The 1,153,433-nt window shown below is 41.1% G+C and overlaps 7 protein-coding genes and 1 long non-coding RNA gene across 40 annotated transcripts; 4 read left to right on the top strand and 4 right to left on the bottom strand.

The window, feature by feature from the left end:
• The first annotated feature begins 28,077 nt into the window (after nucleotides 1-28,077).
• On the top strand, nucleotides 28,078-30,908 carry LOC127047554 (zinc finger and SCAN domain-containing protein 20-like). Its single transcript, XM_050945965.1, has 2 exons — nucleotides 28,078-28,990; nucleotides 30,147-30,908. Exons 1-2 carry the CDS (start codon nucleotides 28,342-28,344, stop codon nucleotides 30,284-30,286), a joined length of 789 nt encoding a protein of 262 aa, XP_050801922.1. The 5' UTR covers nucleotides 28,078-28,341; the 3' UTR covers nucleotides 30,287-30,908.
• Nucleotides 30,909-73,335: 42,427 nt separating this feature from the next.
• On the bottom strand, nucleotides 73,336-89,697 carry MACIR (macrophage immunometabolism regulator). 6 transcript variants are annotated; one of them, XM_050945986.1, is made up of 3 exons: nucleotides 89,608-89,694; nucleotides 77,103-77,218; nucleotides 73,336-75,696 (listed from the first exon to the last, which is right to left on the bottom strand). In XM_050945986.1, the coding sequence occupies exons 2-3, from the start codon at nucleotides 77,112-77,114 to the stop codon at nucleotides 75,052-75,054; spliced, it is 657 nt and encodes a 218-aa protein (XP_050801943.1). In that variant the 5' UTR covers nucleotides 77,115-77,218; nucleotides 89,608-89,694; the 3' UTR covers nucleotides 73,336-75,051. The 6 variants fall into 6 exon arrangements, with proteins under 6 accessions (XP_050801943.1, XP_050801945.1, XP_050801946.1 ...); XM_050945988.1 differs by having other exon boundaries at nucleotides 77,127-77,218; XM_050945989.1 differs by lacking the exon at nucleotides 77,103-77,218 and adding an exon at nucleotides 82,941-83,017 and having other exon boundaries at nucleotides 89,608-89,680.
• Nucleotides 89,698-100,439: 10,742 nt separating this feature from the next.
• Nucleotides 100,440-175,452, bottom strand: PPIP5K2 (diphosphoinositol pentakisphosphate kinase 2). 15 transcript variants are annotated; one of them, XM_050945590.1, is made up of 32 exons: nucleotides 175,368-175,436; nucleotides 162,838-163,061; nucleotides 162,228-162,620; nucleotides 158,810-159,005; nucleotides 157,962-158,052; nucleotides 155,501-155,586; nucleotides 150,009-150,163; nucleotides 148,942-149,043; nucleotides 146,258-146,419; nucleotides 142,248-142,369; nucleotides 140,728-140,829; nucleotides 140,074-140,160; nucleotides 138,561-138,636; nucleotides 138,359-138,468; nucleotides 136,375-136,460; nucleotides 135,533-135,658; nucleotides 135,297-135,418; nucleotides 133,857-134,039; nucleotides 128,824-128,965; nucleotides 127,251-127,474; nucleotides 124,114-124,241; nucleotides 123,770-123,884; nucleotides 121,864-121,971; nucleotides 121,663-121,779; nucleotides 120,641-120,814; nucleotides 117,342-117,515; nucleotides 116,016-116,085; nucleotides 113,943-114,062; nucleotides 113,015-113,077; nucleotides 109,036-109,182; nucleotides 105,178-105,306; nucleotides 100,440-102,276 (listed from the first exon to the last, which is right to left on the bottom strand). In XM_050945590.1, the coding sequence occupies exons 3-32, from the start codon at nucleotides 162,369-162,371 to the stop codon at nucleotides 102,182-102,184; spliced, it is 3,756 nt and encodes a 1,251-aa protein (XP_050801547.1). In that variant the 5' UTR covers nucleotides 162,372-162,620; nucleotides 162,838-163,061; nucleotides 175,368-175,436; the 3' UTR covers nucleotides 100,440-102,181. The 15 variants fall into 15 exon arrangements, 14 of the variants coding, with proteins under 14 accessions (XP_050801547.1, XP_050801549.1, XP_050801548.1 ...); XM_050945592.1 differs by having other exon boundaries at nucleotides 175,364-175,425; XM_050945591.1 differs by lacking the exon at nucleotides 162,838-163,061 and having other exon boundaries at nucleotides 175,368-175,452.
• LOC127047626 (uncharacterized) lies at nucleotides 105,318-112,991 on the top strand. Its single transcript, XR_007773426.1, has 3 exons — nucleotides 105,318-105,544; nucleotides 107,961-108,017; nucleotides 112,522-112,991. It is a non-coding gene; the product is annotated as an uncharacterized LOC127047626 (long non-coding RNA).
• Nucleotides 175,453-175,494: 42 nt separating the features above from the next.
• On the top strand, nucleotides 175,495-196,796 carry GIN1 (gypsy retrotransposon integrase 1). Of its 4 annotated transcripts, XM_050945833.1 has the most exons (10): nucleotides 176,002-176,048; nucleotides 176,365-176,498; nucleotides 176,857-176,910; nucleotides 182,753-182,898; nucleotides 183,711-183,904; nucleotides 186,604-186,909; nucleotides 189,355-189,543; nucleotides 189,649-189,825; nucleotides 190,025-190,313; nucleotides 195,541-196,796. In XM_050945833.1, exons 4-10 carry the CDS (start codon nucleotides 182,760-182,762, stop codon nucleotides 195,822-195,824), a joined length of 1,578 nt encoding a protein of 525 aa, XP_050801790.1. In that variant the 5' UTR covers nucleotides 176,002-176,048; nucleotides 176,365-176,498; nucleotides 176,857-176,910; nucleotides 182,753-182,759; the 3' UTR covers nucleotides 195,825-196,796. The 4 variants fall into 4 exon arrangements, with proteins under 4 accessions (XP_050801793.1, XP_050801792.1, XP_050801790.1 ...); XM_050945836.1 differs by lacking the exons at nucleotides 176,002-176,048; nucleotides 176,365-176,498 and adding an exon at nucleotides 175,495-175,588; XM_050945835.1 differs by lacking the exons at nucleotides 176,002-176,048; nucleotides 176,365-176,498 and adding an exon at nucleotides 175,771-175,846.
• A 17,072-nt stretch (nucleotides 196,797-213,868) lies between these two features.
• On the bottom strand, nucleotides 213,869-1,057,567 carry PAM (peptidylglycine alpha-amidating monooxygenase). Of its 11 annotated transcripts, none has more exons than XM_050945642.1 (27): nucleotides 462,484-462,534; nucleotides 396,575-396,620; nucleotides 370,933-371,438; nucleotides 369,688-369,808; nucleotides 351,572-351,629; nucleotides 342,089-342,176; nucleotides 330,730-330,815; nucleotides 326,479-326,562; nucleotides 306,048-306,096; nucleotides 301,708-301,775; nucleotides 297,282-297,362; nucleotides 296,913-296,989; nucleotides 295,703-295,806; nucleotides 276,699-276,889; nucleotides 275,588-275,659; nucleotides 248,876-249,184; nucleotides 241,929-242,058; nucleotides 236,247-236,363; nucleotides 235,549-235,621; nucleotides 234,776-234,983; nucleotides 233,890-234,090; nucleotides 231,656-231,774; nucleotides 225,559-225,658; nucleotides 223,289-223,342; nucleotides 217,022-217,225; nucleotides 215,324-215,380; nucleotides 213,869-214,717 (listed from the first exon to the last, which is right to left on the bottom strand). In XM_050945642.1, exons 3-27 carry the CDS (start codon nucleotides 371,028-371,030, stop codon nucleotides 214,530-214,532), a joined length of 2,937 nt encoding a protein of 978 aa, XP_050801599.1. In that variant the 5' UTR covers nucleotides 371,031-371,438; nucleotides 396,575-396,620; nucleotides 462,484-462,534; the 3' UTR covers nucleotides 213,869-214,529. The 11 variants fall into 11 exon arrangements, with proteins under 11 accessions (XP_050801599.1, XP_050801605.1, XP_050801602.1 ...); XM_050945648.1 differs by having other exon boundaries at nucleotides 217,022-217,222; XM_050945645.1 differs by lacking the exon at nucleotides 462,484-462,534 and adding an exon at nucleotides 399,301-399,382.
• On the top strand, nucleotides 584,670-687,191 carry SLCO4C1 (solute carrier organic anion transporter family member 4C1). The gene is made up of 13 exons (XM_050945791.1): nucleotides 584,670-584,998; nucleotides 591,716-591,979; nucleotides 626,516-626,710; nucleotides 632,630-632,726; nucleotides 633,993-634,114; nucleotides 635,349-635,464; nucleotides 646,419-646,563; nucleotides 650,376-650,571; nucleotides 666,895-667,048; nucleotides 674,151-674,338; nucleotides 680,238-680,302; nucleotides 682,812-682,949; nucleotides 686,141-687,191. The coding sequence occupies exons 1-13, from the start codon at nucleotides 584,773-584,775 to the stop codon at nucleotides 686,263-686,265; spliced, it is 2,031 nt and encodes a 676-aa protein (XP_050801748.1). The 5' UTR covers nucleotides 584,670-584,772; the 3' UTR covers nucleotides 686,266-687,191.
• LOC127047561 (uncharacterized) lies at nucleotides 703,345-705,497 on the bottom strand. Its single transcript, XM_050945975.1, has 2 exons — nucleotides 705,162-705,497; nucleotides 703,345-703,950 (listed from the first exon to the last, which is right to left on the bottom strand). Exons 1-2 carry the CDS (start codon nucleotides 705,352-705,354, stop codon nucleotides 703,445-703,447), a joined length of 699 nt encoding a protein of 232 aa, XP_050801932.1. The 5' UTR covers nucleotides 705,355-705,497; the 3' UTR covers nucleotides 703,345-703,444.
• Nucleotides 1,057,568-1,153,433: the final 95,866 nt, after the last annotated feature.

Below are 1,153,433 nucleotides of genomic sequence, written 5' to 3'. Positions count from 1 at the left end.
GGACACATATGGAAATAAGCCATCAGAGAGCAGGAATAATTTCCCAGAATAATCATTCAAAATTTCACAGGTAAAAATCCCTCCTCAGATATTAGCTAAACAAAGTCACAATTCAAGAACTCTCTAATCTCTGGAGGCCTCAGCTGGTAAGAGAAAGAAAGATGAACGCTGCATTCTGGCATTCTCTACCTTCATATTCCTTGGCAGAGAAAAGAATCATAGAACACACAATATGCAACACAGACAAATCAGTTGAGTCAATTTGGGATATATATTTTGCCAACTACACTGGTCCAGATCCTCAGCTGGTATAAAACATCATAGCTCCACCTACATTAGTCAGAGCTACATTAAACTCCTACCACTCAGGATCTGGACCACTCTGTCCATTCAATTATCCAAAATTAAGCCAGAGATGATAGAGACTAAAACAGAACCTTAGCTTTTGTCTTTCCCAGCATTTAGACAGAACTGCTGTTATGCTCAGGACGCTTTGGGAGTATAAGTTAACATATTGGAATTGTAAATGAATATAGCACATTGCAATGATTTAATTGCAAAGAGTCCATCATCACATGTGATAGCCAAAAAGCCTAGGTCAATAGGTCTCAAACTGTGGAGTACTTGCCAGTGGCTTTAGACTGCTTTATCATTAAAAGATAAACTAATTAAATATATGTCCAACTATTACTTCTCTATATAAGCAAGTGTAACTTTAGTGCCCTCATGGCCAAGATGGAGTCTGCTCTGCAGGCAACTCTGGCCAAGAGAAGGCGTGCACAGGAATGCAGCAGGAAAAATCCCTTCTACCCCTGGGGCACCTGTTCCAAACACCCCAGAGTGAACACACACACACACACACAGGAAAAGTACAATGGATATAACAAAGGGAGATATTTATTTCCAGAGGAATGAGAGGAGAAAAACAACTTGGGGAAATATAGGGGGAGCAGTAAAACAGGATTGCATCCAAACCAAGGCCCCACGGGCCCAGTGGTAGCACAGTCTGGAAGGGCAGACACCGAGCAATGTGTCTGCACACAGAGTTCAGGAGGTCTGTGCAAAGTTCCAGTCCAGGGATGAGTCTTGGGTGCTCCTGGTCGTCTTTGGCGCCAGTAAACTTTCCCCCAACAAAGCCCTCCGGTGCCCTCTTCTGCCGTTCTCTGCAAAGCCACACAGAGAGACCACCTCCCCACTTAACTATCTAGCAACCTCCTTCCTTGTTCCCAATGCAGAGTCACAAGCCCCAGTACTCAGAGCCCCATGCAGCTCTGGGCAGCCGTGATACTGGGTCCAGCTCCGGCCTGTCCTTCTCAAGCGATTCCTCCCTGGCCCAGTGCTCCTCCTGGCTCCTGTCCTGGGGCATCCTCGATTGGCCACCCTGTCCTTCTCAGGCTTCAGGCACATTCTCTGCTGCTTCCTTTGCGAGGGCCTGCAGGCTGCTGCCTCTTTCTCCCTCCGAGCTCCAGAGCCACCCATGGAGTTTCCCTCCTTTTTTCTCACTCTTCCTCTCCTCCCTAGAAAAAACCCCTCTCTCTCTAAACCCCAAAGGGATTATACAACTGTAGTTACCACAAGGATGGTGTGTGATAACTGATAGGTGGACATGGACAACTTGGTCATGAAGGGAAGAGGAGGAGCCAAAAAGAAATACACCCTCCATTAAGTTGTGATCCACACTAAGGCATTTGAAAAACCCTGAGCCTATATCCTGCAGTATGTTCACAGTGCAGTAAATTCATGCATGAATGTGACCCACTATGACTAGAACTCATACCTGTATATAAAAAATAAGTCCAAAAATTATAATTGGCTCATGAAGAAGAACTACATACTTTATATAAGAGTCCCAAACTCTATATAAAGGCAGTCAAGGTCATTTATCCACCACTGAAAAGCAGTCATGCTTGATTAGAATGCTGCAGCCATTACACCAGCTACATCATGGTCCAGTGTATAGATTTTGGAAAGCAATACAAAAGATGGAAAAATGCTGGGCCTATGGGCAATGGTGTAAGGGGTGTGAGAAACAGAAACACTATGCCACAGTAACCTTATGAAGAAAAAACAGCAGTACAAGCAGTGACTGATAATATAGAGACTTCCAATGAACGGTAGACTATCTTGCAACATGACTTGAGCAGATCAAAAACTCTCAATGTACATGCACTAGGGGGAGAGGGATAGCTCACTGATTTGAGCATTGGCCTGCTAAACCCAGGGTTGTGAATTCAATCCTTGAGGGGGCCATTTGGGGAACTGGAGTAAAAATCTGGGGATTGGTCCTGCTTTGAGCAGGGGGTTGGACTAGATGGCCTCCTGAGGTCCCTTCCAATCCTAATATTCTATGATTCTAAGAAAACTACCAACCATTCTATTGCTATATCTGCTATTGGATTAACAACTAATTTGATTCCAGATGGATTGCAGAACCTGTTGAAACATAATCCCAACAACCTTGATAAGCAGCAAATTAGATTGGAGGAATGTAACTAGGTGCTGGTAAGATAAAACAAAACCATTTTGAGGGCAATGAGCAAATGCAACACTACAATATCCTCTACTTGAGAGAGGAGTGAGAACTGTCACCATGGGTCCTGTCCCGGGTGGCTCCAGGCACCAGCACGCCAAGCACGTGCCTGGGGCAGCGCTCTGCCAGTCACCACAAGGGCAGCAGGCAGGTTACCTTCAGCGACATGCCTGTGTGCCGCCAAATCCATGGGATCGGGGACCTCCCGCAGGCAAGCCACCAAAGGCAGCCTGCTTGCCGTGCTTGGGGCAGCAAAATACCTAGAGCTGCCCCTGGTCCTGTCCAGCAGTCTAACAATATAAGGGCATATTTTAAGGAGATTAACACCTAGGGGGCAAGAGAAAATTATAAATAGTCATGTGCAGCTTGCTAGACTACTAAAATGCAGAATTCTGGGGGAGCCACTGAAGGAGGAGTTGGCAAGACTGTAAACAAGAGACATCATTACACACATTGAAACTAGCACAGAGTGAACCAGAAGCCTAGTTGTGTTAAAAAAAACCTTTAGGAAAATTGAGGACCTGCATTGAAAAGAAGTCACTATATATTACCAATGACTGAGTACATACTACCTGATTTATCCAGGCCAAAAGTAGTAACTATTTGTGATGTCAAGAATGGGTTCTGGCATATTAAGCTAGATGAGCCAGCCACCTGACAATTTTTTCCACATCTTTTGGAAGGTACCCTGGAGTGCGAATACCTATGGGCATCAGCCCAGTCCAAGAGGTGTTCCAGTGGAAATTGAAATAGGCACTAGAGGGTAGTGTTGCTGGAACAATTTTTATAGTGGATGTGCTGAGAGCCATTGAACCAAACTGTAAGCCCTGTATATGATGGAAACCACTTGAATCCAGGGAGTGCAGCAGCACCCACAGCACCTCTAGTTCCAGCACCTATCGTAGAGGGAATCCCAGCCAGCCAGGTCATAGCTAATATGTACAAGAAAATAGAATTGTAGAACTGGAAAGGACCTTGAGAGGTCATCTAAGTCCAGTCACCAGCACTTGTGGCAGGACTAAGTATTATCTAGACCAGGGATGGGCAAACTACAGCCCACAGGCTGGATCCCACCTCTCAGGACTTTGGGGTCCGCAGGCTTGACCCTCGTGGCGCCACAGGCCCCACGCTGCTCTCAGACAGGGGCGGGGGGGGCAGACAGGGCCATCCCTAGCTATTTTGGTGCACTAGGCATCCCCCCACAGGGGGGCTGTGTGGGGCCCCAGGCTTCCACAGGTGAAAGGAGGGGGGCTGACCCCAGGCCTTCGCGGGCGAGCTGTGGGGGTCCCAGCCCTAGGCCTCCACAGCAGGAGAGCGGAGCAGGCTGGGTCTGGGTAACTCCACTTCCCACAGAAAGTGGCCAGCCCCCCTCCCCCTGGTTCCCCGCAGAGGTCTGGGGCCCCAGCCTGCTCTGCTCCCCTGGCTCCCAGGCTTGCGGGGAGTTGGGGTGGAGCTGGGGCAGAGCAGGGGCAGGGCAGGGCGGGAAGAGGTAGTGGAAATTTCCAGGGGCAGGTATATATATGCAAGCAAGAAACAGACTATAGATAACAAACTTGTTATCTCTAGCCTGCTTCTTGCTTGCATATATATAACTTGTTATCTCTAGCCTACTTCTTGCTTGCATATATATATATATATATATATATATACATACACACACACATACACACACACACACATATATATACACACACATACACACACACCTGTCCCTGGAAATTTCCACTACCTGCATCCGATGAAGTGGGTATTCACCCATGAAAGCTCATGCTCTAATACATCTGTTAGTCTATAAGGTGCCACAAGACTCTCTGCTGGAAGGAACGCTCCCTGGTATGTCTATCATACCAGGCCTTTTGCTCTTCCTGAGCATCCTTTAGGTTTTCTTTAGCAAGGACTAAAGAGTGTCAGAGGGTGCCTTGTAGATTACTTACAAAGTCTAGAATGTTAGTTCCTGGAGAAGGCGTAAACCCTTCCCATTGCTGCTTTACCAACTGTAATGGCCCCTTAACCTCGTGGCCATACACAAGTTCAAACGGTGAAAACCCTAAACTGGGATGTGGTACAGCCCTGTAGGCAAAAAGCAACTGCTGCAACACTAGGTCCCAGTCATTGGAGTGTTCATTGACGAATTTACGTATCATGGCCCCCAAAGTTCCATTAAACCTCTCCACCAGGCCATTGGTTTGATGGTGGTAAGGGGTGGCAACCAAGTGATTCACCCTATGAGTTTCCCACAGTTCTTTCATGGTCCCTGCCAGGAAATTGGATCCTGAATCTGTAAGGATGTCAGAGGGCCAACCTACCCTGGCAAAAATGTCTGTCAGGGCCTGGCACACAGCTTTAGCCATGGTGTTGCCTAGAGCTACTGCTTCCGGCCATCGGGTAGCAAAGTTCATGAAAGTCGTATGTACTGCTTTCCTCTGGGTGTCTTTTTTGGGAAAGGACCCAGAATATCCACAGCTACTTGCTGAAATGGGACCTCAATTATGGGGAGTGGCTGGAGAGGGGCCTTGACCTGGTCTTGAGGCTTTCCCACTCTTTGGCACACCTCACAAGACCAGACATACTTGGCAACGTCCTTGCCCATCCCCTCCCAGTGGAAGGACTTCCCCAACCTGTCTTTGGTTCTGTTCAACTCAGCATGGCCACTGGGATGATCATGGGCTAAGCTTAAGAGCTTTCCCCGGTACTTAGTTGGAATCACCAACTGTTTTTGCGGATGCCAGTCTTCCTGGTGTCCACCAGAAAGAGTCTCCTTGTATAAAAGTCCTTGTTCTATAACAAACCAGGATCGGTTAGAAGAGCTGAGAGGCGATGGGGTGCTCCGTGCCTCCCCCAAGCTTTCTGAAGGCTGTCATCTGCTTCCTGCTCAGTCTGGAACTGTTCCCTTGAGGCTGGAGACACCAGTTCTTCCTTAGACTGTGGACTTGGGCTTGGTCCCTCTGGAAGCGATGTAGGTGATGGGGTTGTTTTCATTGCTGGTGAACCGCTCTCCGCTGGTGCACCAGGTGGTATTTCAGGCTGTGGCTAAGCCTCTTGGGTATGGTTGTCTGCTGCTTCTGCCAGTTCAGGTTCGCTGGCGTCCTCTGGCGTTGGGGTTGAAGATGCATTTGCAAGCGCTGGCATCAGTGCTGGCAATGGTTCTGGTGCTGGTTGCGTTTCCAGGTCCGGGTCTGGGACTGGAGGTACTGTGGCTGTTGCAGTCATAGGCAGGGGATCCGGGTCCACTACCTCTGTCTGGGTCTCTGCTAACACAGATGGGGCCTCTGTGGACGGTTCAGGAACAGGGATGGGTCTGGAAGCTTGCCTGGTTTGGCTGTGCGTAACCATTCCCACTCTCTTGGCCCGCTTCACCTGGTTGGCCAAGTCTTCCCCCAATAGCATGGGGATGGAATAATTGTCATAGACTGCAAAAGTCCACATTCCTGACCAGCCTTTGTACTGGACAGGCAGTTCAGCTGTAGGCAAGTTTACAGCTTTTGACATGAAGGGGTAAATTGTTACTTGGGCCTCTGGGCTGATGAATTTGGGGTCCACCAAGGATTGGTGGATAGCTGACACTTGTGCCCCCGTGTCTCTCCACGCGATAACCTTCTTTTCGCCCACTCTCAAAATTTCCCTTCGCTCCAAGGGTATTTGAGAGGCATCTGGGCCTGGGGATCGTTGGTGTGATGGTGGTGCAATGAACTGCACTCGGTTGGGGTTCTTGGGGCAGTTGGCCTTTATATGTCCTAGTTCATTACATTTAAAGCATCGTCCAGCTGACTGGTCACTGGGCCGAGGTGGGTTACTGGAGACTGGTGAGGTGGGATAATAGGGAGTCTGGGGCTTTCCTTGGGTTGTAGGTGAGGTCTTGGGTTGCCCTCGGTTATAGGGGTTATTGTCAGTGGGCCCCCTGGGGTATTCACTCCCCTTGACGGTAGCTTTTTTCTTTTCTGTCACTTCCATCCATTTGGCTCCAATCTCCCCCGCCTCGGTTACAGTTTTGGGTTTCCCATCTAGGATGTACCTTTCTATTTCCTCAGGAACACCCTCTAAGAACTGATCCATTTGTATTAGGAGGTGTAGCTCATCCATATTGTTAACCTTTGTTCCTGATATCCAGGCCTCATAATTCTTCCCAATGTCAGGTAGGCGTGTCGGGGGAATGACACATCTGGTTTCCATCTTAGGGCTCTGAACCGCTGGCGGGCAGGTGTTATCCCCATTCTGATTCTGGCCTTGGTTTGAAAAAGTTTATAATCGTTCAGGTTCTCCTTAGGCATTTCAGCCGCCACCTCTGCTAAGGGTAGATCGAGCTGTGGCCTCAGTTCTATCATGTACTGGTCTTCAGAGATGCTGTACCCAAGGCAGGCTCTTTCAAAATTTTCTAAGAAGGCCTCAGTGTCATCACCTGCCTTGTAGGTGGGAAATTTCTTGTGATGTGGAACCATAATTGGAGAAGGGTTGTTAGGGTTGGCTGGAGCCTGCTGCCTGGCCTGCGTCAAGTCCATTTCAGGCTCTCTCTCTTTTTCCCTCTCTTCACTCTGTTTTTGTTGTTTTTCCATTTCTCGTTGGTGGGCCGCATCTTTTGCTTCTTGTTCTCTTTTGTGGGCTGCCTGTTTGGTTTTTTCTTCTCTTTCTCTCAGCTCCACCTCTTTTTCTCTTATTTCTATTTCTTTCTGTTTTCTTTCCATGTCTCGTTTGTGGTCTGCATCTGTGATTTGTTCCTGTTTCAGTGCGTCCTTGGTAGTCATGGTTCCTGCTTTCTTGTGTTGGGGCGCCCTCTGATGTTTATTGCCTGAACTGCTGCTTCTCTGTTGCCTCCTTGGGGTTGCTTAGCAACAGAGTCTTTTTTAACACTTTTGAACTAGCCTTTCCCGGATAGAGTAAAAAAAAAGAAACCCTTTGATTTGCAAATATGTTTTGCTGGCCTCTCCTGTTCACAGCTTAAGCCTGCTTTGTTTAACAAAAGACCCTTCTTAAACTAATGTCTTTGCCTTCAGGCAGTCTTTCTGCACAACCAGAAAGGAGAAAAGAAAAAAAAATTGTTCTGGCTGTAGTTTTAAAAACCCCTTCTCTCCGCTTATAAGCAGCTAGCAGAGAAAAAAGAAAAATAATAATCTTACTGGCTTTTGCTTTTAACTCACTGGCTTTTGGATTCTGATCCCAACGCTGCACACCATGTCATGGCATAAATCCCCACTCTGAACCTTAGCGTCCAAAAGATGGGGTACCAGCATGAATCCCCCTAAGCTTAATTACCAGCTTAGATCTCGTAGTGCTGCCACCAACCAGGACTTGCAGTGCCTGGTAAACTCTGGTCCCCCCAAAACCTTCTCAGAGGACCCCAAGACCCAGACCCCCTGGATCTTACACAAGGAAAGTAAACCCTTTCCCTCACCGTTGCCTCTCCCAGGCTTTCCCTCCCTGGGTTGCCCTGGAAGATCACTGTGATTCAAACTCCTTGAATCTTAAAACAGAGAGGAATGCACCTTTCGCCCTCCTCTTTCCCCCTCCCCAAGAGGTAATACAGATTCAAGCTCCGTGAATCTAAAACAAAGAGATTCTACCTTTCCGCCCTCCTTTCTCTCTCCCTGTCTCCCACCAATTCCCTGTTAAGTACAGACTCAATTCCCTTGAGCCTCAACAAGAGGAAAAAATCAATCAGGTCTTAAAAAGCAAAACTTTTAATAAAAAGAAAAAAAAAGTAAAAGTTGTCTCTGTAATTTAGATGGTAAATATTACAGGGTCTTTCAGCTTATAGACACTAGAGGGGAGTCTTCCCTCCAGCACAAATACACATTAAAATCATTCCATCAAAATAAACATTTGCAAATAAAGAAAACAATCAAGAAGACTAAACCGCCTTCTACTGTTACTTACTATTTGAATAGAAAATTAGAGAGCCTGTAGGTACGTCTGGTTACCCTCTCAGAACCCAGAGAGAACAACAGACAAAGAAACACACAAACAAAGACCTCCATCCACCGACATTTTAAAGTATCTTGTCTCCTGATTGGTCCTCTGGTCAGGTGTTCCAGGTTCACTGTTTGTTAACCCTTTACAGGTGAAAGAGACATTAACCCTTAATTATCTGTTTATGACAGAGATAAAAAGACTTCCTTTAAAAAGTGGAAGTCAAATCCTAGTAAGGCAAATAGAAAGGAGCATAAACACTGCGAAATTAAGTAAAAGAGTATAATAAGAAAAGCCAAAGAGGAGTTTGAAGACTGGCTAGCCAAAAACTCCAAAAGGTAATAACAAAATGTTTTTTAAGTACATCAGAAGCAGGAAGCCTGCTAAACAACCAGTGGGGCCGCTGGATGATCGAGATACAAAAGGAGCGCTTAAAGACAATAAAGTCATTGCAGAGAAACTAAATGGATTCTTTGCTTCAGTCTTCACGGCTGAGGATGTTAGCGAGATTCCCAAACCTGAGCTGGCTTTTGTAGGTGAAAAATCTGAGGAATTGTCACAGATTAAAGTGTCACTAGAGGAGGTTTTGGAATTATTTGATAAACTCAACATTAACAAGTCACCAGGACCAGATGGAATTCACCCAAGAGTTCTGAAAGAACTCAAATGTGAAGTTGCGGAATTATTAACTAAGATTTGTAACCTATCCTTTAAATCAGCTTCGGTACTCAATGACTGGAAGTTAGCTAATATAATGCCAATATTTAAAAAGGGCTTTAGAGGTGATCCCGGCAATTACAGACCAGTAAGTCTAACGTCGGTACCGGGCAAATTAGTCAAAACAATAGTTAAGAATAAAATTGTCAGACACACAGAAAAACAAACTGTTGAGCAATAGTCAACATGGTTTCTGTAAAGGGAAATCGTGTATTACTAATCTATTAGAGTTCTTTGAAGGGCTTAACAAACATGTGGACAAGAGGGATCCAATGGACATAGTATACTTAGATTTCCAGAAAGCCTTTGACAAGGTCCCTCACCAAAGGCTGTTACGTAAATTAAGCTGTCATGGGATAAAAGGGAAGGTCCTTTCATGGACTGAGAACTGGTTAAAAAACAGGCAACAAAGGGTAGGAATTAATGGTAAATTCTCAGAATGGAGAGGGGTAACTAGTGGTGTTCCCCAAGGGTCAGTCCTAGGACCAATCCTATTCAAATTTATTCATAAATGATCTGGAGAAAGGGGTAAACAGTGAGGTGGCAAAGTTTGCAGATGACACTAAACTGCTCAAGATAGTTAAGACCAAAGCAGACTGTGAAGAACTTCAAAAAGATCTCACAAAACTAAGTGATTGGGCAACAAAATGGCAAATGAAATTTAATGTGAATAAATGTAAAGTAATGCACATTGGAAAAAAATAACCCCAACTATACATGCAATTTAGCTACAACGAGTCAGGAACAAGATCTTGGAGTCATCATGAACAGTTCTCTGAAGATGTCCAAGCAGTGTGCAGAGGCGGTCAAAAAAGCAAACAGGATGTTAGGAATCATTAAAAAGGGGATAGAGAATAAGATGGAGGATATATTATTGCCCTTATATAAATCCATGGTACGCCCACATCTTGAATACTGTGTACAGATGTGGTCTCCTCACCTCAAAAAAGGTATACTGACATTAGAAAAGGTTCAGAAAAGAGCAACTAAAATGATTAGGGGTTTGGAATGGGTCCCATATGACGAAAGATTAAAGAGGCTAGGACTCTTCAACCTGGAAAAGAGGAGACTAAGGGGGAATATGATAGAGGTATATAAAATCATGAGTGATGTGGAGAAAGTGTATAACGAAAAGTTATTTACTTGTTCCCATAATACAAGAACTAGGGGTTACCAAATGAAATTAATAGGCTCCAGGTTTAAAACAAATAAAAGGAAGTTCTTCTTCACGCAGCACACAGTCAACTTATGGAACTCCTTACCTGAGGGGGTTGTGAAGGCTAGGACTATAACAGCGTTTAAAAGAGAACTGGATAAATTCATGGTGGTTAAGTCCATAAATGGCTATTAGCCAGGATGGGTAAGGAATAGTGCCCCTAGCCTCTATTTGTCAGAGGATGGAGATGGATGGCAGGAGAGAGATCACTTGATCATTTCCTGTTAGGTTCACTCCCTCTGGGGCACCTGGCATTGGTCACTGTCGGTAGACAGATACTGGCTAGATGGACCTTTGTTCTTACCCGGTACACCCATTCTTATGTTCTTATAGAATACCCAACACACTATGCTCAGACAATGGACACTGCATCAAAATTTAAATGTTCCAATGCCAAAAATGAGAATTTGAGAACAAAACATCTTCCCAAGTACCCAGAAAGCAATGGGAAGGTAAAGTTCGTAAAGATAGTTTGGATAAAGACAGCCAAGAGACTGCTGGCAAAGGCAAAACAGACAGAAAGAGATCCCTACCTGACAATGGTGGACCATTGCAATACATCCTCTCAGTGACTAGGTGACTAGCCCAGGACAGGGACTGATGGGCCGGAAAACCAAGATTCTGCTACTCACAACAGGTAGTCTGCTTTAGGCCAGAAGAAAAATAATGGACAGGACACAGAACCAGTTAAAGAATGCCAAGCTAGGCAGGCAACTCACTACAACAAAAAAGCCAAGGACCTGAGCCCACTACACACAGTTGATCAGGTCTGGGTCCAACCATCAAATAGCCACAAAAAGCAATGGCAAAAGTCCAAGCAACAGTGGGACACAGGTCATATGAGACTTTATATAAGCTACAGACACGTAACAGGTGTGGGGACCAAATTAAAGGCAACTGCAGAGTAGTGGCAGACAGCGGGCATCCAAGACCTGGAGGACTTAGAAAGACCTTGTCCATCAGCTGGCCTGATGTAAGAGAGTTCAAAAAAAAATACTGTATCTGAGCAACACAGAGGACCAACAGGATACCATCCAACAGAATGAAGCAACAACAGGATAGAAGCAAGTCCCACACCAACAGCGACAGCAGAAACAAGAAATGGAAGACTGGTTTGAAGACCTGATAGACTATCAGGTCAAACAGGCTACAAAGGCCAGAGCACTCACAAAAAAAAAATAGTGGGTGTTCAGCACCAACCGCTGGCCCCACTGATCAGCTTCTCCCCCTCCCTCCTAGTGCTTCCTGCTAGCTGCGATCAGCTGTTCAGCACCATGCAGGAGGCACTGGGGGAGGAAGAGGAGTCGGGGCAGGAAGAAGTGGGGAAGGGGGCAGAAAGGGGACAGAATGAAGTTGAGGCTTGGGGAAAAGTATGGAATGGTAGTGAGGCCTGGGGTAGAGCAGTGGCAGGAAGAGGCAGGGCAGGGGTGGGGGCTTGGGAGAATGAGTGGACTTTGTCCACTGCTTGCTGGAAGAGTAGCCTGGTGCAGCTAGCTGTGGGGACTTGCAACCAGGGTGGACCAGCAACCTCTCATCAGCTCCCCGTTCCCCTAAGTTGTCTGTGCTGCAGCCACTCAGCAGGCTACCAATTGCCAGCAGTTCAGCTGTCCCTCCCCCCACTGCCATGTGCTGCTCCTGCCCTCTGCCTTGGAGCTGCTCCCCGGAGCCTCCTGCTGGCTGTGCCCTTGCAGGAGGGAAGAAGGGGGCTAATGTCAGGGTATCCCCTTCCTTCTGCTCCTGCCCCCCCCCACTTACCCTATCTCCATGGGAGGAGGGGGACACGACAAGGCTCAGGATGGAGGGAGCTTCCTGGCAGCAGCTTCTGTCTCAACTTGCTGATCTACTTAAAAAGCAATGTATTTAGAGTGGGGTCAGCATATTTAAAAGGACAATGAGCATCTCTCTCTCTCACACACGGTGCGTGTCTCTGTCTCCCATGCTGTCTCCCCTCCCTCCATTTGTGCCACCTTGTAGAGTGTGTGGCTACATTAACAACCATGGTTAACCCTTGAGGGCTCAGTTCGTCAATTAGCAGTAAGGCATTCCCTGGGAAATATCCCACCCTCTTCCACCCTCTGACTTCACCAACTCAACCAAGCTTCACAATCATCATTGCTGTGTACCATTATTAAATTGTTTGTTTAGAACTTATACTGTGTGTATATATATAGCCTTTTGTCTGTGAAAATTTTTTTCCTGGAACCTAACCCCCGCCCCCCATTTACATTAATTTTTATCGGGAAATTGGATTTACTTAACATCATTTTGCTTAAAGTTGCATTTTCCAGGAACATAATTACAACGTTAAGTAAGGAGTTACTGTACTAACCTCTGGCCACAGTGAGTCAGCAAACACCTGCACAAAAAGAGACTACAGTTATTAAAAGGAAAGATGTAGCAATCTGCAAAGAACTTGGAGAGGGAACGGCGAACTGCAGCCATTGGGAGCTGCAGGGGTTCATGTCTATGGACAGTCAACATCAGCAAAATGTCTCGCAGCCCACAATTAAATTATCCTGATGGTCCTCATGTGGCCTGTGGGCTGCAGGTTGCCCACCACATCTCCTCATTTTACACTAGAGTGCTCAATGTCAGAGCTTACTTTCTTGTTGTAGTGCCATTTACAAGATGTCACAGGTAAACAGCTGCATGCTATGGATAGGTACAGATATTTCTGCTCAGCCTTTGTTCTTTGATCCATACTGCAGTGAGACTGAAGCTGCGAAGGGGCAGAAAAGAAGCCCTCCCTATGCATTTCCTCTAGCAAGCTGCACGTTTCTGAATTGATTGCATTTTTGGGTTCACTGCTTTTGCCAGGATGCCAGCTTGACACTCCAAGCAAACAATCAAGCAAATAAACTGAAACCGAACAAACCCACACTATGTTTCAATTAGGTAACACTTTGTGTTTTATTATACATTTTTTTTGTATCCCCTCAACAGCTTCTACAGGGATCTGTAACCAATTCCCATGGGGGCTCCTGAGTAAAAACTTTCCATTCTGTAGAAAGGTTGTTTCTGAGCAGCCATCTCCAGAGCAAATCATGTCTGAGCTACTAGATGGTAAACAGCTGAATCCCACTGGGTCTAGAGTGACCTGAATGAGGTTCACATTAAAGGCAGTGACTACAGTACAGTCATTTTCAGAGTGTGTGCACGTGTGTATAATATCAGCTTTTACCCTTAGCTAAGGCTAAAGCCCAACAATTAATTTTTAAGAGCCTGGCAGCAGTCTAAGATCTACAGGATGAAATTTTGTTTGTCATTCTTAGTAGGCTGTTCTTTTTGTGCACTAGTAAATAAATTTAGCTCCCACTGTGTCGTGCTATGCTTTTATCAGTCATTGCAAGGCCCTTCTTTATACTCTTTGCTCTAGTGTAAAAAAAAAGTTAATATAATCTTTATATAACTGGGTGGCACCCACCTCTCACAGGAGCCCCTCTGTCAGCAGTTTTTCAGGCAGGTGTACAGTGACTCAGCCCTCCAGCCAAGTCTCTCACACAGTCTGTATGTGAAACAAAACAGATCCCTTCTGAGGTATATTGTCCAATAGTCCAATAAGGCTTATCCCAGTACCCCTCCATTGGTATCTCTGTAGCTCTCTGAGTCTTTAAATAGTCCCAGCTCTGGTATGGGGCCATCCCCCCACCAGAGTTTCCTCCCTGAAGACAGTCTTTGCCTGCTCTGGCCCTTTCTGGTCCCAGTTCTCCAGATGGGCCACTAAACCCTTCAGGGGTATCAAAGTCCTAAAAACTGACCCTCTTCCAGGTCTTCATCCCCTTTCCTGGGCTTATGTGCATTCCCCTTCTGTGGGACTTATGCCACTTCCCTGGTGGCTAGTGGTGGTCCCGGGCCAACTCACTACTGGTCCCAGCCAAGGAACCCTATGAATATTATCTGCCTGCTGTGTCCCTTTAACTAAACTGTGTTTCTGTTCCCTGGGCCACTTCACTGCAGCCCAGCACTTTCTCAAAAACTTCACCCTTACTATAGAGATGAAGTCTTTTACACAGTCCCAGCAGTTAGCCAGGAGCTCTCTCTTGCTCCCATTCCCTGCCAGTGATTGATCTGTCCATGGTCCTATTGCTCCTTCAGCCAGCCAGGAAGGCAGACCAGAATCCTTCAGCTCCAGGCAGCAACTTCCCATAACAAACACACTTAGTGAACTGCTTTTGCCATTTCTACCGAGAAATGGGACAAACCACCATTGTCATCATAGAATCATAGACTTTAAGGTCAGAAGGGGCCATAATGATCATCTAGTCTGATCTCCTGCACAATGCAGGCCACAGAATCTCACCCAACCACTCCTGTATCAAACCCCTAACCTATGTCTGAACTACTGAAGTCCTCAAATCATGGTTTAAAGACTTCAAGGTGCAGAGAATCCTCAAGCAAGTGACCTGTGCCTTACACTGCAGAGGAAGGCAAGAAATCAATCAGTTTTAAAATACAATATATTGGACCAGTTTTTAAGAAAACCAACTTTCCCTTTGAATTTCCTAGGTAAACACCTCTCTTAGTTTTATAATCTATCATCATCCACTAAGCTGTGGAATACATTTTGGATGTTTTCATATTAGTTTTACAACATATTGGCCTAAATCCTACAGTCTGTTATGCAAATCTTCAATGGGAGTCAACTCCTTTCCCCATCCCCTTGAGAAATATTGACTTGGGTGGCCAAACTGTGGTTCGCGAGCCACACTTTAATGGTAAAAGAGCCACCTGTGGCTCGCAAGCCCCCCAACAACTCCCCTTCCTCTGCCTATCAGACTGGGAGTGGGCTGCCTGAGACCTCTGCCTTGCAGTGGGGTGGTGGGGCAGGGGCTTATGTCCAGTGAAGAGGGGGGTCTCAACTCTGAAACTTCTGAAGATTGTCATATGTGGCTTGGAAGGCCAGTAAGTTTGGCCACCCCTGCTAAAGACCAAGGATTGTAGGCATCAAACCTCAGCCCTGGCAGAAACAGATGCAGTTCTGTTTGCCTTTAATTGGAGTTGCACCCACTTAAGCCAAGCATGAATTTAGTCATCTTAGGTGAATATCCCAGTTAAAGGGCCCAATCCTGAAAGGTACTGAGCATGTGAATCCCTGGCTGTTACAGGTGCTCATCATCTCTAAGACTTGAGTCAGTAAAGGCAAAATTTTCCAAAGCATCTAAGTGACTTAATTAAGCCTCTTGTAAGTAAAAATCAGTTGCATTTTAAGGAGTGGGGCTTAGGTTCTTGATACCTACAAGAAATTAGACAACTAGTAATGGTAAGATAGAGGGTTTATTAGGGATCATTTAATTTTTTTTTAAAGTAGACATATAAATTGAGTATTTTTTTGAGTATTTTACACCTCTTCCTTAGTCATTATACATTGCTTATTTTATTGGAGTGTAAGCTCTGCGTACATAGCTGGAAAACAGTACATAATGGTTGCTACCAGGATATAAATAATAACATGCCGTTTTTTCCCTTTTAGCCACAGCCCACGTCTTTAACAAATACAAATAAAAAATAAATGAAATTTTTGTCATTCCTTTGTGACGAATGAAAATGATATAATTCTGAATAATAATCTTATCAAAGTGTATCTACTTCAGTCCACCTCCTGCAACACAGATGTGAAAGACAGAGAAAGGTTAAAATAGTAACAACATGGCTTTTCAAGTAAGTTTTCATTTGTTGCTGTCTTTTACTCTTGACCTCTGACCTGGAGCCATAGAACCTCAGGCTGTGTCCCTGTCACATGTTACTAGCAAATAACTAATGTTGAAATGTAATGTCTAAATCCTGGGGTCAAAGCAAATTGAGTACTAAAGTTGCAATGCATCCTTAAACTAAGAGATACTGCTGCACTTCACAGGTGCAATGCTTTCATCTGAAGTCAATAATTTGAAAGAATAGTTAACTCCTTAATTATGTTTTTAAATGACTGTCGAGACAAGAACTTTTACCTGATGCCTTGAACAACCAAGCATGCCCTCAACAAACTCTAATACTAATAATCATATTTCTCTTCACTTCTTCCTGAAGTGAGGGGCAATAGAATCATCTCTGGTTTGTGATGTCTGTTATGGGTAAGCAGCAAAGAATCTGGTGGCACCTTATAGACTAACAGACGTTTTGAAGCATGAGCTTTCGTGGGTGAATACCCACTTCGTCAGATGCATGTAGTTGAAATTTCCAGGGGCAGGTATATATATGTAGGCAAGTTAGAGATAATGAGGTAGTTCAATCAGGGAGGATGAGGCCCTGTTCTAGCAGCTGAGGTGTGAAAACCAAGGGAGGAGAAACTGGTTTTGTAATTGGCAAGCCATTCACAGTCTTTGTTTAATCCGGAGCTGATGGTGTCAAATTTGCAGATGAACTGAAGCTCAGCAGTTTCTCTTTGAAGTCTGGTCCTGAAGTTTTTTTGCTGCAGGATGGCCACCTTAAGGTCTGCTGTAGTGTGGCCAGGGAGGTTGAAGTGTTCTCCTACAGGTTTTTGTATATTGCCATTCCTAATATCTGATTTGTGTCCGTTTACCCTTTTCCTCAGCGACTGTCCAGTTTGGCCGATGTACATAACAGAGGGGCATTGCTGGCATATGATGGCGTATATTACATTGGTGGACGTGCAGGTGAATGAACCGGTGATGGTGTGGCTGATCTGGTTAGGTCCTGTGATGGTGTCACTGGTGTAGATATGTGGGCAGAGTTGGCATCGAGGTTTGTTGCATGGATTGGTTCCATGCAACAAACCTCCATGCCAACTCTATCTACCTCCATCTACACAGGAGGTCCACTTCCTAGACCCACAGTGCAAATAAGTCATGGTCACATTACCACCACCGAAAACCTACCGACTGCTATGCCTACCTTCATGCCTCCAGCTTCCATCCCGGGCACATCACATGATCCATTGTCTACAGCCAAGCACTGAGGTACAACCGCATCTGCTCTAACCCCTCAGACAGAGACCAACACCTACAAAATCTCCACCAAGCATTCTCAAAACTACAATACCTGCACGAGAAAATAAGGAAACAGATCAACAGAGCCAGACATGTAACCAGAAGCCTCCTACTGCAAGACAAACCCAAGAAAGAAACCAACAGGACTCCACTGGCCATCACATACAGTCTCCAGCTAAAACCTCTCCAATGCATCATCAGGGATCTACAACCCATCCTGGACAATGATCCCACACTTTCGCAGGCCTTGGGTGGCAAGCCAGTCCTTGCCCACAGGCAACCTGCCAACCTGAAACATGTTCTCACCAGTAACTGCACACTGCACCATAGTAACTCTAGCTCAGGAACCAATCCATGCAACAAACCTCGATGCCAACTCTGCCCACATATCTACACCAGTGACACCATCACAGGACCTAACCAGATCAGCCACACCATCACCGGTTCATTCACCTGCACGTCCACCAATGTAATATACGCCATCATATGCCAGCAATGCCCCTCTGCTATGTACATCGGCCAAACTGGACAGTCGCTGAGGAAAAGGGTAAACGGACATGAATCAGATATTAGGAATGGCAATATACAAAAACCTGTAGGAGAACACTTCAACCTCCCTGGCCACACTATAGCAGACCTTAAGGTGGCCATCCTACAGCAAAAAAACTTCAGGACCAGACTTCAAAGAGAAACTGCTGAGCTTCAGTTCATCTGCAAATTTGACACCATCAGCTCCATATTAAACAAACAACTGCTAGAACAGGGCCTCATCCTCTCTGATTGAACTACCTCATTATCTCTAGCTTGCCTGCATATATTTACCTGCCCCTGGAAATTTCCACTACGTGCATCTGACGAAGTGGATATTCACCCACGAAAGCTCATGCTTCAAAACGTCTGTTAGTCTATAAGGTGCCACAAGATTCTTTGCTGCTTTTACAGATCCAGACTAACACGGCTACCCCTGTCATAAACAGATAGCTAAGGGTTAATGTCTCTTTCACCTGAAGCACCTGACCAGAGGACCAATCAGGAAACCGGATTTTTTCAACTTTGGGTGGAGGGAATTGTGTGTCTGAGTCTTTTGTCTTTTGTCGTCTGCCTGCTTTCTCTGAGCTTTGGAGAAGTAGTTCTACTTTCTAATTTTCTGTTTCTAAGTGTAAGGACAAAGAGATCAGATAGTAAGTTCTATGGTTTCTTTTCTTTGGTATTTGCATGAATATAAGTGCTGGAGGGCTTTGATTTGTATTCTTTTTGAATAAGGCTGTTTATTCAATATTCTTTTAAGCAATTGACCCTGTGTTGTATCATCTTAATACAGAGAGAATATTTGTATGTATTTTTCTTTCTTTTTATATAAAGCTTTCTTTTAAGACCTGTTGGAGTTTTTCTTTACTTCAGGGAAATTGAGTCTGTACTCACCAGGGAATTGGTGGGAGGAAGAAATCAGCGGGGGAGATCTGTGTGTGTTGGATTTGCTAGCCTGATCTTGCATTCCCTCTGGGGAAATAGGAAAGTACTTTTTGTTTCCAGGATTGGGAACAGAGAGGGAAAGTCACTCTGTGTAGTTTCACAGAGCTTGTGTCGGTGTATCTCTCCAGGAGCAACTGGAGGGGGGAAGGGAAAAAGGATTATTTCCCTTTATTGTGAGACTCAAGGGATTTGGGTCTTGGGGTCCCCAGGGAAGGTTTTTCAGGGGGACCAGAGTGCCCCAAAACACTCTAATTTTTTGGGTGGTGGCAGCAGGTACCAGGTCCAAGCTGGTAACTAAGCTTGGAGGTTTTCATGCTAACCCCCATATTTTGGACGCTAAGGTCCAAATCTGGGACTAAGGTTATGATATGGTGTAGCAGCGGTTACGGGATAGACAGAATCCAGAAGCCAGTGGAAATATTTTATTTTTCTTTTCTCTGCTAGGGGCTTTTTAGCAGAAAGAAACAGTTGGTTTTAAAAGGGAACCAGAGAGAATTTTTTTTTCTGCTCTCTCTGGCAGTTTGTGGCTTGCATGTTAAGCGAGAAGCCATTAAGAGACTGTTGAGGGTCTTTTGTCATGCAATAGCCCTCCCATTAGGAGGCAAGTACCAGCACTTATATGCATGCAAATAAAGTGGTTTTTCTGGTTTCCTTTCATTGAACATTAGCTAGAGAGAGAAAAGGAAAAAAGCACTGTTGCTAGGCAGACTTCAGGAGGCAACAGAACCTGCAGTTCAGAAGATAAACACCGGAGGGCACCCCAACACAAAAAAACAGGAACCATGACTTCTAAGGCAAAAATTGAGGCCGAAGAACAAATCAAAGAAGCTGAACACAGGCGACAGATGGAGATGAAAGAAAAGGAAGAAAGCATGAAACTGGCAGCCTTCCAAAGAGAACAGGCAGCCCAAGAGGCAGCACACAAAAGAAAACTAGAAGAAGAAGAGATAGCCTACCGAAGGAAACAAGCAGAAGAAGAGTTGGCCCACAGAAGGAAGCAAGAAGAAGAGGAGGCGGCCCACCACCGAGAAATGGAAAAACACCAAAAAGAAATGGAAAAACACCAAAAAGAAATGGAAAAACAACAAAAAGAAATGGAAAAACAACAAAAAGAGAATGAAGAGAAGGAAAAACAGAGAAAACATGAACTGGAGTTGGCAAAAGCTGGGCTGCATGTGCCAGCCAACCCTAACAACCCGGCGCCAATTATTGCTCCACAGCACAGGAAATTTCCCACCTACAAGGCAGGTGATGACACCGAGGCCTTCTTGGAAAATTTTGAAAGAGCCTGTCTTGGGTACAACATCCCCGAAGACCAGTACATGGTAGAATTGAGGTCACAGCTCAGTGGACCTTTAGCAGAGGTGGCAGCTGAAATGCCTAAGCTGCAAATGAATGACTATAAACTTTTTCAAACCAAGGCCAGATACAGAATGGGGATAACCCCAGATCATGCCCGTCGGCGCTTCAGAACCCAAAAGTGGAAACCCGAGGTGTCATTTCCCAAACACGCCTACTACATTGCAAAAAACTATGAGGCCTGGATAACAGGAAACAACATTCAAACCTTGGAAGAACTGAACCTCCTCATACAAATGGAGCAGTTCTTGGATGGTGTTCCTGAAGACATCACACGGTACATACAAGATGGAAATCCCAAAGATATCGCTGAGGCGGGGGAGATTGGAGCCAAATGGATGGAACTGGCAGAAAGCAAGAAAGCTACTGTCAAGGGGAACGATTACCGCAGGGGGCACACAGACCATAAACCCTACAACCGAGGACAGCCAAAGACCCCACATACCACCCAAGTAAAGCCACAGATACCCTACCCTTCAACCTCACCAGTCTCCAGTAACTCACCTCGGCCCAGTGACCCATCAGATGGAAGATGCTTTAAGTGTAATGAACTGGGACATATCAAGGCCAAGTGTCCCAAGAACACCATGCGAGTGCAATTCATTACACCACCATCACACCAAAGATCCCCAGGCCCGGATGCCTCTCAAATACCCTTGGAGCGAAGGGAAAATTTGAGAGTGGGCGGAAAGAAGGTTACTGCGTGGAGAGACACGGGGGCACAAGTGTCAGCTATCCACCAATCCTTCGTTGACCCCAAATTCATCAACCCAAAGGCCAAAGTTACAATTTACCCCTTCATGTCACAAGCTGTAGACTTGCCTACAGCTCAACTGCCTGTCCAGTACAAAGGCTGGTCAGGAATGTGGACTTTTGCAGTCTATGACAATTATCCTATCCCCATGCTACTGGGGGAAGACTTGGCCAACCAGGTGAGGCGGGCCAAGAGAGTGGGAATGGTTACACGTAGCCAAACCAGGCAAGCTTCCAGACCCATTCCTGTTCCTGAGCCGTCCACAGAGGCCCCGTCTGTGTTACCAGAGACCCAGACAGAGGTAGTGGACCCGGATTCCATGCCAACCACTGAAACAGCCACAGCACCTCCAGTCCCAGGCCCGGAACTGGAACAGCAACCAGCACCAGCAAGTGCAACCACATCTTCAAACTCAACGCCAGAGGGCGCCAGCGAGCCACAACTGGCAGAAGCAACAGACAGCCATACCCAAAAGGCTCAGCCAGAGCCTGAAATACCCTCAGGTGCACCAGCGGAGAGCGGTTCACCAGCAACGGAAACAACCCCATCACCTACATCGCTTCCAGAGGGACCAAGCCCAAGTCCACAGTCTGAGGAAGAACTGGTGACCCCAGCCTCAAGGGAACAGTTCCAGACTGAGCAGGAAGCGGATGACAGCCTTCAGAAAGCTTGGGCGGCGGCACGGAGCACCCCACCGCCTCTCAGCTCTTCTAATCGATCCCGGTTTGTTATAGACCAAGGACTTTTATACAAGGAAATTCTTTCTGGTGGACACCGGGAAGAATGGCAGCCGCAAAAACAGTTGGTGGTTCCAACTAAGTACCGGGGGAAGCTCTTAAGCTTAGCCCATGATCATCCCAGTGGGCATGCTGGGGTGAACAGAACCAAAGACCGGTTGGGGAAGTCCTTCCACTGGGAGGGGATGGGCAAGGACGTTGCCAAGTATGTCCGGTCTTGTGAGGTATGCCAAAGAGTGGGAAAGCCTCAAGACCAGGTCAAGGCCCCTCTCCAGCCACTCCCCATAATTGAGGTCCCATTTCAGCGAGTAGCTGTGGATATTCTGGGCCCTTTCCCAAAAAAGACGCCCAGAGGAAAGCAGTACGTACTGACTTTAGTGGACTTTGCTACCCGATGGCCAGAAGCAGTAGCTCTAGGTAACACCCAGGCTAACACTGTGTGCCTGGCCCTAACAGACATCTTTGCCAGGGTAGGTTGGCCCTCCGACATCCTTACAGATTCAGGGTCTAATTTCCTGGCAGGGACCATGGAAAAACTGTGGGAAACTCATGGGGTGAATCACTTGGTTGCCACCCCGTACCACCATCAAACCAATGGCCTGGTGGAAAGGTTCAATGGAACTTTGGGGGCCATGATACGAAAATTCATCAACGAATTCTCCAATAATTGGGACCTAGTGTTGCAGCAGTTGCTGTTTGCCTACAGGGCTGTACCACATCCCAGTTTAGGGTTTTCACCATTTGAACTTGTGTATGGTCACGAGGTTAAGGGGCCATTACAGTTGGTGAAGCAGCAATGGGAGGGGTTTACGCCTTCTCCAGGAACTAACATTCTGGACTTTGTAAGCAACCTACAAAGCACCCTCCGACACTCTTTAGCCCTTGCTAGAGAGAACCTAAAGGATGCTCAAGAAGAGCAAAAGGCCTGGTATGACAGACATGCCAGAGAACGTTCCTTCAAGGTAGGAGACCAGGTTATGGTCTTGAAGGCGCAACAGGCCCATAAGATGGAAGCATCATGGGAAGGGCCATTCACGGTCCAAGAGCGCCTGGGAGCTGTAAACTACCTCATAGCATTTCCCAATTCCTCACTAAAGCCTAAAGTGTACCATGTTAATTCTCTCAAGCCTTTCTATTCCAGAGACTTACAGGTTTGTCAGTTTACAGTCCAGGGAGATGATGCTGAGTGGCCTGACGGTGTCTACTACGACGGGAAAAAAGACGGTGGCGTGGAAGAGGTCAACCTCTCAACCACCCTGGAACGTCTGCAGCGGCAACAAATCAAGGAGCTGTGCACTAGCTTCGCCCCATTGTTCTCAGCCACCCCAGGACGAACTGAACGGGCATACCACTCCATTGATACAGGTAATGCTCACCCAATCAGAACCCCACCCTACCGAGTGTCTCCTCATGCCCAAGCTGCTATAGAACGGGAGATCCAGAACATGCTACAGATGGGTATAATCCGCTCATCTACCAGTGCATGGGCATCTCCAGTGGTTCTGGTACCCAAACCAGATGGGGAAATACGCTTTTGCGTGGACTACCGTAAGCTAAATGCTGTAACTCGTCCGGACAACTATCCAATGCCACGTACCGATGAGCTATTGGAGAAGTTGGGACGTGCCCAGTTCATCTCTACAATAGACTTAACCAAGGGGTACTGGCAAGTACCGCTAGATGAACCTGCCAAGGAGAGGTCAGCATTCGTCACCCATGCGGGGGTGTATGAATTCAATGTCCTTCCTTTCGGCCTTCGAAATGCACCCGCCACCTTCCAGAGGCTGGTAGATGGTCTACTAGCTGGACTGGGAGAATTTGCAGTTGCCTACCTCGATGATGTGGCCATTTTTTCAGACTCCTGGCCCGAACACCTACTACACCTGGAAAAGGTCTTTGAGCGCATCAGGCAGGCAGGACTAACTGTTAAGGCCAAAAAGTGTCAAATAGGCCAAAACAGAGTGACTTACCTGGGGCACCAGGTGGGTCGAGGAACCATAAACCCCCTACAGGCCAAGGTGGATGCTATCCAAAAGTGGCCTGTCCCAAAGTCAAAGAAGCAGGTCCAATCCTTCTTAGGCTTGGCCGGATACTACAGGCGATTTGTACCACACTACAGCCAAATCGCTGCCCCATTGACTGACCTGACCAAAAAGACCCAGCCAAATGCCGTTAAGTGGACTGATGAGTGTCAAAAGGCCTTTACCCAGCTTAAGGCGATGCTCATGTCTGACCCTGTGCTCAGGGCCCCGGACTTTGACAAGCCATTCCTAGTAACCACAGATGCATCTGAGCGTGGTATAGGAGCAGTGCTCATGCAGGAAGCAACAGATCACAACTTCCATCCTGTCGTGTTTCTCAGCAAGAAACTGTCTGAGAGGGAAAGTCACTGGTCAGTCAGTGAAAAGGAATGCTATGCCATTGTGTACGCCCTGGAAAAGCTACGCCCATATGTTTGGGGACGGCGGTTCCAACTACAAACTGACCATGCTGCACTAAAGTGGCTTCATACTGCCAAGGGGAACAACAAGAAACTTCTTCGTTGGAGTTTAGCTCTCCAAGATTTTGATTTTGAAATTCAACACATCACAGGAGCTTCTAACAAAGTAGCTGATGCACTCTCCCGTGAGAGTTTCCCAGAATTCAGTAGTTAAAAAGTGTTCTTAAAATGTAGAAGTCTGTTAGTTATATACTTAGTAGTATATGTAAAGGTGCATGTGTTGTAGTAATCTGTTTATTTTAAAGTTCTAGAAGGAAATCGCCGCCAGTGAGCTTCCCCACTGTCTGCAATTTGGGGGGCGTGTCATAAACAGATAGCTAAGGGTTAATGTCTCTTTCACCTGAAGCACCTGACCAGAGGACCAATCAGGAAACCGGATTTTTTCAACTTTGGGTGGAGGGAATTGTGTGTCTGAGTCTTTTGTCTTTTGTCGTCTGCCTGCTTTCTCTGAGCTTTGGAGAAGTAGTTCTACTTTCTAATTTTCTGTTTCTAAGTGTAAGGACAAAGAGATCAGATAGTAAGTTCTATGGTTTCTTTTCTTTGGTATTTGCATGAATATAAGTGCTGGAGGGCTTTGATTTGTATTCTTTTTGAATAAGGCTGTTTATTCAATATTCTTTTAAGCAATTGACCCTGTGTTGTATCATCTTAATACAGAGAGAATATTTGTATGTATTTTTCTTTCTTTTAAGACCTGTTGGAGTTTTTCTTTACTTCAGGGAAATTGAGTCTGTACTCACCAGGGAATTGGTGGGAGGAAGAAATCAGCGGGGGAGATCTGTGTGTGTTGGATTTGCTAGCCTGATCTTGCATTCCCTCTGGGGAAATAGGAAAGTACTTTTTGTTTCCAGGATTGGGAACAGAGAGGGAAAGTCACTCTGTGTAGTTTCACAGAGCTTGTGTCGGTGTATCTCTCCAGGAGCACCTGGAGGGGGGAAGGGAAAAAGGATTATTTCCCTTTATTGTGAGACTCAAGGGATTTGGGTCTTGGGGTCCCCAGGGAAGGTTTTTCAGGGGGACCAGAGTGCCCCAAAACACTCTAATTTTTTGGGTGGTGGCAGCAGGTACCAGGTCCAAGCTGGTAACTAAGCTTGGAGGTTTTCATGCTAACCCCCATATTTTGGACGCTAAGGTCCAAATCTGGGACTAAGGTTATGATAACCCCTCTGATACTTGTTATGGGTAAGATTACCCTCACAGGCAACTACCATTTACTATTAGAGGCTGGAGGGGAGAGTCATTTCTTACACTAAGAGGAGTGTGCAGATTACGTGATCTTGTTAATAATATTGTTCTGCATCTGATAAAACCAACATACAAAACCCTGGTTTGCAGAGATGCTTTATTCAGTCATACTAAAGACACAGTAATAGAAACATATTGAACCTGAAGCAGGTACTGTGCATTCCATAGGAAGCCACCCTCCTTTGTTTTTCAGTACCATCTGGAATAGTCTCTTTTAACTGAGCACACACAACTTTTCTTTCCGGCTCTTTACCCTTTATATGACTTTAACCTTTTCCTTCTATTGCTTTCTTTTCCTTCTTGACATGGAACAGAGCTCAAAAAGTCAATCACACAACTCTTATGGAAAATTAAAAAGCATTAAGCACTGCATCATACCTTAAAATGCTTTCTCACTGTAAAAATAAAAGGTTTTAATCCAAGATTTAAAAATTTTTTTTGCAGGTACTAATTGTGAAATTGCACTGTATATGATTTTATGAAAATATGCTAATGTAACTGGAATATGCTTCATGCAAAAGATTCCTTGTAAGGTATCATTACAAATCTTATAAGCTACTGAGTGTGATCATCCTATTTGTATAAATGAACCACTCTTCTATCTGAAACTAGAAATATCAGCTATAAACTCTGAGGGCCTATAGTAATTATGCAAAGTGTGGGCCATTAATGGTGGTTTGGAATCTTGATGAGCCCCATTAACCAGGACAATAGTCTGCAGATGGCTCTGTTTTACCTGTAAGTCTTCCCCTAAAGGTGTGTGCTGGCAAATGGGTAATAAAGTGTTACAGTGACATGTGATCATGTCACCTGAACTGGAATCCATCTTTAACCTAGTGCTTTTCCATTGAGAAGAGGGGAGGGTGGGAGCGCAGAGGGACAAAGGATTCCCGCCTTATGAAAAAGATGTATAAACAGGTGGAACAGAACAAAGGGGAGAGCCATCATGAGGAATCCGCCAGCTACCACCTAAGCTGGAACAAGAGCTGTACCAGGGGAAGGGCTATGCTCAGACTAGGAAGGCATCCAGTCTGTGAAAGAGACTTATTGAAACCTCTCTCAGGGAGAGATTTTTACCTGTATTACTTAGATTTGTGTGTTGTATTTTATTTCACTTGGTAATTCACTTTGTTCTGTCTGTCGCTGCTTGGAACCACTTAAATCCTACTTTCTGTATTTAATAAAATCACTTTTTACTTATTAATTAACCCAGAGTCTGTATTAATACCTGGGGGGGCGGAGGGGAAAACAGCTGTGCATCTCTCTCTATCAGTGCTATAGAGGGCGAACAATTTATGAGTTTACCCTGTATAAGCTTTATATAGGGTAAAATTTATTTATTTGGGTTTAGGCCCCATTGGGAGTTGGGCATCTGAGCGTTAAAGACAAGAACACTTCTGTAAGCTGCTTTCAGTTAAGTCTGCAGCTTTGGGGCAAGTAATTCAGACCCTGGGTCTGTGCTGGAGCAGACGGGCATATCTGGCTCAGCAAGACAGGGTGCTGGGATCCCAAGCTGGCAGGGAAAGCAAGGGCAGTAGTAGTCTTGGCACATCACTTGGCACTAGTTCCCAAGGGGGTTTCTGTGATTCAACCCATCACACTAACTACTGGAGGAACTTTCATAAAGCAATTTAACATTTAACAGGGAGAAAAAAGGTTTCTTGATATGAATAATAAAATCATTGCCTTGCAGGGAAGAAGGTTTGAAGTGGAATATGGGGCACATACAATGAGTTCAGAGAGCAAGCAGTTCATGAAAATGCTTATGGTGTTATTAACCTAAATGCACTGAAACTGTAGAACAGGAACAAACTACCTGATACAAAGAAAAGTAGCTAAACTCCAGTATATATTTATTTCAGCAAACTGAATAATTCTAGGGTGAGTTTGCCAATTTTAAAGGCATTATTTGCAAAATTAAAATATATTGTGCACAAATGAGAGCCCATGTGTCCCTCTGACAGAAGAATTTGGCCAATCTCTGGGCATTTTCCTTATAAAAGCAAGTAGTATATATCTGGGATTCTGAGAATACAAAGGACTTGCTAGAGGCTATTCAAAGAAGCTGCTTCTTACAGACTGAAATGAGTTAGCACCAGTCTTCAGATTTCTAGCTCCAGATCCAGGCTGGCTCCTCACCCTCCACCTGTAGGTACTCCAGTTTTTCTGCACAGCAGGCTGCTCAGCCCCACATGCTGGAAGTGGGGAAACTCAGCAGATGTAGCCCCTGCTGCTCAGAAAAGGAGTCTGTGTCCATACCTTGAGAAGGGACCCTCTGAGGAGAACTGGAGGGGAATACTATTAGGACAATTATTGATGGACAGGATTCAGTCAAAAGGTAAAGTTCACCTCTAGCCCTCATCTGGGTTAGATCTTGAGGTGAACCCCAAGGGGAGGACTCCACCCAAAGGAGAGAGCGCAAAAACAGAAAAACAGTCATCAACAATGGAGTTTACTTTTTGTAGCACTTGAATAAGAGTCAATCTCAGATGAACAAATTCCCCCTTCCACACCATACAAATCAGACGATCACTGATAATAATCACGTATGGAATGCTGTAAATGTATGTATGGTAGCTGCCATCCATTGGGAACAGAACCGGGGGCCTCCAGAGCTAAAAGCATCAGATACTACTGCTTGAACTGAAACTCTTTCACTGTGGCTATAACAAAACTGTATTCTTTGCGGATCTAACTGAGGGCTTGGCTACACTACAGAGTTGCAGCGCTGGTGAGGGGGTTACAGCGCTGCAACTTAGGATGTGGCCACACTTGCAAAGCACGGCCAGCGCTGCAACTCCCTGGTTGCAGCGCTGGCTGTACACCCAGTCGAGCCTCGGGTGTAGGGATTCCAGCGCTGGTGATCCAGCACTGGTCAGCAAGTGTGGACACCCACCAGCGCTTTTATTGACCTCCGTGGTATAAGGAGGTATCCCAGCATACCTTAGAAGCCTCTCTGATAATCATGCACACTCCACTGCCCTGGGCTCAGCTGACCCCTCCTTTAAATGCCCCGGGAATTTTAAAAATCCCCTTCCTGTTTGCTCAGCCAGGTGTGGAGTGCAATCAATCATTCAATCAATCAGCGACCATGCCTCCACGCCCCAAACGAGCCCCAGCATGGAACAATTCAGAGCTGCAGGACCTCATCAGTGTTTGGAGTGAGGAGGCTGTGCAAGCACAGCTGCGCTCCAGAAGGAGAAATTATGATACCTATGGGCAGATATCGCAGTCCTTGCTGAGAAGGGGCCATGAACGGGACGCGTTGCAGTGCAGGGTCAAAATAAAAGAGCTGAGGAGTGCTTACTGCAAAGCCCGTGAGGGAAATCGCCGCTCAGGAGCTGCCCCCACAACCTGCCGTTTTTACAAGGAGCTGGATGCCATACTTGGGTGTGACCCCACTGCCAATCCGAGGACCACGATGGAGAGTTCAGAGCAGGGAGAAGTGGGGGATGGTGTAGAGGAAGCCGACAGTGAGGCTACTGGCATGGAGGGAGACACCTCGGAGTCCCAGGAGGCATGCAGCCAAGAGCTCTTCTCAAGCCAGGAGGAGGCTAGCCAGTCACAGCAGCAGGAAGTTGCTGGTGAGGAAGAAACTGAGGAGTGTGCTTGGGGTAAGCAGATTTTTATGTTTTGGGAGAGGAGGGTTTGGGTTATGGCTGCCTGCATGCATGCCTAAACGTGGAATAGCCCATTGATATGCTCTATCACATCTCTGTAATCTGCCTCGGTAATCTCTTGAAAAGTTGCAGCCAGAGCGTGCGCAATGTGCTTTCTCAAGTTTATCGGGAGAGCCACCGTGGTCCTTGTCCCGGTCAGGCTAACTCGTCCGATCCACTGTGCAGCGAGGGGTGGGGGAACCATGGCTGCACACAGGCAAGCTGCATAGGGGCCAGGGCGGAATCCAGATTGCTGTAGAAGACCCTCCCTCTCTTCCCAGGTAACACGCAGCAGTGATATATCTGGCAGTAGGAAACCCTGTTGAGAATTTAGGGATACTTGAGTGCAGGGTGCCAGGTTTGCGGTCCCCCCCCAGCCCCGCGGTGCGTTCCGGTCTCCCCACCCCCTTCCCAGCATGTAGCTAGCCCCGCGGTGCACTCCGGTCTCCCCCCTCCCTCCCAGCAGGCAGCCAGCCCCGCGGTGCGCTCCAGTCTCCCCTCCCCCTTCCCAGCAGGCATCCAGCCCCGCGGTGCGCTCCGGTCTTCCCCCACCCTTCCCAGTAGGCAGCCAGCACAGCTGTGCGTTTCCCCCCCCCCCTCACCAGCAGACCGGCATTAACATGGACCCCCCCCCCCGCCAGCAGCTCGCTACCTTCCTGTTCACTACTGTCCCTTGTGCAGGCCACCAGCTACCTCCTGTACCCAGTGCAGATAAACCCCAGTGACCCATCGGTCAATTCCCCCTCCCAGGTGCACTCGGGGCAGAAACACTTACCCCATTGCTCGCCATAGACTCTAGGACTGGAAGGGACCTCGAGAGGTCATCGAGTCCAGTCCCCTGCCCTCATGGCAGGACCAAATACTGTCTAGACCATCCCTAATAGACAGCTATCTAACCTACTCTTAAATATCTCCAGAGATGGAGATTCCACAACTTCCCTAGGCAATCTATTCCAGTGTTTAACTACCCATGACTTAGCTTCCCTGGCCTCTCTGTGTTATGTGAGGTATGTGGGAAGGATGCTACAAAAAGTCTAAAAACTCCTTCACTGTGTGATAATAAACAATGTAGCCTCTGTGTATTACATGGTTCTATCTTTGTTTTTTCTAGTGACCTTGACTAATGCAGCCAGATCACCGGCCTCACGTCGCTTGCAGATCTTGAGAAGAAATCCCAGAAAATCAAAAGAAGAATTGATCAAAGCAGTTATGAATCACTACAACAGAGAAAGTAGGAAGACACAGGAATAGAGAGAGAAAATGTATGAATGGAGAGAGAAAATGTATGACTGGAGGCAAACAGAAAGCAGGAGAAAGGAATTGGCTATCAAAAAAACCTCAAAGCAGATGATAAGCCTCCTGGCTCGCCAAACTGAGTCTTTCGAGTCTCTCATAGCCATGCAGGCAGATATGTACCGTGGTAACCCACAGCCCTCCCAAAGCTCTCTTTCTTGTTCCCCAGTATTTGCACAAAACACCTTTCTCCAGCAGCCAGTTTCTTATTACCGCCAGCTGCCCCCAACACCTGTACGATCACCTACCAGCCCTGATAACTATAATTCTTACCCTGTGCACTCCACCCCCATTACCCTGCAGCATAGTAATCCTGAAGTGCAGCAGACATTGAACAGTAATCCAGACAGGACATATTCAAACCTCTGAATGTACAGTCCACCACCCTAACCCCCCTGGCCTTTTATGTACTGTACTTTGAATAAAGGATTTTATGGCTTTTACAATACGTTTTATTATTGCAGGAAGTGGTAAATATTGTACCCCAAGGTAGAACAAAGCACAGCAAAGGCACCAAACATTACTGTTGGCTCTCAGCATCAAATTGCTCCCTTAAAGCATCCCTAATCCTTGAAGCCCTTTCCTGGGCCTCCTTAGTAGCCCTGCTCTCTGGCTGTGCAAATTCATCCTCTAGGCGTTGAACCTCGGAGGTCCATTCCTCACTGAATCTTTCACCCTTCCCTTCACAAATATTATGGAGGGCACAGCACGCGGATATAACAGCGGAGATGCTGCTTTCCCCCAAATCTAGCTTCCCATAAAGACACCTCCAGCGGGCTTTCAAATGGCCAAAAGCACACTCCACAGTCATTCTGCACCGGCTCAGCCTGTAGTTGAACCGGTCCTTGCTCCCGTCAAGCTTCCCTGTATACGGTTTCATGAGTCATGGCATTAAGGGGTAAGCGGGGTCTCCAAGGATCACAGTGGGCATTTCGACGTCCCCTACTGTGATCATGCGGTCTGGGAAAAAAGTCCCGGCCCTCAGCCTCCTGAACAGGCCACTGTTCCGAAAGATGCGTGCATCGTGCACCTTTCCAGGCCATCCTGAGTAAATGTCAGTGAAACGCCCACGGTGATCCACAAGCGCTTGCAGAACCACGGAGAAATACCCCTTGTGATTAACCTACTCTGATGCCAGGTAGGGTGGTGACAGAATAGGAATATGCATCCCATCTATTGCCCCTCCACAGTTAGGGAACCCCATTTCTGCAAAGCCATCCACAATGTCCTGCACGGTTCCCAAGAGTCACAGTTCTTCTTAGCAGGGTGCGATTAATGGCTGTGCAAACTTGCATCAGCACCATTCCAACAGTGGACTTTCCCACTCCAAACTGGTTCGCCACCGATCGGTAGCTGTCTGGAGTTGCCAGCTTCCAGATTGCAATAGCCACCCGCTTCTCCACTGGCAGGGCAGCTCTCAATCTCGTGTCCCTGCGCCGCAGGGTAGGGGCGAGTTCAGCACACAGTGACATGAAAGTGGCTTTTCTCATCCGAAAGTTCTGCAGCCACTGCTCGTCATCCCAGGATTGCAGGACGATGTGATCCCACCACTGAGTGCTGGTTTCCCGAGCCCAAAGGCGCCGTTCCACGGTGCTGAGCACGTCTGTTACTGCCACAAGCAATTGAGTGTCTTCAGCGTCAGGCGTTTCAATATCATCGTCTGACTCCTCACTGTCACTTTGCAGCTGAAGGAATAGCTCCACTGCCATGCGTGATGTGCTGGCAACATTCATCAGCAAGGTCCTCAGCAGCTCAGGCTCCATTTATAACAAAAATCTCAGAAATCGCGCTGCAGAATCACAGTGCTGCCAAACTGCTCGGAATGTGTAGCAAAGCACCATGGGGCGTTGGAACAGGAAGCGGAAAGACCCCCACACTTCCTTCCCCTTCCCACAAGCCACAGTGCCAAAATGGGACGAGGTGCTCTGTGGGATAGCTGCCCACAATACACCACTCCCAAAAGCGCTGCAAGTGCTGTGAATTTGGCCACACTGCAGCGCTGGTAGCTGTCAGTGTGGCCACACTGCAGCGCTGGCCCTACAGAGCTGTACAAACACAGCTGTAACTACCAGCGCTGCAAAACTGTAAGTGTAGCCATACCCATAGAAAGGGACCTGAAACACACACACACACCAATGGGTTACATATGCATTATATACAAATCCAGGTTTAAACACATTTCCTGCTACAAAAGTACTTACAATCCACAAAAAACAGGATGAACTAGAGAAGACAGAGAACAAGAATTCAGGCAAATGAAGGAAGTGAGGAGATTATTGGTAAAAGGGATAAGATAGTTAAAAATCCTGGAAGAAGCAGATTTTAAGAAAGATTTTGGAAGAGATGAAGACACTTGGCAAATAAGAAGTGCCACTCTTAGAGTGCTGCAAACCTGAGAATAGGAGGAGAAAAAAGTAAGCACCAAAAAGTGAGGATTGGGAGGTGAATCAAGAATGAAATGGGGCAGGAGGACAAAACACATTATGGCAAGACAAAGAGATGCGAAGACTGTCTTTTGCAGCAGGAGACAAGAAGCCAGGGAAGGGATTCTAGGAGAGAGTGATGTAATCAGAGCAGCAGAAGTGCTTTGTACAGACAGGAGAGAGCTACAAGGAGGCCAAAGAGGATAAAAGATCCAAATAAGGAGAACAGTCAGAAAGCTAAAGAATAATTATTTGCATACAATCAGCAATCTTAAAGTTTATTCCCCATGTTGACATTCTGCTGGTTTAAGAGAGAGATAGTCCTTTTGTAATAAATCGGGGAATAGCACTGACATTTGTAGAAATTGCTAACTTGGACAATCTTCTTAAGTTTCCCTCTATAAAACAACTTTTATAAGCTTTTAAAAACATAACCTACTAAAACCCAAACTTGTTTAAATAGTGCCTCACAGATTAAATGCTTGTATTCATGTTTCAGCTCCCAGATGCCCTTGGAGTGTCAGTGCTATGTAACGTGAACACATCAAGATGAGAGGCACAGCAGACTAAACACTGCAGAATGAAGCATTTGCTGCAATGAGAAATTTATGAAAGAGTCTGGCAAAAATAGAGGACCTGTTCTGCAGAACAGAAATATTCCCAGTCATTCACATCATTAAATCATGTCTGTGTACACTCTTCATTTGCCTTCATTGCCAGCAGTGACTCACCAGAAGTGCTTAACCGTGAAATCTCTGAGCTCCACAGATTATCTTTTGAGTTACGTCATTCCCTTGAGATATGACTCAAAACAAAGAGTTTAGACTGCATAGTGTTGCAGTCCCTTCATCAAGGTGAAATACAAGATCAACACATGATAATAAACAGCATGGAGGGGGACATATTAATATATCATTTCTACATTGGTGATGCTAGGCAGCATTGCTATATCCCTTATATCATTTTATACCAAATATGTTTAAAACAAACAAAATCAACTTATTTGCTATATAAAATACATAGCATTTGAGGCTGCAGTCCATGATAAAACTAAGACAAAAACAAACTAGTGGAAACTCGGTAAGAAACTTGTGCTATGTACAATAATGGCAAGAGACCATCTGGTAACTATTAATATTTGAACACAGTGAGGAAAACCCCAGAGTCTAGCTTCCTTAAAGGAAATCCAAAATAAAAACCCAATCACCATCAAAGCCCAGAAACATGCAGCAGTGGTTCTGCTGCTGGACCAGTTTCAGACTCTGGAAAAAAAGAGAAAATAAAAGAAGACTGAAAACCATTTATAACCATCCAAACTCTAGGCAGCATTTTCCATGTAAGAGAACAGTTCTTTCAGCTGAAGCATCAGTGCTTCAGACTGTATGATGCCCATATGCACATTCCAACAGAAGGCTCTAAAGAAACAAGCAGGATTCTCTGAGCAAGCTGGCAGCCACAGGCTGGAGAACTGAGAGACATCTTCAGCAGAGGACCTTAAGTAGGGCTAAGTCCTAGGGCCCCTTCTGTGAAGTGCTGAGCCATCTCAGTTTCCACTGAACACTGCAAGGGGATTTGATCAGCAAGATCTGAATCTCAATGGACAGCCTATTTGAACGTGCTGTGCGTCGTTTAAAATTTTGACTTACAGCCATCACTAGAAACATAGAAAGAAAATTCTAGCAGGACAGAAAACTAACCATAAAATGTATACACACCTCTACCTCGATATAATGCTGTCCTTGCGAGCCAAAAAATCTTACCGCATTATAGGTGAAACAATGTTATATTGAACTTGCTTTGATCCACTGGAGTGCACAGCCTCGCCCCCCTGGAGCACTGCTTTACCATGTTATATTCAAATTTGTGTTATATCAGCTGGCATTATTTCAAGGTAGCGGTGTATGTTCTCCTGAATGAAGCAGCAGGTTGCGAAATACACTATAGTTGGATTAAACAAGGTCATGTGTTCTAAAATTGATTTTGCAATTTTATCCTGACTAACCAATCAATTTTGTAGTTCCTTTTAAATATTGATCAGGTAGAAGGTTGACTGGGCCAAGGTCACATTACCAAGCTACTGAAACATCAGCAGAGAACAAATTCATAGCTGTTGCACATCTGAGGCAAAATAAAAATGGTATTGGAGTGTGTATTATATACCTGTTTCCAAAACACTCTATTAACTTCAGTGGGCTTGGGATCAGGCTTAGTATGACTATGTTGATGCAGTTTTTAATGTTTCCTGCATTAGAGGTTGCACTTCATATCTCCCTTCAAAATACATATATTATTTAAACCAGTTTATCGCAATTATTCACATTCTAGGGTCTTCTGTTCTTAGGGGGCAATGAGATAGGAAGCACAAAATCAAGAGTGGGCAAAATTAAAGCTCTCTTTTATTGTAAAAGATTTTCAATTCATATAGAGCCTTATCATGCCAAAACACATTTGTGTGTGCACCAGTATCATCAATGATATTAGCAGAGATCTTGAAAGAATGGCATTTGTTCATTAACAGCTGCTCCAGAAAATCAGGGAAAGGTGTGAATGTGTGCACCATTGTTTTTGTTGGGTCTATAAAACTAATGACTAGTGCTAGTCTTTTCTTTGTTTTAAATTTCTCACCGAGTGATAGCTATTTTAAAGAAACCTACAGCGGACCAATTTCAGACCTACACCTTTGCCCTGATTTTCAGGATTGCGAAGCATGCACAACTCCAGCAGAAGTCCTTGGCGCTGCAAGGGACTCAGTATCTCTGAAAATCAGACACAAATTCTAGAAGACTCTCTCACCATAAAATAATAAAGTAGGTTACAATTTGCACCAACAGCATTGACAGTGACCTTTTATTATTAGGTTATATATATATAAATGGTATAACAGAGGTTAGCATCATTCCTGGAATATAACCATGCCTCACAGAAAACTTGACAGTCACATACTCAAAGCTTCAGCTGGTCTCAGGGTGTTTAGGAAACTGATAATGGACTAAAAGTAGATTCTATTCAAAGCTCAGATGACAGTTTTCAAAATGGAGTATTCACTAGTTGTCCCTACAGGCAAGAATTCTGAGCGGTGACTGAAATATGCTACTATTAGTCTGTGTAGCCTGGTTGTCAGAGCACTTGCATCTCTGAATTGCTGCTCTGTATTGAGAGATATCAGTAAAGTGGTAGGAACAAATTCAATCAAATGCTGGCACACTGATGAATGACAAATCATGGATATTCAAATGTCACACAAGGTGCTCATAAATACTGCCAACTTCAAGTATGTAAGACAGATATCAACTGGTTATGCAGAAAGCAATAGATGAATTCTCAGCCAAGATTCTCAAGGTGAAATAAGATGTTTAATTCTGCTGCTGAGTCCTACCTTCCATTGTTGATCCCAGAAAGGAAAAGCATCTCAGAGGTTATGAATAAACTTTATCATCTAGCATTACCTAATCCACATCAATTGATAATTCTCTTTCCATAAAATGAAATAATTTGGGACTATTTTGCTGTATTGCAGGTCAAATAATCCATTCCATAGTCTCTGCACAAGTTTTCTTTTTCCTTTTTCTATTTATTAACTATTTACACAGAAAAATTCCCTGGTCCATGCTTCTTCTGATGCATATTTTTGTGTGAAATGCATATAATTAATTCTTTGAATTTCCCAAGGCAAAGTTAGTGAGTACCGGTGGAGTTGACAGGAATTAAATCCTGGTGTGAAGGGATTATGTTCTGTGGAAATCAGTCTTATATGGTTATTTCTTTGGTCTCTTTAATATTTGCTGCAAGATGCTTTGCTTATTTAAAGCAGATAATTCAGATATGCATATATTTAGTTTAAAAAATCTTCATTAAAACTTCCACACTAGGAGACTGGATAGTGTAGGGGCACTGGTAAGAGAATACAATTTATTTCATCTCTAGGCCATCGTTGTAAATTTAGCCCAAGTTAGCAGTGACTGAAAGTAATCATTATCCCATCTTTTGCGATCTAGGTGAAATGAGCTGGATTTATAGGTCCAATTTGTAGTCACCAAGTTTCTATTTCGCAAGTAGCACTATTTTTAGTACCTCATAGAGTGACATATGAATTAACAGTTCATGAGACTCAACCATCATGTCATCCTTAGACGTGGTCTCTCCAGAATAAGGTTGAGGGGCATTGGTGGCATGGTGTAAAGTTTAAGTTGTAGTATGGATGTCTGTATTTTCTCTGTTCCAGTCTTATTTTAGTGTTAACATTTTCTACACGGAATTTAAAAAAATCACAAAGTCTCAGAGAAGTTCTTCACATTCTTCTATGGTATGACAGCCAGACTATTATCCATTGAGGAAAGCCAGACAAATCCAAGAATCAAGTCCCTTTGGAGTCCAGAGACAGTAAATGAATGACTACATTAAATATTTTTATGTGATATTCCAATGCTATTTTGCAAATCATTTCTTAGAACAGAGATGGGCAAACTACAGCCTGGGGGCTGCATCTGGCCCTTCAGACCTTTTAATCTGGCTCTCAAGCTCCTGCCAGGGAGTGGGGTTCGGGGCTTGCCCTGCTCCACATGTGCTGTGGCTCCGAGCGGCTCCTGGAAGCAGTAGCATGTCCCCAGGGCCGGCTCCAGGCACCAGCCCAGCAAGCAGCTCTTGGAGCAGCCAACAGAGAGGGGCGGCACATCTGGCTCTTCGGTGGCAAGTCCCTCACTCCCTGTCGGAGGGAAGGACCAGCTGCTGAATTGCCATCGAGACTGGAGCAGCAGCAGTAGAGTTGATCGCGATCACGATGCCTTTTTTTGTTGTTGCTTGGGGCGGCAAAAACTCTGGAGCCAGCCCTGCATGTCCCCCCTCCAGCAGGGGGGCAGACGGGGGATCTGCACACTGCCCCCACCCCAAGCACCATCCCCCCAGCTCCCATTGCCTGCCCTCCGAACCCCTCAGTCCCACCCTGCTGCACCCCAGAGCCCACACCATCAGCCAGAGCCCTCACCCCCTCACCTCTACCCCTGCCTCAGCCTGGAGCCCTCTCCCGTACCCTGAACTCCTCATCTATGCCTCCCCCCAAGCCTACACCCCAGCCGGAGCCCTCACCCCCTCCTCCAATTTCATGAGCATTCATGGCCTGCCATACAATTTCCATACCGGGATGTAGCCCTCGGGCAAAAAGTTTGCCCACCCCGTCTTAGAACATACACTACATAAAGGAACTGTGATGACTAACTCATTTCCAACGCATCTCTTCAGTAGTGGTTCCACTGTGACTTAAGGCAGATCCCAGAGCAAAGGGCACTGTTCACATTGCACCATGCCTCAGGAGTACCCCTGTACGGCATGATGACTCCAAAACACATCTCAAGTCACAATTTCTCCCCTGCTTCCCCCACACTTTTTTGGGAAGGGAAGGGAGGGAAGGAGTAGAATAAGGAAGAATAATAGTTTGTGGCTGACAGCAAATTAAAAAAAAAGTCTCTGCTCAGCTGCCCTCATCACCAAGTCAAGGATGGCACCACATTCCCCCCCACTTACTCCACTGGAGGAGAAAGGTCACATCACATGAATATAAAAGTCTGGGAGATATTAGGGCACTGACCTAGGATGGGGGAGATACAAGTTCAAATCCCTACCCCAATGATTATTTATTTATAATAAGTGGAATAGCTTCAAGAGGAGACATTGGGAAAGCTCCATAGCAAAATATCCCATAGCTCAGTGACTAGGGGATTCTTTTGCAATGTGATGTAACCAAGTTCAAATACTTTCTCCACAACAGGCAGAGACAGAACTGAACCTGGGTCTCCTACATCCCAGCTGAATGCCCTAACCCCTGGGCTAGAGCTCATAAAGGGAGACTTCAACCATCACTACCTCCTCCTTCTCCCCTCCCCCATTTGTGAATCCAGCCCTTTAACTTATGTCAAAATGACTGAAATTGAAATATATATTTCAACTTGACACACATTTCGGCATTACCAAAACATTTCTGTTTTTTTATTTTGGCTGAAACTATTCAGCAAATTCAACAAAATTCACAAATCGTTTCAGTTGAACCGAAACTGCCCCCCTTTTCTTTTTTTTCCTTTTTTTGGCAGCTGAACTGTTCACTGAAAATGCTTCATCTAGCTCTAATGTTAATATAAAAATTGTATATTTAATATAACTGCTTACTGACTTCTGGTGATTTGGTAATTTATTCAATCAAATGCAAGATTAATATTGCCGTGAAATACCATATAAGACAATTAGGTCACCCAAACATCTGGGTTAAATGGATGGCAATTAATTATTATTCATCAAATGCAGTTCCACGAAGTGCACATTAATGCAGAGAAAACAGGCCTTTGAGAAAAATATATCAAGAGGAAATATGTTTGAAAAATGATGTATGGTACAATGGCTTCTGACCAGTAACAGGATTTGAAAATTAATGTACTGAGATAAATCCTAGGCTCCATTAACTCTGGAATTCCAATGAAAATACCAAACATAATGCTGAGGAGACTCATTACAGAAATGCAGCATAAGTAAATTGAAGAGGAAGCACTGCTGAATGTGTCATCGGTTATACCACTCTAGAGAGCAGTGTATCTGTATTGATTCCTGTATCTCAGAAAAGCTATAAAAACTTTTCATGAGGGAATAAAACTAAATAAAGTAATCTGGGTGAAACAAACCTTCCAAGACTTAGGCTATGTCTACACTACTGTGGTAAGTTGACCTACACTACGCAACTCCAGCTACATACCTTAGGTCGAGTTACCGTGGGGTCTACACCACGGGGGGATCAACGGGAGAAAATCTCCCATAGACTTACTTTACTCTTCTTGTCAGGAGTAGAGTACAGGAGTTGACTGGAGAGTGATCTGCAGTCAATTTGGTGCGTCTTTACTAGATCCGCTAAATCAACCGCTGATGAATCGATCTCAGAGCATCGATACCTGCTGTATGTAGACCTGCCCTTAAATTCTTCAGAAGTAAAAAGCTAGGCTTAGCCACTCTGGAATATTTTCTCATCTCAATGTATCAGGAAGCTCCCGATAACGACAACTCTCCTTACTGAAGATTATACATATTGGGCTGGTCTACACTACGGGGGAAAATCGATCTCAGATACGCAACCTCAGCTATGTGAATAATGTAGCTGAAGTCAAAGTATCTAAGATCAAATTACTCACTGTCCTCATGGCACGGGATCGATGTCCATGGCTCCCCATGTCTACTCTGCAACTCCGTTGGGGTTGGTGGAGTTCCAGAATCGATATAAGCGCGTTCGGGGATCGATATATCGCATCTAGATGAGTCGCGATATATCAATCCCCAAGCAATCGATTGCTACCCGCCGATACGGCCGGTAGTGAAGACGTAGCCTAAGTCTGTCTCTCTCACACACACTCTCTCTCTTTCTCTGACCCATTTTTAAATTATGAAAGAGGAAAAGCAAAACACAAAACTGAATTTCAAATACACTTCAAAGAGAAACACCAGTGTGCTTTAGAATCCCTTGTTTAACGGTTAATTCTGCTATAGATGTCAAATAGGTTTTGAACATGTTAATAAATTTTATATGAGAGTTTTTACCCCCGGGGTCTCTGTTCCTCTAAATGAATAATTCAGAAAGACTCTAAGGGCTTGTCTACATGGTGAGGTACAGAGTGGCAAGCCGTGGTGTTAATTCACAGTGCACCAGCTTGCCACACAGTAATGTTTTGTGTGGACGCTGATACAGAGCACTGAAAATCCAGCCACACTCCAGGATTCTCACTAGGAGGGAAAACAATTTATCTGCATAACACATTTGACTTAGTACCAAATGACTTTCTTATTACAAGATTATCATTATGCAATGTCAATAAGGTACCCGTGAAATAGATTAAGAACTGGCTGACAGATCTCAAAAAGTGGTTGTCATTAGGGTATAAATAATTGAATGGGAGTGTTTCTGCTGTGGTCCTCAGGGATTAGAACTAGTCCTGATGTTATTTAACATTTTCATCAATGATCTGGAATATGAAATCACTACTGAAAGTAAATAGCACAAATATTGGTGGAGTGCAAAATAACCATGAGGACAGGACCATCATACAGAGCAATCTGGATTACTTAATAAGCTTGGACATTCAAACAAAACATGTTTTAATACTGCCAATTGCAAAATTATATGTATAGAAACAAGGAATGTAGTTCCTTAAATATCCTAGGATGAATTTCTTCAGGTTCTGCCAACTTGAACACATCTAACTTGTCTACGTATTTGTTAATCTGTTCTTTCCCTCTTTTGGCTTGTGTTCCTTCCCGACTTGTTAATATTAATTGTGTTGAGTATCTGGTCACCATTAACCGTTTTAGTGAAGACTGAAGCAAAATAGGCATTAAAACACTTGTCTTACTGAGGTCATCAATTATTAGCTCTCCTTCTTTGCTAACTAGAGCACCTACACTTTCCTTCCTCTTGCTTCTAATGCTTGTACAGAACCCTTTTTTAGTGCCTTTTACATCCCTTGCTAGGTATAACTCATTTTGCATCTTAGCATTTCTGATTTTTCCCCTGCTAGCTTGCGCTACTCTTTTGTAGTCCTCCTTAGCAGTTCATCCATGTTTCCACTTTTTGAAGGATTCTCTTTCGATTTTCAGGTCATTAAAGAGCTCCTGGTATAGACATATTGGTTTCTTATTATTCTTCCTATCTTTCTTGTGCATTGGAATAGCTGGCAGTTGTGCACTTAATATTGTCTCCTTGAGAAACTGCCAGCTCTCCTGAACACCTTTTTCCCTTAACTTTTTTTCCCATGGAACTTTACCTACTAGTTCTCAGAGTTTGCTAAATACTGCATTTCTGATACTGTCCTTATTCTGCTGCTCTCACTCCTTTCTTTCCCCCACTTTCTGAAACAAAAAGTTGCTCCTAATACATTCCAAGAACTTACTAGAAATTTTGTGTTTTGCCATATTACTTTTCCAGTTGATGTCTGGGTGGCTCTGTAATGTTGGAAAAAAGGTTACTAACCTGCTCAGTAACTGTTGTTCTTAAAGATGTGTTGCACATGTTCATACCACTCCTGGTGTCTGTGCACTCAGGACACAGCCATCGGAAACTCCTTCCCTGATTGGTACACACTGGGCAGCTTGAGCACCCTCCACTGCCATGTGTCACAGCATACAGGTATAAAGGGCAGTGCCGCCTTTAGCGCACCTGATTTCCTTCTTGTAAGAACTCCAGTGCAGAGGGGCAGAAAGGCAGGTCGTAGAACGGACATGTGCAACACCTCTCAAACAACAACAGCTACTGAACAGGTTATTAACTGTTTTTTCTTCTTTGAATGACTGCACATATGTATTCCACTCTTGGTGACTCACAAGTTTTGAGAACAAGAGGTGGAATCAGAGTCTATTTAAAATAAAGATTGGAGAACAACTCATCCAACTCTAGCATCATCTCCGAAGTCTTGAGCAACAGCATAATGAGAGTCTAATGTATGGACTGAGGATCAGGTGGCCGCTCTACTAATTTTCACAGTTGGAACAAGAAAAGTCATCTAAGTCAATTGAGATCTCATTGAATGAGCTGCGACTCTATTAGGCAAGGTGACATAAGCCAGGTCATAGCACATGCACATACAGGAGCTATCCAAGAATAGATTCTTTGGATGGAGACTGATTGTCCTTTTATTCTGTCTGCCACTGCTATAATCAGTTGAGAGGATTTACAGAAGTGCCTGATTCTGTCCAAGTAGAACGCCAGAGCTCTTTTGATGTCCAGGGTATGTAAACACTCTTCTTCCCTTCTCAAATGTGGTTTCACATAGAATGCAGGCACATAAATTGGCTGATTGATATGGAAAGATTACAACAATTTTGAGAAAACCTTGGATGAGGACACAGGTAAACCTTGTTTTTAAAGAATATCAGATAGGGAGGCCCAGACTTTAAGGCACACAGCTCTCTTACCCTGCTGGCCAAGGTGATGGCCACCAAAAATGCCACCTTCATTAACAGATGCAGCAGAGAGCAAGTAGCTAAAGGCTCAAACAGGGGACCCATAAGTCTTGATAACACTAAAGCCTGGTCTACACTACGCGTTTAAACCAATTTTAGCAGCGTTAAACCGATTTAACGCTGTACCTGTCCACACTACGAGGCCCTTTATATCGATATAAAGGGCTCTTTAAATCGGTTTCTGTACTCCTCCCCGACGAGAGGAGTAGCGCTAAAATCAGTATTACCATATCGGATTAGGGTTAGTGTGGGCACAAATCGACGGTACTGGCCTCCGGGCAGTATCCCACAGTGCACCACTGTGACCACGCTGGACAGCAATCTCAGCTCAGATGCAGTGGCCAGGTAAACAGGAAAACCCCGCGAAATTTTGATTTTCATTTCCTGTTTGCCCAGTGTGGAGCTCTGATCAGCACGGGTGGCAATGCAGTCCCAAATCCAAAAAGAGCTCCAGCATGGACTGTACAGGAGATACTGAATCTGATCGCTGTATGGGGAAACAAATCTGTTCTATCAGAGCTCCATTACAGAAGACGAAATGCCAAAGTGTTTGAAAAAAAAAATCTACAGGCTACACAGTGCTGCGTGACAAGCGTAACAGGAAGCCAGAGACTCAAACGGACGCTCATGGAGGGAGGGAGGGTGTACTGAGGACTCCAGCTATCCCACAGTCCACAGCAGTCTCCGAAAAGTATTTGCATTCTTGGCTGAGCTCCCAATGCCTGAAGGGTCAAACACATTGTCCGGCGTGGTTCAGGGAATAGCTCGTCAATTTACTCCCTCCCCCTGCCCACGTGAAAGAAAAGGGAAAGAAATCGTTTCTTGACTTTTTTCAATGTCACCCTATGTCTACTGAATGCTGCTGGTAGACGCGATGCTGCAGCAGTGAAGAGCAGTATCCGCTCCTCTCCCCTCCCTGGTGGCAGACGGTGCAGTAGGACTGGTAACCGTCCTTCTTATCAACTGTGAGTGCTCCTGGCTGGCTTCAGGTGAGGCTGGCTGGGGGCGCCTGGGTGAAAATAGGAATGACTGCCGGTCATTCACAGTAGATGGTACAGAACGGCTGGTAACTGTCTTCATCATAGCAACCGGGGGCTAAGCTTCAATCAGCCCCCTCCCTTTCATGTGAAAAGAAAAGATTCTGTACTGCCTGGACTATCATACCAGTGGGATGCTGGGCTCCTCTCCCCCACACTGCTTAATGTCCTGCCTGGACTATCATAGCACCGGGAGGCTGCCTCCTCCTCATTTTATGTCACTAAAAACTCAGTGTTTCTTATTCCTGCATTCTTTATTACTTCATCACACGAATGGGGGGGGACACTGCCATGGTAGCCCAGGAAGGTTGGGGGAGGAGGGAAGCAATGGGTGGGGTTGTTGCAGGGGCACCCCCCCGTGAATGGCATGTAGCTCATCATTTCTGCGGGATCTGACACAGAGCAGCTGTACTCTCTGATACACTGCTTCTCTAGTACATTTGCCCCATATTCTAGGCAGGACTGACACTATTTTTAGAAACCATAAAGGAGGCTTGACTCGGAGAGTCATTCCCAGTTTTGCTTTTGCGGCCCCGGCCGATCTCAGCCAGGGGCACCCATGATAGCAGCAGACAGCACAGAAGGACAGATAACCGTCATCTCATTGCCAAATTACACTGGCAGCAGACGGTACAGAACGACTGGTAACCATCTCTGCTATCATGCAAAAGCAAATGAATGCTGCTGTGTAGCGCTGGAGTATCACCTCTGTCTGCGGCATCCAGTACACATACGGTGACTGTAAAAAAAAAAAGCTGAACCGGCTCCATGGTTGCCGTGCTATGGTGTCTGCCAGGGCAATCCAGGGAATAAGGGTGCAAAATGATTGTCTGCCGTTGCTTTCCTGGAGGAAGGAAGGAATGACGACATTAACCCAGAACCACCCGCGAGAATGATTTTTGCCCCATCAGCCACTGGGCTCTCAACCCAGAATTCCAAGGGGCGGGGGAGACTGCGGGAACTATGGGATAGCTATGGAATAGCTACCCACAGTGCAACGCTCCAGAAATCGATGCTAGCCTTGGACCATGGATGCACACTGCCGAATTAATGTGCTTAGTGTGGCCACGTGCACTCGACTTTATACAATCTGTTTTATAAAACCGGTTTATGTAAAATCAGAATAATCCCGTAGTGTAGACGTACCCTTGTAAGTGTAGATCCCATGGGAGAATGGGGTCTTACACCTGAGGATACAATTTGACTAAGCCTTTTAAAAACATTTCATATACATGTCATTAGAGAAAATAGAATGATTACCCATCGTAGGGTGGAATGCTGAAATAGCTGTCAGATGTACTTTGATTGAATTAACCATCAAACTCTGGTGTTTCCAGTGCAAATAAGTAGTCCAGAATATGTTCAACAGGATGGTGATACTCTACACTAGCAAGATCAGATGGCAAAACATCTCCCCTTAGGCAGTTAAGTAGCTCTTGTAGAAGGGTTTCTAGTAATTAGCAGGATTTCTTGAACCTCTTTCCAGTAAGACCACTCTCTAACATCTAGCCATGGAGAATCCAGGCAGCTAAGTGGTAGCATTGTAGGCTCAGGTGGAGTAAGCAACTATGATTTTGGGAGATTATGTCCAAGTCTTGTGGAAGTGAGATTGGAGATTTTACTGACAACTCTAGGACAGTGGAGAGCCTGTGGTGATAGGTTTATGGTGTGGCTACGAATATGACTCTGTCCTGGTCCTGTCTTATCTTTCATAATATCCTAAATGAGTAGGATTGGTGGTAAAATGTAGAGGAGCCTGCCTGACCACGACAGTAAAAATGCATTTGTCACAGAACCACAGTGACCTCATTGGGAATAGAAATGTTGACACTTTGTTGGTCGTTGTCACACATAGGTCTACTTGGAGAAATCCCCATTGATGGTCTGTGGCAGAAACACTTGGCACACCGATCTGATGGCTTTTACACATCAATGTCTGAGAGCCGAAAGCTAAATCTTCTAGGGACCATTGCTCCTGAATCTGATCATGGAGGGGCTGCTCCAGTTGGTGCCCAGGACCAGTGTCTAGAACCTTGATGGGTGGAGTGCCGCCACCACTGCTGATTTCCCCTTAAATGATACTGATGGGACAACTGTCCGGGAAGCTGGTACGTACTGAAAATTGCTCTGTTGGTGCCAGATAGGCCAACAAGGCTGAGGATCTGACTTCTGCACTGCCAGTGAAACTGGCCTCAATAGCAGAGCAAATTCCTCACTGCTGCAAATGGGGTAGTCAGCATTGAGATTGTCTCTTGTTGCAGTACAGAAGAAGTTGACAGTGCCACTTCTGGCACTAGGCTTGACAGTGCCCTCTCTGATGCCAGAGTCAATTATGCCAGCTTAGGCACTGATTTGAAGGAAGCGTGCTTAGATTTCAGATGCACTCTACTTGACTCCTTCTCATCCCTCTTACCAGACTTGGATGGTGGAGGTCTTCCTGTCAGAGCCTCTGTGGCAAACTTGTATTTCTTCCTTGGCACAAGTGAAGGAGATCAGTGCAGAGACTCTGACAATGCTAAAGGCATGCTTCTCACTGAAGCTGCAGGATTCGGCACCAAATCAGACCAAGACAGCTCCAATGTGGTCTGAGTGCTGCCTCTGTCAACAAGAATTTCAGCCTATCCTCCTTATGCTCCTGTGTTTTGCACTTGAATTTCTGGCAAATCTGGCATTGGTTTTTCACATATGCTTCATTCAGGCATTTAAGACAACTATTGTGCAGGCCACTCACAGGGATAGGCACTGAGCAAAAAGCACATACATGGCTTGAAGCCCAGAGATCAGGGTATATTTAGTGCTAGCCGCAGAACCCCAAAACAGGGAAAAGCAACAAAAATCAGGAAAAAATATTGTTAAACCTAGCAACTAAAACTTACGAACTATATTAACTACTAAACTAACTATATTCCATGCAGAGCTGAGAGAAACTATTCTGGCAATGAACAGGGGTTCCAATGACTATCACAGGCAGTAAGAAGGAATTGAGAGGGGCTAGTTGCAGCTCTGCCCTTTATACCTGCATACAGTGACAGGTGGCAGCAGAGGGCGCCCAAGTCACTCAACTGGCACCGCTGAGGGAAATAGTTCCCAACAGCCATGTGCTGGGCACACGGGCAGCAAAGTGGAATGCACATGTGCAATCACTTGAAGGAGGAACATGAGCTTTTACAGTACCACTGGAAAAGGGAGACTGGTAGATTCCTATCTCCCCAGTGGAACTCAGCCTTCCCTTTTAGCCCTGAAAAAACCCAAGATAATGGGCTTCTTTGTAGATATAGAAAAGTTATTTTGGGCCATTTTCATAAGTTTTTATTATTTCCCCTGAGCCCTGTACAATTAGTACTCATAGGGCTGGTAATTAAGACACCTAGCTCAACAGGTGAAGGGATACAAAATAGCCCCAATATTAAAAAAACCACCACAGATTTTCCTAACATAGTTTTTCCTATACCATAGAGGGCATATACAGAATATATGGTATGGTGTGTTTCATAGCTATTCATGAGTAATGTAGCCATCCCAAAATTGTTGATAAAAGCTTTATATATCATGCCATTCTGTATTTTCTACATATATTTACACAATACCTACATTTTGGGTCTAACCTACCTGGCAATATCGATTGAATTAGCAGAGCATAATTTAAAAAATTAGTCAAATGTTTATGTGAAAAATAGGTTAAAAGTTATTATAATGATATCACCATCAAATGTATATATGCAATCTTTCTAATGCCAAATCCCAATGTCAGAACCATCTATCTTTCACACCAAGGAGATAAAATATGCTTGCATATTGTATTAGTATTATAGTGAAATCTATGCACAGTATGACCTACTTTTTATGTACACAGTGTGTCTTCTCTGATAGAATTAAAAACGTCATTGAAAAGCCAGACTGAAGTGACCTGATTTAATATCAAGAATGTAAAACTGTATTTCATCAGAGTGAGAGAGAAATATTTTCACAAGGTTCTGTAATAAGTAATTTTCTGGCATGTTTTGCAGCTCATTTTTCCTGTTAGATACATTAATGCAAAATCCTCAACACTTATATTATATTACTGGTATCCTCATTTGCCTTATGCTACTTACTTACAGAAGATAACCTCACATATAATACATAATTGCAATCCATACACCAAAATCTGTATCACTATGTTATCTTTTCCCAAGAATTCTCCTTAGCATTAGTATCATTTTTATTTTTAATTTAACTACCACAAAGCTTTATATTTGATTTTTATTTTGAAATCCCTCAAAATTATATTTTCAGATAATGTTAGTGCTCACAGAAGATGCCAGCTTGACAGTCTTGGAGACTGAATTACTGTTCTCCTCAGAATGGGCATAGTATATATACTGGCAGTGAAAGTCTTCCACTCTATTCCATCAACTGTCTTCAATAAACCATCTCTTGAAGTGTAAGGGAACTTCCTCCTCACTGGCCCTTTCAATACTTTTCTTCTCCGAGTCTGTCTGCAAAACATTCCATACTTCTTGTTGAGATCGATTTCTGAGGACTGAAGTCACTTAACCACCTTATTACTGAGAACTGGACTGAAGTCATTTAACTCATTTCACACTGGCCACAAGAACTCTCACCAGATGTATCGCTGTGTCAGCATAAAAACTTAAAATATAAATAAAAAACACATTTGGTTAGATGTTTGTTTACAACAATTAAGTATACATTTTGGAATTGACCTTTATACCATTATACGTACTAAACAAATTTTGGGTCGAATCCCTGGTAACTTTTCATGTGCAGGGATTACATGATTTGCTGGATCAGACATTTTGTGCGATATATCCCTAGTGCCACTATAATTTCTGGTATATTTCAGTATGAACGTTGGTGATTCACACATGAAACTCTCAGAATTCCCTTAACAGATCTCTGCTTATCATAATCACAAAACATACCCCTTGTGTGTACAAGAATGAAGCATTTTCAGTAAAAATGACCCTGATTCTGAAGAAGTTAACAATGGAGAGCAGATGATCCACAGTTAAATATTCCCCTCCCCTAATTCCTACACACACAACTCCTACAATTCAAGTAAAGAACTTCATTTAATTTCAATGCACCTCTCCAAGTGACAAAAATCTTGTTTTTTTGGAAAAGTGACCTTTCAGCAGGTATGATTTTAAGCAGAGATAAAGTGCTAAAAAGGGTTTAAAAAATAAGTTGAAACAGCAAAGCTTCCAACTGCATATCATCACAGCAACACTTTTAGGTGAAGGATAGCTGCTTGTTATAGTGAGGACAGATAGCTCATAAAACACTGAGAACAGTCAGGCTTTTAATCTGCCACTTTATATAAGAGTGGCTAAGGGTTAAGTGAAAACTGCAATGTTTATGCAGGAAGCTAAAGACTTGGCACATTTGTTCTTGTCTGACAGGAAGTCTTCCAAAGACACATACGCTTATATACACTTAGAGAGGTTGGGAATCATACAGTTTAATAAGTCTTTTTCAAGCATCTACAAAGTGGGAAAGAAGGAGAGGACAATGATATCAAGGAGATGTCATGCATACACTGTAAAATTAAAGCCACTACTATGTCGCTTCCCCTGCCTACAGTACATTCAATACTACTTAGTTACTAGGGGTCAGATTCTGTCTTCAGATATACACTAGCAGCTCCTATTATTTCCGTAGAAATATACACCAAACTAGAGAGTTGCACACTTCAGTGCTTCTGTAGGCTGAGTACATTGCACCCACCAGGGACTCCAAGCATCCCTCCATTCCACTTACAAGCTCCCTGTGTGCCACCCCCCCATTCTCCTCTATTTCAAGGACTCCCTGCAACCCCCTCATTCCCACACCCAGGGCTGGTTGTGTGTATCTTCCGCCACCCCAGTCCCATTTTCTTCCTCATGCCCCCTCTACCCCACTGCTCTTGTTTTCTTTCTGTCTGGCAGAAAAGTCATTCTGGAGTGAGACACACTAGGCGGGTGAGTTAATATCTTTTATTGGACCAACTTCTGTTGTTGAGAGAGACAAGCCCACCTCTCTCACTAACAGCAGCTAGTCCAATAAAAGATATTACCTAACCCACTTTGTCGCTCTAATATCCTGGGCCCCACACTGCAACACCACCACTGCATTCAGAATGTCAACATTTTAAACTGAATGGGGCAATGGGCAGAGCTGGGATGGGGATGTTGTTATGCTGGAAGTGTTAACTGCTGCCATCAACTGATTCTTTGATCTATAGATACTGCGTTACATACAAACGGAATGCTATGAAGTTGAGTATAAAAGAAAAACTTCTCTTTGCTCAGGCAATAAAGCAGAAAATGGTAAACTGAGCTAATTTAAAGTTATTTGATGATAATTTGGTGCTTTCTGTTCATGAGGGAATTATCGTAATCTGGATTAAATGAACTCAAAACTAAAATAAACTATTTCCTATTTACCAGGGAATAACTATACTCTGGGCTAAATCATCTCTGAGGCCCAAGCCTGAGGTGTTAATTACCCAAGGAGCATGCAATTATTAACAAGTAAGCTCCCTCAAGTTATAATGACACAGCAAAGTCTCAAAATTAAATATTTTGAGACATAACTGGGCTAAAAATAATGGTGATATTTAACTGGAGAAAAGACAAACTGAGGCAGCCAAAGTGACTGTGGGCATTCAGATGATTAGTTCTGAGGGCTGTAGTAAATCTGAGTGCCGCATTTTATATAACGTACAGCTTTTATCAAAAGCTACTGTAGAGCTGACAGTTAATAATTGTACAGCAATTTTCCGCTATGACTGATCAGTCTAATCCTCTAAAATTTAACTGTGCTGTTTAATAAGACTGATGCCATTGGTTACAATACAGAACACTTCAAATCTGCTATTTTTATTTTAACCTATTTTTACTAAATTCAAGATTTTAGTTCTGCTAATGCATACACATCCATTATTAGGTAAAACAAACAAACAAACAAAAACAATATCCACCTGAAAAGTTCAGTGCTTGACATGTGTGCTCTTATAGTTAGGAAAATAGTTGAAAATAAGTTTGAGTTCTAGAATAAAATATTTTTTTAATCCCAGCACTCTGGAATATGACAATTTTTATTCTGGTATTATCTATTCCCAAGGTTGACAAAAAGGGTTTGATTCTGGTCTCACATCAGTTGTATACTGCAGAATCCAATTCTTGTGTCAGAGGCTTTCACCCAGTAACTGGAAAAGTTTGCTTTGGCTTCATAAATGAAACCAGCCCATATTCACTAAACTAAATTCAGCTGGAGACAGAATCACTCATGTTCTCTCAACACCTATACACTAGTTTAAATGGAATTTTATTTTAATACAGGATTTTTACATATTATCTTTTCTTTCCTTGGCTCATGAATCCTGTGCAGTTAATTCTCCAAAGACAGCTAATCAATTATTGCTAATAAAGCCCAACATCACTAAAATAGAAACTTCCGTCTGAGTAGGCGTTAAAAATAGACTCCCACATTTAATCTTAATTCTGGCATTTGCTGTCACATTTAGATAAGGTCGTCTTTACAGAGCCTAAATGCATAAACCAATACTACTTATATTTAATGACTGTAGACTTGGAAAGCTGCATCTTGCCTATTTTAAGAAACCTCATTACTTTTGACAAGTGCAAGTCCTGTCTGAAAGGTATTAATGTTTGCCCAGTTAGAAATTCCTGTGCACTGGAGGCTGCATAGACTGTTGGGTTGGGTTGTTCAGGGGAGTGGGGGTGGTATGTGACTGGCAGTGAGTTAGGCTATGGAGGGGCTGGTATGTGACTCTGTGTAAGAGCTCTGTGTAGCTCAAAAGCTTGTCCCTCTGACCAACAGAAGTTGGTCCAATAAAAGGTACTTCCTCACCCACCTTGTCACTTTGGAAAAAAATGGCAGGAGTGACATCTCCTCACTGTTCTGAATTGCACCCCAAATCATCATACACCTCCTCATCCCAGTTGTAATCATTATAAGGTTGAAGGATTTACCTTCAGAAAAAGGTTACTAATGAATTTTAAAAGGACAGTGTGGCATCCAGACCAGTTTTGTCACTGCCTGCCCTGTAACTTTGGGGGCCTTTATGATGTGCCGCTATGGTTCAGATCTCTGACACCCACAAGCATAAGGTCTCACTCTGGCTCTCACCAATCCAGTTACGCTTTGCAGGTTGACACTAATAGTCCTTCTTGTCCTAATTTTCTCCAAATACATCCTCCCTTGATTACCAGATACTTGGATCGTTCCCCTTTGGGTCATCAGCTCACTCTGGCACACATACTCCTTTGCACATGAGAGATCTGCTAGGGTTTAAAATAAACAAAAAGGTTAATAATAGAAAAACCACAGATTCAAAGATGAAATAGTAAGGAAAAGCAAACATACACACGTTACACTGAAAATAAACAAAGTTGCAATCTCAGGCTGTACACTTTCATATTAGACCGCTCACCATCATGCTGTGAAGCAGAGTTGAAGTTGCAGCTCAGATTCTGAGCATAGTTTTCTGTATATACAAATTCATAGCCACACACTATATGCATATCTCAATGACCATCAACTTCACAATATGACAAGCTTTCACAAAAGCCCTACTCAATATACTTTTATAGTATAATATAGCTCACAATCAATTAGTTTAACTGCTTATTTTTTAAGGCTTAAACCTTCAGTTCTCCTGTTGGGGTGTCTGAACCACACTGTTTGTCACAGACAGAAGTTACTTTCCTTCATTACCAGAGTTGTACATGACAGAAAATGTGTTATCAGAGAGAGAAGATAGGGCATGTCTGTAGAAAAAAGAGCCTAGAACCAGCATTGCATGAAAATGGATTAAGTGCTTTTATCCTAACCAAGTGACTACAAAAAGTACAGATTAATAATTAGGGAAGCTAGAGTGCAGGTCAGGCACTCTGGAGAGAGTATTTATGCTATTTATCTTGCTTCTCCTTACCAAGAAAGTCACATCTGAGTAACAGGCCAGGCCCTTGCATACATGGATGAGTCACTTCAGAAATTAAAGGAAATTGTTTCAAGCCTGTGATAAAATCCACAAGATATGAAGCTAACAGAATCTGCCCCTTTAAAAGCCAAACAAAGATTTCCCATTCTGTTCCCTACTCATTCCTTCCAGACTGCCTTTTGGATTCACCTCTGCTGAGAGTTCCAAGGATGGGTGGTTTCCCTCAGCCTGTTCAGACTCCCCAAGCAGCTTCCCCTCCATCTAGAGCATGGAACAGATGCCCTTTTCCTCTTCATGGCTCTCCCCATTCTATGAATATTCCAGCAATGAGGGCAGAGAGATGTGGTTCTTCCACTAGAAAGAATGTTAACTGTTTGCTTGCTGTACAAAAGGCAAGGCCTATATTCCTTATGACAAGGCCCAAGAGACTGAACAGTCTGAGCCATAAACACATGCATATATTCAGCCCTGAAAGAGAAAGAAAGCCACAGAGACGTGAAGTGATTTGCCCTAGGTTACACAAGCAGTCAGTAGCAGAGCTAGAAATAGTCCTGTAAAGAAGTGATTCCAGGCTGTCATAGAAAATGCACATAGCCACTTTTATGCTCAAATTGTGTTTTAGGTAAAGTATAAATGAGAATTCATGATTATCCCTCTTCATTGTTAGTGTCTTTTTTCTGTGGTACAACCTCCAACCTCTCTCCAGATAATTTCTAAAGCATAATCTCAGTTGCTTTTTGCTGACTTGTGGACACATACAGAAAAAGTGCTTAACAAGAGTGATAGATTTTCTTCTGCCTTAATGAGCTTAACAAGCCCTTAAGAATTTTGACAAAGCAAAAAAAGCTTTTTTAACAATGGGTTTTTTTGGCCTATATTATTCCAGACAACAGAAATAGATGCTTAATTCTTACAGAGAACTGTGTTTTATATCAAGGCAGAGAAAGCATCCAATGACGTTCCAAAGAACTGAAAGCATGCCTGCTTCAATTTTCATCTTGGCCTCTTTTACCAGGTATGACTTGCTCTGAAAATCAAATTATTTTTCAAACTTACTGAAATACTTCATCTGAAATAGGAATGATGTTAAATGATGCTATACTTGCTCTCCATCTTTTATATGAGATCCATCATGAATTTAACCAGCCTTTAACAGTAGCATAGACCTAAAGACAGCCTTCAATTCTGCCACTAGAGCTTCCTTGTGGAAGGCCCTATGAAGCATCAGTGTTCCCAACATCCTCCTGAGATGAATTCAAGATCTACATAATGACTCAGTGGCACTAGTGCATTGGGGGACCCATAGGTGTGACAGTTTTCACACTAGATTCAGGGTGAAGCAGGGATGTGTCCAGTCCCCGGCTTCTTGAACATATCTCCACACATATCAGTATAAAACTGTGGGTTCACCTCTTTTACCAACCTGGATTATGTAGATGATGTTGTCGTCTTTGTTCAAGACACAGTGATCTCAAAAATGCACTAGAGAGCCTCCAGCACAAGGCAACTGCTCTTGCGCTAAGGGTTTCTTGGGCAAAAATAAAATCCAGAGTGTCAGTGCAAAAGTTGTGATACAAGACAACAGTACTTCTGGACAAACTATAGAATTAATGGATGACTTCATCTATCTAGACAGTAAATGGTCATCAAATGGGCAGACAGACAGACTCCTAAGGACAACTGGTTTAGAAGCCTTGGCCATGAAGGACCCACATAGGGCATATAGCCAAAAAAAAAAAAAAGAGTCAAACTATATATAAAAGTATGGATTTAGCAAACCTGTGTACTTCCAATTCTCTTTTATAAATCTGAAACAAGGACATTGTTTTACCAAGCCACCAGCAGGCTGGAGGCATTTCATATGCAGGAGCAGCAGCAACTACTGGCTATAAGATGGTTTGACTTTATCTATAATAGGGATGTATCACTGAGAACTGGCCCCAAGAAGACTACCGTCACCATCGGCCACCGAGAGTTGGCCCTTTATGGTCATGTTGCCCTCCTCAAAAACAAAACCCCAGCATATTACGCTCTAAAGATTGGATATGATGTTAGGAGGGGACACTCCACGGTATCATAGCATTCCTTCTCAGATCTGAACCTTACAGTTCAGAAAATGAGATACTAGCACCTGAATCCTCTAAGCTTAATTACCAGCTTAGATCTGATAGCACTGCCACCACCCAAAAATATAGTGTTTTGGGACACTCTGACCTCCCCAGCCTTCCCTGGGGACCCCAAGAACCCAGATCCCTTGGGTTCTTAAAACAAGGAGAAATAAACCATTCCCCCACCCGGAATTTCCCTCCCTGGGCTATCCTGAGAGATACTGACCCAACCTCTTAAATTACCATACAGAGAAGCATCTCCCTTCCCTTCCACAAAGAGGCAAACAGATTCAAGGAAAACAAAGAGAGATTCTATCTCTCCCCCTCCCGTCTCCCCCCCACCCGTCCCGGTGAGTGATCCCAATCCCCTGGAATAACACAAGGGAAACAAGGGGGGGGGGGAAAAATCAATCAGGTTCTCTAAAAAAAGAAATCTTTTAATAAAAGACAGGAAAAAGTAAAGAATTATCTCTGTAACTTCAAGATGTAAATATTAAAGGGTCCTATAGCTTACAGACACCAGAAAGAGACTTTCCCCCCAGTACCAATACAAATCAAAATATTCCCAGCAACTACACATATAAAAGTTAAGCAGCCAGATCCACAATTGCAAATAGAGTAAAACAATCAAAAAGCCTAAACCGCCTGTTTTTACTTACTATTTGAAAAGAACTTAGAGAGCCTGTAGTAATGTCTGGTCTCTCTCAGACTCTCCGAGAGCAGAACACACAACGGACAAAGAACACACACAAAAACTTCCCTCCACTCAAATTTAAAAGTATCTTGTCTTCTGATTGGTCTTCTGGTCAGGTGTCCCGTTCCCTGCTTGTAACCCTTTACAGGTATAAGAGACATTAACCCTTAACAATCTGTTTATGACACGCGGTCACAGACCGGCGGTGGTCATGCCATTGACCATGATGAATCTAGCTGCGCTAAATGAATAATAACCATGTGGAGCTCTTAAGATGCTTGGAATAAAGCCATACAGTGTGGTCATGGACACTTAGCACTACAGACCTCCACTATCTAAGCATACCACTATTGTGTTTGTAACCCCTCCTCTTCTACTCATGAATTTAAATTCTTTACTGATATTAATTAAGCCTCAGCACCCCTGTGAGGTTTATCCAGCATGACATCAGTCGTTTATTATTTATTTTATAACACCCACAAGTATGCTTCAAAGAGAATACATAGAAGCAAACCTCTGCAATGAAGAGTTTGCTATCTAAGGCCCTGATCCAGCAAGGAGATCTGCATAGGAAGATCCTTATCCCCACATGGAACCCCACCGAATTCAATAGGGCTCTGCATGAGTCAAGGCATCTGAGCTGCTTGCGGAACAAGGACATAAATTAACCTGCAAGCCTTCTCAGTTAAGAATGTCCTTTGAGTTCTCTATGTAGAACTCTTGCAGGTCTGGATCCTATAGCTCTAGAACGGACTCAAAAGCTAGGATGTTTGTACATATGGCTGAAAAATAGAGTTGCTCAGCATGTAAATGAGTAAAATATACGAGTTTCACAGTAACTGAGGTTCTCAATTTGCTTCTTATATTATGGAATGGAGAAGTCAGCATGGTAATATTTCCATACCAAAGTAAGTTCTGCAATTTTAAAAGCATCTACTCCAGGCCTAATAGCAAAACAAAGATTTCTCAGTGAATTGGTTTCGGAGTTATTTCAGGCACTCCAAAGAATACAAAGGATGTCTTTTATCCTTACATTTGTACGAAAAACACACGGTGAGTTGTAGAATGATGCAAGAAGACAGAGCTCAACATTTTATAGTTAATTTTATTCTGCTTAAAGCAATTACTTTTGCTGTCAGCAGAAATAAAATGTATTGCCATGGGAAAGAGTCTGGAAAGTCAGATGTGCTTTTGCAAAATTACAGCATGAGTTGTATATAAATACAGCCACACCTACAAAGGGCCTCACCTCCCAGATTGTAAGTCAGAGTCTAAACAGCTCTCTCAGAAGTCGCTGCAAAATTTGGAGTGGAAATGCCATTTATGCTCCGTTTGCTTAGGGGAAAAGAACTATATCTGCTCTGGGAAACAGAATCCCCTTTACTTGCTATTCACAAATAAGGCTAGTTCCCCTAGCAACTGCCATATCACATGGGACTTAGTTTGTTTCTAGGCTGCAGAGCACATTACAGAAACTTATTGGGTTTTGATCTTAAACAACAGTTTTAAGCAAGCGTGGACACACACAGAGACAAGCAAATGTTTATATGAATAGAAGGAGCATATTTATATTTAGGAGTAATGGCTTGGATATTTTTGCATGTTTCTGTGTTGTGTTGTCTCACCCAACAAGGGTGAAAATTAATATTATATTGATATAAAGAAACATGAGATGTTTTGGGCACTAGAAGAGCCAGAGCTTTGAGTAAACGAAGCATGACACACACAGTTCCCTTTAAGTATTGGAAGACCATACTTTTTAATGAGTGTGTATATCACTCACACTTAGTTTATTCAAAATTCTTGTCCTTCCAGTACTTCAGTGGGACTACTCTGAGTAATAAGGATTTAAGGGCAGCAGGAATAAAGGGTTTCCCTCTGACATTTAAAAATCCACACCCATGTACCTATTATTTTCCATTTATTAAGTATACTGTACATAATTCATAGCTCACCTACACAGTAATGGATAAAAGTAACTAGACACAGTTTTATGGCCATAATGTTTCTCCCTCCTCGCTCAAACCGAATTTAATAGAGAATAAGAGTGACATAGAACTTCACTAAATGAAGAGAGAAAGATTAACTCTGGGAAAAAAAGATGCCCTTCATTTTCCCTCCATTCATGCATTTCTCTATATTCCTGTTAACTTACCATTAGCTGCAGATCTCCTGAAAAATACTGCAGATCTTGTACATTCAAACTTCTGTGCACAGATCCAGTAGCTTTTTTCCTGCAATCTATATACATACAAGAGAGTGTAATAGCAGTGTCCATTTTCAAATAGGTATGACCTAATTTCAAAAGCTAATGAAACGAGTAAGAAGCAAAGCATTCAAACACAAAGCCAAAACTGGGACGTCTATAAAATCTGTAATAGCTAATACCATGATCAAGGAGCACCCTATAACATATTCAGAGAGTCTGTATTCTTCTGTAACATATATTTAAAAAATAGTTCCATTCCCAGTTAAAACCCCACACTAAAATCAGAATGTATATTAGTAAATGACATGAAATAAAAAATATGACCTAAATATAAATTTTCATGAGAACAAAATATAACCCGATTTCCAACTACTTCTTCATGCTATTCAACCCAGCTATATCCTTCATATTAATAGTGAAGTTTTTCTGTGGATATTATGAAAAATAATGTGTTAGTAGTTGCTGTATTATACTTTAAAATAATCAAGAATAATGAAGGTATATTTTGGTAGAATATTAATAAAAATCCAGTAATGTAATATTTTAAGCCTTGATACACAAAATAGCAAATTTATGCTGAACTCTAGTCAGAGGTTCTTCTGGTTTTATATCATACCCAGAACAGCACTAAAACTATATAAAGACCTAGAAGCCACCACTTAGTTAAATATATTACTATATATTATGTGAATACACACACAGTGTGCGCGCATGCGCACATGTAGATAAATACTCACACAATATCCCACACACCGAAACTGCTAATATAAACACTAATACAGTTCCATACATTGTCGTGCTTCACCATCTTATCATAATTTGTGTTAAAGCATAATCATAAAAAGACAGATTTCAAAACTTAAGCAATATATTTTAATCTATATTCATCAGAAATATTTTATATCTCCTCATAAATAAAGTCACATATGGACAGTTCTTGGAGGGCTGGAGAAGAACCCAGGCTTGCATATTGCTGTTGTCCTTGTGTGACTCCCCCACAGCATGCTAGATAACACTCCAAGCAGATTTTAGACGATGCAGTCAGACAGAGAGTCAACAATGTAACAACATCACAGTGCAAAATAGAAATAAATTCTTTCTGACATCTGGCAGGAAAACTGGTTTTGATTCCTCTTTCTCCTTCCCAATCCCATGCAGCAAGCATTCACTAATGATACACTCCTTATGTATTACACAGAAATACATGAATAACATTAACGTTGAGAGTCAAAGAGACAAAAGAGGGATACAAAGTTGAAGTTGAGTCACACAAATACACGAAAAGATACACAGTTCACACTTTTCAGAGTTTGGGGTTTTGTTTGTTTGTTGTTTCTTATAACATGAACTCAGCGGTAATCTTGAATTTGCATATTCTAGGTTTTGGCAATTGAGGTTAAAACATCCATGTTATTTACAGGATTTTAAAAAACAACAGCTATCATACTTTTAAAAATTGTATTTGTATTTAATGTGATTATTAAAACAGAGATCTAGGTTCTGTTTTTCAATTACACTTGTGCAATTTAAGTGCTTTCACTGTGGTTAGACAAGGGTAAGTGAATGAGGAATTTGGTCCAGCATATACTGCATCAAATAATGCTACATACAAACAAAAACAAAAAGAACCACCGTAAAATGAACCCTCTTGGCATTTGTACAATGTTATTTAAAGGTCAGGAAAATTAGCATTAAATTTCAAAGTTTCCCCTTAACTCTGTGCCCTCATGCACATGGCAGAAATAATAATAATATGATAGACACTTGGATTTTTTTAAACATAGCCTTACATCTAGCATGCATACTGCACATCTGTGTAACACAGACACTTAGCTACATCCCACTCAATTTACTGACATCTGTAGTGACTTCAATACAGCTACTTACATAAGTAAAACAAGCAGCGTTTGGCACTGCATCCAGTTTAGCAGATGAGAAGTACATCAGTGGTTCTCAACCTTTCCAGACAACTGTATCCCTTTCAGGAGTTTGATTTGTCCTGCATAGCCCCAAGTTTCACCTAATTTAATAACTACTTCTTACATAATCATACATAAAAATACAAAAGTTTCATAGTACACTGTTACTGAAAAACTGCTTACTTTCTCATTTTGTGTGTATGACATTTTAGTTTATACTGACTTCATTAGTGCTTTTTATGTAGCCTGTTGTAAAACTAGGCAAATATCTAGATGAGCTGATGTACCCCCTAGAAAACCACTGCACTATATCATTCATACATTGCTCTCCTCTCCCTTCTTCATGCTAAAACAAACAGTAAACCCACTGCTGTCTTTTGCATTCCTTCCAACTATTTAAATATTCTTCAAGCCTTGTCATTTAAAAAATATGGTTCTGTTTCTTTTTTAGTCAAAGCAAGCACAGGGGCCCTGATTCAGGGAAAGCATCCCAACTCAGGAAGTCACTTAGGCCCCAATTCAGGAAAGTATGTGCTTAACTCCTTAACTCTCCAGGAAAGCTTAAATTCCATCGTTTTAAACAAATAATCTGGATAACTTGGTAAACTGAGCTCATTTGAACAACATGAGCTTCAATACACTGTAAAACATTTATTAACACCATAGCCAAATCTAAGTCCATACATCTAGGAGTAAAGAACATAGGTCACACTTACAAGGGTGTTTAGTAAGCAATGCTCTGATAGGGATCATGGTCCATAAACAGATGAACACAAGCTCCTGATGAATGCAATGGCTAAGAAAGCTAATAAGACCTTTGGATATATATGCAGGAAAATATTGAGTAGAAGCAAGGAGGTGGTATGACCATACTATACAGCATTAGTGAGATCGTTACTGGAATACTGTGTTCTTTTTCTGGTCTCTACATTTAAAAAATTACAGGGGCAAAGATTACAGAAAAGAGTTGTGTGGAAAAATGGACTCATCACTAGGGCACCCCTCGGGGCTGGGCATGGCCGCTCTCGTCATCTAGCACTCCGTGCTGATGCTGACAGTCACTCTGATCCTGCAGCAATCTTTCTTCTCATGACTCAGCCCTTGGACCAGGTCACCATTGTCTTTCCCCTTCTAGGGTAACGGAAAGTCCAACAAAAACAAATCTCTGATCACTCCACCTGGTATGCCACCCTCCATTCTAACCTTGTGGTCTGACATGCCCTTTTCTCAGGGCTTCCAATAGTCTATATTCCCTTTCCAGGGGCTTCATGCCACCTTATCAGTGCTGGTAGGTGAACCCAGGATCGCTTTCTACACTGGTTTCTAGTTCAGGATTCCTAAGACAGGCAGTCAAGGTTCATCCTGCCAGAGTTCCTGCTGCCACCTCCTTGGACTACTACTTATCAAGCCTTTCCCCAGACTTTGTCCTCACGTTGCCAGAGCCTTCCTGCCCCTACAGGTCTCTTAACTCCCTACTACTAGAAGAACAACTGCAGAATTCCTCCCTCTTTCCTTGCAATCCCTTTCTGCTCCACCCAGCCCCTCCTGAGCTGGATTTAATCATTAATGAGGCCTGGCTCGCACTCCAGGTGCAAGCAGTTTGGTTAATTGGCCACTCAGGCCCACATTAAAACCTCTTTACCAAGTGTGGGGCAGGCACGCCATCACAAGATACAATAATGACTCAATGTCTGGAAAACCTACCTGAGACTGAAGAAGCTCAATCTATTTAGTTTATCCAAAAGAAGCTTAAGAGGTGACTTGACTGTAGTCAATAAGTACCTATCATGGGGAAAACATTTCCAATAGTTGAGGGCTCTTTAATCAAGCAAACAGGGGAACAGCAAAATCCAATGGCTGGAAACTGAAGCTAGACAAATTCAGATTAGAAATACTGTGCAAATTTTTAAGAGTGAATATAATTAACTATTGGAACATCTTACCTAGATTCTCTATCACTAGCAATCTTTAAATCAAGATCTGATCTCTTTCTAAAAGATAGAGCATAACCAGAAGTCCTGGGCTTGTTGCAGGAATTACTGGGTCAGGTTCTCTGGCTTATGTTATACAGGAAGTCAGACTAAATCACCATAATGACCCTTTCTGGCCTTACAGTCTTTGAATCTATGAATTATGAAAGATTGCCAAAGGATCTTGTAAATTCTTAGCTCTAGACTACTGCATTTGATACTTCCACAACACTATATCCTTAACAGTACACTCCTAAAGCCAGGATGTCCCTAGCCAATGTGCTTCAAAACTCAGCTCTGCTCTTAAATATTAATGATGTAAATATCCATTTTAAAAGTTAACCATTTAAGTGACTGAAATTATGTTGTTTAATCGGTTAACCGATTAAAGGGAGAGGGACTGGGGTTGCTCTGGCTGGCCAACCCAGGGCTCGGTCTGGGGATGCTCCGGCTGGCCGGCTCGTGCAGCTGGGGCTGCTCTGGCTGGAGCTTAACGGTTAGGGTGGTTAACCGGTAAGACTAATGCTTACCGTTTAATCATTTCGTATTTTACATCCTTATTAACCATAGTATCCTTATGCCCTGAATCATCTGAAATTCTGTGCCAACTCAACATGTGGATAGTTTGGAAACTAAGAAAAACACAGAGCAAAATTCTACCATACATTTGAGAAACTTCTAAGCTTAAAATGCTCATATGCTTAGAACTATAAAAATGATATTTTTAATACAAATTTTGTTTGTTCTTTATATATCAAGGAGGTCTATTAAACAAGCCAGTCATTCTAAATTTTTTAGTAACAGCCATTTCTAAATTATATATTTGAAAAATATCTGATGTGAACATAGGAGAAACTGGTAGAATCTGATTATGTATGCATAACTAAAAAATCTAAGTTTTTAAAGGGCTCCTCTAAACTAAAATTTTAGATGATCTCAAAGCTAAAGCAATTCAACAGCTCAATTATTCTAACCCAGTCTAATACAAATTCAGACTACAACAATTCCAATTCACAAGTGAAATTTCTGACTTTAAATTCAACTTTAAAAATAATGAATCAAGCTTTTCCAAAGATAACTTATTATTTGATCTCAACAAGATGAATACAAGCCAATGTTCATGTTAATATCTTCAGCCATCAAATTATTCAGGTGCAAACTTTTTGTTTGGAACAGATGGGGGAAAGTATTTATCATCCATGCACAACTCAGAAATGGCCAAACATATTTTGTGCAAAGTTTCCAATATTATTCACTTCTGGGCTGAGATAAAGCTAGTATAATTCAGCATGAAAGGATGAGCAATCTAAGTGGGGAAGGAAAAACTCAGGCTTCACTATACAATATTAGCGACCCACAGTGTTATATAGGAAGAAATGCACCAGTTGCATAGCCATTTCCGTCCATAACAAATCTTGTAAAACAACCAAAAATATTACAGGTTAAATCATGCATACATGCTCAGCAGGGTTCCTTACATTGCTTAGAATGTGCAGATCACGGCCCCATGTGAGAAGGATGAATTATTAACAGGATACTGGTCTACAAAACAGCTTCATCTCTCAGTCCATGTTACTTCCCACTCCCCCACTCAGTGTTCAAAGTGCTAAACAAAACCTGATGTGACTCCAAACAATTCGGGTGCTAAACCTGGCTTTAGCAAAAGGTACAGAGCACCAAATTGTTGGGTTTTGTTGTTGTTGTTTTTGTATGGTTTTGTTGTTTTTTAACGTATAAACTATGGAACAGATTTCAACTGACCCACCAGTAGAAAAAAAAATATTTTCTCTTTCTTTTAACCCTTTGTTGCATAATTATAGTGTTTGCCTGAGCTGGTCCTGGATTCTTGCTGTAAACATGAATTACCAGAGAATAGCACCCACAAGTCCTTACTTACTCTCAGCTATTTTAAGCCTAATTTTGACTCCATGGCTGCAAAATCCATGAAATATTAATGAGTTCTCCTGAGCTCCACTGCAGTGGAAGCTGCTTTCTGTTTTGCATTTCCCTCTCAAAAGGTAGCCACTTAAAACCACTTTAACTTTTATGAGGTTTCCCAAGCCTGCTCCCTTCCAAAGGGTGGAAGGAGTCCCATCATCCACTTTACTGTGCTGTCTTGTATAGCAGTGGAGCCATAGGGAATGACACGATATATAGGGCATGCACATCATAGCCTCTGACATCCTTGGTGAGGGGCAGTGTATTCCTTGGCTGACTAACAACTCATGAGCCAGGAAAAGTTCTTAAATGGGCCAGGATAGCTTGAAGACCTCTTAAAATGAGAACTTCAAAACAGACTTTAGAAGACGATGACTGGCCCCGTCAGAATCAAAGAGATCCCTCCAATCCAATGGCATTTTGGGAGTGGGAACTAGAAGATGTAGGTGAAGATACCATCTCACCTGAAAAAGCAGTACAGTGTCAGGTGCCTGAAAAGTATTTGTAGTGCCTGCTACTCTTTAATTATTTGTCATAAGAGACTCCTACAAGGTTATCAATGTTTATGGAAATGCCTAAAGCTTCTAGCCAGTGATTTAGTTGTCCAAGCCACTGTTCATACAAAGACAAAGTGAATTTCAGCTGGCATCTGTAATTCTGTAGCTACAGAGCTTGAAGCAACATGAACACCAGAAGACTATATATGGCTACCATTGTGCTGCCATACTGAAGTTAGCCAATGACAGTTGGTTAGGCAGTGTGTCCCATCTGTCTGTTCCACAGACAGGGTCAAACTCGCTCTATTCTAGTAGAGCAACCAGCATGAAACTTCACCAGCTGAAGTTCACAAGGTCTTCTCCCTGAGCAGGAAAAACGAACATGCAAGAGGAAAATATAGTCCACAGATTTTACCAAAAGAAATATACCATTTTCCTACCTAAATATATGTTAATATAAGTTCATTTAAAGTATGTAATGTACACAAAAACTCAAACAACAAAGACTTTGCTAATCCATTAAAATACATTGTAATATATTATTTTAAAATGTACATTCTTTACCCAATAGCGTAAACATGCTCATTCACATTTAGACACAATCAAAATCCTGTGAAGGTAGAGGATTACAATGGAAGTGCTGTCAATACTCTAGCACTGAACAATAATGCCATAATACAACATTATAACCCAAAAGGGTTTTTTCAGCTGCACTGGTCTTCAGAGACTAATAGCGATGTATGTAAATAAAATTCGTAGAACTATGAAAAGGCAATATATCAAGCAGTGTCTGTGTTTCCGTTTGTCCAAATTCAGGATTAAGTTTGCATTTCAGATAAAGGACATTAAACTTTTTGACAATTTATAGTGTCCTGGTGATGTCATTTTATCAGGGTGATTAAGGACAGATTCAGCCTTCCCATCAGACAAACCACTCAATCTCAACGGGAGCTTTAAATCAGAATGATTATTCACTATGTTGAGATCGTCCCAGTGAATAGTGCATTACTGATCTTTCCTTCACAGGAAATTTAAACTTGTATCATTTGACCAGTCAGGATTATGCCCCCCCAGATCAGGATTAAAGGTGAACTTTCAAGATCACCCATACAAAGTCACTCTCTCACACACACGCGTCCGTGCGCACCGCCTCCCCGCCACACACCCTTCCTTCAGAGTGCTGAAGGAGGTTTTTCCTCTTATATTTGACACCACCTCTCCCTTCATTCTAGCTCATTAACCAGATACAAAACTGCTGTATATTTCATGGGCAGTACTTTTACAAATCAGTATTAAGTGTTAACTGCTGTCAATGAAAGGTTTTCTCTCTTTTCAAACAGTACACTGTTACGGGGGCAGGGAAGAGCCTCAAGTCCCCAAAAGAATGCCTTGTGACAGACAAATCACAGCTAAATGCAGTGTAGTTGTAGCCGTGTAGGTCCCAGGATATTAGAGAAGTATGATAAGTAAGGTAACGTCTTTTATTGGACCAACTTCTGTAAGTGAGTCTTGTATCTCTCATCAACAGAAGTTGGTCCAATAAAAGATATTACATCATCCACCTTGTCTCTCTAAGTCACAGATAAACACATTTTTGAAATGTATAAAGCTGAGGTAAAGTTTTTCTATTGAAAATTGCTCACTAGAAAGAATCTCATTTGTTCCAGAAATGTTTTGCCTTTGGGCTCAAGCTCTGCTTGTTTAATCAGTGAAACCATTACAAAGCAGTGGAGGTGGAAACCTGCAGCTGTTGGAAGGACTGCTATCAAAATGGAGGATTACAGCTTCACTTTATAAAGTTTCAATCCTGCACTATTAAAGTTAATGGGCATTTTCCCATTGACTTGAATGGAAGCAGGACGAGGCTCTAACTGAGGAAGCATGCTTCCTACTTACATACTAACTTTAAAAAAACAACCACCACCTTTTACTTTGAGGCAGAACTGTTCAAATTACTGATAACAGTAATAGCAATAATGCTTGTTTACATAGCACCCTCAAACCAAAGGATACAGAAGTGTTTCAGAGACAGATATGTAAATTAGCATTTCATCCTTCACAGAAACCCACCCGTCACCTCTAAGGTAAAACCAGTAGCTGTTTCACAGCAACACAGTAGGTAAGGACAGAAAATTAAAAATATCATATAGAAACTACAGGGAGAATTGAAGAAGGCGGAACACAGTTCCCAGTTTCAGCATTCCCAACTCTCATGATTTCATTTTGAGTCTCTACAACATTTGGTAAAGTCCTAGCTTCTGGAATCAAGAGATTACATAATAATCTAAGTTTTTCATTTAAAATATAAAAAGTTTCTAGCCTTCCTGACAGCAGAGAAAAACTTGATACCATGAATCCAGAGAATTTTAAAGGCTCCAAAACTAGGAAGCAAATAAAACTGCTCTCCTCCCATTTATTTATTTTTTTTAAACAACATGATTTTCAGCCAATTGCATGGTTTTGGAGGGCCTGCCTTATGATTTTTGAACACATGGACATGTCAATACTTCAGTTTCCCTACCCACATTGGATGTTTGCTAGGTAACTGGGGTGAACCCCTCTAATCTTGCTAAAAGTGGCATGAGGTCTTTAGCAATCCAAGTTTTACTTTGGATCAGCTAGCAGCAGTGTCTCCTCTACTTTCCGCACCATCATTCTTGGGCATTGCTTCATTGCTGATTTAGAGGGAGAGTGCCACCTATTGACTGAATCATCACCACCACCACTTTCTGCAACTCTTGGAACTTCCTTGGAAACCTCTCCATGAAGTGCTGACTGGATTGGATTCAGCTGAGCTTGCGAGATAGTCTAAGAAGATATCAATCTAGGCCATATGGTGCTCTATTTTTCTAATCCTCCATTTCCGGATTTGAATATCAAACTCCAAAGTCACCTTTTAAGGGAAAGCATCTTAAAATAGTATCTTTAGACTTTTGTTCTGAACTCTGTAATTTCACCATTAAGACTCAGAACACTCTATACTTCCTTCCTTTCATATGCAGCTATTTAGCTTTTGAAGAAATTTTAAAGGGGGCTATTTTTAGCTCAGGCTTATTGCTGCTGAAATGCCCCAGGCATTATCAGACCAACAGAAAAACTAATATGAGAAGCTAGCGTGCGATAACTGATCTAACTGATGAGAACTTCTAAATAATCTAGCCTTCAAAAGACACTTTTGAAATGTTTAATCATGGACTGGATTTTATGAACTGCTTGATTACCTCTAAAAGATGACTGTCTCACAGAAATTAGAGATGGGAACTGTTTTTTCAGATCCTCTTGTCCTGCCTCAGTTTCCTACAGCACAGAGCTTTTTTGCTCAGTTCTGCTTTTAAAATGACAAGCATTGAGGCTGCCATCCTTTGTTTGAAAGACTATCCCCACCCAAATTTAATAGATTTCATGGTTAACATTTCCCACTCACCCCCCAAATTAGCCTAAGGTGGTCTGGTTTTTTTCTGGTTCAAAATAAAATTATTCAACATAAATTGAATTATGTGAAAGATTTTGATAAAAATTAAAAGGAGCACCTTAAATACTATGGTGAGAAATGCCATAGAAAAACACTAATATAGAAAGACAGTTTGAAATTTTCAGTGGATTTAATTACTTATAACATTATTGTTGTTCTGGACACCTTTCACAATTGTCCCTTGATTTAGACCCACATTTTCCTTCATCAAATTCTAAGCAAGTTGCTCTCAATCAGAAATATTAAATCATTGAACTAAGGTGTTAAAGAAAATAATCTTACATTGCTTACATTTTCCTGCTCTTTTCTCTCCAACCTCATATCCTTAATTTAGTCCTACTTCTGCTGGGCTCTGCCAGATCCAGCACTATGGTACTCTATCCCTCTCTTTGTACTTTCATCCATTTGCAGATGGTAGCTCACACAGTGCAGCTTTTCAGCCACTGCGGTATTGCATCCTGAAATAGAATGCTAAAAGCATCTCAGTTCCTAACACTTTTGTTAGAGATTTTTTGTACGTGTGAGAAAAATAGGTTAATGCACAGTACTACAGAAAAATCATGGCCTCCTCAGGTTTTCATAAGGCGCTCAAGCTTCTAAAACTAGTTTCAGAATTCTGGCATGTTTCAGCACTCAGGTTTCCATGACCTTCAGAGAAATAACTGATCACCTTGATTTAGAGTAGGCAAGAATCTTGCTAAAAAGAGATTGGGTTACAAAGCTAGCGTAAAGGGTTTGTAATCTCAACATGCTATATTTCACACTTATGCTGGAATACATAGACATATTTGGGAATAACTTTTAAACCAAAGCTATCTAATAAAAATGCATAGTATAAAATTTGTATGGTTTCTCTCTTCTCATTGCTCAGATTGCTCCTTATATTTTTGGCATTATCAATGAACAAGTGTGTAACAATTGGGCCAGCTGCCCATGCACACAGACCAGAGCTTCAAGCCACCCTTATAGTTTTGAGGGGCAGGTATATGTTACTTCTTTTTCAAATGGTGTGTGCAAAAGTATTCAGCTGACTGATTTTTTTTATTGGTTTTTTCCTGTGATTTCAGATTTTTCTCCCCTTCTCCTCCAAGTTTACTGAGAGTGCAGTACAGCCATAACCTCAAGTTCCTCCCAACTACCCCTACCCTCAGCCCCCTCCAACTTGGCTTCTGTCCTCTCCACTGAACTGAAACTGCTTCCACTAACATCTGATCAACCTCTCCCTGGTGTAACCTCGGGCCTCTACTTAATCTTGACATCTCTCTGCTGCTTTTGACATTGTGATCATACCCTCCTCCTGAAACTCTTGTCTTCTGATCCTGCCCCGCACCTCCAATTCATCTTCTTACCTCTCTAGCCTTTCACTTGACATTTTTCTTGGTGAATCCTCCCACTCTCCCAAGAAGATGAGGGGGTCTCCCACAGTGCTCCCCCTTTGGCCCCCTCCTCCTTTTGCTCCAGTTTCCTTGGGTGATTTCATCCACTCATTTTTACACAGGTGACTCAAACATGGTAACATTCATGCCCTTACCTGTCACTTAAATTTTCCCTGAATTAGTCTGTTGCTGATGGGCTTTTCCAAGTCTTGGAGCTGAACAAGAGGGTCCTCTTCCCTGCTAGTGCAATTTCTGTCAGCTCCTTCCACAAGTGTGCCTCAATGACATTATTTCCTAAGCCATACTGCCAAAGCTAAGAAAAAGATGAATAAAATTTACAACAAACAGATCAGATATTGAAACATCAGGCTGAACTTACCCTTCCACATCAAACATAAATAAAATAAATAAATAAATATATATATAAATAAAAATCAAAATTTGTCATTTTCTCTCTAACCAAAAACATCGAGACTCAATTACCACCACTATGCAACCAGATGTTCAAAAGTTGCCAAATGCAATAAACCAGGACACGTTGTGAAGCAGGGCATTTTCCCACTGAAAGACAAAATTACAGGCAAGGAAATGAATATGATTAATCACTCTCCTCATACTGCCTAGCTGAAGGCATTAATGTGCCATGCCTAAGGAGGATTCTAAGGAATTGCTTAATGAGGACTTGAATTTTGTTGAATTTCACTTTAAGCAACACTGCTGTGCACACTTAGGTTTTAAATAGACCTTCTGGGTACAAGAGTTTCTAAGATGATGTAAGGAGCTTTTTGAATAATTTTCTATGAATCCATGATGTTCCATGGCTCTGTTTCTTATATATCACCACCCAAAAATCCTGGTGCCTTAGTAACTATGAGTACAAACTGCACAGGATTCAGAAGGGAAAAATTAAAACAAATTAAAGACTTCCAAAAATGACCTTAAATAGTATTTCCATACATAAAAATGTGATGACTTTACAGAAGATCTTACAGGAGAAAAGGCTCCTGTTTCTAGCCCTGGAGAACTAGCAGACACTAAGAAAACAATCTAATTCTTGCTTGGGGTTGGGTAATTGGATGGAGAGTAGGCATTCTATCTTTAGAGTAAGAAAGAATGGTGTAACATTTCTCTGGCAGGGGAAAGAGGATTTGTTTGAAGCTTCTAAAGATTTGGAATGTTGGAATAAATCCCAGGAGACAGTGGTGACATGATACAGTCAAAGATGAATGAGACATTATCAAATGCCTCACCAATTTAATCACTATTATCTACACACCCTCTTTTATAACATTTTGCCTACACATTTTCTATATCTTTTTGAATGTTACTACTACTTCGTATAGCTTTGGTTTTGGCTATCTTTGCCTTAGCTTTCTAGAGCTAAATAGGTGCCTCTTTTCCATTTTCTTTTTTAATGGCTGCATTTTCTTCTCTGATTTACTTTTTCTATTTAATACTTCCAAGAAACATTCAGTGTTTAGTTTAAGACCATTCACCTCTCCAAGAGAATTTTTTCCTATTCTGCTTGTTCTCTTTCACATGCCTCCCTTTCAACTGTTATTGGTTGTTTCTCTGGTTTATATTCTGCTTACTCCCAGCATTTATATGTGAAATTTACTTTAAATTTATACTTAACCCAGGCAAACCTTCCGGAGATCTAGGATTCTTGGATTTGACTATGTTCCTTTATGTTTTCTGGTCTGTTGCTTCTGGTGTCATCAGCAAAACTTGGAAACAACATTAGCGACACTGTTGCAGTCATGCGTTTGGAAGTATTCGCTGTCATACTGACCCTCATAGTATTTCACAATTCACCTCCATCACCCCTTGCCTGCTGAATTCTTTTTACTTTTAGCACTTTCGCCATGGACCCAAGCTTAAAGTTCTATCTATTATTTCTCTCAGCATCAAAAACACATTTTGAAACCCAATTAGATTTAACCAGTCCATAGCATTGTGCTCTCAGCATTAATATCATCTCTTCAAAAGCAATTATCCAATTTTTGACATGACCTAACTTTTCTGAGACTGATCTGTTTTTATAGGCTCATATTTCTCTAGCTATTATTGCTTCTTCTCCATTATCACTAGGATTTTCTCTACTTCTTCCAGGTCTAGATCTTTCTGATCCTCTCTAGTCATCATCTTTAAAATTGCAATTGCTTTTCTTCACTCTACCTCTCCAATGATCAAAATGGTATATTCAGAATACAGGGTGTAATACAAGCATAGCATATCCTTAATCAACATGCAGTGATATTACACCCACAGCACTTCACATCATCCATCTCTGCTACCTTCTTCATTCTCCTTCTTAAACAACTGTGTTCTAGTATGCTACAGTTTTAAACGTAGTTCTACTTATAACAGTTTAGACACTACAACAGTACAAATAATGATTGGGGTCCCATTGTGCAAGGCAAATACAATGAAGAGATGGTTCTCTGCCAGGAAACTTCCAATTTAAGTACAAGATGAGACATAACAGGCAAATACAACAAACAAATATGGGGTGGAATAGGGCACAAAGTACCACAAGGTAAAAATAAAACAATTACTAGTTATAAACAGAGGCTACAGCACAACAATTAACATTGACAAGTGTTTTGTACATATCACACCAGAGACGGGTTTTAAGGAGCTATTTGGAGGAGGATAATGTAGTGGATCTTTATTGGGTGTTCCCTTACATGAATGAAGGGCAGCATGGGAGAAGGCGTAATGGTTCTTGGTGGAAAATGACAATAAGGTCTGGTATTGCTGGTGCAACAGAAGTGGGACGTGAACGGCTTAAGGGCACATACAATAGGAAAGGCAGAAATAGGACACAAAGGGCCTAAAAAATGACAAGTAGTTTATGCTTCATGTGGTAGAAAAGGGGAAGCCAGTGATGTAGAGGCGGTGTCAAGGCCAGAGTTCTTGAAGAGCTTGTGGAAGCTTCAGCTAGTGCTGAAAGCTGCGAGTTCCTCTCAAAGTGCCCCAACATGTGTGTTTTGTATATCACACTCACTACCTAGTCATTTCTGGGTGAAATTCAAGATGCTTAAGACAGTCTTTAAAGCTCTGGTCTGCAACAGTTCTTTAAAAGGTTGCCTCCTTCCTTATGTGCTGCTGCTACACTTGAGGTCTGCTTAGGTGGGTCTGCTTTTGAAATCTGATTTCTGAGGTCAGTAGCAGGAGATTCTCAGTTGAGCCTCAGAAATTGGGGTGAACTCCTGAATCCATCGAGGACACTGACAAACCTCCACTGATTTCAATGAGGCCAGGACCTCAACCTCTGTCTGCTACAGCCAGTTTGGCAAAATTCATAGCGTGTTGCAAGTGTTTTGGTTTGATTAGGCTTTTGAGTAAATTCTTTTTTACATATGTATGTATCTCTTTTGCCTGATTGGCTGATATCTTGAATCAAATTGGAATTTAGGAAGGGAAAAGCTGAATTCTAAGCTGTTTTTAAATTATTTCCTATAGCAGCTATTAGTCTGCACACTATGTATCAGAATTTGTATGTACATATTTAAACACCAATTTACTTCCCTGAATATGCTAAGTCAACTCTGCTTTAAGTGAAACCATTGTTTCTCTAGGCTTCACAAAGCCCCGTAATACTCCCAAGAATTTAAGGCTGGTCTCAGTACACCAGTAAATTAGCCAAGCGTTCATAGTTTATCATGAAGTTACTTTTGTTTTGCTGGCCCTGCACACGGCAGAAATAAGTGTCATATTGCCACCCTTTCGGCTCTGCACTTGTTTGTACTGCTACAGAAAAGACTTTGCCCACTTATAGATTCTTTTTGTAATGATAGGTTATTATAGACTGAAGCTCTATATTCAAGATATGAAAGTGAGATCCTCACAGGCTGATTCAGAATTGTTCAGATTCCATTTCAATGCATCTTTAGAGTTTAAGGACCTTAGTGGCAGATACTGCACCAGGGAAGCAAGAAGACAGCAATGGATTTCACTGGGCTGAGGTTTTGCTTTCTTGTAAATTTAAGAGCCACTTTATGTGCCCTGAAACCTTGACTGAGAATTTCATTGGTTGAGAGGATTCTCAAAAGCATCAGGAATTCAATTATGTATGTACAAAGGCATGTGCAATTGCATGCCTAATTGGCATACACCATTACCATGAATGAGCACATACATCTGTTGTTTGCATGAGCAAAGGGACAGGTAGATGCATGCACTGACTTAATATTTCACCTTGGCATTTGGCCACGCACATCCCCTGCCAGCCTGCATGCATAGCATACAACTGCAGCAACAGCATGGACAAAAGCATACTTACAATTGCACATTCAACTTTCTGAAAATCAGTCCTCAGGAATCTAAATGCTTCATGCAGTCCCAAGCTAATACAGGACTTACGGTTTTGAAACACTTATCCATCAGTGTCCTCCCATTTTCTGCACATCAAAGAACTACACAACATATATTTACATCATCCTTTTATTTCATAGCCAGAAATACAGTTTCATAGGGTAAAAATCAATAAATAGTGATGTTTAATCATTAAAACATAAAACCCAACTCTCTTTGGCATCTGACAGTATTCTGTTTGCGAAACTAAAGTCTATATAGGAATAGTTTAGAGATCATTCTTCAATACAATAAGTTTACAGAGGTGCAGTTTACTTTAAAATATACATCAGCTGTAAAGATTCCTAATATACCTTTTAAAATAAAAAAATCAATCAAACCAGTAGAATGCAAACTATCCACAGGCTCTTTACTGCAGTCAAATACAACCGTGGAGTAAGTGAAAGAAAGAAAAGAAATCTTGTTTTTCCACAACACACACTCTGCACTAGTGCTTTCCATTCTTTCCGAAAAAAATCAGAATTGTGCCAGGGATGACTGACCAATTAAAAATTATTTCTACTTCACAGACATGGTGCTTATTTAAATCTTTAACTTCTAAATAATTTACTGAGCAAAACCAAGCACTGTTGCACACTGCCTCAGTAATAACTTGCACCTTTACAAAAAGACAAAGAATGAAAAATAGTACTTTTACAAAGGCAAGCTATATATTTTCCAAATATATTTAAATTTGCAGCAGTTAAAACTGCATTTCCTGTCATGGTTGGACATGATTTCTTAAGCAACAAATTAAGCCAGTGTATTTGATATAAAAATTGTTACATCCAGATTCAGCACTTCAAGGCTGCTACAGAAGCACTCTACGCTTTCCAACTAAAGTCAGGCATCTGAATTTTTAATTTTAAAAAAAGTGTTTGGTGCTGCAAATAACTGGAATTTCTAGAGCAGTGCTAAAGCTGTGTTTAACATCTTCCATAAGTATATATGTAATATAAATAATAATTTAAAAATCAAAAATTTCATTCAATACTACTTTCTGATGTAGACATTCTAATCTATATATTGGATCTATAGTGGGTCCTTTTTTATATGTCAAGACAATGTAAAACTTCCAAAATGTATTACACTAAATTATCTTAAAATTTAATGAAAATATTTACTTCCAGAATGTTTTTTTAAATATTCCAAATACTTATTTAACCAAAGTTTTTAAAACAAAAAAGAAAAGCAACTATTCTCATGTGTAACTAAAAAATAACTGTTAAATAAATTTTAAGTAAAAATAAACCTTTGTTCATTTGCATCAGTGAAACTTTTTTATAGCGCAGATCCAGTTTCAAAATGTTTAAACTAGATTGTTTTAAATAACAAGTGGTCCAATTCAGCCAGGTTCACATTCTTTTCTGTAGAACAAACCATTACCATACATATATTTTATTGTAAAGTACAGAAAATGACAAAAGAACTTGATGCTTATTCAACAGCAACTTCCAATAGCAAGCCAAATTAGCAACAACTAAGTAGACACCATCACCAATTTCTGAGTGTCAAATCACTGTAAATACTAGATATCTGTACAAAAGCCTTTTCTTTGTTAAAAAGCGTCCCAAAGAAATGTCCACCAATTGCAGTCAGATTTTCTTCAGTTTCCCTCCAAATATTTGTGACATTTTGAGTTTTCAAAACTGTATTCAGTAAATAACGTTCTGATAACACTTAGCTGATACAACCACCTACAATGTGGACAGTCATGTACACAGTCCAACAGTGGATTTTGCAGCAATGAAGAAATTACCAGGAGTTGGCTTTAATTTCCACATGGTAATTCATGTGTTGTTTCTAGCAAACATACGGTCCCCTCTTAGGGTAAGATGCTGGAGCTGGTACTGTAGCACTTCTGTGTCAGCAGGTTCCTTGATGTTCATTTTGTCTAAATTGAGGTAGTCCAGGGATTTAGAGTGAGCCCTCTTACCTTTGAGGAGACAAAGAGGCAGAGGACCATGAAGTGCCTTGTAGGGTTCATATGGTAAAGCCTTAGTGCATTTATCCCCTGAGCTGGGCATCCGTCTTCTCCTCCTTCCATTTACAGCTGGGATCTCATATGGCTGGTAGTATCTACTTCTAGCTTTGTACAACCGTGAGGAACGTGTAAGTCCTGAATCAAGTTGTTTGGAGCGTACGGTGGGCACAGCTTCCACTTTATTTTCCTCACTTCCTGTACACTTTTGGGCTAATTTCAAGAGCTCCTCACCAGTTGTGAAGCCAACCAAGTAGTTAGAATCCATGTGAAGGATCTGATAACCTGAAACAGTCCGTCGCATCGGTGAGCATGGGGTGCTGGAGCATCGAGGTTTCTCTGCTTCCACTTTGCCTGTGGAACTCACCTCTGCAATAGGTAAGGGAAGCGTAGCTATGGTAGTTCTGGTCTCTCCATTTATGTCAACTTCCATTTTAAATACAACTCTACTCTCCTAAAAATAAAAACAGAGCTGAATTAGAAATACAAAAAACACTTATGAAGCCTTCAGATGAGCAAGATTATCTCAGAAAGCGTAATGCTCCTAAATTTACTTGGGTCAGAAAATGTAGGCAGTACCTCTCTCTCCAGTCTTATATCTCATTCTAGAAAGTGTCTTACAACAAGGAATCAAATGCTCTTCATTTGTGTCTTTCTGAATTACTTAGCCAGTTTTAACTAAGAATGCCACAAAAATGTTCAGTTTCAATACAAAAACTTGTGTTGCTTTTCTGTGAACACAGCATTCAGTCCACAGCATTCAGTCTAATCAAGTACAGATAGTTCTATTTGTATGGTGCTATTTTTAACTGGACAAAGCACAATCTGAATACTCTTTCCACTTCCTACACCTGAAATCTTTTAATCTCTTTGTTCTAAAAGTGTTAGACTCCCTTTCCTCTAAGGCCATCTTCACAACAACCCATTATTGCATATAAGGTAATTTCAAGATATGTTCAACCACAACAGGAAAATACTGGTGTGTAATCCTAGTAAATGCTTGAAAAATTTACCCAAAAGCTACTTGCCCAAAGACTAGACTTATTAGCCAAGTCTGAATACACCTGTGAAGTCATGGTCTCCTCCTCTCTCTACATTTGAAGAAATGAAACAGTTGTGTTTTAGGCCCCAGTGAGAGAGGCCTCCAGGTTGCTTAGATTAGCCCTTTTTATAGGTTGAGCCAAGCCCCCACTCAAAAGATTTAACAACTTTCTCCACGCCAAAGAACGAACTCCCAACTTACTCACATGTGATGCAATTATCCAGGTAAAACCACCAGCATATATTTTAATTACCACATCACAAACATATATAACAGCAATAAACTGCTATTGAACTGCACTTCCCAGAATACCACAAATGTAAAGTTAAGTTTCACATTCCATTCCAGCCACAGGAAGCACACACTTACGAGAAACTCCTCCAGTAAGACCCAGGTAGTACCAGCGTTCTAGTTTTGTTCACCATTTTTAAAATATACCCCTTTTAAACATGAGTTTGCCCTTCAATTTTCCCTTTCTCCACATCCTCTTCATCACTTAACCCACTCTCAACAGTATTACTTGTGGGTATTTGGAGTAGTAGTATAATGTATTTGGAGGCAACAGCACAGTAAAGTGGGTGCTGGAAAGCTGGAATCCTTAGAGCAAACCATTACGGCTGTGGTGTACAATAGCAGTAGTGGAAATGTGTATGCCTGTGGGTGGAGGAGTAGATGTTATACACTGGTGGGCAACTAAATTTTCACATCCTTGCTTTTGTGGTTGTGTTAGCAATTCTAACAGTTTCAAAAAGTTTTTTTATTTAATTTCTTTTTAAATGGTTAAACATTGACTGTAACATCAACATGCAAACCCATACTTCTTTCTTCATTTCCAGGCTCACCCAAACTTGGAATGATAACAGATGGCTCTCTCAGGCCAATAAACTTCCAATGGTCCACCAAAAAGGAGCCTCCCTCTGTAGCTTTCCAGGTCCTAGGACATGAAAGAGAAAGGGAAACAGGCAGGCAAGCTCCCCAGAGAAGCATAATTCTGATCTCCATTACTGAACAGCCTCTGGATCTGTCAAACTTCCCACAGTTTGCCACTTGCGGAACTATTTTATCATACTCCATGGGAAGTTTGCTACTGGTCTCGATTCTGCGGCTGAGGAGATTGGGGATGAACAGAGAATCAGAAATTGCAGTGGGAGAAATGAAGGAGGGTGACAGATGCAGTAATGACAAGCAACCATGCATACATCTGGAATCAGATTCCAAAACATCATGAGACTGACTTAAAAAATAACACAATTAAGAGAAAAATTATTGTTCACATATCAGAAGGCAGAGGAAAACGTAACCAGGAGCTTCCTTATCCACAATTTGTGCACAATATCTCAGATTCAAAATTCAACCTTAAATGCAAAATGTAAGACTATCTCATGTTTGCTTGGAGGGAGCACTATTTACCCTCTACTGGTTGGTAAAGCTGACATTATAGCCTTCCACATTCCCTTCCCGATCACAACAGTGACTATCTCAGTCTTCTGTTCCATTCATGCGCCCCTCTCCCATATTTGTCCTCCCTTCCCCCTCATTCTTCCTCATGTGCCCACATCTGTCTCCTGCCCCTCAGATTCTCCTCTACATTCCCCTGGACATAAACACTCCTCCAGTTTCCCTCCCTGTTCTTGGATTTTACCTCCCAAACATAACTGTTCTCACAATGCCTCCCTATGTCTCCTCCTTCCGTAAAGGCAGCTGGTTAATTGCCATTGGGATCGATGGAAGGCATTGGCCATCTTTGCTAGGGGAAGCCAAAGCTTCCTCCTGCCCAAACTATAAAGAATTAGAGGCTATTTTAGCCTGAAGCCAGCCTGTGGCCTGGGTCCTATGTTAACAACAATGGGACATGGCAGCCATTTTGAAACAATTTCTTTATAAGTTTCTTGGGAGGAGATTTTACTCACCAGCCTTTGACAAATAAACTTTCAGTTATGAAGAGAAAATGAATAAAAAAATTCCTTTAAACCTAAATACTTTCTTTTCATCAACAACCGATAGTACTGGACTTACTCAAGATTAAGCTCTGCCAATTTTGTGTAGACTTAAACTCTTGTTTTAAAGATACGATGACAATGTAACATGAAAACCATGATAAATTTCAGCCAAAAACCCAACTTTAAACATTTCCTATTAAAAGGATATTATGCAAAAATCTAGCAACCTCAACACAGAAGATTCAAAGGGCATAAAAACAAACATTGAAATTTCAATCTGAAAGGCCACCTACACAAAATAAGAATAGAAATTGATGCCCCAGTTTAAGCTTAAGTATGTAATTTAATTATGGAGTCAATCCAATTAATAATGGAAGTAACTGGCATTTCCTATCACATGCATCTTTACCTCCCTATCTAGGCACCAATACAGACAGTAAAGAATGCTGAGCTATTACAGTCAGAGGTATTCATGCCTTGCAGTTCTTCATGTTAAATGGTAATTTCTATAACATCAAGACCAAGGTTATTGGAGGAGCAATATGGGAAAGCTTGAACCAAAACTTTTGAGCTATCCTGGGCCTCCAGCCAGATAACTTCAACATCTAGCAGTGCCAGATCTTTAACTTTGATGTTCTATCCTCCCCCACCATAAAGCAAAGCTATACTTAGAAATATTTTTGATAATATCTTTTAGAAAGATTCAGCAGTTTTCTTAAAAGATACTGCACAAGTATCAAAAAAAGGTTAAAAAATACTAAAGGAGTTAATTCCTAACTTTTCTGCATTATTTCATATCCACATAAATGATTAAAACCACCAAAAATTACTTTTTGTATGGGTGTCTTTACATCTTCTCTAAAAAAGATGTAAATTATTTATCTAAAATAAAACTAAAAGACAGGCATTGTACTTTACGCTTAAACCCTGAAGACTGGAAATCAGAAAGAACAAAAACCAAAAGGTTTTATTATATCAAGTGCTCTTTCACTATTAAGTTTAATTCACTTCAGTTCAAAACACGGTGTCCCCTGCTACAAAAAAAGGAAGAAGAAAAGCAGCATCCCATAGAGAGTTTAATTGGGGAAAAGAGACCAGGATGGTCTTTATAGGAACAATAAAGTCTCCTGAGGGCCAAAAGTGGCATCTTACAGTGTGCAGACAAGAACATCCCCAAAACCATCAGTGTTCCAAGTCTAGCACTGAAGTTTCAAAATGCAACACAATTTGTACTGTGTCTGTATGATGTTGCACTGAAAAGCTCTAAAAACCAGATAGCAGAGGAACTGGGAAACATTTGAAAGGGATGAGTAGTATCTGAAAAACCCAAGTAGGTATGTTTAAAGGGAACAACTAGGACTAGATGAATATTAGAAGCTTCACGGGGAGGGAAATGTTAATTACTGAAAGAAAGGATCCTGTTGTTAAGGACCAGCACTGAAACTCAGATGTGTGTTCAGCTCTGACATAGAGTTCATGTGATACTTTGGGAGGCCATTTAGTTTCATTGTGGCTTATTTTCCCCACCTGTTAAAAAAAATAAGAATATACTTTCCTATCTCAGAAGGAATGGTATGAGGAGCAAATTATTAATGTTTCTGAGGTGCTCAGATTCTGTGGTGACAGGGAATCACAAGTACCCAGAATCTAGATAGTGCAAAAGAAGTCTGGCAAATATAAAGCAAGGTTTCCTTAAAAGTTTTTCAAGCCAGATGAATCCAGGAAGTGTGGGGGGCTATCTGCCACTAGGTGGTTCCTTAAGAGTTTACTAGTTAGATAATTCTAATCTTTACCAGTATTGACTAGTGTGAAGGTGGTGACAGTGGAAGTAGGTCCTGATTACCCTCAATTCTCAATAAGTTCACAGATGGCTAAGCATACATAGCACCTTGCAGGAAGTTATCAACAACTTGCGGGATGGAATCATAAATCAGTTTGCCTAATCCTCCTCGCTATTCTTTAAAGTTGAACTTTTACACTGAAGCAAAGAAAAAGGTTGAAGAAATGTGCCCAGTCAGTGTTTTCTGTTTGCATTTTGATACTGAAGATGACTTCTCTTTAGAGCCTGGGTCCTGAGTGAAGTCTGACACATCAAAATACACTGTTATGGAAGCAATTCCAACTCAAGTGTTCAGAATTAAGACTTTGCTGCAGAATTGAACAAGATTGGACTGCTGATCTAAGTCGTTTCTTCAGACATAGTAAAGGATTATGGAATACATACCTAAAAGGTAAGTGGGTTATGCTAACCAATACTTAAATTCTCTCCATCTGCAAGTCATTTATTTAATTAAAACAATTTATTTGTGGTTTATAAAGATGTAAAATCAATTTAACCACCACTTAACTGAAACTAGGCATCACAAATATAAAAAAAAACACAACAATTAAGAAGGACACCCCCAACAGTTTTAAACTTGATGTGGACCCAACTTCTACTTTATGCACAGGTTTTTTGAACGCATTGTGCATTCCTCTAAAGCAGACAAAAACAGTCTGTATCAATGAACCAAACAGATAATGTTATTTATGTGTCCTCTACTTCTTTACAAAGCCACTCAAATATCAGGATGCTTCAGGAACAGTTCATGGGTATTTGTTTTTCACTTGCAAGACAGTTATCTTCCCATGACAGCCAATTACCAATAAATAATCAGCTTGGTTTATACTAAGTCCTGGATTTAGTTATCTTATAGGCATGCTGCAAAGTGTTCTTTTCTCACAGGAATATGGGAAAGACATGGTTCTTAAGGCTTGTCTACACACAGCATTTGTACCATTTTAATATCTGTTTAGAAATCAGCACAAGCCCTCATAGGGAGGCAGTTATACAGTCTAAAGGTGCTTACTGTGATACAGCTTATTTCTGTAAACAGACTATCAACATTTGTGCTTATTTAAATTATGTCTGTTCTAATCAGATAAAACTGATATAAAAATGTGACTACATCAGGCCTTAGATTGGAGAGACTGGAATTACAGCAGTCAAATTAGTTGCAGTCATACAGGTGGATTGTTTGTGAAATCTGTAATCTGATATTTAGTGAGACAACTGATGTTGGTGAAATTACTGTTGTTTGTTTTAAAGTACTGTGATAAGGCTAATGCTTGGGATAGGCTGTGGAGAAAATAACAGTCCTTTGCATCTATAGCACCTTTCATCTGATGATTTCAAAACACTTTACAAAGGTGGTAAAATAGCAATAATTTACAGAGAAAATGAAGCACACAGATTAATGACAGATCAAGTTATCCTGTAAGTCAACAATCAATCCAGTCAGGAATAGAGCCAGGTCTGCCCCCTAGTCACTTGCTCTAATTGCTATCGTAATTTTAAATGATTATTAAAAATCATTTACTTTGTTATGTGTACAGTTTGTCTTTGTGCCCCTTCTCTCCCCCTCGTGTGTGTGTGCGCGAGAGAGATATGGATGGTTCAGGATCAAAACTAAAAGTACACAGATGATTGTGTAAAATGGTCTCATATTGTTGACTGGTTGAGAAGTGCCACCTCTGCTGAGATAATGGTTCATTTTGGAGAACTGAGAGCAACAATCAGCTCAGCAAACCTTGTTAAATTAAGTTTCTCCGTTCTGTTTTTGTTTGGGGTTTGTTTTGGTTTTTTTGTAACAAATGTTAGATTTCTGTGCTCCAACCCTCAAACAAGTCCTTATAATCACACACTCAGACTCAGCATATTTATCTGCTTTCCAAAAATAATAATAAAAGCAAATAAAATAGCCTTTACACGTCTTCCTTTCTGGAGACTTATTTGGCAGCTGTCTATTAGTACTCATATAGGACCAAGACGATATCTGACTCATGCAGTTCTTTAAACAGAACCAAAGACACAGATGAAGTGGGGTGATGCACAGAAGGTACTGTAGTCAGTATACACCAAATCAGTACAAAAAGCTAAGCCACTGTGTTCAGAAATCTCTTCAATTTGGCTGAAGTCCCTGCAGCCAATTTGTCCGAAAAGAGATTCAGGCCAAGGGGTCAGCTGCATCAGATAAAGAAATTAAAGAGAAAAACAGCAGTAACAATTTTACAGTCCTTGAACCTACCACTTCACTTTGGTATTCGTGTTTTTAAAAACACCCTGAAAAAAGGAATTGATATGTGTAAATATACTGTAAAAAGTATGGTCACAGAAGGGAGATTTCATTCTTTGCTCATTTATTTTAATACTTTAAGTGCTTTATATAAAAATTATATACACATCACATGAACTTTACTTCTCCTGAACTTCACAAAAGAATGTTGCAAAGTCACTTTGGTATGTTTAACAAACATGGCTGTGACAACAGAAGGTCAAAGTAGCCCAAACAGATTCTGTATGTTGACACTCTCTGCAAAATACTATAATCTTGTGTCAAGAAAATAGCTGTCTTACATATCTGTTAAATGAGAAAAATAAAATGCAGATTATGTACTTTATAATCTCTAAGGCAAATTTATATATGTGTAATATTTTGTATATGTATGATAGTGACTCTATATATATTGCACACACAATAGGTATGATGTGGAAATTCCAGCTTGTTTTCATGTCACTAAATCCCCTGATTGAATTATATACTTGTATAACAATTGTTTATTTCTGTCTGAAAGGATTATTACCATTATAAAGCTCAATAAGTATCCTATAGTACACACAAGGCAAAGCTGAACCACATAGACGAAAGAAATAAAGTTCACCCAAAATAAACCCACATGAGATGTCACTGTACACCTTCCAGAAGACCTTGAGAAGAAGCAGGCACATTAATTTTCCTGCTTGGTTCCACATCCTACAGACCAAATATAAACATTTCTCAAAAACAGATATAATTGAAACCACACAAATACAACTAATTGAGGAACTGTATTTCTGAATGCACTTGAGATGATGAAGACTAATAATTATTAACTTAATGCCACAAATTATAGTGCTGAATACTCTATCCATGCAAATCGGTAACCAGCTTGGGTAGAGTGCCCAGCCAAATTAAGCTTCAAATATGTGCTCACATTCAGAATAAGAGGTACTATAACTCAGTTTCAAATTATATTTTGTTTTAGGGTAAGATGGTGGTGAAATGCAGAGTAAAAAAATTCATAGTATGTAACTCAGTTGCAATAGGCTATTTTTTTGTACTTTTGACTCAGAAGCTGAAAACAGTATTCAGAGGTGCTGAGTCAATATTAAAAACAGCACAGGATGACCAAAAAAAAAAGAGGACATTAAGATGCCAGTACTTTATTCATTCATTTTATAACATTATCCATAAGATTCATAAATCAGTACTGCCATTAGGAATTCTTCTCTCTATCAGTACACAGAGTCTGGAAAAACATCCTGTGTCGCAGTTCACAGCAAGCTTAACATTTCAAGATCCTTTTCAAGAAAAATGACCTACCCAGAAATTAAAATATCCCAGGTGGTAAAGGTGGGAGGAAATACACAAAGTTTATATTATCTTATCAAAAGGTAAATGCCCATAACTCTTTCAGCATCAGAAAGGCTACTGGTATAAGATTCCCATCTGTGAGAAAACAGACTCCAAAGAATTGACATGAGGTATCCAACAGTCAGACATCTCTTTCCTAAGCAGGAAGACCCTGTGTTTTGGGAGGTGGGGAGATATCACAGGACTATGAAACTAGAGAGAAAACTTCAGAGATAAAAATACCCATCAATTGCACAAATTGTTCGAAACACACAGAAATATATAGACAAAGCAAACAGCTTAGAAGAAAAACTGAAATGTTACTTTATGAGAGAAAAAATATTCAGATTGGAAAGAAATAAAATATAACATAGATAGCTCCGCAAGAAGAGGCATAAGGGACTAGAAGTAAACATAAGACAGCATGACATGACCCTGGTGACTACCAAGGATGGGAAAAATCTGAAGAAGAAAAACAGAAGCCACCTGAGAGTGAAGTCCCAGATGATTGGCTGAGAATCAAAAGATGTAACTGAAGTCAAACTGAACTTATTATTCAAGTGCAACAATTTTATCAAAAGCTGTGAAGTACTATAATCAACCTGACAAGGAAGAATGGCAGCTCTCAAAAGACAAGACAAGTTGCAGTCACTGGTGAAGTAGCAAAACCCTTTAAGGAAATGAAGGAAAAAATTGCCCTGAATGATTGGAGCATCAGTTACAATGTGATTCAGACAAACACTAGGAAAGATAGACTACTTGGCAGAGGGGACACCCAAGACATTCAAAGCAAACTGCAACAACAGGCTCCTACAAAAAGACAAAATCAAACCAAACCACTTACTGCTAGCTAACAGCCTGCCCATTCTTCAAGGACAAAATGTAACAAGATGCTCTAAGTAGAAGACAGAGATGGCCCAGAGAAGTATGCCATAAATGTGATGAGAATCACTAATAAATTACTGAGGAATCAGAATTGGCACATGTGACAACCAGCTCATTCTGTAGATGTGACAGCCAGTGGACTAGACTGGCATGACTGAGTGTATACCTTATATGGACAAAAAGGCATGGACTTCAAAAGTAGTTTTGGACAAATGCATTTTGTATGAGTAGGCTAAAGGAGTAAACTTTGCATGAGTAGACACTGAAAACAGTAAAAAGAGAAAGGCCGAAGAGAAGGCTGTGTAACTTTTAATGACCCATTGGGCTACAATTTAAGAAAATTCAATATTCTCGTAATATTTTCATGCATTACTACAGGATATTCACAAATAATGTGTCTGACAAATTTAACTTTTCCTGAAGATCTGCAAATTCCTTTAAATGGTATTACAACCTTCTTGCTGAATTTAACCGTCTGTAAACAGTTCAAAAAAAAATCTCTCTCTGCATTTGTTAATAAAACAATGTTTCCAACCCTCACAAGGACATTCCTGTTTGTTACAGTTATAAATGGTTCTTACTGAATGAGGGGGAACCCTGATTGTGACAAATAAAAAACCCCATATGTTGTAAACAAATTTATTTCCCTACATTGCTAATAACTCAGATTTATTAAAAATGAAAAATTTTAAAAGATCCACTTCTCCTGTAATTATTTATGCACTCTGTTTACTTCCTGCATGCAAATGACGATGCAAATGAATAAAGTAGGTTTCCTTTTGACTACAGTCAGTTTCACTTTAAGAATAAGACCGTGAATGTTTTGCTTTCAAACATGTTTATTGTTCAAAAAGAACTAGACTAACTTCTAAAGTCTGTTTTCACATTTTTAATTTTGGAACACTTGATATACCCAAACTTCCTGCAATTAAGACTTCAATTGCCTGGTTAAAAAAAAAACTTAGAAGCAGAAAAATAATGAAAAAGTATTTTTAAATATCACAAAATTCATTAAATCCTACAAATATTTTTTCATGACGTCTTAAGATAATACAACTTTCCTTAAATACAGCCTCTTCTACTACTTGGTTAGTTTGACCTACATAATTTCACTTATGTAGCAGAACAATGGATGCATGTTTGTTATTACGGTGTATGCTAGCGTACCTGGAAATACAGATATTCAGGTTTTTGAATGTGTCATTTCGTAAATAATACTATCCTGAGCTCAACCACTATGTCAGGGGATGGACACTCAAAAGAAAAAATTATTATTTATTGCAATTCAGAATGGAAATTTATATCTAAGACCCTGTGTCGTGTAATTCAAAATTATTGCTAGGGTTAAATTAATGGTAATTTACCTTGTGACAGGAAGCATTCCAGATAAAAAGGCAACTTTTAGGCAATGAAATAATTCCTCAAAACCTATGGTGGGAATGTAAGGTGAAACACAAAGGTCCCAATGTTTTGTTAGTACAGTGAGTATCCCGGTCAATTACCCTATTCCAATTTCAAAGAGATTTCTGCCTCAAATGACCCATAATCTGTGGGTACATCATGCTTTTAATTTTGCTTCTTTTCAAACACATTCCCATATGCTTCCAAATGCTGAAAGCTATAAATGTTCTTTACTCATTTAAGCAAGTGTAATGTGAGTTCAAGATAAAAGGCTATTAAAAGCCAAATTGCACTTGTTTATACACCAGACTTGCTTCAAATTTACTGTTAACGTCACCAGACAACTGAACTGAGTATTAGCAATCAGTCCATCCATCCATCTTTATTGTAAAAGCAAGTGTCTGTGTCTGATTGTTTAAGCCTGGTGGCCAAGTAAGCAGCATATGGCAGCTCAAAGAAGAAAAGATAAGAGCCATGCCACAATGCCAGTAGTGCTATGCAAAAATTTAATTTCAGTAATCAAATAACTGCTGTCTAATATCCTTTCTCCATCTCAAAATGACTGAAAAGTACCACCCTCTGTGCTTGTTAACCTCATAACCCCTTCTAGTCTAGCAAAAACACAAACAGACCAAACTATAATCCAGCAAAACAGCTAAGCAGCTAAGTGGGCAGAGTACATGCTTTAAAATACACTGAGAGAAGCACTGCACATGACACTGAAAAAGGAGAGAAATCCCATTAGGGATGGGGACCCTGATTTACATACACTTCCCCAGATGAAAAAAAGAGGGTGTCTTTTTCATCATGGTGAAAACAACTTGTGTGTCTGAGAGTCTGATTCTCAGCTCTCCTGTCAGTAACTTATACTCCCCTTCCGGGGTAAATTATTAGTCTCTCACTCATCATACGGAGCCCCAGTGTGTTCAACCGATGGCAGAATAGAAGACATTCAATCAGAGACAGAGGTAGAAGGTCATCATTACAGCACATCAACCAGCCTCCCCTCTGCAATTGCACATCCCTCTGCAATTACTAACCAAATGTTTCCTAATCATATCTGTATAACTGCAGTTCTCTACTCTCAATTAGCTACTATATGCAGCTATTTAAATATATACACCTAACTATGTGAGTGCCTGCTCAAGGTGAGGTTATGCATGTAATCTCAAACATATAGTAATACACGTCACATGCAAAAAACACATCTCTATATATTAAACAGATGCAATGGTATGTAAACATATCTACACAGAAGAAGAGTATGAGTTTAGACTATAAATAACAGAAACTAAAAGGTATATAATAAGCTCTTATCAAGAGGAACACTGTTTTCCTACATATTTGTTGAGCACCTGTAACAATGAGCACCATACCCTGACTGAGGCCTTTGGCCACTACTACAATATAAATATTCCTGAAGGAGAGGGAGCAGAGCAGGCCTGAGAGATACACCACTCTGTCAAACCAGAAACAGCTTGTCAGCTAATATATTTGATTATGTAAATACTGTGGTGTGTGTGGGTGTGGGCGTTGCATAAACACACTAGAGGTGTGCCATATAGATGCTATACAAGGTGCACTATATATCTCCATTCAAAATTTTTGTTAACTGAAAGTTAAATGCAGAATATAAATCCTAAACAACTATTTTAAGGCAAAGTTACCTATAGAAATATGGATAATGGTGAACTTTACTACTTCTAGACTGAATGGTCTGAGGTTGGAGTTCAGGTTCTACATCTCAGTGCAACTTTGAAGAAGTGAATGATGAGCACTATCATTGGTTATATGTGGAAAATGAAAAGGAACTTGTTGTGGAGCTGCAGAGTCTGTTTTAATCTGGGCATTAAAAGACATGGATGGTGAGATCAATGAGCCAAGGCGGGTGCTAAATTTATGGATGATTTCTTAGGGTTTTAGTGATTGCATTGATAGGAAATACACTTCAGCAACCTTCATTAAGTTAAAGTTTTTAATATGTACATTTCCCAGGTTTCTGAAGATGGGTAAGCATAGATATTTATGTTAAATAGATCATTTCTCTCCTAAACAATCTCTAATCTTAAAAGCCCCACTGCTCTGCCATGCCCATCCACTCCCAGCCCCGTCCCAAAGTCCCAATGCATCTTTTCAAAGTTTTTATAAATTACCTGGGAGGAGCTGACCCCTATGTGACGGAAATAGTGGTAATGGGGGGAGAGGGGGGAAGGGGAGGGAAAGAGGCAAAGCAGGCCTAGAGAGAAATTCCACTTTGACACAGAACATGCCATAAAGGAGTTCATCTCCAGCTCCACGTCGTCCCTCACGCGATCCACAAGACAGGTGGGGGGATTTGGGGAGAAGCAGTACTGTATGAAAGAAGAGGGATAAGGAGCTCTGAGCTAAAAGTGGAGTCAGCTCTATATTTGCAGAAGCAACAAGGGCTCCCAGCCCACCCAAAGTGCAGCTGCCCAGGATGCAGGGGTAGCACCAACTACTCATGCATTGCACATGCAGACTAGGCTCCCTTCTCCAATCCTGCCGCTGCATAATCTCACTTCAAATACCTCACATCCTCTACTGCCCAGCCTAATTCCATGGCTCAAGGATAATGGAAGCATATCTGAGGAATGGCTGGACAGCTTCAGAGAACTAGAGTAGCTGGTAAAATTTAACAGCCTCACTGACTTTTCTTACTGAAGCTAAATTAGGTTAAGAAGAATAAAGGTACAGTATTAGTTAGCTTAATACTTTTAATCTTGAGCAGAAAGAGCCAACTAATACACACATACACACACACACACATATACACCCACATACACATATGAAGTTTGGAGTTTGTTGTATTGGGGTTATTTAACTATAGGGGCCTGATACCCTGCCACCATGTCACAGATACTCTACAATCTTTGTTTTGTATCACTGCACATGTACATACATGCCAGACACTGTACATCTTCTCTTGCGCACCACACAGTACATGGCATTGATGTTCTACAATGCACACACATGGTACAACAGCTGTACTACAGGACACTGCATACCCCCCCACACACAATACAACACTGTACAGTACATTGCTATGCATGCACACACCCTATTTCACAACTACACACTACAACACTGCTTACGTACCACAGTGACTCTGACCACAGCACAACATATCCTCCATCCAATGCTGTTCGGGGAACCCTATCATCACGCACCCTGCAGCTATGGCACGGCGAGGCACTCTAACGAGCCGGGAGGGCACAGCACCCCACGCACACGCATTGTATCCCATCCACCAGCTGCAACACGTGCCCCCGACTCAGTGCCAATGTCGTGCCAGACAGGCAGAAGCGACAGCCCTACCCCCGCACGCTACAGGGCCCAGGCACTGCGCAACCCCCGCTCCGCACACCAGGGGCAGCGGAGCTACCCACCTCCCTGCGCCGCGCAGCTCACGCCCAGCGCGCAGGCGGCACCCGCTCCCCGCGGCCGCAGCGCACCAACATGCTGCGCGCAGCCAGGCAGGGCGATGCCGCCTATGCGGCCGGTTCTCCAGCTCACCCCTCCTCCGCTGGCACTGGGGGTCGGCAATGAGAGCGAGGCGCCCTCCCTGCACCGGCCGGCCCGGCTGCGGCCTTGCCAGGGTGTCAGCGAGCAGGATCGGCCGCAGCGCGCCACCCCCTCGCTCCTACCTGGGTCCAGGGCGCCGGAGCCCGGCTGGCAGCGGCACTGGAGAAGGAGGCAGCGACCGCGCGCAAGAGACACAGAGACGCCGCGGAGTCCCGCCCCGCTCCGCCCCCAGATCACACGGGCCCGGGGCGGGGACTGGGGGCGCGGCGGCCGCGCTGCGTGCAAGGGGCTCCTCCTGGCGCTTCAGCCAGCCAACGGTACGCACAGGAATGGCGGCGTAAGGGGCTGGGCAGAGCCGCCTGCGATTATCCTGAATCTCCCCTCCCCACTTTCACTGCTTGAATTAGCCACCCCGCCAGCGACATCAATTACACGGACCTAAACGCTGGCGTGCACAGCGCTGTATGAGTGGGAGAGCTTCTCCCACCGACACAGATGGGACTGAGCTACGCTACCGCTTCAGTCGGTGTAACCTACCTTACGGGTGTGCATATCCCTGAGCGAGGTAAGTTACATCGACTTAAAGCAGTGTTCACACTGCGCTATGTCAGCAGGAGACACTCCCATAGATCTAGCTTCTGCTTTGAGTGATGGTGGAGTAATTATGCCAAAGGGAGCATGGTCTCCCAGCAGTTTAGTGTGTCTTCACCACATGCGCTACTGATGTAGCATGGTAGTGTAAACTTGCCCATAGCTACTACCATTCGCAGAGGTGGTTTTACTGGGTTGCCACCTGTCCAAGTTTTCCCAGTGTCATCCCTTTTTTGAGGCTATGTTTACACTGAAGCCTATGAGGGCATAATTTATGTCACTTGGGTTTGAATAATCCCCCCACCCCCGCTCGAGCCAACATAAGTTATACCAACCTAAGCATTGGTGTGGATAGCACTACATGGGTGTCCCATTGACAGCTTCTGCCGCTCACAGAGCTGGGTTTTTTATGCCAAGTCATAGAGCATCTTCACCAGACATGCTGCAGCGGTGCAGCTGTCTTGGTACTGCTGTGCCACTGCAACGCTGTAGGTATAGACATGGCCTGAGATAGCTGTCCTGGCCCTGGGAATGTTGTAAGAGTGCTGTGTATACACTGCGTGCTCTCCAAGTTTTATAGGCTCAGGATCATGCTGGATGTCCTGGGTTTTGCACCTCAGAGGTGGCAACCTTCAAATTCAAACATGCTGACAAACCTGCCATGCAGCAGCAGAGGAGGCAACAGTGTGCAATCTCCACACTTATATGTGCACATCCCACTGAACTTCTCTAGTCTCTGATCTGTTTGCCCAAAATACCCCAACTTGACTCCAGAACAATCAGCCTATCTTCTGCAGCTGGGGGATGGCTTCTTTGGCCACCAGGAAGTACACACTGAATTAGACACTAACTACATGGCAATCTTCACATTACACTTAGGCCCATGACTATCTAAAGGAGAGCAACTCTCTTATTATGTGTATATATAGCACACAAGTAAAAATTCACTGAAGTAGGAAGGTCTGGAAGCAGAAAATCAAGTCATGCCCTGCCACTCAGATCTATAGCCTTTTTAAGCTGGTGAAGAAAGCAGAAAGCATCTGAATTCCTTAACAGACTGTTAGTATCTAATTTGAAGTGAGAAACTACCATCCACTTCAAAAACTCAATTATTTAACGTCATCGCTAGTTACAACTGACCTTAGTAAACTCACCCAGTAGTTAACATCCCTTTTTGGGAGGATAGGAAGAAGGGGGGAGGAAAGGAAAGGTCATTACCTCCTGATTCAATCACCCTCTCTAGTTGGGCACCAGATTGCTGTGAATAGACCCAACTGCTGGATCCCACATGTTTCTAAGCCCTCTGGGTCAGCATAGAGCTAGGTCACTTTTCCTAGGTCTGGATCTCTTCGGGTATGTCTATACCCCTTCTCAGAGTAAGCTTTCCAGCTCAGGTAGACAGACTTGTGCTAGTGGGGCTCAAGTTAGTGCACAAGATATAGCAGTGTGGACATTGTGGCTCAGCCTCTGACGGAGACTAAGGCTAGCCACCCAAGCTCAGACCCAGGGGATCAGTTGGTCTTGAGAGCTCAGATGCAACATCTATACTGCTATTTTTAGTGAGCTACCTCAAGGCACAGTTGCCAACTTTCACATGGTAAATAAGCACCCCAATTTCACAATAAGACATAAATCAAGCTAATCCAATTTCAAAACAAGGCACAAAATAAGCCAATATCTAAGAACCCCAACACTCTATGTACTCCTGACTCTCTCCTCCCCTTTGCCCCCCTTCCCCTGCTTGCCTATCACAAAAAAAGAAGCAACAAGCTAGAAGCCAAAAACTAGCCAACAAGCAACTCACAAGCCAATTAAGCCAAAAACAAGCCCAATTTCTGCGTTTTTTTCATGGGTTTGGCATGTTTGCCTCAAGGGGAGCTAGTGGAGGGATTCACAGAGAATAGAGTGATATGGTCAGAGGAAGGGGCAAGGAAGATGTTCCTGACATTCCAGATTGTAATGGATTGGGGGGGGGGGGAGTGATGCATAATAGGGAGATAAGAGAGGAGGAGGCAGTAGTCAGGACAGAGAAGATGTAGGCTATGTAGGCAGACAGAAAAGGCCAGATTTTGGAAAAGTAACAGAGGAAGAAGTGGCATGTCTGGTTATGCAGAGCTAGAGAGATGGAGGAGTCAAAGATAATCCCCATTTATACTCTGAATGACAGAGAGGATGGTGGTGTTATAACAGTGGACAGAAAATAGGGGCAAATCAGAGTGTTCAGAAGGAAAGATAAGGAGACTGCAAAACATCCAGGGGGAGCAGCCAGAGAAATGGGCTGAAATGCAAGTTTGGAGGGAGAAGTCAGGAGTTGGAAAAGATTTGAGAGTCATTACTATAAAGATATTAGTAGCTGAAGCTATATAACCAAAGAAAGGGTATAAAGTGAGACAGGATCAGTGATACAGGCTTGTGCAACTTCCCACGAAGACTAAAGGAACCAATGACACAAGGAAAGGTGTGTAGAGAGCAGAGGCAGAGTATACTGAGGGGAGAGTAATCAGTAGGGTAGTAGTAGTAGTAATCAGTGGGGATAGCTGGACAGAGCAAATATACAAGACCAATTATTCAAAATGGGTGGAATTATCAAGCTATGTTTTAGAACATCAGCAGTCAAGCAAAATGGCATAGCAATCAGATTACAAGCAGGAACAGTCATTTGGAAGCTTGTAGGGCAACTCATTGAAAGAAGCAGGCCAATTTAATGGTGGTAGTAAATTAAGTCACCGTTGGAGTCATGGCTCTGATAACTACAGCAATGCTCAAGGGAATATTCATTAAATGGCAGAGAGTGCAAATATAAAGTGATGGGGACAGAGGCAGTGAGATGAGCACAAAGTGGGGCTAAATGCCATTGGAAGCTCTTCACTCCTCTCCCAAGAGACAAGCAAATTGCCTCCTATGGAACCAAATAATTGTAATCCCTTGTATTTACCCCATGCATGATCCTGGGATGCTTGAGCCTTTGGTTCCTCTTCTGCTGCTAGTACTGCTTAAGTGAAAAAATAAAGCATAGGGAAATGTCTAGAGGAATACTACATATTGGCTTTCTGCCTCCACCTATCTAGTATTACAATAATCCTCCAGTGCCTGTCATTTTATAAATTATTGTGAAACCAAAATGATAAAGTAATGGGGAAAATTACTTTCCTAGGAACTACTAATATTTAGTTATCATATACTATTAATGTACAGATTTCTAAAGCTATTTTTTTTGTTTTGCTAATAGTGCATAAATTAAAAAAATAGCACACACACACCTCTGTACACTTGGGAAGACAGTCTAGCAGTAATGCTTTCTGTGGTTATGTGGTTTGATTTTTGCAACGCTAATAATGGGGTCAAAGGGCACTCATTTCTAGTGCCTGACTTCTCAGGCTTTGAAATGGAGTCCCATCTAGTGGTGAAGGTTGAAAGTGAGAAAACTACAATAGTAAGTGACCTCAACAGTGGAAAGAAACCTTTGTGGAAAATTGTAATGCATTTTATCTAAGTAGTTGTTTAAAATATTCAGGTGTTAGGAGGACATATTTTGTACATTTCTCTTTTCAGATTTGCTCCCACAACTCAAGTACTTGAACATCTAAGTGACAATAATTGTACGACAAATTAATGTGGTGTAAAACTGCATCTGTAATTTGTCAATGCAAAAGAGGAGGCCAGCTGCTGAAAACCTGTTCCTTTAAGGTTACAATTATATTTGAAATCAAATGTTTGAAAATCATCTCCTCCTGTGCCTCAGAATCAGGTGTTTGCCTTCTTCATGCAACACCTGAGGACATTTCACTAACACCTATACCAATATACAGAATTTTACAAAATTTTCCAGTGTTCACAAAATCATCTAAAGTTTACACTGAGCCATGAACTCAAGCCTAAGAAGTTGAGCATTTTTTTCACTTTGAAAGTTTGGGTAGCAGGTTAGCTGCCCCACTTATCTCCCCAAATTCCAATTATTATTGATAATTAAATATATCCTTTTTAAACTCTTGCCTCTGCTGACCATTTTTCTCCCAGTACTTTTAACTCTCCAGAAGAACAGCTTGGTCTCCTGGCATGTATTCAAGAGGTCCTGTTAAAGGCAGGGAAAGCAGCAGACCTATACACATCAGCAGCTACTGTAGGACTTTTCTTACTGTCATTGTGCTTTACTTAAAAATAATCTGACAATCGACCAAAGCAGAGATCAGCTGGAGCACACATTGGTAGACATCTGTAGAAGTTGATTTCACCCCTACTGCAGAATTGAAATAATTTTTATATTCATTGGTGATGAGCTACAAAGGTAAAAAGGGAAGTTTTTTCTTCATCTATAAAGAATGCCCGAAAAGTTTGTTAAAAGGTTTTCTTTTCTTTTCCTTTTTTTTTTTTTAAAACCTTATACATTGCAGTCTTGTCTTCCCAGGAAACTGATATGGTGACTTTATTACATCACAAAAGCTGAAAGCTGAGGAAATGACAATTAAGGTCCTTTTTTTGTTAGCATGTAGTTAATTCCAATGCCTAACGAGCACTTGGGACAAAGGACATGTTTGTTAAAGATGCAATACTCCAGTCTCTTCAACAGTTAACATCTGAACCCCCTGATTTTGCTGGAGATCAGAATAGTCATTCATGATATTTCCAGAGGTAAATCACAAACATTTTTTAAAATAACATTTTATGTCTTCTTAATACAATCTGAGAAAATGAAACGGACATCCCCCTCAACTAACAGAGTTATTTGCAGATCAGCTATCAAAATAGATTTTGGCACAATTTAATTTTTATTGATTTTTTAATTCTAAAGCAAAATAAGCAAACAAAATGGGCAATATGAGTACACGCATGCAGCAGTCAAAGCTGAATTGCAGATAGAGGGTCACCTACAGTACAGCTGACAGTACATAGAAATGACAGCAGTGTGGCAGCACTGAGATGCGAATGCAGGTGGCTGAAGAACCAATGCAATTTTTATAACTGAAAACATAAAATAATCAGTGGGACCACTGAACATTGTTTATGTCAGTAAAAAAAATCAACATTAGGGACAACACTATCTATGTAAATTTGGGGAAATGAGATCAATTTGCGCTAAACAATTAAAAGCTCAGCCATTATTTTCTAACAGGCCTTTATAAAAGGACTGATAAAAACATGGTGATCATTTTTTTAAAATCTAAGTGCCATGCACTGAGCACGTGATTTACTGTAACTCCATTTTTGTATGGATTATAGATAATGACTTAAGGAGCTGTTAAAAGTGCTCCTTATTAAATTTATTCTTTGGGCCAAAATTAATCTTACCATAATTGAGCTGACTACTGTGGGAATTATGCCTACTAATATAGGGGTTGAATTTGGTCCTTAATTTCCAGTTGGAATACAAAGAATAAAAAAGAAGAGATTACTCCCTCGGTGCAGTAACTGGGGTTCTTCGAGATATGTGTCCTGATGAGTGTTCCACTGCACATGCACCTCTAGAGCCCCGAGTCAGAGATTTTCTATTAGCAATGTCCGTTTGGTCCATGCAGGCATCCTATATATCCTTGTGCTGTGCTTAGCTGCTATATAGGGCTGTGTGGGCACCACATCCCACAGAGAACAGTCCAAAGCAGAGGGGAAATGGGGTGGATAATGGAGCACCCATCAGGACACACATCTCAAAGAACCACAGTTACTGCACTGGAGGAATAACCTCTTCTTCTTCGAGTAGTGTCCCTACAGGTGCTCCACTTCAAGTGACTCCCAACTAGTATTCTCATAAGGAGGAGGAGGAAGCTTCAGAATTGAGTCCAGAACTGAAGATAAGACTGCATTAACAAGTGCTGCATCTGAACTGGATGCCTAGATCAAGACATAGTGCTCAGAAAATGTATGCACTGAAACCCATGTAGCAGCCTTACATACCTCAGATACTGGCACATTTTTGAGTAATGCTATGAACATTGCATGAGATCTGGTAGAATGTACTACTGACCTTTCCAGGGGTTGAGCACCAGCTGCTTTGTACCATGTGACAGTACACCTAAGGAGCCACCTCAACAATCTCTGGGCAGAGATCATGGACCGCTTGGATCTGTATGTGATAAAAATGAACAGCTGAGGCAACTTCTGAAATTGCTTGGTCCTATCTAGCTAGAAGACCAATGCACATCTAACATATATGTTATGAAAAGTTCTCCTGTTGTGACTTACGTGGTTTTGGAAAAACACTGGTATGGACGGACTGGTTCAGATGAAAGTCCGATAGTACCTTAGGTAAGAATTTAGAGTGTGGATGTAAAAAGATCTTGTCCTTGAAGAACACCCTAAATGGGGATTGAGGGTCTGCCATCAAGGCCCCAGTTTCTCTGACTCTCTGGGCCAACGTGATAGCTACTAAAAAGGCCATCTTCTGGATAAGTGAAGCAAATGTTTCGAATGGACGTCTTATGAGATATCTAAGTACCAGGTTGAGATTCTAAGTTGGAGTGGGGTCCCCAACTTGGGTATATTGGTTCCCCAAACCCTTAATAAACCTTGAAGACAGAGTGAGCAAATATATAAAACCTTCCTACTGGAGGATGAAGAGCTGATGTTGCAACCAAGTGAATTTTAAACGAGCTAACTGATAACCCTGATTCCTTTAAGTCCAGCAGGTAACCCTGGATAGCTGAGAGTCACAAGAATTCAGACATGAATCAGTGGCATTGATACCAGTGGCTGAATCTCTTCCACTTTTGCTGGTAATTCATGCTGACTCCTTTCTGCTGTTCAATAATGTATACTTCTGCAGAGCTGGTAGAATCTAAGCCTGTGAACCATCGAGGAACCAGGTCCTGATGCAGGGGATCCCTCAGTTGCTGTGAAGTAAACAAGCTGTGTCTTTGGATAAGAGATGATGAATGATTGGAAGCTTGATCGCTGGATGCACAGATGAAGCAGTTAAGGGTACAAAGCTTGTCTCAGCCAGGTTGATACTTTAAGGATAACTCTGGCTTTGTCCTGTCTGATCTTGTTCAGTAGTTTATTAGCAGTGTTGGAGGAAATGCATAGAACAGTCCCTTTGTCCAAGATAGGAGAAAGGCATCTTCCAGAGAGTGATGGCCTACGCTACCTCCTGAACAAAACAGAGGACACTTCTTATTCCTGGAATATTGAGGAGGTTTACCTCTGGAAGTCCCCAATTTTGGAGAATATCATGGAGAATTTGAGAGCCCAGTTTGCATTCATAATCATGGGAGAAATGCCTGCTGAGAGTAGTGGTTGTGGTGTCCTGAATGCCAGGGAGGTAGAGAGCTGAACTTTGGATCTGATGGGCTAACCGCCAGTTCTACAATTTAATTGCTTCAGTGCATTGGGAGGGGTATCTTGATCCTCCTTGTCTGTTGATATAGAACATGCAGGCCACACTGTCATGATCCTGATTGATTTGCCCCTGATAAGAGGTAGGAAATGAAGATAGGGCAATCCTGATTGTCCTGAGTTCCAACAGGTTAATGTGGAGACAGGTTTCCTGAGTTGCCAATCTGACCTGAGCCAGGGTCACCATTCTGAACTTCTTAGACTTTATGAATATGTTTAGTAGTCTCAGATTCAAAATAAGTCTCCACCCTCTGTCCTGCTTTGACACAGGGAAATAGAACCCTTTTCCTTTGTGAGGAGCTGGGACTCACTCTGTCACTGCTGTCGAAGGAGAGTCTATTTCTTGTCTCAGTGCAGACTTGTGAGAGGGGTCCCTGCAGGGGGACGGGAAAAGGGGGAGTGGAAAGGGGGACGGGAAAAGGGGGAGTGGAAAGGAGGCAGGGCTGCACAGTGTATTGGGCCCAATGTTATGACCTCTATGACCCACTTGTCCATAGTAATCCACCTCGAAGCATGCTGGAAAGGGAAGGGTGGTCTCCAAAAGGAGACAAGTGGGCAAAGGGTTGCAGCTGCTGAACTAGAGGTGTGGGAGGATTCGAACCCTTGACTGACCCATCAAAACTGTTGTTTCAATGACTACGTACTCGTGGAAGGAGGATGAGCATCCCTCTTTCTCTATAACTTATGTCACTTTGTGGGGGGTCCGATGGATCTCAAACCCACAGAAACGAGTAGGGTGAGATCTCGGCGGGGTTTGAGAGCTACTAAATCTTTTTATTCTAGGTATATATATATACTCAGAGATCTTAATGTGGCCCTTAAGTTTTTCAGCATATGACAAGAGTGGTCCATGGTTTCTGAGAACAACTTTTGATCATCAAAGGGGAGGTCCTCAACAATATTCTGAACTTCTCTTGGTAAGTCCGAGGCTTGGAGCCATGATGCCCTGTGAATAATTACTGCCATGGATATGGGCCTGGCAGCAGTGTCTGTGGCATCCAAGGACACTTAAAGAGATGTTCTGGCTAATAATTGATCAACTGCAATTATAGCCTGAAATTGTTCCCTCTCTTCCTGTGTAAGATGATCAATAAAGGTTGTAAGTTTATTATAGTTTGTGAAATTATATTTAGCCATGACTGCCTGATAGTTTACAATCCAAAATTGTAGGGTCATGGATGAATTGGACATCTGTTCCAAGAGGGCTAAGCACTTTTGTTCCTTGTCATATAGAGGAGACTTGGAGTAGTGTTGCTTACCCTACTCGTTTACTGCATCTACCACCAGAGAATTGGGTGGGGGATGGGAGAATAAAAGTTTGGAATCCTTGGAGGAAACACAGCATTTTTTATCCTGCTTTCCCTGTAGCAGTCAAGTATCTTTAGCTGGGTCCCTATCATCCACTTCTCACAAAGTCCCACTGAGCTCTATCATAGATGTCCTTCTGCTTTACGTCTTCCAGTGAACATACCTATTCACTCGACTTTCAAACTATGATATCTACATTGGTAATTTATGAATTTGCCTCTTTGCTCCCACTTAACTGGGACTGGACAATGGAGTTTCTCTCTTTAGAGGTGGATTGCATTGTTAAATTCAGAAGGATTTTTGGATTTACCTCTGGGAAATCATTGCTTGGTGAGGATGGTCCATTCTGCTGAGTCCCAAGGGCTGAAAAGACTGATCCACTGTTGCACGTCTCTGGAGATGTTCTGGTGGCTGTGGAAGGGATGTGGAGGCCCCAGAAAAGCAGTCCAGCTGTCATTATCCCACTGATTGAATGAGGGTGCTCTCTGTGGCTGGGGAGCAATCATGCCAGAGCTCCCCGTCTGTGGATCTTGAGAGATCTCATCACGGTTGAAACACATCTTTGTGCTTTTGGCTTCCTCGGTCTATTCTATTCCACCAGGATGGGGCAAGAAACAGTGACAAGGAATAGTATTTGTCTTAAATAATAAAATTACAAGCAGCTGCCATCTTACACAATACTGAGAAGGATTAAATTAGTATCACAATTTGGAAGCACCAGAAGATACTTAAAATTATGAAATCTTCAGTTTTTAAAAACTGTAATGTAATTATATAACTTCCTACAACTTTTAAATGATTCCCAAAGCTTTTGAATTGTGAAGCTGATTCTTTTGGTCCTAACTCCACATCCAATTGTGTTGCTTGCTTTATGGTAGAGGGGAAAATCCCGAGTCACTGATCAAAGATAGTGACAGGGTGTGACTGAGATACATAAAACTGATTTTGAAAAATTCTTTACTTGTGGAAGGACCAGCGCCTCTGCATAGTTAATGATTAAAAGTACTTTGTTACAAACCCAGATTTTCAGCTCATCTCTATCTTCAATAACAAAGCGATCCACCTCAAATTTTCACATAACACATCTCATGCCAGCATAGAATGTTTCTGGACTTTGTACATTTTAGTAAATTTAGCCATCAAATGTACTGTAACCTACTCTAGAATTTACTTTAAATGCAAATTTGAGTGTCACCTATCCCAGGCAGAAGCTATCTTCTCTAAGTAGCTTAACATTTCAAAAGTAGGCTGAGTGTTTGGATAGGGGTTTTGTTTGTTTTTTACTTCTCCTTTTCGACTAATGGAAATTGTACTGAATTTATGTTTCTCTGGAAGTTGTTTCCCTGCGTTTGATTTGCCCAGATCTTGTTCTAATTATTTTTTCCATTTCATATTTGAGTGACTTTAGGCCCTGATCCTTCAGTTTGTTGCATGAGGACAGACTGCTGTGCCCATATGGACCCCTCAGAAGTCAATGGAGCTCTGCATGGGTGCAGCAGTGCACTTCCATGCAACGAACTGCAGATCGGGGGGCTAAGTGTTTTCCTATCCCCATTTCAGATGATTGCTTTTAATGATGATATACATGACTGCCTCCAATTCTTATCCAAATTCATATTTCTAAACATCTTTTATTTCAGCTTTTTTGAATTGGGATGAGCAAAAAAGCAGGTAAATATATTGAAAGTCAGATACTATCTATTAATGAAAAAGCAGAATAGACATTAAATTAGCCATTGACCTTGTTTTTATTTACACGCGCATCAAAATGTTTATATCAGAGCTTTGGTTGACTGGAATGATATGCACTCTTAATTTTAATAGTGTTTTTAAAAAACAGTAAACATGATGTGTACATTCAAATGTGTGCAAGACGAACATTGTCCATACTACATGGTTACGTTATAGAAAATGAAATGTTTGAAATATACAGCTGTGAACTCTTTATATTTTTGGTATAATTTATTTAGTCAGCACTCAGTAGGACTATTTTCTAGAAGCCATTTCACATGTGCCATGTTTAAAGATTTGTACAGACTCTGTGGCAAGTTCATAGTGCAATTGTAGTTACACTGAGAATTGCTGGATAAGAAAAACAAGGCTCTGATGCTTAAATATTTCTTTGATGCTAAATCTCTTGTAATTTAAATTGGAAAAAGGCTAACCTGCATCTTATAAAGTCAGTATTAATAATCAGCCACTTGAACTTTCAAAAGTGGACAGTGACGTTTTGAATACATTTTATAATTCTAAATGCCACAGATGAAAGCACAAAACTGCTGAACCTGGATGACTGCTCTGCAAAATCTGACCACTTAAAAGTATAATCTGAGTTGCTAAAGCTTCTCATAGCTCTAATAAAGTCTTCAACAATCTTAGTGAGAGCTGTTCACAACAGCTGCGTTTAGAATGCCAATGGTATGAACATTACAGAAAATGCTGAAGCCTAAGTATTCAGATAAACTTTGAAACATTAAACATTCTGGTAACACTGCAGTTTCTCTTTCATATGAAAGGATGGTAGGACGCACCACCTACAGATGGGATATTTAGAGTTTCTAGGGTAATTTACTACCAGACCAACTATAATTGCTTCATAAAACCCCTGTTTTTTATTGTGGCCTTTTTTAGTGACTTTTTAAAAAACAAACCTATGCAGCAAATAAAGGCATCTTTTCAGTAAACAAAAGAATTTCTTAGAATACGAAAATATATAAACAGAATTTTTTTCTGTAGGAGGATATACAGATATATATACACCTTATATAATCATGTATATTAAACAAAATAAAAAGTATGTTCAAATGTTAGGGGTCTGATGTAAACACAAAAACCAAGGAGATTCAAAGTGAAAATACACCATCCTTAGTTCACCCCAATGTGCCTAGTTACTGCAGCATATATGGTATTAAAAAATTCAAATGCAAGAAGCACTTGTTTAAATCAAAGAGCCAAGCAATTTCTTTGGAAATGTATTCAAATAAAAAAATGCTCCTAGCCAAGATCATGTGCATCAAATTTCAGCCCAGGAAAAAAATTCACAGCCAGATTATAAATCCCCTGAAAACAGGAGTTTATAATGACAACTACAGCGGCGCTTTGAGAGGCACTATAATACATACCGTTGGGTTGGCGTGTTTTTCTTTTTGCTTAGTATACATATATAGTAAACAGACACTGAAAAAACTGGTGTGCAGCTTTTTCATTAAAGTTGTGCAATTCATTACACTTTGAGTAAACTTCTTTGCCTTAAATATTTTAGAAAATGAGAAGAGACCTTTCAGCTGAATATATACAATGTGCACTAGTTAAGAGTATTGAAATTTATATACAGGTAAGTGCACCAAGACAAACAGAGACATGAATGGCTTTGGAGAGTTGAGTCAAGATTTAGTCTGCTTTTCTACCATTAAAAATGCATACTGAAGCTTGTTTTTGAAGGAAGATGCTTCCAATTTTGTCTGAAGTGCTTCATTTCTTCTCAGTAAGGGTTTCATCACCACATTTTACAGATTCTTTAGGAGATGGTGCAACATCAGAGATATGATTGGAGGGTCCACTGGTAGCTGCAGAGAAGCAAAAAAAACCAAACCCCACACTGGTAAGACTGTACAGCAAAAGAAAGGTCAGTATTAAAACTTAAATCAATCCTGGTGTGAACTGAACTCAAGTAACCCATTATAATCTCTAAGTAACTCAAGTTAATTAATGAGGAGTCCGGTGGCACCTTAAAGACTGACAGATTTATTTGGGCATAAGCTTTAGTGGGTAAAAAGGCCACTTCTTCAGATGCATCAAGTTAATTAAGTCACTTTTGAGATGTTTGGACTTAAAGTTAGACCTACTTTGACATTGTTACAATGTCTTGAGCAATTCACTCTTGAAATTCAATAGTCTGCCACAGATGAAAAAAATAACCCACCAATAGCAACTGTTTGTGGAACCCTCTAACATCTGCTCTTATAGAAGTCAGACAGCTAGAAGAGGGAACACATTTTAACAAATTATATTGATCTGAACCACCTTGAAAGCCACAGAAAAACGAACAATTCTTTCTGTCTAATGAAGAGGCAGGAATTTGGTAGGAAAATATATTTTCAAGCTTCTCAGCTGTAGTACAAATAAAGGAAAGTTTTTACAAACTGTTCTTGACAGCGTTTTTAAACAGATTTACTATACACTTAAGCCAAACAACTTAAAAATGCATTGCAGCCAATTTCTAGTATAAACTGAAGATAGATAAGGCAGTTTCAATTTGGAATTTTACAATAAGAAGTTCAATCTTTTACTACAGTCATTTACAATAGTGTTGAAGTCATTCATATGGTTAGTTATAGTCAAATAAAAAAAAATTCTTGTTCATGTACCTGTGCATAGGTTTTATAGGAAATCTCAGCCAAAGGCTCTAAAACACTGGATCCAATAGGGGAGTTATATGATATCCCTGCTGTGATAGTTAGACTGGCTCCAGTGCTCCAACAGTCAGTTTCTTTCAAGTTAGAAGCAACAATAGACCACAAATAGCAAATTAAAAAGGACAGAAGACAAACTTCAATATCCCTTAAATCTCTGGAGAAGATAAATGGTTGACTCAGGAGGGTGTGTGTGTAGGGGGGGAAAATCACATTGCAAGGGGAAGCAAAAAAATAAACAAGACATATCCTGAAGAACAAGCATAAGACATCTTGAAGGGATAAGATAGTTATTTCCCAAAAATACACTGTTATAACAGCCATCGAAATGATGCAACACCAAAGTATTAAATGGGGAGGGCCAAAAAGTCTGAGGACCCTCCAAATGGAAGATTTTGTAACAAGCAGGTCAAATCTAAAGAACGGTATTTTGTAAATGCACATAGAGAAGATAATTCTGCTTTTCAAATCTCCTGGACAGACATAGGATAAGTAGTTGGCAGACTCTCACAGAGTGAGCCTTGCTAGGCAAATCTAGAACTTGAAAGCTATGTTTATAGGACTCAGTATTTAGACCTGGTTTTTTTGAAGACAGAACCTGTCAATACTGAATAGAATTAAAAGGTGGATGAACTTTACAAAGATTTCAGTCTGTGCTAGGAAAAAACCTAGGATCATTTTTGTTTCTTAAATAGACACTGGGCCTGTGGAGAATGGCTTCACTGGAATGGATCTATTGGCAAATGATTAAGGTGAAAGTCAGTCACTCTCTGTATGATTCATCTGATTCACAATATATTTACAGAATTTAGCTGTAAACTGGGTCACTAGAATCTGAACCTTACTATACAAGGTTAAATTTATTGTTAGAAAAACCCAAGAACACAGGAAAAGAGCAACTGAAAAAGAGCCTGCAGTGTCATTTGGATCATATTAACATTGGATAGGACAAGAAGCAATGGGCTTAAATTGCAGCAAGGGAGGTTTAGGTTGGACATCAGGAAAAACCTCCTAACTGTCAGGATGGTTAAGCACTGGAATAAATTGCCTAGGGAAGTTGTGTAATCTCCATCATTGGAGATTTTTAAGAGCAGGTTAGACGAACACCTGTGAGGAATGGTTTAGATAATACTTAGTCCTGTAATGAGTGCAGAGGACTGGACTAGATGACTTCTCAAAATCCCTTCCAGTCCTTTGAGTCTATGATCCTATAACAATGTAACAAATGCCCCATGTACTTGATAAACAGATGCAAATAATTAGTTTGAATTCAAAATTTGTTTAATAGGTAGTTTTATTTATTTCTGTTTGTATGTCATTCCAAGGCTATTAGTGTATCTAAATTTCATCTGTTTAAAAACACAGGGAGAAACAGTGAATTTGATCAGTATCAACTGATTAAGCCTTCCCAAGTCTAGCTCATCAAAACTAAAATCTGAAGCCTATGGGGCTACTAAGAGCAGTGGGACACTACTCAGACCTTCACCAGCATGGATGGAATGATCCTTTCCTCTCTGCTGATTTATTTAACACACAGTAGCTCGATTATACGTCTGCATTAGGACCATCATCAGAGATACCAGTTTTCTGAAGAGCCATAGTACATAAAAACTGCCTTTATCACCAAAACATTTGTGTGTTGCTGCTTTTTTTTTTTAAACTGTGTCTAATTGCCTTGAGTCTAAGTCTGGAAGTCTAGTCCCAAGTGCAGATTGACATCCACCAGGTCACCTCAATACAATTTGAAAGGGTTTTTTTGTAACCACCAAGGTACACTACATCTGTATTCTATGGAGGCCTCAGTTCAGCCATTACTGCTAAAGTGTTATTTTTAAAGTAGCTGTGCAATGCTATAATGCATGTATTTTGTGATTATCTACATGATTCCAAATACAAGGATAAGGCAGCTATTTCGTAACATTTGTGAAGAAATGATTCAACAGGTAGATGGCACACTATCTTAATATGTAATAAATCTTTGCATCTTGAATATCTATTGGGCATATTTAAGAAAAAAAAGTTTGCTGTTCTACCTCTGTGACAGAAGTTACTTACATAAGGTTGGTTTCTCTATTGCTAGCCTCTCAGGCAAGGCTGCAAGTGGTGTTGGTTGGATTTTTGCAGGGTTGTATGTATTTAAAGAACTTTTTCTTCCAGACAGTGAACTCAAATACGCTGAAGAAGCTGAAGGGGAAAAAAAAAGGGTTTTTTTACCATCATGAATAAAACGTTTGTCAAGTATTTGCACATTACCAAAATGACAAAAACATCAAATTCCATACTTATGAAATCTGGAATCTGGCCATGGATTTGGGGTTTTTGGTCTTTATCATGGCTTCATAGTTTGGGGAAGAAGAGGAAAATCTGCCTGATCCATCCTAAGAAAGCAACACAAAAGCTTCACAGCGCCAGGAATAATAAGGTTAGTGAATAGTGATTGTTGCTTTGCCAGAAGTGCTCCTGACTTTTGACAGGGCATGGAATGTGGCTAGGACTGGCATTTTGTTTGCTCCACCTAGTCTGAGATGTCTAATTAACAAGCCTATAATGGAGCAAACAGACATTTGGTAACTGCTAGAAAACATCATAGGAAGAGGACAAAATAAAATAATAATATAAAAAAATAAAAGTCCACACACAAATGAATTCCCCCCAAAGGGAGATAGGGTGGGAAAAAATACTTCTCTCCACTGCCAAAAGCATTCATGCTCCATCCTGCCAGTAACAAGAGCACTGACCTTTCCTCTCAGGTACCAAAACTTGTTACCAATAAAAGCCAACTTCGCACCAACAGGGGAGTTCTTCCTCACAGCGGCTAAGACTCCCTCCTCCTTCCAACTGCCAAACACTCCCTCAAAAAACAGGGCAACCTGACCCACTTCTTTTTAACAGTTAACCATTTAATTCTTTGAGGTCTCACACGCTAAGTAGCAAGCCCTGTAGGTTTCCTCTCAACATCACAAACTATAATTATTTTAGACAGTCTACATTTCTCATTTTTCTATTGCATCCTGAAAATTAAGATTTCATTTTAAAGGGACACTACCCACTTAAAATCTCCTTTTCCCCCCTAAACATAGTATAACTGCTGGTGAGCCTCCCTGTACATTTTTGTCATTTTATAATCATTTTTCTATTTCAAAAAAATGTTTCTCCATCTGTTCATGTATAAAAGACACACAAAACATGATGGGGAATTGACTACACTGGATAAAAAATGAAAGTGACTTCATAAAGTGCTGTCAAAGTAAAAACACTAGAAAGAGGAAAGCCTCTCTAATCTTGTTTGTTATACTATATCAAAGAATAGCAAGTACAATTTTTCCCACAAGTAGTTTCTTTACATGCCCCTCAAAAGTTTGCATTTCCCCTTTCACCCTATGCAAAAAGTACAAAAATCACAGTGAAAACCACACATGTTGCAAGTCTAGCATTGCAGAAAACTGTTTTGAGAGAAGCAGCAACAGACACACAGTGGAAGGCAATCATCCCCAGCACATTCACATCAACAAGATGCAAACTTGAAGTTCTATTCAGGACCATTTAAACATTAACATGTAGCATAGGGAATCTTTTATAGAAAGAAAATTAAATGAAAAGATATTGTGCATGTGGAACATTTAGATTCAGTAATAAAAAAGAAAGAGGAAATAGAGATGTTATGGTTCCAGAAGCAACGTTAGCTCAGCCAGGTTGAACATATCATATTTTCTATTCCTGTATTTCTGGTTAACTGTGTAGTTTAACATCTGTTTGCCATAATATACACTCCACAAAGCATACACGATGCACAACACATTTCAGTTTGGTTTAGTTAACATTGGCATTAACAGATATCCTGTAACAAATTACAACCAACGTGGAAATGTAGTGTAAACCACAAAGTACTGCATATTTTACAGTAGTAACACTGATTTTCCCCTGCATTCCAGAGTTACAATAATGTGGGTGGGGAAGAGTGATCTCATTAAAATGAGAGAATGATTAATTGGTTCAAGTACGATGTTTCCAAGTTTGGTTTCTCTGGAATATGGCAATGATCACATAGTGAAAAAGTATTTCAAACACATTAAGAGTTGATTAACATTTTTGGTAAATTATAGAATCATAGAAATGTAGGACTGGAAGGGTCCTCAAGAGGTCATCTAGTCCAGTCCCCTGCACTGAGGCAAGACTAAGTATTATCTAGCCAATCTCTGACAGCTTTGTCAACCTGTTCTTAAAATAATCGATGATCGAGATTCCACAACACCTACCCCCAGGTAATTTGTTCCAGTGCTTAACTACCTTTCCAGTTAAGAAGATTTTCTTAATGTCTAACCTAAACCTCCCTTGCTGCAATTTAGATCCATTACTTCTTGTCCTGTCCTCAGTGAATAAGAACAATGTATCACCCTCCTCTTTATAACAACCTTTTACATACCTGAAGGCTGTTATGTCCCCCCTCGGTCTTCTCTTTTCCAGACTAAACAAACCCAGTTTTTTTCAATATTTCCTCTTAGGTCATGATTTCCAGACCTTTAATCATTTTTGTTGCTCTCCTCTCAACTCTCTCCAATTTGACCACATCTTTCCATGAGTGTGGTGTCCAGAACTGGACACACTACTTCAGTTAAGGCTCCTGCTAATATATCCCAGAATGATATCCACTTTTTTCATAACAGTATTACATTGTTGACTCATATTTAGTTTGTGATCCTCTATAAACCCCAGATCCTTTTCTTCAGACCTCCTTCCTAGGCAGTCATTTCCAATTTGGTATTTGTGCAGTTGACTATTCCTTCCTAAATGTAGTACTTCGCATTTGTCCTTACTGAATTTCACCCTACTTCTTTCAGACCATTTTGTCAGGATCACCTTGAATTATCCTCCACACTGCTTGCAATGCCTCCCAGGTTGGTACTGTCCACAAATGTTGTTAAGTATACTCTCTATGCCATTATCCAAGTCATTTATGAAGATATTGACTAGAACTAGAACCAGGACAGATCTCTGCGGGACCCACTTAATATGCCTTTCCAGCTTGACTGTGAACCACTTAACTACTTTAAGCATGGTTTTCCAATCAGTTGTGCACTCTCCCTTACAATAGTAGGTTTGCCTGTCAGGGATAGTCAATAGGTGGACCGCAGGCCAAATCCAAACCGCCAGACACTTTTGAATGGCCCCAAATCTTTTTTTTTTTTTATTATTTTCTCTGGAGTCTAGACTTTGACTATACCTTGACCAAGAAATCTGGACCTTGACAAAAAATAAGTGGCTAACCCTTGTCTAGGCTTTCTTTCACTAGTTTTGTTTATAAGAAGATCATGGTAGATAGTAACAAAAGCCTTAAAGCCAAGATATAGCACATGTACTGCTCTCACTCATACACAAGCTTTGTTACCCTCTTGGTTTGACATGATTTGTTCTTGGCAAATCCATGTTAACTGTTACGTATCAGCTTATTTTCTTGTAGGTGCTTACAAAGTGATTGTTTGATTATTTGCTCCATTATCTTTCCGGGTACCAAAATTAAGTTGTCTGGTTCATAATTCCCTGGGTTGTCCTTATTCCCATTTTTATAGACCAGTCCTATGTTTGCCCTTTTCGGGTCCTCTGGGATCTCTCCTGTCCTCCATGAATTCTCAAAGAGAATCGTGTATGGCTCAGAGATCTCTTCAGCCAGTTCCTTAAGTATTCTAGGACATATTTCATCAGGACCTGCTGACCTGAAGACCTATGAACTGGCTAAGTAATTATGAATTTGTTCTTTCCCTATTTTAGTCTCATATCCTACCCCATTTACACTGATGTTCACTATGTTAGTCATCCAATCACTGATAATCTTTTTGGTCTGTTCATTTTAATAAATGGCCTATGATCAACTATGACCAATAGTATTTATGGTTTACAGTAAAAAAAATTAATTACCGCATAAAGCAGTAGACATCTCCGGTAGGTTGTCACTTGAAGGAGCAGCAATGGAGGCAAGAAATTCATCCACCTGCTTTAAAGACAGAGAGTTGTGCAGGGTTTCTAGAGGGCAGATGGAAGGCACCATGGAATATAGTTCAAAACCTACAAAAATAAAAAAAGAGAGAGAGAGAGAGAGAGAAAGAGAGAGAGAGAATTTCCAGACATTAGAAATAAGACCAGAATGGAACCATTGTACAGACAGGAAACACTGCATAAAAATGAACATAAAGTACATGTCTGATATCAAAACATGCAAACATACAATATCCTCGAAGTCATGACATAAGACGCTATGCAATATGGAGTTAGAACAAGGTATGTCAGATTACATCATATAGTAAGCTCAAGATAGTGTACTACATACTACAAAACCCATGTCCACATAAATCAGTGTACACAGATACAAAATATATCTTTGCTCTAGTCTTTGCTCAATACATTAAGTTAAATTACTGTTCCAGACAAACTTATTCAATCATTAAAAAAGGCAGGGAATATCAGTATTTTCCCTACTTGTTCCCATAGCAGTCATAATAATATATAGGTAACTAATTCATCCAAGATGGAATACCAGCATGGTCATGCTGTGAACATTTTTAACTGAGTTGCTCTTACAGAGAACAGCTAAAAACATTGGCATTCCTGACAGGCAACACCTTGTAGCATACACTCTATCCTCTGAGGTATTCTAGTAACAAGACTTGCTTTAGGTTTCCACCTTAAGGTCCACCAAGACCACTACCAGCATTTTTGTACCTTGAGACTATATTTTAATTTTATAACACACATTTATACCTATCTTTACTAAAAACAATAATTTACATCACTTGAAATTTCATAACTTAAAACTGTAAACTATATCAAGTCAAAACTGAAGTGATATTTAACTTTGTTTTCCAATATTAGTATAGGCATATTGACATTTCATAAACCAGCCATGCATATTTTTTATTCCTAATGAAATAAAACAAGCATTTAAAATACATATCTATGGTTAATAGTGCAGTTCTGTGAACTGATGTAAGCTTGACAGCACTCAGTGAAACGTTCATCCTACAGCATTTCAAAAGAGGTGACACTTGTCCACATTAGTGTTCTCATATACAGCTGCAACATTAAATTTACAATATTGAACTGAAAAATTATAAATTGGTATATTTCTTCCAAGATGTTTATTTCAATGAAAAGACAATACTTAAAGAACGTCTAGAATTTTAGTTCAAGATACTGATACCTTTACAAAAAAAATGTATCTGAACTCTCTCAAAAAACATTACTAAGCATTTACATAGAAAATAATTCTACAAAATTTCAACTCATGAGCTTTTGTATTCATATTTGGACCCAGCCTTGGAATCAAGTGAGAGCCGATCCTTCTATGCAAGCTGCTCCAGGGTACTTAAATCAGCTTCACTTACACTATAACAGATAATGTTGCATGTTTTTAGAAACTCAGTTGTCATGTGCAAAACAAACACCACCACACAACTTCATGTATGCTTTCTTTAATATGACAGCAACGAAGCTGCAGTATAAGCACTAAAATAAATGTGTTTGGCATAAGTGTATACAAATACTATGCATGCATGCAAAGTGCAAACCCTTTCTTTGCATTACTGTAAGTTCAACAAGATTTAATTTTAACCTAATGAAAGCGTTACCATCACAAAAATGTTTTCCAAAATATTTACATTTTATTCTAATGAACAAAATAGTGGGACAGTGTCAGGGTAGGTCAGGACACATGCTTTACTAAAAAAAACAAAAAACCCCAAACTCACCTATGTTTCAATGCCTATCAATGATGATGATGATGATGATGATTACTACTACTATAACAGCTGTTATAGAAAATCCATAGGAATTTTAAAAGAAAATTGTAGAAGAATTAACTATTTATGTTTACTTTTTGGAATTTCCTTTACCCAGACTACACAAAATACAAGACATGAAAGGGTTAACACAGCAATTTAAAAAGACATCCTGCTGTTCTACATTTAATAGCTAGACACACATACTATTGGAGCTTAGAAATTCCACAGAGGAAATGGACCAGCACCTAAAGAGGTGTGGATGTTCTGCATGAGGCCCAGAAAATAAGGTAAAGCACTGTCAGAAGATTACTTGTTTCAATGTGTTCCTTGAACGAAAGATGAGAGGCAGGGGGAGAGAGAATAAGGGGGTGGAGAGTGTCTGTGAAATAGATTAGAGGTTGTAAGGACATCACAAAGTTATGGAAATAAAAGAGTGAAAAGGAGAATCAAATGACAGTCCAGAAGACAAAACAAACAATGATATGTTTAAAAAGTTGGTAGAGAACGCTTGGGAACCTGGAACACCTCAAAGAATGCATTTAAGATTCACAGGAGCACATGTGGCATGCATTAACTTGTAAAAGCTATGTGGAAAGCATTTATATTAAATAAATCAGAATATACAATGTGTACAATAAAGTAATTGTGTTTAAATAGATAAAAAATTATCCAGTTACAGTAAGTATGTTGCTGTCTGTTCTCTTTAGCACTAACAAATTTTTTGAAACTATTCTGATCCGTGAATCTAGTCTCACTTTACAACTTTCAAAATGTTTTGCCAACACTGAGTTTTTAAATACAGCATCTGCTCTTTTGTTTAGATTATCTGACTTGATTTTATACAGAGTAAGGCCCACCTTTCTCATTTTCAAGGAGGATGTTTAACTCAGCCTTTAAAAAACTTTTTAATAACTGCAGGTTTTGTGCTGATTCCAACAGTTTTATACTAAACACTTTCTTCAGGAAGCCACTGCAGTACAAATATTGACTAAAAATTCCAAATGGATACAATATTTCAAGTACTACTTCATGACTTAATTATTCAGAAGCAAAACAAAGTGATAAGTATGTTTTGTTTTTTTTTTAACCTGAACCATCTTCTAAGTAAAAGGTTTGTTGGAGGGCAATAGCACAGATCTTTATGGCTATTTTCACTTCAGTTTCAATGGCAAGACCTTATTACCCTGCCACTGTATTGTGTCAGTAAGTGGTGGTGCACAGTTTTAAAATGGTAATTAAGAAATCTGAAAAAATTTATACTAAGATGTGATAAATGCTGAAGATTGAAGCCAACTTCTATGAAAAGGGCATGCTATAGGGCCCATGTAGTGAGCTATAAAGTTATGAGTAACATATTTCATACTTTCAACTTGCATATGTTAAGATAGGTTTCATTAAAATATGGTAGACTGGAGATGAGTTAGCTTTCACCATAGAATTCAAGAGGTCAACGCAAGACGAAGGCAACTCTAACTGATTATTAGTGAAGTATTTAATTAACTAGTATACGTGACAAACATACTGATAATTACGTATGGCAAGGTTAAGTAGCAGTTTTTCTGTTCAGTCATCAAAATTGCAGATTAACTGAAATGGACCTTAAATTTTACTTTACTTTTTAATCTAGTGACACTTCAAGAAGATGGTAGCAACCGCCTGTTGTCAGTTACTGTGACTTTATCTAGATTCAGAAGCTCAGGGAAAAGTGGAGCTCATCAGCAGGAAGAGAAAGAAGTGGAATGTTAAGTTATTGAGAAGTATATGCCATTCAAGATCAGAAAAGTTTGTTTTTATCATATACCATACATAGTCTGATCACGTGAGACACTGGAGAGAATGCAATTTGTCAAGGAATTCATGATTATAAGCAGTATTTCCATTTTCACAAGATTTTTTGATGAGTGAATTTTGAAATCATATTTATATAAATGAACAATAAAGGAGGTATTTAAGACTATATCAATGTATCTAGTGATTATGAATATGTTTGGAACTATGCTTGGTTGAAGTCAGGAAGGACAGATGATTGGACGAAACTATACACCCCGTGTTTGAAATAAAATGAAATTAAGGGATGAAACAAAGGAGTATTTTTTTTTTTAAATAAAAGCAAAACGTACCATTGGTTGGGTGTCGAGCAAATGAGATAGAAAATCTTTTAACAGCAGAACCACGTGTGGTGTCTGAGAAAGAGAAAAACAGGTACCTGAAATTCGTAACAGCTACCAAAAGAGGGACACATTTCAAAAAAGGAAAGAAGAAAAAAGATGAACAAAAGGTTAGAATTAAGTGGCATGCAGAAAGGACCAGAGGAAAGGCTAGAGGCCAAAAAGAGGTTAAAAGTAGAAAGTGTGGCTTTACTGATAACTGCAAGGTGTTTAATGAAGTGTATGAAAGAAAAGCAGGATGAGCTGGTGATTCTGGCATACAAAGTTATACCTGGTTAGAGCTGAACGTTGAGAAGAATGAATTTTGGGAAAAATTGCATTAATACTGCTCGACCTCCGCGTTAAAAGAGTAAATTAGCACATGTTCTTTAAATGCTGAAACCTGCTGTGAAAGCTGTTCTACCTAAAATTATTGAAGCCTAAAACCTACCACTCCTCTATCCACACCCACACCCACCAAAAAGGAATCCTAAAATTTTCACTCAGTAATATTAAACTGGCTCCTTGTAAATACTCCATGAACTGTAATATGTTTCAATTCAATGTCAATATGTAATTATCAAAATCAGAGGCTTAAGCGATGAGCACTTCCAACTACATTTTCAGCTCTTCATTGTTCTTAAACTGTACATGCTGAAAATCTTTCAATGTATATTATATTCAAGGCATATCAAATAGAGAAGCCAGGAACAAGGATTAACTGTGTCATTAAACTAATATAACCAAGCTATGGGCAGTAACGAGGCAGTAAAAAGTCGTACAATTAATGCTAAGGCAAAAGAGCCTAGGATTCCACTGAATCAGTAGCCTAGGGTTCATCTTTAGAACTTCAATGTGTGCACATGGATTTGTGTGTGCATCTGAGAGAGTGTGCACATACCATCTATGCAGCCAGAAGAAGTCAGCTTTTTACGTTGAGTACGAGCATAATCCTGTAGGTTAGGTGCGCTCGAAGAACCCCCGAGTACTGAGGTGCTAAACAGGCCCGCACAGTGAGACCCTGATGGGAGTTAGAGAAAATACATACAACAACCAGGTGCTCTTCCATTCACATTGGGGATGCATGCAGCATGCAAGCACTTGGCTCTTACCACACAAAAGGCAGCCTTTGGCAGTGCCTTGAACAGTTCACAATATGCTTGTAATGTCACAGTGGTACTTGTAGATTGTAACTACTATAATTTATTGTGCTTCTACACATATCAGACCACCCTCTGCTATATGTGACTAGAGGGGACTGGACTTTAACAAAGGGACTTTATTTCCTGTTGTCAGGTTCGGTAAAGAAAAACTACCAGTTAGCATCAACATAAATAAATAAATAAATAAATAAATAAATAAATAAATAAATAGACATGAAAGTTACATGTTTTAGAACCTGCAGTTCTGAAACAAATATAACCTGGAAAATCTTGCTTATTGCTTTCATGGAAATTGACCCCCTTGAAATGGCAGTCTGTAACTTCAAGTACTCACACATTTTCCGCAGACTTTACATAGAAAAATTTCACTTTCCAGCACTCATGATTTAACATGAAACCAGTTAACCAAATTGTCCATTCTTGTATCTGTATTTCAGCTATTGTCACAGCCAACCATAGACATTTAAAACAGAAGTTTCACCAAGTTTAGCTTCACTTCTTTCCTAAAGAAGATCCTTGTATTAAGTAGTCCTCCATATAAAAACCTGTATACTTCTGTTGCCCAGTCATGAACAAATCTTATTACTTGATGGAGGCCCAGTTTAGATTTCATTTGTTTGTATTTCATATACATAGCAGTATATTTAAAAACAGCCATCTATCCAGTGATTTATTTCCTTCCAACAGTGGGAAACATTACTAGCACATGTGATGAATCATGGCCAATATAAATTGGTGCCTGGTCTGTGGCAAAAGCCTTTTCACCAAAGTAATACCTTAAATTATACACAGAAATGTAACAGCTTCTATGAACTATACTGTGTCACATCGAAGAAGGTAGTATAATTTTAGCAAAAAGTTAGAAAGATTGGCTTCAGTAGTCAAGATCACTAGATATATACCTTTTACTAGGAAAATGTAACAGGAATAAGAGTATCGCAACGGTCAAACATACAAATAAGTGCAAAGCCTTAAATGGAAAGATTGTGGAACTTTTACTTCTAACTCACAATGCAAGGTATTTATGTTTGTGTGTTGTTTAATGTGTTCCGAGTTAGTTATTTCTGAAAACATACAATTTTTTGCATTTACAGAAAAAGACACAATTAACTTACAGCAAAGCAAAATTTCCTATCTAATGAATAACTATACAAAGAAATGCCTGTTTCACGGTAACAGCAAAAGAACATTTCCTGAATTAAAGCAAGTTAAGATGTTATAATCCACAGTTAAAATTAATTATTCAGTCCACTGATAGAAATATTTGAGGGCAGGAATGAGAGGGAAGTGCAAAAACCTTAGTCTCTCATTAGAAACTAAAGTTTCTTGGTGAAGGCCAGCTAGGGTTTTTTTTGTTTTTTTGCACCCACTAGTATCTCTTCAGTTGTCTCAACTGACCAGAGCAGAAGACACTTATTTTCGCTTGAGAAGTGTTTTTAATAGTTTGCCTACTGGGGCTTTTGCTTTCAAAGAATTCCACAAAAATATTAACACGTCAGTCATAATTTAAAATTAAAAAAATAATCCTGAGTACTTTCTTTGGTTAGAGTAAAGAATCAGTGAACAGTCTCAACTGTTTTGCTGTTCCCTAAGATCCAGTTTCCATTAAAATAACTTTTGCTGCTGAAATATTGCTCAACTCAGTGGGTTATACTGTCCCAAAGAATTAATAGATACTATTATATTCAAAATACTATTTGGAACTGTTTACACAAGAGTTTTAAAAATCCAAGGTCAAGTGTCTGTGTGCAAAACAAAAGGCACTGGAAAGTCTGCTTATTTGAAACAAAAATTCAATTGCATGTACATACCTAAACCACTCTGCTTTTGTTCCAGAATAGTTCTTGGTGTTCGTAAGTTACTATTGTTGTCTGAGAGGACCTGCATATGGAAAACAGAAAAATAAGAAAAAATAGAATAGCAGCATAAAGTGTCCATTAAACTTGATATATTGGCCTGCTCCAGACCGATAAGTGTTAATAAGCTGTATGATAAATGTTAGTAGAAATACATAAAAGAAATATGAAAGATCATGCAATATCCCCTTGTGAAGGGAGTCCATTTCACATATGAAGTCCTTGCAATGAGGTGGAGCAAAGCGGGCATTCAGAATTAAAAACGAACACAGACCAAGACAGAGATGAAAACACAGACAGTTGAGATAGATTTTACTTTATTTTACCAAATGCACACTCCTAAACTGCTCCTGTATTGAAAGGGAAATGGGAGGGGGAAAGGAAAGACAGACAGGCTGTTGAAGTCACCATACAGTCACTGATCCATGCACGGGCTCTATCAGCGTAGCCTTCAGACGCCTTTACTGATGCACTCTTTTACTAAATACAAGTTCCTTAAATTTCCAAAAAGATTATGGAAATTACTGAAACTCTTAGAAAAGAAAGGGGCATAGTTAGAACACCATCCATTGTCCTATATACAGACAATATTTTGAACTGAGGAATCTTTAGATCTTCATTGATATTTTGACTGTCTCATTTGTCCTGCTCTTTCCCCAATATTTAGACAAGAAGTCTTCAAAATATTGTACAATCCAATGGATGAAGTACTGTGTTTGGTTTTTTCATTAGATATCTCCAAATATAGGAGTGAAGACAAGAATGGTTAGTGCTAGAGTTTGTTTCCTGCTCAATTAATACTAGGCCACTGAAAATATGATCTATACAAAACAAGTTTTGAATAGTAATATCAGACCCCACATCCTTAAAGTGGCATTGTCTGTCATTTATTTTTAAAAAAAGTTTCAATTTACCTACCACCAAATTAAGCAATGCTGTTTTAAAGTCTTAAAGGACAACTAAGCCAAAGCTGAAGTCAGTTTCATTAGACAGTAGTCTATGCCTTTTCTAGCGTGTTAATGTTTACAATTCCTGTAAAAAAACCCAATTCACTGTGGAAATATCTAACACATTCAGTGAAAATTCTGTGAAAAACATGCATTTGCTTTCTCCTCCTTCCTCCCCCAACATTCTTGGAAGTATTTTTAAAAGTCCATTTTAATAACAAGTGGCAAGAATTTACTTGGAATGTAATCCATAACAAGGGATTAGATGTCCTTAAAGACAGTTGGTTGCTGCTTGGAATGCATAATAATGTTTAATGAAGTAAAGTTTAAAAACCTGTTGCCATGAGCCAAAAATACTGGATGTGAAAGCCAATGATTTAGGGGAGACAGGGGAAGAAGTGATTTGTTCCCCTGATCTGCGTCTTCGACGCCCAGTACCCACACCACTGGTGTAATGCAGCCAGGTACCAATACACTCTGGGCTAGACACACTCAGGGGGCTCTCTTCCTGGAAGTGAGAAAGGGGGCAAAAAAACAGCAAAGCATGCAAAGTTAGATTCCACAGAGCCAGTGATCAGAAAAAAAAAATACAGTTTGTTTGCACTCTTTTATTTACAGCTTTAAAACTATTAAACAGTAATTAGGAATGACTAATGTTTTAAACTACATCTTTCAATCCACTACTTTCACCAAGTTTCTGGTAGACTAAAATTTTACCAATGGCAAGATAGAACAATGGTAGTCAGTAACTGGTCCACGGCTTTAAAAAACACTGTTAACAGAACACATTTGTTACTCTGAACATACTGTTTAATAGTTTTTCCCCCTTCAATGTATAGTAAGCTTTTCTATCTATTATTTAATAGATTTTTATTTTGCATTTAAAGTACTACCACATATTTCAAAGAGCCAGAAGATTTTGAACCGGGACTGGAGATTACAAGACTGACTCCCCAGGGGTGGCAAGAAGGATTTCTTGACCTTAAAGCACTAAGGAACTTCTGGTGGCAAAGAGTAGAAAGAGATTTCAAGGGACAATGTCAGGCTAAAAATAGCCCTATTTGTCTACCTGTGTTAATACCATCTAGATCAGTGGGCCTCAAACTTTTGTACTGGTGACCCCTTTCACATAGCAAGCCTCTGAGTGCGACCCCCCTTATAAATTAAAAACACTTTAAAATATATTTAACACCATTATAAATGCTGGAGGCAAAGTGGGATTTGGGGTGGAGGTTGACAGCTCGGGACCCCTCGTGTAATAACCTCATGACCCCGAGGGTTCCTGACCCCCAGTTTGAGAACTCATGATCTAGATTAAACAGCACTGAACCTTTTCAGAAATGTAAATTTCTTTCTCTTTCTCACAATTTATATTCTTTAGTTTTTCCATTTAATTGTAAGCTCAGGGAAATGAGACTAATCAACTTCATTTCTGGTCTCCATTACTAGCACAGTGCTGCCATGTTTGTATTAGACCCTGCTGAAGACTATAATCCAGATAAATTTAAAGTTTTAATTTTATTTTACTGGAGATTATAAAATTTTAAAAAGAAGACTTAGGTTGAGCCTAAACTACCTGACAGTGTCCCTTTAAATGAATGGACTGAAGTAGAAAGAGTTATCTTTAAAGAAATAATTCAAAGGCAATTTAAGATGAAGTCAAACTACACTTTCAAGATATCAACTGGTCAAAATTCTTCAAAGACTGCTTTGCAGATTTCAGTGTGGCAGACACAAATATATTTGCTCTTCCAATTTACCTTCTTTGCACAAAGTTTCACAGCTATATGAGTAAAATCAAAATTCAATAGGAAGCAAAAATTTAGAATTTCCATAAAAGCTGGATGCTGGAACAGATTCTACTTGAATGTTTTACCTGCTGAAAGTCAAAGTTTAGCAATGCATATCAATAATACCTCTTGAAAGCAGCTTCTGAAAATTTACAAAAAATGAAAATGGTTAAAATTTTGAAATACTATAAAACTGCACGTGAACTTCTCTCTAGGAAGGGAGCTTGCATTATTGGAGTGACAGCCACTTTCAAAAACACTGAGATTACTCCTCTCGAACATTGCTTATGGTAAAACAGGAAATGCAACCCTGTAATACATTCACACGTATCACCTCTTAATTTTTTTATGTTATATACGGATCATAATAAAACAAAAACATCCGTATTATTTTCCACACATTGACAGTAACCAAGTTACTTGGAATTCGTACTATTCCCAGTCTATATAAGCACCTATTCCTGAGATAATATGCAGGGAAAAGAGTATACAGTTCTTTGAGGTTTTAAGCAACTGAGGATAAGGTATTAAACTGTACCTCTTATGTTCTAGTGTCAGGCCAGGTCTACAGTATAAACTTGCATCACTATGTAACTATGTCGTTCAAAGGTGTGAAAAATCCATACCCCTGAGCAACGCAATTATACCAATCTACTCCCCAGTGTAAACAGCACTATGTCAACCGCAGGGCTTCTCCTATTGACATAGCTACCGCCTCTTGCGGAGGTGGATTAACTACACCAACGGGAGTAGCTTTCCCCTCAGTGGAGTAGCGTCTTCACTGAAGTGCTACAGCAGTGCAGCTACACCTCTGCGGTATTTTAAGCGTAGACCTACACTCAGGGTACGTCTATACTACCCGCCAGATCAGCAGGCAGTGTTCGATGTATCGGGGATCGATTTATTGCGTCTCATCTGGACATGATAAAATCGATCCGCTAATTGATGCCTGTACTCCACTTCGGCAGGAGAAGTAAGTGACATCGACGGAGGAGCTGTGCCAGTCGAGTCACCGCCATGAGGATGGTCAGGTAAGTTGAACTAAGATATGTCGAAGTTGCGTATCTTAGTTTGAACCCCGCTGCTAGTGTAGCCCAGGCCTCAGTGTCACTTAGGTACTAGTGTGCACCAACAGTGTCTTTACTGTTCAACTATATTAATAGCATACAGTCAATCATCACTGACTTGCTTCACTATTGTGATGTTAGAGCACCTTTTATGACAGTTTCTCAACTCCTTGGTGTCATGGCCTCTACACTGGGAGCCCAAAAAGTCTTAGGGCACTTATCTGAAGACTCTGGAAAACACACATTCCCCACCCCTCAAAGCATAGTGCCAATTTGCTCTCTTACCTTCAACCACTGTGCCACTGGAATCAGTTGCTCCCTATGAAAGTTAATTGTAGATGGCAACATTTTCTTATAGCCACTTCTTCCCTCACCCCAATCCCCACAAATGAAAAAGCTCAATGTTTTGTTTCCATTAGCAGCAGTCTTGTGAGAATGAATATGCAAGCAATGTATGTTAGTCAGCTTGGAGAAGAAGGAGTTGAGACTAAAAAATGTGTATCTTCACTGTCATAGAATAAGAGTTATATAATAAGATTTAAAATAGTAAAGGAAAGAAAAAGAATTTATATGGCCGAACAGTCATATGATGTTTCTGAAATTCCTTTCAGACAACCATTGCCATGGACAATTTCCCATGAAATAAAAGCAGCACTTTGAGAAGAATGACACCATTCTATTTTTGTGTAATCAAAAACAGAATAGTCTGTACTTTTTTGTTAGAAGTAAATGAAGAATTCATTTCAGTAGACACGCACCATGACAGAAACACTTACTTCAACAGAACCAATCTTCCGGGATCTTGGAAGGGGTGACTTTCTGTGTATGTGAATTGGGTCTGACACCATTGGCTTGAATACCACTATTGATCGATCCGTTTCATCTCTTTTAGAAGTATGTGACTCCTCATCACTATCATTTTTATGGGAGGTTTTCTTTGAGCCTTCATTCTACAAGTAAAGGTATTATCTGTTCAAGTTAGCTACATACTTTGTATTATTTGGACATGGAAATCCATTAAGTAAATCAGCCACAAAAAATGCTTAAATTATTCTATAGGTAGTAAAGTGTTAATGATATGCATGAAGTTTAGTGACACAAGGTTCTTAAATCATAAAAATACTGGTTTTTATACACTTAGAAAAAGAATTTGCTACTTTAACTCTCTTCTACCACATGACAATATGACCATAATATTGTTGCTCACACCACGTTGTCTTACAAGTTTCACTGAATATGAAAAGGATAAAATCCTGGTTCCATTTATGTCAATGCTAAACTCCCACTGACTTCAATGGGGGCAAAATTTCACCCACAGTCTCTTAACATGTGTAACACTCAATTATTTAACTATATACATGTACATAGATACAAACTGAAAAATATCATCAATAGTCTCACTAGCCAATATTCCCTAAAATTCCAATTCATATTTTTTCTTAAATGTCATCTTGTGCATTTGTCATAACATTGGAGAAACGGAACTATCTCCAACAACAAATTAGGCAAAGCCATAAAAGGTTGCAATTACAAAGGCAGTAAAAGAATAAATGAAGTGAGTATACCTTTAATTGAAGTAAAGTATCTATTTGAAATCAGAGGGCCTGAATTATGACATAGCTGTTACTCATAGTACACTAGTTTATTTTTATATGAATAAAGTACACACAAAGTTAATTCAAAACCAAGAGTCATTCTTTCTAACTAATTCTTCAGTGATTAAAACAAAAGTTATTAGAACATATTCATGAACAGAGAAACTTTGAACTTTTGTTCTAAAGTATGCCAGAAGTATTACCTCTCGGGAGGCAGGTCTATATCCAAAACCAGCTGGTAAGTTTTTATCCTCTTCACAGCCTTTAGCTCCTGGACTAAAGTGAAGCTCCACATGAAAACGTTCCTCTGAAGAAAGTTCCTAAAGATAGTGAATATCTACTCTTTAAAACATGGTTTGAACTAACCACATTTCTGTAGATATTTATCAATTGTATTTACTTACCTTGTTTGGATCCTCATAGAGCATGATAACAATCTGGGTCATGTAATTGAGTTCACTGACAATATTTAGATAGTCCATAGCTCGTTTCCACTGTTCATCTTTTGATTCCTTAAAGAAATGGAAACATTTTGTAACACATTTTAAATTAAAAAACCTTTGAAAATAAAATTGAAGTTATGTAAGAGAAAAATGTGATCTTAAATTATGAATATTTAAGTCATATTTTAAAAATAAATGTTACATTCAACCCAAAATGCTCATAGCTCCTCTAAATTAATGAAAAGTAAACAAACATTCTAGAAAAACAAACCAAAGACTAGCCCTTCAAGTTCAGGCCACATTTAGAACCTTGCATTTGCTGAAATTTTAGGGCTGTAGAAATGACTAGAGAATTTGAATCAAAGCATGATCAATAAAGCCATTACTATGATCATAGTAAACTTCTAATAAGTAGGACTGTAAAGCAATTTAAAAAATTAATTGCAATTAATTGAATGATTAAAAATGTATTGTGATTAATTGCCTTGTTAAACAATAATAGAATATAATTATTTAAATATTTTAGATGTTTTCTTCATTTTCATATATATTGATTTCAATTACAACACAGAATACAAAGTGGACAGTGCTCACTTTATATTTATTTTTATTACAAATATTTGCACAGTAAAAAAGAAATAATATTTTTCAATTCACCTAATACAAGTATTACAGTGCAATCTCTATTATGAAAGTTGAGCTTACAAATGTATAATTACATATAAAAAAACTGCATTCAGAAATAAAACAATGTCAAACTTTAGAGCCTATAAGTTCACTCAGTTCTACTTCAGCCAATCGCTCAGACAAACAAGTCTGGTTACAATTTGTGGGAGACAATGCTGCCCACTTCTTGTTTACAATGTCACCTGAAAGTGAGAAGAGACATTTAGATGGCACTGTTGTAGCCAGTGTCACAAGATATTTACATGCCAGATGCACTAAAGATTCACATGTCCATTCATGCTCCAACCACCATTCCAGAGGACATGCGTCCATGCTGATGATGGGTTCTGCTTGATAACGATGCAAAGCAGAGTGAACCAACACATGTTCATCTGAAGGGTCATTGAGTCCAGCCGCCTGCCTTCACTAGCAGGACCAAGTGCTGATTTTGCCCCAGATCCCTAAATGGCCCCCTCGAGGATTGAACTCACAACCCTGGGTTTAGCTGGCCAATGCTCAGACCACTGAGCTATCCCTCCCCCGCTACCCTCAATTTTACCAATAACCTGGGAGGAGAAATTGTTCTTAAGTTCCAGGAACAGAACTTCGGGAAGTGTTCTGCTTTATTTCTGATTAGGTAGCTCCCAGGTGAAGGCTGTTTAAGCTAAGTGAAATATATTCATGTGTTGCATATTAGACACCACCTGGTTAGTGTTAGGGACCAATTATGAACAATTTTGGAGATGGACAGTACTGCTCAACTTCCCAAAGAAGAATTTCAACCTACTTACAAGAAAGCAAAACATCCTTACAAGATATTTTGCATTACTACCTGATCTGGATATATGTATGGAAGCGATCTAGTCTTTTCTGAGCACAAGGAATTTAGAGCTCAAATGTTAGCAAATACACTAATATTTACTAACTTCCATCAAAAAACCAAGGTAACGCTAAATGTTTTCCATCTTGTTTTCTGCTAACAAAAAAATCTATATAGCAAAGACTGGCAATATGACTTGGATGCATAACACTAAACATATTAGAAATCAATATATTTAATAAAATAGGTTGCAATTTTCAAGGTAGCCTAAAGGAGTTAGGCACTCAACTTCTATTTAAGGTTAGTGGGATTTGGTCCCATAGGTTCTTCAGAAAAATACCAGCCACGGCTTTTGTTCTAACTGGAAAATGATCAACTTACATCACATAAGGCACCATAACGAAGAGTTGATAATAAGGAGTGGACATGACTCTCACTTGTGAAATATAACCGAGTACGAACATGACGTTCAGGAGACATAACGCCTCTGGAGTATCTAAAATAAAAAATATAGTGGAAAAAAGATGCAGTCAATTATTTAAGACATTAAAATATACCCATATTAGAAAACTGTTACTACAATCTTACTATACATTGTTTGAAGTAAGCATAGCTTTACTGATAGCTTAAGCTTATAAGCACATGGTTATCTAGCAAGGTTGCAGGAACATTTAAGTACTGAAGACAATTTGCAGCATACATGTAATAAAAAATTCTGAACTTACAGAGGGTGAAGCTTGTTTACAGTGTCATCATCCTGAGTCCTCTGAAGGTCAGAACGAATTTTCCTAACTAAAGGAGTGCAGTAGCCTTTGGCAATCTCCAGTTTCTCAGCCTTGGAAATACCATATTCCTGGACAGAAAGAAATTAAGTTTTTGAAACACAACTATAAAGAACACTGAAATGAGTCTTGAGTTCAAAATTCACAGCTGAAAAACAGTAGCTAGCTATCTGCTACTTCTTGTGACTGAAAAACATGGATTTTAAGTGTCTGAACATGGACAAAGAAATTGCACTGGAAATGTATGAACTATGAATGGAAAGAACGTTTCCTTAAGTGGCAGCAGAAAAGTACCAAGTTCCTTTATACCAGGATGAATCTGGTTTTTGAAATAAGGTTCTCTTTTGTGGCCTAACTGAAAGGAGGAGGCATTTTATTTTTTCACTTGACCTCCAACAGTTGCAAGAAAGGTACTGCTCTTTTTTTGAAGGAAGTATGGCAGTTAAATATAATCTGAAAACAACAGTAAGAAATCTCCATTAACATCAGAATGATACTCTCATTAGTCATTTTGGGCACTTAGAATATTCACCTTAAAATTCTATTTCAGGAGTCTCCTGCTCAATGAAACAAACAATCATACACTGCTGGTGATGTACTCCAATGCCGTAACAGAACTTCTGCTTACTGTGGAAAGCAAGGTAAGGGCCTTTTTCTTTGTATGTTATGTTGGTTTGTCAACTTTTTTTTAAGGGAGTATTCTTGTATGTACTGTTTCCCCATTGCTACAAATAACCTATTTAAAAGAAAACTTTGCAAATCCCTATAATATGGCATTTACCTGATAAGCCTGTCTTTCTTTCGCTCTCTCTCTACACTGGCATTAGGACAGGTCCAGTGGTACTCTACTTCCCTTCCTACCACAACAGTGATATTCTGTAATCAGTAACATGACCAGCATACTGAGTGTAATTGTGTTATACCCAACCCGACTGATTCTGGACTTCGGGTGATCTAAAAGACAAGCAATTTGAAGTCCATACTATGCAGGACTTCCCTCCCACTTTGCCATGTTGAGTACTCAGCATACTACAAAAGTAAATGGAATCCTCTCTTCTATTTGTAGATCACCTTTAAGCCCACTAAATGCAAAGCCTGCAATGTAGTTTAATTTCCACTGAATTTTCTTGATGTAAAAATATATTGAATAGTAATGTCAATTTGCCTCAGTTCCTATTGTTACAATCAGTTAAATAAAACCAATCCACTTGCATTCCTCTCTATGCACCATCTTATTTCAGTGAGTGATTCAATTTTTAAATATTTTTTTTTCATAAAACAGACAAAAATTTGATTGGTAAATACATTCTGAATTTAAGAACATCTTATCTGTGTTAACTATTGCTATACAGACTATAAATAGGCTTACCAAACCAAGTATTCATTTTCAGCATTAACACAAAGAACCAACAAAAACAAATCAGGTTGCTGAATGAGCAAAATGACTTCTTGTCTATCCAGCTATTTGCACAAAAAAACTGCACATGGACTTCAAGCCTTCAACAATTCAACATTTCTGTAGTGCAGTATAGCATACTCCACTTTCATAACAATCTTAATTTGTCCAATGGCACCCAACACCTTAATATGAGAATTCAGTCCATTCTTTCAAGAGCTGACAAACTTGTACAAATATACTCCCAATAAGTACAAGCTGTGAAGGTTACAGATGTGCATAAGGTACAATATTTGTATTCCAGTTATATGTTTATTTGTATCTTCTCAGGCTCTCAATGTCCCATGTCACAATATGAGATCTGATCCCCTGGGCAACTCCCAACAGCCAAGAATTTTAAAGGTGTTATACAGAGGTATTTCAATTAGAGAGTTAGTTCTCTTCATGAAAAAAAGTTTTTTCTCATCTAGGAAAATAACTAGTAGACAGAATTGGAAATAAGACCCTGCAGAGCAGACATTTTATCAGAAATGATGTTACATATATTAAGCAAAAAAAGAAGGCAAATCCATTATTAGCGTGAATGAATTAGCCTGATTCACAGAGAAAGAATTCTAATAATATGCCAAAGAGAGACATTAACACTGAAGGTTATATTTAGGTTTTTTCTCCCTTAGTCTACTCAGCACAATACTGGATGCAGTTTAGATCTCACTGACAACGGTATCTATTGTCCATCTACATCCAGTGAAATTCCATGTAATGTATATGACTATTTAGTTTTGAAATTGCACTGCAGACAGTAGATTAAAAAAAAAAAGGAAACGAGAAGCAGACAGATCTAGAACCATGTGGCGAAGACAATACTAATGTTCATTCATTTCCATAATCTTGCTCTGTGTGTTTTTGCCATGCTCTGCTATTTTAAGTTTTGTTTCCTTTACTGACAGAAGACAATTTGCTCCCACACTAACAGTGAGATAACTATTTCCTACCTTCCTGGTTCCCTGTTGAATGCCTTTCATTAGTAGATACTATTTTGTTCAGTAATATGGATGAGTAATAAAAATATAATTTTATAGACATTAACCAAATTGTATTTTTTTGCCTGATGACCATCTGTCTTGTTAGAAATAACAGAAGGAAGATGGTATCTGTATTTAACTGCTAGCATACTATTTAAAACCAAAACCAAAATGCATTTTAGCAGTAGAAAGCTCCATTTTGGTTTAAATTCTTTACCAGTTTGCCTATTATCACTTAACTGAAGCTAACTGTGCCCCTTACAAACAGCCTGAGAAGGAAGCAAAAGAGCTGACAAAAAAAATCAACTTCAGATAGGGACATCTTTGATTACTCCATTTATACTGCCCTCCTTAATCTGTGAAGAATAGTCATTATGGGGTACTTAGTTTTAGCACACTGGGCTAATGGGCACTAAGACCTAGTCACATTTATGCAAGCTACTGGAAAATTCACTCTAAATTTAATAGATTTGATGGACTATGAACTACTAATTTATTGTGAGGCCAGTTAATCTGTACTCTACCACTGACATTCAATCTCTTCAGTAAACAGAAAGTCATCTTGAACCCTTTAGTCACTGCAAAATACAGAAGCCTTCCAAAAACAGAAGACAGTAAGCATTTTTTACAGATTTTTATTCTTGTTGTAAAGTGCTTACCTGAGGGATCACAATGTCAGCTAATGCCTTTGATAGCCTGTATAATTCCATTGTGTTTTCTAATTTTAAGGATCCATTATGTTGGACATCATATTTTATACAGTCATAAATATCAGGGATTTTGCTGATGTCATATCTTCCATTCTTTGTTTTAAAGTCCTTTTCCAGCTTGGCCCACCTGCGCAGCATTAACTCTAGCGTTTCACTATGGTAAAGTTGAATATCTAGACAGATAAATATTTTACTCTTATTTCATTATTTAGGATTGATCAGCCAACAGAAAAGTTAAACTGATTTAAATGTATTATTGAAATTATAGTCTTAAAATGTGTTTTAAGGGTAAAACAACGTTAGCTCACTCCAGATAACAAATGCATTGAGGTAAAGTGGTCAGAAGACTGTGACTACTACACCTCTACCCCAATATAACGTGACCCGATATAACACAAATTTAGATATAACACAGTACAGCAGCGCTCAGGGGGGTGGGACTGCACGCTCTGGCGGATCAAAGCAAGTTTGATATAATGCGGTTTCAACTATAACACAGTAAAATATTTGGCTCCCGAGGACAGCGTTGTATCAGGGTAGAGGTGTACTACAAAAATACTTGAAATCATTATCTGAAGGGCTCGAAAAAGAGGGAGTAGTTATGTGTATGGGTAGTTTTGAACTCTCAGTTTTCATTGCTACTAGCATGGAACTATTACATGGTAACTAAGACAGCAGCATGTCTGCTCTAGCCCCAGCTCCCTTTTCCAAGTGCATCGCTAGGTCTTCAGACAGAATTGTAGCATGATTAATCATATACAGTGTGGTTTTAAGAAGTACTCAGGAACTTCTTTAAAATTTTAGATTAAAATATTTTTTTCTGGGGATATGCCCCCTATTTCCCATCCACTCCTGTACACAGCCCAAGTGCAGAAGACAGGAATATGGGGATCCTGGAGACTGACAGAAGCCGGCGCAGATGCCCCAAATTGCACACAAGAGGTTTGGATGGGGAAAAGGAGCAATAATTGTAGAACAACAATTCTAGCTATCAGTGCAAGTCCTACAGAGATAAAATGCAATTAAAAAAATGAAGTTGTTTTAATACTACACAATTTATAGAGCAACATTTCTATTCGTCGTGGACCTTTTTTAGTGTAGAGCAAACAAAAGCTTTAATGAAGATATTAACATTCAAAGGAAATCGTCACTCAAATTACATTTAGAGCAGCCTACCCTCTTTGTGAACTTATAGTTTTGCAGGATATTTGAGTAATATTATGCCTGACAATCACTGTAGTTTTTAATATACATCCTGGAAATAACTGGTTATTGCAATGTTACTACATAGTCTTTTGCTCTAAACCTTATGCTAATTGCAGCAAAGTCTCTCAGGAGAAGAGCCTGTATTCTAAAGCCATATATGCTCAACTTCTATGAGTCCCTAAAGTATTATTAGCAAAAATCTGTGAGACAGTGAAGCTAATGAGGAAAGAGTGCCTGCCTTCTGCATATCCATTAAAGTTAGTGGTATCAAATGGACAGAAGTCAAATTAAACACGTTTTAAAATATTTCAGTTACCCGCGGACTTGGGATCTTCCATTCGCTGCCTGATTTGAGAAGTCAAACTCTGGATCAAGGAATAAACCTTGTCACACGTTCTCACAGGATTTCTGATCACCTTCATTGATTTCATGAGAGAGATGCTTCCAGATGGAGTAAGCTACAGTATGAGATAAAACAGAAATATTGGTTATATCTAAATACACCTCTACCCCGATATAATGCTATCCTCGGGAGCCAAAAAAATCTGTGTTATAGGTGAAACCGCATTATATCAAACTTGCTCTGATCCGCTGGAGTATGCAGCCCTGCCACCCCAAAGCGCCACTTTACTGCATTATATCCAAATTCATGTTATATCGGGTCGCGTTATATCAGGGTAGAGGTGTATCTAGGAAATTCTGATGGGATGCATTAACAAAACCAAACCCTCCACAGCTCTCAACTCTCAGATATCCGGACTCAACATATGCATAGAAGTACAAAGCCCACAACTTCCTTAAAGTCAGAATTAACACACTGTGATATAAATCAAGAGCAGAAAGCTTAACCCAAGTGTCAAAAGCTAAGGCTGTATGAGATACTTAGAGGGCAAACTATTCTGTATGGAATACCATAGCGATGTCAGGAATAGAATTAAACTTCCTCACTTATGTTAAATATTTTATTCTGAAAAGTGAGAATTCTGAGGAAGTTCACAACTTTGTGCACATTTAATAATTTATTGTATTTTGTTTTTATAACAAAGATTTTTTAAAAAGCTTTGTCAAGAGAAATCAGAATAGTATACTGTGGCTAAATGCTCCTAATACATCATAAAGGGAAACTTTACAGAACAAAACGTAATTGGAGGGAAGCAGGTACATTTGGATTCTAACAATAACTCTGATTTTTTTTTAAAAATAAATACATGGCTGCTCCTGCACAGCCATTTTATTTCTTTCAGAATAGAACACAAAAAAGTTACTCACAGGAACCAACAGTCAATCCTCCGGAACCGAACCAATCAGGAGCCAAGCATGATCATCATTAAGTAAGCCAATAATGCTATATAAGACACTGGAGAGTGGCTGAATGGCTGTTGATTTACCTTCACTTTTTAGAAAGGTGAAGTGCAGGGAAGCGAGTGGTCAGTCATAATATTTAAACATGTTTGTATCATCTTTGTATCATGAATTACAAATATGTATTGATATATCTGTATTTCAAACTTATGCTGTGCTTCTGGGTGACACCCCGAGACAGACTGGCATCAGCACTAACCAGCCTGCTTGATGGCCTATCCAAGGCAATCAGCTATACAATTAACCCACTGAGAGAAGGCAACAGCTACACCTTATGAAAGTCAGCAAGACATATACGGGCATGCCTGCGGACAGAGAACTCTAAAGTTTTTCCATGGCATGTGCTGTAAAGCTTGTGTTTGGGACAAAGGAAGTGCAGGTCATATGCTAAGGATTTAAAAAGGCAGAGGCAACATCTCCAATTTGTCTTCAATCCTCCTTCTTACCTCTGCAGCATCTTCTCTACAACCTGAAACTTTGAACAAAGGACTGAATGACCCATTGAAGCTTCGGATGTGCTCCAGAGGGCCTTTCAAGCCAGCAAACTCACCAATACTGCTATAAGTCTAATATATGGACTCTGAAGTCTTACGCATGTATTTGATTGCTTGACCACTCAACAACCCTCTTCTTGTTGTTTTCTTCTTTTATAATAAACCTTTAGTTTTAGATACTAAAGGATTGGCTGGCAGCTAGCGTTGCCAACTCTGTCTGAAGCTATTCTAGGAGATTTTTTCCCCCCAACATGACAATATCATTTTCTTAAAATATCCTATTAAAATCTCCCAGATTGCTTTCAATAGTCACCAGGAGACCAATGCCAACTCTGGGAGACTCCAGGCCAATCCTGAAGGGGTTGGTAAGCGTACTGGCAGCATAATATTTTGGGTAAGAGCCAAACTAATATCGATCTGGCAATGTGGCTGGTCCCTGGGGGTCAGAAGAACATTTTGTATAGTGAGCAGAGTTTCAAATAATCTCTTACTGTATGGGACCTATCTGCTGATTGGGAGCCAGAGAACAGGAATGCAATAAAGGGGGCTGTGTGATTTCTTTTTTCAGCTTCTTGCTAACCAATGTAGGGGATCAGAACCACAGTTTGTGACTCGTTGGTGAGTCTAACTTCAGTTTTAACCACCAGTTTTGGGAGAATCTGCTCTCCTTTTTGAAGCTTGCCCTGAAGTTTATCATTTTCAGTGAAGGCTACCCCAGGCACCCCGGATCACAACTAACATACACAGTAGTGACAAATATATAGACCAGGATTTCTCAAACTTCATTACATGGCGATCCCCTTCTGACAACAAAAATTACTACAAGACTCCTGGAAGGTGACTGAAGCCTGAGCTCCCCTGTCCTGATGGGTGCCAAAGCTTGAGGATTTCTGCCCTGGGCGGTGGAGTTTGGACTTTGGCATAAGGCCTGAGCCCCAGCAAGTTTAATGACCGCTCCGCTGACCCCATTAAAAAGGGGTTGCAACCCACTTTGGGGTCCCGACCCACAGTTTGAGAACTGCTGAGCAGCCTAATCTCCCACTGCTTTAATCTCTATGCCTCTTTTCTAATGGCAGCCCGGAATTCAATATTGTTCTGAATATTAGCAAGTTTCCATTTGTTTCTCTAGACAACTGTGACGACAGCCACTGGTAAACATGCTTATCTAATCATGATGAAATATTCTTAGTGTGTAGAACCAGGAGTGATCACTTCCTTTTCATTTGTACAACCTGATGTAACCTGCATTACAGTACGTCTTAATATAGAAATGGAACATTTCTTTTATCTTCACTGGTTAGAAAGTAAGAACTTAGATTTAGTGCACTTTAGAATTTCCAGGATCAGAATAGTGTTCGGCAAAAAAATCAGTAATGGCATACCTTTATAACAGATCTATAGTAGCTTTCTGAACACACATTGTCACCGTCAATATTACTACTAAAGATGCAGAGTACAAATGGTTACACACAAAGGCAGTATAGTGTGGAACAGGTTGAAATCTTGCTTATGGAACAATAAGGAAGGTTTGCTGTTTGGTTCCCCAAACACGTGTTCACAATCATATCCAAAAGTATATCTGTTCCTGTTGTGGGACTAATATAGCTCTATGTGACAAAGTATTAGATGACTGACCATCAACTTCCCACACAGCCACTGCTATTTGCCAGTCTCTTTCTTCACACAAGACGTTAGCAACAAGTGTACAAGATAGTTTTCTAAAATCAATGGGATAAAAACTAGGTCTGTCAAACGATTGAAAAAAATGCAATGAATCACGAGATTAAAAAAATAGTCACGATTAATCGCAGTTGTGATCACATTGTTAGCACTGTAAAAAACAAAAGAAATAGTACTTTTCAATTCACCTCATATAAGTACTGTAGTGCAATCTCTAGTGTGAAAGTGCAACTTACAAATGAGGAATATTTTTTTTTTTTAGCTAATTGTACTCAAAACCATAATAACGTAAAACTTTAGCGCCTACAAGTCGAAGCATGAAGGGGCATACAAATGTTTAGCATATCTGGCACACAAATACCTTGCAACTCTGGTTACAACAGTGCCATGCAAATGCCTATTCTCACTTTCAGGTGACACTGTAAATAAGAAGCGGGCAGCAGTATCTCCCATACATGTAAACAAACTTGTTTGTCTTAGCCATTAGCTAAACGAGAAATAGGACTGAGTAGACTTGTATGAGGTGAACTGTAATACTATTGCTTTTGTTTATCTTTTTCTATAGTGCAAATGTTCGTAATAAAAATAATAATACAAAGTGAGCATTGTACACTTTGTATTCTGTGTTATTGAAATCAATATATTTGAAAATGTAGAAAAACATCCAAAATATTTATAATAAATTTAAATTGGTATTGTAGTATTGTTTAACAGTGCATTTAAGACTGTGATTAACTATATTTTTTAATCTAGTTTATTTGTTTTGCATTAATCACTAGAGTTAACTATGATTAACACTCATTACTTTTAAACAAATATTAGGATCAAGACAATTTTATTTATTTTGCTTCACAGAAAACTAATCCTGATAAATATCTTGTAGGAAGATTAGCCTACGCTAAGCCCAAGTGAACTCTGGTCTTAAACTGAGTTTGGTATTAGCAAAAGCAATAGGCTCAAAGCATATGACTAAACAGAATTAAACTATGAAAAAGAAGCACTGTTTGAGTTAAATTTGTGTCAGAGGGGTAGCTGTGTTAGTCTGGATCTGTAAAAAGCGACAAGGAGTCCTGTGGCACCATACAGACTAACAGAAGTATTGAAGCATAAGCTTTTGTGTCTGATGAAGTGGATATTCACCCACGAAAGCTTATAGACTAACAGAAGTATTGGAGCATAAAGGTGCCACAGGACTCCTTGTCGCTTTTTAAATTTGTAGTGACCACTGAAACCACAGTGTTATTTTATTTCAGATTTGGGTTGAGGTAATCATGTTTTCTTTAGTCTGATTAACTGGGCACTAGGTGCAATAAATAATTGGTTATATATGGTTTGTTTACAAAGTAATGCTTAGTCCTAAAGTTGGGAAGAAATATGGCAAAAGAAGGAAAGAAGATATCTTTGAAAAGGGGGCCCAACCATTAAGTTTGTCTACACCATGCAAAAGCGTAGGGTACAGACCTAAAATGTCTGTCTCTGGCTTTAGCTAAGGTCTTATAGCCAGCAATGACATCACTTGTTTATTATAGTGTATAAAAAAGCAAGGATATTAGGGATTTCTTTGTCAGAGCTTTCCCTCACCCTTCTGGAGTCATGCCATGATGGGAAGGTATCTCCCAAGCAAGATCCTGTTGTGAATATTTGGCTGTATTGTTGCTAGGATATAAAAATGTGTATATGCCTGTATTGGTATTTTGGATATAACCAACAGCAAGTGGATTTTGGACTAATAAAGGAATGCTTGTGTGAAAACTGAGTTGTGGTAAACTTTAATAAACTTATGTTGGAAATAATTTCTCTAATATCTTCTAACCTTTTCATAGTCTTCAGGCATAAATTCTCTATCCCTCTGGAGTATTTCATGGAGCCTTGCTTTAACACGATGCTGGCAGCTGCTTAAAGAGTCACTGTCACTGTCCAACAGACCATTCATATTAGCACTTTTCACCATCTGGACAAGAATAGGAGTGAGCTCTCCCTCTAAAGCCAGTAATCCCTGGAAAGAACAATACAGTTATTCAGAAATGAACAAAGATAAAAATGTAGTAATGCATCTATTTCTAAGCCAAGATGTTAATATAAACTCTACATTATATTGTTCAAATAACTTGCCAGTGTCTCAAATGTTGTGATTACCAAAATTCACTCTGTCAATGAAATCTTCATGTAACAGCTTACTGTATGTGCTCTCTCACATAAGTTTAGGATACCTGATATATCCCTCTTCTTGGAGATGGGAATAAGCTATCAAACTTCTGCTACAAGGGGAATGAGTGGAAAACTTAAGTAGGTACAGAACTTCTGGGCTGTGATCAGACGGCTGGGAAATTTGTCTGATGTGAAGACAGGTAAAGTATTGTGAAAGTTTGGTAAAAAAAAATTTATAATTCTACATGGAAGTTCTGAAGATTGCATTTTTCACAGATTGTGTCTAAAAGTTCGCAGCGTTCAGGGCTATGGAACAGTTGTTTATTTTCAATTTTACAAGATCACCCTAGAATTTGTACAGCACAACAAAATCACTATATGTATAATTGAACAGCACAATGATTAAGAGCATTTCTTTTGTCAGTTTGCCACCATATCTCACCAGTTAGTAATTATTTTGAGATCAACTAAATGTTCAGATGTTTCTGCTCCAACAATCTTACAAAAGGATATTACTGTAGTAAAAATGTTTATTCCATCTTGTAATATCTTATATTAAAAAGAAAATGAAATCAGGTTATATTGATTTTACATCTCTGGTGGTATCAAAGCACAAAAGCAATCCAGTACTCTATGTGTAATTTGCTGTCAGCTGCATGTCACCTATGTAAAGTGAATTTGTGGCCACAGTTCAGTTCCTAAAAGATATCTATTTCACTCATCATGCCCACAATTTGTCATAGTTTGTTGGAACTTTTAGATAAAGAATTAAATGGGCATGGAGACTAAAATATCTTTTTCATCCTCAAAAGTGGTCTATTGGAAAGGATTGATGCACACTGCTGTGGCTACATAAATAAAAACTGTTACTGCAGCTTTCCATGTTGTATGTCTTCTGACACTTGGAAGACTTCAAATGCAAGAGATGTCAATTTGGATCTCCTTTCATGAGCACTAAATGAACTTAAAAAAAAATTCAACTTTTCTTTTTATTTCATAGGCTGCAATATAACTCTGCAGTTCCCCTAACTTGCTAGAGAACACAGACAAGATTCTTGTTGAGAGTTTCAGGTTTCTTTTTTGAAAATACAGTTTCACACAGTACCTTTGCAAAAGCTGCTGCAGTCATCTGAACTCGTCCCTCATCAGAAGCATAGATTTTCAGATCATGTCGATAAGTACTATGTAATCTAAGCAAACCACACCCAGGAAATCCAGCATAATCTCCTACCAAACAAACAGATATTCTTCTTCAGAGACTCTTTGTATATGTGTGCATGTATTTTATTTTTATGTATATTTAAAAGACTAATTTAATGCTATATAGCACAAGAAGATTACCTTGTCCACCTGGGTACATGCATCTGAAAGCTCTCCCTAGCTCCTCTGCCTGGACCCTGCCTGCAGGGGTCAGTTCTCCTCCCCATTTCAGAACCAGAAGTAGGGATGGTTCATCTCTTCTGTTATCTAATTATATGCAGACAGATCACTTAAAATAGTGTACCAACAAATGCAAATGTTTATTTAATGACTATTAAAGTATTATCATTAAATCAATATTAAAATAATACTGGAAGTGATACACTGAAGTTTGTGTGCTTCAGGAAAATGACCTCAAGGTTTGAGTCTCTTGTTATTCTAATAGAGAAATACCCCTCTAGCACAGTGAAAGCTAATACTTAACTTTGAAGATACCCATAGTTTAGATATTTTTAAAACAACTGAAACTCGTATTACAGTGAAAACAAAGTAAGTGAAAGTAAGCACAAAACTAATCAGCAGTCAGGAAAGTCACGGGTATTAGATTTTAAATACCTAGGCATTATTGTACGTTTTAGCCTTTTCTGTATGAAAGGAATAAGAGCACTAGGAGATGTATGTAAAACCTAATTTTTTTCTAGATGACATCATTTTTGGTGAACAGTTTACAAAATTTCTTCCCTCCATATTTTTGTTACCTAGGAAACAATATTAAAATGCAAAGTATATCTTAACCATACTAATAGAAACTCAGCAGCTTAGAGATTGCTAATCACAGTATCTCATCACAAAACAAAATGTTGCTGAATACTTGGCCAGAGTGCAAGTCCTGGTTTTATTTAACACCATATTGAACAATTAACCCCCTAGTGATGTTAAGTTCTACATACTCTGTAAGTGAGTATGTATTGGTTATACTATACCTTCTTCTTCACTAGAAGTTTTCTGACAGCCATGAGGGAGATAGGTTAACTGGACTTTACGATTTATGCCAGAAAAATGCCCATACCTAAAGTGAGGTGGAAAATAAACTGACAGATTTTCCAACATATATTCAATACTATCATACCCCTCTATCAATTAGGGACATAATAATTCCTTGAATCTTACTAACCTGCCCATTTTTGCTGATTTTTCAAATTAAAAAAAATACTGAATGAATATTTAAATGGTCATCACCTTATAGCCGTTGCTATATTAAGTACTGTCCATTGCTTCTTTTCATCACATTGCCCAAGAAACTTCATGTCTCTTTCACCAGAAATAAACACTCCCATCCATCCACTCTCTCCAGCTGCATGATTAATTTATTCCATTTTGGCACCATACATCCTTATAGCTATCAGTATACAGATCTGATCTGTCACATACTGATAGCCACTATTTGTTATCCAATGAAGCCCCAAAATGGGATTCATAACACTTCCAAGTGTAACAAGCTTTTATCACAATATATTATAGGGCAAGTTAACTGTCTAGAAACAATTATTACTATTTAGTTATTATTTAATATCAATTTCAGCACTAAGTGTTAGTTAGACACTGCCATACCTTAGATACATTATGAGTTACTAAAAATTATTTAAAGTTTAAAATGAGTTTTCATACTATGTGTGAGTTACTGAGAACAAGATCTTTCATTCATTTGCAACAACTCTTTTTTTTCAACTCTCTGTACTACAGGGAGTATACACACCACAAATTATCATTTGTATTAGAGTAGTGCCTATACAGGCCAACTGATGTTATAACTCTATTGTGTAAGACACTGTACAAACACATAGCAAGAGGCAGCCACTGCCCCCAAAAGATTATACCGTATATACTCATTCATAAGCCGAATTTTTTTAGTAAAAAAGGGAAGCACCAGAGATGGGGTTGGCTTATGAACGGGTATAGAGAGAGAGAGAGGTGGGACACAGCCCCTGCTCCCAACAGAGGGCGCAAGGAGAGGCAGCACAGACAGCAGAGACAGAAGAGAAGAGGCGGGGCCAGAGTCTCTCCACTTCTGGCCACGCTGCTCTCCCCCCCAGCCTCCAAAGCAGCTGCAGCTCTGGGGCTGGCAGGCTGCAGCTATGCCGCTCAGCCTCTCCCCACAAAGCAGGCCTGGTCTGGCCCGCCGGAGCAGGCTGAGGCCGCGCCGCCCAGCCTACCGGAGCAGCTCCTGCCAGGTAAGAGACATCCTCCCCTGCCCTCCCCAGATAAGGTTGGAAGAGATGGGATGGGGAGAGTGTGGGGGTCCCGGGCTAGCGGTGGGGTCATGCGGGGGTTGGTCACAGGGGTTACTCCCCTGACTCCCAGCTTCTCCCCCCCAAAAAAATTTCCCCACCAGTTGCTGTACTGGCCCATTAGGGTAAGCAGCTGGTGTTCCGGGACACTTTGTTTACTTAGGTTTACCTCCATGCCTCCGAATGCTCGAGGTAAACAAACCATCTCAGACCACCTGCAGCTTATCCTGATGGCCCGGGAGCCAAAGTTTGCTGACCCCCGAATTATAGGGTCAGCTATGAACGGGTTATAAAAATTTTCCCATTTTTTACTTATCCATCTTGGGGCGGGGGGGTCAGCTTATAAATTAACCGGTTTATGATCGAGTATACACAACATGGATAACAGGATAAGGCAAAGGAAGTATTTTCCCCACCATACAGACAAGGAACAGGTTAGATTAAGTGATTCGTACAAGGTCACACAGGAAGTAAAACCAGACCTCCTCACTACCAGTGCAATATCTTAATCACAAAACCATCCTTCCTCTTAATATATTCAAATATATTCAGATTAGTATTGTTATACATTATATTGTCAGTTGATAAATTAACGTAAGGGAATTAGTTTTGAAAGCTAATGAGATAAAAATAACAGTTATGCCAGTTCTGATGTGAGGATTAAAAATTAGATCCTTACATCTCCAAAACAGTCTTCAGCTGCTCAAGTTTTGCTTTGCTTTCTTCAATTTCAGAGTCATTGTTTTGCCCAAGTTCTATTAAGAGCTGTCTTGCTATATCAAGCACCTCCTAAAAAAACAAAAGCAAAACCACTATATAACAAGGAATTCTATTATTCATCAATTATAGAACCAAGAAAAAGAAAATCAAGATAGACTTGCCTGTAACTGTTTTGGTTTCTTCAGTTTTAGTTTTCCTGACTTATATCCATCACATTTTTCAAAGAGATCAAAAAATCTTTAGGAGAAAACATACAGATTAAAAGGATATCTAATAAATAGGCTATCTAATACACTTCAAGGCAACAGGAAGATTTTTAATTAAAACAAAATGAAGAGCTGGAACTAACCTCCCTCAATCCCCAATTTGAACACTGCAAAATAATGAGAAAGTTTGTTCTGACATGAACCTCTCTGTTCAGTGGGGTCTCATCTCATTAGCACACGCCTTAAACACAACTGCAAAATGAGAGAACTTTTTCTGGTAGCCTTCTAAGACTGAAAAAACCACAGGTACTACACAAAAGATATGAAGAATCCTGAGTAAACAGCCATGTCTGTTCAAAATGTAACAAAAAACCCCAACATTATTAGCTATAAAATACTGCAGACTTACAGCAAATCTTTCACTTAAAATCTAAGCGCAGAACCTAGTCCTCAAATGATGATATTTTTATTACTGTAGCACCCAATCATAGATTAAGGTCCCTGTGTTAGGTCACTGTGTTAGGTACTGTACAAATGCATAACAAAGAGGGTCCCCTAGACTCCCAAAATGCTTACACTTCAAGTATAAGGCAAGAGACAAAAGGCATCAAGAAACAACTGGGTAAGCAATAGTTTATGAAGGCCTTAAAAAGCAGAGACTAGTAGTTTGCAATTGATGCAGTGGAAAAAGAGCAGAAATTAAGGGGAGATGCGGTCAAAGCAATGAGCCAGGAAAATGATCTTTGCAGCAGCATTAGACAAACTGCACTCTCAAGGCTCGAGAGAAGGAGGTTACAGTTGCTGGAGATGTGAAATGACAGAGGCCTGGGCAAGTGAATTAGCTATGTAGATAGAGATGAAGGGATGCACCTTAGAGATGTTATGCAGGAAGAAGCATTAGGATTTAAATGTAGTTTGTGCATATGCATGTGCAATTCCCACTGATTTCATTGAGTCGAACCCGCATATCCAAGGCAAGAATTTTGCCCTAAATACCAAACTTAAGCTATGTCTACAGTTACGGCAGTGCGTTAACATACAAACACTGCATGCCCAGCTAGTATAGGGATAAATAGCAGTGCAAATGGTGAGGCACTGCTTAGGCTAGTAGAATGCGCGACATACCTGAACTCTAGGATACATACCCTACTTGGCTCCCTACTTGCCCATGCCATGCATCCCACATCTACAATACTATTTCTAGCAGCGGAGTGTCCTACTGCTGGAGCTTTTCACCACTGCAATGAATGACTCCAGGAATAGGGAAAGGTTCTGGCAGGGTGGAGGCAGCAGGAAGAAAGGCTCCAGTAATGAGCCTTTCCCCACTGAAGCCTTTCACTGCTAGGTGTAGCTACACACTGCACTGAATGTGGATGCAGCCTGCCTCTCACTGCAGCGAGTAGCTCATGTACCCTACACACTACTGCACGTGTAAATAAAGTCTGTCTTTACCCAAATTCGGACTTACTTCTGATGTTTAACTTCCATTTTCATTTTTTGTTTTGGTGTACGGTCCCCATGACGTATTACAGCTATAACACATCTCAACTCCATCCTGAAATTTTAAAAAAGTCAAGTTACATTTCCCAGTTCTATACACCACTCATGGTTTTTATATTATTAAATGTGTGAGTCAGACAGATTATTATTTAGTCGACAAAAACATACTTGACTAAGCATTGAAATGATTGTAGGATATGAAGAACAAAGTTATCCGAAAATGATGTAACAATGTAATTTACTATGAATACTGGTTTTAAAACTTAGCTAACTACAGAATATCTATTTTAAATAGTTTTTTAAACAAATCCATTTTGAGGTTTATTTAGTAAAAGAGCATGTTTATGAAAAAAGTGCGTTAAATTGACACTAGAATATTGATTAGCAATAAAGCAAGCTATATTTAGAACAGACTACACTTGAAAATCTGCTGTTCTATACTCAGCTTGACTAAGGGTAAAAACCTTCGATTGCTGGAACATCAATTACAATTCACTTCTTGATTTCATCACACAAAACAAGTGTTCTTAGCTGAAGTTGATATACCTTGGGAGAAGAGAAAATTCACACAAAGGTTACGTAAGGACTTTGCACAATTCAGCTAAAGATACTTTTCTCTTACATTGTTCCCGATGTGGTTGGCACAATAGGGATATCTTCAGCTTCCAAAGGTATTGACCATGGGATTTGAAATTGTGGAGCAAGTTCTCGCATTATGATATTTCTAAATGGGGAAAACCAAAAATTGATGACTAAATTAAAATGCTGAAATACTGTATATATTAATTTATTTAAATGGAATATTCTGTTTTAGTCAACAACTGTTTATTAGACAAACACTGAGCCCTTACAGATGTGTTTTTATTTTTCAAATATTTAAATACTATTATGTTGAACTATTGAAGTCTGGTCACAATAGCTACAAAGAAGACAATCTAACATCTGTAAAATGTAGGTATAAGTAGTTCTTCTAAGAGCTTCCTGTGATCTACTCTAGTAAGTGTCATGTTAAAATACACTAATTTGAATATATCACTGTTCATACAGGTTTTAATCTGGAGAACTTTAAAGGATGGTGTAATGTATCTTAGATACTTAACTCAATCTGTGAAGAATGATTCCTAGACTTCCCAAACTTAGTGCAAGTCTACTGTTGATTTAGCTCTGCTATAACAATGCTATTTTTAATATAAGGAAAAAATGTAGGTGAAAGTTCTTTGCACCATGGTAGGAATCTAGACTAAGTTGACTGTGTAAAACTGGATAAGTGCACTTGAATCTTCAGACTTCCTGCCACTAAATCTAAGCAACGAGACTGTAGTTGATGTTATTATCTAACAAGAATTATTTCCCTTCTTTCAGCTCAGGTGATTCAGTGTAGTATGGCCTTTCTGCACTACATCACTAGTCTAATCTTGTTGTAAAGACAGTTTAACTGGCCAACACAGAATAACCCTAGTTTATGCGTGACAAATCAGTGGCACGGTAGGAGAGAAAAGGGGGCATGGTTGAAGGATGGGAAGGCACAGTCAGGCTCCTTCTATATCACACCAATCCTGGTCTAAATTTTCAGCCCTTTGGGCTGTTGTAGCCAATATGAATTACAGTAGTCTGATGAATGCCTCAACTCAATGTGGGCAGCAACAGCCAGGCCCAAAGCTGCACTCGGACGAGGGCAGCGCAAAGCTGTAATTTCAACCAACCTCTCTGTACAGCACTTAACTTGCACTTTTTATCTGGGTTAGTTAATCCGTTAGGCAAATTTAACAAGTTAGCATATTTCTTTTTTTCTGTCTAACAAAGATATTCTCAGATTGATTTTGAATTCTGCAATTGTCACTTTTCTAAGGCATAAGGGAATGCACACGAAAATAAAAAAAATTAACTTTTATACATTTATTTTTTATTTCTAGTTATTCTAGATGGTGCTCACTTTAAAAGCAAAGGCTTTTCCTGCTTTAAAGAAAAAACTATCCAGAAGATTCAGTGAACTTGTTTCAATCCTGGAGTAAAAGGAGCCCTCAAAAAAAAAAAATGTTTAAAACAGAAATATTTTGGAAACTGGATGAAAACTTCCACAGCAAAGAAATGATTCCATGAACATATAAACCAATCATATAATATCAATTAACGAACTCTTACCCAAGTATCTTCGCACAATCATCATAGTATTTCATGGAGTTCTTCACAAAACTGAAGCCATTGACGTCACAGACATAGGATTGTCCATTAGCACGCAACAAGTCAAAGCCACAAACTGTTTGCTGTTAAGAATAAATAGTGAAAAGCACAGTTTCCATTTCAGTCAAGGGTCTCGTGTTTCCAGACCTACATGTTAAGTATGGTTCTGATCTGAAAAGGCAACACAAAAATGGCATTGTGGGTTCTATATTTATTGTTCTTCAGTGACTCCATATTAAATTTGTTCAGTTTATACACGTTTTCCTAATTACTTGCCTTACATCCCAACCTGAATTCTTAACTTCTCACACATCAGTAGCAACATGAATTCTGCAGGCCAAATTCTGCTTTGCGTTACACTCGTGCATCCACATTATCTTCAGAACTCCCACTGTCCATAGAATTTGGACTGCAGAATCCTCTTTTCTGGTAGTGGTAAGAGACAAGGAGAGAGATAAACACATGCCCACCCTTCTTATCTCTCACAATTACCAAAAAATATGCTATTTATAAAATTGATGCAGTAATGCCATTTTTAACCATCTCTTTTTAGAATATTATTATTTGTTATTTGTATTACTATAGCACCTAGAAGCCCTAGTCATGGACCAGGAACCACTGTGCTAGGTTCTTTAAAAACACATAACAAAAGACAGTTCCTATCCCAAAGATAGCGTGAGAGTAGAACCACACACCTGAAATTGGTGGGAATGTACTGAACATGGCTCAGCCATGCCTCCGCTGTCACCACTAGTGCTATCACAGCTACATTGTTGTTATACTTGTGCTAAGTTACGGAGCACTATCGTGAGTATGCGTACATGAGGACGGGACTCACACCCTAGCTCATAGTGTAGATGTAAGCCTTAAATAGTTATTAGTAAAGACATTTTGCTCCTTATCCAGATTATTTCAAATTAGTTTTCAAATACAAAAACTATACACTTTATTTGGGACTCTTGGATCTGATATCACTGAAGACTTTACAGCTTAATATATTCTAGCACTGGGACCAGTGCTGGCACCAGTTAGGAGTCACACCTATGTGATTAACTGCAACTGCATCACTAAAGGCTCATTGTCACCAACAAAGCATACATTTAAGGTTATGCAAGCTGAATGCAAATGGATTTGTTTAATACAAAAAATCAACCTTTACAAATTAAACAGTGAATGTAAGCTAGCATGCACACGTACAAAACAGGAGAGAAAAATATGCGTGTCGTAATAATCTATAGTTGTATATTGTATGTATGAGTTTTCTGAATTCATCTCTCTCTATTTGTCCACAATGGCAATCGTAGGCATCTCTCAGTCTCAAGAGACCATGGGAATCCACCCCGAGGTAAAAAAATGTACTCAGTTGGTTTTATGGCAGCCGCGGCTGTGGCTGAAGAGACCCATTTGAGAGAGAATCTCTGCTGCATCTGTCACGTTTAAAGGTGACATTTCGACCTTTTGGGCTCTGCCTTCTGCAAGCTCTTTTCTCCTCTGCTAAGCTAGACTGCTTCCCCTCATAATTCAGGAGACCTTTGTTTAGCTCGTTTCCAAAGGCTGCGGTCTTGAGTGTGATCTTCCCAGTTGTCCACATCCATGTCCATTTCTTTGAAGTCTCACTTGCACACATCCTTGAAACACAATTTTGGGTGTCCTCTGGGTCTTTTTCCAGATGCCAATTTGCTGTAGACTATGTCCTTTGGGATGCACCCATCATTCGTTCAGCACACATGACCAAGCCAGCAGAGGCATCTCTGGTTGAGGAGTGTTTGCACGCTGTGTATGCTGGCCCACTTGAGCACTTCAGTGCTGGTGACTCTGTCCTTACAGGAGATGCCAAAGGTTTGATGAAGGCAACGGATATGAAAGCTGTTGAGCCTCTTTTCCTGACGAGAGTATAAGGTCAACATCTCGCTCCCATAGAAAGAGTGTGCTGATAACACATGCACAATACACACAGATTTTTGTGTGTTCTGTCAGTTTGTTGTTTTGCCATACCCTCTTTCTTCAGTCTAGACATTGTGGCGGCTTTTCCAATGTGAGTTCCATTTCAAGTGAAAGGTTGACTGCAACAGTGGATCCCAGGTATGTGAACTTGTTGTTGATCTTCATGGAGGGTGCTTTCTCAGCTCCTTGGCACATTATGTTCATCCTTTTTAGGCTTATGGTAAGCCCAAAGCCTGCCAAGAACTTTGGAAAAAACATACGTAAGGTTTTGGAGATGGGCTTCTCTATGGGCTGTCACTGCTGTGTCATCAGCAAAGAGGAAGTGTTAGATAAGGGCGTCTCAAGTCTTGGTTTTAGATCCGAGTCTTGCAAGATTGAACAGCTTCCTATCAGATCTTGAGTGCAAGTAGATTCCCTTGGTTGAGGAACCAAAAGCTTGTTTCAGTAGCGAGGAGAAGATGATCCCAAACAGAGTTGGGGCAAGTACACAACCTTGCCTAACTCTGCTACGCATCTGGAAAGCCTCAGAAACTGAGCTGTTGTATTGAACTGTGCCATACGTATTTTCATGGAAAGATCAAATCATGCTTGAGAGGGACAGCCAATCTTTTCTAGAAGCGTAAATAGTCTACTTCTACTGACAAGGTCAAAAGCCTTTGTGAGATCGACAAAGGCTGTTGTGACAAAGTTCCTCCTCTGCCTTGGAGGGTTGTGCTTTCTGGTGGATTTGCTCACCACAGTCCTCAGTTTGGCTCCTTTTGTTAGTGGCACAAACCTGCCATTCACTCGGCTAACCTCATCACTGGCCAGCATGGGGAAAAGGAAGAGAACAATCCCCACAGTCTCTGCTGGCCCACCTAATGGGTTGAGGGACAGGCGAGAGACTTTCCCCTCTGTGGGACCCACAGTCCAGACCAACTCTTCTTATATCGAACAGGAAATTGGGAGGATGGGGGGAACCCGGGCCCGCCCTGTACTCCAGGTTCCAGCCCAGGGTCCTGTGGATTTCAGCTGTCTTTAGTGTCTCCTATAACAGCTGTGAGACAGCTACAACTCCCTGGGGCTACTTCTCCATGGCCTCCTCTCAACACCTTCTATGTCCTCACCACCGGACCTTCCTCCTGATGTCTGATAACGCTTGTACTTCTCAATCCTCCAGCAGTACGCCTACTCACTCTCAGCTTCTTGCGTGCCTCTTGCTCCCAGCTCCTTGCACGCCCCTCACTGACTGCAGTGAGGTCCTTTTTAAACCTGGTGTCCTGATTGGCCTTCCTGTCTTAATGGATTCTAGCAGCTTCTTAATTGGCTCCACGTGTCCTAATTAGCTTGCCTGCCTTAACTGGTTCCAGCAAGTTCCTGATTATTCTGGAACCGCCCTGTTACCTTATCCAGGGAAAAGGGACCTGCTTAATCTGAGGCTAATATATCTGTCTTCCAGCACTCTCTTGTAGCCATCTGGCCTGATCCTGTCACACTATGTAAAAGGGCATTTTTTGTTGCTGGTTTTTGGGGGGTTTTTTTGGTAGTTATCTCAGTGTTAGTAGACCTTTCAGCTGTGAAGTCACACTGTGATTCACGATAGATTTTGTCTGCAAGGGTCTGCAAGTCTATTCAGGACAACTTGGGCAAAGGCTTTTCCCATAATCCTAAGAAGGGAAATGCCACGATAGTTGTTACAGTCACGCCTGTCACCCTTGTTTTTATAGAGAGAGGATGTTGGCATCTCATTTCTTGTGGTACTTTGCCCTCTTTCCAGCACAGGCAGACTAACTCATGAAGACATTGCAGTAGAACAGGTTTTCCGCATTTTATGACCTCTGACAGTATGCAGTAAGAATATTAAAAAACTAATTATTTAAAAACAGTAGAAGTCCACCAGAATTTAAAAAAAAAAAGTGAGTGTAATTTCTTTTTCCATCCCAGGAGATCTCTAACAATAATACCTCTGTTTATGAGCACTAACAGAATTTTCACATAGTAAACAATTAGTACTACACATTCTATCAGCTAGTAAGTGGTCTGTTTACCTTAAATGCAAGGCACACTTTCCAAGCAATCAACTTCTCCCTTGCATTCAGAATGACTGGATATCTCACTTCTTTTCCTTCACTGTCTCGTTCTACCTTGCCATCCAAAGCTGGGGACTTCCTAGCTTCAGCATGTGCATAGTCTGGACCAACTGTGTACACCTTTATTTAAAAATTAGAAGTTATTAACTTAGCTACACCGAGTTTACGTCAACTTCAGATAATGTAGCAGCATACACATGTTCAAAAACATTTCGAGGGCTTGTCTACACAGCAAGTTACTATGTGGCCACCCACAGGCCAACCTTCAGTCTACAGCACACCAGCAGATGTAAGTGTTCCCTTATACCTCAATCACACCCTTAACCACAGTTCCCTGTGTGTTCTAAGTGACCAGGTTACCGGTTTCCGCAGAACCCAGTCTGAAGCTGTTAATAGAATCCTGTTACATAGACTCACTGCAAATTAGATGGTAATGTTCTTAACCAATGATGAGGTGGCTTCTAGGCTCCCTCTTTACTTTGTTCTCACAGGACATCAGTGATAAACAAAGCAGGAAGGAAGATGGCTAGAACACTAGTGGTGGAGGTCTGTGCCAAGGCTAAAAAAAATATTTATGCTACAACTGATCAAACTCATATGCTGTGGCAGTACAGGAAGCAAAGAGTAAGTTCTCTTCCTCCACCATAGGACCTGCGAAGTCTCAGACAGCAGATATATATATGGAGTGGTAAAATGTCTGGTTTTACTGAACTATCTCAGTTTGGGAGCTAGTCCACGTACCTCCTGTTGTGAGGAAATTGCTTGATTTTTTTGCAGACAAAACTGATCAAATTAGAGACGCTGCAGTGGTGGAAGAATTTGGTCTTGAGAGAACAAGGGCCTCATTTTCTCTTCCAGAATTTCAACCACTAATACTTGCTGAGGTACTTAGAGAACTTCATACCTGAACCTGTATTTTGGATGTATGTCCTTCCTGGGCGATAAGGCCAATGGGGAAGTACTGGGTCTTTTACTTTTGGAGTCTGTTAATGCCTCAGAGCTGGCAGGCTGCCTATTACTTTAAAGGAAGCTGCAGTGTGGCATTTACTCAAGAAGTCATCACTTGACACTAACAATCTAACTAATTATTGACCAGTATCACATCTTTCCCAAGAGAAGGTTGTAGTGAGACAATTCTCACTGTATCTAGAGGTCTTTGACCTCCTAGGCCCTTGTCACACTACGTACAGGCGTGGCTTTGGCACAGACTAAAGTGCTCAATAATCTCCTCCTGGATGAAGATCATTTGTTAATACAGGTACTACTACTTCTTTCAGCTGCCTGTGATACCACTGATCATAGGGAGGTGTTACTTGTCAGGACTACTCTGTCTTCAATAGCTTTGTTCTTTTCTCTCCAAGATGTCAATAGGAAGTTGTGGGCAATTGTTCCTCTCCACAAAGAATTCTTAGATACACTCAACTGTATGTCTCCATCACATCTGATGTGATTCAGTAGCTCAGCCAGTGTCTAACTGAGATTAAGAAATGGATAAGGGTGAGCAGAGTTGGGGAAGCAACTGGATGAGATGGTGGAGGTAACATCAGTCCTTCTGATTGCTGGAATACATCCATTAGTTATGAGAGTTTGCAGCTTAGGGTTAATTTTAGACCCCCAGTTTCTGTTTGGTTGCATTACAACACAGGCTGCCTTTTACCATCTGTGTTTCGCTAGGAGGCTCTGACTCAGGCTTTCATAACCTCAAGATTAGCTACTGCAATGTGTTCTATATGGGGCTACACCTTAAAAACATTTGAAGAGTGACAATGGTGAACAATGCAGCATCTTGCTTACCAAGGAAGGCATCTAACTGGGAGTATACAACATCAGTACTCTGGGATCTGCACTGCACCGCACCATCTTTCTACTGGTCTCCAGGTGGAGTTTAAGATGTTGGTTATGACCCATAAAGTTCTACCTAGCCTGGGAGTAGGCCTGCCCGAAAGACTGCCTCTCCATATGCCATACTGTCACAGTTCTGGGCAGCCAAAGTATCCAAGCAGGATCTCCCCCTCATTATAAGAGGGGGTTCTTGGTAGGGCATTCGCAGCAAGGGCTCAGAGACTCTGGAACGTGCTTCCTCCCAGGGTCCAAAACAACAGGAATTTGGTGACTTTTCAGGATCTATTCCTCACACAATTAAGGGAAGGAAATTCTGTAGGTGACTGGCTGAGTTCCTGCTAAAATAATTACTTTAACGCTGCTGGAATTTTATTTTATTAATAATAATGTGAAGATGCCTAGTCTTTTATAATTATTTTAAATCTAAATTAATAAAAACAAAATATATAAAGCAAATGAACTAAAAAAAGTATAATGTATTAACAATGTACTTTTAGTGTATTTTCTTCAAAGCAGTGTACATTTATAATTAGTCAGTTTATTAGTAAATATACTAATACTTCTCAAATGTCTACTAATAATAACTAATAATTTATAATACTAATAATTCTCAAACTTCATTGCACCGTGACCCCCTTCTGACAATAGAAATTATTACAAGACCCCCACAACGGTCTTGTAATAATTGAGCCTGCCTGAGCCCTGCCACCCTATAAGACACATTTCCATCTCAAAAACTGCCAAAGCTCTTGGGAGTATTTGACTGTTCTAAATATAAATCAGAATGTGCAGTTTCATACCTTTACATCAGTGCCATCTGTAGGCATGAACTCCTCATAAATGTACGAGCCCGTTTTTCTCACATTGCTTTCAGGGGAATAAACACTGCTCCTGCTGCCAATCTGAAACAAACACTTTCTATTAAAGCCTCTCTTTAAGATAGACCCTTTCACTTCCTTAAATATGCACAGACACAGAGCTGATTTCTGTCTCTTCTTCCATAATTTCCTTCCTCGTCCTGGTTTTGGATAACTAAACATATTCCACAAAGGATGGCTTTACAGATACAAATACATTAAACTATTTAGAGACTTGACTATGAAGTCATATCTATTTAATAGAGGTTGAAAATATTAAACAAAAAAGTTTCCCAAATGACTGACTACTTCTATACCATAAAATGGTACAATGCTACCTCTGTGCTAATATTTTGCAGCACTACCAGATTAAGGGCACAGATTCTGAAATTACACAGTACTACATTTAGGCTATACACAAAGTTACATTACATCCAGCCTCAGCATTCATCCTCACTGCTAACTGCAATGACTTTTTAATTAATCAATAGTTAGTAGGAATGCATTGCCACTACAAAGAACCTTGTTTTAGTCAACAGATTCAGGTCAACAGATCTCTATAACAGCTTCCGTTCTGACCTGTTTGAGTATTTGAGGTGAAAATACAACAAGCTCCTCAAGAGGAGTTTGTGTATGTTCTCTCACCACTTTAGTTTAAACCACCAATATATTAGGCAACTTGTATTCTTGAAAATGAATCCATTCATATGCGCAACAAGATTGTGGGCAGAGAAAACGACCCTGGTTGCAGTGTAGATATTCTAGCAGACCTTCTCTATGTTAAGGAAATTGTCAGCAGGTAGATTACAGACCCTTTTTGCACCACTTCTGTGGTACAAAGGCCATACATCTGCTAGAGAATTTGGTCTTTTGATTCTGGCTTGTGTAGATTCTCCAAAGATATTTCAGAGTTTGGTTGTTTTTTTTAAGTCTCTATAATAGAACCAAGATTACAGTAATTCAGTACAATTTTTTTTTTTCCAATAATTTAAGTGTGGCAATTTCCTCACCTTTCGAAAAAGCCTCTGGCTTCCACCGCCGGCAGATGTTGGATAATAAATGTATACATTGTGGTCCTCGGCACTCACTGGCTTCTCTACAAATGGCTTTTGGAAAACTTCCCCATTCACCTCCACTTGGTCTTCTCCTTCAATCAAACTGCATTCTGGAGAAATGAGCACAAATTAAAGACATATTAAACAGTAAAGGTATATACAATAAAAGTCACAATTACTCACTTTCCAAAAATTAACAATTTATTATTAATATCTTTAGTCTTCAGTTTAAGACAAGAAAAATATTGAACTATTGAAATTGAATCACCAATTTAAGTTCCTATAAATCATGTTTGGAGCAGTCATTCAAGGAAGGAAGCACTAGGAACAGATCCAGATTTGGCATCAGAACACCTCCGTGGTACAATCTGGGGATGAACCTCTACTCCATCTGTGCTGGACTGAGCCCTAAAACACTTAATAACCAGCGAACTATGGTGCACTGGTGCCTGCTCTTCACCCTCCTCTCCATAACTTAGCATCTCTCTGCCATCCCTATAGGTGCAGGAAGGGAATTCACCTTGTCTCGGGAGTATCTGTGTTTCTTCCCTGCAGGTCACTGGGAACTACTTTCTTAGTGCAAAGGTGATTTACAAGCATCATCTAGGCACACAGAAAGAACACACCAGCAACTCTACCACCCTTGCTTCCTGGGTGGATTGATTTAAATCAAAGCAATTTAATTATGAGTTAAATGAGCATACATGAAATTGATTTAAGTCACTAATTTTAATCACATTTTGCCTCTGTACTTTATTTTCCTAAAGAAAAGCAGATTTTCAATGGTTGGTATAATTTGGCACTTCTTTTTGCTACCCAGGAGGATACACTTTATCTATACACATTTATTTAAGCAATTATATAATTTAACATATATTTATTCAGGTGATTAATTGATCCATTTATTATGGCAGAAAATGGTGAGTGATACATTTCTTATGTACTAGATTGATTTTCTATTCATGGTTTTGTCATTTGTGGACGGAAACTTGAATTCAATTAAAAATGTATAAAACTAGCATTTTAAAATTGTTTATTTGTTAAATAAAAGTACCTTAAATGGGCATGATACCTAAGAAGAATGAGTTTTTCAAAACATGTTTTACATTTAAAATTGACTGATCTGATTAAAAAAAAAGGATGCATTACCAATAGTTAGTGAACTGAGCTGACTGTTTCTGGTCACCATGCCCTTCAAGATTTTAGAACTAATAGATCTCATCCTCTAAACCTCATTTATATTCATACAGTGGAAGAGAAAAATAAACTTTCCTACTTTTTTAGCTCCAAATTGGTTTCTCAACTTTTGATTAACTAGTCGCTGAACTCATCTAACTGAATAAACTGAACAAAGAAAATATTCTCTGCACCTGCAGAAAAAGCTACTGCTATCAAAGACTGGTCTAGCGCATCAACAAACACTGGTTCCACATGCTTAGCCAGTGACTTCCATCAGTACACTGGTCTGTCTTTTAAAACTTTGGCAGCAAACATGCATTGCTTGATTTTTTTTAATTTTAATTTAAACTATTTTTGATAGATTATAGTAAGTTTAGCTTGTAATGTGAGTTATGATTTCAAATTTAATTGAAAATAGTTTTAAAAGAAAAATATAGTATTTTAATAAAAAATGCTATTAAATAAGATTTATTTTTAAATCACTGATCTTTTTTTAATCCAATCTGCTTGCCTCAGTCTCTCAATTTCAGGGAGAGAGACCGAGCCAGCATCTATGCTGCAACACCAGCTCATAACAATCTCCTTGGCATTACAGAACAGGGAAATGAACCATCATTGTCACATCCTTCCAAATTGGGCAGAGCCAGCCTTGACATATCAATGTTTTCTTCACCTTAGCATCTCTCCCCTCACCCTCTTATTTCAAGAAGATGCATATACTTGTATATAACCTCAAGAAATTACTCTGTCCCAAAGTGTCTGTTTAATCATCTCAAGCCAATCATGTTCACTGCCATATATTAGAATAGAAACCAACTCTTGGACAGAAATTCAGATTTTTGAGATAACTTATACAACATGCTACAATTCTACCATCAATGAAATTAAAAATATAAAAATCTTAAAATCTCTGAAACTAAGTATTTATTAATGGAATAAACTGTAAGACTGCATCATAATGGATACATAAACACATGGCAAAAGTTCAGTAACTTGCATTGCAATTTCCAACTGAATCGAGTTCCCTTTTTTCAAGTTGCCTATTGCACAAAGTCCAGCCAGCTACAGTATTTGCTTAAGCAGGCCGTGTGCAATTTCCTTGCTGTGGTTTATAGATTACAAAGTTTATGATACAAGAGCTAGAATCTCAAAGTGAGTGCCTTTTTCTGAGGAGGAAAAAGTTGATGAAGAAATTCTGGTCTATCCAATTGTTTAAAATGTTTAAGGAACGTTCAAAAGGAACTTTGAAACTTGATCTACCATCCAACCTTATTTCATTGCTCATATACCTGATGTTACCACTGTAGTTAAATTACTGGACTCAAATGCAATACACAAGAAAAAGTGGGAACACAAAGAGACTTCAATAGTTAAATGGATGATGTAAGTAAGTGACTTTATGAAATATTTTTGAAGTAAGATTGTTTCTTTTACGGCTATCACAGCTACACTTGCATCTTCATTCCCTCTTCTCTCCCCACTCCTCCAGCAACTTCAGGTGTGAGAGAGTATTTGTCCATGTATATTAGAAGGATACAGGTTCAATGTCTCTACTATAAATGTGATTAGGACCTAGTACGCCAGGGACACCCATTTCTCCAAAAATGGATATTTAATGGCCTTCCTGCCAATCATCTTAGTGATATCAGTCTTGATATGCCTTTAATCCACTTCAAATATCCCATTTTCTTTCAAGCTGCCCTTATATGTGGAATGCCTTTCCTGAGGCAAGATATCAGGCCACCAGTCTCTCCTCATTCAAATCCCTTTAACTTTCTATTGCAGTGACATGAAATACTGAGTCTATATACACACACAACATTAAAAAAAAGCATACTTCCCACTAGCTTTTGCCAGGTTATCTTATTGCTCTAACTCCTGTCTATCTAGCTGTGTTATATTTTGTTATACTAAGTCTGAAGTTAGTGTGTCCCATTGTATTATTTAAAAGTCTCTAATCTAGGGTACTGTGGCACTTTCTGATAGTCAGGTCTCTAACAGGAATCAAGTTAAGCTTCCAAATTTTGAGGTACCAATGGGTACAATTTTCCAAAAATGCCTCATTAACTTATGAGCCCCAGCCCTATTTTCAAAAGTGACTTATACTTCACTGGAAATCAACTGAAAGTGATTGAGGCACTTTGAATGTTTTACTCAAAAATTATCAATCATTTTGGAAAATTCTGACCTATGCTTTCTGCTTGCCTTCTAAACGTCATAGTTTTTCTAGTTTTTATGAAAGACCATTCAACCTCCCTCCAAAGAGGAAATTAGTTATATTCACAGAACACAGTTGTGGTATTTCCCTCAATCCCAATGTTCCCTAAACCCTTTTTTTCTGCATTCTTTCTCAGTTTTAGATATAGCGTCTTACAAGACTTATATAAAAACTAAAATTTGTTACATTTAAAAAAAAAAGTATTAGGGAATCATCAGTAGGCCGACATGCAGTTAAGAATGCACTGAGATTTGCACGTCTAGTGAGAAAGAAACGTCTGTTTTTTTGAAAAACAATGAATAAATCCAATTCCAAGGCAACAATCTTAAGCAGAGTGAATTTTCAGGACAGATGGATTGCCTCTCAAGGACTCAGACTTTAAGGACACAAAAGACCATCATAATCATCTAGTCTGACCTCCTGCAGACTGAAGGCATAGAACCTCATCCACCCTCTCCTGTAATAAACCCCTAACCTATAGCTGAGTTATGGAAGTCCTCAAATCATGATTTAAAAGACTTAAAGTTACAGAAAATCCATTTACTCTACTTTAAACCTGCAAGTGACCCATGCTGCAGAGGAAGGTAAAAATAAACCAAAAAAAAAACCAAAAAACCCCCACCCAAAGTCTCTGCCAATTTAACCCAGGGAGAAAATCCCCCCCCCCGACCCAAAATATGGCTATCAGTTGGACCCAGAGCATGTCGGCAAGAACCACCAGCCAGACAGTTACACTTTCTGATCTCAAAGCGGTAGCCTTTCTTGCTAATTATCCCATCTTCCATTCCTTGTAGGCTTTCTGCTTTCTCTTAATCAACTGTTTGAAATGCTTGTTTATACAGTTTGCTCTGCAACCACTTCCTATGAATTTTTTTTCCTTGCTTGGGATGCAGGCTTCCGATAGCTTCTGCAACCTTAACTTAAAGTAATTCTAAGCCTCCTCCACATTCAGATCCTTGGGTTCTCCAGTCCAGTCCACTTCCATAATTCTCTTAATTTTTATAAGTTTTCCCATTTGAAATCAAGGACCCTAGTTGCAGACCTATTGTTGTTTCTCCTTCCATTTTGTTTAAACTGATTTAGCTCATGATCCCTCGAACCAAGGTTGTCTCCAACCATCAGTTCTTCTATGAGGTCCTCAACTACCCATCAATACAAAATCTTAAATGGCATCACCTCATGTCGGTTTGGTGACTATTGGTGTAGAAATCTGTCAGCTATTACATTAAGGAAAATCTAGGCCCTATGAGTATAGCATTTGTCATCTGATCTATATCTGGAAAATTAAAGTCTCTCATAATCACACAATTCCCAGTAGTATTTATTTAATTAAATACAGTCTCTATATTTTACAGATGGGAATTGAAGTACAAATAGTAGCACTTCCTTGCCTGACAGGTATGTTGTGAGTATAAATACATTAGACTGTGAAGCATTCAGATACTTTAGAGATGAGGGTCATATAAATACCTCAGTTAGATCAACAGAAGCTTGGATAGCCTATTTTCATTATGAAGTTATTTGCATATTTGCCATAACTGTTGATGTTGACCCTTTTAGCCCAGGAATGTTGTAAGTCTGTTGAAGTGTTAATGCACTGACTGTGCAAGCTCCTTGGTACCAATTCATCCCTAGCACTCTCCAGAATGACAGCTCTCAGCCAGCTCAAAATGTTAGCTCCTCCTACTGTCTCCCAGGATCTGTGCCCTGTGTGGTCTCATTATGTTGGGCTGAGGGAGAACAGCCAGCCAGATTTGGTAAAGTTATTCAGGATGGGACTGCTTCTGAGGGACCATGGCAAGCATCTCCACAGCAGAGTTAAAAACTACATTTTGTAGGGAACTTTTGCTGTAAGCATCTGCTCCTCCCCATCTCCTTCCCCCCTGCAATGAGCAGGAAGTCATTGACTGAATTAAAGGAAAGGGGCACAGAAGTGGGTGCAGGCAAGCAGAGGGTTCAGAATGTTAAAGGTTACCATTCAAAATGTTTAACAAAATATTCCAAGTTGTAAAAATAGAACCTTAATAAGAAAGTTAGGAAAATCTGTTACCTTTGGGATTGTTTGGATCACGGTTCAGAATTGCATAACGAGGAAGTAAAATGCCTTCAGCTTTGAGGATGCTATACACTTCTCTCCTAAAAGAAGAGCACAAAGGTTATCCAACCAAAGCAATAAAGTCTGAATATTTACATTTTATAGTCCATGAAACCCAAAGCTTACTTTATATAATCATAACTATCATGGTACTTTGTTCATGTACGCAGTGTTTTAAGGGATGTCTATTTAGACAGTTGCACTTCACACCAATGTCACTGAACCAGTGTGAATTGCAATGCCAACACTTTCAATGTGTCACAAGACAGGAAGAACAGAGTATGGAGAGACTTACTCCATGCAAGGGCAATTCCAAATTTGCTGAAATGCTTGTGCACTGCTGCAACAACTGTTGGTCATTAACTGGTAGGTGTCTGAAATTGTACTTTTTTTACTGTACAAAAGGCTCCAGTGTTTCTATACTTCATTAACTAGTCATTTATTAATATTTGCTTTTCATGATGGAGAGAGAAAAGGTGAATCAGATAATATCTTTGATTGGATCAATTTCTGTTGGTGAAAGAGACAAGCTTTTGAGCTATCCAGAGTTCTTTGCCAGGTCACGATGCAGACAGAGAAGATACTTTGGATGACAATGAACTCAGAACACTAACATCTGAACAGGCTTTTTCTTTGCATAAATGTTGTGGATAAAAACGTAGCAAATAAACCACATGAACTCTACAGTCAAATAATATTGTACGTAAGTATAACAAATAGTATATGAAATGTAATATCTGACTTTTTGGGACATAACTAACTTCTCCGTGCATTTCAGTGAGACTCATCTGTTTAATACAGGGGTAGGCAAACTTTTTGGCCTGAGGGCCACAGTGAGGAATAGAAATTGTATGGTGGGCCATGAATGCTTACAAAATTAGGGTTGGGGTGCAGGAAGGAGTGTGGGCTCTGGGATGGGGCTGGGGATAAGGAGTTTGGGGTGTAGAAGGATGCTCTGGGCTGGGACCGAGGGGTTCGGAGGGTGGGAGATCAGGGCTGGGGCAGAGGTGTGGGAAGGGGTGCAGGTTCTGGCTTGGGGTGCAAGCTCTGGGGTGGAGGTGGAGATGAGAGGTTTGTGTTGCAGGAGGGTGCTACAGGCTGGGATGGAGGGGTTAGGAGAGCAAGAGGGGGATCAGGGCTGGGGCAGGGGGTTGGGGCATGTGGAGAGGATCAGGGCTGAGGCAGGCTTCGAACGGTGCCTACCTTGAGTGGCTCCCAGAAGCAGTGGCATGTCTCTTCTCTGGCTCCTATGTGCAGCCAGGCAGCTGTGCATGCTGCCCCATCCACAGGCACCGCCCCTGCAGCTCCCACTGGAGCGCATAGGAGCCAGAGCGGGGCCATGCTGCAGCTTCCAAGAGCTGCGTGGTGCGGAACCCAACCCAGCGCCCAGGCCAGAGCGCTGGAGCGGGGGCCAACCTGCATCATGCAGCCCCGACTCTGTGCCCCTGCCAGAGTGGGGCTGAGCCACATGGTGTGGCCACCAACCCAGTGCCCCGGCCAGCGCAAGGCCGAGCTGCATGGTGCAGCTCGCCGCAGTTTGCCCACCCCTGATTTAATATAATTTCAGCTAAACCTCTCTTTGTTTCACAATCACTGTTTCACAGTTACTATCTTGGCCTTTATCATTGCCAATATCTTTCAATGTTTGTCACTAAACATCTCGTGCAATGACAAAGTGAAATGCTCATGAAATAATACTTTGAGACTGACAGTAATTACAAATGTCTCCACAGAACAAAGTTGAAAGTAAAAAAAGTTAAAGTTTTAATTACTTTTAAAAACTCAGCATCAGGATCTCACTGCTTGAGCTTCACAGACTCAACTAGTGGGGGTAACGGAAGGACATTAGGGACATACCTAAGCGAGATAACTTGTGATTACTATTTCGACTGCAGTAGTACCCACTATATGCTAAATCTTACCAAACTGAGAAAGGCACTGCCCTTTCTCCATTCTAGATTTACTTTCAGACTGTAAACAATTTGAGGCAAAAATTGTCATTTACTATATGTTTGTACAGAACCTAGCACTATGAGGTCCTGACTTAGACCAGACCTCCAAGAGACACCACAACATAAAGCAATAAATAATTCTAAAGGACTGATCAAAGGCAGTACAGTCCAATTCCAGATTAAGGTCAACAAGATACAGCTATCTATTATTTACTAGTCATTTGTTTTGTAATTTACTGTCTTCTACATGTATGTAAGAACATAAGAACACACAATATTTTTGAGATAGTGTCAGCCAGTATATTTACTGGACTACTGTAGAATAATGCATATTGGTGTTGCCACTGTGATGACAATCCCAAGATATTACCAGTATTTCACAGTCTTAAATAGTTATTTTATCTGTTGATTTTCAGTAAAACAGAGTTGAAGTGGTTTATATCTGATTTGCGGTTATTACTTACCTGTCTTGTATGTGATACTGCATATTCAAGTCATTGATTACAAATGGATTCCTGAGTTTTGCATAGGCAACTGCTTTGTCCAGTGGAAATCCTAAACAAGGTTTATTAAGGAATATATATTAACTTACTAGTGTCATGTTTTAAGTATTTGGGTAAAAAAACCCTTCAATTTCAATATTATACATATGACCTGAATGAGTAGAGGGGTTTTTTTATGTTTTAATCAGTGTGATCTATAGCTGAATTGAGCTATGCACAAAAGTCAGAGTAGCCTAGTAACCCAGTAAATCAAGTTAGACTATTAGAAAACACTTTTCATTTGGCTCCTTGCCCTTTCGTTCCAACCATTAGAAAACTGTGTTCTACATCCCTAGTCACTGAATACTTTAGTATTTTGCCAGTGTACAGAGGAGAGAGGTAGAGGGATGTGACTATCCAGAATGAATGTTGTTTCTTATAGAGCAAGATTCCTCAATAGATGTACAAAAGTATTTCTTTAAGTGAGAATGGTCCTGTGCTTACTGGGGTGAGGTGAACAAGTACATCTGATAGCTTCATAAGTAAATGTTATTTGTCTGGTCAGCAATTAGATTTCAAATACCACAGCAGACTAGATGATCCCAAACATTTAATACAATAATATTTTAATGCTGTAATAGCTGAAATACTAAAAGCTGGGTTTAAAATATTATAATTGTGATGTTATTTTTTTTCAAATACCCAAAACAAAAAGTCCCTAGAGACTGCTAACTTGTAATTTGGCTAAATATTCAATTAAAAGAATTTAAAAAGAGGCTAAAATGAAGTTTAAAAGTGAGAGATTCATGCTACTACTTGGAAAGCTTTACCTTTAGAATGAAAAGAAATGAGACAGTCACATAAAGGCCAGTTTTCTACAGGTTCATTCAAAATGACATCCTCTTCAAATATTACCACTGTGATGTACTTAAACATGGAGAGGCGTTCCAGAATTTCGTTCATTGGTTTAGACTTGGATTTCTTTGCCATGGAACATATCCCAACCACAATCAGCCTTTCTGGTGGCTAACACAAAAAATAAAGTTAATAAGAGTTAGTGGTGTTGGGTTTTTTTGTTTGTGGTGGTAAGGAGAGTGATTAAGTATTCCCAGGGTATAATAAATGCTTAACTAGCCAATGAACAGGAACATTATATTCCAATCCAACATTTGTAGGTATTACTTTTAAATTATCATCTAGCAATTTGCAATATTAGATGTTCACAAAAAACAGTGTTTGACAATTTGCCTTACTATTGCCACATGAAGAATGACTTCACAAATTGTCAGCAGCACTAGCGTTGCAATAAGTTCTGATGCACTACTGCACACTTATGAATATTGTTATGGGTGCTTTTCTCAGGCACAAATTTGAGAGAATCAAAAACTGAGCTGTGAATGTCAAAACCAAATGAGATCATGCAGAAGAGTCCCCTGGAAATTAATGTAAATAATTTAGACATACCTAGAAGCCCCAAACCTCCTTTTATTTTATTACACACTATTGTTACAAATAAAGTAGGATTATTGTAACAGATTAGAAAAAAATCTTTCTAGTTTTTCTGTTTACTTTGTGCATTTCAAAACACCTCCTGTATAGCCGCTTTCACAGTCTCTCTTTATATTGGTTTCTCCTTTAAGTGGATCTTTCAAACAGCAAAGGAGGAAAGCAAATTTTTTAGAGATAAGAAAATGTGACGATTTTAAGTGGATTTATTTAAATGTGTAGTGTACAACTTTTTCTTAATATATACCACAAATATATCAAAAGCCAATATGGTCCAAGTTATCAAATCCTATTGGATGCTTAGTTTGCCTTTCTAAATTGATTTTAACTGTGCAGTCTTATGATGCATTAACAGTGTATTGCACTTAGCTTATAAGCAGACATGCTCACAATCAATGAAAATGTAGTCTAGTGACCACTTTCTGGAAAAGTCAAGTTATGCATCTTCTAGCATTATTTTGAAGCAAAGGCTGAGCTGAGAACTGTAGTTTTCAAAAGAGTTATAGCATAATGATTTAGATAGACTGAAAAGCAAGAGCTACTATATCAGTCAAGCTAAGACGTTAGCAAATACACCAACTGTAACTCCAAGCTCAGAACCTCCTGAAAGACCATCTATGGCAGGGGTCGGTAACCTTTCAGAAGTGGTGTGCCGAGTCTTCATTTATTCACTCTAATTTAAGGTTTCGTGTGCCAGTAATACATTTTAACATTTTTAGATGGTCTCTCTCTATAAGTCTATAAATATAACTAAACTATTGTTGTATGTAAAGTAAATAAGGTTTTTAAAAAGTTTAAGAAGCCTCATTTAAAATTAAATTAAAATGCAGAGCCCCCCAGACTGGTGGCCAGGACCCGGGCAATGTGAGTGCCACTGAAAATCAGTTTGCGTACCGCCTTCGGCACCCGTGCCATAGGTTGCCTACCCCTGATCTATGGTAAACTTTAAATAAATAAATAAATAAATAAACTTTAAAAAAACAAACAAACCCTACTTTCTTGTGTATTTCTAGAGACCAGTGTAAGGAACAACAGGATAGTGGAAAGGTGGCAGTCAATTACTGGAAAATGAGGAGTAATTGAGGGAATGAAAAAAATCTTGTTTTTCATTCACTACCCTACCATGATAAAGAGTGACCATGCGATCACCCAAATATCAATTTTAGATCACTGCTTCAGAAGTTAAGTACAGTACAACGTAAATTAAATTGCAAGATTGCAGAGGCTAAGTACTTGCTTACTGACTGAAACTTGTAGCACCAGAAAATTGCATATATGTGAACTCTGAAGCAACACACAACAAAAAAAAAAAGTTCAGAATTTTTTTTAGAAGTTGCTAGCATGTGACTTTCTTCACATAACATGATTTCATATTAAAGCTGAAACAAGGACCTTAATCAGTGATTTTCTAAATTGAAGAATTTTTATAAGTATATATTTTCCTCTGGGTTAGTATCTTGACTCACCAATAACAGTCATAAGACCTGATCTTTTTAAAGTAATCTGCGTAGTTATGTGTATACTACACTGATGAAGGCCAAAGAAGAGTCCTGTAGCAGCAAGAGAAAGTAGCTACAAATATGCTAGTAGATATACTTATTCTAAGACCATAAAGCTACGGTCTGCAGGCTGGATCTGACCCCTCAGGGCTTTGGAATTGCCCCCTATGGTGCCGTGGGCCCTGCGCCGCTCTCAGAAACAGCCGGCACCACGTCCCTCCGGCCCCCGGGCAGGGGGGCAGAGGGCTCCGTGCATCACCCTTGCCTCCAGGCACTGCCCACCACAGCTCCCATTGCCCAAGAATGGGGAACCGCGATCAATGGGAGCTTCGGGGGAGGTACCTGGAGGCACGGCAAGGGCAGCACACGTGGAGTCCTCCGACCCTCCCTCCCCCAGGGGCCACAGCGCTTCCTGGAGCGGCACGGGGCTGGGGACAGGGCAGGTATGCAGGGAGCCTGCCCTGGCCCCGGTGTGCACCGCTGCCATCCCAGAGCCACTTTAGGTAAGCGATGCCGGGTTGGAGCCTGAACCCCTCCTGCTTCCCACCTCCCAGGTCTAAGCCCCCTGCCTGCACCTTGCACCACTCCTGCACCCCAACTCCCTGCTCTGAGCCCCCTTGTACACCCTGCATGCCTCCTGCACCCCAACCCGTCATGTGCCCCCTCCGCAGTCTGCACCCCTGCCCTGAGCCCACTCCTGCACTCCCCTTCCCTGAGCCCCCTCATATACCCCACACCCCTCCTCTTCCCCAATCCCTTGTCCTGAGCCCCTTCCTGCACACTGCACTCCCTCCCACACCCTGCACTCTCTCCTGCACCCCAACGCCCTGCCCCAGCCCTGCATACAATTTCCCCACCCAGATGTGGCCCTCGGCCCAAAAAGCGTTCCCACCCCCCCATAAAGTCATGTTATTTTTATTGATGCCTTTATTTCTACATGTTGCACAAAGGACTCAGTCCTGCAAGATTCTGAGTTGCCTGGCTCCAATCAACCAAAGCACTAAAGCATATGCTTAACTCTGAATTTAGTAGACTACTCATGATTTAAGTTAAGCGTGTACTCAAAATATTTTGCTGGGGTGAGTCTAATGTGCTCAGAAACTAACAGAATTAAACTCCTAATGCATATTATGATCACAGTACCCGTAAATTCTGAGAATAATATTTCTCAGCCTTTAGTATTTTAAAATAAGTTATGCCATTAACTATACCTTTAAAAAAGATACTTTCCTACAGTACTTACAGAATCATACTCTTCATCCTCCTCTTCTGCATGGTCATAGAAATGATCAAAGTCAGCAGATCTGGATGAATCCAATAATTCATCTCCATCTTCACCACCAACAAAGAATCTAGGAGGGTCACTCTCTGTTGCGCTAACCGACATCTTTACAAGCACTAAAACTGATCTATGTTGAAACTGCAGCCACTCCAATATCTGAGATACTGTGCATATTCTCAGTAGCCAGGGAACATTCAAATCCTTTGCAGTTTGTCACTTCTTGCAGTCACTTGTTACTGTGACAAAGTCAGCTGCCAAATGAACTTTAACTGCTATCATCAGTTCATTGAGTTGTTGCTCCAAAAGAAACAAAATCCCACAGATTAATTTTCTCTGAGAGGGCAATCTTTTATCCTAAAGAAAAGAAAGAACAATTCCTGAAAAAAATTACATTTCATCGAACCATTTTTTTATATCACAATTTTCAAATTTATTACCATCTGGTACAAAAAATACATACCTGGTCAAGAAAAAGTGCCAAAATAATTAAAAATCCCAAGACAAACTAAAAGTAGCCTTAAATAAATGTGTATATTTTAAGGGGAAAAGGTTCTTTCTGAGACTGACTTACAGTTTAATCACCACTGGACATCAATCATGAAACAAACGAAATAATAGTCAAAAGCAAATTTATTTCCATCAGGAAGGGTGGTTGAAAAAGATGAAGTGCAGAAAATATTTCTTCCCTCTGCCTTTGTTAGAGAAGTGAATAAAATCCTCTTTAAAAGTTCAGAAGTTTAACTTCCATTCTTGACTTCAGCTACTTTACTACAGTCTTCTGATTACATTATGCATCTAACAAAGATAAAAAGAAAGGTGTTTGACAATAATATTAGCCAAAAATTAAAGAAGGGAATCACTATGATTAGAGATTTTAAAGCCAGTTAAGTTCTGCAAATAGACCTACCTTCAAAAAAATTCTGCAGTAGCAGAGAAACAACTATATTTCTACTTGACAGCATGATTTTTTTGCAGGCCATAAAAAAAGAAAAAGATTGCAAAATGAATGCTACTTCTACACTAAAGAGATAATACAAAGTTAAACATTTACAACAACTTTCATTTCAGTATTAAAGTGGTTTATAAATATAAAGACTCAATGATTTTATGAAGAAGGCATATGTTATGCCAATTTAAGCAGAAATCTGAAGCACAGCAAAGTAACTTGGCCAAAACAGTTGTCTATAGAACTAAAGAGCCCTGATGATCAATCCCTTGTTGTAATCTGTAGCTCTTGGGATCCACACAGACAAAACAAAGAATCACAATTATTGTAAGGTAAGCAACTGTTCTTTCTCTGAGTCTTGTGTGGATCCCTCTTATGGAGACTACCTAGCAGTTCCAAATTAATAGGAGAGTACTAGAGGATCCTAACTACAGTTAACTAAGAATCGCTCATCACCAAATCCAGGGTAAAATTTTTGATAAAGATGTGGGCTGAGTGCCAAAAGGCTGCTCTGCATATCTCAGATACACAAATATTCTAGGCATGTTAGGGGTAGTCTCAGCTGTAGTTGAATGGGCCTGAGTTCCTGATGGAAAGGCCGTATCTGCCAGTTGGTAAAAGACTGTAATGCACTGAACTGAACAATCTCTGGGATGAGTTGGCCTGATCTTGCACACCCTTCCCCAGGGCCAAAAACAGGGTGATTTCTTGAATGGCTTTCTCCTGTCTAAGTAATAAAGAAACAAACTCTGAAAACATATAAAGTACTTCCTCACAGGTTTCAGGGTGCTTTGGAGAAGAAAACAGGAGATTGATGGTTTAAATGGGGAAGGGAAAAAAAAAAACAAAAAGCAAACACCCAGACACCATCTCATCCCAGGGAATCTCACTAATACTCCTGGCTGAGGTGATGGCCACCAGGAAGACTTAAGAGTGAGATGGTGAAGAGAGCACTTGGATAAGAGTTCAGAGTAGAGGTGGCGATAGTCTATACAGCACTACTGCTGATAGGACAAAACTTCCTAAACTGTCCCTGTTATCTTAGCGGTCTTCTCCTGGGAGCAGGTGTATAGATATCCAGGGATTCCAGTGTAAGCCAAAAGCCTAATGGGAAGAAATTGTCTCAAGTAAAATTGTACTCCATTTTGATTATTTTGCCTTATACTCCATTTTGCTAGCTTTGAATTAGTAAGAAGAAATTATTCTGAGTTCATTCTTTGCTGATTGTGTTAACATTTGCTCTCAGAAGGATAGAAGTTTTATGGCTGTAACTGCCTTATTTGCTGTTGTGTGTGAGTGAAGCATGTATGGTGATTAACCGAGAAAGGATAACTGGGCCGGATGATCAAGAAGGGAGTGAAGGAGTCAAGAGGCACCAACTTTATTGTCAATCACCCGGATCATAGATTGACCACCCTAAAGCAAAGGCATACACCTCAAAGACGAGATAAGGAGTTGAGCCAAAGACACACGTAAGAAACAGCTGTGGATCTTCCCGGTAACAACTCAAAATAATGCTAAACCAGGGATCGGCAACCTTTGGCACGTGGCCACCAGGGTAAACACCCTGGTGAGCCGGGCCAGTTTAACAGTGGGGGCTGCGGGAAGCAGTGCAGGCCGAGGGATGTGCTGGCCACGTTTGACAGAGCCCAGCTCCCCCTCCCTCCTGGCCACTGGACCTAACCGAGCAACACTTAGGACTGGTAACTATAAGATCCAGCTGCAGAACCTTTTGGGGTGTGTGTGTGTAAGCATATGCTGATTTCAATGCTTAAATTGTACTCTCATAAACATGACCGACTGCCTTATCTCCTTTAAAAAGATTAAATATAAATATTTTATACATATATACACACACACACATATATATATATATATATATATATATATATATATGGAGATATACCTATCTCATAGAACTGGAAGGGACCCTGAAAGGTCATTGACTCCAGCCCCTTACCTTCACTAGCAGGACCAAGTACTGATTTTTGCCCCAGATCCCTAAGTAGCCCCCACCAGGATTGAACTCACAACCCTGGGTTTAGCAGGCCAATGCTCAAAACACTGAGCTATCCCTCCCCGTTCCGTGTGCTTCTTATAAGCGTAACATCAGAGCAGCTCTAAAGTCATTTACAATATGCAAGAACTCATCCATGCAGGAGCTCAACAGATCTGAACTTTCTAACTGGAGATCATCTTTAGTCATTTGGACTCCTGAGAATCCTTGAGTGTAATAAGGATGCCCTTCTCATAGCGATAGCTATGGCCAAGTGCTGGCTACTAATCGTTCCTCTTAAACAATGGCTATGAGGTCAGCCCTAGCTTCCTAGGGGGAGCTCAATGAACAGTGATAATCTGTCCCATGCTAAATAGTCATATTTAGCAAATAGGGTTTGACAGTTGGCTGTCTGTAGTTGAAGGGATGCCTGAGTGTAGGTCCTTCTACCTAAGAGGTCTCTAGGGAGCTTTGTCCTCAGAAGTGTGGTTTAGGTGGTCCTGTCCGCTTGGATTTCTCCTGTGCTGCAGATACCAGTAGGGAACTAGGAGTCGGATGCAAGTAGAACTACTCAAATATCTTTTGCATGACTTGAAATCTTTTCTTCTGCTCATTTCACTCTGGAAGTAGAGAGGCTGAAGCCTGCCATAGGTCTTTTGCAGGCTTCTATTACTCCATTTATTTGCATTGCCAATCTGTCTGGCAGACTGGAATGGAGAATGTCAATTTACTTTCCCTATCCTTCCCAGTAACTCCTGAAAGAACTCGACATCATCAGGAGGTGATACTGGAGCAGCTGTCACCTCCTCATCCAGAGAGGAACAAGATATATCTTTAGAGTAAGAGGTATCTCCTGTGGATCTTCAAGAATCTTCAACTCCTCCCTTCTGTTCCTCAATACAGTATGCTTTCAAGGTGCACCAAGTTAGACTGTATGTACCCCTTATACCTTGACTGACAAATAGGCATTCTGTTTTACAGTTTAATCTGTAAATAGCTATATTCGTGAAAAATTGTGGTTTTTCAGAAGATACCCAGCAATGGTAAAATTCCTTTAAAAGGAATGTCAACAGAATGCACATCATGTTCATACTTTCTGCTTTTAGTTACAAGCCCTAGCACTTCCTGTTTATGCTCTCCATAGTCATTTCTTGACCATGCACAGCAGTAGCATACCAAACTATTTAACTTTTTTGCACCTAAACACGTACCAGAAATAACACAGCAAACTAATAAATCAAAAACAGGTATAAAATACATATATGTAAACTTAATCCTACCCAAACGAAGGATGTGTGTTCCAATGATATTGGACCTTCAAATATTCAGCAATAAAACAGCCAAATCAGACATCTGTGAGGTTACTTCAGTGACACGTCATAGGAGTTTTGGAATACAATGCCACTTCCCTCTTCTCCAAATGTACTCTAAAATAGGAATTATAATCCAAAGAGCATTCTTTGCCAATGTAAAACCTAATCTTCCCTGATTCAAACCTACTTCCCTTTAGCAGTTTTCCCTGTTCCCAGAAACCTCCACAGGAATTCAACTTGGGATTTACCATACTCATCTACATAAAACTTGGTATTTCAGCAACTGCCAGTAACAAAGCAACTGCACTAATAGTAGCAAAAGTGCATGTGCTAGTGTGGAAAGGGTTCTGGGTTTTACTGCTTTTATGAAATCCTGATTAAACCTAACACATAAGGTCCTACATGAAAAGATAAGTACGACTGCATCCGTGCCATTACTGTTGGCTGCTGAAATAGGGGTACCAATTTTCCTAGGGTGGACACACAGGAAAGTAACATAACATTACCTCTACTGCATTCTAGGGGGTTTTAACCATCACTTTTTAAAAAAATTAAAATTACAGTATATATGTCCTTTTGTTCTGTCTCATGGAGGGCTGTATCATATTCCTAGTAACTACCAACAATGCTTAGCCAAGTATGTTATCTACATAAATGCTTCCTAAATAAAAAATTATACCATTATTGTCAGAATTGGAATTAAAACTTCTGACTTTTACAAAACTCATATACCCTTAATAATTAGGGGAATTTTACTTAGTTCGCTTTTAAAGGTACTACCCACCATCTGGTTTCAGTTCTTATCATAAGAAAGATGGTCAGACTTCTAAGAGTTTCCTTCAGTTCTCCCCCATTCAAATTCTGTGAAAAAAAGAGACACAACTCGAGTGGTCAGGAACTAAAGCAGTGTGTGCAACTGTATGTAGCAATTAAGGGAACTAGCCAACTTCTGAAGACTGTGAAATTCATCCGTTGCTATTTTCAGGTCATTCCAGCCTAAAATATCCATGCGCGTGAGAAAAACAACAGACTAGTATTGAAGGCAGGTATGTCATTTAGATACCCACAGTAAGTTGTCAAAAACTGCATTCAAGATGCATACTATTCACGGGGACAACTATGCCATTATCAAGAACCAAGTGTTTGAAATACTTGACACTTACTGTCAAATATGTTCTGTGGTCTAAAAAACCCAGCATCACATAAAGCACGTATACAGAGTACATCAGATTCATAATGCAGTAACTTATTGATAGCACAATTAAAACACGGATACACACTGACCAAACCCAGCAATTGCTAATTCAAGAGCCATTTGTCAGCATTTAAAGGCAGTCAGTATTATACAACTAAAAGTGTTTTACCTTTGGAACACTATTTACTTCTCTATTCAGAAAGAGACTGACAATTATTGTTTGCTTAAGCTCATTTGTTTCCAAAAGCTTCTTAAAAGCCTGAAAATAAAGTGTTTCTCCTTACCACTTCACTTTCCTTGTCTGCCACATGAAATGATTTCTTTCCCAGTGTTATGAATGAGTTATTTGACTAAAAATTCTAGTTTTGCAACATAGTTGATGATGTAACAGAAGACTAAAGATAAGGTTGTTAGGTTGCTGCTGATGTGGAGCCAAATGAGGGAGCCAAGCAGCAAAATATGTAGAGCTTGGCTAAAGTCATGACTTCATTCTCAGGAGGACTATACTCCACAGGGGAGCTTCAACTAGAACAACTCAGGATAAGGCTCTCAGGTTTAAAGGACTATTTTAAGTGCCAGAATTGTAGATGTGGAACCTCTTACTACAGGGGATCAAACCAAAGTCAGACTATAACTATGTTCAGATTGAAATGCAAGAATTACATCTTTAATAAGGCCTAACCCCAGTAAAAGCATCTTCTCAAGTCCAACACTATCCGGAAACTTTGCAAGGGGAGGAAGGAAGGCAAGCCAGATGGAAAGAGATACAAAACAGAGTGAACAAAAATGGTTATGAAAATATTACCATCCAGGGCACATTCAGTGCTTTATTTGTTGTACAGTGCCATATATCTTACATGGTAATAAGACATTAGAAACACGGAAGATGGTGTATCTTCCCCACTCGTTTACCACAATTTTAAGAATAGATCTGAGGTTTTAAGATCTCTGATCCATTTAAAGTAATTAAATACTTACTGTGCCACTTTGACATTAATCTTCCCATAACAACATTACAAAAATGTTTAACACATATCTGCCAGACATTAATTACACGGACAGGATCTTTTAAAAGAACTGAAAAATGTCTATCCTGCTATTAAACCCCGCACCCTCCACGCCATACAGACTTATTTTAGGAATTTCTGACATGCAGTTTTGATGGGGAGGAAAAGGAATTTAAAATATAGAATTAGTTAACTCAGTAAAATTTATTACAGCATACAAAGAAGAATTAAATGAGTTCAATCCAGTTGATGAGGTCCAATAGCTATTATAAAAAAGTGATAGAAAATTTACACAAAAATCTACAAATAGCCAAGAAATTATGGGTGAAGAACCACCAAATCAAGAATCTTCAACTTTCATTGGTAGATACCTACCTTTCAGAGGCAAATTACAATGTTAATTCCCATCTTCCATAGATAGTAAAGTAGCAGCTCTTTGCTTAATGCTACAGAAATAATCACAACCAATAAAACAGTGTGAGCACAACAGGTTTAAAGTTGACAAACTTCTCTAAAATGTTTCTTTTTGCATCACACACATTAGTTGAGGAATTAAATTAATATACAACTGAAGTCAACACGTTGGCTAAAAAGAGCTCGCTATCAAAAGCCTATGTGCCACAACCGAACTAACTAAATATCTAATTAAGCCTGTGCTGTTTCTTATAAACCTGATGTCAAAGATGACTTCATGTTGCATCAAACTGTGTAACAATCCACACTGAGCTGTTGATTATTTCACAACATTCACAGACATGCCATTAACAGAGGGAAACTGGATATTAGGAAAAACTCTAATCAGAAGTTAACCCTTTCATTCCCTAAAGCCATTTTTTTCCCCAGTCATTTGGAAACAAGGGTCTACACTGGACACTGATTGTGGATATCCTGATTTTTTCCAAACCCACTCTGTTCACTATTTTTTTTAAGCATCATACAAAAAGTAAGTAAAGGCTATGAAAGAGCAGGGATAGGGGGAAATCATAGACACACCATATTGAAATAGACAAGCCTTGACAGTTTAATTCTAAATTCCTGTTGGGCCCTGGGGAAATATTCTGAATAAAAAGTGAAGTCAGCTTCCCCTTCCATACTTGTATCTGACTGAAGCAGAGAGGACACAAACTGGAGAGACGAAAAGAGGGAGAATTCAAGCCAAAAAATTTTCTACAACAATTTTATAAGGAATAGGAATGTGAAAAAGCAAAATGTGGGAATTAAAATCTTTCAGCTACTAAACTAGATATATCCAACTTAAAATAAATATAAAATATGCTTGTATTAGTGCTGTATTTCACCAGCAGATTGGTGCTTGTAATGTAATCTCTCAGCTCCCTCACAATGAATGCTACATTCGAATTTCTCAGTCAGAAAGGAGAGGTACAGATTGATATTCACGACCAGCACTATAGACAGAAAAGCTACAAATGAGCAACAACTCATCTGGACAATGTATAGAATCTAAATATATTCCAGTAAAAAGGTTAAATCGAATTTTGCTGTTTAATTTACATTCCCATCTCAGGTGTTAATTTTACACAAAACCTGTAGCTCCACTTGAGTACCAGCAGGCTGTTTCTGGACTGGAGTATCATACTGCTTTCTTAAATCTTGTCAGCAAAATTGTACAAACAATTTAAACATATAATATGGCTTTCTTCTATCAAACTTCCTTGTGACAGTGCACCCCATATTCTTCACAGTGACATTATGATATAATTATGATGAATTTTATACAAGACGAGTCATGTGAAGTGTCATTGGAAAAGTTATGATTTGCTGAATATGCTTATCCTATGTGTATGTATATATCATTTTTGTATCTAAAGTTAGGAATATTGAATATGTATCTGTATTTCAATCATGCTTACTCAGGGTGACCCCCACAATTAGCCTTTCTGGTACAACAGTGAAGAAGCCAAACAGTGCTGATGGCCCATCAGCAAAGACAATGGACCATGGAAGAGCTTAACCTTCCTGTGAATGTTCTGGCCAGCTTGTAAGCAATGGCTCTTATAACACTGCAAAGGCATGTGACCAGATGACATGTCTCTGGACTCCATCTTGGGATGTCAGTATTTTTCCACAAAGCGGTCTGGGAACCAAGTTTTTTAATTAATAAACCTGTTTTTGCTTTATCTAAACCAGTGAGCTGGATTGAAGTGCATGGGGCAAAGGATGTTGCATTTCCTCTCCACATTGATGGGGAGGCGAACTGGATAATAAATTCATACTGGTTGGGGTTTGGACCAGGACAGACAGGTACCGCTCTGGGGTCCTAGGCTGGGAAGCTGGTGGTTATTTTGGCTGTAGCCTCTCTATTGCTGGTCCACATGCAGTGGCTGGTCAGAGAGCCTGCATGTAACTGCAGCTGGGTGTGTCCTTACCTATGTGTATGCTAGTGGTAGTGTAAGACCACAGGACCACGTCTGCAGCTAGACACAGCAGCACAGTGAGAGAGGAAGCCCAGGCTGGTGGGTCAGGGGGCTCAGTGGTTCTCCAGTTCCAGGTGGCACCCAGAGGGAAACCTGTCACATTCATAACACAAATATTTGTCTTTCCAGGGCGTGACAGGCATAACTGAACTGTATGGAAACAAGAGTCACCAATATACCAGATCTGCCAAGCCCTACTAGTTTGTAGAGCTGCTTTCCCTCTTTAAGTACAGTGCAATATTCATCAGATCCCCTCTTAAGATAGGAGGAAACATTAAGCCAAACAGATGTTTCTGTTATCCCACAATCTCTTTCACATATTCACTCACCCATGACACACCTTGCTGAAGTAGATTTAAGAAAAATACATATACGTTTTTAAAGCATCAAAACATTGTAAAAAGACATCCTTATATTTGAAGACAAGAGACTGTGGAAATAAATTTTACTCTCCTCTAATATTCCCATTCCCTAATTTAACACAAAGACCAGACCATTCTATGCTTCATATTTCAGCAATCATCATCAACATGGAAAAAAAATTTATATCATCCAGCTCCATCTTCCTGCTAATATATTTTAGGGCTGTCGATTAATTGCAATTAACTCATGTGATTAACTCAAAAAAATTAATCTTAATTACAGTTTTAATCACACTGTTAAACAATAAAATACCAATTGAAATTTATTAACTATTTTTGGATGTTTTTTTACATTTTCAAATATATCGATTTCAATTACAACACAGAATACAAAGTGTATAGTGCTCACTTTATTTGATTATTTTTATTACAAATATTTGCACTGTGAAAAAGATAAACAAAATAAATAGTATTTTTCAATTCACCTCTTAAAAGTACCATAATGCAAATCTCTTTATTGTAAAAGTGCAACTTACAAATGTAGATTTTTTTAACTGCACTCAAAAACAAAACAATGTAAAACTGTACAGCCTACAAGTCCACTCAGTCCTACTTCTTGTTCAGCCAACTACTAAGACAAACACATTTGTTTACATTTACGAGAAATACTGATGACTGCTTCTTATTTATAATGTCACCTGAAAGTGAGAACAGGCATTCGCATAGCACTTTGTAGTTGGCACTGCAAGGTATTTATGTGCCTGATATGCTAAACATTTGTATGCCCCTTCATTCTTTGGCTACCATCCCAGAGGACATGCTTCCATGCTGATGACACTCATTAAAAAAATTATGCGTTAATTACATTTTCACTGAACTCGAGGGAGAATAGTATGTCTCTTGCTCTGTTTTACCCGCATTCTGCCAGGTATTTCATATTATAGTAGTCTCGGGTGATGACTCAGCATATTATTCATTTTAAGAACACTTTCACTGTCAATTTGACAAAACGCAGAAAGGTACCAATGTGAGATTTCTGAAGATAGCTACATCACTCGACTGAAGGTTTAAGAATCTGAAGTGCCTTCCAAAATCTGAAAGGGATGAGGTGTGGTGCATGCTTTCAGAAGTCTTAAAAGAGCAACATTGCAAAGTGGAAACTACAGAACCTGAACCATCAAAAAAGGAAAATCAACCTTCTGCTGGTGGCATCTGACTCAGATGATGAAAGTGAACATGCGTCAGTCTGCACCGCTTTGGCTCATTATTGACCAGAACTCGTCACCAGCATGGACTCCTGTCCTCTGGAATGGTGGATGAAGATGAAGGGACATAAGAATCTTTAGTGCATCTGGCATGTAAATAACTTGCAACGCTGGCTACAACAGTGCCATGTGAATGTCTGTTCTAACTCTCACGTGACATTGTAAACAAGAAGAGGGCAGCATTATCTCATGCAAATATAAACAAACTTGTTTGTCTAAGTGACTGGCTGAACAAGAAGAAGAACTGAGTGGACTTGTAGGCTCTAAAGCTTTAGATTGTTTTGTTTTTGAATGCAGTTTTTTTTGTACACAATTCTACATTTGTAAGTTCAACTTTCATGATAAAGAGTTTGCATTATAGTACTTGTATGTGAACTGAAAAATACTATTTCTCCTGGATTCTTTTACAGTGCAAATATTTGTAATAAAAATAGTGAGCACTGTACACTTTGTATTTGTGTTTTAGCTGAAATCAATACATTTGAAAATGTAGAAAACATCCAAAAATATTTAAATAAACAGTATTCTATAATTAACAGTGTGATTAATTGTGTGATTAATTTTTTTAACCATGCAATTGAGATTTTGTTTTTAATTGCTTGACAGCTCTAATATATTTTCTATTGTTTTGTCCAGCCTAGTTTACAGGGCTTTCATTACTTCCCTTAGTGAACAATTTCACAGTTTGAGAAAGGTCAAAGTTTTTCCTAACATTTATCCTAGATTTCCCCCTAATTTTGTCCCCACACAGAAATATACCCCATCTTGTATTACTATAGTTCTTCTCCATCTTTTGTTTTTACAAAACCTTAATACTCAGTGACTCCCAAGCTATTATCCAAGTGATGCTTAGCTCATTTATTCCTTCCTCAAATCAATCTCTATAACCCCAATATCTTTAACTGATTTTTCTCTAAATCTGTTCCTCTTTGTGAGCATCTTTTGAGTAATATAGCGCCCCAAAGTCAAAGTACTAGGAAGTATGATTCCACCCAAGACTATCATTTCCTCCTTGCTCCATGTTTCTCTGTACACATCCAAAAGGTGCATTGGCCTGTTTGTTGTCATATCACATTGCAAACTGGTGTCAGTACAGCTCCATATACATTCATGTATACAATACTGTTCTGCAAGGGGTTCAGCTAGTTGTTGCAAAACCAGGACAGAGATCCTTGAGCACCTCTCCAATGCAGCAAAGATGGAAGTTCCATAGATATTTCTCTCTGAGGTCTGGTCTACACCTAAAACTTAAGTTAACCAAGCTACATCACTCAGGGCTGGGAAAACAGTCTCACAGGGCAAAAATCTAGGACAACTTAACCCTTATCAGAGAGGTGGATTATCTACATCAATGGAAAAATCCTTTCTGGCAACATAGGAGTGTCTACACTACAGTGGTACAACTGCAGTGCCAGGGCTGTGACTCTGTAGCACAGATATACCTGAAGTCAGCTGACCACAAAGCAGGTAAGAGCTGGGTATCAAACCTAACGATTATGCCCACCACGTTTAAAGGAAATAGGTTCAATTTGCTAGATGATGGACAGCATCCATGTGTTTGGGAAATGCTGAAAAGTTCTGAAAAGCAAATGGAAATCCAGTTTCTTTGAAAAAACACATTAGGATTGCATCCAACTTATCTGACTGAATAGTTGGAGAAAGTCAGCTGGTGGCCCAAGACTCTTTATTAGTCTAATTTTATTTCTTATAAGTTTAACTAAGATTTTGTAAGAACATTCATGCAGTAGCCTTTAAAGTTGTTTTTTCCTATGGAAAAAAGAGGGTTTCAGTTTGTAAATCTGCGCAGCACCCTAGTTATCATTCCACTGCCCTCAGGCTGACTCTACAATTAAGGAATAAGGAGTGTGACATTTTGTGACTGCTCATGTTTATGGAACAAAGACCAGCGTCACCCACCTCAAACACGCGGTTACAGTTCCGGAGAGTTTGGTGACAGGAAAGTTAGTTTTGTCCTCCAGAAGTAACCTCTAGCTCCCTGGTTAAGATTAGCATTTGGTCCCTAGGAAGCAGCCCTAGCACCGTTCACGCTACTCATGCGAAGGGTGGCCGCACGTGGGGAAGGAGGGCGAGCAGCCCAGTGGCTCTGGAGCCCCCTGGGCCCCCACAGCCCTCGAGAGGAAAGGCACTGCAGATACTGGGGAGGGGCCATCTAGTGCGGGGCCCCGGTCTCTGCCGCAGGCCTGCGGGGATCGCCGCCCTTGCGCTCCCCGGCTGCGCTGTAGCACCTACAAGCGGGAAGCGCGTAGGGTGGCGCGGCCACACGCGGCTGTAAACGCTTCCCGAGCCTGGGGCGGCGCCGGGACTCCACAACCCCGCCCTGAGCCCAAGGACTGACACCCCGACGCCGCGGAGATGAGCAGGGACGCGGGGATGGCCCCGCCAAGTCCTGGCGCCGGGACCGGCCCGGCCGCACAGCGTGGGGCAGCCCCTTCCCTGGCGGGCTCCAGCTCCGCGCGGCCGCGGGAGTGCGGAGCTGCAGCGACCTTCGCGCCACTGGGCTTCACCCTGCTGGAGAAAGGGGGACCCGCCCCAGTATCGCGGGACGGCCTCTCCTCACCTACCCATGCCAGCTCGGGTGCCGGGGCACCGCGCCCCCCGAGCCCATTGAGGAACGACCAGGAGCCGCCCCGCCCTCGGGCTGGCTGGGCCCGCCCCCCGCGGGCCAACCCCCCTGGGAGTCGTCACTTCCGGCGGCGCCACATAAGTCCCTCGCGCGCAACTGCAACTTTTTCTTGCCAGGACAGAGAAACACCCTCACGGGGCAGGATATCGTGATAGCCAGGTGCGTGTTTATGAGTCTAATGCATGGCTGGTTATCGTTGTACGTGCCCGACTCGTTGCGTCCTGGTAACAAGAGGGAAAATATCGCGCAGGGTTGCAGGGTTTGTTTCGCGCATGTGCAAATCCTCGCAGGCAAACTGAACTTAGAAACGGACTGTAGGGACTAAAGTCCCCAGCTTGCATTGCAGTCTCGCGAGGACAACCGTTTTCGGCACATAAGGTCCCTTTTTAATCTCCATGGAGACTAAAGTGTTCCAAGGTGCGGCCCCGGCGGGGCGGGGGGAATAATCGGAGCGGTGCATGCTGGGAATTGTAGTCCACGTGGCTCGGAGTACTCCTGCTGGCTGGGCAGGGGCGGCTGCTGCTCCAGAGAGCGGGTCTCGGCGCGCGCTTCCCCAGGGCTGAGGGCGGGACGCAGCCACGTATCTCCTGCTCGCAGGCGTCCGCAAGCACTGGGCACAGTGAGTCCGTGCGTGAGATGGGTAGGGCTGGACGGAGGCCTCCTGCCCCGCGGTGTGACCGCCGGGCTGCCAGGCCCTTCAGCTCCGCTCAGGGCCCTCAGCTGGGAGTTGGGATGATTGCAGTTGGGACACTCCGCTGTCCACCCAGGCGCAGGACGCCTCTCCTGGCGTGAGTGGCAGTGGGGCTCGCCCATCACTACTCCCACTAAATAAACTTCCATGCAGAAAACCGACCAATGTTTGCGGTTGCAAAGATAATCTTCTAAATGCGTTAACAATCTACAATAGTGGGGCTCAACCTTTTTTTCGTTTGCAGAGCCCTTTGGAAATCTTAGACGTAGTTTGCAGTCTTGCATACCTCCCCGGGGGCCATGGCCTGTCTGCTCAAGCCCACAGATAGATGGCTCCAATGCCAGCTGCTGCCGATGAATAGCTCTTGCCACCAGCAAGGTGATATTAACAAGACTTTGTTCAGTTTCATGTTGCCTTGCAGCAACCTCTGGGCAACAGTGAAAAACATGTTTTGCATCGCCACTCCCCCCACAGAAAGTGTTAAAAGAACATCAGTGTTGCAAAATCAAGCACTCAGAAGTTAAGAAATGCCAGAATGACAGTCGCTCATGCAACCTTCATTCACTTCCTTGTATGTGTCCATTATGATCATCTTTAATTATCCAGTCACAAACGTTTTCCCCATAGGACCCCTGCCTCATTCATTACACAGGATGCACTGTGCTCTGGGAAGCTGAGTCAGGGTTGTATAGTGAATGGACTTTTATCAGTAGGATTCCTGCTCTGTTTGTTTCAGAAGTTGGAAGGTACAGAAGGAAAGAACCTGGAGACTGCAGGACAAGAAAATACGGTAATATGTGGTCATGTAATTAAAGACTATCAGAATGCATATGCACAATAAGCGATAAATTAAGATTGTACAGACAACTTTAATTTGACATTTCCCAGTAATTTCCTAAACTTTTCAGTGCTTGACTTTTCATTGACATTGTTTTAATTTTGGGATGTAAATTCTTAATTGTTTAACAACTGCTGAATAAACAGAAATTCCTTCTTGGAGAAACATATTAACCCCTCAACTTCACGTATTGGGCCGTTCTCGGGGCTGTGTTGCTTTATACCAGCTGCCTGTGGCCCCTAAATTCTATTCTGTCAGCTGGAGAAGGAGGGGAGAGTAGATGCTGCTGGTGAACCATGCCACTTGTCAGTTCTCCTAAGCAGAGGGACTCCTTAGATAGCTGGTTAAGGGCTACTTTGCATCACTGGAATAGCAGAAAGCAGCGGGAATAGTTTCAAAAATCTAGCCCAATATAAGCAGTAATATCTGAGGAGTTGCAAGACACTTCCTGTTCTCTTTCCTCCTATTGTTTGTCATGTTCACTTGTTGAAACATTAATGAAATTATAAACTGTCTGGGTGAATCCAGACTAGGAAAAGCTGTCATGATGGAGGTGGGTGTTTCCCCACAACCTGCTCACTTGAGTTAGGACTATAATTGCCTCATCCATGCTATGATTTTGACATGTGCTAGTTAACAAGTGGTTTAAAAAAGCCCACCTTTTCTAGTTACTCCAGAGGGAATTCTGTGACAAAAAATTAAAAATTCTGTGCCCCCCCCCCAAATATTCTACACACTATTTTAAAATTCTGCAAAATTTTATTTGTCAACAAATAAATGCGGAGGTGCCACATGGCAGCCCCCGGACACAGACTTGGCAGTGAGACTGTGCCCAAACCTGACACAATGCAGGGGCAGGCCTACCTCAGTGGTCTGTGTCCTAAGGGACGGGGGCTTCAGGGTGATCTCTGACCTACATACAGTCAGTGCTCCCCACTGCCATGCTGGAACCTCCACATTTAATTATTGACAAATAAAGTTTGCAGAATTTTAAAATCATGCTCAGAATTTTTATTTTTTTGGTGCAGAATTTTTTTGGTACAGAATTCCTTCAGGAGTAGGAAGTGTAGCAACTCACTAGGGTAAGCAGCCCCATGCCAGGCGCACCAAGTGTGAGCAGGGAGGCTCAGCCCAGCAGGATCCAAGTGTGGAAGGGCTTAGTGGGTGGGGGGTCCAGGTATGGGATGAGAGGGTTCTATGTGGGGCAATCTGGGTGTGGACGGCTCAGTGGGGGGGTGGGCTGGGGCGGGGGCAATGGGACACTGCAGGGGGTCCAAATGAAGGTTATTGGGGCTGAGTATGGGGTGATGGGGCTCAGCAGGGGGTCCAGGTACTGGGGAAGTGGGGCTTAGCAGAGTGTGGATCCAAGTGCAGCTGGTTGGAGTTCAGTGGCATGGGTGTTTGGATGTGGGGGGCTCATGGGGTGGTCCAGGTGCATAGGGAGTGGGGCTCATCAGGGTGGGGTTTGAGGTTGTGGGACTCAGCGGGGTGTGGCTTGGGTACGTGGGTGGGGGGTCTGGATGCAGGAGGGGTGGGGTTGATGGGGGGGAGGGGCTTCGTGGGGGTCCAGATGCAGGGGGGGTTGAGGCTAGTGGGAGAGTCTGGGGGGATCCAGTTGCACAAGAGTTGGACAGATGGAGGAGCAGCTCCCCATAAAGTGATCTCTCTCTCTGCAGTTGAGGTGTGATGGAGGCAGGAAATAGGGGAGGTGTAGAACCGAGGGAAGTTTCTGGAGGTGGGTCAGACCCGGCCATTCAGTGCAGGGGAATTGTACTCTTCACCCAGCACAGCCAGGACTAGCAGATGAGCCCGGTGCAGGGTATGAGCCACTGGCTGGGTGCAGGGGGTGAGACTCAGTGGGGTGGAGGTTTGTGGGGGATCTGGGTATGGGTGGGGTCTAGATGCAAGGGATTGAGTGGACAGGGCATGGGTCTGATCTGGCACTAGCCAGCGTGTCCCCAGTCCTGTAGCAATTTACCTCTCTGTGAGATACTCCAGGTGCCTGAAACGATATGCCCACGCTGCTGAGGAGGGGCACATGATGGCTCTTGCAGCTTCCTTTTGCTTCCATGTCAGAAAGACATCTAATTTGGTGTGAAGAAAAACACACAGTAAGAAAGAAAATACTAAAACTGAAACAATCCATAGGGACGTAGGAAATTCTTAGCGTCCAGGAAGGAAGCTTATTTAGTTTCTTCCAGCAAAGCACTTAAGTACATGTTTAAGCATTTGCTGTAGTGTTTGTTGAGTTAACCATTGTACTTGTAGTCTACAATATAGTCTACCTATCAGCCCTCTTTTTCAAACTAATATAGTTGCTACCATTGCTGGAGATGATAAAGACTTCTCACTTAACCAAAACAAAAGCAGTTTTCCTGCACAGGAAGACACAGGAGCAATTCTAAATAGTGTTGTGTGATTTCATGCTATTCTAACAAATACTGTATGTTATGTGAAAAACATTCACTATTTCCAGTGACTTGATGTATGAGGTACTTAGAAAACTTTTATTACATTTAATACAGCTTAGATTTTAATGCTGTTGTTCCAGCATGTCTGATCTTATAGCAATAGTGTAACTGAAATTTGGAAATATTAATGTTATTTATTTTACGTAAGTTAAAACAATCTCATTGCTGTGTAGCCCATCCCTCTTCTCCTCATCCACTTCCTGTTTGTTATCCCATATATACTACTTCCACCAGTTGAGTTAGACCAGCCTCTGGGTTGCTCCAATTTATGCTGGCAGTTTACACTTATCCTGGCTCCCAAAGAGCCACTCTGTCAGCCAGGATCACCAGAGCACATTGTGTTCAGGCTCCACTCCTGATATAGCCCTTCCCCATCCACAAATATCCTCTGTGCTGGAGGACTGGGATCAGCTGGTATAAGCTTAGCTACTCCAGACCTATAGCACCTGAGGAGTCTCCACTGCCTTACAGCTGTAGTAAGCCCCCTTTTTGTTTCTGCAGTATTACAAATGGAACTTATATGTACATGAAAGTCTGGCCCATGATGTCCAAAATTAGACATTCTGTGGGGTAAAGACCTTGTTTTTCTGCTGACCTGTGAAGCACAATTTTAGGTTCCTTAAAAATAACAACACTTAGACCTGCTATATGTTGTTGATATTTATGAAATCTCATTAATGGCAAACACATGACATTTCGGTTTTTTTTTGGAGGGGGAATATACTGCATATTCATGCATATGTAATAATTGGAGAGCTTTTTCCCTCCCAAGAGTTTAACGAGGAAGATATAAACGGTAAACTGAAAACCAATACCCACTGATTTACATTTTTAGTGTTCAAATAGGAACATTAATGAGCCCATACAAGATACAATGGATCACTTCCGAAGTGACTAGATAGTTTCTCTTAATCATTTGTCTCTTGTCAGACATAGTATGGAAACTAAAATTCTGATTATGTGCTCGGTCACACTGTGCATCTTGTGATGCAGTGCAAGGATGAGTGGGGAAATTGCTTACACACCAAGAATAATTTCCTAATTACAATAAGGAATGATAGATAGATAGATAGCATGTCAGTCTGTTATGGCCTGATTTTGCTCCCATTGAAGTCAACGAAGCAGGATCAAACTGTAAAAATTTAAACTCTTGCTTATAAATGCTGGATCAGATTTTTTTAAAATGGACTACTGGAAAAATCCACGCAACTTGCATGGATTTTTGTCTTTCACCTGTCATTTATTGGGAATTATTCTGAAGCTATTAATGTTAGACCTAAGCTTTTTCTGTACTAATGACATATTCTGTTAGTGGCATTTCAGTTTATTACCATGAACCGAGGAAAGTCAACACATGGGTGGGGAAGTAATTGTTACCTGTCGTGCAAAGTCTGATTTCAGAATCTAATTTGCTTGACAGATTAATGAACAAGACAAGCTTTTGTGGTAATCTCTATTCTGGGAGTTGTTTTTGTCCATTTTTTCCATCAAGATGCTGTCTGTCTGGGTGGATACTTATATGATCCCCAACCATAGTATTTAAGAGCCTTACTAAGTATTTAAAAATAGAAATAGCAATCTCCCTCTGTGGTTTGATTGTCTTTCTATGGGATGTGATGGAAGCCCCATTGCTTGGATCTTTTACAATATAATTGACTAAACAACATCAGGTATAGGCAGAGGGATTGACTTCGTGATGTGATAGGTGTTGTGTATATTTTACATCTGAGTAAAGGATGAGATAACAAATGATGTAGCATGATGGCCATAAATATGGAGTAAGGGAACGGAGTGTTTAGCACAGGGGTCAGCAGCCTTTCAGAAGTGGTGTGCCGAGTCTTCATTTATTCACTCTAATTTAAGGTTTCGCGTGCCAATAATGCATTTTAACATTTTCAGAGGTCTCTTTATAAGTCTATAACATATAACTAAACTATTGTTGTATGTAAAGTAAATAAGCGTTTTAAAATGTTTAAGAAGCTTCATGTAGAGTTAAATTAAAATGCAGAGCCACTCAGACCGGTGGCCAGGACCTAGGCAGTGTGAGTGCCACTGAAAATCAGCTTGCGTGCCATAGGTTGCCTACCCCGGTTTAGCATAACAATTAATATGGCCAGATATTTACACCTGAGAAAATCACTAAGACAAAAATTATATTGAAGTGTTTAGACTATGTAAAGTTTGTTTGGGCAATATATTTACAGAAAACTTTCTATGTTGTGATTTCAGGAATTTGTCAATGTACAATTTATGAATTCCACTTCGATTTTATAACCTATCTGTGGCTGTCTTTTACTCTATTCTTACCACAAACTCCCTGCACTACAGGGCTGCAGGGTCTGTCTGTGATGAGGTCAATCGTTAAAGATCATCAGCATCTGAGTAGAAATTGCCTAGGTGGAAAAAAGAGTAACTGTATCCTAGATAAAACCAGTTTTCTCCAATTTCTCTGCACAGTATTAGGGTTTGAAGGAATTGCCTTTTCTCAGGTGAGGAGGAAAAAGTGATACGACATTGGTATAGCTCTTTAAAAACACAGCAACTGGGTGGTTTAGTTAGAGAGACTAAGGATGCGGCAGGAGAGAAACAAAGGGACAAGTCTTTTGGAAGGAGAGGGACTTGGACTGTAGAACCAGCCAAGGCTGAAAGAAATTGACTGCGGGAGATAGAAAGAGTCTATAATTCAGAAGAGAAGCCATGAGCTGCAGCAGGGGGAGTCTAGACACCCATGAGGACTCTGACTAAACCCCAAAGAATGCTTGAGATGGGAGGAAACTGAAGCAGGGAAGCACATATGGAGATGTAGATAAAAACAATAAAACACCTATATCTCTTGTGCTGCCTAAAGTAGAAAGTCACTGTTTTTAGAAATCTCTTTTGCAAAGCCGCAGTCTGTTTGCTTCAACTTTCACATGTCTCTGAAGAGAGAAACTATAAACCAAAGGGCCCACGAGGTTGGAGCTCTAGGAGAGGGTGTGCTTAAGCAATTGGGGAGTCTGGGAGAGCTAGCATTAGTCTCAAGGCCTACTCAGATGGATTAGGTCTCAGGAGGGGGTGCTACAAAGAGAATCTGCACCTTGTGAGTCATCCTACAAACCCAGAGCGGAGGCCATACCTGGACCATTTTCAGATTCAGGAAAGCATAAAAGCACACGGATCCAGCATGTGGAACCCAAACACAAGAATGTGGTGAGGAAGAGGGACAGTCAGACATCATGTGTAGAATTGATATTCAAACGTAAGGGAATGAAGAGGCTACAAGGGATCTCATAACAGTTGGAGCAACTGTCACTGCAATACACTAAAATATTTGTGCATTTTAGGCAAACAATGGTTCGTAGCGGAAAGAATGGTGGGCTCCATCTGAAACAAATCTCCTATTACAAACGAACAGGAGAATATCATCCAACTACGTTAGCAAGTGAGAGAAGTGGAATAAGAAGAGCAGCCAAAAAATTTGTTTTCAAAGGTGAGAAATATTTTCTCTCTCGGGAAATCCATTACTTCTGGTTTCCTTCAGGTGAAGACTTGCTCATAGCACATTGAGAACAGTATCTGATTTTTTATTTTATTTTATTTTTTTTTGGTACTTGCTTTATAAAATAAAACTCGTCTGTCTATCCCAGGTTAACATATACATGAACATTCTCAAAAACAGAAAATCTGTCCCCTTTGGCCTCTTTATCTGCATGTTTAATTGTATTTAAAGGATATGGAGATCCGCCTAATAATTAAAGCCCATTTCAGCTACTAGTGAAATCTGTAGCTATTGGGGGACCATGACTCAAGGAAACTCAAAATGTCAACCCTCAATTTTAACTCCTGACGAGCATTTGGTTTACCACAATAGTTAGGGCTGGAAGGAGTGGCATAGAGCGGATGGGAGGTTGGCTCCCAAGGTGCTTGTGTGGGAAATGGAGGGATGTGCAAAAAGCCCCTGGTGTGTGCAATGATCTCTGCCAACAGAAACTGTGAAGCATGTGACCCTCTTAGTCTTAATAGATTACGCTTCGGAGAGACTTCATGGGGAAATGCAATCTCTCTTGTGCTCCTGTGGGGATAAGTAAAGGTGCATTGTCCTGTATTCAGAGTTAATGGAGTACTGCAGTAAATAAATATTCCCTGCAAAAGATAGATTTGATATGTAATTGTACACAGCTGAAAATGGTGAATAATATGAGTTTAATAAAATACATAACCAAGTATATCCAATAGTTTAATAGACTTCTGTGATCTTTCTGTCTTGATGACACAATCTGTAATATTTTTTTTTCCTTCCAGAAAATAAGTTGTTCTATGTGGGAAAAGACAGGAAACAGATGCGTTTGGTAATTGTTTCAGATGAGGAGAAGAAGAGAGTGCTACACAAATGCCATGAAAGTGCTGCAGGTGCTCATCATGGAATATCAAGGACTCTGACTCTGGTGGAGTCTAGTTACTACTGGACTTCCATAACAAATGACGTCAAACAGTGGGTATGAGTCATAACTACAGAATATCTTTGTGTGATCTTTGTAATAAGCCTAATTGAGATAGTGCTGATTACTTTGTATAATTCTTTTACAAGACTCGTATCTTTTGCTTCACTTTAACTCAAATAACTGAACAGATATTTTGCTCATACTTAAAAATAAACGTGCGTGTGATGGGTGTATGAGCATTTTTGTGCTAAAAGTAAACCCTAAGTTACTTAAGAACATATTTCTCTTTAAAAGCCAGTGGGACTTATGATCTGTAGGTACTTTTGAAAAAACACCTAAGTCCCATTGGTTTCTATGAGATTTGTGTTTTTAAGTCACTTGGGGGCTTCTGAAAATTCCTCCTCAAATTGCTATTGGGCTGGTACCTAGCTTCAGTTCAGAAAGAGAGACTGTTTTCAGTATTATGAGTGAATGAAAATGTAGTGTTAGAAAAACTAAACTTCCAATGCTCTGTGTAGTTTGGGGCCCTGAGTAGCTCTAAGACTCTGATTTAGCAAAGCACATGAACTTATTTAGATTTTTAAATTATTTTTAAAGTTACAGTGTTAGTCAGATAATAAAGTCAGAACTACAAGTTTAAGATCCCAAAAGGATAAGTGTTTACATATGTGCAAGGTGGCCAAGCAGTATTTTCTATTTCTCCTTTTCTTGTTAACAGTGTAGCTTAATGTATAGCACAATTGTGCATTGTAGGCACAGCGTGTACTAAGTGATAGTGAGGGGTCGTGCTGCCTCAGTGAGAGCACCAGGAAGCATTCATACTCAGGGAGGCAAAATACGTATAGGTGCTGATAGATACATAGAGGCTGCAAGACCACTGTTAACCCCCTTAATGGGATACAGTTTACTGTCCTGCACCACCCACACTCTGCCAGAATGGCTGGTCAGAGCATGGGAAGGACAGAAATTGTGGCTCTGCCAATCTTTATCTCCTTTTGGGCAATTAGAGGTACATGGGGGAGTTTTTCTTATGTGGGACACCCAATTGGAAATCTTCTTGCACCCTGTCATAAACAGATGGTTAAGGGTTAATGTCTCTTTTACCTGTAAAAGGTTAAGAAGCTCAGTGAACTTGGCTGACACCTGACCAGAGGACCAATGGGGGGACAAGATACTTTCAAATCTTTGTGGAGGGAAGTCTTTGTTTGTGTTGTTTGTTTTGTTCATTGTTCGCTCTTGGGGCTAAGAGGGACCAGACGTACACCCAGGTTTTCTCCAATCTTTCTGAATCAGTCTCTCATGTTTCAAAATAGTAAGTAATAGCCAGGAAAGGCGGATTAGTCTTATGTTTGTTTTCATAACTTCGTAAATGTGTCTTTTGCTGGAAGAATTTTTACTGTTTGCTGTAACTTTGAATCTCAGGCTAAGGTGGGGGGGGAGGTCCCTGTAGGCTATATGAATCTGAATACCTTGTAAAATATTTTCCATCCTGATTTTACAGAGAGAATTTTTACCTTTTCTTTCTTTAATTAAAAGCTTTCTTTTTTAAGAACCTGATTGATTTTTTTCCTTGTTTTAAGACCCAAGGGGATTGAGTCTGAACTCACCGGGGATTGGTGGGGGGAAAAGCAGGGGGGAAAGGTTAATTCCTCTTTGTTTTAAGATCCAAGGAGTTTGGATCAGTGTAGCCTCTCAGGGAAACCCAGGGAGAGGAAAGTCTGGGGGGAAAAAGAGGGGAGGAAGGCTAATTTCTCCTTGTGTTCAGATCCAAGGGGTTCGGGTCTGGGGTTCCCCAGGGAAGGCTTTGGGGGAACAGGAAGTGTGCCAAACACTATATTTTTGGCTGGTGGCAGCGTACCAAATTTAAGCTAGTAATTAAGCTTAAAAGTGATCATGCAGGTCCCCACTTCTTGGACGCTAAAGTTCAAAGTGAGAAAAAACCTTGACACACCCCTTATCACACACATACATACAGATTGTGTACCCACAGAATCTGGTCCTGAGACATAAAATATATATACAGATATACATATACATGTTGTTCATTGTTGCCAAATTATTGTTGCTCTTGCAATCAGCTACATTTCTTTATACTTGTGATCATCTATCTAACTTTCATGTTAAATGAAAACAGTTCTTTGTATTTGGCTTAGATAGATATAAGATGAGATCCTGCTAAGCAGATAAATCTGGTCTGTGCAGTGCTATGCCAGATTCTGCCTATATAACCTGTGCACCTAGCCAAAGGAAAATGACCTTAGTGCAAGGGATCTTCTGGTGGCATAAGGCCAGCATAACTTGTCCTGTGCACATCAGCTCCCTTCTACCAAAGGAGGAAGCTTGACTGGAGCAAAGGGGACATGACCGGGGGTTCCCTACCTGCTGCTGATGCCCAGCTGCTGTATTAATCAAAGATAGTGAAGGCTGCTTTAATTTATACTCTGGGTCTAGAACAGCACGCTGAGTCCCAGGATAGTGGTATTCAAAGTTGAGCTGTAAATTATTTTCATACAGCTACCTCCAACCTGTGCTATGTTGCGTGGTTGTATTTGTTTTTGCTATAGCTGAATATCTGTCTCAAATGTTTAATAGTATAAAGAAATGTAAAATGAATGGGATTGGTGTAGAATGACTGAGATGCCCTAATCTCCAGCTCTCGTTGGATTGATAATATTTAAGTGTTTGTTCTAGTGACATTATGCCTTCAGCAGACACTTGTTAGTAATGTCCCTCTTTTCTTGTTTCTGACCCAGGTGTATGCTTGCCAGCATTGCCAGGTGGCAAAGAATACAGCCATCATAGTACCCAAATTACACCCTATCAAAGTAGAGGATCCATGGACTGCAGTCACAATAGACCTAATGGGACCATTTAGTACCACCCGTAGAAACCATATGTATATCATAATGATGACAGACTTGTTCACAAAATGGGTGGTGGTTCTGCCACTACAAGACACTTCAGCGGTAGAAATTGCTAAGGCAATTGTCAGTGTGTTTTTCTCATATGGACCACTTAAAAAAATGGTTATTGATCAAGCAGAAGAGTTTGTTCATCAGGTAAGAGAAGTCAGCCCTAAAGAGACTTTTTATTTTAGGGAAGATGGTGTGTTTGTCTAAAATACAAGGATATGGTAATCAATCTGAGGCTTAGGTGCCAAATTTACAGTGACTTGTTTATGAAAACTGGTGTGTTGCCATTTACCTTTGAGGAGGTGAGACCATTGACTTTGCTTTCATGATTCAGGGCCTGGTCCAAGCTATCTGAGGGTGGGCACTAATTTATAATACCTTAGATGCCTTAGTCCAGGGATCAGCAACCTTTGGCTCGTGGCCTGCCAGGGTAAGCACCCTGGCAGGCCGGGCCGGTTTACCTGCCATGTCCACAGGTTTGGCTGATCACGGCTCCCACTAGCTGCAATTCGCCACTCCAGGCCAATGGGGGCGGTGGAAAGAGGCGGCCAGCACATTCCTCAGCCTGCGCCACTTCCCACAACTCCCATTGGCCTGGAGTGGCAAACCGTGGCCAGTGGGAGCCGCGATTGGCCGAACCTGAGGACGTAGCAGGTAAACAAACCGGCCTAGCCCACCAGGGTGCTTACCCTGGTGGGCCACGTGCCAAAGGTTGCTGATCTCTGCCTTAGTCTTAGATATTTTTCCAGAACGCTCCTTTCTGATCACTGAAGATTAAAGGATAAAACAACATTTACTCAAGACGTATCAAAAAGTCAAAGTATTTTCTCTTCTCTGTCTTGTATAGACATAAATGTATTTTTATTAGTAAAAGTTCTGTGAAGGAGTAATGGCAGTGACATATAGAAGACAATCATGCTTCAAGCATAACTCTCTCTACCTCATGAGAGAAGGTTCTGTTCTTTCCTTTATTATTTGTAGTGGTGTAGTATCCCAGTCTTTGACCAGGACCCCTGTGTGCTAGGCACTATACAAACACAGACGGTCCTTGCCTGTGGAGCTTACATTCTGTGTAGTCTCCTTAGTATTAATATATATTACAGTGGGAATCCAATCTGTGGCATGAAGATTACTTGTCTATCAATGGTGACTCTGCTAAATTTGTACTTGCTTATACATTGAAAATATTTCACGACCCACACCCTGTGCTTTTAAAATGAAGTATTTTGAATTAACCTCATCACTACCTCCTCTTCAACTGCATCTCACCACTTCCCTTGCAGTCCCAGGAGTACTTCTAGTGTGAATTGAGAGCACTCTGAGAAACAGCTTCCTTGGTGGTTGCCTGCTGTAGTGTGAGGGGAGAGGAGAGAGTAGCTGTGACTCCTCTATGGCCTAGTTCTCTGCTGGGCTGTGGGAGGATAAGGCCTTGTCTACACTACAGTGCTTTGCCAGTGTGGCTATACTGTCAGAGCCCTCTAGTATACAGTTTTTCTGTCTGCATAATACCCTCCCCTGAAAAAAAAAACAAAAAAAACATGATCTATGCTTAAAAAAACCCCGCTGTGGTCAGCATAGCTGTGTATAAGTTGTACCAGCAAAACCCACAGCGACAACACTAGGGTGTTTTTTTCACATCCCTGACTGACATAGCTATGCTGACAAAACCTTGTAATGTAGACCTGGCCTAAGATAGGAGTATGACTGGCTCTGCCTGGGCCTAGCTGAATACCTTGCAAAGGAGGGCTCTCCTTCAGCCAGTTAGGGCAGCCTAGGAGATAGGGGAGGAGAAGCAGCTGAGAACCAGTCATCAATTACAGCTCCTGATTCTCCTCTTCAACTTTGCTACAAGCTAGAGCAGTATGGGTGCTGCTCTAACTTGTGCCAACTGACAATCCTGAGGAGCCACCTGCCAGCTGGGGATAGCACTCCAGCCACTTCCTCTTCCTGCCTCTAATATGCCCCTTTGCTCCAAAGCAGCTCCTATTGAACTTGACACATTAAGCAATAATATAACTTTTTCATTGTAATGTATTTGCTCCAGTCTCTATTGACTCATCAAGCAGAAGGACGTCAAGTGACTTTTCTGAGGTCACAGTCTAAGTCAGTGACTCAACCTGAATTAGAACCTTATGTTCGCCTCCAGCCCTCTGCTGTATGTTGCCTTTCCTGGTCATCTGGTAGAACAGATTTGCCCCAGGTGGAAAATACTGCATCACTTAGTGATGCTGAAGAACTTTACATTTTCAAAGCACTCTACAAACACTAATTAACACCTCAGGGTTAGATTGATAGTAATAACCATTCTACAGATGGGGGAAAATGACAGACTGATATTCTTGAGGCCACAGTGAGTCCGTAGCAAAACCAGGTTTAGAACTCAGCAATTCCTGGATCCCATATCCATGCCCATTCCTTCAGACCACACTGTTTAAATTGGAACTTGCATGTAGATGGATGTATATAAGGCAATCTTTTCTGTCACCCATATATGGTAGTAGGAAAGAATAGAAACTGTAATGAGTACATATTTACTGCAGTATAATACAAGCAGTGATTGTTCCTGTGCATTGTGTGTTTTTGTCTTTAAAGATCAACAGAGAACTATTTGAGCTCTTTGGAATGAAACAAATAGTATTGTCCTATCCTCAGACAGATGACACAAATGAAAGAACATGCAGGACAATCAAGACTTTCCTGAACAAATACTGCGCAGACCACCCCAATGACTGGGATGATAATTTATCTGCCATTGCATATGCTTTTAACTTGACTCCCATGGTATGTGTACACTATGTCTCTCTTGTTGGGAGTTGACTGACATTGTTGTGCAAATACCCACTAAGACAAGTACTAAGTTTACCTGTGTTCTCTCCCTATAAATAGGAGCCAGTCCAAAACACACCATATTTCCAAATGTTTAATCGTAACCCTTATGTGTCTGAGACTTCAAATGTACTGCAGGAAGCACGAGAGGATAATAAATGTATGTTTGCCAAAATCCTTGAAGCAATTAAACAGGCTGATCGAGTATTGGAGGAAAGGAAAGCTACAAAATGCCAGGTAAATACCTAATACCTCAGTGTTATCAAAGAGAAGATTGAAAAGTGTTAAGGTGAACATATTGGAAATATTTAGAAAATTCATGAATCATGCGTGACGGAAGATCTTTGAATAAGACTTCTGTATTCAATCAATGTTATGAAAACATGCGGTTCCTCTCAGGAAAACAAGCTATAATTCATGTTATTTCTCCATGTAGATTGAGAAAAATAGGATTGATGAACAGCAAACTGGAAACAAGGTCAATATTAAAAGGAAGCCAAAGCAAATAAATCCATTTCATCTTAAAGTTGGACATGAAGTGCTTAGACAAAGGAAAAACTGGTGGAAAGATGGCCGTTTCCAGTCAGAGTGGGTTGGTCCCTGTATTATAGACTACATCACAGATAATGGATGTGCAATACTAAGAGAGACCACAGGATCCAGACTAAAAAGACCCATCAAAATGTCTCACCTTAAACCATACATAAGAAGATCCAGTGGACAAGGTAAATCTGTTACTTCTCTAATTCCACTTGCTTTAGTGTCAGACGAGGGTATATTATTGAGCAGGAGGGAATCTTAGCAAATGTATCAATGTTAATTACAAAGACCTTGTACAGTAGTCCATGCAAGTCAGTGCATTTTCAGCAAAGAAGATTCTGGGCTGGGAACAGCGTTAAGGAACCATGTTTAAACTCTTCTCCTGGTAGAAACCAGTTCAACGTGGTTTGGCCCTAATCACACTAACTGGTAAACACATTAAAAGCAGATCTAGGTTGAACTATCTTTAAAGATTATTTCTTAACTTTGTTCTTGTCCCAATGAAGACAGGAGCAAAACTACTGAGATTTTGCATTTATTTGTTCATGGGGAAAAAAGGGGGTAAACTATTTATCTATTTCATTCATCTGGAATTTTGGATCATTCTCAGTAATCTAGAGAGAGCAAACAGCTGAATGTTACAAATTCTGTAAAAAGCACCTATAATATAAGAATTCCATGTATAAAGGTGTGGGCAGTCCCTCTGTCCCCTTGTGACCCCGCAGTGTGGTGCTGCTGCAAGTGTGGCCTCCCTTAATTAACTTCCCCTAATTGGAGTGGCAATAGCCATGGGTCGGGGGGAGAAGCCAACACACACTAATAAATAAATAACATCTTCTTTTTAATAAGGCTCTAGCACAGGACCAAGTACCATACCAGCTGATAAAATTCTCACCTCAGGGCCTGGGTTCAGAGCTCCCAAATATAACCAAGACTAAATCAGGCTTAGCTGGACTTCTGGAGCCAGAAAGAAACCACTGCCCGCAGCACAAGTGGCTTCTACTTCCCCTTTCTCAGCTTGCTCTTCCCTTCCTGTTTATATATAGCCCAGCTGCAGGGCAGGGACTCCTTGACTGCCCTGTTAGTCTGTCCTTAAAAAGTAGTTACCATCTCAGTGGACTGTTTCTGATAGGATATCTTTCAACCTGTAGTGTACAGGGGAGAATGCTTTTAGTTATATAGCTAATTTATTAAGGATGTGAGCCACAAGGTACCTAGATGCCAAATTCCTATTTTAGGCACTACTGCAATCTACGAAACTTCTGCTTGGCTGCCACCTAACTTTGAAGATGCCTAAAGTCACTCATCACCTAAATTTCTCCTGTCTGAGCTTGTGCACTACTACCTCACTATAGGGATGGGATGCTTATCTCCCATCTAAGCCCAGAGTGATTCACGAAGTAGGAGAGTCATCTGGCCCACCTAAGTTGCAGGCAGGCCCAATCTGGTAGGTAGCCTCTGAGCACACCTACTGGCTAGTGACCTTCAGGTGAATTCACACAAAATAGCCCTTTTAACCTCCATTTATAACCTTTAGCCTAACTAGTGGGTAGAGTATACACGCAGGATATCGGAGACCTCCAGTTGAAGTCCAGCCTCCCCACTAGGCTAGGGAATATTCTGATATGGATCTCCCTCATTTCCCCTATTGCAATTGTTCCACCTTTAATTACATAATTGAAGAGTAAAATATTAACTGGATCAGGAAAATGAGAATTACTGGCTCTAAAGCCTAGCAGTGCAGGCACTATGATGCTTCTTCCCCTCAGAAGAAAGAGGGAATAGAAGCAGAGGTCTTGTGCATCCTGCGTGAGTGCCTTATCCACTAGGCTAAAGGTTATAAGGGAGTTCCTTCTCCCCTACCAGTTTCTTTCAGGCCCCACATGCAATTTAAAGTAAGGGTACGTCTATACTAGCCGCCAGATTGGTGGGTAGTAATCGATCTGTTGGGGATCAATTTATTGCGTCTCATCTAGACATCTTAAATTGATCTGCGAATCGATGCCTGTACTCCACCTCGGCCTGCGGCAGTCAACTTGCCGCCATGAGGATGGCCAGGTAAGTCGAACTAAGATACTTCAACTTCAGCTACGCGAATAGTTGCATATCTTAGATCGATTTTCGCCCCCCCCCGCCCCTCAGTGTAGACCAGCCCTCAGATCAGCCTGCCTGGTTCATGGATTGATTGTTAAGCAGATAGGATCTGTACAGCCCAGAGTTAGGTGCCTATTTCCAAACGAAGGGCAGGACTTAGTGCACACATCTTGTGAGAATTTCCCATTGATAATTTAAGGTGGCTGCCCACCTAGTATGCTGGCTTTTGTGGATCCCATTCTTAGGTACCTATTTCTCCTCACTTACTGTATGGGGAGACGAGGCACCTCAACTCAGGCTTTGCAAGGGCAGTGTTCCTGTGACTTTTCTAGGTACCATACCACTCAGTGTTACAACTTCTAAATCCCTTCATGGATCTGTGCCTAAAACGTTATACTTAGGGAGAGAGTTACTGGAAGTGCCTCTACTCATCTCCAGTCTATTTCTACTGCTTCTGTGACATCTTGAGCTGCACTGACCTTACAGTGTAATCTGTAATTGGATAACAGTGGCCATTTCTGTTGCTAATGCTGAGTCACTTAACACAATCTTTGGAAACTAATGAATAACTCAAGGTTCAAAGACCTTTACCACAGAACATAACTACTTTTTTTTTCAGGCAGGTCTACTACACTACTGGCATACATGTGATAGTTCCCACTGTTGAAAATGCATCAAACTCATTGAGCGTTGTAGCAATACCAATGTCATTGTAATTAACACAGCAAAGACACCTGAAACCAACTTGGAACTTCTTTCATTTCTTAGGAGAAAGTGGTCATTATGCTAAATGTCAGCCTCCATTACACACAGCTACAGGAAAACTTGGCTTCTTAGTCATTTTTCTCCCCAGAAGTGTGATAAAAATAACCCTGAAACTAGTAGATGAGAAAATATGGGTTAAGAGTTAACTCTGAGTTCTGTTTAAGGCTCCTCAATCATGTGAAGATGTACTCATGTGCTTAACTTTATTCATGTGAGTAGCCCCACTGATTGAGTTCAACGAAGCTATAGTGTGAAAAGTTAACAAGTCTTGATAGGATCAGAGCCTAATATGTTTACTATGTTCTGCGTAGACTGCATAAAAATTTAGATTTCCCCTGTTCCCAACTACTGCTTCAGAGATTAAAGACAACAATCACAAGATAAAGGAGAAAAGAATCAAATCTATTTATACAGCTAATAAAATCCTGGACTAAATATTTACAGGCATTAAAATGAGGAGAGAGATTAATCAGGTTTTTCCAAGTAATTGACAAAACTTTAACAAAAACAATTTGGGCCATATTTTGATGCATTTCCTTATGTGGAGCAGTGAGCAATCCCCGTGATTGTTAAATTAGAGGAGCAAAACATTAGTTGACATGAGCAAATGTATTGCAATGTGGCCTTTTTATAAATAAATACAGAGAAAGAGAAAACTATCATCCATATGCGAACATGTACTTCCTTAACTGAGACTTTGTCTTCACTAATGAAAAGGTGTTTTCTTACTCTGGAAAACTAAACTGTTAGCTACCTTGCTGTAAAAACATAAGAGAGAGTCCTTTAGTTTTTACTGCAAAATAAACTAGACAAGGCCGTGCATAAGCAGGGGTATAATACTGCCACCTTGTTGCTAACACAAGGTAAACACTAAGTATATGTTGTATCAACCAGGCAAGGTACTAACAAACTTCACCAGGACTTTAAAAATAAAGTGGAGACCTCTTTACCAAGCTGTTGCTGCACCCTCTGTAACTCTCACTTAGCCTCCTCAGCTCCTCCCCCCTCCTTCCTGTTCTTCCAGACTCCCAACAGCCAGTTCTCCCAGTTCTAATAATCACAAGCAGCATCTAAATACCACAGAATTTTACAGTTCCATAACTACTGCAGGTTTATTATCGTTCTGTAAAAGCCCCACCTTTTTAAGCAGTGAAGTACAATGCTAAGATTTTCTTATCCTTAGCACCTAGGAAACGGCTAGTTAGAGCCAGGACTCCTGACTTTCCAGGTTAGGACAACTGAGTCCTCCACTCTAAGAATCAGTCCTTAACCCATGACTAAGGCTGCGAGTTTGTTACAGATTCCATGACCTCCACGACGTTTGCAGCAGCCGGTGTGCCTGGCTCAGAGCTGTCTCTGAGGCTGCTCAGGCAGCCCCTGCGGCAGCCTCTCGAGCCCCTGCTCCTCCCCCAGCAGCAGAGTTTGGGTCTGGGAAGGAGCAGGGAATTGGGGTACGGGATGGATTGAGGTGGGCTCTGGGCAGCATTTACCTGGGCAATTCCCTGGAAGTGGCAACTTCCTCCTTGCTCAGCTGCTAGGCAGAGGTGTGGCCAGGCAACTCTGCATGCTGCCTCCACCAAGAGCACTGGCATTGCAGCTCCCATTGGCCAGGAATCCTGGCCAATGGGAGCTGTGGGGTTGGTGCCTACAGGCGGAAGCAATGCACAGAGCTGGCTAGCCGCACCTCCACCTAGCAGCTGAGCAAGGGGGATGTTGCCACTTTCTCCAGGTAAGCACTGCCCAGAGCCCACCACCTCATCCTGTGGCCCAACCCCGGGCCCTCTCCCACACCCAATCTCTGCTGCTGGGGTGGGAAGACCCCACCAACCCCTTCCCCCCAGCACCATTGGGGCTGCCCACTCTCTCCCCCATCACAACAGCCAGGCTGCTCCCCTCTACCAACCAGCAGGGCCCCCAGGCAGCCCTCCCCCACAAGTTATATTCACTGATATTTGTAGTAAGTGTCATGGACAGGTCACGGTCCATGAATTTTTGTTTACTGACCATGACCTGTCTGTGACTTTTACTAAAAATATCTGACTAAAATGTAGCCTTACCCATGGCCTCTAATAACCCACCTTTTCCCCAAAAAAGATTCCAACCGCAATCTCCCAGGAGTTTGCAGTCTGCTATGGGAAGAGCTGGGTGAATAACAGATTTTTCAGTTTACTCACAATTCTGAAAAATTTGTTTTGACCTAAAATGAAACATTTCCTTTCACTTTTGAGTATTTAATGGTTTTCTTAATTTTTTGTTTAGCAATTTCCTTTAAATTAAGAGTTTTTTCTTGAATGTACACTACTATGATGGCATTACAAGCCTTATCTTAGAAGAGAGGAGACTGAAAATTTGGTGCACATAGAAATTGAGCCTGAAATTCTGTCCACATTGTAAGACAGACTTCACAAAAATGTTTTAGCCCTGCTATTGAAACTACTTTGAAAATGGGTTAGCAGCCAGCCTCATTCTTTTTTAGTTTTTCTGTAATTATGTAGAATGACTTTTTAAATGAAGTAGAAAGGGCAACTCAACAAATGTTCTTTGTTGTTGCAGACAACCATTATCTCTTACAAGGTTCAATAGTGGTTGACCATGACTACGTTGGCTTATCGGAAAGTTCATATGGGCCATGCCCACAAGACACCATTGCCGAAGGGGAAGTAAATACCCCTGCAGCAAACAATCTGCTGTCTCCACCCTACAAAGACAATGAACCATCAGAATGTAAAAGTCAGTCGGAGTTTACTGAAGATCATAGCATTCTGTCAGCTAACTCAAATCCAGAGCAATGGTCTTCAAGCTGTTGGACTCTTCAAACCAAGCTAGAGGATACTTAAGTAAATAAAACCCCACAATGTTTCACTAAAAGAAATGGTCCTAAATGTCTCTGGTGGAATGGAAAGGGCTTTAGCAGCTTTAAATGCCTTAGCCAAGTTTTAAATATTGAAATGTTAGATGCTTGTATTTACAACTGTATATATTTGTGAATAATATGTGTCTGGTAATTAGTTTGTATATATACACTAAGATGCTTATGCTTGTTTTACAAGGAATATGGGAATAGTTTAGTAAAGACATATTTCACCACTATACAATGGGATTTGGTCTATAAACACAGTGCAGATTAGAGTTAACAGTATGGGCCTGTCCACAGCGCATTAGTCCTTAACCACAAAAGTAAAGGATAACATTTCATTTTATGGCCACTACACTGGTCCTGTGGATGGTTCAAGAACTCTGAAAACTCCAGGACTGTAAGCTGAACAACCTGACTGCAGTCTGTCTCCAGCTCCAGGAAGGTGAAATGGTTCACCATCCTACTATTGTACAACTTTGTTTCCAGCTCTTTGGGGAAGTTGTGAGCTCTGCCTTTTACACCTTCTATTCTTTATCGGTGGCACAAGACTCTACAACCACATGAAACAGCAGAGGTGCCAAAGTGTAGTGCAAGAACTGTTCTGTTTGAGAAACAAATAGCCCTACAGTGACATGGGCAGAATTTTTCCAGTTTTACTCCCAGCCCATCAAAACTCTTTAGGGAAAGGAGGTTTTTAGAGCCTTTTAGGCACCTTAAGGCCGCCTAAAGCACGAACAGGGACTGTCTCTGCTCATCTCCATATCATCTTCAAAGCAAATCTCAGAGATGTGGCCTCCTTGCAGCATGAGCACCCCACACCAACTGGTTTGTGTAGGTGCTTAGGAGTGCCTGGCTGGCTGCTCAGTCTGTCCCTGTCATTGGTGATTTTTATCATGCTGTCAAAGATTTTGGAACTCATGTGATTAACCATGTAGTGACAGTCCTTGGTAAATGTGTTGTGTGGTTCACTGATCTTTCAGCTCTGAATCTACCTGCAGTCTCCCTTACCATTCTTTCTTTTCATAAAAAAAAAACTTGCTCTAAACCTCGGAAGGGCCTTGCTCTTCCTGACGTCCACACATCTTATCTTGCCTCTCTCTGAAAATTTGAGTTGAGATGAGTTGCGAGTTTGGAGGGGAGAAAAATTACCATGTATGCATGCATGCATAGGAGCTTATGTGCATGCATAGGAGCTTTTGTACTTGTGTGCTTGCTATGGTGCACCTTTCAGAGTCCCAAAACCACACAACACCACAATGGGGCTAGATCCAGGAACCATGGAAGTAGATAATTACCACCCATTGACTTAGGGAAGTAGCCCAGGGCTGGGAGCTTTAGTCTAACCTCTTTCACTGACTGGCATTACTTGTTTTCTGCACTTCATGACCCTTATTGTTGACCAAGGCTTCATACTTCCAGTGGTATTGCCATTAGTTCATAGTTTTGATAACAGTACTAGAAGATACAGAAGGAGAGCTGGTTGGAAATAGTAGTTCTTCCTGAGGGAAAATTTTGATGAAAAGTTAGTTTCAGATTTTTTTTTATGGAGAATTTTGATTTTTTGGTAAAAATTGAAAACAAAAAATTTCAGCTGCAAACTAAAATCTTCATTTTGGAAATACCCCCACAGGGCAGATGGAGAATATAAATGTAGGTACCTTATGCCCCCTTCTTCTGTTTGGGAGGGGCTCCCTGGCCAGCCTATATCTCCCCACTTGCCTCGCTGCTATGGTACATCACTGGAAACTTGGTCTAATGGGTGAGCCTGGCCCATAGAGGAAAATGGGGGCATGAGGTACCATGCTAGCATTTCCTAATCTGATTTTTTTGGGATTTGGCCCAAACCTTTTCAGGTGATAAATTTTTGGACAAAAAGTAGAAATAGCTGCAGCAAGCAGACATTACTCGTGAAAAAATTATTTTTGTCATAAACCCAATTTGCCACTGAAACAATTTTCATTGAAAATTTTCAGTCAGCCCTCATGCTTATTGAAGGCTCAGCTAGGAAGGGAACCCAGGACCAAGATTTTCAAAAGCTGCTATTGAATCTGGGTGGCTAGTGTGAGATGCCTGTAAGAGAGACTTAACTCTAAAAACTGCTGAGTGCCTTCTGGAAAATCAGGTCGTGAACATGGAGGAACACAGTTTTGCCCATTAAGTGACACTGCCAGTTGGAAAGAATATACCAAACCTACGTGCTTGGCTATGCTGTCTGTAAAATAAGTCTGTTTCCACATACCCACTTTACCAAGCACTTTTGAGACCCATAGATGCCTGAGGGTTATATCATTCATTGACAAATACACATTAGCCAGGAAACCTATATCTCAGACCCCTGCTTTAACCACCAATTTGCACTCCCCTCCAAGAAACAAGAGTAGAGTCCAGTAATCCTGATCTCCAGCATTCTATTGCTATCTAGAAAACAGTGGTGCATAATGCACTCTCTTTGGCTCTATCTTAAAACTTTTTAAAAATAAAATCTTAGGAAATTCCACTTACAAAACTATCATTATTAAGGTTTAAAAGTCAAGCACTCAAATAGGAAATAACTGTAACCTTGATTCTGCCCATGTGTATCATCATATAATCGAGTTATATAATCACATACTATTTTTTGTAGGACTCCTGTTTTGAAGTAGAAGGCCAATTGTTCTGAACCATTGCCTGCTCCCTGTATGCCTATATTTTCTCAATTGCAATTTCACCCATCAGAGGTCAGATTTGGCAGAGCCAGCTCCTCTAACCTCATGTCCATAGCATAAGGTGCACTCTAGCAATCCCCCACTAGGGGACAGTCTCTTGGCTTCAGGAATAAGATCAGACAGAGAACTAGGAAGCTGCCTCCTTTATTTCCCTCACTTCCCTGTAGAGCATCTGGCCTGGATGTTTTTCACCAGATACTAACTGGTCTTCTCTGTGTTAGTGCAATACCTAGCCTAGTGGGGCCCTGATCCAGACTGAGGTCTCCAGGCATCAGTATAATACAAATAATTAATGAGTGCTTTCATAGTTACAAGTGCCCAAAATAGAGAGCACCAAACTGACTATGTGTTGGACAGGAAAGTAAAGGGCTGAATGCACTAAAAGGAATAAATAGAATACATGATACTAATATTTCATATTTCCTGGTAATTGCACAGTGGCAGCTACATATGAGCTCCTCAGCTCAGCTGACTAGATCCCTCTCTGGGTATATATAGTCAGGAAGATATTTAATAGTTTTAGGCAAATTAGCAAAAGGATTTGGGAATTTCTGGAGACTTTTTCAAATTTGCCATAAAAGCCAGGAGCAAAATTGGAAGAAAGGCAGGAGAAAGCCTGAACCATTGCTGCAGGTAGGGTTGACAACCAGCCATGCTCAAAGAAGTATCATAGGAATACTTCCTACACTTATTATAGAAAACTTTTCTACTGTTTGTGACATTCAATGAGTTCTGTCTTCCAGGAGAAAACTCAGAGCCACTATTTCATCAAGACTGACTGCCCCCTCTATTCACTGCACATGCATTTAATTTACAAGGGGACATGCCTCAACTTCCCTAGTCAATTCTTTAAAAGATGGTTTGTGACAATTGTGGTGTTTATAACTAGAAGGGGGGAAAATGGAGCAAATATGTTCAGGGAATTGAGAGAGAGAGGAAGTTGGTGAATTCCACAGTACAGAAACATGAAAATGTTTCTATCTGGTTAATGTACTAAATTATTTACATATACAGTTAGTTGAAATAAATGGATGGAAATTCACTATGCTATCATAAGAGAGTTTTGTTCAATGGTCGATGTGTGTTTAAACAAGGGAGACCGGAGTATAACAATGACTTCTTGACCTTGCCATTTCTTCTGCTGGGGGTGGTTATAAACAGACTATCCTAAAATGTTTACTTTTTAAGTACAGACAATGTATGGACAATTCTTAGCTTTCTGCAGTAGGCTTAATATTCTACAGTGGAGAAGGCTGTTATGAGTCATCATGTGCTTTTCACAACAGGCAGCTCTTGGAAATGTCATTCTTCAGGACCTGATTAATTTCTTATTCATGTGTACAGCCAAGATCCATGACCTTCTGTGACACGTAGTTATTTTAATGATCTAGCATAATAAACTGTTATCACAGAAACCCCTCCTGATATTTCAAAAGTAGGCAATGGCATATGGCATACGGCATGTTTTTCTTTTGGGAATGGAGCTGATGCAGACAATTATTGGACTAGCTAAAAATAAGATGGGTGAACTCTAGAAGCTCAGCAGGCACTGGAAACAGAGGAAGGCAGCACATCAGCAGCCATCATAATCTGCTGGCTTAAGTTTAGTGCACTTCTCTGTCTTGCTCTAAATTCAGTCTAAGGAAATGCTGTTAAGACACTGATGGTAGGAATTGTTTTAAATTAAAAGAACAAAAAATGATGAGGGACAAAAGAGAATTTAACAGTGTCTGCCGAGAGAGAGAGATAATGTTGCTCTGTAGCACATAAAAAGAATTTCTGGGCCAAGGTAGAATTTTTTTTTAAAGACATTATCCTTTAGACATTTCTAACCAGAATAATAAACAATGTCAGAAGGAAGTTTCCATCAAGTGGGAAGAATCCTCTAGGAGGGAATCTTAGATAAAAACACCTCATTGTGGAGGTGTGAATGATTACCTTTGTCTATTATTCTTGACAGAAATGGTCCCTTTTCAGATCTTGCTTCTTCCTATGTGACTTTTTATATATTATTACACACCAAAACATACATTCTTAAAGTTGCAAAGTCAGACGTTCACAAGTTAGGAAATGCTAGAATTAAGGCTGCCAATGCAACCTTAATTCAGCCCCCCCAGGTATCATACTGCTTACACTGTGTTTAATTACATAGTGACATACCACTTTCTCCACAGGATTCCCTGCCTCATTTAGTGCCACAGGCCTACTTGATCCATATGTTCACAGCAGATCCCTATCTACCAAACCAAACGGACCTCCCACTCGTCAGAGGGGAATGGGTGTAAAAGACCATAGGAATCCCCTGAGCCTAGGAGATGACAAATGAGAAAACAGAAAGTGAATGTTCCAGAATAGCACATCAAGCAGAGAACCACTAACAGCACCCACTGCTCCTCAAAAAGAGTCCAGGGAATGAGTGGATGCCCCCAGAGAAACTCTGCCCAGAGATGTAATCAAACAAGTTATCATAAGTGGGACCCACAGTTGCAGTCACAAAAGGCATCACTACAATCCAACCTCCTCCTTCTTGACTGATAGATGGCCATCCAGGGCTAGGCAAAGGCTAACAAGAAGGTCCAGAGACTTTGTGGGGCCATACATAGGCTGTGACTAAATAAAAAAACTGCAAGGGAAAAGAGCAGTCATCACCCTCATCGGACCTACTCCACCAGGGCCACTTCCTACCTGCATCGAGCAGCTGGAGCTCCCAGTCCTGGCTCCACAGGTGAGACCATCATGATGCAGGTGGGGAGGAGGGAGGAAGAGGAGTGAACAGAAGGCAAAGTTGGGGGAAGAGGCAGGGTAGGGGCAGAGCCTCAGGGAGATGCTGGGCATGAGCAGTGCCTTGGGGAAAGAGGCAGGGCAGGGGAGGTTCTACCTCCCTGGAGCACAGGGTGGGGCAGCCCCAGAGCCAGCTGGCCCATCTCACTGATTGTAGTCCAGGAAGTTTCTTTCTTTGGTGACACCACCCAGGACCGGTCTCCAACATACTGAGGGGGGCCTTTGCCACCTGTGCTGTGAGACATGGATTACACAATAAAGGTTCATAACCTTGGCAGCTGTGATGGACCTGGTTACAGAGACAAACTTCCAGGGACTGGATTTCCTGGAAGATCACTTGGAGGCCCCTGCTTACCATAAGGGAGTGCTCCTCATCAGGGGGCCAAGATTAGTTCCACCTCGGCACCAACAGGGGGACAGTTGGCAGAAAGTCGGGGGGGGGCGTTTGAGGTCTCCTCCATAAGTGACTCTGAGGTGGGTGACATCACCCCTTTCACCCCCACTGCCAGAGCCGCCTCAGCCAGCTCTACCTGCTGGACTTTCTTGAGGGGCATGGAAGCAGGCCCAGCTGTGGCCCCCCAGAGGCCTTATGGGAGACCTTCTGCCTCTGCTTGAGGGGGAGGTGCTGGGCCTGTGCCTTACAATTGCTGCATGTTACCTCCATAACCAGTACCCAGACTTCTGTGGTGGTGTCATTAGAGAGCTGGCCAGCAGGGGTAGGTCCAGGAGGCAAGAGCAATGGGATCGGGGCTTGGGGAGGTAGGGAGGGATGGTGTGCCTCCAAAATGTCCTCTCCTGGGCTCCCTGGCCACTGCCACCCCCTCCCTTTCATCAGCTGTAGGGTCATCTGGGTGCAATATTGGGGGCCACCTCTGGCACCTGAGCAAAATTGTTGGCTGGTGGAGGATGAAGAGGTGTAACTGACTGGGTAAAGTCACTGGTGGTGGCAGGGTTGGCACCATTCTGGGTGCTGGGACGACCCAGTGTTTCTCCTTGTTGAGCCAAGGAACAGTCTTTCCAGACGTGCCCCAAAGTCCAGCAGAAGAAGCACCGAGCCTTCCAAGAATAATGGATCTGGTTTAGGGCACCAGGAAGTACCCCTCCAAACTTCTCCCGCCACAGGCAACTGGATGGTAACTTGCCAGCAGAACAAGAAGACGTGAGAGAGTGTGAGGTCCTTATAGCCCAGCAGTGGAGACCAGCTTTCCCAAGTTGGAAAGGGGAAGCAGAAGGGCAGCACTGGGGAGGAAGGGTGAGACAGAGATGAGGACACACCCAGGTCCTCCAAGGCCTTGAAAGGCACAAAGAGGCCCACCACCTCTTGGGAGTGTTCTCCAATATCAGGCAGAAGACAACCTTCCCATATGTCTTGGAGGCAGCTGCACTGGCCAAGGGTCCCACCACTCATGCCAACACCTACATATAGGTTTCTATGCGGGATAAGGTGGCCAGCAGGAGGCAATGGAGGCCATGCTTCCTCATCAAGATGAGGAATGGGTCCTGGCTGCTGTTGATGGTAGAGGAATTAGAGGCAGTAGCAGGCAGAGGGGCTGTGGCAGATGGTGGTGGGGTTGGGAGACAGGGCCATGGCCACCTGGGCCTACACCGTGGGGGCTGAGACGCAAGCTCCCCCAGAGCTGCTGGAAGGGTTTGGAGGGGACATTGGGAGTCACAGCCAACTGTGGACAATGTGGGGGCCACAGCAGTAGCCCCTTCTGCTGATTGAAGGGGCTCCCTTAGCAATGGTGGGAGGTTTGGCATCAGAGTCCCTACTTGTGACAGCTGCTGCTCACAGGGGGCACTGATGGGCCTGGCAGTAGTGATGTGGTGGTAACCATGAGGGCAGATGGGGGAGAAAGCTGAGGTGGGGCAACAATGGTGGCTGGGGATTCCCCAGGCTTCCCCCTCCATGAGTGAAGAAGCTAGAACAGAAGCCTCACACTTGGCTGAGTTGGGGAGTTGGTCAACCATCGAGGGCAGGAGAGCAGAACCACCACCAGAAAGGAGGATAGAAATAATAAAGGGAAGGGGGATAGGCAAAATGGAGGTTGACCTGTTTTGCATTAGGGTACTTGTGTGGTAGGAGGGTGCAGACAAAAACTGGGGGTGAGGGAGGGGTTAATGAAAAAGCAAGGAGGGTGTGGGGCACAATAGGCAGTGTTGGGGCACACTGGCTCCTCTGGTTACATTGGTTTAGTGGCTGCTGTAAGAGTGAGGGGTGCAGTGAATAGAGAATGAAACAAAATGGTGGGGGCAACCACAAGTGCAGGGAAAGCACAGGTGTCGGGCAAGGGACACAGGGAACAAACAGCAAAAAGGCTGACAGCTGGGCAGGTGACTACCAACCATGAAACGGGCTCAGCAGTGCAGGTAGAAGACAGTAAAGGGAGCAAGGGTGGGGGCAGAACAGGCAAGTAATAATCAATAAGTGGAAAGCAAGTAACAAGCAGCAAAGTGGTGAGGCAGGTAGCAAACTGTGGTGGGGGGAGATAGTAGCAAACTGCAAGGAGAAGGGGGCCAGTCAAGAGTGGGGGGTAGGAGTTTGCAAACCACAAGGAAGAGGAGTAAGTGGGCAAGCAGGAGAAGGCAGCTCACCGGTTCAGTGCAAACTGAGGGGAAGAGGGAGAGGGAAAGTCCAAGGTGGTATGTTCACTCACATGTGCTTGTGAAAGTATCTCTGCTGCAACCATCCCAGAAGGGGTGAGTGGAGGCAGGCAGTCCAGCAAGCAGATGGTCTTCAGTAACCAGAGCAGGAACAGATGGACTAAGAGAAGGGCTCTATGCTGCTCCTCCAGGGCGAGAGCAACCACCTCAGTGAAGCAGAAGCTCAGCAGCAATGGCAGACCCCACCCTCAGAGCCACAGGTGTGAAGGGATTGAGGGAGGGGATTGCAGGGAGAGAAAGGAGGGTCTCATGGCTAATTCAGTTGAACGCTGCCTTGGAGAACTGGATTATACCTCTACTACAAAGTTCCTATGTGATACCGGACAAATCATTTACACAAACTCTCCACAGGTCATCATTATTGGATGTTTCTCATTTTCTGCGTGCCCACTTGAGAGCTTGGGGGTCTGAGTTACAGAAGTGCTGTGCACTTGCAGCACCTGCAACTCAATAGGAGCTGTGCTTTGAACATATAAAGTACCATAGGCGTAGTTTCCATAGGCTCAAGCACATGGAAAAAAAATAGTGGGTGTTTGGCAGCTTGCGGAGGCACTTGAGGGAGGATGGAGAGCAGTGGGTGTGGGGGGGAGGGGTTGGAGCAGGGACAAGAAGAGGTGGAGTGAGGCAGGGCCTCAGGGGAAGGAGCACAGTGCGGGTGGAGCATCCCCAGGGAAAAATAAGTAATGCCTATGTAGAGTATCACATAATACTAGAGACTCCGGTTCCTCAAGTGAGGCACCCAAAATTAATGGACACTTTTCACAATTTGGGCTTAATCTCTCTGTCCCTCAGTTACCCATGTGTAAAATGTGAACAGTATCCATCTTGTGCTCTGAATGAGGAATCTGGTGAGAAAGAGTAGTACGGGATCAAGTCGGCATAGACAGTATCATAATACACACATAGCAAAGGACTGAATTTAGGTTGCAAAGTCAGCCATAATTCTGGCATTTCCTGATTCTGGAGTGTTAGACTTTGCACCCCTAACAATCTTTTATAGTAATAGTAACTCCTCACTTAAAGTTATCCCAGTTTACGTTGTTTCATTGTTACGTTACTGATCAATTAGAGAACGTGCTCATTTAAAGTTGTGCAATGTTCCCTTCTAAAGTCATTTGGCAGCTGCCTGCTTTGTCCATTGCTTGCAGGAAGAGAGGCTTGTTGCATCTGGCTGGTGGGCTTGGAACCAGGGTGGACCAGCAGCCCCCCTATCAGCTCTCTGCTCCCTAAGTTCCCTGTGCAGCAGCTGCCAGCAGGCTATCAATTGCCAGGCAGTTCAGCTGTCCCTCCCTACACTGCCATGTGCTGCTCCTGCACTTTGCCTTGGAGCTGCTCCCCAAGACTCCTGCTTGCTGAGCAGGGGGAAGGGGAGGAAGAAGGGGGGCTGTCAGGGTGTCCCCCTCCCCCTGCACCCCACTTACCCCATCTTCCATAGAGGAGGGGGGACACACAACAGGGCTCAGGATGGAGGGAACTTGCTGGCAGCAGCTGCAGTCTCAGCAAGCTGATCTAATTAACAAGGCGGTGTACTTAGAGTAGGGTCAGTGTACTTAAAGGGGAAATGCACATCACACACGCTCTCTCTCTCTGGGATGCTGTCTCCCCTACCTCCATTCCTGGTGCCTTGCAGAGTGTGAGAGTTAACCCTTGAGGACTCAGCCAATTGCTAGTTCATCATTTAGCAGTAAGGCATTCCCTGGGAAATATTCCACCCTCTGACTCCTCCACCTCAACCAAGCTTCACAATCATCATCACTGTGTTCTAGTATTAAATTGTTTGTTTAAAACTTATACTGTGTGTGTCTCTATATATAATATAGCCTTTTGTCTGGTTAAAAAAAATATCCCTGGAACCTAACCCCCTCATTTACATTAATTCTTATGGGGAAATTGGATTCACTTAACATCATTTCACTTAAAGTCCCATTTTTCAGGAACATAACTACAGTGTTAAGTGAGGAGTTACTGTAGTTTTGGAAATTATTATTTGGACATGATACACCTTGACTTTAGCAAAGCTTTTGATACAGTCTCCCACAGTATTCTTGCCAACAAGTTAAAAAAGTATGGATTGGATGAATGGTCTATAAGGTGGATAGAAAGCTGGCTAGATTGTTGGGCTCAATGGGTAGTGATCAATGGCTTGATGTCTAGTTGGCAGCTGGTATCAAGTGGAGTGCCCCAGGGGTCAGTCCTGGGGACGGTTTTGTTCAACATCTTCATTATTGACCTGGATGATACACTGGATTGCACCCTCAGCAAGTTCACAGATGACACTAAACTGGGATGAAAGGTAGATATGCTGGAGGGTAGAAATAGGGTCCAGAGTGACCTAGACAAATTGGAGAATTGGGCCAAAATAAATCTGATGAGGTTCAATGAGGACAAGTGCAGAGTCCTGTGCTTAGGATGGAAGAATCCCATGCACTGCTACAGACTGGGGACTGACTGACTAAGCAGCAGTTCTGAAGAAAAGGACCTGGGGATTATAGTGGATGAGAAGCTGAATATGGGTCAACAGTGTGCCCTTGTTGCCAAGAAGGCTAATGACATATTGGGCTGCATTGCGATTGCATCCTATTGCCAGCAGATCAAGGGAGGTGATTATTCCCCTGTATTCGGCACTGGTGAGGCCACACCTGGAGTATTTCATCCAGTTTTGGGCCCCCTACTATAGAAAGGCTGTGGACAAATTGGAGAGAGGCCAGCGGAGGGCAACAAAAATGATTAGGGGGCTGAAGCACATGACTTATGAGAGGCTGAGGGAACTGGTCATATTTAGTCTGTGGAAAAGAAGAGGGGGGATTTGATAGCAGCCTTCAGCTACCTAAAGGAGGGTTCCAAAGATGATGGAGCTAGATTGTTCTCCATGGTGGCAGATGACAGAACAAGCAGCAATGGTCTCAAGTTGCAGTGGGGGAAGTCTAGGTTGGCTATTAGAAAAACTATTTCACTAGGAGGGTGGTATAGCACTGGAATGGGTTATCTAGGGAGGTCGTGGAATCTCCATCCTTAGAGGTTTTTATCAGAGGCTTGACAAAGCCTAGGGTGGGACGATTTAGTTGGGGTTGGTCCAGATGACCTCCTGAGGTCTCTTCCAACCCTAATCTTCTATGATTCTATCTATATACAAAATGTGGTTGTATTTCTTCCTTACAAACTTTGCCACAAGGTGTCAGTCACTCACTGCAATAGTTTAAATAAAGAACTGTATTGTAATGCTAGTCAAGTAAATAAATGTGGATGAAAACACTGTAGTAACCATTAGAAACAGATGTGGAAACATATCACTGTAGCACAATTCTCTCCCAAACTATATTCTTGACAAGAAAGGGAGGGCACAAGTACTTTAATTTTTCATGATTCTTTATATGGTTTTATGCCATTATCAACAACCTAACCACTACAAAAATACCAGTTTGGTATCTTGCAACTTAATCTCAGAACATAAAACAAACCTTCCTATCAATGAATAGCCAATATATGCATTCAGATACATCACTTAATTTCTCTGACTGCTGAAACTGTGTGCTCTGCAGGGTATTACACAGATGATATACTAAAACAATACATGGGGTACAGCTTTCCAAAATGAAAAAAACTAGGGCTCCCATAATAGGAGAGGTGGGGTGACTGCATTGCAGCGGATGGTTCTTGTGGGTATCTGGGAGATAAGCATGGGAAAATGAGAAAGAGAAAAAGGTGCCCCACCTCTCCCTCTCCTTCCCAAATGCCTGGCTCCAGTGGCTTTGACTCTACATGTTGGAGAGAGCTAATTCAAGGACTGAGAGCCAGGGTTGATTCAGTGAAAGTGCTTGTGTGGGGAGAAGATTGTAACCTACATCTGTATACACCTGATGACACACTATCATTTTCATGAGCTCATCCAGCAGTTGGCTCCTTTAGGTGGCCAATTTGGAGGGGTTTATATAAGACAGGCTCTGAAAAACACCAGGGCAGAAACTGAAACTGGACATTATTAGTATCGTTTGTTTCCATCTCTTCTTACTACACCCATAATGCTCAGTTTTGAGGGACATATGGCTCACTCTACACTGACAATACAGCATAAAAACTGGAAATTATGTAACAGTTGGTTTATGCAGTTCCTGCCATTACTAAACATTGCACCAAACTCTAGGTATGTTTTGCAATTTCCTCAGCACACTGCACGTCTTCTTGAATGCACACTTGAAAACCCATTGCTATCCACATGTGCCTCACCTACAAATGGTTGTGTAAGTAACATGTGACTGAAGCCCACTCAACCTGCTCGTTTTCAAATGTGGGACACAATAAATGACCCAAAATTAACTATAAACTAGCACAAACCATTCAAGCAAAAAACAAAATATTGGGATTTATCATTTTAATGTAAATGGCTGTCTCTAGAACCTCAGTTTGATGTTGTTTTGTTTCTGGTGTTAATAACTTTAATAAAAGCGAGAGGATACCAAAGCTCTGTGGAATGGAATTACAGAGTGACGTTTGAGAGGTATATGCACATAGCTTAAAATCTGCGTCCCTATAGTTTCATTCAGTTCTCACCTACAGTGTACTTGTTGGAAGAGTTGTACAATGAAGTCAGCTAGGTCGGTTAGGTTCTCAGACAAGCTCCAAAAGCAGAAAGAAGTTGCAGGTTTTGCAGAGTGAAATAACAGAGATCACTGCAGAATACAAACCCTCCCTGTATGATAGTAAATTCCTCTCTGCCGTCCCATGGTGTTCAATTGCACAGATTAATCTAAATATTACATAGGAACAATGGTGGAAAAGTATCAAAGAAAGGTCATTTGAACAGACCATTCATGCAAATGTTGAATATTTTAAAATCACATTTTACAATAATTCACAACGAATCTAGAAGTTATTGTATTCATTCTAGAGTAAAAATGTTAGATATAAAAGTAAAATAATGGGATGGTAAAACTGTGCTGAGCAAGCTGTGTGTTGCTATTTTAAACAGAAAACATGTTCTACGCATCATAGGCATTTCGCTTGTGCTCTTCTTTGTAACATCTGTTAGAGGCATGCAACCACACTGAAGTGCAGAGCCAGAATTTGACTAGCGGATCAGAGATGAATTAGGCGTCCCCTATCTAGATTCAGGAACAGCAGTCTGTCCCCTTTTTCCTGTTACAGCAGTCACCCGTTACACACAGCTGTCATAAACAGATAGCTAAGGGTTAATGTCTCTTTCACCTGAAGCACCTGACCAGAGGACCAATCAGGAAACCGGATTTTTTCAACTTTGGGTGGAGGGAATTGAGTGTCTGTGTCTTTGTTTTCTGGCTGCCTGCTTTCTCTGAGCTTTGGAGAAGTAGTTTCTATTTTCTAGTCTTCTGTTTCCAAGTGTAAGGACAAAGAGATCAGATAGTAAGTTATATGGTTTCTTTTCTTTGGTATTTGCATGAATATAAGTGCTGGAGTGCTTTGATTTGTATTCTTTTGGAATAAGGCTGTTTATTCAATATTCTTTTAAGCAATTGACCCTGTGTTGTATCATCTTAATACAGAGAGAACATTTGTACTTATTTTTCTTTCTTTTTATATAAAGCTTTCTTTTAAGACCTGTTGGAGTTTTTCTTTACTTCAGGGAAATTGGGTCTGTACTCACCAGGGAATTGGTGGGAGGAAGAAATCAAGGGGAGATTTGTGTGTTGGATCGCTAGCCTGATTTTGCATTCCCTCTGGGGAAATAGGAAAGTACTTTTGTTTCCAGGATTGGGAACGGAGAGGGGGAGTCCCTCTGTGTAGTTACACAGAGCTTGTGTCTGTGTATCTCTCCAGGAGCACCTGGAGGGGGGAAGGGAAAAAGGATTATTTCCCTTGGTTGTGAGACTCAAGGGATTTGGGTCTTGGGGTCCCCAGGGAAGGTTTTTCAGAGGGACCAGAGTGCCCCAAAACACTCTAATTTTTGGGTGGTGGGAGCAGGTACCAGGTCCAGGCTGGTGGCTAAGCTTGGAGGTTTTCATGCTAACCCCCATATTTTGGACGCTAAGGTCCAAAACTGGGACTAAGGTTATGTCAACAGCAGGAGACCAGAATAATTGTGCAGTATGTCACAGGACATTGTTTCAATAAGAAAAGCACATTTAAGAGAACAATGTCACGGTGTTTCTGAATGTTTGATTTAATCCAGTGTAGCCCTTATTTTTGGCTTGCTCAATAAGCAGTGACCTTAGCTAGTTTTTCTACCCAAGATATTTTATGTGAATATGTTGCTAGCACATTTGGATAAACAAACAATTTTTATTAATACAACACTTCTTCTACACTTCAGGATGTCAAAGTTAGAATCAGGACTCTCAATTTGTCAGACCACGCTGTTTTATTAGCACAGCGCTCTGCCAATAACACCCAGATAATGTGAGAGTGGTCATGCAAGACCCAAACAGTCTTATTTATATAGATAAAAGAGCGGAAATTAGACAAAGGGACAAAGAAAGCAAAACAGTAAAATTCACCTGGGGCACAGCATGCATATCCTACTTCCTTACTAACTCTTATCGATCTAAGGCTAATACTTCACCAATTGCCCTTAAACGGTGCAATTGTTCTATGTTATTGTCTGTATTTCTGACACCTGGATTGCAGTATTCCAGCAATTTTGCTTAAAGATACAGACAGCATTTCTTTAATCCCTTCTATTTTCACAATATAATTCATTCTACTTTCACAAGGGTAAGGCAGCAGAAAACTGCAGGCTTCTCCTGCCACGCCCCTCACAACTCTACCCAGCCCCCACCATTTCATGCCCCTATGTGACCATACCAGGAATCATACTAGGGAACTAAACAGTTGTCTGAAAGAATGCACATAAATCTAGCTTAGTGGAGAGCAAGAAACTTGCAATTTACCACATTGATCTATAAATCCTCATTAACTGCTACAGTGCACTGCTTAATTGGAAAACTCTACTTAACCAAGTGGAACCAATTTATACCTAATGATACTTTATAGAAAGGGGAGCTGCTTAACTGAGATGTAATTTCATTTAACTGGGACACCTTCAGGTGACTTAGTGGTGCTTAGGTCTGTCTGCATGTCTCAGTCTCATGCTGGTCTGTCCATTGGCTCTTCTACCACGAACCTACAGTTGCCTCCTGTTTGCTCATTGTGAACCACCTAAATTCAGAGAGGCCACCTCTCCGAGCTGCCCAACACAAACTCGGGATAAATAGCAGGCTCCTTCCCTACCTTATCCAAAGTTCATGGCACTATTCACTAATGGGAGAGGATCACTGCAGCTCCTCACACAGAAGTGTTGCCAACTCTCACAGTATTTGGTATTTTTCTTAAAGCCCCAGCTCCTAGAGCCATGTGATTATATGAGAATCTGAGCTTTCAGCTAAAAAGTCTAGCCCTCACAGTGGCTGAGAAAAGCTCACAAAAAGTGAATCCACAAGACAATTTTTTTTAAATCACACTATATTGTCAGTCATGATTTTTGAAGGCTTAGAATTGGCACTTCCTCTACTGTTTATTACTGAAAAAGCATTTTCTGTTAACCGGTGGACATCTGCTGTCAGTGAGATTAAAGGGCACATGCTATGTAAGCCAATTCTACTTTGACAACAAATAACTAATATTCTTCTTTCAGTAGATAACACATGGTTATTCTTTTAACAGATATTCTTTTGAGAAGGATTTGCTGGTTTATTAAACAGAATTGTGTAAAAAGAAAACTCTGTTCTATTGTTTTCCTGCATGACTTTTCCATTGCATTTTACTGTTAGGTACAGCAAAATTTAGTTCTTTTTACTGAATCTTTCTTCTACTCATTTAGGGCTAGATTGTGTTATTAAAGCACAGTTTTGAATAGGAAAAGCCATGGAACTGCAGTGTGGCAACCCAGCCCTTTGGAGATTACAGTATGTGCCCTTATCCAAAGCTAGCAATGTAATACTGGCAAGTGGAGCTATATTGTGCCTGAATTCAACCATTTTTGGAATGGCTTACACCAGAGTAGTAGAGAATAGTCCCTGCATGGTGGAGAAAGAATAGACAATTGTTTTATGTCTTCCTGATCTAGTTTGTCCTGGGTTATACTTCCATTTAAACCATGTTCAGTTGCACCCATAGTCAGTGATGCATAATTTTTGTAGTGTAGACAGGCTCAAGGAAGGAAGAGAAGGCTCGTATGTGCTCCACCCAGAGCCACATTGGAACAAGAGGTGGTCACAACCTGGCTTTTAAAACCCCAGACTATTTTTGATTGGTTTCTACAGAACATTAGTGACCCAGGTTTATCATTTTTAACAAGTGTTAAAGAGGGCTCCAATTTTAACAACATTCAACAAAACAATAAATGGACCCAACCTAACATCTCCTGTAAATAGTATGGTGCCTTTATGCTTTTTGGTCAAGTATGTGTTCTCCTGCACTCAAACTTGATGGTGATTTTCATCTAAGAAAAAAAACCAACAACCATCAATTGAGATGAGTTTGACAACCCAGCTTTCAGATGGAGAAGTTATACACTGTCTTCCTCACTGCAGTTGTTTTCAGGTAATATTTAATTACAAGCTAATCTCTGAGTGCATTTCCATATATTGTGGCTCCCAAGATAGTTAGCTCACAATTGCTAAATCTAAACATTAGAAAATGGACAGGCTCATAACAGCACGTTTAATAAGAGTGCACATGCTCAGATGCACTCTTGTTATTAAAAATAAGACCTTGTCTTGTCCAATAATACAGTACCACCAGGGGTCTTACTGTATTAGTTAAAAGTTGGGCAGTTCAGCTCTCACATCGCAAACCAGATAACATCCTTGCACCTTAATGAGGTACCCTCAATGGTTATGTATTACTTTTTTAGGTTTCATCATGCTCAAATTCTCATTATTTTTGCTTGTATGCAAGTTTAAGGAGAGCAAATGGCTCAGCTATAACTATGTTTCACTCAAAAGAACACTAATGCTCTCCAGGGTCCCAAGTGTGAGATAGAGTCATGTTGTTAGGGAAAAAAACAGTACTTACAGAGCTACAGCATCAGCACTCTAATAGCCTGGAAAACTGTTGCATTTTGGGAGTTTAACCCTGAAGAGTTATCACTTCTCTTCTAAGAAAAAAATAGACAAGCGTAGTTAAGTTTTTTTAATCCTTTGTTCCAGAAAGAAGAGGTACAAGGCCTTATCTGGCTAGGGATGGATCAGTCTGTTCCAGCAATACGATATATTTGCCCCCAAGAAACCTCCTTAAGTACTAGCAACAGCCCATTATAGTACATGTGATGAAAGTTATTTCATAGGACCCTGTAGCAATTTTTTGTTCTATACTCTCAGCCTGTATGTGCAGATTTTAAATAAAATTAGGTTAATCTATGCCTCTGATCCTCAAAGGAGACTGATGAATCATGACAATGTCATACACATGAGTCACTTTAGATGACTCACACATTCAGCATAATCATCTAGCAAGTCTTCAGCAAATATAAAATAGTGAGTCATCATATTGCAGAAATGAGAACTGTGTTGCATGAATGGGAGAGGAAATTTAGAGAACTTAGGAGTATCAGTTCTATAAGTAAACTAATACTAGTTCCCTAAACTAATTAATTTGCATGTGCAATCTGGAGACACAGGTTTCCTCTTAGTGCTGATCATGTTTTATTAAAATAAATACCCTGCAGTTTTGATATACAGGCAAGATTCCTCTTTAAATGTTTAAATTTGATTTTATACATGTATGTAAGTTATTAGTCTTGGGGTTTTTTTTCCCTTTAAACCCGCTACATAACAAAATATCTTCCAACTCATACAAAATAGCATGTTTTTCACTGTATGAAGTGGACTGTGTTTTGTTACAAAAGTTGTATACAAAAAACCTTCAAATATGCAAAAATTCCAAAGTACACTCTGACAGCAAATGCTCTGCGAACACTTTATTACACAAACTACATTCAGCCTCTGAAAATAGTATTTTAACAGTAATACTATCTAAAAATAAGACATCTCAGAAACACACCAACTAAGGAGGAAGAAAAAAGAATTAAATAGAGACTTTTTTTCCTCTTTCTCAATGCAATATTATGTTAGTGATTTTAAAAAAATAGAAGAAGATTTATCAGCTTTGTTTTCTTATGGCACTGTATTTTTCTCTGTACTGCAATAGTTTAAGGACACTGAACAGAAAAGGCACAAAAGAAAAACTGACAACTGAAAATGTTGTGCTAAACCAGATAATGGGACTTATTTACAAATACAGAAAAGGTCCCAAAACAGAAATGAGAAAATACTACTACTTTAAATCAGTACTGCCATTAAAAGAGGATTGTTTTCTTTTATTAAGATGTTTACATAAAGACAACAGCACTGATATGAAACTTCCACACACTCCTCCACTTAAAAAAAAAATAAAACGCCAAACCAAACTAAAACCAAACTAAAACCAAAAAATCCCAGTGTACAGCCCCACGCAGACTAGTACAGTTTACAATTAAATACACAAAATCTTAAACGTGCTAAAGGGAAAAGGAATCTGATGTTCTTGGTAGAATCGTTCAATGTAGAAGAAATCAAAGGCTGGTTTCAGGATGAGGAAGATACTGGTGGGGGTGGGGGAGGGGGAGCTGAATACTCTTCTTCTGAGTCTGTACCATCGTCTTCATCTTTTTCTTGATCGCTCCCTTCAGTACTAAGTCGGTCGAACCCTTTCCGACTGTAGCTTTTGTGGCTTGCAAAGAAGTTCCCAAGGTTAAGACCTCCACTACCTTTTCCTGTAGAAAGGAAATACCCGAGTTAAGCTTTCCATTACTGAATTTTAAAAAAATTCCTACCATTCCATCCATTACCCACTTTAATGACCCTTATCCTTTCCCCAAAAGTACTTTCCACCAAGCCCTCAAAGAAGGCCAGCACATGAACCATTTTGGGAAGCTAGACACATAGGATGTGGCAAACAAAATTACCAATTTTTTTTTTTTTTTTTAGCGCTTCTATTAGGATTCAGCTATACAACTGTCTGAACAGTATCTCTTGTGTCCCTACCAGTCTGAACATAATTAGCAATCCTAGAGGTGGTGCTTCATTTAATTCACTATAAGAAACAGGGATAACTCACTATGACAGCTATCGGCTTCTCGGTAGGAATGGCAGATCATCTTGAGTGTATAGATAAAAGGTGGTAGGAGGAAGGCATTATATACATTTATAATCAAAACAGAGCTGAGAAGGAGAGCCTTCCCCCACCTCAGCCCTTGGAAAACCCCACTCCCAGCACCAAGGTATTAAATATACAGCATTTATTCTCAAACATGTTTATGTGTTGACTTATTTGAACAGGATCTGAGTTAACGGTCAAAGATATCTTGCATTTTACTTACCTTGAAGTCTGCCCAAGATTCTTCCTGAACTTGATTCAAGTTTGTGGTCAGCATCAGCTGGAAAGATAAGGCATATTTCAAAATAAGCGTTAACGACTCTATTCTGAAACGGAGTGCATTTTCTCTCTCTATGTCATTCCAGCCATTAAAGATGATTAAATTCTCAGTCAAATCTGAGAACCAGTCTCTCAACTACTGGCTTTTGTGATTGTGAAGACTATAGTTGGAGAAGAAGAACTTCATCACTTCCACTATCTGGACATTTATATTCCGCACACTGCAAGTTGTAGTAAGACATGCCAAACAGTACTATACTCCTGTTCTCATTTGGACGTGCAGATGGTACAGTTTGCTCTTGAAACACTCTAGATCCATGGTAGACACTTCAATGATCTTCATATTTCTTGAGCTACTGGAAAATGATAGTGATTTCCCCATTGCAAATCCAAAGGAAAACAAAAACCACAACGAAGTTGGTTTTTCTACACACTACTTTGTATATACTCAATCAGTGTAAAGAATTTGCAGAACTAAGTAATTTGTTTTTACCAGTATAAATATATTGTAGATATTTAACAAAGTCCAATTTTATCAAAATGTTCCTATCCACTGTAAATTCAATTACTTCAAAATGCACTGAAGGGAACAAATCTGCATGCTGGGAGATGGACAGGTAGATCTAAGAGGTCTTATTCATATTTGCTTTCTATAACAATATAGCCTCTGGAGTGTTTGCATATTTAACACTAAAAAAATATATCACTCATACAGTATTACTTTTCAATGCTGAACATTTGCAAGCAAGACGTTCTTCCACCATTATCACTGCACTTCAAACTTTATGAATTTTGTGCAAGGATTTCAATTACGTTGGGTCTGTAATAGTGATAGAACTATGTTATTTGCACAGTTCATGTATATTTTATTTTGTCTATGTTTTACCGGTTTTTTTTATGCCATACAGATAACCCAGGAAATGAACATTTAATTGCTACTTCATGTGACAGTTTTGAAGAAAGTAAAATGTGTTATAATAGGTTAGTATAGTATAAACTGGGGCCAACCTCACTTTTTTTAGCACTATAACTACTCATTAAGAAGGCCACAGCTGGATTTCAAAGGGATGAGGGCACATACATAATGGAAACGTATGTATGACTGAGAAAATGCATGAAATAGTAAGTGAACTACCATTTATGTTCCCCTCAGATTTTTTTTTGTTAATGTTTGCAATTTGTTTATTTTTGGGAAATTCTGTAATATAGTTTATATCTTTATCTGTCATATGTTTTAAAAAACTGAACTTATTTTGAAGAAAAGTATTCTAAGCACTTCCAATGTGAAAAGCATCTTTAAGTAAATTATACATTGAATTTTAAAATAAAGGATTTATCTAAATGAAAATAATTGTAATCAGAAGGCTCTTTCTGGGATTTCACACCTGGATAGCAACTAAAGGGAAGATTTAGAAGGAAATACTGAAAAAGTGGTATATTAAGGTACAATAATAAAAGTATTTGCAGATACAGTCGTTTGTGGATGCCAACACAGGATTAGAATGCATTGCCATGGTAACTGTACACAGGATTAAATATAGACAATGGGGCTCTTTTCATAATTTTGGCCCTGCTTGTTCAAATGATGTCTTTGAATAATAAAAGTCTCTTGTTCTGGAATTTAAGAGTTATTTATGGTTACCTCCATAGACCCTTGTCTTCCTCCATCGAATAAATACAGCAATTGCCAACAGGACAACAATAGGAATAATTAGAAGAGTTGTAATAAGAACAAAGGAAATTCCAGGACTGGCCTGTTCGACCATATGATGTTTTTCCCACTTCTTTGAAGACTCCGTTGAAATAGGTTTGTTTTTCAGTTTGGCTTCTATAACTGTTTCTGCTTCTTTAAGAAAAGAAGAGAATTGACACGAGTATTTTAACATTTCAAGCAACATGCTTGAAAAGAACATGCTAATGCACCTGAAATTTTCAGTAATTAATAACAGGCACCATTAAAACTATAAAATGACACTCTAACAGGATTTCTTAGCTACTGCTGGTGTCATCTCAAGAGTCATGCAGGGGGAGAGAGATATAACTTTCTAAAAGTCTGAGAAGATTAGCGTGTGCTCTCTCTATTTCTCTAATATTTGCGGTTCGGAGGATGGAGACAGGACAATTGTCAGGGAGAGTTGCTCCTAAAGAATTCCAACATTTGAATGATGGGAAAATCATGAAGCATTCTATTGTTACAAAAAAGCAAGGCATGACATTACTTTCCCAGTAAAATATCCCTTTATGTTAGCTGCATAGACCCTTTTGCAAGTAACAGGCTACCTTTTTATATTATCAAGAATAAAAAAGGAAGGTATTTGTTACTGTCCTTGAAACAATTAACTCAGAGGGGACATGTATGTGCGTGTCTACATATGCGTGTTTTGTGTAAAACGTTTAGTCTGTACAGAGCAGCTTGCACTTTGCAAGATAGGCTTTAATTGTGTTGTGGTTGCATTTTATCCACAACTTTAGTTTTGTTAGAATCATGCCATGTAAAATGATTCCACCAATTCATTTCCTTTTTCCTACAGTACTAAGGAGGAGGAGGAATGGGAAAAAGAGGCTGATGCTATTGGTAGACTATAGTTATCAAGGAGGAGCATGTGCCATACCGAGAAGAGAGGTGGATAATATGATCCCCAAAAGGTTCAATTTAAGCTGTGAAGTTTGATATGTGTGTACTGCTAGTAAATCTGTATAGCTGGTAATGTTTTGGATGAACTCCTATAAAACTATATACATTTCAGTATTTTCTACCAAGGATAGCCAAAGTGTGGCCTGTGGAGTCAAGTAAAGTCCAGAGAGTTCTAGAATGCTGTGAGTTCCCTTCATCTTTAATATGGAGATGTGGCAGCCAACAATTACCAGGTCCCAGCATGAAATGAACCACTGAAACTTCCTTTGGCTTGTCTTCACTGGGGCATTTGTGAGAGTTAACTACACTTGAGTTAACTCCCCATGAGTTAGCCATGGTCGAGTGAGAGCAGTCACACTGTAAAATGATCGAGCTGCACAGTGATTGGATTAGCAGCTCGCTGAGTAACCAAGTCCCCACTGCTTTATTAGCTGGAGCATCAGCAGCACACAAACTTCAACCCACAGCCTCTGACAGGCCAGCTGGTTTGAGTTTAAAGCCACAGTTCCCAACATTTTCCCTGTATGACCCCATTTTCACATGTATGGCTTCCTGTGACCCCAGACAGCATGGAGGACGCCATTTTTAAATGGAGTTGTCCTAACAGCATGACCTCATACACACTTTGTGTGCAAAGTCAACTGCAGCATGCAGGACATCATTTTGCTTTACAAAATGGCATCCTCCACACAGTGTGACCTCGCGTACAGATGGTATGTGTGAGGTCATGCTACATGGGAGGGTGTCATTTTGTAAAATGGCATCCTATGAACACCTGGGATTGCTGCAACGCTACTTGGGATCATGACCCAAAGTTTGGGAACTGCTGGTTTAAAGTATCACTTAACTTGAGCTAAAATTTCTGTGTACACAGGAGTCAGGCTAGCGGCAACACTTCAGTTATATCTCAAGCTAGAACTGCAGTGAAGACAAGCCCTTACTCTCAATGGACCACACTTCTGTAATGAAGATGAGAATCGTTGCAGACTGTTCAATTTTATGCCTAAGTATATGTTGCCTTTAAGCTCCCAGCGAATTCTTTATGTCGCCCTCACTTCAACACAGCAGAGTTGGTATTGGGGACAGCCACAGTGACCAGAGAGGGGACTAAGTTCTAGTTTAGCTCCCAGGAAGTGTAAATCAAGATATTTTAAACAAAAAATTTTTTTACTTAAATTCCATTTTCTCCATTTTTAATATTTTTAATAAGACTACTGTTTGGATGTCTCACAGGAGAAGAGTACTCCACAACTTCTATGAGGAGGGGTTGGAGAAAAAGAAGTTTCTGGAACCTACATCCTCAACTCAGTCTTGGTCAAGGAGCATGGAGAGAGGAGTCCACTCCCAGTGCGTTGTGCTGCCATCAGGCTGCATCAAATGGGCACACCGGGGAGAAGCCAGAAGAACAAGAAGGAGGGTAAGTTGGTGGAGGTGTTTGACCTGGGAACATAGGGTGAAACTTCAAGCAAAATGAAGCCACAAATTCTGTTTGGAAGTGAATCCTGCCTAACTTCAACCAATAAATTCAATACTCCTTTGAATTCTGAATACTTCAATTCATCCTGGAAAGTATATTCCCAGTTAAGTCACACAGCAAGCAGCCTTCTCCTTCCCCATAAGGTCCATACTGTACCCTTTAGCATTATAGCAATGGATAGACTGATCTATCTTATGTAAATCTCACTGATTATTGGACTGCTCATTGGTAACAGATTACAAATTAGTGACCACTGAAAGGAAATAGGATTTAGGCTCTTTGCTCACTTGGGTGCATTTGAAAATTTTACTCTGATTCTAGGACTGTATTTTGTTGCCACATAAGATTAGAGAAGGGGTTTCTAATGAAATTCTTTAAAAACAATAATTTTAACAAATTTTGCAGGAACTTTTAAGGCATATTTGTGTGAACCATTTTAAATTAGTAAAAACATTTAACTTCATACTAATATCATGGCCTCCAATTTATTTTATATTGTTTTAAACTTTAAAAAAAAACCACACAGATGCATCAGAAACCTTTTCTGATATTATACTATATATCGTATGAACATATATGTGCAATATTTGTATGTATATTTATAAATATTATATTGTGTGTTTTGTGAAATGCTCTCTTCAAGTTTTGTTATGTAGTGAGTCATCACATTTATGTTGCATGCCAGAGACTGACTGTGGTGGCTTTTGTAGATCTTTGGTTGCTCAGGTAACAGCTATGGCTAAAAGCATTTTTCCCTAGTACAACCTTTCTGATTGCACCAGTTTTCCCTATTTTTGTCTCATTTTGAGATTATACTACTGCAATAAGAGCACTCTACCATCTGTAAATTGTAGCTAGTGCATACCACATCAGCCCACATTAATATGCTTTCTGTGGCAGAACATTACACAGAAAGCATATTATATCTATACATTTTACTCCTGGGGGAATTCTGTGCCACTATGTTCGTGCAGAATTTATGTCTCTAGCAGATTTTATTTTCTCAGCAGAATACAGACCCTTCTGGAGAGGTGCTGCACTTACATCTTTCACCCACCAGGGGCTGCTGTGGTGCCAGAAGAGAGGGCAGCCAGCCAGTGGAGAGGCTGCGTTCCTTAGAGCAGGGACAGGTGAGGAGGCACCAGACAGAATGGAGCACATGGGGCTGCTGATATAGGGTACAGAAGGGCTAGTGGGGGAGGACAGACTGGGGCATGAGCTCAGGAGCTAATAGGGTGACAGCATTGAGCCAGGGGCTGAATGGGGGAGGGGGATGAAGGGCCCCATGGGGACAGGAGGTAAGAAGGTGTGCAGGGGGAGATTTTTGGTACCCTAAAGTCAGTAACATGCCTAGACCACTGCCCACAGCTGGCATACCAATTGTTATGCTCATTGCTGAAAGCAGTTAGAAAGGCAGTTGCTGAATCCTTAGGCACAACTAACAGACCAGGAGGGTTTGGGGAAGTGAGTGATGAGGAGTAAACATGACCCAGTGCCCTCCTGACTTGAGTTTTTGCTGAAGCTGCAGTTGTGCAAAATGAAAAATCTAGTTAACTATTGCCATGTGAAATACAGCTGGTTAACTGATGGAAAATTCCCTGCCTGACAGGCTGGAAAACTCCACATCTAAGCAGCTATGTAATACCAACAAATTGGGTATAAAAAGAGGAAGAGATCTGAGCTTGGTGGACATTTGAATACATGGGATATTTTGGGACACCTCTCAAGTTCCCCTGCAGATGGAAAGCTGGGCACTGGAAGTCTACAGATATCCACTCAAGACTTTGGGTAAAATATTAAATGGGGGTTAATTTGGGGTGCTCTACTAACCTGCTGCGGACATGTGTAAGTACTCAAGACTAAATAAATTAGAAGCTTTGAGTGAAAGCACCTTTGTTTGCCTGCTTGCATCAACTATCTATTGGCCAGAGGTGCCGTGTCCCCCATTGATTTATTTCCTGGCACCACCTTGCAAAGAGTAACATTACCAAGAGCTTTGGGTTCAGCAAAACCCTAGGTAACATGGAGAGGGGGGGCTGCAGACATACATTGGGACATGAGATAGGAGGGTGCAGGGACACACGCAGATAGGGGGCAGGCATGCCTGACTGAAATGGGAGAGGCTAGGGGTCAGCCAGGGCCTGCATGGGGGAGGCTACCCAACTCCCTATAATCTCTTCCCATCTCCCCCACAAAAAACCTGTTCCATACTTCTTCCATCCACACACAAGCACCCTCCAGGTTCACTCCCAGGCTCCTTCCCTCCCTCTTCCCCAAGTCTGAGTGGAGAGGAAATATGTTTATGTAGTGTAGTTTAAATGAATTACACAAAGTTCTGTATTAATATGTCTAGTAAGGAATCTATTTGTCAAAAAAAAAAAATCCTAAACCTTTTTTTGTCTGTATTGTTAGAGACATACTTGCGGACAGGTATTTTGAAATAAATCATCAAAATAATTGAAACTGACATGATTATATTGTGTTATTTTGACAAACATAATATGCAGAATTTTAAATTATTGTGTGCAGAATTTTTAATTTTTTGGCACAGAATTCCCCCAGGAGTAACATTTGCTGTCTATTAGCTTCAAGGGGGAAGCTAAAAACTATTGGCTTTACCCTAATGTACCCCGAAGTTGTATAGCAAGTGGTTACTTGAAAGACTCTCTCTGAATCTACGTGATACTGCTGAAATATTCTAATCTAGATATCCCTGATTAAATGAGAGGTGGCAGCTAGCATAGTACCTTTTACCAGTGCTGCCACAGGCTTTTCACCCTCATCTGCCAGAGCCTGGATTTGTTGCACTTCCTTGCATGTTTTTCTGCTGAGTGCTTTGGGTGAGACTGTCTGAGAGGAGGAGGATGCTAGTATTATTGTGTCTTAAAGGCAGTCTACTTTGTACTAATATGTCTACATTTGTTGATTTTGATGCTGTTTCCTTTTATATCTAAAGCTGGTGCTCCGAATTCTGCCAAAGAAAAATAAGTAAAAATAGTATAACTACAGTCCATTAAGATCCCTCAATAACCACACGCGGTTTTTTTTTAAAGGGGAAATTATTACTACTTCTGTATGAGAGACTTGTGCAATAGACTATTATAATTTTAAAATAATTCCTCTTCATCTACCTGAAATCATTATTTTACCATCAACCTTGTGCCATATATGTTTCTTTCCCTGCCTATTTTAAGTCCCTACATTCTTTTGATTCTCTTCTCTCTTTGAATTCATTTTCACCCTGCTATTCTGAAAAAAGGGGAAAAAAAGTAAATCTGGAGGAACAAATTTGAGCAAAAGAAAATGCTTTATACCAATCATTAATAATGTAACCAGCATTATCAATGTGCTGTGCAGACTCTAAATTAAAAGAAAATGGAATCAACAGCTATTTCAAATATGCTTCTAGTTTTTTCTGGATAATTGAGACAACTACATACCACAACTGCTTCTGCATTTAACAGAGCTGATGCAGATGCTATTTTGTGGATAATGGAGGATCATATAGGACAGTCCACTGGGAAAACTTCTATGACTCACTTTTCACCAGTAAAGTTGAAGTGTTTGATTCCACCATAATATCAGGTCTACCAGCAGTGCAACATGCTACCCTATGTCCCTTCCCATGCCGGCTCATTGTAACTCTGAACTATAGAAAATGACAGCGAAAAATTTAACTACTGTCAGACTAGTTAGCGTTCCCTCCCTGATATTTTCTGGCAAGAATATTTACAAAGAACAGAAACGCTTTCCAGTACAACTTTGGTATCCCCATTCTCAAAAGGAATCTGACTAACCTTTTATTTCCTGCACCTCGATACCAGCCTTTTTAACTGATCGATGCTCCATTTCTGTAACACAAAATTGCTCTTTAGGTCAAATGACATTTTAGAAAATCTCTTGACATCTTTACCAAATGTACAATCCTTTGGCAAATATCGCATTGTGTCTGAACTTCACCAAAGAGTGTCAAATAACTATCAATAGCATCAGAATCCTATAAAAGCACGAGGGTGATTCACAAAGGCAGTTTTCAATAATGTCCAACTCCTGTACCACAGAGTGGTTTTGTGGGCACATAAAAGCTCATCACATCTCATATGATTAACATGGTTGGAGTTAATTAGTAATTAATGGGATATTACCAGGGGAAAAACCTAAAACCTGGAGGAAGGTGTTGGGGATATAGTAAGTAGTACTTTGCCATTAGAGGCTTCATTGAATCAATACCCCATATGGCATTTGGGGCACTGTGATACTGGAGGTGGAGTCTTTCAGGTGAAATAAATAATCCAAGGTTCACTTATTATTAAAAATCCTATAGCACTTTGCACAAGAGTTGGGGTATTAAATCTAGTGCCTTGGCCAAATTCCAGCATAGCAATTCCATTCTGCCCACCCAAAATTACCTCTGAAATTCCAGGGGACATTATTCTTCACTTCCTGCCCAAAACTGTGTTGCAGCTGCTATACAACATGAAACAGCCACCACATTTTACCTCAGAAGTGGCTGTATTTCATCAGTGGATGAAGTAATTCTATACATGCAGTTTGCAATATGGTTTATAAAGCATTTTGAGACCTTTGTGGATGAAAAGGTTTTAAAAAACAAAGATAAGTCATTAAACAGTAGAAGTGTCATCCTATCTGAAAAGGCACATTCTGAAAGATTTCACTAGTTCCAATTTCTTAACACTATTTAGGGGAAAGAGGAGGAGGGGAATCAGTGTCTGATAGTATGCTAACATGTGGTCTTGGACAGGTGGGTGAGGACCAGTTTAACAATGTTACCATAAATTAGATGCAAATCCCATCTACTAGATCCGAGGTCGGCAGCCTTTCAGAAGTGGTGTGCTGAGTCTTCATTTATTCACTCTAATTTAAGGTTTCGTGTGCCAATAATACATTTTAACAAGGTCTCTTTCTAGAAGTCTATAATATATAACTAAACTATTGTTGTATGTAAAGTAAATAAGGTTTTTAAAATGTTTAAGAAGCTTCATTTAAAATTAAATTAAAATGCAGAACCCCCCGGACCAGCAGCCAGGACCTGGGCAGTGTGAGTGCCACTGAAAATCAGCTTGCGTGCCGCCTTCGGCACATGTGCCATACGTTGCCTACCCCTGTACTAGATGGATATCCCTTGTAGTTATTATAATTCTATACTTCTAAAATATAAACAAAGTCCCTCTCCTCAAACCTCTTAGCCATGTTGACTGAACTTGTTAGTTGTGTTTTTATAAATCTTAGCTGTTCCCATCTGTCTGTGAATGAAAGCTTGGATGTCCTTTCTATTTGGAGTTATTCTTCACAGGAAGAGACATATCCAAACAGACCAATGGTCCATCTAGTCCAGTGTACTGTTACTAACAGCGGCTAGTACCACATGTTTCAGAGCAAGGTGCATGAAATGTAACAAGTATGGAACAACCAGATCAGATGGGAAGTGGGTGGCTTTCTACATTTTATACATTTTCATCCTATCTAACGTAATGGTGGATTATGTTGTTATTTCTAGAAAATGCCTAATCCATTTTTTAATTCTGCTAAATTCAAAAGTCTTACTCAGATCATATTCACTTCATACCCCTGAAGTCAAACTGAGGATAGCAAGTTGGGAAGTATTCCCAGTTAATGGAAATATAACAACCTCTAAATAAACAGAGGGCATTGTCAACAAATGACACATTAAAGAACTGGAAAAAATTAATCTTTAGATATATACAAATGATGCAACAAGAAAAATACTCACTGGCATATACAATTTCATATGAAGCTCTCTGACAAATTAGTTAATTTGCCCAGGATTCATATTTGATATAGACTGGGATTTAATGTTACAAATGAATGGTAAAAAGAGAAGCCAGTTTTTTGCTAAACATGCTTATTTTAAGCAGTGAAATGTGAACATGAATATGGAAAAAGAAAATTCAACTGTTTAGCTAAAGTAATGAATCCAATCCTTAATTACTCAGGGGACAGACAATGGACAGGGGATGTCAGTCATTGAGAACATGGTTTCAGGGAAGTGTCTTTTAAAGTTCTAGTAAAAACAAAAGCAACGTACTTTCTGTGGAAGTGAACTTCCATACTGTTTTGGCATGAGCATCTCCAATGTACACCGTTTTGTCTTCTGAAGCAACAATGTCATGTGGCATCTCAAAGCTCTGTCAAGATAAACGGCCACAAATCACTTCTAAATAACTACACAATGAATTAGATCACAAATGCAAAAGGCCTGTTTAATCAGAAATTTGAGATACAGAGCCAAATTTAGCTCTCATACAATGGGAGCTATAGCTGATGCTGGTGCCACACCTTAAAAGGAGAGAAGAGACAGGAATTACATCTCCAGGGGTAGTAGTTATTGTCATGATTTATAGAGAACTCAACATGCCATACATTCTGCAGACAACTCAAACCTAGCGATTTACACTTTTTTTGCACAGTCTGTTTTTGTCAATATTTTGATTAAACGTTTAAAGAACTGAATGTGGATATTACTGTGCTACACACAAGAGCGGCGCCAGGGTTTTTGGCGCTCTAGGCGGGGGTCCTTCCGCGCTCCCGGTCGGTGGCAATTTGGCGGCAGGGGGGTCCTTCCGCGCTCCCGGTCTTCAGGGCACTTCAGCGGCGGGTCCCGGAGCGAGTGAAGCACCCGCTGCAGAATTGCTGCCGAAGACCCGGAGCGTGGAAGGACCCCCCGCTGCCGAATTGCTGCTGAGGGCCGCAAAATGCCGCCCTCCCAAACCCTGGCGCCCTAGGCGACTGCCTAGGTCGCCTAAATGGAAGCGCCGGCCCTGGCTACACAATTAAATTAAAAGCTAATTTGTTTATAAATATAGTAGATGGACAAAGGGGAGGGAAAGTAGCGAATATGTATAGCCATCACATAAGTAGAGTGCATATATATTTTATAGACATATATATGCACTAAAGTAGAAGCTTTTTATGTATAAACCTCCACATATTTGTATAGGCAACTGGCATTTCCTAACTTTTGAGTGCTTGACTTTACAACCTTGATGATATTTTAACGTAGGTTTTTGGACATAATATACTTCATCACTATCACAGCTGTAAGCATTGATACAGAATCAATTACTCGCTACTAAATTCTAGCAAGGTGCATACAAAGTGGTTCATTACTTCCAAAACAGAATAAAATTAGTAAACTAAGAATTGGGCCCAACAGCTGTAAGCCAATAATATTAGTTTGCCTTCTTTTCCATAAGGTTTCCATATATTTTTCAAGTCAGCAACTGTCCCAATTTCTGCACATTCTTAGCAGCATGAAAAATGCCAAACCCCTTCACTGCCTCCCTATTTTCCCCCACCCCCTCCATGCAGTCTTTCGAGGATTGAGAGACGGGAGTGAAGAATGAGAATGTTTCCCACGTGTTTGGGAATAAGAATCACAAGGCTGATCTTGTCTCCTACATGATAATGCATAGTGATATCCACTATGTCATCAGGCCTAGCTAATTGTGTCTGAATATTTGAAGTAAACAATTATTTCTGAATATTTTACATACTAATATATTATCAACTGTTGCAAACAACAGCATATTTAACTCTTGGAATAGGTGGACGAAGGGCTCCTATGTTAACTAGGGTTGACAACTTTCTAATCACACAAAACTGAACACCTCTCCCCGGCCCATGCCCCTGCCCCTGCCCCACCCCTTCTCTGAGGCCCCACCCCCACTCGCTCCATCCCCCCTCCTTCTGTTGCTCACACTCCCCCACCCTTAGTCACTTTCACCAGGCTGGGGCAGGGGCTTGGATGTGGGAAGGGGATGTGGGTCTGGGATGGAGCCGGGGATGAGGAGTTTGGGGTGCACAAGGAGGCTCCGGGCTGGGGCTGAGGGATTCGGAGTGTGGGAAGGGGTGCAGGCTCTGGGATGGGGCCAGGGATGAGGGGTTTAAGGTGAAGGAGGAGACTCAGGGCTGGGGGCAGGGGTTTGGAGATGGGGCAGGATGTGGGCTCCGGGAGGAAGTTTGGGTATGGGAGGGGACTCTGGGCTGGGGCAGGGGTTAGGGTGAGGAAGGGGGAATCAGGGTCCTGGCGGTGCTTACCGTGGCTCCCAGGAAGGATCCGCCAGCTCCCTGTAGTCCCTAGGCATATGGGTGGCTAGGGAGGCTCCACATGCTGCCCTCGCACCTTCAGGTGCTACTCCTGCAGCTCCCATTGGTCACGGTTCCCGGCCAATGGGAGCTGTGGAGCTGGCTGGACTTTTAACGACCCAGTCAATGGTGCCAACTAGAGCCGCCAAGGTCCGTTTTTGACTGGGCATTCCAGTCGAAGACTGGATGCCTGGCAACTTTAATGTTAGCATGCTGGCAAAAATTTTAACTCCTAGCTTCATGATGTTGCATAATTTACTAGAGCAAATTATTAATAAATAGTTTTTTGTGCCAGATAACATACTGTGCAAGACAAAGCAAGGTCAATATCAAAGTCCATCTAGTAGCTTCAGTCACTAACCGATTCTCGCAAAACCAACAGGTAGTGTTTTCTGCAAGTGGTAATCTCTTCCAACTTAAAAAGAATGTGGGAGGAGGATGGGGGGAGGAGGGGGAAGAGGTTGAAACAGAGGGAATGAAAAAATAATAAAATTGGACATTTGGCCTTTAATGTGCAGAGATCAGTCTCTTCTTCTGTTTGGCTTTACACATTAAATTAGTTTCTTGACTGGAATGCTATCCTTAGTGTTTGTAACCTAGTTAAATGAGGGACTTCCATGAGAAACAATAAGCTGCTGTGTGCTGAGTAAATTCTAAGGCAGTACTTATGTGTTGTGCAATTTAAAACTCGTTTACTTAGGGGAAAAAGGAAAATTAAATAATTTGTATTTTCTGTTGAAACTACTATTGCAGACTTTTCAGCAGCGAGTCTGATAGCTGATTTTAGCAAAGCTTTTGATATGGTCTCCCACAGTATTCTTGCCAGCTAGTTAAAAAAGTATGGATTGGATGAATGGACACTAAAGGTGGATAGAAAACTGGCTAGACTGTCCGGCTCAGTGGGTAGTGATCAACGGCTCAATGTCTAGTTGGCAGCCAGTATCAAGTGGAGTGCCCCAGGGGTCAGTCCTGGGGCTGGTTTTGTTCAACATCTTCATTAATGATCTGGATGTTGGGATGGGTTGCACCCTCAACAAGTTCGTGGATGACACTAAGCTGGGGGAGAGGCAGATATGCTGGAGGGTAGGGATAGGGTCCAGAGTGACTAGAAAAAATTGGAGGATTGGGCCAACAGAAATCTGATCAGGTTCAGTAAGGACAAGTGCAGAGTCCTGCACTGAGGATGGAAGAATCCCATCTGCTGCTACAGGCTGGGGACCAACTGGCTAAGTAGCAGTTCTGAAGAAAAGGACCTGGGGATTAGAGTGGACGAGAAGCTGGATATGAGTCAACAGTGTGCCCTTGTTGCCAAGAAGGCTAATGGCATATTGGGCTGCCTTAGTAGGAGCATTGCTAGCAGATCTAGGGAAGTGATTATTCTTCTCTATTTGGCACTGGTGAGGCCATAACTGGAGTATTGCATCCAGTTTTGGGCCCCCTACTATAGAAAGGATGTAGACAAATTGCAGAGAGTCCAACGGAGGGCAATGAAAATGATTAGGGGGCTGGGGCACATGACTTATGAGGCTGAGGGAACTGGTCTTATTTAATCTGCAGAAAAGAAGAGTGAGGGGGGATTTGATAGCAGCCTTCGACTACCTGAAGGGGGGTTCCAAAGAGACTGGAGCTAGGCTGTTCTCAGTGGTGGCAGATGACAGAACAAGGAGCAATGGTCTCAAGTTGCAGTGGGGGATGCCTAGGTTGAATATTAGGAAAAACTATTTCATTAGAAGGGTGGTGAAGTACTGAAATGGGTTACCTAGGGAGGTGGTGGAATCTCCATCTTTAGAGGTTTTTAAGGCCTGGCTTGACAAAGCCCTGGCTGGGATGATTTAGTTGGGGTTAGTCCTGCTTTGAGCAGGGGGTTGGACTAGATGACCTTCTGAGGTCTCTTCCAACCCTAATCTTCTATGTGCTCTACCCCCTACTAACACTGCTCTCAAGAGTCAATCCCCCTTAGAGCTGGGACAGTTTCATGAGTCTTGCACTGAGGAGCTAACAGCGCAGGAGCGAGACTCTTTAGAGAAGCAAATGTTGTTCCTGCCTTACATGCCTTTTCCAGATATCTTTCACATAGTTCAAGACACAGGAATCAACTGATCCCTCATTGGACAAATATTCCCATCAATGTAGGAATCCCATCTTCTCTCTCACTCTTCAGCTTTAATTCATTGTCTTTTGGACTAACTTGGGAATTCTTATACTTCCAAAGAGGTCAGTCTTAGGAACCCTATTTAGGATCATCTTCCTATTCACCAGCAAGGAAACAACTGTTATATCAAGCCTTTTCTGTTCCAAGTGAGTACACTGGAGGCCTGAATGAAAGGGTGAACTAGTTCTGTTGGGTTCTGAAAGTGATCTGTTTCCTTAGAACTGATCAATATATCCTTAACCTGAGAATCCCAACAATGATCTGCTATACATAGAGAAAAAAACGTCACACTAAATATACGGGACTATCAACTGATATGGGACAATTATCCTCAATCTCCTGAATGGAGTGCAGAATGATGCAGAAGGAACAATATAAGCATTAACTACACACGTCGGTGCAGTTATCCTGTCAAATCACTAATAAATATAAGATCTCCCTTCCCCACACCAAACTATTTTAGTATCAGAAGGGTAGCCGTGTTAGTCTGGATCTGTAAAAGCAGCGAAGAGTCCTGTGGCACCTTATAGACTAACAGACGTTTTGGAGCATGAGCTTTCGTGGGTGAATACCCACTTCGTCAGATGCATGCATCTGACGAAGTGGGTATTCACCCACGAAAGCTCATGCTCCAAAACGTCTGTTAGTCTATAAGGTGCCACAGGACTCTTCGCTGCTTTTACAAACTATTTTAGGTAATTTGTCCCTTCCTAAGGGAAAAGATGCAAATAAGTGTTTCACTTGCTTTTATTTGTAAGAACCTGAAAAACGTTCTTGTATGAAGAAATATTGACTTTGAGCTTAAATAGCTTTCATTCATCTACATCTCTGAAGATATTTCTGGGAAAAATAATTACATCTTTTCACTACAGGATATTTCTGAAAGTTGTGCAAATGGTTTACTATGCAGGCTCAAGAATCAAATTTTCAGCAATCCTCTTTAAGTGTGCATGAAAAGTTTGCCAATATAATTAAGGAAGTCAGCTGCAAACTTTGTCCTGATTATCAACATCCACTCCCTCTCAAAAAATAAAAACTTCTCCACAGTCTTGTAAGGTCTTTCTCTGCCTGGAAACACTAGTAACACAAAAATTAAAAAGCATAAATTACTGTGTGGCATGTTTCTAAACAGGTTTGTGTAAAACCATGAATGTTGGTTTCAAGCCAGTTTATTTTTATTTATAGAATTGTATATACGCGCACAGCAATTTATGTATACTGAGAAAGACAACATTTGGCACAGCTTAAAATAAGATTGCGACAAATAGGGTATGATACACACAATACTGGCAACTTCTGACATCCCTTCTTTGATTTACACCAGGCTATGAGAGCTTTTAGTATATTTAAAAATAACTTTAAATTACAATATTACTTGAGTGAAAGTTCGGTATCCCATAGTTCTACACTGGTCTTCTGCAAGGAAGGCATGTAATCACATTATATAAATTTATATCCCCAGACAGGAGTACTATTACTGTTTATATTAGTATATTATTACTGTATAAAAAATAAGAACAACTTTGAATCTCTACCCTTTCCTTTAACTTGAAAGGCACAGCTCAGTTTGGATAAGTCACCCATTCTCATCTCTGACTGGCAGTATCCACATGGCAATTTAAAATGTCAGGTGCAAAGTATCTACTGAACCTCGGACAGCTGCCGTATTGAAACTTGTATTGTTCTGGGGTTTCACCTGATCAACAGTGTGGAAAGGATGCCTCAGAGTATATGAAGAAAAATTACAATAAAGTGCAATATAATACAGCAACCTCAGAACCTGGAATCATCCTGCTAAACGTTAAAGTTTGTATGAGGTGTGAGGGAGTTAGACATCAGTGTACCTATGTGCTAAATCCACCAAGAACACTGTGAAATACAGTACCTTTCTAACGGGAATGAAAGTGTCCATTATTTCTCCAGTGGAAAAATTCAACATAAATCCTTGCACTGGTTCTATGTCTCCAGGATACGGCATTCCATTAACTGCAAAGAGCAGACCACCTGCAACAACAAACACTCATTCATTAGTGACCGACAAATTATTTTCTTCTATTTACAAAATAGCATAGATGAAAAAGTTGCCTCAGTGAGACAGAATCAGAAGCAATTATAGAAGAACAAGAGCTCCAGACACAATGAAACATTTATTTAAATTGCATTAGGGAAGGTTGGAAGCTGTATAAACCAATAGGATGGAACAGGAAAGTCCTCAAAGGAGTTATCTGCACATCATCAGATTCAGAATGAATAGTGGAAGGGAAAAAGAAATAAAAAAGAAGCATATGAATTTCCTGGAAGTTTTAAATCTAGCAGAAATGAGCTGGAGCTCTTGCCTGAAAAGCAGCAAAGAATCCTGTGGCACCTTATAGACTAACAGACGTTTTGGAGCTCTATAAGGTGCCACAGGATTCTTTGCTGCTTTTACAGATCCAGACTAACATGGCTACCCCTCTGATACTTCCCTGAAAAGATGTCATCTGTAAGCATTTAAGGGTAAAAAAAACCAAACAAATCCTCCTTCTTTACTCTTTTTTGCCTTTTATTTAAGCTTAATTTAAACAAACAAAACAAAACACCCTGTTTTCATAGAATCATAGAAGATTAGGGTTGGAAGAGGTCTCAGGACATCATCTAGTCCAACCCCCTGCTCAAAGCAGGGCCAACCCCAATTACATCATCCCAGCCAGGACTTTGTCAAGCTGGGCCTTAAAAACCTTTAAGGATGGAGATTCCCTAGGTAGCCCATTCCAGTACTTCGTCACCCTCCTAGTGAAATAGTTTTTCCTAATATCCAACTTAGACCTCCCCCACAACAACTTTTGTCCCAGCAATGGGCTGGTTTGGTCTGGACTGTCAGAATAAAAGACACCAGAGTCAGGGTGAATGTGTGTGAGAATGATGAGAGATGGAGTGTCCGTCTACTATAATGGCTAATTGGTTACTTCAAAGGGTGCTGTGATGGCAGATTGGTTCCTGTGTGCTCATGTGAGAGCACAGAAGATCCTCTCAAGCCACCATGCCACTTGGCATCCTTGCTTCCAGTTGTGTCCAAGACAAACAAATACACCCTTACGATCAGGTTGGTTGCTTCAGCACTTTTCTAGAGCTTTTACATCTTCCAAATCTCTGAACTGGCTCTTTAGGAAACAGTCAATCCTGTTTGTGACTGACAAGAAGTGCTGTTTTAAGCATGGTGGATTCTCTCTCCCTTTTAGTTTATTCTTTCTCCTGTTTTCCACACCTTTTTATTTTAATTCCTGTTTTCTCTTTTCTACTTCCTTCTCTAGTTATTTTGCTCTAATCATGGTCATCTTCTTTTACCCTCCCATTTCTCTCCTTTCATTTCCAGAAACACCTCTCTTTCCTCATGCAAAAGAAGCAACACATGCCCATAATTACAGCACAAGTAAAGTGATGAATACAGATTAAAAACCTGGTATAAAATATGAAACTGTTTAAAAACCTTAGAAAGTATTAATGTCTACTGTTTACTTCGAGTTTCCAGGCCTCAGAATGTAGGTGGTACATAAAGACATCAAACTGGAGGGGGGGTTTTGTTTTTAAATAGCAGCCGAAGAAGAGAGATAAATGCTGCCACAATCCAAACATCCCTGAACTCTGGATCTAACTTTTTACTTTGCTCCCAACATAACCATACACATTTGGCTACTAAATTAAAAAAAAAAATCTTAAGTTTTGATCTTTAAAACAGCAACATCATCATGAAATAGTTTTTTATCTCTGATTTTTATTATTGTTCTCTATGAAATTTGACAATTTCTTTTCCTGCTGTTTGGAAATATTTTTTGCTGTTTCTCTAACGGAGTTTGTTATTTGACAATGCAACCACGAAGGTAAAAAGTGCAAACAATATTGCCTATTTGTTGGCATTACGTTTAAGGATGCTAATTTCTTCATAATTTCTCAGGAATGGAAAGGTAGCTTTTTTCCCAAAAATTACACAGTTGCAAAAATCCACATGATAATTTTGAAAACAGAACAAATTTTTGGCATAAGATATGTGATAGTCTCTCAATGAAATAATATTGTGTGTTGAGATATCAAAGTGATTAAGCATATATTTAAAATGTGAAGAACATGAAAAAAAGCAATTACCTGGAACATATGAAACTGCAAATAATTCTGTTCCAAACAATTTGTGTTTGATTTCTCGTGTGAATTCTCCAGTTTCTGACCTAAAACACTGAATTCGTCCATTTTCCCTGTCTGCTACACACAGCTGACCAAACTCGGGTACCAGTGTTAAGCTGTGAGGTATTCGGAACTGGCCAGGTTTGGCTTTGCCTACTGAAGTCTCTGCAAAAGAAAATATCCAATACATTCACAATCTGAAATAATCATCTTTGTCTAGAAATAGTGTTATTCTAAATTGTGCAATATAACTGTGGGAAAAAGAATACACATGATTATCATTCTCGTTTTCACCAAAATTTTAACACTAAAAGTAAATGGAGTTACTTTCAATTTAAACCACTATAAATGAAAGAAAAAAATCAGGCATATATATGTTTGTACTGAAGTTACTTACTTCACCATAAATGCTTGGCAAAGAAAAAAGTTTCATATTTAAACAGGGATTTAATTACTTACAAGAATTGAAAGGACTATGTCAAAGCTTAACTAGAAGTTACCACACCTCAGAATTTTAAGTTCTTATTCAAGCAATATTTTAAAAAATATGTTTATGAAAACAGGCATTTTATTGATAACCAAGTAAATTCATGTGCATAGTTGTTCTGGAAGTGTCTGGAAGACAGACAGTTTTTTCCTTCTGCTTTTTAAAAGAAGGTGTGTTTAAAAAAAATCTACATATCAGTGTATAGAACTATGTATGATGGTATTCAAAAGATAAGAAGGCCCTAACATCTGTTATTACTGTAACAGAAATAAGTAGGAAACAATCTTACATAAGCTACATTTAATAGTTCATGACCACAACAGTCTCAGTATCTAGTTAAACATCAAGAGCTTAAATCAGTACCTTCCCCCCACTGCATGATGAACATTCCGTTTGGAGAGAACACAGCAATTCGGCTGTTACAATAGCCATCAGACACATAAATGTTGCCTGTGACTGGATCCACGGCCACATCGGTTGGTTGACAGAAGTGATTTTTGTCACTGCCTGGTTGCAAAGACCTTCCCAGGATCAATAAAGGTTCTTTATTATGTACTCCCAATTTGAACACCTTTTGTAGTCAATGGAAAACATAAGAGATTTCAAGTTATAGAAAGTGATGTATGATAGCTAGTCCAGTATAATAGTGATTGTTTAGGGAAAAGTATATAAATCTTCTCTATAGAAAGAACATTTTTACATGCAAATGTATTTTATTAGGCTTTTTATATACATATTGCTCCAATGAAGAAATCCATCATCAAGAATGTAATGGTGTTGATTCTGGAAAAAATCTGCATAAAATATAAATCATCAGCAATTTCAGCCAGTGAGGTCGCTGAGCACTGAATGCTTGTCTGTATGGGGAAATTGAACAGCATAAGTTATTCTACTATAGCAAAGGAATATTTTTAGAATTAAGTCACTTTTATTCCATAACAGAGTGTCTATACAAAATGTTATTCTGGAATAATTTATTCCACTATAGCTACTCCAGTGAATTTCCTCATATGGACAAACCTTTAGTGTATATCTTAACAGCCACAATGTAATAATCTTATCAAACCTTTAGCAAAATATACAAACTAAAAGTAATGAGATCACATACAGTACTTCTAAAAAAGCATTACACATACCTGATGGAGAGCTACATCAGTGACCCAGTAGTTACCATCTTTATCTATACTCAAACCATGTGGCAAATAAAATCTGCAAACATAAATTTAAAAGAAATGCATTTAAAAAAAGAAAGTGATGTGGCAGATACTGTTATGATCCATGACCGGTCTATTATCTCTGTTAGTATCTAATATTTCCCCAAGAGCAATTCAAGATTTTTCTCATCATCTACAAAGTCCTGTGCCCCAACTACTATCTAAGGTCCTGAGATACCTCTATGCCCATTGCTGCAGTCAACTGGAATGTTCTTCTTGTCAGCATACAAAGTTGAAGTTACGGGCAGCTGGACTTTCTTGGTAAAGGGCCCCCAGCCCTGGTCCTCACATTCAATCCCTTTTGCCAACAAGGGCAGCCTTTACGATGCTGTGCCAGACATGTTTGCTCCATACAAATTTTTGTTAATTTGGGTCAGTAGATGAAGAGTATTGATTGTTAGGGAGTGGAGAGAGGCAATGGCAAAGTTGGTTTCCATTCATTGCCCGCTGTTGGCAATACTGTTTGATTTTTTAATTTGGTTATAAATGAAACCAGATGTGAAAGAGATGAAATGTGACGTAAGTCTCAGAATAAACAAATACACGGATTAAACTCTTCAGGATGAAACGTAGTATACAAAAATATCAAAGCTTTATTAATAAAAGTAAATACAACTTACAGATTTTTGCCTGTGGAATCAAGAACTTCTGCATTACTTGGGTCTATTACAAGAATTGTGTTCTGTTCAATTGGTCCAAGTCCTCTTTGTTGGTAAACAAAGCTACTGTCAAATGAGCTATAAAGATATATTGAAATACAAAGTGAATATGTTAGAAGTTTCAGTTCACAAGAAAGGTACATAAAACTTATAGCAGAACTTTGTAGACTAATAAGAGAAAACACCTAAATTTTGTAGGTTTTTGTGTATCTTCTTATACTTCTGTATTATCACTGAAGCCTTTTGGATGGCAGCTCTTCTCATGGATATCATGCCCAGCGACATTCAATGTGTGTAATCAAAATGAGCAGATACAACCAAGACAATCCTGTATTTTCAATCATTGTTAAAAAAGCAAATTTCAACTTCACTTTTTATTTTCTTTGCAATGACAGAGATTTTTTGTAGTTTCATGCCTCTCTGGGTTACTTATGAAGATAGTTGCCAAGAAAGTCTTAAACCTGAATTGTTAATAAACTATGTTAATTTATGTACATTTCCTATGCACTTTAATATTCTTGCTGGTGTTTATTACAGTAACACCTGGTTTCTACTTTCTTTTTCTACTTTTCAGAGAATGATTGGTAGAAAAGCATGTCATACTATGTACATGTCCCCTTTCCTACAACTGCACTCCCAAAACAACTTTAAGTGTACATCAAGTAAATGCAAGAACAAGTAAGATTTAGTTCTGCCATCTCAACTTGTAACCTAAAATTTAAGGAGCTAAGATTTCTTATATTCACAGAAGGCATAGTATGAGCCACTTATATGAGGACAAATTTCCACATGCGTAACCAAGAAGAAAGTATTAGTGTATGTATCTCTGTCCATACATTGATTTCAATAAGTGCTCCGCATTCAAGGAAGCTAAGCACTAATGGTGTGTGCATATAAGTGGAATTCTTTGAATCAAATTTTTAATTTAATTAAGTGTAAAAAATATAACAATTTTTGACTAAAATGTTTGAACATACTTGAATTACTACTACTTTTTTTTAAAAGCAGTTTCTTAGTCCCTACTGAGATCAATCCAATTGTGATCAATACATTTTGGTAAAGAGGAAGGTACTTTACAAAGCTTCAGACATGGCTGTGAATAAAACTATTAATACGCTATACATTACAGCATGAGTACTATAAATATTTAATGTTCTGGGGAAGTTATCTGTCCACAGTTTTCTATTTGGGAAAGTGACAGACTACTCAGATCTGTCTCACATCCATTGATCAGTTGGTTGATTTGTTTATTAAGTTTATGCACAAACCACAATTAGAAAATCTTTAGGGTTATATTCCTGTGTCATTAAAACATACATCATGCTATCACCTGACACTACTTGTTATATCATCATCTAGGTTTTATTTTTTGAAAGGTACCAATAAATCCCTTCCTTTTCTTATAAATGATGATACACAGGATGGCAGATTCTAGAGCATTCCTCTTTTCTTTCATCCTAAATTTAGGAGCTAGAGCCTTGTGTATGGATGCAGGGTAATTACTATTCAGTCATTGATGAAGACACAGGCAAATGAATGACAGATACATGGGATGGATTTAAGCAGCAGGCTGCAACTTTATTTAACCTTAGGAGGGGCATTATGTGTCCTGTCTCCTATTCTCTCTTATCAGGGATTTAACCAGGTCCAGTGCGATGTTCAGGACTCCTACCATACAACCAATAACTTAGGGAACATCTGCCTGGGCCTACACCCCCATCCATACTACCTGGTAACTATTTCCTGCCTAATCCATTTGTTAAAGCCATGGAGACAGTTGTTAGCCCCTGCATCTGACAAATGGACTTTGCTGTCCCTAAAAACAGCTCAGGCCTAATATATTATACACCATTGTGTGTGATCATGGAACCACAGAGGTTTGACTTTCTTCTGTTTAAATTATTGTGGGAGAGGAGGGAGACGGGAGGGAGAACAGAAATATGGATCATGCTGACTAATACTAGGTCTAAAATCAAACCCATGAGGCATGATATTAAATATCATGCTAGTCAGCTCTTCGTTTATTCTCAGTAGACTGATATTGCTTGCTCCAGTGTACATCTGGAGTCCTCCATGTTATGCTGGTGGCTCTAATTCCACCCTTCATGTATTTCCATAATTACAACCCCACCTCCTTTGCTAGCAATGTTGCTGATAATGCTAATAAAAAAATCCACCACTGGGAAGTGCAAAGGGCTTGTCTCTACGAACACTTAATTTGTGGCAAACTGGTGTGTACAGCTACTCCCACAGTAGTCTGTTGTGCACAGAATACCTGGGGTAGATCCTGCTGCCCTGCATTTCAAGTTCTGTGGTGCATTTTGATCTACCTCTTCTTTGAAACAGGAATAGTTTAAAGCGCCTAGGGAACTTTTAATGCATGGTAACAGAGTCCACACAGATAATTAGTGTAGGATAGCATTACACCCCAGATTGCTACAAACTAATGTTCATATAGACAAGCCCTGATACTATGATGAATCAGGCATCTACTCCATCAGAAATTAGACAAGCCACCTTTGCAGAGCACATAATTTCCACTGCCCTAGAAAGCATAGCTCCAGAGGTCACTTTCTGATTAGTTGTAACACTTGGCACAGCATTTTAACTTCATATTTCTAGCCTTTGCTAATTAGGAATGCAGCTTTGAGAGGCAGTCAGACCACAGCAGACTTACAGTTCAAAAATCTGATTTAAATCCTGTATTATAAACACCTCTACCCCGATATAACGCTGTCCTTGGGAGCCAAAAATTCTTACCGTGCCTCCCCAAGCACTGCTTTACCACATTATAGTCCAATTTGTGTTATATCAGGTTGCGTTATATCAGGGTAGAGGTATATTTTATAAATCACATAACCAGATGGCCTTTTTCATCATAAAACTGTAAAGACACTCACTTGATCAGTTACATAACTGACTAAACAGTTCTAATCTTTTCACTTTGAATAGTACATGCTTTATAAAACAGAAAAAGCTGTTCTGCAGTGATTGCACAAACAGCGTATTTGATTCATTTAAGAAAAAAAATGTAAAATCACTTCAGATTCACTGAAGGAACAGAGCAATTTATAAACTAACCCTGGATTATAGGGGCTAGCATTGTACAACAATATTAAACTGCCTAGTTTAGTGTTCTAAAGCAGACTGAGTTTGCATTATAAGCCATACAGACCTTTCACTGAGCTGTATTTTGCTGTCTGAGGAGACTACTTTTTATAGCACATATTAATAATACATTGGAACCATTTGTGCAGTGTTAAAGCACTGCAAATTTGTGTTTGCTTCTTTCTATATAGTATGCTGGTGAAGCACTCAATCAGTGAAAATGGATTAAACTCCAAGACCAAGAATTCATCAAAATTTATGATTTGATGAAGGTTATTACATTCAATTAATGGCTTTGCACATTGGCAGCCAATCATAAACATTAACTTAGTTAAGACTGATACTGAATTGTGCGTGTTTTCCTGCTTTGCTTCTTCTCCATGTTTCTTCCACCAGGCACATCTAACTCTGCAAGTTTCCTTCCCAGTTCCCTCGTCCATCTCCATTGTTAAGGCTGACCACCCTTCAAATGGATCCAATATAATGAATATGCTACATGGGGCAGAAATTATTTTCTGACAGAAACATGTCTTCAAAAGCTGAAAGGAATTTTAAAACTGCTCCATACATATACCAGATACTCATGATCATCATTGGTGCTCAGTTTCCAGTTGTGTGTATTGGACTCGGGCTGTATATATCACAATTGCCAAACTCTCAGAACACAAATTTCAGAAGTGACAAATGATGATAGGAGTCACACAGTAACAATAACTGCCAATTATTTTGAAATGTTTTTGATTCAACTTTTTCTTCAGTGACACAAAAACCAACATTTATGTGCATGTGTGGGAGGGGAGATGAAAAGAATCACTTCAATACAAGCTCTGAGTTGAAGCCTGAATAATATAACCTATGTATGCGTCACCCTTTCAAATCACATACTCCATGTTTATATAAACTTCAGATAGAAAGATCACTTTGATATACTGCACAAGAGACTTAAAAGATTTATATCTTATCCATCCATTTATATCTTATCCATCCATCCATTGGCTAAAAGTTATAATCAAATGTACTGTTTTCATTACAGGGATAAGAGACAGCTCTCTCAAGCAAAGAAGGCTGTAAAAGTACAACCTTTTAGAGAGATTACTAATTATGATAAAACTAAATTTCAACACAAAGGTTGAAACAAACATACTCTTAAGTGTCATGTTTACATATATGTAGAACAGGTTAATCGTAAGATACAGTAAGCCATGTTTAGTAGAGATGTTGTGTTTCTTTCTTCTTCCTGAATGTTTTAGAATTTATCCATACAATTTTAATATATAAATACAAAAAAGAGATAGTTACATATCCCTTCAAACAACAAAACATAATATATTTTCTGAAACAAGACAGAGCAGCCATATACACAAACACAGTTTAGTTCTTCATTATCAGCAAGGATATGATTTAGTCACGGAGGTCACGGATTCCCTGACTTTAACCTCCATGACTTCTTCGGCTTCAGCCTCCATGGCTGCAATGGGGACATCAGCCCTTGTGGCTACATCGGAGGCTGTCAGCCTCCCATAGCTGAGGCTGGAGCTTTCAGCCACTACATATGCAGTAGAGGCTGGAGCCCCTCCACCCTCTGGTGACAGAGCTCAGACTTCAGTCCCTCCCCAAATTCTTAGTAAAAATCACGGACAGGTTGTGTGACTTTTACTAAAAATAACCATGACAAAATCTTAACCTTAATTATCAGTGAAACCTCCTTAGAAGTCTGAATAAAACTACTTTTCATAACAAATTAGTCTTTTTCAATGCAGCAAACTGATTGCTGCCTCCTAGTATTTCTGAGACACACCAGCCATCATGACTGCATTTTGTTTACCTTGTTTGTGCACCACTATCAGTGCTATCAACTGTAAAATACATACATCTACAGGCTAAATTCTGTTCTCAGCTGCATGCTTAAATTGATTTCAACATCAGCCCCATGTCACAATTGCTCATTCAGGGGTAGAATTTGGCTTGAAATACAGTGGGTGGGATTTTCAAAGGTGCTTAAGTAACTCATCAGCACCAATCCCACTGAAACTCAGTCACTCAGACACTGGAAAATTCCATCCAGTGTATTGACTACTTGTTACAGGATAGCAGGAGAAACTAGCTTTACGGTATGTAATACCAAAATAGTGGTTTACTTTTTATTTTTTTAATTTCTCAGATATTTTGCTACAAATAAGTCGCTCTTACTTCTGGGATCTCATTTCTCCCTTCAACCCCAAGTAGTGGAGAAATAACAATTTTCAGAGTCAGAAGTTTTATGGGAGCACTAAAAAAACACTGTGAAGTTTTATCAAATTAGTGGATCAAACTTGTTTTGGGGAAGCACTGCGTGACACACTAGCCTTCTCTTACTGTTCTGAAGATCAAGTAACTCTGGAGACTCAAATCTATATCATCTAACCATTCACTCTCCCCATATCTAACTATTGTAAGCAGGAACATTCTATGTTTATTCCCTGCCTAAAGAAAATATGTTGAACAAACAGCATAGTCAACTACTTAAACATACTACTTGACAGAACATCCACTTACTTTCTATCCCACACATGATCACCCCTGTGGAAAATAACCAGGTTATTTTTAGGGTCCAGGGCCAACCCAGAAACCTGGCCTAGTTTGAGGTTTACTCCAGGCCAGTCCACAGCCTCTTCTATGTGGAAATCTAAAAAAGAAATTCATGCAGTATATTTATGTGAAAATATGAAATTGGTAGAAAATTCACTGATTTATGATAGAAGGACATGCACATTTCCTTACATGCAATATTTCTATTAAATGTGTTGCCATTTGATTCCAAGCAGTAACTTTCTTATGATAAATATATATCATGCACAAGCAGTGACACCCTGAGCTATGAAAAACAACAGAAAAATTGAGAACCTGCCTTTGATTTTATTCTCTTCTCCATCTTAATAGCATATATATGCACAGAATATTGTTTTATTATCAACTGTATATGTTCCTAGTACATTGAATGAATAAAATATACACAAAATTGCTCTCTCGAATAATCAGCATATATAATTTAGAGATAATTCTATTAACAATACATTAGTTTGGCATTTTTCAAAAATATTTTAATGTTTTCCAGTTTAATTTTAATGAGAATGGTATCAAAAGTGGGTGACTGAGAGCAAGTAGGGCAAGCCTATCATGTTTTTCAAAACAAAAATGTTCTGTAACACACAGGCAGGGAAGATGTAAGCAACACAAAAGAAAAACAATGATGTGGCCCAAACAAACAAGTAAATCCTGAAAGGTACTGCTAATGTGATTTTGGGAGTCAATCACCTCCTTTACCTTGTATAGTCTGCATAGCCCGAGATCACATATTACATAGTCCCAACTAATTTATTGATAAAAAGAGCTAGATATTATTATGAAGTATCTGAAAAGACCTAAAAAAGGTGAGGTGGGATAGGGAAGAAGGGAGTATCTGTCCTCATTTATCTTGTGACCCATTTTACTTCTGAGGACATAAATATCTGGCAATTTTTACATAACCCAGATCTGATTTTGACACTATACATCAAAAGCACAGTAATATAACAAGACAGCCATTCTACTAATTTGAGTCAGTCTCCTTGTTTGTACCAAAAAAGAAAAATGGAGAATTAAAAAAAATAATGGCTTTGGCCAATTTTGTTTGTGTTTTTTTTCCCTTTTACCTCAAATTTTATGCAGTAACAAAAGGATTTCAGTACTGAAGAGAGGGCTGTTCCACCTTGTTCTTCAAGCAATGAAATTAAGTGAATCCAGGGACTTCTTGGCCAAAATAAAATAATTTAGAATCGCCTCTGAAATCCTTATGTCCCAAGATCTAGCATTCAACCATCATTCGGGTACTATACTGTCACCTCAATCCAGGATGGATTTAGAGTGTAATACACTACCAAAGCCATTAGTAACAACAGCTATAATCTCAGAGTTAGTCATTATCATTTACACTATACTTATTTTCCAAAATGTGATGTAGCATTTTAAATTTGTAATGTAAATACCAGAGATTGATGAGTCTCCTGTATGACCCATCACACTGCTTGCAATAGCTTGCAATGATTTTGTTGCCTGAATTCCTGAGGGTAGCCAGTAAAGCATACTCCATGAAGAAGCTTGAGTTATGTCCTTCAGCACTGAGGCAGTGGGATCAAGAGTGCTTTTGGTCTTGTGGTCATATTGTTTGGTGTTCAATATTGTTTATTTGTCTATTGACATCATGCAATAGGAAAATAAATTGTATTTCTGTATGACAACTGCTTCTCTAGAGGAGTATGTTTTTAAAATCCAAGTCTTTTTATTTTTATGAGAGGAAAAAGTAAGTCACTTGTCGAACGAGACAATCAGATCTGTGAAACAATACCTATTGCATGGCTTCTGAAAAAGGACAATTAGAACATACAAGAACAGATCCACAGGGCAATAGTTTGCCATAGTTTACATTTAATTTTATTTGCAGTAATGCAGATATTAAATCAAAATATGTTACTGTAAATACTCACTTTTAAATATAATCTTTAAAGTCATTTGATCAGTTCCTTCTTGCAATTTTGAAGGAAAAGATCACCCCATTACAAAATATTACAGCTGGATTTTTTGTCATACAGGAAAACGGTAAAAAGTTTAATGAGGCAGCGTTATATTAAAAAGAATACCTTAACAGCAAATATTCACAAAGCAACACTTCAAGATGTGCTGGAAAAGTTTCTGTACACATGAACAAACAGAGAATCGCCACTCATTTTTTCACGTAAGAGTTTTTCTTACTTAAAAATATTTTCTATAGGGAGAAGAGAAGGGCAAAAGGGAGATGACAGGGGAGGCTCCTCTTTCCCCAAAGGGCTTGAGTTAATTTTCCTCTCTCTTATTTTCTGCATGGTATAGTTTCTCCTCGGGCCGCTGAAACCAGAACCCTGTTCTGCAGACTAGGCCACTGAGAATAGCAGAATGAGGAAGGAAAATAAAAAATGAAACCTCAAACTCTGCCTTTTGTTTTTTGCTTTTGCAGGGTAGAGTGAGGTGTCCCCTAAGCTCTTCTTTTCCTTCTCACAATTTTTCCACTGGTAGTGAGTGTCATTAAGTTGAGCCTGTTTCCTGCACTCTCAGCAAGATCTATTGCTCAGTCACAGTCACATCTTGATTCCATTTCTTTCCTCTCAAAAACCTTGTTCTTTTGGTGCACTGTCACATAATCAAAATCAAAAGAAGTTTAGCATAGCAGAGGAAAATGAAAATAGTAAGGGAATAAGTAACTACATATAAGATTACTGAACTAGATTATAACGCAGTTTGGCCAGGCAGTGTGGACAGAGCCAAATCATGTTATAACTGGGTTTAAGTTGATGTGTTCACCTCTAGATCTCTCTTTGCATAAGCACAAGTGGTAAGCCACTGTTGAAAGGTCTGAATAGACGGGGTGAGACACTTTTATGACTTAAGTGTGGAAAACCAAGAAACAACAAATACATTATATAGGGATTAAAATTACATAGATCTCTCATTCAGCACAGTTTCTGACATGGCACTAAGATAATAAATTTGATCATATTTGCAACAATTTAAGAGTCAACGACAAACATCTTGGAGACTGGTTTTGTCTTCCACCTTCCATTTGCTAGGTGACTCTTTACTTCATCTCAGAGGAGGATCCAAGTCAGAGTGATCGAGATATTCTTCACTTGGGGAGCAGAACCCAAGCATGGCTGTTGTTGCTCCTGACATGTCCTCTTATGAGATGGGACCTTGTAAAACTGGTAGTCATAAGGGGCTGCAATAAACCCACTGCCGTGGGGCATGAAGAATGAGGGCAGGGCCCCAAAGTTGTCCTTGCCAAGGTTGCTGGTTGAATCTCCTGCTAGGAGTTTTCTCCTCAGGGAGGCTATAATGTGGAGGAATCTTGTATAGACCTCAGAATTGGCTGAGAGGTCATCACCATATCTACCAAAGGGACAAGTGGTGCTGGTACCAGTGGTCAAGTCAGTACTGGGGAACAAAGAAGGTACTGTCATTGTACTGGTAATGGAGGTCAATGGTTGGTTGGCTAGTGAAACTTTACCAGAGAATGTTGTGTCAGTACTAGCTGGAAATACCTCTCTGTACCTTAGAGAACTTTGCATGGCACTGGTAATCATGTTGGTACCAGAGGACGAGTACCATTGAAGATGGTAGTATCAGAGGATAATAAGCTCTGGGAGGTTAATACTTGTGGAGAGTCTCTTGGTACCCCTCAGTAATGGTGATTCAGACTCTGGATAATGGTGACTCTGGTAATGGTAATGGTGACTTTGGATAGGGACCCCATCAGAGTCAGTATGTCAGAGCTCTGAAAGTGCAACTGGTGTGCCCTTCAGGCTTGGCTTCAGAAGACAGTATCAGTGACTCCTTCAGCTGGCTTTGGAGTCCTTGAGTTTCAAAGGTCACTCTAGGTTGTTGGTTCTTCTTGGTGCACGGCGTGGTGGTCTTAACCGGTGATATGGTCCAAAGGTGATGGGAGCCAATATCGGGACATGAAGTCTCCTGAGACCCACTGAGGGGGTGACTTTCCCTTTCTCTTGTCCCATTCTGGAGAATGGGGTCTTTTCTTCTTTGAAGGTCTGGGTGGTTCTGTTTGCTTACTGTTGTGGCAGAGATGGTTGCTGAGACTCTCTGAGCAACCAGATCCAAGGAACAAGCAGTGTGACTCAGATCCCCAGGCCTCAGAGAGCACTCTATCAATAAGAGTTTTAGTCTGTCCTCCCTTAATTTGTTAGGTCTGCTTTTAAAACCTGGAGAGGATATGAGTCTCTTGGTGGCAGCTTGAACGTTGCTGCAGGGGAAGACCTACGGCAGGTCTGGCAGGGTTTAAAGCCTGGGGTTTTGGGCATAACTGTTGCATGAGGCTGTGGATCAAGGCCTGAGGAAAAAAACAAAGGTCCAGTAAATGAGGAAGGGAAGGGAAGACCCCCCCCTCAAACCAATAACCCACAAATTGTGCCAAATAACAAAAAATAAAGAAACTACAAACGAAAATGAAAAAATAGATTAAGTGAGATAACTAGCTACACAGCTTGCTACCTAAAGTACACTGTGACACTCTGTCTCAAGTTGCAGGTGGCTGAGATGGAAACTGGAGTGGTAATGTCCCTGACCCTTCCCTTCATTCACTTGCAGCAGAGCACAAGGGTGTCTAGGGTGCAGGCACGGACCTGCAGACACTGCAGACAAAAATCTCTGAGAAAGCGCGCAGGGGTACACAGACATCCTGATACGGAGCACTCATAGGGATATTACTTGAAAAATGTAATGATGTGTGTGTCTGTTTATACACACACAGAGAGAGATTATTTACCAATTTAGGCAATTTAGGTAAGAAAAATATTGAGCTATAGATATTAAAAAAGCAGAAGTAAAATACTACTGAAATTAAAACTTAAAAACTTGAAATTAAACTAATGCTAAATATCAATAGTATTAAACAAATACAACTAAATGAAAGTGGGTCCAGTGCTAAGAAACCTTAAGTGTTTCAAGTTTATATGAGTCATGTACTTGACAACAGCAACTGGCAACTAAGCATGTAAAGTTCAGTGTGATTTTTGTTTTATTTTTGCAGTATCTTCATCTGCAATCACAGCATAGCATGGTACCATTATTATTTTTTTAAAACTACATAAAGAAAACAATTAAAATAATTTTGCATCCAATGTATCTAGTTGCTTCTTTCCAAACTGAAATCTGCTACTGAGAAGCCACACAATGTTTCATGTTAGTGTGCATAAATACTTTCCCTTCCAGAAAGTAAATGTGTGATTAAAGATTTTTCACTTTATTATAACCACTCTTTTGCCAAAAAATGGCGCTGATAACTTCCTTGTAGTCCAGAATTTCTGTGAATAAGCAGTGCTGTATAGATTTAAAAGGGAAAATAAACTTTGATTTTAAAATATTTAAAGAAAACTTTTCAATTTTGCTTCTCTTGTTTCAAAAACTTCCAGGCAGGTCAACTGTACAAAGTAACACCCCACTTCCATCTCCAAAGCAAACAGCCAAACAAAAACCCAAAATGAATCAACCAACCAAACCCTATACCTGCAACCAAAAATATTAACGCTACAGCAATACTGAAAACAAATTGCTGCTTCTTTCTGTAAACAGGACTCACACTAAATGGTGCAGCAAGTCAGCATTTTATTCAGTTCACTGACATTCACTCACTCAATCAATTAAAATGGAAGGGAACTTACTCTAACATTTCTCTTTTCAAAATCATATTTTTTAACCTTCTGGACCTAGAGAATTTATTTTGCAGGAAAATATGTGCTTCTTGGTCACATTTTTCATACACTAGCACCAGTTGAACTTCACAGTCTTTAATGGTGCTCTTCCTGATTTACACTTGTATATGAGAGAAGAAAATCAAGGCCATATTGGTGAATATTCCTCAACCTTTCCTCCCTGCCTCTCTTGCCAATAACTGTGGCTGTATTTCATTTAAAAGCAAGGAGCAACACCTAATACTAGAAGTCCATATCTCTGGTCTTCTATTAAATATTAAATCCTGTATTTAGCAATTATTATACCATATTTGAACTGCATGTGAGCAGAAGGCATTCCATGCTCATATTTTAAATTGCAAATAAAAATCAAATGGATGATGAATAATTTATGTTTTTAAGGAAAATGTATTTGGAAACAGCAAGCTGGCTGTTTGCAACATAAAGGCAGCCTGTGATGCTACATCTCACACACACAAATGGCTGCCATGCATAAATAACAGATACTCTTCACATGCCGTATTATCTGCCTTTCCACATTAGCAAGACTAAACACAATCAATATCACAGAGACCACAACACAAATAAAACAAATATGCTTTTATGGTTTTTGCTGTCATAGAAACCTGAAGGGAATGAGTTTTAATCTGTTAATTAGAGTAGCCAATCCTGATTTGAAATAAAGAAATAAATATTGACTTTCTGGACCATTCCTCAATAACAACAACTACTTTTCTTCATTTAAAGAAAAATAGTTAGTGGAACTACAAGAAATAAAGCTTGTAAAATCTTGATGTCTGACAGGTCAAGTCAGCTGAAAAAAGGCAACGAGATCGCCCCATTAGTCACTTCAATGAAGCCAGTTGCATAAAGAGAAAAATAAAACACTTTAATTCACTGTTGTATCCATGGTTGTTTACTTCAATTTAGCAGAATGCCAAATTAACCACAATTTGTTCAACTCTCAATGTTTCAATTTAACAGCCCCGAAGTGAACTATGTGGATCTGATTATTCTAACTCAATTTTTCCAGTAGACTATAGCCACGCTTGATAATGGGAGCGAAAAGTTTATGATTTATGTAATCATGAGAAATGTAAAAAGACAAATTTCATAATTAGATCTCTTTGTGAAATTTCAAGCATCAACTGATCTTCCCTTCAGATTTTGCTAATGTGGATCACAGCTCTTACGTTGCAGTACATTGCTTAAAATGAACCCCTAACCCACCTCCAGCATGTTCTTTTCCCCAGCTTCCATCACCATGTTGTAAAGAGAAATGTCTGTTCTCTGGTGGCCTCACGGTGGATTCTAGTCTGTGAAATTTGTGAATTCTGTTTCTGGCGAGACTAGTATTGGCCCTTTCATCGTGATTTGTAACCTCTCTGGCATCAAACCAGCCAAGATCCTTCTTTTGGACTACATTAGCAATCTCAGCTACAAGATCTGATTCTGCCTTTTCGGTAGGATTATACTTATGCACATGAACAACATCTTCCCTTTCTCCTAGCAGCTTGGAAATGAGTGAATAGAAATCACCTGTACAGAAAAGAGAAAAGATAAGAGGCGGAGGGGGGGAAGATTATAATAGATTATAAAGTTTTCTACAGTTTTAGCAAATATAGAAGTATTCATACAGTTATTGGTATGGCTAGGGCACAAAGGATCTGTTTTCAGTCTGTCATAGATATGAACGAAGAAAGCCTGTGACAGAGAGATATCAACACTTTATTATCTGTAATTTACATAATAATGTCCAATTTTTCCTGACATTTCAAGACTAAAAAAGAGCACATCACCCCTCTAAAGATGTTCTTGGGAACAAAGGAATGTGTCCATGATTTCAGCAAGAATTTCAATAAAGGATATTTACAGAGCACTCTGCTGGATTTAGAAGCCAGAGTACTGCAGACTTATAAAAGAAAGATGAGAATTCTGTAGTCTTGTCAATTTTATCGTTTCTGAAGTCAATAATGATAATATGAACACATTTCAAAATATCTTTTTTTGAAAAGTATTATTGCTTAAGAAGCCCAGGCTACAAGAAAGAAAAACTAATCTGCAATATTTTCAATGTAATGTGCTGCAGAAAGCAGACTCACTAGCTACAAGATATATTTACAGACAATTTTTAACTAGACATAGTAGCATTCTTCAGTGCATTACTCCTTCCTAAAAATCACTCACCAAGCAAACAGGAAGCAGTTGTACCTACAGTATTATAACAAATCAGCATGCTTTCCCATAACCCACCATGCCTGTACCAAGTTCTAGAATGTTGGCCCAAGAACACAGAAAAAGAAAAATTAATCTCAGTGTAAAAAGTAGATTTTTTTTTGCCAAAAATCACTTTTAACCACACTGATTTATGTTTAATCTTGTAAAAATACTTAAAACGGTGACAATGAGGGCTATCCTTAGGGATTCTACTGCCCGAATCCAAACTAGCTTTATATACTCCACCAGCTTGCAGTCACCCACACAATAACGGAACATTTTGTTGCTCTAAGCAAATGTCAGTTCTGTCTGTACATTAGAGCCACAGGGGAACAGATATTCAACTATCAAATTATGCTTTTAATTTGTGGTAAATATATAGTGATGAGTCCTTTTATTTAATTCTACATATACCTAATGAAGAGATAACTTACAATTAAGGAATTCATTATTTAATTTTTAAATTACAGTTATAGTGCCATTTAAAAAAAAAGTTTTATATTAAGTAGTAGGAAGTCAGAATGATAACGTCTAAGCTTCAACTCATTCACCGGTAATTCATGATCATTAACTTGGTATGGGGGAAATTAAGTCTTTCAAATAAAACCTAAGAGATTCTGTCATGTTTATAAACGGTCCTGGTTCAGTGATTTCAACTAGGCTTCCAATCTCTGGCCTTCAAAGAGGAATATCCCACGTGAAAACTTCTGTCAGATAATAATTGCTAAAGTAATAGGTCCAATTTCAGCAAAATGAACAAAGAAAATTAGACCTGAACAAAATTTGTTATGCCATCTATGCTAGTATGCCTCATAAAATCTATTCTAAATGGCTAAATTCAACTAACTTGTTCAAATACAGATTTACAAACCAACAACCCCAGACACTTAAAAACATTTAAATAATCAGCTTTGCCTACAATATATATATTCTTCCACAGGGTCTATTTGGGTTTGTAGCTGGGGCAGTTAGCACAGGCCACCATTTCCATTACCTGTGCTACTACAGCTACACTACTATTTTTTGTCCATCATATTGTACTCTGTAAAGGTGAGAAGGGCTCAAGTTGCTGGAATCTTAGGCAAACAGAAAGGAGGGCTTTATTTCTGACTAAAAGGCAACCCCCTGTCAGCACAGTCCTACTAATTCTGAATCACATTTGAGCAGCGTTCTTTTCATTTTAGTTTCTGCTCTTCAGCAGGGATTGCCTGGAGCAGCAGTTCTGAGGTCCCTTGAGGGGCTACAAGCAGATTTCAGGGGATCTGCTAAGCAAGGCTGGAATTAGACTCACTGGGGCCCAGGGCAGAAAGCCGAAGCCCCACTACCTAAAGCCCAGCCACCCGGGCTTGAGCAGCTTAGCTTCATAGAGACCCCTGTGGCATAGGGTGCCAGGCAATTGCCCTGTTTGTTACCTCCTATTGACGATCCTGACACAGGTATACCATGGACTTTTTATAGCATGTTAGGGGGGGCCTCAGAAAGAAAAAGGTTGAGAATCCCTGACCTGAAGCAAGCCTACTTGCACCTAATGAGGTTCTGGGGGAATGGACAGACGCAGTCTGTGGAGACAGAACAGGAACTGTCTGGGTTTCACGACATTCTGACACATCCCCTTCCTGCCACTGACTAACAGGACTACTTATACCTCTAAAGCTACTAATAGGGTTGTCATAAACAGATAGTTAAGGGATAATGCCTCTTTTACTTGTAAAGGGTTAAGAAGCTCAGTAAACCTGGCTGACACCTGACCAGAGGACCAATAAGGGGACAAGATACTTTAAAATCTTGGTGGTGGAGGGAAGTCTTTTGTTTGTGCTCTTTGTTTTGGGGGTTGTTCGCTCTGGGGGCTATGAGGTACCAGACGTCAATCCAGGCTCTCCAAATCTTTCAGAATCAGTCTCTCATGTTTCAAACTTGTAACAGCCAGGCAAGGCATGTTAGTCTTATTTTTGTTTTCTCAGCTTGTAAATGTTCCTTTTTGCTCAAAAGATTTTACCTCTGTTTGCTGTAACTTTGAACCTAAGGCTAGAGGGGGTTCCTCTGGGCTATATGAATCTGATTACCCTGTAAAGTATTTTCCATCCTGATTTTACAGAGATGATTTTTACCTTTCTTTCTTTAATTAAAAGCTTTCTTTTTAAGAACCGGATTGATTTTTCCTTGTTTTAAGATCCAAGGGGATTGGATCTGGACTCACCAGGAATTGGTGGGGGAAAGGAGGGGGGGATGGTTAAATTCTCCTTGTGTTAAGATCCAAGGAGTTGGATCGGTGTTCACCAGGAACTTGGTGAAAAAGCCTCTCAAGGCTGCCCAGGGAGGGGAAGGTTTTGGGGGGACAGGAAGTGTTCCAGACACTGAAATTTCTGGATGGTGGCAGTGTTACCAGATCTAAGCTAGTAATTAAGCTTAGAAGTGTCCATGCTGGGGGAGGAACCTTGACAAGGGTGAAGGACTGCTTTGTGGAATCAATATGAGGATCTGAGTATGAAAGAGAGACTTAACAGCAGAGCAAACATCCAGTAGTGACTGAAATAGAATCCTTGAGGCATGACCATGTGGTCTGAGGAGATACTACAAAAAAGCTAGTCTAGTAAGCAAGAATCACATTTAAGAGGGCTGGGAAAAGGTATGTCAAAGAGTCCAAGGGGAAGAAGCATCTGTTTGAGAAAGAAAAATTAAAGAACCCTGGGGAAAAGGGGTTGGGTAGAAAAATCTGTGACAGAGAGGTTACATGTTTTTTGAAGGAGGACAGGAGTGATATTGTATGGGGAGATCTTGGAGGATCAGTAAATTGTCTGGATCACTACTGGTAGCTGGCACATCGATTATCATGCTTATCGCCAAAAACAGTCAGGTCAATAGGCCTTTAGTGGGCCTATGCAGCAGCCATAGCACAAGGAAGGAAGGAAGCTTATATTTGTCCTCTGGGATGTGTTTGTCACGACCTTCAAGCATGTGGACTTCACAAAAACATATGTTTAATTAATGGTCTAATGAAACTCCTCGCTTAACCTTTGAAAGTGCTTACTTGACCAGTTTTTTTGATTAATATGTTATTGTCATATTAACACAATAAATAAGGGGGGAGAAGATTGGGCTAGTTGGATCACCTTATGGACACATCTGAGGGTCCCCAATGGCAGGTGGAAGAAAGGGCATCAGATGTCTGATGCTGTACCACTTGAAAACCACTCCAAACTTTGGTAATTGAGGGCTGGGGTATTTTACTACCCTGTTGTATATGTGTGTAAGTGCTTGAGACTAAATACAGTGTAGTAAGAGCACTCTTGTATTATACTGCATGTGTCAACCATCTATCAGTTGAATGGTCCCCATTGATTTATTTCCTGCTGTAGTAAGAGAAGGCCCTGAGACATAAACCTTGGTATCGGAGGCCTGGTATGAGGCCTAAGGCCTGAACTAAAGTAATGGTCAAGACTTTGTTAACATAAAGCAAAGTTAAGCTGTGAGCCAGAGGCAGGCCCTGCTCACAGAAGCTGGCAAGGAAAGGGCTGATGCTGCAGAAAGAGACATAGTTAAAAGGTACTGGACACCAGATATCAGAAAATTCGCATACTTGTACACTCCACACAGATAAGAAGGAATAGACTAACCCATTCCAATGACAGGGGCAAAAGGGTAATATGATGGATAGAGTTGTTTTGTTCCAACCAACATGTATAAGGTGAGAGGTGTCACCTTACTACGTAGAGGGGTTGTACTTTGCTACGTAGAAGGGTTGCACCTCAGTATGTCAGGAGTGATGTGTAACTTGTTTGTACCTGTGTATAAGAATGTATCCCTGGGGCAGTGTCTTTGTCTGGCTGAGGGGGCAGTGGAAAGTCCCGTCACTGACTGAGCCGAGTCCATTGCCAAGAGGCACATTCTCGTAGTATGCCCTGTAGAGTAACAATCTAGGGGGAACTATCATTGTGTCCATATGGCAATAAACCTGGCTGATGTGCCTTTGTATCTTACTAGACTCTGTGGTCATTGGGGGTTCTCTTCGGGTCTGCTGTGTCAGCTTCTGCAGAGTTGGGGCAGCACATAGAAGGAACACACGCACGCAGCCGAGTGATACCAACATTGAACAGAGCAGAGCACCACACCGGTAGCATCTGACAACACCTGCCACTGCCTTATCAAGAGTAAAAGTTACCAAGAGCTTTATGTTCAGAAAACTCCAGATAGCCATATTGTTATGTATGAGAGAGATTTTAATGAATCTGCATTCCAGTCAGACTTAATCCACGTCATTGCCTGTGCTACTCAATTTGAGACTACATTTATTAAAATATATTTTTACAATCTTCAGAGTTTCTTTTAAAACTCTAGTTTTGCTATTTTTTAAAACAAAAAAGTTACCTTCATGTGATGCTGCATCCACTTAATTATTTTCCTTAATATAAAAGGAGGTGGTATTCTAATAAAAAACATTTTCCTTGACAATGTGGTTCACATTTGTGTCATGCTTTTACTGGAATATATCTTCACCTATATCTGTAGTTTTATGATTGGTAATGCTGCTGTACAGTTTTTTGAATGTTACAGAATGTAAACGGAGAAAGTTCATAAACATCACATTACTTCACAAACAACATAAGCCTAATGGCAAATCCACCGAAGACTGAGGGTATGTCTACACTGGCAAGTTTCTGTACTACAAGTTACACTACTTTTATTAAAACGCAAGAATTAAAAAAAAGAGTCCAGTGTCCGGCCTAAGGAATTTAGAATCTAGTACTGTAAATATTTCATACATATAGTACCTCTTATCCTACATCTTACTTTCCCCACAGGACTCCTGCCTCATTCAGTGCACAGGCTGGACCTGCTCTGGGACTGAACTAGGGTTGTGTAATGAAGGACATTGTTGTCTGTAGGACCCGGCTTCATTTGTTGCAGAAGTTGGAAGGTGTGTAGTGAATAAGGCAGACAATTGCAGGGAGAGAAATAACAGTTTCTGGCTAAGGCAGTTCTGTGCCACCCTGGACAATTGGATTGTATCTCTGCCTCTGCCACAGAGTTCCTGTGAGATGCTGGGCAAGTCACATGAACCAGATTTTTCATAGATGGTCACCAATTTTGTGTTCCTCACACTAACTGTGTGTTCTGGTGGCCAACGTGAAACAGCTGGGGCCAAATTTGCAGAAGTGCTGAGCCCTTACAACTGCAATTGAAATGACTGGACTTGTGCTTTGAACATATTCTGTGATTATATAATAAGTATTCTGAATAAATCAGTGTTTTAGGTTGACCACCCAAAATTAGTGGATACTTTTTTTTGCCAATTTTGGTCTTAATCATTATGTGCTTCAGTTCTCCATCTGTAAAATAGTGATAGTAATACCCCCTAATCTCACAAGTGTGCTGTGCAGATAGTCATTAATGTTTGTGAAACATTCATACAATGACGAGAACTAGGAATAGCTCAGTGGTTTGGAGGGATAGCTCAGAGGTTTGAGCATTAGCCTGCTAAACCCAGGGTTGTGAGTTCAGTCCTTGAGGGGGCCACTTAGGGATCTGGGGCAAAATCAGTACTTGATCCTGCTAGTGAAAACAGGGGGCTGGACTTGAGGACCTTTCAAGGTCTCTTCCAGTTCTAGGAGATGGGTATATCTACATTATTTTATTTTATTTTATTTAACAAAATAAATAATTTTTTATTCAATTAAGGTTTGGACACTGTGCAGTAAATAAGGCCTGGGGCCACATGCTAAATGAGGAGGGTACAAAGAGATATTGAATAGCTACTCATTCACAGAATGAAGCAGGGGTCCTATGGAAAAATAACATGTGATCATATAATTAAAGACTGTATCATAAGGCACATGGGGGATGAATTAAGAGAGCACAAGCAACCTTAATTCTCACATTTGCCAACTTTTCAGTGCTTGACTTAAATGTAATCTTAAAATATTTTAACGTAATGTTTTGTATATAATGCTTGCACACAACGGTATTTTGGGACTGCTAGAAATACATTGTTCAGGCTACCTGAACTTCTGAGTGCAGTCCTAGATCTTACAAGTGATGTAGCAGAGGAAGAACTCAATGGCACTATTACTTAGAGACAGCCTGGATCAGGGGCAAAGGAGAAGAGAGAGGTGCTCAATACAGTATAGAGGTGACAAATTGGATGGCAGGGAGAATAGTGGAATTATTGATACTGATGCAGAAAGAGGGAGGCTTGGAAGGGACAAGAAAGTTCAGGTTCCACCATTCTGAACCTGAGTTGATCTGAGACATCCTGAATCAAATGATGGAGAGAGAGGTGTAGGTCTGAGAGGCTGAGGGATTTTTAGGAGTCTTTGGTCTAGAGGTGATATCTGAGGTCCCCTATATAGAGTGTGGGGAGAAATGGGGAGGGAGAAAGTGGAGCCATTGAAAAATGCTGGAGTTAGAGGAGGAGGGGAACCAAGACTTTACATAATGTCATTATGCTAAAAAATGAAATTAACATATAGAGATATACCTATCTCATGGAGCTGGAAGGGACTTTGAAGGTCATTGAGTCCAGTCCCCTGCCTTCACTAGCAGGACCAAATACTGATTTTGCCTCAGATCCTTAAATGGCCCCCTCAAGGACTGAACTCACAACCCTGGATTTAGCAGGCCAATGCTCAAACCACTGAGATATCCCTTCCCCCATGCAGATTGACAGTGCTGAAAGTGGCTGCTGGAAGACAAAACCAGAGAAGTCCTTTGATTAGATCAGAAGGAGGTTGTTGACGGACTTGGCAAATGCCGTTTAAGTATAGTAGGAAGAGGAGAAACCAGATTGCCAGTGATCCAAGAGAGAAGTAGAGCAGAGAAAGTCATGGGAGTGGGAATAGACTGCATATTCCAGGAGCAGAGAAAGAATAATAAAACAAGTACTCAGTTTAAATGGGATGTTTCAGGGCTTGTCTGCAATGGCAAGTTTCTGCGCAGTAAAGCAGCTTTTTGCGCTCAAACTGAAGACGTGTACATGAAACTCCTCTGTACAGAAACTCCTCTGTTGCATTACTGCAAAAATACCACCTGGGCGAGTATCTGTGTGTAGGGAAGGGGAGAGAGAGACAGTGTGTTTTGGGGGACAGAGAGCGTGTCAGCATGCTGTCTTGTATGTTCAGACAATGGCCAGAAGCAACCAGTCCTGAGGCAGGGGGAGGGGGAAACCTTGACATCAGCCCCGCCTCCCTCCCTGGGCTCTCTGCATAGCAAACTCTCTTTCTCTCTCACACACACACACACACCCCTCTGTATTCAACAGCACGAGCATTCCACATTAATAGTTTTCTGTGCGTCCTGGAGCAGATCAGCACAGCACGCAACGTCTGTCAGAAATGGTGCTTTGAAACGGGAGGGGCACATGTCTCCAGCAGTCACTTGAGGCATTATGGGACAGCTCCAGAGGCCAATTACAATAGAGGGTCAAACTATATGTACACCCATCCCCCTCCCTCCCAAAAAAAACACCAGTAAGAGGATCAAAAAAATGCCACCATGGCAACAACGGAGTGAAAGAGGCAGTTAGACACAAAAAGACGTCTTTTAAAAATTGAAAGTAAAGTGCTACTAAAAAATAGAAAGGAAATTAGCTGTTACCACTCAAGAAAGAGACTTTGGAGTCATGATGGAAAATATCTGCTCAAAGTTCAGCAGCAGTCAAAAGAGCTCACAGAATGTTAAGAACCATTAGGAAAGAAATAGATTATAAATAGGTTTATAATTCCACTATATAAATCCATAGTACCCCTGCACCTTAAATACTGTGTGCAGTTCTGTTTGCCCCATCTCAACTAAGACATATTAGAATTCGAAAAAGTACAGAGAAGGGCAATAAAAATGATAAGGGTATGGAACAGCTTCCATCTGAGGAGAGATTAAAAAGACTGGACTGTTCAGCTTTGAAAAGAGATGACTAAAAGGGGATATGAAAGAGGTGTATAAAATCATGAATGGTGTTTAGAAAGTGAATAAGGAAGTGATATTTATCCCTTTGTTTAACACAAGATCCAGGAGTAACCCAATGAAATTAATAGGCAGCAGGTTTAAAATCAAACTAAGGAAGTATGTCTTCACACACTGCACAGACAACCTGTGGAACTCATTGCCAGGGGATGTTGTGAAGGCCAAAGATATAACTACATACCCAAACGCAGAGGGTATGGAGGATACATCCATCAATGGCTATTACCAAAGATGGTCAGGGACATCCCCCCATGTTTGGGTGTCCCTAAACCTCTGACTGCCAAAAGCTGGAACTGGATGACAGGGGATGGATCACTCAAACTGTTCTGTTCCATTAATTCCTTCTGAAGTATCTGGCTCTTGCCACTGTCAGAAGACAGGATGCTGAGCTAGCTGGACCACTGGTCTGACCCAGTATCGTCATTACTATGTTCTTATTATGTGAAAATACATATAAGCATCTAATCAAACACTAGTTAAAGATACTTATAAAGAAAAAATAATGCCATTAAAATGATTTTGATCAATTATGTAGTCATTGGAGTATCCACAACATGTCAGCTACCACATTAGAGAATCTTGTAAGAGAACATAAAATTTCATGCCCATATATTCCTTTTATTCTTTTAGTGAAAATTATTACAACTACTGTGCACTCCAGTTCCTCTCTTTTTGTTTGATTAAAAATGTCAACAGTAATTCATTTTAGTTAGCATAAAACCACTTGTTAAATTATTCTGTTTCACAGAAGGCGTTTGAAGACCTTTTACTACCAGAGGTCATACAGTGTTCTCCCTCTACAAATTATATTTTTGTCATATCCTCCATGTCTTGGGAATACAGCAGTTTGTGTTAACCTTTGAGTAGAAAGATTGATTGTACCGTGCCACAAAGACTACAGCAGGGATGGTTTTGAACAAACGGAATGAAACACATTAAAGTCTTTTTCCACAAGGGGAGAAGAGATGCCTAATATACACTATGGTGAATGGTATGAACAGATAATAGTGTTTTCAGTACTATATATGTTGTATCCAATTTGTCAAAGTTATTCTAGACAGACAAAAACAAAAAAAAAATCTGAGTAACAATTATTTGCTTTCACTTTGCCCTATGACAGGAAAAAGGTATAGTACTAGCTCTGCTTTAGTAACAGCAGAAAGCACTCAAGTCTGTGAGCACGTCTAAATCAGAATATCCAGTATATTGTTTTATGTAAACATAATGTTTATATAAAAATAAAGATTCCTTCCACCCATCCCTCACTACGTGTTTGCATGACTGTGCTAAAAATCAATGAAGTGAAGTCAGTTTCATTAAGCTAAACTCTTAGAAAATCTTTACTTTCCATTTAAAGGATCTAATTCTGGCATCTTCACACAGTGAGTAGTGTTTTTCTTGGCACTCAGTAATATTTATTTCAATGGGTTTACAAACTGAATACTATTCATCATGAGTAAGGATGGCAGAATTTAATTTGTTTTTATTTTTTCTCCAGATGCTTCCAGTACGGCAAAAGAAACAAATATTCATTATCCTGACTCTGAGATAAAGTTACTTATAAAAAAAAGCTTCAATTGTCTAAAGAAGAATTTTAAAATACCTCTTATCATAACCTCAGTCCCAGATTTGGACCTTAGCGTCCAAAATATGGGGGTTAGCATGAAAACCTCCAAGCTTAGTTACCAGCTTGGACCTGGTACCTGCTGCCACCACCCAAAAAATTAGAGTGTTTTGGGGCACTCTGGTCCCTCTGAAAAACCTTCCCTGGGGACCCCAAGACCCAAATCCCTTGAGTCTCACAACAAAGGGAAATAATCCTTTTTCCCTTCACCCCTCCAGGTGCTCCTGGAGAGATACACAGACACAAGCTCTGTGAATCCAAACAGAGGGACTCCCCCTCTCCGTTCCCAATCCTGGAAACCAAAGTACTTTCCTATTCCCCCAGAGGGAATGCAAAATCAGGCTAGCAATCCAACACACAGATCTCCCCGATTTCTTCCTCCCACCAATTCCCTGGTGAGTACAGACTCAATTTCCCTGAGTAAAGAAAAACTCCAACAGGTCTTAAAAGAAAGCTTTATATAAAAAGAAAGAAAAATACATACAAATGATCTCTCTGTATTAAGATGACACAACACAGGGTCAATTGCTTAAAAGAATATTGAATAAACAGCCTTATTCAAAAAGAATACAAATCAAAGCACTCCAGCACTTATATTCATGCAAATACCAAAGAAAAGAAACCATAGAACTTACTATCTGATCTCTTTGTCCTTACACTTGGAAACAGAAGACTAGAAAAAAGAAACTACTTCTCCAAAGCTCAGAGAAAGCAGGCAGCCAGAAAACAAAGACAAAGACACTCAATTCCCTCCACCCAAAGTTGAAAAAATCCGGTTTCCTGATTGGTCCTCTGGTCAGGTGCTTCAGGTGAAAGAGACATTAACCCTTAGCTATCTGTTTATGACACGCCCCCCAAATTGCAGACAGTGGGGAAGCTCACTGGCGGCGATTTCCTTCTAGAACTTGAAAATAAACAGATTAATACAACACATACACCTTTACATATACTCCTAAGTATATAACTAACAGACTTCTACATTTTAAGAACACTTTTTAACTACTAGATTCTGGGAAACTCTCACGGGAGAATGCATCAGCTACTTTGTTAGAAGCTCCTGTGATGTGTTGAATTTCAAAATCAAAATCTTGGAGAGCTAAACTCCAACGAAGAAGTTTCTTGTTGTTCCCCTTGGCAGTATGAAGCCACTTTAGTGCAGCATGGTCAGTTTGTAGTTGGAACCGCCGTCCCCAAACATATGGGCGTAGCTTTTCCAGGGCGTACACAATGGCATAGCATTCCTTTTCACTGACTGACCAGTGACTTTCCCTCTCAGACAGTTTCTTGCTGAGAAACACGACAGGATGGAAGTTGTGATCTGTTGCTTCCTGCATGAGCACCGCTCCTATACCACGCTCAGATGCATCTGTGGTTACTAGGAATGGCTTGTCAAAATCCGGGGCCCTGAGCACAGGGTCAGACATGAGCGTTGCCTTAAGTTGGGTAAAGGCCTTTTGACACTCATCAGTCCACTTAACTGCATTTGGCTGGGTCTTTTTGGTCAGGTCGGTCAGTGGGGCAGCGATTTGGCTGTAGTGGGGTACAAATCGCCTGTAGTATCCGGCCAAGCCTAAGAAGGATTGGACCTGCTTCTTGGACCGTGGGACAGGCCACTTTTGGATAGCATCCACCTTGGCCTGTAGGGGGTTTATGGTTCCTCGACCCACCTGGTGCCCCAGGTAAGTCACTCTGTTTTGGCCTATTTGACACTTTTTGGCCTTAACAGTTAGTCCGGCCTGCCTGATGCGCTCAAAGACCTTTTCCAGGTGTAGTCGGTGTTCGGGCCAGGAGTCTGAAAAAATGGCCACATCATCGAGGTAGGCAACTGCAAATTCTCCCAGTCCAGCTAGTAGACCATCTACCAGCCTCTGGAAGGTGGCGGGTGCATTTCGAAGGCCGAAAGGAAGGACATTGAATTCATACACCCCCGCATGGGTGACGAATGCTGACCTCTCCTTGGCAGGTTCATCTAGCGGTACTTGCCAGTACCCCTTGGTTAAGTCTATTGTAGAGATGAACTGGGCACGTCCCAACTTTTCCAATAGCTCATCAGTGCGTGGCATTGGATAGTTGTCCGGACGAGTTACAGCATTTAGCTTACGGTAGTCCACGCAAAAGCGTATTTCCCCATCTGGTTTGGGTACCAGAACCACTGGAGATGCCCATGCACTGGTAGATGAGCGGATTATACCCATCTGTAGCATGTTCTGGATCTCCCGTTCTATAGCAGCTTGGGCATGAGGAGACACTCGGTAGGGTGGGGTTCTGATTGGGTGAGCATTACCTGTATCAATGGAGTGGTATGCCCGTTCAGTCCGTCCTGGGGTGGCTGAGAACAATGGGGCGAAGCTAGTGCACAGCTCCTTGATTTGTTGCCGCTGCAGACGTTCCAGGGTGGTTGAGAGGTTCACCTCTTCCACGCCACCGTCTTTTTTCCCGTCGTAGTAGACACCGTCAGGCCACTCAGCATCATCTCCCTGGACTGTAAACTGACAAACCTGTAAGTCTCTGGAATAGAAAGGCTTGAGAGAATTAACATGGTACACTTCAGGCTTTAGTGAGGAATTGGGAATTGCTATGAGGTAGTTTACAGCTCCCAGGCGCTCTTGGACCGTGAATGGCCCTTCCCATGATGCTTCCATCTTATGGGCCTGTTGCGCCTTCAAGACCATAACCTGGTCTCCTACCTTGAAGGAACGTTCTCTGGCATGTCTGTCATACCAGGCCTTTTGCTTTTCTTGAGCATCCTTTAGGTTCTCTCTAGCAAGGGCTAAAGAGTGTCGGAGGGTGCTTTGTAGGTTGCTTACAAAGTCCAGAATGTTAGTTCCTGGAGAAGGCGTAAACCCCTCCCATTGCTGCTTCACCAACTGTAATGGCCCCTTAACCTCGTGACCATACACAAGTTGAAATGGTGAAAACCCTAAACTGGGATGTGGTACAGCCCTGTAGGCAAACAGCAACTGCTGCAACACTAGGTCCCAATTATTGGAGAATTCGTTGATGAATTTTCGTATCATGGCCCCCAAAGTTCCATTGAACCTTTCCACCAGGCCATTGGTTTGATGGTGGTACGGGGTGGCAACCAAGTGATTCATCCCATGAGTTTCCCACAGTTTTTCCATGGTCCCTGCCAGGAAATTAGACCCTGAATCTGTAAGGATGTCAGAGGGCCAACCTACCCTGGCAAAGATGTCTGTTAGGGCCAGGCACACAGTGTTAGCCCTGGTGTTGCCTAGAGCGACTGCTTCTGGCCATCGGGTAGCAAAGTCCACTAAAGTCAGTACGTACTGCTTTCCTCTGGGCGTCTTTTTTGGGAAAGGGCCCAGAATATCCACAGCTACTCGCTGAAATGGGACCTCAATTATGGGGAGTGGCTGGAGAGGGGCCTTGACCTGGTCTTGAGGCTTTCCCACTCTTTGGCATACCTCACAAGACCGGACATACTTGGCAACATCCTTGCCCATCCCCTCCCAGTGGAAGGACTTCCCCAACCGGTCCTTGGTTCTGTTCACCCCAGCATGGCCACTGGGATGATCATGGGCTAAGCTTAAGAGCTTCCCCCGGTACTTAGTTGGAACCACCAACTGTTTTTGCGGCTGCCATTCTTCCCGGTGTCCACCAGAAAGAATTTCCTTGTATAAAAGTCCTTGGTCTATAACAAACCGGGATCGATTAGAAGAGCTGAGAGGCGGTGGGGTGCTCCGTGCCGCCGCCCACGCTTTCTGAAGGCTGTCATCCGCTTCCTGCTCAGTCTGGAACTGTTCCCTTGAGGCTGGGGTCACCAGTTCTTCCTCAGACTGTGGACTTGGGCTTGGTCCCTCTGGAAGCGATGTAGGTGATGGGGTTGTTTCCGTTGCTGGTGAACCGCTCTCCGCTGGTGCACCTGAGGGTATTTCAGGCTCTGGCTGAGCCTTTTGGGTATGGCTGTCTTTTGCTTCTGCCAGTTCTGGCTCGCTGGCGCCCTCTGGCGTTGAGTTTGAAGATGTGGTTGCACTTGCTGGTGCTGGTTGCTGTTCCAGTTCCGGGCCTGGGACTGGAGATGCTGTGGCTGTTTCAGTGGTATGCATGGAATCCGGGTCCACTACCTCTGTCTGGGTCTCTGGTAACACAGACGGGGCCTCTGTGGACGGTTCAGGAACAGGAATGGGTCTGGAAGCTTGCCTGGTTTGGCTACGTGTAACCATTCCCACTCTCTTGGCCCGCCTCACCTGGTTGGCCAAGTCTTCCCCCAGTAGCATGGGGATAGGATAATTGTCATAGACTGCAAAAGTCCACATCCCTGACCAGCCTTTGTACTGGACAGGCAGTTGAGCTGTAGGCAAGTCTACAGCTTGTGACATGAAGGGGTAAATTGTAACTTTGGCCTTTGGGTTGATGAATTTGGGGTCAACGAAGGATTGGTGGATAGCTGACACTTGTGCCCCCGTGTCTCTCCACGCAGTAACCTTCTTTCCGCCCACTCTCAAATTTTCCCTTCGCTCCAAGGGTATTTGAGAGGCATCCGGGCCTGGGGATCTTTGGTGTGATGGTGGTGTAATGAATTGCACTCGCATGGTGTTCTTGGGACACTTGGCCTTGATATGTCCCAGTTCATTACACTTAAAGCATCTTCCATCTGATGGGTCACTGGGCCGAGGTGAGTTACTGGAGACTGGTGAGGTTGAAGGGTAGGGCATCTGTGGCTTTACTTGGGTGGTATGTGGGGTCTTTGGCTGTCCTCGGTTGTAGGGTTTATGGTCTGTGTGCCCCCTGGGGTAATCGTTCCCCTTGACAGTAGCTTTCTTGCTTTCTGCCAGTTCCATCCATTTGGCTCCAATCTCCCCCGCCTCAGCGATATCTTTGGGATTTCCATCTTGTATGTACCGTGTGATGTCTTCAGGAACACCATCCAAGAACTGCTCCATTTGTATGAGGAGGTTTAGTTCTTCCAAGGTTTGAATGTTGTTTCCTGTTATCCAGGCCTCATAGTTTTTTGCAATGTAGTAGGCGTGTTTGGGAAATGACACCTCGGGTTTCCACTTTTGGGTTCTGAAGCGCCGACGGGCATGATCTGGGGTTATCCCCATTCGGTATCTGGCCTTGGTTTGAAAAAGTTTATAGTCATTCATTTGCAGCTTAGGCATTTCAGCTGCCACCTCTGCTAAAGGTCCACTGAGCTGTGACCTCAATTCTACCATGTACTGGTCTTCGGGAATGCTGTACCCAAGACAGGCTCTTTCAAAATTTTCCAAGAAGGCCTCGGTGTCATCACCTGCCTTGTAGGTGGGAAATTTCCTGTGCTGTGGAGCAATAATGGGCGCCGGGTTGTTAGGGTTGGCTGGCACATGCAGCCCAGCTTTTGCCAACTCCAGTTCATGTTTTCTCTGTTTTTCCTTCTCTTCCATTTCTTTTTGTTGTTTTTCCATTTCTTTTTGGTGCTTTTCCATTTCTCGGCGGTGGGCCAACTCTTCTTCTTCTTGTTTCCTTCGGTGGGCGAACTCTTCTTCTTCTAGTTTTCTTTTGTGTGCTGCCTGTTTGATTCGTTCTTCTCTTTCTTTCATCTCCATCTCTTTTTGTTTTATTTCCAGTTGTCGCCTGTGTTCAGCTTCTTTGAGTTGCTCTTCAGCCTCAATTTTTGCCTTAGAAGTCATGATTCCTGTTTTCTTGTGTTGGGGTGCCCTCCGGTGTTTATCTTCTGAACTGCAGGTTCTCTGTTGCCTCCTGAAGTCTGCCTAGCAACAGTGCTTTTTTCCTTTTCTCTCTCTAGCTAATGTTCAATGAAGGGAAACCAGAAAAACCACTTTATTTGCATGCATATAAGTGCTGGTACTTGCCTCCTAATGGGAGGGCTATTGCATGACAAAAGACCCTCAACAGTCTCTTAATGGCTTCTCGCTTAACATGCAAGCCACAAACTGCCAGAGAGAGCAGAAAAAAAAAATTCTCTCTGGTTCCCTGTTAAAACCAACTGTTTCTCTCTCTGCTAAAAAGCCCTTAGCAGAGAAAAGAAAAATTTAATATTCCTACTGGCTTCTGGATTCTGTCTATATCCCACCGCTGCCACCATATCATAACCTCAGTCCCAGATTTGGACCTTAGCGTCCAAAATATGGGGGTTAGCATGAAAACCTCCAAGCTTAGTTACCAGCTTGGACCTGGTATCTGCTGCCACCACCCAAAAAATTAGAGTGTTTTGGGGCACTCTGGTCCCCCTGAAAAACCTTCCCTGGGGACCCCAAGACCCAAATCCCTTGAGTCTCACAACAAAGGGAAATAATCCTTTTTCCCTTCCCCCCTCCAGGTGCTCCTGGAGAGATACACAGACACAAGCTCTGTGAATCCAAACAGAGGGACTCCCCCTCTCCGTTCCCAATCCTGGAAACCAAAGTACTTTCCTATTCCCCCAGAGGGAATGCAAAATCAGGCTAGCAATCCAACACACAGATCTCCCCGATTTCTTCCTCCCACCAATTCCCTGGTGAGTACAGACTCAATTTCCCTGAGTAAAGAAAAACTCCAACAGGTCTTAAAAGAAAGCTTTATATAAAAAGAAAGAAAAATACATACAAATGATCTCTCTGTATTAAGATGACACAACACAGGGTCAATTGCTTAAAAGAATATTGAATAAACAGCCTTATTCAAAAAGAATACAAATCAAAGCACTCCAGCACTTATATTCATGCAAATACCAAAGAAAAGAAACCATAGAACTTACTATCTGATCTCTTTGTCCTTACACTTGGAAACAGAAGACTAGAAAAAAGAAACTACTTCTCCAAAGCTCAGAGAAAGCAGGCAGCCAGAAAACAAAGACAAAGACACTCAATTCCCTCCACCCAAAGTTGAAAAAATCCGGTTTCCTGATTGGTCCTCTGGTCAGGTGCTTCAGGTGAAAGAGACATTAACCCTTAGCTATCTGTTTATGACACCTCTGTTGCTTTGTCATTTTTGTCTCAAGCTACACTGATACTGTGCTAACAATCTTCCCCTCAGGCAACCACCAATATGAACCCTTTCCTCCACCATGAAAGAACAGAATGTGCAACTCCCTTCAAAAAACACATAATAGGCCTGGTCTACACTACACGTTTAAACCGATTTTAGCAGTGTTAAACCGATTTAACGCTGTACCCATCCACACAACGAGGCCCTTTATATCGATATAAAGGGCTCTTTAAATCGGTTTCTGTACTCCTCCCCAACGAGAAGAGTAGCGCTAAAATCGGCATTACCGTATCGGATTAGGGTTAGTGTGGCCGCAAATCAATGGCATTGGCCTCCAGGTATTCCACAGTGCACCATTGTGACCACTCTGGACAGCAATCTCAACTCGGATTCACTGGCCAGGTATACAGGAAAAGCCCCGTGAACTTTTGAATTTCATTTCCTGTTTGGCCAGCGTGGAGCTCTGATCAGCATAGGTGACCACGCAGAGCTCATCAGCACAGGTAACAATGCAGTCTCCTGAGAATCGAAAAAGAGCTCCAGCATGGACCGCAAGGGAGGTACTGGATTTGATCGCTATATGGGGAAAGGATTCTGTGCTAACAGAACTACATTCCAAAAGACGAAATGAAAAAATATTTGAAAAAATTTCCAAGGCCATGATGGAGAAAGGCTACATCAGGGACTCAGTGCAGTGCAGAGTGAAAGTTAAGGAGCTCAGATAAGCCTACAGAAAACCAAAGAAACAAACGGAAAGTCCGGGGCAGGGCTGAAAACATGCTGCTTCTACGCTGAGCTGCATGCAATTCTAGGGGGGTCCGCCACCACTACCCCACCCGTCCGTGGATTCTGAGGTGGGGGTGGTAATCTCAGCCGTGCCGGAGGATTCTGTGGACGGGGAAGATGAGAAGGAGGAAGAGGAGGACGAGCTTGCAGAGAGCACACAGCACTCCGTTCTCCCCAACAGCCAGGAGCTTTTTCTCACCCAGACGGAATTACCCTCCCAGCCCTCCCAAGCCACTAGCCCAGACAGTGAAGCCATGGAAGCGACCTCTGGTGAGTGTACCTTTGTAAATATAAAACATGGTTTAAAAGCAAGCGTTTTTTAATGATTGATTTGCCCTGAGGACTTGAGATGCATTCGCAGCCAGTATAGTTATTGGAAAAGTTTGTTAACATGTCTGGGGATGGAGCGGAAATCCTCCAGGGACATCTCCATGAAGCGCTCCTGGAGATACTCCAAAAGCCTTTGCAGAAGGTTTCTGGGCAAGGCAGCCTTATTCCGTCCACCATGGTAGGACACATTACCACGTCATGCATGTAGCAAATAATCGGTATGGTCCCGGTGATTGCTGGCATTCAAGAAACATCCGTTCTTTATCTCGCTGTGTTATCCTCCGGAGAGTGATATCGTTCATGGTAACCTGGTTGAAATTCAGGAATTTAAGTAAGGGAACAGAGATGGCCATTCCTACTGGGCTGTTTGCCTGTTGCTTAAAAGAAATCCTTCCTTGCACGTAGCCAAGCGGGTGGAGGGGAATAGCGCTGGGCTTTTTCGCGTTTGGCTATCACGCGATGGCGGGGGGGAAGGGGAGTGATTAGCAGTGATCTTCCATGATACCAGCCATGTGGTGGGGGGAGGGGTAAAGCGATCATCCCACAGAACTGGGGGGGGGGGTGGCTTCTGCTGCTGCATGTTAACAGGAAAGAAGCATCACTGAACGGGATTTGCTTGGTATTTGGGAAAGGAGGACACTGTGTATATGAAGGCTGCAGAAGCCGAAAGACAAATGGCTTACCATGGACGCATGCAAGGTGAATTCTGATGCCCGGGCCTGCGTCTGTGAGATCTGTAACACCAGAGCTGCAGGCACTCAATATTAAGATGCAAAATGCGACCTTGTAGTGAAATCACATGTGCTATGTAAGGCGAATAGTGTTGTTCACTGTGAAAGAGTATAACCATTGTTCTGTAAAATGTATCTTTTTAAATACTTCTCTCCCTTTTTTCCCTCCCTCATGCAGCTGCACATTTTTCAAGTGTCTCTACTCCAACCTGAAGGCTATCTCAGATAAGGCGGAGGAAAAAGACGACGCGAGATGAAATGTTCTCAAAATCATGGAAGTGACCTGCAATGAAAGAGCTCATCTGAATGAGTGGAAGAACGTGGTATCAAATTACAGGAAAGATGCCAGTGAACGTGAGGACAAGAGGGACGCTCGAGATGAGAGGTGGCACCAGGAAGATCAGAGGCGTAGGCAGGAAGATATGCGGTGGCGGGATGCAACGCTGGGGCTGCTGCGTGATCAAACTGATATCCTCCAACGTCTGGTGGAGCTTCAGGAAGAGCAACGGGGTCACAGAGTGCCGCTGCAGCCCCTGTGTAACCACCCTCACCACTCATCACGTTCCATATCTTCCTCACCCAGACTTGTAAGAACGTGTGGGGGAAGGCTTCGTGCACCCGCCCACTCCACACCCATGGATAGCCCAACCAAAAGGCTGTCATTACATTGAAATGTTTTTAGTAGCCTTTTCCTTCCCTCCTATCCTCCTCCCAAACCACACACGGGATACCTTGTCATTTCTCTCCCTCTTTTTATAATGACTTTTTAATAAAGAATACATGATTTTTAAACGATAGTGACTTTATTTCCTTAAGCAAACTGTAATCGAAGGGGGAGAGTGGGTTGCTTACAGGGAATGAGTCAATCAAGGGGGGGCCGGGTTTATCAAGGGGAAACAAACACAACAGTTACACCGTACCCTGGCCTGTGATGAAACTCGTTTTCAAAGCTTCTCTGATGCGCACTGCTTCCTGGTGTGCTCTTTTAATCGCTCTGGTGTCTGGCTGCGCGTAATCAGCGGCCAGCTGATTTGCCTCAGCCTCCCACCCCGCCATAAAGGTCTCCCCCTTACTCTCACACAGATTGTGGAGCACACAGCAAGCAGCAACAACAAAGGGGACATTGGTTTGGCTGAGGTCTGAGCGAGTCAGTAATGTGCGACAGCATGCCTTTAAACGGCCAAATGCACATTCTACCACCATTCTGCACTTGCTCAGCCTGTAGCTGAACAGCTCCTGACTACTGTCTAGGCTGCCTGTGTATGGCTTCATGAGCCATGGCATCAACAGGTAGGCTGGGTCCCCCAGGATAACTACAGACATTTCAAACATCCCCAACTGTTATTTTCTGGCCTGGGAAGTAATTCGCTTGCTGCAGCCGTTTAAACAGAGTAGTGTTCCTGAAGACGCGAGCGTCATGAACCCTTCCTGGCCATCCCAAGTGGATGTTGATGAAACGTCCCTTGTGATCAACCAGTGCTTGCACCACCATGGAAAAGTACCCCCTGCGGTTTATGTACTGCATGCCCTGGTGCTCCGGTGCCAAGATAGGGATATGGGTTCCATCTATCGCCCCACCACAGTTAGGGAATCCCATTGCAGCAAAGCCATCCATTATGACCTGCACATTTCCCAGAGTCACAACCTTTTGTAGCAGTAGCTTAGTGATTGCTTTGGCTATGTGCATCACAGCAGCCCCCACAGTAGATTTTCCCACTCCAAATTGATTCCCGACTGACCGGTAGCTGTCTGGCACTGCAAGCTTCCAGAGGGCTATTGCCACTCACTTCTCAACTGTGAGGGCTGCTCTCATCTTGGTATTATGGCGTTTCAAGGTAGAGGAAAGCAAGTCACAAAGTTCCATGAAAGGGCCCTTACGCATGCGAAAGTTTCGCAGCCACTGCAAATCGTCCCACACCTGCAAAACTACGCGGTCCCACCAGTCTGTGCTTGTTTCCCGGGCCCAAAATCGGCGTTCAATAGCTAGAACCTGCCCCATTACCAGCAGGATCTCCAAAGTGCAGAGGCCTGCAGTTTGAAAGAATTTTGTGTCCATCTCCTCATCACTCTCGTCGCCGCGCTGCCATAGCCACCTCCTCCTCCTCGCCTGGCTTTGCAGGTCCCGGTTCAGCACAGACTGCACGAGAATGCGCGAGGTGTTTACAACGTCCACGATTGCGGTATTGATCTGAGCAGGGTCCATGCTTGATGTGCTATGGCGTCTGCACAGTTCACCCAGGAAAAAAGGCGCGAAACGGTTGTCTGCTGCTTTCAGGGAGGGAGGGGTGAGGCTGTACCCAGAACCACCCGCGACAATGATTTTTGCCCCATCAGGCACTGGGATCTCAACCCAGAATTCCAAGGGGCGGGGGAGACTGCAGGAACTATGGGATAGCTACCCACAGTGCAACGCTCCAGAAATCGACGCTAGCCTCGGACCATGGACGCACACCGCCGAATTAACGTGCCTAGTGTGGCTGCGTGCACTTGACTTTAAACAATCTGTTTTACAAAACTGGTTTATGTAAAATCGGAATAATCCTGTAGTGTAGACGTACCCATATAGCTTCTTTAACTCTCTCTCTCCCTTTAGTGACCTCCCCTCACCTTCTCAAAACATCTGGCTTCTATTGGCTCAAGGTAGCATGACTCTCAAAAGGCTGCAGTCATACCACTCACAATAAAATAAATTTTACATCATGGAGGTCTGTAATAATTTTCACAGACAAACCAAATTTCAATGAATGATCAGGGTGGATAATGTGGTATTTGATATACTGGTACAATATAGGAAATGACTTAAAAAAAACTTTCTAGGCTGAAAGATACTTTCATATGGGGGCAAAAATCATTGTCGCAGGTGATTCGGGGTAAATGTCAACAGTCATTCCTTCCTCCGGGAAAGCAATAGCAGGCAGTCATTTTATGTCCTTTTTCTCTGGATTGCCCTGGCAGACGCCATAGCACGGCAACCATGGAGCCTGTTCAGCGTTTTTTTTTTTTTTTTTTTTTTTTTACTGTCACCATATGTGTACTGGATGCCGCTGACAGAGGCGATACTGCAGCATTACACAGCAGCATTCATTTGCCTTTGCATGACAGCAGAGACAGTTATCAGTCGTTCTGTACCGTCTGCTGCGCCATTGTAAACTGGCAATGAGATGATGGTTATCTGTCATTCTGTACTGTCTGCTGCTGTCATGGGTGCCCCTGGCTGAGGTCGGCTCGGGGCGCAAAGACAAAAATGGAAATGACTCCCTGAGTCAATCCCTACTTTATGGTATCTAAAAATAGAGTCAGTCCTGCCTAGAATATGGGGCAAGTGTACTAGAGAACCAGCGTATCAGAGAACCAGAGAGCACAGCCACTCTGCGTCAGATCCCGCAGAAATGATGAGTTGCATGGCATTCTAGGGGGTGTCCCTGCAACAACCCCATCCGTTGCTTCCCTCCTCCCCAAACCTTCCTGGGCTACCGTGGCAGTGTCCCCCTCATTTGTGTGATGAAATAATAAAGAATGCAGGAATAAGAAACATTGACTTGTTACTGAGATAAAATGAGGGGGAGGCAGCCTCCAGCTGCTATGATAGTCCAGGCAGTACAGAATCTTTTCTTTACACATGAAAGGGAGGGGGCTGATGGAGCTCAGCCCCCAGTTGCTATGATGAGGACGGTTACCAGCCGTTCTGTACCATCTACTGGGAATGACCGGGAATCATTCTATTTTTACCCAGGCGCCCCTGGCCGACTTCACCTGAGGCCAGCCAGGAGCACTCACAGGCTCATGACGAGGACGGCTATCAGTTCTTCTGTACTGTAACGTCTGCCACCGGGGAGGGGTGGAGAGAGGATGCTACTGTTTACTGCTGCAGCACCTTGTGTACCAGCAGCATGCAGTAGACATAGGGTGACATTGAAAAAAGTCAAGAAACAATTTTTTCCTCTTTTCTATCATGGAGGGGGAGGGGAGGTAAACTGACGAGATAGACCCTGAACCACCCCGGACAATGTGTTTGACCCTACAGGCATTGGGAGCTCAGCCAAGAATGCAAATGATTTTCAGAGACTGCGGGGACTGCGGGATAGCTGGAGTCCTCGGTACCTGCTCCCTCCCTCCATGAGCGTCCATTTGATTCTTTGGCTTTCCGCTACGCATGTCACGCAGCATTGTGCTGTGGACTCTGTATCATAGCCTGGAGATTTTTTTAAAATGCTCTGGCATTTCGTCTTCTGTAATGGAGTTCTGATAGAACAGATTTGTCTTCCCATACAGTGGTCAGATCCAGTATTTCCCGTACAGTCCATGATGGAGCTCTTTTTGGATTTGGGACTTTATGGCCACCCGTGCTGATCAGAGCTCCACGCTGGGCAAACAGGAAATGAAATTCAAAAGTTCACAGGGCTTCTCCTGTCTACCTGGCCAGTGCATCTGAGTACAGATTGCTGTCCAGAGCGGTCACAGTGGAGCACTGTGGGATACTGCCCGGAGGCCAATATTGTCGATTTGCGGCCACATTAACCCTAATCCGATATGGTAATACCGATTTTAGTGCTACTCCTCTCGTTAGGGAGGAGTACAGAAACCGATTTAAAGAGCCCTTTATATCAATATAAAGGGCCTCGCTGTGTGGACGGGTACAGCGTTAAATCAGTTTAACGCTGCTAAAATCAGTGTAAAAGTGTAGTGTAGACCAGGCCTAACACAGCTACCCTTCTGATATTTTAAACATGTGTCAGTATTTTTAAATGCTTCTCCAATAAGTAATAAAGATTATTAAGGATAAGTTATCACTAAGGAGCTATTCTCTGAGCAAATTTAAGGGCCTATTTTATTAAAAAAAGAACACTCATAACTGCATGCAATTTAATAGGCCACCTTCAGTTCCCTGGTTTCTTTGTATACTTTACTAGCCTGAGCCAGTCTTTTGTGAATGTGAGTTGATGTGCTTTTGTGTCCACAGACATCTCTGACTGTGTGGTTTGCAAAGAACTGTGGAATTCTCTCTCCTCTGTTAGCACCTATTTTGATATAATTTCTGTGTGATTGTATCACTGTAGCAGTGGCTTATAAATACAAAGAAAGACATGATTTATACCAACACTCAACAGCTGCTAGGAAGAGGAAAAATCTTAAAGACAAAAAGCAAAAATCAGTGGGTCTGAATCTCCCTTCGTTGCACCTGTGTAAAAAGGAATAACTCCACTGAAGTCAATGAAACTATAATGGCGTAAAAGTGGTGTGAATGAGAGGAGACTCTGGCCCAATCAACATTTAAGAATACAAAACAAAAGTCCCTAATCTAGGCTCTTCAAGCGTTTTGATGTCTTAAAACACAACTAACTTCAAATGGACAATACAACGGAGATCCAGTTTCCATAGAAACAAGTTAGATGAAGATGTGCACACCAAATAGTGGTCTCATAGCAAACAAGACTGCATTGCAGATATTGTTCTTTGAAAACAACTGGAAGTGTTTCAAATCACATCTTTAAGAAAAATAAATGTGTTCTGAACATTACTGAATGCTATCAAACAAACAGAAAACAAGACCTTCCTAAATATTATAGTACTCATTGCTAATGTGGCCGTGACCAAGGTACAAGTTGCTTCTCACAGTAAATCTTGTTCGGTGTTTACAAAATGACTGATTTATTTGGTATTGGACTGAAACATCAAATAAGAATGATCAGCCTAAATTTACTACTTTATAAAAATATACAGCTGGAGTAGACTAATGGTGCATCTACTCTGGAGCCAGAAGTGTAATTTTCAGTTCAGGCAGAAGTACCTGTGCTATCTGACACAGCTTGCACATTAAAAATAGAAGTGTACCTGGAGCACTGCAAATGGCAGGATGGGCTAGCTGCCCCAAGTATGATCCTATCTGAAGCCCTCCGTACACCATCAGGTGGCTAACCCATCTCGTGGCTTATGCCACGGTGGCAACGTTTGATATTTAGTGCACAAGCTTGATCAGATTTATTGTGGGATGTTTCTTTGAGCTGGAAATTACAAGGCCAACTCCACTGTAGACCTCCTTAAAGATGTGTTTTAAATACACAATTGTAAAAACAGGCTTTAGTAATTTAAAGTACTTTTAGTCAAGTTGCTCTAAAACTTATGATTTTCTGAATTCCAATTTATTTATTTGTAACTTTTAGTGATTTGAATCATTTAACATTACAAAGTGGTTTTGTGCATGTGGTAAATGTACCACTTTGGATGAGGTACTCAAAAGCTCTTAGCAATGGCCTAACTCTCTACCCACCAAAGTAAAAGGGAGTTTTACCATTATCCTCAATGGCACCAGAGTAAGGCTAATGCTGAGTGCACTTTTGAAAATCTTATCCTTTAACATAAAATTAACTCTGACACACTTAACTCATTACAATAATCTACCAGTTCCACTTATGTCTTACTGTGCACTTCCAAACTGAAAAGGCAAACTACATTCAAGTAAAAATGCATCAAACTTCACTGACATTATAGTGTCTCCTTGGGAAAAATGTAATATCAAATCAATATTCTTAACAAGCTAAGTGGTATTATATTTGGTCCAAATGAACCAGAAATACTGCCAAATTTTAATATACCTCTTAATGGCTGATGTGATGCAGTATCTTCTGAGAAGCATTAAAAAGGAACAAGATTCATAGCAGATGTTTTGCAAACCATGTATATGCAATACACTGGTACATACATTTTAAACATGTCAATTTAAATATAGCAAAAAAAGGCTCAGTATTAACCCTGTTACACTCTGCTCAACTCATTACATATTGCATCAATACAAAGCACAAGATAGTACTCCCTTGTATGTATATAGGTCTTCTTCCCATATTATTCCACACTTAGGAATGTAAGATTGCTACGCCATTCTTAATAAAATTTTAACTCTTAATTTCCCTGATTTTGTTCAAATGGTTTTCTAATAATAGCTCACATATAGATTGTTAATTTAATATATACTTTCATATTAAAGAAATAAAAATATAATAGAACAGTTATTGAATTATCATTCTGTAGGACAACCACCAGTCCTGTGCACCCATGCTACGGCACTGTGAATAGACAGATAAATTAGAATGGTGGTACAAAAATTAAACCAGGAACAGAGAAATCTAATGAGATTAAATTGCACTAATGAATTTTACCTGCAAGGCTGGAGACTGGTAATTGACCAATACCTCCTGAATTATTCATTATATAAAGCACAGCAACATAGTTGTAAAGAATGCATTACATTTTAGATGATAAAAGGAAAGAAAAATACTAATACATTAATTCATAATATAATCAGGATGTGGTTTACCAGTGATTTAAGTTAATGAATCTTTTTTTTTAAATATGGCTAGGGTTTATTATACATACCCTGATCCAAAACCTCTTCCTCTTCTCTTTTTGGCTGCTTCAGTGAAGAACTATCATCTGTTTTCTTGGTTTCTAAAGAAGGTTAAGAATATACCAATAATCTCTGTATATGGACTGAATTTAACATTTTCCTTTTCCTTTTTTTTTTTTGTTTTGTTTAGTGAACTCAAGCACTTGCTTTCTATATGTCTCTATTGCTTGGGGAAAACAGACAAAGCAGTAGTACAGTAAATGATATACATGTATGAGATTATTAAAACATAATATATTAAGTTCCAAACAGCTGACCACTACAATTAAGTATTCTAAAATTAAACAGGAAGAGTTAGTGACATTACAATATATTACTTTCAGATCATAGGATGGAAGTGCTTTACAAACGAAGTTTTTGTGAAACAAAGAGAAATTGGCATTACACCAATTTTAAAAATGTGCAAGTCAGAGACAGTTTAAAACTACTTTCTATGGAAGACTCTTACTGACTTCAATGGATTTCAGATCAGGACTACAATGAACTGGTAGCTGGAGATAGAACCTAGGATATCTGGCTTCTAGTCTATGTTCAAACCCAGCAGATAACACATGCTTATTTATGAATGCCTGATACACAGTCTAGAGCTGGAGCAATGTATGAGAGAGCTCAGTGTGTGGCAAAACCTTTGGGCTCTCTCATTCAACTAGCAGAAGCTAAAAGTATCATGGAAGTGATGTATTGAACTACGCAGCAAATGGGACAGGGAAACTACAGTACTAAACACTTCTTAATGGGCAATATAGGATATGACACTTTGGAAAGACTGAGAGACACCTTAGTTGCACAGGCAGCCATGTAATGTAATGATAAAAACACTGCTGGACCATGAGAGGAAGGAAACATGGCAATCCTGAATAAAGAAGTGGATAAAAGACTAATAAAGCAAACGTCCACAAATCACTGCTACCAACAAATCAGCATTTATTAACAATGGCGTCTCAGACCTATGCATTTCATAAATTTCAAAAGAACATATCTAGATTCTTATAAAAATCCTTATATACAAATTGCATAGTTAAGCCTGTCTCTCATATAACAAACGAAGAGTAAAACCAACTTCAGAAAATTTTTTTTTACCTTCATGATGATGTTCATGTGTCATCATGATCATATCAGACTTGACTGGAATAGGAATATTTGCCTCCTGTGGAATGTTTCTGAACATATCCGGGTTTATATTCTGTGTACAGGTCATGTATGAAACAGCATGTTTGGCCTCCATGTAATACATAATGTAGAAATTGCACATTTCGTCGCTGGCTGTGCCCCTAAAGCAACACAATATAGAATATATTTTTTAAGAGTGAGAAAATAAAATGTGAGCTGCACATACAGATGTTACCAAATGCAAGAAAAAACATCTCTTTTAGTCTGCCAGCAATTGATAAAAAGGTTGCACTGAAGCTCTTTTTAAAAATAGTTCCCAATAAAATACACACCACAGCTTTTCAATACACGTGGCTTCTTTTTGTTTACACTGTAGAATACCAGATTGCTGAAACTCCTTAGTAAACCAAGAAACACTTGAGAATGGTTTGTGTTTTGAATACAAAGAAAGTGGCATTAAGTCAGTGGGGTGTTCAAACTGCCCTTCTCCCATTTTCTCCCCCCAGTCCCCCTTGTATCTCTTGGTATGTTACCATCAACAATGTGCCTGTTTGTTGAAAGGGGATAACCAAGTATCAACCATTTATTTCACCTCTTAAATATTCTTTGCTGCACTGTCTTTCAACCTAGATGAAAAGTCTTATTTACAAATCATTACAAATAATTTACGTTTAATTTCAGTAGCTAGCATTCAATGCTATTATCTTTTTCACAATCTAATTCTTCCATTTTTTGCCAGACATGAGAAGACTAATGCAGCACCACAGTCAGTTTCAGTACATAATAAGACACCATAAGCATCTCCCAGATAGATAAGGTGGTACTGCAGTCTCTAGAAATAAAACGTAATCACAAGCATCTGAGAAGAAGCAGCCTGTGTTGCAGGAATGATGCAAAATACAATTCATCAATAACTGTTACTCATGAGCTTGAGAAGGACTATTCTGTATTGCTACATAACTCTGTATTCAAGAGAAAACCACTCAATATGAAAAGCAAGTTTTTCAGAAAAAAATACTTTATCACTTAAATAAATGACCTATTGTTATATAGGTCTGATTTTTTCCTTCAAACCACTGTTTCTTTCAACAGACTGCTATGTATTATATTTATAGATGCATGCTGGTAGATACATTCTTCAGTATTCCTGACAATTCAGTAGACCAGCTTTTTAATGAAAGGTTCACAAAAGGTGGCTTACATTGAGAAACATTTTAAATTAGTTTGCACAATTAGCCAGACAGACTAGGCTCATAAAAAAGGTATGGGGGCGGACTATTAGCTGTTTGCAAAAGACGTCAATGCTGACTTTTCCAGTGGCATCATGAAGCATTCATTTATTCACCATAGCAACAATAACAACACCAGTTAGACAAGAGGAGACAAGAAAAACTGTTCCAGAAAGGGAATTGGTTTCTCCATGCTTTGGAAATGTAGTGTCCCTTGGGGACCACGGAAATCAGCCTCTGTCTTGGCAAGCTCTGCTTAAGCTTTTAAAAATCATTCACTTCCTCACTGTCTAACTCTGATACCTGCCAGTATAATTGCCTGCTCTTTAAAACCTAAGCAAAATGATGTGCAACTCAGAAATGGACTCTGGTTCACCTGACACATCTTAATAGTGTCAAAACAACATTTCTAAGAAATAAAATTGAATATACTTGACACTCTCTAGGAAATAAAGGAAATAATTTATGAACAGTAAGTTTTAGTTAAAATACTGAAATCCTAAATTCAGACTACTGAGAAATATTCGGTTTCATGAATGAGAGCTTTTAACGAATGGAAGAACTGAGAGAGATTCATGTGGCTACCCTAGACACACTGCCTGATGCACAAGCTTCGAATCCATCACTTGGCGTGCAGAGCCACAGTAATCAGAGGAATTTCTAGATCTTATTGTGCAATGTGGGCAGGTACAGCTGTAATGAATTCATGGATTATATGGCCAGTAAGTAGCACACTGACGTAGTTAAGAAATCTCCAACAGCATGCAGGATAGTTTTGCTATGGGCACATATGAATACAGCCCAAGGATGTTTTCTTGCACATCTTTACTTACTGCTCGACATGTGCATGAAGATTAGAAAGATGATATGGGTTGCAGTTCAGTTTGTTACTGACGTTTTGAGCTGTGCTGCATATTGTGTGGGAGAGACCTCAATATTGAGGCAAAAATTAGATTTATATAATTATAACAACATTTTGTACATCATTAAAACTGTTTGCATCTTTACTGAATATTAAGCTATAGCTAGAAGGATGTTATAGCCAGGATGCTTGGAATTATAATAATATACATGTATAGCTAGTTATATTACAAAATGCTAAAGCTGATCAAAGAAATTCCAGAAGCTTCCTGCTTCTGTCTCCCAAAGATGAGTAAACCTCAAGGGGACAGACCATAGAAAACGCTAGCATTTTAAGCAGAGGCCTAACAGTAAAAAAGAAATGTAGAGTGTGCTATCAGAGCAACAAATCTAGGTAAACTGGGTTCTACGAACCCCCACCCTCTTCCCAGAAAATCTGCTTGTGTTCTTAGAAGTTATAGAGAAAAATATGTTTAATTGGAGATGTTTTAAACGTTTACTTCTTAAATGTTGAAATGACAGATGCCTTTGTGAAATGCATACCTGCAAATATGTTAGCTAAATGCAAAGCTCTTAATGTCATTGCTGTGTAAATGGTAAAATGCTTTATGTACCAACATGGAATCTAGTGACCTTGCTAATCTAGAGTAAGAACCATTTACATGTAGAATATTTATAGTGATGGGTAATTAATTATTGGCAGTGCACAAGAAAATTCTCAATTAACTCCAAAAGACAAGAATCATCCTTTCAAAGAAACAACTCTAATTATTTAAAGCTGAAGACTTTGGGTATGGCTACATTTGGAATTTCAAAGCGCTGCCCCGGCAGCGCTTTGAAGTGTGAGTGTAGTCAGAGCAGCAGCGCTGGGAGAGAGCTCTCCCAGCGCTGCATGTAAACCACACCCCTTACGGGTGTGGCGTGCAGCGCTGGGAGCCGCATTCCCAGCGCTGCTGCCCTGATTACACTGACGCTTTACAGCGCTGTATCTTGCAGCGCTCAGGGGGGTGTTTTTTCACACCCCAGTTGCAGCACTGTAAAGTGTGAGTGTAGCCAAGGCCTTTGTAAGAGGTACAGTATTTAATTTAAAAAGACTGTTGAGAACTAAATCCTTTTGTATAAAGAACAGGAGCGTAGACTTTTTGAAAACAGAATTTTATTTTCTTTCAAATGCTAATAAAATTGAAACTCATCTCAAAAAATAGACCAAATAAAAAGAAGGTTCCAATTACTTTTAAAAATAAACTGGGTCTATCTTGCCATAAGAAGAACAAAGGCAATTAAAGAAATGTTGCATATCATTAAACAGATGGCATACTCAGGAGCTAGAAATGTCATCTAAGCCAAACCAGAAGGCATGAAGCCAATGAAAGAGAGACAGCACACAACTGAAGGAGGCATGCTTTCCTATAATTTCAGGAAAAGAGGAAGAAAAAGATCTGAAAACACTCGAGTGAGCACCTCACACACACACACACACACTATCTACTACTCTGCTCAAACATAGCACTTCACAAGCAAACTGACACACACACACGACTGCAGAAGAAACCACCCCAATGAAAACCTCCCAAAGACTTCAACATGGACTGATGAGAGGAAGTTAACAGGGGATTAGTTTTAAACAGGGGTGGTGGAGCCTTCCCAAAAGTAGGGGACCAGAGCCACTCCACTCCCACCTCTACCCCTCTTTCCCCTGAGGCCCTGCCCATGCCCAAGTCAGAAGCTAGAGTGGGGATGGGAAGCCTGGGCCCTGCCAGCTGCCTGAGGTGGGGTGGACCTGAGAGTAACCCCCGGCCCATGTCTCCACCCTCCAGACTCTGCTCAGGGCAGGTAAAGAGTCTTCAGCTCCCCGGTCTCCCCGACTGGGCTCCAGCAGCCAGCCTGGGCGGGGCCTCATGGGGAAGAGGAGGGGCAGCGGTGGGGCCTGTGGCAAAATGTGGATCAGCAGGCCCATTCACTTTCAAAAAGTGGGAGGGTCATGGCCCCCTGACCCCTCTCATTCCAGAATCCCAGGTTTTGTAATGATTTTGCTGGAATATTAAAATGTTGCAACTTAAAAGATTTTTCTCCTGTTAATCAAAAAGTGATTAGACTAAATTCTGGAGAGGAAATAGGGGCTAAACATTGGTAAACAGAGAAACAGTGGGACATAACTGGACTGAAAATTCCTAATATTCATCATTTGCCTGTCTTAGAACAGATCCTTAAATGTCTTATTCTAGGTAACTAATTTTAATATTTTCTTCAATTTCATAGGATTTAGTTAAGGCTGCTTACTTTCCCCAAATATAAACTGTCTGATTATTTGTTAATAAACAACAGGATCCCCTTGCCCCTACACAAACAGTTTTAGGTATCTAATAAGATATTAAAATTGAATTAGCTACACTTTGGGGAAATAATATACATTGGTCCTAATTTACCAGGAAAAAAGCACCCACAGAGGTAGTACACCCCCAATGGTGTAATCTCTGTTAAAGCTTTTCGCAGAGAGATATACAGAAGAGATTGTACTGGAAGTCACCAGTTTCTCTCTTGTATTATATCATTTGTGGTACTCTCTTAAATTTTTTTTTCCTTTCTATGGAAACAGATATTGTTAATAATTGCGATTATTTCACTTAGTCTTGATCATGGCATCCCCAAAGGTGACTAAATAGTGGGAGCCATACCCCTGAGTTGGCAGCAAGACAAACAATTAGCAAGAGCTCGCCTACCATTTCTGGACCAAGTATTTTTAGTAATTTTTTAAATAAAATTATTTGGTGGTCCCGTGAGGGTGCTTACCCAGGCATGCCGCGTGCCAAAGGTTGCCAATCCCTGCAATAGTGCATTATGCTTTGTGAATGTGTGAGCAGATGATCAAGTTGCTGACTTGCAAATGTCCCTTATGGGAAGCTGCTAATGCAGCCCGCACTCTGGGGGAATGCATTAGTTAGTACTCTGACAGTGGGAGGTGCCGCTGCCAGGCAAAAGCATAAAGCAATGCACTGGGCCATCCAGCTAGATACTCTCTGGGCAGACACTGCCTGCCCCCTAACCCTCTCTCCATAAGCAACAAAAAACCTGGTAGACTTCTGAAAGTACCTAGTCCTATCCAAGTAGAATAGCAGTGTCCTTCTCACATCCAATATATGTAACTACTGCTCCACTCTTTCCGTATGAGACTTCGATAAGAATACAGCCATATTGATGGTTTTATTGATGTGGAATTTGAATATCACTTAGGCAGGAATCTAGGGTGGGATACCATTGCCCTTATGTATGATAGTTTATGGTGCTCCTGCCATCAAAGCCTGTCTCTCTCCCAGCCGCCAGGCCAAGGTAACTACTAGGAGAAAGGCAACTTTCACACACAGAGACGGAGAGGAAAATGAACATGCTGCCAATGGCTTAAATGCAGCCTCCATGAGAGGACTCAGATTGAGGTCTCACGCTGGGCCAGGGTACTTAGGTGGCAGAAAGACTGTAGAGATGCCATCCAGGAACCTCTTTGCCACTGGGTGTGAAAAGACAGAGAAGTGGTCAATCAGTGGATGTATGGCCAATAGGGCTGTGAGATGCACCTGCAAAGAGCTTAAGGAGAATACTAATGTTTCAAATGATAGAGTTACTCCAGTATATGCTAGACACCTGCTTGGTCAAGTGAAATTTTGACCAACTTATGTTGGTCCAACAAAATATATTACCTCATCCACCTTGTCTCTCATATGTCCTGGAACCAAAACAATTACAACAACACTGCAAACAACATATTCAAAGCAAAACACATGGACAAAATTTGCTTTTGCTGGGAGAAAACCCTTCTTCCTCTTGTTTTACGAGAAGGTTTGGAAGTAATGGACAGTTACCTGGTAAAGAACAAAAGAAGCAGGTCACTCCAGCAGTCATCTATAAAGGTATCTCAGGGGGAACTGGAGAAGAGAGCCATTTTGCACCAGAGCATGATAAGGGAGGCTGCTGTAGCAGGACGGAAGAAAGCAGATGGAAGATGCTACCTGTCTGCCTGCTCAATGGAACACAGATGATGCCCCAAGAACTCCGAAGGAAAAAGTGAACTAGTGAGGGACATTGTGGTTAGGATGTTTCACTGTTTTGGGAGATCTGTAATCTGTACTTTAAATGATTAAATATAGCAGGGCACTAAGATGTTAGAATAGGATGTCTGACTGCTGTGTGTCCTCGAGAGAATCATAGAATATCAGGGTTGGAAGGGACCTCAGGAGGTCATCTAGTCCAACAGGACCAATTCCCAACTAAATCGTCCCAGCCAGGGCTTTATCAGGCCTGACCTTAAAAATCTGTAAGGAAGGAGATTCCACCACCTCCCTAGGTAACCCATTCCAGTGCTTCATCACTCTCTGAGTGAAAAAGTTTTTCCTAATATCCAACCTAAAACTCCCCCACTGCAACTTGAGACCATTACTCCTTGTTCTGTCATTTGCTACCACTGAGAACAGTCTAGATCCATCCTCTTTGGAACCCCCTTTCAGGTAGTTGAAAGCAGCTATCAAATCCCCCCTCACTCTTCTCTTCTGCAGACTAAACAATCCCAGTTCCCTCAGCCTCTCCTCCTAAGTCATGTGCTCCAGCCCCCTAATCATTTTTGTTGCCCTCCGTTGGACTCTTTCCAATTTTTGTAGAGTTAAACTGTAAATCAGAAGTTTCATGCCTCTGGTGTGGAATCATGGGAGAGGGTTTTTTTTTAAATACTGGGGAGTCTAAAGGGTCAGCGGTTTGCGCAGAATGGCTAGGCATCTAGATAGCAAGTTCCTACACTTAGATGGGGGTGCCAGAGAGAAGGTCTGCGCCCTGAGTGTGTGCCTAGAGATCTGAAGATTTGGGCAGTGGCTGGACTCCATTCAGATGCCACAGGCTTGAAACACACCAGACATTCAGAGCACAGGGGCTTGGATTCTCCTCACAGCATTCCTAGTGGGTGGACTGGAATTGATGCTTGTTAGGATCTGTGCCAACAATTCCTGGTTGATTCCTTTCTGCTATTTATCAGTATCTCCTGCACTGTGCTGGAGCACGAGCTCTCTGACAGCATCAACCAGTAAGTGTCCATGCAGTCAGGGGGAGGGAGTGGAGACCTGGGTGCAGAAACCTGCCCTCATTCTGAGTCAGAAGATTCAAGGTCACCAGAAGAGAGGCTGGGGGCACTATGAAGAAGTTGCGCAGCACTGAATACCAGGTCTGTCTTGGCATGCTGGGCCAGGAAGATCACTGTAGCCCTCTCATGCTGGATCTTCTGCAACACCTTTGGGAGCAGCAGAACTGGGGGGCGGTAGGGAGGGAAGAAAGTGTAGAAGAACACCTTTATCCAAGAGAGGAGGAATGCATCCAACCAGGACACTGAGTCCTTTCCCCCACTTAGACAACATCTGTGACAATCAGGTCTTTGTGTGAGGTCCCCCATTTGCAAAAACCAAGAAGAGACCCTCTCAATTAATTGAACATTCACGATTCCTCAGGAAATGTCTGCTCAGATTGTCTGCCACTAAGTTGTCTAGCCCTATCAAGTCAACTGCTAACAATTGACATCATGCCTCATGATAAATTTCCATAGTTGCACTGCTTCCTGGCAGGGTCATAATGATCTGGTCCCTTCTTGCTTGCTGAGGTAAAATACTGCAGCCATGTTGTCCGACACCATCCAAATGGAACAGCCCTGAATGTCCAATAGGAATACTCTTCAGGCATTGTGCATAGGCCATAGTTCCAGTATGTTTGTCCATGAGGACCTCTCCACCACTGACCACTGGCCCTGGGCCAAAAGGTTGCCATATGTGCCTCCCATCCAATCATGGAAGCAACTTTAAGTATGATCCTGGATGGAGGATCTGGAGAAAATGGGACTCCACTGCAGGAGATGTGGGGAATATTTCCACCAGTCCAGAGACTGAAGGACTGATGGTTAGATGTATGCTAGCAAATCCAAATGCTGCCTGCAGCAAGTTAACAGTATCTATGCCTGAAGCTGACTAAAGTGGAACCTGGCATATGGTGTGTCGAAGGTGCTGGCTTGAGGACCATCGGCATGAGGCAGTCTCTTATCTGAGTTTGGAGCTGGACTGTAGATCAAAGCACAAGTTCTGCAAGGTCTCAAATCTTCTGGGTGCCAGGCAGGTCAAGGCCTTGGTAGCATCCATCACAGTCCCTATGAACACTCTTGGTCATATGGGCTTAAGGGTCAATTTCATTATGTTCACCAGCAGGCCCAGATGTGACAGCATCTCAAATATTATCTTCACACTGGACTGCATCTGGGGCTCTGCGTGACCTCTGACTGGTCCAGTTGTCAAAGTAGGGAAACACCTGGACACCTATCCTTCTGAATTAGACCTCCACCACTGCCAGACATTTTGTAAATAATGTGGGTGCCATTGAGAGCTGAAATGGCAAAACTTGGCACTGGTAGTGATTGTTTCCTAATGCAAACCTCAGGAAGCACTCGTGGGCTCAGTGAATTGTGCTGTGGACATATGAATCCTGAAGGTTGAGGGCAGCATACCACTCCTTCTGATCTAGGGACAGGATGCTGGATGCCATGGATACCATCCGGAACCAGAGACTTTTGATGCAGGTGTTCAGGCCCCTTATGTCCCAGGATAGTTCAAAGACCTCACTTTTTGTGGGGGGATGAGAAAATATCTTGAACAAAATCCTTTTCTCTTTTGCTCCAAGATGACCTCTTCTATGGCACTGAGAGATAAGAGGGACTGAACCTCCTGGTGTAAAATGCTTTTAGTGGCTGAGGTGTAGACCGCCAAGAACCTGAGTGTGGCCCTAGAGTCTTTAAGTGACCTCATGGCCTCATCCATCTTTTTGTAAAACAAGGAGCAACCTTCAGAGGTCCCCGATTGTAGTGTGTAGCTCCTTTGGAATTCCCAAGGATGAGAGCCCTAATGAATACAGCAGCCATTGCCCAGGAGGCTGCATCTGTGGCCCATAAGGCCATTTGAAGATCAATTTTAGTGTCCAGCTGCCCCTCTGACACCAAAGCCTGGAATTTGCTTCTGTGTTCTCTAAAGTTGCCATTAGTCATAGAACACTTTATGATCTTACAATGCAGCCAATACCTACTCTGGCACCAGGGCTTCAGCTGGAAAAGGACAAGGCGGTGTTGTCCAGACTGGGTGCTGCTGCCGTGCCCCTCATCCTTGGCATGCAGAGATTAATGGGGCTCCTTCAGGTGAGGAGAAGCCAACCTACACCTGGAATACGCTGGAGAGGGCAAACTCATGGCAAACTGAGGTTCTCCTGGAGCCCACATATGCCACTGGAGGCCACAGAGGCTGGTACCAGCTGTCGCAATACTAGTATAGATTGATACTGGGATCATAATGCTTTAGAGGCTGGGCTCCCTTCCCTGGTGTGAACATGTGGATTTGGCTGTGAATAAATATGGGCCGAGGATGACAGGAGCACTCCTCTGAGAGGGGGAAGAGTCCTCCCTGGCATTGGCAGCACCAATGGTACCAGCCCCAAGGGGCAGAGAGATCTTCCTGCAGGCAACACTAGGCCCAGGAAACTATACTGCGGAACTGACATATGGTGCTTGCATTTCTGAAGGGGCCAGGAGACTCACCCATGTGTATAGGGGGGAGGCCCTAACTCCTGGGCCACTGGGGTGGACTGAGGCTGCAGTGTTGCTTGTGCTGTTGTTGGCACCTTGTGAGGTGGAGTTGGGCCTGGTACCATGATGCAGTATGGTTCATACAGTGCTAAGTGATACCTGCAGAATGTCTGGGTCATCTCAGCTAGCACTCCTCTCAGTGCTCAGGGAGAGCTTTTCCTCAGCTTTGAGGGACCTTTGATATCTGACAACCTAGTCGTCTTATGAGGTTTAATGTCTGAGCCCGGGGAAGGTGTTCAGTGCCTCTTTTCTCCTGAGGACTTCTGCTTGGTGTCCAGCTGATCCTGGTGTTTTCTCAGTACTGAGGCTGATTTGGGAGGCACTCTTGGATCGTTCTGAAAATGCCTCAAGTGCAGACCTCAAATACCTCTGATCCCTGACAGGCTAGGGCCCACACCTGGATGCATGGACTACTTGAGAAGGAATATCTTCACATGAGACTCCCTCAAACTCTGGGTCTGCTTCAAAAAGGACCTGCAGAACATGCCTCTTGCTGAGGGGAATGAGATACATCATGTGACGTACTTCACATGAGGGGCAGGGCTTCAAGGTGACTTGTGGTCTTCCATGGGGAATCAAGGTGGTATCAGTCCCATTGGCGGATGGTAGGCTTGACAGCCCCGCAAAGATTGACTAGCTAACACTGCCAACTAACTAAAAGAGGTAAGTTTCTCTGAACAGAGCTGCTCCATGGCAGTAAGAAGGACCTGAGGATGTTGGCAGGGGGTGGCTCTGCCCTTTATACCCATCCTGAGTACATAAGGGATTGAAGGGCACCTCCCCACAGGCATTACTAATTAGAAGATTCTCCGATGCATGCATACAGGATTGTCATAAACAGATAGCTAAGGGTTAATGTCTCTTTCACCTGGAAAGGAGTAACCTGAAACACCTGACCAGAGGACCAATCAGGAAACAAGACTTTTTCAAATCTGGGTGGAGGGAAGTTTTGGGTGCGAGTTCTTTGTCCTTTGTCTTGTGTCTGTCCCTCTCGGCTATGGGAAGGATTTTTCTGTCTCCTGCTTTCTAATCTTCTGTTTCCAAGTTGTGAGTACAAAGATCATAAAACAATAGGGGTTATTGTTTTTTTTCTTTTGTATTTACATGTGTATAGTTGCTGGAATGTGTTAAATTGTATTCTTTGTGGATAAGGCTGTTTATTCATTTTTTCCTTTTAAGCAAATGACCCTGTATTTGTCACCTTAATACAGAGAGACCATTTTTATGTATTTTTCTTTCTTTCTACATAAAGCTTTCTTTTTAAGACCTGTTGGAGTTTTTCTTTAGGGGCGAACTCCAGGGAATTGAGTCTGTCGCTCACCAGGGAATTGGTGGGAGGAAGAAGTCAGGGGGAAATCTGTGTGTGTTAGATTTACTAGCTTGACTTTGCATACCCTCTGGGTGAAGAAGGGGGAGGTTAGACCTCTCGGTGCTTGTGTTTTCCAGGACTGGAAACGGGGAGGGTGGAGTCTCTCTGTTTAGATTCACGGAGCTTGCTTCTGTGTATCTCTCCAGGAACCCAGGGAGGGAACACCTGGGAAGGAGGAGGGGGAAGGGAAATGGTTTATTCCCCTTTGTGGTAAGACTCAAGGAATTTGGGTCTTGGGGTCCCCAGGGAAGGTTTATGGGGGGACCAGAGTGCCCCAAAACACTCTAATTTTTTGGGTGGTGGCAGCTTTACCAGGTCCAAGCTGGTAACTAAGCTTGGAGGTTTTCATGCTAACACCCATATTTTGGACGCTAAGGTCCAAATCTGGGAATATGTTATGACAAGGATATGCAATCACCAGCTGTGGAATATGGGGGGAGGGACAGCTCAGTGGTTTGAGCATTGGCCTGCTAAACCCAGGGTTGTGAGTTCAATCATTGAGGGGGCCATTTGGGGAACTGGGGTAAAAATCTGGGGATTGGTCCTGCTTTGAATAGGGGGTTGGACTAGATGATCTCCTGAGGTCCCTTCCAACCCTAATATTCTATGATCTGGACTATCACTTGAAGAACTCTGGTGACAGGCATGGTATAAGAAGCTTGATAATTTCTTATACTATGCCTATCACCATAGTTCTTTGAGTGATAGTTGGTAGTGATAGTTCAAGTGACAGTTGCAAGGACTGCCTGTTGGTTTCCAGATACAGTTTAAAAACTGGTGATCCTGATCTATGCATCTTTGCATACATTGGGACCAAGCTACCTCAAAAAGTACAACTCTCTACCCATGTGATATTGTGACAGTTAAGAACAGCAGAGGAACTCAAGCTTCCAGAAGGAACTGATGTCAGGGAATTTTTGAAGAGATATCCGGTACCTCTCCCCAATAAATCTTGGAAATTTCAATTACCCTGTCACCACGTGCAGTCAATTTCATAATCAGGGGCCCAAAATTAACCTTGAATCTGGTCTGTCAGACCCCGCATTGACAAATCTTTGGCACGTGCAACAAGACCCATCTATTTTCACAGGCAGTTGAGGAAGGGGCAGATTGAGGGATTTCATGAGGAAACTGGGTAGGTTTAAATTCATAAAGGAAGATGATGTGCAAGAGTTAATATGCTGGGGGTATGTCTTCTTATTCCTCTGGTTGTGTGTATTTCAAATTCTTTAAAAAGTTCCTTGAGCTATGAGCAGGCACTTTTGTGTCTACATTTGAATAAATATTGACTAAGGAGTCAATAGAAAAGGAATAGGAAAACTTGTTTCTTTGATAAAATTTAAGTTTCTCTACCACATGTAACAGAAGTCTACATAAGAGCAGTTACCTTTACACACAGATTATTTATACCTCTAAGGGGAGTGCATACTTGGATTTTTTTGTCAAATTCAGCCCTCATTATTAACAGTTAAGATAAAGAATCATGGAATAAGATTACAAATTAAGGTACAGGGTAAAGAATATTTTCCATGCTTTCCTATTAGGTCATCTCCAGACCAGAAAATCTTTTCTTTATATATTTCAACATAAATATTAAAAAACAAGACCAAGAAATTTGCACTTTGCAGAGGAATGGGCAGTACAACATTTAAAGGAAAAAAGCCACTAGATTCTAAATAATTTAAATGGGTCAAAAGATGACAAATTCAGTTTTATTTACTCAGATATAAAGTAAATAATACAGGAGAAAGGAACCAAACAGAAAAAATAAAAGTGTGATAAACAGGACAATCATCCAGCACATTGATTAGGAAAGAGAGTTTAGAGGTTATTGTAGAAAAATCATTAAAACCATCATTCTGTTGCACAGCAGCAGTTAAAAAAAATCGAAGAAGATACTAGCATGTATTAGCAGAGGAACAGAATAATAAAACAGAGTTGATACCGAACAAGAAATTTGTTAGAAGCCAGATGGAATATCGTGCGCAGCCATGAACAGTGAGACAAGATGGGTGAAGTAATATCTTTTATTGGACTAACTTCTGCTGGTGAAAGAGACAAACTTCTTAATTACACAGAGCTCTTCCTCAGGTCTGGGAAAACATATTAAGAGTGTCACAGCTATATGCAAGAGTGAACAGACAGTTCAGCATAATTAGTTAGCACATATTCTAAGGGACTATTCATGATGAAGTATATACCTCACCCACCTTATATAATATCCTGAAACTGACATGGCTACAACAACATTGCACGAACGGTCTAGCACAGCTAAGTCTTTATTGACTCTAAAGAGGTGAAATATAACTGTCATAAACAGATAGTCAAGGGTTAATAGAACAGAAGTACTTCATGTCTCTTTTGCCTGTAAAGGGTTAAGTTCAGTGAGCCTGGCTGTCACCTGACCAGAGGACCAATCAGGGGACAGGATACTTTCAAATCTTGAGGGAGGGAAGTTTGTGCGTGTGCTGTTAGTGTTTGGTTGTTGTTCACTCTAGGGGCTCAGAGGGACCAGATGTGCAACCAGGTTTCTCTCCAATCTCTTTGATACAGTCTCTTATATGTCCAGAATAGTGAGTACTAGGTAGATAAGGCGAGTTAGGCTTATGTTTGTTTTCTTTATTTGCAAATGTGTATTTGGCTGGAAGGAGTTCAAATTTGTATTTTGCTGAAAGGATTTTAATTTGTACATGTATGCTTAGGCTGGGAGCGTATTCCCAATGTCTATAGCTGGAAGACCCTGTAACATATTCCATCTTAAATTTACAAAAGATAATTTTTACTGTTTTTTCTTTCTTTAATTAAAAGCTTTTCTTGTTTAAGAACCTGATTGTTTTTTATACTAGTGAGACCCCAGGGGACTGGGTCTGGATCCACCAGGGAATTGGCGGGGAGAAAGGAGGGAATGGGGAAAGAAAGGCTCATTTTCTCTCTGTGTTAGGATTACTTTCTCTCTCAGGGAGAGTGTGGGAGGGGGAAAGAGAAGGAGGGGGGAAGGTGAATTTTCCTCTCTGTCTTAAGATTCAAGGAGTCTGAATCACAGTAATCTTCCAGGGTAACCCAGGGAGGGGAAGCCTGGGAGAGGCAATGGTGAGGGAAAGGATTTACTTTCCTTGTGTTAAGATCCAGACGGACTGGGTCTTGGGGATCCCCGGGCAAGGTTTTGAGGGGACCAGAGTGTACCAGGCACTGGAATTCCTAGTTCGTGGCAGTGCTACAAGTACTAAGCTGGTAATTGAGCTTAGAGGAATTCATGCTGGTACCCCATGTTTTGGATGCTAAGGTTCAGAGTGGGGAATTATACCATGACAATAACACAATAGTATGACCATATCTGAAGAATCTTTTATGAGTAAAGTTTCATGCAGCTGGATAAGAGAGGACCCAATGAAAGTTTTCACTGATATGAAAGAGACTGAATGCATATCAACAAGAAATTTTTATACAGTTGAAAGATTCAAGACCTATGGGACAAAATCTGAATTTTAGAGAGAAAATTCCTATTGAATTATTTTTTTAAAGTGGGTATGAAATTTTATAGGCGGCATAGGAAGCAATGATTATAGTTAAAGTTAGCTGACACTTTCCATTTTAAGCCTTCAATTGCTTATAATTTTGCCAAACTTTAACTGTAGCATGTCTCAGGCTGAATTATTCTGGAAAATTTCAGCTAAAACAGGTCAACAGTTTCTGTGAACACTCTCCCTGTTGGTGCTCAGGCAGCAAGGAAAAGAAGACTGTAGTCTTACTAGAATGCAGAGGAATGAGGAGTTGGGTCTGGAGAGGTAGCAGGGAAAGATATTGGGACTGGGATAAGGAGATGAGACTGAAACAAGGACAGATTGGAGGAAACCGGGGTCTAACTAGTGAAGCACCCAGCCCTCAGAACACAGGATTCATGAGTCAACATGCTTTACCATCAGCAAAGAGCTTTGAAACCCACTGTGTTTCTAATGTGTACTCACATCTTCCTCTAGTTGCTAGCCCACACAAAGGATGACAGTCTACTACTGCTACACTATTAACTCAAGTGGGAGAGGTCTGTGCTATGTATCTAAGGCCTGTCCACCTGATATCAGTCCTGGGACAAGATAACAGAGTAGCTCAATAAAGAATTAAAGGAGCAGAATTAATGTAGATCAAATGGGGAATCATCATCAAACAGTTGCGTTTTGTTAGCCTGGCCGTATGCTATTTAACATTTCTATTAATTACCTGAAATAAAATAATCACTGAAGGTTGGCAGATGTCACAAACACTGGAGCAGTGGTAAATAATGAAGAGAACAGTGCACTGATACAGAGTGATGTTGATTGCTTAGTAAACTGGACACAAGCAAAAAATATGAATTTTAATATAGCTAACTGGAAACATCTGGGACCAAAAAATATTGGCCATACTTGTATGATGGGGGACTTGATTCTGGGAAGCGGTGACTGTGAAAAAGATTTGGAGGTTTGGGTGGATAATCAGCTGAACATGAACTCCCAGTGTCAAACTGTGGCCAAAAGATGCATAAACAAGATGCGTAGATCCTGGGATGCATAAACAAGAGAATCTTGAGTAGGAGCAGAGAGATTAGTTTACCTCAATATTTGGCACGAGTGCTACCACTGCTGGAATATTGTATCAAGTTCTGGTGCCCACAGTTCATGAAGGATGTTGATAAATTGAAGAGGTTCAAAGAAGAACCATGAGAATTATTAAAACGTTAGAAAACGTGCCTTATAGTATCAGCCTCTAGAGACACGTCTACATGGTAAGCCCCACAGCAGTGACCCTCAGAGCCCGGGGGTCTACAGACTTGGGCTCATGATACCACACTAAAAATAGCTGTTTAGACGCTCAGACTTGGGGCAAAGCTCAGGCTCTGAAACCCAACCACCTCACTCGACTCCTCTTCATGGAGATCAAATATTTAACAATGGGCTCTTCTACTAACAGAGAAAGGCATAACATGATCCATTGGGTGGATGTTTGAAGCTAGACAATTCAGACTGAGACTAAGTCATACATTTTAAAAACAGAGTAATTAACCATTGGATTCTCCATCACTGACAATTTGTAAATCAAGATAGGATGTTTTTCTAAATAAATATGTGGAAGGAATTATTTTGGGCAAGTTCCCTGTGTTACACAGGAGGTCAGACTAGATGATCACAATGGTCCCTTCTGGCCATGGAATCTCTCTGAATCTTTAAAAAGGTTCTAACTCTGCTGATGAGCCAGTACGGTTCCATGTGATGGAATTTCTGTTTTATCAGCTAGCTTTTTAAACAACTTAGTGAAGCAGTTATAACAAGAATGTTAAGATGACAAAGTCAAGCCTCAAAAGTCAGGAAATTGGCTATGCAACTTTATTTCGGCACCCTGTACATAACAATTATGATACAGTCTTTAATAACATATTATTTGCACTTCCTAACATTTGAGTATTTGACTGTGCAACTGTAACATTCTTTTAACGTAGGCTTTTGTACGACAGAGGAAAAATAAGTTAATGGGTAAAAGCAACGGAAGCCAGAGGAGAAACAGTAAATGAGCTAGCTCAAGCAGCATTTGGGTTATCTAACAAATACAGTCCAGTGTGGATAGGACAAAATTTGATTAAACCAAGATAAAATTGTTTCTTTTAGGAATCAATGCAGATTTAGAATTATTATTCTTTGCACAAAGAAACACAATTAAACAAAACAAGATGAACCTTTTAGGCCTTGACTAGATAATTCACTGTGCATGGGAACAGGGCAACTGCAGAATCAGGGCCTTGTTTTCCAAGATTTAAACAAGGACTGCTCAGCTGTACCTCAAACAGAAGTTGTGGGCTTGATGCAGGAATTGCTGTGTGAGGTTCTATGGCTTGTGTCATGCAATAGGTCAGATTAGATGATCATAATGGTTTCTTTTGGCCTTAAAAGAATCTATAAACATTAGATAGCTAAATCAACCATTGGTATTTACTGACAAATATGAACTGCAATTATTTTTGATACATATTTCCTTGTTATATTATTTTTAAAGCTCAGTCGAGGAACAATAGAAATAAAGATACTGCTCCTTATCCATTTTCCAGGAAATAAAATGTGTAGCTCAAAGACTTGTTATTAAAATAGTCCAGGGGATTATTTTCAGTTTTACAACTTTTTCATTTGTTTTTAGGTAAGATATGTAATCCATTCATTCTTTATAGTAGTTTAATTGTGTTAGTAGTAACTTCCCAGATATCCAGTGTAATACTCAGCAATGTTAACTGTGGATTTAATTGTGTGATTGTCATCTAGGATTTTTAATACTTGGCGGTAATTTCTTCTTACCACTGTATCTTTGTACACATCCACAAAATGTTTCTGTGTTCTGTGTAACTGCTTAATGTGCATTTTCTTTTTGTTTAGTGGATGTCAAGTACAAACCACATAATGAATTTTTAAGTTTTTTTTTTTATATTAAACATTTAGCATTAGTGTCAGGGCACATCTTTTCCTAATATTTATTTCTAGCTTTTATGTGCAAGAACTATTCAAACATTCTCTTGAACTGAACAATATTTTGATTTATTGGTTTAAATTTTCATATGCAATAACAATGGATTTGTAAATTTCTACAGTATGGCTATATCATCTGGTTGGACAGATATATACTGAGAGAGAGGTAATTCCAATGCCTAAACTAAAGGAATTAGCAGAAATGAGCATGAGATACATATTACTCTTAATCATTGAAAGGATATTAGCACATACAAAAAAAATCTTCCCTAGACAAGTTATGCTCTTACTACCATTAAAAACTATATTATTGTTCAATATAGTCTTAAGGTTATTCCATAGTGGGGTACAGTTTATCCATTGTGGAAGTTTTACATTTCTTTTTTTAAATGATTCAGTTTGTATCTTACATTAATTTTGTGAGCTTTATAAAAAACAGTTTTCAAACATATTCCCTCTCATTTCTCCTTCAGTTGCTGTTACCCACACAAGTACTTTAACTAAAGAAATACGACTATCAAGTGCTGAACACCAAAATCTGTGCTGAAGTCAAGAGACTTGAGGGTGCTCAGCACATTGCAGGATTGGCCCCTTAAACGGCTGCAGTATCTAACTCCAGAAGTGGAAGACTCAACCTCTGCATATCTCTATTATATCTCACAGGGTGAAGCAAGAATTAACATTTTAAAAAATGGATCCTCACATGAGGCTATTGTGTCTATTTTTAAAATAAAAATATATACATAGTAAAATGGACAATTTAGAGCTCTGGCATTATCTCCTGCTGAGTAGCACTATTGAAAAGTAATAAATAATAAATGATTCAGAAGAAAAATTGAGTTTTATTGTTGTCTGTCAGCTTGTATATGAATGAAAGACTTCTCCAACAATACTATTTTTTCCTTTTTGATACTTAAGATTTCAAAATGTAACCCAATATAATGAACTTCGGTAATAATTACTCCTGGAAGAAAATATAAGAAAACCTGTAAGGTGTAGTTAAACATGTGCTATGCTGGCCTTAGATTATCTTGAGCCATCAAATCACAGACAATACTTGTAACTTGGAGTTTTTGAAAAAATACTCCTGTGAAATAGCCCCTTTAGATATACTTCTAAATCAGGCATTTGGCTTAATGGGTTAATTTGAGCAATGTGCTTAGAAGGGGGATTATTAGCCAAAGTACAGGCAATTATGAAGGCCAGAATGCCCTTTCCTGACTATGTTTATATTCCTAACAGTCTGGGGAGCAAGCCAAACAATTCCAATAGAATGAAGAAGTTTGCTAGGATACCTTTGAGGGGACTGAAAACATGAATGCATGTTTTACACAACCAGTACAATGGTAAAAGAGGTTTTTTGAAAAAAGCAGGTATAAAAAACATACCCTATGTGTGTCTCCGTCGTTCTACCTTCTCCTGTGAAAACACACCTAGCTGCTAAAGTATCACCAAAGTTAACGTCTACAAGGTGTTCCACAGGATAGAAGGCCTGAAAGAGAACCAAGGAGAATGGTGTATTAGAATTAGTGAACACTCTCAATAGGTGACTTCCTCTGTATTCTTATTTTATCTGTGAATCGTTTTCTAATATAAATAATTTCATTCTCTATATTAAAATAGATGCACACAAAAATAATATGAATCTGAAATTAAAGTCCTTTAAAGCTGATCCACAGAACAATTAACATAATTCTATCATGACTAATCAGACTCAGTGAAAGAAATGAATAGAACATAAAGCCTCAACAAAACTCAACTACTTCAAGTGGCACAGATCTCTCTCGGTAGCTCTCACTACATGCGTCTCAGCACAAATCATGCTGGTGACATTAGTTAGCAAAAAACCTGCTCAACACTCTATACACTAGCTCGCTGATGAATAAACAACAGCTGCTTTTGTTTGTTTTGTTTTACTCTCTGGGAAAGCTTCACAATGTTTTTAAAAAGTAAAAGTACGTCAATGATATAAAATAATGAATTATGAATCTTGCTCACAAGACTGCTCTCTGTAACACTAGATATATGCAAGGCAGTGCCAAGAATGCAGACTGCCAGTGCAGGAGCTGTTCTCCTTTGTGAAGGAGGGAGATAGGAAAGGAAAGAGAGCAACTAGAATCCCCTCTCCACCTTCTAAGTAACCAATTGGAGAAATAAAGAGATAAAGGAGAAATTTTCTGCTACTGCTTCTGTTTCCTTTCCTGCCAGCTGCCCGGGATGAGCAAAGAAAAATGGCACAAGTGTCAGAATAGCCAAAAGCAATCGTGTGTCATAAAAAACATTACTTGCTACTACATTTTGATGTCTGTATCATAATATTGCAGTAAAACACAGCAGTGTTTGGTAGTGATGGCACAAAATCACATACCAATGAAATATGACGTAAATATGACTGTCACAATATGATAATTTTGTGGCTCTCCAACTCCATTTGATGAGAAATGTTAATTACATATTATAGTCTGACCACACGAGTATACATTTTAAACACACAAGAATATATCGTGCAAAGCTAAAGCAGAAATACATAACACAGATTTAGACTTTGCTGCTTAGTCTTAAATAAACATAATTAAAAACAAGAAAAAATAAACAAACCTGTGGTAGTTGCGGACTCTGTCTACCAATCAAGGTCCACTGACCGTTTCTCACTCTGTATCCACTTACCACTTTACCTACAATAAACATTTACCATTGCATGAATGTCAGATATAATACTTTAGAAAAATCAATATATTTTGTATATATTTTTCTATTAAAGAAGTATTACTTAAATTAATAGACTGATTAAAGAAAAATATTGTAAACAATTATGTAAATTTTCTGCTCAAGTTTAAATAATGCGTAATAAGATTTCTGGATATATATTTAACTCAGATTGTAAGTTAAGGCTGGATAGCATTCCAGTTATATTAATTATAAAAAAAGAGGCAAATACTTGATATTACAGCGGTAATGAACTCTTACCTAATCGGTGTGTATGAACTCTATAGGCAAAAAGGTGCATTGGATACTTTTGATAATGGCAGGCAATATCTGCATCAACCACTGTTAAAACAAACAGCAATAAAACATTTGTAAAATGCTACTTATTCACCCAAGGAAAGTGACTTTTACAGTACTTCACTGAAACGTATACATTTGGAAGTAGTGTACAAAAATCTGCAATATAGATTCAGGTTTAAAAGGCAGTGGACAATAATCTCTTACATTTCTATAGGAACTTTAGCCCAAAATGATCGCCAAATACTTTCACAAAGAAACTGACGTACAAATTATACATCTGGATCACTTCAAGCACTACTGAGATGCATTTACTTCTGGGCTGAAACCTAGAAGCTACACTAAATAGCTCTTCAACAATTTAGAACAATACATTTGCTTATGTATTATCAGGTTGAACACTACAGAAAAAAACAGATAAGAGACAAAAAAGATAACCACACCAGTGAAACGTAATAGGCAAATTAAGCATAGTAAAAGAGAGATGATAACACAGGTTTCATCTTAAAAGTATTTAATGTGTTAAAAAACATGTATAATCACAAGGTAGTTTCAGAGAGTAAGATTCAGACCTGGACACTAACGGGCCTGTGTCTAGGGTCCTGTGTGCTGGAGTCTCTGGGTATGTCTACACTACGGGATTATTCTGATTTTACATAAACCGGTTTTGTAAAACAGATTGTATAAAGTCAAGTGCACGTGGCCACACTAAGCACATTAATTCAGCGGTGTGCGTCCATGGTCCGAGGCTAGCGTCGATTTCTGGAGCGTTGCACTGTGGGTAGCTATTCCGTAGCTATCCCATAGTTCCCGCAGTCTCTCCCGGCCATTGGAATTCTGAGTTGAGATCCCAGTGCCTGATGGGGCAAAAATCATTGTCGTGGGTGGTTCTGGGTAAATGTCGTCAGTCATTCCTTCCTCCGGGAAAGCAACGGCAGACAATCATTTCGCGCCCTTTTTCCCTGGATTGTCCTGGCAGACGCCATAGCACGGCAACCATGGAGCCCGTTCAGCTTTTTTTTTTTTTTTTTACTGTCACCGTATGTGTACTGGATGCCGCTGACAGAGGCGATACTGCAGCATTACACAGCAGCATTCATTTGCCTTTGCATGACAGCACAGATGGTTATCAGTCGTTCTGTACCATCTGCTGTGCTATTGTAAATTGGCAATGAGATGACGGTTATCTGTCGTTCTGTACCGTCTCCTGCTGTCATGGGTGCCCCTGGCTGAGGTTGGCCGGGGGCGCAAAGACAAAAATGGTATCTAAAAATAGAGTCAGTCCTGCCTAGAATATGGGGCAAGTGTACTAGAGAACCAGTGTATCAGAGAACCAGAGAGCACAGCCGCTCCGTGTCAGATCCCGCAGAAATGATGAGCTGCATGGCATTCTAGGAGGTGTCCCTGCAGCAACCCCACCCGTTGCTTCCCTCTTCCCCAAACCTTCCTGGGCTACCGTGGCAGTGTTCCCCCCATTTATGTGATGAAGTAATAAAGAATGCAGGAATAAGAAACACTGACTTGTTACTGAGATAAAATGAGGGGGAGGTAGCCTCCAGCTGCTATGATAGTCCAGGCAGTACAGAATATTTTCTTTACACAGGAAAGGGAGGGGGCTGATGGAGGTTAGCCCCCAGTTGCTATGATGAGAATGGTTACCAGCTGTTCTGTACCATCTACTGGGAATGACCAGGAATCACTCCTATTTTTACCCAGGCGCCCCCAGCCAGCCTCACCTGAGGCCAGCCAGGAGCACTCACGGGCTGCTGATGATGATGGATAGCAGTCATATTGTACCGTCTACCATGGGGGAGGGGAGGGGAGCAGATACTGCTCTTCACTGCCACAGCATCGCGTCTACCAGTAGCATTCAGTAGACATAGGGTGACATTGAAAAAAGTCAAGAAATGATTTTTTTCCCTTTTCTTTCACGGGGGGAGGGTACATTGATGAGCTATACCTTGAGCCACCTCAGACAATGTGTTTGACCCTACAGGCATTGGGAGCTCAGCCAAGAATGCAAATACTTTTCGGAGACTGCTGGGGACTGTGCCATAGCTGGAGTCCTCAAGTCCCTCCTCCCTCCCTCCATGAGTGTCCATTTGATTCTTTGGCTTTCTGTTACGCTTGTCACGCAGCACTGTGTTGTGGACTCTGTATCATGGCCTGGAGATATTTTTCAAATGCTTTGGCATTTCATCTTCTGGAACGGAGCTCTGATAGAACAGATTAGTCTCCCCATACAGCGATCAGATCCAGTATCTCCCGTATGGTCCCCGCTGGAGCTCTTTTTGGATTTGGGACTGCACGGCCACCCGTGCTGATCAGAGCTCCAGGCTGGGCAAACAGGAAATACAATTCAAAAGTTCGCGGGGCTTTTCCTGTTTACCTGGCCAGTGTATCCGAGTTTGGATTGCTGTCCAGAACGGTCACAATGGTGCACTGGGGGATACTGCCCGGAGGCCAATACCGTCAATTTGCGGCCACACTAACCCTAATCCGATATGGTAATACCGATTTTAGCGCTACTCCTCTCGTTGGGGAGGAGTACAGAAACCGATTTAAAGAGCCCTTTATATCGATATAAAGGGCCTCGCTGTGTGGACGGGTACAGCGTTAAATCGGTTTAACGCTAAAATCGGTTTAAACGCGTAGTGTAGACCAGGCCTCTCACACAATCCTATGCTTTTGTGGATGAGAGTTTCCTTTGGGAAAGACTCCAGCCTGCCTGAAGATTGGGAGCCAGAGTCTGAGGAGAAAGCAAGGCACCAGCTTGCACAAGGGACATGTTGCCCGGCAGACAGCTTTTCTACAGGGGACTCCTGTAACCAACCATCTCTTCTTTTCACCATGTCAAAACTGCTAGTCAAGTTAGAGTAAAACAGCCTATAAAGAACTGTTAAAATGGGTGAACACCAAAAGGTTCAAAGTTATTAATGGAGCTGTGAAATTGGGAAATTTTCATCTGAATGATTTTTTTTTTGACAGAAAATTCAATTTCCGCAGAATGAAAATTTTCTGTGAGAAAGTTGCAATTTTGCAGATTTTTAAAAATTTATTTTCTGTCTGAAAACGCATCAAAATATTTAGCTTCAGTTCAGATGGACTCAAATAAAAATATTAAAAAGTTTGCTGAACTGACCTAAAATATTTATTCAGTGACAGTTAAACATTAGACTGCATTCCATATGGTGGTGCATTACCACAGCGGAGTTGTGGTTAGGAGACAATGGACGCAATCAGGCATCCAAGCTACAACCCCTGTGAGGCAACATACCACCACAGGGAACTGCAAGGTAATGTTGAACTGATTCAAAATTAAACGTTAGGTGTGTTTAAAGAACAGAAACTTAACATTTTGATTTGGGAATATTAAATTTTTTTGATTGAAAATACCACAATGAAACATTTTCCCATTTCTGAACCAAAATGTTTTGGAAGTTTTTGTTTCATTAACAAATTTCAGTATTTCAACTTTTCGTCCCAATCTGGGAGAAAAACAACAGCATTTTGAAATATCAAAAATTCCAGCAAGGAAAGAAATTCCAATTTTTGACAAACTTCTTAGTAAGTAAGGAAATCTGTAGAGCAGGGGTCGGCAACCTTTGGCATGTGGCCCATTGGGGTAATCTGCAGGCGGACCACAACACATTTGTAAAAATTCGCCATTCCTGGCCAATGGGCGCTGCGGGAAGTGGCAGCCAGCATATCCCGGCAACTGAGAGCTGAGGGGGGCTGTGCCTGCGGATGTCCAATGTAAACAAAATGTCTTGTGGCCCGCCAGCGTATTACACTCATGGGCTGCATGCCAAAGGTTGCTGACCCCATTGTAACTGATTAAGAGAAAGATCCCAGCAACTTCCGATTTTTCAGTAAGTTGCAGATGAAGTCAGAAAAGGGATAAAGAGTGAAATATTGCAATTTTAGACATTAGCAATGTTTCTGCATGTATAACATTTTAAGAGAAAAAATAGTCACCTATTTTTGGCCCAGGAAGTGAACTTTTTATTGGTAAGTGAAATGTTTGTTTCTGTAAGGGGAAGAACTAGGCCAAAAAAAAACCCCCAAAACAAAAAAATCCACAGCCCTTTAATAGTTGCCTACTGTTTGTGTAATTTTAAAAAACAAATCCAGAACAACTTTCAGATTATGTTACATTGATGATTATTCTTCTATACCATACTGTTAGGCTCTTTGAACCTAGCCTGATGGAACAGCAATATAAATAGAAGAGAGTAGGTATTTTTTAGTATTTATTTTAGTTAGCAATAAACTCTTTCACTTATGATTTTACAATTTAGAGAGAGTCTGTGAAATTATTTTCCATATTAGACAGATGAACACCAGAAGATAAAAATTACACAGATTGCTTTATAGGGTTCTTGCTCACCTTTTTCCCCTGGTGGTATAACAGTATTCACAGACATCATAAGATACATGCCAGCAATCAAAGGTTGCCTGCAGAAAAATAATGACGACATTTACCTCAAAGCTCTATAAACCAATTAACTGGCAAAATAGTCCTCTGCAGGCTATATGATCCATAACAATTAAAAAAGTCCCCATACATATCAAACTTAAAATGTTGTACTGCTATTAAAAACCAGTTTTCAAGGTGGCGATTCATAAAATCATAGGACTGGAAGGGACCTCAAGAGGTCCTCTAGTTCAGTCCCCTGTACTGAATGGAGGATTAAGTATTATCTAGACCAGGAGTGGGCAAACTATGGCCTGGGGGGTCACATCGGGCCCTTCAGATGTTTTAATCCAGCCCTCGAGCTCCTGCCGGGGAGCGGGGTCTTGTCCTGCTCAGCACAACTCCTGGAAGCAGCAGCATGTCCTCCCTCCGCACGCTGCCCATGCCCCAAGTGCTGCCCCCGCAGCTCCTATTGGCTGGGAACTGTGGCCAATGGGAGCTGCAAGGGCAGCACCTGTGGACGGGGCAGTGTGCGGAGACCTCTGGCCACACCTCCGCATAGGAGACGGGGGCAGGGGATGGACATGCCGCTGCTTCCAGGAGCTGCCTGAGGTAAGCACCACCCGGAGCCTGCACCCCTGATCTCTCCTGTGTCCCAACTTCTTGCCCTAACCCTGATCCCCCTCCTGCCCTCTGAGCCCCTCGGTCCAGCCCAAATCACTCTCTTGCACGCCCAACCCCTCATTCCCAGCCTCCACCCTAGAGCCCGCACCCCTGCCCCAGTCCGGAGCCTACTCCTATAGCCTGAACTCCTCTTTCCTGGCCCCACTCCAGAGTCCTCATCCTGTTCTGCACCCCCATCCTCAATTTCGTGAGCATTCATGGCCCGCAATACAATTTCCATATCCAGATGTGGCCCTTGGGCCAGAAAGTTTGCCCACCCCTGATCTAGACTATCCCTGACAGGTGTTTATCGAATTTGCTTTAAAAATCTCCAATGACAGAGATTCCACAACCTCCCTAGGCAGTTTATTCCAGTGCTTAATGACCCTGACAGTTACAAAGTTTTTTCTAACGTCCAACCTAAACCATCCTTGCTGCAATTTAAGCCCATTGCTTCTTGTCCTATCCTCAAAGGTTAAAGAGAACAATTTTTTCCCTCTTCCTTTTAACAATCTTTTATGTACTTGAAAACTGTTATGTCTCTCTCTCAGACTTCTCTTCTCCAGACTAAAGAAAGCCAATTTTTTCAATCTTCAGTCATAGGTCATGTTTTCTAGACGTTTAATCATTTTTGTTGTTCTTCTCTGGACTTTCTCCAATTTGTCCAAATCCTTCTTGAAATGTAGTGCCCAGAACTGGACACAATACTCCAGCAGAGACCTAATCAGCGTGGAGTACAGTGGAAGAATTACTTCTTGTGTCTTATTTACTACACTCCTGCTAATGCATCCTAGAATGAAGCTTATGTTATTTTTTTCCCCAAAGTGTTACATCATTGACTCATATTTAGCTTGTGATCCACTATGACCCCCAGATCTCTTTCCATAGCACTGCTTCCTAGGCAGTCATTTCCCATTTTGTATACGTGCAACTGATTGTTCCTTCCGAAATGGAGTACTTTGCATTTGTCCTTATTGAATTTCATCCTATTCACTGCAGACCATTTCTTCAGTTTGTCCAGATCATTTTGAATTTTAATCCTATCCTCCAAATCATTTGTAACCTCTCCCAGCTTGGTATCATCCTCAAACTTTATAAGTGTACTCTCTCTGTTATTATCTATATCACTGATGAAAATATTGAACAGAACAGGACCCAGAACTGATCTCTGTGGGACCCCACATGCCCTTCCAGCATGATTGTGAACCACTGATAACTACTCTCTGGGAATGGTTTCCCAAATAGTTATGCAGCCACCCTAGTATTTCTCTAGTTCGTTTATGCAGGGCTACCCAGAGGATTCAGGGGGCCTGGGGCAAAGTGGGGGAGCTGTGGCGCTTGTACTCACCTGGCAGCCATCCTGGTCTTCGGTGGCGGGGGACCCTTCAGTCGCTCCACGTCTTTGGCAGCATTGAAGGGCCCCCACCACCGAAATGCAGCCGAAAACCAGGAACGCCACTGGGTCAGGGCTTGCGGGGCCCGGGGCTTATTGCCACACTTGTGCCCCCTCTGGGCGGCCCGGCCCTGTGTTTATGAGAAGCTCATCCAAGACAGTATCAAAAGCCTTACTAAAGTCAAGATATACCATATCTATCACTTCCTCCCATCCACAAGGCTTGTTACTCTGTCAAAGAAACCTATCAGTCTGGTTTGACATGATTTGTTCTTCACAAATCCATGCTGACTGTTACTTATCACCTTCTTTCCTTCTAGGTGTCTGCAAATTGATTGCTTAATTATTTGCTCCATTATCTTTCCAGGTACTGAAGTTAAGAGGATTGGTCTGTAATTCCCCTGGTTAGCCTTATTTCCCTTTTTATAGATGGGCATAATATTTGCCCTTTTGCAGTCCTCTGGAATCTCTCCCGTCTTCTGCGACTTTCCAAAGATAATTGCTAATGGCTCAGATATCTCTTCAGTCAGCTCCTTGAGTATTCTAGGATATATTTCCTCAGGGCCTGGCGACTTGAAGACATCTAACTTGTTTTAAGTAATTTTTAGCTTGTTCTTTCTGTATTTTAGTCTCTAATCCTATCTCATTTTCACTGGCATTCATTAAGTTAGATATCCCATGGCTACTAAACTTTTTGGTGAAAACTGAAACAAAAAAGTCATTTAGCGCTTCTACCAGTTCCATATTTTCAGTTATTGTTCCCCCCCACCTCACTGAATAAAAGATCTAATCTGTCCTTGGTTTTCCTCTTGCTTCTAATGTATTTGTAGAATGTTTTCTTGTTACCTTTTATGTCTTAGCTAGTTTCATCTCATTTTGTGCCTTGGCCTTTCTAATTTTGTCCCTATACACTTGCGTTGCTTGTTTATATTAATCCTTTGTAATCTGACTTAATAAACTTTTTGTAGGACTCTTTTTTGAGTTTCAGATAATTGAAGATCTCCTGGTTAAGCCACAGTGGTCTCTTGCCACACTTCCTATCTTTCGTACACAGTGGGATAGTTTGCTCTTGTGCTCTTCACAATGTCTCAGTGAAAAATTACTAGTTCTTTTGGACTTTTTTTTCCTTTAGACTTGCTTCCAATGGGATCATCTCTCTGAGCTTGCTAATGTATGCCTTCTTGAAATCCATTATCTTTATTATGTTGTTTTCCCTCCTACCATTCCTTAGAATCATGAACTCTATCATTTCATGATCACTTTCACCCAAGTTGTCTTCTACCTTCAAATTCTCAACCAGTTCCTCTCTATTTGTTAAAATCAAATGTAGAACAGCCTCTCCCCTTAGTGGCTTTCTCCATATTCTGAAATAAAAAATTGTCTCCAATACTTTCTAAGAACTTGTTGGATAATCTGTGCCCTGCTGTGGTATTTTCCCAACAGATGTCTGGGTAGTTGAAGTCACCATTGCTACCAACTTCTGTGCTCTGCATGATTTTGTTAGTTGTTTACAAAAAGCCTCATCCACCTCTTTTTCCTGGTTAGATGGTCTGTAGTTGACCTCTACCATGACATCACTCGTTTTTTACCCCTTTTAGCCTTACCCAGAGATTTTCAACATGTCTTTTTCCTATTTCCATCTCAATCTCAGTCCAAGTGTACATATTTTTAATATATAAGGCAACATCTTCTCCTTTCACCCTCTGCCTGTCTTTCCTGAGCAAGCTGTACCCTTCTATACCAATATTCCAGTCATATGTATTATGCCACCAAGTCTTTGTGATGTCAAGTAAGATGTCATGGCCTTTCTCCCCCCACACTTTTTTTTTTTTTTTTTTAAAGATGAAGTAAATTTGAAAGCATTTTTCACAAGCTTGAGAAGAAATAGGACAAACCCTAAAATAACATTAACATGTATATTCCTCTTTAGTTTCTTCCCCACCCCAAATTTCTGATACCATACTAGGCTCCCAAACTAACATCTTCCAATGGTGTTATGATGTATGTGTAGCATAATATAAGAAAGTTACTTAGTGTGAGAGCATTTGACTAACAGGCAATAAATGGTGCATTTTATTGTAAAGCTATAATATTATTCAAAGCTTGTGTTCATGTGTGTTCATTTCAGGCTGTGCAAAAGAATTTAGGACCTGTTCCCACTGGAATAAGTGACCAAACTCATATCAGCTTCTATGGCAACAGGGGACTCCTAGATTAAATTTGGATGAATTCCATGAAATGTATTAAAAGTACTTGCCTTTGATGTGTCAGATGTAACGTTACACCAGAGCAATCCTTGTGTTTATCTGCACAAAACATGAAACAGGAATTTAACAGTTTATTTTTAATAATTAGTAACTGTAAATGTTAAGTGATTTTTACTTAGTGGATAAAAAAAAGTCAAAAGATAAAATGTCTCTTACATTTAGTCTCCCTGAACCAGTCTTGATGGTGAAATTGTATTTACATCATAATCCTCTGAACTGTGTGTTAGAATTATTTTTTTTACTGTTCAGAACTACAGCAGTCTGAAAGTCATAGTGCTGCACTTAGTTTTTAAAGCAAAACCAGGAGTGATCTCAAGCGTGAAAAAGTTACAGAGACAGCATTTTTTGGCAGGGATTAAAAAATGCAGAACTTTTTGCTTTGCAATGTATATGTGGGTTGCGGGGAAGGAATTTTGTGAAGCCTAAAAGCAGTCGTTTTGCTACACAATCTGCGAATTTAAGTTTGGCAAAAATGATAGAAAATGAATGATTTTGCAGAGGGGAATCTGAATTTTATTTTAATGGATAAAAAATTTACTGAAGGAAATGGCTACACTGCCTCACTATAAAGTCAGCATTTGCACTTAGATATTGTACTTGAAGAAAAAAATCATTTCATACAACTATTGAACTATTCACCAATTTCCAGTATGTCCAACATCATTAATTTATTATGTAATCATTGCCCAACTTAAAACCTAACACTTCAACTTAAAAAGGACACTGTTAACTTGATACCTAGTCAATTTCAAACAGTTTTCAAAAATAGTTTCAGGTATTTAATCAGCTTGACTTTTTTTGTTCTGTTTTGTTTTCACTGCTATATCTTTCTATGGTAGAAAATGTTTTACATGGAAACTGGCTATAGTGAGATAATGAAAATGTCTATAGGACAACTGCTAATAAATACACAAATTAAATAAACTGGATAAAAAACACAGACAAAAATTCTTATCTCCTAATCTTTTTGTTAATCTTATATGATAGCTATAACAATTATAGGTGAAAAGCTTTCAAACAAGTGCAGTTTTTTTAAACTGATGATACTTTAAATGTTTCAAACAATCAACCAGAAATAAGGTGCATATGATGCGGTTCATTAAAATGCACAAGGAGAGACTGAATTGCTAATGACATTTTTTACATAACTGGACTCTGGACTAAGGGAAGTCCAGGGAACAGGATTAAGCTTTTTTGTTACAGAACTAATTTGACAGATTAAAAAAGGATGGGGATATTTTCTGCAAATCAGGAAGTAACTGTACTTTCAAGAGAGTCAATTTGAACAGTGTGATGTATTTTCTTCACACTGGCATACGCACACATCCTTACCTCAAGAACGAGTGCTGAACATATACAGATGTGAGAAAAAGAGTGATCACAGTCTGACTAGTTCGGAAGGGTTACGATTTAAATAAAATCAGCATAAACTTTTTTATAACTAGATACTGTATTGCATACATCTCACTATTAACTGATGATCAGCTTTCTTTCATTAACATTTGAGTTTGCCTTAAATAAAACGCAAACAAAAATAGGAGAAGATGTAAAATGGACAGTGGTGGAAAGTAACTAACTCTTTTTGTAGTACTGTGTACTCATGAATTATTAAAAAATGCTACATAAGTAAAGAAAGTTGTCAAAACAATCTCTCTAGGTTCTCACTTATTCCCAACACCATGGTATTTGAGCGTTTATGTTTCCTTGGTTACATTTTTCCAACAGGTATTTCTACAGCAAACAAACTGAAGCTGCAAGTGATTGGTGCTGAATCTTTCACACACGGAAACAAAGCAAAAAACTCTTCTTGATATGTGTAAAAGGAAACAAAAACTGAATGAAGCTTTCTTATCTTGATCATGGTTATCCGCCAGGTAAGGCCTATTTACTGTAGTCACATCAAATGTTCAGAAAGCAATGTCTAGGAGGCTTCCTGAAAGAAAGAAGCATCACGAAGCAGAAACAAGAGCAGCTGAAAACTTAAGTGGCAACACAGATAAGTAAAGCAGATCTTTTCAATACAAATGGAACCTCTGACTGCATCTCATAAGCTGTGTGGAGTAAGCCCTGAAATAGAAAGAATTCTGTAACTCTTAATGCTCTTGTACAGTGGGTGAAATATGGTTTCAGCAAAACCCGCAAGCACAGAATTTCAATTACATTCAAAGTAACAAACCTGCAAATCGCAACAACACAATGATATTCTCAAAATTAGACATTGTTGGCACATCTCTCTTCATATTACAGAAGAGCAAAACAACTTGCCAAATACACATGGTTCACTATGAACAATGTGAAACGAAGACTTTTGATGGGAGGCTATTCTTCTTTAAATATCATATACATTTTATGTAACATGACTGGTTTAGTACTAATCTTTTAAACAAAGCTTTAGTTAAGACAATCATAATGCCCAGTGAGGGTGAAAGACAGAGCTTTCCCACTGAGAGAGTTATAAACAAAGCTCTTGTTAAAATGATGGATTTTAATATGGATTTTTATTTGCTGAGAATTCTAAAAACCAGGAAAAATGCAAATCGCTAACATGTATGCTTTTTAAGGAATAGCCTTACATATTTTGAACGATTATGTTATTCAAAAAATTACATGCATGGGACTGCATATGAACTTTAAACCTGTCTAAAACTCCTTTACTTCAGATGTTTCATACTTTATAATTCCCAGCAACACATAACATTCAAATTTAAATGCACTAACACTGATGCATGTAGAACATTGGTTAAATTTTAACCTTGAAATAATTCTTTTAATCAGAATAGGGCAAGTATTGAACCACTTTTGTGTATGAAACACATTCAAATAAGCGAACAATGCATCAGTACATTCATAAATAATGAAATACTCTATCAAAAATTAACGTGTCCTATTAAATTCTGAGTGATATACACTGACCACATTGTAGTCTTTTTTCCCCCCTGATCTATTGATCTTTTCTCAAAAATTCCATTTTTTTCCTTCTCGAGATTTTAATATCGACATTTGGGGGGTCTCTATGGAAAACGAGAATTTATTTTCCATGCTCATAGGTCTCAGTTTATTTTGAACTCACAATGTAGATATATAGGGAGAAAAGAGGGGGAAGGCAAGATTGAAAGCTAGAGTAGATTAGGAAAAAAATGCACAAAGCAGTTGCTGAGGTCAAGGGAAAAAAAAAGTAGTGAAGATGCTTCGTGCTAGAAAGAGAAATACTCGTCAATCACACAAAACAAATGCTGCTTCCAGAAGAACCAAGTCCAGGGTCAGAAAACACTAGGGAAAGAAAGTTACTGGATCTTGAGTAGGAGAACTGAAGAAAAACATAAGTACAGAAGAGAGAGAGAAAGATAATTTAAATTTCTAAGGCATTAAAATGCTTCTAGATTACGCCTATTTTTCTCACAATCTTCAGGAACAAATACCTATCCTGCCTGGTCTCATCTGCTTAATTAATAGCATTTTCATTCTATGTCCTACAATCTCCATTTTTAGAATTTAGTTCCTTCTTGGAGTCGTCTCTATTTCACCTTCCCCACTTCAAACTATGCTAAAAACTAGATTTGTCGTCGTCGTTTTACGGCACTGGCCGCAGAGCCACAAATCGTGGCTTATACAAGGCTGAAACTGTATATTCTGTATCAGGTATAATGAAGGTTGGAAAATATTTGCTATCGTAGAGAATATTTTGGATATACCCTTTATTACTTAGGGACAGATTTTCAAGTGTGTTTAGTAATTTTTTGTGACTCATTTTTGGGGTCTCAAACCTAAGATACTTTTAGGAGGCTGATTTTCAGGCAGCACCAAAAATCTGTCTGAAGTTGAACACCCAAAAAACAGGTACCCCAAATTACTAATGACTTTTGAAAATCTTGGCCTTCACTTTTAGTGCATAGTGGTTTTCCTATATAAACATGTCAAATGTATTTCAGTTTACTTCTGCTCAAATGCTTTCTACCTTCACAACTTTCAGAGCGTGGAGCAAACAGGCACAGTTCCCCTTTTATCTGTATTTAGCAATACCAAAGTAAATCCAAAACTACCAACGAACAAGCTAACCTCTATTGCCACAAGATAAAGCACTCATAGTACTCAACTTGCAGAACCACATCATTGTAGATAATAGAAAGTTGACTTACAGTGCACTACAGCAAAAGCAAATTAATGGAAAGACTGGTATAGATTCCAGACTTGTGCAAGTGATCACCTAGAGAAGTTTTTAATTTTTGCAGGTAAATACGAGCACTTGCTCTAAATAGTCTCAAAACGTCTGCAGAGATAAATGTTAACAACTGCTTCCCCTCCCTACAACTCACATTCCTGAAACTATCAAAGTTGCTGAGCACTCAGTTCAGCACAGCTGAAAAAAATGAAGTAATGGCAGCAGATGTCTCAATCTCCAGTAGAGCTTTTCTAATAAATGCTGTTACAGCTAAGCAACTGTGGTGAAATATTGCACAAATCCAACAAAATCTTAAAATCATCTATCCAACCTGTCACTCTGGCTAGCCTAACGCCTTTAATTTTGCATTTCAGCCATAGAGCAAGTACACATTGCTCTAGGAAAATAAATTATTAGTTTCCATTTGCCCTGTGGCACATACAAGAAAACACATTCATCCACCTCGGAAGCAGGTTTCTTTCAGGATGATTCTCTATGCTGGATTTCCAATAGAGATCAAACAAGAAGAATCCTGCCTTTATTTCTTTTATCAATGCAAAAATTAATGGTGCAGGTTAAAATGCAACACTATGGTTTGAAATATAAACAGAGATCATTTGCTTTATCATCACATTAAGATTAACTTTTAAAAAATGTATTACTGAAACTAAGTCCAATAGCCAATGTGTGCTTAATTCAGTAAAGAAATGATATTATGCATGTGCCTATGTCACTTTTCACCAGTTTTTATGAAGAAATGTGGTACTAAATGCTAGAGCTGGTTGGAAATGTTCTCACAGAAAGGGTTTTTTGGGTCAGAAAATGCTGATTTGTCAGAATTTTAAATGTTCTGAAAGGATGTGTTAATTTCAGCAAAATTTCTGATGGAACTTAGGCAGGTTTCCTGAGAGGTCAACCCCCCCTCCCCCCCCGGCCGCTTCCCTGGCTGTATACAATCAGGTGGGCTGACACAGAACCAGAGCTCCTGGAGCTTCTGGGATTGTTTTAGTTTCCAAAACAAAATATTGAGGAATTTCACTTCCATAAAAAAATTCAAGTGTTGGCACCTCATCGTGATTGAGGATTGAGGATGAAATGTTTTCCAAAATGTCCAATTTTTGAGGAAAAGAAATTCAGGTTCTCAGCCAGATCTACTAAATACTTGAGAAAACTCTTCTTCTAGATCTTATCTATTGTTGGAAACAAAAAATAATGTCTAATTTCTAGTGCCTTCTGCCTACACAGGTATTTGTTGTGAACTAAGAAACTTGGTCTGAAATCTATCTTCAACATTTTCATTATTTTATCCTATGTATTTATAATATTTGCACAGGATTCAGTGAACAGTACGGGAAGTTCTAAGTGGGCAATTTAATACCTATAAATTTACATATATATTTATCCACTGGGCTACAACTGTCTTCGCATAAGTGCCTTCTTTAGATTTCAACCCCATCAGGACTGTATTTTTATTAAAAATTCTTAATTTTCTGCCCTCAGAGACAAATAGATCACTACATTTTCAACACAATCATGCTCATCATCCAAAACACTCAGCATCGAATGAAAACACTTAAAATCTGTTTTAAAAAAATCAAATTCAATATACACCATTCAATTTGTTTTACATTACGTTTTTCTAAAAAGAGGTTTCTGAAATTCTCTATGGAATCCACTTTGCACTCTGCTGCCTTTGGATAAAATGTTTGATTATTTTTTTCTTTGCAATTTCCAATCTGTTCCTACTTTATTCATAGTACAATTTGTGTTTCTTCTGCTGAATAATTTAACACCTATGAATTCCCTTTTATATTAGTCAAGGAGACTCTAGCTTAGTAGAAGTATGTGCCTTATATCTGGATCATAGTAACATAAATCCTGTAGGGTTTATATTTTTGATAAAAGCTCTTCATATCCATTTTCTCTGTCACATCATAATCATTTTCAGCATTTAAAGCGTAGTTATATTCTGAAAAAATGATGCTGTAAAAATGCTCAGTAGATCTTATCACTGTGTGTATTCAGTCACATATGCTTACTACAGTGATAAAAATGTGACTGTACTGATTTTTTTCTTTTTGTTGCTTCTGTCAGCTCTGCAGACTCAACGCAGCTAAGAGAATGTTAGCTGAATTCTATTTCTTCTTATAAATCAATAGAATTCTTTACTTTACTTTCCCGGTTAGTTACACCTATGCAAAACTAGTTAAGGCAATGAAGTTGCACAGGTATCTACGAGGTAATAATTTAGCCTGCAGATTTTTTTTTTGATTTTTTTTTAAAAGTCATGAGGATGTATGAAAAGGAGAAACCTCGCTTGCTCTTAATTTCCAGGTTGAGTCTGTAAGGTTGTCAGTCTTTTTTCCTTGTGAACTGAGAACATTAGATATGAAAACAATGACATGTCATCATGAAATCTCATGATGCAATTTTATAGTCACTCTTCTAAGTAGCATAAAACCTTTATAGTCAAACTACTGCATGTGGATAGATTACACAAATAAATAATTTTTTCAACAGTAAGCCAATCATCATGCAGATCTTTGCAAGAAGCTGGGAATTTTAACCTTATCAACAAAATCAACAGACAATGTATTGTAAATTCTATAGTCACTTATGTTTTTAATTCAAAATTACGGTAGGTCTGCAGTGCCCAATAACATTTCACAAATCACATGCCTATTAACCATCTATACAGAGTGCCTACCCCTGCACTACCCAGTCCCATCACAACAAACAGCAATGAGCAGTTCAGCCACTATCTTGCCATTGCATCTGCATAGTAGAGCCACAGAGGACTTAAAACTGGCATGAGCAGCACTCCAATTTACCACTTTTGTCTGGAAAAGGTCTCTCAGAATTGTTGATTCAGAGTTGCATCCTTCAAACAGAGTAACATTCAAACCAGTAAGCTGTACTTGCTGCTTTAAAAAGGCCAGTTCACAGGGTTGAAAACAGTTATGAGCCAAATCATCACAGAGAAAGAATTTAAACAGAAAAATTTAACTGTTCACGAACATTTCACTAAATACCTCAAAAGCCACAATCCCGCATTTCAGAAAGAAAGCTATGCTGGTTAAAAAGCCAGTCTGGTATAAAGGGGAAGTGAAAATAGCTATACAATATATAAACAAATGTAAAAAAAGGAGAAGTGGATAGCAGTAAATATCAATTAGACGCTAGGAAGTGTAGAAAATTGGTAAGAGAAGAAATCTATGACCAGCAGGCATCCTAACAATGGTACTGGCCAATCACTATACAAAAATGGTAGAATTGTCAATAATAGTGCAAAAAAAGGTGGAAGTGTTCAATAAATACAGAACTGAAATATCTGCCGGTCATATGATGTAGTCATAATTATGAAACTTTTTCCACTCCAACAGTAAATACAGAAGATGTTAAAAAGCAACAACTAAAGTTGTATCTTAAATCAGCAGATCTAGGTAATTTACATCTGAGAATTCTGAAAGAATTGATTAAGAAGTTGTCTGGACCATTGATGTTGATTTTCAATAAGTCTTGGAACACTGGGAAGTTCCAGAGGACTAGAAGAAAGCTAAGGCTGTGTCTATATTTAAAAAGCATAAACCCACATAACTACCGGCCTGCCAATGTCAATCTGAGGCAAAATGATGGAATGATTGAGATGGGACTTGATTCATAAAGAATTAATGAAGGATAATACAATTAATGCCAGTCAACATGAGATAATGGAAATTAGATATTCTCAAACTAACTTGCTATCTATTTTTCATAAGATTACAAATGTGGTTGATTAAATATATTAATTCAATACTATTACCTTTGAGTTCTGTAAGGGATTTGACTTGGTACTGCATGACATCTTGATTAATAAACAAGACAACAGAAAATCAAGATGGCAAACATTATATGATTAAAACTGGTTATATGACAGCTGCCAAAATGTAGTTCTAAATGAGAAATCATTGTCAAGTGGCTATGTTTCAACTGCAGTTTCGCAGGGATGGGTTCCTGGCTTCAGACTAACATTTTTATTAATGACAGTGAAAGAAACCATAAAGCTTTCACTGATGACACATTGCAGACGACACAAAAATTGGGAGAGTAGTAAATAAGGAAGAGGGCAGGTCACTGATACAGAGTGATCTGGATTGCTTGGTAAGCTGAGCACAAGCAAACAATGTGTGTTTCATGGCTAAAAGTAAGGTCATATATCTAGGAATAACAAATGTAGGCCATAATTAAAGAATGGGCGGCTCTATCCTGGGAAGCAGTGACTATGAAAGAGACATGGAGATCATGGTGGATAACCATCTGAACATGAGCTCCCAGTGTAACGCCGTGGCTGAAGGGGCTAATGCAATCCTTGGATGTCTAAACAGTGTAATTTCAAATAGTAAAAGATGGTTGCTCACCTTTGTAACTGTTGTTCTTTGAGATGTGTTGCTCATATCCATTCCAGTTAGGTGTGCGCGCCGCGCGTGCACGTTCGTCGGAAACTTTTTACCCTAGCAACTCCAGTGGGCCAGCAGGTCGCCCCCTAGAGTGGCGCCGCCATGGCACTCGATATATACCCCTGCCGGCCCGCCAGCTCCTCAGTTCCTTCTTGCCGGCTACTCCGACAGTGGGGAAGGAGGGAGGGTGTGGAATGGATATGAGCAACACATCTCGAAGAACAACAGTTACAAAGGTGAATAACCGTCTTTTTTTCTTTGAGTGATTGCTCATATCCATTCCAGTTAGGTGAATCCCAAGCCTTACACCTAGGCGGTGGGGTCGGAGAGAGAAGTCGCGGCATGGAGCACTGCAGAGCCAAAGGCCGCGTCATCTCTGGACTGCTGGACCAGGGCGTAGTGAGAAGCAAAGGTGTGGACCGATGACCAGGTCGCTGCCCGACAGATCTCGTGGATGGGTAGGTGGGCGAGGAAAGCCAGCAACGACGCCTGCGCACTGGTAGAGTGCGCAGTCACACGGCCCGTAGGGACGTGAGCCAAGTCATAGCATGTTCTGATACAGGACGTTACCCATGAGGATATCCTCTGTGAGGAAATGGGAAGCCCCTTGATTCGGTCTGCTACTGCCACGAAAAGCTGGGGGGATTTGCAGAACGGTTTGGTCCTCTCCACATAAAACGTGAGAGCCCGACGGACATCAAGCGAGTGGAGTTGTTGCTCCCTGCGTGACGAATGAGGCTTCGGGAAAAAGACGGGGAGGAAGATCTCCTGGTTGACGTGAAAGGCTGAGACCACCTTGGGGAGAAAGGCAGGGTGCGGTCTCAGCTGCACCTTATCTTTATGGAAGACCGTATACGGGGGATCTACTGTGAGGGCCCGGAGTTCCAACACCCGTCTAGCTGAGGTGATGGCCACTAAAAAGGCAGTCTTCCAGGAGAGATAGAGCAGGGAGCAAGTCGCTAACGGCTCAAAAGGAGGGCCCATGAGCCGAGCCAGAACCAGGTTGAGATCCCAGGTAGGGGCAGGGGGTCGGATGTTGGGGTAAAGACGTTCTAGTCCCTTCAGGAATCTAGTCACCATCGGGTGAGAGAAAACCGAGCGGTCATCCTCACCCGGGTGAAAGGTGGAGATAGCCGCCAAGTGAACCCGAAGGGACGATATCGCCAGGCCCTGTTGCTTGAGGGACCAGATGTAGTCCAAAATATTGGCGACAGAAACCTCCATAGGGAGGAAACCCCTCTCCGTGCACCAACAAGAGAAACGCTTCCACTTGGTATGTATGTCGCTCTGGTGGAAGGCTTCCTGTTGCCCAGGAGTACTTCACGTACCGGGGTAGAGCAGCGTAATTCGGATCTGGTCAGCCACGCAGGAGCCACGCTGCAAGGTGCAGCGACTGGAGGTCCGGGTGACAGAGTCTGCCGTGGTCCTGGGTGATCAGGTCCAGGTGAAGGGGCAGGGGGACTGGGTCGGCTATGGCCAGGTCCAGCAACATGGGGTACCAATGTTGCCTGGGCCACACTGGAGCTATCATAATCACGCGGGCCCTGTCCCTGTGCATCTTCAGAAGGACCTTGTGGACTAGCGGGAACGGAGGGAACGCGTAGAACAGGTGGGTCATCCACGGGATAAGGAAGGCGTTCGCTACCGACCCGGGCTCCCGGCCCTGAAAGGAGCAGAACGCCTGGCATTTCCTGTTCCCCCCGGATGCGAAGAGGTCCACCCGGGGACAACCCCACATCTGGAAGAGTGAGAGGGCGACGTCCGGGCGAAGGGACCACTCATGTGAGAGGAAGGATCTGCTCAGGCGGTCCTTCCGGGGAGGAAGGAAGCCGTGAGGTGAATGGAGTGGGCTATACAAAAGTCCCAGAGCTGCATCGCCTCCTAATATAGGGGAGAGGATCTCATGCCGCCCTGCTTGTTGACATAGTACATGGTCGTCGTGTTGTCGGTGAACACCGCGACACAACGACCTTGAAGCTGATGGGAGAACGCTTGACAAGCAAGACGGACCGCTCTCAACTCCCGTATGTTGATGTGGAGGTCCACTTCCTGAGGGGACCACAGGCCCTGTGTCCTCAGGGTTCCCAGGTGGGCCCCCCAGCCCAGGTCTGAGGCATCCGTTGTTAGGGACACCGAGGGTTGGGGCGGATGAAACAGGAGCCCTGCACACACGACGGACTGGTCTAGCCACCACTGGAGGGAATCCAATACCCCCTGGGGGATGGTGATAACTGTGTCCAGCGAATGTCTGGTCGGCCGGTACTGAGCGATGAGCCAAGATTGGAGGGGCATCATGCGGAGCCGCGCATAACGTGTCACAAATGTGCAGGCCGCCATGTGGCCTAAGAGGGTTAGGCATGTCCTTATAGAGGTCGGGGGGCCGCCTGCAAGCATTGAATGATGGCCGACAGTGACTGGAACCTGGGCAACGGCAGAAGGGCCCTGGCCAAGGTGGAGTCCAGAACGGCCCCGATGAACTCTATCCTCTGCGTGGGGAGCAGAGTGGACTTGTCCACGTTGATAATGAGGCCCAAGGTAGCAAAGAGACCGCTGATCCTGCGGACGTGGATGCGGACCTGCAGCTCTGATGTGCCTCGAATCAGCTAGTCGTCGAGATAAGGGAACACGTGAATGCGATTGCGCCGAAGATGTGCGACGACGACTGCCATGCATTTCGTGAATACCCTCGGGGCCGTGCAGAGGTCAAACAGGAGGACTGCAAATTGGTAATGATGGCGGTCGACCACGAACTGAAGGAAATGTCTGTGTTGTGGCAATATGGCGATATGAAAGTAAGCATCCTGCATGTCGAGGGCGGCATACGAGTCTCCAGGATCCAGAGATGGGATAATGGTCCCCAGGGATACCATGCGGAACTTCAACTTCACCATATGTTTGTTGAGTTCCCGCAGGTCGAGGATAGGTCTGAGGCCTCCCTTGGCCTTGGGGATCAGAAAGCAGCGGGAATAAAACCCCTTGCCCTTCTCGTTCTCCGGAACCGCCTCTATGGCTCCTTTGTCGAGGAGCGTCTGCACCTCCTGGCGGAGGAATTGCTCGTGAGAGGGGTCCCTGAAGAGGGACGAGGGTGGGGGGCGGGAGGGAGGGTAAGACGTAAACTGCAGACGGTATCCCGTCTGTACAGTGCGTAAGACCCAGCGGTCGGATGTTATTTGGGACCACGCCTGGAGGAAAAACGAAAGGCGGTTGGAAAACGGGGGGGGGGGAAAGGATCCGTGGGGGAAACTGGTACCGCGCCCTCGGGTGCACCTTCAAAACAAAGGTTTGGGCCCAGGTGGGGCTTTGGAGGAGCTCTGGTTCTGCCCCCCTTGGTTGCCGGACTGTCTGCGCCTGCCATTTCTGCCACGGCGCCTATTGAGGTCCTGCCACTGGCGGAACTGGGGGTACGGTCAGCGCTGCTGCTGTTGTTGCGGCCGGAAGGGTCTGTGCTGTGTCCCGGGCATGTGCATCCCAAGGGAGCGCACGATGACCCGATTGTCCTTCAGGCTTTTTAGCCCGGGGTCTGTGTTCTCCGAGAACAGGCCCTGACCTTCGAACGGGAGGTCCTGGATGGTATATTGGAGCTCCAGTGGAAGGCCAGAAACCTGAAGCCAGGAGATGTGGCGCATTGTAACCTCTGAGGCGAGGGTTCGAGCAGCCGAGTCTGCTGCGTCCAAGGGGGCCTGCAACGAGGTTCTTGCGACTTTCTTGCCCTCGTCAAGAATTGCCGCAAATTCTCGACGCGCCTCCTGTGGCAACAGCTCCTTAAACTTATCCGCTGCCACCCAGGAGTTAAAGGCATAGCGGCTAAGGAGGGCTTGTTGGTTGGAAACCCTGAGTTGAAGGGCACCCGCCGAATAGACCTTGCGGCCTAGGAGGTCCATACACCTCGCCTCCTTGGACTTGGGTGCTGGGGCCTCTTGTTCGTGACGCTCCCTCTCATTCACCGACTGCACTACGAGGGAGCACGGTGTCGGGTGAACATGGAGGTACTCATAGTCCCTGGAGGGAGCCATGTACTTACGCTCCACGCCTCGTGCAGCAGGAGGGATGGAGGCCGGCGACTGCCAGATCGTATTGGTGTTGGCCTGGATAGTCCTAATAAAGGGCAAGGCAACTCTGGTGGGAGCATCTGCGGAGAGGATGCTCACCACGGGATCTTCCATCTCGGAGACCTCCTCAGCTTGCAGGTTTAAATTCTGCGCTACGCGCCTGAGGAGGTCCTGGTGCACTCTGAGGTCGAGTGGGGGAGGGCTGGTGGAAGATGTGCCTGCCACTGCCTCATTGGGAGAGGACGATGAGGAGACCCCTGGCAAAAGAGCGTCCATGGTGGGCTCTGTCTGAACCCGCGCCTCTGACTCCGGAGGGAGCTCAGGGTCCTGCTGTTTGGGCCTGTCCTTCCCTTCCAGAGAGGGAGGGGGGCGAGACAGCGATGCCTCCGGCGCCCTGTGCTCAGCCGTCGCAGGCTGAGGAGGAAGTTGCTGGGGGCCTTGGGCTTGGTGGTACGCCCAGGGTGTCCAGAACCCCCACTGCTGCGGTCCCTGGTCCTGCGGAGGAGGGTCCTGAAAAAGGGCCACGTGTTTGTCTGTGTCCAGCGCATAAACACTGTCTGGAAGGCCATGGAGGGGCCGAACGCGGCTGGTAGGGATCCCTTAGTCCTGACGCCGAAGATGTTCTCGGTGCCAGGGACCGGTACCGGGAATCATACCGGTGCCGGGATCGGGACCGGGGCCTGCCTTCGACTCGGTGCCGGGACCGGGACCTGCCTCCGACGCGGCGCCGGGAGGTCGACCGGGACCTGCAACCAGCTCGGTGCTGGGAGGTCGACCGGGGAGTTGATCGCCGATGGGAACGGCTCCTAGAGTCCTGGTGCCGGTAGCGGTGACTTGAACCAGACCGGGACTGTTTGGAGGATGACTGGCGCCGCGAGTGCGACCAGTACCGCCGAGGGGAGTGGTGCCGGGACTGCGAGCGGCGCCAGGAGCAAGAGCTTCCACGGCGACGGGACCTCGACAGCGATCGTGAGTCCTGAGACAGAGCTCTCATCGTCGGCTTGCCTCTGGACACAACCCGCACCGGGGGTTGAGGCTGGGTTGGCTCTGTAAGAGCGATCAGGTCCCGTGCCGAAGCAAAAGTCTCCGGCGTCGATGGGACCAATAGCTCAACCCCAGATCTTATGGGGGAGCTAGGAGGGACCGGACTCGACGGACCCTCAGGGCCCGGAGTCGACGGGATCCCTGCTGATGGTGCCGCGGCCGAGGTAGGTGCCGGGCGCTCCACTCGAGTCTGCCTGGATGGAGTCGCAGACTTCGAGGGCTTTGCTTCGGGTCCCGGTGCCGGGGTAGGACGATGCCGGGGTGTCCTTCCGGTGCCGGCGCGGTCCGGTGCCAGTGTAGAGGCGACGGTCTGTGAAGTTACCGGGTTGAGTGCCGCTTCCATAAGGAGAGTCCTTAATCGCTGGTCGGCATCGGCTTCTTATAGGCCGCGCATTGTTTGAAGCCCGGCGAACCAGGCATGGGCCCGGTGCCGGGAAGGGCTATGGCCCAAACCCGCTAACATGTATTTACAACTATTTACAAACAACAATTAACTGACTATACTTTACAACTATTTACTACTAACTACAACTATGAACCGTAAAACGAAGGAGAGCTAGGGACGTGGAGGACAGCAATGCCGCACTCCACAGTTCCAACGACCGACACGGCGGTAAGAAGGAACTGAGGAGCGGGTGGGCCGGCAGGGGTATATATCGAGCGCCATGGCGGCGCCACTCTAGGGGGCGACCTGCCGGCCCACTGGAGTTGCTAGGGTAAAAAGTTTCCGACCGAACGTGCACGTGCGGCGCGCACACCCAACTGGAATGGATACGAGCAATCACTCGAAGAAGAACAGGGAGGTTATAGTACCTCTGTATTTGACACAGGAGCAACTGTTATTGGAATACCCTATCCAGTACTGGTGTCCACCCTTCAAGAAGGACGTTGAAAAACTGGAGATGGTTCAGAGAAGTGCTACAAGAATGATTAAATGACTGGAGACCATGTCTTATAGTTACAGACTCTAAGAAGTCAATCTATTTAGCTTAACACAGGGAAAGTTAAGGAGTGGCGTGATCAGTCTTTACGTACCTATACAGAGAATAGAAATATGATAAGAGAGGACCCTTCAATCTAGCAGAAAAAGGTGGAATAAGAAACAAGGGGTGGAAGTTAGAGATAGATAAAGTCAAACTAGAAATAAAGCACAATTTTTTACATTAACCATTGGAACAGTTTACCGAGGGCTGTGATGGATTGTCCATTGCTGGAAATTTTAAAATCAAGATTGGATGTTTTCCTAGAAGTGTACTCTAGCTCAAGCCCAACTACTAGACCTGCAGCAGGAATTAAAATAGGGAAGTTCTATGCTCTGTGTTATACAGGATGTCAGATTAGATGATCACAACGGTTCTTTCTGGCATTAAAAATCTATATAGGTGTGTCCACCTGACTGAAATACATCACAACACTTATTTTGTTGAGGAAGGGGCGGGAGAAGCATTTTAGCTCCTGTGCTCTCCTCATGTTCTCTTCCTTCTGAAGCCCAATGGTGGGTGCAGAGGCTTCCAGACCTAACTTATGAAAGGGAAATTTTTCCAAAGGCACAAATGGCAGTTGGGGGTCTGTCATTTGTGCATTTCAAAAACTGCCCCCAAAATCCTCACCAATTGGACTTAAAGATATTAGGTTTTTCAAACAATGCAGTAAGTTAATTAAATAAAGTAAAACAAAGAAAAATATCAGATCCAATATTTCATTTGGATAAAGTAAGTTTAAAAAATTGTTATTAGGAAAGAATCAGCTTTTTAAATGATCAATTTTAACAAGACAGTTAGGGTAACTTGGTACATCCAAAATTCAGAGCTATATAGTGTGCATTTAAGAATCCTAAAAGGAAGATAAAATAGGTCTTAATTGTATCTTGCCTGGCTTCTCCCACCAAGCCTAGGGAGCTAATGCTCTGCAACACTGGCCCCATTGCAGCTCCCAACCCTATGGCTTTCACCCTCCCAGTGGCCTGTCGGGTCAAAACATTTCAGTTTCCCTGGCAACCAAAGCAGAAAGGGAAGTACAGATGTGGGTGCCAGTGTGCCCTTTTCCATGACTGCTTCCCATCTCCCTGTTCTTCTTCTGCTCCCTCACTTCTGATACACTATAAACCACTTCTCTTTTAGTCGATTACCCACCCCAAAAAACATGCATTAAGTAGTCAGCTTGATCACTTCACTTGCAAGTTGTATTTCTTTTCCTCAGCCTTTGTAATTCTTAATTGTTTTAGACTCTTTGGTGGCAAGGACTACAAGGATGTATATGCAGGGCAAGACTAAGGCACATGCATTACAGGCAGCCAAATAACATTAACTCTGCCCTGTAGTGACGGCATGAGAAATGGGGGTGGGGAAGGGAATCCCCGCGCCCCCTAATGTATTTTTAAAAATCAGTTTCATCTGATCCGGATCCATTCGCATTGAAACGGATTAATCATAATAGCATGGTTATAGCATTGCACAGACCTACAGGGCAGAGTTAAAGTTGTTTGAGTTCCTTAACTGTGCATTTCTATACCTTAAAATATTCTGATATCATTTATACTGAACCTTAATTTTGAATGTCCTGGGTTTGTAATGCTTGTATTTGGAATAATTGACATCTTTTTCACCCTTAATTTAATCATAAGTACTTCCACAACCATAACTCCACCTTAATGTAGTTTTTCGTTTAGCAGTATGAATAGTAATAAAACAAAAATGGACCTCCCCATTTAATTTGATAACCCTTTTCTAAAAGTGACTGTTTTACAGATCTCACTCTATATAGTAAAGTTTGTTCTTTTCGCAGATAAGCTTTAATTTTTAACCGACAAGTGTTCTGGACCACATGTAGTAGTCTTTAACTTTGGTCTCTGATCACAAAACAGGAATGTTTAACTAAATATTGCAGCATTATCATTTGGGTTGTATCTGAGAAAAATAGCATAATTTGTGTATTAACTGGTTACATTTAATTAATAAAATATCCCTTTTACAAACAGTTGAAAAATTACAGTACAGGTACAATGAGGTACTTTGGGAGAAAAGAATGAAAGTGCAAATGGGAGCACAGTTGCATAATTACAATATGCATAATTCATTACTAGATCTACAGCCAAATATTTTATGCTTATATATCCAGTAAAAAAGTATATCTGTAATGTCTTATATCACAGTACACTGAACTGAATAATGCCACTGAATCTGTGGACTGTTATTGTTATTTTTATTGCTGAGAAAGTGCCAGATAACATGAATTAAATGAACAGATTTCATCCTTCATTCTGAATTATGACACATTATGTGTGCTCCACTTTGTAAAAAAGTGCAACTATTATAGTCTTAAAACTGAAAATCTCTCTTACCAGTTAAAATCTTGGCACAGATAAGACACGTTTCTTTTGGATAATTTCTGAAGTGTTAAAAATATTTCTAAAGTTGTTCACAGAGCTCAACATTAAATTTGCTTGAAGAGAGCAATCAAGGTTTAGAGAGAATTATATCACATTACATTTTTCCCTACTCAAACTGAGATTATCACAAGCAAGCTAAATTAGAAGCCTTTTTTTATCACAGAAGAAAAATGAAATATTTTGCATGTTAAAAATAAAAGGTTGGAGCATACAATACAACAAGTACTGAAGTAAAACCAGATGGTATTTCGTCATACTTATTTTAATCTCTCTCCTAACAACTTCAGTAGTATCCTACAATCCCATCAATTACTGACAAAAAGTAGAGCTATTGAGATTAATAGAAATACTGATAATCTTCCCCCAAACCCTGTCTACTATCTTACTTTGGAAACTTGAAAAGATAGGTTGTGTAAGTTAAAGCACTCACCGTAATGGATTTATGTGACAAAGAACAGAAGAGGAACAAAAATTAGATTCATTCCTCGATTTAAGAAATTGTAAATTGTCATGTAGCAGGCAAATAACTTCAGGTGTTCATTGTTCTCCATTTAAACCCCACCCCCTACATACATGTGTCTTATTATTAGAAATTTTATTTAAAAAATCCCACACGTGATTTGTACTTAATACTCAAAAGGAACTCTCAACATCCCCAAGCAATAACGAAGGGCAGGCTCTCTCCTAATACATTTTCTTCTGAGGGTTGTGATTTTAATTCTAAGTTCTTTTGGCAAGTGACAATTCCCAAGGGTTTGCAATGGCTCACCTGTATTGTCAGATGTAAAAACAGATTCCTTCTGAGCACAGACAGGAGCAGCCACAGTTGTTCAATTTACCCTTCTTCTGGCCACATAAAATTAAAACAGTTACTGCACTTGCCATTTGTGCAGACTTTTTTTTTTTTTGCCAATTATTATAAGGCTTTACGGTCTTATATCCCCTCATTTCACAAACATTTAAAAACTTTTAACAATAAAAACAAGTAGAAATAGCAGTAACTTATTCAATCACTGAGTACGTCTCCCTATTTGTACAGAATTTTCTACAGTACAGTTTCTAAAGCTTTGTATACTGAAATCTATTTTTAAGTGCTTAAAGTGACAGGGTTTTCCATACTGAGAGATGATTTGATTTTGGAATAAGACATATTTTGCTATTTGAATTCCACTCCTCCCATTCTTGTTACATAAACTTCTTTTTTTTAATCCCAAACAACTAGTTATGCTCCTTTATGCCACTGTATGAAATTACACAATTCCCCTATTTCCGTTTTTTTTTCTTTAGAGCCTACAAATATTTGTATTTCCCACTCTAAGTCATCAGGGATCTTCATACCCAAGTTTAAAATCCACACTGTAATACATCATGGCCAAAATCCAACAGTATAATGATGTACAGTTTGGTCTGTTCAAGGATAACAGAAGGCCATATGGCTAATGTACCAATCCTGTATTGCAAACAGTCCTCAAGTGTGGAAAAATAAATGCACATATCTGGAAAATGTCAGATTAAGTCACTTTATGTTGTGTTTTTGTTTGTTTTTTGAAGTTCTGCATTAGTTAACTCTGCTACTATATATATTTCATCTTCTCCACAAAACAGATTAGTAAGGGATTTATAATAATGAAATCCAAATGCTCACTGATACCAGTTAACAATATACTAGCTATGCTTGAGATGATTAATTTGAGATATCAAAAGATATTTACAGAAATGAAATAAACAAAACTAATTTCTTTTTTATAACTCTAGTCACAGATTTTCTATTAAATGTCAAGCATATCATATCCTTGTCACCAGAAATATAATGAAATATTTTGCATTTTTTGCGTAAGTATTTCGCTGTAAAGCAAGAAGACAACACTTCAATCTGTTTCTGAGATTGGTATAGTTCTTGGCAGGTTCAAGTCAGTCTGCTTTTTACCTCATGACCCAGTACTGAACATTCTGTGAAGTCCCTGTTAATTTAAGGACAGGGAATAAAACTATGCTGACAAAATATTAGCAAGAAATATATTTTAATACTGGTGTAATTCTACACCAAACAGAACAGATTTGATTTACCATTTAAAAAGGGGAGTCATTTCCTAAGGCATACAATTTAAGTTTTTGAAACAACATATAGAATTGACAAATCTTTTAAATGCCTGTTGATCCAATTTAGCAAAGCTGAATGCTTTAAGGATTTCTAACGTAAACATAAACAGCACTTTACAAAAACAAACAGACAAACAAAAGTCAATGATCCCGCCTCAAAGCTTTTACTAACAAATTACTTTTTACTGTATTTGATCACAGGTGTACCACCTAATTTAGAAGGGCCCCAGTTTTGAAAAGGATTAATATTTGAATAGCTGATTGTACTCATGCCTCACATAAACTGGATTTTTGTGGTGTTTAGATGAAAGTGTATCAAATGAGGTCTGTCCCTTTAGGTTATGGTAAACAGGTAAGCCACCATCTGGATTTTTGATTGGTGACTAGAGAACAAAACTCCTAATTCAGAAAAATGCACAGAAAACATGAGGCTTACAAGGTGGGTATTTGCCCCTCATGTTATAGAAATTCACAAAAAACGTGTAATGAATATAAATTTATGGTCCTCCCAGTCTTTCACAGAAGCTGGTAGTACTGGTGTATATTTTAGGTGTTCTATTGGATAGATATACTAGAGCAAAAATACTTATATTCTGGCTGTAAAGTCTATCCACATGCATTAACAAAAACAAATCAAAGAGCAATGTTTATATTTTCTTACTCTCAAAATACTCATGTTATTTTCATGCTTCGTTGAATGCTGATTGATTGATTAATGTCTCTCTCAACTTAACCAAGATTCAAACCAGATATAGGTTTGCACTGATATATAGCACTCATTAATATAAATGAAAAATCATGATTTATGAATACAAAATCTATTCTGATATGCTATTCTAATTTAAAGTATTTTACACTAAAATATAAACTTGAAAGAAAGATGTGAAATAAGTTTATCAGATGAAAATGATGATGTTAGGTTGTTCTGAGAAGGAGTCTGCCTCTGCTTACAGAGCCAATGTGAAAATGAGCATAGTTGCCTTTTGTTGCTTTCTTTGAATTTTACTAAAATATAACCTTGTCCATCTCCTTTCCATATATCTTTAAAAAAGTTTAAGTCAAGCTTATATTTTTAGTTAACTTTTAAGTTACTTTTTAGGTGCTTCTACCCCCACTAGTGGCAGCATCAATGGAAATTATTTCAGTAGGAAACAAATGCTTTTTTTTGTGTGCATGCAATATAACATTTTTCAGAAAGGAATATTTTAAATCATATTTACAGACAACAATTTCCAAAACACATACCTCTGAATGCACTGACATCTCCATAATGTACTTGGAGCACAAAATATTTGCTACCTGTTTCTCCTCCAACTTTGAATCCAACACCTTAAAATAAAGATGATGAGTTAGGGTTATGGAAACAATAAATAAGGTATATTTAAATAGTTTGTCACTGGTAACACTGTCAAAAAGTCCAGGACTGAATATTTAGACTGGCAGTGGAGGCGGAGGGAAGTTTCATTATAAGATGTCAGTGAAAAAACTACTGGTCAAAGAAAATACAAAATAAATACATAAATAAAATATTGCTCATGTGGCACTGAACATAAACTTCTGATACTCAGTCTGAGTCATAGCGATCAATGAAGAGTGATGACTGATTTAGGCAAATAATTCCTTCATTCCAATGCACATTAGGTAGGATTATAAAACAAGATGATGCTCATGTTCTTTATTAGCCACAAAGGATCCTAATATAATGAATGCTTATTTTCATTTCCCAGTTAATTTAAGTGGAACAAGATGTAAATTGCTATGAATTTATGCAAAAAAACACTAAGATTAGAAATACACAAACTTAATTTTCCACCTCAAAATGTTCAACACTCCAAAAATTGTTATTTTCATGAAAGTTGTCAGAATGTGCAGGTTTCCAAGTAAAATAACAATGGGGCGACAAATTATCAATAGATATTACAGAGGAACTTTAAAGAATGAACACAAATTACAGAGCACCAGCATCATTGATAAGGATCTTTCAACACCTGCACAACAATGAAAATACTTGTTCAGAAGCAGAGAAAGCAATCTCTGCCTATTCAGCCTGTGAATCCCACTAGATTAACAAGTGCCAGTGGCAAAGCTTCTCTGTGAAGAGGGTTGCAGAATCTCTATGCTCAATCATAGTATCAATAAGGAAAGAAAGGAAGACTGGTAACTCATTTAAACATCTGCAGTTCTGAGTAGTTTAGAGACAGCAACAAATTGCCAGTTGGGGTTTGGCATGCACTTTAGCACCTTGGCTCCCTGGATTGTACAGCTTTGGTGAACTGTACCTACAAGTGAATATGCTCAGAGCTCAATTAATGTCCCTGCTGATTAATATACAGATCTGTCGCATCTTACGCTGGGCTTACATTCCACAGACAGCGTGCAAAGCGAAAATCGCGGATAGTCAAAATTACATTGAGTATAATGGCAGGTGGAATCGCCCGCACAACAGGTACAGTATTAAAATTGTTATTTTTTTGCTCTTTTTTTTTTTGCCAACCGCGTAAAGCTGAAATTGCGCATGTTAAATATGCATAAGATGCGACAGACCTGTACAAGGAGATGTTTGGAAAAGGTAGTCTGTGGTATTCTACGCTGTTTGTGGCAATGGGAAATGGAGCTAGAGGATAAAGAGGAAAAGTGACTCTGTTTAAAGGGACTGCAATAAAATAAAGATATCCTCAGACTAAAGCTACACCTTCCATAGATTGTAAATATATTTCCAGTACACTCCAGAGGCTGTCCTGGAATAATGCAATGGAGTATTACACTGAGAGTGGCCCACTGAAAATCTGATACGATTCATCCAAAGGACAATGCCATATAAAAATGAAGGTATATGTGCACTTGTTTCAGAACTGTGAAACAGAGCTGTGAAACAAATTGTGTACAGAAAGCCCTTATAGATTTGTAAATTCCCAGACTCAAAATACACGACAAAATTGAAAGACAAATATATTTAGATGGAAGCCTCTATACAACCTCTAATCAGATAGTTTCTCTCTCTTTTTGGAGTTTGTTTGAAATGCACTTTGAATTACAAACAGGATCCATTATCTACATATGCAGTGGTGTGTCTTGTAAGGGGATAGAACTGGCATTTTAAAGGCTCCCAACTCCTTGCACAACTTTTGTCAACCACCAAGCTCTGCTTCCAAATTTTTCTTTTCCCAAATTAAATTCTTTTTAAGTTGGGAAAGTTTATCAAAATCTTCCTCAACCTTCTCCATTTAATCCAGAGAGGATTATTGATGGTCCTTACACAACATTAAAAATGCATCTATTCTCCCAAGCTTTTCCTCAGAGATAAGGGGCACAGAGGAGAAGGGATTGCACAATTGGAGGGAAAATGTGATTGAACCCGTAAGACAGGTTATGGCAGAAGCGATATAGGGAGGGATATGCGGTGCAGGGGGGGCAGGGATAGCTCAGTCATTTGAGCATTGGCCTGCTAAACCCAGGGTTGTGAGTTCAATCCTTAAAGGGGTCACTTAGGGATCTGAGGCAAAATCAGTACTTGGTCCTGCTAGTGGAGGCAGGGAGCTGGACTCAATGATCTTTCGGGGTCCCTTCCAGTTCTATGAGATAGGTATATCTCCATATATTATAGATTGCTTGTGGGATTTTGTTGTTGCTGTGATGATGATCTCTTTTCTTTACACTTCATAAGTTTTTTTGACATCTCTGATTTTAAATATGTGTAGTAGTGCACCTAAAACATGGGAAAGGCAAATCAAAGAGAAAAGACCACCACCATGCATTTGTCACAATGGCATGCCTATCAATCATCTCATTACAGCTGTGATTGCCTTGAGTTTTCAGATACCTGTCCTGGAAAGTTCCCAGTCCTAGGATGCTAGTTGAGTTCTACAAAATAAGGTTGGCCTCCTATACTGTGGTGAGGAGCAAGGAGGTCTGTGGCTGCCTGTGCATCCCTTCCCCTTTTCCCTGCTCTGTCCCCTCTGTTGGGCCTCTGAGATTGGCACAGAAGGATAATAGCCACAAAGCAAAACACTGTCTGTCCAGTCCTTTTCTATACCTCTGCCTAGATTCTCATCTTAGCACTCAGCAGCAATAGGGACAGCTGGCAAGCACTTTGGCAGGAATCAGGAGAAGGGGAAAACAGGTGGAGGAATCCCAGAATCTTCCCCACTCCCAGAAGAAAGGTAGAGAAGACCAGAGGCCTTCTGGAAGAGATACAATAAGAGAAGAGAGAAGCCCCCGAGGTCTCAGCTCCTAGAAAGAGAAAAAGGGAAAATCATCCTGAAGAAGCTGGTGAGGGAAAGCCCATCCATCCATTACCTACATATATCAGGCAATGTGCCAGAATTGCAAGTCCAGGGCACCCATTAAGGGAGATGGGGTTGGGAACAGGGAATCACAAGGTTTTGTGGGGACCTCAACAGGTTTGATTAGGCACACAGAAGTTAGGATGCTTATATGAATCTTAAAACTTTACACATTTCAATCATCCTATTAAAAATAAGCTAAATTCTTGAGCATGCACACAAAACTCTCCAGTAACTCCCCAGCCCGCAGCTTATTTAAATGATAAAGATTTAAAATTTTGCAATTATAAGATAACTGAAAAGTACCCAGTTCAGAGGTGGTGCTTGTACAGACCTCAGTGACAGCATGCATACATTCCTAACAGTCCTTCTCCTACCATCTGCCCAAACCAGCACACACAGAACAGTAAGGAAGAATACAGAGGACCTTCCAATTCCTCCAAGGTGTCTAGTAAGGCAAAGGGGATGGATAATAAAACAAAACAATCTGGAGACATGAAAAGAAAGAGTTCATAATTTCCACCTTATATAAGCATTGCTTCCAGAGGAAGGCAAAAGATGCAAGTGGAGGCCAGGCTACTTCTGGTGGACCCATCCTGCCACTAGATATGCCTATATAAAATCTCACAACTCACACTTAAGGGTTGAAGGGTCTCTAACTCTGTATTTATGCTCTCTCTTCTTTCTTAAAAACAAAAAAAAACAAACTGCCCACCCTTCCCCTCTCCCCTAATTGTAGTGGGATGCCGTAATTCTAGTGGAGAGGGCACTGAACTAGAAGTCAGGTTCTATCCACAGCTCCACCACTGACTTGCTCTGGGCCACTGTGCAAGTCACTTTCTCTCACCTCAGTTTCCCTATCTGTGAAATGGAGATAATGAAACTTTTACTTCGTTGAAAAGCACTCAGAGACCTATGCATGAAAAGTGTTGTGCAAGAGCTAATTATTATATTATTCTCCTTTAGTCCTGATTTATACTCCATAATGTTACATGGAATAAGAAAATCACATATGTTCATTAGTTTCTATAAAGTAAGTAATATTCATTACCACAATTAATTAAATTGAAGTATGTACACTTTTAATCAACTGAAACCACTAAATGAAAGACGGGAAGCGAGATTATAGGGGGAGGCAGGGAGCTACTCTTCCTTCTCCTCCCCTATTCCCCCTGCCCAAAGAGGGAACTCCATAAAATGAAAGGCACCATACCTTTGGGTAGTCTGGTGGGAGGAGCATTTCTTGCCCAAGCATATAAAATGTTGGACTTGTCTGTGCATATTCCTTCATCACAGTCCCTAAAACCATAGAGAAAAGAATATATAATTTATTATATTTTTATTTTGCCATCTGCAGCTCTCTCACTCTCCAGGTGGACTATGTACATTGAAATGCTAATTTTACCAAATATGTCTAATGAATCTTAAATACAGTGCTCCAGCAAAGAAAAATTTCCTGGCTATCAGTACGGCCATCTTCGCAGCATACATCACAACCTCCTTTCCTCTCCTACAGGAAGAGACTGGGGAACAGGAGAGCCTTGAAGCATGTTTTGATGGTCACCAAACTGTCCATCTGGCAAACCAAGGTGAGATGTGAGTTCCGTAGCCCATGAATCCTTACTAAGAAAGCACTTCCTTTCATTTGATTACACCAAGAGGCTGTTAGCTCAAGTGCCTCAAATGACTGCAGCTAACAAAGTACCACATGAGAATAGAAGCCATGATGTGGCTAATAAAGTTCGCGGATGACACGAAGCTGGGGGGTATTGCTAACACGGAGAAGGACAGGGATACTATTCAAGAAGATCTGAACCACCTTGTAAACTGGAGTAATAGAAATAGGATGAAATACAATAGTGAAAAGTGCAAGGTCATGCATTTAGGAATTAATAATAAGAATTTTGGATATACGTTGGGGGCGCATCAGTTGGAAGCGACGGAGGAAGAGAAGGACCTTGGGGTACTGGTTGATAGCAGGATGACTATGAGTCGCCAATGTGATACGGCTGTTAAAAAAGCAAATGCGATTTTGGGATGCATCAGGCGGGGTATTTCCTGCAAGGATAAGGAGGTGTTAGTACTGTTGTATACGGCGTTGGTGAGACCCCATCTGGAATACTGTGTGCAGTTCTGGTGTCCCATGTTCAAGAAGGATGAATTCAAACTGGAACAGGTTCAGAGACGGGCTACGAGGATGATCCGAGGAATGGAAAAACTGCCTTATGAAAGGAGACTCAAAGAGCTTGGCTTGTTTAGCCTGGCCAAAAGAAGGCTGAGGGGGGATATGCTCGCCCTATATAAATATATCAAGGGGGTTAACGTTAGGGAGGGAGAGGAATTATTTAAGTTTAGTACTAATGTAGCCACGAGGACGAATGGGTATAAACTGGATATTAGGAAGTTTAGACTTGAAATTAGACGAAGGTTTCTGACCATTAGGGGAGTGAAGTTCTGGAATAGCCTTCCGAGGGAAGTAGTAGGGGCAAAAGACTTTCCTGGCTTTAAGACAAAGCTTGATAAGTATATGGAGGGGATGTTATGATAGGATCGTCAATTTGGGCAATTGATCTTGAATTACCACCAGACAGGTCTGCTCAATGGTCTGCGGGGAGATGTTGCATGCGATGGGTACTGAGTTGCTGCGGAGAACTCCTTCTTGGGTGCTGGCTGGTGACTCTTGCCCACATGCTCAGGGTTTAGCTGATCGCCATATTTGGGGTCGGGAAGGAATTTTCCTCCAGGGCGGATTGGCAGGTGCCCTGGAGGTTTTTCGCCTTCCCCTGCAGCGTGGGGCACGGGTCGCTTGCTGGTGGTGTCTCTGCAGCTTGAGGTCTTCAAACCATTTTTGAGGATTTCAATAACTCGGTCCTGGGATAGGGGTTGTATAAAATTGAATGGGTGGGGTTCTGTGGCCTGCCTTGTGCAGGAGGTCAGACTAGATGATCAGATTGGTCCCTTCTGACCTATGAGTCTATGTGCCACGTAGAAAGACGACAAATCAGAGTTTACCCCAGAAATCCACTAGCAACAAGTGCAGGTTGCAGAGAGAAGTTTGCCTACAACATGGGTTGGGTAGAAAGCAATAGATAAGAAAAATAGCAATGCAATCAAAGAACAGCATCATCTTACTGCCTTTCCCCTCAACGTATCTATTTATAACCCTCACTTCATCGTGTCAGGATTATGCTCTCTAGGACAGTGGCAGTATTTTACTCATATGTGAGAGATTTCTAGCACATTTCTTGAGTGTGCAAAAAATTAAATCATAATAATCACAAGGAGAGGTAACGTTCTTGTCAAGTGACAGACCACAAAACGGCACCAATTTTAACACTAACTAGAGGATTTGTACCTGTAGCCCATACTGAGAATACTACCTGAACCAAACAAAACAGGGATAACCAAAGCAAGGTCCACACCCAAAATAGTAAGATACAACTTTCTTTACTATACATATATAAATGATAAAACACCAATCTGTCAAACACTGCTACCTTAATATCAAGAAGCAGCACCTGCCCACGTAAGTAGCTTCATTGTAATTTTACAATCATAATCCAGTCAGGATGATAATGAGGCTTCTACACTGTAAAGATCTTCATTAAAAATAATATGTAAATTGTTCAGGCTCTCTATAATCTTAACAATATTATCCCTCTGTTAAAATTCTCAATTTAGCTTTAAAAAGTCTATTTCTCTCCAAAATAGTGTTATATTTTCTCCTTTTTTGTCTTTCCTATCAATTTTCTGATATTAAGTTATTTCAGATCCTACTAGAAAGCTGTAGGTCCTACAAAGCTAAGCTTACAATGCATTTTTGCCATTTAGAAGGCAGGTAATCTGCAATCTCTTCTAGAATTGGGTATAATCCTTAGCTTTTTGCAAATCAAATATATTACCTTTTGTCCAACAAGACAATTTTGTGATCTCTCTTTCTCTCTTACATTTCGGTATTATATTCCTGGCCGGAGATATTTTCTTGACACCTCAAGAAATCACTCTTTAGGGCCAGGGAATTAACTGGATTGAACACTGCTTCCTTTTGCTGGAATAGCTTTTAATTTCTTTTGGGGCTAAAAGTCCTAGAAAGAGTTTATTCCGTACTCCCTCTAGAAGTTAGAATTAGATTCTTGCTGGGAAAAAAGTTTCTCTGAATTGTACCAAAAACACCCCAAAATATTTTTGTAACCCATCATCACGTCTTCAAAAACAGACAGCTTTGTAAAATTAGTACCTAAGTGAAAGCACTGAATTTCTCTTTTAAGTACAACAATATAAAACACTTAATTTCTGTCCTAACAATTATAGAAATACTTTTTATGACTACCATTTGAAAAAAAATTATGCAACTGGCTTGCAACCAGATACATCAGGTTAACAGCATATTGTACCCATCTTGGAGAAAATTCAGGAAATATGACTAGCCACATCCCCGTTAAGTGGGGTCAGGCATTTATGCCCTGGAACACTATTATTTATTGCATGGACAGACCACCCATATAGAGCTCTTCAGTTTTCAAACATTCAGAAATCCGTGTTTGTGATAGATAATCAACAAAGAACATGCTCTTTTCATTATACGGAAGTTGATGAAGAGATACCCAAATCTTTCATGCAGATGTAAGATTTTTTGACAACAAAACCAATGTCAGTGGAGATTTTTGTGCAGCTGAGCGTTAGGAAAACTGGAGAGTCGATTAAATGCTATTTTGTCACAAAAAAACCACTTGAATGCATCATTAAAATAAGTGCTTATCTACATAGCTCAGCAATGTGTGCCAGACAGATGTGATCTGTAAAGTTCTGTAGCTGTTATGCGTAGACCCTGGTGTCATGTTCTAAAAGGTACCTAGTTTGCATTAAAATAGTCCTACAAGTCTACACAGGGCTGCTAGAACACTTTACAAGTCACATCCCTCTAGTGTGCTTTGCCAGTGCCACGTAGACAAGCCCTCAGTAACTTGATTACTCAGATTATTGACTACACATTTCTTGTTGAAATATATGAATTCTTTCAGTTCTTTGTACCCTATATTTTCATAAGTCCTACATATCAATATGTAGATAAGCTTCTATCATTATAGTGGCATTAGAGTGCTACGATTGTTAAGGTTGCATTATTATATATGTTTAATAGTGGGCCTAAGTCCCCAAAAATCAACATGCTTAGACTTCTTTAAAATTTGGTGTGCCTTGAGAGGGTGCAGGGTAGGGTTAATGACCCAAATTTGGAGTCTGGTAAGCCAGGGGGTGTGGAGACACAAGCTTCCTCCAAACAGCCATTTAAGGAAATGTCTAGGTAGGTTTTTTCTTCCTAGAGCTTTATATCAAACTATAGATGTAATATGGGTTGAAATGACCTCAATCTGTTGAGTTTTACCCAAGGTAGGCATGACATCAATTAAATTTTGAGGGACCCAAACTGAGAACAGTATTTAAGAAAAAGTACATATTTTACACTGCACATGTGCCAATACAGAAAAAATGTCTAGGAGTTTTCCATTCCTGCCATTTTACACGCTTTAAACTTGACTCTTGTAAGCGCTCTAAAATCCAAATGGTTACTCAGATTTCTATGAAATTTGGTAGGCCTTCTGGGGCACATTAGTGATCCAAATCTGGGGTCTAAAACATGGGCAGCCTTAACTCCGCGTTTCCTGATTTTCATAAATTACATGTTTTGGTCAATTGAATGTTCTGCCAGGGAATGACATTCCACCAAACAACCTTATCACTGCATTAATATAGTTTTTTGGCCACTGAATTTGCTTTGGTGCACATGCACCACACATTAGTTGACTTCCTAATAATGGAAGAAAATAAAATATGTAGACCATGAATAAAATATACAGACCATGACTTTGGGAACAAACCTGCAGAACTGTTACCAACTATGCTAAACTATTCAAGCAGCTAGAAAATGACCAGAGACTGTTTTCTTAAAAAGAAGAAAAAAATAGTAATAGCTGAGAAAAAACAAATAGAGTGTTCAACACACTGACAGAAAAGCAAGATTTGTATTTCAAGAACTCCAGGTTTTCTGATCTTCTAAAGCATGCAGATACATGTATATATTTTAAACTTTTGGTGCAGACTGCATATGGGCTTGGTTCTATAAACAGAACAAAACTGAAACTATACAAATGACAAGATGGTGAACAGTCTTATCCGAGCATATGCTATATCTGATCTGATATGAACTTATACAGTGTGAATTAATAATGGAAAATTGAAAATTAAAAAATGAATTGTTACAAAACAGGAAAAGACAAAAACATGATGGAATTCAGGACTGAGTGGCAATGAATTGTGTTATTTTCAGCAATTTACAGCAAAGCTGCTTTCCAGTGCTCTCATTCCTAGCAGCTAGGTTATTATTTCAGATTAGTCCTCATAGGATTCTCATTTAGATTGCCCTTTTCAAATATTCATGTCCCAATCAAAATTTAAAATGTGTTTCAAAGTCCCCTTTTGACTTATTAATATTCATACCATATTGATGAGAATGAATGTTTGCAACTTTAATTGTCTTGAGTTCCTGAACCTTTGATATCCTCTTTGACAACCTCTTAACCTCCAACTCGTAAGGGAACCATTCTATAGCGTAAGTGCCTTCAACTGGGCCAGTCACTGAATAGTGCCAGACTGTCACTCTGAATTATCCTAACACAGAGAGATAGCATGTTAAGCAGCCTCTTCTTGTATTTTGTTAAAGTACATTTAAGTTCAAAGGTTATCCTGGAAACATCCAAAGAGAGAACTGGAGCAAAAATCTAATCTTTACAAAATGTTGTAGCACTGTAAAGTTCAAATGGCTAGCTTTCAAATCTTACCAAGTTTACAAAATTGGAAGTCTCCTCAACATCTTGCTCTTTCAATTTTTTTTAAACAGACGCAGCCATCTTTTATTTTGATAAGTAGGTCGTAAGATTTTATCTACTCATTCTAAACTCTGGATTAATCCTTCCAGCTCTGCATAGGGGACGATCACTGGAATACACAGGCTGATAAAGGTCGGGAAGGCAGCTGACAAGGATTATCTATTTAATAATCCTACTGTTTAAAGATTTCTGAATGACTACTTGTGACTTGCAATAGTATCTGGATATTAAAATATAAACATAAAGCATACTATTAAGCAAACCAGAGAAAACAAATATGAAATTCCAACATGAATGCCATAAATTTTTCTTAAATCCAATGAATACTTGCAAGTTTTTTTGGGAAATTATCAGATTTTTCTCTTTATTATACCCAACTGATTTTTCCCCAGATATATTAGATGCACTTGTTTCAAACAATTCAATAGTGGGAACTTTCATTTTCTCTACAAGAATAAAGTAATCTGCTAATGTTTATATGAAGTGTCCTGTAATGCTATCCAATTTCCACTGGTGGTGACAATCATATATGCAAATCTGAAACCCAGAATTTTTATATATTTCTGTTTTGATTATTTATATTGTTATACATTTCTGTTTGGACTATTTATATTTGAGCATGCTCCCCCAAAAAGCACCTTTAAAAAAGGCCTGACAATAGACAGAAACAATCATCAGAATACACACAATCCTATAGGTAACGTGAACTAACCAGCTTTATTCCAGTATGTTGCACTCAAGGATGGCCACACTGCACCCAGAAATAGAAACTTATAATGTAAATAGGTCTGTTTTTGTCAAGCAGTAATAACCTAACATATATCATTGTCCTTCCAATCGTTATTGGGGCTGCTGATGCTGTTATTTCTGGGATTTCTACTGCTTACTAGTTTAGAAAAATATTACAATAAATCAAGAGAATAAACTTCATTTGTTTTGACTGTGTCACAGACAACAGAATATTCTCAGATTGGAAGAGCTGAATCTACTGTAATTGTACCTTTCTTTAAATGCATGCTCTAGCTCAAACAGGTGTGATGCAGCAATTACTGGGTAAAATTCTATGCCCTGTTTTATGAAGGCGGTCAGACTTGACAGGTGATCCTAATGGTCCTCTCTGGCATTAAAGTCTATGAATCCTTGTGGAGTAGACTATGCTCCGATTTGTACGTTCAGGATGTCGTGAAGCAGACAAAAGACACAGGTATATCATCTTCTACTTCTGATATTGCAAGAGGATTGTTGTTAAGATAATCTTATTACATATTATAATTATAATTTCTGATTATGTTCTTTTCCCATCATTTCATTCTTCCTAAATCATCTTCACATCCCAAACTATTTGGCTGAGAACTGTACAATACTGCTCCGGAGCCCATCACCACCCATGTTCCTTAGTTATCCAGAGGAGTTGGTGAGAAAAGTATTGTTGTTTGTAGTAGTATTACCACAGCACCCAGGTGCCCCAGTCATGGATCAGGTTCCTATTGAGCTAAGAGCTGTTTCGACACAGAACTAAAATATGGTCACTGTCCCAACAAGCTTACAATCTAAGTGTAAGATGAAACAATAGATAAATACAGCCTGAATGACAGCGGAATAAAAAAAAATAGACTATACTGGTTAACATGGTAAACAGTGGACCTCAGCACACCAGCTGCCTAACTGTTGTCAAGTTTTCTGTAGGTATCATGAAAAATGATTGTTTTAAAGAGGGATTTGAAGGAAAATAATACATTAGTTTTACAGAAAGTTCTTCTGAAAAGTGAGGAGCAGCATGGGAGAAAACACAAAATTTAATAAGTGGTAACAGAGGCTGGCATCATGGGCCAATTGGAGTTGACACCTTGATATTGAATGAAAGATAATTGGTAGGGTTGGGATAGGCCAAAAGGGACTTTGAAAGTAAAGACAAGTAGCTTAGATTTGTTTTGATACAGAAGGGCAAGTCAGCTGAGGGAGGCAAAAAAAGGGATGACGTGGTCAAAGTGATGGGCTAAGAAAGTGATCCTTGCTGCAGCATTCTGGACGGATACGAAACAGATACAAGATTGTATTTGTCAAGGCCAGAGAGAAAGATGTTGCAGTAATCAATATGTGACATAAAAAGCCTGAATGAAAGTTTAAGCTGTGGGATGGATAGGAAAGACTGTTTCTTAGATATGTTACACAGAAAGAATTGTCAAGATTTAGACATAGCCTGGATGCGAGGACTTCGACAGAGGTCCGAAAATATGAGGACATCCAAGTTATGGGCCTGAGTATCAGGCAGTACAGAGTTGTCCATAGTGATCAAGAAAGGAGGTAGCAGAATGAAAGATTAAGAGCGCTGTTTTAGCCATATTGATCTTGAACGGATGGCTAGAAATCCATGAGATGTCAGAAATACAAGCTGAGATTTTAGTTTGGATACAAGGAGACAGTTCTGGAGCAGAGAGGTAGATTTTTGAGTCATCATCATAGAGATGGGTAGCTGAATTTGTGTTTTCCGGTGAGATTACCCAGAGAGAGGATGCAGAGGCAGAAGAAAGGGACTAAGGAAAGAGCCCTGTGTGCTCACCACAGGAAGCTGGAAGTGAGATGGGGAGGGTCTTCTGTAGGACACACAGAAAGAATTATTAGTGAGTAAGAGGAGAACCAGGAAAGGACAGTCAAGCAAGCCAGTGAAGGACAAGAGTTCAAGAGGAGCATGGCTGGTGGTCTCCAAGGTTGCTGATGGGTCAAACAGGATTAGGATATCGGTTCTGAGCTTTAGCCACAAAGAGGTCATTAGAGACTTTGGTGAGGGTGCTTCAGTGGAGTACAAGGAGCAGAAGTTGGATTGGAGAGGGTCTAGGGTGGAAATGGAGGAGAGAGACTCCAGACATCAATTGTAAAAAGTGCGTTCAATGATCTTAGAGTTGAAAGGTAGAGGGGGTGGTAGCTGAAGAGGCTAGTGGGGTCAAAGGTGATTTGTTTTGTTTTAAGATTGGAGAAACTAAAACATGTTTATATTGTGAGGAAAAAGAGGCACAGGAGAGGGAGAGGTTAAGGAGAAGAGTAGGGGGTAGGGGAATAAGAGCAGGCACAAGGGAGACCAGGGGATGGAATGGGATTACTGGGCCAAGCAAAGGGATTACAGGAGGAGAGCAGATGAAAATCTCTCCTCCTTCTCCCCTATCTCAGGCACAGAAATGTGGGAAGGGAAGCTGAAGAGTGGGGGAAGATCTGTCATATTAAGTCAATTTTCTCTTTGAAACAAAATCAGTGAGTTCCTGTGTGGGGAGAGAAATGAAGTGGAGACAGAAAGAGAGCAGAATTCGGAGTGAGTGTCAGCCAAAGTAGCCAAAAAGGCAGCTGGGATTGAGTATATGGGATTCAATTAAGTTGGAGAGGTAGAGTTGTTTAGCTAAGAAGATGGCAGAACTAAAAGAGGAGAGAACATATTTGTACTGGAGGAAGTTGGCTGGGCCATGGGATTTCCACCAGAGAGAGACTCCACAGTGCAAGAGCAGGAGCAGAGGAAGTGGATACTGGGGGTGAGCCAGGACTGTCAGTTGGCAGGGCAGACCTTGTGATGGGAGAGAGGGGCCCAAGACTATTTTGGGTAGGTTCTCAGGCACTACCATATTTTTCTCTGGTAGACAAAAGTTTAGGAAAAGGTATACAAATGCTACTAACTGAATAAGTGCTACAGGAGATTTTCTTGTACAATCATAATATCCATAGTTCAAATCCAAATAGAAAAATCACTTCCTCACAATCTATTATTTTGAACTGAGCACAAAGCGAATCTAAACAGGGACCACACCACAGTATATGAGATTTCCATGTATATATATCAAACAATTACATACATTATTAATGCAATCTGCTTGTTTTAACAAGACATAAAAGGCTCCAGTATAGGTAGGCACAAACTAATTTGAAAAGGCAACATCCTAGAAACTCTTTCATGATGTGTATCTTTTTCATGTAAACTTAATATCTGTAAATATATTTTAATAAATGACAGAAGGGGCAGTTACCAAGGACAAATAAAAGTGTTTACTGGGGCTAGGAGAAGGAATCAATGGAAACGCCGTACTTTCAAATAAATCTCTTTACCTTAGCATAAAAGAAAAGCATAGCTTTATATGTTAAGACAAAATTGCAGCATTCATCATGGTTACCAACAGAACTAGTTGATAAATGTGAGAGAAAAAAACTTGTCTGAAAATGTTCTCAGCTTGGGAATTTGCTTACCTCCTCAACCCCTAAGCCTAAGAGCACAGAGTCTTTGCAACGTGTCCTATTTACCTGGGCATTTTCCAAGTACAGCTTGAAAAAGGAACAGATTTTTTTTCTTGTGGTTGAGGAAATTTGTTAGCATTTGTATATGACCATTTAATATAAATGTAATAGAGACATGAATTATTTTATAATTATTTGCTGTATGTTCACTGTGAGGACATAACTGGCATTTTGTTTAAAACAAAAAAATAAAACAAAGTAAAATCTAAACTAAATTTTGATAATATGTAAGAGAATTGCATCCATTAATTTTAAATGGAAGAATTTTCTTTCCTCTGGATTTCTTTGCTTTCAGGAGGTGGAGCCTTTTCTTCCTCCACTGTACATCATCTCATTTCTATTTGAAATTTTTGTTTAGAGGAGCAACAGTTGGATTCAAGTTTACTGTTAACATGAAATTTTTGAAACAAACGAAACCAATTTTTCACATCCTCACCATAAAACTACCAGCATGGGGAACCTTCCAGATTAAGGGCCAAATCCTGCTCTTCTTACTCCCATAGTCAAATAACTATTTGGTATAGTTCAAAGGGAGCTTCTGGATGCTCAGTATTTTTAAAAGTTAGGCCACTTAGTTAGCTGCCTAAATATGGCCTTAGGAGCCTAAACTTTAGGCTTCCATTTTTAAAAATATTGGCCTCCATGTCTCAGTATTGAGTTTCAGTGCTTCAAATTAAGGAGTCCTCAGTAACCTGAACACATCAGATAGCAGTACAACAAGTGGCAACTCAAAATCTGGTGTAGGAAAAATATTTAACTGTGTTCTTCTTCATAAGCTACTGCTGCCGATGGGTAAGTCTCGCAAACTTCCTGGGACCAAAAGGGGGTGGGGAGAGGAAGAAAGTCTATACTCTGATTACATATTATTAATTTTAAAAATCAATGCAAGTACCTTTGCCAAAACATTGGTAAAATAGATCACAAATATAAGCATCCATTAGTTATCTAATTAAATGTGTATTTCAATTTAAAAATAGGTTTTAGAGGTTATGTTTCACTTATATTTCCCCAAATACTTTTTGCAAGAGCTGTCATTTTAATTTCTAGTTTCACTTCACAAACATTACCTAAGCCTTTAGTGTCTTCTATATTTCACAAAAAGAACAGAGCATTGATGTAATCTGTGAAGTTCACACTACCCTCACAATGACAAAAATATTCACTCAGAATGTGACACTTTCATAGTATTGCTACTATCCAAATATGTAAGACTGATATTTGCATCTAACGTTTAACAAAAAAAAACATTCAAAAATAAGGTTTGGAAGGAACAAGAACTGAATGCGTTTCTTCTCCCTTCCCTTCTTTTTTCCTCAATTAAAATCTGTGAGCATCTTATAAAATGTGTGCATGAGGATAAATCAGCATTAGCGACATGTTAAAGTAAAACAATCGATATGAGTCTGTAACTCTTACCAGTAATTCTCAGTAGAAGAAGGTACGTTACATCCAAAGAGTAACATGTGATGGACAGTGTCCATGCTGGCTTGAGGCCTGAAGTCAACTGAAAGACAAATTGATAAAGAACAAACATAAATGTGAGTTTTATTCTCACTACAGCAGACCATTTTGAGATTGTCCATTACGTGCACAATGAAAATATTGTGCCATCATTTATTCACGGTCTCATGATGGATAATTTTTTGTTTTTTTGTGTTCACTCTGATGTGATGGCTCAACACTGCTGGAGTGTTTAAGAAACAGAAAGAAGAGCTGTATACTGCCATTTGTGTTTTTGTTGTTTTTAAATGTCAATTGCTTACTACAGGACAAAAAGGAATTATACAGAATGGTTTGTGCCTTCTTTTCCCTGTCCAGTCATACTTCTAAATATCAAATCCTACCGCTTTAAATCCAACTGTGCCTCCATGACGCTGTGAGAAAGGTAAAAAACCCTACCAGACCTCTGCCAATTTGGCCCAAAAGGAAAAAAATCCTTCCTGATCCAAAAACAGGCATCCTAAAGCCACAGCTCCTATAGGACAGTGGGGCAGCTAATAGAAGTTAGAGGCTTTTGAAAATCCTGGGAGAGAGTTTAAGGGAGGAAGGGAGAGAGCACGTGAGAACCAACAGGCCAGCCCATTCCCCCAGCCAATATGAAGATAGAGAATCCAAGGAGAAGGATGGGTCACGTCCCAGTCTTGCCAAGCACAGGCTCTTGCATCTTCCCCATCCCTCTCCTCCAGGCACTGTGTCACATCCCTTGAACATCTACTCAACCTTCCCCCCTAACTAATCGATGTGGGGAGAGCAGTCCCACTAAAAGTGCTCATATGCTTAGACAAAACAACCAAACAAATGGCTAGTTCTGCTCACAGACATCAATATATTGTATCAGGTATCATACAACGATATAAATGAGTCATGTCTTAGGTGTACCCAAAGTTCCCATTAAATTCTGGAAAAAAAATCTAACCCCCTTCACCCCAGATTCAAACACAGCACTGGCACATCTGCAACCCAAATATCATTCTACTTCACGCCAGAAACCACAAAAGAAAAAAAGTAAAAGCTTTTTGACAGATCTGAAGGAACTGATAGTAAACAAACAAAATGGTGGAAGTTAAATGACTTTCTTAAAATGAGACAAGGTGGGTGAGGGAATATCTTTTATTGGACCAACTTCTGTTGGTGAGAGAAAGAAGCTTTCGAGCCACACACAGCTCTGCTTCAGCTTTTTCTTAAAATGTTTATTGTTGAAGTTCAGTGCTTTACAAGTACAAGCAGAGCATTTGTAATATGATTTTTAACTTGATAGAATCACTTAAAAAAACCAAGATGTAAACTACTGTATCCTCTAATTTAACGTTATGAATTGAAGAAATGAACAGCTTTCAGATGATTGTCCCATCTTGTTTTTTGGCAATATATTAAGTACTTAACCAACCTAACTATTGCATAACAGGGGAGGGGAAAAACTCAGATAAGAGGCAATACTGAAATGCTGTCTATTGACATTTTAAAAGCATTGCCCCACAGGAACCCCAAGACTCTGCAACAGCAGTTTACAGCCAGGCACTCTTGAAGAAGAATGCCCAGGGCCAGTTCACACTTTTACAGCTTTGTTTAATATTACAAAAGAATATTTAAATATTTTAGTTATGTTTATGCATTGGAAAACAAAGCTATAAAGCAATCAGCAAAGGAATAATAGAAGTAGCAATTCCAAGATGACATCTGGAATTTTACAATTCCCTCAGGATGCTACAAAATCATTTGTGAGCTGTGATACTTAAACTGACAGCACAGTAGCACCAAAACAACCCAAAAGCATGGTGTGAGATGTCTATGTACTTATTTTTCCCAAAGAGAAAAATACTATAGTCTTGTAAGACAGCAGAAAGGGAAAGAAAGAGTTGAATATAGAATCTTCTTTCACTCTAACTAAAGTCTTTGGGCATAGTCTAGGGCAATATCAATAAACTCAAACGGCTTGTGATATACATGAAGTCAAATGAGATAATCTGATGAGGTGCCTTTCAGCCTTAAACTCTATGAATGTATACATGCATCAAGTCAAGCTATACCTCAAAATCCAAGAATTAGCCTATTTTTATAAAGACTAGAATTTCTTGAGAAGCCCTCTTAATGATTTGTCTTCCTCAGCTGTGCTGTGTCTCCCTATACTTGCCTTTGACATCCAAACGTTTTCATGATTTCTTCCTCATTATTCACCTGTCTTGAGAATGATTGAACACTGGTTGTGCTTCTCATGTCAGACACTTGCTGTTAATCATTATTAATCATATGTTTATAAGCAGCTACAAATCTTTATTTTCAGTAGTTGTGAAGTAAAATCTCTCAGGATAGGTCCCTTAACTTCAAAGCTTATTCCATCAAATCATCGTATTTTTCCTGTAGGACCTCAATTAAATGATAAATTATTGGTGGATATTTAAAGAACTTCAGAGAAAACAGACCAACTATTTGCTTCATTTTCTGAAAAGACAGGTAGAGAGAAAAAAAAACAAACCATGTTTTCTTACACTGGAGCTGATTTTAGAGAGTTTAATGGATGAGAAAACAAAAGTCCTTCTCCTAAGTGCCTTGTCAGCTCAAGCACGGGTTAAATACTCATGCTCTGGGTCCCACTCTTCCCAGTTTACCAAATCTTATTCAAGTGAAACCTCTCACTCTATGAGAAAAATCAACTGGGCACCAGATGCATATAGGAATACTGTGTACAACTTTTTCTAAGGCGCCTAAAAGAATTAATCCCAATGAAGTGCAATGGGATGCCCTTCAAATTCTTCCAAAATCCCAGTCTACATTTGTACGTGATGTGATTGGGGGATTGCTAAGAACTTATACTTTTCAGAAAGAATTAAGAAGCCTGAAATAGATTTTAAAGTGGGGAACTGCCTAAATAAATTGCTTATCAAAATGAGCTAAGACCGCCTCTCCTTCTAAAACATCACATATATGGCTTACACCTATCCAGAATGCTGGAAATAGTTTAGGGTGAAGGTTTCAAGAATAGCAGAGCATACTGAGCAATAGGTCTAAATCTACAGAATTTATCCCTGCTAAGCCACAGATGTGTTTAAAAGCGAATATGGCCACCTTGCCTAAGGCTTTCTGTGACTGAGTGCCTTGAAATCCTGGACACATGGGTAAAGGTCAATGTTCAAATGTCTCCATTCTTCGTCTAACAGCATTGTGTTTTTGCTTTTCACATTTGAAATGCTGTTAGTTTCTACTTTTACCAGTAGTTCATTTGCAAGCATGAGAAAAGCCCAAAGCAACAGCATACAATATTTTTTTGCCAGCAAATTCTATTCGGCCCGTAATCATAGAACAATTTTGTACTGAAGACATTTTATTTCCACCTTTTTATTACTGTGGCTTAATAGTGAAATTACAATTAACTCTTGAATGAGACAATGTGTCATTAATGCGAAGTTCTTAACTGGGTTCATAAGCATTTTAAGACGCTATTGACAATTTAAGCAAGAAAAATGTTTTCTGAAGGAGGTCATAAATGGTTCATAAATGTGAAACAGGATTATCTTTATTGTAGAATTTGACACATGTGAAAAGTATAATGTGAGTAATATATACAAAGGCCAGCCTTCAAGAAAGTAATAATTAAAGGGAACACAGTTAACTTAAATAATAATAATAAAAAAACCACCACCAAAAAACGCACACACCACTTCTGTCTGAATTTTTTTACTTGCTGTTTTAATTAACATCTGAAATTACTACAATTGAAATATTAGAGAAAATTAAATGTTTCTTTTAAAAATAGGAAAATGTAACTATAAAACCATAAAAATTAGCAGGGGCAAGTATAATACCTGCAATTGCATTTAACTATTTTTTTAAAATTGATTACAATCATAACTGATAGTCTACCTTTAAAAACTCACAATAATGAACAGTTTGAAATTGAATGTTACTTTATAAACTAAGAGAAAGACAGAGATATTGCTCTGATACCAATAGTTATCTAATCTATTGGTCTGATATCAGTAAGAGTGGGATTCTTTTTCCTTTGATGTTTTGCGGCGTGTTGTGATCAGCGCAATCTATATGAGGGCTGAAAGCTCGATCGATCAAGGTTTTGCCCCAGGTCTTTGTTGGGATATTTTGATTTAAGCCACAAATGCAACTATTAGAATGCTGCATGCTGAGAACACTAAGCAGAATGTTTCCTTATGTCTAAAGGTGAAAACAAATGGATAATTAGATACGCATGCATTCTCAATGTAAGGGCCTGATCCACTGAAAGGCTCCCATTGCCATCAGTGAACTTTGGTCTGGACCGTGTTTTTTTTTTGGCTCAGGGAATTTGTAAGTTTTGCAAGCCCACCTTTTGGTGGGGAGAGAATGGATGAGCCCACAAAGGGATCCCTCCAAGACTGCTGGCCTGCAGTTGGGTGTTCCAGCTGCACCCTGAGTGCCTAAATCCTTGGCACTAGAGGCATAAGAGACAGCAGGAAATTACCAGCCTCTACATAGAGATATCTGATTATAGCTACCTCCCTTCTCTGACCTCTCATCCATCTATCCACAGTTGTAAACCACAGACCTGCACTTCAGGCACAACTGATGAACATGAGTTCAGCTGTAAACACCTGGATAGTTTGTATAGCACAACACTAGACAGGTAACTGGAGCAGAGTGGCAATGATATTTTGAAATGACTTCAAGATTGAGGTGTAAAACCATAACACCTATGCCCTTTCTCGGGGATGAGCATAAACTCATCCAGTAAGTTAGGCCTCTTTCCTACTCCAACCCCATTACTTCCAAGCAGGCAGCCCAGTGAGCCAGTTGGCCCTGGAATCTGAAAGTCCCCAACCTGGGGCAGGCTAGATAGCAGGGCAGTCCCAGAGCTGAGGGCTTTGGGAGATGGTTCCAAGACTTCCAGGCTCCCAGCTCTATGACAGTGACCCTGGGAGCCTTGAGAACCCTGTCTCAAACAGGGAGCCTAGCAGCCCCAGGAAACCATGGCTCCAGCCTAGGCTCTGGCAGGATCCCTGCCACAGTGCAGGAAGCCTAGTGGCCCCCAGAGATCTGGTTCTAGCTGGGGCTCTGATGGCTGCTAGGTTGTCTGCTGCAGAGCTGTGGCCCTGGAACACCGGCAGTTTTCCAACAAAAGCTTGCCTGTGTTTCAGGGAAAGTTTTGTCAAATCTGCATTAGATTCAGTGAAACATTTTGCTCCAGAGAATCAACATTTGCTGACAAAACAAAGTTTTGTCGTAAAGTTTCCAACCAGCTCTGTATATAATCCTTTCATGTTATTTATTAAATTCACCCTATCAAACATAGTGTGTGCATTATGTAGCTGAAAATAATATTCTTGATCAAATCTTCACTCATATGTTTCCAGCTGGGATTTCAACTTCAACCCCAATGTATTTTGTAAAAAGTGATGTAATTTTTAAATGCCATTATGCTAAACAGAGATTAGCCATTTTAATAGTCAAATTAAGAATTGCAAACTAGGGCCATATACTAAATACCTGTATTTATATAATGAAATTGGGCCTCCCTACCCAACACAGCGCGCCCCATCAATAGCATTATGAACTCTGAGGGAGATGGGGTGAGTTGATTCTAACGGTGTCTAGTTTAACAATTTAAATAGCGAATCCGTTCTAACATGGCTATCCTCAAAGATAGTAACTTATATTTCTTATCCTTTTTTAAAAAACAAACAGTTTTCCCCTACTCTCCACTCCCTAAAAATAATTTTGGATCATATTTTTTCAGGAATGGAATAAGACTGGCCAGGATATATGAACTCTGACTGTTTGATGGATTACAAAGAAACCTAGATGTGTTATGTTAGCAAGGTGCAATGTCACCTGGCAATGACCATGTTTAAATTTGCAATACTATGGTAACAAACCAGCAACATTCAGGAGTTGAGTATTTGAAAAAAAGCAATAAATCAAATTATCTCCATCTGCAAATAGGCTCAATCTCATTTGTATAGTGCAGTTTGACAGATAAAGGCTTACCATCAGTCAATAAGAAAAATACATTTATTTACTGGTCAGCCATGTGAACAAAAGTAAAGGGATGAAGATGACAGTCAAATAACTTGGCTGAGTGGCTTGCTGTCAGACTCAATTCTTCTGAGTATCTGTAAAACACCCTTCGGCTATGACTACAGTTCAGTAGTCAAAAGCAGATTGTAGCAATGCCAGCACCAGTCAGAGAGTGAAGACACTTTCTATTTGCCCAAATAAAAATAACCAAACATTTATAAAGATAATTAGAAAAAATCCTAATGATTGTTTTAAGTATATTAGGGATTGTCACTCTTACCTTCAAGACAATTCTCCTCACCTGGTTTACCTCACAGGCATTTAATTTCATTTTACATAATTATATATATTTTATCTTAAAGTCAATGGTGGGATCTACACAACAAAAATAGAAACGGCCTTTAGTTAAGATGCATAGGCCTGGAGGGGAGGGAAAGGTGGAAGCTCAACAAGTTCCAATAAGCATCCAAACTTGACATTTTGACCCTATCCCAGGAACATCACACAGTGACTGGGCAGTGTCTACCAGAATATACATAGCTGTCCCTGAAAAAGGCCATCTAGAGTAACATGCACAACAGCTAATTATGAAGTTCATCTTCTAACAGCAGTCTGATGAAGAGTTAATTTATAATTCCTAGTCAATATATTCTATGGACTGGCTCTGGATCAGGTTGGTCAATTTTGACAGAGGACTCTTGTGGCTTTTATCTGTGCACAACATACACTGGATACAGCTGCAAGTGTGACTCTATTGCTTCCAACTGTTTTATTTTTAGAATGAGATATGGTGGGTGAGGTAATATCTTGTATTGGACCAACTTCTGTTGCTGAAAGAGACAGACTTTTGAGCTCCACAGAGCATTTCTTCAGTTTCCAATAAAAGATATTACCCACCTTGTGTCTTTCATATCCTGGGACCAACATGGCTACAACACCACTGCAAACAGCAATGGCATATGTCACATTTTATTTTTAGAAGGTAACCTTTGCTTATAAAATGAAATCTTCTATTTTGGGAATCTAAACTATGATGGTTGCAGTTTGAGAGTTTTATTTCTGCTGATCCATTCCCTCTTGTTCTCCTGGATATCAATTGGCATCTGGAGCAGTTTCTTTTTGGTGGATATATACAAGCTTTGCTTTGTATCATGCTCCATGTAATTGACTGATTGAACTGTGAGTCTATACAACATTAACTTGTGCATTATTAATAATCATCCAGAGCACGTGGTATTGAGTAGGCAACATCCTTGCTCAAGAAGGAGCTGTGAAATCGTGCATCCAAATACCTCATGGACTAGTATCTCCGTCTCCATAGGTATGTCTATATCGCAGATGAAGGTGTGATGGCTGCAGAGGCTGGCATACCAGTGACAGCTTTAACCTAGCCTACATGCCTAAAAACAGCAGTGAAGGCATGGCACCACAGGCAGTGTGGGTCGTTCAAATACACCAGAGACACTGGATATGTACTACGCTATGTTCAATGCTATGTTTAGTCAGCGTGTCTAGATTGAAGCTAGTGAAGGTATGCCATCCTGGGCTGCAATCATACTTTTGATTGCAGTGTAGACAAACTCCTAGAAATAGGGATAAATTGGCCCTTTTGTTGCACAGAAACCATGTGAGGAAGAAGGAATAAGAGAGTCTCCATACTTTGATGCCTGCTGGTACCTGACAGAATTAAATTAAAAAAGAAGGCATTTTAAGGAAAATGAAAATGAAAATGACAATGTCTGTGGAGGCAAGAGCAATAGAGACCTAAGATGCCCGAAACATCAATACAAGGCAGATATAGGAATATCATTGTGCTGTTGAAATCTCTCATATACACTTTACTAAACCGCAGTGAATCATTCTAGATGGTGGAAATTGGAATTTCTAATTCACCTAAGGCACTCACCTATTACATGTCCAGTTGTAATAAATGTATGTTATCGAACAAGTGAAACAAAGGATTTAAACCATCTAAAAACGAGAAGAGCAATTCCTCAGGAGACACAGGTATCCAAAAGCTATGCTTCTTCCTTTTTACAGACATGAAGGGGTTCATCTGGATTATCACTGACGCCTAACATGATTCACAAGTACTGTGAATTCGCCCATGTTTGTGGGGGGTTTTTAAAACCATGCTCTTTGGTAAGTCACTCTTAAGGGACAAACAACAAAGCATTTCATACATATTTAATGCTTGTAAATACAAAAATAAAAAAAAAGTACTGCAAAGTAAAAAAAAGGTTTTACTGTAAGTTTCCTAAGAAAGGAACTGCTGCAATTTTGAAATTAATCTAAGTACTACACATAAACTTGTCTATAATCTAGGTTAATATACATTTTTCTAATCAACCTAAAGCAGCACAGTCTACTACATGCTTGTATGGCAAGCAATAGTTTATCAAAGAATGAAGTACTTTGATAATCCTTTCATGCTTTTTCCCTTACGGGCATCAATCTCACAGCCAAGAAAATAATGCTGCAATTATGGGCTGCTTCGCTTATTGACAGTTCCTACTTTATTTTTATGTTTGCTATGACACTTAGAACTATATAAGGTGAAAAATATAAGTGTATTGTCCTATTGCAGATTTGTGGGTCAGTTCCTTTGGGGAGCTCCATATGAAAAGATACTCCGAATATGCCACCAGCAACTATATATACTTTTCACCTCAAAAAGTGCACTAAGACTCGCTACGGCAGAAATAAGTAGAAAAATACAGGTGCTCTACCTTTACCGTTGTTCTCCTCCCCTGGTATTACAGTGCATCATGAAAATGAAACTAACTTCAGTCAAATAAACCATTTGCTTATCTCCTCCCTTTCCTGAACAACTAGATTGTTTAGAAGCAGAATAGAATAAAATTAAAGCTATCCAGAAGACATACTGAACAGATGGTGCTTACTTTACTGATCAACTTATTTGATTTAAACATTGACACACTACTATAGTAAGTCCTGTCAATTTACTTGTCATCTCATTCACGCCAGAATATAAAAAAAATGGACTTGTTGCGGATAAGTAAAATCTTACTGTGCCCATTGTTGATAGTAAGTGCAGAGGATTTACTGCCTGTAAATAAACAGTCTGTTCACTAGAGCAGAATTAAGTATCCAGCCACAGACAGAAAGTCAATATTTTACAAATAGGACTGCTTGGTATTAGCTGCCATAGGCATCTGCATGCAGCTCCTTAACTACTATTACTCATGAATCTCCCCAGATACAGTTTGTTATCTTGACTGTAAGTGGCTCTTTCTGGTTTGTTTCTGCATTAGGCATGATGAATGTATTTTAGAAACTCTGACAGTAAAAGATTAAGCTCTTATGAGTCAAAGAAAGCTGTGGAGTCATTTCAAAAAAGGCCTGATCAGGTTTTTCCACTTAGCTCATACTCACCTACATAGGCTTCCTCATCCACTGGCAGACGTAATGACATGCAGAGGTAGGTATCAGACTATTAAAGAAACAAAAGAATAAAAATTATCTTAAAATTGTATCTTGTTAGAATGGAAATAAAAGAATTCTAACATTGAAACTCTGCTCTACTGACACACGGGAACAAGCAATTATCCAAACTTATAGCTTCATAAACCTGGCCATGAAAATTATTTGCTCAGGCTATAAAAAACAAAAACCAAAAAACGACTAAGAATATTGAGAAAGGGAGACTAGTTACTTGCCTTCTAATCCAACCATACAAAGTAAATCAAAGGAGCACACTAAATGAAATGACACGTTATTGGGCATCTGAATAACTTTTCTCTACTTGACTGTAATCTATAACTTACTGCATTCTAGAAAACAGCAGTAAGTCATGGCTAGATACACATCTCCCTGAATCAGTAATTCTTTCTTTGTCCCTAGACTTAAGTAAGTAGTCTGTCTCTGCCGCGAAGCACATTAATATTGAAAATGTGTGCTTGGGCAGCAGCAATCTAAAAACTGTATGTGTTCTATTAATGCATGCACCTCACTCCAATGAGAAGGAACTGGAATTATGCCAGGGCATCAGGAAAAGAATATACTCCTTTAAAAAAAATTATGGAACAGACCAGAAGCAATACAAAACATTATTTGCAGTTCTCTTCAACTGTTAATTGTACAGAACCATCACTTTCCAAGAGCAATTAGATCACTGCTCCCAGGAGATGCAATAGGAAGTCCAGCCATCACATGTAATTCCTGGTTACCATCTTCAAGTCTCTACTGATGCTTCTGGGGCTCTAAAACTTTTACTTTAGCATTAAATGCCAAATCACATAAAAATTGCAAGTGCTCAAGTAGATACCTCAAAATTAAACGTGAACTACGAAAATTTCAGTTGCAGTTACTGTGAACCCAAGATAGTGGCCATAGTCAAGTATCAGCAACTACTTTTGCAGCTATGAACACCTTGGGTCTTATTTTCAGAGATGCTGAGTACCTACAACTCCAAATGAAGTCATTGGTAGGGAAGGAGAGGGGTGGAAAGAATGAATAAGAACAATGGTAAAGGAAGTTTTTCTTTATGAAAACCTAAAGCTTCCAAAAAACACCAAAAGATCTCTTTTATATCAAAAGGACTGATATGCAAACATAATATTTTAAAGGAAGGTTGCCAAATCCATTGTTTATCATAAGGGTTCAGTTCTGATTTTAAAATCATCAAAAGATGGACTCAATTAAATGGAAATTTTTGGATTCCTGTCAACTTAATAATATCAGGTGGCCCATCAGTAAAATGGGCAATAACCTATCAATTCAGAGCATGGAGTAGGCTTGCTATGATGTGCGAACTATGTTTCAAAACAGAATAATGATGTGATGGACTGCACTGGCACCAATTTAACAGTCAATCCCTTCTTCGCCTGCTGGTTATAGGACAGGCGCCACAAAAAAAAAAAAAAAAAAAAAATCGTCCACCAAAAAATCACAATTAATAGCAATGCTCTTCTGTAAGAGCTGGGTCAAGGAGACTGTATGATGTACAAGTTGCTGCTATAGTAAATTAGCTTGTTATCATGGTTTCTTTATATCCCAACAGGTATGAGTGTCTCTGAGGCCACCAATATCATATTTACATTCTGGTATCAGATGGGGAGAAAACAAGATACCATTCACTACTGCATCTTCACATGAACATTTTATAAGGCATAACTTCTTAACAAGAGAGATCATCTATTTTTATTAGACTAGCGCCCACAAGCTCCAGTAGGACTGTGGTAAATACATATAAGACACATAGCAAGATAAAGTTTCTGTCCCAAAGAGCTTACAATCTAATTTAAGACAAGATGCAGCAACAATGCCTAAATAATAATCAGATATAATTGAGAAGGAAGGACAGGCGTATTGTTGATAAGACTATGTGGGTACATAGATCAGCTATGTACACTATTAAATAAGAAAAAGTAATATGCTAGGTTGTTTTGTCTTTTGCCAGGAGCTAGGAAAAAGGAGAGAAAGACAAATGATACCGCTGATGTTCGGTGTGGTTATATATTCTAGCTAGGTGCCTTTGTGGAGTCAACACTGAAAACATAACTCTCAAAGGAATTGAAAGAGCAACATACTCTGTACATTAATTTTTTTTTAATTAAATCCTTGGGTTCACAAGCAGCACGTTAAAAAAAAAAACAACCACCTTCAAGTAAATCAAGAAACAAACTCTGTTCAGCGTTTTGAAAGTCAACAAGAACTAATAGGCGGAAACTAAAGTCAGACAAATTAAAATTAGAAAAAAGGCACAAAATGTTAATAGTGAAGGTGACTAACCCATGGAACAAACCGCCAAGGGAAGCGGTGGATTCTCTGTTTTCTGGATTCTACAAATCAACACTGGATGACTTATGGAAGACATGATTCAGCCAAACTCAAGTAATTGGGCTCAGTACACGGGTGAAATTCTAGGGCCTGTGTTATACAGGTGGTCATACTAGATCAGGGTTTCTCAAATTTTTTCATAATGTGGACTACATCTTCATACTGATCATCTCTTATAGCCCCCTCTTTTCCCATTAAAGATGGGTTAACATCTCTGTGGTAACTACAGCAATTGCTTATATGGAAAGGTGATATTAGGAAACTATTTAATGTACGTTAGCTTCTTTTAATTTACCACCGCAGGTAGAAACAGAGGAGAGGCAGCATCTTATGACCAACCAGCTCTTCACAGACCGCTCAGAGTCCATAGACCACAGTCTGGGAACCACTGTTCTAGATGATCTATTGGTTCCCCTTCTGGATTAAAAAATATATGAATCCATGAACATCACTGGAAATTTAGAGGCATTAAATCAAGTGATGGTGACGTGATGTACATTTGTTTCAGCTGTTGAATCACAATGATGATTTTCTGCCCTACTGTTACAGTATGTAACCAAATAGTACAATGTCCTGGGCAAGGTTTTCATTATTCTCTACACAATCCAATCTAACACCACACACATTCACACCCACTCTTTTCTTACACTTTCTCTCACAATGAAGTGTTCTATATTTTAGCACATTGCTACAGGCTCCTAAGTAGTCTGTCAGAAAACTCAGACTCTAATCTACTGAAAGAGGATAACACAGTAAAGGAAGGGATTAATCACAGTCACTGCTTTAGGGTCTCTCACTCTGGTACTCTGCCAGTCCTAAAGCAATAACCAAACTTGAAGGTCTTAGAATCATAAAATCATAGAAATGTAAAGTTGGAAGGAACCTAAACAGATCACCTAGTCCAACTCACAGTGGTGAGGTAGGACCAAGTAAACCTAGACCATCCCTGACAGGTGTTTGTCCAACCTGTTCTTAAAATCCTTCCATTGATGGGGATTCCAAAACCTCCCTTGGAAGCCTATTTCAGTACTTAACTACTCTTAGAGTTAGAAAGTTTTTCCTAATATCTGACTTAAATCTCTCCTGCTGCAGATTAAGCCCATAACTTCTTGTTTTACCTTCAGTGGACATGGAGAACAACTGATCACTGTCCTCTTTACAGCAGCCATTAACATATTTAAAGACTATTAACAGCCCCTCCCCAGTCTTCTCTTCTCAAGATGAAAGATGTCCAGTTTTTTAACCTCCTCTCACATTTCAGGATTTCTAAACCTTTTAACATTTTAGTCACTCTCCTCTGGACCCTCTTCAATTTGTCCACATCTTTCTTAATGTGTGTCCAAAACTGGGCACGATATTGTATCTGAAGTCTCACCAGTGCCAAGCAGAGCACGACAATTATCTCCCGTGTCTTACACACAACTTTCCTGTTAATATGCTCCAGAACAATATTAGCCTTCCTGTCAATTGCATCATAAGATATGTCTACATTGCAAAGAAAAACCCTCGGAGCTGAGTCTCAGAGCCTGGGTCAACTAACTTGGGCTTGCGGGCTAGGGCTGCAAAGCTAAAAATAACAGTAAAGATGTTCGCAGTGGGGCTGGAACAAGGGGGGAGAGTCTAAGAGCTCAGGCTCCAGCTCGGGCCTGAACGTATACACTGCTATTTTTGTTAATATTGATTGTGTTAAGTATCTGGTTTACAGTTTACCTTTTTTAGTGAAGACAAGCAAAACAGGCATTAAGCACCTCAGCCTTCCTGATATCTTCTGTTATAAGCTCTCCTTCCATGCTAAGTAGAGAACCTTCAACTTTTTCTTTATATGTCTCTTGCTTGCAATATATTTCAAGAAGCTCTCCTTATTGCGGAGTAACTCATTTTGTGCCTTAACCCCTCTGATTTTGCCTCTAAATGTTTGTGCTGTTCTTTTGTGCTCCTCCCAGCAATTTGTCCATGTTACCACTCTTTGTGGGATTCTTCTACAACTTTCAGGTCATTAAAGAGTTCTTGATGGAGCCATATTGCCCTCTTGCTATTCTTCATATCAAAATAGCTAGCAGTTGTGCATTTAATATTGTCTCCTTGAAAAACTGCCAGCTCTCCTGAACTTTTCATCTTCTTGGAGGTGCTTCCCATGGGACCTTACCTACCAAATCTCACAGTTTGTTAAAATCTACTTTTTTGAAGTCTGTTGTCTTTATTCTGCTGCACTCACTCCTTTCTTTCCGTAGAATCAGGATAGCTTTCACTTTATAATCACACCAAAATTGCCTTCAGCCTTTAGATTCACAACCCATTCCTCCTTGTTAGTCAAAATCAAATCTAAAATGGACATCCCCTGCTTACTTTGTGCACTTTCTGAGACACCTTCTTGTCCCATAAGTTCTTATCAGGGACATTTTGTGTTTTACCAGAATATTGCTTAACTTCTCTCTTTTGCTATATAAAGCATTACTGGGAACTGACCAGCTAAGGAATGCTTGCTGCAGATAATGTGCTGTTCAGAGACAGAACCTCAGCGATACCACCCCATCCCCTGATCTCCTTCAGGCTCATTCATCCCCTCCCTTACTATTCTCCTTAACCTCTCACTCTCCTCTGGCTCTTCTCCCAAAAATACAAACTTACTGTAGAGTCTCTCGCATCTTAAAAATCCTTGACCCTACTTGCCTCTCCATCTGCCATCACATTTCCCTTCTTCCTTTTCATCTCTAAGCTCATTGAATGCACTGCTTGCAGTTGCAGACCTCTTCCGCTATTCCATCCTGGACACTCTCCAGTCCACCTTCCACCCTTTGCACTCAACTGGAACTGCTCTCATCAAAACCTCTAGTAACTTCTTAGTCTAGTCTCAGAACCAGTATTCCATCCATATCCTCCTAGACCTGTAAGCTGTCTTTAACACAGTCAACCAAGCTCCTCCTCTTGAAATCTTGTCCTCTCTTGCTTTCTGTTACTGTGTCCTCTCTCAGTTTTCCTCCTACATCTCTAATTACGCCTTCAGTGTGCCCTTTGGAGATCCTCCTCATCTGCCTTCCAGATTTCTATTGGTGTTCCACATCACTCTGTCCTTATTCCTATCTCTTCTCCCTAGACCCCTTATCTCTGTGTAATCTGATCCATAAAAACTCTCAGATCTACTTCTTTGCTCCACACTTGTCTTCTCTTGTCCAAACAAAGCACCAGTTTTGGTAATTCACTTCCAAATGTTAATATCCCACACTTCTCCACAGAAAAGAGTTATATGGGATATTAATTTTAGGATGAATACCACTAATTCTGTTTTTTCTATGTTTGTCTCTTCTCTCTCTGCTGTAGGTAGGGTGTGTGCGCGTGCACGCACCACTCCTCTAACAGGATCTGTGAAAGATGCAGAAGTAAACTATTACTGTTCAATATTTATATATCAGCAAAATTATGCTGTGTGAAAGAGGTCACCAATACAAAAGTTTGAACACCACTGACTATCTCAGATACAGGTCCACCTTCTAATGAATAATTAAGTTATACTTTTCGAGATGCTCCATCACTAAGTTATCACTACTGTCTTTTTTTCCAATGCTGGTGTGAGCTGTGGGATATCAGGGATTGAAAGTTTTTGCAACTGTGTATTTTGCTATTAGTGGGAAATAAGGGATATCAAACTAATATGGTCTATTACTTGATATACTTTCATATTTGTTTTTAAGGTGTTGTGACTTTTTAAGAAAATGAAAAATTCTTACTGTGACAGAAACCTTTTTATATATTTGCATTCTAACCTAGACTACACCACAGTAAAGGATGAAGAGAGGGACACCCACATCTTGAATACTATGTGCAGATGTGGTCGCCCTATCTGAAAAAAGATATATTGGAATTGGAAAAGGTTCAGAAAAGGGCAACAAAAATGATTACGGGAATGGAACCGCTTCCGTATGAGGAGAGATTAATAAAACTGGGACTTTTCAGCTTGGAAAAAAGATGATTAAGGGGGGATATGACTGAAGTCTATAAAATCATGACTGGCATGGAGAAAGTAAATAAAGAAGTGTTATTTACTCTTCACATAATACAAGATCCAGGGATCACCAAATGAAATTAATAGATAGCAAGTTTAAAACAAACAAAAGGAAATACTTATTCACACAACGCAGAGTCAATCTGTGGAACTCTTTGCCAGAGGAGGTTGTGAAGGCCAATATTATAACAGGGCTCAAAAAAAAAAAAAACTAAATAAATTCATGAAGGATAGAGTCCGTCAATGGTTATTAGCCAGGATGGGCACGGATTGTGTTCCTAGCCTCTGTTTGCCAGAAGCTGGGAATGAGTAACAGGAATAGATCACATGATGATTACCTGTCATGTTCATTCCCTCTGGGGCACCTGGCATTGGCCACTGTAGGAAGACAGGATACTGGGTAGATGGACCTTTGGTCTGACCCACTATCACTGTTTTTATGGACAATGGAGCACAACTATATACAATGTTATCAAAGGATTAATACACTACTAGCCTGCAAAGCTAAAGGTGGACAACCTAACACAGCTGTTTGAGTCACTGATAATCTACTTGCAGTTCCATGTGCCAGATACTTTACAGACAGTGTTTGGGAAATCTACTGCGGGGGAGGAGGGGAGAACCCTACACCAAATCACCATAATTACATGTTCTACCTTCCACCACTTCCTTTTTAACTGTTCAGTAAAATTTATGGAGTAGGTTATGAGTGTTGAGGAGAGGGAGGCAGTATCTCCATACTAATGCAGTTGCTGGGCAGCAGTGCTGAATTCTGATGAGAATACTTTGCGTAATCTCAAAGTAATTAATTCAGAAAATTAACATTCAAACTTGTTTCATGTTACTTGGGTTAATTGTGCATCATCTGTCTGCTTGGCTGCCACCATCTAACTCAGAAGTGACTGACCTTCAGTTATTTTGTATGTAGCTGGTGTTGTAATAATTGGGCCTACAAATTTATCCTAATTGCAAGCTTAACTCTGGGAAAGTGGATGTAAATTTACAAAATGTTTCAATAATCTGTAACAATAAATGCTGATGGGAAAAAATGCAAAAGGGAGTCCAAGACTGAACTAAGTTCAAACTAAAAGGCCTACTGATAATATAACTCAAGGACTGTGTTAAGACCATGTCTGGTAAACAAAAGAAGTGTGGAAATCAATTAACCAAAATTTAGGGTCCTTAAAAGAAAAGACTTTGGGGAGAAAATCAGTGACATGCAAGTGTAACAACTGCTGACTGAAAGAAGGGGAAGGCACAAGCTTCACCATCATGTCTGTCACCTCAATTGTCTCCTGAGACTCCAGCATCTACCACAATACCATTGGGTCTTCACTGTTTTGATCCCAGAGATGTTCTGGCCAGGCTAGGGTTGCCAATTTTGGTTGAACATATCCTGGAGGCTTCACCACATGACAATCTTTAATTAAAGATTTATCTTTAATTCCTGGAGACACCAGGACTATCCTGGAGGATTGGCAACCCTAGGCCTAGCCAGGCCTGGCCAGGCCAGTAAGAAAGACCCAGATGATACTACCATCTTCACCAACTTCAGCTAAAATCCATCCATCACCTGGAATGTGAAATTTTGTCATCTCCCCTGCCAATGAGTCCTTTTCCTTCACTGATGCCTTATTTCGTCTCTTTCCTAGCCCTCTTCTTTTTGCTTCTGTTCAGTAAGAGTCTGGCTTACCCAGGCAAGACTGTATATTCTGCAAAACTGCTGTAAGCCTGTGACCAGAAAGGCAGCTAAAAAGCAATGCCCTAATCAACCCAATGTTTGTACAAGTTTGCTAGGTCTTGAGTTGCTAATAAGATCATTTCCTGTGCCTCTGGTTTTCAGCAATGAAACCGCACGTCAAAGTCAACACTAGAGACAGAAACTGCATTTTCTATCTTGACTGTTCTGTTCTCCACCTTTCTTGCAATTGCCTAGTTTTGTCTTCCAGGAATGGGATTGGATTTTAACAGCAGCAACAGCTCCAGCCTATGTAAACTAACTCCCCCCCGCCACCCCGAAAGAATATTTATTAACATGTGAGACACTGTCAAACAAGGCTTCTCCCTCCCCCTTCAAAATGTTCTCTACACATAAAGGGAAAGGAACAAGGGATGTTTTAAAATGAAAGACTTATTTAATACTTAACATTTTAAATGCTTTAATTCTTTCCCTTCTTTTCTATATCTTTAATACAAGGCTAAAAGGATGTTTAATGGTGAGTTTGTTATGATACTAAGCAGACTCAGGTCTCTGTATACCAAACCCTGGACCTTGTTTAGAACTGTTTAATGTTTGACAATTTCCAGGTTATGTTAACACAGGGGTAGGCAACCTATGGTACACGTGCCGAAGGCAGCACGCAAGCTGATTTTCAATGGCACTCACACTGCCCGGGTCCTGGCCACCGGTCTGGGGGGCTCTGCATTTCAATTTAATTTTAAATGAAGTTTCTTAAACATTTTAAAAAGCTTATTTATTTTACATACAGCAATAGTTTAGCTATATATTATAGACTTATAGTAAGAGACCTTCTAAAAACGTTAAACTGTATTACTGGCATGTGAAACCTTAAATTAGAGTGAGTAAATGAAGACTCAGCACACCACTGCTGAAAGGCTGCTGACCCCTGTGTTAACACCTCTGATGCACTGGGCCCATTTAATTAAAATTAATACAACAATGGTTTGTAAAGACACTCTAGAATAAAAGGAAATATATAAAAAATAAGATATTTTAAAACGGATATTAGGTGGCCAATAGGAAAATTGTTCTAGTTACTAGCTGACAAGTGGCCATGTTAATAAGTACTCTCCATCCCTGCCTCCTCATCTCTCTCTCTCTCTCTCTCTCTCTCTCTCTCACACACACACACACACACACACTTCATTCTCTTGTTAAGTCTCAGAAAGTTTGTGGAAGTGGGTCATTACGAGGACAATTAAAGCTCAGAGAATGTGGTAAATCAGCTGTGCTCCAGAAACTATAAATTCACTTATGTTGAAAAAATAAATTTGTTGTTGCTCCCACATTCCCTGCAATAACATTACTTTTAATAGTAAGAGTTCAGGAATATGTTTGCCAAGTTTGCAATGCATCAGATCATATGTAATTTTGTCTGTGTAGATTTTTTTTTAAAAATTGAACTATTTTGGCATATTACTATTATTTGTGTCTGGAATACCCACGTTTGGGTGCAGAATGGAAAATCTGTTCTTGTCTATTTGAAAATTTCTTATCTTGTTACTGTCTGCCCACTGGTTCACATTCTAGACATTTTGCCATAAGTGAGTAAAAACAGTCAGGGGAGGAAGAACTTAAGGAATATCTCTACTGAAGTACTTAGAGAGATGTACTAAATTCAGGTCACTCTCGTTAGAAGCTGTATTAGCCAGCAGCAACTGGTCAAGTTTATAGTCTCTTCTAAACCCATGAACCTTCGAGCAAGACTCTCATTTTAATTCCTACATGAATTCCACGCGTTTTGCCTAGGAAGCTGCCATTTTTCTAGTGCAGTGTACTTTGTTACAAATGGCTTGGTTACTGGTTTTATAAACCTCTGATAGCTAACTTGATATCTACCTATTGAAGCTTTAAATACATTATTTCCCATTTACTAATCGGTAATAAATAACATCAGCATGATAGTCTTCGTAAAACCCTGAGTGTGTTTTAAAAATGTTTTGATGACTTTTCTTACATCCATCTAGTACTAGAATTTCTTTTTGGTTTAGGATTTGAATAGGATGATATTGTTACTGCTTAAAATTGGCAAGAGTCAGATTTTGGAATAAGGGCTGGGTCTGTTTTTAATACTACCTCATCATTGCTGAATACACAGCATTGGTCCTCCATCAATATGACACCTAGTTCTGATATCCTGCGTGGAGAAGAGAGATTTCCATTTTGAGAATTTGTGGACATGGCTGCTTCTGAGAAGGATATATTATTGGTGCAAATGAGGAGAGCATTTTAGATTTCATTAATTAAATGAACAGAATTCTTAATAGAAAAATGAATTCCTCTAAGGCTGTGACACAATATGGGAACAATGGTGTCCTCCAATAAGGAACTTAACTATTTTATTTAAGAAGTTATACCAAAACTTGGATCAGACTTACAATAAAAATAATGGGTCAGGTTCTCTGCTGTTGTAAACTGACATAGCTCCTTTGAAGTTAATGCAACTACTCTGATTTACACCATTTTAGGATTGGGCCCCAAAAGATGAGCTTCTATTAATGAACTTAATCCACATTATTGGTGAAAGCATTTTCTTTGTAGGTGAAGCAGGAATAGGCCCACTTCCTGTCACTAAAACTCCAACTAGCCAATACTGGTGCTTGTTACAATTATTTGGACAGATCAATAGAAGGGAGCCCACCTGTCTGACTTGCCCCACCCCATAATCATACAATGGCTGTGAATGCCAGTGTGCTTTGGGTAAGCCATCTCTTTATATCCACTTTCTCAGATGCAATACTGGGATAACATATTTACCTCCCTCCTTCCCAGAGATGTTGCGAGGATTCATTAAATTCCCAAGTTTTGTGAAGTACTGTGAAGAAAGTATCAATTATTACTAGCTTGAGGGCACTGAACTGTTCTTTAAGCCCTCTAACTGCATAACCACAAATTCAAATTCATACCAATGTATTTTTGCCCATTTCATCAGTTCACAGTGAATAATTCACAAAAACAGATGACTTACACTATTTCTCTTTATCCATCTTCCAAACTGCCAGTGATTGATACTGATATCTCAATTAATGGAGACACTGCTACTAATGAACAATATAACCCCAGAGTGGCAAATGACAATTGCCCTGAAATCTTTTGTCATTATTTCATATTAAATTATAAACAAACATTATGTGTATGATCACAACAGCAACAGCATTATTGGTTTGCCAAAGCTTGCTGTTAGTGTACAAAATTGAACATGTTTATACTTTGCATACTTAAAACCATTTTCATAAACAGCCATCAACTTGCCTGACAGTGTTGTTTTTCATATTGACCAAATGTTTTAAAATTCATCTTCCCATCTATTCCCACTCACACTGTCTCTGAAAGAGATTTGTACATCTATTTTATTCTATCTTTAAATGTACAAAGAACATAGCCCATAATGAATCGTTTTCTTGTACTGCTACCACCTCTGTAACAATTTGCTGAATAAAGTAAGATTAAAGAACATCCTCCTAAAATTAAATAAAATCTCCAGTACTCCTCCCAGATAAAACCTCTTAGGTATTGAACCTCCAGCAGTAAGATGTAATGAAGTCCTTATGTTACACATTTTACTTGTACTTCTCCTCATTTAACCCTACTATATATAACATCTTGGACAAATGCCATCGGAGAGTTTTAGTACTGTTAGTAATAAATACCAGAAGAGATTTACATACTATAGGGTTTGGGGTTTTTGTACATGTTTGAGATAATGTATTATTCAAAGATACCTATTAAAACCCCTATCAAATCAATAGGGAAAATATACCACTTCACGTTAATTAACCAAACTAGAGAATTATTCTATTTCATTTACTTCCAGATTTATATTGCCTGAATTTGTACTTCAATGACCCTGTTCATAAGAACTGCTCGGAACTATTCCGCATGAAAGTTGCATTCTTTACGCAAAAGTGCAGACAGTGCTCTTGCAGCACAAAGACTGCTTTTCTCAGTTAATGTGCTCTCCTTAATCACACATAAAGAGACAGTTCTGAATGGTTCAACGAGGAACATTTGTAGTTCTAGTACATAAAAACGTCACCATATTCAATAATCCAGAAAAAAACGGAAAACATTATTTAAAAGAGGCACTTCTGATACTGCAGAGCTGCAGTATCTGAAGCGCCAATATGTTGTGTAAATTTTCATGTGCTTAACAACTTTGGTATTCAATTAAAACAAATGTATGTTTACCCCGGTAACCTTTGCTTCACCATAGCCTACATAAGACATATAAAATACAAAATATCTTTTCTCTTAAATGATCTCTCACACTGAATTCTAGCACACAGCATTAATAAATGGTTTGAAAACGTGACCCACAAGTTTTACCTTAAAACAGGAAATTATTGAGGTATGCATCCAATGGATAGCTGCAAGAGGCATACATTCACATCTTAACTTTAGCTATATTTTTTAAGTTTGGGTCTCCAGAAGTAACACCAGCTGGCTCCTAGTAGAATGCAACATACTAGCATACAATATACAGGGGCACCACCAATGCAGCTGCTGTTGAACTCCTTTACCTGGCTAGAGCACAAAGAAATTGTGTTTTTTCTCCATTGTTAGAAAACTGCCCAATACATTAAAAAGCTCACTACTTCCAGGACCCATATGTGGACTAGCTGCATGTTGTGAGGCAGTGTGCATTGCAGAGCAAAGCAGTCAAAGTAGCAAAGTTTCACCCACTTGTATTCAGTAAATTACAGAGCAGACAAAAATGCCAAAAAGATATTTGGGACAGTGAAGTAAATAAATAAGAGCAAAGGAAAGAAAGAAGTAGCTTGGATTAAAAAAAAAGATTACAAATATGTCAGTAAGTCATTTTCCCTTAATGTACATTTTTGTTTTCAGAGCATGTATTAAGAATTCTAACCACCACCACCACCACCATACTCTTATTTAGCACTTTTCATCAATGGATTTCCAAGTGCCTTACAAACGAGGTCAGTATCATTATCCACTGGTAGTGCCAGAGACTGAAATCAGTCTTCTGAGAATATGCTATGGGCAGTGCAGACCCTTCAGGACCCAAAAAGGTACCCTCAGATTCTTAAATCTACCCATGCCTCAGTTTCCCTAGGGAGGCAACATCTGCCTGCTACGGAAGAGGAGAAACTTGAGGTCAGAGGAATACACTCAGAAGCTCAAGTGGGAGAAGGTAGCACCTTATATCCTAAGATTTTAATAAGGCATCCAATACAGTGAAAGGTGACCGCTGGTTCTTGAAGGAGATCTCTCCTCATGACACTGATCGTTGAAGAATGTATGCATTTGTTAGTTTACTTCTTTTGGTGGCCTTAGTCTGATTAAAAAGACTTTGTTCTGAAATCTGGATGAAAATAAACCAGAACTTTTCATAGGTGCTGGAACAAGGGGTGCTGCCACATCCCGCTGGCTAGAAGTAATAATTACAACCCAAATACATAGTTTCGGCATTCAGCACCCACACTATAAAAATTGTTCCAGCACCACCGGAACTTCTTAGGAAAAGCTCTATTTTTCCCCTTTTAAATGGCCTTTGCTTGTTTGGGAGGACTTTTTGTTAGTAAGATTTGCAGCTTGGCCCCACTCCGGCTGGGGCACCGGGTCAGGGGCCGCTCCGTGCAGCTCCCAGAAGCTGCGGTATGGCCTGCTCCGGCTCCTAAGTGCTCCAATGGGAGATACAGGGGCAGTGCCTGCCAATGGGGCAATATGCAGAGCCGCCTGGCCACGTCTCCAGGTAGGAGCCAGAGAAAGGACATGCCACTGCTTCCAGGAGCCACTTGAGGTAAGCGTCGCTTGGAGCCTCTCCTCACGCCCCACAGCCCTGTCCCAGCTCTGATTCCACTCCTGCTCTCCAAACCCCTCGATTCCAGCCCAGAGCACCCTCCTGCACCCCAAACCTCTCATCCCCAGCCTCACCCCAGAACCTGTATCCGCAGACGGAACCTGCACCCCTTCCCACATCCACGCCCCAATTTTGTGAGCATTCATGGTCTGCCATACAATTTCTATTCCCCAATGTGGCCCTCAAGCTAAAAAGTTTGCCCACTCCTGCTACAGAACATATCTATATTAGTTGTCAAAGTCTGTTTTCTCTTTTTAGAGTATTCACTAAAAAGACAGGGGAGGGGAGAGGTAGGTTTGTGAGACTGAGACAAGGTGCTATCAGCAGCACTCTGATCTCTGACATTGCTGCAGCGTGGGAGGATGCAGACCCTCCTGAGAGCAATTACACACTTTCCATTTTTCATAGTAGCCGCCATGTTACTCTGTATCAGCAAAAAGGAGGAGGAGTACTTGTGGCACCTTAGAGACTAACAAATTTATTTGGGCATAAGCTTTTGTGGGCTAAAACCCACTTCATGGGATGCATGCAATGGAAAACACAGTGGGAAGATATATATACACACAGAGAACACGAAAATATGGGTATTGCCATACCAGCTATAACGAGACTAATCAATTAAGATGGGCTATTATCATCAGGAGAAAAAAAACATTTGTAGTAACAATCGGGATGGCCAAGAAGGGACTCTTGTCAACTGTTGAAATGGGTCATCCTGATTATCACTACAAACCACCGAGCTATCCCTCCAATAATCAAAATGTCATAGTCTTATTTCTTTGCCATTGATACTGGTTGGATACTGTTGCTCAACTATTATCCAAGAAACTTTTATATCTGCATCGCTATTTCTCTATCCTTCACAGAGAAGATAATGTTAGGAAAGGAAAGTTCTGCCCCAGAACAAATAAGTGTAGCTTACTCCTGTTTATTCAGATTAGACTGTACTTGGTGATTAGAATGATGAACTTCTCAGTTTCTTTACATCATTATTATAGCAATATAATGCAACATCAACACATTTTTCTCTGAAGAAAAGCAGGACTCAAAAACAGAAGGAATGCATCCCTCCGCCATGCTGGCACTTCTCTAAAGTTACTAACTTGCCCTCCTGAATCTCAGCTTTCATTTTTTTTAAAAGAAAGTCTAACTGTTATGGTTGCGAAAAAACCCGCAAGAATTTGAGCCATTGTGTAACCAAAGCAGAGACAAGCCTACAGAGAGCCCATAACAGCAGCATTGAGAGGTGTGAACTGCCCCTATACATCTCACTGATGCCTGATAATTAACAATGTTGACATTTTAAGTTATTTAATTCCTTGTGTAAGGAGAAAGATGGTGCATCATAATGCTGCAGACGTTACTGCAAGTGAAGTCTCATTTTGGCATCATAGGAAGGTGATGTCTGAGAGGCACCACTACCTATTTTTTCCTCCTGATCAAGAAGGAACAAAGCAAGAACACAATTACATTTTGAATATCTGCCCGATCTACTATGAGCAGTATCTCATTTTGGCAACTCACATGGGTGGAGCTTAGAAAAGTAGCACCACTTTTTTTCTTCCCACTCTGACCCCTACAAGATGGGAAATGATGATATTTTTACATGGCAGCTGATATTATTCATCAAGATGAATGGTTTTAATAGAGAGGTCTCCAGCAGAGCCATATTTAAGCAGCACACATCAATCTACAGCCAGGAGCAAGAGCCTCCTGCACCTAGACGACAGAGAGCATGAGACAGCAAAGAGACCATTGTATAGCTCCCCTTCCCACACATATGCAATGAACAGATTTCTACCCTCCACCAGTGTTCTGCTTATCACAGCAACTGAGCTTACTGGAGTTAAAGCTGCTGCTAGCCATTCCACACAGTAAAATTGAGCAGATGGGAGCGACCTTCTCAGTGTGGGGAGGGTGACTCCTACATTATCTTTTGATTGAAGAACATAGCAAAGTTTATCTGTGACATTCTGATCAAAGACCAAGTTTCCATTCCAAACTGTAAAGGATTTCTTTGTTTCTTTTAAATATAGTTATGGCAGACAACTTTACTTATTTTCATTTGCCTTTCTGGGAATTGAGTAGGGTTCTCTCTTCCGCCCCCCCCTTAAATTTTACATTTTAGTTATATTTTTGATAGTTCTCTGAACACTTTTGAATATGGGTGTCAAGTAAATATATGCTTATCATTAAGGGTACAACTCTGTCACAGATTCCATGATTTTCTAGGACCTCCAGAACTTCTTTCGGGGCAAGACTGAAGCAAGTATCCGCCCCGAGGATGCTGGAGCAGCAGCCAGCTTTGAGTTAGTCTCCTGCCCCGTCCCCAGGGTATTTTTAGTAAAAGCCAGGGTCAGGTTGCTGGCTTCCATGAAGTTTTGTTTATTGCCCAGGACCTGTCCCTGACTTTTATTAAAAATACCTGTGACAGAAGCTTAATCTTAATTATCATTACTATTACTCTCTCTCTCTCTCTCTCTCTCTCTCTACTAGAATTAATGGATTTTAGATGAGCAAAGTAAAGCTCTTCAAGGTTAGTCACATTGTTTACATCTTCAACTAATGGGTCTTGTGCTGTGATAGCAAATACCTGCGAAATTCCATACATGCACCTCAGAATTCTTCAAGCACTTTTGTCCCCCTTCCAAAAGAAGATTTTAAAATATTTTTTATGCAGTCAAGACGCTCCAGCAGAAGCAATTTTATTTCTGTTTCTCAATCATTAAAACGTCAGAGCTGGCTCAAAATTACATGCTCCAGTGGGGTGCTCCCCAATAATTGAAATCCTTATATTTCTTCAACAGTTTTTCTAGAAGTGCTATCTGCAACAATGAGTCATCTACTGCAGCACAACATCCTGTTCTCATGCCTCTGCAGCCCTTTAAAGGGAAAAGTACTACCTTTTATTAAAGGACATACTCCCAGGCACTGCAAGGCTGCTAAAAATAATTATTTACAATTTATCATGCTTAATGAAACTAACTGTAAATGGGAGAGTAGAAAGTTTGACTATTTTATATACACCTTAAAAATAAGGTATTTTTAAAAAAGATTTATATAATTAGTTTTTTTTTAGTATTTCCTGCCAACAATCTATCACATCAATCTATCTTTGCCCAGGAAATGATAAAATTGTGCTGAGAAAACTATGCAATTAACCACATTAGGGTAGTTTTCCTGAACTAACTTTAGTGTCATAAATATTGCAACACAAATGGGGGTTTGTGCATTGTATGCATTCTATTTCCTTTCTGTTTGGCACAATTGCTTGAAACAGCAATTTAAGGGCTAGCTCCTGTAACCTGAGCCTCCTGGGCACCCTCCCCTCCATCACTGGAGCTAATGGGTGTATCTTAGTGTATCTAGTTGTAACCTATATGAGCACTTCTCAAACTGTGGGTTGGGACCCTGTTTTAATGGGGTTGCCAGGACTGGCTTAGACTTGCTGGGGCCTGGGGCCAAAGCCCGAGCCTCACCACCCTGGGCCGAAGTCCGAGCGCCACTGCCCTGGGCCGAAGCCTAAGCCCGAGGGCTTCAGCCCTGGGTGGTAGGGCTCAGGTTACAGGCCCCCTGCCTGGGGCTGAAGCCCTTGGGCTCCAGCTTTGAGCCCCCCACCCAGGATTTGGCTCCGCTACCAGGGCAGCGGGACTTGAGCAGGCTCAGGCTTCAGTCCCCTCTCCTGGGCTCATGTAGTAATTTTTGTTGTCAGAAAGGGGGGGTCACAGTGCAATCAAATTTGAGAACCCCATACCTATATAAACTAATGTGTTAAAGCACAGTTGGAGAGGTTTTCAGTTTAAGAGAGAATAATTTTCCTTTGTTAATGCATACTGCAGCAGTGTGAATATTATTCTATTGAAAACACAAAACAATTAGACTTTAGGAATTCAGTCTAATCTATATATAATCTAAGTAACATTAATCAAATGACGAAATTTTATGTAATTTGAAAGTTATAATCTCTTATTTTACACAATATTTTAGACTCTTCCTGCAGGAATCTATAGCTCTGTCTGTATTCAAGGGAGTAGGAAGTTTAGCCTGTTGCTTATCAGAAAATTATTAATGCTGTAAGCAAAATTCATTTTCTCAGGTTTTAAAGTGTAATGGAGAGAGACAAGAAAATACTATAATCTTCTCACCTGCTTAGGAGTCACCCCAGGCATGCGAATATCCAATGCAAAATCGGTTAGACCAAGAGAAGTCACTGGCCTGTTGTTTCCAAGGCATTCACTTGAAAGAGATCTAGTAGTATCTTTATACCTTAAGGGAAGAAAATTAAAAAATGGTTTCAAGTTTACTGATCAAGAGTTTGTATTTTTCTATTACAAAAAAAAAAACTAATGTGTATCAACTGGGATTATCAGTAGATTGTAAGGGAATTAGACACCCAACTCCCACTGATTTTCAATGTAATTTGGGAGTCTAGCTCCATCATTATCTTTTGAAAAAGAAGTGAGTTACTAAATATTTTGGAGGTGTTGATGGGACACATTAGAATAGACGGAACTATGAAGTACTAGCAAAAGAAGTTTACTACTAAAAATAAGCTCTTTATATGAACCACAGTTTAAGGTACAGATATATATGGCATTTTTTTCTTAATATGCCAAAATATATTATCTAGTGTTATTAGCTGAGGGAAAATAGCAAAACTTTTTTAAAGTTCATATTTGATATAGAATTCAGTTTGAACACAGCAGAAAAAAACTCAAAAATCTTTCTGATTTTACATTCTAGAGATGTTGATTTATTACAATTGAATATGCATTTGCCTATAGTGAATGCTACATATAACCAAAGAAACAAAGCAAATATTCATGTTGTTACTAATGGGGATTGTATGACAAAAACATTTAATGTAATGTAAATTCTAAATATATCAAATCGATAAATGTGATGTGGTAACTACAGGGTGTACATTGAATATATAACGCTATATTTTCTTATGTGCTAATACAGTGGATTTCCCCCACACATGCAACCACCAAATTTATCTACATAATTTAGTATTCAAGACCTAAAAAAATAAACATCAGATCCCTAATTACAAACTAGTTGACACTATCTCATGAAGAAGAAACAGTTTAGCTAGTAAGCTCATGGGGACAGGGACAATATATATTATGTGCTAAGTACATCAGTGGGGCTACACACAAATCTTAAGTTATTGTTTTATTATTTAATCTTATTAATCACATTGCCAAGGCAGATTCACATTTCAAAGAATAACAGACGGGGGTTCAACAACAGATTCTTCTTTTTCAAGACTCCAAAATAGCTAGTACATACTTTTTAATCTTTATAACACTTTCATTAGACTAAATGATAGCATCACTAAGCAGCATGCATTGAAAATACCAAAAGATGTTTTCTGCATAACCCACCTCTTAAAGACAGAAAGTGGGTTTTTGAAACCCAAACCCAAACAGCTATTTTGAAAAACAAGCAACAGTATTAGCAGGTTGTTAATGAGGCCAGCCATGTCCACCCTGCTGTTCCTGGAGCGATTAAGGGAGCAGAAAACAGGTAGTGCAGTTCTGTCAGCTGTGTTCCTGACAATTAGGCAGCAGCAGCTCACTACTTCATTATTATGTGTTCGGCAGGCATCTTACAGCTTTTGACACATCATCTGTCTTGGAAGGTGAAGCACTGTAAAATCAGGAAGGTGGATGATGTTAGGTTATCAGCTGCAAAAAAATAAATCAGTTGAAGACTCTCCCTTTGTAGACAGGCTACATTGTACTTTTGTCCAGTTAAGGAGCTGAAGCAAGTGGCATTCCTGATGCTTTTCCCCCTGCTGTACTGTTAAACCTGCAGGTTACTTATCAGTCCACAGCAACAAAGGCTCCAAGTGGCATCACACAAACCAACGTCAGTCATCCTTCAGAACCTGTAAAAATAGAAGCAGATAAAGGATGACTAACACATTACAGCATTAGGCCTCAGCAAATCCCTGTTGATGCTTTTTAATACATTAGTACTTTCATAAGCTTTAGCCCAACCCAGTGAAGAATGCACCAAGCCTTTCACTGTCCTTCCATCATCATAAATGCACAAAAACTATTGCAATTCCTACACTATATATTGGGAAAGTTATTCAAATGGAAGATGGCTAAGTAGCATGTGAAAAGAGAAATAAATAGTGCTTAGACCCAGCTGCATATGAGGAAAGGAAAGAAGCTGTAAAGGACAAAGCATGTTTTTATTATATATACACACACACATCACATAGTATGTTGAATGCATTGCTGAGGGAAAACCCACATGACAAGCATCAAGGGATTTTAATTAAGAATTATTTTAAGGAAATAATTTAACAAGCATGTGATAGCAGAACATGCTATTTTCAATAGTAAATAGGTGTTCCAGCCTTTTGTAAACTAGACAAACTTAAGCTTAAGATACTATTCTATTCACTGCTTTAAAACTGTTGGAATCTAATTTTTCTGAATTTTGAGATTCTGCATTTTAATTTTAATGTTATAAATACAAAGTTTAAAATTTAAGAAACAAAACTACCAAATGATCCACGCAGTATTGCAGATGGACTAGTTCTCGCCAAAGCTCCAAAGGGAAGGGGAAATAATCAGTTTGAAAATTTCACTTCCAGCAATAAATACAAACATCAAATTCTAAATAATGTATTAAGATTCTGAAATATGATTGGGTGTTTCTTATAAAATAAATTTGAAAGGATAAATTAACTTTTTTGCCAGCAACCAGAGATTGTGATTAAAGAAACCAAATAAAGATAAAATGTTAAATATAATAAAATGTCTAAAATGAAATGTTTAACTTAAATTACTGTATTTAAAGTAAACTGCATTTCACTTTTCATAGAAAATATAAAAAATACATAATTTAAACATAATATTTATTTGCATGTATTTTATTCATTTGAAGACTATATAAAGTATACGGTCACTGAGAAATAACTGCATACGACCTCAACCCCTCGCTCTTAACCTGCCGAGGCACAAGGCTGGGACAAAACGTCCCCATTATTCATACCATAAGTAAGTGTCCATGACCTTGGTTTCATGATTCTTTATTTGTGATGTACACAACTTTCAAGAATAAAGTAAGAGAATACTAGAAACAGTGGAAAATAGGGAGGCGGGGTACGTGGTTGGGCAGAGTATGGGGGTGCAGGGTATGGGCATGGATGTGGACAGGTTTGGGGGCGGAGAGCCTGTAGTGGCAGGGTACAGGGGTGTGGATGTGGGCAGGCTGTAGTGGGAGGGTACAGGAGTTTGGGGGGTTCAGGGGTGGGTGGAGTGTGGAGGTGTAGATGTGGACAAGGTTTGGGGGTGAGAAGGCTGCAGTGGCAGGGTAGAGGGATTGTGGGGGAGTACGGGGCTGCGTGGGGTGTGCAGGAGCAGGATATGGGGTGTGGATGTGGGGGGTATTTGGGCAGGCTGTGGTAGCAGGGTACAGGGAAAATAGGGAGTTCTGGGACTAAAGTGAGCAACAACTATCAAAATAAGGGACATATGAAAGACAAGCCTTGGACAAAAATCTGAGCTCTCAATAGAGAGCAGATAACTGTACACTTAAATGTTAATTATAAGGTTATGGGTCACTAACCGTACAGCATCCTGGCACTTTGATTGGCTGAGAATTCTCTTTTAGTACAATGTACATTAGACAGCCTTTTAAAAAAATCATGAGTGTTTGTGATCACATGGAGGAGAAGAGAAATGCAAGTTTCGATCACCTCTTCTCCTCAAAATGGGTAAATTTATAGTTTAATGAAGAATCTTTTATAAGAAACCGTTGTGGCACTTTCCTCATCCACAGGAGTGGGACATTAAAAAAAAGCACACTTATTCAGAATCCCAGTTACCATTTGGGACTTTTTATTTGTTTTATTTTTATGGATTTTCCGCAATGTGCTACATATTCTTCATATCATTAATTTGAGTGCTAGAGGTAAAAACATTTAAAGAAATGAACCATGATACCCTAATATCCTGACTTGAAAGTGTTTAAAAAGCTGGAATGCACCTAGCTGGCTATTATCAAATTATTTCTGGTTTGCTAGTTCAGAGGGATATGACAGATATCTATAAGATCATGAATGGTGTGGAGAAAGTGAATAAGGAAGTGTTATTTACCCCTTCACGTAATACAAGATCCAGGGGTCACCAAATGAAATTAATAGATAGTGGGTTTAAACAAAAAAAAAAAAGGAAGCACTTCTTCACACAACACATAGTCAACCTGTGGAGCTCAATGCCAGGGTATAGTGTGAAAATCAAAACTATAACTAGATTCAAAAAAGAATTAGAGAAGTTCACGGAGGACAGTCCATTAATGGCTATTAGCTAAGATGGTCTTGGATGCAACCTCATGCTCAGGCTATCCCTAAGCCTCTGACTACCAGATGCTGGGACTAGATGATGTAATGTATCATTTGATAGTTGTCCTGTTCTGTTCATTCCCTCCGAAGCATCTGACAGTGGCCGCTGTTGGAAGACAGAATATTGGGCTAGATGGACCTTTGGTCTGACCCAGTATGGTCATTCTTATGAGACTGTACAATATAGAGAGCAAAAAACCCAAGTTACCTAATACTGACTAGGTGGTGGTACATTGGGGAAACAGTATAATTTTCCTCATTGTCTTCAAATATAAGAATAAAATAAGCCATGTATTTAATATAAACTTTGATCTGGTTTTCAGTACAACCATGTTTTCAACATATAATTCCACAACTTGTTCTAATGGACAAAGAAATCTTATCCTTCACTTTCACCAGCTGAACACCCTAAACGTATATATCTACAACACAAGAGCTATAAAAAACTTAGAGGCAGAAGTAAGGAATATATTTATTTTCATTTGCATAATCTTACAGCGTAGGAAATTATTCTCAAATTCATGAAATATAAATCTGACAAAGTATTTTTCAGCAACTATGAAACAAATCTTTGGTAATTTTTACTAAAAGATTATTTGAGATTATGTGCAGCAATTCTTATTATAAATATCCATCCATTAACTGAACTCAACTCTTTTAGAGGAGACTACTGATAAACTTACTATTAATGATGCCTCCAACTACAGAGGCAATCAGCAAAATGAAATGCTCAATTCTGCAATATTCAGTATATTTCAGTGTTCACTCAGTCCGGAGGAGATTTCAGTCTAATTTCAGAGATGATGCAATGAGTGAGAGTATCAGGCAGTAAGAAGGAGAAAAATGAGGACAATACAATAATAAGACTATACTGTTACTTAGGTTCATTTTATGCATATCTTGATAACTGTGGCTTTGCTTCTAAGTTGCACTGGGTGCTCCAGGGGATGCAAGAGAAAAGTAGTAAAAGGATGGAAATAATATTAGAGAAACTAGAGCCCAAGGGATAGAAAGGAAAACTATAATTATTTAGGGTAGGAAAGGGAAAGTGGGAGAGTGGAAGAACAGTCATGAGCAGCTAAGAGTAGGAAGAAGATGAGGCCCTGACAGACTAGGTTGAAAAAGTGGTCAAGAAGCTAGAATTCCATAATGATAAAATACAAATCAGATTAACAATATTATCAGAATACAAGTTTAGAAGGATCCCAAGTAAGCAGTTCAGAGGAACAAGAAGAAGGAATGAATTATCAATACTGCAGAATGGAAGTGCAGACAGGAACTCTGTCACTCCAACACTTCAGCGTCGACTGCAAGAACACATCTGAAAAAGGATTGCAAGTGTTTGGTAAAGTCTCAATTTAGCCCTTAGAGCCTTTTGTCCACAGCACAAAACCACCAAACAATTCAGTGCAATTAGTAATCAATCTCTCCTTTGACAAGGATGCAAGGAAGAGAGGCAAATGGCCACAGCCAAGGTTTCAGTGGATCGATAAAGCTTTATCTGGGAAGCTTACATACTGCCCGTTTCCAGTTTTTAATTTTTCTTTTACAAATGCTATTTGTCTTCTTGTTTCATAAATATTAAACATACAGGACTGAGTGAGACCACCTGGGTTCTTTTTCCAGCTCCACCACAGATTGCACATGTGATTGTTGACAAAGCATTTAACCTGTGCAACTCAAGTTTCTGCATCAGTAAAATGTGGGTGTTGAATGACACTTACCTCCTACACGGGGAGCTGTGAAATTAAGGGATTTTATAAAATGTAACAGGATAGTTGGATGGCAGAATGGCCAATTGCAAATTATTCAAGAGCATCTGTATCCCAGCCACCATACACACTTTTATTGGGGGGGGGGCATTCTTTCTGTTCTTCCAGAGCTTTTTATCTGTCAAAATAGGATGATCTTTTGCAAAGTACAGCATTTTGCATTTCTCAAAGTTCTTTTTGAATTTTATAATACTATATGAATAGGTACCTCTCAACTAGGGCCATGGCTACACTAGAGAGTTGCAGAGCTGGTGAGGGGTTACAGCGCTGCAACTTAGGATGTGGCCACACTTGCAAAGCACGGCCAGCGCTGCAACTCCCTGGTTGCAGCGCTGGCTGTACACCCGGTCGAGCCTCGGGTGTAGGGATTCCAGCGCTGGTGATCCAGCGCTGGTCAGCAAGTGTGTACGCCCACCAGCGCTTTTATTGACCTCCGGGGTATAAGGAGGTATCCCAGAATTCCTGTACACAACAAACCAGAAGAAAGGGAGAGCTCGGAGTTCAGCCAAACTGCTTATTTAAAAAACAAACACAGCTCCTGTTTGCTGAGCGAGCGGAGGCAGGCAGGGGAATTACTTTGGAATGTTCACAGCTGTTTGCTTGAAGAGAGAAACAGCACTCTCACACGGCAGAGGGGGAGGGGGAAGTCCGTGTTGAGCAGTTGCTTATCTGGTCTGACGGGTATTTAGCAGTACATAATTTGCATTTAGTGAATGAGAGAGGAGTGGAGGAAGAGAGTTAGAACTTTTAAAATGATTGAAGGTAGGCACTGTGTATCTTCCAGTCCTTAGAACTTGCAAGGCAGGGAGCTCAGAACAGTGTCAACTCCAAAAATCCATTCTGTCTGTCTCCTCCACGCTCCCTGTCACATTCCACCCCACCCCCCTCTTTTGAAAAGCACGTTGCAGCCACTTGAATGCTGAGATAGCTGCCCACAATGCACCACTCCCAACAGCGCTGCAAGTGCTGCAAATGTGGCCACACTGCAGCGCTGGTAGCTGTCAGTGTGGCCACACTGCAGTGCTGGCCCTACACAGCTGTACGAACACAGCTGTAACTACCAGCACTGCAAAACTGTAAGTGTAGATATGGCCTAGCTTTAAAACAAAATCCACACTATGCAGAAGTAAAGACCCATCCCTTCCTGGCATTTGTCTTTAGTAACAAAATAAATTCAGTTCAAGACTTTTCTGTTAGATTTTGCTACGCTTAAGATCCCTTCAAACTGTTCAGCCCACACTGTAGATCTCCCCCTAGAGAAAGTCATTCTCAACTCTGTTCTGTTACGGTGGTATAATGAACCAACACAGCCAGAGTCTATTCAAGCAGATGCAAAATGTAAGAGAGGCTGATAGTCTCTACTACATGCATACCTCTATTACATTCATAACACATCTGTATCTATATAAAGTCTATCGTACCAATGATATATTTCAATTAAGTCTATTCCTTGGTCTTCAAACTTCTCTGTTCTTTGACTATCCCCACAGAAACATTACCAAACACATTTTTATGAGAGCTTCAATGTTTGACCAATATCATTAGATGCTCTCCTATGTCACACCATTTCTAAAAAGTTCAGTGTTTGAGGGTTTCACCGAAGACAACAAAACACAGCCCTTTTTAGCAGCACACATCATCTCTTCCCTTTAAACTGGGAATCTGCATTCTACGGTCCTCAAGAGAATTTCACACGGCACTGGAATGCATTTACTGGTTGATAATGCAGCAGACTTCTCAGATAGGTACAGTATCCAGTTATTTCCTGTTCTAAAGCTACTCCATTTTCCCAGCAGGAAACATGCAAAAAATGCTCCATATAGCAAAAAGCACAAAAATGATTAACAAGTCAGCAGGATCCCTAAAGAGAATTTAAAATTCCAGATGTCCACATTTAAGGGGAGAAAAACAACAAACAACATTACACAAATTATGTGCATAGAGCACAACTCAACACGAATTTTCTTTCATTTGATCTTCACAATCCAATTGGCAAATGGTTTCTAAAAAGCACATTTATTATGCAGTTTATACATTTTGAAATAGTGTGCAAAAATTAGCTTTAGTATATGTAAAGAAAAAATAAAAATGAAATTGTGTACAATATCTTATATCTTATAAAATTAAGTAACCCTTAAGATAAAATTCTTATATACTTCAGAGTGACTTATACATACTGTTATGTTTCCTCTAACCAAGTGTGTAACAGTTTTCTAATCAACATAAGACTTATTTCAAAGACAGCTAGTGCTCATGCTTTGTAGACCATCTTTAGAAAGCATTATGATGTCATGTTTTGTTTTTTACAATTACCTAACAGTCATTATAATTTCATTTTTGACTTGGGTATCTATATCTTAAAAGAGCTTTTATAATATTTTAATAATGCTTTAAAACCGTTAAATGGAAGACATATTTGTAAAATTTTATTTAATTGAAAAAGGAGCTCAGTTTGTTGGCTACAGAGTTCTCTTCAATGAAGTTTCTTCTTAAAGAAACAGTCAAATGGAATTCTAGTCAATTTAAAAAAAAAATTAGTCAGGAAAAGTTTCCAGTACTGTGGAAAACATGTTTGAGTCCTCTTCTAGTCTCAGGCCTTGTCTACACTACAAAGTTGCAGCGCTGGTGAGGGGGTTGCAGCGCTGCAACTTAGGATGTGTACACACCTGCAGGGCATTACCAGCGCTGCAACTCCCTGTTTGCAGCGCTGGCCGTACACCCGGTCGTGCCTCGGGTGTAGAGGATCCAGTGCTGGATCACCAGCACTGGTCATCAGGTGTAGACACTCACCAGCGTTTTTGTTGACCTCCGTGGAATAAGCAGGTATCCCAGCATACCTGAGGAAGCCTCTCTGGTAATCAAGCAAACTCCATTGCCCTCCAAGCAGGTCTCCTTCCCCGCGGTGTGCTCTGGCGTTCCCCGACCCCCCCTCCAAGCAGGTATCCAGCCCCGCGGTGTGCTCTGGCGTTCCCCGACCCCCCCTCCAAGCAGGTATCCAGCCCCGCGGTGTGCTCTGGTGTTCCCCGACCCCCCCTCCAAGCAGGTCTCCTTCCCCGCGGTGTGCTCTGGCGTACCCCGACCCCCCCTCCAAGCAGGTCTCCTTCCCCGCGGTGTGCTCTGGCGTTCCCCGACCCCCCCTCCAAGCAGGTCTCCTTCCCCGCGGTGTGCTCTGGCGTTCCCCGACCCCCCCTCCAAGCAGGTCTCCTTCCCCGCGGTTTGCTCTGGCGTTCCCCGACCCCTTCTCCAAGCAGGTATCCAGCCCCACGGTGTGCTCTGGCGTTCCCCGACCCCCCCTCCAAGCAGGTCTCCTTCCCCGCGGTGTGCTCTGGCGTACCCCGACCCCCCCTCCAAGCAGGTCTCCTTCCCCGCGGTGTGCTCTGGCGTTCCCCGACTCCCCCTCCAAGCAGGTATCCAGCCCCGCGGTGTGCTCTGGCGTTCCCCGACCCCCCTTCCAAGCAGGTCTCCTTCCCCGCGGTGTGCAACAGCGCTGCAGCGTGGCCACATCTAACACCACTTGCAGCGCTGGTTGCTGTAAGTGTGGCCACTCTGCAGCGCTGGCCCTATACAACTGTACTAATACAGCTGTAACAACCAGCGCTGCAAAATTGTAGATGTAGACATATCCTCAGTGAGTTTGCAATCACCTTTAAATAACCTTTTTTTCTCCTCTATTTGTGTGTGTTAAGACCCACACTAAAGGAAAATTAAGTAAATAATTGACCACAGGGAAAACAATTACAACGGATTATGCATGTGACAGGGGGTACAAATCCTGCACCAGGCAAGAAGGGGTTAAAGAGTAGCCTTGGGCTCAGACCGCCCTGCTCCACCTCACTTGTGAAACATGCCAGTCTTGGAGGAGGACCCTTAAAAAAGAGAAGCTCGGTTCAGAAGGGCCCAGCTTGTGGAGGTGGATAGACCTTTCATCCTCAGCTCCCAGAAAGGAGCAAGCAGAGATCCAAGCTTCGTTCGGTTTCTGGGAAGCACACGGAGGTAGGACGGAGGAGCTGGTGCTGCTCTTTATTTCTGTCAATTTAATTTCCTCTCCTTTATTACCTTGAGAACTGGGACTAGGGGTCTGACTCTAGGGCATACCCCTACTGAGACTGTCAGAAATAAGATGCAACTTTAATTCTATCACCATGAACTCATTCTGACAGTCTCTAATTGAATGATCATTAGCATTCAAATCACAGCACAGATGGTGTTCAGGGAATGAATCAAATAATATAGTGAATGATGAGGGTGTTGTCTGTGGGATTCCTGCCTCTTTTGCTCTAAAAGCTGCAAGGTGAGCAGAGAATGATGTTGAGGAATGCAAGAAGAGAAAGACTGTCATGTAGTTAAGGCAGCTTAATACCATCCAAGAAGGGTATTTCCTGTCATTAACGTGCAGGCATTCCAAGAGGAAGAACCCACAATGGGAGGGAAAGGTGGTCTCGCCAACACTACTGTTAGCCCTTCCTCTGCCTGCACCGTGTGGGGTCCCTGCCAGACTGGCATCCTGGCCATACAGGCTTCCACCAGTCCCTGGTCTTGACTTGCTGGGAATGCTGTCTGCATGTCCCCACCAATGAAAGCCAGGCAGAGGAAATCTCCTAATGTGAGAAGTATCCATTACTGGAGTCCTCCAGTAAGCACGAAAGAGAGCTGCATGAGGAGACTGCTCATCTGCGTAGCATCCAGGAGCATGAGAACTTCATCAACATGACACACATGGGAACATCGGGGACGGAAGCTGTTGGCCATCTACAGATGACTACATCTGCACTGGAAGAGGAAGGAGAGAACCAGTGGCTCTACAGAGAAGAGACCGGATACTCGCCATCTTGGGCAGCAGACAGGTAACATCATATGGAAATAATATTAACAGATAAAGCAGTTCAGGAGCATTGGCAGTTTCTCAAAAAGACAATATTAAATGCACAACTGCCTACTATTTGAATGTGATGGAGAAATATGAAGAAAAAGTGAGAGGGCAATATGCATCTACCAGGAGTTCTTTAATGACCTGAAAATGATAAAGAAATCCTACAAAAAGTGGAAACAGACAAACTGCTGAAGAGGAGCACAAAAGAATGGCTTAAGCATATAGGGACAAAATCAGCAGGGCTAAGGCAAAAAATGAGTTATACTTAGCAAGGGATATAAAAGATAATGAGAAGAGGTTCTACAAATACACAGGAGCAAAAGACAGACAAAGAAAAGCATAGGTTCTCTACACAGAGGAGGAGGAGAGCTAACAACTAATGACATCAAGAAGGCTTAGTTAATACCTTTTTTACTTCAGTCTTCACTAAAAATGTTAATGGTGACCAGATACTCAACATAATTAACATTAACAACAAAGGGAAGGGAACACAAGCCAAAACAGGGAAACAAGTTAAAGACTATTTAGCTAAATTAGATACATTCAAGTCAGTAGAGCCTGAAGAAATCCATCCTAGGGTACTTGAAGTAGCTGAAGCAATCATCTTCAAGGAAACTCACGTATGACGGGTGAGGTCCAAGAGGTTTGCGGAAGGGCAAATATAGTACTTTTCTTTAAAAAGGGGGAACAAAGACGACATGAGAAATTATAGACCAGTTAGCCTAACATTGACACTGAGACAGATAATGGAACAAATTATTAGATAATCAATTTGTAAGAATCTATAGGATAATAGGATTATAATGAATAGTCAATATGGATTTGTCATGAACAAATCATGCCGAACTAATCTAAATTCCTTCTTTGACAGGGTTCCTGGGCCAGTGGGTGGAGGAGAAGCAATAGACATGATATATTGATTTTGGTAAGGCTTTTGACACACTCCCACACAACATTCTCATAAGGAAACTAGGGAAATATGGTTTAAATGAAATTGCTTTAAGGTCAGGGCAAAACTGAAAGGCTGTACTCAAAAGAACAATTATCGATGGTTCACTGTCAGTCTAGGAATGCGTATCCAGTGAGGTGCCACAGGGGTCAGTCCTGGGTCCAGTACTATTCAATATTTTCATTAATGATTTGGATAATGGAGTGGAGAGTATGCTTATAAAATCCAAAGATGATACTAAGCTAGGAGGGTTTGCTAGAACTTTGGAGGACAGGATAAGAATTCAAAACAACCTTGACAAATTGAAAAATTTTTCTGAAATCAACAAGATGAAATTCAATAAAAAACAAGTACAAAGTAAAAATCAAATGCACAGCTACAAAATGGAAAATAAAACTGATTGCTGAAAAGGATCTGGGGGTCATAGTGGATCACAAATTGAACATGAGGCAAGAATGTGATACAGCTGAAAAAATATCAGTCTGGGGTATACGAACAGGAGTGTCATATGCTAAGGCACAGGAGGTAGCTGTCTTGTTCTACTTGGCATCAGTAAGACCTCAGGTGGAGTCCATCTGCATCCAGTTCTAGGGACCACACTTGAAGGAAGATGTGGACAAACTGGAGAGAGTCCACAGGAGACCAACATAAAAAAATGGTTTAGAAAACCTGATCTACGAGGAGAGGTCAAAAGAACTGAGCATGTCTTCAGTCTTAAGAAAAGAAGACCGAGGGAGCACCTGATAACTGTCTTCAAATATGTTTAAGAGTTTTATATAGAGGACGATGATCATTTGTGCACCATGTCCACTGAAAGTACTTGGCTCCATCTGCAGCGAGAGAGATTTAGGTTAGATATTAGAAAAAACTTTCTATCTATAAGTGTAGATAAGCTCTGGCATAGGCTTCCAAGGAACACCATCCCTGAAGATTTCTAAGAATAAGTTGGACAAACATGGTCAGGGATAGTTTAGGTTTACTTGGTCCTACTTCAGTGCAGGGGCTGCTGAGTCAACTTCTGAGGTCCCTTTCAGCCCTATATTTCTATGATGCCATCAGAGAACTGGTCTCTATTCCTGTCTCTGACAGAGATTCCTATGCAGTGCCAGGCAAGCAACTTAAACCAAAATTTTAACAGGCGCCTACTAATTGTGATTCCTTGTTTTCTAGCTGCCCAACTTGAGATGCCTTAGGCCAGATTTTCAGTAGTGCTGAGCACTTGCAACTGAAACACAGATTAATGGAAGTTGTGGATATTCAGTATTTCTGCCAGGAGGGTAGCATGGCAGGGTGAAACTATAATGGGGTGGGCAATCAGAGAAGGTCCTCAGTTCTAGTCATGGTTTTGCGACTAAATCACTGTGCAGCCTCAGGCAAGTCACTTGGTCTTTTTCTCAATTTTTCCCACCTGGTAAATGGGGATAATACACACAGTCCTTCTCTTTTTGTCTCAGTGGAGTTATAAAGATAAAATCATTAGTACTTATGAAGCACTCAGATGTGACAATGATGAGTGCAGTGGAAAACCCCAGGAGAAAATCAATTCTGTATTCAGTTTAGAATTTGGATGGTGTGTAGAAATGAAAGCATGGTAACATATTAAATGAGGCAGGTAAAAAGAAATATCAAACAGCATAACACACACGGAAACAGTGTGTTACCCATGTAACAGACAACAAAGCTAAGGACAAAGACAATAATAATAACTGGTTCTTTCAGAGAGGCAACGTGGATATGTGAATAGATTTGGGGTCTAAACAACCAGAAGGAGAGGTTGCTCACCTTGTGGAGTACCTGGATTTCTTTGAGATGTCCTATGAGTGCCCCCCTTTAGGTAACTTTCAAGCAGTAACCCTATCCTAAGGAGGCAGGAGGTTCAGAACAGAGTCCAGTACTGAAGAGAGAACCGTGTTGCCTACTGCAGAATCCAATCTAGCAGCATGAACGAAAGCATAATGGTTGGAAACAGTATGCACCAAGGTCCCTGTTTCAGCTCTGCAGATTTCAGCAACCAGAACATCCTTGAGTAAAGCTACAGATGTAGACAGATCTAATAGAATATGCAGTCACTTGTAGAGGAAGTTGGACGTGAGAGAAACCGATAAAAATATACCCAGAGTTCCATTTAGTGTGTCTTTGCTTGGAGTAGTTCCCTTCAACATATCTGCAATAGACGTAAGAAGCCCAGGGACTTCCTAAATGGTCTGGTTCTGTGCAAGAAAAAGCCTAGAGCTTTCCTGACATCAAGTATATGGAAGGTAGCTTCCTGTATAATCTGATGCATCTTTGGAAAGACAACAAGAATGTGAATAGTCTGGTTAACATGAAATTCAGAAGAAACCTTACATAAAAAATTGAGATGTGATCTTAACAATACCTTCTCCCTAGAAAATACAGTGACTAGAGGGACTGATATTAAAGCTCAAGCTCACCAACCCTTTGGGAAGAAACGATGGCCATCAAAAAGGATGTCTTAATAGACAAATGTAACAGGGAGCACATGGCACATAGTTCAAATGGCTGTTTCATAAGACAGTTAAGAACAAGACGGAGATCTCTAATTTGCAGAAAGCAATTCATAAGCCCTTTCAGGAACCTTGTTGTGGCTGGATGTGTGGAAAAAGAAAATCGAGAAACCTACTGGTAAGTGCAAAGCTGTTATTGATCTAAGTGAAACCTGATGGAACTCAGACAGCCCTCTGATATCTTCAATTCCAACAAGTAATTGAAGATTGTGAAAGAGATGACTGTGCCTGGTGAAAGATGACAATTACACCAAATATGAAATTGTCTCCATTTCTGGAAGTTAAATTAGTCACCAGGGATAATATTTCTTGGTGATGGTCCATTCAGACAAGGGGAGTGGTTACCCGATCCTGTTTAGTCCACAACGTGATGCAAGACTCAACTATTTAATCTTGCACGCTACTAAGAGTTTCAACAGAAAACTATCAGAGGCTTCAACACACTGAAATTTTGGGGGAAAACCTACTTTATTAGGAAAGGTAATTATTAATAGATGTAGACTCAGGTTGATGTTTTATTATTTTGTTTTGTTACCACTTGCTTTCACCACTCTCTCTTATTTCTAGTTACTTTATTTTTTAAAACAAACCTACTATTGTTGCACTGCAAGAGCTCACACGTGTTGTCTGGTTTACAGCAACAGCGATTTAAGGTAAAATGAGATCTGAGATATCTGTTAGTAGCTCAATGTCGGGGGCTAGATATCACAGAGGAATGCTTCAAAGGGATTCTTGGACTGGGATGCGCATATTGTAAACCTGCAAATTGAAGACAGGGCAGGCATAGCCGAGGTGAGCGCCTGAGTGGCTGAAAGGCTGGTGGTGTTAGGGAGCTGACATCCATCCAGGCACAGGCAAGACTCCCTCATACTAAAGGCCAGGGGAAACAAGGTGACACACCGCCCAGAGTGCTCTGAGAACCATCACAGAGATCTCCAACGAGAGGGTCACAATAATTTTTATAATAGAAAGTGTTTAGGTAAATTTAAAATAGGCATTACCACCACTTCCCTAGAGCATATTGCATTGCCATCCCCAGTATATAGGGCACAACCAATTTCACAGTTGTGAAAAATGCATCACAGACTGTGAAATAAGCCAAATGTCCCCTTGTTCCTAGGAGTGCCCCAGCAAAGGTACCTCTGGGTGCCTCACCCTGCTGCAGGATGCTCTCTGGGACTGAGCAGCAGCCTCAGAGGTTCCTGCAGCTGTGGAAGGCTGCTGCAATTGGATCTGATCTTCCCTGTGCTGCTGGGAGGACCCCAGCAAAGGGGACTCCTGTCACTCCCCTGCCCAGCCGGAGCTAGGACTTGCTCTTCCCCTGCATAGCTGCGGAAGGGGTGGGGAGACCAGACCCACCTCTGGGAACCTCCCACGGCTGCAGGAAGCTCCATGGTTGCTGCCTTCAGAGTCCAGACAGCATAGAGGTGAGGGTGGCAATCCCATGACCCCTCCCCCCAAATCTCATTTTGGGTCAGGACCCCCACGGTTACAACACAGAAATTTCAGATTTAAACATCTGAAAAGGTGAAATTTACCAATTTTTAAATCCTATGATCGTGAAATTGACCATAATGGACCATGAATTTGGTAGGGCCCTACCAATATGTCAAGTACTTTAATCTGATACCCATTAAAGGTGGACATATGTCTAGGATCATTTAAAACTGGTATTTTAAAAATTTCTTAAGTATGCAAGTGCAATATTAAATCACATGAGAGGAACATTTATAAAACACAATTTTCTATAACTGGTGCTTTGCATCTCACTTCAGCGCAGGATTCCAAATATTCAGTTATTGAAATTTCTAGTCATATTGTCCTTATGTAGTCTACTATCTGTATACTTTATACTACTTTTTCAATCAAAAGCCTATACTGTACTTGAATTATCAATTTATACCCTTACTCTCTCTGTACTGTACTGGATCAAATAATTTTCCCCTTGTTAGAAAGCAGATACCATTCTTTGATTTTGTGCAGCACCATAAACACAGCTGGTGATTTAAATTCTTAACTTGGTATATTAATATTAAACCAGTTTCTTGCTGTGAAAAGTTACATTTCGGGCCAATACTAGTAAAGAAACACTCATTTAAAATATGTAGCACACATGCACTTGCTTTATTCTTCCAAAAAAGCATTTTCCTTTCAACATTGCTCATTTGGACAGCTAGAAACTAACTGCAGTCCAAGAGACATTCTGGTCCATAAAAAGAGTTCCTACACTTGTACTTCAGATCCAGCACTGTGGAATCAAGAATGCAGATGCTTGCCCTCTAATTATTTCCCATTCCTTTCAAACTCCAGATACAGCCCTTAAATCTGTGATGCATAAGGGAGAAGGGGTTTAAGTTAAGCACAGATCTGCAGAGACAATACATTAGAACTACACATATACTGTTAAACATAGGCGCCAACTTCCTCTCTACCTGGAGGGTGCTTGACCCCCTATTCGTCCGCCCCGGGTCCCACCCCCACTCCACCCCTTCACCCAAGCCCCAGCCCTGCCTCTTCTCACCCCAGCTCCGCCTCCGCCCCACCCCTACTCCAGCCCTGGAGCACCCCCAGAGTCGATGCCTATGCTGTTAAATAAACTTTCTCGTTCAGGACACAGGAATTCTGCAAATCCACTCTACAGAAGAAGCAAGAGTGACAGTCCCCATGTGGAGGGTTGGGTGTACTACAATTAAAGGCAGTAAAGAATACAAATTGATCAACCACTCTGAAGTCAACTTTGAGAGAATTCTTCATGAATCTGAACAGAATTCCAGGTGTCAGATTTACAGATTTCAACTATGCAAAACTGGTAATTAAAAAGGTGCAAAGGCTTGCCATCACAACAGTAGAATAGACTCTAAGTCCTACAGGTAAGGAATGGCAGCGATGTTCTAACACAGATGAATGCCCAATTTAATTAAATTTAGTCTAATCCCTGAATTTAAATAACTCAGTCCCTTAATCTTTGTATCAAAAGTGACAAATAAATAGGAGACTTCATTAACAACTTCATTCCTTCTGGCTAACAACTTTTTGCCCATTTAACATCCAAGATACATTCATATTGCTATTAAGAAGTTCAGGGAGATAAAAATACAGACAAACTTCATTTAAAAGTCATTCATATAAAATTTGGATAGTATCGCAGTCAAAAACTTCTAGATAAGGTGAATGTTGACCAACTTTTGTAAATGAATCTCAAAAAATTTGATTATTTTTCTTAAAGCTACAGCTCCTGAGTCATGTTACTACATGAGAATCTCAGTTTCATTTAAAACAAATGACATTTCTAGCCCTCGTGGTTGTGTGGAAAAGCTTGAAAACACGAATCCTAGATGCTCAAAGAACAAATAGCAAATAGAAAGAATCCAAGATAAATTTGTAAAATCTCATTCTTATTCATGATTTTTGAATGCTTAAACTTGGCAATATTGTGAGGTCTAAAAACAATGTTATCCTTAAGAGAAGTTGCTTCAAAAACGTCTGTCAATGTCTGCAGCTCAGAAACTAAGAAACCAACCTTGAACGATGGATAAGAAGAAGGAAGGAACAAGAATGAAGAGGCTCAGATAAAGCCTTCATGAATCTTGTAAGGAACAGATTTTAAGTCCTACATTTATAGGCTTACAAATTTGAGGAAACATACATAGATAATAATACTAAGGAAGGAGAAGGACCGAGCCTCCATAAACAGGGATATGGCAGGCAGAGATGGCTGATAAGTATGCTCTTTAGCCATAAGCAAAAATAATTCCAAATACATCAAGGATATGTTGTATATAATTCTACTTAAAGTATGTGAATGCTGAGTGGAAGGGATCTACATTCCTAAAACACAGATGACTCTCTCAGAGAAATGCAAAATTTGCTCAAATAACTCAAAAACTGGATGATCAGATAAACATCTATTAAACTAGGAAGAGCTCTTTCGCACCTTTCTGAGATAATAGTGCTCGGGAGAAGAACAAAGGGCAGGTCCTTCGAAAGAGGTAGTTGTTCTACAGATGTAGTCTTTAGATCAAATGTTAAGAAACGGTCATTCTTACACCAGTAATTCAGTGCAAACACATTTGGGGGTCAGTACCAAGATCCACTGGGCTAACAGAAGGAAAGGAATTGAGGATACTAATGGCATGAGGGCTTTTATACCCTCAATTCTAGAATGTTTGGCCCTGGGATGTACACCTGCACCCCTTACTGAATACTAGACCAAGCGTCCCAAGGCACGAGAAGCAGGGCACGAGACTGTTGCAGCTCAAATCTGCAGTAACAAGGTCACGAAGAAGCTACAATTCTTGTTAAGGTTACACTAACATTTCTACATCCAGTGGACACATATCAAGAGTGAAATTTATGTTGTGCCCTTCCTGTTTGCAGATCAATAGGTTCATAATGTATTTTAGATGTTCCCAACTAGCATAAAGCATAAGAGTTCCAAAGTTGCTCTGAAACATGTCCTCCCCACCAGGCGCTGATTGGCCTTCTATGTTTTTATAATAAAAGGAATATAAAGTTCATAGCATCCTTAGAAAACCATCATTACTTCAAAAGCAGTTTGTGAAAACAGAGATTAAATGAAATAAGAAACTGTTATAGCACATCAAATGTGTTTGTCCTCTGCATAAACAAAGGCAACTACTTCCAATGGGATTTAGACAAGAATTTTGATTTTCCCTTCTATTTAGTTTATAGAAGTGGAAAACATTAAAAAAAAAATAGAAACCCACAAGAAATCTCTTCTGTGATCTAAATGAGATAAATGGGAAGATACATAAAAATAGCAAAACTCCTAGCAGGGAAAAAGCTAGACATAATATAACAAATTCTTATTTTTATTTCCAGGCTTATGCAGCATGTTTATGTAGGACTGCTGCCATCTTCTTGTATGCATTTAAACAGTACAACATCCTCATCTTGCCACCCTCTTGAAATGAACGCAAAGCATTCAGTTTTGTCTAATCTGCTAGGAACATGAGTGATAGATGTACACCACAACGACAAAGAGGAAAAGTTTTAACCTGGAAATGCAAGTGAAAACAGTTACTTAGAATTTTAGGGTTATGAAGAGAGATTACCTACAGATAGCCTATACATAGGGAAAGGAATATTATATAGACAGGAAGGGACTAACATCAATAATTTTTTTATGATGTAACTAACTTTAAAAGAATAGGTCAAGACTGAAGTTGGGGAGGGAAAATTTCTAAAAGGCTCAGATACAATTTCCAAACACAAAGCATGACTGGTTTAATCAAACACTTAAAATCAGGCACATATGTAATTGTATATCAACATTCAGAAGTGAGCAAGCTACATTTCTGAAAAAGGAACAAATACAATAGTAATGCTATGAGATAAAATCTAATTTTAGTTTTAGAAAACTAAGTGGATTTAAGTTTCATGAATTCCTAAAGAATAATAGTAAACTGTAAGTCTTAAAATGCCAGTATGATGAAATTTGGTTTCCCAGGTCTGCTGTAGCTATAAATACGATACTTAGATCTAAGATTTTCTAAGGTTGGGTAGTTTCTGTGGATTTTAATAAAAACAAAAGATTTATCTGCTGAATTATTTACAAGGCCGAGCTGTCACTAAATTTGCAATGGAGTAATACCCATTACCTAGTTAATCAATGGGCTTGTACAGTAAAGCTATAAGATGAGGCTCTAACAAATAAGCAGGGGTTCAAATTCACTGAAGATAGTTTCCTGAAACTGTGAATCAAATTAAAATAATCTCCATTGGGCAATCTACCCAGTTGTACACCCGTATTCTCAGAAAGGATACCTTTTATCCTTCTCTTCTTTACCCTTATACACCAATGCAGACTGTTCAATGCACAGGTGCTGACTTTTATTTTTGCCGGTGGGTACTCCTCTCTGTCCTCTCCCATCTGTTCAAGCAGCAGGTGAGGCCTCGGGGGGGGGAAGAGGCCTTGAGGTGGAATGGGGACGGGGCCTCGGGATGCAGAAGGCGCAGAGCCTCAGAGTGGAGCCACAGTCTGGGTGCTGGGGCCCACAAAAGATTAATCTGGTTCTGCAGGTGCTGCACTCCCCCTATTTTTTCAAGGGGTGCTTGAGCTCCAGAGTACCCAATGAGTTGGTGCCTATCATTCAATAGTAAACATAACTTCACTGAACTAAATGCTGAGTGTTTTGTTTTTCCAAGTGAAACCTGTGAATTGTTTGTGCATATAATGGAGTCCCCAGATGGACAGAATCACAGGCAGCACACGAAATATAGTAGCTGAGGAAAAAGCACATGGATTTTAATCATATTAACTCTACCTAGGATCGAGAGAGGTAGCTTATTTCATCTGGATAATGGGATTTAAACGGAGCTTGGCATCAGACGGAAATTTGATTTAAAATGTTTACCTGGAAGAAATGAAACTTTTTTTGAGGATAGGAAAGTCTTCCCGGTTCACTTGAATAGCAGCTCAAATGAGATCTAATTTCCCATTGCATAAACCCAAGAGGCAGAAAAACTCTTATTTAAGTGTTGACACCTGAGACTTTCGCATCACTATTATCTAGTTAGGTACACACCACAATAATGTTCATCTTCTGAGATTTTATTTTCACATTTCCTTATAGCCCGTATTTTTTCAGATGCAAGACAAGGGACAAGAGGTGATAGGAGGCAATTCTACTTTCTGCCTTGCTCAATCTACTAGCCCCCACATACCAAGGCCCACCACACAGTAGAAAGTCAGTTTAACAGAAGAATCCATACCATCCCCAAATACATCTCTGCATGTAAAGCATGCAGTTCATCTTGATTTTTAGAAAACTTTAAAAGTAAAGGTTAATCCTAGTATTAAGAGTCAGTTTTGAAGTTTCCCCATTCTGAAAATGGATACATTTTCATGCCAATTGCTAGACCGAGTCATGTAAAACTTCCACCACAGGCAACTTGTGGCCTACTATTACCTTAAATTCTAGGTATTTCCAAAGTTCATTCATTACTGCATACACAAAACTCATTGGTCCTCTCCAAAATTTTAAAGCCTGGCCTGTGTATAGTGGTAGGATTACAATGGACAGGAATCAGTTAACTCAGAGCAAAAGTACACATCCCAAAACTAAAGATTAGCATGGTCTTTTAAAGGAAGTCTACCTTCTATAAAATACTTAATATAAAGTACCTGTGGAAGTCCTTGCCTGAGGAGGTTGTGAAGGGTAGGACTATAACAGAGTTTAAAAAAGAACTAGATAAATTCATGGAGGTTAAGTCAATTAACGGCTATTAGCCAAGATGGGTAAGGAATGGTGTCCCTAGCCTCCGTCTGTCAGAGGATGGAGATGGATGATAGGAGAGAGATCACCTGATCCTTACCTGTTAGGTTCACTCCTTCTGGGACACCTGGTATTGGTCACTGTCAGTAGACAGGATACTGGGCTGGATGGACCTTGGGTCTGATCCAGTATGGCCGTTCTTATGTTTTTAAATCCACGGAAGCAAAATGTAAGAGTGACTCTGCCCTTAAAAATATTAGAGTTGGTTTTACATTATGAAAGGAAAAAGGTATATGAAAAACCTGCTAAGAAGGCTGGATGAGCACAAAAAGTGTTAATGCACTCTCACTCTGTTAAAATTCTGTCTTAGCTAATAAAAGAAAACTATTGATAGTTCATTTCAGTCCCTGATGGACATATGTTCATATCATAAAAATAACTCCCATGGTAGCACGGATGAAAGTGCCTACTTTATACTGGTCTAGGACTGCAGTTAGCAGAAGTATAGGGACAACTAATCAAGATAGATTCACTTGAAGAGCTACATATGCAATTTTGTATAGCATCTTCTAAAGCTTCTGCCATATGACAGTATTCTTTGAGCAATTTGTAGCATGCTGCAGGCTTTTTCATGCAAGGTGTACAGCAAACTCTTCCTTCATGTGACTCTCAGACAACAGTATCTTCACTGTGACATTGGAGGTGTTTGTGGTGTCAATTATATTGTATTGGACAGGTGCAATACCAAAGAGTCTCATCTTTCTGGTAATATTTTAATTGATTTGTCTCCATATATATGTCACGCTTGAGGTGGACTTTGTCATAGGTCCAGTATTTTCTCTGTAGCCACATCATGAAGTGTCCAGCCAAATCTCAATAGATGTTAACAGTTTCTGGTTTGTTGCAAGCTTGTACCTCAGCTATACCATCTATGGCTGCTACGCTGAAAGGCCTCTGCTAGCATAAGATACCAGTCATACTGTCAATAGGTGCTGACTTACGGAAATCATGCAAGATATGCATTAGTTTGCTTTTCACCTGACACAGATGGATTGTTCTGTCACATTCAAACACCAATTGTGGTACCACAGAGGACTCGTACTTTCCCAACTCTCACTTAGATCAACATCATGCTGAGATCTGTATGTGACCAGGAGACAAACAGACAGTGACATGCCTATATTTCCATAAAAATTTAGCAGCTGCAAACAAAGTCTCCATATTACTGCTGACATCAGCACTTTATTCCCAATTTTGATAAAAGCAGCAAAAGACGTGGTGCTAAAGATATACACTGTGATTCATTTCTGAGGATAGGATTTCTAAAAACTTCATTCATATCCCACAGTTCATCTTCAATAAGTGCTTTAAGAGCCTTTCTGTTAAGCATTTGTTCCTCTTCATTTCTCTTCAAAGCATATATTTCCCTGTACTTAGCCTCCACATTGGCCATTCCCGCCACTTTCCCATCCATTAGAGTCTCTACAAGGCAATTTATGAATTCCAGCTGAGTCACACATTTTGCAGAAGTAAAATCAGTATTTGTTTCTTTTGCTTTTACCTTTTGATGGAACATATTACATACATTCTTGGTGTAGCACTCGTAATATGCAATGTTGTATGCATCTTTTGGGTCAATGCACCCACTTAAGTTTACTTTTCAGACATTTTCACTAAGACTGACTGCTTCAGATAGTTTTTCACTCCCATGTTGAAACTGTGCTTAATGGATGCCTTCAGGCTTCCAACTTACAACAGAAGAAACAGGTGTTCTTCTTTGAACATAGGCCATGGGACATAATATAAGGGCAGTCTTTCCCACAACTAGCACTTATCCCAGCATCTTCAACTTTTTTCTGATGTTAGATGGACTTCCTCTTCTGCCTTGGCAAGTTCTGTTTACGGGTGCACTTCTTATAGCATGTAAGGTGCCACCAACTATTGTGTTTAACCAGGTCCTCCATGCTAGTGCCTCCAAAGACTCAGCTACTAATCAGTAGTCATCTCCCCACTGATGCCTAAAAATGATCAAGATCAAAGTAAAAACAAAGAGTCTATAATACATTACTATGGGATTGTATGTAACATAATGTATGTTATGTAATTATGTGCATACATTTGTGGATGAATTCCCATAATTTCTGGCTGGATACTGAAGTCTTAACCAATGGCTTATTATGACTATCAAAGCTGATAATCAGTACCACTGAACTGCTGCTTTTTAAAAATTTTATTTTAACCAATAATGGCAAATCAGCTTGAAGCACTCCTCCCTTTATCGTAATCTGTAACATTATAAAAAGTAATGAGGTATCACGTTCTGTGCATTAACTGATAACAGCACTGTCAGTCAAGGACCACAATTTAACTTTGTGGGGGCTGCATGTGTGACATGCCTGAGTTAAAGTACAGTTAAACACTGATTTTTAGATATTCAAGAAAATGTTTATCTACATAATTGTTCTAGGTTTGTCATGTTTGGTACCACTGTGTTTGAGGCAGAAAGCACTTTTGAGTGATACCCAACTTGACCCATTTCCACAACACTTAACACAATTTCCAGCAACCAGAGAACCTGAAGCTGGGAGCCGGGAGGGATGGCAGGGATGCAAGTGCCCCTGCTAGGCAGCAGAGGGTGATACCACTGAAATTATGATTCTCTAGATTTTTAAAAATCAAATGACACCTCCCTTATCTTTCTATCATTACCTTGCCCATGGAATTACACAAGCTTCCAGACTATAGATGAGAATATTGACAGCTTCACAAACTTGCACCACAACAAACCCAACAGTGGACTTTTCCACCCCAAAATGGTCTACCACGGACCAGTAACTGTCTGACATTGCCAGTTTCCAGAGGGCAATAGCCACCTGCTTCTCTACCGGTATGGGGAAGCGAGTATTCTGCTGCTGTAGAGTTGGGGCCAACTCCTCACAGAGCTCTAGGAACATCTGCTTCCTCATTCTGAAATTCTGCAGTCACTGCTCATCATCCCAATGTGATACCACCACAGAATGCTGGGTTCTCCTGGTCTAGAAGCAGCAGTCCACCCATGGACATACAGTCACAACACTGGCAGTCTCCTGTGGCTCTGTGTCATGGGGAGACAGTGGATCAGTCACCATCCTGGTCACCTGTCTTCCACTTGTGAGAAAGGTCCAAGTCCATTCACCTAAGATTCTCACCGGTCGTGTACCTGTAATGTGCATATATTTGTCCCACAAGAAAAAGCAGGAAGAGAAATATGTCATTGATCATTTGCTCAATGTCTTCCACCAAGTTGGACAGGAGAGACAGGTGAGCAGGAATACTTATCAACAAATACATGAAGGCATGGACAGTGCCAACAGCACACTGCAAGCAGTTCCTAGAGTCTCCTGTAATGCACAGAACCCTGGGTTACTGCTTCTGAAATGCTAATGACAAATGCACGTATCAAAAAAAGTGGCAGAGTGGACATAGATATTCAGCTTGTACCCATGTCCAGCACAACACATGTGGACACTCAGCGTCAGTATGGGGGTACGTACATGAGCATATAATAAGTACCTGAGTATGCACATCAGTGTAGATGTAGCCTATGATAGCATTAAAGATGGCCTGTACTTAACAGCTTTACTACCCTGGTTTATGTACTACAATAAAATTTTATTGTGTGTCTTGGATTGTCCATTTTACCTTTCCCCTGAACAATCTACACTTCTCAATTTCTATTTCTTGTTGACAATATTTTATCCTGCTAATAAGCATGAACAGCACAGAGGCAGCATGGATTCAACATTAGAGAAACCAACACAGAGCCTTTTCCTGCCAGTAAGTCCTACCTATTACTACGACCATTTTGTTAGTGTTCATTAACAATAATATTCTATTTTACTGTAATAAATTATCCCCAAATGATTCACAAACTAGACCAATGTCTTTTATTCTCCTTTTCCATAGGAGAACTATGTGTAGGTAATCTGCAGTAAAGATATATGTTTTTGCTGGAATATCACTACTAAAATATTTAAAATACAAAATCCCTGAATTCCAACTTTTCAGTACTGTGATGAAATTAAATGAAGCAGTGTATTATACTCAAGATACAATACTTTTTCAAAACATAAATCATTAAAGAAATTTAAAAAAAAACTTGAGATTACAAAGTATCCTTGAACACATGCTAGTAACAACACCACGGACAGATAAATGTGCAATTCCCTAACAACACTACATCTTTGAAAAAAGCTTACACATGATAGACTGGTAAACACACGGTAGAGTTTATGCAAACAGAAAATTCCTTTGTATTCAATATATTAAAAAAAGGTTACTATATAAAATGAATTACTTTTCTAGCAAACAGTGCTACTAAGTACACTGGAAGATCTGAGATTAGAATTCATGAGTTCCTAACTCCCATTTCCATGCTCAAATAGTATCATTAGCACCTTTTTGGGCTACTTCCTTATAGGTTAGTGAAGGAGAAGCGTAAGATTGAGGTATTTAATTAACCTGACTACCCTAATTAACTCCACTATGAATGCAAATTGGAGGTCTGTATGCATAAGTATCCATTTAGAAAGGGACAGATTTCAGAAGGGCTCAATACCCCCAACTTTGGCCAGATTTTTCAGAAGAATTCAGCTTCCATTTTGTCATCAAAATAATTGGCTACATTTTCAGAAGAGCTCAGTAACTTGGATACTGTATACTAAATACAGTGAATTGTCCCAAAACAAGACTTCAGCATGAAACTGCAGAACTGGAATTAATTTGCAAACTGGACACCATCAAATTACGCCTGAATAAAGACTGGGAGTGGTTGGGTCATTACAAAACCTAACTTCCCCCATACTAATTTCCCCCTACTGTTACTAACACCTTCTTGTCAACTGTTTGAAGTGGGCCACTCTCATTACCACTACAAAAGTGATTTTCCTCCCTTGGTATCCTACTGTTAATTGAATTGTCTTGTTAGACTGATCTTCCACTCGATATGTCAACTCCCATCTTTTCACATGCTGTGTATGTATACCTGCTACTGTATTTTCCACTCCAAGCATCTGATGAAGTGGGTTCTAGCCCATGAAAGCTTATGCCCAAATAAATTTGTTAGTTTCTAAGTGCCACAGGGGCTTCTGGGCGTATTCTTGTAATATTTTCCAAAATGTGTGATTGCTTTATTTTCTGAAGGATTGGTTAACAGAACTAATTCACCAGCAATGTAATTTGATTAACTTATTTGGTTGATAAAATTTAATTTATTTCATCTAGTTTGTTTTAAACACATGCAGCGATAGCATTAAGATATTGTTTACCAACCTTTAGATAATTGGAAGGCACCGCACTATTCCACAGACTAGAAGGCCTGGAAAGAGGGGAGGAACAGCACAGGTGAGAGGTGCAGAAGAAATACAGAAAGCTGCATAATGCAGGACCCATTCTGACTCCCCACTTGATGTACATTGGGGGCAAAACCATGGGTAGCATCTTTGAACCCAATTTCTTCCCTGATGCTGCAGTAGTCCCTATAACAGCTCATGGACACAAGGGCTATATGCTGAGGAAGCAGCTCACTAGCTAATGTTTTGTGAGAGCATGTCCTGATGCCACAACACCAACAAAAGGTACTCTAACCTGAGCAGCATGGAGCCTAAATACATACAGAAAGTGAAAATGAAGATAAGAGACAGGAGAGAGAAAGAATAGGGAAAGAAAAAGTAGACCCATGAGTACTGTGTCACAGTAGGGTAGAAAGGGATGGAGAGGGGGATGCATGTACATCTGCCCATTAAAAGAAACAGCTCCAACAACAAAAAGTTGTTCCTCAGAATTATAGCTTGAAAACTCAGTATTTATCTACTCAATTACACCCGTGAATTATTGCAATAACTCACCACCCCAAATGACACTCCCAATCTTCAAATCCCTCCTTTTTTATAGTCTTCTTTGTATGGTGGATTAGTAGTGAAAGAGTGCCTTAATTATTTAAAACTACATTACTTTATGACAGATACTACAGATTACTTAATGCTGGGTCTCTGCCCTGTATTGTTTAAAAAGACTAAAGTCTTTGAGGGAGAAACCTTTGTTCTACACAGCACAGAGCTCCTACATCACTCACCCAAGAAATGTGTAATAAACTCTTCTGGCTTTGAGCACGTACCAGATATTTTAATATTAAATACAATATATTTGAATATGTTTTTAGAAGGACAAAAAGACAGCAGCATATATTATGGCCTACAGACACACAATTTTGTCATTGCTGTAAATATACCAAAATAATTTAATCCATATTATGGACTAAACAACAATTCTGTGTTCCTAATAGTTCTTGTTTCTTTGGGTAATGCAGTGAAGTGGTATTCCAGAACCTACCCCTACTGACCAACTCGGCCCCCATATAAACCCAGCAACAAAAGAACACATCACACACAGAATGGCTATTCTAGGTTTCCTCTTCTAAGAAAAACAGTGTAAGTGTTACAACTTCACAGTGATGGGCACATCAGAAATGCCTATTAATAAATTTCCTTTGAGTTTCTCTTGATTTATCAACTATAAAAGTTGGAGGACTTTAAGTGGAACTATATATGTTCACTTATTAAGAAATATCAAAATCTTTACCGTACTATTTTCCACAGCTCTAAGTCCTAAACCCAGCTGGTAAGTCATCTGAATGTTTAAGGAGAATTTGACTGACCATGGTTTAAATGGATCTATGATGGCACATATAAATCCCTCACTACAACTGCAGGATTAAGGAGTAGGTGGGCCAGGTGTCTTTGGCCCTCTCTCGCCACACCTGCAGTGCATGCTCCAGCTGCAGAAGGAGTTTAAAAGGAAGCCAGATAGCTTAGATAAGGCAGGTAGGGTAGGAGGACAGACCTACTCTGAGAGCTCCTGAACAACCATGCTGCAGAAGTCTTCATTACAAGGCAGGTAGCTAGCAGCTGAAGCTCCAAATTCTTCATTGTCATCTTATTTTTTTTTTTGTTGCTATCTTATGCTAGAGTTTGAGACTTTGGGGAGAGGTGAACTGTAGGAAGTGGCCCAGGGAGGCAGCCTCGGGGCACTCCAGGATACCTCATATTGTTGCCTCTCGTTGAGCCATGGCCACTGCCAAGGCCCAGGCTCCTTTACCAGCCAACCTTGTTACAGAAGGGACAAACCTTTCCCACCTCTCTTCTCAGGAGTGAAGGGATAAAGATAATGAGAAAACCATGGGGTGAGGATGAGCCTTGCTACTTTGAACTTTGTTATCCCAAAAAGGAGCAAACCAAAAATTGGTGACCCAACCAAGGGCTGAGTCACCACATACCGAATGGTAGGTCATCACAGTACTGGAGGAGCTGCCGACAAGATAGAGGAAATGGAGGTCCTAACAACTAGGAGATGCTACTGTAAACCCAGCCCTCCATAACAAGCTCCAAATTCAAATGGGAATATTTACTGATCAGTTCTTTTTTGGCAATGAATATAGTTATTTGTCTTTGCCTTCTTTGAACATATTTGATCAATGGAGAGAAAGAATTTCTGTTTTGCCTTTTGAAGCAAGCTTGATGAACATAAAATATCCTTGATTAACTTAGATCTGTCTTTAACACTTGCTCTCCAAATCCAAAGCATCTCATAACAATTTTTCAGGGCAAGATACCTGAAGGAGCAGTGCTGAAAACTATTTTTTATTAGTTTATTTAGGAAGGAACAGCAGTGCACAGCCTTCACAGCAGCAAAGCCTACACTGGCAAACTGCCAGGAACCTATGTGTAGGTTGCATTAGATTTACAGAGGATTTCAATTATAATAGATATATGCACACATTTTTTTATGTAGGCACCGTAAGTATACAAAGCCCATTTCTAAACACAGACAAACATGCTTTGAGGGCTATAGGAGATAGAGTGTCAACAGCATGAATGGCACTGCTTTTCAGAAAAAAGCTTCCTGATATCTGACTATCTTTGCTGGAGTAGAATTCATTATTTGAGACAAGTGAAAACTGGCACTTTTGATTTGGCAGATAGTACCACCACCATTCTCACCTGTAGTCAGATGTCTTTCAGACCATGTTAGTTCCACTCTTCTATCAGGTCAGTGCTTTTTCTACAGTCCTATCCCATTAACCTGTTTTAAAATGAGAGCTTAAATTATACAGAAAACATATAAACTGAAAGAAACACAATCACTAGGCTGTGAAAAGTAATTCCATATAGCTAAATGTGCTTTTCTGTGCATGTTATATCTAACTAGTAGATAGGAAGCGGTCTCAACTTTCCTTTCATGTTTCAATCATTTTGTAAAACTTTCCAAGAAGCACAGGATTACTAGCCAGATCAAGAGATTAAGTTATATTTTTGTATGGATTACTAACACTGTTACCGTTCAAAAGGACTGAGACTGACTTTTTTTAAAGAGACAGAGAAATGGACAATCTTGCATGGATCTCAAAGAATTCAAAGCAAGGTGGCCACAGACAGTTCAGATGAAAATCTCACTTGTAGCATCAGGATAAGATCAAATATTGCTTCTTGCTATAGACTTGATTTTTCCCATTGCAAACACAGGCTTTTTTAAACAAATTCTATAAATATTTTAAATTGCTGCATCTACACCAATGGGATCTTTCATAGAACCTTGTGTCAGAACGCATCTTAACTTACAACATATATGTATTGCTTAAATTTTAATCTAAGGTGTAAGATTTCGGCTCTCTGAAGAAAAAAACCTCTCTCTTCTTGTCTTTAATTTGTACAAGTACCCAAGAAAGCCAGTCCCCATCTTCCAAGCTTCACTATTCAGAACCACAAAGAGGAGTCTCTCTTACTGTGGTAGCATCAGAAGTAGTGTCTACTTTCTATCTAACTAAATTAAGGCTAAAGCCAACTCTTAGAAGTACCAGTGGCCATTTTTTAATATTGTTCTCTTCCATAATACCATTTACATTTTCTGAATGCTAGTGAAACCAAACACTGATATCTTTCATTTAATCTCTGAAAGACATGCTCTGTGGTGAAAGGTGGTTAGTTTGTGTTTGGGGGCCATTTAAGGACCTGAAAAAAAAAATCTTTCCTAGCTGGGTTCTGAAACCTTTTAGAAATTGGCTGTGTTAAATCTTGGAAGAAAAAACAATAAACCTCCTCACACTCGAAGATTTTTCCAAAAAAAGAAATGGTCATGTCTTAGCAGCCCACTAATGTTGAGACTGTCAACCAGGTGCCCCCCTGGTACATATGCACATCTGATTCAATATAGAAACTGAACTAAGCCATTTCCATTTCTTTGGAGCACCTGGCGCTGGAAAAATCTGACCACTGGGCCAGAAATGCAGCCTGAGAGTCAATCACAGCCGTATACTGTGTTCATTCACTGACCTAGACTTCTAAATTAAGGTCTACTTAAATCACGGAGAAATATCACATTTTTCTTGGGTTGGTCAGGGCATAAAGAGCAAATTTCACAGATGTGTTCGTACAGTTGTATGTTCTGTCTCCCTTACTTCTGTGCTGCCTTAAGAGCTGGCAGCCCGGCCCTGAATGCAGCGGAGTAGAGAAGTAAGGGTCACAATGCTATACCATGCCACCTTTACTTCTGCACTGCTGCTGGCGGCAGCGTTGACTTCAGAGCTGGGCCTCTGGCCAGCAGCCACCAATTTTCACTCTGCGTTCAGATCTTTGTGGTCATAGAGTGGCGGCTGCTGGCCGGGTGCCCAGCTCTAAAGGCTGTGCAGAAGTAAGAGGTGTCAATACACCCCCTCACAAAAGGCATGTAATCCCCTTTTGGATCAGGACCCCCAATTTGAGAAACACTGTGTAATTTTGTTTAGATAGGGTAAAAGTACACAAAAGGCCACATTTCACAGAGACATCGTATTTCATGGCTGCAAATTTGGTAGACCCCTACTTATAAACCTGAACAAATAAAACCAACATTCTTAGAACACAGTGGACTGGCGTGGTAGTCAGCATGCTGAATATGCTCCAATGGAACCATTGAGATTTTAGTGGCTTGAAAACCAGGAAGAAGGGAATAGATCTGTGATATAAGTCTCACTCTCCAAAGTCTTACAGCATGAGGAGTAAAGTTTGCAAGAAAAGTACGCCAGAGGAGATATGTTTTCCCCTAGTTTCTGCGGAACAAAGCTTTTGGAATTGTTTATGAGGCAGAAAAACAAAAGTGATGTCTGAAACAAAGGCAAACAAAATTGCAGCTATTTTCAATGCCTACGCAAGATGTATAATATGCTTAATTTATCTTTCTAGAGTTTACCAATAAACTCTTTAAAAAACAGATAGAATGAAGGCCAATATATTTTCTACTCTCCCTCTCATATTTAAAAAAGATAATAACTTAAGCTAAGGAAGGAAGTATTCTTCAGAGGTAATTAAAAGAAGTCCAATTATCAAGATAAATATGTTTTCCTACTCTTCTGAAGAACCACATCAAAGAACAAACCAACATAAAAAAAAACTCTGAAAATAGATATGGTGGAAGATGGAGTTAAATTAGTTCCCTCAGCAATATGACTCCTAATTCATAAATCACACGTGGCTAATGTTGGAACATATTTAATTTCCCTATTCCAAGACAGGAGATTTAACACCAGAACACCAATTCTAAAAGCATGTGTCACAAGTCTTCAGCTACAAAGTTTGAATGTAAAAATAATGCAATAGAAAAAAACTAATTCTCGTTCCCCACTATCTCATTAAAGCCAGAGAAAGTAACGTATTGCTGGCTACCACTATAGATAACACGACAGTCCACATTGCCTTACTAAGCCTGATAGTGATCACACAAACTTTCAGCTATGGACAGAATGAACCTTTAGGCCTATCAACCATCCACAATTATCCTGGTCCTCATATAAATAAAAGCAGACCAACACCAGAGCAATTCCAGCTACTCCTAGGGACTACAAGCATGCCAATACAACTCATGCTCAAAGCTGATGCATCTGAAAAAAACAAACACAAATGATTCCCATCAGCTGCTAGAAGATAATGATCGTCCAATGATATCAATGTAACTTCTGACCTATACATAGATGCAAAAGCAGACTGAGGATAACTGAGGAAATTCAAGGGTTCTTTGTGCTGCCAGAGTTGCTTTGCACAAGCAAAAAAAGGTTGATTTGACAGCTCTCACATTCCTGTCCTGTCACTTCTACTTGAAGTGACTTCTACATCATTAGTGATGATGATTTCTCTCCTACTCTCAACCCTCTTCTCCCTGACGTCTCTTCCCTTTTTCCCCCTTGAATATGGTTTGTTGATTCTCTTCATGATTCACTCTCCTCCACCCTTAACTCTCTTGCCCCTTTCGCCCATCTCATGGTCTGCCCTGCCAAACCCCAACCCTCACTAACCCCCAATATCTGCTTCTTCTGAGCCAGCTCTCCCATACAGATTTTTTCTGGCGAAAAAGACCATTACTTGCCCAGCTTCCTCTGCTACAAATTCATTCTCTCTTCCTTCAGTTTTGTCATCTTTCTAGCTAAACAACTCTACTTCTCCAACTTAATTGAATCTCACAGCCACAATCCCAGATGCATTTTTGCCACCTTTGATTCACACCTCAGACCCTCCCCTCCTCCTGCCTCCATTTCTCTCTGCACAGGATCTCACCAATTTCTTCCAAAAGAAAGGTGACTATATACAATGCAGCCTTCCTCCTCCCCTCAGCTTGACTTCCCCTTTACTCCTGCAGTTTTCTCCTCTTTTCCCAGTTTGTCTGCTCTGCACCTCTAAGCTCTCCACCACTTGTTTCAGTCACCTCATCCCATCCTACCTCTTGATCTCCCTCGTATCCACTCTCTTCCCCTCCTTTCCTCCCTAACTCTTTTCTTTAACCTCTCTTCCCTATGGCTCTTTCCTCTCACAATATAAACACGCTTTAATCTTTTCCCATCTTAAAATACCCACCCTTGACCCCACTTGCCTCTCCAATGACCTGTCCCACACCTCCACGTAAAGTTATTGAAAGCACTGTTTACAATCACTGTCTAGAATTACCATCAGATTCCATCCTAGACCCACTCCAAGCCAGCTTCTGATCCTTGCACTCCAATGAAATCACTTTTTAAACCAATTTAAGTAGACAAAGTCTTAGATTCTAAAGCCCAAAATAGCAATCGACAGAAAAAAAAACTGTCTCTAAAAGCTTCCATGAACCAGCCCACTTCAATAAAATAAAAATAAAGAATATACACTCTCCCTGTCACTAATTTCTTTCAACTTGAGTGTCATTTGTAATTATAGTAGATATAAATTTTCAGATAGGTGAGATTTTCCTGTTGCTGGAATCCCTTTAAATGCCGCCTTTATTGGTACGGCAATCCTGAACTCTCTAGTTTTTCTACATCTTCAATATGCTCATGAAGAAGATAGATATTCTGCTTAAATGGGAAAGTTAAAATTAGCTCATGTGAGAATCATAAAAATTCTACTGAGATCACCCTATGTAAGCAGACTGAAGACAGATGGTACCTATGTGTGCAGCACAGAGTAATGCTGACCACAATGTATCTGCCAATCAAACATTTGGGAAAGAAATGGGCTCCATCTGTGTTTTAATTACTATAGTAAAACCATCGACTGTAACTGCCAAAGCTCCACATTTTCACAGTCTTGGAAACATGACCCATAATAATTTTAGTAACCTTCTCTTATGGAAAGAGTAGGTTACTACAATTACTACGTTCAATATTCGTGGTAAAAAAAAAAGTTCTAAAGTTTAAAAGAAAATTTAAGATATTGATAACCTTATTTAAGGTATAACAGCTTTTTGAAAATGTGAATATTTTCTATAAATGCACGCTAAAATGGTTATTAAAACAAACTCATCCTCCCTCTTAGCCACACATTTTCAAAAAAGGGGCTTAAACATAAAAGTTTTAACTTATTTTCATATTTTGCATCAAAATACACCTAAAGGAAATATTATGTTTGCAAAAAGGTTGTTTTTTTTTTCCTATACTTGAAAAGTTCTTGTCCAAAGTCCAGCATAAAACTTCCAAAGATAAAGTAACACTGGACACTATTGGGCTGTGTCCTACATGTAAGAGCATAACTAAATAATTACACAGAAAAAAGTTGAGCTGGCTTCATTATCTCAAACATAAAATGAAAAGCTGTGCAATACTAAAGCATGCTTGGAAAAAATACAAAGTGAAAAGAATTGAAGTAACAACTAAAGCTTTGTATAGCAAGAGAAAAAATAAATCTATTTGTCCATTGTTATGACAGTTACAAAATTATTGCTAGAGAACAGTACAGAAGGATGAGATAAAAGAGGTACATTTTTCAGCACTTATGTAACAAAGGCTTTGTTTCTATTTTATTGTGTATCTAGGTACTTCTGTTTTTATTACTAACATCCAGGCTTCTCGTAATCATTAATAGATTTTATCATTAACACCTCTGTGATGTTGGGAAGCGCTGTCTTCATTTTACAGATTGGAAGGTAAACTAAGCAACATGCACGGTACCTTGCAGCTGAACTAAAAAAACATGTCTCCTGAATCCCAGTCCAGTACCGTAAATCATCCTACTTATTCCTGGATCGTCACATACCATCAACAATACAGTGCCAAACAAATACCGTAATTACTTCAGCAAGTTTTTTAGCTTCTTCTGCACATGCATAATTGAACTATGAGTAACAGCTTATAGTTTTACCAATGGTATATAAAATAAAATTGCAGGCATCATAAATATGAATTACCAGAGGAATAAAAAATTATATTTTACAATTCACACTTGCTAATATAGAATTTAGCTAATTTCCATTAACAACGGGAGGGAGGATTTCACAAACCATTGAATTTTTAGTCCTCTGGGATCTGTTCACAAAGGGCAAACTGGAACAAGCCTGAGATTATTCTGTTTTTTTGTTTTGTTTTGCTCCCATAAACTCCTCCACAATTAGGCATTTCTATTAATGAAGGGTAGACATGAAGCACAGTACTTCGGAATTTAGCTAACATTTCAGTTCCACAGTATGGTATAGTTAATTCTTACTATGACCATCTCTTGTTTATAATTCCATACTTGTTCCCAGAAGAGATGATCCAGATACAGTAAAATTATCCATTATGGTTGAAAAGTTTTTTTAATTTTGATGGGAATGAAATCATGTTCAGATCGAAAGGGCAGAGGGATGGGAAGTGATGAAAGATTTCATTTCTCACACACACGCACCCCCCGATAAGCAGGAATAAAAAGATATAGTGAATCCAACTACACTGCCTTGCTCCTGAATCCCACCCTAGTTTGAGTACTGTTTCTAAACTGAAAGTATAGGATGTCCCCCACAAAAAATGGCACTACATCAACAATAAAGTCAAGCAAACCTGCATCCAAAACATTCAGCTCACTCAAGAAAATTTCCTTTGCAATATACATGCTTCCCTGAGGCAGAATCTTGTTTTGAAGTTTCTTTATTTTAAAAAAATATAAACACAAAATAAACCCTTGTCCATAGTATGCCAATGGAATTCCAAATCCCTGAAAATTATAGTTTTAGAACAGGAAAATACCATTAAGAAACTGACTTCACTTCATAAAGGAACATCAGCTACCAATCAATATATACCAGAAGCATTAGCAATTAACAAATCACTTGTAAAATCAGTTCTAAGTTTGTACTGGATCACCATTCTGCTACAAACTGATCTGGAGAAAACTCTGCATGAAAGAAACACACAACTAAAATATAAGCCAAATTCCATAACAACTTTGGGTATGTCTACATCTACAATTTTGCAGCGCTGGTTGTTACAGCTGTATTAGTACAGCTGTATAGGGCCAGCGCTGCAGAGTGGCCACACTTACAGCAACCAGCGCTGCAAGTGGTGTTAGATGTGGCCACACTGCAGCGCTGTTGGGCAGCTTCAAGGGGGATTAGGGGAACGCGAGAGCAAACCGGGAAAGGAGACCAGCTTCGCCGTGGTTTGCTCTCGCGTTCCCCGAACCACCCTGCAAACCGCAGGGAAGGAGACCTGCTTGCTCGGGGGTTCAGGGAACGCGAGAGCAAACCGGGAAAGGAGACCAGCTTCGCCGCGGTTTGCTCTCGCGTTCCCCGAACCACCCTGCAAACCGCAGGGAAGGAGACCTGCTTGCTCGGGGGTTCGGGGAACGCGAGAGCAAACCGGGAAAGGAGACCAGCTTCGCCGCGGTTTGCTCTCGCGTTCCCCGAACCACCCTGCAAACCGCAGGGAAGGAGACCTGCTTGTTCGGGGAACGCGAGAGCAAACCGCGGCGAAGCTGGTCTCCTTTCCCGGTTTGCTCTCTCGTTCCCCAAACCCCCGAGCAAGCAGGTCTCCTTCCCTGCGGTTTGCAGGGTGGTTCGGGGAACGCGAGAGCAAACCGGGAAAGGAGACCAGCTTCGCCGCGGTTTGCTCTCGCGTTCCCCGAACCACCCTGCAAACCGCAGGGAAGGAGACCTGCTTGCTCGGGGGTTTGGGGAACGAGAGAGCAAACCGGGAAAGGAGACCAGCTTCGCCGCGGTTTGCTCTCGCGTTCCCCGAACCACCCTGCAAACCGCAGGGAAGGAGACCTGCTTGCTCGGGGTTCGGGGAACGCGAGAGCAAGCCGGGGAAGGAGACCAGCTTGATTACCAGAGGCTTCCTCAGGTATGCTGGGATACCCGCTTATTCCACGGAGGTCAAGAAAAGCGCTGGTAAGTGTCTACACTTGATTACCAGCGCTGGATCACCAGCGCTGGATCCTCTACACCCGAGACAAAACGGGAGTACGGCCAGCGCTGCAAACAGGGACTTGCAGCGCTGGTGGTGCCCTGCAGATGTGTACACCTCCTAAGTTGCAGCGCTGTAACCCCCTCACCAGCGCTGCAACTTTGTGATGTAGACAAGCCCTTTGTCATGCAATGTTCCCTTCCACTGTACCCAGACCAGCATGGAAAGCCAATGTTGAGCCCCAAACTTGCATTTAAATAGTTTTCAGGGAGATATGGAACCATTTTCTGAATTATGAAAAAGATAAATACAGATTTTTATAGTCATTTCTAATCTGGTGACCCTTCTGATTAAGGCCCCAATCCTGCAAATGTAACCTTTGGTTTGCATACACAAAATACACCCACACACTTAATTATTAACATATATACATAAGGTAGAACACATCTAAAAGGAACTTGAGTGGAAAACATACACACAGTGAAATTCTCAAAAATAACTCCAATATCTTTTCCATGAGGGACAAGAAAAAAATAGAAGGTGCAAAATAAAGGGATCTTAATTTATGGTTGCTATACTTTTTTCTGTATTCAAAAGGAAAAACAAAAATGAGAACTTATTCTTCTCACACTTTAATTTCCTTTTTTAAATAACAGAATTATAGAATTGTTAGTATAACATCAAGCTGAACACTTCAAATCACAGAAAGTCATGGATGTTATTTTTCAAAATTTTATGATTATTTTTTAAAAAACCCTGCTCTAATTGTGATGTACAACAGTTAATGTTCCAATAGCTACTTAAGCTCAGTCATTTTGCATACATGTTGTATTTGACAAAACCTACTTTTACAGCCACAGAACATATGAGAAGTGTAATGAGACCAAGTTTAAGTTGTTTAATTAATTAAAATATAGTCAAGAAGAGTAAAGCTAAGCAAAAGTTAACTGCACTCTTATTTTTTGCTTTTAAATGAGACCAGGTTGTTCACTACATCATCATCATCATCATCGTCTAACAAAGGACAAGATCCTCAGTGGGAGGACAAGCAGAAACACCGTATGTACTTTCATGAAAGAAAGCTCCTCTCTGCATGCACTTAAAGAACTGAAAGGGATATGGAAACAACTGTCTCTAGAGCAAGACATCATCATCTCTAGTGTCATTTTAATATGTTTGCATATCTGTGTACGGTAAGGGTTGGGTGGATTCTTTTATTGTTCCTATAGCATCCCAATTAGGGGGAAGAAGATGGCAACCTTCATATGGTCCTCCTCGCTGTTAAGTACTTCATCATGACCAATGCCATCAACATGGCGACTGAATGCTGATCAATCACCTCGTGATCTCTAAGCAACTCAAGTGAAACGGTCTTTTTCACGGGAAACAAACATCGAAACACAGGCTCATATCTATCTGTATGCCAACTCAACAATGAAGGCCTCTTCACTGCAAAATATAACTACTTGAACAAGCTGATATGCTAACAGAAGACGCATGTCCTCACTACATGGTTCATACATTGGCGTTGCCAGTACCCTCTATAAAAATGGAACATGAAGGACAGCTCAATATGCAAATATGGAAAAGACATTCAAATAATGGAACATCTAGTGAACCCATGCCCTCTAAAGTCCTTCCCCAGAGACAGCCTTGATTCATTCTTTGTCAACAGAAGCCATAGAGAGGATGACAAACTTGGATGTTGACCTTTAATGATATTTATCACATTGGTATATGAAAGAATCAGCAGCATACTAGGCACTTTACAGTAAAAGATGCAGACAGACAAGATCTGTGTACTGAAATATTTACAGTCTAAACAGAATAATGAAAGCTGTAGATTGAAAAATTTTATTACACATTTATCAAAATAATGAGTAGAGAACTGTTTTTTCATTCTTCACACTGTGAAAGTAGAATGAATTAAATTGTAAAAATAAGAATGGATTAAAGAAATGTTGTATGTACCTTCAAACAGAAATAAGAAATGTTAAAATACAGGTGCCAGGAAAAGAAACATTAGGCATAAACAAGGGTGCTAATGGCGAAACATTAACAGAGGATCGGTAATAGTTAGTAAGGAAATAAGATATGCGTGCCTAGCCCAGGTAAACTTATCAGATTCTGCTTCCTTTGTTATCTTGTTAAGTGCTCGCCCTTTTATCTGTATAAATAAGATAGTTTGTGTCTTGCATGGTGCTCACATTATCTGGGTGTTATTGGCGGAGCGCTGTGCTAATAAAACAGAGTGGTCTGACAAATTGTGAGTCCTGATTCTAACTTTGACAATTTGGAGGGTCCACCGAGATGGCAACCGTCTTCACTAGGGCTGTGTGATTCCTGACCGTTTTTGTAGGATGACCGTGGCAGCCGGCAGCTGGGCATTTGGCCCAAGCAGTCCTCCACTAGAGCGGAAAGGCGCACAGCCACAGTGAGGTCTACGCCATCGAACCTGTTGGTTCCCACTCTGTTCTGGTAGGGATCCCGGGATCTGACATCAGGAATCTGGTCAGGTAATTATTTCTGTGTTTTGTCCGGACTGAGGACTGTCCTGTCTCTGTGTCTATCCGTCCTCTTGTGGAGTGTTTGAGTCTGGGTGCCGTCTCCATCCGGGGATAGGCTGACCAAGGGGTTCCTGTCCCCGCGGTCTGAGTGAGTGGAATCTGCACAATCGCAGCCGCACCGCACTTTGGGTAAAACCCCTGGTGTGAAAGCAAGGGCGATTGAGGCAGTGGCCTGTGGGTTCCTTTTGTGTGTTGCAGCGGGCATCGCTCTGATGAACTCGAATTTCCTTCTTGTGTGATTGGTGTGTGAAGTCCTCCTGTATGGGTAACCAGACGTCTAAGTCAGGACCATTCCCTAAATGAACGCCGGCTCATTTTATGTATTTAGGATGGGTCCAGACTCCTGTAAAAAGGGTCCAGACTCCTGTAAATTTCTGGAAAAATGGTCTAGGCTAACTCAGGGGGATCCCAAAACTCAGTGGCCACTGTCAAAATCTTGGAACAAAGACTGAGTGGACGTCTTAAAGGACAAACTCAGCCAACCTAAAACTAAATTGGCTAAAGGAGAGGTTAATTGTTTCATGCAGTGGTGGCAAGAGGCAAATCATAGGTGGACAAAATCAAAACTCGACTCTCAATTATTCAAATAATAAGTTAAAAGCTTTATTAAAAGCCTCCTCTCCCACCACCAGACTGAGCACTCCCCTTTACCCTGTTCTCCAAACCCCGGATCGATCCAACCCCCTTCATACTCCCATCTCATTGTAAAAAGGACAAAAAGCCCCTTGTTCTGTTCCCCTTTGTTATCTGCCTCAGAAACTGATTCTTTAGTGTTCCGCTACCAATTCAGCAAGGCCGGGGGCGGGGGGAGCTCCTCAATTAGCCCCCACCCTTCCTGGTCCCTTTCCTTGAACATTTCTTTCAAAATTGTGAAATGACCACAATATCACTCACAAGCGGTTCATTGGAAAAAGCAGGATCGGGCCCAGACAAGCAGGCAAGCAACAGATAAAGAAACAGGTTGAAAGCCCTAAGGGAATAGTGTCAGGAGTAAGAAAAGTAGTAAGTGCAGGCATGAACCCCTGGAACAATACTTAAAATGGTGAAATCTGAGGTGATAAAGGTGTCATTTTGAGACATAAACAAGTGATTTAAGAAAAGAGAGTGAAAAGTTAACTCTACAGAGGCTGAAGAGAATTAAGCAGTTAAACTTTGTGGAAAATGTTAAAAAGGACCATGTTAAAGAGAGAGAATTCTTGGTTTCTTTGCAGACATTCTGAAGGGAAAATGGGCCCTTTTCTAGAAGAGTGCCTGTAAATAATTCATATATATATACACAGCTATGCAAAAACAAAGCAGTGTAAAAAAAATTTTAAGGAAAAGAAAATGTGTATGTATCTATTTGTCTGTGAAAATATGTAAAGTTCTAAGAATCTAAACCAACACATCTGGTTTGTAAAACACCTGTTTTCTAGGTGTGAGATAAATTGGTTTTGTTTTTGTTTTTAATGCCACTAAAAATTCATTTGACTCTTTAATTCAAAGTTGCAAAACTGACAGACCTTTTTGCAAGACACAGGTAATTAGTGTTGTTTGGCTTTGGGATTTAGCATTTAACCCTTAAGGTGTAACTTAATTCTTTACAAAAATTAAAATGTTTTTAAATAAAGACCAAGTCATGGTTGCAATAGGGCAGTCAAAATCAGGAGAATAGGGAGAGATTCTGGAGTCTTTTTGTTTGGTTGGTTTGTTTTTTTTGTAACAACAGCAGATAAGAGCTGTAATGAAAGAGTAAGAAATTAACAGTGACCCTCTGAAGCAACAGCAGAGGTGAGGTGCACAAAACAAAAAGAAGCAATGTTAAAAACACTGAGCCTTAAAATGACTCTGTGTAATCAGACTGTCACTTTGATAAGAGTACATGAAAACTCTGTAAGAACAAAACAAACAGTTATACCTTATGTAAAAATTAATATGGCTAATGTTTTTGAAAAGTTATAGTATAGAAAGAATGTGCATTTTCCCTAGGACATGTGCAGTGTATATTGTAGAAAGGGATGTAAAAAAAAATGCAAATGAAACGTGCTGCTGAATTAAAATCCTATTAGGGCTCCAAAAAGAGCCGCAACAGGCTGTGTTTTCTTTTTCAGATCCCTGTGTGTTAAGTCAGAATCTCTGAGCTCTGCTGATGGCTTTGAATCCAAAAGCCAAGCCTGTGTTGATGCAAATTACCTAACTAATAAAGAAAGGTGAGAACTGCCAGCACAAAAGAAGCTGCAAATAAAAAACATACCTGGTCAGCAAACAAACTGCCTACATAAAAGGCATGGTATAACAAGATACCTTTAATAGATTTGATGCTAATGTTATTGTTAATATTAAACATTAAAATAAATTTAATGTTAGTAAGTACCCCGTAACAACTTATACAGTGTATGATTTTTGGAAAAATCCTTTAAAGTAATATGGTAATTATGCTTCTCAGCTATTACCTGTGAATAAACTTAAAGCTTAACACAGCAGGAAAAACATTACAAACTTGGTCTGCTATATATGAAGAAAAACTTGAGGTACACCACCTCATAAATTTAATAACTAAACAGTGCAGTAATTTCCGCATAATCCTTAAAAAGTAGAAGCCATTAAACCTGGCCTGCCTATAAAACAAACAAACAACAATAATACCATAAAAAATATGGGGGTAATTCCTCTGTTTTGCCTGCAATCAGCAAGGGTATTTGTAAAAGAAAGGAATCTTTTAAGTAATAATCAATGCCACCCCAAAAGGGATAGAAAAATGTTATTTTTGTCTTTCAGATAATTCAAAGTATTGTATAATGGGCTATGTGTATGTGTTAATTCTTGGGTAAAAGTGTTTAAAAAGTGTTAGCAACTTACCAGAAGACAAATGTAAATGTAATGTAAGTACTGTGTTTACCAATAATCACATTTTCTATTTGCCACAACAACAAAAGAGTCTCAGCTTACTGTAAGCACTGATTTAGCTAAGTTCTCTATCAATCTTGGCATTGAATGGCAAAAAGTTACCAATCATCTGTTAAAAGGTAAAAAGGTAACATTGTTCCAAAAAAAAAAAAAAAAAAAAAATAAGTAATGTGCAAAACTGGACCATTCATATTATACACACAAATGGGGACATGTTAAGAATTGCCACTACAGAAAAACATAACAGCTTACCACTGGTATAACATATTTTCTGGATGGTCTCCTACAACTACTGGCATACTAATGTTACTACCCCTAATTGTGTTTTTTGTTTTAAATTGTATGTGTTTAATTAAAATGTTTAAAATGTGCTGGTGAATAAAACAAATGTGTGCAAAGCTAAAGTCACAGGCCCAAATCACCTCCCAGTATTTTCTATTACGTGAACTAAATAAAAAGTGACACTGGCGATTAATAATCTTAGTGTCAAAAGGGGGATATGTAGGAGCAGGATTTTATAATGTCCCAAAAGAATTAAAGTATAATTTGTTTTCATCCTGCTAGCCATTTTTTTAAATAGCAGAAAGAAATGACCCCTGGGACTATAAGATTCTGTTTTCCCATATGCATTACAAATTGGGCCCTCTCTAACTCTTTGTTTTAAGATTTAGGTAGTAAGAGACAGGATTCTCTATTGTGCCTATGTTAAGTAAATTAGAGAAACACTGAAGGCCTGGGTCTCAATGTAAATTGTCTTAGTTATCAATAGTAAAACTTAGCAGGGTTTAATTTGCAATGCTTTTTTTGTTCTATATAAAATACTACTGTTTGTATTCTCAATCTATTTGTGTGAATGAGGAATGTATGCATCAGGAAGAGATAAGGTGTGAAGGCCATTGTTACAGCCAGAGTCAAGGGACGGCTGTTAAACTGTCTGGCATCTCAGAGTGGATACATGCTTCACAGAGTAAGAATGCACCAACCCCAGTGAACCAATCATCACCTCAGGACCACGCAGAGTCAATTTTTTGACTCCAGAAGAAGACGTAGAGGAACAGCCTGCAATACCTTACAATCTACGCTCTCGTAAGGGTTGCCAGAAGCAGATTACTACATAAAGCAAGGCCCAAGAAGAAGCAGTAGTGAGCCTAGCGCCTGCTGCCTGGTGGACATAAAACTGTGACTGCAGTTCCCTCAGTTGAGGTTGTCAGAACCAGAAGGGCCCTGCCTCCAACATGCGCCTCTGGTGGTGCCTGTTCTTCGGCTGCTGATGTCTTAAGGTCTGGGGAGTCCACAATGACAATTCTTTTATCCAGCAGCAAGTGTGGATAGCTCAGATCCTTATTATTTCTAAATGCTGGGTCTGCAGCCACATCCCAGCCCACTTTCAAACTGGTGTTCCTGTTCTGGCTATCCCACTCAATTCCCCAGACCTCACTGGAGGACCTTGTCCGTTTAACACAATATGGAACAGTAATGACACCTGGGAAGAGGCTATTGGCAGTTCCTTTATCCCACTTGGGGGAGTAATACACCAGGCAAAAAGGCTCCTGAGGTTACAAGCAGTAGTTGAAATAATGGCAAATAAAACCAGAGAAAGTTTAAAAACCCTGGCCAAAGAAACAGGGGCGATCCGACAGGTGGCCCTCCAAAACCGTTAGGCATTAGACATAGTGCTGGCAGCCAAAGGAGGGACCTGTGCTCTCACTGGAAAACAATGTCGTGTGTTTATACAATACCAATGAGGTAACAGATCGCTATAGCCACTTAGAACAAATCGCATATCTTCCCCATGAAGAGCTGAGTTCTTTATGGAAATGGCTAAGTAACCTGTTCAATTTCTCTGGCATAGGAAACTGGTTGTTTCAGGGAGCCCTAACTATCCTGTTTGGAATCTTAGTAATTTTTGTATGCTTTCAGTTAATCTCCTGTTGTATCCAGAATTGTGTCACCCAGATAGCTGCCTCAAACCAGAGTGCTAATATGATGATTTTAAATATCACTGATGAAGAAATTAAGAATGATTGATTTGTGGAACCAGTAAAATTTTGGTCATGGTGTGAGCTTGACCGAAAGGAGGGATTGTGAAAGTAGAATGAATTAAATTGTAAAAATAAGAATGGATTAAAGAAATGTTGTATGTACCTATAAGCAGAAATAAGAAATGTTAAAATACAGGTGCCAGGAAAAGAAACATTAGGCATAAACAAGGGTGCTAATGGCAAAACATTAACAGAGGATCGGTAATAGTAAGGAAATAAGATATGCATGCCTAGCGGAGGTAAACTTATCAGATTCTGCTTCCTTTGTTATCTTGTTAAGTGCTCGTCCTTTTATCTGTATAAATGAGATAGTTTGTGTCTTGCATGGTGCTCACATTATCTGGGTGTTATTAGCAGAGCGCTGCGCTAATAAAACAGAGTGGTCTGACAAATTGTGAGTCCTGATTCTAACTTTGACAACACCAAATGAAAGTAAAAACATAAGGATTTTTTTTAACTGAGGGAAAAAACACACATCTACCCAGAATCATGTATGGTAATATGCAATCTCCTGCATAACAGAATCTCCTCTGTCCTAGTTTATTTACATTTGGCCTTTAAAAGTTAGCAAAAAAGTAAAAAATATTAAGATATGAATTACTGGCACATACATAAAAATTCACAGAATTCTTCAGGACAGATAAATGGAAGAGGACACAGCAAACCTAAAACTACAAAAAGCTACAAGGCATAGGAACTGTCCTTTAAAAAGAAAAGAGGAGGAGGAGGGTATTGGAACAATCAACTTACAATATCCCCATATCAGACGTGTAAAGAGATTGAAAGAAAATCTGAAACCAAGGGGAAGACAACAGGCTGGGATCCTGTCCACACAAATTATTTTAAACCTAATATACAAAAACAAAATGTTTAGAAGTCATGCAAATTTCTCCTCTGAAAGAGCAGAGCTTCTGTAACATTTTGTACATACTTCCTAATTTCAAGGTACACAATAAAAATATTTCTATTGATCAGGACAGGTATAATAACTTTCAATAAAAACTTACATTCACTCAGGTAGAAAGGATGGAGTTAATATAAAAAAAGGCAAAAGAGAGAGAGAAGGTGGGTGAGGTAATATCTTTTATTTGACAACACAGAGCTCTTCTTCAGATCTGAGACACTTACTCAAAGGGTATGTCTACTCAGCAGAGAAAAACCCAAGGCTGGCCGTGTCAGCCAACTTGGCCTCAGGCTGTTTCACTGCTATGTAAACTTCCAGGCTTGGGCTGGAGTCCGAGCTCTTTGACTCCATGGGAGGATCCTACAGCCCAGGCTCCATCCTGAGCTCAGAAGTCTACACAGCAATGAAACAGCCCCACAGCCTGAATCCTGCGAGCCTGAGTCAGCTGGCATGGGCTAGCCGTGGTGTTCTTTGCTGTGCAGATATACCCAGAGTGTCACAGCTAAATACAAGGTGCAACAGAATGTTTAGCCTAAGTAGTTAATACATATTTCAAGGTGAAGTGACCTATTAACACCCCTCCACTCAGAGACAGGAAAGGAATGAGGCGGGGAGAGGGGAAGAAAGCAGTTGGGGGTTGTTAGCAGGTTATAGATTGTTCTAATAAGCTATAAATCCAGCAACTCTATTCAGTCCATGATTTTTAATGTCTAGCAGAGTTATAAATTTAAACTCCCAGGTTCATTTTTAAGGTGTTGTGCAGGTTTCCTTTAAGAATGAGGACTGATAGTGATCACTCTATATCTGACCTTTGTAAAAAGTGTTCATCCACAGGTGATGTGGTGCTTTTGTTATTTATCATTTTCCTGTGAGAGTTCATTCAAGAGCATAGTGACTGCCTAGTTTCCTCCACATAGTTGCTATTGGGACATTTACTGCACTGGGCAAGGTACCCCACATGTTGTAATAGGATCCCTGGATCTTGAAAGGTGTGTTGCTCACTGTAGCAGTGAAGATATGTCTGCAGGTTTTATATCTGTTATTCTGGCAGGGTCTGGTGCCGCTTTGAATTGGTGTGTCCTGGTTTGTGAGGAACCTGATTGGATGATGAGCTTGGAGAGGCTGGGGGCGTTGTTTGAAGACCAGGAGAGGGTTCAGGAAAGATTTTTTTCAGGGTGGGATGAAAGTTGTTTGGCTATAGTTGTCTGAGGATACCCCCATAGGGGTTCCAGTTAGGGTGACCAGACAGCAAACGTGAAAAACCAGGACACAGGATGAGGGGTAATAGGAACCTATATAAGAAAAAGACCCAAAAATCGAGGCTGTCCTTATAAAAATTAGCACACCTGCTCACCCTAGTTCCAGTGGGGTAGTAGGTGACAATGAGGGGTGTGTGATCAAAAGGGGTTTTATTTCTGTATTGAAGCAGCTTCTCCTGGGGTATTTCAGTCATCCATTCCATGATGTGATCTGCTTCGCTGGTGGAGTATCCTTGTACTTGTCCATGACAACATCTTAGCCTTAAGCTACATCTTCACTACCCGCTGATACGGCGGGTAGCAATCGATTTCTCAAGGACCGATATATCGCGTCTCATCTAGACACGATATATCGATCCCCAAATGAGCTCCTATCGATCCCAGAACTCCACCAACCCGAACGGCGGTAGCAGAGTCAACATGGGGAGCCGCAGACATCGATCCCACGCAGTGAGGATGGTAGGTAATTCGATCTAAGATACTTCAACTTCAGCTACGTTATTCACGTCATTCAGATCAGCCCTTAGCTATGACACTAAGTAAGTTTCCCAAACCTGAAGAACAGCTTGAAAGCTTGTCTCTGTCACCAACAGAAGTTGGTGGAATAAAAGGTAATACCTCACTCATCTTGTCTCGCTAACTTCTTGGGACCAACACAGCTACAATATCACTGCAAAAAACAAAAAAAGAGGCATGCAGAAAGTCTACACAGGAAAAGTAGGCAGGTAATTAAAGAGGCATCACATGCAGATGCCTCTTCGGGTTTTAAAAACACAAATATAACATATGTGCAAGCTTGATTTTGACAACCTACAGGAAAGCTAACACATGAGGCTAGAAGGAGCATCTAAGCATCTCCATTATATGTCAAGTTCTTTTACGTTTTTTTTTTCCAGTCTGAACACGCAGTAGTAGAGTTATGTTAAACATTTTGTTTATAAACAGTGTGCTTTTGTTCCTTATGAAGACACCCACAGTCCTAAAAGTAGGAATAGTTTAAAATAAATGCAAATATCTAATCTAATCACTAAAAATAAAAAAAGTCCTTGTTGACTTTACTAGATTTGCTTACTAACTGGGGTACAGGCCAATTTCTAACTATAAGTTTGTTTTTAGTTTGCATTCCTACACATTTTATAAGGTTACAAAAGCTTTGGTAAGTTTCAATGCTGTGTTCTAGGAAACTGGTTCAAATACCAGACAGAGAGAGACACTCTGAATTTAAGCTAGTGATGCAATGAGGGAAAAAACCTCCTACGTCACACAACATAAGGATATTTTTAAATGGTTAAATATGAAGCAGAAGCCACTTACCTTCCGAGCTTATGAGTTTCCAAAATGATACTAGACGATACAGCATATGGAGTGGGGCTTATGATCTTTAGCAAGGGGTGAATCATCTTCATGTAGATGCTCTGAATAACCCCTGTATGCATACTGACATCATCAGTAAAGACTTGGAGGCAGAGGATACTATGGTAACCATGCAATGCGCTGAGAGACAGAAGCCGTTAATTGCTTTAACAACTTCCTGGGGCTCTAGCTACCAGGTTTTGATTCGCTAAGTAGGAAATGAAGGTTGTCACAGAGGCACTGAATGTGACACTGAGCTGAAAGAACTCAATGAATCCTGAATCTATTAATTGTGATCTGATTTTTAACGATAAAAGTCATAGCTTTAAGCCATTACTCATATTATTCCAACAACTACAGAAGTCACAGATCAAGTAATAATATTGTCAGATATCAATTTCATAAGCAGTCCTATATTGTTTTCCCAATTAACACATATTAACATTATTACATTAAGGCAGACTTCCTTTTCTTCAAAGTGAAAACATTGTTTTAATAGGATGTACAAGTATGCTTTTGAGGGTCAATGTACTGGTATCAACAGAAACTGAAGTCCTCATTTACTTATAGGTCAGGTAATGTGCAATACAAACAGGCATGCTTTAAAGCAGGGTCAGCAACCTATGGTACACGAGCCAATTTTTAATGGCACACTGCTGCCTGCCAGAGTCCTGAGGACCCACAGCCAGTGAGGGGTAGAGCCCGCGCCCCTCAAGAGAGGAGCCGCCTCAGCGGCCTGCCCGTGGGCTCCCGCGTCCCTGCACCCAGCAAGGAGCTCTGCCCGGGGGCACGGAGGGGCCCGCTCACCTGGGCTGCCTTGGTATAGCTGGCCATGGCAGATTGGCAGCATGCCGGGGGAGCAGGTTCGCTGCTGAACCCAGTCCTGACTCCCGGCAGCAGGAAGCGGGGGCGGTGAAGGTGGGAGAGGCCGGCGGCGACAACAGCGCCGGCTGCTGAGCACCCCTGGGAGGACGCGCAGAGCCGCGGCCATGGATGACCTGCTGTTCATGAGCTGGGAGGAGCACGGAGCCCGGAGATGCTGAGCACGTAGCAGGTGCGGGCGAGCGGGAATTGGTAGTGGCCAGAGAGCCCTGGCGCAAGGCGCTCGCATACTGCAGGGTCATGCGCCGCCCAGAGCGGCTCCTCCAGACACAGCCAGAGGGGACTCTCTTGCCGGGGGGCGCTAGTTGTGCTCGTGCGGTGCGCCGTGGTGCCTCAAGTGTGTGAGCCAGCTGGGGGCCGCAGGTGAGCCCAGTACACCCCTCATATGCACCCAGGCCTCTGCTTGACTCCTTCACCCCTCCCCCACGACCCCAGCCCTGACTCTTGCACCCCACACCTACCCAGCCCCTCCGACCCCTGCACCCTCCTCACATGCCCCCAGCCCTCTGCCCTGATTCTTGCACCCCCCCACATACCCAGTCCCACCCCTCCATGCACCTCCCACATTCTGACCCTTGCACCCCCCATATCTCCACCCTGAGCACCAAATGGGAGCTCCTGCACCCCCCTCATTCCCACCTGCACTCTTTGCACCAAATGGGAGCTGCCCAGGTAAGCGCCCCACACCCAAATCTCCCGCCCCAACCCTGAGCCGCGTCCCTCATTCTAGCTCCTAGACAGACCTGTCTCCCCCAGCCCTGTGCTCAGTCCACACCCAACCTCAGCTCACTGCAGAGAGAGGAAGAGAATGGGTCAGAACCAGGGAGAAGGTAGGTAGGTACCCACTGTACGTGGGCTGGGCCGGCAGCCCCAGACCGGCAGCAGGCTGAGTGGGTCGGGCAGCCAGGATCCCGGCTGGCAGGAGAAAGCGGATGGAACCCCTGAGTGGCAGTGGTCTGAGTGGCTCAGCCCACTGCCAGTCTGGGGTCCTGGCCACCGGCCCCGCACAGCCCGCTGCCGGTCTGGGGTTCCGGCTGCAAGAGCCTTGCCAGCCGGGGTCCCAGCCACAGGCCCTGCTCAGACACTGCCAGCCTAGGTGAACAGAACCCCAGGCCAGCAGCAGGCTGAGCGGGCCGGCGGCATAAGATAAACATTTTAATTTAATTTTAAATGAAGCTTCTTAAACATTTTGAAAACCTTGTTTATTTTACAATACAACAATAGTTTAGTTATATAATATATAGACTTATAGAGAGAGACCTTCTAAAAAACATTAAAATGTATTACTGGCATGTGAAACCTTAAATTAAAGTGAATAAATGAAGACTCGGCACACCACTTCTGAAAGGTTGCCGACCCCTGCTCTAAAGCTTCTGTACACCACATTATATTTATCATTCATTCACATGTCTCAGCTTTGACTAATCTGCCAATATATTACTTTGGAAGGACAAAGCTCAAGTTAACAAAAGGAGAAATGCATAATGACATGATATCAAAAGAAGCCTATATAACAAGGTTTCTTTGGTAGAGATTTCCAGTGAATCCACTAACGTCACTTCACATCTTGTCAAAAAGAATTCATCCTGGTTTTCAGGGTTTTCGTTTGCTTTTAAGAAACACAAACACACACACACACACACACACACACACACACACACACAGATTTGAGTTATTTAGTACTGAACAGCTTGCCTTTCTGTTTCTTCGAAAAATCATTTTCTATAGCTTTGTCTAAATTGTGACAAAGTTTAATCTGAAATCAGTTTTATTAGCTTATGACAGTTAAGATTCTGGACTGAAAGCAATGATGCAAGCAGTCACTCAGTTTTTAATTATTTAGTGTATGTGGAGCAAGCACACAAGCCCCCTCCCATGCTATTTCCCAACTTAAAGCTCTGCTTGAGCACAAGTGAACAATTAAAAATCCCTTTCTATTTCTATTTTTAACATAAAAACTTGGATCAGTGTTTTATCTATTTCTTGTAATTCAACCTGCAAGCAGAAATCCAAATATATTTTACATTATTTTTATATTTCTAGTTTTAACACCTGTGACACAATTCACTTTTTAATATTAATCCATTTTTAAGTGGCACATTTTCAAAAACCCTCTTTATTAATAGGAAAATAGTTGTTTACACCAGTATTTTCTTCCATACTTGAGCAAACTGCTTTTAATCTAACATTCATTTAAACTACTGTTTTCCCTTAAGATTAAGCAGATTTTCAACTGTTCTGAAATCTAATTCCCGCGCCCACTACAAGTATTATGAAACCACAGAGTGTGGCAAGTCAGCCTCACTTCAGTCCCCGGCAAAATCATGGAGCAGGTCCTCAAGGAATTGATTTTGAAGCACTTGGAGAAGAGGAAGGTGATCAGGAACAGTCAACAGGGATTCACCAATGGCAAGTCATGCCTGACCAATCTGACTGCCTTCTATAATGAGATAACTGGCTCTGTGGATATGAGGAAAGCAGTGGATGTGATATATCTTGACTTTAGGAAAGCTTTTGATATGGTGTCTCACAGTATTCTTACCAGCAAGTTAAATAAGTATGGATTGGATGAATGGACTATAAGGTGGATAGAAAGCTGGCTAGATTGTCCGGCTCAATGGGTAGTGATCAAGGGCTCGATGTCTAGTTGGCAGCCGGTATCAAACCTGGGGCCGGTTTTGTTCAACATCTTTATTAGTGATCTGGATGATGTGATGAATTGCACTGTCAGTAAGTTCCCAGATGACACTAAGCTGTAGGGGAAGGTAGATACACTGGAGGGTAAGAATAGTGTCCTGAGTGACCTAGACCAATTGGAGGATTGGGCCAAAAGAAATCTGATGAGGTTCAACAAGGACAAGTACAGAGTCCTACACTTAGGAAGAAAGACTCCTATGCACCGCTACAGAAGTTTTGAAGAAAAGGACCTGGGGATTAGAGTGGATGAGAAGCTGGATATGAGTTAGCAGTGTGCCCTTGTTGCCAAGAAGGCTAACCGCATATTGGCCTGTGTTAGTAGGTACACTGCCAGCAGATCCAGGGAAGTGATGATTTCCCTCTATTTGGCACTAGTGAGGCCACACCTGGAGTATTATGTCCAGTTTTGGTCCTCACACTACAGAAGAGATATGGACAAATTGGAGAGAGTCCAGCGGAAGGCAACAAAAATGATTAGGGGCTGGGGCACATGACTTACGAGGGGAGGCTGAGGGAACTGGGATTATTTAGTCTGCAGAAGAGAAGAGTGAGGGGGGATTTGATAGCAGCCTTCAACTACCTGAAGGAAGGTTCCAAAGAGGATGGAGGTAAGCTGTTTTCAGTGGTGGCAGATGACAGAACAAGAAGCAGTGGTCTCAAGTTACAGTGGGGGGAGGTCTAGGTTGGATATTGGGAAACACTATTTCATTAGGAGGGTGGCAAAGCACTGGAATGGGTTACCTAGGGAGGTGGCAGAATCTCTATCCTTAGAGGTTTTTAAGGCCCAGCTTGACAAAGCCTTGGCTGGGATGATGTAGTTGGTGTTGATCCTGCTTTGAGCAGGGGATTGGACTAGATGACCTCCTGAGGTCTCTTCCAACCTTAATATTTTATGATTCTATACAAAATGTTCTCAAAAGGACATCTTCAACATGATACAAGCATGAACACCACCACCACTTACACAGCAGCAGTCCATAATGCTGGGTGTCCATGACCACACTGTACAGCTTTATTTCAGGCATCTAAGAGCTCCACAAGGTTATTAACCTGGCTGCATCAGATCAGTAATGCAGAGTGGTAGCATGACTGTCACCAGTCTGTGACTAGGCAGTGTCCCCTCCTGACCTAAATCCAATCTTCACAAGTCAATAAGTATGGTCTAATTCAAAGATTACATGACTGAATTCTCTCACACCTATTGAGGAAGTTTCTAGAAAGGGGGAAAAAAACAAAGGCAGGAGTTGTAGGCCAAGCTGGATGAGCAAGCATCTCAGAGAGGTGATTAAGAAAAAGCAGAAAGCCTACAAGGAGTGGAAGAAGGATGAGATTAGCAAGGAAAGCTACCTTAGTGAGGTCAGAACATGTAGGGATAAAGTGAGAAAGGCTAAAAGCCAAGTAGAGTTGGACTTTGCAAAGGGAATCAAAACCAATAGTAAAAGGTTCTATAGCCATATAAATAAGAAGAGAACAAAGAAAGAAGAAGTGGGACTGCTAAACACTGAGAATGGAAAGGAGGTTAAGGATAACCTAGGCATGGCCCAATATCTAAATAAGTACTTTGCCTCGGTCTTTAATAAGGCTAATGAGGAGCTTAGGGATAATGGAAGGATGACAAACGGGAATGAGGATATGGAGGTGGATATTACCACATCTGAGGTAGAAGCCAAACTTGAACAGCTTAATGGGACAAAATCGGAGGGCCCAGACAATCTTCATCCAAGAATATTAAAGGAACTGGCGCATGAAATTGCAAGCCCATTAGCGAGAATTTTTAATGAATCGGTAAACTCAGAGGTTGTACCGTACGACTGGAGAATTGCTAACGTAGTTCCTATCTTTAAGAAAGAGAAGAAAAGTGATCCGAGTAACTATCGGCCTGTTAGTTTGACATCTGTAGTATGTAAGGTCTTGGAAAATATTTTGAAGGAGAAAGTAGTTAAGGACATTGAGGTCAATGGTAATTGGGACAAATTACAACATGGTTTTACTAAGGGTATATCGTGCCAAACCAACCTGATCTCCTTTTTTGAGAAGGTGACAGATTATTCAGACAAAAGGAAATGCAGTAGACCTAATTTACCTCGATTTCAGTAAGGTATTTGACACGGTTCCACATGGGGAATTATTAGTTAAATTGGAAAAGATGGGGATCAATATGAAAATTTAAAGGTGGATAAGGAACTGGTTAAAGGGGAGACTCCAACGGGTCGTACTGAAGGGTGAACTGTCAGGCTGGAAGGAGGTTACTAGTGGAGTTCTTCAAGGATCGGTTTTGGGACCAATCTTATTTAACCTTTTTATTACCGACCTTGGCACAAAAAGCGGGAATGTGCTAATAAAGTCTGCGGATGACACGAAGCTGGAGGGTATTCCTAACACAGAGAAGGACCGGGATATCATACAGGAAGATCTGGATGACCTTGTAAACTGGAATAATAGTAATAGGATGAAATTTAATAGTGAAAAGTGCAAGGTCATGCACTTAGGGATTAATAATAAGAATTTTAGATATACATTGAGGACGCATCAGTTGGAAGCAACAGAGGAGGAGAAGGACCTTGGAGTATTGGTTGATCGCAGGATGACTATGAGCCGCCAATGTGATATGGCCGTTAAAAAAGCTAATGCGGTTTTAGGATGCATCAGGCGAGGTATTTCCAGCAAAAATAAGGAGGTGTTAGTACCGTTATATAACGCACTGGTGAGACCTCACCTGGAATACTGCGTGCAGTTCTGGTCTCCCATGTTTAAGAAGGATGAATTCAAACTGGAACAGGTTCAGAGACGGGCTACTAGGATGATCCGAGGAATAGAAAACCTGTCATATGAAAGCAGACTCAAAGAGCTTGGCTTGTTTAGTCTAGACAAAAGAAGGCTGAGGGGGGATTGCTCTTTATAAATATATCAGAGGGATTAATATTAGGGAGGGAGAGGAATTATTTAAGCTTAGTACCAATGTAGACACAAGAACAAATGGGTAAAAACTGGACACTAGGAAGTTTAGACTTGAAATTAGACAAAGGTTTCTAACCATCAGAGGAGTGAAGTTCTGGAACAGCCTTCCAAGGGGAGTAGTGGGGGCGAAAGACATATCTGGCTTTAAGACTAAGCTTGATAAACTTATGGAAGGGATGGTATGATGAGATAACTTAATTTTAGCAACTGATCTTTGATTATCAGCAGATAAATATGCCCAGTGGTCGGTGATGGGATGTTGGATGGGATGGGATCTGAGTTACTGCAGAGAATTCTTTCGTGAGTGCTGGCTGATGAGTCTTGCCCACATGCTCAGGGTTTAGCTGATCGCCATATTTGGGGTCGGGAAGGAATTTTCCTTCGGGGCAGATTGGCAAAGGCCCTGGAGGTTTTTCGCCTTCCTCTGCAGCATGGGGCATAGGTCACTTGCTGGTGGATTCTCTGCAACTTGAGGTCTTCAAACCACAATTTGAAGACTTCAATAACTCGGACATAGGTTAAGTGTTTGTTATAGAAGTGGATGGGTAGGGTTCTGTGGCCTGCTTTGTGCAGGAGTTCAGACTAGATGATCACATTGGTCCCTTCTGACCCTAAAGTCTATGAGTCTATTTCCCTGCCCATCAATAAGCCCCTGCCAAGAGCCACCTCTTGCTGAAGACATACTTATTTGATCATACTTAAACAGGTTCATGAACTTTAAGCACATGCCCAGAGACATCATTCCTCCTACTGTACTCCTAACTGCTGGTTAGGACAGGTAGGAGAACTGCAGCTGGGCATATTGCATACTGAGTGTTCATCCCTTCAGTTTATAGACTGAAGCAAATGGCTTTGCAGGGGACCCTAGATTTGTCATAATGAGCCATAAAAGTGTTTGATCACCCTCTACCTCCCACTCGGGGAACATGTGTAGGGGTAAAGGCCTAATCCTCTACTGTTGGGAAAAAAAGGCATGAGAGAGGAAGAAGAGTGTGAAGCACAAACCATGGGAAGAGAACTGAGACTCACAAAATGAAATTAAGGGTTTCTGCATAACCTTACATCCAAACTCTCAATCCTAAATAAGAAGGAAACAATGAAATCTATACAGTTACAGCAAAAAGTAAAAATGTTTGATTGTTTTCAACAAAGCTTTCTCAATTATTCATGTCCAGCTTGTTCATGGCTCTCTCTTTTAGTATCGGATTCATACCATGTTAGCACAGATCAAATCTAATTCATTTTTAGAACTGTAGGACACCAGCAGTGACCTTTCCCAAATGAATGCATTTAAAATTGTGGGAAGCAAGTCCCAGTTTTAGTACCTCACAGTAAATTCTAACATTTTAACCTTCCTCAAATCTTTGACTATAACACCAGTATTTATGTACAGAAGTCAATACAACCAGACACACTTTATGAAGTATTTCTAGATACACTGCTTAAGCATAATGTATAAAGGCAGAGAAAACAAATTTAAGCCTTTAACGCACTTGGAAACCAGATAAGTAGCATCTCTCTGACCATACAGATTTTATGCATCCTGACAAAGCATGAGAGGGACTAAGGAAAGTCCTACCAACCCAAGGAAGCTAAGAGAGCTGGAGCCATCTGACAGTACTACTGGCTAAATGTTTAGGAACTCCTCTTTTCTTGCTGTGTTTCTTACAAAATAGACCTGTGCTGGCATTCTAAATGTTGTAGTTTAGTTACAAAATCATCTACTAGGTTCTACTGTACAATTAGTTCTCAAGTTAACTGAATTAAGGCCGCATTCTTAGCTTGGAAATCAGACAGACAGTTTTCAAATGTCATTGCTAGAGCTGTGCAAAACTCGAGATTTCCAGTTCATGGAAAATTATACTCACATCTTTGACTAAAAGATGCAACAAATAAGCACTACCCCAATATGTTGTAAGTTTCAGGTTCTCTTATTATCTTTTTACATTTCTTCCCATCTTTACTACAGTTGCATTGTCTATGACAAAGCTACATACTTGACCCTTGAATTTTTGTTCAAAGTTTGTTATAGCTTTTACTGTTACTGCTTTTAAGTATTCTACTGTATAGGCATTTCCTGATATAGCACTTACGTCTTTAAGACAGACAATCCCATCTTTTTTTGTCACACAAGCACATTACTGGATCATTGTATATATTGCTGCACTCATCAAGACAAATTTCTCGTCAATGTTCTTTTTACACCGTTCAGTTTCCTTCTCACATACTGTATGCAGCAACCTTCCAACAATTTTTGCTAAGCTGGGTGGAGTGCAGCTTGGTCCTAATGACTGAATCATGTCAATGAAATGTTTGTTCTGAACAAGACAAAAGGGAGAATTTGTTGCATAAAAGAACCAAGCAATCGTTAATCTATAGAGTCTTGCTAGAATTTACGTAAGAACAGCCATACCGGGTCAGACCAGGGTTCCATCTAGCACACTCTCCTGTCTTCTAACAGTGGCCAGTTCCAGATGCTTCAAAGGAAATGAACAGAACAAGGCAATTATCAAGTAACTCATCCCATCTTCCAGTCCCAGCTCCTGGCAGTCTGATGTTTAGGGACACCCAGGGCATAGGATTGCATCCCTCACCATCTTGGCTAGCAGCTATTGATTGACCTATCCTCCATGAACTTCTCTAATTCTTTTTTGGGCTTCACAACATACCATGGCAACAAGTTCTACAGGTTGACTAGGTGTTATGTAAAGAAGTACTTCTTCATGTTTGTTTAAAATCTGTTGACTATTAATTTCATAGGATGATCTCTGGTTCTTGTATTATGTGAAGGGGTAAATAGCACCTCCTTATTCACTTTCTTCACACCACTCATGATTAACTAATCCAGTTCTCCACAAAGCAAGCATGTTTTGCATTAAACCAGCTAGACGTCTCTAAGTCAAAGCTCAGTAAAGGCTAATTTAATTTTAAATACTATATGTTATACTGTACATTATTCGGGGAGATATACTCTGTGAATTAACAACATATCATTGACAGTGAAGTTATTCTGGTGAAGTTTTATGGCCTGTGTTGTACAGGAAGTCAGACAAGATGATCACAATGGTTCCTTCTGGCCTTGGACCCTAGGAATCAGTGCTTTATCATTCCAAGACCTACTGTTGTCACAGCCCCAAAAGCCCCTCCCTCATGGGTCCCATGGAGAGGCAGATTAGCCTTGTATGTTGCTGACACTGGTGCAGGCATTGCAAAGCATGTTGGGAAGGGTCAAAGGTGTAAGTGTGAAGTAAAAGATTATTTTGCAGGTTGCAAAAGGCTGAAGAGGGAGGGAGAGAGCAGAGAACGGGTTAACTCAACACTTCAGCTAGCTCAGTCCAAAGATAAGACGACGACTCCAGCCCAAGGCCGCGGTACATATCTAACTCTCGACTGCCGGTCAAGAAAGACGAGGGCCTATTCCACCCCAACCAGCCAAGAGAAAGGAGGATTCAGCTGAACAGGACTGCAGGGGCTGCAAAAACGTGTGAGACAGTGAAGGATAGCGGGGTGGGGGGGAACCGTTTTCGCATCCCTGAGGCTGTTGTGTTTTGGGAAAGCTAAGAAAGCCACAAAAGGCTGATTTAAACTGGTACAAAAAGCACCAGGAACAGAGGTCCCTAAACAAGATGTCCCCCCAACCCCCAAAACCCTCCAAAAGCTAAAGCAAGTCAAAAATCAACAGCAAACCCTGGACAACTCATGCATAGAACAAAAACTCCCGTCGACCCTTCCCCCTCTTCTTCTTACATTACATCCAGGGTTGGCCAGCCTCAGGTAGTGTGGGTGTAAGTATAAAAGTGGGTTAGGGCTTGGAGCACTAACACTTTCTTCCTTCCTCTGAGTGACATGGGAAATCCCCAGCACTCTCCACTGTTATTTTATTAATAAAGCTTTAAAATTCAGTCATTTGGTGTGCTCCATCATCTCCTCCTCTAACAATCCTGCAGCCTCAGCCTGATCATCTAACACCTCAGGCAGACTGGTAACATAAATCTGTCACACTATTAGTCGCTTTTTAAATCTAGAAGAGCAGTTAAACACAGTAACTGTTTTTATTACACTATTTATAAACATGGGGAAGTAGCAATACCCCACCTAATATGATGGTCACGCTTAAAAGCCAACCCCACACACCCACCTCACATCCATATCAACCTCTCCTAGTTCAGTGTTGGCCTAACTACTAAATCAGAACTCTTCTCTTTACACTGCCCAAGTACAAATGCTAATAGATCTGATTCGCCACAAAAAGTTTACAATACCTAGAAAGGTTAAAAATTCAGAGGCTTCAATGAATTTTACATAGAGTAGACTAGTCACTTATCTGCAAAATGAAGTCATGCAGCTTTTGTCCATAGCCTGCCATGTTGTTTTTTTGTAGTTCTTTGCTTGAATGCGTCCACTGTGACTTCAGGTAACAAAACCCAGCACCTTGCCACACTAGGTGACTTTTCACTGAACCTTATTTATATTTTTTAAGCATTTGCAATAATGCAGCTGTATGCAGTGCTATACCTTTAATATCATATTTGATATTCTGTAATTAGGACAAAGTTACAATGCTGTCACATGCACTAATCTTGTCAGAAGGATGTATTTCTATATATAAACACAAAGAGACAGCAAGGTCACTTGCACTGAGAAGTTCATCTAAATGCCCTATAACAAGTTTAGCAGGTATACTGCACAAACTACATGGTATGCCATTAAGTAGCTCTCATTCCAGTCTGTACTCATGTAAAAACCCCAACATCTTCGTGTGCAGAGAACAAACTGTTGTGGTCTCTGCACTATTGCTTTGGAAATGGGCTCCAGAATACCACATTCCAATGATATAGTTTGGGGGCTCACTTCACCTCATTGTTCAACGTGAACAGGTCTTGTGTCATGGAACATATGTGCAGGTGGACTACATGCATAACCACTTAAGAGCAAGCACATTTATTTCAATTACCTGGTCTGGTCCACTTCAGGCCCTATAGTGCCAGACATGTGACCACATTTGTCTTTTTCTTTAAAAAGAATTTTATGGGGTAGGGTCTGCCAGACAGACCTTTGCCAATTTAACATGACAACAGTGTTCCCAAGACTTTTCAGGACCATGACGAGAATTAAATGTAGCACCTCCATTCATTCTTGCACATACTACTGTGGCACAGATGCTCTACCCATTGTGAAACACACACACACACACTCCTGGAAATGTTATTGTATTGTTCTTCCTTAAACTCAAGATAACCTCTTCATGAAAGTCTTTACCTGGTAAAAGACAACTGGATAATTCATTTAGAATACCAGAAACAAAGCCTTGCTCACAGTATGAACAAAAATCCCAGATGACACCAGGTAACAACATGGTGTGATATTCACCCCGTTATTCCAATCCTTAATTTATCATTTTAAAGTGCAGATCTACATATCGTTTGGGTGAAAGGGGTATTGAGGGAGAAGAGTGTTTGTATTGATTTTTTGAAGTATGCACCACTTCAATTAGGATCGTGCTTAAGAGGCTTTTGTCTCAGTTGGTCTGCTTTGCTCAATAGCTAAGAAAATGGAGGGTGAGGGGGGAGACATTTCAAAAGGTCTGAAGTAACACTTGTGCTTCTAAAATGCTTTGTGCAATGTGTTTACAACCAGCATGTGCCTAGACACTTATATTAATATATCCATATGAGAAAGCATGCAGAAAGAAAGATGTTCAGTAGATGTTTCCTGCAGTTCAAGCACAGCTCTGAAGATTAAAGACTGCACCTGAATACAGCACTACAATACCCACATGCATTTTACTGCTTGTAAACATTGATCCTTTAAACGTACAAGCAATTTTTCTTGCCAAAGACAGCCAGCACTTCCTTTTAGAAATATACCAGAAAAGCGGGAACAGCAATGCACACAATAATACCCACCTATGTTTGACAAGGTGCAGCAGTATACATTTATACTGTTTATGAAGGAAGAGTACAAATGTTGACACTCAAATTATACTTCAGTTTACATTTTTTGTGTTAGTCAAGAATTCCAACCCCCTCGTTTTTATATGATTATAGCTATATACAGAGAGAGAGAGAGAGAGAGAGAGAGCGCGAGAGAGGGAGCATGCGCGTTGTTCTGGGGCATTTACTAAAGCTAAAGGACCACTTATGTAGAGAACGACAGGGTTCCCTTCTGTCAACCCTCCTGTTCAACATGTACGTTCAGCTTGAGGAGATGGCTTCCAGTATAGTCACTGATACGACAGTACAGCTTTCTCTCTCTTTCATTGGACACAAACAGTGAGGTTGTTTGGTTTTTCCTAGCATCCGGCTGAAACTGGCGCTTGGAAGACGGATAACCAACTAAAGTGCAAATCAGAACAGAAAGAAGATGCTGGTTAGCCGTAGGGAAAACCAGAGGGGATGGCAAAAAAAAAAAAAAAAAAAAAAAAAAAAAAAAAAAAGAATATCTGCTCCTTTGAATATACCCACTTTTTTATGAAGTTCATATTTTAAGGGCTACTGGAGAATTCTCTGCTGCTTCTGGATGTCCAAAAAGAGTGTCAGTGGCCAAGAGCGCTTTTTATATTTACGCTTAGCAGAGAGGTTGAAAACTTTTCCCCTGGATGCAGCAGACTTTGTCTTCATTATCCATGCCTCTGGACACTTCCAGATTTTAATTTCTAAAGTGAGAATTACAATGCATTTGTAACAGTGTACAGATACACTAATGCCTAGCCTATTTCTGATTCACACACATACTCCAAGGAGGTGCCATAACAGTTGCTCCAAGAACAAGTAAGGAGAGACTGCCTAGGCCCTCGTCCAGACTAACCCGCGGCATCGGCGGGTTAAAATCGATTGCTCGGGGATCGATATATCGCGTCTAGTCTGGACGCGGTGTATCGATCCCCGAGCGCGCTTACATCGATTCCGGAACTCCATCAATCCGAACGGAGTTCCGGAATCGACACGGAGAGCCGCGGACATCGATGCCGCGCCGTCCAGACTGGTGAGTACCTCGATTTTAGAAATTCGACTTCAGCTACGTTATTCACGTAGCTGAAGTTGCGTATCTAAAATCGATTTTAATTCCTAGTCTGGACGTGGCCTAAGAGAAGGCCATTCTCCTAACTCCAGAGGTTGTGGATGTGGGAAGAAAACCCAAACCAGAGAGTATTTTTGTGTTAAATTTTGATGTTTGTTGTCAGATTTCTGTGACCAAGAGATACAAATCTTAGAGACCATTGTAAAAGGCAATCAGATAATCTGACAGGTTTTTTATGCTGAAACTCTTTACCGGTTTACAGTGTTTCACACGTGGAGCATGCTGTACTTGTGTTCCACGCATTGGCTACCAAATAATTTCCAGGTGCAAATTACAGGTGTTAGTTTTGATCAATAAAGGACTTCATTATTTGGTTACCAGGCATCTGAAACCACTGTCTCTCTACATGCTCTAGCCATTGGGCAGCCTAGATTAGCAGGGAGGCTGCCAGTCCACAGATTTGTTCAGCTATGACAAGGAGCTCTCAATGGAAGGTCCTCAACTTTGGAATTTGCTTCCTAGCTTTGATCCAACATGACCTAAGTTTGTTCACCTTCAGGACACATTGAAAGGCCTATTTTCTTAGGTTTTTATTAGAAAGGATGATTCAAAATGTTCAATTTATTAAAGGGAGGATGGACAAGTTTTTTTTAATTAATTAATTCAAATAAAGGGTATGCGTTTAAATAAGTGAGTTTGGAGATTGAAAATTTGACATTCCAAGGATAAACCGTATCACTATGAATCCATCTCAAGAATAGGATTTATCACCACAAAAATATTTGAAGTGGGATTTTTCCGACAAAGATAAATATATCTGGAAATGGTGACATTTGGCCTGTTTTTCTCTTGCCATAGATCACCTCCCTACCCCTCATCCCTTGAATGTAAAATTGCCTGTGTAGAATACGTGTAATATGTTTCATACAAAAGAATACTGAACTTTAAGTATGCACTAGGCTGGAAAATATTAGGAAAAATTGCCTCCAAGAGAAAATTTGCTATTTAACTAGTACTAAAGCTTTTGTTGGCATGAGCCAAAAATTTTACAAAAGAGCCAGCATTCTTTTAAAAAGAAAATTGAGAGGAGTGGAGTTTAAATGAGAATGTTTTAGCAATACACTCTTGCATACAAGAAAGGGTTTCTGAAGTCATGCTTTTAAAAAAATATTTATGATCTTAAGCCCATTATGACAAAGTGACAATTTTCTACAATATTTTATTCCCATGTGTGTCTCAGTTTCCCTCTCTAGTTTGCATTTCTTGAAAAAAGGTTAGGCCTGGTCTACACTAGAAAATTAAGGTATCTTAACTAAGTCATTCAGGGATGTGAAAAATACACACACTCCGTGAGTTGAGTAGTTAAGCCCAACTAACCCTCAGTGTACATACACAGTGCTAGATCGACAAATGAATTCTTCTGTTGACCTGCTGCAACCTTAGGAGGTTGATCACCTATGCTGATGGGAGAATCCATCAGGGCAGGTAGTGTCTGTACTGAAGTGCAAAAGCAGCGCAGCTGTGCCACTGTAGCGTTTTAAGCATATAGACATGCCCTTAGAACCTGCTCCTGTAGGTGTTTGTGTCACACAGCTGTCTGAGGTGGCATGAATGGGTCATTAATAGGGCTCTACCAAATTCACAGCCCATTTTTGTAAATTTCACAGTCACAGCATTTTAAAAATCTTGAATTTATGGGTTTTAGATCTTTAAATATTAAATTTCACAGTGCTGTAACTGTGGGGGCCCTTATCTAAAAGAGGGACATGGGGAACTGGTGGACTAAACTACTGCAGAAGGGTTGTGATATGGCCACCCTTACTTCTGCACTGCCTTCAGAGCTGGTGGGCGGAGAATGACAATTACTTGCCAAAAACTCAGCTCTGAAAGCAGTGCTGACCCCAGCAGCAGTGGAGAAGTAAGGGAGGCCATACCATGACACCCTTACCTCTGCAGTCAGTGCTGCCTTCTGGGCTAGGTGCCTGGTCAGCAAGGGTGACCAGATGACAGACATGAAATATTAAGACATGGGGGCGGGGTTGCCAGCGGAGCAAAAAAACAAAAGGGCCGCCAGAGCACAGGAAAAATTGGTGGGGGCTGAGCACCCACCGGCAACTCCCCGTTCTGCCCCCCACCAAACTAGCTCACCTCTGCCTCCCCAGAGTGTCCTGCTTCTCCGCCCTCCCTCCCAGCACTTGCGCCACCATACAGCTGATTGGTGCAAGCCTAGGAGGAAGGGGGGAGGAGGAGGAATGCAGTGTGCTTGGGGAAGTGGCGGGACCAGGGTGAGGATTTGGGGAGGGATCCAACTGGGGCAGGGAGGGGGCTGAGTTGGGGGCAGGGGCTGAGTTGGGGGCAGGAACCCCTTCCGCTCGTGCGCTGGAGTGCAAAATATCGGAACAAACAAGTAAATATCGGGACATCTGGTCACCCTACGGCCAGCAGCCACTGTTCTTGAGCTGGCCAGCTCTGTGGGCAGCACAGAAGTAAGAGTGGCAATACCACGACCCCTCTACAATAGCCAGATTTCACAGGGGAGACCAGATTTCATATTCCGTGATGCATTTTACATGGCCGTGACTTTGGATCCTAGTCATTACAAAGACTGACTGAAAACCCGATACGTATCTATGGAGAATCCCGAAAGACAATGGGAACCCCAGTGGCCAAAACGTTCACACCTAGCAACCAAAAAAAAAGAGAGAGAGAGAGAGAGAGAGAGAAAAGAAAAGAAAGTTTTCCCCTACATCTCAACAGGGAAGCAGAGCAGATGCCCCAGCTCGATATCAACAGACTGAAAGGTGTCAGAATATGAGGATAAGAATTGGCTTTTGGGAGGGCCTCAGCAGCTCTCACCTGAGACTAAGGACAAAAGGAAGGGAGCCAGAGTCAGAAAGAGAGTCCATAACAGCTTGGCTGGCTGATTGCACTGGTTTGGCCAGGGTGGACTATGGTTTAACTTCAACTCTCTCTTTAGTAACCTAAAGACTTTCAGATTCTGTATGCTAGATGACTAATAAATTGTTACCTTGTTTTGAAAGGCTGCTTGCTAAGAGAGCAGCGCACCCTGAAGGGGCCTAGTACAAGCCTCACACAAGTGCCTGACTTAGCTGGGTTTGACGCAGCGAGCCAGAGAGAGAGAGAGAGAGAGATCGCTGGTGCTGGAAGGCCCTGTCTAAGAGTCTTGAAGGCCGCAGGCCTGCCTCTGTGGAACTGGGTGACCCTTTGGGATTCGGCACAAGAGACTGGTTACAGCCTGGGGAATAGACCAGAACCTATGGATCCAGGATACCTGTACCCACCCAGATTTTTACAACTTTTGTTCCTAGTAGCAGGGAAGAAAAAACCCACAATCCTTCATATTACCAAGGAATAAACCAGAGCTGCCAAAAGATAACTGATGGGTACGATATAGTTGTCAGCATGCCTGCCATAGGACATAATTGAGAGAGCCAATCTCAGATAAGACTTTTAAAAAACTGTGCAGACACTCTCACACTGGTGATATAATCTATAGATTTAACCAAACCAGCAACAAATGTGTGCTCTTGTATTGACACTGCATGTGGAGTTATGAAATTTTGCTATATGTTTGTAACTCAATACACTCGATACACACATTATAACAAGATAATAATACTCAGGAGATAACTTTCTGAACAATACTTCACAAAACATATCTTGTTCAAGATTTATCGCAATTTTGTAACAGCGGTGACCATATTAGTGTAGACGGTCACCTTCCCCTGTAGACAGCATCACAACAGTCATTCTTGAAAACTCTGAATAGCTTTTTGAGAAAAAAAAAAAAATATCTGTGACCTGGAAAATAAACTCCAGAAGATATCACACTGGTAGGTAAAGCCTAAATTGCAGAGTGAAGCAAGACTAAAAGATTCTTTTCTAAATAAATCATCATTGGGAAGAGAAAGGGATGTATTTGTTTTCTCTATTCCATGTGCTGTGGAACAGGAAGTTTCTAAGCCAACCAGTCAGTCTACTTCCTTCCCTTCCCCCTCCTTTCATATTTGTGTCAAACTGTGCCAAAATGTATTTTGCTTTTACAGCAAGATTAACTAAAGGGTTTATTTCAGTGGAAATATGTACAGTATACATTTTGTATCTACTATGGATACCTCAAAGTGTGAGGACAAGAAAGAAACTGACAGCTCATATACTGAAAAACAAAAAGAAAAACCCTCAGAGGATTCAGATATGTAAGACACTAGATTGCTTTAAGACGAGACCAGTTAGCTGATTTGCAAGGTCTCCATTAGTGCCCCCCGTTTCTGGTGGATATGTTAAATTACAGACAATAGGAGTATTATCATAGTTGTTTTAATTGGGCTCAGATGACAAACCTAAGTACACACAAATACTAATAGAATGTATATTTTAATCTCCAGTATGGGCAATTCTGTTATTCAGGTTAAATGGAAGTTGACAAGAGCTACCTGGGACATGTGATATTTTGACCAACGTACTTTTTCTTTAAACGCAATTTAACCTGTCTTCAAATTGACATTGGATTGATAGGAAGAAGCAAATGCTCCAAGGTAGACAGCTGACTGCAGTGTACATCAGAAGCAAGAACACTACCCTTGGGCAAAGCACAGTTGGTAACAATGGCAGCCAGTGAAATAAATGACTGCTAAATTATGGGTGTACAGTGGTTGATATCCAGGTGGACTGGTATAAAATAACCTAGACAATTCAGAAGTGGAACAATAGACTAATTTGCTTATCTATCTTAAAAACTGGAAGGAAAACAGGAAACAGTAAGTTAAAAAAAAATCAAACAGCAAGCTAGTTTTTAAGTAAATAGCCTCAATGGTGGAATGCATTTGCTAGCAATACATAGAATACTGACATGTAGTAAAATCCTGACCTACAAGATTTATGAAAAGTTAAAGGAAGTTATGGAATGTAGACCTCAGTAACCTCTTTTAGGACAGGTCTACACTTAAAACACTGCATCGGCACAGCTGCACCAATGTTCCTGCTCTACTGAAGCGCTTAAATGAAGAGGTTCCTGCACTGATAGGAGAGCTCCCGTCAGTGTATTTAATTCACCTGTGTGAAAGGCAATAGCTATGTCAATGGGAGAATCTCTCCCGCCAACATAGGTGCTGTCTGCACTGGAAGTTAGGTCGGTATAACTATGTCACTTGGGCATGGATTTTTCACACCCCTGAGCGACATAGTTATACTAATACACATCTGTAGTATAGACCTGGCCTTAGTTAGGCGAAGTAATGCTGTGTCAGTCTAACTCTCCGCAACACAGATTTAACAAACAAACAGAAAGGTACAACCAAGACATGTTCACATTGATCTATCTATGTGACAAACAATCAAACTTTCTTGACTTCACTGAAGTAGAAATGTAGTCCAGCTTCAGAAGTGACATTAATCTAATGTCCCTTTTAGAGAAATTTGAGAAGTACCACAAGTTGAAAATCAGTAGTATAATTACTGTCCTCAATAATATTCTCAGCCCTTCATAAGAGAGGGTGCAATAAAGATTAACATCTAACAAAAGCTAATATACCAAATTACTACAGTTGATACTGTAGGATTTCAGGCCTCAAATAATTATGGTAACTTTCAAAGGTATTATCACAGTGTTGAGCTGATGTTTTCAATCGTCTTATTCAAGTTCTTGAACTACTAGCATGGATAAATACATCTGTTCAACCACAAACTGACCTAGACAGCAGGTAGGTCAAGTTAGTCTTCATATGCACCAAAGAAATGTAACAATAAAGGCATAAATCACAGTTTAAAGCAGCCAATTTTATCATGTGGTTAGAATCCAGAGAACCCAGCATTGAAAAGATCCTCTGAAGAAAGACCTTTGCCCTAAGAACATAAGCTTACTGTTCCACTGGAAGTTCATAGTGATTGTAGGAAGAGAGTCTTGTCCTGCCTACAATCTCCCAACAGTGCTGAGATAAGGAGTCTTAAGGCCTCAACTGGAGTATTGTGTCCAGTTCTGGGCACCGCATTTCAAGAAAGATGTGGAAAAATTGGAGAGGGTCCAGAGAAGAGCAACAAGAATGATTAAAGGTCTTGAAAACATGACCTATGAAGGAAGGCTGAAGGAATTGGGTTTGTTTAGTTTGGAAAAGAGAAGACTGAGAGGGGACATGATAGCAGTTTTCAGGTATCTAAAAGGGTGTCATCAGGAGGAGGGAGAAAACTTGTTCACCTTAGCCTCCAATGATAGAACAAGAAGCAATGGACTTAAACTGCAGCAAGGGAGATTTAGGTTGAACATGAGGAAAAAGTTCCTAACTGTCAGGGTAGTTAAACACTGGAATAGATTGCCTAGGGAAGTTGTGGAATCTCCATCTCTGGAGATATTTAAGAGTAGGTTAGATAAATATCTATTAGGGATGGTCTAGACAGTATTTGGTCCTGCCATGAGGGCAGGGGACTGGACTCGATGACCTCTCGAGGTCCCTTCCAGTCCTAGAGTCTATGAGTCTATGTTCTCAAGAAGCACGCTCCATTCTATGCTAATCTGCTCCATGACTATGGACTTCAGACAGGCTGACTTCATCTAATAAAAAGATGATTCTGAAAGAGGATACATGGTTAAAGATAGGAATTAAAGTGGAGAAACTTGTATTCTGAAATAGAAGATTTCTAAATCCCAATAAAGCAACACTTCAATGTTGGCTTCCCTAATTTGCTTAAGTAATTGAAAATCATTAACAGTTAATTAGGCATACCAAAAGCCATGTGACAAAAGTAAACCTAGTACAACAGACGGTGCAGAATTCACAAATTATAGTACACTGGAAACTCAAACATGTAGGAAAACAGTTAGATATAAGAGAGCCAACTACAGACAAACACCTATAGGTAATACATATTTTGATGATATGGCTATAGAGATGGGAGTTACGAAAAAAAGAAAGGAGAAAATTAAGCTACCTAGGAAAAGTAAGATTCTCAACTATAGTATTAAATTAATGACTGACGGGGCTGGTGATACCATCTATTATTAATGTTTGCTGACAGTTATCACTTTAAAAAAGTAGTCCCTGTTTTCAGTAGCTTATAAAACTTTGTCATACTTTAACCATTTGGTCTGAAGTGAATTTGTTTGAGAAAATTTCATCCAAAACTCTTAAGCCATTTCCAAGAACAAGGCTAGGGAAAAATATGTTTTTCCTACAATAAAAATTTTTAGCGACCATTTCTTGAACAACTCTCGTGCCCCCATGCTTTGGATCTAAAACTTGAACTCTAGCAGATGCAATGACCCCATGAAAGTGGGCCCCAATTCGGCCAAGTTATAAACCTTTGGGGGGAAAATAATGGAAGTTCACACATGCTTGGTAGACACTACTTAGATGTTAGCAGCTATATTCCCCGAAGATTCCATCAGACTGGTCATGTTCCAACACACAGCTGAGAAGGCCTTTCCAGGAAACTGCAGCTCTGCACTGCAGTGGACTATGCCGGATTTGGTCCAGACACTTGAAACAAGAGCAGAGAGACCGTCTTTCCTGTGTTCTCAATTACCTCTCTGCTGGATTCAGGCAACATGGAGGAGGAAGCTGCCTAATTCAAATGTAGATGGGACAAGGAGACTAGGTAGGAGTGGGGGTGATGAGAATGGAAGCTTGCGGTAGGAGGGGGACACTTGGAACCAGCAAGGGAAATGGGGGAGGGAGGAACAGAAGTTGAGATCAGATGAGGAGATGGGGGCAAACCGGGACTGAAAACCAATGGGGCGGGGAAGACAAAGATACTGAGACAAAGTGTCGGAGGGACACACGCTGAGATTGGATGAGGAGCCGAGGAGCCCAAGAAGAAAGACTGGGACTGGGAGCCAGTGGGAGAAGGTACATGGGCAAGGGTACTTGTGCAACTGCATCCAGAAGGGGACAAAAATATGGGAAGCCAAAAGGTGACTTAAAGCCACCTTTGCTCTTCATTCTGCCCCAGAATATCTTCCCCCCAAAATGTACAGTCTCATCTTAGCAATTGATAAATTGCATCTTTTAACACTGAATCTGCCACCATGCAAAGGAACTAACAATATAAAGGCTTCCCCAGGTTCATAGTACACTGAATTGAAGAACTTCAACAGTATTTTAAATACTTCATAGTAGTACCAAGATAATTATTTGTAACCCAATTTCAGTATGAACATACATACAAAATGGAGTTCAGAATGCAATCTGAAAAAAAATGGCTGCAAACAGTAACTAACTGTTTCAAGCACACTATTATAGCTGCAAAAATCTACAAATTGACTCAAAATGACAGTAAACAAATAAAAGAGTTGGATTCAAGGTTAATTAAATCACTATTTATTTTCAGAAGACAAACACTTCAGCTTGGCTTCTAGAAAGTACTACATGTTAGTTATTTCATACAGGTCATCCTGAATGTTTAAGAGGATTTACGTTTGTTCAACATTGCTTTGTATTTACAAAATAAAAATAAAGCTTATGTGAAATTCACAAATATTTATTTTTTTCTGAATTGTGTTACCATTTGTTTACGTTCATCTCCTAATGTTGACTAATTTTAAAAACTCTACAGAGACACTACCTACAGTACACCCACCTCTAGCTCTTACTGCCCTGCAGAGTTCCTAAAGAGCAGTAGCACAACTTAGTAGCCCAGGGAGCCTGAGGAGCGTAGCAGCTTTATGGGGTAGACGGAGTTATAGGATCCACTTACACTACTAAATTAATGGAAGTACTGGAGATGTAAAAGGCAAGGCGCTTCCTGCTTAGCTAATTAAGCACTGAAGCTTTAAGTACTACAGAAAATAAATGTGAGCCAGAAGACACTTGCCATCTGTCATAAACAGATGGTTAAGGTTTAATGTCTCTTTTACCTGTAAAGGGTTAAGAAGCTCAGTAAACCTGGCTGACACCTCACCAGAGGACCAGTGGGGGGACAAGATACTTTCAAATCTTGGTGGAGGGAAGTCTTTGTCTGTGCTGTTTGTTTTGTTCGTTGTTCACTCTTGGGGCTGAGGGACCAGATGTGCACCTCAGGTTTCCCCAGTCTTTCTGAAACAGTCTCTCATGTTCAAAATAGTAAGTACTAGCTACAAAAGGTGGATTAGTCTTATGTTTGTTTTCTTAACTTGTAAATGTGTATTTTGCTGGAAGGAGTTTTACCTCTGTTTGCTGTAACTTGGAATATCAGGCTGGGGGGAGGGAATCCCTCTAGGCTGTATAAATCTGACTACCTTGTAAACATTTTACATCCTGATTTTACAGAGACAGCTTTTAATTAAAGGAGAAAAAAGTAAAAATTTTCTTTAAGGACCTGATTGATTTTTTTCCTTGTTTAAGACCCAAGGGGATTGGGTCTGAACTCATCAGGGATTGGTGGGGGGAAAGGAGAGGGGGTGAAGGTTAATTCCTCTCTGTTTTAAGATCCAAGGAGTTTGGATCAGTGGAGCCTCTCAGGGTAGCCCAGAGAGGGGAAAGTCTGGGAGGGAGAAAGGAGGGGGGATGGTTTATTTCTCCTGGTTTTAAGACCCAAGAGGTTTGGGTCTTGGGTTCCCCAGGGAAGGTTTTGGGGGAACAGAAGGTTTTGGGGGAACACTATATTTTGGCTGGTGGCGGCGCTATCAGATCTAAGCTAGGAATTAAGCTTAGAAGTGTCCATGCAGGTCCCCACTTTTGGACGCTAAAGTTCAAACTGGGGAAGGAATACCTTGACACCATCTATAATTATAATGGTTTTTGGCGTAACTTTAGCTTCTAATGACCAGACTACACCTTCACAGGATCCTGGCTGTAGACTTTTCAAAATCTCCAGGCACCCTGCTAGCAAAAGTGCCTACCCAACAGAGCTCCTAACCTGTATCTGAACAGGGACCCTGTTTCTCCAATTATCTGAAGTTTACCAAAAGGGCTGAGGTGTGTAATTTTGAACATAAGAGCTTTAATATATGATGTTATGTCAATATTTGACACAATCAATTTTATTTATCAACTTTTAATATTTTCTCCATCAGTTTCTGTGATGTAAATAGTCATAATTATCATGAAGTGAATGATTCTCTTTCGACAAGTGAACTTATTAAGATTTGTTTCAGTTATTTGATAGCTACCTACATTTTCTGGATTTAGAACAAAGCTATTTCTAAGTCAGATGAAGACTGAAAAAATAAACACCAGCTGATTATTCCCTGAAATTTGAACCAACCTAAGAACAACAAAAACCCAAACAATCTTGTTTGAACTCAAATTATTGAAGAGATTTACTTTTAACTCTGAATTTTATGTATTTTATACCCTAAAAACAAATGTTATTTCTTGTGATGATGCACATTTGTTTTCATTCCTAAGAGACATTTAAATGGTATGTTAATTAAAAACAAAAAAACCTCAATACAGTCTTATTTATTCACCTACAATGTTCCACGTAATTTACCATTTATAGGATAAAGCATAGTGGAAATTGAGAAACATGTGATGGGTTCATCACAGAAAGTGTTGCATAGCTAACGAATTTTAGATCAAAACAGATACAAAATGTAAATGTGTTTTTTTTTAAATGACTGACACTCTGACAGATAAATAAAGCCAAAAATCAACTTACAAAGAGTATCAAATTTTTTCACCGCATAAGTTACATAAAACTAAGGGAACTAAAATATTTTTTACACAGAAAAAAAACAGATGTCCTTCTGATGCACTGAGTGCTTTACTATTAAAAATACAATTAGATATGTACAAAACACTCCAATAACAAACAAAAAAACTAGTAGTTCCTCAAGCACCATACAACCTACAAAATGAAGTAGGTTTTATTGTCTCATTTTCCTCCTCCTGAGAGGATTAACACAGACCTCCAGTTGTGGGCTTCCTCATAGCGCTGGGACCACCTCTCCAAACTAAGATGAGCAAACAGCACCATCAAGTGGTGGTTTGAAGATGAGCACAGTCTGGAAAGGCCAATAAGCCTTCAGGGCAGTTTCTTCAGATAGGTTGGATCCAGTCTTTTTTAGCCTTTGCATCTCAACAAATTCTGCAATGCATCTACTGGCAGCCAGTACAAAGAATATTCACAAGTGGTCACATCAGTGACTAAACAAATTGCCACATTCTGCCAGTGATGGAGCTGCCTTGCGGGTGGCTCACAGCAGAAGGAGTTTCAATGGCAAAATCCTATGTGACAGGAACTAGATCACTGGGAGGAAGAAGAATCTGCAAGGTTACAAGTCTGGTAGAAACATCCTGACTTCCTCAGAAAACTGATTGCTTAAGACTGTGAATAGCCAAGAACCATCTTCAATTTATTAACACATTACAAGATCTTGTTGTACCCTACCCAAAGATAAGACAGACCCAGAACACATCGTTTCACTTCATCTTGATTAGGTGACAGGAATTATACAGCTTGATGAAATCAGTCAATGAAACTAACTCCTTTGCTTTCAATCATTTTGCCCAAAGGCTTCTCTTAACACTGAATAATATGAGTAGGGAAATGATATAACTCTGCATCACATCATATTACAAGATTTGGGATGTAGACTCAAATTAGCCCCTTATCGCTTTTTTTTAAAATCCATTTTTTAAAGTATCAGCTGGATTAGTCAAGAAAAATTGTGGATTCCCTTGTGACTGTGCTCAAGTGGGATGATATAATTCCATAGTCCAGACCATCAATGGTAGCTTCTGGTGAATTAAATGCTCATTCTGTTCAATTTATTCTGAAACTGACTTGGAGCTCACCTTTGATAATGGGGGTAAAGAAGAGCTGGTAGGCCTTATGTATCCCACATGAGAAACAAGGATTGATATCAAACTTCTCAGGCCAGGAAGAGAAAACAAAGATGGCCCACACTCAGCCAGATAAACAGGATGTTCCCACTTGATTAATCTTCTCCACACAGAAAGCTGAAAAATTCTCAGAGTGAGATGCACTCTATCCAGGTTTTTCTACTCTACTCACAGTATATTGTCACCTGATTGAGTTACTGGTAGGTTTGTCGAGACTAGAGATATTCTAGCTACATCAGATTTGCCACCACACAACATTTATGGTTAACTACTTGCTGTATCTATTCCTAGTCTCAAGAACAGTGTTCCTATAAACCTGCATAAATTATGTATATAAAGAAATCAGTCTAGTTTGCAAACGTTCATATGCCATCTCCTCTCAAACCTCTGGTTCATTTATTTAAATTCAAGTTATCATTAAACTATGAGGCCTTCTGTACTGATGAAGTCAAACTATGGACAGAAGCCAGTAAGTCAAGCACTCCAGACAAAGAGAGATAATAGCCTTCAACTAGTTTATTAACAACCTATCCCAGGGCAGCTGTGATTCACCAGGAGAACTATATCTGCTTGCACAACAATTTTAAAATATTCAAAATATAAATCCAGTGTTACATATGTCCAGTCATTTCCAACCTGAAATATTTATTAATCATGCACACTGCAATAGCAACTTCTTGCCTGCTCTTTAAAAAGAGGAAAACATAATTAAGTATATGAAAGACTCCTTTGTCTTCTCTTCGCAGGTCTAGGATTACATATTTTCAGACTGATAATATTTTTCTTTGCCTTTGTGTATTCTTGGGTGTCAGTTATTTTTAATACCATTGCATAAGCTGCTAAGAATATTTTTGATACAGTGATTTAAAGTTAAATATTGAGACAGGCATTACTTCTGAGCTGAACGCATCTTAACATGAAAAATTAGGGGGTTACTCAAACTGAAAGTCATTGAAACCTGCCTTAAGCAGATACTTGATGGACAAAATGGAAGCAAAAACAACAACAGAGAATTCTCCCAAAGAGGTGAAATATAAAACTCCACTACATTTAGGGACAGCTTGAGGACATCTCTTAAGACAAGAGTTTCAACGTTCAGGGCTAGCTGCACCATTATCTCTCTTAGGTCTCCCCAAGTACACTCAGGTAATCAGGCTTCATGCCTTTACCTATCTTGGGATGGAATTCAGAAATTCTCTTGGACCAGGCCAAGGCTAAAGTACCTTGTGTATCAATCATTCCTACCCAGCAGGTCCAGATGACTCTGGGTACCTGCCGTTCTTCCCCAGTGGTATACGGTGATCAGACAGTTCTCTGAAAACAGCAATATTGATTATTTTGAAGTAGGAACAAAGCATTTCAAGAAAAAATATTTTAAAACAAACAGCCTACACATGTCTATCTTACCGAAAGACTTACCATCCTCTAATAATTTAGCCAGCCCTAACTTCTTCAGACCCCCACCCTGTGTCTCAGCCTGACTCTCCAAAACAATAATCTTCCCCGCTGTGTTTCCCTCAAGAGTGTGTTCTTTTTTAAGCCTGCCAGAGTTCCTATGATCATTGTGGTGCCTTTTCTTGCCCTGATTTAAGTCAGCTTTGTAAGTTATCTGGCAAGAAGGCAAAGATCTCCATAGCTAGTAGTCCTGGCATTGCCCCTTAACCACTCACAGGTGTGCAGAGAGGTAGCTTATCTTGAGCCATTCTTTCTATTCCTGCCTGGTTTTTTTTTTTTTTTTTTTTCAGAATGTCTCATGTTGTGCCCTGTCTACAGCAAGTGACCATTCTGCATCCACTGCTGCGAATTACTGACCGCTTAGAGAGAAATAAAGAATTATTATTTTTCCCATGATCCATAACTTTAGCACACCTTTGGCATGATGAAGTTATTAAGCTCCTTTCCACAAAGGAAAGACCGTAATAACTCACTGCCACCATCATCACAGCTTGAGAGTTATGGGTAATATGAAAGATAACTGCCCTTCCCAAGTAAGTTATATGGGCAATTTTTTATTATGGAAGTAGAGGGTATTTTTACATAAATCAGTGTGCCTTATTAACAAACAATTTAAACCCACTTTAGACTTTGTGATTGAGTCATAAAGAAAACCTTTTCATGCCTTTGAGATTCTTATCAGAAATGGCACAATCATCAATCTGTTCCTATAGGATGGGGCCTTTATTGCGCAGCAAAGGAGGCAGTCAAAGCTGTCAATCATTGACAGACTTCTTGAAGAGGACCCACCATTTCTTTAAGTTTCCAGAACTGTAACCATGATAGTACTGAAAATTATAATTTAAAATAATTTTAGAATAAAATTACTAACTTCCACTTATTTCCTAACTAAGGTCTTCGGAGAGAATGCCACCCCTTAAAGTGAGCATGGACTGGTGAACACATTCTCTCTATATTAAAAAAAGAGACGAGAAAGCCAGAAATGTGCATTTTGCCTTTCACTCAACTAACACATCAACTTGTCACAGACGGACATAACTAGCAATGCTTATATATTTTATATCATACCGATAGAGTAGAGAGAAAGCCTCTCCACAGATAAATGTGGTAAATAGCACCTTTCTAGGCTATCTTTTTCAGATGCAATAACTTGGAATAGCAGAGCAAACTTTAATTTTGAAAGCAAGTTACCTTGACACTATTTTCCAATATGAACACTCATAATCAAGCAAAAGGCAAACATCAAGTATATTTTAACATTAGAAGTAAGAGAAAAATGTCTTAAATATCAAAAATATCAAATCCTCACAGACTGGTACTGTATTTCTAACCTTCAGCTTCTACCGCAGTGAGGAAGGAGTTCCTAGTTCAATTATATTCAGCATCTCAGACTTCAAAGAGCATATGTGTGTGCAAAGATAAAACTAACTGGCTTCAACCTCAAGTCACCTCAATTTCAAAAAGCCTGTTGAAGATAGGGAGTATATACTTGAAAGCCAGTTAACAGTGTACCAATGATTTTAAATAAACACAAATAACTAAGTTAACTAGAAGAAGGGATTTTTTTTATTGCTATTATTTGTGTTTAATCTTTTCAGAACTTGTTTTCTATTAAACTGCTTGGGAATGACCATTTAATTTTTTTTTAAATGGTGTTGGGCAGTTTTGAAAATGTTACCTTTTATAAAAATAACATTTATTTTAAAAAGGTCATTTCCAAAAGTTTAGTAGATTTTGTTTAAAATTATGGTCCACATAAGCAAATGCAAAAATGTACACCACATCCACAAAAAATCTGCCAGGAGATGAAAAATACCTCATTATTCTAAAGAGAGACATCAACCTCCTGAAACATCTTACCATATCCTAAAAGCCCAAGAAATAGAGGAGCCTTGCTGCCTGCCCTGAAGATTGGCATTCAGACAATTCATGAATGTGGTGGTGTGATAAAATGTTCACTGATTAAGGGCTCTTCATGGAGAATGCTCCTCCAGTCCTGAAGATGTTCTATTTCAGGATCCTCTATTGATTGTAACCATAAATATACCAACCACATGGGGAGAAAAGGTTTCTGTCAATTAAGTTGGTCCAAAACCATTCAAGGCTTCATTGCTCAAAATCAACACCTTAAATACAGTCTGGGAGCATTGGAACACAGACATTCAGGGAAAAACACTCAGATCAGTAAGCACACAGCCACATTCTGCACTAACTTGAGACTACGAACAGACTTAAAAGGTGCAGAACACACTCAAGGGGACAAAAGCATGCACCACAGTAAAGGAGCTCTGACTCTGTAAGAAAGTGTTGCAGCCTGCTGGCCAGATGCAGATGAAGAAAGCAATAGAGTTGTAAAAGGATAAGTTTATGGTAGGATAGATTCATAACTGCATACAAAACTGCAAAACAGCAATTTGTATTGTAAATAGTAATTGAATATAATTTGTAGTGCAAAAGGGGAAGTCTTTTAAATATCTGGTTCCAAAAGCATACCAAACTAGCTCCTCCATACAACATAGCAGTTATGGTATTCTATCATGCCTCTTGATGCCACAATTGTGGTTTCACTCCTCAAAGGAAGTCCTTGCAACCGTTTAAAAAGCTTTATTTTCACCTGTAAAAGTTCCTTCAAACACTACTTATCAGAGTTATAGAAGAAGTCATTTAATTCACTGTTCTTATGCTTCATAAGTCAGTTTGGGCATATCTTTACTCATATCATCATTGTAAAAGCAAGGTTTCATGAAACCTAAGCCCAAACTCCTGATTAATAAAAAAAAACAAAAAACACTTATTTACAGTAAACTCTCACTCCTGAAGCATCTGAAATCTACAGCATTGTGCCAGTGCAGGAGATACTAAAACTGACTAGGCTATCTTCACTGTCTGAGTGGTTGAGGCCTGGTCCACACTACGCTGTTAAACTGATTTTAACAGCGTTAAATCGATTTAACGCTGTACCCGTCCACACTACAATGCACTTTAAATCGATTTAAAGGGCTCTTAAAATCGATTTCTGTACTCCTCCCCAACGAGAGGAGTAACGCTAAAATCGATATTAACATATCGATTTAGGGTTAGTGTGGCCGCAAATCGAAGTTATTGGCCGGATAGTTATAGTGATAGCTACCCACAGTGCAACGCTCCGGAAATCGATGCTAGCCTCGGACCATGGACGCACACCGCCGAATTAATGTGCCTACTGTGGACGCGTGCAATCGACTTTATAATATCTGTTTAATAAAACCGGTTTAAGTTAATTCAAAGTTATCCTGTAGTGTAGACGTACCCTGAGCGTACATAGTAAATTAAATAGCATTAGTAGCAAAAAACAGATATTTAAAGTTCGGTTTAATAATGTATGGTGTGTTAGTAGCAATATATGAGGGGTTTTTTTAACATCTAAGATTCTTAACCTGACATTTCTTTAACTCACTCTTTGCATGAACCCTTTGACACATGGTGTTAAGAGCCCTTCCCTCTCATTTAATTCCTTAATACCATTGTACAGACATAATTTTTTGTTATTGTCTGGCTTGTCGTGAGTATTAGACTTCTGGCACTAATTTTATTAAAAGAAAAACAAGGACCATTTAAGTATATTTATTTATATAAACTTTAGAAATAGAAATAAGACACGAAGTTTTTCAACCTTGTCATTTCATTTAACAGACTATTTAAATTATTTTGTCAGTTGCAGAAGATGTATCACATAGAACACAGAGTTTAATATCATAATAGAAACAAAGTTTATTGTCTACATACATTTGTTCTCTGAAAAACTGAACACTACATCTCTGTTACCTAAACCTGTGGATTAATCTCATTTAATATCCTGATATAACAATAATGAAGCAAATTAATGCTATGGGAGAAAAAGATAGTGAGCTATAGTTATTAGATGTTATTATAGCCACCTGGGACTATAACTTGATGACTGCTGTGAAGAGAAAGCTCTTCTAAACTGATGATTGCAGAGCCCTTTCGTTAAACAGAGGTCAAGCGTCTCATTTCTATTCACCGCTGTGAAAAGAATTCTTCCTAACAGAAGGCTCTTTGCACATTGTCTTCTTGAACCTTCTAGAAACGATTTACAAATTATCTATCTGCACATTTAGGGTAGCTCACTAGACTGCAGACCAAAACAATATCAAAATATCTTCTTAAAAGAAGTGTAGATGACAGATTTGAAAAACAAAGCAGAAATAGATAATACTAAGTGGCGGCTCCAGGCACCAGCGCTTCAAGCGTATGCCTGGAGCAGCAAGCCATGGGAGGCACCCTGCCAGTCCGTGCAAGGGTGGCAGTCAGGCAGCCTTCAGCGGCTTGCCTGCAGGAGGTCCGCAAATTCGGCAGCAATTTGGCGGCGGGTACACTAAAGCCGTGGGACCGGCGGACCTCCCGCAGGCAAGCTGCCAAAGGCAGCCTGCCTGCCATGCTTGGGGCAGGAAAAAAGCTAGAGCCGTCCCGATAATACTGAACAAGAAGGGCCAGAAATAACCTTACATGCAACAAAGTTATAAACAAGCTGCTTCTACTCCACTCATTGTAAGGAAAACTGATCATTGACTAGTATAAAATAAGTTCCACTCAAAAACTTCTGTTTCGAGAACATTAATATCCAAAAGCTGGGGTTGGCCATGCAACCTTAACCCTGCCCTTTTTGTATGTGAATTACAGTTTTGTCTTTACTTACATGGTCATATTCTTTTTCTCATAATACAACAGTCCACTACAACACTAGGTACAAGAGCAGCTCTCTGTAGTGTCTATTATTCCTGTATACTTACAACTGTTCAAAAATCAAAATTCCCATCCCTTCTGATATTTTGACATTTGTTTTTATCTTAAATTGGGACAAAGTCATATATAATTTTTTTCATGCAACACAAAGTTCAAATAAAGTTGGTTCAAAAATGCTGAAACAAAACATTACAACTTTCCTGGAAAGAAACATTTCATTCTGGTTTGTCAAACTAGATCTAAAGGTTTTCTTTCAACATTTACCTGTGACCCTTGAGCTGTCATTGTAACTCATGGGAAGTCTGGTTTTGGTTCCCTCACACACTATTCTCATCTACCAGCAAAGTTTCCTGAGCAGACTGCATTTCCCATGATGCAGCAGAGAACCCTCTTCCCTTTCCTCTCCCCTTCCCCTCTCCCTCAGTTGAACTGATATTGGGAAACCCAGCTTATTGAGAATGGGGGCATGAGTATCCAAACCACTTTTCCTAAGATGCACTGCAACTGTTTAGACAAAAACAGAACAATGGCCAGGAACAGCGAACTACGGGAACTCGGCGCTGCAAGCAGCTGTACCTGCGGATGCTCAGGTAAACAAAGTGTCTTACGGCCCTGTCATAAACAGATAGCTAAGGGTTAATGTCTCTTTCACCTGAAGCACCTGACCAGAGGACCAATCAGGAAACCGGATTTTTTCAACTTTGGGTGGAGGGAATTGAGTGTCTAAGGTCTTTTGTTTTCTGGCTGCCTGCTTTCTCTGAGCTTTGGAGAAGTAGTTTCTATTTTCTAGTCTTCTGTTTCCAAGTGTAAGGACAAAGAGATCAGATAGTAAGTTATATGGTTTCTTTTCTTTGGTATTTGCATGAATATAAGTGCTGGAGTGCTTTGATTTGTATTCTTGTTGAATAAGGCTGTTTATTCAATATTCTTTTAAGCAATTAGCCCTGTATTGTATCACCTTAATACAGAGAGACCATTTGTATTTTTTCTTTCTTTTTTATATAAAGCTTTCTTTTAAGACCTGTTGGAGTTTTTCTTTACTTCAGGGAAATTGAGTCTGTACTCACCAGGGAATTGGTGGGAGGAAGAAATCAGGGGAGATCTGTGTGTGTTAAAGTGGCTAGCCTGATTTTGCATTCCCTCTGGGTGAATAGGAAAGTACTTTTTGTTTCCAGGATTGGGAACAGAGAGGGAGATTCACTCTGTTTGGATTCACAGAACTTGTGTCTGTGTATCTCTCCAGGAGCACCTGGAGGGGGGAAGGGAAAAAGGATTATTTCCCTTTGTTGTGAGACTCAAGGGATTTGGGTCTTGGGGTCCCCAGGAAAGGTTTTTCAGGGGGACCAGAGTGCCCCAAAACACTCTAATTTTTTGGGTGGTGGCAGCAGGTACCAGGTCCAAGCTGGTAACTAAGCTTGGAGGTTTTCATGCTAACCCCCATATTTTGGACGCTAAGGTCCAAATCTGGGACTAAGGTTATTACATGGTGTGCAGCTGGTGGGACTAGAATCCAGAAGCCAGTAGGAATATTATATTTTTCTTTTCTCTGCTAAGGGCTTTTTAGCAGAGAGAAACAGTTGGTTTTAAAAGGGAACCAGAGAGAATTTTTTTTCTGCTCTCTCTCGCAGTTTGTGGCTTGCATGTTAAGGGTCTTTTGTCATGCAATAGCCCTCCCATTAGGGGGCAAGTACCAGCACTTATAGGCATGCAAATAAAGTGGTTTTTCTGGTTTCCCTTCATTGAACATTAGCTAGAGAGAGAAAGGGAAAAAAGCACTGTTGCTAGGCAGACTTCAGGAGGCAACAGAGAACCTGCAGTTCAAAAGATAAACACCGGAGGGCACCCCAACACAAGAAAACAGGAACCATGACTTCTAAGGCAAAAATTGAGGCCGAAGAACAAATCAAAGAAGCTGAACACAGGCGAGAGATGGAAAAACACAAACAGGAACTGGAAATAAAACAAAAAGAGATGGAGATGAAAGAAAAGGAAGAAAGCATCAAACTGGCAGCCTTCCAAAGAGAACAGGCGGCCCAAGAGGCAGCACACAAAAGAAAACTAGAAGAAGAAGAGGTGGCCCACCGCCGAGAAATGGAAAAGCACCGCCGAGAAATGGAAAAGCACCAAAAAGAAATGGAAAAGCACCAAAAAGAAATGGAAAAACAACAAAAAGAAATGGAAAAACAACAAAAAGAGAATGAAGAGAAGGAAAAACAGAGAAAACATGAACTGGAATTGGCAAAAGCTGGGCTGCATGTGCCAGCCAACCCTAACAACCCGGCGCCAAATATTGCTCCACAGCACAGGAAATTTCCCACCTACAAGGCAGGTGATGACACCGAGGCCTTCTTGGAAAATTTTGAAAGAGCCTGTCTTGGGTACAAGATCCCCGAAGACCAGTACATGGTAGAATTGAGGTCACAGCTCAGTGGACCTTTAGCAGAGGTGGCAGCTGAAATGCCTAAGCACCAAATGAATGACTATAAACTTTTTCTAACCAAGGCCAGATACAGGATGGGGATAACCCCAGATCATGCCCGTCGGCGCTTCAGAACCCAAAAGTGGAAACCAGAGGTGTCATTTCCCAAACACGCCTACTACATTGCAAAAAACTATGAGGCCTGGCTAACAGGAAACAACATTCAAACCTTGGAAGAACTGAACCTCCTCATACAAATGGAGCAGTTCTTGGATGGTGTTCCTGAAGACATCACGCGGTACATACAAGATGGAAACCCCAAGAATATCGCTGAGGCGGGGGAGATTGGAGCCAAATGGATGGAACTGGCAGAAAGCAAGAAAGCTACTGTCAAGGGGAACGATTACCCCAGGGGGCACACAGACCATAAACCCTACAACCGAGGACAGCCAAAGACCCCACATACCACCCAAGTAAAGCCACAGATACCCTACCCTTCAACCTCACCAGTCTCCAGTAACTCACCTCGGCCCAGTGACCCATCAGATGGAAGATGCTTTAAGTGTAATGAACTGGGACATATCAAGGCCAAGTGTCCCAAGAACACCATGCGAGTGCAATTCATTACACCACCATCACACCAAAGATCCCCAGGCCCGGATGCCTCTCAAATACCCTTGGAGCGAAGGGAAAATTTGAGAGTGGGCGGAAAGAAGGTTACTGCGTGGAGAGACACGGGGGCACAAGTGTCAGCTATCCACCAATCCTTCGTTGACCCCAAATTCATCAACCCAAAGGCCAAAGTTACAATTTACCCCTTCATGTCACAAGCTGTAGACTTGCCTACAGCTCAACTGCCTGTCCAGTACAAAGGCTGGTCAGGAATGTGGACTTTTGCAGTCTATGACAATTATCCTATCCCCATGCTACTGGGGGAAGACTTGGCCAACCAGGTGAGGCGGGCCAAGAGAGTGGGAATGGTTACACGTAGCCAAACCAGGCAAGCTTCCAGACCCATTCCTGTTCCTGAGCCGTCCACAGAGGCCCCGTCTGTGTTACCAGAGACCCAGACAGAGGTAGTGGACCCGGATTCCATGCCTACCACTGAAACAGCCACAGCATCTCCAGTCCCAGGCCCGGAACTGGAACAGCAACCAGCACCAGCAAGTACAACCCCATCTTCAAACTCAAAGCCAGAGGGCGCCAGCGAGCCAGAACTGGCAGAAGCACAAGACAGCCATACCCAAAAGGCTCAGCCAGAGCCTGAAATACCCTCAGGTGCACCAGCGAAGAGCGGTACACCAGCAACGGAAACAACACCATCACCTACATCGCTTCCAGAGGGACCAAGCCCAAGTCCACAGTCTGAGGAAGAACTGGTGACCCCAGCCTCAAGGGAACAGTTCCAGACTGAGCAGGAAGCAGATGACAGCCTTCAGAAAGCTTGGGCGGCGGCACGGAGCACCCCACCGCCTCTCAGCTCTTCTAATCGATCCCGGTTTGTTATAGACCAAGGACTTTTGTACAAGGAAATTCTTTCTGGTGGACACCGGGAAGAATGGCAGCCGCAAAAACAGTTGGTGGTTCCAACTAAGTACCGGGGGAAGCTCTTAAGCTTAGCCCATGATCATCCCAGTGGCCATGCTGGGGTGAACAGAACCAAGGACCGGTTGGGGAAGTCCTTCCACTGGGAGGGGATGGGCAAGGACGTTGCCAAGTATGTCCGGTCTTGTGAGGTATGCCAAAGAGTGGGTAAGCCTCAAGACCAGGTCAAGGCCCCTCTCCAGCCACTCCCCATAATTGAGGTCCCATTTCAGCGAGTAGCTGTGGATATTCTGGGCCCTTTCCCAAAAAAGACGCCCAGAGGAAAGCAGTACGTACTGACTTTAGTGGACTTTGCTACCCGATGGCCGGAAGCAGTAGCTCTAGGCAACACCAGGGCTAACACTGTGTGCCTGGCCCTAACAGACATCTTTGCCAGGGTAGGTTGGCCCTCCGACATCCTTACAGATTCAGGGTCTAATTTCCTGGCAGGGACCATGGAAAAACTGTGGGAAACTCATGGGGTGAATCACTTGGTTGCCACCCCATACCACCATCAAACCAATGGCCTGGTGGAAAGGTTCAATGGAACTTTGGGGGCCATGATACGAAAATTCATCAACGAATTCTCCAATAATTGGGACCTAGTGTTGCAGCAGTTGCTGTTTGCCTACAGGGCTGTACCACATCCCAGTTTAGGGTTTTCACCATTTGAACTTGTGTATGGTCACGAGGTTAAGGGGCCATTACAGTTGGTGAAGCAGCAATGGGAGGGGTTTATGCCTTCTCCAGGAACTAACATTCTGGACTTTGTAAGCAACCTACAAAGCACCCTCCAACACTCTTTAGCCCTTGCTAAAGAGAACCTAAAGAATGCTCAAGAAGAGCAAAAGGCCTGGTATGACAGACATGCCAGAGAACGTTCCTTCAAGGTAGGAGACCAGGTTATGGTCTTGAAGGCGCAACAGGCCCATAAGATGGAAGCATCATGGGAAGGGCCATTCACGGTCCAAGAGCGCCTGGGAGCTGTAAACTACCTCATAGCATTTCCCAATTCCTCACTAAAGCCTAAAGTGTACCATGTTAATTCTCTCAAGCCTTTCTATTCCAGAGATTTACAGGTTTGTCAGTTTACAGTCCAGGGAGATGATGCTGAGTGGCCTGACGGTGTCTACTACGACGGGAAAAAAGACGGTGGCGTGGAAGAGGTGAACCTCTCAACCACCCTGGAACGTCTGCAGCGGCAACAAATTAAGGAGCTGTGCACTAGCTTCGCCCCATTGTTCTCAGCCACCCCAGGACGGACTGAACGGGCATACCACTCCATTAATACAGGTAATGCTCACCCAATCAGAACCCCACCCTACCGAGTGTCTCCTCATGCCCAAGCTGCTATAGAACGGGAGATCCAGAACATGCTACAGATGGGTATAATCCGCTCATCCACCAGTGCATGGGCATCTCCAGTGGTTCTGGTACCCAAACCAGATGGGGAAATACGCTTTTGCGTGGACTACCGTAAGCTAAATGCTGTAACTCGTCCGGACAACTATCCAATGCCACGTACCGATGAGCTATTGGAAAAGTTGGGACGTGCCCAGTTCATCTCTACAATAGACTTAACCAAGGGGTACTGGCAAGTACCGCTAGATGAACCTGCCAAGGAGAGGTCAGCATTCGTCACCCATGCGGGGGTGTATGAATTCAATGTCCTTCCTTTCGGCCTTCGAAATGCACCCGCCACCTTCCAGAGGCTGGTAGATGGTCTACTAGCTGGACTGGGAGAATTTGCAGTTACCTACCTCGATGATGTGGCCATTTTTTCAGACTCCTGGCCCGAACACCTACTACACCTGGAAAAGGTCTTTGAGCGCATCAGGCAGGCAGGACTAACTGTTAAGGCCAAAAAGTGTCAAATAGGCCAAAACAGAGTGACGTACCTGGGGCACCAGGTGGGTCGAGGAACCATAAACCCCCTACAGGCCAAGGTGGATGCTATCCAAAAGTGGCCTGTCCCACGGTCCAAGAAGCAGGTCCAATCCTTCTTAGGCTTGGCCGGATACTACAGGCGATTTGTACCACACTACAGCCAAATCGCTGCCCCACTGACCGACCTGACCAAAAAGACCCAGCCAAATGCAGTTAAGTGGACTAATGAGTGTCAAAAGGCCTTTACCCAACTTAAGGCAACGCTCATGTCTGACCCTGTGCTCAGGGCCCCGGATTTTAACAAGCCATTCCTAGTAACCACAGATGCATCTGAGCGTGGTATAGGAGCAGTGCTCATGCAGGAAGCAACAGATCACAACTTCCATCCTGTCGTGTTTCTCAGCAAGAAACTGTCTGAGAGGGAAAGTCACTGGTCAGTCAGTGAAAAGGAATGCTATGCCATTGTGTACGCCCTGGAAAAGCTACGCCCATATGTTTGGGGACGGCGGTTCCAACTACAAACTGACCATGCTGCACTAAAGTGGCTTCATACTGCCAAGGGGAACAACAAGAAACTTCTTCGTTGGAGTTTAGCTCTCCAAGATTTTGATTTTGAAATTCAACACATCACAGGAGCTTCTAATAAAGTTGCTGATGCACTCTCCCGTGAGAGTTTCCCAGAATTCAGTAGTTAAAAAAGTGTTCTTAAAATGTAGAAGTCTGTTAGTTATATACTTAGGAGTATATGTAAAGGTGTATGTGTTGTATTAATCTGTTTATTTTCAAGTTCTAGAAGGAAATCGCCGCCAGTGAGCTTCCCCACTGTCTGCAATTTGGGGGGCGTGTCATAAACAGATAGCTAAGGGTTAATGTCTCTTTCACCTGAAGCACCTGACCAGAGGACCAATCAGGAAACCGGATTTTTTCAACTTTGGGTGGAGGGAATTGAGTGTCTAAGGTCTTTTGTTTTCTGGCTGCCTGCTTTCTCTGAGCTTTGGAGAAGTAGTTTCTATTTTCTAGTCTTCTGTTTCCAAGTGTAAGGACAAAGAGATCAGATAGTAAGTTATATGGTTTCTTTTCTTTGGTATTTGCATGAATATAAGTGCTGGAGTGCTTTGATTTGTATTCTTGTTGAATAAGGCTGTTTATTCAATATTCTTTTAAGCAATTAGCCCTGTATTGTATCACCTTAATACAGAGAGACCATTTGTATTTTTTCTTTCTTTTTTATATAAAGCTTTCTTTTAAGACCTGTTGGAGTTTTTCTTTACTTCAGGGAAATTGAGTCTGTACTCACCAGGGAATTGGTGGGAGGAAGAAATCAGGGGAGATCTGTGTGTGTTAAAGTGGCTAGCCTGATTTTGCATTCCCTCTGGGTGAATAGGAAAGTACTTTTTGTTTCCAGGATTGGGAACAGAGAGGGAGATTCACTCTGTTTGGATTCACAGAACTTGTGTCTGTGTATCTCTCCAGGAGCACCTGGAGGGGGGAAGGGAAAAAGGATTATTTCCCTTTGTTGTGAGACTCAAGGGATTTGGGTCTTGGGGTCCCCAGGAAAGGTTTTTCAGGGGGACCAGAGTGCCCCAAAACACTCTAATTTTTTGGGTGGTGGCAGCAGGTACCAGGTCCAAGCTGGTAACTAAGCTTGGAGGTTTTCATGCTAACCCCCATATTTTGGACGCTAAGGTCCAAATCTGGGACTAAGGTTATTACAGGCCCGCCAGGGGTTTACCCTGAACAAGCCACGAACCAGGTCTGGGAACCCCAGTCTAATGGATACAAAACAAAAACATTTTGATTTAGTTTGACAAACTGTACTATTTTGATTCATGTTGACCAGCTCCCAAACTAAATATTTTGTTTTGATTTTTTCCCTCAATGGAAAATCTACATGGTTTGGGGAATATGAAATTTCCTTGCAGAAAACATCTATTTTGCAGAAACTGTATTTTTCACTGAAAAGACTGCAATGGAAAATTCCTGACCAGCTCTAATAGTTTCACTAGGTTCATGATCATAATGGTACAGAAATATGCCAGGTTACTGTGATTTTTAAGCAGAAATACCCACTGAAATAATTTCTGTCTAAAAGTGTTCTACTTACTCCTGTTTCAAATAGGTCATGTCATGTTCAGACCCCAGCTCTCTGTATACCAATAGGATCTCCACTAATGTGCGCAGATTTTAGAATCAGCTTTTAAGAAATCACTATATAAACTGCAGCTCCAAAATAGACACTTGCAAACACTGTGCTCAAAAGATACTATTTGAATATGCAAACATTGTACTTGTGTATGCAGATACTAATTTTTCATGTGCAACAAACATTTTTGGCCGTTTATCTATGTATTTATATTCCTCCTCTCAATCACTGTAGTGTCCAGGCTTCTCACAAGTATTCATGAATTTATGTTCTACTCCCATTTGAGATAGGTATATATTTATATACATTTTAAAAATGATGAACTGAGGTAAAGAGACATGAAGAGACTTGTCCATCCAGGAAGTCTGAGACAAAACAAGGAACTGAATCCCAAATCTGACTGCAGTATATCTGTCTTGTACCTTTACCACATACCACTCTTACTTCACCAAAATTTAGCTGAGTTTTGAAAATTCAGCCCTTAAAACTAAAGAAATGTGCCATAATCGGCAATAATTTTGAATGACGCTGCTTTTATGAGCACCAATTTAAGTTTTCCTGTCTTATTTATTTTAAACATCAGATTGTTAAATCTGGAAAAAGGCTTCCCTATATCCACGAAAACAGGTTAGAGAAAGGCACTCCACCAAAGAGTAAGACTCAAAACCAAGGCTGCAGATAAAGTAGATCTTTCCTTCTCACATCAGCCCAAAAGCTCTGAACTGTGTGCGTGCGCACACACTTGGAGATGGAGAAATGTGGAGCAGCCAAGACAGAAAGAGAGAAATCAGCTTGATAGCCTTCACCTATACAGTCTGATTATCTCTGTTGTGCCCTTCCAAACTGTAATTCTCTGCAGTCAAACCCAGTACCTAATTCTGTCTCAGAAAAATCTTTTATTTGTTAGGCATAAGTAGTGCAACCGATGTAATGTTAATTGAACTCAACTAACTAAGCTTGATATGTGAGGATCAGAGTAAAATATAGCTTTAGATTTCCCCATTTTTAAATTAAAGCAGAATATTTTCAATATTTCTTGTGTTACTTTAATGGACTAAGATGTTTATGATTATTATTCTTTACAAATAATTTATATTATTATTTCTGTGTCTTACACTAGAGTTCTCTGTTTGCTTGGAAGTATTTCAACTTGGATTGAAATGGTAGTAACTGAATAAAAACAAAAAAAATAATAAAGCAAATTTTGATAATATACATAGGAATTGCCATTGTAGATCAGATCCATGATCTAGTCCAGTAAACTGTCACCAACAGTGGCCAGAACCAGATGCCTCTGACAAGGTACAAAAACCCACAGTACACAAGTGAGATGTAACTTGCCTTCATGACGTCTTATCCTAAAGTTTAGACATTGGCTTAAACCAGGGCTTAAATTCATCCGGAGCTGTTCAGAGCTTTTCACATCTCCAAGGCAGAAGTTGCAAGCCCTGGGGCTCTGGGAAATACTCAATGAAAATTTAAGCCCTGGCTTAACCCCTGAAGCATGAGATTATATCTTACTTCCAAAGTTTTGTTGGAACTGTTATAACTCTACATATCTTTGTTATCCATATAAAAATCCAATCCCTCTGTGAATCTTACTAAATTTCATGTTCTACTGACATCCTGTGAGTGAATTCCACAGTCCAATTATATGTGAGCAGAAAATATTTTTTCCACTTACAATTCTGATTTTGCTACCTTTCAGTTTAATTGAATGCCCCCATGTTCTTGCACTCAGACAATGACAACCTGCAAGATTATAACCTGTTGTTTCCCTTTGAGCAGGGGTGAAAGTGGGCCAGTACAGCATACCAGTAAAAAGTGGCCGTCGGTACCGGCCTGCACACAGCTGACTTAAAGCATAGCTATTATATGCTATGGCAGCATATATTATATGCTATGGCAGCGCTTTAAGGACCCTGCTCAAATTGCTGTCCTGGCAACACTTTAGCATCATTGCCCCTTTTGCCCACCCCTAGCCGCCGACAGATGCAGGGGGGGACAAAAGGAGCAGCTACCCCGGGGCCAGCGATTTAAAAGGGCCCGGGACTCCAGCCGTCCCTGCCGCTATCGCAGCGGCAGGCAGAGCCCTGGGCCCTTTAAATCGCTGCTGGAGCCCTGGGCAGTGCAGATGGGCTGGCTGGGGGACACTGATCCCTCGCAGTCCCACCACTTCCCCCCCTCAAGGCCTGGCCCCCGTACCAGTAAGTCCTCTGTGTTACTTTCACCCCTGCCTTTGAGACATAACAATACTTAACAAGGAGGTAATATGCTAAACATATGTTCTGTCCTTACATACATATGTATAACTCATTGCAATCATGGCAGTTGTAGACACGTATTCAAGACCAAACTTTGTCTCAGTCTAAATACCGTGACACTCATTGCACATGCTTAAGTCACTCTCAAAATAATAGACGAAGTGAGGTGTGTCAAACTAAACCCCTCTTGGGACTCCCCAGATTTGGAGCTCCCTCCCTTGCTTCATAAACAAATGTAACAGACTAATAAATACAATATAAAGCCTTGTTTTTGCAACTCAATCTGTACATTTAGAACAGGAGTAGGCAACCTATGGCACGTGTGCCAAAGGCAGCATGCGAGCTGATTTTTAGTGGCACTCACACTGCCCCGGTCTTGGCCACCAGTCTGAGGGGCTCTGCATTTTAATTTAATTTTAAAGGAATCTTCTTAAATATTTTTAAAACCTTGTTTACTTTACATACAACAAAAGTTTAGTTATATATTATAGACTTATAGAAAGAGGCCTTCTAAAAACTTTAAAATGTATTACTGGCACGTGAAACCTTAAATTTAAGTGAATAAATGAAGATTCGGCACAGCACTTCTGAATGGTTGCTGACCCCTGATTTAGAACCCTGCACAAACCTCTGCGGAGATCAATGACTTCTGTGTACGTCTCCACCTGCACTGACCTAGTTGCAGGAGCAAGACCTAGATATTACACACACCATTTGGTTAATTATTAGCCCTTTCCCTAAAATTTCTCATCTTTTCACCACTGGTGCAACTCCCATGGTGGCAGCACTAAACCAGGGAAGGTGCCACATAGTCAGGAGTGTTTATCATCTAACCCCTAACCCAGTTCTGAGTTTATTTTGTCATCCAGGAATTAGCTGATTCATTCTGTTAACAACATGAGATGACTAGTCATTTATATTTTATTTTGTACTGTGAATTTTAAATTATTGGATAGGAACTTTGTTTTGTTTTTAAATAAATCTAAATTGATCAAAAAAGTGCTAATTGTGGTTAAGATTTCTGGAAAGTCAGCATTTGGCTTCTGGAAGCTGGCACCATCAAAGGTTTGTTTTATTTTTTTCAATATACTACCACATAAGACATGTAAAGAATGGCCCAGGGCAGATAGGGATGGTGGAACCTTGTCTGACATCTGGCAGCGTAGGAAGGATTCAGAATACCAAGCTATATGCCTGTGGTTTTGTGATTTTTTTTGTTTGGCTTGATAATTAGTATTTCCATTTTAATACCCATACTTGAGTTACATTTAACATTTGTAATTTATACTGTCCTCCTCTAGAGAACTGTGTGCATGCATAACTCATTATTTGTCACATGAGCCTCTTTCTGTCTTCATGTCATCTTTACAGAGTCATTCAAAATATGCCTGATGCAAAATTTTACAGGGATAGTGTCAATTTACATTTTGGCTTAATGTTTATGTTTTTCAAAAACAAAATACTATAAAATCTAACACCAGAAGGTTTCTATTTCTTAAGCATTCACTGAAGAATTCAGATTTTTTTAAAAAAGCAAGTATTCTCCAGTTGACAGAAGAAGCCAGAACATTGTAGTGCTAGGTAGCTTAAAGTGAAACGGACTATGACCAAAAGCCTACATTAAATTGGTTTTCATTGCTCAGCATGTAGGTGTACAGAAGTCAGAGCATACACAATTTCAAACATGCAAAGTGTAAGAATGAAAAAGCACTTTCAATAGCGGATAAGTCAGATCCATGATAACCAAGATGGCACTATCCACAACTACAATTTAAAAAGCTGCACCACCATCCTTAATATACCTGTCTCTACTACCGACTCTTCCTCTCACCCCAAGACGAGCACTACGAGGTTTGTTGTGCTACTATCATATTAAAGATGTACCTGTGTGTGCATATATATATGTAAGCAATGCAGCATAGGAAACTTTGGTCAAAGGGAAGCTGAAGTGTTTCTTGGGCAAGGTAGAAAGAACAGCAATATCAAGGTACAGCTAGAGGATGAGAAACACGCACTTGTCAAGCAGCGCTGATCCACCACTCCAGAGACAGGAAGGGGTGTGAGTCTTCCATTAAACGGGAAGCCATAAAGCGACTTTCTAACCCCCGAAGTAACCAGGAAAACACAAAAATGGTCCTTTCTTCGTAGGAGACACAAACCGCTAAGCAACAGGGGCCGCAATGGAGACCCCCTAACTACCGCCCCCGCCCGCACGAGCAGAGGGAGCCAGATCCTGGGGGGACCCGTTCTCTCCCCAGCAGCTGGGCGAGGAGCCTCCCTCTCCCCCGCGCTCAGCACTGACCCTCGGCCCGGAAACCAGCGGCCCGGGAGCGGAGCAGCTGGTGCCTCCGAGCCTTGGGGCGACTCACACTCTACTCTTGGCCAAGCCGAGTCCGGCCAGCCCCGGCCCGGCCGCTGCCAGACGCGCGGGCGGCAGCACCCAGGAAAAGTTGCTCCCATGCAATGGCCCAGCCCGGGCCGGGGAACGAGGGGGCGCGCGGCGGGGGAGGTGCCCTTCCCTGCCGGGAAACACGTGCCCGAGGGGTGCCTAGGCAGGGGGCGCTTGTGCCAGGCAGGCAGGGCGAGGACGCTGCAGATGCCAGGGGAAGGGAGGACAGGGGTGGCCGCGCCCAGCCCCAGGGAATGCAGGAAAAACACAACTCTCCGGGGGCCGAAGCCTCGCGCACTCACCCGCTGCCCACCACGGCTCCGGCGTTGGCTGCTCCTCCTGGCAGCGGCCGCAGCTTTGCCCGCCTCGTCCCCCGCCTGACGCCGATCCCGCCCCGCCCCTAGGCAGAGCCACCCTCCCCGGCCTGGCCGCAGCTCCGCCTCTCGTCCCTCCCCGCAGAGCAGCGCCGGGAGCCAGCCGTGCACCCTTCCCACCGGAGCCGCCTCTTGGCGAACCCTGCCCGCCCGGGGCAGCCTGGGTTGGGAAAAACACCGTGGTGCAGGCAGCGGCCCCGCGCTGGCTATCGAGTGGGGGGTGCAGGGTGTCTGTCCCCACGTCGGGCTGTGGGGTGCGCAGTGTGCCCGCGCCGGGCTGGGGGGTGCAGAATGTCGCAGGGCTTGGGGGGTGGGGTCAGGATATGCAATAGAATAAGCCCGTGTGTTGGGGCGTGAGTGTTTGTCTACGGGAGAGCCCCCAGTGCTAGGCATAGGGGAGGGGGCATTTCACGGGGAAACCGCCTGAGTTGTCATAAGAGATTAGAGAGAAAGAGTGTCTGCTAGGGGGAAGATGTCTTTGAGGGCATAAACCGTCCCTTGATTTTGGGAGAGTTTTTCTTCGGACAACGCTGTCTGAGAGAGGAGGAGGAAGAGTTGCTGCAGGCTGGGTACAAGCAGCTGAGAGACTCCTTTTAAGGAAGTCTGGGATATTCCTGGCTAGGGAAATCCTTGACAACATCCTGCTTTTGGTGCTTTCCCCCGCGGAATTCTCATTGTAAACAATCTGGAGAAAAGGGGGACAAACTAGACTAGAGGCAAAGAAAGAACATTGCTGTCACTGGAAAAGCTGCTGCACAGTCAACAGCATCAATAACTGAAAGCAGATTTGTTATGACAACGTGCAAAGAAGAGGAATTAGAGATCCTCTGGATGCTGGCACTGTTGTCATGCTTTTGGAATAAAATTAACTGTAATTTTCAAATCTTACAGAGAAAAAGTAGCTTTGGTTGGCTTTTGGAAAGCTGATAGTGAGGAAGACTAGTGCCCCTTCTCATAGACTCTAGGACTGGAAGGGACCTCGAGAGGTCATCGAGTCCAGTCCCCTGCCCTCATGGCAGGACCAAATACTGTCTAGACCATCCCTAATAGACATTTATCTAACCTACTCTTAAATATCTCCAGAGATGGAGATTCCACAACTTCCCTAGGCAATCTATTCCAGTGTTTAACTACTCTGACAGTTAGGAACTTTTTCCTCATGTCCAACCTAAATCTCCCTTGCTGCAGTTTAAGCCCATTGCTTCTTGTTCTATCATTGGAGGCTAAGGTGAACAAGTTTTCTCTCTCCTCCTGATGACACCCTTTTAGATACCTGAAAACTGCTATCATGTCCCCTCTCAGTCTTCTCTTTTCCAAACTAAACAAACCCAATTCCTCCAGCCTTCCTTCATCGGTCATGTTCTCAAGACCTTTAATCATTCTTGTTGCTCTTCTCTGGACCCTCTCCAATTTCTCCACATCTTTCTTGAAATGTGGTGCCCAGAACTGGACACAATACTCCAGTTGAGGCCTAACCAGTGCAGAGTAAAGCGGAAGAATGACTTCTTGTGTCTTGTTTACAACACACCTGTTAATGCATCCCAGAATCATGTTTGCTTTTTTTGCAACAGTATCACACTGTTGACTCATATTAAGCTTGTGGTCCACTATGACCCCTAGATCTCTTTCTGCCATACTCCTTCCTCGACAGTCTCTTCCCATTCTGTATGTGTGAAACTGATTGTTCCTTCCTAAGTGGAGCACTTTGCATTTATCTTTATTGAACTTCATCCTGTTTACCTCAGACCATTTCTCCAATTTGTCCAGATCATTTTGAATTTTGACCCTGTCCTCCAAAGCAGTTGCAATCCCTCCCAGTTTGGTATCGTCCGCAAACTTAATAAGTGTACTTTCTATGCCAACATCTAAATCGTTGATAAAGATATTGAACAGAACCGGTCCCAAAACAGACCCCTGCGGAACCCCACTTGTTATACCTTTCCAGCAGGATTGGGAGCCATTAACAACTACTCTCTGAGTACGGTTATCCAGCCAGTTATGCACCCACCTTATAGTAGCCCCATCTAAATTGTACTTTCCTAGTTTATCTATAAGAATATCATGCGAGACTGTATCAAATGCCTTACTAAAGTCTAGGTATATCACATCCACCGCTTCTCCCTTATCCACAAGGCTCGTTATCCTATCAAAGAACGCTATCAGATTAGTTTGACACGATTTGTTCTTTACAAATCCATGCTGGCTATTCCCTATCACCTTACCACCTTCCAAGTGTTTGCAGATGATTTCTTTAATTACCTGCTCCATTATCTTCCCTGGCACAGAAGTTAAACTAACTGGTCTGTAGTTTCCTGGGTTGTTTTTATTTCCCTTTTTATAGATGGGCACTATATTTGCCCCCTTCCAGACTTCTGGAATCTCCCCCGTAGTAGTAGGATGATCCAGCTGTGACAAACTCAGTGAGTTTATGCCCAAATCATGAGCCACAAGGACTCCTTGTTTTTGTCTGAATGAAACACTCTACCAAATCACTTTTGAGAGGTTTTTTAAAGCAGATTTAAAATTAATACCAACAGCTAGATTTTGCAACCCTTACATTGGTGACAGGTTTCAGAGTGCTAGCGGTGTTAGTCTGCATCAGCAAAAAGTACTTGTGGCACCCTAGAGATTAACAAATTCCACTGCATACATCCAGTGAAGTGGGTTTTAGTCCATGAAAGCTTATGCTCAAATAAATTTGTTAGTCTCCTTACATAGGTGAGTACTTACTTGCCTAAATTGTCCTATCAAATTAATTAGGAATAATCACATGAGTAAATGCTCACCAACATGAGTAAGGGTTGCACAGTTTTGATACAAATGAGTAAGTAGTTCTTTCCAAATGAGTGAATGTTGGCAGATCTGAGATTACTTTTGGGTTTCTCTGAAGTGTATATTAGATTGTATGCCAATCCACCCTAAAGATGATAAGAGTAATGTAACTTGGGCACAGTTTGCTTGTGGACCATTTGGGTAATAAATGGGTGGAGGAAGAGGGGTGGGACCTAAATAGGAAAAGGACCAGTGCACAGCTAACTCTTAAACCATTTCTAATGAGTTACTGATAATTCAAACTAAAAGTTCAGAAATGTGTTTCCTAAATTTATCTTGGAAGCCCACTGAACTAGAATACCAGTGAATACAAACGTTAAATTCGAGAGGACTGTTCGCAATAGTAAAGTTAAGCAAATATATAAGTGTTTGCATTCAGCATCTATTTTTAAATTATATGTCTTAAGCATGACACACAAAGCAGTAAGTAAGTGAATGGCTAAGAGACCTCGATCCTGCAACTGGTTCATACAAGCAGACCTTTACACCTGTGTTAAGCGTTTGAAAGATTGGAACCTATGTCTCCATTACATCCCAGAAATATTCTAGTGTACTGTATGAAACTGTTTTATTCCATTTAAAATGGTACTTTCTCTATAGCTCTATGACTTTTTTCCTTACATTCAATACCTTACATTGAGTAGTTACTCCTTACTCCATAAGTAGCCCTGCTGAATTCCATGTGAGTGAAGGTTGTATAATGAATATTTCAATGGTTCTACAGAGAGCAGTTATATTATCATTACTAAAGGTGCTATTCATCTAAAATTCTTGGCTCCCTAGGTATCAGCTGTGCACAGACTATGAATTGACACTTCCAGAGCATAATCATAATTCATGTTTCCAGGATTAAGGTATATTGATAGGGGATACAGTATTTAAAACAAAAAAGCATATATTTGGAAGGTGAAAACATGCATTATTGCCGGTGGTTATAAAGAAGCCTGATGTAGCAAATTAAAATTAATCCATGCTAAAGGTGTATTCATTTTTAATTATAAGAAAAAATTACCATGGATGTCCAAGTTTAACCATAATGAATCAGGCAGAGAGTTGAACTGGGGTAGAAGGCCTCATTTATATACAATCTGCTCTCTGCTGTTACAAAAAATTAGCTTGGCTGCTACAAAACCAAGTTCCACAACCTACCACAGCTTTGGTGAGTTTACACAAATGGAAGGTCATAAATCATTACAGATTAATAGATTTGTAATTTAAACTAAGAGTCCCTGTTACAAGATTTCAATTCCTACAAGTAATAATCTCAAACTATTAAACCATTACCCAACATAGCAGTAAGAGAGACATAAAGCCTTCTGTGAAGTCTGAGATTTAAAATTCAAAACAATAAGGACAACTAGGGTCACTAATTTTTTCTACATATGCCATTAATGAAAAAGATAATTCTGTTCTGAAATAGAAATATATGTTGATAATGACAGTTTCACAAAAATGTTTATACCAAAATTGTAATAAAAATGTAATTGTAGCATTTTATAAACTTCAGTCTGATCTTGCAACCTTGTCTCACACAAGAAGTTTATCATCACATGAGTTGTCCCACTGATCAGTGCTCCCACTGGTTTGACTAGGGATTGCAGGATTGCACCATTATACTGCATTTTAGGATCTCATAGAAAGTAGGGAGATTTTCCTCATTTGTGTTTACACATATTTCAGCTCAGCTGCAGCTATCACACTGGAACATAACCATTTTGTGTGTTTACCGAGGAATTATATATATATATTTTAAAGGGTGTCTAAACCCCCAGGTCCCAAGTCTGTATTTAGGCTTCTAAATAAGTGGACTGATTTTCGAAAGTGATGAGCCTCAGAAGGTCCCCCAGAAGTCAAACACACTTATACAGCAACAAAGAAGCTTATGCTCCAATACGTCTGTTAGTCTGTAAGGTGCCTCACGACTCTTTGTTGCTTTTTACAGATCCAGACTAACACGGCTACCCCTCTGATACTTGACTCTTATACAGGCCCACCCAACTCTGATGAGTTTGGTTCTCCAAGAGATCCTTCACTGAAGAACTAATGTGTCCAACTTATGGTGGTAACCCTACTAACATACAATGAGGAAATCAATCCATGCTAATGGATTTGGGGCTGAAAGGCCAGCTCTGCTTGCTTGTGAGTGCTAGGTTTGTGGGATATGCACATTTTAATGGGCCAGGGAGGAAGGAAGCAAAGTACTTCTTTAGACTGAAAACGAAATAACTTTTAATTAAAAATGTGGACTTTGCAAAAAGATCTAGCAAAACAAGGTACTGTAGATCAAGCTTTACGTCTACCAAGATATGATAGTTTCTTTTTAAAATTCTGTTCATTTAAAAAAGTCTTGACTTCATGGACACAGAAAAGAAAAAAATCCCACATTTTTGTTGTTATTATGGTTCAGTGGTAATGAAGTTATCGGTCAGTTGCTTTCTTTATTTTTCTTTCATTACAGTAAACATAAGGCAATCTACTTAGTTTTTATGTTTAACACCCCAAGTTATTGTACTGTATTTATTTCAATCCTCTAATACGGTTTCCATTATTCTTAGTGCTTGAAGATTCTCTTGAATTTGATGTCACTTTCTGGTCACCTGGTGATCTGTGAGCTAAGTGATCACATACCAGTTCACAAACCCAATGAAAATGCACACATTGAAATGTGGAATTTAACTTCTTTCTGCTCCTTTGTCCTTCTCACATCAGACTTATGTAAGAAGATAATAAGAGCAGCATAACTTGGCAGTTCCTTGTGTGGTGCAGTCAAAGGAAGCTGGGTTCATTTTATTATTAAGCTGTGGCCTCTTGGCATAAAGTATGGAAAAATAAACACACCCGGTAACCAAGAGCCAGATCTTGTAAAGTGCTGAGCACCTACTGCAAGACAGGCTTCACTGAGACTTGAAGGGATTTGGCATTTTGCATGATCGGGTCCCTGCTTTAATGAGTACCAGTAAGAATAAAGTGGTTCTTCATGTTCTTTTTCATAACAAGATGACTCATCTAAGGATAGGACCTTTATACGAAGAAGAATATTATGTGTTGTGTGGGAGGGAGGGCGTTGGGTTTTTATTATTATTTTTGGCAAATCTTTACTTTTAACTCTGCAAACTGCTGTGTTAGGCCTTAATTCAGTAAGGTACGTAAGCATTGGGACTAATCACATGCTTGAAATTGGGCACATTAGGTACTTTGTTAAATTGGAGGCCTTAGATTGATTATTCAAATATTGAATTAAAATGTTTGTTAGGGCTGATATTCTGGTCTAGTAATAATGCACTATACTGTTGTGTAGCGGACAAGAGGCTCAGTTTGCAGTCCTATGCTCTCGTTTTGTGGAATTTGCTCTTATGCTTTGAAATTTTCTAAATTTTGCTCTCACTACCCATGCAGTTGTCACTAGCTGTTTCCAGACAGAAGAAAAAGCATTTTGTGCACTTGGTAAATAGTTCTGGATCACACCCTTCTGTTGCTTGCACTTACTTGCACAACACAATGGCACCCTCACTGGCAGACCACTCAGAGTACATAGCATCGTTTAAATACAGTTACATATATTTGGGTAACTAAATATTTGAAAATATATTTTATAGACCTTTTGGCTCCTTGCTTATTTGAAATGTGTATCATTTGCTCCAGACAGTTATTTCATTTTTTGTTTCATACGCTAAGCCAAATGCTAGCTTCCACTGTTCCTCTAGTGTATAAGAAGCACAGTCTGCAGCTGGAGATATGCATGAGGATTTTACTTTGCAAATGGAAGAGCATGCTGGCAGCATAAAGGATGAAAGTCTTTGAAGAGCTCTTTTGAAAATGGAAATTAGCCCATTAACTTCTTCAGGCTACAATCTTATTCATCGTTATTTCCAAGTTTTTCTTTTTTTTCACCCATTCACCAAGATAAATTATAATTTAAAAAAATAATCTCAATAAGCAGGATATATAAATAGAGATATGTAATGCATATCTACAGTAGTTGATACTTAAACATTTTATACATCAACAAAATACAAAAATGCTACAGAACAAATATATTAAAACCCAAATTGCTGGTCCTAATTCAGTCCCTCGTGCACAGAGACTAAACAAAAATAGTTACTAATATTGGCATCCTTATCATTGAATGGCATAGACATTGCTATATTTCCTCAGTGCTGTAAGTGATCTCTGCAGATCATGGGTGAGATAAAGTCTTTGGGGAAGTGTGAGAGAAGTTTGCATTGTTGTTGCCTATGCAGTAATTTTTTTGTGAACAGACTATTTCCATCTTCAGCTCTGCCAAACCAACACTAAATTCACTTAAAAATGAATAAATAAATTGTATCCATGTTATAAGGACATGTGATAGCCTACCAGTATATTGTCTGGAAGTGTATCACATTTTAAATACATCTGATAATGGATTCCAATAATGTGTAACATCAAAACAGTAAATACTTGTTTCACATTCGTGGTGGTTAGGGTCTTAAATATACATATGTCTTACAGTATAAAAGAAATTTCACATTATTGTAAATAGATATGATGTGCACCCTAAATTCACTTACATGAACTATGTAAGAAATAAAAGTGAGTTTTTGTGGGCCCAAATGCAGATCTTTCAGTTAGTTATGGGTTTACTGTATGTGCCAACCAAACAGAACTCTTTCTGGGAAATTTTCCAAGTTCCTTCTTAGGCTTCTTCCCATGACTTCAAATGCATCCTTGTCCCTTGACTTGCAGACTCAGTGCACACACCTGACTTAATTAGAGCTTTTCCACACACTTCTCAGTTCCTTTTTCTTTATTTTGGAAAAGATTTCACACATCCTAATGGTAATAATGTAAGCCTAAGCCTATGCACTGCGTCAAGCAATTGTGAATCAGACCCAAGATTGTATCTCTAAAATTGCCTTAAGAATTTTAAGTATAAAAAACAAGTAAAATGTTGACCCACTGAACAGAACTACATTAAGTAGTGACTAAGGGTACGTCTACACTGCGGGATTAGTCTGATTTTACCTAAACCGGTTTTGTAAAACATTGTATGAAGTCGAGTGCATGCGGCCACACTAAGCACTTTAATTTGGCGGTGTGCGTCCATGGTCTGAGGCTAGCGTCGATTTCTGGAACGTTGCACTGTAGGTAACTATTCCGTAGCTATCCCATAGTTCCTGCAGTCTCCCCAGCCCCTTGGAATTCTGGGTTGAGTGTCTGATGGGACAAAAATCATTGTCGCGGGTGGTTCTGGGTAAATGTCATCACTCCATTTCTTCATTTTTTTTTACTGTCACCCTATGTGTACTGGATGCCGCTGACAAAGGCGTTACTGCAGCGCTACACAGCAGCATTCGTTTGCTTTTGCATGATAGCAGAGACGGTTATCAGTCGTTCTGTACCATCTGCTGCCATTGTAAATTGGCAATAAGGTGATGGTTATCTGTCCTTCCGTACTGTCTGCTGCTATCATGGGTGCCCCTGGCTGAGGTCGGCCAGTGGCACAAAGGCAAAAATGGGAATGACTCCCCGAGTCAATCCCTTCTTGATGGTTTCTAAAAATAGAGTCAGTCCTGCCTAGAATATGGGGCAAGTGTACTAGAGAACCAGTGTATCAGAGAACACAGCTGCTCCATGTCAGGTTCCGCAGAAATGACGAGCTGCATGCCATTCACGGGGGTTGCCCCTGCAACAAGCCCACCCGTTGCTTCCCTCCTCCCCAACCTTCCTGGGCTACCATGGCAGTGTCCCCCCCATTTGTGTCCTGAAATTATAAAGAATGCAGGAATAAGAAACAGTGACTTGTTAGTGAGATAAAATGAGGGGGAGGCAGCCTCCCGCTGCTATGATAGTCCGGGCAGGACATTAAGCGGTGTGGGGGAGAGGAGCCCAGCATCCTGCTGCTATGATAGTCCAGGCAGTACAGAATCTTTTCTTTACACATGAAAGGGAGGGGGCTGATGGAGCTCAGTGCTAGTCTTGTTTATTAAAAAGGAAGATTTCTTTAACTTTTAATGGTCTTTTATTGTTCCTTGATAGGCCCGGGGCCTGCTATATTTAGGCCTTGTCTACAATGACAGCAGCCGTGCTGTGAAGGGTACAAGCACTACACACACATATTTAACCACAACAGCATAGGGCGAGGTGCGCCTGTACTGCAGTAGCAACACATGTCAGTGAAAGGCTCTGGCAGGGGGAATGCGGTGGGGAAAGGCTCGGTCAGTAGGGAGGCAGCAGGACCTACACTGATAAAAACAGTAGTGTAGATGTGGGAGGCAGTGCCTGGGTGTGTAGAAAGCAGTGTAGGGTACATAACCTACAGTCCAGACATGTCTTTAATTGCCTAAGCAGTGTGTCACTGTCTAAAATGCTATTTATACCCAGGCTTGGGGAATATGCAGTGTATGTACTGTCCATGCCGATTGCTGCCATAAAGAGTGTGCACGTACCCTGTGTGTTTTGGGTGTCTCTGTCAATAAGTTTCATGAGGAAATCCCATAAGTATATTATATTTCAATGGAGTAGCCACCTGCACCTAGCATAGAGTGGAGATCTGATAGACATTATGAGGTCTTGAAGGTAGGATATTTGTGAATGAGGGGAGAGGAAAACAATTGAAGTTAGAGAAAAAGACTAGACCAGACACAAACCTTTTCCCGTATAACATCCCTAGTTGAATGTACATTTAAATTATTTAAATACATGGGCAAGATCTATCGAGCAAACAATTAGTGATTGCTCAGACCCTATGCCACCAGCACTCCCAGCTATCTCCGTGACACCACTGATTTCCTGATGAAACTACAATGCATTGGTGACCTTCCAGAAAACACCATCCTAATCACCATGGACAAAGAGGCTCTCTACACAAACATCCCACACACAGATGGAATACAATCTGTCAGGAACAATATCCCTGATGATGCCACAGCACAATTGGTTGCTGAGCTCTGTGCCTTTATCCTCACACACAACTATTTCAAATTTGAAGACAATATATATCTCCAGATCAGTGTCACCGCTGTGGGCACCCGCATGGCCCCACAATATGCCAACGTTTTTATGGCTGACCTGGAACAACGCTTCCTCAGCTCTCGTCCAATCACACCCCTTCTCTACCTATGCTACACTGATGACATCTTCATCATCTGGACCCATGGGAAGGAGATTCTGGAAAAATTCCACCACGATTTCAACAGCTTCCACCCCACCATCAACCTCAGCCAATCTACACAGGAGGTCTACTTCCTTGACACCACGGTGCAAATAAGTGATGGTCATATGAACACCACCCTATACCGAAAACCTACCAACTGCTATGCTTACCTTCATGCCTCCAGCTTCCATCCCGGGCACACCACACGGTCCATTGTCTACAGCCAAGCACTGAGGTACAGCTGCATCTGCTCTAAGCCCTCAGACAGAGACCAACACCTACAAAATCTCCACCAAGCATTCTCAAAACTACAATATCCGCATGAGGAAATAAGGAAACAGATCAGCAGAGCCAGACGTGTACCCAGAAGCCTCCTACTGCAAGACAACCCCAAGAAAGAAACCAACAGGACTCCGCTGGCCATCACATACAGTCCCCAGCTAAAACTCCTCCAACGCATCATCAGGGATCTACAACCCATCCTGAACAATGATCCCACACTTTCACAGGCCTTGGGTGGCAGACCAGTCCTTACTCACAGACAACCTGCCAACCTGAAGCATATTCTCACCAGACCGCACCATAGTAACTCTAGCTCAGCAACCAATCCATGCAACAAACCTCGATACCAACTCTTCCCTCATATATATACCAGTGACACCATCACAGGACCTAACCAGATCAGCCACACCATCACCGGTTCATTCACCTGCACGTCCACCAATGTAATATACGCCATCATATGCCAGCAATGCCCCTCTGCTATGTACATCGGCCAAACTGGACAGTCTCTGTGGAAAAGGATAAATGGACACAAATCAGATATTAGGAATGGCAATATACAAAAACCTGTAGGAGAACACTTCAACCTCCCTGGCCTCACAATAGCAGATCTTAAGGTGGCCATCCTGCAGCAAAAAAACTTCAGGACCAGACTTCAAAGAGAAACTGCTGAGGTTCAGTTCATCTGCAAATTTGACACCATCAGCTCAGGATTAAACAAAGACTGTGAATGGCTTGCCAACTACAAAACCAGTTTCTCCTCCCTTGGTTTTCACACTTCAACGGTTAGAAGAGGGCCTCATCCTCCCTGATTGAACTAACCTCCTTATATCCAGCCTGCTTCTTGCTTGCATATATATACCTGCCCCTAGAAATTTCCACTACATGCATCTGACGAAGTGGGTATTCACTCATGAAAGCTCATGCTCCAAAACTTCTGTTAATCTATAAAATGCCACAGGACTCTTTTCTGCTTTTGCACATCCAGACTAACATGGCTACCCCGCTGATAAGTGATTGCTAAAGTTATTTTGGAGCTAATTTATTTTATGCTAAAAGCAATTTTTGAAAGATAAACCCTAACTGATATGCAGAGATTCAAAAGAAAAAAGTACAGCATTGGTATCAAAGATAAGTGAAAGAAAATTCATTATAGTTAACATTACTTAGTGCTTTATATCTTCTGATCATGGTGCAGACTAACTAATTAAGCATTACAACAACCCTGCAAAATAGATAAGTATTCCCATTTCTGCCAGGTTTTACAGAATTTTAAGAACTGACCACATGACATTTAAGGCAATCAAGAAATAAACATTCTGAAGTATCCTCTGCCAGGAGACCAAAGTGATCCAAAGTCTGCCAGGTATTGGAAAGTTCACTGGGAGATTGTGTGTTTACACGGTTAAGGAATGAAGAGCGAGAAGCTGTGCTATTGTTTGCCCAGATTCACAGCTAAAGGAGATCAAAGACAGAGGCAAAACTGAGAACTTTGAATAACTTGTTTCAAGGTTGGAGTTCATACTTCATCATTGAGATCCATCAGCAAAAGGAACAAACTTCCTTATAACTAATTTTTTTATTTTTATAGAAAGTTTGCTGAGGAAGCTATGGATGTAAACTTTTTGATATCTTACCTAATTTCTTAAACTACTAATAAATTTAAGTAGAGAGCCAGTATAAAAAAGTCTATGCTACTCCTCCATGCTGAGGCCAGCACATAAGGTAAGCCTGGGATTCCTTGTGTTACAGCGATCTCCAGCTCCAGTAACAATCTCTTGGGTCCACTGGCATCTGTTTGAGTAGACTACTTCCCGCCCCCACCCCTCCTGAATTGCAGTTTGTGCACCTTGGGCGTGAATCTCCACTCCATTACAGCAGTTTTCTGCTGTAATGGCTCCACTGACTTCAAAAATGGTATAATGCAGTGTAGGATCAGGCCCCTTGGCCACATTTGAGGATCAGAGTTACTGTTTCTGCCCACAGGTAATATCTCTGTCCCCCAGTGCCAGTGATTAATCCCATAAAACAATGTATGTATGCATGTTCCTCTCAGCCAGCCTTCCTTCACCTCAACTTTTCATCACACTATAGATGTAATCAGGATTTTAGGAATAACAATATTAATCCTGTAAAAACCACATCTTTTAAGAGTGCGCCTATTTGGTATGGCACAATAACAAAATACCAGCATAATCAGTCCCTGTGTGAGCTAGATGCTATATATCTTCAGACACCAAAGTGGCCAAGTCTCCATTCAACTCTATTAACAGCAGGGGTGGAGTAACATAATTAAAACAAGCTATCATTAAACCCTCCATTTTAACAGCAGGGGAAGGGGCAGTGGGAAATATGTTGTAGAAGAATAGATATTATTATTCATAGCCAACAATTACACCAGCTAGTATACGAGAAATAAAGCAGAAGAAACTCATCTAGTGTTGACCTGAGTATATATACATACATAATCCAGAAACATTCCTATCTAAGAAAGTTCCAAAAAAAGAAGAGGAAGAAGAAGAAAGGGAAAATAGAGGGGAAGAAACACTGTAAAGCATGATCAATGACAACATTCTGGCAAATATGAATCCTTGATATTATCTTTGAACAATCTTAGTGGATCCTTATCAGATGCTGAATCACCTTCCCACAAGAGCTTTGGAGGAAAAAACTTTTTGAGGATCTTCTTTAGGGTTCCTGGGTTTCTTCCATTGGTGAAGAACATCCTTTTTTCACATAAAACAGGCAGCAGTTCTACCCCCAAGCTGCCCTCCTATTCACTGAAAATGCAACTCCATTAGAATTGCACTGTCAGTGATTCCTGAGTTGTTTGGTGTTTGGTATTGAGCAGACATTTCTGATACTGGGCATGTGCTGTGGCCATACCTGCCAATATAGGCTATTTAGCACAAAATAGTACGCATAATGGAAATGCTAGAGAAGCAGTAATTTCTCAGTCCAGAAAACTAAGGACCCAAGTCTGAATTCCTTACTCATGCAAGTACTCCTGTTCACTACAACAGGGATACTAGCATGAGCAAATTGAAGGCTTGCAAAATTTTGCCCTAATACTCTTGCATGATTTCACTGAAATTCAGAACACATCACAACTGAAGTGAATTGCAGATAGTGACACAGGGCCAGACCCTCAGCAGTTGTAAACTGGCAGAGCTCTCTTGACCTCAGTGGACCTGCATTGTTTTACAGGCATTGTAAATCTGGCCCATAATGTGTGAAAAGGTTTTTACTATGGAAAGAGTGAAATCCAGATCTACCAATATTAAAGATTTGTTTCAGTGCATAAAGAAATAACCTATTTTGAGAGGCTGATACATCAGTTTAATGGTTTCAGGAGCTAGAGGCAGAATTTTTGGAAATATATGGGGAAGAAATATATGAATTATCATAACTGCAAGGAAGTGTAGCATCATCGAGACATCCAGTTCCTTTCACTTTTTCCTAACCCCATTTTGTTTTCTTTTTTCAATGAATTATTCTCAATCTCTGTGGGTTTTTAACTCTTTTTTTCTGCTTAATTATTCACATGACATGTATGTTTGTAAATATGAATAAAATTATAATTAAAAATAAAAGGAACAATTAAAAACTGGAATGTTCACAGATACTGGCTGGCAGAGGCTCAACACTTTCTGCAATCGATGTCCTGAACCCTCTCCTAAACAAATGGAAATATAATTTTTAGTTCAGTACATTGATTTCTATCCATTAGAAATAAAATTAAAATACAAAATACTCCCTACAGAGAGGCAGAGTGTACCCCAAATGATACGTTAAGAAACCTGCAGCACTAGTGTCATAAACAGATGGTTAAGGGTTAATGTCTCTTTTACATGTAAAGGGTTAAGAAGCTCAGTAAACCTGGCTGACACCTGACCAGAGGACCAATAGGGGGACATGATACTTTCAAATCTTGGTGGAGGGAAGTCTTTGTTTGTGCTTTTTGTTTTGTTGGTTATTCACTCTTGGGACTGAGAGGAACGGGACATCATTCCAGGCTTTCCCAATCTTTCTGAATCAGTCTTTCATGTTTCAAAATTGTAAGTAATAGCCAGGCAAGGCGGATTAGTCTTATGTTTGTTTTCTCAATTTGTAAAGGTTTCTTTTTGCTGGAAGGATTTTTACCTCTGTTTGCTGTAACTTTGAATCTAAGGCTGGGGGCTGGGGTCCCTTTGGTCTTTATGAATCTGAGTACCCTGTAAAGCATTTTCCATCCTGATTTTACAGAGATAATTTTTACCTTTTCTTTCTTTAATTAAAAGCTTTCTTTTTAAGAACCTGATTGATTTTTCCTTGTTTTACGATCCAAGGGACTGGGTCTGAACTCACCAGGGATTGGTGGGGAGAAAAGGAGGGGGAAGGTTAATTCCTCTTTGTTTTACGATCCAAGGAGTTTGGATCTGTGTGAAGCCTCTCAAGGCAACCCAGGGAGGGGAAAGTCTGGCAGGGAAAGGAGGGAGATGGTTAATTTCTCCTTGTTTTAAGATCCAAGGGGTTTGGATCTGTGTTCCCCAGGGAAGGTTTTGGGGGAACAGAAAGTGTGCCAGACACTAAATTCTGGCTGGTGGCAGTGTACCAGACCTAAGCTAGTAATTAAGCTTAGAAGTGTTCATGTAGGTCTCCACTTTTTGTACTCTAAAATTCAAAGTAGGGAAAAAACCTTGACAACCAGGTATAGCAGCATGGAGAAATATACCTTACTATTAACAAACTCCACAAATCTACTAACAGCCGCTCTCTTGTTCTCCACATCACCGCATCATTTACATTTTTTCTTACATTTCACCTTTCACCTTTACTTACCCCCAAACAATTGTTTATTCCTATATACCCCCTTTCTCAGTCTTTTCATCAGTTCCAACACACAATTTCTCAATCTCTACTATGTCAGCAGTTAATAAATGATAAAAAATAATCTCTTATAGCTGTTTGTGTTTGTACAGACTTTGTGATTTCCATTTAAGAAAGGGTATAGGCTAGATAATCTAGTTAAAATGTAATTCTAGAATGCTGTTTTTTGCTGAATGACAATGGTTCTAGATTCAAATAGCTGGAATGTGTCTTACCCATTAAAATTGGACTTGAAAGCTACAACAGCAATGTTGGATTTAATTATTTTGATGAAGCTGATAAAATGTCAGATAATGGTGAATCCCCGTAGAAGAGAAAATGGTTCTGTTATAACACTGTTCTTTGTAATCAGAAAAAAAAGAGCCTTTTGAAGAAATATTCTTAATGCTTTACAACTCTAATATAATTGTGTTTTTTATTCTAACTACAGCTGTGCTGGCTATTCCTTCTGTTTTCCCAATACAGACTAATGCGCATAAGGAGTCAAATATAGGAGATTTTTAGCAAACTCATCAACAAAATATGAGCTTTGGTTTTTAATTTAATTTCTAAGAAAAGATGCTAAGAGAAGCACATCTTTACCTTGTCATATTGGCAGGCAGAAATACTAATAGCATAGTTGACATGCAAGCACAGGAAGCTAGAGGCTTGAATGTGTGTAGTTTGAAATGCAAACAGTTAGGCAAGTGCCAGAGGACAGCAGCTTTCTGAAATTTAAAGGAACAGAAGTAAGTAGTAACTTTTTGAGGGTGACAAATGAGCCTACAACAATCCTGCACCCCCATGTGCCCTTTCTACCTTCACAAGAGCTTATCTGAAGTGCCGTTAGGGTTGGCTCTATTAACCAGCCTAAGAAAGCTACACATGCAATTTTCTGCTGGTATAAATAGAGACCACAGACTATTTCTTGACAAGGAAAACTTCTTTTTTCCAGTTCTGTTTGCCTGGGGAGAAGGTATTTTCTCCTATAAAAAAATGAACATATCTGGGAGACTAGGCCCTGGTCTATACTGGGTGGGGGGACATCGATCTAAGTTATGCAACTTCAGCGATGGTGAGTGAGTCGACTGCTGCTGCTCCCCCATCAATTCTGCCTGTGCCTCTCGCAGCGCTGGAGTACAGGAGTTGACGAGAGAAGGCTCAGGGGTCGATTTATCGCGTCTAGTCTGGACGCGATAAATCGATCCCTGCTGGATCCATCACTGCCCGCCAATCCAGCGAATAGTGTAGACGTTACTCTAAAAGTCTCCTTCAGAAGCTGAACATTGAGCTGAATAGGACCAAAAGCTTCTAGGAGAATTAGGGTCATGACAAATTCTAAGAACAGCAATGTGCATTGATTAAAACTGCTAGATTATGGTATACAAGACCAAAATCCAAACTTGTCAGGAACATGAACTAGAATTAAATAGTCCTCTTATGACTTCAAGTGGGGATATTTCTGTAAATAATTTTGTAAATGACTCAGTAATTTAGATTTTGCTTATTCCATTAACATTTTGGTCCACAATGTGCCAAGAGTTACCAGTAAAGCAAGTAAAATTTATTATACTTTATTTGCAACATTTTATGTCTCAAGGACTTAGCATTAGACAGCTCAATACTAAATTGGTTTATAAAAGTGCTTATTGTTCCAGACCAAAACTGGGAACTTCAACAACAGAGACTACAGCATTATGTACAGTACTCAATATCTACTTTGTTTTGTTTCCCCCGCACCCATAGTAGATAGTGTAAGAGGCAGGAAGGCAGTTCAGTGCAGATTTTTAACTTTGGGTAACAGAAATTGAAAATCACATATGAAGTTTAAAAACCAGTCAGCAGGTCTGAATTTGTTTCACTGATTATCCAGGGCCAGGGATGATGTCTAGCTCTATATTTGTATAGTGCCTAGCACAACAGGGCTCTGACCCTGATCTGAGTCTTAGAGCACTACCATTATATCAATGTTAAATAACAAGATTCATCAGCATTAATAAGGGATTCAAGATAAAATTAAATGACCCATTTTTGTCTTCTTTCCTTCACTTCAGGTGATTCTTTGCAACTGGAAAATCTTGAATGGAAACATACCACAAGACTGGGAGGAGCCTGACCACAGATAGCAGTTTCAAAAACGTATGTAAAAGACTTGGTCATAAACAAAATACAGAGATCTGTTCTTTATTTTTTAAGCTGATATGAAACAGATGATTCTTCTGATTATGTGTCAGTATAGTACAACTTCATATCATAGGTTTTTATCTGTTTCACTCATCAAATACATTTGCACATGGTAATTCTGAATCATAACTAATGTGTTTTGTATTTGTATTTACAGGATCTGAAATAGAAAATGCAAACTTAAAAGACCTTTTTTGCTTCATAGATGGACTCTCCATCTGCTTTCAGTCTGGAACTGGAATTGCTATTTGTTGTGATGGACAATCCAATATACCTACAAAGCTGCATAGGTTAATGTTAAAATTCTTGGAGCTTGTTTGGATCCAGCTCCCGCTCCCATTAATGTGACTGGATGTTTTTTCATTTACTTAAATTGGTGCAGGCCTGGAGTGTTGATTTTCATACCACAGCTTTTCAGGGCACAACTTCTTAAAGGAATGTAGGATTTTCAACTGCTGTTTAGTAGAGCACATGCAGTTGGGCAAAACATGGGCTTTTATTGAAAAGGAAGAGCAATAGGAAAATGCGAACAAGCATTAAATGTAGCAATAATTTATTGCATAGTATGGCTTTAATAATTTATTGCATAGTTATTATAACATGAAACTATCAGCTAAGGAAAGTAGGACAAACTACAAAAAAGAAAACAATAGCATCTGTGGCCCGTGTTGGAAATGTAGATGTGGTAGCGTGTCTGTGGGTAGAAGATGGACGGGGGTATAAGGGCAGACTTAAAATTGGTAATATGATGCTAGATTCTCAGGACATTTAAAATTCAACTTTAGCAATCCTTCTATTAACATTGATTTAAAGGGGAATGCATTCTCAACTTTAACAATATAATCACAAAGTTATATGCCTTGCAATATATGAATACCCAGCAGATTTACTCACTTAGAAAGTTGGTTCATTTAACAGATTAGGCAGTAATTATATTACACTATTCACTACATGTGGGTTTTAGTTATATACAAATGTAATAGTTTTTATTTACTATGTATTTAAAAGGTTTTTATAGTATGTATGCATATTTTGAATCTAGAAAAGTGATTTATATAACAAACACATTTCCCTCACAAGTAATTATGTCCCTGTTATATTGTTGATATGCCTACAGGGTTTGGAAAGAGACTGTACTTAAAAAAAATAAACTCTGATCCCCTAATATATATCACTGATTCAGAAATAACTTGAAATTAATCATTGTTGAAACTGCACCATATTTAGTGACAGATTGCAGCCAAAATGCAAATTAAAACCTTACTTTGTCTGTCAGATATTACCTCCTCTTTAGTGGGACAAAGCCCATTGTACCAAGCAAGTTAGAGCTTGTGGTCAGGATGGGAAAGAGGGCTGCCCTCAAGAGCACTGCAAATTTGCAGCTATGCCAGCTTGTGTGCAAGGTATTGATCTCCAGAGAAATCAGGAGTCATTCTTCCTTCTGGAGACTGACAATGAGAATCATACCAGTACATTGCTTCCAGGGATGTCTGAACCACATGCTGCTACAGAACAAAGCACAGACTGTTCTAAGGGATAAAGAGAGGAATAAGAGATATGAAAAATTAAAAGAAAACTAAGAATTAATAAGAGAGTCGAAAGTGAGGTTTTAATAAATGAGGTTAGAACTAAATAGGGGTCCTCATAAGCTGCAGATAGGATGGAAAATAGGGTGTTAGCTGGTAGCTAGCCAACATATCCCCCAACCTGTGGAATTGGAGCATGTTTTGTTTTCCCAGTAATTTTACATGTATATGCTAAGCTGTAGCATTTATCCACTGACTTGAGTAGGGTGCAATAGAGAGCTGCACTGCCCTCTGGAAAGGATGAGAAAGGGATTGTGCTTTGAGAGTCCCTATGCAGAGGGACACTGGGCAAACTGCAGCAGGACAGTATAGCCTGCTCAGATCCAGTGGAACTGGCAGGGTCACGACCCAGCCTCTTCTCTGCCCCCTTTATGCCATTGTCTGCCTTGTGACAGGGAGTACACTGAAGAAGTCTCTGCACTTCCTTGAGCCCAGCTGTGATGGCTCTTTCATGGGCACTCAGGAGCGCCAAAAGGGAGGGGAGACTCCTTGCATGTTCTCTCTCTCCCCACATCCACCCTCCTGCATATAGGACCTTTATATCTGGCCCTATATAAAGAAGTGTCCTAAAAAAGATGGTATCATATGTAGACAGCTATGTCAAATAAAATGTATGTTATCAGACTGAACATACCCTTATGTGTATATGGAGCAGTGGCTCCAAAAAAAATGTCATCCATGCACAACATAGTCATAACTGTGGATGTAATTTTAGCTGTCTCAGAATCAGATTATTTTATTTAGGTTTTGTACACATGGTATGTAAATCAGGATATGCTTATACAATTTACAGGCATTACCACTCCAACTTTGCATAGTCAAACCATGAGCCTATGTACTACCAAGTATTCTTTGTTTTGCATCATCTGTCATTGCTATTCATGGCAGCAGAGACCACTGAAATCTGAAAAAGGGTAGATGAAACTGATTCATGCAGCCTCCACTGATCTGCAGGCCGAGGTTTGGGGACAACTGAGGCATAAAGATTTTCTGGCAACTTTACTCTGGTGTATTAACATATGGAAATGGAAGTTATTCTTGTCTTCTTGCTTTTGTTATTTAGATTTTTTATTATCAGTTATTGTACTACATTAACATCATGCCTCCCAAAACAGTGTCTTAGACACGAGACCAGTCTTCCTTTCGCTTTCTGATGTTGTCATGACATTGCTCCCTCTTATATTTTAGAATTCTACAGCAGGCAATCCCAGCTTCTTCCTTTTCAAACCTGATACTCAATTAGATTTCTGTCCTACCTGATTCACCCATCCCTACTAATTATACCTCTAGGTGAAGCTGACAAAATTAACCTGACCTTTTTATTAATTATTATTTTTAATAATAGAAAAAATAGCTACATTTGCAAAATTAAAATCAATGGAGAATTTCACAAGAGGCAATACATTAGACCAGTAAATATGATTATGAAAAAGAGCCAAGGAATACTCAGTGGAACCTTGTGCTAGTCACAGATATGAAAGAAAGGGTTATGTCATGAGAACTAAAGTGCATCAAGATTGGTTATGTCAGGGGCCCAGTCACTCTTTCCTTATCACATAGGATACTCTTAACTGATATTTTGTCAAGGCTTCCTCATGTCCCTGCCTGCAGGTATATGGGATCTTGGGGAGCAATTACCACACAGGTGGGGTGCCAATTAATTTCTTTATTAAAGGAAAAAGGAAATGGTGGGAATTTAACAATGAAATGCAATGGGATGGGGTGTATAAGGTGTTTACAATAGGCAGTGATAAAGGGGGGGCCTTATTGAACAGTGTAGGGAGTTTTAACAGTGGGGTACAGTAAGTGGGGTTCAGCACAATGGGATACAGTACAGTCAATAAGCAACTCAACTTTATATAGGAACAACTCTAGATACAGTGTGGAATGCAAAATAAAATGGTAGCGTCTATATAAAAATGGTATACAAAGTATATTAGAAAAATGGAGGCAACTAATGGGGTGTTATAACCACAAGTAAAATGTGAGTCACAGTGCAATAATACAATATGGGTGATAAGTATAATTATGCAATGTAGAAAATTACTGACTTAATTTGTGAGGCTGTGATAGCAAGAGTGTACCTAAAAGCTGGGTCAAGAAGCGGGAGGGGAGTGAGTGATTAGTGGTAACTAACGAGAGGAGAGTGCAGCTGCAAGCAGCGAGAGACTCTGAAGCCCTGTGGGGTGAAGCCCAGAGCAGCAGTCTTCAGGAGCCTGCAGGCTGGAGGTACAGGAGACAAGAGCAGCTGGAGCGCACTTAAGGGGAGTCTGGGAGCAGCAAGACGGGAGGGCGCTGAACGTGTAAGCGATGGGAAGGCACGTGGGGAATAAGGGAGACGGCTGAGGGAAGAAGCAGGTTGCAGCAGCGGAGAGCACTTCAGGGAAGTTGCGGAGCAGCGTGATGGTGATCTTCAGTAGGAGAGGGGCAACGGAGGGGCAGCGGAGGAGTAGGGGCATGAACACAGGGGATACAGGGAGAGGCAGCAGAGAGGTGTAAAGAAGGGCTAGAGGGACACCCCCCCAAAAAAGGGAAAGAAGCAGCAAAGGGTTTGGGAAGTTACACGGGGTGGGGGGATGCAGCAAGGGGTTACCACAGGGAGACACTGAGAAGTACACAGAGGGGGAGATTGGAGTGGGGGAAAAACAGACACGGGAAATTTCAGGGAGAGATTGGGACAGCGGGAAGACGGATTCAAGCAGTAAAAACCTTATCTATCCTCTAACTTAATCAAACTTATAAATTACAAGCAGCTTATACAAAGTAATAAAACAGGTACAGAATACAACCAGGCAATGGCTTTTTAAAATCTATCTTAATCAACGACTAGGCAAAACAACAAATATTACAATTCTAAACAAACTATAACAAGCAACTATACAGAGCAACAAAACAGCAAACTATAACAAGGCAGGTGAAACTTACAAGCTCTACAATCTTAGCAAACTATGACTTATTAAACTAAAAAGCAAAACCTACGGTGCACCTTATGCTATGGGGAAGTTACAGAGGGCAGAGTGGTATGTACCCAGGATACAGCTCCCAAGGAAGCCAAGGGATGGTGGCTGCAGCAGTGGATACAGCTGAAAGCAGGGAGCAGAGCTTAGCAGTGGCACAAGCTTATTTTTAGCAGCAAAGCGCGGCAGAGTTAAAGAGATGTTTTAAGACACAGATCAAGGTTTAGCTTGAGTCTGTGTGCTAGGGAAACAGAGCCAGCAGCTAAAGTAATAAAATAAAAGTATGGAAAGTTTTACAGATGGATTCTTACCAGTCCCCAAGCCAGGAGCAAAGGCAGAAGCAGCAGTAACATCAGAAAAAGCAAGGAGGGCTCGATACAGTCTCAATAATCAGGAGATCTCTCAGGCAGCAATTTGTTCTTTTTTTTTGGGGGGGGGGGTTTAAAAATCAGGGGTATGCTCAAAAATAAAACAAGAGAGGAGAAAGGACCCCCCCCCAAAACCCTGGCTGATCAGACCAGGCAGCAATGCAGGAACCTTTCTGATGTTTGTTTCAAAAATGTCTGTTTTTAAAGGCAAACTTAGGCAGTTTCCCGCCAGTGATCTTGATAGGCTCCCTCTGTCACAGGGGAGGAGGCACAGGGAAAAACTGCAGGTGAGCACAGAGACATGCCTGGGCAGAGTCCTGTGTAATAGGTGACTCAAAAGCACATGAGGCCTATGACTCATGCCTAGGATCTTAAAAACACAGTAGGTCTTGCAGCTCTGGACTTTGCCTGCCCTACACCAAGCCCAGGTTCAACAAAGTGATAACAGGACTAACTCTTTGAACAGGGCAGTGGTCCCACTTAGCACGCAGCACAAGTGGCCATCCTTTGAGAAGGGCAATGGCTCTTGGTAAACAACTTAAGGGGCCCTCCCTTTGAAAAGGGCAGTGGCCCTGGTAAACAACTTAACAGCCAGGGAAGGGCGGCCACAGGAGGAGAACAAAAACAAAATGGAGTATGGGGACAGCTGTAAGAAACAAAATGGAATAGGGGGATAGCTGTAACAGACACCTCAAATCCCCCTTCTCTTTCCCTTAAATGTGACTTATGGCAGCTGCTGTGTATCTTCCTATATCCATAATCAATATTATTTCCTGTAATAAAATAAATGGAACCAAATGTAGAGGCCTGTGGAAAGCCCACATCAGCAGAGTTAGACAGAAATATTTTACTAGGAGGCCAAGTTTGAAAAATACAAATAAAACCCTCTCCAGGATTTCTTGCTTTATTCACAGCTTGAGTGACCTAAAAATAAAGTGTAGCACTGTGCAGTCATGGGCTATATTATTCCCTATACAGTTTTACTAAAACCTAGAACTAAACCAAGAAAATAAACTGAAAATAAACTGTCCACAGTTCAGTTTCCTGGAGCTGTCTGAGCCTTCTATCTCATTTAGAGTCTACCTTAATTGGTCTGTTTAATTAATGCAATACTATTGCCTCCTAAATGACTGTTTTAGTCAGGAGTCTCAATGTTTTTCCCTCCACACAAGACAAAAGGAGAATTTCCCATCACACCTACTCTCCAGGAGTTCTGCCTTCAGAAGATCTATCTAACATCCAAATCAGGATTTAATACAAGTCTTCAAGAGCCCCTGGCAGCAGTAGCTGGTTAGGGTAGCCTGCAAAATCTCAAGAACATTTGTAAGGATGTGAGGATATGCCTTAGTGTAGACGAAGAGATGCATATGTCCAGGAACAGTTTTTCCCATCAAGATTTGGAGTGCTTCTTTACCAATTAAAGGGGTAGAAGGAAACCAAATTAGCAAGCCTTTGTTAAAAAATAAAATAGTTTTATAAAAAAATAGATACTGTCTCTGATTATTTTACGTCATCATTTTCACAGTTTAATTGATGCTGTGGTGCCATTGGCAGGTGTAAGTGTGTGTGAATTAATGTTCATAGGATTCTTTTTGACATAGTAGCCTGTCATCTTCAATTTACATGGTACAATTCCTGACATTGACTGATGAGCATTATATGTGCAGCAGCACCTTCTGGAAGATTAGTTACCACATTTACTTACTGTACAGTATATGATTTCTAGTCATTTTCCATTGTGAGTATACAGACTGTGTCACAAGGTAGCAATGACATTCTCAGTGGTATTAAAGAGCTGTGATTGAAGGATGCAAAACAGGGACCTTTACAGCAGATTTAGCCAAAGCAAAATCTCTCTCTTTATTTTATTTATTTTATTTTGCCAGAACTGGGGTGAAACCCAGAATCTTAATTGAGGAACAATGGATGAAAGCCACTAGGGGTTAATTTTTCCAAAATATTGGCAACTTCTCTTACACCAGTGTATGTTTGCACGTTTGTTTCTTTTAAATTTAGCCCTGAATGCTATTGCCTTCAAAGGAAAATATATGACCTTTATTGCCTATCCCCCAAGACAAAAAATCAGACTTCCTTTTGTCCTATTGTGCCCTGACCCAATGCAAAGCTGTCATTGTATAATTCCCCACTCTGAACCTTAGCATCCAAAAGATGGGGTACCAGCATGAATTCCTCTAAGCTTAATTACCAGCTTAGAACCTGTAGCGCTGCCACCAACCAGGAATTCCAGTGCCTGGTACACTCTGGTCCCCCCAAGACCTTGCCCAGGGAACCCCAAGACCCAGACCTTCTGGATCTTAACACAAGGAAAGTAAACCCTTTCCCTCACCGTTGCCTCTCCCAGGCTTCCCCTCCCTGAGTTACCCTGGAAGATCACTGTGATTCAAACTTCTTGAATCTTAAACAGAGAGGAAAATGCACCTTCCCCCTCCTTCTCTCTTCCCCTCCCACACTCTCCCTGAGAGAGAAAATAATCCTAACACAGAGAGAAATTAGCCTCTCTCTCCCTCTTCCCTCCTTTCTCCCCACCAATTCCCTGGTGAATCCAGACCCAGTCCCCTGGGGTCTCACACCAGAATAAAAAAACAAACAATCAGGTTCTTAAACAAGAAACTTTTAATTAAAGAGAGGAAAAACAGAAAAAAATTATCTTTGTAAATTTAAAATGGAATAGGTACAGGGTCTTTCAGCTATAGACACTGGGAATACCCTCCCAGCCTAAGTATACAAGTACAAATTAAAATCCTTTCAGCAAAATACAAATTTGAACTCCTTCCAGCCAAATACACATTTGCAAATGAAGAAAACAAACGTAAGTCTAACTCGCTTTATCTACCTAGTACTCACTATTCTGAACTTATAAGAGCCTGTATCGGAGAGATTGGAGGGAAACCTGGTTGCACATCTGGTACCTCTGAGCCCCCAGAGTGAACAACAACCAAACACTAACAGCACACACACAAACTTCCCTTCCTCAAAGTTTGAAAGTATCCTGTCCCCTGATTGGTCCTCTGGTCAGGTGACAGCCAGGCTCACAGATCTTGTTAACCCTTTACAGGCAAAAGAGATATGAAGTACTTCTGTTCTATTAACTCTTACTTATCTGTTTATGACAAAAGCTCACTTCTTGTACAGGGGAGGTGAGGAGAAGCATGGATGCAAGCTCAGTACCATTGTTTCCTCGTACTACCCATCTGTCTTTTTGTCTATCTCCATCTGTTGTCTCTTGTCTTATATTTAGACTGGAATTTGGGGAAGAGACTGTCTTTTTGCTCTATGTTTGTATAGCCCCTAGCACAATGAGGTCCTGGTACATGACTTGGGCTCCTATGTGGTTCAGTAATACTTCTTCTACTACTACTAATTAATAAGGCCTGATGTGGAAGGGAGGGGGGTAATTGGGAGGCCTTGTGGGTTACATATGCACTCAGCGAGCTGCTATTAATGCCACTACTCATATGCCTGGCAGCGCTCTTTCTGCAGGTGGTCAGTCTGCAGGAATTTACAAAAAACAGGGCAAAGCACTGATTTTTGTAAAACAGAGACATTAAAGGACAATCCTGATTTTCAGGGACACATCATGATCCTAGTTAAGTTTCTTCTATAAACCCCTACCTAAATTATCTTACTTGGTTAGTCTGTGCCAGAATTTCATGCTACATTTCTGTACTTTTTGTCTGAGAAACCAGCATGTAAAAAGCATCTCTGTAACACTGCTACTGTTTTATTCTTATTTAAGTTGGCTGCCACTAAAAAAGAGCCTGTGTGTTGCTGGATGTTTTCAGCTTCAGTTTTATATTTTTGAGCTCTGGCTCAACAATTTACAGAGGAAGCTTCTGGAAGCTGTTAAAGAAACAGGATTCATCTTTTTTTACATGGTTTGCCCCTCATCACAACCATTCTCTTCCATCTTAGTTGCGTTTTTTTCTGCACACCTGACTAACCCTATTTATTCAGCAACTTCTCTTTAAATTTATGCAGATTGGCTTCATTTAAAAAAAAACTTTTTTTTTTAACTTTGGATCAAGTGAAATAGCTTTGCTGAGATGTGACAGGAGGACACTTTCACATTGGAAAAAGTCACAGTTGCTGGTGTATTTGTACATAAAGTATCCGTTCACTTCAGGAAAGAATTATTTTAGCCTCATGCAGTTAAAATATGCTTTACTGAGGGAAGGGTTTATGAGTGACAGCCCAGTTTTCAGTGGCATTATGTGATGCCTCCTCTGAAGGCTACAGAACTCAAAAACAAGGAGTTAACAAATCTTCACAGGGGAAAACTTAGCACTTGGATTACAAGTCTATCTACATTTCTGCCTGTTAAAAAACTGTGTTCCTATGAAGTGGCACTCATCTGTTTTCCACCATAGACCTGCAAAACTGCTCCACGCAGACAGAGTCCCATTCATGAACAATGCTAAGTCTGTTCTGAGCAACTGCATTTTGGAAAGATTCTTGAGGGAACTCTTGCCCCAGCCAATACAGAGAATATGTAGAGTATGCCACCTATGAAAGTTGGTCTTCTTGCACTCTTCCTTCAACAGCGGCTCTCCTTCCCTAGGGTAATCAGTCCAGAACTTCAAAACTTCAGAGATATTACATACATGTTCTGTAAACTTCATAAACATTTAATATAGAATCAATCTTATTTTCAAATTTCAGTGTCTGAAATGAAATGAAATGGCAGTCAGTGTGCTGTAGCAGTCATGTATTGATCCATTTACTTTCTGTTATGCAAATATGTTTATTAAGTCTAGTTTGAAACAAAGTGTTACAAATGCAATATTTTAGGTGTTGCAAAATACATGCCAGACCTTGGCTTCACAGGAGGCAAGAACCATTTCAGCCTTGTAGAACACTAAAAATACAGAAAACACAAGCTATAGTTTTAGCAGTAGTACAGCACAAATGGCAAAAATATAGAACTTTTACATTTAATTAAATGTATTCCATAGAACATGGGAAGAGAATGCCCAACAAGGAATTAAAATCATTTCACAATCCCAATTTCCAAACTAGACAGCTCAATTAGGTGACATAGGGTTGCCAATCCTCCTAGTTTTGCCAAGAGTCTCCCAGAATCGGGCTGTATCTCCTGGAGGCTACTGAAGCCAAACTGGGAGACTTTAGGCACTAAAAGTCCAGTGGCGCAGCAGGGCTAAGGCAGGGTCCCTGCCTGCCCTGGTCCTGCGCCGCTCCTGAAAGTGGCCAGCGCATACCTACGGTCCCTGTGGGGGCAGGGGTCTCCGAGCACTGCCCCTGACCCAAGTGCTTATTCTGCAGCTCCCATTGTCTGGGAACTGCAGCCAATGGGAGCTGTGGTGGCAGAGCTTGTGGGCACAGGCAGCACACAGAGACCCCTGGATGTGCCGGTCGCTTCCGGTAGTAGCGCAGGGCCAGGGCAGGCAGGGAGCCTGCCTTAGCCCTGCTTCACTGCTGCCTGGTAGCTGCCTGAGGTAAGTGCCTCCTGGCTGGAGCCCACACATCCCACTCCATCTCATACCTCAGTCCCCTGCCCCAGGCTCAGTCCGGAGCCAGTTCCCACACTCCAAACCACTTGGCCTCAACCCAGAGCCCGCATCCCCAGCCCGGTGAAAGTTAGTGAGGGTGGGGGAGAGCAAGTGATGGAGGGAACGGGGAAGGAGTGAGTGGGGCGGGGCCTTGGAGAAGAGGTGGGGCAGGGGTGGGGCATTGAGGAAGGGGCAGGGGGAGGGGCAAGGGTGTTTGGGTTTGTGTGATTAGACAGTTGGCAACCCTAAGGTGACAAGACATTTAATAGCACATTGACTTAGAAAAGATCACTCTGCAGCAAATGGAGATTACAGCCAATACCTGAATTCAGGCGGCTTGCTTTTGTTTCATAACACAATCTGAGAGGCTACCTTATAGAAGCTCAGAGATTTACTCTGGCACTGCAAATACCAACTCCAGTACACACAGGCAGGACTGAATTTCCTGCTAGCCTCCCAGGTTAGATCAACAACATAACATACAAGACAGTAACTTAACACTAAGATAAAGATACAACACCATCTACTGGTGGAAGTGCTCTCTAATCATTACACTAGCAAATTGCCAGAAAGGGCCCAAGAGAAGAAGGAAAGAGAATTTGCCCTTTTTGAAAGGAGTTTAAGAACAGAGCCTTGTTAGAAACTAGAAGAAACATTTATAAACCAACTGGGGTTGAACCAGTTATATGTGTGTCTCTGCTCTCTGAGAAGACAGTTTGTCCTAAAATACATTTCTGTAGTTGGGGCGTAAACACAGAGAGGGGAATAACAAAGGCCTAACATTTTTAAACTATCTCAAGTGACTCCTTCCACCAGCTCTCTTAGTGCATTTTGATTTCTCTGTCTGTCTTTTAGATAGTAAGCCCTCCATGGTAGGAATTTACTTCATTTTGACTTGTATGGTACTGAGCACATTGTTGGCATTTAACTAACAAAAATAATAACCATGTCTTTAATTTTTAGTTATTTCCCAGAATTTACCACTTCTCATGTAAAACATGGGTTAGATTATTTAGATGCTGTCTCTTCAGTTTTTACAAAGTCCTGGTCAGGATCACTGTAGTCACCTTTTCGGGGCATGAAAAAAGCATGTATGTTAATAACAGCAACAAAAATATCACGCTTAAAAATTCAGTTTTGGCACCACTCTCTCTCCTCTCTACCTCTTTATGACTGTTCGTGATCTATGCAAAAGCACATTCAGAGCAAGTGCATAGTGTGTGATTTCACTCTGACTCTGACATTTCATTGCAACGATTTCCTTGTATCTCTCTCCATTACAAGTGTATAGATCTCAGGCAACAACTTCAAATAAAAATCAGGTCCCTGTTCCTGATATATACAGAATAGATATTAAAGGTCAGTTGAAAAATGGATGCCTAAGGACGCCACAGATACAAAAACTGTTTGCAAAAGTGCAACCACAATTTTGCATGGAAAGCAAGATATTTTTGCATGCAACCATTTATACATGAATGTGGTTTCTTCGTATATGTACTTAACACAAGTAGAGGGGTAGGCATATGTTTGCACATGGACATAGCCCTCTCTACCTTTTGAAATTTTATCTGGAAAGGATTAAATTGACAAAGGATTAAAGAAACCACTTGGCCACTTAAAATTGATACTGGAGATTTTATAATCAGGAGATAATGTAGCAGCAGAGTTGTTCAAAAGTTGCTTTTGGTTTTATTTACAGAGTAACACAATACAGATCAGCCCATGTGAGAGATCAGTTTATTAGTAATGACAGAGAAAGAACTAGACCATGTAGAGATTAGAGAATTGGTTCTCAAGAGCTTAGATATACTTAGTGAAGACAAAGCCCCCATCCAGATGGCATGAATCCATGAGTCTTTAAGGACATAAACAAGGAAATAAGGAAAGCTTTAACTGACATGTTTTTAAAAGTTCATTTGCTATAGGATTTATTTCAGAGGACTGGAAAGTACAACGTATAACTCCATTATTTTAAAAAGACTCAAGAGAAAGACTAGGAAACCACAAAAGAGTTACTTAAACATCTGTTGTGGAGAAAGCCTTGGACACTATCTCAAAGGACATAGAGAAGGGTGAGGAAGGGAACACCTGTAAAAAAGAATGCAGAGCGCTCAGACTTAATCTGCTGCTGTACTTTGAATATAATACAATACTTGTAAAGCATTTGGGGATTCAGTGTGTGTGAAAGACTATTCAAAATAAAATTGGTTTGTATTATAATACTGCTATGACAAATAAGGAAAAATGGGTGTATGTTATATAGATAGTGTTTGATTCCCTCCTCCTCCCAGATTTGCAGAAAAGGGCACCCTTACATTGGGAGTTCCCCCTTCCTGTGTGGAAGAAGGGTCATTTGCCTCATGCCTCTGCAACCTCAGCTGGTTTTGCAACTGGTCCTAAAGCTCACCAAATCTTCCACACAGGAATCATGATGTTCACCAATTCTGGGGCATGGAAGAAAATATGGAATTGAATGGAAAACAGTACAAAGCCCATCTATTCAAATAAATGTTCGGAGAGGGGTCAGGTGAATGGGACATGAGGGAGGATATGATTTGCTGTTTTCTTGCTGAATGACTGTATTTTTGTGTGTATTGGCTGCAATATACTGCTTTTATGCTCTTGTTTTAATTTTATTGCCATGTTCTTAAAGTGTTCTAATATGGAGGAGGAAAAGACTGAGGAATACTGTGAAAAAGGTGATATGTTTTCATCTACTACTTGAGTCACTTCCAGGTTGTGCAGCTTGACTAGGAACTGCAGAGGAGAAAGCAGAAATAGTCTTCCAACTGGAAATTTTTCTAAACTTGCAGTTTAGTACTGCACAGGGAGGTTGTTGTTCGAATTGTAATATCAGAAGAAATGGCATGATAAGCAACTTTACATATGTTGCGTTTCATGGAATATGCATAGAGAAGTTAGATAAAACACTCTTTCTGGAAGGTTGCTATGTAACTCTTCTTTATTTCCTAGTATTCAGAACACATAAGAACCCCAAACCAGAGACAGACAAAGCAAGCTGCTCCCTAAAACAGTCATAACTTAGCCACCTTACATTAGGCTGTTTGTCTGCTGAACTCACTCTAGTTGCACCCCTTCCCTTCAGAGCCCCTGAGCCAGCAAGCAGGTTCAGGAACCCCCACTTCTGCTCTTAAGATGATAGTTTACAATTCCAGTACAGTCCTCAATACACCACAATGTACACCAGAAGCAAATGGATCTTATGTAAGATAGATGTAAAGATGTGAGAACATAAATAACTCAGACAATGCTAGATAAAGACTCACCTCACTTAACAGTAGTGTACGTCTTCACCTACTCACCACATTTCTTCCTGTTTTAGAGAATTTGGGTAATTGTTTAGGCCATGTCTGCTTGTTGTTATGTAGAATGGTGACATAAAGGGGTCTGATTGACTGGATCTTTAGGTAATACTTTTACTGTAGCCACAAGAATAATGCCAAACATCAGTCAAGATAAATGCAAAAGAAAGAACCTATTATATATTTCCATCATATATCTAGGTTTGTTCTGCATGGAGGCAATTAGCTATCATAGATACTCTTGTATAAGCCTGTAGAATTGTGCCAAAGTCATCAAGATCACTTTTGTTGGCTGGCTTACTCTCCAGCTCACTCCTCTTCTCTCTCCCCCATATCTGCTCCTCTCATCTTCCCTTCCTGCTCCTCCTTTAGTCCTTCACCCTCCTCATCCACTCTCTCAGAAACAAAGTCCTTGTCTTCTTCCGAGGTTCTGCCACAATCTGATGTGACTTCCACTGAATCAGAACTAAGCAGACATTTGGATATAGGCCCAGACTGGCTCAGTAGATTCTCCATATGGAGGTAGTGTGACCAGGCTGTCTATTCAATTCATTAAAATTCAAAATGATTTGGACAAACTGGATAAATGGTCTGAAGTAAATAGGATGAAATACAATAAGGACAAATGCAAAGTACTCCATTTAGGAAGGAACAATCAGTTGCACACATATAAAATGGGAAATGACTGCCTAGGAAGGAGTGATGCAGAAAGGGAGCTGGGGGACATAGTGGACCACAAGCTAAATGAGTCAACAGTGTTACACTGTTGCAAAAAAGTGAACATCATTCTGGGATGTATTAGCAGGAGTGTTGTAAGCAAGACATAAGAAGTAATTTTTACTCTCTATTCCATGCTGATTAGGCCTCAACTGGAGTATTGTGTCCAGTTCTGGAAGCAAGTAGGTAAGCACTCTGCTTATGAAATCCAGGATTACCAAAACTATCCCCAGTAGTATGATAGCTTCTGTTCTCTTTGACATTCCTAACAAACTTAGGTAAGGTTGTGAAAAAGTGCAGGATTTTTTGCTCACCATTTCTCCAGGAGCTCCACTGACAGCGACCCACTCAAATAAAAATGGCTTCCACAAATGAAAGTGTGTTTGTACAAAGACAAGTTAATGGCTAAATAGTAACTCTTCTACCTTGTCCTCTCCAACCAGGGAAGGGTAATATACATATATTATATATAAATACATTGAACAACACAAAATGATAGAGTAAGATATTCATTTAACAAGACAAACAAGACTAGAAAATACTGATGTGATCTGAGGCCAAGCTAAGCTCAGGAGTAGTGAGAACACAAGATAGATGTATGCCACTTTTTCAGTTCTCTGGATTCTGTGGTCAGCCAGCAACTGATCTGGCTCCTGGTATAAACTAGAGCGGACCTGAGAGCTACCGTAAATTATGCTTGGCTGAAAAGGACCCCCAAAGCAGTTATAGCAGACAAGAATGGCTGAAATGTGGAGGTGCTCTGCCCAGATCCCTATACCCCAGCCATGCCTCAAACACACCTTTATCCTGGAGACTGCAAGGGGCATCAAGGGAATCCCCCTGCATCAAGGGAAGTCTTAAGTGGCTAGTTTAGCAAGCTTTACACCCTTTATGGTGGTGGAGCCCATGTAAAGGACTCACCATGGAACTCAGAATTGGGGTCAATCTGGGTGAAATGAGGTAATGTTTCCATTACTGAAGGAACATTAACTTTTGCAATTCCTGTCTGTGCTATTATTTTAGTGACCAATGCAATAATTCTACACTAAGGTCACCTTAACCGATGTGTTTCAGAGACAAAGGATGGTCTTGTGGTTAAGGCACTGGACTTGACATAGAAGTGCCTCATTCAATTCCTAGATCTGCCATGACTTCCACTGTGATCTTGAGCAACCTTTAATTTCTGTCTTGGCTCCTCATTTGTAAAATTGTGACATAATATACTGTCTCTCCCACTTTGTTTGTCTTGTCTCTTTAGACAGTAAGTACTTCAGGGTAAAGATGATCTCTTACTATGTGTTGTATAGCATCTAGCACAAAGGTGGTTTGATTTTGCTTGGGGCATCCAAGCATTACCATGGCATATTTAAATAAATACATATATTAATAAAATAATAAGAGTTACGCAGCCTTCCACCTTACAGAGAAGTACATTTTTTATAACTGTAACTGAAACAGAGCTTAAATAAAGATCAACTTAAATATAATAGGCCTACAATGGTCAGCAATTGATATAACCCAGAATACTGGATAGATGAATTTTTATCAATTGAAATAAATCAATAAAACTAAATCATATTTTTTAAACAGTGGGTTGGTATTTATCAGCTTACAGAATGCCATAGACCAGCTTTTTATAACATTTAAAATATATTGGACTATCCCCAAAATGGTAATAATTCCTGTAGGGCTGATGGGTGCTAGCTGTGATTCTTGCTGCATATTACCAACTGATGTAGAAGGGAATTTCTCCTTCACACTTGTCTTGTTTGCAGTAAGAAAGTTTTGGGTGTGATCGCTTTATGTACTCATAGGATTTTTCCTTAGCTTGGCATCTGTGCTTTTTTCCAGTGGAATACTGGGCCCAATTTCACATGCGGGTTGGATTCCAGGAACATGTCTAGTTTGACTACCCCAGTGGTTTACTTACCACTATGGAATGGGAGGCAGTTCCATATGTAGAATATCTACGAACAATAATATAATATGAAACCCACTATGCTGTAACAGTTATCCAAGTTGCTGCCTCACATTATAGAATGCGTTTGGCCTCAGCCATGTGAAACAAATTTTTAAAATGCCAAATGTGTGCTAAAGAATAGTCCCTTGAGGTAGAAGGAGTGACATTTGTGCTGCTTTGCTGGTATCATCAGCCTGGGAAGGAGAATATATTTGGCATCACATTTAGTCTGATAAGCATGATGATAATAAGATAAAATTTCCTTAAGCATTGGCAGCATATATTTACTACTACAACCCCATCAGGGCTGTCAGGTTGCATAAAAAAGGCAGTAACAGAAAACAGTTGAAGGGACTAGGTTATGTAACAAGATCAAGCCAATGAAAGTCTGGCATCCAACGGTAATCCTTCTAACAGTGCACACTGTCTTAGCCACAGAATTCTTTCTTCCCCTTATTCATGAACATATACTGTATCACATGCAGCTGCTGAAAGAGCCACCTGCATATAAGAACAAAAACTAGGCATAGCAGACTGAATGCCAAGGAACACAGAGTCTTTCTTGCAAATAGCAAAAATTCATAGCTAAAGTTGATGATTTTGGTTCCTGACATTCATAAAAACCTACAATACAGTAACTCTCATCCTGACAAATATGAATAACTGATTTTTAAAACAGTTTGAGAAAATGATTCAAATGCAGAGGGCATCAGAAGTTAACGAAGCAGGAAACTCTTAAGTGTAAATTCGTAGGTTTTTCCATTGCTTTAGTTTTGTAATTTGATATGATTAAGGTAAATATATGGGCACCTGCCAGGACTGCATCTTTCCATTTTCAACCACCTTTTTCTGGGTTTAATAACTTGGCAATAAAAATTCTCTGCATGCAGAAACTTGGTCTTGATGCTCAGAAGAGTATTTTCTTTATACATTTTTAAGACAAGGGCACTAGACAATGCAGTGGATTAATATCCTGACCTTTCACCTCTGGAAACTTTCAGTCCAAAGCACTTTCACAGTGATTTTTCCATCCAAAGATATAAAAATATTTCACAAACATAAGGCCAAAATTTTCAAAAGCTTGTCTGGACTCAAACAGTCATTTGGATAGACTTCTATGGGGGCAAGAAGGGGATGACCATCCTGAGGATCTTCAAATGGAGTAGCGTGGTGCATCTGGGTTGCCATAATATGCTTGAGCTTGAATGCTCTGAGCTGCTAAGTTGGTGCCATGGTCTGGTTGACAGACATTTAAAGTTATTTTTCAGGCCTGTGGTGGAGGTGGGGCAAACAGGCAAGTCCTGCTGCCCTCAGTCTAGTAGTCATTGAGGCATAGCCAAGCTAGGAAGCATAAATGAAGCTGGTTAGCCAGCAGCCCTCTATTGGCTTCTCTACATGTTATTCATGCTTCAAAAGAAGCTGGGATAGGGAGCCATCCACTAGGGTGACCAGATGTCCCGATTTTATAGGGACTGTCTGGATATTTGGGGCTTTTTCTTATATAGGCTCCTATTACACCCCAGCCCCATCCTGATTTTTCACACTTGCTATCTGGTCAGCCTACTATCCACCCACATCTGTTTATCTTTCCTCCAGTTCTGCTTCTGGCTGAAGTTTTAGGATTGCAAAGCCTTCAAAAATTCATTGTTCCAACATGGCCCCTGGTTCAAGTTTGTCTCTGTTTTCTCTAACAGTGGTGGCCCCCCTCTTTTGGTGTGTAATGGCAGAGGATGTTATTTTCTTGAAGAGCTCCAGTGACTACTTCAAAGAGTGTTTGACATGCTGGCCAGGCATTTGCTTGTTGTTAGGGGCAGATTTAGAACTGTGCTGTCTAGCTGTGTGTCATTCTGATATTCCTCTTTAACACGAGGTGCCTGGAGGAAGAGAGCTTTGGCATGAGGACCTTACCTGTCTTGCTAATCATTCCCCATTTCCTATACCTTCCCCCCAAAAAAGAGAATTGGACTGTGCTGTTTGGGATAGCTCCATGTATGGAAAAGCTGAGGTGCTGAGACTTCTCAGCTATAGGAACAAGAATCTCTGGCATGACGTTTTGAGAATATGTATTTAAAAAATAACTGTGTGGTGTCATTCTGGATACAGGTGCCTACAACAATAAGGCAAACCCTGAGAAATGTCGTAATTCACCATAGCACTTGAGCAGAATTCATTAGCTTCACTTCTCCTTATTAGAGGTGTCTTTCATGGCAGTTGCCATTGGGGTCATTTGCATGCCACACTGGGCCAAAGGCAACCCATGAGAAGGGTGCTATAGTGCTTGTCACTAGAAGGAAGTATGAGTGTGTAGGTGTATGTGTGTGAGAGAGAGATAGTGAAAGGGGATGAATGCATGGTCAGCATAGCATGGAATTGTACAAGAGTAGCCTCTGGATGGTAGCTGAGAAGCCAGCAACGGCCTACATCCCCATACACATGTATACATAAAAAATAGGACATTTTTAAAAAACATGGACTGTCCGCGTGTTGTGAAAATGTTCCCTTGTTTTATGAAGACAAAATTCAAAACCTGGGAGGTATTTTTGAAAATGTGTCTGTAATTGATTACACTTCACAACACTGCTTTAAGGCAGATCTAGTAAGTAATATTACCTCCAGTTTACAGCTGATACAGAGGCACAGGGTAGTTTAAATGACTCAGTGAAACAGTGTGAGAGCTTGTGATTACAACTGAGGACTCTTGATGCCTAGTGTTAATGTTAGTCACAATTCCAACCCCTTTCTCAGACCAAACCTGAAAATACATCTGGTCATTTTAATGTAGTATCTAATGTAGGCTTACCAATAAAACAAACTACTAACACATGTCTGACTGGAAGTAGATTGGATCTAGCATGAACTAGATCTAGTCAGAAAATTTTAATCAAAACAGTTTTCCTTTGGAAAATGCTGTTTTGACTAAACTGAATGAATCTGGACAATTTTTTTTTCAAAATCTTGAAATTTTTCATGGGACAGAAAATGTATTTTCCAGCCAGCTCTGGAAGCAGCCAGCAGTGAGTGCAGGTCATGAGTAAGATGCATTGACACAGGCCTGGTCTACACTACGCGTTTAAACAGATTTTAGCAGCGTTAAACCGATTTAACGCCACACCCGTCCACACTACGAGGCCCTTTATATCGATATAAAGAGCTCTTTAAATCGGTTTCTGTACTCCTCCCCGACGAGAGGAGTAGCACTAAAATAGGTATTACCATATTGGATTAGGGTTAGTGTGACCGCAAATCGACGGTATTGGCCTCTGGGCGATATCCCACAGTGCACCACTGTGATCACTCTGGACAGCAATCTCAGCTCGGATGCAGTGGCCAGGTAAACAGGAAAAGCCCCGCGAAATTTTGATTTTCATTTCCTGTTTGCCCAGCGTGGAGCTCTGATCAGCATGGGTGGCAATGCAGTCCCAAATCCAAAAAGAGCTCCAGCATGGACCATATGGGAGATACTGGATCTGATCGCTGTATAGGGAAACAAATCTGTTCTATCAGAGCTCCGTTCCAGAAGACGAAATGCCAAAGCGTTTGAAAAAAAAATCTCCAGGCTACGCAGTGCTGCGTGACAAGCGTAACAGGAAGCCAGAGACTCACATGGACGCTCATGGAGGGAGGGAGGGGGTACTGAGGACTCCAGCTATCGCACAGTCCCCAGCAGTCTCCGAAAAGTATTTGCATTCTTGGCTGAGCTCCCAATGCCTGTAGGTTCAAACACATTGTCCAGCGTGGTTCAGGGTATAGCTCCTCATTTACTCCCTCCCCCCACCACATGAAAGAAAAGGGAAAGAAATCGTTTCTTGACTTTTTTCAATGTCACCCTATGTCTGCTGAATGATGCTGGTAGACGCGATGCTGCAGCAGTGAAGAGCAGTATCCGCTCTTCTCCCCTCCCTGGTGGCAGACGGCACAATATGACTGCTATCCGTCATCACCATCAGCCCGTGCTTGATAACTGCTGAATACCCCTGGCTGGCCTCAGGGGCGCCTGGGTAAAAATAGGAATGATTCCTGGTCATTCCCAGTAGATGGTACAGAACGGCTGGTAACCGTCCTCATCATAGCAACTGGGGGCTGAGCTCCATCAGCCCCCTCCCTTTCCTGTGTAAAGAAAAGATTCTGTACTGCCTGGACTATCATAGCAGCGGGATGCTGGGCTCCTCTCCCCCGCACCGCTTAATGTTCTGCCTGGACTGTCATAGCACCGGGAGGCTGCCTCCCCCTCATTTTATCTCACTAACAAGTCACTGTTTGTTATTCCTGCATTCTTTATAACTTCATGACACAAATGAGGGGGACACTGCCACGGTAGCCCAGGAAGGTTGGGGGAGGAGGGAAGCAATGAGTGGGGTTGTTGCAGGGGCACCCCCCATGAATGGCATGTAGCTCATCATTTCTACGGGATCTGACACAGAGCAGCTGTGCTGTCTGATACACTGGTTCTTTAGTACAGTTGCCCCATATTCTAGACAGGACTGACTCTATTTTTAGAAACCATAAAGGAGGGATTGACTCAGGGAGTCATTCCCAGTTTTGCTTTTGCACCCCTGGCCGATCTCAGCCAGGGGCACCCATGATAGCAGCAGACAGCACAGAAGGACAGATAACCATCATCTCTTTGCCAAATTACACTGGCAGCAGACAGTACAGAACGACTGGTAACAGTCTCTGCTATCATGCAAAAGCAAATGAATGCTGCTGTGTAGCGCTGGAGTATCGCCTCTGTCCGTGGCATCCAGTACACATACAGTGACTGTAAAAAAAAAAGCTGAACGGGCTCCATAATTGCCATGCTATGGCGTCTGCCAGGGCAATCCAGGGAAAAAGGGTGCGAAATGATTGTCTGCCGTTGCTTTCCCGGAGAAAGGAATGACTGACGACATTTACTCAGAACCACCCGCGACAATGATTTTTGCCCCATCTGCCTATTTAAGGCCAAATTTTGCTCTTTGTTACAGGAGTGTAAATCTAGACTAACTTTATTTACTTCAATGATCTTTGAGCATTAATTTTCAAAATCTTTTCTAAAAATAGGAGTCATCTCCATAAGTGTGAATGGTCTCTATGGAAGCCATGTTAATGATGAAGGAGCACAAGGCTGATTATGCAGACAGAATAGCACAGAGAAGAATTTTCAGACCCCAATTCTGGGATGAGTTCTGGCTGCTTTACAGTGCTCCAGTAACAAATACAGGGCCAGAACCCTGGTGGATTCCCCCAGCCAAGAAGTTTTGGTAGAACATAATACTAGATGGCAAAAGGACAGTGTAGGTGGGCCTATGCAATCCTCCCTTCACAGATTCCAGCATAGTAGCATGCTAAGATCATAAGGGGCATATCAGAATGTAAGCAGTGTGCCCAGAGTGCTTTTGCTAGTCTGTATTGCTAGCAACCCTTAGATAGCTGTTCTACAGACTGCTCTAACTCAAGCAGGAGGCCAGGCATTCCTCCATTTGCCTCCCCAGAATTCCTGCCCCCATGCTCAGAGAGGCAGCTCAGAAAATGGCCTGTCATTCCTTCTTACTCATTTGCTCTGTTTTGCCTAGACTTTGATGAACAGATAACATGTGTCACACCTTGTTAGTGTACACACTATTCTATTACTGGTATGATACTCAGGCAGAACTAAAAGAGGCATGCCAACTATAACTGATTTTTTTTTAAAGTTAAACAGTTTTGTTTATTGTTTTTATGTTTTAATGAAATATAGGAATAAGATGCTCTATGCTAAGTAAGACAGAAGCAAATTTAGATGCCAAGTATGTGGCATCCCCACACACTCAGTGGCATTATGCCCACAGACTTAGCATTCCATTTATCCAGCTAACTTTAGCACAGGAGAAAAATAAGGAACATATGCATTTTTGTAGACTTCTCAGTTGAAGCTTCATGCAAAAGAGCTAGACTTACAGTGAATGGGGAAAAAAAAATTAAACAGGAAACACAAATGTGATTCTTTGGCTTCAAACCAAAGCCATATTAGAGCCAAGAACAGTTTGAGAATCAGTTTCATGCTAGTGGGGAAATACTAAAAAGCATGTGATACTTTATAAACTATTTGCTAGAGAAGGGTGAAAATTTTTCACCAGAATTATTTCCCAATGAAAAATACCCTTTTTGCATAAGCAAAAACGTTTAGTTTTGCTGAAAAATTTTGATTTTCAGTTGAGAAAAATCAGAATGACAGCTCCTCAGCGGCTTGTCTGGAAGACTCTTGTCAATTTCACTGTCCACCAGAGAAAATGACAAAAGCTTTCCTAGAGGCTGCCAAGGCTGCTTGGCCTCTTTGCCATCCCCCTCAGCCTCTTTGGCCCTGGAGCCGGGAAGCTGGGTCAAGGCTGAGCAGTGCGGCTCTTTGCCTCTCCAGAAGGTGGGATAGAAATACCTTGTTAATTTCACAAGTGAAACGGAATTTTTCTTGAAAATCCTTCCTATGAAAACTTCTGCAGTTTTAACATTTCAACCAAATTTGGGACAATTTTTTTTCCAAAAGTTACAGTTTCACAGAAGTTATTTCCATTTTCTGGCCAGCTCTACTATTTACTGTACAAATACTTCTCACATTATACTTGCTCAACTTTCTTTGAGGCTCTCAAAATGCTTATACATCCGTGATTTAGGCCTCAGCTACCCTATCAGATAGGTAATATTATTCCTGTTTTACAAATATTGAAACTGAGGTACACAGAGTGATTAAGTTAATTGCCCAGTATCACACAGTGGTTAAGTGGTACAGCTGGAATTATAACCCAGCTCTCCTAACTCTCTCACCAAGATACCTGAGCTGGAACTGACTACTTGGTTCTGGTTTGTGAAGTTCTGGTCAGAACTGCAGTGTGGCAATCTTTAATATTGTGTGGCTTACCTAGTGTTTGTTAGAATTTTGAGTTGACTGCTCTGTTTCCCATGAAGGGAAATCAGCATTAGGAGCCTGATTGTCCTCTCAGTCAATGCACACAGAAAGAAGCCAAATAAGACTCATCTGGAGTGTGGAAATAGTTACTCTTTCACAGAATCCCCTGGAAGCCAGGTGCCCTGCAGGGAGAGGACTCTGAGTTGTGGAGAGGTGAGGCCAAAGGGATAGCAGCTGTCCTGAGGCAGCATCCCCCCTTCATGACCCTGCAGAAGCTGTGACACATAAGTTAATGATGATCCTTGTCTCTCCTTTCTTTAGCAAACTGCGGTGAAGGGGTTTTGAAGACAAGTGTGTGTGTGTGTGTGTGTGAAGGATGGCTTTTGAGGGACCATTCTGCCATGGGAGAAAGGGAGTGTCTCATGGCCCAAGATATGAGTGTGTCCCACCACATGTACAGTTCTAGGAATGCGTACAGGTTTGGCGAGCCCGATCACTCAAACAAACGCTCTCACCTGATGCAGTGACTTTGCAAGTGTAAACTGTAGCTAATTCCAGAATAGGGGATGACATAACCCTAGTTTACTCTCCTCTTCTCCCTTCCTTGTGGCATGTCTGTTGAAAACTAGTTGAAATGAAGACTAACTGACAACCCTCTGTTTTGCAAGCCAAACAGAAAGGGAAGTTACTCAAAACTGTAGTATTTCTGTGGAAAGACTCTTAAGATGTTGTGAGGCAAAACCTGATGTGTTGAAGCCTCTGAAGCAACAGAAGTGATTGCACAACAAAAACCTAAGAAATAGTATTTCATCTCTTTTTGTGTGGTCCTTGATTAATGCAACATAATTGCTCATTCAGTGTACCATAACATTAGTGACTTTCTCAAGGGCTCTAGAATGAGGAAGCCAGCAGATGGCAAGAAGATGCTCACCTGTTCTTTAGGATCATCTTGAGACATTGTAAGGAAGTGAGATAGTGATTAGGTGAACTTACCTCAGGTAAAATAGTAAGGGCCTAAGTGTATTTAATCATGTATTTAATGGATATACCTAGCACTATGTAAGCAAGAGCATAACCAGTGTAACTAATACAATGGTTGGCCTTTGAATAACCCTTTTGGGTAAGGAGTGCAAATAAAGCCATTTGTCTTTGGCTCACTAAGTATCCAGTTATTCAATTCTGGAAATCTCCTTGGTTGTGGGTACAGGGTGAGGATGAAGTTAATGAGAGGTTATGATGAACATGCTAGATATAATTAGGCTAAACAAGGAAAATCCCCAAAGTCCCTGTCAAATATTAAGATTGATATTTCTGTTATTGTTAATAAACAAGTTATATAAACTGGTACGTAACACAGAATCTTATATTTGGTCAGAACTGTTATTAATTATTATTATGTAACAAATCAAAAGAGAAGGATATTTATAAAAAGCATGGTGTCATTTTGAGTATAAAAGACTCAAGTCATTGCCTTTGTTTATGAACAGCCTTTGGCCTGACATATCACAACTGATCACCGGGGTATGGTCCTTGTATCTATGTTGAAATAAACCTGTTCCTTGGATTTCAACTATGGAGTTAGAAATGGTTTTTGTCTGCTACAGCAGCCAGTGGTTGTCTGCTTTGCTAGGTTAATAAGGTACCTTATGGGCCTGTAGGTGGGCCTGGAAACATCCTTACAGGTGTATTATGCTATTTCTACAAAGGTTCTCCTTTAGGCAGATATAGTTAATTTGTATCAGAGGAGTAGCTGTGTTAGTCTGTATCCACAGAAACAACGAGGAGTCTGGTGGCACCTTAAAGACTAACAGATTTATTTGGGCATAAGCTTTCGTGGGTAAAAAACCTCACTTCTTCAGTTGCATGGAGACTGAAGAAGTGCATCCATGCATCTGAGGAAGTGGGTTTTTACCCATGAGAGCTTATAGTTAATTTGCTAATTTATAGAAGTTTGTTAATCCTTTTCTGACACTTGTTTTGGAGTCCTAATGGCTGTATTACTCAAGTGAATTATTCTTCCTCTTTTCACTTTGAGAATAAAACAAGCAAGGTGACCAAAAGGCAAAAATAATCCTGTGCCATGTCATAACTTCTAATATAACCAAGTGTTTATTCATAGACCTCATTTTCAGTGTGAAGCAAATGCATCCATCATAATTGTTAGGTTTGTTTGCTAAAAAATAATTCTAAAGTTTAGAATAAACCTTCTAGTAGAGCATTAGAAATGGATCAGCCAGATAATTCAGCAGCAGTGATTATGTTTTTTAAAATATTACATATAATTACATTTAAATAATCTCTATTCCAAGGACATCCAGATTGCAAAGTCAAGCACTCAAAAATTAGGGCTTGTCAGAATTAAGGTTGCTTGTGTAAGCTTAATTCCATTCTCTTGTACATGTGCATTATGATATATAGGGTATGTCTACACTACGGGATTATTCCGATTTTACATAAACTGTTTTTTTAAAACAGGTTGTATAAAGTCGAGTGCATGCGGCCACACTAAGCACATTAATTCGGCGGTGTGCGTCCATGTACCGAGGCTAGCGTCGATTTCCAGAGCGTTGCACTGTGGGTAGCTATCCCATAGCTATCCCTTAGTTCCCACAGTCTCCCCGCCCATTGGAATTCTGGGTTGAGATCACAATGCATGATGGAGCAAAAACAGTGTCGTGGATGATTCTGGGTAAAAGTCGTCACTCAGTCCTTCCTCCGTGAAAGCAATGGCAGACAATCATTTCGCGCCCTTTTTCTCTGGATTGCCCTGGCAGATGCCATAGTATGGTAACCATGGAGCCTGTTTAGCCTTTTTTCATTGTCACTATATGTGTACTGGATGCTGCTGACAGATGCGGTACTGCAGTGCTATACAGCAGCATTCATTTGCCTTTGCAAGGTAGTAGAGACAGTAACCAGCCCTATTGCACCATCTGCTGCTTTGGAAATTGGCGATGACGGTTACCAGTCATATTGTACCGTCTGCTGCTGTCATGGGTGCTCCTGGCTGGCCTTGTTGAGGTCGGCCGGGGCACATGGACAAAAATGGGAATGACTCCCCAGGTCATTCCCTTCTTTATGTTTTGTCTAAAAATAGAGTCAGTCCTGCCTAGAATATGGGGCAAGTCTACTAGAGAACCAGAGAGCACAGCCGCTCTGGGTCAGAGTCCCAGATATCCCGCAGAAATGATGAGCTGCATGCCATTCTAGGGGGTGCCCCTGCAACAACCCTACCCGTTGCTTCCCTCCTCCCACACCCCTCCTGGGCTACCGTGGCAGTTATCTCCCCATTTGTGTGATGAAGTAATAAAGAATGCAGGAATAAGAAACAATGACTTTTTAGTGAGATAAGTTGACGGGAAGGAAGCCTCCAGCTGCTATGATATTCCAGACAGGACATCTGCATTACTCATTAAAGCAGGGGGAGGAGAAGAGCACAGCCTCCCGCTGCTATGATAGTCCAGAATCTCCATTAGACATGAAAAGTGGCGAGGGAGAGGAGCTCAGCCTCCAGCTGCTATGATGAGGACGGTTACCAGCCCTATTGCATCATCTGCCAGGACTGAATCTCCAGGACACAAAGCTTAAAGAAGGGAATGACCGGGAGTCATTCCCATTTTTGCCCAGGCGCCCCCGGCCGACCTCACCAAGGCCAGCCAGGAGCACTCACAGGATGATGACGAGGACGGCTATCAGTCATATTGTACCATACCATCTGCCACCGGGGAGGGGAGGGGAGAAGATGCTGCTGTTTAGTGCTGCAACACCCCCTCTACCAGCAGCATCCGGTAGACATACGGTGACATTGAAAAGAGGTGAGAAATGATTTTTTCCCCTTTTCTTTGAGGGGGGGGGTGGGGGGCAAATTGATGAAATATTCCCTGAACCACTGGTGACGATGTTTTTCATCCTTCAGGCATTGGGAGCTCAGACAAAAATGCAAATGCTTTTCGGATACTAAAGGAATTGTGAGATAGCTCGAGTCCTCAGTCCCGCCCTCCCTCCCTCCATGAGCGTCCAGTTGATTCTTTAGCTTTCCGTTATGGTTGTCACACTGTACTGTGTTGAGTCCCTGCTGTGGCCTCTGTCTATCATAGCTTGGAGATTTTTTCAAATGCTTTGGCATTTCGTCTTCTGGAACGGAGCTCTGATAGAACAGATTTGTCTCCCCATACAGTGATCAGATCCAGTATCTCCCGTACGGTCCATGCTGGAGCTCTTTTTGAATTTGGGACTGCATGGCCACCTGTGCTGATCAGCGTTCCACGCTGGACAAGCGGGAAATGAAATTCAAAAGTTCGCGGGGCTTTTCCTGTCTACCTGGCCAGTGCATCCGAGTTCAGATTGCTTTCCAGAGCGGTCACAGTGGTGCACTGTGGGATATCGCCCGGAGGCCAATACCGTCGAATTGCGGCCACGCTAACCCTAATTCGACATGGCAATACCGATTTCAGCGCTACTCCGCTCGTCGGGGAGCAGTACAGAAATCAGTTTTAAGAGCTCTTTATATCGAGATAAAGGGCTTCGTTGTGTGGACGGGTGCAGGGTTAAATCGGTTTAACGCTGCTAAATTTGGTGTAAACACGTACTGTAGACCAGGCCTCAGTGTTTCCTTTCATGATTACATCCTATTTTTATTTGTGTGTATGCAAAGGTGGTGCTAACAAATGGAGCTGCTCTAATTTAACCTGGCTGGAATGGAGCATTTCTCCTCTTTGTGCACCCTTGGCTTGACTCTCTTGTGCTGGCTCAGGTTCGAGCACTTCTGTAAAATAATATCACTGATGGTCTACTTATCCTCCTGTCTCAGAGAGGGCCATGGCCCTGTCACCCTCTCTGCCTCTACCAGCTAATCTGGCCATTCATGGAAGGAGGACACATAGCACCTTGGAAAAGGGTGACACTGTCGTTGTTTTCAACTTCTGCTTCTGAAGCCATTGTCATTCAAGTGCTGGCAATTTACATAAAGCCTTTAGCATGGAAGCCTGGGCATTATACAATTTATTGGTCAATTTTAAAGTGTTATCCATCTTGTGTAAAATAAAGGATAAAAAGTACTTTGGACCAGACTTGTGCTCACCTTGTGCCAGCTGTGGGACTATGACATAGACAGTTGTCTACTTTGCTGCTCAGCCGCAGTTTTGGATGTAGGTTAAAGCAGTCTGGGCACTGATGTAATATGCACTGGCTGACTGTGAGAATAACCAGAGTGCAAGACACTGCAGACATGACTCCTGCACAACGCCTCCATCTGCAGAACATACCCCTATGCCAAGCTGCAAGGTGGTGCTGTGGAAGCTAGCTCTCAGCCTCTTGGGAATGCTGAGATAGATCTGCTCTATAATCCTCCCATAACTGGTGACCAAGCAGGAACACAGTTAGCTTCAGCAGGAAAGTTGACTTATACATTGACATTTTCTTTCAACAAGCAATGTGTGTTCCAGAACTTTTGCATACCTGGGGTAGATACCAGCCAGCCTGCCCAAAGCCTGACTAAATCCCCATAAGAAGTCTATGCTCCTCACACTTCTGTAAAGCACAGAGCCTTCTAGTCTCTGCCTGTGTTAGTGTGCCTTCATACTGATCTAGTGCTAAAGAATTCCTGCAACCTTGTCGTAAAAGCACAGTCTAGTCCGCTAGACTACTCCCATGGCATTTAGTACTGCATCTTACATACATGAGTCCTGGTCTCATATGGATCTTAATTTTCCATTCTTTATTCACCCAGTACCCCCTCTGAAGACAATGAGAGCTGTGGTTCCAAAAGGAAAAGAGGATCAGGCCCTGAGACATCATGCTAGCTCATTAAAAGTCAGTTAAATGATTTGTTAAATAAGAAGGTTGATTATTGAAACAATATTGTTTCAGACTTGAAATAGTCCCAGTGCTGCTATGGGCCAAGGTTATGTGTTTACATATTATATGCAGAGTAAGGCTTAGCTGTACAAACAACCTTGTGAAAAGAAAATCCTGCTGAAATTAACTACTCAAAGATAGATGAGTGGTGATTTTATGAAGTAAACAGTGATTGAGGACAGAAGAGAAAACAGTAGGGCTCTACATGAAGCAAATTAATTCATGCTGGAATTTTATATTCTTCAAGAAATTCAGTTGCCTACTTCCTAATCAGCAGACCTCCTTGGTATGTGATTTCTTTTCCTTGAACTCCTCTCTTTTTCAGTATGATTGTTTTGTGTGAAATCCCCATCATTGATTTTGTTACTATATTTTAAAATTATTCTATATGAGGCTGCACTTGTTTATAGTGCTCTGAGGAATTCAGTAAGCAGTCACGTCTTCAGCTTTGTCTCTGCCAGTAGTTTCTTTATTTCTTCTGTCTTTACTCTCGGTAAAGGTAAATTATAGGGCTATATCATGTCTACATCTATCTAGTATGATAATATTTGATCTCTCTTTTGGTATAAATAAATCAAATACATAAGGTAATACTAGATATGGACCCAAATATCAGACTCATTGCCCCTACCTCTGAACTTTGTGGATCTGCAGGTGCAGATCCATAGATAGATTTGAACTTTGTGGGACCTTGTAACAGGGGGCCTGGAGGGGCAGTTGGTCTAGTGGTTGGAGTGCTTGACTTCCTGCCCCCTGCTTCTATGGTCAAGGTGCCTCAGTTTTTAAAGGTGGGAGTGGAGTAGGGGGTCCTAGCCCAAGGCCCTGTGTAAATCAATCCCTGAACATGGGAGCTCCCAGAAGGTAATCTATGTCCACTGCCATGTACTACTTCCTACTGTCGCCCCTTCAGTTTGGGGCATGGCCCCTATAGTCCAAGTTCTGGGGGCGGCTTGTCTCTATCAGTGCCCTGTCATGGACCCTGGGGGGCATCCTCCTGCAGTCCCAGCTTCCTTCAGGTAGGGCAGGTATTAGTTTGGTGGGGTCACATCTCTGTGCTTCAATCACCCTGGTTCCTCTTAAGTTGAGTAGTCCTAGACCTCTTTTGGCCAGGAAGACAGTGCTTCGTTCCTGGAGGCTGCTTTGGTTGGCAGGCTAGTGATCCTTCCCTCACATAAAGTGGCAGCTAGCTCCTGCCTCTTCACCAGTCAGCCCCAAACTGTGCCAGGCTCCCTCCTTTTCTCTCCCCTCCAGGCCTGGCATTGGTTGCTGGTAAAATGGGGTGGGGCTAGGCCCAAATACTCTCTTTAACCCCTTCCATGCTGACGGGCAATTTCTCTGCTTTGCCACAGGTCTCTTTCTATAACAGGCCGATCCATAACACCAAATCAAAACACTCCATTTTGAAAAATTTGGATTTGGATCCAAATCCGGATCTCAGATTTGCAACTCAGATGTAATGAATATCAAATGCTATAGTTAGTGTCAATAAGTATTATTATTCCTCATTTGGATGATCCCAGAACTAAGGCAAAACAAGCATGTAATGTGCCACCTGCGTCAACTGGGTCAGGAGCTCTGGTCTAATTTTAGTTCAAGCTACTTCACCTCAACCCTTTTCCTCGTGTAAACCTTGTTTTATTTTTCTCAGTGAAGAGAGCTGCAACTGCCTTCACTGCTTCTTCCCTTTCTGCAGAAAGAGAATAAATAAAATGGTGAGTCTGCATGCTAGCCACACCATATCTCTTTGCTTCATTCTTTATTCTTCTTCTGAGCAGCTAAGATGGGGTTGGCTCTAAATACCTGCCTTCCCATTTCTGAAGATTACTTCAGGTGGCTGTGTCTTTTATTCTGAGAAGTAAAATAAACCAGGCCAAATGATAAAATTTATATTTAACACAGTCAAAATGAGTTGACCTTCTGCTTTCACCTTTGCTTGTAGTGCAGCAAGTAAGGCACCTGTCTCTTTCACAAGTATAGTGCTATGCACTCAAAACTCGCTTATAGTACTTCTGTCAAAACTCGCTTATAGTACTTTTAAGATGAGGAACCAGCAGGCTTTTTTTACTGTTGTATATAATGACAGACTGCCTGGTTTCTTGTGCCTATACTTCTTGGTGTCTCTGAAGTGTGAGAGATTTCCCACTCTGTAATCTCTTGTCAGAGGTGTGATTCCTTAAGGACTGATTGAGAAACTGTGTAACTGAACATCTCTGAATTCTCCATTTTTTGCAGGTGAAGAAAGTAAGTGCAGGTTTACATGAATGTGTATCCTATATTTTATTATGTTTTAGTGGTAGGTCTTAAGTTCTATTTCTCACAGTGTATGTATGAGGTTTGACTGATTTCTATATATGTGGCCCATTGATTCTGTACAGCTTTAATTTAAAATTTGCATTCCCAAAAGCACAAGCTTTTTACTATCATCTATTTAGTCTGGCATCACTTTACTAATATCTTCTTAATATCACATCAACTACTAAACAGCAATAAAGGTGTTCAAATGGCCATCTTTATAATCTCAATAAAGGGTTTAATATTTTAGAGGTTTTGTCTTCCCTATATCTTTGACTTGAAAGGTGGATTTGTCCTGAAAATTGCCAGATTGACTGAAAGGAAAGGTGAATGGACCTGGAACAGTTTAAGAAAACTTATCAACATGTTTTTGAATCACAGGTAATTTAACCTGATTTGAAAATGACCTTTGTCCAACATTTCATTGTCTCTCTAGCCCAGTTAACCTGATTTTTACTACTCTTTTAAGCTTTCCATGGTGTTAAATGTACCATCTATATTTGAGGAAAATAGGCGTTATTTAGGCAACATTATTCATATTTTGTGTGTGTGCGTAGTTTAGCGTCCAAACTTCCTCCCACTGATTTTAGCAAGAACTACAGTCCTGATAATGCCTCCACTAATATCAAAGAGAGACTTTTGCCATTGACTTGAGTGGTAGCATGACTGACCACACTAGCTCTAAAGGCACAGTAACTCAGGTTAGCAGTTTGAGTTACAGAAGTACTGCTCTGGGGGCTCGGAGGGCTGGCTGGCTTAGTAGTTAGCACACCTGACTTCCAGACCCTTGTCTCCAGGAGGAGGCACTGTAGAGGTTAGGCCAGGAGCATTTTCATCTCTAGCTGCATCTGGGCCTTTGCCCTTAAGGGAACTGTTGGGATTTCCTCTGAGACCACCTGTCCCCTTGGCTTATCCAGAACATTTCATCCAGTTATGGAAGAAAACTTCATCCAGTTCTCTGGGATACAAAAAAACTCAGTTTGATTCCAGCTAGTCACTCAGGATACTTTCTTAGGCATGTAACAACTCTTTGCCCATGCTGGTCAGGCCCAGTTGCAGGAGTCTGAGTACAGGGTGATACCACAATTCTAGTTCATGTCACACACCACACAGTTTACATACCTAGCTACTAACATCCATACTTCTTGCATGTCAAGACAAATGCCTGGTAGATTGCGTACTCACCAATTACTTTTGCAGATTGTGTAAGGCATGCCTATCAGTTCAAGGTGTTTCCTGCCTACTTTACTATAACATACCCACAGTAGTTAGTTTAGTTAGTTTCTCTCTCTCTCTTATTTATTATCAGCATATTCACAGTAAGCTTGAAGTTGGTCCAGTACAAGATATTATCTCACCCCACTTGTCTCTCTAATATTCACAATAGTTAGTTGTTTCACCAATTACTTCTTCAGGCATGTCTTGTTTTAACATGGGCTTGCTCATGTCAGCTAAGCCAGCCCTACAGAGGTGTGATAAGGGGAGCCAGTCCCAGCCCAAGGCCCTGCAGAAAGCCTAAATCTGCTACCCTGGGCCACTGCCTATCTATGTGCTCCTCCAGTTTTGTGACATGGTGTGACATTCTATACCTTGGGGGAGCGTACTGTTACCTCCATATTCCTCGTTTTCATATCATCGTGATCTTACATATAAAGCATGCCTTGTAAGGTATCAGGGGAAAGCTTATGATCTGCTGAAAGTCATTTTTCTATCCATATATGTGTATCATTAATGAATATGAAGTTATGAGAATTGTGTTGTATGGTGGTCACTAAAATATGCTGTAAGTTGGGGAATCAGCCAGATATTAGCTCCCCAGAGGCAACAGAAAGGAAAGTAATGCACGGGTGGGGTATCAAATAACCCACCTACAGCTGTTGTCCAACAAGGGAGCTACAATGCAATAACTCACCTGCATGAGGCCACACCGGGGAATTGCTCAACTTTGCTTAGAGAGACTCAGCAATGCCCTCCAGACATGCCTGGACTTGTGTTCCACAAGCACATGGACTGAGGGTATAAGACAGAGTGGACACATACTGGGCCCTTCTATTGACTGTCTGGACTATAGGGGCCATGTGTGATGTTCCCCTCTGGTGTTATCTGGATCACTGATCCAGATAACACCAGAGGGGAACATCACTGATCCAGATAACACCAGAGAGGAACATCACACATGGCCCCTATAGTCCAGACAGTCAATAGCTTCCCAAAATATCCAGATGAGCAGAGCCCTACAGGACCTGCTGATTCTCAAAGAGGTCAGGGGTGGTGTTTGAAGAAGGCACTGCTGGGGCCTTACTCACTCTATGGTCCTCTCTCAGGCCTGGTCTACACTACACGTTTAAAACAATTTTAGCAGCGTTAAACCGATTTAACGCCACACCCGTCCACACTACGAGGCCCTTTAATCGATATAAAGGGCTCATTAAATTGGTTTCTGTACTCCTCCCCAATGAGAGGAGTAGCGCTGATATAGGTATTACCATATCGGATTAGGGTTAGTGTGGCTGCAAATCGACGGTATTGGCCTCCGGGCGGTATCCCCCAGTGCACCATTGTGACCACTCTGGACAGCAGTCTGAACTCAGATGCAGTGGCCAGGTAAACAGGAAAAGCCCCGCGAACTTTTGAATTACATTTCCTGTTTGCCCAGCGTGGAGCTCTGATCAGCACGGGTGGCAATGCAGTCCCAAATCCAAAAAGAGCTCCAGCATGGACCATACAGGAGATACTGGATCTGATCGCTGTATGGAGAGACAAATCTGTTCTACCAGAACTCCGTTACAGAAGACAAAATGCCAAAGTGTTTGAAAAAAAAATCTACAGGCTACACAGTGCTGCGTGACAAGCGTAATGGAAAGCCAAAGAATCAAATGGAAGCTCGTGGAGGGAGGGAGGGGATACTGAGGACTCCAGCTATCGCACAGTCTCCAGCAGTCTCCGAAAAGTATTTGCATTCTTGGCTGAGCTCCCAATGCCTGTAGGTTCAAACACATTGTCCGGCGTGGCTCAGGGAATAGATCGTCAATTTACTCCCCCCCACCATGTGATAGAAAAGGGAAAGAAATCATTTCTTGACTTCCTTCAATGTCACCCTATGTTTGCTGAATGCTGCTGGTAGACTCGATGCTGCAGCAGTGAAGAGCAGTATCCACTCCTCTCCCCTGCCTGGTGGCAGAGGGTGCAGTAGGACTGGTAGCCGTCCTTGTTATCAACCCGTGAGCGCTCCTGGCTGGCTTCAAGTGAGGCTGGCCAGGGGCACCTGGATGAAAATAGGAATGATTCTCGGTCATTCCCAGTAGATGGTACAGAATGGTTGGTAACCGTCCTCATCATAACAACTGGGGGCTGAGCTCCAGCAGCCCCCTCCCTTTCCTGTGTAAAGAAAAAATTCTGTCCTGCCTGGACTGTCATAGCAGCAGGAGGCTGCCTCCCTCTCATTTTATCTCACTAACAAGTCATTGTTTGCTATTCCTGCATTCTTTATAACTTCATGACACAAATGGGGGGGGAGGGACACTGCCACAGTAGCCCAGGAAGGTTGGGAGAGGAGGGAAGCAACAGGTGGGGTTGTTGCAGGGGCCCCCCCATGAATGGCATGCAGCTCATCATTTCTGTGAGATCTGGCATGGAGCAGCTGTGCTCTCTGATAACGCTGGTTCTCTAGCACACTTGCCCCATATTCTAGGCAGGACTGACTCTATTTTTAGAAACCAGAAAGGAGAGATTGACTCAGGGAGTCATTCCCAGTTTTGCCTTTGCGCCCCCGGCCGACCTCAGCCAGGGGCACCCATGATAGCAGCAGACAGCACAGAAGGACAGATAACTGTCATCTCATTGCCAATTTACACCGGCAGCAGACAGTACAGAACCACTGATAACCATCTCTGCTATCATGCAAAAGCAAATAAATGCTGCTGTGTAGCGCTGGAGTATCGCCTCTGTCCGCAGCATCCAGTACACATACGGCGACTGTAAAAAAAAAAAAAAGCTGAATGGGTTCCATAGTTGCTGTGCTATAGCATCTGCCAGGGCAATCCAGGGAAAAAGGGCGCGAAATGATTGTCTGCCGTTGTTTTCCTGGAGGAAGGAATGACTGACAACATTTACCCAGAACCACCCGTGACAATGATTTTTGCCCCATCAGCCACTGGGCTCTCAACCCAGAATTCTAAGGGGCGGGGGAAACTGCGGGAACTATGGGATAGCTACGGAATAGCTACCCACAGTGCAACGCTCCGGAAATCGATGCTAGCCTCGGACCATGGACGCACACTGCCGAATTAATGTGCTTAGTGTGGCCGCGTGCACTCGACTTTATACAATCTGTTTTATAAAACCGGTTTATGTAAAATTGGAATAATCCCGTAGTGTAGATGTACCCTCAGGCTCAATCTTCTGTCAGGCTTCCCAGAGAAGGGATTCACCTCTCCTGCAGCCTGTCCACCACCCTTTGATTGAGCTTCTGGAGCTTGTTACCCAACCAAAGTATGCTCGGAAATGTGGGGCTACCTGGGCCCAGCATTGCCTTTTAAACCCTTCAGGTGAACTGTGGGGTTTGTATACCCCATCACAAGGCTCCAGTCATGGATCAGGATCCCATTGTGTTAGGCACAGTACAAAACATAGAACAAACCCACAGTCCTTGTTTTTTTTTCTAATTGCAGTCAAACTATGGCAGGTAATGTGCTCCAACAAAAAACACACACACACACAACCTCAGGAAGTCGGTGGGAGTTTTTCCAATGATTTCAATAGCCTTTGGCTCAGACTCCTATGAGAAACTCCCATGACCTCAATGGACTTTGAACAAGTCCTTTTGTCTATACCATGGAAGTAAGTTACCTGCTATTGTCTGACTGCAGCTTAGAAAACCACAAAGATTCTCTTTTAAGATCTTGGGGGCAAGGACTGTCTTTTTGTTCTGTGTTTGTATAGTGCCTAGCATGGTGAGGTCCTGATCTATGACTGGGACCCTTATGTGCTCCTGCAGTACAAATACAATTGCATAACTGAGGAACAGCATTTAAGTGACTTGCCAAAGGTTATATAGGAAGTTGGTGGCAGAAGCAGAATCAGAACCCTGATCTGATATGCCTATTCCTTATCCACTAAGGCATAGTGTCTCTCATTTACAATTGTTTAAGCCAGTTGTAAAACTGAGTTAATGATACTGACTTGCATTTGTAAAGTGCTTTGAGATCTGCAGATGAAAAACAGTATGTGTGATATATTAATAGGTACATTTTTAGCTTACTTTAGCAGTGTTTTTCCATCTGCTGAGCTGGACACATGTGCGTGGCTAAGGTGGCCACATAGTGATTGCAGATATATTGTCAGAGTCATATGGAACAAGGCAGAGCTCATCAGGAGCCATTGTTGGATTTGGTCAGCACTACTCACTTCTCTAATTTAACAAGCTAATGATCCATTCATCCTATTTATTTCAAATTTTAACACTATCATCATTTACCTACACAAAGGGAAATATGTAAATAAATAACTGCAAAACATCCCAACCCCAAAAGATGTGTTTAAAAATGAGTTAATGTTACAAAATACCAACAACATATTTACCTTTTACCTCATTTACAAAATGCAAGCAGTTAAAGGCAAGGAAATGAATATTAAATCCTACACTGCCCATATAATAAACATAAGCACATTATTCTCATTAAGTATAAAAAAATGCATATTTCATCATAATGACCCAAAGGATTCCATAGAACACTGTAGCGGGATTAATCTTTCCACGTCTTAGATGATAAGCATCTTGGCTTGACCTCAGAAATTCTTGTCCATAAATACTTTGGCACTCTCCTAGAATAATATTCTATTCCATCACTTATTCTTAACAAAGTGCTACTATAAAAGTGGCCAGCAGCAGAGGCTGCAAGTACATCAGATGCAAAGTAGGTGGGAGGGAGTGTCTTTGGTTAATTGGAAACCTTCTGGATGATTAAGAAGCAGTATTGCCTGGGACCAATAGTTCTTTGCCAAAGGAATGGTGTTTGCAATATGAGACCTTGGAGTCAAAGTGTAATGTGGTATATTTAATATTTTTGAGGACACAGGGAGACTCAGGTTTCAGTGATGTGCTTTTATTTAACTGTCACATCATTCAACAACACAATGGATGAAACCATATTCTGTGTTTTAATCACAGAGCTCCTGGATTCTTCCTGTCTCAAGGCCTCTTTCTAGTCTTCTTCATGTTCCTCATGTTAGATATTTGCACTGTGCACAAGATGGCACTAGGCCACAGAGAACAACAGGGAAAAATAGGGGTAATATCCTTGCCAGATGAAAATATATAGATTTCCCCCAAGAAAAAGAGCTAAGTAATTTAATTTTGAGAAAGATTTTAATTTATTTTTATGCAATTTTAGAGCACTGCTGCAATATATACAGGTTCAAAATAAAAATAATTACAAAGAGGATATTTTTTTTGCATCAATAGCAATTTTACACTATCTCCATTTCCACAGTAAGCATCTAATATTTCTATTATGTCTTTCCTCAAAAAGAAAATTTATTTTTCATGAGGTACTGATATGCAATGGTTGTGTAGTACAGTTGGTACAGAATGGTTGCTGTGTTCCAACCTTGAAATGGCTGCATTTCAGTGATGAGTTAGTGATTCATGTGTAACGCATTTTGGATTCATTCACTAGAAAAGGTACAATGCAAGTTGTTGCTATTATTACTTGTGCTGTGATGCAGGCCCATTCAGAATGATATGGTTTTATGGTATGTATATAATCTCTGTGTAACATGTCTCCAGAACTCTGCATATAGAAAACACTATTACTGTTGCATTGTTTTAGCACAGGCTCATTTCTGAGTTAGAATGAATCATCATCCTCTCTTAACCATCTGATGGGTGCATTCTTTTGTTATTCAGAAGAAAAGCTGGAATTAGTCCAGGAAACTGGAGAAAAATTATACTCAGCATCAACTTCCTTCCCAACTCCACAATATTAGGCTAATTCATCACTCATATAATGTCATAAATTTAGCTCCATTCTATATTTAAGAATTAAGACTCCCTTAATGCAGAGGGGAACATTCTTAAAGAATTAGACTCTATTTCTGGAGCAAGAGAAGGCACAAGCTTTTGGCTATTATGTTAGCTAGAAAGCCTCATAGACCTCCCAAAGCCTTTAGGGAGGAGAGGATTTAGTGGATTTAGTGTTCCTATAAGAACAAGAGCTTTGAAAAGTTGTAGTAAGAGTGGCTGATGAAAGCCTAATTTTCAGAGATACAAGTTTTATTACTGCATTGCAGAATCCACTTTTCTTCATCTTGTCTTAATTAAAAAATCATCCTTGCTATTCTGTAGGTGCCACCTAATTTTGTCACAAGATATTTCAAGTCATAAATGACTGTCAAGGCAAATGGCATGCTTGCTCAGAGTCTGGAGGTGGAGAATGGGAGCCCATGTTAATTTATAGGCCTATTAAAATGTGTTTTTATTTAGAGACAGGAATGTGAGAGCTGGCTATGGAAGGGAGGGAGGAGAGTTGGCTCATAATATTCCAATAGGATCTGTTGCTGTAAAATTATTTAAAAATTTGTATAGCTTTGTGCACTTGTATAATTAAAGGTCGAATGAAAAGCACTGGAAGACTGAATCTTTGTTTGACAAGTTAAAAACACAATTAAATTTTAAGTATGATCTATACATTCTATGAAAATGTGACTCTGCCGTAGAAATTCTGACAGCTCCAATTTGTTTATTATTGAATGATCTAGAGAAGGCCTGTACCTGGAAGATAGAAAAAATTCCTAATGACACCAAAACCTGGAAGTATTCCTAATACTTTGAGTGACACAGATTATTTAAAAAAAATTAAACACAATAGAGTGGTCAATGAAAATGCTGATGGATTTTAGCATAAGTGTTATGTGGATCTAAAATTCATTGGACAACCTACTCATTGCCGGGTAAAGAAGGAGAATGAGATATTGCTTCCATGTGGCAAATTAGTCATTAGATTTAGACACTGGCAGGGTCTGGAGGGTGAATGTACTTTCCACTTCAATACTGATTAGGAAAGGCTCATCCACTGGGATTAGGCTGGCACAACCCCCGTTGTCAATTTCTTGTGATTGCAGGAGGTGGGATCTGGTGGACTGTTGTCCTTTGTATCTAACTCTTTCTAGACTCTTTGTATCTATGTAAAACTTAGTGTGTTGATTGTATCTTTAGAGTGACCCCAGAGCTTACTACAAGCAAAGCATGCTTGACTGTTTGAAAGGTTCTTGACAACGTGTCCTTTGGGTTAAAACAGTGAATGGATACACAGGACATCAGGGTTTTGTTCCCAGCTCTCCCTATGTCTTGTGTAACCAAGGGTGAACTGTTGACATTATTATTATGAATTTTATTATTATTTATTTGGATTGTAGCAGCACATAGGGGACAGCGCCCCATTGTGCTAAGAACTGTGCAAATATCTAACTGTTGTAGGAGCAGCAGGGATCTGTATGCTCTGTATGACTATGTTCTGTATAACCTGCAGGTTCAAAAGGTCTGTTACACCCCCACACACACGTTTTTTTGTCTCCTCTCCCTTTTTGAATACCTGTGAAGTGGCTTTCACTCTCCCTCTCCCTCCTGGAATGCTTGTGGGATGAATGGGCCGCTTGAACAGCTGAAAGATCAGAAGAGCTCCCAGGTAGACAAGGTGTCTAGCACTGTGATTAGGCAGCAATCACACACATGGACACTGCATGGACACTGCCTGAGGTGGAGTGTGACCAACCAGATGCGGCCAAGTCATCTCTAGTCACAAGCCATGAGGAGCAGGTTCTTAAAAGGGGAAAGGTCCATGTGCTCAGGAGTGCACTCACAAGATTGTACCTCCCATGAAGGCCCTTTGCCCGGACCGCCTGGCCAGTGGTTCGCCATGTTGCATTTCATCATACCTTGGCAAGACTTACTTTTATTGCACTGTCCATCGCTGCGTTGTGGGACACTTACCTTAAAGGATCCTGATATTGCCAGTGCTGTGTCTGTCCTGGAAACATGAGTATGTGAGTGTGAGTGTGACCCCACGTCCCTCATTCTTTTAAGCTTAGCTGTCAGTATAATAAAAGTGCTGCTTTCTGCCAAACTCTGGTGGGTCATTAGTCCTCCCTAAGCTTACTAGATGGCCCACTTTTGGGTAACACAAACAATGAAAGGCTCCTGACTCAAGGAACTTGCAATCTAAGTATTAACCATTCTGAACTTCCTCAGCTATAAAATTCAGTGGGTGGGATTTAAAAAAATGCTGAATGAGGTTACTTTGTAGATCAATGGGATTTGTGCTCCTAACTTGCTCAGGCACTTCTGAAAATCCCACTTGTTTCTGTATCTGTAAATTTAAGACACGACTGTATTTACAAACCATTATCTTCCTGTTCTGAATGTTCATTGAGAGATTAATGAAAGGCACAGGATGCAGCATGCTGTTGCACTGCCCCAGGAGCAGTCCAGATGGTGACTCCGAATCACAATCTGCTTCCCAGTTTTCCATTGCTCTTTGGGGGATGTACTCCTCATGACAGCCAATAGCTGGAATAGCATACTTGTCCCAGTATAGCTAGTCAATGTGTTTTGGGGACAGGGGGTGGAGCCTTGCATAGGTGCATGGGGATGCAGCAGACCTGCAAAGGCTTCTCTCATCCGCATGCTAGCACACCCAATCCAGATAATAGCTCAATACAGTAAAGAAGCTCATGTCACAATGTTATCATGAGTCTTGTGATATTTGATGTTTCTCCTCAAAGCCCCAATGAGTGGAATCCTGTGATTATGTGAGGATCTCAGCTTCCATATTTTAAAAATAGTAAGTTTCTAACTCTCATAGTTGTGGAGAAAAGCTGGAAAACCTGATATGTGTTTACCCTAAAGCAGTGGTGAGCAACCTGTGGCCCGTCAGGGAACGGTGAACTGCGGCCACTGGGAGATGCAGGCGGCCGTGCAAATGTAAACAAACTTTCTCGCGGCTCTCCAGTGAATTACCCTGACAGGTTGTCTGCCACTGCCCTAGAGGCTCGATACCTAAACAACTAATAAAAAGAACCCCAGTTTGTTTTCAATCTCATGATTTGAAAGTCAAACTCATGGTTTTTGAACACTTTGGATTAACATTAGTGCCTAAACTCCATTATTGTTTTGTACTGCTGCATAAGTGAAGCCACAATCTAGCTCTGCCTACATTAATAAATAATAACAACAATAGCTCTTGAAGGAACTAAGGGACTGTGGGTGTTTGCAGAAGTGAGAGTTCAAATTAGCAGGCTGTGCAGGCAGGGCTGCTGAAACAATTTTTATAGTGGGGTGCTGATGATGGAAACCACGTATTTGGGGCTTGTTATTACTGCTTCAAGCCAAGGACTGTAGCAACACTCCCAGCACCCATAATTCCAGCACTACTGTGTGCAGGCATGTAGCTACTAGTTTCTGCCCAAATTTCTTGCATGAGTTTATACACAAAGGATTTGTGTGTGTACCGCCTCCCATATGGGCATTGTGAAGCTGAATTCATTAATTTCTTTTAAGAGTTTGGAAATGTTTGGAAGAAAGGTACAATATAAGTATTATTACATTTACCATTTATTTCTGATTATTTTAATTGGGAAATGGTTTATATCCAAGTTAGGAAAACCAAAGATACTAACTGTAGTCCCAATCCTACAAATAGAGGGACATCAGGTGCTACAGAAGGTATCAAAATATTGACAAGCATTCTCTCAGGAATTTTAAAACAGAAAATGATAAACCAGACATATAAATCAAGGTAATATTTTCATAAAATTAATGTATGCACTGAAGACACCAGGAAGTGAAACTGGTTAATTAAATCCTCTTTGGGTTCAGCTGTCACAGAGCAGGTATTATACCTAAACAGACACAGAGCTTTGTGATAGTAGCCTGAACTGATGTGATTCTTTTAAAGGACAACCAATTAAACCAAATTGTCTTGAAGAAACCATGTGTAGTCAAAGAGTTAGTTATTTCCAGAATATGAAACATGGGTAGTGATCAGGTTTTATGGATATCTCTCCTGCCCATTTTTATTAAAAAATTTGGCTTGTAGCTACTAAAATGCTTCCCCTCCATTTAGTTTATATACATTATTTGTATATGCCTGGCTGGGAACAAATGGAGGCGTGTATCTGAGGAAATAGATGAGGCTTGGCTACATCAAAATTGTATTGAATAGATGCAAAGCATGCTCATTCTTAAATACTGTAATTTTATAGCTTGTTAAAGGACCTTCTGAGAAATCACTATTCATCATCAGGCTTCAGAAATCACTGCTTCTTAGACATGTGTGTTTAGCCTGCCTGCTTATACTACAGGTTTCCATTTTCTGTGAATAATATCTAACCCTAGTTCAGTAACTATCTTATTCAGCAGAAGTGATAGACTGGCAGTCTAACTGTACCTTTGTAAATGCATGATGTAAAACAATATCTATGTTCTTCTTTAAGTACCTTTTGGTAATTAGCTTCTTGATCTTTTTACTAAGCAGATTTCAGTTCACTATTTAAATTTCAGAGAAATTGAAATAATAAACAGGGTGTCTATTGTATATAAACTGCAATTAAGCTGTCTATTTAAAAAAACAGTTTGCATGTATATCTGTTTAATGTTTCACTAGATATAATTTTAATGTGGAATAGCTTTCTTTGCAGGGAATTCAGCCTGCCGCTGGATGTTTAAATTTTCAGTGTCTGTTGTCATGGCAACTAGAACTGACTCTGGTACCCACCGTGTTCACCATAAATTAATTTAAAGTCATAGCATTTTGAAACATTTTTTTAAAAGTCTGATTTGCTTCAGATCTCAATGAAGTTCAAATAACTATCTTTGAAATATTTATTTTGGGCTAATTATTAGTTTTACTTGCAGGATTCAGTAGTTTGAAATTCATAAATAATGTATGTAGGGAAATTGTTTCCTGGATTTCTTGTGGAATTATAACTTCCAAATAATATGAGGCATATATCAGTTATATGATACTTTGAACTCTTGTGTTTGTAGATTACAGTCCAAGTACCTTAAGATATCTATGTTATATTTAGCAAATGAAATGTTAATGTTTACATTTCCTCTCAAATTTATTAGGTCCTCTGCAGTATTATCTTCCTTTTGTGAAACATGATTCAAACCACATCTTACATGTCCAGTTATCCAATTATCCTTTATGATAGAGAGGTTTATAAAAATATATAAAGAAAATAATCCTAGGCATTTTAATGTTTCATGTGTGAGATCCCTTGGGGTTCTCATGATTCTAAAAAGGATTAAGAAGGGATTTTAAATGTAGAGGGAATAGAGGTAGTTCCAGTGGGCGTAATAAGGCTATTTTTCTCTCTCAGTATTTGTAAATAGAGTACATGTATTCACTAATTCAACTTCTCCCCTCACACATTTGCAAAAAAAGAACATGTTATGAAATAAAGCCACTGTTTAGCATGCTGGGAAATTGTCAGCATGCAATTTCAATGATAGCATTTTGCATATCACACAGTAGTGCTGTCTTTGAAAATCTCTTAGTTTAACTGTCCCTCTACTAGCGTGCCCAGCATTTTTCATACTGTATGCTTGTTACAATTAATATGACTACTGTTGAAATGTGGCTCTTTTAAAAACTACATTTCAATTTTATTTTACTTTTAAAAGATTTTTATTCAATGATACGTGGATTTTTATGATGCAAGTGAATAAAATGTAGTCCTTTTAAAACTCTAGACTTTGTTTTCTGTAGAAAATAACATTTTGAAATAATAAAAATGAGGCTTTCCTGGGTAATCAAAGGTTTATTCTAATGTTTATTCTAATGTTCTAATGTCTAATGTCAACCTTTAAACATAATCCCGATTTATGGTAATTTTAATATGGTAAATTTAATAATCGTCTTCCACAAATTGAGCCTCACATAATGGAACACATTGTTAAAATGCAATAAAGTAATATTTCATTTTAGACTGAGAAAGCATCCTGTGTATTAAATATTTAGAGCACCAGATATTACTGCTGAAATTCATGTTAATGTCTCATTGTCAGTATCATTTTCTCTGTGTGTCTAGTAGTTATAACCTTGCCATATTGACACATACTTTAAGAAGGCATTAAAGAAAACAAGAATTTACTGCAGCTCTGCATGACTCATGTGCACCGACTGCACATACTCATTAATAAACCTGCAAAAACAAAACATCTGAATCCCAGGGTTCCTGTGGGGATTTGTTTTGCAACATTTTCTACAAAAACATTCGAAAACTTTGCTTATTTGGATTAAATCTTCCAAACCCTTCTATACTTAATGAGCATGCTGTTACTCATTATGTTAAATCTTCTTTAACAATCTTCCGAGAAGAGCCCTGATTGATACTTCAGTATGGCACAGATAAAACAAAGTCTTATAAATGGCATTATTTATAGACTGCTCAACATGAAGTAAAAATGAAATAAAGCCTTCTCATTTTTGTATGATGTGTGGATTATTCTTTTCTTCTCAGTTCAGTAACCAGTGAGCACTGTGAAGTTCACAGGAAAAGCGCTGTGTGATAAAGGAGTATTCTTTATGTAAATACATTGATAAGATTCAAGTAAGTGAACCTGTTCATGTTTGGGTTGACTGAACCCCAATACTGCACTTTGTTTATTTTAAAGTTAATTACAGAGAACTGAATAGTTCACTTCACAAGCCACACAGTCAATGGTTGAATACAAAAGATATACTCTTGGTGTGTGTGAAATGAATTATCTCAGGTCAGTTGCTACTGGACAGGTGCCTACATTACAAGTACCAGAACAATTAACTCTAATGGCACTCTTGTTGCCTGCTTTGTTGTTTAGGATTAACTAAACTATGGAGGAGGAACTAACCTCTCCACATTTTCCAGGAGCCTAACCAAAGCCTCCATTGACATCAATAGACTTGGGAGTAGCACTGAAGCTGATTAATGGGACAATGTATGGGGAGTTTGCACTGCCACTGTCTACCCGTTTTGTGACTAAAGAGTTGATCTTTTTTGTCAGGCTGTCAATCACACACCTTTCCCTTTGAAGTTCTCTAACTGGTGTTCCTCAGTGGCACTCTACTGTTATTTCTTTGGTCCAACCCCTATTCCTACTTTTTTTGTTGTTGCATTTAGTTGACCCCTGAGCATATGGCCCTTCCTCTATCTTGAGAAAGAGGCCATTACTGTTTCAGTGGTGGAAACCCCTTTGGGTGCTGCACCTTCTTTCCAGAGATCACATGAAACTAGGAAATCTTGAGGTAAAGCTATCAGTCAGTCTTGGCAAATTGTTTCCCATTTCCTTTCTTCACATGTGTGCTTAGCAGACCATAGATTTGTTTGGCTTTTCCGTGAGGGCGTGATGAGTTCCTGAACACACTGGGCCAGTTCCTCACTTGAGGTCAATAGGCTGACACCTTTGATTAACACTAAATTCACACTTAAAACATCTGCACACTTGCAATCCTGGCTGCACATCTGAGGTCTTTTCTCAATGCCTGACCCCTAATCTTAAATTCTAACCTCTTGTTACAGCTAAATAATCAGGAGGAAGTGCCCTTTTGAGCATGACCAGATTAATAGCACTAAAACATGCCTTTCATTTAAGCTCTGATTTGTCTATACTAATTATCAATTTCATACTGCCAAAGCATATTCTTGATAGAATGAATGGCTTCATATTACTGATGGCAAAATTGTGAGTTATGCTCTAGTTTATCAGATAGTTTAGTTTCACCAAGAGGAGGGTAAAATTATTTAAATTAATAAGAAAATCTGCTGCCTGTATGAGAATACCAACTATATGTCTCCAAAGGAAAAGCAGTCATTGTGATTTATTCCACTAGGTGTATGGTGGGTTGGAGGTCATATGATGAATATGGAATGATAATTGGCCTTTTGAATATATAGTAACTCTACTTTTGGAATAGTTAGGGCATGCCTCTAAAATATACTTTTCTAACTTGTCTGTGTTATTATAAGCAAACCATGTATCATTAACTTATGCATGCTAGCGCAGCAAGAAGAAATCAAGGCTACTGATGATACTGCTTTAACATCCACTTTGTAAAATTGAGGATTTTCCAATGCTTAGATCAATTAGTTGTTGGGGTTTTTAAGTCTGTGTCCAAAGGCTGTGAACATAACATAGTCCCTTTGGAGATATTTGCATTATATTGGTCTACTGTTACAAAAGAAAAAAAGGTACATCCTAATAAATCTTGGCATTTATAGTTTTAGCTCAGTGTTACTGAAATCTTTATATTCTAGCTTTATTCACAGTTATTGAGAACACTTTACCTTTAATTACTATCTAATACCATTTTATATAGTATTTGAAACACATCAGTTTAAGTGAACAGGATAGTCCAAATTCAGAAGTGAGACAGCCAATTTATTTGCAACAAATGAACTCTTATGCCTGCCAGCTTCTGTAATATTCCTGGGGAAATTCTTTAAATGGTGTCAGTATCTACTGTGTTCTGGTTCCTGGGCATTCACCAGTTATTATTTTGTCTAGTATCACATCTTAGCTAAATTCTTAATAAATTCTCCATTACCTTGAATTGTTGTTTTTGTCCAAAGTCTGGACATTCAGGAAAACTAATAATATTTGCTATTTGTTTTGTATTTTGATTTTGCATGGGAGGGGAAAATTGTCAGATTGCATTCAGTATGCATTTTCCCCCTGTTAGAATGTTTGGTGTGGTTTCCATTTTTTGTGCAGTGTAGTCAAAAATGCATTTAATGCCTTGCTGAGTTGAATAGTCTGAGGGTACTAGGTTGGAGATTTTGTATCTAAAATACATTTAACATAAATAGTGTAGCTGTAGAATTGGTAGACCTAGGGGCCTGCTTGTCAGTTTTAAGACTAATTGGTGTGTTACAATGATACCTGGCTCATGATCAGAATTGGCCTCCTGTGCATTGTCCATTGACTCAGTGTCACATTTGACCTTCCCTTCTCTATAGCACTAGCATTTATTTCAGGAAAATGTATTTCATTTTCTTTATCTAGTGCTCATTTTTCTCTGTTTTCTTTGAACACAGTGAGTCTGATTCTCATTTATAGTACATTTACACCACCCTGAAAATTTTCCCACATTTTAAGGCCCCTTTTACACTGCCAGTATAGTGTAAAAGGGCCACAGAGTAAAAAAGATTCAGGCCCAGTCAGTGTTTCCATTAGTCTTTACGTCTTTCAAAGAAGTAACACTTATTGGGGATAGGAAGAAAATAATGTTCTAATTAGCTTCTTTATTTTTTTCCTTCATAACTTCTGCCCCTTTCTTTTGCAATTACTGTACAAGACACATGACTAGATTAAACATATCTATTAAAATTACCTTAGTTATTACCATTTGAGCGTATTAAAACAAAACATTTTAAAAAGCTATTTTCTCCTCTTAATTAATGCTATGTGTTTGCTTTTTGTATTACAGCTACATCTATATTACATTTGTACATTTCTATTACAGCTTTTAGCTACAGCTAAAAGGGTCTAGTCATTTTCCCTGTAGCTGTAAAATCTAATCACAGATGGAAAATATCAGGACATCAAGGTTATGACTCTGTGCCCAGTGAAGTCAATGGTAAAGTTCCATTGCCTTCAGAATCAAGCTCCAAGTGGGTCTTGCCAAAGCAAGATTGTCCCACAATTGTAAATTTCCTAATGCACGTTCTAATCTAATTTAAATGTCTTGTGGAATGAGGCTTCTAGTGCTTCTGTTGGGAGATTATTCAACGGTCTTGTAGATCTCACTGTCAGGAAGTTTTTCCCACTAGTTAGGCTAAATCTTACTTAAAGTTTATAATCTGTTTTGCATTCTTGCATCTCAAGCATTTTCATCATCTTGAAATGTTAGAGCTACAAGAATGAAAAAAGAATGTTTAAAGCCAGATAAACAGCTGTTTTCATTGACATTTAAAGAAAACATGAAATATCATTGGTTAGAATTTTCAAGGAAGGCTACGGGCAATTCCCATAGCTATTCTATTATTCTGGTATTCTATCAAAGGCAATTGGGTGCCTAAATACCTTAGACTTCTTTGAGAATTCCAGGCCTTAATATTGTTTCTAGAAACAGATACTTTGTATTTATGTTTGACGGTGTCTCCTGCTCTAATATTCCCTGTTGTGGTGGGGTTTTGCATACTTTAATATGCAAACAGGCAAATTTTGTTATACCAATTGAAACTGGTGTACTTAGGCTTATTTGCTGGTAAAAGTGTAACCATACGGAAGAGCACAGCCCCTTGGAAAATAGCTGACTTGTATATTTAAGAAAAAGTGTGATAACTGTAAGCTTTTCCCAGAGTGTACTTTTACTTAGACTGTAAGCTCCTTGAGGGCAGGGACTGCATTTTCTGTGTTTGTATAGCACCTAACGCAATGAGGTCTTAGTCCATGACGGTGGCTCTTAGGTGCCTCAACAATATAAATAATTAATAATAATATGGGTCTGTTTGTGACCAAAAATCCAGAATCGTAAAATAACGAAAATGGAAAAAAGTGGAGGTTGATAGTAATGAAGATACACCACAAGTTAAGAATTGTAGAAAATCGATTAAGTGAAGCAGAGAAACACAAAGAAATCTATGGCCTGCAGATTTAAGGACAATAAGAAGGAGTTTAAATATATCAGGGAAGGAAGAATTCTAACAATAATATTAAGTATCAGGGTTAGCCGTGTTAGTCTGTATCCACAAAAACAATGAGAAGTCTGGTGGCATCTTAAAGACTAACAGATTTATTTGGGCATAAGCTACAATAATATTGGTCTGTTACTAGATGGAAATGGTAGAATTATTAATAATAATGCAGAAAAGGCAGAAGTGTTCAATAAATTATTTCTGTTGTGTATTTGGGAAAAACAGATGATGCAGTAATATCATATGATAATACTCTTTCCATTCCACTAGTATCTCAGAAGGTTGTTAAATAGCAGCTACTAAAGTCAAACATTTTTAAATCAGTAATTTGGGATAACCTGCATTCAAGAATTTTTGAAGAGCTGGCTGAAGAGCTCCCTGGACCACTAATGTTGATTTTCAACACGTCTTGGTGCACTTCGGGAAGCTCCAGAAAACTTGAAGAAAGCTAATGTTTTGCCAATAGTTAAAAAGAGTAAATAGGAAGACCTGGGTATTATAGAACCACTCTTCTGACATACAGCCACTCCATTATCTTGCCTGGGATCATATGTGACTCAATGAATAAAGAAGAAAAGGAGAGTAATGTAATTAATGCCAATCAGAATGAGTATACTGAAAATAGATCTTGTCAAGTTAACTTGATATCTTTTTTTGACGAGATTACACATTTTGTAGATAAAAGGTAATAGTGTTGATGTAATATACTTAGCTTTCTGTAAGGCATTCATCTTGGTACTGTATGACATTTTGATTAAAATATCTAAAAAGATATAAAATTAAGACAGCACACATTAAATGGAGCAAAAGTTAGCTAATTGAAAGGGTGTGTTTCTAGAAGGGCCCCACAGGGATCAGCTCTTGGCCCTGTGCTATTTAACATTTTAATAACTGACCTGGAAGAAAACATACAAATCATCACTGATAAAGTTTTCAGGTGGGTAAATAGCAAAGAGGACAAATTACTTACAGAGTGATCTGAATCACCTAGCAAACTGGGTACAAGCAAACAATAAGTGTTTTAATATGGCTGATGTAAATGTATATGTCTAGGAACAAAGAATATAGACCATAATTATATGATGCAGGACTATCCTGGAAAGCAGTGATTCTGTGTCAGTTACCATGGACCTTGAACCTGGATTTTTGAAAGTCCTAAGTACTAGCTCACCTAGCAGCTCACAGATAGCAGCTGGGACCAGGGTCTATGAAGCCTAACTAGTACAAGCCATGCCTCTATACTCTGATTGGGAGAGCTCCAAGGCAGAAGAAGGCAGAAGAGGAAACAAAATTATCTGTACAACTTGGCTTCACCCTGCCATGGACTGCTGGTCTGATGTCTATTCCTGCTTTCTGATCCTGACCTTTGGTATTCTATCTCAGCCTGATGCTTGGTAGCTGCCTCCCGGTGCCTGCCCTCTGGTTCTGTCACTTGATCCTGATCTCCTGGTGTTCCAACCAGGCCTGATTCCTGGTAATCAGGTCCTGGCCCCTTGGCCCAAGTCTGACACTAACTCCTAGACCAAGCCTCTCATCCCCCTGGTACTCTGAAAAAGATCTGGGGGTCATGGTGCATAATCAATTGACCTTCAGCTCCCGGTGTGATGTAGTGGCAAAAGAAGAGCTAATATGATTGTGGTATGCATAAACAAGGAACCCTTGAGGGGAGGGATAGCTCAGTGGTTTGAGCATTGGCCTGTTAAATCCAGCATTGTGAGTTCAATCCCTGAGGGGGCCATTAGGGATCTGGGGCAAAACTGGTACTTAGTCCTGCTAGTGAAGGCAGAGAACTGGACTCAATACCCTTTCAAGGTCCCTTCCAGCTCTATGAGATAGGTATATCTCCATATGTTAGTAGGAGTAGAAAGGTTGTTTCACCTCTGTATTTGGCACTGGCATGACTACTGTGTCTAGTTCTGATTTCCACCATTCAGGAAGTTTATTGATAAATTAGAGAGGTTCAGAGAAGAGCTAGATTAAAGGATTAGAAAACATACCTGACTGTGATAAACTCAAGGAGCTCAATCTATTTAATTTAACAAAGAGAAGGCTAAGGAGTGACTTGATTATAGTCTGTAAGTATGTACATGGGGAACAAATATTTGATAATGAGCTCTTCAGTCTAGCAGCTATAACATGATCTAATGGCTGGAAGTTGAAGCTAGACAAATTCAGACTGCAAATAAGGTATACATTTTTAATAGTGAAAATAATTAACTATTGGAACAACTTACCAAAGGTCATGATAGATTCTCCATCAGTGACAATTTTAAAAATCAAGATTGGCGGTCTTTCTAAAAGATCTGCTCTGGGAATTGTTTTGGGAAAATTCTATGGCCCATGTTATGCAGGAGGTCAGATTAGATGATCACAATGGTCCCTTCTGGCCTTGAAATCTGTTTGTTCTTTAAACAAGTTAGAATGAAGTTTCTTAATATTAGTATGGGAAGGATTGTTTCCCCTAGTTCCATGTATGGAGGTGGCTGTTGTCCATTAGTGACATCAGTCCTTACTACCCTGATCCCTGCATAAGATCCTCCATGGTTCCAGGGATTTGGCCCTAATTCTGGAAAGCATCCCCTATTCAGGACAGCACTTGAGCACATCCTCAAGTCCTTGCAAAGTTAAAAAAGCTTAAAGTTAGGCACACACTTAAGTGCTGTCTTGAATTGGAATCTTTGTGTGTGAAGAATGAGTGGAAGAGAGGAAGACCGATAGTGGGGCAGAAATGCACAGACATTGTCTATCACTTGACACACAGCAGGAACTCAAAAATTCTGCTGCTGAGATAAAAACAGCCCAGGTCCTACCATCTTTTCAGTGAACCCTTTCTACATAGTGGAATCATTCTTGAAAGGGTCCAGAACTTGAGAGTTCTTTGTGCAAATGGACCTGGCCTTTAGCAGACAATGAGGTTTGGAGTCAGACCTTTTTTTGGAGGGGGAGGCGGGCGGCAATTTCACACCTGTCCTATGAAAGAATGTGGAGGAATTCTCTTCCCGTGCATTTTACCATGGGAAAAGACAATCTGGTCCATGATAAATAACTGTCACTATGATGCATCCATGTCCACTGATCTATTCTATTTTTTAAGCACCTGCTGTAACAGAAAAATTGAAATGGATGATATCCTAAGGATAAATGTCTCCCAGTTTGGAAATGTTTGCTTCTGAGTGTTTATGTTCAGTAAATGTCTTTGGCTTTTTGGCGTCTATCCAGCAACAAGAGTCTTATCCTGGAACAGAGTTATATTCCAGTGACATTCTCTCTTAATTAAAATAGTGGATGGATTCTAATGGTAAACACTGTGTCTGTCTTATTTCCAAGCTGAACTGCATGGCTGACTCTGTAATTCAAAACAGCAGCTACTGCAGATCACCACTGCAATCTGTTCCTCCTCTGACATTTTATAACTCACTAAGACACAATAGATCCAATCCTGTTCTAACTGAAGGCAATGGCAAAGCTGCCATTGATTTCAATAAGAGCAGAATTAAACCTAATATAAGAACTCAAAATTCAGTGCAGGATATTGAATGATTTCTTTTGCACTTTTTTATACTGTTTTGGATAATATATAGTGTTCTGGCAAGGAAATAACAATCAGTCTATTGATCTTTTTTATATGGATGGAATAAAAACATTGCATTCTGCCAGCTATTTGATTATAGGAATTGCAATTAGCTTTTTTGTTCCCAATGGGACTTTAAATAGTGAGAATTATGTTTCTGTTATGTTAAGCAAACCAAGCAACACAGTATTTATTGTGGATTCAGTGACAAGGGAGATTGCATTATCTAAAATGATTGCATCCTGGCATCTGGCTTGACCCACTAGATTAAAAATGGTCTCATTTGCAATATAAATTTTCTTTATTGCATTTTAACCTAATGCTATCACACAAAGCATTATCTTCCAAGATCAGTTCAAAGCAATTTTAGACAAAGGCCACTCTTACAGAGCTTTTAAGAACTGACAAACATCACAAGAGACCTACAAAAAAAGCGGTGTCTTTCCATTCAAAAATTAGATGTAAATCAGATAAATCCCCCTCTCTCATTTTCTCACTCTTGCACTGTAGAACTCACTGTCATATGCTGAAAGAAATGCAAGATACAACTATGCATTGCCTTTGCCTTCAATATAGATATCCCATCATGCAAATGATGACTTGCACACACACTAATGGTTGGTTAAAGTGCTGTAATATTTCTGTATTATTTTGCTTAATAGTTATGGCTATCTGCTGCCTAAAGATAATACCTGCATTACATCAGCAGAGAATGACATGGTAAAACTCATCAGACATCTGAAGCCTTCTGAATCTTCTGACAATCTCTTTGCATTTGCTGTTCTCTCCTACTTCGTACTCTGAGCATTATGTTTCCCAGGAGCTACTTGGAAGATCAGCTACAAATATTCCCTTTTCCAGTGAGAGTCATTCTATCATCTTATCCAGGATACCAATTTGGAGGGCCTCCTTTGAGCCACTTCATTTCATGTAGACCTATATTTCTCGGGCCTTGTCTGAGCTTGATCTGTAATATAAAGCTGTGTGGATAATTAGGGTGACCATATGTCCCATTTTGGCTGGGACGATCCCTTTTTTAAGCCCTGTGCTAGCCGTCCCAACTTTTTTGGCAAAAGTGGGCATTTTCCTGTTTGCTCTTGATCTATTGGCAAGAGCAAATGGGGCAAATGCCCACTTTTGTCAAAAAAGTGGGGTGCAGAGGAACATGCACTGGTGCAAGCAGCGATGCCAGCCCCAGCCTTTTGAAAATCTGGTCACCCTAGCGAGTATGTGCATCACTGCTTGCCCAAGCCCTATCTTCCCCGCTTCCCCTTTGGGAAATATGGTCACCCTATGGATAATTGGCTTTTTTGGTTCAGTGGCCAAAGTAAAAAAAAGATTATTTTAAGTCAGTCCAAAACAAAATGCTTCATTTTGATTTCAGGCATTTTTAATTGCTTCTTAGTTAAAAGGAACAGAAATCTGAAAATGTCATTTACAAAACAGAAGGGAGGGGTCCAGGGAGGGGTCCCCTTGTCCTGTAGTTAGAGCTCTCACCTGGCTTTAAGTCCCCACTCTGTGATTCAGAGGAGGGACTTAAACTTGAGTCTCCTACATTGCAAGTGAGTGCACTAACTACTGAGTGAGAGGGCACGTTAGGGTGGGGCCTTCTCAGTGTATCCAGTTAAAGCTGTTCCACTTTGTATAAATAATTACATATTCATTGGAGCAGAGACTGGGAACCCAGATAAGCCACCTAACAACCATGTTATAGTCATTCTAGTGCTTCTTCTGTCTGGCCCAATGACTATTTCATTATTTATACAAACTTGAACAGTTTCAGTAGGAGAGATTGAGAAAGATGTACCCTAGATTACCTTAAATTCTAGTGTTTAGGGCACTCCACTGGGACATGGGAGACCCAAGTTCAAGTCCTTGCTCCAACCTAAGCAGAGTTGGGACTTGACTCCCTGGTCTCCCACATCTACGTGAGGACTCTAATTATGGGGCTATAAGGTACAAAGGCAACAGTTGTAGTATCATCACTATCATGAATACTGCCTAAATCATCTTGTGAATCAAGCCCCCTCAATTTTTTTCCCCTAAAACTATTCAGTGTGTCAATTCATATACAGTTTCAGGTCAATCCTAGATTGCATTTTTCAGCATTTATCTGAAATTTCCCCACATTCTACTGCATAGAAAATATAGCATACAAAAGGAGGAGCTAGATTGCTGACCTACACTTCCTGAAAAAAGGAGTTGGCCTGTAGCTAAAAGAATATGAGGATGCTCCTCACAGGTTTTAATTTGAGGTTAAACAAAATTCCTCACTCTCAGAATCACTAAAAATCTTTCTGAAAACACCAGCTCCTTGATAAATCCTAGATTTCTCTTTAGAAAACATTGTGCTTAAATGTTATCTGTTAACAGTAATGTAACCTCATTTTTCTCTTACACCAGTTTTATACCACTAAAATCACATTGCAGATATCTACCCTACATTGTAAACCCATGTCTGTGGGACCCATGCTTGTGGACTCTGTTTCCAAGTCTGTGCTTGGGCATTCACAGTGTCTCGTAAACCTGGATTTTTAATTTTTTTTTGCTGGATCCAGGTCTCACAACTATACTAACTCGTCCATCCTTCTGACTTAGGTCTATGACCTGAGCTGCATCCACACTGCAAAAACAACAGTACATGGACCCAAGTGTCAGTGGGACACTGGCTTAGAACTACCCCCACAAATGGGTCCTAGGAGCTGTGACCTGAGTGCTTGCTGAGCCAAGACACAGATTTGTGTGTGGACAGTAGTGAGGTTTGGGCTCAAACCTGAGACTGACCTTGGGTTTACACTAAATGTAGACATATCCATTGACTTCAAGTGGGGCTACTCCTAGTTTGCACCAGTCTAGCTGTCAGGAGAATGATATCCCTATACTCTATTGCACACAGCTGAGCAGACTAGTAGCAGGCAGTGGTGCACATACACATTAGCCAGTTTATTATTACAGCATTAGCAATAATAAAGGGGCAGGGGGGAAAAGCAGGCCCATTTCACAACCTGCTCTAAGAACAGTGGATATGCACTGTGGTATCTAACCTCATCCCCTTTCTGGGGTTTGGCTTTATTAACAAAGAACTCAGCCATAAGATAGTTTGCACAAACTTTCCACATTTGGTTCCTCCTTGAGGACTGTTCAACCCATACCATAGGATCTCTTTCTGTAAAGGAACTCCCACCCCAAGTATATCTAGGTATAGTATTAGTGAAACTGAGTCACAAAACTCTTTCACAACAGGATCAGTACCTGCTAAACAGGGGTGTTTTAGGCCAACACACCCACCTTGTTACAGGCTAGGTGGCAACAGTTTGGATAAACACTAGATGTTTGGACAGTTATTTGCACCAACTGAAACGTTCCTTGTTTCCCCATCAGCTCCTTCTCTGCATACTGTCTTCCTCCCTCTTTTTTTTTTTATGTGACCACTTCCTTCCCTTTGCCTGAGCTCTAACAATGCCTTTCTCTCTCTCTCTTTCCTGCTGACTCAGAACAGGCCTCCTACTTTCCTATATATTTGCTACTATTTCAGAAGGTTTGTAAGTCTCAGAGACCTACTATTCTACTCAAATCTCTGACTGTGAGACATTCTTAGGGGAAGAGATGCTCCAAATGTATCCATATCTGTTGCCCAAAGTAATCCTTGCCAGACTTGCAGAAATTCTGTCTCAAGGAGTCCTTTCCTCAACTTCCTTTTCCCTTACAGCAGAAGAAGAGAAAAACCACTAGCATTCTCCCTGTACACTAGACAATCTTCTGGCTTTACACAAGTCCCATCTATTCCCCTACAGGTGAGCTTCCTCCTAATCAGTGCCTTCCACTTAGCCTAAATCTCCCCATTTGCAGCTTAATTGACTGATTGGGCCCACCTGGCCTAATTCAACTCTCTCAGGGCTAGTGTGGGGAGTACACCCCATCACAGTCATATAATAACATTTTCTAGGGTTGAGGTTTCCTTTTTTACACATTAAATATCACGTGATAGTACTTAACTAAAAGAGGTTTGAGTTCAAGGTTGTTGCTAGCTCTTATGTTTTTGGAACCGGTTTACTGATCCATTATTTAGACTCACTGCTTTAATGAAACTTACTGTTTTCAAAGTCCCTCCTTTACCAATGATTTGCTTTGAAAGTTTGTATCCTTTTTTATTTTTAAGTAAACATGTTTGAATTAGTTTCTCAAATCTGTGGGCTAAAGAAATAGTTTTGTGGTTGATGTTTTGCTAGATGAGCATTTTCAAATTATTAAAACTAAATAATGCCATCTCGTGGTGAGTAAAGAAAATACAAAAGTTAATCAGAACCCTCTAATCCAAACAGATGATATGCTAAATAAATGTGGTGGTTGTTTAGAATGGGACAGTACTGTTTCTATAGTTCAGAGTTTAGTAAGATTCTGTAAAAATATTTGGATAAAAAAAACATGCACAAGTGACTAAAATCAACAATCTGCCATAGTTAATCAAATTAAAATAGGACACTTATTACAGTTCATTCAATTTACCAAGCCAGACTGAACAACATATTGACTCCAACATGTATAAACTATGAGCAAACATAAAATTATGCTAATGTACTGTTTAATCAATAGGATGGTAGAAACATTGGCAAAGTGACATAGGGAGTAAGTTTTCAATATAAACATGTAAAAAATCTTGATATCAGATTGAAGTTCAAGTGCCTCAGGCAAATACCCTGATGACCTGGGGGAAAAGGGTGATATTCTGAAACTATCTTTTTGTGTGTGTTAGTCTGTTTGTCTCAGTTTTACCTGTGTCATCTCCCTGACATTAGATAAACCAGGATATACTTCTAAAGCATCATAAAATGTACTTTACGTTAGCTTTTGCAATTTTCCTCCCTTTCTCAGGCATTCAAAAGTTAGATTTCACAGTTCTCCAGCTACATCATCAGACTATCAATTTAGTAGCTTACTCATATTTTTCTTGTATTTAAGGTGGTTATTTTTCATATATTTTAGTGATTTTGATGTCATCATTATACTATCATGTATACAGTATCACATCAAAATGCACCTTTCCTTTAAAAGGAAGCTTATATACTGAAGAATGCAGAAATGTTACCAATGTCCCAATTCTGGGATGGGCTCTCTCATCCTCACAATAAAACCCACAAGAGAGCGTCAGGTGCAGAATAACTCAGGGAACCTTGCAGAATTTTCTCCTAATGAATGTGTCCACAGGGGAAGGATTTGCTCATCCACAGAACCAGGCTGCAGGAACTATTCCCAAACCCAAGGGATCCTCCTGGGGAGCAGCAGGAAGTCAGACCTGACTTCATTCGGGTCTGTCCCTCCCTGCTGGCTCTGTACTCCCAAAACCTCTTGCCCTGACTGTTCAGCTTCGGTGCAATTGCACTGCCAGGTTCTCCTATTCCTACAGCTGTCTCAGGGAACTCCCTTTAAAGAGATATCCCTACCACAGGTGTGGTTAGTTTGTCAGAAAGGTAATACTGCCCTAAGCAATATTACCTTTAAAAGGAAGCTGTGCAAGCTCTGCTGGGTGGAGAGATGGGGATAATATGCATCTTCCTCTGTCTTTGAGGCCAGGAGGGACCATCATGCTAATCTAGTCTGATCTCCTGCACATTGCAGGTCACAGAACCTCACCCAAACACTCCTGTAATAGACCCCTAACCTCTGTCTGAGTTACTGAAGTCCTCAAAGCATGATTTAAAGACTCCAAGTTACAGAAAATCCACCATTTACACTAATTTAAACCTACAAGTGATCCGGGCCCCATGCTGCAGAGGATGGTGAAAAACCCTCAGGGTCTCTGCCAATATGACCCTGGGGAAAATTCATTCCCAACCACAAATATGGCGATTAGTTAGACTCTGATCATGTGGGCAAAACCCACCAGCCAAACACCTGGGAAAGAATTCTCTGTAGTAACTTAGAGCTGTCCCCATCACTGGCCATTGGAGAATGTTAGCAGTCACAGATCGGCTTCATGCCATTGTAGGCAGTGTTATCATATCATCTCTTCCATAAACTTGTCAAGCTTAGTCTATCAAACCAGTTAGATTTTTTGCCCCCACTGCTCATCTTGTAAGGCTGTTCCAGAACTTCATTCTTCTGATGGTTAGAAACCTTCACCTTTCAAGCCTAAACTTGTTGATGGCCAGATTATATCCATTTGTTCTTGTATCCACATTGGTGCTTAACTTAAATAACTCCTCTCCCTCCCTAGTATTTATCCCTCTGATGTATTTTTAGAGAGTTATCATGCCTCCCCTCAGGTCTTCTTTTGGTTAGACTAAACAGTCTCTTCTCATAAGGTACATTTTACATTTCTCAGATCTTTTAGTAGCCCTTCTCTGCACCTGTTCCAGTTTGAACCCCTCTTTCTTAAACATGGGAGACCAGAACTGCACACAGTATTCCAGATGAGGTTGCACCAATGTCTTATACAATTCTACTAACACTTCCCTGTCTCTATTGGAAATACCTTGCCTGATGCACACTAGGACTACATTAGTCTTGTTCACAGCCACATCACATTGGCAGCTCATAGTCATCCTGTGAACAACCAATACACCCAGGTCTTCCTCTTCCTCTGTCTCTTCCAACTGATATGTCCTGATCCCTTACCCCTCCTCTGGATCACTGTTCCCACCCATTCCTCCCTGCAGATCCCTAGACCAGAGGAGAAGTTTCTGTGAGGTCCAAGATTAGATGGGGGGAGGGGTGATGCTGCAGAGACAGCTGTACCCTACGCCCGACAATTCTATGAAGAAGAGGGGAGATCTGCATGTGCTGGGTCTCCTTTGTGTGTAGATGTGGGGGGCACAACCCCCCGTAATACCATCCACCATTCTGTGAATGTGAGAACCATTGCTCCTGTTCATTACCATTTTCTATAAAGAAAGACAAATGCCATGGAAGGAAGTTGTGACCTCAAATTACATGCAATCCGCAACAGTTAATTGAAATGATATTTCAGATCTTTTTAGTCACTGATTTGCACATTGTAAATGTGGTCTAAACAGTTGATTATATGCCTGAAAATGTCAATAAGCAATTTTCCAATCAGGTTTGTGCACCTGTGAACATATGACTGTGGAACAGCAAACATACATCATCCTGTGTTCAATAATTTTAAAATCGATTTCCTAGGCTGCAGAAACTGGTGTCTGACTTTTGCCTTTTTCTCTGGTTAGCATTTAAATCTCAAATCATCTGCTCAGAACTCAGCCTCAGTATCTTGGCAAGACATGACGAAATTCTGTGGGGAATGCTTAATGGCTGGAGTAGCTACCATTGCTCTAGTACCTAGGCACTATGGAGGAAGAAGGATAAAAAGATCTTTATGGTGGCAGATTTCCAGTCCAGCACTGCTCCCCAGCATCCACAGAAGCATGTGCTTCTTTTAATACCCACACCCCTTTGTGAACAGAACCACAACATTTCATATGAACAGAGGGTCCTCTTGCAATAGGAGGACAGGGTAGATTTGCCCTAATGAAGACAGTAGCAATATATGTTCTATTGAAGTTTGGGCTGCATGTCCTGTGTATCCCATACCATTTACAATATGTCCATTAATGACTCCCTGTGTAATAATAATGCGCTGAAAATTTATCTACAAGTTGGATGTAAAATTTTAGCTCACCTTTTTTTAAAACCTGAAGATGTAAAATGATTGTGTAGCAAAAGCAATGGAACTTGCAGAAAAAAAGTCAAAACCAGAAAGTCTAACAGATTTGTGTTTCCAATATCACATGAATACTTCTGATGATAAAGTCAGGATGGAGAGGAAAGACATGTAACATCAAGAGAAGAAAAGTAATCACTTGGATGGTATGATCTAGTGGATCTTTTCCATCACTAACTTCTATGATTTCTCTTTTCATGGGATTGTGAAATTTAATAAGGCACAGAAATATGAACCTGAATTTACTATATGCAGATAGGACGTGTGTGAAGACGTAAAACAAAGCAAGTTCTTGCCCTGAAGTCGAGGACTTACTGGTAAAGTCACAGATGGACTTGAAGTATTGTGGGTTTTTTTAATATTAACTATTTTTATTTTATATATAGTTGTTGCCTCACTAGTCAGCTACAAATTCTCAGAAGAACATTTCGCCAAACAAGATAAAGCCATGGTGGAGTATGGAAATAATTAGAGTATGGAAACATAGGAACTGCTATACTGGAAGAGATCAGTATCTGATGTGTGCAACAAAGAATATAATAACCTAATGGCTACATGAAAGCAGAGACTTTATTTTTCTAAGAAATCACAAATTTTAATCTTACCTGAGCTAAGCCCATGGTTTGAGGTGAAACATTTTGACCTTATCTTATACTGGAAACAGGCTTTTCCTGAGCAGGAAAACCATAATCAACCTCTAGCTGCCTGGGGTTAAGATAACACTTCCCCTATAAGCATGGTCTTTCAAAATTGTCCATTGTGGGGGCTTTATACCTTCCTCTGAAGCATCTGGTACGATATTATTAGAGACTGGTCTGAACTAGTATGGCTATTCCTATGTTCTTAGGAGACAGACACCACCACTACAGAGGCTGTGAAATTTCAAGGAAGATAGAATACCTCTGTTCTGGAACTGTGAACTACCCCATTCTTTATCCGATGTGGTCTATGTACAGAACTGGAGTGTGAGGAGGTTGCACTCAATATGACTCTGATCAGGATGATTCATTAATGAACATATTTGGCTCTGGCCCCTCAACTTTGCTTATGTCAAATGTTTCAGGTGACAAGAGTCTTAAAGGCTGATTCTGAGTGGGTTCACCTCTGAGTTGTTTACTGTCTTTTTCATTCATTATTTGTATTACAGTAGTGCCTAAAGTCCCCCAATCGATATCAGGCCCTCATTGTGCTAGGTGCTGTACACACACACACACACACACACACATTGTAAAGGTATTGTGAGGAGAGATACATTAAGAATGATGAGCTGCTCAGGCACTATGGCAGGGGTCGGCAATCTTTCAGCAGTGGTGTGCTGTCTTCATGTATACACTCTAATTTAAGGCTTCGCGTGCCGGAAATGAATTTTAATGTTTTTTAGAAACTCTCTCTCTAAGTCTATAATATATAACCAAACTACTGTTATATGTAAAGTAAACAAGGTTTTCAAAATGTTTCAGAAGCTTTATTTAAAATTAAATTAAAATGCAGATTTTATTAGTTTAGTGTGATCCTTGCCCTTGCTTTTCCTTGCTGAGTTTTCCAATGTTTGGTGGCACCTATTTAGATACTTTAAGCTGCACACAGGCTTCTGAGTTATACGTTGATAACCGGCTGGCAAGAGGTCAGCGGCTGGAACCCCAGATCGGCATCTGAGGTGAGTGGAGCTGGTGTCTGGTAGGGCTGAGCAGGGCCTGAAGCCTGGGCCCTATCTGGCAGGGGGCCTGTGCTGGAACTCCAACCGGAAGCAAGGTGTGCGGAGCTGCGGTGGGGACCCGAGCTGGTAAGGGGCCAGCAGCTGGAACCCCAGAGCGGCAGCGGGCTGAGCGGCTCAGCCCACCCAGTTCTGGGCTTTCAGGGGTGGACTGAGTGTCTCAGCCAGCCACTCTCTGGGGTTTCAGCCGCCAGCTCCTGCCAGCTGGGGTCTCAGCCCACTGCCAGCATGGGGTTCCTTCTCCCAGGCCAGCAGCAGGTGCTAAGTGGGACCCCAGCTGGCAAGGGGCCAGCAGAGGAAACCCCAGAGTGGCAGCGGGCTGAGCTGCTCAGCCCACCACTGCTCTAGGGTTTGGCTGCCGGCTCTTGCCAGCTGAGGTCTCAGCCTGCTGCCAGCCTGGGGGAAGGAACCCCAGGCCAGCAGCAGGCACTGAGTGGGACTGGCGGTGGGAGCCCAGCTGGCAGAAGCCAGCAGTGGAAACCCCAGAGCAGTGGCGGGCTGAGTGGCTCAGCTCCCCCACGCATGCCATCAAAAATTGGCTCGCGTGCCACCTTTGGTACGCATGCCGTAGGTTGCTGACCCCTGCACTATGGTAATGGCAGCCATATAATTACTTGAGAGGTAGATTCTGGCAGGTCTCCCAACTCTGTAGTAATGTAGCCTATTCCTTAGTACATTCTAAATATACAAAACAAAGTAACTAACTTGAAATCCACAATATACTCAGCTTCCGCCTCCTGCCCATTGTAGATAACTACACCTCCAAGAATTATGTCTCCCCTAGTTTACTGCAGACTTTCACTCTCCATATTTGTTGTCAGGTTTTGATCAAGTTTTAAACTGTAAGTGCCTCAAGGAAGGGACATTGCTGTTTCATTTTTGCACATAAAACACACTTGCAACACCATATAAATCAGTGGTTCTCAAACAGAGATACATGTATCCTGGGGGTATGCAGAGGTCTTCCAGGGGATACATCAACTCATCTATATATTTGCCTACTTTTGCAACAGGCTACATAAAAGTACTATCGAAGTCAGTACAAACTAAAATTTCATACAGACGACTTGTTTATACTGTTCTATATACCATACACTGAAATGTAAGTACAATACTTATATTCCAATTGATTTATAATTATATGGTAAAAATGAGAAAGTAAGCAATATTTCAGCAATAGTGTGCTGTGACACTTCTGTATTTTTATGTCCGATTTTTGTAATCAAGTAGTTTTTAAGTGAGGTGAAACTTGGGGGTATGGAAGACAAATCAGACTCTTGAAAGGGTACCGTAGTCTCGAAAGGTTGAGAGCCACTGATATAAATACTATAATGCTGGGCCTTGTATGGAGAGCTTTGGACATGCTAGAGATAGCGTATTTTAGTCTCGGTGAGAGATTCACCGCTGTTCTCGCCCTTTTGTGCCAGCATCTCATACAACCTAGGCAAATGCCCCAACCACTGGGCTATAGAATCAGTCTCTTTTTGGCCCGCTGAACATTTTATTATTTATGCGAAATGGAACAGCTCCAACAGGAGACATTGAGAGCACCCCCAACCCCAAACTTCCCTAACCACCAGACTCTTGGGTTTCAGCTGGAATGCTGGGGCCCAGCTTCAAGTTCCTGCTCAGAGTTAAGCAAACTGTCCTAACCAGCAGGCTCTTAGCTATTTTGGGGGGTCAAATTTGGTGTCTGTGAGTATCTCTTTCCCTGCTCCCTCCCTTCAGAAGTTCCATCATAAACCTGAAAAAATATTTTAATTGAACCTCAAAAAATGTCCATTTTGACACTGGTATTTTCCTGGCAAAAAATGTTTTGTTGAAATCTTCCACAACAGTTCTACATGTGACATAAAGAGTCTTCTTAGTTACTGAAACAATTCTTAAATTCTGCTTCTTTTTCTACTTCCTCATTGAAAACCCTAAATTTAGCCAAACTTATATGATATTGTTTTAGTAAAGTAAAGTGTTTGGAAATTGCATTGCTTTGTTCCTTTTTTGTGCCTGTTATTTATATGACAGTTTTCAGAGTGGTAGCCGTGTTAGTCTGGATCTGTAAAAAGCAACAAAGAGTCCTGTGGCACCTTATGAACTAAAAGAAGTATTGGAGCATAAGCTTTCGTGGGTGAACACCCACGTTGTCAGACGCATCCAGTGAAGTGGGTTTTAGCCCACGAAATCTTATGCCCAAATAAATTTGTTAGTCTCTATGGTGCCACAAGTACTCCTTGTTCTTTTTATTTATATGACTATCCTTATTGTCTGTCTTTATATAATTGCTCTGTGGTTCAGGAAACAGCTACTCTTCAGTGCTGGTGGTTTTTTTAGTGCACTCTGTTTCCTTTTCCAGATATTCACCTCACTCACTATTCTTGTAAATATAATGTCAAAGATTACTCAGTGTGTTAAAATATTTTGGAGAGAGAAATGAACAGAGTTATAACACAGAAGCCAGTAAACAGACATGACACACCCCAAAAGTTGCAGTCTTATCCAGAGCTTACTGAAATTGGTGGGAGTTGGACTGGGACCTATATTCATAAAAACTCTTCTGCTAGATCTTATAGAACTTATTTATTTGAATAGTTTAGATAGATACAGGCAGTTTTAATGTAGGCATTGATCTAAATGGAAGATTATATGTATATAGATTTATTTGTGGCCTGGATTAGGAAAATAATTTAAGTGCTATCTGGGAGAAACATAAAATGCTTTGTAGCTAACTTTTATCTGGCTCTGAAATATTTAATCAAGATCTGAAAGAATGGTGTTCCATTTCTGCATATAAACATTGTAACCTCTACTATTCACTGCAGAGAAACAGACTCCCACGCACCTCTCATAGCTGTATGATTTATTACACTGGAATTTGCTGTGAATCTACTTCTCTTTTGCAGCTATCAAAATGTAGACGCATATGAGATACTGGGAACTTTCAAAGAGTCAATGAAATGGGTATGATTATAAAGAATTGTTGCTTATCTGATAAAACCATTACTGAAGCGCTCACTGACTTTTCACAGCATATATAAATGATTCATTGTGTAGAACAAAACTGTAAAAATTGCATCCCTGTTGTTCTCACCTATCGTAGAATAAAAGGAAAAAGTCGAAGAAGGTATATACATTTTTGCAAGCAGATTTGCCTATATGGAAGTGGTGGGCTTTTCTTTTAAACAGTGCTCCCAATCATGTCTTTCAAAAGAGAAAAATCCAAGTATTATCTGGGAAAATCTTGAAGAAACAGTTAAAAGAATATAACACCTCACTGAAATACTTTTTAAACATTTAATGCATCTGAGGAAGTGGGTATTCACCCACGAAAGCTCATGCTCCAAAACGTCTGTTAGTCTATAAGGTGCCACAGGATCCTTTGCTGCTTTTAAACATTTAATGGCCCTAAAAATGATCAATGATTTGAAAGCTCACTCTGTCATAAAGATATTTTCCTTTACACATCTTCCCACCTTTATTTTAGGAAAAAGACAATCAGTAGAGTAACATAAACGAGGAACAATTACATACTCAACATACAAACATGAAAAACATGTCATGGTTAACATATGATGATAGCATATACTACACTATTGACCCTGGGGGTTGGATTCACTCATTCTGGCATATGGAGGTGAACTTACACTTCTACGTATTCACTTGATCTCTCTCCATCAAGGTGAAAGGGGATGAAGGGGGGATTCATCCTGAGGAAAGGCAGAAAGTGGTTTTACTGCAACACCTCTTCTGCATTTCAGATGGGATAGGTGGCTGTAAATTTCTCTAGAGGCCACAGATGGAAAGGGCTTGTGTAAGCCCCTTGTTAGCAGAGTCAGCATTTGAGCCCCATAGAAGAGAAGTAACATTTTGTGCATCCAAGAACTAGCAGCATTGCTTTGATAATAGTAGCAGTTTGTTCCATTAGAACATAGTTGAGTACCCATGGGGGATAAAAGTTATACCTGTCTTTTTTTTCCTTTTTTGATACTTAGTGAATGTCCCTTCCGTGAGAGATATGGCAAGGAGATCTTATTGCATTAAGTTTAAAGAGCTGTGGAGTTCACTGTATAAACAATGAAAAAGTTATGTATTATTGCAGGATTGTATTTAGCTTGTCTAGGAAGAGACATGGCCAGTGAAAACCCTGGGAAGTGTTACAAACTTCTAAGGACTATTTTATACAAAGTGCCAGACAAGAATGAACTTCTGGGACAAAGTTCAAAGGGAGTTCCCAAGAAATCTCAAACATATCCCCTCTGGTTATGCAAGAACTAGCCTTTTGAAGCTTCACCCTGAGGAGAGGACCTTTGTCTGCTGATCACCTATTACATGAGGAGAAGGTCAAAGGCCCAAACTGTATAAAGGAAAGACTGAACGATTCATGGGTGTGCTTGTTCTGAACTAACAGCTATGATGAACGTGTAACCACAGAAAAGCCCCTTGGTGGGCAGTACTGGGTTTATTAGGGCACCAATGCTGCTATAGCGCCAGGCCTGCACTGGGAAGGGGATCCTAATGACTCCATCCCCATGGCCAGGATGTGTGGCAGAGAGCTCCTTTGGCTTCGTGGTGGATACAGAGAGCCCACCATGGCCTTGCGGCTGTAGGAGCTCCCTCTCCCCGCCATGGCCCTGGAGCCAGAGGAGTGCTTTCTCTCTGCCAGAGCCCCAAGGGCAGAGAAGCACTATGCCCCAGCTGCAGCCCTGGGTTGGAGCACCTGTCAGCTCCTGCCATGAACATGGGACTGGAGGACCTGTCGGCACCCCACCACAGTGGGCAAGGCTGGAGGTGGGATGCCAGGACCATGTTCTTTCCCCTTTGGAGCCCACAAATATGTTTGGCACTGGGCCCACAAAAAGTTAATCCGGTCTTGTTGGTGGGGTTTGAAGGACTGATCACATGCCTGAGCCCTTGTTGGAGCTGGGGGTGATTTTTTGGTAAGGATAAGCTTATTAGCATGCGTGCAAATTCTTTTATTGTTTTTAAATTATTTCCTCTATAATGCTTTCACCTTAAGAACAAATATGCTTGCTTAGAAAAGGCTGTCTGGTAACTGCTAACTGTGGGAAATTAAGCTGTTTATAGTCTCTGAGGAGAAAGCAAAGCAGGCCTCCTTTTGCAGGTTGCCTCGCTGGGGAACTCAGTGTAGGCAGGGAACTGTGCAGACTTGAAAAACCCGGGTCAGAAGGGAGTGAGATGTGATGGCTGGGGTGTAAGAATCCTAAAAGTTCATTCCCTTGTTGGACCACAAAGGGAGCATATAGGTGCAGTTGCCCTGACCTGGTATATGCTCAGTTTCTCACCATTAAGTGTGTTATATTTTCAAAAACTCAGCAGCAAAGTAATGCAGCAATTCACTGACAATTCAGGAAGGATGCCACAAGAACAGCATTCTTGTGAATCCTGTGAGACAAAAGATACCTTTCAGCAGAGAGGCTGACATTTGTTCCATTACCACTGACAATGAGACTATATAAAGTTAGTCACTTCACTCTCATGAGAATGATGATCTATAATGGTATTTCAGCAAAAAAATTTCCAGAAATTTTACAACTACATTCTTTCCCATCATTCTAATTTTGCTTTCCTACAGTCATTGTCTATATTCAAAGGTGTAGACAGCACACAAGATGCATCTCTTTTCCTTGTCATGTCTCACTATTCCCCCCACAGGATTCGTGTTTCAAAGATCAAGCAGTTTGAAGCCAGCAGCAGCTGTGACAAACATTCTTGCTACTAATAAGGAATATGGTTGCTACAAAGTACATGTGACAGTGCTTTTGTCCACATTATTAATTCACTGGTACTGCAGCCATACAGTAAAAGAAAGATTAATGAAACACACCACCAAATCAATGCATAGTTAATTTGCAATATTTAAAGACTATTTAAATAAAAGCCACACAAGAGTTAGATTAAAAGCACAGGTTTCCTTGTATCTCATGTTTTCAAGCTCCCATTTTGAAGAGTACTGGAAGACTCCACATTATTAGCATTCAAGAAAAAAAAGGGGGAATTATATGGGATCTGATCCTTCTCCCATTAAAGTCAATGGCAAAAATCAGGACTGGTCATACTTTTTCTGTTGAAACTGTTTTTTGACAGAAAATGGGTTTTTGACTAAATACATTTTTTCAAGAGAAGTGCCTGCTTTCTCTGGAAATTTTCATTTTCTTTCATTGATATATTTTGGGCAAAAACTTGAAAATTGCTGTGGGGAAAATAATTGTTTTTGAACTGCTCTAGCAAAAATCCCATTGAATTAAATGGGAACAAGATCAAGCACTTAAATTCTAACAGTATTTTAAAATTAAAATGGAATTAATGCTTAATTTTACAGATTTTTTTCTCATACACTGGGTTCACAGAACTCCAGAGACTGAAAGAATTTTTTTCCAAGCAGTTTGTAGTGGGGTCCACCTTCTTCTAGCTCACTAAGCAGAGCTCATCGGCTAGAATCACACAAAGGAGTCCAATTCAAACAATTTCATTTGGTGCAGGGGCAGACACTGAAGGACTTCGATTCTTTCCAACTTTTTGTGTGTCTCTGCCTTTCATAGATGTAGACGTGTGACCTCCCCAGCTTGCATAATTCCACTGCTTGGAAAAACTATGTAATTTCATGAATTATCTCAGGCAAAAATTTGCTGTTTTAACAAAAAATATTTTATTTTTTCTAAAAACAACTTAATCTCCCCACACACACTTAAATTACATGCAGCCGATCCATACCTCAAAAATGAAAACGAAAGGATTAAAGTAGAAAGTCATACCCCATTTAATAAACTCTTTCCCTCCAAACTCTCTTACAAAACAGCAACATTTCTCATCCAACCATCATCTCTCTCTAAGAATCCCTCTCCTAATGCCCATGCAAATAAATAGACATCACTGCATGCTGAGAAGGTCAACAAATTAGAGGTCTGATGGACCAGGGGGGAGGTGGAATAGTCAGTTTCAGAACTGAGGCCCTGGTTTAATTCAGAAAAGGAACAGGTTGTGGCACTCTTCCAAGTTCCGCCGATAAAATTAGCTTTGCTCATGTCAGTTACCAAAACAAGACACCGTTCACAGTTGATTGTGAAGATGTTCAAAATATGATTGTGCAGCTCTGAGATGCCTTGGGCTCCCTGAGTTTGACTCCTTTTCAGTTGGTCTTTCTTGAGCAAACTCATGGGCTTTTCTGGGCTCAGCTCCTTCTTGATAGGAGGAGAAAAAGAGTGGTGACATCTCTCAAATACCATTCATTTGAGGCAACCGAGAGACATCACTCACAGTAAATTGTGCAGCTTTGTGACTCTCTCCTTTCTCACTTAAGGAGAAAAATAGTTAATATTGACATTTAAATTATCACCACTGCACTCTTTTCAAACTCATACAGGCATCCCTGCATTAGTTACATCCTTGGTTCACATTTTTTGGTTTTCTTTACAGCTTCAGAGCAGCCTCAAACTATGGTACAGAGTATAGGCATGTACCAGCCTTTTCCAAGCCCTGATAAGGCCCTTCACAGAAGAAGGCCTGCTTTTAATTCTCAATCCAGGGACAATCATGATAGGCACTTCCAATGACTGCAACTGCAGTAGTACTATATGATGAAAGAGGCAGTTTATTTAAAGTTTTGCAGTAGGTCTTCATAGATCAATAGCCATACCTTAAATTTCACCAGAAACCCAACAGGAAACTAATGCAGACCATGGAGACCTGATGAAATATGCTGTCAGTGAGAAGTCCCAGTTAGTAAAATGGCAGCTACATTCTGCATGTAACTCAAGTTTCTGAAAGTTCCATATAATGTGCACACATATAGCTAATTCTCCAGGCAATGGTGGCATTGATAACTGCAACAAGATTCACTTTAAAAAAACACGCACCCTTTTCACCAAGTGTGCATGAGAAAAAGCAGCCCTGTCCATGGCTGTTATCTGCATATACAGAAGCAGCTTAGTACTTGATATAAACCACAGTCAAAGAGGCTGATGAATTCTCTGATTTTTCTACAGGTGATTGCCTCAGCCTATCATATTTATCTCCATCTTGTCTAGATTGGGCCTCCACCAGCCAGCTGTTATCCAAACCCTAATCCCAGCCATACACTGATTAGATGAGCTAGAGATATAGAGCAGAATGTCATCAGCCTCATAAAGACAATGTCACCAGACCTCATTAACTGAAGATCCCTGGGAAATGGTCCCTGATCTTTATAAAAAAACCTCTCAACATCAGACCTGACAAACTCACTTTACCAAACATATCTTGTAGACTATATATCCATAAATGTTAACATGTAAGGTGTCTACAGAAAGCTTATAACTTATCAAGACTCATAATCATTGTGAGATGTATGTATGGGTAATATTTAAGGAATAATGTATTTATATTGAACATTTGCTCTACGGACCTGGAGTAAAATCAGTCATGATGGCCCAGTCATACAGGATGGTTAACTGACACTAGGCTCAATCATCTAGCCTTGCTTAATGCCAAGACTTTCAGTGGAAAAACATCAGAGACAACTGCAAACAATGAAAGCCACTTGGAGGTAAAAAAGGAATATTACAACAGACAGAGTTTTGCCCTGCCTATGAGTAAAGACAAAAGATTGTTTCAGTATAACAGAGACTTGGAAAAGACACTCTGAACCCTTTCACTGAGGAGACAGCTTGGGAAGCAGGGAGGTTCTCAGGAAAAATTGGATCCTGGTTCATATGAAGCCAGCCAGGTCTGCAACAGGTTCAACTTTCTGGAGAAAACCCAGACAGGAAAGATAAGACCCAGGTTTGCATTTTATGATTTTGTTTTGTATTGTAGCCACTTGTTTCCATCATTCTCTCTTATTTCTTGGGAACTCTCTATTCTTTCTTTAATAAACTTGTTTTTCTTTTATTCTAAGTGCTCACCAGTGCTATGTGATTTTACAGGAGCAGTAAAACTAGTGAACTGGTGTATATTGCTCCTTTGGGGGCAGATGATCTGGGTTTTCTGTGAGCAGCCAGTGTAAGGGGCTGGATATTACAGGGGAATGATTCATAGACTCATAGACTCTAGGACTGGAAGGGACCTCGAAAGTTCATCGAGTCCAGTCCCCTGCCCTCATGGCAGGACCAAATACTGTCTAGACCATCCCTAATAGACATTTATCTAACCTACTCTTAAATATCTCCAGAGATGGAGATTCCACAACTTCCCTAGGCAATCTATTCCAGTGTTTAACTACTCTGACGGTTAGGAACTTTTTCCTAATGGCCAACCTAAATCTCCCTTGCTGCAGTTTAAGCCCATTGCTTCTTGTTCTATCATTAGAGGCTAAGGTGAACAAGTTTTCTCCCTCCTCCTGATGACACCCTTTTAGATACCTGAACACTGCTATCATGTCCCCTCTCAGTCTTCTCTTTTCCAAACTAAACAAACCCAATTCCTTCAGCCTTCCTTCATAGGTCATGTTCTCAAGACCTTTAAACATTCTTGTTGCTCTTCTCTGGACCCTCTCCAATTTCTCCACATCTTTCTTGAAATGTGGTGCCCAGAACTGGACACAATACTCCAGTTGAGGCCTAACCAGTGCAGAGTAAAGCGGAAGAATGACTTCTCGTGTCTTGTTTACAACACACCTGTTAATGCATCCCAGAATCACGTTTGCTTTTTTGCAACAGTGTCACACTGTTGACTCATATTAAGCTTGTGGTCTACTATGACCCCTAGATCTCTTTCTGCCATATTCCTTCATAGACAGTCTCTTCCCATTCTGTATGCGTGAAAGTGATTGTTCCTTCCTAAGTGGAGCACTTTGCATTTGTCTTTATTGAACTTCATCCTGTTTATCTCAGACCATTTCTCCAATTTGTCCAGATCATTTTGAATTTTGACCCTGTCCTCCAAAGCAGTTGCAATCCCTCCCAGTTTGGTATCGTCCGCAAACTTAATAAGCGTACTTTCTATGCCAACATCTAAATCGTTGATGAAGATATTGAACAGAGCCGGTCCCAAAACAGACCCCTGAGGAACCCCACTTGTTATACCTTTCCAGCAGGATTGGGAGCCATTAATAACTACTCTCTGAGTACGGTTATTCAGCCAGTTATGCACCCACCTTATAGTAGCCCCATCTAAATTGTACTTTCCTAGTTTATCTATAAGAATATCATGTGAGACGGTATCAAATGCCTTACTAAAGTCAATGGGACTCAGCAATTGGGTGCACCTATTATTACCCTGCAAGGCAAAGACAGGTCTGGCACAGCCCATAGGGGAGGGTGCTTGACTGACTAACAGGCTGATGGTGTTGTAATAAATAAATGATTCATAGACTCTAGGACTGGAAGGGACCTCGAGATGTCATCGAGTCCAGTCCCTTGCTCTCATGGCAGGACCAAATACTGTCTAGACCATCCCTGATAGACATTTATCTAACCTACTCTTAAATATCTCCAGAGATGGAGATTCCACAACCTCCCTAGGCAATTTATTCCAGTGTTTAACTACCCTGACAGTTAGGAACTTTTTCCTAATGTCCAACCTAAATCTCCCTTGCTGCAGTTTAAGCCCATTGCTTCTTGTTCTATCATTAGAGGCTAAGGTGAACAAGTATTCTCTCTCCTCCTGACGACACCCTTTTAGATACCTGAAAACTGCTATCATGTCCCCTCTCAGTCTTCTCTTTTCCAAACTAAATAAACCCAATTCTTTCAGCCTTCCTTCATAGGTCATGTTCTCAAGACTTTTAATCATTCTTGTTGCTCTTCTCTGGACCCTCTCCAATTTCTCCACATCTTTCTTGAAATGTGGTGCCCAGAACTGGACACAATACTCCAGTTGAGGCCTAACCAGCGCAGAGTAGAGCAGAAGAATGACTTCTCATGTCTTGTTTACAACATACCTGTTAATGCATCCCAGAATCACGTTTGCTTTTTTGCAACAGTATCACACTGTTGACTCATATTTAACTTGTGGTCCACTATGACCCCTAGATCTCTTTCTGCCATACTCTTTCCTAGACAGTCTCTTCCCATTCTGTATGTGTGAAAGTGATTGTTCCTTCCTAAGTGGAGCACTTTGCATTTGTCTTTATTGAACTTCATCCGTTTTACCTCAGACCATTTCTCCAATTTGTCCAGATCATTTTGAATTTTGACCCTGTCCTCCAAAGCAGTTGCAATCCCTCCCAGTTTGGCATCATCTGCAAACTTAATAAGTGTACTTTCTATGCCAACATCTAAGTCGTTGATGAAGATATTGAACAGAGCCGGTCCCAAAACAGACCCCTGCAGAACCCCACTCGTAATACATTTCCACAGGAATGGGAGCCATTAATAACTACTCTCTGAGTATGGTTATCCAGCCAGTTATGCACCCACCTTATAGTAGCCCCATCTAAATTGCATTTGCCTAGTTTATCGATAAGGATATCATGCGAGACTGTATCAAATGCCTTACTAAAGTCTAGGTATACCACATCCACTGCTTCTCCCTTATCCACAAGACTTGTTATCCTATCAAAGAAAGCTATCAGATTGGTTTGACACGATTTGTTCTTTACAACTCCATGCTGGCTATTCCCTTTCACCTTACCACCTTCCAAGTGTTTGCAGATGATTTCTTTAATTACTTGCTCCATTATCTTCCCTGGCACAGAAGTTAAACTAACTGGTCTGTAGTTTCCTGGGTTGTTTTTATTTCCCTTTTTATAGATGGGCACTATATTTGCCCTTTTCCAGTCTTCTGGAATCTCTCCCGTCTCCCATGACTTTCCAAAGATAATAGCTAGAGACTCAGATACCTCCTCTATTAACTCCTTGAGTATTCTAGGATGCATTTCATCAGGCCCTGGTGACTTGCAGGCATCTAACTTTTCTAAGTGATTTTTAACTTGCTCTTTTTTTATGTGTTAGGTGTTAGGGAGCTAACACCTACTTACCACAAACAAAACACCCTTATTCTGGAGGTACGGGATTACAAGGTACCCAATAATCATCACAGTGATAAGAAGGAACCTGGCGATAACCTGCAAGAATAACTTCACAGTCCGTCTGTCTCTCAGAAAATGAGCAGTCTCTTTCAAGAATAGCCCCATCAACCTCTGGCAGAGACATGGAATAGCAAAGGAGAAATTATACTGCAGTGGTATCTGTGGGACACTCTTCCCATCACGAACTGTTTTCTAGTTGCATACGTTAAATACAAACCAATACTACAAGTAGGACGGCAGAAATGTACTGACAGAGCATGGATGTAACCGATTATGTATTACTGATGTTTAATTCTCAGATTGTGTAAAACTATTCTATTGGCCAATAACATTTATTTCTTTACTGATCACATAGTTAACATTTCCACATTTAGCTTGATTTAAATGATGTTTTGTAGGAACACTGGCAGGATCTTGACAAGGGCCATCAGAACCAAAGGTCAAAGCAGGGTCAAACCTGAGGCTGGAAATAGCAGAGGAGTTTTTAGTTAGGTTCCAGGTCAAGGCTGATACCAAGGTTCGGAGTCTAAGTGAGGTTTCAGGGTCTGGGGGTGAAGTCCAGATTAAGCCAAGATCAAAGCCAGGAAGTCAAGAGCAGGAATGGTTATGGTAGTTATAGGAGAGTCATACTGTTGTCTTGACAATTTCTGGAATGCCCCTTGGGTTTATATAGGGCAGGGAGCCAATCATGAGCCAGGAGGCTGTTTTCTGTCAGACCTCTTGAGGAGGGACTTCCCAATGGTCTATGTCCACAGCAGGTCATGGGTAGGAGTGCACAAGCTGGTTACAACTGATGCTGGGTAGCAGCTCTGTAGGCCTGGGTTTGCTGGCCCTTACAAATGCAATATCAGCAATCTTTTAAAAGTGAACAAAGTTTAAAAAATATAAACAAATTAGCTACAATTTTATGTTTCTCCTTTTATGTTGAAATGTACAAAATATATTGAGGATACATGGAACTGTATATTTTTTATAGATAGAAAGCACCATGTATACTTCATAAAATGTGTATGTTAGTTAAAATATGGCTCAGTGAGACTAGGGTCATTGACAGATGATTGAGGGTGACTGGATAAGAGACAAGGACAAATACACAGAGGGGCAAAGATGAAAGCATAATAAAGAGTTGGAACATGATAATGTAGAGAAGAGGGAGCCAGTGGAGAGATTAAAAGAAGGGTGATGTGGTGAGACTGACAGGTAAGTAAGGTGATCCTGGAGACAGCGTTTGGTAAGTACTGGAGGTCAGTGGGGTCAGGAGGAGGTTACAATAATTGTAATGGGAATAAAGGTCTGACTGAAAGTTTGAGTTGTAGAGTTAGAGGGATTCAGACTGATCTTGGAAGAAGAAAACTGAAAGGGTTTGGAAACACCCCAGCTATGTTTGTCAAAGAGGAAGGAAGAATCAAAGATGACCTTCTGGTCACAGATCTGAATGACTAGGTGGATGGTGGAGTTATCACTAACCAGAGATGAGAGGAGAAGAGAGGGTTTGGGAAGGAAGGCAAGAAGTTTGATTTTGGTTGAAATGCAGGAATGGAATATTGTTTTTTAATTCTGAAGACAAAATATTGTTTAAGGTGTAACCTGCTTGGTCCTGTAATGCCTGTTTTTACTTGGGAATAACTTTATTTTACAGTAGATTGAATTGCTTCAGACGTAATCCTCCTAGCAAAAACCAAAACCAAGCTGTCTGTAATGTCAAGAAACCTTCCTTGATGAGTCATAACTAGCAAAACATTAATATTTTTCACTTTTTATTTTAATAAAAAACTCTTTAAAAGGAAGTAGCAGCTAGATGGAAAAGTTCAGATTGCGAAATGTGTGAATGTTTTTTCACTGCCTACATTGCTGCTGATTTTACATTCTATTTTCATCTTCCCCCACCCAGTTCCCACTGTAGGAGTTTATGAGTGGAAACTCCAACTTTAGCAAATGTCAGGATAGAAAGTAAGTTTTCCCTAGTTATTTGGCTCTAAGAATCGACATATTTGTTCTTCTGAACTTATATGATATTACAAATTATAAAGGACAGGTAACAGGAAACAGAGAGTTCCACCTCTATGCCAGTGGTTCAGCTCTACCTCAGGTTAGCAGTCTATGTGAAAGAGTTGATATCTTATTTCAACCATGTACATCAATGGCCACAGCTGGCACTAGTTAATCATCTCAAAGGAGAGGCTAATGACTGAGCAGTCATGGTAACTAATTTGCCCTCTCACCTAAGAAGTGTTTTTTTGAAATCAGGGTTGAGACATATTGGCAGCTAGCTTTCACTGATTCTACCTCTAGTGCATCTTTTCTGTGGATACAGAATACTGTTCTTTAGAGTTGTCACTGGAATCTTTTGTCAGCAATAAGTTTACTTAAAATAAATAAAATAAAATAAGGTACAGTAACTCCCCACTTAACGTCCTCTTGCTGTTTCGATCTTACGTCCCTGCTCTGTTACAGAACATGCTCCATTTAAAGTTGTGCAGTGCTTTGCTATAATGTTGTTTGGCTGCCTGCTTTGTCCACAGCTGGCAGCCCCCCTATCAGCTCCCCTACTCCCCACCCCCACAGCACCTTCCTTTCCACCACCCAGCTCCTACCCATGGCAATCAGCTGGCTTGCAGCATTCAGGAGGGACGGGGGAGGAGCGAAGACTTGGCATGCAGGATCCCCCTCCCTCCCCTGCCTCCTGAATGCCACAAACCAGCTGATTGCTGTGGGCAGGAGGCAGGAGAGGGAGAGAGGCACCTGCATGGTGAGTCCTTGCTCCTCCTCCCTCCCTTCTGCCTGTGGCAATCAGCTGGCTTGTGATGTTCAGGGGGCAGGAGGGAGGGGGGAAGAGCGAGGATGTGGCCCACCTCCTCCTTTCCTCCCCTGCCTCCTGCCCGTGGCTATCAGCTAGTTTGCGGTGTCCAGGGGGCAGGAGAGAGAGGGGGAACCTGGGCACTGTGTCCTCACTCCTCCCCCCACCCCCCTGAACATTGAAAACCAGCTAATTGCCGCCGGCAGGAGGAATGAGGACATGACATGCGGAGTAAGACGGGGCACCTCCCAACTATTGTATTGTACTGTATGGCAAAAAAAAATTTCCCTGGAACCTAACCCCCTGTCATAAATATACAGCTAAGGGTAGCATAAAATCCCTCCTTTACCTGTAAGGGGTTAAGAAGCTCAAATAACCTGGTTGGCATCTGACCAAAAGGACCGATGAGGGGAGAAGATACTTTCAAATCTGTGGGGGAATGTTTTTGTTTTGTCTCTTCGTGTGTTCTCTCTGGGTCAGTGAGGAATCAGGGCAGGGAAAATACATCTCCCAAAGTCATACCAGAACTAAGCATCTAAAATTACAAATTGTAAGTAATAGGAAGAAAATGTGTTAGATTATCTTCTGTTTCAGCTTGTGAATTGTCCCTATGACAAGAGGGAGGTTTATTTCTGTTTTGTTTTTTTTTTTGTTTGTTTTGTTTTTGTAACTTTAAAGTTTTGCCTAGAGGGAAATCCTTTGGGTTTTGAATCTGATTACCCTGTAAAATTGCATTCCATCCTGATTTTACAGAGTGCTTCTTTTACTTTTTTTTATAGTAAAGTTCTGCTTTCAGTGTCCTAAAAACCCAAGGGCTGGTATGTGCCCACTTTCTAGACTCCCTAGGAAAGGAGGTGAAGGTGTTTGGGGGGATTTTGGGGGAATAGGAACTCCAAGTGATTCTTTTCCTTGAATCTTTGTCTAACTCACTCGGTGGCGGCAGAAGTACTCATCCAAGGACAAGGAAGGATTTGTGCCTTGGGGAAGTTTTTAACCTAAGCTGGTAGAAACATGTGGGTTCCCACATCTGCACCCCAGAGTTCAGAGTAAGGAGAGATCCCGGACACCCCCCCATTTATGTTCATTCTTATGGGGAAATTGGATGCTTAACATTTCCCTTAAAGTCGCATTTTTCAGGAACATAATTACAACGTTAAGTGAGGAGTTACTATATGTGGTAGATCACATGGAAATGGTTACATTAAGCTGCTGCACTTTATTTTACTTGTTAAACTAAATTAAGGGTCAAATAAAGTTTATAGGCCAGTTTAATATATTCACAGCAATAACATCATATAATGATAAGCAGTTTCTTGTAGGTTTTAAGCACACCCTTTAAAGAACTCAGTTGATGTAGTACCTAGTTTGTGTATTATTAAGAAAACAGATGTCACAATAAACACACTTTTAAAAAATATATTTTCCAGCCTTGTGAATTGAGGAGTTGGACTTATTGTCTATGTTTTTAGAACACCATGGGACAGATAAACAGCTGATGTAAATATTATGCATTGATTGAACTATGCTGGTTTATGTCAGTTGAGTATCTGGTTCATTACCTTTAAATCTTAAAATAATTATTTTAAGTGGTTACCAATCATTAATAACTTAGTTTTAAAATAGTAGTCCAAACAGTGGTATTGAATTTTTGATATTTACTGTCTCTGTTTCTGGCTGCTATCCAAGTAGGTTCCTATGAAGTAGCATTGGGTACTTTGGAGCACAGATATACAGCATTACCTGTAGTTTAAGCCAAAATAAACCAGAAGATATCTCTGAGAGCAGCTGGGGAATTTAGGAGGAGGAGGAGCAAGTGACTTGCTTGGGCTCTAGAGGATTTAACAGCAGCAAAGAATCCTGTGGCACCTTATAGACTAACAGACGTTTTGGAGCATGAGCTTTCGTGGGTGAATACCCACTTCATCAGATGCATGAGGATTTAACGTGAGCCAAATCCAGAATAATGAGTGAAACGTTAGTAAATGCTGCACAGTTTGCTGTTTGGTAAATTTAAAAAATCTAGAATAAATATTCTATCTTCAAAAAATATAGTATGAAAGATAGTTGTTGAAGATTTCATATTAGGGAAACTGAATTTATATTTTATAGTACCAGTAAAAATGTCATTTTTATTTAATAAACCCATGATATTTTCTATAACAAAATTTATTAACATTGAAACTTATAAACACTATTAGAATTACATTACTATGAAAATAAAATAGCACATTTCAGAGTGTTTCTGAAGAGTTACTAAAAGAACATAGATAAACAACCAGGCACATGAATGTAGATGTTTATAAAGTAAAAGTTATGGCATTGTGTAAAATTTTGAAAAAATTTGTCTTCAGGTGGCTGCTGTTGCTCTACTTTACAGTAAACTGTAGTCATTTCTCAAAGCAGCTCTTAAGAGAAAAGTTGCCACCATCCTATCTGAAAACTGAGTAAGACCAAGATTCTTTCTGGACCTACCAGGGAATTGAGGAATGGCAGAACAGTGCAGAAAAGGGTGCAATGAGGCTCCCCTCCCAGCACACCTGTACCTGAACCCTGATGAAATGGCCATCCTTGTGTCCCCTAGTCCATAGCTTCTCCTACAGGGCATGGAATGATGGGTCAAGGGTGACGCCTTAGCCCCTCCTTTTCCTTATCTACCAGTGCAGCTTGCTAAGCAAACAAGGGAGCAAGATACTGCCTACTTAGAAAGCAGGAATGTAGCAGTCATTTGGGAGTCTATGGACTATGCTTTCAAGAGACGCAATAGAGGCCTATACCAGGAAGTACAGTTGGCTGCATCTGGGTGTGGGGCATGCAACATACTCTAAAATAGCTCCAGTAGAGAGCTGTTGAAACCTCGTTGGTTATGTCTCTGTGTATGCTGCCTGTGTCCAATACCAAACCAAGGACATTACACTGTCTATTCTCCAGAGAAATCTGGGAAACATTGTTATTTCCCAAGGCACAATGTGTTCTGAAACTGTAATTGGACATGGCACCCCTAAGCAGGAAATCTACCAGAAAAAGACAGTGTCAGGAAAGGAGCAGAAGAGGTGTTTCTTTCCTGATAATCAGCTCCTTGAAGGAGTTTAATCTGACACTTCCTTTTCCAAAAGAGCTTCCCATATAAATTGATTTTTCTGGAGATATGCAGCACAGTCTCCTATGTAATACTGCCAGCAGTGAGAAATAAGTTAAAAAAATATCCATCTTCTTTTACCGAAGGCTTAACATTTTATTGCTGATGGCTGAGAAGCAGAGCTACATTTTACAAACAGAGCAATTTTCATAAATTCACTATTTATACTACTGAACTACGTGTGCTACATTGACAGAGTGGGTAAGCAGAAATTGGCCACAGAGAGTTCCAAATTCCCACCCCTTACCTTGAGGTGAAGATCACTCCTACTGCCTTTGGGAAGAAAGGAATTCACCCAGAAATCATCCCAACATCATTATCAGTAACACATACCTAGCTTTATTAGCAACAGTTACTTTGACCAGCCAACAAGCAGTGCCTCCTCAGCATTCATTGCCAAACATGGCCTCCTTCCTTAATGACATGCTAAACTATATCATACTGTTCAGGCACTAGGTGGCACTGTGTGTAAAATACCTTATTTGAACTAACCTCAGCTATACCTGGCGAAGCATTAAATGATCTTATGATGAACACATCTGGTGTGTATAAGCAAACTCTGTAGCCAGTCCATGTCTGGTACAGGACCACGACAACTTCCTTCGGGCTCTGACTGATCTTCATGTACAGTGTGGTGTGAGCTGAATGGGTCCACGTGCTTAGGCTTTTTTCAGGGCCCGTGCCCCAAACCCAAGTGTGTATTCTTGGCCTGCTATATCACTACTGCCACACATCCTCTCTTGCTGCCCATGCCATCCCTTCTTTCCAGGAAAGCTTGTAACAGGAAGTTGGTGCTGGATTTTCTGCCATCTTTCAGCCCAACCAGAGATCGGTGGTGGTGTACAAGGCATTTTCTCTTGTTTGCTCATCGCCCTGCCAATCTGGGATCTGGAGACAGGGCCAGCTTTCATAGCACTGCTGATGATCTGTGGCATGGCTGCTGCAACATGGAAAAAGGGGTAAACAGTGAGGTGGCAAAATCTTCAGAAGATACAAAACTACTCAATATAGTTAAGTCCCAGGCAGACTGCAAAGAGCTACAAAAGGATCTCTCAAAACAGGGTGACTGGGCAACAAAATGGCAGATGAAATTCAATGCTGATAAATGCAAAGTAATGTACACTGGAAAACATAATCCCAACTATACATATAAAATAATTGGGTCTAAATTAGCTGTTACCACTCAAGAAAGAGATCTTGGAGTCATTGTGGATAGGTCTCTGAAAATATCCACTCAATGTACAGTGACAGTCAAAAAAGTTAACAGAACGTTGGGCATCATTAAGAAAGGAATAGATAATAAGACAGAAAATACCATATTGTCTCTATACAAATCCATGGTACACCCAAATATTGAATAATGTGCATAGATGTGGTTGCCCCATCTCAAAAAAGATATATTGGAATTGGAAAATGTTCAGAAAAGGGCAACAAAATGATTAAGGGTATGGAACAGCTGCCATATGAGGAGAGATTAATAAGACTGGGACTTTTCATCTTGGAAAAGAGATGACTAAGGAGGGATATGATAGAGATCTATAAAATCATTACTGGTGTGGAGTAGGTAAATAAGGAAGTGTTATTTACTCCTTCTCATAATACAAGAACTAGGGGTCACCAAATGAAATTAACAGGCAGCAGATTTAAAACAAACAAAAGAAAGTATTTTTTCACACAACACACAGTCAAACTATGGAATGCCTTGCCAGAGGATGATGTGAAGGCCAAGACAATACCAGGGTTCAAAAAAGAAGTAGGTAAGTTCATGGAGGGCAGGTCCATCAATGGCTATTATCCATGATGGACAGAAATGGTGTCCCTAGCCTCTGTTTGCCAGAAGCTGGGAATGGGCGAAAGAGGATGGATCACTTGATGATTACCTGTTCTGTTCATTCCCTTTGGGGCACTTGGAATTGGCCACTGTCGGAAGACAGGATACTGGGCTAGATGTACCTTTGGTCTGACCCTGTATGGCCATTCTTACGTTCAAAGCTGATTGAACCATAGATACCAAACTAAGCCTTTCATTATTAAGTTATGACATTGCACCTTATATGGCTTAATTCTGCAGTCCTTGATTTCAATTTGAGTTTGCCTGTATAAAAAAAAAGAATGCAGAGTAAGATATGAAAGCACTGCATTCTTTCACACTTGATTTTCCTAGGCCATCTAAAAATAAGAGGAACTCAGTGGCTTAATATAATTTAATCCAGATAGATCTTCCGGTTATCTATTTTACCTGAATTTAATTACTAACTTTTTTTAAAGAAAAACTTGTCACTTATTTCAATAAGTAAGAGAGAATACATCAGTTTTGAGACAATAAATATTGTGATAAACTCAGGACAGACAGCTGCAAGGGAGGGGTAGAAATCCGTCTCAGAGGGTTAAAAGGCCCTCCTCCCTATTAATTGGGGGTTAACTACAGGTTAATCACGTTCAGCTGAGAAGGGGTTACCAAAGTATCAATTAAAATCAACTGAGAGGGAGCTACCTGAGGTTAAATAGGATCAGTTGATTCCAGCTAAGGGCTGCCTGAGACCTTTTTAAACCTCCCCAGGGAAGGGGGAAGAAGAAGCCCTGCTGACAGTTGGAGAGGCAGTATCCTGTCCCACAAGGGAGAAAAATAGGCTAAAAAGGACTGGTGGAGAGAGGGAACGGAATTCCCCTGTGTCCCAAGGGGGACCATATCACCCAAGCCTGTCTTGCTGGGGCTAAAAGCAGCAGAGGCTGGGGAGACTAAAAGGTGCCTTGCCACAATATATTGTTTAGAAAAACAGTTTATTAATGATTTTTGTAACCTCATTTGATTTAGTCCATCTGCCTTCAAGTAGATAATCAAATGGAGTCTTGTAATCAAGTGCAGAAACAAAACACAGCAACAGAGTGTTGGATCTGTGTTGATAGAATCTTTATAAACATAAACCAAGGTTATATAGAATCAAAAGGAATAAAAAGACTTTTTAAACCTGGGGCTTACCCTAACACTCAGATCTTGACTAGGAAGCCCTGCCTTCCCACAGCATTTTCCTTTTCCCATCAACCCTTTCTTACAGCCCTTCTCTTGATCCCTTATATATTAGGAAGAACAAGGGAAGCTGCAGTTAGCCCTTGTGTAATGGGGGCAACATAATGCCCTTGCACTCTGTCAAAATACAGTAGTAAATCAGTGCATTTCACTTTCTTCCTTTATCCTTGCCAACTATATTTCTATAGTGGCTCTCCCATCTCCAGTGCACAGCAATATTCACAACAGGTTACTAAGAAAGGCAGCTAGAGAAAGACCATAGAGGCCCAGTTTTTAAAAAACACATTTCTAATGAGACAAAATTGCTTATTAGAGATTTCCTGTTATTTTATATATCCTGACATTTGTGCTCTTAGTGCTAACATTTATCTAAATTTGTTATTTTTCTGCCTGAAATATTTTCATGGACAAAACAGCAGAACAGCCCTCTTTTCAGATTCTCATCATTTCTGATATATCAGAAATGTGATGTATTGCATGGAAATAGATTGTATTGCGATATATGTTTGCATTTTGCTAATGAAATGCTTTGTGGTGTTCTTGAAAAAATTGGATGACACCAAATGTTTAAACAGATTGAACCTAAACAGTAAAACAGAAATATTGGGCCAGTCCAACTCTCACTGAAGTGAATGGGAATTGTGCCATTGATTTAGGTGGGATCTGAAATAGGCCTATTCCTTTGTTTTTCCTCTCTCTGTTGTGGGAAGGAGTTAAATATGAATAGGTAAATATTTAAGCTTTAAATAGCTTCAAATTCAACATGCAAAAGATTTTAAACTAATAATTTGTTCAGAATTAAACTATTTGTGAATTATTTTGGCTCCTTTTCTGAAACCCGTATACTGAGTGCCATTTACTCATTGAGTGGGACTACTTCAGCAGTGGGAGAGTAAGCACTGCAGACAGATTCTCAGGAATATATTTTCTTGGTCATAGTCTCATCCCTATTTCCAGTCCCTTTACACTGCAGTGCAATGGCAGATGAAATCCGCAGTAGAGGGGACTTCTCAAGTGGCTCAAAAGTGGTAGGGCTAGCTCCTACACAAACCATTCCCACCCCACCCATCCCTCCACACACATACTTTCTCCCTGCCATCAGTACAGAAGATGCATCAGGGAAGTTAAAGGGAATATGGAGGTGTAATGGAGCTCACCTTGGTAATTATCAGCGGATGTGCTTCTTTAGATACCACAGCTAGCTGGACTAAGAGTTATTTTAATTTACCCCATTGCTAGAGCTACAGCAGCTTGAAAATCAAAGATAGCTCTATTTGGTCAGTTTCACTCCAAAATGGTTTCCAAAAATTCATTTGCTGCTGCTGGTGCAGTGTTGTTAACTCTCTCCAGTGATAGGATTTTGGCCCCTCCTACCATCATGGAGAATCATGGAAAATCCCAGGTGTTCACAAAGTTCAGACCTGCTCTGGGGAAACCTTCTCTGATTGGCTGCCTTCCCCATTTTTGTGCCAACTGGGGAAGAACAGCCACTCCCATTTGTAGCAGGTGGTGGGCAGAGTTCTCTCTCTCCCCTCAAGAGCAGAGAGAGGTTTTTGGGTAAGGGAGAGGGAGTACCCCATGCCATTTTCATAGAGAGGAGGAAGCAGAAAGAGCCCATCAGCTCAGAGCAGTCTGTTCCTCCATTGAAAAATGGGTCAACTCCTCTCTGTCTATGTAACACCAGGTCAATGGAGGAGAAGAGTACCCCCACTAGAATTGCCCCCTCTTCCTAAGTATGAAAGAGTGCATGGTGAAGAATTCTTGGAGTCCCACCTCACCAGGCCTGGTACAGCAGGGTGAGGAGGCCCTGAACTTGCATCCCACAATCCTGGAAGAAGGATGAAGGACCTCCACAGCTGCAGCAGGAGCAGAGGTGTGCTAGGAGTCAAGAGGTAGCAGTGGGACTGCAGGAGTGCAGAACTGATGCATGGATTAATGGTCAGTGTTGATATGGAGCTGGAGTGCACAAGATTAATTGGCTTGGGGCTGGGGTACAGAGTTAACATGGGGCTACTAGCATGTTTCATAGATAACTTACGTGGGTCTATGAGACAGGAAGATGTTGGTCTTTGGGAACACATCATAAATTGGCATCTTGGGAAAAACTGAGAGACCTCTGCACCATTAGGGAGCACTTTATGTATACTTTGTGTCACAAAAGGTTGGAAGGTATGGGTTTTGATCTGTGTTATAATTTTGGAACTCCCACACACAGGGGGAATTCAAAAAGCAGAAGAGAGATCAAAAATGCTGATTTGACCCAATCACATGATTTTTAAAAACTCTTGGCATTCATAATACTGCTGGTGATATGTTAGATTATGACAGTTGACTGGCAGAACTTTGCAAATGAAAATTGTCGGAAAAAAATTCAGTTCTCGCTTTCTGTTTGGGTGCAGCAAAGTCAGATACTTTATTCTGTTTAGCAGCTACAGCAGGAAGAGAGTGCACTAGGTCATAGGGTTTCCCCTTCCTAGACAGGTCTCTCAACAGGTAAACAATTACAGCAGCATTTATACTTTTGTTACAGACAATAATAAGCAACAGCTGCATTATGTTTATACATAGGTCATCCTGATATCTTGTTTTTCTCACTTAAGAGACTCCAGTCTACGTTTCGTATTATCTGCACAAGGTTGAAAAACAACTTCTCACACAGTTCTTTTTCCACTCGCCTCACACAATCCTCGCTTCTATAAATCTTGTGTTATTAGGGTTACAGTTAGCCTAACTCTTGCTAACAAAGACTGTCATGCATTAAGATCCCCTACAAATCCCTGTCAGTTCTTTCTGTACTTCCACACTCCTCCCTTTTGTACTTCTAGTACAACAAATATTTTCAAACCTCTATTTGCATTAAGCCATGGATTTCAGATTTTACATCAGATGTTTCAACCTTAGGGGTTTTGATTGGATGTAATGACAATGCGTGATTAGCATGGACATGAAAAGTATTACTATTATCACGTCTTTTACAACAACAATAACATAATCCTAAACTAACTAACAGCAATACAAACAATAACATTCCCATAGCGATAATATGATGGGGTTGTACAGTTTTGGTCACAAAGCACAATACATCATACTTAGTACACAAAGTAGACATTCTATACGCTGTAGGAAAGACATACTTTTCAACTTGATATATATTTTGAAGCATGTAAATTTGCCCTTGTATTTCAGAGATTCTTTGAACCTCTGGTAACAATGAAAGCAAATTTTGAAATCCATTAGGTACTAAGCTGGTCCAATTAAAGGTTATCTGGAAACTAAAGGCTACTTGCAAAATTCTATCTGCACGCCAGTAAACAATACAATTGCCTGCAGTGGTAATCAGATTAAAATGTATGTCTTGCAATGTGGTGGTTTTAACATACACACAGCTATCATTAGCTTGAAAAAGTAGGTGTCCTGTCAGGATAGTTCCTTGTCCTCTACCCTCCCAGATAATGCAGTCATGAACAGTGACAACTTCTCCTGGCTTCAGTTACAGATACACTGAAGTTGTGGGGGTTCTAACAGGCAAAATGTCCATTAACTCCCTATTCCTATCCAAAATGTCATGTGTTATTCTAGGGGCACTGACTATAAATTAGTTAGGTATACCAGGTGGTCTAATCTCCCAGATGTCACGGTGAATAATCCAGTCCCACATGCATCCTCCCCATGGACCTGGCAGGATTCAGTATGTGGGAGCCCACACCCCCCTAACCAGTCCATATGCTTGGAAGGAGCACTGTGAAGGTCCACACTTCTACCCAGAAAGTCTCCAACTATGTCTCCATGGCCACAGATCAGATGGTACTCCTGATGTGTCTGTAAGGGCAGTGGGCCAAGTCTGTTGCTCAAGATCACTCTGAATGGTCATCAACTGGTCATTCAGGAAATTCTGAATTTCTAAACATACTAGATCCCACTGCAATGCCTTCCCAGCCTCAGTGATATTCAACACCATCTCTGTCAGCAACTTCTGGGTCATTGAACTAAGGGTGGAAATAACATGTAACTCACCAACTCCAGCCTGTACTTGGGTTAGCTGAACTCCAGAAATAAGGCTTGTGGCCTTTTCTAGTTGGCCCAATTTCTCATCATGTTTTTGCTTTTAAGAATATTCCAAATGGCTGCTGCACTATTGGCCCCATCCCATAGGGATCCAGTCAAGTCTCTCTTCTTCCAGAGGAAATAACCCAGGCCCTCTGTTGTGCTAATCTAATGGCAGCCCCTTGTGAGCAATTTGGGTATGTAGAGGTGATCTGGAAACTGGATAAGGGCAATGTAAATTTGACAGTCTCTAGTGTTATATTAATCATAGTCCATTGATTTCCTAATACATCTCTTTTTGGTGTAGTACTATATCACATCTGTTATTTAACTATTCTCAGGTACTTTCAAAAGGCATTAACATTAATAGCATAGGAGGGGGTGTACTGCAATAAGGTACAGGTTACATTATTAGTCACTGGAATGGTTTCAATACAAGTAAAATTTCCAGTGGCAGAACAAACTCTTTGGGTATTCATTTGATTAATCACTAATTGGGTGACCAAATAACAATAAGGGCCTCTTTCATGTAACACAGTACAAATTCCAGGAATAGCCAGCATATCTACTTCACTATAGAACCCATCAATTTCAATTAAAGATTCTTGGAGTTCATTTGTAATGATAGCATAGATTTCTATTTCCACTGATCCATTTATTCTCCACTCAATTGTTTGCTTATATGGGATATCCTGAACTTTAAACATATTTTTTTCCAAGCAATCTTTAAATAAATTACTAAAGTGTGAGGGCCTTGGCCATTGGTTTTATCAAATAGATGGCATTGTCTGTATTTGGATGTATTACAGAGGTAATAGTGTAATGGAGGAGATGGCAGGGGCAGTGGCAACAAAATGCCTTTGATACTTGTCATTTAAAATCCAATTAGAGAGAGCAATACATGCTGAAGGATTTATCCAAAACACAGGGTGCAGCCTGTAGAATAAACCCCCAAATCCAGTCAATACCACATTCCCAAGCATCGGTCCCACAAATTTCTTCCTGCCAGTGTATAATTCTTTGTTTCGTCACCAGGAATGTCCTTTTTAGTCAGGAATTCCTGGACTTTGGCAATTTCAGTGGAGTGAGTGTTCCTTCTTCTTTCCCGAAACAGTCGTGGTTCAGCATCCTACAGGGGAGAGGTTACCAGCACATCACCCTGTAATGGTTTTGCTGCTTCTAGAAAAATCCAAAGGCACAGTAGGTCTGTCAGTGGACAAGGGAGAGGTTACTAGCATTTCATCTTGTCCTTTTTCCCTGCTATCCAGAAGTCACAGCAGAGCTAGAAGGAGAAATAGGCTAATCATCAGTAGGAGAGTCCTCCCGAGGTGGAGGGGTCTTTTTGCAGTGAGAATCATGGGTCCAAGCAGTCAGTCTTTGGCACTTCACAGCGGTATTGGAAGTCAGCAGGACTTAATAAGGGCCTTTCCAGCATGAAGCCAAAGCAGTCTTTTGTTGGTGGACCTTTATATAGATCCAGTCTCCTGGTTCCAGGGAGTGGCAGGGCTGCTAGGGTCTTTGGGCAGCGCTTCTTTACCTGTGAGAAAAGAAACCTAACACATTTCATTAGTGCCTGGCAGTGTTTTGCAAATCTCAAAATTCAAGCCCCCCTTTTTCTTGGTTGTCAGCCAAGTCTTAGCTGTGAGCAGTGTCCTTGAATGGGCCCAGTGTCTTATCTTTAGACTGAGCATGCTAGCTATTTTTTCCCCCCCAATTAATTCATGCTGTTCTTTTTCCTTCTCCCCTTCTTGGCTTCTTTTAATCTACAAAGGAAACTTCCATTCTTCACTCATACACCTTTTCCCAACCATGAACACATAAACGTTGCCATTATACAGTACATTAGTCTTATTATTCAATGTATGCCACAGACACCCTTCCACTAAAATAACTTTATTACAGAGCTTTGGAGCAACAAGCCAGGACAAGCACACCCATTTTGAGGAGTTCACTCACTACAACCTCTAGTCCAATAGCTTTCTACCCTCCCCAGCCTTCTGGCTAGAAATCTGAGGTAGCCAGAAGGATTCCATGTGGGTTAGCTTTTCATGTCCTTGCTTCCAAAGACTGTTGGTATGCAAATTTTAACAACAATTTTTTCAATTAACAATCTGGCCAAGGAAGTTTCTTTTTCTTACTTAAGCAAATGTATTAGACTTTAGTATATCACATTTTTCTGATTTATCCAAACACTTTGTATTCCAAGTTGAATAAAACAAGTATCTAAAACAAGTATCTGCATTTTAATTTAACCCTTCTGTTTGATTTTAAACTAGCTTATCCTATGAAATTATTAAACACAACAATTCTGGCCACGAGACAAACACCACAAGACAGGACATAGAACACAAAACATAATTCCTATTGTGCCAGTAAATGCATGGTATGTTGAATGCTGTTCAGCTGGCATCAGTTTTCTCTGATTATCTGAAAGACAAAAAACAGAGGTCTACCCCTTCTGGGCAGTCAATCATTGCTTAAAATATACAAATACCCCTTATTTTCTTGTATTTGTTTCATAGGCAGTCCAGGTTTCAGTGGCTCTTACCTTAATCAGTTAGATAATTTGCATTAATAGAGATGCTTTCTGGCTTGCTTCTGAATCCAAAGCTATTCACAGCTTAAAGATTCTTACCTTAAAAGGGACATAATTAACTTTACCACAATTTTGATGGCTTTTTACTTCTAACTCCTGCTTTCAATCGCTGAAAGAAAAACACTTCTTCTAGTGCTCCTTAGAGCCTAATAGGATTTCAATTGCATAGCACTGTATACATTCTTTACCTAACTTGACTAAATTGTTCATAGCCAAATAATTGCAATCTAATAATTTCTTGCCTGGATTTATTTACAAACATTTCAAAGACACCAAGAACTTTCCTCTTTAGCATTTTTACAAAGTTCAACTGCTGTTCCCTCCAGCAACTACAGAGTTAACTTCTCACTTCTTTCCTTAAATCACTTGCTTATCTTCCAACAGTCACTTTTATCAACTCAAATCACCATTTCAAGTATTTCTCTTTATCTCTGGGCCAAGATTAATTTCAAATTAACCCGTTCATTTCCTCAATAGACAAATTACTCACACTGTGTCAGAGGCTTTTTGGTGATTAAAAGCTCCTCTGAGATGTATGATCTTATCTAGATAGAAGATACCTTCTAATGGGCATTTTTTAGATGGATTTTCACGCGTATAAAGATTCCAATTCTCTAAATACCTGCAGGTTGTTGGACCATAATGTATGTACATGTAATATGGGGTACCCTAAGGGGGTGAGGTGCAATGTTTAGACTGTCCCCCACCCATTTTCCAATCACACACACATAGGGGGGATGTCATGTCCGCACTAGCCGCACATAAACTAAGGGTCTCTCCCTACAGAGTACTCACACAGGAGAGGCTAACGAGGATGGCCACGACCCTCCTACATCTCCCTTTAGCAAAGATCGTCGGCTAGTCTCAGGGAGACGGCGCTGCTTACTCTAATTGCGTCCAGTGAGATGATCAGACTGTCAGTAGCCCACGTGGAAAGGAAAGGGGGAGGGAAGATGGTTTCACACGCTCCTAGACCCAGGTAGCTTCCTTGCCGGATGATGCCAGGCTGAGTCAGCCCACCGTGGGTTGGATCTTCTAAGATCCTCTAGTTACCAGGCTTGTGTTAGGGTAGTCCTGGTCACGAGCTTTCGCTTCGCAGAGTACTCTGGGCGTCTTCTAGTAACAGTCACTCACACTGGTGTACACACACCGAGGCCTTTATTTCCATATACCACAATGCATCTGTCCCTTACGTCCAAACCCAGTAACATGAGGCGATATAACAACTCCTCTTGAGGTGGTAAAATACCCCTTAGCACTGGTGCATACCTAATGCCTTTCCCTATGCATTAACCTTGTTGGCCAACCAAGCAGTTCCCCAGTACTGCTTCAACCTAACCTTGCTGGGGGTGGCAAAACTGTTCCCCAATACCACTCTGCCCGATCTTGCTGCACAGTCAGTAAGTTCAGATGACTGAAGCCCAACAGGGACAGAAGGCCCCACGGACAGTCCTCCTCCGATACCCCAATAGAGATTTCAAAAGGTCTCATACCTCTCTTGTGGTGCCATGGGGTTCGAAGGGGAACGATCCATAGCAGCTGCCTGTGTCTCAGTAGGCGTTGCCAACCCAGACGAGCCCCCAAATTTTCGGAGAAAAACTCAGTTCTCGCTTTTTGTTTGGGTGCTGCAAAGTCAGATACTTTTTTCTGTTTAGCAGCTACAGCAGGGAGAGAGTGCACTAGGACATAGGATCTCCCCTTCCTAGACAGGTCTCTCAACAAGTAAACAATTACAGCAGCATTTATACTTTTGTTACAGACAATAATAAGCAACAGCTGCATTTTGTTTATACATAGGTCATCCTGATATTTTGTTTTTCTCACTTAAGAGACTCCAGTCTATGTTTCGTATTATCTACGCAAGGTTGAAAAACAACTTCTCTCACAGTTGTTTTCCACTCGCCTCACACAATCCTCGATTCTACAAATCTTGCGTTATTAGGGTTACAGTTAGCCTAACTCTTGCTAACAAAGACTGTCATGCATTAAGATCCCCTACAAATCCCTGTCAGTTCTTTCTGTACTTTCTGCTGCAGATATTTGCATTGGTTGGATATAGGATTTAAATTCTGTCCTTGATGTGCATCAACCAATAGTGCCAACACCTTATTACCTTTTAAAAACGTCACTTGTAGTTGAAGCTTTAGACAGATTAGATAAAGTTACCTGGCAATATTGCTTCATCACTATCTGCTTTGCTTTCAAATTAAGGGCCTGATCCCAAGAGATTTTGAGCATCTGCAATTTACATTGGCATCAATGTGAAGTGTGGGTGCTCAGCACTTCTCAGAATCTGGCCTTCAATCAGCTTTGTTCAAGCAAGATGTTCATGACTGGTTTTCTAAATCCTCAGGTTTGTTAGATATACACTATGTATTTTAAAGTCATGCTACCAACTCAGCCCTTACCAGGTAGCAATATTTCTTTCTTTTCTGCACTTTATTTCACTCCCTCACAACCTGGGTCACTTTGCGTCTGACCATTTTGAATGACCAATGTCTTACTAACTAGTTGTATAACAATTCCCTCCATGGATTTAATATTGTAGTCTAAATTCATATGAAAAAGCAGAATTGAGCCTGGTTCTGCCAAATCCCATGTGAGTGACCTAATCACTGAGGTATTGGCTATTCTGGGCTGAAAAGGGGTGTGTGTCTACTTTTTCTTTAAATTTTTTTAAAGGTTTGGGTTTTGTTCCACATCGGAACAGAACAAAATATCAAAACTGATTTTGTTGTGAAACTAAGCCAAATTCAAGGCCTTTAGCTATTGTTCTTGAACCACAAAACACATTAATTTCTGAAATATTAATACCTGGCATTTACCTTATTCTTTGTTTAGACATTTTAAATGGTGATTTTTAAGACTCAGAGACTTTAAGGCCAGAAGGAACCATCAAGATCATCTAGTTTGAGTACCAGTACATTGCAGGCCACAGAACATCACCCACCTACTCCTATAGACTACTCATTAATACATCACTTCCTTCTCATCTTTCAGAACTGTTCTTATTTCCAATCCTCTTGACTAGTTTATAATACAAAGCTTGCTTGAGACTTCCTTGTCTCCATTCCAAGATAACTAGGGTTTTGTAATCTCAGAACTCAACATTATAATTTCAACACCTTTAAAAAGAATCTTTCTATACTTGCAGTTCATTATGGATGTTTCATATTTGCTTTGGTAAGTTTGTCAACATGTATTTCTACATCTGTATACATCTTATGGGAAAGTGGTGACAATGTTTCAAAACTATATATATTTTTAACAGGCTTATACTCCACGTTTATGGAATACTTTTTAAATGCAAGAATTTGTACATTCTTGATGGTGACTAGAAATGTCTTGACTAATGTTGTAATTAGGGCTGGGAGGAAAGCAAGAATTCGAGTTTGCAAAAAAAATTGCAGTTTTGATATTTGTTTTCAATCTACATCAGAACAAAACTAGAACCTTTCAAAAATTTTCATGAAATCAACCTATTTCAAAATAGTCTCTCACCTTGAAAGTGGGAGACCCAGGTTCCAGTCGCTGTTCCAAATCGGGAAGAGGGACTTGAAGCTGCATCTCCCACATCTCAGGCCCTAACTGCTTTGGTATGGGCCCCTCTCTCCCTGGATTTGATGAGAAATTCCATCCTGGACCATCAAAACAAATAGATTTCCACAAAGTTTTGGTTTTGACTTGCTGGATTTTTTGGATGAAAAAATGTCAAAATATTTCCACTATCTCTATTGTAATCTATTTCTGTTTCCCTAATCTTCTCTGTATAGTCATCTATAAATCTCTCCTGCCTGTTATCACTTTTCAGGTATATATTATTGGTGATATTCCTTTTGAGCCAGACCATTGAGCCCTAACCTGGATAGTTCTATTGAAAAGTATAGAACTATATGAGCTCAGAGTCATTGTGCTCAAAGATTGTTTGTTTAAGAGTGAAAACCTGTCTCAGTAATGTCAGTGGCAGAACTGCCAATAATATCACTAGGGCTAGGATTTCACCCTAAACACATTCTAAGCTTTGTTTTAATTCCTTGTCTTTTTAAATAAGTTCCTTCAATGATATTTAGTTCTGCCTTAATTAAAGTGAGGATCACTGTTCATAATTGTACTCAAGAACCTAGGTAGCCCCCTTCACCCTCTTGTTTTTGCATATTTGGATTGTCTCATTTCAACTCTGCTCTGGGAGCACAGTATGTCCTAGACTTAGGTAAATATAATTGTACACTTTCAGATTCAGGACTCTGATCAGAAGTGGATTTTGATTTTTTTCTTTTGCTTCATATATATGTGGCTTTCCAGACACATCATCTATATGCTGCAGAATTTGATTTGAATTTCTTTGATGCCTTCAAAAACTTAGATGAATGGTCTATGGAAAACTTGTGTTGCCACATTATTCTAAAGGCAGTTGAAGTTGAAATGTAAAAACATTTTTGAAATTGTTACTTAATATCAGCAGCCAAATTCATGAGCTCACAGCAAGGAAGCATAAAATAACCCTGGAACATTTGCTAGTAATTTCCTCAGCCAGTTATGTTGTCTTTGCAAAGCAGAAGGTTGACGTGTGGGATTTAAACTGACCTTCGCATTTCTTGCATCCCCTTAGTGACAAGCGGGTTTGCCCATTTTATGAGTTGTTGTGTATCTTGGATCCCCTTCCAAGTTTCTTCCACTTATTTAGAATGATTTCTGTTCTGTTTAGTTCCTTTTCAAATTTTCCCTCAGAATGACTAGTAATTTTCCATGGGAAATATACTCTGGCTGGAATTGATTTGTCATTTCTTCTGTTTAGGGACCCAGTACTATGGAAAACCTATTCATTTAGGCTTAAATAATCCCTTGTTTAGAGGGCTAGGACAAAAGCCTTCTGTCCCAGTCTTAAACTGGACACAACTCTTGCCCTGGACTCTGATCAGTCTTTGGCTTCTCCTTGTTTGCTGGGTAGCTGTGTTCCCTCACAGAGAGAAAGTTGAGTCTGTTCAACATCTAGCACCATGTGGGGTTTCTCCTCAGCTCCAAAGCACGCGCTGCCATGCCCAGTCTTTACAAGGAGGTTTGTTTCCTTGACTGAGGTAAGCATAGAAACAACCAAACATTCTTAACTCATTCCTTAGCCTCAGGCTTCTGGGCCACCGCTCCCAGAATCTCTGGCACTACAGCTCCCAGTCTCAGTCAGCTCTGCTTCCCTTCTTGGAGCAATAGCCCCAGGGCTGCTTCCCTGAGCCCCTACCCCCTTGCTTCAGAGACCCACCACAGGAGCTAGTGCCACTCCTCTGTAGTTATCCCTCCCTATGGCACAGCCTATGTCAGCCCCTCCCTCAACTGCACATTAGCAGCTCTTTAATTGGCTGGATTGTATTCACCTGCTCTGATCCAGAAGAGCTGGGTTCAGTGTATCCACAGAGACCAATTATCCTGTGACATACTCTCACCTCACATTTCCAGGAGAAAAAAATATATATATTTTTCCTTCTATGAGATGCCTCTCAAGGCTACTCTCACCCCCTCTCAGCGTAAAACATAATATCATTTTCCACAAGTCCCACCCAATCACCCAATTCTCTGAGTCCTAGAGACCATAGCCAGGGTTCCCTCAAGTAGTTCTACCTGGATTCCCATGGTACCCTTTTGAATTTGAGATTCTATTTGGGTCAGCATCATATTCTGCAGGGCTTATGATTTCATTTTGGCCTACCCAGAGTCCCGCCAAATCGGGGACTCCGTCTGGGTCTCTGTGGTATGCTGCTGAGGCTGGGATTCCAGCTAGCTCTCTATGGCACCCTGTTGAGTTTTCTCTATCTGGGGCTGGGTCAATTCTTCCTGTAGGGCCAAGTATTGTTGCTTTTCCCCCCTAGTCCTCCCCTGAACCCAGGCCAACTCTTGTTCTACCATGATCAGCTGGTTGACGATTTCCCCCTGTGAAATGGTTATATTGTCCAACTCTTGTTCAACCTTCAGTCCTTGGGAAAGATTATAATTTCCCTCTTGGCATCCCTTTGCCATCCTTACTCTGGTCTCTACCCCTTTCACTTCCTTTCCTAGTCAGTTCCAGACCGTCTTTGGTTTTGGGTTGTTATTCTAGCCCTTTTTTGTATGAGGGCTGAGAAACCCACCCAGTTTATGGGCCAAGGCAGACCGTTGACCATCCTGACTGCAGTCAAGCTCTTTGACTCTGAACCTCCAGATCAACTTCTGCAGTGGGTAGACTTGGGTCTTACTTTGGATACAGGAGATGTACTGGAAGATGTTAGTCCAGGCTATTTCCCTCACCTGAGCTTCCTGAACTGGAGTGCACCCACAACTTGAGTCTACAAGAGCCTGAACTATGTTCTGCCCACCCTAACTGCTACTACAAACAACAGGACACCTCCAAATTTTGGAGTTGGCCCCAACTGCCTGATCCCACTGTAGTAACAGATTAGGTAATCACATTCCATAACTTGGCAATTCCTTTTAATATGTCTGGACTGGCCACACCAAAATGATGAAGCAAACCACAAGGCCCTTGATTGCCTTCCACCACTATCTCCACTGAACTGCAGGACTACCCGGGACCCTTGTAGGTCCTGTGTATCCCCTGACTTTTGGCCACTCAAGGTCTTTCTCCCTTGAGAGCTTCCCTGGGTTAAACACTGGGGAGCTCTCCTTTGTTAACTGCACTGCCCCGGCTTCTCATGTCCTTCAGCCTCAAAAAAGTCTTCATCCAGTTCCATAGCTTCTCCCACTGAGGCTGTCTAAAAGCAGCTTACCTAGCTCTGCATCTCTCTGGGTAGAACCTTCAGGCACTACTCCAGGATGGCTTGATCCAGGACTTTCTCGATTGAACTGGTCTCTGAGCAGAGCCACTGCAAGGCAAAGTCACCTAATTTCTGGGCCACTACCCATGTGTGGGCCTCTCACAGGAATGGTTCTACCTGAAATCTGTGTCTATATGACTCAGGAATCAGCCCTAAAAGGCCACGGTGGTGGCCTTTTGTCATAAACAGATAGCTAAGGGTTAATGTTCTTTTACCTGTAAAGGGTTAACAAAGGGAACCAAACACCTGACCAGAGGACCAATCAGGAAACAAGACTTTTTCAAATCTGGGTGGAGGGAAGTTTTAGGTGTGAGTTCTTTGTTCGTTGTCTTGGTTCGGTGACCCTCTCGGCTCTGAGAGTGATCTTTCTATCTCCAGGCTTTTTAATCTTCTGTTTCCAAGTTGTAAGTACAAGGATAGTAAGTACAAGGATTGTTTTTTTTGTATTTACATGTGTGTAGTTGCTGGAATGTGTTAAATTGTATTCTTTTTGGATAAGGCTGTTTATTCATTTTTTCTTTTAAGCAATTGACCCTGTATATTGTCACCTTGATACAGAAACCACTTTTATGTCTTTTTCTTCCTTTTTATATAAAGCTTTCTTTTTAAGACCTGTGGATTTTTTTTTTAGTGGGGGCTCAAGAGGATTGAGTCTGCAGCTCACCAGGGAATTGGTGGGAGGAAGAAGACAGGGGGAAGAGAGAATCTCTTTGTGTTAGATTTACTAAGCGTGACTTTGCATACCCTCTGGGTGAGGGGAGAGAGAGATTGATCTCTCGGTACTTGTGTTTCAAGGACTTGAAGCAGGGAATATCCTAGAGTACTCAGGGCGGGGAAATCTGGGAGGAGGTAAAGAGGGGGAAGGGAAGTGGGTTATTTCCCTTTGTGGTGAGACTCAGGGCATCTGAGTCTTGGGGTTCCCCAGGGAAGGTATGGGGGAAACCAGAGTGAGCCAGACACTGGAATTCTGGCTGGTGGCAGCGATATCAGATCCAAGCTGGTAATTAAGTTTGGAGGTTTCATGCTAGCTTCTCATGTTCTGAACTCTAAGGTTCAGATCTGAGTAGGAGAGTTATGACACCTTTACACTGGATAAAAGGTGTCTGTTCATTACTTATTTTCCAGTAAGTTGCCTGCACCTTGCCCATCAGTAATGGTGCTATGTGAACTGTCCAAGTTGATTCCTCTCAGTCTGCTGCCTTTGCCACCCTCTCAAATGTATAGGATCATCTTCTGGTCAAAGCTTCACCAGGCCTGGAGCCAACCAGCCTCCAATCTGATCACCAACCACATTACCAGGCACGGCTCAGCTCAACTGCTTCCGTATCCACTCCTGTTGTTTGGAGTGGACTTCTTGCTATTTCTGTTGTGCAACAACTGGGCCTCCTGATATTTTTGTTGATTTTCCATCAGCTGGGTCTGGGTCTGGGTCTGCTGCTGGTGCTCTTGTTGGTGCTGCATAGCAGTCACCTGCTGATGCTGTCCTGCTACTAACAGGCACATCATCTCCTCTATCCTTCCCCTTATTCTGGAAGGCCAGAATCCTACTTCTGGTACCCTGTGTCACCAGCATGAGCTTCTCCCCAGCTCCTAAGGATCACTGCTATGACCAGTCTTCTGCATGGAGGTTTATTTTCTTAACAGAGGTTAATAAACAAACAAAAAGAAAACAGCTATTTAATTTGTTCCTTATCCTCAGGTGTCAGGCCACCCATCCTAGGGTGTCCTGCTCATGGCAATTTCCCAGTCATCTTTGCTCCCTTCCTGGAGCAATAGCCTCAAGGCTGCTTCCATGAGCCCCTTGTTCAAGGAACCCACCATGGGAGCTAGCTCCACTCCAGTGTCGGCCTCTCCTCCCCAGGGCACCACTTGTCTCATCCTCCTTTCAACTGCCCATTAGCAGCCCTTTATAGGCCTATGTGCAGCCTAGCCCTCTTTTGTTGGCTGGATTGGGCTAGGGTGACCAGATGTCCAGATTTTTATAGGGACAGTCTTGATTTTTGGATCTTTTTCTTATATAAGCTCCTATTACCCCCCAACCCGTCCTGATTTTTCACATTTGCTGTCTGGTCACCCTAGATTGGGCTCACTTGCAGTGGTCCAGAGGAGCTAGGCTTAGTCTGTTCACAGGGACCACCTATCCTGTGACAACACCTTACAAACACGCTCCTCTTATTTTCTCCACATGCGGTGGTGAACTAAGTGTAGCACAAGTGCAGTTGAGCCCCAACATTCTTTAAGGGCCAGGTCCTCATCTGACAGAGCTAAATAGCAAGTCTGTAGAAGTCACTAGCAAAGTTTGGACACATGTATCTAACATCTACTATAATGACATGAAGTTTTGCCACATAGAAATGTTTTTGTAATATTGATAATTATTCAGATCTGTAATACCTTAACTTCACTGTGTGAAAAATATGGATGCAGTGTCCTCTATAGAAGGCCATCAAGTTTGGCTCATTTCTGCTCCATCAGAACCTCTGTTTCCACATTGGAGGCATCTTCCTTAGGTTAACAGGATAATCTCAGTGCTTCGGCCTCCTAAACAAAGCAGAAGTCCTTTCCTCCTAGTGCAAACCAAGAATCTAAACAACACAAATCCAAACCATAAATGAAACTACATAACTTTGAAAACATTATTAATGTTGCAAAGTCAATCATTCAAAAAATAAGAAATGCCCATGCAACTTTCTCATATATCAAGCCCTTTATTTTGTGATACTGTGCATTAAGTAAGAGTGATATAAATTCATACATTCTAGGTCTCCTGCTAGGGTAATTTTCTTCATAGTTTCTTATTAAAGGTATACTCTAGGTTAAAAACAATCTGTTTCTTTACCTACCTTATAAACAACCCCTTAAACGCTAAGGACTCTTCCAAAAAATTCCCATTGTTGCTAACACTAGTTCACCTACACCAGTTTAAGCAATGTTGATAGCTGTAGTGCATATGGTTTTCTCTGTCTTTGACAGGAAGCCAAAATTCTCCCATACAAACACGGAGTTTCTAACTCATTTTGTTTCACACACATGCACCACCATGACTCAGCAAGAGGAAAAGTTATCCAAGGAACTTAAGTGGAAGCAAATGATTTTTTTGGACAGGGAGGGTAACAGTTTGTTAAAGTCAGACTTACATCACTTAGACAAATACTAGATTTGCATATATTAGGAAAGCTGGAAAACCCCTCAAAAATCCCAGTTACTCCTACAATGATGAAAAGTAAGAACTGCTGTGAATTTCATCTTATTAGTTAGCTATAGGGCAACAAATAACTCTAAAAGTGTGAACATTTTGGTGAAAAACATACAATATGGGAATGAAGTTGCAGTTAGAACTGGTCAAATGATACATCTTCTCAAAGAAACCCAGCACTAAATTCAGTTTTTTCAATTTTATTGGAATACATTTCCATGTACAACTAAGCATTCAGCATATGACGGCTATAAATGTGAATATATGCAACTAATCCAGAACATCCTGGAGCATGCTAGGGAAATAAGAAGCCAGGTAACTTGCAGGATTGGTACAGAAATCACTATATGATCTTTGCATTCTTAGATTTGGTGTACACTTAACATTTACATCAACCTAGCTGTGTCATTTAGGAGTGTGAAAAATTCACGCTCCTGAATGCCATAGTTAAGTTGACCTAACCGCTGGTGTAGACACAGCAAGGTTGATGGAAGCATGCTTCCATCAATCTCACTACCACCGCTTGGAGAGGTGGATTGCCTACAGCAATGGAAAAATCCTTTCTGTTGGTGTAGAAAGTATCTACATGATGGTGATACAGTCGCACAGCTACAGAGCCGTAGCTGTGCTGCTGTGTTGATGATGGGCGATCACTTGTTACCAAGTATGATCATCTTCCATGGGAGTTATGGGTCCTCAGGTGGCGAATAAGGCCCATCCTTGAACCACAAGTTCTATTACAATGAGGGTAGAAGTTTTCAGGCTCAGCAGGAGGCTGGTGACCATGACTGGAAGCCAATCTCTCCTTCCTCCTATGCCTCTTGTCCTCTTCAGCTTGTCGGCGAGCAAGTTCAAAATGCAGGGCCCATCACATAGCACTTCACTCCATTTTAAGTGATCCTGGGCAAGTGTCTCCCAAGTATTAATGTCAATATTAATATTATTATTATTGCTTCATGATAACATGAAAGCGACTGTTTTGAGCAGCACTGGCTCCCAGAGTGAACCTTTTAAAGTACACACAGGAGTCAAACAGGGCTGTATCATTGCTCCAACAGAAAAAAATGTGCTGCTGTAGCATTTATTTTATAGACATGGCTTTAGTTTAACTGCTTTTCTTCTATTTTGAAATTATTTTTTTTCCAAACTAGAAAAGCCAATGCTCTGCTTTGCAGGGCCCAGGTCTGTAAATTAAGAGAACCTATTCATAGGTCCTGTAATTCTGAAGGTAGCAATTATAATATAGCCACATTCTTAGGTCCATGCATCTGTCCAATGAAGATTGGAATGCTCCAGTGCATAAAATTCTACAGCCGTTTCACAGTCAACCACTAGATGTCATGTATCTGCAGGTGATACAAATTACTATTGCCCTCAATCAGTTACTGTTTGGTCAGACTGAACAGAAAGAAATAAACAAAATAATAAATACTCCCCACCTCTAGTGAAGACAGTGAGTGTGTATTGAAGTAACTAGCACCTTCAAGAAGAAGTGAAGGTAATTAGCTTTTCTCTATAGACTTGTTTAATAGATTCACAATTTCAAAGACAAATATGCTGTTGAACTTTTTCTATAAATGAAAAATCAAGGACTATATTAAATGAATTTGGTTCTGTGTAGTTAGCAATGAACTGACATATAGATCACAGAAAAGACCACCATACTTTACATAAATGAAAATGCTGGCAGACTCGTCTGAGAAGCTAAAAGCTGAATGGGCATGGGGCTGTGCTCAAGGTCAAAGTGAGGCACATTTGTGAGGAAGCTTGTACACCTGTTACTCATGCTGTATCTGTTCTGTGAATAAATGCAAGACTACATTTTTCCGGGGTGCTAATGTGGCACCTTTTGTAAGTACAAAATTTCACACATAAAAAGGAAAAAAGTAAATGTTGTGGTAGCAGGAAGTATGCTATTTTGAAGAGCAACCCATGTTTCCTACACAAACGGGAAGAGCACATGAAAAGAAAGAAGAGAGTATTCACCACTACTATCTTGAAATAGAAGGATAAACTAAAAATAATTACATTGCTCTGGTTAACCATTGAAAAAACAGAACTTTTACCTCGCTGTGCATACAGAGCCAGATTTAGCACCGCTGCTTCGGATCAGCATAGCTAGCACGATTAGGTTCCAGGCCAGTGTAAGGCCCTCAACATCCTGGTGAATAGCATGGGTACAGGAGACCTCTACACTAGACATGCAGCCATCTCTGTGCACCTGGTGCAGAGATTGTTCTGAGGTGGGAAGGACAGAGAAGGGAGGAGACATGTCATTTCCTCTATGAAAAATTTAAAAGTACATAAATAAATTAAAAGATTTACCAAAAATGTGAAACAATTCAAAATATAAGTAATAAAACAAAACAAACAAAAACAAAACAATGATATGAAGAACTAAGCGGAGGAAAAGAAGGGAAACAGAGAAGGAAGAGAATAATTGTGACAGGATAAATGGAAGAATATGGGAATAAAGAGAAGGCATGACTGACATTACTAAGTTGTATGCAGTGCTGTTGTAGCCGTTAGTCCCAGGATAACAGAAACAAGGTGGGTGAGGTAATACCACTACTGTTGCCAGTACTGCAAAGCAATCCAGGCAAACCAATGTCTGCTCTCATGAGGAGTTCCATTGAAACCAATGGGACTCCCCACACATCCAAGTGTAGACATCCAGTTCCATTTGCAAGGTCAGGCAGTACTTTGGAAGAGGCAGCAGTAGCTGTGTAATATCTTGTACGAGATTCCAGGTAAAATAGAATAAATTCAGGGTATCATTTCTAGCTGGTGTAACTTTTTCTATTGTAAACGTTATGTGATCCAATATTTCCAATCACTGTGAGAAGCGCAGTGACAAAGGAGGATTCTTTTTAAAAGAGGTAGCACTGTTAAAAATGGCTTTGAAAGATAATTTGGAAAGGGCGTATGCACATCTCAATCCAGAAACTGAAAATTATGTAGAGAAATTTACTGCAGTGGAGATAAGATTACATAGAACATCTCTATCCACAGAGAAGCAATTTTATCATAGTGCCAAAGTATAAGAGATAAATACGTAGAGGAATGTTGACATTTGAAACCCAGCAGAAATTGAAAGCCTGCCTGAAAAGTGTCTTGCAGGAATCCGGTAATATCTTTTCAGGATCTTATTTTGTAGTAGATGGAGAGAAGATGAAGATGGTGTTAACAATAAATTGTGCCAAATGCTTAGTCAGCTTCAGGGTAGGGTGAGATTGAGATCAGTATTTCATTTGACTCTAGAGGGATGAGAGGGTGATATAGAGAAGTGTATTTGTTCAGTCTTACAGGTTCTCATCTAAAAAGGGTAGGTGTCTTCCCCAAAATCCTACTTGCTAAAGGCCAATACAAAGTAGTGGTGTAGCTTCTCTGCAGTTGTCTTGTCTTCCTTAACTACTCCCTGTACTACCCAATAGTCAAACAGCTCTCAAGTACTCACATAGGTTTCAATCAGTCCAACTGAAATCAGAGGGACTATTCAGTGACTAAGGAAGCAGAATTGGGCCCTACATGATATTTAACAAACAGACATAAATGCAGAGGGATGTTTAGCTGAGTCTGTGAGGCAGGTGAAGGGATTTACTTTCATGGTATCATACTCTACCTTGGTCAGGTAATGGTATGGTGACATCCACCAACTGTCACTCTCAACTGCTATGGAACAGTTTGACTCCAACGTTCCATCTGACTTCTAAAAACGGTCCTTGCTCTAAAAAAGTATTTTCCTTCTGTTTCACAATCCACTGCTCTAGAATAGCTAGGCTGTCTTTTAAAGCAAAAAGAATTATGTTCTTTTACTGCTTTGAATTGTCACAAACCTTCTCTATTTTAAATTGTCTGTCCTCTTGCTATGTGCTTCCTTGAGTTGCTAGGAATACTTGAAACTCCAGGCTGCTTGCTTAAGGGAAAGAAATCCTGGTTGGGGAGTCAGATATATGCCCTGAGACTTAACCAAGGCCTTTTCTAACACCTGCTGGTTTGATTTTATTCTTTCCTATGAGTCTAAACTGTTTGGGACTCATGAAAGGGGATGGAGGATTCCTTAGGACAAATTTGTACTGCCCTGTGATGAGCACCTGCTGGTGATATTAAGTCATCCCTGGACTCCTTCCAAAGTGTTCTTGTTCAGAGGGGTAAGATGATTAACTCCTATTCTTTCTAAACAAACTGGTACTACCACTAAACACTTGATGAACACCCACACTGGATGCCTTCACAAAAGTTGTAATACCGCTTCCTTGTTCTGTGTCAGGAATATATTTATAGGCTTATGAGATGCAAGTATCTATCAGATCCACCACACAACCAGTCTCTGTGAGTCAACACTGGAAAAACTGTTCTCAGAAACAACATTTGGACAATGTTTTTTGGTCAGAAATTGGATTAGTGATTCAGGATGGGTTTCATCCCATCTAACTTTCTGGGCATGAGGAAGGACAGCACTGGGAATAACTACCCTCTAGCTTTTTCTGTCAGTAGCATTTGACGTTCTGAAAGTTTCAATTCTGTTCAGGAGGGGATTCTTTCAGGTACTTGATTTTTAAAAATACAATGGGATTTCTGTCTGTCCACCTACAGTCTGATTCCATGGCTCTTTGCAACAATGCCAGTCGCTCACATCCACACCCGCTGTGTGGTTGTAGAGCCTACATCAGTCATCCTAGCTGGGATCCAGGCTAGTCCCATCTCCACTGGCTGTTTTTTCCTGACTTCGTGCACTCTGACAAGCTTAATTACGTAAACCATTATGACTCCAGTAACTAAAGGAGAACTGGGTATTGAGGCATAACCATGAATTTGCAAAACGCTTCCAGTGGCGGTGCGCTGTCACTTTGCAGGTTTCTTGGGTAATGATGCCTTGGTAGGGCTAAAAGCCCCCGTGTAGAAGAGGGGCAAGGAGGTAGAAGGCAGGCCGAGAAAAGGCGGTTGTACAAAGTTTTCCTTCGAAGGCGAGAGGGCTGCTGGCGAACGGCCCGGCCTGGGGCAGGGGTAGCTCCCGAAGGCTGAGGTGCACGAGGCCCCTCCCCTGTAGCGCCCGCCCGCAGCCTCGCCTCAGCCAGGGCTGTGCTGGGCAGAGCGGCAGGTGCCGGGCAGCAGCCGGAGCCGCCCCCGCTCTTCGAAAGCGCCCGAGCCGGCTCTCCCGCCGCGGGCAGGGTGGCGCGGCGCGGCGCGGCGCGGCCCCAAGGGAGGCAGCAGCCACCTCCCCGAGTATTTAGAGGGGCCGGTCCCGGGTGAGGCTGCCCCTGGCCGGAGCTGAGCGCGGACGGCATCGCTATGAAGCAGCAAGGCATCGCGAACCTGGCTTTCGAGCCCTCCAGCCCCGACCTCCGTCTCCAGTCCAGGGTGAGCGTCAGCCGCCCACGCCCGGCCCTCGGCCGCCCCCCGCCGGAGTGTGACGAGGGGCCGTGCGGGTGGGGCAGCTTCACCCCTAGGGCTCTGCAGCTGTGTAACAACCCCGAGGGCTACCTGAGCGCCTACAGCCTGCTGGCCGTCTTCCAAGGTAACCCTCCCTGAAGGGGCGATCCCTGGGGGCAGCCCTACCGTGCCCCGGGGGGGGGGGGGGGGGTGGAGGAGAAGGGTGGGATGAGATCATGGGCTAGGGAGGCTGTGGAGGGGACTTTGACTCTTGGGATAAGAGAGGCCCCCGGGGGTGTGAGCTCCAGCAGGGTTGGTGTCAGCCTAAAATGTGACAATCTTGTGACTTCATCAGGCTCCATGTTATGCATATTCAGGCTCTGAACTAACGTGACCTAGATAATGCCAGATTCTCAAGTGATTTCCCACTACCCCGCCACCCTTTTCTTTACTTATTCTTAAACTTGTCTGAATCCCTGAGTACCTCTTTAGTCAATCGGTTTCGCACCCTTTCTTGTGCCACTTCACTATAATACAGGGAAAATGATCCCACCTTTTTTTTAACATGGCAAATAAAAGGGGTACAACTTTTACTTTATATGACTTTATAAATAAATCAAATGTTAACTCAACAATACATGTGTGGTGGTTAAGCCATGGATAATGCAACTAGCTGTGTTCCAAGCAAGTCAGCCACTATTTTCCATCAGATTGGTTAGTTTAGCTACAAAATTAAAGTATATTTTCAGACCCTTGTATTTGTTGTTCTAACAATGGTTTAGTACTGAAAACTTCCAGCAGTCAAACCTGAGAGCCCAGTGCATCAGTGAGTGTGCAGTCATGACTACACACAGGCCCTGATCCTGGAAACTCTTAAGCAGGTACTTACCTTTATGCATGGAAGTTATGTACATGTGTAAATTTCTGCAGAGTTGGGACCATAGTCAGGATAACTTAACTTTTTTTACAAATTTTTTTTGAACAAATGTTTTCTAGGTGTCACTGATTCCAGTAAAACAATTTTTCCTGGTGCTTGAGTCCAGTAATCACTGAGTTCTAGGACTAAATCATAAAACAAAGAAATAGCTGAAAAACTTGCAACATGCAAGCTTATTTTGCTTGTAATGTTCACAGTGCAGTTCTAGAGATCAAGAATCACCTTCGGCGATGGCACCAGCCTCTTCCCAATTGGGGTGCGGGGTCTGAGGTGACAGAGCCAGGAAATTGGGGTATGTGCGTGCAATACATCTTGTGGGCACTGGTCACCCTTCCTTCTGCAATTCTCTGCCACCAGCAGCAGCACATAAATAAGGGTGGCAATACCATACCATGCCACCCTTACTTCTGTGTAATGTTTGACCTTTGGACTGGGACAGATAATTTTCAATCAGTATTACATTTCCTTAAAACGCATTTATTGAATGAATGATAATTTTGCCTTGATCCTGCAGAGAGCCATGCCAGGTAGCTGTGTGAATAAATCCTCTTTCACTTGATTGACATGCTCACCAGATTGCACCTTCCCCTGTCCACTAAAAAGAAAGCAGGAGGAGGCACTAGCCTCTTGCCCAGTATTTCAGTGGTTACAGCAGTGGTTCTCAACTGGTATGCAGAGGTTTTCCAGGGGATACAGCAACTCATCTAGGTATTTGCCTAGTTTTATAACAGGCTACGTGAAAAGCACTAGCAAAGTCAGTACCAACTAAAATTTCATACAGACAATGACATGTTTATACTGCTCTATATACTAAAGCAGTGTTTCTCAACCCCGGGGCTCACAACTTATTTTAGACTTGTATGGTAAACATGAGAAAGTAAGCAATTTTTCAGTAATAGTGTGCTGTGACACTTCATATTTTTATGTTTGATTTTGTAAGCAAGTAGTTTTTAAGTGAGGTGAAACTTGGGGTTATTCAAGACAAATCAGCCTCCTGAAAGGGGTACAATAGGCTAGAAAGGTTGAAAACCAGTGGGTTAGAGCACTCGTAGGACAGTGGTTTTCCACATGTGGTCTGCAGACTCCTTGGGGACCGCAGACAATGTCAAAGATTTCCAAAGAGGTCTGCACTTCCACTCAGAATTTTGTAGGGGTCTGCAAATGGAAAAAAAGTTGAAAACCACTGTCATGCGGGATATGAAAGGCCTGGGTTAAAATCTATGCTCTTTATAATGTGGAATAGGTCTTTCATATCCCAGGTGAGTGCCCTAAATGCTGGGCCATAGAGTGTCTTTCTGGCCCGATGAATTGTCAATTATTTTATACAAAGTGGAACAACTTCAACAGGAGCAGTCAAGAGAAACCCCCTCCAAAATACTCCCACATCTTCAGTGAGTGCTTTAGCCGCTGGGCTTCTGGATAAAAAGGCATCTAAGCGCAGTGGTTCTAACTCTAGGAGAGGGTTTCTGGCTGAATCCTAAATGTAGGGAGGTGTCTCTTCACCTGGACTTGGGCACTTAACTTCCTCTTCTCAACATTTCCTACTGGCTAGCTTCAGCAGCACCCCTTCAGTGTGCTGGCATCAGTGAATTCCTTTTTTAGGTGTCCAACTCTCCCTATGCATTGTACAAGGAGTCTAGGCCAGGGGTTCTCAAACAGGGGGTTGGGACACATCAGAGGGTCATGAGGTTATTACATGGGGGGGCATGTAATCCACCACCCTCCTGGTGAAATAGTGTTTCCTAATATTCAACCAAGACCTCCCCCGCTGAAACTTGAGACCATTGCTTCTTGTTCTGTCATCAGCCACCACTGAGAACAGCCTAGCTCCATTCTCTTTGGAACCCCCCTTCAGGTAGTTGAAGGCTGCTATCAAGTCCCCCCTCACTCTTCTCTTCTTCAGACTAAATAACCCCATTTCCCTCAGCCTTTCCTTGTAAGTCATGTTCCCCAGCCTCCTAATCATTTTTGTTGCCTTCCGCTGGACTCTCTCCAATTTGTCCACATCTGTTCCATAGTGGGGGAGACCAAAAGTGGACACAATACTCAGGGGCGGCTCCAGGCCCCATTGGGGCAGCATGCCGTGGGGGGTGCTCTGCCGGTCGCCGGGAGGGCAGCAGGCAGGCAGCCTTTGGCAGCATGCCTGCAGAGGGTCCGCTGGTCCCGCAGCAGGCCTGCCTGAGGTCCACCGGAGCTGCGGGACCGGTGACCGGCAGAGCACCCCCCGCGGCATGCCGCCGTGCTTGGGGCAGCGAACTGTCTAGAGCCGCCTCTGACAATACTCTAGGTGTGGCCTCATCAGTGCTGAACAGAGGGGAATAATCACTTTCCTTGATTTGCTGGCAATGCTCCTACTAATATAGCCCAATATGCCATTGGCCTTCTTGGGAACAAGGGCACACTGCTGACTCATATCCAGCTTCTCATCCACTGTAATCTCTAGGTCCTTTTCTGCAGAACTGTTGCTTAGCCAGTCAGTCCCCAGCCTGTAGCGGTGCATGGGATTCTTCCTTCCTAAGTGCAGGACTCTGCACTTGTCCTTGTTGAACCTCATCAGATTTCTTTTGGCCCAATCCTCCAATTTGTCTAGGTCACTCTGGACCCTATAATGCTGCTTACTTCTTGTTTTCAATGTCACCTGAAAGTGAGAACAGGCATTTGTATGGCACTGTTGTAGCCGGCGTTGCAAGATATTTGCATGCCAGATGCATTAAAAATTCATATATCCGTTGATACTTCAATCACCATTCCAGAGGACAGGTGTCTGTGCAGATTACAGGTTCTGCTCAATAACTACCCAAAGCAGTGTGGACCGACGCATGTTCATTTTCATCATCTGAGTCAGATGCCACCAGCAGAAGGTTGGTGTGTGGCTGGGTTTTTTTTTTTGGTGGTTCGGGTTCTGTAGTTTCAGCATCAGTGTTGCTCTTTTAAGACTTCTGAAAACATGCTTCATACCTAATCCCTGTCAGATTTTGGAAGGCACTTCAGATTCTTAAATCTTTGTTCAAGTGCTGTAGCTATCTTTAAAAATTTTCCATTAGTATATCTTTTCATTTTGTCAAATTTGCAGTGTAAGTGTTCTTAAAACAAACAACATGTGCTGGGTCATCATCCGAGACTACTATAACATGAAATATATGGCAGAATATTGGTAAAACAGAGCAGGAAACATAAAATTCTCCCCCAAGGATTTCAATCACAAATTTAGTTAACACATTTTTTTAACTAACATCATTAACATGGAAGCATGTCATCTGGAATGATGGCCGAAGCATGAAGGGGCATATGAATGTTTAGCAAATCTGGCACATAAATACCTTGTAATGTCAGCTACAAAAGTGCCATGTGAATGCCTGTTCTCACTTTCTGGTCTTGTAAATAAGAAGTAGGCAGCATTATCTCCTGTAAATGTAAACAAACTTATTTCTCTTAGCGATTGGCTGAACAAGAAGTAGGACTGAGTGGACTTGTAGGTTCACATTTTGCATTCTTTTGTTTTGGAGTGCTGTTATGTAACAAAACTACATTTGTAAGTTGCACTTTCATGACAGATTGTACTACAGTACTTGTATGAGGTGAATTGAAAAATACTATTACTTTGATCATTTTTACAGTGCAAATATTTGTAAAAAATGATATAAAGTGAGCACTGTACACTTTGTATTCTGTGTTGTAATTGAAATCGATATATTTGAAAATATAGAAAACATCCAAAAGATGTAATAAATTTCATTTGGTATGCTATTGTTTAACATTGCCATTCATTTTTTATCATGATTTATTTTTTTGAGTTAATTTCATGAGTTAACTACGATTAATCGAACGTCCTAGTAAAAAGTTAAAATAGTAGTGACTAGCTTTAATAAAGTAAGTCAAAGATTAATGACTTGCAACTAACATCCTAGTTCTTTGGGGCAGTACCTCTTGTGGACCACATTGTGGACTAGCCTTCACATACTGTAGAAATTCAAGTAGTTGAAACACTGTTCTTTAGCTAATATTTACTCGGGTGCTAAGAACTCTTGAAGTAAGACCTGGGAGTTGCCAACAGTATAGTGTCTGGATCAACAGGCTTCCATCTCTGCTAAAGCAACTGTGTTGCTCCTTTTGTAATAAGGAGCCATTGACCATTATTTTGCCAGCAATTACATTTAGCACTAAATTATTATTTAAACTCTTATAAATGAATTTGCTTGTTATTTTAGTCTGTGATTGAACATAGGTAACTAAACCAATGACCAATTACAATAAGAATGTTTAACAGTTTTTTGTAATCAGTTACTGACCTACTTCACTTTTGTGGTGTACAGGAATATAACTCTTGTGAGCCAGTTTCCCATCTTTAAAATATAAAGATGCTTACCTACTTCATATGACTGCTCATGAACCTAAGTAGATGTTTGAAGTGCTATACATAGGCCAAAAAAAATGACAAAAGCAGAAAACCAGCTTGATATTTGCTCATTCCTTTAGGTCATTAAGGCCTCTAGTCACCACTGTGTTTGGTGTACTCCTTCCCCCCCTCCCTCAAGTAAAAAACAATCCATCACGCCAACAGTTTGTCATAGTGGCCTTGAATACTGGAATTCCTCTCCCGTCCCCCCAGTACTCCAACATATTAATTAAGTAGCTTGGATATTACAGTTCATAGAGTGAGCCCTTCTCCAGGCCTTTTATGCTAGGTGTGGCAATTAAGTTGCTCTCCCTGGCCCAATACTAGGCTTTAAGGATTTCCCTCAGTGCAGGAACTATGGAGGCAAGCTGTAAGATTGACTGAGGACCCCTCAGAAGCCTTGCAGTAATGGATATGCTGGGCATGGGGCTAGCAGCAGGAAGGGTATGCTGCAGATGGTCTGAGTAGTGTTTCTGACTGTAGGGCATTCTTGAGAGGCTGCTATAACAAAAGTTTGTCTATGCTTACAGCTGTGTGTAAAGTACAGACACTGCATGCCTAGCTAGTACAGGTATAAATCACATGTAGATGGTGAAGCACTGTTTAGGCAAGTAGAGTACAAGCACTCCTGAACCTTGTGAGTACATACTGGGTAAATACCATAGGTATATAATCACCGAAGCAGTATCTTCCCCACCTGTCCTGCTACAGGAGTTTTTCCCTGCCACAGGGAAAGGCTTCTGTAGCTCCCTGCAGTGGGGAAAGGCTCTGGCATCTCCTTGCTGCCCAGCTGTTCCCTGCTGCCTCTCCCCTGCTAGAGCCTTTCACTGACTTGTATAGCTACACACAACAGTGTGGATTCAGCCTGCTTTTCAAACAATATATGTTGTCACAAGAGGTGTGCAGTATAGATGGAGCCTTAGGACATATACCCTATATGGCTCTCTACATGCCGGAGCAGTACCTCCTCTGTGTATGCTGCTATTTTTAGCAATGTTACTGCCCTGCTGGAGCCCTTACACTGCCATGTGTAGCTACACAACACACTGGGGATGCAGTCTGCCTTTCACTGAAACATGTAGCTACACAGCTGTGTGCTGCTGCAAGTAGAGACAAGACTTTAAGCAGTCCTGAGAGTTTCTGCAGCTCCAGATCTAGAGGGCACAAAGGTGCCTTGAACCTGAATCTGGATCTCCCACATCCTGGATGAGTGCCCTAACAACTAGGCTAAATACTAGATGGAGGGTGGCAAAATCTCCTCTTTGCTAGTAGTTTCAGGTCAGTCAAAATCTTTCTGTAAACTGTTCATCTGCAGAAAAAAAAAATTGCCCAGTGCTAAGGTCTGAATTAAATTCTTTGCTGTCATCATCACTAAACTCTCTCTCAAAAGAGCTGAGCGATTGAATGGCAAGATTGAATTTGAACTCGCACATGATCCAGCGGTAAGATTACACAGTAGTTTTTCAAGAAAATAATACTTATTTGGTTTGTCTAATTGTCTTTCTCTCTCTCTCTTTTTTTTTTAATAGGTATTGTGGTGAATGGCCTAATAAATGTTAGTATTTCCACTATTGAAAAACGTTTTGAGCTGAACAGTTCCCTCACTGGTGTCATCTCTGCAAGCTATGACATTGCTTTTTGTGTATTGTCACTGTTTGTATCTTTCTTTGGAGAAAGAGGGCACAAACCAAGATGGCTTGCCTTCTCATCATTTATGATAGGATTGGGATCACTTGTGTTTGCCTTGCCACACTTTGCTGGTGGAATATACCAATTTGGATCTAAGCTTGAAGGTAAGCTCATATTAGTATTTTTGGTATTTTTCTAACAAAATGAATAGGATAACTGAATGTGCACAGAGTTGTGTTAAATAGATTCCTATGTATTTGAATATGAAAGTGCATTATCTAGATTAGGGTATCAAGTGCAGAGGAAGGTGTGGGATATGTTCCCTTTTTTTGTTTTGTAGCCACATAGTATTGCTTACTGAGGCTTTGGGCGTGCTTACAGTTGTACCCATCTCATAGGTGTGTGTGTTTTTGTTTATTTATATTTTTTTGCCTTATTAAGGTCTCTGGGCAGACTCTTGGGCTCCCTACCGATGTAGATCAATGCCTTCTTTATGTGCTGCAAAGTATGAGGCACGATTAAATTGCTGGTGGTATCTTCTCCATTAAGGTCCCATCTTGATGTTAAACTTTACTAACTGCTACCATATCTCAATTTTCTGTTTTTTAGTAGGGCTGTTGATTAATCACAGTTAACTTGTGCGCTTAACTAAAAAAAATTAATCACTATTAAAAAAGTAATTGCAATTAATTGCACTGTTAAACAATAGAATACCACTTGAAACGTATTAAATATTTTTGTATGTTCTTCTATATTTTCAAATGTATTGATTTCAGTTACAACACAGAATACAAAGCTTACACTGCTCACTTTTATATTTTTGATGAGATAGTATTTTTCAGTTCACCTCAGACAAGTACTATAGTGCAATCTCTTTATTGTGAAAATGCAACTTACAAATGTAGATTTATTTATTTTTTGTTACATAACTGCACTCCGAAACAAAACAGTGCAAAACTTGAGCCTACAAGTCCACTCAGTCTTACTTTTTGTTTAGCAAATCGCAAAGAGAAACAAGTTTGTTTGCATTTATGCAAGATAATGCTGCCTGCTTCTTATTTACAAGATCACCAGAAAGTGAGAACAGGCGTTTGCATGGCACTTTTGGAGCTGGCATTGCAAGGTATTTGTGTCAGATATGGAACACTTATTCAGCCTGTTTGGGAGTACTTAAATTGCAATCTCTCTGCACTGTGTCTTTACAGCATCTAGCACAACAGGGTCCTGGACCATGGCCAGGTCCTATGTTAATAGAACCAAAGTCTAGGAAAATTTGGCTTCTAACAAAGTATTGGAAATTGACTTCTGGCATGGGTTGTCCTTACAATGCTGAGGAGGAAAAAAGGCAAAGTGTTTATTTGTTTTGTGCATATGTGGATTTGTAATTTGATCTGTCTCTGACACTACTGCACTGGAGATGGTATTGACCTTTTCTGTGTGTGACTTTATCCCTTCAGCAACTCTGCTCTTTCCTTCTAGCAGGTAATGCTGAGGAAACGTCTTTCAAAGTGTCCATCATTGTTGAAGTTCCTGTTCTGTGTATATGTGATACACTTCTGTCACCTCATTAAATCAAGATTCTGCACTTGATGCTTTCTCAGTGCTTGCTGGAGTTACACATGTCACTTGGTGTCAGAATACCTAGCACTGTGAAGTGTCAGGAAAACCTTCATGTCATGTTTCTAGGCTGACATGCAATGTGGCTCTGCCATTTTTTTTATTAAAGTGAACATATCAAACAAAATGATTAAATCTTTCCAACCACCACCCCCTATCATGTATTCTCCATCATAAAACTGATTTGGTTGAATTTCCACTTCCTTCAATTCTTACTACTTTTGTAGCGGGGTCTAGTGGGCTTGATGGACTATACTGTTGCTTCCTTTAAAATATGCTGTAGGCCTAGTTTTTTCACTTAAAAAAATTCTATACTAAGTTACCATCTATAACTCTGTGCTGTTGTCTAGCATGTCATATCTTGCAAGGTGAAATGGCTGCGGATGCTGTGCACAGGCCATGAAGAATTTCTTAATTTAGGCTAAGCAAATGTTTTGCAAATTCTGTATTTCTATTTCATGATGCATGTGTCCTTAAAAACTCTACCCCCCCCCCCAATAGTAACAAAGGGCTGAAGTCCCCCATCATTTGCCTAGTACTCTGGAAAGCCACTTAAGGCCAATACTTATCCGGCAAAAATGTTCTGTGTAGTAACAAATGATGCTTCTTGCCTTCAGGGCTGAGCATGCTTCTGCCACAGTGTTCCCCACACCTATTGGCTTTGAGAGAGATATGTGAAGGGACATGTGCAGACATGGCTTTACTCTAAATTATTTGACTCAGGAAAGCAAAGTACTAAGGTAAACATAACAGTGCGATTAACATCAAAGTTTGGTTATGCAAAGTTGTTGAAAAACTTTGATGGTGGCATTTATCATGATTCATGGGTAAGACTAGAGGCTATTGCACATTAGGAAGAAATCTAAGACTGCAATCACACTAGCATGAAACTGTAGATCTATTTTTAAACAACTTGTATTTAGAAGATCTTGTTGCCAAAAATATAAGCACAGCACCTCTCCTCTCTGACTTGACTCTTTTTCCCATGCTACATTTCTAGTAACCCACCTCCGTCTTTGGTGTGCCCTACTCAAAGCTAGAAAACCTAGGATATGAGGACCCTAAGCCAAAAGTCAACTACCTCTGTGGGTAGATCAGCCCCAGAAATAGTTGTTCATCATTAGTTTGTCCACACTTACTGCTGACTTATACCATCTCCTACTGATATTTTGGAAGGGAGAAAGACAGTAGAAAAGTACTGTTTATTTTTTCTTAAAATCTTTTGTTTTCCATCTTTCTAAGACTTTTTTCCCCCTATGCATGTCTTGACTTGTGTGCACCAGAACTGTTGATATCTTGATGGCCTTTTTGTTTCAAGGAAAAAATCCAATGTTTGTTTCTAATAACTCAGTTATTATATATTTGTTTTATTAATCATTTGGAATTTTTACTATAGAGTTCTGACATTAATTTGTATATCCATACTACTGCTAATTATTCATTGTATGTAGACAGCGGATCTGTTATAAGGTCACCAAAGTTTGAAATGCTTTTTAAACCAGTACAATCATCCACCCCCTGGTTAAGGAATTAGGATTAAAAAGTTCCCAATGGCTGATATTAAGAGTGATTCTAATTTCACCTGCAAGCCAGTGCTCATAGCTTGTTTGCTCAGGAAAATATCTTTTCTCAATGTACCTTGAGCATCTGAGGTTAGAATAGAATCTGGGTTTAAGCAACATATACAAGACCTGGTTTGAGATGACTCACTGCCATAGTGGTTACATCTTGTTTAGGATTCTACTTAAGCCTCTTCTTTTCTTACTAAAAACATGAATGCAAAAGCAAACACTGATCCAAAGAACCCAAATTGATAAATTGGAGGGATTCCAAAGAAATGTGACTTTAAAAACAAAGGATTGCATGCACGTTTACTCAGGAAATCCAACACTTCAAGCTGAGAGAAACCAAATGTGATAGCTGTGTGTAAACTTAGGTAATGTATATAAGTGTTTGGATGCCATCTGAAACTAAAATAGAAAAGGGAAGTAGGCTAGATGTTTAAGCATTGAGTGAAATCAGTTAGACACTAACTAACTTGTCAGAAAATGCTGTGATCATATCTCAGGAAGACATCACCAAAAACTGGTAAGAAATACTGGGTTAATGTAAGAGCAACCTTGTCCTACTCAAAGAGCCAAATTTATACTACTAGTGATAGGTGTGTAAGTCCATTGCCTTTGTTGGGGTTGCTAAACTATAACTAACTAGAATTTATTACAGTAGAGCCTGGAGGACCCAGCTGAGATGGGGCATTACTGTGCAAGATATTATAATAGCTCCTGCTCCAAAGTGCTTATCATCTAATTAGAAAAGATTGAAGATATGGGAGAAATGACTTGCTAAACATCAGAATGGGAAATGGAATCCAGTTCTCTTGCTAAACCTCTCTCTTGGTAAACAGATCTTTGAAACACACAGAATAGAATCTAGCGCAGGGGTAGGCAACCTATGGCACGTGTGCCAAAGATGGCACGCGAACTGATTTTCAGTGGCACTCATACTTCCTGGGTCCTAGCCACTGGTCTGAGAGGCTCTGCGTTTTAATTTAATTTTAAATGAAACTTTTTAAACATTTTAAAAACCTTATTTACTTTACATACAACAATAGTTTAGTTATATATTATAGACTTGTAGAAAGAGACGTTCTAAAAATGTTAAAATGTGTTACCAGCACGGGAAACCTTAAATTAGAGTGAATAAATGAAGACTCGGCACACCACTTCTGAAAGGTTGCTGACCCCTGATCTAGCACCTTCCCTCACTGTTTTGTTAGACTGCAAAGATCACAGGAGTAAAAGCAGTAAACATCCATTTTGTCAAATCTGGTAGGATATGAGTGCATACAATCTCTGGTAATAGCTATGTTCCAATGGAAAAAAACTGAATGGTTATTAAAAGTGCTTTCTGACCCATAGCTGTGGAACTTTCCTCTGAAACAGATGGGAAGGTCTTGATGTTCATAGTCACTTTTGAGCAATATGTAAACTGTCTTTACATGTGTGTCAAGTATCGGGGGTAGCCGTGTTAGTCTGTATCCACAAAAACAACAAGGAGTCCGGTGGCACCTTAAAGACTAACAGATTTATTTGGGCATAAGCTTTTGTGGGTAAAAAATCACATCTTCAGATGCCACCGGACTCCTTGTTATCTTTATATCTGGGTTTTGATCAAAATTACTGCCAAAATCACTCTTTGAAAAAGGAACTACCTACAGAATAGTGGAAAGAAAGTGAGTTACTTTCATGTTCATAAATACAACATAACTGGAAATGTGGTCACTGATTTAATAATATTCATATTTGAGAAAAGGGACTAAATGTACAGTTGCTTATCAAAGTAGAACCATACTTTAAGGAAGCCACTGCATAATACTATTTTGTCTTTTAAAACCATTACCAGGTTGAGTGAACATTGTTAATGAATTACTTACTGCCCTTCAGAAGTTTCATTAAGTTCCTCTAAAGTTGATTAGAAATATGGTTTGTACAAAAAGGAAACATAACTTCTTCTTTCTTGGAGTACACAGTGGTAAGAACTCTCAAAATGAGTATTTATCTCTGTGTTAGCATTTAACTTGGTGCTCTTCAGTATGAAGCACAAGGCTAACCACTGGGGAGGACAGGGACGTGACAAGTAGGGGCATGCTTCCCAATAATAATTAAGGGCATAGAGCTTCTCTGGCCCTGGGGTCACAGAGGCAGGGAAGGGAAACCTCCTGCTGGGGCAGGGGAGGGGAGGGGGCAGCAAGCTCCTTCCCAGGTTAGGTGGGGAGGGGGGGACAGTGAGCACCTTGGGGAAGAGGCCACATTTAAATTCCTATATATGCCCCTTCTAACCACTGTACTTACAGTGAATACTTACAATGTGCAGTGTGATATGTAGTTAGTTGTAAGACCATGAATACAATTGTCTGCTAAACTGTTTGATCTTTGAGGGCCATCTTAGGTTTTATTACAGTATTTCGTTAACCATACATATGTCAGATGTGATGGGTTGGGTTACAGACCTCCCCCTTGGGACTCTCAAGTGGTGTGTTGAGACTACCTCTGAGCCTGTTTTTCTCTGCCAGTTTGGTCCTCCAGAGCCCTGCATTGTTCAGCCAGACACGCAAGCCTGCTGCAACACAGACCCAGGGCCTGAACGCACCCCCCGACCCCCCAAAGCTGCAGACTTAACTGAAAACAACTTAGTGTTCCTGTCTCCAGCACGCATACACCTGGCTCCCAATGGGATCCAAACCCCAAACAAATCCATTTTACTCTGTATAAAGCTTATACAGGGTAAACTCATAAATTGTCTGCCCTCTGTAACACTGATAGAAAAATATGCATAGCTGTTTGCTCCCCTAAGTATTAATCACTTATTCTGGGTTCACTAATAAATAAGTGATTTTATTAAGAATAAAAAGTAGGATTTAAGTGATTCCAAGTAATAACAAACAGAATAAAGTAAGTCACCAAGTGAAAGAAAGCAAAAACACACACGTCTAAGCCTAACACATTAAAAAACTGAATACAGGTAAATCTCACCTTCAGAGATGTTTCACAACCTAGACTCCTCCTTAGTCTGGGCCCTATCCTTTCCCCTGGTACAGTTCTTGTTAGTTCCAGCTCAGATGGTAACTAGGAGGTTTTTCATAACTGCAATCCTCTTTGTTCTGTTCCACCCCTTTTAATAGTTTTGGCACAAGGCGGGAATTCTTTGTCTCTCTCTGGATTCCCACCCCTCCTTCTAAATGGAAAAGCACCAGGTTAAAGATGGATTCCAGTTCAGGTGACATGATAACATGTCCTGTGAGACTTCATTACCCCCTTGCTGTGGCACACATACGTATACAGGAAGTCTTACAAGTAAACAGAGCCATTTAAAACCAGTTGTTCTGGTTAATGGTTGCCATCAAGATTCCAAACCACCATTAACGGCCCACACTTTGCATAATTACAATGGGACCACAGTTATATTTCATATTCCTAGTTTCAGATACAAGAATGATACATTCATACAACGAGGATGACCACACTCAGTAGATTATAAACTTTGTAATGATACCTTACAAAAGATCTTTTGCATAAAGCATATTCCAGTTACATCATATCTACACTTATAAACATATTTTTATAAAAATGTGGAGTGCAGTGTCACATCACGTATGGATAAACAGGCTGTTGCCTTAAAGCATATTAAATGACTTATCTAAAACCAAAATTATTAGCTAAAAGCAGTTTGAAACATTCCTAATACCTCTGGACTCAGCAGGAGCATCTCACAATAGAATGGCTTGAGTTACAATATTGATCATGTCACATTTTTCAAAGCATGGTAGAGACACTGACTAATCCTTAAATGTCTTTGCTAAGATGTTATCCCCACTTACCATGTGGGGAATCTGAGACAAGGCCAAAGAGCAAGGCAGGGGCAAAACTTAGACTAGACTATTAATTGCCCCCTGAGCTCACTAGATCATGCTGCTTTTAGAAATGTAAGGGAGTGAAGAGGGAGGTCAAGACAGGAAGATAAAGCATCTGAAAAGCTGAATTTTTAGGAGTGCTTCAGAAATCACTCAGTCAGATCTGACTTGGTGAAAAGCATGAGCACAATTTGCTTTGCAGCTATAGATACACAGCAGCAATTTTTTCCAGCAATTTGTCAGATTTCCTCAAGTGTCCTACCTGGAGTAGAAAAAATAAGGTACTGGGGCTGGGAGGAACAGATGACATGCTGAGGCAGTTTCCACCTCTTCCATAATACTTGAATGTCACTGTCACAACCATGTATACATCTACAATGACCTTACAATGGGGGCACTTGATAGCACACAGTAGTTAAAGTTGCACACTAAAATGGGGGCAGATACTTGCTTCCCTCCCCATCCCTGTCAGTGTCAGATAGGGTGACCAGACAGCAAATTAGAAAAATCGGGACAGAGGTGATGGGGTAAAAGGAGTCTATATAACAAAAAGACTCAAAAATCGGGAATGTCCCTATAAAATTGGGACATCTGGTCACCCTCGTGTCAGATGACCTGTCAGTGTAAAACTTCATACAGCAACACCAGGATCCAAGTTTTACAGGCAAGTTAAATCTTCTACTTTGTACACTGCTTAACACAGATGGTCCAATGTAGAAGACTAACAAAAATGACTCCTTCAAATGTGATACCGTTTTTGTAGTTACTGTGACAAATTTTCAGGATTTTGTGTTAATATTTACCTGAAAAAGTTTGCTCTTGAGATTGGGAGTCAGATGGGATGCACAGAAGAATAAACATGTCAAGCCTTGTCTCAGTGTTCTAAAGTGTTTATTGCAGAAAAGGGGATAATAGGAATGCATACAAGAGTTTGAGGATGATTTGTGACAAGAAGAAATGCTACTTAGCCAAAACTGACTTGAAAGAAAGGACATCAGTCTAAGGAAGCAAACTTTGTTTAATATAGGGATAACTTGCATAAGTAGAGTTTTCTAGGTATTATATGTGTGCATAGTGGAGTCATCATTTCTTGGTCAGCAAATAGCTGTGAAATCATGTGGCAAAGTGTGTCATCCCCCTTCTGGTCTACAGCAAGGCTACTACTGTGCTAATTTGCTTTATTACCTCAAGTGTCAGAGGCTAGTATAGTAGATACAAAAAGTTCCTACACTGCCAATGAACAATGTGAGTGTCAGTATACCACATGATGGAATTTGTTTGCTCCTTTTTAAAAACAGCTAGGAAATCACACACACAAAATGTATCTAAAGAACATTAAGGCAGAAAAGTAAAGCACAAAGTTAAAAAATGCTAATATACGCTTGCTTGCGCAACCTAATTCAGTCACCTTGTGCTTAAAGGCTGTTTCATAAGGTATACACATGTGATAACACTGGGGTCCTCCCTCTCAGAACTTTTCAGTATATGGAATGAATGGTGTTCACTCCTTGTTTTCTCCTGGTTCAGTGTTTGATCCAATGCCTAATTTATAGCACACTAGTCAAACCCTGCTCTGACTACAATATTAACTTCTTCATGAGGTTTTCTGGGCTCCTCCCTGTAGTACAAACTAACTTTTGTAACATCCTTGTGACATGAGGATGTATTACCTCTCTTTTACAGATGGGGAAATGAGGCTTGAGATTAAAAGCAGAAGTATCAACTAATTCTCACAGTGCCCAATTTGAAATGGCTAGCATTATATACCACTTTATATGTTCAAATCACAACTTCCACCGACTTCAGGTGCAGCTCAGCATGTCTTCAAATGAGACTGTAGGATATCACAATAGTCACTTAACTTGAAAATGAGGAATGGATGATCTTTTCTGTTCTTCAGAGGTGCCTTTATCTGCCCTACTTGTGAGACATTATTTCTTTTCCTGCACTCTAATGCCTATTCACTGAAGACCTTCCAACTTCTGCAACAAATGAAGTAGTGGTCCTTCAGCCAATAGTCTCCCTTATTACACAAGTCTGATTTATCCTTAGAGCAGGGTGAGCCTGTGCACTGAATGAAGCAGGGGCTCCTGTGGTGATCATGTTGTTAAAAACAGTAGCATAATGCATATGGAAAAGGGAGCCAAACTAAAACTGGTCTTGCATGTCCTAACTTTTGAGTGTTTGACTTTGCAACTGTAATGATTTCTTAATATAGCCTTTTTTGCTTGTGTAATTCACATACTACCCAGAGCCCATCAGTCAGATATGAAAAAAGAAAAGAAAATGGATTAATTAATTTGCATTAATTATAAGTATTCTTCATGTATGCGTACCTATACAAAGCCTACTGCTTATTGTGCTATAGTCCTACTTACATTTACCCTTATAGTTTCAGAGTGATTGTAACTGCACTTTGGGCTTTAATGGATTTGTGGGGACTATGAGCACAGACACTTAGGTGCTGACATAGAATCATAGAAATGTAGGGCTGTCAGGGACCTCATGAGGTCATCAAATCCAGCCCCCTGCACTGAGGCAGGACTAAGTAAATTTAGACCATCCCTTACACGCTGTTTGTCTGACCTGTTTTTAAAAACTGCCAATGATGGGGGGTTGCACAACTTTCCCTGGACCCCTTTTCCAGATCTTAACTATCTTTTCAGTTAGAAAGCTTTTCCTAAAATCCATTGCTGCAAATTAAGCCTCTTACTTTTTGTCCCCTTATCAGCGGAGAGAACAATTGATCACAATCCTCTTTGTAACAGCACTTAATAATTAAGACCACTCTCTACCTGCAGCATTCCACTCCTCCATCCTCACACTCCAGCAGTCTGGAGTCCCAATACTCACTGCACTCAACACCCATCCATCTGCAGTTTGGCCCTGCTGAAGTATAGCACCCACTGCATTGTACTCCAGAGGAGAAGGTTGGGTATGATCCCTGGACATATATAAATCTGTAGCCGTCCCGGGACCCCTCCTCCTCTTCCATTCCTTCCATTCCCCCCCCCCCCCCCCCCGCTGGTAAATTTTTTCATTTGACACTCTTCTCTGGTTGTTGTTTTTCAACAAAAGAATTGTGTTTCTTTTGAAAGCAATCTTTATTCTATTAAGTGAAAGCAAAAGGAGCACTGCAAAGCAACATACCATTATGTTAAGGCCCTTTCTTGCATCATGTGCACCAGTCACCTCCTAGCATTACAAGCTCTGCAACCATGGGCCTCCTGATCCTTATGGCCTGGCACTGTGCCTCTCTAATAGCCCTGGTTTCTGGCTGTTCAGACTTAGCCTCCAGGTGCTGAGCCTCTCTGGTCCAGCCCTGAGTGAAGTTTTCACCCTTCCCTTCACAAATACTATGGAGCGTGCAGCACGCGGCTATAAGCATAGGAATATTGTCATTGGCCACGTTCATCTTTCCATAAAGGCATCGCCAGCAGGCTTTTAAATGGCTGAATGCACACGCCACAGTCATTCTGCACTTGCTAAGCCTGTTGTTGAACCGCTCCTTGCTGCAGCCCGAAAGAGGCGGGGCAGGCCACGCAATACACAAACTATTGAAAGATGGCGCCAAATGCAGATGGAAGCACAGGGATTGTTGGGATGCAAAGCAATTCATCACGGGGTATTGGGACAGGACTCAGGATGCCCCATGATCCCTTCTGCCTTCCCACAAGTCTCAGTGGCAAAAGAGAAAGAGGTGCCCTGTGGAATAGCTGCCCAGAGTGCACCGCTCCGAATAGTGCCGCAAGTGTGAATATGCTATTGTGCAGGCAGCTGTCAGTGTGAACCCACAACAACGGGTTTCTTTCGGCACTCTCTGAGCAGCACTCTAACTACCGGTGCTGTAACTTTCCCAGTGTAGATGTGCCCTAAGGTTCTCCTGTCCTACCCCTTGGTGCCTCAAGCTGACTGTGAGGAGCACTCCTGTTATCACTTTACTTCTTTCCCATGGCTGCTGCAGCCCTACTGAGGTTATCAAGGGGTCAGGAGGATGGCAAAGGTCATAATAGAGTGGCACTGGTATCTTCACAGGCATATTCCCTCAATCATGCTCTATCACTACCCCCATATCCTAAAAAACAAAAAATAAACCAAAAAGAAAAGGGAAATTCACTATACTGAACTCCATTACTAACAGACATATTGGAGCAAGCTTATGCTCCAATATGTAGCAAAATGCTACACCATGTTTCTGCTTCATACATATCTATTGACCCTCACTGTATCAGAGGAAGCTACAATGATCAGGGGGCTAGCTGCAGCAAGATGCAAGAGCTTGCAGTGTCATCTGATGACAGATGCAGCTTTAAATTAGAGATCTCTCTGGGCTGTAGCAGGCAGGGGCTCCAAGTAGATGATCACAGTGGCCTTTCTGGCTCCAAAATCCAGAAATATGAAAGGCTTTTCAAAATGCCTGTGGAGTTTTAGGCCTGCTAGAAAGCCTCTGGAAATAGCAGCCAGACATTCCACTAGGTATGTCAGGAAGATGGGAAAACACAAGTTTCGTCCTCTCCTAACACTTGCATAATCTCAGTGCCCTTCAGAACTCCTCTGCACCAGCATCCACAGAGTGCCATGTACCCTCTATCTGATGGGTTGAACCACTGCCCTTGTGAGTTCTGTTAGTGTGGTACCACACATTGCTGTGCAACCAAGGCTAAGTAGGGGCTAACAGAAGGTGACACCCCAGAGGAAATTCTTAGGACATGGATGTTAGTACAGGGGTGGGCAAACTTTTTGGGCCAAGGGCCACTTCTGGGTGGGGAAATAGTATGCAGGGCTGGGACAGAGGGTTGGGGTGCGGGAGGGAGTGTGGTGTGTGGGAGGTGATGCAATGTGCAGGAAGGGGCTCAGGCAAGGGATTGGGGTAGAGGAAGGGTATGGAGTGTATGAGGGGCCTCAAGGAAGGGGGCTGTGCCTCCAGGTACCTCCCTTGAAGCTCCCATTGGCCACAGTTCCCCATTCCTGGGTAATGGGAACTGCAAGGGGTCGTGCCTGGAGGCAAGGGCAACACACGGACCCCAGTGCCGCTCCTCCCCCCACCTGGGGGCCGCAGGGACGTGGTGCCAGCAGCACCATGGGCCAGATCCAAAGCCCTGAGGAGCCGGATCCAGCTCATGGGCTGTAGTTTGCCCACCCCTGTGTTAGTATCTAGCAACTCTTTGGCCTGTCTACTGTAGATAAAGTGGTTGTGTGTAGGTTGTGGGTAGCTAAATCCTGTTTGCTATGGCTGATGTCAATTCTACCTTTAATCTAGTAAAGACAAGGCCTAAGAGTAGTGGATGTGTGTAGGGATTCTTGTACAATTTTCACACTGCCCTCTAATTCCTTGAAGATACAGATGTCTCTCATGGGCTCAGGGCTTCACTCGGGGAAGGCGGAGTTAAGATTTTCTAGGGATGTAGAGTGACATTGCCTTAGCTCTATTTCTTAGTTTTCAGAAAATTGAATATAGGTACATTTGAGATTCTGAAAGGATACAAGGCACCGACTGTCAACTTTAACTCTATGTTAATGAAGTTTTTGGGTAGTGAATTGTATTTGCACTATCCCTGGATTTGGAAGATGAGGTTAGGTTCTGATTTTTACTGAATCAGTTCCCACGCCCATTTGTGATGAGTTATTTTAACCCCAGGGGCTCTTATTATACTACAGTAAAATATGTTCTCCATACTACATGAGTTAGTGCTTGCAGTTAAAGGTAACTGTTCTCTCTGGGGGATGGCATTTAGCTGCCACGAGGAAGTTTATGATCAGTGAACCCTGTGTTCCATGAGCTCTGCTTGAAAGCTTTTGTGAACATTTGTCTCTTAAGGTCAATTTCCTTGTTATGCTGCAGTAGTTGTCAAATAACAATTTTCCCCCATCTCAGAAAGTCCTCCCCAAATTCTGCACATGTTGTGGGGAGATAAGAGAAGAGGTGCACATTCTCTGGGACCTTTAACCATTCCAGCTCCTGCAGTGCATGCAAGTGTTGTGTAAATCTGTTTTTGATTTATTGAATTGGCCAGAGCTCTGACACAGAGGCAGGGATTTTTTGTGGCCCAAGTTGTGAAGGATGCAGTCATGTGAAGCCTCATACAAAAGAGGTGTGTGAACGTGCCAAATCGAACTGTTAATGAATAACTTTCCCTTGTACTTGCCCAGTTCTGGTGGGCTTTCAGAGAGTGAAGAAATATAATTAGTTTTGAAATTGTGTATATGTGTTTGGAGGTTACTCCATCTCCATGAAAACCTTTCACCTGCTCAGTGTTTCATTTCACAGTAAGGGATAATGAGGAAATGTAGTCAGGAAAGCATTGAAGCATGCAGCCTTATGCAAAATTTTAATTAGATGTTAGCTAAAAACAGTAATCCTTTCATGGGTTTTCTAATTCTGAGAAGTAAATACAAAGCCCAAATTATCAAAAGAATTTTGTTTAGAATACACCCGCATTTTTATTTGCAGAACATATATTTGTGTGAACATATCCAGTGGTTAGGTTCAAAATTATTCCAAAGTAGATCTGCTGACTCTAGTCTGTACGAAAATGGGAGAAATACCGACTGTGAAGATGGATCTCTTTCAAAGAGACCATTTAAAAAAATGGAGACTCTTTATAAAACCCTTAAGTGACTTGAGTGAAATCTCTACATGTTTCTTCTAGAGCTACTGATTTTTGTGACTGTAACTTTCCTGAGAAACTGGCATAGGAAAGGAATGGAAAAGTGAAGACTAAACAATAAAGAGATGGCAGTGCAAAAATTAAGGGAACATTAAAGATGATCAGACAAAAACTAAGCATATAACCTTTTATCTGATATATACTTTTTAAACATTTGTTAGCTTTGAAACCAACCAGAAAGAATGTAACTATGTGTCAAAACACCCACATCCATAAGATGTTATGTCTGACACACATCTCACCCTTGAACAGGCAATATCCATTCTTACTCATATTCTTAGTCCAGTCCAGACCACAACATACACTAACAGTGGGGAAACAAGAATTTCCTACCCTTGTGCTTTCAAAATACTAGTTATGCTTATGTATTTACAAAGAGCCAAACTTATGTGTTCAAATAAGTATAGAATGTATTTCTTCTTTTTTAGTTGCTGGCATGTAAGTGTCAGAATACTATATTGTATGCATTTGCAAAATCTTATGTGTTTCATGTGGCCAGTGCTGCCTCATGAAGCAAACCCATACTATGCTCCCTATCTCAAAATAAAGAACAGAGAAATTTTGAATGATGCTAGAGAGATTATAAGGGGGTTTTGAGAGGGAGTTCTCCAGATGAAAGAGGAGTCACTACTTGACCCTTCAACTATCCCCATATTGAGTGGTATAAGTCATCTCTGCCTCCTGTTGTGAGGTAAAATTTCTAGACACCATTAATCACTGCTTCTTGGAGCAGCTAGTCCTAGAACCCACTATGGGAGAGGCAATTCTTAGTTTAGTCCTAAGTGATACACAAGATCTGGTCCAAGAGATAAATATAGTTGAACCACTTGGTAATAGCCACCATAATGTACCATATATACTCGTTCATAAGCCAAATGTTTTTGGTAAAAAAGTGAAGCATCAAAGAGCAGGGGTTGGCTTATCAGCGTGTCTACACCAAAATTTGATGATTTTAAGCTCTATGGAATTATTGAATTGAATATCTAATACAGCATTTCCCACTTCCAGCAGTTCCCTTTAGCCAGTGGGAGCCACGATTGTCCAAAGCTGCGGGTGGGGCAGGTAAAAAAAGCCCGGCCCACCAGGGACTTTCCCTACACAAGCGGCATCCCAAGTTTGGGAAACACTGATCGAATACATTGTCATTTTGTTTACTTGGAGTGTCCAGAGGCATGGAGCCCGTCAGTTCCCAGTGGCCATGGTTTGCTGTTCCCAGACAATAGGAGCTGCAGGAAGTGGTGGCTAGCATGTCCCTCGGCCCGTGCTGTTTCCCGCAGCTCCCATTGGCTGGGAACGGCAAAATGTCTCGACCTGCCAGCGGCTTACCCTGCTAGGCTGGGAGCCAAAGTTTCCTGATTCATTTATTGATGTCAATACTGCAGCCTTTTAAAGTTGCAAGGGCTTTATTTAGTGGACTAGATTGGCTTGAAATGAATACTAAAAGAGCATTGCTGCAGATCTACATGGTATTTGACCCATGCATTTCACAAAATGTTACATCTTATAAGCCAATCAAAAAAATACAATGAACAATAGTACTACAGCACTGGCATCAGTATGTTACTGTGTAATTTGATCTTTTCATGCATTTCTACCAATGGACTTTGTAAGTCTCAAGCCAATATGAAAATATAACGCGCAGAATTGATGGAATCTCTAATAAAATTTAAATAGCCTGTTATTGCCACAGACATGACAGTCTACAGGGCTGCTTTGAAATAAACAAAGAACAATAATAATTTGACAGTGATAAAGCAGGTGACATTCCTATATAAAGTCCTACAAAATCTATAACTATAACAATAATAATAATAATAATAATAATCTATTTTTCTACTAGTATTTAAAATGAACGGTGAAATGAAAAGGAAACAGTCTGCTTATCACGCAGCGTTCAAACTTAGTTGTTGAATATGCAGAAACAATAATTTAAATATTGACTGTAATTTTGAAGGTGAATACCTATTCAGTTATTATAAGAACAGGTTTTTTGTTAGATTACATTAAAATAATTCTAGCAAAACTTTTGAGTGTTTCTTGTGATGCCAACTTTTAAAATATAGCAGGGGTCAGAAAACTTTGGCCCATCAGGGTAAGCTGCTGTCGGGTCAGGATGTTTTGTTTACTTGGAACATCTACAGGCACAGAGCTCCTCAGCTCCCAGTGGCCGTGGTTTGCCATTCCCAGCCAATGGGAGCTGCGGAAAGTGGTGCCGTGCCTGTGAACGTTCCAGGTAAACAAAACATCCACGCTCGCTAGAGGTTTACCCTAACAGGCCAGGAGCCAAAGTTTGCCAGCCCCTGAAATATAGGGTTGGCTTATGAAACAGTCATGCAGTTTTTCTATTTTTACCTATCCATCTCGGAGGATCAGCTTATAAACGAACAGGCAAATCAACGAGTATATACGGTAATTAGATTTAACATCTTTGTGGTGACTGTGTGTATATGTGGGGAAATACCAAAGGAGCCCACTACTGTAGCATTTAACTTCTAAAAAGGGGGGCTACACAAAAATGAGGAAGCTAAGTAAATGGAAATTAAAAGGAACAGTCACAAGAGTGAAAAGCTTGCAAACTACATGGAAACTTTAAAAAAACCCCATCATAATAGACGTACAAATTCAATGTCTGCCCCAAATAAGAAAAGTAGGATGGGTTCAACGCACATGTGGAGAAGGGTGATCCATTTGATATAGTGTACTTGGACTTTCAGTAAGCTTTTTGACAAGGTCCTTCACCAAGGGGTCTTATGCAAAGTAAGCAGTCATGAAATAAGAGGAAAGGTTCTCTCATGGATCAGTAAGTGGTTAAAAGATAGGAAGCAAAGGATAGGAATAAATGGTCAGTTTTCTCGTGGAGAGAGGTAAACAGTAGGGACCCTTGAGGATCTGTACTGGGATCAGTGATGTTCAGCATATTAATAAACAATCTGTGAAATGGGATAAACAAGTGGCAAAGTTTTCAGACAATACAAAATTACTCTCAAAGTCCCTTTAAGTCATGTGATTCTATAATTCTACTCAAGATAGTTAAGTCCAAAGCAGACTGTGAAATATTACAAAAGGGTCTCACAAAACTAGGTGACTGGGCAACAAAATGGCAAGTGAAATTCAGTGTTGATAAACGCAAAGTAATGCCCATTGGAAAACATAATTCCAACTGTACATGTAAAATGATGGGGTCTAAAATAGCTCCAATTACTCAAGAAATAGATCTGGGAGTCATTGTGGATAGTTCTCTGAAAACATCCGCTCAGTGTTCAGCGGCAGTCAAAAAAGCTAACAGAATTTAGGAACCATTAGGAAAGAGATAGATAATAAGACAGAAATATCATAATGCCACTATATAAATTCATTGTGTGCCTACTCCTTGAATACTACATGCACTTCTGGTCGCCTCATCTCAAAAATATATATTGGAATTGGAAAAGGTACAGAGAAGGGCAAGAAAAATGATAAGGGTATGGAACAGCTTCCATCTGAGGAGAGATTAGAAAGACTGGAACTGTTCAGCTTGGAAAAAGGATGACTAAATGGGGATATGATAGAGGTCTATACAATTATGAGTGGTGTGGAGAAATTGAATAGGGAAGTGTTATTTATCGCTTCAATAACACAAGAACTAAGGGTCACCCCAATGAAATTAATAGGCAGCAGGTTTAAAAACAAAAAGAAGTATTTCATCACACAACACACAGTCAACCTGTGCAACTGTAATTGGGTTAAAAAAAGGATTAGATAAGTTCATGGAAGATAGGTCCATTAGTGGCTATTAGCCAAGATGCAACCCCGGGGATACAACCCCATGCTCGATGTTCCTAAGCGTCTGACTGCTGGAAAATGGGACTGGACAACAGGGGATGGATCACTAAGCCCTGGTCTATACTAAAGAGTTCGGTTGAATTTAGCCACATTAGGTCGGTTTTATAATGAATGTGTCTACACAAGCAACCCCGTTCCATCAACCTAAAAGACTCTTAAAATCGACTTCTGTACTCCTCCCTGGCGAGGGGACTAGCGCTAAAATCCACCTTGTTGGGTCAAATTTGGGGTAGTGTGGAGGCAAATTGATGATGTTGGCCTTCAGGAGCTATCCCAGAATGCTCCAATGTGACCACTCTGGACAGCACTTTCAACTCCCATGTACTAGCCAGGTACACCAGAAAAGCCCCGGGAACTTTTGAATTTCATTTCTTGTTTGGTCAGCATGATGAGCTCAGCAGCACAGGTGACCATGCAGTCCCCCCAGAACTGCAAACGAGCTCTATCATGGAGCGAACGGGAGACACTGGATCTGATTGCTGTATGGAGAGAAGAATCTGTGTAGGCAGGACTCCAATCAAAAAGAAGAAATGCTAATATATATGCCAAAATCGCACAGGTCATGATGGACAGAGGCTACACCAGGGACACACAGCTGTGCTGCGTGAAAGTCAAGATGCTCAGGGAAGCCTACCAAAAGACAGGAGAGGCAAATGGTCACTCCGGGTCAAAGCCCCATACATGCCGCTTCTGTGTTCAGCTGCATGGCATTCTACGGGGTGACTTTACCACTACCCTACCACTGTCTGTGAACACCTGCAAGGGGGGAGTCTCACACAACACAGAGGAGGATTTTGTGAATGAGGAAGAGGAGGAGGAGGAGAATGCGCAACAGGCAAGTGGTGAATCCGTTCTCCCAGCAGTCAGGACCTTTTCATCACCCTGGAGCCAATCCTTCCAAGGCAGGATCCCCAACTCTGAAGGCAGAGAAGGCACCTCTGGTGAGTGCACATTTGTAACTACAGTACACAGTTTAAAAGCAATAGTGTATAATGTTTGGTTTTCCATGAAGACTTGGAATGCATTCACGGCCAGTACAGCTACTGGAAAAGTCTGTGAACATGTCTGAGGTTGGAACGGGAATCCTCCAGAGACATCTCCATGAAGCTCTTCTGGAGATACTCTGAAAGCCTTTACAGAAGGCTTCTGGGGAGGGCTGCCTTATTTCATCCTCCACAGTAGGACACTTTACCACACCAAGCCAGTAGCAAGTAGTCTGGAATCATTGCAGCACAAAGCGTGGTAGCAAATGGTCCTGGGTTTTAGTCACATTCAAGCAACATTCAGTCTATATCTTTCTGTATTAGCCTCAGGAGAGTGATATCTTTCATGGTCACCTGGTTGAAATAGGGGAATTCTTGGAACAATAAAAAATGCCATTCATGCTGGGCTGTTTGTGCTTGGCTAAAAGGGATTGTCCCTGAGAATAGCCACGTGGCAGGGGGAGGGGTGAAGGGATCATCCCAAATAGCCACGCGGAGAGGTATGGAGAGATGTGTACTGCACATACACCTGAAAACTGCAGCCCCTCCTTTTAAATGGCAAACCCAACCAGCATTGCTTGCTATGGGAAAGGAGGGTCTTGCAGTTTGAAAACATTCCCACGTTATCAAGGCATTAGAAGCCAAACCTGCATACCTTTTGGCTTACCATGGCTGCCTGGAAACTGAATTCTGTTGCCCAACCATGTGTCATATGTCACCATACTGGCAGGCACTCAATATAAAAGGCAAAATGCAACCTTGTACCTAAAACATGTGCTGTCTGCTGTGAATTGCTTGATTCACTGTGAAAGAGTCTCCCTTTTGTTCTCAGAAACATATCATCTTAAATTTTACTCTCCCTTTTTATCCCTCCACAGGTGCAAATGTTTCTGTGCTCCCCCTATCATCTCTGTCCCTGAGCTTATCGCAGATTAGAAAGTGAAAAAAATGCACTCACGATGACATGTTTTCTGAGCTCATGCAGTCCTCCCACACTGATAGGGCACAGCTGAATGCATGGAGGCATTCAGTGACACAGTCCAGGAAAGCATTAAGTGAGCATGATGAGAAGAGGCAGGATGCAATGCTGAGGCTAATGGGGGAGAAAACGGACATACTCAGGCATCTGGTGGAGCTGCAGGAAACCCAACAAGAACACAGACCGCTACTGCATCCACTGTACAACCGCCTGCCCTCCTCCCCAAGTTCCATATCCTCCTCACCCAGACGCCCAAGAACACAGGTGGGGAGGCTTCAGGCATTCAGCCACTCCACTTCACAGGATGGCCCAAGCAACAGAAGGCTGTCATTCAAACAATTTTGATTTCTAGTGTGGCTACAATAAGCAGTGTGGCCCTGTCCTTCCCTCCTCCCAGGGCCGGTGCAAGGAAGTTTCGCGCCCTTGGTGAAACTGCCACCTTGTGCCCCCCACAAGCCCTGCGGCAGCTCCGCCCTGAGGCACCCCCCGTGGCAGCTCCCACCCTCCACCCTGAGGTGCCCCCCCCACGGCAGATCTCCCCCTCCCCCTGGGGAGCCGTCTGGCATCTCTCTACCCCAGTTCACCTTACAAATAGTATTTTTAATGCCTGCAATCCTGTAACAGCTTGGGGATGTTATTTTGGGCTTAGTAACAGGAAACATTGTCATCTAATGTTTAAAGCAAAAGAGTTGGAAGATTTGGACTCTGTTTTCAGCTTGGTCCCAGTATTTCACTGATCTTGTGCACATAATTTGGGTCTCCATTTTCCCCTACCCCCAAAAGTGATGAGTACTTGCAACTTCAAATAAAGAGAATGGAGCAGCTGGTGCCCAGAATACCTTGGAAGAAAAAGCCCTTAGTTTCTCCATGCGTGGTTATTTTGACTTGCAAAACAGTGCTATTAACCACAGTACCTCACAGTAGAAATGCAAATTGTTGAGTGGCATATGCAGGGTGGTATTTCCAGAAGCATTTAGCATTGACCTAATTTTGTTAGTATTAAAATCTATAGGAAAATGCCTATTGACTTTAGAGGGAGCAAAGTTAGGCCAACATGGAATATTCTGGGAAAATCTCTCCCCCGTTCCCTCCCACCAGTGTATTATTCATCCTCTGAGCAAATCCCCCTTGCTGATTCCTGAAGACTCCAAAAATGTGATACCCCCCCCAACACAGACACACTTTCTCCCATCTTCTGCAAAAAGTGTCTCAGTTTAAACATTATTGGATTATGAAACCTGAACCACAAATTCTTCTGACCATCTAATTGTCTAGACAAATAGCCTAGTCTACCTGCTGCAGCACAGGAGGAGGCGGATGTCTGAAACAAAAAATCAAACAAATTTTCTGTTCTTTCCAAGTCATGCTAAATAACTGTGCAGATTTCATATTTTGGATGCATGTTTTCTCCCTTCAAGGCTCTTCTGCCCCAGTCTGAAATCTGCCACCATGAACATATCACATCAGTCTGTTGATGCTTCCCAACTTCTGAATTTGGTATATAATTCACCATTTTATGTAAATAATCAAATGCTGACAAACTCCTCAAATAAAGTACCCCTATAGACAACTAGGCCTCTTTCTTCCCTACCTCTAACACTAAGAAAATAACATCACCGGGAGTTCTTCTGGAATTTTAGGAGGCAGGTAAATGGAGTTCATTGAAACTCTTCCCTCCCCAATCTGATTCAGGATCACATCACCAGGCTTCCATTAAAAGCATTCCTTTCTCTTGCTGTAAGTTTATGTTTTATTGCTATCTTCCAGCCAAAATTAGGAACAAACTCCCTTTCAGGAATTGGAAATGGTTTTTACCTACTCTAAATTAGCCAGAAGGGATACCATAGTAGCAACAAAACATTCTCTCAGGTGGGCTGATAACATCACCTCTGGGATTCTTCCTACTTCTTTAGGCTAGCAGAGTCAAAAGGTTGATGATCAGTTCAAATTCTGATCTTGATGGTAGTGCAATGAGGTCTTCAAACCACAATTTGAGGACTTCAGTAACTCAGACATAGGTTATGGGTTTATTACAGGAGTGGGTGGGTGAGATTCTGTGGCCTGCATTGTGCAGGAGGTCAGACTAGATGATCATAATGGTCCCTTCTGATCTTAAAGTCTATGAGTCTAATGTATAAGCTGACTTGAAATCATAAGTCAAAACATCATAACTCATAACTGTAATCCACTTCATTGCAGTATCAAGCATCATAAAGTCTAAACTAATTGTCCTAAGTCGAATCAGGGTGTCAATTCAGAAATGTTGTAAGTGCCGTTAGTCATAAGTTGGACATCGTAAAGTCGATGACTGCCTGTATTTTCAAGTAAAAAATTATCTGTATTCTATGTAATGAGACTTTGCACAAATGTAAAAGCATGGAGGCAGCTAAAATCAAAGATGCTGCAAAATGAGAAACATCATTGTTAATACAGCTTGGATCCCTGAGAATATTCACTTCATCTCAAATCCCATGGTTTGCAATAAAGGAAGTGTGCTTATGCAGCCTTCCTGAAATTGGGCTCTTCGGCACTTGCTGAGTATGTAAAGATCTATTGTTTGGGACAAAGGGTCCAAAAATGTTTGGATTTTTCCCTGTATGTGAATATTCAATTTTATCTGATTCAAAAATGAAAGACAGCTCTTTAATTTCAGAAAGCTGGAGATCCATTGTTCTAATAAAACACTTCTCCTCCTCCTGGTTGGTGGTGGAACATTTTGTTGGACTTCTTCAGTTTCCTTTGCTGAAGACCTGATGCAAAGCTTATTGAGGCTGAGTGTATTTCCATCAATTTCAGTGAATTTTGGATCTGAGAGATATACAAGCCCCACAAGGCACTTCTTCAAACTTATATCCCCAGACAATGTGAGGTTTTATTTATTTAAAAAGACTTCTAATACTTACAGCAAATTTTTGATTTATTTCTTTAAATGTCTGTATATCATATTTTCATTTGTATGCTGAATTAATCTTCACACTGAAATTAAATCTGGGCATATTTTAACCAACTGCAGAACATATTAGAGGACTTTTCAAGGTAATATGTTGTTACTGTAGCAAAACACAGGCTCCTCTAGTTGGTTTATAAATAATTCTTATGCTTTCTTTTACAATAGCAATAATGTTTATACTGCTTATATAAAGCTAAAGAGAAATAAAATACATAATATACTTTACATGAGTAAACACTTGATACAGTTTAAGTGGAATTCTAGGAATCAGGAAACAATCTATTTAGAAAAGTAGCTAAAAAAAGAATCCAACACCCAATCTAAAACTCCTGTTGCTAAGTTTGCAAACTACCTCAGATTTGATATTAGACGATCAGAAGTTTGAGTGCTCCTTGCCTGTGTGTTTAACAGGGGGAATATGTGTGTGTGCGAGAGAGAGAGAGAATATAAAGCTAATAGAATCTATTAGATAGTCTATCCTTCATACTTACATATTGTATATGGAAATGGATTAAAACAATTTCTTAACTCAATGTGAAACTAAAATTATAAACTTCAGCTTTCTATAAATAGGCGCAAGAAAAGAATTTCTAGATAAAATCCAGAATCTGTCACCTTGTTTCGAAGTTTTCAAACAAGTAAGCTTTAAAATGATCTAGAGTAATCGTTTTTTAAATTGGAATAGCTGGTTTGTTACCTGGGTCTGAAGCATGCCAAAAAAAAAAAAAAAAAAAAAAAGAGAGGGTGAGGACGATGGGGGTTAGAGCCGAAGTTACAGATATTGATAGACTAAGTTAGGAGCTCCCTCTAGTGGCTTTTCGTATTGTAAGTTGTTTCATTTTACAGTTAAATAGATTCCAGTGATTTGCATCATGTCATTCCCTGATTAATGTAAACATTGCAATATAAGCTATACACAAATTTAAATACAGGATTAAATATATTTCTAAAACTCTATGTCAGATGTCTCCCTTGTCATCTGAGAAATTTAAAATATTGGAATTTCAGATATAATATATTTAATGGTCTGTTCTGGTCAGTTAGTTAAAAAATAATCACTAATGCCAATTTTCCCAATCTCTAGCCTTCCCAATTAATTATGTGTGCACTTAGTGTGATGAAGGGGTTCAATGGTGAAGGTACTAGCCAGGACCATGGGAGATGAGGGGTCAGGTTTCAGCTCTGCCACAGACTTTCTCTGTGACTATGGACAAGTCACTTAGCCTCTCTGTGCATTAGTTCTCCATCTGTAAAATGGACAATAATGCTCCCCTACTTCTTAGGAGTGTTGCGATGATAGCTAAACTTAAAAAAAATTGAGATACTCAAACACTGTGCTGATAGGGGCAGTATAAGTACTTTAGAACTGTAGTTCTCAAACTTGGGCTGCTGCTTGTTCAGGAAAAGCCCTTGGTGGGTTGGGCCAGTTTGTTTACCTGCCACATCTGCAGGTTCAGCCGATCGCAGCTCCCAGTGGCTGCGGTTCGTTGCTCCAGGCCAATGGGGGCTACTGGAACCGGCGCGGGCCGAGGGATGTATTAGCCGCTGCTTCCTGCAGCCCCCATTGGCCTGTGGATGTGGCAGGTAAAGAAATCGGCCCAGCCCACCAGGGCCTTTCCCTGAACAAACGGCAGCCCTAGTCTGAAATGCTTTAAAATGCCTATAATTGAAACTACGAAATTCTAGGTTAGCTTTTCTTGTCTTTGTTACTAAATATGTGCATGCTGAATCAAAGAGTATAACTTCAAATGAACTAAGTTACCCATCTTCAGCATGGCCAAGTATTTAAAATAGTATTTAATTAATATTAATATTGTATGTGGCTTAAGACAAATTTCTCAGATCTCTTCCTAGTGGACAAATGTCTTCATTCCAAAAACTACTTCCAAAACTGGCATCAATTGATTACCTTTTTAGAATACTCAACAAGGACACCAAGAACTGAAGGGGAATAGAGAATGAACTATTCTCTTGCCCCTCATCTTTTCTTACCCCAGATACTGTGTTGGCTGCAGTTTACAGCTGGGATACTTTGGAGTGGTGTATCTTTTCTATGGGGGTTTTTCTACACTATGGGATTATTCCGATTTTAAAGAAACCAGTATTTGGAAACAGATTGTATAAAGTCGAGTACACAGGGCCACACTAAGCACATTAATTCAGAGGTGTGCGTCCATGTACTGAGGCTAGTGTCAATTTCCGGAGCATTGCACTATGGGTAGCAATCCCATAGCTATCCCATAGTTCCCGCAGTCTCCCACACTCATTGGAATTCTGGGTTGAGATCACAATGCATAATGGGGCAAAAACAGTGTTGCGGGTGATTCTCGGTAAATGTCATCAGTCAGTCCTCCCTCTGTGAAAGCAATGGCAGACAATCATTTTGCGACTTTTTCCCTGGATTGCCCTGGCAGACGCCATAGCAAGCAACCATGGACCCCGTTTAGCCTTTTTTTACTGTCACCATATGTCTACTGGATGCTGCTGACAGATGCGGTACTGCAGTGCTACACAGTAGTATCCCCTTGCCTTTGCAAGTTAGCAGAGACAGTTACCAGTCCTATTGTACCGTCTGCTGCTTTGCAAGTTGGCAATGATGGTTACTAGTCATATTGTACCATCTGCTGTTGTCATGTGTGCTGCTGGCTGCCTCAGTGAGGTCGGCTGGGGGCGCATGGACAAAAATGGGAATGACTCCTCAGGTCATTCCCTTCTTTATGTTTTGTCTAAAGGTAGAGTCAGTCCTGCCTAAAATATCAGGCAAGCTTACAAAAGAACCAGAGAGGCAAACGACCGCTCCAGATCAGAGCCTCAGACATCCCGCAGAAATGATGAGCTGTATGCCATTCTAGGGCGTGCCCCTGCAACACCCCCACCCATTGCTTCCCTCATCCCACACCCCTCCTGGGCTACCAAGGCAGTTATCCCCCCATTTGTGTGATGAAGTAATAAAGAATGCACGAATGAGACACAACACTGACTTTATTGAGATAAAACAGGGGAGGCAGCCTCCAGCTGCTATGATATTCCAGGCAGGACTGAATCTCCATTAGACATTAAAGCGGGAGGGAGCGCAGCCTCCAGCTGCTATGATAGACTCATAGACTTTAACGTCAGAAGGGACCATTATGATCATCTTGTCTGACCTCCTACACAATGCAGGCCACAGAATCTCACCCATCCACTTCAATAACAAACCCCTAACCTATGTCTGAGTTATTGAAGTCCTAAAATTGTGGATTGAAGATGTCAAGCTGCAGAGAATCCTCCAGCAAGTGACCCGTGCCCCATGCTGCAGAGGAAGGCGAAAAACCTCCCAGGCCTCTGATATTCTAGGCAGGACTGAATCTCCAGGAGACAAAGCTTAAAGAAGGGAATGACCGGGAGTCATTCCCAATTTTGCCCTGGGGCCCCCGGCTGACCTCACTGAGGCCAGCCAGGAGCACTCACAGGATGATGATGACAGATACGAGTCCTATTGTACTGTCTGCCGTCAGCAAGGGAAGGCAATGGGATGCTGCTGTGTAATGCTGCAGCACCACGTCTGCCAGTTGCATCCAGTAGACATACGGTGACATTGAAAAAAGGCGAGAAATGATTTTTTTCCATTTTCTTTCACGGGGTGGGGATGGGGATTGACGACATATACCCTGAACCACCCACGACAATGTTTTTGACCCTTGAGGCATTGGGATGCCAAGAATGCAAATGATTTTTGGAAACTGCGGGAACTGTGGGATAGCTAGAGTCCCCAGTCCCCCCTCCCTCCGTGAGCATCCATTTGATTCTTTGGCTTTCTGTTACGCTTGTCCTTCAGCACTGTGTTGAGTCTCTGCTGTGGCCTCTGTCTATCATAGCCTTGGAGATTTTTTCAAATGCTTTGGCATTTCGTCTATTGGAATGGAGTTCAGATAGAACAGATTCGCGGGGCTTTTCCTGTCTACCTGGCCAGTGCATCCAAGTTCAGATTGCTGTCCAGAGCAGTTACAATGGTGCACTGTGGGATAGCTCCCGGATGCCAATACCGTCGAATTGCAGCCACAAGCGATATAAAGGGCTTCATTGTATGGATGGATGCAGGGTTAATTCAGTTTAATGCTGCTAAATTCGATATAAACTCATAGTGTAGACCAGGCCCGGCTGTGGGACTTCAAATTTCTGTGCTCTATATTATAAATACCTTTCAAAAGCACTAAATTCACAGATGTGTAAAAAGAAAAACCTAACAAATCTACCAAATAAAATAAAAGATGGGACTGAGGAGGAATGATTTCAACTCTTCTTTCTAATCAGTGTTTTTATATATAAGAAATTACTTGGAACATATTGTGGCAGGTGCTCTGTAGTGTTAGTTGTTTTTTTTCATTTTTGTTTTGTTTTGTAATGAAATGCTATGATAGCTCTGTTATCAGACATTGCATTTTGCATCTATAAGTAATTTAGAACTCTGGATGACCTTCCAAGGGGATATCATGGGCTTAAACATAAAGAAAGTGTATATTGAACTATTCCATGAGGCAGCACTGTAATCTCAAGAGTCTGTTTGCCTTTTCAAGATGTAGGTTTAGTGCACTGATGATGGTGCTGCTTTTGAATTATTAGGGAGAAAAAGAGATTTTATGGAGAAAAGGCAGTAAAAACTGGCAAGTAAAACTAGTGGTAGGATTTTCACAAAGGTTGGCTAATTGCTTTAAAATAAGTAATTTATCTTGGTTTAGTCTCAATTTTAAATTCTCTCTTCTGAATACAATCTATCATCTGTACTCATTATTAACTATTCAAGGTGTGTGTGTTAACTCCGTGATTTACTGATGAGTGCCCTGTGACATTCCTGACTGAATAAATATACAAGCACTTCCAGCACATGTACCCTCTTGCAGATTTTTAGTCCAGACCTTGCCAGCGAGCTGAGTGAAACGTTGATGGTTGAGTCACAAATAATTCCTATTAGAAATGCTGATAACCTTAACTATGAAGGTGTAAATAATATCATTATAACGTAGTCTACTCCTGTGGTTCTGAAGATACAAAACTGGAGTACTGAGACTAACAGTCAAGATAAAGCATCCTGGGGGCATTGAAGTTCAGAAGAGCCAACCGACTGTGAAGGAGATGTGTTCCTAGTGAGTTCACAATAAATGAAACAGACCATATGTCATTAGATTGCAGCATTTTTACTTATTAAGGCTGAAGGTGGAAAAAGAAACTTACATGCAGAACTCAGTCCTGTGAAGAGCTCAGAACCACAATTTAAAATACAGTCCTTGGTTATTATACAATAATATATGCATTCTGAAATTATGCACGTGATTCAGTGAGCTTTGTTAAAGGATGAAGGCTACTAAAAAAATTGCTAGTAATAGCTTGTCATATAGTGGCAAAATACTTATTGATGTTGTTTACATTAAGTACCTTCCAGCCATCCACACTGTTTGAATATCTCCAGATCTCTACTCATCCTCACAGCTGATGGACTTTTTTGTATCCTACTGTGCTTCATCAGTTTTCTACTAAGGAATCATTTGAAGCTGAAGGCCATGGGTTTAAAGATGTGAGCTTTACTTCTAAGCACCAGAAAAAAAGTATATAGAGTAGTACTAGATTGAACATGGTTGGTTGAACATCTATCCATAGCCTTAAATATTGTATAGCCTTAAATATTGTATAGCTTTTTCATATTATGAGGCAACAGAATTACTTGGGATAAAATATACTGAGCATCCACGATTTATTCTAGTTAAAACCAGCAAGTGACCCGTTTATGCCATGTCTTATGTTGGAGAAAAAGGTACCACCCCCCCCCCCCCCCGAAGGTCCCTGCCAATCTGACCTGGGTGGAAATTCATTTTTGGATTGTTTAGTGGCCTATGTGAAATCAGTTTAGTAAGGTTTTAAAATCATAAACAAAACTAGTACCACATTGTTTTAAACCCTTTCCCTCATTTCTGCCTCCTCTCCATTTCTCAGCAGTGTCATTAGAAGAGCCACAAATTCATAGAAGCAGGAGAATGAACTCCCTCTTAGCTTCATGATGGCCTTTCTAGAAAAGGGATGAATCCTACTGATTGAGCATTGTGGAGGAGCTTGCACTAGCTTTGCCTACTCAAAGCTGTGTGTGAAAGGGAGGGCTTCATTCTCTCAGTCTCTCAATGTTGACAATCATTAAGTTTTTTACAAAAAGAAAACAAAACCAAATGTTAGTGAAAATGACTCCCTGCTTTACTTCTAATCACACCCCTCTTTTTCCCAGTCTTCATTCTCCCTCAATAGGAATGGTACTGTCCTGCTCCTAAAGACAAGTTTCTAAATGCAATTAGATTTAGCGTCAAATTGCTAAACATTATGTAAGCCTGATTGTGTGAAATAAGTGTAGGAGTTAGTCACCCATGAAAATGGTTAATGTGCCTTAAGATATTAAAAAAGCTGCAAATTTTCTGTAAAATAGTTCCATTTTAAAAAAAATGATTTCAGGGTAAATTTATTTAAAACCAAATAACTACAGTGAATTCATTTGGGTGAATTTTCAGGACATGCTAGGCACAAAACTTTAATTTTTTTTAGCAGTATCCCATAAATAAAAATGTGTGTCATTGTATGGCAGATGGTTGCAAATAAAAACACAGATTTTGATATAAGCAGAGTAATCCAAATATTTTCCTAAAAAAACCCAGGACCTTGGCTCTCCTTTTGTAAATGTTTTAATAAATATCAATTTAGGTTTTACTGATAGATTAAATATTTTCATTGCAATAGTTAATTGGATATATTTAAAAGCAGCAAAGAATCCTGTGGCACCTTATAGACTCACAGATGTTTTGGAGCATGAGCTTTCGTGGGTGAATACCCACTTCGTCTCATGCATCCGATGAAGTGGGTATTCACCCACAAAAGCTCATGCTCCAAAACGTCTGTTAGTCTATAAGGTGCCACAGGATTCTTTGTTGCTTTTACAGATCCAGACTAACACGGCTACCCCTCTGATACTTGGATATATTTAGAGGTATTGTGCATTGCCAAGTAGTGAAATGTATATGTTGCTTAAACTATTGGAATCCTGGGTATTCAAATGGAAATTGTTCATACTATAATGAAGATCACAGCTTATGATAATGTTCTTTAAAGGCTTGACCACAAAACAGCGTCTGTAATGGACAAACAGTGTACTTAAGACAGAAAATTGCATTTAGATATCCCTGTTTGACTGGGTTTTGGCTAAACTGACTACATAGACAGTTCTCCCAAAAGTAAAGAAAGCAAAGAACAGATGTGGTGTACATTCCTTTGTCCTGTTCACATAGAAGTATTCTGATGCTAGGAATGTTAGGCATGTGAATCTTCGAAAGAGGAGAACTTGTCTCCAATTGCTAGTTCATGGTGTAATAAAAGTTCCGTTTAACTTTTTTTGGCCAAAATGTATGTGCACGCAATGGGAAACCACATATGATCTGCAGTCTTTCGTTTATCTCTCTTGTGCACAGCTATAAGTATTGTGCACTCTAATGTGCCTTCTACAAATCTAAATTTAATGATTTTTGTATCCTCTCTTTTGTGTTATTTTTTTGATGTTAATATAACTGTATCAAACAATGATACCAGCATCCCTTTGTGTCCTTTGCCCACTCCTGTCTTTGTGGTTTTCTCCTATCTTGCCTTTGTGTGTGGAATGATCTAGTCTGTCTCAGGCCCCATTTTTTCATTAGTCTTCCATAAGAAGCTACTTCTCCATGACATTCACACATGGATGGTGGAGGTTGGGGAAAGAAGGAGTGAAAAATAGGCCAATTTTTTTTGTTCTTTTGGATCTCTGAGGACATCTTGTGTCTCTTAGGTCTGACTTCTAGATTATTAGCTCTCTCTGAATCAAGGACTGTCTTGATTATTGGTCTTGAGTAATGCCAGACACTATCTGCTGTTCATATATATAAAATAATTCAATTGGCATACTAGTGAGATATCCGTTTAATTCGCTAGAACTTGGATAAACTTTATCTATTTGCTATGTTTATCTAGCATTAATGTATAACTACAATATATTCTGGGTCATCACGTATTAGGAGATATTGCAGTACTTATGAGCTGTTAATGCATACTGTAAAAGTAAAATCTTTACAATGTATCATGCCATAAAAACAACACTTCATGTACTACAGAATAAAGTTGTAGAGACTTTGTATGTATTCATTTTGTCTAAGTTAGCCTGATGTCAATTGGACTTTAGATAGAAAAACTACATATACTTCCATAAAAAAAGGCTTTGAAACATATTGAATTTTATTCGTGTGCTGTTTCTAATATCTTTTCAAATGCCAAAAGAACACAAGATTTATTGCTTAAAAACCTGGGTTATTTTGGGTTAATTAAAAGGGCTAAAAATGTTTCTAATGCTCTACTCCTGTTCAAAAATACTACTGGAGGAGAACAATAACATGAAATATGGATTTCAGAGTAGCAGCCATGTTAGTCTGTATCAGCAAAAGAACCGGAGTACTTGTGGCACTTTAGAGACTAACAAATGTGTTTGAGTATAAGCTTTCATGGGCTAAAACCAACTTCATTGTATGAATGCAGTAGAAAATAAAGTAGGAAGATTTTATATATATATATATATATACACAGAGAACATGAAACAATGGGTGTTGCCATACACACTATAATGAGAGTGATCTGTTAAGGTGAGCTATTACTAGTAGGAGAGAAAAAAGACTTTTTATAGTGGTGTAGTGAGGTGGTGTGACTCCCCGCCACCCCAGAGGGGGAAGAGCCCATCCGGAGGCTGGAATGGGCGGAGCTAGGGAGTCTGAGCCTTCCCCTCAGAGGGTTAGGCAGTGACCTGGAAGTATAAAGGCTTGCCCTCAGAGCTCAGTAAAGGCCCAGCTGCCGGAGAGACCAGATGCCTCTAGCCCAGTCTGTGACTGGGAAACCCCCACGACCCAAGGCAGCCACACAGACTTACCAGGCTTGCCCTGCGCCCGCTATCCGGAGGAGTTGCTGGGCCTGCCGATCAATCCCTGCCCTGAATAACCCATGGCCCTGGATCCCCCAGAGGCCAACACCAGGACCCAGGTAGGCCCCGAGGGGGAGTGTGGAAGTAGCCTGGGTGCAGCTGACCCCAGTCTGGCTGCAGCACTGCCAGCGCCTATGTCGGTGTGTTGCGGCCAGCATCCCCACTGACAGCAGCAGGTCTTCTGCTGCTGCTAGGGCCCCGGGCTGGGACGCAGTGGAGTGGGAGGGTCTGCGTTCCTCCTGCCACCCAACTCATGGGTGGCAGACGCCCCCTCTCCCTGGCCTGAGGAGGCTGGGACTTATTGTTGTTGCTCAGCCCTGCCCGAGGGCCTGAGCTCCTGACTCAGTGTTTGTTGCCCCGCCCTGACTGGCCTGGGCTAGCTATGGTTTGTCCCACGATTGTTCAGCCCTAACTGAGGGCCAGAGCCCTGACTTAGCATTGTTGCCCACCCTGAGCCAGGGCCAGGCTTACTGTGTTTCTTCCGGTTACAGCAAGAGCTGCTGAGGGAGACCCCATGGCCGGACTAATTCCCCACGGTCAACTGTGGGTAGTGAGCGGGTGTAGCTTCCTGCCATCCTGGAGAGGGCTGAGCCTCAGCAAACCCTTGTACAAGTGGTAATCAAAATGGCCCATTTCCAGCAGTTGACAAGAAGGTGTGAGGAGCAGTAGGGGGGAAAAATAAACATGGGGAAATAGTTTTACTTTGTGTAATGACCCATCCACTCCCAGTCTTTATTCAAGCCTAATTTAATGGTGTCCAATTTAATTCCAATTCAGCAGTCTCTCATTGGAGTCTGTTTTTGGCCAAATTGGACAGTCTCTATGTAAAAGAATAAATGGACACAAATCAGACATCAGGAATTATAACATTAAAAAACCAGTTGGAGAACACTTCAGTCTCCTGGTCACTTGATCACAGACCTAAAAGTCACAATATTACAACAAAAAAACTTCAAAAACAGAAAGCTTATGCTCAAATACATTTGTTAGTCTCTTAGGTGCCACAAGTACTCCTGTTCTTTTTGCTAAAATATGGATGCTCACTGAGGCCTGATCTGTACTAAGGGGGGAGATCAGTGTAAGTTATGCAACTTCAGCTTTGTGAATAATGTAGCTGAAGTCAATGTACTGAGATCTATTTACCGCGGGGTCCACACTATGCTACGTTGACGGGAGATACTATCTTGTCAACTCCCCTTGTGCTTCTCATTCAGGTGGAGCACAGGAGTCGATGGGAGAGCTATCTGCAGTCGATTTAGTGAGTCTTTACTAGACCGACTAAATTGACTGCCAATGCATTGATCGCCATGCGTTGATCTCTCGGTCAGTGTAGACAAGCCTTTAGAGAAATTGGTGCTGAATTTTTCCCTGCAAGCACAAGGATTTGCCACTTCAAAGAGGGAAGAGCCAATTATTCCCAGCTGCCCCTGAGGTTTCCTTCCTTTCTACAGCATGTTTTGAGGGACCGTCCCCCTACGGCAGTTTCCTTAAGAGCCTTACTGCCATTGAGTACTCTACATCCTTCCACCATACCTCTGCAGCTCTACCCGAAGGAGATAGGGATGGTAACATCCATGCCATTTTTATTAATGTTAACTTCTGCATGGGTTTCTGCTCAGAAACCTGCCATGCCCCAAGAGCTCCTGCCCCTCTCCTACAGTGTAAATTGAAAGGAGCATGGGGCACAAAGTCAGTGTAGGTTTTTTTAGTAACAAATTCTTTAAAAACTGAAAAATTGCCTCACCTGACTTAATGGAAAATTTAGTAGGAAAATACTGCTCATTGACCAGACTAGTGTATGAAGTTTCAATCTGAAGTGAATTTATATGGCATCTTAAACTCCTTTTTTATTTTTTTTAAAGAAAGGAGTTTATAATGGAAAGGATGACAGACTTCATTGTAGTAGCTTTTTCTGCCTAACTCTTCAAGAATTCATGCTAGGTTCTGAATGATCACTAGATAATTTCTATTCTTTTCTGATGCTGAATATATGGCTTGCTTGTTAGAGAAATACTATGCCAGCTATATTGCTCCTTTGCGAGCCCTGGTAGGGTCAAAAAGTACCGTTTGGCTTAACTCATAAAACACTGCTGTAGAAATTGGTATTTATTGATGCTTCTGGAGGGATGATTCTGAATGTTTGTTCTGTATTCTGTGGACAAACATAACCTACTTGTATCACTTTCTCTTTACTGTAAGTGTTCTAAAACATTTTTTACAATAGCTGAGAATTACCCAGTACAGCCTTTCTGTCAAATGAGTGGAATTTTTTCTCTTCAGCATTGCACATGTGTACAGACATTTGCAAAGAATGCTGCACATACTTTTGTTCTATTCTGTCAAATAAGATTAAGGCTGTTTGATGTCTGTGGAAAAGCAGTAATACTCCAGAGGGAAGGAAAAGGGGAGAGAATTCATTTAAGCGAGGAAAAGCTAACTATTACTTGTAACTAACTTTTAGGTATCTGAAAAAAGTTGCGCATTAACACAATTCCTTCTTCTGCCCTGTGTGCATGTGTAAGAGAAATACCAGTAATGTCGTTTCCTCATTCTAGGAGTTAAATCCATGACATTTGTTGTCATGGGGAGATTGCTAGGGTGTAACATATAAAATAGGAACACTTTCTTTCAAACCTAATTCTTTTTTTTTTTCAGGGGAGGAATAGTGGGTGTTTGAATCTTTTAAAACGGATTTTTCTTCTATCTCCTATCCTCAATCTCTAAGATTTTTAGTTAAGCAGTGAAGGGCTTGAGGGTGTCTTAGTGCCTATCAGTATTGCTCCATATCAGCTGGAGCACTGATTAATAAACAATAATCTCTGTTTTAAACTATACATTTCTCTATATTTTGTTCTTTAATTTGGAGTATTGTAGGTTACAGTGGTATCAGAGAATTCTGTTAGATATCTTGTTGCATACAGAACTCATCCTCTAAACAAGAGTTTTAATTCAGGATATTTGGGCAATCAAAAATTAAAAAGCCACTCATTTTTATGAGCAATTTTCCCACTTTCCCGTGTCTGGTAGAGAAATATCCTCATTTTTCATATGGGAATATTGGGACACAGAGATACTCAGTGACATGTCTGCTGTCTCACAGGAAATCTGTATGAGAGCTGGGATTAGAAGACTAGGAGTCAAGCACTCCTGTGCTATTAACTACAGAATGCATTGTATACAAGGTGCTTCCTTACCTTTATAAGCACAAACTATATGATGAATCAGTCAACTGTATTTTATTAATGTCTCTATAAATGTGTTTTTTAGATACCTGTCAAGTATCAGGAACTAGCAGTGCTAACTTCACTTGCAATACAAGGAAAGAGTCTTCACTCTCCAACTACCTCTATGTCTTCATCCTGGCACAGCTGCTACTGGGAGTCGGAGGAACTCCCCTGTACACTTTGGGCACAGCCTTCATTGATGATAGTGTCCCAAAACACAAATCTTCTCTCTACATAGGTAATATTGTTTTAACATTTAAATTGGTAGCAAATGATTGCTGAATTAACATTTTATAAATATTGTAATTAAAAAAATCTGCTAGTAGGAAGTGATCATAAATGTTGTAAACACAACACTTCTCATTAAGTAGCTGAAGTAATAGATTTGCTTGCTGACAACTTTTTTATATAGAAATCATTTCTGCAGTGGTTGCTGTAATGGTTGGCATGTAGATGTTTTGGAAACAGACAAGGCTGTGCTTATTGTCACAGCAAGTTGGAAATTTGCTGACTGGCTTTTTATTTGCTTTATAGGGTGGGTCAGGATGAACCCCACAGTATCTTGAACACTTCACCCAGATTCTTATTTTCATATTTTACTGTAGTGGGGCGAACACCTGCTCCAGCCCGGCAGGGGTTGGAAAAGCCCTGCAGAGGGCTAGGGCTGGGCAAAGGAGTAAGACCCCGGCTGACTGGGGGAAGTGGCTGCAGCTGGGACCATGTCCCAATCTAAGCAATTGGGCTTTATAAGAAGGCCAGAGAAGTCAGAGGGAGCAGTGTCTCTCTGACTTGAGAGGGAGACAGGCCTGGCTGCTGGGGAACTCACCCAGGGGACGGATGGGCAGGCAGGCAGGCTGGGCTGGGCTGAGCTGGGCTGGGCTGGGGAAAGACCTTAGGAGCGGGGAAGCCCTAGGCCAGCAACTCCCCAGGCTGCAGGGCCTAGTTTTAGGCCTCCTAGGTAGTGGGCTTGTAGGAGGGCAGCTGGAGGTGGGTAAAGGCATCCAGTCCAAACCCCTTGTTGCCTGTGATGATCGGCTGATAGACTGCAGGGCACGGGGGCTAAACAGAGACTGGCAGTAGCCACAACTGAGGCGATGTGAGGATAGAGGGTGGGGGTTCCCCTGGGATGGGGAAACTCAGTAAGATTGTGGGGTACTGCAGGAGGCAGAACCCTGAGATAAGGGCTCTGGAGTCCTGGGAGGAACACGGGGGCCAATGGCAAGTGGATCACCGGCCTGCAGAGGGCGCTCCTGGGTCGAAGAGCTAATTCCCAAGGACAACCTGCTTACCCTGGCGAGCTGCATGCCAGAGGTTGCCGAACCCTCATCTAGACTTCAGATAAACATGTGAACTTGTAGGAGAAAAAAGTAGTGTCATCTTAAAAAGCAGCCTATTTTAATAACATGACAAAATTAGAAGGGAAATATAACAAATAGCTAAGTAACTAGGTTAATCATTCCATGTTTGAGCTGATAATTTATTAGTGTACACAGGAATGCATTAATGTATTACAAGATGCCTACAGGATATTTTTGCTTTTCCAGACAGATTTAGTGTATGTTTTTTTATGCATTGTGTGTGTTTTTGAATTAAGGCATCTGTTTTTAGTTAAACCTTTGTTAGGCACAAAAAGGCACTCAAGCATGATTTTTCTTTTTTAGGTATTTACCAAATTTATTTTAAGAGTTAAATTACATTCTTTCTTTTCCATTTGCACATTTAAGTGCATTCTAAAACAGCAAAACCAAAGTTCTATCTGGTATGAAAAGGAAAATAACTTGATTGCTGATATTTTAGGATGTAGTCCAGCAGTTATTAGGCAGGTAAAACTCCCCACTCCACATGCTCAGAGTTTAGAGTGAGTTCCCATTCATGATCATAAGTCTTTAAAATCTCATCCTAAGCCTTCTGGATCCAAGGGTCCTACAAACTTGGGGAGAAATCCTGATCCAACTGAAGTCAATGGAAGTTTTGCAACTGACTTCAGCAGAATCAATATTTCACCCTTGTTATCTAAGGAGATACTCAGATAGTGTTGAATAGGTAAGAAATCCAGTCCTATCCCTAACAAATTCAGTCCAGAAATTTCAGCCTACAAGCAAGTTGCACAGCTGGGCCAGATCACTGATGCAGCAAAATTGAAAACATTATACAGAATTTTAGCAAAAATCCTTTCTATGTAATCAGTCATGAATATTTGGTTGAAAGTTGGTGTGTGTCTCTGTACTCCCCAGTGGCTATGTTTCTCTGATATTGTGGCTATTAGGCCTAAAAAGACTAAGGGTATGCTCAGGGGCGGCTCTAAACATTTTGGCGCCTCAAGCATGGCGGCATGCTGCGGGGGGCGCTCTGCCGGTCGCCGGTCCTGCAGCTCCGGTGGACCTCCTGCAGGCATGCCTGCGGAGGGTCCGCTGGTTCCGCAGCTTCGGTGGACCTCCCACAGGTATGCCTGCAGAGGGTCTGCTGGTTCTGCGGCTCCGCCGAAGCCGTGGGACCAGCAGACCCTCTGCAGGCATGCCTGCGGGAGCCGGGAGGTGCACCGGAGCCCTGCTTGCTGCCCTCCCGGCAACCAGAAGAGTGCCCCCTGCGGCATGCCGTCCCAAGCACGTGCTTGGTGTGCTGGGGCCTGGAGCCACCCCTGGGTATGCTTATACTGAGTAGAGGAAAAAGTGTGTTAACTCAGATTAGCTAATTTTGGTTAAAATATCAGTGAAGACATAGTAACTTGGAGACATCAGAACAGCTCAAGTTAAAGTATATAGGGATAAACTAGAGGTGCTGATACAAGTTAAAAGAAGAGTTGTTGTGTCTTTACTAGTATTTTAATCAGGTTGACTAACATAGGTTAGCTAACCTGAGTTAAGAAAGCATCTCTTTACAGTGTAGACCTGCCCTAAGGCAAAATCAAGAAAGCATGCTGCTTGTTCTCCTCTCTAGCTTCAGGGAAAGAACTGTCTGTGTTGCTTCTCTGGGTGGACAAAAGAGCTCTCTTCAGTGAGACTAGCTACCCCTGCCTCTGCTTCCTCCCGCTCCAATGACTTAGCAAGATGTGTTGAAAGTGTACAGTGTCATTGCTCTTGAATCAATCAGACCTAAAGGAAACAGGGAGCTGTAGTCTTTACTGTTCTTCAAGTTTTAGGGATATTACAGGTGCCAGAGCTGCTAACACAGACACTTGACTTCTGGTCATAGTAGATTTAAAAAAAATAAAGTACATTTTCATTTTACTTCTATAATGCTTTTATTTAGAATTTCCAGGCTACAGGTGTGTTCTCTTAATAATTTAAGCACTCAAACAGACTGGTATTTTTTTTTACTTTAAAACATTTACGTTTAAGGCTAAAAGTAGTAGTCATGCTACCTAACATGTCAAGGTTCAAGTGCTTTGAAACACACAGAGAGAAGTAGCCATATAATTCAAGCGCTTAGCTATTTGCTATGCAATTCTTTCAGTAGGGATGCAAGCTTTCTGTTCCATATAACACATATCTCTTTTTAGGCAAAATGCATGCAGTAATGTAAATCTGGTATTGTGTAAATGCAAAACTACTTTTACAGATTTGAAACTATTTGGAGGAAGAAGAAAACCTTAAATAATAGGTGCGTACAGTGTAGTGTAGTTATAGCTGTATCAGCATGGCCGGTGCAACCATTTAGGCAAACTAGGAGGCCGCCTAGGGTGCCTAGTGGTTAGGGGAGCCTAAAAGCCCCCTCAGGCGAGGAGGTGGAGGTGAGCTGGGTGGGGGGGCACATGGAGAGGGTTGCCTGCAATAACGAGAGGGGGGGGGCGCACAGGGGAACCGCTCCCTGCCCCAGCTCACCTCCGCTCTGCCTCCTCCGCTGAGCACACAGCCCAGCTCTAAGTATCCTCCAATCAGCGTCGCAAGCCTGGGCAGGGAGGAGAATTAGAGCAGTGCCAACGTGCTCAGTGGAGGAGGCAGAGCCGAGGTGAGCTGGGGCGGACTACTCAGGCAAGCCTAGCTTCCGCAGGAGGTCTCCCCAGGCAGGGTTAGCTGCCGGGGGAAGGGGAGAAGTCTCCCCAGGCAGGGTTAGCTGCTGGGCGGGGGGAAGGGGGAAGGTCTCCCCAGGCAGGGTTAGCTGGTGATGGGGTGGGAGAGTCTCCCCAAGCAAGGTTAGCTGCTGGGGGGGGGAAGGAGGAAAGTCTCCCCAGGCAGGGTTAGCTGGCGTGGGGGGGAAGGGGAGAAAATCTCCCCAAGCAGGGTTAGCTGCCGTGGGGGAAGGGGAGAAGTCTTCCCAGGCAGGGTTAGTTGCCATGGAGAGATTGGGGGGAGAGGGGTTAGCTGTCGCGGTGAGGGGGATAGCTGCTGTGGGGGGGTGCTCCCCGGGTGGGGGGCTGAGTTAGCTGCCGCTCCCCGGGTGGGGGGCGGGGTTAGCTGGGGAAGGATGCAAGGTGGAAGTGTCGCCTAGGGCACGAAACTTCCTTGCACCGGCCCTGTGTATCAGTCCCAGGATTTTAGAGAGACAAGGTGGATGAGGAAATATCTTTTACTGGATCAACTTCTGTTGGTCAGAGAGACAAGCTTTCAAGCCACACAGAGTTCTTTAGGTCTGGGAAAGGTACCCTGAACATCACAGCAAAAGGCAAGGTGGAACAGATTGTTTAGCATAAATAGCTAGCACATATTGTAAGGGACAATTCAAGGTAGAATGGCCCATTAACACCTCTGCAGTCATGGAACAAAAAGAGAAATTTAGTAAGTTACAATGGGGGCCTCACTGTAGTCCTTAACAGTGATGACTACATTAATGAGGCCAAAAGACTACTCTTTGATACTACCTACTCTAAAGAACTCAAAGTGACTCCCACACCACTATTTACCCAGGAACTTAAGGATATCATCAACTCCTTCCCCAACCAACTCCAAGAGAAACTATACAAACTCATCTCCTGTGACCCACCCCAGGGACCTTCTACATGCTTCGCAGCATACACAAACAAGGGAACCCAGGCAGACTCATCGTATCTGGCAGTGGCACTCTTACTGAAGGAATATTGGGACTCCTAGAAACCATTTGCAAACTACTCATCACACAAGTGCCAGTTTCCTCCAGGACACAACTGTCTTCCTCCACAAACTGCAATAATAATAGCCTCCCTCAGAACATCATCCTCGCCAGCATGGTTGCCACTTCCCTTTACACCAACACGTCTCTCAATGTTGGCATAGCTGTCTGGCTCAAATATTTACAAGACAATGGACAACCCTCAGATATCACCCCAAACGCATCACCAAACTCATCCATTTCATCCTCACTCCTAACCATTTCACATTCACTAATAAATACCTTACCCAAACCATGGGAATAGCCATGGATACAGGATGGCTCCCCAATAGGTCAACCTCTTCATGGACCGCCTTCAAGAAGAATTTCTGGATAAATGCACCATGAAACCAGTGATCTACCTGAGATATATCAATGATATTTTTATCCTCTGGACAGATGGTTTAAAATCCCCTGTAGATTTCCACCACAACTTCAACTACCACCATCCATTCATCAAACTTTCTCTAGAACACTCCCACACTAGCATCAAGTTCCTGGACAAAATGATCAGTTTCAACAGTGGAACCCTACTGACTATCATATACAATAATCTCACAGGTCATCACACCTACCTTCATTGATCCAATAACCACCCCAAACACAGAAAAATATGTTATTTACAGCCAAGCACAGAATATGCTCTGAGGAGAAAGTCTGAGATATACACCTTAACACACTTAAAACCGTCTTCACCAAATAAGGACACTCCACCAGAGAAGTAGATTGCATCATGGAACGGGCCACCCAAATACCCAGAAGCTGATCCAATAAAAGCTATTACTTCACCCACCTTGTATTGTAAATAGTAGTTGTAAAAGATCATGTTAAAGATATTAATAGTATAATGGACAAGTGTATATTTTGATTTCTACAAATCTTTGATTTCTATAAATCATTACACTGAATGTGTAAATATGATTGTTCCCTCCCCTGAAAATGCCATGGAATTTATTTTTTGTATTTTATTGTGTGTCTATGAACTTTTACTGTTGTCTACACACTTAATTTTTTCTTTAACCTTACATTTTAGAACTGTATGTCCTGCTGAGATGTGACATGGAAAACATTTCTTCTTTTTCTTTCTCTTTAGGAATTGGCTATGCCATGTCATTGCTGGGTCCTGCCCTTGGCTATGTATTGGGAGGGCAGCTGCTTAATATCTATATTGATGCCCCTCTTCAAACAAGGCAAGGCAATGTTCTGGTTTTCTTCTGTTCAGCCAACAGAGTGCTATTTTTATTGATCCCTTGTTCCTAATGGTAATCTACTAAAATATTCAGGTACTTCCTATGGCTTCATTGAGGATTATTGATTTTGCCATGAGAGGGGAAATAACTGAGCTCCACTCTATATAATAGCTCTTTCCTTCAGAGAACATAAGATTGTTCCTGTGGACTTTTTTGAAACACTTTCTGACCTGTTAGGCAACAACCTAGTCTTCCCTAATGACTTCCAAGAAAAGAGACCTAAACTCTAATCTTTTCTATAGAGAAAAGTTACTCCTTGATAATCAGGAGCATGAGTTTAGTTCCAGATTTTGGAGATGGTGATTACTACTTCTTTTGTTTATCAACCTTAAAATAAGACCAAACCTGCATTCTCAGCACATGAACATTTTCTGTCTAGAAACTTCCTTTAGTGGTGATATGAGGAATGGGATCTCACTTCTTTCATTTCAGGGGTTATGTTGCAGGATTCCCATAGTAACATTAGATTTAAAAAAATCTGTATGGGTTATCATTCCTCAGTGATTTAGGACATATACCACTAACTTCTTGGGATTAGGAAGAAACCTCTCCCATGGGCATGTAATTGCATAATTTTCCATTTCGGGGGAGTGAGGAGTTCTTTGAAGAATCTATTACGGAAATGCAGTAGGATACAGGACTAGATGATCATTGGACTGATCCAATATAGCAATTCTTACAATCCTGATTTGGCTGAGTTATAGTTGCTGTTTGCTTTTTCATTTTCCTGACTTTTGTGACTTCACTTATGCATCTTCAATGTGATGGGACTAGTATCTAATTCACATTTGCCTTGTGTAAAAATCCACTGATGGTAAAGATATTCAGAATTGTTTTGAATAGTATTAGACATATATTTAGTGGTCAGTGATGTGGTGGTGACATTGCACCTTACCAAGACCTGTTTTTTCATTGTTCCCTTATTAGTCAGTCCAGTACATTCTGGTTCAAGGATCTCCATTTTGACTTGATTATGTTTATAATGTGCTGAATGCTTTATTGTACAAAAAAGTAAAACAATAGAATTTAATAAGTCCCAAAAACAATGAGGAAAAAGCATGGTACTGGGAGGCTTTCTCCTAGTGCCATGGGAGAAACTGAGTGTATAGCTTTTAAAGCCATAATAATTTGGGGCAATATTCTGTGTGACTAGTAAGATGTTTGTGTCATTATTAAATCTGCATTTACCAAATTAATCTTTTCTAGCACAGAGATTGATCCAGATGACCCTCGGTGGCTTGGGGCATGGTGGATAGCATTTCTCTTGTGCTGTTTTGGAACATGGCTTCTGATAGTACCTTTTTCATGTTTTCCAAAGCACTTACCAGGTAAATGTTAATTATTAATCAACCAACTATTAGGAGGGAGATTGGGCTTGTGGCTAGAGCAGTGGACTGGGAATAGGCACTCTGAGGTTCTGTTCCATTCACTTGGCTTACTGTGTGATGTTGAGCAAATAATTTAATTGCTCTATGCTTTCAGTGTACCATTGGTAAAAACAGGCATAATGTCTTGTAGTTAGGGTATTAATTAAGCTTTGTGTAACAGGTAAGCAGTGAAATCCTAGAAAGCTTGTTAGGCAGGAGGAAGACAATTGACTGTAGGAGGGTTTTTGAAAGGTCTGGGAAATAGGACTGGGGGAGGATTGAGGGTCTAGTTGAAATAGGCTGAGGGTAAGGGGAAACAGGGGAAGTAATTATATGGAGATATACATATCTCATAGAATTGGAAGGGACCTTGAACGGTCATAGAGTCCAGTACTCTGCCTTCACAGCAGGACCAAGTACCATCCCTGACAGATTTTTGCCCCAGATCCTTAAATGGCCCCCTCAAAGATTGAACTCACAACCCTGGGTTTAGCAGGCCAATGATCAATGATGTGGTGGCTAAAGTTTTCCAAAAGAAAATGTGCCTCACATTAGGCTCCCAAGTCCGTATTAGGTGCTTAAATAAATGACCTGAGCACCCAACATCTCCTACTGACTTAATTAGTCTTGCATTGCAGCCTTTGATTCAGATTCAACCTCCTGTCTTGCTGTATAGGCAGAGCAGTGAGGCATGTCCGAGTATCCTAGGACAGGGTTATAGATCTCAGGAGCTTTATAAAGCCTTTTCTGTTAGTACAGCTAGTATGACAAAGAGAACAGACTCTTCCCAAAATATTTTTTAAAAAACATTCTGTGTGGGGAATGACAGAAAAAAGGAGAGAAGGAAGAGGAAAGTTATAAGTATGGGTGCAGAAAGGTGATATGGATAGAGTAAAATGACCAGGACAGGGTTCAATGAGTCTGAAATTCCTTTTGATGGGCCTGATAACACCAACAACTCTCATGCTTGCCGTTGATGTTTTTACTGTGATACACTCAGCAGAGCTCTACTTTCCACAGAAATGCATTATAGATCTGCTTTTCATTCTGCATTGTTGCAGTGTCTAGTAAAATCTACATGATGTCTCCTTTTTTGGGAAACGGAGCATTTGTTGTAATACTGCACTTTAATTAAAGATAAATTTGTTACAAGCTCCTTATTTTCATTGTGTAAAATAAACTTGTTTTTCTGTAGGTACAACAAAAGTACAATCTGAAAAAATTTCTGAAACTCATGATGATGGAAGTGAGGCATTTGTTGAAGACAGGAATATTGGGAAAAATTTTAAAGATTTTCCAGTGGCTCTTTTGGTAAGGTAAACAATAAAGTCAATGCAAGATTTTTAGCTGTTCTTTGCATATTATGGTAGTTTACATAATTTTGAGATACTTTGACCCACTTAAATGAGCTAACAGCTTCATAGACATGTAGAAAACTCAATTCTGTTTACAGAGGGGCTTGCATGGGAAATATTCCAGTACTATCTTGAGACAAGACCGTAGGAATAGATACTGGATAGTGACAAAAGTATCCATGTTACATTGTGATCTTCTATTTGTATCATGGAGTATAATTTTAACCACAGTCAAGTGGTGTTTGGGGAACTTCCACCCCTTCAAAACATGGAGTTTTGAATGAGCTTCCAAGTCTGTCACTGAACCATGTAATCAAAGTATCTTGTTTACTCTGGGAGAAGATTGGAATCTTTGAGGCATGTTTAGAAAACCTCACCCTGAAAACTTTCTTCCAGTCAAAATAACTTTTTGGGAAGAAAGGGCAGTCAACAGTTTAAAAGAAAATCAAACTTCAGATATTAGCTACAACAGAGCTTGTATGAACTATGAAATAGGAGAATCGGATGTCTGATGATAAACCATGCAAAGACTTTCACAACACATACAGATAGCAAACTGCCTCTGTAGTGCAAAGGCTTTTATATAAAGTGGGTTAAAATAGTACTTTTTCCCCCAAAAGTAGTCAGGCTTATGTGAACCATCCATGTATATCTCTGGTTACTTCAGGAGACTAATTTTAACATGGCGTGACTATAAGGTTAGACTGACTATACTTTTTCAAAGCATTATTCTTCCATCATACATTGGGCATGAATCCAGGTTTGACCTTTCTGTTACAGATGTACAGCAGCCTATATACCTTAAATTATGGGATCTCTCTCTAAATACAACATATGTATTTTGGATGTACTATGCTTTGGAATTGCCAAAAGAGTGTTGATACTGTTCGCTTCTGTTACTACTGTATCATGAGGAATCTTTGTATTTAACTGACCTTTGGCTAGATACTCATATCTGAATCTTTTGTCCTCAAGAGTGAAGACTGCAACTAGTCTGTTTTTGGAGACAGACAACTATTAACTTGTTCTCTGAGGATGAAAGGTGTAATGGATCCACACTCTACCACCCACTTTCAGTGCAGAGGTGTGGGTACAGCTTTAAAATGTTTTTAATGCTTTCCCCCTTTTGCTCAGAATAGGAATAGATAGAGTAGAACAAGGATAGTGTGTGGTAAGAGTGGCATTTAAGCATCTTGTAAAAATATTATCTGAGTTCTCACTGCCCTTGAGCCAAATATAATCCCAAATCTGTAATTCTTTTGCAGATTAGACAACATTAGATATGTAATTTCTCCTTCCTGAGACTACTACCTATGATTTGCAATCTCATTCTTGCAGCCTGAGAGGGGAAACATGTTAATGAGTTCTAAGAGGTTAAATAAGAAATGGAACTAGTTAGACACCTTTTCTGTAATTCAAAAATGATTTTTTAAAGATAGTTTCGTAGAGCATCTCTCAATATTGCATTATTTGACAAGATGGTGGATTTTTAAAAAAACTCATAGATAATGCTGTTGTCTAGTTACCTTTAGTGATGTGTTTTCTTTAACAAAAAAGATATGCCTTAGAGGGGGTTTCATTTCAATTAAAAAGTTCATTTAAAAAATTCATTTAGTGAAAGAACTTGAGTTGTTCTTTGTTACTGCACATGTGGATCCCACTTATTGTGTCCATTGTGCCCAGCACAGAAGTTCAGAATGTTGACTGTAGCAGTATCTAGTAGGGCTTGCGCATGCTTATGCTTCCGCCGTATATCCCCCTACATTCCCCCATTTTAAGTCATAAAGGGCACAGTGACCCCAACCGCCATGCAGTTCCTTTGAACTGCCATAGGAAGTGAGTTGAACAACATAGTGTTAGTCTGTAAGAACCTTGTTATTTAGTGAGTAAACTGATTGTTGATTCTTTTTTTTTGTATTAATAGGAGTAAGTGTTCTGGTTAAAAATAGAGAGGGAGAAGCGCACAGTTTATAGCAGAACATATATTTCTGGGTTTCAAACCATATCCCTCCTCTGGGAGGATTTTTCTTCTAACAGCCGCAACAAATATCTTTACTGCCTGGGTAAGGAATATATCATTGCTAAGTGTGCAATTTGCAAGTCCTTCAAGAAGCACAAACCAAAGGAGAAGCAGCCTGGACTGACACTTTTTTTTATAGAAAGGTCCATGATAACAGAGGCTTCTTTTTTCATAACTGATCCTTCCAGCTCTCCTATGACCAGAGATGTGACATCTTATTCAGGAGCAGTTAAGAAGACAGAAGGAATTCAGAAAAATCCATCAAAGCAGTCAGGGATCCTTGCTGCCTTAGGACTGAGTGGCTCTAACTTTATGCAGAGTTGTTGTAGCTGTGTTGGTCCCAGGATATTAGAGAGAGAGGGTGGGTGAGGTAATACTTTTTATTGAACCAACTTCTGTTGGTGAGTGACACCTGAAAGGTTGTGGCTCTGACTCTGTACTTTTCCTGGTACTGAGCCCTGTCTTTGGGGCCAAGACTCCGGAGTACAGAGGAGGTCTTCTGAGGAGCCCTTGCAGCCATTGAAAGGGAAAATAAGCAGGACCTGGGCAGGTGGTGCCACACTGTAACAGAAAGCCAGTGCAGACACCTTCTCTGTCTTTGGCAAGGAGATCAAGAAGATCATCTACCTTATTTAGTAGTACTGGAGCACTCAGGATGGTCTTCATCAGTGAGTCCTTTGTTGGCACCATGGCTTTTATCAAAGCCTGCACTGAGTTTCAGCCACAGGACAAGCTTCAAAGCAGAGAGACGTAGCCAGTGTCCTCAGTGATGGGAACTTTTACAATTAAATTTGAGCTGTAAAAGGTTCTTTTGTGCCTTCGCCAGATATCAGCATCACTCCAGAACCCCAGTCATCTTTCCTGAAGGTTTCTCCAATTTTGGTGCCAGACAGATTCCCTCCCTGAAAAGATGTGAGGATACTTGTAATGAAAATCTCTTTGAATCAACATACAAATACAATTAAGGATATGAGTCCCATGCAGGTCCTTCAGTCTTCTGTCATGTCTTTGGTGTTAGAAACATTTTCATCCAAAGACTTTGACTCCTCTTCAGATTGATAGGAGTTCTCCACAAAAAAACCCAAAATCTGATTGACGGAAACAAAATAATCTAAGGAGGCATATGGGGAAGGACCTCTTAATAGATCTGAGGATGTTAGTTCTCACTGTACTCCTTGGTTTCCTCCATATTGGCCAAATGTCCCTTTCCCAAATGGTCTGTAACCATGGTCTTATTGGCCTTCATGGATCACAGTTGTTGTGAAACATTGTCCCATAATATACGAGATCTATACTTAAGTCACCTGTGGCAAATTCTCATAGTTTTATCATTCTCCTTGTCATGTTTAAGAAATGAAGGAGCAACAAATTGTTAGTGATGGTGAAATATCTGGTCATCAAGAGAGTCTTCCCAATTCACTTAGTCTTTCTCCCTTGCTTGATTAAACTATTTCATGATACACAATTTTCAGCTGATGATTTAAACCCTGTCAGGAATTATTGAAGCATATTGCAAAAACACTGGAAGTTCCTTTGGAGACCATTCAGGAGAAAGTGTATAAATTGTTTTATATCCTAGAACCAACATCCCAAAGCAGCATTGAACTACCAATAATGAAGAGATGTTGCACCTATCAAAAGATCTTTGAGTTACCCCTGCTGTGAGGCAAACCTTCAGCCAATCCAGGGCTGCTCGCTCAGCTACCCCTCCAACAGAGCTGAGGTGAGTAACCGCTCAGGCATGCAGGAACAATCCAGCTTCACTGACTTACCCTTCCAACAGAGCCTGCAGTGACTTAGCCCTCTAGCATGAGGCAGCAACCTATCCCTGAGCCAAGACGGAGTCAGATGACCTCCAGGCTCAGGTATTTCCCCAACCCTACTAAAGCTGCAGATCAATCGGTGCAACAGTACTACCTGGCCAGGAATCCTCTTGCTGCCTCGCACTGTATCATACTCTCGAGATTCCCAGCCTGCTCTTGATCTTGTTCCTGCCCCAGCCTTGCTTGAGTCCTGTTCCAGTCTAGTCCATGCCCTACTCTGACCTTGCTGCAGCCCTGTTACTGATTCTCTTTAGCCTTGCCTCTGCTTCCTGACCCTTCCTGTAGCCTGGATTTGACCTGGACGTTGGCTTTGACCCTCTTTGTATCTGGACCCTGTCTACGATACTGACTTGGTTTGTCTCTGGATCCTGACTACCCAGCTTTGACCCCTGGCTTACATCTCAACTCCAGCTACAGTACTGATTCTGGCTTGTCTACAGACTCTGACTTGTTCCTGACCTTGGCCTGTCCCAAGATCTTGATTCCAGTGCTACCCTTGACCCAATCCAGACCCTTCCTCTGGCTTTGACCTCTATCCCAAATACTAGGCCTGATTAGTGGGAGGTGGTGCCTGACACCTTCTTCCATTTCAGCCACTTCAAAACACACTGATTGTTGATAGCAGGTACCATGCAAGTGTTATGAACATTCTTCTACCCATCTGGCTTTATCATTATTGGTTATTGCTGCTGCCAATGAGAGATCTAAGCAATTAAGAAAGTTTACTCATAAGGAGAAAGCATCCTAGAGACTGGATCTCTATGGGAAGAAAAGCTACATTTCAGCTTCCTATCAAGTTATTCTATCAAATATGATTACCTACAGTGGGATAGATTTTAAGGACAAGTTACCATGAGCATCTAGAGATGAATTTAAAGCTCTTTGTGAAGAGGGTCAACTGATTGCTAAAATCTTTCTTCAAGCTGCATTACATGCTGTGGATTGTGGTGTTTTGAGCAGTAGCCACAGGTATTGTGATGAGATGCTCATCAGGTTAACCAAGAGATGTACAAGCAACCACTGAAGATTTACCAATTTTGGGCCACAATCTATTTAGTACTAAAACTGATGAGTCTCTGCATTCATTACGAGACTCAAGATCAACATTCAGATCACTTGGTTTATATACTACTATGTTTCAAAAGAAACAGTTTCATCCTCAGTCTTCATTCTCTAGATGTAGAAACATGTAGAATCATCTCCTCCTCCTCCTCCTCCTCACCAGAGGCCTTCTGAGCAATTCAGAAGGAGACACAGATATCAGAAAAAGAACTTAGTTCCACTTTCTTTTTCTATAACTGATCAGTCAAGCCAGGCACATCAGACATCAGATTTGATGCATTGGTTAAGGATTTTGGACTAGTCTGCAAGGATCTTTACCATTTTACTCCAGCATTTGGTTTCCATCCTTCTGATTACCAGGAGCCTTGGGTGATGGTCATCACAGATCAATGGGTCCTTCAAGTCATCAGTGAAGGTTATATCAATCATTCATTTTCAATCCCTTCATCCTACCCATTCTAGTCCCCTTTCAGGGCTACTGTCATGAGAGTGTTGTTCCGGGAGATAGATGAACTAATTCAATGGCACTGTCACTCTTTACAGAGCATGGTATAAGCACCAACGAGTTCTTTGAAGGCTGCTGAGTCTGATGCACAAGTGACAGTCCACAGGTAGGGCACACCCATGCACTAGCACTAGCAATGCTCTGAATCTAAGCAGCAGATTCTTTCCTCCTCTGATGCCAGTCATCACAAAGTTTGATCCAGTACACCTCGAGTGCCTCACTCTATTTACAAGTTGACTCTGCCAACCAGAGCAGCATTCTTCCCTTCTTTCCCAATCATCAACAGAGATTCCAAAGGGTTCTAAATCATCTTTGCAAGCATCCTGAAATCTGCGCAGTGGTCTGCCTCTCTTTCTAGACCCTTCGTGAGTGTGAGAGTACAGCATTAATTAAGTTGGGGCAATAGAGTTAGTGCCTCAGGAATATATTGGGATATGCTTCTATTTTCTTTATTTCCGCATACTGAAAAAGAAAGGAAGTTTGTGCCTGATTCTAGATCTCAGGATTTTCAGTTAATACATTCAATGTGCCAAACTCCATATGGTAACTTTCATTTCTTGTTATCGCTACTGTAGATCCCATGGATTGGTTCATTACCCTCAACTTACAGGATGCTTATTTTCATGTGTAAATGTACCCCCCCCACAGCAAGCACCTACATTTTCTGGCTCTGGAGAATCATTACCAATTGAGAGTGTTTGAATTTTATTGGCGCTGAGGGTATTCACAAAGCATCAGAAGTACCAGCCCATCTACTCAGCCAAGGAATCCACATTTACCCATACATAGATGTGCAGGGGAATTCATGAACACAAGCGTAGTTTCAGGAAAGAAAATGATTCATTTAATTTCATCCATGGGTTTGAGGATAATTTTAAAAAGTCAGCTCTGATTCTGTCTCAATCTACAGAGTTCATCAGAGCTCTCCTGGACTTAGTAGCAGCAAAAGCATTCCTCCATCAGATAGATTTCAAAAAATAAAAACAAATATGATTTCTGTACTTACCCTGAGCAACAATAAGAAAATGCCTCAAATTTCTAGGCCATATGGCTTCATGTACATTTGTAATCTGGTGAATAAGATTACAAATATACATCTGAGACCATTTAAACATGGAACAAGTCAGTTTATAGACCAACAATCCACTGTATGTCACTGAAGAAGCTGATTCCAGATCAAATTTTATCCTTGATGGAATGGTGGATGATATAGGGAGAAGTATGTGTGGGAATTCAATTCGCCCTTCCAGTCCCTTCCAAAAGCACCTCAACTCCAGTTACGGTACTGATTCTGGCTTGTCTACAGAGTCTGATGTTGGTTCTGACCTTGGCCATTCCCCAGATCTTGATTCCAGTGCTACCCTTGGCCCAGTCCAGACCCTACCTCTGGCTTTGACCTCTACCCCAAATACTAGGCCTTACTACTGGGAGGAGGTGCCTGACACCTTCTTCGATGTTCAGACTTGTGGCCTCTGATCTCATCTAGAATCCATGATTCACATACATGCTCTAGAAGTAAGAGCATTGAGATTAGCTTGCAAAGTGTTTCCATCTAGCATTAAGAATTCTTCAATCCATATACTCATGGATAATTCCATAGCTGCTTATCATCCAAAAACTAAAGACAGGGAGGTGTGAGATCAGACCTTCTTTGCCAAGAAGCTATAAAAGTAAGGGACTGGAGCATTGAGAATCATATCAGTCTGACAGCTCTTCATCTACCAGCAGAGGAGAAGGTCTAGTTGACTCATTGAGCAGGAAAATGTCCTTGTCTCCTGAGTGGGAATTAAAAAATGTAATAGTAAAACAAATTTTTCAGCTGTGGGGACTTCTCCAAATAGACTTATTTGTGTCAGTTCAAAACGGGAAAAGTCTGATTTTTTTTCTCAAACAGGAAAGAGTTTGGGATCCCTAACAGATGCCTTCATGAGTTCTTGGTCATGTCATTTGACGTATGCTTTCCCCTCATTTCCCCTAATCCTAGAGGCATTACAGAAGATAAGGCAATTGAAGGCTTAAGTTATAATGATGTCTCCCCTTTTGCCTTACCAATTTTGGTTCTCAGATCTAATGCTACTGTTAAATCATCAATTTATCACACTCCCAGTTCAGAAACATTGTTCTCACAGTGTCACAGTCTGATCCTCCACCCAAACCCAGCCTCTTTACATCGCATGGCCTGGATAATATCTGTATATTGTCAGTAGACAGAGAGTGTTCTTCAGAGATACAGAACATTCTTCTTCAGAGTAGAAAATTATCCCCTAGGACTACATACACTGCCAAATGGAAATATTTTTCTAAACATTTTTCTTATTAAGCAAAGTCTAAAAATTGCTCCATGTCAATGTTCTGTTACAATGATATATTCCCTGTTATCTTTAAAGCATTCAGGACTATCTTTTGCTTCAGTTAAAATCCATTTGGCAGTGATACCTGCATTTCATCCTCCACTAGAGGGAAGTACAGTTTTTTTCTCATCGATCAGTGAAAAGACTTATCACAGGGCTGGTTCATATTTTTCTTCCAGTGAGAAAGATCATTACAACATGAAAATTAATTTATTTGCTCATGGACCCCCTTGCTGAACTTCTGTCGAATTGGTCAATTCATCTACTAGAAAGAAAAGTGGAATCCCGGGTGGCAATTACATCAGCTCATATACAGGACCTGTCAAAAAATCTCCAGGGGTTATAGGCTTAGGCCTTCCACTCCTACAGCTTCAACTCCAGCTCTGGGCCCTTCAATACACCTGGGAAGTACAAAGCAGCCATTTTGAGGGGCTGGTCAGGTTGGTGTACCAGTCTCCATCTCTCAAGACTCAAACTCCCTCACCTCTGCAAACCATCTGTCCCACTTCTGCGGTGCTTGGTCGCAAATTACTTCGGACCCATGGGTCTTAAGCACTGTGGAGGTGGAATATACTCCCCAATTTGCTTTTACACCTCCCTTCCGCGCTCTCTCTGTTCCTCTTCAGAGACCACTCTCATGAGAAACTCCTTATCCAGGAAGTACAATTGAACCTTTGTTTGGGAGCCAAAGAGGAGGTTCCATGTGGTCTGAGAGTGAAGGGGTTTTATTCCTGCTGTTACCTAATCCCAGAAGTAAAGGGGGAGAGAGTCTCAGACCAATTTTAGACCTGCAACAGCTCAACAAATTCTTAAAACAGAAAAAGTTTCACATCATCACCTAGCTTCCCGAAGCTTCTCTCTGGGTCACTGGGAGCGGTATAGTGCCCTCTACTTAAAAGATGCCTACTTCCATGTGGCAGTCAATCAAGTTTACAGGAAGTATCTCTGATTTCTGGTAAATTAAAATAATTACCAGTTCAATGTACTACCTTTTGGCCTGCCAACAGCTTCCATGGTCTTTACAAAAGTTATGGCAGTAGTAGCTGCATTCCCTATAAATTGGGATTTCAATTTTATCCCTACCTGGACAACTGACGCATCAAGTGCCAGTCCAGACTGCAAGTTCAGAGCAGTGTTGCCCTGATCTAGTCAACATTCAAAGCTCTGGAACTGTTAGTCAACACAGAAAAGTCTCTCCTCTCCCAGATCCAGAGGATAGAGTTTATAGGGGCTGTATTGGACTCATCTCAAGCCAAGGCCTTTGCCTGGAAGTCCAGAAGAATCTGATCAGTTGTTATAGATTTGAAGACTAACCTGGTCACAACAGCACAAAACTGTTTGAGACTTATGGGATGTATGGCCTCTTGCACTTAGGTGGTTCAGTATGTCACACTGAGCCTCAGAACTCTGCAGGGATGACTGGGATCAGTCAACTTACCAAGCTACCATGAGCTTGACTTGGTGGAGCAGGTGTTCCATATACCTGTCTGCAGCTGACACTCATGCTGGTAGCAGATATATCTGCTCTGGAATGGGAAACCAACCAATCCTCTAGTAATGCAGGGTGTATGGTCCTCAGAAGACTTAGCTTTACACATCAGTGACAGAGAACTGAAAGCTGCCAGAGTGGCATGCCAAGTATTTCTATTGCAGATCAGGGGAAACAGTCCTTACAGACAACAAGGCAGCAATGTTCTAACTCAGCAAGCAAGGGAAGCCCACTCTTCTTCACTCTGTCAAGAGGCAATGTTGGGAGCTCTGTATTGACAGCTCAATAGATCTAGAAGTATCTTATCGGCTGGGTGTATGAAACAACCTAGCTGACCACCTGAGCTGATTGTTTATGAGTTACTATGAGTGTTTTTTTCAACCAGATGTGGCTCGATACATCTTCCAGCTGTGGTGGTTTCCCCAAGTAGACATATTTATGACAAAGTCCAACAGAAACTGTCAGCAGTTCTGCTCTCTGTCTGGTTACAGCCTGTGTTCTGTGACAATTGCCTTTTTAACAGCTGTGGTCAGGCAGACTCACCTACTGTTTGTCACCAGTCCTGCTCATTCACAGGTTATTACTGAAGATGTGAGAGGAGTAGGCCAGAGTCATGCTTATAGATCTGTCAATGAAGGTGGCATTTTTGATGGCCATTACCTTAACAAAAGAGTAGGGAACCTGCATGACTTAATGCTGGGGCCTTCATATCCAATCTTTTTTTAAGGAAAAGATTTACCTGTGTCTTCATCCAAAGGTCGTCCTAAAGGTGGTTTCATTTCACCATATAAACCACCCCATTTATTTGCTTGTATTCCATCTAAAGCTTCATACAAGCAGAGAGGAAGAACATTTGCATACCTTGGATGTCAGAAGAACTCTAATGTTCTACCTCGACAGACCCCGGTGCTTCTGTAAATACTCCCAGCTGTTCATAGCAGTGGCAGACAGAATAGGAGGACAATCAGTTTCCAGCCAGATAATTTCTTCCTGGATGGCATCCTGTATATGCCAGAGTTCTCTTGCCAGCAAAATAAAACCACCCCCAATGAGGAGACGTAGCTTTGTTGGTAGGAGAATGTCTTCTGCCAGCAAAGCACTGTCCACACCAATGCTTTTTGTTGTTAAAACTTTTGTTGGTTAGGGGTGTTTGTTTTTTCACACCCTGAGCGACAAAAGTTTTAAGGACAAAAGCACAGAGTAGATATAGTCTATCTCCTTGCTTCTCCCTAATCACTCATAAACTTTTGCCCCCAAATTCACCCCTCCCAATAGAATATAGTTAGAAATAAGAAGATGCAAAATAAAGTGAAACTTTGCTTTCTCTTGTTAGTTAGTCTTCCTGGCAATATGATCTTTTCCTTTGAGAGGCTTTAGCACAGTCTAATTGATGGAAATCGTATCACTCAAACATCTAAAACTAGAATAGACAATTCATGTGTACTGGAGAAAAATAATCATTTGAGACTAATTTATGATAAATCTATTTCAGTTGTGGAAGAGTAGAAAATCATATTCAGAATTTCAGGGTTTGTAATACTTTGGTTTAAAAGTCTTGGGAATCAGCACACATTTAAAAGGTTATTTTTAAACACATTCAGTAATAGTAATACTATAGTGAAGAAATGTACAGAATACTAAACAAGCTTTTCCCTCCCAGATACTGCTGAAGAATCCTGTGTTGATGTGTTTAATAATAGCTGCTTCTACAGAAGCTTTAGTTGCCACTGGCTTTGCCACATTTCTGCCAAAATTTATAGAAAATCAGTTTGGACAGTCATCCAGTTATTCAGCTACACTAGGAGGTAAAGTGACTTTTCAATTTTTTAATCTCTTTAAATAAAAATATCTTGTGCTATATATATTGTGCTGCCTATGTTAATTAGCTGGTAGAGGAGAGAAATTAATTTGGGATTGGTACGTACTTGCAATTGTAGAGTTTCTCTAACTTTTAATATATACATATTTTTAGCAAAAATTTGTCTTTTTATTACAAAATGCCAACTTCAGAGCAGCAGTGGACTCTTTCCCACACTGTTCCACTCAGTGCCCTTGCCTGCACTGGGACATCTATCACCTGTAATTCACTAGTGTTGCAACTCTACCAGAAGAAGCTATAGCATCAACAGAACTCCAGGCATTTTTATCACTCGTAGGGATAGACAGTGTTGTGATAATTTGGCCTACAAATTTACCCTAATTGTGAGCTCAACTGTAAAAAATGAGTGTAAATTCATAAATGTCACAATAAACCTGTAACAACAAACATTGATGGGAAATGGTGCAAAACAGAGACAGACTGAATTAGTCAAAACAAAAAGGCCTGCTGATCCTCAAGTACCGTGTTAAGATCATGCTTGATGAACAAGAAAAGTGTGGAACCAGAAATCAGTGAATCAAAAATGGTATGTTGGAAATTAAGCCTATTGGTGGCCAAAATAATGGGGGGATTGTCTATTCTAACCACCACTCCATTTCTGGGTCCTTTGAGGAAGACTTTGGGAAGAAAAATTGGCCACTGGCATGAACTTCACCAGCTTAGTTGCCACCTCCACCATCTCCAGTGACCCTGGATCATCTTCACCCTAATGCTGAATGATGTCCTGAGCAGGTCAGGTTGGAGGGAAGGAGTAAGATGACACTGCTATCTCCAGCAGCTCTGGCTGATTCCTAAACACCACCTGGGATGTGAGACTTTGTCTCTTCCACTTCCCCCGAAATGTATTCTTTTTCCTTTTCTACCTTATTTCTTCTCTTTCCAGTCTCTCTCCTTTTTACTTCTGTCTAATTAGAATTACTCCTTTTTACTTCTGTTTAATCTGGCTTAGCTGGCCAACACTGCTTATTTGGCAACACTGCAGCAAGCCTGTGACCAGAAAGAGGCAGCTAAAAGCAACACATTAACAGCTTGAAGCTGTTACAAATTTGACAGATCTTAGAGTAGCTGATAAAACTGTGTACCTTGCCTGTGTTTTTCCAGCTGTGAGGTTGTAAGTGAAAGACAATCAGATTTTCTATCTTTACTATTCTGTTTTCTCCCTTTCTGTGTGAGCGTTTGTCTTATTTTGTCATCTAGGAACTGGGACCAGACTTTAACAACATGAGCAAGAACAACAGTTCCAGCCCATCTCAACTAACTGTATCTCTTTTCTCTAAAAAGGGCAGTTATTATCATCTTTAATACCATCTAAGTCACTGTCAGACAAGGTTTTTCTTCTTCCTAAAGGCCTCAGTTGGCACACGACCAGGATTTATCTCCAAATTTGGTCCACTGGTTAGATCATTAGCTTTCCTGGCCCATTCCGGGTACTGATGAGAAGTGCAATGTGAACACTGGTTCATGCCCCTCCATATTAAGTAGGATGAAGTATCCATATATCAAACCCTGAACCTTGTTTAAAATTAATGTTGAACAGTAACTGGGTTATATTAACACCTTTGATTCTTTGGCCCCATATATTCCATCTAAATTAATTCAACAGACAATATATTAATAAAAATGTCTTGAGTCATGCTGACAAAACAGTTTCCACCTTTGCTGCCTCTGGTGAATGCCGTTTATGGTTTTCTTAGGATAGACTCAGCTAAAGCGTTAATCCATAGGAAATTAAATAATAATCTGAATGTCACTTGAAGTTTGTTTAACTTCAAAGTTATTTTAGGGTAGAGGGGAAGAAATGGCAATTGGGGATTTTGTTTGTGGTGATTACCACTTTTGTTCCCCCTCCAACTGCCCTTCACCCTATATCCCCTGGCCTGGCTGCTCCCTGACCCCTGTTATTGGCTCTCTCTTTCCATGGGACCCCTCATCTTCTGTGCTCCCAGCAGTTGTGGGGTGTAGAATTCCTTTGTGATAGAAAAGAGAAGTGGAATTGGTGTGGGGTTTATTTTATGCCACCACAATTTTCTGTGTTAAATCTGATCTTTAATACCAATATGTTCATTAATGGCCTAGAAAAGGGATTAAACAGCATCTTAATGAAATAATGATATCAAAGTGGGAGGACTGAAATAATACAGAAGAACGTGGGTATACAGATTAGAGAAGGATGGAAAATAACAGTGAATGAACATGTTGAGAAAAATACAAGTTAAAATACCATGCAATTAATTAATTCAAATCAGATATTCAATTGCATGGAGCAATCTGAAAAGCAGTGTGGTTAAAAAAGACAATTAGGCTTCTGGTGCGCTGAGTCCACTGCCTAATTGTTAAGATTTTGTGGGCATTACAGAAAAGCAGAGATTTAAGGAGGTTAATAAAATAGTTTTGCATATGTTGATGGGAAGCTCTTATAAAACATGAGGGACAGAATGGGAGAAAGCACAAAGGTGCTTGTTTGAAAATTTAACAAGTGTGTGATGGTGGCTGGCATCATGGGCTGAGCAGAGGGGAATTGGACCCTCTTGGTTATCAGTGAGCTACCCCACACCACAATTACTGCCCTTAGAACCTTTCAATCTGTTGCTTCTTTGACCATAGCGAAGGAGTTCCCTGCAGGAGTTGTTACCTCAGTTGTTGCTGTGATTCCACTTATCCCATTTAGCTATCACTGCTGAAGGTACTTACTTCTGCTGCTTCCTTGTCTTCCTGGCAGGTCTCATCCTTTTATTTCTTCTTGTTTGTTTTTTTAACCCCAGAAATTCCTCAGAAAATGGGGTAGGGAAATTGACAAGGGGTTTGGAGGACCAAAAAGCCCAGTATCTGCACATCCTTGGAACTCATTATGGAAAATCTTGTGCTTAAAATAGCAGTAAACTGTGTGGAGGAAGGTTCCAGCTAGGGTGACCAGATAGCAAGTGTGAAAAATCAGAACAGGGTGGCGGGTAATAGGAGCCTATATTAAAAAAACACCCAAAAATCAGAACTATCCCTATAAAATTGGGACATCTGATCACTCTAGTTCCAGCCAGGGCCGGCGCTTCCATTTAGATGACCTAAGCGGTCACCTAGGGCACCAGGATTTGGAAGGGCGGCAGACTGCTCCAGTGGACCTCCCGCAGGCGTGCCTGCAGACGGTCCGCTTGTCCCGCGGCTCCAGTGGACCTCCCGCAGGCGTGCTTGCGGACGGTCCGCTGGCCCTGCGGCTCCAGTGGACCTCTCGCAGGCACGCCTGCTGCAGGTCCACCGGAGCCGCGGGACCAGTGGACCGTCCGCAGGAACGCCTGCGGAAGGTCCACCGGAGCTGCGGGACCGGCGAGCCGGCCCTGCGCCTAGGGAGCCAAAAACCCTGGCGCCGCTCCTGGTACCAGCTGACTGAAGGGTGCATTAAAAAGGTGCAGACTTTGAGTGTGTGAGGAAGTGCTATATTAATCTGATGTGTCTACCACAAAGTCTAAGATTGGGCAGTGCCTTTGGCAATAAGAAGTTTGAAACAACAGCTAAATAATGAGAGGCCACAGATGCATGCATATAAATCTAAAGAGAATAATTTGTTATTTTTCTGAGAACTGTTATAAAAGTTTAATCATGCCTTTTGAAATTCCAGTAATATAGTTTGAAAATGACAAAAACTCAGGATAAATAAATTTTGATTTTTCAAATATGAAATTATCCTAAATTGCTTAATTATGTCTTACATTTTTGTGTAATTGCTGGTGTCTAATTTTCCTCTAGGGATTGTTTTAATTCCAGGAGCAGCACTAGGCCAAATCATAAGTGGCATCTTGGTTTCCAAGTACAAACTGGATTGCAAAAACATAATCAAGTTCATGTTAGGCACTTGCTCAGTGGCTCTACTACTGAACACAGTGTTTATGTTTTCTAAATGTGGGAATGAACCATTCGCAGGTGTCTCTGAAACATATAACGGGTAAATATATTTTAATGTACACTTGGGCTTGGTAACAATGTTCAAAATGAGTAAACTGTTTTATATTGCATAAATATACTTTTCAAATGGTCTTGTTTAATTTTTTTTTAATGTATGAAAAACATACTTTGAGAAAGTTGAGAATCCTCTCCATGCTTGAGTCCTGCTAGAAGTAGATGAAAACAGGAAAAATTCAAAGTTCTTGTGATGTTATACGTCCAGTAAAAGGGCCTGGCAGGCTGACTCTGCTCAGCTATTATTTCTCTGTCTCTTGCAGATGTGGGCAGCTGTTGTAGTTTCTTAGGTTAGATGTCTGTGTTTCTTTGGAGAATGTTTTCCCTCAACCCTCTTCTATTTCTGTCAGAGGTTGGTTAATTTATGCAGGTTTCTTCCTTGGGAGAGATTCCCATCCCCTGCTCTTTCACTGAAATACATTGAAGGATGGCACAGAGGTTGAAATCCTAACTTTGCTGCTTTGAAAGTGAATGGTCTGCAACCAGTGGCCCTCCAGTTCTGTTGTGTACCATTCTTTCTTAAAGGTTAGTAGGCTTCAGCTCTCAGAGTAGAGAGAGACTTAGCCCTGTAGTTTTACATTTCCACACACACCTGCTTCTTAGCTGAAAGGCATTTTGAGCCCAGCAACTTAACTGGTAAATTGATCTTGTTCTAGGTGGAGTGAGGTAGGCCTCATCTGAGATCAGGTAACATTGTGTCAGTCATTTATGCCAGTCATGCAAAGGGCCAGGGCTCTGGCCTTCCTGGATAAAGAACATGAGCTGCATCGGTCTTGCCTTTTTGGCCAGCAGGACAACTCTAGCTGCTGAAATCTAGACAAGGGTGGTTTTGCTCACTTGGGGTATATCTACACAGCCCACAGGAGCAAGCCTTCTAACCTGGGTCGACAGACTTGGGGTAACATGTTTCACATTAGTGCTCTAAAAATATGTGTGTAGACAGCACTTGGAACTTGTGGCTTGGGCTGGAGCTTGGGCTCCAAAGTCCATCCCCCCTTCCTTAGCTTCAGAGCCTGAGTGTCAGCCTGAACTGCAACTTATAAGTGTTGTCTTCACAGCTATATTTAGAGTGCTAGTATAAACCCTGCTAGCCCAACTCTGTTAACCCTGGCAGGTGGTCTTGCTCATAGGAGCTGTGTAGATGGTGTCACTCTCTCTGTGTATCTCCCTTATTTATCTGGACTGCTTTCTGGAGACAGAGCTTGGTTAAGCCTTCCTGGCCCTGATTTAGGAATTCTTTCATTTGTTGAAGTGTCCATGCCTCCTGTGCAGCTAACATTTTACTTCTAATTTTATCAACTGTTTTTCTTTAGTTTGGGATGGGTGCATCAGTGAAACATGGTCTGTTGGGTCAGATGCTCCTCTTGACTTATTCTTCCTCTCTTTTATTCTTGCATATCTTCTAATGGATACTGTCCTGTAGTATGGTCAATGAAAAATCCAGATATTAGAATGCTAAATTCTGTTCAAATCAAATGAGAGCTACCTTTTTCCTACTCAGATTAGGCAAATATCTCACCTACAAGGGATAGAATTCTAGTTTTAATGTGGTTTCTTCTGAAAAAAAAAGTATGGAAGAAAAAGGATCAGTCAGAACAGTGTTAAACACTAAAAAATACATAAAGTTATATTTTAACCTTACTTTCAGAACACCGGGTTCTTCTTCGAGTGATTGCTCATATCCATTCCAGGTAGGTGTGCGCGCCGCGCATTCATGTTTGCCGGAAACTTTTTACTCTAGCAACTCCAGTGGGGCCGGCAGGTCGCCCCCTAGAGTGGCGCCACTATGGCACTAGATATATGCCCCTGCCGGCCCGCCCGCTCCTCAGTTCCTTCTTACCACCGTGTCGGTTGCTGGAACTGTGGAGTGCGGCTTGCTGTCCTCCACGTACCTAGCTCTCCTGTACTCTGTTCGTAGTCGTAGTTGTAAATAGTTTTATAGATAGTTTGAAGTAGTATATTAGTTAGTTGTTTATTATATATAGTTGTTTAACTTGTTCACGGGTGGGCCGTTGCCCTTCCCGGCACCGGGCTCATGCCTGGTTCACCGGGCTTCAAGCAGTGCTCGGCATGCAAGAAGCCGATGCCGACTAGCGATCCCCACGACGTGTGCCTCAAGTGCCTGGGGGAATCGCACATCAGTGAGAAGTGTCGTATATGCAAGGCCTTTAAGCCTCGCACAAAGAAGGAGAGGGATCAAAGACTCCGTGCTCTCCTAATGGAAGCGGCACTCCGGCACCGGCGGCGCAACCGGTCACTTCTACTCCGGCACCGGACTGCGCCGGCACCGGCAAGACTCCCCGGCACCGTCCATCCCCGGCACCGGGAGCAGATCCAAGACCCTCGACGTCTGCAACACCATCGAGGCAGGCTCGAGTGGAACGCCCGGCATCTACCTTGGCCGCGGCACCGCCTGCAGGGCTGCTGTCGACTCCGGGTCTGGAAGGTCCGTCGAGTCCAGCCCCTCCTAGCTCCCCCTTGAGATCAGGGGTCGAGCTGTTAGTCCCATCTACGCCGGAGACCTTTGCCTCGGCACGGGACTTGATAGCGCTCACAGAGCCATCGCAGCCTCAGACCACGGCACTCCCGGGACGGGTAACCTCCAGAGGCAGACCGATGCTGAGAGCACTGTCTCCGGAGTCCCGGCACCGATTGCCCCGGAGACGTGAACGCTCGCACTCGGGGCGCCACTCGCAGTCCCAGCACCTTTCTCCCCGGCGGTACCGGTTGCACTTGCGGCACCGATCAGCATCTGCACGGTCCTGGTCTGGCTCCTCTTACCACCGGCACCGAGACTCTAGGAGCCGTTCACCTCAGCGTTCAGCTCCTCGGTTGACCTCCTGGCACCGAGCCGGTGGTAGGTCCTGATCCCAGTCTACCTCCTGGCACCGCTTCGGTGGCTGGTCCTGGTCCCCACTGCCATCCCGGCACCGCCCTGAACGAAGGTCGCGGTCCCGCTCTCGGCACCGACCTCGAGGCAGATCCCGATCCGGATCCCGGCACCGACTACCATGCCGTTCCAGGTCCCGATCCCGGCACCGGTACGGGTCGCGGCACCGATCCTCGGCACCGAGGAGAGCGTCGGCGTCGACATATAGAGAGGTCTATCAAACTGGCTCAGCGCCTCCGTGGCCTTCAAGGGAACCATCTGTGTCCTCTCAGGCAGGGAGCGCCTATGCGTTGGGCCAGGACAGACACTCGGCCCTGTTTCAGGACCCTCCACCTCAGGAACGAGGGCATCAACAGTGGGGGTTTTGGACCCCATGGGCGTACCGCCAAACCCAGGGTCCACAACATATTACTCCCCGCCCTACGGCGGAACGCAGGCCACCAGAGGCAACGGTGTCTAGACCCCCTCCCTCCCCGGAAGCAGAAGACTGGTCCAGCCACCAGGACCCAGAGCTCCCTCCAGTGATGGAGGTGCAGCCCCAGACAGAACCCCCCGTGGACGCTCTGTTGCCGGGGGTTTCCTCGTCATCTTCCCCGGATGAGGCAGTGGTGGGTACCTCATCCTCCAGCCCTCCCCCTCTAGATCTTAGGGCACACCAGGACCTCCTCCGACGCGTGGCACAAAACCTGGACATTCAAGCAGAGGAGGTCTCTGAAATCGAGGACCCAGTGGTGAGCATCCTCTCCGCTGATGCGCCCACCAGAGTGGCCCTGCCTTTTATCAAGACTATTCAGGCCAACGCCGCTACTATCTGGCAGTCACCGGCCTCCATCCCTCCGACCGCTCGAGGAGTGGAAAGGAAGTACATGGCCCCCTCGAAGGGCTATGAATACCTGCACGTTCACCCGACACCCTGCTCCCTTGTGGTCCAGTCGGTGAACGACAGGGAGCGCCACGGTCGAGAGGCCCCGGCACCCAAGTCTAAGGAGGCGAGACGGATGGACCTCCTGGGCCGCAAGGTCTATTCAGCAGGGGCGCTACAGCTCAGGGTCTCGAACGAGCAGGCCCTCCTTAGCCGCTACTCCTTTAACTCTTGGGTAGCGGCGGGAAAATTTGCAGAGCTGTTACCACAGGACGCCTGCCAGGAGTTTACCACCATCCTGGATGAGGGCAAAAAGATAGCGAGGACCTCGCTACAAGCCTCCTTAGATGCTGCGGACACAGCCGCTCGGACCCTTGCCTCGGGGCTTACGATGCGCCAAATTTCCTGGCTTCAGGTCTCTGGCCTTCCACCAGAGCTCCAGCATACTATCCAGGACCTCCCCTTCGAAGGCCAGGGCCTGTTTTCTGCTAAAACAGACCCCAGACTAAAGGACCTTAAAGACAATAGGGTCATAATACGGTCTTTGGGGATGCATACGCCTGCGACACAGCGCAGGCCATTCCGGCAGCAGAACCAACAACAGCAGCGTCGGCCATATCCTCAGTTCCGTCCGTGGCAGGACCTCACTAGGCGCCGCGGCAGGAACAACCGACGCAGACAGTCGGGTGGCCAAACGGGGCAAAACCAAGGCTCCGCCAAGGCCCCTCCTGGACCCAAGCCTTCATTTTGAAGGTGCGCCCGAGGGCGCAGTACCAGTTCCCCCTCCGGATCCTTCCCCGCAGTTTTCCAGCCGTCTTTCATTTTTCCTCCCGGCTTGGACCCAAATAACATCGGACCGTTGGGTCTTGTGTACTGTGCAGGCCGGTTATCGCCTGCAGTTTTCATCGCCCCCCCCCCCACCCACCATCCTCGTCCCTCTTCAGGGACCCCTCTCACGAGCAATTCCTCCGTCAGGAGGTGCACACGCTCCTCGTCAAGGGAGCCATAGAGGAGGTTCCAGAGAGCGAGAAGGGCAAGGGGTTTTATTCCCGCTCCCCAAGTCCAAGGGAGGCCTCAGGCCTATCCTCGACCTGCGGGAACTCAACAAGTATATGGTAAAGTTGAAGTTCCGTATGGTATCCCTTGGAACCATCATCCCATCCCTGGATCCCGGAGACTGGTATGCCACCCTCGACATGCAGGACGCTTAGTTCCATATCGCCATGTTCCCCCAGCACAGGCGTTTCCTCCGCTTTGTGGTCGACCGCCAACATTATCAATTTGTGGTCCTCCCGTTTGGCCTCTCTATGGCCCCGAGGGTGTTCACGAAATGCATGGCAGTCGTCGTTGCACACCTTCGGTGCTGCCGCATTCATGTGTTCCCCTACCTCGACGACTGGCTGATCCGGGGCACATCGGAGCTGCAGGTCCGCGACCACATCCGCAGGATCAGCAGCCTCTTTGCTGCCCTAGGCCTCGTGATCAACGTGGACAAGTCTACTCTGCTCCCCACGCAGAGGATAGAGTTTATCGAGGCCGTTCTGGACTCTACCCTAGCCAGGGCCTTGCTACCCTTGCCCAGGTTCCAGTCGCTGTCGGCCATCATTCTGCGCTTGCAGGCGGCCCCGCTGACCTCTCTAAGAACATGTCTGGTCCTCCTGGGCCATATGGCGGCCTGTACGTTCATGACAGTGTATGCCCGACTCCGCATGAGGCCTCTTCAATCTTGGCTCATCGCGCAGTACCGGCCAGCCAGACATTCGTTGGACACAGTTGTCACCGTTCCCCAAAGGGTACTGGACTCCCTTTGGTGGTGGCTGGACCAGTCCGTAGTCTGTGCGGGGTTCCCGTTTCATCCGCCCCAGCCCTCGGCATCCCTGACTACGGACGCCTCAGATCTGGGCTGGGGGGCGCACTGTGGCGCCCAAAGAACTCAGGGCTTGTGGACCCCTCAGGAACTGGACCTCCACATCAATATACGGGAGTTGAGAGTGGTCCATCTTGCTTGTCAAGCGTTCGTCCATCACCTTCAAGGTCGTTGTGTCGCGGTGTTCACCGACAACACGACGACCATGTTCTACATCAACAAGCAGGGCGGCACCAGGTCCTCTCCCTTATGTCTCGAGGCGATGCGTCTCTGGGAGTTTTGCATAGCTCATGCCGTTCACCTTTCCGCCTCCTATCTCCCGGGAGTACGAAACACTCTAACGGATCGACTGAGCAGGTCCTTCCGCTCGCACGAGTGGTCCCTCCGTCCAGACGTCGCCCTCTCACTCTTCCAGAGATGGGGTCATCCCCGGATGGACTTCTTCGCGTCCAGGGAGAACAGGAAATGTCGAACATTCTGCTCCTTTCAGGGTCAGGAGCCCGGGTCTGTAGCGGATGCCTTCCTGATCCCATGGGCGACCCACCTGTTTTACGCGTTCCCTCCCGTTCCACTGATACACAGGGTTCTCCTCAAGGTGCGCAGAGACAGAGCTCGGGCGATTCTCATAGCTCCAGCGTGGGCCAGACTACATTGGTACCCCATGTTGCTGGACCTCTCAGTAGCCAACCCAATTGCCCTGCCCCTACATCCGGACCTGATCACCCAGGGCCACGGCAGACTCTGTCACCCGGACCTTCAGTCTCTGCACCTTACGGCATGGCTCCTGCGTGGTTGACAGGCTCCGAGTTATGCTGCTCTACCCCGGTTCAGGAGGTTGTCCTGGGCAGTAGAAAGCCTTCCACCAGGGCTACTTACTCGGCTAAGTGGAAGCGTTTCTCCTGTTGGTGTTCGGAGAAAGGTCTTCTCCCTATGGAGATTCCCATCACCACTATTCTAGACTACATCTGGTCCCTCAAGGCCCAGGGTCTGGCGTTGTTGTCCCTCTGGGTCCACCTAGCGGCTATCTCCGCATTTCATCCTGGAGTGGACGGATGTTCCGTCTTCTCCCACCCTATGGTGGCGAGATTCCTGAAGGGACTGGAGCGTCTCTATCCACAGATCTGCCCTCCTACCCCTTCATGGGATCTCAACCTGGTCCTAACTCGGCTCATGGGTCCTCCATTCGAGCCGTTAGCTACTTGCTCCCTGCTCTGTCTCTCATGGAAGACTGCCTTCCTAGTGGCCATCACCTCGGCTAGACAGGTGTCAGAACTACGGGCCCTCACAGTAGATCCCCCGTATATGGTCTTCCATAAAGACAAGGTGCAGCTGAGACTACACCCTGCCTTTCTTCCCAAGGTGGTCTCAGCTTTCCACATTAACCAGGAGATCTTCCTCCCCGTCTTTTTCCCAAAGACCCATTCGTCCCGCAGGGAGCAACAGCTCCACTCGCTAGATGTCCGTCGTGCGCTAGCATTTTATGTGGACAGGACCAAACCGTTCCGCAAGTCCCCCCAGTTATTCGTGGCGGTAGCGGACCGGGTCAAGGGGCTACCGATTTCCTCGCAGAGGATATCTTCCTGGGTTACCTCCTGTATCAGGACCTGTTATGACCTGGCCCACGTTCCAATGGGCCGTGTGACTGCTCACTCCACCAGAGCACAGGCATCATCGCTGGCTTTCCTTGCCCGCGTGCCAATCCAAGAGATTTGTAGGGCGGCGACCTGGTCATCGGTCCACACATTCGCTTCCCATTACGCCTTGGTTCAGCAGTCCAGAGATGATGCGGCCTTTGGCTCTGCAGTGCTCCAGGCCGCGACTTCTCACTCCGACCCCACCGCCTAGGTAAGGCTTGGGATTCACCTACCTGGAATGGATATGAGCAATCACTCGAAGAAGAAAAGACGGTTAGTCACTGTTGTAACTGTTGTTCTTCGAGATGTGTTGCTCATATCCATTCCACAACCGCCCTCCTTCCCCACTGTCGGAGTAGCCGGCAAGAAGGAATTGAGGAGCGGGCGGGCCGGCAGGGGTATATATCTAGTGCCATAGTGGTGCCACTCTAGGGGGCGACCTGCCGGCCCACTGGAGTTGCTAGGGTAAAAAGTTTCCGGCAAACGTGCACGCGTGGCGCGCACACCTACCTGGAATGGATATGAGCAACACATCTCGAAGAACAACAGTTACAACGGTGAGTAACCGTCTTTTCCAGAGAGTGTACTTATAGGAATTGTTTTAAATTCCAGTGGGTAAGTAAATCTACACAGGTAGATATTGATAGCAGTATTTTAGTACACTTTTTAATTGTGCTTGGGGAGTGTGTTCACAAATAGGTAGAGAATTTTTGTTACTTATTATTACAGTAGTGCTTAGATACTGCAGCTGGGATGGGGCCCCATTATACTACAAGCACAATAGGAAGTGATAGCTCCTGACCCAAAGAACTTTCATACTGAGTAGACCAGACTGACTCTGTATGTGTTGGGGTTGGAGTCGGGGAGTGGAACAGAGGTGGAGTGACTTGTCTAAATAGGGTCCCACTCAAGTTGCCTATCTACTGGACTACACTAGCTTTATTTGAAACTTTCAATTAGTCTGATTCTATACTTGTATCTGTAAGGATTCTGGTCTCTTTCTGTTAATGGATTTCACTTCTTGAGCAACTTCAGCATTTCCATTTGACACCCAGTCTCCATGCGGCCCTTCTATAAGGATAATCAGCTTGCCCTTAATGTATAAGAAATTTGGTTTCATTCTCAAATACCTGTGTGTGTGTGTGTGTGTGTGTGTGTGTGTGTGTGTGTGTGTGTGTACACATATATACACACACACACATTATTATGTGCAGGTGTTCTGCATGAAGTGAAGAGAAAGCGAGTGGTGTGTCCTTGTGTGCTGGACTACTTCGATGCTAAGCAAAACACCTCAAAATGATCATCGTTGATGATATCTTTGTTATCCATCTTGTCATTGATGCATTTGTATGTGAACAAGTTTAATAAATTCCAACATAGGATAAGGGAGACAAAAGTTACAGTTTACATTGCTGTACTTGAAAATTACTTGGTTTTTCTATATCTTTCTAACTTTATATTCTAACTCTGTTGGTCTTTATAAAAGTATAACGTATGATGCTTCAGAAGAATACTTTTAGTATTGTTACTATTTAAATTTTCTATTCAGAAGGCCCCTTTAAAAATGCAGTTATTAGATCAAAAAGCTATCCATTTAAAGAGAGATTTTTAAAGGCACAAATAGGAGATGAGAACATGAGACTGGCCATACTGGGTCAGACCAATGGTCTGTCTATCCCAGTATCCTGTCTTCTGACAGTGGCTAGTGCCAAATGCTTCAGATGGAATGAACGGAACAGGGCAATTATTGAGTGATCCATCTCTTGTTATCTAGTTCCATCTTCTGGCATTGAGATTTAGGGACATTTAGAGCACTGGTTATATCCTTGAACATTTTGGCTAATAACCATTGATTGATCTGTCCTCCATGAACTTATCCATTTTATTTTGTGAACTCAGTTATAATTTTGGCCTTCACAACATCGCCTAGCATTGAGTTCCACATGTTGAGTGTATACTTATGTGAAGTTCTTATGTGAAGGAGTAAATAACACTTCCTTATTAACTTTTACCACATCATTCATGAATGTATAGACCTCTATCATATCTCCCCTCCTTCGTCATCTCTTTTCTAAACTGAACAGTGCCAGTTTTTAAAATCTCTCCTCAGATGGAAGCTGTTCCATACCTCTCATCATTTCTGTTGGCCATCTCTGTACTCTTCCCAATTCTAATATATCTTTTTTGGGATGAGATGACCAGAACTTCACACAGTATTCCAGATGTGGTTGTATCATGGATTTGTATAGTGGCATTATGATATTTACTATCTTATTGTCTATCCCTTTCCTAATCATTCCTAACATTCCATTAGCTTTTTTAACTGCCACCGCACATTGAGCAGATGATTTCAGAGAACTATCCATGATGACTCCAAGATCTCTTTCTTGAGTAACAGCTAATTTATAACCCATCATTTTATAAGTATAGTTGGGATTGTGTTTTCTAGTGTGCATCCATAGAATCATAGAATATCAGGGTTGGAAGGGACCTCAGGAGGTCATCTAGTCCAACTTCCTGCTCAAAGCAGGACCTAATCCCCATCTAAATCATCCCAGCGAGGGCTTTGTCAAGCCTCCAAGGAAGGTGATTCCACCACCTCCCTAGGTAACCCATTCTAGTGCTTCACCACCCTCCTAGTGAAAAAGTTTTCCCTAATATCCAACCTAAACCTCCCCCACTGCAGCTTGAGACCATTACTCCTTGTTCTATCATCTGGTATCACTGAGAATAGTCTAGATCCATCATCTTTGGAACCCCCTTTCAGGTAGTTGAAAGCAGCTATCGAATCCCCCCTCATTCTTCTCTTCTGCAGACTAAATAATCCCAGTTCCCTCAGCCTCTCCTTATAAATCATGTGCTCCAGCCCCCTAATCATTTTTGTTGCCCTCCACGGGAGTCATTCCAATTTTTTGACATCCTTCTTGTAGTGTGGGGCCCAAAAACTGGACACAGTACTCCAGATGAGGCCTCACCAATGCCAAATAGACAGGAATGATCACATCCCTCGATCTGCTGGCAGTGCTCCTACTTATACAACCCAATATGCCATTAGCCTTGTTGGCAACAAGAGCACACTGTTGACTCATATCCAGCTTCTCTTCCACCATAACCCCTAAGTCCTTCTCTGCAGAACTGCTGCTTAGCCTCTTGGTCCCTAGTCTGTAGCAGTGCATGGGATTCTTCCATCCTAAGTACAGGACTTGGCAATTGTCCTTGTTGAACCTCATCAGATTTCTTTCAGCCCAATCCTCTAATTTGTCTAGGTTCCTCTGTATCCTATCTCTATCCTCCAGCTTATTTACCACTCCTCCCAGTTTAGTGTTGTCTGCAAACTTGCTGAGGGTGCAATCCATGCCATCCTCCAGATCATTAATGAAGACATTGAACAAAACCGGTCCCAGGACTGACCCTTGTGTTACTCCGCTTGATATTGGCTGCCAACTAGACATGGAGCCATTGATCACTACCTGTTGAGCCTGACGATCTAGCCAGCTTTCAGTCAACCTTATAGTCTATTCATCCAGCCCATACTTTAACTTGTTGGCAAGAATACTGTGAGAAACTGTATCAAAAGCTTTGCTAAAGTCAAGGAATAACACGTCCACTGCTTTTTCTTCATCCACAGAGCCAGTTATCTCATCATAGAAGGCAATTAGGTTAGTCAGTTATGATTTGCCCTTGGTCAATCCATGCTGACAGTTCCTGATCACTTTCCTCTCCTCAAAGTGCTTCAAAATTGATTCCTTGAGGACATTCTCCATGATTTTTCCAGGGACTGAGGTGAGGCTCACTGGCCTGTAGTGCCTGGATCCTCCTCCTTCCCTTTTTTAAAGATGAGGACTACATTAGCCTTTTTCCAGTCATCCGGGACCTCACCTGATTGCCATGAGTTTTCAAAGATAATGACCAATGGCTCTGCAATCACATCCACCAACTCCTTTAGCACCCTTGAATGCAGCGCATCTGGCCCCATGGACTTGTGCTCGTCCAGCTTTTCTAAGTAGTCCTGAACCTCTTCTTTTTCCACAGAGAGTTGGTCATCTCCTCCCCATACTGTGCTGCCCAGTGCATTATTTTGCACTTGTCTACATTCAGATAGTCAATGTTCGATGTTACAGTTTAATTACGATAAACATATTTTCAGTTTGAAATGCTGCTTTTAACATAAATACTCTTTACAATTTTTTTTGCTAGTTCTTAAAATATTTGGAATTGATACATGTTTTAAGAGAGTAGTCGAGGACCCGCTGTAGGAAGAAACAGCTTGTACAAATGTTTGTGGCAATCTGCATATTGTACTGATGATTAGCCAAAATAATCCGAATTTGATTAAAGATGGTACCAGCAAAGGGACCTTTTAAATGTGCAGGCTTTCACAGAAAGCTCAAGTGGTAGTAAAAGCACTCATTTCTTCACACAGAGTCTCTGAAGAGATTTAAATTACTCCTGTTTCATAAACAGATAAAAGGACACACATTGCTGTGAATCAAGCAGAATAAAAAAGGAAAATATCAGCTATCCTGAAACTCAGACAACTCATCAGCAGCCAGTTATTCTATCATGGAGTGACAGAGCTAGAGGCAACTCCAATTGTTTGAGGATCTGCCAAAGAGCCAGATGGTGTTGTGGAAAATAAATTCCATGCTCTGGTACCTAGGGATTCTAGCTTCCATTTAAAGATAAGCATAAACATCAGTTATATGCAATGCAACTGGGTAAATGACTTCTCAATATTTTGTTCCAATTCCCCATCTTTAATTTTAGAAAAGGGCTTAATATGTTGTCAGAACAATATGGTGACAAAAATAGAACCTTTAATTTGATTAATAATTAAGAAACTGCTGTTCTAACTTTTCTGCCTTTTGCTCTTTCTGCCATAAATTGAACACTTTGGTGGCCCCAAGTGGCTCTAAACCAAGTACATGCAAGTGAACCCATGCGTTTCCTACAATGTGCATGAAAGAGGTGTTTGTGTCCTAAATGGTCTGGAAGAGCCGGGATCCTAAATATCAGATTTAGCCACTTCTGATGTGCTGAGGAATACCCAGGAACAATGTCATGTAACTGCAAAAAGTGAACAGTGAAGAACATCAAAAATTGTAGCATAAGCTGGAAACAGAGAAATTGAGATACATTAATCTAGGACAAATATGCCTCATTCACTTTATGTAAATTATCAGATGGAGTTCACTTTATGTGAATTATTTTGGGGCAGTTCTTTGGCCTCTGGTGTACAAGAAGTCAGACCTGATGATCATAATGGTCCCTTCTGGCCTTGGAATCTATGAATCTGTCTGTATTAGTATTCATGAATTAAAGTCAAAACGCTTTCTCTCACACATATAATAGGAAAATGAAACAAAACATAGAGTTTCACCTGTAGTCTTATACAACTTATAATAGAGACAATAACTAGATTCATAACTGAATATATCAGATACTTTGAGGATACAGTAGTCTAGTGAAATATTTTTTAATATATTAAAACATGAAATAAGACACACATCATGAAATGGTGACTGTCCACAAACTCCTAAAGAAGAATGTGAGAATAAGAGCTAAACATTTTCGTGTGTCTTACATGGTTAAATGCAAAAACACAATAATGCAAATTTAAGGTTACACACTTAAAGCCATGGGCTAGGATTTTCAAAGGAGCTGAAGGGAGTTAGTTGCCCAATTGCTAATGAAATTCAAAAGAGTTGGACACCCAACTCCATCTTACTACATTGAAAATCACTGGCGTAAAAGTCATGAAGTGTCCTTTAGGGTTTTAAGGTTAAAAAACCTTAAATTTCACATAACCTGCTTCCCTGCACATATCACCATAATATCTGAGTACCCCACAATCTTTAATCCTCTACACCCTGTTAGGTAGGGAAGTACTACTATCCCAATTTTACAGATGGGAAACTGAAGCAGAGAGAGACTTGCCCAAGAACACACAGGAAGTCTGTGAAGGAGCAAGGGATTGAAGCTAACTCTCCCAAGCCCCAGACTAGTGTCTTGTCCACTGCAAGGCTGTTCTAAAAACTCTGACTCACGTGTTCTGACTTTTCAATTCCTAATTATAGAATCTTAATGCTGCCTCAGTTTACAGGAGATTTGAAGTTAATAGTTCTTTTGAATATTCATTTTTAAATCTTTTTATATTCACATAGATTTAAAGCAAAGAAAACCACTTCAGTGAGCCAACTTTAAACTTTTTCTTCAAACAAGGCATTTTACTAGTCTTGCTAAGATCTAAAATGAAGCCAACTTCAAGGAAAATTAGTACAGAAGTTTTAAAATTTTGAATATCTAACATAAGAAACCTGGATTTGGAAAGTGCACACTTAACTACGGGAAGAAGTTATACATGGAAAACTCTAGCCCAAAAGGAAAAGAGAATTTTCTTAAACTCTGAATGCGTGAAACAGAACTATACTGGAAAATCTTTTGTATCCATAACTCTACAGTATCTTTGCACTAAAATAGTGAACTGCTGTGGACAACAGGTGCAACTGAACCACTGCCGATGATGATTAGTAGCAGGTCTATAAAAAGCCATGCTCTCTTCAGCATCATTTCAGCAACTGTGGTTGAATCCTGCATAGTTGTTGCAATGATGTCAAAGACTTCTTGTCTGTCTCAACCCTCACAGCTAAACTTATCAGCACCATTTCAGCTGCACTGTTTTCTGGCATCCATTGGCAACAGTTTATTTTTATGTTGTCAATCATGTTACCTGTCAGAGGGCTTGGTCTGACAAATGACATACAAAATGACTGGGAAAGAAAAGGGAATTTTAATAAAATAGCACTTCTTCATAGGTTCTTCGGGAAACTTTAGAACAATACACAGCTAAATCTGTAGACATGGTAACTGGTAGAGATTCTATGAGCTTGTGGGAATTTAATCACATGACTGACACCCACTTTGAATGTGGTGTGGCTAAATCCCTAGGTACTGAACTGATGACTCATTCCTCTGAGAATCTCTCTTTACAAGAGTGTTTTGACTGATGCTTGAGTTGAAATTGAATATAGTTCCCTGAAGTTGGGAAGTAGGTGTATGTTTGTTGTTTTGTTTGGAAATTTTGAAGGCAGCCATCATAACACTACCTCTTTGTAGAAGATAAAGATACTTTTATGCCCTTTGCCTTTGTATCAGTGTAGTACCAATCTCCCTGCACCTATTAATGCTGAAAATAATTCATTGTAAAATTTTTGAGTTCAGACACGTAGAAACAATCCTTGACATGGTGCTGATATCATTTTGTGCTCTGATTCTCACCAAGAAAACTTAATTAGCATTAGTGGTGATTTTGTACAGTTGAAATGTCAAAATGGTTCACTTGAGACCATGGACGGAACTAATGCATTGTGCATTCTCGACTCTATTATGATAGTATCTCAGGAGAAAAACCTGCCCCACCAACAGCCTCTTCACCTCCTTGAGAATGAATGTGGTGAAATCACTGCTGTTCTGATGGCACACTGAATGCCAGTCTCTGTTTTGCAAAAACTACACTTTCCCTATGAGGATTGTTAGGGTCAATCAGCTGGTTCTACCAGTCAAGTTTCTCTGGAAAAGTAGTGGAGTAAAAGCTTCTCCCACTTGCTTCAGTTGAATTAGAGTCCACGTGCACCAAATAAACACAATAGTCTTTTCTCTATGTGCCTGGATTTGCTCTTCGATAGGAGAATTGCTAACTCAGTTTCCAGTATATTTTTGAAAAATTTATGTCTGCAGAAAATTCTTTTTGTATAACTATAAAGAACAAAGACATGTTACCATTCAGTAAAATGACTGAATGCTTCTAGACATAGTACTTTAATGTAGCCTTCCACATGCAGTTTGACTGCTGTGCATAATAACTTAGTTTTATAGCTAACTGAACAGTCACTGGCAGGAGAAGTGAATTTCCCTTTTAAAGATATGCATTTATATTTTTTAAGAGCCTACTTCTAGGAGCACATAATAAAAATAGAAGTTTATAAACTGACCCAAATTTCTCCCAATTGAAATTGGAGGGTGTTTAAGTGATAGTTTGGACACTAACATGTACCACTCACTTTACAATATAGCCTGATTTTTAAACTACAGATATTGCAGCATTCCCTTGTTTCAGTAGAACTAGCTGTGAAACAGCTTATAATGCAAAGTTGTTCAATGTGCTGTTACCCTCAGGAAATTCAAAATCATTGTCATCCTGTCCCATCCTTGTGCATTGGGGGAAAGTCGTTCTAATTTGCTTCTCATATAACTTTTAACAGTTTAATGTTATAAGGCTGTGCATGAAGTTTACTTCAACTATAGATGTATAGTAACTTTGCCACTCTGGAGGTGAGAAGACTAAACCTAGAATATGCAGCTGTAGTACACAGGAGTTAAAGAACTCCTTTATCTATGTTACCAATTTCTAGAGCCAGAGCAGTTGTGCAGCTCTGGAAAAGAGCTTAGGTGTTGTCTTGCCACTATGCAGTTAGCACATGTAGCCTTCTTTGTGTTTGAACAATTCAGTTGTCATCTGGCTAAGGGACTAATAAAACAGTAGATATCAGAGAGATGGATCATGAGTCAGACTGAGTTAAAGGAATAAAATCAACATGATACTTGATCAATAAAAGCAGTTAAAATGGCTTCTATTTTACAATATAATTTTCTGCTTTATCTTTAAAATGTGTTTTTTCTCTTGTCTATAGCTGTGTTAATGATCCAAAAAACAGCTAGGGAAGCTGAATATACAGAGTATGTAATAAAAATCACTAGACAAGTGCTGTCAAATGCACTGAGTATACAAACTAGAATTTTTCCCTTAATTTTTCAGTATAGTAATTTTAGGTATTACAATAAGTATAAAAATTTCACAGAGAAGTGTGATCTTTACTTTGTAATTAGTTTGAATGTTATTATGGTAGTAATGTATGTTTGTGTAGAACTGTAGATTAGGAGCATATGAGCATTCGATTACTGACTCGTGTCTCTCTATTCTCTATTGTAAATTATTCTTAAACTGAGTTAATGAAATATATTGTTTACTCATTGCCTGTTTAATCTTTACCTTACAGAACAGGCAAGTTACAGAACTTGACTGCACCATGTAATGCTAACTGCAACTGCTTACGCTCCTTTTATTACCCAGTTTGTGGCAGAGATGAAGTCCAGTATTTTTCTCCCTGTTTTGCAGGATGTACGTCTTTTACTGTTCAAAAAAGGAAAAAGGTATTTTTTATGCTATGTCTTTAACATGAAAAAAATGCACAGTTTATTCTGTATCTTGTTTCTTAGCAAAATTTGTATGCCATTTTCAATTATTATTAAATGAAAGATATTTGTTTCCATTACAACAAAACAGTGAATCAACATTAGCTTTATAATACATAGTTGTTAATTAAAATAAGAAAAAGAAAAGAAAACCCAAACGAAACCCTCTCTCTGAACCTAGAAGTGAATGTGGGGTCTAGTGTTTCATAGTTGTTACATGTCTGCAGTGTTTTGTTGCAAATGAAGTTCTCTGTGACAATTCCAGCACTGTACTCATTCCATAAAACGATAGATGGACTAAACAGAAGATGCTACTATTGGTAATTTTTAGTGTCCAAAACAGCCAGTGGCTTTAAATCAACACCTGGATTTTGGGATTTACTTATGTATCTAGAAATTATTTTGAATTTTCTTTGCTGACTTGTCAGAAAATTATTATTATTATTATTATTATTATTATTATTATTATTCTCTCTGAATCAGGCTGTAAACTGAGAGATGAATTCCAGCACAGGATTACTTGATATTGACCCATATACCTTAATATAAATTACTGCTGTTTTAATAAACTTCATCCCTGTAATATAGTCCAATAAAATAAAATTGTGAACTTTGAACAGGATGGATTAATTAATCTGAAATTATCTAAACTCCTTTATTTGGGGCTCAGATGATGATAGGACTCAGATGCTTGGGTAAAAAAATCATGTGCCTCCAGTCAGTGTTAAATTGATAAATGGATCCTTATCCATGATTATACAGTAAGGCCCCAAATGCATTATCAGTTCATGCAGGTTTGTTAGGATCAAAATAATTCCAAAAGCTGCTGGCTTTCTGTGCAAGAGTGCCAGAGCAGTCTCGGAAGGTTGGGGCAAAAACATTTTGCTTGTGCTGGAGTCTTAAGAGTAATTATTTTGTGATCCACTAGAGAATAGCCTTTCAAATGTCAAGGTGAGATGAGAGGAAGGAACTTGGGATTTCAGCAGAGGTGGCATTAAAGTTATTTCCTTTAATAGGCAGTGTTGCAGAAGTGCTAGTGAGCAAGTTTACAGATGGGCAAGTAGAGGAGAATTCGGAGGCAAGGATAATGCTATGGTTACAGCCAGAAAAAGTGAATTTCAGGGGAGAGAGAGTTGTGCTAGCGCATGCTGCTCTTGCTCCAAAGCAGTTCTGGTTCTGAGAGTTAAGTCCTGCTCTGCTGAATTTCTTTCACTAAATTCATGCAGGACTTAGTTCTGTAGGTGGGTGCAGCTTGGGGATCAGGGAAAATACAGTGCTTCAGTACCAAAAGGATGCCTGCAGAAGATGGCAGCTACACTTAGCCATGTAGAAGTATAAGAACTGCTCCACAAGAGAAGGAAGGAAGCTGTTGTGTGGAACTTTTAAGACCAATACATATGGAGACCTGCTCATGTTTGGTTTATAAACTCTGGTTGGCAGTTGCTTCCTCCTGATCTCCCCAAAACAGTGCTTCAGGCCCTTTGCCCCTAAATCTGAAGCAGGTCATTCTTGTCCATGCTGTCCTGAATTGAGAAGTATCATCATCTTGCCATGTCCTCAGGCACAGTAAACTCTTAGATTCCCCTGCTGTGGAAAATGCTGAAAAATGCACAGTGGGAGAAGGCAGGCAGTATAGCAGCCAGTCAAGGTAAGCTAGAAGATGGCAAGAAAATGGCCTCTTTCATGGCTTTACCTACCACAGAGAGACCATGTAGAATCTGAGTAAAAAGGTAAATTGGGCCTGGTCTGCACTACGCGTTCATACCAAATTTAGCAGCGTTAAACCAATTTAATCCTACACCCATCCACACAACGAAGCCCTTTATATCGATATAAAGGGCTCTTAAAACCGATTTTTGTACTCCTCCCCAACGAGGGGAGTAGCGCTGAAATCGGTATTGCCATGTCGGATTAGGGTTAGTGTGGCCGCAATTCAATGGTATTGGCCTCTGGGCGGTATCCCACAGTGCACCATTGTGACCGCTCTGGAAAGCCATCTGAACTCGGATGCACTGGCCAGGTAGACAGGAAAAGCCCCATGAACTTTGGATTTCATTTCCTGTTTGCCCAGCGTGGAGCGCTGATCAGCACGGACTGTACGGGAGATACTGGATCTGATCGCTGTATCGGGAGACAAATCTGTTCTATCAGAGCTCCGTTCCAGAAGACGAAATGCCAAAGCATTTGAAAAAATCTCCAGACAGAGGCCACAGCAGGGACTCAACACAGTGCTGCGTGACAAGCGTAATGGAAAGCCAAAGAATCAAATGGACGCTCATCGAGGGAGGGAGGGGGGATTGAGGACTCCAGCTATCCCACAGTCCCCACAGTCTCCGAAAAGCATTTGCATTCTTGTCTGAGCTCCCAGAGCCTGAAGGGTCAAAAACATTGTCCCAGGTGGTTCATGGTATATCTCGTAAATTTACCTCCCCCCATTTCTCGCCTTTTTTCAATGTCACCATATGTCTACTGCATGCTACTGGTAGATGCGGTGCTGCGGCACTGAACAGCAGCATCCCCTCCCCTTCCTTTCCTGATGGCAGACGGCACAAAATGGTGGAAAACCATCCTCATCATCCTGTGAGTGCTCCTGGCTGGCCTCGGTGAGGTCGGCCAGGGGCACCTGGGCAACAATGGGAATGACTCCTGGTCATTCCCGGCAGACAGTGCAAAAGGATTGAAAATCCTCCTCATCTTAGCAACTGGGGGCTGAGCTCCATCAGCCCCACCCTTTCATGTCTAATGAAGAATCTGTACTGCCTGGACTATCACAGCAGTGGGATGCTGCCTCCCCCTCATTTTATCTCACTAAAAAGTCAGTGTTTCTTATTCCTGCATTCTTTATTACTTCATCACACAAATGAGGGGGACACTGCCATGGTAGCCCAGGAGGGTTGGGGAAGGAGGGAAGCAACGGGTGGAGTTGTTGCAGGGGCACCCCCTAAAATGGCATCATCGTTTCTGTGGGATCTCTGGGGCTCTAACCCAGAGCAGCTGTGCTCTCTGGTTCTCTAGTACACTTGCCTCATATTCTGGGCAGGACTGACTCTATTTTTAGACAAAACATAAAGAAGGGAATGACCTGGGGAGTCATTCCCATTTTTGTCCATGCGCCCCCAGCTGACCTCAGCGAGGCCAGCCAGGAGCACCCATGACAGCAGCAGATGGTACAAAAGGACTGATAACCATCATCGCCAATTTCCAATTGCAAACGGTGCAAAATGACTGATAAACGTCATCACCAGTTTCCAATTGCAAATGGTGCTATAGCTGGTAACCGTCTCTGCTACCTTGCAAAGGCAAATTAATGTTGCTGTGTAGCACTGCAGTACTGCGTCTGTCAGCAGCATCCAGTACACACATGGTGACAGTGACAAAAGGCTAAACGGGCTGCCTGGTTGTCATGCTATGGCGTCTGCCAGGGCAATCCAGGGAAAAAGGGCGCGAAATGATTGTCTGCCGTTGCTGTCATGGAGGAAGGATTGAGTGATGACATTTACCCAGAATCACCTGCGACACTGTTTTTGCATTGGGATCTCAACCCGGAATTCCAATGGGCAGGGGAGACTGCGGGAACTATGGGATAGCTACAGGATAACTACCCACAGTACCACGCTCCGGAAATCGATGCTAGCCTTGGTACCTGGACGCACACCGCCGAAATAATGTGCTTAGTGTGGCCACATGCACTTGACTTTATACAATCTGTTTTAAAAAAATGGTTTATGTAAAATTGGAATAATCCCGTAGTGTAGACACATCTTTAGACAGGAATTTGCACAGCCATACAACCTCATTATACACAGGGATCTGTGTGAGGTTGTGGCTATTCCTTGTTGAAGAAATATTAATCTCTCTCTCTTTTTTTTTGAAAGACTGAAAAAAATCTGGAGGCTCTGTTAAACTAAAATACATCTAAAAACACTCCATGTGTTCACTTGATTCTGAAAGCCTCTGATAGTTTACTGTTAATTACATCTCATTCTCCCATTATTTCATTAAACATTAGAATATGCTTGCTAATGCAGGAAGGTTGATGTGGATAGTTAGCTGACTTCAAACTGAATGAGTTAATTGAGTCCACGTGAAAGTCAGTCATATTACCTCTTTGATATCAGTTCAAGGTTATTTGATTCTCTTTTCAGGGTATTATGCCTGACTTGGAGTGCTGTCAGACATGAACAAAACAGTTTGTCATAGTATCATTAAAGTAGCAGTGTGGGATATATCTAATTCTTCTTAGTTAGACAGTGCTGGGACACACTGTCTTCATCTGTTTTCATTGTTTTGTTTTTTGCAGGGAGATAGGAAGGAAGGTTGAAATCTTGTACCTCTTCCTGCAAATGGTGCTCCTCCATTGGAGATAACAATGGTTTGTGCTAGCATAGGCAAAGGATGCTATTGTGATACTGCCAGTCATCTAGCCCTGCTCACCAGTACCTTACGTACAGTAAGGCTAGCAATGATGAAGCTGCTCTAGTGGTAGTGGAAAGGTTGGCTAATGTAGTGATAACTTTTTATAGTAGGGCAGTCTTCCAGCTTTTCATTTGATATTGTAGTAGTGATATACTCATTCTAGCTAATATTGGAAAGCTGCGTGAGTGTTTTTACTGGAGGGTATGCCTTCAAGTTATTATTTTTTACTTTTGTATAAAGCAAGTAGACAAGAACTGTCATGAGGGAAAAGAGTATTATGTTTCGATTAAAGTTTATATGACAGATGAAGCACTTTGCTAGACGTGTTTGGCTGGAAAGGTTAATTCAAACTGCTCTTTGGGCCAGAGTAAGTGGCAAGCCTTGAGGCTGGAAGACCATGAAGATGACAAGGCTGGATCTAATCTCATCTTCATAAAGTACAAATTTTCTTTTCTTTTCTATATCTGTTCTCCATTTTGTTCCAAAAGATGAGTGTACAATTCTTTGTACATTATATGTTTTCTGTGTTTTAGAGTTATACAGTTATCAGTGTTTTATTATAATTTTCACATTCTGTCAACTCTTTCTTCCATCTCCAGGCTGCTGTAACTTATGCTGGAGCAAATGCAGCTTGTGAGCCAGGAAGCCATAACTGTTTCTTCTAGTAGCTCCACCCATTTCTGTGCCAAGGCATCACTAATTCCCCTGCTTCCCTCAGATCCTTCAATTTTGTGGGAGGGGTAGCTCAGTGGTTTGAGCATTGGTCTGCTAAACCCAGGGTTGTGAGTTTAATCCTTGAGGGGGCCATTTAGGGATCTAGGACAAAAAAACTGTCCGGGATTGGTCCTGGTCAGAGCAGGGGGTTGTACTAGATGACCTCCTGAGGTCCCTTCCAACCCTGATATTCTATGAATTTAGCTTGTATTTGCCATATAAACATATTTAAAACAAACAGCACTCACCCTACCCTCCTCTCCCCACAAAAGAGAAAATGGAAATAGGGGAAATGCCTTAATATAGTGTGTACCAAACACAAGTGCCCAGTACCTTTGCTTCTGTATCTTACCTTTTCCTCACTATCCTGCCCGCCCCAACACACACACACGCACTTTGTGTATTTAGATTGCAAGTTTTTCAGAGGCTTTGCCTTCCTTCATTTAAGTCGTGCACTATGCCCAATAATAGTGCTATTTAAATAAGGTATAATACATGATTGACCTCACTGGAATGTACCAACAACCTTCTGAGGAATAGGAAGCTATATTAGAATGAGCATTCTACAGTTTCTAGCCCTTTCCATTGCTAATGAGCGGAGAATATGGAAGTCGAGACTGAGAAATATGAAAGTAATCCAGTGAGTATTGTACTTGAACAAGGACAAGATATTTAGATTAAGTTGAAACAGGACAAAAAGCTGAATAGGCACAACACTGGAGAAGAGGGTACCACTGCAATAATGCTATCCTTCAAGTGCCATATGTGATATTATCATTATCTTTAAAATACAGCCTGGAGGTGCCAGCTGAGATTAGTGTTTCATTGCCCTAGCCACTATGTAAACAGATGATAAGAGACAGTTTTTGATTTACAGTCCAAATAGAAAATACAAATGAGGGGGAAGTTTTTGGCAGACCTGAGTCCCAGTGCAGTGCCTTAACTATAAAAGGCCATCCTTCTCTAATCTACCTTTGGGAATTATATTAGTAGAAGTGGAGAGGTTTGACCAGAAATTTTATTGAAAATATTAATACTAAATCAGCCAATGCTGACAGAACAAGTGGATCTTTAGAATCTTGCTGGATAAAGTGTGTGTATGTGGGAAACCTTCCAAGTTATAGACAGACAATTGTAATTTAGGAATAAGGGTTTGTTAAGGCAACTGTTAATTTTATTAGCCTATAATGAAAAAGGGTTATTTAGAAATTAGAACTAGCACATGAAAGGTATCCAGGCAAAAAAGCATTCATACTTTCAGAATTTTGAATAGTTTCATATTGCTAATTTGTAACAAGAGGGTATATTTATGGGAGTACAGGACTGTCCTGTTTTGGGTTGTTTATTCTCAGCTTTACTTTTTTCTATAAAGTGCTTGAAACTATCCACAGACGAATGGAGGGGACACCAGCAGAATATTTAACTTTTCATGTTCTCAGTTTACTTATTCTCACCCTGAGGTTATGTTTAGTGCAAAATGAAGTAATGCCTAATTAATAATAAAGGGGAAGATTTAAATTAAAATTCATCTAATCTAATAATTAGTCTGGCAAAAAAGGTTTAATGTCTAAATACAAAATATCCCAGACAGCGTTCAGGAGTAACTATTGTTTGGGTAATTGGAGACCTCTTGTGGTAGCTTACCAGCCTAGGAGGAAAGCAAAGTAATAAGTGGAGGAGAGAGTTAGTCTTTACAGTTGGAGGCATGTAAGTAAGTATAGTTATTGTCAAAATTAGGTGGAATAACCAGGATAGTGTGGCTAAAAATATCACAGAATAAATTAAGGGTTCACTAAGTCAAGCACTGTCCTTGAAATAAGTATGTGTTTATGTGTGGATATCTGATCACTACTTAATCTCTATCAATTTCTATAACTTACAATTTTACATATTTTGAAATAATGCTGTTTGCTGTTTGCATTACTTGTAGACTTACCAAAACTGTTCCTGTATTGGGCTGCCAGAAAGATTACCTGACACAGAAAAGGTCCCTTTTGAGGCTCTGGCTGGGAAATGCCGAACACAATGCACATTCTTGCCTCTATTCCTGGGCTTTTTCTTTTTTGCTGTTGTTTTCACTTTTATGGCTGTTACTCCAACTACTGTGGCCATCCTCAGGTATTTGGTTTTTATACTTTTCAATAACATATTCCTGGCTTCACAGCAGAGTATAAACTTAGCATGGCATGCTTCCTTCCCCAGACCTGGAGAAGAGCTCTGTGTAGCTCAAAAGGTTGTACCTTCCGCCAACAGAAGTTGATCCAATAAAAGATATTACCGCACCTACACTGTTGCTCTCAGTGGCAAGGAATGTAACTATTCTGACAACTTTCAAAATAAATATTTTAAATAGTTTTTATTCTTTTTATACAGGATCAGCTCTATAATCAAAATGTGTAAGGAGGGCTTTGCACTTGTCTGCTACTCCGTAGACTCTAATAATCATCGTGTAGTGTATAACCAATTTTAAGCAGGTTAAGCCCGTTGAACATTAGATGAAGAGATTACTGTCATCTGTAGATTACCTACTGTTTCACAATCACTTTTTCTCCTGTAAAAATAGAAATAGTTTCCTTTCCACTTGGTGGCACTACTTGTAGCACAAGATTCCTTTTTAAAGGAGCAGATCACACTCTATCAATAAGAGAGAGGAAAGCTCATCTGTTTATCCTTACACCATCCATAATCTCATTTTTGATGAAGCAACTGGCCTTGCCTGCATCACTGAGACATGGTTCAGTGCCACCTCCAACCCTATCTTAACACAGCTAATCTTCTCATGCGTATGTTACAAGCCAAGACAGTATCCAGAATGCACCAGATAAGAGAAGGTGGAGTAACAATCCTGTTCCCCTCCAGCCTCTGATAGTGAAGAAATCCTATACCCAGAAACAAAAAGTGCATTCATGTAGTCTGTGAGGCAAAAGGACAAAAGGAATTTAAGAATTATATTGCTTTACAGACCTCCAAGTGAAAACTTCAACAACTTCCTAGATGAACTCTCAAATACATGGTCCAGGATGGTATTGAGATCCCCAGATTACTTGTCTTCAATTATCTCAACCTTCACATGGACAATCTCAAAGATATGGTAGTACCTTGATCTCTGACCTATATATGTCACCATATGTGGTATCAAGTATCAGAGGGTAGCCGTGTTAGTCTGGATCTGTAAAAGCAGCAAAGAATCCTGTGGCACCTTATAGACTAACAGACGTTTTGGAGCATGAGCTTTCGTGGATGAATACCCACTTCCTCAGATGCATGTAATGGAAATATCCAGGGGCAGGTATATATATGTGTGCTAGCAAGCAAGCTAGAGATAACGAGGTCAGTTCAATCAGGGAGGATGAGGCCCTGTTCTAGCAGTTGAGGTGTGAAAACCAAATTTGACACCATCAGCTCAGGATTGAACAAAGACTGTGAATGGCTTGCCAATTACAGAACCAGTTTCTCCTCTCTTGGTTTTCACACCTCAACTGCTAGAACAGGGCCTCATCCTCCCTGATTGAACTGACCTCGTTATCTCTAGCTTGCTTGCTAGCACACATATATATACCTGCCCCTGGATATTTCCATTACATGCATCTGAGGAAGTGGGTATTCATCCACGAAAGCTCATGCTCCAAAACGTCTGTTAGTCTATAAGGTGCCACAGGATTCTTTGCTGCTTTTACATATGTGGTATGTATGTTGAATCCTGTCTTCCAGCTAGAACTGCATATTGGAGATATCATCAACATACCACTCTTCTGAGCTGATCATGACCTCTTCCAGACAGAGATCAAAGCCTGCCTGCCTTCCTTTCTTCCCATCAGGATAGAGAGCAATCAAAACTGATTTTCCCCCAAAGACTCCTGAACTCCCAAAGTTTTCAAATGTCCTTAGAACAAGTAACCCAAATACAAGGCCAAGGTCCTGATGAGTTGGTACAACAGTACGATCATCTGTTGTCCTTTACCATCAATGCTTTGGCCTCTCCTCCACCTTCCCACACTGACCAAGAGGAATACTCTGCTTCACAGGTGAACTACTGCCAGTGAAGTGCGTAGGTGGAAAGTTAGAGTACCAGTGGTACAAAAGACACTCTGAATCGCTCTGCTAGCACACAAACTGTTCTGAACGTCGCCACTGACATAAAGGAGACAAAATGAACCTTCTCCTCTTCAATCAGCATGACAGAATTGGGGACAGAAGCACTATTTCTCATGTTGAATCAGCTAATCAACCCAGATTGCATAACTCAGACACCAGACCGAAGCATCAACCACTTCGAACAGCTGCCAGCATACTTTATTGATAAGATGGAGTGGAAGATGATGATATTCATGCTGTCCACCCTGTTAAGTGAGAAACCATGACTAATATCATCAAAATGGTGACCAAACATTGATTGTCAATCTCCCAGTCAAAAGACCAAAAAAATACACCTACCGCTTCAGGGGCAATGTACTAGGCAGATTGAACCTGGGGTAGAGATCTGCCCATTGAATGTTGAAGGCCTTTTACAGTCCATGTGCAGCTTCCTGGAGAAAGCGCTGAAGATGATTGACACCAACATTCTTGCCCTCCAGGAGACCCATGTTGCAAATGAAGAAAAAGACCCATTGCTATAACATCAACAGCTGTAAACTTATAGCCAGCAATTACCACCCAAAATATGGGTTGGCAATCTACATGAAGCAGGAGATCAATGAATATTTGGTCCTACCTCCTACAGAGTATGAAGAAACAACTAGAATCTGTGTGTATTTTGGCAAGCTTATTGTCCTTAATATGAGTACTTGTGGCACCTTAGAGACTAACAAATTTATTTCAGCATAAGCTTTCATGAGCTACAACTCTCTTCTTCGGGTTGAAGTGTTCTCCCACTGGTTTTTGAATGTTATGATTCCTGATGTCTGATTTGTGTCCATTTATTCTTTTGCGTAGAGACTATCTGGTTTGGCCTATGTACTTGGCCAATGTACATAGGAGAACACTTCAGCCTCTCTAATCACTCAATGACAGACTTGAAGGTGGCAATTTTGCGGCAAAAAAACTTCAAAGACAGACTCCAAACAGAGACTGCTGAACTCGAATTAATATGCAAATTAGATACAATTAACTTAGGTTTAAACAGAGACTGGGAATGGTTGGGTCATTACATTAATTGAATCTATTTCCCTATGTTAAGTTCTCCTCACACCTTCTATGGATCATCTCAATTATCACTTCAAAAGGTTTTTTTTCTCCTGCTGATGATAGCTCATCTCAATTGATTAGAATCTTCCTGTTGGTATGCATACTTCCACCTTTTCATGTTCTCTGTATGTATAAATATCTCCTGTCTATGTGTTCCATTCTATGCATCCAAAGAAGTGAGCTGTAGTTCACGAAAACTTATGCTGAAATAAATTTGTTAGTCTCTAAGGTGCCACAAATTCTGCTGTTCTTTTTGCAGATACAGTCTAACACGGCTGCTACTCTGAAACCTGTCCTTAACATATATACATCAGCTCTGCCAACTGCACAGGATTTATGCAGCAAACAAGGCAAGCAAAGAACTGACACACTGGGCATTGGCAAATGATATGCTCCATCTTTTTGATGCGAAACAGTATTCACTTTCCACCCTGCAAGATGGGGCAGAGAATACTGCCCTGACCTGATGTTCATCTCTAAAGATGATCCATGTCCCCAGTGCTGAAGACTTTTGACCATTTTACTATGCACCTAATCACCCCTGCAAAGAAGAATAACTCCCATGGACACAGGTCATTATACACCAGTGTTTCTCACCAGCTGGTCCATGGATTGGTGCTGGTCCCGAAGATGACCCTGATATAGTTTAGGAAGTCAGCAAGCTGGTTCCTGGTATCAAAAAGGTTGAGAAACACTTTCATACACTCCTTGCTGGACTGCAGAGATCCAAGATCTCTTCTGCAACTGTGGTGAGTGTAGGGACCCAGAAATTAGAAAATTTCTCCTGGTATTACTGGATGTAGCAAGATGGAAACTGTGGCTCAAGCAGACATGCCTGGAATCTGCTGAGACACCTGGGGGCTGCAAATCCCACACATGTCACTAGGTCACAGTTGAAAGTCAGTGCCATTGCTGCTAAACTTTTGTGGACATCAAAACAGCCAGTGGATAAACAGTATCAACTCCAGCATCAACTCTAGCAGGTGTTGTTCACATATGCTTCACTGTCCCAATGGTCTGGACTATTCACAAGTAAGGAGATTGATCCAGTCATTTCAACCATGTAACTGGGAAAAGCAGTGGGAAAAGATGGCATCTGCCACAAGTTCCTATGTAACCTGAGTTCAGTGGCATGGAATTGGCTGATGCAGCATTTCACCAACATCCTGGAGACTGGTGAAATTTGCTGTTTGTGGAGAGAAGCACTCCTAAAGCCTGGAAAATCTGCAGATGACCCTTCTAGTTATAGGCCAATTTCCCTCTTGAGCACCAGCTACAAGGTGATGGAGCGTATGATTTTGAACTAAACTGGGCCCACATTTCAAAGCCTTCCTCTTTTGAGAAATCCTCCCACCGTAAGTAACACTCACAATTTGAACATCCTTCTTGTTCCCAAATCCCTGCCATACACACAGTCTTCCTCTCTTACTCCAAGCAGACTCCCGATCCCATAAAGGGAGACGTGCTAAAGACTCCTAGAAATCTTCTGAGGATTTTGCTGTTGCTATTGGTTTTTATGTTGAAGGTGCTCTGATTCTATGATGATGAGTGGCAGTATAAAATTCTAAGAAAGGTAGGCGCATGTTAACCACAACTTAGTTGTCTTGCCAATGTCTGAAACTCAGATGGTCTTTGATCCTGAACACACTCTGCTAGAGACACACTAGATTCCAAATTAATATGTAGACCTATAAATGTGTGGGGCTTACCTTCCCATTGAAATGAGACTTCATTAATACCATGTTAAAGCAGCTGTTCACCCATGCAGAGCTACAATATTGATGTTAATAAGTGTCATAACATTCAGAGCATGATAATTGCATCCCTGTTATACAACTTGTAAAGCCTCATGGCCAAATTTAGAAACCGTGCATTAACATTTTTACTATTTAAAGCTTACAAGTTACTTGAAAAGCACATCAATTTATAGAATAACTTTATATACCAGAAAAAGTACTATTGTAAAACTGAGATAGTGGTTTAACATACTGCACTGTACTGTATTATCATGCTTCATTGCATTGACCTTCTGTTCTTGGTGCTCCAGCGTGAGTCCACATGACACTTGCATTGACAATTTGATTGTGTTAGTCTGGAGGGAGAGAAAGGGCAACTATGTTTGGATTAGGGAGGATTAGGGGAAAACAATATTTTGTGTTTGTCATCAAACTTCTCAAAACTTACTTGAGATTGCTCAAAGCCTATCCCTTTTCAATTATCAGTGGCATAGATTTTACTGGGATGCTGGACTGTTAGCAGTAAGGTTCAACCAAAATAGTTTATTTATTATGCATGCTGCTGCTTGTTGTATTACCTTATGTAATGCAATATGCTGATGCAAGACAAAAATCTACAAATAAGTGCAATATCTACTGATTATACATTTGGTCCAAAGCATTGAAGAAAAACACCTCTACTATGTACTTAAGCATAGTCCCCTGCCACATCTCCACTTCATAATGATTAACCAAGACATAAGTAATGTGCGTGATCTTGAACTGAATCCCTTGCTTTGAATATCTTGTGAAAACACATTGGGAAAAAGACTATGATGATTTCTCCTGCCAAAGCTGTCTATGTTTTATTGCAGAAAACTAGTATCGTATATAATGCATAATGATATATTATGGAAGTTGATTTTTGTCTCTTTTGTGAAGTAAATTCCATTTAAAGTTTTTAGGTTGCTTTGACTCCATATACAGACCAAAGTATTAACAGATAATGTAATTTTTCAAAAGCCCAAGTGTAACTTACCAAAAAAACAAGATGAAAAACATCAGTTTAAGTTAAATTTACATTTGATAAAACCCTTAAACTGCAATTTTGTTTGCAGGTGTGTGCCAGATAAACAGCGTTCATTTGCTCTGGGAGTGCAGTCAGTATTTCTACGATTAGTAGGTAGGACATTTATTATCTTTTGCTTAAATACCTGTCCCAGCATAAAATGTCTAATTGGAAGACTTCCTTTTCAAATACCCAGACCAACTAATTTTAAAGAAAATGTGTATGAATGAATTTGCTGCAGTCTCTCTGTCTGAAAGATTAGGCCAAACTCAATCTCGAAATAGCTTAGAATTCATCATAGGAATTCAAATATGGTACTTTACTTATTTTTTAGCATTAATGCTGTCTTCTCTATAAATAGTTGTGCAAAGAGGCTAAATGGGTATGCCAAAGGAAACAAATCCCAACTGCAGAAGAATAATATTTAAACTTGCATCCTCTTAACAAAAGCAACCCCCCCCTCCCAAAAAAAATGCAACTCCATTCTTTGAAAAATTTCAGAACTTTTAAGACTCCGCCAATCAAAAATTCTGTGGTTCTGTAACACTTCACTTGATGATATTGAGTTCCTTTAGCCACGTTTTTATTATATAATTTAACTCTGATGAAAATGACAGTACTTTAGATATTGCAAGTAAAATGGTAAAGAATATATGAAACCTGCTGCAGTGTTTTGTGTCCTTACTTTTAATGGGTACATATGTACATTTTAGAAGTCTGGCAGACAGATAATCTGCATAATTTAGTCATTCATTTCCAAACCCCTTTTAAATGGTTTGTGCTAACTTTCTATTTTCTTTATTAAATTATTTTTGGGGGTAATTGATGTGGATGCAGAAATAGTGAGACACGCATGCCAGAGTATGGTTAAATGTGAAGGACGCAACATTTAAAAACTATTACACAGCAAAGAACTTCTCCAAGTACGAGCAAGGCCATTCCAGTATGGAAGTTAACTAATGGTCTCAAGTTCTACAAACCTGAGGGTGGGTATGAGCGCATTGCTTCCCTACACTCTAGGCTTGCATGGGGACCCTGGCAGGAAGCTAATGTCCCAACACATTTACCTCATCCACACTGGAGGTAGGAGAGATAACATGAGGGGAGCCCTACCCTGCACAAGACATGGAGCCATAGTCTCTTACCATGCGATGTTATACTCAGGGCCTGTTGTAATAATTGAGCCTACAAATTTACCTTAATTATAAGTTCAACTTTAAAAAGTAAGTGAAAGTTCATAAAGTGTTGCAACCTTTCAAATTAATGTTGATGGGAAAAGTTGCAAAAGGGAGATGGAAAAAATAAATTAGGGCAAACAAAAAGACCTAGTAATAGAATTCAAGGACTGTGTTAAAATCATGCCGAGTAAACAAGACAATGTGGGACTGGGAATTAATGAACCAAAAATTGGAAACTAGTTCTAATTGATGGATAAAATAATGAGGGACTGGACTATTCCACCCACCGCTCCTTTTTGGAGTCCTTAAAAAAAAAAGAGAGAGCGAAATTCTAGAGAGAAAAACTGGCTACCCGAGCAAGCTTCATCATCAGGCTACCACTCCCAATGTCTCCTAGGATCCAGGGCCTTCATCATTCTGGTCCCAAGAGATGTTCTGACCAGACTAGCCCCTTCCAAAACACCCCCCAGATAACATCACTACTGCTACCAGCTCTAGTTAAATGCTAAATAGTACCTAGAATAAGACAAAATAAGAATTTAACAGCCGAAACAGTTCCAGCCTATATCAGCTAACTTTTCTTTCCCCCCCATCCTCCCAAAAAGACAGTTATTATTATCTCTAATACCATCTAATAGACTTACTAGCCAAGGAAGTTTCCCCCCCCCCGAAAAAATCTGTGCCTCTCTGAGAATAGGGGAGTGAAAAGATGTGGTAGAACTGAGATGGCTGGTAAAAATAGCCCCAAGGAATTGAGAGCTTTTCCCTCCTTGGCCGACAGATAACTCTTTACTGAGCTGCATTTCTTAAGATCAGTACACCAGGTTGTTTGGAACTGGAGTGACAGTACATGTGTGACACAGTGTTCAGTTATATATTGTACTGTTTGTCATCACTTAGGAAAATCTATTCTAAAATCCCTGTCCACGTCTATCATGTGTAAGGGGATAGCTTATGTTTCTACATGAGCACTGTCAGGATTTATTATATAATTTAAATACTAATTTACATAATGACTGAAATACCTGAAAGGGCTTAAAAATTGTACATATTGGATCCTTAACGTATAGCCACCTCTTGGGTGGGAGGTGGCAACAAATGAGCACACAATACTGCAATGGGAAAGAGAGTAAATATTGATCCAGGACACTAGGGCAAACTCCTGTTCCTATAAAAAGTACTGTAGTATCTTTAGTGTTCTCACGGAGCAGATGGTACCTTAGTATTTAAGGTGTTCTTTGCAAGAATGTACAGCAAGTTGCATGGTCCTCTATCTCAGAAGGACAAAGGGCTAAAATAAGATGATGAGATTTGAATGTCTGGTTCTATAATCTAGCTACACAAAACTTGATTCTTCAATCACCAACCTGGACTCTCACTCTATGAATTCTGTTGATTCAGTTAAGACTCTTTCAATTATCTTTGTACACTTGTATCTCTTCTAGGCACTATTCCTGGACCAATTTTGTTTGGTGTGGCAATAGACAGTAGTTGTACTCTGTGGGATATTAATAAATGTGACATTAAAGGAGCCTGCTGGGTCTACGACAACTCAAAAATGGCCTACATGCTGATTGGTATAAGTAAGTGACTGCATATTTGATATGTACATAACACAAATTAGTGTTAAAATCTTTAATAGCAAAAGGCATAGCTATTTTGAATTTCACTGCCAGGTGACAATTGAGGAGTAAGAAAATAGCCTAATAAGACTATGTAATAAGTTTACATAGTACTCAGCACTTTGCAAAGAGATAAGACAAGTTTCCTCTTCTGAAGGAACTACTATTTACATAAGACATGACAGTCAAAAACCAGGCAAGACAAAGGTCCACAGTTTGGTAGAAAGTTTGTGGGGACTCTTGACAATTGAAAGAAACAAGGAGGGATTGTTTGAAGAGTTAGGTCTTTAAAGATAACCTAAAATGTTTTTTTTCTTAGGTGGCTTGTGCCCTTTATAGCTTCCTTATAGATGAACAAGAGCCTGAAATATAGTGGGATTTGTGTGGTTGCCCTCCACCGTCCCCCCAGTTTTTTGAGGCAGGAGGGGAGTTCCTCTTGCTGACTTCCCTAGTTTGGCTGGAAGATTTTTAGAGGTCTCACATAAATATTGGCATTTTCTCACCCTGTAGTTATAATTAAACTTTTAACAAATACATATTTTCTCCCCAGTGTTAGTTTAACATTACAGTTGAATGAGAGTTCCAAAGAAGAACAAAAATAGACCTTCAAAGATTCTGACTAAAAATAACTTCCCCTCTCAATTAATAAGTTTTTCATCTGATATTTTTAAAGGTACTCAGGTACCTTTTGACTTCAAAGATAGACGCAGGTGACCATCTCCTTTGGCAATGAGGCTACCTATTAAGGTGTTTAAGTTTAGCTACCAATGTTTGAAAATTAAACAACCAACCAACCCCCCAAACAAACAAAAAACAAACAAACCCTCCCCACCAGCTTTAACAAGTACCTTTTAAGCATTATCTTTTTAAGCTGTTGATTTTATTTAGGAAGTTTATCAAGTTTACAAATCCATGCCATATAAATAACAGAAACAAAACAATAATTACAACAGCTAGCTCTTGTCTTTATAATGTCTATTTAAACATCAGATCTTTCTATTTAACAAGGTATTACCATCATTATGACATTTAGATCAGGCATATCTATCAAGTTTTAAGTAAAAAAAAAGGATATGTGGTTTTTTTGGGGCAGGTGAATACACTTTGAATATTGAATAAAAAATAATGAAATATCTAAGTATCTGTCAGTTCTCTGCTATTTTTCTGGGTGTATGACTAGTGTGTTAATGTATGTGTTTCTGTGACTTCCACCTCCCATTTTTTTAAGCCATTCCTCTATGGTTCGGCTGTTTTTCTTTTCCAATAAGATGCTACCAATAGCCAACCAGCTACCAACAGATGACAGAATAATTTTTCATGTCTTCTAGTGTGACCATTCCCACAGATCATTTGGCATTAAATATCCAACGTTTGATATTTGATTACGGATTGTATCCCAGGACTCTCTAATGAATGGACATGCCCACCATAGATGCATAAAATCTCTTTCGCCACAATTTCTTAGACATTTATCCCTATTCAGTCTATCTATATTTTTTAACCTGACTGGTGTGAGGTACCATTGAAATAGTATCTTAAAGACAATTTTTTTATTGTGCTACAAACTGAGGTTGCTGGTCCTCTTTTCCAGATCAAACCTCATTCCTTTGGGATAATTTCCCTATCCAGGTGCTTTTTTCCAATGTGTCATATATGGACTTTTTTTGTTAGAAAAGTTGTCTACAAAGATTAATATAAATTAATTTTTGTTTTTTCCCTAATTGATCAGTTGCCATTGCTTCTAAAGTTAGCTTTATGTATAAAACAGGTTTTCTAAAAAGTGGAGAAACATAAAGCCTGACTTGACAGTAATGGTACTGGGAAGAGTGAGCCAGTTTAAGTTAGTTTTGATCTCTAAACAAGTTAGAAAGTTTCTCTGCTGAATAGCTGGCCAATTTTGTGTGACCCATAGCTCTCCTAATATTTGAAGCTCTCCGCTTCATGATTTGGACTGAGATCTGGATTACATTGTACATCAGGAGGAGTGAGGAAAGAAAAAGAGCATAGACTCAATAGTTTTCCCTTTGCACATCACCTTTAAGGAGGGAATTGAGGAAGGATATAGAGGACATTTGATGAATGAGGACATGAAGGTAAGGATTGGAAAGCACGGTGAGCAGGAAGTCAAAAGAACTGTGAAGAGTGTACTTGAGAGGAGGATGTGTATTCAGGAAGATTATTCAGAACATCTTAAGTGAGGATGAAGAGTTTCAGCACAGTGCAGCAGGTGACAGGAAGCCAATGAATGAATATAATCTGGGGCACTGTAGGTAAAGCAAGAAGAGAAGATTATTTTATTGTTTTGAACAGCCTGGAGTGGAGGAGAAGAACAAAATTCTAATGAGTATTATAGTTCTCACAGCAAGTAAGAACCAGAGGGCAGATGTGGGACCTGATCCAAAGCTCCTGGAAGTCAATGGAAAGACTCCTGTTGTTTTTAGGGAACTTTTGATTAGCTTTATGGATAAGCATGCTTTCTGCCATTAATGGGTACCACAGTATGGAGCTATAGTATTGAACCAAGTTTACACTAAGACTTTCAACTTAGAAGTAAATATTTTTAGTTCATTGCTTTATACCTTTGTGGCACTCTTACGAACTATGGGGTCACATATTTATAGCTTCTGTGGGCCAAACTCATTGCACTCATCAAGAGATCGTTACGTCCCTGCATTTCCCCTTACGTTCCTCTGTGTCAGCGGCTTTTTATCCCACTCACCCCCCATTATTATTTGTTTGGGAAATAAGTCATTCAAGTGTCAACATGTTAAATTCTATTGGGAGGATGAACTGTGATGAGACAGGTATTATTATAGGAATTAATGGGTGCTGTGGACAAGGTGTTTGATCTGTAGACAGTTGCAGAGGTGTTTGAAGCTGGGGCTGTGCTAAAGAGATGATAGGGTCTCCATATGTCCCCCCATTTTCTCCCTTTTGGTTCTCTGATTTACCCCCCAAATCAATAATTTTGTCATAGATGTCTAGATAATTTTGAAATTGATCAAATGGGATGTTTAAAAGTTATGGCATGACAGACAGAGAGATGCCATCAAGTTGAATGTAAGGCTTTCACAAGCTCTGTCAATTAACTAACTATATGTATTGACAGTTGATCTTCAACAATAAACAAGTTCACTTTTCTTCATATAAAGGTGCAGCTTGTAAAGTCATCACTATTCTTTTTATTGGCACTGCATTCTGCTTATATAAACCGCCACCAGACAATTCTGCAACTTTGCAAAAGGATGCTGAAATGGCGTCTGCTGTTCACATGTAAAACTGCTATGAGAAAACCAGGAACTTTAAAAGAAACCAAGAAGAATATACACAGCTACTGAAAGATAAGCTGTGTGACAGCTTTAAGTGCAGCGTTATACGAGCATGATTTAGTTCTTAAACAGCTTAAAATGATTTTAAATATTTGTGGATATTTTGTGTAACATTAATTCAAAGTCAGGAAATTTTATATTTCACCAATGTACCTTTAAATATCACAGGAAAGAAATTGGGTTATTAACACTTTTATTTTTAACTTTCTGTGTACTCAATCAAAAATACTGTAAATATAGGAAATGTCTTATAATTCATTGAGTTAAGCAAATTGCAATATTATCAGTAGAACACAAGAAAGATGACATAAAAGCTGAACTGGAATACCAAAAAAAAGCATGAATAAACATGAATAATTGTTCCTGCCTATAAAGACAACATTACACCCTAAGAAGGCAGACTTTAGGACAACAAAATAGTAAATGGGTGTATTAAAGGGAGCTGTAAATGTTTACTTTAAACTGGCAGGAATAACATGTATCAATGTTTTGGGCTACTAAATAACTTTTAAGATTTGATTGATGTAAATTTATTTATACCATAGTTTCTTGAGTAGGAAGAAATAGAAAAAAACATGCACTTCTGTTTTCTCTATCTATTTTGAACAAGGTAGGTTAAAAGTTTAAATTGTGATAACTTTTTGTAATCTTAAATATATTTGTAGGAAAAAAAGTAAAGAGTAGTTTTCTTTATAGGAAAATTAAACTTATAAATAATAAATATTTGTTCAACTGAGTGGCTTAGCATTTGAATTCGGACAATATCCAAAAGGATGGTGTCAAATATTCTTGTTATATTTTTTTTAGAAAGCTTCATTTCTCATGATATACACTCTGGAAATTTTGAAAATAAAATCTGTTTTCTTAAAATGTTTTACGTGTTAGATGTGTGCCAGCTCATTATTTTGAGGTTACTCCTAAGTACTTCTGCACAAATTATTTTCTAAAAAAGGGATTTAATTCTGTTTGCTGAATACAAATGCACAATGAAAGACTATGCAAACACGTTGATAGAAAAAAGTACATCCAGCTGGGACCTTGCAACCTTGAGTAAACCTTTAAAATAATAGGGTATGTATCTGTAGAAAACTTAAAATAAGGTGTACATGTCTTAGTAAACACAATTTTTTAGCATTAAACATTTTATTACATGAAAATCTATTCACTTTAAATAGCTATGGTGAAATAAATCTATTTTTAAATCTGGTATATAATGCTGTCTTTGTTTTTAATGCATATGAGATGTTATTTGTTTTGTGGGTTGGCTTCAAAGTTTCTGCTTAACTTTAAGGTACCAATAATGAATTACATCTTCATCTTCTACCTAACCCATTTGTGTCTATGTGCATTCTGTGTCTTGGTACTATGATGGGTACACTGACTGAGCCTTTGGGATTCAGAAGAGGAACACTTTTGTGTCAACAGCCCCTATCACCCTGTGCTGGATCCTGGGGAAAGAAACCCACTTACCGTTTCTTATAGGCCTTTATCGAAGACCACTACTAGTCAGTAAACAAGAGGGTTTGTTTGGCAGATGGTTCCTATTAACCTACCACTGAGTAACCACATTAACTGGGACTAGCCAAGCATCCACAGCTAAGGACTGTAGCTCAGATAACTGGAAATCATAATTCTCTGCTTTGGACTACCTCTTCCTTCTAACTGCAGCTCTTAAAGACACAGAAACAGAGTCTGGAATCTAAGAGAGAGGGTCTCATGGTGGAGCTTCTGTTTTTTTTGGACTATTCTGTTAACATAAAATAAACACAGCAACCAGGATTGGGGAAGATACACTTCACACCATTTATTGGCCACAAGCATCCAATGTCTTCGTTGGGGGATGAGAGAGTGTTTTTGGTCTAATACTTGCCCACAGGATAATGTTTACATAACTTTTTGATTTGCATAATTATCAGTGTGATCACATATGGTCCCTATGTTCCCATGCGCATAATGTATGAAGGAACAAAACTAATTCTGAACAGAAAAGGGAGAGGAAGGGTTGTGCTTGTGGTTAAGGCATTGGACTGGGACTCAAGTTCAATACCCACTCTGCTATGGACTGCCTGTGTGACCTTGGGCAAGTCACTGAATTTCTGTGTTTTCCAATCAGTAAAATAGAGATAATGCTACCTCTCTCCTTCCTGTTTGTCCTGTTTATTTAAGCCGTGAGCTCTTTGGGGGCATGAACTGATTCTTACTAGGGATGTGCATAATGCTTAGCATAATTAGGGACATGGCAATTCAAGGAATTAACAATAACTAAAGGACGAAAATGCAGGTGGCTGGACTAGATAACTTAATCAAGGTCCCTTCCAGTTCTACATTTCTATGATTCTATGAGGCATATAGGAGAAAGTGGATTGCACCTTATGTTCCCCTTCTGAAGGAGCTACCTGCAGCTTCAGTTGCCATTGGGATGAGGTGCCCAGGAGGAGAAGGAAGGAGTTGTACTGCAGATGCACAAAGACTCTTTCCTCTCAAAGCTGTATAGCTTGTTGAATATGTCATCATAAGTTGCAGTAAGTTCCCAGTACATCATGTGATCGACCAGAGGCAGTGCATATACACTACAGAGGACGAATGAGTAGTGCCTGAAGTAGCATGGAGACTCAAACTCCATGAGATCCCCTGGGTTTAGCTGTGCTTTCCCCTTTGATCTTGGCTTTCCTGGCCAGGCCCTCTTTATACTGATCCACTTACATAGTTACAGCTCCACACTTCTCGAGGTGACTGTAAAGTTAGCACTCAAATGTTAAGACCTCCTTTTCTGTGTGTTTTTGTGTGTGTGTGTGTGTGTGGGGGGGAGAATGATCCATTGTTTGAGCAGAGTCATTCTTTTATGTCTTGCTGTAACTCCCATCTACCCTTTCCCCATTTTTCCCACTATGATTTTATGTGTTGTATCTAAACATAGATTGTAAACTCTTTGGATTACCCTATGTCTTGCTATCTGTGCTACAAGTCACCTAGCATACATTTTAGATGAATTGAACATGAAATTTCAATTTTAACACATCACAGATCTTACTAAGTGTCCCCTCCTGGTAACTCACTAGGATTGCTATGAAGGGAACACAAATCTCTGTTCTCTGGCCCCCAAGGTGTTTCAAGCTCCTGGTGCCTGAACAGAGTCCAAGCACTGCCCTAATCTCAGGGATCCTCGGCACATTCTCATGGCACAGACCTTTTTTCTGGCACCCCCAGCCTCCGAGTGTTGGAGCCTGCTGTCAAACTGCATAGCCCCACTGGGCGCAGTGCTTACCCTTCAGATTCCCCAGTACACAGACACAGCCCTCTCCCAGAACACTATCCCAAAAGTGTGAGACTTCTGGCTTATAGTTTAACTCCCTGGAGCATGCAATAATTCTGAAGCAATCAACACCTATGCACTTTTCCCATCTTTTGTATTTAATCATGTAAAGCACAGGAAATAAAAAATTACATAAAGCTATATAAAACATCCTAAGTATAAAGTTCCTTCACTGGGGAGTCCTTGGGGGAACCCTCTGTATTCTACCAACCAGGCAGGCAGAGTCCTCCACCCCCTTTCCTTCCTTGCTACTGCAGCAACCTCCCTCATCATAATCTGGTGCAAAAGACTCTTCCTCAGTCCCTATGAGTCCCTATATAGAGTCTGCTGGGATCACCTGCTTCATTTCTTCTGCTCTAGGTAACTTTCCATTACTCCTCTCCCCACCTTCAGACAAGAGGAGGAAGTGTCTTCTCCCATCTAGAGTGAACCTATTGTCCCCAGGTGTTATACTTTGAATAGAGAGAGGATCAGTAAGTGCTGTTCACTCATCCTTGTCAATGGCCTGGCAGAGACATGACACAGCCCTGCAAATGCATGGTGGATCTATATACATATATGCTTTCCATGACAGTAATTTCATGATTCAATTTAATCACATAATCCACAATTTTGAAGTGTTACAACCAGAACTTCCTAATCATACTATATGTCATACAGCAATTGACACACTTGTGTGGCTTGTAAAAGCTGCTTGAGGTATAATGCTTTTTGTTAAACTGCTTTGATCCCTGAGAAAGGTGAAATCTGCCAAAAACTATTTTTTTTTGATATCTGGAACTCTCAAAGGCCCTTAATTTTTGATATATCGGTTTTTGACATAAGATTGATTAATAAAATAAAAAGCTATACTATCTTATATATTTTTATGTAGTTTTGTTTTTAGGGGCTCTCAAAAATTATCCAAAATTTACTTAAAAAATCTATGGTTATAATTTCTCCAAGCTGATATCTTAAAATTCTGCACAGACCATCTGAAATTGTTCTTGATGCATATAGTATTTTCTAGTGAAATAAGCACTGTCTTGTTTTTCCTTTCCCTAAAGCAGAAAATAAATTTGTACTTCACAGTGTACAATTCTGCACTCTTAGCCCAAGAAAAACCTAATTACAATCAGTGGAGATTTTACCTGTTATGGCTCCTTATCACATAAAAAAACCCTTTCAGTTTTGCAAAAGCCAATCTAAACTGTTTTGTACAGTAGATAGAACTTAATCTATTGCAGAAATGCAAGTTGGTACCTGCTGAAATTACTTAATATCATTTTGGACACCAGCTGGATATTTTTTAAAATATTGTTCCATTTTTATGGTGTTTGTTTGGCATCCAAAGTTACACTTGAAAGGACAGTAAAACTGGAAAATAAACTTGGAAGTACTTGTAAAGTCTCTTGTTCAATTTGTGGGATAGGGCACCACCATCAGGAATTTTAAATGGTTGTGATACCTACAGAATGGGAAAAACTTCTTACATTTTAATTATTTGCGGAAAAAAATCAAACAGAAAAAACCCACACAAAACAAAGTTCTGTAGCATTTTACTTTGGAAAGTGGTCTTCTGACTCAGACCTGTGAATACACACAGATAGAAATTTAGCTGTGTTGGCTCTTCAGAGCTAATGGAAATGCTAGCCACTCCTGCTTCAGTTGCAGTAAACAGTCATGCACTTGGTTGAATTCCCAGAGGGATTTTGGGCAGCATAGGCTTGGGGTGTTTGAGAGGTATTGAGTGTTCACAGAAGGATATTGATAAATTGGAGAGGTTTCAGAGAAGACACACACGAATGATTAAAGGATTAGAAAATTTGCCTTATGTTGAATAGATTGAGCTCCTTGAGTGTATCTTAACAAAGAGAAGATTAAGGGGTGACTTGATTACAGTCTAAATATCTACACGAGGAACAAATATTTAGTAATGGGCTCTTCAGTCTAGTAGAGAAAAGGTACAACAATCTAATGGCTGAACATTCAAACTAGACAAATTCAGACTGGAAATAAGGCATACATTTTTAATAGTGAGTAATTAACCTTTAGAACAATTTACCAAGCGTTATGGTGGAGTCGCCATCACTAGCCATTTTTAAATCAAGCTTGGACATTTTCCTAAAAGGTATGTCCTAGGAATAGTTTGGGGGAAGTTCTGTGGCTGTTATACAGAAGGTCGCACAAGATGATCACAGTGGTCCCTTCTGACCTTGGATCAGAATAGAGACTCTTTCAGCAGTTTTAACTTCATGAGTTTATACAGGTCAAAAACCTGGGCAGGATCAGCCCCTTCAGCATTGATGTGGATGCTAAAATTCCATAATTAGTGACTGACAAAGCGTTAGTAAGGAAGCAAATTGTGACAGGGTGTACAAACCCCGCACCAGTGAAAAAGGAGTAAAACAGCAGTTTTGAGCTCAAGTAGACCCACGCTGCCACACCTGTGAGGTTTGTCAGTCTTGGAAGAAGAGATTTAAAAAGGAGAAGGCAAGATTAGAGGGGCCCAGATGCTTGGGGCTGGGGTAGATGGAGGATTTTTTGATCCCAAGTAAAATCATTCTGGAAGAAGATGAGTCTATTAGAGTGGGAGAATGGATACAAAACAGGAAAAGAAAAGAGTAGAAGCACAATCAGCAAAAAAGCAAAGCTGAGAAAGAAAATAAACCAAAATATTATAATTGTAAGCCACAGAAATAAGATTAGGCAACATTAACCCTGTGAAAAGTGGCTAACTGCTTTAAAACAAGCATAGAGGTACTGTAAGAGCCAAAAGGCTGCAAGCTGAGGATCTTTTAGTTGAATGTCAAAATGAAGAGCAACCTGATAAAGTGCTAAAAACTAAAATGCTGGAGAAAGATAAAATAAGTTGCCAGCTATCAAAGGATTTGACTGAACTGAAGGGGTTACTATATGAAGTGCTCTTAGAATTGACCAATGATAGGATAATCAAAAGCATAGGAGAAGGTAAAGTGTTAGCAAGTAAGCTATTTAATTAGTAAATGAGAGAAAGCAAGCATTTAACAGCACTGCTAATTACAATTAAGGAAGGGACTCTACCTGAGAAAGTAACACTAGGGTTTCAGATATTCAAAACCAAGCCATATATCCTCCTCCCCTCAGGTGTAAAGTGCCAACACTATGAGCACATAGCAACTGTTTATAAAGAGAAAACAAGATGTTGTAAATGTTGGGGAGAGGATTCCTATGAAAATTGTATTGAAGAGACAAAGGTCAAATGTATTCACTACAGTGGTAATCTCAGTCTGGCACAGGGAGGATGTGTTTGTCAAGACAAGCTAAAGAGATACAAAAGACTGAAATTGTTAACGTATCTTACGTGGAAGCTGTAAGGAGACTCACGCATCAGGTGGAGAAGGAAGAGAATCATCACAGGAAAAGGGGAACAGTGGACACAGCCTCATTCTATATGAACTATGATAAACACTGGGAGGAATAGGTGATGATAAAATGAAAGAAGTAATGAAGAAAGTTTTAATGCATTTATTATAGAAGTGGTAAATTGTACAGAACAAATGGAAAAATCAGAAAATTAAAATTTACAGTGGAAAATACTTGTTAGCAATTTGTCAATGGACTGTATTCATGCAATTTTGAATGAGGTTAACGTTGAAATATGACTAGTATGGAGAACACAATCTTTTGTTGGAATGCTCAGAGTTTGATAGCACATAGACAAAAACTAAAAGAAGATATCCTGGAAATGAAAACTAAACCAGATATCATGTATATTCAGGAAACATCACTGGTTGAAAAGCCTGTCTTTAAAATTCCAAGGTTTGTGTCCTTTAGGAAAGTCTAAAAACTAGGAAGAGAAGAAGTCATTTTTACTTTCACAAGGAAAAAATTAGAAACCAAAGAAGTAGCAAATGAAGAAGTAAGCCTAGAATATAATGCTGTTGAGATCCCAATGCAGAAAAGAAATATTTCTTGAAAGGATTTATATCATAACCTGCGTGGGGAATTAAAAAGTTCAGAGCTACAAGAAATAGTGAAGAATGCTAAAAACGTATTATATGCAGTAACCTAAATAGTCATAAATTGTGGGGAAGGAAGATAACTGATAAAAATGGCACATGCTATGAAAATCAATCAATCAGTCAATCTAGTGATTTTAAACCATGGCACCCCAACTAGCTTTAATGCAGGAAATAGTAGTTTTTCTGGCTTAGACCTGGGAATTATGACAGCAGATATTGTAAGTAAACACAACTGGGAAATATGTAAAGAAGGAATGAAGAATGATCATTTTCCTATACTTCTTACTTTTCAAGGGCCAGGTAAAGTTGAAGGTAATGGAAAATTGCCTACTGTGACGGGTTTACAGACTCCACGGTAAGGTAAGAGAAGTGGTGAAACACTATTGGGACAAGAAAACCCACACCCCTTAGCAGCTACTGGGCATGCACCCCATGGAGCATCTACTTAAAAGTGAGCTCTGGTAGGAGAGACTAGCTGGAAGAAGGCAGTCAGGCTTCAGTTGCTGAGGCAGAGCACTCTACAGGGGAAAGACTGGGACTGTGAGTAAAGCCTGGCTGGAATCCCTCTGACTAAAGAGGGACAAGTGAACTCTGAGGGTGAGCTGGGAAGCTTCCCGACACTCCTGGCTGAAGCCCTGACACTATTGAGATGCCCCTCATTTTTCTCCCGTTAGGCCCTGGGACAGGACCTAGGGGAGAGTGAGACCCCAGATCTCCCTATCCATCCCCTTTTCTCCAGCCTCCTGAGAGATCCTCGGGGCCTAAGGGAGTGATAAACTGTGGCTTGGCTGCCAGGCCCCTGGACTGCTCAAAGAGCCACCTCAGGGTTTGCAGAGAGTCTTTGGCTATGGCCTGCCTGCCTGCCTCTGAGCTAAGCCTGCTACACCCACCTGTAATTTTAAGAAAGCTAAGTGGGAGCTATTTACAAGAAAATGGACTGAATTTGTGAATACTCATTGTGTGAGTGATGATAGAGAATTTCAGTGATAATATGATAAAGGGATTAATAGCAGCAGCTACTGTAGCTGTATCCTATGACTACTGAAGTACTTCAAAACTAAAAACTCACTTCCATGGTGGAATGAGGAGTGAAAAGTGGCAATCAAAGAAAGGAACCAAGCCTATAAAAGAGCAAAAAACATACAGTGAATACTGAATATCTAATGAAGTATAGAAGAAGAAAGAAGAATTTTAAAAAAATCAGAGTTGGAGGAAGTCCTGTCAGGGGTAAGATAGAGACATCAGAAATATTCAGGCACATTAAACAAACGAATGACATTCAGACAGAGTAGCCACATTTTAACATAGTTAGAAGTTTTGATAACAAGAAAGCAGAAGTTTCAGAGAAACTTTGAGGGGTGAACTGTAAAAATCGAAGTGCAGTTTTCCATCAGATTAAAAGACAATTAGTTGAAGAGGGTCATGATCTATTATGTAGTTGGGGTAAACATGAAGATACTGAACTGAATGAATGCTATTGTTATCAGCACGAATACTTTCCAAGGTAAAGTGAATATCTATAACAATATTTAAATATCTCAAAGTAGTTTGAAGATTCTTTTGGAATTATGTAACACGGGGGGAAGATGGGGGCGTCGGGGGGAGGAGGAGAAGGTGCATTACCAGTACAATAGAAACATGAAGTAGTAATTTCAATACCAAAACCAGGAAAATTATCCACAAAAGCGGATGCCTATAGACCAATAGATGTCCTGTCTGGGTAAAATTATGGAAATAATGATAAATGAAGGATTGGTTGCCTCCTTGGAAAACAATGAAATTATAGATAAGGTGCAGAGTGGTTCTAGGAGAGGAAGTTGCACCATTGATCACATTGTTAAATTAGAAACAAATACAAAAAAGTATGAGGCACACGGGTTTCATGACAGCTGGCTTTCTGGATATTGAAAAGGTGTAAGACATGGTATCAAGGGAAGGCTTATTGTACCAAGCAGGTGCACTAGGGATAAGGGGATGACTGTCTGACTGGATTAGGGAATTTTTGAGTAAAGGACCATGAAGATCAGAGTTGGGAAAGTTATGCTGACTATATACAATATTTAAAAGGGTACAGCACAGGGAGTTTTATCAGCCCAGCCTTATTTAATATTAAACACTCTCCCAAAACAAATAAGCACCAGGGTTGGTTGTCACTCTATTCATGTGAATGTACTCTGTGGTTTAGGTGCAGGACTATTGGGGTGGTGGAAAAGAGAATCAATAAAGCATACGAGAGATCTCTAACTGGGAAAATGCATGGGGTTTCAAGTTCTCCATTGCTAAAAACAAAGGATTGATATTTACAAAAAGGAAACTTACAAAGGAGGGTAAACTGTATCCACATGGAGAACAACTAGATACAACTAAAAGGCTAATTTCCCAGGGATAATATCTGATACTAAGTTACTTTGGAAAGCTCATATGAACTATGTTAAAAATAAATGTACAGGAAGGATTCACCTGCTTAAAAGTCTTCCTGGACTAATTGGATGGGAGCAGGGGGGAGAGAGAGAGAGAGAGAGAGAGCACCAAATGCTATACAGAGCCTTAATCAGACCAGCTGTTGACTATGACTGCCAAGCTTTTGAGTCAACATCAAAATCAGAACTTACACAATTAGATGTAATACAAGCCCAGGCCCTATGAAATGAGTGTGGTGCATTAATTACAACACCTAAATGTGCAACATATAGCTTCTAGTGAAATGCCAGTTGCACTACAAATGAAGCTATTGGAGCTAACCTTCTGGGCCAAATGCGAACTGTAAGAAAAGTACAAAATCTGATTAATACATCAATAAAACATTTGTAGGGCATTTGACTTGGTACTGCATGATACTTGGATAAAACACTAAAGATATAAAATGAATATGGCACACATTAAATGGAGTAAAACATGGCTAACTGATAGGTCTCAAAATGTAATTGTAAATGGGGCATCATTATGGAGTCAGGGTTTTTTCCTAGTGGGATATTGGGGATTATTCTTGGCCCTATGCTGATTAACATTTTTATTAATGACATTAATTTATGATGAAAACATATCATCACTGATTAAGTGTGAGGATGACACAAATTAGAGTGGTAAATAATGAAAAGTCAAGTCATTGATACAGAGCAATTTGAATTGCTCAGTAAGCTGTGAGCAAGCAAAAATATGTGTTTTAATACGGATAAATATAAATGTATACATCTAGGAACAAAGAATATAGGCCATAGTTGCAAGATGGGGGTCCTATGCTGGGAAGAAGTAAGTCTGAAAATGATTTGGGGGTCATGGTGGATAATCAGTTGAACATGAGTTCCCAGTGGAATGTTGTGGCCTAAAGGGCTAATATGGTCCTGGGGTACATAAACAACCTCTCTTCCTGCTCAAGAGTCCCTTGTTTATATTTGGCACTGGTGTGACTGCTGCTGGAGTACTGTGTGCAGTCCTGATGTCTATAATTCAAGAAGATGTTGATAAACTGGAGAAGTTTCAGAAAAGTGCCATGAGAATGATTAAAGGATTAGAAAACGTGCCTTATAGTGATCGAGCTCCTTGAATCTATTTAGCGTAACTAAGATAATGTTACATGGTGACTTGAGTACAGGCTGCAAGTACCTACATGTTGAATAGGTATTTAATATTGGGCTCTTTTCATCTAGCAGAGAAAGTTATAACATGGTTCGATGACTGAAAGCTGAAGCTAGACAAATTCAAACTGGAAATGAGGTAAATTTTGAACAGTGCGTAATCAATCATTGAAACAATTTCCAAATGTTGTGGCAGATTCTCCATCACTAACAATTTTAGAAAAGCATTCAATCTTGATTTAAAAAGATCTGCTCTGGGAATTATTTTGGGGGAAGTTCATGGCCTGTGTTAGACAGAAGTAAGACTAGATGATCACTATGATCTCTTCACGTCTTAGACTCCATGAAATCTTATTGCAGTTGGCAAGGTCACTCTTCTTTGGTAATTTTACTATAAGACCTCTTCCACTGAGTGGGGTTCTTTTGTTCATTCCATATTCTATCCAAAAACATAAGTGAAGTCTTAAGGGCTATTTCATCACTTGCTTTAAGCATCTCTCCCATAATATCCTTTCTAGCTGCTTTTCCATTTTTGACTTTACTGATGGTTTTTCTAACTTCTTCCATTGTAATATCTCTTAAATCAATATCAAGCTCTTGTTGTTCTTCATCACATATTTCTAGCCATTTGATTGGGCTTGGTCTATTTAAAACAACTTGCCAATGTTCTGCACATTTTTTCTTTTGTTTTGCTTCTGTTCTAATAGGGCCTCCGGTACTGCTAACACTTTCTGTTAGCTGTTTTGGTTGTCTTACGCAAGGTTGCAAGGTCACCTCTTTGACTACTGCCTTCAGTCTCTTGAGATTTTTCTATGAATATATGCCCCTCCATTTCTCTTTAGCCCTTCTGATTCTATCTAGAGCTCTGTATTCTTGCCACTTGCTCACCTCTTTATGTCTTAGCATTCATGAGTTTTTTGCTTTACACTTCTTCTCTTTTCCACTGCTGCCCAAGTAGCATCACTAATCCATTGTTTCCTTTTTAGATTGTTTTTATTAGAACTGCATTATACTTTCTAGACAGTACCCTCCATTTTCCCAAGGAGTATCAATTTTTTGGTTTTCTTCAGTTGATTCCATTAGAACACTGGTTTTCAGCCAGAACACAAGGACGGGTTCACTTTTTTTGTTTGGGTCTTTCAGTTTTGCACTGTTGATGCTTAGGCTTTTAACTTTTTTATTCTTTTTAACTTGATCATCAGTTTAGTAATGCACAGGTTATGGTCACTGGCCACGCTATCTCCTCTGTATGCATGTACATTTGCCAATTAGTTGTGAAACATGCTCAAAATGGAGAATTGATCTGTTTTTGTTTTTTTTTTTAAATAATACCATCTGGGGAAATCCATGTTGCATTGTGGACTTCTTTATGAGTAAATATTGCTTCACCTGTCACTAATTTGTGCACATTGCACATTTCCACTAATCATTCACCATATTATTACATGTTCAAAACCCTGCTACACTTTCCTATAATTTTATCCAACCCATCATTGTTACTTCCAACTTTTGCATTAAAAATCACTTATCATCACTATGATATCATGTTTCTGGGACCTCTGTGAACACATCCTGCAACAAATCATAAAAGATCTTCCTCATCTGTTTTTTGTTGGTTTGTGCATAGCATTGCATTACTTTGAAGAATGTAGTCTGAAAGTGAGCTTTGAATTCTTTCATTGACTGACTGATTCCCACTCAGTGCCTGCTCTGCATCATTTAGGATTGCTGTGCCAGCTTCATGTCTACCAGCTGTATTTCCAGAATAGATGGTGGTTCTGTTTCTCTAAAGGGTAGTTTGTTCAAATTTGTCCATCTACATTAACTGATTCCAAAGACATCAAGATGGTGTCTTTCATTTTTTCTTTAATTACTTAACTGCTTAAGTAGTTTCATACATTGTTCTCATGTTGAAAATCTGATTTTCATGACTGACCTTGAGCAAGGGACTTTTCAGAACATGGGCTTCTTTATGGATTTGACTGGTGCCTGTTATATTCTTCACTTGAAGATGTTCTTTTGTTTGAGGCTTCTGCATACTGATAGGACTCTTGACATTCAGTTCTGTAGTAAGTTTGTTTTTTACATGGTGAGTTACCAGGCCCAAGCACAACCTTATGGCTGCTTAGTCATTATTCACCCACTGGGGGACACTTGGTAGCTTTGGATGCCCTGAGTGTTTACACCTTCCTAGCTTGAAATGGAAAGGTGAAATTTATGTAGATAACCACGTAAGTTTCATGGTGGTCATTTTTGCTATGTAAATAGTAAAACTGTTTAAATATTCCACTACACAGATAATGTAATTTTTCAGGGAGTATCAAACCTGCTTTGTGGTTCTCTCATCTTTTCTACAGCCTCACTATTTTGAATCTTCAATTTGTCTTTGCCTTTCCTTCTCTCTTCAGCTACTTGTGTTCCACTCGCTGGTTTTTCTGCAGCTCCTCTTTTTCTCCCATTCCAATCCCTTCCTTTTTCCTGCAGGTAGCCAAACAGCAACTATATATGTATCCATGTGGATATGTTTTCTAGGAAGAGCAATATTGCTACAAGAATAGCATATCTGGCTGAATGCCTAAATAAAGGATAACAAGTTGTGCTGAACTAGAAGAATGGAAACAATGTGATCTCAAAGGAACTGCCTTTCAGGAATGCTAGAACTTGCCAGCTGGTGTTACACACCAGAGGTCTGTTGAAGGACAGTAATTTGACTCAAGAAACATGTTTCAAACTGATTCTTAGTCAAAGTTCTATGTTGGTTTGGTCTGATAAAGTATAAGAAGCATGATGGGAGTGTCCAAATTGCAAAAACAAAGTAAATAAGAGTTTCTACTATGGAGGCCTGGAGAAAGGTGGTAATATATGAAGCAGGCCTACTCTGTGGAGAAAGGAACCAAAGTGTAGTACCCTGATACTGGAGAGCAAATGTGAAGTGTGTGTAATCTACTGAACTTGCAATCTTTTGTCCCAACAGCAGCAGACATCCTTGATTAACAGTTTACTACCTTTGCTGTTCCCTTTGGTTTGCCAATAGATGGCTCTGTTGTTTCTGCTAAAAACACAATCTTATTCTGCATTGGATGGAAAGTTAAGGTCTTTGGAACTCAGAGCATAGATTGCAGCAGTCACAAAAAAACAAAACAAAAAAAACTCCATTATGAGAGGTAGGACTATTGTCTTTTTTCTGGTTGCTTTCTATTCTTGCAGTAGTAGCTGCTTTTTCTTTGCAGCAAATATAAATATACTTGGTTATATGCTTTTTCTTATTATGCCTCTCTTGCAGAATTTCATCTCTCAGAAAAAGCACACGTGCACATCACAGTGAATTTTAACCATCTTCATATTGTTTAAACTTAGTAGCATTTTTATACAAAAATCCTGGGGCGTATAGGTTCAGAATTCTAAATACTCAAACCAGAATTTATACTGGCAAACTGGAAACTGCATTTTTAGGAGCTTGCATTATATAGAAGTTGACTTTTTCTATGAGCTAAAATAAAAGTTTGAGGGAATTAAGGAACTGTTATTTTGCAATGAAAGACAATACAAAAACGTAGATATCTTTTGCCTTGATGTGCACGTATAACTTGCTTTTGTGAATTTCCTCATAAAACGACAGTTAAGAACATACTTGTAAATAATAGGGGCCAATTTACTTAAAAAAAATTGGAGATCCATACATACCTGTACAATAGCAGGCAAGCACATGCATTCACCAAAAGGTCCACATGCAGGTAAGCCATATGTAACTGAGGTCTTGGCTACACTGGCTCTTTACAGCGCTGCAACTTTCTCGCTCAAGGGTGTGAAAAAACACACCCCTGAGTGCAGCAAGTTTCAGCGCTGCAAAGTGCCAGTGTAAACAGTTCCCCTGTGCTCCCAGCGCTGTAAGCTAATCCCCACGGGGAGGTGGAGTACCTGCAGCGCTAGGAGAGCTCTCTCCCAGCACTGGCGCTGCGACCACACTCGCACTTCAAAGCGCTGCTGCGGGAGCGCTCCCACGGCAGTGCTGTACGGCTGCAAGTGTAGCCATACCCTGAGTTGAAAACACCCACCCATGGCTGCTTCTCCAATTTGCAGACATGCCTCTATTAAGTAGGTGCACAAAAACAGAGACTAAGGAACACATGCAAAATGTGACTTAGGCCATGGCTACACTTGCAGCTGTAGAGCGCTTTGGGTTAAACCAGCCTTCGGAGAGCGCACTACAGAAAGAGCTCCAGTCTGTCCACACTGACAACTGCAAGCGCACTGGCGTGACCGCATTTGCAGCGGCATTGGGAGCAGTGGATTATGGGCAGCTATCCCAACATTCAAGTGGCTGCAATGTGCTTTTCAAATGAAGGGTGTGGGGTAGAGTGTGTTGTGTGTATGCGGGGAGAGAGAGAGTGTGTTTTTGGAGTGCTGAGAGTGTGTCAGCACACTGTCTTGTAAATTCAGATCCCCCTAGTCCTCTTGCCTCTCACTCACTCACTCAGGCCATGTCTACATCTAAAATTTTGCAGCGCTGGTTGTTACAGCTGTATTAGTACAGCTGTATAGGGCCAGCGCTGCAGAGTGTCCACACTTACAGCAACCAGCGCTGCAAGTGGTGTTAGATGTGGCCACACTGCAGCGCTGTTGGGAGTGATGCATTGTGGGCGGCTATCCCACAGAGCACCTCGTCCCACAGCGGCGCTGGGGCTTGTGGGAAGGGGAAGAAAGTGTGATTGTCCTTCTGCTTCCTGTTCCTGTTCCAACGGCCAGCGTTGCTTTGGTACACATGCGGAGCACTGTGGCAGCATTGTGACTCTACAGCGCTTTTTCTGCATTATCTTTCAAGAATGGATCCTCAGCTACTGAATACCTTACTAATGACTATTGCCAGCACATCTCGCCTGGCTGGGGAGCTATTCCTTCAGCTGCTAAATGTGAGTGAGAGTGACATTGAGGAGTCAGACGATGATAGTGAATCGCATCAATGTGCAGACAGTACATTGCTAGTGGCAGTTACAGACGTGCTCTGCTCCGTGGACCGGCGCGTTTGGGCTCGGGAAACCAGCACTGAGTGGTGGGATCACATCGTCCTGCAATCATGGGATGACGAGCAGTGGCTGCAGAACTTTCGTATGAGGAAAGCCATTTTCATGGCACTTTGTGATGATCTCGCCCCCAACCTGCGGCGCATGAACACGAGATTTAGAGATGCCCTTTCTGTGGAGAAGCGGGTGGCTATTGCAATCTGGAAGCTGGCAACTCCAGACTGTTTCCGATCGGTGGCGAACCAGTTCGGAGTGGGAAAGTCCACCGTTGGAATGGTGCTGATGCAAGTTTGCAGGGCCATTAATCGAACACTGACAAGAAGAACCGTGACTCTTGGGAATGTGCAGGACATTTTAGATGGCTTTGCAGAAATGGGGTTCCCTAACTGTGGAGGGGCAGTAGATGGGACGCATATTCCTATTATCTCTCCACCCCACCTGGCATCAGAGTATATTAATCGCAAGGGGTACTTCTCCGTGGTTCTGCAAGCGCTTGTAGATCACCGTGGGCATTTCACTGACATTTACTCTGGATGGCCTGGAAAGGTGCACGATGCACGCATATTTAGGAACAGTGCCCTGTTCAGGAGGCTTAGGGCCGGGACCTTTTTCCCAGATCACAAGATAACAGTAGGGGACGTGGAAATGCCCATTGTGATTCTGGGAGACCCCGCTTACCCATTAATGCCATGGCTCATGAAACCATATACAGGGAAGCTTGACAGGAGCAAGGAACGGTTCAACTACAGGTTGAGCCGGTGTAGAATGACTGTGGAGCGTGCTTTTGGCCGTTTGAAAGCTCGCTGGCGCAGTCTCTATGGGAAGCTAGATTTGATGGAAAGCAGCATAACCGCTGTTATAGCCGCGTGCTGCACCCTCCATAATATTTGTGAAGGGAAGGGTGAAAGGTTCAGTGAGGAATGGACCTCCGAGGTTAGACGCTTGGAGAATGACTTTGCTCAGCCAGAGAGCAGGGCTAATAGGGAGGCCCAGGAAAGGGCTTCAAGGATTAGGGATGCTATAAGGGAGCAATTTGATGCTGAGAGCCAGCAGTAATGTTTGATGCATGTGTTGTGCTTTGCTTTACCTTGCTGTGTATAATTTACCATTTCTAGCACCAATTAAACATATTGAAAGAAATACAAACCAAAACCTTTTATTTGTCATACAGTAAAAAACATGCAAGGGGGTATGGGTGGCTCACAGTACATTCAGAAGTTTTACTATGTCCTATTTTACTCAATTGTCACTGTCTGATGCAACTCACCATTACTTTGCTGCAGAATGATGGGGGTGGAGTGCACTGGGTAAGAATTATAGATATCTTGGTTAGTAGGTGATCTTATAGGTGTTGGGGGCAGCTGGTGATAATAAGGAACTGGCTGCTGCAGAAAGCTGTTTTGAGGATACACAGGGGGACAAGGAACAGTGCTTTGGGAAGGCTGTGGGCTATCACGGTATATATTTGTCTGCATGGCTACAAGAGACTCAAAAGACTTGGTTTGGCGAGACAGGAGTCTCATCATCTGCCTGGCTATTTTTTTGGCAGACAATTCCTGTCTCCTGCTTTCTCTCTGCCTCCATTCATGTACAGTATTTCTCCATTCCTCAGTCTTCCTACTTTCCCTGTTGTAGTGGTTCAGAACGGTCTTGATCAATTCCTCTTTTGATTTCCTAGGATTGCGCCTCAAGTTCTGTAATCTACGTGAGGCCGGTGATACAGCTGCATTACTCGAGTTCCCTAGAAAAAATAGAGATAGAGACATGTAATACACAGGGGCATCATTGTTTATTATCAAATTTTGAAGGACATTTGAAACTTTAGGTAGCAACCCTCTCACATACCTCACATAACACTGTAGAGGTCAAGAAAGCTAAGTCATGTCGAGCAATGGGGTGAGTACTTTTGCTAAAATTTCTCCCATGTTAGTGGGATGCCTTGGTTCCTGCTTGGAAGGGGGGCTGGGGGAAGAACAGAGCTCACCACGGGGATGAGTGCCTGCTTGGACTGCTGGCTGTGGGAAGAACAGAGCACACCGCGGGGAGGAGTGCCTGCTTGGAAGGGGGGCTGGGGGAAGAACAGAGCACACCGCGGGGCAGGGTGCCTGCTTGGACTGCTGGCTATGGGAAGAACAGAGCACACCGCGGGGCAGGGTGCCTGCTTGGAAGGGGGGCTGGGGGAAGAACAGAGCACACCGCGGGGATGAGTGCCTGCTTGGACTGCTGGCTGTGGGAAGAACAGAGCAGACCGCGGGGCAGGGTGCCTGCTTGGAAGGGGGGCTGGGGGAAGAACAGAGCACACCGTGGGGCAGGGTGCCTGCTTGGACTGCTGGCTATGGGAAGAACAGAGCAGACCGCGGGGCAGGGTGCCTGCTTGGAAGGGGGGCTGGGGGAAGAACAGAGCACACCGCGGGGCAGGGTGCCTGCTTGGAACGGGGGCTGGGGGAAGAACAGAGCACACCACGTGGATGCCTACGTGCTGGGAAGGGCGGGGGGGGGGGTGATTGGGGGAGGGGAAACAGAGCGCCTTGGGCTGTGGAGCCGTGAATCTAGCTCCCTGCCCTCAATTATCCCTAAACTATCCACAGGCTTTCATAATGCCAGACATATCACTGCTGTGTGTTACCAAGGAAGAGAGGGAGGGTCTTCTACAGGAATGTGGATACCGCCCTGGCCCCTATGCAGCTTGCCTGTGTGCAGCCATGGTCCCCCCACCCCTCGCTGCACAGTGGATCGGACGAGTTAGCCTGACCGGGACAGGGACCACGGTGGCTCTCCCTATAAACTTGAGAAAGCACATTGCCCAAGCTCTAGCTGCAACTTTTCAAGAGATTACTCAGGCAGATTACACAGATGTCATAGATCACATCAATGGGCTATTCCACGTTTAGGCATGCATGCAGGCAGCCATAACGAAAATCCTCCTCTCCCAAAACATTGCAATCTACTTACCACGAGCACGATCCTCAGCTTCCTCATCAACGTCCGCTTCCAGCTGCTGCGACTGGCTAGTCTCCTCAGGGCTGGAGAAGAGCTCCTGGCTGCCTGTGTCCTGAGACTCCGGGGTGTCTCCCTCCACGCCAGTAGCATCACTGTATTCATCCTCTACACCATCCCCCACTTCTCCCTGCTCTGAACTCTCCATCGTGCTCCTAGGATTCACGGTGGGGTCACACCCAAGTATGGCATCCAGCTCCTTGTAAAACCTGCAGGTTGTGGGGGCAGCTCCTGAGCGTCGGTTTCCCTCACGGGCTTTGCAGTATGCACTCCTCAGCTCCTTAATTTTGACTCTGCATTGCAAGCCGTCCCGTTCGTGGCCCCTTCTCATCATGGACTGCGATAACTGACCATAGGTATCATAGTTTCTCCTTCTGGAGCGCAGCTGTGTTTGAACAGCCTCATCTCCCCACACACTAATTAGATCCTGCAGCTCTGCATTGGTCCATGCTGGGGCTCGTTTGGTGCGTGGAGGCATGGTCGCTGAATGATTGATTGATTAATTGCACTCCACGCCTGGCTGAGCAAACAGGAAGGTGATTTTTGAAATTTCCCGGGGCATTTAAAGGAGGTGTCAGGTGAGCACAGGGCAGAGGAGTTTTCTTGATTACCAGAGAGGTATCCTCAGGTATGCTGGGATACCTGCTTATTCCACAGAGGTCAAGAAAAGCGCTGGTAAGTGTCTGCACTTGATTACCAGCGCTGGATCACCAGCGCTGGATCCTCTACACCTGAGACAAAACGGGAGTACGGCCAGCGCTGCAAACAGGGAGTTGCAGCGCTGGTGATGCCCTGCAGATGTGTACACCTCCTAAGTTGCAGCGCTGTAACTCCCTCACCAGCGCTGCAACTTTCTGATGTAGACAAGCCCTCAGTAAACATTTGCTTTGCCCCATTGCAGGTAAGCAGCCTCCGTCTGAAACAGAGCTCTGAAAAAGCACTTCCACATTCCTCAGCCAATTTCACAACAAAGAGAAGAGAAGAGAAGAGAAGAGAAGAGAAGAGAGGTCACTTGACTTAAGGAGATCATGGGACATTTCCGGAGGTCAATCAGAATGCCGTAATGTAACTCCTCATTCACACTGGCCCTGGGGCATCTCAGCCAATACGCAACAGCTGTTATCCCTCTCGTGGAGGTGGAGTACCAGAAGCGCTCTAGCCAGGGAGTCAGAGCACTCTACGTGCCTTGCCAATGTGGACGGAGAGTAAGGTACAGTGTTCTGGAAGGCTTTATTGTGGTATAAAGTGCCAGTGTAGTCAAGCCCTGAGGAACGCATGCATCATTAACCTTTAAGACCTTTCCTAAAATATGTGCTTGTTCAGAACCACCCTCAGAACAAACACTTGGTTAAACTTAGAGAAGGCCTTATGTATAAAGGAAGTGTAAAAAACAAAAACAAAAACAAAAAGATCAAGATATTAGGTCCCTGAAATTAAGATTCTAAAGCCTTAGTAAGGCAACTAAATATGGATTTAGGATGCTAACTTGAGACACTTACTTCTGAAAATCTAGGCCTTTGATTGTTTTGTCTTGAAATGAGCAGGATGAGAGAGAATTTAATTGAGATATTTAGGATTAAAAAACCCCCCAAAACACAGAGAAAAGCCTTTCATTTGTACACTATCCCATAATAAAGAAACAAGAATATTTAATTTAATGTTCAATTGGCCTGATCCTACTGTCACTGAAGTCCAATGGAATTTTTGCCATTTACTTAAATAGGAATAGAACTGGGATCTAATGGGTAGGTGTGTTTTAAAACCAGTATGAGGATTTATGCTACCACTTCATATGGCTTTATTCAGCCAATGGAATTCATTGCTGCAGGAGGTTGTAGAATCTAGTTCTATCACCTGTTTTTAAAAGAAGCAAGAATTTTTTCATTAGCTTATAATTATGATTCAGGAATGCTTTAAAGAATCGGTTGGTTCAGCACATGCTATAGACCAGTGGTTCCAAAACTTGTTCCGCTGCTTGTGCAGGGAAAGCACCTGGCAGGCCAGGCTGGTTTGTTTACCTGCTGTGTCTGCGGGTTCGGCCAATCGCAGCTCCCAGTGGTCACAGTTTGCTGCTCCAGGCCAATGGAAGCTGCTGGAAGTGGCAGCCAGTACATCCCTCGGCCCGCGCCACTTCCAGCAGCTCCCATTGGCCTGGAGCAGCGAACTGCGGCCACTGGGAGCCGCGATCAGCTGAACCTGTGGACAAACCAGCCCGGCCCACCAGGGGCTTTCCCTGCACAAACCGCATCCCAAGTTTGGGAACCACTGCTATAGACTATTAAAATACAGGGAGCCTTGTATAAGAGGTCACTGTTAGTCAGATTTGTCTAGTATCTTCAGACATACTTCACTGCATCATCAGTTGTTGTAGCTCCGTTGAAGGGATCTGGTGATCGATAAAATAGGCAAAGCATGATAAGGGTGTGACAGAACTCCACCCTAGGTAGATAAGAGTAAAGGAGAAGCATTCTAAAAAGGGTATCTACATTTTTTTTAGGTTCATAATTTTTTCTGCTAGGCCAAGAAGTTGGGCCACAGATAGGAGAAGCAGTTTTCCACTGCCAAATTAGTTGTCACTACTGAAAAATTGACGGAAAAAAGACTAAAACTTTTGCACACCAAGAGGGACTAGGAAAATCGCATCAGTTTGGCATCAGGAGGAAAGTTTCACCTGTGGTCAATGTTGCTGAATATTTGAGAGATTTTTATATTGGTAAATTAAAGATGCAGCTTGAATTGAAATATGTCAGGACACTAAAACCTGAATTCTACGTGAGAAAAAGAGACTTCCTAATGTCTTTCAATGGCTGCTTACGATAATCATCCCAAACCTATTCAATTCTAATTATGGTTTATGTCATACTCCCACCACACAGTGGTGTGTTCTTTTCACTACTTCTCCTGTTATATCACTTACCTGCCCTTATTAAGCTTTATGTATTGATTTACAGAATTTAAACAAGGTGATTTTTTTTAGACGAGCATTGAATTGATTACTTCATGTAGCCATTTTGTTCAGGTCCATATGGGACATCTACAACTAATTAGCTCTAAAACAAGAAATTCAGACATACAAATATGTACTAACACATGCAGCTCTGATATCAGAGGCAAAGATTCAACCTCTAATTTATAGACTGAAGACACAGAATGTCACAATCTATAATTGTTTTCTTATGGGCTCATGTAGTTCAAACAGTGACTCAGAAAGCTCTTGAGTTAGGAGAGTTTGAGCTCAGGTTAGTTCCAAATTAATATGCTTAGGGTTTGTTTGTTTTTTTTGCTGTTCAACATATTTTGTTACTCACATGTATGATGTATACTTGCCTATCTGAACTCCTTCTACATTTTTTCTGATTTGCTTTGTTCACGACTCTTATAGGTCACCTGCCACCAAGTTTGTTTCCTTTTCCATGAGTGAAACAGAACAATGAAGTGCTTAAAGTTAGAGCTGAGAGAATAATGGATTTTTTTGCTACATTGGAAATTATGAATAATTGAAACATTCTGTTACAAAAGTGTGGACAAACTTAGAATTTTGGGGATTTTTTTAACTGATATGATTCTGTTAAACTGACAAGAATAAGCACAATTTTGGTGTTGCCAAATCTGTATTTTTCTGCTGAAATTTTTTTTGCATAAAAAATGTTGCCTAGATTTACTTAAAATGACAAACAGGTCAAGCTCCACAATACTTAGCAGACATAGATCTTGTCCTGGTTCTCTTTTTAACTGTAGACTAAGCAGAAGAATAGCAGTAAAAGATTCTGCAGCAAATGAAACAGGCTGAGCTACAGATAACGCAGACTTCAAGACACCAAGCTAATTACCCACAGTAAGTGAATTGAAGCAGTTTCAGTGAGATATTGGTGAATAAGCATATTAAAACTGCTATAATAGGAGACATGAAATGAGACAAAAGAAATAAGGGATAAAAATGTAATGCATGAAAGGAAATTCATACAAGAGATTAAGAAAGTATACATTGCTATTGTGTCATTCTCAGAGTGAATGACCTTCATTTGAAATGTTTTAAGGCAGTTATTTGTACCTAAGGGAACATAAGCAAGCACAGTTGTTGACTGCACTGAGGCTTAATCCCCCCTGGAAATACATTAGGTACAGTATAGATATCATAGTGCATAATGTGATAAGTAGGAGAGAGAAGAAGCTATAGACTGGATTCACCAAGATATTTCATTTTCTGGTGCTGTAAAGGCGATTTAAAATTTTGTAGCGCTTCATTTTTCATAGACACGCATGTTCTAAGTTAATATTTCAATATTGCCACCAGATGATGAGTTTACATGGTGGATTTTTCTGCTAACACAGCCTACTTTTTCTGTGTATTCCTGTAGAAATGTTTAGGATTTTCTTGTGGGTGTGACTGCTTTTGTTTGGCTCTGTGTTTTTCTTATAATATGAAGCAATATCATACTGAAATATTCTCCCCTCTGGCTGAGTTCCTGTGCTTTCCTTCCTTTGACCCAGAAATGATTTCTGTTTATCCTCTTGTGCACCCATTAGAGTCTCTCTGTTGTTGTCGTACATTCTTGTGTCTGTCTTGGCCAAATGCATTTTTCAATACCTTTTGTAAACAGCAAATATATCCATACACTTGCAAAACTGTTTCCTAGGAACTGGGTGCCAGATTTAAAATTTCTGTTTTAATCATTGATATTACAACCACTGCCAGTTTAGAAGATCAAAACAAGTTTTAAATCTAAAAATCTCCACTCAGATAATACAAAATTTGAAACTAAGCTGCTTAACCCGAATTCAAAATGATTCTCATTTACAATCTACTATTTCTCTCCTGGTAAAGTTAATACTATTAAATGAACAGACAAAAAAAATTAGCTGGACGACATTTTTATTAGTACTTATTGATGGTGGCTAATAAATAAAATTGAAGTCCTTCTTTTTATCCCTCAATATAGAGAGACCATCACAAGCTGCAAGCCTAATGACCTCCTTTCGCACTCCACGAGGAAAGCAGCAGCCTTGGGAAACCCTATATGCAAACAGAATGTTGGGAATCATTAAGAAAGGGATACATAAGATGACAAAAAAAATCATATTGCCTCTATATAAAATCTATAGCATTCCCACATCTTGAATACTGAGTGCAGATGTGGTCACCCCATGTCAAAAAAGATATATTGGAATTGGAAAAGGTTCAGAAAAGGGCAACAAAAATGATTAGGGGTATGGAATGGCTGCCATATGAGGAGAGATTAATAAGGCTAGGACTTTTCAGCTGGGAAAAAAGATGACTAAGGGGAGATATGATAGAAGTCTATACAATCATGATGGGAGAAAGTAAATAAGAGTGTTCATTTACTCCTTCACATCACACAAGAACTAGGGGTCACCAAATGAAATTAATAGGCAGCAGGTTTAAAACAAACAAAAGGAAGTATTTTTTCATACAACGCACAGTCAACCTGTGGAACTCCTTGCCAGAGGATGTTGTGAAGGCCAGGACTATAATGGGGTTCAAAAATAACTGGATAAGTTCACGGAGGATAGGTCTATCAATGGCTATTAGCCTGGATGGATAGGGATCCTGTCCCTAGCCTCTGTTTGCCAGAAGCTGGGAATGGATGACAGAAAATGAATCACTTGATGATTGCCTGTTCTGTTCATTCCCTCTGGGGCACCTGGCACTGGCCACTGTTGGAAGACAGGATACTGGGCTAGCTGGACCTTTGGTCTGACCTAGTATGGCTGTTCTTATACTCACTACTTCTTTCCCAAAGAACAGGGTCTAGGGCAGAAAAAGCCCTCTTATGTATTCAGAGAGACCAACAATGAACCTAGCAGCTTCCTATCCTCATTGGGAACAGTAGCTGGAAGGAGCTTTCTGAAAAATGGACTGTAGACTCTCATTTGTTCACAGCTTTACTCTCCTCCATCCTACTATTGCGGTCACCCAATTTCCCTCTCCTTGCCTACTCTCATCCTACTTTTCTGTCTCCTTTCCTATTTTTTTCTTCTGATTTTACCCACCCTCTTTCTTCCTTCCTCCTCCCTACTGTAGCCTTCAGTGCTCTCCACCTCCCATGTCAGTTTGATTGCATGAAAAAAACAAATATCCAGTCAAAGCTTTAAGAACATTTGGGACTAACATGGCCCGTATCTGCATCCCCGTGTTCACTTTGCTTGTATAAGATGGGAGACCCTCCATCTGTGTCTTGTCCTTTCAGAGTTTAAGCTTTTCAGGTCAGGGATTTTGCCTTCATATATCTTTGGGTCCCTGAATCTTCGGCTTCTGAGAACTACTGCTGTATACATGATAAATAATAATGCCAGGACTTAGGAACATATTGGGCAAATGAGCATGTTCTTAAATATGTAAGCAAAATAGCTCGGATTCTCTCCAGCACTGAGATTTACTTGGCATTGGAGTAGCTGGAGAGACCTATGAGAGATACAGTTGTAGTTCCCTGATTCTCTGGCTCGCTGGCCCTGACTCTGACCTAGGTTACAGCTGCCTGAGGAAGGGACTCACAAGATTATAGAAACATATTTCAAATGAGGGCCTCATATTCTGGCCATGCCCAACCCCTCTCTACACCAGGGCCAGATGGGGGCTGTTGTGAGAATCAGCTCCACGTCAGCTGAGAGTTCATCCCTTGAGGGTAATTCTCACCTGGCAGTATCCAGATACTTGCTAGCCTTTTGTTCTGCCATTGTGGTACAAAGGGGCCAGGATACTAGACAGATTCTGGCCCAACCATACAATCATTCCAGTCAATTTGTAGTCACCCCCAGAGCTGACATTGATACGCAAAAAGTGCACGTTGAAGAGGATTTGTCCATTTTGTTACTTTGGTTTAGTTTGTAAAATCTAGCAAAATGACAAGTTCTGGGATAAGCGATCATTTTGAAACTGTAAAGCGACAATTTTTAAAAGAGGCTTTATGTATCTATTTCATCACAGAGAACATAGTCTCTGTTGACAAATATTCCTAATTAGATCATTAGTTTACCAAAGGAAATTCATTGAACTTATAAAATAACTCCTCTGCATGGAGGAGAAAAAAACCTTGTACTCTCAGACTTAGTTTTCCTAACAACAGATTATTCATTTCCCTTTCAGTGCTGTTTCCTAATAGTTCCCAGTCATCTTGATGATTTCTTGCATTTTTAAAGCTTTTTGTCAGTACCATGAGGTTAAATTTGTTTTTTAAATAGCTGATGCCAAAATGAAGAATCAATTTAAAGAACTTCCCCCAAACAGCCCAGCAATTTTGGTAGAGATATCGGTATCGTTTCAAAATAAAATATTTTAAGGTAGCCTGGTTGCAGAAGTATATCCTGACTGTTCTGTTATAGCATTCATTTTCCAACTAATATGATTTTGCTCTGCAGTAGATTATCTAAACTTAGGAGGGGGTCAAATGTACCCAGCTTTGGTCTTTTGCTTGACTAGCATTTTAGAAATGCATAACTATTTTGGTGAGAAGGAAAGAACCCTCAACATAGCAGATTGAAAAGTAAATTCTATAAACTGTATGCATAGAAATGCATGTTTTATGTAGTAGTGTTTGGGCACAAAAGAGAGCATTACAATGTCTTCCTGCAATAATTTAATGTTGTGCACAACAAACTCTTCCTATTTAACTGCTTCCACAGGATTTGATTTTATTTTTTTAGTCCAAATTTGTTTTAACAAATAATCTTCCCACTCTAACAGAAGAATCAGAAAGTGAAAATTGACTAAAAACTTGTTTATAAAGCTAAAGTGGAGCTGACTGGTCTATTTGTCCAAGCTTGAAGAAATGCAATAAGGCCAAAATATTCAAACCGGAAAGCTTAATATTAATATGTATTTCAACCAAATTGTACTTTCCAATATATCAGTGTTAATGCATACTAGACCCATTGAAGTTATATTGTATTGAAACTGATGTTACAGAAAAGAGAATCTGTCCCGTTGACTTTAATGGAAACTGCAAGTGTTTCGCAGCACTTCTAAAAAAACTAGACTCCTTCGATTCCTTAGGCAGCCAAGCTTGAAAAATTTGTACTTGGTGAGGAAAAAAGCCAGTGTACAAGTCAAAAAGATAATTCAATATTTAGAAATCTTTCAGTTTTAAAATCTAAGATGCTACTTTTTTAAATGTGATTTTTTTTCAAATAGGGCAGTGTCTCTAATTATCATTTCTCATACACTATACATGGTTAGTACTTCCTTGATACAGTGTTAAGTAAAGGAGTGATCATTGATTTTGTTCCATACACTAAAATACTTCATTAGTGACAGACCAAATACATCACCACACTAACAATACTAGAAATAACTGGAGGCTGAAATCTCTCCAAAGAGAGCCTCCCATTGAGAAGCTCCTCAGAGATGTGACCATGCATTTTCTCATGTGCCTTTTGAGTCTTCTAGTCACCTTATTTCATCATGCTTTCACCAGTCCCCAATTAGCTAATCTGCTGTACATGAAAACTGGGATACTGACTGGTGTAGTAATAGTTATCTTCCTGACCATGCGTTTATCACATTGGCATTTTGTCCCTTCTGAGTTAGTACAAATTGAAAAACTGAGATGATCTGTATAAAAAGTACAGAAAACAGATTTCCTGTATATATACTCAAATATTCCAAAGCATGCTATTAAACAACATGAAAGCTAATGTTTGATTTTAATCAATAAAAGGTTTTAGACTAAACCTCATGCTAAAGGCTGAATAACAAGTAACAGAAGATTCACAGTCATCTTAAAACTTGTATGAATGGTGTAAAGCCAAGAATTATAATCAGTTATCTGAGCTTGTATCGTTTGCATGCCATGCCAAAAATATACTAGATTTAAAATAATGTTAAGCTCTTTGTAAGTCAAGTTCGAATCCTGTGTTGTAAATAATTATTTATGACCAATTCACTCAGAGTGATACTTGAGGATATGTAGCACACACAATATTATTTAAATAATAGACTGATAACAGAGAGCTTTGTATTCTGTTCTCTATCCCTTATGTTTACATTAATGCCTGCATTAAGTAAAATGGCTGAGGCTGAGGTAATTTGTATTACCAGACAAAAAGGGATTAGCATTTTTTCTTTAATCATAGTAACCAACATATAAAATACTTTAGGACTGTGTGGGGCCTTCTTTCTAAACTGTCTGTAAAACTCAAAAGACATAGGGAGCAGCTGCTGTAATCATTGCTTGAAATATTTATGGAGGTATCACTGCTGAACTGGAAACTTTGTATCATGTAATGGGATAATTTGATGTGCACACTAAAGCCCTTAAGTTACAGTGCAACAGTTTGCTGACAATAAAATGTGATGGGAATTAATGGTGGCTGGAATAGAGTTTGATCCAGTAGAACATCTGTCCTGCATTCTGAAAGACATACATGCTCATGCCAGTGTCAGTGGACTGTCATATAAAAGCTATATGAACTAAAGACAGAAATTTATGAAGTTAGAGATAAGGAAGATACATGTTAAGCAAAGACCTAAGATCAGGAAGTTCATTCAGAGGGAAATGTGATTAAATAAGCAGAACAAATTATGCGCATTTATGAATTAGTTATTTCATTCAACTAGCTGTATGCTATGTTAGTAATGCTTCTTATTCAACTGGAGTGTGTTATTACTGTTCACATAGGCATATAGCACCATAAATGTGAAATTGAAGAGGAATCTTAAACACAGACCACTGGAAAATTCTACACACTGCAATGGCATGTTTTACAGGATAAACTTTGTGGTCACATTTAGATTAGATCCAGCTAGGTGTGCCTACATCTACACTACAGGTTAGTACTGTTTTGTGCATTACTTATATTGCTAAATAAAAACATGTCAAGTAAAAATATACTATAGATTTTAAAAACAAAACCTGGGAATTAGTTGTGGAAAAAGAAACAACTATTACCGGAGCAAAACTGGAGACTCTAGGAATGCAGTGGGTTGAAGTGACATGCTGTGCAGTATCTTGTATGTGGAACTGATGTGCTTATGAAATTTACGCTTGCCGTGTCTGAGGGAATTTTAAGTTTTATTCATTGTCTTATGGCATGGTAATGAAATAGCTACAATTCAGCATGATCTCCCTTTTTATATAAACAGTGCAATATCCCTCCCACCCCAAAATGGACACAGTGGTCAAGACTTCTTCAGTCTAAAAAATGGACAAATTGAACTAAACTGAGAAGGACTTCCTAATGAAATCCTTCTTTCATTTGATGGATTATATAGCTTGTGCTTGCACATGATTACCTCTGATTGCTTCAAAAGAATTGAGTTCACAATCAGCAGTGCATACTGATCATTGGGGATCAATACTGTCATTAGTATTTGGTTCTTAGGGAGAAGTTGGAACGAAAGGTGTCCAAAATCTTTTATATTCTAAAGCCAGCAGTTTATAATTTTCTAAATCATGTAACTGTTATTTGAATAGGTTCAGACCCGCTATTATTAATGGTATTTTATTGGATTGTGAACAACAGTGTGCATAGATTAGTTCTAATGCATCCGTTATGTATTTTATCATTCCTCACTTTCCTGTTGAAATGAATGAAGCAGAATGCAATGATTCCTGTTTTTGTCTCCCAGCTTTTCCACAGTGACACTATAGTTGCCAGAAGAAATATTTTGAATGTTTAGAAAAGAGGGGTGGAGGAAAATGTCTTTGTCATAAACAGATAGCTAAGGGTTAATGTTCTTTTACCTGTAAAGGGGTAACACCAGTAACCTGAAACAGCTGACCAGAGGACCAATCAGGAAACAAGACTTTTTCAAATCTGGGTGGAGGGAAGTTTGGGTGTGAGTTCTTTGTCCTTTGTCTTGTGTCTGACCCTCTCGGCTCTGAGAGTGATCTTTCTGTCTCCTGCCTTTCTAATCTTCTGTTTCCCAGTTGTAAGTACAAAGAGATAAGACAGTAGGTTTATATTGTTTGTTTTTTGTATTTACATGTGTGTAGTTGCTGGAACGTGTTAAATTGTATTCTTCGTGGATAAGGCTGTTTATTCATATTTCTTTTAAACAATTGACCCTGTATTTGTCACCTTAATACAGAGAGACCATTTTTATGTATTTTTCTTTCTTCTTATAAAGCTTTCTTTTTTAGACCTGTTGGAGTTTTTCTTTAGTGGGAATTCCAGGGAATTAAGTCTGCAACTCACCAGGGAATTGGTGGGAGGAAGAAGTCAGGGGGAAAATCTCTTTGTGTTAGATTTACTAAGCCTGACTTTGCATACCCTCTGGGTGAAGAGGGAAGTACTTGTGTTTCCAGGACTGGAAATGGGGAGGGTGGAGTCCCTCTGTTTAGATTCACGGAGCTTGCTTCTGTGTATCTCTCCAGGAACCCAGGGAGGGAACACCTGGAAAGGAGAAGGGGGGGAAATGGTTTATTCCCCTTTGTTGTAAGACTCAAGGAATTTGGGTCTTTGGGGTCCCCAGGGAAGGTTTTGGGAGGGACCAGAGTGCCCCAAAACACTCTAATTTTTTGGGTGGTGGCAGCTTTACCAGGTCCAAGCTGGTAACTAAGCTTGGAGGTTTTCATGCTAACACCCATATTTTGGACGCTAAGGTCCAAATCTGGGAAATATGTTATGACAGTCTTGTATAAAGTAACCAGACCTAGAATATATATTACAAAACAGAAAATATTTATTTTATTAATTACACCATAGCTTTTAATCTCATTCAAATTACTTGGATGACAAGTGATTCTTTTTTCCCCAACCTATTTCCTACTCGAATGCTGATGATGATTGTAACACACTATGATCTGTGTTTTTTCTAACATAATATCTCTAAATGCAGGAGATAAGAGCAGATTTTGCTGGCCAAGTCATTTGCTGTGCAACTCAGAGTGGTGAATATTTTAAAGAGGAGAGCTGCCTCATGATTCTTTCCATTTGAATTATATTTTGATGGTGTTCTGCCTTGAAAAACTGATTATCAGTTCACTGAAGCCAATAGGAACTTTTAGGTACTCAGCACTTTTGAAAATCAAGCCTATTTAGGTATCTATTTATGGACTTAGAAGAGAACTTACAATAGGCATCTACTTAAAAAAAGTCTTAGCTCTATATTCTTGAGTAATTCTGCTATATTTTTGTTTATGCACTTCAGACGGACATGTGCCTTGTCCTCCTTGTTTGCGGGGACGGGAGGATTTGCTTAGAGGCAGGGCCTATGGAGGATGGAAGTAGTAATTGTTGAGCATCAAGATAAAATGGAGCTTGTGGAGGTCCCCAAAAAAGACTGGACAAGCCCTTGTAAAACGTTGTAAATAGTGGCTATTTTGACCTTGCTGTTCCTGCATACCGCTTTCTGCATCCATACTTTCTTGCTCCACATTCAATCTCTTTATCTGATCAACAGGACCGGGGGCCTGATTCTACTTCCATTGGAGCCAATGAAAAAGTTTCCCTTGACTTCAGTAGTGCAGGATAAAGGCCAGGAGAACAGTCATGATATCAGCACTCTTCCACCCTGTAATGCAGTGCAAAAGGCTTCTGACAGCACCAGAGTGTGAAAGAGAAGGCAAGAGTTGTTGTGAACATTTTATGCACAATAAAACAGGCAGACCTCTGGTGGCTGTCCTCCAGGTCTTGGCAGGGGTGTCTGCCCCATAAGACTTGGCATCAACTGTGGATATAGAAAGAGGAGAACAAAGGGCTTAATCCTCCTTCCAGTGAGGTCAGTGAAGGATTTCCCATTGGCGGTAGCTGGGCTTGGATTGATCTCTTATTTAAAAGTTCATTATGATAGTCTTGCTTTCACAATACAGTGTTAGTCACAGTTCCTGTGGTGATCCTTGTAATAGGTAGTGAAATGTACCATGTGCAACTAAATTCCTGCTTCACGCTCAATGTAGTGTACAGTTGTCATAAGCAGATAGCTAAGGGTTAATGTTCTTTTACCTGGAAAGGAGTAACTTGAAACACCTGACCAGAGGACCAATCAGGAAACAAGACTTTTTCAAATCTGGGTGGAGGGAAGTTTGTGTGTGAGTCCTTTCTTCTTGTCTTCTGCCTGTACTCTCTCGGCTATGAGAGGATTTTTTTCTGCCTCCTGCTTTTCTAATCTTCTGTTTCCCAGTTGTAAGTACAAAAGATAAAATAGTGATTTATAGGGTTTTTATTTTGTATTTACATGTGTGTACTTGCTGGAATGTGTTAAATTGTATTCTTTTGAATAAGGCTGTTTATTCATATTTCTTTTAAGCAATTGACCCTGTATTTGTCACCTTAATACAGAGAGACCATTTTTATGTATTTTTCTTTCTTTTTACATAAAGCTTTCTTTTAAGACCTGTTGGAGTTTTTCTTTGGTGGGGAACTCCAGGGAATTAAGTCTGTAGCTCACCAGGGAATTGGTGGGAGGAAAAAGTCAGGGGGAAATCTGTGTGTGTTAGATTTACTAGCCTGACTTTGCATACCCTCTGGGTGAAGAGGGAAGTGCTTGTGTTTCCAGGACTGGAAATAGGAGAGGGTGGAGTCTCTCTGTTTAGATTCACGGAGCTTGCTTCTGTGTATCTCTCCAGGAACCCAGGGAGGGAACACCTGGAGGGAGGAAGGGAAATGGTTTATTCCCCTTTGTTGTGAGACTCAAGGAATTTGGGTCTTGGGGTCCCCAGGGAAGGTTTCTGGGGGGACCAGAGTGCCCCAAAACACTCTAATTTTTTGAGTGGTGGCAGCTTTACCAGGTCCAAGCTGGTAACTAAGCTTGGAGGTTTTCATGCTAACACCCATATTTTGGACGCTAAGGTCCAAATCTGGGAATAGGTTATGACAACAGTTGCAAGAAGCAGAAAAATGAATGGATCTTTGACCTTCAGTTCTACACTCAGCATGGTGTATGAGCGGAAGGTGGCTTTAGGATCTCCCATATGCTGGAGTGGTCAGGGGCCATTTTGGCTCTGTTGCAGGCTAGAGCAGCCTGAGGGAGTAGCTGAGGTTTAGGAACCCTTAAGCCACATCCATCAGTTCTCCAACACGATGCCTTGTATCCTCCCTTCACTGAAGGATGCTGCAGGAAGTGTTGCATAGGCAGAGTGTAACAGAGCATGGTAGCCCTGCCCCCACCCCGCCCTGCCGCTCCCACCTCTGCTAGGTCCAGAAAGTCACTCTGAGACCTTTAGCCACCGCTGGTGCAGTTTATTCACAGGCTTGTTCCCACCACTGTTTCACCATGTACAGTTGGTCCTTCACCATCTGCGGGGGGTGGGGGGGGGAGGATGTCTACCTCCCTGCTTTTCCTCTTTCTTTATGCTCTCCCCCTAGCTTCCTTCCCAAGGCTTTTATACAGCACCCAGGATAATTAGGCAACAGCTGTCTCTGCTTCCCCAATTAGTGCCAGGTTATCTCCAGCCAGCTAGAATGTATTCCCCTAACTGGGAGCCTTCCTGACTGAGGGATGAATTAGCAATTCTTTGCCCAGCACCCTGTCACACAGAGCTTATGTTAAGTAGCCATAGGACAATGTGTAAACTGTCTTCTTAGCTCATGCCTAATAAAGCCTATGTTGATAGACTCAAAAGCGTGCTTTGGTTGAAGTTTGAATACTTTGTTCTGAGGAGTATCAAAACCTCACAGATGAGTTTTTTCAGGCTGTTTCCTTTCTCACCAGGAAATATAAAGGTTCACAGGTTTTATTTCAAGTTAATCAGTCTTTTCTGAGTCTCATTAAACAAATTGAAATAGTGTCAGTGCAAGTGGTGTGTGTGAAGCTTTTTGTCGCCTTAGCATTTTACTTTTTGTGAGGTGCCTTTTGCACATCACCTATAGCAAGAACAACTAAATCTGACAAGAACAAAGATACTTGAACAGATAGTGTTTTGTGTATGCCCTCTTGGCTGCCAATCTGGGGATTGCCAGAGCTCCTACAGCTTCAGCTCAAGAGCCAAGGCTCTCTGTTTGGGGTCAGCCACAGATCAGACCAGATCCTCTGCTGAGCAGCACATGTTCACCACTGGGTTGCAAGTACATTAGAAATTTTTTTGTTCTATCTTATGTCATGAACTTTTTTCCAACCTGCCTTTGCCAAGTATGTGGATTCAATACATATGTAGTAGTAAAATTATAACCGATGTAATGAACACACTATTAATCATTAGCTTAGATCTCTGCATTGAAGGAGGTGAGGAAAGGCACAACACCTCCCAGGGCAAAGGGATGCACAGGGAGAACATGACCACTGCTATGCACACTTTCATTTATGGTCTGCTAGCTCTGCTGACTGGTATGGAGTTATGGTTTTACCTCTCTTAATTTAGATAAGGGTTAAAGGTATTAACATAACCTATTCACAGTCCAACATTAAACAGTGTTAAACCAGGTCCAGGCTTTGGTAAACAGAGACCTTGGCCTGCTTAGTACCAGGGCAAAATCACTATTAAGAATTTTAAATCTTTTTATTAGGGTTGCTAAACTATTCAAAATGTATTTGTGATTGATTGCACAATTAAAAAATTGCAATTGATCATGTTGTTAAACAATAGAATGCCATTTATGTAAATATTTGTGGATGTTTTCCACATTTTCAAAATATATTGATTTCAATTACAACACAGAATAAAGTGTACAGTGCTTACTTAATAATTTTTATTACAAATATTTGCACTGTGAAAAACAAAGAAACAGTATTTGTATTCATGTAATATAAGTACTGTAGTGCAATGTCTTTACCATGAAAGTTGAATTTACAAATGTAAACTTATGTACAAAAAATAACTGCACTCAAAAACAAAACAATGTAAAACTTTAGCCCCTCTAAGTCCACTCAGTCCTACTTCTTGTTCAGCCATTCACTCAAACAAGTTTGTTTACATTTGTGGGAGATAACGCTGCCTGCTGAAGTGTCACCTGAAAGTGAGAACAGGCATTCACATGGCACTGTTGTAGCCAGTGTTGCAAGATATTTATGTGCCAGATGCGCTGAAGATTCATATGTCCCTTCATGCTTCAACCACCATTCCAGAGGTCATGTGTCCATACTGATGACAGGTTATGCTTGATAACAATTCAAAGCAGTGCAGACCAATGTTCATTTTCATCTGAGGGTATGTCTACACTACGAGATTATTCTGATTTTACATAAACCAGTTTTATAAAACAGATTGTATGAAGTCGAGTGCACGCGGCCACACTAAGCACATTAATTCGGCGGTGTGCGTCCATGGTCTGAGGCTAGCGTCGATTTCCAGAGCGTTGCACTGCGGGTAGCTATTCTGTAGCTATCCCATAGTTCCCGCAGTCTCCCCTGCCCCTTAGAATTCTGCGTTGAGAGCCCAGTGGCTGATGGGGCAAAAATCATTGTTGCGGGTGGTTCTGGGTAAATGTCGTCAGTCATTCCTTCCTCCGGGAAAGCAATGGCAGACAATCATTTCGCACCCTTTTCCCTGGATTGTCCTGGCAGACACCATAGCATGGCAACCATGGAGCCCATTCAACTTTTTTTTTTTACAGTCACCGTATGTATACTGGATGCCACAGGCAGAGGCGATACTCCAGCGCTACACAGCAGCATTCATTTGCTTTTGCATGATAGCAGAGATGGTTACCAGTTGTTCTGTACTGTCTGCTGCCAGTGTAATTTGGCAATGAGATGACGGTTATCTGTCCTTCTGTGCTGTCTGCTGCTATCATGGGTACCCCTGGCTGAGGTCGGCCGGGGGCGCAAAAGCAAAACTGGGAATGACTCCCCGAGTCAATCCCTCCTTTATGGTTTCTAAAAATAGAGTCAGTCCTGCCTAGAATATGGGGCAAGTGTAGTAGAGAAGCAGTGTATCAGAGAGTACAGCTGCTCCATGTCAGATCCTGCAGAAATGATGAACTGCATGCCATTCATGGGGGGCGCCCCTGCAATAACCCCACCCGTTGCTTCCCTCCTCCCCCAACTTTCCTGGGCTACCGTGGCAGTGTCCCCCCCATTTGTGTCATGAAGTTATAAAGAATGCAGGAATAAGAAACAATGATTTGTTAGTGAGATAAAATGAGGCCCCAGTTGCTATGATGAGGACGGTTACCAGCCGTTCTGTTCCATCTACTGGGAATGACCAGGAATCATTCCTATTTTTACCCAGGCGCCCCCAGCCGACCTCACCTGAGGCAAGCCAGGAGCACTCACGGGCTGATAGTGACAACGGATATCAGTCATATTGTACCGTCTGCCACCAGGGAGGGGAGAGGAGCGGATACTGCTCTTCACTGCCACAGCATCGTGTCTACCAGCAGCATTCAGTAGGCATAGGATGACATTGAAAAAAGTCAAGAAACGATTTCTTTCCCTTTTCTTTCACGTGGGCAGGGGAGGGAGTAAATTGACGAGCTATTCCCTGAACCACGCCGGACAATGTGTTTGACCCTACAGGCATTGGGAGCTCAGCCAAGAATGCAAATACTTTTCGGAGACTGCTGTGGACTGTGGGATAGCTGGAGTCCTCAGTACACCCTCCCTCCCTCCATGAGCATCCATTTGAGTCTCTGGCTTCCTGTTATGCTTGTCACGCAGCACTGTGTAGCCTGTAGATTTTTTTTTCAAACGCTTTGGCATTTCATCTTCTGTAACGGAGCTCTGATAGAACAGATTTGTTTCCCCATACAGCGATCAGATTCAGTATCTCCCGTACGGTCCATGCTGGAGCTCTTTTTGGATTTGGGACTGCATTGCCACCCGTGCTGATCAGAGCTCCACGCTGGGCAAATAGGAAATGAAAATCAAAATTTCGCAGGGCTTTTCCTGTTTACCTGGCCACTGCATCCGAGCTGAGATTGCTGTCCAGAGCGGTCACAGTGGTGCACTGTGGGATACTGCCCGGAGGCCAATACCATCAATTTGCGGCCACACTAACCCTAATCTGATATGGTAATACCGATTTTAGTGCTACTCCTCTCGTTGGGGAGGAGTACAGAAACCGATATAAAGAGCCCTTTATATCGATATAAAGGGCCTCGTAGTGTGGACGGGTGTGGCGTTAAATCGGTTTAACGCTGCTAAAATCGATTTAAACGCGTAGTGTAGACCAGGCTTGAGTCAGATGCCACCAGCAGAAGGTTGATTTTCTTTTTTGGTTGTTTGGGTTCTGTAGTTTCTGTATGTGAGTGTTGCTCTTTTAAGACTTTGGAAAGCATGCGCCACATCTTGTCCCTCTCAGATTTTGGAAGGCATTTCAGATTCTTAAATCTTGGGCCAAGTGCTGTAGCTATCTTTAGAAATCTCACATTGGTACCTTCTTTGCATTTTGTCAATGAAGGACATAAATCCACACCGTGTAGAGGTCAAGCATAGGAGTTTATTACAAACAGTGCTGGCGGAGTGTCACCTTGCTTATTAGGCTCAGAGACACTGTCAATCAATAGATTACAATAGAATATATAGATTTTCCATGGGGGGGGGGAAGTGACGAGGTAGGCAGGTCCACACCCCGGGATAGGTTTTCCAGCAAGACAAGAGAGCACATTAGCCAATGGTTAAAAGGTTACATAATTCTCCGCCCATGGTCTCAAGTTAGCAAGTTAACATTTAATTAATACTTTGATAAAATGTTATTAGTATTATATAAAATTCTGATTTGGGGTCCATAGGAATGGAGCAACTTCTCTGATTGCTTTAACCCCTAGGAATGTACCTGTTGGACAAAGAAACAGTGAAAGTATATGACAATACAGATTGTCTCCTTTATGTCTTAAGGCAAGCATTGGTCCCTGGGAAGGGAGGTGGAAGGATGCCATATCTTATACTGACGTGCCATCTTTTCATAAACTCAAGGTTAGATCTGTAGGAAGAACATTTCCCTACAGGAGAAACACAATAGGAACAGGGATCCTTTATTCAATTTGAAACATAATTATTCAGTTATTGCTTCAACATCTGGCATTTTTACTGACCAAGCATGTCTTTAGCAAAGGCAATGTTATCTTGTTTACCCCAGCTTTCTCTTAGCTGATCACTATTTGCTAGGCCTCTGGTCTCTTGACCAAACTCTGGACTTTGGGTCTGGAAAAGAGCTGTCACAATCCATATACCAGGTTGTTATATAAAATGCACATGGATTTTAACTCTTCAGTCAAATCTGCGGTGACAGTGTTCTTAAAATGAAGAACGTATGCTGAGTCATTATCCAAGACTGCTGTAACATGAAATATATGGCAGAATGTGGGTAAAACAGAGTAGGAGACATACACTTCTCCCTCAAGGAGTTCAGTCATAAATTTAATTAATGCATTATTTTTTTAACGAGCGTCATCAGCATGGAACAGTGGTTTTCAGCCTGGGGGCCACTTGTGGCCCAACCAGCACACAGCTGTGACTTATGTGACAACCTCAGGGCCATACAGGTAGCATATATATTGTGTAAATGCTGCTCATATAATACAGAGAGCTGATATGCGGCCAGCAATGGTAAGTACGTTGACAACAACTAGCAGCAAAGCATGTCATCCGGAGTGATAGCTGAAACATGAAGCAGCAGACAAATGTTTAGCATATCTGACACATAAATACCTTGCAAGGCTGGCTACAAAAGTGCCATGTGAACACCTGTTCTCACTTTCAGATGACATTGTAAATAAGAATCAGGAAGCATTATCTCATCAATGTAAACATACTTGTTTGTCTTAGCTTTTGGTTGAACAAGAAGTAGGACTGAATGGACTTGTGGGCTCTAAAGTTTTATATTGTTTTGTTTTGAGTGGAGTTATATAACAAAAAACCCCCTACATTTGTAGGTTTCACTTTGATTGTATGGGGAAATTGAAAAATACTATTTCTTAATATTTTTACAGTGCAAATATTTGTAATAAAAATATAAAGTAAGCACTCTACACTTTGTATTCTGTGTGGTAATTGAAATCAATATATTTGAAAATGTACAAAAACATCCAAAATATTTAATACATTTCAATTGGTATTCTATTGTTTAACAGTGCAAGTAAAACTGATTGTGATTAATTTTTGTGTTAATCACAAGTTAACTGTGATAGACCTACTCTTTATTAAAGACACAGAAAAGAAGAAAGTTAAAACATTTGATATAAAGTATTAAATAAGGCTTTTTGTTTTAACCACATCCCATGTTCTCTTTAGTTGGAGAGCGTTTCTTAGAAGGGAGTCCCCCACTCCCTTTGTTTGCCAGTCTTTTAGATTGTATCAAAAGTAGTAATAACTGTTCTTTTGGAGAAAAGAGAAGTTAGTTGATATGGGCAGGAGCTGTTGTTCAGGTCTGACCCCATTTCATGCCAGATGGTGGTTGGGCTTCAACTTGAGCTCGTAGAGGTGATAATGTCATCTGGCTCCCTTTCCCTGGCCTGCTCAGGTCAGGGCCATCTCTGACAATCAGGATGATGAAGGCCCAGGTTCCAAGGAGACCAACCACAATGGTGGCAGCCATGATTGTGAAACTTGCTCCAGGAGCCAATTGTTTGCCTAAAGTCTCTTTGACTCTGTGATGGGATGTACAAATCCCACACCGGAGAGAAAGTGGTTAAGGAGCAGCTCTGGGCCCAGGTTGCCCTGCACAAACTGAGGTGGTGTTGAAAATGGGAGCAAAGCAACTCAGAGGAAGGCAGTGCAGTGGAAGGGAGCAGCAGACCACTGCTCTGAATAGGAATAACTGCCCAGGAACTCCTTGCCTGAGACCTGACAACACAGACCTTTGTAAACCTACAAAGGGGAGGCACATGACTGAGAATGAAGGTCAGAGACTTCATTGAAGACTCTGTGACTTACTCTGTGATTCTAAGGAGACTGAGATAGGAATTGGTCCCGGGGAGAGGGAGGGAGGCAGGCATCTGCTTAACACCCCAAGGTGGAGACTGGAGCCAGTGGAGAGGTCCTATTGACTCCAAGAGGACATAACAAGAACCCAGCTGGAAAAGACTTTCACCATTCAAGAGCCCAGACCCTGAAGTCCCTGAGCAAAAGGGGAGGAGGACTGGAAACCTTTGAGCTTAATAAGAGTCAACAGTGTGATACTGTTGCAAAAAAAGCAAACGTGATTCTGGGATGCATTAACAGGTGTGTTGTAAACAAGACATGAGAAGTCATTCTTCCGCTTTACTCTGCGCTGGTTAGGCCTCAACTGGAGTATTTACTCTGCGCTGGTTAGGCCTCAACAGTTCTGGGCACCGCATTTCAAGAAAGATGTGGAGAAATTGGAAAGGGTCCAGAGAAGAGCAACAAGGATGATTAAAGGTCTTGAGAACATGACCTATGAAGGAAGGCTGAAGGAACTGGGTTTGTTTAGTTTGGAAAAGAGAAGACTGAGAGGGGGCATGATAGCAGTTTTCAGGTATCTAAAAGGGTGTCATCAGGAGGAGGGAGAAAAGTTGTTCACCTTAGCCTCCAATGATAGAACAAGAAGCAATGGGCTTAAACTGCATCAAGGGAGATTTAGGTTGGATATTAGGAAAAAGTTCCTAACTGTCAGGGTAGTTAAACACTGGAATAGATTGCCTAGGGAAGTTGTGGAATCTCCATCTCTGGAGATATTTAAGAGTAGGTTAGATACATGTCTATTAGGGATGGTCTAGACAGTATTTGGTCCTGCCATGAGGGCAGGGGACTGGACTTGATGACCTCTCGAGGTCCCTTCCAGTCCTAGAGTCTATGAGTCTATGAGGTAGGTGCCCTGAAGAACAGGACTGTTTCTTCAATGGAGAGATGACCTGCCACCTCCACAACCACTAGGCAGCACTTTTGGTGGTGGCTCACCTTCTAGAGGCTCCCCAAAAGGGAATGATGGGCAGAATAGCCCATCCCCTCATTATTTTGTCCACCAGTTGGGCCTAGTTTCTGACACACTAATTTTGATTCACTGATTTCTGGTTCCACACTAACCTTGTTTACCAAGCATGATTTTAATAGCATCTTTGAGTTATATCAGTAGGCCTTTTCATCTGGACTAACTTGGCCTATCTGTCTCTCCCTTTGGCACCTTTTCCCATCAACATTTGTTGTTACAGGTTATTTTGACATCTTATGAACTTACTCACTTTTTACAGTTGAGCTTGCAAATAGGGTAAATTTGTAGGCCCCAATTATCGCAACACATTATCATTGGGATGATATATCAGTGCTAGCCTCAGGCCAGGGAACACCAGCAAGAGTCTGTGGTGCACCTCTCAGGCTGGGAGCACCAACAAGAGTCCTTACCTCTTTATCAGGGTTCTGCCACCCCAAGGCAGGTGACAGGGGAATGCAGGCCCACCCAACTCCACTGCACTCCAGCCCAAGTCTTTGACAGTGGTGGGAGGAGAGGGTCCTGCCACTGGGTCAGAAGGGATCCATCTGCTACATGCTGATCAAACACTAACTGACCACACTGTCCAGTTCAATCCCTGGGCTACTGCCTACCCAGTCTCTCAAGTGGGTCCCTCTGGTTCCTCCAACTCATCAGAATATTCAGCTACTGGTAGCTCCAGCTCACTCTCCATGTTGAGCTCACTTGGCCTCAGGTCACTGCCCAGATCCTCCTGGTAGCCCAAGGCCTTCCTCTGGGTCAGACTTCCCCTGGTTCAGGGCATCTCCTGGTTCAGCAGCAGGGTCTACAGGGAACAGCCAGCAGTCTGTCTGTCTCCATACCTGGTGCTATCCTGACTGGGCTAAGGGTCCTGGCTTTTGTACTTCCTGTTCCTCCCATCCCCACCGCCCACTCAGGCTGAAAGAGTGGCTCCTTACCCTTTGGTTTGGAGGGAGGCCATTCTGGCTCCCTACAGTGTTCAGTGATCACTTGGTGCTTAAGATGTTTGCAAAAGCTCCTCTTTAGTCTCAGTGGCAGCATTTGTCCAGTGATGGCCCCTTGTAAAGTTCAAAAGTTCCAGTCTCTTATCAATGTTGCTGCTCATCACTCTGGGCAGGGTTTGCATCCCTGCATTATCACACTGGGTGAAGCTTGAGTTTCACTTTGGCTATCCCTTGGTCACCAGAGACAACTGAGCCACCGTATCAAGGGGTCCCCTTGCTGTGGTATAGGCCCCATGTGATTGCCTGGGTTATAGATTTTTAATTCTGCCATTGTTTAGTCTATGTCCAGTTCCCACTGGCTGTGTAGAACTTTACAATGCTCTGCTCAGATTCCAACCTTAAAGGCACAGTTCCCAATACCACAATATGTATTGCTATATCTGTATCTATTGATATGTTTTGAAAAGTCTGCTGCTTTGTGCTAATTTGTCAGCATTGCCTCTTCATGACAAACTAAGCTGTGATTTACATTGCACCCCTTATTATATTCCATGTATTTACTGTCTCTCTTTCTCTCCTTTTCAGAGTCCAAAGGGGCAGAATTTGTAATTTCCGGCCCCCATACTCCAGAGTGCTCCTTCTAAAACAGCAATTAATTTTGATTCTCTTTACACTAACAGTTTCTTTAAACAGGGAATCAGACATTTTCTAACCCTAGACAGTGGTGTTGTATGGTAGTTTTAGTTGAATGGATAGCCTAGTCCAGCTCTCTGGGGCAGAGGGGAGGTGGAAAGCTCAATCATCTTAGTCAATTTTAGCACCTTAAAAAGGAAGAGACAGCTTGAGTAAACAGCACACTTGCTGTCTGTATTGAATAAAACTGAGAATAAATATGCTGTTGCCAAGCTACGAACACACTTTACAATGCAGTAAACCAATTTTGCTACCTTGGCCTAGAGAGACTTGTCCCATTAAGCTGATTGTAGAAGTCCCAATAATGGGTCCTGAGATGATAAAGTACAAATATGCAGCTGTTTCTGAAATGAGCAAAAGTAGTAGCAGACTGAACTAATGCTGCCCTCTGTCATATATGTGTACAGATTTTTTCCCCTTTCTTTATGCTTCACACTTATTCTGAGGTTTCATCCTCTAGGGCCTGTCTGCGCTGCAGATGTAACTGCTAGTGCATAAGTAGTGGCCTCTGGGTTCTAACACTGTTCTTTATTATTGTGGTTTGTGTGACAGGTATGATGAATACAGGTGTATCCTGAGACTACTGTATCCACTTTGTAAATGTTTTCTGTATCTCTGTGAGGGAAGAATCGTGTGCTGGCTGGTTGGGGAGGGGTCCAAAGCTTTGTCCAGGAACTAAGTGAGTGTGAGTGTGTATTTACCTCAGATGCTGGGACAAGTAAATGACTCCAGAGAAGTACCACCCCCATGGGGAGAGGGCGGGGAGGGAATTGCAAATGCAGGTTCTGTCTTTGTTCAAGAGACAAAGAAAGGCTATTGCACATAAAAGCTGAGTTTAAACTGAGTCAAGGAGCTCTCATTTTGATCAAGCAAACTGATATGAACTTTTAACCAAGGGCGCAAACTGTACTCAGAGGGTTTGAAGCTCTGGAACCTACCAGGGTTTCTCTAGAAAAGATGTGGGACCTCCGGTAAGCTTAAGCTAGCAGGTAGTTTGTTAGTCTTATTATATGTTTCCTCATGGTATATGGTACAGTACAGACTTCTCCTTATGGATTTCAGAATGTAGAAACCTTGGAATCATCAGAACCCATGAGCACTAAAGAAGCCCAAGGGGTGGAAACTTAAAAGATGGAAATGAAAAACATCTTCCAGCAAGGAGTAACATAGATTTTCTGACAATAGACAGGGATTTGTGGAGAACAGCTGGCACAAACTAAACTTAATTTGGCTGGAAAACTGCACATGACATTCTAGGAGTAATGAAACCACAGTGCTGAAAAGCATAGGAAAGGAGATTTGGTGGTGGAATCCTCAAGTTAAAGAATTGGGGGAAAGGGAGTATAATATTAAGAAAGAAAATAATGGCAAACCAGCGTCTTGATTAGTGATAAGATGGCATACATAGAGGCAAACAGAGACCGAAATAAAAGCTTTACCAGAAAGCTAAAAGTATGGCTTTTGTGACGAGCTATATAACGCATGCTGTTTTCAAAGCTGGGTGGCAGACTGCATCAAGACAGCAGCAACTGCACTCTGCTCTCCCTTCAGAGCTGGGTGGCGGTGCAAATGATCTTTATAAACAGATAATGCTCTATTCCTGACTCAGAAGTTAGGGATAGACAAGACATGGTGAATTTTTTATTTGGTACAGCTAAAGGCCTGGTTATCTCAGAAATGCTCCCTCAGCTTGTTCTATCACTATTAAGAAAACTTAAGAATCGTAGAATCATAGACTTTAAGGTCAGAAGGGACCATTATGATCATCTAGTCTGACCTCCTGCACAACGCACATCACAGAATCTCGCCCAACCACTCCTGTATCAACCCCCTAACTTATGTCTGAGCTACTGAAGTCCTCAAATCGCAGTTTAAAAACTTCAAGGTGCATAGAATCCTCCAGCAAGTGATCTGTGCCCCACGCTGCAGAGGAAGGTGAACCTCCCCCCAGGGCCTCTGCCAATCTGCCCTGGAGGAAAATTCCTTCCCAACCCCAGATATGGTGATCAGCTAAACCCTTAGCATGTGGGCAAGATTCACCAGCCAGACACCCAGGAAAAAATTCTCTGTAGTAACTCAGAGTAGTAACCCTATGTAACAAATCCTGATTTATTCTCTCTGCTGGGCCAGCAGCACAGAAGAGTGGCAATGTGAAAAGTGATAGTTGTCAATAATCATTTTTCACAGCAGACTTAGTGTCCCATTGCCACCCTTACTTTTGCACTGCTGCTGCCGCACTGGGGCTAAAGTTTGCTGAAGGCATTGCTGGCCTCACCAGTGCTCTTAGTAATGTCATTGCCAGTCACTGCATCTTGTGAGTCAACACTGCCTAGGTAGCAAAATTATAGTTACTAGTTATCAGTATGGTTAAAGTGGTACAACTATTCCATGTGTAGACAATGAGGAGTATTGTGTGGGGATGTTCATTTGGAGGTTGGGGGGAAAAGGGGCCTGTTGAGGTGGGGTAGGAAAAGATGAACTTGAGATTTAGGTCTCTAATATGTTTGAAATTTAATAAAAATCATAGTTCCAAATACTGCTGTATTTCTGCTTTTCTACAGAGTGAGAAAAATTCATATTGCCTTTGGAGAAAAGCAACAGTATATAATACCAATAAAAAATAACAACAGTTATACTGAAGTATAAACTGTGGTTATGGTCAGACAAGTTACTCTGTACAGCATCATGGGGTTCCATGTTTATTCTCCATCAATGACTCCAGATCAGATTTGCCCAGTTAATAAATTTAAAGGAAAATTTTTCTAAAGCCAGCATTGCATGCACGCTCAATGATTTATCTGAAATTCAAGCTGTGTGGATTCCACCTTCTATATCATCACCAACATAAACATTCTGGAATCTGAATTTAGTTGATAATTTTGTTGATGCTGTTTACAGATTGGACATTTTGCTCTTTCTCTGTTATGTTGGCTCTGCAGTACTGGCAGCATTCATTATCAGAGGCTTGATTTGGACAGGAAGGTAAACAGCTATATCTCTGAAGACACAGAAGAGGCAGTTATGTGCAAATAGCAAGGTGCAATTTTTAGTCATTTTCTGACCAGAATCATAAACTAGATGAATTGGGTCAGCTGTAAAGTAAACATCTCTTTGCACAGACACCCAAACCTCAAATCTTCATCCAAACTAGGGTGACCAGATGTCTCAATTTTATAGGGACAGTCCTGATATTCAGGGCTTTTTCTTATATAGGTGCCTATTACTCTCCATCCCGTGTCCTGATTTTTCACATTTGCTATCTGGTCACCCTAATCCAAACCCTGAGTCTCACCCCACTCTTGAAATTAACCTCAGACTTTTTAGACATCTGAAAACTCTGATCAAGGTAGCTCACACTGTGTTAAATCTTTATAACACTTTACAGGTGTATCCATATATTTTTATATTTGTGTGTGTGTGTATTTTAAACTCTGGTAAAGATCTTTTTCTTCACTTCCTCTTTTTGGCTTAGACAACAACCAAAATACCAGGAGGGTGTTTATTCTCAGGATAACTTCTTCCCAGTCCACTACTGGGAAGTAGTGGAAATGTTAGAAATGACAATATTACTAAATCATGTATATAATGTATATAATGTGCATTTACATGGTGCTTTTAAAACATACATTTTTGCTATTTTATGTTATAATAGTGCCCAGAGGACCTGAACAAGATCAGGACCCCTTTGTGGTAGGTACTGCACAATCACAGCAGTAGATAGTCTCTAGCCTGAAGAATTTACAGTCTAAAATAATTGGACATCCCCTCCCTCTCAGACTTGAGAGGTTTCAGTAAGTATTCAAGTCTTTTCTCAACAGAATTGAAATGGTAAACCTGTTCAGCTGAGCTATCATGTAGCATCTTTAATCTCATTAAAGCTATAAAATAGGCTTTTATAAATGCAAACTTTTATCAAAAAATCTGTTTTACACAGGTGTACTCTAAATATTATCATCATGTTATAGATGGGGAAACTGAGGCATATGTAATGTGATAGAATGACCTGTCCAAGGTCACACAGTAAAGCAGTGGCAGAACTAGGATTAGAATACAGGTACAGTAACTCCTCACTTAAAGTCATCGTGGTTAACGTTGTTTCATTGTTATGTTGCTGATCAATTAGAGAACGTGCTCGTTTAAAGTTGCGCAATGCTCCCTTATAATGTCGTTTGGCAGCCGCCTGCTTTGTCCAATGCTTCAGGAAGAGAGGCCTGTTGCAGCTAGCTGGTGGGGGCTTGGAACCAGCGTGGACCAGCAGCCCCCCTATCAGCTCTCCGCTTCCCTAAGTTCCCTATGCGGCAGCCATCCAGCAGGCTATCAATTGCCAGCAGTTCAGCTGTCCCTGTCCCCCACTGCCATGTGCTGCTCCTGCCCTCTTTCTTGGAGCTGCTCCTGGGAGCCTCCTGCTTGCTCTGCAGGGGTGGGGGCTAATGTCAGGGTGTCCCCCTCCCCCTGCTCCTGCACCCTGCTTACCCTATCTTCCAAAGAGCAGGGGGGACACACGACAGGGTTCAGGATGAAGTGAGTTTTCTAGCAGCAGCTTCTGTCTCAGCTTGCTGATCTACTTAAAAAGGCAGTGTACTTAAAGTGGGGTCAACATACTTAAAGAAACAATAAGAATGAGGAGTACTTGTGGCACATTAGAGACTAACAAATTTGGGAATAAGCTTTCGTGGGCTAAAAGCTTACACTGAAATAAATTTGTTAGTCTCTAAGGTGTCACAAGCACTGCTCGTTCTCTTTGCTGATACAGACTAAGACGGCTACCACTCTAAAGGAGCAATGCGCATCTGTCTCACACACAGGGTGTGTCTCTATCTCTGTCTTCCATGCTGTTTCCCTTCCCTCCATTCCTGCTGCCTTGTAGAGTGTGAGGCTACATCAACAATGAGTTAACCCTTGAGGGCATAGCCAATTGCTAGTTCATCATTTAGCAGCCAGGCGTTCCCTGGGAAATATCTCACCCTCTGACTTCACCACCTCAACCAAGCTTCACAATCATCATCACTGTGTACCAGTATTAAATTGTTTGTTTAAAACTTATACTGTGTGTATGTATAATAGTGTTTTGTCTGGTGAAAAAAAATTCCCTGGAACCTAACCCCCGCATTTACATTAATTCTTATGTGGAAATTGGATTCACTTAACATCATTTCACGTAGTCGCATTTTTCAGGAACATAACTACAATGTTAAGTGAGGCGTTACTGTATCTTGTCTCCTAGGCTATGTCTATGCAGGGATAAAAAACCTGCAGCTGGCCCAGGTCATCTGGCTCAGGCTTGCAGGGGTCTGGTCTTCAGAGCTGAAAAATCTCTGTGTAGATGCACGGGCTTGGCTGAAGCCTGAGTTCTGGGACCCTGCAAGGGGGAGGGTCCCAGGGCTCTGGCTCCATCTGCACAGTGATTTTCAACCCCACAGCCATGACTATGCTATATGTCTTTTATCGCCATGTAGATGTACCCTTAATCTTCCAGACCCTGCATGTTTAGTAAATCAAGTTTAGCCTGTCCCAGCATTCTCTGGAAATCTGACATCATGATCTCTAGAAATAGTTTTGTCTCTATTTAGATTCTCTTCACTTGATGTATTCTTCTGTAGCATAAGTGAATTCTAAATTTTGAGAAAAGGGAAATTAGTGTTTCATGTGTTTCCATTAATATCATATTTCTTCATTCTTTTCAACCACCCTTAAAGTGAAGAAACAGGCCATTCACATTCTGTACAATTTAGCAGTTGGGTATAGAGTACAGACAATTTAATATTCTGAGGAATAAGTAAATGGCATTTAAGCAATAACAATCGAGGTGCTCAGCATTTCCTGTCAATTAATGATCAGTTGGGAGGAGCTGATGGCCCATGACGGCATCTTGGATCATTAACCTTACACAAGATGATTTCCCAGTAAAATGTTGTGTGCTGAGATAATTTTTACTATTACAAGCTAAATCTTTTTTAATGGCTTATGAAATGGCTTTACTTTGTTGGGGTTTTGTTTGTGTTTGTGTGTGTGCATGTGTCATCACTGTCATAAGTAGTACCCTAAATGGTTTAGGATGTGGATCCCAGACAGTCTGCTGTGTCTCCCTGCTATACTGAGCATTGGCCTGCTAAACCCAGGGTTGTGAATTCAATCCTTGAAGGGGCCATTTGGGGATTGGTCCTGCTTTGAGCAGGGGATTGGACTAGATGATCTCCTGAGGTCCCTTCCAACCCTAATAATCTATGATTTATACTACTACACATGTCAACAATGGAGGCACTCAAGCAAAAGCCACTCCCATGTTAAAGAGGGAAGGGGTCTACTACTGGGGATTTTCAATGAGTGGTTCTGAAACTTGCTCTTTTTTTTAATCCAGCAGACCTGGGATTGCTAACTTTTTGCAAAATACAATTCTTCCCCACCCCAGTAGATGTTTGGGGATGGGTCAAGAAAAGAGACAGAGGGGGTGACTATTTACAGTCAGGTGATATCAATTTTGTTCACAAATGTTATAGTGGCTTATCTGGGCAGTGTATATAATAATTATTTGGGGCTCACAAGTAGTAGTGTGGCATAGTAGAAAACTTTTTTTTCATGAGTTTCCCCCATCATTTATAAGTGGCAAATCCACAGATGAGTTTATTCACTGTCTCTTAAAATTGCCTTTTTACCTCATTAGTCCATCATATGTTCTGAATATGCAATATACGACACAGAAATAATATCCCCCCAATGTTTTTGAGTTTCTCAATGTGTCCTTCCACTTACAAAGATACCTTAATACCATTAGTCCATAGGTACAACAGTCATGGCATCCACAAAAACTTCTAGAAATGACTTATATTAGCTTTATTATAACTAATGTCACAATTTCAAAGTCTGTGGGCTTTCCCCCATCCATGGTGTAATAAAGCAGAGGTTTGTTGGCTGTAGCATAAAGATATATTTAAAACTCTTATACTTTGGCTGGCCAGGAGGTAAAGAAGTTACGTTCCTCCATCGTAGCATCCACACAATTTTTAAACTTATTGCCTCAGTTTGACATTCATCTGTGTTCCCTTGTGCTGCCATAGTGCCTCTTGGGAATAGTAGTTCAGGTGCTTCCTGCCTTGATTCTTCTCTAAGGGACAGGCTCCCTGCCCAGACTACATCTCCCTATGATTCATTGTGGTTCAACCAGAGCGGAAATGTGATACATAATGTTAGACGCAGTTTGGTTAGCGAGCCTGGACCAGAAAGAAGAATGGAGAGATGAAGCACCTCAACAACTCAGGTGGACACAGGTTAATGATGAACTCAAATGAAACATTTTGATTTGGTCTTGCTAATCAAAACATTTGGTTTTGGGATGACTTGATCTGAAACGAAGTATTTGGTTTCAATTTTCCTGGTAGAAAATTGATTTTTTTTTGGCAAAAATCAACATTTTTCCAAGTTGAAATTGCATTTTCTTTCAAAAAACATTTTGATAGAAAATTCCTGATCAGCTGTAGCTGACAATCCTGCTGATGCTTCTAGTATGACATCTTTTTTTGCGTAAGACTGTGGAGAAGGTTGTGGCAAGACAACTCAGTGTGTCCTGAACTTCTTGACCATTTTCAATCTGGGTATAATCCTGGCTTTGGCACAGAGATTGCATTTGTCAGTGATCACCTGGAATATGACAAAGTTCAAGTGTCTAGGTTGCCATTATTAGAATGATCAGCCACCTTTGATATTGGTGATCAGAAAGTGGTGTTGATTCTCCTGCACATCTTGGTAGATGTGGGTGCTCTTCATTAGCTCATTTTTCTCTCTCAAAGGTCTCAATGGGTAGTTGTGGCCAATTTTTCTTCCTACCAAAGGCACCCCAGGAATTTAATTGTTTATGTATTTTAATCCAATAATCAATACACCATGAAAGAGACTATATGCTAGACAGAAAACCATAGCCTGTGTAGTATTTGAGAATTGTTCAGTGTTCATTATGGAAACTATAATAAAAGGTTAATTGCACACAGTTCTGGAATTGTTTTAAGAATAAGGGCTCAGATCCAGTGAGTCCACTAAGGTCAGCTAAGCAGCTGGCCTCAAACAACTGTGCTGTTGAAGTGCAAATGGTTTGGATACAAAAAGACAATATTTATTTATTTTTTACTAAGTGTTTCTCAAAGCTGAGCTAAGGTCACATTTCATGCTGAACACAGAATTCTTTAGTTTAAAAAAAAATTCTAAAATTGTTATGAAAGAAAAAATAGTCAATTAAAACTCCCAGAAACCACTGACGTCAGCAAACACAGTAGAACTTAGTCAACAGGAACTGTGGTGATTAATTTGCATCTTTAATATACAATTTATTTTATAACCATAAAAAAGGTCATTTAAATGAGATTCCTGTAAAGGATGCTGATTTTTGTACTTCAGGTGATTGTGATACCCTTAATAAGGCTGAATCATACCTTATCTATTTACTGCACTGGAAGTACTTGTGAAGTAAGGTACTACTCAGTGTGAATAAATTATTTGCATTCTGGTTCTAATGCTAATAGGGAGCTAATAGATTCAATGCCACTATACACAAAATGTGCAGACCACTACAAAATGAAAGCTTTAGTTTTGCTTGTGAGAGCATTGAGAGTTTTACTGAAATACTTCTAAGAGTTTGTAAAACTAATGGATAGCACTGTGAATGGCTGTCTTGGCAATGATATTTTGATCTGCTTCAAGTTACATCTTGTTAGTAGCCTATGACCCTGTAGTGTGATTCCAACACTTGAAATGAATGTTGAATGTTGATTCATGGGCCTGGCTCACTGACAACATTCTGCAGTGAAGATAGCTGAAGTGTTGTACAAGCAGAAGTAAATGTATATTGTAGGGGAGAGCAAGTAAAGCTGAAAGTTATGACCCCATGCCAAGATTCTGATGGCTGATGACTAGCACACTTTGCGTGTGTATATGTGTATGTGCATATATATAGTCATCATGGCAAAACAGCCGTTGCTGGATACGGTATGTCCTGGTGATGTTAGTCTGTTGGTGATTTTAAAAGCTGCTACCACTAGATGGAGTATGTTATTAGGAGACAATAGGGCATAGCTTAGTGAGCGTGACTGCTTCTGCACTTACAATCTGGTGAGCCCAAAATGAGCTAGCTGCTGTTTTTCTCACCAGTGGGTTCAGTACTATGCAGAGATATAATTAAAAATTATAATTAAACAACGCTCTAACATCATGAAGGTCAAATAATTTCTTATTGTTTTATTAGTCATGTCCTGGAAGGAACCAGGCATTACAATGATATACAGCAACGTGAGCCCCTAATTGCAGGCAAGTCATGTATATTTAAAGTAGCTTGCAGTTGTATTTAAACACAATAATTGAACTAGACGTAATACAAATTTCTGCCCTCTAATCTATTTTTATATACGTCCATGGTGAATTTAATACTGTAATTCATACCAAATGTTTTCACTAGACATGCACATTTATCTCTTAAGAAAATGAGGTGGTATATTGATGAATAATTGGTTATGGGGGTATGACAAGTGCTTCATTTGCTGCAAGGCAGGAGTCAGATATCTGCATGTTTTCTTTTGGTGAGTAATCCTAAATGGCCACATAAATGGCTTTTCTGCTAACATTCTTTTTATTTTTTTTAAACAAATCACCTGTATTTCAAACCCTTTGTGTTCACTTGCTGTTAATAATCTAACAAATTAGTTTGCTGGCAGGACTATTTGCTAAAACAGTGGATTTTAAATACTATATTTGCATAAAAAGTGAATGCATAATTAATTGTAATTATTTACATTGGAGACATGTCTGTCATAGCCAAGCACATTGAGGAACAGAATCATACCATATGATCTATATGTGCAGTCAAAACAATCTAAAAACTGAATACTCACAGCTAATAACCTGTGAATAATTTACACATGAGAATATTTCTGAAGAAATTAAGCAAATAATTTTTTAGAATGAATAAAACGAAGAAAACCTTAACCACTACACACAATTCATAAACTGAAAAGTGGGGTAGAATTCATAAAAATGAATTTGTTACACTTTCCTTAGCTGTTACTTTGTGTTCAATTGGAAGATAAACTGTCCTGTAATGTTTTAACAAATGTTGTGGCATCTAGCCACAAAAGAGAGTAACTAATCAAAATACAGTATCTAAGTTGTCTATGAACCTTTCAAGTGCCTAATATTTGGATGTGGATATCAGGTTATCTCTGCTTATGTAGGAAAACTGAGACGTAGTGAACAAGAGACTTACAGCTATGGATTCTTCCTCTTATGTTCAGAGACATGTTGCATTACCACATTTCTCCACTGAAGTGGTAACAATGCATCTGTTACTATATTCTACCAGCACATTTTTGGAGGTATTCACAGAGGTAAAGAATTTTAAATCAGGGAAAAAAGTTGAACTTCTAAAGTGCATGTTGAAATACCAGCTGCTGTAATGTTGACAGAGATGTAAAGATAGTGATGATCTTACACTGATGTGCAGAGTCTTTCTTCAAAATGGATCGCAAAGCTTTACAACCTGATGCGTCAGTTATACACAGGGATCATTTAAACCACTAAATTGCAACTACCAAGCAGCCCAGGAGATTAATTGGTATGATAGTCTCTTCTGGTAAGTAAACAAGAGAGCTTAAGCAGAGTCTAAGCAGAGTTTTCATTAGGAACTGCTTCATTTGTCAGTTTGAAACAGTCCAAAGACTTCGTAATTAAAATGAGAGAGTGTGTACAGATCAAAATTTTAATGCAGAACTACTGAACCTTGGCTTACTCTTTTGACTAGCATATATCTACAGAAAGCTGTATTTATGGTCATGCCAAGTAAATTTTTAAGCGGCTAGTTATCATAGTCAGTGGTAGTGGTTTAGAGCGCAAGAATAACTTTAGTGTAGCTATATTGCTCAGATAATTGAAAGAAGCCATAAATCTGTAAATTACACTGTATTTTCAAACTAAAACAAATGCCATAATGAAGCTAATTGCAGGAAATAGCAGTGAAAGATAGCCCTCTGGTGGTTAGCATCGCTTCAAAATGTCTATTTTGACTTTCTCTGATATACAGTTATTATTGTGCTTTTACAACTATATTGAACTCCTCTATAAACTTCTTTATAATGTAAGTACATACAACATAAGAGGAGTTGGCTAGTGTGTGTGTGCAGGGGCGGCTCTAGGGATTTTGCCACCCCAAGCACGGTAGGCAGGCTGTCTCCAGTGGTTTGCCTGCAGAGGGTCTGCTGGTCCCACAGCTTTGGCGGACCCTCCGCAGGCAAGTTACCGGAGGCAGCCTGCCTGCCGCCCTCGCGGCGCCAGCAGAACGCGCCCCCTGTGGCTTGCCGCCCCAAGCACGCGCTTGGTGTGCTGGGGCTGGAGCCGCCCCTGTGTGTGTATGTGTGTGTATATATGTAGGTTTTGCAATATATAACAGTACTTGGGTGGTGGCTCAAATAACTATATTTTACAGATTAAAAAAAAATCTCACTGGCAGTTAATGACTAATAATTGCATCATTTGAGGGCCCACAGGTTATGGCTGTGTGGTCATAGCTCTGAGTCACAGAGCTTTTAAAATGAACATAGAGTATCTCTTTCAAATGACTAAACAATAGGACGACCATATCCTCAGGTTCATATAAGCCCCAATTGGCACACTGAAAGGGGTAGATGAGGTAGAATCAGTTGCTTTCACAACCTTTCTGAACATTTAGTATTTGGGTTTGTTTAGCTTCCTGTATGAGTTAGATAGGCAGCTGAGGATCATCCTTGAGTATGAAGCTGATGTCATTGACTTTGTGTCAATTGCTATGTTCTCCTAACTTAAGGTCTCTAGAGCACAGATTTGTATGAAGTTCCTCTGGAAACCAGGTAGGATTCTGATGGGAATCTGCCTGTCAGTAGTTTTTGAAACCTGCTACCTTTCTTGCCAGCCAGGGTCTGTGGCTCAGAGGTATGCCGTCAGGTGTACTGTCTGAGTTGGGATTCCAGGATTTTCCCTTTTGTGAAAAACCTTGAAGGTTTGGGTTTTTGTTCTGAATCGACTCAAAACCAAATTTTGAAATAATGAAATCCTCTCCAAAACAGAATTACCTTTTGCCACACGTCTCTACTAATTCGCATTCTGTTGGATGTCTCAACCAAGAGGCCAAAGATCGAATAAGCATGGAATGTGAACTATTTCCTCTTTCCTCTAGGTATGAGCCTTTGATGGAGCAGTGTGGAAGTACAAGCTTCCCTAGTGCTCAAGCTGTACCCATTCAGTGGATAAAGAAAGCACTTCAGTTTCCAGGCCTGTCTGGGCGGAGGTGCTCTGGGTGGTGTCCACTGACTCCTTGGACTCCTTGTCATTGCAATGGGCAACATCTGGGATTCTCTACTCAGTGTCCCCTTCTGGTTTCCTCATTTTGACCACGTGACCTACACTCCAGTCCCTGCTTTTCATTCTTTGTCTCCCCCAATTGCTTATAGTCTGAGTTATGTGGCCCCTCCCTCATCTCGGGATTGGGCTTTTGGTTGGATGTAAATGAGCTGGGACCTTTCACCAGCACTAAATACCCTAAATTTTTTCTTAAAGGAAACAAAAATCATACTCTTCCCGATTAAACATTTCTGAAGCTTTCTCCTTAAAATTATGTGTGTGTATATGAGAATAATAAAATGGGGTAAAGTACCAGCCCATAAAGTCACTCAGGGGCAGAAAGGATACAGAAATGCCCCTGTATAGACTCTGAAAAGGATAGCAGAAGTTTTCTAGCTGTCAGTACATTGTGGAGGCGAAACAGCTTTGAAAGGTGGTCACTAAGTCAAATATGTCATGACCCAGAATGAAGCTGGTTATATTTTGCAATAGCTTGAATTTCCAATGGATGCACAAACTACCTTTATGAAAAGAATATTTGCCAGGACTTTGAGAATGTTTGTGAACATTAGGGTAGTTAGGGAGCCCTATTTGGTTGCCATTTTTCTGAAGGTAAACAGCTGTTAATGGAAAGCTTGTGAATTATGTTTCTTCTGTGCAGTGGCAATTTACATTAATGAGTTCTAATTTTCAAGGCAGATGAAATAAAAAAAAACAATGAATGGAGGCCAATAGAAGAAATAAAAGAGCAGAAATATGCCAACATTAGGAACCATGCAACAAGAGTCTATTTTCTAGTTAATGAGGCTTAAACTGAGCCTTAATATTCAGCACTGATGCTATTTGTGTTCTTTGTTTACAGAACTTTTTATGAAGAGTATGTGCTTAACACACCTATTGAAGCAGATGGGTGAAGAAACAAATGTTTCATGGCACTAAGACAGCTGGCACTAATAGACATGGGGAGGGAAGTCCTTTAATGCTGAGTTCTATTGTTTTAGAAAAAGATTATGCACAGAAAAGCTCTCTCAGCAGCAGCAGAACAGGAGCAGGGGATGAAGCCGAGATGGATCCCCTAGATCTGATTGGGATGATACCCTGTTATGGACATTGTTATGACTCAGCTGGTCCCTTCTCCTAGCTATGTGGGCAAGCCACAGAGAATCCCATTAGCGGCTGTAGCGGGGCCAGAGGATAGAAAGTACTTGTTTTACTATAGCTAGTGAAGCAGATGGCGCCAGGAAATACTTTCTTCACCCAATGCAGCTGGCATTAACAGTGAGTATTAAAAAAGCCCATCATTGCTGAGTCCTATTGTTTCAAAAATGTTTTACGCAGATAGTCTTCCTCCAATAGCAACCATAGCAGTAACAGTGAGTGAAGAAGGTAATGTCCAACCAGTGTCCCCTTCCTCTCTTCCTGGGCCTGGATGGGATAGAAATGCACCACTCAGGACCATCAAGATTTGCATTCTCCTCTCAGGCATATGGGCTAAGGGAAGGTAAAAGCAGGAACTCCCAGGATCAGAGTAATTCTCAAGACCCAATTGGAAACCCTCCCAGACCCAACTTGAAAGCAGCTGGAGCAGCAGAAGCTGAGATAGTGGGTGAGGCAACCTTGGGCAATGGTGACGTCTTTAGACTTGGCCCTGTATGGAATCATATTGTCCCTGTCTGAAGCTCGTTCAGACAGTGTGCTGTGATTCGTCCTGTGTTATGTGAACTCTAGTGAGGATTGGGCCATGTATCTGGGCCCAAAAATGTAGATGAGTCTGTAGAGTATTCTACATGTCTTTCGAGGAGCATAGTAAAAACATACTGACTCCTTCTGTTTAGTCACTTTAAAAATATATTTAGTTTAACTATATGTTCGGTGGGAGGCACAGTTGTGCATTGGGAATGTGGAATGAGGCCACATAGAAATGTGGTCAGTGTGTTTGTAATTATATAGATCCAGTGGCCACAAACTCTTGTAGCTGGGGACAAATGGATTATGGAGAAGCATCAGCAAAGGGGTTGCTCTGTGCCTTACATGCAGTCTCAGAGTGCATTCCGCTCTCCTAACCAGCATGTAGCTCCCCTGTATGGTACTAATTTACTTTGACTTTTGGGGAATTCTGGATATTGTTCTGCACGTCTGTATTTCATTTCACCTGAATTCCTATATTCAATCTACTCTCTTCTTCTCGTGACTTTCTTACTGGCATATCGGTCTTATTTACAGGCCAGTTGAGGTAACTGTCATAATGGGAATTCAGCTGTGTTCTTAGTTCAAGTTTAGTGTTGTCCTTTGTCCTCTTCAGTTTTAATAATTGTTTCTTCATGTCTTTTCTCTAATATTAAAACATAGAGAACATTACCAAGAAAACACAAATGGTGCCTTGGAGTTTTCCTATTTAGCAGGACTCCAGTGCCAATGAACATTGTTTTATTTAGGGAATAGAGCAAAACTGCCTTCCTTAAAACATAGGAGGACTCTAAGGACTGCTTTTCCTGAATGTTAGTTTGAAAAAGTTGTTCTCTAATAACCCTTGGAAATACATAATGATCAGCAGTTTTCTTGCATAGTAACCTAAATGTGATATATACCCCTACCCTTATTTTAACAAGTACCACGAGGACCTGTAATTTTCTATCTTGATTTCCTCATCAGTGTCTAATATACCATATTAGTGCATAAATCAGCTATACAATTGCCCTAAACTCTGTATTAAATTTTGTCACACTTCAGAGTCTTTTAAACCCTTCATTAACCTCTTGGTAGCGCAGCTCATTAGATTTATATATAATCTTGTCCTTTTCTGACTTTCATGTATATACAAAGCTACCATAGTTGGGTCACACACAAAATGAGATATGCTTTATGTCTTAGGATCCAATATCCATAGATAGCATTCCTATTTTATAATTATAAAACAGGTTTTGAGCCTGCTCTCCTTGGAAAGACAAACTCTTCTGAGTTAATTCTTGCGTTCAGTGAACTTAGTGTGAATTTTGGATAGGCAAAATCCAGGCCTTATTACATTTCTGGCAGCTGTATACTCTATATAAGAAACAGGAAAATACAATTGAAAATAAGGGCCTGATTCTGTAAACTTTGTTCACAAAAGTAGCATTTTCTTGAAGCTAGTATGACTAATTCTGTCAATGAGTGCATGTAGATTCAGACCCTTAAATTATATTTCAGTTCTACTTAGATTGTGAGCTCTTTGGGACAGGGACTATATTTTTGTTCTGTATTTGTACAATGCCTACACAATGCCTACTGAAATACAAATACTAAATAATAATGAACTAAGAACTTCAGGCTTTTAAAATTATGTTCATTTCATGTACCATGTTATAATAAGTGTTGAGAGCAATTCTATTTAATTTTCCCTTTAAACTGCACATTCTTTGAAGATGACATTCTTTCAGTTTGCCTGGATGTTCAAGCCAAACCCTTCAAAATTCCAGGCTACAAACCAAACCACCACCAACCCAAAGCCCTTTTGCCATATAAACATGATATTTATCAGAATTAGCTAACAGTTTAAATAGATCCTCCTTCTGCAACTGAAAGATACCATGTGTGGATTTATCAGTCTCAGGGGGTTAGGTTAATGATCAAGGTAGCTCACACTGTGTTAAATCTTTATAACACTTTACAAGTGTATCCATATATTTTTATATTTGTGTGTGTGTGTATTTTAAAATATGTTTTCATGTTGTTCCCATATAAAGGCATTTAGATGCATATTCCCTTCTTCCTGCTGCCAATGTCAATATCTCCTGCTGAAGCCTTTTCACTGTTGATAAAGAGAGTGATTGGAGCAGGGGGACTTGTTCCGCTCCCCCACGGTGCATGCCCTAACCAGTACTCCACAGGGTTATCCCCACATACACTGTTTCTCTCTCTGGCCCACTTGCTCTTTCTTTATCCACGGTGGAACTGCTTCAACAGGAGAGATTGACAGAGCACCACATTTGCATGTCCAGCAGGTAAAGCACTCTCCTGAGAGGTAGGATTTTAACAGAGGTCTCCGGTCTCTCCCTTTGGCAGAGTGAGAGGAAATTGAACCTGGGTTTCCACATCCCAAGTGAGAGCTCTAAGCACTGACTTATAAATTACAAGATGGCCACCTCCTCCACCCCTGCCGCTCCATTTTGTGTAGAGTGAGGCAGGTGCCTCACTCATTCCCACAAGAAACTATGTAGTCACCTAAACCAGGAATGGGGATCCCATCCATGGATTGCTAGCAGAGCTAGCAGTCTATGTCCGAGAAAGGGATGGGACTTAGTACATTCACATCTCCCAATGACTAGCTGAGCTTAGCTTTTAGGTGGAGGTGCTGATTAGCATGCTGGCTTTTGTGGGTTGTATTCTTAGGCTCCTCTCTATCCGCATTCATAGGGTATAGGTATAGGGAGTGTAAGTCAATGGAAAATGGTGCAGGAGCAAGCTCTCAGATGTTTTTGAAAATGTTTCCCTTGGACTGTTTTTTTTAATGGTCCAGTGAGATACAAACATTCTTTGTGTGATCAAACTGCATATATGTGTGATATCAAACTAAATATAACTGATTAGCTCTCAGTTTGCAGAAACTGCACTTCAGGAAGTACAAAAGCAAATATTTTCACCATTCATAACTAAGGGCCCAATTCTCCAAACATGAGTTTGTGAGATCAGGAACAAAAGATTTGATAGAATACTGCAGGTGCCTTTGCTAGAAGCAGTCATTTGCTTCAGCAGTCCTTCTGCTTCTCATTAATTTCTTTCATGCCATATATGTATTAACCTAGTCTGTGTATGGAAACAGATTTTTTTAGACTAATTAATAGCATGACAAGATTCATTCTGAACTGTGCTTTACTCTCAGTATCGTTTGCAGTTAAAATCATTCAGAGCATGTCCTCTCTTGTTACAAGGGAGGCATTTAATCATTTCTCATTGGTGTTTTGTAACACATACTGCTCATAAATTTTAGTTGCATGACTGCTAAGAAGGAGACGTTGAGAGGAAGCTGATTGCACATTAGTTTTATTAATTTGAGCTTCAATGCCTATTACAGTGCTAGCATACAACATATAGTTTGCTGCAGTAAAATCATTGGGTTTGACTGGTAGACTACTCATCAGCTGGCATTGCACCAATACAGAATCATGCCCATTCTGAGGAATGTTAGCAGATTCCTCAAATTTGATTTGTAAACATATAAGTCCAAATACAGTCCTCAGTACACTGGTATAATTTCTGTGACATCAATAGACATTTCACCCATGTAGCTGAAGAAAGAATTGGCCCCATATATAATATTGCATTAGGAAGGCATCTTCATAGTTAACATTGTGTTGCAACTTGCATTATATATATATATGACTAAATCCCTCCTATTTCTCACTTTAATGATTGCATTTAATCTCCCAATTTGGCACTATAATTTTTCAGAGGACATTTGCATTTTGTATATAATATAATGTTTTGGTTCTTTGGTAAGTTTACTATTTTCTCACAATTCTTTGGACTTTTCTGGTCACAAACTCCAAACTTGCTTTCTCTCTCATGTGCACCATGTCCGCCCCCTCACCATGCAGATAATTAAGTACAAAATGACTACATTAAGGTTGCAAAGTGCAGTACTCAAAAATCAGGAAATGTCAGATTTATGGTTGCCTGAGAACCTTTAATTCTATCCCATAGTGCATCCAGTTTATGCAATAAAAGAGGCAGGGGAAAAATAATATACAATCATGTAATTAAAGACATTATTATAATGCATATGTACCAAGGAACTGAAATAAGTCTGCATGTTAAACTGTAAATCTGGCATTTCCAAACTTTAGAATGCTTGACTTTGCTACCTTAATAACATTCTTGTATCATAGGGTTTTTTGTATGTGTGTAAGGGGAAAAAGTTAAAACAAATTACACTACATACAATTGTAACAGCACACCTATTGTGCATCATCAGTATGATTTGAATACTGACTCTTAATCACTGACTTCTGTCATCTGAACGACAGGACTGACTATGTTACTTGGCAATAGCAGGAAAAAGCTGATATTAAAAAGATATGATGTGTGGGCCTTTGGTGCCATGGGATAGATCCAGGGGGTGGCTAGAGCAACATGGCTCAGCTCTTTCCTCTTGGACCTCCAGAAGGTTGTTGTGTGAGAGGGCTCCTGCCTCGTGTGGTGCCCCAAAGTTGGCGATAAGGTACTGGGGCCATATGCCAAATCTAGGAAGGAGTGTGGTCTGAGGGGAGGCTCCTGGCTTTCTGTGGCTCTTCTATGCAGCTCCCGCAGAAGCTGCTGTTACAGCTCCCAAGTATTCCCATGGCAGTGTCTGCTGCTGCTTTGATGGTGGTGTTGGGCGTGGCCTCAAAATGTTCATCTTTGGGGTTTTTTTGGCATGTTGTCACAGTTTTTTTCCCTAATTAGCTCAAGTAAGAAAAGGAAATGGTCATTTCCTCTCTCTCTCCCAATTACTTATGTCCCAGTTGAACCTGAATGGAATTTCATGGAGCAAGTGAAAATAATGGCTCTAAGCCAAGGCCTTTTTCCTTGTTAAATTTCAAAGGTGTGCATCAAACAATGGATATATTAGAGTGTCTTAAAAAGGGTTACAAGAATCTTTTATAATGGAAAGCAGTGTTGCTAGTTCTTGCAATTTTATCACAAGTCATATTATTTGTCTGTTTGTTTGTTTATTTGTTTTAAAAGACCCACCTTTTGGGTTGAGTGATTATGTCAGAATCTCATCTTTCATTTTAAAAAAGAAGTAAGTATCTAGCCCTTATGAATATGGAGAAAAACTTGAAAAATCCAGCCCAAGTGTACCAGAAAATAAAGCAAATAAATTTCAGGTTCTTTTTATTATTTTTAAGCCAATTTCATGATTTTTTGGAGGCCTAGCTCAAGATTTTTTTAACTCTTGGTGCTGACCATGTTGGGAAAGTGTAAGGCAACCTAAATACAGAGATCATTATCAGCTACCCCTATAATATCTTGGGCAAACATATAGGAATTTTGATATGATAATATTAAACATTAGGAAAATATTAAATATTAGGGAAAGGGTTATTTCCCTAGTTCACATTGTGCTCAAGATTAATCTACCAAGCAGTCACAGTTCATCAGCCACTTTAGTTTTCTGGTGTTATCAACTTGCTTCCATAGTTCACAAGTTCCACTCCTCACCAAGTCCATGGGAAGGCAGGAGAGGCAAAGCAAATATAGGGGGTGTTCTTTGGTGGGGGGATGGTCAAAAGGCATTGAGTGGGGATGCAAAGGAGCAGCATCGTGAAAGGGAACTGAAGGAACACAAAGGAGATAGCATGGAGGTATGTAGAGGCTAGGAGGAAGAGGATTATCTATAGTGAAGAGAGGTTGAGGTAGTGGGGAAGAGCTCTGTGATTGTTCTGGAGGCTTGAAGGAAGGGGGAGCGGGGAGGGAGGTGCCCTATAGTGCATTGACATGACTCCCTTGGTGTTGCTGCCTCAGCATTCTGGCACTCTTGACAGGAGCATAGCAAGGACTCCCCCCAGTGCTGCTGCCTTAGGCACCGGGGAATTGAAGAACTAGCAGTGTGGGGGGCCCAGAATGACTTACTGAAATGTGATTCATTATTTGCCCTGCTCTACTCTTCAATGTGCAGAGGCGGGAGTCTTTGTGGATCCATACTGTGCTGGAAAGTGCAGTTACCACATATTGACCAACAGGCAGAGTCTCTGCTCTGGCAGGAAAACAATTCTGAAAGTTGAATCAAGTTTAACTACCGGTTTGAATATCTTACACCTGGACTGGAAAAGTAATTGGTACTTGCATATAAAACTATTAATTTGAGCTGGTTGGATATTTTCTGATGGGATATTTTTCTGTCAGAAAATGTCAATTTGTGAAATCAAAATGTTCGGTGGAATGTGTCTATTTTGACAAAACTTTCAACAGAAATTTGGCAGGTTTTCCCTGCTTCCCCCAGTCCTTGGCAGCCAACTTGATACCTTGCTGGGAGCCTGGGCTTCCCAGGGACTCCAGGCATCCCGCTCTTCAAGCAGTTCATCAAGTGGGACCTGAAATTGGAGCCATAGGACATGGGATTGAAACTTTCAAAAAAGGCCTTTTCAGTTAGTTTTTTTAAAAAGTCTCTTTTATGAACATTTTGTGCATATCCAACTTCTCTAACTTGGAATTAAGTTTTTTTTGGAAATGCAAAATTTTCCATACAAGGGACATTCTAGGTTCTGCACAACTGTACAATAAAATTTTATACTAATTAAGAACCTTTCCATCTTTCCAACAAGTCTGTACTTGAACACTTCATGATGTCTGCCTGAAGGAACTCCTTCAGAGGCCCAAACAAAGCAATGAGTTGAAGGCCCAAAAGCTGAACTAGCTGTGAGGGAAGGAAATAGCTCTGAGGAAACTGAAACTTTTACCATTATCTGATGCTAAATGATGGAATATGATCCCATTGCCTTGAAATGCTCATTAAGGGCTTGATTTAGCAAGGTACTTAAGCACCGGTGTAATGTTAAGTAAATAGTCCCTTCTTTGTAAGAAGGAAATGAGGAAACATTCTAATTATATGATCTTTTCTCTCTTCAATACAGGTGTACAACTTCCATTAGTACCATTGGGAACTGTGAATATCTAGATAGAATGAATATCAAGAAAATACAGCCCATTAAGAGCCCAAAAATGGGATCAACACTATATACATGAATAAAATCTAAATTAAATAAAAAAATCATGGAGGTACAGAGACACTGCTCATAAAACCATTCCAGCATCATGTGTCTAGAAAAACAGGCAACAGTGCTCGGTCCTCCAGTAAAATTCCCACTTACTTCAACTGGAGTGTTTCCACTGAAGGAGTGGAGTCATTAAAACTGAAGACAGGGTCATGCGAGGTGGAGGAAGAACTATTCTCTAGCCTCATTCCCAAATATCCTCTTAATTTTGTTTTATTTCTTTACAGTTTAACAAAGTATCAATTCATTTAAGATTCTGAATGATGATCCAATTCCCTCCCCATCTTTTCCAAGGTGAAAAATAATTCAGCTGTTTATCAGTTTCAACATAGTTTTTTGGCTAAGAATTTGACATACATAATGTCAGAATCAGACGTTCAGTAAATGGGCATAGCTCCAGTTTTACCATAGTATGTAGTTATCCAGCCATATGTAGTTATCTCTTTACAAAAGGTATTTATCCCCATTTTACTGTGTCAGAAAATGAATCATAGAAAGGTTAAGTGACTCGATCAAGGTCACACTGCGTCAGAAGCACAGATAGATCTCTATCCACTAGACAACTCTTCCTCCATTGAGGCCTGACTGAGACTTTACTCCAATCAACTATGCTTCCGTTATACCTGAAAACTGGCATTACCCCAGAGGGAAACAGAAATTTGTCAGTTATCGGAAATACACATGGTCATAGAACTACATTGTGCTGAGATGTAGTTCATTAATAGTTTGCAGAAACAAGAAATGTTAATAGTATGTAATAATGTTAAAACTATATTAAAGTAATAGTTTGACCAAAAGCAAAATATTTTATTTCAATTGAACTTTTAAAAAATATTTAATAAGATTTAAAAAATTCTAAACAGTAATTTCCAATCCAAAAAATCTATTTCATTTTAAAATGTCAGAATGAAACATTTTAACTTTTTAGAAAGTTTTTTGCTCCCCCCACAACACAAACAATTCAGCAGAATCAACATGAATTTGCAAAACATTTCAGTGTTGTCGAATTTCAATTTTTCTTTGAAAATTTTTTTCACCTAACTCTAAATGTGACTTGTTTATAAAGCAGTAAAGAAAAAGCTAGAAGTGAACAAAGGACTACAGAGATGGAAACTTATGTCAACACATAGGAATGTAACTTTGTAGAGCAGTGGTCCCCAACCTTTTTGGCTGGCGGGCGCCAGCCGAAGGACCACTGCGGCGGTGGAGCACCTGCCGAAATGCTGAATTTCGGTGGCAACGCCTCTCGATGAGCTGCTTGCCATCGACAAGCAATGTGATCGAGAGGCGTCCCTGCCGAAATTCGGGAGCGATGCCTGTTGATGACGTCACTTGTCGACGGCAAGCGGCATCATCGAGAGGCATCACCGCCGAAATTCGGGAGCAACGTCTCTCGATGACATCACTTGTTGATGACAAGTGGTGTCGGCGAGAGGTGTCCCTGCTGAAATGCCACTGAAATTCGGCAGCATTTCGGCGGGTGCTCTCGCTGGGGGCCAGGACGCGGGCGTATTAAGAGGCGCCTGTGGGCACTGCGTTGGGGACCACTGTTGTAGAGTATTAAGAAGAGCCTTCCAAATACAGTGACATCATAAACATTAAGTATTCAAAGCTATAAAGTATTCAAAGTATTAAGTAGCAAAGCTTTTGATATAGTCTCCCAAAGTATTCTTGCCAGCAAGTTATAAAAGTATGGATTGGATGAATGGACTATAAGGTGGATAGAAAGCTGGCTAGATTGTCTGGCTCAACGGATAGTGGTCAACGGCTCAATGTCTAGTTGGCAGCTGGTATCAAGTGGAGTGTCCCAGGGATCGGTCCTGGGGCCGGTTTTGTTCAACATCTTTATTAATGATTGGGATGATGGCATGAATTGCACTGTTAGCAAGTTTGCAGATGACACTAAGCTGGGGGGAGAGGTAGAATCATAGAATATCAGGGTTGGAAGGTGTCATGGTATAATTCCCAAATCTGAACCTTAGAGTCCAAAAATATGGGGTACCAGCATGAATTTCTCTAAGCTTAATTACCAGCTTAGATCTGTTAAACTGCCACCACCCAAAAATATATAGTGTTTTGGGGCACTCTGGTCCCCCCAAAAACTTTTACTGGGGACCCCAAGACCCAAATTCCTTGAGTCTCAAAACAAAGGGGAATAAACCATTTCCCTTCCCCCTCCTTTCTTCCTCCCAGCTCTTTCCCGTCCTGGGTACAATAGGAAATCACTGTGATTCAAACTCCTTGAATCACCACACACAGAGGAATCCCCCGCTCCTCTTTTCCCCTTACCCAGAGGCAATACAGATTCAAACTCCGTGAATCTAAAACAAAGGGATTCCACCCTTCTCCTTCCCTGTTAAGTACAAACTCAATTCCCTTGAGCCTCAACAAGGGGAAAAAATCAGACAGGTCTTAAAAGCAAAACTTTTAATAAAAAGAAGAAAAAAAGTAAAAGGTTATCTCTGCAATTTAGATGGTAAAAAGTTACAGGGTCTGTCAGCTTATAGAAACTAGAAAGAAGCCTCCCTCCCAGCAAAATACAATTTAAAATACTTTCAGCAAACTACACATTTGCAAATACAGAAACAATAAAAAGACTATAACCGCCTTTCTTACTAAATATACTTACTATTCTGAATATATAAGAGACGGTAGCAGGGAGATTGGCAAGAAAACTGGTTGCCCATCTAGTCCCTTCCAGGACCCAGAGAGAACAAAGCAAAACCCAAAAAACACAAACAAAGGCTTCCCTCCACCGAGATTTGAAAGTATCTTGTTTCCTGATTGGTCCCCTGGTCAGGTGTTTGGTTCCCTGTTTGTTAACCCTTTACAGGTAAAAGAGACATTAACCCTTAACTATCTGTTTATGACAGAAGGGACCTCAGGAGATCATCTAGTCCAACCCCCAGCTTAAAGCAAGACCAATCCCCAACTAAATCATCCCAGCAAGGGCTTTGTCAAGCCTGACCTTAAAAACCTCTAAGGAAGAAAAGTCCACCACCTTCCTCGGTAACCCATTCCAGTGCTTCACCACCCTTCTAGTGAAAAAGTTTTTCCTAATATCCAACCTAAACCTCCCCCACTCCAACTTGAGACCATTCCTTCATCTGCCACCATTGAGAACAGCCGAGCTCCATCCTCTTTAGAACTCCCTTTCAGGTAGTTGAAAGCAGCTATCAAATTCCCCCTCATTCTTCTCTTCTGCAGACTAAACAATCCCAGTTCCCTCAGCCTCTCCTCATAAGTCATGTGCACCAGCCCACTAATCATTTTTGTTGTCCTCCCCGGACTCTTTCCAATTTTTCCACATCCTTCTTATAGTGTGGGGCCCAAAACTGGACACAGTACTCCAGATGAGGCCTCACCAATGTCGAATAGAGGGGAGTGATCACATCCGTCGATCTGCTGGCAATGGCGTTAGCCTTCTTGGCAAGAAGGGCACACTGTTGACTCATATCCATCTTGTTCACTGTAACCCGTAGGTCCTTTTCTGCAGAATTGCTGCCTAGCCATTGGTACTAATGGGAGTTGTACACCTATGTTGAAGAAAGAAAAGATCATATAATTAGGATGTTTCCTGATTTCCTTCTTACAAAGAAGTTAGAAATGCTGGGTGCATTTAGCTCACATCAAGACAACAAAAATCCATTGTTGTTCTATGTTTATAGGAAAAAGCACCAATTCTCTGCTCACTTACATCCTGTGCATCTTGATTGACATCAGAGGGGATGTACAGAGCATAACTCAAACCACGTCTATGCTACAAACACAGCTACTTCAGGGAACCTGGTTATGACACAATTGTCTCATAACCTGGTAAAATATAGTTAAAACTTAGTGTAGAATGGACTTTTATAGGGTTAACTGTAAAGACTTCAAAAAGAAAACAGAATCTGTATGTAATCTGACTAGGGGACAGTGGTACATTAACCAGGTTGCCTGATGTGCATGAGTTTGCAAGGTAGACAGATCCTTAGCTCGATGGATTTGCTATAGTTGGTTGATTGTGTAAATCTCTTCATAACTCTCTGCTGTAGTCTGGAATATCTGAAAATGTCAGACACTGGCTGTCAGAAAGGTTTACTGTCTTCCCTTCTGCCTGGCTTCATTGCCAACCCTTTGCATCCTTGCTAAAATGTTGACATGACATTGTTTTTTGAATGTTTTAATTTTATCTGTTACTGACAGTTTCATTTACTGGCATGCATAAAAACATGAAATGCCTGTGCTTGGAAACACCTTCATTGGAACCATTAATCAGGAGGATGAAAAATGAAACCGCTCTTAGCATTTTGTAACTACAACGTTGAACTAGGTTAGAATAACTGTTAAGAGGATGAAGTGGCCAGTTCTTTTAAGTGAGAATGATTGCAGTGCTTATCATGATTTTTAGCACTGTTTTACCATATAAATTATTGTGACCATATGTGAACTGTTTTCTCTTATATAATGCATTTCACTTGAGGCTTTCAACTCAATGACTCCTAAAAGTGAGATTTTTTTTTAAATTAGTATAATATGGTCACTGGCAATTTGGATGCTTTGGAACAACCATACCACTTAAAAGTAATGTAAAAATATTGGTTTTTTTGGTTAATGAAGATGTGGTGATTAGCTTGGATTGTTTTCAAGAGCACTAGAATTGATTGGAAATGTTTCATAAAGGCTAAATATTAAACAAACTCCAATGTTGACAGTGTAGATAGAAGCTTGGTGATTCTATAACTGTGACAGCTAAAATAAACTGAAATCTCTGTATTACTGGTTCTAATATCTCACAAGCTTTTATAGCCATGTGGAGGATGAAATTCATCCTGCTCTCACAAAAAGCCTGAATAACCATAGTCAGGGCAGAAAACTTATGGCAGTTCATGGTGACGATTAGGAATGTGATCTCTTTCCCTCAGTTCATAGATGGTCTCCAGGCTATGTGCAGGGCTGTGCATGTGCAGATCCAGTAACCTCTCCCTCAACCTTGCTCTTCAGTGTAGCCTACTCAGATTCAGCAGGGAGCACCTCAGCAAACATGCTGAGTTTGTGAGCACCTTATCCTTCCACAGCCACTCTGCTCACACGCCCTTCCACACCCACAAATCCCTAAAGAAGAACCATGAAAAGTGTGGACTTTCAACACCTGTGTGAACTGCACCTGGAGTAATAGTTAGCATGTTAAGATTAAAATACATTTAACGTAATTATTAGAAATGATTACCTGTAGGGAAGTTTTAGGAAATATTCAGTCTAATATGAGCTGTTAGAGCAAATATGTAAATAGTTACTTCACTGGCAATAATCATTTCAAAAGCACGTATGTAAATTCGTCTACAAGAGAGGGTGTTTTATCTATTAATCTGCTTGCATGGTGATACAGATGCAAATCAGTGTGTAGACTTCTATGCTCTTTTTAGGATGTTATTCTAAATAATTCAATTCATGCATTTCTCTGAGTTTGAAAATATTGCTGTGTTGTTCATAGATCTTCGTGTGTCTCAGTGGTTTCAGACAGTTGCAGAAACTGGGCTAGACTTCAATCACTGAGTGAAATTCTGTAGGCTTTGCTGTGGGATTTAAATCAATCAGGGAAATTCTGGATCCACTGAAGGCAATGGAAATTTTGCCACTGTGTTCAGTGGGGCCAAGATTCATCCCATGAATTATTCTTTCAGTGCAATTAACATTGTAATCTTATCAGGTTTTCATAATAATTTTGTACATGAAACAACCTCCTAATCCTACCTGACTCTCCAATCTGCCAACAGACATAAGAACTTAAGAACATAAGAATGGCCGTACCAGGTCAGACCAAAGGTCCATCTAGCCCAGTATCTGTCTACTGACAGTGGCCAATGCCAGGTTCCCCAGAGGGAATGAATCTAATAGGCAATAATCTAGTGGTCTCTTGCCTGCCATCCATCTCCATCCTCTGACAAACAGAGGCTGGGGACACTATTCCTTACCCATCCTCGCTAATAGCATTTATGGACTTCACCACCATGAATTTATCCAGTTCTCTTTTAAATGCTGTTATAGTCCTAGCCTTCACAACCTCATCAGGCAAGGAATTCCACAAGTTGACTGTGCGCTGCGTGAAGAAGAACTTCCTTTTATTTGTTTTAAACCCGGTGCCTATTAATTTGATTTGGTGACCCCTAGTTCTTGTATTATGGGAATAAGTAAATAACTTTTCCCCATTCACTTTCTCCACACCACTCATGATTTTATATACCTCTATCAGATCCTTCCTTAGTCTCCTCTTTTCCAAGCTGAAGAGTCTTAGCCACTTTAATCTTTCCTCATTTGAGACTCAGCATGCTGTTCATCAGAATTATAATAACTGGGAAAAATATTGGGGTCAGATTCTACTTGTTCCAATGTGTTTTTTTTCGAAGGGGTGTGTGTGTGTGTGGAATATTCTCCACTTCTTGTACTCCTGCATGGGGAGTAGCTGGAATTTTGGTGTTTGTTCTTTTGGTGGAAAATCTTTAAGGAATGCCGCATATCAAATCCCCCAGTGTAGATGTAACCCACTGGTGAATGAGTGTTATGGGTCCCCTTTGTGCTAATCCAGATGTAGCAACTCATGGTTTTAGCTCTGGAAGTCCCTGGCATGTCAGTCAAGGAGGCAACCACTACACAGACACACAACTGTCAATCACTACAGACTGAGTCCTGTCTTTAAGGTATGTTTAGAAATCAGTTGTAAGCAGTTATAGACACTCGAGACATCCTTTGGCTATTGTTCTTATGACGAAAGTCAGTGTTGACATATCTGTTGACTGGTAGGTATAGTATTCAAGAATGACTGATTGACTCTGACTCTGCTCTATAATCAGCAGGAGATCACTGATGACCTTTAAAAGCATGGGCTCCTTTTGGAGAAAGAAAAAAAAAAAAGCACTAAACCAGGTGGGATCCCATCTGGAATGTCATTACAAGGAGCAATGCTTTGTGTTTGTTGGATAATTTTTAATATTGGGTAGTGTTTTCTCTCCTCCCACACCATACAACTGCTAGGTACTTTGCATGAGACTTAGTATTTAAGGATGTATGATATTGATGTAAGAACGAAATCATTGTGAAAATGGACCATTTATTCCTACACTTTGTTTCCTATCTTTTAACCAGTTACTGATTCATGAGAGGACTTTCCCTGTTATCACATGACTACTTAACTCCTTAAGAGCTTTTGGTGAGGGACCTTGTCAAAGACTTTCTGAAAATCCAAATATGCTATATTGATTGGATCATGATTGTTGAGGCATGATTTCCCTTTACAAAAGATGTGTAAATTTTTCCCCAACAAATGGTTTGTATCTGATAATTCTGTTCTTTACTATAGTTTTTCTTACCTAATACTTTCTAACTGAGCTTTATAAGGTTGTAAGAGTCTTACAATTTGACTCATCAAATTTTTGTGTTCCGTAGAGAGATTTCCCCGCAACATGGTCCTACAGACTCATTGAACTTTTGGATGTAGACCCCTGGGATCTAGGGAGACCAGATAGCAAGTGTGAAAAATGGGGATGGGGGTGGGGTTGTGGTAACAGGCGCCCATATAAGACAAAGCCTTGAATATTGGGACTGTTCCTATAAAATTGGGCTATCTGGTCACCCTACCTGGATCATTTCTTCCTGTTACAAATGGCTTATTTTGTTCTATAGTTATTTTCAGGGGCGTGCACTCAAATTAAAATGTGGCTGCTTTTGTAGCCCCTTGTGGCTGGAGGATCTGGCTCTTCCCACCTCCCTCCGAAGCTCCAGGGCCACAGGAACTCACTCTTCCCTGACAGCAGGAGCAGCTGGAGCTCCCCTCCTGACCCCAGGGCGGGAAAACCTGTAATCTCCTGCTCTGGCACCAGAGGAGTTCTGTGCCCCCACTGATTAGGGGAGTCTGGATCCTTGATTGCCCTCTCTTGCTCACACCCCTGATTATTGTTGCTCACACCCCTGATTATTGTTGAATATTGTTTCAAATGAAAATTTATATTCCAAATAACTTAAAGTTCTAGCCACATTTTGTGCTTTACATTCCAGTGGATGAATTGAGGAGAATGTGCATGCAAAATACAGTTTGGGTTTAGCAGACTGTGAAACACAGCATATTTGATTTCAAGATGTTATTATTTTCAGCTTGAAAGTTCATATTTGGAAAATCCCAATGCTCTGTAAGTGTCACAAAAGGCTTAGCACCAGACATGTATCAAATGTTGAAGGTTTTGAAAATTAACAGTAAAGTACTTCCAGATTTTTGAAAACAAAAGAATGGGATATATCATGCATCCCAAGAGAAATGTTTGGAGTATACACTCTTGGTATTAATGGACTTGACCATTGGATGTCACTATTGCTGCTCACAGGGGACATTGCTGTAAATCTATTCCTGTCAGTGATAGAAAATATTCTTGAAAAAGAAGATTTGGAAATGAGTTCTGGGGTTCATGTTCATTTCATCAACTGCTGCTCTTTGCTTTTCTTGGAGGGTGGAAGGAGAGGGAACTAAGAAAAAAAATTCGAACAGACAAGATAGTGACTGATGTAAGTTAAGGGGGGAAAATATCCACTCTGACTGAGAAGTGGTCTGCATAGATATTCAGCAGGATCTAATGTAGCAACATGTATTGTTAAAAGCAATTACTTAGGAATTAAATTGACAAAATTATGATGCATTTTTCCATTATGGGACCAATTTTCGCATAACCAGTTAAATCAAGTACTGGCTTGATAGCTATGGGAATGAAGGATTATGCTGTCATGTCATATGTCTCCAAGTGAAGACAGTGTTTTGGAAAAATACTGAAAATTATGCAACTGAGAAGCAGTAAGAGTAAACTGGATTGTAACTGTTCACATACATCATCAGTTAGCATGTCTGGGAGCAGTGGTGCGTAGAAAATGCTGTATTTTATACTGAACTATCCCTGTGCTTATTGTCAAATACAATTTTTCCACTAGTTAAAACATAAGGCCCCAATCCTGCAAACATTTGCACATGTGCTTAACTTTACTGCTGTTAGCCTCCGATCCTGCAAGCTCCTCCACACAGGCAACTCTTCATACCTGCACAGAACCCCCATTGACATTACTTTTAATGGGGCTCAGCTCAGTCCCTGAGTTCTGCATGTCTAGAACAGGTCCAAGTCCAACTCTAGATTAGTAAGAAGAATACTATCTTCCAGGTAAAGTATTTTCTTTAGCATGCCAAACCCACTTTCTAAGCAATCACGTCTCATTTTTGTACCATAAACATCTGTAAAATACCAGCAAGAAGTGTGGTAATGATGTGTTTCTAATCCTGTGAGGTGACGAACCCCCGCAATACTCATTGAAGCAAATGACACTCTGTGCTTATGTAATTGTACAGGGGTTTTACATCAGTTTGATCCTGATAGTTATATTCACAATAAAAAAAAAACTATATCTCTTATTGGGGAAGAGCTACCCTATAATTCTTGACATCATTTGCATTATTTGCAAGTAGGCTTCAGTGAAATGGAACTTCCTTAGCAGTTTAACTTCCTGCTAATTTCCCGCTTTGTGCAGAGATGTAATGCTCATTTGCTTATCTAAAGTTCTTGTATGGCCCCCACTACTGCAGTATTTGAGCAGTTCACAATCTTCAATATAATCTAGCTTTGCAAAACCCCTGTGAAATTGGGAAGTGCTATTATCCCCATTTTACCAATGGTAATTGAAGCACAGAGAAACTAAGTGACTTGCCCAAGGCAGAGCAGGGAACAGAACCTGGGTTTTTCAAGCCCTATCTGGAGCATACTTCCTATCCACACAGCACAAACAATGACAAAAATCACCAGAGTTAATTTTTTCTCTGATTTTCACTAGGTAAATGGCAAAATGGATAGCAATATGTCCTTTAAATTTTCCATGTTATGATCTTGTTATAATTCACCCCGTTCTACAACTACTACTAACTAAAGCAGATCATCTACATTTCCTTGAGCTCATCTTTTAAAGGCATTGTTAAGATGTAAAGCTGGTTGGAAAAAATGAAAATAGAATGTTAATAAGTCCCGAACTGACAAAGTAATTCCCTCAGATAAATTAACTTTTATAGGAATCTAAGCAGTCAAATATATATCTTTATGTCTCGTGAAATAATTCATGATATCCTTGCAGAGGGAGAGTGTTTTTTTTCTTAAAGAAAGTTCATTCTTTCCAGATTTAAGAAAGGTAACTGGCTAATAATGCCACCAATTAATGTTAAAATTGCAGATCTCCAAGGTATTTACTTTGTGTTGCTCTTTTCATCTAAGTAACACAAAGAATCTTGTTGTACAGAGACAATTTAATCAAGGTGGTTTGTTTCTGAAGAACTGCATTCTAATTTTTCAAAATTCTTATCTGAAAATGCAAGAATTCAATGTAGCATAGTTTCTCTGAATCTGATCCAATTCCCATTGAAGCTAACGGGAATCTTCCCAATTACTTCAATAGGAGTTGGATCAGACTATCTGTAAGCTGCATCAGTTGGAAATATTGAGGCAAAAGTGCCAATGAGCTATTATAGAGGGAGCAATACACACATTTTTCACTAAAACAGAAGCTAGGGGATTTGGGGGCTTTTTACCTATTCTAGGTTGGATATGAAGTGAAAAATTTTGGCATATCACTAGAAAATTTCTTAATTTCTTGGTGGCTTAAAGCAAGTCTGTTGTTGTTTTAAATTGCCCTTGACGGGAAATAGCCTTTTCACTTACACAAAGGACAAACTAAACTTTGTCTATCTTGGATATTTAGGGAGTGCCAATCACTGCAATGTCTGGCTGCTGAATATTAATGGTAAGTTAACATTTATATAGGCCTTTATATGTTAGAAGCACTTTACAAACATTAATCTTCACAGAGAGAGAAACAAGGACATAGGTGAGGTCATGATTTCTTCTCCAAGCAATGGCTACTGTAAAAAATGTTGTAAATAAAAAAAAAATTGGAAAAAGTCCTAGTGCTACTTGGCTCTGATTCAGCAAGTTACTTGATTACATACCTAACTTTCAGAAGATGAGTCACATGAAAGTAATTGTAGGTAATGCCCAAATACCTCAGTGAATATGTACATCCCTGAATATATACATTTGTGTATTATTTAATAACATTCTTACTGTATGTTTTACATAGATTGGAATTTTTAGGTTAGATCATCAATTACAGAAATATGATGTACTCTGTATTTGAAGTAATGATATTAGCAATAGTTCTGCCCCTTGAGGGCTCAATGCTGTAACTGTGCTTCTCATCAGCCAAATTTATTTAAATAGAAAATATTTCCTCAGCTGACTGCATCACTGGCTTGGGAGGTTTTTATCTTTGTTGTCAGTGCATTATGGGAAAGACCCTATTAGCATAATTTAAACAGGTTTAATATCCTTTCTAGAATTTGTGTAAAGTATACCTCTGGATATTCTTGATATCAATATAAATGTCCGATCCCTTTTAGAATTTTGCTAAATTGTAAGCCTCGGTAATTTCTTGTGACAATGAGTTCCACAGTCTAACCCAGGGATTGGCGGGCTGGACTGTTTTGTTTACCTGCCACATCTGTAGGTTCGGCCAATCACGGCTCCCACTGGCCATGGTTCACCGTCCCGAGCCAATGGGGGCTGCAGGAAGCAGCGCGGGCTGAGGGATGTGCTGGCCACCGCTTCCTGCTGCCCCCATTTGCCTGGAATGGAAAACCGCTGCCAGTGGGAGCCACAATTGGCTGAACCTGTGGATGCAGCAGGTTAACAAACTGTCCAGTCCCATCAGGGTGCTTATTCTGGTGGGCCATGTGCCAAAAGTTGCCAATTCCTGGTCTAACCACACATTGTGTGAAAATTATTTCCTTGTTATTAGTTTTTAATTTGTCTCCTTTTAATTTACTTGAATTTTTCCTTATATTTGTTTTGAGACAGGGAGAACATAAGTTCCCAATCTACCTTATCTTTTAACATTCATTATTTTTAGATACTTTAGTCATGTATCATAGTTGTTTCCTTTCTAAGGAAAACAACCCCAATCTTTTCAGTTATTCAACTGTGAGTTTTTCTAGGTCTTTGATCATTTTCATCACCCTTCACTGAACCACCTCTAATTTTGCAATATTCCTTTTGTTCTAATTCAGACAGAAAACAAATTTTGAATTGTCAGAATTTCCTACAGGATAGAAATTCCAATTTCTGACCAGCTCGTTTTTTAGAACCGTTTTAGGAGTATGAGCAGTTTAAATTTTTCCATCCCATGTGAGTTACTTTGTATGTTTTGACACTGAATTCCATTTGCCATTGTATTGACCATTCACTCAGCTGGTTTAGGTCTCTCTGAACTTTCTTAAAGACTAATCAAAATAACTTGCTGACATCTACAAATCATGCACCTGAATCAACCACATTCTTGTGCACAGCCTGTCTTTGCTCCAAATGTTGCTAAAAGGTATTTAATAGACACTAACCCTGAAGGGTCACAATCATATTTCCTTTGGAGCTACCTGGGAGTGAAGTCCTGCCTTGAGCAGTGCAAATACTTGAATTTCACTTCACTTTTTCTGTGGAAAAAGGCTAATTTCTGAGGGGGGGTATTCATTCCAAACTGAAAACATGAAATTTTCCACAGAATTCAATTTTTTGAAAAATTCTCGGCAGAGAAATGGTCAGTCAGAGAGCCAGGCAGCCACCTGCCCACACATCAGTCACAAGTGTCAGGACTAGAGCTGGTCGAAAATTTTCCAAAGGAACAATTTTGCATTGGAAAATGCTGATTTGATGCCTGCCTGGTTTCCACTAAAAGTATCTATGAAATGTACAAGTTCTCACAGTCTACATCGGTTCCAGAGACCTCAACATTGTCAATTAAAATGATTCCTTTGGAAAAATTTTGACTAGCTCTAATCTTGGCACTTTTTTTCTTTTATAACATAGGCTCACAGTATGGATCTGATATAAATACAATGTTGTATTAGACTGTAAAGTTAAGCAGATTTTCACAGTGCTAATCTAAGGTGCTGCTGGGAGCTCCTTGGGCCTGTTCCATCTCCCTTGAAGTCAGTAGTAAAACTCCTATTGACATCAGTAGTGTAGCATCAATCTCCTATAAAATGGTGAATCTACCATTAGAGAGGAGGGTGTGCAGCACCACCCTGAATTGGGCCTGGTGGAAGGTATAGAAGAGGATGAACTGTTTAACTGTTGAAGAGATTCTTGTTCAAATGAAAAGCTTTAATAAAAATATTATTTAGGATATATTTTAAAAGTGTAGCAGTTCCCTTAGGTTTTAAACTCTGGCAGAAAGAAAAAGATATTAGCTTCTAAACTCTCTTTGCTGCTTCATTGAAATTAATATTCTTCTCAGAGGCATTCTGATGTCCCAGAAACTTATTGTGGCAATTGATTTCCAGCCTCAGGGTCATGACCGCTTTAACCTAAATTGTGACTAAAAGCTTGAATCAGTCCAAAACTATGTTAATTTGCTTTAAAATATTTTGCATCTATCGTCACGGGTTTTCTAGTGTATAATTTGTCATTGCATCACCTTCGCACGGGGGATCATGCAATGAGTTGGTAATAAATTCAAGGATATTTGAATGGTGATTGAGGTTCATTGCTTGTCTCAAGAGATAGTTTATAGAAATAGAAATATTATGCTTTATTATATAGAGTTGTGAAAGTAAATTGATTGGGAAATTTGTATCTAATCGAGGTATTTCATAATAAACATCATATCAAAGGGAAGAAAGGGAAGACATTAAAGGGAAGAAAAATATTTATTACATAAATGTTGCTAATGAGATGGCAAATACTCTTACTTTTTTCATATTTTAGAACAATCCTACTACATGTTTAAAGAATTCACTGACCTGATCTTGTTAAAAGAACCTAATAATAGCTTGCAGCTCTGTTATTGCTAAGCTGTGGGCCCCTGCGTCACCAATATCTACTAATAGTCAAAATCCCTTCGCATTTTCATGCTCATTATTGAAGAAGGTCTACACTCTAGGCTGATTTAAATTTCCATAAAAATGTAATGAACCTAAAGTTTATATTAAAATGTTTGTAAGATGATAAGTTATGATCAGTGCCTTTTCGGATGAGGCTAGCTATAGAGGTGTTGAATTTATTAATATTAGCAGCAGGTCACAGTATCCTGCCGTTTCATTAATCATTTTTCCTTCAGATATATTGCATTCTTTAATTTAACAAAGATAAAAATCTTTCCTACTGGCCATTCAGCATGGGGCCTACTGGTGTGATGCCACGTCTATAATGTTCAGGGTGACTGAAGCTCATGGAAAATAAGCACAGACTGCATATGGGCTGAAGAGCATGTCTGCCAGAGTGCACTGCCAAATGCAGAGGTGGAAAACTCTGAGAGGTGGAAAGGTGTATGTGGTCTATTCTGGTCCCCATACTGCTTGTGACTCCATGGTGAGAGTTACATTCTCTGCTGTCATTTCAGGGTGTGCTGCCCCTACTCCATCCCTAAGACAAGATTTTCAGTAATGAAGTAGATACATCAGAAAGTGCTGGTGCTTGGAGCTGGCTCCCACAAATATGGGAGCAACTATGGCTAGGATTAAGAGGTAAGAAACTGAGCAAAGGAAAACTGAACATCAGAAAAAAACATTCTTGCACGAGACATATTAAGTGGTGGAATAATCTCCCAAGAGAAAAGGCGGAAGCCCCATCCGCTGAATTGTATACAACAGGACTAGGCCAAACACTCAGCACATAGTGTAGAGATGAGATGAGTACTGTATTGGCAGGCAGGATAGACTATACGGCCAGATAGATCTCTTCTATTTCTAATGTGTGATTCTGAGTAGATGGGTAAAGTATTAGACCTCTAGAATCTCTGAACTCCTTGAAGGTTTCCCCATCTCTATTCAGTTAGAACTTTATATGCTATTATACTGTTTCAAGAGGCACAATTTTAACACTGGTGTGTTGGGGGAGTTGCAGAATTCTCTTGTTAAATTTGGGGTTTGCAGAACTTTTCCGTTTTTTCCCTTCTCCACTCTGTGGTTTGTCATTCCATATTGTTTATGAAAATATGCTTATGATATGAATATGACATAAATGAGATATATTTTATGCAAGATGGCTCATATGAAGTATCATTGGAATGGTTATGATTTACTGAAAGTGATTATCTTATTTGTATGCATGTATTATTTCTGTATCTGAAACGAGGAATATTGACTATGTATCTGTATTTCAACTATGCTACTTTGGGTGACGCCCACTGCTAACACTTCAGGTACAATAATGGAAAAGCCAGACAGGGCAGATGGCCCATCAGCAAGGACAATGGACTATGAAAAGCTTGGTCTTCCTGTAGGTGTTCCATACTGCCCCTGACTCATGGAGACTGTAATCCGACAGAGTCAGGTGGTCTTGTCACCTGATACTAAAACATTACCTGAGACTTCTTATCACTTTCCACTGTAAGGACAAAGGACTCCTGCCTTATGCAAATCCTATTTAAGGGTGGGGAATGAGGTAATTCACGTCATCAGTTCTCCCCTGCTACCCTACCCAAGATGACTGCTGGAAACAACTAACACTGAACTGGGGGAAAGAACTGGGCCCAGGCTAGAATGGCATCTGACCTGTGAATAAGATTATTAGGATCACATTTAGGGTGAGAACTCACATGTAACCAGTTTCTTTAGTGTATTAAGCTTAGTTTGCGTGCTCCGTTTTATTTTCTTAGTAATCTGCCTTGTTCTGTCTGCTACCTCCTCAGCTACTTAAAATACACCTGTTATAGTTAATAAATTTATTTCTGGTTTATAATACAGCCCAGTTTATGTGATTTCTAATTGGGGGGGGGGAGAAATTGTGCATGCCCTCTTCCACATTGAGGGAAGAGGTGAATATAATCTATCTTTGGGTCTGTACTCTAAGTGAAGTGGATAGCTGAGTCCTGGAGCAAGTCCCTTAAGGTGAGTCTTCCCAGAGCTGATCTGCAGCTTGGTGTGGGCCTGCTTGTGTGTGTGTTAGAGGAGGTTTTAAGAGCCTGGCTCAGCAAGACAGGTTAAAAGGGGTCCATGCTGGCAGAACAGGTAGACTCAGTGATGTCTTAGCACATCAGGTGACTTCCCAAGGAGTCCAGCCTGTCAGACACTCCTTGCTTTTCTACTCCATGTGAAAGCAGCAGGGAGCAAAATCAACGGAGTAGAATGTGAAGGAATAGCCCATGCTATAATGCTGCTTCCCAGATGGGCTGATACCAAAAAGCAGAGAAAACAGGCGATTTCCAAAAGTGTCAAATGAAGGCACCTGCATTGTTGTCCAACTTTTAGTCTCAGTCACTACAGAGCCCTTTTTCTCAACACCTCCAGTAAGGGAAGGAAAGAAGCCACCTGGAGATGGGGAGAAGCCAAGAGATGATGATGTAGAAGTTCCGGTAAGAAAGAAACCCTTATGAGAGAGGTGGTGGTGGAACAGAGTTTGGGAGAGGGGAGAAATTGCAAAAGAAGGCACCAGGGAATGTAGAAATGAAGACAAAGGGGAACCACAAGAGAAGAGATAGAAAGGATGCCACCGGTGAAGAGTGGGTAGAAGACTGAATCATTATGGCCACACCCCTAGATTTGCATGGGCAGCTTCCAATAATGACAAAACAATACGAGGATTTTCCAAGGTGGAGTAGCTTGTAATGTATGCGATTTAGAAACTCAGCTGTACAGATTGCAGGCTACAGAGGGGAACCCCCCTCAAGCTTCTTGTTTTAAAAATTGGAGGCCCATCTCTGAATTTTAATTTTTAAACATTTGAATTAGCCAGATGCTGGCTTGTTACAACCTTGTTAAAGTATATAACCTCAGCTATGCGGACAGAATTACAAACTTGTAATGATATTAAAATCCAATTATGGGTCACTCAGACATACTTTACATTTTTTAAAAAGAAAAATCCGTAGCTTTTATAATTTAATAAAATCTTAACCCCCCTCCTACACACACACAGCAGCAAGGAGAGATAAATATCTTGAGATACCTCTTCAGATATTCATGGAGGCTCAATTCATCCCTGATAGAACTGCCACTTCAATGCAGTTACACCAGAGATTCATTTGGAACCTTAATTCTTGTTCCTGCTCTTTAACACATGAAGGGATCTATAAGTCTTGCATTCTCTGGACAGTAACATGTGATGTGCCCTATTCTTTCCTTCCCTTGGAACCTTGTGAAAATCAACCTCGGGAATAGGGGCACAATCATGCTGCCCACAGATTCCACTCCGCTGGGTGAATCAGAGTTGGCCAACATAGTCTACAAAGTAGGCAGGTAGAGGGGGTAGGATTTAGCTGTTCAGGAGATTATTCACCAGATCCTCTGACCAGTCTCTTCAAGCAAAGTCCTGTGAGTGCTGACTAAGGTTTAAAAGTGCCTGCAGTTGATCTTGAATTAGATAATGTTTGGAGGGCATGGGGGTGGGTGACAAACTGCAAATCTTGAACTTCTACATAAATTCATGCATAAATATGATGGAGGGTTTGGGTATGGATCACGTCCATGTCCATGCAGCCTTTGAACTATAAATAGGCCCTCACCAAATCCACAGCTGTGAAAAATGCATCATGAACCATGAAATCTGGTCTTTCCTGTGAAACTTGGTATTTTGTGTACTTTTACCCTATTATACAGATGTCATGGAGGAAACCAGCATTTCTCAAACTGAGGGTCATGGTGGGGAGTTGCAAGATTATTGTGGTATGGGGGTGCAGTATTGCCACCCTTACTTCTGCACTGCTTTCAGAACTGTGCAGCCAGAAAATGGCAGCTGCTGGACGGGCCTGAGCTCTGAAGGCAGCATCCTGCCAGCAGCAGCACAAAAGTAAGGGTGGCAATACTATACCATGCCACCCTTACTTCTGCACTGCCGCTTTCAGAGCTCAGCTGCTGGAGAGGAGCAGCTGCTGGCTGAGGTCCCAGCTCTGGCAATACTGCGACCCCCTACAATAACCCTGTGACCCCGCCCCACACCCCCTGTGAGGGGCTGGCCCCCACAGTTACAACACCATAAAATTTCAGATTTAAATATCTGAAATCATGAAATTTACTATTTTAAAAATCCTATCACTGTGAAATTGACCAGAATAGACCCTGAATTTGGTTGGGCCCTGACTATAAGGGTACATTGACCAGAAAACTCAACATAAGGGACAAGCAGTGAGCGGTGACTTACCAGTGGCTGCTCCACATCCTGACTGTGGATTGGGCTGGAAGATTTTTATCCTCTCAAACCCTGCAAACATGTCCCTACACACATGTCCCTCTATGCATGAGGAGAAAAATCTGACTCTTAATATTTGTTAAGTATAATATGTAAAACACTATAGTAAGCACTGATGTTACTTTGCATAGGTACAACAGAGAGGCAATAACTGATCAGAAGCTGTGCAAAAGAATATTGATGAACATAGTAGTAGATCTGGGCATGCTTTTTGCCTGAAACTATTTTCAGTGAAAAATGCAGATTCATTGACACCAAAATGCTTGGGAAATTTGCATGTTTTGCCATTTCAAACTGCACTCCCTTTCCCCCCCAAAAAAATCCCTGCAAAACTGCATTTAGTTTAAACTGACTTTTTGTTGAAAATGCCCTTTAATTTTATTTTTAAAATATCAAAAACAGTAGTGGTAAAATCAAAATGAAATGTTTTTTTCAGCTCAAAATTATTGTGGTTTACCAAAAATGGTCTGACTCTAAAACTTCCCACCCTGCCAACTTTTCAGAATTGTTAACAGAAAAATCTGTTACTTGTACACCTCTATGTGGGAACAGTATCAGTGACACTTCCATACTCATGGTAGCTAAGCAGGAGAGAAGGGAAGGACACAAAGGTAGAGGCAGAAGAAAGATAGAAAACTGCAGACCTTTTAATTTACAGCATAGCTTCTAAGGCCAGAAGGGACCATTGTGATCATCTAGTTTTACCTCCAATATAGCACAGACCATAGAATATCCCCAAAATAATCCCTAGACTGTATATTTTCTAGGAAAATATCCAGTCTTGATTTAAAAAATTGTCAGTGATGAATAATACACCATGACCTATGGTAATTTGTTCCAATAGTTAATCACTTGCACTGTTAAAAATTTACCTTATTTCCACTCTGAATTGGTCTGTTTTCAATATTCAGACATTGGATCATGTTACATCTTTCTTTGCTAGATTGAAGAGCTCATTATTAAATACTTGTTTCCTGTGTAGATACTTACAGACTGTAATCACGTCACCCCTTAACTGACTTTTTATTAAACCAAATAAATTGAGCTCTTCGAGTCTCTCACTATGTCAGGTTTTAATCTGATCCTTTAAGTGTTCTCTTGGCTTTTCTTTGAACCTCTCCAATTTATTAACAACTTTCTGGAATCGTGGGCACCTGAACTGGACACACTATTCCAGCAGCAGTCACACTAGTGTCAAATACAGAGGTAAAATAATTGTTCTATATTTATGCAAAATTCTCCTTTTATGCATCCCAGGATCATATTAACTCTTTTGGCCATGGCATTGCACTGGGAGTTCACGTTCAACTGATTATCCACCACAACCCCCAAATCTTTTTCAGTCACTGCTTCCCAGGACAGCGTCCCGTCCCCCATCATTCTGTAAGTATACACTACATATTTCTTTGTTCCCAGATGTAGACATTTACATGTAGCCATATAATCCATATTGGTTTGCTTGCACCCAGTTTACTAAGTGATCTAGATTGCGTAGAATCAGAGATCTGTGCTCTTCATTATTTACCAGTGCCCACATTGTTTGTGTCATCTGCACATGTCATCGGTGACAAATTTGTTTTCATCAACATCATTGATAAAAATGTTCAAATAACATAGGGCCAAGAACTGTTCCCTGCGGAACCCCACTGGAAACAGGACCACTAAATGATGATTCCCCATTTACGGTTACATTTCGAGATGTATCAGTTACAGTTTTTAATCCATTTAATGTGTGCCATGTTAATTTTATATTGTTCTAATTTTTTAAACCAAATTTTGCTTAGCATCAAGTAAAATGCCTTGCAGAAATCTAAGTATATTACACTATTAGCTTTATCAACCAAACTTGTAAATCCATGAAAAAAGATACCAAGTTAGTTTGACAAGATCTTTTTTCCATAAACCCATGTAGATTTGCATGAATTACACTACCCTCCTTTTTTACTTTATTAATCAAGTCTCACATCAACTGCTCCATTATCTTACCTGGGATCGATGTCAGGCCAACATCCCTAAAGTTACCCAGGCCGTCCCATTTACCATTTTTAAAATTTGGCACAACGTAAGTTTTCTTCAGGTTTTCTGGAACTTCACAAGTGCTCCAAGACTTATTGAAAATCAACATTATGAGCTCCTAATGCAGCTATTTTAAAACTCTTGGATGCAAAGTAGCTGGACCTGCTGATTTAAAAATATCTTTCTATTGTAATTTCTGTTTAACATCCTTGAGAGATACTAGTGGAATGGAAAGAGTGTTATTCCCATATAATGAGGCTATAGCATCTGATTTTCTCCAAATACATAACAGAAATATTTATTGAACACTTCTGCCTTTTCTACATTATTGATAATTCTCCCATTTCCATCTAGTAATGAACCTGTACAATAGTCAGGATTCTTTTTGTTCCTAATATAAATAAAAAACCTGCTTCTTATTGTCTTTAGTTCTGCTGGCTATAGATTTCTCAGTGTGTCCCTTTGCTTCCCTTATCAATTTTCTGTAATTCCTCATTTCTGATTTATATTGTTTACTATCAGCTTCCCCATTCATCCATTTGTTGTTTTAGTATTTTTTATTTTTTTTTTACAGCTGCCTTCACTTCTACTTTAAACCAGGTGGGCTTTTTAACCAGCATAGACTTCTTAAAAAGTGACAAAGAGTCCTGTGGTATCTTATAGACTAATAGAAGTATTGGAGCATAAGCTTTCGTGGGTAAATACCCACTTCGTCAGATGCATGTGGTGAAAATTTCCAGAGGCAGATATAAATATGCAGGCAAGAATCAGTTTAGAGATAATGAGGTTAGTTCAATCAGGGAGGATGAGGCCCTCTTCTAGCAGTTGAGGTGTGAACACCAAGGGAGAAGAAACTGCTTTTGTAGTTGGCTAGCCATTCACAGTCTTTGTTTAATCCTGAGCTGATGGTGTCAAATTTGCAAATGAACTGAAATTCAGCAGTTTCTCTTTGGAGTCTGGTCCCGAAGTATTTTTGCTGGAGGATGGCTACTAAACTTCTTACTAAACTGTGGAGTTGCAGTTTTTGGGGCATCTAGTAAGGTGTTTTTAAATGAGTCTCAATTACACTGGTCTACAATTTTTGAGAAGTTGTCTGCTTCAGAGATAAAATGTGCTATTTATTATGTATTTTGATGTGCTGAATTCAAATATGACAATTAAAACAACTGATTGGCTACTGTTTCTAAGATATTTAATTTTTTACATTTTATGTCTATGTATATTGTGTAGATAGTAGAGTTTTAATCATAAATTGTAAACCTAGGTCTTTTCATGTGTTTATGGTTGCTTTACATGATAATATTTCACCTGTCCTGTTTATGTAACACTTGAAAAATCAGCAAAAGGGTTCTATAAATAAAATTTATTCTGAAACAAAAGGCAAAAAACTATTCTGTACATAGTTTAGTCCTATTCAGTGTCTACTCGGCGCTTCTTAGCTTGTCTCTTATATTCATGAAATGGAGCATCTCTTGTCATTGTCCAGCAATAGTCTGCAAGCATTGATGGGCTCCATTTGCCCTGATAGCCTGCCAGGAGATTCCACTGCTGTAGTCTGGAGCCCAACAGCTCTGCCTTACCCTTGGGTAGTTCCAAATCCCTGACAAGGTCATTCAGTTCACCTTGTGTTAGGAGGTGTGGTTCAGAGGAGGAGGATGGGAGAAAATGTGGGTCCTGTGACATTGATGGTTCAGGACCAGAAGTTTCATCCTCTTCCTCTTCCTCGTCTGACTCAAGTGAGAAAGATTCTGGTGCATCAGGAACCGGCAGTTCTTCTCCGTGGGGTACTGGGCGTATAGCTGGTGGAATGTTTGGATAATGCACAGTCCACTTTTTCTTCTTTGACACACCTTTCCCAACTGGAGGCACCATGCAGAAGTAACAATTGCTGGTATGATCTGTTGACTCTCTCCAAATCATTGGCACTGCAAAAGGTATAGATTTACTTTTCCTGTTCAACCACTGGCGAAGATTTGTTGCACAAGTGTTGCAGCATATGTGTGGGGCCCACCTCTTGTCCTGATCTCCAATTTTGCAGCCAAAATAAAGGTGATAGGCTTTCTTAACCATAGTGGTTATACTGCACTTTTGTGATGCAAAAGTCACTTCACCACAAACATAGCAGAAGTTATCTGCACTGTTCACACAAGTAGGAGGCATCTCTGTTCACTTTGGCTAAACAGAAATGTGTTCCTTTGCAAAATCAAACCCTGACAAATAAGAGAGCACGACACTGTACTATTTCTAGAGCTGATATAGGGCAATTTGTTCAGCAGAGTGATGTAAGCTTCGTTATGATTGCATCATCCATGACTTCTAGGAATAACATGATGCAATTCATATCATGTATGACGCAATACCAGCTTCAGATTGCATCATTCATTGTTTTGCCTAAAAAGCAAATACTGTCCAAACCCAGTCATAGATTTATTCATAGATCCAGTCAAAGATGTATTTTAGTCATTTCTGGTTTAACTTGAGATCCCTTCCCTTTATAACTTACTTATCCTCCGCCATTCCCAAGTCAAGGGTCGTATATACTGACCCAATAGCATATCTTGAAAACTAGAGCCAATCAACAATTTTAAGCATCATTTTCGTTCTCAGTGACCCAGAATTAGTAAAGTTGGACTACATTTATTTCAGAAGTATTTTGGCCGTAGAGCAGTGTTATCATTCACATTTTTATTTTATTAAACTCTTACTACCAGCTAGTTTGGTTCATAATTGTTTTTGGCTTTGTGAAATTGGTTCTATTAAAGCATCAAGTATATGTATTTTAGTTTGGATTTCATTCTGTTTGCACATTATCAATGTGATCAAGTCATGATGAGTTGTATCTAAGCTACCATTAACTAATAGTTCTGTGATCAGTTACTCTCTGTCTGTTAGGAAAGATCTAATACCATTAGAATGATAAAATCAAAGGCTATATCCTATCTAGGAAAGATCTGTGTTGGCTGCACTGCTTTTTGAGTTAGTTCTGCCAGCACGAGACCTCCAGCATTTGTCACTCGTACTAAAATCCCCCATGATTACACATGATCTTGATCTTAGATAGGTGGATAAGGAGGCAGTATATTTCATGTTATAGCAGTCTTGGATGATGACCCTGTCATAAACAGATAGCTAAGGGTTAATGTCTCTTTCACCTGAAGCACCTGACCAGAGGACCAATCAGGAAACCGGATTTTTTCAACTTTGGGTGGAGGGAATTGTGTGTCTGAGTCTTTTGTCTGTCTTCCTGCTGTCTCTGAGCTTTGGAGAAGTAGTTTCTTTTTTCTAGTCTTCTGTTTCTAAGTGTAAGGACAAAGAGATCAGATAGTAAGTTCTATGGTTTCTTTTCTTTGGTATTTGCATGAATATAAGTGCTGGAGTGCTTTGATTTGTATTCTTTTTGAATAAGGCTGTTTATTCAATATTCTTTTAAGCAATTGACCCTGTGTTGTATCATCTTAATACAGAGAGCACATTTGTATGTATTTTTCATTCTTTTTATATAAAGCTTTCTTTTAAGACCTGTTGAAGTTTTCTTTACTTCAGGGAAATTGAGTCTGTACTCACCAGGGAATTGGTGGGAGGAAGAAATCGGGGAGATCTGTGTGTTGGATTGCTAGCCTGAGTTTGCATTCCCTCTGGGGGAATAGGAAAGTACTTTTTGTTTCCAGGATTGGGAACAGAGAGGGGGGAGTCTCTGTGTAGTTTCACAGAGCTTGTGTCTGTGTATCTCTCCAGGAGCACCTGGAGGGGGGAAGGGAAAAAGGATTATTTCCCTTTGTTGTGAGACTCAAGGGATTTGGGTCTTGGGGTCCCCAGGGAAGGTTTTTCAGGGGGACCAGAGTGCCCCAAAACACTCTAATTTTTTGGGTGGTGGCAGCAGGTACCAGGTCCAAGCTGGTAACTAAGCTTGGAGGTTTTTCATGCTAACCCCCATATTTTGGACGCTAAGGTCCAAATCTGGGACTAAGGTTATGATAGACCCAGCATATGTTTGGTTTAAGAATACTTTCAAAGCAGATTTGACAAAATTCAAAGAAAATACCAATGCGAGATTTCAAAAAATAGCTACAGCACTCGACCCAAGGTTTAAGAATTAGAAGTACCTTCCAAAGTTGGAGAGGGACGAGGTGTGGAGCATGCTTTCAGAAGTCTTAAAAGTGCAACACTTAGGCCTGGTCTACACTACGCGTTTATACCGATTTTAGCAGCGTTAAACCGATTTAACGCTGCACCCATCCACACAACGAGGCCCTTTATATCGATATAAAGGGCTCTTTAAACCAGTTTCTGTACTCCTCCCCAACGAGAGGAGTAGCGCTGAAATTGGTATTATCATATCGGATTAGGGTTAGTGTGGCTGCAATCGACGGTATTGGCCTCCAGGCGGTATCTCACAGTGCACCACTGTGACCGCTCTGGAAAGCAATCTGAACTCGGATGCACTGGCCAGGTAGACAGGAAAAGCCCCGCGAACTTTTGAATTGCATTTCCTGTTTGCCCAGCGTGGAGCTCTGATCAGCACAGGTGGCGATGCAGTCCCAAATCCAAAAAGAGCTCCAGCATGGGTCATACGGGAGATACTGGATCTGATCGCTGTATGCGGAGACAAATCTGTTCTATCAGAGCTCCGTTACAGAAGATGAAATGCCAAAGCATTTGAAAAAAATCTCCAGGCTATGATACAGAATCCACAGCACAGTGCTGTGTGATAAGAGTAATGGAAAGCCAAAGAATCAAATGGACGCTCATGGAGGAAGGGAGGGGGGACTGAGGACTCCAGCTATCCCATAGTCCGCGCAGTCTCTGAAAAGCATTTGCATTCTTGGCTGAGCTCCCAATGCCTGTAGGGTCAAACACATTGTCTGGGGTGGTTCAGGGTATATGTCGTCAGTTTACTCCCCCTTCCCCCCACGTGAAAGAAAAGGGAAAAAAAATAGTTTCTTGACTTTTTTCAATGTCACCGTATGTCTACTGCATGCTACTGGTAGACACGGTGCTGGGGCAATGAACAGCAGTATCCTCTCCCCTCCCTTCCCCGGTGGCAGACAGTACAGTGCAGTAGGATGGTAGCCATCCTCATCATCAGCCCATGAGTGCTCCTGACTGGCCTCAGGTGAGGTCGGCTGGGGGCACCTGGGTAAAAATAGGAATGACTCCTGGTTATTCCTGGCAGATGGTACAGAACGGCTGGTAACCGTCCTCATCATAGCAACGGGGGGCTGAACTCCATCAGCGCCCCCCCCTTCATGTCTAAAGAAAAGATTCTGTATTGCCTGGACTATCATAGCAGCGGGATGCTGCGCTCCTCTCCCCTCCACCGTTTAATGTCCTGCCCGGACTATCGTAGCAGCTGGAGGCTGCCTCCCCCTCATTTTATCTCACTAAAAAGTCAGTGTTTCTTATTCCTGCATTCCTTATTACTTCATCACACAAATGGGGGGACACTGCCACGGTAGCCCAGGACGAGTGTGGGAGGAGGGAAGCAACAGGTGGAGTTGTTGCAGGGGCACCCCTAGAATGGCATGCAGCTCATCATTTCTGCGGTATCTCTGGGGCTCTAAGACGGAGCGGCTGTGCTCTCTGGCTCTCTAGTAAACTTACTCCATATTCTAGGCAGGACTGACTCTATTTTTAGACAAAACATAAAGGAGGAAATGACCCGGGGGAGTCATTCCCATTTTTGTCTTTGCGCCCCCGGCCAACCTCAGCGAAGGTCAGCCAGGAGCACCCATGACAGCAGCAGACGGTACAGAATGATTGATAACCGTCATCTCATCGCTAATTTACAATGGCACAGCAGATGGTACAGAACGACTGGTAACCGTCTCTGCTACCTTACAATGGCAAATGAATGCTGCTGTGTAGCGCTGCAGTACTGCCTCTGTCAGTGGCATCCAGTACACATACGGTGACAGTGACAAAAGGCAAAACAGGATCCATGGTTGCCATGCTATGGCATCTGCCAGTGCAATCCAGGGAAAAAGGACGCGAAATGATTGTCTGCTGTTGCTTTCACAGAGGAAGGAATGAGTGACGACATTTACCCAGAATCACCCGCGACACTGTTTTTGCACCATCATGCATTGGGATTTCAACCCAAAATTCCAGTGGGCGGGGGCGACTGCGGGAACTATGGAATAGCTATGGGATAGCTACCCACAGTGCAACGCTCTAGAAATCGACACTAGCCTCAGTACATGGACGCACATTACCGAATTATTGTGCTTAGCATGGCCGCGTGCACTCAACTTTATACAATCTGTTTTACAAAACCGGTTTAAGTAAAATCAGAATAATCCTGTAGTGTAGACGTACCCTCAGATACGGAAACTACAGAACCCGAACCACCAAAAAAGAAAATCAACCCTCTCCTGATGGCATCTGACTCAGATGATGAAAATGAACATGCATGGGTCTGCTCTGCTTTGGATCATTATCAAGCAGAACCCATCATCAGCATGGATGCATGTCCTATGGAATGGTGGTTGAAGATGAAGGGACATATGAATCTTTAGCGCATCTGGCACGTAAATATCTTGTGACGCCGACTGCAACAGTGCCATGCAGATGCCTATGCTCATTTTCAGGTGACATTGTAAACAAGAAGCAGGCAGCATTATCTCCTGCAAATTGTAACCAAGTTTGTCTGAGCAATTGGCTGAAGTAGGACTGAGTGAAATTGTAGGCTCTAAAATTTTATATTGTTTTATTTTTCAGTGCAGTTTGTTTTGTACATAAATCTCCATTTGTAAATTGCACTTTCATGATAAAGAGATTGCACTACAGTACTTGTATGAAGTGAAATGAAAAATACTATTTCTTTTATTTTTTACAGTGCAAATATTTGTAATAAAAATAAAGCGATCATTGTATACTTTGTATTCTGTGTTGTAATTGAAATCAATATATTTGAAAATGTAGAAAAAAAATTTAATCTTGTGATTAATCACGATTAATTTTTTTAATCACTTGATAGCCGTACTATATAATATAAAGCATGTATGAAGGGGAGATCACACATTAAGGTATGGAGAGAAGGAGTTAGCTAAGAACGTAGAGATATTATGTACGGGCTCCCAAAAGGGAAGGGAGCTCTTTCTTTCCTGCCTTGCCTGGAAGTTAGGTTAAGAAATGTCTAGGCCTACATCTAGACTAAGAAGCAGAGACAGACAACAGCATGCCTTAAAGTGGCAGGGTGCTGCATATCCTCTGTTTTGTCTTCCTCCTCCCTCCAGCTCGAGAAGCAGAGGTTTTTGCTTTTACATCCAGAGAGCCCAGGTTCAATTTTTGCAGATGACCTGACCATGGATATCTTATACTTGTTTTTAACTCTTTCACATTGCCTGTAGTTAACTCCCCCAGAGCAAATAAAACATGTATGAATATAAGCTGGACACTGCTTACTACAAACTGAGCTGCTGCGAAATGCGGAAGAGTCATGGATGGCAGGCCATAGGGCATAGGAAATATGGTGAGAGGAGTGTGGCAGGGATATGGACTGGAGGTGTGGAACTGCGGCACACACGGAGGATAGCAGTGTTGGTCTCTGATGAAGTACACAGAGAAGGCAGGAGACTTGTGCATGGAAGGGGATCAGGGTAATGTAGAGGAGTCAGTGCCAAGGCCCATAGAGGTAGGTACATGGGATATTTTTTCTGTGTTAAAACTTTAAATACTTAAGATGTTCTAGACATAAAACTTAAAACACTTTTAATGCAAATAAAAGCTCCCTCTTCCTTTTCTTTGCATTGTCCATTTTCTTATGCTACAAAGGTATAAATCTTCTCATTGTGCACATCACCCATGTGTTCCTCCTACAGACTTGCTAAGATCGCACAGATTTAAGAATAAATGTGCAGGTCCAGATTCTTCAATTGTTAACACCCGGGAGTAGGGGCGGCTCCAGGCACCAGCGCAGCAAGCCGCAGGGGGCAGTCTGCCAGTAGCTGTTAGGGCAGCAGTCAGGCAGCCTTTGGTCCCGTGGCTTCTGCGACAATAGAGCCACCCTTGCCTGGAGGACTGCTGCGCATGTGTGGATTGCCAAAGAAGTCAATGGGGCTCACATGCTATCAGTTGCAAGGTTCAGGCGTAAAATTGGTTCTTCCCACCATCACCAGTGAAAATTTTTTTTAGCATTAATTATGTCATGCCACTTTGAAGATAGTGCTTCAAGACCCTTTTATGATTGTGTCATGGTGCCATCTAATATAGATTGTTTTGATGGATCCTTTTACCCAGTGCTCAGTTTGTAATGAAAGTGATTCAAGGGCTCAAACAATTTTTACTTTCATAACTGATGCAGGAAGCCCAGATGTGCTGGGGCTATGAACTGCCAAACCTAGAGGTGCTGGGCTCAGCCCTGGCATTACCTAGGATTTGCCTGTCATTTTATTGTCTCCAAATAAATTGACAGTTATAACAAAAGGCGTGATATTAATAATTATATGGAATATGTAAAAGGACGCTTGTTGTAATGGATTGAACACAGAGCCAGAGGCCAGGAACTACTGAGTTCTAATCTAATCCCAGTTTTACACTGACTGGCTATGTGGCTTTAGCTGAATAATTTAAATTTTTCTGTGCTTGTTTCTCAATCTGTAAAGCAGGTGAATGAATATTTAATGACCTGGCAGCATTGCTACGTCCTATGTACGATAAACATGGAATTGGAAGTGTCCTTGCATAGAGTCATGGGCATGAGATAACCCAGGGAAACTATATATTACTTCATCAATTTAAATATAAATAACTGTCCGTGCTTGGGTTGTCATGAAACACACATTAGCTGAAAATTACACTTAATGTAAAACACTACTTAATATTATAAACAATGACAACCTTTATTGGTGAGCCATATGTTAATATATGGAATGCAGAAAATAGCTGTAAAATCTCAATGTTTGGAGGTATTTCCTCAACTCTGTTTTAAAATGCTCAGCTAAAACATATTATTTCAAATTTAATGTGCAGGAACATGAAAGATAATCAAACAGCAAATGTTTCCATTCCACGGTTCAATCATAAATGTCTGTATGAGCAATTATATCTAATTATACAGAATGGTGAGAAAATGGAGACGTATGATGATTGCAACATCACAATAATAGACATTCATTTAACAGGTATAATTTCCGGTGTTCCAGGCTTTGCTTCTGAGGTCTTTAAAAAAGCCCAACCCTATACTCTCTTATATTGTTTTTAATTTGAAACAAATGTCAGGCTGCAAAGTTGGCTTCAATATACTTTTCTAAGTAACAAAGCACATGGGGTTGCATTATTTTGTTTGCTGCACCAGGGAGTCAAAGGGGTTGAAGACAGGTGGCTGGAAGAGAGAAGAGTGAAGAGAGCAAATAAGAAAGAGCTGCAGGCCTCAAGCACCAGTAGAATGCCAATTTCATTTTCTGGCCTTGCTCCTTATGCCTGTACCATTGGTGGCAAACTGCCTCTTGAGAATTGGATTTTTTTTAACCATTTGCTACACTGCAGCATGACACACAGTAACTGAATTGCTTTGGCAAATTATACCATTGTATTCTGAGATGGATGGTTGCAATCCACAGCTGTTTTGCTTATATGGAGCAACTAAATAAACTGAAATTGAACAAAAGGAGATATATATTACAGTTGGTTTGATTTCCGTTTGTTGAGTTTTACTTTATTTAATTGTATGTTTCTTTTTTCGGTTGAAGGATATATTTAATTGTTTGTTACTTCAACCCTTGACATATATGTGGTTATGATCCTTCTTTAAGCTATATATTAAGATATCTAGAAGCTATCAGAGATGCCATGTGATTAACAATGCACTAATGGTACGTCTGCACTGCTAAGAAAGGTGTGTTCTTGACTTGGGTTAACTAAATTGGTTTAAAATAGCAGTGAAGACATGGCAACTTGATTTTCAGCTTGGATTAGCAGTTTGAGTTAAAGCCTACAGGGGAGCCACGGTTTGAACTCAAGCTGCTAGCCTAAATTATCATGCCTTCACTGTTATTTTATCCTGCATTAGCTAAAGTGAGTTAACTAACCTGAGTTAAGGAAATACATTTTTCTTTTGTTTCCTTGCAGTGAAGACATACTCTGAGTCCTCACTTATTGATGAGGAGAGGAAGGCTTCATTGTGGTTTCTTCTCAAGAACAATATAAGAGTTACAAGTAGAGAGAATTCTCATCCTTTTTCACTTGCCAATCCTGCTGTTGCAGAGAACTTGATGTTCACACAAGCACTCTCAAACGAAACAAATCATATTCCTCTGGTTGCACATGCAATGCTTAGGAAACAAAGAAAGAAACCAGGATACACAGCATGCATGTTCTCATTGTACTGATGTGAAAGTAGGGATTAAAAATGGAAAATGTTAGAGATATGGGCGATTGAGCTGCATCCAACTTTCCTGACTACAGTTACCACACCAGTGTTCATGTCTGGGGGGGGGAAAAACCTAAACGATTTAGGTTCATTTCTGTGTGAACTGAATTCTTTTAATAAAGCATGCTGTGGCAGAATAAAACATGTCTTCATTTACCATTTATGGGAGTCTTAAATAACAAGCCTATATAAATAGCCAGTGAAAAAATTTATTGAAACTATTGGCATTTACAGATGTGGTCCACATTATTTCTTTATACATTATTCCAGGTGGAAAACAATTTTTGTCAATAAATGTGCAGCGATGAATGACTGATGTGTAACTCACAGTTAGTAATTTTTAGCAAGTAACTACTGGAAACTTTCCTATTGGGACATGAAAGCTTATAGTATAATGCTGCCAACTGCATTTTCAGCACTTTTATAACTAATAGCAGGGATGAGCCTTAAAGTTTAATTTAGATAAGGCGTCAAATCTATCAGACTTTTTAGGTTTAATTAATCGTTTTCATTCTCTTTTGTCTGCCTGCTCATTCCCTTCTCTCAGTAGCTACCTTTCTCTGTGATTTCTCCAATAAGTTTTCTTAGCTAACTGCCTGTCTTCACAGACCTCTTCATTCTCTGGTGATGCTTTCAAGCTTTTCAGCTGAGGAATATACATGTAGGGTACATAGTAGCCATGCAGAGGTTGGAAATACTGGTTTACAAAGAATTTCCAGATTTTTGAAATGTGACAATTCCAAATCTGAACAAAAACACAAAATTTAAAAAGGAAATCATTTTGGGAAAATTGAAACATTTTGTTTTGATTGACTTTTTACTTCCCTATTGTTATAGTGTATAACATAATACAGAATAAAGAAAAATTCAAAATGAAGTCATTTCAAATGAAAAAAATAGAATGTTTCTTTCAAAAAATGTCAAAATAGGATGTTTTAACATCATCAGAACTTCTTTCTCCTTTTTTTTCTCCACAGTGGAATTTTGGCAAAACTGACACAATTTCAAAATGTTAATTTTTGGGATAGAGTACTTTTTCCAGTCGAAAAAGGTTACACTGAAGTTCTTCCAGCCAGTTCCAGGATGGTACAGTAATTTGTCTGCAGGACTTCTAGCCTGCTGCGTTGGAATATTCTTGATCTACACAACTTTGAGTAACACTGTATGGACTATATGAGAAGTCCTAGATTCCACAGCAGTCCTAAGGCCTAGGAGACACAATAATGGGCCTGAAGGCCCCTTTAAGGAAATGGATGTTCAAAGGTCAATCTGCTATGCTAAACTAAGGAGCAGGGGTGGCTCCAGGCCCCAGCAAGCCAAGCGCGTTCTTGGGGCGGCAAGCCGCGGGGGGCGCTCTCCCGGCGCCGTGAGGGCGGCAGGCAGGCTGCCCTCAGTGGCTTGCCTGTGGAGGGTCCGCTGATCCCGAGGCTTCGGGAGGTTCTCTGAAGCTGTGGGACCAGCAGACCCTCCGCAGGCAAGCCGCCGAAGGCAGCCTGCCAGCCGTGCTTGGGGCGGCAAAATGCCTAGAGCCGCCCCTGCTAAGGAGAGTCATACAATTCTGAAGATGATGATCATGGAAAGGAAATAGGGCTGGGGTAAGTGTGCTGATCATCAGGCAAAGTCTCCTGTCCCAGTGCAGGGGAATAGACTCAGTGACTTCTTGAGGTACCTTCCAGCCCTACATATCAATGATTCTATGAAGATTAGAAACTTTATTTTTTAAATGAAAGCTTAGATTCTGAAGAACTTTACTCTGCTATGCACATCATTTCTGTAGGTCCTTGTGTATAACATGGATCATTAATATATTCTTTGCCCCATCTTCTTTGCCTCATCTTCCAGATCATAAATGAAGAAATTAAATATGCATAAAATTTTTTCACAAATGCCTAATACCCATTTTTCAGCAGGAGTTAGGCTCTTAAGTCATTTCTAAAATGGGACTTAGACGCCTAAGTCATTTAGGAGCGCTTGAAATTTTTACCCTAAGAATGGTTGTACCTATCCAGCACCAGTTCAGCCAGGGTTAACTGCATGCTGTTAGCTGAGGAAGCCATGCCCCCTCACTCCTGCTGGGCATGCTCCAACTGGAACCTGAGTATAAAAGGCAATAGCTCAGCTCAGTCTGAGCTGACTACCATAGAGAGCAGACATATGTTGGAGGCAGCCAGAGCTCCAAGACACAGAAACTAGCTAGGTTGAGACCCCAATATACTCTCTGCTGACTGCCAACAAAGGAGAGATAGTAGAGGCCACGAGACTACCAGCACTGGGAGGACAGTCTTACTGACTCTGACCATTGGGCAATACTGCTGTGAGCTGCCAGGCCACTGCATAGACCAGGTCACTTAGGCTGTCAAATACTCATTTGGATAATCCACCTCGATCTGACGCTGCATGACACGGAGTACCTACCTCACAACAGTGGTCATCAGAGATCCCAATGGTATCTCATTGGTCACTCTCACAACTCAGTTCTTTGTGATTCACCATAACTCTTTGATTATGGTCTTTCCATCTGATGTCTCAATCCAAGGAGTAATTGAGATCTTTTAAATATTCAGCAGCATATTATTTTGGTAGAAAGAGATAGTACTGGGGCATCTGAGAAGAGTTATGTATGGGTGGTTCTGGGTTGAGGTAATAAAATAAAATGGAATAGCAGATTAGAGGGAGTTAAATGGTATATGTTCATCCACAGAGTGTTAAGAAGTTACACTGGCTAACCTCAACCATCTATTTTGTAGTTGTTACTTAATTCTTCTTGGTGTGGACAAAAGATGCAAAAACTCTGTTCATTCTCCTCATTTACTGAGCTAGATCATACAGGCAATAAACATGCTGATAGAGCTTTCCAGTCTTGGTACTAACGGCTGTGATTTAGGGAGACAATCAGCATTTAGAAAGAGGAAATTAGAAAATAAAATAACTCTCATTGTCCCATAATTTTTTTATGATATACTACTGTAGCTCTGTTATGCATGGACATGTTCTCATTTAAATTTGGGTTGTTTGAATATGGTTTATGCCTTGGCAATATGCAAGAATTTTTGCTATAAAATTACCTAATGCTTTTTTGCATATTCCATAAGCACTTCCCACAGAGCTTTTAGTAATAAAACACGGACTTAAAGGTTACAAGAGCGACTATAAATCTGTGCTAATGCCCTATTCTAAGTTCTGCAAAATCATGGCCTTTAGCAATGAATTTGTTAGTGAGAATAATGGTGAATGATTGCATATTCTAGTCTCATTCTGAGTACTGAAGCAGGGGTATAATACTGACACATGCCTGATATTACTGCTATTGAATAATGTTGTGGCACACTTCAGAATTCTGATCATGTATTGTTAATTTTGCTGCCCTGAACATGGGATCTCTGGAATCTCATTGTCTGGCTTAGTACATTTGTGAAGCATTTCATCTAATGTGTGATTCTAGAGGTATTCATTCGTCTCCAGTCAGGATACACTGACTGGGAAATCTGATCCTGATTTGAAGTCAATGGGAAGCTTTGCCATTGACTTCAATGGCAACAGATTCAGACTTTGAGTGAGAAAATGTTCTGATTGTGCTGTTGTGACCCAGTTTTCTAATTGCCTTTCTTCTTTAACAAGGAGTCTTTTTATAACCCTGCTAGTGGAAAAAGGTTTTCTTTGTAATAACAGGCGATACAATTAGGTTTTGTATTCAGTTTTGTTGAGAATTACTCTCAAGATTTCTGTATTCCATATTAGTACAATATAGTTATTGGGTGAGATCCTGCCCTCATTGAGAGTTTTGCCAATGACCCCATTGGCCAGAATTTCACCCATTTTGTTTTGTTGAGGATTCTGCTTGCTTATTATATTCCACATGGAACTCTTTGCCAGAGGAGGATGTTGTGAAGGCCAAGACTATAACAGGATTCAAAAAAGAACTAGATAAGTTCATGGGGGATAGGTCCATCAATGTCTATTAGTCAGAATCGACAGGGTTGGTGTCCCTACTCTCTGTTTGCCAGAAGATGGGAATGGGCAACGGGATGGTTCACTTGATGATTACCTGTTCTGTTCATTCCCTCTGGGGCACCTGGCATTGGCCACTGTCAGAAGACAGGATACTGGGCTAGATGGACCTTTGGTCTGACCCTGTATGGCTGTTCTTATGTTCACATGGACATATTTATATTATCATTCCTATTGCAACAGTGCCTATGGCTCCCATTGTTCCAGGCATTGTACAAACACATAGCAAAATGTTGGTCACTGCCCTGAAGAACTTACAAAGGAAGACAAGAGACAACAGGTGCCCAAGAAACAGATGGGAAGAGCACAAGATTGCAACAAGTCCATCATGATCAGTGTGATAAACAGCAGTTACAGCCTACCAACTGCCTAACCCAGTACAGTTAGCGTGTTATTTTCTAGAAATGTTTAGGATGGTTATTCTTTTAATATCAACAGAAGAGCTGGTTTAAAAAATGTAAGTGTATTATAGATTCATGGAACTGTAGTCCTGGAAGGAATCTCAAGAGACCATCTAATCCAGCCCCACACTGAGGCAGAACCAAGTAAGCCTAGATCATCCCTGGCAGGTATGTTGTCTAACCTGTTCTTATAAACCTCCAGAGACAGGGATTTTTCAACCTCTCTTGGAAGCCTATTCCAGTACTTAACTATACATAAAGTTAGAAACTTTTTTCAATATGTAACCTAAGTCACCCTGGAAGGATATTAAGCTGATTACTTCTTATGCTACCTTCACTTTAGATTGAGAGCAGTTGATCATCATCCTTTTTATAACAGCCCTTAACATATTTGAAGACTTATCATCTTTTGTCAAGAATTCTCCCCCCACCCCCTTAGTCTTTTATCAAGAATAGACATACCCACTTTTTAAATCTTTCCGTAGGTCAGGTTTTCTAAACTTTTTTTTTAAATAATTTTTGATGCTGTCTGCTGGACTCTCTCCAATTTGTCCACATTTTTCTTAGTGTGGCTACCAAACTGGACACAGTACTTCAGCAGAGGCATCTCTAGTTCCAACTAGAGTAGCCACTGCTGTTGATACACCCAAGAATATTCACCTTTTTGCCATTATATAACATTGTGACTCATGTTCAATTTGCCACTATATTGCATGAAAACTTCTGAAAGATATGATTCTTTTTGTTTGAAATTTATTATATTTTTAGAAAGAATGAGAACTACTTGTGGCACCTTAGGGACTAACAAATTTATTTGAGCATAAGCTTTTGTGGGCTAAAACTCATTTCATTGGATGCATGCAGTGGAAAATACAGTAGGAAGACATGAAAAAATGGGTGTTGTCATACTAACTATAACGAGAGTAATCAGTTAAGGTGGGCTATTATCAGCAGGAGAAAAAATTCTTTTGTAGTGATAATCGGGATGGCCCATTTGTAAATTTGGAAATAGACCATCCTGATTATCATTACAAAAGTTTTTCTCCTCCTGCTGATAATAGCCCACCTTAATCGATTAGTGTCATTACAGTTGGTATGGCAACCCCTGTTTTTTCATGTTCTCTGTGTGTGTATATATATCTTCCTACTGTATTTTCCACTGCATGCATTCGATGAAGTGGGCTGTAGCCCAGGAAAGCTTATGCTCAGATAAATTTGTTAGTCTCTAAGGTGCCATCAGGACTCCTCGTTCTTTTTGCTGATACAGACTAACACAGCTACCACTCTGAAACCAATATTTTTAAAGTTCAAATATTAGTTTTCGCGTGAAACATTACTTAACATTTTTTTGTGCTGGAAAATTGGAAGGGGGAAGAGGTGAAAGCGGGGGCTGTGGAGGGTCATTTAAAGTGCTGGGGAGGGGTTGGTTAGTGAGCCTGCCCCACAGTTACTTTGTCGTAGCTCTTGCCCTGCTAGGCTGGCCTGACTCCTTGCTCTGCCCTGTTGGGTCTCACTACAGTGTGCAGCTAGGGCCTTCCCTTCACAATGCCCCATCCCCTTCCTAGCTGTGATGCCAGCAATTGCGGTGGGCCAAAAAGTTGTTGAGCCACAGCCCAGGTGGTCTCCCCAGCTCTGCAGACTACATGTGTGAAAGAATGAGAGAGCATTTATTTTCCCCCCAGCAAAACGTTTGGAAATATTTCAAAAAAAAATTGTTCAGAAATTTTTCATCAAGGACTACACTTTACTCAAAAGGTTGTTTTCATTGTTTTTTTTACCAAAAAAAAAATCAGTTTGGTTTCAATGGCATTTCCACTGAAAAAAGTTTTGATGGAAAATTTTCAACTAGTTGTAATCAACAGTAATAATTATTATTCTATAGTGCTTTACAATCTAAGGTTTTGATCCTGCAAAGAGTTATGCATGTGTTTAAGTATGTGAGTAGTCCTCTTGGAATCTACTGTAAGGGGGGCAATGTAGATACCGCATGGCTGGGATTGCAATATCTTTGAAGATCGTATTGTGTTAAATTACATATCACTGTGGGTCAGGGATTATATGCAAATGTAGGAGAGAGAGTTATCACAGCTCCTCCAGGAACCAAAAACAGTGCAGGGTGATTAAGGTGAATCACTTAGGTTGTAAACACCTCCAGAGGTAACACTCCCTGGAGAGGTTTGCATATACTGGTTCAAACTGGGTTTTCCAGAGATTAACAGAAAAAGAAAGGTCTTTTGATATAAAAATATTGGGTTCAAACTGACTCAGGCCTTTCTTTTTGATGCAGCAAACAGTCAGGGCCTTCTGTCCAAGATGGGGCAGGGGGCAATTGCTGAGGAAGGGTTGCAAAGACTTTTGCCTACTAATGCCCCGTAAGACTGATGGTGACCTCTGATAGCTTTTATATAGGAACTGTTACTCTTTTTATATGTTTTGTCTCCAACACTTTTACCTTAGAATAAATGTGCTTGTTTAGAAATAGCTGTGTGGTAACTTATAACTGCCGGTAAAACACAGTTTATAGTCCTTGGAGAGAAAGCAAAGCAGACCATTGGCTTTTAATCAGACTGGCTTGATGGGGAATCATAATATAAGGCGGCAAGCTGTGCAGCCTTAAAACATGGGTCAAGAGGAACAAGGGCCCTTGCCCAGTGGCAGGTGATGGCTGGAAACTTGAGACCTGACTGGACACTCCTGGAGTAGATGATGGAGGGGAGGATACAGGTGCAGTTACCTGAAACTATGACATAAGTGAGAAAGAGTGCGTGGGGGAAATCTTAGGATGAGACGTGGGGGACCAGAAAGAGAGGGGCAGGAATATGGGAGAAAACTGAGAGTGGATGTTGGGAAGTTTAGGGGAGAAAATGGTAAGAATCTATTGATTTGATGGGGCCAGTAGTGAGGAATTGAAGGATTTGACTGGGCAGAAGATATCCATATTAGGTGGAGCATATTCACTAATATGCCAATTAGGATCCATTATCATTTGCATGACACATCCCACTTTCCAAACTTTTATATAGATTTAACAGGTATAAGATAAAATTAAAGAAGGTGCTTTTATAATACCTGGGTTTATTAAGTGCATGTGTTTGTTTTCATATTACGGTTGGGGGAAGTGGGGTTGCATGTGTTTAGATTGCTGGAGTGTAGGTATCTCTGCTAGAATATCATGAACCGTTTTAAAATAAAAATCTTACAGTTCTATCTGTAATGGTCTCAAAGATAAAAGGATACAAAGGATGACAAGATTTAAGATAACTATGTGGGCCTGCATTGCCATCCTCTCTAATTAAAGTTATTATTATTACTTGAAAAATGTACTTGCAAAGCCAGCTATTAGTGAACAAAGAACCTAACAAATATTTCAGTCACAAGGATGTCATCAGCCATAATGCTTCCATGAAGATGATGCGGCCATGTGCTCCAGTTGCTAGATCATAGGCATGGAAGGTAGGATTACCTTGGTTCTGATGGTAGCTGAACTGCTGACTGTAGTGTGAGCCTGACAGCCACTTGACTTTCTTGTACTCCATTGCTGAAAAATCAAGTTAAAAATATTTCTTCCTAGGCAGAGGGGTGAAAGGGCTGCTGTAGATCCTTTATGGTAACTGTATTAATAAGAGGAAATCAAACAATGATAGCTGGTGGAATCACTGTGTGCACTGCATTCTATACTGTATTAACTTCTGTTTCTGCTGATTTCTTGCCTTTGGGTTGAGACTAAAGAGATATTTAGAAATAAAAATGGTTTTAAACTATATATTCCCAGTCTTATTTGCTGCATCTCTCCTAGATTGCTCCAATAGGGAAAGTATTTTTAGTAGGGTTGTCAAGAGATTAAAAAAAATTGATCACGATTAATTGCGTGATTTTAAAAAGTTAATTGCTCAATTAATCGCACTGTTCAATATCTTGCAATGCCGGCTATAACAGTACCATGAGAGCGCCTGTTCTCACTTTCAGGTGACACTGTAAACAAGAAGTGGGCAGCATTACCTCCTGCAAAATGTAAACAAATTTGTTTGTCTGAGCGATTGGCTGAACTAGAAGTAGGGCTCAGTGGACTTAGGTTCTAAAGTTTTACATTGTTTTATTTTTGAATGCAGGATTTTTTTGTACATATTTCCACATTTGTAGGTTCAACTTTCATGAAAAAGAGATTGCTTTACAGTACTTGTATTAGGTGAATTGAAAAATACAATTTCTTTTATTTTTTACAGTGCAAATATTTGTAATAAATAAATATAAAATGAGCACAGTACACTTTGTATTTCTGTGTGTAATTGAAATCAATATATTTGAAATTGTAGAATACGCTCAAAATATTTAAATAAATGGTATTCTATTATTGTTTAACAGTGTGATTAATTGCAATTAATTTTAATTGCTTGACAGCCCTAATGAAAATGTAGAAAAACTTCCAAAATATTTAATAAATTTAAATTGGTATTCTGTTGTTTAACAGTACGATTAACTGCGATTAATCACGATTAATTTTTTATCATGATTTTTTTTTGTAATTAATCACATGAGTTAACTGTGATTAATCGAGAGCCCTAATGTTTAGACAGTGATTCAATTTTTATTTAAATCTTGCTTACAATGTTTTCTGAATTTGATACAGATCTTAGGTGAAATCTTCAGCTAGTGTACGTTGGCGTAGCTCCAAGGATCTGGCCCCTTATTTTTGTGAATCTTCTAGAGCAAGAGAGCGAGCAATCAGGCAAATCCCAATTTTTAAAGGGGCCTTAATGAATGGGGACTATACTGTTGCATTGGTGGACCCCACTATCTCATTTTACATGTCTAGTTTTCTCTACTACAAGGCCTGTTTTGCACTCCTCACTCTGCCAACACTCCCATTGATTTCAGTCATAGCTTTGCCTCCAGGGCACACAGGACCTGGCCCCCAGTTTGTGCTTGCTGATAAGATCTATTAAAGAACAGTAGTTTGTTTCCTATCAGCAACGGGGCAGTGACAAGGGACAGTTTGACTGAATGGTGAAATATATCTCCCATAGAAAAAAATAATATTTGTTCCTGTAGTGCTTGCTGGGATTTTGAACATATCGTTCCCAAGTCTGTTATGTAAGATACAGAATCTATAAAGATGAAGTATGACAGCTCAGGTTTGCTGATAAATGCAGGCATTACCATTTTAAGCTGAACAACTGTCTTGATTATAAAGTTAATAGCCAAGTAAAAACAAATCTTCATGGAAATTACAAACATGTCCATATGTCATGGAGAACCCACAGCTCAATATGTTTTAAAATCCAATTTTCAGAGAGGTTTGTTAACTTTCAGTTTTTTGTTGTTACGCTCTTACAAGTAGGCAGGTTTCCCTACATCAATTTTAAAGTGAATCCCTAAACGACATTTTGAAATAAAACTGAAATAGCAGTACAGTAGACTGATATGTCACATAAAGTCTTACAGAAAGATGTTATCCTTGTTTCCCTAAGTAGTGTGGAATGCTTATTTGATGGTGTCTTGTCTAATGCCCACATTTCCATGACACCTATTGGACATTGTCACTGGCAGATGGTAGACTGATTTAATAGACTACTGCCAAATTTCTGGGGAGTGTTTTATTACTCATTCAAATAGATATATTGTTGCTGCATTTTCCCAAGTTGATCCTGTGTTCTGGTCCCCCAATCTGTTCCCCTTTTTTCATACACAGACTGAGGGCTGTGAATGGGGCACTCAGGGAAGCTTTTAGGGATCACAGAAATTCTGGGTGGGGGTGTCATAAGCCAGGTCCAAGCTGGTAACTAAGCTTGGAGGTTTTCATGCTAACACCCATATTTTGGACACTAAGGTCCAGATCTGGGAAGAAATGTTACGACAGGGGGCTCAAGTTGGGGGTGTTTGTCAGCGTTAAGAGGAATTCCTATCTATAGTCGACCCTTGTTGCTTCTGACAGCACGTGGCAGAATGGTTACAGAAAGATGTTGAGTACTGGATAACAACATAGTAAGAGACCTGGAGAGTGGTGGTACAACAGCTCAATTGTTCTCTTTAGTATATGCAATTTAGAATTCTTACTGGATCACTTCTAGACTTTGCACAAGTAGATGTTCAAGAAAAGTGCCAAGAAGATTTTACAGAAAGCATCATATTAAAAATAAAAAAGATGCTCATGTGTTCTACCATAATTTTTATTACTATTTTTTTACTCTCTGTTTATAATTAACCTGTGGGTGTTGGAAGCTAAAGTTCATTTGCATATTGATATATTTTTTTCTCTCAGATACATGTAGGAAGATTTGTTCTAGCTGGCATTAGCTCTTTCCTTAGTAGAAGAGCATTATTTTTTATTTTATTTCATACATTGTGTGTGTATACATATTACTCTAAGCAGAGTCAGGATGAGCTCTACCCTGACATCTGGTGGTGAATTATGGCGAGTATGGAAAAGAATTTCAGAGGCTGATCGTGTTTGCACAGGCACACCCACTCTGCCTAGCATAGCCCACGGCAGCCTAAGATGGTTACTTTCACAGCTGTGGGATCCCCAATTTCTTTGTTATTGGGGGGGCAGAAGGAATAAAGTGTTGTCACCCTGATTAAGTAAATGAGGAACTACGAAACTCTTTTATGATAAAGGGTTTCACTATCAACTAAATAGCACTTGCTAGACAAGGGACATGGGTTCCAAAACCCAGTGAATTGAGAGAAGCTAGGGACAGGTTTCTGTACCTGGTGGTGTAGGCTCCTTGTGTGAGCCAGAAACACCAGTTCCACCTACTCCTCTCTCCACTGTGGAATATCAGAGTTGGTTTTTATTCCCTTAAGAATCTAGATACAGGTTACTGAGCTGAACTCATTATGGGCTAATGGTGCACTAGCACTGGGGCTCCCCTACTGTGAGCTGAAATCACTAAAGAGCTGGAATAGCTGAGCTGAGAGCATTGAGTACTGTACTAACTAGTGGGGGAGTCTGAAGCTATACTGTGGAGCAGAGCAGCTGGCAGAGCAGAGTGGAGCAATTTGTGGAGCCACGGAGTGAGTGGAGCCGAGCAGTTTGTGGGGATGGCTGGAGCAGATCACGGGACGGCTGGTGGAGCAGAGCAGCTGGCGGAGCGGAGCAGTTTGTGAGGATGGCTGGAGGAGCAGAGTGGAATGGCTGGTAGAGCGGAGCAGTTCGTGGAGAAGGCGGAAGCAGAACCCCACGGAGAGTCAGGGCAGTTGGCCCCCGATCATGTAAGGTGTCCCTTTCTACCCAGGCTGGGTGGGGGACCTCTGCAGATAGACTCTCGAACTCTGGGGCTGCACTGACCCAGGACAGAGACTTTTGAGTTGCGGGACTTTTGGGACTGTGGGTGATCTTTGGATTGCTGGACTCTAGGGACATTTGGGGTATTGGACTTTGGAGCTTGGGGTGATTTGGAGGTGGCTGGACTCCAGAGCCCAGGGAAAATGACACAGCCCAATTTCCTGGGGTGGGTCTTTGCTCACGGTTTGGTCTATGAACTCTAGTTGAGGTGTTTTTCCAATTTAAGGCTTGTTGTTTATCTCATGTAATTAAAACTTTTCTGCTACACCGAGACTCTGTGTGCTTGTGAGAGGGGAAGTATTGCCTCTTCGAGATGCCCAGGGGTGTGTGTAAGATTTTCCCAGGTCACTGGGTGGGGGCTTGAGCTGGTTTTGCATTACGTTGTAGAGAAGGGACCCCTATGTATTGAATCCGGCCCTTGCTGCTATCAATTCGGCCTGGCAGAAGGGTTACATTACAAACCATTTTCCTATGCCTAGTGCGTGTAAGTCATACCTTTGCAGAGGACCAGGACAAGACTTACAGACCACAGGGATGTGATGATTTATTAGTTAGTGTTAGTAATGCTATGTTGTGAGAGCTTTAGATAAAAAAGTGCATTATGCAGTGATCACTGTTCGTAAATTAACATATACCACTATTAAACAAAATACCAGCAATTTCCCATTCTAAGTGCAGGAAAATACTCGATAGCTCAGATTCTGCACTGTTGTAACTAGGAAATACTGCTGTTGCCATTTAAACAGGTACTAAGTGCAAAGTTTTATTATTCCAAGTGGTATGTTGTTTTCACAGTGTTTTCTTCCTTATTTATTTAGATCCATATTTATAAAGGAAGCTCACACCTCTGAAGCCTCTGGGTACATTTACATTGCTGAAAATGTAATTACCATATATATCAACAAAATCACAACATGCTACCGATAAAAAGCAGCACATCCTCCTACTCTTCAAACTAGCAGCAGCAGCAATCTATCAATCTAGCTTAAGGGGAAGCGCTGTACAAATATAATGAACTTCACTGGTTACTGTGTTTCATTAATGCTAGGGAGAGATTTATTTGGGGCTGAAAATGTGTCTCAGGGATGTTAATGTTGGAGCTGGCCAAAAGCTGCACACCACGATTAAACTGATCAGTATCAGTTTTGTTAGTTGATTTGCAACAAAACAAAACAAAACAAAACAAAAAACCCCCAACACACGGGAAAAAGTCATTCTCATCACAATGTCCGCGCCCCCCTCCCCATGAAAATATAAGCCATTATTGCATGGAATGGAAATGGTCATTCAGCTGGAGCAAGCTGTGAAAGTGGCTAAATGGAGAGTTTCAGTCAGAATGGTTGGAGGGAGAGTCATTTTTCCAGTAACTAAAATCCAGCTATTTTTATCATCAAAGGCCATTTTTGTTGACAGAAGAAGAGAAATGCATCCTATTCCTGCTTTAAGTAAAAAACAAAACATAAAACCTTCAACCTCATGAGAGGTACTTCTGTCATACATCATGAATGCTCTTGAACTGTGCTATGTTTCCTGCTGGTGAAAACACATACAAAGGGTACAAAGTAGTCTAAAAGCCTCTGTGGCTTTGAAATTGCTCTCTGGGATGTAATCCCTCTTCACCATGCTAGGAATGCAGAAGTTGAGGCCAAAATAATTTAGAGGTCTGGGAACTGGGTGGGTAAAATTAAGGTGAGTGGCCTCACACGAGTCTTACACTGATATAGCCCCATTAATACATGGCAGTTTTAACACCAATGCAAGAGAAGAATCATATGCTAAACTGCTGGTGGATCTCAGCAGGTCTTTCCCTCCATAGCTGGGCAGTGACCCCTGGTGTGTGTATGTAATGCCTTCTGTGTGTGTAATAGGGAGCTATCTCTTTAAGAGATTTATGTGGAGGAGGGTAGAAATGAGTTGTGGCTGGGTCATTGTTGCCAGGCAGATGCCCAATTAGCACTCCACATCCAGAAGTTTCTGGAATTGGGTGTGGTAGTTTTGGTATGCTCCAGTAGATTTCCGTAGCTGGACTCAGACTCCATGAAGGCAAGTAGTCAGGGCAGCTGCTTTAAAAAAGGGCCAGGTGCTCTGTGTGGGCTAGGAGAAGTTGAGCCCCTAACTCTGAAGCATTTTGCAGCAGGTTAGTGATATTGTTAACTCTCTGACAGGGATGTCCTGGTGGTGTTAATTATAGAAATAGAAAATTGGGAGAGAAAACTAATTTATTTTATTTTAATTTTGTGCTTGGAATGTTGTTTGATTTTAGCTGAACTGCTTTCGTTAAATTGGTCAACTAATATGATGCACCTACTTTTCTCTTATTTAAATGTGGTGATGGGGAATGAGTCAATTATATTTTTCTATCCTCAGTTTTGTATTTTTGTTGTAATAGTTTTTTTAAAAATCTATATACTTAACAGAGTGGTTGATTAATTGGTTAGCTGACTAGCTAACTGGGTGATTTCAGTGGAGAAGGAGAAAGAGTCTGCATGTATCGAGCCCTGCAAATCTACGGATATCTGCTTTATATCCACAGACCATGTTTGTGTATTGCGGATGCATGTGGATAATTGCTGCAAGTGCAGGATTCTCACAACAAATGTTTTGGTGGCCTCTGAGTGCAGCCACCAACTCTTGCTGGTGGCCACTCTGAAAATTTTTCCTAAAATACTTAATTTTAGGATAAACAAATAAATATGCACATCCACATGTCCAAATCATTGTAATTTACTTATGTAGGGATTTGTTTGTTTGTTTCAGACTCAGTAATAAATACAATGTACAGTTGTGTCTATTCTTTATTGGACCTAAACAGAATAGAAACACAAATAAGGTGCTTCCCACATTCTTGTATTTTTTTGTTGTTTCTTTTGCTTTTCTGATTGCTTGTTTTTTTAAAGACTTGCTAGCTGGTATGTCTGCTGCTGTGAAACCTGGTATTTGTATGTTAATATCACTTTTCACAGCCTCCCAGCTAGCTACTAAATCTGCTGTGAAAAGTGATATTAACAAACATACAAATACCACATTTCACAGCAGATTTACTCAGCCCTGGCAAGCCCAGGGACAAATTAAGCCTTGGATGGGGAGGTGGACAGGAAGGCAGCAGGGGCCAGGGTTGATGGACGGGTGAACCCAGGGAACGGAGCTTGTCGCTGCACAGTCAGATCCCAAAGCCCCATGACTGGAGCCTGCTGCCTGCCACTCCAGAGCTAAAGTCCAACTCCACCACCTCAGGGAAGGTGGAAAACTCACTGGCTGGCTGCTCCTCCAGCATTTGTATCTCCAGAGGGTGACCCTGGGGGCAGGGCCACTGCTTTTGCCCCTGCCCCCAATCACTGCCCAGGATTTCTGTGGCCGGAAGAAAAGCCTCTGGTGGCTCCATTTGAGAAATGATCTCCTAGTGTGACCATCTTGAATTTTTAAGCCTTCATTTATTTTTTCAGTGCCCTGAAGTCCAATATGGGTCTCCAATGTTCCTTTTTCTGGGGGATCAGGAAATATTAGGAATAAAAATCATTGTCTCTGAGATATATAGGGATGGGTTCTATGGGTCCCAGGTGTATGAGGTGATCTATTTTCTGTCTTAACACTCTTTTGTCAAAAGGGTCCCTGAAGAGGATTGGGACCGGGGGGCTGAAATGGATGGAATACCCTTTGAATATGATCTCTAGAACCAACTCTATTGGTTATGTGTTCCCATAAGCGGCATCCAAAAGGAGTCTTTGAGAGCGTGGAGTGATGCAGCAGTCTTATCTGCAAACAATTTGATGCCTTTAAAAGGGAAGTTCTCAACAGTCATCTGTACCTCCTTTGGCAGCCCCAAAAGATGCAACCACATTACCCGTCACATCACAACCACTGTTGAAATCATGTGTGCCGCTGTATCCATGGCATTTAGTGAGGTCTGGAGTACTGTTCTTTCCACTAATTGCCCTTTGCGTATGATGGCCTGAAGTTGTTCTCGTTGCGACTCTGGCAGGCGGTCAATAAAGGTATTAAGTTTGGCATGGGTCATATGGTCATATTTGGCCATCAAGGCCTGGTAGTTTGCAATTCTGAATTGCAAGGTCACGGAAGAGTAAACCTTCCTTCCAAACAAGTCAAGCTTTTTTCAGTCCCTATCGTAAGGGCAGTATCTCAAGAGATGTTGGTGGCTATGGGAGTTCACCACATCCACCAGGATGAAATTAGGTGGAGGTTGGTCTGCTGTGTTCCATCCAGGGTGCCACCTGGAACTAGGGTACCACTGAGCCGTCTGACTCACCAGCCTTGGCTCCATCTCATTCTGTGCTTCTGTGATAAGCTGCAGACCTGCTCCCGGTCCTAGACTTCCATCAGGTAGGGACACATCCAGCTGTAGTTACACGCAGGCTGACCAGCCACTGCATGAACCAACAATACAGAGGCCAAAATAACTACCAGTTTCCCAGCCTAGGACTCCAGAGCTCTACTGTCCTGCCCTGGTCAAAACCCTGACCAGTATGAATTTATTATCCAGTTTGCCTCCCCTTCAGTGTGGAGAGGAAATACAACAGCCTTTGCCCCTTGAGCTAAGATTTCCAAGCACTTCATTCAAACTCACTGGTTTCGATAATACAAAAACAAGTTTATTAACTACAAAAATAGATTTTACGTGATTATAAGTGATAGCAAACATATCAAAGCAGATTACCTAGCAAATAAACAAAAACACAAGCTGTGCCTAAGATACTAGAAAGATAGGGTATGAATTAGCAAATTCTCACCCTGACTGATAATACAAGCAGGCTCCAGATTCTTAAGGTGTTTTTGCTTTGCAGCTTGGGATCCCCAAGAGTCCTCTTGTGTGGGGAGTGAAGAATAACAGATGATGTCACTCCATGTCTTATATAGCTTTAGCATATGAGAGGAAACACCGAGACAATACGCTGCCATGCTTTGTTATGCAATGATTCCCGACTACGTGCTACTGGCCTGGCGTGTAAAGTGTCCTACCATGGCGGATGGAATAAGGCTGCCCTCCCCAGAAACCTTTTGCAAAGGCTTTGGGAGTACATCCAGGAGAGCTTTATGGAGATGTCCTTGGAGGATTTCCGCTCCATACCCATACATGTTAACAGACTTTTCCAGTAGCTGTACTGGCCACAAATGCCAGGGCAAATTAATCATTAAACACGCTTGTTTTTAAATCATGTTTTATATTTACAAAGGTACACTCACCAGAGATCCCTTCTCTGCCTTCAGAGTCCAGGAGCACACCTTGGGTGGGTTCGGGGGTTACTGGCTCCAGGTCCAGGGTGAGAAACATATCTTGGCTGTTGGGGAAACTGGTTTCTCCACTTCTTTGCTGTGAGCTATCTTCAATCTCTTCATTATCATCTTCCTTATCCCCAAAACCCACTTCTGTGTTTCGTGATTCTCCATTGACAGAGTCAAAGCACAGGGGTGGGGTAGTGGTGGCTGCACCCCCTAGCATGGCATGCGGCTCATCATAGAAGCAGCATGTTCGGGGCTCTGATCCAGAGTTGCCGTTGCCTCTCTGTTTTTTTGGTAGGCTTGCCTTAGCTCCTTAATTTTCATGCGGCACTGCTGTGTCCTCTTGTTACGGCCTCTGTCCTTGCCCTTTGAGACTTTTTCTAATGTTTTGGCATTTCCTTCACTGGAATGGAGTTGAGCTAGCATGGATTCATCTCCCCATATGGCGAGCAGATCCCGTACCTCCCGTTCGATCCATGCTGGAGCTCTTCTGCGATCCTAGGATTCCATCATGGTCACCTCTGCTGATCAGATCTGCAGTCACCTGCACTTTGCCATGCTGGCCAAACAAGAAATGAGATTCAAAAGTTTACAGGCCTTTTCCTGTCTACCTGGCCAGTGCATCTGAGTTGAGAGCGCTGTCCAGAGCGGTCACAATGGAGCACTCTGGGATAACTCCCAGAGGCCAATATTCTCAAATTGCAACCTCACTACCCCAACTTTGACCGGGCAAGGTCAATTTCAGTGCTAATCCCCTTGTCGGAGGTAGAATAAAGAAATTGATTTAAAGAGGCCTTTAAGTTAAAAAAAAAGGCTTTATCATGGGGACGAGTCCAGGCTTAAATCGAGGTAAAGCTGCTAAATTCGACCTAAAATCGTAGTGTAGACCAGGCCTGAGTTCAGGGAACCAGGAACAGAGAGCAAGAAGGCAGCATGCATAGCAGTGATCACAGAGCCCTTTTCCTTTCTGTGTTCACTTCCACTACGCAACCAATTCTGAGTTTCTGTGCAGTTATGATGACTCCCAGCGTGTTGTTGGAGGAATTCTGGGTAGACAGCGTATAAAAATGAAGCTCTCTATAGCCCCTATTCACCTATAAATAGATATAGAGATCTCCTTCCCTAATGGAGCTTCTGTCTATCTGGGATTCTGGGTAAATACTGCTTATTCTCCAGCCCCGCTGCCCACTGTTCACCAGGAGCAGAGAGCTCATTGGTATGTAAAACTTCGGGCTACAGGGCTTAATTAATAATCAGGTCCAGGTTCATGCAATCCACTATTACTCCCTTAAACAATTTAAGGACAAATTTTCTGCTGGGGCTAGAACATCTTGCCAAGATTCTTTGCTTTTTTTTTCAGGTCCTATATGGCTACACTATTGTGATACTCATCAGGTGACTGGTTATTATCTAATTAATTATTTGATACGTTATATGAAAGTCAGTTGAAGATAGCTTTTGTTAAAAAGCTTTAATCTTGAATTATGTGATGTTCTTATTAATAATTAAATAAATCCCATATTATTTGTAGTTAGTTACACATGCTAAGATAAGGAGAAGGGGAAAATCTTATGCTGCAGGGAGAGGTCTGATCACCACAGAGATCAGGAAAGCTTTTTCTCCCAGCTTCTCTATGTACATCACTGCACAATTAATTATGAGAATTATAGGATTTTCTAGACTTCTGACTGCCAGTGACATGATACCAAACATGACTGACAGATGGTATAATATAGTTTGGTAAATCCTTTATTTCTGAAACCCTAGGCAAATTTTGCAAAGAGAATAAATAAAAAAATCTAGGGCTGTCAATTAATTGCAGTTAACTCACGTGATTAACTCAAAAATTTAATCACGATTAAAAAAAAATCACAGTTTTAATCACATTGTTAAACAATAGAATACCAGCTGACTTTCATTAAATATTTTGGATGTTTTTCTACATTTTCAAATATTTTATTTCAATTTACAACACAGAATATAAAGTGTATAGTGCTCACTTTATATTATTTTTATTACAAATATTAGCATTGTAAAAATGATAAACAAAAGAAATAGTATTTTTTAATTCACCTCATACAAGTACTGTAGTGTAATCTCTTTACAGGGAAAGTGCAACTTAACAGATGTAGAATATTTTTGTTACAATAACTGCACTCAAAAACAAAAATGTAAAACTTGAGAGCCTACAAGTCCACTCAGTCCTACTTCTTGTTCAGCCAATCACTAAGAAAAACAAGTTTGTTTACATTTATGAGAGATAACACTGCCCTCTTCTTATTTACAATGTCACCTGAAAATGAGAACAGCTGTTTGCATGGCACCATGGCATTGGTAGGTATTTACCTGCCAGGTATGCTAAACATTTGTATGCCCCTTCATACTTTGGCCACCATTCCAGAGGACATGCTTCCATGCCAATGATTCTCTTAAAAAAATTATGCATTCACTGAACCCCTTGGGGGAGAATTGTATGTCTCCTTTTCTGTTTTACCTGCATTCTGCCAGATATTTCATGTTATGACAATCTCAGCTAATGACGCAGCACGTGTTGTTTGTTTTAAGAACAGTTTCACTGAAGATTTGACAAAGTGCAAAGAAGGTACCAACATGAGATTTCAAAAAGTAGATATAGCAGTTGAGCCAAAGTTTAAGAATCTGAAATATCAAAATGACCTTATTGAAATACTTCATTTTGAATTTTGTATTATAGTCTAATTTATAATATGATTTCAATATTTTTCTGTGTTATATTGTAAAAGATAAAACAAAGTCAAAATGAGGTGCTTCAATAAGGTTGTTTTAAAACAGGAGTGGGAAAACTTTTTGGTCTGAGGGCCACATTTGAGTATGGGGATGTATGGTGGTTATAGGCCTCACAAATTCTTGGTGGGTGACACTATAAGCTGGGGAGGTATGGAAATTGTATGGTGGGCCATGAAATTGGGGTTAGGATGCAGGAGGGGGTAAGGGCTCTGGATGGGGGTACGTGCTCTGGGGTGGGGCCAGAAATGAGTTCAGGGTGCAGGAGGGAGCTCCAGGCTGGGGTAGGGGGTTGGGGTATGGAGAGAGATCAGGGTAGGGGTTGGGGCACAGGAGGGGGCAGGAGTGCAGACTCTGGGCAGCCCTTACTTCAAGCAGCTCCTGGAAGCAGTGGGATGTGCCCCCCTCTGGCTCCTGTGCGGAGATGCAGCCAGGTGGCTTTGTGTGCTGCCCTGTCTGCAGGTCCTGCACTTGCAGCTCTCAGTAGCTGCAGTTTCCGGACAATGGGAGCTGCAGCGGTGGTGCTTGGGGTAGGGGCAGCGCACGGAACCCCCTGGCTGCACCTAAACATAGGAGCCTGAGAGGGGACATGCTGTTGCTTCCAGGAGCACGTGCCAAAAGACCTCTGACCCTCTCAAGGGCCAGATTAAACCAGCTGGAGGGCCGGATGTGGCCCACGGGCTGTAGTTTGCCCACCCCTGTTTTAGTATCATTGAAATGAAAATTTGCACTGTTGAAACCAAATGTTTCAATAAGCTTTTGTTGAAAATCTTGATGAATCAACAAAACATGTTGATTTTTGTTCAATCAGCATTTTCCAACATAAAACTGTTCAGTCAGATAATCAACCTGTTCAAAAATTATCAACTATAGGGAAGATTGCTAAGGCCACTTCCTTACTATGGCAAGTGGCTTTATTTCCTAGTGCTAAGTCAAAGAATCTGCAACACTGAGCATGAGGGACCTACAAGATGCAAAAAAAATAAGGGTAAATAAGACATAAGATGCACCATAAACTTACAGTTCCACTAACAGCTGCAAAAAGGGGAATGTAGTCTTTTGCTTTAGTTTGTTTTTATTTCAGAGCATTTCGTTGAGCTTCATCGAGATGGGAGTTATATAGTACTAGGATCATAAAAGGTATCTGAAGGGATTTTAAATGAGCGTTGACAAAGTGAGAGGGAGAGAGAGAGGTAAAATTATTTGAGACTAGTTGTAATCTTACAGAAAGGCCAGAGCTGTGTTTCTTGGGTTATTTCCCCATGGGCTACAAGTCTTCAAGTTTTTTCTGCGCTTGGGATGTATTTTCTACTACTCAGATGTTTTCGTGTTTTAGTGTGTATTCATAGAATCAGAATTATAGGACTGGAAGGGACCTTGAGAGGTCATCTAGTTCAGTCCCCTACATTATCCTTTGGCATCTAGTATTTGTTAAAACCCCTTTTCATTGAATGATTCTGATATCACTGGTCTACAATTTTTGAGAAGTCGTCTGCTTCAGAGATAAAATGTGCTATTTATTATGTATTTTGATGTGCTGAATTCAAATATGACAATTAAAACAACTGATTGGCTACTGTTTCTAAGATATTTAAGTTTTTACATTTTATGTCTATGTATATTGTGTAGATAGTAGAGTTTTAATCATGAATTGTAAACCTAGGTCTTTTCATGTGTTTATGGTTGCTTTACATGATAATATTTCACCTGTCCTGTTTATGTAACACTTGAAAAATCAGCAAAAGGGTTCTATAAATAAAATTTATTCTGAAACAAAAGGCAAAAAACTATTCTGTACATAGTTTAGTCCTATTCAGTGTCTACTCGGCGCTTCTTAGCTTGTCTCTTGTATTCATGAAATGGAGCATCTCTTGTCACTGTCCAGCAATAGTCTGCAAGCATTGATGGGCTCCATTTGCCCTGATAGCCTGCCAGGAGATTCCACTGCTGTAGTCTGGAGCCCAACAGCTCTGCCTTACTCTTGGGTAGTTCCAAATCCTTGACAAGGTCATTCAGTTCACCTTGTGTTAGGAGGTGTGGTTTAGAGGAGGAGGATGGGAGAAAATGTGAGTCCTGTGACATTGATGGTTCAGGACCAGAAGTTTCATCCTCTTCTTCTTCCTCGTCTGACTCAAGTGAGAAGGATTCTGGTGCATCAGGAACCGGCTGTCCTTCTCCGTGGGGTACTGGGCGTATAGCTGATGGAATGTTTGGATAATGCACAGTCCACTTTTTCTTCTTTGACACACCTTTCCCAACTGGAGGCACCATGCAGAAATAACAATTGCTGGTATGATCTGTTGGCTCTCTCCAAACCATTGGCACTGCAAAAGGCATAGATTTCCTTTTCCTGTTCAACCACTGGTGAAGATTTGTTGCACAAGTGTTGCAGCATATGTGTGGGGCCCACCTCTTGTCCTGATCTCCAGTTTTGCAGCCAAAATAAAGGTGATAGGCTTTCTTAACCATAGTGGTTATACTGCCCCTTTGGGATGCAAAAGTCACTTCACCACAAACATAGCAGAAGTTATCTGCACTTTTCACACAAGTAGGAGGCATCTCTGCTCACTTTGGCTAAACAGAAATGTGTCCCTTTGCAAAATCAAACTCTGACAAATAAGAGAGCACGACACTGTAAGATTTCTAGAGCTGATATAGGGCAATTTGTTCAGCAGAGTGATGTAAGCTTCGTTATGATTGCATCATCCTTGACTTCTAGGAATAACATGATGCAATTCATATCATGTATGACGCAATACCAGCTTCAGATTGCATCATTCATTGTTTTGCCTAAAAAGCAAGTACTGTCCAAACCCAGTCATAGATTTATTCATAGATCCAGTCAAAGATGTATTTTAGTAATTTCTGGTTTAACTTGAGATCCTTTCCCTTTATAACTTACTTATCCACCGCCATTCCTAAGTCAAGGGTTGTATATTCTGACCCAATAGCATATCTTGAAAACTAGAGCCAATCAACAATTTTAAGCATCATTTTCATTCTCAGTGACCCAGAATTAGTAAAGTTGGACTACATTTATTTCAGAAGCATTTTGGCTGTAGAGCAGTGTATTTAAAAAAATCCTGCTAACATACCTAATTCAATTAAGTTAAATCCTGCTTTTATCATTCAAAAGGTAAACTGGTCTTTATAGCTGAGCAGGAAGAAATGAAGCAAGTTCATTTCATCCTAATATTGAGCAGGTCACTTAAATTAGGAAGCTTGATTTCATGATGCATTGAAGTAGGGGATCCTTGGGCAGCTCCTAAGCGCAAGCAGGCATCACCCGTCCCATCCTGGCATAGCTTCAGAGCATGTTTGATTGAGACTGTCTTCTCTTATTCAGCTAGAACACTACAAATGGGCTATATGGCAGGTATCCATAACTGCTTTGACACTGACAGCGTGAACAAAATATGCAGCCAAATTGGGAGGGGTAATTGCTTGTTACATCCATTCATTGTGGCTTGTTTTAAATTAGGGTTTGCAAACATGGTGGGGCAGTGCAATCTATGGGGGTGTGATTTCTGATTGTTAATTGGTCTATGTAAACCCTGCTGGTGTGCTTTAACATAGTGCATTTAATGTGTAACACTCTTGGGTGCTTTTTAAATTAAAGTCTGAGGGAAAACACACACCTATTAATCTAACTAAGAATGAATAGTATTATGGGTCTGTCACCCCATCCCACCTCCCACCCCTTTAACATTATTCTGGTCTTGCTGATATGTTCTTCTGGTTTTATCTCAATATAACATCAATCAGCAATAACTTCAAAGCAATCTCTGCACTGCACCAGAGTTGGAAATCAGTACATAAACTTTGCCTTCCAAAGTCAATGCACATATTTAAAACAAATTAATGAACACAAACATATTATTAAGTTTTTCTAAGCACACTGGATGCTGCTAACCTTATTTTACTTTAAGAGCTCTTGCAGGAAAGTCACACATTCTTAGATTGATGAAAAAGAAGAAATTAGCTAGCAAGTTCCTTAGTTTCTAGGGAGGCAGATGAGTAATCAGTGCACACTGAACACCAGCATAGAATTCATTTTCACAGCTGTGAAGTGCAAGATAGATAGAGCTTTCTTTTTCACTACATTTTTTATTTTATTTTAAGCAATTTTATGCTTCACAATGTTGCTTTTCAGCAAAAAAGTGAGGAGATTTTGCATTATACATCAAGAGTATATATATACTGTTTCCGAGGTCCAGAAGGAGGTGAGAGGCAGACCAGTTGAAAGTCTCTGCGTAAAGATAAAAGGGATAAAAAATGGGCATGATGTCATGATAGGTATCTCTATAGACCACCAAATCAGGAGGTGAAGGTGGCACAAACAACAGAAATATCCAGAACATAAGACCTGATAGTAATGAGGGATTGTGACTACTTAGACATCTGTTGAAAAAATAATACAAAACACAAAATTTCCAATAAATACTTAGAATAAGAACATAATAATGGCCATACTGTGTCAGGTCAATGGTCCATCTAGCCCAGGATTATGTCTTCTGACAGTGGCCACTGCTAGATGCTTCAGAGGGAATAAACAGAACAGAGCAATTATTGAATGATCCATTTGCAGTCATCCAGTCCCAGCTTCTGGCAGCCAAAGGGTTAGAGATACCCAGAGCATGAGGTTGCATCCCTGGCCATCTTAGCTAATAGGCATTGATGAACCTATCTTTCATGAATGTATCTAATTCTTTTTGAACCCAGTTATATTTTTGGCCTTCACAGCAACCTCTGGCAATGAGTTTCACAGGTTGACTGTGCGTTGTTTGAAGAAATCCTTCCTTGTGTTTGTTTTAAACCTGCTGCCTATTAATTGGAGTGTTCTCTGGTCCTTGTGTTAAGTGAAGCAGTAAATAACATTTCCATGTTCACTTTCTCAATGTCATTCGTGATTTTATAGACCTTTATCTTATCTCCCTTTAGTCGTCTTATCTCAGATGAATAGTCCCAGTCTTTTTAATCTCTCCTCTTATGGAAGTTTTTCCATATTCCTAATAATTTTTGTTGCACGTCTCTGCACTTTTTCTAGTTCCAATATACCTTGTTTTAGATGGTTTTGCCAGAACTGCATGCGGTATTTCAAGTGTGGGCATACCATGGATTTCTATAGTGGCATTATTATATTTATTGACTTATTATCTATTCCTTTTCTAATGGTTCCTAACATTCTGTTAGCTTTTTTGACCAGCACTGTGCATTGAGCAGATGTTTTCAGAGATGATATCTCCAAATTCTTGAGTTGTAGGAGCTAATTTAGAACCCACCATTTTATATCTATAGTTGGGATTATGTTTTCCAATGTGCATTACGTTACACTTATCACCATTGAATTTAATTTGCCGTTTTGTTGCCCATGCACCCAGTTTTGTGAGATCTTTTTGTAACTCTTTGCAGTCTGCTTTGGACTTTTGGATAATTTTGTACCATGTGCAAACTTTTCCATCTCACAGTTTACCCTCTTTGTCCAGATAATTTATGAATAGGTTGAACTGTACTGGTTCCATGCAGATCCTTGGGGGAACCCCGCTATTTACCTCTCTCCATGTGAAAACTGACCATTTATTCCTACTCTTTACTACCAATTTTTTGATCAGTTACTGATCCATGAGAGGACCTTCCTTCTCAACCCTGTGACTGTTTACTCTAAGAGCCTTTGGTGTGGGACTTTGGCAAAGACGTTCTGAAAGTCCAAGTACACTTTATCAACTTTCACCCTTGGCCACATCCTTATTGATTCCCTCAAAGTATTCCAACACATTGTTGAGGCATGATTTCCCTTTACAGAAGTCGTGTTTACCCTTCCCCAAAGTATTGTATTCATCTATATGTCTGATCATTCAGTTCTTTACTATAGTTTCAACCAATTTGCCTGGTACTGAAATTATGTTTACTGGCCTCTAATTGACAGGATTGCCTCTGGAGGCTTTTTAAAAAATTGGCTTTAAATTAGCTAATCTTCAGTTATCTGGTACAGAGGCTGATTTAAGTGATAGGTTACATATTAAGGTTAGTAGTTATGGAATTTGAGTTCTTTCAGAACTCTTGGGTGAATACCATCTGGTCTTGACATATTATTATTTAATTTATCAGTTTGTTCTAAAACCTAGTTAATTAACACCTTAATCTGAGACAGTTCCTCAGTTTTGTCACCTAAAAAGAATTGCTCAGGTGTGGGAATCTCCCTCACATCCTCTGTAGTGAAGATGGATGCAAAAAAAATTCATTTAGTTTCTCTGCAATGGTCTTGTCTTCACTGAGTGCTCCTTTAGCACCTCAATCATCCAGTGGCACCACTGATTATTTGGCAGGCTTCTTGCTTCTGACGTACTTACCATTTTTTTTGCTGTTAGTTTTTGTGTTGTTTGTTAGCTGCTCTTCAAATTCTTTTTTGGCCTACCTAATTATATTTTTACACTTGCTAGAGTTTATGCTCCTTTCTATTTTTCTCAGTAGGATTTGACTTCCAATTTTTTAGAGATGTCTTTTTGCTTGTAACTTCCTCTTTTACTCAGTAGTTTAGCCATGGTGGCATTTTTTGGTCCTCTTATTGTTTTTTTTTTAATTTGGCATAGACATTTAGTGTGTATCTCTATTAAGTGTCTTTTAAAAGTTTCCATTCAGCTTGCAGGCATTTCACTTATGTTATTGTTAAATTTAATTACTGTTTAACTTAAAAAAGGGGAACTACATGAAAGTGAAGAAACTAGTTAAAGGTCACTGTGATGGGCTTTTTTGTATTTTCCCCTTCATGAGGGCAATAAATTTCATTACATTATGGTCGCTGTTACTGAGGAGTTCAGCTATAGTCATCTCTTGGAACAGATTCTGTGCTCCGTTTAGGATTAAAACAAGAATTGCCTTTCCCCTTGTGGCTTCCAGGACTAGCTTCTCCAAGAAGCAGTCATTAATGGTGTCTAGAAATGTTATCTCTGCATTTTTTCCTGAGGTTACTTGCACCCAGTCAATATTGAGATAGTTGAAATCCCCCATTATTATTGGGTTTTCTGGTTTTGTAGCCTCTGTAATCGCCCTGGGCATTTCACCATCACCATCCTGGGCGGGTGGCCAGGAGTATATTTCTCCTGTATTATTATCATTATTCATGCACAGAATTTCTATCAATAGAGATTCTACAATACAGTTTGATTATTCAAGATTTTTACTATATTTGACTTTATGTTTTCATTGACATATAGTCTCACTCCCCCATCTATTATTTCTGTATATTTTGTACCCTGTATTACCATGTCCCATTGATTATCGTTCCACCAAGTTTCTGGGATGACTACTATATTAATAGCCTCATTTAATACCAGGAGCCAATGAGGAAAGTCTTCAGATATGTTAATTGCTGTTATAAAGAGAACTCTGATCAATTTTTCGCACGTCCACTGAAGATCAGACAAAAAGCAAGGGAGATTTAGGTTAGATATTAGGAAAAGCTTTCTAATTATAAGGGCTCTTAAGCTCTGGAACAGGCTTCCAAAACAGCTTATGGTATGCCTATCATTTGAGGTTTTTAAAAATATGTTGGACAAACACTTGTCAAATATGGATTTGGATTGCTTGGTCCTGTCTCAGTGCAGGGAGGTGGAGTTGATGGCTTCTCAAGGTCCCTTCCAACCCTATATTTCTATGATTCTATAAAATGGCTGTTTTTCACATTGAAGTTCCCACTGGGTCATTGCAGCAGTTAGAGATTTGTGGAGCACAGTGTGCTCTGGCTTGGCCCTCTTCCCTCTTGGTGCTCCCCATAACATCACCTCCTTTCTGTGTTTTTCTGTGTTTCGGATATCCCTAAATTTGTTTATACGAATTCCTACACAACTACATTCGTGAAAAAGCCTGGTACATGGATATCCATCTGTCCATTGTAGGATTTTCTGTAGTGCCCATCACACTAGTATTTAAGATCAAGCTACCATCATGTACTGCATGAATCATATTGATACTGTTGTTGGAAGCCATGATACTAGGGGATTTGGAGTAGCTGGGTCAGTCACTCATCTGTCAGCTTTGATTCCATACCATAGGTGATTTTGGGAAACTCCATAATCCTGGTGTGTCTTCTTGCCTGCTGCTGCTGCTACCCCGTCCTTTCTTCCCCATCCATATTTCCGGCCCCAGTCTAACCTCCTCTCACACACGTATGTAGTCAGTGTTTTGGTAGCTGGTCTATATTTCTGCTGTGAGATGAATTAATTGCCTTTCCCTTGCACCTCCTCAATGAAGTCAACGAATGAGAAGAGCAATAAATTACATGTCAGCATTGCTGTAGGTCTGGCATTAAAAAAACATGTAGATGGAATTTCGGCCAGGCTGGAATGAGAGTAAATTCAACAGCAAATAATAGCAGCAGTAGCATCAGGATAGCAGGGATTTTGGATGAAAAAGTATCAGCAAACAAAAAACAGTAACAAGAGTTTGACCTCCAGATTGGACTCTAAACGGGATCCCATGTTAATACCAGCATTGCAGACTATTACCTATCCACTAGACAGTCACAGAACAGTAGCTGTGACACCATTTGGCAGTGGGATTGCTTAACAGCAATGATGGCTTACTTTGAGGGAGAGAATTCAAAGCCAAGATCAGAACAGAAGTAACAGCTGCCATTGCAGCAGTTTTGTGTGAGCTTTGCAGCTGCAATAGCTGCTCTGTGTTCAGATCAGCAGAATAACTTACAGTCCACTGCAGTGGGAGCCTCCTACACATAGTCCTCTTGGCTACTATCATTTGATTGCCACTTACCATCAGGAGTTCTCAGCTTCCTCCCTGGGCTCTGACAGAATGTTCATCTCTTCCAAATGAACGGATACAGCAGAACAGTCATCCTCTCCAATTTTGATGACATGAGCATAAGCAGCCTTCTTTCTGTGGATCATCTCTACTCCTCCCAATTATTTTTTGTAAATTAGACCTACACTTTTTTGGCAGCCTGTAGCGGGATGGTCACCCGCTTCGGCCCTGAAGGGGTTAAAGCAGCCCTGGGAAAGGGTTGCCCCAAGGAGCCAGAAGGCTAGGCTGATTGTGATGTGGCCCCAGCTGTGGCTGCTTCCCCAATCAGGCACAGCTGGCCCTATAAAAGGCTGTGGGCCAGGAGCTCAGGCAGTCTCTATCTAGCAGTGGAGAGAGAAGGACTTGGCTGCCTGGGAGCTGAGCAGCGTGCCCGAGGTAGAGCAGGGGTGGGGAAAGGCAAAGGAGTAGGGGAGCTCCAGCTTGGCAATTCCCCAGGCTGCAGGTCTGGCTAAAGGCCCAAAGCTGCTACAGGGGTTGCAGAGGTGCAACCCAGGGTTAGGCGAAGGCAGCAGGTCCAACCCCAGCCTGTGATGAGTGGTTTATAGACTGCAGTCTCCCCTAGTGAGCCGGGGTTAGATGATGACTGGCAGTAGCCACTGAGGCAAGGTGGGATAGGGAGTTGGGGGTTCCCCTGGAAGGGGAGACCCAGAGACTATGGGGGTACTGAGGTGGGCAGAACCCTGACAAAAAGGGCTCTGGGGTCTGGAAGGGACATGGGGGCCAGCAAAAGGTGAGTGACAGGCGAGCCACCAGCCAGGTGATGGTTCTCTGGAACTGGAGAGCTAATTCCCAGGATGACGAGCAGGAGACACTGTGCTGATGAGTTGTCACATTGCTACACAGCCATTCTGAGGTCTGCAGGTTAACAGACTTTTTGAGAGGGAGTCAGCGCTGAAGAAGCTGTTCTAACTTCAGGGGCTGTACCCAGCATCCAGCTAGTGACCCTTGTTAAAGGTGCCTCTTTTGGAGAAATCCCTCCTTCATTTGAGAATGTAGAACCAACTCTGCTGCTGCTCCTGACCATTTTTATTTTTGAGGACTATCTCAGATACTAGAACAGAGCAGAGCTCTCATCTTTCTGAGGCACTGTGTTCCTCTACAGTAAAGCTGTACTGAGGGACAGTCAAATTTCACATCAGGTACTTAAAATCTCTCATACTGGGAAAAGATGCAATTTCTAATTTTACTAACACAAATCCAGTCCCCAGGCTTTGTAGTTTAGAATCTCAGGCACTGGAAGACTAACGTACTTGGCATCATTCTTATTCACACCACTGTACATCACTGAAGTCATTGGAGTAATACTGAGGTGAGAGCAGAATCAGACCCAAGACTTTTTTTCTTCTGATTGACTGAGATGAGAAAAAAATACAGCTTTTTCCTCCCAGAAAAAACAGAGTGGCTTCTGTTTGTCCACCTGAACTCCTGTGGAGAAAGTCCAGCCAGTCAGGGAACCTGAACAACAGCATATCTTCAACCATGTAACTTTCGCAAAAGACCAACCCAACTCAGAACTTGACACCTACAATGCACTGTAAAAAAGCTGCTCCTAAATTTTCCAGGCTATTAGATCTCTCACACACACCCACATTCACACCCCTACCTCTTTGTGTCCCATGTCAGTGAAAATTTTCACTGGCATGAAAAGCTTTGTCCCGGAAATGAGTAGTTAGAGAAACATCTCTAAAGTGAAGTTACACAAATTTGAAGTGATGTTTAAGTAGGAACTGAAATTTCACAGACATCTGCTAGCAAAGCCTAAAGCCATAGAGTTGAAGGCCAGAAGGGACTTTCATATACATGGTCAGACTGGATGATCTAGCACAGGCCACCAACACCACCCAGCACCCACACGTTAACCAACAACTGAAGTGAGACCAATGTTTACAACCCACAGGAGATTAGACTATTACGTGCCACAAGCAGAGAATAGGGGGGATTAAGGTGCACCAGTGCTCAAGGGTCCCTGTAATAGCAGGGAAATGATTAAATGAGATACTTGCCCAGATCATCTGGGCAAGTGACCTGCACCCACATGTTGCAGTTGAAGGCAAACCACGCCCCACAGTCACTACCAATCTGACCTAGGGGAAAATTCCTTCCTGACCCAAAATATGGTGATCAGTTAGACCATGAGCATGTGAGCAATAACCAGCCAGCGAAGCACCTGGAAAGAGAATGCTCAGTGCCACCTCAGAGCTCTGGCCCAGCCCCCACAATGTCCCATTTCCAGCCTTGGCCATTCCGGATGCTTCAGAGGAAGGAGATTAAAAATTTTCTCCCTAAATACTTGTTTTTTGGCGGGGGGGGGCAGGATTGGTTCAAAATCCTTTTGCTGACCCCTGCAAGTGACTGGTTGAAACCCTGAAACATGAGCTTTAGGAACATAGGCCATAAACCAGAAGTGAGCTCTATGGCTGTTGAGCCTTGCTGCCCACCATCACAAACGTTTGCACTCAATATGTTATATGATTGCACTCAAATTGGTCCAATTCTCTCTTAAAACTAATTAACCCTTCTGATGGTTAGAAACTTTCTTCTAATTTCCAGCTTGAATTTGTTCATGGCTAGTTTATATCTATTTGTTCTTGTGCCAACATTTTCCTTTAGCTTAAATAGCAATTTACACTCCCTGGTATTTACTACCCTGACATAGTAATATAGAGCAACCATATCTCTCTCATGCTTCTTTTACTAGACTAAGCAAGGCAAGCCTTTCAAATCTCCTCTCATAAGATAGGCCCTCCATTCCTTTGATTATCCTAGTAGCTCTTCTCTGCATCTGTTCCAGTTTAAATTCATCTTTCTTGAGCATGGATGGCCAAAGCAGTATACAGTATTCCAAGTGAGCTCTTATGAGTGCTTTACACATGGCATTAATACTTTTATCTCTACTGGAAATACCTTATCTAATACAGCTTTTTCATAGCCACATCACAAACAGGCTTAAATGGCAAAAACCAGCAAAACGTGTTCATTCTGCTAGATTTGTGCAATATTCTATGTTTATGTAAAACATGTGCATATATAAATAATGTACACGCATACCTATTTTTGGAGGAATGATGGAAGGTGTTTAGATGGGAGGAGTGAGGAATTGTTTGTAAGCACTTAAGCAAAGCTGTGCAAAACTTTCCTAATGAAACCTTAAATCAGGTAACACTCATCTATTTTTGGGTTTTGTTACCCCAAAATTATTCCAGCTGCACTGAGGTCTGCAAACCAGTGGATTTGGATTGGTTTATACATGGGTGTAAATAGGAAAACTGATTTCTTTTGACCTAAAACAAGACAAAATGACTATAGGACTATGTAATAGGATCAGCTTTTTTCAAACTCGAACCACAGAACAGAACACCAGAGTGCAAACCCACCCAAACTACAAGTGATGAAAAAGTTCTCTCAGATCTATATAGACAGGAACTAACAAGGTTCAGTTCGTTCTATTTCAGTGTAACAAAGCACTTGGGCCCCATTCATGGAGGATAGGCTATGGAGGATAGTTCTTAGTTCATAAAGGATAAGTCCATTAATGGCTATTAGCCAAGATGGTCAGGGAGGCAACTTCATGCTCTGGGTGTCCCTAAACCTCCAACTGCCATAAACTGGGACTAGATGGATCCTTCATAACTGCCCTGTTCTATTCATTTTCTCTGAAGCAATTGGCACTGGTGACTGTCAGAAGACAGGTTATTGGGTTAGACGGACCACTGGTCTGAGCCAGTATGGCCATTATGTTCATCTTCACCCCAAAATCATTTTGGGCCAGTCTTTCAGGTGGGGTAAGACAACCTGTCTCCACTGGTTTAACTGGAATTATGCTAATTTACTCTGGCTCATGATCTGGCCCCTTTTTGTATTCTATTTTTGCAATAATTGATGGTCTAAATAATAATAATGTATCCTGGGAACTGACATTAAAGTATGCCAGCAAGGATAAATTTGAAGTAGTACATGGGCATCACAATCTGGACTAGTTTAGCAATAATATAAATTGTTTTCTACAGGCACATGATGTTTGGTGTATGACACTGGGAACAGATTTCATCACACTTCTTTCCCTAAAGTGTTATTTCACTAGTGATGTGATTTCAGTATTTATACTCTGGTTTGTATATGTCTTTGGATTTCTTAGAGTGAAAGTTGCTGTGTACATGTAAGATGATATTACCACTAACCAACCCAGCTAAAGCTACCTTAGTGACTTTAACATTTTGATTTGACAGAAGCTTTTTCTTTATGCTTTGTCTTCTCGGAAAAAGACTCATGTCCCTGTACTGGTAGTGGTCAATACTCTGGGACAGACTTAAAAATAAGTATCCAACAGAATGGAAAATGGCGCACCGTAAAATAATGTTCATGGCTACAGCCATTACTCTGGATCCTTCACTCCAGTTTTTATTTTTTCATCAGCTTAACTAGAATAATTGGTGCTACATGATAGTATTATAGTATATGGCACATTATAGATCCATGCATGTTCAGATAACGGAAAACCTACTTTTGCCCCTAAAATATAGTCTTACTGGTTCAACATGTTGTTGTGCCTGATCTGGGAATACTTCTCTAAACCCCAACCCCAACCATGCACAATCACACTCTCTTGTTTAAATTTGGGAAACATTGTGTAGTGGGGTGGTCACCCTGCTCCGGCCCTAAAGGGGTTAAAGCACCCTGGAGAGGGCTGTGGCTGGAGAGAAGCTGGGCTGATTGGAAAAGCAGCCACAGCTGTAGCCAGTACAATCAGGGCCCAGCTGGCCCTTATAAGAGGGTGGTAAACCAGAAGGACTGAGATACACTCTCTCTAGCTCCCTAGAAAGAGAAGGACCTGGTTGCCTGGGGAAGCTGAGGAGGGTACCTAGGGTGGAGCAGTGCTGGGGAAGGGTAGAAGGAGCTGGGGAGCTCCAGTCTAGCTAAGCCCCAGGCTGCAGGCCAAGTTAAGGGCCCACAAAAGGGCACTAGGACTGCAGAAGGGCAGCCCAGGAATAGGCAGAGGCATCTGGTCCAACCCCACTTACTGATGATGAGTGGTTTACAGACTGCCATCTGCCCCAGTGAGTGGGGGCTAAATGGAGACTGGCAGTAGCCACTGAGGCAAGGTAGAGCTAAGGGGTTGGAGGTTCTTCTGGGAAGGGAGACCCAGAGTGCGGGGGTACTGTGGTGGGCAGAACCTCTGGGCAAAGGGCACCGGGGTCTGGGAAGGACAGAGGGCCAGCGGCAGGCGAGACAGGGGCATGCAGAGGGTGCTCTGGGCTGGAAAGAGCTAATTCCCTGGACAACCAGCAGGAGGCGCTGCGCCAATGAGTCCTCGCCCCACCACATTCTGGAATACAAATGTTTATTTCTTTGCTTTAAAAAGCCACAAGATCTTCCTACTTGAGATCAAGGCCTTGTTGTTGAAGTTCAGAAATAGAGATCTATTTATTTTAGTTTAAGGCCTGTTTTTATTTTTCAAAAGTATGTTTGCTGAATAAATTCAAACAACAAGTAAATTACTGGAAATCTTGATCTGCTCACAAGAGGCAAAAATTGTCAAACGGCTCTCTGCAAAATAATTCACTCAATTTTAGTTAATACCCTCTGCGTATATACACTCTGTCTATATGTATTATAGAATTTGCAGTAATTGATGACATTTAGATTCTAGTGTTAACATCTTCAATGTGTTTTCACAGACATTAAATTTTAATAGCAAATGCTACGTTTAAGGTTTCAAAACAGTCTCCACTGTAATATTTCATTTTTATTTGCTCAGACTTTTGAAAAAAATTCTCTCTATTTAGGACAGAAACACTCCACATTTGGGCTCAATCTAAAATATGGGGTTTTCTGGAGAAGTTTGGAGAAAATACTTAATGTTGTTTCTGTGATAAAGAGCAAGAAAAGCATGCTTTCCTTTTTATCATCACACTTTGATTTTTAACTGAAATAATTTAGAAATATGGTTTTAATAAAAAGTACAACGATGTGAGTACAACTCTACATATATCATGTTTAGTAAGAAAGTATTATAAAAAGTAATTCTTATTTGTATGTGGAACTGTACATTTAGGTACCATTTCCACTACAGAACAATTTGTTTTCTCTTTTTTCTCATTTCTTCTGTCCTATGCTCCCCAAGTTGGATCTGGGTTTTCTGGTGCAATGCCCTGCCAAAATTTGGACCTATGAAAAAATCCTTAACATAAGTTCCTAAAAATTGGACAACTGGAACAGTGCTGGATACTCATTTATGGCATATCATCCTTAGCGATGGCCCTGTGGTAAGAGAGCTTCCAATTCTGATTGACATTTCTGGAATGGATTATAATAAAAAGACTAGCTGATGCTTATCATGTTCTGCCAGGTGGGATGAGGACACATTGAGTAGTGGGTTTTATAGTAAAACTGGAAAATGAATACTTGGAAATGTTAAAGCATGGTTTTGTCCAATTGGGTTATGTAAAGTGCTTTCCCTGGGAATCAAAATTAGAGGGTGTTTGAACTTACAGAGGGAGCGGTTGGAAAATGACTAAATTAGTGCCAACACTGGGAGGGGGGAATGGGGGAGCTTCAGGGGGGTATACACCCCCACGGGGTGGGGGGTTAAGGGAAATTCCTTATGTTCTTAGTACCCTGCTTGTTAATCCTTTTCTAGCTACAAAAGGTTGTAATACTTGCAGTCCCACATGTTCTGATGTGGGAGCCAAGGTCTTTAAGTACTTCAGAAACTGTTGGTTTTATGGTGAGTTGGTAAAGTATTGTATAGTATATAGCAGATTTTCTTTGCATACAATGGGTTAAATCCTGCCCTTCTCACTCATCATTCACCCCACACTGCTACACACAATGATGTTTGCATGCAAGGTCCCACAATACAGTGCATATGTTATCTTTTCGCTGTAAGGGCAAGTGGCAGATAGCCTGCAGAGGGACCTGGAGTGAATTAGCATTAGGATAGCTGCTTAGTCCCAGCATGGAAACGCTTATGAGTAGTCCCATTGATTTCCGTATCTTATGTGATAAAGGGTTACTCATATGAATAAGAGTCTGCAGGACTGGATCCTTATTGACTATATACATGTGGCTTATGTATGAAAAATCGAAAAACTTGAGTATAGAAGAGCAGTTTTGCTGATTGGTAATATGGCCACATATTCTGACTGAACTAATGGAAATGTCACTGACTGAGTAAAGCTTTCCAAATCACATTTGTGGTGCTTGTGTAACTTGAGGAAAATTAACAATTGGAAAAATGTGAATGTGGACCATCCTGACAGAAAATATGGGCCACATCCTGTAAAGTGTTGAGTGTCCCCAAAAGGCTCCGAGCTGCCTCAATTTCCACAGAAATCAGGAGAAGTTGATCATACTCTCTACCTCTAAGATGCAGTTTGGAACCTTGCAGTATTGGGTCCTGTGTCGTCTTTTCCTGGAAGCACAGGTCTCTGTGCCCAAAAGCAATATTAATCTTCCTTTGCTTTTTCATCTACATTTTGCAGTCCTGGTGGTACCCATTCCCATTCTCGCTTGCCAAGTGGCAGAACAAAGAGAGAACCTGGCACACAGGCATATTTTCAAAACCTTTCCACAAATGCCAGTTTCAGGAATGTATAAATCAGTTGCCTACCACAGATTTGTTTGCCCTAATCGAGTATATTTTTGCTGCTGTTGAAGCCCTTTCAATCAGTCAAGACTGAAAAGAAAAAAATAAGGCTGGAAATATATCTATAATGCGGTTATATTGGGCATATATGATGGGTGACTTAATATGAAGGTTTTGTTGGTATGAGTTTAGAAAGTGGTAGTACTTACAGGTGGTGAGGCGGTAAGAGGTGTATGCAGTCTTCCCAAATGATTTCTGCTATGCTTTTATGCCATGTTGCACAGTAAATTACAGATGGAGCTGGCAGTGTTCCCTGTAATTAAGGTTGTCTGATATTTCCTATGTTCTTGCTTATAACTTTGTCAAATGTTAACCATTTGGGCAGAAATTTTCCATACCTGGAGGTTGCCTAAGGCTTAATTGTTTTGGAAAGTTTCAGTCAAATTGGTTCTGCCATTTCTGAGAACCAGGCTGGAGAAAAATACATCACAACCTGTATCTCTGGGGTCTTTCCATAGTTTTCCTCTATATTCCTTGTGGATTCTATAAAGACATAAAACTTTTGTCTGAGATCTTCAAAGAAGTTCAAAAGATTTAGCATGAATTTTAGTGGGCTCTAACTCCCTTAGATGACTTTGAAAATCCCAGACACTGTTTCTAGCTCTGTGGATTAGCAAGATATCGGATCCATGACATTCAGATCAATCACTGCTGTTGGACTGAATATAGCTTGTGTAAGCTTTGGCTAGTGTAATTTTAGTAAAATGAAATGGCAGGGGCAAGGGAAAGAAACATTTCTGTGGGAAGTTGATTTAAAAACAAAAGTAAGCTGCTGGTGAATTTGGAATGCATGAGTGGGCAGATGTGGAAAATTAAAGGTATCTGGTAAGTGGAATTTATCACATGGCTCTGCAGTTTATCACGTAGATATCACCATTGACTGGGTATTATCATTCATATATTTATGGTTTACTAGGATCTGATTTATTGTATAGATCGACTTCTAAAAATGCTGGAAACAAAAATGAATATATAGTGGAACTGATTAACCTTAAATGTCTGTGTAGGTTTTGTTCTTTCTTTTTCTTTCTGCTGCTTTAGTTCCTCCTCTTTCCTACTTTCTTGCTGTTTGTCTATTCTATTCTCTCTTCTCTCTCCTTTCATTCTTTCCTTTATCTAGTCTATAATTTCTCCGCTGAATCCCTCTCACCCTGTATCAAGATGGGTGCTGTGGAAACACCTTAGCTAGATAATACTTTTGCCGATAATTTATGTAGAGACAGTTCAGGATTAAGTTCCAAAATAGTAATTGAGATTGAGAAAGCTCTTTCATTCTGTAAAAGTTCAACTGAACCATCACTGTGGCAACTGAATGACTATCATATGCAGATTAAAAGCTGTGAAAGCAACCATAAGAAAAGTCACGGTTCAGAGTAGAGCTGGTTGGAAAAACTATGTCTTGACTCACCCAGTATTGTCAAAATATAAATGCTTTGTGAAATTTATGTAGCATTACTCCTGATTTACATTGGTGTTAGATAAGAATCCAACCCTAGAGATTGAATATATGTTGTGACAACGTGTTTACCGCACACTTGCCCTGAAAGGATTAATGAAGATCGAAAAGGGGGCTAAATTTTGGCTGGGAGAAAAATAAAAAATGTTCCAAAAATGCCAAATAGTTTCCCCATGTTTATTTCCCCCTCCCCCACACATTGTTCCTCACAACTTCTTGTCAACTGCTGCAAATGGACCATTTTGATTACCACTACAAATTTTTTTTTTCTGTCCTGCTGGTGATAGCTCACCTTAACTGATCACTCTCATTAGAGTGTTTATGGTAACACCCATTGTTTCATGTTCTCTGAAGACCAGTTTCATAACTGGCCAGGCTACAGTGTGAATGTTCTGTTTTGTTTCTTCTTCATGAAAACCTGCCTCCTTGGTTCACTCTGCTTCCCTGTAAGTCAACCACCCTCCCTTCCCCCCTTTGATCTCCACTTGCAGAGGCAATAAAGTCATTGTTGTTTCAAATTCATGCGTTCTTTATTAATTTGTCACACAAATGGGGTGATAACTGCCAAGGTAGCCCAGGAGCGGTGGGGGAGGAGGGAAGCACCAGGTGGAGTGGCAGAGGAGGAGAGGAGGGAAGGGCAAGGCCACATTGCACTTCAAAACTTATTGAATGCCCGCTTTCTGTTGCTTGGGCAGTCCTTTGGGGTGGAGTAGTTGAGGGGCCGGAGGCCCCCCCAACACGTTCTTGGGTGTCTGGGTGAGGAGACTATGGAACTTGGAGAGGAGGGCGGTTGGTTAAACAGGGCCTGCAGTGGTGGTCTGTGCTCCTGCTGCCTTTCCTGCACCTCAGCAATATGCTAGAGATCTTCCAGTAGCCTAAGCATTGCTTCCTGCCTCCTCTCATCACACTGACACCACTGATCATCTTGATCCTGCCATCTCTCCTCTTGCTCCTACCACCTGTCCTCACATTCATTTTGTGCTTTCCTGCACTCTGACAGTGTCTGCCTCCAGGCATTTTGCTGGGCTCTTTCAGTGCGGGAGGACTGCATGTGCTCAGAGAACATTTCATCATGAGCACTTTTTTTTTCTCCTAATCTTTGCTAGCCTCTGGGATGGAGATGATATGGGGAGCATTGAAACATTTGCAGCTGTGGGAGGAAAAAAAGCCAGAGTAGTATTTAAAAAGACACATTTTGCCTCTTATAGTGAGGGCCTGTCGGTTTGGAGTGAGAGATCACACACGCAGGGCCGGTGGGCAACAGAATTCGGCTTGCAGGCAGACATGGTAAGCCACAGTCTTTTGGCTTCTTTAACTTTCATAACATGGGGTTAGTTTCAAACTGTAGTGCTCACATTTCCCATACCAAGCACCCGGTGAATTGGCCATTTAAAAGGAAGGGCTGTGGCTTTCGGGTTAACGTGCAGCACAAACCCAACTAACACCTCCCGCCCCCAGCAAATTCTCTGGGATGATCGCTTCACCCCTCCCTCCACCGTGTGGCTAACAGCGAGGATGATTTCTGTTCAGCCACAGGCAAACAGCCCAGCAGGAATGGCCACCTCTGAATGTCCCCTTAATAAAATTCCCCTATTTCAACCAGGTGACCTTGGGAGTACATCCAGGAGAGCTTCAATGAGATGTCCCTGGAGGATTTCCGCTCCATCCCCATACACGTTAACAGACTTTTCCAGTAGCTGTACTGGCCGCCAACGCATCCCAGGTCTTCAGGGCAAATTAATCATTAAACATGCTTGCTTTTAAACCATGTATTATATTTACAAAGGTACACTCACCAGAGGTCTCTTCTCCACCTTCAAGGTCTGGGAGCCCACCTTGGGTGGGTTAGGAAGGTACTGGCTCCAGGGTGATAAACAATTCCTGGCTGTCTGGGAAAAGAGTTTCTCCGCTTGCTTGTAGTGTGCTATCTTCAACCTCCTCCTCCTTCTCATCTTCCTTGTCCCCAAAATCTGCATCCCTGTGGCATGAGAATCCATTGACAGAGTCCACACACAGGGGTGGGGTAGTTGTAGGGGCATCCCCTAGGATGGCATGCAGCTCATCATAGAAGCGGCATGTCAGGAGCTCTGACCCGGAGTGGCTGTTTACCTCTCTGGGTCTTTGATAGGCTTGACTGAGCTCCTTAATTTTCATGTGGCACTGCTGTGGGTCCCTGTTATAACCTCTGTCCTTCATGCCCTTGGAGATTTTTTCAAATATTCCGGCATTTTGTCTTTTGGAACAGAGTTCTGGTAGCACGGATTCCTCTCCCCATACAGCAGTCAGACCCAGTACCTCCTGTTCGGTCCATGGTGGAGCTCTTTTGCAATTCTGGGACTCCATGGTCACTTGTGCTGATCAGCTTGTCACACTGGCCAAACAGGAAATTAAATTCAAAAGTTTGCAGGACTTTTCCTGTCTACTTGGCCAGTGCATCTGAATTGAGAGTGCTGTCCAGAGCAGTCACAATGGAGCACTCTCGGGGATAGCCCCTGGAGGTCAATACTGTCGAATTGCATCCACACTACCCCAAATTCGACCCAGGAGGGTCGATTTCAGCGTTAATCACCTTGTCGGGAAGGAGTACAGAAATCGATTTTAAGAGCCCTTTGAGTCAACAAAAATGGCTTCATCATGTGGATGGGTGCAGGGTTAAATTGATCTAATGCTGCTAAATTCGACCTAAACGCGTAGTGTAGACCAGGACTGAGTAATCCCCATCTGAGGAGAAACAAGCTGGGCTGGACTTATAAAGACAGGAAGTGGGCAGCAGAAGGGGCTTCAGGGAAGTAGTCTGCAGTCACTGGGAGAAGGGAGGTGTGTTTGGGGCTATAGTGATAGGTAGCCTACAGTTACTCCCTGGGAGGAGACAGTTTAGGCTGGCAAACCTGGGGAGGAAAACCAGGAAAATAGGAAAGGCTCAGGGGAAAAGCCGCAAAGTGTGGGGTAGGGTCAGGGGTGAAAGTAAGATGGCATAGGCCAGTACGGTGTACCGGTAATAAGTAGCTGCCAGTACCAGCAGTCAGGGCCAGCTTTAGGCCCATTCACCCGATTCCCAGGAATTGGGCCCCGCGCCTTAGACACTTTTTTTTTTTAAACTTACCCCGGGTCCCTGGCTGCGATCTGCTCAGGGGTCTTCTGAGGTCCCGCTCCCTTGAGCGAAGCGCAGGTGGGAGCATTACAGGCCCCACGGCCCCAGCTGGAGCCCCAGCTGGAGCGCGGCAAGCCCCGCGGCCCCGCTCTCCCGGCTGGAGCCACAGCCAGAGCGTGGCAAGTCCCACTCTCCTGGCTGGAGCTCCGGCTGGAGCACGGCAAGGCCCAAGATCCGACTCTCCTGGCTGGAGCCCCGGCCGGAGCGTGGCAAGCCCCGCTCTCCCGGCTGGAGCTCTGGCCGGAGCGCTGCAAGTCCCACTCTCCCAGCTGGAGCTCCGGCTGGAGCGCGGCAAGCCCCACGGCCCCCCTCTCCTGGCTGGAGCCCCGGCCGGAGTGCAGCAAGTCCCGCTCTCCCGGCTGGAGTTCCGGCCGGAGCGCTGCAAGCCCCAAGGCCCTGCTCTCCTGGCTGGAGGCCCCGCCGGAGCGCAGCAAGCCCCGTGGCCCTGCTGTCCCGGCTGGAGCTCTGGGCCTTTAAATAGCCCCCAAAGCCCTGGGAGAGCAGGGAGCTTGGGGGCTATTTAAAGGGCTGGGGCTCCAGCTGCCTCTGCTGCACCCCCTGCCCTGCCCACACCAGCCCCGCTCCCCCTGCCTGCAGCCAGCTCTGCACCCTGTGCCCACAGCCATTCCCTGTCAAACTCCCTGCCATGTCTCCAGTCAACCCCTGCCACACACCCCTGTGACCCTGCCCAAAGCCAGCCAGCCCCCCACACACTGCTGCCCGCACCAGCCCTGCACACCCTGCCCTGTCTCCAGCCAACCCCTGCTGCACCCCCCTGCCTGAAGCCAGCCAGTCTCACACTCCTCTGTCTCCAGCCCTGCCAACCCCTGCTGCATCCCCCCGTGGCCCTGCCTGAAGCCAGCCCGCCCCACACACCGCCTATCTCCAACCAGCCCCGCAGCCAGCCCCATGTCCACTTGTGCCCTGCAGTTCCTAGGACAGTAACCCTGCACACCTGCTTCAATGAGGGGGGCAGGGAGCAGCTGGGACCCACACATGTGAAACGGCAGTCATTAATAACCAATCAACAGCATATATGATGCAATGTACATAATATATAATTTTGTTATTTATATAGTTATGGAAAGTAAATAATACATGAAAGAAATGAAAGGCTTTTTTCTCCACTTTTTTAAGTCATCCCTGCCAGGGCCTCGCCGAAAATGTTTGAATTGGGCCCCGCACTTCCTAAAGCCGGCCCTGCCGGCAGTGCCGTAACAAGGGTGAGGTGAGTGAGGCACTTGCCTCAGGCGCGCGAAGCGGAGGGGCTCAGCTTTACTGCGATTGGCGATGGTTCAGTGGCAGCTCTACCGCCGCCGCTTCTTTGTCAGCAATTCAGCGGCAGGTCCCTAAGTCCCTCTCGGAGGGAAGGACCTGCCACCAAATTGCCGCCGCTGCTTTATTCATTCTTTGGCGGCAATTTGGCGGTGGGTCCTTCTCTCCAAGAGGGACTCAGGAACCTGCTGCCAAATTGCCGCCAAAGAAGGGGCAGTGGTAGAGCTGCCACCGAAGCACTGCTGATTGCGGTAAAGCTGCGCCCCTCCATTTTGCGTGCCCGAGGCAAGGGACACGCCGCTGAATTACTGCCGAAGAATGAACGAAGCGGCGGTGGCAATTCGGCAGCAGGTCTTTCCATCTGACAAGGACTCAGGGACCCGCTGTCAAATTGTTGCTGAAGAGCCTGGAGCTGACCCTTGCCTTGGGCACAAAAATTCCTTGTTACAGCTCTGAGTACCAGCCATACCGCTTTAACAACACTGCTTAAAGCATTGCCGCAGCAGTGCTTTAACATCACTGCCCCTTTTGCGCCCCCCATCGGCGGCCCTGCAGAGCCACTGATAGGGAGGCGCAAAAAGGGCAGCGATGATCCAGCAGGGCCGCCGATGGGGTGAGCAAAAGGGACAGCGCTTTAATGTCATTGCCCCTTTTGCCCCACCGGCTGCTGATGGAGGAGGGGGAAAATGTACCTGCCCCGGGGCCATGATTTAAAAGGGCCCAGGACTTTGGCCGCTGCTGCTGTGGTGCCTTTAAATCGCTGCTGGAGCCCTGGGCGGTGCAGTCCGGGCAGCGCGGATGGGCTGGCTGGGGTATGCTGACCCCACCCCGCCCCTTCCATATATGGCCCCACCCCTTCGGGGGGTGGGGGTGGCTAGAGCTGGCCCTGTACTGGTAAGAGCTCCATTTTACTTTCACCCCTGGGTAGGATAGATATTGGCTGCTGAAGTGAGGGCCCCTGAGCTGGAACCCAGAGTAGAGAGTGGGCCTGGATTCCCCTACTAGCCACTGGGGAAATGGTGTGGACCAGACAGTGAAGAATGGACTGCCTGGGGCAGTTTGCTGTGGAAGACTTTGATAGCCTGGAAGGAGACGACCGTAGAGACCCAGCTAGAGGACCAAGGTGCAAAGAGTAAACTGCAGCTCCTGGACTGGGGTGGGGAAGGGGAGAAAGAGGACCAGGGTAGAGAGTTCACCAGAGGAGGGTGCAGCATCTGGAAGGAAGGAACTAATCCTCAGAGTGGTTAGGAAGAAATGCCCCTGGCGGTGAGTGGACTCTGTTGACAGTGTATTATGATAATTTTCTTAATTTATACAGCAAAGATATATTAAAATATCTAAAGTTAAATTAAGAAGATGACTTTCAAGACCATTTTATATATTTGTTTCTTGGTGTCTCTTAAATCAAATAGATGTATTGTATATTCTTCTATCTGAAAAGAGAATTTACTGAAAGGGAGACAATTGCTTCAGTTTTAATACATAGCACAATTAAAATACAAAATCCTCACTTCAGGCTATGAGATAAAAAAAACTTTGTGGCACATGTTGCAGAGACTATGCAGAAATTGGGGAATTCCTTATAAATGACCCACATAATCACCAGATGGATCAAATTATTTGGTTGCTTCAGGAAGGAATGATCAAAATATTAACTTCTGACTTTTCTTCCGTCATTTATCTGATGATCTCGTAAGTTACACATCTGAGTTGTTGCTTTAAGGTTCAGATCCAAAACACATGACCCTGAATGGGTTTTGTATCAGGCCTTAAATATTTTACAGAAAGTATTTATTTTCTTTATGCTTATGGGTCAGGTTTGCCTAAGGATTATGGTTACTGACAAATATGTTTTGCTTTTTCTTCTTTTACCGCTTATACTGTTATATCCATGTCTTTTTAAAATGGGTATAATAATCTACATTTCCTTTTTCTTTTCAATGAAGAAACTTTATTGAGAATGTGAGGAATTGAAGAACTTTTAATGAACTTGTGATGAAGCTGTAGTGATGAATTTGTCCTTTTCACTCTTTTTTGTAATTTATTTATTTTGATGTAATGGGATGTTATAGTTTGTTTTTCAATAAACTGAAACTACAACATATATGACAGTTCTTGTCTGTTTACATCATCTTCTTCAACATATTGACATGTAATGGATTGTATAATGTATCAGTTTGTTACAACTTCAAGAATAATAAATGTATTGTCAACTTGTACCAGAACATCTTTATTTGGATATTCAAGCCAGAAGAGGGCAATATTAATCGTAATAAAAAATTACGCTTTGATTTCATTTGTATCTTTTTTTCCCCTTGAACATTTACATTTGCTGCCTAAAAGTCTGTGATAACTTTAGGGCAATCCTACAAATACATAAGGATGTGACTGATGTCATTCGCATGAGTTCAATGGAACTACTCACTGAAGCATGTTAGTTTCTTTACTCATGCAGGATTGGGCCCCTTTAACTGGATATTTAGAGATTTGACTTGTAATAAAATATTTTATTACAGGTTTAAATTCAAAATTGCAATGTTGGGTTTCAAACAATATAAACAATTTTAAAAAAAAAAACAGCCCGTGGAAATTGTGATTTTTTTTCTTCTAGAAACCTGATTTTGAAAGTTAGGTATGCATGTATTGGAAATTATACATTCAAAAACTGGGGGTGAAATCCTGGCCTCCATTGATTTCAATGAATGTTGCCATTGATTTCAGTGGGGCCAGGAGTTTGCCCCAGATTAACATCCAGAAATCAGGCATTTAAAGGCACATACACACTGAATGGCTTTTAATTGTTCGTTCACACGGGGGTGGGGGGGGGGAGCCCTAGGATTTGTGTGACCTCATTTTTTAGTATTTGCGTATGCAAAGATATGCATACAGTTGCCCATGTCTAAATGAAAATCTGTCCCTACCTTAAAATAATTCATATAAATGTCAGCCCTGTTACTCACTTATCTTTCTACTGGAAGTCACACAAGCACTTAAGTATCTAGCTGCATCAAGGCCTTTAGTAGTTTTCATTCTAGCAATAATGTAGGTTCAAGGTGGAAAAGATTGTCACATGAAGTTTTCTAAAAGGATATACAATGTTAGAGTAAGAGATTGTGTAACACCATAGCAAAGTTCTGTACTTGAAGATCACACAATACAACAAAAAAACCTCCTTATTTAAATACTGTATATTAACTTTACTAGTTACGATGCTCCTGTGAATAAAGGCTGCATGTTTGGGCTGCCAGTTTGAGCCTACATGTCTGAGGAAGGAACAAGTTAATATTTTTGACATCGTAATCTGGAATATACTGAAAATAGATGCTGAATAAAGAGCTCTGCCAACCCATGCAAACTACAGATGGATTAGTGAAGATATAACTGCTTCAGCCTTCTGTTTAGGACAGTTGCTTCATCTCTCTTATTTTTAATTTAAATTCTTTTACTGTAAATACTCATGCTAATAGTTATATTTTTATCCCACTGTAGGTTAATTGTAGAACTTCAGCCAAAAGAGATTTATACATAATAAACTCTGTGGGCACAATAAAATAAAAATAAAGAATATATTGCATCTTCCACTAAGGTTCCCAAAATGCTTTGCAAGCACGAAGGAGCTGAGCCTGTAACACCCCTGTCAGATAGTTAGGTAAGTATTTACATTCTTTCTCAAACACACACAGGAACACTATGGCAGAGTCAGGAAACTAAAGGTAAAACTTGACTCTACTGCATTAAATGAGAATTTTGTCATTGGCTTCAGTGGGATCAGGATTTCCTCCTACATCTCTTGACTCCTACCTTAAACACGAGCAGGCCATTCTTCCTTCCAGTTGGATTTAAAATCATATAAAAACAGGACATTCAAAGATGAGGCTGCCTCACTCTTATAATCTTCCTTTCTTTCATGCCATCCTAGGCTATTTCTGCACTTACAGTGATCTGTAGAGAACATACACTGCATATCTCTATAGTGTACATATAAAAAGCTTTGTAGACAGTGAGGAACTACTTAAGACAGTAGAGTTAAAAACATGCCCAAACCTTCGGGTGTATATACCCTACACGTGTCTCTCCACTTGCCCAAGCCATTCCTTCTATGTCTGCACTTCTATTTTTAACAGTGTAATTTCCTGCTGCCTCCCTGATGCTGGCCCTTATTCCCATTGGAAAGTCCAGCAGTGGATGAAAGGCTCCAGCAGCTCCTCACTGCTGGAACCTCTCTCTGCTACATGGAGCTGCCAGAGCTTTCACTGTTACATATAACTACACACTACAGCCTGGATTCAACCCCATGTTCACTGCGGCATGTAGCTACATTTATACTACATGCTGCTGCCAGTGTAGAGAAGCCATATTCTGTTATCCATCTCACTTATCTAGGTTTTTCATCTCAATTTCCTACTACCTGATGTAAGCAGGGTCTGAAAGAACTCTCCCAAACAGCTATCTGAGAGTGGGAGAGACTTCAGGAGCAAACTGTATTTACATGAACATACTTACTCTGAATAGATAGCCAGGAGAGAGAGCAGTGTTGCTTGAAAATAACTAACTTTGTCTGGTGTTGGGTTTACAAATCACTTTAGTACTGAACTTAGGGGTAGTGAAATGCTGTTATCAGTGTTGTCTTTATTGTATGAATAAAGGGGAGAAGAATTGGGCTTTACTTATCTCAAGTGAGGGGGTCACCCTTGACTGAAAGGACCTCATTAAGCCAGGGGCTCGAATGCCAGACCCCTGTGAAAGTAAGAGGGGTGGAGACAAGTGTCTCAGCCAGGAGGTGTGGACTTTCCCTAAGGGTGCCCAATCTGGTTTAGCTTGTTCCCCCCACTGTTCAAAGAGCGGCTCGTAATGAAGCCTGGTTAGCTTTTTTTGTTATGTTAAATATTCAGTGAGAGCTGAAATCACTGTGGTGGGACAGTGTTTCTGCCCAGCCTGCTGAGAGCTAAAAATCACTAAGAGACTGATCTACAGAAGTCACAGCAGAAAGACAGGTGGCAGCAGGAGGTGACTGACGTGGCTGGCAGGAACGACCAGTGAAAGTGGTGAGCAGCCAGCTGGCAGGGCGGCTAGGTGGCAAGGAACAGTGGCTGGCAGGGTGGCCAGCAGAGAGGAACAGCGGCTGGTGAGGCAGCCAGCCAGAACTAGTGCTCAAATGGCGGAGTAAGCCAGGTGTCTTCTTCCCTGGATGGGAGCTGAACTCACACAGATGCACTTCTGAAACCTGGGTCTTCCCTGATTAAGAACAACCACTGTGAGTGGGGTGTGGTGAGGAAGTGAGGGTGGGCACAGTAAAGGAATTTTTGGTTGTAGAACTCAAGAACATGAGGCAGAAGACTCTGCCCCATGCACTCCGGAGTGTGTGTCCTGCTCACAGTTTTAAGTTTATGAATCCTGCTTGTTGCATTTTACCTAATTAATGTCAGTTGACTTCTCTCCTTTCATTAAAAGTTTATTTTCTACACTCAGACTCTGTGTGTGTGCGTGGGGATGTATTTCTTATGAGAGGTGCCCAGGAGTGGTGTGTAACTTTCCCAGGGTGGTGGTTCAAGCTGGTTCTGTATTGTATTTTTGAAAATGAATTCCTAGATATTGAACCCAGACCTGGTTGCTGCCAGGTGGGGGTTACACTCGTATTACTTTGTAGACCTTTTGTGATGTCAAAAAGTATATGAAGATGTATTAGCAGACCAGTATCCCCACCAAGTTCTCTGCTCTTATCCAAAGAGTATATGGTGGTAGGGATCCTGATCCTTTTGGCAGAGTATTTAATTGGAGCTATACCATATAACTGAAATCAGAATTAAGTGCAATAAGTAGGAAAAGTGGGATAACAAAGTGAAAGTTATTGTCAGATTCGTGTGAGGTGGGGAGGACTTAATCAAAGACATTAAATTGGTTCATTTTTAGTGTTTAACCATTAACAAAAAACGTCTGGTAATATCCACAAAAATTGCCTCATGTAAGGACCTATTTGAGTAATGGTATGGATGTGCAAAAATGCTAGAGGTGTAAATACATCTTCATTGCTTTCATTGAAATTATATTTGTATGCCATGCTTCCTGAATCTTGACCCTTAAATTTCTCTGCCCAAGAGGAGGTAAAATCTTTTCTTATCCTTTCAGAAAATATTGTCTTCCTTTTTTCCGGTACGTCTCTGTTTCAAACAACTATGATAATGAATTACAGAACCAGTTGCTTTTTCTAACACTGAATGAGATAATTTACTAGAGTAAGGAAAACAGTATTATCCCTACAGCTTCTCTTTTCATGCTTCACTGTAGAACATCTGGCCAGAACTGTCTTCTGCCTGGCCTTCTGCCGCTTTTAAATAAATAGCAGATATCCTTGCAAGTTTCTTTTCCCTCCCCCCTCCCTTGAAAACTTCTGCAGCTTCTCCTATGCATATTCCATTAGTACTGCAACCATTTTAGAAAAGTGCTTGCTTTGGAGTTAATGCAGTAAGGATTATTCTCGCATAGCCCTGTTTGGATTTGAGTAGGGGAAGCCAAATGCTGTAGGATATGAAGAGGATGCAGTGGCAGTGGTGAGGAATGGAAGGGAGGAAATATTAAGTGAACATAATATAGTCTTGGATGACAGACTCCTGCAGAGGCACGAACTTAAGGTTTAAATTATCAAGAGCAGGGACCACCACACTTGCAGGCACCCTTTTTGATTTTTCTCCACAGAGGAAGCAAGTACCATGGCTGTTTCTGAAGCTACAATATGCATATCTTTCACTGGGGAGAGCCTAGTTCAGCATGGCTATCAGGTCAAAAATGTTTCCAACTTATCTTATGTTTGCTTGTGTAGTATCCTCTTTATAGATAGGCATATGATTAACACCAGTATTCCAAGAGGTTGCTGTCAGATGTATTCTGATCCATTTTATGGTCAGTTCATTCCAATCATGGCCAATCCTGTCCACATCTAATTCTTTTGGTCTTGTCTTTTTCTTTAACTTGTTCTTATTCAAACAGTTGAAAACAGTGCTCTGATTCTAGCATCTTCAATCTTTGCTAAAATCCATATTAAATTTTAAAATGATAACTGTTACTAACCTTATGAGTGACTACAAATCAGATAGAAATCTGTGTAATAGTTGGATTCCAAAACCAGACTAGAATCTCTAAAGGAACTGAAGTTTGTCACATTAGTTATGAGTGTTATTTTCTTTAGCTAAAGGTTTAAGATGGGTGATTGAATAAACCATTTTACAATGAGATGCAATAAGATGACTTCCGTGACATCTCTTCCATGCAATTTCAGCTCTGCAACCTAGAACTAATTGAAAAAAAATCTTTATCTTGCAGGGCTTCTTTCATAAAGCGTGGCAATCTGTGTATACAATTAAGTCAATCATTTTTAAACCTATAAATAATTTGTGGTCTTTACGATGAAAAGCCCATGTCTACTTTGCATATGAAAAACCATCTGTCATTGTAGAGATTTCTAATGGAGATGAATAATGGCCTGTTAAAATAATTGTGAAAAAAACTTCAATGTAATGTTGCAATGAAGCAAAGAAATACTAAAGTCATTTCATTTTCCTTTGAATAGCTGTCCTGCATCCGTTCCCTTCTCAAGGTATATGCACTCTACACACAAAAAAATCCTTCAGTTTGTTTCCAGAACCTGTAACTCTCAGTAGAATCAATAGCCAAATCATGGCTAACTTTGTATTAATGATCTTCCTCTGCTCACTGGGGACTTGTAGAGCTAGTGGTCACATAGCTTCTCTAAAAAGCAGTTTCAAGAGTACTATCCATCTTATATGGCAGAGTTCCAGAGATAATTACAGTCGTGTAATCTGCCCTATTACTAATGCGGAAATATCATCTGTAGAATATTTTATAGTCCTTCGCACAATCAAAAAATATAGCTCCCACCACATCCCTTGAAAGACTATTCTACATAAATCTAATAAATCGCTATACCAATTGCTGATTCCCCCATCAGGAATGGGAGAACTCAGCTGCCCTTTCAGGCACGGGGTAGATTCTGTCTTACTTATCGTTCATGTATCTTAAATTACATGGCTGCCATAGATTTCATTTTGAACCATCATAAACTGTTTTACAAATCATTATACAAACTATGCAGAGGAAGCACTTTATCCACCAGTATAATGAAACATTTTGATGGTGAAGTAAAGCATCTATTTAACGGGGGTCCTCTACATTTGCTGAAAGTTTAGGTTAGGAATTGATCCAATCCAGCTGAAATTGCATACAGATTTGGGCAAGCAAAATAAAAAGACCCCAACTGGAATTTAATCCAGGTAACGTGACTATTACCTCTATTGCAAAAAACTTCCCTACTTGTATATCGTATCTGACAAGCAGCACTTCCTGCAGCACAGTTCCCACTCCTAACTCCACAATGGGGCATTGTTTCAGTAGTGAACCAAGGGCAAATTGGTGCTGACCGAATCACCATGAAGGATCCAAAACCGAGCCCCATCTAATGCCATATGTGACTTATGATATGTGACTGGATTACAGCACAAGTTGTGTTGGCTGCAAGTGTCTAGGCATTTGAGAACATTTCAAGTAATGATGGTGTGACAGAGGGCCTGTCAGTAATGTATATTTCCTGACAAAGGAAAATTTGTGAGATTTAAAGTGAATCAAAATCCTGTTCTTGTTGTGATCAGCTAAAATAGAAACAGGCTATGTCCAGCATAAAAACATGATCTGACACATAAATCAAGGAACAAACCTCTGTATAGACACCTTTAAAAGGAGTTGTAAACTGGCAATATCAGTTTAGCTTGCCCTTGTAAATGTAAACAGTTTAAAAGCATACCTGTAGTTAAAATGGTGACATTTGTGTATTGACCAAACCTAAGATCTTAAAAATAATAGAATTAGAGACAGAAATGTGAGAGAACCTCCCAGATGTTATGAGGGGGCAGTTGTCCCTGTGGAGAATTTTTTTTTTTGGATGTTTACTTGAGGAGGTACTTCTGATCAAACACACTTTTATGGAATTGTTGATGTAACCTTCCCCCTGATATGAGGGGATGTTAGAGAGGAGCTGCCCCACACAGGGTTGAAGGGGTTAAGGTTGCTAGGCAGGCCAATTAGCTCCATCAGGTGCACCTGGAGAATGAGCCAGGCAGCATGCCACTAATTAGAATTAGGCTCAGTGGGCAGGAACAGGCAGGGCCAGAATAAAGCCCAGAAGCAGCAATGATGCTAGAGGAAGGCAGAGAAGTAGGCTGTAGTAACTCTCTGAGTGAAGAGAGTTAGGACGCTGGCAAGCCCAGGGGTGGGATGCCAGAGTAGGATGAAGCCCAGGGAAATAGCAGCAAGGGGATAGACCATGCAGAGACTTTGGCTGCTTGTTATACGGGTCCCTAGAACCTAGTCTAGAGCATGGACCTGAGTTCTCCTGCCAGCCACTGTGAAGTGGCAAGGGCATTAGAGATGCCAGACAGTGGGTCTAGAGGGACTTTGAGTTCTCTGGAAGGGGAGGACCTTTGTGACCTAGTTGGAGGGCCGACCCACAAAGAGGAGACATATCTGAGAGTGAGCGGGGCTACAAAGTGTGATAGGATGAGGGAAGATACCACTGGAGGAAAAGCACAAGTCTTCCAGATATAATTCCTAGGGTGGCCAGCAGGAGGCACCGCTGGCAGTTATATCCCATGACTGGGGATATATGGAGACAGTATGTACGGTCTGATCAGGAAATGATCAACTAGAACTGATTTTCAGACATGCAAGATCTTTTCTTTGTAACTAAGCCTAAAGAATCTGCAATAATGCACTGGTCCTGGATCACATCTATATCACATTGTGCCTGTGCTAAGGCTGGCTGTGGCAGGGCAGCCTGTTATATCTTTGCCTCTTCCATGAATATAAACCACTTTTAGAACGTCTTGTTTGTCCACACCATTGTGTAGTTTATTTACAATATTCTAATCCCTCCACCAATACATGTCAGTGTCTCCCCCCTTTCACACTGTATCTCCGCTTTCTAACCCCTTCTCCAAAAGTGGAGGGTAAAGTGTCTCTACTCAGAACTCCTATTGTCAGGCTTTCCTCCTCTCCCCTCTTACCCACCCTCCCCGAAATGTGCCTTTCTGTCCCCTTTTATACACTTCTCTCTGAATAGGCTAATTGGTTCATTGACTCCCTAGCCTAAACCTGGTCTAGTGGTGCTGGGGCATTTAATTAGTACCAATAGTGACCAGGGTGCTAGCTCAAGTGCTAGCCCTTACCACTCTGTCACAATGGCCCTTTAAGGAATTCACTTCCAAATTGAGGTGTAAGAAGGAACAGGACAGTCATGTGACAAGACAGCATGTGACTAAGTAGACAGGCCTGCTGGGAGGTATAAAGGAAACCTGTGATAGATTTGGGGAAAACGCTAGACAGGTCAGGGTTTATATGATTTTCCATACATTTAGGGAAAGAAACCCAAAAGGAGAAGGAGTGTGTTGGAGGAAAACCTGGCTGTAAGAGCTGTAGGAAGGAGGCCCAGAGGGGAACAAGTCTTATCTGTGAAGAGCTTTAAAGGACTGGGAAGCTATGGAAGGAGGATGAAATCCTGGTAAAGGACTGAGGGTGATTTGGGTGGTATTGGATGATGTCAGTGATCTCAGAAAGGGAGTGATCCATTCTGATTTGCAAGGGATTTCTGAGGAGGAGTTCCAAGGGGGGAGGAACAAGCCAGTTCAGCCACCATCTTCAAAAACTGAAGAAAAAGAAGAAGTTTTGCTGCTGGCTTCAACCTATTGCTTTCCTGTCGTGGCTGTTGGCTTCTGGCCTCTAGCCTCTAGCCATGCAATGCTTGACAAAGATGCCTATACTTCTTCCAGCCTCCTGGTGATGACAAGGGATAGAAGTCCATTAATATGCAATGTCTAAGATTCTGCATCTATAAGCAAGTGACCTCCAATCCAGCAAGTCCGTTGATGGTAAAACAATGAAACTACCAACTAATCTTTTCAAGCATGGCCCTTTTCCTGAGGCTGAATGAATGAGGTAACCATCCTGAATAAGCATCAATCTCTTTGATTTCGATTTAAAAAAAAAATTATTATAGAGATGCCTTTACCTCAGCATTCTTGCAATTGTTTTTAACTCCAGCAGATGGTTGGTAGTAAGCCTATATGTGTGTGCATGCAAACGCACAGGAGTGTGTGTGGATAGAATCCTCAGAATTTGAGAACTGTGCCTATAGAATAGTTCCTCAAATACCTAAAACAGCCTTAGGCTAAACAATTTTGCTGTCTGATATAACACACCCCCAGCCACACATGCATATTTCAAGGTTTAGGAGTTGTATATTTAATCCTGAGAAATTGTGGGTGTTTTTTTTCCATCTAGATTGTCATTTGAATATTAAATGTAACAAGCAGTGTCATCTTCAAAGGTATTTGAATGTTTCATGTAACCCTATGCTGAGGTGGAGGGGAAGAGATTGGTTATTGCCTAGCAACCACTAATTTGGGCAGGCAGCCTTAATTGGCATCAAACTTGTAGTTTTAACATTAGCCTCAACCAAATCTGATCCTCCATGTATCAGCTATTTGGCTGGAACATAAATAAATCAGTTGACACTGAGAATGCCCTGTTACTTTAAGGGCTGATAACTAAATGAGCCTGCTGCCTTCTCAAGTATTACACAGAGCTTAAAAGGAATTTTTGGTCTATTTGATATGGTTCAATCTACATTATAATATCAAATTAATCTAATTAAATTAAAAGAAAGTGGGTTACATATTTTATGCTTTTGCTTAGATGTTCAGTTTAGTTAATAAAACTGGAAATGTGTGTGGTTCAGAGATTTCTTCCCCAGATGTTGGGGTTCCAGACCTGAGACCCCAGGAAAATAAAATGCAATTATATGACCCACCTAGTAACACTCGAAGACCTGCTCAATAATCCTCCCATAACTGGTGCCCAAACAGGAGCAGCTTTAAGAGTTAGCTTTAGAGGAAAGTTGATTAATGTGTTGATCATTTCTTTCAATAAGCAACATAGACTCCAGAACCTTTGAGGGCCTGGGGTGATGCATACCAGCCAGTCAATCAACAGGCTGACCAGTTCCCAATACTAAACTTATATTCTTCACATGTGTTATGCTGTGAATAGGACCATTGAAGTGGCTAATATGATATATGACAGCCCTGAATTGAACATTGGCTCATCTAACTGGTAAATAAACTAAATTAATGTGTGTCAAAGTGGTGGCAGGAAGGTCTCACCTCATGCATCTGGGTCTGTCTTAAACAATTGTCTTATACTCTAGATCATCTACAAGTGTTGCAGTTGTGGCATGCACAAGCACATTCTTACTGTCAAGTACAATGCTGGAGAAAAAACTGTAACTCTCTTCCTCTGGGTACAGCCCTCCTTAGTATCATTGCCCTGGGCTACTGGATTGCATACACTTAGCAGCCCTTTCCCTGGACTGCTGAGATAGAGGCTCCAGAAATACAGTAAACCCAATGGCTAAAAGACCAAGGATGAAGCTCTCCAGTGTCTCTATTTGGGACAAAAACCAGCACTGGCCAGCTTCATTTACATGAATTATGCTTATCCAAAATTCAAACTATTGATTTTTGTTGTTTGGTATGGAATTTCTCTTCATGTACAAATGCTTTAATAGGTTAACATTCCTACACTCAAGAAAGGGCATAGAATTGTGCAGGAGATGCCATAGATGAGGTGTCATTATCCATTTATGAGAAATGGTCTTTGGCTCAGTAAAAAAGCTCAGGCTCAGTAGCCAGGCGTAATGGATTCTGTCTTGAAAAATGAAGAGCTCTATCACAGGGAGTTTGTCCAATGGTCTGGTCCTGTTCTGGGCTTCCTGTCTGGAGAGTCTGCACCTTGTGTGGTGAAATCTGTAGAACTGGACTGGCAGGAGCAGAACTGATTCTCCAAAGCTGAGGACTGACAGATGGAATAAAGTGGGACCTGATGAAGCAGTTCTCTCAGGACTTGAGCAGACCACTGGAGGAGAGTCACTTGATTATGACTCGGACCAACTCGACTTGTAGGTTAGGTTTGTAGTGAGACAATTTTGGATCTCCATTTGAAATTTTTGTTATAGAGGACTTGAGGGTTGACCAAGCTCTTCACATAGCAATTTGGGTGCTGGTGTCTTATATGCAAATATATAATGGGGTTTTCATGTATATTTAGACTGTTTCCCCCAAATAAAAATATTCCTCGGGTTCATGTTTCCAAAAGATTCTTAGGTGCTTGTGAGAGAGTGTGTGGGAAAATGCCTGCAAAAGTGATGAGGGAGGTTTTAGTGTCATTTCCCTGTCAGAAATGAGTGATTCTGGATGGGGGCTCAAGTCATAGTTTAGAAAACAATTGCTAGATATATTGGACCCAGCCCTAGTTGTTTCTGCTGTTGACACCTAGAAGAAGTTACTTATAGAAGAGTGACTCAGTCTCCGTCCCTGCTGTATTGCCTTTACATGTGATCTGATCAGGAGGACAAACATATGGACTGCTTGCTCTCCCTGACTTTCCAAGCATGCATGGGCTAAGTCCATCCCGCTACCTCTCTCAGGCACAAAGGATCCTTGAGAATAACAAATGCAACCTCTCCAGGACATTTGACCTGACATTCCAGAACACACAGAGGATAATCTACACAGATTGTCCAGGGGTGGCGGGGTGGTATCAGTCTGGGTCTGTGCCTCAGAGCTATTCAAACACTTGCTGGACCAGAGAACCTGTAACAATGGAAAACGGCAGGTTCCTATAAGGGATAGAGAAACAAGAGTGCACTGTTATGTGGACTGGTTATTGGCATGGAAGATATAGCAATGGAGAAGTATATGAAAACTGCATTCCATGTGTATTTTTATTTATAGGAATTTGGGGATAAGCTTCTTGCAGAGACCAGCTGCAACTCTGGGCTTGGCAATTTTTTTTCCTCTTAAAAAGAAAAGATAAGAGAAATCTGCCTCCTTTCTGATCAGTGATGAGTGTGTTTGAGATTGAGGCATCTCTAGTTTATATAGAGACCAATACATACCTAAGCCTTGCCTCAGGTTTTAAAATGTAAGCACCCACCTCACTGGGTGAGAAGTCTTTTCTGGCCAGTCAGGCAGGACGAAGAAAATGCTAATGAAGTGACATCAGACACTCATGACCAAAATTGGATAGTGGTATGTAAAATAAATATTTGAAAATTAGCCTTTTCAGCAGACCCATTCTGTCCATATCTCAGCAATGATCAAAATTGCAACATCCAGGTCTGAATGTGCTCTGTCAGCAGCAGGATGCTAGAGGAAATGGGGGCAGGCTCACAACAGGGAAATTCTTGCTAACACTAGGAAATGGTTATTAGTGATTTTATGCATGAGCATGCCTCTATCTTAATGGTGCCAGAATAAATTGTCTGTCTTTTGCAGGACAGGAGCTGGGAGAAACTGGCTGATGAGGGTTAATGCTGTGGCTGGGCATGGCTGTGGACTACAAGACACAAAGTGGAGAGTGCCGGGAGAATAAGAAAAGAGGATATTGCATGAAATTTCACTGGGGAAGGAGAGAGAAGTTATGGGTGAGACGCATGGATAGTGCAGCTTCCTCTGCAATGAAAGACAGCAAGGCTACTAGTTCTGGCAGAATCATTATGGGTGAAGAAAGCCTGAACACTTCCAATATATGGAGAAAACCAAATGATAAGTTAAATCTGCAGTTATGTACTGCACAAGCGAACACAATGGATGTACAAAATTAGCATAGTTTAATATTACTGCACACATTCACTTGAGTCAAGTTTTATTATTAGATATAAAAATCAGTTATAAGACTTCTTGCATGCTGTCTGAAGTTTTGTTGTTTTTGGATTTTAGTCTAAACTGTTGCAGTCATGTCATTTAAACAATCCAGTCACTCAGGCCCATCCACTCCCTGTCCTATGAGAGCAGTGTGAAAGAAGTTATGTTGCCTGATATTCCACAAGACTCAAGCACAGGCCCAGAGATTTACTTAAAGGGTCCAAGGCTCAGATCCAGTAGTACTGGGGGTATGTAAGGTCATACAGGTAGATCAATAGTATATATTTTTTCATACTTAGGCCAAAGCCCAAGAAAATACCCATCCCCTGATGGAGTTCTGAGAACAGTAGTGCTGAAAGACCAAGTGCAGCAGAAGACTTCGGGAGGAGGATGGATACCATGACCAGCCTGGTACTTCCTCCTCCAGTTATAGCTGCTTATTACCAGCACACCATCTACCTGTGCACATAGTGCAGGGCAACAACTCAACACAAGACTGCTGGTATCCTCCAAGAAATTCTCCCCAATAACAGCCCTGTTGGGCTTCTCTTGAAAGACTTGGCATGCCTATCCCACTTTCTAGGCCTGAGAGGTCCATTGAGCCTCTGCCTCTTGCATCTGGATCATATGAAAGTAAACAATGAACCACCTAGGCAGAAAGAATTAATGCAGGTCCAGGTTACCCCAAATGAGCCTATAGTGCAGGAGTCATCCCAGCTAAGATGGGAATATGAAAAAAGATTCAAATTAGCTGGCTGTATGGATAATTCCAATATGAGCTGCACATGGTGTGCTGAGCTGAGTAGGGTAAAATCAATTTCTGCTTTGAGAAGCAGGACAGGCAGTTGTGACTGAAATAGCAGATTGCAGTAATGCAAGAGTAAAACACTCATGTTACTATTCATGAGGGTTAATGTGTCACTTGGAGGGGCACTGTCATGGCATGAGCTATAATTGTTATAGAATACAGAATGCAGCTACATGGGTTCTTCTGACTGAGGAAGAAGATGCACTTCTTACCTAGTAGCCAGCCCTGTGATGAAATGACTGGGAAGGTCAGGTACTGATCAGATGGAGGAGGCATGAAGTGTCCTTGGACACAGCAGACAATTATCATGTTCACCGAGTAGGTCCAGTGTCTGTTGATATAGGTGCTTGGCTATCTGCCTAGGTCCTGGAAGTCAATATGCATACCTGCCATAGCTCCCAGGACTGATGGGAAATTTGCTATTTGATAGATTCACTCAGAGGAACAGGAGGGATTTCTGTCAATGGGGAAGCATATGTAGTTACCTTTCCTCTTCTAATTCTACATACCTGCAAAAAAAAGTGTGCTGTGCGTCAACATGGATGTTCCTAAAAATACATTTCTAAAAGAAACTTTGGAACAAGAAACAAGATAAAGTTTCAAAGATGTACTGTAAAGTGTAATGTTAACTAGTATAACAATTTCCCAGTTCTCGTGACAAATAACAGTGCCTAACATGGAATGGATGGATTGTTCAGAAATCCTAATTTCTTTGCCTGCTGATTGAAAGAAAATTAGTCATTAACTACTCAGCTGTCTATTAAGAACATTTCCAGCAATGCAAAATATGTAGATGAAATCCAAGGGTGCAAAGAATAATTGTTTTAAATACTCATCGTGTGTCGTTTCAACAAAGTTAGGCCATTTTGATTTATTAAATCCCTTGTGGACTAGCTGTCTTGCTGTGCACAAGTGCTTATTTTCAAAAATAGGCACTTGCACAGCACAGCTGGAGACCAAGTAGAAAAAAGACTTTAAAGTCCCAAACAAGCTAAAATTTCTTGCCTATGGCTTTGTGAACATTTATGACAATCACAGGCTTGACTGTTGGATTTTGTATGATTTCTGATGTAGTTACACCACATGAAATATGGCAGTGTGAACATGATTTATAATAAACCAAGATTATTTTTTCCCCATTATTGGGGTTAACAGGATTTGTTGGAAAGTAAATTGCTGTGTTTGATTAAAGCTTGTTAAGAGTCACATTGGGGATAAAAATGAAGGATATATTTGCTATTAATTTTGAGATGATTCTAGGCTTTATACCAAAAAACAGCTTTATTAAAGATTTATTATAAACCTTATTAAATCAGCTGCAGTATCATCGTAGATGATACTGCAGCTGATTTAATAAGCGTTATAATAAGCTTCCCACATGACCGTGTGTAAATCAAGAATTGAGTTTCCCTTTCTATTACAGTACAGAAAGTATGAAGGCTTCTCCTACTATAAACTTTCTTGGGATGCAATGAATGGAGACGTGTAGTAGGCTACGTTAATCAGCTGAACATGATCATCCTGTTAAGTATTTCCTAGCTGGCTTATTTTCATTAGTGATGAAGAAATCTCTAGTAGTTACATTACAAGTTTGGATAATTGTTCTAATTTTATTCACTTGCTCAGAGGCTGCCTAGCAGATTGGATCCCATTCAAAATCTGACCAGAGGAGATGGCAGCTGCATTAAATTGTAGCCATTTTAACCCAGTAGTTAGAGTGCTTATGTGGGAGATCCAGGTTCAATTCTCTCCCTCCACCTCGCCCTGTCAGAGGGGGAGAAAGGATTTGAAGAGGAGTCTCCCAAGTCTCAGAAGGGTGCCCTAACTGCTGGACTAGAGTCTCTCTCTCTTTCTCTACCTAGCCAAGTGACTAGTTAAGTATTTATCCACAGTGGAACAGTCATTGGGCTGGAGAGAGCGAGAATGACTCTGTAGCCAGTGGTTAGGGCTGTAGTCCTGTGATATTCTAGGCACCTAAATGTTAATGTGAGCTCAGCATTGCAATGTGGGAGAGCAGGATGTAAATATTTTGTTCAGCAGGTAGAGAATCATGGGTGGGAGATCAGAAGTGTTGAAATCTTTCTAGACTAAACTAGGACAGCTTCCACTTTCATGGAACCACAGAAATTAGAAATGAAAAAGGACTCTCAGGTCACTTTGTCTGCCTCCTTCCAATGCCAGGCTGTTCCCTAACGTATACTTGATTTTGACTGCTCTCTCACATCTAGCTGGAAATGATTTAAGTGACAAAGCTCTCATCTCTTCCTTTGGGAGATAATTGATCTCGCTGTGAGAAAATTACTTCTTAGAGTACAGGAAGTGGTGCTTAGAATGTGACCTGGTAACTAGTAGAGATTTGCATAAAACTTCACAAAGAAAGCAAAACTGATTAATGTAGTTTTGCAAATTCACTAGCAATTTTACATGTTTGTTTCATATTCACAGGGAGCTGAAAGCCAACAGATAAATTTAGCTTGCTCTGTTACCTTGTGTGGCCTATAATATCTTCTTACTCAACAGTCAGTAACATTCCCTTTCCCAATAGGGCAGAGGTACCATGTCATTGTGGTGCAGAGGTGTACGTCCCTCCATTTAGGCTCCTTAATGGGACTAGGCAACTGCATGCTGTTAAATTTGGAACTTAACTCGACTCTCACATAAAGAAAAGAACACATCCCGCTTCAAGTCAGTGTCAATCCTTTATAGAAAAGTCCTACAGAATTTAAAAGGGCTGAAGCCCAATAGGGTTCTATAGAAATCATTCTGAAAACAGATATGTCTATAATTCTCTATTAAATTCTGCTACAGAATTATATAGAAGGGTTTAAAAATTCTGTGGAAAGATTCTTCCCCTATTAGAAAATCTGCTTGGTTATCAGAGGGATAGCCGTGGTAGTCTGGATCTGTAAAAGCAGCAAAGAGTCCTGTGGCACCTCATAGACTAACAGACGTATTGGAGCATGAGCTTTTGTGGGTGCATCTGATGAAGTGGGTATTCACCCACGAAAGCTCATGCTCCAATACGTGTGTTAGTCTATAAGTGCCACAGGACTCTTTGCTACTTGGCTATTACATGCGTAGTTGTGCATGCATTGAGGCCAAGCGGCTGAGAGGGTTCAAGGAGCCTTTTGTAGCCTAGGGATAGGGAGAAATTCCCACTCACAGTCATGGAGGAGGCTATTTGGATTCCTATGGGAGTTTCTTTCATTGGGCCCTAGAAAAAGCAGTACTGGATGTGTAGAGTAGCTGCTATTGCTTTGTAGGGATGTGTGTGTGTCTGCAGTGACCAAACATCATCCTTTCTGGAGGGTGAAATTATGGGCTATAAACAATACCAGCTGCTAGTATCTGTTGCGGTAGAGTTTTATGTGACATTTCATTTAAAATATTTTTTTGTTAAATACTACCCCCTCTGTGCCTTCAAGTAGCCTGCACTGGCCTTTGTGATACAGCAGGACCAGAGGACAGCAGGGGAATGATAGATGGGAGGTATATAAGCCCCAGAATAATCAGGGCCTTATTCCCTGTAGACTGAGGCCCTACAAGAGACCAAATTAACACCTCCCCCCATTCAGTCAGACAGTAGAAGGGATGGAGAGTGGACTGTAGCTTGGAGAAGTACTGCTGTTAACCAAAGAATCAGAGTACCAGGGGAAGAGAAACCCTGCCCAAGCAGAGCAGAGGGACTCCCCAGGAACAGAGGACTGGCAGAAACCCTGCCCAAGGGGAAAGAGGGTAAGAAGCCCATGAAGTTGAAGGGGCTGGGGTCTGGAGTAGGGGGTGGAGTCAGGCCTCTTGCCCACTCCCCTTCTCTCCCCTGCCAGGGCACTAGTAGAGCTATTGTTGCCCAAGAATAGGGAAAAGGGTGGCGCCCTGACCCACCACACCAAGGAAAAGTGTGGGACCCACCACAACAGCTTCAGCCATTTGCCACACCTTATACAAAGGGATCATTTTTGTTTGATACATCACACTGTATATGACTTTTCCTCAGTGGTAGGGGGCATGAAACCCCACTCCCAGCTGTCAAGTGTACCAGTCTGAGACCTGCCAGTGAGAAGCATTATTTTGTCTTTTAAGTCCATTCATTCTGTTTAGACACTTACTCTCCTATCCAGAGTTTGATCACTCTCCAGAAATCTATGTAAAAACCTTCTGGGTTTTTTTTTCACTAATTAAATCAATGAGTCACCTGCTGCCTACAAGGCTTTATTTAGCACAGAGATGCAGGGTCCAGTTTTTGAAGATGCAGTTTGACAAAACGAACAGAATTGCCCAAATCATAAAACAAAAAATAAGGCAGGAGAAGTATAAGTATCTTAAACCAGTCACTCTATGGCTAAAGAGACTATTAGGTTTCAGGGGTGCATATCTTTCCCACTGACTTCACTGGGGATGGATCCAGTCCTATAGTATGTATGCAGTGACATACAGCTTAATGTATTAGTTGAATGATACTGTTGTAGTTTTAATCCATTTTTAATGTAATGTTAAAACAGTATTTCCTTGATGAGCTATTTATAACTTTTTCATCAGACTCTCATGATCACAGTATTTACATCCTCTCTATGCAGAAACTGGACAGCCAACGTAATCTGCCCAGAACTTCACCCATCTCCATATGGGACTGTGAATGAGTCATAAAGAGAAGCCCTGTGAGGGTATCTTTCCGCTGAGAAGTGACTGCCATCAACTAACCTTGAATGTAAGTTCTTTAAAGCATACTTGCTGCATTTGACTATCTGCCATTTCTCAAGTATGTACGCCTTCAACATAATGCTTTGAAGATAGGGAAAGCTTTCAGACAATGTAATGTGGACCTCCCATATGCTTTGCTAACACACTGCAGCTCTGCATCAATAATCCTTCATTATGTCAAGCCTCTGTGCAAAAACTAGTTGTGATCAGCAGGAAGCTGGTCTGTTGTTTCAAACATTCTCCTCTGCCTTTTCCAACTTATACCAATTACAAACAGGCCTTACCATGAACCATGATTCAATTTCAAGACAGAACTCAATGTACAGTATTATATCCTGGAAAACCTGATGGAATGCATACAGGCTGTGATTCAATATTTGTCTGAGAAGACAAAAATTCAGGTGCCAGCCTCAGTACACTGGAGCTTGACACCGTGTGATCCAAATTTGTTCAGTCCTTTGAGAAATCAGTTCAGAAGATCAGCTCAGATGCTTGTATTTCTGTTATGATAGCAGCTGTTGGGGCTTTACAGTGTACCTTAGCAGATGAATGCTTTGCACTGCCACTTAACACGTGAGAAAAATATGAGCTCTATATCTAATCAAGTGAGTGATGCTGATTCTGAGAAGCTTTGTACGTGTGTGTTGCATTCTTGAATCAATCTATTCTTGTTCCAGTCTGAATTGTAATGGGATAGTTTCAAAGCTGAACTATATGGTAGAATACCAGAAAAATAAAATCAGTAGCACAAAAGCCAAAAATTAAAACTGATCCGGCATACAATTAAGAAAAATCACTTTGAATATTCAAGTGTGTGCAGCTGTTAGGGAAAGATCTAAACTGAGTTTCAGTACAGTTACTACAAATATCACTGAGACAGACAGCAGTATACTTCACCGAGCCCACCATTCTGCTCAGGGGACACAATGTAAAATTTGGAAATGTAGGATTTCCATCTCTTGTAGCCATGGGTCTTTTTTCTCTTAAGTTCTACCCAGTAGTGTAGGTTCATCAGGAACAGAAGATGTTCATCTGAATTGAAAATATGATGTCTTGGAACAGATGCAGTTTGTACCCGCTTCCCCCTCCAATTCACTCTCTCTCCCCCTTCTCAAAACAAACACCTCTACCCTATGCTGCCTAGAGCTCAGAAAATAGTGAGGGAAATCTTTCCCCCTTAATGCTGGATTGAATTGAAAAGCAAAATGTGATTTGACTGTGTTTGCCACTGTAAAGGCATGGACCATCCCCGCAGCTTCATTGCAGCCTGGTTTGGCACTGCAGATGTGCCCGATCTTAATTTCTCCCAGCTGTAGTGACAATAGCTTCACTTTAATAACACTGGGCAAAGAAAAACCAGTGGCCACAAACAAAATAGCATGCCCTCTTTTACTAAGGGTTCAGGACACGGGAAATTACAATAAACAATTCATAAGGTCCTCACCTCAAGATCCTGGTTCAGAGCTTCCAAATGTAAAGATCATAAAACATAGTCACTGAATCTGGTTAGGTTGGTTTCCTAGGGTCTTTTCCCCTTAGTTATTTTTCCAATGGAACATCACTTACTAGATCTCTGAGTTTGTTTAAAGTTTGCTTTTTTTATAAAGTCTATTCCCCTTATTCTGCTGTTCACGTCTTCCTTTCCTTAGAATCATTAAGCCTATCATTTCATGATCACTGTTGCCCAAGTTGATTTCCAGCTTCAGATTCACAACCAATATCTCCCTGTTAGAATCAAGTCTAAAATGGCTGTCCTCTTGGTCATTTCCTCCACATTTTGAAACAAGAAGTTGTCCCCAACGCAGTTCAAGAATTTACTGGAAATGTTGTGTTTTGTCATATTACTTTTCCAGCAGATATCTGGTTAGTTAAAGTCTCCCATTACCAACAGGTCTTGTATTTTGGATAGTTGTGTTATTTTTTCTAGAAATGCCTTATACCCCTCCTGATTTCTTGGTCTATAGTAGACCTCTCCATGATGTCACCGTTGCTTTCTTCCCCCTTTTATTTTAATCTAGAGGCTTTCAACTGGTCTGCTTCACCTCCTTCTGAACCTCATAACAAGTATATACATTCTTAATTTATGGTGCACCACAACACCTCTTCCATTTTTCTTTGTATGCTCTTTCTGAGCAAGCTATACTGCTCTATACCAATATTCTGGTCATGAGATTTACCCACCAAGTCTCTGTGATACCAGTTGAATCATAGCTGTGTTTGTGTGCTAAGATTTATATTTCTTCTGGTTTATTCTTGTATAGATGTTGAGCAGATCTGTTTTCCCTGTGTTGCGCCTACAACTCTACTGTAATTTTCCATTTCTATCACTAATTCCAGCTCTCTGTCACCATTTTTATACTTGTGACATATACTGCAATCCCAAGCATTATCTCTGGGGACCACTGTATTTAATTTATGAATGGTTTATGCATGATTGTGTTCTCCTCCATGGGGAAATGTTACCACAACTCCTTTAGGAACAAAAAACAGTGGGCGGTGATTAAGTCAAGTCACTGAGACTACACAATTGTGGAGAGGTATCACTCCTTGGGGAGGCTTGCATATACTGCTTCAAACTAGGTTTTCCACAGACTCAAACAAAGAAAGGGCTTTTGGTATAAGAAGGCTGAGTTTAAACTGACAGGGTGTTCTTTCTCATCAGCAAATGCACATCAATTTTTGTCAGAGGGCCCCAATCCTGCTAAAGGATTGGAAGGACTTGGGCCTACTAGGGCCCCATCAGACTGATGGATGACTCCAGGTATGTATAGAGTATGTGTTAAATCTGTTTTTATTATGTTTTCTTTGTAATGCTTTAACTTTAAGAATAAATATAATTTCCTAGAAAGAAAAGTTTGGATTAATGGTAAATTACATCTTTCTGTCAAAGATGTTGGAGAGAAAGTAATGCACAAGCATTGGCCGTTTGGCAGATTGGCTTGCTGGTGATATCACAGTGTAAGGCAGGGGACTGTGCAACCTTAAAATCTTGGGTGAGAAGGGAGTGGGACAAGGATCCCTACCCAGATACATGGGATGGCAGAAGTCCTGAGACCTGACAAGGCACTCCTGAAGTGGATCATGGAGGGGAGATACAAGTGTAGTTTACCTCGAAACTGTGGGCTTCTGTCACCTGGCCCCTTACAAGCTAGTTGAAAGCCCTCCTCACTAGGTTATTTGGTTGGTGTCCCAAGATGCTCCTCACCTTCTTGGTCAGGTGGATCTGTCTCTTTCCAGCAATCCTTCATGGAACATCACCCATGGTCAAGCAAGCCAATGTCTTCCTCTTAACACCATCTGCACAGCCATGCATTCTTCTTCAAGATGCAAATGTTCCTGCCTGGATCCTTACCCTCAACTAGCAGGATGGATGAGAACACAGCCTGCACCCCTGGCTCCTTCACCCTCACTCCCTGTAGTCACTGCTGATCTGCTCAAGGTCCTACCTGTCAATATCATTAGTGCCCACGTAGGTGAGCAGCATAGGGTAGTGGTCAAAGGACTGGATGAGCCTTGGCTGCCCTTTTTTAACATTTCGGATACAGGTAGGCAGCACACCTCCTATGATGTTAGGTCAAGATGGTGGATGGATGCCTCTGTACCGCTCTCAAGGGAATCCCTGACTACTACCACCCTTTGTCTCCTCCTTTTGGGGGTGGTGGCTATGAACATCCCAACCCTGGGGGGCAGGTTGCTCTTCTTCCATCAACCATTGAGTTTTGGTCCTCTACTCCTTTTGCCAGTACAGCACACCAGTTCTTGACCTCAGTGGATGGAGGTGGGGGGTGAAGTGCTGTCTGCTGGCTGAGGTGGCTAGTAGCCAGTCTCCTTCCCATACAGCAACACCTGGTTTTCTTTTCTCCTCTGGTGCTGCTCCTTCATCCTGCATATCTCCAAGTGCATCCTGTCAATGAAGTTCTCATACTCCTGGATGTTGTGCAGACAAACCACCTTCTCCTGCAGCTCTCTATCCTGTTTCTTGAGGGACTCCCCCAACAGGCACCTCTAACATCAAATGGTTCCCTCCTTTGCTTTTCTTCAGCAGGGACATGCAGGCCACATTCCCAGCAAATCAAGACCAGGACCTGGGTAGAAATCTCCAGGGTCAGGATACCTGTCTGACCAGGGCCTCTACAAGTGCAGGCAGTGGAAGTGCTAGCAGTGGTATTGATAGCATGTTGTGGAGTACTTGCAAGTTGAAGGGAAAGCTACTTCCCTGCCTTACTCTGCTGGTGAAGTTAGCTGGCTCACCCTTGAGTCTCCCAGCTGCCTTTGTCTCACCAGCAGTGTGTGTAATAGAATCTCTTCCTACAGTGCACCATAATACAAGCAGCTGAGCCATCAGCTCTTATATTCAGGTGTTTTGTTTTCACTTTTTTGATAATATATACTAGAAATATAAAAACAACAAAATGAATATTATGAGGGCTTTCCTAAATGGCAGCTCAGAATGCATAATATTAGCTGCCATGTTTTGTTTATTTTGCTGAAAAAAACATTTAATTCGTGTTTCCCTCATATTATACATTTCGAAAGGTATACACAGAGTATAAATAGGAAGATGTGACTATAAGAGAGGGTCTTTTTCTTCCAGCACTTTTCTTCATGAACATCACTTTCTAGCATTGGACCTTACTCTTCCCCCTATGGCAGGAGCATTTAGTTCTGTTGAGTGATAATAGGATCTAAAGGGCAGATGTAGAATTCTAACCTCCTTACTGAATAAGAGGATGTTGACATTTGTTAAAAGTAGTCTTTGTGCATAACACACCACTTAGGCTTGGGTAGTTAGTTGCATTGAATGATGACAGGATCAAGAGGGAAGAGGCACAATTCTAACCTTCTCAATAGAACCTCTCTACAAAGCATTAGAACTGTTCATGTTAGTTGGGTTACATGCAAACAGTACCTCACAGATGCACTTCCTTTATAGACAGTGCATGGCTCTTTGTCAAGTGAGATAAAAATAGGATGGGGGAACAAGGAGCAGCTCACGTGTAATTTGGCTTTTTAAAAAAAAAACAAAACCAAAACATCTTCATTGCTGTATTGGATTTTTCAGATTTACTTGTGTATGCATTGGACCAAAGCTTGACAACCAGCATTTGAAATTGTGCTTACACATTTTGCATATGCAAAGAAGCACTGGATAGATAAATTGTCACTGATCTTGAGACCTTTTCTTAAAGTATTTTTTCACACTCTTACTGTACTTCCTTTTGCATTTAGTTCTCTTCTCCAAATTTCCTTAATATTGCCTCAGCCATGCTACAAGAGTGAACAATAATGCACCCTTAGATCTTAGCAGTAAAATTATCTGACCATCTGCTTCTCTTCCAGCAACAACTATTTTACTTGTGAATGTTCATTTTGGGAGTATAGTTGCAAATTTTTCCTGAGTTGTGTGACTTTATTAATCTAGATTATTACAGGAAACTTTTTGAAACCTAGTAGTCAGCCTGGTTAATGTTGTTGTGTTAATTTATTATGTATTTATTATGTATTTATATTACACTAACATCTGCAATCAAGATCAAGACCTACTGCTGAACAAACATAAAATAAAAGGCAGGACCTGCTCCAAATATGGAATACAGAATAATTCTGGTGATTGCTTCCATTTATATTTTATTAAATAAGACAAAAGGTTTAACCTCTTGTGTTTAAATCTTTCAAAAGAAAGCAACTGAATGTTGTAGTTCCATCCTTTCCAATCCCTAAGGTTTATTATGGGAGGGTCATTTGTACTCCCTTTGGACAGTCACTGGAGCTCAACATATTTCAGGAATGGAAGCGTGATAGCTTTAAAAAGCATACATCAGCTGGTTACAATGAAAATGTCAGATTTGCATTTTGAAAGCAGATCATGGCAGCAGATCTAATCACAGCAGAGCAAAAATATCTTCTGATCTTCTACTGTGATCTGGCAGCATTAGCTACTTCCCTCTGAAGGTCACAGAGAGAAATGTAAAGATAGAATCTGCCTCCATCTAAAGAAGTGAAAGATGTGGCTGGGGTCCTGAAGACAAATTGATCTTAGAGATCCATTAGGAGAAGGAAAGTCTTAGAAGAATAGCTTATAGTAGCAGTATTGTCAGGCAACTTTGAAAAGCAACAGAGCCATGAACTCTCTCTTTCCAGAGCTATTCTGTACAGTGGTTGAAGCAGCAGGAACAAGAAGGGGATTCTTGCATTATTTGGCACATTTTGTACTTGAGATTTACAGTCAATTTTTACCTCCCTGAAAATTAAAATGATTACATCACTAAAAGTAAAGCTAGGGTTGTGGCCACACATTGGAGGGCAGGGCCATATAGGTTATGTGCAGTAACGTGGAATCTGAAAAAGCTGGGATGAGCCAAAGTCTGAGTTTACAGCGCAGAAAAATCTAGTCTGCATGTTTTTTGACAAATAAAAAATGAATGTATGTTAACTCCTGTATGTATGCTGTGGACCAGATGCTATTGTCAAAGCAGAGTTTTAGGTTTCTGAAATAATGTCATTATTTAAGGGGGCTCTAATTATCTTTGTAGTTAAGGGAATGATATTTTGCTCCTATCATCCCAAAATGAATATCCAGCTTTTGTCTTTCATGTTTGTCTTCACAGAGCCCTAAACTGTGTTGCTAAGAGAGATAGTGGGACCAGGAACAAATGATCAGGGACACATATCAAGGGACAGATCTCTATTGGAAAATAATATGGCAAAAATTCCAATAAATTATTAATTTCAAAATATATATTAAGAAGTAAGCAAGGGGCAGCCATTTTTTACTTGATACAAGGAGGAGTTGGTTGTGAATCTGAAGATGGAAGTCAACTTGGGTGAAAGTGATCATGAAATGAAAGATCATGCATGATTCTAAGGAAAGGAAAGAATGAAAACAGGAGAATAAGAACCATAACAACAAACTCAGTAAGTCTAAGGGAAAAAGGAGCTCAGGAGAGCTGGCAGTTTCTCAGAGATAATATTAAAGGAACAACAACAAACTATTCCAATGTGAAGGAATGATATGAAGGATAGTAAGATGTTTCACTGTCAAACAGGAGGACATACTTAGTGGGGTCCTGGAGGGGTCTGTCTTTGGTCCAATACTAGTCAATATTTTCATTAATGACATGGATAACAGAATGGAGAAAGTGCTTATAAAAGTTGTGCATGACCACCAAGCTGGGAAGATTTGAAACACTTTGGAGTACAGGTTTAGAATTAAAAATGACCTTAATAAATTGGAATATTGATCTGAAATCAACACAATTAAATTCAAAAAAGACAAGTGCAAAGTACTACATGGAGGAAAAATCAAATGCATACCTATGTGACCCACACACCTTCTGGATGTGGGTTCTGTCCCATATAGTGGCACTGAGACCACTTAGAGAGAGTTAAATGAGTCTGCTCTACAGCCTTAGCGAACAGCCAGCTGGCTTTTTGCTCATGCAGTAGAGGCTCATGCACTAAGCTCCAGAGGTCCCCAGTTCAATCCTGCCTGCCAGCAACCAGGGTCTGTCAGTATTCCAAATGGGAGCTTGTCTGGGATTTCAACAGGGAAGTCTCTGAAGCTCAGGATGCACTTCCTCAGCTAGGAGAAGTATGTAACCCACATACGTTCTGGATGTGGTGTTCTGTCCCATCTAGTGGTACCAAGACCACTTAGAGAGAGTTAAATGAGTCTGCTCTACAGCCTTAGCAAACAGTCAACTGACTTTTAGCTCATGCAGTAGAGGTTCATGCACTAAGCTGCAGAGCTCCCTGGTTCGATACTGCCCAGTCGTCGGCATTACAAGCTCTGGAGCTTAAAGCCTGAGCCTCTAGAGCATGAGCTAAAAGCCAACTCACTGTTAGATAAGACCGTAGAGCACACTCATTTTATATCTCTCTTCCTACGTGGTCTCAGAGCCGCTAGATGGGACAGAACACCACACTGAGGAGGCGTATGGGTTATACTTACAAAATGGGGAATAACTGGCTGGATGATAGTACTGCTAAAAGGATCTAGAGGTTATAGTTTATCACATTGAATAGGAATATATAGAGTAAATTTTAACCTTGATTCATTTCTCTTCATGTCCATGTATCTCTGTGTGTGTATCACAGTATGGATAAGATTTATTTTTGAATGTGGTTCTAATCTTCCATTGTCAATGGAGCACTGTAGGCAGAAATTTAACTTCAAGTAGGCTGAATTCTCAAAACATTGCAACTGCAACATTTGTACCCACATTTTGTACCTGCAGTTCAACTATAGGGGCAACAATTAGATTGCAGGTGCCAATCACGTGGTCTGAGTTGCATCTCTAGTTCACTCTGTGTGTGGGGAAAAATGCAGATGCAAATTGTGCCAAAGAAAATTTCACTGGTAGTAAAACCCTTTTAAAATATAGCTTTATATTATAACAGTAGGCCCCATAGTGTGTATTTGTTTATATTTTTCATTTGTCTTCCCTTTTGTCTCTTTCCTGCCATATTTGTATTTTTTCACTCTTTCGCCCTCATTCCCTCTTTCTAAATTTAGGAGATTCTTCAGATTCGAGATAGGGGGAGAGTTGCCCCTTTCTCCCTTCCACTTCTTCCTGCTGGCCTCAGAGTGGAATGATCCAAAAGTGGGAGGAAATCAGAGAAAACAGCACTAATTTATACAATACCCTCAGACAGAGGTGGATCTGAAAAGAAAAAAAAAATGATTGTAGGGTAATTTTCACCTTTCCTGAAGTAACTTCTGGTCTTGAGAGTTCTCAGATGCATAGTCAGTGCTGAAGCTTTCTGGATAAAATTGATCATGCACATCTGTTGGCTACATATAAGATCTTACATCTGGGAACATGGATCTGAGTCGCTCCCTTGTGGTCTTCCAGTCCATAAATCAAAGAAAATGTTTTTGAAACAATATATACGTTTTCATCCTGTTCCAATTTTGTTTGTTGTTTAGATTAAAATGGTATCAATTTGCCACAAACAGAGTGTCTGAAACTTCTAAAGATAAGTGCCTCTCAGCACGAATCTATTGAGCTATGGAAAATGGCATTATCATTTGGAATTGCAGCCCTCTAGGAAGAGCAAAATGTTTTTCTCTTTTATGTAGTTATTACAAGATATAGAAAGAGGTGGTGAGGTGGAACTGTATGATAACATATTTACAAAGCCAACAAACTATAACCCAACCAGAAAGATTTTGGTTAGGAGCTTTTGTTTGTTTACATATACAAAGGATAAACCCACCAGAGCTATCTGATACAGACCACCAGGACCATAGCAGAGCAAGAGAGAAAAATCCTTGGACCAACACTAAAGATATTGTAAGTGTCTAGACTCTGTACTCAAAGGGAACTTTAACTACCTGTTTTTAATATCTATTGGTTAACAAATACAGCCAGACATGCATTGTTTATGTAGAAGATTGTTCTGATTCAAACAAGAGATGCTCCAGTCAGAGACAGAGCCATCAGAAACAATAACTACTAAAGATGATGCCAGAAAATGTAAAGAGGTTAGAATCAGAGGACACAAACTACTTGAATACAGCACATGGATTCACAGACTGCAGCAAGCTAGTAAGTGTTTTAGGAAAGCAAATTTTGGGAGTTTACAACATTTAGAGCCAAATCCTGTATTGCTTGTTCAGAATTTACTCAGGGGGAAGGAAAAAACCCCTCCCAATGATGCAGTTGGGAGAAAGTATTAAAAGCACAAGGAAAAGGCTGCAGGAATACTACAGAGTACCATAAATAAGGCATGAAAGATTATAATTCCTTTGAAGAAAAATGACGCAAGATCTAAGAAATGGCTAATGTGGCTTTAAAGTTGAGGTCAATAAAATATTATACTGAATATGGAAAAGTGGAAAGGCAACCAAAAAGAGGCCATATTGTCCCCTCATGCAGAAAAAAATCACATGATAGGGTTTTGTGGGAGGAAAACTCCATGAGGGTCCCTTTGCTGAGTTTCCTCCAGTGCTCAGGAACAGATATCTCAGTACTTGTCTACACTACGGGGGTAAACCGATCTAAGCTACACAATTTGAGTTACATTAGTAGCATAACTCAAGTCGATGTAGCTTAAATGTACTTACCGCGGTGTCCACACTGTGTTATGTCAATGGAAGATGCTCTCCTGTCAACTCCACTTACTCTTCTCTTTCCAGTGGAGTACCGGAGTTGACAGGAGAGCGATCTGTGGTTGATTTTTAGCGGGTTTTCAATAGATACACTAAATCGATCCCAGGTGCATTGATTGCCACAGCATCAATCTTCCAGTAAGTGTATATAAACCCTCAGAGCCCACTGCACTGATTCTGTGGGTCCCCTGTCCAACTCTCTGGTGCTAAATAGAGATTTCTGGATTCAGAACCATTTTGTTATTGATCCAGGCAGAGACCTTGTTTAGGATTAACTTAGAGATAAATACAGCCTTCTTACAGGATGTTTACTGAGGGGGAGAGGGAAGAACTTTTGGTTAAATACAGCTTTCTGACTGGTCTGTGGCTGTTGGGGGTATGCCGTCTTATTAAAATCAAATGTGGCCTTCTGGCTGGCTGGTATCATATAACGAATAAGATAGGTATACCTAACTTACTAACAATTAGTTTATTTTGGTTTTGGCAGCCTATGCCATTATAAATATAACTCTGCAAGGCCTTGGAATTATTAAATTACTTAATGCCTCAGAGGAATAAATTGAGAGGCAGCTGGTAGCTCCTCTAGATATTTCAGTTCAGAAACAAATACTAGTGCATGAGTTTTTATCTGCTAATTAATCTTTTCTACCTTTATGTAAGTGGACTGTTATCCCCTTACTAACATTCAGTGGGAGTGTTTTGGTTGGCTAGCTCTCAACACCAAAAGGAGAAGGATCGATGGGACTGACAGTCCCCAGGGGCAATGGGGTGAGGCCAATGCTCCAGGTCAGCCTGATTGACAGGACAGGCAGGCTAATCAAGGAGTCAGGAGGCAAGGCAGTCCCATCCTCTGTGTGAGCTGCAATTGCCTGGGGGTCAGACAGAGTGGGGTCGAGCTAAGGAGAAAGCAGGGGCCCAAGCTGAGCTGGGAGCAGTACTGCAGCCCCAAAGTCAGAGCGTTGCCGGCAGATAATTGCCTGAGGCCAAGCAACAGCGGGGGGGTCCGTCGCCTGGTGTGCCGCGCCAATAAACACACCAGGGTGGAGAAGTAAACCAAGTTTATTTGAGATCTCAAAGCGGTGCAGGGAGATTGACTCAGATCAAGCACACCTAAAACAAGCAGTCTGTTCCTTTATATCCATGAGAACTTTTCTCACTGACTAGCAATCCCCCGTTTCCCCTCCCTCTTCTGTCCGGCTGCGGCATTCTTTTCTCACACACTCTTCTTTGTCTTCCCCCTCCCTCCTTCTCCTTCCCCCCCCGTAGCGATTACGTAAGCGCAGGTGCATTAAGTAATCTTGGCCGCGGCAGCTCGTTAGTAAGTTTTCCTTCTGCAAGTTATCTTGTCTTTCTGCTAAAGGTGCACAGGCCTCATTATTTCTGCTTTAGACCAGTTAGAACTGTTGCAACTGATAACGGCTGTTACACCTGGCCTTTTAGGTTGATTAAAGTTCAAACATGGAGGGACTCTTGTCTGCTGAGGCCTAAAACCAGGAAGGCTCCATACTCTTGTGGCCTTCCACCCTCCCGAGTTACGTAGGGTTATGCTTAGTGACACCAACAACTCCCTCCTTTGAGAATACTCAACAAACTTTTGGCTGAGTGTTCTCACATTTAAAGGATAACATGTGATTAAGCTTTAGGGAGCTGGAGGGCTTTACAGCAAGCAAGCAAGAGAAGAGTAACGATACACAACACCACACCAGTGAGCAGGAGGTGAACAATACCTTCCCCTAGTTCTCCCAGGTTGAGTAACCAGCCCCAGAGGGAATCAGAAAGAGTAGGTTTCCTTTCTTGGGCCTTCCACTGTTCAAAAGCCTGTTTGGCTGACAGGATGTGCTTGTTAATATCCTGTGCGCTTTCTGGGACATAAGTACAGCATTCATCCCCTATAAGGGCGCACACCCAGCCCTGGGAAGCCACACTTCCACCCAGGAAGTGTCCAAGTATGTCTCCATGATCACAGATCAGATGGTATTCCTGATGCGTCTGTAAGGGCAGTGGGCCAAGTCTGGTACTCAAGATCACTCCGAATGGCCATCAGCTGATCATTTAGGAAATCGCGAATTCCTAAACATACTAGATCCCACTGCAATGCCTTCCCAGCCTCAGTTATATTTAATACCATCTTTTCTTGGTGTAGTACTATAATACACCTGTTATTTAACTATTCTCAGGTACTGTCAAAAGGCATTTCCATTAATAGCATACATTATTAGTCACTGGAATGGTTTCAATACGGGTAAAATTTCTAGTAGCAGAAGAAACTTTTTGGGTACTTGTTATTTAAAATCCAATTAGAGAGAGATATATATGCTGAAGGATTTATCCAAAACACAGGGCGCAGCCTGTAGAATAAACCCCAAAATCCAATTAATACCACATTCCCAAACATGGGTCCCACAAATGTCCTCCCACCAGTGTATAATTCTTTGTTTCTTCACCAGGGTCAGTTCTTAATGTCCTATCTAGTCAGGAATTCCTGGACTTTGGCAATTTCAGTGGAGCAAGTGTTCCTTCTTCTTTCCCAAAACAGTCGTGGTGCAGCATCCTTGTACTTTTTCCCTACTGTCCAGAAGGCACAGTGGAGCTAGAAGGTGAAATAGGCTAATCATCAGTAGGAGAATTCTCCCGATGTGGAGGGGTCTTTTTGCAGTGAGAATCTTGGGTCCATGCAGTCAGTCTTTGACATTTTACAGCGATATTGGTAGTCACCGGGACTTAAGGGCCTTTCCAGGGTGGAGCCAGAGCAGACTTTCGTTGGTGGACCTTTACATCAATCCCGTCTCCTGGTTCCAAAGAGTGTCAGGGCTGCTAGGGTCTTTGGGTAGCGCTTTTTTACCTGTGAGAAAATAAACTTAACACATTTCATTAGTGCCTGGCAATGTTTTGCAAATCTCATAGCTGCGTGGGCAAATTCAAGCCCTCCTTTTCCTGGTTGTTAGCCAAGTCTTAACTGTGAGCAGTGTTCTTGAATGGAGTCAGTGTCTTATCTATAGCCTGAGCATGCTATTTTATTTTATTTTTTTCAGTTAATTCATTCTGCTCTTTGTCCTTCTTCCCTTCTTGGCTTCTTTTAACCTGCAAAGGAAACTTCCACTTTTTACTTATACACCTTCTTCCCAACAATGAAGACATAAACATTGTCATTATACAGTACATTAGTCTTATTATTTAATATATGCCACACACACCCTTTTACTAAAATAACCTTATTACAGAGCTTTGGAGCAACAAGCCAGGACAAGCACACCCACTTTGAGGAGTTAACTCAATACAACCTCTAGTCCAATAGCCTTGCACCATCCCCAGCCCTCTGGCTAGAAATCTGAGGTAGCCAGAAAGATCCCATGTACAATATGGGGAGTAGGTTAACTTTTCATGTCTTTGCTTTCAAAGACTGTTGGTATGCAAATTTTAACAACAATTTTTGCAATTAACAGTTTGGCCAATGAAATTTCTTTTTCTTGAGGAAATGCATTAGACTTTAGTATATCACATTCTCCTGATTTATCCAAACACTTTGTATTCCAAGTTGAACAAAACAAATATCTGCATTTTAATTTAACCTTTTTGTTTGATTTTAAACTAGACTATTTTATAAAAATATTAAACACAAAAATTCCGGCCACAAGACAAACACCACAGGACAGAACATAGAACACAAAACATGATTCCTATTGTGCCAGTAAATGCATGGTACGTTGAATGCTGTTCAGCTGGCATCAGTTTTCTCTGATTATCTGAAAGACAAAAAAAAGAGAGGTCTACCCACCCCTTCTGGGCAGACAATCATCGCTTGAAATATACAAATACTCTTGTTGGCTTCAGGCAAAACAGAGGAATTACCCCATAGTTTCTTGTATTTGTTTCATAGGCAGCCCAGGTTTTGAATTACATAACACTGTATACATTCTTCAGCTAATTCAACTAAATTGTTCATAGCCAGACCAAATGATTGCAATCCAATAACTTCTTTGCCTGAATTTATTTACAAACATTTCACAGACACCAAAAACTTTTTTTTTCTTTAGCATTTTTACAAAGTTCAACTGCTGTTTCGTTCAGCAACTACAGAGTTAACTTCTCACTCTCCCTTAAATCACTTGCTTGTCTCCCAAAAGCCACTTTTATCAACTTAAATCACCATTCCAAGTAAGTCCTGGGTATTTGAAATCTCCATGCTTACACTTACTGACTCCTTCCTTCCATTACACCCTTAAAGTTTTCCAACCTGCTTTCCAATCTCTCTCTCTCTCTCTCTGTTGCCTGCCTGCCTGGGCCCGATCCTGATTTTCTTGCTGAACCGTCCCTTCCATGGGCACCAACTTGTTCCACTACCAGTTTAGCTAGGAGGGTGGGCTTCTCATCTAGCCCCCACCCCTCCTGGTCTCTTCCCTTAAACATTCTTACTCACAAGACTACCCGAGTCCTCCTTCATAAGGCTTGCCACCTGGACAAAAACACATGGCCCATTGGGCAAAGGCCATTTACTTAACATATAATTTAAAGGACTATTCTTAGAGGGTTTACCCAGAGACTCATTCATCTGTTTGACACTTAAACAGAAAAGAGAATTACACAGAGAGCAGAGGGAATTACAGTCTAAGCCAGACTTTCCCACTTCTATACACTGACCGCTACAGGGGACGGACAGAAGGATCTCAATTCGACCTCAGAGCTTCCTCGCACGCATGGCTTCCACTCCGAGGAATTACGAACGAGAGGTTCAGTTCCGCCCACACTCCTAACGCCCAAATGAACAGAGCAGGAAAACAACAGTAACCGGTTAAACAGAACAGAACCAGAACCAGATAGCGTTTTCTTATCCTATTAGGACTCACTTTTACTCATGCAGTTCTCAACATATAACACCAACACTACCAAGCAAAGCAAACACAAAATAACAAGGGTAAAACAAATAGATGGTGTAAATTCTGCAGGGCTCTCCCCTTCTTAATTGCTCACCAAACTGTGACAAATTTCTGTTACCAATCTATCCCTCGTGTCAGGTGATCAGGCTGACACTACAGGATCGTTGGGGGAAGATAAAGAAAACACACCATATAACTGTATTTTAAAGCTCCATTAATAAAATAATAAAACAACAACGGAGAGTGTTGGGAACGCTACCTCATCACTGAGGAAAACATTAATGCCCCAAGCCCCTTTCATACCCACACACGTACGTCCAGACTGGCCACTTCTGTGTATAATGTTCAGAGAAGGGGGAGAGGTGGACTGGAGATTATCCTGTATACAGCTTGTCCAGAATTTCTAACATGCTTCCGCTCTTTGGAGGGCTGTTCTCTTGCACCCTGGAATCTTCTGCAGCGTCTCTTTCAGAGATTCCAGTCCAGGTCAGCTGCCTGCAGCTTCTTCAGTGTCACCAAGCCACACCGGCTCCGGGGTCACAAAGGCACACTGTTGGATCTTACTGGACAGTTAAGCTTTGCAAATGTAATCTTAGTTCTGTAACTTGTATTGCCTTTGGTTCGCCTCTGTCTATATTTTTTCCTTCACAGCCAGCTGGGGCCGAAAGCAGTTTTTCTTTGTACTTAGCATAGTCTGCTTTGATTCTGGACCTTGAACGCAGAGCAGTCCCCCCCTTCCATCCCTGGGCCAAGATGATTTTTAAATTAACCCGTTCCTTTCCTCAATAGACAAATTTGCTCACCCTGTGTCAGGGCTTTTTGGTGATTAAACGCTCCTCTTAGGCCAGGTCCAGACTAGAGCTTTAAATCGATTTTAAGAGCTCTAAATCGATTTAAAGCTGTAACCGTCCACACTACAGAGTGCATAAAATCGATTTTAAGGGTCCCTAAAATCGATTTTGGAACTCCATCAAAACGAGAGGAGTAACCCCAAAATCGATTTTTTAAAATCGATTTTATGATAGTGTGGACGGCCATCGAAGTTAATGGCCTCCGGGACGTATCCCACAGTGCTCTAGTGGCCGCTCTACACAGGTAAAGGTACTCTTCTGCTGGCCAGGTAAACAGGAAAAGCCCCGGGAAGTTTGAAATTCCATTTCCTGCTTGCACAGCGTGGAGCTCTCAGCAGCAGAGAGAAGAATGCAGTCTCCTGAAAATAGGAAAAGAGCTCCAGCATGGAGCACACAGGAGTTACTCGATCTGATAGCTGTATGGGGAGAAGAGTCAGTGCTTTCAGAACTGCGCTCGAGCAGACGAAATGAGAAAACCTTTGAAAAAATTTCTAATGCCATGCGGGAGAGGGGACATACCAGGGACTCGTTACAGTGCCGAGTGAAAGTGAAAGAGCTCAGACAGGCGTATCAGAAGACCAAAGCAGCAAAGGGCAGGTCAGGCTCTGCCCCCAAAACATGCCGGTTCTACGACGAGCTTAACGCAATATTGGGGAACAGCGCAACGACGAACCCCCCCTTGTCTGTTGATTCAGAGGTGGGTGTCGTGATTCCTGCAACTACGGAAGATTTATTTGATGGCGATGATCAGTATGATGAGGACCAAGAGGAGGAGGCTCCAGCAGAGAGCACAGAGCATTTTATCCCCCCAAACAGCCAGGATCTTTTCCTCACCCTTACTGAGGTTCCCTGCCAGCCATCTCAAGGCAGTACTCCAGAAAATGAAGCTGAGGGACCGTCCTCTGGTGAGAGTAATTTTTTTTACTAAAAGCTTCGGTTTAATGTAAGCCTTTTTTACTGGGTGCTTCAAATCACTACCTGTACTTAGAGTCACTGACCAAGTAGATTAAAAACCTTTCCTAAAACAGTGACCCATGAGGTGGTTTTTAGAAAAGTCTCCATTGTAACAGGGCGGATTCATCCTGCTTGTTGGGGGAACGCGAGAGCAAACCGGGGAAGGAGAGTAGCTTCGCCGCGGTTTGCTCTCGCGTTCCCCGAACCACCGAGCAAACCGCAGGCAAGGAGACCTGCTTGTTCATGGAACGCGAGAGCAAACCGGGGAAGGAGAGTAGCTTCGCCGCGGTTTGCTCTCGCGTTCCCCGAACCACCGAGCAAACCGCAGGCAAGGAGACCTGCTTGTTCAGGGAACGCGAGAGCAAAGCAGGGAAGGAGACCAGCTTCGCCGCGGTGCTCTCGCGTTCCCCGAACCACTGAGCAAACCGCAGGCAAGGAGACCTGCTTGTTCAGGGAACGCGAGAGCAAACCGGGGAAGGAGAGTAGCTTCGCCGCGGTTTGCTCTCGCATTCCCCGAACCACCGAGCAAACCGCAGGCAAGGAGACCTGCTTGTTCAGGGAACGCGAGAGCAAACCGGGGAAGGAGAGTAGCTTGATTACCAGTACAATCTACTACAGGGATTACTAGCCATTATTAACTTACCATTTTCTCCGGGCACGGTCTGTGTGCTCCCCTGACCTGCGTCTGAGCAGAACTCTCTGTCCTCAGCCACAAGCAATAAGTATTAAAGGAATCCTAAGGTGACCTTGTGGTAAAGTAAAATGTTCAAGGTTCGGTAACAGGCACAGGTCAGTGAGGAGAAAGACTGTATGCATGGTTGTGTGAAATGTGTCTCTTATGATTCTTTTATCACTCTTTCCAAACCCCACCCCCCCACACACAGCTGCACATTTCTCCAGCCTCCCTCTCGCTTCTCATCTACGTGGGGGGGGGGTATCATAAGAAGACTGAGGAAGAGGAGGACGCGTGAGGACATGTTCAGCGAAATTATGGCAGTAACCCGTACAGATAGAGCTCTGCAGGGAGACTGGAAGCAACTGGTCGCAAAGTACAGGGAGGCTGCCAGTCAACGCGAAGACAGGAGGGACGCCAAAAATGATGTCAGGTGGCAGGAAGATCAGCGCTGGCGAGCAGCAACTCTGGATCTTCTTCGTGATCAGACTGACATCCTCCGCGATATGCTGCAAGAGCTCCGTGGTTTCAGAATGCCCCTACAGCCCGTGTATAACCTCCCTCAGTACTCACCCTGTCCCACACCTTCCAGAACCAGGCGTGTAAGAACGCGTGGGGGAAGGCTCTCTGCACCAGCCCCCTCCACTGCTGCGGACACTCCAACCAGAAGGCTTTCATTAGATTGAAAAGCCCTTTGTGTCCTGTTTTTTCCCTCCTCTAATGATCCAAACTTCTCCCATGGCACCTTTGCCTATTCTTACTCTCAGGTCATGCTATTAAGGCAGTGTGACTGTAGTTTGGTAATGAACTAAAGCAAGCAGCTTTGGAAAGCTGCACGGAAGCTAGTTATCAGCATCAGGATTTGACAATTGGGGATATGGGTAATAAAGGGAAAACAAAGAAAGCAGCCATACCGTAACCTGGTCCATGAGAATTCTTTTTCTGTCTTCTCTGATGCACTTTCTTCTTTCAAACCTCCCTCCCCCTTCCTCCAAACCTCCCTCGCTCCGTCCCCCATAGAACGCTGAGTTATGAAATTTCATGCACAGTATTGTAACAACAAGCATGATGCTTGATTGATGAAAGGGTCTGATTTTAAATAAAGAACACAATTCTTGTAACAAATAGTAGTAACTTTATTTTCAATAAAAAAGCAGTTAAGGAAGGTTGCAGGTACTGTGCCTAGCAGCAGACGGAAGCAGCTAATGGTGGAGGTAGGTAATAATTGGGAAATACAGAATTATATGTTTTCCAATGGACAGCTCTCGCAAGTAACCTAAGCAAGCAATTGAGGAATGCTGCAGGCAAAGTATCTTGCAGCAGCAACACTGCATAGACGGGGAGGGCAGCAATCAATTGAAAGGAAAATCAGCATTCAAACTGTACCCTGGCCCATGAGGAAGCTACTTTTCAGTGCTTCTCTGATGCGCACAGCATCCTGGTGAGATCTTCTAATTGCCCTGGTGTCCGGCTGCGCATAATCAGCGGCCAGGTGGTTTACCTCAGTCTCCCACCCCGCTATAAAGGCCTCCCCCTTGCTCTCACAGAGATTGTGGAGCACACAGCAAGCAGCAATGACAAAGGGGATATTGGTTTGGCTAAGATCTGAGCGAGTAAGAAGCGTTCGCCATCTCGCCTTAAGCCTGCCAAATGCACATTCTACCACCATTCTGCACTTGCTCAGCCTGTAATTAAACAACTCCTGAGCACTGTCAAGGCTGCCTGTGTATGGCTTCATTAGCCAGGGCATCAAGGGGTAGGCTGGGTCCCCAAGGATAACTATAGGCATTTGGACATCTCCAACTGTTATTCTCTGATCAGGGAAGTAGGTCCCTTGCTGCAGCCGTTTAAACAATGTAGTGCTCCTGAAGACACGTGCGTCGTGAACCCTTCCTGGCCATCCCACGTGGATGTTGGTGAAACGTCCCTTGTGATCCACCAGGGCTTGCAGAACCATCGAAAAGTACCCCTTGCGGTTAATGTACTGGGCACCCTGGTGTTCCGGTGCCAAAATAGGTATGTGGGTTCCATCTATGGCCCCCCCACAGTTAGGGAATCCCATTGCAGCAAAGCCATCCACAATGGCCTGCACGTTTCCCAGAGTCACAACCTTTCGAAGCAGCAGCTTAATGATTGCTTTGGATACTTCCAGCACAGCAGCCCCCACAGTAGATTTGCCCACTCCAAATTGATTCCCGACTGACCGGTAGCTGTCTGGCGTTGCAAGCTTCCATATGGCTATTGCCACTCGCTTTTCCACTGTGAGGGCTGGTCTCATCCTGGTATTATGCCGCTTCAGGACAGGAGAAAGCGAGTCACAAAGTTCAAAGAAAGTGCTCTTACGCATGCGAAAGTTCCGCAGCCACTGCGAATCGTCCCACACCTGCAGGACTATGCGGTCCCACCAGTCAGTGCTTGTTTCCCGTGCCCAAAAGCGGCGCGGAACGGGTAGAACCTCACCCATAACCGTCAGGAGCTCCAACGTGCAGGGGCCCGGGGAGTCAGAAAACTCGTTCTCCAGTTCGTCATCGCTGTCGTCCCCGCATTCAAGCATTCTCTCTTGCATTTCTGCATCATGGGTCAGCAGTGATAGAACGAGAATGCGTGAATTATTTACAGCATTCGCGATCAAGGACAAGAGCAGACCTGGATCCATGCTTGCTGCAAAATGGCGTTTCCCTCACTGCAGCCAGTAAAAACAGCGCGAACTGACTGTGTGCCGTTTACAGGAAGGGGGGGTGGGGCTGTACCCAGAACCAACCAGGACGGGGACTTTGATCCCATCATGCACTGGGCTAGTAACCCATAATTCCAAAGGGCAGGGACCCGTGCAGGAACTGTGGGATAGGTACCCAGAGTGCAACGCTCAGGGAAAAGATGGACGCCAGGGAACATGGACGCTCAACATCGATGTAAGTAGCCCTAGTGTGGACGCGCAAAATCGATTTTATAAAGCCTGCTTTATAAAATCGATTTTAATAAAATCGATTTTACCCTGTAGTGTGGACGTGGGCTAGGATGTATGATCTTATCTAGATTGAAGTACCTTCTAGTGGGCATTGTTTAGATGGATTTTCATGCATGTAAATATTCCATTTCTCTAAATACCTGCAGGTTGTTGAACCATAATGTACGTACATGTAATATGCTGGGGTACCCTAGGGGGTGAGGTGGAATGTTTAGACTGCCCCCCCACACCCATTTTCCACTTACACACACAGGGAGGGTGCCCTGTCCGCGCTAGCGGCTCATAAACTAAGGATTTTTCCCTACAGGGTACTCACACAGGAGAGGCTAATGAGGATGGCCACGACCCTCCTACACCTCCCTTCAGCAAAGATCGTCAGCTAGTCTCTGGGAGACGGCGCCGCTTACTCTGATTGCATCCAGTGAGATGATCAGACTGTCAGTAGCCCAAACGGAAAGGAAAGGGGAAGGGAAGATGGGTACACACACTCCTAGACCCAGGCAGCTTCCTCACCGGACGATGCCAGGCCAAGTCAGCCCACCATGGGTCGGACCTCCTAAAGATCCACTAGTTACCGGGCTTGCGTTAGAGTAGTCCTGGTCACGAGCTTTTGCTTCACAGGGTACTCTGGGCGTCTTCCAGTAACAGTCACTCACACTGGCCCCCAGTACCATTCTGCATCTGATCTTGCTTTTTAGCTACAACAGGGAGAGAGTGCACTAGGACATAGGGTCTCCCCTTTCCAGACAGGTCCCTCCTTTGTCCCTGCACTATCCCTAACCTGCTTTTGGGTCCTTGCACTCTGCCAGACAGAGGGAAGAACTGGAGCTACAGTGGGGTATTTTTACAAGAGATCTCCATACAAACAGCTTCAGAAGCTACCCATTTACTGACAAAACAGGAGTAATTGGAGGATCATGTTATAATTAAGTGATCCTTCCGGTGGCCACCTTTCTGGTCCTCTAGTTGATATTGAGGCCAGTCTACTATACAGAACTTTTTAGTTTGCTTTTAGTTAGTGGATCTGATCCAAGCACTTCCCAATTCGCTAGAATGCATTCTAAGGGTGTACACCGTGCCCTGCCTGTACTCTGTCCCTGCCCCATATCCTAGGGTGACACTGGGCGTCCCCAGGTCATAACAGGCAAAAATCCAGACCACTGGACTGTTCCTACCTTATCCAAGGGACCGGTTCCTCACCGTCGCCCTCAACTGCTTCTCCACTACTCGAGCGTGTTGCACCGTTGTGCCCTCTGGGGTCAGTCGAACTGCGTCTCCGCCGAGGCCCCCGGTGAAGTCACCGGTGCGTGCTGGGCGTCGGTCGTCGCCGCAATCCGTCGACCACCAGAAGGGATCCAGGCAAGGCTAATTTTAGCCTCAATGCCCCACGTTGGGCGCCAAGAACTGTTGCCGGCAGATAACTGCCTGAGGCCAAGCAACAGCGGGGGGGTCCGTCGCCTGGTGTGCCGCGCCAATAAACACACCAGGGTGGAGAAGCAAACCAAGTTTATTTGAGATCTCAAAGCGGTGCAGGGAGATTGACTCAGATCAAGCACACCTAAAACAAGCAGTCTGTTCCTTTATATCCATGAGAACTTTTCTCACTGACTAGCAATCCCCCGTTTCCCCTCCCTCTTCTGTCCGGCTGCAGCATTCTTTTCTCACACACTCTTCTTTGTCTTCCCCCTCCCTCCTTCTCCTTCCCCCCCCCCCGTAGCAATTACGTAAGCGCAGGTGCATTAAGTAATCTTGGCCGCGGCAGCTCGTTAGTAAGTTTTCCTTCTGCAAGTTATCTTGTCCTTCTGCTAAAGGTGCACAGGCCTCATTATTTCTGCTTTAGACCAGTTAGAACGGTTGCAACTGATAACGGCTGTTACACCTGGCCTTTTAGGTTGATTAAAGTTCAAACATGGAGGGACTCTTGTCTGCTGAGGCCTAAAACCAGGAAGGCTCCATACTCTTGTGGCCTTCCACCTTCCCGAGTTACGTAGGGTTATGCTTAGTGACACCAACAAGAACATAGCCCAGAGTGAGCAGACCTGCCCTGGGAGCAGAGCTGCAGCAACCAGAGCCAGAGACGCCAGACAAGCATCCCAGGAAGCAGGTGAGAGCTGGGAGCAGAGTCACAGAAGCAGCTTGCAGAGCAGACTTGTCCTGGGAACAGAGCTGTAGCAACCAGAGCCAGAGGGGCCAGAGAAGCAGCCCAGGGAGCTGGAGGCAGAGCAGCAGCAGCAGTAGTGCTGAGGCGATGTGGAGCTGGAGCAGTTCGGAGCGGGATGTGGTGAGCAGCTGGGGACAGCGAGGAGGACCCTGGACAGCAGGCCCAGCACAGGGAGACGCCTCAGCCAAGAGGCTCTACAGGCCAGACTTGGAGGTGGATCGTAACCCTGACAGGGCGGGGGCAACGCTGGGAAGAAGGGTCCTGCCACCTAGAGCCTGAGAGCATGTGGCCATGGCCAAAGCAAGTGTCCAACCCACAGCGTCCCTGCAGCACAGCCAGGGCCTGAAAAGGAGTCCTGGGACCTACTTGAAATAGACTGTGAACTGACCTGATGTTCCAGAGACACTGATTATGATGATCCCTGCCACAGAGCTGGGTGATGTGTTTCCTTCAACCTTTCCCATTTTAACTTATTCTTTTTTAAACTAATTGTTAATTAAATAAACTGTATTGCTTTAAATCATATGTAATAATCAGTCACTTAGTAAATAATGCAGTGCAGAGAGAGTACCCCGAAGGGGGGACACCCTAGCCCCTGACCTAGTTAACCATAGCAAGGTTGGGGGTCAAGCCCCCCAGGAATTCTGGGCCCAGCTTTGTTCGGGTTACAAGGACTCTGCCAGACAGGAGAGTGGAAGGGGAGTCCTCCAGGGCAGGGAGGCCTCTGGGTAAAGGAAGTGGGAGCGAGGACTCAGATCCTTCCGCTAGCCCATTTCACCAAGGTAGTGCAGAAGCCAGGAAAATTCCCTGCAATAGCGGGACCATTCCCCCACTTACATTTGCATGCTCTTTTAGAAATCTGAAGGTACAGTGAAAACTCAAGGGATATTTCCTCTTGCAATACTTGACTAATACAGTACATATTAAGGGTCCTGCTGTACCCAAACATGGCAATAATTCATGAAGGAAGGGGAAACACTACACAACATTGCAATATCACTTGTGTGGTTCTTTGGATCACTGCTGTAGAATACTATATTAATTAGTTGATTTATAAGGGCAGATTCAGATTTGGCTAAAAATGGTCATGTGATTCTGAGTTTGGATGGATTTCACACATCATTAAACAATTTTCATGGACTGATGTGCAAAGGACAATCTAATCTGTGAAAGTCAGGGGTAAGATTTGGTAGAGAACAGAGAGATGTACACTGACACTTTCATCTTAAGCACTCTTTTTCCTTCCAAAGGGCAGCATCTGTAGGTTTACATCTTCATTGCAAATTGTGGTTCTAGGCATTCTGTGCTGGCATTCATCATTTCAAGTACAAGGGTAAACATCCAAGCAGCATTATGGGAGTTCCATACATACACCTTATTAACATTAAAAAGGACATCTGTAACACCTCATATTTTGCTTTGAAAATGTATCTCCTATGTCATCTTGTGCCATTGACTTCACACAATATGACACATTAAACATTTTAAACAAGAAATGCTAAACGTAGGAGATGGCTGTGTGTTAGTATATTTGAGACTACTGCCAAATGTTCAAAATGTTTGCAAGACATTTGGTTATGGTAAGCTGAACGTGAAACAAATTCTTAATAGGGAGAGGTCTGAACATAAGCCTTTGGGAAATGGCTATATGTACTTTGCAGGCTATGAGGAATAAACTGCAGGTAAATTTCTAAAACAGGTTATCATTCAACCTGATCATTCAATCTGTGTATGTTTTTACACTATTCCAATTACCAGGGTATCCAATTATTGGATGTTTTCTGGGGATCACAAACTCTGTCCTATTCCCAGAGCCATCATCTCCATCCAAGAGTCACCAAATCCAGATTCATTTGAGGTGGTTGTCAAAGGCAGTTCGCAGAGAACCAATACCACTTCCTTTGCCCTACTAGGAGCTGGCTCAAAGGATGCTTCAGCTAAATATCATCAGAATGTGATGTTAAAATTTCTGACTTTGGGAATGGAGGTCAAGACTTGATATTCGGAAATGTCTTCTCTACACCATTTGCTGTTTGCAAGTATTTTGGTTGCTGTGCAGCTCTGTCACGTAGTTACTAAGCGAGTTTAATCTCTGATCTCCTAAGAGCTATTCTTAAGTACACAGTTATAGGGGTGGTCTTCACTGGAACCTAGCTTATATTCGCACACAACCCCCCCTATGAGTTTAATGGTTTATATGACTAAATGAGATAGTTTAAAATGTTATCTTGAGTTTGTAGCTGAATTGGTTCCCTGTATGTGCACCACCTGTTATCATTATTTATCATATGCTTCATTAGCAACATTTTTGGCTTTCCTAGGATTCTCATCTCCTGCTTAGCCGCTCTAAGGAGTGGATCAAGCTGGTTTATCAACCTGAACTAAGCAGGTTGCTATGGGGTGGAAAGGGCTGTTGCCTCTCCCCCCAGACCTTGATTTATGCCCCGATAACTTTTTATAGTTCAGTGCTAGCCAGCACAGTGGTGCTCCCTCAGGCCTGTAAGACCCACTGTGGGGAGGGCAGGGCCTGGCAGGGACTCCTGTTGCCACATTGTCAGTGCCGTCCCCCTCTGCACACAGGCTGGACAGGAAGTAGGAGCAATGGCCTGATCTGAAGATAAGCACGGAGCAACCCAAGCCCTGGTCCGTGTCCTGGGCCAACTGTTGGTGAGACACTCCACCTCCCAGTCAGTTGCTCCCCACTCCTGCACTCCCGGAGTAGAACTATCCTGCCACGTCCCCTCTTGCCTCCAAGATAGGACTGGTCTACTAACCCCCATGAGAAGCCATGACCTCAGTAGAGAGGTGGAGGTATGGATGCTCGCCAACTTTGTCCTCCCAGAATTTTTTTGAAATGAGGCCATGGAAGTAAAAAATTTCCTTGGTGATTGCAGATAGTTCCAGTGTATGTATTGTTCAGCAGTCACTGCTGGAAGCTACACTGCAGAGATAGGACTATCAGCAACTTAGACGTAAAAGGAAAAATTTACAGTGTGACTTTATAGAGATTTACCGTCAGAGTGGTATATCTATGGTGTGATAACCCCTGTTATTCCTGCAAATAGGCCAGAAAGGTAGCCAGACGTGATCTCTAGAAGGAATCACTCAGAGTGAAAAATAAGTATTTCAGTCATTACCTCTCTATTAATTGGAGTTACCACAGAAAGCTCATGTCTTCAGTTCAGGTCAAGCTAGAAGGAACTCCCCATGCCTGCCTCTAGTGCTCCTAATACTGGTAGGACCCATAACTAAAGCTGAACTATACAGTATGATACATGGTCTTTTCAGACAATTATCTAGAGCTGTGTCAGATTCATCTGATTTTGAGTTTTGCTACAATCCTTAAGGCTGGGCCAGTTTTGGTAAAACATTTATGAATCTTTCAGCAAATATCAGATTTTTTTCACCAATGTGGGCTGAGTTTTGGATTCTGAGGATTTATTGTTTTTGTGTTCAAACAAACAAAAACTCACTCTGTTACCCAGCCCCCAAATGGACAAAAAGGAGCACTTTCAGCTTGGGTTTACTCTGAGATTGTGAGTTTATTCAAACCTAAAACAATTAGTTTGTGAGCTCTTTATGCCAAGGCACATGTTATATTTGTACAGCACACAGCACCATAGGGCCTATGAACCTTATTTTGGCCTGTGGGCACTAATATAATGTAAATCAATAAGAATGCAACAAAACGTATGGGTGGGTTTGGCAGAAATCAATTTTTAAAAATAATTTCAATGGATAATATATTTATTATTATTATTATTTTAAGCAGTTTTTTCAGATTTTCATTTATTTAAATTTTCACTTTTGTGGGAAAATATGGTGGGGTCAAACAATAGGAGGGGACAGACACCAATTATTTAATGACAGTAGACATTGAGGTCCAAAGAGTGAAAGCTTTGTAACTGTTAAAACACAAAGAGTCCTGTGGCACCTTATAGATTAACAGATGTATTGGAGCATAAGCTTTCGTGGGTGAATACCCACTTGGTCAGACAGATTATCAACATGACATGTCAGAATATACAAAGTAAATCTTTCAATTGAACACTAGTGTGTTCTTAAATAGCATTATTCTTACTTTGTTCATCTGTAATTTTTGATTATTATCAATTGAATTTTTTTTGTCAGTTTGTGTGTGTATGGTGAGATCAAAGTTTACTGACATTTAGCAATAAACATCTAATCCTTCCAAGACAGCATATGGGAGGAGTTTGGGTTGAGTTAAACTGAACTGAGCAAATAAAACCATTTTCATGAAACCCTTCCAGACTGAATCGAACAAATTTTACATAACTTTGCTATTATCAAGTGGTGAACTATTACCAAAATGATTAAAAATTTACAGGCATGCTCACATAGAGACAAATGATCCTGTAGAAATACCACAAGCCTCTGAACATGCACACTGCTGTCTCTCTTTAGGCATCCAAACACCTATTTCCCATCGAAGCCCCAGAGTGGTTCACAAATTGTGGGAGGACAGGTATTCAGCTGCTTAAGTCTCTTCAGGACCCAGTCCAGTAGGTGAGCTCAGAGCAGACATGCCAAAGCCATGGAAAAAATGCAGACATTGGGCTTGTTTTTGGCTTAATTGGCTTGTGAGTTGCTTGTTGGCTAGTTTTTGGCTTGTTGGGCTTGTAGCTTGTTGCTTCTTTTTTTTGATCGGCTCCCAGCAAGCAGGGGTAAGTGGGGAGAGAGTCAGGGGTGCACAACAGGCCCACCCCTGGCCCAAACTGCACGCCGGGGGGATCTTGTCACAGACTGTGTTGGGGTTCTTAGGGATTGGCTTGTTTTAGCCTTGTTTTGAAATGGGATTAGCTTGATTTTTGGCTTATTGTGAAAGTCAGAGTGCTTATTTACCATGTGAAAGTTGGTACTGTGGCTCAGAGGCCACCTACTCATCCAGGTCCCCTTCAAAGGGCAGAGGAGACGTTGCCCATCTTATAGACCAGTGGTTAGGGCTCTCATCTGAAATGAGTGAGCTCTATGTTCAATTTCTTCCTCTGCTGCGGGAGAGAAGAAAGGATTTGGAAAATGGGAGCGGTCTTCTACCTCTCAGGACAGTCTGCTAATCCAGTGCTGCACAAACTTTTCCATCCCTCCCCCACTTACCATTAATGGAATCTGTCTGCACTCACCTCACCTCCTTTACTACCCAGCCAAAGCTTCCTGTGCAGTGGGCTGCTTCTTCCTTGCAGCCAAGCTGCAGCACTAGGGCAGGGCCAATACCTGTCCTTCTGCTCCTCCCACTTTGGGTTTTCAGGGTGGGGGAAGGTACATGTGATGGTCTTTGGGGGCAGAGCCAGTGCTCGGCACAGAGGCTGCTGGGAGCAGAAATCAGTGTGGCACCTGTTTCACAAGCTGTGTGGCCTGCTAAGGTGAGTTGGGGTGAAAGTGGCACTCTTCGTCACCCCCCCGTCCACCATGGGGTCTGGCCTAGACTTCACTCTGTAGGGCTGGCACTAGCCACCTGGCATCGCCACATGCTCCCTGAACATTCCTCCATGTCCCATTAGGGAGTGTGACTCACAGTTTGTGCACCACTGCTCTAACCATTGAGATGTGCAATATTCTGACGGGGGCTTCCTCAGTCTCTCCTGCTGAAGCTTTTCTATTGTGGATAAATAATGAAAGGGGATGGGAGCAGGAGTACTGTACCCTGAGTCTCCTACTTCCCAGGGAGTGCTTTACCCAGTGGGCTACAGAGCATTCCTCCTTCCTACCCTGTGACTGTTCCACTGTGGATACATACTTAAATAGTCATTGGGCCAGAGACAGAGAGTGTGAGAGTGACTCTACAGCCTAATGATTATGGCACCTAGCTGGGAGGTAGGAGACCCAGGTTCCAGTCACTCTTTCATTGTTTATTCACAACGGGAGAACCTGAGGGAGCCCCTGCATCAGAATATCCCAAAGTTAAGCAGTTAGACCTCTCAACTGAGAGGCTGGAGACCACCCCCCGACCCCTTTATTTAAATCCATTCTCACCCTCTGGTAGAGATGGTGACTCAAACCTGGGTCTCCTACATCCCACCTGAGTGCTCTAACCCTTGGGCTAAAAGTTTTAAGGTGGGCACTACCTCCTGCTCCCATTTTGTATGAGCGAGGTGAGCACTAACCCATTCCCACAAGAAACCCCTAAGACACCGGACTTCAGATGGCTGGGTCCCATTCGTGGGCCTTCCTGAAGCTCACTTAGGTGCCTCTCTTTAAGGGAGGGGCAGGGCTTAGCACACCTCCCTCTCTATGGCATCTTTCATTGGCTTACTGAGTGGTTCCAGAACTAGCATGCTGGCTTTGTGGGTCACATTATTGGGCACTTCTTTCCCTTCATTCATTGTATGGGAAGCCTGGGAGCCTAATTTGGCTTTGTGGACTGTAGTGTGATTCCTGTGATTATTTTCTAGACACCTAAACGTTAGACTCTGCAACGCTGAACATCATGATACCTAAGTCCCTTTGTGGATCCCACCCCAAATCTCCCCATCTACAGGTTATAACCTAGTGCTCTGCCAGTCAATAACATTTTTACCCTATATTTGCCTTTGATGCATATCTGTGACCGTGTGTATTGATCTGCCCCTGGCAAGGGAGGAAGGGGTTAATAAACTTCTTTGAAAGTCAGGGACAGTACCTGCCACACTCCAATGGATTGCATAAATTGTCAGCCCTGAAGGAAAGGGCTAACAGCTGTGCCTCCTTAGGGAAGTAGTCTTTTTTTTTTAAGGTGGGGGGAGGGGTTCTGGTAGAGCTTTTTGCTCCTGGGGAAGAATATTCTCTGTCTGGATCCTAGCCCTACAGTGCTTCATGTAGAACATCATGGTGAGTGAGGGCTCTTGTTATTATTGTTATACTTTCTAGGGAACCAGGAATATCTTGTGTTAAGAGCCATTCTAGAGATTAATATTGAAAATGTTTGAGTCCTATAGTCATGATACGTCTTGGGGTTTGAGCCCCCACATTGGTTAAACACTGATGTTTCTGGATGAGGTTGCCACAATAATACTATACTTTTCTTTATACCACTTCATGTTTTCACTTAATCTTTTTCATAGTGAAAGCATTGGTGTCACTGAATGCAGATGTCATGATACTTGGTCCTGTTCTAGGTATGGTAATTATTTTAGAAGCTGAACACCAGATTTGAATTTCTACTGTTAACTGACAGGTCAGGTATAAATTGACTACTCTGTATGTGACTGTTACCAGTGGATGATACGGATTTTTTATTCTGGCCCAAACTATTTGCAGTTGTTTTTTGAGCTTACTGATAAGTTTCCATCAGATAATGCCAAGTGACAATCTTTAAGACAGCAGTGTTAAAATGTGAAAGGCATATCTGATAAATAGGCAGTTATGAATGTCTGGTAATCTTTACTAAAGACAGCTTGGCAGGAGGTGTAGCAATTTAGAAATCAGAAGATGTGAAAACAAGTGCATCTTCCTGTGAATATTAATTCTCTAAATTAGGTAACTTCCTAAAAATTCAAGATGTTTACATGTTTTCCTAAGAATACTACATCTACGCTTTTACTTTACTTCTGAATACTGAAGATTTCTAAAAAGTGTGTGTGTCATATATAATGTTTTACACACACACAATCTTACATCAGCACTGTGCCACTGGACAGTCTTTTTGATCTATTTATTTATGTTGATAGGAGTTTAGCTTTACATTAATAAGTTAACTAGGTTTGGGAATTCTACCTGGGATGCTGACTTACACTGTGAATTACAAAATTCACGTGTTGGTTTGCCAAGTGGAAGAGGGCTATCTCTGAGTCTATTTGAAGGGTCAGTAGCAAAATAACCAGATCATCTGTTGTAGTAACTACCTACATGACCTCCAGATATCTACCCAGATCCCTGGGAACACTGGAACATTGCCATAGTGGTGCCAGTTGGAAAAAATGGAGCAGTAGCTCATGGGAATTCCTGAGGTTTGACGATTCAAACTTTTCTTCTACCAGACCCAAGAGAATTTTTGCTAAGCTTCCTGCCCATCTCTAACATGTTTTCAGAAGTTCATTAGAGTTGATCAGGAATTGAAATTTTTTTCCTGGGAAATTCCATGATTTCTAATGTTTTTATTCCAAATAATAAAACATCACATTGAAAATTGCCCATGAAACAGAAATAACTTTTTAAAAAATTATTTTATGTTTTTATTTCTAATCCCTCATCGCTGACATCAGATTTAAAAAGGGGAAAAACAGCATGGCCAAATTCTCCCTCATCTACTGCATAACACATAAGGATTCTAGTTCTGGAATCAGATGAATAAGCAGAACTGAATCTCACAATGTCAATGTTTTGAGGTAATCTAGTGCTGGCCTAATATATTTAGGACTAACTCATGACACTGAAGAATTAAAATGCAACAACATTGATCTGCTAATCATCTGTTATTAGCAAAGAACATTATATTGGCAGAGAGCTTAGCTAAGCAGTGATAAATGTGCAACTGAAACTAATGATCTGTCTTGATCTGTCTTCAACTAATATTCACTTCCATAAGAAATTAAACTGGAAATAATATTGTGATATCAAATGGCTTTATTTGGTTTTATTTTCCAGTTCCATGCTATTTATAGTTGGAAACTAGTTAAACTTCAATTTAACTGTAATTCAGACACTTCAGTTTGATGCTGTTAAGGTCAACATTTCACAATGTCAATCACCATTCATTTCTGTTCAAACAATTGAGAAAAATCTCAGTATCTCAAACTCCTGTGTGGTAGTAATTCACACTGTGGACTTTTTAATAGTGACAACTATATAATAGTTGATGGTAATTTTTCATCTGCAGAAGAAATTACCGTACTGTGTAATACTCCATCTTTCCTTAAAGAAGGAGATGCTTTGAAGGATATGAAGTTTTTACACAAACTTTTTGGGAGGGAGAATTATAGTCTGTTTCCACATTTTGAATGAAAAAGCCTAAAATATTTATTACTTAAAGGCTGAGCAAAACTGAAAACCAGGATTGATGGAGGCAAACAATTGGGGTATATCAAACACATCTTAAGATAAGAGACTTTTGAATCTGGGAATAGTGTAGTGAACAGTAATTTATGATCTAGACTTAACAAGGAGCTTTCAAGTTCTCTTATCAACTAGTAGACAGGAAAGATTGTCTAGTGGTCAGGATGCTAGTCTGGAACTTTGAGGCTGTCATAAACAGATAGTTAAGGGTTAATGTCTCTTTTACCTGTAAAGGGTTAACAAACGGTGAACCTGGAACACCTGACAAGAGGACCAATCATGAGACAAGATACTTGCAAATCTCGGTGGAGAGAAGCCTTTGTTTTGGGCTGTTTCGCGGGGTTTTTTGTTCTCTCTGGGTTCTGAGAGGGATCAGACGTAAGCAGATATCTCCAAATTTCTGAAACAGGCTCTTCTGTTCAATTTAGTAAGTACCAATTAGGAAGGTGGTTTAGTCTTTTTGTTTGTTTTCTTTATTTGCAAATGTGTATTTGCTGGAAGGATTGTATCTCTGTTGCTGAAACTTGTATTTGTGCTGGGGGGAGGATTTTCTCTAGTGTCTATAAGCTGAAAGACCCTGTAACATTTGTCATCTTGATTTTACAGAGACAACTTTTACTTTTTTCTTTCTTTTATTAAAAGCTTTTCTTTTTGAGAACCTGATTGATTTTTGGCTATCTTGTGTAAGACCCAAGGGGAGAGAGTCTGCAGTCACCAGGGAATTGGTGGGAGGAAGGAGAGAAGGCGGGAGGAAAAGCCTGATTTCTCTGTTTTAAGATTCAAGGAGTTTGAATCACAGTGATCTTCCAGGGTAACCCAGGGAGGGGAAGCCTGGGAGAGGCAACGGTGGAGGAAAGGGTTTACTTTCTTTTGTTAAGATCTGGGGGTCTGGGTCTTGGGGTCCCCTGGGAAGGTTTTGAGGGGACCAGAGTGTACCAGGCACTGCAAGTCCTGGTTGGTGGCAGCACTACAAGATCTAAGCTGGTAATTAAGCTTAGGGGGGTTCATGCTGGTACCCCATCTTTTGGACGCTAAGGTTCAGAGTGGGGGCTCATACCATGACAGAGGCACATTGGTTCAATTCCTTGCTCTGCAACAGATTTCCTGCATGACATTAGGCAAGTTATTCAAGCCTTGTCTATAATAGCGGTGGCATGTACGGTACATGTAGCTTCATGCTCAAGTAAAAAGCAGGTTGTGTCCACACTGTAGCATGAAGCTATATGCCACAGTGAAAGGCTGTGGTGGGAGAAGTCTTGGGAGCCTTTCTCTGTGTTGACAAAATCTTCTGGCAGTGGGACACTAACTGCTAAAAATAGCAGTGTAGATGGTGGAAGCAATGTTCGTGCATGTAAAAAGCCATGTAATGTATATAACATAAAGTTCTGAAGAGTCTTTTCTTGCCTAAGCAGTGTCTCACTGTGTATGCTATTTACACTCATGCTAGGGGTGTGTGTGTAATGTATGTACTCTTCATAAGTATGGACATAGCCTCAGTCTCTGTCTCTGTGGCTCCACTCCTCATCTGTAAAATGGGCATAATACTCCTCTACCTCACAGAGGTGTTGTAAGCATAAACATACTAAAGGTTGTGATGCACCCAGATACTACAGTGAAGGGATCAGTGTCAGTCTCTTAAGAGTAATGCAGTGATGTCTTAGTAATACTTATTTTTTCAAGTTATTGAATACTGCTTAATTCTAGGTTTATGATGTGAGGATCTGTCAGCTTTGCTTTGCTCACTGGGAGGGAGGCAAGCAGGCAAAAGAAGCCTGCCAAAAGGAAGTGGGGGCGGAGGCGTAATCTTGCATAATAAACTAAACTAACAGTAGTAGGTAAACAGAACTGTCTGTCAACACAAAACATCACAGAGGACTCAAACCTTGTGGGATCTTGACTGTCAAAAGAGCTGAGTGAGATTAATTTATGTATTTTGCATCATAAAAACTTGAGTTGACAGGCTAATCAATGTTAAGATAATGGTGTATTTTAGAAAAATATTGTCGCATATTGAGTAATTTTAATTGAAAAGCAACTTTTTTCAAGATAAACTTCTTGAAACTTTTAAGTCTTTGTTTTTTGTCTCAGTCTGTTCAAAATGTGCAATCTGTTTCATAATTAGTCTTAGGCAGCCTATAATACATTGGAGCTGATACTGCTAGAAAGTACAGAGCGCACAGATGTTAGTTAGCAATTTCATCAATGTAGTTAATATATTCAGTTAACTATTGGAATGTACATATCTCCTCCAGCCACAGTATATACAGATAAAGAATGAAATTGTTTAAAATATGAAATAAGAAAAAAGCAATATATAAGAAAATAAAATTAATGATTGCACTGATGGCAAAGAGTAATGGATTATTTTCATTAATATTTCTATCAGCATAAATGAGAAAAATCAGACAGAGCTTTACAGTTCCAAGAATATTTAGCTAATCTATTTAATGTTGGTATTTGTAAGCTGTGGTGACTAAGAGCCAAACTGGAAGGGACAGGTTTATACTGAGGCAGGGTAGGGGGTAATTGCTAGCTTTCAAACTGTTAGTGTATGTGTGATGTGAATATGTAGCACCCTTGATAATACATTTATAAACAAATTTCACAATTTACAGTGTCCAGGGAGCAGGGGAGGGAACAGACTTAGAACAATACACCACATATTGGTTCTTCCACCAAAATAATTCTTAAAATATTTTATTTTTCTGCCCTACAATGTTTCTCATTTTGAGATCATAAAGAGAATAAAGTCTTGAAAAAGCAGTGATCAGTTTGGGGCATAGATGGAAAAAGTATCTTAAAAAATAAAACCATAATTGAATTTCAGTTCTAGCCACTTGGATTTCCTCTTGCTTATACCAGTCTAAATCCAATGTAAGTTGGGGTGGTTGGAGGGGGTAAATCAGGTCCCAAATCTTGGAAAGGGATGACAGGCCACACATATATTGATTTATAATAGTTGGCACTTACAGGTACAATTGATTATTTTGGTAACTGAAAGAAGTTTATATTGTTCCATCGATACAATAGAAACCTACTGAAAATTATAAATAAATATTGGAATATAAGGAATATTGAGTTACAAATACTTATTTAGTGCATAGCAGGATTTATCTGTAAACTTCCTCTGAATCAGACCTAATTTATTGTCTCGTTTGCTCTTTTACTAAAAGAAAAGAGAGGATAGAAGTAGAATTTTCCTGCAAGGTGAGCTAGCTTTTGTGCCCAAGAAGTTGTTTTTCCATTATTTTCAGTGGAAGCAGAATCAGGTCCATGTGACAAATACCCTGGGTTTAGTGTAACTACTTCTGAAATAATTGCTACAGAACTGGATTGTGAATTTCTCCACAAAGGCCACATTTATTTTGTTTGAATTGCTTATATTTAAATGTTTGTTTTTGATTTACTAACCTGTTTTAAAAAACCCACAAAAACCAAACTTTTAGTGCATGTTACTATTAAAAAGAGGAGTGGTCTTGTATTGTGGAAATGGTTGGGTGTTTTTTGGTTTTGCAACTGTTCTTTGGAATCATTCTGGTGACTCTCTTAATGTTGATATACCTTAATCCATATAACCACGAAATTTGTATATAATTCTTTACAAACGAGACTAATTCAAAAATTATATACAGTACTAATAAAAATAGAAATTATAGCACGTTAACTTTGTGATGAGATTTTATTTTTCACTTGTCATAGCTGAAAGAGAACATGCAATATCTCTGGCATTACTTTCAGATTAAAAATTAACATAATGGATTTCAATATGCTGCAGTTTCCAAAAAGGGAAGATAGATTTGAAATCCATTGAGCTAGTGGAAGTTGAAATTTTGTGCAGTCTTGAAGCTCTTATTAGTCCTCACACAGGCAAAATACTCTCAGAAGTCAATGGATTTTTTGCCTAAATAAGGACTTTGAGATTGTGCCCTTTGCTGTGCCTTAAAAAGGTATACTCAGCATACATGAATGAGAACGTTTTTCCAAAGGGAACATTTTCCAAGTGCAATATTGTGCCCATGTTTTTTCATCTGCAATTCAATTGTGGCCGCATCTCTAACTTATCTGATGACAGGCAAAAATTGGCTAAAGGATGCATCTAATCAGATGTGCCTCTGCCATTCATTTTGTTGGAAAAAATCTCCTTATAAACCAAAGCTCCACCCAGCTGAAAATTTGTGTATTTTACATAATAATGGCCATACTGGGTCAGAACAATGGTCTATCTAGCCCAGGATCCTGCTTTCTGACAGTACGCAATTCCAGGTGCTTCAGATGGAATGAACAGAACACAGCAATTATTGAATGATCCATCCCCTGTCATCCAGTTCCAGCTTCTGGCAGTCAGAGGTTTAGGGGTTGCATCCCTGACCATCTTGGCTAATAGCCATTGATGGACCTATCCTATCCTATACATCAACTGATGAACTTACCTAATTCATTTTTTTTTAACCCAGTTATACTTTTGGCCCTCACAACATCCACTGGCAACAAATTTCCTAGGTTGACTCTATGTGTTGTGTGAAGTAGTACTTCCTGTCTTTATTTTAAACATGCTGTCTGTTAATTTCATAGGTGACCTTTTGATCTTGTTTTACATAAGGGGTAAATATATTCTTCACACCATTCATAATTTTACAGACCTCTCTCTCATATCCTCCCTTAGTTGCCTCTGTTCTAAACTGAACAGTCCCAGTCTCTTTAATCTCTCCTCATATGGAAGCTGTTCCATACTCCTGATTTTGTTGCCCTTCTCTGTAGCTTTACCAGTTCCAGTATCCTTTTTTTGAGATGGAGTGACCAGAACTACATGCAATAGTCAAGATATGGTTGTACCATGGATTTATATAGTGGCATTATGATATTGTCTACATTGCTTCCATCTTTCCCAATGATTCCTAACATGCTGTTAGCTTTTTTGACTGCCACTATACGGTGAGCAAGTGTTTTCAAAGAACTATCCACAATGACACCAAGATCTTTCTTGAATGGTAACAGCTAATTTGAACCTCATCATTTTGTATGTGTAGTTGGAATTGTTTCCCAATGTGCATTACTTTTGCATTTCTCAAGATTGGATTTGAACTGCCATTTTGTTGCCCAGTCACCCAGTTTAGTGAGATCCGTTTGTAACTCTTTGCAGTCAGCTTTGCACTTAACTATTGTTGGCACACCTATTTGAGGAGCCTCTGAATCCTTTAGACCAGTGGTCACCAACCAGTTGATCGCATTCAACTGGGAGATCCTAGAGGATCTCTCAGTCGATTGTGATCTCTGGCGGCAAAGTGGGGCTGCTGCTAAGACAGGCTCCCTGTTTGCCACAGCTCCACATTGCTCCCGGAAGTGGCCAGTGCACCCCTCGGCTGTGGAGGCGGGGGGGTAGGGGTCTCCCTCGTGCACTGCTCCTGCCTGCAAGCACCACCCCCGCAGCTCCCATTGGCTGGGAACAGGGAGCAATGGCCAATGGGAGCTGTGAGGGTGGTACTTGCAGAGAGGGGCATTGCACGGAGCCACATGCTGCCCGCCCGCCACAGGGGCATGTTAGCCCCTTCTAGGAGTGGCCTTAGCCTTGCTGCACTGCTGACCAGGAGTTGCTGGAGGTAAGTGCTGCTGGCAGGAGGCTGCACCCCAACCCGCAGCCCTGAGCCCCCTCCTGGAGCCAGCACCCTGACACTCTCTGCCTCAGCTCAGAGCTCCTTCCTGCACCCAAACTCCATCCCAGATCTTGCATCCCTTGCCCCATCCTGCACCCCAACCACTATCCCAGACTCAGCCCAGAACCCCCTCTCACACTGTGAACCCCTCCGCCTCAGCCCAGAGCCAGAACCCCTTCCTGAACCCCTACTCCAGCTCCGTGAAAGTGAGTAAGGGTGAGGTAGAGTGAATGATGGGGGGAATGGAGTCAGTGGGGCAGGGCTTTGGGGAAGGGGTGGGACTTCGGGGAAGGGGCTGGGTAGATCCTGGGTTCACTGTAAATTCAAAACACGATCTTGGGCATAAAAAGGTTGGAGACCACTGCTTTAGACAAACCTATGTACTGTATGCTGGCTTTGAAGATCTCCAAGTCCCATGATGCAGTGGTGGGTACCCTCTGGGGCTGGACTGAACTTCCTGAGTCGGAGACTGCTGCAGGGGGTCAGCAGCCTCCATTTTGTGAGTAGGAAGGGCTGCTGCTCCCATTTGGGTCTGGGCTGAGGAGATGCTGTGATGAAGTCCTGTGGTTGAGTTGCTAGGGTTGAAAATACATGATTGTGGTTAAGACTACACTACTGTTGACTACTTGTTAGTGCTGAGCCCTAGCTCATGGACTCCTTCTTCACAGCTAGGCATTGATGGTGGAAGCTGGAACCTGTCGGGCAGCAGATCTGAATACAGACAATTGAGGAAAGAGTAAGTTACATTAGAGAGAAATAGCCTGGGAATAAAAACTGTTACTGCAAGTTAACATTGTGCAATGGTCGCAATGCCAAACTTCCTCAGTCCTTGTTTCACCTAAACTGCCTTGGGAGGACTCACAAAGTGCTGGTGTGATCTCCTGCTCACCCAATGTGCCAATGCAAGAGAGGCAGAGGTGGCTCCAGGCACCAGCACAGCAAGCATGTGCCTGGGGCGGCAAGCTGCGGGGGGTGGCCTGCTGGTCTCTGTGAGGGCCGCAGGCAGATGTTTTTTGGCAGCGCGCCTGCAGGAGGTCCGCCGGTCCCGCAGCTTCGGCAGCAATTCAGCGGGGAAGACAATGATGGTGCAGCACCGGCAGGCCTCCCGCAGGCATGCCACCGAATCTGTGTGACCAGTGGACCTCCCGCAGGTACGCTGCCAAAAGCCGTCTGCCTGCCGTGCTTGGAGCAGCAAAAAACATAGAACCGCTCCTGAAGAGAGAGCGGATTCTTGGGGATGGGAGGATGGGATCAGTATATAATGGCAAGAGTGTTGATTAGGTTTGTATTACAACTTGCTGTTGAAACCTGCAGGCATTAGTTGAGCTATTGCAGTGCCACCTACTGATCTGGTATTGACATAACTTAATCTATATTAATCTGTTGCATTTTCTATTTTATGTTAAAATAACTTGTAAGTAAAATTGTGTTGGTTTATAATTTGTTCCTGGAGGCAACTGAAGTACACCTATTGTACATGCATACAATACTTGTCCAGGTGGAGGCACCGCCAGCCATAAATATTCACAGGAGTAAGAGGACTACTGCAGAGGGGTGACTAGAGGATTTCCACTTAATTTCCAATTCAGCTGGGACCCCTAGGATCTCCATTACCCTTAATGATGTAAGAAACCCAGGCAACAGGTGAATGTTGCCTGCTCCCAAGTAACCTGAGAAGGAAACAGAAGTTACACTATCTTGAATAACTTTGTATCATTTTCAAATTTTGCCACCTCACTGTTTACCCCTTTTTCTAGATCGTTTATGAATATGTTGAACAGCACTGGTCCCAGTACAGATCCCTGGGGGACACCATTATTTACTTTTCTCCATTCTGAAAACAGACCATTTATTCCTACCCTTTGTTTCCTGTCTTTTAAGCAGTTACTAATTCATGAGAGGACTTTGCCTCTTATCTCTTAAAATGATTATTTAAACTTACAGTAAGAATTATTGGAGGTGGAGGAGCAAAAACAACGCCCTCCCCTGCCCTGAAACTAATAAGAACCAAAGAATCAGTTTGGTTGTCTTTCTCCAGGGAATACAGTATATAGCATATAACATGAGAAATAAGTCAATCTATCAAGAATGACATTGTAATTACAGCAAATGTCTTATTAGGAAGCCTCAATTAATTCTTATCCGTAGAGTCTATTCTTTCCTCAGTCTCATTTGTCAAGTTGGCAACTCTGAAGAACCTTCACATATTTCAAGACTCAGCTTCTACTAAAACCCCAAGTGTGAGCCTGATCCCATGCCCATTGCAGTTGATGATGCAGGCTCAGACCTATAGGCTTCACCCTACCAGGTGCTAAATACTGTGGCCTCAGTCCAGCAATGTCCTTGAGCAAATGCTTAACTTTAGGCAAATGCATAGTGTAATTTACGTTCATGACCTTTTAGCCTCAAGCCCTCTATGAATGGTTGTCACTTTGACAGCTCAGTGAAAACAGTATTTGATACAGATATTACAATACAGAGGCATAAAACATAGATTGTCCTTTGGGGGGAAAATTAACTCACTATGATATGACTATAAATCCTTTAATATAATTTCAGCACTATAAACAGAACATGTAACACCTTCCTCTCAATCTCATTCTTTCCTAATGTCTCATTATTAATTTGATCTGTAATAATGAAATATCATTTTGGTTCACATTTGTCCATGTGCTACTTATATAAAAACTTGCTTCTTTGGATGCAGCAATTGCCTGTGTATGACTTGTAGAGTAGGTACATAAATGGAACAAAAGTTGGTAAAAGTACTACTTATTGAACTAAAAATAGCAATAAGGGTATTTGTATTCCTGGATTACCTTTGGTAAATTCAATAAAAAAAAATCTAGCAACCAAACATTAGGAATATGAAAAACCAATATAATCTGAGTCCGTGTTGCCTAGTGGAAAAGGCGCTGGACTGGGAGTCAAGTGATCTGGATTCTCTTCCTAACTGCCATTAACCAGCTATGTGACCTTGGATGAGTCACTTCATTTCCTTTTTGCATGTTTTTCTCTCACCCTTTTTGTGTTGTCTATTTAGATTGTAAATGTGTGTGGCAAGGGTCCATGTGTTACTCGGGTACTACTAATCATAAATACATTTATTTAGAAGTGCTATAATGCAATGGCCTATTACTTACTAGACTACCACATATTTGACACACCTAATATAAACACTAGTAGAAATTTTTTCTGGCTTGGCTCAGAGCACACACAATTTCCTTTCCCCATCTGAGAAAATGAATCAGAGAAAATGAATTCAACTAAACCTCCTGACCACATGAGGTAAACTCAGTCAGGGAATTAATTTTATGATATATGTGTGACCAGTTGCAACCATCCAACCCAGCTCTATTTTAAAAAATAAAAAAATAAAAGATACGTTCAGTCATCCAAAATTAAAGAGAAATTTCAAAGAAAATAACACAAAATAACTCCAATTTTGCAAGTATTTTGTGAAATTTAAAACAGGAAATCTATGACAAAATAAAATGTAGTCCTTGATATTTCATCCATGTCTAGTAGTGACTTGCTATTTTGGCAAGATGTGAAAAAGCGACTGTTGCTGCAGCTGTCCTTTCCAGATTTGATATCAAACTGAATTTCTAGCATTTTGTTAAACTCTTCAAGACACTTTTCACATGAGTAGGAGTGTTAATACCAGTGCTGGCTAAATTCCAACTCAGATGATTTTTAGCCTGCTTCATTTCTCCAGGAGTTTTACTGTGAAGTGTTTGAGCTTCCTAAATGCCTTCTGAACTCAATGGGTGTTAGTAATGTTCAGCGCTTGACAGGATTAGGCCCTTCCTGTTCAAAAGTGTAACAGTAATGCTATGTATTAAGCAATTGCTGTGTTTCACCAAAGGTAATTTTATTTCAGTGGTGGATTATGAGTACTGTGCATTTTGGTTAAATTCCTAAATTATTGGGACCTTTGAGATTAGGCATCATAAGTCTAAGAAATTATTTTACTCTTCGAACTCAGGGATTTAGTTACCCTCTGACTTCATTAGCTAACCAACCATGCATGAGTTCCTGGGGCTTTCTGTAATGAAAATTCATATTATATTGACTTTTCTGAGCAATGTCAGCCTGAGAAGAACATTGACACATTCAGGCATTCTTTTCAACTAACATTGCTAATTCAGACAGGTTTGGGCCTTTATAACAGAGTTCAGGATGAACTCATATTTTGCAGGTGCTTCAGGTCTAAAATTAGGGAATACGCTCTGTTAATGTAGATTTCAGGCTTCCATTGTGTTATGTACTATTTCATGGGCTGATCCAATAAGAGGAAACAAAAATTTGAAGACTAATTAGAAGCTTACTTCCCCAGGGTTCAAGATGCATAGTAATAAAATTAGCTCAATTCATCATTGCTACAGAGAAAACATTTCTCCAGAAAGTGACATTATTGCAAGCGGGAGAATCTCAGCCATAAAAACTACTGAGATATTTGCATTAGCTATGGGCTGTGAGTTGCAATCAATTGTGGATTGAATACCATGGGGTTGAATGATAGGTTCTGTTAATGCCAAAGCACAAATCTGCTAAATAAGCACACTGTCTCATTAAATTCTGACTTGATATTATATATCCAGTAAAAACTCCATCCTCCAATGTAGTTGCTTGGCCTATTTAAAAGTTTTGTGCTGTTAAATTATCCGACTTTGATTTGGAAAGAGGAAAGATGTTACGAGGGAAACTTACTTTTTCCTGCGTGTTTTTTTTTTAATTAGACATATCTCAGTATGATGGCACTAGGTCCCATAACTACTCTGTCTGAGATCTACATACAGTTATCTGTAAGATTGGACTTTATCACCCAGATAGAAAAGTGCCAGTGCTGCCTCACTGTTTAGAGCTGGCTGAACCACTTTTGCAGAGGGCTGGAATGTAGGAAACGTAACACCTATATTTAAGAGAGGCTCTTGAGTGATCTGGGGAATTGTATGTGAGGAGGCCTTATACTTGTACCTGGAAAATTGGATGATGCACTTAATTAAAAATAAAATAACACCTGAAAGATCACAGTAAGATAAGGTCTAAGGAAAAGATAAGGTCAAAGGAAAAGAATCATGTCTCACTAATCTTAGAATTTTTGAATGTATCAAAGTAGTGGATCAAGGAGAACCAGGTGGTGATTCTTTTAGACTTCCAAAAGGTCTTTTGTCAGGGTAGTTACTTAGCTTCTTTAGTAGCCTTTCATGCTGTAGGTGAGAAGCTAAGTACAGTAAATCCATGTTATCTGGCACTTTATCAACTAGAAAGCTCTATTAACTGGCATTTCTGATGTCGCCCAATACACCTCTTCAGTCTAGTAACCGGGACTATTATACTGCCCAGGAGGTTATGCAATTGCACATTCTTCACTCTACTTTTTATGCAGAAGAGGCAGAAAACAAGTAAGCAAGCAGATATCAGGGATTTATTCAAAAAAGCCGCTTCCAGGATGTGTCATAGGGTCATTATAGATTTAGCCAAATCTCTTACACCTTCTCTATCTACAATGATGATTGATGTTGATAATGATGACCCTGAGGCACTGCAAGATCCTGAAGTGCCTTCTCAAGCATCCAAGAAAGATTACATTTTGTTCAGTATAGTTTTAGTGTTAAGTGTATTTTTAGTGATCTGGGTGTATGCCATGCACTGACACATGTAGTGTCATAAGATAACCTACAGTATAGAAAACTTTACCTGAATACACCCAAGTACTTCAAGAAACCAACCACTCTGCAGTGCAGTACTACTACTGGATTGGTGACTACCTGTATACTATTTTATACTTTATTCATGTTGTATTCTAATTCTTTGAAAAATTGCATTCCATTGATAAGTATAACTCTTAGTTAACTGGAGTTTTTGACTAACTGGCACTGCCCATTCCCCCAACATGCCAAATAGCAAAGCATTTACTGTATTGTAATGGATCAGAAATTATCTAAAAAGCAGAGTGGATTTAAATGGTCAGTTTTCATCATGGCAAAAATTTAACAGCGGGATGCCTCAAGTTTCAGACTAGGTGCTGTTTGTACATTAATGACTGGTCTGGAAAAGGGGATGAGTAGTGAATCTGCAAAATTTTCAGACAAAGTTTTTATTTAGGTTTGTCAGGATCAGAGAAGACTGAGAAACTTTAGAGAGATGACGACAGATTGTTTATCTCAAGGAAATAGATGTCTGATACCATTGGCACTTCCCCATTTGGTTGGACTTTAATTATTGTTGCTGTTATAATTTCTGTTACGAAAACATGCTTCCAGCACATTGACCACTATTTCAGGAGTAGACAGCTCCAGCTCTGCACATTTTCCAGGATTCAGCCTGGTCATAATGCCAACAGGTGTTCAACAGAGCTATGGTTTTTTTTCCATTGCATCTGGCAAACAGACAATCTTTCCTCCCTTTGGATCAGACCATCGCACAACCCAAAAGTTTACCATCACCCACCAACTGGGAGGAACTGTCAAAGGAACAATAGAGCAGACACAAGAAATTAGATACCAGATGTCTATTACCTATGCATGGGCCTGAGTCAAGCAGCGCAAAGGTATATGAACTAAAACTAATCTTGATCAACACAAGATTTATTGCCAGCTAACAATGCACAAACGCATCAGTGAAGAAACACCCAATATAGCCTGCATCAGAGAGACAATGGCTTGACACTGCGAGCTCTGTGTATAACTTTTGAAGTGTGAATGGAGCTTGGGCCCAGGCCTCCTCACATTGGTGGACTCTCAGGACACCTGTGTATCCCACAATTCCAGGGACAAGTGTTCCTATCCTTTCTTTCCCAAGACCAGCCAATAGACTTTCAGGAAAAGGAGGCAAGCCCCTGGTTCAAGTGCAGCTGCTTTGCTTTTAAACTTTCCCTTTTTATTCTGACTGCTGAGCTGCAAATAGAGTGAACAGTCTCCTGCATTGGCTATGGCCACCACCAAGAAATCTTGCCATGTGTACTTGCTATCTGGTCACAAGATCAAAGTCAGATTCTGGTAAATCTGTAGTGCAAGGCAAGCAAGATGCTCCACTTCTGCAAAAGTACCAGAAATGACCATGTGTACCAAGAAACAGCAGACAAGTTGGCATTATTGTGGATTCAGTGGACCAGTGATCAGTGAAGGGAGCAGATTAAGAAGCTCAGAAGCAACTACTGAAAGGCCAAGGATGAGAACTGCACCTCTGGGAACTCCCCATCCTCCTTCCTCTTTTACAAGGACTATGACCAGATCCTGGGAAATGTGCCAAGCACTGAGCCCCTGGTGGTTCATGGCAGCCTGGTGAGCTGGAATGGTGATCTTCTGACCCCTGAATTTAGTATAGGATCAGAGGGGAGTCAGTGGGTGCCAGATCAGGCTAGTGAAACGACTCTGGTACTCACACTGGCTGCCAGAGCAGCTGCATTATGTCCTGGGTCCATAGTCAGAGGAGCTTTCTGATGTCCCCTCCGCCTGAAAGGAGCAGCCCACCAAGAACTGGCAGTGGAAACAAGAAAAGGCAGAAATAGCTCCCGAGTCTGGTAAGTATTTTGGCTCTGGTGGTTGTTAATATACAATGGGATGGATTTCCAGTTTAAAATGGAGACAAGGAAGAGTAAACTGTTAAGAGGGGGAGCAATCTGTGCTGCTCTTTGAGAGTTTGTATTATTACATGTGTTTGCATGTATGTAGAAGTAGTCAGAACAGGCTGTATTGTGAGCTGTAGGGAGTCAATAATCCACGTGGACACTAATACAGCGTCTTGTTGATTCTCCCATGAATTTTGACCCAATCCCAGGTGCAGATAGCTGCAACGTTTCTGGTAGTAGAAACCTCCAGATATTCACATTTCAGGGAAGGGTGGATTTTCTGAGCCCTCCTCAATAGGATACCAGCCCACTTCGCTCAGACATGTTTATGGTGACTGGGAAACTTGAAAAACTCTGTGACATACATGGCTGTCTCACCACTGGTCACTTGAAATAGAATGTCCCTTTGCCATTCAGGATCTTCCAGGATTATGTCCTCCAGAATGTGGAATGCCTGAAAGGATTGTGAAACCTTGGATAGTAAACCACAGCATCTCTCCCCCCGCCCCACCCCCCCACCTCCCACCAGTCCATGTAGTCTACAATATTTGGGCATGCAGTATTTGCAAATTTCACCTTACTATTTTGTGTGCACTTTTCATTGTGCTGAATTCAGTTATATCCATGGAGCTTCTGGAAACCAAAGCAGTCCTCTGAGAATATATTGAAAGTGAGCTTTACAAAGTATCACCCTTTGGCTTTGAGATTCCACAGACACTTTTTCTCTGAGAATGCACTGAACCTTTTTTTTTTTTTTTTTTTTAAGTGAAGTACTGACACAATAATTTTCTGTTTGATGTCTGCTTTCACACCCTTCCAGCCTGGGATTTCAAACTATCATGGAGCAGTCAGAGGAAGCAATTATGTGATTATGTTGGACGTCCTCGGCAGGGCCAACAAGCAGGTACAGTTCAAAAAGGAAGAGGATTCATGGCAAATGGAAAGGTACAGACAGGTTGCAGTGTGCAGGAAGAGACTTGCAAGGCAATTTCTGGAGAAGGAATGTTTAAGGGTGGAAGATAAACAGCTCTTTCTGCTGAGCTCTGATTGGCTACTTGCACTAATAGCCACAAGAAGTCAGGCTCCTGCTTCACCCACACCATGTTCTGAGTTCTTTTCAGAGTACCATGTCCTACAGACCAGAAATGGATAGGACAATACCATGGTTGGGCGGTCCATGCAACCAGGACTGAATGCTAGTTGGACAGGACAAATGTACCTCTGCAGTCCTCCACCCTAAGAAGCCATGCTAAATGTGCTAGGAAGAGGAAGGAGAACAGAGGACCAAGTGATGTGTAAAAGTAGGGGGGTTTTTGTTTGTACTGGTTTCACTGTTCACTCTTCAGTATTTGTGTACTTTATTTTATTACTGGTGTTGTAATAGCAGTTGGTTGCCTAACAGTGCTTTAATATTGTTTATAATACAGCCATGTTTTCAAATAAACTTTAACAAAATGAAAGCCTTTATTACCATCACTGCATCACATCATACAGTGCGTATTTTAAAGAATAAAGATAAAGAGACTGTGAGGTACAACTGGGAAATTGTATCTAAACACAGTGTCTCAAGACATCTACTCAGATCAATCCACAATAAAAATCTACAATTCATGTAACTGAAACCACTGTCTTCTCCTCCCACTCCTTTGCATCAGCAGTCATCTCATCCACAAATTACACTTCATAACGATCACTGCATATTTGTAGTGTTTAGTGTACAGTGACAGTACTACTGTTACTGTACAATACATCTCTAAATGTACTGTTCGCTTACATTTGGTCCCTGCAAGTGCACAAAGCATCCATGACTTCTGTTGCATATGTGCATCCTTTTTCAGCTGTGACGGGTGCAATTGCTGTATATTAGTTAAGCAGTCCAGTACTGTCAGAAGTCCATTCAGGGGCAAATGGCTCATCTTTGGATTCACACAGATTGTGAAGACCACAGCAAGCCACAATAATGTGGACAGCATTGATTACACTGGAATCTAAATGGTTCTGTAAACTGTGCCATTAGGTTTTTAATCTGCCAAACACACATTCAGCCACCTTTCTATACCTTCGTTTTCCAGAACCATTGAGATCACGATACAGTTTCATAAGCCAAAGCAAGATGAGATCCATGGGGTGCCCTTGAATAACTTGGGACAGTTAATCCATTTATCACTATCTTTGTGTGGTGATAGTGTCCCGGCCTATCCATGAAAGTAGACTCCTGATCGGTGGAAATCATGAACTTTTTCAGTGCAGCCCATGTTGGAGTCCATAAATCAGCCTCTGTGGTCCCCAAGAACCTAATAACAGCGGAGTAGTATCCTTTGTGGTTTATGTGCTCCTCAAAGATGGCAAGCTGTGGGCATGTCAGTTCGATCAATGGTCCCAGCATAGTTTGTCTCAAAACCAGCAATTACTTCAGGGAAATTGTTTATGCTCACCACGTTAGGTAAAACCCATGCCTGATTGCCTCAGAAACATCTGTCCCCAGCCCCCTCACAGTTGACTTTCAACCTTCAGAATGGATGTAGCAGTCTGTGGTAACCAGTTTCCAGGTGGTTATAGTGACCTGCTTTTGGACTGGCACGGCTGCTCTCATGGGTGTGCTGTGATGCTGGAGGGTCAGGAAAAGCTGCTCACAAAACTCCAGAAGTATGGTTTCATGCAAAAGTTCTGGAGTCACAGCTGGTCATCCCACATCTATGGGACAATGTGATTTCCTCTCCCAAGCTATGCTTGTGGCCTTTCTACAGAAGTGCTCACCTATAAATGGGGGGATCAGCAGCTATCGTGCTGTGAGTTGCGAGCAGCCTCAGATCAAGTCTGCCATGTCTGCAGCCTCTTCCCACCTTCCCTCTGACTGATAGGCGCCTTCAGTAGGTCAGAAAACTCTACCAAACTATCCACCAATGTCTTATGTATCAGAGGGGTAGCTGTGTGAGTCTGGAGCTGTAAAAGCAGCAAAGAATCTTGTGGCACCTTATAGACTAATAGACGTAATGGAGCATGAGTATTCGTGGGTGAATACTCAGTTCATCAGATGCAATCTCTTATGGATGCTCTGCCCATTTTCTGAAACAAGAGGAAAGCCCAAGCAAGAAAATTTTTTTCAAACAGTGACTCGTATATGTTGCTGGTGCTGGTTGCCAGGAGCATGCACACTCAGAAGATGCTTGAGTGGATGTGCTGGTGGGTTGCAACAACTTCCTGTGAAGTGCCATGGGATGGACAGGCAAATTTTCCTACAGGCTGAAGTGGCTATGGCTGGTGAGGTCACTAGGAAGCTGAGAGAGGCTGGTTTGACTCAAGTCTGGATCCAGAGATTCTAAATAGTTAGTATGGACCTCAGCCATGGGCTTACCAACACTGAGCCTGTGGCCTTGAGTCCCACAGATCCTGAGCTTACATTGCTTTGTATACGTATCTGTAGGAGTTCATTGTATTAAAAATCATAGAATATCAGTGCAAATGTGTATTATTGTCTGATAGGATGTCATGTATCTAGGGGCTGGGCTGTTCTCCAGACCAATGGCCAGAGTGCAGCATGCTCCAACACCCCCCTCTCCCCTGTTCCCTTTGTCACTGTTCAGGGCAACTGTACCTGTATTTCCTCTCCATTGTCCATCCAGGGCATCCATTCTAAGCTCCTGGGTCCTCAGCTTTCACATTTCTGGGTAGAGATTTGTGTCCTCCCTCTCTCTTGATCAGGGATTGTCAGGCTGTGCACTGCCCTGCCCTGCTATGCCTACAGTGTGAATTCCTCAGGAAGTCAGATTGCCTATGTAGGCCTGCTTTTGCTTTCTCCTCAGATGCTACAAACAATGTAATTGCCCACAGGTAAAAGTTGGCACACAGCTTTTCCTAAGCAAGCACACTTATTCTTAAGGTGAAAGGCATTACAGAGAAAGCACATTAAGCCAAAACATGCATGCATCTTAATAAGCTTACCAGAGATCAGCCCATCTCAATCAAGAGCTTTAGTAGCAATCAGTCTTTCAAACTCCACCAAAGAGTTTTTCTGTGGTGATAAGCTCATCCTTCCCCCTCCCCTTTTGCTCTGAACAAGCAGATACAAATCTGGAAGTCTTTCCTTTATACAGTTTGGGCCTCTGATCTTGTCCTCATCTATCAGGTGATCAGCAGGCAAAGGTCCCCTTCTCATTATGAAACTTCAAAAGGCTAAGATTTTGTGAAACTGGAGGGGTACATTTGCATACACTTTCCCCTTGAGATTTCCTGGGAAACCTACAACTTTCAAATTTCATTCTTGTCTGTCCCATTGTTTCAAATAGTCCTTTGAAGCCCATAATGCTTCCCAGGGTTTACTCACATCTCCTTTATAGCAGCACATAAGCTGCTGTAGAGTATGGTAGAACTAACATGGAGGCAGCTCCAGGCTGAGAGTTTTAAATGTCTGTTTGACTGCTTTGCTTCTTAAACTGTTGTCAACTATCCCACCTAGCATTCTTAAAGCAATTTAATGTGAGACACAAAGTGTCAGCAATGGACCACAGTGTATTGTAGATGACTTGCTTGTGGTCAGCCACAGTACTCAAATAATGAAACAGGGATTGGTGTTCGGGAGCCTGATTTAGCTCCTGTTAGTGAATGGGTGATGAATCAAGCCCAAAGTGAGGCCAGATTTAACAAAATCTTTGCAAAAACTAAGAAATAAGTGATGTCAACCAACAATACCCCATATTGTCAATTGAAAATAACACCAGAAGAATGAACTGCTGGCCTCTGTACATGAATATTATGGACGTTCATAATTGTTCTATTTCCTCATGCAGCTAAGTTAAAGATTTGGAGCTTACAGTAAAATTGCCTTACATTGACTGCCAAGCAATGGAATTGATTTCAGTAGATACAGCTACAGTGAATGTTGAACAATTACTGGGTCAGCTTGTTATAGTTTCTGATGTCTACCGTCAGGTAAAGGAAGTAGTACTGGCAACTAAAGGAGACCTTACCATGTACAGTTAATATTCTACCACAGCACCCAATGTGCCTAAGGGTATTTGCTACTCTGCACCTGTTGACAAACTTTCTTTCATCAGCTTAGTTTATATAAAACTATTGATAACACTACACTAACTAGGGATTTATTGAATAGCCTGGCTCTTATGTTTGTTCATTGTGAGCTGACCAACGATGCTAATTAATCTAATAGAACAAATACCTGACCACTGCTGGAAAACTAGAATATCAAAGGCTTATTGTGAAAAGCATTAGATATCATGCAGTTATTTTGCATAATATTAAATTGCATGATGATTCTTATTTGCATTCTTCTTTACACCCACTAAACCTCACTGCAAAAATCTTAGATTGATAATTGGTCAGTATTGCCTGAGAGAGGATTTGGTGCTTGTGCTACAGTGTTTATGCTGTTTCATAGAGTGCCCAAATCCAATGTACCATACATTAGTTCCTTTTTCAGGATCACATTATAGCCAGAGTCTTGGATGAACATTTTTTAAATAAATGATAATGAATACATTTAACTGGAATGTGTACTTAATAGAGCTCATAAGAAAAACTGAATTTCTATAAAAAATGCTAAAAAAGTGACTTTTTTTTTTTTGCATTTTTGACCACCTTTATTAGAGGAGGAACTCCTCTCGTTGCACCTCCTTTAATTACGAACATGTGCCTTACAGATAGTAAGGTTCCAGTCATTTTTTGTGTGTAAGAGTATTGATGGAGCTTAACTTCTGATTGAAATAATAATTTCCACATGGCGATGCTGCTTAACAGAGGTAGTGCAGTCAAGAAAGTGTCATTTTAGTTTTCTGTGTAGAATACAGTGACGTGTTGCATCTGACTTCCCCAAAACAGTGGAAAAGAAGAACTTTCATTATAGGTAGATTACATTAATCAAATCAAGACACAGCCAGAAACACTGTTGTGGTCTTCTTACTTATCTGCTTGGCTTGTACATGACAGATGAGCATTTGAGTAATTGGCTTTGTCTGTACAGCTCAAACAGAATGCTACTCTTTGCTTATCTGAACTGTTAATTTCTGCCAGATTTAGACCTTATCGCAGAAATTCCTGTTTTATTTCTTCACATCTCAGGCTTTAAAACCTATTACAAATATACTGTATTCATGCACATTGCGTTTTGTGCTTATCGTTGAAAGGCAGAAGGAAACGTGCTTCAAATATTTATGTAATTTTATTAATTGCATTTTATATCCCTTACCTATAACACTTGTATTTTTTTGCTACTTTAATTGGTGGAATTTTCCTACATACTGAATTAACCCAGCTTCCAGTCAGACAAAGCAGTAGAATGCATTAAACGTTTATGTTGTAGCCATGTGGCTGATATCTCTAATATGAGGAAAGATGCACGTCCGGGACACAGTTTGGACTCTGGGCCTGTGAATTGCAGCACATTGTGCACTGCAATGCACTCTCCTGGAGTTTGACGTGTGAGGCAGTGTAGACATGCCCTTTTACTCTGTGGTATTTAGCTCTCTTCCCAGTGGATCTGACATAAAGGTTTTGATCTTTACCTTTAAAGGTTTGTATTCAGAGGGGAAGAGATAAAACTCTGATTTGGAATAAGGACAATAAATCTTAGAGCAAAATAATATAAGGGATTTCACCTTTAGCTGTACTAAGATTCCATCAATAGTTTTTCAGAGAAGTTCAGTAAGTGATCTTTCTCTCCTGCCATCCATCTCCACCCTCTGACAAACAGAGGCTAGGGACACCGTTCCTTACCCATCTGGCTAATAGCCATTAATGAACTTAATCTCCATGAATTTATCTAGTTCTCTTTTAAACCTTCTTATAGTCCTAGCCTTCACAACCTCCTCAGGCAAGGGGTTCCCTGGTTGACTGTGTAATACTTTGATTACTCAAAATGAGATGATGACTGAGTGTAATAAGATTCTAAAAAGGAACTTCAAGACTATTTACTAACCCAACTATTTTTAAGAGAACTTTGACCAAACTACATTCTGACATTTAAAGAAAATGAACCATTAATGTGTTCAAATCAAACAACTGACAAACATGTTAGCAGTAAGGATTTCTGTCTTTTTGTTTTTTATCATTATTAGATCATATTAAGGCTCAGTTGTACAAATTCTTATGCGCATGCTTAACTTTAATCGGTTGAGAGTAGTCCCATAAGAATATATTGATTATAAAATATTTCTTTAAAATAAACCTTTTTCTTTCTTACTTTGCAGCAAACAAACAATCAACCAACTAAAGCAACCACCCTAACAAAAAGCCCAAATGGAAAGCAAGCAGCTTTTGACGCTTTAATTGAAACCCCATAAGCACCAATTTCAAACTGATCTGTAAAATATAATGTTCAAACCTAACTCCAAATTATTTTCTAGTTAGTTGACTCTGTGGGGAAATCTGCCTTGAATGTCTAGTTCCGGAGACAAAATTGCTCTTTTTATTGTTAAGATTTTTGCCGAGAAAAGTTGGTGTACTGGATTTGTTAAGCAAACAAACACATTTGCCCTGAACAGTTTATAGAGCTTAAGAAAATTCAGTAATGGTTGTAATGAGTTCCTTAGGCGTGTGTTTGACAGGTATAAGAAACTAGCAACTACTGAACATTTCTTACACTTGACATCATCTGTTAATGGCAGTTCCCCGAAGCTTAGCTGCTGAAAAGCCATCCACTGCAGGCAATATGAAATTCAACAATTCCTGATAGAAACCTAAATGAAGCCTTTAATACTAAAGCCTGACTTGGCTCAGCTATTATTGGATGCTGCATCTGCTCTGATAAAATTTCGTTTTGCAGTTTAGTCTCTCTTAAATATGGGCAGCCACTTTCAAAAATAGTGAATTTAGTGCTGATGAAAGATGCTGATTTGACAGCCTGGAGGTCAAAAGGCCAAATTCTGCTTCATTACACCAATGTATATTGAGAGTAACTCCATTGACTGTTGTATAACTGTGAAGAATTTGGCCCTCAACTATTTTGCATTGCCACAGAATAGATGCAGCATAGACAGTTTTCCCACAACTGCCTGCATGGTAAGTGTGTAATTGGTTAATGTTAAGTCTCCTTACAGCTAGAAGTAGTGCTGACTCTATTGATTTCAGGTTCTCTTCAATAAAACACTTTTGCTGAAACTGCATTTGTCTCTTCTTGCTCCTTGCTTCTGCTTGCAACCCAATATGCATCAGCCTGGTTTTGGGACACCATTTCTACGAGTGAGAAAGTTGTTAGTGAAATAGGCAGGAAAGAAGATGAGACAGATGAAGATTCTGGGTTAAATAGTGTCCAGTGGAAGTGTGGTGCAGATGGGGTCCAGTTTTCTCAGGACAACAGCTAAGTCTCTTAACGATTGCAGGAGTTAGTTGGAACCATGTAATTAGCGAGGTGGGTTCACAAGGCATAATTTTGGGGTGGTCTTTCATTACTTTTACCAACACTTTTTGGAATAGCAAGAAAAGGGAAATGGATCATTATCATAGCTTATTGTCCAAAAATGCAGTCAAGATCTGGTGTTACCACTTACCTCAAATATTCCTCAGGAGTACAGGATGTTGACAGAGGGCACTATATTAGGCAGTGTTCAAGTGTTTGCCTAAGCTCTCCACATTCACATTTGGGATCAATCCTCAGCTTCCACTTTTTCGTATTTCACCAATCTTTACAACCTCTGCTCTCGTTTTCATTTGAAATCAGTGTCTGGAGGGACTTGTATTGAAGAAACGAGGTTCTTCAAGAACATGGGCATTTCCTGCATTTTTGTTACTCTAGCTTTCAGGGTGGTATTTTGGAGTGAAGGATTTTTCAGAGGGAAAGCTCTTTCTAGATTTCTGCCTCTTGGATAGAGTAACTTCCTCATGCGATGAGTATCTTGGATCATGAGCCTGTATTTGAGGCAAATGGGTATTGTGTTTTGGGATACTCTTAATGGACAGTGCAGAAGGATGGAATATATTAGTATCAAAGCCCCATATGGATCAGAACAACTCTAAATTTTGGGGAGATTTGGATCTGAATCCCAACTTTGCTGCCTAGGCCCATCTTTATCCCTATTGCAGTCTTGCATGACAATTTCATAAAGAATTTCAGAGTCTTGTGCTTTAGAAGGTTAACAAGCATATCTAGCTCTCAATTTCCATGGAGATGGAAGTTTTTGAAAATAATCTCTGGACTCACTGAAGCTTCCTGCACCTGCTTTTGTTCCTTGACAAACTATGGGCTATCACCTTCCTTGTTCCCAAATCATGCTTAGAGACTTTGCATAGCATCAAAACTTTACAGGCAGATTAGTCCTCCATTCAGATATGGGTTCCCCATTTTGGTCAGGTTAAATCTGTATGGTACTGTTATGTGATAGAACCTGTGTGTGAGGGTTCTGTATTACCTCAGTGGGATGGTAGCATCAGTAAAGTTTAAGGTTGCATCTGGTCTCCATTTTAAGAGAAGCTGAAAAAAATCTATAAAAAGGTCTATAAAAAGTCTGTCTTCAATTAGAGGATCAGTTCAAATTTTTGTTATATTTCATGAACTACTCGTGTTTTCTATGGCAGTTCACACTGGGGCGGGGAGAACAAGGTTATTTATCACTGGTTTTAAAAGTGCCATAAAGAGATGTGTGTGAAATTAAATGTACCTCAAACTCTCTTATGCTAACAGATTGACACATCTGTTGCTTAGTCCATTCATTTGGAGAATTATTCTGTTTTAACATTGCTGAGATCACCATTAAAGTTTTTCATGATAGAGCAAATTGGATGAGATGAAGTAAATGTTCCTTTCAAGTATGTTTTGGAGATGTAAGTGAATAATTTTGAAGTGCATATCAACAGTGTTGTAGCTGATGTGAAAGTCGCAAGGAATGCTGAAGGCTTTTCCTTTAACTTGTGATTTCCATTATTTAAAGTATTTGGGTTGGTGGGGCTGGTCCTGATGCAATGGTCACTGTCATTAAACGTAGCTGGTTGTTAATATATTGAGAGCTGTCCACAAGTTCTAGCTTATTTGTGCTTAGTACAACCTCTGACAAATATTAACTACACTTCAACTAGTGAAAGGTTGCTTCCCAATTGTTCTCCTTGATTCTAGTAGGCACTTCTGGATGCCCTGTAATAAAGCATATTGTAGCGACAGCACAGTTTGTGACTGGTTTTGAGGCAATAATGGGATTATCTAAGTAAATATGCTTTTTTCATAGTTTGAGAATATTGATGAATTGCTGATTTCAATACCATGATAAATATGTTTGGGAGACTGATAAATAAGCTAAACACCATTATTTGCAATTGATACGATACTCTTTGGAAAAAGAAGAGTAGCAATTTTTGTAGTTTGGATGTATTGAATAATCAGACTTTTCTGAAGTCTGTTTTTGCAAGGGTATATCCTGTGTAAACATGGCATTTAAAGATCTTTAGATTGGCTCAAGGGGTTATGACTGGAGCTGACTGATATGATCATATGTTAAGACTGTAGTTAAGATTGTGTAACCATTTATTCCAACATGGAATGAAAACAAATGTCAAAACTTCAATAGTTGCTGTGAAATAGAATTATTGTTCTCTAGTTAGCTCCAGTTGTAACTAGGAGTAATTAGATGACATTAATGAATAGGAAAATTATGTTTAATATCAGGGAAAAACACATTTCCAATAAGATATACTAAGCTCTAGAATATTCTGGACACTGCAGGTAAACTCCTGTCATGTTCACTCCTGCATTGTTGGGGAATGAACTGGATTACCTAATGTGGTAGGTCTCCTCTCTTTTATATATGTGTATGAGATGTATATAAAGCCTTTGAGATGGGCCAGTAAAGCAAGAGATCATAATATCGGTTAGTAGTTTGTGATCTTAAACTGATCAGTAACCCCCAATGGATATGGGGCCCACAACATAGAGCTTATCTAACCACTGATCTAAGACACCTGGGATGCCCAGATTTCTTCCTCTTTTCTTCTTTAATGTGAGAGGTATCAACTGCCATAGTTAAGATTGTGCAATTATTTCTATTCCTCTGCATTTAGTGGCTAAAATTTCCCATGGTTGGTCTCTGTCCAGGATCTTGAAAATGTATGTATTTAATAGGCCTGCATCCTAAATGTCCGGGGAATAATACTTCAAAGATGCCTGGGAAATAGAAGTTTTAGATTTTTGAACTTCAGTAAAATTTGAACTATGAGCTGTGTTTTTTAGGTTTGTGCTTGGATCATAAATTTCACAGCTAAGTGGGAACTGTGGTGCTACCCTAGCACATACTTAAAACTTGTCTGATGGTGTACATGGGCTGAAGAAAGGTGCTTCATAAAAAAGAAAAATCTCTATCACTGTACTAGCCAATGTGAGATGTTGTTTGGGTGTGTGTAGATATCCAAACAGCATTTTCAGTATTATTTGATTCTCCGATTATTCAGTAGCATAGGTTGTGGAAGCCACTTTTTACAAGAAAACTGAGATTTCTACATTTTCTTCACATCCCAATGATCTTTAATTCTTAGGGCAGATTGTCAGCAGAAGTAAATTGGCATTGCTCCATTCTTTTTAATAGAAATACATGATTTAAAACAACCAAGGATCTGGCACAAGTTCTGTTCACCCTTAACAAAATAGGGCAAACAACAAAGCTTCACCTTCAGGGCTTCTGCTAGAACAGCTGTGTCCCAGCTCTTTTCACATCAACTCATTAGTGTGACTCTGCATATTGTGCACACTATAGGCCCTGTGTTCAGGCCTGACGCCACACCCTTGTACTCCAAATCCACACCTCCATGACCACATGATCTCCTGCATATAGAATCTACATAGTATGGAGAGTGCTGGTATGAGATTCTTATCTAGCTTGAAAGTGGGTTAAAGACAACCTTAGCCATTTGGTTGGGTGTAGCTTCAGTAATCGGTTTATGTCAAATACTGGTAAAGTAGATCTGGTTAGGGATCTTCATGTAATCTGTCTGGGAGGGAAATGTAATGTGAGGCCTAGGAGTTCAAAGGGCTATATGAACTATGTGCCAGACAAGAATAGACTTTGGGGACAATAAGTGTGAAGAGGATTTCCTGGGGAAAATAGCTAAGGAGAGATTAATTCAAATTCCCCATAATCATTTGTGCCAAAATCCAACTTTTTAAGCTATGCCCTGAGGAGTGGGCCATTGTCTGCGGATTATCTGTTCCCAAAGACTTTAAAGATCCAGCTGTATAAAGAAGCAGCTGAACTGCCCAGCTGGGGTTTTGGTTCTGAATCTGAGACCTTTATTAACTTGTAACCAGAGAGAGAACCTAGTTTTGGGGGATTTGAAGGACTCACACCTACCAGAGCCCAAGGTTGGAGTTGGGGCAATCTCTGGTAAACTTTCTAGCATGTGTTTAGGTTCTTTTATTGGTTTTTAACTTTCACCTTAAGAATAAATATACTTGCTTAGAGAGAGCTGTGTGGTAACTGGTAACTACTGGAAAATTCACAGTTCATAGTCTCTGGAGAGGGAGCAAAGCACAGACACTGGCCTGTCTCGACAGCCTGGCTTGCCAGGGAATATTACAATGTACGCAGAGGACTGTGCAGCCTAGAAAAACCTTAGGCAGGAGAGAGTCAGATGTGGATCTTTGCTCAAAAGGTGGGAGTTGCCCTTGAGAGACCACAGAGAAGGAAATACAGGTGCAGTTACCCAGAACTGTTTCATATATGAAATTAAAGAGTCACCCACCCCAGAATAGCCAATAGCCTGTTTCTTATGGCCAAGTCCCTACTCTGCCTGATTAATTCTGCGGCAGCCTCACTGCTATTTTTTGATCTGATAGACTGCAGTGTAAACATACTCTTACATTCAGTCCTTTTAATGGCAGGTTTTGTAGTAAATATTCAGACCTCAAACAATAAATTGTACTTTGCAGCCACTTCTGTCAGAATAGCTGAGCAAAAAAATATTTTTGTTCAGCTATTTTGGCATTGCTGATTCAAACAGGCATTTTGGCATGCTCCACATCTTCAGTGGCAATGACATATCAAATTAATAATATGGAATTACAGGAACATGGATACATTCTTAAATTAGTAAAATTTCTCTGATTTCACTAAGTGTTTCTATGCTGCCTATCTTCTTCACTTGGATGCAAAACCTCCTCTTCCTGAAATAGTGTATTTTACCCACATGATGATAGACAAATACTTGTAAATGTCTAATATTGATATTGCAAATAGATCATTTAAACAAAAGCTGTTTTTATTTTGGTTATAATTATTGAAAAGCAAAATATTTTAAGTTTGTGAGTAGCTCATCATTCAAACTGGCTTTAAATGAGTTGCATGACTAGTTTCTTTCAAACAAATTCCTACATGGATGCCTTAGTTTCAAGAGAACAAAGTGTAATTTTATTTGGTAGACTGATTTTAGTTGTTTCTCTGCTTATATTGCACCATATCTTGTCTGCAAGAAATAGCTATCAAACACAATTTCTACCAATTTTACATACTGCTTTCACTCTTTTTCTAGCTGAGCAAACTTCACTGACATAAGAAACAGTTAAACAGGTACTAAAAAACTTTATACTAATTTGTTCTGCTTATACACCAGTAGGATGCTGGAATACTTGAAATATCTGAGACTTTGTTGTTGACTTTTGTAATGTTTTTCTTTGTCAAAATCAAGCAAAATACATAATTCAGAACTCTGGCAAGCAGTATGATTATGCCAGAAAATCTTCTATTCGTTAACAATATCAGCACCATCTCCTGCTGCTTTTTCCATAGCACACTTCAAAGACATTTCAATTTATTATAGTGAATCCTAGTCTATGAAATCACTGAAAGGAGAAAGTAATTTTGGCTCCCATAATGCACTTAAGGATCTTTACAAATGAAGAAGTGGCACTGAAAGATTCAGATTCTTTACTGAGTAAAGAACAGGCTTATGTTCTGACCCAACTGTAGCTTCTTTGGGTGAAAACAGGTGTTGTAGGAAGATTAATCTGTAATATGTAGTATTGTCTCCTGATGTGAGGATTACCTGATCTGTTGAATTTACATTCACATTTTTCTAAATAAACAATTCAAAGGATTGCTTTATCAAACTGATAAACTTCTGAATAGTTTTTCTTAATTCACAAGTTTACAGGTGAGTACTCAATACATATAATAGCATGTTATATCGAACTAATTAAAAGATGAAGATAAAAAAATAGTTTAGACAGCTGGAGGGAGAATAATAAGATATGTTTCTATGGAATGGCCCATATGAAGTTAAAACATTCATAGAACACTAGACCAGAGTTCTCAACCATCCTCCTCATTCTTAAATTTCAAAATACCAGCAAGTGTCACTACTACCGGTTAGTCTGATAACCACCTCAAATATGAAAATAATCTCAAAATCCCAATGGTCTTAAATTCAAAAATATATTAACCAGTTTTGCTCAAATTTCCCAATTTTTTTCTTTTTGGCTGAAATAAAAGTACAGATTTTTTTTTTCCCCAAAAGGAGTTACTTTGAAAAAACTGAGTAACTGAAAAGGAGTTGAAAAGGATGTTGGAGCCTATATGGGAGGCGCCTATACAGGAGAGATGGGCTCCACCTAAACCAAAGTGGAACCAGACTGCTGGCCCTAAACATTAAAAAGGTTGTAGAGCAGTTTTTAAACTAGGAGAACCGACTGCTGCAGAGAAGCATGTGGATCGGACACAGACTTCTCTTAGGGGAGAGTCTGATGATAGGGAATCTCCAGGTTATAGTCAGGAGCAGAGGACAGAAGAGGATAATGTAAAGTCAGGATCAGATGATAAACAGTCACATAAAAAAGAATCTGGCACATCAGAAAAGGGCAGTCAAATAAACAGGGACAAGTTTTTAAAGTGCTTGTACACAAATGCTAGAAGTCTAAATAATAAGATGGGTGACGTAGAGTGCCTTGTGATGAAGGAGGATATTGATATAATAGGCATCACAGAAACCTGGTGGACCGAGAGCAATCAATGGGACACAATCATTCTGGGGTACAAAATATATCGGAAGGACAGAGCAGGTCGTGCGGGGAGGGGGGGGAGTGGAACTATATGTGAAAGAAAATGTAGATTCAAATGAAGTAAAAATCTTAAGCGAATCCACATGTTCCATAGAATCGCTATGTATAGAAATTTCATGCTCTAATAAAAATATAACATTAGGGATCTATTATCGACCACCTGACCAGGACAGTAATAGTGATGATGAAATGCTAAGGGAAATCAGAGAGGTTATCAAAATTAAGAACCCAGTAATAGTGGGGGATTTCAATTATCCCCATATTGACTGGGAACATTCCACTTCAGGACGAAATGCAGAGATAAAATTTCTCAATACTTTAAATGACTGCTTCATGGAGCAGCTGGTACGGGAACCCACAACGGGAGAGGCAACTCTAGATTTAATCCTGAGTGGAGCGCAGGAGCTGGTCCAAGAGGTAACTATAGCAGGACCGCTTGGAAATAGTGACCATAATACAATAGCATTCAACATCCCTGTGGGGGAAAGAACACCTCAACAGCCGAACACTGTGGCATTTAATTTCAAAAGAGGGAACTATACAAAAATGAGGGGGTTAGTTAAACAAAAGTTAAAAGGTACAGTGACTAAAGTGAAATCCCTGCAAGTTGCATGGGCCCTTTTTAAAGACACCGTAATAGAGGCCCAACTTCAATGTATACCCCAAATTAAGAAACACAGAAAAAGAACTAAAAAAGAGCCACCGTGGCTTAACAACCATGTAAAAGAAGCAGTGAGCGATAAAAAGACTTCCTTTAAAAAGTGGAAGTCAAATCCTAGGGTACATCTACACTACGGGATTATTCTGATTTTACATAAACCGGTTTTATAAAACAGATTGTATAAAGTCGAGTGCACGCGGCCACACTAAGCACATTAATTCGACTGTGTGCGTCCATGGTCCGAGACTAGCGTCGATTTCCGGAGCATTGCACTGTGGGTAGCTATTCCGTAGCTATCCCATAGTTCCCACAGTCTCCCCCGCCCCTTGGAATTCTGGGTTGAGAGCCCAGTGGCTGACGAGGCAAAAATCATTGTTGCGGGTGGTTCTGGGTAAATGTCGTCAGTCATTCCTTCCTCCGGGAAAGCAACGGCAGACAATCATTTCGCACCCTTTTTCCCTGGATTGCCCTGGCAGATGCCATAGCACGGCAACCATGGAGCCCGTTCAGCTTTTCTTTTTTTTTTTTCAGTCACTGTATGTGTACTGGATGCCGTGGACAGAGGCGATACTCCAGCGCTACACAGCAGCATTCATTTGCTTTTGCATGATAGCAGAGACGGTTACCAGTCGTTCTGTACCATCTGCTGCAAGTGTAAATTGGCAATGAGATGAAGGTTATCTGTCTTTCTGTACTGTCCGCTGCTATCATGGGTGCCCCTGGCTGAGATCAGCCGGGGGCGCAAAAGCAAAACTGGGAATGACTTCCTGAGTCAATCCCTCCTTTATGGTTTCTAAAAATAGAGTCAGTCCTGCCTAGAATATGGGGCAAGTGTACTAGAGAAGCAGTGTATCAGAGAGCACAGCTGCTCCGTGTCAGATCCCGCAGAAATGATGAGCTACATGCCATTCATGGGGGGGGTGCCCCTTCAACAACCCCACCCGTTGCTTCCCTTCTCCCCCAACCTTCCTGGGCTACTGTGGCAGTGTCCCCCCCCCCCATTTGTGTCATGAAGTTATAAAGAATGCAGGAATAAGAAACACTGACTTGTTAGTGAGATAAAATGAGGAGGAGGCAGCCTCCAGCCTCCAGGTGCTATGACAGTCCAGGCAGGACATTAAGCAGTGCGGGGGAGAGGAGTCCAGCATCCCACTGCTATGATAGTCCAGGCAGTACAGAATCTTTTCTTTACACAGGAAAGAGAGGGGGCAGATGGAGCTCAGCCCCCAGTTGCTATGATGAGGATGGTTACCAGCCGTTCTGTCCCATCTATTGGGAATGACTAGGAATCATTCCTATTTTTACCCAGGCGCTCCCGGCCGACCTCACCTGAGGCAAGCCAGGAGCACTCATGGGCTGATGGTGAGAACGGATATCAGTCATATTGTACCGTCTGCCACCAGGGAGGGGAGAGGAGCGAATACTGCTCTTCACTGCTGCAGCATCGTGTCTACCAGCAGCATTCAGTAGACATAGGGTGACATTGAAAGAAGTCAAGAAACACTTTCTTTCCCTTTTCTTTCACGTGGGGGGGGGAGTAAATTGAGGATCTATTCCCTGAACCACGCCGGACAATGTGTTTGAACCTACAGGCACTGGGAGCTCAGCCAAGAATGCAAATACTTTTCAGAGAGTGCTGGGGACTGTGGGATAGCTGGAGTCCTCAGTACCCCCTCCCTCCCTCCATGAGTGTCCATTAGAATCTCTGGCTTCCTGTTACGCTTGTCACGCAGCACTATATAGCCTGTAGATTTTTTTTTTCAAATGCTATGGCATTTCGTCTTCTGTAACAGAGCTCTGATAGAACAGATTTGTTTCCCCATACAGCGATCAGATCCAGTATCTCCCGTACGGTCCATGCTGGAGCACTTTTTGGATTTGGGACTGCATCGCCACCCATGCTGATCAGAGCTCCAGGCTGGGCAAACAGGAAATGAAAATCAAAATTTCTCGGGGCTTTTCCTGTTTACCTGGCCACTGCATCCGAGTTGAGATTGCTGTCCAGAGCGGTCACAGTGGTGCACTGTGGGATACAGCCCGGAGGCCAATACCGTCGATTTGCTGCCACACTAACCCTAATCCGTTATGGTAATACCGATTTTAGCGCTACTCCTCTCGTTGGGGAGGAGTACAGAAACCGATTTAAAAAGCCCTTTATATCGATATAAAGGGCCTTGTAGTGTGGACGGGTACAGCGTTAAATCAGTTTAACGCTGTTAAAATCAGTTTAAATGCGTAGTGTAGACCAGGCCCAGTGAGGCGAATAGAAAGGAGCGCAAACACTGCCAGCTTAAGTGCAAGAGTGTAATAAGAAAAGCCAAAGAGGAGTTTGAAGAACGGCTAGCCAAAAACTCCAAAGATAATAAAATGTTCTTCTTCGAGTGCTTGCTCATATCGATTTCAATTAGGTGTGTGCACGCCGTGTGCACGTTCATCAGAAGATTTTTACCCTAGCAACACTCGGTGGGTCAGCTGGGCACCCCCTAGCGTGGCGCCGCTATGGTACCGAGTATATACCCCTGCCGACCCATCCGCTCCTCAGTTCCTTCTTACCGCCCGTGTCGGTCGTTGGAACAGTGGGACGCAGCTTAGCTGATCTCCACCTCCCTAGCTATTCACTTGTTCTAATACTTATTGTGTATATAGTTTATTCTCTGTAGTTCTAGTTAATACTTTTAATACCTTTTTGTAAACGTAGTTAGTGTATCTAGTTCAGAGGGTTGGGGATTAGCCCTTTCCCTCACCCACTGCCCAGACCCATGCCTCGCTCACCGGGTTTCAAACTGTGCTCGGCTTGCCACAGGCCAATGCCCACAGGAGACCCGCTCTTGGCTGGGGGGCTCATCTAGGCCATCTTTGCACGCAAGGTCTCTGGTCATCTCGAGAGCTGGCGCTGCACATAAACATCCGAGAGCTGAGAGCAGTCCACCTGGCATGCCAGGCGTTCCAGCAACATCTGCAGGGTCGTTGTGTTTCAGTGTTTACGGACAACACAACGGCGACGCACTACATAAACAAGCAGGGAGGGACTCGATCCTCCCCCCTTTGTCAGGAGGCGATCCAACTGTGGGAATTTTGCATAGCCCACTCAATAGACCTTGTGGCGTCTTTTCTCCCAGGGGTTCGGAACACTCTGGCAGATCAACTCAGCAGATCTTTTCTGTTTCACAAGTGGTCGATTCGTCCGGACATTATACATTCTGTTTTCCGGAAGTGGGGCTTTCCCCACATAGACCTCTTCGCTTCTTGCGAGAACAGGAAATGCCTGAGGTTCTGCTCCTTCCAAGGTCTCGCCCCGGGTTCAATATCGGACGCCTTCCTAATCCCATGGAAGAGCCAGCTGCTTTACGCCTTTCCACCCTTCCCACTGGTGCACAAGGTTCTCCTAAAGCTCCGCAGGGACAAAGATCACCTGATCCTGGTTGCCCCTGCGTGGCCCCGACAACACTGGTACACAACATTGCTTGACCTCTCGATAGCCGACCCAATGTCCCTGCCTCTTCATCAAGATCTTATAACTCAGAACCACGGCAGGCGTCACCACCCAGACCTGCAATCCCTTCATCTCACAGCGTGGCTCCTGCATGGTTAACCTGATCAGAGTTACGCTGCTCTGCCCCAGTGTAAGAAGTACTCCTGGGTAGCAGAAAACCTTCCACTCGGTCTACATACTTGGCCAAGTGGAAGCGATTTTCCTGCTGGTGTCAAACACTGAATGCCGCACCCACGGAGGTTCCCATCCCCACTATACTGGACTACCTCTGGTATCTTAAACAGCAAGGTCTCGCTACCTCTTCATTGCGAGTGCACTTGGCGGCTATTTCTACTTTCCACTCAGGAGAAGGTAGTCACTCTGACTTCTCCCACCCTATGGTTTCGAGGTTCCTCAAGGGTCTGGAGCGTCTATACCCCCTAGTACACCGCCCTGCTCCTTCCTGGGACCTCAACCTGGTCCTGACGAGGCTTACGTCTCCTCCATTCGAGCCATTGGCAACCTGCTCGCTCCTATATCTGTCATGGAAAGCAGCCTTTCTTGTAGCCATCACGTCAGCTAGAAGAGTCTCTGAGCTTCGGGCTCTGATGGTGGACCCACAGTATACGGTGTTCCACAAAGACAAGGTGCAGTTGCGTCCACATCCAGCGTTCCTCCTCAAAATAGTTTTGGCCTACCATCTCAATCAAGACATATTCCTCCCGGTCTTCTTTCCCAAACCGCATGCATCCTGTCGGGAGCAGCAGTTACATTCCCTCAATGTCCGTAGGGTGCTCGCCTTTTATATTGACCGGATGAAGCCCTTCCGCAAAACGGCCCAACTCTTCGTTGCAGTGGCAGACCGGATGTAAGGCCTACCCATCTCTTCTCAGACGATTTCATCCTGGGTAACGGTGTGCATCCGTACTTGCTATGATCTAGCTCATATTTCTCCGGGTCATATTACTGCACATTCTACCAGGGCTCAGGCCTCATTGGCCGCCTTCTTAGCTTGAGTACCTATCCAGGAGATATGTCGTGCAGCTACTTGGTCTTCAGTGCACACCTTTGCTTCCCATTATGACTTGATGCAACAATCCAGAAATGATGCAGCCTTTGGCTCAGCGGTTCTGCATTCTGCAGTATCTCACTCCGACCCCACCGCCTAGGTAAGGCTTGGGATTCACCTAATTGGAATGGATATGAGCAAGCACTCGAAGAAGAAAAGATGGTTACTCTCCTTTGTAACTGTTGTTCTTCGAAATGTGTTGCTCATATCCATTCCAAAACCCGCCCTCCTTCCCCACTGTCAGAGTAGCCGGCAAGAAGGAACTGAGGAGCGGATGGGTCGGCAGGGGTATATACTCGGTGCCATAGCGGTGCCATGCCAGGGGGCGCCCAGCCGACCCACTGTGTGTTGCTAGGGTAAAAATCTTCTGACGAACGTGCACGCGGCACGCGCACACCTAATTGGAATGGATATGAGCAACACATCTCGAAGAACAACAGTTACAAAAGTGAGTAACCGTCTTTTTTTTAAGTACATCAGAAGCAGGAAGCCTGCTAAACAACCAGTGGGGCCCCTTGACGATCAAAATACAAAAGGAGTGCTTAAAGACGATAAAGTCATTGCGGAGAAACTAAATGGATTCTTTGCTTCAGTCTTCATAGCTGAGGATGTTAGGGAGATTCCCAAACCTGAGCCAGCTTTTGTAGGTGAGAAATCTGAGGAACTGTCACAGATTGAAGTGTCACTAGAGGAGGTTTTGGAATTAATTGATAAACTCAACATTAACAAGTCACCAGTACCAGATGGCATTCACCCAAGAGTTCTGAAAGAATTCAAATGTGAAGTTGCGGAACTATTAACTAAGGTTTGTAACCTGTCCTTAAATCGACTTCGGTACCCAATGACTGGAAGTTAGCTAATGTAACGCCAATATTTAAAAAGGGCTCTAGAGGTGATGCTGGCAATTACAGACCAGTAAGTCTAATGTCGGTACTGGGCAAATTAGTCAAAACAATAGTAAAGAATAAAATTGTCAGACACATAGAAAAACATAAACTGTTGAGCAATAATCAACATGGTTTCTGTAAGGGGAAATCGTGTCTTACTAATCTATTAGAGTTCTTTGAAGGGGTCAACAAACATGTGAACAAGGGGGATCCAGTGGACATAGTGTACTTAGATTTCCAGAAAGCCTTTGACAAGGTCTCTCACCAAAGGCTCTTAGGTAAATTAAGCTGTCATAGGATAAAAGGGATGGTCCTTTCATGGACTGAGAACTGGTTAAAAGACAGGGAACAAAGGGTAAGAATTAATGGTAAATTCTCAGAATGGAGAGGGGTAACTAGTGGTGTTCCCCAAGGGTCAGTCCTAGGACCAATTCTATTCAATTTATTCATAAATGATCTAGAGAAAGGGGTAAACAGTGAAGTGGCAAAGTCTGCAGATGATACTAATCTACTCAAGATAGTTAAGACCAAAGCAGATTGTGAAGAACTTCAAAAAGATCTCACAAAACTAAGTGATTGGGCAACAAAATGGCAATGAAATTTAATGTGGATAAATGTAAAGTAATGCACATTGGAAAAAATAACCCCAACTATACATACAATATGATGGGGGCTAATTTAGCTACAACGAGTCAGGAAAAAGATCTTGGCATCATCATGGATAGTTCTCTGAAGATGTCCACGCAGTGCGCAGAGGCAGTCAAAAAAGCAAACAGGATGTTAGGAATCATTAAAAAGGGGATAGAGAATAAGACTGAGAATATATTATTGCCTTTTTATAAATCCATGGTACACTCGCATCTTGAATACTGTGTACAGATGTGGTGGTCTCACCTCAAAAAAGATATTCTAGCACTAGAAAAGGTTCAGAAAAGAGCAACTAAAATGATTAGGGGTTTGGAGAGAGTCCCATATGAGGAAAGATTAAAGAGGCTAGGCCTCTTCAGCTTGGAAAAGAAGAGACTAAGGGGGAATATGATGGAGGTATATAAAATCATGAGTGATGTGGAGAAAGTGGATAAGGAAAAGTTATTTACTTATTCCCATAATACAAGAACTAGGGGTCACCAAATGAAATTAATAGGTAGCAGGTTTAAAATAAATGAAAGGAAGTTCTTCTTCACACAGCGCACAGTTAACTTGTGGAACTCCTTACCTGAGGAGGTTGTGAAGGCTGGGACTATAAAAATGTTTAAAAGGGAACTGGATAAATTCATGGTGGCTTAGTCCATAAATGGCTATTAGCCAGGAAGGGTGAAGAATGGTGTCCCTAGCCTCAGTTCATCAGAGGATGGAGATGCATGGCAGGAGAGAGATCACTTGATCATTGCCTGTTAGCTTCACTCCCTCTGGGGCACCTGGCATTGGCCACTGTTGGTAGACAGATACTGGGCTAGATGGACCTTTGGTCTGACCCGGTATGGCCGTTCTTATGTTCTTATGGAGTTCAACTTAATTACACTGTGTGCTACCACACCAACTATAATTATTTTAAAGTGGAGTACAATAGTTTCCTCTTCATTCCTTTGCAAAGAGTTAGAAAGTTATAATAAAAGTGTATAGCTTGCAATCAGTTTGAGGCTTTATTGTAGAAGGGGAAATGGAAACTGAAAATGCATAAAGGATTTCTTTCAGTGTCTATCAATCCTGTATATTCATTAAATATGAACAGAGACATCACATTTGTCTTGTGTTAGGAGTGTTGATGTCAATCACATCTGTCACTATGTTGTACAAAGAGCTATGTAGTCCTTCCATTGCCACATGACAGGTGATATGTAAGAAGTAAAACTTTATTGGGTGCCCTTGGTTTCTGTTAATGTCCATTGCCTCCAAACACATACAGATGTAGTACAAGATGTGAAACAGCCGCAATTAGTAATTTGTGCATTTGTTAAAGTTCCCATCAGACAACTTAAACATCTTTCGGAGCAGATGTATCTTTGTCAATTCACATATTTCATGGGAACTATCAACAGTTCTACAGTGTTCTTGCGAACCTTTAGGTTACCTTTTTTTTTTTTTTTTAGTAGATAAAGGTTTTAAACCAAACAGAAAACTTCCTGTTAAAGGTTTTTAAATTGGACACTTGCTAGAATGATGCTTAATTGAAAATCTCACATCTTTTTCTTTTTCTCTTTGCTTCCTAAATAACAAAATTAGTCATTTCATTTATGGCTGTAACACTTCATGATTTATGATCTCCGGTGATAACTGTTACTTAAACAAAATAGTATACCAAGGTTCTTCTATCCTTTTTCTTTGTGCTCAACACTACCATCTTTTTTTATATGTGCACATTAAAACTTCCAGTAGTTTCTTAGGCATATGGTGTTTCTGTTATCAGCGTTTCTGAAGAAGCAATAAATCATTAAGCAAGGAAGCACTTGAGAGCATTTTTAATATTGATGGATACATACATTTTGTACCATTTTAACTATAATCTCAATTAACATAGCAGACCACAGATATAATACTACTGCAAAAGAAAACTATAAAAGCAACATCCATTTAATAACAATTTATAAACATCTGTCATTCATTTGATATCATTTGGAAAACAGACATGTTTATGGGTGGCATTTAAAGGCTTTTGCATTGTGATGAATGAAGGGGGCCAGGGCAAATTAGAAAGGGAAAACAATTTATGTACTTGTGACTGGTATTTTCCACAGCTGCCTCTTCAACACAAAAGGTTCTACAAGATTTGTTTAGATAAAATTATTGAGCTACAAAACGGCAGACAACACCTCAGTAAATCCTCAGCATAAATCAGATTCCTTTTAAAAAACAATTGACTTACTAGAAAATCCAACAAAAGCTTATTTAAACTAGGTGGAAAAACTCAATTTTGGTAGACACAGGAAAGAAATAATTTCCCACTGCATGTGCATTTGTGTGTTTATGTGCACTCAGATGCATGTATTCACAAATTGCTTTAGTTAAAAATCCAACTAGGTTTTATATTGTTAAGGCAAGCTACTTCCAAAGAGAGAGGTTCTCATTGAACATGGTTCTGTACTAAAACTGAAATATACCCTCCTAATTACAGGTCCCTGTCCTCACAAACTAAGTTTAATAGGACATACAATGTTATACAGTATAAACACAGAATGGAGTATGGCAGAAGCCAATATGGAGAGCTGGGAAAAGTGGAAGAAAGTGACAATTGTCAATTGTTGTTTGGATGGACTGGATGAGGGAAAGATAGTAGAGGGGCAGTCTGTAAAGAAGGTGGACCTAGTCAAAAAGAGAAATTAGGGCATAGAAAGAGGACTGGAGAGGGAGGGTTACTGACTGTGTGTGTGTGCGTGCACGCGCGCAGGGGTAGGGATGAGGAGCAACAGAAGAACAATAGGTTTTTCTTCGTTTGGTGTCTGTCAAATATTTTGACTTGAATTTAAAAAAAAAACACAGGCTGTCTCTAACTTCTGAGAAGTTTGGATTAGAGCAACTTCTCATCTCACAGTGGCAGTCTGACTTCCTAATGGCACGCTGACCTCACCAGGAGCATGGAATGGAATACTTACCTGACCAGAAGAGCTGAAGTGGACCTTTAAATCTGATCATTTAAAGGTTGACGGGTTAAGAAGAAATCCATCGTGTGATGTTTATATAAGTTGTAAAATACACATCTTTTAAAAAAAAACAGGCTCCCTTCTGTTTCTATGAGTGGAGGGGAGACACCAGTCTGAGCTCCTACAATGGGAAGGGTATGGTGGTAGAGTTTGCCACCTTCACTGTGTGCATTCCCTGACCCTATGCAAGACTGTCTAGGTGTCCTGTGGCGTTCTCGGTTCCTGGAAGGGGAGCAGGCAGAACAGGGGTGGGAGAAGCTGGAGGATTACCAGAGTTCTGCAGAATTCTCTGCCCCAGACCCAGAAGGTAAACCCCAGTGCCAAATTATTGTAGACAGCAGTAACTGATACTCCTTTTCTCTCCATGCACTGGAACCCTCCAGCCTCCACCAAGTGGGGTTCCAAGGGAGTCTGACAGCAATAGGGAGAGGCCATGGTAACAGCTCCAACAAGAGTTGTGGGATCCAGGGGCCACAACATACCAGGAAAGCATCTGTACAGCTGTTCCTTGACTGCAGTGGGGATCCTCTGTGTTTTATATGGATTTCAGTTTTCCCCAGATCCATAGGAATCTAAGGAAATCCATGGGGACAATCTTTTTTCCCCAATGAGAGAAGTACCAAAACATGCATGTTGTCCTCATCGATATAGATTATTCACACCCTGTGAAGAAGGCCCAAAGGCAAGCCTGGGACCTTAAATCCATAAGGATGCTGCTGGATGTTAAAAGCCATTTGCTTAACAGGAACACTGGTTTCAAGGCTCATTACAACAATCTGTAACATACATCTGCCTGTTGACTCTTAATGGTCCACTTCAAACCGCTTTGCATAACAATCTAACTCTTACTGCCCACTCCTCTCAAGTGACCTTCTACAACATTTGTTACTCCTTATGCTTAGCTGTCTGTCCCAACTTGTATTTCTTTCCCCAGATCTGAAGAATTCTGTGTAGTTCTAAAGCTTGTCTCTGTCCCCAACAGAAGTTGGGACAATAAAAAAAAAATCAAAATGTACCTACATTGTACCTCTTGTATGCTGGGACCAACATGACTACAACAACACTGCAATTAATTTTTATACTACCAGTTGTGCACGCATAACATTTAAACCCCATTTGTGCATGCAAATTGAGTGCAGCCTTTTTTGCATATATGACTTCTAACTTTTGTGTGATCTGCATGTGCAAATTATGTGCATAATTGTGTGTGTGTACAAATGAAGTCTGCATTGAGAATCTTTTGAAAACTTAGGCCTGAAAGTCAAATGTACAAAGCAACTCTGAAATAGTCACATTAACAGTTAGAGGCAGTTTAGATTATCCAGAATGCAAGTCAATATGATTGGGCAACAGAAAGTGGTAACCTTATTTTGGTGCACCTTTATAAGACAGAGATGAACAGTGAGCATGTATTGTAACACTGAAAGGAAACAAACTTCTGAGGAGGAAAGGTAGGATTTGCCTCTAAGTATTTTGTGGTGATGGTGGTTTTCAAAAGACATATCAAGAATCTGAGAGAAACATTGCAAAAAAGCTGTGGGAAATAAGTCAATTAATGGAAATCCAGAATAACACCAGGGAAATTTGAAGGGAAAAATAGTTTTTGAGCCAGAGTGATCTGGATTTAAGGTCAGGGGTGACAATGCATTAAGTGCCCTGTGAAGGAGCAGAGAGACTTCAGGTGGGCACAGCAGGGGTTAAAGAACACCTGTGGGTTCAGCTAGCCCCGCCCTGTTATACCTGCAGCCAATGCCAGGCCTGGAAGGGGGATAAAAGAAGGGAGCCTGACTCAGTTAAGGGCTGACTGGTGAAGAGGCAGGAGCTCTCTATATGCCTGCCTAAACTGGACTAGAGGGGCTATGCCCCAAACTAAAGGGATTTGCATAGGGAGCAGCCCAGGAAAACAGGTCTTGAAGCCTATGTCATGGCTGGGAGCAAGGTCCATCTCCCCTGTTTAGGGGTGAGTGATACAGGACCCTGTGCCAGGACCTGAGGGAGCCGGAAAGGTCAGGTGCCCCTTCAGCCAACCAACAATCTAGCCACTAGGCTTCCTGGCCCCTGAAGGCCATATCACATGCCCCTTCATCATTTAGCAAAAACTCTACACATTTTAATTTTGGGTCCCTAATTTATATCTCTAGTCTAGATTTAGGATTTTTCTCATCACACAGTACACAATATATCACATGGAGCACAATATCACAATACAGTGATCTTTCTTGAATATTTCCTTTTGTTTCAGAGTCTTTCAATGCGAAGCATAACTTTTGCCAGCTCAGTTTATATCTTTAACTCTTTTGGGTTTTGTCTTCATTGAAACTTTAATATGGGTATTCAACCTTGCAAATAAAAGTGAGCTGATAGTTGGTAAATGTGGATGGGTTTGGTCACTTGAGGTTATTGGTGGATGTGACAGAAGATTTTGTTCCTAATTGATAGAATTTTAAGGGAAAAATCTGCTTAGCTGTCTCTCTCTTTCTCTGGAGAATAACTGTATCTAAGAATACTGAATATTTACTTATAAACCAATAGATAGCTGCATAGGGGTGGGGCAATGAATGTGTGTAGGATACCCCCTTTCTGTTTACCATCTTCTAAAAGATGGTCCAAAGCTGAATAAGGAATAGCTCCCTATATCAGCAATAATGCAAGTATTCAAATATTACAAGTATGAGTAACTTATCCTTGCAACTTTTGATGTTTTAGGTGGTATTTCATATTTAAATAATAAACTTCTATCCCTCCTAGTGGTATTTATAGCAATGTTATTGAGTATGCTTAACGTGTGTTCTCTGAATCTTTCATGTTTTACTGAGAAGGCTTCCTTTTTAATTTCAACCAGAATTGGGTACTAGTAACTGTTAAGTCCTTCTGTACCCATGGTGGGAGCAGAAATTGAATAGTAGCTAGTGTAGGCTCTTTGTCAAAGACCAGGTTTATAGTAAGGGGAGTTTAAGAAAATGTCCTTTCCTCAAGCTTCCGGGAGCTTTGCTCCCCTAGAATTCCCTGACCTCAACATACAACAGCCCCATCTATCCGGCGTATGGAGATCTGAGGTTAGCACTTTCTCTTACTGGATGTGAGCAGAAGCAGAGTGATTGCTCAGGTTCCCTCTCAGGCACTGCTTAGAAGATTACAAAACAAGTGCCGAGTTCCCACCTGGAGGGAAGAGATCATTAAACTGTACTCCTCCCCAGTGATGCTGTCTGCAAACAGTTCTGGATGACTCTTACTATCAAATGCTATAGCACTCTCGTTCTCATACGTAAAGAATACTGGGGCAATAAATGGTTTCCTTTCATGCTATTGGTCTTCATATATTAAAATGGATAAATAGGGCATGTTCATCCACATTCTGAAGTGATACATCAAAAGAGTTTATCAGAATACTATTAAATGTCAAATTGAGGATACTAAACCAATCAAGAATTTGAAATCCCAATGAATTTAGACTCTGACAGCTTTGAGATGCATTAGATGGGAAGGCATAAAGGCTTCTTTCTGGAAGGAGACATCTTCTAGCAGGGACTCAGCCCTGAAGAGTTATTGAATGATATCAAAGTAAAATGGAACAAGATATAGCATCTTGTTGTATATTTCCATATAAGTATCATTATAATAAAATTTGTTCTTATCTGGCTTGCCACAGAATAACTTTTCTGATGTAATAGATCTGTTTCTTACTTCACCACAAAGCTTGTGACCAATAGATGTGTAAGTGACCTTGGTCTTTGAAATCTGTCAAATAAGGACCAAGAGCGATTCAGGTTGCTTGTTTGTCTTGTGGAACTTACCTGAGCATGTGCTGTTTTACCAAGCCTATAGATGGCATGAGAGTGTCAGTTACTTTTTCTTTTGATTATTTTTTTTCTTCACACTTTTTTTTTTGGTGGAAATTTACAAAATTTGAGTCTCTTGTTATTGGCTCTGCAGAATTGCAACAACTCCAAAATTGCAATGAGAGGTGAAAGACGCAATAAGAAACAGGCATGCACTCCATATTATATGAGGCATTGAAGAGAGGGAAATGGGATTTTCAAGGCAGAATTACCACAACTAGTGCATGATTTATTGGTTAGCCAACCTCCAACCTGTGCAAGGGTAGGGAGGGGGCACGTTCCATGGAAAGAAAGAGGTGCAAGTATCTTGTGGGCTCCCTAAAACTTCCTCCAGCAGAATAAAACCACTTTGTTTTGTTTCCATAGTGGTCACAGTCCTCTGTAGCTATTGAGAAAGTGGCAGGTGTACATACTCCCTTATAAAATACAAAATTACCAGCAGAAAGGCACCAGCTCTAACATGCAGGAGGCCTTCCTATATGATGATGTACATGTTATCCTTTGTTTGATTCCTTTAGTTAGCTTTTATTCTACATGAAAGTGTTCCTATATGAGCAACTGGAGTTGATTTGGGGAGCACATTTTTGTAAGATGTGATACTAAATGCTTTCCTGAAATGAAAATATACGACATCTACTTCATTCTCTTCATTAAATGGGTTAAAAGCTGACTCTCTGCTAAGTGTCAAAATGTAATTATAAATGGGGAATCATCATTGAATGGGTGTGTTTCTAGTGGGGTCTCGCTGAGGTTAGTTCTTGGCCCTACGTTACGTAACATTTTTATTAATGACCTGGACGAAAACATAAAATCACTGATAAAATTTTCAGATAACCCAAAAACGAGGGGAGTGGTAAATAATGAAGGGGGCAGGTCACTGGTAGAGGTTTGGATTGCTTGGTAAAGTGGGCAGAAGCAAACAATGCGTGTTGTAGTATGGCTAAATGTATACATCTAGGAACAAAGAATGTAGACCATATTTACAGGATGGGGAACTCTAGTCTGGGAAGCAGTGATTCTAAAAAAAAGATATGGGGGTTGTGGGGGATAACAAGCTGAACCTGAGCTTCTAGTGTGAACCTGTGACCAAAAGAGTAATGTGATCTTGGGATGCAATACATAAACAGGGGAATATAGAGTTGGAGCAGAGAGGTTATTTTACCTCCATATTTGGCACTGCTGTGATCACTGCTGGAATACTGTGTCCAGTTCTGGTCTACACTTCAAGAAGGCCCCCCACAGATATAGGCAGAGGAAGAGTTAGGAGTGGTGTTGGTGATATGCTGATTTCCTCACATTGTGGGGAAGTTGATGGAAGTTGATGGGGGAGAAAAAACCCTACCTTCCTTCACTGGTGAACTGAGGCAGCTCATTCTCTAAATCTCCCAGCTGCCTTCATCTCTCCAGCAATGTGTCTTACCAGCCTCTGGGAGGATACTTGCTTTTTAAAGCTTGGGACGCTCACACAGCTAAAATGGGTTACTTATCCTCACTTACTCAGCAACCTCTAATTACTCAAAACTTGTACTAGTCTGACTTCAAAGGGCCCTACTTGAGTTCAGGCTAATCCACCTAGCTGAAGGGGAATCTTGCCCAGACAGTCAACAACCTAGCCTAGGCTTCAAACCGTGCAAACCGTCCCATAGTCCTAACAAACTTGATAGCAAGTTGCCAGTACAGAAAAGTGCTTTCTTCTTACCCCTCAAGATTAGTCAATAGCAAAAAGGCATAATTATCCCAGAGATACTCACCCATTGGCTCACTCCCTGTGTCTGGCAATATTTATTCTCTGTAACCTCAGTCTGTTCATTTATTCATGGTTCTCTTATTTTCCAGGACCAACTTCAGGCTACTCCTGCAAATGGAGGAGAAAGTACATGCACTTCCTTTCTCCTCCTCCTTCTCAAGGGAGTTAAAAAATCCTATGCTCCCTAATTCTCAGTCCCAGTAAAGCTGAGACTGCACTAAAACAGAGGAGGGCAAAGATGGCTGTAGTTAGAACAACCTTTTGTAACTTACGGTGCTGCAATTGTATTCTGTGGACCTTTGCAGCAGCCCAGAATAGCTGGAACTAACATGTCAGTGAGCTTAAAGCTAAGATACAGGCCTATAGATGTCTATAGATTCAGGACCCTAAGGGCAAAAATAAATGGTTGGATTATGATTTGGAGTCAGAAGACATTACCGTACTAAGGTGTAAGTTATAGAACAGAATGCAGATGCTTTAGAAAAATCATTGCAGCTTTCCAAAGATAAAATGGATTTTTTTTAAAAAAAGCTATTGTATGTTACTGATCATGGAAACTGCTTCCTTCTTAGGAAAGAGGAAAACTCTATGGCCAATAAGAACATATGGATATTTAGGTTACAGAGTTGAATCGTCAGTTTTCAAATAGAAAAGATATTGAGATGTTGATGTCTGAGGACTTTGTCTTAATCTAGAGATATCTGTTCATTATGAAAAGACATTATGCTTTCCAAATAAGCAGCCTTGGTTGTCAAGTACATACATTACTTAATCAGGATTATTTGCTCACTGAACCAAACATATGACTCTGAAGCACCAATTACAACCAGAAACCTCTGCCTAGTAAGCACCTTGATTGTATTTTGCATTTCAGCTACAGAAAAGAGAGGGTTAAGGATGTGGCTAGGAGGAAAAAAGATATTTATTCCAGAGCAAAGAGATTTTTTTTTCTTTACTAAACCGAAGGTGAGCGACTCAGACTATATATGGCAGCATTTTATCTTTCTGAGGAATAAACTGAGAAGTGTATGAGCAGAAGTGTCAATTCTATATCATGCAAGTTAAATGTGATCTATAAGCCAGATGAAGTATATCTGCTGTGACTTTGATGGTCGTGTCCTACTTAAGAGTATGTAAGCAACAGAGAAACTTGACTCCAATATTTATGTGCATATTCAGAACTCCACTTAATTTTAACAGAGACTTTTAAAAATTAGATATGGTACTTATTTCCCCCCTTTTGGTTATCTCACTGACATCTTGAAGGAGATGAAAGTGTGTTTCTGTAGGACACTGCATTGCACTAATGGATCAAATTTGCCAAAACATCAAACTATTATTTATCTTTTCCCCCATCCCCATTTTATTTTCTTATTGTTTTGCTCCTTATTTGCTTTTATGAGGGGACTACAATTACATGATTATATATTCTATTTCTGTTCACTTCTGCTCTTCTACTTCTCATCTGTTAAAAGAAGAAGTTTATCTTGTTGATGTGCATTTCATCATTTAAAAAAAACATTGGTCCTCCAAGATTCACCAGTTAAAGCTATGACAAGTTTGTAGGAAAAGCTTTGCAGCATTATTAAATATAAGATGCATGATAAACAACCAATAACAATTACATTTGTAGAACATTACCACTCCCAATTCTGAGTTGTTCTTGGCCTTTGGTAATAACTTTACTTTCTTCTGTAAGGCAATCACTTGACACTGATAGACTACTGAGCTAAGCTTGAGGGTTTTCTTTTTAATTTCTATGCAACAGTAGTGATCAGGGGCCCCAATCAGCATTGAGTTCTCATCTTGGTTGCTGTACTAATATAAAATAAAGACAGTCTGTGCTCCAAAGAACTAATAACCTAAATTGGAACAAAATCTGATAGGTTTATGACCATTCAAGCCTTTTTGGAAACAAGTCTTGTCCAAGGAAAGTTCTGGTCATGACAGGCTGTGTATGTAGCACCTGCATTGGGAAAAGAAATGGCCCAAACATTGAAGATGCATCTTTTTCACAGCACAGCAGAATGACAGCTAGCTACTGTAGTCTCCTGTAACAAATAGTATCTGCTGATGACTACCTTAATCTTAATCATCTTGAAAAGAACTCTCCTTTTAAACAAAGCTATTTAGGTAATATTTACAAATAGGAAGTGACACTACTTTGGCTAATCATGCCTTGATGGCCATCCCCTTGATGAAACTGTTGCAAATAAACCCAAATGTAGGGCAGAATTCTTTCTGTTTTACTCCATGTATATGACGTATGTAAGCAAGCTTCTATAGTCTGCTGAGTCAGGATCTTCCTACGGTGGGTGGGGTCACAAGTTAGGCAGGAACTAAAATCTCTTAGGGCTTGTTTACACAGTACTGCAAATGAAAACTAGAGGGGTGGGAATTGAAGAAAAGTCTAACATGCTGTGCTTTAACTGCCCCATTTAGACCCTGCTTGCATGAATTAAAAGGTATCTATTGTGTGTTAATGTAATCCTGTTTGAAACTTCCCCGCAATCTAGGTAGAATGAAAACCAAGAAAGGAGCTTGGTGGGATGGTAGACACCAGAAAATGAATACACATGCGAGAAGAATAATTCCTTCTGCTTTACTAACTAAATTCAGTGGCCCCGGTTATGCAGGAGATCAGTCTAGATGACGATAGTGGCACCTTCAGGACTTGAATCTAAGAATTATAAACATGCAACATTTTAAAAACTTGTCTTCTCATTTAACTGTAATAATTGGTTCAACAACACTGAAATAAGAGCATAGAGATGTGTGTGTATAGAATAAATTAAATTTCTATACATGGTAATTGTATTCAAAACTACCCAAATCTCCTCTGGCCACTTGAGATTCTCAACCTGACACATTTTAAAATCCATGCATTTAATCTACCGTCACCATTCTCCAATATGTTAAAAATTTCCCTTCAATATCCTTAAAGAACATATCAATTAACTAATTCCTAGCATCATTATACTCCCTGAGCAAGACTGTAGCATAAATTAGGTCTAGCTACTGGTTCAAATGACTGTGTTCAAGAGTCTGCAGGACAAGGAGCTTCTAGCATCTGTATTCAGTTTATATTTATTGGAACAAAACACTTTGTATGTGAAAGGGCAAATGTAAATGATTAGTCGTGCTTGTTTTATAGCATACACACTTCAGTTTTGTTACCCTACTTTGACAGTTCACTTGCTTTAGGGAGTAATACAGCCAAATCAGAGCTCTCTGTCTAGTCTCTGCAGGGGTCTTTCTTGTTTCACACAATGTGGAGCATTAAGCCAAAAAGGAATTTTCTCACAATTCAATTTTTATTACCGGCAGGTATTTCCTATGATGTGGATTTCAGAGAAATAAGCTAAGGGAATTTAAGCACAGTGAAATTTTCAGAGGTATCTGTTAGCCAGGATAGAAATAGACAAAGGAGGAGGTTTTGAAGATGGACTTTTATCTTTATTCGTGTTTCTTTAGAGACACATTCTGTAGGATGCTGGCTTACTTTATACTTAGGCACATGATGGACTGTAAAATGTCCACAGTGAAACATTGGTTTCTGTTTTTTTCCTGAAACAATTATGTTATCTGGGTAGGTCCACTGAGAGACTATTCCATGACACAATAATGGAGATATCTGGCTTGCTGGAGCAACTCAGGGACATCATGAGTTATAAAGAGACTAAATCCAAGGCTAAACTATTTAAATTTTTTTAACAAGGGACCTGGCTTGGTACCAGATTACATCCTTCTCACAAAAAGATACAAATAAACAAGAAAACCTTTAGAAATCTCCTTTTTTTTCTTTCAGTTGGAGCCATTTCTGTGGCTATATTGTTACGTGTGTCTTGTTGTTCTGTGTGGGTTTGGTATTATGCCTATTCTTCCACATTAAAAAGAGCCAAGAGCCACTGAGTTTCATGAAATTAACTGGAAAAATGTACAGTATTTCAGAAAATAGAAGATGTACCAGATCATCTCAAACAGATTATTCACATATGGCCCTTGGTATTTTTATGTTAAAAAATGTTTTTTGCTACCATTACACTGAAAAGCAAATGGAAATCTTTGCAATTGGTTCTCATAAAGTTGGAAACAGAGCATTTGGTCCTCTTCAGCCCCCGTCACCTGTTCCTTCCCCTTGTTACAGTAATGGCTTGCTTTTGAGATGAAGCTTGTGGAGGAATGGAGGTCAACTTGGGTAATGCTCATAACTGAAAGGCAGATTTGGTATTACATTAGCAACTTCAGCAAAATTCAGGATATATATTTCATATTGGCACCAGCCCTATGAGCATGGAGAGAGGAACGGGGAAATATATCCAGAATGGGAAATAATTGTTAACATATGTTATGCAATTGTTCTTCTAGAGACAGATCCTGTTACCTCTTCAACTCACAGTTCCATCTAAAGGTATCTTCCTTGCTACTATCTTAAAGTAATAAAATCATGACAAGGAATAGGCACCGCAACATTGAGACATTATGGGCCAAATGCCAGTTTATGGAATAGCCAGGGCTCTGGATTTCCTCCTCTCCAAAAGCAGTTAATCACTCAAACAACTGAAAAAGAAACTGTCAATACTACTGACAGGGTTTCAGCTGTGAGGCTCAGAGAAACCATGTAATAAATAAATCAAAATACATCTATTCAGTTTGACAGTATTTATAGTCAAAATGGACCCAACCTGCAAAATTTTGGATCCAGATCTACATTTCAAAGTTTGGGAGAGTTTGGACTTACGTTTTTGATTTGGTCACTGTAAAGAGATGGAGGGCCATTGGCAAAAGTGGACTTGGAGCACCTGGTTCAAATTTCAAACCCATGTCCCCCATTTCCCTAAAGTGTTCATATTGAGATTTTGGTTCCATGCCATTTCTCATTTTGCAGGAGGAATATTCTATAGTCCAGGTATCAGAAAGTAGCTGCAGTTGTACTCTTACTAATCCTGAACACAGATAAGATTCTGTTAGGAGTTTTTTCTCTGCAGTTTAAGGGATTTCCCCTGAAATTCTTTGGAAACCAAGCATGAAGCATCTCCTTTAAGCATCTCTCATTTAAGATACTTCACAGATTTCCCCATTCCAAAGCATTGCAATTTTTTTTTATTTTGTACTGTTAGTTTTGTAGCTCCATCTGATGATCTCAAAGTTCTTGACAATGAATTAAACCTCACAACATTGCAGGAGGGAGGGAAGAATTATCATCCCCAAACTATAGCACACAGAGGTCAGTTATTCGCTCAGTAGTGTGCAGCAAGACAGGTAGCAAGGCTGTGTTTACACTTAAAATGCTACAGCGGCACGGCTGCAGTACTGCTGTATAGATACTCACTAGAGTGACAGGACAGGTTCTCCCGTGGCTGTAGTTAATCCACCTCCCCAAGAGGCTGTAGCTAGATCAATGGAAGAATTCTTCCATCAACCTAGTGCTGTGTATACTGGGGATTAGATTGGCCTACCTATGTGGCTCAGGGCTGTAGACTTTTCAAACCCCCGACTGACATTGCTATGCTGATATAAGTGTTCATTGTTGACCAGCACTAAAAATAGAACACATCTCCTAACTCCCAGTCCCTTTCTCGAACCATTAGGCCCTCTTTACTTGTTACTAGAGTATACTCATAGCTATTTTCAAATCTATCGTGCTTCCTGCTCTGCCTCAACTATGCCTTTGTTGCTCTTAATATCAATGAAAAAGCGTAAGCAATCCAGTGACAAATGAAAATGCCCAATACAGTGAAGCACTGAGCCGCTACTGCAAAGTGCCCAGTGCTTTCAGCACCTGGCTGGAGGTGCTCATTATCTTATCAACACACCCCGAAGTTCCTCCAGTCCTGCAAACTTTACTCCATGTGACGAGCCCTTTCTCACATGAGTAGTCCTGTTTGCTTCAGCCCCTTCAGTTGGAATTTGGATCCTGAATTTCAAACTGTAAATCACTTTCTACTGAATGTATTAGAAGTATCAGGGAGAAACTGAAATAAGTTCACTTTAAGATCTGAGAACTTTGTGATGACTGAAGTACAATAACTTATCTTACTGGAGAAACTTACACAGTTGAAAGAAGCATATTTACAGGACACCCAGATTCTGACATCTACTCTCATTGGGTTCTTTGCATTTATTCTAATGCATCAAAAGTGCCTAGGTGAGCACCAGTGCAGCTCTTAAATCAACAATAATTTCAGTAGCTTTGATAGGATAGACAGTGTGATCGAGTGGAGAGAGCACCAGACTGGGAGTCAGGAAACTTGGATTTTATTTTAAATGAAGCTTGAATGTTTTCTAAAAGAGATGCTCTGGTTCAAACAGGAATTGTTGGCCTGTTATTGCAGGAGGTCTGATTGGCTAGGATCACAATGGTACCTTCTTTCTTTATAATTAGGGCCCTACCAAATTCATGTCCATAAAAAAAATGCGCCATGGACTGTGAAATCTGGTCTTTTGTGTGCTTTTACTCTATACGACACAGATTTCACAGGGAAGACCAGCGTTTCTCAAATTGGGGGTCCTGACCCAAAAGGGAGCTGCAGGAGGGTTGCAAGGTCATTTTAGGGGTTCACAGTATTGCCACCCTGCAATGCCTTCAGAGCTGAGCGGCTAGAGAGTGGCAGCTGCTGACTGAAGGCCCAGCTCTGTAGACAGCAGCGCAGAAGTAAGGGTGACAATACCATACCATGCCATCCTTACTTTTGCACTGCTACTGGCAGTGGCTCTGCCTTCAGAGCTGAGCTCCCAGCCAGCAGCCACTGCTCTCTAGCTGCCAAGCTCTGAAGGCAGCATTGCCACCAGCAGCAGCACGGAAGTAATGATAGCAGTACCGCCGGGGCTGCTCTAGCTTTTTTGCCACCCCAAGCACGGCAGGCAGGCTGCCTTTGACAGCTTGCCTGCGGGAGGTCTGCCGGTCCCGCAGCTTCGGCGTACCCACTGCTGAATTGCCGCCAAATCGGCAGGACTGGCAGATGTCCCGCAGGCAAGCCGCAGAAGGCAACCTGTCTGCTGCCCTCACAGGGACCAGCAGGACCCCTCCCATGGCTTGCAGCCCCAGGCACGTGCTTGGAGCACTGATGCCTAGAGCCACCGCTGAGTACCGCAACCCCCCTACAATAACCTTTCAACCGCCTCACAACTCCTTTTTGGGTCAGGACCCCTACAATTACAACATTATGAAATTTCAGATTTAAATAGCTGAAATCATAAAATTTACAATTTTTAAAATCCTAAGATCATGAAATTGACCAAAATGGATCATGAATTTGGTAGGGGCCTATTTATAATCTATTCCCAGCCCCACCTGGTCTTGCTGTATGATCTTGGACAAAGTTACTCCATTTTCAATGCCTCAGCTTCTCCATCTATAATATGGGGATAATAATGCTTAATCACTAGCCAGCCAATAGGAGCTGAATGGCTTTCCTCTTTCTGACAGTAATATGCTTCAGTGATTTTATCGTTACACTGAGTGACTGTGTTGCTGTGGGCTACTCTTAGCACACAGGATGTGGGATGGCAGACTACCAAAGTGGACAGGACCACAAGTGATTGGATAGATCCCAGTCACGTTCAGGAAAAATAAATCCATCCTAGTAACAGAGTCGCTCCCAATGACAGCCTCTGGGATATGCTGCATATGAGTTCCCTCTCCTTTATTACTGAATATGAAGCATATGATTCAGGAGTCAGTACAATCTCACAGTACCCTTAGCTTCTTGTAGAAGTATGAAACTGAACTTATGTTTGCCTGTGTGTACACGAGTGACATCTGTATGTACATATAATGCCCATCTTTCTAGACATCAGTATCCTTACACTTATAGACTATTGCATTATTTCAATGAGTCAATGAAGACAAACTTCCTAATCCGTGATTACCTGTCTGTCATTATATCTTGTAATGTGAACGTCAGAGAATTGAAAAGAGTGCACTCAATAGCTCAATACATTTAAAAATATCACCATTTGATATGATTTTGCTGTAAGTCTACCCTACGGAGGCAGCTAAGGTTCAAGAGAGACAGAAATGAAATAGAAGTTTATATGCATATGTCAAGGTTCCTTCCCTATTCTGAACTTTAGGGTACAGGTGTGGGGACCTGCATGAACACTTCTAAGCTTAATTACTAGCATAGATCTGGTACCACTGCCACCATCCAGAATTTCAGTGTCTGGATCACTCCCTCAAAACATTCCCCTCCCTGGGTAGCCTTGAGAGACTCCTTCACCAATTCCCTGGTGAGTCCAGATCCAATCCCTTGGATCTTAAAACAAGAAGAAATTAACCATCCCCCCTCCTTTCTCCCACCAGTCTCTGGTGAGTCCAGATCCAATCCCCTTGGATCTAAAAACAAGGAAAAATCAATCAGGTACTAAGAAAAAGGCTTTTAATTAAAGAAAAGAAAGGTAAAAGAAAACCCTCTGGGAGAGAATAGCATACCAGCTACTCTCACAGACAACAGATTTCAAACACAGAGGATGTTCCCCTGGGCACAATTTTAGTTACACATAAAAAAAAAATACCCAAATACTCAATCTGATTCTACCTCTAATGGTACCAAGACAAGTTACAAAGAAAATAAACATAAATCTATTTATTCCTTTCTAAAACTTACTACTCTGAGAAGAGGCTGGTTCCTTGATCTTTTTCACTCCAGCTGAAACTGAAACTCTCAACAAAGGAAAAATTTCCCTCCTTCCTTTTGAAAGATCTTGTTCCCCCATTGGTTCCTCTGGTCAAGTGTTAGCTAGGCTAGGTGAACTTTTTAACCCTTTACAGGTAAAAGAGGCATTAACCCTTAACCATCTGTTTATGACAGCATACTGTACATTTTTCTATAAAAATGAAACAGAAAATTGTAAATAACACTATTATACATAATTACATCTGGGTTCTGGTGACTTCATAAAATAATAAAGCTTTGATCTTGTGGTTGATTAAGATCATAACCCTTCCCTGTAGTCCCAGCTCCCACTCAGTTATTGTAGTGTTGCCCATACAGCATTATTTTTTATGGCTCAGGTGGCAGTATCATTATAAGCCCTCATTATAGGTACTTATAATTTTTTAAAAAACTTAAAACAAATTACTGAGATTACTCATTTGTGTGTTCAGCCCAAAGATGTGTTATCTTTTGTTTTTAGAGAATGTGGTAAAATTCATTTGGCTCTTTTTCAGTCCTTTGAGATGCAGGATGGTGGTATTTTTTTAACTGTTATAAAACATTTTTCAAGAGCTGCACTGTGCTTTGTTAACTTGAAAATGGACTATTTTTAAAAATTCAAACTTAGTTTTAGTATCATGAAAATACAATGGTTGAAAAATAAGTTTTTTCCCTTTGAATGTATATTCTTGTTGGCAGTCTTTTTGGGATATTACAGTGTTGTATGTTTGGCTTTTTTCTGCAGATACCATGCACTTTTAAAAATTATTTCCAGCTTCAAAATCCTGAAACACCATTAGGTAAAGCTTTAGGTACTAATCCTACAACCCTAACTCATGTGAACGGTTCATGTGAGTTGAGATTAACCATAAGAGTAACAGATATAGAACTGAGGCTTTATTTTGTACCACATTGGAATCAATCATCCAAAAATTTTTTTTCTCCTCTGCAGTTAGGTCTAACAGACTTCCACTATACTTTGTTTGACATGTATGCAGCTGGGAACTGGTTTTTTTTTTTTTTTTTTGCCACAAATTAATGGTATCCTGTAATTCTATAGCTTTCACAGTTCAAAACTACAGAAATGGTTGCATTAGTTGTCTTGTAAATTCTCATCAGATTACTGTGTTGTGAAATATTTTTTTTCTCTATTTTGTGAAATGCTCCTGTGAATTTTGAGTCAGTGGTGTCCAGAGTCCAATGTGATCTCTTCTTACATTTATTTAAATCTGAAGTAGTATTTCTGAGCCTGGACAAGTTATGGTGGCAGGACAGATTTTTGGCTTCAGTTGAGTTAGGCAGGAGAGTAATACTGTAAAATGTTTTATTATATATATACTATATATAAAATATGTAGAAACAATATTTTCTAGTCCATCTTCCCTATGTACTTCCTATAGTCTGATAATCCTCTAGTACAACCTGACTCAGAGACTGGGGGGGGGGGGAATGTATTGAGAAAAACACAGAAGAAAAGAATCAGCGAATTCCAGTGTTGAGGTTACCTTCAAGCGCCACTACCTCTTCTTCTGTTATCTGATATTTTTCAAGTTTATTTGATGCATAATTCTTGAAAAATCATGTTCATCTTTTGACACTGCTGCTCAAAATGACGTATGACAAAGCAAAACATCTTTCATGTTGCAAAAATTCCCCAAGTACAGTCAACCCTCTCTTCTTTCCTTATTTCTAAATTTGACTTATACCTTTTAAAACTATTATGGACAATCTTTGTCTATTAAAAAAACAAAATAAACAAAATATTATGAAGAAATATGCAGAACAAAAATTATATAACATGATCTACTAAGGCATCATCTATTGGAGACACTCATTAAATTTGGGTGGAGAGGAGGGTGAGGGGGAAAAAATCCAATAATTATATAATATGGCATGCTCAATAAATGAGGAAAATAGGAATTCAAATCATTCTAAGATTCTGTCCGCATTGTCATTACAATTAACAATATATGTTCAGGCCAGATTGTGGCTCATGCTATATGACAGTAGAAGGGAGAGTAAGGGAGCATAAGTCATCTCATATGTCCCTGTGCTCACTAATCATATCATGGGTAGCTCTGCACAGGATAGAGCAGCCTCTGTAGGGCCACTATGTGCCTTTCTACCCTAAAGGAAGAGGGGAGAAAGGACAGGAAGTGGGCTAAGCCCTGACTTGACTCTCTCCAAGGCCTCGAGAGACGTACATTGTGGCAGGTATAGGGCTGGGGCAGAGACAATCCCCCACAGAGTGGGAGGGAATCAGGTCGCAGATTGTGGGGTCTGCTTCTCCAGGCACCCTCACAGGGTAGCACAACTATATATCGGGAATGTACAGTGACAATCTTGCCCTTTACTATGAGGAATCATTTTACACAAATCTACTAAGGAAGAGTGAAACATGGTGCCACATAGTTTTAGCCAGCTTCTTTTTCTATCCAAAGACAAGTAGGAGCTTTGTAACTTCTATTTTATGTACGTATACCATATCTGTGCATAGCACTCTGAAGTAATTTTAATTGATTAATGGGAACCATTGTGTTTAATAGTACCATTGTGTTACTGTGGACTGCTTAGATGACTAAATGTTTATAGGATCAGACCATTGGCACATAAATCAAAAGTATTATCCATTCTCTCCTATTTGGTTTCTGCAGTTGCCATACATGTTTTCTAGTAACTTCAGAGTAGTTGTCCCCGCTCCTTCCCTAAGAATATTTGGTCCTGTGTGTTTAAGAAAGATGAGCAGTGGTGTTCACATCTGGCTTCCCTCCAAGTCTACCTGTCTTATGTCTCAATACATATAAACATTTTAGGTTCTGTTATTGCTGCTCTTGTTTTTGCTGGACTCTTATTTGGTGTTCTGTAATAGCCTGTTTTAGTTTACTATTCTCTTGTGCATCGCTGTACTAACTGAGCATATATAATTCAGCTTTATAAAAATCTGCGATATGATCTAGGCCTTTAGCAGCCAACAATATTACATTTTGGGTTTTTTTCCCCTACCTGATAGTTCTGAATGGCCAGAGAGAGGCCGAATCAATTGAGATGAGCTATCATCAGCAGGAGAAAAAAACCTCTCATAGTTGGTATGGCTACTTCCACCTTCTCATATTCTCTGTATGTATAAATACCTTCTTGCTGTATGTTCCAGTCTATGCATCCAATGAAGTGAGCTGTAGCCCACGAAAGCTTATGCTCAAATAAATTTGTTATTCTCTAAGGTGCCACAAGTACTCCTGTTTTTTAAAAAAATATATATTATTCCAAAAGTGCAGTCTTCAATATATTTTTTACTTCTCTTGTACAGTTGCAGATGACAACTTGATGAGTTTTCATTATAGCTGAAACTGAAGAAGTGCAGAGTCAGTGCTTATAGAACTGTATGGTTAGAATACATAATTTGATACTATGTTTCCTTTGAATAAATACAGTAGAATTTTTTTGTCTTGAGTGAAGGTGAAGACAGCAGCTCATTCTGAGTTAGCTTCTTCAGTAGTTAAACAAAGGTGTGGCCCTTAACTTGGGTTTCAAACTTCCTTACTTTTTCCCCCCACATGAATCAAGAGCTACAACTTTTAAGAGTATGTAATTGATGACTTGTCTACTCAGGGATTGTTGGAATGCATTTTCAGCCGCATACTCAATTTATAGGCAAAAATAAAGCCCCAAATGAACCCTGTTTGTTGATATTAAACCTATTTTTCTCCTCTGGTATGTTATAAGAACAAAAAAATCTCAGTCAATAATTCTCTATCCTGAACAAATTGATGTGCAACAACTTATAACACATGACTGTCTGCAGATAAAAATCCAAATACTTTCTTGAAAAGTGAGGGAATAAACTGATGATGATGACATCTAGTTAGCCTGATATTCATGAAATTTCAAGAGAAACATAAGATAATTAAACAGGTGTCTCTTTTCTCTACTGTTTTTGGTGTTGTTTACTAATACGTAGGGCCTTACCAAATTCACAGCCATGAAAAGCCCATCACAGACCATAAAATTTGTCTGCTCCCACGAAATCTGGTCTTTTGTGTGCCTTTACCCTATACTATACAGATTTCATGGGGAGATCAGTGTTTCTCAAATTGCGGGTCCTGATCCAAAAGGGAGTTCCAGGGGCGGGGGATTTCAAGGTTATTTTAGGGGTATCACAGTATTGCCACCTTTACTTCTGTGCTGTCTTCAGAGCCTGGAAGCTGGAGACTAGCATCTGTTGGCTGGGCACCCAGCTATCAAGGCAGCACCCCCCTAGCAGCAGCACAGAAGTAAGGGTGGCAATATCATACCAGAGCTGGGCAGCAGGAGCATGGCAGCTGTTGACTGAGAGCCCAGCTCTTCAGGCAGCAGCACAGAAGTAAGAGTGGCAATACCATACCTTGCCATCCTTACTTCTGCACTGCTGCTGGTGATGGCTCTACCTTCAAAGCTGGGCACCCAGCCAGCAGCTGCCATTTTCCATTTGCCTAGCTCTGAAGGCAATTCCACTATCAGCAGCAACAGTGCAGAAGTAAGGGTGGCAGTACTTGCGACACCTCCCCCAACTCCTTTTTGGGTCAGGACCCCTACAATTACAGCACAGTGAAATTTCAGATTTAAATAGTTGAAATAATGAAATTTACTATTTTTAAAATTTGATGACCGAAAATTAACCAAAATGGAATTTGGCAGGGCCCTCTTAATACTAGCTGTCACCATGAAAAATCTGTACTATGTTTTTTGGTTTCATTTACGCAGTTGTCCCTATATTGTTCTATTTTATTTTTCATATTATTTAGTATTAGTTACTCGTCTGTTGATTCCTAAATGTCACTTGACAATAATGGATTATTGCAAAAAATCACTTGTATTCAAGGGCAGAAACATTAAGAAACATATTTAATATCCTTGGGAAATAATTCAGAATGAAAGGAGAAACTTCAATGGCAGATGGAATGATTAAAGTTATAGTGGCAGTTGAGTTCTTAGGAGTCGGTAAGAGGATGCCCTGAAAAAACACCTGTGTCTTATGTGAGACAATTATATTGTCTACCATAAGACAAAAATAAAGTTTAAGTACCTTGTATGACAACAAAACACTCGAGCAACTGTTCATCTTGCTTTAAGATTGTATATTTTTATCCTCTTATTTATATATTTTTTTAACAGTGGAATAATACTCTCTGCTGAATTATAGTGATGTGATGCTGCATGCTTCAAGAAAGAGAGGTGACTCAATTAAGTTGGTGACTTATAAAACAACTTTCACATAAGTTAACTACTTCCCATTCTCATTACTCTTTTTCTCAAGAGAAAGATTTTAGAATTTGTTTCACTGCTTTTTAAATTATTGAGCTATTTTGACCCTCTTTTTATTGTGTTTGCATCTTATATTTCCATTTTCTTTGCAATTTGATTTTTCTTCATTTGGAAATCTCCATTAAAATGAAGCAGTAGTTAAGATAAAAAGAAAGTTATGAAGAGTTGCACTGAATAAGTTTGGTATAATGCTCTCAGATGATAATGTGATAAACCTATGCAAACATCCAGATTCTGCACCGCAAACTCTGGAAAAGCATTTGGTCAAACATAAATGTAGTTCTAGAAAGAAATGAAAAAATCCCATCAAATATGTATATTATCACAAATTCTTCTTCGAGTGATTGCTCATATCCATTCCAGTTAGGTGTGTGCGCCGCGCGTGCACATTCGTCGGAAAACTTTTACCCTAGCAACTCAGTGGGCCGGCAGGTCGCCCCCTAGAGTGGCGCCATCATGGCGCTTGATATATACCCCTGCCGGCCCACCCGCTCCTCAGTTCCTTCTTACCGCCCGTGTCGGTCATTGGAACAGTGGAGCGCGGCTTAGCTGACCTCCACTTCCCTAGCTACTCGTAGTTCTCGTATATAGTTATGCAGTTATAATCCTTTTATATATATATTTGTATAGTTATACGTTTTTTCTTTGCTAACATAGTTAGTTTAGTAATTGTTAGCGGGGTTCAGGAAGTAGCCCCTTCCATGAACCCGGTGCCGGAGCCCATGCACGGCTCACCGGGTTTTAAAATGGGCTCGGCCTGCCAGAAGCCGATGCCGAAGGGAGATCCACACGACTCCTGTTTGAAGTGCCTGAGGGAATCGCACTTGACAGCTAAGTGCCCCATTTGCAAGGCTTTTAAGCCGAGAACAAAAAGGAGCGGGACTTTCACTTACCCCTCCACCTTTGGCGCCGAGCGATGATCAAGCGGCTGGCAGAAGCGCCTCCTCGGCACCGGACCCCGCCAGTACTGCCAAGGCCTTTCAGCACCGGCCGTCGCCGGCACTGAAGTCGACTCGGCACCGCTCCCTTCCTCCGAGGTCGAGAGAGCCTACAATTCCTGCTGGTGCCTGACGGCTCCCCGGCACGCGCCGTGGTTGAGCCCCCTGCTCCTGCTGCTTCCGTGCCACCTGCATCGCAGCCAGAGAGCTCGTCTAAGTCGGATCGCCCGGCACCGACACCTGCTGCGGCACCGACGACGTCGGCACCGTCGATCCCGGTCCCACAAGGGCCGTAGAATCCGGTGCCTGACGGCTCCCCGGCACGCGCCGTGGTTGAGCTACTGCTCCTGCTGCTTCCGTGCCAACGGCACCGCAGCCAGAGAGCTCGTCTAAGTCGGATTGCCCAGCACCGACACCTCTGAGGCACCGACAACGTCGGCACCGTCGATTCCAGTCCCACAAGGGCCGTAGAATCCGGTGCCTGACGGCTCCCTGGCGCGCGCCGTGGTTGAGCTTATTGCTCCTGCTGCTTCTGTGCCAATGGCACCGCAGCCAGACAGCTCATCTAACTCGGATCGCCCGGCACCGACACCTACCGAAGCTCTGACGACCTCGGTACCGTCGATCCCGGTCCCACGAGGGCCGTCGAATCCGGTGCCTGACAGCTCCCCAGTATGCACTGTGGTTGAGCCTGCTGTTCCCTCCACGCCGGAGACATTACCAACGGCGAGGGATCTCATTGCCATGACAGAGTCGATGCTGCCTGACCCCGGCACCGCCGGTGCGGGTAATACAGTCTCTTCATGTGACCGTCCTCTGTCAGCACAGCAGAGCGGCACCGTTCATGATCACGGTCCCGCAGACACTCCAGATCCTGTCGGCACGCCCGACACCACTTGCAGTCCCGGTGCTGTTTTCCTCATCGGTACTGGTCGCACTCGCTGCACCGGTCGGTATCCCGTTCGCCGACCCGCTATCGGCACCGTTCCGACTCCCGGCACCGCGACAGGTACCTTGACTCCTGTAGCCTCTCCCCGAGCCTCGAGATCTCGGTCGACCTCCAGGCACCATTCTGGTTGCGGGTCTGGATCTCGTTTCAGGTACCGGTACGCCTCCCGGTGCCGGTTCCCGGTGCCGAGTTGGGCAAGGTCCGATAGAGTCAGAGACTCTGCCTGTGCCTTCTTTTAGTACCTCCATGGCCATCCGGACACGCATCCGTGTCATCCCACATGCGCAGATCTTATGCTCAGGACCACGATTCTGATACGATGGCCAGCGGGCGCCAGCCCCGAAACCGAAAGAGGCTTGGCGAATGAACCTGTTTGGCCGCCAGGTGTACTCTGCAGAAGCCCTGCAGCTCTGGGTAGCAAAGCAACAAGCCTTGCTTAGCTGCGATAATTATAGCACCTGGGTGAAGGTAGTTTAGTTTATGGAGTTTCTCCCTCAAAACTCCCGCCAAGAGTTCGCTGCCGTCTTGGAGGACGGGGGAAAAAAGGTACCCAGAGCGTCCCTCCAGGCCTCGTTGGACGCAGCAGACTCTGCAGCCAAGACTCTGGCCTTTGGTGTCGCCATGAGGTGCATCTCATGGCTTCAGGTTTCAAACCTCCGGCCGGAGCTGCAGTATGCCATTCAGGATTTACCCTTTGTTGGTAAAGGCCTTTCGCGGCAAAGACAGCCCCAGGCTGCCAAGCCTGATGGACAATAGGGTCCTAATGCGCTCTCTCAGCATGCATATGCCAGCGACCAAACGCAGGCCTTTCTGTCCCCAGCCGCCATACTCTGTGCCTAGCCAGAGACAGGACTTTGGCAAACGGCGAGGCCAAGGTGGTCGCAGACGAACGTCAGGACCCCTAAAGAGCCAAGGTCAAGGTCCCTCGCAATTACCACTGGGACCAAAGACGAACCTTCCAAGGTGCGCCTGAGGGCGGTGTACCAGTCACAGGCCGGGATCCCAATCCCGCTTTCTCCTGGCGTTGCCCCAGTTAATTTCAGATCGCTGGATCCTGCGCACGGTGGAGCATAGGTACCACCTCTAATTTGTTCCAGCCCTGTCCCCCTTCAGGGACCCCTCTCACGAGCAATTCCTCGTACAAGAGGTGCAGACGCCGATGGACGAAAGGGGCAAGGGGTTTTGCTCCCGTTATGCCCTAGTCCCCCACTCGAACGCAGGTCTCAGACCTTCCTAGTCCTGCACGGACTCAACCGGTTTAGGATAAGGTTGAAGTTCCGCACGGTATCCCTGGGAACCATTATTCCATCCTTGCCTCCTGGGGGCTACTATGCCGCCCTGGATATGAAGGACGCGTACTTTCGCAACGCCATCTTCCCTCCGCACAGGAGATACCTCCGCTTTCTAGCCAACTGTCAGTACTTCTGGTTTACGGCCATAGTCGCCGCCTACCTTCGCTGATGTCGGATATGCGTTTTTCCGTATCTGGACGATTCGCTTATCCGAGGAGACTCTGAGACACAAACCACTCAGCGCGTGGGCATCGTCACGGTCTTATTCACAGGTCAAGGCCTGATGATTACTATAGAGCAATCCACTCTGGTTCCCACGCAGAGGTTGGACTTCCTAGGGGCTATCCTGGTCTCCTACCTAGCCTGAGCCTGCTTATCACAACTGCGGTTTTAGGCAATGGCAACAATCATCTGAGGTCTGCAGGCTTTCCCAACGACCTCGGCTCGTACTTGTCTCAGTCTCCTGGGTCCATGGTTGCCTGCAAGTTTGTAACCAAACACGCCAAGCTCCGCCTCCGTCCTCTCCAAGTCCGGCTCACCTCGGTGTACCACCCGGACAGGGAGCCAATGGTCATGGTAGTCACCGTTCCCTCGAGCACCTTAGGCTCCCTAGAGTGGTGGCTAACTCCCTCCCTGGTGTGGGCAGGGATGCGGTTTCATCCGCCCCAGCCCTCACTGCCCCTGACGACGGACGCGTCATCTCTCTGCTCAAGTGCTCATGGTCACCTCCGAGCTTAAGGCCTTTGGTCTTCTCGGGAGCTGGCATTCCACATCAATGCCCCAAAAATGAGAGTAGTCCGCCTGGCGTGCCAGGGGTTCCAGCGGCAGCTGCGAGGCCGTTGTATCTCGGTGTTTACAGCCAACACAGCTGCCATGTGCTTCATAAATATCCAGGGAGGGACATGGTCCTCCCCCCTTTTGTCAGGAGGCCATCCATTTCCGGGACTTTTGCATGGCCCACTCGATGGAGCTGGTGACGTCCTTTCTCCCAGGCGTTCGGAACGTCTTGGCGCTTTGACTCAGCAGGTCTTTCCTGTCTTACGAGTGATCACTCTGCCCCATGTGAGGCGTTCTGCTTTCCAGAAGTGGAGATGTTTCCTCACATAGACCTGTTCACTCACCGCGAGAGCAGAAAATGCCAGATGTTCTGCTCCTTCCAAGGTCCCTCCTCGGGATCAATCTTGGACGCATTCCTGATGCCGTGGAAAGGCCAACTCCATTATGCCTTCCCACTGTTCCCACTGGTTCATTAGGTCCTGCTCAAACTCCGCAGGGGCAGAGCGCACATCATCATGATCACTCCAGAGTGGTCCAGGCAGCACTGATATACCACGTTGCTCGGCCTGTCAATAACAGACCCAATTACCCTGCCACCCCACCCAGACCTCATCACTCAGGGCAACGACAGGCTTCGTCACTCGGACCTGCAGCCTCTTCGCCTCACGGTGTGGCTGCTGCGTAACTGAGCCGGGGTGACAGGAAGCCTTCCACCTGGTCAACGTACCGGGCCAGGTGAAAGCGTTTCGTCTACAGCTGCAATACACTCAATCTTGCTCCGGCTGAGGCCTCGATCCCCTCTATTTGGCCTGCCTCTGGCCTTCAGCAGCAGGACCTGGCGGTATCATCGCTGAGGATACACTCAGCAGCCATCTCTACCTTCCAGCCAGGCTAAGGTGGACGTTCCGTGTTCTCACGCTCTATGGGTTCGAGATCCCTCAAGGGCTTGGAGAGCTTGCACCCTCGGGTGCACCGCCCAGCCCCAACCTGGGACCTCAACCTAGTTTTAACCAGACTTATGTCTCCCCCAGTCGAGCCGTTCACGACTGGCCCTCTGCTATACCTGTCTTGGACGACAACTTTCCTCGTAGCTGTTACATCGGCCAGACGGGTCTCCGAGCTCAGAGCTCTTACGGTGGTTCCGCCGTACACTAGGTTTCACAAAGACAAGGTGCAGTTATGACCGCACCCAGCTTTCCTCCCTAAGGTGGTTTCGGCCTTTCATGTTACCCACAGCTCAACGCAATGGACACAACCATTGCACTCCTTGGACATCTGTGGAGTGCTCGCATTTATATTGCGCTGCCAGAACCATTTCGTAAGGTGCCCCAGCTCTGTCACGGTAGCGGGCCAAAGGGAGGGCTTGCTTGTTTTCCTCTCGGAGGATCTCATCTTGGGTGATGGCGGACTTCCGCACTTGTTATGATTTGGCTCATATTTCCCCAAGCCACATCATCGTACAGTCTACCAGGGCTCAGGCTTCATCTGCCGCCTTGCTGGCTCGTGTTCCTACCCACGAGATCTGTCGCGCAGCTCCATTGGTCCTCGGTCCATACCTTTGCTTCGCCGTATGCCCTGGTTCGACAGTCAAGAGATGCTGTAGCCTCTGGCTCAGCAGTTTTCATGCTGCCACATTTCACTCCGATCCCACCGCCTACGTAAGGCTTGGGATTCACCTAACTGGAATGGATATGAGCAATCACTCGAAGAAGAAAAGACGGTTACTCACCTTTGTAACTGTTGTTCTTCGAGATGTGTTGCTCATATCCATTCCACACCCGCCCTCCTTCCCCACTGTCGGAGTAGCCGGCAAGAAGGAACTGAGGAGCGGGTGGGCCGGCAGGGGTATATATCAAGCGCCATGATGGCGCCACTCTAGGGGGCGACCTGCCGGCCCACTGAGTTGCTAGGGTAAAAGTTTTCCGACGAATGTGCACGCGCGGCGTACACACCTAACTGGAATGGATATGAGCAACACATCTCGAAGAACAACAGTTACAAAGGTGAGTAACCGTCTTTTCTCATAAAAGAGCATCACGGAATCATGATTTGTATAAGCTAACACAATTGTAACTACTTTTCAAAATGAAAGATTGTATCTCTTTCAAGTTTTTACACTTCATTTAAAAATACCAGTTCTCTCTTCCCCTTAGATTAATTGATGCAAATACAGATTTTTCTAATAATTTGAAAACTATGTCTGCATTTTGGACTTTATTCAGCAAGGTACTTAAACATTCATGTAACTTCAGACATCTGAGTAGTTCCACTGACTAAAGTATCTTGATGAAACAAAGCTGTGCTTAAGGATTTTGCTGAGGAGACACTTTCAGGGAAGAATAGAGGTGAAGGTGGAGAGGAGTTGTTGTTTTTCTACCTGGTACTATGCAGTCAATATTTTAGCAAGAGGCTTCCATGAAGCTATACTGTCTGAGCCTGCCATAAACACCCCATCCCAGGGGTTTGTGTGTTGCACAGAATAGGGATTGCATGACTGAGAATCTATTTCTTGGTGCCTCATTAAAATGAGTCACTTTTTCACATCAGCTGTAACCAAGTGTTCCTGGTATTGAAAACTGGAGTATATGGATAGTATTGAACAGTCTTCTGCTTGCATAATTTGAAGGGATGTGGGTTGGGTGCCTAAGTGAATAGAAATCCAGAGATATCTTCCACTGTGAATTTATTTGAAATTCTTTTCATTTGGTTCAATCTTCTCTTGACAAGAAGCAAAATTTTTGCTCCTTTAAAGTATTTTCATGACTCCCCAGGATAAGTCATCTCTGGCAAGCTGACAAGGATGATTTAGCAACATCAGAGAGGGGGTGAACTGACATACAGTTGAGGCAGAGAAATCATCCCAGCCTGCATTTCAATTGGGTGGTAAAATTTTAATAAGGGGCTCTTCTGAGGATCACCAACATTCCCTTCCAATACATCCCTGTTTCCTCAACAAAAGCTGTGAGGCAAAAGAGCTAACAGTACAAATATGTGCTGCAAGTACTGACCTTTTTTTGTGTGTGCAAAAAATCCCTCTGCACACTCCATCTCACTGAAAATGTAAAGACTCACAACCAACTGAACATGATTGAAACTGCTCTAACAAGCCATCTCTCCTTTCTTCCTGCTACAGGCATCCACATCAGTTACTGTGTGAAATGAAAAATGTGTAATGCAGTTCTGGGTTTCAATTGCTCAGTTGCCTATATTAAATATGAATTCATTATGAAATGTCAGGGATGATCGCCTTGTCTTACAGGAATTCAGCTTTTCTTTCTTTCTTAGACTAAACCCATTATCAATGATGCTAAGCATGAAAGTGAGGCATTAATAGAAATCCTAGAATCTTAAGAAACCCAATAAATTCTTAATAGTAGGAGGAATCTTGGGATGGATTGTTTCTGCATGCATACCTACTTATATCATTTGCAGTAAATTTCAACTACATTTTCATATTTAGTTGAGTCAAGGGGAAAATTATATCTCAAAGATGACAAAGTTAGGTCACTCTGAAAGGGTCACCATAGATTAGAACCGGGAATAGACGAAGAATGATAGCGATGTGAAAAAGGAAGAAGTCTCTCTTCAAGAAATAATAAGAATAATACAGATCCACAGAGACAACCAGGAAGTTAAAAGCAAAAGGGTCAATTCACAAATATAATATGCTGCTGGCTGTTGCTGTTTATGCTTTACATTAAAGTTGCTTTGCTGGCAGTCCAATAAAAATGGCAACCTAGAGTGGCTAATTGCTATATACATTTTCTTTACCTATCTTGTTGGCTGTTTAGTAGCTTCGGGGAAACGAGTTGGACTAGGTCCACATCACAAAAGCCGCTACCATATGTGGCACTCTGCTGCATAGTCTCAACAGAGATGCTAAGGACTGAATGAGCATCGAGGCCGAGCATTGCTCCCTGGAAAGAGAGCAGTTTGGAGGATAAATGGCCGGGCAGCTTGCACTGCTGCTGCCTGTGTTGTGCTTGTTCTATGAGTACATAAGGGCTTCTTTTTCTAAGACTGCCAGTCTGGCACCTGTCATGAACACTAAATCTGCTTAGCAAACATAGAAACATTAAAATTAAAGTCTGGCCTTCTGACTTTTCTCACAATGCATCTCCCACACTTGGTTACAGAGGGTAAAGCCTCAAATGGTTCAGATCCTCCTTTCCTAAAACTTAAACAACAAAATGTTGGTCTAGCCCTTTGAATCAATCCTTTGGATGGTAGAGTTTTGCAGAATTTGAGGATCTTAAACATTTGTCATACCATTGAAAACAAAGGAGGTACTATATTATTCATACATTCAGTGCTTTCCCCTTTAAACCCTGAGCATCTGAGCTGAGAAACAAAGATTTATACTAAATTGCTTCCAATTATTCTAAAAGTTCTGTAAGTCTCAGAGAAGCTATTATGCAAATTGTGTTTGTTTATCTCTCTGTGTGGATATTTCTGAGTTCTGGCCAAGATAGTATTTCTATTTTGTGACTACTCCTAGAAAGTGCTTTATCAGAAGTCACCGATTTAGCAATATTTTCTAAAAGTTAGCCTGCTTCTAATATGAGTTTTCAGTCTTCCATGCACTGAAAATCATTGTAGTATCCACTATATTCACTGCGCAGAAAAATGGCACCAAAACATTTCATTCAATAACCTAGCAACAAAAGGGACTAGAAGATTGGTTTAATTAATGCCATATTAGTGTGGAGCAATAATTAAACCCAAAAGCAAAGTCAGATATTGAAGTCCTTACATATAAATACTATGAACAGGGACATGTATAGATCAGTGGTTGCCGTTTTCCCCATGGTTACCACACAGTAGTACATGAGATTGCAGTATTGTCCAATCATTAATAAAGGCCTGTTCCTGCACCCCTGCTAGATCAATATGGTAGAATAGCCAGAAGCCAAAAGGAGTTTTGATGTTATCCTTGCTCTTTATTTGAGCACTGATGCTGTGTTTAGCACTGTACAAGACACACACATACTCCCCCATTGTGAGACCTATGGAGGAGTGTCTGACCTTTATTAGCATCGTGTGGGATTACAAATCTGGGATAGTTAAATTATCACAAACAGGATAACAATTAAGCTTTAATAGCAATATCTCCAATACCACTGTTTTAGCTATGGGTAAATATTAAATCTTTCATGGCAACTGAACCATTCTCCATTCTCTTGATACACGTGAAATTTTTAACATTACTAGAGCTTTATTTAAATAGATTCAGGGCGAGTATATCTTTATATCTGTTTTGTTGGCAAAATGCAAGCAGATTGTGAAAGGAAAGGAAGTATTGGCAATCCAACTAGTTCAACCCACAGTTGTGCACTCTAATGGCAGGTCTTACATTTCAATGAAACTGGTGACAGTGTGACAGAATTCTCTTGAATTCCCTGCCATAACCTCACAGTGTTTCATCACTGATTTAGGAAATCATTGGGCTTAATATCACTCTGAATGACTGTCATCTTTCCTCCCTAAGAGTGCATCGACAGGAATAGTGATGCACAATGAGTGGGAAATTCTTTAATGAAAGATTTTTTTTGGATGAGGCTAGAAAACTCTGCTCCAATGAAGCAATCATATCTGTCCTTGGCTGTCCTTGACATATAGTACATGGTCTCACTAGAGAGAGCAGAATTGCATTTAAAATTTTTTTCCATTTTCATTTTCATTCTGGTAGGTAGTGCACTGAAATATAATAAACACTTTCAGGTGCTTTTCGCTATACAGCACACAATATGTTCATGGAAACAGCACTTATATGAACCCACTGACATAATCACAAAGGGGATGTGATGTCCTTCAGGATGCTGCAACAGTGATTTTACCATTTATGAGGCTACATTTCTCCACTCCCTGCTCTTAAGTTACAAAATGTTAAAAAATATGAATTAACATGAATGCTGTTTTCACTAACACAATTTTCTAACACAATCAACTACTCAGAAGAATGCCCAGATCTGCTCACGATTTCCTGTTTTGTATGACGTTGGGATGTTTTTGCTGAGTTTTGTCTCACTAATATGTGGGGGTTATATAATCCAGAAATATTCTATTCATATTAGTCCTCCTCCTCCTGTGGCAATGTTCTTGTCATATTCTTTACTTGCTCTAGTAAGCTATTCTCTTTCTAATTCTGTGCCCTGTTAGATAACTTGTCCTTGTATTTTTTAAAATTTTTCATTGATTTATTGAATGTCTAGAGTGTATTTATTCAATAGGCCAAATTTACCACTGGCATTTGCGTTCAGTGAATGTGATCCTTTGTGGTGTTTCTGCAACAACAAACACACTTCTAAATACTTTTTATACCCAGCAATACATTCCTTTCAAAACTGGATATCCGATCGGAGATTTGTATAAGACACAATTTTCAGAAATCACAGCCTTGTGTCTATTTACATTCTCATCTTCAAATTTTTATGAGCTAAAATCTGCTTCTAGACATGCCTTGGAACTATTGCAATTACTCCTATTGACTTCAGTGGGTAGTAGATCAGACTCTGTTTGAATATTCAGGGTAAAAAATGTTCTTGCTGTATGCAAATAGAGGGACAGATTCTCCAAGTCAGATGAGTTGACATCAGTGCCAGACTGAGAATTGAGGGTGGGGATGAGGCTGTAAAGGAAGCTTCAATCTACTGTTGCATTCCTGCAGTCCTGAGCACAGCACTAGTTGTAGTGATATGCAGCTATGATAGGAGAATTTTGTCTGTCTTTTGGATAATACCAAGAATTAGGTCTTCTTTGTATTTGCACTCTCTTTTCGTGTAAGGACTATTTTTTGAGACAGGGGAAAACCCTAATAGCAAACTTACCTTTCTATTTAAAATGATCTTGGACCAAAAAAAAAATGTCTTTCTATGGATTGATTTGAGTGATTCCAGCTCATTCTTTCATTTGACCAGGCTTAGCTGGTTGTGGGCTTTCTTGAAGCAGTGGGCTCAATTGATTAATATTTCTATAAAGATGGAGTTGTGGCATGTAAAATGAAATGACAACACGTATGAGACATCAGCCAGATGACAGGTCACTGGTTCAACTTGGCAAAACATTTTAAATACAAATGGATTGAAAATACTGACTGTCTTTTCCAAGAAATGGTTATAAAGCACCTTATTTCTTTCAGTGCCAGAGGTTTTATGAATATAAACCAAGCATACCCTGTTACTGGTTGACCTGTGGGGATTTAGTAGCTGGTATGATCATCCATATACACTGTAACAAAGAATTATATTGAAAAGCAGCTGTGGCTGAGGCTTTATATATTTTTGACTTTCCCTACACTGTATCTGATGTTTATATCAGGGAACAATTATATTAAAAATAGTAGAGCTATCATTTTGCCTGCTAGGGGTTATTTTTTTTTAAATTAAATAAAAGAATCTGATTCATCCCCAACTTGGTATTAAGGAGGTTGACGGTGTTAGTTATAAAATACCAACTCTCTCCAAACTGTAGTATTTCAAACACACTTTTGCTAGAATGGTCAGAATTACCTCTTCACCGTACAAGTTCATTTCCTGCTGGTTAATTGTGTGTGTGTGTGTGTACATGCATGGGAGGCAGAATTTTTGTTTTTAACTTCTGGTTTTGTGTATGGCATCTTTACTACTAATTACAGCAGTACCTGCAGCTTTAGGGACATCTTGATAAGGAATAATTCCACTGATATCCATGGAAGATACAGGAGTGTAAAATTGATGTGACAGTAGAACCAAGCCCCTTCAAATAAAACTCCAAAGAAAATAGTATTTGTTTTTTTTCCTTCATATCAAGCATATGACCACCATTTTGTTTGTATTCAGAAGTCTTTTATTGGCATGATATAATAATTTGTTTACTTTAATTTTTATGGAATTGAAATATACCTACTACTGAACTGAAAAATTACCTGTGCATCAACCCTTCAGAGTACTCAGAAAGGAACTCTGACAGGTATTTGTTGATATCACTGTGTCTCCAGTCCCAGTTGGAAGCTGAAAATTAAAAATTTTATCCAGATACTTCAGAATTTCAAGAAGAGTTTGAGGTTTGAGTTTGGTTCTAAAAAGGGAAGATTCAACGAGGAAAGGGGAAGAAATGTTATATTTACTTACTGCCTGTTAAGTGAACTGCTATAAAGTAGACTAGTATTTTTACATATTTCTTTTGTCTCAAAGCACCTCTGCAGACACCCAGAAGCAGTACAGCATTAGCATTCATTACTGTCCATGGCTTGTTCCTCCATTAAGTCCTGCCTGATCATATCTCTGTGTATGATGTTCTGTCATCTAGCTGGTGGACTGAACTTGGCATCTTATCATCTGTTTGTCTTCTGCAGTGTCTCCACCATTGTAATCTTTTCGATTGTTGCCAATCCCAACCGTGATTTCACATTCTGCTTTTTTTTCATTTATCTTTAAATCATTCTGCTTTACACTTGCTATCTTTCAGTGCTCTCATCTCTGCTTCCTCCAGTGTTCTAATGTCTATTTTATTTGATGCAGCTGCTTCCAGAGAACGGAGAAATATTGTTAGTACACAGGCTTGCTAAATTTTCACCTTGGTACACTATATAATGTTTTTCAGTCAATAGTTTCATCAGTTTCTTTGCAGCACTTGCAGCTAAGACACATCTCCTTTTAACCTCATCTTTGATGGAACATTGGCGTTCATATCTCCCATTATCAGAATATATCATGTTGATTATCAGAATATTATCATGTTGAAGAATCTCATCTGTCATCCAGAAGTTGATGAAATCTGTTCTCTTCCTATTCTGCTGCTTCTATTGGTGCATAACAGCAGATCAGTTAGGCATAGCTTATTGTAGGCAGTAGTAAACCCGGATATGTTAACCTACTCAGACAGCAGTTTCCAGCTGTTCGTTAAAGTAACTGTTCTCTTGTATACTGCTATAGCAATCCCAACTCTATGCTTTGCTTGTTCACTTGAATATCTGCAGTAAAGGAAAGTGTAACATCCATCTATCAACTCTCCTGTACCCAACCAATCTGTCTCCTGTATGGCAGCAAAGGAAAATAACTCCCTTCATTCCTCAGCTACTAACTTAGTGTGGCCTGGAGCAAAGAGACTTCTAACACTCTAGCTTGTAATATGTATAATGTGTTCAGCTCTTCTCTGAAATCTGTGACCTTTTCCATTTGCTAGGCCTGATAGGTCTTTATCATAATCCATGTACATCAGTTTGGTTTGCTGTACTGTTTCTGTAACAACTGAGTTTTGGGTGTAATGGCTTGTTAGGCCAATCCCCCCTATCTGACTCATAAGAATGCCATGTCATAGCCTGCTGGCCTGCTAGGAACAGGTATCAGTAGTTCCACCCTATCCCCCTTGTATTATAAGGCTAGGAGCTTGGGCTGCTTGGACTGAAATCAGAGTTTTCCTTCTTCTAGATATTGTTGGTTCATGGAATCTTATTTCATAATAGTCAGTGCAACCCTTCTGGGTTTCCCCAAGATGGGCTACCTGCATCCAGAGCCTGAGGGTACGCCTCTATGTAATTGTATTCAAGCACTAGGGGATATACGTATGCAGCTATACATATCTTGCACACAAAGGCTGGAATTTGAAGCTCCAGACTTGTTAAAAATGATAGAGAATTGTAGGGGAGATTTCCACATTGTATCATAGAAATACTGACAAATCCTCATTCATTTCTCCAACTCCTCCATGGAGTCTTCAAAGTCCATGGCTTCATGTGTAACATCTGTAATTCTTTATTTCCTTCAATCATTCCCACAGAAAGTCCACTTATATTGACTGACTTAATCATTTGTGTCATTTGTTTCCTCTTTTTTTTTTACCAAACAGGAATGATAGCTAGCTGATTTTTTTCTGAAGATGTTTAGCTGGACAGCACCCTGGGGACACTTGATGTGGGGCAGTTGTAGTAGAGTGGGAACTGGTGTGTGATTTGGAGATAGAAGATTGTAGCACAAAGGGCACAGTTGTGCCATCCCTGTGTGGGCATACAGGGGAGGGAGGAGAGTGCAAGAACCTGACCTCTCCACATAGGTCACAATCAGAATCCCTTCATTTGGGAGTTCAGGAAATGTTCTTGTCAAATACCTCTGAAACCAGCCAACAGGGGGGTAGGGTGACTGTATATTTTTTGCATTGGTGCACTGGGCTGCCTGAGTGCACTAAGAAGAGCAGATTCAGTAACTTCAGGGATGATGCAGCATGTATTCATCCCCTGTACATCAGGGGTTTACCTGCTGAGGCATAATCCCTCCTCAATCCTCTTCTTGTATCAGTGCAGTGTGTTAAATGGACAATCTGGTTCTTCGTGTGGGAGTTTGGCAATATTTTCTCTTCGGAAAAGTTTTTGAAATCTGGTGCATTTCAAAGGCAAAATTATACTTTTCAGAGTTGACTTTCATAAGCAAGGGATGAGAGTCATCTCTGGGAGGTTTGGTTAAGCAGGATCCAGAACAGGGCATAAATGCCATCAGAATTCTGATTTATAGTGCTTTTCATCCATTTTCTACAACACTGGTACAAGTTAGTGAGGAATTAGCTTGTCATTGTTTTTTTAAAAAAAATATAAGGCCAAATTCTAAATTCTTTAGTCAGGTAAAATGCTTATTGAATTGAGTATTTGTATGTGAAAGAGAATTTTGCCTGACTAAGGATTGAGCAAGAACTTGTGTATTTAGCTCGTATCTAATACTTCATCTTGAACATGGTACTACTGTGACTTAATGAAATTGAAAATCCCCATCAAAAATAATTGATATGCTACAGTACATACAATGTGCTAGCTCAGGATTTAGCCAATGTTGATCCTAGAGAGAGAAATGAAACCAGTAAATATGATAACAAGAAGATTGCTCACTCTCCTCGACTAGAAAAGAACACTTTTTTAAAATCTGTTTATAGTTTTCTATAGTTTTCTTTTTCTCTTATGCTTTCAGTCACAGCCATTTCTCCTTAAGTGCTAGCACTTAAGGAGTAAGACAAACTTAGCCCAAGTCATTAGTGAAATTAGATTTTGCATTTTCCTTACTCACATGTGAGGTGCAATTTATATTTTCTGTACTTGCCTGTATTGTAATCCTCTGCCCCTGTACAGAACTCGCAAAAGTAAGTGACTATTGCCATTCTGTTGGGTCATGAGAATTCATTCATCCCAGTCACAGGCAATTGAGCACATTGGATGGCATTCACTCTACTGTGGAGGGCCTGTACCCTTAAGGCCCTGCATTGAGGATCCATAATGGAGCTGCTGTCTGAATTGCCTCAGAGGTAGGCTTCTGCTACCCCTGCGAATCACAAAGTGGGTGCCTGCTGTGACATCAGTTAGGAAGGCACAAAGGACAGCATTGGAGAAGTCTTTACGGAAGTTCAAGGATCCATGTTTCCATAGAAATTTGTGACCTAGCATATTGGAAATGAGGCATGGAGGGGCCTTTCCTCTAGCATGTTGGCTGAAATAGTGGCTGCAGTGAGTTAGGACTTGGTTCTGCATCGTATCTCCTGAATAAAGGGGGTGGATTTCTAAATTCCCACTACAACCACCCCCCATTTAATATGCATGCAGGTGTGGGTGGCAAGGTTATCATTCTGATACCTTCCTGATATATTTTTTTTTTTGTTCCAAGTTGGATCCAAAACTGTAAATGTCTTCCCCTTTAAGATGTGATTGGGCTAAATTCTTAAAAGAACAGGCATTTTCTTGAGATTTCACTCCAAGATGCCTGAAATCTCAGGACAGCCCTTGCGTATATATGTTCTATATGAGTGGGTGGTTCATTTCTAATCATATTATTTCCAAAAACACAGAGACAAAATGAAAAGTAGCAATAGGCTTTTATACAGAAAAGTGCTGTAAAACCACCAGAGCTAGGGTAGTTTGCAGTATTTGCTTAGATGTAAATGGAGTCTCTCCTCTGATTTGTGCAGAACAGGATAACTACCACATGCACTGTCAGAAAACCACATAATGATGTGATAACATCAGTTCAGGGGGACTTTGTCTCAGGTGTTTTGGGAGGATGAATTAATTAGCTGTCACTCAAGAGGAAAAGATTTATTAGAGGGAAGAAATAGCTATCTAAAGGAATCTCCTGAAATCAGGATCTTTGCCACCAGTTATTACTGACTGAATCACAAAGGGAATACTGGTATTTATAGGAGCTGTTACTGTTCCCTACGTCTCGAAGAGGAAGTGATGCACATCACATAATGATGAAATTTAAGATATGAGTGAGGGAGATCCCTTAGTAAATAAAGGGTAAAAATTGTTGTGCATGTTAATTGTAGCTGCATGCCTCAATACTTTACCACGCATATCATTCGATTTTATTGATCTTTATACCATAAACAAAGACCATTTCCTATACAGCATAGATTTCAAATATAACATACAATACAGTAAAAATAAGCTGGACAGAGAATAACCAGTTAGCTTTCTTATTCTGATATTTTAAAATTAGACTAAAAGCACAGGGATAAAGCTGTGCTTGGCAGCCTGTTTTTTTAATGCAGTTTTTACTCAGCTCTCTTGTAACCGGGGGCAGAATTAATTTGTGTCATTGACCAGGGTGGTGGTAGAAAAGTATAGACCAGCAAATCACATAGGTAAGCTTTAAATGGGATGAGATTCAAGCGGGGGCTGGTGCCCCTCTATCCCCTCAACAGAGCCCAGAAAAGAGGCAAACTAGACAGCCACGTTTTTGCAAAGTGAGCTCTTTTCTCATCTTTTCTTCCCCATTACTTTAATGCTACAACGTTCCCCATCACCTGCTCTTGAACGCTGGTGGGATTTTAGACTCCTTTCTCCACCTATCTGGACAGTCACAAATTCCTGTCAGCTATTTTTTATAACATCTTAAAAAAAAACAACAACTCAACACCACCAAAACCCTCTCTCCCTTTCTCTCTGTCCATGAGGCTATAATGCTAGTCTAAGGCCATGTCTACACTTAGTTTTGCAGCGCTGGTAGTTACAGCTGTGTTCATACAGCTGTGTAGGGCCAGCGCTGCAGTGTGGCCACACTGACAGCTACCAGCGCTGCAGTGTGGCCACATTTGCAGCACTTGCAGCGCTGTTGGGAGTGGTGCATTGTGGGCAGCTATCCCAGCATTCAAGTGGCTGCAACGTGCTTTTCAAAAGAGGGGGGTGGGGTGGAATGTGACAGGGAGTGTGGAGGAGACAGACAGAATGGATTTTTGGAGTTGACACTGTTCTCAGCTCCCTGCCTTGCAAGTTCTAAGGACTGGAAGATACACAGTGCCTACCTTCAATCATTTTAAAAGTTCTAACTCCCTTCCCCCACTCCTCTCTCATTCACTAAATGCAAATTATGTACTGCTAAATACCCGTCAGACCAGATAAGCAACTGCTCAACATGGACTTCCCCCTCCCCCTCTGCCGTGTGAGAGTGCTGTTTCTCTCTTCAAGCAAACAGCTGTGAACATTCCCAAGTAATTCCCCTGCCTGCCTCCGCTAGCTCAGCAAACAGGAGCTGTGTTTGTTTTTTAAATAAGCAGTTTGGCTGAACTCCGAGCTCTCCCTTTCTTCCGGTTTGTTGTGGACAGGAATTCTGGGATACCTCCTTATACCCCGGAGGTCATTAAAAGCACTGGTGGGCATCCACACTTGCTGACCAGCGCTGGATCACCAGCGCTGGAATCCCTACACCCGAGGCTCGACCGGGTGTACAGCCAGAGCTGCAACCAGGGAGTTGCAGCGCTGGCCGTGCTTTGCAAGTGTGGCCACATCCTAAGTTGCAGCTCTGTAACCCCCTCACCAGCGCTGCAACTCTCTAGTGTAGCCATGGCCTAAGACTTGGTAATCTCTTGTACTCTCCATTAATCTCCTGTAATCTCCATTACAAACCCTTCCTCTCTGGTCTTCCTGATTCCCATCTTGCTCCTTTCCAGTCTATTGAGTATGCAGTGGCTAAAATAAACTTCTGTGTGCTACTTGGAGCATGGCATTCTTCTCCTTATATTCATCTTTTGCCTTCTGTATCAAGGGATCCTGTCTTCTGTGTCCTGTTCATGCTATCACTTCATAACAAACAGTAACTGAAGCTGTGAGGATGAGGATGGCAACTGATAATAAGTGGTGTCCCCCAAAAATAACTGTTAGGAAAGTTTTCCTGAGCTGCGTAGGTGCGGGGAGTTAGGTCAGAGTGTACTGGAAAAGTCAGAAGTAGTGCGAAACTTGAGTGACAGCAGATCCTTAAAATCTGGTTTCTGTCTCAACCATATTTCTAAATCAGGAATGAACTTTTAAACAAATGAATCAGGTCATTTAAGTAGTCCCCTCAAAGGTACACCAGGCTCCCACAACTAGCTGGCAATTCAGCCTTCCCTACACCCGTGCCATATAGAATCCCAGTAAAAACTGTGGTGTGAGTTGCCAGCTTAAGTCCCCTCCCTCCCTGCGAAGCACCTCTCCAGTCTCTGGTTCCTTTTAGTTTTAAAGATAAGATGAGGAGTCACTTGAACTGTCACATGGTCTAATGGTTTCTAATGGTTAGTGCACCCCAGACAGCAATAGACACTGGACACTATTGTGAATGGATTTATATCGAGGCAAATATGTCTGTATAGAGCCAGAATCGCTTTGATACCTAGAGAGCAAAAAACAAAGTTTTAGGATTATCCTAATAGGATAGAATATTTTTTATCTACCCTCAGAAGAGTGTAATTGCATTCAGGGTCGGGGGAGGATATAGGGCTTCCTGTCCAGAATGCTGCTACCTTTTTTGAAGAAAGTCTTGTGTAAACAGATGAATTGTACTATAAATGACTGAACTGCCCCAATGAGCCTGATAAGCAACACTTAAGAATCTTTTCTACAGTTGCATACCTTCCCCCACCTTTGGGGGAGAAACTCATGGGACACATGCACCAGAGCCTGACCTTGACATGATTTAACTCAATGCCTTCTAATCTAAAGTCAGACTTGCTACTCTTGGCACCACAAGGCTTGCTCCTGAAAGAGCAAGCCGCTGGGCAGGAGTCTGAAAGGTCACAATGACTTTTCTTCTTGTTGCACAATGAAGGGCCCACGATCCCCACCCAACCTGATCTCACTGTCAAGCCAGGAGATCAAAAGAGGCCCTTTTGGGATGGGAACCACGCCCAGGGGCCTGAGAAGTGACCCTTCAGGCTTTTTCCTCATGACCAAACAGGCTCCTGATCATATATGGGTTGACCTGGTGGCTGTAGTTTTCCCAGCCCATGCTTGCACATCCTTTGGCCCTGGCTTCAGAGCAGGAGGGGGCTTAATATTTCACCCCAAACAGCATGTTTCTCAGCAAGCTGCTCCTGGCCCCTCACCAGTGCTCCTCAAAAGTAAGAAAGGGGCAAAGAGCACCTGACAAGAGGCTCCCTCAAGCACCTCAGGGGCATCAGAGTCTTAGGCCTGGGTTTAGCTTGCAAGCCAGCAATACCTGCAGCAGAAGAGCTGGAAGGCCGGGTAGAGAGGTGCTATACTGGTTGGGAATTGAATCTAGGCCTCCCATGTGGCAGGCGAGAGTTCTAACACTGAACCACCAATGCCCTGCTCAATCTGCTCCTCAGCAACTGCAGCTAGTCCATGAGCTTTCCAACAATGGCTTCAGTCAATGACAGCCAGGTCCTTCTGCCCCTTCCCTCAGCCAGCTGCTGCAGCCTTTGTGATATCCAAATCGGGGCTCTCCATCCTGGCACCAGCAGCCAGCTGTCCCTCAGTTTCTGTACTGTGGCATTTATCACTTTGACCTCACGTGCGGAAAGTCCCTGCTTTGAAGCTAGGCAGAAACAGCACTGCTTTGCTCTCCGTCCCAAGGAGGCTGAGAAAGGCAGGCTTTGACACGGTATACAGGCATTTGCCACCCAGCCATAGAATTGCAACTTCCCCATTCCTCATCTTTGCCCACCACTGCCTTTCCTCTTTCATTCTCTCCTGGTTTTCTGGGAGAGGAAAATGGGGCTGAGAGAGAAGGTCTTCCCTCATGCTACCTTTCCACGTTACTTAGTTGACACAGCCATCCTGGGCCAAAGCTCTGGGTACAGGGGGCAATGGCACAACAGATAACACATTTTACAATGGATCAGGAAATTGCAGCTTCAACTCCTGTAATCGCCTGATGTGGCAAGATGCCTTTTGAGCTCCCCTTTGACCTCTTTCAAGCAAAAACTAGCTCACTCCACTCTTCAAGGGGCCACAAAAGGAAACAGATGCACACCCTCACCTGCTCTCACCAAAGGGACACACTGGGATGAAGGTGCTAAGGCCGACAGCCTTACCCCAATGTGACTTGGGCACACAACCTTTTGATGTGTAGTCAGATGTGCTATTGATGCACCATGAGGCCTGCTGCTGAAAGGCTAGGCAGGATGTGGGAGGTCGCAACAGGAGAACAGTAATGTGATTGAGAATGGGGAAGCAGTAGTCAAAGTGGTACCTAGAGGCAAGCTGACAGACAAACTAGAGAATGATAGGAGTTGGGATCAGTACAGGGGTCACTGGTGAAATTTAAGGGCCTGTGGTATAGAGGAGGTCAGATTAGATGATCCAATGGTCTGTTCTGGCCTTAAACACTATGAAGCAGGGGTCTTGTGGGTAGGTGACACCTGTATGAATTGGGGTTTCAATTAGGATTTGAATATCCATCAGAACAGATCATATGAACCTTCTGAACCTTTCCCACTTCTAGATAGATTTTGAAGAAGATTAGTACTAGTATGGGGTTAAATGATGTAGTCAAAGGGCAAACATAATTTTGTAGGCATGTATTCTGTCACGGCATTATTTGTTACCTAAAAGTTAACATAGGCACCTTTATTCTAACTGCTTACATTATTCAATATAGAGACTAAATATAATTTAATCTTAAACTATAATAGGATTGTAAAAGTGGACAAAAAAAGCAGATCTGTAGAGAAGTTAACTCAGTTAAAAATACATAATATATACAGTATATCTATATTTCATTTAAATATCACTTAGGGTAAGAACAAAATTGTTACCAACGCTTTCTATTTTAGATATGTTGTTGGAGATAAGAAGAAAAAGAAGAGAGTTGGGAAATAAAATATACAGGGCATGAATAAATGTATCCAGTATCAAAAGTAGTCAGTGTATTGGCAGATTTTGACTAGATGAAAGGTACTTTTATCTTCTATTTGGATGAGGGCTTAGAAAAGTAAAATAAAGTTGTCATAGAATTATTCCCCATGCACCTTCCTAAGGACAACTCTGACTTAATAAAATGTTCTGTTCATTCTCAAAGGTGAATACTTAGCTCCTTACCACAATGCAGAATGAACCATGTTTGAAAGCTATGTTTAAAACATGTGAGCTGATTCTACTAACACTTATTCATGTAAAGAAATGTATTCACATGAGTAGCCGCACTGAAAAATTATTTGTGGGACACAGCCCACATCTGTAAAAAGTCATAAGTCAGACCCCTTAAAAGTTATTAAATTTAAAAATTGAACATGTTGCATTCCCCCCTCCCATTCTGGCTTCTGAACCCAAAGGGTACACTTGGATCATCCTTTCAAACTTTTCTGTGCAACTGTGGGGATTGGAAACTTAAAAAAGAAAAAGAAAGCTGAGATGCTCATGTAATCACTTGTCTCTAGAAGTTGGGCTTTTAAAAACCAAAGCCAAAACCAAGTTCCACCACCCACAAATTTTCCAAGATTTGTGAAAAATCAGAAGAATTGACAACACTACCCTTGTTTGGACATGGGCTTGTATCGTTGAGCTTGTCCATAAATTCATGCACAAAAGGGGGCCCTGCATACAGTTTTCTGCCCCTCTGTTTTATGGAATCAGGGATGGGGAAACTCAAAAATATTCATCTCTGTTGATTAAGGGGGTACAGGGCAAGCCAGAGTCAGAAGTGAGTATGGGGGGGCACACTATATGATATAATGAGTATGCTTTATGTTTACAATCTGTTTACAAATGCAGTAGAAAAATATCAGACTGCTTCACACCTGATAATTTATACATGGAAATGCAAGTAAACGGCAGAGAAATTTACATGGCATAGCTAAAAGGCATAGATATACAGACTGAACTTGTATTGACTTCAGTGAGAGTTCTGGATGATTGAGGAGTAACATGTGAGGCCCATTGTATGGCAAAAATGAAACAATAATCAAGTTTCTAAGAGAATAATTGAGCATAGGGAAACTGTAATTAGCAAATTTTAATTGTTTTATTCTTGTGAGGAACAGAAATCCTGATTAAATTTTGCTAATCAATAGCTTTTTATGTAAACTGTGAAATTTACAATTAAGTTATTTCCTTTTATAATACTTGTGGAAACTTCTGTAAGAAGTTGGCCAGAAAACTGTCTTTGGTAGCTGTGGAGCAGAGAGATATCAGTATCTTTTATATATTTTTTTTTTATTTTACAGATATTGCAGGAAATTGCTGTATCTTTGGACGATATTACTTTATTAAGTTTTTGTATCATTGTGGACCAGGGATGGTCCATGGGACAGGGGACTACAGCCCTCCAAGAACTAAGAATTGTGTGAGTGATCAGGCAAATTCATTTAGATACCACCATCTGGAGTGGCCTGCATATATTGGTTCAAACTGGATTCTCTATGTAGAGACAAAGAAAGGACTTTTGGATAAATAGTCTGAGTTTATACTGACTTGGGGCCTGCTTTCTGATTCAGAAACAGAGGAACTTCTGTCCAAGGGAGGCCCCAATTTTTTCTGGGAAGAGTTGGAAGGACTTAACCTATTCATGGGGGTTCTTAGTGTGACCAAAAGGCTGTTATGAACTTGTAACAACAGGAAAAACCTTTTGGTGGGGTTTTTGTTGGAGTTGGGGTGATCTCTGGTAAGCTTATTAATATGTGTGTAGATTTTTTAAAATGTTCTCTCTCTAATGCTTTCATCTTGAGAATAAATGTGCTTGCTTATAATCTGTGTGGTAATTTAACTGAGGACAATTATGGTATTTGTAACCTCTGATGAGAAAACAAGGCAGGTCTGTGTAGGCAGTCTGACTTGCTGGGGAAATCACAGTGTAGGCAGAGAACTGTGCAGTCTGGAGAGAAACACAGATCACTTGGGGGTCAGAAGCTTAAGAGTGGATGCTGTTGCTGGATCACAGAGAGGGAATACTGCCCTGAACTGTGACAGAAAGTACCTCAGTTTACCTGCTTGATAGTATTCTGGTTCACTGCATGGAGTTAAACCAAAGGAGGCTGTATGGGGGGAATTATCAGAAAATGAAACGATGACGGGGTAAGATATTTCTAAGGAGAATCACAAGAGCTCTTAAGAGAGCAGTGGGTGAGTTAGTCACTGGGAAATATCACCCTCTCTGTCACCAGTCAGGTTAAGAGACCGGTCTTTCCAAAGCCATAGCCTATGATCAAAAGAATTCTAAGTCATTGAAATACCCTGCCTAGAGAGAAAAGAAGGTGAGTGGACAACAGCAGCTCAGAAAGACTATCATAACCTAGTCCCAGATTTGGACCTTAGCGTCCAAAATATGGGGGTTAGCATGAAAACCTCCAAGCTTAGTTACCAGCTTGGACCTGGTAAAGCTGCCACCACCCAAAAAGTTAGAGTGTTTTGGGGCACTCTGGTCCCCACAAAAACCTTCCCTGGAGACCCCAAGACCCAAATCCCTTGAGTCTCACAACAAAGGGAAATAAACTTTTTCCCTTCCCCCCTCCAGGTGTTCCTGGAGAGATACACAGAAGCAACCTCCGTGAATCTAAGCAGAGGGATTCCACCCTCCCCCGTTTCCAGCCGGGAAACACAAGCACTTCCCTCTTCACCCAGAGGGAATGCAAAGTCAGGCTAGTAAATCTAACACACACAGATTTCCCCCTGACTTCTTCCTCCCACCAATTCCCTGGTGAGCTGCAGACTCAATTCTCTAGAGTTCCCCACTAAAGAAAAACTCCAACAGGTCTTAAAAGAAAGCTTTATATAAAAAGAAAGAAAAAATACATAAAAATGGTCTCTCTGTATTAAGGTGACAAATACAGGGTCAATTGCTTAAAAGAATATTGAATAAACAGCCTTATTCAAAAAGAATACAATTCAAAGCACTCCAGCAACTATAGACATGTAAATACCAAAAAAAAACCATATAAATCACTAGCTGATCCTTTGTACTTACAACTGGGAAACAGAAGATTAGAAAGCAAGAAATAGAAATCCCCTCATAGCCGAGAGAGCATACAGGCAAAAGACCAAGAACAAAGGACTCACACACAAACTTCCCTCCACCCAGAGTTGAAAAAATCCTGTTTCCTGATTGGTCCTTGGTCAGGTGCTTCAGGTAACTTTTTTTTTTCAGGTGAAAGAGACATTAACCCTTAGATATCTGTTTATGACCCCCCCCCAAATTGCAGACAGTGGGGAAACTCACTGGCGGCGATTTCCTTCTAGAACTTTAAAATAAACAGATTAATACAACACATGCACCTTTACATATACCACTAAGTATATAACTAACAGACTTGTACATTTTAAGAAAACTTTTTAACTACTAGATTCTGGGAAACTCTCACGGGAGAGTGCATCAGCTACTTTGTTAGAAGCTCCTGAGGTGTGCTGAATTTCAAAATCAAAATCTTGGAGAGCTAAACTCCAACGAAGAAGTTTCTTGTTGTTCCCCTTGGCAGTATGAAGCCACTTTAGTGCAGCATGGTCAGTTTGTAGCTGGAACCGCCGTCCCCAAACATATGGGAGTAGCTTTTCCAGGGCGTACACAATGGCGTAGCATTCCTTTTCACTGACTGACCAGTGACTTTCCCTCTCAGACAGTTTCTTGCTGAGAAACACGACAGGATGGAAGTTGTGATCCGTTGCTTGCTGCATGAGTACTGCTCCTATGCCACGCTCAGATGCATCCGTGGTTACTAGGAATGGCTTGTCAAAATCTGGGGCCCTGAGCACAGGGTCAGACATGAGCGTTGCCTTAAGTTGGGTAAAGGCCTTTTGACACTCATCCGTCCAGTTAACTGCATTTGGCTGGGTCTTTTTGGTCAGGTCGGTCAGTGGGGCAGCAATTTGGCTGTAGTGTGGTACAAATCGCCTGTAGTACCCGGCCAAGCCTAAGAAGGATTGGACCTGTTTCTTTGACCTTGGGACAGGCCACTTTTGGATAACATCCACCTTGGCCTGTAGGGGGTTTATGGTTCCTCGACCCACCTGGTGCCCCAGGTAAGTCACTGTGTTTTGGCCTATTTGACACTTCTTGGCCTTAACAGTTAGTCCGGCCTGCCTGATGCGCTCAGAGACCTTTTCCAGGTGTAGTAGGTGTTCGGGCCAGGAGTCCGAAAAAATGGCCACATCATCGAGGTAGGCAACTGCATATTCTCCCAGTCCTGCTAGTAGACCATCTACCAGCCTCTGGAAGGTGGCGGGTGCATTTCGAAGGCCGAAAGGAAGGACATTAAATTCATACACCCCCGCATGGGTGACGAATGCTAACCTCTCCTTGGCAGGTTCATCTAGCGGTACTTGCCAGTACCCCTTGGTTAAGTCTATTGTAGAGATGAACTGGGCACGTCCCAACTTCTCCAGTAGCTCATCGGTGCGTGGCATTGGATAGTTGTCCGGACGAGTTACCGCATTTAGCTTACGGTAGTCCACACAAAAGCGTATTTCCCCATCTGGTTTGGGTACCAGAACCACTGGAGATGCCCATCCACTGGTAGATGAGCGGATTATACCCATCTGTAGCATGTTCTGGATCTCCCGTTCTATAGCAGCTTGGGCATGAGGAGACACCCGGTAAGGTGGGGTTCTAATGGGGTGAGCATTACCTGTGTGAATGGAGTGGTATGCCCGTTCAGTCCATCCTGGGGTGGCTGAGAACAATGGGGCGAAGCTAGTGCACAGCTCCTTGATTTGTCACCGCTGCAGACGTTCCAGGGTGGTTGAGAGGTTCACCTCTTCCACGCCACCGTCTTTTTTCCCTTCGTAGTAGACACCGTCAGGCCACTCAGCATCATCTCCCTGGACTGTAAACTGACAAACCTGTAAGTCTCTGGAATAGAAAGGCTTGAGAGAATTAACATGGTACACTCTGGGCTTTAGTGAGGAATTGGGAAATGCTATGAGGTAGTTCACAGTTCCCAGGCGCTCTTGGACCGTGAATGGCCCTTCCCATGATGCTTCCATCTTATGGGCCTGTTGCGCCTTTAAGACCATAACCTGGTCTCCTACCTTGAAGGAACGTTCTCTGGCATGTCTGTCATACCAGGACTTTTGCTCTTCCTGAGCATCCTTTAGGTTCTCTTTAACAAGGGCTAAGGAGTGTCGGAGGGTGTTTTGTAGGTTGCTTACAAAGTCCAGAATGTTAGTTACTGGGGAAGGCGTAAACCCCTCCCATTGCTGCTTCACCAACTGTAATGGTCCCTTAACCTCGTGACCATACACAAGTTCAAATGGTGAAAACCCTAAACTGGGATGTGGTACAGCCCTGTAGGCAAACAGCAACTGCTGCAACACTAGGTCCCAATTATTGGAGTATTCGTTGACGAATTTACATATCATGGCCCCCAAAGTTCCATTAAACCTTTCCACCAGGCCATTGGTTTGATGGTGGTATGGGGTAGCAACTAAGTGGTTCACCCCATGAGTTTCCCACAGTTTTTCCATGGTCTCTGCCAGGAAATTAGATCCTGAATCTGTAAGGATGTTGGAGGGCCAACCTACCCTGGCAATGATGTCTGTTAGGGCCAGGCACACAGTGTTAGCCCTGGTGTTGCCTAGAGCTACTGCTTCCGGCCATCGGGTAGCAAAGTCCGCAAAAGTCAGTACGTACTGCTTTCCTCTGGGTGTCTTTTTTGGGAAAGGACCCAGAATATCCACAGCTACTCGCTGAAATGGGACCTCAATTATGGGGAGTGGCTGGAGAGGGGCCTTGACCTGGTCTTGAGGCTTTCCCACTCTTTGGCATACCTCACAAGACCGGACATACTTGGCAACATCCTTGCCCATCCCCTCCCAGTGGAAGGACTTCCCCGACCGGTCCTTGGTTCTGTTCACCCCAGCATGGCCACTGGGATGATCATGGGCTAAGCTTAAGAGCTTCCCCCGGTACTTAGTTGGAACCACCAACTGTTTTTGCGGCTGCCATTCTTCCCGGTGTCCACCAGAAAGAATCTCCTTGTATAAAAGTCCTTGGTCTATAACAAACCAGGATCGATTAGAAGAGCTGAGAGGCGGTGGGGTGCTCCGTGCTGCCGCCCAAGGTTTCTGAAGGCTGTCATCTGCTTCCTGCTCAGTCTGGAACTGTTCTCTTGAGGCTGGGGTCACCAGTTCTTCCTCAGACTGTGGACTTGGGCTTGGTCCCTCTGGAAGCGATGTAGGTGATGGGGTTGTTTCCGTTGCTGGTGAACCGCTCTCCGCTGGTGCACCTGAGGGTATTTCAGGCTCGGGCTGAGCCTTTTGGGTATGGCTGTATGTTGCTTCTGCCAGTTCTGGCTCGCTGGTGCCCTCTGGCGTTGAGTTAGAAGATGTGGTTGCAATTGCTGGTGCTGGTTGCTGTTCCAGTTCCGGGCCTGGGACTGGAGGTGTTGTGGCTGTTTCAGTGGTAGGCATGGAATCCGGGTCCACTACCTCTGTCTGGGTCTCTGGTAACACAGACGGGGCGTCTGTGGACGGCTCAGGAACAGGAATGGGTCTGGAAGCTTGCCTGCTTTGGCTGCGCGTAACCATTCCCACTCTCTTGGCTCGCTTCACCTGGTTGGCCAAGACTTCCCCCAGTAGCATGAGGATAGGATAATTGTCATAGACTGCAAAAGTCCACATTCCTGACCAGCCTTTGTACTGGACAGGCAGTTCAGCTGTAGGCAAGTCTACAACTTGTGACATGAAGGGGTAAATTGTCACTTGGGCCTTTGGGTTGATGAATTTGGGATCTACGAAGGATTGGTGGATAGCTGACACTTGTGCCCCCTGGGGTATTCGTTCCCCTTGACCGTAGCTTTCTTGCTTTCTGCCACTTCCATCCATCTGGCTCCAATCTCCCCCACCTCAGCGAGATTTTTGAGTTTTCCATCTTGTATGTACCGTGTTATGTTCTCAGGAACACCATCCAAGAACTGCTCCATTTGTATGAGGAGGTGCAGTTCTTCCAAGGTTTTAACATTGTGTCCTGATATCCAGGCCTCATAATTTTTCCCAACGTAGTAGGCGTGTTTGGGAAATGACACATCTGGTTTCCACTTTTGGGTTCTGAAACGCCGACGGGCACGATCCGGGGTGATCCCCATTCTGTATCTGGCCTTGGTTTGAAAAAGTTTATAGTCGTTCATGTTCTCCTTAGGTATTTCAGCTGCCACCTCTGCTAAAGGTCCACTGAGCTGTGGCCTCAATTCTACCATGTACTGGTCTTCAGGGATGCGGTACCCAAGACAGGCTCTTTCAAAATTTTCCAAGAAGGCCTCGGTGTCATCACCTGCCTTGTAGGTGGGAAATTTCCTGTGCTGTGGAACAATCATTGGCGCAGGGTTGTTAGGGTTGGCTGTGTTTTGCTTAGCCTTTTCTAATTCCATGGCCTGTCGGTGGGCTTCCCTCTGGAGTTCCAGCTGTTTTTGGTGGTCTGCATCTTTGGCTGCTTGCTCTCTTTTGTAGGCTGCCTCTCTTTCTCTTTCTCTCAGCTCCATCTCTTGTAGTCTTTTTTCCAGTTCTCGCCTGTGTTCAGCTTCTTTGATTTGTTCTTTGGCCCCCATTTTTGTCTTGGTAGGCATGGTTCCTGTTTTCTTGTGTTGGGGTGCCCTCCGGTGTTTATCTTCTGAACTGCAGGCTCTGTTGCCTCCTGGGGTCTGCCTAGCACCAGTGCCTTTTTCCCTTTCTTTCTCTAGCTAATGTTTTCAATGTAAAGTAAACCAGAAAAACCACTTTATTTGCATGTATATAGTGCTGGTATTTGACTCCTAATGGGAGTGCTATTGTGTGACAAAAGACCCGTAACAGCTCCTTAATGGTTTCTTGCTTAATATGCAAGCCACAACTGCCAGAGAGAGCAGAAAAAAAAATTCTCTCTGGTTCCTTTTAAAACCAAACTGTTTCTGCTTAAAAGCCCCTAGCAGAGAAAAGAAAAATATAATATTCCTACTGGCTTCTGGATTCTATCTTTCCCACTACGCTGCACACCATATCATAACCTAGTCCCAGATTTGGACCTTAGCGTCCAAAATATGGGGGTTAGCATGAAACCCTCCAAGCTTAGTTACCATCTTGGACCTGGTAAAGCTGCCACCACCCAAAAAATTAGAGTGTTTTGGGGCACTCTGGTCCCCACAAAAACCTTCCCTGGGGACCCCAAGACCCAAATCCCTTGAGTCTCACAACAAAGGGAAATAACCTTTTCCCTTCCCCCCTCCAGGTGTTCCTGGAGAGATACACAGAAGCAACCTCCGTGAATCTAAACAGAGGGATTCCACCCTCCCCCGTTTCCAGCCGGGAAACACAAGCACTTCCCTCTTCACTCAGAGGGAATGCAAAGTCAGGCTAGTAAATCTAACACACACAGATTTCCCCCTGACTTCTTCCTCCCACCAATTCCCTGGTGAGCTGCAGACTCAATTCCCTAGAGTTCCCCACTAAAGAAAAACTCCAACAGGTCTTAAAAGAAAGCTTTATATAAAAAGAAAGAAAAAATACATAAAAATGGTCTCTCTGTATTAAGGTGACAAATACAGGGTCAATTGCTTAAAAGAATATTGAATAAACAGCCTTATTCAAAAAGAATACAATTCAAAGCACTCCAGCAACTATAGACATGTAAATACCAAAAAAAACCATATAAATCATTAGCTGATCCTTTGTACTTACAACTGGGAAACAGAAGATTAGAAAGCAAGAAATAGAAATCCCCTCATAGCCGAGAGAGCATACAGGCAGAAGACCAAGAACAAAGGACTCACACACAAACTTCCCTCCACCCAGAGTTGAAAAAATCCTGTTTCCTGATTGGTCCTCTGGTCAGGTGCTTCAGGTAACTTTTTTTTTTCAGGTGAAAGAGACATTAACCCTTAGCTATCTGTTTATGACACAGACAAGCTGTGGGAGATGGAGAGCGAGGGAGAGAAACAGCAGAAGGAGACTCTCTCTCCCTGCCCAGGTATAGGCAGAGCCTGCTGGGCCATGGAGCTAAAGGGGAGACTCAGCAATGTCAGAGGCACCTGAGCTTTGAAAGAGGTGATCAACTGTAGGCAAGACCCCAAAGTGTGGCCCTTGGGTGGCTTTAATCTTTTTCTCTGCTTGTTGGATACCTTTGGACCAATGGCAATAGATACGTTTGCAAGGAGATGCTTCTGAGTCACTTCAATCAATTGTTGGTCACAGCACCTGAATAGGAGTCTTGCAGGTACCAATTGTAGTTGGGCCTGTTGGGTTAACATGGTAAGAAACAAGGGAGCTGCCACCCCAGGATCTAGTCTAAGGCTGCTCTACACTTGGAGTTAGGAGTGTGGTTCCCAGCTTGCGTAGACATACTCGTACTACCTGTTAGGGTGCTAAAATTAGTAGTGTAGATGCATTAGCACAGGCAGTGGGAGGGGCTAGCTGTCCTGGTTACAAACCAACCTGAACTCCATAGGTATGCACTTGGGGTGGCTAGTCTGTCACTGCTGCCTGTGCTATTGCAGCTACTCTACTACTTTTAGCTTTCTATCTTGATTAGAGCTAATATGAGTCTGTCTGCTCTCGCTGGGAATCACACCCTTAGGGCAAAGTGCAGACTTAGACAAAGAATGGTAAAATCATCAGGTTACAATACACCCAGAGAGAAGTGAAGATAGGGGGACCTGTCAGTTGAGGGTACGCTGCTGAGAGACTATCTCAAAGGGTGGCTGGCCCGTTTTATGGAAAAGTGGGGCCTCAATCCCACCTGTGAGAAGATCAGCTCACTTCTCCAGGTGGATAATGATGAGGTCATATGACAAACTCAGGCCAGGCCTGGAGAAAAAAGGAGGAAGGGACAGACTGCTGGGAGCAGTCCCTAGGAAAGGGATCAAGTGGGAACCTAACACTCCAGCTAGGCAGAGTCTACCAGGCAGGACAGAAGCCTACAAAGCTGCAGTTGGCCTGAGAAAGCAGCTGTAGGTGAGTGCTGCAGGGAGCAAGACTGATTCCTGCGGGGAATAAAAGGGTCTGTGTGACTATAACACAGCTATGGGAAGGAGAGCCTGTCATAAACAGATAGCTAAGGGTTACTGTCTCTTTCACCTGAAGCACCTGACCAGAGGACCAATCAGGAAACTGGATTTTTTCAACTTTGGGTGGAGGGAATTGAGTGTCTGAGTCTTTTGTTTTCTGGCTGCCTGCTTTCTCTGAGCTTTGGAGAAGTAGTTTCTACTTTCTAGTCTTCTGTTTCCAAGTGTAAGGACAAAGAGATCAGATAGTAAGTTATATGGTTTCTTTTCTTTGGTATTTGCATAAATATAAGTGCTGGAGTGCTTTGATTTGTATTCTTTTGGAATAAGGCTGTTTATTCAATATTCTTTTAAGCAATTGACCCTGTGTTGTATCATCTAATACAGAGAGAACATTTGTACTTATTTTTCTTTCTTTTTATATAAAGCTTTCTTTTAAGACCTGTTGGAGTTTTTCTTTACTTCAGGGAAATTGAGTCTGTACTCACCAGGGAATTGGTGGGAGGAAGGAATCGGGGAGATCTGTGTGTTGGATTGCTAGCCTGATGTTGCATTCCCTCTGGGGGAATAGGAAAGTACTTTTTGTTTCCAGGATTGGGAACAGAGAGGGAGATTCACTCTGTTTGGATTCACAGAGCTGGTGTCTGTGTATCTCTCCAGGAGCACCTGGAGGGGGGAAGGGAAAAAGGATTATTTCCCTTTGTTGTGAGACTCAAGGGATTTGGGTCTTGGGGTCCCCAGGGAAGGTTTTTCAGAGGGACCAGAGTGCCCCAAAACACTCTAATTTTTTGGGTGGTGGCAGCAGGTACCATGTCCAAGCTGGTAACTAAGCTTGGAGGTTTTCATGCTAACCCCCATATTTTGGACGCTAAGGTCCAAATCTGGGACTAAGGTTATTACAGAGCCAAGGAAAGAAGAGAGTGAAGTGCTTGATTGACAGCCAGAGGGGAGAAGGTAAAAAAGCCAGGGCAGATCTTATATCTTTTCCAGAGGCTCACTGATCAGGAAGAGGAGACGCCGAATCCAGCTGGAATCTGGGCAGAAGAGAGGTCCTAATTTTGAGTTTGTTTGGCCTCAATGTACAATCCCAGCAGAAGACTTCTCTTATACCTTTTCGAAGTATGAGGTGTTCTTAAGGGGGAACTGAAGTAAGGGGCTGAAGAGCCACCCAAGGCCACAGGAGAACACCCAAGAGTCAGTCATCCCTGCTACAGACTGCAATAGGGTCTGAGTCACAGCTACATTGTAACTGTGGTAGGATATTGGTAGGGCCCTCCCAGATTCATGGTTCATTTTGGTCCATTTAATGGTCAAAAGATTTTAAAAATTATAAATGTCATGATTTCAGCTATTTAAATCTGAAATTTCACAGCATTGTAATTGTAGGGGTCCTGACCCCAAAAGGAGTTGTGGGGGCACAAGCTTATTGTAGGGGGTCTGCGGTACTGCTACCCTTACTTCTATGCTGCTGCTGGTGGCAGCTGGAGAGTAGCAGCTGCTGGCTGGGAGCCCAGCTCTGAAGGCAGCGCCACCGCCAGCAGCAGCACAGAAGTAGGGATGGCATGGGATAGTATCGTCACCCTTACTTCTGTGCTGCTGCCTGCAGAGCTGAGCCCACAGTCAGCAGCCACCACTCTCCGGCTGCCCAGTTCTGAAGACAGCAGCACAGAAGTGAGGGTGGCATGGTACTTCTGTTGAGGAGGTGCTGCCTTCATAGCTGGGTGCCCAGCCAACAGATGCTGCTCTCTGGCTTCCCAGCTCTAAAGGCAGTACAAAAGTAAAGGTGGCAATACTGTGACACCCCTAAAATAACCTTGTAACCCCTCTGCAACTCCCTTTTGGGTCAGGACTCCCAATTTAAGGAATGCTGGTCTCCTCCATGAAATCTGTATAGCATAGGGTAAAATCACACAAAATACCAGATTTCACAGGGGGAGACCAGATTTTAAGGTCTGTGACACATTTTTCATGGCTGTGAATTTAGTAAGTGGACAGTGACCAGAGGAACTCCACTCTGGGAAGAGTGCAGGCAGAGAAGTCTGTCACTTGGAAAGAATGCCCATGCAAGAAAGAGTGCCCATGCAAAGATGGGAAGAAAGATTGCATGTGTGGCTTACCCCTGTACTGTTACAGCAGTTGTCTCTGGAAGATTGAAAATAGCAGCTCTGACTAGTTAGCTTTAGATTTGTCAAGTTATAGCAATTTCCTAGCTACTTAATAAAGAAACTTTAAACTTTGATGTGATAAGGTTTGCCTTCCTGACTGAGCAAGTCACTATCAAAGCTCTCCCCAGTATGAGTGTGAGTGATGATCTTGTGCTTATGAAGTGAAATGCATTATAGCTAGTGGAATTTACCTCTTACTGGAGCTGAAGGTTGTGACAGTCCAGGCTTCCATTTTGCTTCTGGAAAAGAGGATTAAGATTGGACTAATAAATGGGGAAAGACACCAGTTTCACTGCCTGTGCTAAACTTTCTGCATAATTTCATTGATTAAACACACAGATATATAGATATCTATATCTATCATGTCTGCCATATGAGGTCTCAGTCCAATGCAAATGAAAACTGCTGAATTATAACACTGCAAAAATAGGATTTCTGTGTGTAGTTCTGTTACAGTTATGCTCTGAAAGGGATGAGATTTTTATCTGGCAATTGTCCTCTGTTCAGGATTACAGATTGGTGGGGAAGTGCGAGGAGGGATATATAGAGAGATTTTTCTATCCACAGTATTAAATATAATTGATTTCCCTGCCTTTTTTGACATTTATAATAATAATTGTCTTTTTTATGACAGTAGAATGTCTAGCTACAGTAGGAAAGTAATAAAAATAATTTAGGAACAAAAGAAGTAGAACTGAAAATGAATGAAAAGATTTCCAGGACACTTAGACCATTCATTACTATATAGAACAAGAGGAAATACATGAGGACCAAATCCTGCTCCCTGCTCAAAGAGAACAAGTTCTGTACTGGAGAGGTTTGCAGGAGTGCAAGTGGGAAAAGGATTCTTTCCCTTCAGACCATGGAGTAGCAACAGAATCATTCGGTGGCTGCTAGAAGAGCCTGAAAGCAATAGTAGCCCCAGGGGAATCCTCATAATGGTGAATCCATTGGCTCTGCTCCACAAGGAAAACCCTTTCACATTAGCCTGTTTGGACCCTCAGCACAAGTGTGCTCCACAGCATGGAGAGAAAGTTGGCTGCCCATAGGTGGTCCTCTAATTCTCCTCTGCATGCCCTCTCCATAGCAGTTGAGTACTGCTGCCCACAGAGTCCCCCCAACCACATTGCTAGGTGTAGGAGTGATGGGTTTGCCCACTGAGGAGGTAACCACTTAAAAGTACGAAGTAGGAAATAAAAAGCATCACTCTAAGATCTCTGAAATGCTGAAATAGCAGATTAACACAGCAGTAACAGAAAATGAATTTAAGATGAAAGGAGCAATAATACAGTGGTTGCTTAGGGAAAAAAAATTGAATGTAATAAGCATCAGTGGAACAGGGCAAGATGAAACTACACAATTTCCTCTCACTCCAGCAAAGAATCTGAGCCAGAAACTTGTTAATCATAACTGGACACTTTCCCTGCTGTTATATGGAATTGTTCTAAACACTTTCTGGTTAAAGTGATGTTATATCTGGAGATTTATGTATGTATGTTATATCTGGAGGTTGCTTTAAGAGGCCCAGTTGTACTTCTTACTCAGGCAAAATTCCCAGTGAAATCAACAGGAGTAAAGACTGCAGTTCTAGCTTAGACTGGCCAATTTTATCTGTGGTGTAGCCCAGTGATTTTGAGTGGCAGTACACCATATATGAATCTGACCTAAGCTGTTCAGTAACTTCAGCAAATTGGTTTGAGAGAGAATATTCTGTTTATTTGAGTGGGATTTTAGCTGTTCATTTCTCAGCTAGCTGCAATAAATGAAAATGAGAAAGTAGAACTAGCTATGCATTTTAAGCAAATTGGAAGCAAGACAGAAAAGAAAGAAACCTAATAGACAGACTGAATCCCTACCTAAACTTACTTCATTTCAGACTTAATGTAAGTTGATTAGGCCAGTGGGAATGTGTAAGAGATCAATAGTAAATTAAAGGGCTGTTATGAAGACGCAGAAAAATCACGTGCAAAATAATGTTTCAATGCTACAGATAAGCACTGTTGGCATACTAGGGCTTCCTGTCCTGATTCTGAAGCTTTAAATCCAAGAGATGTGCTGACTCAGCCTTACAGAAATAGTTTTACTAGGAAACTTATCTATACTATATTTGTTTTGTAACTTAAGCCACTAGCCTATTATATCCCATGCATTTTTATAATATATTCCATTTCACAGTATTGTAATCCTTCACTTTCACCATAGAACAGAATTTCTTTTCTTACACGTCTTTTAACTGTATCAAGGTTAGTAATGATGTTTAGAATTTAAAAGTGTACCCAAGTTTCTAACATTTTTTTAATTCCCTTTCCTACCTCTCACGGCTCTTTCATTTTTCCACATAGACGGAAATAAAGTGCACAGACAGTAGACCCTTTGATGGCTTTGTGGGTGCTCTGGATTCACATATGTGCTCTGAATTGATCATGTTGCAGGTTTTCTTGCAGTTGGATGTGCAAAATTGTTTTTCTTAACCTCTGAGGATAGAACAATAAGCAGTGGGCTTAAATTGCAGCAAGGGAGGTTTAGGCTGGACATTAGAGAAAACGTCCTAACTGTCAGGGTGGTTAAGCACTGAAATAAATTGCCTAGGGAAATTGTGGGATCTCCATCATTGGAGATTTTTGAGAGCAGGTTAGGAAAAAGAAAACCCTCTCAGGAATGGTCTAGATAATACTTACTCCTGCCATGAGACAGGGGACTGGACTAGATGACCTCTCAAGGTCTCTTCCGGTCCTGTGATTCTATGATTGGAGAAGTTTAACCATTATGATGGAAAAGATTATTATGTCATCAAACCCACCTCCCTTGATGAGGGGCTGGTTCCCTATAAAGTGTCTTCTAGTGTGCCAGAGTGTGTATTTGAGTTACTATATTAAGAAAGCATGAAATAAATGGATTCTTGCTTTACTTTTCTCTAGACTATTTGCCCATCCTCTTCAGAATTTCAGCTCATTGTTTTCCCGATTAACAGCACATGCAGGACTTAGTATTGTGGGCCCCAGTGATGACCACTAGATTACAGCTAAGGTTGCAAAGTAATTTCTATTATATGATTTATTGTTTTAATAGGCTTGTATATTTCTGAAATGTATGCCATAAAACATATGGGGTAGCAACACTGCCAAGTTAACATACTTGAGCTCTGTGGAGCAGGCGTGTCTGTATTTGTTGATGCAGAGGCGCGCACAGTGGTGCCTTGGACTCTTACTGGGGCCCTGAGTCATAGTGCAATATAAGCAAAAACATTCAAACATTTTTGTCTATGGTAGCAATAATAATATAACAGCAGCTATCAACAGATTGTTCAGCCATTTAACTGCTGTGTTATTGAGGGTGGCAAGGTGAGGCACATGTAGTGTTGGTAGATAGGTCTACTGCCTTCTCGTGGGGTCCCCTATAAGTAAAGTAGGCAAATGGCAGAACACAAGGTCACGCTCTAAGTGCACCACAACTGAGAATTAGTAGTTTTTCAAGATCTAACTCCCTAGAGTCAATTAAACAAAACTTAAAAGATCATCTGCATGAGAAGAAAAAGAAAGTGTGTAGGTTTACTATTACCAGAGATTTGAAATTTGTTCTAATTAAATATTTTAGGACCTTGCTATTTAATTTCATACAAATGCTAACTTTTGAACACATGAACCTAGAATTTATAGAATAAACATTTCAAGTGGTTTCAAAATCATGTCAGCACTGATGCACACAATTATTGGTATTTGGGGTTTCTCTGAATTCTGGCCACACAACTTCAGGTTTGGTCAAAGATACTGTGGAAGATGCAAGGGACCTTCTTTTCAGGGGACAACGGAAGGCGGGTTGGGAACAATTATAGTCCCTGCTAGCCCACTTGGGGTACCAGTCATCTCAAAGGCGGCAGAGATGAGGAGATATCATAGCACCAACTTAGTCTACACTGGCTAGCGGCAGGCCATGGATAGGAGATCACAAGCAAAATACTGAACTAATGTAGCCTGAGCAAGGCTATTCTTGCATATTCCTTAACTTCATTCTCATGAGAGTTTCAGGCATCAGATTACTGTGAGATTATGATAATCAGAACTATATAGTGCTTACCTGGATCAAATCTTTTGAAGCTTTTGGGAGTCACCTTTGAAAACCTGTGATATTGGATTATGCTCTCCCTTCTGCAAAACGCTCAGAATCAAAGATTCTCCTATTTCTAAAGCAGTCTTTCATGCTACCCTGAATGAGGTTATAGACTCTTCTGAGATGGCATTACTGAGAATTGTTATCTCTGATTTCTTATTGTGGGCACGTCCCATAATCCTCAGACTTTCACTGTGCACTTTACTTACTGCAATCAGCCTTTTTATTAACCTCTAAGGGGTATTTCCTTTGATCAAGTACCCCAGGTCAAGTGTATTTTGCGTTCTCTGTCTCACTATATGTGAAGATAATTTACCTCATCTGAAATAACAAACTGTGGCACAATATCCCAAAGAAAAAAGCTAATAGAAAAAAGTGTTGAAATGTTTTAAATAAGATTGATTTCGTTTTGATTTTCCCTCCTAATTTTTAACAAAGTATAAGAAAAAAGCATACCTAGGTGTAAGACTCCCCAGCATCAAGTCAGTCAGTCCAAAACCTTGAAATTGAAGAAAGAAAACTTAATGCTCTTATTCTTAGATTTCTGCCTTGCTCCGGTTGCCAGAGTTTTTGTTTGACCCTGACATTGCAGTAGGTCAGAGCTCCAGGTCCTAGTATCAGTGAGCAGCTACACACCATCCCTCATTGTGTTCCTCAGACCTGGCAAGGCAATTCTGGTCTAAGATATCGTTGAAGTGGATTGGTGTGAGCCTGCATTTACTTATGAGCTAGGGAATCCTAGGTTTTATTTGCATAAACACACTATTGGACAGGTGTAATATCTCACCAGTGCTTTAATCTCTTGCAATTTTGTTCACCGTTATGTGAATCTATGTTTACTCTGACTAAACCGGTGACTGTCCCTTAATTTTAAGAGCTTCTTTGAACTTGCATATACTGCTCCCTGCACATAGAATTTTCTTAGTGGAATCTTTAAAAGAGCTTTTTTTTTTTTGTCTTGAACAAATGTGAATCTTTCAAGCCAGGTTAACATTCTTACCCCCAACTCTATCATAGCTCTGCATCTTCTGATTTGATTGTTAGACAATGGGTCAGTTTCTCTTAACCATAGCTTTAAAATCCCCATACAATGTATTGTAGAGAAGTGTGTTCAAGTAGTCTTCAGTAATACTAATTTATAGCAAATACGGTTTCTCAGTATCTGGTGTGCCATCTGTTACAGAATCTGTGTTTTGTTTGTTTGTATTTGCTTTTCAGTAGAGTATACAGTCAAAAGAAGTGAGGAGAGCTTGTTCTTGAAAGAGAGAAAGGAGGCAGACAAAAAGGAGACACAAGTGGGAAGTACTGTAGGTTGTGGAGGGGGGAAAAGTGCTCTCTCTGAAAGATTAGATTAGATGCAAGACTTTCCTTTGTGTAACCTCTTAATTGCCTCAACAAAATGTCTCCAAATGGATATAATTACAAATTTTCAATGGGTCTGTAAAAATGACACATTTGCACATGGAAAATGGGTAGTCCATGTGAGAAACTGGCAGTTAATGTGTAATTACCTGTTTTATGCATGCAAATACAAATTTTTGAGGCCTATTGAAAAATTGACTTTATACATGCAGCAGAATAGCTGACTTTCTAATAAACATGCCCTTTAAAATGTGCACAACTGAGTGAGATTGCTTGTATGCATTGCCTTTTAAATATATCCTGTCTTTCTCTGTTATGTTATTTCAATCCCATAAGAATGTGTTAGAAAAGATAATGGTTTCTCTGCTCCATCGAACTGCATTTTCAGCTGTAAACTGGAATTATAAAAGAGTAGATTGATTTTAATAGTTAATTGATAAGTATTTTCCATGGGGCTTTTCCTAATAACTGTTTTATGCAATGCAATTAGTTGTGGTCTTCATTTTGTTACCACTTTGCAGTATTAAGCAGGCATATATTCTTTTCTTTTTGCGGGGGGGGGGGGAGGGGAGAGATGTGTGGCTACATAAAACTAACCTTAAAAACACTCAGTTTTTTGGATGTATTGCTATCATCAGCCAAGATGGTCCATGGCTCTTTACTGTGCTGAGGAGGGTATCAAGCAATAATAAAATCATTGGAAGCCTAATAGAATATGCTTTCTTACTGCTCATCCACTTGTAGAGGGCCCTAGGATTATTCTGCTCCATTAATTTCCTAGACACATTGTTCTCTTTGCCTCTCATTTCACAAGTGGGAATCACAGAATGGCTCCGATACCTTCTCTAGGTACTGGCGTAATGAAACAAAATAACAGAAAATTCTGAATTTTATACTATGTCCCAAAACTACAAAAGAAGTGTAGAGTAAGGAGATGATTACTATATACTGCAGATGCAATTTACAGAGAGGTGGCACTAGTAATAAAAACAAATCATTCTATACTTTGTGAGCAGTGGCTATATCTAATTAGCTGCAACTACTATACCTTTTCACCCTTCAAAAAAAAATTCTCTTAAAAAGCCAGATCAGGGGATTATGCAGTAAACATCTTCACTGACTCAGTGGTGACATAAAGCTTGTTAAATCTGACACAAATATGTCATTATCATGCTCTTCTAATTTCAAGAATGATTCTATGCATTTTTTTTTACCTTCCAGGGAGACAGTTGCCTTTATCCATTTTAGGAGGTCTCTGAATAATAAAAAGCAAGACTGATACAAATGTGATCATTACCTTTGATGTATTCCATTAGCTTATCTCTGTTCGGCTTCCATGCTGTATCACATCATTGTCTGAAAGGTAAACTCTCTTTTTATTTAAAAATAAATTAACAGTGAACTATCCTTCAAGTTATACACCCACTGGTCTAGTTTTCCTTGTACTAACTTACTGTTGTATCCACAGACTCCACTATCCACTTATCTCTCAAATGCAGTCTTAGTTTATTGCTGGCCTTCCTAACAAAGAAGGGGAATGGCAAAAGCCACCATTTGTATGTGATTTCCTTCTCTCAACAATCTCTTATGGAATAATCTTTCTTATCTGACTTTCATAATGTACTGTGTAGTGGGGTGGTCACCCGCTCCTGCTCGGAAGAGCTTAAAACAGCCTTTCAGGAGGGCTGTGGCAGGGGAAAAGCTGGGCTGATTGGGGGAAAACAGCCTCAGCTGTGGCGATGCTTCAAAGAGACCCAGCTGGCCCTACAAAGGCCAGGGAAGCCAGGAGCAAATACTCTTTCTCTGCCTTTAGAGGGAGAAGGGCCTGGCTAACTAGGGTACCTGGGTACCTAAGGTGGAACAGGGCTGGGGGAAGGCAAGAGGAGCTGGAGAGCTCTGGCCTGGAAATCCCCCAGGCTGCAGGCCTAGGGTAAGGCCATCTGGGTACTGGGGTTACAAAGGGGCAGCCCATGGGTAGGCAGAGGAAGCAGATCCAAACACCTTTGCCTGTGATGAGTGGCTGATACACTGCAGTCTGCCCCAGTGAATGGGGGCTAAGTGATGACTGGCAGCAGCCAAGACTGAGGCAAAGTGGGGATAGTGGGTGGGGGATTCCCATGGGAGGGGGAGACCCAGAACTGTGGCTAGAGAGTTAATTCCCAGAGATGACCAGCAGGGGTGAGTCCACACCCTTACATACTGGGACACTTTTTTTCTCTTTTAAATTGAATTTAGTGCTTATTAATCCTTCCAGCCTGTCAGGTAAGGTTACCAGCAAATTGGCTGATTACTGCCAGCTGTGGTCATGGTTTCTACAATATGATAACCTGTCTCCTGGAAACTGGACTGAGTTCACTAAACTTATTTCATATAGCTACAAGAGTTATGTGATAAGAATTTTCAGTCATTGCTAGTGTAAGCCCTGTAGACGTAGATCTTGCTGGGCATCAGTAAATTTGCATATAGCTTGATTTGTGTGCAAGGTTCAGCTGTAAACAAGGATGTGACAAGCTGTGTGCTGGAGATGTCCTTTTGGGGCTAGTTGAGCTAAGCAGAAACACGCCGAACTGATGAGCTTCAAATATTGATAAGCTGTGGACATAAGCAGCAGACATAAGCAATTGGTCCATGCATGATCAGTTAAGCAATTGATCCTTATGAAAACCATATGATGTCCAAACCAATTAGGCAGGGTCTACACTAGTGCTTCTCAAAAATAGTCCGCCGATTGTTCTGGGAAAGCCCCTTGTGGGCCGGTTTGTTTACCTGTCGCATCCACAGGTTCAGCTCCAGGCCAATGGGGGCTGCGGGAAGGGCGGCCAGCACATCCCTCAGCTCACGCCACTTCCTGCAGCCCCCATTGGCCTCCAGCGGCGAACTGCAGCCAGTGGGAGCCACGATCGGCCAAACCCATGGACGCAGCAGGTAAACAAACAGGCCCAGGCTGCCTGGGGCTTTCCTTGAACAAGCGACGGCCCGACTATTAGAAGCACTGATCTACACTACAAAGTTAGGTCAACATAATGTAGCTGTGCATATGTCTATGCTTAAATTTGTCTCCTATCAATGTGTCGCTATAACAGGACACTTAACGCCACTTCCTCAAGTGGCATTGAGCTATGGTCGATGTACTGAAGCTGATGTACCATGTGTGTAGACACTGCTTTACTTATTGCTACACTAACAGTCTTCCAGCAGTTTTCCCACTATGCCCAGCAGTGACCACTCTAGTCACAGTTATGAACTCCACTGCCCAGAGATCAGAAGGCTTCCTGTCCCTCTAAAGTCCAATAAATTTTTGAAATACCTCTTCCTGATTGTCCAGCTTGGCTAGCACACTCAGCAGATCTCCATTTTGTGTTCCAGCTACATGCTCTAAGTGGACGGGAGATATTGGATTCCTGGCCCTGTGGAGAGAAGAGGCTGTCAAGCACAGCCACAAATCAGCCAGAAAAACATGGACATTTACGCACTGATTGCATGAGGGGGTTGCAGGAGAAGGGATACAATAGGGATCAGTAGCAATGCTGAATGAAAGCAAAGCAACTGCGCTGAGCGTATCAGAAGACCAGAGAAACCATGCCAACAGTTGATCTTGTGCCAAGCAGCAGACCCGCTGCTTTTACAAAAGAGCTGCATTCCATACTTGGCGGAGATCCCATCACCACCACGCACACCATTGTGGATACCTCTGAGGACCCTGAGCCACAGGCCCCTGGCTTGAACAATGAAGACAAGGAGAAGGTGAAGAAGGAAGATGAGAAGGATGGGGGACGTGCAACTGGGGCAGCCCAGCTATGTTGTGAGCAAGGACCTGTTTGCACTGCGATGGAGTCTCAATCAGTCCTAGCATTCGAGCACGGGTGAGCTTGTTGCAGGGGAAGGAACTCGGGTAAATGTGTAATTGTATTTCCCATTAGCTTGAGGTCCTGATAGCACTCTTGACTTAACAGGATACAGCTAGCAACTTTTCATTAATTTACTCATACTACAAGAGTAAATATATATTTTAATATATTTGCTTTTAAATTGCACAGATTTATCTCTGCACTGGTTTTATTACTGAACAAAACTCTATTTGGAAAATAATTATCTTTATTAGTACACAACTTATGCTGCAGAGTGCTTAGCCATTCTGAAAGCCTCTTCTTACTTGTTACTCTATGCTGTGACACAACTTATAAAAGCAGTGACATATGCAGTGTAATAATCATAAATGTACAGCAAGCACCGCAGGTTCACTGACAGTGTTCACTGACAGTCTTTGTGTACGTAGATGTATACCAAGCACCGCACAGCTCATAACAGGACTCAAAATAGCAGGGCTAGATTTGGCACAATACTGGCACTCACAACACATTACTGTGGCACATTGAAGTGATCTTTCAAAGCCTCCCTGAGCTATATAGCTCCACACTGAGCTCTTCTAATACTCCTTGTGTCTGGCTATTAAACACAGTAGACAGCTGCTCCACCTCTGTTCCCCATCCTGTGGACAACATTTCCCCTTTTCTTCACAGATATTATGCAGAACACAGCAGGCTGCTATTGGGATGTTTCTTTTAACTGAGATTCAATCTAGTGAGTAAACACCAGTGACCCTCAAACTTCCAAAAGTGCATTAAGCTGTTATTCTGCACCTGCTCAGTTGGTAGTTCAGTCTTTCCTTAGTGCTATTGAAGTGGCTGGTGTATAGCTTCATGAGCTAGGGAAGCAACAAGCAGGTTGGGTTACCCAGGATCACAATGAGCATTTCAATGTTACCAATAGTAATCCACTGGTTGGGGCGGGGGAAGGCCCTGCTTATAGCTTTCTGAACAGTTTGGTGTTCTTAGAGGTGTGTGTCGTGCACCTTCCCTTCCTAGCCAACATTGATGTCTGTGAAGCATCCCAAATGATCAACAAATCTTTGAATAATCATAGAAAAGTAGCCTTTTCAGCTGATGTATGCTGTGGCAAGCTGGTCTGATTACAAAATAGGGATATGTGTGCTGTTAGTGCTCCACTGCAGTTCAGGGGCTCCATAGCTACAAATCCATCCCTTATGTCCTGCATGTTGCCAAGAGTCATAGTCCTACCTAACCAGAGACAATTAATGGCCCTGAATGACAATGGCCACTGCAATGGAATTTCCAAATGACTGGTAGCAATCTGGCATTCCAAGCTTCCACAGGGTGACAAGCAGTCACCTTTCCACTGTCAGTTCAGATCTCATTTTGGTGTCCGTGTGCTGGAAGGCTGGGGTGAGCTCAGTGCACAGATCCAGGAATCTGGCCTTGTGCATCTGAAAGTTCTGCAGCCACTGCTAGTCATCCCAAGCCTGCATTAAGATATGAACCCAGCAGTCGGTGCTCATTTCTTGAGCCCAGGAGCAGTGCTCCACCATCCGCATCTTCTCCGTGAACACCCTCAACAAATCTGAATGGATTCACAGCAATCTGTCTTCCAAAAAATCGTCATGTTCTCTAAGGATTTCAGTTCTTCTTACATCTCTGTAATGACCAGACAACTGTATGTCCCGTGCTTGGAATACTCATGACAATAGTGCAGAGCTGTGGAGGCTCCAGGCTTCTGTTAGAGATGGCAGATAGTGAGGAGGGCTGCATGAGTTAATGGGATTTGAATGAACATTATGGGATATAGATGACATTATGTGATGGAGACAGCTGTAGCTGGGAAGTTGACCCCTTGCTCCCAGTCATCTCTGCTCAAGTTGTTTCTGCCCCACCATGCTGTCTTTTGGGAAGTTCTGGCAATGCATGCTTGATGATGGTGGGTTGCACTCTGGGATACCTACACTGTACATCAACACAACACTCCCAGTAAGCATGCACAATCTGATGCAAATGCACAAGTGATATACCAACTGAGGTGGCTTTATGCTGACATAACTTGCATTGACCAAAGTTTGTAGTCTAGACATAGCCTTCGATTCAAGAGGTATAGATTGTTAGTAGCTAGAAAAAATGTGTAGTATGAGACAGAATTGTGTTATTCCCCCTGTACCTACATCGCCTGTGTCTGGGTCAGGCCAGTTTGGGCATAGAACTGTTACACACTTAATGAAGTAACCTGAGTAGTGAACTGGAGTTGAATTGAATATTTGGATCCAAGAGAACTGAATGAAGTGTCCTCCAAGAACTGGATAAGGTGTTCTGGATATGCAGAGTGGTAAAGGTCTTGGAGAGAATCCAACAAGCCCCAGGGCTAGAAGACCTATGGGGTGGAGCTCTCTACTGCTTGTACTAGGGAGAAGGGGAAAATCCAGCTCCTTTTAGCTTAATTTGCATGAATTAAAATGTTTACCCATAAATCCACCCTCTAAGTTTTATTGCTTTGGTTGGAATTTGTTTTTGGTGTTTATAATCGTACCCATCAAACAGATTAATTGTAGCCATTTATTCACAGGAAGGCTTAGGAATTGTGCAGGATAAGCCCCGGTGAGGGATGACCCTGACCTTTCAAGAAACAGACTCTAGTTGGGTAATGAAGCTCAATTCTCAGCAGAAAAAGGGGAGACAGACTCCTATGCAGAATGAACCTGGCCTTTATTTTTGACATCTTGCAAAAGGGATCCACTAGTCTAGATTGGATTTGAACTGCTATCTTGGGGCAAAAGTCTCTGCACTCTATTCCATTACCAATTCCTTGTGCCAGGCAATCCTCCACCTTTTGAAACTATTGTAACTTTAAAAAGATATACTGGAGCTGCAATACCTTGTAAACTATTTTTACTAACACATTTCCTTACTTACTTTGTGCAGACCGTGGTCTGTTTCTAAGCATTGCCCTCAGCTAGTATCGTCAGTGCAGTCTGGGAATTCAGGTGAAGGAGATGCTTGGCTTGTAATACCTGCGGAGACTGAGTATAATACAAGTAATTCTCATTCTTGAGTGGCAGCTTAGAATGAGAATTAAAAACGAAACAGGAAAACATTAAAACTATAATAAAACATATGGTTTAACCTTACATCATTGAAACTCTCTTGTCTTTCTATCAACCTCATCTCCTCTTTCACCTTGGAGTTCAAATGACAAACTTCTACCTCTTAAAACAAGTGAATTTTCTTCCATTTGCTTGAATTGTCAGTAGGGAAATACATTCCTTTGGTGAATGCAGCCTTTGAGGACATGACTCAGAATGATTTTCTGCTTTACTGTGATGCTGTGGCACTTTAGGGTCAGACTCCAAGGGAGCAGGATGGAGACACACATAGTCTTGAGTCTTCTGCTGATGCTTCTAGAGTAACTCCAGCAAAGTCAGTGAAGTGACATCCAGATAAAACTTGTATAACTCAGAGAATGGAGCCCTGTGTTTTTGGATGATGATTGCTACAAAAGTAAAAGGATGTTTTGAAAATTCATCATAGAATGTATTATTGTTCTGTTCACTAAACATGATGCTTTTTCTAGATTTGTAGCAATAGTTTCCAAAGCTGAAACCACCTCTATGCTTCTCTTTTTGAAATACTGTAATATCACAGCAGATAGCATTCTGGGAAAGGTGTGGTCCAAAATGCTTTCTCCTCTGCTGTAGTGCATCAAAGAACTAACACCAATAACACAGACTGTCTAGAAGGAAATGACTGCTCAAAATAACTGTTTATAGTTGTTATGGGAGCAGAACTTCACCGCTAAACCTATGTAATCCAAGCTCAGCATAAATTGTTGTAATAAATTTACTTACCTGGCATCATGTGAAACTGCTCAAGTTATTTTGCAGTGACTGAAACTGAGGGTAGCCTTTAGCCTTAAATGTTAGGTTTAAACCTAATGGAATAATAATGAGATTTTCATTACAATCAAAATGAAATGCCATACAATAAATGGCAGGGTTTAAACAGTAAAAAAAAAACCCTGGAGGATAATATTTCTGACCTTTATATTCATCCATATGAATTATATTCCTGGAGTCTCAAGGAATGTACATCACTGGATGTAATGTTTAATGTGATTAGTAATTTTATTGAAGACATTTTCACAGATTACTTGCTTTTAGTAAACATGGAGCTAAAGAATGCAGGGGAAAGAATCAGTTGTGTTGAAACTGAGATGGAGCACTTACTGTGAGCACTTTCCAAGGAAATGTAAACTTCTTGTCACAAATGCCTATCTCTCCTGGTGGAATAACTGTGGCTGCAAAAGGACAAGGAAGAGGGGGGGAAATGGTTTTGTTAGCCAGAACCAGGGCACAATAAATGGCCAAACACCACAGGGCAGGCCCAAAGCGAGAGGTGGCATTTATTACTTCCCTGGATATCAAGCAGGAGCCAGCAGTGAGTCAGCTGCATGGGTACCTTGGCCTGCAATATGTCTGGGATGAGGATTCCAAACCACCTTTCAACCTCACAAGTTTGCGTTTTGTTCAGGCTTTGTTTCCACTTTTGAGAATTTGCCTCTACAATGGGTATGTCTACACAGCCCGCAGCAGTGAGCCTCCCAGTGCAGATCCTAGCATTTCTTTAAGCCAGTCTAGTTCCCAAATGCACATTAAAGCAATTTCAAAGAACTAGATACCTCTGATCACAAGGTGGCAATATGACAGCCGAGAATGATCAAGGCTGCCAACTGTGACACTGCACATTGTACAGGTGGATGAGGGAAAATCATTTAGCTCCACTCAAGGCTTTCCCTCATGAGGAAGATCGTCCCATAGCTGGATCCATTGTGTTTATGGAAGCTTTGTGCTAGTGAGTTGGCACAAATATGCTCTAATGTACTAGAGGATATGATCTAATGCAGTTTACAATCAGATTAGTTTTACCTGTACATTTAATTAAGTAATATTTGTAAAATACTTATGAGCATGCAAAACACTATATAAATACAAAGTATTCTTATTATTATTCATATTTGGATTTATTTGAATAATTGCTTTCTAATCTACAAAAATAAAACTATACAAAATAACGTATTGCTTCTACTAGTTAAAAAGAGAGAAATCTCCATTTATTAAATTGTCCAGAATGTTGCAGTCAAAGATATTATAAGATGACACAAGAATTTTGCATGCATAATGAGCACCTAAAATTGTTGGAATTATTCTTAATCCTCAGTATCAAGTTTTTATCCAGGTCATTCAGTCAATTAAATTATCATTGGAAGCTAAATCAGCAATATAAGCATAAGGTACATAAAATTACAATATTAGAAGGCTAATTAACTGGCCAGAGTTGGGTCATAACTTTTAATATGGTATTTGGAACAATAGCTTTCCAATTATGCATTTTTAATCTATTTTTTACTGAGCAGAGCTTTTCCATCTGATAGGTCATGTGGCAAAAACTGTAAAAGCAGTGACCTTATACTTACTATCCTACAATTTCTTTAGTATAAAGCCTACATGAAATATACTCAGTGATTAACTTAAGTATAAAAAAACAAATTCAGCATTACTCTTGCCAGATGAGAAAATGCTAAAGGAACACATTTATCTACCTATTTTGTACTAGATTGAAGTCTCATCCCAAATTCATTGAAGGCAATGGAAACAATCCTATTGTATTTTGTGGCTTTGTCTGTTTGCTAGCAGTCATATAGGGAGGGGCTGCACTGAAGCTGGAGTCCTCAGGATGGACTAGTAGTTACAATCACAGAAAAGTAGATCTGGAAGAGACCAAAAGGTCATCTGGTCCATCTCTCCTGCTGAACCAAGATTAAGTATATGTGAGGGGATCCCCCCTGGGTGCTGCCTGGGATTGTGGGGCCACTGTGCCCCCTGAACTCTCTCCAGCCTGGGCGGTCTCTCAAAATCCCTTGCTAGTGACCAGCAGCAAACCCCCCCCAGGCGGTGTGATCACTCAGCACAACAGCCCATGGAGCCCCACACCCAGCTATATTGTATGAATGCTCTCAGAGCCACTCATGAATCACACAGAGAAAGGCACCAACCCAGCCCCTGCACCAGCTCCCAGCACTGTACCCCAGGAATATACCATCTTACACTGCTCAAGATGGCATGCTTTATATGTAAGATCACAATTATATTAAAAATGAGGAATATGGGGGTTCCAGGATGCTCCCCCAAGGTATAGAATGTCACAATATACTTAGACCATCCCAGATAAGTCTTTGTCTAACCTGTCCTTAAAAAACCTAGGCAACCTGTTTCAGTGCTGAACTATCCTTATAATTAGAAAGTTTTTCTTTAACTAACCTAAATCTCTGTTGCTGCAAACTAAGCTGATTACTTCTTGTTCTGCCTTCAGTGGATATGGAGAACGGTTGATCACCATCCTCTTTAAAACGACCTTTAACATATTCTGTCTCTCCTCAGCCTTTTAATTCTGGGCTAATTCTTTCAACCTTACCTACTGTGTCGTGTTTTCTAAACCTTTTATTATTGGTTTTGCTCTCCTCTGGACTCTCTCTTCAATTTGTCCACATAGACTCATAGACTCTAGGACTGGAAGGGACCTCGAGAGGTCATCGAGTCCAGTCCCCTGCCCTCATGGCAGGACCAAATACTGTCAAGACCATCCCTAAAAGACATTTATTTAACCTACTCTTAAATATCTCCAGAGATGGAGATTCCACAACTTCCCTAGGCATCTTAAAGAGTGGCACACAAAACTGGATACAGTATTCCATCTGAGGCCTCATCAGTGCTGAGTAGAGCAGAACAATTACCTGCCTTATCTTACATATGATATTCCTTTTAGTATACTCCAGAATGACATTGGTCACTTTCACAACAGCATCACACTGTTAACTCATACTTTCTTTATTACTCCGCCTAGCCAGTTACTCCCCATTTTATATCTGTGCACTTAATTTTTCCTGCCTAAGTGAAGTACTTTGCACTTGTCTTTATTGAATTTCAATTTGTTGATTTCAGACCTATCCTCACTTGATCAAGATCATTTGGAATCATAATTCTGTCCTCTAAAGTGCTTGCAACCCCTCCCAGCCTGGTGTCATCTGCAAATTTTATAAGCATACTCTCCACTTCATCATCCAAGTTATTAGTTAAAATATTGAACAGTACCAGACCAAGGACAGAATCCTGTATAATGCAGTAAATACACTGTACCAATTTGACAGCAAAGCATTCATAACTATTGTTTAGGTATGGTCTTTGAACCATTTGTGTAGCCACTTTAGTATAATTTCATCTAGACCATATTTCCCTAGTTTCCTTTAGGAGAATGTCTTGTGGGACAGTGCCAAAAAAGTCTTACTAAAATCCATATATATCACATCTACAGCTTCCCCCATCCACTAGTCCAGATGCCATATGAAAAAATGGGGCTTTGATTATGACTGAGGCCACTAGGTATTGCCATAATACAAAATCATAATACATCTCTACCCCGATATAACGTGACCTGATATAACACAAATTCAGATATAACATGGTAAAGCAGTGCTCTGGGGGTGTGGAACTGTGCACTCTGGCAGATCAAAGCAAGTTCAATATAGTGCGGTTTCACCAATGACATGATAAGATTTTTTGGCTCCCGAGGACAGCGTTATATCGGGGTAGAGGTGTACTTTGTTTTATTATTGAGCTTCATCGATATGGATCACATTTTACAGTACAGATGAAGATAGATTCCCTTTCCCTCCAGAGTTTGAATTCTAAAGTCTGAGTCCTGCAACTGACTCCATGTGCATTGTACCAACCCAGAGCCCTTTTTAACTCAGTAGAGATGTGCATGCATGCCCACTAAGTCAGTTGCAGTGTGGATAACTGCCCTCCTATAGATTCCTTTTGCCTTCATGGGTATTCTGCATGGATGTGGGGGTCTGTGCTAATGGATACTGATATAGGATTGTGACTGAAATTAAGATGAGATGAGAGCAGAAGGAGTTAATACAAAGAGGGTAGGTGTAACTGGGGTTCCAGGGGAGCCAACTGAGGTCACTCAATTAGGGTGGACTGCAAAGAATGGGGCACACAATCCCCAAAGCTGATGGATATTCCAATACTTAGATTTACCAAGCCAGCACAAAACAGCTTCTACAGCACCTTACTGACTACCCAGAAGCCAATAACACAGTTCCCTCAAAGTAATCCAGCCTCAGGTCTTCTCCCAGACACCCAAGTCAAATATGATGATTACTGAAAATCTTATTCATCATATAAAAAAATTCAACCAATCCCAAAGGATCAGACACATTACCTCCCAGGTTAATGAATATTCGATATCTTACCCAAATACATGGTTACGACCAATTCTTATTAACTAAACTAACATTTATGAAAAAAGAAAAGAGAGAGTGTTTGGTTAAAAGATCAGTGTACATACAGACAATTCTTGAGCTTCAGATTCAAAGCAGAGATGGAGAGCTTTGTAAATGCAAAGAGGTCTTTCAGAAATAGTTCACAGATTATAGTCCAATATCTGTATTCAGGGCGGTCCAGTTAGAATTGGGATCTCAGTCCTTGTGGCATAGGCTTCCCCTGCATGAAACCTCAAGCAGATCTGAGATGAAAGGATCAGGACCCAAAACATTTTCTATACAGTTTCAGGCCTTCTTTGACAGCTCAGAGTCTCTTTTGGAAAAATAGACACCCATTTCCTAAGCAACACTGGTAATTATTCACACAGATTAACATAAGGCAATTACCTGTTTTTCCACCATTCACAGATTATTTGCTATACATTTCAAAGAGAGATGAATACAGTGATATCCTATGTTTACAGGTCATTTAAATGTTAAGATGTTCTTTTGATCGCTGAATTAACAGAATACACCATAGACAGGGACTGTTTGACTACATTGTGGACCACTATCAATATATATGTAAGTACACAAAAACACAAACATTATCTCCCCATATGTCTTTAAGGGTTGAATTTGAGTCATTTATCCTGCAGGATGCTTAACACTCTCTGGTCATGTGTCACAGTAGGAAAAGGCTTTCAGCCAAAATTCCTCTGAGAATTTCCCAGGCAGGGAGCAATGGTGCATCAGCCATGCACCACCTTTGGAGAGGTATTGAACAGTTCAAAGCAGAGTGAGCTGTCTACCATTAGGTCCCTGACCAGGCCAGCTCTAGTAACAGCAACATATTAGCATCCTTACACATAGTGTAGCCAACCAAGAGAGTTGGGTGAGTGTCATACATTTCTTGGGGAGGCTCTTTCAAAACCTCCAATGTGTCCTCATTTCAGCCTGATCAGTAATCTTGCCTGGCTAACAGTATTTGAATATTTCCCTTCTGGTCCTGGCAAGTCCAGTAGCAAGAGAGAGAGGTGACTACCCATCTACTGTGTGTTTGTTCTTCCATTCTCTCCCCCGAAGAAGTGTAGAAGTGTGTTCAGCAGAGTGTCTTGTTTAGGTAGGTTGTGTCTATATACATAATACATCTTTTGCTAAATGTTTATACTGATCCTTGTAGAACTCTATAAGTCTAGTGGTGGAGGTGCAGTTTCCCATCACTACTTGTTGGGAGCATTCTTCCAGGAAGGAATCAAATCATTTTAGCACATTACCCTGCACCAGTGCCTCCTCTCTCAGGTGAGACAACAAGACTTTCATAGTCAACAATGTTTAAAACTGCAGAGTGATCTAGCAGGATGAGAATAGATGTCTGTCCTCTATCATCCATCAGTGCCACTAAGGCAGTCTTAGTTCCATTTCCTGGTCTGAAACCAGATGATGCTGGGTCAGCTTCAGTTAGACGAGCTTGTAATTGGCCCTTGACTAGCTTCTCTGAGCTTTCTCAGGAATAGGAGGTTTGACTCTGGATGGTAGTTAGCTGGACAGAAGTGTCCAGGGTGGGTTTCTTCAGTTTTGTTCAGACTATTGCATGCTTGAAGAAGAAAGGGGAGATTACTTCTTTGAATGACCTGTGAATCCAACCCAAGCCAGAAAGGGCATGGGTTGGATTCAGAGGTCTTGGGTTGAGACTCTTTTGAAGTGTCCAGAACTTCTTGATGGGTGAATGTACTGAATTCTGGGAATGCAGGTGAGCTGTTGGGTGGAGGCTGAGCAGATCCATGCTATTCAGAATGATCCTTATTTTTTTCTGAATTGGTTTTCTTGACCCTTCTTGTGAACTCTTTAACATATACCAGTTATCTGACACTGGAATAAAATATCTGCTTTTAATTGTACTTTGCAGTGAGAGATGAGACATTCTTCTTGGCTGCTTTATATTGAATTTCAGACAGCACTACGATTCTTAATTTATGTATAGAATCACCTTTGAATTTGGCCTCAAATATTGAGTAAATTCTAGCAGCAAAATTAGAACATTTTCTTAGAGCTGAGATAAGAAATCACAAAAAAAATATGAGTAGAGCAGGTCAGAAGACAATAATTCCATTTCACCATGACTTTTTGAGGTTTTAAAATTTGTTTTCTTTCTGCATTGGACCAAAACCAAACCTTTGAAACAATTTTTCAAAACTGAATTGTATCAAAATGGTTGTTTTTTGAATCAAAAAGGTCAGGTTTTAAATTCAGCGTGTTCCTTCTCTCTCTCTCACTATGGAAGTGACCAGAGTGTCCACCTTCAAACTAAGAAACCTTACTGTCAAAAACTTTGCCAGAATTTATGATTCTGTGAAAAGTTTCAGCTTCAACAAAACTTATTCCTCTTCTCCACACCACAAAAAAAGCTCTAATTATGAGTCTAAGTATCAGAGGGGTAGTTATGTTAAACTATATCCACAGAAACAACGAAAGTCCGTTGGCACCTTAAAGACTAATGGATTTATTTGGGCATAAGCTTTTGTGGGTAAAAACCTCCACTTCTTCAGATGCCTCTGTTAGTCTTTAAGGCACCACCAGACTCCTCATTGTAATTATGAGTCTGATACTTATTTCTGCATCACTGTATCTGTAAATTTACCTGTCAGATAATACTTAGTACTGATAAAGCTGTTTGATCATAGTATAGTATAAACATTAACTAATTATTCCTTATAAAAGGCCTGTGAATTGGGAACACTATTAGCAGATGAGAAAACTGAGGCAGAAATTTGAAGTGACATGCCCAAGTCCACCCAATGAAGCAGTGAGCACTGACTAAGGCCCCAAACTTGCAAGGTCTTCTGCATTGGAGGGCTCCTGTGTGTGCACATAATCCCTTGACTTCAGGGGCCATCCATACAGATCAGCTTGCAAGATCAGGGCATGTTAACTTTTGGCTTTCCTGACTTCCAGCTCATGCTCATTCTTCCAGACCAAGCTGCCTTGAAGAATAAAAAGAATAAAAATAAGAAGTGTCAATGTGACAACTAGCTTTTATTCATTGGCATCTTTGTACTTCAGTACTGGGAAATTATACTTGAAATTAAGAAAGGTCTCAAATAAAGCTCTGTCTGGCTGTAGCTTTTCTTAACTACTTTGGATTTCCCTGTGCATCTGCAGCTTACTACTCTTGATTTTTCAGTCCATCATGAGACCAGAACAAAAAGAGAATGGCAGAGCAATGATTTTTGCTTGATATAAAAATTATCTGGAGTAAATACTTTACAATAAGCAGTTGTTTCAACATGACATTAAACTGAATGCTAATTTATGATGCCGTTATCATGTTTATATGAATTAATTACATGGCAGATAAAATGGGTGAACAACTCAATTTTATGCATCCATTCTTTTTGCTGAGACACGAAACCCCACCATGACATCCTTGCAGTTCACAAAACAAAACAAAAAAAACACGATCATTTTAGCATTTCAATCCAGGTGCTAGAACTCAAAAACTGTGTGACTTTACTTGACATTAGAAATTACACTGCTCTACAGCCAAAATGCTTCTGAAATAAATGTAGTCCAGCTTTACTAATTCTGGGTCACTGAGAACGAAAATGATGCTCTAGTTTTCAAGATATGCTATTGGGTCAGTATATACGACCCTTGACTTGGGAATGGTGGAGGATAAGTGAGTTATAAAGGGAAGGGATCTCAATTTAAACCAGAAATGACTAAAACACATCTTTGACTGGATCTATGAATAAATCTATGACTGGGTTTGGACAGTACTTGCTTTTTAGGCAAAACAATGAATGATGCAATCTGAAGCTGGTATTGCATCATACATGATATGAATTGCATCATGTTATTCCTAGAAGTCATGGATGATGCAATCATAACGAAGCTTACATCACTCTTCTGAACAAGTTGCCCTATATCAGCTCTAGAAATCATACAGTGTGGTGCTCTCTTATTTGTCAGTGTTTGATTTTGCAAAGGGACACATTTCTGTTTAGCCAAAGTGAGCAGAGATGCCTCCTACTTGTGTGAACAGTGCAGATAACTTCTGCTATGTTTGTGGTGAAGTGACTTTTGCATCATAAAAGGGACCGCAGTACAACCACTATGGTTAAGAAAGCCTATCACCTTTATTTTGGCTGCAAAATTGGAGATCAGGACAAGAGGTGGGCCCCACACATATGCTGCAACACTTGTGCAACAAATCTTCGCCAGTGGTTGAACAGGGAAAGGAAATCTATGCCTTTTGCAGTGCCAATGATTTGGAGAGAGCCAACAGATCATACCAGCAATTGTTACTTCTGCATGGTGCCTCCAGTTGGGAAAGGTGTGTCAAAGAAGAAAAAGTGGACTGTGCATTATCCAAACTATCAGCTATACGCCCAGTACCCCACGGACAAGGACTGCCGGTTCCTGATGCACCAGAATCCTTCTCACTTGAGTCAGACGAGGAAGAAGAAGAGGATGAAACTTCTGGTCCTGAACCATCAATGTCACAGGACCCACATTTTCTCCCATCCTCCTCCTCTGAACCACACCTCCTAACACAAGGTGAACTGAATGACCTTGTCAGGGATTTGGAACTACCCAAGAGTAAGGCAGAGCTGTTGGGCTCCAGACTACAGCAGTGGAATCTCCTGGCAGGCTATCAGGGCAAATGGAGCCCATCAATGCTTGCAGACTATTGCTGGACAGTGACAAGAGATGCTCCATTTCATGAATACAAGAGACAAGCCAAGAAGCGCCGAGTAGACACTGAATAGGACTAAACTATGTACAGAATAGTTTTTTGCCTTTTGTTTCAGAATCAATTTTATTTATAGAACCCTTTTGCTGATTTTTCAAGTGTTACATAAACAGGACAGGTGAAATATTATCATGTAAAGCAACCATAAACGCATGAAAAGACCTAGGTTTACAATTTATGATTAAAACTCTACTATCTACACAATATACATAGCCATAAAATGTAAAAACTTAAATATCTTAGAAACAGTAGCCAATCAGTTGTTTTAATTGTCATATTTGAATTCAGCACATCAAAATACATAATAAATATCACATTTTATCTCTGAAGCAGACGACTTCTCAAAAATTGTAGACCAGTGTTATCAGTAAAACAAATATTCCATTTATTATTTGGATCTGGGAAATGATATGCTAGTGTGCTTGGAATGTGGAAATCAGAAAGCATATATTGTACTTTTTGCTGTGCTCCAGGGAACTGCAACAGCAAGAGAATAATAGCACTCAAAGGAATAACCAGGGTAAACCTTCACACTCAGGATCTCCATATTACTTTTTCTGTAGTAACTTAACATGACTGAGTAGCACAGACTTGGAAAAGAGGAAAGTTCTGCAGGACTAAAGAGAAGATAATCTTTTGGTTCTGTTGGTACATAGTCCAACACAATGGAGTCCTGACCCATAATGAGACTTCTAGGTGCTACAATATTATAAACAATTAATAATCAACTGTGGGAGGGTAGGGAGGGGGAAATGCAGTAGAGAGAAAAACATAAAGCCAGAAAAGACCTTGAGCTAAATCTGTACAGTTATCAGATGATGCACTTTTTCAGGGGCATGTTGCAGGGGAGCTCTTAACCCCTTCATGTTCTTTGACAAAATGCTGTTTTGTTGGGTCCCAAAAGTCTGGAAATAGAGATTGGGGAGGGAAATCTTACCACAATGATACATAAACTTAATACAGTATGATATCCCAAAGATATTGTAGGAAATTGTCGCATCTATCAGAGGGAACATTGCTTTAGATTTTGCTATGATAATATACAATGTAAAACTGTGAAAAACATTTGCATTCATACTTTCAATTTGGAATCAGCTTGGATCTTTATTATCAATAGGGATCAGTAAGTCAGTCCTGTGATAGAATTTACCAGTAACAGCCCTAGGGGGAAAAAAAAAGGACTGAACAAACTGCGATCCTGTTTCATATTGTATGTATTGAACAGATATTGTCCTCAAAATACAGTGTCTCCTTCTTACTGAGTTACCCAAACTTCTTGTGGCAAGTAGATACTTGTATAATTTGTTTCTCCACAGGCTTGTGACATCTGAAAATGAGTAGGTGAGAATGGGCGCAAAGATGCACTCAAAGCCAATTTACAGCAGCAGCAGATAAAGATCATGTATCTGATTGAAAACAGGGGAGGCAAGTCCCTACCTTTCCTTCCATGATGCATTTTAATGTAGGTGGCAGAGGACTCTTATTTAGGGATAATCTGTGTGATATGTTCTTATTTACCTCTCTCCCACTTCTCTGACTTCTGTAAAGCCAGCAGCATGCACTGAAACAAAAACACAGCTATGTTTAAAAGTTCAACATTGTGTTACCATTAGGCATGGAAGGATTACTTTTTTATTGGTAAATGCCAATAAATATTAGGGCTGTCAAGCGATTAAAAAAAATTAATCATGATTAATTGCGTGATTTAAAAAATTGCAGTAAATAGTGTGATTAATTGCACTGTTAAACAACAGAATACTTTATATAAATATATTTGTGTTTGACATTTTCAAATATATTGATTTCAGTCATAATGTAGAATACAAAGTGTACAGTGCTCACTTTATATTTATTATTATACAGAATTACACTGTAAAACTAAAAGAAATAGTATTTTTCAATTCATTTAATACAAGTACTGTAGTGCAATCACTTTATCATGAAAGTTGACTTTTTGTACATAATTCTACATCTGTAACTGCATTTAACAATAAAACAGTATAAAACTTTTGAGTCTACAAGTCCACTCAGTCTTACTTCTTGTTCAGCCAATCATTCAAACAAACAAGTTTGTTAACATTTGCAGGAGATAATGCTGCCTGCTTATTATTTATAATGTCACCTGAAAGTGAGAACAGGTGTTTGTATGGCACTGTTGTAGCTGGTGTTGCAAGATATTTACGGCCCAGATACGCTAAAGATTCATATGTCCCTTCACGCTTCAAGCACCATTCCAGAGGCTATGCATCCACGCTGATGATGGGTTCTGCTTGATAACGATCCAAAGCAGTGCAGACCAACACGTGTTCATTTTCATCATCTGAGTCAGATGCCACCAGCAAAACGCTGATTTTCTTTTTTGGTGGTTCTAGTTCTGTAGTTTCTTCCTCAGAGTGTTGCTCTTGTAAGACTTCTGCAAGCATGCTCCACATCCTGTCCCGATCAGATTTTGGAAGGCACTTCAGATTCTTAAACATTGTGTCGAGTGCTGTAACTAGCTTTAGAAATCTCACATTGGTACCTTCTTTGAGTTTTGTCAAATCTGTACTGAAAGTGTTCTTAAAATGAATAACATGCTGGGTCATCGTACGAGACTGCTATAACACAAAATATATGGCAGAAAGCGGATAAAACACAGAACAGGAGACATACAATTCTCCTCCAAGGAATTCAGTCACAAATTTAATTAACACATTTTTTTTTAATGAGTCATCAGTATGGAAGCAAGTCCTCTGGAATGGTGGACAAAGCACGAAGGGGCATATGAATGTTTAGTATATCTGGCACGTAAATACCTCGCAATGCTGGCTACAAAAGTGCCATGCAAAAGTGTGTTCTCACTTTCAGGTGGCTAACTCATTGTCCAAGGCCGCTTCTGTCTGGAAAAGCACACACTCCAGGTTAACAATCCTAGATTGTTCTGCATTTTTCACCCTCTGTAATCTCCAGAAACCAGGAGAAGCCATGGTACAGTCAAAATGATGTTCACTAAAAAATATGGCATTTGTCGTTTGATATAGATACTATAGACATATTGTGATCTGCCATATTAAAAAATGGATTGTTCGCTTGTCCCCAGTCTACCGAGTGATCCAGATCATTCTTTACTACTCTCCCAATCTGTGTCATCTGCAAAATTTATCAGTCATGATTTTCTGTTATCTTGCAGGTGACTAAGAAAAATGCTAAGTAGTGTAGGCCAAGACCCAATCCCTGCAGGAGCCCACTAGAAGCACACTTGCTCAACAATGATTTCCCTTTTACAATGGCATGTTTAGGCCTATCAGTTAGCCAGTTTTTAATCTATTTAATATGTTCCCTATTGATTTTGTGCTGTAGTTTCTTAATCAAAATGTGTTATAAAAAGTCAAATGCCATACAGAAGTCTAAGTATGTACTAAGGATGGTTTCTTTCTCTATCTCTGTCTTTAATAGATCCCTCATCCTGAGTTCTATTACAACTTCAGACAAACAAGTGGCATGGTTTGTGGTGTCGGGACAATGTTCATGCAGCATTCTATATCTGGCACAGACTAGCTTTTGTATTTGCCACCTAACAAGCCAACCACAACACAGCTGTCCTTGCCTTTGCATCCATCTTTTCTCAGTTTGCTCTCAAGACGAATCAGTCTCTCCTTTTGTATCTACCAAAGGACCAGTTGTTTGCTTTTATAGTGGTGTTTTGTGTATAGTGAGGGAGATTATTAGGAGGAATATTTCCCAATGTTTCAGAGAAATCATAGAAATAAGAGCTGAAGAAGACCTATTAGGTGATTCTAGGCCAGTGGTTCCCAAACTTGTTCTGCCGCTTGTGCAGGGAAAGCCCCTGGCAGGCCGGGCCAGTTTATTTACCTGCCACATCCGCGGGTTCGGCCGATAACGGCTCCCACTGGCCACGGTTTGCTGCTCCAGGCCAATGGGAGCCGCGATCAGCCGAACCTGCGGACACGGCAGGTAAACAAACTGGCCCAGCCTGCCAGGGGCTTTCCCTACACAAGTGGTAGAACAAGTTTGGGAGCCACTGTTCTAGGCCATACCCTATCCAACACCTCTGTGTCCACTCTTGTGGGACTGAATACACCCTGCCAGTGGACAACTGCAGAAGAATGTAGGATTATAGACCCACCTTAGACCTGGGTTTAAATTGAGTTTGGATATTAACATGAGTGATGGGGCCAAAAGCATGTGAGGAACAAGAATGAACTCATGAGAAAGGAGGATTTTTTTTTTTGGTTAAACTTTAGTGACCCTTGGAATACCAGCAGAATTTTATTTAGGGTTTGGGTTGAGGTAATACAAATAAAGAAAATATGATTAATTGGTATCAGTTGTAGTAAAAAATTGGTTTGTTTAGTTTATTTTAAATAAATGCTTTATCCAGTAATATGACAAAGTGAGATGAGAAGAAAACTTTGATAGGAGCAAGATTCAGCCCTAAACTATGTATCTGGCTTTAGCTAAGGTCCAATAATTAGCAATGACATCACTTGTTCTAGTGTATAAAAAGCAAGGGTTTTCTAGGGGTTTCTTTGTCAGAACTTTTTCTTGCCCCTCTGGAGTCATGCTATGATAGGAAGGTATCACTTAAGCCTGATCCTTGTTTACTCTGACCTTTTCCCAGCTTCTCCTGCAGTTGCTGTTTGAGATAAGTATAATGATATTATAAGTAGTATATAACTGACATTGATATTTTGCTTAGTAGTTTGAAACATGCATGGGGCAAGTAGGCAAGTAATTGGGTTATCAGGCTTGCTATGCTAAGAATTTGTTGTATTAGTATGAGGCCTATTAGAAGCAGTTAAATGAAACCCAGCCTTTAGCATAAAACAGTACAGGCCTGAAGGAATATAACTATGGATCATAATTTTGCACTTTCGTTCATGGAAGGTAAACAAGAGACTACAAATGGGACAGGACATTGCAATATTCGGTAAGAGGTGAATTTGGGGATTTATTTGCAGTTAGGTTGCTAGACAATTGGTAAGAAGTTAGACCACATTGACTCATAGGAATCATTTGGAAATGATTTGAGAGAGGATTTATGATTATGGTTAGTTATGGACACCCAGAATGCCACAGGTGGCATAGGAGCAGGCATTGACCATATGAGATACACATCTGTGACATCCGCATAATGTGGGATATAAAACACCATACCTAATTCTCTTTTCTTGGGTTCTCTTTGAACTGGTGTCAGGATCATGGCATTCTGAGGTTCTTCACTTCCAAATTTTCATCCCTGTGTTATCCCCATGTTTTAGAGCGTAAACATGAAATGTGTTTTAGCTTGCCTTATTGGGTGCACTGGTTGCTTGTTTTTGTTTGTTTATGCTGTTTAATTATTACAGGTAGTACAAATATTTAATTTTTTTTTATCTTATTCTTTACTACTCCACTGTCAGTCACTTCAATCTCTGAAAAAAAGAGGAATTTCTAAGAGAAACTTGTGCATAGCCCATTTTCGGAAAGAAACTGTGATTGATTATTCATAATAAACAGAAGTGTGGCAACTCAGTTGCATTATTTTTAAGGGCCTCATTCTGTTGTAAGTATTTTTGGACAATGCTTGTAACTGTATTGTTGCTAGGATACAGAGTAAAAGTGCGTATATGCTTATATAGGTATTTTGCATGTAACCAAGATCAAGTGGCCTTTGGACTAATAAAGGAATGCTTGTTTGGAAACTGAGTTGTGATAAGCCCTAATAAACTTATTAGGAAAGTTATTTCCAAAAGCTGCCCAGACTTGTTTTAAGAGACCAAATAATGGGGCTTTCTTCACTTCTGGGACTATTCTACTTTCTATTACATTTTATTTCTCATTTTTCCTTTAAATGTAGCTGAAACTTTCAATTTCTTAATGTATAATCCCTACATACTTAATATCTGTTTGGTACCATGCTAAATGTCCCCTCTTCTCAACCTTTTATCTGTACATAATATTTGCACTCTTCAGGTATTAGTCATGTCTCTCATAGTTAATATTCAGCCAACTGCATTAGAATTTTAATCCCTTCTCAAAAATTAATCTGCCCAGTTCCTTAATCATTTTTGTTGCTCTTTTCTGACTTCTCCACAGTGTTGTGTGTAGGCACTACATCACCAAATAGATGTAGAATAAAATTCAGCCTTCTAGATGTATCATCAGCTTGAGTAGAAAAGTAATATTACCCTATCTGGATGCCTCTGTGTAGGGACAGTTTACCAGTATATGAGATGGGATGCACCAAAATGTCAGCCTCCCTTAAGGTCTTTTCTTAAGGCCTCAATCCCTAGCTGGCTACCTCCATTCTCATGAATCTGTAGCTGCCTTTCTGCCAGCTAGAAGGCAGGAGCAGGATGGTCTGTGGTTGGTGGACTACAATGTAGTGGTATTCATAGGGGCTTAGTGTTCCCTCAGACAGGATCTTTTCATTCTCCCCATCTAGGAGCTCCTTTCTCTATTGTGGTAGTGGCTGTGTGAGAGAGAGGAGGAGAACTGCAGGTGAAATGATTTGGTTTGCATTGGAGAGTCTAAAGCAGTGGGCCTCAGCACGGTGCCCGCAGGCGCCATGGCGCCCCTGGGGGCATCTTAATGCGCCCACGTCCTGGACCCCAGGAGAGCACCTGCCGAAATGCCGCCAAATATCAGTGGCATTTCGGTGGGGATGCCTCTCGATGACTACGCTTGTCACCAACAAGTGATGTCATCGACAGGCTTCGCTCTTGAATTTCGGCGGGGATGCCTCTCGATGCCACTTGCCATCGACAAGTGATGTCATCAAGAGGTGTCGCTCCCGAATTTCAGTGGGGATGCCTCTCAATGACACTGCTTGCCATTGACAAGCGGTGTCATCGAGAGGCGTCGCCACCGAAATGCTGCCGAAATTTGGCGGCATTTTGTCGGGTGCTCCACCGCCGCAGTGGTCCTTTGTCTGGCGCCTGCCAGATGACAAGGTTGGGGACCACTGGTCTGAAGACACTTTCCATTTTTCTTTATTATGACATTTACAGGCAAAAAGGTACATTGAAATATAACTGCTCCTCCTGATTAAATTAAAGATGAATTTATGCCAATTATAAAAGTTTAAAAAAAAAAAGGTAGATCTGGTCCTGCTAAGCTAATGAATAAGGGAGGAAGTAAGACTGATGCAAGAATATGGGAAACTTAAGTTATATTCAGTGTAAAACGAGAACATCACCTAATAACTACACTAACACTATCTTAAGACTCCTTTCTGTATTTCCAGGAAACCCTTTGTTAACAAAGGCAGTGGTTTTCACTAGTCATTGGCTTCTGAGAACATTTAATACAGGATGTATATATTCATTAATAATGGACAGACAAATGTCATCCTGCAAGAGTTATATTAAGGACGGCATTAAATCAATATGTTGGTTTCCTTTCCTGAGAACTCATTGTTAGCAGCTATGTAACTATACAGGTGAAAAATAAGTTGTACTTAAACTATAAGGTGATAAATATGTTCCAGCTCAAAATTAGATCTCTGGTTGCTCCGTGCAGAATCTAAGAGAACCTTAGTATACGCTGCCAGCAATAAGAATTATTTTCTTAGATACCAAATGTTGATTTCTAGTTGGACTCAAATACCATTTTAATAATAGCATGGACCATTATCACTGTGTGAGATCTACTGGAGAAATGGAAAGGCATAACATATGGGCTTGGTTTTTAGTGTTTCCTTGTAAGTGTGCAATATTGGAAGGTGCTGTTCAGTCAACCAAAGGTTTTTCACAAAATGGTGTTTATTTTTTTCTATGACTAAAAGTCTATATGTTTTCATGAAAAGCTAAACAAAAGGTAGCATTTGGAGTGCATGGCAGGATACTGCTTTTTTAAAAATAAAAGGTAATGTGTACAAATCATCATATTTTATCCAGCAGGTAAATTAATAATCCCAGTTTAATGGACTGTTTCGTATACATTTCTTGTTTAATTCACTTATCCTTAACTTTGTAAATATAGACTGGAAGTGACATTGTAAGCCATAACTAAATATAGTCACATGCTAGGGTAAATTTATACAGTGACAAAAATACAGGTATTAGATTCCAAGGAATACCATACCCCCAAGGGTGAATTAAACATTTGAGAAATGATCAAGGCTTCTTTTAGGAATTTTTAAAAAATATCCAGCCAAATATGGTTCGTTCTTATGCTGGTACAAGCATAAATCTGAAGTATTTCCCTTTGGTTTGATTGTGCCCCTCCAGATTTAGACGAGTGTAACTTGTAGTAGAATTCGTCCCACTTTACATAATAAAAGAATTTTTTGCTGACAATAACCAGTCATTATTCTATTGAAATTCAGAGCAGTACATAAAGTCATTTAAAAATCTAGACGATGATTAGAGGCACACTGGTTATGTCATGAATGAATGGGTGGGGGATGGTAAAAAATAAAAAAAATCCCTAACAATGTTGTAGAATAAAATTTAAAACTAATTCAAAATTGAACAGAACTGAATCAGGCACAGGATAAAGGTTTTAAGACAATGTGTTTATTCTATCCCATTAAAGAATGAATGAAACATTTTAAATATAGAAAACTTGAGTGACCAACCCTAATTGTTTAATACCATGTAAAGTACATGTGGTGCTTACAAGATACCATTCTCTTGTTTTAGCTCACAGTACTTTAAATAAGAAGTGCTCTGAAGTTTTAGAGACTGTGGCAATATTTGTATTAATCATACCTGCTTGAATGAATATATCCACGTAATGTAACATTAAAGATGAGCACTGATGTCAGTTCACTATATAGTAACTGCAGTCATATGAGAGTGTGTGCTCAATAGTGTCACAACTACAAATTGGAAGTCACAAGGGGGGCTTAGGCACCTAAAGTGGCAGTTAGACACAATGTCCAATATTTAAGTGCCATTGGCATTGACAAAATCCCTTCTCAGCTGCTGCCTAACCCATACATGCCTAAACTCCCAGGGCACCTAAGTTTCCACCGTTAAAATCTCCCAACGCACCTAAACCTGCAGTTTGATGCATGTCTAAGCCCCACAGAGACTGCAAATTAAATATTCCCCTGCCATCTTGCCATTCAGGTCTGATCTGGTAGACATTCTCTGCACACAGCTAACCCAAGACAAAATGACTGGAGGACAAGAAGATGATGATAGTAGCTGTCTTTATGGATCTTAGCCAGTGACTAGGGCACTCACCCAGGATGTGAGAGACCCAGGTTCAATTCTCTCCTCTGCCTATTGTGGGAAAGCAATTGAACATGGGTGTCCTTCCTTACAGGAGAGTGGCTTAACACAGCCCACTCCTTGGCATTTCCTAGAGGCTGGCTTTTGGGAATCCCTTTAAGTGCCTCTTTCTCCCCATGCATTATATAGTGGATGCCTAACTCAGGGTTGTGAATTCCATTAGGCGGCAGAATGTTCAGCATTACAGGCGTTGAGTCCCCCTTGAGAATTCCATTCATAGCAACAGCTTTCAATAAGTAAGTTATGACCAGATTTTCAAAAATGTTCACCACTATCCAACATTATTCTCTGAGGAGTCTGCTGGATGCTGATCATGTAAGAGAATCTGACCACTTCATGGTGGTGCCAAAGGCCCAGCCAAAACTGGAAAATAGATTGTGTTGAAAAATATGTTTAAATGAGTGACTCTTATCCTGTGGAGATTGAATAGGCCCCTAGAACTTAAAAGTGCCAGATTTTAATAATAATAATAATTATTATTATAATAAAAACAATCCCAGGGTGGTTGGCTCCACTTTGGGACTTGTCCTAGCCAGCACAAGGCATCTTATTTCCCGTCCAATGAAAAAAATAGACTTACAAAATTCTACTTTTTCTCATAAGTTAGCAACTGCACTTTAAAACATCTGCCAGTATCTAAAAGATGTGAGATAAATAAAATTGCAATCGTACTATGTTTTCCAAGGCTCACATTCTCTTTCATTTTGGTATGGCATTTTTTGGATCTCTCAAGAGTTCTTCATAGAGCTCTAGTAATATTTATGGAGAAATTGTAGTATTCAATCTATACTAGAGACCAACTCCTGGAAATTCGTATACATATGAGTACCTACCTGTTTATATGGCCTTTATCACCAAAGTCTCTGATTACTCTATGGTGTTCCCTTTAATGGATTTTATCCTGACAAAACCCTTGAGATGTAGGGGAAGGATTATTCTCATTTTACAGCTGAGAAACTTGATATGTTCTAGGAATTATTTTGGGGAGGTTCCTGTGTTACACAGGAAATCAGAGTAGATGATCAGAATGGTTCTGTCTGGCCTTGGAATCTGTGAATTAATGCACAACTGAGGGTACGTCTACACTACGGGATTATTCCGATTTTACATAAACCGGTTTTGTAAAACAGATTGTATAAAGTCGAGTACACACGGCCACACTAAGCACATTAATTTGGCGGTGTGCGTCCATGGTCCGAGGCTAGTGTCGATTTCTGGAGCGTTGCACTGTGGGTAGCTATTCTGTAGCTATCCCATAGTTCCTGCAGTCTCCCCCACCCATTGGAATTCTGGGTTGAGATCCCAGTGCCTGATGGGGCAAAAATCATTGTCGCGGGTGGTTCTGGGTAAATGTTGTCAGTCATTCCTTCCTCTGGGAAAGCAACGGCAGACAATCATTTCGTGCCCTTTTTCCCTGGATTGCCCTGGCAGACGCCATAGCATGGCAACCATGGAGCCTGTTTTGCCTTTTGTCACGGTCACCGTATGTGTACTGGATACCACTGACAGAGTCGGTACTGCAGCGCTACACAGCAGCATTCATTTGCCTTTGCATGATAGCAGAGACGGTTATCAGTCGTTCTGTACCGTCTTTGTGCCATTGTAAATTGGTGATGAGATGACAGTTATCTGTCGTTCTGTACTGTCTGCTGCTGTCATGGGTGCCTCCGGCTGAGGTCGGCCGGGGGCGCAAAGACAAAAATGGGAATGACCCCCTCGGCTCATTCCCTCCTTTATGTTTTGTCTAAAAATAGAGTCAGTCCTGCCTAGAATATGGGGCAAGTGTACTAGAGAACCAGAGAGCACAGCTGCTCTGTGTCAGATCCCGCAGAAATGATGAACTACATGCCATTCTAGGGGGTGCCCCTGCAACAACCGCAACCGTTGCTTCCCTGCTCCCCCAACCCTCCTGGGCTACCGTTGCAGTGTCCCCCCATTTGTGTGATGATGTAATAAAGAATGCAGGAATAAGAAACAATGACTTGTTAGTGAGATAAAATGAGGGGGAGGCAGCCTCCCTATGCTATGACAGTCCAGGCAGGACATTAAACGGTGCGGGGGAGAGGAGCCCAGCATCACACTGCTATGATAATCCAGGCAGTACAGAATCTTTTCTTTACACATGAAAGGGAGGGGGCTGATGGAGCTCAGCCCCTAGTTGCTATGATGAAGACAGTTACCAGCCGTTCTGTACCATCTACTGGGAATGACCAGGAATCATTCTTATTTTTACCCAGGTGCCCCTGGCCGACCTCACCTGAGGCCAGCCGGGAGCACTCACGGGCTGCTGATGATGACGGATAGCAGTCATATTGTACCGTCTGCCACCGGGGAGGGGAGGGGAGCAGATACTGCTCTTCACTGCCGCAGCATCACGTCTACCAGCAGCATTCAGTAGACATAGAATGACATTGAAAAAAGTCAAGAAATGATTTTTTTCCCCTTTTCTTTCACGGGGGAGGGGGAGGGGGTAAATTGACGAGCTATACCCTGAACCACCCCGGACAATGTGTTTTGACCCTATAGGCATTGGGAGCTCAGCCAAGAATGCAAATGCTTTTCGGAGACTGCTGGGGACTGTGGGATAGCTGGAGTCCTCAGTACCCCCTCCCTTCCTCCATGAGCGTCCATTTGATTCTTTGGCTTTCCGTTATGCTTGTCACACAGCACTGTGCTGTGGACTCTGTATCATAGCCTGGAGATTTTCAAATGCTTTGGCATTTCGTCTTCTGTAACAGAGCTCTGATAGAAAAGATTTGTCTCCCCATACAGCGATCAGATCCAGTATCTCCCGTATGGTCCATGCTGGAGCTCTTTTTGGATTTGGGACTGCATGGCCACTCGTGCTGATCAGAGCTCCACGCTGGGCAAACAGGAAATGCAATTCAAAAGTTTGCGGGGCTTTTCCTGTCTACCTCGCCACTGCATCCGAGTTCGGATTGCTGTCCAGAGCGATTACAATGGTGCACTGTGGGATACTGCCCGGAGGCCAATACTGTCGATTTGCGGCTACACTAACCCTAATCCGATATGGTAATACTGATTTTAGCGCTACTCCTCTCTTTGGGGAGGAGTACAGAAACCAATTTAAAGAGCCCTTTATATCGATATAAAGGGCCTCGTTGTGTGGACGGGTACAGCGTTAAATCAGTTTAACGCTGCTAAAATCGGTTTAAACATGTAGTATAGACCAGGCCCTAGTCACAGAGCAGACACAGTGGCTTTCTCAAGGTCTTATTAGTAGTCTGTGATTGAGCTGGCGAAGTAATTCAGATCTCTGTAACCTATCCACTAGACCATCCTTGCTATTTGGGTAATTCCAAGCTACGTGCATGAGTAGGTTGTTTCAAAATAGCGCTCTAGAACATATGTACGTGTGTGTGTGTGTGGCTATTGTCACATAGGGAGAGAGAGAATACATGTGAATTTTCATTTTCTTTGCTATTTATACTGGTTGGTATGTTGTGAACACTGTACAGACATTAAACAATACAACAGGTTCCACTAGCATGAAATTACAAGAATACTGTAAACATGAGCAATGATACTGTGTGGTGTTTGTCCTATTCCTGTATTATCTGTTAAACTTATAAAAATGAGCAGCTCTGACTAGCTTTTCCTAACAATCTTTTCATGTTTTTAATAATCCACGGCAATGCAATTATTCTTGTCAATCAAAATGAATTTCCTGAGTTTCTCAGGGGTGTGTGGGGGGGATTTCATTTTGTTTCAGCCTAAGCACATTTTTGTTCTAATTGCTGCTGCTTATGCTAAAACACTTTCACCATTACAACTTAAATAAGAGATGAAAGTCTTGCAAGGAGAGAGGGCTAATGATGAAGAGCTGATGGAATTCATTCTGGGATTGGTCAGACGGCTGTGTTCAGATGCTGTGAATGTTGCACCAAATGGTTCATCAGGATCTCCTTGGCAGCACTTGTCAGAGAGGTGGACACACTTTAGTCATCACTGTCAGACTTGGAATACCTAATTTGTTTCAATGAGCTTGGGGAGTTATTTTAGTTCTGCTGAGCAATAGTGCAGAGGAGCATATGCTTTAATTTCTGAGGGTAAGTTTCTGCACTGTGACAAGCCTCACAACTTCTTTAGTATTCTTCCACTGAAGCATCATAACATACATAAAAGGAGGATTTTTTTATTGTCCTTACATATCACTACGCCTCAGTGAATGTCAAAACCCCTTTAGAAGTGCAGAACTAGCTGGCCACTGTCATTCTTTTCAGTGCATGGGACCATCTGTTTCTTCCTTTGGAAAATCTCTGTCTTCAGGAAAGCAAATTCTGCTGGCATTCACTACATCTTGTAGATGAACTTTAAACTCTTCAAGGTGAATCTGGCCCCACTAAAGTCAATGGAAAATTTGCATTGACTTTAGTTGGGCCAGGATTTCATCCTAATGTTTTCACATTTCCAGTAATTTTTTAAGTGTTTCCACCCACAATTTAATATGAGAGCAGTAATATCCAAAATACATGTAATAAGATATTAAACATATCTTTTATATGGCTACTGCTCCTCACTATATGTTTTTTAAGATATTTGGCATTAGCATGACTCAAGTCTCATTAATTCTAAAAATACTTTGAGATATAATGGTGTTGGGTGCTATACAAAACCCTAAGGTAGATACTTAAGGTTTAACTGTGGAAGCCTGACTCACATTGTGGAACTCTTATTCCAAGTACCATTGAGGCTAATTAACCTATTCATGTGATTCAGCAAAAAAGAAGGTTACACAATGTATCGTATAAAAATTTGATGGCCATTTAAGTAACTAAATGACTTTATTCTGATATTCCTGAATTATACAGGTAGGATAACTCTATTGAATAAATGGAATTGTGCAAGGTGTAAAAAAGAGAGGCGATCAGAATAAGGCCCTATATACTCTCTCTCTCTGATCTCTTGGTCTTTCCAGAAAAACCCTGCAACACATATTTTCCTCCATTAGTTAACTCTTGTTCTCTTCTCCTCTCCCCTGCCCCCAATCTGCACTGTCCCAGTTAGACCAGCTGGTACATGAATAAACCCCCACAATGCTTTGCTTTTTTCAGACACTTCTATTCTGTTGTTTTACTATGTATGTACTGTTTACTATTTATAGGCTTAGTTTTGCTCTTCTTACAGTCTCATTGAAATCAGTGAGAGTTTAGGTTGTGTAAGGACTACTGCAACATCAGGCTGTCTAGTCAGGTTTCACCGTACTACTTCATATTACCCTTTAGGGACTGGTATAAATATTTTTCAGCTGAATGAGAGTTTGCAATGCCTCACTTTGAGAAAACTAACTAATTTTTCTTAATTATTTCAGGAGTTCACCAGATGATCTGTAAAGAATTTCCCTGGGAAACTTAAAAATACATACTTTCCATAAGAGTAGCATTTCTAAAACAGTGACAGTGCAGTGTCAGCCTTATTATAAATGTAACCTTGGGAACTAGGCAGATGGCATGGGATGGTGGCATACAAAAGGTAATAAGTATTTGGTTATGGAAAGGGACTGATCAAGCCGGGCTAAACAGGAAAATGTCATAATGGAGAGTCTTTTAATTAGTGGTTATTAGGCCAAATTTCTTAGCTCCATGAGAATGGGCTAAGATTGAATCAAATGAGCCATTTCAAATGATTCAGAGCTACTGGAGATTTAGGATGAGCCAGTCTGTTCTGTTTGGTTTTATTTATTTTCTTATTGGATGAAGCATATTAAATATTTGTTTAAGATTTTCATAGCTTTGAAGGGTAAATTATATTTTATGACTGACAGATTATTGGCTTTAACTGAACAAATACTCACAAGTATCTCACAAGTATCTCAATCTGGTTCTTAGTGGACATCACAAAAACACCAATAAAATTGGCAGATTTGTTAGTGGTTTCAGCCATGAACCAAAGAGGCATGAATTGCTCTTCATCCCTAGAAGTGTTTCATCTAAGTTGAGGTTGAGACACATTGGTGAAGTTTGCTGCGGCCCATTCTGTACATGGGTCAAATGCTGAAATCCTTGCTCCTGAATGTCAGTTCAAGTTTTGCCTGTGTAAAACCTGAATAAAATACTGGGATTTGGCCCATTATTGGCTTTGATGTAAGGTTCATTTTTTTTTAAACGTAGACATTACAGCATATTATGTATAGAAATATTTACAGTAGTTTTAAAACAAATGACTTGATCCAAACTTTTTCAATGGCTGTGTGATGTGGGAAGAGAAAAATACTTACAGGAGTAATCCTAATTCCTGGAGGCAATTTGGTCTGACCTATTTTAAAAAGAAAAAGTAAGAAGTTTTGATTTAAAGAATCAAAACTAAGGATTCAATTTTGAGCCTGTTTCCACATCTACAATTAACTAAAAAGTTAAGATCACCAACAGAAAAACAGTGCTGCTATGATAGCACAGTAGCTGAATGTTTAAGTTATACTACAATGAGCCTTTTATATTGGAGAGTAGAATCTGGCTCTAATATCTAGCTTCAGTTAGTGGTCATGATGACAAGAAATGTGTAGTTATTGATTATTACAGAATTGTAGCAATGTTGGAAAAAGCTATAAGTTTGTGAGAGTGGATAAGTGACTCAAGGTGTAGAAGTGAAACCTGGAAGGATGCCACATTGCTGTAAATCAAACAGTAGACTCTCTTGTAAGATGCTATTTGAAAGCATGTGTACTCTTGTAATTGCATGAAATGACCCTAAGGAAATTCCATTACACTGCCATCACCTTGGGATCAAAACCCCATGTGTCACAGACTACCTTTTCCTTCTGTCTCATAAAGTCCTATTTTTCAGACAGCAGCTGCTTATGTGCTGTTACAATTCTTGCAATTTTTTTAAATAACACTTGCATTTTCCATGTTAATAACTATATTTCCTTTACATATATTTAAGCAGCAAAGTATCTTGTTTGAAGTGAAAAAATGTGTGAACTCTTCTATCCTCTGTTTTCTATGAACATGACCTTCACAAAATAATGTATTTGTCTTTTTTCATTTTCCAAAGAAATATGACAAATATTTTTACATTACCACAAGACTATGACTTCTGCCAAATACTTCTGATTAGAATTGACAGATGTCCTGTAATTCTTTTCTGTAGTTTTTAGTTAATCTATAGTTTATCAGATATTGTAACCTTTAGGATTTTATTATCAAACTAGCGCAGTTAAAGGAAAGGACAATGCCTGGGATCAACATAGTGCCTCACTTATTTGTGACTTAGATAAAATCAAAGAGTTCTTTTATATTCCCAGTTAAAGAATATCTGTGAAGAACATTTCTAGAAAAGGTAAAATCAAATTATTTAAAAGAGCAACTGCACTCTGTATAGTATCTCCTGGTAGTTGTGCTCCTAAAACAACCCATCCATGGCACTTTTATGTTTAATATTTTGTCAACATTCCACTAAAAGGTCAGTCTTTTGCTACTAATTTTGCACAGAAAATTCATAGACTGTTTGGCAGGCTATGTGGCCACTAAGGTTGCCTTCAGTTGCATTGGAAAACCAAGATTTAACTTCAAGCATGACTTTCTAATGAGCTGCACTGTGAACTTGACCAACAGGTTGCAATGCCACCCACCCAAATCTGATGCCTCCCCGCCCCCGATCAAATTGTCCTATAAACATGGACCTGGAAGGGACCATGAGAGGTCATCTAATCCAGATCCCTGCACTGCAGACAGGAGTATGTAATAACTGGATCATTCCTGACAGGTGTTTGTCTAACTTGTTCTTAAAAACCTCTAATGATGGAGATTCCACAACATCCCTATGCAATTTTTCCAGTGCTTAGCTACCAAAAGGAAGTTTTTCCTAATGTCTAACCTAAACCTCCCTTGCTGCAGTTTAAGCCCATTGCTTCTTGCACTGTCCTCAGAGGTTGAGAACAATTTGTCACTCTCCTCCTTGCAATAACCTTTTATGTACTTGAAAACTATTATGTCCCACTCTGCCTCCCGTCTTCTCTTCTCCAGACTAAACAAACTATTTTTTTCAATATTTTCTTATAGGTCATGTTTTCTAGACCTTTAATCATTTTTGTTGCTTTACTCTGGACCTTCTCCAATTTGTCCACATCTTTCCTAAAATGTGTGCCAAAACCTGGACACAATACTCCAGCTGAGGCCTTCCTTATCAGGGCAGAGTAGCATGGAAGAATTACTTCTCATGTCTTGCTTACAACTCTCCTGTTAATACATCCCAGAGTGATGTTCACTTTGTTTGAAACAGTGTTACACTGTTGACTCCTATTTAGCTTGTGATCCACTATAACCCTAGATCCCTTTCCATAGCACTGCTTCCTAGGCAGTCATTACCTACATTGTATGTATGCAACTGATTGTTCCTTCTTAAGTGCAGTACTTTGCATTTGTCCTTATTGTATTTCATCCTGTTTACTTCAGACCATTTCTCCAGTTGTCCATATTATTTTAAATTTTAATTCTATCCTCCAAATCACTTGCAACCCCTCCCAGCTTGGTATTGTCCGCAAACTTTATAAGTGTACTTTCTATGCCATTATCTACATAATTAATAAAGATATTGACAGAACCGGACCAAGGACCGATCCCTGCAGCACCCCATTTGATATTACTTTCTGGCATGACTGTGAACCACTGATAACTCTCTGAGAATGGTTTTCAACCAGTTATGCATTCACTTTACAGTAGCTCCATCTAGGCTATATTTCCTTAATTGAGTGCCTTGTGCAAGAGCACCAACTGTGTACTGGTTAATCGAGGCCTGCCTGGCCTAACTCCATTGATTTCAAGGGAAGAGCACATCAAGAGCTGAGTCACTAAAACAGCTCTGGATATAGTGTTATGATTTGTTATTCAGTCGCCCCAAACCCCATGAGATGTGTGCCTTGAATCTTTCTTTAATTTAGTTTTATTATCCAAAAAGTATGTTCATTACACCCTTACAGAACCACACTAAAATAATCAATAGAGTGCAGTCTTTCTGTGATATTAGACAATTAGCTCTAGCTGTGTTGCCACAGGAGATCCTTTGTTGCCGTTTCCATCTTCCTCATCACCAGATGATGCTACAATGCTGGATTCTGCATCTCTGGTGCCTGGGGATTTAAAATTGTATCATGATCTCCTGAGATGAATGGCAAATAGATATTTGGTCTGAACACACATAAATTAGTGGACATTCTACAGTCCTTCACTCCTGGAAGATCACTCTCCCTATAAATGAAGTGGTATTACAGCCTGTCAAGGCTCTGTGGATTACCCCAGCATCTTTAATATCCATGATGAAACATACTCATAAGAAGTGTAATGTCCCCATGCAAGTTATTGAGTGTTTTTTCTCACACTCAGCTCCAATTCTCTTGTTGTTATGGTGGCAAACAATAGATTATGGCAAGGCAGTTAGTGACCAAGATGTTTTTGCAGTCAGCATTGTATGTGGCAGATGCTTCATCCAGACTTATGGCTTCAGTTTAATGATGAGAAGAGCCTCATGGTTACAAAAGTCCAGCACAGCTCCTGAGGTCCAATAGAACATAGAGGACTTAACTTTTGATGGTTGGTTTTTGTTTTCTGAAAAAACTGATGAGGCATTACATTCTTTTAAGAACATTCATGCTATTTTGCAGTCATTGGGGGTTTATACTCAGACCACAAAGATATGTCATTATGAGGGTCACAGCAACACCAGAAACACTGTTCTCAGTGTTACTTCCAACAGTCATCCTACCCTGCTAGGCAGCAAGACTTCCCCAGAAAGGGGCATAAATCATGGAGGACAAGTCCTTCTGGATCCAGTTTTAAACAACCACCTCCTCCACCTTCTGGCAGGCAGCCTATTTGACTTTCTTATCAAAAGCAGCATAGCAGTTGTGAACTTATTGACCATGTCTTCACAGTTCTAGAGAAACAAAAACTCAGACAAATTGGTCCTAAGTAGAATGGCATTTGGTTATGACATCCAATTTCTGTCCATTCCTTCCTCCTCACCTCCTTTCCCATCCCTTTTCAGGGACCCTCTTCTTCAGCAGGTCCAGACTCTGTGTGCTCTGGGGCCTTCTGAGAAGATTCCTCATAATCATTTAGGAAAGAGATTCTGATCTCCAAGTCCAAGGGAGGTGTGAGACCTATCCTCAATCTCTGTGCTCTCAACAAATACACCAAATGAATGAGATTCCCCATGGTTACTTTGGCTACTGTTCTCCCCACATTTTTTCATGATGACTGGTTTGCTGCTCTTGATCTTCAGAATGCTTACTTCTATGTGGTGATTTTCCCAGGTCTCAGACAATTTCTGAGATTTGTAGTGGCAAGTCAGCATTATCAATATACAGAGCTCACTTTTGTCCTGTCCTCAGTCCCATGTGTGTTTACTGGTGCATGACTGTTGTGGCAGCCTATCTCAGGAAAATGGGAATTCACATCTTTCCTTACCTGGATGGTTGGTTACTCAGAGGGAACTCCAAAGACAAGTTCTCTTCCATGGTACTGGGCTGGGGTTGCCACGTGGAGGGGAAGATCCACAGTTAGGCAGTGAAAACCTCTTTTGGTGAATAGTGAGCATTGCAAGGGAATTTGTAGATAATGATGGCATGAGTTACATGCAATGGGTAGGTCTACACAGCAGCTGAGAGGTGTAATTCTCATATTGGGTAGATGTTGACATGCTAGTTCCGCTTGAATTAGTGTCTAAAAATAGCATTGCGACATCAGTGTCATGGGCAGCGGCTCAGCTACCCACCTGCACACAGTCCTGCTCAATACCCAACAAATGCGGGCGGTTAGTCCCAGCTACCCCCATGCCACTGTGGATACATTGATATTTTAGTGAGCTAGTTCAAGCACATTGTATTTCTAAGTGGGAATTACACCTCCCAGCTTCTGTGTAGACATACCCAATGCAGTTTGCTCACCTGTACTCCCTTACATGGGCTATTAGAATGGGAAGTGAAACCATTGCAGGGTGAATGGGGCTTTAGCATCAATAGGGAGTGAGAAGTAAGCTGTGCCATGGATGGTGATGGGCAGTGTAGTTCTATTTTTGGAACACAAAGACAGACCAAATTCTTACTCTGGGTTGTAATTTGGTACTTGATTTGTTCCTTAAGCAGTGAAACTACATGCTGCCCACTCAGGTTTCATGGTAAATCCATGATCTCTAGTCTTCATTGTTTTTACAATCAGCAATTTATCACATTAGTTTCTTTTGTTTTTTTTTCTTGTATATTTTAAGAGGTTTGGCTATCAATGCTGACAACAACTCATTAGTTATAACTTCATATATGGGAGTTGATTCCTTTTTCCTCATCTGGAGAAACAATACGCTGTATATGTTAAAACAATTTAGAGGGAAAATATTAAATATAGACAGTGCATATGAAGAAATCTGTTTATTTCATGATAGGCTGGAACAAGTCCAAGGGAGATTTTTTAGATTAGTCTTTTACTATATATATTTACTTTTAAAAAGATACTAGGTGGAAATGGATAGAACTGGGGTGGGATATGTGGCAGATGGGGTAGGGCGTAATTACATATTCAAATGAGAAACTAACTGGCTCTGAACAGAACTGTGGGCTTATTCCTAATTATGTATAATCCTAAATTTTCTCAGCTCAGATAATAGATTTCTCAGTTTCCTTTTCTAATCAACATGCTGTTTCCCTAATCATCATCAGTCCCCTAAAATGGATAGTAGAAGGATATGAAAAAGTAATTTCAAATTATCAAAATATTCTTAAGTGTCTGTGCCCACAGTGCAGCATGGGATAGGGAAATAAATTGATAAATGTGTTGTTCATTCACCAAATTAAGGAGGGGCAAAGGATGGGGGCTAGCAGGATTCAAAATCAACACACCAGATCCAGATTTTGCATTTGGTCTATAATAAACAGAAATAACCCCTTTGACAACTGAATACCCTTGAGACTTCTGGTGTTCAAAATCTAGGATGAAATCCTTGCCCCACTGAAGTCAATGAGAATTTTGCTGCTGACTTCGATGGGCCAGGATTTCACACCTAGATTCCAAATTTTGCCACTTAAAGCTCTCTTTACTGTGGCATTTTATTCTTTAAAACAATAATCCAAAACATATGTATAACAAAGGAAAGTAATAACGAGGAAAGTCAGAACTGCCTCTTTGAAATGGTGTTATTAAGATGTGACTTAAATTCTGAGCCAAACATCAACCAGGATCTGATATTGTTTTCACCATAATTCAAGCAAAGCCTCCCTTTCCTTCCCATTTTGAGGCAAACTCTTCTTTGGATCCAGTATAGAACTAGTTCAGGAGCCCTCCTGAGAAGCTATATATCAATGAATTTACAATCTGATGAATGTTACTGCTATCTAAAAGCAAGTGGACACTGTACAAATGATACTACATAGCATAATATAGACTGGATGTTTTGGATTCTGACAAAGGACCATAATGCCTCGGTATTTATATGTACACAGAAGAGAGGTGAGATTGGAGATTCTCAAAATATATCAACACCTGCCACAGCAAACAGTTAGAAGATGTTCTTAACCATCTGTGCTGGAAAAAGCATTTACAGTGTGCAGGGATAGGAATGGAGGATTACAACTGAAGGGGAAAAATGCCTACTGTCTTTACTCACCCCCATTCAAACTCTCTCTCTTTTCACCCAACAATATGCTCCATACCTGTCCCAAAGGTACAGCTCCTAAACACATGAAGGGTAACTCAATTTCTTCCTGACCCTGCCAGTGGCCAGTTTGAAATTTGCATAGACTTTAGAAATATTAGACATAAACCAGAAGTGAGCCTCAGGGCCATTGAGCCCTGATCTGTATGCACTATTTTTATTGCTTTGAATGATCTATTTCCTTTGACCTATCAGGAAAAGTTAAAAGGATTGGGCATGTTTAGTCTTGAGAAGAGAAGACTAAGTGGGGATCTGATAACAGTCTTCAAATATGTTAAGGGGTGTTACATAGAGGACGATGATCAATTGTTCTTCATGACCAATGAAGGTAGGACAAGAAACAAAGGGCTTAATTTGGAACAAGGGAAATTTAGGTTAGATATTAGAAAGCTTTCCCTAACTATAAGGGTGGCTTTGGTATAGTATGGTATTGCCTCCATTACTTCTGCACTGCTGCCTTCAGAGCTGGGTGGCCGGGGAGTGGCAGCTCTGCAGGCAGCAGCACAGAAATAAAGGTGGCAATACCATATCATGTCATCCTTACTTCTGCTCTGCTGCTGCTGGTTACTCTGTCTTCAGAGCTGGGCTTTCAGCCAACAGCCACCACTCTCCAGCTGCCCAGCTCTGAAGGCAGTGCCACTGCCAGCAGCAGCTCAGAATAAGAGTAGCAGTACCATAACCCCCCCTACAATAACCTTGCAACCACCCTACAAGTCCTCTTTGGGTCAGGACCCCTACAATTACAACACCATGAAATATCAGATTTAAATAGCTGAATTCACGAAATTTATGAGTTTTAAAATCCTATGACCGTGAAATTGACCAAAATGGACCGTGAATTTTGTAGGGCCCCATTTATAAATAATTAAGGCTAAGTGACATTTGTAAAAAGTAATATTTTAATGCAATATTTATGGTATTTTTCTATTTATTTATGTGCTAGTCCATAAAACATGGCAATCCACACTGTGAATAGTGGTCATTAATATGCATTTTTTAGGTTCTGTAATAAGGTCACTCATCGGAACTTAAAATTCTTTTGTTTCTTTTAGATGACTAAAATGCATGAAGGACTGAAAGTTTGAAATTGTATGCAAATTTTGGTAAATTGCAGAAGGCACATTCACATTTCAATTGATACCTACTGATTTTGTAATGGTTTACATGTCCTTGATGTTAAGTAACTTGGGTACATTGTTGTCCACCCCCCAGAATGAATTTGAGGGGCAATACAATATAAGCAGAGAAGGAAATTGATTTGGGTGTCTGGCTATAAAGTGCGGTGAAGAAAGCTATTTGGCCAATCCCTTATTTCAGTGACCATACCAGTAGAGTATGCCTTACATTTCAGCCTCAGAAAACAATGAAGGAAGAACAGCTGAATACCCAAACTATGTTTAGTAAAGTAGGGAGCTCTAGTCCACTGGACATTAAGAAGCCAGCAGCTTGGGAAGGCATATAGTAACTCCAAGAGGCACTTACCTGAGCAATTCAGAAGAAGGGCAGTCCGACACTTTGTCTGGCGAAGGAAAACATTGCTTGAGGAGCCAATGTGTTTCTTCACAGGACAAGCCATAAGAATTGAAGGCTTGCAGCTCAAAAATCTATAGCAGCCTGCATTCTCCAGATCTGGTGATCTATAGTGTTGGGAAAGTATGTGCACTCTGCCTAGTGCAATCATCAATGCAACAGAAAGAGGATAAATTGTGCTGCTGCTGCACAGGCAGACTTAAAGTGACCAATGCTTGCTAAGAGGAAAAGCAGCAGTGTCTTGTGAAGGAACCATAGAATTTAGAAGCAGTATTCATCCAAAGCCTTATCATTGGAGAGGAAAAGGTACTAGCTTACCAGAAAGGGTCAGGAAAAAAGAGTTTGGGATACAGAACTCACTTCACTCTTCTCAACTATCATAAAGAGATTCTGTGGTGGGTAAGAGTAGCTTGAAGGGGATTCTAAAACCAGACCATAGGATTAAGAGTACATGTGTTTCTCACCAGACCGGTCCAGACAGAAGTCATTTTTCAGGGGTAATTGAGAAGCTATGATCACAATCAGGCTACAGCAGGGTGTGAATTTGTGTGTGAGATGGGTTGACCAGCTGAACTAGTGGCAGGATTATTTAATCTAATTTCTGTGAAATTTTATTTTTTTAAATTTATTGAATTAAAATAATTCACAAGAGACTGAATTTTGATATAAAGAGGTTTTATGAAAATTATTTGAAAAGTGAGAAAAATGTATGGCTGAATCATAATATGTGAATGGAAGGAAATAATTACTCTCCAGTAGAAGAGAGAGGACTGAGTTGTTTGTTACAGCATGATGCCTGGGGGCATGGGTGGTCAAGTGTAATGGTTAGAGTCCAGTGCCAATCCAAAGGTCAAAGTTGGAGACAGATCAGCTACCAACCCAAAAGTCAGAGTCAACATGAGGGTAAGGTTTAGGAACAGGGACCTGGAGTGCAGCAGGAAAGCAGGAACTGGGAACAGACAGATGTCTATGAGAATGAGGGTACAAGCAGGCAGGAATGCAGGAGTCAGGTAAGAAGGAGCAGTCCATAATAGCAGGCTCAACTTCCTGAGTCTCTTCCTGGTTTAAATAGAGCTCCTCAGCAAATCAAGGGTGCTAGATGTTTTCCCCCAATCTGGGGCTTCAGGTGTGAGGCCCTTTGCAAGCTAGCACTTGATTAGTTCCCTTTTCAAAGTTGTTCAGGTGAGCTGCTAGGTGGTGGTCATGACCTGAGCACTACGTGGATACCTATTGGCCCAGGTTCAAAGCTTGCAATCCTTTATGTCTCACCCTTATGGAATATTATCTACATAAAGTATAGAATTAAATATGTGTGCAATATACTTGAATATATAGTTTTTAGCTTCTTAAAATGTTAGGTTACGCATTCCATCACTAGATGGGAGTATTGCTTATCTCTGTTCCACTAGAAAAGAGAGCCTTTTATACCAACATGCTCATTACCAAATAACATTGAGCCAAGTCTTGAAAGGCAAACCTCAATTAAGGCTAATGGGAGTTTGCCTAAGTAGTTCAGGACTAAGCCATTGTGTGTATGTGTTTATTATTAGAATGCTAAACTGACCAGATTAAAAACACACCACTGTATTTGATAGCTGTCATGCCCCTAATACATTGCCTCCTGAAATTCCTTTGGGCCTGATCCTGCAGAGTGTTAAATACACTCAGTTGCTATTAATGTCAAGGGAACTGGGGGTGCTTAGCATCTCACATGTTTCTAGCCTTATGTAAGGAGATGTAATGACCCCTTGTTCCATACTGAAGGGTAAAGAACTTCCCTTGGAGAACATATATAAATGAAAGAGCTTTAGCTCTACAGCAATATTGAACAAGCAAACACAATTCAGGCAAAGTAGGTACTTGCTATGCCTGAACACAAATCCCCTTGTGAGCATCACAAAGTTACCCATTTCCACTTCAGATGTTCTGCAGCTTTTCTCCAGGATGCCGTCATACACTTCACCGTGTATGGATCTTCATCCCTTTGTGTCAGTTCATGATCAAATCAGAGCCTCCTCACTGAACATAAAACATGATAGTTAGAATGTTTCTTCCAATATGAGTGATGGTATCTTCAATTATAGCCATTCACGAATAGTTGCCAGCCAACTACACCCAAATCAGGTCAGGGGCTGGGAAATATTGGTGAGCATAATAGAGCATAGAAATTAATCCAGTTTTGCTAACGGATGACTTCAATTTCTTGTGAGTACCTGCTTTTCTTTTTACTGTATTCCTTTCCTTCTCATTTTGCTGCCTCTCCCCTTTCCTTTGTTCTTTCCGATCTCCTTTCTTTTTTTTTCTTCAAAATCAATCAGCGATAGCACCTAAACGTTAGGGTTGCTTGTGCACATTAGCAAACTCTGTCTTCTGAGGGATTTATTTCCAAAATACCTCTTCATCTTGATGCTGGGGTTAGAGCTGGGTAATTTTTTTCAGATGAATAGTTTATTTACCAAAAAGCGCAGTTTCAGCTTAACTGAAACGATTTGCAAATTCCGGTTGAATTCAGCAAATAGTTTTGTCCAGTAAAAGATTTTTTTAAGAAAAACTTCATTTCAAAGTAATGTTTCATTTATATAGTTAGCTATATTTATTAAAAAAAAACAAATGGTAAAAAAACCACCTGAAAACAAAATAAAAAATGAAGAAAATTTCATTTCAGGTAGAACAAAATTTTAGTTCAACCAAAAACAGATGTGGGGTTTTTTTGGTTGGTTGGTTTTTGTTTTGGCAAGAAAAAGTGAATTTTCGATTTCAGGTCAACCTGAAACAACATTTTTTCCCATATTTTTTGGTTCAGCCCTGAACTGAAAAATTAATTTTCTCAGCTGTAAATGGGGCTGGGGGGAAGGAAGGAAGGAAGGAGACCTCAACTAAAAGTAGACTTTCAGAGCTCATGTTCATTGGACCTTTATTATTGTGCTCACAAAATATGGCATAGTTAGACTTCCAGTGACCAAGTTTGAACATGTATATAGTCATTTACAAGTTTGTCTTGTACGTAACTACATAACAGTTATGATTTCGTCTTTTCTCTGTAATGTACCTTTTTGTCCCTAGGAGTTTGTTGCTGCTTGTGTGTGGCTGCCATTTGTGTTCAGTACTTATGCAGCTTGTTAAAGGGGAGAGACAATATGCTGTCTTGCATAGAGACATTCCTTTTGTTCATTCACATGAAAAAAAAGTTTTGATTTAGACTAAAAGAATGTGGTCTTCTTTGTGTATGGAAAACACTATATTTGTGTGTTCTCATAGGGTCATGCACAACATTTAAGGCGTTTTGCAAGTAGCGTCCAAGCAGGAAAACTAGAGAGCACACTGTTTTCTAGTGCCGTAAGTTATAAGTCAAAATGACTTGGTAGGATTGGTTGATATTTTTTGCCAAAAATGGAACCTATCATAATTGTTTGAATTCAATATATTTACTATCTTCTGCCTTGTAGTTTTATGTATCTATTTGGTCAGGGTTGGTTGCCGTAGCCTCTTCTGACCTTTCAACAGCTTTTCTCAATTACAGGAGTACATTAAGCTTGCTGATGATTTCCACACTCAGTCAAACTCTTGGCATATGCTGAACCAACTAAAGTAAAAGAAGAATACAATAAATTATAAAACCAAAGCAGCAGATTTTTGCAAAGGGAAAAATTAGATTTTGAATGTTCTAATGGTTGGCATTTGTAGAATAAGCCAGTGATCATTACTTACGTATTTAGTATGTCTGTTACAGAGGCACTGAGCCCTTGTCTGTGTATTAAACATTAATTGTTCTGTTCAAAAGAATCAGTTAGATAAAATGTAACTCCTCAATTTACGAGTGGGTACCAGTGCTATAGCAGGATTTCTTTGCCTTCCCACCAATATGCTATTTTAAAGTGACAGGCCTGATGCCATGTTGAAACACAATAACATTCACCTCTGCTCCATTCCATTTCTTTCTTTTCATGTTGATTTTCAAAATTGGATTTGAAATTTGATTTTTTAATTCCCCTTGATAATAGACAGTAAATCTTTATACACATGAGAATGTCTCTTTCTTCAGATTATAGTATGAAGAACAAAGTAGTTTCCACTTTCTTCAACCTCTTACTCCAATGTTGCAGAACTATATTTTCAGATTGAGTTTTCTATTTATCAGCAGTTCCCCCCACCCCTTTGGTATGGGCAGGGTGTGATGGGGCGAGGTCCCCACACTGGCCCTTGGTCCTCAAGTAGGCCAGGTGGGCCCAATCAGCTAATTAGGCTGCAAATACAGGAGCTTTAGGCTGGAGGCAGCTCACTTGCAGGGACAGGTGGGGATTCTACAAAAGACAAGAAATAGGAAGCAAAGGAGACAATAGAGAAAATTCTACAGTTGCTCCTTTGGAGACAGGAGGGGAGCTGCAGAGATGAGTTTTCTAAAGTTACTCCATGGGAGGAAGGAGTGAAGAGACTGGCAAATCCAAAGAAGAGGGGAAAGCCAAGAGTATGGAAACAGCTAAGAGAAAGACGGCAAGAAGCAGCAAATGGATGTTGGCTGCTGTGTAGAGGTTCCCTGAGCCAGAACCCAGAGTAGAAGGTGAGCTTGGGTTTCCCTGCCAACAACTGTGGGAGTTGAACTGTGAGGCAGTGAAGCAGAAGATAGTCTGAGACAACTGGAGAGCTAGAATCTTGATGCACTCTCCGCACCCAGAAGGGGAAACCACAATACTGACCTAGCCAGAGGGCTGAGTCACAAAGAGGATACTGTGGTTCCTGGAGTGAGAGAAGGGCTGTAGAGAATACACTGATGGAGTATAAATGCTGGAAGAGCTGTTGGCCTGATTGAGCTAATCTTCCAGAACTACCAGGAGGTGGTGCCATCCAGCAGTGAGTAGATCAACCCTGTCACACTAGATCAACCCTAAACCATCACTGAAAAACAATTGAGCTCGTTTCTCCTTTAAATCTCTATATACACAGTCCTACAAAAGACAGACTAAAAAGTGTGTTCTTATTGTAGGCTCAAATCATGGCAGTTAGGCACTGGCCTGAGTATAGAGGCAGTGCAGTGACTTACTCCCTCCAGTGCAAGAGTGGACAGCACTAAATGTCATATTCTTGATGTTGCAGCCTGCACTTCCTGGTGTAGCAACCTCACTCACTCCACTGGTGCTGTGATGGAAAGAGACTGTAGTCCTGACCCTGGGGGATGGTTTGTTCCTCATTACATGCCAAGAGAGCTGCCCCTGTACTTCCCCAAGCATAGGAAGTGTTGTTATGACTTGGTCTTATGTAGGTTATCATGGAAGGGAGGGCCCTTGCTTGTTCCCACCCCCTGTGCATCCCCATGAGAATGTCACAAATTGGCCTTCAATTTGCAAGAACTCTAGGAACACTTCCCATTACTGTTAAGGGAAACTGCAGTTTCCCCGCTTAATCCTTACGGCTTGTCATAAACAGATAGTTAAGGGTTAATGTCTCTTTTACCTGTAAAGGGTTAACAAACAGTGAACCTGGAACACCTGACAAGAGGACCAATCAGGAGACAAGATATTTGCAAATCTCGGTGGAGGGAAGCCTTTGTTTTGGGCTGTTTCACGGGGGGCGGGGTTTGCTCTCTCTTGGGATTAAGAGAAGCCAGACATGTGACCGATTCCTCCCATCTTCTGAAACAGCCTATTCCGTTCAATTTAGTAAGTACCAGTTAGAAAGGCAGTTTAGTCTTTTGGATTGTTTTCTTTATTTGCAAATGTGTATTTGCTGGAAGGATTGTATCTCTGTTGCTGAAACTTGTATTTGTGCTAGGGGGAGGATTCTCTCTAGTGTCTATAAACTGAAAGACCCTGTAACATTTGCCATCTTGATTTTACAGAGACAACCTTTACTTTTTTCTTTCTTTTATTAAAAGCTTTTCTTTTTAAGAACCTGATTGATTTTTTTGGCTATCTTGTGTAAGACCCCAGGGGAGGGAGTCTGCACTCACCAGAGAATTGGTGGGAGGAAGGAGAGAAGAGGGGAGGAAAAGCCTGATTTCTCTCTGTGTTAAGATTACTGTCTCTCTCTCAGGGAAAGTCTGGGAGCAGGAGAGAAGGAGGGGAAGGTGAATTTCCTCTCTGTTTTAAGATTCTAGGAGTTGAATCACAGGGATCTCCCAGTGTTACCCAGGGAGGGGAGAATCTGGGAGGAAAAAAGGAAGGGGGGAATGGTTTATTTCCCTTTGTTGTGAGACCCAAGGGGTTTTGGATCTTGGGGTCCCCAGGGAAGGGTTTGGGAGCCAGAAAGTGCCCTAAAAGACTATATTTTTGGGTGGTGGCAGCTCTATCATTTCTAAGCGAGTAATTAAGCTTGGGCGGTTCATGCTGGTACCCCATCTTTTGGACGCTAAGGTTCAGAGTGGGAATTCATACCATAACACGGCTAGATTGTGATAGGCCCTTCCATGCACATGCAGGTAAGAAGGGTGCAAGCAGACTCATCCCCTTGCATAGCTCACTGAGGATATTTCTACAGTGAGGTGGCAAAGTTTGCAGACGATACTAACCTGCTCAAGATAGTTAAGACCAAAGCAGATTGTGAAGAACTTCCAAGAGATCTAACAAAACTAAGTGATTGGGCAATAAAATGGCAAATGAAATTTAATGTGGATAAATGTAAAGTAATGCACATTGGAAAAAAATAACCCCAACTAAACATACAATATGATAAGGGCTAATTTAGCTACAGCTAGTCAGGAAAGACATCTTGGCAGTGTGCAGTGGCTGTCAAAAAAGCAAACAGGATGTTAGGAATCATAAAAAAAGGGATAGAGAATAAGATGGAGAATATCTTATTGCCCTTATATAAATCCATGGGATGCCCACAGCTTGAATACTGCATACAGATGTGGTCTCCTCATATCAAAAAAGATATACTGGCATTAAAAAAGGTTCCAAGAAGGGCAACTAAAATGATTAGGGGTTTGGAATGGGTCCCATATGAGGAGAGATTAAAGGCTAGGACTTTTCAGCTTGGAAAAGAGGAGACTAAGGGGGGATATGATAGAGGTATATAAAATCATGAGTGGTGTGGAGAAAGTGAATAAGGAAAAGTTATTTACTTGTTCCCATAATATAAGAACTAGGGGCCACCAAATGAAATGAATGGGCAGCAGGTTTAAAACAAATAAAAGGAGGTTCTTCTTCACACAGCGCACTCATTGCCTGAGGAGCTCGTGAAGGCTAGAACTATAACAGAGTTTAAAAGAGAATAGATAAATTCATGGAAGTTAAGTTCATTAATTGCTATTAGCCGGGATGAGTAAGGAACAATGTCCCTAGCCTCTGTTTGTCAGAGAATGGAGATGGATGGCAGGAGAGAGATCACTTGATCATTACCTGTTAGGTTAATTCCTTCTGGATACCTGGCATTGGCCCCTGTCGGCAGACAGGATACTGGACTGGATGGACCTTTGGTCTGACCAGTATGGCCATTCTTATGTACATTGTAATTAGATACCCGTAGCTGGCCCATGCCAGCTGACTCTGGCTAAGGGGCTTGGGTTAAGGGTCTGTTTAATTGTGGTGTAGAAGTTTGGGCTCAGGCTGCCGCCTGACCTCTAGGACCCTCCCACCTTGGAAGATCCTAGAGCCCAGGCTCCAGTCCAAGCCCAAATCTCTACACTGCAATTAAACAGCCCCTTACCCAGAGCCCCGTGAGCCCAGCCATAATTGCAGTCCCTGACCCCTCTCTACTGGCTGTGGGGCAGTCTCAGTGCGTTGGCAGGATCAGGTTGCATGAACCTAGGAAAGGATATGGACTATGAATCCTGTTGGCACTAGCAACCTCAGTGAGAAATTGTTCTTTCCGAGGCACAAGGCCTTTCTGAACTCATTGTGCAGAGTTGTGACTCCTCATTGCTCCCAGCACTGTCCTGTGCCTTAAGGGCAAAATCTCGCACTTATTGTCCTGAAATTATTATAGATTCCATGTGACAATGATAAAGTATTGCAGATTTAGGGAAATGATATCTCTTGGGTCTCTTGGCTTCACTGTAAAATTTGTGCCTGCAACCTTCTCCAGCCCTCTCCTACCTGGCTTCTTGCTACCAATTTGAACAAATAATTCAGACACTAGTTTCAGTAGCTTTTAAATTTTAGCCTCAGAGACTGGATCACTATTTTATTTTCAATAGGAGATATTGTAATGTTTAGGTAGAGGTGACCCCTTAGTATATGTTTATGTGCAAATGGAGAGGTAGGTTTTCTGAAACCTCTAACAGTGCCTGTTGTGCATATGAGTCACAACTAGGAACTATTATCCATTTTACTGGGAATATTATCAATACATTTTCAAATGTGTGTGCCCAACATGAACCTGTTACATCAGAATTATAGAGTACATAGGAAAAAGTCCATGCACAAAAGTGTGTGTGTATCAGTCTTACCAGATTGGAATGTAGAAATTGGAAATGCATGTACAAATGGATAGTTTGATTACAAGTTCAGTTTTGTGCGTCCACTTCAGACCTGCCATTTTAAAAATGTTGCGCATGGTCCTATATTTTCAAAGCATTAGACAGGGTTTTAGTTATCTGTCTCCCTTTGATGCGACATCAGTAAATCATGCACCACTTAAAATAATAAGTGAAATTGCAGCCATAGAGAACCCTTTAATGGTGGAACTGGTGCAGTTCCACTGTGTGTGATGCTTTCCTGTGGCATTCCCCCCCGGCCCTTGCCATATGGGTTGGTGATGCTAAGAGGTGGCTATAGGTGAGAAAACTGCTTTAGACAAAGATTAAAGCCTACTAAAGTTGTGTTCCTGCTTTTAGAAGCACATTCTACTTTTATTTTTAACCATTTTCAGTTTCTACTGTCTTCGCTTAGTTTTACTTAAATTTCTGTTCTTTATTAATACATTTATTCTTGGTTTTACTATAAGTTCATCTCAGTGTAATATATTAAAGAAAGCGTGAATCCTTAGCTAATCTAACAGGCTGGGTGTATCTACTTTCTCTTTGGAGACAGTGGACTTGGCAATTTTTGAGTGTCCAGTGACAGAAGATGGTTACTACAAGGGAACATTCTTCAAGGAGGCTTGAAGTTTGAGGTGTATCTACAGTTACCTGCAAAGCAAGGCTAGAATCCTGAGGAGAGTGCATGAGTGGTTAGAAGGCTGGTGTGTACTAAAGCTGATGCCCAACTAGCACAAGATAGACTTTCTTATGCTGGAGTTAAGGGGGTAACAAGGTTACCCATAGTACTGGGTGCCCTGAGAAAGCATCCCACACTGTGCAAAGGGCGAGGTCAAGGGTAAATGGATTTAGGCATTCCCCATGGGTTAGATATCGCCCATAGAGCATGGCACAGAGCTGAGTTCCACCGCAGCTCTCTGTTCACCATCCATCAATGGATGTCTTGATTCTCTTTTCTACTCTGCTGGTAGTGCATTAGAAGCAGGGGCTGCAGTAGTGCCCATAGAGCAGATCCTTTGGCTCCATGCTGGGGGGGGATGAATTTTTACCATCCTCCCAAGAACCAGCGCCGCTACTCATTGTGTGCACCAGGCTGAAAGTTATCCCTCTTTAAGAATAAACACAGTAGCTAATGTTATTTTAATGTGGTTTATTCTTTGCTAAATGTGGTTTTTATTTTTTGCCATACCATAAAACTTATGTGGTGATATACTGTAACTGATGTACAGCACATTAAATGGCCTATTTATGTCCTCTGATTAAATCACAATTAATTTGGCATGAAATATCATGTTTGGATGTCTTTAGTGCACAGGCCATGTTATAATTACCATTAACTTTGATTCATGAAAAGTACTTCCATTAAACTTGTAAATAGGTCATTTGGGATTTTTATGGGGCTTCACAATGGAAGGGCAGCCATAGTGCTGTATAGCACTGCTATCCAATGCTTCCATAATCAATACATTGCATGAACAGGGACCTTTAAACATGTTTCCGGCCAGATACCAGCACTGATTTTTTTTTTAAAACAACAACCTGCAAATCATTTCCTTCTGATATTAAAAAGTAGCTTAAGCACTAGAAAAAGCTATTACACAATTTCTTTATATAACAGCAGTGGAAAGCAAGTTATAATGAATCAGCAAGCTTCTCTATATTGCTGCAGAATTATTGTTTTATGCGGTCCTTGTAGAATACCTGTTAAGTTGAGCTTGTTTTTTGAAAGTTAAAACCAATATAGCCTCTCATTGAGAAGTACAGAATGGGAAGATCTTTGTTACAAATGTCTTGTTACTACGGATAAATGAAAAGCAAATGAGCAGAAAAGAAATCACCTGTCAGCTTCTGTTTCTCATTTAATTATGAGATCTGAGAGAATGGGACATTCTTTGGGACATGGCTGTAAAAGCATAAAGAGAACCTGTTGAGTGCATACATACAGTCAGGGTGGAGTTGCTGTTCACAGACTTGCTAAAAGCACAAGTAACAACATGTGGATATTCCTGCTCTCCCTGTCCCCCACCCCAGACAGTTGCCACCACCCTGCACTTTCCTCAGTGCAGCCACACATTTTAAGGGCTAATGTGGAGTGCACATAGGCAGGCTGTGTTTTCTTACCCTCTCTTGATTTTAAAGAAAGAAATCTCCATGTCAGGTGCTGCTTCCTGATAGTGAGGCCTAGTGGTCAGAGTGGAGGTCGAAGCCGGAAGTAGTGTTGGGACTGGGCCAACAGTAGCACTGGAACCAGAGTCTGTAGACAAGCCAAAATGGTACAGTAGCTGGAGTCTAGTGCAGGCCAAAGGTCATTGTTCTAGGGGATGGGGAGGAGGAGGAGGCAGATCAGTAACAGGGCTGAAGCAAGGTCAGACATGGGCAAGGAAAAAACTAGAACAAGGCTCGGGCAAGGCTGGGGCAGGAAGAAGAACTAGATCAGGAGCAGGCTGGAATTCAAAAGTCTGGTACACTGCGAGGCAGGAGGGTTCCTGACCAGGTAGTACAGTTGTACAGACTGATCTGCAGCTCTGGTGGAGTTGGGGAAATACCTGAGCTGGGAGGGGGAGGAGGGGTCATCTGACCAGGCTCTGTTCAGAGATAGCCTTCAGGCTTGTAGCAGCAACCTGAGTCACTGCAGGCTCCGTGGGAAGGGTAAATTAGTGCAGCTGGGTTTTGTCGACTACTTGAGTGGCGACTTATTGCAGATCTATTAGAATGGCACCTGAGTGAGTAGCCCTAGTTTGGCCATGGGTTTGCCTAACACTCAAGGCCAAGCTCAGCTTTAATTTTTAAAAAGAAGTGAGTGTCTAGCATTTGTGGCTAGGACTCCATGCCTGAAAATTAAGGACTATTCACAGTTCACTTTACAACTACCTAGGATGATCCATAGCCACTCACCCCTCAGATTTTTGGTGAGCACTCTGCCTGGGCCAATGTACAGCGTGGGAGAAGGGGAATGCTCTTTTTGGTCTACCACAAGCTCAGTCTGGCTGTTGGGTGACTGTCTGCAACTGATCTTACTCCTCTGCTGCGCAGCCAACATGGCCACAAGGAAAGGCAGTATGAGAGGCAGCTTGGTCTAGTGGACTAAGCACAGAGCTGAGATCAAAGTATTCCTCTTTCATATGCAGACAGGCATTGTTTGATAACAGCAGCATATAACTCGGATTATTTCTCCTAATCTGCTGGAAGTAGGAAACAAAGCTGAGTTAGTGACTTATGAAAGTATTGAGAAGCAGTACCTAAGAGTAAGCACTACCTAATATCTGAGCATAACAAACAGTCTCACAAATGGCCAGATTCTGACAGTTTACCACCAGTATTTTGGACAATTTGTATGATTTCTGTGATTTATTTACACAGAGATGATGAATATTTAATTTCATAGGCAGTTGTATAGGTGGTCAAATTTTTTTTGACCGAAAGTTTTCCATCAGAAAATTCAGTTTTGTCAAAATCAAAATGTTTCACAGATGTGTGTTAACTTCAGTGAAATTTTCAGGAGGAAAATTTCAAAATGATTCAGTTTGACTTCCTTCTTTTGATAGTCAATTTTGTTTTGACAATGCTGAAGCATTTTGTTTTGATTTATTATAATATATAAAATACTAATAGGAAATGTTTTGATATTATTTAAATGAAATAGCATGATGTTTACAAATAGATTTTTTTCCCCTAGAATTTCCATTCCATAGGAAATAAATAAATCCCAGACTGGGATGAAAATTCAAAATTTCAGGATGAACATTTTTTTTCAAATGTTGGAATTCCCTATGAAACAGAAATTCCATTTTCTGACACGCTCCAACAATAAGTGTTTTAGATAAGGTCACAGGGAACTCATGTCATAAACAGATAGCTAAGGGTTAATGTCTCTTTCACCTGAAGCACCTGACCAGAGGACCAATCAGGAAACCGGATTTTTTCAACTTTGGGTGGAGGGAATTGTGTCTCTGTGTCTTTGTTTTCCGTCTGCCTGCCTCTCTGAGCTTTGGAGAAGTAGCTCTACTTTCTAGTCTTCTGTTTCTAAGTGTAAGGACAAAGAGATCAGATAGTAAGTTCTATGGTTTTCTTTTCTTTGGTATTTGCATGAATATAAGTGCTGGAGTGCTTTGATTTGTATTCTTTTTGAATAAGGCTGTTTATTCAATATTCTTTTAAGCAATTGCCCTGTGTTGTATCATCTAATACAGAGAGAACATTTGTACTTATTTTTCTTTCTTTTTATATAAAGCTTTCTTTTAAGACCTGTTGGAGTTTTTCTTTACTTCAGGGAAATTGAGTCTGTACTCACCAGGGAATTGGTGGGAGGAAGAAATCAAGGGGAGATTTGTGTGTTGGATTGCTAGCCTGACCTTGCATTCCCTCTGGGGGAATAGGAAAGTACTTTTTGTTTCCAGGATTGGGAACAGAGAGGGAGATTCACTTTGTTTGGATTCACAGAGCTTGTGTCTGTGTATCTCTCCAGGAGCACCTGGAGGGGGGAAGGGAAAAAGGATTATTTCCCTTTGTTGTGAGACTCAAGGGATTTGGGTCTTGGGGTCCCCAGGGAAGGTTTTTCAGAGGGACCAGAGTGCCCCAAAACACTCTAATTTTTTGGGTGGTGGCAGCAGGTACCAGGTCCAAGCTGGTAACTAAGCTTGGAGGTTTTCATGCTAACCCCCATATTTTGGACGCTAAGGTCCAAATCTGGGACTAAGGTTATTACATGGTGTGCAGCTGGTGGGACTAGAATCCAGAAGCCAGTAGGAATATTATATTTTTCTTTTCTCTGCTAAGGGCTTTTTAGCAGAGAGAAACAGTTTGGTTTTAAAAGGGAACCAGAGAGAAATTTTTTTTCTGCTCTCTCTGGCAGTTTGTGGCTTGCATGTTAAGCAGAAGTCGTTAAGGACTATTAACAGTCTTTTGTCACACAATAGCACTCCCATTGAGAGTCGTACCAGCACTTATAGGCATGCAAATAAAGTGGTTTTTCAGGTTTACTTGACATTGAAGATTAGCTAAAGGCACTGTTGCTAGGCAGACTTCAGGAGGCAACAGAGAACCTGCAGTTCAGAGGATAAACACCGGAGGGCACCCCAACACAAGAAAACAGGAACCATGACTTCTAAGGCAAAAATTAAGGCCGAAGAGCAATTCAAAGAAGCTGAACACAGGCGACAAATGGAGATGAAAGAAAGAGAAGAACAAATCAAAGAGGCAGCACACAAAAGAAAAATAGAAGAAGAAGAGTTGGCCCATAGAAGGAAGCAAGCAGAAGAAGAGGCAGCCCACAGAAGACAGATAGAACTCCAGAGGGAAGCCCACCAACAGGCCATGGAATTAGAAAAGGCTAAGCAACAGACTCCAGCCAACCCTAACAACCCGGCGCCAAATATTGCTCCACAGCACAGGAAATTTCCCACCTACAAGGCAGGTGATGACACCGAGGCCTTCTTGGAAAATTTTGAAAGAGCCTGTCTTGGGTACAGCATTCCCGAAGACCAGTACATGGTAGAATTGAGGTCACAGCTCAGTGGACCTTTAGCAGAGGTGGCAGCTGAAATGCCTAAGCACCAAATGAATGACTATAAACTTTTCCTAACCAAGGCCAGATACAGGATGGGGATAACCCCAGATCATGCCCGTCGGCGCTTCAGAACCCAAAAGTGGAAACCAGAGGTGTCATTTCCCAAACACGCCTACTACATTGCAAAAAACTATGAGGCCTGGCTAACAGGAAACAACATTCAAACCTTGGAAGAACTGAACCTCCTCATACAAATGGAGCAGTTCTTGGATGGTGTTCCTGAAGACATCACACGGTACATACAAGATGGAAACCCCAAGAATATCGCTGAGGCGGGGGAGATTGGAGCCAAATGGATGGACAGGAAGGATAACTCAGATGTCTGAATATGAAATTTTTACTGCATTACAGAGAATTCCAGAATCACAGAGTGGCCAGAAATATTAATTTTTTGTAATAAAGAATACATTTCCAAAAAGTGAACACCAAATTTTGCTGTGGGAACCTGATTGCAAGTATTATCTGACCACCTGAGCAAAAATGACCTTTGACATTATTGAAAGAATAATCTTAACAATAATAACATTTTATACTGTTGCACACAATTGTGTTTTAGAAACACATGCGGAAAGGTGCTTGCAGAAATGTGGGTTAAAGTTTGATTGGATCTACAGACCTAAAAACATTAAAATGTATTACTGGCACACGAAACCTTAAATTAGAATGAATAAATGAAGACTTGGCACACCACTTCTGAAAGGTTGCCGACCCCTGCTCTAAGGTGCCATAAGTACTCCTCATTCTTTTTGCTGATGCAGACTAACACAGCTACCACTCTGAAACCTGGCAAACTATATACACCACTCATAGATTTTTAAGGCTAGAATGAACCATTGCATCATCTTGTCTGACTTTTTGTATAACAAAGCCATAAAATTCATCATTAGTCCTGTAATAAGCCCAATATCTGACTGTGTTGGAATGTATATTTTAAACGGTAATAATAACGATCCAAAAGCAAATACACAAAAGCACATTTTATAAACATTTAAAATGTATTTTTTTCATATTTTATTTCCAAGGATACAGTAGTTGCCTTTAGAAAGTCATAATTTCCCACATTCTGTTATTTGTGATATTTCCCTACACTGAGAGGAGGAAATAACTGTGTTTTGGTAAAATCTGTTAAATGCTGATTCTTCAATTCTGACCACTGTAAGACAGCATTTACAAAAACTAGAGGAAAGGAATATTGAATATCTAGAACTAAGAACTGCAGCTGTATATTTTGTTTAACTTGTATTTTTTACATTGAGGATTGCTCCTGAAATCTTTACATCAGCCAAATTCTCACTGATGTTAATGGGAAGTTTTTTGCATGACAAGGATGGCAGGGTTTGGTCTTATGTGTATTATAAACTTACAGTTAAAATGCTCAGGTGCTGAGGATGCTTCTTGCAACATACTGTGTTCTGAAGTTTGCTTCAATATTCTTTTAGTTCTGAAGATAAATTTGTTGTGATGAAAAATGGTGGTGGGGACGGAATCATTGATTGAAATGAAGGGGAAGCATGTAATTATAAATTTAGTTAAAACAAATATCTGGTTAATGTACCAAATAACCAGGGTGGCAGGGATCTCAGCACATTTGTCTTCTATAACATGTAACATTGCCTGCAAAACCAACTTTGCTTCGTTGCTTTATCAATGCAAGTTTCCGTTTTGTCATTTTCTTTTATATTTAGCACATACAATGGAGGCAAAATATATGTTAAAGATGCTAGTGTGATAAATATGAGACCATGCAGAAGCTGTATAAATTCTGAAGACACTACTGAGTTTTTATTCTTTCAAAACTTGCACTGAATTCAATGGAAGTTTTATCTTGCCAAGAATTGGTTCAGATTCATTCCGGCCACAGTAGAAAGAGTACAAGTAAACAACTAGTGCAGCCTTGATTCTTAATTCTAGCTAGCTAAGATCTAAAGAGGGCTGAGTAAGGACTTCAGGATATAGCCCTTGTAGAGTAGCTCATATAAGAGAACAAAGATACAAAACCAGCTTTAGACCTCCTATAGTGCCTCACAGCAATGGAAGGCATTGCTAATAAGCATCAGATGTGCATCTGGAGGAAATGCAATTGTGATGAATGAGAGTTTCTATAGTCATAATATATTAGCTGAAAAGGGGCAGTTGTGCATCTGTGATATTAAAATAGAGTCCCTAAATATTTCTGGTAATTTAAATAATATTGAGGTGAGAAATAAAGTAAACCTTAAATAACGTAAAATGGGAGGAAATGAACAACTTGGGTCGGGGTGATAAGACAAGATCTTTAACAAAATTTGTCTTTTAATTAAGGCAAATCCCAGGAATGAGGTAAGTTTTGGACACTAACTTATGAGAATGAGGGATGTACTTCAGTCAAGTTCCAGTCTCATGTCCTGTAATATGGCAAAACTGTTTCTATGTACCAGATGTGGCTTGAGAAAACCCTGCTCCAGTTTTGAAGCTTATGTGCTCTGACAATATTGGCTATGGAGATTCTAGAAACCAGTTTGCTTTATTGATACAGTGCTTTGCATTCAGTCTAATTTATCTAGATAGGTTAGATAAAATAGTTTAGATTATCTTCTAGTTTATGGTCTCCAGTCTCTGTAGGCATTAATCACCTCAGACTCATCACCTTCTGATCTGATTTAATTCCCAGAATACTATCTTCCAGTTTACAGCTTCTTGATATGTCTTGATGAACAAACCTGAACATGTGGGCAGTGACTGGGTTTGTACCAAGGTCTCTTCTGCAGAGTTTTGTAGATAATGGAAATGTGGAATCTTAAGACTGATCATAAAGTAAAGGACTTAAGATCTGTGGGTGAACTTATTTATTTTCTTTCTTTTTAAATGAGCTTCTCAGTGTTTCTGGACATCACAGCATTCTTTTGTCAATACCAGTGCCACCTGCAGTGTAGTGTATAGCAGAATTATGAGAAGATCACAGCACAACATGAATAAAATATATAAGTGCTCTTTATTTAAACATTTCAAGGTTCTGTGCATAAAAGAGCTCAATAAAAATAATCTTTAAAGATAATATACTGCCTTGCAGGAAAACTATACAAAGGAAGCAAGTGTGGAGTCATGACCTTGACTCTCGCTATGATACCAGGTAGTGAATTGCCTTCTTGAGTAGTCTGTGAAAGCAAAGAATTACTTGACTAGTAATGATAGGAGTTTAGCTTCATCTACTTCATTCTAAAGAAAAAGGCATTTAATCCAATGAGGGGTGAAGGTTGTAGTGAATATGGTGACACCCATGAATAGGTTCATAAATATAAGGTGATTGTTTCCACAAGCAGCTAGCAATGATGTCTTGAGAGGGAGAATAATCTTTTAGTTAAAGGCACTAGGATTCAGAAGATCTGTTGCTTTCTTTATTCTTGCTAAACTACAGATTTCTTATTATTATCTTGAGTAAATGACTTCATTTTTCGGTACCACTATCTCTCCTCTGTAAAATGAGGATAACACCTCTTTATCTGACAGCAGTATTGCAAAGATGAATTAACTAATATTTCTGAGCCCTTAGGCACTATAGTGATAAACACTATAGAAAAGTCTATAAACATATATATCATGCTGTCAAGGTACAAACAGTTAATAAATTTTTTGTTTAGAAGATCAAAATTAATTTTAGAGGATTTCAAATTTACAGGGTGTTTTGCAAACAGTGTCAGATGTTCCCTTTCTTGATGAGTGTTTAAATGCTATGGTGATAGGTGCCTTGGAAATGTCATCAACTGATAGGATAGCAAGTTACAAATATGTAATTGGGAGCTTTTTTAGGTGAACACGCTGTCTCATATACTTACTCACATTTGTACACAATTTCCTTTGAACTCTGTGCCTGATCATCCCTAGTACTTTGCATATTGGGCAACCAATTATTTGTGCAAAGTGGGGTAAAAAAAGCTAATATTCTGATCCGGTAGTATTTATACTCACTTTGAAGAAACTCAATTTATTGCAAGACGCAAGGCAGTAGAAAAACAGGCTCTGCTTACCCCTGTACACCCATACTCTTTTTATAACTTTAAATTGGAGGTGGGTCTGAATCACAACTACGGAACTTACCATCTCCAGACTTCAAGGAAATGGAGACATGGATCCTACTTTTGCAACTGGCCCACCTTTATAATCAGCTAAAACAACACCAGACCGGAATTTTGTAATCTAGGCTGCTTTCATCTTTGAATAGATACAGCCATGTATTCCACTGAGGTGTGCACGTCCTGTGGACCAGAGCCACAGAATTTTGCCTAGCAGTACCTGTGAGAGGGGGCATTCAGACCTTCTAACCATAGCTCCTCCCCTGGCTGTAGGAGGTAGCACCACTCTGACCCCTTTTAGCCACAGGTGGCAGGAAGGAACTGGAGTCAGAGCTCTGTGTGGTTCTTAACCTCACAATCTCTATTTTAGTGTATTTTTCTAGTTGTAGGTAGTTAGTAATAACCTTAGTGTTAGTGTTTGTTAGTTATGTTTAGTTAAATAGTGAGGGAATCACAAGAGAACAGAGTATGACCATTGTCTATCATGTGGGAGAGGTCATTTGTGACATGGACTCAGGTGATGAACGAAATTTGCCTAAAGCAGCACCTGCTCAAACAGGCCACACAGCCTGCTTCAACACTGAGACTTTTGTTGGATCAAAGGTCGCCCTCAGGTTTCGAAAGTGCTGCTGCTTCACGCTCCAGAGCTGGTGTCTCCCCAAAGAGACAGAGGAGTCATTCTCCCATAAAGTATGCCAAGGAAAAGATTCCATATGACCAATGAAGACCATTCCAGGTCTTGTGGGGACTCTTTTGCCTCCCCCAGGAGGAGCATGGACCGGTATGATGCAAGCGCCAGAGCTCAGGATGGTGCAGGCACAACTCCCTAGTACAGTGGAGGGAGATACTGTTGACTCTGGTTCTGGCCAGTCCAGTACCGATGAGGACAATACCAGTACTGGCTGTTTCCATGCTGGCAGTGTACTAGGCAGCAATGGATCTTCTCTGTGTTTCTGTCCCAACCTCTCCCTTGGTCCAGGACTTCACCAGGGCTATGTCATTTATAGCCCCGTTGGCTGGATAGGCTGTTGAACCTTTGGGTCTCTTGGCACTGTACCTCAATGTTCCCTGTCCACAGTTTGTGGAAGCAGGGCCAATGGTAGGCTTGGTGCAAGGCACCTCCTTAGCCCCATTGCATTCAGCACCACCGATGTTACTGTTATGGCTCTTACCACCCTCCACTTTGGCACTGTCTGCTGCTTTGGTGCTGCTGCTGACTTTGGAGATGCTGCTGCTCCTGGCACTGGTGGTACCATTTCCCTGGAAACCTGAGGCTCCTCAGTGTTGAGGTCAGAGTTTTCCTCCTCCTGCTCACACATGTCTGATTCACATCAGGAACTGTTTATGGCGCACCATGGGCACCAGGATTGGCACTCAACTTACAGTTGGGATGGTGGCACCCTGCGTACTGATCACCAGTGCCTTTCCTTATGCCCATGGCCTCCTTGGGATCTGTGGGACACCCCTCAGTCATGAAGGACACACTCCTCAGCTCGCTGTAAGGAAAGATCACTGGGCACATGGGTAGCAGGAATCCTGAATCCACTCCAGGTTCAGGCATAAAGTGAGCCATCCCTGTGCAGAGCCTATGCAGCAGCCTCTTCCAGCTCCATCAGTCCAGAAGTGGGAGCCAGCCTTGGTACAGTTAACTGCCTCTTCTTCATCCTTGGATGATTCAGCAGTGCCTGACTCTCTTCCTCTCCTTCAGTACTAGAGGAACTTTTGTGTGGCTGCTTCCCTGGGAATTCAGATGGAGTTCCTGGAGGAGAATACTCATAAGTTGTTGGGCCTTAGATGGCGTTTACCACCAGCTTTGGGCTGCATTCCCAAGCAACCCGACTCCAAGAAGACCCGGTCCCAGCGTGCTGGGGGCCACTACGGCCTCACACATCCGTGGGCACCTCTTAACGGTTTCATGCCCTCTTGAAGTCTCTCTCTTCAAAGTTCTTTTCCACTTTCCCTTACATTACTTGTTGACTATTGGTCTCCTGCCAGTATTTATCCTTAGATGGAGTTTACCACCAGCTTTGGGCTGCATTCCCAAAGGTTAGGTTGCTTGGGAATGCAGCCCAAAGCTGGTGGTAAACTCCATCTAAGGCTGAATACTGGCACGAGACCGATAGTCAAGAAGTACCATAAGGGAAAGTGGAAAAGAACTTTGAAGAGTGAGTTCATAAGTTGTTGGATATCCTGCCAGCATCCGCCTCTGGAAGAGTCACCTCCCTATTAACAATGTCCTCCTGCACCCTGCTAAGTTTCTCTGGACCAACTACCACAAAGCAAATGGAGAAATGCTCCATTGTTCTGGTGCAGGGATTTGAGGTGTGTGTGTGTGTGTGTGTGTGTGTGTGTGTGTGTGTGTGTGTGTGTGTGTGTGTGTGTGTGTGTGTGTGTGTGTGTGTGTGTGTGTGTGTGTGTGTGTGTGTGTAAATATATGTATATTTTTACTTACATCTGCCCCCAAATTCCCTGGTCATAACTGTGGTAAATGATAGAGTCAGGACAGATTAAAGTCCATTTAAGTCCAGGATAAGGGCTCTGAATGGATGGACTAGATAGATAGAAAGATTTACACCTCCCCTTCTTTGCAGATGTGCATTGCTAACCAGCAGGCATTGCTATTCAACTTTTTGAACTGAATGGCTGTGTCTGAGTTTGCAGACTAGCTGCCTGAAAACTCCAGAGAGGAATTTTGAAAATTCATCACTGAACACTGTTTAGTCGCCAACCCATCACACACTGGATGTTCACACTGACATCACAGACACTCCAGCCAGAGTTATGGCCTCAGCAGTGACCATGAGAAGGGCATCATGACTGCAGAATTTGGGCACTGCTCCAGATGTACAGCTGGCAATAAAGGATTTTCCCTTCAATGGCTGAGTGCTATTTTTAGGCTAATGACTCTGCTCTCCCTCAAGGATTCTAGAGCCACCCTATGTTCCCTGGGAGTGTACACACTGGCAGTGCAGAGGTGCCACTATGGGAGCCAACAGCATCGGCAATGCCATCTGCAACACACCTTTGGAGCAGCCTTTTTCCCCTTGAGACAGTGGGACTACATCAGAAAGGGGGTGTGGGTCCTAGAGGGGGAGACAGTCAGGTCTTGGGTTTGGTCAGTTGACATGCCTGCCCCCTTATGTCCCCACCATAAGTGCCCATTTTGATTTCTTGGTCCAGAGCAGTGGTTCAGTCATCAATCCCTTTACTGTGCCTCCACTCAGGGACAGGTTGTCTCACTTTTACAATGTTTGGGGCTCGAGTACAACCAATAGCTGCATCCTAAGCACTGTCAGATTGAGCTATGCTATCCAGATCATCTCCACTTCTCCCTTCTCTCCTTCTCGATCCCTCTTCAGGGACCCTTCTCATGAGATACTTCTCCTTGAGCAGGTCCACTCTTTACTGATTCTTGGAGCAGTAGAGGAAATTCTTCTGGAACACCACAGTCAGGGCTTTTATTCACAGTACTTTTTTGTTCCCAAATCCAAAGGAGGGGTAAGATCTACTCTTGACCGCCACAACCTCAACAAATATATCAGATACATGAGGTTTCGAATGGTCTACCTATGAACTACTCTCCCTGTGTTGATTCAGAATGACTGGTTTGCTGCTCTGGATGTTCAGGATGCTTATTTCCATGTGACAATTCTCCCAAGCCACAGAAGATTTCTCCAGTTTATCATGGCAAACCGTAATCTTCAGTAGATGATTCTCCCTTTCAGTCAGTCTTCCACATCCTGGGTGTTTACCAAATGTATGGGCATATTGACGGTGTACCTCAGGAGGAAGTCCAGATACAGGAAGACATAAGAACGTCCATGCTGCATCAGACCAAAGGTCCATCTAGCTCAGCATCTTGTCTTCTGACAGTGGCCAATGCCAGGTGTCCCAGAGGGAATGAACAGAACAAGTAATCATCAAGTGATCCATCCCTGGTTGCCCATTTCCAGCTTCTGGCAAACAGAGCCTAGGGACACCATCCCTGCCCATCCTGGCTAACAGCCATAGATTGGCCTATCCTTCTTGAATTTATCTAGTTCTTTTTTGAACCCTGTTATAGTCTTGGACTTCACAACATCCTCTGGCAAAGAGTTCCACAGGTTAACTGTGCATTGTGTGAAGTAATACTTCCTTTTGTTTGTTTTTAAACCTACTGCCTATGGATTTCAAGTGTCTACCAAGGGGCAGGTCCAGATAAGAAGTCCTTTCTCACAAATGCATTACACTGCACTTACTTGTCTGGGTTTAATCAAAAATGCCAGAAAGTCAACATTGATCCATGCTCAGAAAATTGAGTTTAGTGGGGCCCTAATAGACTGAATTTTAGTTTTTGAGAGCAGTTTTGCTGACCAATCATTTGCAGAAAATGTATTGCCTTTGTCTCAGTCTGCAGTGTCAACTTCCATAACAGTTCGCATATGTCTGAGGTTCTTGGCCCACGTGTGTGCACACATGCAGGTGGTTCAATTTGCAAAGTTGTGCCTTTGCCCTCTTCAACTGTGGCTCAGGACAGCTTACTATCTGACTCTTCACCCCTTGGACAGGTTGGTCTGCCTCCCTCCATTTATCCGGAACTCCTTACACTGGTGGACAGATCAGAGGAATGTATGTCAAGCATTTATTTTGCATGGCTCTTAGCAACCCAGACCTGGGATTGGTGGAGGTTCAGGGACTGTGGTCAGAGCAGGAAGCTTCACATATCAATGTCCTGGAGCTTCAAGGTATCTGCAGTGCTTATCATGTTTCCCTGGACTGCATCAAGTGTTCAATGCACTCGTGATATATTATGTGAACAGGCAAAGGTTGGGGGGGAAATATACCAGTGTGTTCTGCCATGAAACACTCAGGCTGTGGCAGTTCTGCATCAAAGAGGTTATTATACCAAAAGCCAATCACTTGCCCAGCATCCAGAATCCTCTCATAATCCATCTCAGCTGGAATTTTTCCTGAGTCACAAGTGATCTCTGGAGCCCTGTGTTCTGCTACTCCTCTTTGCAGCTTGGGGCATCCTGACAATAGACCTGTTGACATAACCTTAGTCCCAGATTTGGACCTTAGCGTCCAAAATATGGGGGTTAGCATGAAAACCTCCAAGCTTAGTTACCAGCTTGGACCTGGTACCTGCTGCCACCACCCAAAAAATTAGAGTGTTTTGGGGCACTCTGGTCCCCCTGAAAAACCTTCCCTGGGACCCCAAGACCCAAATCCCTTGAGTCTCACAACAAAGGGAAATAATTCTTTTTCCCTTCTCCCCTCCAGGTGCTCCTGGAGAGATACACAGACACAAGCTCTGTGAAACTACACAGAGAGACCCCCCCTCTCTGTTCCCAATCCTGGAAACAAAAAGTACTTTCCTATTCCCCCAGACGGAATGCAAAATCAGGCTAGCAATCCAACACACAGATCTCCCCTTGATTTCTTCCTCCCACCAATTCCCTGGTGAGTACAGACTCAATTTCCCTGAAGTAAAGAAAAACTCCAACAGGTCTTAAAAGAAAGCTTTATATAAAAAGAAAGAAAAATACATACAAATGTTCTCTCTGTATTTAGATGATATAATACAGGGTCAATTGCTTAAAAGAATATTGAATAAACAGCCTTATTCAAAAATAATACAAATCAAAGCACTCCAGCACTTATATTCATGCAAATACCAAAGAAAAGAAACCATAGAACTTACTATCTGATCTCTTTGTCCTTACACTTAGAAACAGAAAATTAGAAAGTAGAACTACTTCTCCAAAGCTCAGAGAAAGCAGGCAGGCAGACAAAAGACTCAGACACTCAATTCCCTCCACCCAAAGTTGAAAAAATCCGGTTTCCTGATTGGTCCTCTGGTCAGGTGCTTCAGGTGAAAGAGACATTAACCCTTAGCTATCTGTTTATGACACGCCCCCCAAATTGCAGACAGTGGGGAAGCTCACTGGCGGCGATTTCCTTCTAGAACTTGAAAATAAACAGATTAATACAACACATACACCTTTACATATACTCCTAAGTATATAACTAACAGACTTCTACATTTTAAGAACACTTTTTAACTACTGAATTCTGGGAAACTCTCACGGGAGAGTGCATCAGCAACTTTGTTAGAAGCTCCTGTGATGTGTTGAATTTCAAAATCAAAATCTTGGAGAGTTAAACTCCAACGAAGAAGTTTCTTGTTGTTCCCCTTGGCAGTATGAAGCCACTTTAGTGCAGCATGGTCAGTTTGTAGTTGGAACCGCCGTCCCCAAACATATGGGCGTAGCTTTTCCAGGGCGTACACAATGGCATAGCATTCCTTTTCACTGACTGACCAGTGACTTTCCCTCTCAGACAGTTTCTTGCTGAGAAACACGACAGGATGGAAGTTGTGATCTGTTGCTTCCTGCATGAGCACCGCTATACCACGCTCAGATGCATCTGTGGTTACTAGGAATGGCTTGTCAAAGTCCGGGGCCCTGAGCACAGGGTCAGACATGAGCGTTGCCTTAAGTTGGGTAAAGGCCTTTTGACACTCATCAGTCCACTTAACTGCATTTGGCTGGGTCTTTTTGGTCAGGTCGGTCAGTGGGGCAGCGATTTGGCTGTAGTGTGGTACAAATCGCCTGTAGTATCCGGCCAAGCCTAAGAAGGATTGGACCTGCTTCTTGGACTGTGGGACAGGCCATTTTTGGATAGCATCCACCTTGGCCTGTAGGGGGTTTATGGTTCCTCGACCCACCTGGTGCCCCAGGTAAGTCACTCTGTTTTGGCCTATTTGACACTTTTTGGCCTTAACAGTTAGTCTGGCCTGCCTGATGCGCTCAAAGACCTTTTCCAGGTGTAGTAGGTGTTCGGGCCAGGAGTCTGAAAAAATGGCCACATCATCGAGGTAGGCAACTGCAAATTCTCCCAGTCCTGCTAGTAGACCATCTACCAGCCTCTGGAAGGTGGCGGGTGCATTTCGAAGGCCGAAAGGAAGGACATTGAATTCATACACCCCCGCATGGGTGACGAATGCTGACCTCTCCTTGGCAGGTTCATCCAGCGGTACTTGCCAGTACCCCTTGGTTAAGTCTATTGTAGAGATGAACTGGGCACGTCCCAACTTTTCCAATAGCTCATCGGTACGTGGCATTGGATAGTTGTCCGGACGAGTTACCGCATTTAGCTTACGGTAGTCCACGCAAAAGCGTATTTCCCCATCTGGTTTGGGTACCAGAACCACTGGAGATGCCCATGCAGTGGTAGATGGGCGGATTATACCCATCTGTAGCATGTTCTGGATCTCCCGTTCTATAGCAGCTTGGGCATGAGGAGACACTCGGTAGGGTGGGGTTCTGATTGGGTGAGCATTACCTGTATCAATGGAGTGGTATGCCCGTTCAGTCCGTCCTGGGGTGGCTGAGAACAATGGGGCGAAGCTAGTGCACAGCTCCTTGATTTGTTGCCGCTGCAGACGTTCCAGGGTGGTTGAGAGGTTCACCTCTTCCACGCCACCGTCTTTTTTCCCATCGTAGTAGACACCGTCAGGCCACTCAGCATCATCTCCCTGGACTGTAAACTGACAAACCTGTAAGTCTCTGGAATAGAAAGGCTTGAGAGAATTAACATGGTACACTTTAGGCTTTAGTGAGGAATTGGGAAATGCTATGAGGTAGTTTACAGCTCCCAGGCGCTCTTGGACCGTGAATAGCCCTTCCCATGATGCTTCCATCTTATGGGCCTGTTGCGCCTTCAAGACCATAACCTGGTCTCCTACCTTGAAAGAACGTTCTCTGGCATGTCTGTCATACCAGGCCTTTTGCTCTTCCTGAGCATTCTTTAGGTTCTCTCTAGCAAGGGCTAAAGAGTGTTGGAGGGTGCTTTGTAGGTTGCTTACAAAGTCCAGAATGTTAGTTCCTGGAGAAGGCGTAAACCCCTCCCATTGCTGCTTCACCAACTGTAATGGCCCCTTAACCTCGTGACCATACACAAGTTCAAATGGTGAAAACCCTAAACTGGGATGTGGTACAGCCCTGTAGGCAAACAGCAACTGCTGCAACACTAGGTCCCAATTATTGGAGAATTCGTTGATGAATTTTCGTATCATGGCCCCCAAAGTTCCATTGAACCTTTCCACCAGGCCATTGGTTTGATGGTGGTACGGGGTGGCAACCAAGTGATTCACCCCATGAGTTTCCCACAGTTTTTCCATGGTCCCTGCCAGGAAATTAGACCCTGAATCTGTAAGGATGTCAGAGGGCCAACCTACCCTGGCAAAGATGTCTGTTAGGGCCAGGCACACAGTGTTCGCCCTGGTGTTGCCTAGAGCTACTGCTTCTGGCCATCGGGTAGCAAAGTCCACTAAAGTCAGTACGTACTGCTTTCCTCTGGGCGTCTTTTTTGGGAAAGGGCCCAGAATATCCACAGCTACTCGCTGAAATGGGACCTCAATTATGGGGAGTGGCTGGAGAGGGGCCTTGACCTGGTCTTGAGGCTTACCCACTCTTTGGCATACCTCACAAGACCGGACATACTTGGCAACGTCCTTGCCCATCCCCTCCCAGTGGAAGGACTTCCCCAACCGGTCCTTGGTTCTGTTCACCCCAGCATGGCCACTGGGATGATCATGGGCTAAGCTTAAGAGCTTCCCCCGGTACTTAGTTGGAACCACCAACTGTTTTTGCGGCTGCCATTCTTCCCGGTGTCCACCAGAAAGAATTTCCTTGTATAGAAGTCCTTGGTCTATAACAAACCGGGATCGATTAGAAGAGCTGAGAGGCGGTGGGGTGCTCCGTGCCGCCGCCCAAGGTTTCTGAAGGCTGTCATCCGCTTCCTGCTCAGTCTGGAACTGTTCCCTTGAGGCTGGGGTCACCAGTTCTTCCTCAGACTGTGGACTTGGGCTTGGTCCCTCTGGAAGCGATGTAGGTGAGGGGGTTGTTTCCGTTGCTGGTGAACCGCTCTCCGCTGGTGCACCTGAGGGTATTTCAGGCTCTGGCTGATCCTTTTGCGTATGGCTGTCTTTTGCTTCTGCCAGTTCTGGCTCGCTGGCGCCCACTGGCGGTGAGTTTGAAGATGGGGTTGCAATCGCTGGTGCTGGTTGCTGTTCCAGTTCCGGGCCTGGGACTGGAGATGCTGTGGCTGTTTCAGTGGTAGGCATGGAATCCGGGTCCACTACCTCTGTCTGGGTCTCTGGTAACACAGACGGGGCCTCTGTGGACGGCTCAGGAACAGGAATGGGTCTGGAAGCTTGCCTGGTTTGGCTACGTGTAACCATTCCCACTCTCTTGGCCCGCCTCACCTGGTTGGCCAAGTCTTCCCCCAGTAGCATGGGGATAGGATAATTGTCATAGACTGCAAAAGTCCACATTCCTGACCAGCCTTTGTACTGGACAGGCAGTTGAGCTGTAGGCAAGTCTACAGCTTGTGACATGAAGGGGTAAATTGTAACTTTGGCCTTTGGGTTGATGAATTTGGGGTCGACGAAGGATTGGTGGATAGCTGACACTTGTGCCCCCGTGTCTCTCCACGCAGTAACCTTCTTTCCGCCCACTCTCAAATTTTCCCTTCGCTCCAAGGGTATTTGAGAGGCATCCGGGCCTGGGGATCTTTGGTGTGATGGTGGTGTAATGAATTGCACTCGCATGGTGTTCTTTGGACAGTTGGCCTTGATATGTCCCAGTTCATTACACTTAAAGCATCTTCCATCTGATGGGTCACTGGGCCGAGGTGAGTTACTGGAGACTGGTGAGGTTGAAGGGTAGGGTATCTGTGGCTTTACTTGGGTGGTATGTGGGGTCTTTGGCTGTCCTCGGTTGTAGGGTTTATGGTCTGTGTGCCCCCTGGGGTAATCGTTCCCCTTGACAGTAGCTTTCTTGCTTTCTGCCAGTTCCATCCATTTGGCTCCAATCTCCCCCGCCTCAGCGATATCTTTGGGATTTCCATCTTGTATGTACCGTGTGATGTCTTCAGGAACACCATCCAAGAACTGCTCCATTTGTATGAGGAGGTGCAGTTCTTCCAAGGTTTGAATGTTGTTTCCTGTTATCCAGGCCTCATAGTTTTTTGCAATGTAGTGGGCGTGTTTGGGAAATGACACCTCTGGTTTCCACTTTTGGGTTCTGAAACGCCGACGGGCATGATCTGGGGTTATCCCCATTCTGTATCTGGCCTTGGTTTGAAAAAGTTTATAGTCATTCATTTGGTGCTTAGGCATTTCAGCTGCCACCTCTGCTAAAGGTCCACTGAGCTGTGACCTCAATTCTACCATGTACTGGTCTTCGGGAATGCTGTATCCAAGACAGGCTCTTTCAAAATTTTCCAAGAAGGCCTCGGTGTCATCACCTGCCTTGTAGGTGGGAAATTTCCTGTGCTGTGGAGCAATAATTGGCGCCAGGTTGTTAGGGTTGGCTGGCACATGGAGCCCAGCTTTTGCCAACTCCAGTTCATGTTTTCTCTGTTTTTCCTTCTCTTCATTCTCTTTTTGTTGTTTTTCCATTTCTTTTTGGTGTTTTTCCATTTCTTTTTGGTGTTTTTTCCATTTCTCGGTGGTGGGCCGCCTCCTCTTCTTCTTGCTTCCTTCTGTGGGCCAACTCTTCTTCTGCTTGTTTCCTTCGGTAGGCTACCTCTTCTTCTTCTAGTTTTCTTTTGTGTGCTGCCTCTTGGGCTGCCTGTTCTCTTTGGAAGGCTGCCAGTTTCATGCTTTCTTCCTTTTCTTTCATCTCCATCTCTTTTTGTTTTATTTCCAGTTCCTGTTTGTGTTTTTCCATCTCTTGCCTGTGTTCAGCTTCTTTGATTTGTTCTTCGGCCTCAATTTTTGCCTTAGAAGTCATGGTTCCTGTTTTCTTGTGTTGGGGTGCCCTCCGGTGTTTATCTTCTGAACTGCAGGTTCTCTGTTGCCTCCTGAAGTCTGCCTAGCAACAGTGCCTTTAGCTAATTTTCAATGTTAAGTAAACCTGAAAAACCACTTTATTTGCATTCATATAGTGCTGGAACTTGCCTCCTAATGGGAGGGCTATTGCATGACAAAAGACCCTTAACAGTCTGGTAATGGCTTCTTGCTTAACATGCAAGCCACAAACTGCCAGAGAGAGCAGAAAAAAAAAATTCTCTTTGGTTCCCTTTTAAAACCAAACTGTTTCTCTCTGCTAAAAAGCCCTTAGCAGAGAAAAGAAAAATATAATATTCCTACTGGCTTCTGGATTCTGTCTAGATCCCACCCGCTGCTACACCATATCATAACCTTAGTCCCAGATTTGGACCTTAGCGTCCAAAATATGGGGGTTAGCATGAAAACCTCCAAGCTTAGTTACCAGCTTGGACCTGGTACCTGCTGCCACCACCCAAAAAATTAGAGTGTTTTGGGGCACTCTGGTCCCCCTGAAAAACCTTCCCTGGGACCCCAAGACCCAAATCCCTTGAGTCTCACAACAAAGGGAAATAATTCTTTTTCCCTTCCCCCCTCCAGGTGCTCCTGGAGAGATACACAGACACAAGCTCTGTGAAACTACACAGAGAGACTCCCCCTCTCTGTTCCCAATCCTGGAAACAAAAAGTACTTTCCTATTCCCCCAGACGGAATGCAAAATCAGGCTAGCAATCCAACACACAGATCTCCCCTTGATTTCTTCCTCCCACCAATTCCCTGGTGAGTACAGACTCAATTTCCCTGAAGTAAAGAAAAACTCCAACAGGTCTTAAAAGAAAGCTTTATATAAAAAGAAAGAAAAATACATACAAATGTTCTCTCTGTATTTAGATGATATAATACAGGGTCAATTGCTTAAAAGAATATTGAATAAACAGCCTTATTCAAAAATAATACAAATCAAAGCACTCCAGCACTTATATTCATGCAAATACCAAAGAAAAGAAACCATAGAACTTACTATCTGATCTCTTTGTCCTTACACTTAGAAACAGAAAATTAGAAAGTAGAACTACTTCTCCAAAGCTCAGAGAAAGCAGGCAGGCAGACAAAAGACTCAGACACTCAATTCCCTCCACCCAAAGTTGAAAAAATCCGGTTTCCTGATTGGTCCTCTGGTCAGGTGCTTCAGGTGAAAGAGACATTAACCCTTAGCTATCTGTTTATGACACCTGTTAGCTACAAGGGAGAACAGGAAATACCATTTGTTCTGCTCTTGAGGGTGCCTCAGTCTGAGCTCCCTGACTGATGCCTTCCATCTCAGCTGGCAGTCTGTTTTCCTGTACACTTTTCCTCCAATTCTGCTATTTCCACTGGTCATTCTCAGATTGAAAGCTCATTGGGCCAAGGTCAACCTCATTGCCCCAGCATGGCTGAGTCAGTGTTGGTTTTCTGATTTTCTCACACTATCGATTTAGCTTCCCATATCCCTTCCTCTCAATCCTGACCTACTTTCACAATCACAGTTGCACCTTGTATTCCACATTCAGCTCTCTGTGTGTTATGGTGTGACTGCTCCATGGCTGTATGAAGAGGAAGAGTAATGTTTGGTGACTGTTTGACAAGTTCTACTCAGTAGTGGAAACCTTCTACCGTGATGGCCTATTCAACAAAGTGGAAACATTTTTCAATATGTCCATTGGCCTGTGGCATTCAACCAATGCTGGCTGGTATCCAGGACATCTTAGGTATTTGCATCTTCAGTCATTGGACCTTGCGACTTAGCTCATTGAGGGCTCATCTAGCAGCAATCGCAGCCTTTCGTCCATCCATTCATGGATGATTGTTTTCCAATGTCCTGGTGGTATTCTTGAAAGGAATGCTTTGTCTCCATCCACCTGTACCCTTGTGAGACCTTAACATGGTGTTAGCCATTTTATGGGACCTCTGTTCAAGCCTCTGGCATCCTGCCCCTTTCCTCTCTTGTCAAAACTGCTTTCCTGGTGGAAGTAACATCTGTGAGGAGAGAGAGTTGCAGGCTTTTATGGCAGAGCCTCCTTACACACAATTCTCCAAGACAAATTGACATTGCAGCTGCCTCTGAAACTATTTGTCCAAAGTGGTCTCTGTTTCATTTAAACCAGATGGGATATTTGCCTGGGTTTTTTATCTATCTATCTATTTATTTCCCTCCCTAACCCATACTCATCTCCAGAGGAGCAGAATCTTCACACATTACACTGTTTGGCCTTTTATCAGGACAGGACTAAATCATTTCAGGCTTCACCTCACCTGTTTGTGTTTTATGCAGATGTATGAAGGCACTGGCAGTCTCCTCTTAGACCATCTGTAAGTGAATAACTTCCTGCATCAAGACGGCATACAAAACTGCTTCAGCCATAGCCGGGGGAGGGGCTATGGTCATGTGATATGAGCGCTGCCCCTTTACTTGTACTGTGGCTTCAGTGCACTAGACACACACCTAAGTGGAATACATGCCTCCATCACCTCTCGAAGATCAACAGTTATAGTAAGTAACCATTTCTTCCACTCCAAGTACAACAATAGTCAAGATACCTCAAGAATTTTAGAAAAATGCTTTTCCCCACCTAGTTTGTCCAGTATAAGCTGGCATTTATTCACATCCTTCTAGTCTAGGACGTGCTAGATTGAAAACAGGATTTGAATTTAAATATCTTGCATCGCAATGCAATGAATTAGTTGACCTATTTAGAAATTTCATTTGTTCCCATAACTTGCTGAAGTAGTTTTAATAGAATAATCAGCTGGGACTGCTTTAGGCTAATGGTTTTATCTCCTGTGGCCAGGAGACGAGAGAGGAAAGCAAAGGAAACCAGTTTGCAAGAGATAAGATGAGAGAGACTGGATAACTACATGACAGAATTGGGTTGTGTTGTTGAAGTAGTATAAAAGTACAAAAGAAATCCTGTTGACTGCATGTACGAAGGAAATCACAAACATTTCAAAAGGTGCAATAGATTTTGGTTTTGAGATTGAGTGGGAGTTTTTTCCCAAATGAACTACTGCATATATGTACCTTGAGGGGAAAAAAGTAATAATGCAATGAGGAATCTGTTACTGTTCATACATATTCTTTTAAACTGGACATATTAGATGCATATAAGAGCCAGCACAGAATCTGTGAATGGGGCTTTCATTCAGAGAAGATAAGGTGACTCAGTCCCATATGGACCGAAATGCAAGGATAATGCAGGGATAAATTATTCAAGGCATGGAAGGAGCTATATACCTTGACTTATGCATGGCTGGAGTTTAGTATGAAAAAGTTTAACCATTCAAAGTTTAATGCCGGGATGATGACTAATCAAGAATACTTGCATATTCCATGCATAATGCTGCCATCCTTGCATAAAGCATATGTAATCTTTGTGCTTTTGCCAATAAGCGATGATCCTTTCCTGATCATGCCTTTGTAAAGAGAAAAAAGGTCAACCTGGTATCCTGATACCTTATTTCAGGGGCTATAGAAATTCTTTAGTCATAGAAACTGCCATGGAAATGGCTTAGGCTGCAACATTTGAAAATGGATGAAGTATTTTTTGGCATTGTAGTACATATTCTTTCACAATTGCCATTGAATTTGCATGACTTCAGAATCAATGCCACAATATTGATTGGACTCAGATACCAACATGGACCTGAAGGCACTGTTCTCTAGGCCTCAGTGTGCATAGTGGTAGAGCTCTGGGTTGCATGTGGAAATGTACCACTTGAAACCAGAACTTGGATTGTTGCTCAGAGCATTATTGAAGATGGGAGGTGGAAAGTTGAGTCTTTACCTTCTCAGCCAGAATTCAGAAAGAAGCCAATGCTGCCGGATTCCATGGAAATTCCAGTGCCGGGGAAGAAAAACAGGGTAAATTTTTGGTCCTCCTTGTGAAATGCACTTAGCCAGACTTAAGTGGGGAGTGTTGAGAAATGCCACTGCCAAGAAACTAATTATGGAAAAAATTAGTGGTAAGGCAACTGGCCACACATACAAGGCATATATATAATGTGTGTATGCATGGCCTAACCCTGATATGGGGCAAATTTGCATTGCCCCCCAGGGAAGGATATTGCATACCAGGCATAATCTGGCCCCAACTGTAGGTAGTAGGTAACCATATTAACATGGTCTGCTAGCCTCTGATCTATTCTAACACTTAAGAATTTAGGTCTATACTTCATCCCTCCTTTCAGTGTTCTTCCATCTGCACATTTTGTTACCTTACTGAATGTTCCTCTTTTTTTCTGAGTCGATGAGAGATCAATTAAATAGAATTCACTTCTCACTTTCGTGGCTCGTCACCACCAGCCAGCCATCCTCAAGTATTTTCACTCTCTAGTACCATTTATTTTCCATCTGCAAGACAGTTTTGCCCTCAAACAGCTTGCTCCTTGATATCAGATTTGCTGACCTTGTAGATTAGTCTTGTGTGTTGTACAATATTGAAAGCTTTCTTGAAGTCTTGGTAAATTATGTCCTCATCCCCCTGCCCCACCAACTTTGTATTATCTCTTCAAAACTGTTTGGCAGATTTATTAGGCATGCTCTTTCTTTTGAGTGTCCATGCTGTGACTTCTCTTTAATCAAACTATTTTTTTAAAATGTTTCTCAGTCATGTTTCTGATTAGGACTTCTAGTATTTCTCTCCATTATTAAAAAGCAGTCTTACAGGCAGTGGTACAAGTACAGTAGTATGGTCTGGTGCTGGACCAATAAGATATTTATAGCTGGTATGTTGTACTGGAAAGCCAGAGGAGGAGCCTGCCCCCAGCCCCACCCCAGTCCTTCCATGAAGCTGCATCTCCTCTGTCTGTACAGCAGCCCTGCCAGACGACAGTGCTGGGGGTGGTACAGCAGCCATGCCAGAAGAACTGCCAGTGTTCTGTTTCTTTCCCTATGGCGGTTCCTAAAAAAAATCTGTACCGTCCTCAGCAGTCCTGTACCTGTACTGTCCTCTGGTGGGGCTGCTGTACAGACAGAGGATATGTAGCTCCATGGAAGGACAGAGGGCGGTGCTGGGGGTTCTGCTCCTCTTCCCACTATGGCTTCTGAGAGAGCCCGGAACCGGGGCCCAACACTGGCAGCTCCTCCAGCACAGTTGTACTGCCACCAATCCTTCCATACAGTTGTGTATCCTAAGCCCTCCTGCCTGGGGTCTGTACAGCAGAAGTCTTCAGTGCAGTATGAGGAGGACAGAACCCACCCTGCCTAGGTAACGTGGGAAGGATCTGAGGAGAGTGTGGGAGCCCTGGACTGGGGGCAGGGGAGGGAGGAGTCGTGTGGTGAGGTCACATGCTCTTCCTTTGTGTCCATCCTGTGAGTGCAGTGTATTGGCAAGAAATGATTCCTACTTTCACCACTGCTTACAGGTCTGTGGTTTCCACGGTCATTTCTTTCACTCTGATTCTTCGGTTTATTCCTGTTTTCAATGAAACTTTAAACATCTGTTATGAAGGAGCCCCTTCTTCCTTTGCTATTTCCTTCAGAATTCTGGGATGGTGTGTGTCTGGTTTAGTCAATGGTGCCTAACAGACAGCAACTTTTCTGGAATGACCCAGAGTTATTTCAGAATTTGTTTGTCCTCTCCTATAAAATGTATTTTGACCTATTTTGCTGGTTCCCTTGATATTTTGAGAAGCTGTAAACACCATGGAAGTATTCACAACAGATGTTACTTCCCATGCCACAGAAATATTCTCTTATGAATGAGGAGCCATATACACTTCACAGTAGAAGTCCAGTGAACTTCTAGCAGCTTCTATGGAAAACTAAGAGGGACTTGCTTTAAGTAAAAGGAACTGGACTCCCAACTTGTAAATTTAGCTTTATTTTACAGTTTGTCACACCTTTTTGAGGTCTGTGAAGTAAAGAATAATATTTTTTTTCTATGAGGTGGTGTGCATCATTTTCTGTTTTTAAACAGATTACCTTGATAGCCTTTACTGACTGCTAGAATGAGCCTTGGAAAATCATTTTGGAAAACTGTGCATTATTCTTTCATTTAAATCTCAAGATTCTTTTTCTTGAGTTGTTACTGGTTTTGTACTTACAAAACAGAAGAAAAAATCTGCCAGATACTTTTTTCTCCTCTTGAAGTGGAAAAAAAATCAATAAACAGAACAGAGAATGGGTGTGTCAGGTGATAAGAAAGCGGAGGTTGGGTGTAGGGCCAAACAGTGAGTGGTGGGGTTAGAGTAAGGAATAAGAGAATTTATATAATTGCAAAGATCGTGGTTTCCATTAAAAATCAATATTTAGTTTCTACAGAACTGTAAGTGAGATACAAGTTATTTTGCTTTTATACAGAGAGGGACCTCTAGCTCATAAACACTGTTGGCAAATGTTGATGTTTTAATGATGAGCACTGTAAGAAAATCATGTTCTCTATCTAATTCACTTCTTTAGTGTTAGGAATTTGTATCCTACAATAATTTCCCCTCCAAATTCAAGTGTGACTCATTCCTTTTTAAAAACGATCATGGAATGGTAGGCTTTAGAAAAACAAAAGACTTGTAGATCATTAAGCCCCAAACTGACATAGTTCCCTATTATGATAATTGTCTCTTTCTTTGTTCTTGTACGTTTGTTCCACTTTCTGTGACCAGAAATTCAACCTAAATTCCTTGTTCTTGTCTCCTTGTTCTTCTATTTTTATTTTGTTTAAAATAGCCATATAGCATCTATCCTCTCTGTTCGCTTAAACATAGTTTTACTTGAGGATCTTTGCTTTCTCTTTTCCAAAGAGCTAGTTGGTTTCCCCCCTGCCCCACACACCACCTTTCTGAATTGCTAATGTCACTGTAGCACTCTGTCATTTTGGTTGCTCTAAGCAGTGTGTTCTTTTATAGCAAGGTGATTGGAATGTCATATTATTCTGTTAGCCTCACTAATCCCTTACATAGTACTAGAATCAATAATTTTATGCAGTTTATATCTAATGCTACTGTGCAATCCAGTATTTCGATTAATTGCTGTGTACAGTATTTCAGAGTTTATCAAGGGACTCCAGATCCTCCTCAGGCTCAGTGTTTGTTTTTTATAGCAAATGCCTTTCATTTGAGAGATTCCCTTCTGGACCTAGTTCACCTTTCCAATTTATCTTCCCGCTATTATCAGAGCTGTTATAATTCCTATAATGACTACTAGTAGTCATACTTTGATAGCACCCAGAGACTTTGACCAGAACTCAGGTCCTGGTGCACTAGGCAATGTACAAACAGAAGTAGACCTGTTCCCCTGTCCCAGAGTGTTTACAGTTAGAGTTTATGTAGTTGATATTTCTAAAATAATCACTCTTACATAGAGCCTCAGACAAAACAGATTTATTTCTCTTACAGGAGTATTACCTTATAGCAGGGGTGCTGAGACCCACTGAACTAAACTGTATATGATGGAAACAACTTCAAGCCAGGAGTGCAGCAGCACCCCTAATTCCAGCACCTATACTTTTGTAGTCCAAAGAGTTACTGAGTCTAACCTAGAAAGGTGGTGATTTCCTTCAGGGAAGGAAGTTATGCAGAAATTCATTGGAATTCAGGGAGGTGGTTATTGCTACTTTGGACCATTTCTGTGACAGTATTGCTGCTGCTGCTGAAAAATTATGAGAAAAGACAGTGGTAGTTGCTATTTCATGATTACAATATGAAATTAAGAAGAGCAAGTCTCAAGACTAAATTAATCTCCCTTTATCAGGAATGATTTCAGGATACGAAGATGCCAGTCAAGATTCTTGAGACTATGGGCTTTAAAAGGCTTTGTTTGTTTTTTCTGTCCACATTTCCTTGAGTTAATGGATTGTAACAGGAACGATACTAAATGCAGCCTTTATAATACAATAGTTTGCTATAGGCAGTCTCCTTAGTTCAAACTGGAAAATCACTATGCCTAGGATTTTTACTGGCTTACCTGATTTTAGGGATATTTACCAACAGAATGTACTCATCTATGTCCTAGAAGTCTTGTGAGGATTGTTTGTAAAATGTAGGCGAAAAGCTTAAGTATAATTGTTTATTAAAACAGCCACTTTGCATATTACCTCAAAGAAGTACATGCATATTACAATTCAAAGAAGTACATGCAGATATCCAAAGTGATAAAATAGGTTTAATGTGATAGACCCAAAAGGTCTGAACCTGCTTTGCACCTTCTTGAAGGCTTTAATTGGAGTGTGCTCAACACCTTGTTCAATCAGGCCCTTAAATAACACTGTGCAAATTCTTCAGTGCCAAATAGACACCAATTGACTTTACATGTCAATCTATTTCAGTTTTCAGGAGTGATATTATGGTGTCAAGATAATCTAACACAGTGGTTCTCAAACTTTTGTACTGGTGACCTCTTTCACATAGTAACCCTTTGACCTCCCTTACATATTAAGAAGTGTTTTAATTTTATAACACCATTATAAATGCTGGATGCAAAGTGGTGGTTGGGGTGAAGGCTGACAGCTCATGACCCCCCATATTATAAGCTTGTGACCCTGAGGGGTCCTGACCCCCAGTTTGAAAACCCCTGATCTAACAATACTTTCTTCATTGTTAATTACATGTCACCTCAAATATTTTCTTTAATTCCCTTCCATACGGATTCCTGTGCACTGATGATCATAGGTATATCTGTCATTAGCCTGTGGGGACCACATTTTACAGTGATGTGTTTTGGGACAAATTATCCTCTATCCACCTGTAGTGGCTTAGAGGGAAGCTACTCTAAAAGAAATCTATTTTTGCTTGAGATTACAAGATCTAGACAATCTTGGATTTCACTGGTTTTATAACATGCCTGACACACGTCACAACTTTTCAGCCCCACCATGTAAACATGAAATAATCTGTCATTTCAAATGAATAATTCTTCATCTGCAATAGCTAGCAATCAAGTATGCAAATAATTTATATAATTCAATATTCTGTTCCTTCAGCAGTATCCACTAACGTTTCAACCTTTTTCATAAATTTTTAACCTGTTTTGGTGTAGCCACTTAGGTGCCATGAAAATCTAATTTGCTTATCATGTCATGCTTTTTCTTTTATTTCTAAAGCTATTCAACATATTGTAATGCTCTAGAGCAAATGAATAAACATTGTTTATTCTTCATATCTGCTTCGATTCTGGAATATTGCTCTTTAACTTGATAGGCTATTTTTTTTCTTTTGATAAGATGTTAATTTGCATCCTTTACTAAACCCAGAAAACTTTAAAGTTATAAATGTTCATTACACTTGTGATTTCATTATATGCACAATCAAATGTTACAGATGCACACATCCTTATCATTTCTTGAAATCATTCCAGTGTTTTAAACAAATTAAAGTACCGGAAAACCTGAGGATTGGGTTTGTCTGGACATTGTTTGAAGAGAGAGACATTTTAAATGGCAACAGACTAATTGTCCAGCTGATGGAAATATGCTGTAATTCAGACTGAATTCCTTCTTTAAATTTAATTCCTGAAAGAAAGATGCAGTTTTATAGGGACAAGAATTGGTTCTATGTTCAGATGAGTGATAGAGTTTCATAATAAAAGCAAATATGTGTTTTTATTAAAGAAATGCTTTTGTCTGTATAAGGAATTGTTGCATTTTATCAATGGAGAATATTAGAGATATTGGGCCAAATTTTTGACCTGTAGTTCACCCATGTATAAGATTAAAAAAACACAAAACTAGAATGCTATGCAGAAAAGTGGCATAGTTCCAGAGCTGTGAAGATAGGCAGACATGTATAGCAGATGGCTGTATTCACACACTTTCTGTGACTCCTTGGTCACACTGACAAGATGGAAAACATGTCCATAGTTAAGGTGTCTGAATGCAGTCCTCTCCCATACCCCCACAAAGAAATGTTATGTCAGTTATAGCAATAGCTCATTCCAGAGTCAGAATAGGGCCAGCAGAGAGTGAGAAAGGTGGAAATCATTAGCTTTATGGGTAAATAGATTGTAGGTGATCAGGAGGCCAGGATGACTCACTTTGCAACCACAATGGATGCCTCTGCTTTACTTCAAAATATGAGCGTGGACTCTGGTGAATACATTTAGTTGCTGGAAGACACCCCTTGGAAGCAGAAGTATATGTGGGATGTTTCAAAAGCACCTGCCAGAAGAAAGTGGTTGTGGTTCAATGCCATGGGTTCTGCATATTTCCAGATGCTGGTACCTGCAGGCTTGAATGCTGGTGCAATATTTTCATTTCTATTTAATGTTATTCTCCTGCTGTGCCAACTTGTTTTATTCTATAAGGCTGAGAATTTGACCCGCAAAGAACATACCACATCATTCCTATGAAGGTCTGAGTACTAGTACCTTCCCCAAAGCAGCCAGCACTGGATAAAGTCCAGCTTCTGCTGTCCCCACCAGATCCAGGGGGACCTGTCTCCTGTCTTCTCCTCCACAAGGTGAGCTTCTGTAGCCATGAAGAGCTTGCAAAGGTTAGGCTTTAGAAATACCTAGACTCTCTGGGCTTCTTCCTCAAAGCAGCCAGCAACAGCTAGAGGCAAGTTTAGTGAGTAAATTACAGCTTTCCTTGGTCCAGAAACACAATTGCCCCAGGGCATTGAGACTAGAGGGGCCAGTCTCCTGATGTCATCCTATTCATGCAAATCTGTAATTTAAACTTTGGATTTCCCCTCTCTGATTTGCTGTATTGCCATTGGCTGCTGATCTCACTTTCAATCCATCCTTTTCTACACTCGCAAATCTTCAGATACCCTCCTCCCCTGGGCTGCTTGCTCTGTCTCCTCCCTTCCTTTCTTTGTACCTCTCTCTCTTCAGTTTGTCTGCCTTTATCCAGTCCATCCCTTGAATTTCTTCCCATCATCTCCTTCCCTGCATCAACCCCAACAAATGCCAACTCCTCTAAAATAAACTAAATAAAACAATCCCAAAACACGATTTCATAATCTGAACAAAACAATATTCTTTTTGCTCTCACCAGCTCCCAGTTTTCGGTGTGGGTCCATCTGTGAAGTTCTTAAAAATGAAAATACCTTGAAAACTATATTAAAAGGCATTGTTAATCTTAAACCGGGTATTAAAGCCAACAGTTGTGCATAAAGGGGAACATCATCTTGGGCCTGATTTTTAGAGATGCTGAGAACCTGCAGCTCCCATTGATTTAATGTCAAGTTTTGTTTGCTCAGCCATTGTGGAAATCAGACCCATTATGTTTGTGCATTGATATAAGGTTTAGTTTCAATGTCAAACACAAAATAATTGTTCCCCTTCTTCACCTTAATTAGCCCTTTCATTAGTTTGAAACTGGTAGAACAGTTTTCACATTAAGATACTTAATTTAATTGACATTATTGTTACTGCTGTATAAGGAGAGAAAATCAACTCATCAGAATTAAATATATACAGAACTTATCTAGATTTTTTTCCCTGAAAAACAGCACTTTAATTCTCTCAGCAACAAGATTTGATTTACCTATATATATAAATTCATAACATACAGCTTTGGGAGGGAGATAGTATGGTTATTTTATTTATAGAATAATTCAGCAGAGTTGTAGATAATACTAAAGCATGCTTTGATTTAAACAAAAACAAACTCAAAACTTGCAGACCCTTGTTTTCATATGTGGTTATCTGTTATCAAAATAAATAACAAGATCTTACATTTGGGCTCTCACATTGGCATTGTGGTCATTAAAAGTTAAATGTATATTTAGGCATCTAAACATAGGACTTATGCACTTGGATACCCAAGGTTTCAAACACCTATGGGTGTTTTTAACTTTCCTGGGATTATTCAAATCAGTAAAACCCACAACCATTTATGTGTAAAGTTAACAAAATGCATACAAGTTTTCAAGATCAAGTCCCAAGTTTAGAAATTGCATTCAGATTTTGCAGTTAGATTTACTTTTATGAATAAGGTAGTGTCTCTCTCTCTCTCCTCCTGTCTCATATGATTAGTCATTTGTAGTAATCTACTAAACTCACACACAGGTAAAAATACCTGTTTAGCAATGTACATTGTTGTTGTACATTGCTAAATAGGTATTTCATTGTTTTGCAAGGAGATGCCATTAAGAAAAAAAAATACCCATAAACTAGTAATGCATTTTACAAATATCGTGAGAGGAAAAAGTTGATTATTCAGCCTTAAAAGGGAAAGTAAAAAAAAAACAATGTTCAGAAGTATTCATTTGCAAATTATGGGCACTTTAAATGCATTCATAGTAGCTGTATTTAAATAAAATGATTCCTAGTTGTTTATGCATAGTATGATTAAGAAAGTCTTAGTATTCAAATATCACTTACGTACATTTACATACTGTTGTCAAATCATAACTGCATAAATCACAGTAATGTCATTTAAAATACAAAGAATTCTGCCAAAAATGTTTAGGAATAATTTAACAGCCAGAACATTTTGAACAGATTTGATAAAATTTAAGAGATTATTTCTTCTTTAAAAATAGTCAGCCTGTTTTGGCCAGGTTAATAAATGAACCAAGAATCATCAAACCCAGACAAATATACATTCTAAGAGCACAGATGAAAGCAGCAAGAAATGCTAGTAAAATACAATAGCAGAATCCATGAGAAGCCATACGATCACAAGAGTCTTTCATCAAGAAAGTGATGGGATATGTGAAAGAAAGGGGGCATGTCATGTGGAAACTAAATAAGGTAATATGGGGACGGAGGGAGTGATCAGTCCTAGTGTCAAAGCAGTGGTATGAATTCAGGAAAACCTTCTCTAATTCATGCCTAAATGGCAGAGTTGTAAATCTATGCATGGTGACACATATTGGTATTAATTTCATTTGATTGGTGGGTCCACTGTTTAGATGCAAATATTACATATAATAACTGTTTGCCTCCCCTGGGTAAAAAACCAGCCCTATACCTTATGTATCCAACTAAATCAATACAACCGGAATTTTAACTATCAAATACTTTCATCAAACTGCAACATACAGACAAGGAAATAATCAGAAAAACATTTGGCATTTTAAAATTTTGTTTTGTGTGAATATTATTTCAGGTAACAAATACATCCTGCAAAAAAATCCAAATGGCAGACAGTTCTGTGAACAGAGAAATATATACATATGTTGAATGAATTGTCAAATATGAAATATCCAACTAGTGCTTATAGCAACTATCCACCCATCTAGCAGATTGCAATAATACTTCTGGGCATAATGAAAATATCATCTCCACATTTCTTTTTTTTAAGTACAAGACAGGCTATTTATAAAAATTATCATTTTATAACCAAACTTAGCTGAACATAGTAAATGTCAAAAAAAGACAGATAATCTTCACCATTAACCTTGTGTTCTGTAACAGGACCAGATGAAAAAGCTACCATGATAAATTTTACATGTTGACCAAACAAGATGTTTCTTTCATTTCTAATATGTGTCCAGTGCAGCAAATGAAACTGAATTAAGATCATATATCTGTTAAGAATGAAAGAAATACCTCTTTGGAAAACATATAAAATTTATTATGACAGTTCCAGAGAACACATTCACAAAAATGGGTATTTATATATTATAAACACCAGATAAGGTTACTTAATACTCCCATATCAAAGTACTGTACTATGAAAAGGGATAGATTACATTAAGGTTTTATTTTTAAACAAATCGTATTTCTTTTCAGGATTAGTGGACTCCGTGGACTAAACTAGGCTTCTGAAAAAAATGAAGCAAGCTAGGTGGAGCAGAGCAGAAGTATTAATGTGAGATTAAAAGGGTAAACAGAGAATAATAGTTGAATCAGCATATGAAAAGGACTAATTAAGCAGAAGAAAAGGTTAATAAAGCAATAACATTAATGAGATTAAAGATTTTGACTACATAATGGTCTGCTACTGACAGGTAAATTCTAAGCCTAAAATGAGACATCTACTCTCAAAGCAGCAACAGACACTAATCTTTTGATATGACTATTAGAGATGGCATGGGATGGTGGGAGCAGGGAATATACAAAAAAGAGTTGACTACCTGAAGACACAACCAACATAGACTTGGCTAATTACATTGATGTGTCTCACCAGCTACCTAAATGGGCAGGTCTGGTGTATGATACTGAAATGAATGGCCGGGTAGCAGCTAAGTGTCCTCTTATTAATATTAAGCACTATTTCCATAGCACGGCAAGTAAAAGATGTATATGATTATGCAAAGCAGTATATGTGGTTACTGTGCTGCACAAGGAAGATTTTTTTTTTCACCTGCTAGTGATCAGTTTACACCTTGCAACACACGGATTGATTGCCCTTAAAATTTTATATTCAGTAATGACAATGTAGAATATGTTCTTACTTTTGCAAGCACTTGAATGGACAAATGGGTCTCAACACTTGTGGATGTAATTTACCTCATCTGGCAAATGTGGCAGATGCATATGCAAAGGTAAGCTCTTTAAAAAAAAGGGTGCAAACCTCAGGTTTCACTTTACAAATACCAGCCTGTAAATTTGCTGCTTTTTGGTTTTGAATGTTCCCTTGCTCCTCTATAATTAGAGCACTACATTGTTCTTATAGAAAAGAATGAATAGTAAACATAACTCCTCTTACTGTTGTAGCCTATAGGACTAACCTGCTTGCTTGTATATATCTATCTATCTTTTTGGTTTATTGAATAGGTTTATAGATTTATATTAAAGTAAGTTTGGTTGTAATGCAAGAGACCTACAGGCCATATCCTGTATGTTAAGCTAAAGCAAAGTTAGTGTATCTATATTAAGACCTTTTACTCAGAAAGCAAAGTTGACCTATAGCTTGTTATCTAAATAGATGAGTACCCATGCCTATGTCTATGACCTTTTATCTAGACTAATAGACAATGGAGAATAGCATAGGGGATTTTTCAATGTTGTACCCACAGACTTAACAAGAGACTGATGTGCATACATATCTGTCATCAATTCGCACATACATACTAGTCTATTGGGTAAGTGTACCCTAACATTTCTGTGGGTGAGGAATGAAATTTGGGCATAAGAGGAAGGATTTCCAGCATTTCCCCAAAAAAGAGGTAACCCACTTCAACAGAGTACTCCAGTCTCACTTTACTCCATCTCTATTCTCACTTACTTCCTCCACTCTATCTATTCTATCTATCTATGATAACTGCTACTATTAGTAGGCTGTACTTGTTCTTCTTAAACTTTAAGTTTCAAAGGCTAAGCTTGGTTTCCCTAAGTTTTATTCTTAGTTTGTTTATTAGGTTTTAATTTAAGTTTGTTAGTCAAGTGAACCCTAATCAGCTTTGATAGCTCTTAGCATTTTCTAAGCACTGCATCCCTCACTCAAGAATTGAGAAACCTGAACCTGTGTCTTTTACCACCAGGTTATCAAGAAACATTGTAAGTAGATTAACCAAAGCTTTGTTGCATATAATACTATATTAGCATATGTATCTTTTGAATAGCAGTAATGCAATTGTAACTTTGTAACTCTGGGTATTTTACCATTTACTTACTATACCTCTACCCCGATATAACGCAAATTTGGATATAAAGCCGTAACGCAGTGCTCCGGGGGCCAGGTCTGCGCACTCCGGTGGATCAAAGCAAGTTCAATATAATTCGGTTTCACCTATAACGCGGTAAGATTTTTTGGCTCCCGAGGACAGTGTTATATCAGGGTAGAGGTGTATTATTAATTTTAATAAAAAGTCTTTAAGGCCATATCTGTCTCAGTGTGAGCTTCTTGTCATACCTCCGAGGGTCCTTTATAAATTATGTGGAGCCTGATCACAGCTCACAGAAACAGAATTCAGTGTTCAAGGTGAGACTGTACTATTGATTTATTTAAGGATTTCTGAATTCTTTATTCCTTTCTTAAAGAACAACTGCAGTATACTATAGTAGATGTTCTTCTTGCTAATTACAAAGAAGAGTAAATATTAGTGAGGAAACAAGCTTCTTGAGCTCTGAAGAAAAGTACAGTAAGATTAAAGTATCTGTTTTCCTTTTGGAAACTATTGCCAATCAGAAGGTTTGAATGTTTTTTGAAGGTGAATTCTAGGATTCCCCTCCAGCCCCCAAACCATTGTTATCTTAAAAATAGTAGCGGTGCCAAATCTTTTGATATTATTGTTAGTCTTGTGGCATCTGGTATTTTTCTTAAAGCCCCAGTTTCTTGAGGCATGTACTTAGGTGAGAATTTCAGCTTTCATTATTTTTTTTAAGTACCTTTCTAGCCCTCATTCTTGTGGAGAAAAAGCATGAAAATACGAATCCTAAAAGTACAAAAAACAGAGGGCAAATAAAATCCCTGCAATTTATTATTTTTTAAAATCCCATTTTTGAGGTACACTTATGATTGATGGGAAAGGCTAATTCAGGGTGGGAAGGGCCAGCCTTTTGGGGATTGGCCATACTGTATTTATTTACTATAACAATGCAGCTTTGAACTTTCTTCTTTCCAACAAGAATGACAACTACCCCTTTCTTTGTATGGACACACTGAAAGAGTCAGATATTTCTTTTATAAAAAAAGCATCTTGAAAAATGGTTATTATTAATATACAGTGGTCACCCTTAAAAACAAGTTTTGCCTTAGATGGATACGTTCTATACTGACATCTTTGGGAATAATGCAGTTTCTGAAATAATCTTCAGAAGTGAAATTTGCAGGTTTTTTAAGAGTGATCACAATATTAAGAAACATAATTAGACATAGGGATTAGAACATCTTTTATACGGAGCCTGGAGTTTCTTTATATGGATACTTACAAAATGATAAGGAACACTGCAAATACAGATCCCTTATCTATTTAAGTCACAATTAGCAAATTATTTACTACAGTACAATGAAAGAAGAGAACTAAATAATGTTACTTTAGCATTTTCAGTAATCTAAGGCAATTGACAAGCTTTTAAGGGTCACCATTGCAAATGGGCTAAATCTTGAAGTCCCCTTAAGTCAATAAAACGTTGCCTAAGTAGTAACTTCAGGATTTATTCTTTAGTAAACATTTTTTTACTTAATTACCTTACTGAAAGTATAACTAATCACTCAAGTTTTACTCTAATGTAGACTAGCGTCTTACATGTTTTTCTGACTTGCACTGTGTATTGAGGCAGACATATTCATTGAGCTATCCACAATGATTCCTAGCTGATTTTCCTGTGAGGATACAACTATTTCAGAACTCATCAGTATGTATGAATAGTTTAAATTGCTTCCTCCCCTCTGCATCACACTTTGTAGAACCTCAGAGTTACAAACACCTCAAAAATAGAAGTTTTTTGTAACTCTGAAAAAAATGTTATGTTTGTTCTTACAAAAGAACTGAATGATGACTAAATAAGTCCTTGAAACTTTACTATGGAGAAGAAAAATGCTGCTTTTAACCATCTTAATTTAAATGAAACAGGCACAGAAACAGTTTCCTTACTTTGTCAAATCTTTTTTAAACTTTCCCTTTGTTTTTTTTAGTAGTTTGTTTAATGCAGTACTGTACTGTATTTGCTTTTTTTTTTTTTTGTCTCTGCTGCCTAATTGTGTACTTCTGGTTCCAAATGAGGTGTGTGGTTGGCTGATTAGGTCATAACTCTGGTGTTCGTAACTCTGAGGTTCTACTGTGCCTTGGATTCCTTTATGTTGAATTTCCTCTGGCAACACGATGTTGTTTGGTAACCTAATTTCAAATCCTTCTGGAGTTGCTTACAAAGCTTCCTGAGATTAATTAACCTAACATTTTTATGTCATTAGCAGAGTTTGCCATATTATTGCTCAACTCCTCTTCTAGATCATTAATATAGCCTATTGTATTCCTACAATTTATCCCTGGGTTACTGAAATTATTAACTAGGCATAAGTCTGATATGCAGGTTCAGTGATCTGATCATTAGACTATCCGATCTGCTTTTTGTAACCCTTCCTTTGGGGATTAGAAAAGCAAATAAGAGACTGTTTTGACACGGGTTCTCCTCACAGCCAGTGGACTTCAATTCCTTTCTTCTTGCTCCAGTTCCTTTCCCTTCTTTCACAGATATTACAGGTCCTGCTCAGTGGCCACTCTCCCATCAAGCTATTTTGAAACTACATGCTCTACAAGCTTCACTCAAATCTTTCGAGGGGCCTTCTGCCTCCCTTATCCTTAGGGAACTTTATTTTAATTTATTTAATTTTTCCCAAGAATTTATCAGCGTTTATTACTACAACAACTAAAACAGGTGAAAATCAGTGCAAAAAAACTATTAATATATTTTCCTCAGTAAATAGGGTGATTTATTTTGGTGGACGGAAGGACACGGGGAAAAGTATTCAGTAGATAAATGCTTTGAACAGAATTCAATGAGGTTTGCTACAGAGCTCAAAACACAATGCCACCTCTAAGTTTAAAAAAACAATATATCTCTAATTCCCCCCAAAAACTTTTCGTTTGAATAAACAGTTTACTGTTGCAGATTTAGAACTATTAGCCTATAAATATTTACACTGAATAATTGTGCCACACCATTTGCAGTGCATACTCTCAACATCATCCTTTTCTCCTGTTTTGGTTTTGTTTTATTTATTTTTTTAAACTTGCAAATAGCTTCTTATGTTCAGAAACATATTCTGATACAGATTTTTATTTTCTTGCCATTTTAGTGTATCAAATCTTTAACCCATAATCAGCTAACACCTTGAAATGTGCATGCGGTAGGTGTGAGATTGATCAGTATGTTCAGATGTGCCCACTCTCCAAAGCTTGCATGAATGCCTGTTTGTTTGTTTGGTGTATCTTCCAGATTTACACACAGCCTTCAACAAACAGCTTTGCAGATACACACAGACTAATATATTGTAGTAATTATATATATCTGTGGTTCAATGTACTGCATTTTTAATAAAACAAGTTATTTTTATACATTGGAATGATACAAAAGTAGGGTGAAAATCGAGGGAAAAAATAATAATTTTTGTAAAAACTGGGATTTTTTTCAGTAAAAATCAGTTTAAACTGAAAACAAAAGGGCTTATTTATCCTGTAGCAGGGTAGCTTACAGTCCAGTCCTAACTACTATCACAACTGTAATGAGCTCTGCCATATCTCACTTCCCATGTGTTGTTTAGTAGTTAAAGAATCCCCTAAGGGGATGAAAAGGTGCCCAAATACATTGGTGATGGGTACATGGATGGATGGATGGATGGCTAAAAGGAGAAGAGAAATGCAGGGTGATTTAATCTGATGTTACTGAACGCATTATTCAATAAAATCTTCAGCAGAAACTTTTATTTTTACTGTACACCCATGTCCTAGCTGAATTTACCAGTTTATGCAGGTTATTTCAGTATGCCCTATAAACCTGTTTAATGCCTTAGCAGTACAACTTGTAAGGACAATATACCACTGATCAATTGCAGGTGTCATCTGAAACACCATTACTGGTACCTCTCCAGATTTTGGTTAATAATGTCAAGACAAAAGAGAACTTAAAGCAAGCTTTACAGTATTTATCACATCAAAATGCCACCAGAGATAAGATGTTTTATCTGCTGTAGCAGAGTTTAATCAGATGTGACTTGTGCCATCGAGCTTTGAGAAATTGAAACTGAAAACAGTGTATTTATTTCTCTACCTGGATCAAGAACTTAATACACTTTAGATTATTTTTGGGTTTTATTTTGGCAAATGCATCAATTCTGAGAGTAAATGACCATCTTAGAAAAGAGCATCCCACTACTTAAAGCTAGAACATGCATTTTCAAACCTCAATATCATTAGACAACATCAGCAAACAAAGCAGGACAGAAACATCTCTACCAAAACTAATGAAAAATAGTGGCAAGTGAATACAGTAAAATTGCACAAATGGATGCTGGTTTGAAAAAGGGGAGGCTTTTTGTTTGTGACAACTCATTAGGAGAGATGTGCAGATAAAAGTAATATCATTTTGCAGAGGAATTTGATGTTTCAAAATATAGTTTATTCAGATTTAGAACAAAATAAAAAATATTTGAATTTCTCTCTAAACAGGAATAGAGTCCCACCTCATACCAGGCAAATTAGTTGAAACTACAGTAAATAACAGAATGATTAGACACCTAGATGAACATGATTTGTTGGGCAGGAGTAAACACAGCTTTTGTAAAGGGAAATCATGCTTCACCAATCTATTATAATTCTTTGGGTGGGGGTCAACGAACATGTGGGCAAGGGAGATCCCGTGGATATAGTATACTTACAGTGTTAGAAAGCCTTTGACAACATCCTTCACCAAAGGCTCTTAAGCAAAGTAAGCAGTCATGGGTAAGAGGGAAGGTCCTCTCCTGGATCAGTAACTGGTTAAAAGATAGGAAACAAAGGATAGTTCAGGATGAAGAGAGGTAAACTATGGTGTCCCATAGGGATCTGTACTGGGATCAGTATTATTCAACATATTCATAAATGATCTGAAAAAAGGGGTAAAAAATGAGGTGGCAAAATTTTGCAGATGATACAAAATTACTTGAAATGGTTAAGTTCAAAGCTGACTGTGAAGAGGTTACAAAATGGTAGATGTAATACAATGGTGATAAATGCAAAGTAATGCACATTGGGAAACAGAATCCCAACTATGCATACCAAAATGATGGTATCTAAATTAGCTGTTTCCAAGATCTTTCTTGAGTGATATCATTGTCGATAGTTCTCTGAAAACATCTGCTCAATGGCCAGCGGCAGTCACAAATGCCAACGGAATGTTAGGAACCATTAGGAAAGGGATAGACAATTACTATCATAAAACCATTATATAAATATATGATATGCCCAAACCTTGAATATTGCATGCAGTTCTAGAAGACCCATCTCAAAAAAAAAAATTAGAATTGGAAAAGGTACAGAAAAGGGCAACAAAAATGATTAAGGTTAGGGAAAAAGGTCTATAAAATCAATAATGGTGTGGAGAAAGTAAATAAGGAAGTGTTATTTACTCCTTCACATAACGTAACAACCAAGGGTCACCCAATAAAATTAATAGACAGAAGGTTTAAAACAAACACAGGGAAGTACTACTTCACACAATGCACAATCAACATGTGGAACTCATTGCCAGGGGATGTTGTGAAGGCCAAAAGTATAAGTGGGTTCAAAAAATAATTAGGTAAGTTCATGGAGAAGAGGTCCATCAGTGGTGGTTAGCCAAAATGGTGATGAAACCCCCAGCTCAAAGTGTCACCAGTTTTCTGAGTACCAGAAGATGGGAGAGGATTACAGGGGCTGGATCACTTGGTAATTGCCCTGTTCTGTTCATTCCTTCTGAAGCACCTGGCATTGGCCACTGTCAGACAGGATACTGGACTAGACTGACCATTGGTCTGAGCCAATGTTGCTATTATGTTTTGAGAGTTTACGAGCTTGGGACCCTGAGCTCCTAGGCTTTCAGCTCCTGTTCAGACTGACTAGAAGCCTGGGCTCTGTTGAGGAGAGAGGTGGGTGAGCTGGCAGAAAAACAGGCAGATTGCAACTTCGTCAAAATCAAATAGTCTGTATAAAACATTTCAATTTAGACAAATCAGCATTGTCTGTTGGAAAAACATTATGTTGGAGATTTTCTGACCAGATCTACTCATTAGTCTACTCCTGATTCTGGTTGACAAGACTAAATAATAAAACATGAGACAACTGCTAGACTGAACATGCTTTTACTGGAATACCTGGCCTTGTTTTACATGCAGTATATTGACTGTCGTTGTCTCTAAAGATAACCTAAATCTTTATAGATCTTTCCCTCTACAGCATAGCAACACTGATTTTTTTTAACCAGTCTGCTTTGCTAGAAGCAGAGTTTTGCCATTGCTACATTCTCTGCCAGTGGCTTTCATTGCCTATCTGCTACAGTATTTTACCATAGAGGTCCACATAAATAATTTGGTTTCCTGCATACTCTATTTAATGTTATGGCTAGTGTTTAATCAATCACATTATTATTGTAGCTAAGTCATTGTGTCTGAGTTGCCCTCTTTCTCTCCTGACTGTGATGATCACAGTCCTTTTTGAAGAATTCCAGGTTTATTGTTAATGATTTTGTTATTTAATAGCCTTGGGATAGGTCTAAATTTCTTACTTCTGCTCCATTATCCTTATCTTTCTTAATTGCTAAAGGTATAACTTTTTTTCGAAATATAGATTTCATTGACAATATTACAAGTTTTAGAAACATTCAGATATGGTCAGAGGAAACTTTAATCCATATAATATTCTTATCCCCTTGGTTGTACAATAGATTTATTTTTTCTTCCTGATTCCATCTGTACATGCCACACACTAGTTTGAAAGCTCGTGGTCTGTAGATGTCAATATTTGCTTTGGTTTTTTTAAAAATAATTCAGCTGGGGCCTGATTCAATGCTTATTGAATTCAATGGAAGTCTTTCAGCTGACTGAAATGGATGGGGATGGCCAACTCCTGGGAAGATGAGGAGAGAGTTTGGCCTCAAATATTCCTGAGCATTAGCATGTACCTCAGAGTGCATGTGGGGGTGTGCATGGGGAAGGGGCTTCTCTGCCTCTCATTGGCCAGCTAGGCAAAGGGGGTATTAGAGGAGCTGATTGGCTCCCACAGCTTCCTCCCCTGAAGTTAAAGCCTCTCCAAATGTCTGGGTCATCTTCCCACTATGGTTGCCCTACCTGTCTTCCCTCTGTGGCTGAGATACATATTGAGCTATTTCCAGGGTGCTGTGGGTCTGACCATTTGCCTGATTTTGGGGATCAGGAAACCAAATTGGCAGAGGTTGTTTTTTTTTTTGTTTGCCTTTCCAACAGTATTGTGGAGGTAGAGATCAGGTTACAATTATAGGAATTTTACTGTTAGGAGCTAATACAGGAATGTTGCACCCATGGCAACTTGCAGCTAGTGTTCTGTGTGGATAAAGGATAAAAGGACTGGGTCTCAGAGGCAAACGAAACCCAGGATTTCTCTGGGGAATGTTGCCTTGCAAGGAGAAGGGGAGACCTGAAGTATCCTCTGTTACCTTCTACCCACCTCTTAGAGAGCAGGCAAGACCATTCAGATGTGAGCTGAGTTCTAGGGGTTAGGGAGACATGATGGTGGAGTAATATCTTTTATTGGACTAACTTCTGTTGGTAGGTGGCAGAGGATCAAGCCTGAGTTATTGGTTATGGGGGGAGCCCTGTAACATGACACTGGACCCACTTAAATGTCTGGTAATGAGAGGAGGTGGGCTGATAGCACTCCTCCCCATTGTTGAGTTATTAAAGTTGTGGCCTGCCACTTAAATCTGTTCCTGTGTCTGTCTTTCATCCACCTACGTGTCCTGATCAATTAATTGAAAGGAAATTTGTTGGCTTGACACAACTTGCCTGAGCACAAATTTATTTAACATATCCCTAGATGGTGAGGTGAGGTCATCAGCAGGAATTGGGTGTTTCTGTTGATTCTCTCATTCTATTTCATTCTTGCAGTTGAAATAGATGTAATTTACAATAACTGTGAATCAGGAATAATAACCCTTTAACTGGCAGTGAGGACATGGAAAGATAGAAAAACACACACTCAACAATAAAATGCAGGAAGATCACACGATTGATTAATTGCAACCTGTAAAATGAACTCAACTAGTAGTGTGAAACATGGAAATTTGATCTTTATATGTACAAAAATATAGCAGAATTTTTTCTGGCTCTAGTGATCCTATTTGTTAGTGTAATTCTTTCAGACTTTAATCTAGTTAACTGTATTCTTTAATTTCATCTGCAGCAAGTAGTACTTTTCATCTTTGGTGGACGTCCTCTTAAGTGCTTATTTAAGTGAATTTTTTTTCTCTTCCACTTTAAAAGTGTAAAGCCTGTGAAACTATTGTGTTCCATCATTTTTAGTTCTGGTCTAAATTCACTCAAGTTAATTTTTATTTTAATTTATCTTTTAATGTTGGTCAATAGCCTGGTCTCCTTGTCTGAGGCTGGCTGCTGTACCTAAAGAAAGCAAATCTTACAGAGAAATTGATATTTTCATCTGCTACCATGAATGCCTTAAGATCTGAGGCTGGTCAATTTTCTACTTTTTATCTCTAGGCCCCACCTCCAGCAGCTGTTCCAGAATTGACTCTGGACTTCTGTATGCTTATGAGATCTGTGAAGTCCTTGTTCTGTCTCTCTTTAATTCTGCCAATATGACTGAAGCTACGTTTTTAAAGTGAGCTGCTTGGTGTGATTTGTTACCCCTGACTTTTCCTTTGAACCGTAGAAATCTACAGATAGCAATACTATCTGTCAGTATAGCTTATTCTTCATACTGCAAACTGGTGAGCTCTGCTTTTTCATTTTCAAGCAGCCACTCAGTCAGTTTGATGCAAACCTCTTATTCATGTTTCCCAACAATCCATGTGTTCAAAGAAAGCTTTCACATTAGGGTTAATTTTGATATGTAATGGGCCAGGTTATACTCTTGATTACTCTCCATGCAGGCTAGTGTTATTCAGTGAAAATCAGCAGGATGCTAGTGGTGTGCAGAATTTGCCCCACTATATTCACTTTTCATGTTATTTACATGATTTCCAGTTCTATGCTAGTTTCCCTAATTAACAGATTCATTGCTTATCCTTACAGCCCTTTGCAGTGATGTCACAATGGTGAATTAGTGACATAACTGTTATTGCCAAAGTGATGCTGACTGCATGGCAGGATCAAGCAGAAGCTGAGGAGAAGGAGAAGGCATTACTGATTATATTTATTATTCATTTTGTGCTGACTGTGTTTTCCATGTACAGACCTTTTAGGAGACTTGGTACAAATAAAGTGTACACAAGAGCAGGGGAAAGACTAATAACCTGACACTTTTGTACAAACAGTACATACTTTCTTTCCTCTCAAGCGGCCACAGTATAAAATCCTTGTTGTGGGAGTGCTGCACCTATTCTTCAATTGGCACCCATTGATGCTCCAGTTTCCATCCTTTTAGGTTGTAGTGTGATTCTGAATAAATACTTTCAGCTGATATTTTCCCTACACTGTACCCAGTCTGGGTTTGGGACCCTGTGTCCCCTTCATTTCCCCATTATTCAGACTTCACACTGTGGGTGTTTTCTCAATAACTTCCTCCTTTTTAGGAGGTCTGGTTTATTAACGTGAAGTTCAAAACATCACAAATCTTCCACTCAGCCTTCACTTCTTTAGTGCAGCATTCTAACCCTGTCCCTGCTGAGGCTTTTCTCCTAGCTAGTTTCTGCTCCCCACAGGTGTCTCTCCCAGACCCTCTGCCTAGAAGCTCTGGAGAGTTACTCAGTGAAGGCCACCACTGGCCCTTTTCTGGCTGTCTTCCCAATCTTTAATACAGAACTCACTCCTAGGTCTGCTCTCCCTGGACTCAGTGTTTAAAATACTCTTTAAAAAAGGCAGGGGGGATCTATCATAATCTGGGAATAGAAGCTTTGGTAAAACAGTGTTTTAGGTGCGCTCCTCATACCTAACTTGTTTTTTTTTTTAATGCCACATCTGAAACCCTTTGTGACACTTATGATACTCCCCTGCCCCTCCTCCCACACTTTAAGCACTTTCTAGAATCTCTCCCTTCACTGAATTCAGGCTGACAGCCATTCACCCAGCATGCCTGATTCTTAGCCACATGCTTGCCCTCTCATGATCCTTGTACTTATTCCCGTCACATGGAAGGTGGTTGGCTGCATAGTACTTATTTAGGATGTTCAGTGTCTTACCCACAGTACAAATGCAGGTAAGACAGTGGAAAAGGAGATTAGGAAACCTAAAGCTTTCACTGTGTGATTTTTTTGGGCAAGTTGTTTTAGCTTCCTGTGCCTGTTTCCTCACCCACTATTTGTCTACCCAGTTTGTTTACACTGTAAACTATGGGGCAGAACTGTCTCTTACTGAGTGTTTTGTATGGTGCCTATAACAATGGGGCCCTCTTCCTGGGCACTGCATGTATTCTGTATATTCCATATGTGTTACAGGGGAAAAAAAGTTTCCAATATGGAATACAGGATGCCTTAATTACCATTAGAACAATTGTAACAACATCAGATGAAAATATAAAAATGTAGCCAAGTGACCTCAAAATAAATAAATAAACACACACACACACACACACACACACACACACACACACACACCCCTAAAATTTATAGTCCAGTGTCTTGGAGTTTCCAGAACCATAAGTCACTGCTAGTGGTCCTCTGGAAAAGGAGAGAATTCCCAGTGATAGGAAGCTCCCATTTACAGAGGTCACACTTGTACACATTGTACTCTTTTGGATGATTATTTTTACCCGTTCTACTGGTGTTCCACATTCTGTGAATGGAAAATCTCTCATAAACTGGTAAAAACTTTGAAATAGGTAGACATTTTAGGTATTTTAGGTGTAACTACTGTATAGGATTTTAGTCATGAGATACCGTGTCAGACCTTAATCTGTCACTGTTCTGGGACAGAATATTGTCCAGTCTAAGTCTTACCCCAATATAATTGTGTGGGGAGAGGAAATCCCATATTCTGTGCAAAAGAAGAAACATCATATCAAAGCAGGTTAATTTTTTTTAAAAACTTGTCAGCTCTCTGGAACTTCTTAGAGGCTTGAAATGTTAGAATAAGTCCAGGTGGAAATAAATTAGGAGGCACAGCAGGTAAAAGGTACATAAGTGAATATATCACAGGGTTCTGCAACTTGTCATATGGACTGAATTTATTGCCTGAATGTCATCTCCACATATGTGCCATTTGTTTGGATTCAAACTAAGACTGTCAATTAATCGCAGTTAACTCACTTGATTAACTAAAAAAAAAAATGCTTAATTGCAGTTTTAATTGTACTGTTAATAGAATACCAATTGAAATTTATTAAATATTTGTGGATGTTTTTCTATATTTTCAAATATATTGATTTCAATTACAATACCGAATACAAAGTGTACAGTGCTCACTTTATATTTTATAATATTTGCACTGAAAAAATGATAAACAAAATAAATAGTATTTTTCAATTCACCGCATACAATACTGTAATGCTATCTCTTAATCATGAAAGTGTAACTTACAAAGGTAGATTTTTTTTTATGTAAATGCACTCAAAAACTTAACAACGTAAAACTTTAGAGCCTACAGGTGCACTCAGTCCTTCTTCTTGTTCATCCAGTCGCTAAGCGAAACAAGTTTGTTTACATTTACAGGAGATGATGCTGCCTGATTCAGTGAGAATGAGTGTTCTCATGGCATTCGCACAGCACTTTTGTAGCCAGCGTTGCAAGGTATTTATGTGCCAGATATGCTAAATATTTGTATGCCCCTTCATGCTTTGGCCACCATTCCAGAGGACATGCTTTTATGCTGATGACTCTTGTTAAAAAAAAAATGTGTTAATTAAATTTGTGACTGAACTCGTTGGGGGAGAATTGTATGTCTCCTGCTCAGTTTTACCTGCATTCTGTCATATTTCCTGTTATAGCAGTCTTGGATGATGACCCAGCATATGTTGTTTGTTTTAAGAACATTTTCACTTCAGATCTGGCAATATGCAAAGAAGGAATTGGGATGAGGTGTGGAGCATGCTTTCAGAAGTCTTAAAAGAGCAACACTCCGATGTGGAAACTACAGAACCCTAACCACCAAAAGAGAAAATCCAACCTTCTGCTGGTGGCATCTGACTCAGATGATGAAAGTGAACATGTGTCGGTCTGAGCTGCTTTGGATTGTTAGTGAACAGAACCCCCTCATTAGCTTGGCCATATGTCTTTTGGAATGGTGGTTGAAGCATGAAGAGATATATGAATCTTTAACGCATCTGGCATGTATATATATTGCTGTGCCAGTTACAACAGTGCCATGCAAATACTTATTCTCACTTTCAGGTGACATTGTAAACAAGAAATGAATGTAAACAAACTTGTTTGTCTGAGTGACTGACTGAAAAAGAAGTAGGACTGACTGGACTTCTAGGTTCTAAAGTTTTACATTGTTTTATTTTTGAATACAGTTATTTTTTGTACATAATTCTACATTTGTAAGTTCAACTTTCATGAGCAAGAGACTGTATTACAGTACTTGTATTAGGTGAATTGAGAAATACTATTTTTATAGCACAAATATTTGTAATAAAAATAAATATAAAGTGAGCACTGTACACTTCGTTCTGTGTTTTAATTCAAATCAATATATTTGAAAATGTAGAAAACATCAAAAATATTTAAAGAAATGGTATTCTATTATTGCTTAACGGTGCGATTAATCATGATTGATTTAATTGCTTGACAGCCCTAATTCAAATACAAGCATACACATAAATACCACATATGTGGAAGTTTAGATAAATTGATGGAAACTATGCCTATATAAGTATGCACTATGTTTATAATAGATATATCCTTATAAAACATATATCACATACATACTAAGAGTAGCGTGGACATCGTATTACTTTATCTACATATTGCCTGCTTGGTGGTGATACAGTGACTGCCATTAAAAAGTCAGAATTTGTCATTACATTTTTTCATCTATATGGCAAATCTCTTTGCAAAATATGTATATATCTTTATCTATAAGCTAGGTATGATATATTCAGAGATACTGATAATTTTTGAACTAGTTCATTCCAGCTCTAATTCAAGTGACACAACAGAATACAAATTCCCATGTCTTGACATTTTAAGAGCTGTCAGGAATTTTATGTGAACAGATAACCTAACTATAGCTCCATGTTCTGACTTGCTGAGAGGATCCAATAGGCAAATAAAATTAAATAAAAACATTCATTTCATATAATGGCCACTGTGATAACACTGACATGTAATAATTCAATGAAGCATTGAATAGTTTTTGCTCATTTTGTTCTCACAGACATTGAGTATAATAAGTGTGATGATGGATGAACGCCCAGGGATACTTGAGATTGTCAGAGTATCTGAATCTTTTTTACATACTACTTTGCAACAGAAATAGGAAAAATGTTATACAGCTGTGCTGTGTGCATTTGATATCACTCACCTGAAAGCTCGGGCATGGTTTTGTTTCTCTTTCTCTCTCTCCTCGTCACAGGGTGGAGGATTGTGGACATTGACTCATAGTCATTTTTCTGTCTAGAGGCAGGTAAAGCTTTCAGAAACCTGTTCTCCAAACACCACAATTGTCTCTACCTTCCATTCCTCAAGTCAGCCCAACCTTAGTTCCTAACAGCTCCCAGTTCTATTGCCAGTTTATGACTTTAAGGGCTGGTCTACAATGAAAACATATGGGCATAGTTACATCTCTCAGGAGTGTGAGAAACGTGCACCCCTGAGAGATGTAGCTATGCCAACCTAACCTCTGGTGTAGACAGTGCTAGGTTGATGGAAGAATTCTTCTGTTAACCTAGCTACAGCCTGTCGGGGAGGTGAATTAACTACAATGGTGGGGAAACTCCTCCTGTCACTATAGCGAGTATCTACATGCCACCAAATTACCGCCAAAGAATGAATGAAGCGGCGGTGGCAATTCGACGGCAGGTCTTTCCCTCGGACAAGGACTGAGGGACCTGCCGCTGAATTGCTGCTGAAGAGCCTGGAGCCGACCCTTGCCTTGGGCGCAAAAATTCCTTGTTATGGCTCTGAGTTGGAGATCAAATTTAATTCATAGTTCACCACAACTCACATTTTGCTTCTTCCACCTTACAATCCAGAATGTCTCCAGAGTTCAGTTATTTCCCTCCAAGCCCTCCTCTCAAACTATCCATTCCAGACATCCTTATTATCAATTTCATCCTCACAAACTTCTCTATAAATGCAGGGATGCATGAGGGCTTGCTCATCCAGTGTTGCCAAGACCTGCAATATTAAGAGAGACCCAAGAAAACCATTATCTACAAATGGCAAACAGATCATATTCAGTTTCTGCTTGATGTCTGCCTAATGCCTGCTGTCTGAGTAGATAGAATGCAGTGGTTAAAGATATTCTCATTAGAGGTCTTTCTTTTTATATCTCCATCTGCAAAAGTGATGTGTATTAAATTAAGGGATGCAAATCAATGGAAGCATTTTGTTGGTTTTAGCAGAGGAACTATTGAGGCAATAAATAACTCCCATCCTACTGCCTAAAAACAAAGGTTCACAGGGGCTCAGCCTTTAAGTGGAAGCCATCCACTATGAGTATACTCAAGCAAGCTGCGTATTGTTGCTGTTATACTTCAAAAGAAAATAGTTTCTAATATCTAGGACATTTTTAAAGATTATAGTTACATGTGCGTAGCAAGCATGCAGTAAGTGAGATGATAGCTAAAGGTAGTTTAAATATCTGTTAGAGCTTCTGAGTGGCGAAAAGTCAGGTACATTATATAAAATATATTTGAATTCTTTGTAGGGTTTCCATGTGTTTAGCTTACATCACTGACTTTGGAAAGGCTAGATATTACTTGTCATTTATTGTTTTATGGATTGCTTTCCTATCTATTGTCAGTCTTCTGCAGAAGATACTCTGGGCAATTTCTCTTATATATTGAATATTTCCATTTGATTGAATGTATCTTGAATTGCATCTGGTTAAAGAGTACAAAGTTCCTGGAGTTCTTCAGGCCTAAACATGGCCACACCTGACTGGGATACTTCCTTTTGTATCACTGGATCTCATGATGGAATGACAACACATTATCTTATTACTCTTTTTTCAGAATCAGTTATTATACTCTCTACACAATCGCTTAATTTCCACGTGAATTTATCTCCTCTAATCCCCACTCACAGCTGTTATTTGACAGTTTATCAGGGTGGAAGACTCTGGGCATTCACTCAACTTGTCTGTCATTTTCTGTCTCTAGACAGCGTGAGCTATAGAAAGGGGGCAACTAAAGCCTTAAGAAACCTGTTATCCATGTATGAAGTTTATTAATATCACATCTATGAAGATTGAGGTGGGAACATTATTGAGGACAAATAAGCATCACTTGATATATCACATTTAAGTGACTTTTTTTATTTTGCTGAATTTCTACAGACAGTCAAAGCTTTGTATGAGTTCTATAGCCAACCAGGGCTCTGGTAGCAGGGGTTGCACTTTTCACTGCTGTTATATATGTAGTGTGGGCTCCACACTTGAAAAGGAAACGGAACAATTAATGATATATTTAGAAAATAAATGTGCAAAGCAAAAACAAAAAAACACTTTATTTTCCTATCAGCCTCCACTGATGTCCTCAGAGATTCTTCAATATAGACATTTTGCTCTGAGACATTTCCGGTTATTCTACTCCATGTCCCAGGACACTTTCAAACTGAATTCTTATTTCCCATTTTTAACTCTCCTGAAGAATCAATATCCCAATAACTCTATTCTAGCACACTTGTTTAAGGGAATGTTACTTTACATATTGAGATTATGTAGGAGAGAAATATCTTCTCATTTAATATATATGACATGCTTACTCTGAGTGTTTATAAATTTACAAGATAATAGATTATATTCTTTTATTTTACCTGTTGGGAGTATTAAAACATTTGTTATATTCCAGTCTTTTCCATAGCATCTAGATCAAAATAATTGAAGAGAAAAAGCAAGCCTTGTTCATATGCCGCTCCCTGAACATTATTTTAGTTTGGAGCATCTGGAGACATTTACAGGGCAAATAAGTGGAAAAATTAGGAACCTAATTTTCAAAATAAAATGAGCTCCATTCTGCACCTACTTTGTGTACAACCACAGTTGCTCATGTAAACTGGAATATTATGTAAACAAATGGTCAGTTATGAGTCTGATTCCCCATTTGTATGTACAGCTACTCCATTTGACTGCTCAGTCATAGTACTTGTGCACAAAAATTAGGCAACCGTTGCTCATGTCGCAATCTGGAAATGGGTCTAATGTGTCTTTATTTTTTTCAAATAAAGAGAATTTCCCATTCTTAATACCAAAGGCAATCCTTTTTCTATTGCCTCAAGCTATTTTACATAGAGATGAACAGCAAAATCAAATACTTGTCATACTTTAAACTCAAACATGGTTGAAAGAAAATGATACATATTTTATGCTACAGAGCTCAATGGGATGGGAGTTAAAACAGCAGTGAATATTGAAATGGCATTTCTTCAACTTTTGAGTTGACTTCCTATTGAATTTATCCTTCTTGAGTTACTTAGATAAGCATATTTTTATCTTCATATTAGGTACTTTCATAATCCATTGCTAATAATGTTTTCACAATCCTTAGGGTCTATCAACCAGCAGGATTTACATGCAATATGCACGTTTTTAGTAATTGGAAGTAGACCACCCCAGTACAGTTGCTCGTTTTCTGTTAAAATTATCAGAAAAAAACTTTGAATTCCATATGCTGAGTTGCCACAGTAAGTGAACTGGGGGAAAGAGGGGAGGGGATCATCCTGCAGAATACAGTAACTTTTAATTTTTGCCCAGACACTGTTGTAAAGAGAAGACCATGGAACAGCCAATCAAAATGTATAAATAAAATTGTTTTCTAAACCTTTTCTCCTAGGTCTCAAAGTACTTTGCAAGCATCACAACCCTCTATTAATTATTTGAGATGAATTTGAAGCATATCCTGGTTACTAAGCACATGTAATTTATACAAGATTAATTAAATCCAATATTACACAAATCAAATAACTATCCACACACACGCAGTATTATTCTAACCCATTTTACAGATAAGTAAACCAAATTACTTCCAAATTAAGTGATTTGTCTGAAACACTCTGAGTCAATGTCAGACAAGACTGACTTTCACTCCCAGTTGCTTACTCTAAATTCCAAGGTGAGACCCTTAGATGGCATAAATCTCTCTGGCAATTGGGAGTGACAGGATATCTAAAATCACCAATTTACAGTAGCTTTGAAGCAGCAGTTTAGCTGAGGATCTGGCCACCAATATCTAGTAGCCAGTACACATAGTAAATAATACAACATTGCCATGTCTTGCCATCAAAGCAACATTCTGGGCACTAGGGTAAAATATTGGCTTAGACTACAAATTTAGATCAGGAGCTGGATTTTGAACCTGTAAAAGGCTGAGGTTGTTAGAAACTGGAGCCTTGTTTTGGGGCAATCTTTACCATGGTGTTGGTATTCCACCAGTGCCATACAACAGGAGGTGACACAACAACTTTACATCACAGTATTGTGCATTCAGACAACATGTATCATCATTTTCATTGTATCTTTGAAAATTTGTCTGTGGAAAACACAAGTACAGCAAAGCTTTTTATTACCAATGCAATGTACAAATCGTATGCAAAAGCAGAGAGCATCTTATGATAGTCTGTATAATTTTTTCACAGTCAATGAGAGTCTCAAGTCTATGTATCCCACCCAAATTTACAAGCACCTTTCTTAGATTTATCTTCTTAAAAGGAATAACAATCACAATCCTGTTACCTTCCTCAACATTACAATAATTTTCACTTTAAGAACTTGCCTGTACATTCCTCAACATGTGGTATAGCTGATGAGAAAGAAGAACTTTTTAAAATGTATTCTGTTCATAAATCCATGCAGCTTGAAAAGAATATGGAGATTTTTTTTCTCATAACAAATAAATCAGTCTATGAATGTTATAGGAGAAAAATAAGTAACATGAGTAATCAAGCTCTAATTATTATCTTGTGATGGCTTTAAAATTTCAGTCTATACAAATGATGACGTGATTACTTTGTGTAATAATTTGCATCACATTATGAACAGAGTAAAATGAAATTGTAATTAGCTCATTAAATAAGGCTACATTTCCCTAGCTAGGCATGGAAGTGGAGGAAGACTGGTCATTGGGGCATGAACTGGAGCTCTAGAAGCTGAGAGACCAGCATGATCTCAGATCCACTGTGCCTTGCTGCAAATGTCTTTTTAACATAGGTTCTAGAACACATCTGCCTTCTTTTCATATTCCTCCAGCAGCTCTAAGGCAGATAGCAACAACAGCACATCAGCTCATCTGGCTATAGGCTCAGGCAGCAGCTGTCTGGCACAACTTTCTCTTCCCAGAGTACTCAACTCAGCTCAAGACCACACATAGCACAAAGCCACCAGTGGTTTCACTCTCACACCATGACCAAAATGCACATAATTTCTAGGAGGATGGGGAGGGGAAATGAAGGGATGCAAAAAAGGAAGGAAAGAAGGAGGAGGGGAAGGATTAAGACAGTAAAAAGAGAACAAAGAGAAAGTTCAGGAGAGAGAGAACAAAAAAGAGCACATGAGGGGGAAAGGGGGAGATGTAGGAACTGTCACGGGGCCTGGAGTGAGAAGACAAGAGGGACACCCATCAGCTAGACTGTTTGGAGTTTGGGTTCTCTCTCCAACAGGGCTTGTGAACCACTAGAATTAGTCATTCAGTGTTAGTGGTAGAAAAAAAAAAAAACTTTATCAGAAAAGTATACATGACATCTTGATTTATGAATATAGAGTTTCACAGATTGTAGATGACCTATAAAGCCATGGGTCAAAAATGGGCATCTTTAGGCACACAAGAGTGAAAACAAAATAACCAGTACAATGGGTACATTGGTAAATCTACTGACTTCATTTGTTCAGTACCACAACCACCCTGAGTTGTAACCTTATAGGTCTAAGAGGGGGAGGTGCTATTAGGCTGTTCTCTGTGAACAGAGCCTGACCTTTAAATCCACTTCTCCACTTTGTCTGAAATAACTGATGTCTTAAGATGTTCAAGACATGCCGCAAAGCCCATCTCTTTCCCGACCCTTTTCAAAAATGCAGGTGCAGTGAAGATGGAAATCTTGGCATCGAGGGCTGAGATCAGTGGTGGGAATATGTGTGTGGGTTTTTGTTCCTCCTTTTGGTTATGGGGAGTGTGCTGCATTTTTAGCAAATTATTATGATTGCATATTTAATAAATGGCAAAGGCACTGAGAGCCCTTGAGCCATCAAGTGATGCATGCCTAAACCTGATGAAAATATTTTTTCTAAATGCATTTTGTAATTATGGGTAACCATACCAAGTGCTTAGAAGCAACAAATATTTAAAAATAACCTTTCATATCTACACTTTTTTCAAGTGGGTTTATAGTGTATCACTGCCCTTCAGATCTCTACATATAAAAATGCTACTGCTACTTATGATGCCTCAGCAATTTATCCTCATTTTGCAATGAGTCCAGAACACATTCATATAAGATGCTGCAATGATTAAATTGTTATAAAATTGGAAACTACAGTAGGTTATGGCTAAGTATAAAGGACTTTGTGAGAAAATGCCACATTAATTTACTGATTTAATAGAGGTTTTTAAGAACACTGATGATTTGGAGTCAAGCAGCTCATTAATATTTTAAATCCCAGAGGCTAATGTGAAATGAGGCTACAGAGTGAATCACTATGCAGCAATTGGAACCTAGACTCACCTCTCAAGTGAGCTCCAGGTGCTTTTTGTTACTGGTACCTATGAACAGAGAAATGAAGATGTAATTATATAGCATCCTTCCTAATTAACAATGTAAATTAGTTTGTACTTCTATTAAGTTTTCCCGTTTGCATATATAATGCTAAATTATGAACATGTGTGATTGTTTTACTCTTAGCTCTCATTTGCAGTGGATGTTCTGGCAATCAGAAGAATTTCCATCCTGTTTTTGCTGTGCAGGGAGCAGGAATTATTGTACAAATCATGAGACTGATCTTCCAAAATGATAGGAATCTCTCCAAGGTGCTGAGCATTTTCAACTCACATTAATATGGCTTTGGGCCTTTTTGGTGCTTTCACAACTCACGGTGCACATCTAGTTCTCTATCTTCAAAAGAAATCAAAATATTCCCTCTGCATTGTCTGGGAAAGATAAAACAGGCTCTGTTCCTCATTAGTGTTTCCATTTTGGACTACCTACTTCATTTAAAGCAATACAGCCTCTCCCTAATCTCTGTGCACCCTAGACTGCAATTTAGCTCTTTTACCCACTTGTACTTATACTGATAAGGCAGTGTTGTCTCATGGATAGAGCACTGGACCTGAACTCATGATTCCTGGGTTCTGTTCCTGACCTCTGCCAATGGCCTGCTGGGTGCCCTTGGGCAAGCCATTTCCCCATCTGGGCCTCAGTTTCCTCATCTATAAAATGGGGATAGTGATACTGACCTCTTTTGTAAAGCGCTTTGAGATCTACTGATGGAAAGAAGTAGGTGCTATTACTGAGATTATTAAAAAGCCTACTACCAAATTGGAAGCTACCCCTACTGTGAGACTTCAATGTGTGGAGCTCTTCAAATTGATGGAACTACTACGTGAGTCTTTGTTAGAATGTTCCCTGGACCATCTATCATTGGAAACCACATTCCTAGTAGCAGACAGATCAGCTCACTCATCACAGACAGTGTTCCATAAGGGTCAGACATCAGGCAGTTCTTAACCAGCACATCCAACTTTTATCCTTTCACTTCAGCCAATCAAGCAATTTACCATTGTTTCCCCCCAGGCTCGCTCACTCACTCACTCACTCTCAGACTAGGGTGCATTGTATAAATGTGAATCTCAAGTATTCAGAAATCATGAGTCAGGCCTAAATATTATCATGTGATTTTTAATGCATTTTCATAGAATCATAGAAATGTAGGTCTTGAAGGGACCTTAAGAAGTCATCAATTCCAACCCCGTGTGCTGTGGCAGGACCAAATAAACCTAGATCACACCTGACAAGTGTTTGTTCAACTTGTTTTTAAAAGCATCCAATGATGGGGGTTTCACAATCTCCTTTGGAAGCCTATTCCATTATTACTTTTTGGATTTAGCTTCTCAGCCTGATGGTCAGGGCTGGGTTCTGCTCACCTACACTTATGTAACACCATTGGGAGCTCAATTCAGAAAGGTAGTTCTACCATCATTGTTCAATTAAGATTCCCCCCCCCCATCTACCTCTGTTGGATTTAGGGACTTCTTGTTGATCACAGAGTGGAGATCCATTCAGACACTTCTCAAAGAAGAAAGAACAGTTGCTTACATATCATAGCAACTGTTGTTCTTCAATATGATGGTCTGTGTGGATTCACTCTTCCTCACCATCTTTTTATGCTATTAGGAGTCTCGAAGTGGACTCTTGATTTAGTGGAAGAAAATGTGGGCCATTTCTCCTTTGTATCACCCAATGGACGTATTAGGACATAGGCAGTGTGTGCAGGCAGTTTCAATGCACGCGACCATCCAGAAAGGTCTGTACTTTCATACCAAGATATGAATCACATATATATGAATCTAGATCTATGCACACAGCCTTGCTGAAGAGCCACAGTTATTGTGGCAGTGGTAATCAATTCATTTTTTTCATAACTTCAGCACTAAGAGCCACATTCCTCCCTGGATGTACATGAACATGCTTCCTGTTGACTTACATAGCTCCCACTAATTTAATATGTATGTGCATCTGAAGTCAAAATTTAGACAAAACAATGGCTTATGCCATTTCCTGTATGTGTTAAAACTGAGGCCAAGAAGGTGGTGTAGCAGAATGTAATGCCCAATGTAAGAGATAGTCACATAGAGAAAATTGAAAGGTCATAATGTTACCGAATTCAGTTGGCTAAAACCACTTTCATTAGTTTGAAATTAAACCAGGCTAATAGTCAGGCAGCCTATGAAAGTAGAAAATAACAAAGGGCAAGATACAGTACTCTGTTATCAAGAAGGATAATTCAGATACGTCATCTTTGTGACAAAAGTTAAATAAGATGAGAAAAAAATAATTACGTGTCTTTTGTCAAAAAATGCACCCAAAAACATCAAATGTACATAGTATTTCCCTGTCTTCAGGTTCTGTTCTTGTTGTACTCCTATAAATAGTGTGGTTGGGCTTTTTGCTACGTGTGTGTGTCTCTTTCCCTCTCCTAGATCGTACATGCAACTAACAAGATACTATCTATATTTGAACTCAACAGACTTTTTTTTTTCCAGTTTCCCAGTATGTCAGCTGAGAAGGATGTTGAAGTGTTTTCAGGATTTTGTTTTTGTCTGGTAAACAATTTTTTTTGGCTTTCATTACATCCAAAACGTGTATTATACTGTAGGCAGTGCTTTTGTTAGGGTCAATCAGTAATACTCAGCTCTAATCTTCTTATGCAGAACCTGAAATAATCAGTCATGGATGATGTCTTAAATATAATGTAGCTATTTTAAGCACTAGAATCACAATTATAGTAATATAAGATGATAAACTGGAAAAGGAAAACAAAGCCTCTGACTTGAAACAAATTCAGCAATACATCTTTTATGCAATGTATACCCCATATGTAAGCTTCAAAATTGTCTTCATTAGCTTATCTTAATTAATCCTAGGAATCAACAAGTTTATACTAGCTCACTATATGGTTTTATGTGTCAATCGCATATTTGGTTTGTGGGCAGCTGCTTTTGAGGACTGACTAGTATAACTCACTTAGTTTTGTTGTTTTCTTTCAGAATAAAGATATTGTACTTTCTTACCAGCTGCCAATGCTGCAAACTCAATACACACAGCTCTTGAAACACCTGTCATGAAAAGACCCTTAATGATGGAGTCCAGAATTGCCTTGATGTAGTGTTGAATGCCTCAGTATAACTCTTTTCAAAACTATTGATTTCTGGATGGGAATCTTTGTGATATGAAGAATCAGTGTTACAGAGCCTTGAAAAGCATGGTTCAATTCTGCTAACAATTCCATTTTATCAAAACTTTTAACTTAGTTCTTACATTGATTTGTTGACCAAGTCCAAATTATCTGTATTGCTTTGTCTACAAGCTTGGTTAAGAACGTTAGAACTAGATCAATGAAAACACAAAGGTTGTGAAGAATAGCACTTTTTTTTCTTTTTTGATGATAATAAAATAACTATTTGTAATTCTACAGTAATCTCAAACATTGTGAGCTTGGCTAGAACCATTATTGGAATTCACATGCTATTTTATAGCTATTGTACAGGAAAAAATGTACAGGGTTGATACAAAATTCCAAAGGGAAAATACTGGGGCGGCGGGGCGTGGGGGCTGTAGAAAGCAAACCGCATGAAACAAAAAATATATAGACAATGAAAAAAGAGAAGCAAGATAAAAATTCATTTATGTGAAATTTTTTTGCAGGTGTTAAATGACATTCTCTATTTGTAATACATGCACTAAAATCCTGGATGAGCTCCCACTCCTGAACACTCACCTGATCACTGTACCGGACCAGTATCTTGAGTCTCTTGTGCTTGTGGTTTGGTAAAGATTAGGCTCTGTTTCTGGCTCTGGACCATTAAGCACCTGCGTGAGGTACAGACCCATGTCTAACACTCATCTTTGACTATAGGATCCCTGCTATCTATTGCCCAGCCAGAAACTACTGCTGGCACACCTAAGGGTATGTCTACACTACAGGATTATTCTGATTTTACATAAGCCGGTTTTGTAAAACAGACTGTATAAAGTCGAGTGCACACGGCCACACTAAGCACATTAATTCGGCGGTGTGCGTCCATGTACCGAGGCTAGTGTCAATTTCCGAAGCGTTGCACTGTGGGTAGCTATCCCGTAGCTATCCCATAGATCTCGCAGTCTCCCCTGCCCCTTGGAATTCTGGGTTGAGATCCCAGTGCCTGATGGAGCAAAAAACATTGTCGCGGGTGGTTCTGGGTACAGCCTCACCCCTCCCTCCCTGAAAGCAGCAGACAATTGTTTCACGCCTTTTTTCCTGGGTGAACTGTGCAAACACCATAGCACAGCAAGCATGGACCCTGCTCAGATCAAGACCGCAATCGTGGACATTGTAAACACCTCACACATTCTCGTGCAGTCTATGCTGAACCAGGACCTGCAAAGCCAGGTAAGGAGGAGGCGGCTACGGCAGCGCGGCGACAAGAGTGATGAGGACATGGACACAGGATTCTCTCAAACCGTGGGCCTCTGCGCTTTGGAGATCCTGCTGGTAATGGGGCAGGTTCTAGCCATTGAACGCTGATTTGGGGCCCAGGAAACAAGCACAGACTGGTGGGACCACATAGTTTTGCAGGTTTGGGATGATTCTCAGTGTCTGCGAAGCTTTCGCATGCATAAGGGCACTTTCATGGAACTTTGTGACTTGCTTTCCCCTGCCCTGAAATGCCAGAATACCAAGATGAGAGCAGCCCTCACAGTTGAGAAGTGAGTGGCAATAGCCCTCTGGAAGCTTGCAACGCCAGACAGCTACTGGTCAATCGGGAATCAATTTGGAGTGGGCAAATCTACTGTGGGGGCTGCTGTGATGCAAGTAGCCAAAGCAATCACTAAGCTGCTGCTACCAAAGGTTGTGACTCTGGTGGAATCTCTCAGGCAGCAGGTGGGAGAGCTACAGGAGGAGGTGGCTAGGCTGAGGAACATCCATATCCATGAGCAATTCTTGGACAGTATCCATGTGGAGACAGCTGACGTAGCTGTCCCAGTTGACAGGACTACTGACACACCAGTGGAGGAGGAGATGCCTCAGGGTGTATCGGACACACCAGTGGAGGAGGAGGCTCAGGGTGGACACAGCCAGCTGGTTACTTCTAGCAGCAGGCAGTGCTCCACCCCTGCTGCAAACCCTCCTGCTGTGGTAAAAGATAACTGTTATGCTCTTCTTGATACAGGAGAGAAGGAATCACCCCCAACAGTTAAGGAGGGGAAGCCTCGTACCCCTAAGGCTGGGAGGTCTGCTGCCACCACTGATAAGAAACGTAGGGTAGTGGTGGTTGGAGACTCTCTGCTGAGGGGGACGGAGACACCCATCTGTCGCCCTGACCGTTCATCCCGGGAGGTATGCTGCCTGCCAGGGGCCCGTATCCGAGATGTTACAGAGGCATTGTTGAGGATTATCCGGCCTTCTGACTACTACCCCATGCTACTCATCCATGTGGGCACAAATGATACTGCGAGATGTGACACTGAGCAGATCAAGAGTGACTACAGGGCTCTGGGAGTACGGGTTAAGGAGTTTGGAGCGCAGGTGGTATTCTCTTCGATTCTTCCTGTTGAAGGTAGGGGCCCGGGCAGAGACAGATGCATTGTGGAGGTGAATGCCTGGCTGCAAAGATGGTGTCGCCAGGAGGGCTTTGTCTTCCTCGACCACGGGATGCTATTCAAGGAAGGACTGCTAGGAAGAGATGGCGTTCACCTTTCGAAGAGGGGAAAGGCCTTATTTGCGCACAGACTGGCTAACCTAGTAAGGAGGGCTTTAAACTAGGTTCGACGGGGACAGGTGAGCAAAGCCCACAGGTAAGTGGGGAACAAGACCTGGGAGATGGGTTGGAAACAGGAGGGAGCATGGGCTATAATATAGTGAGGAAGGAGGGTCAGGGCAAACCTGGGAGGCAAGATCAAACCAGTATCTTAGATGCCTATATACAAATGCAAGAAGTATGGGTAATAAGCAGGAAGAACTGGAAAGTGCTAATAAATAAATACAACTATGACATTGTTGGCATTACTGAAACTTGGTGGGATAAGACACATGACTGGAATGTTGATGTGGATGGGTATAGTTTGCTCAGGAAGGATAGACAGGGGAAAAAGGGTGTTGCCTTATATATTAAAAATGTACACACTTGGACTGAGGTGGAGATGGACATAGGAGACGGAAGTGTTGAGAGTCTCTGGGTTAGGCTAAAAGGGGTAAAAAACACGGGTGATGTCATGCTGGGAGTCTCCTACAGGCCACCTAATCAGGTGGAGGAGGTGGATGAGGCTTTTTTCAAACAACTAACAAAATCATCCAAAGCCCAAGATTTGGTGGTGATGGGGGACTTCAACTATCCAGGTATATGTTGGGAAAATAACACTGCGGGGCACAGACTCTCCAATAAGTTCCTGGACTGCATTGCAGACAACTTTTTATTTCAGAAAGTTGAAAAAGCTACTAGGGGGGGAAGCTGTTCTAGACTTGATTTTAACAAATAGGGAGGAACTTGTTGAGAATTTGAAAGTAGAAGGAAGCTTGGGTGAAAGTGATCATGAAATCATAGAGTTTGCAATTCTAAGGAAGGGTAGAAGGGAGTACAGCAGAATAGAGACAATGGATTTCAGGAAGGCAGATTTTGGTAAGCTCAGAGAGCTGATAGGTAAGGTCCCATGGTAATCAAGACTGAGGGGAAAAACAACTGAGGAGAGTTGGCAGTTTTTCAAAGGAACACTATTAAGGGCCCAAAAGCAAGCTATTCCGATGGTTAGGAAAGATAGAAAATGTGGCAAAAGACCACCTTGGCTTAACCACAAGATCTTGCGTGACCTACAAAATAAAAAGGCGTCATATAAAAAATGGAAACTAGGTCAGATTACAAAGGATGAATATAGGCAAATAGCACAGGAATGCAGAGGCAAGATTAGAAAGGCAAAGGCACAAAATGAGCTCAAACTAGCTATGGGAATAAAGGGAAACAAGAAGACTTTTTATCAATACATTAGAAACAAGAGGAAGACCAAGGACAGAGTAGGCCCACTGCTCAGTGAGGAGGGGGAAACAGTACCGGGAGACTTGGAAATGGCAGAGATGCTTAATGACTTCTTTGTTTCGGTCTTCACTGAGAAGTCTGAAGGAATGTCTAATATAGTGAATGCTTACGGGAAGAGGGTAGGTTTAGAAGATAAAATAAAAAAAGAGCAAGTAAAAAATCACTTAGAAAAGTTAGATGCCTGCAAGTCACCAGGGCCTGATGAAATGCATCCTAGAATACTCAAGGAGTTAATAGAAGCGGTATCTGAGCCTCTAGCTATTATCTTTGGGAAATCATGGGAGACGGGGGATATTCCAGAAGACTGGAAGGGGGCAAATATAGTGCCCATCTATAAAAAGGGAAATAAAAACAACCCAGGAAACTACAGACCAGTTAGTTTAACTTCTGTGCCAGGGAAGATAATGGAGCAGGTAATTAAAGAAATCATCTGCAAACACTTGGAAGGTGGTAAGGTGATAGGGAATAGCCAGCATGGATTTGTAAAGAACAAATCATGTCAAACTAATCTGATAGCGTTTTTTGATAGGATAACGAGCCTTGTGGATAAGGGAGAAGCAGTGGATGTGATATACCTAGACTTTAGTAAGGCATTTGATACGGTCTCGCATGATATTCTTATAGATAAACTAGGAAAGTACAATTTAGATGGGGCTACTATAAGGTGGGTGCATAACTGGCTGGATAACCGTACTCAGAGAGTAGTTGTTAATGGCTCCCAATCCTGCTGGAAAGGTATAACAAGTGGGGTTCCGCAGGGGTCTGTTTTGGGACCGGTTCTGTTCAATATCTTCATCAACGATTTAGATGTTGGCATAGAAAGTAGGCTTATTAAGTTTGTGGATGATACCAAACTGGGAGGGATTGCAATTGCTTTGGAGGACAGGGTCAAAATTCAAAATGATCTGGACAAATTGGAGAAATGGTCTGAGGTAAACAGGATGAAGTTCAATAAAGATAAATGCAAAGTGCTCCACTTAGGAAGGAACAATCAGTTTCATACATACAGAATGGGAAGAGACTGTCTAGGAAGGAATATGGCAGAAAGAGATCTAGGGGTCATAGTAGACCACAAGCTTAATATGAGTCAACAGTGTGATACTGTTGCAAAAAAAAGCAAATGTGATTCTGGGATGCATTAACAGGTGTGTTGTAAACAAGATACGAGAAGTCATTCTTCCGCTTTACTCTGCGCTGGTCAGGCCTCAGCTGGAGTATTGTGTCCAGTTCTGGGCACCGCATTTCAAGAAAGATGTGGAGAAATTGGAGAGGGTCCGGAAAGAGCAACAAGAATGATTAAAGGTCTTAAGAACATGACCTATGAAGGAAGACTGAAGGAATTGGGTTTGTTTAGTTTGGAAAAGAGAAGACTGAGAGGGGACATGATAGCAGTTTTCAGGTATCTAAAAGGGTGTCATCAGGAGGAGGGAGAAAACTTGTTCACCTTAGCCTCCAATGATAGAACAAGAAGCAATGGGCTTAAAGTGCAGCAAGGGAGATTTAGGTTGGACATTAGGAAAAAGTTTCTAACTGTCAGGGTAGTTAAACACTGGAATAGATTGCCTAGGGAAGTTGTGGAATCTCCATCTCTGGAGATATTTAAGAGTAGGTTAGATAAATGTCTATTAGGGATGGTCTAGACAGTATTTGGTCCTGCCATGAGGGCAGGGGACTGGACTCGATGACCTCTCAAGGTCCCTTCCAGTCCTAGAGTCTATGAATCTATGAATCTATGAAATGTGCAGGTCAAATGTGCTGCAATGGGATTCCCTAACTGTGGGGGGGTGATAGATGGAACCCATATCCCTATCTTGGCACCGGAGCACCAGGGCACCCAGTACGTAAACCGCAAGGGGTACTTTTCCATGGTACTGCAAGCACTGGTGGATCACAAGGGACGTTTCACCAGCATCCACGTGGGATGGCCAGGAAGGGTTCGTGACGCTCGCGTCTTCAGGAACGCTACTCTGTTTAAACGGCTGCAGCAAGGGAATTACTTCCCAGACCAGAAAACAACAGTTGGGGATGTTGAAATGCCTGTAGTTATCCTGGGGGACCCAGCCTACCCCTTGATGCCATGGCTCATGAAGCCATACACAGGCAGCCTGGACAGTAGTCAGGAGCTGTTCAACTACAGGCTGAGCAAGTGCAGAATGGTGGTAGAATGTGCATTTGGCCATTTAAAGGTGCGCTGGCACACATTACTGACTCACTCAGACCTCAGCTAAACCAATGTCCCCTTTGTTATTGCTGCTTGCTGTGTGCTCCACAATAAAAAATTCTCTCTGGTTCCCTTTTAAAACCAACCTGTTTCTCTCTGCTAAAAAGCCCCTAGCAGAGAAAAAAAATATAATATTCCTACTGGCTTCTGGATTCTATCTTTCCCACCGCTGCCACCATGTCAATAACCTAGTCCCAGATTTGGACCTTAGTGTCCAAAATATGGAGGTTAGCATGAAAACCTCCAAGCTTAGTTACCAGCTTGGACCTGGTACTGCTGCCACCACCCAAAAAGTTAGAGTGTTTTGGGGCACTCTGGTCCCCACAAAAACCTTTCCTGGGGACCCCAAGACCCAAATCCCTTGAGTCTCACAACAAAGGGAAATAAATCTTTTCCCTTCCCCCCTCCAGGTGCTCCTGGAGTGATACACAGAAGCAACCTCCGTGAATCTAAGCAGAGGGAGTCCACCCTCTCTAATTCCAGTCCTGGAAACAAAAGCACTTCCCTCTTCACCCAGAGGGAATGCAAAGTCAGGCTAGTAAATCTAACACACACAGATCTCCACCTGACTTCTTCCTCCCACCAATTCCCTGGTGAGCTGCAGACTCAATTCCCTGGAGTCCTTCACTAAAGAAAAACTCCAACAGGTCTTAAAAGAAAGCTTTATATAAAAAAGAAAGAAAAATACATACAAATGGTCTCTCTGTATTAAGGTGACAAATACAGGGTCAATTGCTTAAAAGACATATGAATAAACAGCCTTATTCAAAAAGAATACAATTTAAAGCACTCCAGCAACTATAGACATGTAAATACAAAAGAAAAAAACAATAACCCTTATTGTTTTTATGATCTCTGTACTCACAACTTGGAAACAGAAGATTAGAGAGCAGGAAATAGAAATCACTCCTCATAGCTGAGAGAGAGGCAGACAGAAGACGAAGAACTCAGACACAAAACTTCCCTCCACCCAGAGTTGAAAAAATCCGGTTTCCTGATTGGTCCTCTGGTCAGGTGCTTCAGGTTACTTTTTTTTCAGGTGAAAGAGACATTAACTCTTAGCTATCTGTTTATGACAGCTTGCTGTGTGCTCCACAATCTCTGTGAGAGTAAGGGGGAGACCTTTATGGCGGGGTGGGAGGCTGAGACAAATCACCTGGCCGCTGATTACATGCAGCCAGACACCAGGGCAATTAGAAGAGCACACCAGGAAGCGGTGTGCATCAGAGAAGCTTTGAAAACGAGTTTCATCATGGGCCAGGGTACAGTGTGACTGCTGTGTTTGTTTCCCCTTGATGAACCCCCACCCCTTGATTGACTCATTCCCTGTAAGCAGCCCACCCTCCCCCTTCGATTACAGCTTGCTTAAGAAAATAGAGTCACTCTCGTTTAAAAATCATGTATTCTTTATTAAGTCATTATAAAAAGAGGGAGAGAATTGACAAGGTAGCCCAGGTGTGGTTTGGGAGGAGGATAGGAGGGAAGGAAAAGGCCACTAAAAAAATTTCAAAGTAATGACAGTCTTTTGGTTGGGCTATCCACGGGGGTGCAGTGGGCAGGTGCACAAAGCCTTCCCCCACGCGTTCTTACATGTCTGGGTGAGGAAGATATGGAACATGGTGAGGGGTGAAGGTGGTTACACAGGGGCTGCAGTGGCACTCTGTGACCCTGCTGCTGTTCCTGAAGCTCCACCAGACGTCGGAGGATGTCAGTTTGATCATGCAGCAGCCCTGGCGTTGCATCCCGCCACCGCTGATCATCCTGCCTACACCTCTGATCTTCCTGCCGCCACCTCTCATCTTGAGCGTCCCTCCTGTCCTCACGTTGGTCCCTCCTGTCCTCAAGTTCACTGGCATCTTTCCTGTAATTTGATACCACGTCCTTCCACTCATTCAGATGAACTCTTTCATTGCGGGTCACTTCCATGATTTCCGAGAACATTTTGTCTCGTGTTTTTTTTTTTCCGCTGCCTTATCTGAGATAGCCTTCGGGATGGAGTAGGGAGGCTTGAAAAATTTGCACCTGCATGTGGGAGGGAAAAAAGAGAGAGAAGTATTTAAAAAGATACATTTTACAGAACAATGCTTATACTCTTTCACGGTGAACAACACTATTCACCTTACATAGCACATGTGATTTCACTACAAGGTCATATTTTGCATCTTAATATTGAGTGCCTGCGGCTCTGGTGTTAGAGATCACAGACACAGGTCCGGGCAGCAGAATTCAGCTTGCATGTGTCCATGGTAAGCCATTGTCTTTCGGCTTCTGCAGCCTTCATATACACAGTGCCCTCCTTTCCCAAATACCAAGCAAATCCCGTTCAGTGCTGCTTCTTTCCTGTTAATATGCAGCAGCAGAAACCACCCCCCCCATCCAATTCTTTGGGATGATCGCTTTACCCCTCCCCCCACCGCGTGGCAGGTATCATGGAAGATCACTGCTAAACACCCCCCTTCCCCTCCACCACCACGTGGCTGGTAGCAGGGAAGATCTCTGCTAGCCAAACGGGAAAAAGCTCAGCGCCATTCCCCCCCTTCCCCTCCGCCCGCTTGGCTACCTGCAAGGAAGGATTTCTTTTAAGCAACAGGCAAACAGCCCAGTAAGAATGGCCATCTCTGTCCCCTTACTTAAATTCCTGAATTTCAACAAGGTTACTATGAACGATATCACTCTCCTGAGGATAACACAGCGAGATAAAGAACGGATGTTGCTTGAATGCCATCAATCACCGGGACCATACGCAGCTAGGCTTTGTCATGCAATGATACCAGATTACTTGCTAAATGTATGGCGTGGTCAAATGTCCTACCATGGAGGACGGAATAAGGCTGCCCTGCCCAGAAACCTTCTGCAAAGGCTTTTGGAGTACCTCCAGGAGAGATTCGGGGAGATGTCCCTGGAGGATTTCCGTTCCATCCCCAGACATGTTAACAGACTTTTCCAATAACTGTACTGGCCGTGAACGCATCCCAAGTCCTCATGACAAATTAATCATTAAAAAATGCTTGCTTTTAAACCATGTTTTATATTTACAAAGGTACACTCACCAGAGGTCGCTTCCATGGCTTCATTGTCTGGCCTAGTGGGTTGGGAGGGCTGGGAGGGTAATTCCGTCTGGGTGAGAAAAAGCTCCTGGCTGTTAGGGAGAACGGAGTGCTGTATGCGCTCTGCAAGCTAGTCCTCCTCTTCCTCCTCATCTTCCCTGTCCGCAGAATCCTCAGCCATGGCCGAGATTACCACCCCCACCTCGGAATCCACGGACAGAGATGGGGAACTGGTGGCGGACTCCCCTAGAATTGAATGCAGCTCAGTGTAGAAGCCGCATGTTTTTGGCCCTGCCCTGGACCTTCCGTTTGCTTCTTTGGTTTTCTGGTACGCTTGTCTGAGCTCCTTAACTTTCACACGGCACTGCACTGAGTCCCTGGTGTGGCCTTTCTCCATCATGGCCTTGGGAATTTTTTCAAAAGTTTTTTCTTTTCGTCTTTTGGAAAGGAGTTCTGTTAGCATGGAATCCTCTCCGCATATAGCGATCGGATCCAGTACCTCCCCTGCAGTCCATGCTGGAGCTCTTTTTCGATTCTCAGGAGACTGCATTGTTACCTGTGCTGATGAGCTCTGCGTGGTCACCTGTGCTGGTGAGCTCTCCATGCTGGGCAAACAGGAAATGCAATTCAAAAGTTCGCAGGGCTCTTCCTGTCTACCTGGCCAGTGCATCCGAGTTCAGATTGCTTTCCAGAGCTGTCACAGTGGTGCACTGTGGGATACCGGCCAGAGGCCAATGCCGTCGATTTGCGGCTTCACTAACCCTAATCCGACATGGCAATACCAATTTCAGCGCTACTCCTCTCGTCGGGAAGGAGTACAGAAACTGGTTTAAAGAGCCCTTTATATCGATATAAAGGGCCTCGTTGTGTGGATGGCTGCAGAGTTAAATTGGTTTAACGCTACTAAAATCGGTTTAAACGCATAGTGTAGACCAGGCCTAAGTCTCTGCAATAGCTGTTGCTTGCTCACAGCATTCCACAGAAGCTGTGGACCTCTAGGGTCTACTGTTTGTTTCTTGTAGAACTATGTATCTGTGTGAGCAAGTAACACACATTCTGCAAAGGAATTTGTTGGAGAATAACAGAGTTCTCACTTTTTGGTTGGGAACAGCAAGGTCAGATACTTTATTCTGTTTAACAGCTAAAGCAGGGAGGGAGTGCACTAGGACATAGGGTCTCCCCTTCCTAGGCAGGTCTCTCAACAGGTAAACAATTACAGCAAGCATTTATACCTTTTGTTACAGACAATAATAAGCAACAGCTGCATTTTGTTTATACATAGGTCATCCTGATATCTTGTTTTGCTCACTTATTTAGACTCTAGTCTACATTTCGTATTATCTACACATTATCTACACAAGGTTGAAACAACTTCTCACACAGTTCTTTTCCACTCGCCTCGCACAATCCTCGCTTCTACAAATCTCGCGTTATAAGGGTTACAGTTAGCCTGACTCTTGCTAACAAACTGTCATTTTTTTCTCTGCTTCCACAAATTTCTAAACACACACACACTTCACTCATACCAAAAGCTCAAGAGATATACAGAAAAATAACAAACAACTGCATGTAAGACCTTGCCTCAGGTTTGTTGTTTTTCCCCTTCCTGGGAATATTCTGGGCCTTAATGTCTGTCAAAGTCCAGAATTCTTTCACATGCTCTCCTATTGTCTACACTTGTTTTGTGGTTCTGGTCCTGGTCCTGGTCCTGGTCTCTCTCTCTCTGCTTAAGAGCACATCCAACACTCCTCCCCTGCCCAAGTTTTGGTCTTTAGGTCTGGTCTCCATTACAGACTTACATCCACTCCCCCTCACCCCTGAGTGACATAGTTGTGCTGACCTAACCCCTGGTATAGACAGCGCTGTGACAGCGGGAGAGCTTTTCTCCTTGACATAGCTACCACCTCTTGGGGAGATGGATTAACTACATGGACGGGAGAGCTCTCTCCCATCAGCGTAGAGCATCTTCATTAAAGCACTACAGCACCACTAACCTGCCCTGAGTCCTAGTGTGAGACCTCATACTGCATTCATGTACACAACCCCCTTTCAGAGTGGTGGAGCAGAGGATTGGTCATTAGTAAATCAATAGCCCATCTAGTGAGTCCCCATTGTCATAACAGGGTAAGTTTATTTAACTGCTGATGGTCCTTAATGTCTGTCCCATTTGGATGCAGCACGCAAGTGTCAGTCCTCTCCCCTTAATACGATAGATATTATGAAGATGCAGTGTAAGACAACCATAAGGATATAAACATACATAGAGTTTGTAATATCAACCTGGAACTCATAGGTTTATATAGACAGATTCCCAAACTGTCCCAGTATATCACAGACTTCTTTTACTCAATTGAATCAATAGGAAAACTGCATGAAATAATTTACTTCCACACCAGAGATGGCCTTTGGTTTATTTTACTTTTAAAAGGTATGAAGATTTTAAAAAATCTGTTTTGGGTCTGGTGTTGGTGACAAAAAGTAATTTCCAACTGATGGCTTAATGCAAAATATACTTTGGTGGTCTAATTAAATTTCCTAGTGGACAGATAAATATATCATGATACCTTCCAAAACTAACACGAATTGACATCCTTGTCAGCAGTCAGAGCAGAGAGGGCAAGAAAAAGGAGGCACCCAAGGGGGTGATCAGGTGGCAGCTGGCCCTGTTACAAGCATTTTTTGACAGAAAACTGTTCAATTGAACATTTTCCCACCACCTCTACTCCTTCCATTTGATTTGTCATATGGAAATAATTCCTCCCACTTTTTCATTCAAAATATCTGCAAGGAGAAGCTCTTGTATCTCCCCAATGCAAGAAATCCAGAAGAGACACTTCTTATGATCTGAAGGGGCATTCTCACCACATTGTCATTCACCTTTATCAGTTCAAATTCCTTGACTTTTCCTTGGACAACAAACATTACTAACATGTGGGACCCCTGTTCAGTCTGTGAAGTAGCCTGTGTGGTGTTCAAGCTTATGGACTCAATCATCCTGAGAGGTCTGGTAAGAACAAAATTGCCTCATTAGTAAAATGTTTTATTCAAAATATGTTTGTAATCATATGTTCCAAATATGTTTGCTTTGCACAGGTGTTCAATAACTAGAATTGGTTGTGCCACAGAATTGCACAACCAGAATTCCAAGCGCTAGTCACAGTGTTGACAACCTCATTAGACTGTTCAAAGACAGCCAGGCAAGTCCCCCCTCTCACTAACTTCAAGACTAGGGTCAACGCAGAGAGAAGCATACACTGAACAGTGTGAAAGCATTTTAGCAGTGGCCACTCTGATGTTTTCAGGACACCTGGAGTGCCTCAGCACTGAGGTAACCAAAATGCCTTTGAGGCTTGTTGCTATAGCAGATTCTATCAGCATCCCTACTGAGGGAGGCTAGGCATTAACAGTCACAGTAGAGGCTATAATGTTTGCAAACTTTTTTTAATAAAAATCGCCCTTTTGCAAGTGTGTGATTGTGTTTTCTACCTTTTGCAAATTTTCTAGTGTTTACACACACACACCCACACCCCTCTCTCTGCTTGGCTATTCATTATTGTGCGCTTCTCTAATTTAGAAGTGACCTTGTACAAAACTAATATCTTTGATGTATCTTTATGTAAATGCATCAATATAGGTACAGGATAAAAGTAATAAATGAAAAGCCAGCCAACAATACAGATAAAGAAAAACAGACTAATCTACATCTTATCTATTATTTGTCTGTTTGTAATCTACTCACAATGGAATAAACAAATGGTCCTTACTTTGCTTTTTTAATTTTCTCTTTTACTTAGTAATCAGTTACTGTTTGAGCTTTCCATGCTAGCAGCGATTATAGGCAAGATGTTATTTTAATGTAAATGTACAGCAAAGTGATGAAAGCAGGTCGTTACATTTCAGTTTACATTATGAATATGTATTTCACTGTGAGAAATTTTTTTGACATATACTAGTTTACAAATATTCTGTTCATCCTGCTATTTAATTTCCCGTATGGGTAAAACCAGACATAGAAGCACATGTAGTTTCTTTTCCAGTATTTTGCTGGGGAAATACTAAACTTAATAAATTGTAATTCAGGTTTCACAGCAAGTTCCTGCATTTAATCTATGTGCTAAATTTTCAGAATGTACTTTGGGTAAATAGATAACGTTCCCTGATAGTATCATTTTATGGCTCAGTTTGGATGTGATAGAACCTACATTTCACTGAGGAACCATGATTTACAACATCTTTTTGCATTTATTTTAATGACTATTTTTTAAAATGCTGCAAAATGTTCTGTATTCATGAATATTTTGCATAGATTTATGTAGATTAGGACATGTAGAGAAGAAATAAATACATGATTTATTTATTTATTTTTACATCTCACACTAGAAAATTGTTGAAGGCAAGTTATTCAGGTGTAGTTTTAACAGTGGCCTAGATTCTCTCCTGCTTAACACCAAGGATCTGTGTCAGACTAATAGATATGTTCTAGTTACATAGTGACACTATTCATGCTGCAAACATTTATTTTATGTCAGTGTTCCTTGGTCTGAACTATGAACTTGCAGTACTGTTTTCTACTTTTAGCAGTTTGTACTTTGGGACAAACTCTTTGCATTAAAATGTTATATTTCTATTGTCATCGCTGTTTGCAATAAAATCACAAAACTGTGCAATGTCAAAACAAAATGAATTTGATGCATATTTAACAAGAGCTGTTAGCTATTATGAAATTAGCAGTATCACATAACTCGCATTAATGCTACGCTACTTTATTGTAACAAATGCCATCTCTTGAAAAGTGTGGTAGGCCCCTCATGCGACTCTAGAGTATTCAGTGTCCCACCAACACTTTGCAAGCTCTCTTACAGCTTCCCTCCATCTGAACCTCCAAAACCACTTCAGTAGTTCAAAGCATAAGCTGCTACCTTCATTATGCCTAGATGTAGCCAGTGCATTATTATTCTCTCACTCTTTCACTAACTGTGGCCAACAGTTAAAGAAATATTGCAGTCACAGATCATTTAGTATTCTTAAAACCTGCATTTTGTAAAAACATTTCTATGTAGAACTCATGTTACAGTCCATCTTCAACTTAGAATAACTAGAGGAACTTGTCTTTAAAACACTGGACCAGAACTCAGGAGATTTGGGTTTAACTCCTGGCTTTGCCATAGACTGTGTCCCCGATCTCTGTGCCTCATTTCCCCATTTGTGAAATCAGAATAAAGATATTTCCTTTCTCCTGCCCTTTGTCTGTTTTATCTATTGAAAATGTAAGCTTTCTGGGGCACAGACTGTGTTTTACCTATGTGTATGTACTGTGGTTAGCACAATGGGGTCCCAATCTTGGTTGTGTACTCTTGGCACAACTCTAGGACTGGCTTATGTGCAGACACGCCCCTACAATAAATCATCTTTTCTGAATTACAATGCAAAGGGCAGATTTTCAAAAGGGTCTGTACTGGGCCATGAGTTGGGCTTGAGCAACTCATGCGTAAACAAGCTGGGGGGCAGAAAATGTACCCTTCCATTCAGAGAAAGTGAGGCTGGAGAGGCTGCAGCAGGTTGCTCCTGCATGCTACTGAAGAAGGCTAGCAGGGAAGGGTGAGCATAATTTCTATTATGGGTACATTTATAAATAAGTCATAAAGAGTTAATAATCGATGTTTTGGTTAATCAACTGGTGTAGGGTCCAGCCTGTCAATAGGATGTTTACTAACATGGTTTATAACCATCCACAATACCTTTATTGAGGTAGTTATATCCATCTATAACGCATCCTGTTCATAACTGGAACATGCTTATGAATTCAACTATTAAGAATGAATAACCCTTAACAGCTATGAAGAAATGTATCTATAAAATGAAGTGTTCTCGAGAGAGCTGTTGGGTGATGGTTGCTGGAATGATTAGATACACACTCATTCAGATCCAATGGCTGAAAATCTCTACAGAAAGGGCATGGAGGGGATGTGGCTACTCTGGCTGGAAAAAGCAGGCACGAGAGCTGATGGAGGGTGACTTATATACCCTGTTTCCTCTATATAGACTGCTGTAGAGTATTACACCCCTAAAGGATTTACTGGAGGAGCTCTACTTTTCAGAAATAATTTTGATGCTGCTTTAATTGATCTGAGGAGTTCAGACACTTCAACGATGATCCCTTCAGTGCATGTAAATAAAAGAATGATAAATATTGACTGGTCATGCACTCAGAGCAACAAAAACCTTGGTTTATGATTTCACAGGATCTGCTTGAGGCCAGGTCCATCTGTGCAGAGGCCCTTGCATCCACAATGGTCCTGGGCCCCCAACCCTCTTCTCCAGCTCCTGAGCAGCATCTTTCCTCTAGGAAAGGTTATGACAAGGAGGAGGGAGAAAAATTGTTCTTCTTAACTTCTGAGGATACGACAAGAAGCAATGGATTTAAATTGCAGCAAGGGAGGTTTAGGTTGGACATTAGGAAAAAATTCCTAACTGTCAGGGTGATTAAGCACTGGAATAAATTGCCTAGAGAGATTGTGGAATCTCCATCACTGGAGATTTTTAAGAGCAGTTAGACAAGCACCTATCAGAGATGGTCTAGATAACACTTAGTCCGTCCATGAGCGCAGGGAACTGGACTAGATGACCTCTCGAGATCCCTTCCAGTTCTATGATTCCAAGAGTCACTAAATGCTTTAGTAATACCTAATTGATGGTAAAAGATGTCCAGAATATATAGGTCATGAAGATGAAGGGTAAAGTGAGAGTCGGGGGCCACCAATGGTCAGTAAAGACTCAAAAAAGGAATATGCTTTTAGGTGAATTTGAAGAATCAGTTGTGTGCAACACATGGGGAAAGCTGTTCTGTAGAATGCAACCAAAGTGCTAAAAGCCCTAACAATATTAGTGGAGAGGCCAGGAAAATTATGTGTAACCCTAAACTGCCTGAACAAAAGTTGCAAACCAAGGAGTAGAGAGTTGATCTGTTTTTGCAAGGGTTTGAAATCAAATACATACTGAAATGTATTCATTTGAGAAGAGTTGAGTAATTTTACAGCAGTTATGTATTCGTAATTAAAATGTGGACTGTAGTATGATGGAGTCTAGTTATACAGCCATTAGAACAGCAAGGAGAGAGTTGCAATAATCAAATTAAGACTATTAAGGATAAGAGTGAGTGAGGATAGATCGTTAGTTGGGATATGGGCAGTAGTGCAGTTGTGACAGGTCTTGAAGATATAATGGTTAAAGGGTAGCTGAGGTTCAAGCTTGACTCCAGGGCACATGGCAAATAAGAGATCAGCACAGCAGGAATGAAGGAGTGATTGAGGATGCATTCTTGCCTGGGGAAAGAACTTTGCCTTCTGCCTAATTTTTCAGAGAGCTGTGTGGGGTCTTATCTTTACAACTCCCATTAAATTTCAATGGAAGATAAGCAGCTAAATAAAATGCTGCACTACTTTGAAAATGTTCCTTTTGAGAGGTGTTCATCTACAAGAGATTTGAACAAAGCCAGGCATTAGTACTGGGGAGAGAGAGAGGGGACAGATGTGGAGTTAACATGTGAATAACCAGAGATGGGACTGGATAGATTAAAAGATATGCATGCAGACCTGCACTACACAGGGATAATTTGTGTAATTCAACTCATCCAGAGTTTAAAAAATACTGATACTTATTATATTGTAATAAGAAAGACATTTAAGTAGATATTTACATTGCTGTTATCCTAGACTTAGCATTAATCACTGCAGCACAGATAAACCAAATACACATGTCTGTAAATTACAGGAAATCTTGAAGGGTTGGAGCTAGACATTTGAATAAGGAAAACCAACACAACTAGCAGCTACATACCACTAATCAAACATTACATGAGCTACTGCTTTTGTGCTGGGGCTCTTCATAACCTGATAGAGACTGACAGGAAGATTCCTTGAAGTTATATTATAAATTTGATTACACTGCTAATAATTTTATGGATACTAATTAACTGTGCCATTTTTGGCAATGTGCTAGAATTCTTCTTTAATAAGTTTCAAAGTTTCAAACTCTCAGATCAGCCAACCAGAAATTTCTGAATACATGATTATATGAACACATTCAAAGTCAAGCAAGCAGTGAATTTTTTTTTACACATACATTTTTATTAGAGATCTATTTACCCAAATTTAAAAAAATCAAAAGCATAAATTGAAGCAAGTGCATTATCTGCATTCAAAACTACTCCAGCTAAGGTCTTTACAGTTTATCTGAGGCCACGTCTATACTACAGCATAAAATCGAAATTATTAAAACCGGTTTTATAAAACTGGTTTTATAAAATCAATTTTACGCGTCCACACTAGGGCACATTAATTTGATGGTGTGCGTCCATGGTCCTAGGCTACCATCAATTTCCAGAGCGGTGCACTCTGGGTAGCTCAGTAAAAGAATGAGATCAATAACTTCGATTTCCGTCCACACTAACCCTAAATTGATATAGTAATATCGATTTTAGGGTTACTCCTCTCGTTGGGGAGGAGTACAGAAATCGATTTTAAGAGCCCTTAAAATCAATTTAAAGTGCCTTGTAGTGTGGACGGGTACAGCGTTAAATAGATTTAACGCTGTTTAAATCGATTTAACTCTGTAGTGTGGACCAGGCCTGAGGTTTTCAGTATTCCAAATGACTTTAGGTTTGAATTACTGATGTGTGTAGTTGTGCTTCTGGCTAACAAGATGATGTTGCTAAAGGGCAAACTTTCAGTGCTGTGTGCAATGGATTTGACAAAATGTAACTCCCCTTGTTAGAACTATGCCTCTAATAAGATAGACAAATACTAAAAATATGCCCCATTATTATTGTTTTTAAACTGAGCACCACAGATGTCTGATCACTTCACAGGCCTTTTACACCTAAGCTGTCTTCTGATCTTTGAAATTTGCTGTACCATTTGTATATACTTCTTGAGCTAATTGCTGTGCTGACTTACATTGCACACAATCTCACTGAAATCAATGGGCTTGCAAGGGAAAAAATTAGTGCTCTTTATTATACAATGTTCAAGAGGTGTGGAATGGTTTGCCTTTCAAATCCAGTGTAAAGTTTTGAGATTCATATACAAGTCTCATTTCTCTGCTCATAAGCTGCTAACACTTCTTTATTAATAGGAGAGTAGTCAAGTCAAGACGTTAGAGTTCTGACTTGAAAAAAGTGACTCCATCCCATGTAAAATTAAATTCCAGTTTCTATTTAAAATGGGCTCCAAAGACATGGCAACCCATAATGCTCTTGGAGTATGCTAACTGAATGTTCTGTCAAGCGATGTTGATTTATTTGTAGAGTACCTCAAGTGTACGCAGTGCGTGCGCGCGCACACCCGCACACACACACACAAGCAGTTTCCTGCTCCAAGACTGTTTCTGTATAGTCTATCCATACTGACAAAGGGTCACAGACAAAGTTGGAGACATCGTTGTAGCAAATCTTCATAAAAGTGTGTTTTGATGAGGGATGTGAAGGAGAAAAGGGAGGTTGCTTAGAGCACTAGAAAGGAAAGGTAGTCCTGAGTAAGGAGGCCCCATGAATGAAGTAGAGACAACTAAGTGTATATACTTTGAGTTTGGTTTTGCAAAACCTCCTCAACCTATGTTTTGTTTTGCAAAACCAAACCCAAGAGCTGATTTGGACCCTGGTTGATTTTATCCTAAATGCCAAATTCCAGAGGTGGGGGAGGTTCAGAAAAAGAGCTTAGTGGTAGGCACCCCTTCAATAAAGAAGGCATGAGTACGTGATGACAGAAAGGACAGTTGGGAGAGAAAGTTTGGAAGACTTGAGGGAAGGATTATTTAAGGGCAGAATTGTCCAAAGCTTTAAAACTAGTACATATTTTTTTTGCATGACAGCAGCTTTAAAAAATGTCTTAAAAGGATAGGCATTTTATGTCAAGTTTAAACCCAGAGAATATTCTATAGCTCATTTTAAAGACCCTAACAAAGGAAACATTCACAGAATATTCAGTACAGTGGACAGTGCTGATAGGGCTGTAGGCTTTTATTAATGAGATCTGTCAAATATTTATGAACTTTATTTTAACAGACCTATTTTAATACTATTGAGATCTTTGCAAAATATTGCTACATTTAAATATACATATTTATGGCGATATAAAGAAATGCATTTCACTTGACAGTATAACAAAATAAATATTTTCTCTGCTGAATAATTCATTGCAAATTGCTATTTAATATAAAATGTATTTATATTAAGTGAGATATATCTGTCTGTACATCTGTGCATGCAACTCTGTCTACTATGTGTATCACAGATAGATAGTGGTAGACTTCTATACTTTGAGATACATTATATATTGCTCTATTAATAGACATCGCTGATGACTTTTACAACTACTGATTACCCCCAATGTACTGTTTTAAATAAAGCTATTTTTCTCCCTCCCAAAACCTCCATATCTATTTTCCACTGCTGTTGACACCACCAGACGTCTTGACACCTGGGCTTGCAAGCTGTGGCTCTTTTTAAATCTTTCTCTTATCTATAGATTCTTCTGTTGCTACACTTTACAAAGCCTACTTTTTGAAATCTTTAATTTTAATCCTTTCTTCTCTGATATTCATGGTACCCACCTTGTCCCCTTTCCAGCTAATCCAAAATGTTACTGCCAAAATAATTTGTTGCCTGACTCTTCAAATCCCACTATTGGCCAAGCACTACCCTGCATATTTAACAATAAGAGACTTGCAACCATATTCTGCATCACATGCAGTACAGAACTATTTCTTTTTGATATAATGTAAATGTTTGTAGGGAGTTAGGTCAGTCTGCAATGAGAATTTAAAACAGTATTACATTCCTCAAAAGGCTGAAGATCTCAAATACTTAACTGTTATGCAGAGGGAAGTGGGGAAGAGAAATATACCAGCTTGCATGAGGTACCTAGTGAAATCTGTTGCTGTCCTGGAGAATGCTGCAGCTGCTGCCAGTTGAGTGTCACTTTCTTTCCTCATCCTCCAAAATAAATCTTTATCTTGGGCTACTATTGTCAGTCTTTCTTAAATAGGGAACTGTCATAAACAGATAGCTAAGGGTTAATATCTCTTTCACCTGAAGCACCTGACCAGAGGACCAATCAGGAAACCGGATTTTTTCAACTCTGGGTGGAGGGAATTTTGTGTCTGAGGTCTTTGTTTTCTGTCTTCCTGCTTTCTCTGAGCTTTGGAGAAGTAGTTTCTGTTTTCTAATCTTCTGTTTCTAAGTGTAAGGACAAAGAGATCAGATAGTAAGTTATATGGTTTCTTTTCTTTGGTATTTGCATGAATATAAGTGCTGGAGTGCTTTGATTTGTATTCTTTTGAATAAGGCTGTTTATTCAATATTCTTTTAAGCAATTGACCCTGTATTTTGTCACCTTAATACAGAGAGACCATTTGTATGTATTTTTTCTTTCTTTTTTATATAAAGCTTTCTTTTAAGACCTGTTGGAGTTTTTCTTTACTTCAGGGAAATTGAGTCTGTACTCACCAGGGAATTGGTGGGAGGAAGAAATCAGGGGGAGATCTGTGTGTGTTGGATTTGCTAGCCTGATTTTGCATTCCCTCTGGGTGAAGAGGAAAGTGCTTTTGTTTCCAGGACTGGGAACGGAGAGGGGGAGTCACTCTGTTTGGATTCACAGAGCTTGTGTCTGTGTATCTCTCCAGGAGTACCTGGAGGGGGGGAAGGGAAAAAGGATTATTTCCCTTTGTTGTGAGACTCAAGGGATTTGGGTCTTGGGGTTCCCAGGGAAGGTTTTTCAGGTGGACCAGAGTGCCCCAAAACACTCTAATTTTTTGGGTGGTGGCAGCAAGTACCAGGTCCAAGCTGGTAACTAAGCTTGGAGGTTTTCATGCTAACCCCCATATTTTGGACGCTAAGGTCCAAATCTGGGACTAAGGTTATGATAGGAACATATATTAGACAAAAAATAACAAACTGGAAACACAAAGATGCTTCCACACAGCATGAGTTCTTGCTTTGTCTACTTTGTTTACCCTGTTCTGTATGGAACTCTAAAAAGCATGCAGACACCTAGTGTCTGAATAATATGCTACAAGTAGAATTGGTCAAAAAAGGTCTTTCACTCTGTATTTTCAGTATTTGTTGGGTAAATGTTTTTTGAGAAGCAATAGCAACCATTGAAGCCTCCAGTGAATTATATTCCATGCTTGTTGCCTAAAAGATATTTCCACATATGCAGGCTAAAATAATATTGTCTCTTACTTTGAAAAAATGATATTAGAAGCCCCTTAATTCATTAAGTGAACATAAGACCCTTAAAGTTGGTGTTCTGCCTTGCCTAATAACTTGTCCACCACTCTCAGTGATGAATTGTGTTCAGCAGAAGTGAATTGCACCAATGCTTGGAACCAGTCTTACAATGTGTATTCAAAATTTCATGGGCCTAAAAATATTTGAACTTTTTTTCTCAGAATTCATTAAAATTCAAGAACTTCCATGTTTGCACACTATGGCCCTAATAATACAAAGATTTATACCCATGCCAATTCTCACTGAGTTCATAGGACTCCACATGGGCATGAAGTTCTGCTTGCTGAATACTTTCAGAACTGGCTCATGTTAAGTCAACATATCATTTAAAACTCTTGCTGCAACAGAATTCAAGAGTGGTTTGGATGCCCTCAAAATTAATGCCTGAAGATTAAACTTTTTGAGATAATTATCCAGCATATATCTAGCAGCAGAATTCTGGAACTGTTATTGGTTTTCAGAGCACGAATAATGCTAGCTGATAGAAAATACAACTTGCTTTCCCACAGCAAGTGTGGAACCTGCTGCTAATGGTAGACAAATTATACTGAGAATCAGACATACTTTTTTATCATGGTATCTTATAGTACTGTAATAGTTTCAGTGAGTGGCAGCCACTGTTTCTAGCAATCTACCTATCTATAGCTATCTTTTGCTATTCTTCTACTGCTGCTTAGTATCTAGGTGTAAAATACATTCATAATGTTTTTGTTTTATTTATAGTTTTTCATGGTTTCTATATTCTGCTGTTTTCCTTTCTTTTATTAAAAAGTGTTCCTTTTCAACTAGGCAATATTTACACACTCATAATATGGGTTAATGAGTTTTCAGACTTGTAACAGCTCTTATTTTACCTTAGTTGAAGGATCCTACCAGATTTGATGATCTTTTTAATAGAATGCCATTTAAGAATATTATTAAATTACAATATTATCAGTTCAGCTCTGGATAGACAAAATAGATTTATCTTCCTCAAGTGGTGGTAGAAGATATACTGCTTTTTTTCTTCAGTGCTCTCACCAGCTATTTTAAAGAAAGATTGCCCATTTCAGTGTTTACTGATCTGAAGAAGGCTTTATGGTATCGAAATAATAACTTCCTCAAACAAATTTAGCTCCTCATTTTTTATTTTATTTTTTGGCACTTCACCACTTACAATGCCATTCAAGACTCTTCAACATGCCAGTGTGCTTGTTTGTAATTGTAAAGCAAAAATGGTATAGAATCAATTTGCTATCAATGTATGTAGCTTCTAAATATTACAAAAACTATCTGAGATCAGATGTCTATTCTATTTATTATATATAGCCTGCTTATTTAATTTGATTTTACAAATAATATTTCAAATCATTAGAAAATTTCCTCAATCTTGTATTATATCATGGCTATTACAAAATTTCCAGTCTCCTGACCATGTTTTCCCAATATTTTATTAATCCAGTAAATGTAAGCAATCAGTATTTCCACTATTTTATACACGAGATAATTCCACAAGGAGAGAGAATTTTGGGGTAAATTATTTTGAAAAACATAGAGTCCTTCATTCCTTCTGACCGCTCAAGGTTGGTTTGTTTTCTAATGCCACATCTGGGGGCTTCATATCATACTGTTATCTTAGTAAACTCTTACAAAGATGATAGGCACCAATAATATTCCTAAAAGGTATTTCCATATTGTATACATTCTCAGCAGACTGCAGAGGGTTCATATGTTTAATCTATCACTGGACAGGGGTCTGATCAACAAACTGTTATTCACTTAAATAGTCCTGTCATAAACAGATAGTTAAGGGTTAATGTCTCTTTTACCTGTAAAGGGTTACAAGCAGTGAACCTGGACCACCTGACCAGAGGACCAATCAGAAGACAAGGTACTTACAAATCTCGGTGGAGGGAAGTCTTTGTTTTGTGTTGTTTGTTTTGTTTGGTGTTCTCTCTGGGTTCTGAGAGTACCCAGACGTACCTACAGGCTCTCTAAATTTCTGTTCAAATAGTAAGTACAAGTACAAAGGCGGTTTAGTCTTTTTGATTGTTTTCTTTATTTGCAAATGTGTATTTTGCTGGAAGGATTTTAATTTGTATTTGTGCTGGGGGGAAGGCTTCTCTCTAGTGTCTATAAGCTAAAAGACATTGTAACATTTACCATCTAAATTACAGAGACAACTTTTACTTTTTTCTTTCTTTTATTAAAAACTTTTCTTTTTTAAGACCTGATTGATTTTTTCCCCTTGTTGAGGCTCAAGGGAATTGAGTCTGTACTCACTGTACTCACCAGGGAATTGATGGGAGACAGGGAGAGAGAAGGGAGGGGAAAAGGTGGAATTCCTCTGTTTTAGATTCACGGAGCTTGAATCTGTATTACCTCTTGGGGAGGGGAAAAGAGGACGGGGGAAGGTGCATTTCCCTTTGTTTTAAGATTCAAGGAGTTTGAATCACAGTGATCTTCCAGGGTAACCCTGGGAAAGGCAACAGTGGGGGAAAGGGTTTACTTTCCTTGTGTAAGATCCAGGGGGTCTGGGTCTTGGGGTCCTCTGGGAAGGTTTTGGGGGGACCAGAGTGTACCAGGCACTGCAAGTCCTGGTTGGTGGCAGCACTACAAGATCTAAGATGGTAATTAAGCTTAGGGGGATACATGCTGGTACCCCATCTTTTGGACGCTAAGGTTCAGATTGGGGGTTATACCATGAGAAGTCCTATTACAGTCAAACAGAAAAGTGTGAAAGAGACTTGCAAGACTGCGCCCCCAAACCAAATTTTTCTAAACAGCGTGTCTGTAGGCACTTAAATTGATATATAGCCTTCACTATTGCCAACTCTCACACTCTTATCACAAACCTCACACAGTTTGGTGTGGTTTTTCCTTAAAATCCCAACTCCTGGAGATAGGTGATTAGGTAACGCTTTCAACTTTCATTTTATTTTTTTTTTAAAGAAATTTTCTAGCTTAGTGGTTGGAAAGAGAAACATGTCAACTTGAATGCTAAATATAAAGAACCTCAATTTATTTTTTAAAATTTCATGATTTTAAATTCAGTCTCAGGATTTCAGGGGCTTGATTCATAATTTTTCTGTTGTTCAGGGCTGGTAATATTGGGCCTGATTTTCAAAGGTGCTAAACAGTCACAGCTCCCATTGATTTAATTATCAGCCCCAGGTAAATACATATTTAGGTAAATAAATGTGGATGTACACATCTAACTTTAGGTGCCCTAATTTGGAAATCTGGTCTCTGTGCCCAAATCATGGAACAAACTTAGCTTAGTTGCCTGTATGCATGGGATGCTGCAAATGACCTTTCCCTGCAATGTTATCATTGCTGTGGTTCTTAAAATCATTTTTAGGTTGTCTTCCTTTTCAACCTGAGGCTTAGTCATTTTATGAACAGTGGCTTCATTACTGAGGAAAAGACAAAATCCCTTTATTTTTTCTTAACACTGTAGATTTCCTACCCAAAGATCAATTCAACTGAGCCTTAACACAGCCAGTGTTCTACAGTTATGTCACTGAATTTTTCCTGATTTTAAAAAGCATCCATTCTAATCATTTTATGTATCTTAAATATGACTTTGTTTAAATATATTTATTTTGTCATTGCAGTGTTTAGACAAACATATCTCCATCTTCATTAATTTTTTTCACATATTTCTTAATCAGTCACCAAAAAGCTATTTTTTCTTTTATAGTGCCTTTGTATAATGGTAATTATTCTGTTCTTCTTATATCTTCTTTCCTGTCTTTATAAAGAATTATTTATACCCTCAGAATTGTTAATAATCCCAATTTTGAAATTTATCAAGATTCCTAAATATTTACCTAAGTAGTGGAATGTTCTTTGTTGCCCTGAGCATGCTTTTTATTAACATTTCCTTACCTTTCTTCCTCTTGGATTTCTGACTGAGTTTCTACATTATGTTTCATTGCCATCTAATTGGTTTAATGGCTTGTAGGTTTGAATGATAATCCCCCAATATACTGTAACTACCTTTTTCTTTAAATTATGTGATATTGAAATAGGAGCTCCTTCAATTCCCACAGAACACTCATAGCGCTCAAAAATGATGAAAGAGAGATTCTGCTTCTAGTTACAGCAGTGTTAGACCACAGTAACTCCATTGATTTCATTGTTTACACTGCTATAAGAAAGAGCAGAATTTGCCCCACCATATGTCTCAGGCTTCCCAGTCTCCTGCAATGCAAAATTCTTGCAGTTCATGCAATCTGAATGCAGAATATATGATAATAGAGAACCACAACATGGATCTGGGGAGATTTCTGAGTCAAAGCCTTAAAGCTAGAGCTGTGCAAAACTCCTAGGTTTCAGTCTGCAGAGTTTCATGCCAATTTTTTCTATTGCTTTGAATTATACAAGTTTGAACACTCTGAGTTTTAGACTTTGAAACAGCTCCCCCGCAAAAAACCCTAAATGAAAAACTGTTGAGATTCGCTTGCTTTTACATTCATCCCGAAAACAATTTCACATAGTGGTGACATACCATCTTTTCAGACTGCTAGCTCTTTAGGGAAAGGACCAGAATACTCATACTGTCAGGGCTCAAATAGATATTATTAGTAAATCCTAAATCAATCCAGCATCACAAAAAAGTTTTGTGAACCATGGTAAATTTTTTTACAAACCTGAATTGAATATGCAATGAAACACAGACCCACACAGTGGCGTATTATTGCCTAGGCCGACAAGGCCTAGGCCTAGGGTGGCAAATTTGAAGGAGAGGCAAATTTGAGTACTCATGGAGAAGATCCCCTGCTCCAGCTCGCCTCCTCTGCGAGTGTGCCACTGCGTCCTGTTTCTCTCCCCTCCCTCCCAGTGCTTGCACCACAAAACAACTGTTTCGTGAGGAAGAGAGGGAGGGGGGAGGAGGGAGAACGTGGCGCGCTGGGGGAAGAGGTGGGACTGGAGTGGGGATTTGGGATAGAGATCCAATAGGGGCAGGACTTTGGGGAAGGGTTTGGAATGGGGGTGGGGAAAGGGTGGAGTCAGGGCGGGGCCAGGGATGAGCAGGGCAACAATTAATCTGCCACTGGACCCACACATGAATTTTGTCTCGTTCACTGCAAAAATTTCAAACATCTTTTGTACAGCATTATTCTGCAGATACAATCTGATGATCATACTACACCTAGGCTATCTCCCAGAGACTCTAGTTGAAGTTTAAGGAGGAAAGACTAACATTTTGATTTTGGTGGTTGTATGTTTACACTTAGGCGAAGTCTACACCACAGAGTTAAGCCAACTTAAGTTACGTCAATGATCATTAACTGCTGGAATTACATCACTAGTGAGTGTTCACAAAACACTTCTTGTGTCAGCGAAGCACATCCCCAGTTGGTGCTCCAGCACTGACAGAGACAATGCATCGTGGGTAGCTATCACCACCTTCTCCTGCTAGGAGTTCTGGGAATGGAACACAGTGCATCATGGAGGTGGAATTACTGCCTCATGATGCAGTTTTCTCCATATCATGATTCCAAGGGCTTCCGACTGTCTTTCATGCTGTTTTTCAACTGCGCCTGTAAACTTTGCCATCTCTGCCTGAAAGCATGAATCTTACACTGCTCACCAGTCTTGTGATAAGTATTATGAACACAATGCGGCGTATCTTGCAGTATTTCATGATCTGTGAATCTGAACAGGAATACATGATGCCTGCCCTGCTGTGTGCCATGGAAGGAAACAATTCAAGATTACTATTGACATTCACAGAGCAGCTTCACACAGTGGACCGTCGCTATTGGGCTTGGGAACAGACATCGAGTGGTGGGATCAGTTCGTGATGCAGATATGGGATGATGAGCAGTGGCTGCAGAACTTTCATATGCACAAAGCCACCTTCCTTGAACTCAGTGTATAGCTTTCCCCCACCTTGTGGCACAAGGACACTAAAATGAGAGCTGCCCTAACAGTGGAGAAGCAAGTGGTGATCGCTGTGGAAGCTGGCAATGCCAGACTGCTATCAGTTGTGAATCAGTTCGGTATTGGATGGTGCAGTGATGAAAGTGTGCAGGGCCATTGTTTGTTGCACCCAGAACCGATGATCCACCATGTGCAGTTACTGTGAATGCCAACAGCAATCTTGATTTTTTTCTGTCCATAGCACACAGCAGGGTAGACACCACAGTGTCATCATCATATTTGCAGCTCATGAAATATTGCAGAATCAGCCGCGTTGTCTTCATAACGCTCATCACAAGGCTGGAGAGCAGGGCAGGATCCATGCTTTCAGACAGAGATGGCAGGTGTGAAGTTTATAGGGGCTGCTGAAAAGGAGCACAAAATGTAGAAGGAAGCCCACGGAATGATGGCACCAAGAAAACTGCATCATGGGATGCTGAGCCTGCCCTCTTGAGGCACCGCGAACCCTTCCCAGAATACCCAGTAGCAGATGGTAGCAAGCGTCACAGTGGGATAGCTACTCATGATGCACTGCTTTCTCTGTTGATGAAAGAGCACGAACTGTGGACATGATCCACCGTCACAAGGAGTGTTGTGTGGATGTACAACAGCCCTTCAATTACAGTGGTGGATGAACATTGATGTAGCTTCGGTCAACTTAACTTCGTAGCATAGGCATGGCCTTAGTAAACAGCAATGACTGAAACTGGTGAAGATTGATGTTTTTTCAGAAATACTGAAGCCTGAAACACCAATAGAATCCAATAAATGGAGCAGATAGCCATACTATTGTAAAAATAATGAAGTCCTTACTCCATTTATACTCAGCACTTCCGTAAATCAGAAAGCCTATATAGGCACTTAAATATGGATTTATCAGCTTAACGTTAGGCACATTTGACAATTTTGCCCTGCATCCTTGCTCAGGCAAAAATTCCCCATTGACTTTAATAGGAGTTTCCTGAGTAAGGATTTCAGGAGCTGGTCCAACCAAAACAAAATTCAGTAAGTACTGTATACACAATACAAAAACCAAATCTATAGACTTACATGTATAATTGCCACAGAGTCAGTCATCAGTTTTCATATAAACAGAGAGTGGCATTCTACGAGGGATGACCATAGGTCCTGCTGGAGTTGCTAAGAGGTATGATAGGCTGAGCCTCAAGAATACTTGGTAACTTGCTTAAGCACATCTGAAAGCAGGTGGATTTGGAAGCTGAGCAGATCAGGACAGTGTCATTTGGGGATGTTGGAAGGTTCTACTGATTGTGAGAGGAGAAGGGTCAGGAACCTTCTGACTACTCAGCAGTAAAAATGAACTCCTCTGTTAGAACTGGGGCTACAGAAGATGTCAGCCACTGGGAGGGAAATGGGTCCTATGATTTATCTTTCAGGGAGGGGGAGAATATGATGTGCAAACTGGTAGGAGTACAGGCCAGCTAAGAAGGATATTAACTAAGAGATCCAGCAACTTCCTGTGACGTTGCACTCTATATGATTTTATGAAAGTATGCTGATGAGTGTGAATATAATATAACTAAAATATGCTTCATGCTAAAGGTCTCTTGTAAGGTATCATTACAAAGCCTATAATCTACTGAGTGCGGTCATCCTATTTGTATAAATGTATCACTCTTGTATCTGAAACTAAAAATATGAAATATAATTCTGAGGGCCTATTGTAATTATGCAAAGTGTGGCCCACTGATGGTGGTATGGAATCTTGATGGCTCCCGTCAACCGGGACAAATGACTGTGGATGGCTCTGTTTGCAGGCAGGCCTTCCTGTGAGTCAGGCTGGGAGGAATGAAGGCTTGGGGTCTTACAGTGATCATGTCACCTGAACTGGAATTCGTCTTTAACCTGGTGTTTTTCCATTGAGGAGGGGTGGGAACCCAGAGGGACAAAGGATTTCTGCCTTATGCAAAAGATATGTAAGTGGGTGGAACAGAACAAAGGGGAGAGCTATCATGAGGACAATCCTAGCTACCACCTGAACTGGAACAAGGGCTGTACCAGGGGAAAGGATTGTGCCCAGACTAGGAAGGCATCCAGTCTGTGAAAGAAACTTATTTAAACATCTCAAGGGTTAGATTTTATCTGTATTCAGTTTTATTATTGTACTAGGCTTAGACTTGTGTGTTTTATTTTATTTTACTTGGTAATTCACTTTGTTCTGTCTGTTGGAACCACTTAAATCCTACTTTCTGTATTTAATAAAATCACTTTTTACTAATTAATTAACCCAGAAGTATGTGTTAATACCTGGAGGGGCAAACAGCTGCGCATATCTCTCTATCAGCATTACAGAGGGCGAACAATTTATGAGTTTACCCTGTGTAAGCTTTATACAGGGTAAAACAGATTTATTTGGGGTTTAGACCCATTGGAAGTTGGGCATCTGAGTGTCAAAGACAAGAACACTTCTGTAAGTTGCTTTCAGTGAAGTCTGCAGATTTGGGGCATGTGGTTTAGACCGTAGGTCTGTGTTGGAGCAGACTGGTGTGTCTGGCTCAACAAGACAGGGTGCTGGAGTCCCAAGCTGGCAGGTAAAACAGGGGCAGAAGTAGTCTTGGCACATCAGTTGGCAGTTCCCAAGGGGGTTTCAGTGACCCAACCTGTCACACCATCACAGTTGTGCTGCCACACACTTGGTACATACCAACTGACTCTTTCTGATGCTGGCCCAGAATTTTTTATTTAATTTCAATGAGTTATGAAGAAACTAACTGGAATTCTTTGCACTTACTAGTTTTTGGCAAAGGTAAACAAAATTATAAAAGCTTAATTACTTTTAAATTGAGAAATTTCTTAACAGCTATTTACTTCCAATTATTCTCACAAAATGCGTTAGTGGAAAAGCTAATTGTGCTAGAACTATTTCTTGTTTATCTAGAATAAAAAATGAATGAGCTAATTCACACATCCACTTCATAACTATTTTCTTGCAAATGCACAAATTCTCTGGAACTCTTTTGGCTTATTAATTAAATTTGCCATTGATTAGACAGGTGTTTGAGGAGATGGCAAAGGGCTCTCTGATAACATCTGCATGATAGTTAATAACATAGTGCTCTCACTCTCACCTTTTGTCACTGGTGATTATAGTTGGCTTTTATTATGGGTTTGTATTTTGTTGGAATACTGTCCTAGTTACTACAAAAGTAAAGACTTTGTAATCTCTAAGGCAAGGTCTACAGAGTTAAGTTGATTTTAGTTATGTCAATGATCATTAAGAGATTTCATTTGTGCACATTTACACAATGTTCCTTGTGTTGATGGAGCACATCTGTAGTTGGTGCTCTAGCACAGACAGAGAGAGCAGTGCACAATGGATAGTTATCCCACTGTGCAAACTGCCACCTTCTCCCAGTAGGAGTTCTAGGAATGGATCTCAGTGCATCATCTGTGCGGGATCACCACTCCATGATGCAGTTTTCACCATCCATGATCCCAAGGCATTCCGACTGTCTTTTGCACTGGTTTTCAACTGCCCCTGTACACGTGCCTGCCATCTCTGCCTGAAAGCTTAGATCCTGCATTGCTCACTTGTACTGTGATAAGCGGCTGATCCCACAGTATTTTATGAGCTGCAAATCTGAATAGGAATCTGAGGTGTCTGCCCTCCTGTGTGCCATAGAAAGAAACACACATTCCCATTTTTGCCCCAGACCACTTTGCTTTTGCAAGCACTGGTGGATCACCAGGGCCATTTCACAGACATCAGCACAGACTGATCAGGGAAGGTGCATATACCACTCTTCTTCAGGAACACTGGCCTGTACAGAAAGCTGCAAGCAGGAATTTTCTTTAAAAAACCTGAAGATTCCCATTGGGGATGTGAAAAGGGGCACTGGTGCTGCCTTTTGGTAGGTTAGACCTCAATGAGGAAAATATTCCCATGGTTATACTGGGCTGCTGTGCTCTGTATAACATTTGTGAAGCTAAAGTGGAGAAGTTTCCACAGGGCTAGTGCGTGGACATGGATAAGCTGGCTGCTGCTTTTGAGCCGCCAGATACAAGGGCTGGTAGAGAAACTCACTAGAGAAATATTCGAATCAGGGAGGCTTTAAATGAGCGTTTTGACAATGAGCCACAGTAATGTGGGTTTCTGTAATGCATTGAGCCAGGCATTGTTTTCTTGCTCGTAGTATGAACCTTATAATGATTGCTCTGTGTGTGGTAATTTAACAATGCAAATGCACTTATAGGCAGTCTATGAATTTTAGCAGCAACCACCATATGTAGGAGACAAAGATTCATTCTTTCTATAAGAATAATGGTATTAAACACCAGCACAAACATTTCTATATTCTGGAAGGGATATGAAAATTAACAGCACATTTGCTGTATTGTGTATATACACCATTGCTACACTGGCGCTTTACTTGGAGAATTTCTTGCAACATAAGGAAGTACTGTTCTCTAATGCTGTACATAAAGTGATGATAAAATTAATCTAAAAAATCCTGGCAGTCACCAACTCTTAACAGTTTGTTTCCTTATCACTTTAAATGTTTCTGTCTTACAGAAACTTGGCACAAATCTGAGATATTTACTCTGTTGAAATTTCCACTCCACAGTGCTTTGCCTTCCTGAAGATAATTAGACTTACTTATTTGGATTGATTAAATGGCTTTTTTTCTTCCAGGCTATCATTATGGGACTTGTGCGCGCTCTCCACCTCACACATGGCTACTCTCTACCATGCTGTTTTCTGTTGTTGCAGGAGATATGGGAACATGGGCAGAGAGGGGGAATGTGAAAGAGTCTGGGAAAACAAGGATTTGTGAGAGACTTGAGAGTTGCTTTGTGTAGGAAAGGGGGATTGTTAGGTTGATTGAGGCTATTCAAATCAGGGGCCTATGGTGTGGGGTCCTGGTGTCTGAGTACTGATGACTCTCTCCCTCCCCTAAAGACTACTTCTGTGCTCCTGCTTCAGTGCACAATGGAGCTGAGGCAGCAGTGCTGTGGGGATCCTTTCAAACATTGATGCCATGGCACAGAGGGGTTAGGCAACCCACCTCAGACTTCTGTCGAGTGTACTGCCTGGGACTTTTCAATACTGGTCTCCCTGCATATAACCCTCGTCCTTACCAAGCTCTCCCTCTTCTACCACCGGCATTGCCCTTGCACACTGCACACCTTCAGTTTCCCCTTCTACACCTGATAGCCCCACTCAGTATTTAGATTTGAGTTTATAGGGAGTGACACAAGAGGAATGGAGGGAGAAAATAATTTTCTCTCTCTAACCTTCCAGCAGGCCAGCTGCAAGATTTTTTTCTGCCTTAGGTATCCCACTCCCTTTCATATTTGGGCAGGCGAGAGGGGAAGGCGAGTAGACCAGTGCTATACAGGTGTGATGCCTCCCATCCTGGAATGCTGCTAGTAAAGTGGGGATTGGATGGTTTTATTGAGGGGGCACCAGACTCCCTAACACAGCCCCATTCTCTGAACATAGTCATCCCAACAGATGTGCTACTTATCAGCCAATCTGGAGCTGCTACACTCTGTCAGCTCTCAGTTAATGCTATTTCAAGGTGGCAGCCAGGGGCAGCTATAGGAATTTTGCCGCCCCACGTACGGCAGGCAGGCTGTCTTCCGCGGCTTGCCTGCGGACGGTCCGCTGGTGTAATAACCTTAGTCCCAGATTTGGACCTTAGCGTCCAAAATATGGGGGTTAGCATGAAAACCTCCAAGCTTAGTTACCAGCTTGGACCTGGTACCTGCTGCCACCACCCAAAAAATTAGAGTGTTTTGGGGCACTCTGGTCCCCCTGAAAAACCTTTCCTGGGGACCCCAAGACCCAAATCCCTTGAGTCTCACAACAAAGGGAAATAATCCTTTTTCCCTTCCCCACTCCAGGTGCTCCTGGAGAGATACACAGACACAAGCTCTGTGAAACTACACAGAGAGACTCCCCCTCTCTGTTCCCAATCCTGAAAACAAAAAGTACTTTCCTATTCCCCCAGAGGGAATGCAAAATCAGGCTAGCGATCCAACACACAAATCTCCCCTTGATTTCTTCCTCCCACCAATTCCCTGGTGAGTACAGACTCAATTTCCCTGAAGTAAAGAAAAAGTCCAACAGGTCTTAAAAGAAAGCTTTATATAAAAAGAAAGAAAAATAAGTACAAATGTTCTCTCTGTATTAAGATGACACAATACAGGGCAATTTCTTAAAAGAATATTGAATAAACAGCCTTATTCAAAAAGAATACAAATCAAAGCACTCCAGCACTTATATTCATGCAAATACCAAAGAAAAGAAAACCATAGAACTTACTATCTGATCTCTTTGTCCTTACACTTAGAAACAGAAGACTAGAAAGTAGAACTACTTCTCCAAAGCTCAGAGAAAGCAGGCAGGCAGCCAAAAAAAAAAAGACAAAAACACTCAGTTCCCTCCACCCAAAGTTGAAAAAATCCGGTTTCCTGATTGGTCCTCTGGTCAGGTGCTTCAGGTGAAAGAGACATTAACCCTTAGCTATCTGTTTATGACACGACCCCCAAATTGCAGACAGTGGGGAAGCTCACTGGCGGCGATTTCCTTCTAGAACTTGAAAATAAACAGATTAATACAACACATACACCTTTACATATACTCCTAAGTATATAACTAACAGACTTCTACATTTTAAGAACACTTTTTAACTACTGAATTATGGGAAACTCTCACGGGAGAGTGCATCAGCAACTTTATTAGAAGCTCCTGTGATGTGTTGAATTTCAAAATCAAAATCTTGGAGAGCTAAACTCCAACGAAGAAGTTTCTTGTTGTTCCCCTTGGCAGTATGAAGCCACTTTAGTGCAGCATGGTCAGTTTGTAGTTGGAACCGCCGTCCCCAAACATATGGGCGTAGCTTTTCCAGGGCGTACACAATGGCATAGCATTCCTTTTCACTGACTGACCAGTGACTTTCCCTCTCAGACAGTTTCTTACTGAGAAACACGACAGGATGGAAGTTGTGATCTGTTGCTTCCTGCATGAGCACTGCTCCTATACCACGCTCAGATGCATCTGTGGTTACTAGGAATGGCTTGTCAAAGTCCGGGGCCCTGAGCACAGGGTCAGACATGAGCGTTGCCTTAAGTTGGGTAAAGGCCTTTTGACACTCATCAGTCCACTTAACTGCATTTGGCTGGGTCTTTTTGGTCAGGTCGGTCAGTGGGGCAGCGATTTGGCTGTAGTGGGGTACAAATCGCCTGTAGTATCCGGCCAAGCCTAAGAAGGATTGGACCTGCTTCTTGGACCGTGGGACAGGCCACTTTTGGATAGCATCCACCTTGGCCTGTAGGGGGTTTATGGTTCCTCGACCCACCTGGTGCCCCAGGTAAGTCACTCTGTTTTGGCCTATTTGACACTTTTTGGCCTTAACAGTTAGTCCGGCCTGCCTGATGCGCTCAAAGACCTTTTCCAGGTGTATTAGGTGTTCGGGCCAGGAGTCTGAAAAAATGGCCACATCATCGAGGTAGGCAACTGCAAATTCTCCCAGTCCAGCTAGTAGACCATCTACCAGCCTCTGGAAGGTGGCGGGTGCATTTCGAAGGCCGAAAGGAAGGACATTGAATTCATACACCCCCGCATGGGTGACGAATGCTGACCTCTCCTTGGCAGGTTCATCTAGTGGTACTTGCCAGTACCCCTTGGTTAAGTCTATTGTAGAGATGAAATGGGCACGTCCCAACTTTTCCAATAGCTCATCGGTACGTGGCATTGGATAGTTGTCCGGACGAGTTACAGCATTTAGCTTACGGTAGTCCACGCAAAAGCGTATTTCCCCATCTGGTTTGGGTACCAGAACCACTGGAGATGCCCATGCACTGGTAGATGAGCGGATTATACCCATCTGTAGCATGTTCTGGATCTCCCGTTCTATAGCGGCTTGGGCATGAGGAGACACTCGGTAGGGTGGGGTTCTGATTGGGTGAGCATTACCGGTATCAATGGAGTGGTATGCCCGTTCAGTCCGTCCTGGGGTGGCTGAGAACAGTGGGGCGAAGCTAGTGCACAGCTCCTTGATTTGTTGCCGCTGCAGACGTTCCAGGGTGGTTGAGAGGTTGACCTCTTCCACGCCACCGTCTTTTTTCCCGTCGTAGTAGACACCGTCAGGCCACTCAGCATCATCTCCCTGGACTGTAAACTGACAAACCTGTAAGTCTCTGGAATAGAAAGGCTTGAGAGAATTAACATGGTACACTTTAGGCTTTAGTGAGGAATTGGGAAATGCTATGAGGTAGTTTACAGCTCCCAGGCGCTCTTGGACCGTGAAGGGCCCTTCCCATGATGCTTCCATCTTATGGGCCTGTTGCGCCTTCAAGACCATAACCTGGTCTCCTACCTTGAAGGACCGATCTCTGGCATGTCTGTCATACCAGGCCTTTTGCTCTTCCTGAGCATCCTTTAGATTCTCTCTAGCAAGGGCTAAAGAGTGTCGGAGGGTGCTTTGTAGGTTGCTTACAAAGTCCAGAATGTTAGTTCCTGGAGAAGGCGTAAACCCCTCCCATTGCTGCTTTACCAACTGTAATGGCCCCTTAACCTCGTGACCATACACAAGTTCAAATGGTGAAAACCCTAAACTGGGATGTGGTACAGCCCTGTAGGCAAACAGCAATTGCTGCAACACTAGGTCCCAATTATTGGAGAATTCGTTGATGAATTTTCGTATCATGGCCCCCAAAGTTCCATTGAACCTTTCCACCAGGCCATTGGTTTGATGGTGGTACGGGGTGGCAACCAAGTGATTCACCCCATGAGTTTCCCACAGTTTTTCCATGGTCCCTGCCAGGAAATTAGACCCTGAATCTGTAAGGATGTCAGAGGGCCAACCTACCCTGGCAAAGATGTCTGTTAGGGCCAGGCACACAGTGTTAGCCCTGGTGTTGCCTAGAGCGACTGCTTCTGGCCATCGGGTAGCAAAGTCCACTAAAGTCAGTACGTACTGCTTTCCTCTGGGCGTCTTTTTTGGGAAAGGGCCCAGAATATCCACAGCTACTCGCTGAAATGGGACCTCAATTATGGGGAGTGGCTGGAGAGGGGCCTTGACCTGGTCTTGAGGCTTACCCACTCTTTGGCATACCTCACAAGACCGGACATACTTGGCAACGTCCTTGCCCATCCCCTCCCAGTGGAAGGACTTCCCCAACCGGTCCTTGGTTCTGTTCACCCCAGCATGGCCACTGGGATGATCATGGGCTAAGCTTAAGAGCTTCCCCCGGTACTTAGTTGGAACCACCAACTGTTTTTGCGGCTGCCATTCTTCCCGGTGTCCACCAGAAAGAATTTCCTTGTATAAAAGTCCTTGGTCTATAACAAACCGGGATCGATTAGAAGAGCTGAGAGGCGGTGGGGTGCTCCGTGCCGCCGCCCACGCTTTCTGAAGGCTGTCATCCGCTTCCTGTTCAGTCTGGAACTGCTCCCTTGAGGCTGGGGTCACCAGTTCTTCCTCAGACTGTGGACTTGGGCTTGGTCCCTCTGGAAGCGATGTAGGTGATGGGGTTGTTTCCGTTGCTGGTGAACCGCTCTCCGCTGGTGCACCTGAGGGTATTTCAGGCTCTGGCTGAGCCTTTTGGGTATGGCTGTCTGTCGCTTCTGCCAGTTTTGGCTCGCTGGCGCCCTCTGGCGTTGAGTTTGAAGATGTAGTTGCACTTGCTGGTGCTGGTTGTTGTTCCAGTTCCGGGCCTGGGACTGGAGATGCTGTGGCTGTTTCAGTGGTAGGCATGGAATCCGGGTCCACTACCTCTGTCTGGGTCTCTGGTAACACAGACGGGGCCTCTGTGGACGGCTCAGGAACAGGAATGGGTCTGGAAGCTTGCCTGGTTTGGCTACGTGTAACCATTCCCACTCTCTTGGCCCGCCTCACCTGGTTGGCCAAGTCTTCCCCCAGTAGCATGGGGATAGGATAATTGTCATAGACTGCAAAAGTCCACATTCCTGACCAGCCTTTGTACTGGACAGGCAGTTGAGCTGTAGGCAAGTCTACAGCTTGTGACATGAAGGGGTAAATTGTCACTTTGGCCTTTGGGTTGATGAATTTGGGGTCAACGAAGGATTGGTGGATAGCTGACACTTGTGCCCCCGTGTCTCTCCACGCAGTAACCTTCTTTCCGCCCACTCTCAAATTTTCCCTTCGCTCCAAGGGTATTTGAGAGGCATCCGGGCCTGGGGATCTTTGGTGTGATGGTGGTGTAATGAATTGCACTCGCATGGTGTTCTTGGGACACTTGGCCTTGATATGTCCCAGTTCATTACACTTAAAGCATCTTCCATCTGATGGGTCACTGGGCCGAGGTGAGTTACTGGAGACTGGTGAGGTTGAAGGGTAGGGTATCTGTGGCTTTACTTGGGTGGTATGTGGGGTCTTTGGCTGTCCTCGGTTGTAGGGTTTATGGTCTGTGTGCCCCCTGGGGTAATCGTTCCCCTTGACAGTAGCTTTCTTGCTTTCTGCCAGTTCCATCCATTTGGCTCCAATCTCCCCCGCCTCAGCGATATTCTTGGGGTTTCCATCTTGTATGTACCGTGTGATGTCTTCAGGAACACCATCCAAGAACTGCTCCATTTGTATGAGGAGGTTTAGTTCTTCCAAGGTTTGAATGTTGTTTCCTGTTAGCCAGGCCTCATAGTTTTTTGCAATGTAGTAGGCGTGTTTGGGAAATGACTCCTCTGGTTTCCACTTTTGGTTTCTGAAACGCCGACGGGCATGATCTGGGGTTATCCCCATCCTGTATCTGGCCTTGGTTAGAAAAAGTTTATAGTCATTCATTTGGTGCTTAGGCATTTCAGCTGCCACCTCTGCTAAAGGTCCACTGAGCTGTGACCTCAATTCTACCATGTACTGGTCTTCGGGAATGCTGTACCCAAGACAGGCTCTTTCAAAGTTTTCCAAGAAGGCCTCGGTGTCATCACCTGCCTTGTAGGTGGGAAATTTCCTGTGCTGTGGAGCAATATTTGGCGCCGGGTTGTTAGGGTTGGCTGGCACATGCAGCCCAGCTTTTGCCAATTCCAGTTCATGTTTTCTCTGTTTTTCCTTCTCTTCATTCTCTTTTTGTTGTTTTTTCCATTTCTTTTTGTTGTTTTTCCATTTCTTTTTGGTGCTTTTCCATTTCTCGGCGGTGGGCCACCTCTTCTTCTTCTAGTTTTCTTTTGTGTGCTGCCTCTTGGGCTGCCTGTTCTCTTTGGAAGGCTGCCTCTTTGATCTGTTCTTCTCTTTCTTTCATCTCCATCTCTTTTTCTTTTATTTCCAGTTGTCGCCTGTGTTCAGCTTCTTTGATTTGTTCTTCGGCGTCAATTTTTGCCTTAGAAGTCATGGTTCCTGTTTTCTTGTGTTGGGGTGCCCTCCGGTGTTTATCTTCTGAACTGCAGGTTCTCTGTTGCCTCCTGAAGTCTGCCTAGCAACAGTGCCTTTAGCTAATTTTCCTTTTCTCTTTCTAGCTAATGTTCAATGAAGGGAAACCAGAAAAACCACTTTATTTGCATGCCTATAAGTGCTGGTACGACTCTCAATGGGAGTGCTATTGTGTGACAAAAGACTGTTAATAGTCCTTAACGACTTTTGCTTAACATGCAAGCCACAAACTGCCAGAGAGAGCAGAAAAAAAAATTTCTCTCTGGTTCCCTTTTAAAACCAAACTGTTTCTCTCTGCTAAAAAGCCCTTAGCAGAGAAAAGAAAAATATAATATTTCTACTGGCTTCTGGGTTCTGTCTATATCCCACCACTGCCACCATGTAATAACCTTAGTCCCAGATTTGGACCTTAGCGTCCAAAATATGGGGGTTAGCATGAAAACCTCCAAGCTTAGTTACCAGCTTGGACCTGGTACCTGCTGCCACCACCCAAAAAATTAGAGTGTTTTGGGGCACTCTGGTCCCCCTGAAAAACCTTTCCTGGGGACCCCAAGACCCAAATCCCTTGAGTCTCACAACAAAGGGAAATAATCCTTTTTCCCTTCCCCCCTCCAGGTGCTCCTGGAGAGATACACAGACACAAGCTCTGTGAAACTACACAGAGAGACTCCCCCTCTCTGTTCCCAATCCTGAAAACAAAAAGTACTTTCCTATTCCCCCAGAGGGAATGCAAAATCAGGCTAGCGATCCAACACACAAATCTCCCCTTGATTTCTTCCTCCCACCAATTCCCTGGTGAGTACAGACTCAATTTCCCTGAAGTAAAGAAAAACTCCAACAGGTCTTAAAAGAAAGCTTTATATAAAAAGAAAGAAAAATAAGTACAAATGTTCTCTCTGTATTAAGATGACACAATACAGGGCAATTTCTTAAAAGAATATTGAATAAACAGCCTTATTCAAAAAGAATACAAATCAAAGCACTCCAGCACTTATATTCATGCAAATACCAAAGAAAAGAAAACCATAGAACTTACTATCTGATCTCTTTGTCCTTACACTTAGAAACAGAAGACTAGAAAGTAGAACTACTTCTCCAAAGCTCAGAGAAAGCAGGCAGGCAGCAAAAAAAAAAAAAGACAAAAACACTCAGTTCCCTCCACCCAAAGTTGAAAAAATCCGGTTTCCTGATTGGTCCTCTGGTCAGGTGCTTCAGGTGAAAGAGACATTAACCCTTAGCTATCTGTTTATGACAGCTGGTCCCACGGCTTTGGCCTGCGGGAGGTCCTCCGAAGCCGTGGGACCAGCGGACCCTCTGCAGGCAAGCCGTCGAGGGCAGCCTGCCTGCCGCCCTCGCAGCGCCTGCAAAGTGCCCCCCGCGGCTTGCTGCCCCAAGTTGCATGTAGTTGCACCAATGGCATAAGGTGAGAAGGTTATTGGGCAGGAGGCTCCTCATAGAATTGTTACCCAAAGAGGCCAGCTATGCAACCTGTACTTAATGCCTTCCCTGACTTCCATCACAGTGCCTGCTATGTATCCAAGTCCTGGTTTAGATTAACAGTTTGCCAAATTTAGAATTTCTTTTCTCCACATTTTCTGTTCTGTATCACATTTTGGGGAGGGGGGCAGGGTAAAAATTAAAGAAAATGTATTTCAGTACTAAGTAGTTTTAAAAAAATGCTAACAAGTGATACTATATGACATTCTGCAGTAAAGAGCCCTCATAAGAAATTCAATATGAATGGCATAAGTTTAACCTTTTTAGAATTCTGCACCAGGAGCAAGAAAAGTCTGTACTGACTGACCTAGATCATTCTTAGTAGAAGCCACCTGGAGATATTTCATACTTTACAAACTAGATGACAGCACATCAATAATTTCACATAACAAATAAGTTGTGTGAGCTGAAAACAATTAATTGACTCATCAGTCTACAGTTTCAGATTGAGACATAAGCAGAACATCACCTCATTCCTATGTAACTTGAAGGAACACAAAGTTTGAGCTAGAGGATAATACATCTGATTTTTACTCTATTTTTTTGCTATGAGCCTATCAGGTTTCATTTTCTGTCCTAACCTTTCTCGCTCTCTTTAAAATCAATAGGTACTCCAGAGGCAGTAGCATTATCATTCCCTTCTCAAATAAAAGTCTATATAGTGTTTCAAGCATATGGTCTGAGTAATAATGGGATAAGATAATGTACTCTGGTGACGATTAAAAATCTTGTCCTACTCTGCTGTATTTTTTAAAAATCAAAAATCTGCATTTATTTATTTGTGTATTGACAGAAAAACCTCTTTTAACATGACAAACTCTAGACAATTTGGCTCTATTAATATCTCACTTCAGACAGAGCTTGCATTGCTGACTGAAAACCAAAAATCGCAACATAATACACAGCAAATTGTGTGGCAGAGCGCTCAGTTTACCAGAAACACACTGTGATCATGAATCAGTTGTTTTATCCAGGTATCTGGTGCTTTTCTACTTGGAAGTCAGTGCTCACAGAATTCCTCAACTCATTCATAGCAGGGAATCCTCAGAATAACGTTCAGTTACTTCTGCCTGAGCACTATAATCACAGTTACATGTGCTGCTTCACCTCCCTCTTGCCAGTTGGGGTGGGAGAAGCAGCATAACCCGTATGGTAACAGCATTCTCTGTAAGGTTAAGGTAGGCTATTGGGGAATCTGGGAGAAAGGGCATATCTTGGAGGTAAGGAGAAATCTGGGACAAACCTGGAGGGGGATGATTGTGTGAAATGTAGAAGAGGGTGACACGGGAAGGGGAAACTGAGGCTAATTAGGTGTTATGCAGAAGCAGACTGAGAACATTCTGGAGCTGAGGGAGAAGAGGAAGAAAATAAAGTGACGGAGGGAAAGTCTGAAAGATGTGGAGAGACTGTAGTGTAGATCAAATGGGGAACAGAGAAAAAGATTTCGAAATGAGATAAAATGAGCATAAGACCAAATAGACAGAGCGGAATGGGAAGAAGAGACATTAAGCAAATGGGTTTAAAAGATTTGAAGGAAAATACTTGAAGGGAGGAAGAGGAACAGACATAACAAACTCAAGTGAAAACGAGAAATCATATGAGGAAAACAAATCATAATAGGAAAGATGAGAAGGTTAGAGTAATAATTTAAATGGAATTTAAAGAAGTTAGGAAAGTAGTGGAAGAAGAAAAGAGATTAAAAAAACTAACAAGATGAAAAGTAAATTTACTTTATTAATCCAGTTATTTAATCTCATCCAATACAGTTTGAAATTCAGCTTCATTTCACTTAAATTGAAAATGTTGGGATATTTCCTTCACATTGTGTTAACAATGACTGGTTAGATCCATGAAAGATGCAAGATTAAGTCATGTTAACTTTGCATAGGAAATCTCTTTGTTCTGAAATGCATATCCCCACTTCTGTCACCAGATGGCATTTCATATGTCAAGAAATACTCGCTGCAAATGTTGCAAGGAGAAACTGATGAATACTACCTCATGGATGTATTTCTTACAATGAGAATACAAGAAAGCTGACAAGTACTGTCTGGTCCTCTTACAAAAACATGCAGAGAAAACTGATAAGAATCAAGCGGACTCTTTTGCTTTACTCATGAAGAAGTATAGAAGATTGAATTTCTAGTTCCTGTCGCAGATTTTTGTGATGAACAGGTAAGGAGGAACTCAGTGAATTCTGAGCATCCAAAGTTGTCTTATGGAGATGAACAATAAAAGCTAAGCACTGTACAGATGGTATGCTTATGAAGATATATGGGAGGGAAAGCTAATAAACGTCAAAGAGCTGTTTCCCTATGCGGAGAGAGGAAGAAAAGTGATGAGTATTGTGATGAGAATTGATCAAATAGTTTGCCTACAAATGTATGTAAAGAATACAAAGTAGTCAAATCCTGCAGTCCTTATTCAGAGAATACTCCCATCAAAGTAAGAATTTTGCCTAAGGGGGGGGGGGGGGCATCTTTTAGGACTCTACCTTATTGCCTTTCATATAAGAAAACTCAGGGGAAAAGATATTCAAGGAAAGATGTTCAAGGAAAGCAGTGCAGAACTGCAATGCATTTTTAAGCTCAGTGTCTTCCAACATTTAAACTGAAGTGCATGACATTTTCTGAGCATGACTCAGGCATGATGATACACTCATCTTGAATAAGGTTTCTTGGTTTGTTTGTTTGTTTTAGGTAGTTGGGGAGGGGAAACGCAACAAAAATTTAAAAACTTGCCATCGTCCTGTACTTTACCATCATTGTCCACCACTAGAAGAATCGGTAAAGTATGACTATTATTGATTTAATTGCTTAATTCTTGATAGCCAATAATGTCCGAATAATTGTTTCATAATATACAGTTTATTGTATCATTCATAGATTCATAACGTCTAGGGCCAGAAGGGACCATCCAATCTGTCAGCCTGTATAGCACAGATCAATTGTAAGTAGTCTATAAATAATGCAATAGGAAAAATACAATGCTGTACATAAGCAGTTGGAGAAGTAGGGTCTTTTTGTTTGTTTTTCAACCATGCGAACAGATGTCTTACCAACAATGGCAACTTGGTCATAGCCTCTTTGAGTAGTACCCTTTTCAGTTAGCTCACTTTGTCAGTAGCTCTATCCTAAAAAGCAAATATACATCAGTATATTGATTGCCTATTAACAGGAGTTTACAATTGATAATTGTTCCAAAATGTTGGGTGTCACTTTGTGCAATTTGCAACTGCATAGGTGTGAATAATACTGGACAGTCTCTCCCAATTTATATTCAAGAGCTATTTTCTTTCTAAGGGTTGCAAAATGATTTTTTGTTCTTGACTTATAGGACTTTAAAGGAGTTCACAACTTGTAACTGTGTAGTAAACATGTAACTGTTTGACCCTTTTAATCTTGGCTTAGTTATGATACCTGAAAGGTGCTGAATGCATAAGGTTAGTTCTAAGAAAAATAGTTTTTTCATAATGTTGTTCAGTGATCTTTCCTAGAAAGCTTGCTGCTGTATTGTACATTACAATGTATTTCTTATAATTTGTTTACTTTTGCACAATTCGCTTTTCTGTTTGAATTACCACAAATGTTGCCCTTACAATTCCTTTTTATTCATTTTCTCCCAAAAGAACATGGTATTTACTGTGCTGTTGCGTGATTTCTGCAAATATACATTTGACCTTCTGCTAATAGGATTCACAATTTTCTCACATGGCAACTTGCAGATTCAGCAGCAATTTCAAAACAAACAAAACCCTTCTCTCTCTTTCTTGGGCCAGTTGTGAATGTGCTGAAGTAACTGTGGTCTGAAAGACAAGCTTGAGGAGCACACTTTATTTAGTTTTCCGTTATGTGTATTCAGATGGATTATATCCATTAGATGTGCGATCACTGTATGTTTTGCAGTGTTCTGGGGAGGGATTAGAACACAAGATAATTGAAGACCGATAGACATGTTATGGTAATTAAGTTCAGAGTTATAGCATGGTAGTAAATAATGATGTTTTGTATTTCAGTGGGAGCTGGAGGAAACCCACAAAGAAGTTCAATCAATATTATTTGTTAAAATTGCCAGCAGATGTAGTCATAGAATGTGAATAAGAGTGCACAGCAAATAGTATAGGCAGAAAGTATAAGGCAGAAAATACTGCGGGTGAATTGGTGGCTAAATAACTAGTGTGAAGCTGAAAGTTTTGGTTTTCTGGAACATGGAGCTACTTTCCAGTGAAATAAGGGGCTGTACAAATGGGACAGCTTGTGAGCCTAATGAGACTAATCTTAGTTGGAGACAAGCTGGAGCAGCCAAGAGGGTGTTAAACAGCACAATCAGAGGATGCTAAGCCTGCAAATACAGTACAAACTCAGTCTCAATGTATTGCCACCAAATTGAAACCACTGGGGCAAAGAATGTGAAGAGAAAAAAATGTTCAATTGCTTATATATCACAGCTAGGCATCTGGGTAACAAGCAAGAGGAATTTCAGGTTCTCATTGATAAGAAAATAAGTATTATTGAAATCTGGTGGGATGATTCATATGATTAGACCAGTAAAATCACTGGTTATATACTATTTCAGAAGGACAGATTGGGTATAAGAGGTGTGCATGGGTTGGGGGGATGGCACTCTACATTCAAGACACTGATATCTGTTTTAGAGATTAGATAACTCGTGACCACAGGATCTTTAATACATATCATTCAATGTGACAACAAATAAAGCCCAAGATGGGTTACTGGTGGGAGTCTCTTACAGATGACTATGGAATCAAAGGAAAGAACAGGAGAAGTTACTCCTTATACACCTGTCTGTAAGGTGTGAAAACCAAAACTGGTTTTGTGGGAGTCATACAGCCAATAGTAAAACATCAGTAGAGTTTCTAAAATTATTGATGATTATTTTCTAACACAAGATATTACATTGAACACAGGTAAATCTATTTTGGATCTCATTATGGTGAGTAAAGATGAATTAATCAGTGGGTTGGAAGCCGGTGATTGCCTATAGACCTGTGATCATGACCTGATAATTCAGTATGGGCAAACAGAGGACTGTCCCAACCAGTAATATGTATACTTGGTGCTTCAAATTTCCCAGAACTGAGGAAAATTGGCTGGGAGAGAAAATTTAGACAGAAAAATGTGAAAGAAAGTTGGGAGTTTATTAGATGGCTATACTTAGCTTCCCTGTGTCTCCCTTTCCCCAGCTGCAAAACTTTCCTATTTTATGGGGGTGTAGTAAGAATAAACACAAGTAAAGGACTGTGAGGGTCTCAGATACTATGTAAGTACCTTAGAAAGAAAGAGTCTCAAGCAGAATTCTTATTAAAAAAGAAAAGGTAATTATAAATAACTGCCAAGGGGTATGGATTAATTAAATGGTAACACATTATTTGCACATGTAGGGAGGAAATGTGATACTGTTAATATTATCACATGCTCTTCTCCGCATACACCACTGGAAGCAATTAGGCACAGTAATTCAGCTTTTGTAAATTCGCAGAATAAACCAAACAGGATACCGAACCCACCATTAAGGCAACACAGAGTACCAAAGGCATGACCTTCAGTTCCATGAATTGTCAGTAGTAGTAGCAAGCAGGACTTTTACTCTCTTTTCAAGTCAGATGCTAAAATGAGAAAACATATTCTCTCCAGTACTAGACAAGCAGATACAAACCAATATATTAGTGTTGGAGAGAGCAGTTCCAAGGAGCAGATATCCCTGGAAATATTATGGGCAAAACTTTCCTCATTCCTTTCACTAATACATAGCTGCTTGAATTTTTAAATTCTATCAGTGGAAACCATTGAAAGCCGTAGATGTAGAGCAATAGTGATCAGTTAGACCCTGACTCAGTCAGCAAGAACTAGTCAGCAAAGCACCTCAAAGAGAATTGTCAGTGCAAACTCAGAGCCCTGGCTCACCATGCCCAATGTCCCATCTCTAGATGTAGCCAGCTCTGATGATTCAGAAGAATATATTTTGAGGGTGGAGAATCCATCCTTGACATCTGCTGGTGGCCTGCTGAAACCCTAAAGCATGAGTTTTAGGAACATAAGACTAAACTGGAAATGAGTCCCAAGACTGGTAAGCCCTAACCCCCACTATCACAAGCAACCTGCCATACAATTGAACTTATACATTTGTTCAGCTCTTTCATAAAACTAATTAAGTCATTTGTCCCCACAACTCCTATTGGGAGGCTGTTCCATAACCCCACCCTTCTGATGGTTAGAAATCTTCTGATTTCCAGCCTGAATTTGTTCATGGCTAGGTTAAGCTCATTTGTTCTTGTGCCAACATTGTCAGTTAGCTTAAATAGCTCTTCACTCTCTCTGTTTTCACTGCCTTAATGTGTTTATAGAGAGCAATTATATCCCCTCTCAGCCTTCTTTTTGCTAGACTAAACAAGCCAAGTGCTTCCAGTTGCTTCTCATAGGATATGCCCTCTATTCCCCTGATCATACTGGTAGCTCTTCTCTGCACCAGTTTAAATGAATCTTTCTAGAATATGGGTGACAAGTGCTTTGTATAATGGCATTAATAGTTCTCTATCTCTCTTGGACATGACTGGCATAATACATCCTCGGATCGCATTTGTCTTTTTCATGGCTACATCACTTTGTTGGCTCATAGTCCTCCTGTGATCAGCCTGCACAACCAGGTCTCTCTCCTCTCCTGTTGCTTCCAACTGATGAGCCCTCAGCTTGTAGCAGAATTTCTTATTAGACTCTATATGCCTAACCTTGCACTTTGTCCTACTGAATTTCATCCCATTTCTGTCATGCCAGTCTGTAAGGTGTGAAGTCAAAAGGATTTCAGCCTATACTTCTAGGTTAGAATTTGTGTAACCACAATTTCTGCCAAATACTCTGATGATTTCCTAGTGACCGTGTAAAGAAATAATTTAGTCGTAACAAAGCCTCAGCTGGAAAGCAATAAAAAGAAAATGACTGAATATACACTTCTTTTAATAAATGTAAGTAAAAATTACTCTTTTTGCTCATCTTTTTGTCGAGAGACAATTACAAGAAAAAAAGGTACAGAGCTTCTCTAGCTATTAAAAGAATTCTATTAGTTGCTCACTGCATATTGTTTTAGAGTTTTGTAGTCATAATCTAAATGACAATATACAGATTTTAGTTATTTCTGAATATTCACTCAAGAGGTCTTTAAGATGCTTTATCCTACTAATGTACTAGTGTCTTTTGTAAATGAAATTGTTTGTATAAATCATAAATATTTTGTAATCCTCATTTTTAATATATGACATTTTACATTTTCCCATGTTCTCTGTCAGGAAAATATTGACCTTTCAAAATAATCAAGTTTCTATGTTTGATAGAAAGACCATCCTGTTTCTCAATCTTTAAAAATCTTATTACTTTTTAATATGCAGGAAAGAAAAAATCACCATTTATTCTGCAGGGCTACATATTAATTCCTGAAAACAAGTCTCAGCAGTTTCATTACAGTCTACTTCAGATTATGCAGTGTATAGTATTTCAGTTTTGTCAATTTAATTAAAGACTTTAATGAGATTCTAATGCCCACGTAATTATTTGATTACAGTTACCAATATTATTAATCAACTGCTTGTAATGCCCCTCTTCCCACACACATAGAGCCCCTTACAAAAGTCTTACTTAGCAAAGCAACTTACAAAAGGAACATAACCTCAATATCAGTTCTATTAATAAATTGTGTGGGAAAAGTAAAGTATATCCCTTGTTGATTTCCTTGAACAAGTAGAGTCATGGAAAAGAAATATTTAGACTTATAGATAGGTAGTAGACACTACTAGAAACTATATAGCTGACTGTCTGCACTCAGTACTTTTTAAGAAATCCTATAATAATACCCAACTGTGCTATTATGTGTGATCTGTAGATTTCATAACTGTTTAAAATGTTATAGGGCTAAAATAGGTGCTGAAGATGTCAGCTTGGGTCTATTTGAAACAGAAAACCAAAATGGCTGTTTTCCATTCATTCAGATATAGTGCCAGAGCAATAAAATTAAAATCTTGCTATACATGTTAAAGGAAGGTCATGGTCATTATCTGCGATGCTGTGGGCTTCAATATAGTGAACTTAAATTTCTGTTTAATGCACCCTTTGTCTTAGAGCTGAATTCTGCCTTCAGATTTGCACCTTGGATCTCAGATATGTGGAGTAATTTAAGACAAGAACATTCATGTGCTCATGAATTTCAGATACCTCACTTTTTGGGTGTCCAGCTTTGAGACCCTTGGGGCTTGATTTGAACCTGTGGTGTTGAATACCTGCTGCAACAGGAGCTGATTTCATTGTCTTGAGTTAGAGACAATGGTGCTCTTTAAATCTGTATGTATTTCAAATTTGTAATTCTGGCTCTCAACATGCATCAGAGTTTTACCAAAATACTTAAATCATTCCTATGCCACTATTTCAAACAAGTGGTTCTTAAGTAGGAATAGATGAACCAGTTCCCACAAGATAAAAATCAGCCCAAAGCCTAAATCTATTTCCCAACAGAGATTTAGGTTTAGATCAGCCTCTGTAAGGACCATTCCCGTTTCCTTTCAATAACTCACAACATAGTGCCTCATCCTTTCACTACACCACTAGCTCCTTCCTTTCCTGCAGTTCTCTAGGAGAATTCCTGACCCTCCACTGATGTTCAATATCCCACTTTGATGCTCTGTTGAAGGTGTAGTTCTATTTTAGATGATCAGCAAGTGAATTTCCTCTTGGCTAAGCAGCATAGAAACCCTAAGAACATGTTCATCAATAACAAGGGAGCTTCATTATCACGTGAATATTTCAGAGTGCTTCCAACTATACTGTATATGGTGTAGGTGTTAAAATTAGAAGTTATAGTTATTAATGCTCTGGAGTTTTCTAGATCCTGCTTGCAGGCTAAGAGCACTGTAGGAAAGTATGCAATCTGGGTCTGGGTTTGCAAAGAGCATGCCTAGAGCAAGGTGGGATGAGTTGTGCATCTGCTTTATGGAGCAGCCTGCTTTCTCTCTGTGTTTTTGATTCCTGTGTGTTCTAGATTCTAGGAAATAAGTAATGTTACATTGCAGCCTTCCAGAAAGTGTATTTTATGTTTTTAATCTAAACTCTTTTTGTTTGTATGCTGTGAATATAACACTACTGTGTGGGGAGGAGAAAGCTAACATTTAAACAATGACATTTAAAATTAGACATAGCTAAGCAGTAGAAATTATATTGTGGCAAATTATCATATCTTGGCAAAGGAAAGCACTACATGACTTTTTAGGTCTTTCTGGGTAAAATTTAAAAAAAATGCTTAAGTCCTATTGAGAGTCACTTTACTCTGCAAGAAGACCCTTTGAAATCACAGAATGGGATTACTTAAGGGTTAACGTGATAATTTACATGAACAAGGGTGGTAGAATCTAATCCTCCAGTGTATTTGGGTTTAGGGAATTGGTTTAGGCTACTTCAAAAAAAAATAAGAGAAAAAACAATATCAAGTAGAAAATTAACTGATTCATCATTCAAAATATACATTCTGAGTTCACAGTTGGTGTGGTGCTTTTCTTCCAAAAGTGATAACCATTAGATAAAGATGATCTTTCCTTCTATTTTTCCTGTATTTCCTCATTCTTGTAACTGCCGTAAAAAACTTCATAATAAATAAAATGATCTCTTTTAGTGAAGGCAGTTTTAGTTTCAGCATTTTATAACCTGCATCTGGCTTCTTGGATAAAAATACATAGCATTTTTGAACATAGTGAAGATACATAAGAATTAAAAACAGCATTAGAAGGAAACAACCATTTCTGAGACTGGGCAGATTTCTGATGTTCCCACAAGTGTACTGTTACATATTTGTGCTGCAGACAAAATACCTACCTACTCAGAAGCTTTTTATATTTCAAAAGCTGGTTTTAGGCATATGGTGTCAATAAATCTAGATGATATACCCAGATATCTGCTTGTTTCTTCTGTGCTAGTTTAAGCAATTATTTTTTCTTACATTTTTTTCACTACCAGATTATACCAACTCTGAATTCCTTCCCCATTACAATCAGCTCTTCAAATGGTAAAATTTTGCCTCTGACAAGTATTCAGAAAGAATTACTGAGTGGAATCATTACCAGCACTGACATTTTCTTATCAAGTTTCATACTTAATTGTGGGGGGGAAAGGAGAAAATTATTTTTTTCGTCATAGCTTCCTTAAAGTGTCTTAGAAGTAATGAGACAAATTCTCAAATATGTTACTTACATGCAATTGGCACTCAAAATCAGTAGCACTCACCCAGGGAAAAAGTTCAATCTACTTCATGGTTTTGAGACTTCTGCAGGATTTAGACACAATGCCTACTTCAGTCTCAGTTATATAATATACAGAAGCCAGAGGAAAAAAGAAGAGAAGTAGAGTAGATGCAGGGCTAACAGACATTGTTTTCTCACTCCAATACCCACTGTACCTCTTACAATATATATAATCAAAGTAACTATCATGAGAAAATAGCATGCTCACATGAGGAACACATTAATGGTGGAAAAGATTATTTACTCCATCTTCTTTCATGGATAAATATACAGACTTCTGGGCAACTTGAAGGTGAATTTTCAGAGAAATAGGAGCATAACAACAGCATGAAAGATCTTGTCATCATTTTGCCTGTGGCCATCATATTACTTTCAGACTTTCTACCTGTTGGAAGTACTATAGCATAATAGCTGTGATGGGGTTGATTGTTCCTTTAAGGCACCAGTCTGTGTTGGAATTGTTGAAGCCCATGTTGGGACTACAAGGAGCTCTAGAGCTACATCATGCCTCAGAAAAGCTCTGTGGGTACAATTTTCAAAGGATCTGAGTGATTTAGGAGTCTAAGACCCATCTTCAGAAATGACTTAGGGACTTAGGAACCTAAGTCCCAGTTTTAGGCATCGCTGTGATCCACAAAATCTACACTCATCTGAATATCCACTGTAAAATTTCCCTAAGCACCTATGTTTCTGCTTCTGGGCATGCACACTACTGCCTTCCTTTTGGCATCAGGCACCTATCTCCTGCCTAATACCCAGTGCAATCCACAACCTGGGGGAAGATAGGTTTTCCCTTGCCTATCTTGTCTGAAGAGCCCAATCTGACAGGTGTGCTCACAGGTTGCCTAATTCCTCACAAAACCACTGAGGAAGTGAGGAAGGGGAGACCTTTTTAACATTTAGTCCAGTGGCTGGATACTCTCTCAGGGTGGACTTGGAGTTGCATTGTTAGCACAGACTAGTAAAAGAAATCTTGTTTTAAATTAATATGAAACTTAAGACAGTTTGAAAAAGGAGACCTTCCAACTGCCATCTTGGGTAATATGCTGATTCATAATTGCTCATCTTTCAGTTTGTTCTTACAAATAGAATGAACTTGTGGCTTTTGTGTTTGGGTTACTGCAAGTAAGCAGTGCTGTAGCTGGAGTAATTCTGCATGACTCAACTGGAATATTCCCTGGAACTCTGTGGGAGCACATGCTTGAGATGTGGTAACTCCCCTGCCCTTTCAAAGGGTGTCCCTGCCACACCTCCTGTACTGTGTCAGCTTTTTCTAGTCAATGTGTAGGAGGGGATCAATGGTCATTCCCTCAGACTACCCATCCTTGTTTCATTTGGTATAGGAAATAGTGCCAGCAGCAGCAGATTGGAACAGCCTTCTCAGATTTATTCTATTTTATTTCTTTGTTCGCAAAATAGTTTTAACTGTACAAATGAAAGCTGAACAAATATGTTAAAGAAAACTTCCTCCTATTATTTTTCTCCTTCAAAAGATAAGAGAGAAGAATAAACCTGGGAGACATCTTAAGGTCTTTGAGGTTTTAATGTGCTGAAGGCATGTGTGATGATGATCATGAATACATGTAACTTCAATAACTTTAATCTGGCATGGTGTGAAAACTCTTCTAGTAGCAAAGGTTCCTGAAATTACACCACCAGTTTTTGATATTCCAAGAAAGTGTGGAACCAATTAATTCACTCATTCCTTAGATACTGCACCCAGAAGGGATTTTGCCTCTGTTGGAGGCATTGGGACTCTAGGAAAAACCCGATTAGTCCTGCAGGGGCCTAGAAGGTCTGGGAAGAAATAATAATCAATCAGGAAATAGCAGGCAATAAGAAGGCTTACCTCCTTCATCTCAAGGGGAATGCTGGATGGAGCTAGAGCATGGAGTTTGTCTTCTGTCCTAACCCATAACGCTGGGGCCAGGTCAGGGCCTTTTTTTAAAGTGGGGCAACCAAGCAGTTACCGATTGTGTTTACTATTTTAAAGATAAAGCCAGCCAAAGTCTATCTGTTCATTAACTGTTTAAAGATTGGCAACAAGATCACTGCAGAAATTGTCCTGCTCTGGGTAGGCTGCCATAGGGTTGAATTACAATTTTCATGGAAATCAGTAGAATATCAGTAGTGTAATAAAAAAGCACTGCAAACTGAACTCCAGTCATCTACTGGAAGTTTCCATTCTTACTACGCTTAAGATGAGCCTCTGGAAAGCTCATCATGGAAATATCTCTGGACAGCATTTATTGAAAATAGCATTCTCAGTCAGTAATAATCAGACACCTGTGTCCAGGGGGAACAGTCATTCTTACCCTCAAGAGACCAGAAACAGTATTAATTAATAACAGCTCTTGTCAGAGCCCAATTTCTTAATAGTTTCAGAAGTCCTTAAAGAGCATAACTAAGTCTTTAGTCTATTGATTCTAAAATAATTTTCCTTGCTGGCCATCTATAAAGTGATGCTCTGTCTAGGTCCCTACTCAGTAAATGATAGGGCAAATATATATCCCATTCTGATAAGTATATTGGAATCATGTTTACTAAAACGGATTTCCAATCTGCATAAGTATTCACCCCTGAACGTTAGTGTATCTGAGAAGTACAGACTTTTTTTAACATTGAATATAGAAGTGCTTTAACAAAGCAATGAAATGCTAGTACTAGTGATCACATTGGTAATTAACAAATTAATTAAAATATTATTGAACTTTTGATGTCTCTCTTGCTGTACAGTTAGTTAAGATATCCCTTAATGGCTAATACTGGAAAAGGAAGCTGAATTGCTATTGCTATTTTATTACTTCTCTCTGAAAAACTGAGCTGCCTTTCCTAGAATGTGAGCTAGAAAATCTAATATGTCTTACCTTTTAAATTATATTTGGCCTCAAAAATGGCTGAGACATCCCAGTTTTCCTTATATAATTGACCCTTTCCAATATGGACATCAAGAGTAATTGTCCTTATGAAGTCTCTACAAGAAAATTAAATCAGTCCATTGTCAGCCTTCACTATTTTTATAATCTCATATTTAGCATATATAACATTAATTTTTCTGATCACTTGTGCTGAAGTGACTGCTTGCAGACAGTATGAACATACGTTAGTGACAGCCAAATAGTCTATCCTCTAGAGTTAAAACTTCCAGTGCCATTTTGTCCATTACTCCCTCTGTCTGTGTTCTTTGGATTAGCTGGCCCATAAATTTGGCAGAAGTATTTACCATTTCAGTGATGTCTTGTTCGTGTCTGACCAATATATTATCTATTGTGCCTTCCTTTCACAATTTTCTAGTCTATGTGACCTTCACAAATGAATTTAAGATTTTTTTTTCAGAATACAAATGATATTACAGTGTATTTACCTTGATGGAAAATACCATCAGCCTTGGAGAGTTTGTGTGTGTGATATACCTATTGCTTAAGCATTAACTGCTTTCTCCCTACAGCATATGCAACATATATCATAGATTCATTCTCCCCAGAAGCTGTTTTAACTGTTCCCACCTGCTAGATTAAATGGCCCCCCACTCACTCTCACTCATGCCCATCACCCCAATCGGGGTATGGGCCGCCAACAACAAATCTCCAGAGTCCTCTATCCTGGGCCATTCGTTCTAACTGGTTCCAGGTATAGCCCATTTTTTTGCTATCAGCCTGAAGATCACGTCGCCAGGTGTTTCTTGGACGGCCTCTTTTCCGCTTGCCTTGGGGCTTCCACCGCAGTGCCTGTCTGGTGATGTTAGTTGGCTGCTTGCGTAGTGTATGTCCTATCCAACCCCACCTTCTCCTTCTAATTTCTTCCTCTGCTGGGAGTTGACAGGTCCTTTCCAAGAGGTGGATGTTACTGATGGTGTCTGGCCAGCGGACCTGGAGAATCCTTCTAAAGCAGCTATTTATGAAGGTCTGGATCTTCCTGATGGTTGTTTTGGTTGTCCTCCATACAGTAGGACTGATTTCACATTGGAGTTGAACAGTTGAATTTTTATTGCAAAGACAGCTCTCTAGAGCTCCAGATGTTCTTGAGCTGTAAGAAGGCTGCTCTGACCTTACCAATCCTTACTTTGATGTCTGCGTCTGTGCCACCCTGCTGGTCGATGATGCTACCTAGGTAGGTGAAGGACTGCACTTCTTCCAGGGGGCTTCCATTCAGTGTGACTGGGTCATTGCTAGTGGAGTTAATCCTAAGGATCTTGGTCTTGTCCTTGTTGAGGACAACCTGTGATGACGTGGCTGCCACTACGTTGGTCTTCTCTTGCATCTGCTGTTTACTGTGCGAAAGGAGTGCAAGGTCGTCAGCAAGACCAGGTCATCAAGCTCAGTCCACAACGTCCACTGGATTCCGTTCCTACACTCGTAGGTGGATGTCTTCATAATCCAATCGATGACGAGAAGAAAGAGAAGTAGTGACAACAAGCATCCTTGCCTGACTCCAGTTTGCACCTGGAAGCTGTTAGTAAGCTGCCCTCCATGGATCACTCTACAGCGTATACTGTCATATGAGTTCTTGATCAGGTTGACCACCTTTGCTGGAATGCCGTAGTGCCAAAGGAGCTTCCAAGGGTCCCTCGATCCACGCTATCGAACGCTTTCTCATAGTCAACAAAATTGATGTACAACGAGGAGTTCCACTCTATAGACTGCTCGACTATGATGCGAAGCGTTGCTATCTGGTCCGTGCATGATCTGTTCTGCCGGAAACCTGCCTGTTAATCTCGTAGCTGTGGATCGACAGCATCCTTCATTCTCTCTAAGAGGACTCGTTTGAAGACCTTCCCTGGCACCGACAGGAGTGTGATTCCTCTATAATTAGCACAGTTGCTAAGGTCTACTTTCTTGGGGATTTTGATGAGATATCCCTCTTTCCAATCTACTGGAATCACTTCTTCTTCCCATATCTTCTCAAAGAGGGGGTACAGCATTTCCACTGAAGTATCCAGGTCTGCTTTCAGGGCCTTTGCTGGGATGTCATCAGGTCCAGCTGCCTTCCTATTCTTCATCATGGTGATGGCTTTTCTGATCTCGTCTCTGGTTGGTTTATCGCAATTAATTGGGAGGTCCTCGTTAGCTGAGTTAATATCTGGTGGATTTGGTGGTGCTGGTCTGTTCAGGAGTTCCTCAAAGTGCTCCGCCCATCTGTTCATCTGTTGTTCTATTCCTGTTATAGACTTTCCCTGCTTGTCTTTAATGGGACGTTCTGGCTTGCTGAACTTTCCAGACAGTCGCCTGATAGTATCATACAGCTGTTTCATATTACCGCTGTATGCTGCCTGCTCCGCTTCTACTGCCAGTTTGTCCACATACTCTCTCTTGTCCTTCCTGATATTCCTCTTCACTGCTCTGTGGGCTTCAGCATACTCTTTTTGAGCTTTGGCCTTTGCTGCTCTAGTCCTGCTGTTGTTAACTGCTGCCTTCTTCTTCTTTCTGTCTTCTATCTTGATCAAGGTCTCTGCTGTGATCCACTCTTTCTGCTGGTGTTTCTTAATTCCAAGCACTTCCTGGCATACTGATCTAAGTGTCTCTCTCACTTTCTGCCATCTGTTTAGTAGACTGTCTTCCTCTTCCTCAGACCAATCCTGTAATACTGAAAACTTATTGTTCAGCCTCAGTCCAAAATCTTCCTTGGTCTTATGGTCCTTCAGAAGGCTGACGTTGTACTTCACTCTTCTGTCTGACGTGTCTATCCAGTTCTTTTTCAGCTTCAGATTCAATCTGGCCACCACTAAGTGATGGTCGGATGCCTCTTCTGCTCCTCTTCTAACTCTAACGTCCTGCAAGGATCTTCTAAACTTCTTGCTAATGCAGACATAATCGATCTCATTTTCTGTCATGCCTGCTGGTGATACCCAGGTACTCTTGTGGATCCGCTTGTGAGGAAAGATGCTACCTCCTATGACCAGGTTGTTAAGTGCACACAAATCCACAAATCTCTCTCCATTCTCACTCATCTCTCCCAGAGCGTGGGTCCCCATGACTTGTTCGTATCCTGTGTTGTCAGGTCCAATTTGGCATAAGGATGATGATGTCTTTGTCTGGGAGAATCTCTAATATTTTCTGGAGTCTGTTGTAAAAATAATCTTTGTTCTCCTCTTCACTGTCATTAGTTGGAGCATAGCACTGAACAACATTCATCTTAATCCTCTTCATTTTAGTTCTGAAGGATGCTGTGATGATCCTGGGACCATGTGCCTCCCAACCAATCAGTGCTCTCTGTGCCTGCTTGGACAACATGAAACCTACTCCCTGTGAGTGGGGTGTGTCGTTCTCTTCATGTCCTGAATACAGCAACAGCTCTCCTGTCAACAGTCGTCTCTGTCCCGCTTGCGTCCATCTTGTCTCGCTAATGCCTAATAGGGTCAGGTTGTTGCTCCTCATCTCTGCTGCAACCTGCGCCATCTTTCCTGACTCGTACATGATCCTCACGTTCCATGTGCCTATGGTAATCCTCCTGGTTGCAAGAAGGGTAATCGGCTTAGTGGCTTCCTCATGGCTTTTACCACCCAGCGTCATGCATCTTCGAATTAAAGACTCTTCTTTTTCCAGGGTAAAAGTCTCTGTTGTCTCTATTGTTGGCGTTTCTGTAGCAGATTGATTTTTTACAGGGTGGAGTTGCTAGCCCCATGCCCAACCCTCCTCCTTTATCCTGACTTGGGACAGGCAGATGGCCCCAAAGGACCTCTCTGGTGGAGTTAAATGGCATCTGGGTACTATTAACATAAATATCAATGCAAGATTCAGTTTTTTGATCTCACAATCTCATTCCAGATCTGGGATCAATTCATTAGCTTTAGTTGGATAGTCATCTGGCTGGAATTTCAATGGTAGCCTTGAATTCTAGCTAGTGTCTTCTAAAGGCCTTCCTTTGAAACGTTTAACAAGCATTTGTGATGTGTTTCAACCAGAAAAGGTACTCTGTGTAAAGATTATGGCCAAATATGATTCCAGATGTTTCCATATCAGCTGTGAGGAAAACAAAACAAAACAAAATAACTACATGTGTATTTACCATACTGGCAATGGTGGCAGGGACCATATTTCCAGGCCATGTGCTAGCAGAATAAACAGAAAACCATGATGGTTGCCAGTTTAGTAATGACACACATTTCAAGTAAGATTGTTTTGTTTTGAAACAAACAAAAGATTTTCAATTTATAAATAAATCTCTTTCCTTATATTGCAGATAGTAATATAAAGCTATAACTCCTGTTCAAAATACAGTATATTCAAAATTCCCCCAGATTACTCATAAATTATGATTCAGTTGAAGGTATATTGGCTATGTTCCTTGTATCTGGAATTGGGGTAGGAATTTGTTCTAAGTCCTCTCAGGTTATCTGGCTGCCAGAAGCAGTCATTCTTCTTTTCTTCTTTTATGAAGTTTGTATCAAAGTATTCTGCTGAATTACAAATCAAATCCATCCTCTCCTGGAACTGTGTGTTGTCCTTAAGGAGGCAAGAAGTCCACCAAACAGCAATTGTTTTAGATTCATGCTTGACACCAACACCTGTTTTTGAGCTTCAGCTCCTAGCTCTCTGGCTGAAGGAGGAGTGCAGGACTTTATGCACTTAGAAGTTGAGGATGACCTTCCGTTATGACATCTTAATATGTAAGAAATTCAAGGTGATTATTCACAAGCATTTTCTCCAAAGTATTTCTAATGTTGTATCTATTTTGTTAATAAAAAATAATCTCCAGTAAGAGCAGAAGCTTTGCTGTTGCACCAGTCCAAATAATTATGGGCTGGATCCTCAGCTTGTGTAAACAGACATAATCCCCATTGAAATGTTTCTGTTCAGCTGTGTACAAGTAAAGTGGATACTGTGGTTGCTTTTTTGCAAAAATTTCTTAAAAACATATTGACACAATTAACGTTTATATTGTTGTCCTGCATAACCTTGTCAATATCGTGCACTATCTCTTCAGATTTGTGCATGAGTGCTTCACAGGGGAAAATGCTTTCCAAATGCATTTAATTTCCAGGTTTATTTGGGTGCCCTTCTAATACTTGCTTACATGTAGTTATGTGGATGAGCTGGACAAAATAGCAATGTAACTTTAAAAGCTGATTTCCATTCAAGTATACTGCACTTGTTATGTAAAGATATTTTCCCCTTTAATGAATAAGAAACTGATAAGGCTCAGAGAAAAAATAGTGATTTTTCCAAGAGAAGGTCATCTTGAAGATGATGTAACCATGTACATGAAGTGGGAAACAGGTTTTTGGAAAAGTGCATTCTGCAACTGTTGTGCACTCTTTAAGCTTGATAGAGGTCCACTGAAGTCAATAGGAATTTTTCTATTGACTTCAATTTACACTGGATCAGGACCTTTGTTTACTGCTGTGGTATTCAAGGGCGGCTCTAGCATTTTCCTGCCCCAAGCACAGCAAGTAGGCTGCCTTCGGCGGCTTGCCTGCGGAGGGTCCACTAGTCCCGCGGCTTCAGCGGACCACCTGCGGGAAGCCGCGGGACCAGCGGACACTCCGCAGGCAAGCCACTGAAGACAGCCTGCCTGTTGCCCTCACGGTGACCGGCAGAGCGCCCCCCACGGCTTGCCGCCCCAGGCTGAGGGACCTACAGCTGGGAAATTTATAAAACTGCTCAAAGAAGCTTTAAAGAATTAACAAAGAGGTTGGTTGACTTCAGTGGGAAAATGGACAAAATGTAATCAAATGTTGAAACAATTGCCTATCACCTAACCCAGAGGAGACAAGAATAGTGTGAGCAGCTTGAAGACAAGACTGGAAACAATAAACCCTAACAGTTCATTGACACTACTTTAATATCTGTTAATATCACATATGTTTATGTGTTTTCATTATTATTGCTGTTAAATTAAATGTACTGTGTTTCAGTTTAGGTTTCCAAGAAAGGGAGAAAAGTAAAAATTGTAGGAAACCTAACAAACAGAACATTTAAAGGAGGTATACATACAAGAGGATTTGGGTATTTCTCACTTCTCCATAAACTTCACATTCTCACAAAACTCGTCAATGGTGTCACGTTGGTGTAAAAGGGGCACCATCTCCCACGGAGCAGGCCCTTGTGGCTGAGTGGCTGCATCAGTTTCCCCTCAATGTCATCACTTTATCAGTCAGGTCAATGAGAAAACAAATACTCTACTTAACTTCAATGTATCTGTATCACTATTTAGCTTTCTGAAAGGAGCATTTGTCTCCTTCTTCACCTTAGCCTTGTCCCATCATTTGGGGTTGTCAGTTCTTGTTCTTCATCCCCAAGTGTTCTTGTCAAGAGCATCTTCCAAGTTGACACCAGCCTTCTTTGTGTCCTCCTTCAGCTTCTTGAACCACCTTTTTCTAGGCTTTCTTCATGGTCTTTGTACTGTGAGTGCGAGCTCTTTTACTTTCTGGCCAACATATCCCATACCTCATAATCTCATATGACCCAGCCATTTCAGTCAATGCTACCTCAGCTTTTCCATGGTGAGGAGCTACCTGCATCATGGCTTGTACCCAGAGCTTAAATTCAGCCAGAGCCTTCCAGAGCAGAGCTTGGGTAAATATTTTTAACTCACAGGAGTCCTGGCGCTTCCCATGGGTCAGAAACTCCGAACTGTGGTGCTCTGGGGCTCCAGAAATACCTGGGGAGAATTTAAGTCTTGTGTGTATCAGTTCTTGTCTTATGCAGCATATTCTTATCACAGAGAATTGTTGTTATCTTCCTCCATTTACACTAAGCATTCTTCATGCAGCTCCTAACATCCACATGAAAGAAACACTTGTACAGTGTCTGGCTCCAGTCCTCTGGCCTTTAAAGAGGCAGGCCATCCTGGGATCTCACATTTTGCAAAATATATTGCAGTACACCTAACAATCTGTGCAGTGTTACCATGTTTCATTAAACTTACAATACAAAACATTTTTCAGTGCTTCATCCTTAATTCTTTTGGCATAATTTTTTTTGCCAATTTACAAAATTAACTAATCTGCAATAGGTTTTCCTTTCTTTGCTAAACATTGGTAAAGTACTACTCTGTGGATCTGATCTGTATATATCTATTTCATCTGTGGCATTTCTAGTGCACCCACCACCATAGTATTTAGTCATATGGACCAAGGACGGAAACTAAACAGAATAATTTTAAACATGTATCCTGGCAAATGTATGAATTAAATAATTTACGAACAGCTCAAGGTTTCTCTTCACCCCTAAAGGAATAAGGAGTAAACTTGTAGTGTGGTATTTTCAAAAGTGCACAGATTTGACATTTTACCACTTACTCCAATGAGAGCAGAGTAAGACCAACACTAAACTCTTCTGAAAATCCCTCCCTCTCTCTAACCTCCCTTGTGCAGGTGAGATTTTGTGCCTGAAACATAAAATTTGCTTTTATTTTTCACCTACAAATAAATGGCAAGTGAAAAAACTTACCTCCTGCCTAAGTACAGTATCTGAAAGCAGCTGCAAGAGGAACCCAATAAAAACAATATTCTTACTGTTCTGCTTAGTGTGATTAATTCTGCATTAAAGTATTTTTCTCTTGAAGGCAAAGTAATGAACTTGAAGACAAAGTAATGAAGTGTAATTGAGACTCTCAAGGCTATTCAGAACATTTTTCCATTATTGATAATTAAAGTTCATATGACTGGATGGGACAGAGAAATCGTTACACAGGTGGGAATGTAGCCCTACAATTTTAAATGCATTAGCTTAATTAAAATTAAAATATGAGAGCATCTCTGCTACAAATAAAGGGAGACTACCTTGGATTACTGGTGGGGAATCATTTAAGGAAATGATCCATGATCACACTGTAGCTTTTACAAGAAGTGCTAAATGAGCAGTGAAGAATGGAAACAAGGATGGTAAACTTAGTAGAGCGAAACATTTTCAGTAAGACCCTGGGTAATTTCAAGTAATAGCTGAAGTTAAATTAGAACTTAATCACATAGCCAATAGGATCTGGGCCACAATTCTTGGTCCTGCTTTGGGAATAAATCTGGGCAAAATTTGTCAGCTGAACAGTTTATGCAGTTTTGGTTGACCTAAAACTATTTGCAAATTTGACACAAATTCACCAAATAGTTTTGGCTCCCCCCAGATTTTTCAGGTTGGTTTTGTAAGGGGTCTTAAGCAACGTTCACAAAATGGAGTCGGGGAATCTCCTTTTATAACCTTTAATCTAATGAGTGGGGCATTCATATGGGCTGTAGAGCAGAGATCTGAATTTTAGTCCTACATTGTAGGAGCATTCTCTAACCACCAGGCTATGGGAAGTTCGGGAGTAGGGTTTTCTCTCCTGTTGAAGCTGCTGCACTGTGTATAAACACTCATTGGAGAAGGAACATGATATGAGTCTTCCCCTACTCCCAGGTGTGTGCCCTAAACATCAGGCTATAGGGTAACTTGGCATATAGGTGTCAAGCTGGGAGCAGCAACGCTCAAATCAAAATCCCTGCTCTACATCAGGCAACAGAGGGAATTGAACCCTTGGTCTCCCCCATTCCTGGTGAGTCCCCTAACTGCTGTGGTAAAGGTCTGGTTTGTAACTCAAACCCTGTGATTCCTTTGCTTTTTATTTAAACAATGCCCCAAACCCCAACATTTAATTGTGTGTCGAGCTACACATTTCATTTGACCAGAAATGAAATTTTTATTCATCTTTTTGATTTGTAGAAATTTTTTTGGAATTTTCAATTTGGGTTTGACCTGAGGTGAAGTGTTTGTTTTTCCCAGAACTTCAGCAAAATCAGCTATTCAGCCAGCTCCAGCTGGGGCTTGCTAGCATGGACCCTGCAATAGGATCCTTGCAGGAGACTCCACACAGGTAGAGAGCTCTATGTTAGCAGATACTGATGCCAGATTGGAGCCTAGACGCAACTTCATTAGTAAGTTTTGTTCTCATAGCAAAGCAACATTGGAGTGAGTAGGAGAATGAGAATAACCATCTTATAGCTTGGGTTCTGATTTAACAAGCATTTAAGCATATGCTTGACTTCAAGTTCCTATTGTCTTAAAAGTTAAGCATATGCTTATGTACTGTGCAGGGAAGTAGGCACATGTCTAAAGTTAAACAGAAACAATTAGGATAATCTCAGAAACAGAGCTAGAAAGAAGGAGAGGGATGTAAAGGAAGCAAAGTCTCTCTAGGCATCCTGAAAATTAATGTTTTCTTCCAGATTACAAAACCTTTTATACAGCTAATCCCTGACTAGAAGAATTTTGGAATAAATTATATTTCTGTCTTCTAGAGGGCTGGGAACAGCCCAGCTGGCGAGAAATAGAAATGAAACAATGTTATCGTCCTCTGGTGGATATGTTCAATTATGTGCTGCGGCCAGGGGGATTGTTCAGTCGCTTAATATGACACACATCTCATTTTACAAGCCTAACAGAGCATCTCAAAATGGCCTCCTTACCCTTTTGCACATACCTTTCCACACAAAGAACAGGCAAGATCTCTGCTTGATCACCCAAATTCCTAAACTAATTCACTCAGAACAATCCCATTTTGGTCTGAGTAATTTTATGCCCCATGACCGTGGCCGGCTCCAGGCACCAGCCGAGCAAGCACGTGCTTGGAGTGGCACCTTGTAAAGGGCAGCTAATCTTGGGTTGGTGGGGCGGCACTTGGGGGTATTTTTTTTTTTGGTTTTGTGGAGTGGTGTTCAGGGGAGTTGTTTTTGGTTCGGCAGAGCTGGGGGGGTTGTTTTTGGTTCTGTGGGGCGGTGCTTCGGGGGGTTGTCTTTGGTTCGGCGACGCTCGGGGGTTGCTTTTGGTTCAGCAGGGCAGCGCTTGGGGGGGTTGTTTTTGGTTTGGTGGGGCAGCGCTCAAGGGGGTTGTTTTTGGTTTTGGTTCGGTGGGGCAGCGCTTCGGGGGGTTGTTTTTGGTTTGGTGGGGCAGCGCTCAAGGGGGTTGTTTTTGGTTTTGGTTCAGTGGGGCAGCGCTCGGGTGGGGGATTGTTTGTTTGGTTTTGGTTCGGCAGGGCAGCACTGGGTTTTTTTGTTTTGTTTTGTTTTTAGTTCAGCTGGGCAGCTCTGCGGGGAAGGCTGTTATGGCGAGGCGTTGTTTTTTGGGGTTTTTTGGCTTGGGGCAGCAAAACAGTTAGAGCCGGCCCTGCCATGTGTCATAAACAGATGGTTAAGGGTTAATGTCTCTTTTACCTGTAAAGGGTTAACTAGCTCAGTAAACCTGGAACACCTGACCAGAAGACCAATCAGGAGACAAGATACTTTCAAATCTCGGTGGAGGGAAGCCTTTGTTTGTGCTTTTTGGGTTTTTCTTTGTTCTCTCTGGAGTCTTGGAGGGACCAGACATATACAGACTCTCCAATCTTCTGAAAAAGTCTCTTCTATTCAAATAGTAAGTAATAGGTAGAAAGTGGATTAGATTTATGTTTGTTTTCTTTATTTGCAAATGTGTATTTTGCTGGAAGGATTGTATCTCTGTTTGCTGCAACTTGTATTTGTGCTGGGGGGGAGGCTTCTCTCTAGTGTCTATAAGTTGAAAGACCCTGTAACATTTTCCATCGTGATTTTACAGAGATAATTTTTACTTTTTTTTCTTTCTTTAATTAAAAGCTTTTCCTTTTTAAGAACCTGATTGTTTTTTTATTCTTGTGTGAGACCCCAGGGGACGGGGTCTGGCCTCACCAGGGAATTGGTGGATGAAAGGAGAAGAGGGGAGAGGAAAAGCCTGATTTCTCGCTGTGTTAGTATCACTGTCTCTTTCTCAGAAAGAGTCTGGGAGGGGAAGGAAAGGGGGGGAAGGTGAATTTCCTCTCTGTTTTAAGATTCAAGGAGTTTGAATCACAGTGATCTCCCAGTGTAACCCAGGGAGGGGAGAATCTGGGAGGAAGAATGGAGGGGAATGGTTTATTTCCCTTTGTTTTGAGATCCAAGGGGTTTGGGTCTGGGGGTCCCCAAGGAAGGGATTGGGGGCCAGAAAGTGTCCCAAAACACTATATTTTTGGGTTGTGTTAGCTCTATCATTTCTAAGCTGGTAATTAAGCTTAGAGGGGTTCATGCAGGTACCCCATCTTTTGGACGCTAAGGTTCAGAGTGGGGGAATCATACCTTGACACCATGACATAAGGTGACATGGGAGCCCCACAAGAGAAAGTGTGGAATTCACTGATGTGCCCAGGGACAGCACAAGGTCTTACGCAACAATCAGATCTTATGTTAGGGTTTCAGGGGAATGCAGGTCTTGTGCTCTTTGTTTCCAAAGAAGTGAGTTACATTCTAAATATTTGTTTTCTATCATCCTAAACAAAATGATTGTTGGTCTCAGCTATATAAAAAAGGTAAAATGACTATGTACATCTATCCTTGGGGACTTTGTAAATATTGGTGATACTTGCTCCCCCACATACACCTAAGCTCTGCAGGTGTCCTTTATCCTCTGTTCCATTTACAACACGTACAAAAAAACTACATTAAAAGAACATCATTTAGATTGCAAAGTCAAGCACTCAAAGCACTTATGTGGAGCACTCAAGCTAGGAAGTGTTACCGTTATGTTTGCCTGGGCAATCTTAATTCTGTCCCTCTGTGTGACCATTCTGAGCACTGAATGAGGCAGAAGTCTTGTGGAAAACACAGTATGTGATCATGTATGTGTACAGTAAAGACTGTATCATGATGCATATGAACAAGGAGGCTGAGTTTAGGTAGCACAAGCAACCATAAATCAGGCATTCTCTAACTTTAAAGTGCTTGCCTTTGCAGCATAAATGACATTCTTTTAACTTCAAGTATGGGGGGTTTTTTGGGTGGGAGGGGGGAAGGAAGGAAATTTGTATGATTTTAAGGAGGGGAAACATTATTTTATGTATAAGTGTAAAAACTCTCCACTTTTGCATCCTCAGAGTTTCAACTCTCAGACTTCATCATTGCAGTACAGACTTTTACCCCTTGAGCTACAGGACTAGCTATATTAGCAGGAGAAGGGCTGCTTTCCTGGTGGGAGATGGGCTGTTAGGGCCAATGTGCTGAGTCTTAGGAGTCGTCAGAGGGGCCTGGAAACGTTCTCTCTCCCCAGTCCCTGGAAAGGTGAATGTAAGAACATAAGAATAGCTGCATTGGGTCAAACCAATGGTCTATCTAGTCCAGTATCCTGCTTCTGACAGTGGCTCATGCCAGATATTTCAGAGGGAATGAGTAGAACAGGATAATTTTGAATGATTCATCCCATCGTCTAGTCCCAGCTTCTGGCAACAGAAGGTTTAGGACTACCCTAAAATAGTGTGGGCAGCCTGCGGCCTGTGGGCTGCATGCAGCCCATCAGGATAATCCACTGGCGGGCCATGAGACATTTTATTTACATTGACCATCCGCAGGCACAGTGCCCGCAGCTCTCAGTGGCTGCAGTTCACCATTCCCAGCCAATGGGAGCTGCAGGAAACAGCAGCCAGCACATCCCTGTGGCCCACGCCACTTCCTGCAGCTCCCATTGGCCGGGAACGTGCCAACGGCGGCTGTGCCTGGGGATGCTCAATGTAAACAAACTGTCTTGTGGCCTGCCAGTGGATTACCCTGATGGGTCACAGGTTTACCACCTCTGCCTTAAAAGGTGAGGTGAACTCCTGCCCTATGTGATGCCCTCAGAGTGGGGATGGGTTGCTGGGGTTATGTGCCAGGTCGGGGAGAGGATAATGAAGTCCAGCCCAGTTCATCTTCTTATATTACTCTCTCAGAAATCTGATTTTTTTAGAATATCTCCTAATATATTGAAATACCATGTCATTAATAATATAAATGAAGAAAAAAAGCACTCAGCACAGCTCAGGACAGGGGATGCAAAGGTGGCTTTAAGCATGGTGGCTGCTCTAATTTAGATGCTGGCTGCCATAAATCCTAACTCCAATTACAGCAGCTAAGGATTGCCAGGACACTGGAATGGCTTGGGAATATCCCTTTCTTCTACATCCTTGCACCAACCCAAGGAAGAGGTGTACCGCATTCACTGCCAAAATGCCCAAGATTAATTGCCTTTTTCTTAACATTTTATTCCTATTCTCAGTAAACTAAATATACTTAAAATGACTAGAGCATCAGCTTATCTACATACACAAACAATTTTTTTTGCAAATCTCTGACTTTCTGTGATTGAGTGTTCACCTCATACTGGAAAGGAAGGGGTTAAAAGCAGGCTAAAGAGGCTATGCAGGCAGCAGCCAACTGGAGGGATGCTGCATGGAACAAGCAATCAGGGCCCAGCAGGCTCACATAAAAGGAACTTCCAGGCCAGAGTGAGTCAGTTTCTACAGGGAGCCCAAAGAGAAAGGACTGTGTTCTTACTGGGCTGGAAGACAGTAGTTCCTTGGACAGAGCAGCTGCTAGGAGGGACGGGGGGAGCAAGAGGGAGCTCTTGGCTGACTGTTAGGACTACCTGGCTCAAGGACCTGAGAAGAGAGTGAAGAAGGTGCTAGGGCCATGGAGAAGTGGCCCAGGGAACTTAAGCAACAGAGAAGGAAATTAGAGAGTTGCAGCAAGAGACTGCTATCCATGGGTTCCCTTGGCTGGCCACTGGGAAAGTGGCAGGATTTGGACTGCGCTACTAATCCCCCTCCCTGGAAGAGGGAAAACACATATGGTGGCATGGCCAGAGGGCTGAGTCATGAAGAGGATGCTGCAGGACTTGGACTGAGGCAAGTCTGTAGGTGGAGATGATTACGGGAGAGGTACCGCCAGGAGAGAGTGTGTTAGCGAGAGAGCTAATCCCTGAGAACACCAGCAGAAGGTACTGATCTGGTGAGTGAACTCTGTCACACTTTCCCAGTGTGAATCATAATAATGTAGAGCTGGAAGGAATCTTGAGAGGATTTTATACACCAAATGTAGACAATTAAGACACAGACACCTATGGATGTTCTTGACTTTACTTATTTGAATAATCCCATTGAAATCCACCAGACCATTTTTATGTGTAAAGTTAAGAATCACAGACATGTAGTGCTAGAAGGGATCTCAAGAGGTTCTTCAATTCAGCCACCTGTGCTGAGGCAGGACCAAGTAATCCTAGACTAGACCTGACAGATGTTTGTCCAATCTGTTCTTAACAACCTCCAATGATAGGGATTCCACAGCTTCTTTTAGAAGTTTATTACTGATCTTAACTTGCCTTATAGTTGGAAAGTTTTTTTTCTAATATCTACCCTAAATCTCTCTAGCTGCAGAATAAGCCCATTCCTGCTTGTCCTACCCCCCTGCCCTACCCTGCCTCAGTCTTTATTTTCTAAGGCTAAACATGCCTGTTTTTAACTTTTCCTCATGGGTCAGGTTTTCTAAATCATTTTTTTTTCATTTTGTTGCTCTCCTCTGAACTCTCTCCAAGTCTTCCACATATTTCTTGAAGCGTGGCACCCAAAACTGGACACAGCACTCCAACTGAGACCTCACTAGTGCCAGGAAAGCAGGATAGTTACCTCCAGTGTCTTTCATATGACACTCCTGTTTAATTCACCCCAATTTATTGCAACTGCATCACATTGTTGACTGATATTGAACTGATACTGACTGATATTGAATTTGTGATCCACCATAACTCTGAGATCCTATTCAGAAGTACTATTGCCTTGCTAGTTACTCCCCTGTTTGTAGTTCATTTATTTTTCCTTCTGAAGTGTAGTACTTTGTGCCTATAGTTATTGAATTTCATCTTGGTGGTTTCAGACCAATTCTTCCATCTGTCAAGGTCACTTTGAATTCCAATTCTATCCTCTAAAGTCCTAGTTTGGTGTCATCCACACATTTTATAGGCATACATTCCACTCCATTATCCAAGTAATTAATTAAAATACTGAATAGTACTGGACCCAGGACAGACCCATGAGGGACCCCATTTGCTATATCCACTCAGTTTGACAGCAAACCATTGGTAACTACTCTTTGACTATGGTCTTTCAACTTGTTTTGCAACCATCTTATAGTAATTTCATCTAGACCACATTTCCCACACTTGCTTATGTCATGGGGGACTGTGTCATTTCTTTCTAAAATCAAGATATATTATATCTACAGCTTTCCCCTCCAGCCCCACCCACTATGCCAATAATCCTGTCAAAGAAGGAAACTGGGTTGGTTTGATGTGATTTGTTCTTGACAAATAAATGCTGGCTATTATGATCCTCTAGGTGCTTACAAATTTATTGTTTAATAATTTGTTCCAGTATCTTTAGTTAAGTTGATGGGTCTATAATTCATCAGGTCTGATTTGTTCCTCTTTATAAAGTTAGTACCTATCTTTGCCTTTTTTAGTCCTCTGTGACCTCTCCCATCCTCCATGAGTTCTCAAAGATAATTGAAAATATTGAATAATACTGGATCCAGTTATTCAGAGTTCCAGAAACCCAAAGATTTATTTGGAACTAGTTCCGTAAGTAACCTAGCATGCATTTCATCGTGCCCTGTCAACTACCTGAATACATCTAACTTACCTAAATATTCTTTAACATGTTCTTTCCCTGTTTTGGCTTATGTTCCTTCCTCTTCCTTGTTAATATTAATTGTGTTAAGTATCTGGTCATTTTTAATGCCTATTTTGCTTCAGTCTTCACTTCAAAGGTTAAACACTTCAGCTTTCTTGATGTCCACTATTAGTTCTCATTTCCCTCTAAGTAGAGAGCCTATACTTTCCTTCATCTTTTTCTTGCTCCTAATGTATTTGAAGAACCTTATTGCCTTTTATATCTCTTGATAAGTGTAACTCATTTTGCGCTGTAGCCTCTCTGATTGTGTCCCTGCATGCTTGTGCTATTCTTTTGCATTCATCATTAGCAATTTGTCCATGTTTGCATTTTTGTTTGATTCCTTTTTGACTTTCAGGTCACTAAAGAACTCCTGGTGAAGCTATATTGGCCTCTTACTGTTCTTCCTAACTTTCCTTTGCAGTTGTGCCTTTAATATTGTCCATTTGGGGAACTGCCAGCTCTCCTGAACTCCTTTTTCCTATAGATTTTCTTCCCATGGGACCTTAACTACTAGTTCTGCATTTGTTAAAGTCTGCTTTTTTTAAAGTCCATTATCCTTATTCTGCTGCTCTCATTCCCTCCTCTCCTTATAATAATGAAATCTGTCATTCCACAATCATTTTCACAACAATTGCCTTCAGGCTTCAGATTCATAACCAATTTCTGCTCATTAGTCAGAATGATATCTAAAATGGATATCCCCCTGATTACTTCCTCCACCTTCTGAAACAAAAGCTTGTCCCCAGTATACTTCAAGAACATACTGAACACTTTGTGTTTTGCCACTTTACTTTTCCAACAGATGTCTCGGTAGTTAAAATCCCCCATTACTCCCAGGTCTTGTGTTTTTGGATATTTCTGTTTGTTCTAGAAATTCCTCATCCAGCTCCTCCTGCATGATCTAGTAGTCTATAGGAGACCCCTACTATAACATCACCCCTGCTTTTCCCGTTGTATCTTCATCCTGAGTGAAGTCCTGTCCTATTTCTTCTACATAGTAAAATCACTATTTCTGTGTTCAAATGACCTTTGTCCTTTCAGTTTGACCCAGAAATAGTGATGCCACCAGAGGAACCAAATATTAGGTGAACAATCCACTATAGGAACTTCAATATTCCCTCAAAATTAAGAGAGGTATGTACAATGCAGTTTTTGGTAGCGTTGGTAACAAAGCATATGTTGTTTTATCTTACTATAACTATGTATCAGTTTGGACACCACTGAACAATGAGGTGTAATGGTTTTGTATAAAATATGAAATATTATTACAGTTGAGAGAAAAAAAGATAAAATAACAGTAAATTCAGGCGTTTTAATTATTATAAAACATAAAATGAATTCTGGCTGAAACAAGCTTCTTTTAATTGATGAAGTCTTCCATTCAGGAGATGGTTGTTAACGCAGGCACCCTTTTTACCCCTGCAGATTTACTGATATAAATCACTATGATCAAAACTTAGGTCAATTGAGCCTCTTAATCTGTTTTGCAGGCACAACTGGATACATTCTCATCTAAAAAGCCTAAATTGTACCTGTTTACTCATGTTGTTGGCGTTAAACAATATCTAGTTCTTAGTACCTGATGTTCTGATCCCGTATTTGTTAAACTGGAAACACTTCCCGTGTCAATGGAGTTTTTCTCATATAAAAATTAAGTGATCAGGCCCTGAAAAGGATCAAATGAAAATCTCATTATCACTCTCAACACTCTTCACACGTTTTCAGAATAACACAGCCTTTAGATATCAGTTGTGTAAACAGGAAAAATGGAATCAGAAATGACAATATATTACTATTGGATAGAGAAAAGATAAATATTTTTTATGTGGTACAGAGCATACTTACTGTAACTCATCAAAAGTTGGCATGCTATTACAACAACATAAATCCTGTGTTTCAGATGTGCCACATCCATAATGACAGCCTCCTATACATGTTCTGGTTTAACAGAATATTGAAAGGAAAACCGCCACACCTTGGTCAAATTATCAGTAAGCAAATCCCTCTGTAACACAATGTGTCTCTTATATTTAAGTAATGAAGCAAATGCAGATCTCTCCCAAAGACATTAGGAAAGGTTGGACATTAGGAAAAAGTTCCTAACTGTCAGGGTAGTTAAACACTGGAATAGATTGCCTAGGGAAGTTGTGGAATCTCCATCTCTGGAGATATTTAAGAGTAGGTTAGATAAATGTCTATTAGGGATGGTCTAGACAGTATTTGGTCCTGCCATGAGGGCAGGGGACTGGACTTGATGACCTCTCAAGGTTCCTTCCAGTCCTAGAGTCTATAGTCTAATATTAATAAATACTACCCAACTATAGAATGACTTTATGTGGAACTATGACAGGGAAAAAAAACAAAATAAAATATTGGTGATCTATTGAATTAACGTCAGCCTGGCACTGTACCTGCTAACTTCTGTAATGCAATATTCTAGTGATCTGGTCCTCAGGCCTGGGGAACTTAACCTATAACAAATAGACCATCCCACATTGATGTGTGCCTTGGAAAATACATTAAATTTAATTCTTGCTTGATATTTATGTCCATTGCTGACTGTGCTCCATGAAGCAGGTTCTCCAATATTCCTTTTTCCTTAAATAGATGATATTCATACCTATGGATCAATAACTCCCATATTATTGAACTACTCTCTCTGGGGAGTATGAAGACTTTGCTTTTCATATGGATACTTTTTTAAAAAATCATTTTAAACAGTATGTATTTAAAATATCTTTTAGTGCTGTTATGGCATGGTAACTGTAGCATTGCAGGAGGAGGTTCATCCATGCAATAGAAATTCTGAAACAATTCTTGTAATTAAAATATATAAAACATTAATGTAAGCTTCATGACCAATTGTCTAGTCAATAAGTAACCTGTGACATCTAATACCAATTGAATAGAACAGGAGTGACTAAATCCAATAAGCACTTGAAGAGAATCCAGTTTAATCCTACTGATGGATTGAATACTTCACTCAAAACACAATACCCATACTCAGAAGCATGAAAAATAATAAATACTTTAAAAAGAGTGAAGGGGTAGAAGTCTTCATGAATCCCTATAGGTTTTTATGATTAAAAATACTCCATCCTAAGTTTCACATGCAACAGTCAGAAACAGATACTAGGAGAAAATATACAGTAGGTATAAACCTTTTAATATTATATATGTTGCACATAGTATTATATCCTGGTGCATTAGAAAAATTACAGTGAAAACTTGTTGCCAATGACCAGCATAATTCAAATCCTCAGATCTCTGCCACCCTGTTCATTGGTCAGATAAATTCCCTCTATGCAGACCTCTGTTAAGAAAAAGTCAGAATGAAGAAATGCTGCTTGTGCTGTACCCTAAAAATTGTCAAAGTGAACCCTATCAGAGTGTGGGAAGGAGAAATTCACAGAACAGAGAACTCTGCACTGAGACAGCCCTGTTGCCCACCCCCTGGTGTTCATGTAAAGATGGTCAGGACAACTTAACAGACAACTTACCACTTAGAACAGGTCTGCTGATTTTAGACTCAACAGATGGGAGGTGGAGGAAAAGAATAAACTCTGCCTCCACAACCAACCATTTAGCACATAAAGCACTTCTCTCTTGCAAATGATTACGCTTAGAGTATGTTCTTTGCTGCCATAGTCCAGTTGTCACCTATGTGGAGCCATCTGTGTACCATGAAAGGAAAATACTGGGGGCAGAACATAGTTATGGACCAGAGATGGTTACAATGACCCATGAAGGTATTCACACACTGGATCATTTGACAAGTCCAGGATCAACTATTCTCAGACAGTGGGAAATCATTAGCCATAAGGAGAGTATGAACCAACCATGATGTTTTGTTTACTCTACCCTCCGTAAAGGTACTCTCTACCTCCCACACTAGGGCTATGTCTACAGTACAACCTAGGGGTGTGATTCCCCTGTTCATGTACACATATTTGTGCTAGCTGTCATCAAACTAAGGTAAGTATAAATAGCAGTGTAGCCATGGTAGCATAGGCAGCAGCAGCAGAGACATGGCACAGCCATGCCAAGTACAAACCTACCTGAAACCGATGGGTATATACTCAGCATGGTTGAGTAGTGTCTCCACTGCCACTACCTGTGCTACAGTGGCTACACTGTTGTTTATACTTGCACTAGCTTGAGGACAGCTAGCATGAGTATGTGTACACAAGCAGGGAAATTGCACTCCTAGCTTGTAGTGTAGACATAGCATGTTTAAAATCATATCTGGACAGTGGCCACTTGTGACTTATGGGTTGTAGGGAAGTCCATAAAATTCCAAATCAATACTCAGTTACTCTCTGTATTAATGTTTTAAGTCACCAAAAGCAATACGTTTTGGAATCTCTAACATCAGGCTCAACAGCTCAGCCCAGATTAGAATACTGTACACATTCATGAGTCATATATTTTTGTCCCAGGATGCATACAATAAGTGGATACATTCAAATCAACACCCTTTTTGGCTGGGATATTCCTGTGTCTGAAATCAGATGCATATAGTACAGTTACTCCTGAATCATGGAATACTAAGCTACTTAATTTCTCCAAATAGTTCCCAGTGGTTAGTTCATGGATGCTGATTAATGTATTACCATCAGTCCCCACCCAGCAACAGTTATACCATAAAAGCCAGATGTCAACACACGGATACTTTGAAAACTAGAGAGCCTAAGAATTTTTATTAATGATTATTTTATTACATGGTCAAATGACAAAAGTCCTCAAGGATGACATTACTGATGCAACCACTGGCTAAAAAGTCTGAAGGCGAATGTTGCCAGGCATGAGGCATCCACGCTGGTGACCTCAGTCCTCTTGTTCCGCCCACCCACTAGCTCCTGACTTGGAGGAGGAGTCTGGAGGAGCGCTTTGGGGCACTGGCCACTGGAATGTGGTTACTCTGCCATTCATGAAGAGTCCTATCTTCTCCCTTGAGTCCTCTTGTCCCCCTCCTTTCCCAAAGTTCTGAACAAGAAGCCATAAATACTAAACAGAGATGTTAGGAATTCCATTAAACATAGTTTTTATGTTTAAATACATCACAGCTTGTGTTCTAATAAAGTACTGGACTGCATTATTTTTTGTTGGAATTGGACCTGAGAATTTTGAAACAATATACTTATACCTTCTCTGTGCCCCACTTTAAGTGTGTTTATTGTCTAAAATCTCATTAGGAATTACTTGTAATGTTTCAAGCAAGATCATTAGTTGATACTAGTATTAATGGCCACCCTCTGAATGTTGGTCAAAGGTACATCAAAGGTACACTTTTTGAAGAGAAAGTTGGCCTTAGTTCATCCAGTAGAAAACTCACTGCATTTTTTTTTTTAATGCATTGGAATCCAGAGCCATTTTTGAGAGGCTGATTTGTTTGAAATGCTTCATTGGAATCAGCAGCGGAGACATGAGTTAGATAGATCCCCATTTGATAGTTTTTCTGGACAAAGCTGTGAATTTTATGAGCAGAGACTATATCCAATTTTCTATTTGTAACCTTTATTTACTTCTATCCTTGACTGATATTTTTTTCAGCCTTTTCTATCCCCATGATTAATATCTATAAAAGCAGAGCACAAATTTGTTCTGAAAATAGTCCAAACTCTATTTTGTCTATCATTGATCTCCACTGATTCCAAATAATAATTGTTGAAACTTTATCGTTGTCCCTTGTAATTTTCTTGTGACTCAAGTTCCAATATAAATGAACTACATACTGTCTATCTGAGAACTTCCCCACTGACTTGTGCTGTGTTACATTAACAGACGATGTCTTGCAAAGAAGCATTAATCTTTCAACATATTTTATTTCCTATCATTCTATAATGTATAGAGTAATAGAAATAAGCAACGGGAAAAGCTGTACTATATTCTATTGAGACCCCCATATGTGTGACTTTTTCCTTATTTATTCTGCTGTGCTTTTTAATTCCAGTTCCACTTCCCAAGCTATAAGGTTTCCAACTCATCCCTTGAGACAATATTCAGTAGTGTTATAAATCTTCAGATATTTTTCCTGACTTTTTTCCCCACTTGGAGCTGAATAAATAAGACAAAGTATCTGACTGAAATCCACTGATCTGCTGCGCTGATACCGACAATTACAACTGGTCAGGAATTTTTCCATAAAAATGATATTCCAATGGAAAATGTCCTTTTTGCAAAATCAAAATTTTTTGTGGAAATTTCAGTTTTGTCAAAAAACTTTGTCTTTCCATCAGGACAATCAGAAAAATGGCACTCCAGCTGCCCTGTGGAAGGCTTTTGCCAGTTTTACTTGTGAAAAGGAATGTTTGGGAATTTCTGACCCACAAAAACTTTGTCTTTTTACAATTTGTTATGAATTTTCCCCTTGAAAGCTTGACATTATCCATGGGATGGAAATTCTGTTTTCTGGCCACCTCTATTCACAACACTTTTTATTTGTATTTATTCACAAATGCTTGCAAATGTTTACGTACAAGCAAAAGCATGGCAAATGAGCATAAATATTCATGGAAGAACTCACATATAAAGTG

The sequence above is a fragment of the Gopherus flavomarginatus genome, chromosome 3 (assembly GCF_025201925.1).
Source record: "Gopherus flavomarginatus isolate rGopFla2 chromosome 3, rGopFla2.mat.asm, whole genome shotgun sequence".
NCBI classification, from domain to species: Eukaryota; Metazoa; Chordata; order Testudines; family Testudinidae; genus Gopherus; species Gopherus flavomarginatus.
This window is presented reverse-complemented; position numbering and strand designations above follow the sequence as displayed.

What these genes read in the sequence shown, in the direction of transcription:
- GIN1 (XM_050945836.1), top strand. Translation starts at nt 182,760, where the DNA reads ATGGTTCGTAGCGGAAAGAATGGTGGGCTCCATCTGAAACAAATCTCC. An exon ending in CAAAAAATTTGTTTTCAAAG is followed by an intron (nt 182,899 to 183,710) that starts GTGAGAAATATT and finishes TTTTCCTTCCAG; the next exon opens with AAAATAAGTTGTTCTATGTG. An exon ending in CTTTTAACTTGACTCCCATG is followed by an intron (nt 189,544 to 189,648) that starts GTATGTGTACAC and finishes CCCTATAAATAG; the next exon opens with GAGCCAGTCCAAAACACACC.
- LOC127047561 (XM_050945975.1), bottom strand. Translation starts at nt 705,354, where the DNA reads ATGGAGAGTTCAGAGCAGGGAGAAGTGGGGGATGGTGTAGAGGATGAA. An exon ending in AGCTGAGGATCGTGCTCGTG is followed by an intron (nt 703,951 to 705,161) that starts GTAAGTAGATTG and finishes TATTTTTTCTAG; the next exon opens with GGAACTCGAGTAATGCAGCT.
- PPIP5K2 (XM_050945591.1), bottom strand. Translation starts at nt 162,371, where the DNA reads ATGTCGGTTAGCGCAACAGAGAGTGACCCTCCTAGATTCTTTGTTGGT. An exon ending in GCCAGAGGCTTTTTCGAAAG is followed by an intron (nt 149,044 to 150,008) that starts GTGAGGAAATTG and finishes TGTTTGTTTCAG; the next exon opens with ATTGGCAGCAGGAGCAGTGT. An exon ending in ATAGACCTGCCTCCCGAGAG is followed by an intron (nt 120,815 to 121,662) that starts GTAATACTTCTG and finishes CTTTACTTGTAG; the next exon opens with AATGAAGGCTCAAAGAAAAC.
- LOC127047554 (XM_050945965.1), top strand. Translation starts at nt 28,342, where the DNA reads ATGCACACTCCACTGCCCTGGGCTCAGCTGACCCCTCCTTTAAATGCC. An exon ending in AACTGAGGAGTGTGCTTGGG is followed by an intron (nt 28,991 to 30,146) that starts GTAAGCAGATTT and finishes TGTTTTTTCTAG; the next exon opens with TGACCTTGACTAATGCAGCC.
- PAM (XM_050945643.1), bottom strand. Translation starts at nt 371,030, where the DNA reads ATGGCTGGCCTCATTAACAACCTGCTAATACTGTTGCTTGTTTTTCAA. An exon ending in CTGATGTAGCTCTCCATCAG is followed by an intron (nt 234,984 to 235,548) that starts GTATGTGTAATG and finishes TGACTACAAAAG; the next exon opens with GTGTTCAAATTGGGAGTACA. An exon ending in AATCTTGGGCAGACTTCAAG is followed by an intron (nt 214,718 to 215,323) that starts GTAAGTAAAATG and finishes TCCTTTCTACAG; the next exon opens with GAAAAGGTAGTGGAGGTCTT.
- SLCO4C1 (XM_050945791.1), top strand. Translation starts at nt 584,773, where the DNA reads ATGAAGCAGCAAGGCATCGCGAACCTGGCTTTCGAGCCCTCCAGCCCC. An exon ending in ACTACTGTGGCCATCCTCAG is followed by an intron (nt 674,339 to 680,237) that starts GTATTTGGTTTT and finishes TTTTGTTTGCAG; the next exon opens with GTGTGTGCCAGATAAACAGC. An exon ending in AGTATTTCTACGATTAGTAG is followed by an intron (nt 680,303 to 682,811) that starts GTAGGACATTTA and finishes TATCTCTTCTAG; the next exon opens with GCACTATTCCTGGACCAATT.